The sequence below is a fragment of the Dendrobates tinctorius genome, unplaced genomic scaffold, assembly GCF_039654945.1.
Source record: "Dendrobates tinctorius isolate UK_male_01 unplaced genomic scaffold, ASM3965494v1 ptg000087l, whole genome shotgun sequence".
Lineage (NCBI taxonomy): Eukaryota > Metazoa > Chordata > Amphibia > Anura > Dendrobatidae > Dendrobates > Dendrobates tinctorius.
Window position 1 is genome coordinate 5,716,454 of NW_027361755.1, and position 1,153,433 is coordinate 6,869,886.

Below are 1,153,433 nucleotides of genomic sequence, written 5' to 3' on the forward strand. Positions count from 1 at the left end.
ACACCGCCGAGGTGCTGGCCGAGTACTTGAAGCGACAAACTGAGTCATGGCTGGGCAGTGTACATCTTGAGGCAGGCAAGGTAGTTAGTGATAACGGCCGTAATTTTGTGGCAGCCATAGCCCTTTCAAAACTCAGCCACATACCTTGCTTGGCTCATACCTTGAACCTGGTGGTGCAGTGCTTCCTCAAAAATTATCCGGAGTTAACAGCCCTGCTCCAGAAGGTGCGAAGACTGTGCGCGCACATCCGCCGGTCGCCTGTACACTCCGTTCGTATGCAGAAGCTGCAGCGATTGCTCCACCTTCCCAACCACCGCCTCATTATCGACATTGCAACAAGGTGGAACTCCACCCTGCACATGGTGGAGCGGCTGTGCGAGCAGAGGCAGGCTATAATGCATTTGTGGGAGGATACACGGCCAGGCACTTTGAGAGCAGACATGGAGTTGACAGGTGTGCAGTGGTCGAAGCTGAAAGACCTTTGTAAAGTCCTTCAGTGTTTTGAGGAATGCACACGGCTGGTAAGCGCAGACAACGCCATCCTAAGCATGAGCATCCCACTTATGCGTCTGCTCATGCAAACTTTGACGCACCTTAAGGAGCAGGCGTCTGCAGCCAATGTTGATGAGGAGGAAGAGGAGGAGGGAATCCTTGATGACATTCAGCCATTGTCTGCTCAGGGACCTCTCCTGGACGAGGTGGAGGAAGAAGAGGAGGAGGAGGATGATGATGGGGATGATTACTTAGGGGAGGAGGATGCATCTCGTGGGGCAAGTGAAAATGTTGGCGTGGCAAGGTCTGGTACAGGTTTGTGCGTGACTGGAGGGATGTGGATTTGCCAGAAAGTGCTCCTCCAACCAGCACTCGCAGTGCATCATTGACACCGGGAACATTGGCCCACATGTCAGATTATGCCTTGCGGATCCTAAAAAGGGACCCCCGTATTGCCAAAATGATGAACGATGACGACTACTGGTTGGCCAGCATCCTGGATCCACGCTATAAAGGCAAATTACAAAACATCATGCCACAGGAGAACCTTGACCTAATATTGGCTAATAAACAAGCAACTCTGGTAAATCGGTTGCTTGAGGCATTCCCAGCACACAGCAGCGGTGATGGTTCTCACACGAGCCGTACGGGCAGGGGGCAGCTTGGCAGAGGTGTTCGTGGTGCACACAGCAGAAGTGGCGTTGGAGACAGGGGTTTCATGACAATGTTGTGGACTGATTTTTCAAATACCGCTCACACAACTGGTAATACTGCATCGATGGAAAGTGACAGGAGACAGCAGTTGTCAACTATGGTTACAAACTACTTTTCCTCCCATATCGATGTTCTCCCACACAGGTCATTCCCCTTTGACTATTGGGCCGCTAAACTGGACATCTGGCCTGAATTGGCCCAATATGCCTTACAGGAGCTCGCTTGCCCAGCTGCAAGTGTGCTATCGGAAAGAGTCTTCAGTGCAGCTGGATCAATCCTGACAGAAAAAAGGACCCGTCTGTCAACCCAAAATGTGGATGATCTAACCTTCATTAAAATGAACCACGCATGGGTTTCCAAGGATTTTGTCCCACCTTCCCCTGATGACACATAGGGTGACAGAAAAATGGCTTGCTTTGGTCCACCTCTTCCTGGTACTTCACCTATTTCGCCTTTTGCATCAGCTGAATGTCCAACATCAACATATGCCACTTTCTAAAACTCCCTAACTGTGCTGCCTCCCCCCCCATGGCCGGGGTCACCACCTAGCGCACGACACCGTGCGAGTGCCGTTGCCCTGGACAGGTGGGTAGGCCGACTCTTGGGAGCGGGCACTGGCACAGGGTCCCTCATAGTGCAATCAAGTGTCTCTGACGGTGGTGGTGCACACCCGCCGTCAGACACACCGCTGTACTATGAGGGGCCCAGTGCCAGTACCGACGCCCACGAGTGGGCCCCCCTTGCTTGGGCAGGGCCCCAGCATTTGCAATCTTTACCTCTCCCTGCTCCTCCGCTGTGTAATCTGGGCCGTCAAATCCATACTGTGCCTGACACCGTCTGAGCCTGCCTCCTGAGACATATATTTTGAATGTGTACGCTATCCATACATGTTATCTGGGGATACGGTACCCTTTCTAACATTTGTGCAATCACGTGCAATCCATACTGGGCCTAACACCGTCTGAGCCTGCCTCCTGAGACATATATTTTGAATGTGTACGCTATCCATACATGTTATCTGGGGATACGGTACCCTTTCTAACCTTTGTGCAATCACGTGCAATCCATACTGGGCCTAACACCGTCTGAGCCTGCCTCCTGAGACATATATTTTGAATGTGTACGCTATCCATACATGTTATCTGGGGATACGGTACCCTTTCTAACATTTGTGCAATCACGTGCAATCCATACTGGGCCTAACACCGTCTGAGCCTGCCTCCTGAGACATATATTTTGAATGTGTACGCTATCCATACATGTTATCTGGGGATACGGTACCCTTTCTAACCTTTGTGCAATCACGTGTAATCCATACTGGGCATGAGAACGGCTGGCGAGCTGTTAAGCAAGCTATAGCACCTGTGGTTTGCACACGTAAGTTTTTCATTTTTCAGGAATGACGGTTAGGCCTAATTCCGGAACTGCGGTTGACCTGCACTTACTGGGAAATCATTGTTCGCGGGTAATAATTGGAATCAGTAATCCCCATCACTAACGTTGTTCAGCGGGTTATCTGCACCTGTAAGCGACAAACGCTGGCCTTTTCAGTGTAGCGCACATGCAGCCACGGACATGTAAGGGCATGACACACCAGTTATTGGCCAATCTCATGTGCCAGAGCCTCACGTGTCCCTCTAGTAAGCCAGACTCGGACCGCGGGGCATGACGGAGTCTCGTTCGTTAACGGAATTAAGCTTGCAATGTGTGCATCTGTTCTGTAGCTGGCATGGTTGAGGTTTCCCAGGTGGAGTCGAATTTAACCGTAGGCTCCACTCCTGGTGGTGCCCTTCTGGACATTCCTTTAAGGTTCAGCTTTGCAACCATACTGCCCACGTAAAACAAACACTTTGCCTTCATGAACGCTGTTTGGAGGGTCATGACTCGTGGGAATAACGCCGCCCAATCAGTTAACCTGCTAGAGAGATCCTTCGTTGCTCCCAAGCATGACATCACACTCCCTAGGAAGAAGGTAATGCCACTGTGGCGACCGTACTCCTGGGGGCGACACAAGTGCACTGATGCCCAGCCACTGCTCGATGAATCTGCTGGTACATTGACCCAGACCACTACATTCTCCTCGCACGCTACATGACCTGAATCTGACCCTGATGAAACTCAGGTTACCCTTCCCATTTACAGTTCCATCTTACACGGTGACAAAGAGGAAGCTGCAGATGAAAGTGCAGGTTCGGCCCATCCGCCATCAGACACACCACCGTACTATCAGGGGCCCTGTGCCAGTGCCATCGCCAACGAGTGGGCCCCCCCTGCTTGCCCAGGATCACAGCACTTGCAAAGTTGAAATACTGTGCAGTGAGATGGAAGATGGGGACGACGAGGAGTCCAGACAAGTACAGGGATTCCCTAGCGAGGAGACTTATTTGATTGTTTTCAATGTTGGGACAGCAATTTTTGGGGAGCACTATACTCTGGAGAATGATAGATGGGGCCCACCATACACTGGAACATTCCAAAGGTGGACATCAGACACTGGAGCAGCATTTACAGGGCCCATTATACACTAGAGCATTAGAAATGGGGCCCATTATGTTTGGAGCATTATTTGGGCCCATAAGACAGTGGAGCTTCATCCATGGGGACCAACATATACTGTAGCATTATGTGGAGCTCATCATATACTGTTTCAAACATTATATGGGACCAATGTGTCTGTATGGAGAAATAGATGGGCCTCGTCATGAGATGTAAAAAGTGAGGTATTTTTCATTGTACTATACCGCTATTTCTCTGCCGTATCGGAGCATGATGAGTTGTGGTATGTGTTAAAGGGGCGCTCTTTCGCCCAGGGCACATGAAAACCTGGAGCCAGCCCTCCCCCCCCACAGTCTGTAGCCAAATAACCCCCATTTTTCAGTGCGTAACTTGTATTATGAAGTTAATTAAGGTTGACAAGCTTAAGTAAGAAGAATTGATGCTTTTGGCATTCAAATGGGCACTGTAGGTGTGTTTCCTGCCCTCCTCTCACTGCCGACTTTTATTCCCCATTGACTTACATTGGGTTTCGTGTTTCGGGACGACCCCGACTTTTCCCTATAATCGGACGATCTTGCTCGACCCGACTGTTGGAAAAGTCGGGTTTCACGAAACGAAACGCGACCCTAAAAAACCAAAAGTCGCTCAACTCTAATTACAGGGTATATACACTAGTTTCCTTAATATTGCGTTGATCCAGGGAGCTAGTCTGATTGCCGTATGTGGAGTCGGGAAGGAATTTTTTTCCCCAATGTGAAGCTTTCTGTTTGCCACATGGGTTTTTTTTTTTGCCTTCCTCTGGATCAACATGTTAGGGCAAGTTAGGATAGGATATGGGTTGAACTAGATGGAATAAGGCTGAGTGCAGACGTACTTTTTGGCCCTGCAGATTTTTCTGCACAGAATGGAAGAAATCCGCAGGTCAAATGACCTGCATTTTTCCTGCGGATTTCTTCCATTTTTCATGCGGTTTTCATGCGGTTTTTGTGCGGTTTTCCACCTGCGGATTTGGTGACAGGGGAGATGGAAAACCGCACAAAAGAAGTAACATGCTGCGGATTTTGTACCGCGGGAAACCCGCGCGGAAAAATCTGCAGCGTCTGCACAGCGTTTTTTTTTTTACATTGATTTTAAGGCTACTGTACATCACAATGCGGATATGCAACGTTTCTGCGCGGTAAAATCCGCTGCGGAACCGCTGCAAATCTGCATCGTGTGCACACAGCCTTAAAGTCTTCTTTAAACCTTAATAACTATGTTGCTATGTCAGCACCTGGGTAGTTTTGATCATGCCTGCCCAGGTGCCCAGGTATTGCCCGCTGATGTGGCTTTTTACCTATTTCTTTGTCCTACCTTAAGAAATCTATGAAAAAGGAGATAGAGACAGAAACGCAAGAAACAGTGCACACACAGCTGATATCTGTATATAAAAAGGCTTTATTAGACACCAATGCCTGACAGACAGAAAATACATGTTAAAAACACTGTAAAAATCACAAGAAGCATGGACTATTCAAACCTGACAAGGTAGACTAGTAGAATATTATTTAATCAAGATGGATCTATAAGCTCAATTCAATTAGACCAAATGGCATAAATGAAGAACTTTGCTTCACTGGGTTACTAATGGGATAAGGCTGAAAGTTCTGGGGTCTAATATATCTGAGGGGTGTATATATAGGTGCAGGGGAAAGGTAGATCTTTTTATGGCCTATAGAAATGTAAAATCTATGGGTATGTACTTATAAGGGTGTGTGCAGACGCTGTGGAATCCGCTGCGGATTAATCTGCACGGATTTTGCAAAAACCGCAGATAAACCGCAGGTCAAAAGACCTGCGTATCCAGGTGTTAGAATGGCCAAGTCAAAGTCCAGACCTGAATCCAATCGTGAATCTGTGGAAAAAGCTGAAAACTGCTTTTCACAAATGATCTCTATCCAACTTCACTGAGCTAGAGCTGTTTGCCAAGGAAGAATGGGCAAGAATTTCAGTCTCATGATGTACAAAACTGATGGAGACATACCCCAAGCGACTTGCAGCTGTAATCGCAGCAAAAGGTGGCACAACAAAGTATTAAGTTAAGTTTCAGTTTTTGTATTTCCACAAAAATGTAAAATAACCAATAAATTTCGTTCAAGTTCACAATTGTGTCCCACTTGTTGTTGATTCTTCACCAAAAATTAAAATTTGGTATCTTTATGTTTGAAACATGATATGTGGGAAAAGGCTGAAAAGATCCAGGGAGCAGAATGCTTTCGCAAGTACTGGATCTGACAGGAGAAAACCAACTCTTCTGCCATGCTTTCTACTGGGGCACGGAGTGTGGGAAAAGTGGATCCACCATACGAAAGTGCATCAGGAGAGGCTGTGTCAGAGGGGGTGAGCCAGATCTCGGTGATGGCAAGGAAGGAAAGTTTGTTAGTAATAAAAATATTATGGATGTAGGAAAGTTTGTTGCATACAGAGTGAGCGTTTCATAGAGCTCCTGTTAGTGGGACTGGGGAAGTGGGGGCTTGGTTAGTAGGTATAAGGTTAGAGAGGTTACTGAAATGTGTGATAGAATGGGGATGAGAGGTGGAAGTGACTGTTTGGATGTGGTGAGGAGGACCAGGATTTGGAGAGATATCGCCAGCAGTGAGGAGGAGCAGAGACAGTAATAGCAGGTGGGAGCAGCAAAGAGCATGAGGGGGCTGTCTGTGTTTGGTGACAGAGGATTGTATGTTAAGGAGCAGTTCTGAGGAAGAGGTGAGATGGATGGGGAGGATGGAGGAAGAGATGATCAGTTCATTACTAGGTGTAGGGACTTGGCAGTTAGTAGAAAGTGAAAGATTATAGGGGTGAGAGTGAAAACAAGCAAAAACATTGTTTACAGTGACAATGTATCCAGTTACCTTCAGTTCCCTTCTGGTTCAATTCTGTATTAGTTCATAGCTCACACTTCTATGATGCACTTGACAGACTGATTATAGTAAGATAACGATAGAGTGCTAAAGGATAGAAGGATTACTAGTAGTCGTGTCCGTATATTATTTCCCCAGAGGTTTGTCTCTTTTTGTTCATAAAAAATGATGAATGGGTCAAAAATAAATAGCCATTACAGATTATTTTACATTTAGACTCTAGTCCTTAAAATTTGCCAAAAAGTACAGTATGTTTAGAGAACTTTTTAGGTTATGGTATGTGTTTAAAATGTCTATTATTGAGGGTTACAAAATTTCAAGAACCTGGTTGGAGCAATATTAAATTCCTCTTGCAATGGTGTGCACACCTTACTGAAATTGTCAATCTTCCATATTTATTACTACATAAAAAGTAATATCACAGAAAAAATAGCCTTACCAACACTAGGTCAGATTACCATTGCACTAGCAGGATGCACTAGATCCTCATAACTAAGGTGGAGGTGGAACAGGTACAAAATGTTGAAGCAAACAGCCACTCACAAACTTACTAGGTAATTCATGGACATTTGCACACATATACGTGGGATGCAGTGTGTCTGGCTTACAACCTATTGATGACGCCCATATTATTACATCAGGGAGGCTGCCCAGCAGTTTTTTCTGTTATGTTTTTTGGAAAATAGTTCATTACTATATTATGCTTCTTTCTCACCCAAGCACTGTGCTGCAATGCTGTCTATTTATAAGTTCAATTCACATGTGGCTCAACAAGATCTGTACACTATATTCAAGCAATCAGAGAATAGGAATTCCCATTTCAATGCTGGGTTGTAGAGTAGAGAAGCAGAATAAGATAATGAAGTACAACAAAAAATTTTTTAAATTATTTGCAAAATAAAATTCTACACTAGTAATGAGAGCTAAAAATGTCATGACTGGGATAGTATGGTATATTCCTTTTTATTCTACCTAGTATAACAACACACCAATCAAATCTCCATCAAAATATAAGGAGGTCAGGTCTTAAGCCCTGTAAAATATTAACACTGTCATCTCTCATGATTGTCATGTTGGAATATTCTGTATCTGTCTATATGTGTATATGTTTCACTCTCATACTGTGTTATAATGGTGTATTAGTTAGAGACAGTGTAGTTATAGAAAAGGGACACAAGATGGGGACACTGAGCACATTTATATGGGAGCCTTTAGAAGGGCGCTAGAGCGTTAACTAGGGGGACATTAGAGGAGTGGCCAGCCTGGAGCTATGGAGAGATAGATTTCCTGGTGTAGTTCAGTTCAGCTGGGGGTAGCCTCTGGTACTGGTGAGGAGGCAGAATTCCTGAAGAGCCTAGCTGACAGAAACAAGGAGTGAAGCAGAGTCCCTCAGCCATCTTGAGTAGTGAAGTGGAGGGTATTGCCTAAAGCAGCAGCCAGTGGGAGAGCAACTGGGGAGCCATCAGCCTGAGACTGGGAGCTGATGAGCTAGTGAAGCCAGTGGGAGAGCCACTGGAGAGACCCCAGCCTGTATCTAGAAGCTTATGTGTTAGTGAAGCCAGTCTTTTGGGAGAAGTCAGCCCGACTCTGGAAGCTGTCAAGCCAGGGAGGTCAGGGAAAGAGTCCCTGTTGGAAGTGACAGCCAGAGTGTGGGAGCTGATAAAGTAGTCAAGTGGGCCACCGGAGAGTGCACTGACAGGACTACCAGAAGGGGGTGAACGACCTAGTAGACGGGTACCTTCGTGGGCTGAAGTCAGTCGCAGGAAGAGAAGTCTAAGTACCGTATTCACCGGGTTTCTGTTGTCATTGTGGGGTCCACTCAGTTGTAGCCAGAGAAGTAAGGTGCTACTGTAGAAGATGTTTTGTTGGTACAGTGTTGAGAGCCCTAAAGGCATTGTGGATGTGCTGTGTCCTGATGAAAATAAAGTTGAACTGTTTAAGCATATTCTGGCCTCTGACTCCAATTCTTGGAAACCAGGTAGAGTGAGCAACGTATCAGGAATGAAGCAGCCTTCAGCATAGTGAGTACTGGAGCGGTTGATGGGGCTACCCCCCGGCTCCCGTGTTTTACAAAAACTTACATTTACTCTGCATGGTAGTCTGAATTTGAACCATATTGACCAGTTCATAGTTTCATCATGTTAATGTTGAAGGTAGACTTAAGTCTGTCAAGCTAAACCTATAGCACAACATTTAAATAGACGTAAACAAAAAATATGAGGCGATAATAACTTTAAACTTTCTTAGATAACTAGGGAACTTCTAAGAATTGTGGAATATTTACCCATTTTCTGTAGTCTAAAATTGGAATGCATCCTATGGTCTGATAAATGCAGTTTATAAATAATCATCAAAGCATAATTAATCATAGCAAACTGTATTTAAAACAATTTAGGTCAATGTTTAGGTGACTAGATAATTAATGCTCATAAAATGAAAATGTGTTTCTACATTGGGAAGGTCACTTATTGAAGAAATTTATAAAAAAAAAAAGACTAATTCTTTTTTGGCAACTTTGCAGTTGCTCAAAATTTTCCCATTTTTGCTACTTTGTGTTCAAACGTAGTGAATGTGATGTAGTAGAAAGCTCATTAAATAAGACACCTAATTAATTTTTACTTTATTCCAGAACACTTATATCCTACAAAAGAGTCAATTGAGCATGAAGGGAAGTCAGCTTTCAATGGCGTTTGAAAAAATATCTTTAACTATTTTCCTGTTGATTTTACAAATAAATGCACCAGCTTAAAAGAAACCTGATACTATATTATAAAAAGGTTTTTGCTCAGTTTTTCTCTTGTAGGTTTTATGTTTTGTGGCCAATGTGAACATGTGTTTATGTTCTGCATGTGTACCAACTCAATTCAGGTTCAATTTTTGTGTTTTTTCTTTGTATTATTGCATTCTGTGCAAGCCGGGGTGTGGCCTCCCTCTCCTGAGCTGGAAATTGTATATAAGGCTTCACTGGTGTTCCACTGATTGGGCCCAGTCCTTTTGTCTGCCCTTATGCACACACTGACATCAACATTGACACAAGGTTTTATTGTTAGACAGTGTAGGACAGTCCCGATCAGAGTTACCTTGTCATGGTGGGATGGCTTGTACGCTATTTTTTGATCAAAAAAAGTATTTCTAAAAACTCTGTGTTATTTAAATGCACTTTTTGCTTTTTATTTGCTTAGTTACAGCAGGGGTTTTGCTCACTTTTTCTATATATATTATATATATATATTTTTTTTAATATATTTTGTGGCCAATGTGAACATGCGTTTATGTTCTGTATGTGTACCAACTCAAGTCAGGCTCAATTTTTGTGTTTTTTTTTTATATTTCTAATTATTATATTAAAGAAAAGATCTAGCTCATCTGCTGAAAAGGATTGCTCAATAGAAAAGTCACTTATTGGTTTAGAAATGAACAAAAATGAAAAAATTATAATATACTTAGGCTACTTTCACACTTCAGGTTTTCGGCGTCAGGCGCGATCCGGCGTCGTGCCGGAACGCCGGATCCGGCAAATGTTTAGTAAAACCGGATGTGACGGATCCGTTTTTCTGCCGATCCGTCTTTTTCTTGACAGACAAAACCGGATCCGTCTCATCCGGTTCATCCGTTTTTCTATCCGTTTTTCGACGGTTTACGCCGGATCCGGTTTTTAAAATTGACCACTGGAAAACTATATATAGCATGTTCCTACAGCCCTTCTTTGACAGGTTGTAGAGGAGAAAGTGCAGGTTGGAGAGAAGAGCAAGTTATTGGCGAAGATGGATGTTGTCATTGGAAATATTTTGAAGAATTTGGCGGATTTTATAGCGGAGGCGAATCGTTTGAGGGTGATTGTTCTGGAGAAGGAGAGAGCGAGACAGCAGCGCATCAGGCATCGTAGACGACATTTGTGGATCCACCCCATCACAGCCAAGAGAATGACGCGTGGGGTCTATTCTACACTCTGCATGGACCTAAGACGAAACCCGGATAAATTTTTTGGATATGTTAGGATGAAAATGGAGAATTTTGATTACTTGGTGGAGCGCATTGCACACCTCATAAGAAAAGCGGACACCTATTGCCGCTTCTCTGTTTCACCCACAGAGCGTCTGATGGTGACTTTAAGGTAAGCCACATTTATTGGATGTGATCGCATCAGAGCACACTTTCACTGCAATCTTGTTGGTGGTAGTTTGTATCTCCAAGTGTTATAGCTCAGTTTTGGTATGTAATGCTGTGATTTAAAACTAATTTATTGTTTTTTAATTCCCCACAGATTTCTTGCAACTGGAGAATCCCTTTCGTCACTGCATTTCCAGTACAGACTCAGGATTTCCACCATATCTGGAATAGTGAAGTACACATGCCGTGCACTGTGGGACTCCTTAGCTGAAGAGTTTTTACCAGAGCCCACAACAGAGAGGTGGATTGAAATTGCTGACAAGTTTCAACAGATATGTCAGTTTCCCAACTGCTTGGGCGCTGTGGACGGGAAACATATCCGCATTGTAAAGCCAGCTGGATCGGGATCGGAATATTTCAATTACAAGAAATATTTTTCAATTGTCCTCATGGCCATCGCTGACGCGGAATACAAATTTTTTGCGGTTGATATTGGGGCCTATGGCCGCTCCAATGACTCTCAAGTTTTCAAACTGTCTGCCATGGGGCGTAAACTGTATGGAAACACCTTCCAGTTCCCACCACCTAGACCGCTGCCGCAAACATCTGGTCCACCTATGCCATTTGTCTGTGTAGGGGATGAAGCCTTCCAGCTGTCAGAACACCTTTTGAAACCGTACTCTAGCAGAGGATTGACAAGACCAAAACGCATTTTTAATTACCGCCTCACAAGAGCAAGAAGAATGGTTGAATGTACCTTTGGTATTCTGACAGCCAAATGGCGGGTCCTATTGACTGCGATCAACCTCAAGACAGAAACTGTGGACGAGGTGATCAAAGCGTGCGTGGTACTCCACAATTTTGTTATCTGCAAGGAACCCATTTCCATTGAGGACACCTCTGAAGAAACCACCTTGCAAGATTACCATGACATTACCACTAGAAGTTCTGTGACGGTTTCAGTAATGAGGGACAATTTTGCACTATACTTTATGTCACCTCAAGGCAGAGTACACTGGCAGGATGACAGAGTGTGAAAGATTTGTGCCCAACCAAACTTGTGTACCTTCTGTACCAACAGTATATACCTTTGCCAACCAAAGTTGGCTATCTTGTCATGGTCTCTATTTTTAGCTTTAGGCCACAGGTGTGTACCTGGTTGTGTTTTATGCAAAGTATTTCACCTTTTAACAAAAGTTGTGTACATTGTTAGGAAATCACCAACAATAAACACAACTTTTTAGGTGAAATACTTTGCTTCAAACACAACCAGGAACACAACTGTGGCAAAAAGCTAAAATTTACCCACAGTTATATACCTAGTTTTGAATACCATTTCACCTTTTAAATACCCTGTATTTAACCTTTTTCGCCGCAGAAAGAAATGACAGACAACCAGTGTAAAATAATTTAACTTTTATTGAAAAATGTTTTTTTTAGTAAACTTTTTTAAAATTTTAATAAACTTGTTTAATAAAGCTTTGAAACTATAAAACTGAAACCATAAAACTGGTCATTTTTATTTAAATACACACATTATAAATCTGTGTAGTGTGTGGTGGAAATACTGCTGTAGGGGCTGCGGGACACTTCGACACTGGGAGTGTGGAGAGAGGATTGGGATCGTGGTGGGGAAGGAACAGTTAGAGGTGAAGGTGTGGAAAAAACTACAGAATGGGTGGACATGTGGGAAGCAGAAGAGGTGGTGGAGTGGAGGGTTGGGCAGGGACTGTAGGAGCAGATGATGTTGATGGCAAGTTGTATGGGGAAGGAGTTTGGTACGGGGCAGGTTGCTGGAAGTGGGGAGATGTCTGGTACGGGGCAGGTTGCTGGAAGTGGGGAGATGTCTGGTACGGGGCAGGTTGCTGGAAGTGGGGAGATGTCTGGTACGGGGCAGGTTGCTGGAAGTGGGGAGATGTCTGGTACTGGGGAGGTTGCTGGTACTGGGGAGTTTGCAGGTACTGGGGAGGTTGCTGGTACTGGGGAGGTTGCTGGTACTGGGGAGGTTGCTGGTGCTGTGGAGGTTGATGGTGCTGGGGAGGTGGATGGTGCTGGGGAGGTGGATGGTGCTGGGGAGGTGGATGGTATGTAATAGGAGGGGGAGGATGGAAAGTGGCTGGAGGGGGTGTAGATGTAATAGGAGGGGGAGGATGGAAAGTGGCTGGAGGGGGTGTAGATGTAATAGGAGGGGGAGGATGGAAAGTGGCTGGAGGGGGTGCAGGTGGAGGAACTACTGTGGTGGGAGGAGGAGGTTGGGAGGTAACTTGCTGGAGAGCAGCGTGGCATGAATGCATTACATGCATCTGCTGGGCAGGAGAGAGCGTTTCCATGCGCTCCACAACAGACCTGAAAAAGGTGTGGTTTGGCGAAGATCTTGCTTCTGAATGCATGGTTTGCAGAAGTGTCTTCACCTCCAGAATGCTGGAGTTGATCTGCTGATAGCCTGCGGAGATTTGCTCTGACAAGACTTTTAGACAGTTCTGGAAAGATGCATTCAGATGCAAGAACTCTGGCGCATAAGTCTTTTCCTGACCCCTCTGCCGCTGCCGCCCAGTACCCGCAGGTGTACTAGAGGTGGCAGGGGCAGAAGGGTGGGGTAAAGGGAAAGCGATCTCCTCACCAGCAGCTTCATGTAATGCTCCTGTGCTGGTGGATGGGACTGATGGGTCGAATGTGTGGGAAGGCTGGGAAGGTGCAGATGTACCGGGGCGGTCGAAGTCTCCCTCGGTGCCGGTCTCCTCAGGGATCGCCTCAGAAGGGTCCAATCGTGCAGGCTCCCGAGTGCTGCTCACCGTGCTGTGGAATAAAGAGAAAAAAAAAAACAATTAAAATAGTGACATGGTATGGACCTGGCTGAAAAAAAAAAGTTACATCTAAACATTTTTTTTGTCACATGTGGTGTGTAATATTTACCTTCTGGTGAGCATTGTCTCCTGGAGGAACGACAGGGCTTGTGCATACTTGTACTTGCTCCTGCGTCCTCCAGATCCACTCGGGGCCCGCATCTCTTTATTGAACTCCTTCTTGAAACGATCCCTCACAGACCGCCACCGCTTCACAATTCTCTCCCCTGAAACGAGAAAGGACAAAGTGGTTAGTATACAACATCAGTGTTTCCCAAACTCCAGTCCTCATGGTCCCCAGGGGTCATGTTTTCAGGATTTCCAAAGTAAATAGAAATCCTGAACACATGATCCGTGGGGACCACGAGGACTGGAGTTAGGGAAACACAGGTTTAAATCAAGCAACCGGTACTGTATATACTTACGCTCTTTATTCTGGGCCCGAGCTTCGAGGTCCTCCCAGCGGTCCACAAGGAGCGAACAGATTTCCTCCCAGAGTCGTCGGGTAACGATCAGGTCAGCGTGGCGTCGGTCAGCCATATTCCAGAGCGGCTCCCTTTCTCTGACGAGATCGATGAGGCGGTCGACATCAATCCCTCCATCCTCACCGTCAGAGTCGGGAGCACGCTGTGAAGGCTGTTAAAGAAAAAGACAAAAATAACATAATTAGCCTCCACAAAAGAAATGAAATAAAAAGTGCAAAAAAAACAAAGCAAAAATATTTATACTTACACGCTGGTGACCGCCGCGTTGCTGTCGCCGACGACCCTGGGAGGCACTGCGAGGACCTCTTGGCTGAGCACCAGATTGGGAAGACTAGAGAAGAAAACAAAAAATGTTATGTCTTTGGATGTAGGCATTTGTTTGCTGTGTGTGGTCTGCAGAACATTGTTTTCTATGTGTTGTGTGTAGTGTGATGTTGTGTTTCTGCGTTTGATGCAAAAAACTTACCAATTGTGAGCCCACTCCAAGTGTCTGTCCACCCCTTCCTTCTTCTTCTGGGAGCTCCTCTTCATCTTGTGATTCCTGTTTTGAAATAAAAGGCAATGAATACACATATATTACAGAGATGATGGATTTTGGAAATAAAAACTTACCGTCAAACGCTGACGATGCGAGGGAGGGCTCCCAGAAGATGTGCTGTCTTCCTCATGGCCAGACTCCATGGCTGTGGGTGGTGTTTCTGCTGCTGCCATTGCTGCTGCTGCTGCTGCATCTATTGGGCGGCTGTTGAATAAAGAGAAACAAAGGGCCAATGAATATCTTGATATTCCATAGCCCTAGTTTGGAGGAATGGGGGATTTGATAATTACCGTCTCTCATCTGCTGCTGGACTCCCCTCCCGTTGTTCAGCATGCTGCTCCATTTGGGGTGGTGCTGATGGTGCTGCTGCTGCAGATGTCTGCTGCCTTCTCCTGCTCCTGGTTCTTGGCTTGGGTGGCATGTTGGGTGTGGCTGAGGGTCCCATTGTCTTGCTTTTATATATGTCCTGTGGGCAGAGCTACTGAGCATGCTCAGACCAAAAAAACCGGATCCGGCGCATTGCGGCGCTCATAGGCTTTCATTGTATGAAAAAGCCGGACACGCCGGATCCGGCGTGTCCGGCTTTTTCGACGGATACAAAAAACGTTACAGTCACCGTTTTTTCCAGATGCCGGATCGCGTCACATTGCCGGATCCGGCGAAAATCGGATGAAACGCATGGCCATCCAGCTCGATCCGGCTCTAATGCAAGTCAATGGGGGGGAAACCGGATCCGGCATTGCATTTCGACGGATCCGGTTTTAGTCAAAAGCGCCGGATCGCGCCTGAAGCAGAAAACCTGATGTGTGAAAGAGGCCTTAGCAATAAACTTTGTGGTTCATTCTATTTTAGTATCTTTATCTCATCGTCTCATTCTCCTCCCCCCACCTACCAGCGTGCTTGGCTTGACTAAAGGCCCCGTCACACACAGCGATATCGCCAGTGAGATCGCTGATTTTGTGACGCCACAGCGATTTCACCAGCGACATCGCTGTTGTGTGACATGTGTCAGCGACCGGCTCCCCTGCCAGGTATCGCTGATCATGCAGGATCGTCCTGGGCCGTTTTTTGATCGTTGGTCTCCTGCTGGCCAGCACGCTTCGCTGCGTGTGGCAGCGAGAGACCAGCGATCAGCGACGCTGGATGGTGGTTTCCAATGTAAACAGTGGGTATCTAAGAGTCGCGCAGCTCTTGGTTACCCGCTGTTTACCTTGGAAACCAGTGTGCGCGCTGGTTTCCAGGGTAAACAGCGGGTATCTAAGAGCCGTGCAGCTCTTAGATACCCGCTGTTTACACTGGAAACCAGCGTGCACGCTGGTTTCCAAGGTAAACAGTGGATAACCAAGAGCCGCGCGGCTCTTAGTTACCTGCTGCTTACATTGGAAACCAGCTTGCTCACTGGTCCTGATCGCTGGAGGGGCTGTCTATGTGACAGCTCACCAGCGATCAGCTAACGATGTCCCACCGATCCCATCCACGTCAGATCCTTGGTGGGATTGCTGTAACATCGTTATGTGTAGTGGGGCCTTTAGGTTGGCTGGTTAGTTCAATTCATTAGCTGAGCCAGTTCCATTCATAGTTTGTTCAAAGAGAAGTGGAACTTCCAGAACCTTGAGGTTGGGCCTTTAGGCTATGTGCACACATTACGGACATACTGTGGAAATTTCTTCAGCATTTCCGCAACTCCCTGCCGCTGGTAAAACGCATGCTGAATTTGCATGCGTATTGCCGCAAATCACTAGCGTTTTGCAAGTGCATTTAGCTTGGAGAATGCTAGCATTTTCCAAGCAATGTAAAGAATTGCTTGGAAAAGTGATTGACAGGTTGGTCACACTTGTCAAGCATAGTGTTTGACACGTGTGACCAACTTTTTACTATTGATGCTGCCTATGCAGCATCAATAGTAAAAGATAGAACGTTAAAAATAATTAAAAAAAAAATAAATAGTGATACACTCACCTTCTGATGGCCCCTGTAGCCCTCCCAGGCCTCAGCGATGCTCCCGGAAACTCCCGTTCCCAGGGATGCCTTGCGACAATGACCTCTTATGACGTAGCATCACGTGAGACTGCTACGTCATCAGAGGTCATTTGTGCAAGGCATCCCTGGGAACAGGAGTTGCCGGGAGCATCGCTGAGGCCTGGGATGGCTTCGGGGGCCATCAGAAGGTGAGTATATCACTATTTTTTATTTTAAATCTTTTTTTAACAGGGATATGGTACCCAGGGCCTGGAGGAGAGTCTCCTCTCCTCCAGACCCTGGGTACCATCCGCACATAATATGCTCACTTTGCGCATGGTGGGCATAGCCCCATGCGGAAAGTGAGCTTTTCAATGTATTCCTATGTGAGCGGAATCGCCGCGATTCCACTCAAAGAATGAACATACTCCGTATTTTGTCTGCTATGTGAATCCGCTGAGGAAAAATATGCAGCATTAGCACAGCAATGCCATTGAATTTAATGGTATGCGTTTTTGCAGCGCTTTCGCAACGGAAAACCACGGCAAAAATACTTACAATCATCAACGTGTGCACATAGTCTTAAGTGTAGCTATCACTTGTTTGAAGCTGACATTTTTAGTTAAAAAAACAGTGGGAACCTGCAGATTGGTGATTTAACTACATTACATTATTAGAAAATACTGAACACCTGTTCCCCCAAATGCCTAAAGGACTCAACTTTTCTAGCCAAACTTGGTTCCAAACCTCTGGGTTGTGAGGTACTGGCATGGAAATTGGGATCTAACAACCCTACTAAGTCCCCTATTCATTGGAAAAGCTCAATACCTCACATGTTATTGTAATATCTAACTCTTTTAATTAAAATAGTGTCACAGAATTATGTACACATCAGTTTCCAATTGGAAACATCCTAATAGCAATTGCATGTCAGTAACTGCTGCGTACATTATATGGCAGCTCTGTTATGATAACTGGGATCTGAGGCTTCTTTTCTCTTTAGCAAAACCACAAAAAGAGGACTTAGAAATCCTCCAAAAATTATTCAAAAAACACCAGAAAAAAGGCATAGATGCTTACCTGCCCAGGCCTCTAAACAAATGCACTATCAGGGTGAAGTGGACCCAATTAAAGATGGCGGCAACACAGGTGCAACAATACAGATGAAACAACCACTCTCAACCCTGAAAGTCGGCCTCCATACCTCTGTGTGTTGTCACACACCATCTCCAAGCACCAGCGGCCATTTTTTTTGCCAGACACCCAGGAGTGCTACCGGCAGGAGCGCTTGTGGTTCTATAGTGCAGAACTCGCTCTGCACAGCCACGGGATTGACCTACTGTCACACTCTGCATCCACTGACAGCTCACCTTCTGCAAGCCGGACTCTATTCAGCAGTCGTGTAGGGCACATCTCCTTGATGGCAGCTATATAGTGAGTGCAGAAGCCTGTTAAAGTTTGTTTAGTCACTGGGACGATTTTGAACTCTCTGTATGACTCATCATATTTTTAATCCTCCCTGCAAGTATCATATCACCAGGCAATATTGATAGACATACTCAGTTATCTATGGACATCCCACTTTCTGCATGCCTGTCTCCTCCAGCAGTAGCATGGATTAATTCTTGCGGCAATTTTAGCAGTGAGTTTCCATGACATATAAGTTTGTTTTACAGCAATAATTGTTTACCATTTGCACCATTTATTTTGGTATTAATCCAACCTGAAACTAAGTCATTATCAGGCAAATAGTGTTTAACTTACCAAGTCATTAAGACAGCGCAACAGATCTCATATCTTTATTCTAGCTGTGTCTTTATTTACCATATAACTATAGGATTATTAATTGAAAGGTGTCTTATAGATGCCTCTCCATTGCTGATCCATGGGCTTGATGTCACCTGACAATACCAAGGTGAGATCAACCCCACAAATATGAACCCCATTTTCCACCGCTAAAGGGCAAGTGGAAAGAGCGCTGGGTAAAGAGCCTGAATTGGTGCATCTAATAGATGCACCTTTTCTGGGTGGCTGTGAGCTGCTATTTTTAGACTGGGGGGCCAATATCCATGGCCCCTTACCAGCCTGAGAATACCAGCCCCGAGCTGTCTGTTAAAAAATATGGCATGGAGACCTCACTAATCTTGATAACCAGCCTTTCTGAAGCTTAAAGCAGAAGGTTTGCAGCCCAAGCTGTGAGTTTGGTCTGGCTGGGAAACCCAGGCCTTTTTTTTTACTATTATTTATTTACAGAAGTAGGCTAATGAAAACTCCCATCAGCCTCTCCTGTTCTCAAGGTTATTAGTGGCAGCCCGGTCAAGAAGGCAAAAACAGGCTCTGGCACAAAAGGGTTAAATAGGTATGGAAATCACAACGTGTTTCTGCTCTAAAAGAGCCTTCCTCAGGTCTATAAAATAAAATGACTTGTGGGGACTTTTATATACACTTATCTGCAGCAAACTCACATGTGTACAAAATGGACCTAGCCGTTCTGAATAGAGCTTCTGAAAAGGATTGTGATGAAAAGATCAAATCAATCTATCAATCGCAGGGGGAATATATTTAGTTATCCCAATAATGCCACCAAATATGATGAAACCGCTGGGGGGATATATTTGGTTATCCCACCGCTGCCACCAAATGTGATGGTACAATATCTACCTATCACAAAACTCTATGAAACCTATCAATTTACCGCAGGGGGAATATATTTGGTTAAGAGAAAAAAAAGGGAGAAATTCCCAGCTTCCAAAAGATCCATAATTTATTGTGTAAAAACAAAGTTTACAGAGTTCACATGAATGTCAGAGCAATGTGTTTCGAACGCTAGACCTGTGTTCTTTTTCAAAAAGTTGATAATAGAGCTGACACAAATACATTTTATACACAGCTTCAGCCAATGAACAACGATTAACACGTGTCACAGGAAATTAATTAAAATTACTAAGTCATGGTAAAAAAAAATTGTTAAACATACAAAACAACTTTACATCACAAAATTGAAAAAGCAGAAAAAACACTTATCAAGACATAATTTACATATATGTTGCACACTAATAATGGTACATAATTTCTCATAATTTACAGGTTCTGCATTTTTTATTAAATCACAATAATTTTTCTTTTGACCAGAATTTCTACCTCCAAGGTAGAGGAGTATCTATGGGCGGCAAACATTCTCCTTCAGTGGCAAACTTGGTGTTGTCATATTGGGAGGAAAAATTCCTCTATTCCTCAACCAATCCATTTTTGGCTTCTACAGTATATTCTGGTATGGCAGATATATTGATGATGCACTCCTGATTTGGAGGGGTGATATATCTGCCATACCAGAATTTGTGAGCTATTTGAATGACAATTAATTTAATCTGCGGTTTACGTATAAATTTGACACTTTTTCTTTCTCTTATTTAGATCTTATGTTGCAAGGTCATGTTGGTATGTGTATTTCTACTTCCACATATTCGAAACACATGTCGGAGAATAGTATTTTACACGCAAGTAGAAGCCATCCGTATCACATGACCAGATCTATTCCTGTGGAAGAACTAACTAGAATCTCTAGAAATTGCAACAATCCATCACAATTGAAAAATGAGATGGAAACTTGTTACAATAATTTGAGAGGGAGAGGCTATCCGGAATGGTCTTTAAAAAGAGCAGTCAATATTGTTCAGAAAAAAAACAGACACGATTTTTTTGTTTCCAAAAGTAATAGATATAAGGATCATTTGGAACAAAAAATGGTATTGTCTATCCAGTACAGTCCTCAATTTAACTCTTAAGTCCATTGTTCGGCAACATCTTCCTATTTTGTATGAAGATGACATTTTATCTTCTATTCTTTCATCTGGATGTCACATTGTGGCAAAAAAAAGCAATCACTACCAGTAATTTGATTTCTCCAAGTTTGTTCAGTTCCAATAAGACACAAAAAACCTGGTTAAATTACCTTGGCTTTTACAAGTGTGGCACTTTGCGCTGTAGAACGTGTGCACATTCTGCGGTGGCTCAATAATTTTCGTAATTGTGACAATTCTAAGCAATATAAAATATCTCAATATATTTAATTCAATTCTAAAAGAATGTATTTTATTTAATCAGTTGTACCATTTGGAACCTTTACTATGTGGGATGTACTACCCGACATCTGAAAATCAGAATTTCAGAACATGTAACGGATATAATTTCTGTAGGTAGTTTTAATCGCAATTTGTCTTCTGCTTCTAAACATTTTATTCCTTGTCATCAGAGAAATACTTCGTCATTTAAAGTGATTGGCATTGAGAGAATTGTCATGCAACCACGAGGAGGAAATATTAAAAAATTGCTGCTAACACGCAAAGCTTATTGGACATTTTGTCTGGGAACATGTCTCCAGCAGGCTTAAATGCACGCAGAGAAATTATGTACCATTATTAGTGTGCAATATATATGTGAATTATGTCTTGATAAGTGTTTTTTCTGCTTTTTAAATTTTGTGATGTGAAGTTATATGTCGTTTTGTATGTTTAACAATTTTTTTTTACCATGACTTGGTAATTTTAATTAATTTCATGTGACACATGTGTTAATCGTCGTTCATTGGCTGAAGCTGTGTATAAAATGTATTTGTGTCAGCTCTACTCTCAGCTTTTAGAAAAAAAAACACAGGTCTAGTGTTCGAAACGCATCGCTTTGACATTCATGTGAACTCTGTCAACTTTGTTTTTGCACAATAAATTATGGATCTTTTGGAAGCTGGAAATTTCTCCCTTTTTTTTTCTCTTGATTGAACACATGCTGGACTACGTGTTCCTGTGCTCCTACACACCACAAGCTGCAACAAGTGAGCTGGTTGGATCTTTTCTTTTTCCCATAAATTTTGTTATCCCGCCTCTGCCATCAATATGTCATGAACTGCAGGGATTTATGTATATCCCACTTTCCAGTTCCGATTTGGAATTTGCAGCTCTCTGGCACCCCCCCTTGCCCTCAGGTCAGTCAGGGAACTGCACCTATGATAATTAGTTGCCAGACTGGTCACCTGGAGGGAATTATAACTATTCCTAGCTGCAGTCAGGCAATCCGCTTATAAAACCCATTCCATCACTGCCAGCTTTGCCCAACAAGCCCAGAAGACACTTCACTGCCACCAGCTTCGATTTCTTAATTAATAAGTGCTCCAAAGCCAACCTAATTTAGCAGCATAGTTCACTTCAGAGGACATGGCAGTATGTTATAGAGCAAGGAGGAACAAAGCTAGTAATTTTATATATTTTACTCCAAAAAGGTAGGCAGTGTTTACAAAAGTGCAAAAAGATATTACAATATGAGACAAGTGGATTATGTACAGCACGGTTACAAAATATCAGGGATTAAAATAAGGAAAGCATTTACAGCCATTTAAGTCATCTCATGGCAGACAATGCGGTTGGGGGAGGGGGCGATACATCACAGAATCTTTCTGTTTCAGGGTTCCCGGGCAAAGACTCCTCCAGACTGGGCTTACACTAACTTATACCCCCTAGTCGTGACATCACTGAAGGGGCTGAGTTATGGAAGCCCTCCTCTTTTTACCAGAATTGAAAACTTGCTAAAAACCTTCTTAGTTCCCCTAACTTGGGATGGGAACCTCGTATAGTGACGAACAACGTATCATCTTACTCAGCATGATGTTGGCGTTCATTTGGTGTTCATTTAAGTCCAAACTCGAGGTGCCTGTATGATCCAGTTAAGTAGGAATCCATTTCTTGTATTCTGCTGAAGCTAAAGTGGTGTAAGGTAGTGTTGTCATTCTCATAGGGGATTCTCGCTTAGCCGCCACAAAACCAGATCCGGCATGGGTTTTCCATAAAACCAGTGTAGTCCATGCGGTTTATTATGCAGCATAAACCAAAGCAATCAACATAAAGTTCATAACGGCATAGCGTCCTTGCCAAAGCTTCTCTCTGTCCTCCCTGTGGTCACACAGGTTGGAATACACAGGCTCTTCAGCCTCATAGTTATCTCACCCACGTCAGGGTTTCCTCATGGCTGTTTCTCCATGCTGCAGACATCCACTCTCTCCTCTGAGACTCTCAGACGCTGGCAGTCATTACACAGCCACTCCACAGGCTGTTAGCCAGGAGACACTTCTCCCAGCGGGACCTTCGACACTGGACCAACCAGGTCCCTGCATTCACCACATGTGACCTACCCTGGCCACCTTATATGGTCCATAGCCACGCCCACCGGGTCACATGGCTATGACCTCATCACAGGTCCTTCACACACTCATACACACTCTATCATAGTGTGCTAAACACACCCCCTGGGTGGGTTTGTAGGTAACTAGGCCTGCCCATCTCCCACGTTAACTGGAGACTTATCCCTGACACATTGACACAGCACCTCAGCAGTATCACTGCTGCTCAACACACGCATCAGTCTCCATCTCAAGGCCACCCACCTTGAGATACACAACGGTCCTTCTGTATTCTGCCACTCATCCTCTCTCTGGGGACCTCCACACAGTGCCCCCTAGAGGACACAGTGGTCATTACACCACAGTGGGTAGCTCTATCGCAGCACATCCAAAATATGTAACTTTTTTTACTTATAACACCAACTGGGGTCAATATATGCCCTAATATTTAGATCTTAATTCAACTCTATCTTAGACACAGCACATGTTTCAGACAAAGGACTGGTTTCTGCTAATTAACACATTCCTGAGGGAGGGGTAGGAGGGGTTTAGTGTTACACATGCAGGCAGAGTGAAGGAGCTAGGGAGAAAGCTGCCGCCATGACAGGGGGGAGGGGAAGCTTGTGTCTATGCAGCTATGGATGTAGCAGAGCTCAGTGTGTGAATGGAAAGTTCTAGAAGGGTACTTTGAATGTGAGCATTTTCGTAGTATCATTACAAAGATATTTAGTAAACTTCTTTTCTAAAACATATGTAATTTAACCTTGCTGTGTGGAAAAAAATAATAATAGTAATACTAATAAATAAATATATTATTGCTGCCATTTTTTCTTTATAAAAACCTTACAAAAATATTTTGTCCCATATTCAGTTTGCATAACCCTCTCCTTCTTAATATATGTGTTATATGTGGTTTCTCAAGCATTGAGGAATTCAATTTCCACACCAAATTGTGTACAAGAGAGAGAGAGAGGAAAAAGATTCTAAAGCCAGATCTCTATTTTTGCAATCGCAGACAATAATCCCTGCGTGCTGCAGAGCCTCCACTATCCAACTGAGATGTCATGATCCAAGGTGGATCTGACAAGTAAATGGACAAAGTGAACTTTTTTTCCTTTGGCTTGGTGCCAAAGTGAGTTTATTGTCCCCGGTGGCCATTAGAATTATTACACGTGGTGTAGTTTGTTCTAAGTTGCCCCGGTGGTGGTGAGCAGTAGTGCACTCTAGTTTTCTTGGTTTAATGTGCACGTAATTATAAAACAGGGGTGATGCTCTATAAAAGAGTGTCAGGTGTGTTTGTTCACTGTTGGTGATAGTAAGTCATTCTCAAGGAAGCCTGGGTGATGAAGGAGCTGAATGAGAGTCCTGGGCAGCCCAGCCAGAGGGGTTGAGCCAGCTATGGAGTCTGCATGGAGTGCTGGCATGGATTGGTGGAGTCCAACGATGTGGTCTGCAAGAAGGGCTGGCATGGCTTGGTGGAGTCGCGGTTTATGGTGTCAGCAGGAAGTGCTTGCATGGCTTGGTGGAGTGGTGACTATGGTGAGAGTTGCACTCAGCATGCTGGACTTGGTTGCTGAAAACTGGACTCAAGCATGCTTGACTTATTGGCAAAAAAGTTGGACTCAAGCATGCTGGACTTTTTGGCAGAAGCTGGACTCATATTTGGGACTCTGTTTACTGGGCAGCTGCAACTGGTGGTGGACTCTGCTCCAAGGCTGCACTAGGGTGATGGATCCGGTTATGGTGATGGATCCGGTTGGAGGAGAAGATGCATGCAGGTGGTGGGCTCTGTTGCTAGGAGCGTACGCAATAGAGCAAAGCTAAGTGGTGTTCCCCCTGTATTGTCATTTTCCCTTATGTGTGTTTAGTGCAGTGGTGGGATTAGTTTTCGCACCGACCAATTCCCTAGTGAGGGTTTAGGTGCAGGACGAGTCAGGGTTTGAGGTACGCGTGCGTCGCCCGGTGTGGAACCGGCATAGGGAACGTTGGGAGTGCAGGGACACTGGCTCAGGGGAGTATAGGAGGTCTCCATGTCCCTATTCCCTATCGCAGGGCCCACCATTGTTATTGTTACCCAGGTTTCCCCTTTATTATTTAAATTCGCCTTACTGGAGGCGGGGTTTCCAGACTACTGTCTATATAACGTGTATTACCTAAATTCACCAGTTGGAGGCGGTGTATCCAGCTTCACATTTTATTATTTAAATTCGCCCTACTGGAGGCGGTGTATCCAGGGTCACGCGTGTCATGGGTTCACCTTGCGGTACTCGCTGTGTCCAGACACACATTGACATGAGACACTTTGCAATGGGAGCAATCCTAATTAAAAAAAAGGCTGAACTAAGGTAATGAGGGACCTAGTTGGTATAGAGGAATCCTCTCTCACAATTTGCTTTAGAGTCCGATGGTCTCTCTCAGTCAACTTCAACTTTTGGCCGGACCTGTGCTTAGCTGTGGACATTTTTCCTTCTCTTTCAAACGCAGTCATTCGTGCCCCCAGCATTCGGTCACTTTCTGTTACACTAGCGCCTGCCATACGAGCACCAACAATTTGGCCTCTTTGAAAATCCGAGAGGTCTGCCATTGGTATCAGGTTCTCATCAACGTTCTTACAATTCTGCAAAACAAACAGTTAATTTACATACACATATCACATAACACAAATAATCAACTACAAAACATTACCATATGTCACGGCTTGCATGTTTATAACATGTTCGAAGATTATGATGCCAAAATGTTAGGTATTTCCATTATTTTGTCCAACCCTTGTATATACTGTATACATGTCAGTGACACACACACACACATATATGTATTTATATTACATAGATAGAAGAAAAGCCAGTAATTCAGCAGCCGTGGTAGTGTAAAATCACAGCAGGAGTCGACAGGATATAAGATATGGATTACAAACAGTAAATACATACTGTACAGAATAGGTAGATATATAGATATCAGTGACAAATACAATTAGTACAGTGTGCATGCAGCTTGCAGTACATGAATTTAATTAAAGATTATTTTTGTGAAAAAAATGGCATGGGCTCCCACACAATTTTTGCAATCAGCAGAGGGTAAGCAGATGGCTGGGGGACCAATGTTTATAGCCTGGGAAGGGGGAAATACCCATGGTGCTTCCTAGGCTATTAATATCAGCTCACCAACCAGTTGGATCTACCCCCACCACGGCTGCTACCAGGCTCAAATCAACAATCTGTCCCTTATGTCCTTGTGGTTGATGAGGCCTTTCAATTAACGCGCCATGTAGTGAGGCCATATCCCCGGCGCAACCTGGTCAACCGGAGCAGGATATTTAACTTGCATCTATCACGTGCACGGCGACTGATGGACTGTGCCTTTGGCATTCTTTGTGCCAAATGGCATGTTCTCCAGTCAGCCATTCATCTGAGTAAACAAAATGTCAATGAGGTAATCAAAGCATGTGTGGTCCTACATGATTTCACCAGGATTCATGATTGCTCTGCCTCTGATGGTGTGGTGCATGTGACAGACAATGTGCACAGGGCGAGACCACATGTCAACCCTACCCATCGTCCACTCTCTGGTTTCAAAGTGCCTGATATTTACACAAATTATTTTATGTCAACTGAGGGGGAAACTTCATGGCAAGAGCATGCTGTTTCTATGTTGTAATGTTTTCTTTTTTGTCTTTGTGAAAATATATATATATTACAACCCCTTATGTCATTCTCTGTTTCTAAATCACTGTGTAAGCATATGGCAGCATGTCGTGATGTAACTGCATCATTGATAAAGAGACCAACAATTGAAATTTTACACTTTTTATCTAGCCTTTTTTTAAGTCTTATGAAACCATATTCTAGCCATATGGTATTTTGCAAAATGGCCATAATTGGCCTTTGAACAGAAAAAAATGTAGACAAGGTACATTACAGCATTAACCACAAAAAAACAAACTTATAAATTGTGGTATGTAGGGGGTGGAGAATGCAGCAGTCCAGCCTGTCGCCTGCTGGCTAGTTTGGCCAACTTGTCCTCGGCCTGTGTGGGAGCATACTCTTGCTCATGATGGAGGTAGTGGGCCAGCTCATGGGATTGAGATGGATACTGGGCACTATGATATTGTAGATGACTCTCCTGTTGGGGCTGGTAGGGCCATGTCATCCCCAACAAGATTGGGACCAACCTCCAACACTGGCTGGGAACAAGTGGCCATATTGGTGTGCTGGGTTATACCCTGACATTTGGGGCTGATGTTGCCAATGTTGGATAGGGGAAAAGGGGGTGAGGTGTAGGCCCACATGTATCCTCAGACCCTGATTGAGCAAGCACTTGGGGGTGGGGGTTAAGACGCATGAGATTCCTGGGTGACAGCTGCCACCTCTCCAGAAACTCAAAAACCCCATAAGGGGTATTGGGGGGTGGGCTTGCATCAATTAGGATCTAAATGGATTCTCGCACATGTAACCGCACCTCACGGGGAAGGTAACAAAGATAACAGGCAAGGCTGCGTGAGTACGCCTCCTCCACATCATCATTGGCAACTCTGGAAATATAATTTAGGACTCCTGTGTCCACATTGGTCCTGGTATCAGTGGCAGGGATATGGCCCCTTCGTCTACCTCGCTGGGGTGGCACAGCAGGCTGGGGGGAGCCATCTGGGCGAACAGTTGGGCTGCTGCTGTTGCCCTGTTCATCCTGGATGTCGGGTGGTGCTGCAGCTGACGGTCCTTGTAGTGGCTCTGCTCCTGGTGGTGGTGTTTCTGGTGGTGGGCCAGGTTCTAGGGCAGGCTCAAGTCGAGCAGGAGAAGTCACTTGGGCCTGGCTCCTTGGAGGGTCACAAGATGGGCCAGACACCTCAACCCCTCCACCCACAGGATTGAGGATGACCTCTGAATCAGACCCTGTCTCCCTTACAGTGAGGTTAGAATGAGTTCTGTTATTAAATATAAAATGGAGAAAAAGGAGAATTTGTATCGGGCCCTATAAAGCATATGTGTCCTGTGGTGTTTTTTGTATACTTACGGTCTGAGATCCATAATTGGAGCGAGGAAAGAGAGGTGGTCAAAATAAACATATTTCCGCTTTGTGGGGGCCGCAGAACCACTTCTTGCCCGCTGCTGGCGATACTGGTCGCGGATGCTGCGCCAGCGTCTCATCACATCTTTGACTGCAATGTGACATAAAATAAGGAAAATTAAAAATTAGGTGAAAACAAGTTTTGGAACTAGTATCAAAGTCATGTGACCTACTAGGTTGTCAGTTCTACCCAGGGTGACATATAACATTGGTGCAACCAGGCCAGATGCACAGGGTCACAGTAGCTCAGGGGTCAAGTAGCAACTCTTAAACTGGTTTGGCTCGGCATTATGAGGAGCTTATGGACAGGGTAAAATTCTCTTAGGGTCAAACAGTGGGTCCAAAAATAATATACAGGCCACAAGAGGCCAATATCACAAGCACAGTATGGGGGGGCTACTTGTAAAATCATTTTTTTGATGGCAGGTAATTTGACATGCATAATTTATGGGCACTTACTCATGTGCTGCTGCTCCTCACGTGGCCTATCACCAAAATCAGGGAACATTGGACAACATATGCGCCTCCATGCAGCCTCCTTTTGGGCCCGGTCTGCATAATGTGCATCCTGTTGGTCCCATAATTCCGAGTGATCCTGCATCTCCACATTAAGGTTCAGGTAGGGTGCCATGATGCTGTACTCTGTGGAGGTGTACTTCCCGGATGCCTGGAGCACTTTTTGAGCTAACTAGCATGTCTAAGCTTCCTGGTAATTGCTTGGACCATTTCCTGTCACCTGCCAAAGTCGTGCGTATTTCTCGCAAGTCACACGTGTGGTCCGTGTGTAATGCGCTTTTTTTGCGCACCCATTGACTTGCATTGGTGTATTTCGGGCTGAATAGGCTGACAATCGCAGCATGCTGCGATTGGCTCAGACCGTAAAATACGCATGAGAAATATACGGCTGATGGGAGCATCACCATTGAGAATCATTGGTCCGTGTGCAATGCGTGGTTTTTACTCTTCTCACTCGTCCGTATTTCTCTCTAGTGTGACCCCGGCTTAAGAGTCTCCTCTGTCCTCCACTCATTACCTCTAGTAATGGCACCTGTTTGAACTTGTTATCAGTATAAAGGACACCTGTACACAACATCAAACAGTCACATTCCAAACTCCACTATGAAGAAGGCCAAAGAGCTATCGAAGGACACCAGACACAAAATTGTAGCCCTGCACCAGGCTGGAAAGACTGAATTTGCAATAGGCAAGCAGCTTGGTATGATGAAATCAACTACAGTATGGGAAAAATAATAAGAAAATGAAAGACTTACAAGACCACTGATAATCTCCCTCGATCTGGGGCTCCACGTAAGATCTCACCCCGTGAGGTCAAAATGATCACAAGAACGGTAAGCAAAAATCCTTGACCCACACAGGGAGACCGTGTGAATAATCTGCATAGAGATGGGACCACCGTAACAAAGGCTACCATCAGTAACACACTATACCGCCAGGGACACAGATCCTGCAGTGCCAGATGTGTCCCCCTGCTTAAGCCAGTACATGTCCGGGCCCATCTGAAGTTTGCTAGAGAGCATTTGGATTATCCAGAAGCATATTGGGAGAACGTCATATGGTCTGATGAATCCAAAGTAGAACTGTTTGGTAGAAGCAAAGCTCATTGTATTTGGAATAGACAGAATGTCTGAAGCATGGGGGTGGCAACATCATGCTTTGGGGCTGTTTCTCTGCAAAGGGACCAAGATGTCTGATCCATGTACATGAAACTCTGAATGGGGCCATGCAAGGGCATTGAAGATGATACGTGGATGGGTTTTTCAGCATGATAATGATCCCAAGCACACCACCAGGGTAACAAAGGAGTGGCTTCTTAAGAAACATATGAAGGTCCCGGAATGGCCCAGCCAGTCTCCAGATCTTAACCCAATAGAATATCTTTGGAGGGATTTGAAAGTCCTTGTTGCCCAGTGACTTGCCCAAAACATCACTGCTCTAGAGGAGATCTGCATGGATGAATGGGCCAACATGCCACCAACAGTGTATGCCAACCTTGTGAAGACTTACAGAAAATGTTTGACCTCTGTCATTGCCAACAAAGGATATATAACAAAATATTGAGATGAACGTTTGTTAATGACCAAATACTTATTTTCCACCGTAATTTGAAAAATAAATCTTGCCAAATCAGACAAGGTGATTTTCTGGATTTGTGTTCTCATTTTGACTCATAGTTGTGGTCTAGCTATGATGTCAATTACAGGCCTCTCTCATCTTTTTAAGTGGGAGAACTTGCATAATTGGCGGCTGACTAAATACTTTTTCCCCCACTGTATAGGGGGACCCCACATCATTTTTTTTAGGGTCCCCCATTTTAATGGAACCCATAATGGAAGTATTGAAGACTCTAGAGTCTCCCGTCTTTCCATAGGCCCCAATGTCTACAATGATTAACTTGTATTCACAGTCGGCCAGAGCCAGCAAAACAACAGAAAAGTTGCTTATAATTGAAGAATTGTGAGCCTGAGTTGGGCGACTTACGCACCCGGATATGTTTCCCATCCAGAGCCCTAATACAATTTGGAAACTGGCAGTCCTCCTCAAAGTCCCTTGAGATCCTCAACCAGTCTTCCATCCTGGGCTCGGGCATGACGACTTGATGGAGTCTTGACCATATTTCAATACATGTAGAACTCACTATGCCCGAAATGGTAGATCTTCCATTGAGAAACTCATGATGAAGTGCGGTATACAACAGGCCAGTGGACAGGAAGCTGGATAACAACAAAAGGTGAACAAAATGTCTGAAAAAAATTGATAAATAAGAGCTATATCAATAGAACACAGTATCACTTTAAATCTGTTAAAACACACAACTTTTTCTAATAACAATGCCTATATGCTATACATTTAATACTACATATAATCATCTGGTATGAAATGTACAAGAATATCTGGCCAAACATGAGGGCAACAAATGTAAAACAAAGAAGAAAAGAAACATACTTTGAGCGAGACATCATGAACATACAGAATGTGGTTAAGGAATACATACCGTAATGAAAGTAGAAGTCGCTCCTCAGCAGATATAGCTTTGCGCATCCTGGTGTCCTGAAAGGTGATCCCAGGGTGCACTGTTTCCAACAGTAGATCAAAGGTGTCCAGGCTCATGCAACAATATTGGAAGAATTTTTCCGGATGAGTACGCAGAGAAGAATAGAGCCGGTGGAAATGACCTTTTGTGAGGCGTTGCCTCAAAAGCAGATGGACCCACATTCATCTCCTCCTCCTCAGATCCACAATCACAGGGTATGGATGCCCAAAGCGGTCTGTCATGTTAGTCAAACAACACCAACACACCAAGCCAAGGCATGGTCAAAAATGGACAGATTGGAGGCAGGCACCTGTTACTGAGCCAATAAATAGGGTGTAGGCTGATGATTTAAATAATTTGCAGGCCTTAAAACCGTTAAATGTCCATTTTGCAAGGTGGAAAGAAAATCTCGCCATACGGATGCCATACGGATTACATACGGATGCTTACATGCTTAAAATACCGGGCCACACCTTGATTATGGATGACATATGGATCACTATTTAGGGGACATTTCTCCGTATTACGCATGCAAAATATGGACCGTATTTCTCGTCGGTTAGTGTGACCCCAGCCTTAAAGAAGAAGTTACAGGTCTGTGAAAACCAGAAATCTTGCATGTTTTTAGGTGATCAAATACTTATTTTCCACCATAATTTGAGAAATAAATCTTACCAAATCAGACAAGCTGATTTTCTGGATTTGTTTTCTCATTTTGGCTCTCATAGTTGTGGCCTACATATGTTGTCAGTTACAGGCCTCTCTCATATTTTTAAGTGGGAGAACTTGAACAATTGGTGGCTGACTAAATACTTTTTTCCCCACTGTAATTAATAGCCAGAAAAAGCTACGCAGACAGCTGCTGGCTGATTTTAATAGCCGAGGAAGGGGCCATAGATACTGCCCCCCTGGCTAAAAACATCAGCTCTCAGCCACCCCATAAAAGGTGCATCTCTAAGATGTGCCAATTCTGGAATTCTGTAGCGGTTGCAAGTGGGGTAGTAGTTGTGGGGTTGATGTCACCTTTGTGACATCAAGCCCCGAGGTTAGTAATGAAGAGGCATCAATAAGACAGCCCTATTACTAACCCTGTTCTAACCATTCTGTGCAGCAAGATATTTTTAAGTGCTGTTCCAGCTATCGCCAGTAGGTGTCATAAGTTGCCCTTCTCTTTCTTATTCATATGTTTGGAATCTTCTGTTTTCCTAAATGGTTAACTGTTCAGAACCGCCCTTCTTCCTTCCCTGGTCAACAACATGTAACCATTTTGAGCAGGTCTTCTGAGTAGCTCACATGTACTCAGCTCTCTGCAAAACCATTGCTTATACAAGTGGATTCTGGTAAGATTAATGCAATTATGTGCTATGCATCTGTGTTAGCAGCCATAATGTAGCCCCCCAAGATCTTTGCAATGCATGTTCAGCTCCTGTAATGTTATTACACTGCATAATAGTTATATGTATCTTCTGGATATGCATCCTCTTGTCAGTGAGTGCAAGCTGGCAGCCATTAGTTGTTTTAGATATCTTTCTCCTTTACTGCTGTGTATGTTATATTGCTCAGCTTCTATATAATGCATGCTACCGAGATACCCGCATCCTGTATCATTGCTACTGTTGTGATTGTACCTTGTATTTGCTGTGATTACCTGCCAGTATTTGTGTATTGTATATTATCAGCTAGTACTGACATGCTGCATTATCTGTCTCTTATAGTTATTACCTGAATCATCCACAGTGTACAACAATATCTGAATCATCCATAACTGTGTTCAACAATCTCTGATATCATCTACAACTTTGTACAACAACCCTTGATCTCATCTACTACTGTGTTCTACTATACCATCTGTTATCATCTCCCATTGTTGTCCATATCATCCCAATAAATATAGACTTAAGCACCCATACAGTCTTGTTTCTGGGAGTGGATGAAAGGTTAAGCCGTATGCTGAAATCCACACAGCGTCATATGTGGAAGAAGGCAGAAGAGTAAAAACGGAACCGCCGGTTGCAGGCGGTGGTTACACAGGCTGTACGGAGCCGCTATCACCCAAACTGCTCCGCATACAGTTACTACAGCAGCCACCATACAGCCACAGGAATAAGAGCGCAGTGCTCAGTAAAAATGGACCGCAGGTCACACACGGTGGTTACACAGGCTGTACGGAGCCGCTATCACCCAAACTGCTCGGGATACGGGTACTACAGCAGCCGCCATACAGCTGCAGGGGACAAGAGTCCAGGGACCAGTAAAAATGGAGCTGCTGATCACAGTCGGTGGTTACAGAGGTTGTTAGGGATGCTATCACCCGGACTGCACCACATACAGGTATTACAGCGGCCGCATTACAGCCACAGGGAATAAGAGCACATGGCTCAGTAAAAGACCGCTGGTCAAACGCGGGGATTGCATAGACTGTACGGGACCGCTAACACCCACACTGCTTCGCATATGGGTATCACAGCAGCCATCATACAGCCGCAGCAGAAACCTGCCGCGCATAGACTGTTTCCCACCAATATGCTCAGCAATATGCAGCTAAGCGCACAATGTCTCGAAAAGGCAAATCCTCACTCAAAACGAGGTCATGAGCAAGTTCCAGCAGGTCATCAATAGCAGAGCTCGCTGCTCTCACTTGTGCCAGGGCCGAAGCAGCCAAAGCAAGATCCTCCTTTGCCGAACGAGAGATGCATCTAAAGTTGAGACAAGCAGAGCACGAGGCAGAGAGAGAAGCCTAAACTGCACGTTTGCAAGCAGAGCTAGAAAAACTTGCGGCAGACAAAGAGACAGCAGCTGCAATAGCTAAGGCAGAGTGTTTGGAAGCTATGAAAGATCCTGATTCTGAGAGGCGCAGCAGCATTCTCGGACCAAATCTAGAGCAGCAAGATCTAGCGCAGTTCATCGCAGAGTATGTCCATCAACATTCCGGCATGGATGACAGCCCTGGCGCATCGTATCGATCAGCCCATGCCAATTACCATCGATCCAACCCCGAGCTTCACTACTATAGGCGAGGAGATGTCCAGCACAGAGATGTTGACCACAGCTACCGTTCCACTGAGAAGAAAGTACAGCTCCCATCCCGCCTTAAAGAGACACCTTCTTCACCGAGAAGGTACCGCACAGACTTTCCGGAGTCAGAAGCGTCTTACAGATACATCACACACTAGACATGACTATAACACACCGGCTTGTGCCAGCACTGATGGAGTCACAATGGACTTTGCAAAGTTCTTTGCTCGCCGAGAACTGGTTACAAAAGGACTTGTAAAGTTCACTGACAAACCTGAGAACTATCGGTCATGGCGAGCCTTGTTCCGGAACGCCATTCATGCTCTGGACCTTTCTTGCAATGAGGAGTTAGATCTCCTAGTAAAGTGGCTTGGAAGTGAGTCAGTCGAGCATGCCAAAAGACTGAGAGACACATTAATGTAAAGCATCCCTGCACAGGTCTACATAATGTGTTGGAAAGATTTGATGAATGCTAAGGGACAGTAGAAGTCATAGAGAATACTGTACTTTATATAAAAGAATTGATGATTTTCCTAGGATAGGACCTAAAGGTTATCTAAATCTTAGAGAACTGAGTGATTTATTGAATGACTTACAGGTTGCTCAGGAGGAAAGAAACTTGCCCGGATTGGCATTCTTAGACACCGCTAAGGGTGTCAATCCGATAGTACAGAAACTTCCTTGCAACCTGCAAGAAAAGTGGATTACATGTGGTTCACGGTATAAACAAAATCATAATGTACCATTCCCTCCTTTCACTGTATTTGTTGATTTTGTCACCAAACAATCTAGGATTAGAAATGACTGTAGTTTTGACTTTACTCTGTCATGTTACACTGCCCCTGGTGTCAAACCCGGTAAGACACCCATGGCAGTTCACAAAGCTAACATTGTTTCCACAGGCCCTCCTCACAAGGTGAATGAAACCCCTCCAGACGAGAGCAAGCCCTAGGATGTCATTAAAAATTGTCCTCTACACAAGAAACCACATCCTCTGCTGAAATGCAGAGCCTTTAGGGAGAATCTTTGGAGGATCACAAAGGTTTCCTCAAGGAGAACAACATCTGCTTTAAATGTTGTGCCAAAACCTCTCACTTCGCCAGGAACTGTGAAGCTAGCATGAAATGTGCAGAATACAGCAGCATGGATCACAATACAGCCTTGCACCCTGGATCACCTCCACAAGCGTTGTTGCAAGCAGAGGAGCAAGATGGGAAGCAGGAGGACACTGACGAAGACACCCCTGAGGTCAGCTCTCAATGTACGGAGATCTGTAAGGGACTCATAGGAGGAAGGTCCTGTTCAAAAATCTGCCTTGTCCGAGTCTTTCCTGCAGGCCGCAAAGACAAAGCCTTCAAGGTATTCAATCCTGGATGACCAAAGTAACAGGTCTCTAGCCAGGCCCATCTTCTTTGACAACTTCAGCATTGTAAGTCCTCATTCTCCCTACACCCTGAGGACATGTTCAGGTACCGTTGAGATGGCAGAGAGAAAAGCAACTGGATACAAAGTGGAGTCCATAGATGGCCAAACCTGCCTATCATTAACGACCATCCTGGAGTGCAACCAGATTCCTGACAACAGGTCAGAAATACCTTCACGGGAGGTGGTGACACATCACCCCCATCTAAAGCGTATAGCCCACCTGATACCTGAGATGGATCCAAGAACCCCAATAGCTCTACTCTTGGGAAGAGATATACTACGAGTCCACAAGGCTAGAGAATGTATAAACGGCTCCGGGAACACTCTGCAGGCACAGAGGCTCAACCTTGGATGGGTCATCATAGGAGACGTCTGTCTAGGAGGAGCACACAAGCCGGCCTCAGTTAACAGTATGCTTACCAGCACACTAGAAAATGGAAGTCCATCTCTCTTCTGGCTATGTCACAATGATCTGCTGGTAAAGGAATTGCCAAACAGCACTCCAGTACCTTGCCCTTTCTCAGCACCTACCAATGAAGACCACACCTGTGTAGTTGAACAAGACCACATGGGATGTACAGTCTTCCACAGGACAAAGGAGGACGACAAGATAACAAAGTCCATAGAAGATAGGATGTTCCTGGACATCATGGATGCACAAGTAGTCAAAGACAACCTCAACAAAGGACAACCTATTCCTGGAGGCAGCGTGCTAAAGAAGCTTGATCCATTTGTTGACCTAGACGGGCTGCTGAGAGTAGGTGGCCGTCTTCAAGAAGCCGAGATAGAGGTTTCAGAAAAACACCTGGTAATAATTCCAGGACGTCATCACGTCACAACCCTGCTCATTCAGCATCATCATGACTTAGTGAGACACCAAGGCCGTTTATTCACTGAAGGGAATCTGCGGGTGGCTGGTCTATGGATAGGTGGCGCAAAGAGAAGAGTGAGCAAACTCATTTTCAACTGTGTTACGTGTCGTAAACTCCATGGCTTGTTCCAAAATCCGAAGGTGGCCAATCTTCCATCCAACAGACTCAGTACCGAACCCCCCTTCACCAATGTTGGACTAGACGTATTCGGTCCTTGATCCATGGCTACTCAACGCTCTAGGAAATCCAATACTGAAGCAAAGTGTTGGGCAGTTCTATTCACTTGTTTGTCCATCAGAGTTGTTCATATCGAACTAATCGAATCTATGAACACTTCAAGTTTCATAAATGCGTTTCGACACTTCACCGCAATCAGAGGCCTTGTGAAGCATGTTCGCTCCGACAGAGATACAAATTTCATTGGAGTGGCAAGAGAACTCCAAATTCCTTCCAATTTGGACATCACTAATGTTGAAAGGTACCTAGGCAAGCAAGGATGCACCTGAACTTTCAATCTGCCACACTCTTTGCACATGGGATGTGCATGGGAGAGAATGATAGGCATAGCACGCAAGATACTAGACTCTATCTTCCTCCAAATGAACACCAGACTCAAACTTGAGAGTTTAACCACATTCTTGGCCAAGGTATTAGCTATCATGAACGCCAGGCCACTGTCAGCACTTTCTAGTGATTCCAGAGACCCGACAGTCCTTACTCCGGCAATGCTACTCACGCATAAAACCTGTTCCCCGAGAGCTCCACTTGGAGAATTCAATGATAAAGATCTCTTCAGACGCCAGTGGAGGCAAGTGCAAAGCATGTCCAATGTCTTCTGGGACAGATGGAAGAAGCGATATCTCTCCACGATACAAACCAGGACAGAGTGGCAAAAAGACCGCCCAAATATCGAACCAACCGATGTGGTACTTGTCAAAGACACTCAGTCACATCGTAATGAGTGGCCACTCGGCCTAGTCACCAAGACTCTTCCCAGCAAGGATGGTAAAGTGCACAAGGTAGAGGTAAAAGTGAGCAAACTTGGGGAGAACAAACTGTTCCTCAGGCCAGTTACAGAACTTGTACTGTTATTATCCCTAAAAGAGCTAAATAGTGGCATCCATTGATGCCAAGCGGGGAGTGTTCTGCCCCTTCTGTGCAGCAAGATAGTTTTAAGTGCTGTTCAAGCTATCGCCAGTAGGTGTCATAAGTTGCCCTTCTCTTTCTTATTTTTATGTTTGGAATATTCTTTTTTCCTTAATGGTTAACTGTTCAGAACCGCCCTTCTTCCTTCCCTGGTCAACAACATGTAACCATTTTGAGCCAGTCTTCTGAGTAGCTCACATGTGCTCGGCTCAGCTCTCTGCAAAACTACTGCTTATACAAGCGGATTCCAGTAAGATTAATGCAATTATGTGCTATGCATCTGTGTTAGCAGCCATGATGCAGCCCCCCATGATCTTTGCAATGCTTGTTCAGCTCCTGTAATGTTATTACACTGCATAATAGTTATATGCATTCTCTGGATATGTATCCTCTTGTCAGTGAGTGCAAGCTGGCAGCCATTAGTTGTTTTAGATATATTTTTCCTTTACTGCTGTGTATGTTATATTGCTCAGCTTCTATATAATGCATGCTACCGAGATAACCGCATCCTGTATCATTGCTACTGTTGTGATAGTACCTTGTATTTGCTGTGATTACCTGCCAGTATTTGTGTATTGTATATTATCTGCTAGTACTGACATGCTGCATTATCTGTCTCTTATAGTTATTACCTGAATCATCCACATTGTGTACAACAATATCTGAATAATCCATAACTGTTTTCATCAATCCCTGATATAATCTACAGCTTTGTACAGCAACCCCTGGTCTCATCTACTACTGTGTTCTACTATACCATCTGTTATCATCTCCCATTGTTGTCCATATCATCCCAATAAATATAGACTTAAGCACCCATACAGTCTTGTTTCTGGGAGTGGATGAAAGGTTAAGCCATATGCTGGAATCCACACAGTGTCATATGTGGAAGAAGGCACAACATACCCCATAGTCAAATTGTAAAGAAAACACAGATACCCAGTAAAAATCTTTTTATTGAAATAAAGACACAGAAGACTCATTTAATATTTTTAATTAAAACACAGTTACAACCACACCTAATACATGCGAAGCCCTCGATCTCCTGCAATAAACGTAAAATAACAAACAAACAATATACCATACCTGTCTGTCGTTGTTTTCCACCCAGTAATCCATATCTGGGGGATATACAGTTTTTACACCAAACCTTGTCAAATGACCAATGCACTAGCAGGATGCGGCAGGCTCCGACTGATAAAGGCTGGAGCAGCACAGGTGATCTTCACTGATGAAAACAGCCAACCTATCTCTAAAATAGTGATGATGAAGGTCTTAGCTGCCTAATGGAAGAAGCACACAGATAGGGCTTGCTTAGGACATAACACACACAGGAAAGTGTGATGCACAGTGTCTGGAAAGCAGCCTATTTATAATGCCTATAATGGAAGGCAGGTACTACTGTATATATGCATCACACTGAAAACCAAGCCATCAAAAAGGAGCCTAACTGCATCCTGCAAAAAATGATAAAAAGTGCAATAAAAAGATGCAAAAATAATGCATATGATAAATTGATAATGCATATGATAAGCATCTCCCAGCATGGCCAAAACAGATAAGCTTGCAACCCAACGTCAAGGGTCCCCATTATATTGTGAGTCCTAACTAAACATCAATTCGAAGCTCACAGACAGGAAAAAAGGGCTTGAACATACTGTAAAAATTTTTAGCACAAACTAATGATGAGCGAATGTGCTCACTACTACTCTTAATTACTCACTCAAGTATCACGGTACTCGGTGTACTCGGCGAGCACCAAGAATTTCCGGAACTCGGGTCTCCACCCAGCATTTTTGGCAGTGTTTAGAGACCCAATCACCATGCAGGGATTGCAACAAATCCAACAAAATTTGGGGAGGGGAACGTTCAGCCATGGCCCATACTGGCCACACTGCACCCGACTTTGAGGTGCTACAGGGCTCCTTTTCCCACAGACATGTGGAACAGTCCCATTCCTTATTGTGCAACAAGCAATATTTTGCTCTTACCAGATTGAACACCAAAGTTCAGCGATGCGCATCCCATGCCGTTTTATCCTACATCGACCTTCATGCCTGTTTTTGTGTTGACAATGACTCTGCAGCCGCAGGGGTCGTGCACTGCAATGACAGAGCAGGGGCAGAACTGGGCCGTATAGAGTCCAGAGAATAAGGAGCCAAATGGGCCTGATCCTGGCCCGCATAAAGTTCCAGGCCATCCTCCTGGCATAATGTGACCACCACCGCAATATACCCCTGAAGACTGTCCTCTTTGAAAAAAGAGATCCAATCTCCTTCCCTCAGGGGCCTCCCGTACTTAACTGAAGCGGCATTCACGTATACCTTAGCGTTGGTGCCCACCTCAAGAGTAAATCCATATCCATGGTCGGTGTCCATGTAAGCCAGCTGCCTGCTGGTGCAACGTCCGGCCATAGTGCCCCTCCTTGTCGGTGTAGCCCCGCCAGATTTCTTTTTTCCGCTGCTTTTTCCATTCTATGAACCCCGCAATCCTAGCGGCCGGCCCGGGGGATGAAAAGGGGGATGGAAAATCTGTTTCTTGAAGGAACCGCAACAGGCTGAGGGACAGTGCACCACCGGGCGTGGGCCCACATTCTGAAGTTTGGGGCCAGAGCTCTCTCACCATCTGCTCCAGCCTCCCGTGTACAAGAGTGGTCCGTGAAAATGAGGTTGAATGAACTCATGGAGATCAACATCCAACACTGCGGAGCCACCATCACATGTTTCTCAACGCAGTGATTCTAGAGCAATGCCCCCATCCCTTATGGGAAATATGTAAAAACATGCAAAACACAAGTCACGGAGACACCATCACATGTTTCTCAACGCAAGCAATGACTAGCCAGGTCTTTCCCCGGGAAGAAACAACCACGGGAAGGGCAGTCTCCAATGAAGGAAACCACCTATGCCAAAACATGGTATCCATCCACAGACAGCTGTTTTTTTTTGTTTTTTTTAACCCATTCAGGTTAGTTATAAACAACTCAATATAAGCTCATCAACTTAAACGTCGTTGTTTCAACTCTCATCATTAAAATTGAGCGACTTGGTTTTTTAGGGTTGAGTTTCGTTTCATGAAACCCGACTTTTCCAAAAGTCGGGTCGAGCAAAATCAGCTGACTATAGGGAAAAGTCGGGGGTCCGACCGAAACACGAAACCCAATGTAAGTCAATGGGGAATTAAAGTCGGCAGTGAGAGGACAGGAAACACACCTACAGTGCCCATTTGAATGCCAAAAGCATCAATTCTTATTACTTAAGCTTGTCAACCTTAATTTACTTCATAATACTAGTTATGTACTGAAAAATGGGGGTTATTTGGCTAAAGTTGTGGGGGGGTAGGGCTGGCTCCAGGTTTTCGTGGGCCCAGGGCCAAAGAGCGCCCCTTTAACACATACCACAACTCATGATGCTCCGACACGGCAGAGAAATAGCAGTATAGTACAATGAAAAATACTTCACTTCTTACATCTCATGACTGATATCAATTCTAAATTCTCCAATACCTCCAAAAACGGACAGTATATAACTCCATACAGTATTATGGCCAGCGCTTAGTGCGCTATACAGAGTAATGAGGCCCATATATTTCTCCACATGGAATCATTGATCCCAAATAATGTTTCAAACCGTATATGATGAGCTCCTCATAATGCTATAGTATATGTTGGTCCCAATGGATGAAGCTCCACTGTCTCATGGGCCCAAATAATGCTCCATATATAATGGGCCCCATTTCTACTGCTCTAGTGTATAATGGGCCCTGTAAATGCTGCTCCAGTGTCTGATGTCCACCTTTGGAATGCTCCAGTGTATGGTGGGCCCCATATATCATTCTGCAGAGTATAGTGCTCCCCAAAAATTGCTGTCCCAACATTGAAAAAAATTACATAAGTCTCCTTGCGAGGGAATCCCAGCACTACTCTGAACTCCTTGTCGTCCCCATCTTCCATCTCACTGCATTTGGTTGTTTAGGCCCTCCCACCAGCAGAGACACTTTTGCGTACTATGCGGTGCCCTGTGCCAGTGCCATCGCCCATGAGTATGCCACCCCACCTGCTCAAGGAACTTGCACTTTCATCTGCACCTTCCTCTTTGTCACCGTGTAAGGTGGTATAGTATGTGGGAAGGGGAACCTGAGTTTCCTCTGGGTCAGATTCTGGCAGTGTAGAGTGCGAGGGGAATGTAGTGGTCTGGGTCAATGTACCAGCAGCATCATCCAGCAGTGGCTGGGCCTCAGTGCATTTGTGGTGTCCCCAAGAGTACGGTCGACACTGTGGCATTACCTTCCTCCTAGGGAGTGCGTTGTCAAGCTTGGGAGCAACGAAGGATCTCTCTAGCAGTGAAACCAACACCCAACACATTTCCCACTCCAAGCTAGCAGGGAGACCTCTGAACCTGACTGCTGAGGAGCTGCTCTCTGTGGTCGGGAGGAAGTAAGTTAGGGCACTCTGTGCAGGGAAGGGAAAGTGTGTGGACGTGAGAAGGGGAGCTGGAGGATGAGCAGAGTTAAGGCTCACTCCTAGCTGGAGCGCATGGTCTCGATTCCGGTCTCCGAGTTTGTAGGGACACTGACGTTCCTGCAGCAGAAACCGGGGGAAGTAGCAGCTATAAATGCTCTGTACCCAACTAAGGCTCGAAGGCCCCAGCATCGACGTGTGGGAGCCAGAAGGAAAGGGCTACAGCTGTCTGCCATACAAGTAAAGTCTGAGGAACATCTGTTAGACAGGAGACGCTTCAGTGAACCACGGTCCTGTGAGTGCTTCCCCCACAAGCACTAGAAAGGAGACGTTCAGGAAGGTACATGTTGGCGGAGTGTTGGAAGGGAGCTTTCCATTTTGGTCCCGAAGGTAGGCTGAGGTCCTGACCCGGAGGCAGGCATCTGTGTAACCTGCAGACTGTGAGTAAAGCTTTGGAACTGCACGCTCTGGTGTCCTACAGTTATTCCAGCACCACTACATCTAGGTACCAGCACCTACACCGCCTGTGCCTTTCCCCCATCACTACATCTACACTTCCCTGGGACTACAGCTCCACCTGTGGGGAGCTTCACCATCTTTGCTGCACAACACCATCAGTCCCAGAGGATCTGCATGCAGCGTCAGCCTAACATCTATGTTGCCGAACACCACAGGTGGCGTCAAACTATCTATATAAACTCTTTACCATTATACCACACCATTTACATGGGCGCCCAGGGCCACCGTCCGGGTCATCGCTGCTGTGACACATCCCACTGACACCGGCCCGGTACCGAGTACCCCACAGCCCTGGGAGGGCGAGCCATATGCCGACTGCTGATCGGGCGGCGTTATTCCCACGAACCTCCAAACAGCATCCATGAAGGCAAAGTTTTTGGTTTCCGGGGGCAGTATGATTGCAAAGCTGAACCTTAAAGGAATGTTCAAAAGGGCACCATCAGGAGTGGAGCCTGTGGCTTAATTGGACTCCACCCGGGAAACCACAACCATGCCACCTAAAGAAAAGATGCACACTTTGAAAACTTTGTCGATTCTGTGTGTGGTGTGGTATGTGTGTTTGTAGTTGTGCTAGCGATTTCGCAGCTATATTCCATTAACAACCGAGACTCCGGCATGCCCCCGCAGTACGCGTCAAGCTTACTAGAGGGATAAGCGAGGCTCTGGCACGTGAGATCGAGCAATAACAGGTCTAGCATTCCCGTACATGTCCAGGGCTGCATGCACGCTACACTGAAAGGACCAGCTTTTGTCGCTTACAGGTGCAGATAACCTGCTGAACTCCGTTAGTGATGGGGATCTGGGATTCAGATTATTCCCCACGAACGAACGATGATTTCCCAGTAAGTTCAGGTCAACCGCAATTCCGGAGTTAGGCCTAACCGTCATTCCTGAAAAAATTACGTGTCCAAACCACAGGTGCTGTAGCTTGCTTAACAGCTCGGCAGCCGTTCTCAGGCCCAGTATGGATTCAACAACATTGTAGAAAGTTGATAAAGGGTACAGTTTCACCGGATAACACGTATATATGTAGCCTAGTTTACACATTAAAAATATATGTCTATAGATCAGGAGGCAGACTCAGATGTTCTCAGGCCCAGTATGGATTTGTCCAGATTGTACGAAGTTGAGAAAGGGTACTTTATCACTGGATAGCAGGTATATATATCATAGTTTAAACATGTAAAATCTACGTGTTCTCAGTATGGATTACACAGCAATCTAAAAAGTGGAAGAAAGGAAATGCATTTGAGGCGTACACAACTATATACTTTTGGTGTTATTTTTAAATCTTCATATATATTTCTGTCTCAGTAATACAGTCCAGCCTCTCCGCAATAGGAAATGAGATGCATACAATTAGTGACATAAAGGCTATTGATTGCAGAAATCTAGGAATTATTATTCAAGGGAAAAACTTCCGTCACAATTCTCATAGGCGATGCTGACCCTCAATTAATTTGTGTGTTGAGACAGTGAAAACATTTTTTTGTGAATAAAGTCTTGCTGTATCGCACTTCCGTTGATTCCATCACTGTTACTCATCTCAATCCAATTTTTATCACAGGGAGCGATGTAAACATGGTGCTCACTGGCTATCATGATCTGTCACGTAACTTTGGAGTGCAAAAGACAGAAGCCACAGGCCGTAGGCGATTCTATTTGATTGGCATGAGAGGGCACATTTTAAAATGTGCGCCGGAATGTCACACGTTTGTGAGTAGGAAAACTGTGAAAGCTGATGATAAACCACCACTGCATGTCATTGTGAGTCGACGTCCATAAGAAATGGAAGCCATTGATCATCTGGAGCTAGAGCCCGGCCAGCAGGACAGGGCATAGCTACATCTTAACCATCATCTTTCAGATCAATCAATTTGTTGTGGCACTCCCAGTGAAGGATTTGACAGCCCAGACTACACAGCAGAGGAGCAGGGAGAGGTAAACATTGCAAATGCTGGGGCCCTGCCCAAGCAAGGGGGGCACACTCGTGGGCGTCGGTACTGGCACTGGGCCCCTCATAGTACGGCGGTGTCTGACGGCGGGTGTGCACCACCACCGTCAGAGACACTTGATTGCTCAGGAACCAGTACCAGGCTCTCACGCAGGAAAACGATGAAGAAATACATCAGGATAAGACTTTGCCAACAAACAGCAACCTTGTACGCCTTCAGAGTCCTCCTGGATGGAGAAAGAAAAATGTTGTGAAGAAGAAACGGAGAGTGGTGGTCATGGGGGATTCCCTGTTGAGAGGAACAGAGGCCGCTATCTTCAGACCGGATATAACTTCAAGAGAAATGTGCTGTCTTCCAGGTGCAAAAATTAAAGATGTGTCTGACAGGATATCAGGACTCTTCAGACCTACAGATAACTACCCATTCCTGCTACTACATGTGAGGACAAATGACACCGCAAGAAATGACCTTGAAACCATCTGCAGAGACTTTGAAGACTTAGGCAAGAAAGTGAAAGAACTGGGAGCGCAGGTGGTCTTCTCTTCCATCCTCCCAGTGGATGGCCATGGAACAAGGAGGTGGAATAAGATTCTGCAGGTGAACAACTGGCTACATCGATGGTGCCGTCAGCAAAGATTTGGATTTCTGGATCACGGAGTGAATTACTTATACGATGGACTACTTGCTAGAGATGGGGTGCACCTTACGAAGACTGGAAAACATGTATTTGGAAGTCGCCTTGCTACACTTGTAAGCAGAGCTTTAAGCTAGAACAACATGGGAAGGAAAGCAAAAGACCAGAAAAAGCCATACACCTGACAAATGCTATTGAGAACTCTGCTATTAGAAGTGAAAAGGAAGAACAAAGACAAAAGAATCTAATTAATAAAAATATTGGAGAAAGAGAAATCAATCACAAACTAAAATGTTTCTATACTAATGCACAAAGCATGGGCAACAAACAAGGAGAATTGGAACTACTAACACAGGAAAAGAAATATGATGTCATTGGAATCACTGAACCTTGGTGGGACGATACACATGATTGGAATACAAGACTAGAAGGATACAACTTATTTGCAAGAAACAGACTTGATAAACGAGGAGGAGGTGTCGCATTGTATGTTAGAAACGCATATATCTGCACAGAGATTGAAGCTTCAGAGACTGGGAGTTCTGTGGAAACTGTTTGGGTAAGAATACAAGGACAGAACAATGGAAAGGACACCATTGTAGGCATTTACTACAGGCCGCCTGTGCAAGCTGAAGATATGGATGAACTCTTTATGCATCAAATGGCCAAGTTCTCCAAAAAATATGACATAGTTGTCATGGGAGATTTCAACTATCCAGACATTTGTTGGGAATCTCTCTCAGGCAAAACTAACAGGTCAAGGAAATTCTTATCCTCTCTTGCTGACAACTTTATCTTCCAGAAGGTAGGGGAGAAAACAAGGGGAACTGCTACCTTGGATCTAATCCTTATAAACAGGGAGGAAATGGTTGAGGAGGTAAAAGTGGCTGGGACCCTAGGAGGTAGCGACCATGCTATTTTAGAATTTTGGATAACTAGAGGCGGAAGACCTGTGAAGACTCAGACGTCAAGGTTAGATTTCAGAAAGGCAGATTTTAAGGGATTCAGAAAGAGAATTGGATGGATCCAATGGCTGGATATCCTTAAAGACAAAAATGTCCAGGAAGGATGGGAAATCTTGAAAAATGAAATTCTCAAAGCACAGTTGTTAACAATTCTGAAAAGAGGGAAGAATAGGAAGCATTTAAGGATACCAGGGTGGATGAACACAGAACTTAAGCACATGCTAAAAAGGAAGAAAAAAAATGTTTATAAAATGGAAAGAGGGAGGCATATCTAAAGAAGAATATAATGCTGTCTGCAGAACCTGCAGGGCACAAATCATATTATCTAAAGCTGAAAATGAATTGTGGCTTGCAAGAGATGTCAAAAGCAATAATAAAGGATTTGGGGGATATGTCAAAAGTAAAAGAAAAGTCAAAGATGCTATAGGATTTTTACAGGATGAAAATGATGAAATGGTAAGACAGGATGTTGAGAAGGCTGAACTTTTAAATTCCTATTTTGCATCTGTTTTCTCTCAGAAAGGAAATGTAACATCAACTGTTCTTCACTGTCCTATTAAGGGAATAGAAGAATCCAGGATATCTATAAACAGAAAGATAGTGAGGAAACACTTACTAACCTAAATGAATTCAAGTCTCCAGGTCCAGATGAATTACACCCCAGAGTACTGAAGGAGATAGCAGAAGAAATTTTTGAACCCTCTCCTTAATCTTTGAAAATTCTTGGAGAATAGGAGAAGTGCCAGAAGACTGGAGAACAGCAAATGTTGTTCCTATCTTCAAAAAGGGGAAGAAGGGGGACCCAGGCAACTATAGGCCGGTGAGTCTGACTTCTATACCAGGAAAGATCTTTGAACAAATTATTAAACAACATGTATGTCAGTAGTTGGATAAGAATGAAGTGATTAAACAGGGTCAGCATGGGTTTGTAACTAATAAGTCATGTCAGACTAACTTAATATCCTTCTATGATGGAATCACTGATTGGGTGGATCAAGGAAATGCTTTAGATATAGTATATCTTGACTTCAGCAAAGCATTTGACAAAGTCTCTCATATAATCCTTATCGAAAAAATGACTAAGTATGGAATGGACAAGGCAACTGTTAGGTGGATTCATAACTGGCATAGTGATCGGACCCAAAGAGTGGTCGTAAATGGCTGCACATCCAGTTGGAAGAATGTCTCAAGTGGGGTACCACCGGGCTCTGTCCTGGGCCCTGTATTGTTCAACATCTTTATCAACGATTTAGATGAAGGAATTGAGGGTAAACTGATTAAATTTGCTGATGAACAAAGCTAGGAGGGATAGCTAATACTAGAGAAGAGAGAGAGAGGATTCAAAAAAGATATAAATAAACTGGAGAAGTGGGCAGCAACTAACAGAATGGTTTTTAACAGGGAGAAATGCAAAGTACTACATCTGGGCAATAAAAATGAAAAAAGCATATACAGAATGGGAGGAATAGGGCTAAGTGACAGCACATGTGAAAAAGACATGGGTATACTAATAGATCACAGACTGAATATGAGTCAACAGTGTGATGCAGCAGCAAAAAAGGCAAATGCAATTCTAGGATGTATTAACAGAAGCATACAGTCTAGATCACGTGAAGTCATTATTTCCCTCTACTCCTCTTTGGTCAGACCTCATCTGGAATATTGTGTCCAGTTTTGGGCACCACATTTTAAAAAAGACATCAACAGACTGGAGCAAGTTCAGAAAAGAGCGACCAGAATGGTGACCGGTCTGCAAACCCTGTCTTATGAGGAAAGGTTGCAGGATTTGGGAATGTTTAGTTTGCAAAAGAGAAGACTGAGAGGAGACTTAATAGCTGTCTACAAATATCTAAAGGGCTGTCACATTGTAGAAGGATCAACTTTATTCTCATTTGCACAAGGAAAGACTAGAAGCAATGGGATGAAACTGAATGGGAGGAGACACAGATTAGATATTAGAAAAAACTTTTAGACAGTTAGAGTGATCAATGAGTGGAACAGGCTGCCACGAGAAGTGGTGAGTTCTCCTTCAATGGAAGTCTTCAAACAGAGGCTGGACAGACATCTGACAGGGATGATTTAGCGAATCCTGCTTTGAACAGGGGGTTGGACCAGATGGCCCAGGATGTCCCTTCCAACTCTACGATTCTATGATTCTATGATTTTATGAGGGACCCTGTGCCAGTGCCCGTGCCCAAGAGTCGGCCTACCCACCTGTCCGTGGCCCTGGGCGTCCATGCAAAGGGGTGAATAACGTTTATAGGTGAATGATACATGACGCCACCTGTGGTTTCTGATCAGATTGACCAGCGCTGCAGTGTTGCTTCTCTGGGACAGATGTTGTGGTGCTGCTAAGATGTAGAAGCCCTGCACAGGTAGGGCCATAGTCGCAGGGCAGATGAAAGAGTTGGTAGATGGTGTGCAGTGCAGGATGTAGCAGAGTCATGCGCCAGGCGCAGGAAAAAGATGACAGACACAGTTGTGCAGTTCCTTTAGCTGTACTTGGTAAGTGCCGTCCAGGACCCAGAGTACAGATGGAGAAGGAGTTGGTCAGCCTGGAAGCAAATTAGGAATTCTCTGTCTGCAGATAGGTAGTGTGGCCTTCGTTCTAGCGCTTATCTGAGGTACTCGCGGCACTGAGTTCACTGAAGTTCCCCCTGTTGTTTTGGAACTTTCTCGTATGGCAGGCAGTCGTAGCCTTTTCCTTCTGGCTCACACACGTCGCTGCTGGGGCCTCCAAGCCTTATTTGGGAACAGAGCATTTACAGCTGCTACTTCCTCCGGTTTCTGCTGCAGGACCGTCAGTGTCCCTACAAACTCGGAGACCGGAATCTGGACCATGCACTCCAGCTATGAGTGAGCCTTAACTCTGCTCATCCTCCAGCTCCCCTTCTCACGTCCACACACTTCCCCTTCCCTTCACAGACTGCCCTAACTTCCCTCCTCCCGACCACAGAGAGCAGCTCCTCAGCAGTCTGGTTCAGAGGTCTCCCTGCTGCCCTGGATTGGGAACTGTGTTGTGTGTTGGTTTAACTGCTAGAGAGATCCTTCGTTGCTCCCAAGCATGACATCACACTCCTTAGGAGGAAGGTAATGCCACTGTGGCGACTGTACTCCTGGTGGCGCCACAAGTGCACTGATGCCCAGCCACTGCTAGATGATTCTGCTGGTACATTGACCCAGACCACTACATTCCCCTCGCACTCTACACAGCCAGAATCTGACCCTGATCAAACTCAGGTTCCACTTCCCGCATACTATACCCTCTTACACGGTGACAAAGAGGAAGGTACAAATGAAAGTGCAGGTTCCTTGAGCAGGTGGGGGGACATACTCATGGACGATGGCTCTGGCACAGGGCCCCTCATAGTACGCAAAAGTGTCTCTGCCGGTGGGAGGGAAGGGCCCACCGGGAGGGCCCACCCGCCATCAGACACACCGCCGTACTATGAGGGGCCCCTGTGCCAGTGCCGTCGCCAACGAGTGGGCCCCCCCTGCTTGCTCAGGATCACAGCACTTGCAAAGTTGAAATACTTACCTCTCCCTGCTCCACCGCCTTGACATCTTCCGCGTTTCCTGACAGTGAAATTCTGGTCAGAGAGCGCGATGACATCACGTCTAGGGATGGGCGAATCCTGAAATATTCGGAATCGCTAGGCTGTAACGAGTCCGACTTGGAAACTCGCTACTCGTTGCGAGTCTAGCGAGTCCAATGTTAATGAATGGGGATGCGAGTTTTGCAGCGATTCCTGTGCTGGGGAGGAGGAGAATGGGGATGCAGATTTTTTTTTTTGCAGAGTTTCTTAGCGATTTTGTGTCAGCAGCTGGACACAAAATCGCTAAGAAACTAGGATTGCTTGTATTAAACTGTTAAAAAACTAGCTAGGAGTTCTCTCTCTCTGTTTTGCAGCGATTCCTGTGCTGGGGAGGAGGAGAATGGGGATGCGAGGAGAGAGAGAGAATGAACTCCTAGCTAGTTTTTTCAGTTTAATACAAGCAATCCTAGTTTCTTAGTGATTTTGTGTCCAGCTAGGACACACAAAACTAGCTAGGAGTTCTCTCTCTCCCCTCCAGCACAGGAATCGCTGCAAAACTGAGAGAGAGAACTCCTAGCTAGTTTTTTCACAGTTTAATACAAGCAATCCTAGTTTCTTAGCGATTTTGTGTCCAGCTGCTGTCACAAAATCGCTAAGAAACTCTGCAAAAACTAGGATTGCCATTCATTTGCATTGGACTCGTTACTGTGCGAGTAATCGCTTGGAAACTCGCAGAGTACCGACTCCTGCGAGTCCCCTACTACTCGCAGAGTAACGAGTCCTAACGAGTAGATTCGCCCATCCCTAATCACGTCTGTATGCCCTCTACCTAAACAGTCCAAGTGCAGAGAGATGGAAGATGGGGACAAGGAGGAGTCCAGAGTACAGGGATTCCCTAGCGAGGAGACTTATTTAATTGTTTTAAAGGTTGGGAGCAATTTTTGGGGAGCACTATACTCTGGAGAATGATATCTGGGGCCCACCATACACTGGAGCATTCCAAAGGTGGACATCAGATACTGGAGCAGCATTTACAGGGCCCATTATACACTGGAGCATTAGAAATGGGGCCCATCATATATGGAGCATTATTTAGGCCCATAAGACAGTGGAGCTTCATCCATGGGGATCAACATATACTGTAGCATAATGTGGAGCTCATCATATACTGTATTGAACATTATATGGGACCAATGATTCTGTATGGAGAAATATATGGGCCTCATTACTCTGTATGGCGCACTATGCGGTGGCCATAGTACTGTAGGGAGTAATATACTGTCCGTTTTTGCAGCTATTGGAGAATTTAAAATGGATACCAGTCATGTGATGTAAGAAGTGAAGTATTTTTCATTGTATTATACCGCTATTTCTCTGCCATATCAGAGGATCATGAATTGTGGCATGTGTTAAAGGAGCCCAGCGACACTCTTTGGCCCTGGGGCCACGAAAATCTGGAGCCAGCTCTACCCCCCCACAACTTTAGCCAAATAACCCCCAGTTTTCAGTGCATAACTATTATTATGAAGTAAATTAAGGTTGACAAGCTTAAGTAATAAGAATTGATGTATTTGGCATTAAAATGGGCAATGTAGGTGTGTTTCCTGTCCTCCACTCACTGCCGAATTTTCTTCCCCATTGACTTGCATTGGGTTTCGTGTTTCAGTCGGCCTTCGACTTTTCACGATAATCGGCCGAAAGTCGACTCGACCCGAAAAAAGGCAAAGTCGCTCATCTCTATCTGGGACCCATCAGGAATATCGGACATACTTCATACTTGATCTTGGATCACCATGTCTTTTTGTTTACCCTCTCTATTTTATTCTATTATTCCTATTTTTTATCATTACCTACTCTCCATATATTTCTATTTAAAAGTTTTTTCGAAGATACTTTAGGACCAGTTGTTCCATATCTGAATATATTTTGTAACAATATACAAACTGCGTCCACTTGAATTGTCATCTTTAATACATATTATGAACATTTCTTTGGGTGCCGTTTGGACTCTTTAAAGGGCCATCAGGTTTATCCTCATGTGTTACCTTCCGTTTATTTTTTATTTTTTATAGATATTCTTATTTTTAGAGAATTGATGGACATACAAATCCAGGGTACTACTTAGAATATTTTTAACAAGCTTTTCCTTCTTTCTCTCCTCCATTATAATAAAAGTTATTTTGGGCTAGCCTCCCTTAAGTAATAACTTTACTCAAAAAACAAAACGGATGAACTGGTTTAATTCGTTGAAAACCATGGTTTTCAATGCTCAAACTCATTATACTAGCATCCAGCAGCTTTATATGGTCAATGGCTCGCTAATATTTTTTCTTTTGATTCATGAGTAGTGTTGAGCGATACCACCCGATACTGAAAAATATTGTATCGGAATGGATCGGCCGATCTAAAAATAGTATCGAGTATCGCCGATTCCGATCCTGGAAGTCCCATTCAAGTCAATGGAACAGAAATATCGGAATTAAAAAAACCCCTTTCTTTCCCTGTTGGTTAATTCTACATGAAGAAAAACAACTAATAATAATGTAGAATGTATTGTGGGAGGTGTAGGAGACATTAAAGCCATCTAGGTTTAGCCCAATCAAATGGAATAGCAAGAATTTATTTTTTTTTAAAGACGTTCGTAGTTACAAAGATATTGACTATGTTAAAGTCTTTAATTTTTTGTCAGATATGTATGTTTCACTACTTCCATGCTCTTCACCTTCTTTTTTACTTCTCCCACACTTTCTCCTTCATCATCTTCAGCAGCAGCAGTATCTTCTTCTTCTTCTTCATATTCTTCTTCTTCTTCTTCATCATATTCTTCTTCTTCATATTCACCTTCTTTTATTCTTCTTCATATTCTACTTCTTCATCTTCTTCCTATTCTTCTTCATCATATTTTTATTTGTGTCAGGCATTCCTGTAGTTGTTATCTATAAAAGTTTGAAGATTACACCTTCCGTTCAGCCTGTCACAAAAGATTTACAACAGGATTTGTCCGCGTTCAGTTTGGCCTGCAGTAGCAGGCCTTTTCCAGGGGCACCACGAGGAGGAACGGACTCACCCCCATACACTGCTTAGTCTTCTTCTGCTTATAAATTTGATAATCTCATTTGCTCAGATTTTTAGTCTTATGCTTAATGTTCTTCTGCTTTTGGTTTTTATGCTTCTTGGTCTTCTGTCTCTTCTTGTTCTGCATCTTGGTGGTTGTCTTCCTGTTCTTTGTCCTCTTGGTCATCTTCTTCAGGGTCATCTTTTAGGTATTCTTCTGTGTGGTCTTCAGGGTCGTCGTCTTCAGGGTCATTGTCAGGGAGATCCAGAGTGAGAATCAAAAACCATTTCCACAAGCTTCCAGAGAATATGGGAAGCAAGATGTGCCACAGTCCGCGCTGCTGAATCCACAAAATCACCTGGGATGCAAGATGTAGTAACAAAGTACTTCTTTATTCCTTCCTACGCGTTTCGGTGCCCTTCCTGGCACCTTCCTCAGGGATATTACACCATCCATAGGAGCAGGGAATTTATAGCCCCTTCCATTAGCAATTATGGGTGTGTTCTGTTTACATATGATGTCATAATGGTCATCACTGGGGGAGGGGCCAGCATTTTTGGCACAATTTCACACAAATAACATAATAAAACAAGAAAATCCTTCAAAATACTTGCTAAAATGTACATAAAAATCCTACCAGTAAAATGATATAAAGACCTTCATAAAAATTGCAGCGGAAACATTGCCAAAGTATCCAGACTGTCAATGCAAAAACAAAAAAATTTTTTTTTAGAAACATTATCTCCCAACGTTCAGGGTAGTAGAACCCATGTGTTTACTGGTTTCATTGTTTTCTCTTGTGACTTATGTTGAGCGCCACCGTTCTGCTGGTATCAGTGCCTTTGGAACATAGGTTCTATGAACTATTTTTTCACAAAACTATCCTGTTAAATATGTGATACTATGGTTTGTTAAAAAATTATTATAAAAAATTGCAATGAACAATTTTCTTTATTTTTGTTTTGTAGGAGGGAATCAAGGAGCGATGCCACTATTAAATAAAATGGATTATTTCTAAAATTAACTGCTTTTAAAAAACTTTTATTTTTATTTTCATTTTTATTTTTATTATCAATAAAGAATTATCTAAAAATTACTATTATATAATCGTATTATTAAAAATGGCCTGAAGAAAGTATCTATCTTCCGTATAGTTATGGTCACTATTTTATATATTAATTGTGGTGGTGTCACCCATGAAACGTGTGTCTTTTGGTCTAACACACCTGGGTTCTAGTCCCCAGGAAAGTCACAGGTCTCCATGCAGGCATAAATGACATTGTCTTTTGTACTATCAGGAAAAATTATAAATTGTTATGAGCTTATGCATATTAAATTAGGGAATTGTGAAATTCTAGATAGGATACCAACTTTGATATATATTTAAACAAAATAAATATGTCATTAGGTGTATGTGAGACATAAAGTGTTTAGATATACCCGTGCGATCAAAAAAGTAGTCAGACGAAAAAATAAATAAAATGAAAAAAGATAGAATGAAAAAATAAAGTGAGGTTTGCTTAAGTGTGTGACATAAGGATGCAGGAATTCCTCCTACTATGGTGTGCCTTTCTTACCCACTCAGGATGTGACCAAGAGAGGGGGGGGGTTGGGGGATTATAATTTATATTCAAACACCTGCTTCTCCTGGGTTGTCTCGCCAGCACCGTACGAGCCAGAAAGGGGTAACTGAGTCTCGTCATCATCTGATGCGTACTGAGGTGTGCTGACCATAGGCACTGGCCCACCCGCCGTTTCAGATTCAGAGGGACAAAGAAGTTGCGCATCACTGCATACTCCCTCTTCTTCACATTCTGGAATGCTGCTTGGCTGGCCCCCTCTTTCCAAACCAACAGATTCTGAGAACAGAAGTAGAGACTGTGATGGCTCCTGTCCAGGGCTCTCTGACTGCCTGGGCACTTTGGCAGGTGGTGAAGAGACAGATGGTTGCTCTTCGGTGCTCTGGCCCTGAGAGGATGTGGAAGTCATTGAAGTCGATGCGTTAGCTGCCATCCATCCGACAACGGCTTCAATTTGTTCCTCCCGCAGCAGTGGGGTACGGTGAGGTCCTACAAAGCTGCGCATAAAGGACTGTTGCCTACTAAAACTGGGGGATGCTGACTCACTGGTGCCACCAGCAGGCACAGAATCCCCACGTCCTCTCCCTGCTGAAACTCCACGCCCACGGCCAGGTGCCTTACTCCCTGCCTTCTTAATCTTGCTAGACTGAGAAAGATAGACAGAAAAGTACAAAGGGGGGCCTAAGTGTGCTTATTCCTGAACAGCTGGTTACAGGTATAAGAAACACTAATTTTATGAAGTGTGTGTGTGTCGACTACACTTTAATGGGAGCTAATGTGGCCTACACAACTTTCAAATGTAGTGTTTGGTGAACTTTGTTGTTTTTTTTGGGGGGGGGGGAAAACTAAAAGGATGTGACCAAAGATTTGAAAGTCAGAGTATCACCAACTTTCTGGAGCTGTTACAATGCAGGCAGGTAACCTACAATGCAAAAGATGAGGCTCCAAAAAAATTGGGTAATACTAATCTGGCTGCAGCTGAAGGGCACAAGCCAGAAAAAAGGCTCCTCTATCTACTCCTATATAGTGTTTGCAACCAACCAATGTAGATGGATAGGGATGGATGCACACTAATAGGAGAAGAAAAATGAGCTGCAATTAAAGAAAAATGTGTGAGGCAGTGACGCATGCTGAGCGGCCTACAACCAGGTGTAGCTGCAGGACACACTACTCAGCGTGAGCTGCACTCACACAGTCAGAGACCTCTCAGACAGCCGTGAACAGTGCAGCTAAGTGGGCACTAGCACTGAAAGGCTGCAGAAAGGCTCCGCTGTCTACTCCTAGAGTGTTTGCAACCACCGTACATGGATACGGATGGATGCACACTAATAGGAGAAAAAAGGAGCTGCAATAAAAGAAAAATGTGTGAGGCAGTGACACGCTGAGCGGCCTACAACCAGACTTAGCTGCAGGATACACTACTCAGCGTGAGCTGCACTCACACACAGTCAGAGACCTCTCAGACAGCTGTGAACAGTGCAGCTAAGTGGGCACTAGCACTGAAAGGCTGCAGAAAGGCTCCGCTGTCTACTACTAGTGTTTGCAACCAACGTATATGGATACGGATGGAAGCACATTACTGTAGATAGAATTTTTTAAAAATAAGCAGCTCAAAAAGAAAAATATGTATGAGGCAGCAGTGAGGCACGCTGGGCGGCCTACAACCAGACGTGGCTGCAGGACCCACTCCACAGCGTGAGCTGCACTCACACAGCCCTTGCAGACAGCTGTGAACACTGCTGCTAGGGAAAAGCAAGCTACAGTGGTGGTTTATGTAGCCTCTGTAAAACACAATATTGTTTGAGAATCGCTATTTCTAACTGTCCCTCACAGTCTTCAACAGCAGCCTGTCCCTAACTGAATTCACAGCAGAGTGACCAGAAATGGCGGCGGCGGCTTTTATAGTGCATCATGACATCATTTCAGCAGCCAATCACAGCCATGCCAATAGTTAACATGCCTACATGCCTAACAGGATGTGCCCACACTTCTGAGGATTCCCATTGGCTGAATCAAAGTGAGCGGGCTGATAGCATTTTGGGAACTTCCGATTCCGGTATCCGATATGAAAAAAGTATCGGAAGTCAGTATCGGAATTCCGATACAGCTAATATCGGCCGATACCCGATACTTGCGGTATCGGAAAGCTCAACACTATTCATGAGGTTTGTTGTGATGATGTTTATGCCTACTTAACATCTTGATATAGGTGACTCACCTTGCTATATTGCCATCTAAGATAGTCTACAACAGTGCTAAAACAATTATTGTTGTCTATCTGTTATTATTTATAAATGTACTTTTTATTATATATATTTTTCCATCATCATTTTTCCTGTGATGTGGGTGCCAGAATTTATGTTGTACAACATATGCTCTTGAGTCAAGGCCCTCTGTGCTAATACGCATGCGCTCTATGACGCTCATACAGCAGGGCACTTGCCCTCTTCCATTCTCTCCTCTTATTCTCCATTGTGCATGTCCGGACTCGCGCAAGCGTGTTCTTCCTTATGTCAGCCTGCATTGACCTCCTATATGATACTGTGCAGACGCACATAGTGATCATTTCCGGTCTGCATGTCCATGACGATACCTCCTCTCATCTGCGCCCCTAGTCTCCAGCTGTATCGAGCAACGTCTGATTTTACAGGTATGCATAGGTATTTAAAGTGCATTCTTGCACACTGCGTTCATTTCCCCTGAAGAAGCCAGGTCTGCTGGCGACACGCGTTGGGTTCATCCTTGCCTTTCCTTTCTCCACCGTGCTTCACCCTTATTACCAATTTAGGGTGCTCTCCAGGTATCACGCGGTCCCCAGTGCACAGGTTGTATGATCAACGGTCTCTTTGCTTTTGAGAGGGACGTTAGTGATTTAAGCTATTTAGTGTTCTTTAGGTCCTAGCAAGCAACTCATTTTCTTGCAATATTATGACCTAAACTTTCTTTTTACAGCCTAGTGCACCTCATTAATACTCTCAGGTTTACAGACTTTACCTTTTTAACTTAATCTATTTGGGTCTTATGCCTCTACCCCTTTTTTGGGTGGTTATTTTTTTCCTTACTTATTATGTGCATATTTTGTTGCTACCAATATGGTTAATATCTAGTATTGTGCATTCAGCAGAATATTTTATTGGACATCATTCCATACATAGTGGTGTTTTTTGTGATCTATAGGATAAGTCTGTCTTTATACTGCATGTGTATGACCATGATAGAGTAATATAATCATGTTGTTTTCAGTGCCTGTATATTCAGAGTGATCATTTTCTGTGGAGTGGCAAGGGTATGACCCTATTGCGGGTCATGTTTCCTATCTTTTTTGCATGTTTGCAATTTTTTAAAGGTTTTTAAAGTGTTTGCAGTGGTGTGAATTTTGTCACATAACATTTGCACAGGTGATCCCTGTGTTTTTGCAAGCTTCTGTTCTTTTTGTTCATAGCTTGCTTTCCAGCATGTAATAGGTGATCCCTAACAATGGTGCCCTCCTAGTTTCTAAAATTGAACCTGCATCTCGGATACAGGTTCAGTTTCTGCACTGGCAGAATCCTGCTGCTGGGGCCTGATCAGCAGAAGAACAAAACCGTTGGCACAACCCTGAGAATTGTAGGTGGTGCCCAAGTAGGATCCCAATCCGTGAACTAAATATATATAAACTTGGCACACACCAAAGGTTTCTGATGCAGAAAGGTGATTTTTAATTATACAACAGTACATACATACACAGACGTTTCGGTCTAGGACCTTCATCAATGTACGATATATTGTACTGTAAGATTCTTAGTGACTGGGCTTTGTGAGATAGACCAATCCTGTGAGGAGGCACATGAAGCCGTCCCACTGCGTGGTGGTTTGTGGAGTGTGGACGCAGTATCCGCCGCGAATCCCAAGTGAGCACTTGGGATTCGCGGCGGATACTGCGTCCACACTCCACAAACCACCACGCAGTGGGACGGCTTCATGTGCCTCCTCACAGGATTGGTCTATCTCACAAAGCCCAGTCACTAAGAATCTCACAGTACAATATATCGTACATTGATGAAGGTCCTAGACCGAAACGTCTGTGTATGTATGTACTGTTGTATAATTAAAAATCACCTTTCTGCATCAGAAACCTTTGGTGTGTGCCAAGTTTATATATGATCAGCAGAAGAGACGGGGCCTGATGTGGGCCACCTCTGCTGATCAGGCCCCATTCGCCAGTCAGGGCAGTAGAGCCCTGATGGTGGCCCTGGTTATGATATACAGTATTATAAATAAAGCTACATATTAGTGTTTGGCTTCTATGATTTTATTGATTATATTCTTGTAAGAAAGCTTGTCAAAACTCTCAGGAATAATAGAGTTCTGTAACCTAAATAAGAGGTATTTATAGAAAGTTGTTAGCATTCTCATTTCCCATTAATTTTTAATTGACCCAATTATCATACTTCTTTTAAATGAGCAAAAATGAAATCATGATGTTGGTTATGTGTCACTAATCAACCGATTATGAGCACAGTGTTACCTCAGCTTGCACTACTTCATAGGTTCTGGGGCAAGGTAAAGAATGACTATTGAAACAGAAACATAAATAACATTTGATAAAACTCAGAGACAATGGTAATTATTCTAATTTGACAGTAAAGAATGCTTTTGAACATTAGTAAAAGAATGACTTTAATATTTTTACTTTTTAGCACATTTGTATTACATTTAATAATATTGAAAGATATGTACACATACAAATCTGCACAAATCAAAGCCATACAAATAATTAAAAAAAAAAAATTATTATTTAAAGGGAATCTATCACCAGTTTTTTGGCCTACCAACTAAAAATATCATCTAATAGCATATGAGCTATACATTCCCCAACTACTTGTGAAACCCCCCCGACTCCCCCTAAATCCCCCTTAAAAACCTTTTATATTGCTCCCGCACTGTATAAGGAAAAAATAGTTTGAAACAACATGATTCAAACTTGTTTGTTGTGAATTTATTGACAAATTTCACTCATTTCAATCCTGTAGCAAAATCTGCATGACAATCATACATTAAGTCTTAATATAACTTTAATTGCCTTTAACTTTCTTTTTACATCAAATAATGTTTCATACCATATTCCTCACTGAACAATCAGTGCTTGTTCAAAGTAGCACTGGGCCAAAATGCAGTGTATTTAGTGTAATGCATTTAGATCCCTGAGCAACCACTACTTATACTTATTTGTATCCATAAGACTCCAATACAGTTAAAACAGGAGCCATAAGCTCCTAACACTTTATGACATTGCTGGGTGGAAGAGACTGCAAATGTTTTGTTTTATGGAGCAATATTTTTTTGCTTTTAGGAGGCACTCAGGTAGCTTTACTGACCATTAGATCTGAGCTGATCACTTCAGGTGACCCTGGTCCATTATACGTTTGAGTAGTCTATAGCCATTCATAAGAGTTGCACGAATTACCTAACCTCTCCCGACGCCTGCGCACTGCAGGACTCTGCCCTCAACAGGGCAGAGCAGTGCGCCTGTGCCGGAGCCACTACAGGAAGGGAAGAAGAGGACGGCATCGTATGAAGATGGGAGGTGTCGGACCGAACCGCGACACCCATCAGACCGGACCGCCCCCTCCGGTGAGTATAATCTAACTCTTTTTTCTTATCTTTCAGGTTACATTGGGGCTTATCTACAGCATTACAGAATGCTGTAGATAAGCCCCTGATGTCAATGCCGGCAGCTCATAGGGCAAAAAAAGGTGACAGATTCCCTTAACGTCATTATAATCAATTAGAGAGGCACCTTTGGGAGATTATAAAATAAAAAGGCACCTTGGGGGAAACATTGCTTTTTTAATGGGACACTATTAAGGCATTATTATGTACAGGGGTTAAGTAAAAATGTTCATTGTTGTATTTATTACCCTTTGCTAACTGGTACTGCTACAGGTTTACATGTATTACCATGCATATGGAATGGTACTGCTACTCCATTTAGGGTATTACCATTGTGTATGTCTACATCTTATTATTGTTGCTTTTATCTGTACATGAGTGTGATAATGTTTACTACATTTCAGAGTTTGTCATTTGTAGAAAAGGGAAAGCGTAGTGCTCCCTTTGGAACACTAGGGGGGCACTCTGGTATATAGAAATTTTAGCAGTATATGGTTAAGTGTAGGAAGGGCCGCTGGGAGTTAAGGTTAGAGCAGAAGGGAAGTTAGTTCAGATGGGTCCAGGGTGCCCGAAGTGTCCACATGGGCTATAGGCCCAGGATAGCTTGGTAGCCACACAGCGCTTAAGTAGCGACAGCCCACATTATTCACAGCCACTGGACATCAATGCAGTGGGCCAGGACAGTAGAGAGAAGATGTGATTACTTATAGTCTGGGCGGATGCCTTTAGGGCGGGAGTCGGTTGGAGTGAGGAACAGAAGGATGCTGAAACTTCGCAGGGAGCTGTACAAATGGATCGGATGCTTTTCCAGAGGCAACCAAGCTGGGTTGCGGAAGATTTCAAGTCTGGGGTGAAACAGGCAGAAGGAACTGTCATCATGGCGAGGTTAGGCCAGGAAGAAGCTGGGAAGCAGTCTAAGGCTGGTTTCATATTAGCATTTTTTAGCGCAGCGCATCGTGCGCATCCATGCGCATGTGCCATGTGCCCCTATGTTTAACATGGGGGCGCATGGTCTAGCGTTTGCACGTGTTTGTATGCATTTTCATGCGCATGCATTTTTTTGTAGTGTGCGCCTATTTTTGGTCAGTCCAACCTGTGTCAAAAAACGCATGCGCACGGAATGCGCCAAAATAATACATTACAGTCTATGGGAATGCTGGTGTGCACATGGACATGTGCACGCCTGCATTTAAAATTGCATGCATTTTAAGAGTTAACATGGCTAGAAATGCATGCGCCTAAAAAAAGCAAACGCATGCAAAACGCATGATGTGTTTTTTGCATGCATTTCTATTGCGCACGAAGAGCAGCACTAAAAAACGCTAATGTGAAAGTAGCCTTAGACTGTCCGGTCCAGACATGTGCCATATAGAAGCGTCAGCAAAATAGGAAGAGCTGAGGAAGCAAGTAAAGATGAATTTGTTATCTGATGTGGCAACTGTGGATATATTGTGTGAAGTTATCAGTAAAGAAACCGTTCAAGTTACTATGGACTGTGTCTCAATTACTGGGAGTCGCCTCGGAGAAGGGCCATCGCTGCTTGGGAAGTACCTAGGGGGACCCAAACCTGGAGAGGCAGGTACACTGAACAGTGGATTGCAATTTTCTGTACGGGAAGGCAGGGACACTGATGCTTTAGTGTCTCTGGCCATGAATATAGTCCTGGCCGACCCCTACAATTATCTGTAAGGGGTACACTCTGGGATATTATTAATTATTTAGGGGCAAATTTTTGGTAAGCTGGGCATTCAGGCAATATTAATTGCAAAGGGGGTGCTAAAGGGACATTATCACTTTATCAGGGCGTTCAAGGGGTATTTTTCCTTTTGCTTTTTTATGAGCAAAATTGAGGGCAGCTGCAGAAGCCAGGGTGTTTGTAGAGGTTAGGAGTGAGAATGGTGCTGGAAATTTGAGAAGTTAACTGTGTGAGTTTTGGAAACTCTTCAGATAAATCATCATGGCTGTCTGCGTCAGATCAAAAAAATGGGAGAAATGAACAACATCAAACAGAGAGACTGTCAGTTGTAAGCCATTGGATTTCACTGTACTGTAATCATTTTTATGTCTGCAGTAATGGCATCCACCATTATTTATTAATTGCGTGGTGATATTACCTGTGCTCATGCCATAGCTTTTCCTATGCTTTTATTGAAGAATTTGTTACATTTTGTTTACACAAAGATGGCATCTGCATACACAAAGACGGCATGCCACTCCCCTCTAATTCATACTGAGGTGGCCATGAATGTTTTGTGCTTGCAACAAATAAAAAAAAGGCAACAATTTTCCATGCATCGTGTTTTGCGATTAAATTGTATTTCTCTCGTAGTAGCACTTCTTTGAAATAAAAGAATAAGATTAAGTTTAATTTTACTTAAAATTTCGGAGAGCAATATTAATTTTCCTTGAATTTTATGTTTGTTTATCAAAGAATAACTTTATTCCCACAGAAATGTATCTAATAAGCGCTATATCTCCTGAACTACACAGAGATAACTGATTACAACTTTTGAAAAGCTCAACACACCAATTAAATACATCTAAAAGTGAAATAACTTGATTTGTCAAAGGACCTTTACTGGAAAAACACTTTCACCCCATTAAAAAATTCACTTTTATTAAGAAAAATCCCAGCACATGAAAACAACAGCAAAAAAGAAACTGATGAGCTTTCAGATTACTCTTTTGCATGCAAATCATATCAGAGGTTCTCATTAGCATAAATGCATGAGAAATTCTAAATGCTTTTAATTTCCAATCTCAGCCAGCAGTCGAGTAATTTGTCACTGTCAGGGTGAAAATCTAAAAAGAAAAAAAAAGTAGAGCAAATGCAGAGCTTTGTGCTAAATTGGAATCATACGATTTTTTGATCTACTAATTGACTAATGCTGCTGTTCAATCAACTGCCTTGAAGTTGTAAATAGTTCAATGTACATTTGGAAACATCGTTCCTTCTGCACATTTTCTGTCTATTATTGAATGTCTTTTCATTGCTTAAAAACATTATGGCCATGTTCAATCTATAGTTTACCTATTATGTAGGCATAGAAATAATGGCCATAGAAATCCAATACATAAATTATTTTGTCACATAAATTGATATATGTAGTAGAGTAACTTCATTGTAGGCTTGTTAAAAAGCAACATAAGAATAAACTTTAAGAGATAAATCCAAGTCACATGGGGGGCTAGATTATATTGTATGGGAGCTTCATTATACTTTGAGGGGGCTACATTATATTCTATTGGGACTGCATTATACTATATGAGGAGGGCTACATTGTATTCTATGGAGGGGCTACATTATACTATATAAGGGGTTGCATTATATTCTATGGGGGCTGTATTATACTCTATGAGGGGGCTGACATATAGTCTATGGAGGGGCTGTATTATACTATATGGGGGTTACATTATATTCTGGGGGGTGGCTGCATTATACTATAAGGGTTGGCTGCATTATACTATAAGAGGGGGGCTGCATTATATTCTGTGGGGGGTTACATTATATTGTATGGTGGGACTGCATTATACTCTGTGGGGTGGTTGCATTATGCTCTATGGGGTGGCTGCTTTATACTATATGTTGGCTGCATTATACTGTATTGAGGACTATGGGGAATACATTATACTTTGTGAAGAACTATGGGGTGCATTTTACAATGAGAAGTGAATTGTACTACATGGATGACTGGTGGTGTATTATACTACATGGAGCACTATGAGGAGTATATTATACTATATGGAGGACTGAGCAGTGTATTTTAATATATGGAGTGCTATGAGGAGTGTAATATTATATGGAGGACTGCATGTATTTTATTAAATAGAGGGCTATGAGGAGTGTATTATACTCTATGGAGGACTATGAGGAGTGTATTATACTATATGGAGGACTGTTGGGCACATTATGTTATATAGAGGACTACAGTATAGGGAGTGTATTGTACTATATGGAGGACTATGGGGCACATTATATTATACGGAGGACTATGGGGTGTAAACTGTAGATGTGCTGCTGATAACATGATACTATATGGGGACAAATTGATCCATTAGTGATTGTTCTGTCCCCATCATTGTTCCTCAGACGGTGGAAAGAGGATGGGAAACAAGTGTTGACGACTTCTATATTGTCAATCACACTCATTTAGCGGCCTGACCTCAGGGCATGTAAATACAATCAAAATGCTTCTGTGTGATGTGCAATATGTTAGCATTTGGGGCCCCATTTTAAACTTTGCCTAGGACCCCACGTTGCCTAAAACTGGCCCTGACTGCAACTGCCCCAATAATTAAGTTTGGAGAAATACTATCAGAACTATCTTTATTGGACATATGGCGTCTCAAGTATCCTAACACTAGACAATTTTCTTGCTATTCTAAGACACATAAAACATTATCCCGTATTGATGTTGTTTGTCCTTTGTAGTCGAAGATGACAATGGCTTCAGGGTTAGAAGTGAATTAATAATTATGGGTCTGTAGGTGGCTGATGAGGCCAATCCGGGACCTGAAGGTTCACCCACATATTTGACATAAGGAAGTAGATGTAGTCAGTACACCTGATTTTGCTTGTGTCTTGCGGACAGCATGCTTTCTTTTTGCTTCCAAGATTTCCCTACCTTTAGCTGCACGTGCTCCTGAGGTGATCCTGCCCCGCCAACCTGGACAATCAAGGGCAAGCTCTTCCCATTCATTGATGTTGACTTCCAGGTTTTTGAGAGACGCTTTAAGGCAGTCTTTATAGCGTTTCATCTGCCCCCAAAATGCTTGCTTACCTTGGCACAGTTCTCTGTACAGCAGTTGTTTTGGTAGTCGACTGTCAGGCATTCTGACTACATGTTCAGCCCACCTGGCTTGGACTTTCAGCAGGGGAGTGTAAACGCTGCAGAGCCCAGTTTGTTCCAGTATTGCCATGTCCAGGACATTGTCTTGTCACCTGATGTGGAGGAGTCTGGGGAGGCAACTCATGTAAAAATGATTAAGCTGTTTAGCATGCTGGCTGTAAACTGTCCAGGTCTCGCTAGCATAGAGAAGTGTGGTGAGAACCACCGCGCAGTAGACATTCAGCTTGGTGGCATGGCAGAGTCCCCTTCATTCCCAGATGTTTTTGCGCAGTTTCTCGAAGGCGGCACTGCCTTTGGCAATTCTGTTATTAACCTAAGTGTCTATGGTTATTTCATAGTAAAGTGTGCTGCCTAAGTAGGTGAAGTTATCGACTGCTTTGAGGTCTTGCTCCTTCAGGCTATGTGTCCATGTATGCAGAAAATTTCTGCATGTAAACCGGCCTCATTCCCTGAAAACACGGGGTTTTTCCACGTGTTTTTTGTGCGTTTTCTGATGCGTTTTTTCCGCGCGTCCCCAGACACATAGAATATAGCTAAAAACGCGGACGATTCCGCAAAATTAATGAGCATGCTGCACTTTTTACCGCAAAGCGTTTTTTTTGCGGAAAAAAAAAACGCATCAATATGCACAAAAAGTGCAAAATGCATTAAAATGAATTGGATGCTTCTTTTAAGCGATTTTTAAGTGTTTTTGCTGGTAAAAATGCTTAAAAAAAGTGGAAAAAACGCTTACGTGGGCACACAGCCTCACTGTGATACGTGGCTCCTTGTATAGTCTCCCTGAAACAGATTGATACATGACTTTGGTTTTTCTAGTGTTGATCTCGAGACCAAAATTGTCGCAAGATTGAAAAAACAGTCCATTTCATGCAGCATCTGTTGTTCAGTGCTAACATTAAGTGCACAGTCATCAGCAAATAATATTTCACGGATAACAATCTCATGCCCCTTCGTAACCACCTTTTGGGTTGAATAGCTTGCCATCAGTCCTGTACCAAACCTGGATTCCATCTTCACAGTTGTTAAAGGCATCACTTAACATTTCAGAGAATAGCATACTAAACAGGGTTGGAGCAAACACACAGCCTTGTTTTATGCCGTTTGTTACTGGGAAAGCCTCAGATTCGTCTTCATCATTCAGAACCTTCACCATCATGCCATCATGGAACTGCCGGATGATTGAGATGAACTTGCTCGGGCAGCTGAATTTTGACATGATCGTCCACAGGCTGTCTCTACTGATTGTGTTGAAAGCCTTGGTCAAATCAACAAAAGTCACATAAAGGTCACTGTATTGCTCCTGGCACTTTTACTGGAGTTGACATGCTGCAAAGACCATACCTACTGTTCCACGTTTAGCATGGAAACCACACTGGCTTTCGGGTAATAGGCCTTGCTCAAGGTGATTTAAAAGGCAGTTGGGCAAGAGACGAACCAATATCTTTCCTGCAGTGGATAGTAAGGAGATGCCTCGATGGTTGTCACAAGATTGGCGATTACCTTTCCTCTTGAATATGTGAATTATGCTGGCATCTTTCAACTGTTGCTGAACCTGTTCCTTTTTCTACATATACTGGAATATTTTGGTCACCGCATCAGAGCAGGGCCCCCAGCTTTATATAGCTCAGCAGGTATAGCATCATTTCCAAATGCTTTTCCACAAGAAAGTTGTTTTACTGCTTTCCTGACTTCATCTCAACTTGGAAGAACATCAAGGTCCTTGTTGATTTCTACCTTGGGCAGGCGAGCAATAGTCTTGTCATTGATATTGACAGGGCGATTGAGAATATTATTAAAGTGCTCAGCCCACCGTTCCAGAATCTGTATTTTTCTGGCAAGAGCTTAGTTCCATCTGCGTTAAGCAGAGATGAAGAGCTTGATGACTGGGGTCCATATACAGCTTTGAGTGCATCATAGAAGCGTTTCTGGTCATGGGTATCTGCATAGCCCTGAATTTCATCTGCAGTTATCCTGCATTTAGCATAGCTTGATTTGTACCTTCCTTTTTATGTTGATAAAGGCATCTTTCTTAGCTAGCGACATGGGGTCATTTTGATACACTTTGTACCGCTGATGTTTCTCTTCTAGGAGTGTCTTTATTTCCACCTACAATTCAAATCTGGAGGTGCCAAGGGGAGCTGCATGGAAATTAAAACCTTTACTACAAAAAGAAGCCCCATTACAATCCATATTTCCAGACCCCACACCGCTGTGTTTTAAGCAGCCCCCAAATTTAAGAAGCATCATTGTCAGAAGCTCCCTGTCCTCTCCAACAGCTGCAGGAACCTTTCCTTGCAACCAAAATAAATGTAAAACCTGTCCATTTGTAATGACCACGGACAAGATAAAGATCCCCAACTCACATGAGGACTACAAGATCCCAGGTACTTTAAGCTGCATCACATCTAATGTACTGTACCTAATCATTTGTACTAAAAGTCCAACTGGGGGTCTGCATGTGGGGGAGACAGGGCAAAAACTGAGAACAAGCATGAATTCTCATCGCCACACAATAAGAGAAAAAAGAATGGATCTACCTGTGGCAAAACATTTTTGTATCCTGGGTCATAGCATGATTGACATTAAATTACTTGTATTAAAAGTAACTTCAAGTCTCAGAGAGGCAGAAGCATTTTTTTAGTGTGTGACAGCTGCCAAAACATAAAAATCCATTACAAATCTGATATCCCTGTAATTGCACCGACTCGAAGAAAAAAGTGTCTAACACAAGGAACGGCATAAAAAAAATAAATAAAACCAATTCTTCACATGCTGTTTATTTTTTCATTCTGCCTACCAAAGTCCACAGTAAGGGTATGTGCACACGCTGCGGATTCTGCTGCGGATCCGCAGTGGATTTGGCCCTGCGGGTCCGCAGCAGATCCTGCTGCGTTGTACAGTACCTTTATTTCCTATGAAAATAAAAAAATGCTGTGCACATGCTGCGGATTTGCTGCGGGTTACAATCCGCAGCATGTCAATTCTTTGTGCGGTTCTGCAGCGTTTCTGCACCCATTGACTTCCATTGAGTCATGCAATTCCGCAGCAAAACCGCAGAGATAAAAATATCTGTGGTTTTTGCTGTGGAATGGGTTGAAAAAACGCTGCAGAAGGAAGTGATGTCGGGAGGAAGAAGAAGTGTGTGGGTGGAGTGTAGTGTAGGGAATAAGAAGGAAGTCGCCATCTTAACATCATGGAAGGCTACCGTCGCATGGGGATCGATGTGGGCAGTCTAATTGATTTGGTATGTATGCATGTGTGCATCAGTCTGTGTGTGTCAGTATGTATGTGTCTGTCTGTGTGCGTCAGTCCCCATGCGATGGTAGGCCCACAATTTGGCTCAGTCGCCGTATGGGACTGCTGCTCCCATCCGGCTATAGGATGGGAGAGTAGTCCCTGCGTCGACCGAGCACAATTGTAAAGTTAAAAAAAAGCAAACATAATACATACAATACATGACATACAACATAGAATACATACTCACCACATACAGCACATCTTGATCCCCGAAGCTCTCGATCACCTATGAAAAATAAAAAAGCACCAAAATACTCCCTGTCCTCAGAAATCCACTAATCGAGTGTCCCGCGACGATCTCTTCTGTACTCCGTGTTCGGGCGCTCCGGGACCTCACTTTACGGCACTATGCTGCGTATGAACTTTCCCACGCAGCAGTGCTGTAAAGCGAGAGAACCGGAGTCAATGAACTCCGGTAAACTCTTGCGCATGCGCAGTAACACACTGCAGGAGCTTAGCTCCTGTCAGTGTGTTTCTGCAGCCATGGAGAATGGTCACATCTCCTGATGTGACTGTTCTCCATGGCAGATCGTCGTGGGACACTCGTTTATGGACTGCGTTGGAACAGGTGGTATAAATTTGGTTTGTTTTTTTTTTCTTTTTTCTAGGAGAACGAGGGCATCGCACTGGATTGCCTGCAAAATAATATTTTTGTCAAAAATTGTGTTTTTATTTCATTAAAAAAATTTTTTGGTGTCGGTGTTTTATTTCAAATTTTATTTATTAGATTAATAATCGATCGGCGTCTTATTGACGCCTCTCCATTATTAATTGGGTTAATGTCATCTTACAATCAAAGGTGGCATTAACCCCTTTAGTACCCCACATCTCACCACCATCTCTTATAGATGCGCCATTTCTGGGGTGGCTGCGACCAGGAATTTTTAGCTGGGGGGCCAATATCCATGGCCCCTTCCTAGGCTAGGAATATCAGCCCGCAGCTGTCTGCATAGCCTTTCAGGCCCTAAAATATAGGGTGACCCCATGTCATTTTTTGGGGGTTCCCCTGTTTTTAAAGCCAGAAAGGCTACACAGACAGCTGTGGGCTGATAATCATAGCCAGGGAAGGGGCCATGGGTATTAACCCCTTCCCAGGCTACAAATATTAAACCACAGCTGTCTGCTTAGCCTTTCTGGCCCTAAAATATAGGGGGACCCCACATTTTTGTTTGGGTGCTCATCGATTTTGTACATCCAGAAAGGCTGCACAGACACTAGAGCCTGGGAAGATAAATGTCTACATTAACCCTTCCCAGGCATAACATAATTGGGGACCCCAGACATAGTTGGGATTAGGTTTGTGATATTGACTATGGTAGGGATTGTGATAATGGTAGGGATTAGTGTAGGGATTATGGTAGGGATTTTGATAAGGGTAGGGATTAGTGTAGGGATTGTGATAATGGCAGGGATTTGTGTATGATTATGGTAGGGATTAGTGTAGGGTTTATGGTAGAGATTTTGATAAGGGTAGGGATTAGTGTAGGGATTGTGATAATGGTAGGGATTAGTGTAGGGATTATGGTAGGGATTTTGATAAGGGTAGGGATTAGTGTAGGGATTGTGATAACGGTAGGGATTAGTGTAGGGGTTATGGTAGGGATTTTGATAAGGGTAAGGATTAGTGTACGGATTGTGATAACATTAGGGATTAATGTAGGGATTATGGAAGGGATTAGTGTAGGGATTATGGTAGGGATTTTTATAAGGGTAGGGATTAGTTTAGGGATTGTGATAATGGTAGGGATTAGTGTAGGGATTATGGTAAGGATTAGTGTATGGATTATGATAGGGATTTTGATAAGGGTAGTGATTAGTGTAGGGATTGTGATAACGGTAAGGATTAGGGTAAAGGGTTAGGGGTAGGGTTAGGGCTAGGGTTAGGGGTAGGGCTGGGAATTTTTGGTTTGTTTTTTGTGTTATGCTTTTCCCTGTGGTTATGTTATGGTAATTTTTTTTTTATATTTTTGGTTAACATAGTATCTAATGAGATGAATCTCTACATTGTAGGTATGTAATTTTACACCCATATGGGACCCCTCTGTCGAGGCCTACAAGGACTGGTATTACCGCGATCACTGCTGGACAAAAGTGTTACGCCAGCTCTACCCTGAATGGGATTCTTTTAACAATGCAACACAGTTGCAAATTGGTAATTCTAATGTTCTTAACACTTTTTAAATTTTTGGACATAAATATTATGTTTTATGTTTTTTTGTTTTTTCTCTTTTAGAGAAAGATGTAAAGCAACGATGGAGGTCTGTGAAGGACAGATTCCACAAATATGTGGAAAGCTGTAACAAAAGTGGATCCTCTCCCACCCGACACTCCTTCCCTTTTTATGAGAAACTTCAATTTTTGTTAACTGGCAGGACATTGCGGAGGTAAATAATTATTATTTTCAAAAAATTATTTTAAAGAAATCTATACTCTATTTGTAAAGGTGGTATACCACAATCGGCTGCGTATTGATTGCCCAGATAGAACAGGATAGTGGAGGAGATGTGATGAAATTCCCTCTCCACTATGCGTACAAACATTGGAGGTGGCAGACCTACGTCCCCGGACATGTGACACATGTTTGTCCAAACAGCATGTCACTTTTCTTGCGTTTGCACTCTGTCTCTGCAAGATAAGTATAACACTATATATAGATCATGCGTTGATTCTGCATGATCATGATTCTGGGTTATCAAAATGTGCGGCTGAGCGTTCTTTTTGCTGCCTCAAAATCATTGCTGCTATGAAGCATCTAAACATGGCCTATTTTTTTTTTACTCAAACAGCACTCAAGGCAACATTGTCCCTCCAGCAGAGGAAGATTCGGAAGAAGCATCAGGACCTTCAACTGGAGCTGCCGTGACCTGTTCTTCAGCTGGTGAAGATGCTTCTGGTGGTGCCCCATTGTCAGCTGATGCTGGCGCATCGTCGTCCGCTGATGCTGAACATTCAGTTGGAGCCGAAACACTTGTTAGAGTAAGGCCTGGCGGTCCGGTGTCAGGAGAGCCAAACCCCAAAAAAAAAAAAACGAGGATAAAACAATAAAAGCGGCAAATGAGACGCTAGCCTTGATAAAAAAAAAGGTCTACCACGGAAGTCGAATTTGATTTTTTTGCCTTACAAATAGCTAACAAGGCTCGCTCTCTGACCTCTGATCGCCAGAACATTTTCACTAGCCTTGTCCAAATGGCGCTTATAGCTTTGCATGATCCAACTCCAATATTACCGTATGATGACAATTTGATGTCTGTTTTCGGATTATTCTGGAAAAAAAACAAGGACAACCACAAAACCAACAATATCAAACCAGTCGCCCATACAGTAGTGAACTGCTTGGACCCGCACTAAATCCAAGTTACAATACAGATGCTGCAACAAACTATGGCTACTACCCGCAGTTCCATAATTTAAACTAAATAATAAATTTTGTGGTTGACCTTTTGGTTGTTGGTCTAAAAGGTTTAATATGTGGCCATCTGTTATCTTTCAATTTGAAAAATGAATGACAATGTTTGTCATTAAGTTTGTTTCTTTAATAAATTATTTTTTGGAAATTTACTTTGTGTTCTTTCTAAAAATTATAATAAGGGGGTTACACTACGACTACATACAGACAGTGTCATGGGTACATGAGCACATCACTACTGGGTAGAGGAAAAGTGTGATGGTGTAAGTTGACGGGACTATGGGATGTAGAATAATTTTTATTAAAATAAAACGCACATAGAGCAAATTTAAAAAAGATGACCATAAAATTAGCAATTCAAATATTTTTTATTGTATTATGATACATAGAAAGTATGTTGTTATCAAACAAAAAGCAAAACACCATAAAAAAAATAAAACTTGACGGGTCCTTCTTTGCTGCCGCTCAATCTTCTTCTTTTATCTTTCTCTGCTGTTCAGGCTGCCCAACACCAGCACAGGAGTTTTGCCAGTGCACGGAACTTTCTGGACTCATAAAATAGTCAGTAAAGGTTTCTCTCACACGCACACCTCAGTTGGATGGCCTTCCCACATTGCGCACTGGATTACATTGTGGCTGCTGGTACTCCACATCTACCTCGGAGCTGTACTCACGAGCGTAGTTGTGGAGTACACAGCATGCCTTAATCACGGTGTCAATGGTGTCTGGATCCAACTGGATGGCAGTGTGAAAAATCCTCCTCTGACTAGTCATGATCCCGAAGGTGCATTCCACATATCTGCGTGCACGACTCAGCCGATAATTAAAAATCATCAGCCAGGCATTCAGTCCCCTTCGTGGGTATGGGCGCAGCAGGGTTGTCATTAATGGAAAGGCCTCATCCGATACCATCACAAAGGGCACTGGATGTGTGGAACCCGGCAAAGGTCTTGGGGCTGGGAGCGTTCCGCCATCTCGAAGAATTTGCTGACCAACATGTGATGTTCGCAACACCCGAGAATCCCCAGTACTGCCATAAGCACCAACATCGATGGCAACAAATTTGTAATGTGCATCAGCCACCGCCATCAGGACCACCGAAAAATACTTCTTATAATTAAAGAAGCGTGATCCTGATCGTGGTGGCTTCTGCCCTCTTACATGTTTACCATCAACTGCACCTATGCAGTTTGGGAAATTGGCCACAGACTGAAAGCCTGCTGCGACCTGCAGCCAAGTCTCCTCGGTTGGGGAAGGCATCACCATGGGCTGCATCTTCTGCCAGATGACGGCACATGTGCACCTCACAATTTGAGATGGTGGATTTACCAACTCTAAATTGGAGGTGTAGGGATGTGTAGCTCTCTCCTGTGGCCAAAAACCTGAAAAGAAAAAAAAAACAAATTAGAAATGTCACGCAAAGATGTAATGGAACCTGTCAGCATTTATGGGTGCTATAATATGCGTAAATCGCCTTTCTGGTCTTCTATGAAGCATTCTATATTGTCGCTAACACCACGGTGTAAAAAGAAAGCTGTAAATAAACACAATATTAGCCAAAAATGCGTGTGGCGTTCACGTCAGATGGGAGTTTAAGGTACGTGTCTGGCCACTCTAATGTTTTCGCACGGCCACCGCCCTCCTGCTTGCTTCATCACTCTACTGCTCAGCCGTAGTTATCTGGCCTGTTGAGGGCAGCAAAAATTCCTACAGTGATCAAGCGCCAGGAAAGCTCTGCGAGGCACAGCACATGCACACCTCCAGACTTTGGTATATATGTGGCACCCCTGAGGATTCAGTTGCCACAGAGGTACTGCACCTCCTCCTGAGGTGTGGTACCCCACCATCCAGGTAGGTTGGAGGCTCCTGACCACGCTCCAACACCTGCACCCATCATCACAAAGTAGTGTAGCAAAGCCACATTGCGGCTCCCTGCTTGAAGTGTAGCAGAGCACCTTTGGTGGCTCCCTGCTTGGAACACGAAACGTGCTGGGAGGCGGGTGGAGTTAGAATACATAAAAGAGCGGGAAGGTTTAGGATTTCAGGAGTCAGTCAGTCAGTGAGTGAGAGTGAGGAGAGAGGATCCCTGAGAGAGGGATGGAGGAAGGAGGTGCTGCAGCAGATCACAGTGACCTGGGTCTGCTGGCACAGGAAAGGAAAGAAAGAGAAAGACATTGAACAGAAACCTGATCTTCTATAAGAAAGAAAGACTAGTACGGAACGTAGGTGTAAAAGGGAACAGAGGATGTGGGTTAGAGGAAGAACCCTACCAAGAAGTTCTAAGCGCTGGGCCGGGGCCCGGTCCCTGAGGTTGTATGGATACTAATGGTCCTACAGCAGACACCGGAGGAGTAGTGGGCTGTAAATGCACTACTCCCATATAAGACTTGAGGGCACAACAGCAACATTGATAGTAAGCCGGGACTTAGGAGCAAGGAGTCCCCGAAGCAGGCTACAGCTGTCTGCCGTACAAGGATAGTTCTTGGGAACATCTGTTAGGAGGAACTCCAGTGTAACTCGGTACTAGGAGTACTTCACTTAAAGGCGCTATAGAGGAGACGTTCAGAAAGGCACATGTTGGCAGAGTGTTGGAAAGGAGCATCCTATCTTGCCTGGAGGTTGACTGAGTCCCTGACCCGAAGGACACAGCACGAAGGCAGGCACCTGTGTGTACTACAGACTGTGAGTAAAGCTTTGGAACTACAAGCCCTGGTTTCCTCCATTTATTTCTACACCAACACATCCTGTACCGCTACATCTGGGTACCAGCTTCTACACTGCCTGCGCCTCTTATCTACCCCTACATCTACACTGCCCTGGGAATACAGCTCCACCTGTGGGGAGCTTCACCATCTTGACTGCAACACACCACCAGTCCCAGAGGATCTGCATGCAGCGTCGGCTTAACATCTTACTTGCCGAACACCACAGGTGGCATCACAAACTATTCATTCAATTAACTACATTTCCACCATTGCAATTCCCCTTTTACTTGGGCGCCCAGGGCCACGGACCGGGTCACCACTGCTGTGACACATCCCGCTGATACCAGCCCGGTACCGAGTACCCCACGGCCCTGGGGGGGCGACCCCACTACTCATCAGAACATAAAAGTCCGCCTGCGGAGTACAGTGAGGAAGCCAACAGGAGAGTGGTAGCGCATTCTCTGGGGGCTTAATTAGAGAATGGTGTACACAAGCCCTGAAAGACAGTGGCGGCATCTTATAGCAGCAAGAAATGCTGACCTGTTCCAGGTGGGTTTTAAAGATCATGATATTTGTGGTACTGTAAAAGACAGTACCAAACATATCCACGTCAATGTGTCAGTATGTGTGCAGCACATATATGGCAACTGTGTGCCGCCCATGGGCTGCATCATTACCACATGGATGGCTGGCAGGGATCAAGCGCTATAGAAAGTCCAGTTCCAAGGTGGCAGGTGCTGAAGACAAATCACATTCTTCCCTGATGGCGGTGAAATCCTGCAGAGCATGGGAGAATGATGCCAGGGTTTTCACCACCTGCTGCTAGGGAACAGCGCTTCCTATAGCGCTTATTCAACAGTGCAATGCATGTCACATAATAATACTAAATTTTATTTCTATAGCTCCGACATATTCCGCTGCACTTTACATTTCAGAGGGGATTTGTACAGACAATTGACATTACAGCATAACGTCAATGTGTGTTCTCCATGTGCACGTGTGCATGACACTTTGTGGACCGTGCAACTGCTCAAAATATGACACGGAAGCATGTTTTTACCACTGAAACATGGTCCGCAAAAACACGCTGACATGTACATAGACCCATTCATTTGAGTGTGTCTAACTGTGTCAGTGTCTCCGTTACATGTTCAAAATATAATAGAACACAATAGGGTAAACGGGCACCATCTCAAATGATATCATATGTGGGATCTCCCAATGCATATAAGACTATATAGAAGCAGACCAAGAAAAAGTATATGCAACAACTATAGGGATCACCACCAATATTTATAATGCAAAAATATATTTTATTTAATTCCAGCAAACACTGCATACAAACACATGGTTAACCCCTTTCTGACATCAGACTTACTATCCCGTCCATGGGACATGGGCCCCTATGCCCATGGACGGGATAGTACATCTAGCGCGATCAGCGGCGCCCACGTGGTGAGCGCCGCTGATCGCGGCCGGGTGTCAGCTGATTATCACAGCTGACACCCGGCACAATGTGTCAGGGGTGGTCACGGACCGCCCCGACACGTTAACCCCTTGCACACCGCGATCAAACATGATCGCGGTGTACCGGGGGTTAAAGGGAAGCATCGGCAGGGAGGGGGCTCCCTCTGTGCTTCCCTGAGGCCCCCACGGCAGCGCAATGCGCAGCGCTGCTGCGGGGGGCTCCTTCCCTGCAGGCCCCCGAATCCAAGATGGCGACGGGGGCCTGCAGGGAGCTGACTTCCTCAGTGCCTGCAAAGCGCAGGCATGAGGAAGTCTGCAGCAGTGCCTGTGACAGATCGCTGATCTGTCACAGTGATCTGTGATGTCCCACCTGGGACTATGTAATAAAGTAAAAAAAAAAAAAAAAAAAAAGTGTTAAAATAATTTTTAAAAAAAAAAAAAAAAAAAATCGCCAAATAAATCCATTTTTTGGAAATAAAAAAAACAAAACAATAAAAGTGCACATATTAAGTAATGCCGCGTCTGTATCGACCTGCCCTATATTAAACGGTCCCATTAGTTAACCCCTTTAGCTAAACCCTTAAAAAATAAAAATAAAAAATGAAGCAAAAAATAATGATTTATTATCATACCGCCAAACAAAAAGTGCAATAACGCGCGATCAAAAAGACACATATAAATATCCATGGTACCACTGAAAACGTCATCTTGTCCCACAAAAAACGAGCTGCCATACAGCATCATCAGCAAAAAAATAAAAAAGTTATAGCTCGCAGAATAAAGCAATGCAAAAATAATTATTTTTTATATAAAATAGTTTTCATTGCATAAAACCGACAAAACATAAAAAAACGACCTAAATGAGGTATCGCTGTACTGACCTGAAGAATAAAATTGCTTTATCAATTTTACCGCAAGCGGAATGGTGTAAACGCACCCCCCCAAAAGAAATTCATGAAATGCTGGTTTTTGTTCATTCTGCGTCCCAAAAATCGGAATAAAAAGCGATCAAAAAATGTCACGTGCCCGAAAATGGAACCAACAAAAACATCAACGCGTCCCGCAAAAAATAAGACCTCACATGACTCGGTGGGTCAAACTACGGAAAAATTATAACTCTCAATACGTGGTGATGCAAAAACTATTTTTACAATAAAAAGCGTCTTTTAGCGTATGACAGCTGCCAAACATAAAACACCGCTATAAATAGGAAATCAAACCCCCTGTTATCATCCCCTTAGTTAGGGAAAGATAATAAAATTAAAAGAAAATGTATTTATTTCCATTTTCCCATTAGGGTTAGGGCTAGGATTAGGGCTAGGGCTAGGGTTAGGGCTGAGATTAGGGTTAGGGGTGTGTTGGGGTTAGGGTTGGAGCAACATGGCGTCTGATCTCAATTCCAGCCAATTCTGAGTTGAAAAAGTCAAATGGTGCTCCTTCCCTTCCAAGCTCTTCCATGCGTCCAAACAGTGTTTTACCCCCACATGTAGGGTATCAGCCTACTCAGGACAAATTGCAAAACAACTTTTGGGGTCCAATTTCTCCTGTTACCCTTAGGAAAATAAAAAATTGGGGGCAAAAACATTTTTGTGGGAAAAAAATGATTTTTTTTATTTTCACGCCCGGGCGTTATAAACTTCTGTGAAGCCCTTGGGGGTTCAAAGTGCTCAACACACATATAGATAGGTTCCGTGGGGGTCTAGTGTCCAAATGGGATACTTGTTTGGAGTTTGAATAGTTTAGGTACATCAGGGGCTCTCCAAACGCACATGACACCTGCAGACCATTCCATCAAAGTCTGCATTCCAAAACGTCACTACTTACCTTCCGAGCCCCGACGTGTGTCCATACAGTAGTTTTCTACCACATATGGGGTGTCAGCGTACTTCGCACAAATTGGACAACAACTTTTGTGGTTTAATTTCTCCTGTTACCCTTGGGAAAATAAAAAAATTGGGGACTAATTGATCATGTTTGTGGAAAAAATGCAATTTTTTATTTTCATGCCCGGGCATTATAAACTTCTGTGAAGCCCTTGGGGGTTCAAAGTGCTCACAACACATCTAGATAATTTCCTTGGGGGATATAGTTTCCAAAATGGGGTCATTTGTGGGGAGTGTCAATAGTTTAGGTACATCAGGGGCTCTCCAAAGGCAACATGTCACCCGCAGACCATTCTATCAAAGTCTGCATTCCAAAACATCACTACTTCTCTTCCGAGCCTCGACATGTGCCCATACAGTAGCTTTCTCCCACATATGGGGCATCAGCGTACTCAGGACAAATTGGACAACAACTTTTGGGGTCCAATTTCTCCTGGTACCCTTGGGAAAATAAAAAAAATTGGTGACTAAAAGATCATGTTTTTGGAAAAAATACGAATTTTTTCACGCCCGGGCGTTATAAACTTCTGTGAAGCACTGGGGAGTTCAAATTTCTCACCACACATCTAGATAAGTTCCTTGGGGGGGGGTCTAGTTTCCAAAATGGTGTCATTTGTGGGGGATTTCCACTGTTTTGGTACATTAGGGGTTTTCCAATCGCGACATGGTGTCCGATCTCAATTCCAGCCAAAAACATCAAATGGCGCTGCTTCCCTTCCGAGCTCTGCCATGCGCCCAAATAGTGGTTTACCCCCACATGTCAGCTATCAGCGTACTCAGGACAAATTGCACAATATCTTTTAGGGTCCTGTTACCCTTGGGAAAATAAAAATTGGGGGTGAAAAGATCATTTTTGTGGAAAAAATATGATTTTTAAATTGTACCGCTGTACGTTATAAACTTCTGTGAAGCCCTTGTGGGCTCAAAGTTCTCACCACATATCTAGATAAGTTCCTTGGGGGGTCTAGTTTCCAAAATGGGGTCACTTGTGGGGGGTTTCCACTGTTTAGATACATCAGGGGCTCTCCAAACGTGACATGGCGTCCGATCTGAATTCCAGCCAATTTTGCATTGAAAAAGTCAAACGGCGCTCCTTCCCTTCTGAGCTCTACCATGCGTCGAAACAGTGGTTCCCCCCACATATCAGGTATCAGCGTACTCAGGACAAATTGCACAATAACCTTTGCAGTCCAATTTCTCCTGTTACCCTTGGTAAAATAAAAAAAATTGAACCTGAAGTATTTTTTTTTGTGAAAAAAAGTTAGATGTTCATTTTTTTTTAAATATTCAAAAAATTCCTGTGGCGCACCTAAAGGGTTAATAAACTTCTTGAATGTGGTTTTGAGCACCTTAAGGGGTGTAGTTTTTAGAATGGTGTCACTTTTGGGTATTTTCTATCATATAGACCCCTCAAAGTGGCTTCAAATGTGATGTGGTCCATAAAAATAAAATGGTGTTGCAAAAATGAGAAATCGCTGGTCAATTTTTAACCCTTATAACTTCCTAATAAAAAAAAATTTTGGTTCCAATATTGTGCGGATGTAAAGTAAACATGTGGGAAATGTTACTTATCAAGTTTTTTGTGTGCCGTATCTCTGTGATTTAAAGGCATAAAAATTCAAAGTTGGAAAATTGCGAAATTTTCAAAATTTTCGCCGAATTTCCATTTTTTCCACAAATAAATGCACGTTATTTGAATGAAATTTTACCACTATCATGAATACAATATGTCATGAGAAAACATTGTCAGAATCACCGGGATCCATGGAAGCATTCCAGAGTTATGACCTCATAAAGGGACAGTGGTCAGAATTGTAAAAATTGGCCCGGTCATGAACGTGCAAACCACCCTTGGGGGTGAAGGGGTTAAAAACAAATAAAAAGTCTGCGCAAAAGCAGACATTAGAAAGTGAACAAAGAAAATTGGGTCATAATCACATACAATTCAATATTTAAGGTTCCAAAACCCCAGACAAAATACAGAAGTGCAATTGCTCATTAATTAATGAGGTCCCATTACATAGAGATATATATTATTATATTTCAATATTTCAAGTACTGATACCTGTATGCATGCTGTTTACAAATAAATACAGTCATAGACATACAAAATGTGCTAGGCGCACGCATACACAGGGAGCCATCAGCAAATATTATTAATGGTACTCCAAGCTCTATTAGTATACACCCTGGGACATTCAAATTGCTGCAGCCAATATTACCTCACAGCAGATAGTCAGAGCATATTACCAGCACAGGAGCCCTGGAGGCATAGACAAAAATCTCCCCTGCCTCCAACCATGATACCAGGCGGACCCCAAGTGGAGGCACACAGCCGAGTTTTGTGGAATCTAGAACCCACGCGTATCGACACTAAAATGTGTCTGTCTCAAGTTCAGTGTGTTACTGAAGTGTAGCAACCAAACTAGGTGCATCCAATATTCTATAAATGGGACTTGCGTACTGGTTCTCTAGGCTTATGACCCTTGATGGCTAGTTTACTATAAAGACTCTAAATAGCAATTTAATGTATGCAGATATATATGTTGATTTTCAGCTATAAATACTGAGTACCAATCTGTCTTGTATTAAGCATGAAATCTGCATTTGTACGCTGCTGAAAATACTATCGTAGTGCCTTGTGTGGTGAAACTAGGGAATGGGCTCTATGATCTGTGCAAAGATATCCAACTGCCATATACAGGCTGAAGATGGGAATTTTCTTAAACTCCCACAAAAGCGTGTCCTGAATGATGATTTACACTTAATTATTCTTAAGGACATTATTGTATGTTAGCACAGCGATTTTGAAAAGAATCTGTTCTTTTTAAAAAATATTCATTCATGTGCATTTAAACAGCGCCCTCTTGTGCTTGAAATTTAAAGTACATTCTAAGGGATACTTTGCAGCTGCGCAGTAGTAGTAGTTGCTATTTTTAGAACTCTCACACAGGCCCATTCATTATCAGTGTGCCTGTAAAACTGTGGGTTGACAGATTACTGGGAGGGGCTGGTGAGGATCCAGCGGTCATGGTGCACATTGGCACAAATGACAAAGTTAGAGGTAGGTGGAAGGTCCTTAAAGATGATTTCAGGGAATTAAGCTGTAAGCTTAAAGCAAGGACCTCCAAGGTGGTATTTTGGGAAATATTTCCTGTACTACGTGCCGTGCCAGAGAGGCAACGGGAGATTAGGGAGGTTAATAAGTGGCTCAGGAATTGGTGTAGGAAGGAGGGGTTTGGGTTCCTGCAGAACTGGGCCGACTTCTCAGTTGGCTACAGGTTCTACGCTAGGGACGGGCTGCACCTCAATGGGGAGGGTGCAGCTGTGCTGGGGGAGAAAATGGCTAGAAGGTTGGAGGAGTGTTTAAACTAGGGACGGGGGGAGGGTATTCCTTTTATAGGAGGGGAAGACAGTGCAGATAGAGACCTGGGCACAAATAATGACATTGGGGGTGGAGGTGGCATGGGGGGTGGGGTTAGAACAGTTAATAAATTAAGAAAGAATAGAGGTACAGAGAGATACATAAAGTGCATGTATACTAATGCCAGAAGCCTCGCCAACAAAATGGAGGAATTGGAGTTAATGTTGTTGGAACATAATTATGACATGGTGGGGATATCTGAGACATGGCTGGATGAGAGTCACGACTGGGCTGTTAATGTACAGGGCTATAGTCTGTTCAGAAATGACCGTACTAATAAACGAGGGGGAGGCGTGTGTTTATATGTAAAATCATCCTTAAAACCCATCCTTCGTGATAATGTATATATGAATCTAATGAAAATGTAGCGTCCCTGTGGGTAGAGATAAGGGGAGGGGGGAAAAATGATAAATTACTGATAAGGGTTTGTTACAAGTCTCCAAAAATAATGGAAGCAACAGAGAATATCCTCATAAAGCAAATAGATGAAGTTGCGACTCAAGGATAAGTCATTATTATGGGGGACTTCAACTACCCTGAAATACATTGGGGAACCGAAACCTGCAGCTCCAGCAAAGGTAATAGGCTTTTGACAACTATGAGAGACAATTACCTTTCACAACTGGTTCAGGACCCAACAAGAAGGGGTGCACTGCTAGACCTAATATTATCCAACAGGCCAGACCGCATATCAAATGTAAGGGTTGAGGGTCACTTGGGTAATAGTGATCACAAATTAATAAGTTTTCATGTATCCTTTAATAAGATGTGTAGTAGAGGGGTTACAAGGACACTAAACTTCAGGAAAGCAAATTTCCAACGGATAAGAGATGATCTTGGTGGAATTAACTGGGACGATATCCTGAGACATAAAAATACACAATGAAAATGGGAGACGTTTATTAGAATCCTGAATAGGACCTGTGCACAATATATACCGTATGGGAAAAAACATGCGAGAAATAGGAGGAAACCACTATGGCTAAATAGAGCTGTAAGGGGAGCAATAGGAGATAAAAATAAAGCATTTAGAGAATTAAAGCAAGTAGGTAGTGATGAGGCATTAACTAAATACAGAAGATTAAATAAATTCTGTAAAAAGCAAATCAAGACAGAAAAGATTGAGACAGAGACTCATTGCCAGAGAAAGTAAAAATAATCCCAAAATATTCTTTAACTACATAAATAGTAAGAAACTAAAAAATGATAGTGTTGGCCCCCTTAAAAATAGTCTGGGTGAAATGGAGGATGAGGGTGAGGAAAAAGCCAATATGCTAAATGACTATTTTTCAACAGTATTTACACAAGAAAATCCCTTGACGGATAACATGATCAGGGATAAAAATTGTTAGTTAAATGTCACCTGCTTAACCCAGCAGGAAGTACGGCGGCGTCTAAAAATCACTAAAATTGACAAATCCCCGGGCCCGGATGGGATACACCCACGAGTACTGCAGGAATTAAGCACAGTCATAGATAGACCATTATTTTTAATCTTTAAAGATTCCATAATAACAGGGTCTGTACCACAGGACTGGCGTATAGCAAATGTGGTGCCAATATTCAAAAAGGGGACAAAAACTGAACTTGGAAATTATAGGCCAGTAAGTTTAACCTCAACTGTGGGTAAAATCCTGGAGGGTTTTCTAAGAGATACTATACTGGAGTATCTGGAGAAGAATAACCTCATGACCCAATATCAACATGGGTTTATGAGGGACCGTTCCTGTCAGATTAATCTGATAAGCTTTTATGAAGAGGTAAGTTCTGGACTGGACCAAGGGAATGCAGTGGACGTGGTGTACATGGACTTTTCAAAAGCTTTTTATACGGTGCCACACAAAAGGTTGATACATAAAATGAGAACAATGGGGATAGGGGAAAATATGTGTCGGTGGGTTAAGAGCTGGCTCAGGGATAGGAAACAAAGGGTGGTTATTAATGGAGCACACTCGGACTGGGTCACGGTTAGCAGTGGGGTACCACAGGGGTCAGTTTTGGGCCGGCTTCTTTTTAACATATTTATTAATGACCTTGTAGGGGGCATAGAGAGTAGAATTTCAATATTTGCATATGACACTAAACTCTGCAGGGTAATCAATACAGAGGAGGACAATTTTATATTACAGGAGGATTTATGTTAGCTAGAATCTTGGGCTGATAAATGGCAAATGAGCTTTAATGGGGATAAATGTAAGGTCATGCACTTGGGTAGAACAAACAAGATGTATAATTATGTGCTTAATTGTAAAACACTGGGCAAAACAGTCACTGAAAAAGACCTGGGTGTATGGGTGGACGACAAACTCACATTTAGCGGCCAGTGTCAGGCAGCTGCTGCAAAGGCAAGTAAAATAATGGGATGCATTAAAAGAGGCATAGATGATCATGAGGAGAACATAATTTTACCTCTATATAAGTCACTAGTGCGACCACACTTAGAATACTGTGTACAGTTCTGGTCTCCTGTGTATAAGAAAGACATAGCTGAACTGAAGCGGGTGCAGAGAAGAGCGACCAAGGTTATTAGGGAACTAGGGGGTCTGCAATACCAAGACAGGTTATTACACTTGGGGTTATTTAGTTTGGAGAATCGAAGGCTTAGGGGTGATCTTATTACAATGTATAAATATATGCGGGGACAATACCAAGACCTTTCTAATGATCTTTTTACTCTTAGACCTGTGACGGGGACAAGGGGGCATCCTCTACGTCTGGAGGAAAGAAGGTTTAAGCATACTCACAGACGCGGATTCTTTACTGTAAGAGCAGTGAGACTATGGAACTCTCTGCCATATGATGTTGTAATGAGTGATTCCCTACTAAAATTTAAGAAGGGACTGGATGCCTTTCTTGAAAAGTATAATATTACAGGGTATATACACTAGTTTTCTTAATATTGCGTTGATCCAGGGAGCTAGTCTGATTGCCGTATGTGGAGTCGGGAAGGAATTTTTTTCCCCAATGTGAAGCTTACTGTTTGCCACATGGGTTTTTTTTGCCTTCCTCTGGATCAACATGTTAGGGCAAGTTAGGATAGGATATGGGTTGAACTAGATGGACTTAAAGTCTCCCTTCAACCTTAATAACTATGTTACTATGTTACTATGTTGGTACTGTACAACACAGATAATTCTATTATATCCTATGGAAAATGGAAACCGCAGTGCAGACGGTGCGGAATTTTCTGCACGGTTTTTGCTGTGGTTTCCAGTCCGCAGTAAGAATTGACATGTCATTTTTTTCTGCGGATTCCGCAGCAGTTTCCCCATCTCCTCCATTGTAGAGAAGATAAACCGCAGTGCAATACCGCAGGCTAATCTGCAGATAAACCGCAGGTCTTTTGACCTGCGAATTTACCTGCAGATTTTGCAAAATCCGCACGGAAAAATCTGCAGACCAATCCGTAGCGTGTGCACATACCCTAAGACTTGGCGCATATACTGTATATCCTGTGCTCTGCGTTGAGCGCTTATACCAGGGGTTCTGTTTAAATCTCAGAAATACGTGATTTATACAGAACCCCCGGCGTAATATTACCTATAACGGGGCAGATGGAGGCACTGTGGGTGCCATAGAATCTGTGATCCGGTGGGGTCCGTCTTTTTGGATTGCACAAAAGTGCCCTCTGCCACAGTTTAGTGCACTTCTGAAAAGGACACCACTGAACAGAGGCCAGACGGAGTGCAGAGTAACTCTGCTGCCTCTGTGGCACCCCTGAGGGTCCAGACGCTACAGAGGTACTGCACCTCACCCAGAGGTGTGGTACCCCACGAGCAGGTAAGGTGAGTGCACCCAACCAGATTCCAACACCCACATCCCACACACACCAGTGGTGTAGCAGAGCACCCCTTATGGCTCCCTGCTTGGAACACGCAGGGTGCTGGGAGGTGGGCAGAGCGTAACTTAGAGCAGGAGCGGGATAGAAAGTGAGATCAGATCCCTCTGAGGGAGGGAAAACAGAAGGAAGTGTCTGTAGCAGCCCTACTGCTTAGAGGCTGCTGGATGGATTGGAATACAAGGGAAACTCCCTAGGAAGGAAGGTTCTTCTGGTACACAGCTGGAGAGAACTCCCAATGGGTTCCTTATCCACATTGACTACAGGTCAGGTGGAGGGAGAAACTGGTCGCAAAGGGAACGGCCCCAGCCTAGATCGCATTTTTCAGGGTGTCACTAGCAAGCCAACAGCTTTGGTTACTTTATGGACCATCGCCCCTACTACAGTTAGTCCGACTGGAAAGGCGGCTATATGGAGTCACAGAAACAGTGAGGTGTTGTCTGAATAGGATTCGCAGCTGCTGGCTAAGAACGATAACTGTGAAGTGCTGGAGTGGAAGGAGTTTTAGCAGCAAATTGTTTGGTAACGACCAGGAAAGGCACACACTGACTGGGAAAGCTGGAAAGGTGCATTTCATCCTATCTGGAAATTGGCTGGACCCCTCACCTGGAGGACGCAGCACTGAAGTGGGCATCTGTGTATACAGCAGAACTGTGAGTAAAACCCATTGAACTGCAAGTCATTGTGTCCTCCGCATTCTTTCTGCCCCACTCGTCCAGCACTGCTACATCTTCCTCTCTACACTACCTCACTATCTACCAACTCATCTCTACTGCCCTGGGACTACAGCTCTACCTGTGGAGGGCTTCAACATCTCAGCTGCACCCAACATCTGTCCCAGAGAAGCAACACCACAGCGCTGGTCAATCTGACCAGAAACCACAGGTGGCGTTGCGAATCACTACATAAACTTTATTCTCATTCAACTCAACCCCCTTTTACATGACTGCCTGAGGTCACGGACTGGGTCACTGCCACTGTGACATTTCCCACTGAAGTCAACGGGCCGGCGCCGAGTATCCCATGGCCTCTGGGGCGAGTCACCTCATTATAGTGAATGGATCCATCTGGAGTTTTTTCTGTCTCGTCACTCAGAGATTTAGGGAAACCCCAAAGTTTAAGTAAGTGGAGTCAGGAAGGAAATTTTTTCCCCAATGTGAAGCTTACTGTTTGCCACATGGGTTTTTTTTGCCTTCCTCTGGATCAACATGTCAGGGCATGTAAAGATAGTATATGGGTTAAACTAGATGGACTTAAAGTCTTCCTTCAACCTTAATAACTATGTTACTATGTTACCCCAAAGTAAGTGCTCAGTGTAGAGCGCCAGATAAATGTGATCATAAATGCTATGTAAAATGTTCTCAATAAAAGCTTCAACTCAATCCAAAAAATAGCACGCACTCACTCAGGTCTGTCATCTGTTAACGGAAGTATAGGGGCTTCCACGTCACTGGTAGGACAAAGGCTCTGGAAAAGCAAAGTGGCTCCTTGCCCCACAAAAAAATTCACCAAATTCTCCGCTCCCAAATCTAAATGCCCTCCCCTCCCTTCTGAGCCCCAGTGTGCCTAACTCACATTTAGCACCCACATATTTGGCATTTCAGTAGTGATGAGAGCCTGCCTAATTTACAGGTGTGTGTCTCCAGAAGCATGAGCTGGGCATAATGTACTGGTCACTACAACGGCAGTTTGCAATTTTCACTCAGCAACAGCCACTACTGCTTGTTTCTGGAAAACTGTAGAAGAAGCAGAAGGCTAGCACTCGACTTCTGTGGAGGTGACGGTGCTAGTGAACAGAGCCAATGGTCCCATCAATAGTAGAGTATAATATCACTGCACTCGTACAATTAAAAAAGATTTGCTTCAAGTGGATAATTTATTGGTGAAACGGTGAAGCAACAGGAAAAATTAACATTTCGGCCAATCAATGGCTTTAATCACAATGTTGCTGGAAAAAACGAATAAATATATACAATAAGTATTTCAACATAATCATATATACAGATATACATACTGTATATACAATATCAAAAACATGTCAAGATAGTCAAATAAATACACCTAGATACATGGGTGTAGGCATGAGGCATATGATAAAGAAACATAAAAAACGAAAAGCTGGGTTATATAGGTCAGGCAAAATGATGACATGAGATGGAATGTAATTAAGGTATAATTGGAAAAACAAGTCAAGTAGGCATACCCTTACGTGGGTTCTTTTCTAGAGTTTGAATATGTAGTATCGCTGAGGTAGATAAATATGAGGGTGTATACATAAAATCCTGTTGGGGAAAGATAGAGAACAGTAAGAGAGAGTATACATACCTGGCACGTAAAGCTAGAAGGCTCATAATGCAGGAGAATATGTAGAACCATATATTGGGTACAGTGCTGCCAGAACGATAAAGAACGATGATAGATCATATTAGCTAGATAATTGTCCTAGTATTATCAGCAAGATACAGAAAATAGTAAAAGGTAGGATAGGTATTTACCACACTGAGAAAAAAATGCACTGGGATCCAAAAGATGCCAAGGTAGGTATACATTCAGTGTTTCCAATCGCTTAACTAGAGAAACCAGACTACAGGAGATGGCCGACAAGTTCAGAGCCCATAACTATCCAGCAAAATTCCATAATGCTGAATCCATCAAAGTATTAAATGATATAGAGGATACCAACATAACCACACAAAAAAATCCAAGACTCCCCTTTGTCCATGACCACCATCCCACCATGCTCAAAGTCCATAATCTAATCCTGGGACATTGGCCTCTTTTAACTAAGGCCTACCCTAATGTCCAAGTTTTTAAAAACTCACCACTGATGTGCCCGAGATGACCACAAAACGTACGTAACAAAATAGTTAAGACAGACCTAGAATCACATAAGTCAACTTCTTCTAGGACATTAACTGGACAGGCACATTCCCATGTTTGAGCTGCATGAGCTGTTCAAACATAATCAAGGGCAACGAGGTTGTAAATCCTCGCACTGGTAAATCATACCCCATTAAGGACTACTATACCTGTGAGCCTAATTTTGTCATTTACCATGTAGACTACTATACGTGGGTGAAACAACCCAGGCCATTAGAGACCGCAAATCTAGCCATAAATCCACCATTAGATGCAAGAAATTATGGCTACCCCTACCGGCACACTTCAAAGAAGCAAAACACAGCGTAGCCCAACTTAGGTTTCAGGTGATAGAAAGGGTCCCCAGACCTAGAAGGGGCGGTAATAACGTCCAACTGCTAAAACAGCGTGAAACATTCTGGATGTACATTTTTTTTCATTCTACATTTTTTTTTCATTCTACATTTATTATTATTTTCAGTTTGGACTCCTACCTCATATATTCATTTATTTAATTCATTTATTTACTGTTTGTAATTATCCCCTTGGTCTTTGCTGTATTTTACTGCATTATGGTATATATGGATTTAGCTTATCTCCCATTCATCTCTCATTATAACTTTGTGCTATACACTACGCATTGCGCTGGTTCCGATGTGATAGATACATCCCCATGGCAACGCATTCAAGCCTGCACTACCAGAGTGGTTTTACACTTACTGCGCATGCGCTGTTATGTCCCCATGACAACGTTTAGACACTGACTCACGACCGCACTGCTAGCTAGGGTTTACACCCTCTGTGCGTGCGCTGGCGTCTTTCATCACTTCCGGTCACATAACCGGCCAGGTTCTTATACAGCAGCGCAGTTAGTACATCGCAGCTGCTCCCCTACTTAGACACGAATGTGTCAGCATCTCCCACTTAGCCACCAACGCTGGCTCCTGCAGTAACTCCAGTAAAACTACTGGGATTGCGGCCACAGCTGTGCCACCAACGGACTTGAGCCTACTTCTGCCTCTAAGATAAGTTATCTCGTACTCATACAGACTTCTACAACACTCTCTTTTTCTTACAGCATTTTTTCTAAACCCTCTTCCTGCCATAAAGCTTATACAGTGATGCTGTTTTGATTGCTTCATCCTCTCCTTGCCTGGACATATATATGTCAGCATTTCCACTGTACCACTAACATCGGCTAGTGCAGCAATGCTATTTAGACACAGACGTGTCCACTTTTTCAAAACCAACCACCAATGTATGTGAGCTTATTTATACTGCTATATAATTAATCCTACATTTACACATTTGCCCTGACTCACTACATCTTTATGTTACAGCTAATTGCCTCTCGTTGTACACTGAATGCATACCTACCTTGACATCTTTTGGACCCCAGTGCATTTTTTTCCCAGTGTGATAAACACCTATCCTACCTTTTACTATTTTCTGTATCTTGCTGATAATACTAGGACAATTCTCTAGATCATCATGTTCAAAAAACAGCGCTCCTCATATTGTTGAAAAAAGAAATTCACATTTAATCCGCCTTCTGTGGCAAAGTTTCGATCCCAATGATCTTTATCAAGCCCAGTACAGAATGCTTCAACCCCACATTAAATACAACAGACTCCACCCCCAATTAGCAAAACACCAGACAAATGTGGACAAAAATGTAAACAAACAATTAATATACAAAATCTATATACAAACATCTTAAAATTATACAATTTCATCTTGGGCTGATAGTTAAGCATTAATCCATCAAATTCACCATCTCCAATCATCATATAAGGCAAAATCGGCATAAGAACATGCATAAGTCCAAATCCCCATGTCCTTTATGTAAACACAATGTCCTCCAATCAAGATCCAGCATCACCGTTTTCATGGAGAAGTTCAGCCCAGCATCACTCCCAGGCCAATCATATCTCACTATGCACTGCACATGCTCCAGCATCCGTCCAGGATTCATCATTAGAGGTGAGCGAAACAGGTCGGTCAGATTCAAAAATCGCCGACTATTGCCAAAGTCGGGTTTCGCCGATTGAAACCCGACCCTAGCGTGAGGTCGGCCATGAGGTCGCTGATCAGTGCGCCAAAGTCGCATTTCAAATGATGCTTTCAGGACCTTTTCTCACCCAATGATGGAGGACGCACCCTGTGGGCAACGCGATGACATGCGCAGTGGCCAGCACCATCTTAGAGAAGGGCATTGAAGTGATTGGCTGGCTTTGTGTGGCGTCACAGTGGGTATAAAAGGCTGTGAACGACGACCGCCATCTTACTTCTGCCGATCTTACAATAGGGAGAGGTGCTGCTGCTGATTCTGAACAGGGAGAGTGTTAGGCAGGGAAGAAGAAAAAAAAACTGCTTCTGCTGATAGCGCTTTTCGCTGTACAGTTAGTGTGCAGTGAAAGGGGAAGAATTTTGTTGTGTGCAGCAGCAGTGGTGGTGATTAGGCTGCCTTTTAAGGCTACCTGCTAGCTGCATTGCTGGGTGCACACTGCTGTTCAAACTGCTTTTTTCAAAGCACTCCAAATTTTATTATTTTGTCCTGGTGAGTTACTGAGTGTTCATTTTTTTTGCACACCGTCTAGCGGTGTACGCTCCTCACACACTACCATGTACTGGCTGGTATCACGGACAAATAGAAGCTATCTGCGTGTGACTCTGGGAGAAAAAGCCGAGGAGTTTGTCCATTTTTCCAGACCTACACCTTAGAGTCGTGTCCGTTTTTCAAACAGCTTCGTATATCAGCTGTTTGATTACGGTCAAAACTAGACAGAGACAGCGTGTGTCAGTCCGTATACAAATACATGGAGCTTGACAATTTTACATACACACACCGTACAGCGTTGTACGCTCCTCACACACTACCGTGTACCACCTTCTAGGACAAAGAAATAGAAGCTACCTGTGCGTGACTCTGGAAAAAAAAAGCCGAGGAGTTTTCACCTTAGAGTCCTGTCCGTTTTTCAAACAGTTTCGTATAACTGCTGTTTGATCATGGTCAAATCTAGACAGAGACAGGGTGTGCCAGTCCATATACAAATACATGGAGCTTGACAATTTTATATACACACATCATATAGAGCTGTCCGATTCTCCAACAGTATTGTAAATCTGCCGTTCGCATTACAGTCACTTTTATACCTAGTCTGTGTGTGACACTCCGTAAATACATATACAGAGATTGTTAGTTGCACAAAAATCGTATACAGCTGTACACTTCTGATACAGTTCCGTATATCTGCTTGTTGGATTACGGTCCAATACATACTGTGAGAGCGTCTGTGACTAACATAATATATATGTTGATTTAATTTGTTTAATACACCTTACACAGCTGGACGCTCCTCATACAGTACCATCTCTCTGCTGGTATTTTTGGTACATTTTCCCAAACATGAGGAAGTATGGTGGAAGAGGCCGCGGACGTGGGCAGGGGGGGCGCAGCTGGTACTGATGGTGGTGGTGCATCGGCTGGTTCTGGAAAAAGCACAATAGCAGCTAAGGCAGGAGGTGATGAGCTTGCGTCATCCTCTGGCCCAAGAAGGCCTGTAAGGTTGCCTTTTCTTGAAGTAGGAAAACTGCTTTTAAAGCCGGAGCATCATGAACAGGTTTTGGCGTACATTGCCAAAACAGCCACCAGCTCTATTGCCTCCTCTTCTGAACGGTCGAAACCTGCAAGCACGGAGTCGTCAGTGCAGGGTTCTGGTCATAAAAAAAATATTTTCCTTGTGTCCTTCACCCCCACCAAAAGTTAAGGAAGCGGCAGCCCACACTTCAGATTACTCTATGGAGCTCTTTTCACATACCATGCCTGGGTTATCCAGTCAAATCCTGACTTCCCCAGTCCAAGATGAATCTTACATGGAGTGCACTGATGCACAGCCACTGCTAGATGATTCTGCTGGTACATTGACCCACAGCACTACATTGCCCTCACAGTCTATTGAGCCAGAATCTGACCCTGATGAAACCCAGGTGCCCCTTCCCGCATGCTATACCACCTTACACGGTGACACAGAGGAAGGTGAAGAGGAAGGTGCAGATGACTTTGAAGAAGAGGTGATGGATGACCCAGTTCTGGACCCAGATTGGCATCCATTCGGGAGGAGGGTGGCGCTGGCATTAGTTAAGATAAGTAGAAGGATCTGCAGCAGGCATTGACATCGCAGCAGCGGTTATCTAGCAGGCCCATAGCTGTCCTAAAACGTGGAACAAAAGCTAAAAGAGTTGCAGGACAGCTTGACCAGACGGTCAACTTAGCACAGCGTGCAAGGCCAGAAAATGTTTACCATAGTTGGAAGAGTGCAGTGTGGCACTTCTTTGTCCAAAATCCTACTGATGAGGCAAATGTTACCTGTAAGAAGTGCGGAAGGACCTTTAGCCGAGGTAAACAACTCAGAAATTTGAATACCAGTTGCATGGTTAGATATTTAATCAACATGCACTTGTAAGCGTGGACAGACTACAAAACCTCAGGTAGCACTTGTGCACCTGCTCCGACTGAAGGTAGCCAACAACGCTCCATCGCTACCCCCACTGTAAGACCACCGCCACCATTAAGCACACCACCAGCACTAAATGTTGAGGTGTCGTCGCAAGGCCAAAGCACTCAGGGAATTACAATGGTTTTGCAACACAGCACTGAATCTAGGCCATCACCACCAATACCATCACCAACCCCCTCTCACTCCATCCGGTCCACCACTACTTCCCCCATATGCAGCTCTCCAGTCCAGCTCACCCTACCAGACACTCTGAGTAGGACAAGAAAGTACTCATCCTCTCATTCGCATACACTGTGTTTGAACGCCTGCATTGCCAAACTAATCTCATTAGAGATGATGCCCTACCGCTTGGTTGAAAGCGAAGCTTTCCGTGACCTCATGGCCTACGCTGTCCCATGCTATCATCTACCCAGTCGACACTTCTTTTCTCGAAAAGCCATCCCTGCCCTCCACCGGCATGTGAAAGACCGCATTGTCCATGCACTAAAACAGTCAGTGAGTGGAAAGGTGCACCTCACAACAGATGCATGGACCAGTAGGCATGGCTAGGGCCGTTACGTTTCCATCACTGCGTACTGGATTAATGTGGTGGATGCAGGCTCCACTGGGGACAGTGGTGGTGGAACAGTGCTGCCTAGCCCACGGTATAGGAAACAGTTGGCTATAGGCTTTCGCTCCTCCTCCTCCTTGTCTATCAGTGAAAGCTCATCCACAGAGCGCAGTCACATGAGCACTACATCCGCAGCTGGTAGTGTTGCACACGAGGTGTCCCACTATCAAACAGCTAGTGATAATGGTCAGCAGGCGGTGTTAAAGATGATGTCTTTGGGCGAGTCTTCAGTGCTGCTGGATCAATCTTGACAGAAAAAAGGACCCGTCTGTAGACCCAAAATGTTGATGATCTAACCTTCATTAAAATGAACCATGCATGGGTTTCAAAGGATTTTGTCCCACCTTCCCCTGATGACACATAGGTTACCAGAAAAGTGCCTCGGTTTTTTCATCCTCTTCCTCGGACTTGCCCAATTACGCCCTTTGCAGCAGCTGAATGTCCAGCCAACACATCAACATATGCCAATTTTTAAACCTCCCTAACTGGGCTGCCCACCCCTCCCCTAACGGCTGGGGTCAAGACCTGGCGCACCCGGGCAAGTGCCATTGCTCTGAACAGGTGGATGGGCCCAATGATGGCCAACGGAAATGGCACAGGGCCCCTCATAGTACAATACAGTGTCTCAGACAGTGGGAGAGCCCACTCGCCATCAGACACACCAGCATACTATGAGGGGCCCTGTGCCAGTACCGTCAACCACGATTGTGCCCCCCCTGCTTGGTCATGGCCACAGCACTTGCAAGTTGCAATACTTACCTCTCCCTGTTCCACCGCTGTGTAGTCTGGGCAGTTAAATCCTTCACAGGGATGGCCACTAGAAATTTGGTGCATTGATCAATGATGGTTAAGATGTAGCTATGACCTTTACTGCTGGCCTCTACCTTCAGATGATCAATAGCTACCATTTGAAATGGATGTCAACTTGCAAGCGGATGCAGTGGTGGATAATGATCACCTTTCACAGTTGTGATAGTCACAGACATGTGACTTTCCTGCCACCATTTTTCAATGTCTCCTCTCATGCCAATCCAATAGAATCGCCTACGGCCTGTGTGATGTGATCCACGCTACTGCAATAAAGCAATCCTTTCTTCACAAAGAACCTTTTTCGCATTCTCCACAGACACAGTAATTGAGGGTCTGCATTGCCTCTGCAACATCTACTGGGAGGTTTTCCCGCGATGAGTAATTCCAAAACTTCTACTAACACTTGACTTTGCGTCTATACTGGTATCCATGTAGTTTCCAGTAGTGAAGATTCTGGACTGGCTTACTGATATTGAAATATATACGAAGATTTAAAAGTACCACAACACTGTATACTGGTGTACGCTATGAATACCTTTCCCTTTTTCTACTTTTTTTAATTCTGGTGTAATACATAGTGAGCCTGTGAGTGTCTGTGTCTGACTCCGGAAGTATAGACGGAAATTTAACCCTATATAAAGAAAATTCTCCAAAGAAGCATTTTTAGTCCATTACTGTAAATACAAGAATTAAGCCTCATGTAGTCTCAATCAACAGAGACGACTCCCACTAAATTGGAAAGAAACAAGAGAATGTTGGAGTCTAGATCTATCTAAAGCAGCACAAAATTTTGTTGACAAAAAACAAGCACATATAGAGTAACAGAACAATCATGATAGTATGGTAAAAAGGCAATAAATGAATGCACGGAGCCCACTGAAACAGACAAATTAGCCTCAAATAAATTTGTTATCAGGTGAAAAGCACTCAGGCCCTTTGTAAGGGAAATGAATTAGTGCAGGTAAAAAGTGCTGGGGAGTCTGCACTGAAAAGAGTTAATCCACAAAAGTATATTGCACTTGACTCTGGCAGTATGAATCTATAATGCTGTGGCAATGAGTATGACCCCCACTGATATCTAATTTGCTGTGGACAATTTAATCTGAAAATGCAGCATATCATAAGGGGGGGCTTTAAGACATTACCACCAAACCAGCGTCCCTGCAGTAGCGAGTGCAGTACAATTCAGGCAGAGAAAAAAAAAAAAGGTTCAGCACTATATGTTATATCTATTGCACAGATGCCCAGACGAAGGGGAAGAAAAATATCATTGTATGTACATACTCATCATGTCCTGGTGCAAAGAGAGCACTGATTTGTGCACCCCAACATGTGTTTCGTAGTGAAAACACTGCTTTCTCGGGGGGCGTGATTCATACTGCCAGAGTCTAGTTCAATATACTTTTGTGGATTAACTCTTTTCAGTGTAGACTCCCCAGCACTTTTTGCCTGCACTAATTCATTTCCCTTCAAAGGGCCTGAGTGCTTTTCACATAACAAATTTATTTGTTGCTGATTTGTCTGTTTCAGTGGGCTCCGGGCATTCATTTATTGCCTTTTTATCATACTATCATGATTGTTCTGTTACTCTATATGTGCCTGTTTTTTGTCAATAAAAATTTGTACTGCTTTAGGGCAGTTTCACACGTCAGTGTCTCCGGTACGTGTAGTGACAGTTTTCTCACGTACCGGAGACACTGACACACGTAGACACATTTGAATGAATGTCCAGTTTCCAGTTTTGGTGTCCAGTTTTGGGCACCACATTTTAAAAAAGACATCAACAAACTGGAGCAAGTTCAGAAAAGAGCGACCAGAATGGTGACCGGTCTGCAAACCCTGTCTTATGAGGAAAGGTTGCAGGATTTGGGAATGTATAGTTTGCAAAAGAGAAGACTGAGAGGAGACTTAATTGCTGTCTACAAATATCTAAAGGGCTGTCACATTGTAGAAGGATCAACTTTATTCTCATTTGCACAAGGAAAGACTAGAAGCAATGGGATGAAACTGAATGGGAGGAGACACAGATTAGATATTAGAAAAAACTTTTTGACAGTTAGAGTGATCAATGAGTGGAACAGGCTGCCACGAGAAGTGGTGAGTTCTCCTTCAATGGAAGTCTTCAAACAGAGGCTGGACAGACATCTGACTGGGATGATTTAGCGAATCCTGCTTTGAGCAGGGGGTTGGACCAGATGGCCCAGGAGGTCCCTTCCAACTCTACGATTCTATGATTCTATGAATGTGTCTATGCAGATGTCAGCGTGTTTTCACGGACCATGTGTCCGTGTGCAAAACACGCTGACATGTCCGTTTTTGGGCAACAGAACGGATCACACGGACCCATACAAGTCAATGGGTCCGTGTAAACACTGCTGTCCGTGTGCGATCTGTGTGCGTTTTTAAAAGTCAAAGGGTTAACATTGTAAATAATTTTTCAAAAACACGGACACAGACACACGGACAGCACACGGATGGCACACACGGACATACGGATAATCTCCATATGCACACGGACACACGGACATGGATAGCTCCGGTACCGGAATTATCTGGACGTGTGAAACTGCCCTTAGGCCTCTTTCACACATCAGGTTTTCGCCGTCAGGCCCGATCCGGCTCTTTTGACAAATTCCCCCCCATTGACTTGTATCGGATCGCGCCGGATGGCCATGCGTTTCGTCTGGTTTCCGCCGGATCCGGCAATGTGTCGCAATCCGGCGTCTGGAAAAAACGGCAACTGTAACGTTTTTTGTCTCCGGCAATGAAAATGAAAGTCTATGAGCGCCGCAATCCGCCGGATCCGTTTTTTTGGGTCTGAGCATGCTCAGTAGCTCTGCCCACAGCACGCATATATAAAACCATGACAGTGGGACCCTCAGCCACACCCAACATGCCACCCAAGACAGGAACCAGGCGCAGGAGAAGGCAGGAGACCACTGCAGCACCATCAGCACCACCACCACCCCAAATGGAGCAGCAAAGCGAACATGCTGAACAACTGGAGGGGAGTCCACCAGCAGATGAGAGACGGTAATTATCAAATCCCCCATTCCTCAAAACTAGGACCATGGAATATCAAGATATTCATTGGCCCTTTGTTTCTCTTTATTCAACAGCCGCCCCAGAGATGCAGCAGCAGCAGCACTGGCAGCACTGGCAGCAGCAGCACCACCCACAGGCATGGAGTCTGGCCAGCAGGAGGACACCACATCTTCGTCTGGGAGCCCTCCCTCGCATCGTCAGCGTTTGACTGTAAGTTTTTATTTCCAAAATCCATCATCTCTGTAATATGTGTCTATTCATTGGCTTTTATTTCAAAACAGGAATCACAAGCTGAAGAGGAGCTCCCAGAAGAAGAAGGAAGGGGTGGACAGTGGAGTGGTCTCACAATTGGTAAGTTTTTTTGCATCAAACGCAGAAACACAACATCACACTACACACAACACATAGAAAACAATGTACCGCAGACATCACACAGCAAACAAATATGCCAACATCCAAACACATACATTTTTTTCTTTTCTTCTCTAGTCTTCCCAATCTGGTGCTCGGCCAAGAGGTCCTCGCAGTGCCTCCCAGGGTCGTCGGCGACAGCAACGCGGCGGTCACCAGCGTGTAAGTATAATATTTAAGTTAAATTTTGGTACACTTTTTATTTCATGTCTTAAAGTGTGGTGCCTAATTTTGCTATTTTTCTCTTTTACTTTAACAGCCTTCTCAGCGTGCTCCCGACTCTGACGGTGACGATGGAGGAATTGATGTGGACCACCTCATCGATCTCGTCAGAGAAAGGGAGCCGCTATGGAATATGGCTGAACGCTGCCATGCTGACCTGATAGTTACCCGACAGCTCTGGGAGGAAATCTGTTCGCTCCTTGTGGACCGCTGGGAGGACCTCGATGCTCGGACCCAGATTAAAGAGCGTAAGTATATACAGTACCGGTTGCTTGATGTAAACCAGTGTTTCCCGAACTCCAGTCCTCGTGGTCCCCACGGATCATGTGTTCAGGATTTCTATTTGCTATGGAAATCCTGAAAACATGACCCCTGGGGACCATGAGGACTGGAGTTTGGGAAACACTGATGTTGTATACTAACCACGTTGTCCTTTCTCGTTTCAGGGGAGAGAATTGTGAAGCGGTGGCGGTCTGTGAGGGATCGTTTCAAGAAGGAGTTCAATAAAGAGATGCGGTGTAGTGAAACCTCCACCAGGGGGAGCTGGTGAGGGAAGAGAGGTTATACACTAAGAGCAGCAACCCTGAGCAACAGCACAGGTGCCACAGGTAACGAGAGAGAATAGTCAGACGAACCGAGTCAGAAACTAACAGGAGCAGACGTACCAGAAGGAGCAGCAATACACGTAGTCAAAATACCAAAGCCGAGAGTCAGAAAGCCAGAACATGAGCACGGGGTCCAAAACGTGAGATGAAATACGTGGTCGGGGTACAAGCCAGGGAGTCAGATGCCAGAGAGGGAACGTAACAGCAGAGACGAATACCAAGAGACGGGGTCAGAAATCAGTCCGGGTCATACACGTGAATATCAGTCAAAGGCAGGAGGAACACCAGGGTACCAGGGTCAGCGGCTCTAAACTGCAAGCTTGAGCTATCACTAACACTGGTCAGCAGGCTGTGAGGGATTGAAATAGCCCAGCTATCTCCAGAACGAGGCTGAGGAGATTAACCCCCGCATGACCAGTCCGGAGTGAAGACAGCAGAAGATAAACTCCGGACTGGACCATGACAGTACCCCCCTCTCAATGGGGGGCCACTGGACCCCCAGGCTTCCCTGGATGACGAGCGTGAAAGGCCCGGACCAACCGATCCGCATGGACCGAACGCGCCGGCACCCATGACCGATCCTCAGGACCGTATCCTTTCCAATGGACCAAGTACTGAAGTGAACGACGGAGCGTACGAGAATCCACCACCTGTTCCACCTCGTACTCGGTCTGCCCATCTACCATAACAGGCGGCGGGTGCGAGGGAGACTCGTCAGAGCAAGGCACCGATGGCTTCAGAAGCGCTTTATGGAACACATTAGGAATCCGTAATGACGGAGGCAACCGCAGGCGAAAGACCACAGGATTAATCACCTCTAAAATCTCATACGGACCAATAAACTTGGGACCCAACTTAGCAGAGGGAATTCTCAGCCTTATGTTTTTGGTGGATAACCATACCTTATCCCCCACCTGATAAGTCGGCCCCACCGAGCGTCGTTTATCTGCAAAAAACTTATATTTGCCCTGAGCCTCCCCAATGTTTCTCTGAACTTCCCTCCAAACCTCTTCCAACCGCAAAAAGGCTGAATCAGCCCCTGGACACTCCGAATCTAGTCTGGAGAATTCACCAAAATGAGGGTGAAACCCATAGTTGCAGAAGAAAGGAGACGTACCAGTAGACTGATTGACACGATTATTGAAGGCGAATTCCGCCATAGGTATCATAGAGCACCAATCATCCTGTCTGGATGTGACAAGACACCGCAGGATCTGCTCTAAAGACTGATTGGTCCTTTCAGTCTGACCATTGGTCTCAGGATGGTAGGCCGATGAAAAGGTCAGACTGATGCCCAGCCTTTTACAAAAAGCTCTCCAGAATTTTGACACGAATTGCACCCCTCTATCAGACACCACACTGACAGGCACACCATGCAACCGAATCACATGCTCAATGAATAGCTTAGATAGAGTCTCAGCATTAGGAAGGCCCGTTAAGGGTACAAAATGTGCTTGTTTACTGAACCTATCCACAACTACCCAGATCACGGTTTTGCCATTAGAGGGTGGGAGATCGGTGATAAAATCCATGGACAGGTGAGTCCACGGTCTATCCGGAATGGGCAGTGGCACCAATTCCCCGGCCGGCCGGTTGTGGGAGGCTGTAGCGCGGGCACAAGTTTCACAGGAGGACACAAAACCAGTGACGTCAGAAGTCAACGAGGGCCACCAGAACAGCCTAGTGATGGCTTTACGAGTGGCCGAGATTCCTGGATGCCCACTCAGAGCTGAGTCGTGGAACTCCCGAAGCACCCTTAACCGATACTGGACAGGCACAAAGAGCTTATTTTCAGGTATGGATGGGGGAGCAAGAGATTGGGCCTCACGAATCTCCTGCTCCAATCTCTGGGACACCAAGGCCACCACCACCCCGCGCTGAAGAATGGAGGAAGGAGGCTCCGGAGGCGATACCGGATCTAGGCTGCGAGACAAGGCATCCGCCTTCACATTCTTGGAACCTGGTCTGAAAGTGATGGAAAACTGAAATCGGGAAAAAAAAAGTGACCACCTTGCCTGTCTCGGAGTCAGACGTTTGGCGGATTTGATGTAAGACAGATTCTTGTGATCTGTAATGACAGTGATACGATGGACAGCCCCCTCCAAAAAATGCCTCCATTCTTCAAAAGCCAATTTAATGGCCAACGACTCTCGGTTACCCACATCATAATTCCTTTCAGCAGAGGAAAATTTTTTAGAAAAGAAGGCACAGGGTCTTAAGTTAGTTAATGTGGTGGGCCCCTGGGACAACACAGCCCCCACTCCCACCTCAGAGGCATCCACTTCTACGATGAATGGTTTAGACAAGTCAGGTTGCACCAGTACCGGAGCAGTCATGAAACGTTCTTTTAACAAAGAAAACGCCGCCACAGCTGGAGCTGACCAGTTTTTAAGATCCGCTCCCTTTTGGGTGAGATCAGTAAGGGGTTTGACCACTTGAGAGAACCCCTTGATGAATTTTCTGTAATAATTTGCGAAACCCAGAAATCGCTGAAGACCCTTGAGATCTCTGGGTTGCACCCAATCCACAATGGCCTGTACCTTCCTAGGGTCCATACGAAACCCCTCAGCAGACAGGATGACCCCTAGAAAGGACACTTCTTGAGTAAAAAATGAACACTTCTCCAATTTGGCAAAGAGTGAGTTCTCCCTGAGCCTCTGGAGAACCGCATGAAGATGACCCATATGACTTTGTCTATCAGAAGAATATATAAGTATATCGTCAAGATAAACAACTACAAAACGTCCAATAAAATCAGAAAAAACATGGTTGATGAAATTCTGGAATACCGCTGGTGCGGTAGTCAAACCGAAGGGCATAACCAAATTTTCAAACAGACCCTTAGAGGTGAGAAATGCAGTTTTCCATTCATCCCCCTCCCGCATATGGATGAGATTGTATGCTCCCCTGAGGTCCAACTTAGAAAACCACCTGGCCCCCGACAATTGATTGTACAAATCAGGTATCAGTGGGAGAGGGTAGGCGTTTCTTATGGTTATTTTATTCAGTTCTTGAAAATCGAGGCATGGGCGTAAACCACCATCCTTTTTTTTTTTTACAAAAAAGAACCCCGCTGCCACGGGAGAGACAGATGGCCGTATATGCACTTTACGGAGGCTCTCAGAGATATACTCCTTCATAGCAGCCCGCTCAGGGCCGGAGAGATTGTACAGCCGGGCTTTGGGCAATTTGGCACCGGGAACAAGATCCACGGCACAATCGAATGGGCGGTGTGGTGGTAGAACCTCAGCCTCCTTTTCGGAGAACACATCCTTAAAACCCTTTAGGTACTCCGGAATACCCTCCAGGTTGACGGATGACATAGACACAGTAGCAAGACAATTTTCAGAACACCCAGGTCCCCATTTAACAATATCCCGGGACCCCCAGTCAATAACTGGGTTATGCCGTTGCAACCAGGGAAACCCTAACACCAGGCCAGCAGGGAGGTTATCCAAAACAAAGCATGACATGCGCTCCTGGTGTAGGGCCCCCACCCTGAGGGTAAATTCTTTAGAACTGAAATGGAGACCATCCTTAGTGAGAGGTGTAGAATCAATAGCCACAATTTTTAAGGGAGTCTCCAACCTAACTGTCCCTAATCTACAGCTAGCCACCAGCTTAGAGTCAATCAGGTTCAGAGATGACCCACAGTCTACAAAAGCCGAAGTATGGAAAAAGCCGTTCTCAACACCAAGTTCCACCTTTAGCAGTACTCTTGAAAAGGAAGAAAAAGGTACCTGAGAGTCTGGGTGACCTCCACGATTATCACCCAGACTCAGCCGCTTGTTAGTCGGAGGACAGGAGGGGCAGTCTTTTTTCCAATGTCCGGGATCTCCGCAGTAAAAACACAATTTTCCATCGCGTCGCCGTCTCCTCTCTTTCTCCTGGGGGTTGGTGGCTCCCACCTCCATAGGTTCAGATGGAAGCAAAACATCAGGGTTAGCAGGGAAAAACGGAACCCCTCGCTGAGTAGCACCTCTCTCCCGCAGTCTCCGATCCATACGGATAGCCTGAGTCATAGCCTCCTCCAATGAACTGGGAGGTGGATGGAGAGCCAGAGCGTCCTTCAAGCAATCCGACAGTCCCTTCCTGAACAGACATCTCAGTGCAGAGTCGTCCCAGGACACCTCAGTGGACCATCGACGGAATTCGGAGCTGTACCATTCGGCTGAGTGCTTCCCTTGCCCCAGACCCAAAATAGTGTCCTCTGCCACCCTAACACGGTCCGGTTCGTCATAGATAAGTCCTAGGGCCTCAAAGAACCTATCTACCGACATCCGTTCAGGGGCAGTAGGGGGCAATGAAAAAGCCCAGGATTGGGGACCCTCCCTAAGTAAGGAGATAACAATCCCCACCCGCTGAGTCTCATCCCCAGACGATCGGGGTCTAAGAGAAAACCATAATTTACAACTCTCCTTGAATATGTGAAATTTATCTTTTTCGCCAGAAAATGTGTCAGGAAGTTTAACTGAGGGTTCAGGAGAGTGCAAAATAACATCTACAGAGTCACCGGGTGGACAAACAATATGAGAGGTGTTTCCCTGCATGGTCTTAATAGTCTCAGTCAGTTCTTTCTGTAAGTGGGTCTGAGACATGACAAGGGTCTGATGATTCACAGAAAAGTCCTGCGCCATCTGTGTCAAACTGGACACTTGATCTGCCAAGTTATGCAGCAGATCCATGGCCAGAGAAAAAAAAAAATGCAAAATCCCGTTTAAATGTGAGGTTAGTGATAATGTAGTGAAACCTCCACCAGGGGGAGCTGGTGAGGGAAGAGAGGTTATACACTAAGAGCAGCAACCCTGAGCAACAGCACAGGTGCCACAGGTAACGAGAGAGAATAGTCAGACGAACGGAGTCAGAAACTAACAGGAGCAGACGTACCAGAAGGAGCAGCAATACACGTAGTCAAAATACCAAAGCCGAGAGTCAGAAAGCCAGAACATGAGCACGGGGTCCAAAACGTGAGACGAAATACGTGGTCGGGGTACAAGCCAGGGAGTCAGATGCCAGAGAGGGAACGTAACAGCAGAGACGAATACCAAGAGACGGGGTCAGAAATCAGTCCGGGTCATACATGTGAATATCAGTCAAAGGCAGGAGGATCACCAGGGTACCAGGGTCAGCGGCTCTAAACTGCAAGCTTGAGCTATCACTAACACTGGTCAGCAGGCTGTGAGGGATTGAAATAGCCCAGCTATCTCCAGAACGAGGCTGAGGAGATTAACCCCCGCATGACCAGTCCGGAGTGAAGATAGCAGAAGATAAACTCCGGACTGGACCATGACATGCAGGCCCCGAGTGGATCTGGAGGATGCAGGAGCAAGTACAAGTACGCACGAGCCCTGTCGTTCCTCCGGGATACAATGGTCACAAGAAGGTAAATATTACACACCACATGTAAAAAAAAAATGTTTAGATGTAAAAAAAAATTTTCAGCCAGGGCCATGCCATGTCACTATTTTAATTGTTTTTTTTTCTCTTTATTCCACAGCATGGTGAGCAGCACTCGGGAGCCTGCACGGTTGGACCCTTCTGAGGCGATCCCTGAGGAGACCGGCACCGAGGGACACTTCGACCGCCCCGGTACATCTGCACCTTCCCAGCCTTCCCACACATTAGACCCATCTGTCCCATCCACCAGCACCGGAGCATCGTGGCCGACAACATTACATGGAGCTGCTGGTGAGGAGATCGTTTTCCCTTTACCCCACCCTTCTGCCCCTGCCACCTGTAGTACACCTGCGGGTACTGGGCGGCAGCGGCAGAGGGGTCAGGAAAAGACTTATGCGCCTGAGCTCTTGCATCTGAAGGCATCTTTCCAGAACTGTCTAAAAGTATTGTCAGAGCAAATCTCCGCAGGCTTTCAGCAGATCAACTCCAGCATTCTGGAGGTGAAGACACTTCTGTGAACCATGCATTCAGAAGCAAGATCTTCGCCAAACCACACCTTTTTCAGGTCTGTTGTGGAGCGCATGGAAACGCTCTCTCCTAGCCAGCAGATGCATGTAATGCATTCGTGCCACGGTGCTCTCCAGCACGTTACCTCCCAACCTCCTCCTCCCACCCCAGTAGTTCCTCCACCTGCAATCCCCTCCAGCCACTTTCCATCCTCCCCCTCCTATTACATACCAGCCACCTCCCCAGTACCAGCAACCTCCCCATTACCAGACATCTCCCCACTTCCAGCAACCTGCCCCTTAACCAAACTCCTTCCTCGTACCAAACTCCTTCCCCATACCACTTTCCATCCACATCATCTGCTTCTATAGTCCCTGCCCAACCCTCCACTCCACCACCCACCACCTCTTCTGCCTCCCACATGTCCACCGATTCTCTAGCTTTTTCCACACCTTCACCTCTAACTGTTCCTTTCCCACCATGATCCCAGTCCTCTCTCCACACTCCCAGTGTCGAAGTGTCCCGCAGCCCCTCCAGCAGTATTTCCACCCCACACTATACAAATTTATAAGAATGTGTGTTTTAAATAAACAATTTTGTGGTTTAACAGTTTTATTAAAAAAGTTTTTAAATTTCAAAAAAGTATTCTAAAAAAAAATTGACATATCTGTAGAAACTTTTCAGAAATTTCAATCCACCTCTCTGTTGTGGGCTCTGGTAAAAACTCTTCAGCTAAGGAGTCCCACAGTGCACGGCATGTGTGCTTCACTATTCTAGATATGGTGGAAACCCCGAGTCTGTACTGGAAATGCAGTGACGAAAGGGATTCTCCAGTTGCAAGAAATCTGTGGGGAATTAAAAAACAATCAATTAGTTTAAAATAACAGCATTACATACCAAAACTCAGCTATAACACTTGGAGATACAAACTACCACCAACAAGATTGCAGTGAAAGTGTGTTCTGATGCGAGCATATCCAATAAATGTGGCTTACCTTAAAGTCACCATCAGACGCTCTGTGGGTGAAACAGAGAAGCGGCAATAGGTGTCCGATTTTCTTATGAGGTGTGCAATGCGCTCCACCAAGTAATCAAAATTCTCCATTTTCATCCGAACATATCCAAAAAATTTCTCCGGGTTTCGTCTAAGGTCCATGCAGAGTGTAGAATAGACCCCACGCGTCATTCTCTTGGCTGTGATGGGGTGGATCCACAAACGTCGTCTACGATGCCTGATGCGCTGCTGTCTCGCTCTCTCCTTCTCCAGAACAATCACCCTCAAACGATTCGCCTCCGCTGTAAAATCCGCCAAATTCTTCAAAATATTTCCAATCACAACATCCATCTTCGCCAGTCACTTGCTCTTCTCTCCAACCTGCACTTTCTCCTCTACAACCTGTCAAAGAAGGGCTGTAGGAACACGGTATATATAGTTTTTCAGTAGCCACTCCCGTTCGGAAGGCCACAAGGGGCCTTTTTAAAAACAGGATCCGGCGTAATTCGTCGAAAAACGGATCGAAAACCGGATGAACCGGATGAGACGGATCCGGTTTTGGCTGTCATGCGCAAGACGGATCCGGCAGAAAACCGGATCCGTCACATCCGGTTTTACAAAACATTTGCCGGATCCGGCGCTCCGGCACGACGCCAGAACGCACCTGACAGCGAAAACCTGATGTGTGAAAGTAGCCTTAGATAGATCTGGACTCCAGCATTCTATTGTTTCTTTGGAAATTTAACCCTAGACTGGACACACCTGGTATGCGCTGATACAGTACCTTGTTTCAAATATTTGTATTACGGTATCATCTGTAGGATAACCAACATGGGGGGACCCTCTTCTTGCCGCAGACAAACACGAGACTGAGACAGAGTTTGTATTGAACAAGTTCGTTTTTAGTGCCCATCCTTCTGTCGACAACAGCAATTCACCACAGCCGTTTCACATTTCTCTGTACACAGGCCCCGGTACCTTCACTTCCTTTGCAACTATAATCGTGGCGTCCTCTGTGGCTCTTCCACTGTGGCTGGCCTAGGCCCAACCACCACAGCGCTGCACCAGTCTGAGCACACCGTCCGTTTGATAGCCCCAGGCCATCTTCGTCTGTGGCTACCGTCCTCTGGGCCACCCCCCCGTGACCGCCTCAACTGTCAGTCCTCTCTGGAGCCTTTCCAGTGTCTCTATTTCCTCAGCAGAACTTCCTCTTTACTGTGCTCCCTTCGCTGACTGACTCTTGCAGAACCTTCCCTCAGCCTTTTATACTTCCAGCTCTGGTAACTCCGCCCACCATCACCTAACAGTTTCTCTGACCAATGGCAGTTATTCAGTCCCACTCCTACACTCTCCACTGCCCTCCAATGGGCAAGCTAAAACACTGCACCCTTTCTCTTTATCTTAGCGGTTTCACACCTACACTGCGCTACACCTCTGCTTCTCAGGCTGGTTTGTCTGTCAGTCCACCTTCCCTACATCATCCATAGTGAGTGAGCGTGTGTGGGTTACGCCTTCTTTATATACGGTGAATCGGAGAAACAAATTTTTACACTATACTCGATACAGCTTGTATCTTGTTATACAGTACCTTTGTTCGACATTTACAGTAGCATTACGGTCAAATCCATACTGTGTAAGCGTCTGAGAGTGACTGCGGGACCATTTATATGGAGATTTCAATTGTACCCTAAAAAATATATACTTGCTATCTTGTTATCCAGGACCTTTTTACAATATTTTTTATTATGGTCAAAACCAAACTGAGTGAGCGTCTGAGGGTGACTACGGAAATATATACCGATATTTTCAATTTGGCCAACACTGTATACAGCAGAAAGCTTCTGATACAGTAACCTTTTTAGCTATTTAGATTCTGGTGTAATCCATAATGAGCCTGTAAACGTCTGTCTGTTACTCAGGCAATATATTTGGAACTTGAAGATTACCCCAATACTGTATACAGCTGAACGCTTGTGTTACATAACCCATTTACAGCTTTTCATATTCTTGTGTAATCCATACTGGGCCTGAGAGCATTTGTGTCTGCCTCCTGAAATGTATACAGAGAATCAGAATGTTTACTCTATACTATATATACCTTGTATCTGGTGATACTGTACCCTTTTTCAACTTGCTATTTTATTGGGTAATCCATACTGAGCCTGTGAGCGTCTGTGTATGCCTCATGAAATATATACGGAGATTTGCTGTTATCCTTAGACTGTATATAGCTGTACGCTTCTGAAACAGTACCATATATCTGCTGGTATTTTGGGTCCATTTTCCAAAACATGAGGAAGTATGGTGGAAGAGGACGCAGATGTGGGCGTGGAGGGCCACCTGGTACTGATGGTGGTGGTGGTGCATCTGCTGGTAGTGCCAAAAACACAATAGCAGCTAATGCAGGAGGTGTTGAGCCAGCGTAATGGTGTAGCTCTGGAAGGCCTGTAAGGCTCCCTTTTCTGGGAGTAGGTAGACTGCATTTAAAGCCGGAGTATCAGGAACTGTTTGATGCTTACATTGCTGAAACAGCCTCCAGCTCTATCGCCTCCTCTTCTGAAGTTGTAAAAAATGCAAGCACTGAATCATAACTGCAGGCTTATTGGTCAGTAGCAACCCCTTTCCTTGTGTCCTTCACCCACACCAAAAGTGAAGGATGTGGAAGCACACACCTCAGATTACTCCATGGAGCTCTTTTCACATACCATGCCTGGGTTAATTAAAAATAGGGACCATCATGTAGTGGAGCAATGTAAATGGGGCAGATCAGACACTGGAGCAGCATCTAAGGGGCCCATTATACACTGGAGCATTACAAATGGAGCCCATTATATATGGAGCATTATTAGGGCCCAGGATACACTGGAGCATCATCCATGAGGCCCATCATGTACTGGAGCATTGTAAATGGAGCAGATAAGACACTGGAGCAACATCTAAGAGGCACATTATACACTGGAGCATTACAAATGGGGCCCATTATATATGGAGCATTATTGGAGCCCATGATACACTGGAGCATCATCCGTGAGGCCCTTCATTTACTGGAGCAATGTAAATGGGACAGATCAGACACTGGAGCAGCATCTAAGGGGCACATTATACACTGGAACATTACAAATGGGGCACATTATATATGGAGCATTATTAGGGCCCATGATACACTGGAGCATCATCCATGAGGCCCATCATGTACTGGAGCATTGTAAATGGGGCAGATCAGACACTGGAGCAGCATCTAAGGGGCCCATTATACACTGGAGCATTACAAATGGGGCCCATTATATATGGAGCGTTATGTGGAGCTCATCATATACTGTATGGAACATTATATGTGACTAATTATTTGATATGGAGAAATATATGGGGCTCATTATTCTGTATGGCGCACAATGTGGTGGCCATAACACTGTATGGAGTAATATACTGTCCTGTTTTTGAGCTATTGTACAGTTTAACCCCTTAACCCCCAAGGGAGGTTTGCACGTTCATGGCCGGGCCAATTTTTACAATTCTGACCACTGTCCCTTTATGAGGTAATAACTCTGAAACGCTTCCATGGATCCCAGTGATTCTGACATTTTTTTCTCGTGACATATTGTACTTCATGAAAGTGGCAAAATTTCATTCATATAACTTGCGTTTATTTGTGAAAAAAATGGAAATTTGGCGAAAATTTAGAAAATTTCACAATTTTCCAAATTTGATTCTTTATGCCCTTAAATCACAGAGATACGGCACACAAAAAACTTAATAAGTAACATTTACCACATGTTTACTTTACATCAGCACAATTTTGGAACCAAAATTTTTTTTTTGTTAGCTAGTTATAAGGGTTAAAAGTTGACAAGCGATTTCTTATTTTTGCAACACCATTTTATTTTTACTGACCACATCACATTTGAAGCCACTTTGAGGGGTCTGTATGATAGAAAATACCCAAAAGGGACACCATTCTAAAAACTGCACCCCTTAAGGTGCTCAAAACCACAAAACCACCCTTCAGGTGCTTCACAGGAGTTTTTTGAATATTTAAAAAAAAATGAACATTTAACTTTTTTCACAAAAAAAATATTTCAGGTTCAATTTTTTTTATTTTACCAAGGGTAACAGGAGAAATTGGACTGCAAAAGTTATTGTGCAGTTTGTCCTGAGAACGCTGATACCTGATATGTGGGGTGGAACCACTGTTGCGGTGCATGGCAGAGCTCAGAAGGGAAGGAGCGCCGTTTGACTTTTTCAATGCAAAATTGGCTGGAATTCAGATCGGACGCCATGTCACGTTTGCAGAGCCCCTGATGCACCTAAACAGTGGAAATCCCCCACAAGTGACCCCATTTTGGAAACTAGACCCCCAAGGAACTTATCTAGATATGTGGTGAGAACTTTGAAACCACAAGGGCTTCACAGAAGTTTATAATGTACAGCGGTACAATTAAAAAATCGTATTTTTTCCACAAAAATGATCTTTTCACCCCCAATTTTTATTTTCCCAAGGGTAACAGGACCCTAAAAGTTGTTTTGCAATTTGTCCCAAGTAGGCTGATACCCCATATGTGGGTGTAAACGACTATTTGGGCGCATGGCAGAGCTCAGAAGGGAAGCAGCGCCATTTGACTTTTTTGGCTGGAATTGAGATAGGACACCATGTCGCGATTGGAAAACCCCTGATGTACCAAAACAGTGGAAACCCCCACAAATGACACCATTTTGGAAACTAGACCCCCCAAGGAACTTATTTAGATGTGTGGTGAGCACTTTGAACCCCCCAGTGCTTCACAGAAGTTTATAACGCCCGTGCATGAAAATAAAAAAATCGTATTTTTTCCACAAGCATGATCTTTAAGTCACCAATTTTTTTATTTTCCCAAGGGTACCAGGAGAAATTGGACCCCATAAGTTGTTGTTCCAATTTGTCCTGAGTACGCTGGTACCCTATATGTGGGAGAAAACTACTGTATGGGCACACGTCAGGGCTCGGAAGGGAAGTAGTGACGTTTTGGAATGCAGACTTTGATGGAATGCTCTGCGGGTGTCATGTTGCTTTTGGAGAGCCCCTGATGTACCTAAACAGTGGAAACCCCCCACAAGTGACCCCATTTTTGAAACTAGACCCCCTAAGGAACTTATCTAGATGTGTGGTGAGCACTTTGAACCCCCCCCCAGTGCTTCACAGAAGTTTATAACGACCGGGCGTGAAAATAAAAAAATCTTATTTTTTCAACAAACATGATCATTTAGTCCCCAATTTTTTTATTCTCCCAAGGGTAACAGGAGAAATTGGACCCCAAAAGTTGTCCAATTTTTCCTGAGTACGCTGATACCCCATATGTGGGAGAAAACTACTGTATGGGCACACGTCGGGGCTTGGAAGGGAAGTAGTGACGTTTTGGAATGCAGACTTTGATGGAATGCTCTGTGGGTGTCATGTTGCCTTTGGAGAGCCCCTAGTGTACCTAAACAGTGGAAATCCCCCACTAATGACACCATTTTGGAAACTAGACCCCCTAAGGAACTTATCTAGATGTGTGGTGAGCACTTTGAACCCCCAAGGGCTTCACAGAAGTTTATAATGCCCGGGCATGAAAATAAAAAAATCGTATTTTTCCACAACCATGATCATTTAGTCCCCAATTTTTTTATTTTCCCAAGGGTAGCAGGAGAAATTGGACCCCAAAAGTTGTTGTCCAATTTGTCCTGAGCACGCTGATACCTCATATGTGGGAGAAAACTACTGTATGTGCACACGTCAGGGCTCGGAAGGGAAGGAGTGACGTTTTGGAATGCAGACTTTGATGGAATGGTCTGCTGGTGTCATGTGCGTTTGGAGAGCCCCTGATGTACCTAAACTATTGAAACTCCCCACAAGTGACCCCATTTTGGAAATTAAACCAACCACGGAACTTATCTAGATGTGTGGTGAGCACTTTGAACCCCCAAGTGCTTCACAGAAGTTTATAACACCCGGGCGTGAAAATAAAAAAATCATTTTTTTCCACAAAAATGATATTTTTGCCCCCAATTTTTTATTTTCCTAAGGGTAACAGGAGAAATTGGACCACAAAAGTTGTTTTGCAATTTGTCCTGAGTAGGCGGATACCCTATATGTGGGGGTAGAACACTGTTTGGGCGCATGGCAGAGCTTGGAAGGGAAGGAGCACCATTTGACTTTTTCAACGCAGAATTGGCTGGAATTGAGATCAGACACCATGTTGCATTTGGAGAGCACCTGATGTGCCCAAACAGTAGAATCCCCCCAATTATAACTCCAACCCTAACCCCAACACACCCCTAACCCTAATCTCAGCCCTAACTCTAGCCCTAGCCCTAACGGGAAAATGGAAATAAATACATTTTCTCTTAATTTTATTATTTTCCCTAACTAAGGGGGTAATAAAAGGGGGTTTGAATTACTATTTATAGCAGGTTTTTATTTTTGGCAGCTGTCACACGCTAAAAGACGCATTTTATTGTAATAATAGTTTTTGCATCACCACATATTGAGAGCTATAATTTTTCCGTATTTTGACCCACCGAGTCATGTGAGGTCTTATTTTTTGCGGGACGAGTTGCCGTTTTTATTGGCACCATTTTCGGGCATGTGACATCTTTTGATCGCTTTTTATTCTGATTTTTGGAACGCAGAATGAACAAAAACCAGCGTTTCATGAATTTCCTTTGGGGGTGCGTTTACACCGTTCCGCCTGCGGTAAAATTGGAGGAGGTTTTATTCTTCGGGTCAGTACGGTTACAGCGATACCTCATTTAGGTCTTTTTTTATGTTTTAGCGCATTTATGCAATGAAAACAATTTTATATAAAAAAAAATTATTTTTGCATCGCTTTATTCTGCGAGCTATAACTTTTTTATTTTTTGCTGATGATGCAGTATGGTGGCTCATTTTTTGCATGACAAGATGACGTTTTCAGCGGTACCATGGATATTTATATGCGTCTTTTTGATCGCGCGTTATTGCACTTTATGTTCGGCGGTATGATAATAAATCATTATTTTTTGCTTAGTTTTTTACTTTTATTTTTTAAGGGGTTCGCTAAAGGGGTTAACTAATGGGACAGTTTTATAGGGCGGGTTGTTACGGACGCGGTGATACCAAATATGTGTACTTTTATTGTTTGTTTGTTTTTTATTTCCAAAAAATGAATTTATTAGGGAATATTTTTTTAAAAATTTATTTAGCGATTTTTTTAAAATTATTTTTACACTTTTTTTTTTTAAACTTTATTACATTGTCCCAGGTGGGACATAACTGTCATGTGACAGATCGCTGATCTGTCACATCACAGATCACTGTGACAGATCAGCGATCTGTCACAGGCACTGCACAAGGCTTCCTCGTGCCTGCGCTTTGCAGGCACTGAGGAAGCCGGCTCCCTGCAGGCCCCCGAAGGTCCCCGTCGCCATCTTGGATTCGGGGACCTACAGGGATGGAGCCCTCCGCAGCAGCGCTGCACATTGCGCTGCACATTGCGCTGCTGTGGGGGGCCCAGGGAAGCACGGAGGGAGCCCCCTCCCTGCCGATGCTTCCCTTTAACCCTCGGTACACCGCGATTGTGTTTGATCGTGGTGTGCAAGGGGTTAACGTGTTGGGGGCGGTCCGTGACTGCCCCTGACACATTGTGCCGGGTGTCAACTGTGATAATCAGCTGACACCCGGCCGCGATCAGCGGCGCTCACCACGTGGGCGCCGCTGATCGCTGTGACGTACTATCCCGTCCCTGGGAGTTAAGTCCCAGGGCACATGGGGAATTCTTGAGGAAACATTCCTGTCGTTGTCCAAAAAGTCTCTGGATTTCCGTCAATCATGTGCTCGGCCGGGTGTCTCTCATCGCTGGAGGTGGCCAGAGACACGTGCGCCCCGCCGAGCTCAGACACAGGTTATCGGCCCGGGTCATGTCACCAGATAGACATGGACAACGACAGGAATGTTTCCACAAGAATTCATTATCAGCATGAACGGCTTGCAGAAGATCGGAAAAATCACCCTTGAGAGTTCATTAATACGAAGCTTAAAAATCCACACGAGTGCATCCAAAGAAGCAACAAACTTTGAGCCGTGCATGGAAAGAGAACTTGAGCATGTTGAAGACCAGTTCCAAACAGAGGAGATCGCTATTCCTGGTGTGCAGGCCGTTCATTTGCATTTTTGTGATCCTCTCTGGATACGATCATTTTGTCTCCATTCACAGTGTATCAGCTGAGAGTGCAATATGAATGACCACACCATGTGAGACAATCGGTGGAAAGGACTGACCCAGGTCACGGTTCAAGACGATTCTGCAAGGACCTGACAAAGTTTTCTCACTCCAGACTAGCATTCTCTGTCAGCTATACTGTTATTCTGGCTGTGTGTCTGACCGACCCCCCTGGTGTGCATGCACTACATTGCTTGTTTGATTCCCGTATATGACCCGGCCTGTCTCCTCACTCTGAACTCCGTCTCACATTATAGGTACTATTGTCTTCTCTGGTTCTGACCTCCTGGCTTGGCTATGGTTACTCCGCTACCGGTTGCCCCTATTGTACCGTCTATTGCCCATTCTGGTTTTCTGATCTATTGCTACGTCCTGACTATCCGCTCTGGTTAACCCTTTGGTACTGTCCTGCTATCTCGTGCTTTGACCCCGGCTTGATCGGGTTTCCGTCCCTGTCTATGCCCCTTGGTAACTTGTCCCGTAGTTATCTTTCTAGGAGTTTCCCTGCAGCTCCTAGCTCTGTGGAGCTTAGGCCACGACCCCAGCAGTCACATGCTTCAGGTCCTGATAGTTTGAAGCACGCATTGTCACCGCTGCTGCCCTGCTCCACAGGTATCTTTGAGCACTTTTTTTGTACTCAGGACATTTGCACTGGCTCAGTGAGCGAGTGTAGTGCAGTGTTCCTGACATTATAGCTGACCGTTTCAGTTCTTTTTTTTTTCTCTGAAGAAAAAAAAAAAGTGTGTTATCCTCATGGATCCCATACAAGCTTTGGCTGATCAGGTCAAGCACCTGACCCAAATGTTCCATAAACCCAATGTGGAGCAGCGCACGATGGCCCATACCCAGCAACAGTTGGTGGTAATTGTGCAGGGGGCTGTCGATGCAGGGGCTTCTAGTTCAGGGGTAGAGATGTGTCATTAGCGTCCCCCGAATCTCCGGTCAAATTGCCAGACCCTTTCTCTGGGGATAAAAAGGAGTTCAGGTCTTTCAGAGAAGGATGCAAGCTTTTTTTTCTTTAAGGCCCCGCTCCTCCGGGGATGAGTTCCAGAGGGTGGGGGTCATTATTTCCCTACTTCGGGGGGCTCCACAGGCATGGGCTTTCTCTCTCTCTTCCTCTGCTCCTGAACGTATGTCTGTGAATTTGTTCTTTGAGGCTCTGGGGCACATTTATGATGAGCCTGATAGAGTGCGTCTGGCAGAGGATATGGTGATGAGTGTGACACAGGGGAGGCACTCTGCTGAATGGTTCTCCTCAGAGTTTAGACGTTGGACGTCCAAAGTATCCTTGAACTGCGTCGCCCTGAGAGGGTTGTTTCGCAGGGGCCTGTCTGACGTCTGCAGGACGCTCTGGCATTACATCCACCTCCTGATACCCAGGAGGACGCCATGATGCAGGCTTTCCGTATGGACCGGAGACCCCATGCTAGAGGAATGATGCAACAAGAGTCTCCCTTGTACCCCAAATTTTGTGACACTGCACCTGTATCTGAGCCCATGGAGGTTGGGTCAGTCTCGGTTAAGGAGAAAGAGAGAAGGCACCGTAGAGACAACCTACTATGCTTTTACTGTTGAGCCTCTGGACATTGGAAAAGGAATTGCCCCTCCTGCCCTTCTTCAGAGAAACCATCAGAGAAATTACTGAGTCTGGGCAACAATCGAGGAGGTTGTCCAGACTCCCAGGTACATTTATTCTCACGTATAAAAATGGTGCTCCAGGTTGAATTGGAACTTGCTGGCAGTCCTGTTATGACCACCGCCTTTGTTGACTGTGGTTAAAAGACCCTGTTAAAATTGTGGCTGTGGATTCATCCCCTCTTACCCGGGATGGAATTTGTTTTATGTCTGAAGTTTTTTCTGTGAAAGTGGGTTCCACTCATGTGGAAAATTTAAGTTGTTTCATTATGAATAATCTGCCTGCAGGACTGGTATTGGGAATGCCCTGGTTGCAATGCCACAATCCTCTTATTGATTGGGTGAAGGGGGAGATCACCCGATGGGGATTGTGATAAAACACACTGGGATCGCCTTTGCTGGGGTCAAAGGTCACGTGCGTTCAGGATGAAACTCAGGCGCAGAGCTGGGATTCGGGTATAACTGACACTGGGTCAGGTTTATTAACGGTGAAAGCAATGAATAAAGAAATAAAGCATAAAACAAATCTTTGCCTGTCCGGCACTAACTAAACAAGGTACAACCTAACTACCAACTGGCGGGCTTCTCCCGGCCAGCCAAACCACAGTTGCAGTGGGCACTGCTTTCTCTCACGTGTGTCTCTCACACAGACAGGCTCTCTGTGTTCCCAGGCTGAGTCACTTACACAACCACCTGGCATCCTTTTATATCTGCCTCCCATTATTCATTAGTAACCAGGTGCGATACTGACCAGACTAAGCCACATAGGAAAGGTATCTGGGCGAGATATACCTGCCCTCATCCACTATTCCCACATGATTCTCACAGGATGTAATGATACTGATCTGTGTTGTAACCCGGTTCCTTTTGTCAATCCGATAAAATCTGTATCTATGTCATCTGTCGGTCTGGAGGGTATTCCGGAGTACCTGAGAGACTTTAAAGATGTGTTTTCCGAAAGCGAGGCTGAGGCGCTCCCACCACATAGACCATATGATTGGGCTATCGATTTAGTACCTGGAGCCAAATTACCTAAGGCTCGTTTGTTTAATTTGTCCGGGCCTGAGCGCCAAGCTATGAAAGAGTACATTAAAGAAAGCCTTCGCAAGGGGCATATTAGGCCCTCAGTCTCACCCGTGGCAGTGGGGTTTTTCTTTGTAAAGAAAAAAGATGGTGGGTTGCGACCGTGCCTCGACTTTCGAGAACTGAACAAAATTACTGTTAAGAGCACGTACCCTCTCCCGTTGATTCCTGATCTATGCAATCAACTCACAGGGACCAAATGGTTTTCTAAGGTCGATCTACGACGGGCTTATAACCTTATAAGGATCCGGGAGGGGGACGAATGGAAAACAGCGTTCCTGACAACTGAGGGGCTGTTTGAAAACCTGGTTATGCCCTTCGGCCTCACTAACGCTCCTGCGATTGTTCAGAACTTTATTAATGTGTTTTTTTCTGACTTGATTGGACATTACGTAGTCATTTACCTGGATGACATCTTGACTTACTCTGAGGACAGTCAGTCACACTTGCACCATCTGCGTACGGTTCTTATGAGACTCCGGGAGAACCATTTGTATGCTAAGCTGGAGAAGTGCTCATTTTTTATGCAAGAACTATCTTTTCTGGGTGTAATTGTATCCAGGGAGGGATTCCGCATGGATCCAGGGAAGGTTCAGGCCATTACAGATTGGGTGCAGCCTCATGACCTGAAGGGGTTGCAGCGAGTTCTGGGCTTCGCTAATTATTATAGGAAGTTGATTAAAGGGTTCTCGCAGGTGGTGAAACCCTTGACGGACCTCACACTTAAAGGGGCAGATGTAAAAATTGGTCCGTGGCCGCAAAAAATTCCTTCCTGGCATTAAAGAAGTGTTTTACTACAGCCCCTGTGCTGGTACAACCCGATTCGTCAAGACCTTTTATCGTCGAGGTCGACGCTTCGGAGGTGGGGGTGGGGGCAGTATTGTCACAGGGTCCCTCTACCCTGACTAACCTCAAACCCTGTGCCTTTTTCTCTAAGAAGTTCTCTTCGGCCGAGAGAAACTATGATGTCGGTAACGGAATTGTTAGCAGTTAAATTGGCCTTCGAAGAATTGAGGCATTTTTTGGAGGGGGCCGCTCATCCCATTACGGTCATCACTGATCATAAAAACCTGGCCTATATTGAGTTTGCTAAGAGACTGACCCCCAAACAGGCCCGGTGGGCACTTTTTTTTCTCGATTTCATTTTGCCATCACGTTCCGACCAGGGTCTAAAAATGTAAAGGTGGATGCCTTGTCCCGAAGTTTTGATTCTGTGTCCCCTCCAGAACCTCCTTCCTCCATTCTTCAACCGGGAGTGGTTGTAGCCGAAATCTCCTCTGAGTTACAGAGAGATTCTGGAAGCACAAGCACAAGCCCCCAGGAATAAACCCCCAGATAAATTGTTTGTACCATAACAATTCCGTTCCACACTCCTTCAAGAATTTCATGATTCTGTGTTAAGTGCACACCCTAGTATTGCAGCTACCCGGGGGGCAGTAGCTAGGGGTTTTTGGTGGCCCTCTATGGGTACTGATATAAAAATGTTTGTGAATACTTGTGGGGTGTGCGCACGCTCTAAAAGCTCTCAGGTCCGGCCGGCCGGGGAATTAGTGCCTTTGCCAATTCTGGATAAACCATGGACACACCTGTCCATGGACTTTATCACTAATCTTCCACCTTCCAAGGGCAACTCAGTGGTATGGGTAGTGGTTGATAGATTTTCTAAGCAAGCCTACTTTGTGCCATTACCTGCATTACCATCTGCTGAAACCTTGGCCCGCTTGTTTATACAGCACATTGTTCGACTGCATGGAGTGCCTGTGAACGTGGTGTCGGACAGGTGTGTGCAATTTGTGGCCAGGTTTTGGAGAGCGTTTTGTATGAAGTTGGGGGTCACATTGTCATTCTCCTCTGCCTATCACCCGGAATCCAATGGACAAACTGAACGCACCAACCAGTCACTGGAGCAGATTCTGAGATGCCTGGCCTCCTCCAGACAGGAAGACTGGTGTGAGGTATTACCCATGGCAGAATTTGCATTCAACTGTCGTATTAATCAGTCTACCGGAAAGTCTCCCTTTCAGGTCAATTATGGGTTTGTTCCGCAGTTTGGGGAATTTTCCCAAATGGATTCGGATTGCCCTGGTGCCGAGGGGATGGTAGAACAGTTAAAAACCCTCTGGAGGGAGGTGCAGGGGAACATCTCCAAAGCCCAGAAGTACAAACATTTTGTGGACAGGAGGAGGGGGTTGGGTCCTGCGTTGACAGTGGGGGAAAAAGTCTGGTTGTCCACCCGTATCATCAAACTTATAATACCCTCTATGAAGTTGGACCCCAAATTTATTGGCCCATACAAGATTGTAGAGGTGATCAACCCGGTGTCATACAAATTAAAGTTGCCCACCTCCTTCAAAATCTCTAACGTCTTCCACAGGTCCCTATTAAAACCTGTGGGGACAGTTAGAGAAGATCCCTCATCTGTGGCCCCACCAGTGTTGGTAGAGGGTCAACTGGAGTACGAGGTAGGGTTCATCATTGATTTGCGGTGGGTGCGCCGGAGACTTCAGTACCTTATCCATTGGAAGGGATATTCCGTTGAGGATCGGTCGTGGGTTTCGGCCAGTTCGGTGCATGCTGATCGACTGGTGCGGGATTTTCATGCCAGATATCCTGAGAAACCTGGGAGTCCAGTGGCCCCCCATTAAGAGGGGGTACTGTCATGGTTAGGACATGGTTAATGTCCTGTTCTCACAGGGTTAACTTTTGCTGGCCTCTCTTTGGATCTGGGAGGGGTATTTATGCTCACTCCAGACTATCATTCTCTGTCAGCTATACTGTTATTCTGGCTGTGTGTCTGACCGACACCCCTGGTGTGCGTGTACTGCATTGCTTGTTTGATTCCCGTGTATGACCCGGCCTGTCCCCTCACTCTGAACTCCGTCTCATGTTTTAGGTACTATTGTCTTCTCTGGTTCTGACCTCCTGGCTTCGCTATTGTTACTCTGCTACCGTTTGCCCCTATTGTACCGTCTATTGCCCATTCTGGTTTTCTGATCTATTGCTATGTCCTGACTATCCGCTCTGTCTAACCCTTTGGTACTGTCCTGCTATCTCGTACTTTGACCCCGGCTTGATCTGGTTTCCGCCCCTCTCTATGCCCCTTGGTAACTTGTCCTGTAGTTACCTTTCTAGGAGTTTCCCTGCAGCTCCTAGCTCTGTGGAGCTTAGGCCACGCCCCCAGCAGTCACATGCTTCAGGTCCTGATAGTTTGAAGCACACATTGTCACCGCTGCTGCCCTGCTCCACAGGTATCTTTGAGCACTTTTTTTGTACTCAGGACATGCGCACTGGCTCAGTGAGCGAGTTTAGTGTGGTGTTCCTGACACCTAACCTCACCACAGTCTTCAACCCAAACCTAACCCATCTCTTCAACCTTTCACTTACAAATGTTGTTTTGCTTTCATCCTTCAAAAATGCCTCAATCACACCCATCCTCAAAAAGCCCTTCTTCGACCCATCCTCTGTGTCTTGCTATCAACCAATATCACTTCTCCCTTATGCCTCAAAACTGCTAGTACAGCATGTCAATCTTGAACTGTCCTCCCACCTCTCCTCTTGCTCCCTCTTTGACCAGTTACAATCTGGCTTCCGACTGCATCACTCAACTGAAACTGCCCTAACTAAAGTCACCAATGACCTACTAACCGCCAAGATCAAGCAACACTACTCTGTCCTCCTTCTCTTGGACCTGTCTTCTGCCTTTGACACAGTGAACCATTCCCTCTGATTACAGATTATCTCATCTCTTGGCATCACAGATTTGGCCCTATCCTGGATATTGTCATATCTAACAGACCGAACATTCAGTGTCTTCCTCTCCCACACCACCTCCTCACCTCGCCCCCTGTCTGTCGGTGTACCCCAAGGCTCAGTTCTTGAACCCCTACTCTTCTCCATCTACACCTTCGGCCTGAGACAGCTCATAGAATCCCACGGTTTGCAGTATCATCTCTACGCCGATTGCATGCAGATCTACCTATCTGGACTTGACATCACCTCCTTGCTGAACAAAATCCCACAATGTCTGTCCGCTATTTCATCTTTCTATTCTGCTCGCTTTCTAAAACTAAACATGGACAAAACAGAATTCATCATCTTTCCCCATCTCACTCCACCCCTGCACCAGACCTAACCATCAATGTCAATGGCTGCTCACTTTCCACAGTCCCACATGTTCAGTGCCTCGGGGTGATCCTCGACTCTGCCCTCTCTTTCAAGCCACATATTCAAGCCCTTGCTTTCTCCTGCCAATTCCAACTCAAAAATATTTCCCGGATCTGTACATTCCTTCACCAAGAAGCTGCAAAAACGCTTATGCATGCCCTCGTCATCTCCTGCCTTGCCTATTGCAACCTCCTACTCTCTGGCCTCCCCTCTAGCACTCTTGCACCACTCTAGTCTATCCTAATCTCTTGCTGCCCGACTAATCCACCTGTCTCCCAGTTATTCCCCAGCCTCTCCTCTCTGCCAAGCCCATCACTGGTTTCCTATTGTCCAGAGGCTCCAGTTCAAAATCCTAACTATGACATACAAAGCCATCCACAAACTTTCTCCTCCATACATCTGTGACATGGTCTCCCGGTACTTACCTACATGCAACCTTCAATCCTTTGAAGATCTCCTTCTTTACTCCTCTCTTATCTCTTCTTCCCATATCCGCATACAAGACTTCTATGGATATCTTCCCATATACTCTGGAACTCTACCCCAACACATCAGACTTTCGCCTATCATGGAAACTTTCAAAAGGAACCTGAAGATCCACCTCTTCCGACAAGCCTACAACCTGCAGTGATCTTCAGTCTAATGAACTGCTTCATGACCAGCGCTACCCTCTCCTAGTGTATCCTCACCATCCCCTGTAGACTGTGAACCCTCATCGGCAGTGTCCTCTTTCCCTCTGTACTTGTGTGAGCCTTGTATTGCTCATGTTTAATGTACTTGTCTATGGATGCCCTTTTTCACATGTAAAGCACCATGGAATAAATGGCACTATAAAAGTGAATAATAATAATACTCTTCACTGCTCAATGGTAAAAAAGTCTGACATACCTGTGGTATCAATATAATTATTGCACCCCTAGATGAACTCAATGGGAGGTTTAGTTTGTAAAATGGGAGGTTCTCCTGTACTGACATCTCAGGGGCTCTGCCAATGTAACATGGTACCCTCAAACAAGTGCAGCAAAATCTGCAATGTAATATGGCATTTCTTCCCTTCTTCTGTTCTTTGCACTGTGCCTCAAAAGTAGTTTTCCACAACATATGCACTATCTGTGAACTCAGGAGATATTGCACAACAAATTCATGGAATATCAATAAAGAAAAAGCCAGCTCATCCCTCTGATAATCCAGGAGCTCAAGCACGGAAACCTGTAGTGCAGCAGGATTAATGTCCAAATGAATAGAAGACATCCAGCTTCCCGTTCTTGGAGAAATTTCCTTTATTGGACAACGTATAAAAAACCAAATTCATATCAGCATATTGTCACCACCAAAGGTGGGACAGAACAGATGCATTTCGAGCTTAGCAGCTCTTAATCATTGCTCTACACATACTCCATTTTGCAAATGTAATATACAAGTGGTTGCTAAATCTGGTGCAGAATGTTATTAAAGCAATACACATTAATTAGTCAAAACCTGATACATGTTCAAGGATGTGCATAGCAAACCACATATAGAAGAAAAATAATAATATAATCCCCTTAGCAAAATAGCCCCCAACACATCAAAAAATAAATAAAACAAATGAAATTAATACATAAAACAATATATAAAATAATCAATAATCAAGTAGCTTAAAAAAAAGTGGTGTCACTTGTGGTGGGTGTCCACTGTTTAAGCACATCAGTGGCTTTACAAATGAAACATGGCATCTGTGGCACCCCTGAGGGTTCAGTCGCCACAGAGGTACTGCACCTCCTCCTGAGGTGTAGTATCCCACTTCCCAGTTAAGATGGTAACACCTGACCAGACTCCAACACCTACATCCAGCACAGACACCTTAGAACAGCAGAGCACCCTTTATGGCAGCTGCTTTGGTTCATGAAGGGTGCTGGGTGGTGGGTGGAGCTTAGAAACACTAGAGGGGAAAGCTGACAGGAAGTTAGGTAAGAATCCCCATAGAGGGGGAAGAAGATCTGCAGGGAGAAGACCTCTCTGCAGTCAGACTCCCCTATGGGGGAAGGAGGGAGAGGACTTGTTGCAGCAGCCTCTTGTAAGCTGGAGCTGCTTGCAAGGAAAGAGGAAGAAAGAAGGATCAGTGGTTCAGAAGGAAGATAGATAAGAATGGAACGTGAGGAGGAGAGAGACTGGGGACTAGGGCTAGTGCAGAGTCCTTTCCTAAGTTTAATGTGCCAAGGCTAGGCACCGGTATCCGAGGCTGTGTGTGATACTAATGATCCTACAGCAGAAACCGGAAGAATAGAAGTTGTAACACACAGTAATCTCCAGCGATCTCAGGTGGGAAGGTAGTTATAAAAAATATTCCTTTATTTCTTTTCGTTAAAAGAGCATGTTACAGGTAGTGGATACCCCAGTGGATGGTAAAAAATCCAACGCGTTTCAACTCAAAAGAGTCTTAATCATGGATTACAAATTCTGACAAAATGTGACATTTTAAAAGTCTCCAGACAGGAGTGAGGAGGTGGTAGGCAATGCCCTCATTAGCATTTTTAATTGATGTATCCAATTATCCACACCCAACCTCCAGGTTGAAGACAAGTTAAAAAGAGAGAAAGAGGTTAAGATTTTGCAACTGTTGACTATTTGCATTTAACAATCTTAGTCAACAAAACAATATTGCTGGCTGTTATCGCAAATCACTTTCCATTCATGTACTTACAATGGTGACCTCTTTATTTGCGGTTAAGCGTTTTGTCAAGTTAGTCGAATTTTAAACCCAAAATATTAACTTTGTTGGCAAAGTTTTGAAGCAAATGTAACATTTGGGGGCATGGCTTGAGCTCTGCAAGGTGGCGATTGTGTGAGCTCTGAGTTCCTGCGTGATCAGCCAGTGAAGCCACGAAAAATATAAAACCAAGGAGGAACCTGGATTAAAAAGTCCCTGAGACTGTCCACAACCATTCTGGAGTCGATTGGTACCATTTTCTAAAAAGTGGGACTGATATTTCCCCTGTCACAGCAGACCGAAAGGAGCGGAGAGCTGAGCTGCGTCATTGGCGGGAAACCGGCATTGGGAGTCCGGGAGTCCCTCCTCGGTGAGGTAACGCGGTCCTGTCCAAGAGAAATAGAAGCTGCGGAGATTTAAAAATTACCATCACTATTCCTGTGAGACCTGGAGCCCGGGAGACTTGGCGGTGATGTGGTGAGCGAAGTGGCTGGTGGCGGGAGATTACCTAGGAGTCCAGGAGGCCCTTCTTTGTGAGGTAACGCGGGCCTGTCTGAGGGCGCCTGAAGCCGGGGTGCTGAAGAAAAGGCTGCCACCTTTACATCTGTGTGACTGAGTCCCCAGGAGAAACAGCGGTGACGCGGTGAGTGAAGCTGCTGGCGGGAAAATACCCAGGAGTCCCTCCTCTGAGAAGTTCCGGTGGCGGCCCGGGGAGTCGGAGTTATGGAGAGTCCAGTCGGGGCATCTGAGGCTGAGGAGTCCTGAAGTGTCCGGCGGGTCCGACGTCGCTAGGAGGTGAGGAGGAGTCATCGCGGCCATTGGAAGAACGGGAAAGTGAGGCGCCGCTGCAAAGACAAAAAGGCGTGAAAACCGGCGCTCTGAGGTAAACAAGAGGCGGAGTGAAGGAGGAGCTGCGACGGAGCCGGAGGAAGGAAACAGCCGACAGGACAGAAGCAAAAAGAAGAAAGAAGAGGAAGAAAAAAGAGGATAGAGAGAAGAAGCGATGAGGACAGCGAGAAGACAAAGAAGACACAGAGAAAAGCAGGAAGACACCGGAGCTGCAGCAAAGGGACCGGAGACACCAGGAATAGCCGCTGGATCTACAATACATATTGCGGCTGTGTGGCAGAAGCAAGGGCTGCTATTTTAAACCTAAACAATTGTCCTGCTAGGTCTGTGGTAAGCAAAAGGCTTAAACCTCTTGACGCTGCAGGTGTCATTTATTATTTTTTTGTGCCCCTTAACACTCTGTTCTATATTTCGGGGGTGTAAATTTTTGCAACTGGAGCTTAATTTGTGTACTACCACTTTTGGGGGGCAATATCAATCAGCAGCGCATTATAACCTGGCCCTTGATACGGCTGTGGCCTTCTATTAAGAGGTTGTGACTATTTACCATTGGAGCCTGATCTGTACATTGTTGTCTACTGGGGGGTATTCTCCTTATTATATAACAGCGCATTATATATTTGCCCCTGATATTGCTGTGGCCTTACTTCCGTGTGTCTTGGAGACTATACCTTCCTATTATATTTCTGCAAAGTCAAAGAACTCTACCGACACACCTTTGGAGCACCGTTGCTTTATTTATGAGACATCTATTGCAGGATTTATATATATATAAACTGTGTTCCAAATTGTTATGCAAAAAGAGTTTAGGAGTGATAAGGTTAGAATTTTTTTGTTTGTCATTTAAACTCATTGATGGTGATGTGTGTCAGGGCTCTTTATATCACTGAAAGCAATTGCAGATACCTGTGCAAATTAGTTTGGCAGGTGTGTCCAAATAAAGGCAAGACTACTTAAGAAGGCTGTTCCACATTATTAAGCAGCCTACATTTTTTGCCAAAATGGGAAAGAAAAAGGATGTGTCGGCTGCTGAGAAGCAACAAATTGTGGAGTATTTAGGTGACTACAATCAACATTGCCAAGACACTTCATCGTGATCATCGCACAATCAAGAAGTATGTAGCTGATTCCCAGCACACACGTGTGCATGCTGATAAGGAAAAATTGAGGACTCTTTCCAACAGGCAATTGCGTCAGGTTAAACGAGCAGCTGCAAAAATGCCTTGTCATAGCAGCAGACAAGTTTTTGAAGCTGCTGGTGCCTCCAACGTCCCCCGAACAACAAGATGCAGGGTCCTTCAGAGATTTGCAGCTATGCGTAAGCCATCCTGTCGACCACCTCTATCCACTGCACACAAGCAGAAACTGCTCCAGTGAGCCAAACGATACATGAAGACTGACTTCCAAACTGTTTTGTTCACCGATGAGTGCCGTGCAACGCTTGATGGTCCAGATGGATGGAGTGGAGGATGGCTGGTTGATGGACACCCCATGAAAACACGGCTAAGGCGCCAACATGGAGGAGGTGGAGTAATGTTTTGGGCTGGAATCATGGGGAGAGAGATTGTCGGCCCCTTTAGGATCCCTGAAAGGGTAAAGATGAACTCCATAATCTGTGTGGAGTTTCTAAAACAGAACTTCCTGCCATGGTTCAAGAGGAAGAACCGTGCTTTCCGCAGCAAGATCATTTACATGCATGATAATGCACCGTCTCATGCTGCAAATAACACATCTGCATCTCTGGCTGCTATGGGCATAAAAGAGGACAAACTTATGGTGTGGCCACCATCTTAACCCTGACCTCAACCCCATTGAGAACCTCTGGAGCATCATCAAAAGGAGTGTCTATGATGGCGGGAGGCAGTTCACATCTAAGCAACAGCTCTGGGAGGGTATTCTGTCCACATGCAAAACAATTGAAGCACAAACTATTCAAAAACTGACAAATTCAATGGACGAGAGAGTTCAGACGCTTCTTTCCAACAAGGGGTCCTATGTGCAAATGTAACATCACCTAGAATAAAGTTTTGACATGAAAACTGTTTGATTTCATTTTGTAATAAGCTGATAATGCTTATAATTTCACAATTGACCATTTTTTTGATCAAAATAAAAATAAAAGGGTTGAAAACTCTGCTGTGCATAATAATTTGGAACATGCATTTTGAGTGTTTCTTATTTTTAAAAATATACTGTTTTCATAGGCAGTTTGTTCAAAAACATTGCAATTATACTAGATGACTGGAAAATAACAATGACAGCAATTCATATAGAGAAAATATGAGGAAATATTTTTGCATAATAATTTGGAACACAGAGTGTGTATATATATATATATATATATATATATATATAATATATTGCAGGGTTGTGAATTTTTGCTACTGGAACTTAGTTTGTGTACTATCACTTATTGGGGGCAATTTCCCTATTAATCAGCAACGCATTATAACCTGGCCCTTGATATGGCTATTGTCTTCTATTAAGAGGTTGTGACTATTTACCATTGGAGCCTGATCTGTGCATTATTGTCTACTGGGGGTATTCTCCTTATTATGTAACAGCGTATTATATATTGGCCCCTGATATTGCTGTGGCCTTACTTCCACGTGCCTTGGAGACTATACTTTCCTATTATATTTCTGCGAAGTCAAGGAACTCTGCCAACACACCTCTGGAGCACCATTGCTTTATTTATGGGATATCTATTGCAGGATTTATACATATATATATATATATATATATAAATCAAGAAAAAAGGGCAGCACTACCAAAATAATATAGTAGGTGCAAAACCTATTCAGCAGTGTCCAAACAGCCAAATTAACAAAAGGAAAAAAAAAAATAGGCAGCACTCAAGTTAAATGTGAAAACAGTGGATACTTTACTGATCCTCAGGTGGCAACATTTCAACGGTGACCCGTCTTTGTGAATTTTTTGGTCTTGAGAATTGAGAGTCCTCAGTGGTTGATACCTTTTAATGGCTAACTGAAAAGATGGTAACACATTGCAAAGCTTTCGAGACTACTCAGGTCTCTTCATCAGGCATTGACTTATTTAAAATCTGAAGAGTCACATATTTATGTACAACACAGCACAGAAAAAATGCAATAGATAAGACAAGTGACGTGAAGCAGAGCTATCATTATGGAAGAGGGAAAAACATAAATATTGGACCAGTTCTTAGATAAGGAGTCTGGATGTTTTATTGTCCTCTGATTGGGGTCTCCTAATGTGTTGTGATGCCCCCACAAGGTCTTAGGAGCAAATTCTTTAATTGATGTAAAAAGACATAAATCCATGAGGCACATTCATTCCAGCATTGAGAGTGTCAAAGTTCATCATGAGCTTGTACTCCCAGACTCTTCTCTCTCTCTCTGAGATGTGAAGTTACTTTTCAAAACCAGTAATTTTATATCTATGGTGCTGTGATCAAGCATACAAAAATGTTTTGCCACAGGTAGATCCATTCTTTTTTCTCTTATTGGTTGATGATGAGAATTCATCCTTGTTCAAAGCTTTTGCCCTGTCTCCCCCACACACATCCCCCAGTTGGACATTTAGTACAAATAATTAAGTACACCACATTAGATGTGATGCAGCTGAAAGTACCTGGGATCTTGTACTTCTGATGGTGCCCGACAAGCGTATGGACTCCTCCTCTTCTGCACGCCTATCGGCCTCATCCTTGGGTAACTGGTTGCTCCAGAATGAGCTGTTCGATGCTTTTAGATGTCTAAACTCGTCCTTCCATGAGTATACCCACTATTCTGATGTCCATAGCTCCTCATCCAGGATAAGATTTATTTCTTACAAATATTGTCTCCTTACCTAAATTTAAAAAGGTTGAAGTCCTTAATAAATCACTTTCTGACCATACTCCCCTAATAGCTAAATTTGTAATAGGGCCCCCGGTTAATAACACCTTTTTATGGAAAACAAACCTAACCATACACAAAATCCCAAAATATCAGAAATCATTAGAAGACTCCATAAGAAACTACTTCAAAGAAAACTCTACTGGAAACATAGATCCATTTACTCTTTGGCAAGCTCATAAGGCGGTTATAACGGGATGCCTTATGCAGCTTTCCTCCAGACACAAAAAAGAGAATAGGGAAAAGATATCTAGTCTGCAAGCGAGTATTAAAGTAAAAGAGGAAGAGCAGTCTAAATCAAGTACTCCGTCTCATGCCACTCATATGGAAATTCTGAGACTGAGACAAGAGCTCAGTGCACAGATTTTGTCTGAGTATGACTCGGCTCTCAGAGCTTCAAATCTTGCTTCTTACTTATCAAAGAATCGACCAAACAAATATATGATGAACAAGCTTAAACAAGATCGTATTCGTAAATGAATATCTCAGATTCGATCTTCATCGGGAGTCATGAAAACACTTCCACAGGACATTGTAAATGTCTTTTCTGCATTCTTTGAAAAATTGTACAATCTAAATCTTGATCCCTCAATTCCTGCCCCAAGTCAGCTGTCTATTGATTCATTTCTCTCTGGCTTGAACCTTCCACAAATTGACAAATTGGAGTTGGAACCCTTAATCACCCTATTAGTATGGAAGAAATAACCAACATTATTAATCATCTTAAGCCACAGAAATCTCGAGGCCGGGACGGTTTCATTAATGAATACTACCAACTATTCTCTAAACTTTTGTCCCAGCAACTGCAATCTCTTTTTGGACATGTATCGACTTGTGGTTCCTTTCCCAAAAATATGTTGGAAGCTACGATCATAATGTTACCCAAAGGGAAGGATGAACTTGACAAGGTTGAAAATTTTAGGCCTATCTCCCTGATCAATGGAGATGTTAAGATCTACACTAAGATCCTGGCAGATAGGCTTAAGATCATATTACCGAAATTGATCAAAGACGATCAAGTGGGGTGTATTGGAGGCAGGCAAGCGTCCGACGGCACAAGGAGACTAATAAGCATCTTGAACATGATTAGGTCTTCTAATATCCCCTCTCTGTTCTTATCCTTAGATGCCGAAAAGGCTTTTGACAGAGTAAATTGGTTATACCTCCAAAATGTCTTATCTCGGTTTGGATTTAATGATATGTAGAGCCCAATATACAGAGCCCAATTATATGTAGAGCCCAATGCTAGAGTATACATGAATAATCACCTTTCTATACCCTTTGCTATTACAAATGGCACCAGGCAGGGGTGTGTCCCTTATCCCCCTTGCTTTTTACAATCGCTATAGAGCCTCTTGCTGAAGCCATCAGGGCATCTGCCTCCATATCCGGAATAGAAACTAAAGTCCGCTCACATAAAATTAATCTATTTGCTGATGATCTCTTTATATCAGTCATGAATCCTGCTGAATCTGTAGAGGCCCTGAAAATAATATTAGAACAGTTTTCTAACATATCTTTTTTTAAAATCAACAACTCTAAGTCCAGAATTCTACCTTTTAATTTACCACCAACGGATATTGAGGACGTTATAGGCTCCACTAAATTTCAGCTAGAGGAGAGGAGCTTGACATACCTAGGCACCAATATTACCCGTGATCTCCAAACAATTATCCCATCCAATATTGACATTCTTGTTAAAACTATCTCTAAAGACTTTAACCACTTCGGTCTTTTAGAAGTTACATTGCTTGGAAGGGTACTGGTGGTCAAATCCTTTATCTTACCTAAGATCTTATATATTTTTAGGACATTCCCTTAAAAGTTCACACAAAAATTGATTATCAAGCTACAAAACTTGATAAACTCATTTATTTGGCAAAATACAAAACCAAGAATAGCAAATAACATTTTATATAGATGCAAAAACAATGGCGGAGTGGCCTTGCCGAACATATGGTCCTATTACCAAGCGACCTTAATCAAGCATAGTCACCAATGGTTTAAGGAGGGGGATTGTCCTTCATGAATGGATTTGGAATTGGCTCATAGTAATTACAGCTCACTACAGAACTTATTTTTCAAGTTTATGCTGGAATAGATGTCCAAAACTCATAGTCACTCAATTTTTGATGCAATTTTTGATGCCTGGAGGAAATTAGCTAAATTTAAAAAACATGATGATAGAATTGCCATTCTGAAATCTCTTCCCCTCAAATTTGTTTCGCACATATATAACTTTCCACCATCAAGTATATGGTATGATTCTCATGTTACAAAGGTCGGGGATATATGGGATGGGTGTCATATTCTCTCTTTCTCTGGGCTCAGGGACAAATACCATCTTCCTTTGGCAGAGTTTATGCCTTATTTGATGTTAAAAGATCATATCCAAAAACTACTTCGCAACAGAGTTTCCAATTTAATAATCATCTCTGCGCTAGTGGGTAACCCTAATCTCAAAAACAAATGGTCTCTTATAAAAGCATTTACCTCTATTTTAATGGAGATACTGAGTTTTTAAAAAACAATTACATGGCCAGATGGGAGGTAGACTTTAAGTCATCCATACAGTTGGACCAATGGGAATATGCGATCAAACTCTCATATAAATCCACTGTATCGATGAGTTTACATGAGACTTTTTTGAAGGTTATGCTTAGGTGGTATTATACGCATACGCGTCTGTCACATATTAGTACAGATATTTCATCATTATGATGGAGAGGCTGTCTTCAACCCCGAAACTTATATCATATTTTCTGGTGCTGCCCGAAGCTGCGAAGTGTATGGTCACAAATTCAACCTTCATGTAAACTCTTTATCCCAGACTCCTATTGAGGTTACCCCACGAATGGCGCTTTTGTCCTTGGACTTTGAGAATGTCAGCTCATCGATAAAATTTGTGATCTTACATATCCTCTTGACAGTTAAAAATTGCATCGCTACATGGTGGAAAAAACCTGATGTGCCTAAATTTACTGATATCATAGACCTCTTGCGTACACACAGTTGGTTGGAAGAGAAAATTGCTTTCAACTCAGTTACCTTAAATAAGTATTACTTTAAGTGGTAAGTGTGGAATTTCAGGTTCCGATAATTCTGCCTTTATTCATACTCTTTAAATAATATATCTGTAGTATGAATTATAAAAGTATCTGTAAGTGTATTTTAATGACCAGTGTCTGGAAGTAGGACGGAGCTCTCTAGCTTTTTATTTTCCCTTGTCCCTTTTGCTTCCCCTTCTTTTCCCCTTTTAAAGATAAAATTTCAAGAAAATTCATTTGAAAGGAAACAAATGAAACATTAGACGTTTGTTCAAAATATATGCTAAACCAAAATATGTCAGAGCTGTCACCTGTGCCAAGTTTGGGATTATTATATATTTTGAACAAAAGAATAACTTTTAATTTGTTTCTAAATTTTGTTAACAAAGTTAATATTTTTGGTAGCATGGGGCAACAGAAAAATAAACAATACTACTGATACAAAAAGATCCAAAAGGAAGTCACATGTGCCTTCATTTGCAAACTCTGGCAAGTGCTTCAGAGGGAAGGAAGCAGAGGGAATTATGGATTATATGTTCCATCCCTTATCTCAATCACAGCAGGCTGATGTAGCCTCTGACAAAGACCCATCAGCTGAAGTAAGCAGTCAGCTCAGCTCCTCCGCCACTATAACAGTTATTGTTGTACATAGCAGAATTTCCATTCTGTCAATGACACCTCTTTTTTATTCTGCCCCAAAGTCCCTTAAACAAAATCATTCTGGTTGCAAAGGAACGTGCCACATCAGAAAAACTTCCAGATTATATTTTGGAAGACATCAACAGTTGACCTTTGTTCTCCGTAGACATAGTGCTGGAGGAGATGGTCAAAATGATTATAATGCCAATCTGTGTTGCAAGCTCTGCACTGGCCATTTCAGACACAGAGGAACCTGAATCATGGATGATGATGACGATGATGAGAGAACTAAACAGTGGTGACAAGGAGTTGCGTTCATCAGAAGTGACGGTTGATGCCTTCAGAGAAAGGAAGTGGAGGTGATGTGCATCAAAAAACAACCTCTGGGTCCAAATTGACAGAACCAAAATTAGAAAAATGTTGCCTCTGTCCAAATATATATGGACCTAACTGTATATAGTTCCTATCCAAGCCTGCATACTTCTACAGATTGGTCTTTCGGCAATATGGAAACAACATGTGTGGCATTACCTGCTCTAGAGCTGACCACAGGAAAGTCAGATTTAAGATAAGATAATCCTTTAATCGTCCCACCATGGGGAAATTCAGAGCATTACAGCAGCAAGGCAGGAACAAGTACAGATACAGATGCATAAAGGCATTACATTGACAGTAGGTAGGTACATATACGAAAAAAAAGGATATAACCGGACTATCACAACTTTGGATCTATCAGTTCACTGTTTGGGTCGTTCTCCGTTTTCGACAGTGCTGGTTATACAGCTTAACTCCAGCAATTCCTTCCTTCCTGCTGCAGTTATGTTGTATAACCAGCACTGTCCAAAACGGAGAATGACCCAAACAGTGAACTGATAGATCCAAAGTTGTGATAGTCCGGTTATATCCTTTTTTTTCGTATATGTACCTACCTACTGTCAATGTAATGCCTTTATGCATCTGTATCTGTACTTGTTCCTGCCTTGCTGCTGTAATGCTCTGAATTTCCCCATGGCGGGACGATTAAAGGATTATCTTATCTTAAATCTGACTTTCCTGTGGTCAGCTCTAGAGCAGGTAATGCCACACATGTTATTTCCATATTGCCGAAAGACCAATCTGTTGAAGTATGCAGGTTTGGTTAGGAACTATATACAGTTAGGTCCATATATATTTGGACAGAGGCAACATTTTTCTAATTTTGGTTCTAGACATTACCACATGACAATGAAAAAGCACTACTTTTGAGAGCAGACTACTTTCCAGAAAGATGTTCTTCCAGAAAGATGTTCTGAATTGTTTTGTTTAAAATTCATTGTGGTAATGTCTAGAACCAAAATTAGAAAAATGTTGTCTCTGTTCAAATATATATGGACCTAACTGTAGGAACTATATCACTTTGTCATCACATGTAATGGAATCACCTACTTATGTGGAAAAAGGAAACTGACCACCAAGATGAGCAAGGCTCATGCTGTCTTCCTTCCACTCCTCAAGAACATCTTTCTGGAAAGTTGTCTTCTCTCAAAAGTAGTGCTTTGTCATTGTCATCAGCCAGATCATCATCCTCCTTACCTACTGCTTTCCACACACTTTCTCCTCTACCCCCTCTACTGCATCATCAGTTTTCATTTTGTATTTCCAAAAATCATGCATACAATATACTATCATGTGTTCAAGTATGTCAAAAATTGATGCCGGACTATATGGATTGCATTGCCTCTTATGAAATAATTGTGTGAGCTTAGACTCAATGGAAGATAGAAAAAGTAGAAAAGTCCCAGCTTCTGCAAAATTTCAAATATAATTTTTATTCCATCAAAGTCAGTTTAAAAAATTGTGTACAGAATGGTCAGCAAGCAACGCGTTTCGAACATGGTTGTTCTTTGTCAAGCTTATTTGGAAATGACGAAGCAACAGTCTTAAATACACAGGTGAGATTAACCAAAACACATGAGAAATAATTAACTAATTAAGACCAAGGAATGCTGTGAAAAAGAAAACAAAGGGGAAAAAAAAAAAGGGAAGGGACAAATATACAGCGCAAATTTAAATTATTATCTAAAGTGAATATATATTAGAAAACATGGAGGTAAGAAATAAATAGCATAATGCAAAAGTATAAAAATACTCAGAATTCTAATAATGATAAGCCATTTCATTTCTCAAATTTAGTCCCAAAGGAAATAGGGTACCTAGATTAAAATTCCAGAATGCTTCTCTCACCAATAAGCGCCTTCGCATATCACCACCTCAAGCCGGTCTAGTAATTTTCTCAAAACCAAACATTTTAAAAGATTGCCATTATCTGTGTCAATAAAATGTTTAGATGCTGATGATATATGTCTATTATTCTGTTTGTTATTGATGATGTCATTAATACATTCATTAATGCAAACTTTCAGTTTGCGGCACGCACATTCAATGTGCGGCTTGTTACAGGATGTACACAATGGCATAAATGATGTGATCAGAGATACAATTAATTAATTGTTTAATGCTGAAACTCTGGCTGTTGTCATAATTGGAAAAGGAAGAGCACTGGCGAGCAAAGCTGCATGTTCTGTATCATCAAGCTCCATAACGAAAGAAGCCTTTGAAATTTAGCCAGGTGCAGCCTGGTCGGCTCATGGTTCCATGCATGCGGGATCTCTACGTACTTCAACTCTGATGTCACGTCGCCGTCAGACACAGGGACTGCTGTTCCTGCCTTGGCCACTGGGAGGCACCGAACTGTCACGTCGCCGTCAGATACAGGGACTGCTGTTTCTGCCTCGGCCACTGGGAGGAGCTGGACTGTCACGTCGCCTTCAGATACAGGGACTGCTGTTCCGGTTTCAACCACTGGGAGGCGCCGGGCGGTCACGTCACCATCGGACTCGGGGATGGCTGTTCCTGCCTCGGCCACTAGGAGGCGCCGTGGTTTCCCCGTGGGTGGTGGTGACAGAGAAGGGGCTCCTGCGCAGGCATCTGGTGGGGCAGGCTTCGCTCCTCTGCCAGCCATGAAAGGGTTGATGCATCACCATCTGGCCTGGTCCTGGGGGCGGTCCAAATGACATCATCAGACTGTGAACCTGTGAGGGATAGCCTGATCCTTCAAATACCTTGGGGCCTGTCTTGCAGGCCGCCAGATATAGTCTTGGTTTCCCCAGTGTGCTAGCTTGCTATTTGCTATCTTTGATTCTGACCTTTGCCTGGATTTCTGACTCTGCTCCTGCCTGACGATTTTGTACCTCTGCCTTCCTCCTGGTTTATGACTCTGACCTTGGCCTGGATTTGACTCTGCTACTGTCTGCCGTTTTTGTACCTTTACTGCCCGCCTGGTTTAGACTTGGATTCCTGACTATGCTTTGCTCCCGTTTTTTAACCCCTTTCTGGCGACCGTCCTGCTCTGGTCCGCTGCTCTTATTCAGACAGCTACCTCCTGGGCTCTGCTGTAAATCCAGATCCCTGTATAGGGGTAAAGGGTATCGGGGTTGCTCGGGGTGCTGTCTTACTGCAGCCCAGACTCGCAGATGGACGTCACAACTGAGCTGGCATTACCTTTTCTTTTTTCTCTGCATCAATGGAAGATACCATTATTTATTGTACCAAAAGCCTTCCCTGGCAGTTTCAGGCACAAAATGCAACATTTTATTAATCAACATTTATCTTATTAGATACATTACTTTTACCCTTCTTTTTAATTTGGGGTGAAATTAAATATTACTATGACTGCATATGGGTTGAATTTCCCAGTAGCACTCCGATAATCATTGTGAGAAAGAGAAAAATTGTTCAAAATGATCAAATGTGTGACGCTAGTCACTTTTCACAGACAAGCTGTGAGTCAGAGTGGTCAAGGCATCCAAAATCAGATGCCAGGAGGGTACATCATAAACAGATTGAAGAGACAAAAGCATAGTCGGGTAACATTCTGTGGTCAGAATACCAGCAGGATAACGGATCAGAGCTGAAGGGGTTATACAGGCGAATGGTTCCAAGGTTAGGCAACAGATCAAGCATACAGAACTCAAGGCACAGGAAAGCTCAAACTTCGCAGGCTGAATGTATGTCTGGCAGTGGTCTTAGAGACACAGCTCAGTTAAGAAGCATGGTAATCAACTGGAATAGTGAACACATGGAGACAGCCGACGCCTCACAGTCTCAGATTGGATAGCTGAGTTGTCAATCAGCACACTGACAGCTCAGCATGCCCCTGTACCAGATTGGATGGCCAAGCTGTCAAAGTACCAACAGCTTCAGCACACCCCTATAACAGATTGGATGGCCGAGCTGTCAGTAACTGTATCTCAGACACAGTGAGGGGCGAAACCATGACAAGATGGAATTACCATAATTCTTTGAACTTCATAAGTGAAATAAAAAAAATATATCAAGACTTTTTCTTAATTTTTCCGAAATGTTTGGGTTTGTGGGATTGGCTTGTTAGCAGAAAAATTTGTGCACCCTTATCAGTAAACCTTTTGCACAGCGAATCGTTGCTCACCTTAGGTCTCTTTCCACTTTCTGGAAAGTAAATACTTTAATATGTGTGTGGTCCCTGCACAGTGCAGGTTAGAAAGAGAAAAATTGTCAGGAAGGGAAACATTTTTGAAATTATCCACTAAAGATTCTTTGAACTTCATAAGTGAATTTGCTTTTTAAGTAAAAATGTCATGCTTTTCAAAAGTTGTTCAGTAGTTCTTGGTTTGATGGAATTCGCATATTAGCAGGAATATCTATGTTCCTCAATTAGTGAAGCTTTTACACAGTGGATGGTTGGCGACAACACGTATGACCAAGTGACAACTGTGGCTACTTGCACAATCAATACTTTTTGATTATGTTGCACACCATGGACAAAAGAACATCTCTGGAGATAGTCTTGTAACCTTGAGATTGTTGATATTTTTGAACAATTTTGGTCCTCAATCCTTAGACTATTTTCTTCTCATTTTTCTATTCTCCATGCTTAGTACGGCACACAGACTCACAATGCATATATTGAGTCAACTTCTCCCATTTATATCTGTTTTCAGGTGTGATTTTTATATTGACCACACCTGTTACTTGCCACAGGTGAGTTTCAGCAAACATCACATGCTTGAAACAAAGTTGTTTACCTAAAATTTTGGAAAGATTCCTTCAATTTTGTTGGGCCCTTTTTGGGGGCTCTGTGAAAAAATGTGTCAAATTTACCTCTTTTTTGTGTTGTTCCAATACACACCAAGGAAATAAACATGTGTATAACAAAGCATGAGTAATTGCAATAATTTTCTGGGAGAAATACTTCATTTTCTGGAACAATTTCAAGGGTGCCAGCACTTTTTGCCATGGCTGTGTATGTATGTAACAACTGACACTGAGTTGATGTCAGTAATTCAGATAATTAGAAAACACCGGCGATTGTCTAAACACTGTGTCTAACATCATGTCCTCACTATATCTGAAACTGAACCTGTGAAAGACTGAACTCCTTGTGTTTCCTCCCTCTACTAATGTACCTATACCCGACATTGCCATTTCTGTGTGTGGTTACACTATTACTCCCCAGCAACATGCCCGCTGTCTTGGGGTCATACTTGACTCCGAGCTTTCCTTTGCCCCCCACATTCGATCACTGGCTCGCTCTTGTCATCTGCACCTCAAAAACATTTCTAGAATTCGACCTTTTCTTACTTTTGACTCTGCAAAAACTCTTACTGTTTCTCTTATTCATTCTCATCTCGACTATTGTAACTCTCTTCTAATTGGTCTCTCCCTCTTACCAAACTCTCCCCTCTCCAATCTGTCTTGAATGCTGCAGCCAGGATCATATTCCTCACCAATCGTTACACCGATGCCTCTACCTTGTGCCAGTCATTACACTGGCTACCCATCCACTCCAGAATTCAGTATAAACTTATTACCCTCACCCACAAAGCCCTCCATGGCTCAGCACCACCCTACATCTCCTCCCTTGTGTCACGGTCACGTTTGTCTGGATGCAGCGAGTACCGCAAGGCGAACCCATATGACACACGTGACCCTGGATACACCGCCTCCAGTGGGGCGAATTTAAATAATAAACACATGCAGCTGGATACACCGCCTCCAACTGGCTAATTTAGACATTACACGTATATACAAGTCTGGAAACCACGCCTCCAGTAAGGCGAATTTAAACAATAAGGGAAACCTGGGAAACATTAACAATGGTGGGCCCTGCGATAGGGAATAGGGAAGTGGAGACCTCCTGAGCTCCCCTGAGCCAGTGTCCCTGCAATCCTAACGTTCCCTATGCCGGTTCCACACCGGGCGTGCAACAGGAACCTAAAACCCTAGCCGTCCTGACCTAAACCCTCACTAGGGAATTGGTCGGTGCAGAAACTAATCCCACCACTGCACTAAAACACACATGAGGAAAGATGAAAAAACAGGGGAAACACCACTTAGCTTTGCTCTGTTGCGTACGCTCCCAGCAACAGAGCCAACCACCTGTGTGCATCTTCTCCTCCACCGGGATCCATCACCATAACTGGATCCTTCACCATAGTGCAGCCTTGGAGCAGAGTCCACCACCAGTTGCAGCTGTCCAGTAACAGAGTCCCAAAGATGAGTTCAGCTTCTGCCCAAAAAGTCCAGCATGCTTGAGTCCAGCTCCCAGCAACCAAGTCCCGCAAGCTGAGTGCAACTCTCTCCATAGTTGTCACTCCACCAAGCCATGCAAGCACTTCCTGCAAACACCATAAACTGTGACTCCACCATGCCATGCCAGCCCTTCTTGCAGACCACCAAGCTGCCACTCGTCCCCTCTGGCTGGGCTGCGCAGGACTCATCTTCAGCTCCTTCCTTCACCCAGGCTTCCTTGCCAAATGCACACACTATCACCAACAGTGATTGAACCCACCTGGCTCCCTTTTATAGAGCCTAACACCTGATTTGTAATTGCGTACACATTAACCCTAAATCTAAGGTGCGATACCACTCACCACCACCGGGCAACTTAGAATGAAACACCATGTGTAATAATTCTAATGGCTACCGGGGGCAATCACATCACTTTGGCACCTAGCCAAAGGAAAAAAAAAGTTCAACTTTGTCCATTTAAACAGTCAGATCCAGCCTGGATCATGACACCTTGTTTCAGTATAGCACCCTACCTGCGCCCTCCGTTCTGCTGATGACCTGAGGTTAGCATCTTCAATAATCAGAACCTCCCACTCCCGTCTCCAAGACTTTACACATGCTGTGCCAATTCTTTGGAATGCACTTCCCAGGTCAATACGATTAGTCCCCAATCCCCTCAATTTTAAGCGTGCCCTGAAAATGCATTTATTCAGACTGGCCTATCGCCTCAACAAATTAAGCTAATCTATCCCTGTGTGGCACAGCCAAAAGTTTTACCATAACCAGGTTCCCCGCATCATGTTCCCACATGCTTTATGCATCTATTAGCCCTCTGTGTCCGTACTGTTACACACTTAACATTATGGCTGGTCCATACAATCAGGGCAACTGTTACCACCCACCTTTCGTGTCTACTTCTTTCCTCATAGACTGTAAGCTTGCGAGCAGGGACCTCATTCCTCTTGGCATCTGTTATGATCTATGTGTTTATTGTTATGCTGTAATGTGTATTGTCTGTACAAACCCCCTCTGAAATGTAAAGTGCTGCGGAATATGTCGGCGCTATAGAAATAAAATTTATTATTATTATAATTAACTGAACAGAATTTATATATGAAATTAGCAGTATAGTGGGAAAAAAAAATCCTATAGAATTAGGACGAGTATCAGTAAAGGTGTTTAATCTAATAAAGCTTGTATGATGATTTTATTTATTAATTTGTATACTCGGGGATGAAGTAAAATGTATTCACACTGTTGATCACTAAGTGCACTCATTTTTATTTTCGCATGTTATACCGCCATCTAGTGTGCAGCTAAGATAATGGAACAGACAGCACTGTATGTATTTTGTGAGTGAACAGGTAAAGGCAGTACAGGTTAAGTATAACCAATAAGGTAAGTTAGAAAATAGCTATTATATATTCTATTATGTGTATCCTTATATGTTGTTAATATAATTCTGTATATTTAAATGTGTAAACCACTGAAAGTAGAGCCAGTGTTATAAACAAAAGAGGGCCATGAGCAGCATACAAAATAGAGACCATCACTTGCCATTTTTAGACATCTTTTCCCAGCCCTTATAATACTGCCATGTTATTGTAAGGAAATACTTCCATATACAACCTATATAGTGCTTCTAGATGTCACCCAAATTATATACAGTAACAATTCTAAAACAATACCACCATGCACAGATTTATACAAGCAAAAGAAAAAGTTAGCTACCATTTCAGCTCCCCAATGTTCTCCAGCTGGCACATTCATTTAACCCCTTTCTGCCATGAGACGTACTATCCCGTCCATGTGCCCTGGGACTTAATTCCCAGGGACGGGATAGTACGTCATAGCGATCACAGCTGACACCCGGCACAATGTGTCGGGGGCAGTCACGGACCGCCCCCGACACGTTAACCCCTTGCAAACCGCAATCAAACACAATCGCGGTGTACCGGGGGTTAAAGGGAAGCATCGGCAGGGAGGGGGCTCCCTCCGTGCTTCCCTGAGCCCCCCACGGCAGCGCAATGTGCAGCGCTGCTGCGGGGGGCTCCTTCCCTGCAGGCTCCCGAATCCAAGATGGTGACGGGGCCTTCGGGGGCCTGCAGGGAGTCGGCTTCCTCAGTGCCTGCAAAGCGCAGGCACGAGGAAGCCTGCTGCACTGCCTGTGACAGATCGCTGATCTGTCACAGTTATCTGTGATGTGACAGATCAGCGATCTGTCACAGGACAGTGATGTCCCACCTGGGACAACCTAATAAAGTTAAAAAAAAAGTGTTAAAATAATTAAAAAAAAATCTCCAAATAAATTAGAAAAAAAAAATATTCCCCCAATAAATTTTTTGGAAATAAAAAAACAAACAATAAAAGTACGCATATTTGGTATCGCCGCGTCCGTAACGACCTGCCCTATAAAACTGTCCCATTAGTTAACCCCTTTAGCGAACCCCTTAAAAAATAAAAATAAAAAACGAAGCAAAAAATAATGATTTATTATCATACCGTCGAACAAAAAGTACAATAACGCGCGATCAAAAAGACGCATATAAATATCCATGGTACCCCTGAAAACGTCATCTTGCCCCACAAAAAACAAGCTGCAATACAGCATCATCAGCGAAAAAGTAGAAAAGTTATAGCTCGCAGAAAAAAGCGATGCAAAAATAATTATTTTTCATATAAAATAGTTTTCATTGCATAAAACCAACAAAACATAAAAAAGCCTAAATCAGATATTGCTGTAACCGTACTGACCCAAAGAATAAAGCCGCTTTATCAATTTTATCGCATGCGGAACGGTGTAAACGCACCCCCTCAAAAGAAATTCATGAAATACTGGTTTTTGTTCATTTTGCGTCCCAAAAATCAGAATAAAAAGTGATAAAAAAAGTCATGTGCTCGAAAATGGTACCAATAAAAACGTCAACTCGTCCTGCAAAAAACAAGGCCTCACATGACTCGGTGGGTCAAAATATGGAAAAATTATAACTCTCAATATGTGGTGATGCAAAAACTATTTTTACAAATAAAAAGCGTCTTTTAGCGTGCGACAGCTGCCAAACATAAAAACCGCCGTAAATAGTAAATCAAACCCCCCGTTATCACCCCCTTAGTTAGGAAAAAATAATAAAATTAAAAGAAAATGTATTTATTTCCATTTTCCCATTAGGGTTAGGGTTAGGGCTAGGGCTAGGGCTAGGGTAAGGGCCAGGACCAGGGTTAGGGCTATGGTTGGGCTAGGTTTAGGGTTAGGGCTAGGGTTAGGGCTGAGATTAGGGTTAGGGGTGTGTTGGGGTTAGGGTTGGAGTTAGAATTGGGGGTTTCCACTGTTTGGGCACATGAGGTGCTCTCCAAATGCAACATGGTGTCTGATCTCAATTCCAGCCAATTCTGAGTTGAAAAAGTCAAATGGTGGTCCTTCCCTTCCAAGCTCTGCCATGCGCCCAAACAGTGTTTTACCCCCACATATGGGGTATCAGCCTACTCAGGACAAATTGCAAAACAACTTTTGGGGTCCAATTTCTCCTGTTACCCTTAGGAAAATAAAAAATTGGGGGCAAAAATATCATTTTTGTGGAAAAAAATGATCTTTTTATTTTCACGCCCGGGCGTTTTAAACTTCTGTGAAGCACTTGGGGGTTCAAAGTGCTCACCACACATCTAGATAAGTTCCATGGGGGATCTAGTTTCCAAAATGGGGTCACTTGTGGGGGGTTTCCACTGTTTAGGTACATTAGGGGCTCTCCAAAGGCAACATGACACCCGCAGACCATTCCATCAAAGTCTGCATTCCAAAACGTCACTACTTCCCTTCCGACACCCGACGTGTGCCCATACAGTAGTTTTCTCCCACATATGGGGTATCAGCGTACTCTGGACAAACTGGACAACAACTTTTGGGGGCAATTTCTCCTGTTACTCTTGGGAAAATAAAAAAATTGGGGACTAATTGATCATGTTTGTGGAAAAAATACGATTTTTTTATTTTCATGCCCGGGCATTATAAACTTCTGTGAAGCCCTTGGGGGTTCAAAGTGCTCACCACACATCTAGGTAAGTTCCTTAGGGGGTCTAGTTTCCAAAATGGTGTCAATTGTGAGGGGTTTCCACTGTTTTGGTACATCAGGAGCTCTCCAAACGCGACATGTGTCCGATCTCAATTCCAGCCAAAAATGTCAAATGGCGCTGCTTCCCTTCCGAGCTTTGCCATGCGCCCAAATAGTGGTCTACCCCCACATATGGGGTATCAGCGTACTCAGGACAAATTGCACAATAACTTTTAGGGTCCTGTTACCCTTGAGAAAATAAAAATTGGTGGTGAAAAGATCATTTTTGCAGAAAAAATATGATTTTTTAATTGTACCGCTGTACGTTACAAACTTCTGTGAAGCCCTTGTGGGTTCAAAGTTCTCTCGACATATCTAGATAAGTTCCTTGGGGGGGTCTAGTTTCCAAAATGGGGTCACTTGTGGGGAGTTTCTACTATTTAGGTACATCAGGGGCTCTCCAAACGTGACATGGCATCCGATCAGAATTCCAGCCAATTTTGCATTGAAAAAGTCAAACGGCGCTGCTTCCCTTCTGAGCTCAGCCATGCGCCGAAACAGTGGTTCCCCCCACATATCAGGTATCAGCGTACTTAGGAGAAATTGCACAATAAATTTTGCAGTCCAATTTCTCCTGTTACCCTTGGTAAAAAAAAAAAAAAATTGAACCTGAAGTATTTTTTTGTGAAAAAAAGTTAAATGTTCATTTTTTTTTTAAATATTCAAAAAATTCCTGTGACGCACCTAAAGGGTTAATAAACTTCTTGAATTTTGATTTGAGCACCTTAAGGGGTGCAGTTTTTAGAATGGTGTCACTTTTGGGTATTTTCTATCATATAGACCCCTCAAAGTGGCTTCAAATGTGATGTGGTCCGTAAAAATAAAATGGTGTTGCAAAAATGAGAAATCGCTGGTCAATTTTTAACCCTTATAACTTCCTAACAAAAAAAAATTTTGGTTCCAAAATTGTTCTGGTGTAAAGTAAACATGTGGGAAATGTTACTTATCAAGTTTTTTTTGTGCCGTATCTCTGTGATTTAAGGGCATAAAAATTCAAAGTTGGAAAATTGCGAAATTTTCAAAATTTTCGCCAAATTTCCGTTTTTTTCACAAATAAACGCAAGTTATTTGAAAGAAATTTTACCACTATCAAGAAGTACAATATATCATGAGAAAACAATGTCAGACTTACCGGGATCCATGGAAGCGTTTCAGAGTTATTACCTCATAAATGGACAGTGGTCAGAATTGTAAAAAATGGCCCGCTCATTAACGTGCAAACCACCCTTGGGGCTTAAGGGGTTAATCGAGCTAATCATACAGAAAAATCAGCCAAAATTACCAAATTTAAAGTTTTGGTTTCAAAACTACCCAGGTTTATTTCTCAATGACAGTGGTTTCAATAGTTAGTGATTGTTGAAAAAGAAACCTAGGTAGTTTTGAAATGCATCTAGTGGTTTATTCTACATATTATTAGTTTTTATTGGAGACACCAAAGTGACATTTATTACTGATATCAAATCCGCAAAAATCAAGCAAAGGTCGTAGCAACCATCACCTGATATCGTGATCATCCTAACTCAATTGCAACAAGTTATTACTTGATCTTGACACTTTAGAGGAATAGTAAATGGATGGACAGTCGCACTCAGAAAATAAATAATCTTTGCAAAAGAGTCTGAAAAATTTTTTTTTATGATTTTTAATTCATGTGAGATTTTTCCAATAGATCAAATAATGAAACACCACAAACAAAAAATAAATATTCCAAAGGTGAGTACTATATGGTTACATTTCAACCTAATGCTAGGTCTTTCTCAAACCATACTCAATAGAAGATTCAAGGTAAACAGCAGGGAGATTAATTGCAAAGTCCCAGTTAGGGGCTGGTAGCGTGTGGGAGGCAGGAGTCTGCGGTGATGTCCGATTAGGTCAAAACGTAACCATATAATACTCACCTTTAGAATATTTCTTTTTTGTTTGTGGTGTTTCATTATTTGATCTATTGGAAAAATCTCACATGAATTAAAAATCATAAAAAAATTTTTTTCAGACTCTTTTACAAAGATTATTTATTTTCTGAGTGCGACTGTCCATCCATTTACTACTGCCTGTGGTCTATCCACGCTCAGTCAGCACCTCTCTTTATAGCAAGAGTGCGCGTCTTTTTTCTTCTACTTTAGAGGAACAGACAATGTTCTCATAGGTGCCAAATCTAATAAGTACCAGTAGAATATTTTGATGTTTACTGCCAATTGTTGGCTCTGTACCGACATATTATGGACTTTGAAAACCTCTGCATTAGTTAAGTCCTCTGAAATATGGTGTGAATCGTTGATATTACCAAGACAAACTGGACAATTAAAATTCTTGATGAGAAACTTCAATATTTTTAATATTATGGCAGTGCAAATATCTCATCATGTCAATCACATTTTGTGTTACCATCAGCCGAATTGTGAATCCAGAAATAAGGAAAAGGATTTAATGCGACACCCCTATCACATACTAGAGAAGATTATTATATTTTTGATCTTTGACACTAGAGCTTATGCTCGCATATCAATTGCCACTATTAACACTGACTCTAGTGCAACAGAAAAAGTGTGTGGTTAGAAAAACATTAAAAGGAGCCGGTCAACTGATTCATACTACCCAAAACACAATTCTTGCCATTTATATTTATCTCTGAAATGCTCTTGCGTTTTAAAGAAAATATAGTTCGATGTGCCGGCTGGGCAGAGACAAGACTAATCCATCTGTACCACCAGCTGGCTTTTCCCAGTGCCAGTAGAGGTGATTGACAGGTATCTCACATCTGTGTACTTAGCAAGAGACCTGCCAATCAACTAAGCAGCACTGAGAACTGCGTTGGAGCATTTCAGAGAAAAATACACCTGGCTGAAATCATACAAAAGATAAAAAATTAAAAATAAGATATTTCAAGCTCCTGGTAAAATTTCTTTAAACTTTATTCCATCATAGATTAAAAAATATCATTCTGATACAAATCAGAAATGCAGAAAGTGACACATTTCCAACGGCTGCAACTGTTCTTTGTCAAAGAAAGATCAAAGAAATTTGTCAAAGAACAGTTGGATCCGTTCGAAACGCGTTGCTTTTTTCCTGCAATAGCTGATCTGTTCCATGGGTTATACCTGGCATTGAGGTTCATCCCCTTTTACTGAAATGTGGATAAATGGCAAGCTCAGCTGATAGATAAAAGTGGAATTGTTGTTGACAAATAAGCTGACTGCTTTCTTCTGGCAACCTTGTACAACAGTCTTATATAAAAAAGGATTTTTCTTCAATCCTAAAGCAGAGTAATTAAAAGCTCATGAAGACCAGTCAGTTCTGAAACATGAAGTAAAGTGTTAACGTATTCCATGCTCATTTGTGTGAATAAATGCAAGAGAATAACATTTTTTATTTCAGCTCTATGAAAGTAGATGAAACATTCTTTGCCAGACAGTTTTGAAGCAAATGTTCACTCATTCATTCCTCGAAGATCAAAGCATCTTCGTAGATCAATAGTCATCAAATATGAGAGGAATGATTCAATGGACCTTAGAAATTGTTCTAACTAAGGCCTTTGTTTTGTATATGACACAGAGAAACACCTAGTGTCAGCTTTATCATTTAGATTACTCCAAAGGAAATAACAATCACTGTGTCAAAGAAATAAGAAACATAGTGAATTGTTTTGCAAAGCCTAGCTTGATAGAGGACAACAAATCCTTTATTGTTAACTGCAATATGGGCATTAAATAAATGTATAAAAAACATCTAACTACGAATTTATAAAAAAAAAGTACAATAACTTTACCAATATAGGTCATATACGGTATGTCACTCCCATCAACATATAAATTGTAAAATAATATGCCATAACCTATAACATATAAGAAGTAAAATAGAGTTGAGCGACTTTTGGTTTTTTAGGGTCGCGTTTCGTTTCGTGAAACCCGACTTTTCCAAAAGTCGGGTCGAGCAAGATCGTCCGATTATAGGGAAAAGTCGGGGTCGTCCCGAAACACGAAACCCAATGTAAGTCAATGGGGAATAAAAGTCGGCAGTGAGAGGAGGACAGGAAACACACCTACAGTGCCCATTTGAATGCCAAAAGCATCAATTCTTCTTTCTTAAGCTTGTCAACCTTAATTAACTTCATATTACAAGTTACGCACTGAAAAATGGGGGTTATTTGGCTACAAACTGTGGGGGGGAGGACTGGCTCCAGGTTTTCATGTGCCCTGGGCGAAAGAGCGCCCCTTTAACACATACCACAACTCATCATGCTCCGATACGGCAGAGAAATAGCGGTATAGTACAATGAAAAATACCTCACTTTTTACATCTCATGACGAGGCCCATCTATTTCTCCATACAGAATCATTGGTCCCATATAATGTTTGAAACAGTATATGATGAGCTCCACATAATGCTACAGTATATGTTGGTCCCCATGGATGAAGCTCCACTGTCTTATGGGCCCAAATAATGCTCCAAACATAATGGGCCCCATTTCTAATGCTCTAGTGTATAATGGGCCCTGTAAATGCTGCTCCAGTGTCTGATGTCCACCTTTGGAATGTTCCAGTGTATGGTGGGCCCCATCTATCATTCTCCAGAGTATAGTGCTCCCCAAAAATTGCTGTCCCAACATTGAAAACAATCAAATAAGTCTCCTCGCTAGGGAATCCCTGTACTTGTCTGGACAGGTGCTGTAGCTTGCTTAACAGCTCGCCAGCCGTTCTCACGCCCAGTATGGATTGCACGTGATTGCACAAAGGTTAGAAAGGGTACCGTATCCCCGGATAACATGTATGGATAGCGTACACATTCAAAATATATGTCTATACAGCATGAGGCAGGCTCAGACGGTGTTAGGCCCAGTATGGATTGCACGTCATTGCACAAAGGTTAGAAAGGGTACCGTATCCCCGGATAACATGTATGGATAGCGTACACATTCAAAATATATGTCTATACAGCATGAGGCAGGCTCAGACGGTGTTAGGCCCAGTATGGATTGCACGTCATTGCACAAAGGTTAGAAAGGGTACCGTATCCCCGGATAACATGTATGGATAGCGTACACATTCAAAATATATGTCTATACAGCATGAGGCAGGCTCAGACGGTGTTAGGCCCAGTATGGATTGCACGTCATTGCACAAAGGTTAGAAAGGGTACCGCATCCCCGGATAACATGTATGGATAGCGTACACATTCAAAATATATGTCTATACAGCATGAGGCAGGCTCAGACGGTGTTAGGCCCAGTATGGATTGCACGTCATTGCACAAAGGTTAGAAAGGGTACCGTATCCCCGGATAACATGTATGATAGCGTACACATTCAAAATATATGTCTATACAGCATGAGGCAGGCTCAGACGGTGTTAGGCCCAGTATGGATTGCACGTCATTGCACAAAGTTTAGAAAGGGTACCGTATCCCCGGATAACATGTATGGATAGCGTACACATTCAAAATATATGTCTCAGGAGGCAGGCTCAGACGGTGTCAGGCACAGTATGGATTTGACGGCCCAGATTACACAGAGGAGGAGCAGGGAGAGGTAAAGATTGCAAATGCTGGGGCCCTGCCCAAGCAAGGGGGGCCCACTCGTGGGCGTCGGTACTGGCACTGGGCCCCTCATAGTACAGCGGTGTGTCTGACGGCGGGTGTGCACCACCGCCGTCAGAGACACTTGATTGCACTATGAGGGACCCTGTGCCAGTGCCTGCGCCCAAGAGTCGGCCTACCCACCTGTCCAGGGCAACGGCACTCGCACGGTGTCGTGCGGTAGGTGGTGACCCCGGCCATGGGGGGGGGAGGCAGCACAGTTAGGGAGTTTTAGAAAGTGGCATATGTTGATGTTGGACATTCAGCTGATGCAAAAGGCGAAATAGGTGAAGTACCAGGAAGAGGTGGACCAAAGCAAGCCATTTTTCTGTCACCCTATGTGTCATCAGTGGAAGGTGGGACAAAATCCTTGGAAACCCATGCGTGGTTCATTTTAATGAAGGTTAGATCATCCACATTTTGGGTTGACAGACGGGTCCTTTTTTCTGTCAGGATTGATCCAGCTGCACTGAAGACTCTTTCCGATAGCACACTTGCAGCTGGGCAAGCGAGCTCCTGTAAGGCATATTGGGCCAATTCAGGCCAGGTGTCCAGTTTAGCGGCCCAATAGTCAAAGGGGAATGACCTGTGTGGGAGAACATCGATATGGGAGGAAAAGTAGTTTGTAACCATAGTTGACAACTGCTGTCTCCTGTCACTTTCCATCGATGCAGTATTACCAGTTGTGTGAGCGGTATTTGAAAAATCAGTCCACAACATTGTCATGAAACCCCTGTCTCCAACGCCACTTCTGCTGTGTGCACCACGAACACCTCTGCCAAGCTGCCCCCGGCCCGTACGGCTCGTGTGAGAACCATCACCGCTGCTGTGTGCTGGGAATGCCTCAAGCAACCGATTTACCAGAGTTGCTTGTTTATTAGCCAATATTAAGTCAAGGTTCTCCTGTGGCATGATGTTTTGTAATTTGCCTTTATAGCGTGGATCCAGGATGCTGGCCAACCAGTAGTCGTCATCGTTCATCATTTTGGCAATGCGGGGGTCCCTTTTTAGGATCCGCAAGGCATAATCTGACATGTGGGCCAATGTTCCCGGTGTCAATGATGCACTGCGAGTGCTGGGTGGAGGAGCACTTTCTGGCAAATCCACATCCCTCCAGTCACGCACAAACCCTGTACCAGACCTTGCCACGCCAACATTTTCACTTGCCCCACGAGATGCATCCTCCTCCCCTAAGTAATCATCCCCATCATCCTCCTCCTCCTCCTCCTCTTCTTCCTCCACTTCGTCCAGGAGAGGTCCCTGAGCAGACAATGGCTGAATGTCATCAAGGATTCCCTCCTCCTCTTCCTCCTCATCAACATTGGCTGCAGACGCCTGCTCCTTAAGGTGCGTCAAAGTTTGCATGAGCAGACGCATAAGTGGGATGCTCATGCTTAGGATGGCGTCGTCTGCGCTTACCAGCCGTGTGCATTCCTCAAAACACTGAAGGACTTTACAAAGGTCTTTCAGCTTCGACCACTGCACGCCTGTCAACTCCATGTCTGCTCTCAAAGTGCCTGGACGTGTATCCTCCCACAAATGCATTATGGCCTGCCTCTGCTCGCACAGCCGCTCCACCATGTGCAGGGTGGAGTTCCACCTTGTTGCAATGTCGATAATGAGGCGGTGGTTGGGAAGGTGGAGCAATCGCTGCAGCTTCTGCATACGAACGGAGTGTACAGGCGACCGGCGGATGTGCGCGCACAGTCTTCGCACCTTCTGGAGCAGGGCTGTTAACTCCGGATAATTTTTGAGGAAGCACTGCACCACCAGGTTCAATGTGTGAGCCAAGCAAGGTATGTGGCTGAGTTTTGAAAGGGCTATGGCTGCCACAAAATTACGGCCGTTATCACTAACTACCTTGCCTGCCTCAAGATGTACACTGCCCAGCCATGACTCAGTTTGTCGCTTCAAGTACTCGGCCAGCACCTCGGCGGTGTGTCTGTCGCCCAAACACATCATCTGCAACACAGCCTGCTGACGCTTTCCACTAGCTGCTCGATAGGGGGACACCTCGTGTGCAACAGTGGCAGCTACAGATGGAGTGCTCATACGACTGCGCTCTGTGGATGAGCTTTCGCTTCTGGAGGAGGAGGGTCGAACGCCTACAGCCAACTGTTTCCTATACCGTGGGCTAGGCAGCACTGTCCCACCACCGCTGTCCCCTGTGGACCCTGCATCCACCACATTAACCCAGTGCGCAGTGATGGACACGTAACGGCCCTGGCCATGCCGACTGGACCATGCATCAGTTGTGAGGTGCACCTTTCCGCTCACTGACTGCTTGAGTGCATGGACAATGCGGTCTTTCACATGATGGTGGAGGGCTGGGATGGCTTTGCGAGAGAAGAAGTGGCGACTGGGTAGGTCATAGCATGGTACTGCATAGGCCATGAGTTCACGGAAAGCTGTGCTTTCCACCAACCGAAAGGGCATCATCTCAAACGAGATTAGTTTGGCAATGTGGGCGTTCAAACCCAGTGTACGCGGATGAGAGACTGAGTACTTTCTTGACCTACTCATAGTGTCTGGGAGGGTGAGCTGGACTTGAGAGCTGCATATGGTGGAAGTAGCGGTGGACAGGGCGGACTGAGAGAGGGTTGATGATGGTGATGGAGTTGGTGTTCTTTCTGATGGCCTAGAATCAGTCTTTCGTTGATATAACAGTGGGATTCCCTGACTGCTGTGGCCTTGCAACGACACCTCAACATTTGCTGCTGTGCTAACTGGTGGGCTTACAGTGGGGGAAACAATGTAGCGTTGCTGACTACCTTCGTTGTGATCAGTTGCACATGTGGCACTTGAGGTTTGGTGTTGTGTCCACGCTTGCAAGTGCATGCTGGTTAAATGTCTAAGCATGCAACTGGTATTCAAATTTTTCAGGTTTTTCCCTCGGCTAAAGGTCTTTGCGCACTTCTTACAGATAACCTTGGCCTGATCATGAGGATTTTGTTCAAAAAAGTGCCACACTGCACTCTTCCTACTTTGGCAGACATTTTGCGGCCTAGCACGCTGTGATCTTTTGACCCTCTGGACAAGCTGTCCAGCAACTCTTTTGATGTTTGGAACCTGTCTTTGGAGTGCTCCGGGCCTGCCAGATAACAGCTGTTGCGATGTCGATGTCTGCTGTGGATGCTCCTCATCTGAGCTATTGGAAGCAGCACCCTCTTCCCCCAATGGATGCCAATCTGGGTCAACAACTGGGTCATCCATCACCTCCTCTTCTATGTCATGTGCACCTTCCTCTGTGTCACCGTGTATGGTGGTATAGTGTGCGGGAAGGGGCACCTGAGTCTCATCAGGGTCAAAATCTGGCTCTGTACACTGCGAGGACAATGTAGTGCTCTGAGTGAATGTACCAGCAGAATCATCCATCAGCGGCTGTGCATCAGTGCACTCCATGTCAGATTCATCTTGGCCTGGGTAATTCACCATTTGACTTGATAATCCAGGCATGGTATGTGAAAACAGCTCCATGGAGTAATCAGTAGGATGGCCTGCGTCATCCTTCAATCTTGGTTGGGGTGAAGGACACAAGGAAAGGTGTGGTTCATGAACATGAGCCTCCAATGACGACTCAGTGCTTTTACTTTTTACAACTGAAGAAGAGGAGGCGATAGAGCTGGAGGCTGAGTCAGCAATGTAAGACAAAACTTTTTCCTGATGCTCTGCCTTTAAAAGCGGTTTGCCAACTCCTAGAAAACTAAGCGTTCGAGGCCTTATGTAGCTAGACGATGACGCAGGGTCAGCACCTCCTGCATTCGGTCCTATTTTGCTCTTGCCACTACCATCAGATCCACCACCAACACCATCATTACCAGCTGCCAACCCCCGCCCAATTCCACGGCCTCTTCCACCAGCCTTCCTCATTTTTGGTAGAAATGTAGACAAAATCCAACAAACTATATAGTAATGTAAAACAAGGTAAAAGGTGTCTATAGGACAGGGGAGATTTAGAATTTCTGCACACACTTGTGGACAGTGGACACTTTTGGATTGTGTGAGGCCCACTGATATCTGAGCGCTATGTGACACGCTCGATGGCACAGCTGCCTGTGACCAAAGTGACGAGAGGATAATGGAGATTTTGAATCTCTGCGTACACTTTTGGACACTGGACACTTGTAGATTGTGTGAGGCCTACTGATATCTGAGCGCTATGTGACACGCTCGATGGCACAGCTGCCTGTGACCAAAGTGACGAGAGGATAATGGAGATTTTGAATCTCTGCGTACACTTTTGGACACTGGACACTTGTAGATTGTGTGAGGCCTACTGATATCTGAGCGCTATGTGACACGCTCGATGGCACAGCTGCCTGTGACCAAAGTGACGAGAGGATAATGGAGATTTTGATTCTCTGCGTACACTTTTGGACACTGGACACTTGTAGATTGTGTGAGGCCCACTGATATCTGAGCGCTATGTGACACGCTCGATGGCACAGCTGCCTGTGACCAAAGTGACGAGAGGATAATGGAGATTTTGAATCTCTGCGTACACTTTTGGACACTGGACACTTGTAGATTGTGTGAGGCCTACTGATATCTGAGCGCTATGTGACACGCTCGATGGCACAGCTGCCTGTGACCAAAGTGACGAGAGGATAATGGAGATTTTGAATCTCTGCGTACACTTTTGGACACTGGACACTTGTAGATTGTGTGAGGCCTACTGATATCTGAGCGCTATGTGACACGCTCGATGGCACAGCTGCCTGTGACCAAAGTGACGAGAGGATAATGGAGATTTTGAATCTCTGCGTACACTTTTGGACACTGGACACTTGTAGATTGTGTGAGGCCTACTGATATCTGAGCGCTATGTGACACGCTCGATGGCACAGCTGCCTGTGACCAAAGTGACGAGAGGATAATGGAGATTTTGAATCTCTGCGTACACTTTTGGACACTGGACACTTGTGGATTGTGTGAGGCCCACTGATATCTGAGCGCTATGTGACACGCTCGATGGCACAGCTGCCTGTGACCAAAGTGACGAGAGGATAATGTTGATTTTGATTCTCTGCGTACACTTTTGGACACTGGACACTTGTAGATTGTGTGAGGCCCACTGATATCTGAGCGCTATGTGACACGCTCGATGGCACAGCTGCCTGTGACCAAAGTGACGAGAGGATAATGGAGATTTTGAATCTCTGCGTACACTTTTGGACACTGGACACTTGTAGATTGTGTGAGGCCCACTGATATCTGAGCGCTATGTGACACGCTCGATGGCACAGCTGCCTGTGACCAAAGTGACGAGAGGATAATGGAGATTTTGAATCTCTGCGTACACTTTTGGACACTGGACACTTGTAGATTGTGTGAGGCCCACTGATATCTGAGCGCTATGTGACACGCTCGATGGCACAGCTGTGACAAAAGTGACTAGAGGATAAGGGAGATTGGATTGCTTTTAAAAAAGCAGTTTGTGGAGCAGTGGGTAAACAGCAATGCCAGCGTGTCAGGAAGCCTTAGAAGGCAGCCCAACAACCAACACCACTGATACACCACAATATAGCCTCCCCTTGCACTGCACACACAGTGACTTGTGTGTTGTGCAGGCCAAATCGCTAGCAGCAGAAGCAGTTCTTTTGTCTTCTTCCCTGCCTAACGCTCTCCCTACAGAATCAGCAGCAACCTCTCCCTATACTAAGATCGGCAGAAGTAAGATGGCGGTCGGCGTGCACGCCCTTTTATACCCCCTGTGACGCCCACCAAAGCAAGCCAATCACTTGCATGCCCTTCTGAAAGATGGTGGTGACCCGTGCCTAGGTCATCACGTTGCCCACAGTGTCCGTGGATCCTGATTGGCTGAAAAAGAGCGCAAAACAAACTTTTGAAACGCGACTTTGGCGCGTAAGTCGCCGACCTCGTGGCCAACCTCATCCTAGGGTCGGGTTTCGTTTCATGAAACCCGACTTTGCCAAAAGTCGGCGACTTTTGAATTTTTTCAACCCGTTTCGCTCAACTCTAAAGTAAAATAATCATAGATAAAGAGTTGGTCATATTACTATTGTCCTATACAGTATACAGTTGTGGCCAAAAGTATTGACACCCTTGCAATTCTGTCAGATAATACTCAGTTTCTTCCTGAAAATGATTGCAAACACAAATTCTTTGGTATTATCTTCATTTAATTTGTCTTAAATGAAAAAACACAAAAGAGAATGAAGCAAAAAACAAAACATTGATCATTTCACACAAAACTCCAAAAATAGGCCAGACAAAAGTATTGGCATTCTCAGCCTAATACTTGGTTGCAAAACCTTTAGCCAAAATAACTGCAACCAACCGCTTCCGGTAACCATCAATGAGTTTCTTACAATGCTCTACTGGAATTTTAGACCATTCTTCTTTGGCAAACTGCTCCAGGTCCCTGATATTTGAAGGGTGCCTTCTCCAATCTGCCATTTTTAGATCTCTCCACAGGTGTTCTATGGGATTCAGGTCTGGACTCATTGCTGGCCACCTTAGACATCTCCAGTGCTTTCTCTCAAACCATTTTCTAGTGCTTTCTGAAGTGTGTTTTGGGTCATTGTCCTGCTGGAAGACCCATGACCTCTGAGGGAGACCCAGCTTTCTCACACTGTGCCCTACATTATGCTGCAAAATCTGTTGGTAGTCTTCAGACTTCATAATGCCATACACACGGTCAAGCAGTCCAGTGCCAGAGGCAGCAAAGCAACCCCAAAACATCAGGGAACCTCCGCCATGTTTGACTGTAGGGACCGTGTTCTTTTCTTTGAATGCCTCTTTTTTCTCCTGTAAACTCTATGTTGATGCCTTTGCCCAAAAAGCTCTACTTTTGTCTCATCTGACCAGAGAACATTCTTCCAAAATGTTTTAGGCTTTTTCAGGTAAGTTTTGGCAAACTCCAGCCTGGCTTTTTTATGTCTCGGGTTAAGAAGTGGGGTCTTCCTGGGTCTCCTACCATACAGTCCCTTTTCATTCAGATGCCGACGGATAGTACGGGTTGACACTGTTGTACCCTCGGACTGCAGGGCAGCTTGAACTTGTTTGGATGTTAGTCGAGGTTCTTTATCCAACATCCGCACAATCTTCCGTTGAAGTCTCTTGTCAATTTTTATTTTTCGTCCACATCTAGGGAGGTTAGCCACAATGCCATGGGCTTTAAACTTCTTGATGACACTGTGCACGGTAGACACAGGAACATTCAGGTCTTTGGAGATGGACTTGTAGCCTTGAGATTGCTCATGCTTCCTCACAATTTGGTTTCTCAAGTCCTCAGACAGTTCTTTGGTCTTTTTTCTTTTCTCCATGCTCAGTGTGGTACACACAATTTCACAGGACAGAGGATGAGTCAACTTTAATCCATGTCAACTGGCTGCAAGTGTGATTTAGTTATTGCCAACACCTGTTAGGTGCCACAGGTAAATTACAGGTGCTGTTAATTACACAAATTAGAGAAGCATCACATGATTTTTTGAACAGTGCCAATACTTTTGACAACCCTCTTTTTTATGTTTGGTGTGGAATTATATCCAATTTGGCTTTAGGACAATTCTTTTTGTGTTTTTTCATTTAAGACAAATTAAATGAAGATAACAATACCAAAGAATTTGTGTTTGCAATCATTTTCAGGAAGAAACTGAGTATTATCTGACAGAATTGCAGGGGTGTCAATACTTTTGGCCACAACTGTATGTGGTCATTATGATAGTGCTACACTAACAGGAATAATAAACACAAACAATTTACAAAGAATAAAAAAAAATCCCAACATATTCTCCTTTAATAAACACTATGAGAAACATCCAAAAAATCTTATTAAGCACCACTCCCAACTTTTCGGCGTATATACCTCTAAAAACCCTTGCTTGCAGAGCAATATGCCATTTGTCACATATATAGGTGGTACTTACATTAGAGTTCCAAATAATGCATCCAAAAAATGGAAGAAAAGTAGCATTCACCAGGTATGCAATTCAAAAGTCCTTTTTTTCCAGTACATTGGGTTAGGATCTGATTGAGCAGAGGACAGGGAGGGTGAAGAGGAAGGTTGAAGAACAGCTGTTTCATGCAGCTGTGATTCAATGAGTTCAACTATCAATGACATAGCAACAGCTTTCTATTGTAGCAAAACAGGTTCAAAATAATCATCATTATCACAACCAGTGACACTGACAGCTTGGGGCCCCTGTGCAAGAAATGTGTCATCCCCCCCCTCCTTTTATGGCGACAAAGCTACATATATATTATACTAGAAATAGGCCCGATGCTATTGCATTGGGAGTGCGGTGAAATGAACATCCGCCGGCGGGCAACTCAGCCAATGAGCGGTGCTGCACGACTTTGGCAAGGGATTTGACTCCCCCGCCCCACCGGCTAAGCCAATGAACGGTGCCGTGTGGGAAAGTTTAGAGGGACGGCCAGGTCTTGGTAGATTTGCAGAGTTATGATACTCCATTTAAATATGATCGTTTGCACAGTGCTCCTTGGGATGTTTAAATTTTGGAAATCATTTTGTATCCAAATCCAGCTTTAAACTTCTCCACAACAGAATCACGGACCTGCCTGTTGTGTTCCTTGGTCTTCATGATGCTCTCTGTGCTTCAAACAGAACCCTGAGACTATCACAGAGCATGTGCATTTATACAGAGACTTCATTACACACAGGTGGATTATATTTATCATCATTAGTTATTTAGGACAATATTGGATCATTCAGAGATCCATAATGAACTTCTTGAGTGAGTTTGCTGCACTGAAAGTAAAGGGGCCAAATAATATTGCACGCCCCACTTTTCAGTTTTTGTATTTCCACAAAAATTTAAAATAACCAATAAATTTCATTCAGCTTCACAATTGTGTCCCACTTGGTGTTGATTCTTCGGCAAAAATTAACATTTGGTATCTTTGTGTTTGAAGCATGATATGCGGGAAAAGGTTGAAAAGTTCCAGGGAGTCGAATACTTTCGCAAGGCACAGTACATAGTATACTTGCTCCTGGCAACCGTCTGTCTACGCCACCCCTTTAACTTCGGGATGCTCTGCCCCCATTCCCAGGGACACCACCCTTTTTTGGACAGCTTCTACCTTTTGGGATACTGCCCCCTTTTGGGACTCCACCCCTTTTGGACAACTATTCCTATTTGGGATACCGCCCCCTTTTGGGACTCTGTAAGAAAAAGTCCTTACTGAGAGCTGGAAGAGCCGGGAAAAAAATGTAGACAATCCTGTTATCAAGCTAAGGTTGAAGTTTATTGAGAGATACACGGCAGAACAGGTACAGAGAGTCAGTTGAGATGAAGCATGCAGGCCCAAAACAGTAGTCCAGACTGGCGAAGAGTCGCTGAGAAGTCTGGTGGTTAAATAGTGATGTAATGGCCCCGAGCTAGATTATAGGTGCCTTTTTATACATAATGCGAAAAAAGAAAGCTGTATACATATTATGGCAAAAGGGCGTATATATGGTTACCTCATATTGCAGAAAAGAAACAAGTGCTTTTAGGACAAAGGAAGAAGTGACACAATTTACATCATTAATTAACTTTTCACCAAACCACATTAAAAAACCATAAAATTCAATATTATCTCTAACTACTGTAATTAATCTTACTACTGCTTTTAGACTAAACCATAAATTCATACATTTTACAATTGTAGAAGTCTGTTTTCTACTAACACTATCAAAAATATACATATTGACCATATATTCATTGGTTCTATTCCCTCATTGCACTGAGGCTGATCCAATTTACCTGTATGCACATCTGCTAGGTTTGCTAATGGGCATGATCTCATTTTACATCCTCCATCTGCCTTTCCGAAGTACATCATATTAGCTCCTTTCTAGAAGTTGAATCTGTTGGTTCCTAACTTTCACAAGATGGCTTCCTGGTTCATCATGGTAGCTCAATATATTATAGCTAACCATTCTCTTACAAGTCCCCCTCTTGTACTCTGTCCAGAGTACAACCTTTACATAGGGGTAATACAAATATGTGTATCACAAGTAAGTGTGTTGTGGTAGACAGGATCCATTGTTTCATATACACAAGAAGCAGAGGTAGCTGGGCTCTCGGTACTTGACTCAGTAGTAGGTGGAGTGGGTCTGTGAGGATTAACAACCATGGTGGGAAAGGGTCTCCGGTAACTTCTTACTACTGGAGTGTAATTGTGGGCACAGGAGTGCAGCCGGCACGGCTCCTTGACATGGCCAATATTTCGGTGCAGAAATATTTGCTTGCAACAGATACAAAGAAAACAGCCAAAAACAATCCCGCCTAGAATGAATGCCCAGAGTACAGGATGTGTGAAGACGTGTCCTACTGTGCTCCGAAGTGGGGGAAATTTTCTTGTAAAAAATTTGACAATCTCGTCCCACCAAAAAATATTCAGCTCGTCATATTGTTTAATGATTTTCTGAATTTTTTCCTTATTGTGGGCAATGGTGATTAAAGCTATTTGACCGGTCTGATTGTACAGCTTCTGGAAATGTTCCAGAACTTCTAGGTCCTGAATCATTTGATTCAGGCCCTTTCCCATAGAGAGATGGGGAGAGGCCCACCTGAGAGTACGGTATGTTACATTGAACTCTCTTTTCAACAGGATAACTGGCTGGTAAACCCATTTTTGTTCATCAACTTTAATATCAATAATTGATGTGGTCGTACAGTACAATTCTGGCCGCGCCAGGCCTGTAATCATGCAGGAAGGAGTGCGAAAAGTGACATATTGTATAGTAGGGATTGGGAAACACATTTCTCCATTATTGAACTGCCAAAACAGAGGACCTCTAAGTTCCTCGAAATGAGAGGACAGGTAGTCTCCTCATTCTCCCAACAGGGGTGGTCCTGGATAGGATTAGTGACGCCATAAGGGCATACCAAATCAGAATGTTTTTGTCCACATAAGGCGGTAGAAATGTTTTGAATACCATCTGGAGTCCGAACATAACTAACAGAAATGTCTGACTGTGTCCGAACCCATAAATTTTGATGGACCAGTCCCATATCAACTCAGTAGGGGGTGAATAGTGCCTCGGATGGGTATTAAGGCACCGAAGGTACAATCATCCATATCGAGATTAGTACAACCCATCCACTCAATTTTCCACCAATCTGATTCCCTGACACTTCTTATTAGCTTTACTCCTGGAGGGACCACATGTCATCATGGCTTCCAGGAGCGTTCTTCTCCTCCTTCTTCACCACTGAAAACAACAACTCTCGACTCCTCCCCCTCTCAGTTAGGGTATGTCTGCAAAGCTCTAAGCTTCAGACAAGTAAGGGAGTGAGGTAAGTTGTGTGTGTGTTGTGGTCTCTAGCAGAGAAAGCATAACTCCCATTGCTCACAAAACACATACAAAACAGAAAATATTTAAACCCTTTTTGGTGGTAAAGACATAGAGTGCCACATTGGCGCCTGCTGCTGTGATTGCAATTGAAATCGCACTACATAAGGGGCCTGCTAATGCACTTGGTTACTTACCCTGATGAAGATGCAGGCAGCAGCGACACATGTTGGGCGTCTGTGGGCTGAGTGGTCTCCCTTAGTAATTGTTATGTGATTTAATCTCTTCTCTCCCCCTTCTTTTTTTCCCCATATGCATGAGATGGTATCTGAGATCTGCATGGCTTTCCCTGGGTATTTTACCATTATGTGAACTAGCATTGCTTTTTTCACTTGTTCATCTGCATGAGGCATAAGCCTTTTTTGAGGATGCATGCACAATTGATACAAATTGATTATTTATAGTGCAAGCTATTCATTAGTTAGGTTTTAGTCTTTTTTCATATTCTTAAGAGACAAGAGATACCTAATAAATCACATATAGAAATTTAATATACATTTATTGCTATTTATTATCTATTGGGAGAAAAAGAGCATTGCTGCAAATTTATACTATTTGAATATATGTGATTGCTATATCATGTATACTTTGCATGTATATGTATGCTCACATACACTTGCCCACATTGTTTTCATAAGTGTTTTTTAACCATTTTTTAACTGTTTTTATTATGCACTTGGTTTTCTTGGCATTGTATGAACAATAAAAGTCTTTTTGCAAAGTGATATTCAGCTGTGAGTGCGCTCCATTCTGTGCTTCTTTTTCTTGTTTCCTTCTTGGCACTTTCGGCACTGTGCTGCACCCAGCTATCATTTATGTGCTACATGTGGTGGTGCCCACCTATACATACATACCTTGTTTCTTTAATGATTGGTGGGATGCCTTCTTTGTTTACATGTGATTTCTGAGTTAAGGCCCTTTTACATTTAGCGATGCACAAGCGATCCGACCAGCGATCCGACCCGCATCGCTAAATGATCGCTAGTGAGCTTTCATACAGAAAGATCTCACAGCGATGCAGCAGCGACGCAGCGCACGATACTCACCTTTCACACACAGCGATCCTGACGTCCTCCCGCCCGCCTCCACGCGTCGCTCGTCGTCACAGCAGGAAGTCTCAGCAGGAAGCGCCCGACGAGAAATGGAGCCGGACATTCTCGCGCGATCAGCGATGGACAGCGGGAGAGCCGGTCGGAGGTAAGTATCACACATAGCGATATCGCTAGCAATATCGCTATAACGTCACAAAACCAGTGACGTTTTAGCGATATTGCTAGCGATATCGCTTAGTGTAAAACTCCCTTTAGTTACAGGTATTTGCATATTCCGTTATGTTTAATAGCGATCAGAACTAGCGATTTTGATGTCAACTTAACCATTAGTAGAACAGATACTCAGTAGGATTGACCTATTGTGTCAGGGAGGGGCTCATCATGCAATAAGGTATCAATTTTTCTGGATCGCCTGTTATGGAGATTTGCAGTTTCTGCACCTTCGTTTGTTAGGGATACCAGTGATTTCATCAAGTCATTGGATGACTCTACATGGTTTTTATCTTTTGATGTAACAGCCTTATACACCTCGATTGAACATACCAGCGGGTTGTTTGCTGTTGATGTGGTGTTTGCCGGCTCCAACATGGCACCATACTGTGCACGGTTCACCCTGATGCTGCTGGAGTTCATCCTGAGGAGGAATTTCTTTCACTTTGGGGATGAGTACTACCTGCAGCGCCACGGGACAGACATGGGGTCTAATGTGGCCCCTATGTATGCTAACATCTACATTGCTGTCCTTGAGGGTGAACATGTGTGCGGAACCCTGTTTTGGTGCCATGTCAGGGGCTGGCGGTGTTACATCGACGACATCTTCCTTATCTGGAATGGTAACAGAGATGAGTTAGAGTTGTTCCATCAACATCTAAATAACATTTTTCCTGAATTATGGTTCACCATGGAGTGTTCACAGGAGAGAATACAGTTCTTGGACACTCTTATTTACAAGGAGGAGGGGACCTTGCAGGCGGATTTGTTTGTCAAGGCCACGGATAGAAACAATTTGTTGCATTTCTCCAGTGAACATCCTAGGAGAATGGTTGAGTTATTGCCATGGTCTCAACTTTTGAGGGTAATGAGGGTGGTCTCTTGTGATGCCCTGATTGATGATAGATTGGAGGAGATGTGTCGCAAATTCCTTCTAAGAGGGTACCCGAAAGCTGACCTTGTCAGGTTCAAAAGGCTGGCCCTTGATAAATGTTGAGATGACCTTCTGGTACCTAAAACTATCACTGTACCTAAGAAAAGGATACCCTTTGTGTCAACGTTTAATGGCGTGAGTAAAAGGATCTCTGGGATCATATTGAAGCATTGGTCATTGCTTGGGAGGGGACATGCAAATGTTGATGAGTTCCAATTGTCACCACTTTTTTCTACAGAAGGAATAAGACTTATAAAGATGAACTGGTGATCTCCGATATAGGCAGCTCTAGAAAAGATTAACAAACAACTTTAAGCCGTCCAAGCCTTGGTAATTTTCTTTGCCTTGGATGTGCTTGCTGCAACAATTTGGTGAAAGGGGCCCAGTTTTTTCATCCCCAAACAGGGAAGAAGTACGAGATTCGGAAATGATATACCTGTACCAGTAATTTTGCTATTTATGTCCTGAGCTGTCCATGTGGTCTCTTCTATGTGGGGGAGACCACTATGGAGGTAAAAACAAGAATTAGTAAACATAAGAGCACGATCAGGACCAGTATGATGGAACTTCCAGTACCGAGACATTTTCGCGATATGGGTCATTCTGTCAATTAATTACGGTACAGGGTGATTGATGATGTGCCTGTACTCAGACGAGGTGAGGATCGGATTACCCTTCTGGAAAAGAATGAACTTATGTGGATTTTTGAACTGGATACCCTGCAACCAAATGACATGAATACTGAGTACAACCAAAGCTGTCTCTTATAGGGGAACGTGGGTTTGTTGGCTTCGTTTTTTGGTGGCGTCTCATCTGTATACTGTTTTTAACCATGTTTATATACTGAGTATAATTATTATCTGAGTATTGAGGGGCTATGGTTAATATGGGGTGGTTGGTTTAGGGGCGATCTATTTGTATGTAACTTTTTTATGCAATACAGTTCACTTGGACTGATTCTTATGTGCTTATCTGATTATATAGGGTGGATTAGGGCATCCTGAGTACTTTTATATCCTTTGTTTGACAACTTTATGGTTATTGTGGATTTATTCCACCTTAGTACCCGGGTTACATTGTCACCCGAATTGATTGATATTATGCTGCAAATGAGCCCCTATTTTGTCTGTCTATATCACTTGTTCTATGATAGATTTATATCTAATTGAATGTGTATCTAACTATATTTACAAAGTGTGGAGCCAGCAGCCATTCTAAGCTGAAATTGTATGCCCTCATCAGATTGCAGCCGCTAAGCAGCTTGAGGCTGGGCCAGTACCGGCATGGGAGACTAGCTGGGAATCCCTGGTCTAGGTTTTCTCGGTATGGGTATTTGTGAGTTATTTGGGATTGTTTATAAGGTTTTATGCTTGCTTGAACCATACCCTGAGTGAAATGATGAAATTATTTGCTTCTTTTTAATGTTATACCTGAGCTTTATATTTCCATAGGTATTCCTGCCAATTGATGTGATGTTTCTGATGTACTGGTATTTCTTTCCATATTATGTGGTTTTGTTACTTTGTGTCGGTCTAATACATACGAGGGACGTATATTACTATGATGGGAGTATCTGTGAGTCAACTAGACAAAAATACTGCGACATGCGCAGTGGAATTCAATGCAAGAGCATGAGAGCTGCTAATTTAAATGTCCGGACATGCGCAGTGATATGGAGCAGCGCGGCATATTCATCAGCGTGAGCGGATTGGACTAGTGCGGCGCTAAGGACTGCTGGGATATGTGCAGTATTATGCACTGTGAAGACGCCGTGACATGCACTGTTGCATTCTTCTGTGATTTGCTATAGTGTTGTTTGCTATGTTGACGCTGTGACATGTGCTGCTATGTTTTTCTATGATTGGTTCTGGGGGTTTTGTGACCGCCTTTTGGGGGAGTGGCTGCCACTATGACAATGGGAATGCTCTTTAATGATTGGTGGGATGCCTTCTTTGTTTACATGTGATCTCTGGGAGTTAGTTACAGGTTTTTGCATCTTCCTTTATGTATAATAGCGATCAGAACTAGCGATTTTAATGTCAGCTTAACCATTAGTAGAACAGTTACTCAGTAGGATTGTTTTTAATTATGCTTTGGGATTTGTACCTTTATGTAACTATATGTGTATTTTCTATTGGTGATCTGTTAATTAGTGGATGGTTCTTGTTGTATATAAGGGTGGTTTGAACACTTCTGTACTGTGCTTGAAAAAGGTCTCTTGACATGAGGGTAATCGTGATTCATGTGAGCTCGGACACCCACAACTACCCATGGATGAACACCACCCACCAATTATTTAAAAAAAAAAGGAAGAAACACAAGCCCCATTAAATACACCAGTTAAGTAATGGATTTAATGGCCACAGCAGCCTTTTATTAACAAGTATTACAAACATTTATTTAACATTTCCAAGCCAAACAAATTTCTCCTTCAATGGAAGTCTTCAAACAGAGGCTGGACAGACATCTGACTTGGATGATTTAGCGAATCCTGCTTTGAGCAGGGGGGTGGACCAGATGGCCCAGGAGGTCCCTTCCAACTCTACGATTCTATGATTCTATGATTCCCATAGGAGGTGGTCCTCGAAGCCCCAAAGTCTTAAAGCCACCAGTTCCCATAAAGTTCCAACTTGGCCCCAGGTTGAGTCTTACCCCCAGCCGTTCAACACCAGCTCGGAGGCATACCGTAGTCAACCCTGCCAAACCGAACCCATGATGGGTCCCCTGTTTATCCATCCAATCCACGGGATTAATTCACCCCGTCCACATAAATTCCCCCAAAGGGAGTCCAGGACCTGTTAAGATCCCCCCCACCAATTCACCATTCCACCGATCCACCGACTTCGAGGACCTCCCCCCATGCCACCAACATAAATGTTCTGACCCCTTAAACATTTATGTCCCCCCACACTTTTAAACTGATTTCAGTGCCCTCCTGAATGTTAAGGCACCACAAATCAGTCCCCACCACATTCAGATGCACCCCATCTGATCTCCAGAAACCACCTTCACCCAATTCCAGAGCTCAATGGTGAACCACCACGGCCCCATTCCTCGCCATGAAACGAGATATGGCCTTATTCACCTTTATCCTTGCCCTGTTTACCCCTTCTACCGACCAACCTCCCATCCAAACTTTACGAAAAACAATGTCCGACCAAATAACCACCACCTTCAGGAATTCAGCCCACAGCCTTAACATGTCAAATTTTATGTCCTTAATCAACTCCCGACACGGCCTCGAACCCAGGTTATTACCACCCAAATGAATGATAACAATATTAGGAGCACGGTCCAGACGGGCAAAACAATGAAATTCCGGAAGAATCTGCCTCCACATCATCCCCCTCTTTCCGATCCAACGCAGAACCACTGTCTCACGAGGGAAGCCTAATTGACGCCAATCCGGCCTAACCGCTGCTCGAATAGCCACCCAGAACACATACGAATGGCCCATTATCCAAGCGAGAGGTTGACCAAGCCCTGCAATAAAGCAGAAAAAACACCAACAAATTTAAACCCAACCTAACAAGATGACGACCGCCCACACTAAACCAAATTCGGGCGAACATAAGACTGAAATCTAGCCGATTCCCACCGTTCCATCCTTTTAACCACCTCGTCACTGAGGCCCAGTCTAGCTGCCTCCGTGGCTGCCCCGATTCGAAAAGAATGACTACTATAATCCATTGCCGATAAACCTCCCAACTCCAAACAGCGACAAAATATTGCCACGAACTGAAACCGAGGCAACAACGAACCATCGGCATGTACCAACAGGGGATCCTGCGGGATTCCTCCCCTACCCATAAAGTTCCTCACGCAAGCCACTGGACATAAAGGTGAACCAGGTACTGCGAACAAAACCACCTTCCATCCCTTCCCCGTAACGTCTGTTTTTGACGAACGTAAAAATACCACCACTCTAGCCTCAAACACATCCACTTCTTCCCTCAGCACCCCCCCTTTTTGTACCTAGATGGACTTACCAGTTCCCCCAGGTGAAAGGCCCCGAAAAAAGCTAGAGCAAAAGCAGCCTTAAATAATTCCACTTCCCAACTCGAATAACACACTTGTGTCAAATGTTGACCAATACTCAGCAGAATCTTGTACGAAACTGGCCTTCTAGTGTCTGCCGATCTCCAACCCTATCTTCCAACCCCTTAACACCTGACGCACCAAAAAGAATTTAGTCAAATCCTTTGTGCCCTTTGACTTAAAAGCAAAAGCAAGGCCAGCCACGAACTTATTTACCATAGACACCGACCAACCTGACTCCCAACAATGACCCAACAACAAAACTAGTTTACTCTCATCGTCCATAAAATCCCCAAATGATGAACCCCAACCGTCCCACATGTTCCATGCCTTTCCGTATTGCTTCCATGACCTGTCTGACAATGATCTAGAAAGCAAATCCCTCACTGCCCGCAAGGAAGGTTCAATAATTCCATTGGACATTCCCGGCTCACCGGTTCCGCGTGTGGTGCCAGCTCGTGAAATCGATCCCACTGTGAAAGAGAAAGAGCATCAATGATAGGATTACGCGGACTCGCCTTGACCTCGGATACGATCCATAGATTAAACGATAAACCCACAAAAACCAAATGCTGCAACACTTTTACCACTGCCGGGGTATCAGCAGATAAAGCATTTATCGCCGTCGCCACTCCCGGTTGCTCGCATGAGAAATTAATCTTTGAATTCTTAACTTCCTCTCCCCACAAAGCCAAAGCCACTAAAATTGGGAATAGGTGCACCAAAATCCGGTTCGCCAATAAGCCAAGTTCAATCCACGCATTCGGCCAACTTGCCACCATCCATTTTCCGCGAAAGTACAAACTAAATCCTTGCCTCGAATCACTGTCAATGAGAAAACCGAGCACTTCAGCATCTGTCACCGGTTGAATCCAAATAGATCTGCCATTGTACTCCTCGAGAAAACGAGACCATACTTTCAAATCATTTTTCAATTCTTTATTGAGTTTGACAAAATGGACTGGGGATTTCACCCCCGCTGTCGCCAGTGACAAACATCTACAAAATGCACGACCCATCGGCATTATTCTACATGCAAAATTCAGCTTGCCCAGCAACGATTGTAAATTTCGTAGCATAATTTTTTGATAACCTTGGGCCCTCGAGACTTCCTCACGCAACGCAATCAATTTCTCAGAGGGCAATCTGCATTCCATAGCCATGGTATCGATTTCAATGCCCAGGAAACTCAACACTGACAATGGCCCAACAGTTTTTTCAGCCGCCAACGGAACCCCTATCCTTTTAGACACGCTTTCCATAGTATGCAACAACAAAGAACAATCTGACACGTTAGCAGGGCCAACAAACAAAAAGTCATCAAGATAATGAATGTAAGAGCTCGAGCCCGAGACGTCTTTAACAACCCATTCCAAAAACGTACTGAAAGTTTCAAAGTATGCGCACGAAAGCGAACAACCCATTGGAAGACAACGGTCCACGAAAAAGCCGCCATCCCAGAAACAACCTAGTAGGTGCAAACTATCACGATGAACAGGCAACAAACGAAATGCGGCCTCAATATCCACCTTTGCCAACAACGCTCCCTTGCCACACAACCGAACCCAATCCATGGCCACATCAAAGGACGTGTACAGTACCGAGTACAACCGTGGATCAATCCCGTCATTAACCGATGATCCTTTAGGAAAAGATAAGTGATGAATAAGCCTGAACTTGTTGGGCTCTTTTTTAGAGACCACACCAAGTGGTGAAACCCTCAAATTATTAAGCGGTACTTCAGCAAACGGGCCCTGTCACGAACTCATTTTCTGCTCCAACAGTCGAGAGTTCCCCTTCCGTTCTCCCTCTGGTGGTGACAGGAGGTAGTGCTGTTGGTTTAAGAGGTAGTGATCTGCCACCTGATGAGGAAGATAACGATTGGATCTCTGGAGTATCAGACTGGCTATAAGACAGCCGACGCCCTGTCCGGGTGCAGGTGATTCAGTCTGCTTCTCAGGTCCTGGACTTCAGCTCTCTTCCTGTCTTCTCAAGTTAAGTTTGTTTTTTGCCTATGTTCACACTTGCGCTTGTTGGTCAATTCAGTTTTTTGTGTAATCAGCTTGCCCCTGCTGGGGCTATGCTGAATTTCCACTCCTATTAATCAGTATTTGCCAATCTGCTTTTTGTTCCTTATTAGATTGGCCTTTTTTTTGCTCTGTCTCAGAATATTTCAGAGTGCTGATATAGGTTTAGAAGTCTAGTGACTTCAGGGTTAATTTTGCTATCAGAAGTGTTGGACAATATTTTTGTAGGTTTTTTTTGGCAGATTGCAGACAGTGTCTTTCCTTTCCTGTCCTTTTTAGTTAGCCGGGCCCCATCGTTTGCTCAGCCTATTTTCCTGCCTTTGCTTGTAATTTCATCTTGTTTCACCGTCAATACATGTGGGGGGCTGTCTTTCCTTTGGGGTCTGCTCTGGGGCAGTTAGTTTTCCTCTTTTCCTGCTTTAGGCTTATGTAGCTCTCCGGTTGTGACAAGGCGTCTCTAGGACCATAGTAGGAACGCTCCACGACTGCTGCTAGTTGTGCGGTTAAGTTCAGGGATCTGCAATCTGCATAGTTACCAACTTCTCTGGTTTTCTGAGACTTAGCTTGTTGTTTATTTTTTCCTAATCGGTGACCCATTCATAACAGAATCACCAGCCTTACCGCAGATTCTAGGGTGCTCAAAAGCAGGAAAGAATTGTTAGAGAAAGAAAAAAAAGTGTCAGAATTTTTTTTTTCTATTATGTATTTTTTCCTCTTTTTCTCTGGGGTCATAGGAGGATTTTTTCCCTCATGGAGATTAAGCAACTGTCTGATCGTGTGGAGCAGCTTGTTGCTGAAGTACAGGGAATTTTCACCTACCTTGTTCAGTCACATGCTGCTGAACCCAAGATTCCTACTCCTGATGTGTTTTCTGGTGATCGGTCTAAATTTCTGAATTTTAAGAATAATTGTAAATTATTTCTTGCTTTGAAGCCTAACTCATCGGGGAGCTCTTTGCAGCAGGTTAAAATTGTCATCTCCTTGCTGCGGGGTGATCCCCAAGATTGGGCTTTTTCTCTGACACCTGAAAATCCTATTCTGACTAATGTGGATGCCTTTTTTCAGGCCTTGGGGTTGTATGATGAACCTAATGCCGTTTATCAAGCTGAGAGAACCCTGTTGGCATTAAACCAGGGTCAGGATCCTGCAGAGTTGTACTGTCAAAAATTCCGAAAGTGGGCGGTCTTTGCTACACGGAATGATAGTGCATTGGCAGCTCTCTTTCGGAAAGGTTTGTCAGAGACTGTAAAAGATATTATGGTGGGATTTCCTGTTCCTTCTGGTCTGGATGGCTCTATGTCATTAGCCATTAAAGTTGATCGGCGTTTACATGAACGTAAAACTACACGGGAGGCGCTGCCACCTTTTGAACAAATGTCTGAACCTATACAATGTGATGGGGTTTTGTCTAGGGCGCAGCGTTGGGAATTTAGAAGGCGTAATAAGCTGTGTTTTTTCTGTGGAGACGCCTTTCATAATATTTCTGTCTGCCCTAAACGAGAGAAACGTTTTGCACACACATTTGCTGTGGACAGTATACAACCTAAGTTCCTTTTGGCAATTACTCTGATCTGCTCCTTGTCCACATTTTCCACTAAGGCTTTTGTGGATTCAGGAGCAGCTCTGAATCTGATGGATTTGGACTTTGCTAAACGTTGTGGTCTATCCATGACTCCTCTGCAGACGCCTATTCCTTTGAGGGGTATTGATTCCACTCCTTTGGCAGAGAATAAACCTCAGTTTTGGACCCAGGTGATAATGCGAGTTGCCCCAGACCACCAAGAAAAGTGTAAATTTTTGGTGCTGCATAATTTGCATGATACTATTGTTCTGGGGTTTCCCTGGTTGCAAACTCATAACCAAGTTTTGGATTGGAAATCTGTGTCTGTGGTGAGTTGGGGTTGTCAGTGTGTTCTTAGGGTTGCTCCTGTTTTCTCCACCTCTCCTCAGTATCTTGATATTCCTGATTATCTGGCTGATTTCTCTGATGTTTTTAGTGAGAGTAAGTCTGCGTCTTTGCCTCCTCATAGGAGTTATGACTGTGCAATTGAGTTGATGCCTGGGTGTAAATTTCCCAAGGGTCGTCTTTTCAACTTATCGGTACCCGAACATGATGCTTTGCGATCCTATATAAAAGAGTCGTTGGAGTAGGGTCATATTAGACCATCCTCGTCACCTTTAGGCGCTGTTTTTTTTTTGTGGCCAAGAAAGACGGTTCATTAAGACCGTGTATTGATTATCGTTCCCTTAACAAGATGACGGTTAAATATCAGTACCTGTTACCTCTGATGTCTGATTTATTCTCCAGAGTTAAGAGTGCCTGCTGGTTTACTAAGCTTGACCTCAGTGGGGCATATAATCTTATTCACATCAAGCACGGGGATGAATGGAAGACGGCGTTTAATACTCCAGAGGGACATTTTGAGTACCTGGTGATGCCTTTTGGGCTCTCTAATGCCCCTTCTGTCTTCCAGTCCTTTATGAATGATATTTTCCGAGACTTTGTGGATAAGTTTTTGATCATCTATCTGGATGATATTTTGCGCTTTTCTAGTGATTGGGATTCCCATGTGGAACATGTCGGACTGTGTTCCGGATTTTGAGGGAGAATTCCTTGTTTGTTAAGGGATCAAAGTGCCTCTTTGGTGTACAGAGGATTTCATTTTTGGGATTAATCTTGTCTCCATCGGCTATTGAAATGGACCCGGCCAAGGTACATGCCATTTATGATTGGGTTCAGCCTACTTCTTTGAAGGCTCTCCAGAAGTTTTTGGGTTTTTCTAATTTCTATCGTAAATTTATAGGTAGTTTTTCTAGTATTGTCAAAACACTGACTGATCTGACCAAAAGGGAGCTGATGTGCTGAATTGGTCTCCTGAGGCTGTCTCAGCATTTCAGGAGCTTAAGCGGAGATTTACTTCAGCTCCAGTTTTACGGCAACCTGATGTCTCACTTCCATTTCAAGTGGAGGTGGACAATTCTGAGATTGGTGCAGGAGCTGTGTTGTCCCAAAAAGACCCTGTGACTTCTAAGATGAATCCATGTGCCTTCTTTTCTCGAAAGTTTTCCCCATCTGAACGCAACTATGACGTGGGGAATCGGGAATTGTTGGCCATGAAATGGGCATTTGAGGAGTGGAGACATTGGCTGGAGGGAGCTAGACATCAATTTGTGGTTCTCACAGATCACAAGAATCTGATTTATCTTGAGTCGGCCAAATGCTTGAATCCTAGACAGGCTAGATGGGCCTTGTTTTTCACGCGTTTTAATTTTGTGGTCTCTTTTCTTCCGGGCACTAAGAATGTTAAGGCAGATGCCTTTTCTAGGAGTTTCTTTGCTGATTCTCTTAATGTGACCGAGCCTACTACTATCCTAGGTGAGGGGGTAGTTCTTTCTGCTATTTCGCCCGATTTGAGACTCGCCCTGGAGGAATTTCAGGAGGATAAACCTGAGCGTTGCCCTATGGGAAGATTGTATGTTCCTGACCAGTGGAGAAAGAGAGTGATGTCTGAAGTCCATTGCTCCGCATTGGCTGGTCATTCGGGTATTTTTGGCACCAGAGATTTGGTAAGTCAGTTGTTTTGGTGGCCTGCCTTATCTCGTGATGTCAGGAATTTTGTACAGTCCTGTGGGACTTGTTCTCGGTCTAAACCCTGTTCTCGTTCTAGTGGGTTGCTGATGCCCCTGCCGGTGCCTAAGAGGCCATGGACCCATATTTCAATGGATTTTATTTCTGATCTTCCTGTCTCTCAGAAAATGACTGTTATCTGGGTGATTTGTGATAGATTTTCGAACATGGTCCATCTTGTACCACTCCCAAAGTTGCCATCTTCCGCTGAGTTGGTGCCCTTGTTTTTACAACGGGTGGTACGGTTACACGGGATTCCTGAGAACATTGTGTCCGATAGAGGGGTCCAGTTTGTTTCCAGATTCTGGAAAGCCTTTTGTTCTAATCTGGGAATTCAGTTATTCTTCTCCTCCGCGTTTCATCCCCAGACCAATGGGCAGACTGAGAGAACAAACCAGACCCTGGAGTCTTATTTAAGATGTTTTATAACTGCTGATCAAGATGATTGGGTCTCATTTTTGCCCTTGGCCGAATTTGCGCTGAACAATAGAGCTAGCTCTGCCACTCTGATGTCACCCTTTTTCTGTAATTTTGGGTTTCATCCTCGATTCTCTTCAGGGCAAGTGGAATCTTCGTCCTGCCCAGGTGTGGACACTGTGGTTGTGAGAATGCAGCAGATATAGGACCAAGTGGTGGATAAGTTGTCACTCTCTCAGGAAAAGGCCCAGCGATTTTCCAACTGGCGTAGGACCATTGGTCCCCGGTTTAAAGTGGGTGATATGGTTTGGTTGTCATCTAAGAATATTCTTATGGAGGTTGCATCTCCAAAATTTAAGCCAAGATTTATTGGACCTTATAAGATTTTGGAGATTCTTAATCCTGTTTCTTTTCGATTGGCTCTTCCAGTTACGTTCAAAATCCATAACTTATTTCACAAGTCACTGTTGAAGAGGTTTGTTGAGCCAGTAGTTCCTATGGCGGCACCTCCTGATCCTGTATTGGTTAATGGCAATGTGGAATATGAGGCAGAGAAAATATTGGATTCTCATTTGGTTAGACGGAGACACCAGTATTTGGTCAAATGGAAGGGTTATGGCCAGGAGGATAATTCTTGGGTCTCTGCCTCTGATATTCATGCCAATAAATTGGTTCATGCTTTTCACCGGGCCCATCCTGATCGGCCTGGTGGCATGGATGAGGGTTCGGTGACCCCTCCTCAAGGGGGGGTACTGTCATAAACTCATTTTCTGCTCCACCAGTCGAGAGTTCCCCTTCCGTTCTCCCTCTGGTGGTGACAGGAGGTAGTGCTGTTGGTTTAAGAGGTAGTGATCTGCCACCTGATGAGGAAGATAACGATTGGATCTCTGGAGTATCAGACTGGCTATAAGACAGCCGACGCCCTGTCCGGGTGCAGGTGATTCAGTCTGCTTCTCAGGTCCTGGACTTCAGCTCTCTTCCTGTCTTCTCAAGTTAAGTTTGTTTTTTGCTTATGTTCACACTTGCGCTTGTTGGTCAATTCAGTTTTTTGTGTAATCAGCTTGCCCCTGCTGGGGCTATGCTGAATTTCCACTCCTATTAATCAGTATTTGCCAATCTGCTTTTTGTTCCTTATTAGATTGGCCTTTTTTTTTGCTCTGTCTCAGAATATTTCAGAGTGCTGATATAGGTTTAGAAGTCTAGTGACTTCAGGGTTAATTTTGCTATCAGAAGTGTTGTACAATATTTTTGTAGGTTTTTTTTGGCAGATTGCAGACAGTGTCTTTCCTTTCCTGTCCTTTTTAGTTAGCCGGGCCCCATCGTTTGCTCAGCCTATTTTCCTGCCTTTGCTTGTAATTTCATCTTGTTTCACCGTCAATACATGTGGGGGGCTGTCTTTCCTTTGGGGTCTGCTCTGGGGCAGTTAGTTTTCCTCTTTTCCTGCTTTAGGCTTATGTAGCTCTCCAGTTGTGATGAGGCGTCTAGGACCATCGTAGAAACACTCCACGACTGCTGCTAGTTGTGCGGTTAAGTTCAGGGATCTGCAATCTGCATAGTTACCAACTTCTCTGGTTTTCTGAGACTTAGCTTGTTGTTTATTTTTTCCTAATCGGTGACCCATTCATAACAGAATCACCAGCCTTACCGCAGATTCTAGGGTACTCAAAAGCAGGAAAGAATTGTTAGAGAAAGAAAAAAAAGTGTCAGAATTTTTATTTTCTATTATGTATTTTTTCCTCTTTTTCTCTGGGGCCATAGGAGGATTTTTTCCCTCATGGAGATTAAGCAACTGTCTGATCGTGTGGAGCAGCTTGTTGCTGAAGTACAGGGAATTTTCACCTACCTTGTTCAGTCACATGCTGCTGAACCCAAGATTCCTACTCCTGATGTGTTTTCTGGTGATCGGTCTAAATTTCTGAATTTTAAGAATAATTGTAAATTATTTCTTGCTTTGAAGCCTAACCCATCGGGGAGCTCTTTGCAGCAGGTTAAAATTGTCATCTCCTTGCTGCGCGGCGATCCCCAAGATTGGGCTTTTTCTCTGACACCTGAAAATCCTATTCTGACTAATGTGGATGCCTTTTTTCAGGCCTTGGGGTTGTATGATGAACCTAATGCCGTTTATCAAGCTGAGAGAACCCTGTTGGCATTAAACCAGGGTCAGGATCCTGCAGAGTTGTACTGTCAAAAATTCCGAAAGTGGGCGGTCCTTGCTACACGGAATGATAGTGCATTGGCAGCTCTCTTTCGGAAAGGTTTGTCAGAGACTGTAAAAGATATTATGGTGGGATTTCCTGTTCCTTCTGGTCTGGATGGCTCTATGTCATTAGCCATTAAAGTTGATCGGCGTTTACATGAACGTAAAACTACACGGGAGGCGCTGCCACCTTTTGAACAAATGTCTGAACCTATACAATGTGATGGGGTTTTGTCTAGGGCGCAGCGTTGGGAATTTAGAAGGCGTAATAAGCTGTGTTTTTTCTGTGGAGACGCCTTTCATAATATTTCTGTCTGCCGAGAGAAACGTTTTGCACACACATTTGCTGTGGACAGTATACAACCTAAGTTCCTTTTGGCAATTACTCTGATCTGCTCCCTGTCCACATTTTCCACTAAGGCTTTTGTGGATTCAGGAGCAGCTCTGAATCTGATGGATTTGGACTTTGCTAAACATTGTGGTCTATCCATGACTCCTCTGCAGACGCCTATTCCTTTGAGGGGTATTGATTCCACTCCTTTGGCAGAGAATAAACCTCAGTTTTGGACCCAGGTGATAATGCGAGTTGCCCCAGACCACCAAGAAAAGTGAAAATTTTTGGTGCTGCATAATTTGCATGATACTATTGTTCTGGGGTTTCCCTGGTTGCAAACTCATAACCAAGTTTTGGATTGCAAATCTGTGTCTGTGGTGAGTTGGGGTTGTCAGTGTGTTCTTAGGGATGCTCCTGTTTTCTCCACCTCTCCTCAGTCTCATGATATTCCTGATTATCTGGCTGATTTCTCTGATGTTTTTAGTGAGAGCAAGTCTGCGTCTCTGCCTCCTCATAGGAGTTATGACTGTGCAATTAAGTTGATGCCTGGGTGTAAATTTCCCAAGGGTCGGCTTTTCAACTTATCGGTACCCGAACATGATGCTATGTGATCCTATATAAAGGAGTCGTTGGAGAAGGGTCATATTAGACCATCCTCGTCACCTTTAGGCGCTGTTTTCTTTTTGTGGCCAAGAAAGACGGTTCATTAAGACCGTGTATTGATTATCGTTCCATTAACAAGATGACGGTTAAATATCTATACCCGTTACCTCTGATGTCTGATTTATTCTCCAGAGTTAAGAGTGCCTGCTGGTTTACTAAGCTTGACCTCGGGGGGGCGTATAATCTTATTTGCATCAAGCACGGGGATGAATGGAAGACGGCGTTTAATACTCCAGAGGGACATTTTGAGTACCTGGTGATGCCTTTTGGGCTCTCTAATGCCCCTTCTGTCTTCCAGTCCTTTATGAATGATATTTTCCTAGACTTTGTGGATAAGTTTTTGATCATCTATCTGGATGATATTTTGCGCTTTTCTAATTTCTATCGTAAATTTATAGGTAATTTTTCTAGTATTGTCAAACCACTGACTGATCTGACCAAGAAGGGAGCTGATGTGCTGAATTGGTCTCCTGAGGCTGTCTCAGCATTTCAGGAGCTTAAGCGGAGATTTACTTCAGCTCCAGTTTTACGGCAACCTGATGTCTCACTTCCATTTCAAGTGGAGGTGGACAATTCTGAGATTGGTGCAGGAGCTGTGTTGTCCCAAAAAGACCCTGTGACTTCTAAGATGAATCCATGTGCCTTCTTTTCTCGAAAGTTTTCCCCATCTGAACGCAACTATGACGTGGGGAATCGGGAATTGTTGGCCATGAAATGGGCATTTGAGGAGTGGCGACATTGGCTGGAGGGAGCTAGACATCAATTTGTGGTTCTCACGGATCACAAGAATCTGATTTATCTTGAGTCGGCCAAACGCTTGAATCCTAGACAGGCTAGATGGGCCTTGTTTTTCACGCGTTTTAATTTTGTGGTCTCTTTTCTTCCAGGCACTAAGAATGTTAAGTCATACACCAAAAGACATGAGTCTAATTTGCCAAATGTACAAATTTTATTAAATGCAATAGCATGATATACATCACTCAATAAAGAACATGAATAAAATAGGAACACTGCTATCCAAAAAGGGAGCCTATATTGCACAATTGCCCAAAAATGTATGTACTAATAGAATAAGTGCATAGACTTCATACATATGCTAAACAGAGATTACAACCATGAAAAATGCATCTGAACTGAAAAGGACTTTCCACAGTGGAAACAAGCATAACCAATCAACAGGTTCATATGGATTACAGGTATACATATTGTACAACTCAGCTATCACTAAGTACCTCGACCATATAGCATTACAATATGAACCCAATCAAAGTTTAGTAGATAAACCAAGGCACTTACATAGTTAAAGTGTGTGGCACTGGCTTCCCTGTCGCCCCAACGCGCGTTTCGCTTCTTCGTCAGGAGGCATGTCTACGGGCTTATTGGATGGGCGTTATATATTGTGGACAGCCAATCACATGTGAGCAACCGTCCACGTCACTAAGTCGCACCGAAGCGCATCCCAAATGCGTGTCACCACTTCCTGCCCCATGGCGCATGTGCCGCTGACGTCACCTTCCTTGAACAAAGAGACTACCGGTTCGCAGACGTGGAGTAGGAGCGGCGACGCGTCGCTATAGCGACCGCGCAAGCGCACTCCTCTCCTAGTGTCTGCTTGCCGGACATTCGAAGCTGACGAAGCCGGACATGCGCACTGGGCAACAGTGGTTATATAATCATATACAAGGAACTATGTGATGGATCAATTAGACTATGTGTGAAACATATAATGTGACCTAGTATATAGCTTATAATAATTGCGACACAGATGTATGTAGCCGAAAATGTGAAAATAACAAAATAATATATTGTTGTAATTATTAATATCAACCACAACAATATACGATCTAGGTGTAATTATAACAATGGTTATATTGTCATATACAAGGAACTATGTAATGAATCAATTAGGCTATGTGTGAAAAATATAAAGTGACCAAGTATATAACTTATAATAATTGCGACCAAAATATATGTAGCCAATAATGTGAAAATTACAAAATAATATATTGTTATAATTATTAATATTATTAATATCAATCACAACAATATATGATCTAGATACATATTGGAGTGAAAAAACACTAAAAAAGTGCGTACATATATACAAATTATACACGTGAGAGAACGCTAACGTCCTACTAAATATAAAAAAAATTTAAAAAATTTTTTCTTGCAAAAATTTCTTGTGCACTTCATGAAGTCCCTTGTAATACAATCCATGTTGTTTATGTCTCATGTTCATAAGGGATAACTCAGTGAAAAATATCCATCCATTTATATTAGAACCTAGACAGCAAGATGGAAAGACATGAAAAATTAAAATCAAATAAAATAACCAGCCCTCAAAAACCCAATAAAAACCCAAAATATTACATTAGAGAAATGAACTAAACCCAAAACTCTCATTCAACCCAAAGGGGGTAATGGAGTGCAATCTATATATCCACCTGCTTTCGACCTGGGATAAACTTTTGAATAAATCACCCCCCCAAGGACCAAGGGTCACCTGATCAATAGCTTTGACCACAAGCTTACTTAAATCCGAATTATGATGATCTTTAAAATGTTTCGCAAGAGTCTTCAACGTTTCCATGGAATCCGAGTTCTTTGCCTTTTCAATATCACGTACATGTTCCCGTACACAAATTTTTAGTTCTCGAGTAGTCATTCCTACATAAATCAATCCACAAGGACATTGAGCGTGATATATAACCCCTGTGGATGAACAAGTGAGGCGATGCAAAATTTTAAAGATGCGGGACCCATCAAAATTGGAAAAATCTTTACATTTCACTTAATTTCTGCAAGCTTTACAAAGCCCACATGGAAGGAAGCCCTTAATGGACTGACTAGCCGAATTAGTTCTAGAACGTTCATAGTGACTTCTCACAAGCAAGTCACGCAGATTTTTTGATCTTTTGGCAGTAACTAAAGGGGACGGAGAAATAAAATTTTTAATAATGGGATCCATCTTAAGAACATCCCAATGCTTCTGAAAGATCCCTTTCAAATCATCCCATTGATTGTTAAATGGAGTGATCAGTCTAATTGGTGGATTTGCATTTTTATCCTTACTAGAGGACTTATATAACAGTTCATTCCTTGTTACACCACTTGCTCTCTGGTAACCTCGCCGAATGGTTCTATGGCTATATCCACGTTCACGAAATCTAGAATATAAATCCCTAGCCTGATGTTCAAATGTTTCTTTGGTCGAGCAGATTCTTTTAATTCTAAGATGCTGGCCAATCGGGATACTGCTGATGGTCGACCACGGATGTGAAGAGTCCACATGCAAAAGGCCATTAGTAGACGTGGGTTTGCGATACACATCGGTAGACAAAAGACCATCATCCTTACATTGAATGTCCACATCCAAAAAATTAACCCTACGACCGTAAGTGTGGGTCAACTTGATATTTAGACAGTTATTATTGAGTTCAACCATCAAAGCATCCAACTGTTCTACCGAGCCTTCCCAGATGAACCAGATGTCATCGATATAACGAATCCATTTATGGATTCTATCCATCTGGCTCACCGGGTTGCTCTGGAATATATCTCGTTCCCAGGCCCCAAGGAACAGGTTGGCATATGAGGGGGCACAACATGCCCCCATGGCAGTACCTTGGAGCTGAAGGAACACCTGGTCATTAAAAGTAAAACAGTTGTGCTTCAATATGAACTCAAGAAGAAGAATTATGGTCTCAATCAGAGGTTTCTCAAGATTACTGGAATTTAAATACCATGACACAGCACGCAAACCATCCTCATGTCTTATAGAGGTGTACAGGCTTTCCACATCCGCAGTCACCATCAGCATATTATCCTGTAACATCAACCCATCAAAATGGCCAAGGGCAGATGTCGTGTCCTTAATAAAGGAAGGTAACGTGGAAACTAGTGGTTTTAAATAGTGGTCAATAAATTGACATACCACCTCACAAAGACCTCCATTCCCGGAGACTATGGGTCTCCCTGGTGGAGCAGTCGGATTTTTATGCAGTTTTGGAATTAAATAAAATGTTGGAAGTCTCGGTTTAATTCCAATAATTGTGTCCTTCATTTTTTTGGATATAATGTTCTGATCAAACGCCTTGATAACAATTTCACTTAGTTTTTCTTGAAAGGACACCAACGGATTATGTGTCAATTTCTTGTAACAGTTTTTATCCGAAAGCAACCTCATAGCTTGTTTCTCATAGAGTATATTCGGCCAAATAACCAAGTTCCCACCTTTATCGGCGGGTTTGAATGTTACATCGGACCAAGATTTCAACTCCCTTATAGCAGTCTCAATGGACAATCTGTTCTTATTTTTAAAGGGAGTAATTCTTAACTTCTCAATATCAGTGGAAACCAGTTTTACAAAAATGTCAACTGCCGGACAAATGTTAAAGACTGGGATATTTTTTTGATTTATTAAAAAGATAGTGTGGAAAATCACTAACCTCAGAGGTACCACTCTCATCCACCAGGGATTCCAAAATAGCCAGGGCTTCTCTCTCTTCCCTAGTATCAAGTCCCATATTCATATTAGATTTTTCGTGAAATCGTTTAAGGATCAATTTTCTGGCAAATAAATGGACATCCTTTATTGCCGTAAATGGGTCTAAAGGAGTACCAGGAGAAAATGTTAGACCTTTCTCAAGTAAATTAATCTGAATGTCAGAAAGACAATGTTCCGATAAATTTACTACCTTAGGATGATCATTACGTCTGAAGTCGTCATGTTTAGCCTTGTAGTCACGAAATTTCCTTTTTCCACCAAATCTTGTTCTAACCCTTGAATAACTACCAGATTCTGGTTCAGAGTTGGAGGATAAACTGCTTGCATGTGAGGACAGAGAGATATTGGATGAACTCCTAATCAAAGGCTTATCCAATTTGCTGGTTTTAGACTGCCAACGATACACCTTCTTGGTTTCATAATCACAAACATCTCTCTGATATTTCTTAGTTTTAATTGTACTAATATCTTGTTCCCATTTACTCAAATCACGCTCAAGGTCCTTGTAGAAAGAATTCAGCTCTTCAATTTGAAATTTCTGACTCATCGAATTCTGGGACAGTTCAATCTGTAAATCAGTCTCAGCGAGTAATTTAACATTCATTTCGTTGATAATTTGCATGAAAGACAAAGAACAATTAGTTGCACATTCTTCCCATTTTTTAAGAAGCAACTCATCATCCAATTCAAAAGACGGAAATAATTGGACACGTAAGCCCCTTGGGATTATTTTCAATCTTAAATAGTTGTCCAGTGAGATTTTAGTCCACCATAATCGTGTCTTTTTGTGAACAAGGTTTCTATGATTCCGGGTCAGTTCCTTAAAATCAGAATGGGTATCATTAAAATTGGATGCAGTTCCTGGAACAAATATATTGGAAGCTTTTTGTAACCAGGTCAATTCCCTAGCTTTAAGGTCCATCGTGACCAAATTTGGGTATAAACTGTCAAAAAACAGAGACAACAATAATAACCAACAAACCCAATAAATATAATTAAGGCAAAAACTCAAAATACAAGTCATACACCAAAAGACATGAGTCTAAATTGCCAAATGTACAAATTTTATTAAATGCAATAGCATGATATACATCACTCAATAAAGAACATGAATAAAATAGGAACACTGCTATCCAAAAAGGGAGCCTATATTGCACAATTGCCCAAAAATGTATGTACTAATAGAATAAGTGCATAAAGACTTCATACATATGCTAAACAGAGATTACAACCATGAAAAATGCATCTGAACTGAAAAGGACTTTCCACAGTGGAAACAGGCATAACCAATCAACAGGTTCATATGGATTACAGGTATACATATTGCACAACTCAGCTATCACTAAGTACCTCGACCATATAGCATTACAATTAGAGTTGAGCGATACCGTCCGATACTTCAAAGTATCGGATCGGAATGGATCGGCCGATCTTAAAAAAAAGTATCGGTATCGCCGATTCCGATACCGGAAGTCCCATTCAAGTCTATGGGACTTCTGGTATCGGAATAAGAAAAACCCTGTTTTTGCCTTGTACAGCCTCTCTGGGGTCTGTACGGGCCTTTCGGGGGGCTGTGCCGGCCTGCCAGGGGGTCTGTGCAGGCTCCGGTGGTCTGTGCCGGCCTGCCGGGGGGCTGTGCCGGCCTGCCGGTGGTCTGTGCAGGCTCCGGTGGGCTGTGCCGGCCTGCCGGGGGGCTGTGCCGGCCTGCCGGGGGGCTGTGCAGGCTTCGGGGGGCTGTGCCGGCCTGCCGGTGGTCTGTGCAGGCTCCGGGGGGCTGTGCCGGCCTGCCGGTGGTCTGTGCAGGCTTCGGGGGTCTGTGCAGGCATCGTCCGATGGGACTACAAGTCCCATCGGGCGATGCCTGCTACCATGACAGTGATTGACACATTAGCCAATGATGGGACAGTAGTAGTCCCATCATCCGGCTAATGTGTTGAATGTAAAAAAAAAAAAAAAAAAAAAAAAAATTACATGCTACATACAGTGGGGAAAAAAAGTATTTAGTCAGTCAGCAATAGTGCAAGTTCCACCACTTAAAAAGATGAGAGGCGTCTGTAATTTACATCATAGGTAGACCTCAACTATGGGAGACAAACTGAGAAAAAAAAATCCAGAAAATCACATTGTCTGTTTTTTTTTCATTTTATTTGCATATTATGGTGGAAAATAAGTATTTGGTCAGAAACAAAATTTCATCTCAATACTTTGTGATATATCCTTTGTTGGCAATGACAGAGGTCAAATGTTTTCTGTAAGTCTTCACAAGGTTGCCACACACTGTTGTTGGTATGTTGGCCCATTCCTCCATGCAGATCTCCTCTAGAGCAGTGATGTTTTTGGCTTTTCGCTTGGCAACACGGACTTTCAACTCCCTCCAAAGGTTTTCGATTGGGTTGAGATCTGGAGACTGGCTAGGCCACTCCAGGACCTTGAAATGCTTCTTACGAAGCCACTCCTTCGTTGCCCTGGCGGTGTGCTTTGGATCATTGTCATGTTGAAAGACCCAGCCACGTTTCATCTACAATGCCCTTGCTGATGGAAGGAGGTTTGCACTCAAAATCTCACGATACATGGCCCCATTCATTCTTTCATGTACCTGGATCAGTCGTCCTGGCCCCTTTGCAGAGAAACAGCCCCAAAGCATGATGTTTCCACCACCATGCTTTACAGTAGGTATGGTGTTTGATGGATGCAACTCAGTATTCTTTTTCCTCCGAACACGACAAGTTGTGTTTCTACCAAACAGTTCCAGTTTGGTTTCATCAGACCATAGGACATTCTCCCAAAACTCCTCTGGATCATCCAAATGCTCTCTAGCAAACTTCAGACGGGCCCGGACATGTACAGGCTTAAGCAGTGGGACACGTCTGGCACTGCAGGATCTGAGTCCATGGTGGCGTAGTGTGTTACTTATGGTAGGCCTTGATACATTGGTCCCAGCTCTCTGCAGTTCATTCACTAGGTCCCCCCGCGTGGTTCTGGGATTTTTGCTCACCGTTCTTGTGATCATTCTGACCCCACGGGGTGGGATTTTGCGTGGAGCACCAGATCGAGGGAGATTAACAGTGGTCTTGTATGTCTTCCATTTTCTAATTATTGCTCCCACAGTTGATTTCTTCACTCCAAGCTGGTTGGCTATTGCAGATTCAGTCTTCCCAGCCTGGTGCAGGGCTACAATTTTGTTTCTGGTGTCCTTTGACAGCTCTTTGGTCTTCAACATAGTGGAGTTTGGAGTCAGACTGTTTGAGGGTGTGCACAGGTGTCTTTTTATACTGATAACAAGTTTAAACAGGTGCCATTACTACAGGTAATGAGTGGAGGAAAGAGGAGACTCTTAAAGAAGAAGTTACAGGTCTGTGAGAGCCAGAAATCTTGATTGCTTGTTTCTGACCAAATACTTATTTTCCACCATAATATGCAAATAAAATGAAAAAAAAACAGACAATGTGATTTTCTGGATTTTTTTTTCTCAGTTTGTCTCCCATAGTTGAGGTCTACCTATGATGTAAATTACAGACGCCTCTCATCTTTTTAAGTGGTGGAACTTGCACTATTGCTGACTGACTAAATACTTTTTTTCCCCACTGTACATACAACATGCATACTACATGTAACATACATACTACATATATACTACATGCAACATGCATACTACATACATGCTACATTCATACTACATACTACATACATGCTACATTCATACTACATATATACTACATGCAACATACATACTACATATATACTACATGCATGCAACATGCATACTACATATATACTACATGCTACATACATACTACATATATACTACATGCATGCTACATACATACTACATATATACTACATGCATGCTACGTACATACTGCATGCTACATACATACTACATGCTACATACATACCACATATATACTACATACATACTACATGCATGCTACATGCTACATACATACCACATACATACTACATACATACTACATACATACTACATGCATGCTACATGCATGCTACATGCTACATACATAACACATATATACTACATGCATGCTACATACATACTACATGCTACATACATACCACATACATACTACATACATACTACATACATACTACATGCATGCTACATACATACTACATGCTACATACATACTACATATATACTACATGCATGCTACATACATACTACATGCTACATACATACCACATACATACTACATACATACTACATGCATGCTACATACATACTACATGCTACATACATACCACATACATACTACATACATACTACATACTACATGCTACATACATACTACATATATACTACATGCATGCTACATACATACTGCATGCTACATGCATGCTACATACATACTACATACATACTACATGCTACATACATACCACATATATACTACATACATACTACATACAATACATTCATACAATACATACATAGACATACAGTACATATAACATAGAGTAACATACTTACCAATACTTGTCACATTGTTCCCCGAAGCCATTGTCTTTTACGGAATAAATATTAACATAACAAACCACAAAAATACTCACCCACGATCCGAAGCAGTCCATGAGTGTGTCCCACGACAATCTTGGGTAGAGAACTGCAGCATCAGCTGATGCTGCCGTTCTCTACGGGCTGCAGGAATCCAATGACGGAAGGTAGGTATCCTTCCGCACTGTATTCCTCCGCCACTTAAAAAAAAAAAAGTCCCTAGTCTCACTTTATGCCATTGCTGTGTGGGAATTTCCCATGCAGCAATGGCATAAAGTGAGACTAGGGACTTTTTTTTTTTTAAGTGGCGGAGGAATACAGTGCGGAAGGATACCTACCTTCCGTCATTGGATTCCTGCAGCCCGTAGAGAACGGCAGCATCAGCTGATGCTGCAGTTCTCTACCCAAGATCGTCGTGGGACACACTCGTGGACTGCTTCGGATCGTGGGTGAGTATTTTTGTGGTTTGTTATGTTAATATTTATTCCGTAAAAGACAATGGCTTCGGGGAACAATGTGACAAGTATTGGTAAGTATGTTACTCTATGTTATATGTACTGTATGTCTATGTATGTATTGTATGTAGCATGCATGTAGTATGTATGTAGTATATATGTGGTATGTATGTAGCATGTAGTATGTATGTAGCATGCATGTAGTATGTATGTAGTATATATGTGGTATGCATGTAGTATGTATGTAGTATGTATGTAGCATGCATGTAGTATGTATGTAGTATGTATGTAGTATGTATGTAGCATGCAGTATGTATGTAGCATGCATGTAGTATATATGTAGTATGTATGTAGCATGTAGTATGTATGTAGCATGCATGTAGTATGTATGTAGTATGTATGTAGTATGTATGTGGTATGTATGTAGCATGTAGTATGTATGTAGCATGCATGTAGTATATATGTGTTATGTATGTAGCATGTAGTATGTATGTAGCATGCATGTAGTATGTATGTAGTATGTATGTAGTATGTATGTGGTATGTATGTAGCATGCATGTAGTATGTATGTAGTATATATGTGGTATGTATGTAGCATGTAGTATGTATGTAGCATGCAGTATGTATGTAGCATGCATGTAGTATATATGTAGTATGTATGTAGCATGCATGTAGTATATATGTAGTATGTATGTAGCATGTAGTATGTATGTAGCATGCATGTAGTATGTATGTAGTATGTATGTAGTATTTTTTTTTTTTTTTTTAACATTTAACACATTAGCCGGATGATGGGACTACTACTGTCCCATCATTGGCTAATGTGTCAATCACTGTCATGGTAGCAGGCATCGCCAGATGGGACTTGTAGTCCCATCGGACGATGCTTGCACAGACCCCCGGACATCAGCACAGCCCCCCGGCAGGCCGGCACAGCCCCCCGGCAGGCCGGTACAGACCCCCACAGGGTGCACAGACCACCGGCAGGCCGGCACAGCCCCCCGGCAGGCCGGTACAGACCCCGGGCAGTCCATACAGCCCCCCGGCAGGCCGGCAGAGACCCCCGGAAGGCCCGAAATGACGGCGCATCATGATGCGCACACACCGCGCATCATGATTACGTCATTTCGGCTGTCAATCAACTTTGAACTTCCGATTCCGATGCCGACTTCCGATATTGAAAAAATATCGGAAGTCAGTATCGGAATTCCGATACAGCAAGTATCGGCCGATACCCGATACTTGCGGTATCGGAATGCTCAACACTAATTACAATATGAACCCAATCAAAGTTTAGTAGATAAACCAAGGCACTTACATAGTTAAAGTGTGTGGCACTGGCTTCCCTGTCGCCCCAACGAGACGGTTGTTCACATGTGATTGGCTGTCCACAATATATAACGCCCATCCAATAAGCCCGTAGACACGCCTCCTGACAAAGAAGCAAAACGCGCGTTGGGGCGACAGGGAAGCCAGTGCCATGTAATATTTTGGGTTTTTATTGGGTTTTTGAGGGCTGGTTATTTTATTTGATGTTAATTTTTCATGTTTTTCCATCTTGCTGTCTAGGTCCTAATATAAATGGACGGATATTTTTCACTGAGATATCCCTTATGAACATGAGACAAACAACATGGATTGTATTACAAGGGACTTCATGAAGTGCACAAGAAATTTTTGCAAGAAAAAATTTTGAAACAAATTTTTTAAAAAATTTTTGTATTTAGTAGGACGTTAGCGTTCTCTCACGTGTATAATTTGTATATATTTACGCACTTTTTTAGTGTTTTTTCACTCCAATATGTATCTAGATCGTATATTGTTGTGATTGATATTAATAATATTAATAATTATAACAATATATTATTTTGTAATTTTCACATTTGGTCGCAATTATTATAAGTTATATACTTGGTCACTTTACATTTTTCACACATAGCCTAATTGATTCATTACATAGCTCCTTGTATATGACAATATAACCATTGTTATAATTACACCTAGATCGTATATTGTTGTGGTTGATATTAATAATTACAACAACAATATATTATTTTGTTATTTTCACATTATTGGCTACATACATCTGGGTCGCAATTATTATAAGCTATATACTAGGTCACGTTATATGTTTCACACATAGTCTAATTGATCCATCACATAGTTCCTTGTATATGATTATATAACCACTGTTGCCCAGTGCGCATGTCCGGCTTCGTCAGCTTCGACTGTCCGGCAAGCAGACACTAGGAGAGGAGTGCGCTTGCGCGGTCGCTATAGCGACGCGTCGCCGCTCCTACTCCACGTCTGCGAACCGGTAGTCTCTTTGTTCAAGGAAGGTGACGTCAGCGGCACATGCGCCTTGGGGCAGGAAGTGGTGACACACATTTGGGATGCTCTTCGGCGCGACTTAGTGACGTGGACGGTTGTTCACATGTGATTGGCTGTCCACAATATATAACGCCCATCCAATAAGCCCGTAGACACGCCTCCTGATGAAGAAGCGAAACGCGCGTTGGGGCGACAGGGAAGCCAGTGCCACACACTTTAACTATGTAAGTGCCTTGGTTTATCTACTAAACTTTGATTGGGTTCATATTGTAATGCTATATGGTCGAGGTACTTAGTGATAGCTGAGTTGTACAATATGTATACCTGTAATCCATATGAACCTGTTGATTGGTTATGCCTGTTTCCACTGTGGAAAGTCCTTTTCAGTTCAGATGCATTTTTCATGGTTGTAATCTCTGTTTAGCATATGTATGAAGTATTTATGCACTTATTCTATTAGTACATACATTTTGATGTATATCATGTTATTTATTGCATTTAATAAAATTTGTACATTTGGCAATTTAGACTCATGTCTTTTGGTGTATGACTTGTATTTTGAGTTTTTGCCTTAATTATATTTATTGGGTTTGTTGGTTAATAAGAATGTTAAGGCAGACGTCCTTTCTAGGAGTTTCTTTGCTGATTCTCTTAATGTGACCGAGCCTACTACTATCCTAGGTGAGGGGGTAGTTCTTTCTGCTATTTCGCCTGATTTGAGACTTGCCCTGGAGGAATTTCAGGAGGATAAACCTGAGCGTTGCCCTATGGGAAGATTGTATGTTCCTGACCAGTGGAGAAAGAGAGTGATGTCTGAAGTCCATTGCTCCGCATTGGCTGGTCATTCGGGTATTTTTGGTACCAGAGATTTGGTAAGTCGGTTGTTTTGGTGGCCTGCCTTATCTTGTGATGTCAGGAATTTTGTACAGTCCTGTGGGACTTGTTCTCAGTCTAAACCCTGTTCTCGTTCTAGTGGGTTGCTGATGCCCCTGCCGGTGCCTAAGAGGCCATGGACCCATATCTCAATGGATTTTATTTCTGATTTTCCTGTCTCTCAGAGAATGACTGTTATCTGCGTGATTTGTTATAGATTTTCGAAGATGGTCCATCTTGTACCACTCCCAAAGTTGCCATCTTCCGCTGAGTTGCTGCCCTTGTTTTTACAACGGGTGGTACGGTTACATGGGATTCCTGAGAACATTGTGTCCGATAGAGGGGACCAGTTTGTTTCCAGATTCTGGAAAGCCTTTTGTTCTAATCTGGGAATTCAGTTATTCTTCTCCTCCGCGTTTCATCCCCAGACCAATGGGCAGACTGAGAGAACAAACCAGACCCTGGAGTCTTATTTAATATGTTTTATATCTGCTGATCAAGATGATTGGGTCTCATTTTTGCCCTTGGCCGAATTTGCGCTGAACAATAGAACTAGTTCTGCCACTCTGATGTCACCCTTTTTCTGTAATTTTGGGTTTCATCCTCGATTCTCTTCAGGGCAAGTGGAATCTTCGTCCTGCCCAGGTGTGGACACTGTGGTTGTGAGAATGCAGCAGATATAGGACCAAGTGGTGGATAAGTTGTCACTCTCTCAGGAAAAGGCCCAGCGTTTTTCCAACCGGCGTAGGACCATTGGTCCCCGATTTAAGGTGGGTGATATGGTTTGGTTATCATCTAAGAATATTCCTGTGAAGGTTGCATCTCCAAAATTTAAGCCAAGATTTATTGGACCTTATAAGATTTTGGAGATTCTTAATCCTGTTTCTTTTCGATTGGCTCTTCCAGTTACGTTCAAAATCCATAACTTATTTCACAAGTCACTGTTGAAGAGGTTTGTTGAGCCAGTAGTTCCTGTGGCGGCACCTCCTGATCCTGTATTGGTTAAAGGCAATGTGGAATATGAGGCAGAGAAAATATTGGATTCTCATTTGGTTAGACGGAGACTCCAGTATTTGGTCAAATGGAAGGGTTATGGCCAGGAGGATAATTCTTGGGTCTCTGCCTCTGATATTCATGCCAATAAATTGGCTTGTGCTTTTCACCGGGCCCATCCTGATCGGCCTGGTGGCATGGATGAGGGTTCGGTGACCCCTCCTCAAGGGGGGGGTACTGTCGTGAACTCATTTTCTGCTCCACCAGTTGATAGTTCCCCTTCCGTTCTCCCTCTGGTGGTGACAGGAGGTAGTGCTGTTGGTTTAAGTGGTAGTGATCTGCCACCTGATGAGGAAGATAACGATTGGATCTCTGAAGTATCAGACTGGATATAAGACAGCCGACGCCCTATCCGGGTGCTGGTGATTCAGTCTGCTTCTCAGGTCCTGGACTTCAGCTCTCTTCCAGTCTTCTCAAGTTAAGTTTGTTTTTTGCTAATGTTCACACTTGCGCTTGTTGGTCCATTCAGTTTTTTGTGTAATCAGCTTGCCCCTGCTGGGGCTATGCTGAATTTCCACTCCTATTAATCAGTATTTGCCAATCTGCTTTTTGTTCCTTATTAGATTGGCCTTTTTTTTGCTCTGTCTCAGAATATTTCAGAGTGCTGATATAGGTTTAGAAGTCTAGTGACTTCAGGGTTAATTTTGCTATCAGAAGTGTTGGACTATATTTTCGAAGGGTTTTTTTGGCAGATTGCGGACAGTGTCTTTCCTTTCCTGTCCTTTTTAGTTAGCCGGGCCCCATCGTTTGCTCAGCCTATTTTCCTGCCTTTGTTTGTAATTTCATCTTGTTTCACCATCAATACATGTGGGGGGCTGTCTTTCCTTTGGGGTCTGCTCTGGGGCAGTTAGTTTTCCTCTTTTCCTGCTTTAGGCTTATGTAGCTCTCCGGTTGTGACGAGGCGTCTAGGACCATCGTAGGAATGCTCCACGACTGCTGCTAGTTGTGCGGTTAAGTTCAGGGATCTGCAATCTGCATAGTTACCAACTTCTCTGGTTTTCTGAGACTTAGCTTGTTGTTTATTTTTTCCTCCTCGGTGACCCATTAATAACAGGGCCCGCCATCCTGCCCAAACGAACTTCTTTTCCTAACTTATCAGGCACCACCTCCGGATATTGTAAAGCCAACTTCAAATTTTTTGTACTCAAACGTATTTCTTGGTCAACAAAAGGGATCTTAAAACCATCCCTAAAACCTTCGTACAACAAGCTTGCAGCAGCAGCATCCGGGTACCTACTTAGGAAACCCGCCATCGCATCCAGCCGCACTGGTGTCTCCCCTCTATTCAACATTGTCACCGCCCTTTGCTCTGGAATTCCTAAAACATTTAACTGCGCCGTGAGAGCCCCCACAGGCTGCTCATTCATGCTTAAACTTCCATTTACTCCCGAATTTACATGTCCCTTCGATAAATGCAAAGCACAGCCCTCTCTGCATAGCAACCGAGTGTCCTGACTGCCCGAAACCCCCGGTGCCCCCCTGAAAGGGCTGACTAGCCAACCCCAACCTAGACGGAACCATTACCTTCATCCAAAGAGCAATGTCCTTATGATCCCACCATATATTGGGGCGAACTGCTTTCCGTTGACGAAATTGCTGGCTAAAACAGCAAGTGATTGTAACCAATTAGGGAAGGTCCTGGGTATTAAGCGATACCTCCTCCTTTCTTTCCTTATCCTTTTTAAAATCATTTTTCCTCTGCCTGTCCAAATTGAAACGTTCCAGTGGTAATAATGAAAATATCTCAACATACTCCCCTTTCCATATTTTTTACCTCATCTCCTGCTTCAAAAGAGCCCCCAATGGACCCTCAAAGCACACATACACCTCCCCTTTTGCAGCGTCATCCAAGCGCACCTCAGACTCCTTATCTTTCTCGCTGGCAGTCTCCGCCACCACCGACGGCTCCTTAGCCCGAAGACTACTCCCTGCAGCTTCACTGCCATCACCAGAAGCCACTTGAGTTCCCGCAAGCGCATCCCCTAAACTACCTGACACCACTGACATATCCGTATAACCCACCGGTGTATTGGGACCCCCTATCCATGCTGCCAAAGGCGAGTTAGCTGTACACCGCCCCCCTGACCCCCACATCAAGGCCAATTCCCTCAGGCCATGCAAAAATCAAACCAGCTCCCCCAGCACCACCCCCACAATAGCCCTCCTGCCCTCTAGATTCAGGGGAAGCTAAATAGGAATGAAAAGGATAAAGATTAGCACTCTCACCTAGCTGCCTTGGTGCTGTGAGCCCAGCAGCTGAAGGTCCGGAATCCAGGGATGAAGGGCCGTGTGCAGGTCCACTCCTGAGCTGATCCAGAGATGATCCTGCAGCTCCTGAGACTCCCCGACCCAGCAGCAGCTGGCCGTCCCCCATAGCTGCATCCACTACCGAGCCAGGGACCCCGGAGCCGCTGATGAAGGTGTAGGTTGCTGTAGCAGGCCAGCGTCTGGCTGCCCATATCGGTAACCGCCTGTGCTTTCTGCTGACAGGCTGGAATGAGCGCAGAACGAGGCAGCTGCCGGCTGGCCGCCTCCTCCTAACTGTATCTTGGGCTCCCCAGCCCCCGAACCGCCACCGAGCTGACTCCCAAACTCCTGCACCGCTGGGTGCAGAGCATCACTGCCTGAGCCAGCCACAGACCGTGACTGGCCGCCGCTCTCCATGCACTGAGGGACCCCCCATTGAGGCCCCCACTGTATTACCTCCCTGTCTCTTCCACACCGAGCAGGCTCCACTCTCACCCAGGAACCCACCCCTCTGGCTCCAGAGAACCCCCGACGTCTCGCAGATGCTGTGAGGGAGGCCGACTCCTCCCCCGCTGTAGGCCCCTCCGACCTGGCATTCCGAGGTGGAACCGCAGGCCTGCGTCCAGCGCTCGTTACCGGAGGGTCTCTGGAGGGGCTCCTAACCCGGCGCCGGGCCCTGAGTGCGACCTCGGGACTTAGGCGCTCCGGAGGCCGCGAACTCCGAGGGGGGCGTCCACTCTCAGAAACCAGGGAAGCTCTGGTCGCTGACACTTGCAGCAGGTTGTCCACCGAAGCCTGCAGCCAGCCTGTCCCCTGTGAGCCCGCCGCCTCACGCAGCCGTTGCAACAAGGACTCCACGTCCATAATCTCAAGTACCACAAATAGCTTCTTCCTCTCAGCAAAGGTACCTAAAATGGTACCCAAACTAAAATGGCCGGATACTATATACTGGTCCTCCACCCCCCTTCCATAAGTCCACCCCCTTTTCCAATTTAACCCCTCCTCATTCCTTCCACCAGGCTAAACCAAAACTCCCAACTCCACAAACCCGCCTCCTAAGTAGATTAACCCTTCTGCTAGCTCAGGTCCTGTATGCTTCCTTACTCCCACTATACCCTGTCATGTCAGCCTCCCGGTGAGGCTATGGGCCCCGTACAGTTTCTCTTGACCGAAACGTTGCAACAGGAGGCAGAATAAATGTAAGACTTATTTCTTCACCATGGTCTGGGGCGCTGTCTTCTTTTTTATTTTCGTGGAATTTTAACAGATTGGACTCCCTGGTATTTGACGTGCGCCTCAGGAACTTTGTCTATAAGATTTTGACATTTGAGAGGTGCGGTTTAACCCTTTTGTTTTAAAAAACAACCAGGCTCGGGAAGACCTAACACTTGTACTGGCAACTTCTGTCATGTTGGTGTTATGGGGAAAAATTGCCCGCCTTCTTTCTGTGGTCAACACACTGCTTCTTCCTGCCTGTTGGGGTGCTATGCCTCCCTCACCGAGTGCTGCTGTCCTTGCTTTGCATGTCCTCCTGCCAGCTTGGGTCAGTTACTGTATCATCCACCACCTCATCCTTCACTTCCGCACCCTGGTCCTCCTGACTTTCTGGCAATTGTGTCTCATCATCGTCCACCTCTTGTGACACTTTCCCACCATCACCTTCCTGTGACCGTGGCTGCTCAAATATTTGGGCTTCGCTACATGTGATCTCCTCTTGCCACACTTCAAGTGGACCGGGCAAGAGGCCATAATCTGTAAATGGAAAAATGAACAGCTTCGGGGTGGAGGTTATGGTGGCAAGGTGACTGGAATCATTTTCCGCTATCCAACCCAAAGCCTTTTGACACTGCTCTGGATTAAGTAGTGATGTGCTGCGGTCCCCTAGTAATTGGGACAGAAAGCTTAGGTGAGAAGATGTGGGTGTTTGTTGTGGCACAATTTCAGCTTGCTCACGGCCTCGGCCTTTGCATGCACCATCACCATCACATCCACTTCCCCGTCCCTTGCCACACGCCTTGCCCATTTTGAAAGGGGTACAATATTTTCAATGTTCACTACAAATGGCTGAATTTGGAGTAAACTCATATGTGATCCATGTGAGGGAAAGCCCCAGTTTAAAATCAAACTGGTGTCAATTAGGGATGAGCGAGTATACTCGTTAGGATTCGGTACTCAGCGAGTAATGCGGTGCTCGCAGTACTCAAATCCTGGCGAGTAGAGATGAGCGACTTTGCCTTTTTTAGGGTCGAGTCCGGTTTCATGAAACCCGACTTTTTCAAAAGTCGAGTCGAACGAAATCGGCCGATTATCGGGAAAGTCAGAGGTCCGACTGAATCACGAAACCCAATGCAAGTTAATGGGGAAGCAAAGTTGGCAGTGAGTGGAGGACAGTAAACACACCTACTTGCCGGACCGCTTTTTTAAAGTGCCCATGCCCAGAAGATTCTCTCTCTCTCTCTGTCTCTCTCTCCCCGGACGCTGCACATGTCATCTCATTGCCCACAGTGTACGTCCTTGCTTATTGGCTGAAAAAAAGTCACGTACAAGCATTCTGGGAAATCCGACTTTGACGCTCGTTTTGCCGACCGCATGGCCGACTTCATGCTGTGGTTGGGTCAGCGAAACCCAACTTTGGCATAAGTCATCGACTTATGAATCTGGCCGACCTGTTTCGCTCAACTCTACTGGCGAGTATTTCACTACTCGCTTCGCAATATTCGGCACAGCTCGCACAGTCCCCGTACAGCCCAGCACAGTGCCCGCACAGTCCCCGCACAGCCTAGCACAGTCCCGCAAAGCACTGCACAGTTCCCACAGCCCAGCACAGGCCACACAGCCCAGCACAGTCCCCGCACAGCCCAGCACAGTCCCGCACAGCCCTGTACAGTCCCGCACAGTACCTGCACAGCCAAGCACAGTCCCGCACAGGCCAGCACAGTCCCCACACAGCCCAGCACCGTCCTGCACAGCCCTGCACAGTCCTGCACAGTACCTGCACAGCCCAGCACAGTCCCCGCACAGGCCAGCACAGTCCACGCACAGGCCAGCACAGTCCCGCACAGCCCTGCACAGTCCTGCACAGTACCTGCACAGCCCAGCACAGTCCCGCACAGCCCAACATAGTCCCCACGTACCTGCACAGTCCAGCACAGTCCCCGCACAGCCCAGCACAGTCCCACATGTACCTGCACAGTCCTGCACAGTACCTGCACAGCCCAGCACAATCCCAACACAGCCCAGCACAGTCCCCGCACAGTACCCGCACAGCCCAGCACAGTTCCGCACAGCCCTGCAGAGTCCCCGCACAACCCAGCACAGTCCCCGCACAGCCCTGCACAGTCCCCACACAGCCCAGCACAGTCCTGCACAGCCCTGCACAGTCCCGCACAGTACCTGCACAGCCCAGCACAGTCCCTCACAGCCCAGCACAGTCCCGCAGAGCCCTGCACAGTCCCGAACAGTACCTGCACAGCCCAGCACAGTCCTGCACAGCCCAGCACAGTCCCGCACAGTACCTACAGAGCCCAGCACAGTCCCCGCACAGCCCAGCAAAGTCCCGCAAGCCCTGCACAGTCCCGCACAGTACCTGCATAGCCCAGCACCATCCCACACAGGCCAGTACAGTCCCCGCACAGCCAAGCACAGTCCCGCACAGCCCAGCACAGTCCCACACAGTACCTGCACAGCCAACGCTGTCCCCGCACAGCCCAGCACAGTCCTGCACAGTACCTGCACAACCCAGCACAGTCCCGCCCAGGCCAGCACAGTCCCCACACAGCCCAGCACAGTCCTGCACAGCCCTGCACAGTCCCGCACAGTACCTGCACAGCACAGCACAGTCCCGCACAGTACCTGCACAGCCCTGCACAGTCCCACACAGGCTAGCACAGTCCCCACACAGCCCAGCACAGTCCCGCACAGGCCAGCACAGTCCCAGCACAGTCCCGCACATCCCTGCACAGTCCCTGCACAGTACCTGCACAGCCCAGCACAGTCTTCGCACAGTCCCCACCCAGCCCAGCACACACAGCCCATTTCTCACATTTCCCATTGACTTACATTGGACTCGCTACTCGTTACAAGTACTCGAGTATTAGGAGGTACTCATAACGAGTACAGCGAGTCCGAGTATTTCACTACTCACTCATCCCTAGTGTCAATAGCTTGTCTAAGACGCTGCAACAAAATTTAAATTGAGGCCTGAAATGTCATAATTTTGAGCGCAGTGATATGCAATCCGTGTGGCGGACAAACCGCAGTGTAAAATATCTGGCCTGTAGGTAACTATTTTTTTTTTAGCAAACTGGTGTCAATAACTTGCCTAAGACAAAAATTTAAATTGAGGGCTGAAATGGCACAATTTTGACCACACTGATATGCAATCCGTGTGGATGACAAACCCGTGTAAAATATCACGCCTTTAGGTAACCTAAGACACTACAACCTAAGACACTACAACAAAATTTAACAATAAACCAGAAATGGCAGAATTTTCAACACACTGAGATGTGATCCATGTGACGGCTAAAGCCCTGTTTAAAATAGTTGGATTTTTATGCTGTAATGTAGAAAGGATCTGGCTGTATTCTCCAGTGCCAATAAGAAAATGGAGCAGAAAAACAATGTGCTCTGAATTGCTTTTAAAAGAAAATAATCAGAATTAAGATCCAAAAAAGTTATTCCTGGCCCCTGATACCTTGGTCTATGTATATAATTATCTTTAATAGGCAGCAGCAGTAGCAGCAGCAGCTAGTACTGGAATGGACCCTCGTAGTTTACTCAGCACAATCCTGCTCACAGGTTTGCTATAACTTCTGTGTTATTTCTCAGATTTCTAAAAAGTCTATGAGTCTTGAGCAGTTTATGCATGATACAAAGACAAACATTGGGAGCAACTAAATCCATTCATTAATTTAAACATTAACTTCTAGGTTTATTGTTCACATATGACAGATACAGTGGGGAAAAAAAGTATTTAGTCAGTCAGCAATAGTGCAAGTTCCACCACTTAAAAAGATGAGAGGCGTCTGTAATTTACATCATAGGTAGACCTCAACTATGGGAGACAAACTGAGAAAAAAAAATCCAGAAAATCACATTGTCTGCTTTTTTTTTTCATTTTATTTGCATATTATGGTGGAAAATAAGTATTTGGTCAGAAACAAAATTTCATCTCAATACTTTGTGATATATCCTTTGTTGGCAATGACAGAGGTCAAACGTTTTCTGTAAGTCTTCACAAGGTTGCCACACACTGTTGTTGGTATGTTGGCCCATTCCTCAATGCAGATCTCCTCTAGAGCAGTGATGTTTTTGGCTTTTCGCTTGGCAACACGGACTTTCAACTCCCTCCAAAGGTTTTCTATAGGGTTGAGATCTGGAGACTGGCTAGGCCACTCCAGGACCTTGAAATGCTTCTTACGAAGCCACTCCTTCGTTGCCCTGGCGGTGTACTTTGGATCATTGTCATGTTGAAAGACCCAGCCACGTTTCATCTTCAATGCCCTTGCTGATGGAAGGAGGTTTGCACTCAAAATCTCACGATACATGGCCCCATTCATTCTTTCATGTACCCGGATCAGTCGTCCTGGCCCCTTTGCAGAGAAACAGCCCCAAAGCATGATGTTTACACCACCATGCTTTACAGTAGGTATGGTGTTTGATGGATGCAACTCAGTATTCTTTTTCCTCCAAACACGACAAGTTGTGTTTCTACCAAACAGTTCCAGTTTGGTTTCATCAGACCATAGGACATTCTCCCAAAACTCCTCTGGATCATCCAAATGCTCTCTATCAAACTTCAGACGGGCCCGGACATGTACAGGCTTAAGCAGTGGGACACGTCTGGCACTGCAGGATCTGAGTCCATGGTGGCGTAGTGTGTTACTTATGGTAGGCCTTGTTACATTGGTCCCAGCTCTCTGCAGTTCATTCACTAGGTCCCCCCGCGTGGTTCTGGGATTTTTGCTCACCGTTCTTGTGATCATTCTGACCCCACGGGGTGGGATTTTGCGTGGAGCACCAGATCGAGGGAGATTATCAGTGGTCTTGTATGTCTTCCATTTTCTAATTATTGCTCCCACAGTTGATTTCTTCACTCCAAGCTGGTTGGCTATTGCAGATTCAGTCTTCCCAGCCTGGTGCAGGGCTACAATTTTGTTTCTCGTATCCTTTGACAGCTCTTTGGTCTTCACCATAGTGGAGTTTGGAGTCAGACTGTTTGAGGGTGTGCACGGGTGTCTTTTTATACTGATAACAAGTTTAAACAGGTGCCATTACTACAGGTAATGAGTGGAGGAAAGAGGAGACTCTTAAAGAAGAAGTTACAGGTCTGTGAGAGCCAGAAATCTTGATTGCTTGTTTCTGACCAAATACTTATTTTCCACCATAACATGCAAATAAAATGAAAAAAAAACAGACAATGTGATTTTCTGGATTTTTTTTTCTCAGTTTGTCTCCCATAGTTGAGGTCTACCTATGATGTAAATTACAGACGCCTCTCATCTTTTTAAGTGGTGGAACTTGCACTATTGCTGACTGACTAAATACTTTTTTTCCCCACTGTATGTTATATATCTAAAATTAGATTTCTAAAAATACTTCAATCTGCTTCTCCTACATCAGATATACACAATCAATATTTAGTTCTTTTAAACCTGGTGATGTGGAAACAAAATGTATTTAGTTTACTCACCTATATAACGCCGTTAATTGTACTGCGCTTTACAGACATTATCAGCACTGTCCTCATTGGGGCACACAATCTAGACTCCCTATCAGAATGTCTTTGGAGTTTGGAAGGAAACCAAAGAACACCCATGCAAACAAGGAGAGAACATACAAAATCCTTGCAGATGTTGTCCATGGTTGGATTTGAACACAGGACCCCAGCGCTGCAAAGTAACAGTGCTAATGACTGAGCCACCATACTGCAAGTAGTAGAGGTCTACTTTAACACACAGCAATAACAGTCATGGTAATAAATCACAAAAGATGAACGTGACCTTTACCAAATCAAACTTTCAGGAGTTTTCTCCAAAATGATAATTAATTATATTATCCACATTTAATTCAATGGTTCAGCTACTGTAGTTTAAATAAAGGGATTGATAGATAAGTAATTTCATTCTGCTTAGCAATCACATTACCTTCAATTAGCTACTAACTAAAATATAGTATGTGCTCAGCTGTGTTTAGAATTTATTGATTGTTAATTTCATACACAATGTATTTTCTTTATTTTATCAGAATGAACTGTGAACAGCAAGACTTGCATGACTGTTAACAAGAATGGAATAAAATGACTGGTGCTCAAAATGACTTTTCATCATTCATGTTTAACTATTACATATATCAGCAACATTTCAATAAAATATAGTTCAAATGACTACATAACAAAATAAAGGGATTTCCAATCAACAACAGATTGGCTGTCCACCATACCCAACACCCATATGAACACTATGATATAAGCTTTATCAGTGGCAAAATGTAAGCACTAGAGTTGAGTGAAATGGGTCGGTCAAATTCAAAAATAGCTGACATTCGCTAAAGTCGGGTTTCGCCGATCAAAACCAGACCATAGCGTGAGGTCGGACATGAGGTCGCCGATCAGAGCGCCAAAGTCGCGTTTCAAATAATGCTTCCAGCGCCTTTTCTCAGCCAATGATAGAGGACGCACACTGTGGGCAATGCGATGACATGGGCAGTGGCCACCACCATCTTAGAGAAGGGCATTGAAGTGATTGTCTGGCTTTATGTGGCGTCAGGCTATAAAAGGCTGTTACCGCTGACCGCCATCTTAGCATCAAGGGAGAGGTTGCTGCTGCTGATTCTGAATAAGGGAGAGGGCTAGGCAGGAAAGAAGAAAAAAAAAAACTGCTTCTGCTGATAACGCTTTTCACTGTACATTTAGTGTGCAGTGAAAGGGGAGGATTTTTGCTTTTGTGCAGCAGCGCTGGTTGAGATTAGGCTGCCTTTTAAGTCTACCTACTAGCTGCATTGCTGTGTGCACACTGCTGTTCAAACTGCTTTTTTAAAAGCACTGCAAATTTTATTATTTTGTCCTGGTGAGTTACTGAGCATTCATTTTTTCACACACCGTTTAGCGGTGTATGCTTCTCACACACTATCGTGTTCCGGCAGCTGGTATCACGGACAAATAGAAGCTATCTGGGTGTGACTCTGGAAGAAAAAGCCGAGGAGTTTTTCCGTTTTCCAGACCTACACCTTAGAGTGAGTGCTGTCCGCTTTTCAAACAGTTTCGTATATCTGCTGTTTGATAACGGTAAAAACTAGACAGAGACAGCGTGTGTCAGTCCCTATACAAATAGACGGAGATTGACAATTTTCCATACAGACACCATATAGCGGTGTACGCTCCTCACACACTACCGTGTACCGCCTTGTATCACAGACAAACAGCAGCTATCTGTGTGTGACTCTGGAAAAAAAAAGCTGAGGAGTTTTTCCGTTTTTCCAGACCTACACCTGAGAGTGCTGTCCGCTTTTCAGTTTCGCATATCTGCTGTTTGATAATGGTCAAAACTAGACAGAGACAGCATGTGTCAGTCTGTATGCAAATAGACAGAGATTGACAATTTTCCATACAGACAACGTATAGCGGCGTACGCTTCTCACACACTACCGTGTACCACCTTGTATCACGGACAAATAGAAGCTATATGTGTGTGACTCTGGAAGAAAAAGCCGAGGAGTTTTTCCGTTTTTCCAGACCTACACCTTAGAGTGCTGTCCACTTTTCAAACAGTTTCGTATATCTGCTGTTTGATAACGGTCAAAATTAGACAGAGACAGCATGTGTCACTCCCTATACAAATAGACAGAGATTGACAATTTTCCATACAGACACCGTGTAGCGGTGTACGCTCCTCACACACTACCATGTACCGGCTGGTATCTCGGACAAATAGAAGCTATCTGTGTGTGACTCTGGAAAAAATAGCTGAGGAGTTTTTCTGCCTTTCCAGACCTACACCTTAGAGTGAGTGCTGTCCGCTTTTCAAACAGTTTTGTATATCTGCTGTTTGATAATGGTAAAAACTAGACAGAGACAGCGTGTGTCAGTCCCTATATAAATAGATGGAGAATGACAATTTTCCATACAGACACCGTATAGCGGTGTACGCTCCTCACACACTACCGTGTACCGGCTGGTATCACGGACAAATAGAAGCTATCTGTATGTGACTCTGGAAGAAAAAGCCGAGGAATTTTTCCAGACCTACACCTTAGAGTGAGTGCTGTCTGCTTTTCAAACATTTTTGTATATCTGCTGTTTGATAACGGTCAAAACTAGATAGAGACAGCGTGTGTCACTCCCTATACAAATAGACGGAGATTGACAATTTTCAATACACACACCGTATAGAGCTGTCTGATTCTCAAACAGTATTGTATATCTGCCATTCGCAGTACAGTCACATCTATACAGAGTCAGCGTGTGTGTGTGACACTCTGTAAATACATATACGGAGATTGTTAGTTACACGAAAAATGTATGCAGCTGTACACTTCTGATACAGTTCCGTATATCTGCTTGTTGGATTACGGTCCAATACATACTGTGAGAGCGTCTGTGACTAACAAATTATATACGTAGATTTAATTTTTTCTAATACACCTTACACAGCTGGACGCTCCTCATACAGTACCATCTCTCTGCTGGTATTTATGGTACATTTTCCCAAACATGAGGAAGTATAGTGGAAGAGTCTGCGGACGTGGGCAGGGGGGCGCAGCTGGTACTGATGGTGGTGGTGCATCGGCTGGTTCTGGCAAAAGCACAATAGCAGCTAAGACAGGAGGTGTTGAGCCTGTGTCATCATCTTGCCCTAGAAGGCCTTTAAGGTTGCCTTTTCTTGGAGAAGGAAAAACGCTTTTAAAGCCGGAGCATCAGGAACAGGTTTTGGCGTACATTGCCGAAACAGCAACCAGCTCTATTGCCTCCTCTTCAGAACATTCAAAATCTGCAAGCATGGAGTCGTCAGTGCAGGGTTCTGGTCAGGAAAAATACCTTTCCTTGTGTCCTTCTCCCCCACCAAAAGTTAAGGATGCCGCAGCCAGCACTTCAGATTATTCTATGGAGCTCTTTTCACATACCATGCCTGGGTTATCCAGTCAAATCCAGAAATCCCCAGTCCAAGATGATTCTGACATGGAGTGCACTGATGCACAGCCACTGCTAGATGATTCTGCTGGTACATCGACTCAGAGCACTACATTGCCCTCGCAGTCTATTGAGCCAGAATCTGACCCTGATGAAACTCAGGTGCCCCTTCCCGAACACTATACCACCTTACACGATGATACAGAGGAAGGTAAAGAGGAAGGTGCAGATGACTTTGAAGAGGAGGTGATGAATGACCCAGTTGACATTGCTGCAGCGGTTTTCTGGCAGGCCCGTAGCTGTCCAAAAACATGGACCAAAAACTAAAAGAGTTGCAGGACAGCTTGGCCAGACGGTCAACTTAGCACAGCGTACAAGGCCAGAAAATGTATACCATAGTAGGAAGAGTGCAGTGTGGCACTTCTTTGTCCAAAATCCTACTGATGAGGCAAAGGTTACCTGTAAGAAGTGCGGAAGGACCTTTAGCCAAGGTAAACAACTCAGAAATTTGAATACCAGTTGCATGCTTAGACATTTAATCAACATGCACTTGAAAGCGTGGGCGGACTACAAAACCTCAGGTAGCACGTGTGCACCTGCTCCAACTCAAGGTAGCCAGCAACGCTCCATCGCTTCCCCCACTGTAAGACCACCGCCACTGTTAAGCACACCACCAGCACTAAATGTGGAGATGTCATCGCAAGGCCAAAGCAGTCAGGAAATCACAATGGTTTTGCAACACAACACTGAATCTAGGCCATCACCACCAATACCATCACTAACCCCCTCTCACTCCGTCTGGTCCACCACTACTTCCCCCATATGCAGCTCTCCAGTCCAGCTCACCCTACCAGACACTCTGAGTAGGACAAGAAAGTACTCATCCTCTCATCCGTGTACACTTTGTTTGAACGCCTACATTGCCAAACTAATCTCATTAGAGATGATGCCCTACCGTTTGGTTGAAAGCAAAGCTCTCCGCAACCTCATGGCCTACGTTGTCCCACAATATGACCTACCCAGTCGGCACTTCTTTTCTCGAAAAGCCATCCCTGCCCTCCACCGGCATGTGAAAGAACGCATTGTCCATGCACTAAAACAGTAAGTGAGTGGAAAGGTGCACCTCACAACAGATGCATGGACCAGTAGGCATGGCAAGGGCCGTTACGAGTCCATCACTACGCACTGGGCTAATGTGGTGGATGCAGGCTCCACTGGGGACAGCGGTGGTGGAACAGTGCTGCCTAGCCCACGGTATAGGAAACTGTTGGCTGTAGGCTTTCGATCCTCCTCCTCCTCTATCAGTGAAAGCTCGTCCACAGTGCGCAGTCGCACGAGCACTCCATCCGCAGCTGGCAGTGTTGCACACGAGGTGTCCCACTATGGAACAACTAGAGGTAAGCGTCAGCAGGCTGTGTTAAAGATGATGTCTTTGGACGACAACAGACACACCGCGGAGGTACTTGCCGACTACTTGCAGCGACAAACAGAGTCATTGCTGGGCAGTCAACATCTTGAGGCAGGCAAGGTATTTAGTTATAACGGCTCACACGTTGTACCTGGTGGTGCAGTGCTTCCTTAATAATTATCCGGAGTTAATATTCCTGCTCCATAAGGTGCGAAGACTGTGCTCGCACATCCATCGCTCGGCCGTACACTCCAGTCGTATGCAGAAGCTGCAGCGATTGCTCCACCTCCACAAGCACCGCCAAATCATAGACGTTGCAGCAAGGTGGAACTCCACCCTGCACATGGTTGAGAGGCTGTGCGAACAGAGGCAGGCTGTAATGCATTTGTGGGAGGATACACGGGCAGGCAGTTTGAGGGAAGACATGGAATTGTCGGGTGTGCAGTGGTCAAAGCTGAAAGACCTCTGTAAAGTCCTTCAGTGTTTTGAGGAATGCACACGGCTGGTAAGCACAGACGATGCCATCATAAGCATGAGCATCCCACGTATGCTTCTGCTCATGCAAAGTTTGATGCACATTAAGGATCAGGTGTCCGCAGCGGAGAAGGGAAGCCTTGATGACAGTCAGCCATTGTTTGGTCAGGGAACTGTCCTGGACAAGGTGGAGGAAGAAGAAGAGGAGGAGGAGGGGGATGATTACTTTGGGCAGGAGGATGCTTCTCAGGGGGCAAGAGAAAATGTTGGCGTTCCAAGGTCAGGTACAGTGTTTGTGTATGACTGTAGGGATGTGGATTTTCCAGAAAGTGCTCCTCCACCCACCATTGGCAGTGCATCATTGACACCTGGAACATTGGCCCACATGTGTGATTATGCCTTGCGGATCCTAAAAAGGGACCCCCGCATTGTCAAAATGATGAGGGATGAAGACTACTGGCTGGCCAGCATCCTCGATCCACGCTACAAAGTTAAATTACACAACATCATGCCACAGGAGAACATAGACATGATATTGGCAAACAAACAAGCAACTCTGGTAAACAGGTTGTTTGAGGCTTTCCCAGCACACAGCAGCGATGCTGTTTCTCTCACGAGCCGTAGTGGGCACAATGGAAGAGGTGTTCGTGGTGCACACAGCCAAAGTGGCGTTGGAGACAGGGGTTTAATGACCATGTTGTGGAATGATTTCTCAAGTACCGCTCACATGATTGCTAATACTGCATCGATTAAAAGTGACAGGAGACAGAAGTTGTCAACTATGGTTACAAACTACTTCTCCCATATCGATGTTCTCCCTCACAAGTCATTCCCCTTTGACTATTGGGCCTCTAAACTGGACGCCAGGCCTGGATTGGCACAATATGCCTTACAGGAGCTCTTTTGCTCTGCTGCTAGTGTGTTATCTGAAAGAGTCTTCAGTGCTGCTGGATCAATCCTGACAGAAAAAAGGACCCATCTGTCTACCCAAAATGTTGATGATCTAACCTTCATTAAAATGAACCATGCATGGGTTGCAAAGGATTTTGTCCCACCTTCCCCTGATGACACATAGGTTCCCAGAAAACTGCCTCGCTTTTGTCCTCCTCTTCCTCGGACTTTCCCAATTCCGCCCTTTGCAGCAGCTGAATGTCCAGCCAACACATCAACATATGCCATTTTTTAAACCTCCCTAAGTGGGCTGCCCAACCCCCAATGGCTGGGGTCAACACCTGGCGCACCTGGGCAAGTACCATTGCTCTGAACAGGTGGATGGGCCCACAGATGGCCGACGGCAATGGCACAGGGCCCCTCATAGTACAATACAGTGTTTCTGATGGTGGGGGAGTCCACTCGCCATCAGACACACCAGCGTACTACCAGGGGCCCTGTGCCAGTACTGTCGACCATGAGTGTGCCCCCCGCTTGGTCATGGCCATAGCAATTGCAAGTTGCAATACTTACCTCTCCCTGCTCCACCGCTGTGTAGTCTGGGAAGTTAAATTCTTCACAGGGACGGCAACTAGAAATTTGGTGTATTGATCGATGATGGTTAAAATGTAGCTATGCCCTGTCCTTCTGGCCTCTACCTTCAGATGATCAATGGCTACCATTTGTAATGGATGTCAAATTACAAGTGGATGCAGTAGAGCTTTATGATCACCTTTCACAGTTGTGATAGTCACAGATGTGTGACGTTCCTGCCACCATTTTTCAATGTCTCCTCTCATGACAATCCAATAGAATCGCCTATGGCCTGTGGCTTCTGTCTTTGGCACTCCAAAATGACCAGACACATCATGATAGGCAGTGAGGACCATGTCTACATCTCTCCCTGTGATCACAGTTTGATGGAGATGAGTAACGGTGATGTGATCCATGCTACTGTGATAAAACAATCCTTTCTTCACAAAGAACTGTTTTTGCTGTCTCCACAGACACAGTAATTGAGGGTCTGCATTGCCTCTGCAACATCTACTGGGAGGTTTTCCCGCGATGAGTAATTCCCAAATTTCTGCTAACACTCGACTTTCCATCTGTACTTGTATCCATGTAGTTTCCAGTAGCGGAGAGTCTGGACTGGCTTACTGAGATTGAAATATATGCGAAAATTTAAAAGTACCACAACACTGTATACTGTTGTACGCTTCGACTACCTTTCCCTTTTTCTACTTGTTAAATTCTGGTGTAATACATACTGAGCCTGTGAGTGTCTGTGTCTGACTCCGGAAGTATAGACAGAAATTTAATATTACCCCTAGACTGGATACACCTGGTATGTGCTGATACAGTACCTTTGTTCCAAATTTTGTATTACGGTATCATCCATAGTGAGTGAGCATGTGTGAGCGTGTGTGGTTTACGCCTTCTATATATATGGTGAACTGGAGATACCAATTTTTACCCTATACTCGATACAGCTTGTATCTTGTTATACAGTACCTTTGCTCGAAATTTAGTATTACGGTCAAATCCATACTGAGTAAGCATCTGAGACTGACTCTGGGACTATGTATAGAGAGATTTCAATTGCTATCTTGTTATCCGGTACCTTTTTTACATTTTTTTATGGTCAAACCCAGACTGAGTGAGCGTCTGAGGGTGACTCCGGAAATATATACCGAGATTTCAAATTTGGCCAACACTGTATACAGCTGTACGCTTGTGTTACATTACCCATTTACAGCTTTTCATATTCATGTGTAATTCATACTGGACCTGAGAGCGTTTGTGTCTGCCTCCTGAAATGTATACGGAGATTCAGAATGTTTACACTATACTATATATACCTTGTATCTGGTGATACTGCATCCTTTTTCACCTTTTATTTTATTGGGTAATCCATACTGAGCCTGTGAGCATCTGTGTATGACTCATGAAATATATACGGAGATTTACTGTTATCCCTAGACTGTATAGAGCTGTACGCTTCTGATACAGTACCATATATCTGCTGGTATTTTGGGTCAATTTTCTAAAACATGAGGAAGTATGGTGTGTGGTGTAGTGACCACTGTGTCCGCTAGGGGGCGCAGTGTGGATGTCCAAGGAGAGAAGATGAATTGCAGAGTACTAAATGACCTTGTGTATCTCAAGGTGGGTGGCCTTGAGATGGAGACTTATGTGTGTGTTGATCAGCAGTGATAATGCTGAGGTGCTGTTTCAACATGTCCGGGAGAAGTCTCCAGGTAGCTGGTGAGTCGGGCAGAACAAGTTACCTACAAATCCACCCAGGGGTGTTGTTAAGAATGAGATTGTAAAGAGTGTGAGAATGGTTCAAGGACCTGTGATGAGGTCATAGCCATGTGACCCATGGGCATGGCTACGGACCACATAAGGTGGCCAGGGTAGGTCACATGGGTGAATGCTGGGACCTTGTTGGTCCGTTGTGGAAGGCCCCACTGGGAGATGTGTCTCCTTTCCTGACAGCACGTGAATGCTGGGTTGAATGGCTGCACGTGCCTGATGATTCCCTGGAGGGAATGGATGTCTGCAGCATGATGAAGAAACTATGAGGAAACCCTGAAGTGGGTGAGATATCTGAAGCTGAAGAGCCAGCATATGCATAACTTGTGTGACCACAGGGATTACAGAGCTGAACTCTGTCATGGACACTATGCTGATTCTATGAACTGTATGTTACTGCTGTGGGTTTATGATGCTGAATAAACTGCATGGACTGTAATTGTCTTATGAAAAACCCATGCTGGGTCTGGTGTTGTGGCGGCCAAGCGAGTGATCCTCTATGTGAATGACAGCGCTACCTCACAATTGGTGGAGAAAGCTGTGGGCATTGTTGTAGCCTTTTTGTAGGAGCAATGGAAGAGGACTGCAAAGTTCGGTTGCCAAGGCCAACGGTTCCAAAGCACATCGTGCAGTGCTGGCAATGCTGAGCCAGGAGGACGGACGCTCGTGAAAGCCGTGTAATATGCTGACCGGCCACGTGTGTGAGCAGAGCCTGTGACGGCCTGCATTTGGGGAAGCCACTGCCCGTCTGTGGTTCTGAACCGTGGGGCGGCCTAGTGAGTAAGGAACTGTCCAGATCGGTGAGCCCAGTGCGGCCACTTCCCCAGGAGAAAGAGACTGGTGATTGCTAGGGTGCCTCTGCGGAGAAGAGGTATCCGAGGAACTGTGTGGCCGACACAGGTAATGGACAGGTGTTTGTGTGGTACTGACCTGGGTCAGTGAGTAAGACTGTGTACCTGGAGGGTTCAGTGAGGAAAGGTCCTGGAGGGTCAGTGTTGGGAGATTATAGGAGAAAGATTCAGATCCCGCGAGCACGTGGTATGACCTTGGACTTGGTGAGGCGCGAGTGTTGGGCAGTCTCAGGCGGAGATGGATGTCCTGAAGAGCACCCGCCGAGCCCCTGGACCTGGTGAGGCCGGTGTGTGGGGAGACCCTGGGAGGAGGGTGGCTCCCTGGATCGCACCCGGTGCGCCCTGTGTGTTGGACGGTCTCAGGCAGAGGCGGAACGTCCTGAATAGCACACAGACAGGACACATGAGTTTTGTGTGGTGGTTTTTTCTCTTTTCTCAACTCAGCCTGCGGTGGCTCAGTGGGAGTCAAGAAGGTGACTAGCGGCTTCCTGTAACTCGGCGGGGTTACAAAGGGGACAAGTGGCTTCCTGTAACTCGGCGGGGTTACGAAGGGGATAAGCGACTTCCGGTAACTCGGCGGGGTTACGAAGGTGACACCAGCAGCTGTGTGTGAACGGCAGCCGGAGGGGTCATTGATCCTGACAGCAGGGGCTGTGGTGGTGCCAACAAGGACTTGTGTGGTATTGTAAAGAGACATAAACTGTGTTGTGTGAACTGTGGTCTAAGGAGACCTGTAGAGAGGACATGGGGAAATCTCGAAAGGGGGCGGTGACCCAAATCGGGGTGGTAGCCCAAAAGGGGGTGGAGTCCCAGAGGGGGGCGTTGACCCAAATTGGGGTGGTCCAGAAAGGGGCTGGTGTGTCAAAAGAGGAACAGCAGTGTTCGTGTACAGTGTTTTCAGAATGTGGGTTATACTTTCCGGAGCATGACGGACCGCAAGTGTGTACCGTGATGCTGCACCAGGGAGGAATCTCGGGACGACTGGACTCAAAGAGTCAGGTGACTCCTTAGGAACTCCTCTCACTTACTGTCTGAACGAGAAAATGGCCCAGGTTCGCTGTAAACATGGGGTCACTGTGAAATGACAGAGTGGTGTTTGAGGGGCCCGGAGGCAGTGATTGCCAAGGTGGCGGTATACCACCAGACTTAGTGTATACCTTGGAGGGGGGTCGGGACTTTGTCGTGTTTGATGACCTATGGTACGAGGGTGGAGACGTTTCTACTGTTGGGCTAACAGATATTAAGACGGTGACGGCTCCTGACGTGGAGAGGTCAAAGGTAGAAGTGACCGGGAAAAGGGGTATGTCTGCCCAACGGATGGACCTGGCGTCTCGTGACAGGACTGACGTTGATCTGGTTGATAAGACAGCTGAAGTAATCACACGGTTAATGGGTAACTGGAGGGATTGCTCGGCAGGTCGGGGTGACTCAGACTCCAGAGTGACTGTGACTCTGAGAGGGAAAGGGAGCACAGACTAGAGGAGCTAGAGAAAGAAGTCTCTTAGCTCAAAGGTCACATGGTACCATGGCAAGGACTGAATAAGGCCCTAAGAGAAGAGGTGGAAGAACATGTCAAACGAGAAGGAGTCCTGAGACAAACGGCCGAGCACAGGGTCGAGGAGCTCGAGAAAGAAGTCTTGGAGCTCAGAGGTCTCCTGTCCACCTGGCAAAGTGTGAGCAAGACCCTTAGGGAAGAGATGGAGGAACTCAAAGAAACTGTGAGAGATTTTCGGTGAGAGGAAACTGGACGAAGACTTACAGCTGTTGGGCCCGAGTGACAACAAGATGGAACTGCCAGTACCAATCATGGCAAAGGGTCACGAAGAGATAAAATCTTGTGAATTTGGGGAGCAAAAGAGCTGAAGAAGACGGTCATCCGGTCGGCTCATCTGTAGTGAGGGAAGGGTCCATGGTAAAGCCAGAGCCTTCGGTCCAGGAAGTGAGCAAGATCACGACCTTCAAGTCTGTGATTGATGTACCATGCAAGAAGCCTGCACTGAGGAAGGTGTGCATGAGGCTTTTAAGGAGGCGGTTAAGGTGTGTAAGGTGCACTGGGCACCTGAGACTCGGCAGTTGGTGAAGATTGCCTTGTATTTCATTACATCAGAAAAAGCGATTTGCCCACGGCCCATGTGAGCAGTCTCTTTTGTCTCCAAGTACTTGTAAATTAAGAGCGTAAAACTCCTAATTCGGACTCACTGGTGATCTGGCAGACCTGACTTTGGTCAGAACGAAAACAGCTACAACATATTGTATGAACTTGCAGCGTCTTCTGAACGGTACAAGTTGCTCATCTACTGTAACATTAGTACTAGGATTGTAAAGTTTGGTGCAATTTTTGATAACTATGTTCCAGATATAACTGATAGGGGCTAATTTGTCTGTTTCAAACCTCAATACACGTGTTTGCTTATCATCAAATCGAATGTGTCTTCTAATTTCCTCATATCTGTCCACTGACATTGTTGCCTTATAGTGTGGATCAGAAAGTGGGCCCAGAAATAATTCTCGCATTGGATCATCATACGATTTTTGACTCCCTGCCAGCAGTAAAAGTCCAATGTATGCATAAAGTTCCTCTTTTGAGATATTTTTCCAGGACTTATATTTTGCAGAAGCGATACGTCTTCCTTCTAGGTTTGAACATAAAAGGACCTCTTCAGCAATATTGTCAGAAAAAAAAGTACAGAATACGTCTTTAGGGGAAAAGTAACTGGGACTTCCCACAGCTCCTTGAGTCTGTCTCACAATATTAGGGATTGCAGTATGTCCGACTAATGTAGGATTACTGTCCCAAAAAACATTCGTTTTGGATGTTCTACTTATCACTTCTTGAGGATCCACTGTATTCACTTCATCATCAGAAGAAGAATCACTTGAGGATGTTTGATTCCATGGTGGCAGGTATTCGTCATCGGACAAAGATAGTTCACTTTCTTCATCACTTTGAAACACAATTGCTTCAATCTCTTGGTCACTCAGACGCTTGGAGGAAGACTGTGCGATTGCTGACTAGATGTTAGCAAATTAAAAGAAAAAACAATGAACACAATCAGGGTTGTCCACTCTTTGCTTGTGTGTGACACACTGTAAAGGTACTGTCACACTTAGCGATGCACCAGCGATCCCGATCAGCGATATGACGCTGTCAGGATCGCTGGTACATCGCTAAGTGGTCGCTAGTGAGCTGCCACACAGGCAGATCTCACCAGCAACATAGCAGGGGTCGGGGATCGTTACTTACCTGTCAGACGAGGCGATCCTGACGTCCTCCCGCCCGCGTCCACGCGTCGCTCGTCTGCACAGCAGGAAGCCCCAGCAGGAAGCTGATAACGAGAAACAGTCGGGAGCGGTCGGAGGTAAGTATCAGACATAGCAATATCACTAGCAATATCGCTATAACGTCACAAAAACCAGTGACGTTATAGCGATATTGCTAGCGATATCGCTTAGTGTGACAGGCCCTTAAGTGTAAAGTGCCCCCTCCCTCCTCTCACCCTCTCTTACCTTTTATACTTTCTTTTAGGTGTTGTACAATTCTCTGGATGTCTGTAGCTCAATAGCTTTACCCTTTGCAGGCTTCTTAGAATCAAAGAAACTGAAACTGAATCAGACTTCCTCTCAACATCTTATCTTATCTCATGTCCTTCACAAATAGCTCATTACTCTCTACACAGCTCATTACTGTGTTCAGAAGGACCTGAGATGATGTCATGGCCTTATCTCTCCCTCCAAAAGTCATGACATCCTCATATGCATTATCCACACCCTGGCCCCTCCAACAGCATTACTGAGTACAAATAAAGTAACTTGAGACACAAACACTACTGAGAACATGATAAAAAATACATAGGGGCCTAAAAGACCCCCAATCAGAACAGATGTGGTTTTCACCAAAAAATCATTGTTACACCGAAATGCCTATGAAAAAAATTATATGAACAACCGGATATTACCAACAACGACATACCTGAGGATTACCTGGAGTTTCAAAATTCAAACCTAATTAATTTTGCAGATAATAGCAAAAAAGTAAGCATGGGGGCCTAAAAGGCTCCCAATACGCATGCTAGGTTTAAAAGACTTCAAAAAAGTTGGTAAACACTTTGAAAAGAAAAGGGAAAAAAAATCAAAAAGTTGGTAAACACTTAAAAAAGAAAAGAAAAGGAGAATTACAGAGTTGGTACAACTTAATAAACTCTGAAAAATCAAAAATCAAAAACTGGCAAACTTCCAACATTTCTGTCTGTGCTTAGATGCACGACACACACACTTCCCCTTTTTCTGCTGGTGTATCTATACTCACTAAAGTCACGTATCTACAAACAAGATCGATACACAATAATAGATACAGTTCAGTAGCTCAGTTTCCGCAAAATTCCTACACTACTCTACAGCTAGAAACTATACCATCAAAATAGTGTTCAAAAAAGCTATATTCAGCTATGGCACTTCCCATCAATTAGTAACACTAATCCTTACACATTATAAAGAAAAAACAAATGAAGAGATCCATAAAACGATTATATTTATTTAAATCCAAAATTAAAAACAGCCAATATCATAATAAAAAAGCAAAACGCCTCAAAAACAGGATCGGATAGCATCCGCATCCACATTCGCTGTGGATGCTATCCGATCCTGTTTTTTGAGGCGTTCTGCTTTTTTATTATGATATTGGTTGTTTTTAATTTTGGATTTAAATATAATGATTTTATGGATCTCTTCACTGGAGGAAAGAAGGTTTAAGCATACTCACAGACGCGGATTCTTTACTGTAAGAGCAGTGAGACTATGGAACTCTCTGCCATATGATGTTGTAATGAGTGATTCCCTACTAAAATTTAAGAAGGGACTGGATGCCTTTCTTGAAAAGTATAATATTACAGGGTATATACACTAGTTTCCTTAATATTGCGTTGATCCAGGGAGCAAGTCTGATTGCCGTATGTGGAGTCAGGAAGGAATTTTTTTCCCCAATGTGAAGCTTACTTGTTGCCACATGGGTTTTTTTTGCCTTCCTCTGGATCAACATGTTAGGGCAACTTAGGATAGGATATGGGTTGAACTAGATGGACTTAAAGTCTCCCTTCAACCTTAATAACTATGTTACTATGTTACTATGTTACTTGTTCTTTCTTTATTATGAGTAAGGATTAGTGTTACAGCTAGAAATTATCTCAAAATACAAAAACCAGGAAACAGAGCAAAAACAGATGTGACAGCATGAAATACCAGGGACATGTCCCCATTGAAGGCAGAAAGAGGAAGTATGTAAAAATGCTTCTCTGCTCCAGGTCTACATTGAAAGCAAACAGTACATCACAAACAACAGACGTCCATGAGAAATTGAAGCCCTCTTTATTATTTTGTGAGGCAATGTGCCCTCATAGCATTTTTAAAACGCTCAGGAAACGGGTTCTCCTTCCCAGAAAACGCGCGTTTTTTTCCACGCATTTTTGCCGTGATTTTTGCATAAAAAACGCGCATTTTTGATGCATTTTTTTCCGCGCATCTTTTGGACTATAGGAAATAGCCAAAAATGCGGACCTAAGCAGAAATTAAAGAACATGCTGCGTTTTTTACCGCTAAGCGTTTCCTTAGTGGTAAAATGCATCTATTGGCACAAAAAGGCCAAATGCATGTAAATGAATGGGATGCTTCTTTTAAGCGTTTTTGATGCAGTTTGACCCCGAAAAACGCTTCAAAAACGCTTAAAAAAACGCTACGTGGGCACACAGCCTGACACGTACAAGCCGCTCTGGTAACCACCAGCTGCCCCACAGAGCACGCAAATGCTCGGGAAATGTTATTACCCTGTGCACCGGTCGTCCTCCCTGGCATGCCAGTAACAGGAATCTGTTATAATCCCTCAAAGTTATCACCACCCTTGCCTGGAAATCTGGGCCTCACCTGTCCCTCCTATACACGGGTGAATATGTAATAAATTATCAAGTGATTTGGCTTGTGATATCTCTCTAAGTCACCACCACCCATGCCTGGAAATCAGGGCTTCTCCTGTCCCTCCAATGCATGGGTGAATCTGTGATAACTTATCTGAGAGATTCAACTTCCTGCTATCGGTTTCACAGCAACCACAAGCAAAATCAGTCACTGTTCAAGCTATCTCCCAGATCTAGACAGACATGAAACAAATACAGCAGACAGCAGACACCTTGGCTTATATCCCAGGGTTTGGATAAGAGCGTGGACTTTTTACACTACCTGGGAAATGCGGTGGTGACCACACCTGACCGGCAAGAAGTATAGACCCGGACTGGGCACAGGGGACATTCAAGTTAAATAACAAGATTTTCTTACCTTACTTATGGAGCTGCGCAGTCTCCGTCCCATGAGCTGAGGCCGTGGCCAGCACCTCCGTCTCTCTGGTCAGCAAGGTCCCTGTGCGTTTCGTCCACCACCCCGTGTGCAGGCGCCAGATGTTATGAAAATTTGGTTAGGATAAATCTATCCCTGTGTGTGATGTGGCCGTTCCCAATTAAACTGTGTATTTTGAGCGCTCAAAGAAATGACACTGTGCACGCATAGTGACAGGATAACATTCCATCAATATGCTGAAAGTTTATTGCACATACATGGTTTTATAATTACGTATAGAAAGGAGTGGTTAGTTAATTCACATAAGGTCAAGCTTCTATGTTATTGGCTGTTTGAGTATATGGAGGTTTCATGGTTTCCACTGGATGGCTCAGAGGGGTTACTAGGTCATTCTGAGCAATTGATTATAGAGTTCATGTTAGCTGTGATTATATATGAGTATATAGGAGTATGATGCAAGTGAGATCTACATAAAATACATATATATTTCCATCAAAGGGTTAAGTGTGCAGCTTGGACAATAGATAAAAGACACTGAAGAATCAGGAAGGATGCTGGTATGGTCACTTACGTAGTCCTTCACCATCTTTGTCAACTTCTCTCTATTCGCCATAGTCACACCCACAGATAGCCCTTGCTGATGTGATGGTTTCATGAAAATGCCCAAGTTGGTGGACATCCCCCCCCCCCCCCCGAGTTGCACCTGGTGTTTGTGGCCCTCTCCTGTAATCCTTGTGGGCAAAAAGAGCTGGTACCTCTGCCACCAGTGTTGTCTGAGGGCATTCTTTCGAGCAAGTCTTCCACTACTGCTCTCTGGCATGCATGCACTGAAAATGGCATGTGTAACTCTGACATTAGTGAAACAAATTTCTCCTTGTACAGTGGGTCAAGAAAGGTGCACAGCCAGTATTTCATGGTGGACAAAATGTCTTTCATGCAAGGGTCTTGGGAAAGGCATCTGGAAATGAACTCTGCCATGTGTGGTAGAATACAAAGAGTCAAACATTTAGTGTCCTCACCAGGAACAACACTAACCATCCTCTCCTCCTCACGACACAAAGCCTTTTAGTCCTCCACTTCCGGCTATCCATGCTGAGCAGGCATGAAGCTGGGATTGGGAGTCCCCTCTGTACCGGAGAGCACAAAATCCTGTTCCTCCTCCTCCTCATCCTACTCCTCCAGTTCCTTGTCATCACCAAATGTGACCTGTGAATACTGTGTGAGGCTGGGCTGTGTGGTATCAGCCATTGTGCAATCTTGCTCTATAGCCACCTGTTTGGCTTTCAAAGCTTCCTCTTACAGATTCTGCAGTTAACATTTTAATAAACAGAGCAGTGGGACGTTACGCTCATAATAGTGCCATCAGCGTTCACCATCATGGTGCAGTCCACAAAGTTTTGATGAAGTCACATAGGTCAGCAATCCACAACCACTCGGCAGTTGTTATGTGTGGGGGCTGAGTATTATTCTGACGGGCATTGAGAAGCTGGAATTCAGAGACTGCTTTTTCTACTAAGCCTTGCCAAGGTATGGAAGGTCGAATTCCAGCATGTGGACAGGTCATAAATCAGTCGGTGACAATGCAAATTAAAGTGCTAGAGAAAAAAAAAGGTCCAAGACCATAGCCAGCTCACCAACCTTACCCGCAGGTGCACGGAACTCCATCTTGCCTAGATGTCATGTTTCCAGCAATGAAGTAAAAAAATGTTCCAGCTCCTTAAAAAATCTTCAAAATTTTATTAGTGCTTATCAGAAAATATTTTTCCGCGAGGTAAAAAAATCCATAAACAGTGTGCATGTATCGGTACAAGCGACGCGTTTCGATCTAATACAGATTTTTCTCAAAGCTCTGCACCTACTAAAATTCATGGACATTTAAACTGTGCAGGATTCACTCAAAGTTAACTGAGATTGAACTAATTATATTACAGGTACCACATAATAACAGCTTACAAAGAGCATTAGTTTCTGAGTGGTTCCTGAAAAATTATTAAAACAGACAAAAGCATATAAAACAATGCGATAATATATACATATAAAATAGTTAAGCTTTAGTAATGAAACATTATCTCATTGCGCTTGTTTAAACCACTTGGAGCCTTTGTATTTAAATAATATGTCGAGATAATAAAATGAGTCGCAATATATCAGGAACGGCAAAGCATTTTATTTTGTCTATGAATGTGAGTATGTGCAGAGCTTTGAGAAAGATCTGTATTAGATCGAAACGCGTCGCTTGTACTGATGCATGCACACTGTTTATGGAGTTTTTTACCGCACTGAAAAATATTTTTTGATAAGCACTAATAAAAATTTTGAAGATTTTTTAAGGAGCTGGAACATTTTTTCTCTTCATTGCTAAATTAAAGTACTGCTGCAGCAAACCAAGACTGGCAAAAGCCTGAGATGACTTTCGGAAATGTGTGCTGCAACGGCCTACCTTGGCAAGTATGTCAGGCACAGCAGGGTATGTTTTTAAAAACCGCTGTACAATCAAGTTCAGCAAATGGGCCATGCATGGAACATGTGCCAGATGCCGAGCTTTAAAGCCACAACCAAGATACGTACATTATCGCACTCAAACCTGGTTTTAGGTTCAGAGGAGAGAGCCACTGATCGATCTGTTCTTTTATCCCTTTCAACAGCTCGGCTGCGTTGTGAGCTTTATTAACTAAACAGATCAGCCTCAGCAGAGCGTCCTGTCACTTCACCAAGGCAGTGCTGCAGATTTACCAGCTGAGAAGTCTAGTTCTGCTGAGGATGAGGAGGCAGAGGAGGAACTGAAATATGAGGAGACTGAAACCCTGATGGAATTTGGGATCGCTATTCTTGGTGTGAGTAAGATGTGTGATGTCCCAGCCTCTGACTCTATCCCAGACTCCATCAAGTTAACCCAGTGTGCCATCAGGGAAATGTATCATCCCTGTTCACAAGAAGTTTTCCACATGTTTGTGGTTAGGTGGATCTTCCCTGTGATTGTGGTGGCCAGAGCATGGCTGATATTGTGTGACATGTGCTTATGTAATGCGAGGATGGCACACCGGGAAAAATAGTGTCAGTTGGGAATCGAGGACCGCGGGGCTGCCACCACCAAGATGTCGTGGAAAGACTCAGTTCCCACAAGTCGAAATGGCAACATTTCCAGGGCTAGCAATCTGGCAAAGTGGGTGTTTAGTGTTTTGGGCTTGGGGATGGGTGGCTGGATATTTCTGCTATCTAGTAAATGTCTGGGGCAGGGACAACTGAATGCTGCGCTGGGACAACGAAGTAGATGTGGTTGCTGATTGCTGTGTGTGTGCAACCGCTCATTGTGGGAAGGAGGCATCAGCGCCTGCTTCATAGTCAGCAGATTGGGAAGGCCATAAAACAGGGGAATGGGCAGTGGTTTCACCTTAGACACAGATTTGGTACCCAGGCATTCCTCCCACCTACTGTGGTGTTTGGCTGCCATGTGCTTTTGCATGCTGGCGGTACTCAGATTTGCAGTGTTCTTGCCTCTTCTCAGCTTGTTTTGTCAGATGCTGCAAATTACAGTTATTTTATCTGAAAGACTTTTAAAAAAAACTGCCATATAGGGGAACAATGCACTCTTGGCTGTTATTTAGCCAAGTTGGGGGGCTCAGTGGAACAGTTGACTAAGTTCTACCTCTGGGTAAATCACTACCTCCTCTTGCCTGTTTTCTTGCTATGGATCCATCTGTCTCTGCACTGCTGTGCTCGCTAGGCGTGCCAACATTTCGATCAGTGGCCTCATCTTCAACCACGTCAGCTTCCAATTCCTCAATCTGATCCCCCTTCTGAGCTTTCGATTTGAGGCTGACCTGATGGCAATTATGCCTAATGATTATGCTCCACCTCAGACATCAATTGACTTTCCCCAACGTGCCTTTCTCCTGGCCATGGGTGATCAAATGTTTGGGCATCACTGCACTCCACTTCCTCATGACCCTCTTTAACGGTGCAAGTTGAAAGGCCTGACAATTACAATGGAACGTAAACAGTTCCTCAGAGTGGCCAGCGTTGGGGTCATATGTCTCCTGGGACTCTTGATGGTGGGAGGAAGAAGGACCAGGTTGAGGATTCAGAGGCTCAGCCTCTTGGCTACTGAGACTGGACTGTGTGTAAGACTTCATTGTGCTGCTTGTCCTTTGTCTGCCATCCAATTCACATCTTCGCACTTGTCTGGGTTCGTTAGTGGTGTAGCGTGCAGACCAAATTTTGAAAGGATCTAGAATGAGATACGGTCACCTTCAAATATGTCACGTGGCCTTGGCGGGCACCAAAACATTCAAATCCCTTAATGTCCCCCTTTCTCATCCTGAATGTGTTATGCTTCTGAAACCAAAAAATACTGGCTTTAGTTTTCACAAGTACCCTTACCCTTAGCTCGCTGCTAAAGAGTGTGACGTTCAAGAGCAGACAGCATCCAAGAGTGGACCCTCTGGGTCGCGGATCTGGAGCCCCTGGGCCGAGCACGCCAGGTGATGACCGACGCCTATACAGGGATCGTTAGGGGCAGGACCGCTGAGGTCAGAACCGCGACAGTGACAGCTTCTGGGTCAGGTCCTCCATTACCATAGAGGGGACCGACCCGGAGATAGCACTGACAGGAGCACGCAAGCGCAAACGTGACATGGAGGAGGAGCCCCGGGGATGAGAGCTGCGAGTGCGCACCCGACGGGAGCCCCGGAGGGACCGCAGTACCAGAGGGAGTGATGTTGGTACCGAAGCCCCGCCTCCTGGAGAGCGCGGCATAACAGTACCCCCTCCTTTATGCCCCCGCTCCCTAGAACTGGAAAATAGCACCTTGACACTAGGAGCGGGATCCAGACACTTCCTAGCTGCATGAGGGCCAATTAGATCCAGAGTCTCACAACGAGAAAATTTGGTCTCCTGCCATACCCTGGAGAACTCCATGGACAGAGAGTCGGAGGCAGGTGCGCCCAAGACAGGACAAACCGGTAGAGGCACGCTGACATGCTTGGAGACCGAAGCGGTGGTGCGGTTACTGGAAGTTAATTCAGCCTTAAGAGGCGAGCTGTTGGAGGATGGTTGCTTGGGAACTTCTTTCTTGGCACAGAACGGACAAGCAGCCACAAAGTCTTTGACATCCTGAGCAATAGACGGCCACCAGTAGTAGTGGGATAAACGAGAGAGTGTCTTCTTGACACCAACATGGCCGGCAACTGGAGAAGAATGTCTCCAGGATAACACACTTTTACGGCTACCTTTAGACACAAAGGTCTCCCCGGGCGCTGGGATGTCAACTTGACGGAAGCCACGGTAATTACCTTGGACCGGTTACTTGACAGCTGTGGAGACTGACTCTCAGCCCCCTTCTTGACAATGTCACACGTCTCAGACCGGTTGCTTGACAGATGTGGAGACTGAATCTCAGCCCCCTTCTCGACAATGTCACGTGTCACAGACCGATTGCTTGACTGATGTGGTGACTGACTCACAGCCCCCTTCTCAAAAATGTCACACATCACAGGCCGGTTGCTTGACAGATGTGGAGATTGACTCTCAGTCCCCTTCTCGACAATGTCACACGTCACAGGCCGGTTGCTTGACAGATGTGGAGACTGACTCTCAGCCCCCTTCTCGACAACGTCACATGTCACAGACCGGTTAACCGACGGCGGACCTGTAACCGCCGAAGACGAGCAAGCAGGGTTCTTCGGATGAACGGACAGCAGGCAACTTTTTTGACAGGACAGTCCCCAATGGAGTATATCTCCGGATTGCCAGTCCAGGGTCGGCCTGTGAGTTCGTAACCAAGGAAGACCAAGAAGAAGGGTATGAGCCGAAGTCGGCAATACGTGGAAGGAGATTCGCTCCCGATGACATGTGCTAATCTGCATCTCTACTTCCTCAGTGACCTGGTTAAGGTGTCCTGCAAGGGCTTACCGTCGACCGGAACTACCGACCTAGGAGTCTCCAGGGATCGGACAGGATTCCGAAACTTCTTAACTGCATCGAGACTAATAAAGTTACCCACTGCACCAGAGTCCACAATAGCCTTCACAGTGCAACTCTGGGAACCAAAATTCAGGGACACAGGCACGGTAAGGGGTAAAGAGGAATCACATACACCAGAGGAGAGCTCGCTTACCAGTCCCAGGCGGAGAAACTTCCCCGGCCTCTTGGGACATGAGCGTAGGAAGTGGGAGGCATCCCCACAATAGAAACAGAGTCCTTGTGCCTGCCTCTTCACACGACATCGTTGAGCTATCTGGAGACGATCCACCTGCATAGGCTCAGGTACTGCAGATTACTCGGGCAACGGATGGGAAGAACTGCGCATGGAGGAGAAGAGGCGGGAGGCCCCTCGCTCTCTGGCTGACTCGCAGGTGCGCTCCTGGTAGTGCCAATCAATGCGTGTCGCGAGAGAGAGACGAGGTCCTCTAAAATGGTAGGAGTATCTCGGCCCGCCAGTTCGTCTTTGATCCGGCTGGACAGACCACGCCAAAAGGCCCCTATGAGGGCATCATTATTCCAACCAAGTTCGGAGGACAAGGTGCGAAAACATATTAAGTATTGCCAACTGCTAGAGTACCTTGACGGAGATTAAAGAGTGACTCGGTGGTGGAAGCGAGGCGACCCAGCTCGTCGAACACCTTACGGAAGGTGTCCAAAAAGACGGAAAGCTGAGAGACAAGTGGGTCGTCCCGCTCCCAAAGGGGATTAATCCATGAAAAGGCCTTCCCCTCTAAGTGAGAAACTATAAATGCTATTTTAGCACGATCGGTGGGGTAATGTTGCGGCAAAAACTCAAAATGCAAACGACACTGATTCAAAAACCCCCGACACAAACCCCGGTCACCACCATACCGAGGTGGCTTACATAAGCGCAGTAGCGAGAGTGGAACCATGGCCTGGGCAGAAACGGATTGTATAGATAGGAGCCGATTATCTACCGACGACATATAGTTGAGGATCAGGGCCTGGGAGTCGCGTTGTTGCGCGAGTTCCTGCACGAGTTCCTGCTGGAGACTGGACAACTGGGCAGCAGGACTGTAAGGCAGATAAACAGGACCCCATGGACTTAAGAAATAACATAATTCTAGTCTGGTTTTCCCGGAGAAACGCCAGCTCCTTTTGGACGGAAGACGTAGTACCAGCGGGGTCCATGGCCTGACTATACTGTGACGTTCAGGAGCAGACAACATCCAAGAGTGGACCCTCTGGGTCACGGATCTGGAGCCCCTGGGCCAAGCACGCCAGGTGATGACCGACCCCTAGACAGGGATCGTTAGGGGCAGGACCGCAGAGGTCAGAACCGCGACAGCCGGTACCAAGAGGGGCGGCTCACAGGAGACACGGATGAGTATATCGGAACTGGGTACCAGGAGCACAAAGAGTGTACACGGAAGTGTGCAAACTACAGATAGTGCGAGACAGGTAGCCATGAGCACGTATGGCGTATAGCGAGGAATACGTCCGAAGGTAAACAAAGCAGGACGTGTGCCAGGAGCACGACAGAGTACAGAATGGAGCAGCAGTCGTGCCAGGAGGTGTTACAGAGCAGAGGGACAGAGTGAGTACCAGGAGGTACGACTGAGCAAGGGACAGAGGACAGGATACTAGAGTGTGCCAGAAGGCACTACTGAGCATGAAGCAACATGAAAGTTCAGAGCGAGTGCTAGGAGCACAATAGAATACCAGACAGGGCAGAGGACCTGAGAACAGCGCACGGCCCGGCTGGGACTAAGCAGACCCAGCCAGGAAGCACAACAATAATCAGGCACCTCCCATAGGGGAAGGTAGCCTGATATAGCACATGACCATGACAGGTTCCGGGTCAGATCCTAGCCAGAAAGCACATGACCACTACAGCTTCCGGGTCAGGTCCTCTATTACCATAGAGGGGACCAACCCGGAGACAGCACTGACAGGAGCGTGCAAGCGCAAACGTGACATGGAGGAGGAGCCACGGGGATGAAAGCTGCGTGTGCGCACCCAACGGGAGTCCCAGAGGGACCGCCGTACCGGAGCGACTGACGTCGGGACTGAAGCCCGGCCTCCTGGTGAGCGCGGCATAACAAAGAGAAATTAATATTTACTGCAATGGCAATGAGTATTCAATACTCTTATAGCACACACAGTCACAGCTGCAGCCACCGTGTTCTAGCAGCTGTAAAAAAAACCTCCTACTTACCTTCCCCGTGCTCCCTTTACAGCATTTTGTTACGGCTTTCAGCAGTTCCTGCATTTGAGCGATCACATGTCCCTGCTGAGTAGAGAGAGGTGAATATTCATTACTTTAATAAGCGGGGACACTTGATCGTCTGGCCGCAGGAGCTGCTGGCACCGGAAAAAGTTGCTGCGAGGGTGCGCAGGGAAGGTAGGTAGGAGATTTTTTATGCTTTCCTCATGGGGGCCCATGCATACAAGGATAGGGATGAGGAACCATGCACACAATGATAGGAATGAGGAGCCATGCATACCAGGATAGGGATGAGGAGCCATGCAGACAAGGACGGGGATAAAGAGGCATGCATACAAGGATAGGAATGAGGAGCCTGTGCATACCAGGATAGGAATGAGGAGCCTGTGCATACCAGGATAGGAATGAGGAGCCCATGCATACAAGGACAGGTATTAGGAGGCCATGCATACCAGGATAGGCATGTGGGAACAATGCATACCCGGCTTATACTCGAGTCAATATGTTTTCCCAGTTTTTCGTGGCAAAATTAGGTGCTTTGGCTTATACTCGGGTCGACTTATACACGAGTTTATACGGTAAGTGGAAAATAGCAGAGAGCTGCAGCATGTACTTTAAATGATGAGAACACCCAGGTGTCTGCCTTTCACCCTCCCTCCCTCCTAGTAAATCTCTCCCTCCTATTAAATCTCTCCCTACTAAATCCGCACCTAGCAAACATCTAATCTTGACAATCTTCAGCCCTTAACAGCGCTTTATGGAATAAATAATGCTCACTGTATCCTCCTATCACTTTCCCTATGCCCCTTTCACTGTCCCTATGCTGAAACTACGCTCTCCCTATGCTGTTTCCAGCTGCAATGGGCACAAGATGGCGCTGGCAACCTTTAAGTAGTGCCTATGATGCTGGAATGTCAGCCAATCAAAGTAATGCAACACCAAAGATGACGCCGGCATTACTGTTATTGTCAAGCCAGCCCAGCATTTTCATTGGCTGCAAATAAAGCGCCAAACATGCTGAGCAGGTCACTCAAATATACTGAGGTGAATACCTAATTACTCGCCGAGTAACGAATAGATCGAATATCGTACTGTTATGAATTGTCTTTCTGGCTAGACGAGACTCCAGTTCTTGGTCAAATGGAAGGGTTATGGCCAGGAGGATAATTCTTGGATCTCTGCTTCTGACATGCATGCCGAAAGATTGGTTCGTGCTTTTCACCGGACCCATCCTGACCGGTCTGGTGGTGTGGATGAGGGTTCAGTGACCCCTCAAGGGGGGGGTACAGTTGTGAATTCTCTTTCTGGCTTCTCTCTGGTGATTACTGAAGGTAGTGGAGCTGGTCAGATTGACAGAGGGGTTGCGAGTTCTCTTTCTCGACTCCCTCTGGTGGTTACTGGAGGTAGTGGAGCTGATCTGATTGACAGAGGCTTGCCACCTGATAATGAGGAAGACGATTGAAGATCTGGGGTTTCTGACTGGGATTTAAGACAGCTGACTCCCTCTATCCCTGCTGGTGATTTTCTTCCTGTGCCTTCTGAATGGGGGCGAAGTTGTGCGACTTCAGTGTTTTTGTGCATCAGACGTGTTGGACTTTTTGCAGGGTTTTTTGCATGATTGCAGACAGTGTCTTTCCTTTCCTGTCCTGTCTAGTCAGTGTGGGCTCCATCGTTTGCTCAGTCTATTTTTCTGCCTGCATTTGTGTTTTCATCTTGTCTCACTGACAATATATGTTTGGGGGCTATCTATTTCTTTGGGGTCTGCTCCGGGGCAGTTTAGATTTCCCCTTTCTTGCTTTAGGCTTAGTTAGCTCTCTGGCTGTGCGAGGCATCTAGGATTATCATAGGCATGCTCTACAGCTACTGCTAGTTGTGTGGACAGGATCAGGGGTCTGCATCCGCTTAGTTACCAACCTCTCTGGTTTTCTGTGGCTTAGCTTGTGCCTGCTATCCTCCTCGGTGCCCATTCATAACATCGTACTATTCATGCAAGTAACAAATAGTGCCAAATGTATTCGCTCATCACTAATATTAAACTCTTAAAAAATCTTCCAAAACTTTTTATGGATTCAATGATTGTTTGTAATTTTTGTCAGGCTTTGCTCTGCGCAGAACTTTTATGAGTGGAGGAGTGCCATAACTATACTTTGATCACAATATTTGAATGAGGCACTACAGTTAGAGCCATCAAGGGAGTATGGATGACCCTGCTTGTAATTTTATGCAGGTTTTGCGCTTACTATATAGCTGTTATGAATGAGTCACCGAGGAGGAAAAAACAAAAAGCAAGCTAAGCCCAGAAAACCGGAGAGGTTGGTAGCTAGCGGATTGCAGACCACTGATCTTATCCACAACAACTAGCAGTAGCTGTGGAGCGTGCCTACGGTGGTCCTAGACGCCTCGTCACGGCCGGAGAACTAAATAAGCCTAAAGAAAGAAAGGGAAAATCTAAACTACCCCAGAGCAGACCCCAAAGCAATAGACAGCCCCCAACATGTATTGTCGGTGAAACAAGATGAAAACACAGACACAGATAGAAAGATAGGCTGAGCAAACGATGGGGCCCTCACTAACTAGAAAGGACAGGAAAGAAAAGCTGCTGTCTGCAATCAAGCAAAAAAACCCTGCCAAAAAAAATGTCCAACACGTCTTATAGAAAAAAGTCCTGAAGTCGCTAGACTTCAAATCACTATATCAGCACTCAGGTATATTCTGAAGACAGAGCAAAAGAGATCAACTGATCAGAGACAAAATGGGGATTCAGCCCAGTCCCAGCCAGGGCTGGCTGAACACAAAAACTAAGTAAGCCAGACAAAAACTCATATGAACAATATCAGAGAACACTTAGCTTTAGGAAGGCAGGAACCAAACTGAAAACCAGGAGCCACAGTCAGGAAAAATCACCAGCAAAAACTAGGGAGTCGGCTGCCTTAAATCCAATCAGAAACTCCTGATGTCCAATCGCAGTCCTCTTTCTCAGGTAGCCGGTCTCTGCCATTTAGATCAGCTTCATTACCTCCCTTCACCAACAGAGGGAGTTCAGATAGAGAACTCACTACTCCTCTGTCAGCACAGCCAGCTCCATAAACCTCACCAGAAGCCAGAGGCAAACCTGAAAATGAGCTCACAACAGTAACCCCCCTTGAGGAGAGGTCACCGAACCCTCATCCACGCCACCGGGCCGATCAGAATGGGCCCGATGAAAAGCACGAACCAATCTATCGGCATGAATATCAGAGGCAAAGACCCAAGAATTGTCCTCCTGGCCATAACCCTTCCACTTGACCAAATACTGGAGCCTCCGTCTAGCCAGACTAGAATCCAGTATTTTTTCTACTTCATATTCCACATTAACTTCAACCAATACAGGGTCAGGAGGTGCAGCCATAGGAACTACTGGCTCAATATATCTCTTCAACAGCGACTTATGAAACACGTTATGGATCTTAAACGTAACAGGAAGAGCCAATCGAAAAGAAACCGGAGTAAGAATCTCCAAAATCTTGTAAGGTCCAATAAATCTTGGCTTGAACTTTGGAGAAGCCACCTTCATAGAGATATTCTTTGATGACAACCAAACCATATCACCCACTTTAAACCGGGGACCAATCGTCCTATGCCGGTTAGAAAACCGCTGGGCCTTTTCCTGGGAGAGAGACAACTTATCCACTACTTGGTCCCAAATCTGCTGCATTCTCTCAACCACAGTGTCAACACCTGGGCAGGCTGAAGATTCCACTTGCCCTGAAGAAAATCGAGGATGAAACCCAAAGTTACAGAAAAAGGGCGACATCAAGGTGGCAGAACTAGCTCTATTATTTAAAGTGAATTCGGCTAAGGGCAAAAATGAAACCTAATCATCCTGATCAGCAGATATAAAACATCCCAAATAGGACTCCAAAGTCTGGTTTGTTCTCTCCGTCTGCCCATTGGTCTGAGGGTGAAACGCAGAGGAGAAGGACAACTGAATTCCCAGCTTGGAACAAAAGGCTTTCCAGAATCTGGAAACAAACTGAACTCCTCTGTCCGATACAATGTTCTCAGGAATCCCATGCAACCGAACCACTTGTTGTAAAAACAAGGGTACCAACTCTGAGGAAGATGGCAACTTTGGGAGTGGTACAAGATGGACCATCTTAGAGAATATATCACAAATCACCCAGATAACAGTCATTCTCCGAGAGACAGGAAGATCAGAAATAAAATCCATTGAAATATGGGTCCATGGCCTCTTAGGCACCGGCAAGGGCATCAACAACCCACTAGAGTGAGAACAGGGATTAGACCGGGAACAAGTCCCACAGGACTGCACAAAATTCCTGACATCACGAGATAAGGTGGGCCACCAAAAAGACCGACTCACCAAATCTCTGGTACCAAAAATACCTGGATGACCAGCCAATGCGGAGCAATGAACTTCAGACATCACTCTCTTCCTCCACTGGTCAGGAACATACAATTTTCCCATAGGACAACGCTCAGGTTTGTCCTCCTGGAATTCTTCCAGAGCACGTCTCAAATCGGGCGAGATGGCGCAAAGAACTACCCCCTCACCTAGTATGGTAGTAGGCTTGGTCACAATAGGAGAATCAGCAAAGAAACTCCTAGAAAGGGCGTTTGCCTTAACATTCTTAGTGCCTGGAAGAAAGGGACCACAAAATCAAAACGCGTAAAAAACAAGGCCCACCTAGCCTGTCTAGGATTCAAGCGTTTGGCCGACTCAAAGTAAATCAAATTCTTGTGGTCAGTGAGGACCACAACGTGATGTCTAGCTCCCTCCAACCAATGTCTCCACTCCTCAAATGCCCATTTCATGGCTAACAATTCCCGATTCCCCACATCATAGTTGCATTCAGATGGGGAGAACTTTTGGGAAAAGAAGGCACAGGGATTCATTTTAGATGTCACCGGATCATTTTGGGACAAAACAGCTCCTGCACCAATCTCTGAAGCGTGTACCTCCACCTGAAAAGGAAGTAAGACATCAGGTTGCCGCAAAACCGGAGCAGAAGTGAACCTCCGCTTCAGCTCCTGAAAGGCCCGAAACAGCCTCTGAAGACCAATTCAGCACATCAGCACCTTTCTTAGTTAAATCAGTCAATGGTTTAGCAATACCAGAAAAATTAGCTATAAATTTACGATAAAAATTAGCAAAACCCAAAAACTTCTGGAGAAGCCTTCAAAGAAGTGGGTTGAACCCTATCATAAATGGCCTGTACCTTGGCCGGGTCCATTTCAATAGCTGACGGAGACAAAATAAATCCCAAAAATGAAATCCTCTGTACACCAAAAAGGCACTTCGATCCCTTAACATACAAGGAATTCTCCCTCAAAATCCGGAACACAGTCCGAACATGTTCCAGATGAGAATCCCAATCCCTGGAAAAGATCAAAATATCATCCAGATAGATGATCAAAAACTTATCCATAGAGTTGAGCGACTTTTGGTTTTTAGGGTCGAGTTTCGTTTCGTGAAACCCGAATTTTCCAAAAGTCGGGTCGAGCAAGATCGGCCGATTATAGGGAAAAGTCGGGGTCGTCCCGAAACACGAAACCCAATGTAAGTCAATGGGGAATAAAAGTCGGCAGTGAGAGGAGGACAGGAAACACACCTACAGTGCCCATTTGAATGCCAAAAGCATCAATTCTTCTTACTTAAGCTTGTCAACCTTAATTAACTTCATAATACAAGTTACGCACTGAAAAATGGGGGTTATTTGGCTAAAGTTGTGGGGGGGTTTTCCAGGTGCCCTGGGCGAAAGAGCGCCCCTTTAACACATACCACAACTCATCATGCTCCGATACGGCAGAGAAATAGCGGTATAGCACAATGAAAAATAATTCACTTTTTACATCTCATGACGAGGCCCATCTATTTCTCCATACAGAATCATTGGTCCCATATAATGTTTGAAACAGTATATGATGAGCTCCACATAATGCTACAGTATATGTTGGTCCCCATGGATGAAGCTCCACTGTCTTATGGGCCCAAATAATGCTCCAAACATAATGGGCCCCATTTCTAATGCTCTAGTGTATAATGGGCCCTGTAAATGCTGCTCCAGTGTCTGATGTCCACCTTTGGAATGTTCCAGTGTATGGTGGGCCCCATCTATCATTCTCCAGAGTATAGTGCTCCCCAAAAATTGCTGTCCCAACATTGAAAACAATCAAATAAGTCTCCTCACTAGGGAATCCCTGTACTAGTCTGGACTTCTCGTCGTCCCCATCTTCCATCTCACTGCACAGTATTTCAACCTTGCAAGTGCTGTGATCCTGAGCAAGCAGGGGGGGCCCACTCGTTGGCGACGGCACTGGCACAGGGCCCCTGATAGTACGGTGGTGTGTCTGATGGCGGGTGGGCCGAACCTGCACTTTCATCTGCAGCTTCCTCTTTGTCACCGTGTAAGATGGAACTGTATATGGGAAGGGTAACCTGAGTTTCATCAGGGTCAGATTCAGGCCGTGTAGCGTGCGAGGGGAATGTAGTGGTCTGGGTCAATGTACCAGAAGATTCATCGAGCAGTGGCTGGGCATCAGTGCACTTGTGTCGCCCCCAGGAGTATGGTCGCCACAGTGGCATTACCTTCCTCCTAGGGAGTGTGATGTCATGCTTGGGAGCAACGAAGGATCTCTCTAGCAGGTTAACTGACTGGGCGGCGTTTTTCCCACGAGTCATGACCCTCCAAACAGCGTTCATGAAGGCAAAGTGTTTGTTTTACGTGGGCAGTATGGTTGCAAAGCTGAACCTTAAAGGAATGTCCAGAAGGGCACCACCAGGAGTGGAGCCTACGGTTAAATTCGACTCCACCTGGGAAACCTCAACCATGCCAGCTACAGAAAAGATGCACACATTGCAAGCTTAATTCGGTTAACGAACGAGACTCCGTCATGCCCCGCGGTCCGAGTCCGGCTTACTAGAGGGACACGTGAGGCTCTGGCACATGAGATTGGCCAATAACTGGTGTGTCATGCCCTTACATGTCCGTGGCTGCATGTGCGCTACACTGAAAAGGCCAGCGTTTGTCGCTTACAGGTGCAGATAACCCGCTGAACAACGTTAGTGATGGGGATCACTGATTACAATTATTACCCGCGAACGATGATTTCCCAGTAAGGGCAGGTCAACCGCAGTTCCGGAATTAGGCCTAACCGTCATTCCTGAAAAAATGAAAAACTTACGTGTGCAAACCGCAGGTGCTGTAGCTTGCTTAACAGCTCGCCAGCCGTTCTCACGCCCAGTATGGATTACACGTGATTGCACAAAGGTGAGAAAGGGTACCGTATCACCGGATAACATGTATGGATAGCGTACACATTCAAAATATATATCAATACATCAGGAGGCAGGCTCAGACGGTGTTAGGCCCAGTATGGCTTGCACGTGATTGCACAAAGGTGAGAAAGGGTACCGTATCCCCGGATAACATGTATGGATAGCGTACACATTCAAAATATATGTCTATACATCAGGAGGCAGGCTCAGATGGTGTTAGGCCCAGTATGGCTTGCACATGATTGCACAAAGGTGAGAAAGGGTACCGTATCCCCGGATAACATGTATGGATAGCGTACACATTCAAAATATATGTCTATACATCAGGAGGTAGGCTCAGACGGTGTTAGGCCCAGTATGGCTTGCACGTGATTGCACAAAGGTGAGAAAGGGTACCGTATCCCCGGATAACATGTATGGATAGCGTACACATTCAAAATATATGTCTATACATCAGGAGGCAAGCTCAGACGGTGATAGGCCCAGTATGGATTGCACGTGATTGCACAAAGGTGAGAAAGGGTACCGTATCCCCGGATAACATGTATGGATAGCGTACACATTCAAAATATATGTCTATACATCAGGAGGCAGGCTCAGACGGTGTTAGGCCCAGTATGGATTGCACGTGATTGCACAAAGGTGAGAAAGGGTACCGTATCCCCGGATAACATGTATGGATAGCGTACACATTCAAAATATATGTCTATACATCAGGAGGCAGGCTCAGACGGTGTCAGGCACAGTATGGATTTGACGGCCCAGACTACACAGCGGAGGAGCAGGGAGAGGTAAAGATTGCAAATGCTGGGGCCCTGCCCAAGCAAGGGAGGCCCACTCGTGGGCGTCGGTACTGGCACTGGGCCCCTCATAGTACGGCGGTGGGTCTGACAGCGGGTGTGCACCACCACCATCAGAGACACTTGATTGCACTATGAGGGACCCTGTGCCAGTGCCCGCGCCCAAGAGTCGGCCCACCCACCTGTCCAGGGCAACGGCACTCGCACGGTGTCGTGCGATAGGTGGTGACCCCGGCCATGGGGGGGAGGCAGCACAGTTAGGGAGTTTTAGAAAGTGGCATATGTTGATGTTGGACATTCAGCTGATGCAAAAGGTGAAATAGGTCAAGTCCCAGGAAGAGGTGGACCAAAGCAAGCCATTTTTCTGTCACCCTATGTGTCATCAGGGGAAGGTGGGACAGAATCCTTGGAAACCCATGCATGGTTCATTTTAATGAAGGTTAGATCATCCACATTTTGGGTTGACAGACGGGTCCTTTTTTCTGTCAGGATTGATCCAGCTGCACTGAAGACTCTTTCCGATAGCACACTTGCAGCTGGGCAAGCGAGCTCCTGTAAGGCATATTGTGCCAATTCAGGCCAGGTGTCCAGTTTAGCGGCCCAATAGTCAAAGGGGAATGACCTATGTGGGAGAACATCGATATGGGAGGAAAAGTAGTTTGTAAACATAGTTGACAACTGCTGTCTCCTGTCACTTTCCATCGATGCAGTATTACCAGTTGTGTGAGCGGTACATGAAAAATCAGTCCACAACATTGTCATGAAACCCCTGTCTCCAACGCCACTTCTGCTGTGTGCACCATGAACACCTCTGCCAAGCTGCCCCCGGCCCGTACGGCTCGTGTGAGAACCATCACTGCTGCTGTGTGCTGGGAATGCCTCAAGCAACCGATTTACCAGAGTTGCTTGTTTATTAGCCAATATTAGGTCAAGGTTCTCCTGTGGCATGATGTTTTGTAATTTGCCTTTATAGCGTGGATCCAGGATGCTGGCCAACCAGTAGTCGTCATCGTTCATCATTTTGGCAATGCGGGGTTCCCTTTTTAGGATCTGCAAGGCATAATCTCACATGTGGGCCAATGTTCCCGGTGTCAATGATGCACTGCGATTGCTGGTTGGAGGAGCACTTTCTGGCAAATGCACATCCCTCCAGTCACGCACAAACCCTGTACCAGACCTTGCCACGCCAACATTTTCACTTGCCCCATGAGATGCATCCTCCTCCCCTAAGTAATCATCCCCATCATCATCCTCCTCCTCCTCTTCTTCCTCCACCTTGTCCAGGAGAGGTCCCTGAGCAGACAATGACTGAATGTCATCAAGGATTCCCTCCTCCTCTTCCTCCTCATCAACATTGGCTGCAGACGCCTGCTCCTTAAGGTGCGTCAAAGTTTGCATGAGCAGACGCATAAGTGGGATGCTCATGCTTAGGATGGCGTCGTCTGCGCTTACCAGCCGTGTGCATTCCTCAAAACACTGAAGGACTTTACAGAGGTCTTTCAGCTTCGACCACTGCACACCTGTCAACTCCATGTCTGCTCTCAAAGTGCCTGGCCGTGTATCCTCCCACAAATGCATTATGGCCTGCCTCTGCTCGCACAGCCGCTCCACCATGTGCAGGGTGGAGTTCCACCTTGTTGCAATGTCGATAATGAGGCGGTGGTTGGGAAGGTGGAGCAATCGCTGCAGCTTCTGAATACGAACGGAGTGTACAGGCGACCGGCGGATGTGCGCGCACAGTCTTCGCACCTTCTGGAGCAGGGCTGTTAACTCCGGATAATTTTTGAGGAAGGACTGCACCACCAGGTTCAAGGTGTGAGCCAAGCAAGGTATGTGGCTGAGTTTTGAAAGGGCTATGGCTGCCACAAAATTACGGCCGTTATCACTAACTACTTTGCCTGCCTCAAGATGTACACTGCCCAGCCATGACTCAGTTTGTCGCTTCAAGTACTCGGCCAGCACCTCGGCGGTGTGTCTGTCGCCCAAACACATCATCTGCAACACAGCCTGCTGATGCTTTCCACTAGCTGCTCGATAGGGGGACACCTCGTGTGCAACAGTGGCAGCTGCAGATGGAGTGCTCGTACGACTGCGCTCTGTTGACGAGCTTTCGCTTCTGGAGGAGGAGGAGGAGGAGGAGGAGGAGGGTCAAACGCCTACAGCTAACTGTTTCCTATACCGTGGGCTAGGCAGCACTGTCCCACCACCGCTGTCCCCTGTGGACCCTGCATCCACCACATTAGCCCAGTGTGCAGTGATGGACACGTAACGGCCCTGGCCATGCTGACTGGACCATGCATCAGTTGTGAGGTGCACCTTTCCACTCACTGACTGCTTGAGTGCATGGACAATGCGGTCTTTTACATGATGGTGGAGGGCTGGGATGGCTTTGCGAGAGAAGAAGTGGCAACTGGGTAGGTCATAGCGTGGTACTGCATAGGCCATGAGTTCGTGGAAAGCTGCACTTTCCACCAACCGATAAGGCATCATCTCAAACGAGATTGGTTTGTCAATGTGGGCGTTCAAACCCAGTGTACGCGGATGAGAGACTGAGTACTTTCTTGACCTACTCATAGTGTCTGGGAGGGTGAGCTGGACTTGAGAGCTGCATATGGTGGAAGTAGCGGTGGACAGGGCTGACTGAGAGAGGGTTGATGATGGTGATGGAGTTGGTGTTCTTTCTGATGGCCTAGATTCAGTATTTCGTTGATATAACAGTGGGATTCCCTGACTGCTGTGGCCTTGCAACGACACCTCAACATTTGCTGCTGTGCTAACCGGTGGGCTTACAGTGGGGGAAACAATGTAGCGTTGCTGACTACCTTCTTTGTGATCAGTTGCACATGTGGCACTTGAGGTTTGGTGTTGTGTCCACGCTTGCAAGTGCATGCTGGTTAAATGTCTAAGCTTGCAACTGGTATTCAAATTTTTCAGATTTTTCCCTCGGCTAAAGTTCTTTGCGCACTTCTTACAGATAACCTTGGCCTGATCATGAGGATTTTGTTCAAAAAAGTGCCACACTGCACTCTTCCTACTTTGGCAGACATTTTGCGGCCTAGCACGCTGTAATCTTTTGACCGTCTGGACAAGCTGTCCAGCAACTCTTTTGATTTTTGGAACCTGTCTTTGGAGTGCTCCGGGCCTGCCAGATAACAGCTGTTGCGATGTCGATGTCTGCTGTGGATGCTCCTCATCTGAGTTATTGGAAGCAGCACCCTCTTCCCCCAATGGATGCAAATCTGGGTCAACAACTGGGTCATCCATCACCTCCTCTTCAATGTCATGTGCACCTTCCTCTGTGTCACCGTGTATGGTGGTATAGTGTGCGGGAAGGGGCACCTGAGTCTCATCAGGGTCAGAATCTGGCTCTGTACACTGCGAGGACAATGTAGTGCTCTGAGTGAATGTACCAGCAGAATCATCTATCAGCGGCTGTATATCAGTGCACTCCATGTCAGATTCATCTTGGCCTGGGTAATTCACCATTTGACTTGATAATCCAGGCATGGTATGTGAAAACAGCTCCATGGAGTAATCAGTAGTATGGCCTGCGTCATCCTTCAATCTTGGTTGGGGTGAAGGACACAAGGAAAGGTGTGGTTCATGAACATGAGCCTCCAATGACGACTCAGTGCTTTTACTTTTTACAACTTCAGAAGAGGAGGCGATAGAGCTGGAGGCTGAGTCAGCAATGTAAGACAAAACTTTTACCTGATGCTCTGGCTTTAAAAGCGGTTTGCCAACTCCTAGAAAACTAAGCCTTCGAAGCCTTATGGAGCCAGACGATGACGCAGGCTCAACACCTCCTGCATTCGGTCCTATTTTGCTCTTGCCACTACCATCAGATCCACCACCAACACCATCATTACCAGCTGCTAACCCCCGCCCAATTCCACGGCCTCTTCCACCAGCCTTCCTCATTTTTTGTTGAAATGTAGACAAAATCCAACAAACTATGTAGTAATGTAAAACAAGGTACAAGGTGTCTATAGGACAGGGGAGATTTTGAATTTCTGCACACACTTGTGTACACTGGACACTTATGGATTGTGTGAGGCCCACTGAATATCACAGCACTATGTCACAGGCTCGATGGTACAGGTGTGAAAAAGTGACTACAGGATAAGGGAGATTTTGAATTTCTGCACACACTAGTGGACACTGGACACTTTTGGATTGTGTGAGGCCCACTGAATATCAGAGCGCTATGTCACAGGCTCGATGGCACAGGTGTGAAAAAAGTGACTACAGGATCACAGAGATTTTGAATTTCTGCACACACTAGTGGACACTGGACACTTTTGGATTGTGTGAGGCCCACTGAATATCAGAGCGCTATGTCACAGGCTCGATGGCACAGGTGTAAAAAAAGTGACTACAGGATAAGGGAGATTTTGAATTTCTGCACACACTAGTGGACACTGGACACTTTTGGATTGTGTGAGGCCCACTGAATATCAGAGCGCTATGTCAAAGGCAGAAATTGGCTAGTGTATCACAAACTACAAGGTGTATGTAGAATTGGGCAGAATAGGAATCTCCCTAGAGTGTAGGTCTGTAAGAACGGAACAAGTCCTCCACTTATCCTTCCACAGTGACACACAGATAGCTTCACTGTGGCCGTGATAACAGCCGTTACACGGTACTGAGAGGAGCGTGCACGTATACGGCTGTCCGGTGTACGTAAAATTGTCAAGCTCCGTGTTTTTTAAGTATACGGACTGACACACGCTGTCTCTCTATAGTTTTGAATGTGATCAAACAGCAAATATATTTAACTGTTTGAAAGCTAGACAAAACTAGTAGGTGCAGGTCTGTAAGAACGGAACATGTCCTCGACTTATTCTCACAGAGTGACACACAGATAGCTTCACTGTGGCCGTGATAACAGCCGTTAAACGGTACTGAGAGGAGCGTGCACGTACACGGCTGTCCGGTGTACGTAAAATTGTCAAGCTCCGTGTTTTTTAAGTATACGGACTGACACACGCTGTCTCTCTATAGTTTTGAATGTGATCAAACAGCAAATATATTTAACTGTTTGAAAGCTAGACAAAACTAGTAGGTGCAGGTCTGTAAGAACGGAACATGTCCTCGACTTATTCTCACAGAGTGACACAGATAGCTTCACTGTGGCTGTGATAACAGCCGTTACACGGTACTGTGTGAGGAGCGTACACCGCTGTATGGTGTGAAAAAATGCACACTCAGTACCTCAGCAGGACAAAAAAAAAATTGGGATTGCTTTTAAAAAAGCAGTTTGCAGAGCAGTGGGTAAACAGCAATGCAGCTGTCAGGAAGCCTTAGAAGGCAGCCTAACAACCAACACCGCTGATCCACCACAATATAGCCTCCCCTTGCACTGCACACACAGTGACTGGTGTGTTGTACAGGCAAAATCGCTAGCAGCAGAAGCAGTTTTTTTTTCTTCTTCCCTGCCTAATGCTCTCCCTACAGAATCAGCAGCAGCAACCTCTCCCAATGCTAAGATCGGCAGAAGTAAGATGGCGGTCGGCGTGCACGCCTTTTTATAACCCCTGTGATGCCCACCAAAGCAAGCCAATCACTTGCATGCCCTTCTGAAAGATGGTGGTGACCCCTGCCTATGTCATCACGTTGCCCACAGTGTCCGTGGATCCTGATTGGCTGAAAAAGAGCGCAAAACAAACTTTTGAAACGCGACTTTGGCGCGTAAGTCGCCGACCTCGTGGCCGACCTCATCCTAGGGTCGGGTTTCGTTTCATGAAACTCGACTTTGCCAAAAGTCGGCGACTTTTGAAATTTTTCGACCCGTTTCGCTCAACTCTACTTATCCACAAAGTCCTGGAAAATATCATTCATGAAGGATTGGAAGACAGACGGGGCATTAGTTAGCCCAAAAGGCATCACCAGGTACTCAAAATGTCCCTCCGGAGTATTAAACGCCATCTTCCATTCATCCCCATGCTTGATGCGAATAAGATTATACGCCCCCCTGAGGTCAAGCTTAGTAAACCAGCAAGCACCTTTAACTCTGGAGAATAAATCAGAAATCAGGGGTAACGGATACTGAAATTTAACCGTAATTTTGTTGAGGAAACGATAATCAATACACGGTCTTAATGAACATCTTTCTTGGCCACGAAAAAAAACCCAGCACCTAAGGGCGAAGAGGATGGTCTAATATGACCCTTCTCCAACGATTCCTTAAAATAAGATCGCGTAGCCTCGTGTACGTGTACAGATAAATTGAAAAGTCGACCCTTGGGAAATTTACACCCTGGTCTCAACTCAATTGCACAGTCATAACTCCTATGAGGAGGCAAAGACGCAGACTTGCTCTCACTAAATACATCATAAAAATCAGCCAAATAGTCAGGAACATCATGCGACTGGGGAGAGGTGGAGAAAACAGGAGTGTCGCCAAGAGCACACCGACAACCCCAACTCACCACAGACACAGATTTCCAATCCAAAACCGGATTATGGATTTGCAACCAGGGAAAACCCAGAACAATGGTATCATGTAAATTATGCAACACCAAAAATCTGCAATTTTCTTGGTGGTCTGGGGCGACCCGCATTATCACCTGGGTCCAAAACTGAGGTTTATTCTTCTCCAAAGGAGTAGCATCAATACCCCTCAAAGGAATAGGCGTCCGCAGAGGTGTCATAGGAAAACCACAACGTTTAGCAAAATCCAAGTCCATTAGATTCAAGGCTGCTCCTGAATCCACAAAAGCCTTCGCGGAAAATGTGGATAAGGAGCAGATCAGAGTAATTGCTAAAAGAAACTTAGGTTGTACATCACCCACAGTAAATGTGTGTGCAAAACGTTTCTCTCATTTAGGGCAGACAGAAATAACATGAGAGGCATCTCCACAGAAAAAACACAGCTTATTACACCTTCTAAACTCCTGACGTTGCGCCCTAGACAAAACTCCATCACATTGCATAGGTTCAGACATTTGTTCAAAATGTGGCAACGCCTCCCGTGTAGTCTTCCATTCACGTAAACGCCGATCAACTTGAATGGCTAATGACATAGAATCGTCAAGACCAGAGGGAACAGGAAATCCCACCATAGTATCTTTTAAAGTCTCAGACAAACCCTTCCAAAAGAGAGCTGCCAATGCACTATCATTCCATGTAGTAAGGACTGCCCACTTTTGGAATTTCTGACAGTATAACTCTGCAGGATCCTGACCCTGGTTCAATGCCAATAGGACTCTCTCAGCTTGATCAATAGCATTAGGTTCATCATATAACAACCCCAAGGCTTTAAAAAATGCATCCACATTAGTCAAAACAGGATCTTCAGGTGTCAAAGAAAACGCCCAATCCTGGGGATCGCCGCGCAGCAAGGAGATAACAATTTTAACCTGCTGCGCAGAGCTCCCCGATGAGTTAGGCTTCAAGGCAAGAAATAATTTACAATTATTCTTAAAATTCAAAAATTTAGACCGATCCCCAGAAAACACATCAGGAGCAGGGATCCTTGGTTCAACAGCATGTGAATGAGTGAGATAGGCTGATATTCCCCACACTTCAGCAGCGAGCTGCTCCACACGATCAGACAATTGCTTAATCTCCATCAAGGAGAAAAAAGAAAAAAAAAAAAAAAGAATCCTCCTACGGCTCCAGAGAAAAAGAGGAGAAAATATACATATAAAAAAAAAAAATTCTGATACTCTTTTTTTTTTGTTTTCTTTTTACAATTCTCTCCTGCTTTTGAGTACCCTAGAATCTGCGGTATGGCTGGTTATTGTGTTATGAATGAGTCACAGAGGAGGAAAAAACAAAAAGCAAGCTAAGCCCAGAAAACTGGAGAGGTGGGTAACTAGCGGATTGCAGACCCCTGATCCTATACACAACAACCAGCAGTAGCCGTGGAGCGTGCCAACACTGGTCCTAGACACCTCGTCATGGCCGGAGAACTAAATAAGCCTAAAGAAAGAAAGGGAAAATCTAAACTGCCCCAGAGCAGACCCCAAAGCAATAGACAGCCCCCAACATGTATTGTCGGTGAAACAAGATGAAAACACAGACACAGATAGAAAGATAGGCTGAGCAAACAATGGGGCCCTCGCTAACTAGAAAGGACAGGAAAGAAAAGCTGCTGTCTGTAATCACGCAAAAAACCCTGCCAAAAAAAATGTCCAACACATCTGATAGAAAAAGGCCCTGAAGTCGCTAGACTTTAAATCACTATATCAGCACTCAGGTATATTCTGAAGACAGAGCAAAAGAGATCAACTGATCAGAGACAAAATGGGGATTCAGCCCAGTCCCAGCCAGGGCTGGCTGAACACAAAAACTAAGTAAACCAGACAAAAACTCATATGAACAATAGCAGAGAACACTTAGCTTTAGGAAGGCAGGAACCAAACTGAAAACCAGGAGCCACAGTCAGGAAAAATCACCAGCAAGAAACTAGGGAGTCGGCTGCCTTAAATCCAATCAGAAACTCCTGATGTCCAATCGCAGTCCTCTTCCTCAGGTAGCCGGTCTCTGCCATTTAGATCAGCTTCATTACCTCCCTTCACCAACAGAGGGAGTTCAGATAGAGTACTCACTACTCCTCTGTCAGCACAGCCAGCTCCATAACCCTCACCAGAAGCCAGAGGCAAACCCGAAAATGAGCTCACAACAATAGCCTTTAAAAGTCTAGGAGTACCACTACATGACAATTTGAACATAATGTGTAAGAGGCCCTCCTTTATGTCCAATACAGGATGTATCAGAGCCCCTCTTACATCACAGTTTTTGAAGGGCTTGTTTCCTTCATAAATTACATTGAAATTTCAAATTTAAAAAAAATTAACTTTTGTGTACTTAATTATTTTTTTAAATCCTTTTTAAATTTTGTCTAATATAAAAGTCCTTATATAAGACAAAATTTAAACTCCAATTTCTTGTTGATTTTGACCTTTTTTTGTCAGACCTTAAAGTGAAGTAAAAGTGTGACACCATTGTTCTGAACAGCAATCTGGGAGTCAGTGGGGTCTTCCCCATGCTGTTTTCCTTCCAATCAGCACTTTTTCCATCCATTTCAACATTTCCACTGCCCCCAGACCTCTATGTAGGGTTTGCCGGAAATATTCTTGGATTTCCCATTGACTTCCATTATACTCGTTACTCAAAGCGAGCACTCGAGCATTAGGAATCACTTGTTAAAGTAATGAACATCCAAAAATTTTAGTGCTCGCTCATCTCTAGTAAAAAGTTCTGGATTTAGAATGACCAAAAGAAGGGGTATGAATAAAGCCTGAAGTCATTTGTAAGAAAGAAATGTGTAATTCAGAAATTTAAATATTTTTTTTTTCCATGAAATGCTTGAATTCTGGAATTCTTACACAGACATTATGCATAGAATCTTGACATTTATACAGGAATATCCGGTATCTTGAAATGACTACTTATGTATTACTTTCTTTTTGCAACCGAGGGCAATTACAAGCGCTGCTTCTAGAGTTAAGACAAAATAAGAATGTGAAATTTTATAACATTTATTATATATGTATAAGTACATCAGACATGAGAGTATAAGAAAAAAATATTTCTTGATTTTGTAAGGAAATACAAAACAGATTTCTAAATAAAAAGTAGAAAAAATACAAGGTACATATAACGTATTATCTGAAACATTTTCCGGAGCATTTTATTTAGCACTAAAAAGTTAGAAATAAAATATAGGGACCAATTCATCAAGACTAGTGTTTTATATGAAGTATATTTCAGTCATAATGTGTGACACTTTGGGTAAAATTTTATGAATTTCCCAAGGTCGCTCTCAGTCATGGCTCCTCCCACTTTTCAAAAAGTTGTCAGAACTGATGTAATGACACCATAAAAGTTGCTACATTTTTGCACAACTATGAATTAAAAAAATTATGACATTTCAAGTAGTTTTACACTACATTTTTGGTGAAAACTGTTTGATGAATCGGCCCTAGTCTTTTGTATCAGAAGTTCATTCTACACGGATTAAAATGTATACATTTCTTAAGAAAAGCTATTAATTTTCTCTATAAAGAACCTAAATATATTCTGTCTAATGGATATTGACCACATGTGAGTTTTTACTAATGACTACTTTTAAAAAAAAATAGAGAGCTGTTATGCAGTTGAATACTTTTCATTTGAAGCATATAGTTTGGGATTTATTTGCTGTTGTTTTGTAAATGTTTGACCTAGGGCATGTGATATCGATGAACACTAATAGGAGCGTCCACATTTGTGAGAATTATATTTTTGCTCTGAAAACATTTTTTAACACTGAATTAAAAATTTTCCTTGTTATAATGAAAGTGGACTCCTCTTGGGTCAGAAGATGAATGCAAACGGCACATACTTTTAAGTATTTTGGAAAGAGGTTTTGGTCCACAGAAGAAAACGCCAATGCTGCAACTGTGTGAAGATAGAAAACAATAAGGAATTAATCTTAGTTCAGTGAAAGATATTTTATTAATTTTACATTATTATGTGTCAATAAAGTTATAAAAATAAATTCACTTAGTTATTTCTCAAAAGATTTGTCTTATTATGACCACCTTTTATAATCGCCAATTTTTATTTTCAACGAAAAATCAATTCTATATTACATTCCTCTCTGTGGATGAGGGGGTCATCCTGGTTACAGCAGATGTACAAACATTGTATACTTGTATTGACCATAACCAGTGTCTGGATGCAGTTTGCCTCTTCCTTGGGTCCTCCGACCTGGACGGCCCCATGTGTGAGCTTATTCTCGAGTTGCTGGACTTTATCCTTTCCCACAACTTTTTTGTATTTAAGGATACCTTTCATTTACAGAGGCGCGGCACAGCCATGGGCGCAGCCTGTGCGCCCTCGTACGCAAATCTCTTCCTTGGCGCCTGGGAGAGGTCCATCTTTGGTGGCACGGGCGCACCGGCTGCGGACCATGTGCTGTCCTGGCTGAGATATATCGATGACATCTTTATGTTGTGGGGGGCACTGCCCAGCAGCTCGAGACATTTGCGGACCAGCTTAATCACAATCCTCTTAACATCCGCTTGACCTTTCAACATGATTTATGCAAGATTGACTTTCTGGACATCAGTATTTGAGTTGATGGTGCAAGAAAACTTCAAACTGACGTTTTCTGAAAGTCCACTTCGGTCAATGCATTACTGCATGCTTGGTCCGCTCACAATCCATCCACCATTGGGGCTGTCCCAGTCAGACAGTTCCTAAGGATGAGGCGAATATGTTCCACTGAGGAGAATTTTTACTCCCAAGCGGCTGACCTAACATTTGAACATCGAGGGTACAGCCGTAGATGCATCAGATGTGGTTTTGAGCCAGGAGGACACCCCGTAATGATCTTCTATACCCTGAAAAAGCAAGGGTGGATAAAACCAGGGAGGAAAATAAGGTTAGATTCATTACTACATTCAACTATGAGTGGGCGGGTGTGAGGAATATCCTATTTAAGCATTGGTCTGTCTTGGCCACGGAACCCTCCTTGAGATCTGCCATTGGTGAGACACCATCTATGACAGCCAGAAGATCTCCCAACCTGGCTAATTTGCTAGTCAGAAGCCATTATGTTCCCCCGATCGTAAATCCCTTTACTACTAGGGGTCCGGTTGTGGGGTGCTTCCCATGTGGACACTGCATCGCATCTTCTAATGTTACTAGATGTTTCTCTTTTGCTTCCTTGGATGGTATTAGGCAATTTGATATCAGACAGCATGTCACATGTGGCACTAGCAATGTTGTTTATTATGCCACGTGTGACTGCTCTCTGATCAACATTGGGTAACCTCTAGAGAATTCCGTATCCGAATACGGGAGCATGAGGGACATACGTGCTGCCGCAAAAGAATCTGATCTTTCATGTTTGAAAACGCTACCACGCCACTTTAGATTAAAACTGTGATGCAGCCTCCTTACGGTTTAGAGGGATAGAGAGGGTTCAACTTGGTGTCAGAGGGGGTGACTGTAAAAAACTTCTAGCCCAACGAGAGGCAGGCTGGATAGTACGTCTTAATACTATGACACCCCACGGCCTGAACGAGTCACTTAGTTTTTCTTCCTTTTTGTAGTATAGCTATCATGATTTTTTGCTGTGCTGTATATCACCATTTCCTTTGGCCTTTTACCTGATTTTGTATATGGCCTTCCCTATGGCCTTTGTTGGATCTGTTTTTATTCTGCTTTATGATTTTAACTGGTCTTGTTTTTGTGTATTCCAGTCATCCTACATACGCCTATTTTTCCTTCATATTCTTATTGCTTGTTTCCTGATGGAAGATTTGGCACCTCCAAGATACACTCTGAATGATAATCCTCCACTGCATATACTTATATATATATATATATATATATATATAATTTCATATGTGGCCTTTATCATTTCTTATTATTTTTTGTATTGTTATATTGTTTTGATTGTCTGTATTTGTGCTGGGGGAAACAACCGGCTATATCATTGTCAGGATTATTTTCTGTATGCCTCTGTCAGTGACACCTATATGTTATGTGCCTCTAGCAGCTGTGCGCATGCGGGCGATTGTGGCTTCGGTGTCCCTGCCTCTGAGCAGTGTCTGACACCTCCTCTCGCATGCGATTCTGGTCCGGGACTCACGCCCCGCCCCCCGGTTCCCATGCGATGAGGAGGAGATGCCAGGATGAGTGCAGGACCTGCCGCCTCATCGGAGCATGCGCCGTTTCTACCCACTGCTATTGGTCCATGGAGTCATGTGACCTAGTCACCTGACTGACTACTCAGGATATATGAAGGTCTTTCTGGCGTCTGTCTCACTACATCCCCTTGAGAAAGCTGTCTGACGCTGGGCGAGACGCACGTCGGGGGTCTCTTATTGATCCGATTTGGTGTCCCATACCTGGTCCTTATAGGTAAGCGTCATCCTGCGTTATAATTATTCCCTTATGGGTCATACTTAACTGTTTTGGGTGGTTCACTGCCGGGAACTTCTGTACTACTTTTGTTGGCATGGCACACCAATGCCTTGGGGTCTGTTTTCTACGGTTCTCACCCTGAGCACAGTGTATACTGTACACAGTGAATACTATTATTGAGGCCATTCTGCCCCCAATTTGCCAATGCCCATATGTCCTATTTTCTTTTAGGACTATTGATATACAGTAGTATTTACCCTATTGGGGTTTAAGATGTGCCTTTATATGTACACCTTTTGTGGTGACACTGAGCTTTGAGATACCTACCCTCATTGTTCCCTTCCCTTTTGGTGTATCTATTACTATGTATTTTTTGTACCTATTTTATACTGCTTTTTGATATGATGTTACTAATATGATGTTAATAAACTTTTTGGCATTTTTCATGCTCCGTTGTTCTCCCATTTCTCATGTATTACATTCCTGTCCAATAGCTTCTAATGAAAAGCAACGCCACAAAATGCAATGCTAAGTTTCTCATTTGGCCAAGTATTTTCTTGCTGGCAGTTGAATTTTATTTTAATATTCTATGCTATAGTTGAGGTAACCAGATCTATTGGTAAATCACATTCTGTAATACTGACCATCGACAAAAATATTTTCTACTCTCAAATATATTTATATTAATAAATTCTTAAATATGTTAGCAAATCTCATTTGATTTGTCTAGTCAAGGAGGATAAAATTAAATTCCTCTTTGCCTGAGTATTTTGTTGCTGTTGGCTCTTGAGCTCCTGCCTGTTTACTGGTGGACTCCCTGCTGCTGCTGCTTGTTACTCGGCTCTCTGCCTCTTCATGCTCTGCTGCCTACAGTCCCCTGTGCGCCTCCCTGATAACTGCTATCTGGAGTTCTAGTGAGGAGCTGTTCGCCTCTGGATCTGCTGTGGCTAGTAAGGAATCCTGACGTCACCATCTCCTCTTGGTCTGTGTTTGTGTGGACTTCTGGAGGACTTTCAGCCCACAAGGTACATGTGGTAACTTTCCCCTGTTAATGCTACTCCTGTGTTTTACTGGACTTCTACATATAGGTCTAGGTATCAGGTGCATTTTCGTCTATAGGATCGCTGGACTTCTACATTTTAGTACGGTGTGCGTGCTCATCCATAATATTGCTGGACTTCCTCATTAAGGGCCATGTACTTCCTCTCATATATACTTCTGGACTCTCACGCTTAGTGCCTTGTGCACACCTGTGCCATATTATAGTTGGACTGGTTCATATTAGCGGTCGCGACCCGCTCTTCAGTTTCACTGGACATTCTATATTGTGCTGTGTTTTTGTTACTATTGCAGGAAGTGCTCTGTTAGTTTTGCTACACTTGCATCATTCTATATTGTGCTGTGTTTTCGTTACTATTGCAGGAAGTGCACTGTTAGTTTTGATTCACTTCTTAATATACTTATTTACATCAGCTTTGGTCTCAGTCTCGTGTTATCCCATGCAATCAGATTCCGTAGTACCCTTAAAATTGTTACATAGACCTGAATACATGCTACTCAATACAGCAACCTGTTCCAGTTGCTTGCTTTTGGGATATGAATGTAACTAATTTTTCTTGTTTCAAGCCTGTGGGTTTCTTTTTAAATCTATTACATACAGGTCATATTTTAGTTCTTGAATATCTATTTTAACCGTCCAAATTAACGCATGAAGACGGGAACCCCCTCGACTTGGTCTTCTCTCGGCATTGTGCAGTGGATGATTTTACAAACTCCCCTCTCCCGCTCTCTGACCACAATCTTTCATTCTCTATCAAGAACTGTCAGGCTGCTCAGGTCACCCTCACTGTCCATATTTATAGAAACATACAGGCCATTAACACCCAGAAACTTATGAAGAACTTGCAGTCTTCATTGGCCCCTATCTCCTCCCTTTCATGTCCTGATTCTGCATTGAAGCATTACAATGTAACACTTCAAAGTGCTCTGGATGAATTTGCTCCTCCTATTCATAGAACACCACAACACAGATGGCGACAACCCTGGCACACCCTGCAAACACGTTTCCTGCAGCGGTGCTCCAAGTGCGCCGAACGTCTGTGGAGAAAATCCAACCTACCCGAAGATTTCATCCATTATAAGTTTATGCTTCGAACATACAACACTGCCCTTCACCTCTCAAAACAAACCTATTTCAACACCCTCATCACTTCACTGTCCAATAACCCTAAACGTCTCTTTGACACTTTTCATTCTCTACTCAACCCAAGAGTACAGGCCCCTACCATGGAGCTTCGAGCTGACGATCTGGCCAACTACTTCAAAGAAAAAATTGACCAGATCCGACAGGAAATTATCTCCCAGACTGTCATGGCCCCCGGCCTTGCCAACACGACCCCCGGTCCCCCTGTCACGCTCCCAGCCCGGCGTCCCAGTGCGCGCGGCTATACTTACCCCGCCCGGCAGCCGCGCTCCCTCCAGCCCCCGGCGTCAGCGTCTCTCTCCGTCCGGCCCACAGCTGGTGACGTCACCGCAGGCCTCGCGCATGCGCCGTAGGCCGCGGCCGGCTCTCCACAGCTGAGCTGGTCTCCGGCGGTGCCCTGCCCCGATTGCACCGCCGGACCAATGAGGGCACAACGGCAGCTACATCAGGCTGCCATCCCCTAGTGGAGGCGCCTGACCGTGGTTGTTTCTTGCAGCACCTTACGCCCTGTGTTCTCGCCTGGCATCAGGCTCCCTGCCTAATCTCTGTGTTTCCTTCCAGCTCTGCTCCTTGTGTCCGTGCCTGCTCCAGTCCTTGTGTTCATGCCTGCTCCAGTCCCTGTGTCCGTGCCTTCTCCAGTCCTTGTGTCCGTGCCTGGTCCAGTCCCTGTGTCCGTGCCTGCTCCAGTCCCTGTGTCCGTGCCTGCTCCAGTCCCTGTGTCCGTACCTGCTCCAGTCCTTGTGTCCGTACCTGCTCCAGTCCTTGTGTCCGTGCCTGCTCCAGTCCTTGTGTCCGTGCCTGCTCCAGTCCCTGTGTCCATGCCTGCTCCAGTCCTTGTGTCCATACCTGCTCCAAGTCCTGTGTCCGTGCCTGCTCCAGTCCTGTGTTCGTAGCTGCTCCAAGTCCTGTGTCCGTACCTGCTCCAGTCCTGTGTCCGAGCCTGTTCCAGTCCTGTCTCCATACCTGCTCCAGCTCTGCCTACCCGAGTCCGTACCTGCTGTTAGCCTCAAGCCTTGCCTACACAGGCCTCAACCTGCTGTCCTGTTCTAGTCCAGGCTACCGGTGTCTGTTCCAGCCGTCCTTACGCAGTCCTTCTTCCCGTCTGCAGCTCTGTGATCCTTTCCGAGCCGCCCCTCTTGGTTCTGGCTGCTGTGGCACTCGAGTCTCTGGACTTGCGTCAAACGGTCCCTGTATAGGGGTCGGCCACACCTGGTTGCTCGTCCGGGGCCCCTCGGTGCCACGGCCCAGAGGGTCCACTCCAGGGAATTCCGCCTTGCCGTGTGCAGTACGAACACAGTCATCTCATACCATGCACTGTCCTCCCTCCCCCACTGCATCTAGCTCACTCTCTGACTTTGAACCAGTCACAGAAGAAGAAGTAAGCAGGCTTCTTGCATCGTCCCGCCCAACCACTTGCACCAGTGACCCATTTCCGTCACATCTACTCCAGACCCTTTCCCCTGCTGTCACCCCTCACCTAACTAAAATATTTAACCTCGCTCTCTCTTCTTGTATCTTGCCCTCCTCATTTAAGTATGCCATCATACATCCACTACTTAAAAAACCATCCCTCGACCAAAACTGTGCCGCTAACTATAGACCTGTTTCTAATCTTCCCTTCATCTCTAAACTCCTGGAATGCCTGGTCCTGGTCCACTCCTGTCTTATCCGCTATCTCTCAGAAAACTCTCTTCTCGAGCCTCTCCAATCCGGTTTCCGCTCTGTACATTCTACTGAAACTGCCCTCACTAAAGTCTCTAATGATCTAACAGCTAAATCAAATGGTCATTACTCCATGCTAATTCTCTTGGATCTCTCTGCAGCATTCGCCACTGAGGATCATCAGCTCCTCCTCACTATGCTCCGTTCCATTGGCCTCAAGGACACCGTTCTCTCCTGGTTCTTCTCCTATCTCTCTGACCGCTCCTTTACTGTATCTTTTGCTGGCTCCTCCCCTCATCTTCCCCTTACTGTTGGGGTTCCTCAAGGATCAGTCCTAGGCCCCCTCCTCTTCTCTTTGTATACTGCCCCTATTGGTCAAACAATCAGTAGATTTGGTTTCCAGTACCATCTCTATGCTGACGACACCCAATTATACGCTTCTTCTCCTGACATCACACCAGCCTTTCTAGAAAACACCGGCGATTGTTTAAACGCTGTGTCTAACATCATGTCCTCACTATATCCGAAACTGAACCTGTCAAAGACTGAACTCCTTGTGTTTCCTCCTGCTACTAATGTACCTATACCCAACATTGCCATTTCCGTGTGTGGTTCTACTGTTACTCCCCAGCAACATGCCCGCTGTCTTGGGGTCATACTTGACTCTGAGCTTTCCTTTGTCCCCCACATCCGATCACTGGCTCGCTCTTGTTATCTGCACCTCAAAAACATTTTTAGAATTCGACCTTTTCTTACTTTTGATTCTGCAAAAACTCTGACTGTTTCTCTTATTCATTCTCGTCTCGACTATTGTAACTCCCTTCTAATCGGTCTCCCTCTTACCAAACTCTCCCCCGTCCAATCTGTCTTGAATGCAGCTGCCAGGATCATATTCCTCGCCAATCATTTCACCGATGCCTCTACCTTGTGCCAGTCATTACACTGGCTACCCATCCACTCCAGAATCCAGTACAAACTTATTACCCTCACCCACAAAGCTCTTCATTGCTCAGCACCACCCTACATCTCCTCCCTTGTTTCAGTATACCATCCTACTCGCGCCCTCCGTTCTGCTGATGACCTGAGGTTAGCATCCTCAATAATAAGAACCTCCCACTCCCGTCTTCAAGACTATACACATGCTGCGCCAATTCTTTGGAATGCACTTCCCAGGTCAATACGATTAGGCCCCAATCCCCACAATTTTAAGCGTGCCCTGAAAACGCATTTATTCAGACTGGCCTACAGCCTCAACACATTAACCTAATCTATCCCTATGTGGCACAGCCAAAAGTTTTTTACCATAACCAGGTTCCACGCATCATGTTCCCACTTGCTTTATGCATCCATTAGCCCTCTGCATCCGAACTGTTACACACTTAACATTATGGCTGGTCCATACAATCAGGGCAACTGTTACCACCCACCTTTCGTGTCTCCCCTTTTTTCCTCATAGATTGTAAGCTTGCGAGCAGGGCCCTCATTCCTCTTGGTATCTGTTATGATCTATGTGATTATTGTTATGCTGTAATGTATATTGTCTGTACAAGTCCCTTCTGAAATGTAAAGTGCTGCGGAATATGTCAGCGCTATAGAAATAAAATGTATTATTATTATTATTATTAACCTTACAATGTATGCCGCACAGTCATGAACATGCTTCAAGCTGCTTCACAATTTGGGGTTAGGTAACTTCTGTTGCATTTTTATTGATTGCAGGATAGTTAAAATAAAAAAATAAAAAGAATAGAAAAAAAGAAAAATATTAAGATTTGACAACTGCTAGCAGAAGTCCTCTTTGGGTCCCCTAAAAAAACATATTGTTCTGTGGGGTCACAGAAGAGCATATTTCAGAACTATGCAGCTATTACAAAGTATTTTTTCCTCCTTTTTAAGCCCCTTTATTGCTCCTACAAAGTATGATGCCAACAAAAGCAGCCCTAACACAACCTTACACCCAATATGATGGCCCACACACAGACCTCCATAATGTAAATTTGCCTTCAATACAGTATAATCGCCCCCAAATCCCTCCACACAATGTTGTCTCCAACACAACCCTCCACATAGTATGAAGGCCCTAACACAACCCTCCACACAGTATGATGGAACCTGCACACATTTTAATTGCATTGTATGCAGTATAATAGGCCTCACATAGCCTTTCAAACAGTATAATGGTCTACCACATTGTCCTCAAAACAGCATAATGTCTCCACATAGTCCTCCAAACAGAATAATGGCCCATCACAAAGCCCTCAAAACAGTAAAATGGCCCCTGCATAGCCGTCCAAACAATATGATGGCCCCTATACAATTCTCCAGAGTATAATGGCTCCAACATAATGCCCCCTTACAAACCTCAAAACAATATAATGATGACCCACTACATAGCCCTGCAAACAGTATAATAGCCCCAAAGTAGCCCTCTATATAGCATAATGTCCCCCAAAAAGCTCTATATATTGTGTAATGTCCCCACACATAACCCTCCAAAATTTATATTTGCCCTCACATAGCCATCCACATAGTATAATGAACGCGACATAGCCCTTCATATAGTATAATGGCCCCACATAGCCCTCAATATTGTATAATGGGCTCCACATAGCAATCTTCGTAGCATAATAGTCCTCTATAAAGTATATACTCATTGATTTTTTAAAAAAAAACCCTCACCTCTCCTCATTTATCCACTTCACCAGTCTCTTCAGTGTATCTTCTGAAGCTCTGCACTCCTTGCCACAGCGGGCGTGATGTCAGAGCTCAGATGCACAGGAAGAATGATGGAGGAGGGCACGGATCGCTCTCTGTTCAACCATTGCTTTCTACTGTATCAAGGAATCAAGGAATTTTTTTTAAAAAAAAACCCTCACCTCTTCCTATTTATCCACTTCACCAGACTTTTCAGTGTATCTTCTGAAGCTCTGCACTCCTTGCCACAGCGGGCGTGATGTCGTGATGTCAGAGCTCAGATGCACAGGAAGAATGATGGAGGAGGGCACGGATCGCTCTCTGGTCAACCATTGCTTTCTACTGTATCGGCATACAAGATGCCAATACCATTGAAAGTGCGCTGCCAGGAGAGGGGATTGGTGACGACACTGGCACTTGGTGCCCCGGACTCATGGAGCCCATCACAGCAGCATGGTATGCCACTATTGGTAGTATACCACTGTGGTCTGTTACAGTGTTTTCAGGCAGAGTTCCTACCGGTGTTCACGTACCAGCCAGTAAGAATTCTGGCTCTTACAGATCTGTTAGTTTTTCTTTAAGAAACCCTTCTACTCTGCACTAATTACCTGTATTAATTGCACCTGCTTAAACTCGTTACCTATAGAAAAGATTAAGTTCATACACTCAATCAATCACACTCCAACCTCTCCACCATTGCCAAGACCAAAAACGAATGCTTGTACAAATAAGAAGATCCAGCTTTCGAGAAGATGAATGAAAAACAAGACTTTATTTCATTTCCATTAAAATATCATGATTGCTGTCTGTGCCCAAACCGGTAATACCAAAGGAAGATTGTCTGAGGAGGACCTGTGCGCGCTTCGAACAGCTCAGTGTTCTTAGACTCAGGATAGCCTTCACCTGCAGCCAGTCAGGTTTTTCAAACAAGCAAGACAGGTGAAAAAATTAATTAGAAACATGACATTCTGAATTCATTAATAATTTCTTGATATCTCTTTCCACATTATCCTGTAACCGTTCCATTGCATCAGTTCTGGTCTGAACAAGTTAAAACGTGGGATTTTTTATTTGTAAAGAAAAATAGGAAGTAAGAGAGTTTGATGAATTTTTAAGTGTGTCCAGATCCATGAAATGCAATAGACTGCGTTGCTCCAAAAAATTTTTGTCAAGAAATTCATTTATCTGGTTATTCATTTATCTGGTTGTCCTAACTTAGTGCTCACACATAGTACCTATTTTAAATCTATTTCCAGCATAGTTCAGCGTAATTTGAATATTCTGAGAGATGACAGTATTATGGATACCATCTTGGAAAATGGAATTAGAATTGTCTGTAGACGAACACCCACATTTGAAAACATTTTGTCACCAAGTTTTTATTGTCCTAAAAAAGTCCCCCATAAAAGCCATTGGCTAGCTATGAAAGGATATAATAAGTGTAGCCAATTTCCATGTAAAACATGCTCTCATTGATCCAAAGTTTCTGTATTTTTCTAATACTGCTAACAATAAAAACTACAAAATCAAGGAATTTTTAAACTGCAACTCAAACTATGTAGTACCGTATTTTTCGGACTATAAGATACACTTATTCCCCCCCAAAATTGGGAGGGAAATGGGGGATGCGTCTTACAGTGCGAACACAGGCTTGCCGGGGTGTTGCGGCAGTGTGGTGTGGTGTAGCGGCGGCAGAGGTGCGGCATGCTAAGGCGCGGTGTACAGTACGGAGTACACCTGAGCAGGGCCTCTTTCTCAGGTAAGGTGACGCCACAGCACGATGTCCACAGAGGGCAGAGATGGGCGACTCACAGGTTTCTCGGTGGCGGCGGCCATCTTCCTGAGGCCACGCGTGTGCAGATTGAGTTCTCTGCTACCTGGGGCTTCAGGAAATTGGCCATGGGAGGCCACGCGTGCACAGATGAAGATCCCGGCGGCCATTTTCCTGAAGCCAAGTGCACAGATTGAGATTTCGGCTGCACTCGGCTTCAGGAAAATGGCCGCTGCGATCTCCATCTGCGCACGCGTGGCCTCCCGTGGCCATTTTCCTGAAGCCCCGGGAGGCAGAGAACTCAATCTGCACATGCGTGGCCTCAGGAAGATGGCTGCTGCCACCGAGAAACCAATTATTAACCCGGCTCTGCTCGCCTTGGACACCGGGCCACGGCGTCATCTCCCGTGATGAAGAGACCCTGCTCAGGTGCACTCCGTACCGCCCACCACGCCTCAGCATTACTGCACCTCTGTTGCTGCCTCACCACTGCCGCAATGCCCAGTGGACACCAGGCCGTGACATTGCCACATTTCTGGTATGCAAAGGAAGAGACCCTGCTAAGGTGCACTCCCCTCCGCCCACACCGAACATCAGCATCGCCGCACCGCTGCTGCCGCACCGCCGACACTGGTCCCCAAGGCTGCAGCATTGCTCCACTTCTCTTATCCTGAGGAAGGGACCATGCCTCCTGTGATCCTGCTGTACCACCGCCAGCCCTCAGGTAAGATACCTTAAATTCGGACAATAACACAGACCCCAATCTAATTAAAATCTTTTTTTTCTGCTATTTTCCACCCCAAAATTTGGGATGCGTCTTATGGTCCGGTGCATCTTATAGTCCAAAAAATACGGTATATAATAGAATGTAAATTATGTAATTTAAAATATGTGGGTTCTACAACTGGGAAATTAAAAGATAGAATACGGGAACACCTTATGATATTCAACATTGTGTGACTCGCAATATATGAAATGTTTCAAGACATTTTATTACTTCCCATAAAAGGGACATTACCCATTGTTCAGTCTATGCGATAGAGCAAACTAAAAAACATTCACGTGGTGCTGATAGGGAGAAATTACTGCATGATAGAGAGGCACTATGGATTTTTCTTTTAGACACACGTGTGCCGGCAGGATTGAATCTCAAGAGGGAATTCATGCTATACTATTAATTTTCTATGTCATATTTAATTTTCTTTGGTGTTTTTTTCTTTTTTTAATTAACATAATACCAACATGTTATATCTATGTATATATTCATTTAATTTATTATGCATATAAGTGTTACCCATGTTGATTATTTTCTTGTTTCTGTTCTTGTTGTTTCTAATTAATTTTTTCACTTGTCTTGCTTGTGAGGTTATCCTGAGTCTAAGAACACTGAGCTGGTCGAAGCGCGCACAGGTCTTCCTCTGGTTTTACAGGTTTGGTCACAGACAGCAGTCAAGATATTTTAATGGAAATGAAATAAAGTCTAGTTTTTTTATTCATCTTCTCGAAAGCTGGATCTTCTTTTTTGTACAAGCATTCCTCTTACGTCTGGCAGAGACGTGATTCGTGCTACAGGTTCCAGTGGAATCATACAGGGGTGAGCGGAATACCAAACCTTCACTTGTAAGGGTCCCGTCACACATAGCGACTCACCAGCGATCCAGACAACGATATCAACGTGTCAGGATCGCTGGTGAGTCGCTACATGATCACTGGTGAGCTGTCAAACAGACAGCTTCACCAGCGATCAGGACCAGCGACGCCGAGCGTGCGGCGTCACTGTGTACTTTAGTTACCAGCGTGCTGATGGAGGGAGCTGGTAACTAAGGTACACATCGGGTTTATAAGGGACGTGCATCACTTAGAAACCTGATGTGTACCTTAGTTACCAGCTCCCTGCATCAGCGTGCTGGTAACTAAGGTACACACTGGGTTTCTAAGCACAGTGCCGTGCTTAGAAACCCTGCATTTACCTTAGTTACCAGCTGATCGCTGGTCTCCCGCTTGTCACACGCAGCGATGCGTGCTGGCCAGAGGGAGACCAGCGACCAAACCAGGGATTGGAGAAGCAGGAAGCTCATCTGCATATTTCCAGTGCATTCTGGGAAGAGGAGAAGATTCGCCTTAAGCTGATCGATCGCTGGGACTTGCCGGGTCTCGCTGTTTGAGGACATCGCAAAACCAGGAATTGGAGAAGCAGGAAGCTCATCTGCATATTTCCGGTGCATTCTGGGAAGAGGAGAAGAGTCGCCTTAAGCTGATCGATAGCTGGGACTTGCCGGGTCTCGCTGTTTGAGGACATCGCAAAACCAGGGATTGGAGAAGCAGGAAGCTCATCTGCATATTTCCGATGCATTCTGGGAAGAGAAGAGTCGCCTTAAGCTGATCGATCACTGGGACTTGCCGGGTCTCGCTGTTTGAGGACATCACAAAACCAAGGGATTGGAGAAGCAGGAAGCTCATCTGCATATTTCCGGTTCATTCTGAGAAGAGGAAAAGAGTCGTCTTAAGCTGATCGATCGCTGGGACTTGCCGGGTCTCGCTGTTTGAGGACATCGCAAAACCGTGCGCCGTCTACGATGGGTGGAGTTTCCACCCATCATAGACTGCAAAAGCAATATGGAAGAGAAGAAAATCCACATGGTCACCTGCAACAGATGCTACATGTTTATGGATCTTCCGGCCCAAAAACTCAACTTTACCTGTCAGAAGTGCAAACTTGTTGCCCTCTTAGAGGAAAAGGTGCAGGGACTGGAAGAAAGAATAGCAACATTGAAGGTAATTAAAGAACATGAGGAGTTCTTGGATGAAACAGAAGCAACCATTCAGGATACGGAAAGTGAGAAAAGCTTCAGAACACATACAGAGGCTGAAAAGTGGAGCCATGTGACGAAAGAAAGCAAACGGATCAAGTGGTCATCACCACCCACACAGCTTAGCAACCAATATGAAGCCCTCATGCTGGAGAATGAAAATGGCACAGCTTAGGATGATACCATATCTACAAGAGAAGATACACGATCAACAAAAGAAGTTACTGTGTCAACAAAGGCGGAACAAATGACACTCAAAAACACTCACGAGCAACAAGGAGTGCGTCCGGAAAGAAAAGAAGAGTGGTACTTATGGGCGACTCACTACTAAGAGGCACGGAGGCAACTATCTGCAGGCCGGACATAACCGCACGAGAAGTATGCTGCCTCCCAGGAGCAAAAATCAAGGATGTGGCCAACAGGATACCAACTATCCTCAAATCCAAGGACGACTACCCTTTCCTACTGATACATGTAGGCACAAACGACACGGCAAGAAATGACCTACCAACTATCTGCAAAGACTTTGAAATTCTGGGGAAGAAAATAAAGGAACAGAACGTACAAGGTTGTTTTCTCATCAATCATCCCAGTCGATAGTCACGGCATCAGAAGATGGAATAGGATACTAGAAGTGAACAACTGGCTATGACGGTGGTGCAGGCAGCAAGGATTTGGATTCTTGGACCATGGCATGAATTACCTCTGCGATGGACTTCTCGCAAGAGATGAGATACACCTCACAAAATCTGGGAAACACACATTTGCCACACTCATCAGGAGGGATTCAAACTAGAAGAAGAGGGGATGGGAGGAAAAACAGCAGACAAGAACATGCAGCAGAAGGACAAACTAATCAAGGATACTAGATGTGGTACAGAGGACCCAAGACAGGGTACTCAGAAGAAAGCTAAGAAACAGGAAGCAAAACTTCTTTCCTGCATGCTGACCAACCCAAGGAGCTTGACCAATAAGATTGAAGATCTGGAGTTGGTAATGTATGAGGAAAAATACGACATAGTAGGAATAACTGAGACATGGTTAGACGACAGCTATGACTGGGCGGCTAACTTGCAAGGATATGATTTGTTTAGGAGGGATCGTTAAAAAAGGAAAGGGGGTGGAGTCTGTCTATATATAAAGTCCACTTTAAAGCCCACACTAACAGAAGATATACAAGAGGGAAACGAAGAGGTAGAGTCTCTATGGGTGGAGATAGAAGGAGGGAAAAGTAATAAAATCCTCATAGGGGTTTGTTATATGCCACCAAATGTAACAGAAGCCACTGAAAATCTATTATTGAAACAAATAGTCAAAGCAGCAAATCACAATGAGATGATTATTATTACTTCAACTACCCCGACAGACTGGGAAACTGAAACCTGCGTATCTCAGAAAGGAAACCAATTTCTGCCAGTGACCAAGGATAATTATCTGTCACAACTTGTGCAGGGCCCAACTAGAGGGACAGCCCTTCTGGACTTAATTTTAAGCAACAGGCCAGATAGAATAACAGAAGTACGAGTCGATGGGCATCTAGGGAACAGTGACCACAATATAATACAATTCCACTTGTCCTTCAGTAAGGTGCCTTGGAAGGGGGTTACAAAAACGCTGAATTTCAGGAAAGCAAAGTTTGATCAGCTTAGAGAGGACCTTCGCTGAATTGATTGGGACAATGTCCTCAAAAATAGGAGCACAGAAAATAAATGGGAAATATTTAAATCAGTTTTACACACCCACTGCGAGCTAGCCATAACATACAGAAATAAAAGGGCTAGGAACAGGAGAACACCAATGTGGCTAAATAAGGATGTAAAAAGGGCTATAAATAACAAGAGCAAGGCATTTAAGAAGCTAAAGCAAGAAGGCAATGAAGAAGCATTAAAAAGTTATAGAGAAAAAAATAAAATGTGTAAAAAACAAATACATTTAGCAAAAGTGGAAACAGAGAGACTCATTGCTAAGGAAAGTAAAACAAACCCCAAATTATTCTTTAATTATATAAACAGTAAAATGATTAAAATTGATGGTGTTGGCCCTTTAAAGAACAATGAGGGTGAAATCATAGAGAGCGATGTGGGAAAAGCAAATGTTTTAAATACTTTTTTCTCAACAGTGTTCACACAGGAAAAGGATTTGTCAGGGGAAATGCAGAGTGATAATGTAAACTCCCCATTAAGTATTACCTGCCTAACCCAGGAAGAAGTGCAGAACCGCCTTAGTAAGATTAAAATTGACAAATCACCAGGCCCTGATGGCATTCACCTTCGGGTATTAAGGGAGTTAAGTAATGTGATAGACAGGCCTCTATTCCTTATATTTATAGACTCTATAGAAACAGGGTCTGTTCCTTTTGTTTGGCGGCAAGCAAATGTGGTACCAATATTCAAAAATGGGTGTAAAAGGGAACCTGGAAACTATAGGCCGGTAAGCTTAACATCTGTTGTGGGTAAAATTTTTGAAGGGTTTCTAAGGGATACCATTATGGAATATCTCAATGTTAATAAATGCCTAACTCCATATCAACATGGATTTATGAAGGATCGCTCCTGTCAAACTAACCTGATCAGCTTCTATGAGGATGTAAGCTCTCAAATGGACCAAGGAGAATCATTGGATGTCATTTATGTCGACTTCTCTAAAGCATTTGACACTGGAACACATAAAAGATTGGTAAGTAAGATGAGAAAGATTGGGCTAGGGGAAAATGTGTGTAGATGGGTAGGTAGCTGGCTTAGTGATAGAAAACAAAGAGTGGTTATTAATGGGGCATACTCAGATTGGGCCAGGGTTACTAGTGGGGTACCACAGAGTTCTGTATTGGGCCCCCTACTATTTAATATATTTATTAATGATCTAGTGGATGGCTTACACAGTAAAATATCAGTATTTGAAGATAATACAAAACTATGTAAGGTAGTTAACACAAAGTAGGACAGTTTGCAACTACAGACAGATTTGAGTAAATTGGAGAATTGGGCTGAAAAATGGCAAATGAGGTTTAACACAGATAAGTGTAAGGTTATGCACATGGGAAGGAGAAACAGATGCTACAATTACTTACTAAATGGGAAACTGCTGGGGAAATCAGACATGGAAAAAGACTTAGGCATCTTAGTCAATAAGAAGCTAAATTCGAGTGCCCAGTGTCAGGCAGCTGCCACCAAAGCAAATAGGGTCATGGGATGCATTAGAAGAGGTCTGGGGACATGAGATGAAAACATAATTCTCCCTCTATACAAATCACTCGTCAAACCACACTTGGAGTATTGTGTGCAATTTTGGACGCCGGAGCTCAAGAAAGACATTACTGAACTTGAAAGGGTTCAAAGGCGGGCTACTAAAAGGATAAATGGAGTAGGTTCACAACAATACCCAGAAAGGTTATCAAAATTAGGTCTATTTACTCTAGAAAAGAGAAGACTTAGGGGAGACCTAATATATATGTACAAGTATATCAGAGGACAATACAGAGATCTCTCCAATGAACTGTTTGTACCAAGGACTGTGACAAGAATAAGGGGGCATTCTCTTCTTTTGGAGGAAAGACAATTTCTGCACCAGCATAGAAGAGTGTTCTTCACGGTAAGAGCAGTGAGGCTCTGGAATTCTCTTCCTGAGGAAGTGGTGATGGCCAACTCACTGAATGAATTTAAGAAAGAATGGATGCTTTTCTTGTGAGTAACAGTATAGAAGGTTACGAATAACATAATATTATAGGTAGATGATTGACCCAGCTTAGGAGAAGGAATTTTTTTCCCTATGGACAAAATTGGCTTCTACTCTGTGGGTTTTTTGCCTTCCCCAGGATCAACAATGCAGAACAGCTGCACTAAAAATAGGCTGAACTAGATGGACATAAGGTCTTCCTTCAGCCTTCAAAACTATGTTACTATGTTATGTCCAGGGCTTTCCAACAGCGATCAGTGATACCGGCAGGGGGGGCCGGTCGCTGTCACACACAGTGATCTCGCTGGTGAGATCGCTGTTACGTCACAAAACTTGTGACTCAGCAGCGATCTCTCTAGCGAGATCGCTATGTGTGACGGGGCCCTAAGACCAAAGAGATGTTGAAGGACATCAGAGACAAAATTGTAAACCTGCACAAGGCTGGGATGGACTACGGGACAATAGTAAAGCAGCTTGATGAGAAGGCAACAACTGTTGGCATAATTATTAGAAAATGGAAGAAAAGCAAGATAATCGTCAATCTTCCTCAGTCTGCGGCTCCATGCAAGATCTCGCCTCGTGGGTTAAGGATAAATCTCTGAAAGGTTAGGAATCAACCAGAACTATATAGGAGGACCTGGTCAATGACTTGAAGAGAGCTGGGACCACAGACTCAAACATTATTGTTAGTAACTCAGTATGGATGTCAAGTATTAATATCCTGCCGGGCGCACAAGGTCCTAATGCTCATGCCAGCATATGTCCAAATCCATATGAATTTTTCCAATGACCATCTGGATGCTCCAAAGGAGGCATGGGAGTTCATATGGTCACGAGACCAAAATAGAACTTTTTAATATCAACACCACTTGCTGTATTTGGAGGAAGAAGAAGGATGAGTACAACCCCAAGAACACATCCCAACTGTGAAGAATGGTGGGGAAATCATCATACATTGGGGCTGCTTTTCTGAAATGAGAGTGGGTCACCCTCCCAGGGCTGTGGGGTACTCCGTACCGGGCCGGTGTCAGCGGGATGTGTCACAGTAGCGGTGACCCGGTCCGTGGCCCTGGGCGCCCAAATCAATGGGGGAATGTAAATGGTGAAATGAAGTTAATGGAATAGTTCGTGATGCCACCTGTGGTGTTCGGCAAGTAGGATGTTAGGCCGACGCTGCATGCAGATCCTCTGGGGCTGGTGGTGTGTTGCAGCCTAGATGGTGTAGCTCCCCATAGGTGAAGCTGTAGCCCCAGGGCAGCGTGGATGCAATGGAAGAGGAGAGGTGCAGGCGGTGTGGAGAATGGTACCCAGCTGTAGCGGTGCTGAATGTGTTAGCGCACAAATGAATGGAGGACACTGGGGCTTGTAGTTCCAAAGCTTTACTCACAGTCCATTGTACACACACACAGGAGCCTGCTTCCGGGTCGTGTCCTCCGGGTCAGAGACTCAATCAACCTCTGGGCAAGTTAGGATTCTCCCCACCAACATGTACCTTTCTGAACGACTCTTCTATAGCGCCTTAAAGTGTGAAGATCTCCTAGTACTGAGTTACACTGGAGTTCCTCCTGACTGATGTTCCCAAGAACTCTAGTTGTACGGCAGACAGCTGTAGCATGATTCGGGGACTCCCTTCTCCTGAGTCCCAGCTCTCTATCCAATTGCTGTTGTGCCCCAAGTCTTAGATGGGAGTAGTGCATTTACAGCCAACTACTCCACCAGTGTCTGCTGCAAATCCATAAGTGTCCTTACAACCTCGGGGACCGGGCCCCGGCCTTGCGCTGAGAACCTATAGGCAGGGTTCCTCTTCTAACCCACGTCCTCTCTGTTCTCTCTAATCCTTCGTTCGTACTTGTCTTTCTTTCTTATGGAAGCTTAGGCTTCAGTTCTACATCTTTCTCCTTCTTTTCCTTTCCCGTGCCAGCTGGCTCAGATCACTCAGGCAGCGGCAGCACTCCTTCCTCCATCCCTTCTTCCAGGGATCCTCACTCCTATCTGAGTGACTTCCTACCCGACTGACCTTCTGTCAGACTGAACCTCTCATCCTACACTTTCCCACTCTTTTATGTATCTTTACTCCACCCACCGCCCAGCACGTCCAGTGTTCCAAGCAGGGAACCACCAAAGGTGCTCTGCTACCCTCTGAGCAAGGAGCCGCAATGTTGTTGTGCAGAACTACCCTGTTGTGTGGGGTGCGATTGTTGGAGTGTGGAAAGGAGCTCCCACCTTACCCGTATGGTGGGGCACTACACCTTAGGAGAAGGTGCAGTACCTCTGTGGCGACTGAGCCTCAGGGGTGCCACAAGAGGATGACAACTGCACCATATTCAAGGGAGGATGAATGGGGTCATGTAATGCGAGATTTTGGCCAACAACCTCCTTCCCTCAGAAAGAATATTGAAGATAAGTCGTGGCTGGGTCTATTAGTAATACAATGAACTGAAACACACAGCCAGGGCAACTAAGGAGTGGCTCCGTAAGAAGTATTTCAAAGATCCTGGAGTGATCTAGACAGTCTCCAGACCAGAACTCAATAGAAAATCTTTGGAGGGAACTGGCACTCAATGTTGCCCAGTGACAGCCCCAAAACCTGCAAGATTTGGAGAAGAGGAGTGGGCCAAAAGCTCTGCTGCATTGTGTGCAAACTTGGTCAATAACATCTGCTCTCTGTAGTTGCAAAGAAAGATTTCTGCACCAAATATTAAGTTACATTTGTCTATTATATTAAATACTTATTTCACACAATAAAATGCAAATTAATTATTAGTGATGTGTGAGCACTAAAATGCTCGGGTGCTCGCTCCTTGAGTCAAGCAAATTGGAATACTTGGGTGCCCAATGTAAGTCTATGGGAAAACCGAGTGTTTTTACCGTGACCCCCCGGGGGGTCCTTTTAAAGTCTAAAAACATCTAAAAATGATGGAAACAGTGCTCAAATGCCATGGGAACATCATGGAGAATACCCCTGGAAGCATTTCTGACTTCCAGGTCACAGCTGTGAACAATGTTGTCAGAGTCTTACAACATTTTTACAGGCGCACCAAAAATACCATAGTTCCCATTTATCCCAGTTATTCATTTAGTACTCCCATACTGTTTGCTTATGCATTGAATGCAAGGCCTGCCCTGCACCAAAGTTACATGCACCCCAATAATATTTTGAAGCCACGTACTAGAAAAACCCACTTCACATTATTCATTTGGTGTTCCCATATGGTTTGCTTATGCATTAAATGCAAGACCTGCCCTGCACCAAAGTTACACGCACCCCAATAAGCCTTTGAAGCCACATACTGGATAGCCACAGGAAAACCAAGTTCACATTATTCATTTGGTACTCCCATACTGTTGGGTTATACATTGAATGCAAGGCCTGCCTTGCACCAAAGTTACATGCACCCCAATAAGCCTTTTAAGCCACGTACTGAATGGCCACAGGAAAACCCTCTACACATTATTCATTTAGTACTCCCATACTGTTTGCTTATGCATTGAATGAAAGGCCTGCCCTGCACCAAAGTTGCAAGCCTTTGAACACAAGTACTACATTGCAACAGGAAAACTAAGTTCACATTATTCATTTGGTACTCACATGCTGGTTGCTTATGCATTGAATGCAAGGCCTGACCTGATACAAAATAACACGCACCCCAATAAGCCTTTGGACACACTTTCTGGATGGCCACAGGAAAACCAAGTTCACATTATTCATTTGGTACTCCCATACTGTTTGCATATGCATTGAATGCAAGACCTGCCCTGCGCCAAAGTTACACGCACCCCAATATGCCTTTGAAGCCACGTACTGGATGGCTACAAGAAAACCCACTTCACAATATCCATATGGTACTCCCATACTGATTGCTTATGCATTGAATGCAAAGCCTGTCCTGCACCAAAGTTACATGCACCCCAATAAGCCTTTGAACCCACGTACTGGATGACCACATGCCACCATAGTTCCCAGTATTCATTTGGTACTCCCATACTCTTTGCTTTTCCATTAAATTCAAGACCTGCCGTGCAGCCAAGTTACATGCACCCCAATAAGCCTTTGAAGCCACATACTGGATGGCCACATGAAAACCAGTTCACTTTAATCATTTAGTACTCCCATACTGTTTGCTTATACATTAAATGCAAGGCCTGCCCCGCACCAAAGTTACATTCACCCCAATAAAAGCCTTTGAAGCCACGTACAGGATGACCACAGGAAAACCCACTTCACATTATTCATTTGGTACTTCCATACAGCTTGCTTATGCATTGAATGCAAGGACTTCCCTGCATCAACATTACACGCAATCCAATAAGCCTTTGAGCCACATACTGGAATGCCACATGCAACCATAATTCCCAGTATTCATTTGGAACTCCTATACTGTTTGCTTATGCATTGAATGCAAGGCCTGCCCTACATCAAAATTACATGCACCCCAATAAGCCTTTGAACACAAATACTGGATGGCCACAGGAAAACTAAGTTCACAATATTCATTTGGTACTCCCATACTGTTTGCTTATGCATTGAATGCAAGGCCTGCCCTCCACCAAAGCTACACGCACCACAATAAACCTTTGAAGCCACGTACTGGATGGCCACAGGAAAACCCACTTCACATTATTCATATGGTCCTCCCATACGGTTTGCTTATGCATTGAATGCATAGCCTGCCCTGCACCAAAGTTACATGCACTCCATAAGCATTTGAACCAGGCCCAGATTGCTAATCTGCCAGGCCGGGCAGATTCCCAGTGGGCCGGTGGCTCTGAACTACCAAATGGGCCACCAGCCCTTTAAAAATTCTGACTAGGCCCTGTGTGCGCTCCTGCTCTGTTGATGCACTTGCTGATAAGGGCCCAGCAGCCAGTGTCAGTGTGTGAGCGCGGCTGCGGCCCTCATCAATGCAGGCAAGCAGGAGAGTGTGCGCACACAGGGCCTTGTCAGAAATTTGAAAAAGCCACCTCAGTGCACATAGGACACCTTTCTGCTCTCTCTGTCTGATGCTGGCGTGCTCTTCTCCAGGAGCGTCACTAACGTGAAAGCTCCAGGGCTCTTGCTCTGAACGTTTTGCCCAGAGCCCCGGATGTCACTTATTGGCCAGTGCTCCTGTCCTCCTGTGCGGCTCAACTCTGAGGGAGAGAGCCAGCATCAGTCAAGATGAAAGGTCAGCATACCTGCCTGTGTGTGCATGGCATGCTCCCAGGTAGAGATAAGCTCCTGTCAGCAAGAGACTGAGGGATGTGCAGGACAGTGCTGCTGTGAGCAGGAGAAGCTGAATAGCTGCATGTGGACATCAACCTCCCCTGCCTGTGTATGAGGCTGTATGTGTGTATGAGGCTATGTGAGTGTGTGTGTGTGTGTGTGTGTGTGTGTGTGTGAGGCTGTGTGTGTGCATGTGTGAGGGTATGTGTGTGTGTGTGAGGCTGTGTGTGTGTGAGCTGTGTGATACGTGTGTGAGCTGCGTGATATGTGTGTGAGCTGTATGTGTGTGAGCTGTGTGTGTGTGAGCTGTGTGATACATGCATGTGTGATACATGTGAGCTGTGTGTGAGCTGTGTGATACATGTGTGAGGCTGTGTGTGTGTGTGAGGCTGTGTGTGAGCTGTGTGATACGTGTGTGAGTTGTGTGATATGTGTGTTAGCTGTGCGTGTGTGAGGCTGTGTGTGAGGCTGTGTGAGCTGTGATACATGTGTGTGTGTGAGCTGTGTATGTGAGGCTGTGTGTGTGTGACGCTGTGTGATGTGTGTAAGCTGTGTGTGTGAGCTTTGTGACATGTTTGTGTGTGTGAGCTATGTGATGCATGTGTGTGTGATAGCTGTGTATACATGTGTGTGAGCTGTGTGTGTCAGCCGTGTGTGTGTGAGCCATGTGAACTGTGGCTGTGTGTGAGCTGTGTGTGTGAGCAGAGTGTGTGTGAGCTGTGTTTGAGCTGTGTGTGTGAGCTGTGTGTGAGGCTGTATGTGTTGTGTGGTGTGTGAGCTGTGTGAAACGTGTGTGAGCTATGAGACGTGTGTGTGTGAGCTGTGATATGTGTGTGTGAGCTGTGATACCTGTGTGTGTGCTGTGTGTGTGAGTTGTGCGTGTGTGAGGCTGTGTGTGCGCTGTGTGATACGTGTATGAGCTGTGATACATGCATGTGTGTGAGCTGTGTGATACGAGTGTGTGTGAGCTGTGTCTGTGTGAGCTGTGTGTGTGAGAGATGTGTGTGTGAGCTTGTAGTAATCACAGGTACACGGGATGCAGTGACGAGACGGGAGTCGGAGTGAACTGAGAATGTAACTTTTATATACATATACTTATATCTATAAGGGCTATCTTGAGTAACTGAAAAGCTAACAACAGTTATCCTTGCAGGGATCAGAACAATAGTGCACAGGTAACACGATCACGACTACCCGGTCAAAACAGGTAACTATGGGGCCGCGGTATGACCCACTACGAGTCCAGAAACTACAGGTTATCAACTACAACGTGTCACTTATCCTCCTCTGAGATTCGGCAGAGTGGTGGTTGGTGTCTCTTCGGTGTCTCAGCCACTGGGCCCAGCCGACGAGGATCTGGTGCAGGCTTCTGGCGCTCCTACGCCCAAGTGGAGTGTGGGCACAACAGGCCCCTGAAGAGTTCCTCTACATTGCACCTCCTGGCGGAGGCGGGATGGAGACCACTGGGGCCCAGGGCGTGTAGGCCACAACCGCAGGCTGGGGCCGGGCAGCGGCGGCTGCAGGTGACAGCGGGCAGGCCGCAACCGTGGGCCGGAGACGGTCAGTGGCCGCGGGTGGCGAGGGGCAGGCCGCAACCATGGGATGTAGTCGGGCAGCGGCGACTGCGGGTGGCAGCAGGCAGGCCGCTGCTGTGGGTTGGGGTCAGGCTGTGGCGGCAGTGGGTAGGCCACAGCCGCGGGCTGCAGTCAGGCTGTGGCGGCCTCGGGCGGCAGCAGGTAGGCTACAGGCATGGCTGGAGTCGGGCTGTGGCGGCCGTGGGCAGCAGCTGGTAGGCCACAGCTGCGAACTGGAGTCGGGCTGTGGTGGCCGAGGGCGGCAGCGGGTAGGCTGCAGCCGCGAGCTGGAGTCGGGCTGTGGCGGCCACGGGAAGTGCAGCCATGCAGTCGTTGTCCCTCCGCTGGATGGCTTGGTGCCGTTTCCTTTCTGTCCGTGGTGAGTGTCTCTCCAGCCACTTCTTCTCGCTCTGGCTCTCTGGCACCCTCTAGTCTTCCTGCTCCTTCTCTCCCGCTCGGTCGAATGTCCCCTGCTGGCATCCTCAGCTCCTTTTATATCTGCTCCACCCCTAATCCTTCCAGAACTCTCTTCGGTCAATCCTCTAATTATGTCTCCCGGAAACAGTCTCCCTAGGAACCTTTGTGACAGTCCCCTTGATTCCGGTCTGGTTACACAGCAGGGACTCTCCCTCCTACACTCCCCCATCCTGTATGCTCACCAGTCCTCAGGTGAAGGCTCGCAGGGGCCTGGGCTTGCTTTTTGATGTGAAAGTCTTTTCTGCCACACGAACTGGTCCTGTTCGTAGTGTTCGGGGGGTTTGCCAGCTGTGGACCGCTCGGAGCGTCGTGGTTCGACTGTGGTGGAGTCATCTGGGGTGGTGGAAGGTGGTGGATTGACTAGGGTTGCTGGGGTATCGATTTTTGAAGTGTCCGTTTGTTCCGTCGGAAGGTCTTCCTCATCTTCCTCATTCCATACTGCTGGTGGAGGTTCTGGGACCTGAGGAGGGGCCTCGGGTCACACCAGGTCCGTGGAATTACAGGGTTGTAACATGTTACATTGTATGGTACGGGTAGGGTGGTCTCCTCTTTCAGATTGTATTTCGTACACTGGCCCATCTGGACTTACTCAGCGCAGTACTCAATAGTGACTTTCTTCCCAGCGGTGTCCCAATTTGTTTTGGGGGCGCTGATCTCGTACGAGTACACGATCTCCTGCTTGGAATTCGGTGGGTTGGGACGGGGTCTTCCCGGGATGTTTCAGGTCCTGAAGTTTTGTATGGACGATTCGGTGCAGGGTTTGAAGTCGATACCGGTGATTCTGGACCCACGAAGAGACTCCCGTCCATAGTTGTTCCTCCTCCGTGTTTAACTCCACCTCAGTGATTTCTTTGCCTTCCCAGCCAAATAGCAGTGAGTACAGGGTGTAGCCGGTGACTCGGTGTACGTGATTGTTATAAACCCACACCAGTTCGGGGATGTACTCGGGCCAGCGGGCCTTCTGGTTGCTCTCCAAGGTGCGTAGCATTTGGATTAATGCCCTATTAAATTACTCGCAGGCCCCATTTTCTTGAGGATGGTATGGAGTGGTCCGGCATTTATCGATACCATATAAGCGGTGTAATTCTTCCATTACTTTTCCCAGGAAGCACGCACCTTGGTCTGAATGGATCCGTTGAAGGCAGCCATATACTTGGATAAAGTTCTTACATATCACATAGGCGGCTGATTCCGCAGTTTGATCTCTGGAAGGGGTCACCACGACGAATTTGGTAAAATGGTTCACCCCATGACTAGACAATGCTCATACCTCTGGTGAGTGGGACCGATGGTTAAATAATCTATCATTAAGAGTTTGAGGGGTGCTGCTGTTACTATTGTTTGTACTGAAACCTGTTGCTCCGGTGGTTTAGTTAACTCACATAGGCGGCATGCACAGCAAACGTCTTCCACTGTCGCCTGCAAGCGGGGATGGTAGGCCATTTGTTGTAGCCACTGAAAAGTCTTATATCCCAAAATGAGCCCCTTTTTCATGAGCCTCACGAGCAAGTTCAGTGAGCTGGGCTCCTGGTATTACTACCTGCCAGGCTGTTGCTGATGTTGTGCGCAGCACTGATGTGGCGCCCCTGAGGCTCAGTCGCCACAGAGGTACTGCACCTTCTCCTAAGGTGTAGTGCCCCCACCAACTAGGTAAGTTGGGAACTCCTTTCCACACTCCAACACCTGCACCCACACACAGGATAGTTCAGCAATGGACCAGATTGCGGCTCCATGCTTAGAGGATAGCAGAGCACCTTTCGTGGGTCCTTGCTTCATAACACGAGATGTGCTGGGAGGTGGGTGGAGTTGAGATACATAAAAGGTTGGGAAGGTTTAGAATGAGAGGTCAGTCTGACGGGAGGTCAGGCGAGAGGAAGGAGATCCCTAGAAGGAGGGATGGAGGAAGGAGTGCTGCAGCTGCCTCAGTGATCTGAGCCAGCTGGCACAGGAAAGGAACAGAAGAAAGACGTAGTACTGCAACCTAAGCTTCTATAACAGAGAGAAGGAACAGCGCGGAACGAAGGAGTAGGAGAACAGAGAGGAGTTGTGGGTTGAAAGAGGAACCCTGCCTATAGGTTCTCAGCGCAAGGCCGGGGCCTGGTCCCCGAGGTTGTATGGACACTTATGGTTCTGCAGCAGACACCGGTGGAGTAGTTGACTGTAAATGCACTACTCCCATCCAAGACTTGGGGCACAACAGCATCTGTATAGGGAGCCGGGACTCAGGATAAAGGGAGTCCCCGAAGTAGGCTACAGCTGTCTGCCGTACAAGGAGAGTTGTTAGGAACATCAGTCAGGAGGAACTTCAGAGTACCACGGTACTGGAGCTCTTCACACTAAAAGGCGCAATAGAGGAGTCGTTCAGGAAAGGTACATGTTGGCGGAGTGTTGGAGAGGAGAATCCTGACTTGCCTGGGAGGTTGATTGAGTCTCTGCCCCGGAGGACACGGCACAGAGGCAGGCACGGGTCACCGCTGCTGTGACACATCCCACTGACAGTGGCCCGGTACCGAGTACCCCACAGCCCTGGGACGGGGGCGACCCACTGCCTTTCGGTACAATAGTCCTCACTTGATTACCAGTTTCTCCCACTGATGTAGCATTAGCAAAGTGTCTCGAGTCAATGTCTGCCTTAGGGTGTCGCAGGCTAGCCGGCCCGTGGCCACCCATTGATGCAGGGGGCCAATTTTTCCATCTTCTTGTTGTTGTTGGATCCATTTGTCTCAGGACTGTTCTAATATGCCCCTAGAGAGAAGGCTGGTAGTGCAATAAGAGACTGCGCTGCTGTGGTGGAATTCAAGGTATCTTTATTGCCAACGCGTTTCCTGAGCCAGTCCCAGCTCACTTCATCCACCACAGCAGCGCAGTCTCTTATTGCACTACCAGCCTTCTCTTTGTACCAAGTCCTTGGACCTCGTGCAGACTGCTGCAGCTGTTTTATGCGATTATAGGTGTTGTGACTCTCACAACCCTATCAGGTGAGCCTAACACTCATCTACTTTCCATACAGACCTACGCATTGGAAGCGCCCTCTCTCCCCCTTTTCTTCTAATATGCCCCTAGCAAGTCTTATCTGGGATTGTCCTCGGTTTACAGCTGTAATTCTGGTGGGGGCCAGAGCGAACGGCGTTTCTTCTCGTTCCAGCTCATCGTCTCGGCTTCGCCCAGGAGTCGTACGTCGAATCCTGGATAGGGCATCAGCATGCACATTCTCTGCTTCCTGTTTGTAGATAATTTTATATTTGAATTTGGCCATTCGGGCCACCCACCATTGTTCTAGGGCCCCAATTTGGCATTGTTGAGGTGGGCCAGTGGGTTGTTGTCAGTTCGTACCACTACCTCAGAGCCTGCCAGATACTCAGCAAACCGCTCCGTTATGGCCCACACTACCGCGAGGAGCTCAAGCTCAAACGCATCATGCGTTTTTGCATGCGTTTGCGTTTTTTAGGCGCATTCGTTTTTTATGGGTAAACCCAGTGTCTACACATTTTTACGACAAAAATGCAAGTTCATCAAAACGCAGGCGTGCGCATTTCCATGTGCACGCCTGCGTTCCCATAGACTGTAATGCGTTTTTTGTCGCATTCTGTGCGCAAGCGAGCACATGAGGTTTTTTTACAAATTTCGGCGCACCCCAAAATGCAACATGTTGCATCAGGAGTGCAAAGGCGCACACGACTAAAAAACGCATGCGCACGAAAACGCATACTGACATGTGCAAACGCAAGAACATGCGTCCCCCATGTTAAAGATAGGGTGCATGACGCATGTGCATGGATGCGCTGCAAATGCTGCGCACAAAAGCGCTAATGTGAAACCAGCCTTACACAATGGGGGCTGCCCACGGACTCTGGCTTTCTCTGATAACTCCTTTCCATAGCATTTGGCCCAGCAGTGTTTTTACCTATTGGTATAGCTGCGGAGGAATCTGTCGGTATCACTCTCTGATAGGAGCTGCTCCTTCAGTGGGGATGCCGTGCGTGATGGCCGCGGTGCAGCCGAAATCGTCTTCATTCTTGGCGAATACCTCTTGGTACTGGCCCAGTAGTGCTTCTACCTGATGTAATGGGGCTGGGGTGAGGCCAGAGAGTTCAGCTCGCATTTTCTCTAGGATGGCTTGGCCCTTCTCTTCAGCTGAGGACCCGGTGGTTTGAATGGATCGAATAGTTAACGCTCATGGGTCCACCGCCTGCACTTTTAGCTGGAACGTCGGGGACGGAAGCACCTCCTTCAGAGGTTTCATCAGTTTTGCCTTTTCGACACACGGTTTTAGAATGATGTCTTGATCTTCTAAGTTGACACAGCACACAAGAACAGTCCCTTTCCTCACAGTGGCCAGCACTCTGAAATATTCTGAGACAGAGCAAAAAGAGTCCAAACTAGTAAGGGACAAAAAGCAAATTGGCAAAATACTGATAAATAAGAGTGGAAATTCAGCACAGCCCCCAGCCAGGGCTGGCTGACCACACAAAAAACGGAATAGACCAACAAAATCAAGTGTGAACATTAGCAGAAAAACTTAGCTTTAGATGACTGGAACAGAGCTGAAAACCAAGAGCTGACAAGCCAGAAGGAATCACCAGCAACTGAATAGGGCGTTGGCTGTCTTAAATCCAATCTGAGACTCCTGAGGTCCAATCGTCATCCTCATTCTCAGGTGGCAGATCTCCACCGATCAAATCAGCCTCAATACCTCCTGTTACCACCAGAGGGAGTCTGGAAGGAGAACTCACAACTGGTGAACCAGAGAATGAACTCACAACAGAGCTGTGTGTGTGATACTTGTCCAGCATGCATGTGCTGTGTATATGTGTACCTGCTGAGCATTTCTTATAGAGCATGTGTGTATTAACCACTTCATGACCCAGCGTATTTTGACCCTAATGACCTGGCCATTTGTTGCAATTCTGACCAGTGTCCCTTTATGAGGTAATAACTCAGGAATGCTTCAACGGATCCTAGCGATTCTGAGATTGATTTTTTTTTGTGATAAATTGGGCTTCATGTTAGTGGTAAATTTGTCAAAAAAAATGGAAATTTGGTGAAAATTTTGAAAATGTTGCAATATTCAAATATTGGGTTAAAAGGTGACCAGCGATTTCTCATTTTTACAAAAAAATTTACAAAACTATTTTATTTAGGGACCAGCTCACATTTGAAGTCACTTTCAGGAGTCTATATGGCAGAAAATACCCAAAAGTGACAGCATTCTAAAAACTACACCCCTCAAGCTACTCAAAACTACATTCAAGAAGATTATTAACCCTTCAGGTGCTTCACAGGAGCTAAAGCAACGTGGAATGAAAAAATGGACATTTTAATTTTTCCAACAAAAATTTTCTCTTGCATCAATTTTTTCACTTTCACATGGGCAACAGGATAAAATGGATCCTCAAATTTGTTGGGCAATTTCTCCTGAGTATACCGATACCTCACATGTCCTCACATGTGATTATAAACCACTGTTTGGGCGCACGGCAGGGCTCAGAAGGGAAGGACCGCCAGTTGACCTTTTGAATGGAAAATATGCTGGAATACTGTATTTAGCGGTTGCCATGTCACGTTTGGAGAGCCACTGTGTGCCTAAACATTGGAGCTCCACCACAAGTGACACCATTTTTGGAAACTAGACCCCCCGAGGAACTTATCTAGATGTATAGCGAGCACTTTGAACCCACAGGTGCTTCACAAATTGATCTGAAAAAAAATCCTTTTTTTTTCACAAACATTTCCTTTCAGCCTCAGTTTTTCATTTTCACATGGGCAGCAGGATAAAATGGATCCTAAAATTTGTTGGGCAATTTCTCCTGAGCACACCGATACCTCATATGTGGTCATAAACCACTGTTTGGGCGCATGGCAGGGCCCGGAATGGAAGGCGCGCCATTTGACTTTTTGAATGGAAAATTATCTTCAATGGTTAGCAGAAACCATGTCGCATTTGGAGAGCCCCTGTGTGCCTAAACATTGGAGCACCCCCACAAGTGACACCATTTTGGAAACTAGACCCCCCAAGGAACTTATCTAGATGCATAGTGAGCACTTTGAACCCCCAGGTGCTTCACAAATTGATCCGAAAAAAAAAATCCTTTTTTTCACAAACATTTCTTTTAGCCTCAGTTTTTCATTTCCACATGGGCAGCAGGATAAAATGGATCCTAAAATTTGTTGGGCAATTTCTCCTGAGCACACCGATACCTCATATGTGGTCATAAACCACTGTTTGGGTGCACGGCAGGACCCGGAAGAGAAGGAGCGCCATTTGACTTTTTGAATGGAAAATTAGCTCCAATCGTTAGCGGACACCATGTCGCTTATGGAGCGCCCCTGTGAGCTTAAACATTGGAGCTCCCCCATAAGTAGCCCCATTTTGAATACTAGACCCCCCAAGGAATTTATCTAGATTTGTGGGGAGTACTTTGAACCCCCAAGTGCTTCACAGAAGTTTATAACACAGAGCCGTGAAAATAAAAAATCATTTTTTTTCCTTAAAAGGGAAGGGAAGTAGTGACGTTTTGAAATGCCGACTTTGATGGATCAGTCTGCGGGCATCATGTTACATTTGCAGAGTCCCTGATGTACCTAAACAGTAGAAACCCCCCACAAGTGACCCCATTTTGGAAACTCGACCCCCCATGGAACTTATCTACATGTGTGGTGAGCACTTTTAACCCCCAAGTGCTTCACAAAAGTTTATAATGCAGAGCCGTGAAAATTAAAAATAATTTCATTTTCCTCAAAAGTTGATTTTTTAGCCCGCAATTTTTTATTTTCACAAAGGTAAGAGGAGAAATTGACCCCAAAAGTTGTTGTCCAGTTTTTCCTGAGTACGCTGGTCCCCCATATGTGGGTGGAAACCACTGTTTGGGCACAAGTCCGTGCGTGGAAGGGAAGTAGTGACATTTTGAAATGCCGACTTTGATGGAATGGTCTGCGGGCGTCATGTTACGTTTGCAGAGCCCCTGATGTGCCTAAACAGTGGAAACTGCCCACAAGTGACCCCATTTTGGAAACTAAACCCCCCAAGGAACTTATCTAGATGTGTGGTGAGCACTTTGAACCCCCTAGTGCTTCACACAAGTTTATAACACAGAGCCGTGAAAATAAAAAAATCATTTTTTTCCACAAAAATAATTTTTAGCCCCGAATTTCTATTTTCCCAAGGGTAACAGTAGAAATTAGACCTCCAAAGTTGTTGTGCAATTTTTCCTGAGTATGCTGATACCCCAAATGTTGGGGTAAACCACTGTTTGGGCACACATTGGGGCTCAGAAGGGAGACAGCACTGTTTGACTTTTTGAACACATAATTGGCTGGAATCAATGATGGCGCCATGTCGTGTTTGGAGACTCCCTGATGTGCCTAAATAGTGGAAACCCCTCAATTCTAAGTTAACCTTAACCCCAACACACCCCTAACCCTAACCACAACCCTAACTCCAAAACACCCCTAACCCCAACCCTAAACCTAACCATAACCCTAATCACAAGCCTAACCCTAATCCCAACCCTAACCCCAACACACCCCTAACCCTAATCTTAACCCTAATTCCATCCCTAACCCTAATTCTAACCCCAACCCTAATTCCAACCCTAACCCTAAATCCAACCCTAAACCTAATTCTAACCCTAAACCTAATTCCAACCCTAATGGAAAAATAAAAATATATATTTTTTTATTTTATTATTTTTACCTACCTATGGGGGTGATAAAGGGGGGGATATTTACAATTTTTTTAATTTGATCACTGTGATAGGGTCTACCACAGTGATCAAAATGTACCTGGAATGAATGAACCTACCGGTCAGCAGATTGGACGGGCGCATTGCGCATGTGCCTGCCATTTTGGAAGATGTCGGCACCCAGGGAGGAGGGTGGATGGACACCGGGAGGGACACCGGGACTCCTGAGGTACTGGGGGGATCGGAAGGTGGGGGGAGTGGATGGCAGGGGAAGGGGAGCTGATACTGATGGTAGTGGCAGATCGCCCCCATCAGTCGTGGGGGGGTCTGATCGCTGTCTCCAGCCATGGCCGATGATATTGCAGCATCGGCCATGGCTGGATTGTAATATTTCACCAATTTTCATGGGTGAAATATTACAATTGCTCTGATTGGCTGCTTCACTTTCAACAGCCAATCATTGCAATCGTAGCCATGGGGGGGCAAAGCCACCCTCCTGGGGTAAAGCACAAGTCCCCTTGTAACTGCGGGTCAGGTGACTTTTCATTGACCCCGGTCACCCAACCCGCAGAAACGCGATCTCCTCATGATGCCACATAGGCGTCACAGGTCGGATTGGCACCGACTTTCATGATGCCTACATGGTGTCAAAGGTCGGGATGGGGTTAAGTACATGTATGATGTGTGTGACTATATGAGATGTATGTAATTAGGGTGTGATGTCCAGCGTGTGTGCTGTGTACTTGTATATAATGTGTGCCTGTATGACAATATCAGGTGGATGGAATTGACCTGTGTTGCCCAGCCTGTGTATATGACGATGTTAGGGTGTAGAGACACCTAGACCCCAATTCATCAAAATGTTTTCAGCCAGAAATCTGCTTAAAACGCTTTGATAAGTCAAAAAATGTTAAGGTGCGGCAGGATTCAATAATAGGCATAATGAATCCAGCACCTCTCACTCTGGCACATCTCATCAAGCCCTGAAAGAACAGCACCAGTATTGGGTATTGATTAATCAAGGCGATAGAATCATAGAATCGTAGAGTTGGAAGGGACCTCCTGGGCCATCTGGTCCAACCCCCTGCTCAAAGCAGGATTCGCTAAATCATCCCAGTCAGATGTCTGTCCAGCCTCTGTTTGAAGACTTCCATTGAAGGAGAACTCACCACTTCTCGTGGCAGCCTGTTCCACTCATTGATCACTCTAACTGTCAAAAAGTTTTTTCTAATATCTAATCTGTGTCTCTTCCCATTCAGTTTCATCCCATTGCTTCTAGTCTTTCCTTGTGCAAATGAGAATAAAGTTGATCCTTCTACAATGTGACAGCCCTTTAGATATTTGTAGACAGCTATTAAGTCTCCTCTCAGTCTTCTCTTTTGCAAACTAAACATTCCCAAATCCTGCAACCTTTCCTCATAAGACAGGGTTTGCAGACCGGTCACCATTCTGGTCGCTCTTTTCTGAACTTGCTCCAGTTTGTTGATGTCTTTTTTAAAATGTGGTGCCCAAAACTGGACACAATATTCCAGATGAGGTCTGACCAAAGAGGAGTAGAGGGAAATAATGACTTCACGTGATCTAGACTGTATGCTTCTGTTAATACATCCTAGAATTGCATTTGCCTAGATAGTAGCTGCTGTCTGGCCTTAAAGCGGTTGTCCACTGTTCTGTAAGGGGGTGGTGTTGCTATGGACAGTAGAGACAAGCTGCCATTTTAAGAGACAGCACCCCCCCCTTGGTTAGAGCAATGGGACATTCTGCTCTCCCCTGCAGAAAAGACTGTGTGGGTTGTTCTGCCAGCACTGGAGAGGGGAGGGACTGCTTTTCTGTGTGTGTGTTCAGAGCCGAGATTTCTGCAGGAAGCTGACTTGCCTGGAGCTGTGAGGAAAAGAACGTACAGCTTGAGACTGACTGAACTTGCGTGATTGTGTAAATTCTTCTGGGAATAACAAGGTGGCTTTACTGTGTTGCCATGAGGAGCCACGAAGAAATACAAGAAAGGAATCCAGAGGAAGGAATCCACCGTTTCTAGGAGCATCTCGGGACCCGCACACCAGAAGACCACGTTGCATAGAGCTTCCAGGAAGACGCGCGTACCATCTTGCAAAGCTGCAGGGGCCCCCGGGACTGGACTGAGATACCAATGCTACTGTGAGTGTTAACCCCTTCTGTGCACATGCTAGGAATTAGGATAGACTGCAATAGATAGAGCACAGCAGCCATGTGGCCTGTGTAGCTGAGGCCAGATAGGCTATAGTTAGAGTAGCAGCATACTGTACTTTACTGTGTTGTTTTGCCTTTTAGATAAATACACTGAGCTGTGATAGTTGGTGCACTGTCCTGTTTGACGGCCCAGCTAAAGAATATCACCCTTGTAAATTATCTGTTTTCATTGCATACCTCTGTTTTGCACTTTCCTACCACTGCATTCCTTGCCTGTCAATAAATTAACCCTTTGTCGTTTGCACCTCACCTTGTGTACCATAGTCTCCCTGCATTGTGGTGGTCCCCCGGCCATCGCTTCAATTCGGATAACCCCTTCTGAATTCCTATGTTTCCCCAGTACAATATTATCACCTTTTATCACCTCCAATGCTGCACCATTCCACCAGTCTCGGTGCTGGATCTCCCGGTTATCATGTGATTCCTGCAGACAATCAGTGCTGGCTGTGCTCTCCTTTCCTATGGACATAACTGACATCTGGAGGAAGTGAAAGGACATCTACAGCTCTTACTTCCTCTGGATGTCTGACTTGTCCACTTGAGAGGAGAGCATAGCCAGCGCTGATTGTCTGCAGGGATTACGTGACAATATCACGTGATACTCAGGAGATCCAGTGCCGACACAAATGGAACGGCATTGGAAATGACTATAGGTGATATTATTTATTATTATACTGGGGGAAACATAGGAATTCAGAAGGGGTTACACCTGTAAAGGGAATTTGTCATGTCAAAAATGCTATTAATCTGCAGATATGGGAGTAATCTACAGGTTAATTGCATTGTAAAGGTGTCCTGTTGCCTGGAGGAAAGTAACTTTATTTCTCCCATTTTATAGAGGCGTGCCTTCAGTTACCACTCAGTACATAGTGAGCGGCGGCTGTAACTGTGCACCATCTCTGACTGACAGCCGGCTCTGTACATGGTGAGTGGCAGCTGTAACCGTGCACCATCGCTGACTGATAAGTGGCTCTGTACATGGTGAATGGCGGCTGTAACTGTGCACCATCGCTGACTGACAACTGGCTCTGTACTGATGCACTGTTGAGCCGGTTATCAGTCAGTTCCCGGGGCTTTGTATTGATTGGGGGCTATGTATTGAGTGGTGACTGAAGCTGCATCGGCTGCTCCTGTATAACTGGAGGCCTCTAGGACGATTGCAGTTCAAATTAACCCCATATCTGTAGGATTAATAGCATTTTAGGATGTGACACTTTAAAGTGGTTGTGTCCCCAGTGTGTCAACTAAAATTCAAGTGTACTTACTTCAGGACCAGCGCAGATGTCATGACATTGTTTATGGCACAAGAGCAGCCCGTTCTCATCAAACTGCACTATGAAGGCTGCAGATCATAAATGTCCTCTGATTGTTTATGTGACATAAGCACTGCAGACTATGTCATGAGATTGCTGGGGGACACAGCGCTCGGAGCTGAGGAGTCATCAGACTAGGAGCATTCAAAAGGGATTGTCTTCTAGTGAATTATCCCTATAATGTGGATACAAAGGTATTTTGTCTGATCAGTGCTGTATTTCTTAGTATAGTGTGCAGTAGGGTGACCGCAAAAAATCAATGTCGGAATTTTGTCCGTCTGGACCCCACAAAACGATTCCCCTTTCCAGATATTGAGAGAGCCAAAATTTGAGCTCGATCAAACGACGTTAACCCATGCCGCTCGTCGCTCAAAGTTTGAAAAAATCCAAATTGAGGTATTTTAAGATTTAGGTATTTTGCATAGTCTGTTAGACTATAAAGAATGTGACAACAACATTGCAGAAATAGCCCTGACCAAATTTTCGAACCATTTGTGGTATTTGAATGCAGAGTTGGTGGGATTATCGTTTTTTGATCCCACCATTACAGACAATGAAAAGTTTTTAATGGCTAATAAATTGCTCAGTAGCACAGATGAACCATCAGAGCACGCTAGGGTTGTAAATCCAAAAGTTAGGAAAGAAAAATTAAAAGAGGTAGGAAGTAACCGACTTTAACGACCTTCTGACAAAAGATGAAGAACAAAAGCAATATGTCCTGCAAGTTGTAAGCAAATGCCGAGCATTATATTCTGACGTTTCAAAAACTACTTTAACAAAAGCTGTAGAATAGATTAGATAACTATGTAAAATTATCAACTCATGTAGGTTAGCGTGCTCTGATGGTTCATCTGTGCTACTGAGCAATTTATTAGCCATTAACAACTTTTCATTGTCTGTAATGGTGGGATCAAAAAACGATAATCCCACCAACTCTGCATTCAAATACCACAAATGGTTCGAAAATTTGGTCAGGGCTATTTCTGCAATGTTGTTGTCACATTCTTTATAGTCTAACAGACTATGCAAAATACCTAAATCTTAAAATACCTCAATTTGGATTTTTTCAAACTTTGAGCGACGAGCGGCACGGGTTAACGTCGTTTGATCGAGCTCAAATTTTGGCTCTCTCAATATCTGGAAAGGGGAATCGTTTTGTGGGGTCCAGACGAACAAGATTCTGACATTTTTTCCCCCCCATATGAGATCCGGTCACCCTAGTGTGCAGTATGATAAAAATCTGCTGGCTGTCTGTATTGAACTGTTGTCTATTCACGCTGTAGCCACTGCAGGCTTACATGTTTCAAGTTGATTGGTGTAACAAGTAAAGCAAAGGTTGGCACAACCTAACAGTGTTCTACGGATTTGGGTGAGGACATTCATTGTATGTGGGCTGGTGAATTTTTTTGTGCCCGGGCTGCTTTTTGGTCTCAGCCTGGCTCTGCAAACCCCATTTCCCTCGCCTCTGATGTGCTACATCATATCAGAGGAGAGAGAAATAAATAGGAAATTGGATCAGACTTTTTTTTTTTGCGGTCGCCGTGATTTCGTGAATAACAATGATTGCAACACTGGGGTCGGTAAAATCCGACCCGAATCATGTTCTCTGGGGTCTCAGCTATCACCTTATTTCTCAGCGCCGTTAATAAGCAGCACGGAAAAATAAGTGCCCTTAACTGCTGCTGTTAAAAGGTGTATTGGTGGTCGTTAAGGGGTTAATCAAAGGTAAATCAACCTTCAGTCTTAGTAAACAACACCAGACAACTGGACATGTGACACATCATTGAGTTCAGTGTTTTAACCCTTACCTTATGCTGCCTTCAGATTACGTAGCAAAACCATGCCGACAGATTTCCTTTAATTGTTGTGGTCATGTAAGCATTAAACACTGTTTATGTGCTTTGCTTCTACATGATGGGTGCATGTACACTTCTATGAGCAATGTCACGCTTTAGCCAATCACGTGATCGGCTTCTAAGCATCTATTGTGCGTGCTGTGGCACCCTATGTATACCGCATGTGTGTGTCACCTCCCATGTCGTACACCACTGCTGTGTCCGACCTTAGAATAGGTTTCTGTTATTGGTCAGGTGACTTTAAATATCTGTCCATTACTCCGACCAACCAACCCAGATAAAACTGGGGTGAAATGCGCATCATGTGTTTGGGGAGTTTGCAATTCCTGCATCTTTTCTATTACATGGAATCATTCTTTTTATCAAAAGGAAAAAAAAAATCCAGCGACGGTGAGGGCAGCTAAAAGATATAACCTTTAATCCAACTTGAATAAAAAAATAATCATGAAGAAGACCTCGGTCGAAACGCGTTGATCAGTTCCTGCTTGCAGTGTCCCCGACATATTGTGTCAGGTTATGTTTTTTATTCAAGTTGGATTAAAGATTATATCTTTTAGCTGCCCTCAGCATCGCAGGATTTTTTTTTTCTTTTTTTCCTTTTGTTCAGTCTGCTCACGTGGATCCGTGCTGGGCGGAGGTCAGCAGAGAGGTAGTGTTTTATGCACTTATTCCTACTATTTACCATATATTTCAATTGATATTTTCTAACACTTTGTACTATATTCCATGCATTTATCTTCTTGATTTCAATGTGATCAGTGAAAAGAAGTGACTCGGTTTGCTATGGGTGTCCAGCCTCCAGTGTACTGTCAGAGCAGGGATCAGAGCATGTCCTATGCTCTTTTACACCTAAGCAGGCCAGGTTATTCTTTGCCAGTGTGGAAACCTTACATTTTTCAAAGGGAATCAGGCATGGATCAATCACAAATTTCATTAGCTTTCAGCTCACAGCAGTTATTAAAACGACTATACCATCTGCCTGCCTAACGTACTGTCTGTTGATCTGCTGCTGCCGGTGCCGATGCCCCATGCTAATCGGCACATCTACTCCATGTCCATCATGCCATCCATACTTTAGTTTTGATGATGCCAGCACATGTTGCTGCTGGCCCTGCATTTCCACAACTTTTTACTGTGCTGCACAGCCATGTCAGCATACTATCTTAAGGGTATACAAGCATAAAACGGTTCTCAAAATAAGGCTAATGTTATTGTTAAGAAGACATTCATTATTCACATTGAAAACCGCTAGCCTGTTGCTGCTTCATACATATGGTATTATTTTTGGACAGCTAGATAAAAAGCCTTTGTAATTAATGAATTTATGATTGGATACATGTTGCAGATCTAAAAAATGGATATTTTTTTCAACTGTAGTTGAGAAGCCATCATATCTTAAAGTTCAATAAAGTGCACCTGTTTTGTCTCCGTAAATAAAGGGATAATTTTGTGGATGGCTCATGAAAAAAATCTAATGCTTCTTTATTTGGAAGCAAAAAAAGCTCTTAATACTCTCCAATCAAGGATAATTTTTGCATACCCCATGTAAAAAATCCACATATTCTTCAATTTGCATGGTCTGCATATAAAACACCAGCAAGGCAGACATATCTGCCCCTAAAAAGGGATAATCTTTGGACCATTTTTACAATTCAATTTACAGTTAGAAAAATCTTTTCTGACACCGTTATCTACCTTTTCTTTCTCATTTAATTACAGGAGATGACAGGGGTTCTTCTGAGGTAAGAAATCACTGCTGTGTAGCCTGCCTTTCTGATTTAATGCTGGAGATACCAAGGCCAGTGAGGTAGGAAGAAACTGCTAACAATTCTGCCCATCCTATCTTTCTGACCTAAGGCCGGAGTCACACTAGCGATAAAATCGGACGAATGCAATGCGATTAAAAATCGCATTGCATTCGTCCCAATTTTATTCTACGGTGCTGCTCCCATCATGAGTTTTTATATCGGATCTGTACCTTGCATGCTGCGATTGTCACCGATTTTCGGATCGGATTCGCCAATGCAAGTCTATGGATGCGATTAAAAATCGCATTGAAAACGCACCACACGTGTGAATTGCGATTAAATCGCAAGACTACCCCAGGTCACAGGAAAGAGTATCAGGCATTAGCATTGGATGTCAATTTGATGCTTAGATGCGAATATAATCGGTTCATCGCCGGAAAATGGGATGACAGACGGATCCCTGGACAAGAAATCTTTGTGCGATTTGTACCGTTAAAATCGGACCGATTTTTTATTCGTTGTGTGTGACTCCAGCCTAAGGGTGTGTGCACACGCTGCGGATTGGTCTGCGGATTTTTCCGTGTGGATTTGGCAAAATCCGCAGGTAAATCCACAGGTCAAAAGACCTGCGGTTTACCTGCGGATTAGCCTGCAGTTTAGCCCTGCAGTTTGACACCTCTACAATGGAGCAGGTGTGAAACCGCAGCGGAATCCGTACAAAGAATTGACATGCTGCGGATTTGAACCCGCGGAAAAATCCGCAGCATGTGGTCAGCGGTTTTTGTTTTTCATAGATTATAATGGTACTGTACAACGCAGCAGAATCTGCTGCGGATCCGCAGGGCCAAATCCTCAGCCGATCCGCAGCAGAATCCGCAACGTGTGCACACACCCTTATACTGGGTTCTGAGGTAAGAATAGACTACTTACACTGCTGTTCAACCTGTATTTCTGATCTAATACTGGAGGTACCAAGGGTGCTGAGGTGAGAAGAGGCTACTCACACTGCTGTCCAACCTGTCTTGCTAAATGATAAAATGGAGAATAGAAGATTTCCGGCACAGGAATCCTTTTTCTTAAAAAATATCATTGCAACTGCAATTAGTTTCAAGTAACAAACTAGTGTTCCTACATTTTCAAATGCTTATAGCTCGAACTACAAAGATATAGTTAAATTATTACATAGGCATTTGCCAATGTTTCACCAATACCCTATTTTGTCTAAAATTTGTCAGCAGGATACAGATGTGTCCCAAGAAGAGCTAAAAATTTGGGATATTATCTATCTCCATCACTATATACATCCAGTTCTCATAAGCCCACTTGGTTAACATATACTGGGTGATATAAATGTGGTGAGAGAACTTGTGGATTGTGTCAGTATATATAGATAGGTCAGATAACTATGCTAATAATATTATCCTTAAAGAATTTAAGATTAAAGCTTATATTAATTGCAATACCACACACGTTGTCTATATGGCAACGTGTGTGGCATGCAATAAATATTATATAGGCTGTGCCAAGACTGGAGAAGAGCAAATTTTGTTCCTATCTTCAAAAAGGGGAAGAAGGTGGACCCAGGCAACTATAGGCCGGTGAGCCTGACTTCTATACCAGGAAAGATCTTTGAACAGATTATTAAACAACATGTATGTCAGTACCTGGATAAGAATGTAGTGATTAAACAGAGTCAGCATGGGTTTGTAACTAATAAGTCATGTCAGACTAACTTAATTTCCTTCTATGACGGAATCACTGATTGGGTGGATCAAGGAAATGCTGTAGATATAGTATATCTTGACTTCAGCAAAGCATTTGACAAAGTATCTCATACAATCCTTATTGAAAAAATGACTAAATACGGAATGGACAAAGCAACTGTTAGGTGGATTCATAACTGGCTTAGTGATCGGACCCAAAGAGTGGTCGTAAATGGCTGCACATCCAGTTGGAAGAATGTCTCAAGTGGGGTACCACAGGGCTCTGTCCTGGGCCCTGTATTGTTCAACATCTTTATCAACGATTTAGATGAAGGAATTAAGGGTAAACTGATTAAATTTGCTGATGACACAAAGCTAGGAGGGATAGGTAGTACTAGAGAAGAGAGAGAGAGAGGATTCAAAAAGATATAAATAAACTGGAGAAGTGGGCAGCAACTAACAGAATGGTTTTTAACAGGGAAAAATGCAAAGTACTACATCTGGGCAATAAAAATGAAAAAAGCATATACAGAATGGGAGGAATAGGCCTAAGCAACAGCACATGTGAAAAAGATTTGGGTATACTAATAGATCACAGACTGAATATGAGTCAACAGTGTGATGCAGCAGCAAAAAAGGCAAATGCAATTCTAGGATGTATTAACAGAAGCATACAGTCTAGATCACGTGAATTCATTATTTCCCTCTACTCCTCTTTGGTCAGACCTCATCTGGAATATTAAGGTAAAAAAAGAAAATTTTTTCAGCTCACCCCAAAGAAGACAGCTATAAGTCCGATCGGTGCACGGAATGTGGAAACAGGATCCCTCTGCAGCAAAGCGTAACATGGAAAAAAATTCCAGCATCCAGATCAGTAATTAGATTAAAAAAATTTTTTTTCCTTTATTCCAAAATTTAAAAAAAATCATAAGATTCTCCATCATGATAAGAGACGCATCAGGACGTGTAGTTGGACGCGTTTCGGACAAAAAACCAGTCCTTATTCTAAGACAACACATAATACATCTGAACACATGCTTATAAAGGGAAACAAAGGAAGTCAAGGAACAATCAAGACTAAACATAGCCAGCTGATTAATAGGAGGTAGTAAGTCAAAATCACACTTACAAAACACTCAAAATCTCACTCCTAATATTCATACCCGTTGGAACTATGCTTTGTAACAATAACATCCATTTTGCCTCTCGGCGTAATAATAAATCATTTAAATTTCCACCTACCCTTTTTGTTTGCACCTTCTCTATGGCATTAACCCTAAAGTTGCTGAGATCTCCTTTATGTATATGCAAAAAATGTCGAGAAGCAGCAGACAAACTGCGTGTGGTAGTGTGACCTACGTCATAAACGTGCTCGGAAATACGACGTCTCAAGGTGCGTGAAGTATTTCCCACATACTGAATATTACAATCCACGCATGTTATGACATAGATCACACCAGTAGAACCACAGTTCAAAAAAGATTTTATTTTAAATTCCTTTCCATTAACAGAATATACTATTTTTTCTGTGTTCCACATAAACCTACATAGCCCACAGTTTTTCTGAGCACATTTAAAAGATTCACAAGTGGGTAACCAATTAGTTATACTTGCTGAACTGTCTGAAAAAAATTTATTAGCATGTCTATTGACACTAGTATGATCACTTGGAGATACCTTATTAGCAATAGTTTTATTCCTCCTTGAAGCAAATCTAATCCCATCCTTCAGTATATTCTTTAATGTATCATCAACATACAAAATAGGGAGGAATTTTTTAATATGAACAATCCTGTAGTAGTCAGTACTAAAATTAGTTGAAAAAACAATAGGTGACCGACCCTCCACAGAATTTGGTGTTTTTCTGCTTTCCTTCTGCAAATAATCCTCTCTACTTTTTTCATCCGTTCTATGTTTAGCTTTCTGAATGTCTACCTTAGTATAACCCCTCTTTATAAAACGTTTACCAATGATCTCACATTGTTTATCGTATAAATTAGGCGTGGTACATGTTCTTTTTGCTCTTACAAACTCCCCTGTAGGTATATTGGCTATAACATAACGTGGATGGCAGCTAGATGCGTGTAACAGTGAATTACCTGCCGTAGGTTTTCTAAAAATATCACAATCAATCTTTTTTTCTTCCAAATTTGCCGACAAAAGAATATCCAAAAACGAAATTGTCTTGGCATCAAATTGATATGTGAAACGTATATTGCATGGATTATTATTAATATAGAACATGAAATTCTCAATATTAAATACATCACCATCCCACACAATTATAACATCATCAATAAATCTCAAAAAAAGAAAAATATCAGAAGAAAAAGGATTTTTTTCAGAAAAAATATACTCCTCCTCCCACCAGGCCATAAAAATATTAGCAAGAGACGGTGAAAACTTGGAACCCATGAAACAGCCTTGCACCTGTAAATAAAGATCATCCAAAAAAGAAAAAAAATTGTTTTTTAACAAAAAATAGGTCACTTCAATCAAATACATCTGTAAATCTTCTGAAAAATTACTGTATTTCTGTAAATAAGTAGTAAGAGCCAAAATAGCCAAATCGTGTGGGATGGAAGTGTACAAACTTTGTACATCACAAGTGAGCCAAGAAATTCTGACAAGGGGGGATCTGTGACCATATTAGATACTGGGCTGTATGAAAGAGAGGTGAGGGCTATGCTTTTTAATAGTGAGGTATACAAGGGAATTAATTATAACCCTACAGATAACATCAGAATGGAATTACAGGAATTGTTACATAGGGGTTTTAGTTTGGGAATTATTAATCAAAAACAATGTGAATTTTTTTGTCCTTTATATCCCAGAGTTCCTTTGTTACATGCACTTCCAAAAGTTCATACGGAGGTTTTTCCACCTTTGTTTCGTCCTATCATATCAGGCATAGGATCTCTTAATGAAAATTTGTCAGAATGGTTGGATGCAAGATTAAAACCTCTAGCCACTATTTCACCTAGCTATGTGCAGGATTCCAAGCATGTTCTCAGTATTTTTTCTCAGGTGGAATGGCGAAGTTCCTTTTGTTGGCTCACTTGTGATGTACAAAGTTTGTACACTTCCATCCCACACGATTTGGCTATTTTGGCTCTTACTACTTATTTACAGAAATACAGTAATTTTTCAGAAGATTTACAGATGTATTTGATTGAAGTGACCTATTTTTTGTTAAAAAACAATTTTTTTTCTTTTTTGGATGATCTTTATTTACAGGTGCAAGGCTGTTCCATGGGTTCCAAGTTTTCACCGTCTCTTGCTAATATTTTTATGGCCTGGTGGGAGGAGGAGTATATTTTTTCCGAAAAAAATCCTTTTTCTTCTGATATTTTTCTTTTTTTGAGATTTATTGATGATGTTATAATTGTGTGGGATGGTGATGTATTTAATATTGAGAATTTCATGTTCTATATTAATAATAATCCATGCAATATACGTTTCACATATCAATTTGATGCCAAGATAATTTCGTTTTTGGATATTCTTTTGTCGGCAAATTTGGAAGAAAAAAAGATTGATTGTGATATTTTTAGAAAACCTACGGCAGGTAATTCACTGTTAGGCCGGAGTCACACTGGCGAGGAATACGGGAGAGTGAGAGGCGCAAAAAGCACGCATTAGACACGGACAAATGATTCTCTATGGGGTCACTCGCACCAGCCGTATTTTTCTCCTCCGTATCCTACGCTCCGTGCCACTCGCAGCATGCTGCGATTGTCAGCGTACTACGCCCGTAGTATGCCAATGCAAGTCTATGGGTGCGCAAAAAATACGCAGTACACACGGAACACACGTGTGACCTGCGAGCAATACGCAGGTCTTTTGGCTGGTGAACAGGAAATGGGCCAATCCATCATCAGGAAGCGTAGACATGCAAATGAGGTCAAAAAGCGCTCCAGACATCCAGGAAGTACGCCTCCACGGAGTACAGCAGCAGCATGGCGTCCACTTACATAAATGTGGAGATGCTAATTGTGCTGGTGCAGGAGCGTCCAGAAATATGGGACCCACGCGACGCAAACTATGCGAACCGCACAAGAAAGGAGGCGTCATGGAGGCGCATCTGTCGCCAGATGTACCATGACTTTGGTGACAGACCACGTGATGAGCAGCATAAAATTCGTAAGTGCAACCGTAAAAATATAATTAACATTAGCGCGCACTATAAAATGAATCAGCCCCCCCCTTCCTGTGCATGTACTTTTATTAGTCTCATGAGGCCGTTACATTAGGATGTGACACGTGGCTTCACACAGCCATAATTAGGGGTTAGGCCACAAGCTCCTCATCCTCCTAGCCACTAAAATTAGTTTCAGGGGAGCTAATGAGACCCTGGGTATCAGCACAATTACATATGCCACCATGGGTAGAACGCACATCCCATAAGGCCCCATGCCTAGACTACTGTTTGAAAATGTGACCTCTCAAATATTTGATTTTGACAATCTTTCCTGTCACATTGCAGTGGAAGATGTGATGAAACGGTGGAGAAGCATCCGGGACCAGTACCGCCGGGAACGCCAGCAGCGGTCCAGGAGTGGGGATGCTGGCCATGTCAAGCGCAAATATATATATTATGACCGGCTGAACTTCCTCGCCCCAATTCTGGCTCTGAGACCGTAAGTACATACCTCACACCACATGACACAAAAACATTACACAAATACTTTACAGGGACAAAAATATTGATGTATTTTTGCCTCTGTTCTATTTCATAACAGAACTCAATCCAACCTTACGGATCGAGGAACGGCCTCAGAGGCAGAGCCCATTATAGATCCTGTAGGGGATGAGGTGGCTGGCCCATCTTCTCCCCCTACAAGAAGGATGGCTGAAGAGGAGGCTTCACCAGAACACACAATGGCTGCCATACACAACACACCAACAGGACGGTCTGCAGCTGCAACCTCACCCATCCTGGAAGAGATGGGCAACTTGAGCAGCAGCCCAACTCCCCAGATCAGGCCCTCCCCACAGGCTGCTCTAGCATCACGTCGAATAAGAAGAAGGCGCCAGCTCACCATTCAATAGAGCAGGACCAATGTGGACACTGGGGTGCTCAATTACTTGTCCAGAGTCACTACAGATGATGGTGAGGAGGCCTATGCACGTAGCCTCACCCTTTATCTCCGTGCCCTTACCCGTGAGGTCAGGCTCTGTATTAGGGGGTGTATTCAGATCCTGCTTGATGCAAGCACCCCCCCAATACCCCATATGAGGTGTTTGAATTTCTGGAGAGGTGGCAGCTCTCACCAAGAAATTTAATGCGCATGAGACCATCCACACAGATGCTTGCTCAAGCAGGGTCTAAGCAGCCCCTAATACGTGGGCCAACACCTCAACCCCTTCCTCCCCCTACCCATCCTTCTATTCCGCAGCCCCAAATGTCTTCATCAAGCCAACCCCACCAATATGGCCACTTGTACCCACCCAGTGTTGGAGGCTGGTCCCAACCTGGTTGGGGACGATCTGGCTATCTTGGTGGGTATGAGCCACAGGCCTACCAGAGCCAACAAGAAGCCCCTCACCATCATCAGTATTACTCTGGCCAGTATCAACAACAGGCCCAGGAGGCTGGACAACAACAGCATCATGGGCAACAGTATGGCCCCACACAGGGCGATCTTGGCCACAATGTCCAGCAGCACTCACAGGCTGTTCCTCCCCGTTCCCCTTCCCCTACATATGAGGATTTATGAATCCAAAGTTTGGAGATGTCCAGTAACAGGTAACTGGTGCTTCTAATCTAGACAAAAAAACAGGTGTTCTCCTTCACCAACATTTAGAACATAATTTAACACTCACATTTTTAAACAATGTTTTCCAAACATATGAAACAATCCATCATGACAGGCAACGCTACCTCACGCCTTTCACACAGATATTACATGTGTGTATAAAAGAGAAGATTTAAATGCGCTATACTGTTACATGAAAGGATGAAAATACACTAATCACTTGCTAATGCATAGGAAAGGCGTGCTTGCCTTTAGTTAAGTAGTCAACTTTGTTATTAGCTTTGTCTAGTAAAGCAATTTGAGGCGACCAGCATTCTCAATATCACGCTCTCTCTATGTCTTAACAAGTGAGTTTTGTATTTTCATCCTTTCCAGTATAGCATGCTTAAATATTGTCTGTTCTACAGACAGGTAATATCTGTGTGAAAGATGTGAGGTAGCCTTGCCTGTCATGGTGGAAGCTTTCTATGATTGGAAAACATTATGAGGAAATGTGAGTGTTATCTTATTGACTTTATTTTGGTGATGGAGCTCACCCTTTGTTGCCTAATCATGGTTAATGTAGGCATGAAGCAATGTTGTTATTGCATAATGGTTGGTGCATTTTTTTTCTGTAATGTTAATGTTACACAAAGTTAAAGAAGGCCCAAAGGGTCATTTTGGCCATTGCCAAATTTGTGTTATGGCAAAATTATGTTTGCCTTTAAGCAAAACCCCCAAAAAAAGGCAAAACTAAAAATTTGTCTACTCTAGTTAACGTCTCTGTGTGATTTCTCACTATCCCTCACAACATACCAACAGACACCAACCAATGCAAAGAAACACTCATAGAATCATAAAAAGGCTTGAGTAATATATATTTAGACACACTTTGAAAAAAAAAAATTATAACATAGACACAGCATTCTCTTGCCAAGAAGTTGCCCCCTCAGGTGAGATAAAGTAATTTGTGAATATATCACGCACTTTGAGGCCAGAGAGCGGTCTACATTGAGGGATGATAGGTGGTCTCACCCTGCGCACATTGTCCGGCCTACGCACAACACCATCAGAGGAGGAACAATCATGTATCCTGGTGAAGTTGTGCAGAACAACACAGGCTTTCACAACTTCATTCACATTTTGCTCACTCAACTGAATGGCAGACTGGAGTACCCGCCATTTTGCACAAAGAATCCCAAAGGAACACTCCACCAGTCGCCTAGCACGTGATAGGCGCAAGTTAAAAATTCTGCGCCTGTGGTCAAGGTTGCGCCTGGGATATGGCCTCATGACATTACGTGATAACTGAAAGGCCTCATCTGCCACAAGGACATAAGGGACTGATTGTTCGGGGGAGCCTGGTAGCTGGCATGGTGGTGGGAGATCCAACTGGTTTGTGCGCAGCTGCCGACCCATTATGGAAATATTGAAGACTCTAGAGTCTCCCGTCCTTCCATAGGCCCCAATGTCAACAATTATAAACTTGTATTGAGGGTCTACCAGAGCCAACAATACAACAGAAAAGTATTGCTTATAATTGAAGAATTGGGAGCCTGAGTTCGGCGGCTTACGCACCCTGATATGTTTGCCATCCAGGGCCCCAATACAATTTGGAAACTGGCAGTCCTCATCAAAGTCCCTTGAAATCCTTAACCAGTCTTCCATCCTGGGCTCGGGTAGGACCACCTGATGGAGTTTTGTCCAGATTTCTGCACATGTAGACCTCACTATGCCTGAAATGGTTGACTTCCCAATGAGAAACTCATGGTGGAGGGCGGCATAAGACAGGCCAGTGGACAGGAAGCTGTAGAACAACAGAAATAGTACAGGTTAGAATGGGTTAAGTAAAAAAAAATCAGTTACATGCCGACCAAACTTGGTAGGGAATGATAGAGAAGAACACACACATATTTGGTGGCACAATGACTAAGTGATATGCAGTACATATTAGATGTAACATTCTGCTGTGTCAGGTGAAACATATTTTGAGGAAGATGAGGGTATTAAACTTTGTCCAAGAAGGCCAAAAAACATAAATTAACACACACATTATGAACATAGAGAATGTGGTCGTGGAGTACATACCGTATTGTGAGTAGAAGTCGCTCCTCTGCAGATATGGCTTGGCGCATCCTAGTGTCCTGAAAGGTGATCCCAGGGCGCACTGTCTCCAAGAGGCGATCAAATGTGGAAATGCTCATTCGACAGTACTGGTAAAATTTTTCCGGATGCTCCCGCAGAGACGAATAGAGGCGGTGAAAATGCCCTCTTGTGAGTCGTTGCCTCAAAAGTGGATGTACCCACATGCGTCTCCTCCTCCGCGGATCCACTATCACAGGATATGGTTGGCCAAAGCGCCGTGACAAAAGCCAGGTAAAGAGAATCTGCTCGGTTGTATTGAATGTCAGACCCTCGGCCATGCTGCACAAAGAACACCAACACACCTCGTCAAAGCAAGGTGAGAAATGTACAGAATGTAGGCAGCCACATGTTTCTGAGTGTCTAAATAGGGTGCAGGCTGATGTTTTAAATTGTTTGCAGGCCTCAAAACCGTTAAATGTCCATTTTGCAAGGCTGTGAGAAAATCTCGCCATACGGATTGCATACGGATGCCACACGGATTACATACGGATGCACACATGCGCAAAATACGCGACCACACCTTGCTTACGGATGACCTACGGAGCACTGTTTAGGGGTCATTGATCCGTATTACGCATGTAAAATACGGAGCGTATTTTGCGCAGGTTAGTGTGACTCCAGCCTTACACGCATCTAGCTGCCATCCACGTCATGTTATAGCCAATATACCTACAGGGGAGTTTGTAAGAGCAAAAAGAACATGTACCACGCCTAATTTATACGATAAACAATGTGAGATCATTGGTAAACGTTTTATAAAGAGGGGTTATACTAAGGTAGACATTCAGAAAGCTAAGCATAGAACGGATGAAAAAAGTAGAGAGGATTATTTGCAGAAGGAAAGCAGAAAAACACCAAATTCTGTGGAGGGTCGGTCACCTATTGTTTTTTCAACTAATTTTAGTACTGACTACTACAGGATTGTTCATATTATTAAAAAATTCCTCCCTATTTTGTATGTTGATGATACATTAAAGAATATACTGAAGGATGGGATTAGATTTGTTTCAAGGAGGAATAAAACTATTGCTAATAAGGTATCTCCAAGTGATCATACTAGTGTCAATAGACATGCTAATAATTTTTTTTCAGACAGTTCAGCAAGTATAACTAATTGGTTACACACTTGTGGATCTTTTAAATGTGCTCAGAAAAACTGTGGGCTATGTAGGTATATGTGGAACACAGAAAAAATAGTATCTTCTGTTAATGGAAAGGAATTTAAAATAAAATCTTTTTTGAACTGTGGTTCTACTGGTGTGATCTATGTCATAACATGCGTGGATTGTAATATTCAGTATGTGGGAAATACTTCACGCACCTTGAGACGTCGTATTTCCGAGCACGTTTATGACGTAGGTCACACTACCACACGTAGTTTGTCTGCTGCTTCTCGACATTTTTTGCATATACATAAAGGAGATCTCAGCAACTTTAGGGTTAATGCCATAGAGAAGGTGCAGACAAAAAGGGTAGGTGGAAATTTAAATGATTTATTATTACGCCGAGAGGCAAAATGGATGTTATTGTTACAAAGCAGAGTTCCAACGGGTATGAATATTAGGAGTGAGATTTTGAGTGTTTTGTAAGTGTGATTTTGACTTACTACCTCCTATTAATCAGCTGGCTATGTTTAGTCTTGATTGTTCCTTGACTTCCTTTGTTTCCCTTTATAAGCATGTGTTCAGATGTATTATGTGTTGTCTTAGAATAAGGACTGTTTTTTTGTCCGAAACGCGTCCAACTACACGTCCTGATGCGTCTCTTATCATGATGGAGAATCTTATGATTTTTTTAAATTTTGGAATAAAGGAAAAAAAAATTTTTTAATCTAATTACTGATCTGGATGCTGGAATTTTTTTCCATATTACTCATCTGGAATATTGTGTCCTGTTTTGGGCACCACATTTTAAAAAAGACATCAACAAACTTGAGCAAGTTCAGAAAAGAGCAACCAGAATGGTGACCGGTCTGCAAACCCTGTCTTATGAGGAAAGGTTGCAGGATTTGGGATTGTTTAGTTTGCAAAAGCGAAGACTGAGAGGAGACTTAATAGCTGTCTACAAATATCTAAAGGGCTGTCACATTGTAGAAGGATCAACTTTATTCTCACTTGCACAAGGAAAGACTAGAAGCAATGGGATGAAACTGAATGGGAGGAGACACAGATTAGATATTAGAAAAAACTTTTTGACAGTTAGAGTGATCAATGAGTGGAACAAGCTGCCACGAGAAGTGGTGAGTTCTCCTTCAATGGAAGTCTTCAAACAGAGGCTGGACAGACATCTGACTGGGATGATTTAGCGAATCCTGCTTTGTCTGATCGACGTGTTCACATTTGTGCATGTCACATGTGTGCTTTTATTCTGTTTTTTTCCTTGCTTAGCATGGTTTGGGAGACCCCACCCCTCTCTTGTGTGACGTGCACATAAGAACTGTCTCAGACCACAAGCCCATACTAGGGAGCGGCCTGTCTGAATCCTGTTCATGTTAAAAACCTGAACATGTGAACAGTGTCTAATACATTAGATAGGGACTGCTTCAATAGGGGTTACCTTGACGTGGTGGAGCAGCTTGGTGTACATTTTTATGCGCAAAAAAAGTATCGACTAAATACCCTGTATTTGTTATCCAGCACTTGATGATTACTTCCATTTTTTATGGCAGAGTATTTTTGCAAATCTGTCATTCTGTGTTTTCTTGTTGTATCTCAGTTAATGGGTGGCGTGAGCTGTTATGAATGAGTCACCGTAGGAGGCAAAAACAGAAATACTAGCTAAGTCCAGAAAACCAGAGAAGTTGGCAGCTATCGGATTGCAGACCCCTGAACCTATCAACAACAACTAGCAGTAGCCGTGGGGGGTTCCTACGGTGCCCTAGACCCCTCGATCACAGCCGGAGAACTACATAGCCTAAAGACAGAAAGGGAAATCTAAACTGCCCCAGAGCAGACCCCAAAGCAATAGGCAGCCCCTAACATATAATGACGGTGAAGCAAGATGAAAAAACACAGATTGTAAGATAGGCTGAGCAAATGATGGGGCCCAAGCTAACTAAATAGGACAGGAAAGGAAAGCTGCTGTCTGCAATCCGCCAAAAACCCTATCAAAACAAGGGCCAACAGGCTGATAGGGAAAAAGGCCCTGAAGACGCTAGGCTTCAAAAAGACTATATCAGCACTCAGGTATTTTCTGAAGACAGAGCAAAAAGGAATTCAACTCACCCCAGCAGGGAATGGCAGAAATTCAGAAAAACAAGGCAAAACAAAACACAAATGCAAAAAGCAGTGCAGAAAACTTAGCTTTTGAGGAGCAGGAATCAGACTGGTCTCCTAGAATCCCTCCGAGAGATCACCAGCAAGGCAGAAGGGCGTCAGCTGCCTTATATCCAGTCAACAATTCCCGTCACCCAGTCATCATCATCATACCCAGGTGCTTGGTAATCAGCCTCACTACCTTCCTTCACCAGAAGAGGGAGTTCATCAGACTTCAATGGTGAAGGGGAAAATGAACTCACAACAGTACCTCCCCCTTGAGGAGGGGTCACCAAACCCTCATCCATGCCACCAGGGCGATCAGGGTGCGCCCGATGAAAGGCACGCACCAATCTTTTGGCATGAATATCAGATGCAGAGACCCAGGAATTATCCTCCTGACCATAACCCTTCCACTTAACCAAATACTGGAGTCTCCGTCTAGCCAGACGGGAATCCAGTATCTTCTCTACCTCATATTCCATGTTACCTTCAACCAATACAGGGTCCGGAGGTGCCACCCCAGGAACTACTGGTTCAACAAACCTCTTCAACAAGGACTTATGAAACACATTATGGATTTTAAATGTGACAGGAAGAGCCAAACGAAAAGAGACCGGATTAATAATCTCCAAAATCTTGTAAGGTCCAATAAATCTAGGCTTAAACTTAGGAGAAGCCACCTTCATAGCGATATTTTTTGATGATAAACAAACCATATCACCAACCTTAAACTGGGGACCAATGGTCCTATGTCGGTTGGAAAACCGCTGGGCCTTTTCCTGGGAGAGAGATAACTTATCCACCACTTGGTCCCAGATCTGGTGCATTCTCTCCACCACAGTGTCAACACCGGAGCAGGCAGAAGGCTCCACCTGCCCTGAAGAAAATCGAGGATGAAACCCAAAGTTACAAAAAAAAGGTGACATCAAAGTGGCAGAATTAGCTCTATTATTTAAAGCAAATTCGGCCAAGGGCAAAAATGAAACCCAATTATCCTGATCAGTGTAAATAAAACATCTCAAATACGATTCCAAGGTCTGGTTTGTTCTCTCCATCTGCCCATTGGTCTGAGGGTGAAAAGCAGAGGAGAAGGACAACTGAATTCCCAGCTTGGAACAGAAAGTCCTCCAAAATCTAGACACAAACTGAACTCCTCTGTCAGATACAATGTTCTCAGGAATCCCGTGCAGGCGAACCACCTGTTGCAAAAACAGGGGCACCAACTCAGAGGAAGATGGCAACTTAGGGAGTGGTACAAGATGAACCATCTTAGATAACCTATCACAAATCACCCAAATAACAGTCATTCTCTGAGAAACAGGCATATCAGAGATGACATCCATTGAAATATGGGTCCATGGCCTCCTGGGGACCGGCAAAGGCATCAACAACCCACTAGAGCGAGAACAAGGTTTAGACCGGGAGCAAGTCCCACAGGACTGCACAAAATTCCTGACATCACGAGACAAGGCGGGCCACCAAAAAGGCCGACTCACCAGATCTCTAGTACCAAAAATACCTGGATGACCAGCCAATGCAGAGCAATGAACTTCAGACATCACCCTCTTCTACCACTGGTCAGGAACATACAACTTTCCACTGGGACAATGCTCAGGTTTGTCCTCCTGGAACTCTTCCAGAGCACGTCTCAAATCGGGCGAGATGGCAGAAAGAACTACCCCTTCGCCTAAGATGGTAGCAGGCTTGGTCACCACAGGAGAATCAGCAAAGAAGCTCCTAGAGAGAGCGTCAGCCTTGACATTCTTAGTGCCAGGAAGAAAAGAGACCACAAAATCAAAACGTGTAAAAAACAAGGCCCACCTAGCCTGTCTAGGGTTCAAGCGTTTGGCCAACTCCAGGTAAATCAAATTCTTGTGGTCAGTGAGGACCACGACTTGATGTTTAGCTCCCTCCAACCAATGTCTCCACTCCTCAAATGCCCATTTCATGGCTAACAGTTCCCGATTCCCCACATCATAGTTATGTTCAGATGGAGAGAACTTTCGGGAAAAGAAAGCACAGGGATTCATTTTAGATGTTACAGGATCCTTTTGTTACAAAACAGCTCTTGCACCAATCTCAGAAGCGTCCACCTCTACCTGGAACGGGAGTGAGACATCAGGTTGCCGCAAAACCAGGGCAGAAGTGAATCGTCGCTTCAGCTCCTGAAAGGAAGAAACAGCCTCCGGAGACCAATTCAACACATCAGCACCCTTCTTAGTCAGATCAGTCAATGGCTTGGCAATACTAGAAAATTTTGCTATAAATTTCCCGATAAAAATTAGCAAAACCCAAAAACTTCTGGAGGGCCTTCAAAGAAGTGGGCTGAACCCAATCATAAATGGCCTGTACCTTGGCCGGGTCCATTTCAATAGTTGACGGAGACAAAATAAATCCCAAAAAAGAAATCCTCTGTACCCCAAAAAGGCATTTCGATCCTTTGACATACAGGGAATTCTCCCTCAAGATCCAGAACACAGTCCGAACATGTTCCACATGAGAATCCCAATCCTTGGAGAAGATCAAAATATCATCCAGATAGATAATCAAAAATTTATCCACAAAGTATCGGAAAATGTCGTTCCTGAAGCACTGGAAGACAATAGGGGCATTAGTGAGCCGAAAAGGCATCACCAGGTACTCAAAATGTCCCTCCGGAGTATTAAACGCCGTCTTCCATTCATCTCCATAATTAATGCGGATAAGATTATACGCCCCCCTGAGGTCAAGCTTGGTAAACCAGCAAGCACCTTTAACTCTCGAGAATAGATCCGAAATCAGGGGTAACGGATACTGATATTTAATAGTAATTTTCTTGAGGGCACGATAATCAATACAAGGCCTTAATGAACCATCCTTTTTGGCCACGAAAAAAAAAACAGCACCTAAGGGTGAAGAGGATGGTCTAATATGACCCTTCTCCAACGCCTCCTTAATATAGGATCGCATAGCCTCGTGCTCGGGTACAGATAAATTGAAGAACCGACCCTTGGGAAAAATTACACCCCGGGCTCAGTTCAATTACACAGTCATAACTCCTATGAGGAGGTAAAGACGCTGACTCATCCTCACTAAATACATCATAAAAGTCCGCCAAATAGTCAGGAACATCATGCGACTGAGGAGAGGTGGAAAAAAATGGAGCCTCACTAAGGGTACACCGACAACCCCAACTCACCACAGACACAGATTTCCAATCCAAAACTGGATTATTAATTTGCAACCAGGGAAACCCCAGAACAATGGTATCATGAAAATTATGCAACACCAAAAATCTGCAATTTTCTTGATGGTCTGGGGTGACCCGCATTACCATCTGGGTCCAAAACTGAGGTTTATTTTTCGTCAAAGGAGTGGCATCAATCCCTCTCAAAGGGATAGGCGTCCGCAGAGGTGTCATCGGAAATCCACAGCGTTTAGCAAAATCCAAGTCCATTAGGTTCAGGGCTGCTCCCGAATCCACAAAAGCCTTGGCGGAAAATGTGGACAGGGAGCAGATCAGAGTAATTGCCAGAAGAAACTTAGGTTGAACACCACCCACAGAAAACGTGTGTGCAAAACGTTTCTCTCGTTTAGGACAGACAGAAATAATATGCGAGGCATCTCCACAAAAAAAACACAGCTTATTACGCCTTCTGAACTCCTGACGTTGCTCCCTGGACAAAACTCTATCACATTGCATAGGTTCAGACACTTGTTCAACAGGTGGCAACACTTCTCGTGCAGTCCTGCGTTCACGTAAACGCTGATCAACCTGATTGGCTAATGACATAGAATCGTCAAGACCAGAGGGAACAGGAAATCCCACCATAGTATCTTTTACGGCTTCTGACAAACCCTTCCGAAAGAGAGCTGCCAAGGCACTATCATTCCAGGTAGTAAGGACCGCCCACTTTCTGAATTTTTGACAGTGCAATTCTGCAGAATCTCGACCCTGGCTCAATGCCAACAAGGTCTTTTCAGCCTGATCAATAGCATTAGGTTCATCATACAACAACCCCAAGGCTTGAAAAAATGCGTTCACATTAGTCAGAATAGGATCATCTGGTTTCAAAGAAAACACCCAATCCTGGGGATTGCCACGCAGCAAAGAGATGACAATTTTAACCAGCTGCACGGAGCTCCCTGACGAGTTAGGCTTCAAGGCAAAAAATAATTTACAATTATTTTTGAAATTCAAAAATTTAGACCGATCCCCAAAAAACACATCAGGAGTAGGGATCTTTGGTTCAGCAGCATGTGAATGAGCAAGGCAGGCGAAAATTCCCCGCACTTCCGCAGCGAGCTGCTCCACACGATCAGACAATTGCTTTATCTCCATTGAGAGAAAAAAAAATTCCCCCTACGGCCTCAGAGATATAGAGGAAAGAATACACACACTTTTTTTTTTTTTTACAATTCTTTCCTGCTATTGAGTACCCTAGGATCTGCGGTATGGCTGGTGATTCTGCTATGAATTTGTCACCGTAGGAGGCAAAAACAGAAATACTTGCTAAGTCCAGAAAACCAGAGAAGTTGGCAGCTATCGGATTGCAGACCCCTGAACCTATCAACAACAACTAGCAGTAGCCGTGGGGGGTTCCTACGGTGCCCTAGACCCCTCGATCACAGCCGGAGAACTACATAGCCTAAAGACAGAAAGGGAAATCTAAACTGCCCCAGAGCAGACCCCAAAGCAATAGGCAGCCCCCAACATATAATGACAGTGAAGCAAGATGAAAAAACACTCACACAGATTGAAAGATAGGCTGAGCAAATGATGGGGCCCAAGCTAACTAAATAGGACAGGAAAGGAAAGCTGCTGTCTGCAATCCGCCAAAAACCCTATCAAAACAAGGGCCAACAGGCTGATAGGAAAAAGGCCCTGAAGATGCTAGGTTTCAAAAAGACTATATCAGCACTCAGGTATTTTCTGAAGACAGAGCAAAAAGGAATTCAACGCACCCCAGCAGGGAATGGCAGAAATTCAGAAAAACAAGGCAAAACAAAACAAAACACAAATACAAAAAGCAGTGCAGAATACTTAGCTTTTGAGGAGCAGGAATCAGACTGGTTTCCTAGAATCCCTCAGAGAGATCACCAGCAAGGCAAAAGGGCGTCAGCTGCCTTATATCCAGTCAGCAATTCCCGTCACCCAGTCATCATCATCATACCCAGGTGCTTGGTAATCAGCCTCACTACCTTCCTTCACCAGAAGAGGGAGTTCATCAGACCTCAATGGTGAAGGGGAAAATGAACTCACAACAGTGAGCATTGTCTGATCGACGTGTTCACATTTGTGCATGTCACATGTGTGTTTTTGTTACTAATTTACAACATGTGGTTTTGACTTTTGTCCAAATATAAGCTCAGTTTTGTTGATTCACAGAGTGAGGTTTATAACTAATCTTATAATATGTATGGGATATCTTCACACAACATACACATGTTAAATATGCATACACACACCAATTATTACGTCTTCATGGTGTTGTGTTTTGTGCATATAAAAGACCAATCCCCCCCCTTTTTCCATTTTTTTTTTTAATCTGCATTAGGACTACATTTGAAGATCTTGCATTAGTCAGCAGAGAGTTAATTAGGAGTTGGTCCTTTTAATTAATCACATGTTTTGTTGTGGGGGATAAGAATTCAAAAGAAACTATTCACTCTGTGTGCCTTTGAGGAAGGACAGTTTTTATTTGGTCTGAAACGCGTCAGGCGCATGGGGTTATCCCTATGATGTTGGGGTTTTTTTTCATCGCTGAAGATGTCTAAATAAAGATACTAATTTTTTTAAGAAAAAGGATTCCTGTGCCGGAAATCTTCTATTCTTGATTTGCTCACATGTGGTAGTCAGCCACTGATCTCCAGGTACGGACGCTATATTCTGGTGAGTGAAGTTTCCCCTTTCCTTTCTTTTCCGCTAAATGATAACATGTGGTATAAGTACTTTCATGTCACAGCAAAGGATTTTTTTTATTGTGCAGACACCTGTCCTAACATCCTAGGACAGACTTCTGTCAGTGTAAAAAAAAGTCTTAAGGTACTGTCACACTAAGTGATATCGCTAGCAATATCGTTATAACTTGTGACGTTATAGTGATATTGCTAGCGATATCGCTGTGTGTGATACTTACCTACGACCCGCTCCCCCGCTGCTCATCGCTGATCGCGTGAGAACGTCCTGGACTGTTTCTCGTCATCAGCTTCCTGCTGGGCATCCTGTGGAGAGACGAGCGACGAGCGTGGAGCCGGGTGGGAGGACGCAGGATCACCTAGTGTAACAGGTAAGTAGCGACCCCCGTCCCCAGCGATGTCGCTGGTGAGATCTGCCTGTGTGGCAGCTCACTAGCGACCACTTAGCGATGTACCAGCGATCCTGACCACGTCATATCGCTGGTCGCGATCGCTGGTACATCGCTAAGTGTGACAGTACCTTTAGCCATATTAATTCTGCAATTTGCAATTGCAATTTGTTGAATAAATGCACAGAATATATTTGTATTGACCATTCCTTTAGTTATTTTTTTTCCACACCCAGAGAACCCCTTTATCCAACCACCTGATATTTTCATTAAGAACCAAATTATTTCACCCACACTTTTTTCTTTAATAAGAACATTTGAAATTCAAAAATTAATCACATTTATGCTATGATTATTGCAGCAACAAAACAAGTATCCACTGCAAAGCAATCTGTTAACAAATGCAAATAACATCTCTGCAGAATCATGTAGAATTGATAAGAAAAATGAATATAAAGTTCATCCCTTGAGAGGAAAAAACTATGCAAACACAATTATGAATAATAGTGATGAGCGAGCACTAAAATGCTCAGGCTGGTTTCACACTAGTGTTTTTTTGCGCTGCGTTTTTGCGCATACATGCGCATGCGTCCTTTTCTCCTATCTTTAACTTGGGGGCGCATGGTCTAGCGTTTGCACGCATTCGTATGCGTTTTACTTGCGCATGCGTTTTTTTGTAGTGTGCGCCCAAGCACGCCAGACGCTACCTGTTGCATTTTTGGTCCGTCCGACCTGTCTCAAAAAAGCGCATGCGCACGAAATGCGCGAAAAACACATTACAGTCTATGGGAATGCATATCCATGTGCACGTCTGCGTTTAAAAACGCATGCGTTTTAAGAGTAAAAATGGCTAAAAAAATGGTTAAAACACATGCGCAAAAAAAGCAGCAAACGCATACAAAACGCATGATGTGTTTTTTGTATGCTTTTGCACTGCGCAAAAATGCAGCACAAAAAAACGCTAGTGTGAAAGTAGCCTGATCATTGCTCGGTTCAAGCAAATTGGAATACTCGGGTACTCGGACAGAACAACGAACCCAATTTAAGTCTATGGGAGACCTGAGCATTTTTACCGCGTTCTGAAAATGTATGAAAATGATGGAAACACTGTTTATATGACACGTGGACATTATGGGGATCGCCCCTGGAAGCATTTCTGACTCTTAGTTCACAGCTTTAACCAATGTTGTCAGAGTTTCATGCCATTTTTACCGCTGCACCAAAAAACATATCAAAATGGATTTTGCTGGAAAATATGTTAAGGTACGTCTTTTCCAGGTTAATGACTTGTATATAAGGCAAAATAATTAACCCCAGACCAAAATTTTCCTCCCCCACTTGGGCTAAGTTCAGACGCAGCGTTTTTTAAGTGTTTTTCAACTTTAACATTGCTTTTAACCAATACAGATGCATTTCATGGGAAATGTCATTGTAACATTTACCAACCCTAGCTGGCCATGTGGTGTGTGACACATAAGCAGACACATCTTGTTTCATTTATGATGGAGGGATTCTTTAAATCACCAGGGCATCAGGTGGCATTAATCTTCTAAAAAAGGGCCATTATTAAATAGTGGGTCTCCTAAACTGTTATTGCCTATGCAGTGAGTGAATGGGCTGCCAAGAATTACGATGCACCCAGTACCCCTTTCATGAGAGGTCCAGGAGGGCTTTCAGGAAAAATGTTGCATTGAATGCAAGGCCTGGCTTGCCTCAAAGTTACATGCACCCCAATAAGCTTTTCAAGCCACGTACTGGATGGCCACCGGAAAATACACTTCACATTATTCATTTCGTAATCCCAAACTCTTTTCTTATGCATTGACTGCAAAACCTGCCCTTCTGCCAAGTCATATTCACCCCAATATGCCTTTGAACCCACATACTGGATGGCCCCAGGAAAGTCCACTTCACATTATTCATTTTGTACTTGCATACTCTTTTCTTATGCATTGACAGCAAGGCCTGCCCTGCTACCAAGTCATCTGCACCCCAATATGCCTTTGAACTAAGATACTGGATAGGCCCAGGAAAATCCACTTCAAAATATTCATTTTGTACTCCCATTCTGTTTTCTTATGCATTGACTGCAAGGCCTGCCCTGCCTCAAAGTCAAATGCACCCCAATTACCCAAATCCCCCTTAGAAGAAACATGGAGGAGGGACTCTTACCAAAATTATCCCATTAAAAAAGAGCCAGTTTTCTAGACTTGCAGTGCCAATACACTAAGTGTATGGGCTGGCAAACATTTACCCTGTGGGGTACATCTCAACCTTTTCCATAACAAGTATTTTACGACCAGCAAAACCACACACCCTTGTTCGGAATTTGACAATGGCTGTAGCAACATGGAACACGTTAACCCTGTTGATCTTGTGCCGGTGGATGAGACGTGGAGGAAGGCCTGATTAAAAAATAGGCCCAATTTCTAGGAGCGGGTCTCATAGACTTGGAATGCCTATACACTTAGTGTATGGGCTGTCAAATATTTCTCCTGTGGGGTACACCTCAACCTGTTTCAGAACAAGTATTTTACGCACAGCATAGCCACCGACCCTTGTTAATAATTTTACACTCTCTGTAGCTGCATGGAACACGTAAACCCTTTTGATCTAGTGGCGGTGGATGATGAGACTTGGAGGAAAGCCTGAATAAAAAATAGGCCCAATTTCTAGGAGCGAGTCTCATAGCCTTGGAATGCCCATATACTTATCGTATGGGCTGTCAAACATTTCCCCTGTGGGTTACACCTCAACCTTTTTCAAAACAAGTATTTTACACACAGCATAACCACCGACCCTTGTTAATAATTTGACACTGGCTGTAGCTTCACGGAACACCCTTTTGATCTAGTGGTGGTGGATGATGAGAATTCGAGGAAGGCCTGATTAAAAAATAGGCCCAATTTCTAGGAGCAGGTCTCATAGACTTGGAATGCCCATACATTTAGTGTATGGGCTGTTAAACATTTCCCCTGTGGGGTGCACATATTTTTGGTATTTCGGTGACTGGTATCATAACACCCTTGCCTAAATATAGTGTGGCTGGAACACGATGGAATACATTCACCCTGGTGTTCGAGTGGTGGTGGACGGTGAGGATGAGGAGAAGAAGGAGGAGGACACCAAATAACCAAAACCAGGAAGTGTACACCCATGTTTGGTTTTGAAAAGGTCGTGCATGGGAATATACCTCCCAAAAAAACACTACATTGGAGTTTATGTTTCGCTGTCATCATTTGGTGGTGTCAAGAAGTTGGGCCCAATGCATCCCTTGTTCATTTTTATAAGAGTCAGCCTGTCTGCATTTTCCTTTGAAAGGCGAATGCGCTTATCTGTGATAATTCCACCAGCGGCACTAAAAACCCACTCTGACAAAATGCTAGCAGCAGGACAGGCCAGGACCTCCAAGGCATAGAGAGCCAGTTCATGCCACGTGTCCAGCTTGGATACCCAATAATTAAAAGGCACAGAGGAATCACGGAGGATGTTGGTACAGTCAGCAAGGTACTCCCTCAGCATCTTAGAAAACATTGCATTCCTTGTGAGATTTCCCCACACCTCAGTGCCAGGGCGATGGGAGGATCTTAGAAAACTGTCCCAGAACTTTGCCAGTGTTCCCCTGCCTCTGCTGGACTGGAGTTGTGCATCTCTCGCCTGTCCTCCTTGGTTGGCCAACGAACTGTTATCTTTGCCGCCAGCGTTTTGAGGTGGACATTTTTTTAATAATTCAGCAACAATGGCCTTATGGCACTGCACCATTTTGGTACACCTGTCTGCCTCTAGAACAAGAGATTGAAAGTTCTCCTTGCAGCATGGGTCTAAAAGTGTCACTAGCCAGTAATGACTGTTACCCAATATTTTTACAATACGAGGATCATGGGAAAGGCAGTGCAACATAAAGTCAGCCATGCATGCCAGACTGGTAACAGTCAAGACTTCCGTGTCCTCACCAACAGGATGACTGACCAAGGTGTCCTCCTCCATCTCCTCTTCCTCTTCTTCCCTGTCCTCAGGCCATCCACGCTGAACAGACGGTATGTCAGTTGTGGTTGTAGTCCCATCTATAGCTATATGAAAGTAGCTCCTGTTCTTCCTCCTCTTCATCATTGTCAACCAATCCACGTTGGGATGACATGAGGTTGGGCTGTGTGTAATCACCTTTTATGGTTCCTTGACCCATGTCCTCGTGCTCCACCTGCAATACATCCTCTTTCATTGTGAGCAGAGAGCTTTTCAGAATGCAGATGAGTGGGTGGGATGGTGACGCTAATTATGGCGTCATCGCCGCTCACCATCTTGGTGGACTCCTCAGTTTTGGAGGATGTTACATATGTCTGACATCCATGTCCACCTCTGAGGTCTTATGTGTGGAGTCAAACCTGAAAAATGACAGCCTTGTTGATGCTGCTATTCAACAACTGCCCGCTTCTGCTCACAAATCCTTTCCAACATTTTCAGTGTAGAGTTCCAATGCGTGGGGACATCACACATCAATCGGTGAGCCGGAATCTGCAATCGCTGCTAATGCACGGCAAGGGCGGCTGAAGCTGTAGCTGACTTTCTAAAATGGGCACACAGGCGGCGTACTTTCACCAGCAGATCCGGCAGCTCCGGGTAGCTTTTTAGAAAACGTTGAACGAGGTTAAGCACATGGGCCAGGCATGGCACATGTGTCAGTTTGCCTCGCCTCAAGGTGCCACCAGATTCCTGCCATTGTCACACACAACGATGCCTGGCTGGAGATTCAGTGGTGTCATCTACACATCTGCCTGCTCTTTCAGAGCTGTCAACAATTCTTCAGCATTGTGCGGTTTGTCACCTAAGCAAATTAGCTTCAGCATAGCCTGTTGCCGCTTGACTTTGGCAGTGCTGCAGTGCTTCCAGCTTGTGACTGATATGCTCATTTCGGAGACGGAGGCTAAAGAGGAGCAGGAGGTGCAGGAGCTGTACACAGTGGGGCAACCCTAATTGACATAGGGCCCGCAACCCTTGGTGTTGGGAGGACGTGTTCCATCACAAGGTCTGACTAGGTCCTGGCTTCCAGTATGTTAACCCAGTGTGCCGTCAGTGAGATGTACATCCCTGGCCACAAGCACTTGTCCATGTGTCCGTGGTTAGGTGTACTTTCCCAGGAATTGCATTGTTGAGGGCACGGGTAATGTTGTGGGACACGTGCTTGTGTAATGCGGGGACGGCACAGCAGGAGAAATAGTGGCAGCTGGGTACCGAGTACCTTGGGACGGCCATCATCATCAGGTTGCAGAAAGCTTCCTTCTCCACGAGTCTAAAAGGCAACATTTCGAGTGCAAGCAGACGAGAAATATGAGAATTGAGTACTGTGGCATGTGGGGCGTTGGCTGCGTATTTACAGTTGTGGCCAAAAGTATTGACACCCCTGCAATTCTGTCAGATAATACTCAGTTTCTTCCTGAAAATGATTGCAAACACTAATTCTTTGGTATTATTATCTTCATTTAATTTGTCTTAAATGAAAAAACACAAAAATAATTGTCGTAAAGCCAAATTGGATATAATTCCACACCAAACATAAAAAAGAGGGTGGACAAAAGTATTGGCACTGTTCGAAAAATCATGTGATGCTTCTCTAATTTGTGTAATTAACAGCACCTGTAACTTACCTGTGGCACCTAACAGGTGTTGGCAATAACTAAATCACACTTGCAGCCAGTTGACATGGATTAAAGTTGACTCAACCTCTGTCCTGTGTCCTTGTGTGTACCACATTGAGCATGGAGAAAAGAAAGAAGACCAAAGAACTGTCTGAGGACTTGAGAAACCAAATTGTGAGGAAGCATGAGAAATCTCTAGGCTACAAGTCCATCTCCAAAGACCTGAATGTTCCTGTGTCTACCATGCGCAGTGTCATCAAGAAGTTTAAAGCCCATGGCACTGTGGCTAACCTCCCTAGATGTGGACGGAAAAGAAAAATTGACAAGAGATTTCAACGCAAGATTGTGCAGATGTTGGATAAAGAACCTCGACTAACATCCAAACAAGTTCAAGCTGCCCTGCAGTCCGAGGGTACAACAGTGTCAACCCGTACTATCCGTCAGTGTCTGAATGAAAAGGGACTGTATGGTAGAAGACCCAGGAAGACCCCACTTCTTACCCCGAGACATAAAAAAGCCAGGCTGGAGTTTGCCAAAACTTACCTGAAAAAGTCTAAAACATTTTGGAAGAATGTTCTCTGGTCAGATGAGACAAAAGTATGGCTTTTTGGGCAAAGGCATCAACTTAGTTTACAGGAGAAAAAAAAAAGGCATTCAAAGTAAAGAACACGATCCCTACAGTCCAACATGGCGGAGGTTCCCTGATGTTTTGGGGTTGTTTTGCTGCCTCTGGCACTGGACTGCTTGACCGTGTGCATGGCATTATGAAGTCAGAAGACTACCAACAAATTTTGCAGCATAATGTAGGGCCCAGTGTGAGAAAGCTGGGTCTCCCTCAGAGGTCATGGGTCTTCCAGCAGGACATTGACCCAAAACACACTTCAAAAAGCACTAGAAAATGGTTTGAGAGAAAGCACTGGAGACTTCTAAGGTGGCCAGCAATGAGCCCAGACCTGAATCCCATAGAACACCTGTGGAGAGATCTAAAAATGGCAGTTTGGAGAAGGCACCCTTCAAATATCAGGGACCTGGAGCAGTTTGCCAAAGAAAAATGGTCTAAGATTCCAGCAGAGCATTGTAAGAAACACATTGATGGTTACCAGAAGCGGTTGGTCGCAGTTATTTTGGCTAAAGGTTGTGCAACCAAGTATTAGGCTGAGGGTGCCAATACTTTTGTCTGGCCCATTTTTGGAGTTTTGTGTGAAATGATCAATGTTTTGCTTTATTCTCTTTTGTGTTTTTTCATTTAAGACAAATTAAATGAAGATAAAAATACCAAAGAATTTGTGTTTGCCATCATTTTCAGGAAGAAACTGAGTATTATCTGACAGAATTGCAGGGGTGTTAGCACACAACTGTGCGCTAACGTTCCATTGACTGGGGTATGGACAACTGAAGGCTGCACTGGGACAAGGATGTGGACGTGCTTGATGATGGTGCTATTTGACTTTGGGCAAAGGCAGGTGCAGGGCAGGAGGCATCTTCGCATGCACCGTGGACATGGGATTTTCTTGCAAGCACAACAGTGGAAGAAGCAGTGGTGTCACCCGCAGACACTGTTCCTACAGCCTGGGGTTAGGCCAACAAAGTTGGGTGCTTTGTTGCCATGTGCCTGATCATGCTGGTGGTGGTAAGGCTGGTAGTTTTGCTACCCCTGCTGATGCTGGCTCGACAGGTGCTGCAAATGGCCTGTTTGGGGCTATTGGCAGAGTCTTTAAAAAATAAGCACACATGGGAAGACCTAACAGTTCGACTGGCAACTTCCGTCATGTTGGTGTTACGCTGAACGGATGCATGCCTTCTGTCTGCAGCCACCACACTGCTTCTTTCTGCCTGAAGTGGAGCGACGCCTACCTCCCTCTGTGTGCTGCTGTCCTCACTCTGCATGTCCCCCTGCAAGGTTGGGTCTGTTACTATATCATCTTGCTCCGCTTCAAGTGGACTGAGCGAGAGGCACAAATCTCCAAATGGAAAACTGAACAGCTCTTCAGAGTGTCCGAGTGTGGGATCAGTTGTCTCAGGGCACTCAGCATGGTGGGAGGAAGGAGGATCAGGGTAGGAAATATGCGGTCCAGATTCACGGCTACTGTGACTTGACCGTGTGGAAGACAGGGTGCTGGTGGATAAGTAACGAAGTATTATCCGCTATCCAACCAACAACCTTTTCACACTGCTCGGGCTTCTATAGTGCTGTCTTGCCGCGGTCCCCTAGGACTTCAGACACTAAGGTCCAGCAAGAAGATGTGGGTGTTTTTTGTGGCCCAATTTCACCTTGCCCACAGCCTCGGCCTTGTCCTGCACCATCACCATCACGTCCACTTCCCCGTCCCTTGCCACGCGCCTTTCCCATTGTAAATGGACTAGAATATTATACACATTCACTACAACTGGCTGACTTGAGAGGCAACTTGCATGTGATACGTGTGCTGGAAAACCACACTTTTACCTATCTGGACTGTAGGTAAAAAATGTGTTTTGCCTTATCAGATTTGTGTCAATAAGTTTGTTAACAGACTGCAAAAAAAATATAGTAAGTAGGCCTAAAATGGCCAAATTTTTGTCACTGATAAATGGGGCCTGTTAGTGAGATACCACACCGACAAATGTGTGGCCTGTATTTCTTGCATTTTTGGCTAAATAGTGCTGTATAGAAATATACTGACACACAGGACAAAAAATGGAAAAGCGGCCTAAACTGGCTAAAGTTTGAACATACACAGATATGAGCAGAAACGGAGATACCACACCGACCAATGTGTGGCCTGTATTTTTTGCTCTTTTGGCTAAATAGTGCTGTATAGAAATATAGTGACACACAGGACAAAAGACGGAAAAGCGGCCTAAACTGGCTAAACTTTGAGCACGCACAGATATGAGCTGAAACGGAGATACTACACCGACAAATGTGTGGCCTGTATTTTTTTATTTTGTGGCTAAATAGTGCTGTATATAAGTACAGTGACACACAGGACAAAAATGGAAATCCTGCCTAAACTGGACAAACTTCGAGCACGCACAGATATGAGCTGGCACGGAGATACCATACCAACAGATGTGTGGCCTGTATTTTTTTTAATTTTTTGGCAAAATAGTGCTGTATATAAGGACAGTAACAGAGAGCAAAAACAGACAGACGGATTGATGAGGCATGTCACAGTTATACAGCACTGTAAAATATGTGGCCTTTTTTTGCGGGGGAGGGGGGTTTCAGCAAAATAAGGTCAAGAAATTGTGTAAGACACTAAAAAATGACACTCAAAAAAAAAAATCTACTCAACTGTGCCACATAAAAATTTAATATTTCTCTGCGCACTCAAAAGGGATGTTTGGGACCCCTTTAAAATTGCAGGATTTTCACACTGTGCTAGGAAAAGGATCTGGCTGTATTGTGCACTGTCAAAAAGCAAATGGAGAAAAAAAAAGGGCTCTGGATTGCTTTGCAATAAATAAAACAAGCTCTATTAACGTGGCCAAAATTTTTTTCCAAGCCAATTACACCTGGGGCTAGGTATATATGGCCAATATATCCTACAGGTAGCAGCAGCACCAGAACACAGGAAGGAAATGGACCCTCTTGATGTATGCAATGATATGTACAGTATATACACACATATAGTGTCTGCAGGCCTTGCACTGATGTGTATAGAGCGACGTACACTTCCCTGCCTACCTAACACTGGAACCTATATACTCCGGAATTAGTCCTTAGAAGGACTGTTGTTTTAGCTGGATTTGAGTAGTTTACAATGGTAGAAACCACACTGACTAATAAATCCCCAAATCTGACCCCCATCTCGGCAGCACCTATCCCTACACTATCTAAATCCGGAGCTGAATGCGCCGAGCAGGGCGGCGTCCGGTCTCTTATACCCCTGATGATGCTGTGCAGCCAGCCAATCACTGCACAACCACAACAAAGATGGCTGCGGCATTTCATTACTTGGCAGACAATCCCTGCATCGTGATTGGGTCTCTAAAGTCTGCCAAAAAAGCTGGGTGGAGACCCGAGTTCCCGCCGAGTAATCCCGGAAATGTTCGGTGCCCACCTAATACACCGAGCACTGTGATACGAGTAACGAGTAGTGGCGAGTGTGGCGCCCCTGAGGCTTCAATCACCACAGAGGTACTGCACCTTCTCCTAAGGTGTAGTGCCCCACCATCCAGGTAGGGTGGGAACTCCTGACCACACTCCACACCTGCATTCCACACACAGGATAGTTCAGTGGGGCCACCTAACAGCTTCAGGCTGGGGGTTAGCAGAGCACCCCTCGTGGAACCCCGCTTCATAACACGAGTTGTGCTGGGAGGCGGGTGGAGTGAGATGATACAAAAGAGTGGGAAGAGTGAGAGTTAGTAGACGGTTAGTTGGTTAGAGGAGAGAGACGAGAGAAGATGGATGTCTGAAGGAATGTCACGCGGGGCTTAGGTCAACTAAAGCAGAAATACCCGGGGCCCCTGTGGTGTCCCTTTCACTAGGGGAAACCCTGTCTGACCCTCAACTCAGGGTTTTTGCTGATGGTGCAAATGCCTGAGCCTCCACCCTTTCCTTATCTCCTGCTCAGCCCTAAGCTTAACCCCCCACCCTCCACCCAGTGAGGAGACAAACCACCAAAGCCACACAAAATTAAGACAGACAGGGAGAACTTAAACTGCACCGCGCCGCATACACACAGGACTATACAGTAATGTGAACAGGGCACAACAAAACACAAATATGGGAAGGCGAGAAGGTAACAATGGATCATACGACACCAGATATGAATCTCTCTCTCTCCAACACCTCCACTCCAGACCGGAACCACTTGGTATGACACACAAGCTATAATCGGCGACGCCCATAGGCCAGCACGACTATTTAAAGACCGTGGGCTTGACCAAACATACAACCTGATCTCCAGCTAGATTAACCCCCGATAGCCTGAGAAACTCAAGCCGGCGCCACTGAGGCTATAGTGGACGGAGGTGGAACTACCTCTGCCTGCCGGACGCTGTGGTGTGAATAGCGTCCGACATGACAAGGACATGCTGCAGCAGGTCCCAGTGATCTGGGCTGCTAGCACGTGAAAGACAGAAAGAGACTGATAAGATTGATAACCTAACCTTCCATAAGAGAGAGATAGAACAGAGCGGAACGAAGGAGAATAGAAGGACGGTGGGAAGCTGGTTGAAGAAAGATAGAGAACCCTTCCAGTCCAGAGAGCGCAAAGTCCGGGGCCCGATCCCTGAGGTTGATTGGATCTTTATGTCCGGCAACAGACACCGGAGGAGTAGTGAGCCACTAACGCCTTGCTCCCCTCATAGACTTGGGACACAACAGCAACTGAAGAGAGAGCCAGGACGCAGAGAGGAGTCCCCGAAGCAGGCTACAGCTGTCTGTCATACAAGAAAGACTAGAAACACCTAGAGAGAGGCATTCCAGGGTAACTAAGTACTGGAGTGCTTCGCACCTAAAGGCGCATTGGAGGAGTCATTCAGTAAGGTACATGTTGGCGGAGTGTGGAAGGGAGAATCCTGTCCTGCCTGGAGGTTGGCTGGAGCCCTGACCTGGAGAACACAGTACGGAGGCAGGCAGTTGTGTGAACTGCAAACAGTGAGTAAAGCTTTGGAACCGCATACTCTGGTGTCCTCCAGTTATTCCCGCACCACTACACCTGGGTACCAGCATCCATACCATTCTGCGCCTCTCCTCATCCATTGCACCTACACTGCCCTGGGACTACAGCTCCACCTCTGGGGAGCTATACCATCTCTGCTGCACCACACCATCAGTCCCAGCGGATCTGTATGCAGCATTGGCTTACCATCTCCCTTGCCAAAGACCACGGGTGGCATCACGAACTATTCATATAGACTTTACCACCATTAACATCACCGCCATTGATATTGGGCGCCCAGGGCCACAGACCGGGTCACTGCTGCTGTGACACATCCCCCTGACACCGGCCCGGTACCGAGTACCCCGCTGCTCTGGGCGAGCGAGGGCGACCCACGAGCACGTTCGCTCATCACTAGTGAATAATTATGGATTATCCTACCATGATTTTTAAAAAAAAACTGCTTTGAATGTACTGTTCTTTACTGCACTACCAACATGACCACTGTAGACAATTACCAGTTCTAGTGGGTAATGACTGTGGCCATAGATTAGATTTTGCAGCTTTATAGTAAGATGTTAAACGGCCTGTCACACTAAGCGATATCGCTAGCAATATCGCTATAACGTCACTGATTTTGTGACGTTATAGCGATATTGCTAGCGATATCGCTATGTGTGATACTTACCTCCGACCGGCTCTCCCGCTGGTTATCGCTGATTGCGCGAGAACGTCCTGGACCGTTTCTCGTCGTCAGCTTCCTGCTGGGCCTCCTGCTGTGGAACCGAGCGACGCGTGGACGCGGGCGGGAAGACGTCATGATCGCCTCGTCTGACAGGTAAGTAGCGACCCCCGACCCCTGCGATGTCGCTGGTGAGATCTGCCTGTGTGGAAGCTCACTAGCGACCACTTAGCGATGTACCAGCGATCCTGACCGCATCATATCGCTGGTCGGGATTGCTGGTACATCGCTAAGTGTGACAGTACCTTAAGTGATCAGTGGCAGTGAAGTATAAAAATACCAAGTGTCCAGGAAGCGACAAAAATTTCTGGAAACCTACTGACACTTTCTCGCAGCATGATCACAGGGTGCCAATGGGTTTCGATTGCTTCCGGATCAACAATGTTAAAAAGTCTACTTTATCCTGATGTAAATTTCTGGGACAAAGTTAGACAGCTAATGGGTGGTGTAAGTTTAGACTACCTTGTATTAAAATACATCAGACTTATCAAACAGCATGACCCAGTTTTACAAATTTAGCACATTTTAAGACTATAAAGTGTGCACTTTCTAAGAATTAAAACATATTAGAGATGAGCAATGCTATATGAATTTAATTTGTGTTAACTTTTAGGAAATTCACTTGACCTGTAAACTGTAAACAGTTTTCTAATTTATTAGTATGAGCAAGAGAAGTCTCACAGAACCACATATATGAATCCTTATGGATAAGATATTTTTCGGACTTACTGTGCGCTGCTTGACAAAGTTCAGTGGTACAACATGAAAGGTTTTAACTGTTTAAATCCCAACGCGTTTCGAAGTTTCTAATACTTCTTCCTCAGGGGATGACATGAAGTCTTCATGTCATCCCCTGAGGAAGAAGTATTAGAAACTTTGAAACGCGTTGGGAATTAAACAGTTAAAACCTTTCATGTTGTACCACTGAACTTTGTCAAGCAGCGCACAGTAAGTCCGAAAAATATCTTATCCATAAGGATTCACATTGACGGTCACGGAGTGGACCTTCGGGCGTGCAGCAGCTGACAGTCGATTTATGTGCTCTTATCTCTCCTGGAAAAGGTGAGTAAATTTCTTATCATTCATTCCTAACACCACCCGGATAAGACCCTTTTGCGCTTTCTTATTTCCTCAGCCTCTTTTATATATAGAACCACATATATAGCACAGCCAATCAGGACGTACTATGATAGCCAATATCGAAGCAGAGGCAGGGAATGCATCAGCCAATGTGCCATTTTGTAATGAATTTGTATAGTGAGAGGATGTCTCGGCGCACAGCTCAGCAATAGAGATAGGGAGAAAAATCTTGCAAACACTGAATAAATATTATAGATATTTAGATTGACAGGACAGCAGTGAAAAATACCCATCATCAGCTTACACATAGCTATATTTTTTTAGTTCAGGTTTCAATAGAGTCCTAGGAAACCTAAGAGTGTTACACAGGGTCCATATTTTCAGGGTAGAGGCTTTGCCTTGCTTGTGATTCCCAGCTAATTGATTTACTGCAAATCAAATTATTGTTAAAAGTTTGACAAAGCGAGCAAATTTGAATTTTAAAAGATTTACTCATTTGTAATAAATATTCACCCTTGGCGTTTCCATTTCTGGCTTTTTTGGTCAATGGGTTAAATAAATATTGCATGCTATGGGAAAAAAATGTTTAAAATTTGTAAAAACACTTAAAAAAAACTTGTGTAACGATGTCTAATATTGTTTAAAATTTGGATGTTTCTTGTCTGTGTTTTATTCTGAATGCCTTAAAGAGCATCAAACAACAATGATGCAGGTTTAAAAACAACTAACATCCTTATTGTTTTTTGGTCCTTCTAACATCTGCATCCCTCAGTTAGTTCTCCTTCGTGTTGTGATAAGACACGTTTGATTTCCCAATGACGGAACTCAGTTTAATAGCACATATTGGAAACTCTAGCGAGTTGTTTTTCACTTGCATGCAGTAGCGTAGTTACCGGGTGGCAGAGGGTACGATAGCTACAGTAACTGTATCGGCGTCCACAGCGTGCCGATACAGTTACACTGCGGCAGAGCAGGGAGACACTATCTCCCTGCTCTGCCACCTGGCTGCTATGGGCCCCTGAACATGCGGGGGGAAAATGGTGCCAGCCGTGGGCCCCCCCCCTTCAGTCATCGCAGGTTCAACTGTATCGACTAGATGCCAATACAGCTGACTACATTGATGAGAGAAGGAGCATTATACTTTCTCTCCCATCATCCCCCCTGACAGCGACTGACATCACCAACGCTGGCCCTTAACAGGGGTCACGATGACGTCACTACTCGGTGCCCACTTTCCAAAGATGGAACCAAGAGGAAGAGAGGTGAGTATTTATTGTTTTTTTTTATGGGGCTGCATTATACTATATCGAGTCTGCCTATGGGGGGGCTGTATTATACTATAGAGTATGCCTGTGGGGGCTGCATAATGGAGACTGCCTACTATAAATACTGACCACGGGGGGCAGTGTTATACTATAGAGTCTGCCTGTGGGGGGTTGCATTATGGAGTCTGCCTTCGGGGAGGCTGTAATATACTATAGAGTCTGCCTGCGGGGGGTGCATTGTGGGCTCTTCCTACAATAGAGTCTGCCTATGGGGGGGCTTTATTATACTATAGAGTCTGCCTGTGGGGGGTCCATTATGGAGTCTGCCTACGGGGGGTGGTATTATACTATAGAGTCGAGTCTGCTTGAAGGGGGGTGCATTAAGGAGTCTGCTTACTATAGAGTCTGCCTACGGGGGGGCTGTATTATACTATAGAGCCTGCCTGTAGGGGGGTGCATGGTGGAGTCTGCCTACTGCAGAGTCTATCCAATAGGGGGGCTGTATTATACTATAGAGTCTGCCTGTGGGGGGTGCATTATGGAGTCTGCCTACAGGGGGACTTTGGGAAAAAAAAAAAAAAGAGTCTGCCTGTGGGAGGTGCAGTCTACTATAGAGTCTGCCTACAGTTGGGAGCTGTATTATACTATGGAGTCTGCCTTTGCAGGGATGCATTTTGGAGTCTGCTTACGGAGGGCTGTGTTATGCTGTAGAGTCGGCCTGTGGGGAGGTGCATTATGGAGTTTGCCTACTCTAGAGTCTAAGGGGGTAGCTGTATTATACTATAGAGTCTGCCTGTGGGGGGTGCATTTTGGGTTCTGCCTACAGGGGACTGTATTATACTATAGAGTCTGCCTGTGGGGGGTGCATTATGGAGTCTGCCTACTATGGAGTCTGCCAGTGGGGGGCTGTATTATACTATAGAGTCTGCCTGTGGGGTGTGCATTATGGAGTCTGTCTACTACATTGAAGAAAAAGAAAAAGGGGTATCGTTCCAGCTACTAAAAACTTGCTTTATTGAAGAAAATTTAAAATAACAGCATGTTGGCTTTCTCCTCCCCAGCAAAGGATACGCTGGGGGCACTAGAAACAGCAAGGCAGATCGAAACTATCCCCTATTTTTTTTCTTCAATCAATGCTTCGCTGAAGTCCAGATGAGGTTCCGTGCTCCGGCTGTTTGGTTGGTGAGCTGGCTAGGGCTTTTCCGCCCATATCTTTATATTTCTACTACAGAGTATGCCTACGGGGGGCTGTATTATACTATAGAGTCTGCCTGTGGGGGGTGCAGTCTACTATAGAGTCTGCCTACAGGTGGGAGCTGTATTATACTATTGAGTCTGCCTTTGGAGGGGTGCATTATGGTGTCTGCATATGGGGGGCTGTATGATATTACAGAGTCTGCCTGTGAGGAGTCCATTATGGAGTCTGCCTACTATACAGTCTGTGAGGGGTGCAGTCTACTATAGAGTCTGGCTACAGGTGGGAGCTGTATTATACCATAGAGTCTGCCTGTGGGGGTTGCATAATCGAGTCTGCCTACTATAGTATAAGGTCTGCCTACTTGGAGGGGGCGCAGTATTATACTATAGAGTCTGCCTATTGGGGGATGCATTATACTCTATAGAGTCTGCTTAGGGGGGCTCCATTATAGAGTCTGCCACGGGGAGCTGCATTATACTATATAGAGTCTGTCCATTGGGGGCTGCATTATACTATATAGTCTGCCTATTGGGGCTATATTATACTATAGAGTCGGCCTATGGGAGGGAGTGCAGAATACTATAAAGTCTGCCTATGGGGAGTGCATTATACTATTGAGTCTGCTTATGGGGAATGCATTATACTAAATAAAGTCTGACTGTGGGGGTGCATTATGCAATATAGAATCTGCCTATGGGGGGGTGCATTATACTAAATAGTCTGCCTATGGGGTTGCATTATACAATGTAGAGTCTGCCTTTGGTGGTGCATTATACAATATAGAGTCTGCCTATGGGGAGTGCATTATATTATATATAGTCTACCTATCGGGGGTACATTATACAATATAGAGTCTGCCTTTGGGGGTGCATTATACTATATAGAGTCTGCCTATAGGGGTGCATTATACAATATAGAGTCTGCCTATGGGGGGTGCATTATACTATATAGAGTCTGCCTATGGGGGGTGCATGATACTAAATAGAGTATGCTCATGGGGAATGCATTATACTATAGAGGCCTATGGGGAGTACATTATACTATATGGAGGCCAATGGGGTGTGCATTATACTATATTGAGAACTATCTGGTGCATTATAATATATGGAGGCATCATACAGTGTTGGAGCCATTAAACAGTTTTGTGCCTACTAAGGGGGTCAGTATACTGTGTGGGTGGTACTATACAGTGAGGCGTCATTATAATGTGTAAAGGGGAGCTGTACAAGGGGGAGCCTTGGGACATTATTAAATGTAATATGGGCACTTATTGTTATAGGGGAACTTGGGTTACTGTGACTGTCATTGGGGCACACAGGGCATTATTACTTTCTAGGTTTTTAGTGGGCAAAATGTGTGCACTGTTTTCTAGGGTACTTGCACCTGGCATTACTATATTTTAAAGGGTTGCTTTAGAATTTAGAGGGCATACAGAACCACACAGTAGGTGCAGTAATAGGGGCACATACATCAGTGGCATAGTATTGGAGTATCAGCAGGATAAAGAGTTTGTGCAGGTTGGAAATAGATGATGATTGGGCTGGAATGTGAGAGGTGAAATATATCTTTGTTGTAATCTCTGCACTCGAGTCCTGTCTGGAGAAGTTGTCATGTCGGTCTTGGCCAGATGGAAAAGACAGGAAAAGTGAACTATTCCATCAGAAAGAACATCCTCTGTAAGTCACCATGTGCTGTAATCACTTATATGTTTCGAAGTACTGGTATTTACCACTGATCATATGGCGGTAATATCAATGTTGGTTTTCGTATAGAGATTATTTTAAAGGGAATCTGTCACCCTTTTTTTTTGCCCTATTGGCTGCCGGCATAGACATCGGGGGCTTATCCACAGCATTCTGTAATGCTGTAGATAAGCCCCCGATGTAACCTGAAAGAGAAGAAAAACACGTTATATTATACTCACCGAGGTGGGCGGTCCGGTATGATGGGTGTTGCGGTCCGGTCCGGCGCCTCCCTTCTTCATGCGCTGACGTCCTCTTCTCCTGTCCTGAAATGGCTCCGGCGCAGGCGTATTGCTCTGCCCTGTTGAGATCAGAGCAGAATTGTGCAGTGCGCAGGCACCAGACCTCTCCCAACACCTGCGCACTGCAGGACTCTGCTCTGCCCTCAACAGGGCAGAGCAGTGCGCTTGCACCGGAGCCATTACAGGACGGGAGAAGAGGACGTCATCGCATGAAGAAGGGAGGCGCCGGACCAGACCGCAACACCCATCGGACTGGACTGCCCACATCGGTGAGTATAATATAACGTGTTTTTCTTCTCTTTCAGGTTACATCGGGGGCTTATCTACAGCACTACAGAATGCTGTAGATAAGCCCCCGATGTCTATGCCGGCAGCTGAAAGGCCAAAAAAAGGGTGACAGATTCCCTTTAAGCAACAGCGCGGTCATCTGCTGATGTTCTCCTACATCCACTATTATGGTCTGTCACCGAGTTGTAATCAAGGTGACCTGGTTAGGGGCCCACTCCAAAGTTTCACCCCCCTGAACCAAAACCCTAGCTACGCTTCTGCTTGCATGGATGCAGTCGATTGCTCTTATACTTGTGATGTCTGAATGGGGGATTTCTGGACATTTACATTGCATTCCCTTATACTGGACTTTGACATCTTGTTAGTGCTTGTTTAATTGAGGTTATAACTGCTCCAAGTGCTCTCCATTTGCACCAGGGACTAGATATAAAGAGCACACAATCACATTATAGCTAGTGTGCCAGTGCATATGGCTGATTTTCCATGCAGACCAAAGATCTATGTGGAACATATTTGCAGTATGCGCTACTTTGTTCTATTTCATAGACCAGAATAATGCTTGCAATGTAAAGACTGCTGCGGCACCTGTCCGCAATGCAAATGAGCCCCCGAAGCTGCACACTCAGCAATTTGTACACATGACTGGACTGATTTCCAACATGGCTATCTGAACAAGACTTTATTATACACATACTCTGCTATGAATTGACTCTTTTTGTTACCCTGTATGTGAGTCAGCTATGTATCTGAATTCCTTATTCCAGTTGGGTCTTCCAAAATTTGTTTTATGCCTTAGTCCTGTTATAACATCCAGGTCATTATCACCATGTAAAGCTATGTGTGAAGCCTAGAATAAAAAATGATTTGTTAATAAAAATATATAATATTAAACCACAAAAGTTTATGCACCCCTTGACACACAATGGCAAGGTTTCATTATGTCCAACTAGTATCCAACTGGATGCTTTGTACTAAAACTCACTAAACATTTAATAAATATTAAAATTCCTAAAATATTATCATCTTGTATTTTGTACATAAAAACATTAAATAGAAATGGTTAACGTTAATGTTTAAGGCTCTGTTCAAATTGACATTTTTCTTGACCTACCATGGTAAAATTAACCTTAGAGGCATAGGCTGTACAGTATCAGCCAGATATGTTTGATTCTGAAATGGTGTGACCATTCAGAGAAAATCATACTTTAGAGTCTAGATGGAGATGCCAGGATGTGTCCAGAGAGGGTTCCTCCTGCTGAGCATCCACCATTGGGTGCTGTTGTTTCTGGTGTAGAAGGAGCAGTCTCGGGTAGAGCGCAACCCCACAGCTGTGAGCGACCCTAGCTGGCAGACAGAGGAGTAAATGATATCCCGGTGTAACAGGCCAGATGAATCTCCCCGCCCAGAATATAACCAGGGTTAAAGTGGCCTAGGGCAGATTACACCCCAAGTATATTTTGGCCTAGGCAAAACCATAACCCGGGGTATAAATTGGCCTAGGCCAGTTTATACCCCTCTGGGCAAGAATATACCCCGGGTATATTATGGCCTAGGCCAAACTATACTCCAGGGTATAGTTTGGCCTAGGCAAGATTTTATCCTTACACATCAGAATATACCCCAGCTGCTGTAGATCAGATTTTTCACGCTTTTGAAAACCATTGAGTGATATACTTAATAGTCAGTGCACAGGGGTCCCAGGCAGCACATGGGGCCCCAGACAGCGCAACGGGCCTCAGACATAGCACAGGGGCCCCAGACATCGCACAGTATTGCGTGATATGCTCAAGAACAGGGCCCCAGACAGAGTACAGGGGGGCAAAGACATCACACAGGGGCAGAAACATCACACAGGGTGGCAGAGACAGCGCGCAAGGGGGGATGAGACAGATCGCAAGGGGGGATGAGACAGCATGCAGGGCCTCCCAGACAGCACCCAGGGGACGAGACAGCGCACAGGTGGGCAGAGACAGCACACAGGGTCCCTGTGCGCTGTCTTTTCCTTCCCTTGCGCGGTCATTTCACCCCCATGCACGCTGTCTCTGCCCCCTGTGTGCTGCTCAGGGCCCCCTGTGTGCTGCCTGGGGCCCTGTTATTGAGTATATCACTCAATGGTTCTCAAAAGCCTGAAAAATCTGATCTACAGCAACTAGGGTATATTCTGACTCAGATGGGTGTAATCTGGCCTAGGCCAATTTATACCCAGAGGTATAGTTTGGCCTAGACCATAATAAACCCAGGGTATATTCTGGCCCAGAGGGGTATAATTTGGCCTAGGTCAGAATATACCAGGGGTATAATCTGCCCTAGACCACTTTAACCCTGGGTATATTCTGGGCATTGGGTTAATCTGGCCTGTTACACCGGGAGTGCTACAGCTGTAACAATTTTGAGGCGAAGATCTTTGGTCAGTGCAGCATCAGCAGGTTCATCGAAGAGGTCGCCTGCACCACCTCTGACAAGTCAGAGTATAAGAGCTGTCGCTGTGCCGCTATGGAGAAGCGGGTATTCGGTATTCTGACAGTTTGTGGGGGTCATGTTTTAGGGGACCGTTACACTGTCCCTCCTGGTGATTTCACGGCAGAGGACACTGGATAGGTGAGCACTGGAGAAAGTGCAAAAACAGATTGAGTCCACCTAATTAGGGGCAGGTCTAAGACTGCAAGGTCACAACGGACCAGAGTGTAAGAGCCATCCGCCTTATTATCCTGGATCCTCCCATGTGTCCGGCACCATCCAGGTCTCTCTACATTGTCATATGTGTGCAATATGGCAGATAGAAATGGAAATTTACCCTCATTGAATCTTTCTGCATGGTAAAAATTAACCTTAGAGACATTGGCTGTACGATCTCAGCCAGATATGTTTGATTCTGAAATGGTGTGGTGGTTCAGAGAAAAACATACTTTAGAGTTCAAATTTAACATTGTTCTTTTTTTCATCCTTGCTTACCCTATTCAATCCCTCCCTAGTCCTCGAATCCTTACTCCTGAAATGCTCCAACTATGAGAGGCTTCCGTGCTTGCTGAGACAGGTCTGATTCATTAACACACCAATTTTTCTAGGCTCCATTACTGCTTTTGCTAGAAAATCCTACCTACTTTAATGGAATGTGGAAGTCTTGAATACTCCTACTAAAAAAAAACAGTTTTGAGTCACTTTATAGATGAAATCCCATTATGGTCTTCCTCCAGGAGACCCGTTGGAGAAGAACTGACCACCCATACCCAATGCTAACTGGATCAGCTATTGTCTGGAAACTTCTCATACATTTAAAATTAGAGGAGTAGCTATTCTAATTAAAAAAAACTTGTATCAAATGTGAGGTAGCGCTGTCATTTAGATAGGGGATTCTCGCTCAGCAGCCACAAAATCAGATCCGGCACAGGTTTTCATAAAGCATAACACAGTCCATGCGATTTATTCCTCCTTCATAAACCCATAGAAGCAACATAAACAGCATTACAGCATAGCGTCCATTATAGCTTCACTCTGGTTAAGAATGTGGTCACACAGGTTACTCAATGTCCATACTCAAGCTCTTCAGCCTCATCATTATCTCACCCACGTCAGGGTTTCCTCATGGCTGTTTCCCCACGCTGCAGACATCCACTCTCTCCTCTGGGACTCTCAGACGCTGGCAGCCATAACACACAGCCACTCCACAGGCTGTTAGGCAGGTGATGCTTCTCCCAGCGGGACCTTCCACACTGGACCAACCAGGTCCCTGCATTCACCTCATGTGACCTACCCTGGCCACCTTATATGGTCCATAGCCACGCTCACCGGGTCACATAGCTATGACCTCATCACAGGTCCTTCACACACACATATACACTTTACAATAGTGTTAATAAACACCCCCCTAGGTGGGTTTGTAGGTAACTAGTTCCTGACACATTGAACCAGCACCTCAGTAGTATCACTGCTGATTAACACACACATAAATCTCCATCTCAAGGCCACCCACCTTGAGATACATAACAGTCATTCAGTATCTTGCCATTCCTCCACTCTCCTGGGACATCCATACAGCGCCCCCTAGTGGACACAGTGGTCACTACACCACACCAATCAAAGACACCAACGAGGATCCAAGGGTTATATTTCTTATCGTTAACCTAACAATGGCAAACATACACTCTTTTGAATTTATATGCACCTCCAACACCTAATCGGAACTTTTATGCTTCCCTACTGGCCTTCCAATACTACAGAGTGGGCCATTTATATGGATACGCCTAAATAAAATGTGTCACGCCGCCTGTCACGCCGCTCCAACCTGGGGTCAGGACCTCTCGCTCCTAGCTCCATGGTTGCGCTATGTTCCAGTGCGCACATGCGCTCTGCCCAGCTCTGTCTTCGGTCTTGTCCTCCCTATGATACTGGAGGACTTGACCCTGAAGTTCTTGTACTCATGTGCTATATCACACTACCTCTTCCAATGGGAGGTGCCTGATTATTGTTGTGCTTCCTGGCTTGGTCTTGTTAGTCCTTGCCTGGCTATGCTCTGTATTCAGGTTCTCTGCCTTTTGCTCTGTTCCTGGACTCTGCCTTGTGCGCTGTTCTTATGCTCTGCCTAGCCGTACTTCCCAGCACATGCTCCGTGCATACACTCTGCTCTGTGTTCTGTCTAACACTTCACTCCAGCGTGCTCTCCACGCATGCTCTGTCTGACTCTGTACTGTGGCGTGCACCTTTGCAAGTACCCTGAGTTTCTCTCCCCCGGGCGTGCTTGCTTGTACACGCCATACATGCTCTCGTGTACTCGCTGTGGCAGGGCTAAGGGTCGTGTAATTGATGGGAGATATGTGTCTCATAAATGGCTTATCTCCATAATGTAAGGCAGAAGTAAAGCATACCAGATATTGTTATTGTTTTTGTTTGAAGGACCTGTGGTGAGGTCACAGTCATGTGACCAGTCAGCTGCTGGGAACGTGGGTGTGGCTACAGCCTTATAATGTGACCTGCTCCTGAACCAGGGAGTTGTGTGTGGGGAGGACTGGGCCTCCCATGTGTGCTGAGACTCCTGCTCTGAGTCTACAACTACGGACATTTTGTGTTATTTTGCCTGAGCTAAAAGGCTATTTGTTTGGTGTTACGTTGCCTTGTGCGTTTATGCCGTGAATAAACCGCAAGCACTGTTGAAGAACCGGTCTCATATTTGTCTCCCGCTGCACCTAAGCGAGCTACATCCCCACAATTGGTGGTACACGTGCGGGCAGCGGTCCCAGCAGAGACTTGAGACAGTTGCTGCATGTCCTGGGTGAAGTTTGCAGCGGGGCAACAAGCATTGCCTGGAATCATGGAGGACCTCATGAAACACCTGGTCCAGTCCCAGGCACTGCAGCAGGAAACCAACAAGCTGTTGTTACAGCAGATCCAGCAAAGCCAGCAGGAGCAGCAGCAGCAGTTCCAGCAGAGCCAGCAGGAACAACGGCAGCAGATGCAGCTTCTGGCAACCGACATCCAGGAGGGCAGGACGAGCGCCCCAACCCCAGGTCGGGCTGATGCCACTGACGTCGAGAAGGCGGTAAGACGCGCATTACAAAAAATGACCCCTGAGGATGATGTGGAGGCCTTCCTGACGGTGTTTGAGAGGGTGGCTGAGAGGGAAAAACTTCAGCCAGAGCGGTGGGCGGAGGTACTGGCCCCATACCTAACGGGGGAGCCCCAGAAGGCGTACTTTGACCTGACGGTACAAGATGCCAGAGAGTATCCCAAATTAAAAGCGGAAATTCTCACACGCTTGGGGGTAACAATGACTACCAGGGCACAGCGAGTTCATCGCTGGGCCTATCACCGGGACAAACCCCCGCGCTCCCAAATGTTTGACCTGTTGCACCTGGTCCAGAAATGGCTGCAGCCAGAGTCGGCTTCCCCTGCACAGATGGTAGAGCGAGTTGTGATGGATCGGTTTGTGCATTCTCTGCCGAGACCTCTACAGACTTGGGTTGCCCAGGGTGATCCCCAAAATGCTGATGAACTGGTTGGGCTGGTCGAGAGATACCAGGGGATGGAAGGTTCCTTGGGGAAGCAACCCATTCCATATTGGGGGTCCCAGCAGGGGGCGGAGTCACAAAAAGGGGTGGTGCGTCCAAGGTCAAAAGGGGCGGGGGAGGCGGTGCCCAAGGTCCCCTCGGGTGTTATTTGCTGGAAGTGTCATGGGCCAGGACATATAGCGGCCCGTTGTCCCCAGACCACCGAGCAGATGGACTGCAGCATGGGACGCCGTAGTTCATACTACGCATATCCAGCTTGCAGTGTGAACTCGCTACCTAACAAGGGGCCACAAGCGTGTCCCGTGAAGGTGAACGGTCGAGCAGTAATGGCGCTTCTGGACTCCGGGAGCTTGGTGACCCTTGTGAGGGCCAGTTTTCCTCTAAACATACTCCCGGGTAAAAAGATTGGTGTTCGGTGCATACATGGCGATGCAAAGGACTACCCTATGGCTAGGGTGAAGATTGAAACGGCGCATGGCACCGAGTCGCATGAAGTTGGCGTTGTTCGAGACTTGTTGCATCCCATAATTATTGGCCGGGATTTCTGTCTGTTTTGGGATCTGTGGGGGATGGGTTCTGAGTGTGCTAGCAAGAGCAGGGAACCAATCCACCCCACTGAGGTATCGCCACCACCAGAGGCAGACGAGTTCCCTTTATGTGTCCTTGTTGGGGATGAAGAGGAAGGGTCCCCTGTACCTGACATCCCGGAGTTAGGGGTGGCCGGGGAGAATTTTGGGACTGCCCAACATAGGGACCCCACACTAAGGGAAGCCTTTAACAATGTCACCGTCATTAATGGGGTTGCACAAGAGCCGGGAGCAGACACAAGGTTTCCCCATTTTATGTTGAGTGGGGAATTGTTGTACCGGGTCACGAAAATAAGGGAGGAGGTGGCAGAACAGTTAATAGTACCAGGCCCCTATAGACAAAAAGTGTTGGACATGGCCCATTCCCACATCTTGGGGGGACACCTGGGGGTGGAAAAAACCCAGGAACGGATTGTACAGAGGTTCTATTGGCCTGGGTGTCACCGGGAAATAGTAAACTATTGCAGGTCCTGCCCGACATGTCAGTTAACTGCCCCCACATCTCATTTTCGGAACCCTCTTGTGCCACTGCCCATTATTGAGGTGCCATTTGAGAGAATTGCCATGGACTTGGTCGGTCCCTTAGTTAAATCAGCTCGGGGCCATCAGTATATATTAGTCATCCTGGACTATGCCACACGCTATCCTGAGGCCATTCCCCTGAGAAACTCCTCTGCGAAGAGTATAGCCCGTGAGCTGGTCCATGTGTTTTCCCGGACGGGTTTGCCGAAGGAGATCCTGACCGACCAGGGGACACCTTTTATGAGCAAGGTGATGAGAGAATTGTGCAGAGTCTTGCAAATTTCCCAGCTGAGGACTTCAGTGTACCATCCACAGTCAGATGGCCTTGTTGAGAGGTTTAACAAGACCCTGAAGAGCATGCTGAGAAAAGTCATAGAGGAAGATGGTAGAGACTGGGATTGTCTCTTACCGTATTTACTGTTTTCTATCCGTGAAGTTCCCCAGGCCTCCACGGGGTTCTCCCCCTTCGAGCTTCTGTATGGCCGGCATCCGCGAGGTCTCCTAGATATAGCCAAGGAAACCTGGGAAGCCGAAGTCACGCCCCACAGAAGCGTCATTGAGCATGTGGCACTGATGCAGCAGAGGGTTGCGAAGGTGATGCCCATTGTTAAAGAACATCTCCGCCAGGCACAAGAGGCTCAGGCCAGGGTCTACAACCGGTCAGCCAGAGTGAGGCAGTTCAATCCGGGAGACCGAGTTCTCGTGCTAATCCCGACGGTGGAAAGTAAGTTCTTGGCCAAGTGGCAAGGGCCATATGAGGTGGTGGAGAAACTGGGAGACGTAAACTACAAGATCCACCAACCCGGAAGACGAAAGCCATACCAGGTTTACCATGTTAACCTTATCAAGCCGTGGCAAGATAGAGAGCCAGCGGTAACTCCGTGCTTGCTGGGCAACCTAGAAGGGGAGGTTGGAGCCGTTACCATAGCGGAGACTCTATCGAAGGCCCAGAAGCAGCAGTGCCGGGAGTTACTCCAGAAAAACCGCGACCTGTTCTCAGAGTTGCCGGGGTGCACGAAGGTGGTGGAGCACTAAATTCTGACCGAGCCACATGTGCGGGTGAACGTGAAACCATATCGTATTCCTGAGGCCCGGCGAGAGGTAATCTCCAAGGAGGTGCAGCGTATGTTGAAGCTCGGGGTCATTGAGGAATCCAAGAGCGGCTGGTCGAGCCCGATTGTCCTGGTCCCAAAACCTGATGGTGAATGGAGGTTCTGCAACGATTACCGGAAGCTGAATGAGGTCTCCAAGTTCGACGCTTATCCCATGCCACGCGTTGATGAGCTCATCGAGAGACTTGGACCTGCCAGGTACATAACCACTTTGGATCTGACCAAGGGATATTGGCAGATCCCCCATGGCACAGGAAGCCAAGGAGAAGACGGCATTCTCCACACCAGACGGGTGCTTCCAGTATGTCCGGATGCCGTTTGGCCTACAGGGAGCTCCAGCAACCTTCCAGAGGGCGATGGATAGAATCCTTGCACCTCATAAGCTATACGCTGCCGCATACCTGGATGATATCTTCATCTTTACCCCGGACTGGGAGACTCACCTGGAAAAGGTTCAAGCAGTGTTTGACGCTCTAAGAGAGGCGGGGTTTACAATAAACCCGAAGAAGTGTGCCTTGGGGAGAGAAGAAGCCAAGTACCTCGGATATGTAGTGGGGCGTGGCGAGATCAAACCCCAAATCAATAAAGTGGAGGCAATTCAAACATGGCCGAGACCTCTGTCAAAGAAGCAAGTTAAAGCCTTCCTGGGGATTGTGGGATATTACAGGAGGTTTATCCCAAACTTCGCCACAATGGCTGCACCTCTAACTGATCTGCTTAAAGGGACAAAGTCAGTGATGGTCAGCTTGTCCGAAGAAGCAGAGTCAGCCTTCCAAGAAATGAAGGGAGCTCTTTGTAAGCAGCCCGTTTTGGTGGCCCCAGACTTTAAACGTGAATTTGTCCTCCAGACAGATGCCTCAGATGTCGGGGTAGGAGCTGTCCTTTCCCAAGAGATACGTGGGGAGGAGCATCCTGTTCTCTACTTGAGTAGGAAGTTGACTTCTTGTGAGAGAAATTACTCAGTTGTAGAGAAGGAGTGTTTGGCCATAAAATGGGCAGTGGACACATTACGGTACTACCTGGTGGGACGGAAGTTTAGGTTAATATCCGACCAAGCCCCACTCAGGTGGATGAGGGAAACCAAGGACAAGAATGCTAGGGTCACCCGCTGGTTCTTAGCCCTACAAGACTTCAGTTTCCATGTAGAGCATAGGGCCGGGAAGCTACATGGGAATGCCGATGCCCTCTCCAGAATCCCTTGCCTGGTAGGTGAAAGTGCCAAGCCCCACGGCTTTAGGCAGAGGGGGGAGGTATGTGGCAGGGCTAAGGGTCGTGTAATTGATGGGAGATATGTGTCTCATAAATGGCTTATCTCCATAATGTAAGGCAGAAGTAAAGCATACCAGATATTGTTATTGTTTTTGTTTGAAGGACCTGTGGTGAGGTCACAGTCATGTGACCAGTCAGCTGCTGGGAACGTGGGTGTGGCTACAGCCTTATAATGTGACCTGCTCCTGAACCAGGGAGTTGTGTGTGGGGAGGACTGGGCCTCCCATGTGTGCTGAGACTCCTGCTCTGAGTCTACAACTACGGACATTTTGTGTTATTTTGCCTGAGCTAAAAGGCTATTTGTTTGGTGTTACGTTGCCTTGTGCGTTTATGCCATGAATAAACCGCAAGCACTGTTGAAGAACCGGTCTCATATTTGTCTCCCTCTGCACCTAAGCGAGCTACATCCCCACATCGCCTTGCACTATCTAGCATCCAGCGTACTCCTGTGTACACTCCTAGTATTGTCCTGTACTCCCTGTGCTCCCGAACACTCATCCTGTTTACTCTGCATGTCCCTGTGCCCACGCTTTGCACACTCTGGCACTCTGCGCACCCCTGGTTCCTAGACACACTCACTTGTGTCTCCTGTGAGCCGGCCACCTAGTGCCAGCAGTTGTGGTACCATATCCCCTTGGGCTTGCCCCTGACACTCCCTGTATAGGGGGTGGTCCTCACTAGGCCAGCTCGCCCTGGGAAGGTTTTTTCGCCATGATCCAGAGGGTCCACTCCAGGAGTCATCACAAAATGGGAATGGTTGGTATATCAACTTCCTGTTTGTGGCACATTAGTATATGGGAGGGGGAAACTTTTCAAGATGGGTGGTGACCATGGCAGCCATTTTGAAGTTGGCCATTTTGGATCCAACTTTATTTTTTTCAATAGGAAGAGGGTCATGTAACACATCAAACTTATTGAGAATTTCACAAGAAAAACAATGGTGTGCTTGGTTTTAACATAACTTTATTTTTTCATGACTTATTTACAAGTTTCTTTTTGTTTACAGCCATAGACATGTCACATAGGTTAACACGTGAGGAGCAGATAGAAATTGTGTTGATGTCTGCTGAATGCAGTATCTGGGCCATTGCTGCAGATTTCAATGCAAGACACCATACGCAAGAAAACTGTCACCATTCCCATTTTCTTTAGGTGTATCCATATCCATATAGATGGACTACAGTCACTATCAATGCAAGAGAAACTGATCCTAATTATTTATAGAGATTAGTGAATATTTCAATATCTGATTTATATAGATGGCCCACCCAAAAAAGTTTGCCTCATCACTAAACATACTGTTCTGTGTAAACTGAGGGTCCTGTTCCAATTTTTGTCTTGCCCATTCTGCAAAATGCCGATCTGAGTCACCAACCATTCCCATTTTATTTTCGTGTATCCAAATAAGTGGCCCACCCTGTTTATATACACTACTGATGGCAGGAGACTTTTACATAGTTCTACAACCTGATATATCAGGCACACCAGACAAAACATTTTCAACCCCAACAGGGTTTCCTCAAAAACCATCAGTCAATAAAAAACATAAGTAAAGCAATAGTCGTTGTAGTGAATACAACAGAGGGCTCCAACCCAAAAGCCAAGTTGCACAGTGTACATGCTGAAAAAAGCATTTTACAAGATTTCATAGCAATCCTCTTAATACTTAATTTTGGCCCCCACTTCCTTACCTATTGACAGCACATTAGTGAAGCGGTGTGCACTACAGTCATTATCAATGCAAGAGAAACTGATCCTAATTATTTATAGAGATGACTGAATATTTCAATATCTGGTTTGGTTCAAGATCACCGAATTTGCAATATTCTCCGATTTAATCACCGAATATAGCCGAAGATAAACAGCACAAAAGTCTATGTTTCCCACGCTGTGTGACAGCATGGGAAACACTGGCGTAGTGCTTCTGATCGGCAGTGAAATCATCCCCACCAGTCAGAGAGCCGCAATTCCCACGTTGTCAAAAGACAGAGTGAGCACTCAGCTCTGGTCACTGGTGTCAGCTGATGGGACTACAGCTCCCATCAGCTGACACCTGCTGCCACTAATAACAGTGAGAGCAGGACCGGTGGATGGGAGTATTCATCAGCCACTCCTGCCCTGTAAATAAATAATAAAAAACCTGCATGGGTACCCCTGTATTTTTGATAAACAGGCAAAACTCACAGCTGAGGCTGCAACTCTCAGCTGTCAGCTTCAGCAAGGCTGGTTATTAAGAATAGAGGGGTCCCCCCTAATTATTTAAATAAATAATATAAAAAAGGCATGGGGTCCCCCATTTTTGACAACCAGCCTTGCTAAAGCAGAAAACTGGGGGCTGATATTCTCAGGCTGGTAAGGGACCATGGATATAGGCCCCCACAGCCTAAAAATAGCAGCCCACAGCTGCCCAGAAAAGGCACACCAATTCTGGCATTTTGCTCATATCTTCCCACTTGCCCTATAGCAAGGGCAAGTGGGGTTCATATTTGTGGGGTTTATATCACCTTTGAATTGTCAGGTGACATCAAGCTCATGGATTACTAATGGAGAGGCTTCTATAAGACACCTAGCCATTTCTAATCCTATAGTTATATGATAAATAAAGACAGTCAGAATAAAGTCCTTTATTAGAAATAAAACTAAACACAGTTTTCTATTTTACTTAAAAATAACAAGCACGGTTGTACTTACCTAAGGCCTATTGCACCGAAGCCCTCGGTCTCCTGTAATAAAAGTAAAATAAAAAAGCAACAATATCCCTCACCTGTCGGTCGTTCTGTCCCATGCTGTAATCCATGTATGGAGGATTACTAGTTTTCAACCTGGACGGTGCTAAGATGCGACCGTCCAGGCTGAGAACCACTGGTGACTGAGCTGCTGTGAGTGCAGCCTCAGTGACTAGCATCATCTAGGTTACATCCAGTCACTGAGGCTGAGTTCCCAGCTGGGCTGAACTTGTGTGACCTCGGTGAGATCCCCGCTAGCACTGTGGGAAAATGTCACAGTTCACCGCAGTTCAAGCTCAGTGACTTCAAAGCAGATCACAGTGAGAATTTCTCAGCGTGATCTACAGTGAAGACATTGAACTTGAACTGCAGTGACCTCATCACTAACTTTTTCCCATGGTGCTGAGTTCACGGCAGTTCAGCCCAGCTGGGAACACAGCCTCAATGACCGGAGGTAATCTCGATTGGAATAGCAGTTCACAAACAGACACTGAGCACACGTTGCTCAGACTCTACTGGATGACAGGCTGCATGGTCCCATCATGCAACCATTCAGCCTGCCATCTAGATTTAGCAGAGCTAGACCTGTCGTGGGACAAATGGATTAAAAGCATCTCTGCAGAAAGGTGAGGAATATTATTGGGGTTTTTTTTACCTCTTTTGCAGATGATGAGGGCATCGGGGGAATGGGCGAGGTTGTAAGTATGGTTTAATTAAGATTGTTAAAGGAGTCTGTGTCTTTCTTTCAATTAAAGGACTTTTTTCTGGGTGTCTGTGTTTTCAAACAATGTGACTATGGTGTTAGTAATGGGGGTGTCTTATTACTAACCTCGGGGCTTGATGTCACCTGACAATACAAAGGTGACATCATCCCCCTCAACTATCACCCTACTTGCCACTGCTACAAGGCAAGTGGGAAGAGCGAGCCTAAGTGCCAGAATTGGTGCATCTTAGAGATGCGCCTTTTCTAGGGTGGTTGAGAGTTGATGTTTTTATCCTGGGGGGGCAGTATCCATGACTCCTTCTTATGCTATTAATATCAGCCCACAGCTGTCTGCATAGCCTTTGCTGGTTATTAATTATAGGGGGACCCTATGTCATTTTTTTAGGGTCCCCCAATTTAAAAGCCAGTAAACTCTATGTATACAGCTGTGAGCTGATATTAATTGGCTGGGAAGCTCCAAGGGTATTACCCACTTCCCAGGCTATAAAAACCGGCTCCCAGCTGTGGGCTTTCCCTCTGCTAATTATGAAAATTATGCGGGAGCCCAAACCACTTTTTTCAGAAAAATAATATTTTATTAATTAAATACATGTACAGTAAGCTGCACACACACTGTACTAAATGTGTTTGTCATAGACATCTGTATTTACTATTTGTGTATTTATTGTATGTAATTCATATATTTTATCCTGTCAGCTCCTGCTGTGATTTTATAGTGCGCGGCTGCTGAATTGCCAGCTTTCCTTCTACCTTTCTATGTAATATATATACATATATACACAGCATATATGTGTGTCACTGACATATATATACATATCAATCCATATATCTATCTATATATACATATATTTATATATATATCGTATATATACAGTATATATGTATGTATTCTTTTTGTATTGTGAGGTAGCGCTGTCATTTAAGTAGGGGATCACTCGCTTGGCAGCCACAAAATCAGATCCGGCACAGGTTTTCCATCAAATCATAACGGTCCGTGCGGTTTATTAAACATCATAAACCATGACCAGCAATATATAAACGGCAAAGCGTCCATGACAGAGCTTCACTCTGTTAGCAATGTCCCATACGCAGGCTTTTTAGCCTCACAGTTATATCTCACCCCGTCAGGGTTCTCTCATGGCTGCTTCTCCATACTGCAGACACTCATTCCCTCCAGGGAACTCTCACGCACTTGCAGCCATTAAAAACAGCATCCACACGTGCTGTCAGGCAGGAAGCCCCCATCTCAGCGGGACCTTCCACACTGGACCAACCGGGTCAAAGCATTCACACCATGTGACCTACCCTGGCCACATTATATGGTCCATAGCCATGCCCACCGGGTCACATGACTATGACCTCATTACAGGTTCTTCAGGCATTTTCACACTCTTCGCAATAGTGCTTTAAACACACCCCCTGGGTGGGTTTGTAGGTAACCAGGCCTGCCCATCTCTCTAGTTACCTGGAGACTTGTCCCATACACATTGAAACAACACCTCAGCAGTATCACTGCTGATCAACACATAAGTCTCCATCCCAAAGCAACCCACTTTGAGATACATAACGGCCATTCAGTATTCTGCCATTCATCCTTTCTCCTGGGACATCCACACAGCGCCCCCTAGCGGACTCAGTGGTTACTACACCACATACCTCCCCCTCTGTTCAAACTTGTGGGGTTTATAACACACAACATTACACCAGGGTCTCGCGACCAGGCACTCACTACACCTTGCCCCACAGGTCGAGAGAACCGTCTCCATCTGTCATACGGCCTCATTCCTACGTTAGACCTTCCCCACCTCCGGCGGTCAGAATATCAGCCCTGATCTTTGGCCCTCCAGTTACAGTCTGTCTGCGTCATCAGACACTGTTTGGTCACCACCACATTCCTCTTCCTGTTTGTTCCGTTCCCCGACCAGCTCCACCGGTTGGTACGGTCATCAGTCTTAGTTGGACCTACTGTCTGGCCTGAGTCTGACCCATTCAGCATCTCACAGGAACCAATGTCTCTCAGCCTCGTACGGCCTGTTGAACTGCCATTTGCTGACATTCTTCGGCCATTTGCCACGTCACTACTTGGAGGAACCCTTCGGGTCCTTACATCTTGGGTTGAAGGTGGCTGTCCCGCCGACGGTCCCGCCTCAACTGCTCTATCTCTTGCAGGTACCCCACTCAATACTCCATGAGCATCCAAAAGACTCTCAGGCTTTCCGCAGAGTCAACCACCATGATGAGAATTTTACCCACTTCACTGGATATCTGGTCTTCATCATCAGGAGGGATCCTCACACTCAACCACACCGGAGATATTCACAAGGTCTTGCATTACCATCCTGGATCTTCCAATGATTCTCCCAATCAGCGCTTTGGGTACCGGAACCACATCTTTCCACAAACCCAGCCGATCCATAGCCTCCCTTGCAAACTCTAGGCATCGAGCAGCCTTCATATTACTCCGCCTGACCAGCTGTTTGGCGTGCAGACATTGTAAATGCATCTCTTTCAGGACAGCTACTCGGTTTGATGTATCTTCTCTGGCTGATACTATCACCAACTGCGGAGTCTCAGGTGCCCAGCGCACCTTACACGCTTTGACCGCCTCTTTCAAAGCCTCATGCACACCTTCCTCAGCACAGGCTTCTTGCATGTCCTCTGGTACCTCAATCACAGACTGTAAGGCCGTGGTCTTGATCTCTTCCTGGACCGAAGGCTCTAGCTTTACCACGGACACTTCCCTCACTACCGCTGACCCGACCGGGTGACTGTCTTCTTCAGTTCTTAACTCACCAACTTCACGCGATTTGATCACTTCATGACCCTTTGCCACGATGGCTACTGGCAGTTCCATCTTGTTATCACTCGTGCTCACACGCGGTAAGTCTTCGTCCAACTTCTCCCGCTGAAGACTTTTTACTACTCCTCTGAGTTCCTCCATCTCTTCCTTGAGGTTCTTGTTCACACTTTGCCAGGTGGACAGGTGACCTCTGAGCTCCAAGACTTCTTTATCAAGCCCCTTCACCCTTTGTTCGGCCATTTGTCTCAGGACTTTTTCTCTTTCGAGATGTTCTTCCACTGTCTCTTTTATCAACTGTATCTCATGGTCTTGTTCTTTTTTGACCATCACGTGTCGTACCACCACTTCTTTAATTATATCTTCAAGGGGTACCACCCTATCAGTCGAGTGAACCCTCCAGTCACCCTCTGACCGTGTGTCTACTCCCGTCATCTCATCTCCCAGCCCACCATCCGTCATGTCACGAGACGTCAGGTCCGTAAGTTGGGCAGATGTACCTTTTCTTCCGGTCAGTTCTACCTCTGACCTGTCCATGTCAGGAGCCGTCACTATCTCAGTGTCTGCTGGCCCCACAGTCGACACGTCTCAATCGTCCGACCATACGTCATCAAGCACCATCAAGTCCCGGCATATCTCAAAGGCACACACCAAGTCTGGTGGTATACCGCCCCCTTGGCATTCAACGCAATGGGATGGGTCAAACATTACTCTGTCTACCACATAGTTCACCATGAGCCCATGCTTACAGCGAACCTGGACCATTTTCTCGGTCAGCCAGAAAGTGAGCGAAGTTCCTGTCAGAGTCACCTGACTCTATAAGTCCAGCCGACCAGAGACTCTTTTCCGGCGCAACATCACAGTACACACCTGCGGCCCATCATTAGTATCCGGAAAGAATATCCCACATTCTGACCAAGACTTACACACACTGCGGTTCCCCAGACATATCCACTGAGGTACCCAGTGCTGTCATTTCTTCAAACTTGGCCCCTTTCTGGACCACCACCCCACTTTGGGTCGCCACCCCCTTCTGGGACTCCACCTCTTTTTGGGTTACCACCCCAATTTGGGTCACCACCCTCTCCCTCTGGGACTCCACGTCTTTTTGGGTTACCTCCCCAATTTGGGTCATCGCCCCCTTCTGGGACTCCACCCCCTTTTGGGTTACCACCCCGATTTGGGCCACCGCCCCATTTCGGGATTTCCCCATGTCCGTTATACCGGTCTTCTCAGACCACAGTTCACACAACACAGTTTGTCTCTTTTACGATACCACACAAGTCTTTGTTGGCACCACCACAACTCCTGCTGTCACCGATCACCGACACCAACGGCTGCAGTTCACACACAGCTGCTGGTGTCCTCTTCGTAACCCCGCCGAGTTACAGAAGGCCGCTTGTCACCTTCTTGACTCCCACTGAGCCACCGCAGGCTGAGTTGAGAAAAGAAGAGAAAAAAAAACATACCACAAAAAACTCACGTGTCCTGTCTGTGTGCTATTCAGGACGTACCGTCTCCGCCTGAGACCGTCCAACACACAGGGCGCACCGGGTGCTATTCAGTGAGCCGACCCTCCTCCCAGGGTTTCCCAACACACCGGCCTCACCAGGTCCTGGGGCTCAGCGAGTGCTCTTCAGGACATCCGTCTCCTCCTGAGACTGCCCAACACTCACGCCTCACCAGGTCCAAGGGCATACCACACGCTCCAGGGAGACGATTCTTTTCCTAGAATCTCCCAACACTGACCCTACAGGACCTTGCTCACTGAACCCTCCAGGAATACAGTCTTTATCACTGACCCAGGTCAGTACCACAAGAACACCAGTCCTTTACCTGTGTCAGCCACACAGGTCCTCGGGTACCTCTTAACCGCAGAGGCACCCTAGCATAATTCACAGTCTCTTTTTCACTGACCTCGGTCAGTACAACACGGTTTTCATGACTCTCACCTGCTGGCCACACAGGTTCTCGGACCCCTATACCACAGAGGTATTCTATAAGTCTCTTTCTCCTGGGGAAACAGACGCACTGGGCTCATCGATCTGGACAGTGCCTTACTCACTAGGCCGCCCCACAGTTCCAGAACCACAGCCGGGCAGTGGCTTCCCCATCCGTCAGCCCTCCTGGCTCAGCGTTGGTATCAACCTACTTTGCAGTCCTTTTCCATTGCTCCCAGAAATAAGGCTACAATACTGCCCATAGCCTTCTCCACCAATTGTGAGGTAGCTCTATCATTTAAGTAGGGGATCACTCGCTTGGCAGCCACAAAATCAGATCCGGCACAGGTTTTCCATCAAATCATAACGGTCCGTGCGGTTTATTAAACATCATAAACCATAACCAGCAATATAAAAACGGCAAAACGTCCATGACAGAGCTTCACTCTGTTAGCAATGTCCCATACGCAGGCTTTTTAGCCTCACAGTTATATCTCACCCCGTCAGGGTTCTCTCATGGCTGCTTCTCAATATTGCAGACATTCATTCCCTCCAGGGAACTCTCAGGCACTTGCAGCCATTAAACACAGCATCCACACGTGCTGTCAGGCAGGAAGCCCCCATCTCAACGGGACCTTCCACACTGGACCAACCGGGTCAAAGCATTCACACCATGTGACCTACCCTGGCCACATTATATGGTCCATAGCCATGCCCACCGGGTCATATGACTATGACCTCATCACAGGTCCTTCAGGCATTTTCACACTCTTTACAATAGTGCTTTAAACACACCCCCTGGGTGGGTTTGTAGGTAACCAGGCCTGCCCATCTCTCTAGTTACCTGGAGACTTCTCCCTTACACATTGAAACTACACCTGAGCAGTATCACTGCTGATCAACACATAAGTCTCCATCCAAAAGCCACCCACTTTGAGATACATAGCGGCCATTCAGTATTCTGCCATTCATCCTTTCTCCTGGGACATCCACACAGCGCCCCCTAGCGGACTCAGTGGTTACTACACCACAGTATATATCTATTCTGTCTATTCTATTCTAACATGTCACGCTGTGATTTTACTGTACGCGGCACATGAATTGCCGGCTTTTATTCTATCTATCTATCTATCTATCTATCTATCTATCTATCTATCTATCTATCTATCAATCCAAAAAATGGAGGCAGCACACCATTCACAGTGGAAAAAGAGCTAATTTTATTAGCCCATCTAAGCATTGTTTCGGTTCATGAAGATGTGGACCTTTTTCAAGCAATGAACAAGTGCCTTTGATAGAGAAAAGATTCTTGAGATAAGACCACATGTGATTTTAAAACCCATGTGAATCACCACAGATACACAATTAGGAAAAAGAAATTAGACTTACCCATGTTGAAACATTTTGTGGAGCAAGGTTACACTGAAAAAAATGTTAAATTTTGTATCATAGATCATATTCCCCCATTGAGACAGGGTGGTGATCGGACAAATTGTTAAAAAACAGAGAATTGCTATGGATCCAAAGGTTCTGGCGCATAGCAAATGTCTTACCAATATTCAAAAAGGGCTCTAAAAGTGAACCTGGAAATGATAGGCCAGTAAGTCTAACCTCTATTGTTGGTAAAATATTTGAAGGGTTTCTGAGGGATGTTATTCTGGATTATCTCAATTAGAATAACTGTTTAACTCCGTATCAGCATGGGTTTATGAGGAATCGCTCCTGTCAAACCAATCTAATCAGTTTTTATGAAGACGTAAGCTATAGACTAGACCAAGGTGAGTCACTGGACGTGGTATATCTTGATTTTTCCAAAGCGTTTGAAACTGTGCCACACAAGAGGTTGGTACACAAAATGAGAATGCTGGGTCTGGGGGAAAATGTGTGTAAATGGGTAAGTAACTGGCTTAGGCTGGTTTCACATTTGCGTTTTTTAGCTCTGGAAAAAAACGCATACGTGCGCATGCGTTTTTTCCCTTATATTTAACATGGGTGCGCATACCTGCGCGCTGGCATGCGCACGTATGCGATTTTCATGCGCTGCGTTTTTTTGGGGTGTGCGTTGGTATTTTCCAGACGCAGCATGTTGCATTTTTTGGCCCTGGAAAAAAGCGCATGCGCACGTATGCGCACGTTTTGCGCTAAAAATGGCCATTATAGCCTATGGATGCGCATACGTGCGCACTGGCATGCGCATGTATGCGTTTTTTTAGCGCTGCGTTTTTTTGGTGGTGTCCACTTGTTGTCCTAGTTATAATCTTCTAAAGTCAAAAAAAAAAGTCTATATAAAGGAGGTGCCTGAAAAAACTCTGCCACTACTACACTGACAGATTGAAGAGCAGACAGTCAACCAAGAACCCATTATATCAGCGAAGAACGTGAGTATATTACATTATATGCCTGTCCTTTTAAATTATGTATGTACTAATGATTTTTATTATTTTTACATGCAGTATGTCTTCAGAATCCGAGTATTCCCCATCGCGGCAGGAATTGGCGCAAGCAGACCGTGAGGTGATTATTTTCGTGCATCTGGTAAGTATATCTGCTGCTTCTCCAAATCTCTTACGTTTTTTTCAACTTTTTTAAGACATCGTCATCATCATCTTCTGCGGACGGGACTAGTGAGGGCGAAGAGCAGGAGCAGCGAAGCCAAGTCCCGGTGGTGATACGGAATGTAAGTATCAAATGATTTGTAATGTTCTTTATTTTTTATCTTCTATTTTTACTCTTTTTTATGTTTCTTTTTTTGTAACTTTTTATTCAATTTAAATTTGATTATTCTAATGAATGTGTTTTGTCTAGGTTCCACAACGGGATGAAGACGTCTACCTGGATAATGAGCAGCTCATCAGCCTGGTCCAGGAGCGTTCGCCGTTGTGGGACAGCCGTGACCGGCTGCACAAGGACATTGTGGTGACCCGGCGGCTATGGAATGAGGTGGCCGCAGCGTTGATGGATGGCTGGGACAGCGCCACAGCATCCTCCAAAAAGGCGTTTAGTGAGTATTTCCCTGCTCTGTATTGTGCCGCAGTGACTGTTGTCCTTGACGGCACTGTTGGGTTTCGTGCTAGGCATATTCTAGCAGGAAACCCAACAGTGTCATCGGGGTCTACAGTGACTGCTTTGAGTATTGTATTGCTACATTGTGCCGCAGTGACTGTTGTCCTTGACGGCACTGTTGGGTTTCGTGCTAGGCATATTCTAGCAGGAAACCCAACAGTGTCATCGGGGTCTACAGTGACTGCTTTGAGTATTGTATTGCTACCTTGTGCCGCAGTGACTGTTGTCCTTGACGGCACTGTTGGGTTTCGTGCTAGGTGTATTCTAGCAGGAAACCCAACAGTGTCATCGGGGTCTACAGTGACTGCTTTGAGTATTGTATTGCTACATTGTGCCGCAGTGACTGTTGTCCTTGACGGCACTGTTGGGTTTCGTGCTAGGTGTATTCTAGCAGGAAACCCAACAGTGTCATCGGGGTCTACAGTGACTGCTTTGAGTATTGTATTGCTACATTGTGCCGCAGTGACTGTTGTCCTTGACGGCACTGTTTTTTTTTTATCAACAGTGGACAAAGTCCGAACACGTTGGCGTTCGATCAAGGACCGCTTCAACAGTGATGTTCGTGCTGAGGGCCAGGTTCGCAGTGGATCTGCATCAAGGACCAGAACTAGATACCGTCACTATCACGCGTTGCAGTTCCTAAGACCGGTCCTTGCCACGAGATCGTAAGTATTATAAATTTTGGGTTTTTATTTTTATTAATCTGTGTTTTTCTAATCCACAGCTGATGCTTCTTGTAAAGGCATGGTAGTAATGATTTTCCTTTCTTCCACAGCACCTGGAGCAGCACCCTGCAACCTGGCCCTGGAGCGGTCCTTCCTCGGACGTCCTCTGACCCGTCCCAGCCATCCGACAGCCAGGAAGCACCTTGCAGGTCAACCACACACACAGCTGGTGACCAGGAAGCTGGGCCATCAGGTGTTCCCCTGTCCCAGGTCTCTGCCACTGGTTATGCGGGCACTACCCGCCAGCGGCAGAGGGCCTTGGACAGGAATGTCTTGCCCGAGTTTATGCATTTGAGCGAGACATTTAATTCCAGCCTCAAGTCACTGTCCGACAGAGTTGAAAGCGGTTTTGCACTCATGGAACGTGGTTTTAACCACTTTGAACACCGCTTCAATTCTGTAGAACAGCGCCTTGACCGTCTGGAGGCCGACCTCAACAGACCAGCACACCATTTTTTTAGTAAGATTGAAAAGGGCATGGCGGAACACCTTAGTCCTGATCAACAGCTGAATGTGCTGCAGGCCTGCAACAATGCTTTCTTGCAGGCTATGCAGCATAATCGGTACAGTCAGCAGTCAGTGGTGTCCTTTCCACCTGTGCCACCATTGACTCGCTTCACCTCACTACCGACTTGTGCTGCATACCACTGCACGGACACCTCTATTCAAAGCCAGGACACCCACCGTTACACCACCACAAGTCTGAGTGCAGCTGGTCACTTCACCGACACCACCATGGCAAGCGCTGCTCCTGTCTGAAGCACCACCGCCACTCCCATGCATGCGTGGAGCTCAGCCACCACTAGGCAAACATGGAACAGCCCTGCCGCTACAACAACATGTACAGTAGTAGCCCTGCCACCACCACTCTGCAAACCTGGACCATCACTGCCGCCACCAGTCCTCCTGCAAGGACGAGCACTGACAACGAAGAGCAGCAGCAGCAGCCACCTCAGCAGCAGCAGCAGCCACCTCAGCAGCAGCCACCTCAGCAGTAGCAGCAGCCACCTCAGCAGCAGCAGCAACCACCTCAGCAGCAGCAACCACCTCAGCAGCAGCAGCCACCTCAGCAGCAGCCGCCACCTCAGCAGCAGCCGCTACCTCAGCAGCAGCAGCCGCCACCTCAGCAGCAGCAGCAGCCATACCAGCAGACGGGGGACCTACATTCAATATTTGCCCCTAGTTCAAGGCGAAATCTATCAAGGCGGGCATTGGGCCAAAGTCGGTCCAGGCACACAAGCCTACGGCGACATGCCATTACAACTAATGTACCTGAACAGATTTCCTCTCCTCCAAGTGTTCCTAGTTTAATTCCCTTAACTGGACTACCTTCCCCCACAAGTTTTGTTGCCCCTTCCCCTCAAACACCGTCTTCAACTGCAAGTGTTGCATATTCCCTGCACACCCCCAAATTGAAACCATCTGCCCCCAAACGCCGGAAAAAATAATTTTTTGGTTTATTTTTGTGATAAAAAATAAATTTACATTTGTGGTTCACCATTACTAAGTTTCATTAATGTTGTTTGCGCCGCTCACACACACTGATGGGTAAATACATGTTAAAAACCAACCCAAGGCCTAGTATAGTCATATGTGAAATAACACGGACTAGTATAGTCATACCAAGGCCTAGTGTAATAACTCGAGTTTTACCAACTTGGATCTGGTTTCATGAAAAACAAACTGTTGAAACTTGTCTTAAAAATAAGTTTCTTTCTAGTTTCACCAGTTTGTTTTTTGTGAAACAAGATGCTAGTTGTTAAAAATCGAGTTATTACAGTAGGCCTTGGTATGACTATACTAGGCCGTGGTATTTCACATATTACTATACTACTAGCCCCAAGGCCTACTATACTCATATTTGAAATACCACGGCCTAGTATAGTCATTACAAGGCCTAGTGTAATAACTCTAGTTTCACCAACTAGAATCTGGTTTCATGAAAAACAAACTGTTGAAACTTGTCAAGTTTCACCAGTTTGTTTTTCTTGAAACAAGATCCTAGTTGGTAAAATTCGAGTAGGCCTTGGTATGACTATACTAGGCCGTGGTATTTCACATATTACTATACTACAAGCCCCAAGGCCTACTATACTCATATTTGAAATACCACGGCCTAGTATAGTCAGTCATTCCAAGGCCTAGTGTAATAACTCTATTTTTACCAACTAGAATCTGGTTTCATGAAAAACAAACTGTTGAAACTTGTCAAGTTTCACCCGTTTGTTTTTCGTGAAACAAGATCCTAGTTGGCAAAAATCGAGTAGGCCTTGTTATGACTATACTAGGCCGTGGTATTTCACATATGACTATACTAGTAGGCCCAAGGCCTACTATACTCATATTTGAAATACCACGGCCTAGTATAGTCATTCCAAGGCCTAGTGTAATAACTCTAGTTTTACCAACTAGAATCTGGTTTCATGAAAAACAAACTGTTGAAACTTGTCAAGTTTCACCCGTTTGTTTTTCGTGAAACAAGATCCTAGTTGGCAAAAATCGAGTAGGCCTTGTTATGACTATACTAGGCCGTGGTATTTCACATATGACTATACTAGTAGGCCCAAGGCCTACTATACTCATATTTGAAATACCACGGCCTAGTATAGTCAGTCATTCCAAGGCCTAGTGTAATAACTCTAGTTTTACCAACTAGAATCTGGTTTCATGAAAAACAAACTGTTGAAACTTGTCAAGTTTCACCCGTTTGTTTTTCGTGAAACAAGATCCTAGTTGGCAAAAATCGAGTAGGCCTTGTTATGACTATACTAGGCCGTGGTATTTCACATATGACTATACTAGTAGGCCCAAGGCCTACTATACTCATATTTGAAATACCACGGCCTAGTATAGTCATTCCAAGGCCTAGTGTAATAACTCTAGTTTTACCAACTAGAATCTGGTTTCATGAAAAACAAACTGTTGAAACTTGTCAAGTTTCACCCGTTTGTTTTTCGTGAAACAAGATCCTAGTTGGCAAAAATCGAGTAGGCCTTGTTATGACTATACTAGGCCGTGGTATTTCACATATGACTATACTAGTAGGCCCAAGGCCTACTATACTCATATTTGAAATACCACGGCCTAGTATAGTCATTCCAAGGCCTAGTGTAATAACTTGTAAGTTGGAATGGAGCAGATTACATTCATCCACTCAATGCTGACTTGTATTCCCCATGGACTTTCATTGGGGTTGGGTTTTGAGGGTTGTGTTTTGAGAAAATCACATACTTTGTTTTCAACTAGTTGCACAATTTTCTCTTGAAAAAAAATGGTTTCCTGATTCATGGCCTGCAGCTTTGCTCGTTCCAATATATTTCACGCAGACTAGCAATGCTGCATTTTAACTCATATGTGTATTTACCTGCCCAGGTGTGTGAACATCAAAAAATTCAGTTATACATGGGAAGTTTTTTATTTAATTGGAGTTTAAAAAATATAGTGCACTCAGTAATGGTATCAAATAAGGTTTTTTATTACCATAAACAAACAAAAACATTACACCATTTCATCTTGCCAGTGCACCCGTCCTACATCAGAAATAAAGTAGGCCGCAAATTGGTCCCTCATTTGGCCAACTTCAACGGATGACCTGAGAGTGTGCTGAGTGAATTCAGGCAATGGGTTAGGAGCATCATCGTCCAGTTCAAAGGTCGGGTGCTCTTTAGCCATCACAAAGTTATGTAGAACCACACAGGCCTTCACCACCTCATCGACTGTTTCAAGTTTAAGATTAATGGCCGTGCCCAGAATTCGCCATCTGGAAACAAGAATCCCAAAAGCACACTCGACAGTTCTTCTGGCCCTGGTCAGCCTGTAATTAAATATTTTTTTGGTGTGGTCCAAGTCCCGGCTGGAGTAGGGTTTCAGTAAGTTTCCGCACATTTGAAAAGCCTCATCGCCAACCATTACAAAGGGCAGTGGCGGAGCTTCGGTGTGAGGAAGAGGCCGTGGCATAGGGAAATTAAATTGGTTGCCATACAACCTCCGGCCCATGTCTGAGTTTTTAAAAGCCTGTGAGTCATTACCACGGCCAAATGCTCCAATGTCCACTGCTACAAACATACATCCGGCATCCGCAATCGCAATGAGTACTATTGAAAAGTACTTTTTGTAATTATAGTACTCAGATCCCGTTCTTTGGGGTTTGATGATCCGTATGTGTTTACCATCAACAGCTCCCAAACAGTTGGGAAAATTGCATACTGTCCAGAATTTGTCAGCAATTTCCATCCACTTTTCAGCGGTGGGCAGGGGCATAAATTCTGGGCAAAGAACATTCCAGAGAGCCCGGCAGGTGTCAGCAACAATTCCAGACAAGGTAGAGATTCCAATACGGTACTGGAAGTGTAGTGAAGATAGGGTTTCTCCAGTCGCCAGGAATCTGTGAACAGACAAAGAAGTAAAATTAATATTTATGTATATTATTTTAAAAAACTATAAAATAAAATATTAGTACATTCACGAAAACTAATTACCCAAGGTTTTGAATACTAAATTTAAAAAAAAAACATCAGACCGCACCCCTTGGTTTTTAAAACATACCGTAATGTCACCAGTAGCCGTTCCTCAGGAGGAATCGCACGACGGAGCTGTGTGTCCTGTCTCCGGATGGATTGTTGGACACGAGCAAGCAAATCCATGAAACTTTCGTGGGACATCCTGATATAATCTGTAAATTTCTCCGGGTTTGCCTGTAGCTCGCTGTAGAGGGTGTGGTATGCCCCACGGCTCTCCCGGAGTTCAACAATCGGATGTATCCACATACGCCGCCGTCTTCGCTGCCTCTCTCTCTTCCTTTGTTCATGGCAAGCAACTGCATACGCCTGAGCCATCGCGATGTCCAAATCCAAGTTGAAGTGAAAACTCTTCCAGCGCAGATCCATGGTCACGAGAAGAATCAAGCAAATGTGAAGAATACTGTAGACAGGGTCTATATATTAACATACCACACCCACAATGAAGTCCCATTGGTCTTGTGTGTTGTTGAATGGTTGTTTTTTCATTTTTGTGGGGTTTTTCCAAAATCTGTAAAAAAATGCAAACGCACAAAAAACGCATACAAACGCGCAAAAACGCTGCGTTTTTTTCCTGCATGCGCTTAAAAATGCTTGAAAAAATGCAGCGTTTGTATGCATTTGTATGCGTTTTTTTAATGCGTTTTTTTGCGGGAAAAACGCGCTGCAAAAAAAGCAAGTGTGAAACTAGCCTTAGTGATGGAAAGAAGAGGGTGGTTATAAATGGTATATTCTCTAACTGGGTCGCTGTGACCAGTGGGGTACCGCAGGGGTCAGTGTTGGGACCTATTCTCTTCAACATATTTATTAACGATCTGGTAGAAGATTTGCACAGTAAAATATCGATGTTTGCAGATGATACAAAACTATGTAAAGCAGTCAATACAAGAGAAGATAGTATTCTGCTACAGATGGATCTGGATAAGTTCGAAACTTGGGCGGAAAGGTGGCAGATGCGGTTTAACAATGATAAATGTAAGGTTATACACATGGAAAAAGGAATCAATATCACCATTACACACTGAACGGGAAACCACTGGGTAAATCTGACATGGAGAAGGACTTGGGGATCCTAGTTAATGATAAACTTACCTGGAGCAGCCAGTGCCAGGCAGCGGTTACCAAGGCAAACAGGATCATGGGGTGCATTAAAAGAGGTCTGGATACACATGATGAGAGCATTATTCTGCCTCTGTACAAATCCCTGGTTAGAGTGCACATGGAGTACTGTGTACAGTTTTGGGCCACCAGTGCTCAGGAAGGATACAATAGAACTAGAGCGAGTACAAAGGAGGGCAACAAAATTAATAAAGGGGATGGGGGAACTACAATACCCAGAGAGATTAGCAAAATTAGGATTATTTAGTCTAGAAAAAAGACGACTGAAGGGCGATCTAATAACCATATATAAGTATATAAGGGGACAATACAAAGATCTCTCCGAGGATCTGTTTATACCAAGGAAGGTGACGGTCACAAGGGGGCATTTTTGATTACTATGGGTCTGTGTCCTCAGCCATTTTCATCTATATAATATAAGGTGGAGAACCTCCTATGAATTATTTAACAATAATGAACTAATTGGTTAAATTGTAATCAAAATAAGAATCCGTTCATAGTTTAGTGTTGTATATTTGCCCTTTAATAATATGGTTGAAAAAGCATCTTTATCTCTTACTATGCTTGCACAAATAGATCTTTGCATGAAAGCTTTGAACTACTGTACTCGTGATATGCCCAGTTAATTCTAATTGGTTGCCCACAATCAAGATCGTGTATTGACCTTATGGGTACCTTCTGCGCAGGCGTGAGATAATGTTTTCACCTAATCTTTATCCTTCTGGACATGCGCACTGAGTTTTGCAGGATGCCGACCAGCATGTGTATTTTCATATTTGGCATGAGGTAAGCCATGGAGATGATTAATAACGGAAAACAGCTGTTTTTTGATTGTCAATTGACTAGTGATGAACGAGCACTAAAATGCTCGGATGCTTATTGCTTGAGTCGAGCAAACTGGAATGCTTGGGTGCTCGACCCGAGCAATGAGCCCAATGTAAGTCTATAGGAAACCCGAGTTTTCTTGTCGCAACCCCCCCGAGGTCTTTTTAGGGTATCAAAATGTCAGAAATCTATGGGAACATTGCTCAAATGACATGGAAACATCATGGGGGAGACCCCTGGAAGCATATATGACTCCTAGGTCACTGCTGTGAACAATGTTGTCAGAGTGTTATGCCCCTTTTACAGGCGCACAGTAAAACATTAAAAAACAAAACCAAAATGTATTTTCCTGGGAAATATGTTAAGGAACATCCTTTCCAGGGTAATGATTTGTATGTTAGGTAAAATAAATAACCCCAAAAATAAATGTAACTCCACCACTTGGGCACGTAGCGTTTGTTCTGTTATGTATTTCCGGTCAAGGATCACACTCCTTGGATATCTCCAGGCTTGTTTATTACATGAGACTTGTGATACATTCCTGTTGTGAGTTAATTTTCCCTTTCACCATTGAGGTCTGATGAACTCCCTCTTCGGGTGAAGGAAGGTAGTGAGGCTGATTACCAAGCACCTGAACAGGATGATGATGACTTGGTGACTGGAATTGCTGACTGGATATAAGGCAACTGACGTCCTTCTGCCTTGCTGGTGATTTCTCAGAGGGATTCTAGGAGACCAGTCTGATTCCTGCTCCTCAAAAGCTAAGTTTTCTGCTCTGCTTTTTGCATTTTTGTTTTGGTTTTGTTTTGCCTTGTTTTTCTGGATTTCTGCCATCCCCTGCTGGGGTGAGCTGAATTCCTTTTTGCTCTGTCTTCAGAAAATACCTGAGTACTGATATAGTCTTTTTGAAGCCTAGTGTCTTCAGGGCCTTTTTCCCTATCAGTCTGTTGGCTCTTGTTTCGATAGGGTTTTGGCGGATTGCAGACAGCAGCTTTTCTATCCTGTCCTATTTAGTTAGCTTGGGCCCCATCATTTGCTCAGCCTATCTTTCTATCTGTGTGAGTGTTTTTTCATCTTGCTTCACCGTCATTATATGTTGGGGGCTGCCTATTGCTTTAGGGTCTGCTCTGGGGCAGTTTAGATTTCCCTTTCTGTCTTTAGGCTATTTAGTTCTCCGGCTGTGATCGAGGGGTCTAGGGCACCGTAGGAACCCCCCGCGGCTACTGCTAGTTGTTGTTGATAGGTTCAGGGGTCTGCAATCCGATAGCTGCCAACTTCTCTGGTTTTCTGGACTTAGCTAGTATTTCTGTTTTTGCCTCCTACGGTGACTCATTCAAAACTCATTCCTCCATTACAAGATGTCTGCTAACAACAACTAACCAACAAGTTCTTATACTCTATAGTATATAAGAGGCTTAGGAAATGAGAAAGCGCAATAGGGTCTTATCCGGTGGTATTAGGAATAAATGACAAGAAATTTACTCCTGTATTCCAGGAGAGATAAGAGCACATAAGTCGATTGTCAGCTGCTACACACCCGAAGGTCCACTCCGTGACCGCCAATGTGAATCCTTATGGATAAAGTATTTTTCGGACTTACTGTGCGCTGCTTGACAGAGGTCAGTGATACACCATGAAAGGTTTTTAACTGTTTATTTCCCAACGCGTTTCGAAGTTGCTAATACTTCTTCCTCAGGGGATGACATGAAGTCATGTCATCCCCTGAGGAAGAAGTATTAGAAACTTCGAAACACGTTGGGAAATAAACAGTTAAAAACCTTTCATGGTGTATCACTGACCTCTGTCAAGCAGCGCACAGTAAGTCCAAAAAATACTTTATCCATAAGGATATACTCTATAGTACACACATCAAAGTAGTGAGACCCCTAGAGGCCACATCAACATATAACATATTGCTACATCCTTTCTCTTTTAACTGAAAGAACAATAAAATTAATAAACAATGTATACCATGACCAAGTTAGAGCTATAACATAATAATAAGTCCAGTTAGATGTAATCCTTGAGGTGCGCCGGCTTTCTGACAATTCTGCCAGCTCTAGTAACAAAAGATGTGTCACTGCCTACATCTGGTAGTTCTTCTGATTCTGGTAATATGCCTTCTTATATTATCTTTCTCTGGCCAGAAACCTCACCCTGATGGTCAGTTGTCACTGTTGGTACTTGACTTGTACTTGCTGCCTCATTGTCTTGGGTGTCAGGATACTGCTCAAAAGGCCATGAAAATGAATTATCTCTTTCTTGTGATTTCCTCAGGTATCTCCGATATTTCCTATCTCCTTAGTCTTCTTCCTTCCTCTGTTAGAATTTCGTAGGAACGAGGTCAAAGTTTCTGGACAACTTTTGCCTTTTGCCAGTGTTTGTCAAACGAGCTGCTTAGCTGCAGCCGAATGTTGTCATTTCTCTGGAGCTCAGGCAGATCCTTTGCAGATTTATTGTAATAGAAAGCTTGCCTATCTTGATTCTTTTGTAATTTAGATTTGATGTTTCCCAGTAACTTTGGCTTTAACAGATGACTAGCAGTTGGTAAGAGTGTCTTTGTATGCCTACTCATGAGCCTCTGTGCTGGACTGCTGTCTAGGCCTTGAGTGGGTGTGTTTCTATGATCCAGTATAGACAGATATACATCAGTACTTGCTTGTTTTGCTTTCTGCATGAGTCTTTTGGCTGTTTTTACTGCTGACTCTACTTTCCCATTACTCTGAGGATATCTGCGAGAAGACGTCTGGTGTTCAAATTTCTATTTCTAGCTGAAGGTTTTGAACTCTTCCGAAGTAAACTGCGCCGCATTGTCCGAGAAAACAACATCTGGAATGCCATACCTGGTAAAATGGGCCTTGAGTTTTTTAATCACTGTTCCCACCCTTGTGTCCTGCAACAAATCAACCTCCCAGAAGTTAGAGAAATAGTCCACTGAAATCAGGTATTCTTTGTCCTTCCATGTGAAAAAGTCCGTTCCTATTTTTGACCATGGCCTATGTGGAATTTCATGTGGTTGCAATGTCTCCTTTGGTTGTTTATCACTGCAGGATGCACATATTTCACATTGTGCTATATAATTTTTAATGTGGTCATTCATACCTGGCCAATAAACAGATTCTCGTGCTCGACGTAGACATCCTTCTATGCCTAAGTGGGAAGAGTGCAATGTTTTCAGTATGTCTCTTCTGAGAACTTCTGGTATAACCGCCCTGTCTCCTTTAAAGGTGATTCCTTGCTGCACTGACAATTGATCTCTTCTGTGGAAGAATGGTGAAACTTCCCTTGGAGCATTTTGCTTGTATTTTGGCCAGCCCTGCAAGATGACAGTCTTTAAACTCTGGAGACTTTTATCCTTCTCTGTGAAAGTCTGGATTTTCTTCAACTTTTCTTTTGACACTGCAAGATAGTCACACATATTGATGGTTTCAATGTCTTTCTCCTCATCATTTGTGATAGGAAGGTAAGCTCTGCTTAGCGTATCTGCAATCAGTAAGTCTTTTCCTGGACAGTACCCAATGTGAAAATCATATTTCTGAAGTCGTAACAGCATGCGCTGCAATCTCTTTGGGGCATTCAGTAGTGGTTTCTTTGTAATGCTTTCCAAAGGTTTGTGATCCGACTGTACTCTTACCTGTCAGCCATTGGTGAATTGGTGAAACTTCTCCAACCCAAATACCACAGCCAGTAGTTCCTTCTCAATCAGTTGTTGTAAGGGCTCTGCTTGCAAATGTGAGTGGCTGTTTGTTCTGCATTAATTTAGCTCCAAGGCCTTTTTCTGAAGCATCACATTGTACCACTACTTCTTGATCTGGATCAAAATACTTTAGGGTTGCTGCATCTGCAATAGCTTTCTTTGCTGATTGGAAAGCAGTCTCCTGGATTTCCGTCCATTCCCAGAGCACATCTTTGTGGGTTAGCTGTCTCAGTGGCTCACACATGTCTGACAGATGACTGCAAAATTTTGAGAGATAATTTACCATGCCCAAAAATCGTTGTACTCCACAAACATCAGTAGGGGTAGGCAAATCTTGTATTGCTCTCACCTTTTCAGGATCCACTTTTACACCGTTTGAAGTCAGACGATGTCCAATATAGGTCACTTCTGTCATTTTCAGTTTGAATTTGTCCAAGTTCAGCTTTATGTGTTTTGCTCTGCATCTGTCCAAAAATTGTATCATCTTCTGATCATGATCCTTGATTGGAGATTCCATATCTTCACCTTCTCCCACTATTAGTATATCATCTGCTATTGTCTTCACTCCAGGAAGTCCTTCCAAAGCCTGCATTAATGTCTGCTGGAACACCTCTGGAGCAGGTTTTAGTCCCATGGGCATTCTCAGCCATTTAAAATGTCCAAATGGTGAAGAAAATGTTGTCAATAAACTTGATTCTTCAGTCAGTGCCACGTGCCAAAATCCATTTTTCACATCACATACAGAAAATATTTTAGCTTTTGATAGATCTGGTAAAACATCATCTAATGTCAACATGGGGTAATGATTTCTTTTCAGCGCCTTGTTGAGTGGCTTAGGATCAATACGTATTCTTAACTTGCCAGATGGTTTCTGCACTATGACCAAACTGCTGATCCAATCTGTGCTCTTATGGACTGGTGCTATCATGCCTCTTCTCTGTAAATCTTGCAGTTCTACTTTCAGCAGTTGCATTAAAGCTACAGGCACACTCCTTGTAGGTAATCTGGTAGGCTGCACGGTGTTGTCAATTTCTAGCCTATATTTACCTTCAAAGCACCCATCACCTTCAAATAAATCAGCATACTTCGTTTTTATTTTCTGAATATCCAAGTTGTGCTCTGCATTTAGTTTGGGATTTTGTATATCCTGGGAAACTTCAACAGACATAATATTCTGAGACTGTACTTTTAGGAAGTCCATTGCCTGAACTGCTTACTCCCAATAATCAGTGGCGGATTATAATGAGGTCAATTTGGGCAGTTGCCCCGGGCCCAGTGGGGGTAAGGGGCCCACAGCCCAGGCCAGTAAATTGCCCCATTATAATCCGCCACCGCGCAGGGCCGGATTATAGGCAGGGCAGGCGGGGCTTCAGCCCCGGGGCCCCCACCACAAGAGCTTCTAAGGGGGCCCCCACCACATTCCTGCTGGCTGCTGCAATGGCACTCCATCTTCTCCCCACCTAAAAGTGAGTGACCGTGGGGGCGGCATTATGTGCTCTGCTACCAGCAGCATCTACAACTAGCGTGCAAAGGCTTGTGATGAGATCCCAGGAGGTAAGGTGTCAGGGCCCCCGATCATGTGACCCCTGTCTCCTCCCCTCCTGTGACCTCATCACAGGTCCTGTGCGCACAGCACTGAGAGCAGCCATGTATGTGGAGTGCAGCTCTGCCGGTGGAGGTCGGTGCTGGAGGCTCCATTATTCTCTATGTGGAGTGTGGCTCTGCGGGTGGAGGTCGGTGCTGGAGGCTCCATTATTCTCTATGTGGAGTGCGGCTCTGTGGGTGGAGGTCGGTGCTGGAGGCCCCATTATTCTCTATGTGGAGTGCGGCTCTGCGGGTGGAGGTCAGTGCTGGAGGCTCCATTATTCTCTATGTGGAGTGCGGCTCTGCAGGTGGAGGTCAGTGCTGGAGGCTCCATTATTCTCTATGTGGAGTGTGGCTCTGCGGGTGGAGGTCGGTGCTGGAGGCTCCATTATTCTCTATGTGGAGTGTGGCTCTGCGGGTGGAGGTCGGTGCTGGAGGCCCCATTATTCTCTATGTGGAGTGCGGCTCTGCGGGTGGAGGTCAGTGCTGGAGGCTCCATTATTCTCTATGTGGAGTGCGGCTCTGCAGGTGGAGGTCAGTGCTGGAGGCTCCATTATTCTCTATGTGGAGTGTGGCTCTGCGGGTGGAGGTCGGTGCTGGAGGCTCCATTATTCTCTATGTGTAGTGTGGCTCTGCGGGTGGAGGTCGGGTCTGGAGGCTCCATTATTCTCTATGTGGAGTGCGGCTCTGCGGGTGGAGGTAGGTGCTGGAGGCTCCATTATTCTCTATGTGGAGTGCGGCTCTGCGGGTGGAGGTCGGTGCTGGAGGCTCCATTATTCTCTATGTGTAGTGTGGCTCTGTGGGTGGAGGTCAGTGCTGGAGGCTCCATTATTCTCTATGTGGAGTGTGGCTCTGCGGGTGGAGGTCGGTGCTGGAGGCTCCATTATTCTCTATGTGGAGTGTGGCTCTGCGGGTGGAGGTCGGTGCTGGAGGCCCCATTATTCTCTATGTGAAGTGCGGCTCTGCGGGTGGAGGTCGGTGCTGGAGGCTCCATTATTCTCTATGTGGAGTGCGGCTCTGCGGGTGGAGGTCGGTGCTGGAGGCTCCATTATTCTCTATGTGGAGTGCGGCTCTGCGGGTGGAGGTCAGTGCTGGAGGCTCCATTATTCTCTATTTGGAGTGCGGCTCTGCGGGTGGAGGTCGGTGCTGGAGGCCCCATTATTCTCTATGTGAAGTGTGGCTCTGCGGGTGGAGGTCGGTGCTGGAGGCTCCATTATTCTCTATGTGGAGTGCGGCTCTGCGGGTGGAGGTCGGTGCTGGAGGCCCCATTATTCTCTATGTGGAGTGCGGCTCTGCAGGTGGAGGTCGGTGCTGGAGGCTCCATTATTCTCTATGTGGAGTGCGGCTCTGCGGGTGGAGGTCGGTGCTGGAGGCCCCATTATTCTCTATGTAGAGTGTGGCTCTACGATTCGTGACCCCCGTCACGTGACGAGGGGGGCCCACAGTGTCTGAACTGCCCCGGGCCCTGGCTACCCTTAATCCACCCCTGCCAATAATGGTACATGGTTACCACCAGGCAACACGGTAAATTCAACACTATAACTCTTTCTATTACATGGGTTCCGTATTTTGAGCTTACATGTCCCCATCGGTTTCAGAACACTTTTGTTGTACATCACCAGTACCTTGTCAGTTGGCTCAATAGAAACCTGATTGTTCCGCAGAGCAGGTGGAATTACATTGCAGCTTGCTCCACAATCCAGCTGAAATCTAATGGGCTTCTCATCCAACAAGAATGTTGCATAAAGCTGCTTGGCATCCTTGCCTACTGACTGCCTGACTACATTGACTTTCTCTGCTGCAGGCTGCAGTTGTAGCCATGTAATGTCCTCTGCACTGTCAGTGTCTGGTGTCACAGTGTGGAGCTGACTGTACTGTTTGCCTGTTCCTTGCTTGCAGACAGCTGAGAAATGATTCTTCTTTCCACACAATCTGCAGGTTTCACCATATGCTGAACACTTGGTTTTGTCTCTCTCATGTCTTTTCCCACAATACTTGCAGTGGGCAGAGCTTATAGGGGAGTTTGGTCTTGTCTTTCCTTTCATAGATACTGCATGTACCTTATTATCATCATTATCACTGGTGCCTGCCATCACCTTCAGGCTGTGTTTTGTCAGATCAGCAGCCCTGCAGATTTGCATGCATTTCTCTAAAGTCATGTCATCCTCTCTCAGTAATCTTTCTTTGAGATGATTGTCTCTTATGCCACACACCATTCTGTCTTTGATTAGACTGTCCCTGATCTCTCCAAAACCACATGTTGTTGCCAGCCTCCTCAGCTCTGTCAGATATCTGTCCACATTTTCACCATCCTCCTGCTGTCTTGTGAAAAAAATTATATCTTTCCACTGTTTCATTCTTCTTTGGGTCACAGTCAAATGCCTGCACGATATCTGCTAGAAGGAGGTTGTCTGTGTGAGGGAGTAAGGTGTGGGCTAATTCTCTGCCATTTTCCCCAATAAGGTAATAACACAGCTTCACTTTTCGTTTGTCATCAGTGGGGGCCACTGTGAGATCCACATAAAGTGTAAACTCTTCCTTCCAATGTCTCTAAGTCTGGGACAAATTACATGAAGTCACATCCAGTCCCTAAGGGGGCTTCAGACCAGTCTCCATTTTGCAGTAATGTCAGGGAGTCTGTACTTACAGGTGCTGTGATTCTCTGTGATCCTCTGTACAGTCCCAGCCTCACACAAGCTCTGAGGATTTGCAGGTTCTGTGCCCAGCTGCCACCATGTTCTGTTATGTATTTCCGGTCAAGATCACACTATTTGGATATCATCAGGCTTGTTTATTACTTGAGACTTGTGATACATTCCTCCATTACAAGATGTCTGCTAACAACAACTAACCAACAAGTTCTTACACTCTATTGTACACATATCAAAGTTGTGAGACCCCTAGAGGCCACATCAACATATAACATATTGCTACAGCGTTTTTGATGCGTTTTTCAACTTTAGTATTGCTTTCAACCAATAGAAATGCATTCACTGGGAAATGTAATTTTAACATTTAACAACCTTAGCTTGGCCATGTGGTGTGTGACACATCATCAGACACATCCTGTTTCATTTATGAAGGAGGGACTCTGAAAGTCACAAAGCCTATTTTTATAGGGGCATCAGGTGACATTAATATTCTTAAAGGGCCATCAGCTGGCAATGCTTTGTTGTTTCCATTATTAAATAGTGAGTCTCCTATACTGTTATTGCCTATGCAGTGAGTGGCTGGGCTGCCAAACATTAGGACATACCCCAATACCCCTTTGACCAGACGTACAGCAGGGTCTCAGGAAAATGTTCCCATTATAAGAAAGTGGGTTTCCCATAGTGTTTGTGGAGCGCCCTCCCAGGGCTGTGGGGTACTCGGTACTGGGCCCGTTGAACTCAATGGGGAATGTCACGGCAGCTGTGACCTGGTCCGTGGCCCTGGGGCTCCATGGTAAAAAAGGGGAGAATAAAGTTCTTAGGTGAATGATTCGTGACGCCACCTGTGGTGTTCGGCAAGGGAGGTGTTAAGCCGACGCTGCATGCAGATCCTCTGGGACTGATGGTGCGGTGCAGCGAAGATGTTGAAGCTCCCCACAGATGGAGCTGTAGTCCCAGGGCAGAGTAGATGGGGAGAACCAGGGAAGGCGCAGGTGCCGCAGGGTTCAGGACACAGATGTCGACGTGCTGAGTGTGTTGGTGCAGGAATAAGTGGAGGACACCAGGGCATGTAGTTCCAAAGCTTTACTCACAGTCTGTTGTGTATACAGGTGCCTGACTCCGTGCTGTGTCCTCTGGTCAGGGACTCAGTCAACCTCCAGGACAGATTAAGCACTCCGCTCCAACACTCCGCCAACATGTGCCTTCTCTGAACGTATCCTCTTAAAGCGCCTAAAAATGAAGTACTCCCAGTACTGAGTTACACTGGGGTGCCTCATTTCAGATGTTCCTATGAACTCTACTTGTACGGCAGACTGCTGTAGCCTGCTTCGGGGACTCCTTGCTACTAAGTCCCGGCTCACTTCTCTGATGCTGTTGTGCCCCCAAGTCTTGTGTGGGAATAAAGCGGTGACAACTTCTATTCCTCCGGTGTCTGCTGCAGGACCATTAGTATCCATACAACCTCGGGGACCGGGCCCTCGCCTTGCGCTTAGAACTTCTAGGAAGGGTCCTCCTCTAACTCACGTCCTCTGTTCTCTTTTACTCCTCACGTTCCGTACTAATCTTTCCTTCTTATGAAGAATCAGGTTTTCTGTCTATGTCGCTCTCTCTCTTCCTTTCCTGTGCCAGCAGACCCAAGTCACTGGGATTTGCTGCAGCACGTCCATCCATCCATCCATCCATCCCTCTCTCTGGGGACCTTCTTCTCTCACTGCTGACTAACCGACTGACTCCCCAAATCCTAAACCTTCCCGCCCTTTTAATATGTACTAACTCCACCCACCTCCCAGCTTGTTTTGTGTTCCAAGCAGGGAGCCACCAATGGGTGCTTTGCTATACTCCAAGCAGGGAGCCGCCGAAGGTACTTTGCTACACTACTTTGTGATGTGGGGTGCAGGTGTTAGAGTGTGGTTAGGAGTCTCCACCTTACCTGAATGGTGGGGCACCACACCTCAGGAGGAGGTGCAGTAACTCTATGGTGACTGAAGCCTCAGGGGCGCCACATTTGCTTATGCATTGATTGCAAGGCCTGCCTTGCCCCAAAGTTGCATGCACACCAATAATACTTTGAACCAAAGTAGTGGATGACCACATGAAACCAAAGATTCCATTATGCTTATTTTTTTTACTCCCGTACAGTTTGCCCATGAAGTGAATACAAGGTCTGTCCTGCCACAAATATACATGCACCCAAATAACACTTAAAACAGACATCCTGGATGGCCACATGAAACCAAAGTTCCCATTATTAAAAATTTTGTACTGCCACACTGTTTGCATATGCATTGAATGCAAAACCTGCCCTGCCCCAAGGTCACACGCACCCCAATAACCCTTTGAACCGACGTACTGGATGGCCACATGAAACCAAAGTTCCCATTTTTTTTCATTTGGTACTGCCATGCTGTTTGTCAATGCATCAAATGCAAAACATGCCCTGCCCCAAAGTTAAACGCACCCCAATAATCCTTTGAAGTCACGTAGTGGATGGGCACATGAAACCAAAGTTCCCATTTTTTTCATTTGGTACTGCCATAGTGTTAGCCTATGCATTGAATGCAAGGCCTGCCCTGCACCAAATTTAGACACACCACAATACCCCTTTGAAGAGACGTACAGGAGGGTCTCATGAAAAATGTTCCCATTAGGAGAAAGTGGGTCTCCTATAGTATTTGCCTATGTATTGAATGCAAGGCCTGTCTTGCCCCAAAGTTACATGCAATTCAGTTACACTTGGAACAGATCTCCTGGATGGCCACGTGAAACCAAAGTTCCTATTATTATACATTTTGTACTCCCATAAAGTTTGCTCATGAAATGAAAGGCATGGCTGTGATTGGCTGCTGAAATGATGTCATGATGCACTATAAAAGCCGCCGCCGCCATTTAGGGTTCACTCTGCTGTGAATTCAGTTAGGGACAGGCTGCTGTTCTAGACTCTGAGGGACATTTGAGAGATAGCAATTTGCTATATAATATTGTGCTTTACCCCGGCTACATTATCAATCACTGTAGCTTTCTTTTTGCCTTGCAGCGCTGTTCACAGCTGTCTGCAAGGTCTGTGTGAGTGCAGCTCACGCTGTAGTGTGTCCTGCAGCCACCTCTGGTTGTAGGCCGCTCAGCGTGCATCACTGCCTCATACATATTTATTTTTGTTTTATTGCTGCTCATTTTTCATTAATTCTCCTATTAGTGTGCATCCATCCGTATCCATCTACATTGGTTGCAAACACTATAGGAGTAGATAGCAGAGCCTTTCTGCAGCCTTTCAGTGCTAGTGTCCAGTTCTCTGCACTGTTCACGGCTGTCTGTGAGGTCTCTGTGTGTGAGTGCAGCTCACGTTGTAGTGTGGCCTGCAGCCACCTCTGGTTGTAGTCCGCTCAGCGTGGGTCACTGCCTCATACATAGTCCTTTTTTTTTCCATTGCAGCTCATTTTTCCTGATTTTTTTTCTCCTATTAGTGTGCTTCCATCCGTATCCATCTACATTGGTTGGTTGCAAACACTATATAGGAGTAGATAGAGGAGCCTTTTTGCTGGCTTGTGCCCTGCAGCCACAGCCAGATTAGTATTAGCCTATTTTTTGGAGCCTCATCTATTGCATTGTAGGTTACCTTCCTGCATTGTAATAGCTCAAAAAAGTTTGTGATACTATTGCTTTCACAGCTTTGGTCACATCCTTTTTGTTTTTTTGAAAAAAAAATGCGTAAATAAAGTTCACCAAACACTCCACTTGACAGTTGTGTAGGCCACATTAGCTCAAGTGTAGTCCACACACTTTATAAAATTAGTGTTTCTTATACCTGTTAGCAGCTGTTCAGGAATAAGCACACTAAGCCCCCTTTGTACTTTTCTGCCTATCTTTATAGGTCTACCAAGATGAAGAAGGCAGGGAGTAAGGCACATGGTCGTGGGCGTGGAGTTTCAACAGGGAGAGGACGTGGGGATCCTGTGCCAGCTGGGGGCACCAGTGACTCAGCATCCCCCAGTTTTACCAGGCAACAGTCCCTTATGCGCAGCTTTGTAGAACCTCGTTGTACCCCACTGCTGCGGGACAAACAAATTGAAGCAGTTGTCGGATGGATGGTAGCTAACGCTTCAACTTCAATTACTTCCACATCCTCTCAGGGCCAGAGCACTGAAGAGCAACCATCTGTCTCTTCACCACCTGCCAAATTGCCCAGGCAGTCAGAGAGCCCTGGACAGGAGCCATCTCTACTTCTGTTCTCTGAATCTCTTGGCTTGGAAACAGGGGGCCAGCCAAGCAGCATTCTAGAATGTGAAGAAGAGGGAGTATGCAGTGATGCGCAACTGCTTTGTCCCTCTGAATCTGAAGAGGCAGGTGGGCCAGTGCCTATGGTCAGAACACCTCAATACGCATCAGATGATGAGACTCTTTCTGGTGCGTACTGTGCTGGCGAGACTACCCAGGAGAAGCACGTGTTTGAAGAGGGGAGTGTAGATGATGAGGTCCTTGACCCATCATGGCGTGAGGAACAGGAAAGTGGTGGGAGCAGCTCTGAGGCAGAGATTCCCCGAACGGCCAAAACAGGAGGGAGAGGGAGGGGGCAGACTTGGTTGCCTGTAGCCTCCACTTCGGCACTCGATAGGAGCAATCCTCTTCCAAAATCCAAAGCGGGCGCTCCCAGGACTTCCAGTGCATGGTCCTTTTTTGACACAGTTGCAGATGACATTTGCTTTGTCAAATGCAAGCTGTGTAATCATAAAGTCAAAAGAGGGAAAAGCCTCAGCAACCTCAATACCACAAATATGTGGAAACATGTGCAGACCAAGCACGTGGCGGAGTTACAAAGACACTGAAGACGTAGGCCAACCAACTGCACCACCTACCACCTCTTCAGCTTGTGTTGTAGCCTCTTCCTCCAGCTCACACACAGTTGGTTCGGCTTCCTCACAGGACCACCATGGAAGAACCTCTGGCACTGTTGTCCAGAGACCCAGTGACATTCCACCCACAGCACCACGTACCCTGTCATCCTCACACTCCCAGGCCACTCTACAGCCATCGGTAGCACAGGCATGGGAGAAAAGGCGGCCATACTCGGCAAACCATCCCCGAGCACAGGCTCTGAATGCTGGCATTGCAAAACTACTGGCCCTTGAAATGCTCTCATTCAGGCTGGTGGAGACTGACACCTTCCGTAACTTCATGGCATTGGCAGTCCCAAAATACACCGTGCCTAGCCGCTTTTATTTCAGCAGGCAAGCCGTCCCTGCCCTGCAAGTGCATGTGGAGGGAAAAATTAAACATGCACTACTAAACACCGTCAGTAGCAAGGTCCACCTGACCACAGATGCGTGGACCAGTAACCATGGACAGGGACAATACCTTTCCCTCACTGCCCATTGGGTGAATGTTGTGGAGCCGGGTACAGATCTTGAGAGTGGCGCTGTACATGTTCTGCCAACTCCAAGGATTGCAGGAATCCAGTCTGTACACATTGATTCCTCCTCATACTCCAGTTCCTCAGAATCAGCGCTGCAGGAGCCGTCACGGTCTACCTCCACATAGACCCGTGAACGCTTACCCGATATGAGCACAGCCATGGCCAAACGTCAACAGGCCATACTGAAATTAATTTCTTTGGGGAATCGAAGCCACACAGCGAAGGAGCTCTGGAATGCCATCAAGCAGGAGAGCGACGTGTGGTTTGTGCCAGCGAATCTCCAGCCAGGCTTGGTAGTGTGTGACAATGGCCGAAATCTGGTGGCAGCTCTGGGCCTAGGCAACCTCACTCACATCCCATGTCTGGCACATATGCTCAACTTGGTCGTGCAGAGCTTTCTGAGGGACTATCCGGATCTTGATGCACTGCTGCACAAGGTCCGCATAGAGTGCGCTCACTTGCGGCATTCCAGCATGGCAAGATCGCGCATTTTGCCAGCGTATTTAGCTTGCAAAATGCTAGCGTTTTCCAAGCGATCTGTAGCGTTGCTTGGAGAACTGATTGACATGTTGCTCACACTCGTCAAACATAGTGTTTCACTAGGGTGACCAACTTTTTACTACTGAGGCCGCCTATGCAGCATCAGTAGTAAAAGATAGGATGCAAAAAAAAAATAAAAAATGGTGTTATTCTTACCTTCTGACGTCCCGCGCATCAGTTCCCAGTAATCCTTTGCGAAAATGCCCGCGATGACGTCCGTTCTCGTGGGATCGCGATGTCTCATGGTAATTCACGATGACGTCGCGCGAAGGATTACTGGAAACGGGAGCGTGGAGAGAGGCGGGAAGGCTGCGCGGGACATCGGAGGGTGAGAATAACAATATTTTTTACTTTTAAATTCTATTTTTTACAGGGATATGGTACCCAAAGCCCGGAGGACAGTCTCCTTTCCTCCGGACCGTGGGTACCATCCGCAAATGTTCGGCTTACTTTCCGCATGGTGTGCACAGCCACATGCGGGAAGTAAGCGGAACAATGCATTCCTATGGGTGCGGGATCGCCGCAAATTAATGAGCATGCTGCGTTTTTACCACGAAGCGATTCCGCCGTGGTAAAAACCGCAGCATTAGCACAGCATTGCGGAATCCCATAGGAATGCATGGGATGCTTATTTTTCGCGGCAAAATCGCGCGGTTAAAACCGCCGTGGAAACGCGAAAAAAACGCCACGTGTGAACTCAGCCTAATAGTGATCTAAATACTGAGATGTATACAGAGGAATACTAGTAGGACAGATTGTGGTTTTCTATCAACTTCATCTGCATTTAAAAATTTGCATTTAATGTTGGTAATTGAAAAAAATAACTCTAGTGTTGGCAGGGAGCAGTGCCATACTACAACTTTCTATTTGCTCTTCCTGTACAACCCTATAATTTTTTTTAAATTGATATTTATTTGGATTCCTCATTGGGAGGGAGGAAACACAAGAAATGATAGGTGAAGTCTGCTGAGACCAAAAACCCCGCTTTGCAAACCCTGGTGATCTAGTGTTGGTGTAGGAAGAGACGTGAAGGATGGCTGACAAACATTTCCCCCTGGGGGGGTACACATCAACATTGTTAGGAACGGCGGAACGCACTAAATAAAAATAAATAATACAGTGCGTTCGCCACTCGGGTCCACCGTGCAGTAGATGTTACACCACTGCTAGGTAATGACAGACAAGCAATATGGCAGTATAATGCGCACGGGTTAGACTTCACCCGAAGTGCGCAAAGCGGGCTCTGTTCACGCACAGAGGTGCCGCAACATAAACATACGAAAAAGCTGAGCCTGTTAGTGTCACAGACCACAGGAAAATGCACACATGGTATCTGGTCACAGGAGCAGGACTCAAGGCAGAGGAGCTGCGTCCGTCTAGACCTACCGTGTGTGCGGCATCACTACTGCGGGCACCAAGGAGGGCTGCAACTGCAGCACGGTGTAGGGCACGGCCGCTAGTCGACAAAGCTAGGAGGCAGGCGCAATGTCGGACGCTAGAGTAGAGGTGCGGAGTGCACAGTGGCCTAAGGCTTGCCACTGACTGGAGCTGACTGCTGCACTAATTCCCTATCCACATGCGTAATATCAGAGAGAAGGGGTTTCAAATGAGTCAGTCACCAGAGTCATACATCCGTCACCATTCACACATTTAGCTTGAAAATTCTATACTAGCGCATGGCCGAACGGTCATGCGCGCTTTTTATTGCTGTGCGGGACCTTCCAGATCTCCGAGATGGACCAATGAGATCTGGAGCAGGACCTGGGCACATGACTCCCGATCTCCAATGGGAGATCGCCTCGTGAGCATGCCCAGTAGGAGCACAGAGGAACTTAGTCTCTAGAGTGGTCTGCTGCAAAGTAATCTTCTCTGCAGTAGAAATACAGCAGGAGACCACAGAATGTGAGGCTCTAGATTCCTGCAGAGCAGGCGCAGAAACCAGACGCCTAACAATACCCCCCCTCCTAGGGCCCCCTCCCCTCTGAGCCTTCCAATCCACCATCTTGTGCCCATCAGAGGCATAGGTCTCAGACTCGTCCGAAGGCAAGTCGGATGTCCTGGTAGATGACGCGGAAAACCGAGACTCGTGGAAGGTATCAGCGGCGGCAAGATCGCCAGGTTTATGAAGGGACATGTGGGAGACAACGGGAGCAGCAAGACCGCCCGGAGCATAGGTTGAAGTGGAACTTCGCGGTGTGTCGGCGGACATTTCCACTCTCTGTTTAAGGAGGCTATCCCAAGCACATGAGGCGCATGCCCCAATATATTTTTTAATGTCCTGAGCCCTGTGCGGCCACCAATACGATCCTGCCAGGAGTTTTGTGGTCTGCATGTAGCCACAGAGACCACCCGCCCTGGACGCGTGTGCCCACGCGAGAACCTTCGGCCGAAGTCGAGGGAGAACAAAGGTCTTGCCCGGCGGCACACAGTTTAGCCATTGAGGGGCCCCGTTATCCTGGGGAACAGAGTGCTGACAGTGGTAACCACAAGTGGAGCTTAGTGCCGGACGCGCCTCGAGACTGGTGCGAGACACCTCCATGGGCTCTGGGAGTGAACACTCTGGCTCGGGTGATTCCAGAGGTTCAAAGAGGTTGGGAGCCGGAGTAACCCTCCGTCTGGATTGAGCATGCTCCAGCCCGCGCTCTGAGAAACGGAGATCAATGAGGGTGGCAATGGCAATCAGCTCCTCCAGACTTGCAGGAACCTCTCTGGTAGATAGAGCATCCTTAACATGCTCAGCTAAACCTCTCCAAAATCAGACCACTCCAGCTCGGAAGCCAGTGACCAAAAACGAACTGCATACTGGCTGACCGAGAGGGATCCCTGAGTTAATGCAAGGAGTTGAAGAGAGGTATCGTGCGTGACCCGTGGTCCCAGGAAAACCTGCTTGATAGATGTTAAGAACTGAACAACGGTCCGAACCTCAGTATCACAACGCTCCCATAGAGGCACGGCCCACTCCAACTCCCTGCCGACAGAAGGGAAATAATAAACCCCACCATAGCCCGTTCCGTAGGGAATCGCGCAGCCAGTAACTCCAGCTGGATAGAGCACTGGTTCCCGAAACCCCTACAGGAGACGCAATCGCCAGAAAATTTATCGAGCAACGGGAGGCGGGAAACTGTCGGCGCAGGGAAGGACGTGGACATACGTGAAACCTCCTCTGCGTTCGCCTGTAAAGCAGCCTCCGAAGACTTCGCCGCTGATATAACACTCTCAAGTGTAGCCAACCGGCCCTCTAGCTGGCGAATGCACTGAAGGAGTTGCTGCTGATCTGCCATTACTAGACAGACCCTGGCGCTAGTATAATGTTAGGAACAGCGGAACACACTAGATAAAAATAAATAATAAAGTGCGTTCGCCGCTCGGGGTCCACTGTGCAGTAGATGAGATCTGGAGCAGGACCTGGGCACATGACTCCCGATCTCCAATGGGAGATCGCCTTGTGCATGCCCAGTAGGAACACAGAGGAACTTAGTGTCTGGAGCGGTCTGCTGCAAAGTAATCTTTTCTGCAGTAGAAAGACAGCAGGAGACCGCAGAATGTGAGGCTCTGGATTCCTGCAGAGCAGGTGCATAAACCAGAAGCCTAACAAACATACTGTGTAAATGTTTTTATGGGCATTATAAACACACTTGAGAAAAAAACCTGGCTGTTGTATCACGGAATACGCTAACCCTGGTGATCTAATGGTGGTGTCAGAAGAGATGTGGAAGATGGCCTACTAAAAATCTTTTCCCAATTTAAAGTAGCAGGTCTCCAATGGTTCTAATGCCAATACACAAAATGTATGGGCTGACAAACATTTCCTCCTGGGGGGGGTACACATCAACATAATGTGTAATAAATTGTTTTACAGGCATCAAAACCGCCCTTTAACACAATAACGTGGCTGTTGCATCACGGATCATGGTCACCATAGTGATCTAGTGGTGGTGACTGATGAGGATGAGGAGAAGGAGGAGGATAACAGCAAATAGACAAACTCAGGAAGCGTATACTCATGTGTGGGTGTGAAGAAGTGCATGGGAAAATACCTCCCAAAAATAACACTGGATTTGAGGTTATGTTTTGCTGTTATAATTTGGTGGTGTAGAAAAATCTGGCCCAATCCAGCCCTTGTTCATTTTTATAAGAGTCAGCCTGCCAGCCTTTTCAGTTGACAGGTGGATGCGCTTATCAGCTATAATTTCACCAGTGGCACTAAAAACCCGCTTCGACAAAACGCTAGCGGCAGGGCAGGCCAGGACCTCAGCATCTTCGAAAACGATGCACTCTTTGTGAGAGTACCCCTCACCTCAGGGCCAGTGCGATGGGAGGGTCTGAGAGAACTCTACCAGAACTTTGACAGTGTTCCCCTGCCTCTGCTGGAATGTGAGTTGTGCCTCTCTTTCCTGTACTCCTTGGCTGTCCAATGAGCAGATGGGAATTTTTTAATAATTCCACAACAAGGGCCCTCTGGTACTGCCCCATTTTAGTAGAACTGTCTGCCTCTGGAATAAGAGATAGAAAGTTCTCCTTGTAAAGTGAGTCTAGAAGTGTCACCGACCAGTGATGATTATCAACCACTGTTTTGAGAATGCGAGGATCACAGGAAAGGCATTGTAACATAAACTCAGCCATGCATGCCAGACTGCTAACAGGCAAGACTTCCATGTCCTCATCAAGAGGACAACTGACCATGATCTCCTCTTCCCTGTCCTCAGGCCATCCACACTGCACAGACGGTATGACAATTGTGCAGGTAGTACCGTCTATAGGGAATTAAACTAGCTCCTGTTCTTCCTCCTCCTCTTCCTCATTGTCACCCAATCCACATTGGGATGAGATGAGGCTGTGTGTAATCACCCTGTATATGATTCCTTGCTCCATCTCATCATGCTCCGCCTGCAATGCATGCTCTTTGATTGTGAGCAGAGAGCGTTTCAGAACACAGAAAAGCGGGATGGTGCAGCCAGCGTTTTCAGATCAGAACTATTAAAAAAATTACACAACAAGGGCCCTCTGGTACTGCACCATTTTAGTAGACCTGTCTGTCTCTGGAATGCACTCCTTGTAGTGTGGGTCTAGAAGTGTCATCAACCAGTAATGAGTGTCACCCAAAATTATACATGCGAGGGTTACGGGAAAGGCAGCGCAACATAAAGTCAGCCACGCGTGCCAGGCTGCTAACAGGCAAGACTTCTGTGTCCTCACCAAGAGGACGACTAACCATACTGTCCTTCTCTTCCTCCACCTCCCTGTCCTCAGGCCATCTGAATAGATGGTATGACAGTTGTGCTTGTAGTACCATCTACAGAGCATGAAACCAGCTCCTGTTCTTCCCCCTCCTCTTCCTCATTGTTGACCAATCCACATTGGGATGACATGAGGCTGGGCTGTGTGTAATCACCCTGTATGGCTCCTTGCTCCATCCCATTGTGCTCCGCCTGCAATGCATCCTCTTTCATTGTGAGCAAAGAGCTTTTCAGAATACGGAGAAGCGGGATGGTGATGCTAATTATGGCGTTATGGCCGCTCACCATCTTGGCAGGCTCCTCAAAGTTTTGTTGGATGGTGCATATGTCTGACATTCATGTCCACTCCTGAGGTTGTATGTGTGGAGTCTGAACTGATTACCAACAGCGCTGTTGATGCTGGCAGTCAACAATTGCCCTCTTCTGCTCACAAATCCTTTCCAACATATGCAGTGTAGAGTTCCAACATGTGGAGACATCACACACCAGTCGGTGAGCTGCAAGCTGCAAATGCTGCTGAAGCATGGCAAGGGTGGAAGAAGTTGTAGCTGACTTTCTAAAATGGACACACAGGCGGCATACTTTCACAAGCAGATTGGGCAGCTCCGGGTAGCATTTGAGAAATTGCTGAACAACGAGGTTAAGCACATGGGCCAGACATGGTACGTGTGTGAGCTCACCTCGCCTCAGTACTGCCACCAGGTTCCAGCCATTGTCACACATGACCATGCATGGCAGTAGGTTCAGCAGTGTCAGCCACAAATCTGCCTGCTCTTTCAGAGCTGTTCACAACTCTTCAGCATTGTGCGGTTTGTCACATAAGCATATTATCTTCAGCACAGCCTGTTGCCGCTTGGCTGAGGCAGGGCTGCAGTTCTTCCAGCTTGTGACTGATGTGGTCATTTCAGAGATGGAGGCTGAAGAGGAGGAGGAGGTCCAGAAGTTGTAGACTGTGGGGACAAACCTGATTGACGTAGGGCCTGCAATCCTCGGCATCGGGAGGACGTGGTCCATCCCAAGGTCCGACTGGGTCCCGGCTTCCACTATGTTAACCCAGGGTGCCATCAGCGAGATGCATTGTCCCTGCCCAAAAGCACTTGTCCACGTGTCCATGGTTAGGTGGACTTTCCCAGTATTGTTGAGGGCATGGGTAGTGTTGTGGGACACGTGCTTGTGTGATGCCGGGACAGCACACAGAGAGAAATAGTGGCGATTGGGAACCGAGTACCTTGGGCAGCCAACGCCATCAGGTTGTGGAAAGCTTCCAACTCCATGAGCCTAAAAGGCAACATTTCGAGCGCATGCAGACGAGAAATGTGTGATTTTAGTACTGTGCCCTGTGGGGCGTTGGCTGCGTATTCCCGCTTGCGTTCCAATGACTGGGGTATGGACAATTGAAGGCTGCACTGGGACATGGACGTGCTTGATGATGATGCTAGTTGAGTGTGGGCAACAACATGTGAAGGGCAGGAGGCATCTTTGCATGCACTGTGGACTGGGGATTGGCTTGCAAACACAACACTGGAAGAAGCAGTGGTGTCACCCGCAGACACTGTTCCTGGAGCCTGGGGTTCAGTTCACAATGTCAGCTTTGCTGCCATGTGCCTGATCATGCTGGTGGTGGTCAGGCTGGTAGTTTTGCTACGCCTGCTGATGCGGGCATGGCAGATGGTGCAAATGGCCTGTTATGGTTTATTGGCAGAGTCTTTAAAAAACAACCAGACTTGGGAAGACATAACAGTTGTACTGCCAACTTCCTTCATGTTGGTGTTACAAGGAATGGTGTTGTGAACTCATTTTCTGCTCCACCAGTTGAGAGTTCTCCTTCTGTTCTCCCTCTGGTGGTGACAGGAGGTAGTGAGGTTGGTATAATTGGTAGTGATCTGCCACCTGATGAGGAGGATAACGATTGGATCTCTGGAGTATCAGACTGGATATAAGACAGCTGACGCCCTGTCCTGGTGCTGGTGATTCAGTCTGCTTCTCAGGTCTTGGACTTCAGCTCTCTTCCAGTCTTCTCAAGTTAAGTTTGTTTTTGCTATTGTTCACACTTGCTCTTCTCGGTCAATTCAGTTTTTTGTGGTCAGCAAAGCCCCTGCTGGGGTTGTGCTGAATTTCCACTCCTATTTATCTGTATTTGCCTTTTGGTCCCTTATTAGATTGGCCTCTTTTTGCTCTGTCTCAGAATATTTCAGAGTGCTGAAATAGTAGGAGAAATCTAGTGACTTCAGGGTAAATTTCGCTATCAGAAGTGTTGGACATTATTTTGGTAGGGTTTTTGGCAGATTGCAGACAGTGTCTTTCCTTTCCTGTCCTTTCTAGTTAGTCAGGCCCCATCGTTTGCTCAGCCTATTTTTCTGCCTTTGTGTTTTCATCTTGTTTCACCGTCAATACATGTGGGGGGCTGTCTTTCCTTTGGGGTCTGCTCTGGGGAAGTTAGTTTTCCTCTTTTCCTGCTTTAGGCTTATGTAGCTCTCCGGTTGTGACGAGGCATCTAGGATCATCATAGGTACGCTCCACGACTGCTGCTAGTTGTGTGGTAAGATCAGGGATCTGCAATCTGCATATTTACCAACCTCTCTGGTTTTCTGAGACTTGGCTTGTGTTGTTTTTTCCTCCTCGGTGACCCGTTCATAACAGAATCACCAGCCATACCGCAGATTCTAGGGTACTCAAAAGCAGGAGAAAATTGTTTAAAAAGGAGAAAAAAAAGAAGTGTCAGAATTTTTTTTTTTTTTAAATTATATTTTTTCCTCTTTTTCTCTGGGGACGAAGGAGGATTTTTTTTTTTCCTCTCCTAATGGAGATTAAGCAACTGTCTGATCGTGTGGAGCAACTTGCTGCTGAAGTACAGGGAATTTCCACCTATCTCATTCTGTCACATGCTGCTGAACCCAAGATTCCTACTCTTGATGTGTTTTCTGGGGATCGATCTAAATTTCTGAATTTTAAGAATAATTGTAAATTATTTCTTGCCTTGAAGCCTAACTCATTGGGGAGCTCTCTGCAGCAGGTTAAAATTGTCATCTCCTTGCTGCGCAGCGATCCCCAGGATTGGGCTTTTTCTCTGACACCTGAAAATCTTTTTCTGACTAATGTGGATGCATTTTTTCAGGCCTTGTGGTTGTTGTATGATGAACCTAATGCCGTTGATCAAGCTGAGAGAACTCTGTTGGCATTAGACCAGGGTCAGGATCCTGCAGAGTTGTACTGTCAAAAATTTCGAAAGTGGGCGGTCCTTACTACATGGAATGATAGTGCATTGGCAGCTCTCTTTCGGAAAGGTTTATCAGAGACCGTAAAAGATGTTATGGTGGGATTTCCTGTTCCCTCTGGTCTGGATGGCTCTATGTCATTAGCCATTCAAGTTGATCGGCGTTTACGTGAACGAAAAACTACATGGGAGGCGCTGCCACCTTTTGAACAAATGTCTGAACCTGTGCAATGTGATGGGGTTTTGTCTAGGGCGCCACGTCAGGAGTTTAGAAGGCGTAATAAGCTGTGTTTTTTTCTGTGGAGGTGCCTCTCATACTTTTTCTGTCTGCCCTAAATGAGAGAAACGTTTTGCACACACATTTGCTGTGGGCAGTGTACAACCTAAGTTCCTTTAGGCAATTACTCTGATCTGCTCCTTGTCCACATTTTCCACTAAGGCTTTTGTGGATTCAGGAGCAGCTCTGAATCTGAAGGATTTGGACTTTGCTAAACATTGTGGTTTGTCCATGATGCCTCTGCAGACGCCTATTCCTTTGAGGGGTATTGATGCCACTCCTTTGGCGGAGAATAAACCTCAGTATTGGACATAGGTGATAATGCGAGTTGCCCCAGACCACCAAGAAAATTGTAAATTTTTGGTGCTGCATAATTTGCATGATACTATTGTTCTGGGTTTTCCATGGTTGCAAACTCATAATCCAGTTTTGGATTGGAAATCTGGGACTGTGGTGAGTTGGGGTTGTCAGTGTGTTCTTAGGGATGCTCCTGTTTTCTCCACCTCTTCTCAGTCTCATGATATTCCTGATTATCTGGCCGATTTTTCTGATGTATTTAGTGAGAGTAAGTCTGCGTCTTTGCCTTCTCATAGGAGTTATGACTGTGCAATTGAGTTGATGCCTGGGTGTAAATTTCCCAAGGGTCGGCTTTTCAACTTATCAGTACCCGAACATGATGCTATGCGATCCTATATTAAGGAGTCATTGGACAATGGTCATATTAGACCATCCTCGTCATGTTTAAGTGCTGGGGGTTTTTTTGTGGCCAAGAAAGATGGTTCATTAAGACCGTGTATTGATTATCGTTCCCTTAACAAGATGACGGTTAAATATCAGTACCCGTTACCTCTGATGTCTGATTTATTCTCCAGAGTTAAGAGTGCCTGGTGGTTTACTAAGCTTGACCTCAGGGGGGCATATAATCTTATTCGCATCAAGCACGGGGATGAATGGAAGACGGCTTTTAATACTCCGGAGGGACATTTTGAGTACTTTTGGCTGCCTGCCTTCTGTTTGCGGCCACCACACTGCTTCTTCCTGCCTGTTTGGGTGCTACACCTCCCTCCCACTGTGTGTTGCTGTCCTCGCTCTGCATGTCCTCCTGCCAGGTTTGATCAGTTACTATATCACCCACCACCTCGTCTTCCACTTTCGCACCCTAGTCCTCCTAACTTTTTGGCAATTTTGTCTCATCATCGTCCACCTTTTGTGACACGTTCCCACTGTTGCCTTCTTGTGACCGTGTATGCCCAAATATTTGGACATCTCTACCTGTGATCTCATCTTGCCCCGCTTCAAGTGGACTGGGCAAGAGTCCCAAATCTATAATTAGAAAAGTGAACAGCTCTTCGGAGTGAAGGATCAGTTGTCTACAGGCACTCGTCATGGTAGGAGGAAGGAGGATCAGGGTGAGGAATATGCAGTTCAGACTCACAGCTACTCAGACTTGATCATGTGGAAGACAGAGTGGTGGTGGTGGTGGCAAATTGACTGGAAGCATTATCCGCTATCCAACCAACAACCTTTTGACAACGCTCTGGGTTCAATAGTAGCGTGTTGCTACTTTCCCCAAATAATTGGGACAGGAAGGTCGAGCGAGAAGATGTGGGTGTTTGTTGTGGCCCAATTTCAGCTTGCCCATGGCCTCAGTCTCTGCATGCACCATCACATCCACTTCCCCGTCCCTTGCCACACGCCTTGCCCATTTTAAATGGACAGCATTATTTTCCACGTTCACTACAAATGGCTGGATTTTGAGCGAACTTATATGTGATCTGTGTGTGGAAGAAAGACAGTTTAAAATATCTGGCCTGTAGATAACAATTTTTTTTTCAGCAAACTGGTGTCAATAACTAGGCTAAGTCACAGGATAATCAGTTGAATGGAGGCCTCAAATACCGCAATTTGTAGCCCGCAGATAAATGAGGAGTGTGATGGAGATACCACACTGTAAAATATGTGGCTTGTATTTTTATTTTTTTACAGCAAAATAGTGTCAAGAACTAGGGTAACAAACAGCAAAAACAGTTGAATAGAGGCCTGAAATACCAACATTTTTAGCCTACAGATAGATGAGGCGGGTGATGGAGATAGCACACTGTAAAATTTGTGGCCTGTATTTTTTTTTCCAGCAAAATAGTGTCACTAGCTAGAGTAGCACACAACAGAAACTGTTCATTGTAGACCTGAAATACCACAATTTTCAGCCCACAGATAGATGAGGTGTGTGACGGAGATACCACACTGCAAAATATGTGACCTGTATTTTTATTTTTCTACAGCAAAATATTGTCAAGGACTAGGGTAATACACAGCAAAAACAGTTGAATGGAGGCCGTAAATGCCACAATTTGTAGCCCACAGATAGATGAGGCGTGTGACGGAGATACCACACTTTCAAATATCTGGCCTACATTTTTTTTTGACCAGTAAAATTGTGTCAATAAGTAAGCTATGACACAACAAAAACAATTCTATGGAGGCCTGAAATGGCACAATTTTGGCCGCAATGATATGCGATCCGTGTGGCGGACAAAACCTCGTGGAAAATATCTGCCCTGTAGCTACTGTAAATATTTTTTGGCGGCTAAATATTTTTTTGGCAGCAAAATGGGGTCAAGAAATTGTATAAGACACTCCAAAAAAAGTTACAGTATCACAAAAATGGGAGAATTTTCTTCGCACTCAGATGTGATCGCTGGGATGGGCAAACCCGTTTAAAATAGCTGGATTTTCACACTGTAGTATGAAAAGGATATGGCTGTATTCTGAAGTGTCAACAAGCAAATGGAGAATAAAAACGTGTGCTATGGATTGTTTTTTAATTAAATACTCAGGATTAAGATGCTAAAAAAATTATTCCTGGCCTCTGATACCTGGGGCTATGTATATACGGTCAATATATGTGTCAGGAACACCACACTGCACTTGCTCACTGAGCCAGTGCACGTGTCCTGAGTACAAAAACAGTGCTCAAAGATACCTGTGGAGCGGGGCAGCAGCAGTGACGATGCATGCTTCAGACTATTAGGACCTGAAGCACGTGACGGCTGGGGGCATGACCTAAGCTCCACAGAGCTAGGAGCTGCAGGGAAACTCCTAGAAAGGTAACTACAGGACAAGTTACCAAGGGGCATAGACAGGGACGTAAACCAGATCAAGCCGGGTCAAAGCACGAGATAGCAGGACAGTACCAAAGGGATAGACAGAGCGAATAGTCAGGACGTAGCAATAGATCAGAAAACCAGAACAGGCAATGGACGGTACAATAGGGACAAACTGTAATGGAGTAACAATAGCCAAGCCAGGAGGTCAGAACCGGAGAAGACAATAGTACCAAAACGAGAGACGGAGTACAGAGTGAGGGGACAGACCGGGTCATACACGGGAATCAAACAAATGTTAACTCTGTGAGAACAGGACATTAACCATGTCCTAACCATGACAATATGTAAAGGGCAGCAACAGACAGTAATGGAATTGACCCTCTTGATGTATGCAATGAAGTATGCCACATACAATGCCTGCCTGACTAGCACTGATATCTATTGTGAGGCAGTGACTCCTGTTACAGGTAGGGGGCAATGTAAATTCTCCCCAGGAGGTGCATGTAGGCATAGAAAGTCCATAGGTGTGCATGGCAGTCATGGGTGTAGCAGTGACTGCAATGTAGACAAGAAATTATAGAAATAATTTTAATCTTGGACATGCTATTGTCCAAGACAGATTTAGGGAAACCTGCTCTGATGTTGTGTATGAAACAGATTGCAGTATGATAGTGTTGCAGTCTGTTCCATTCCAGACCCAGGTTTTCCATGTGGCTGAAAGACACAGGTTTCTGTGATAAAATCCCTGCAGGAAAAGGTTAGTGAGAGCTGAGTAAGTCTGAGAAGTCTCAGGTGTGTCAGGGCCAGAGTGAGTTGGTGCTTGTTGCTGTGCAGAGCACAGTACAGAGCGGAGCCAATAGGCCTGGCACCCACAACATACAGAGTGGTGCTGCTATCCACAGTGACTGGAACCGGAGGCAGATATCCTGTGCCCGGCTGTGACCTGGAGGATTTCGAGAACTAGGTACAGTTGTGAGTAGAGACTGTGATACAGCGGTACAGGACACCCACGGGAACTAGTCAGTGGAGGACTAGCGTGTGTTGTGACTGCAATCTAAAGGATACCGGGTACTATATAGTGCTATGAACTGGTGTGAAGTGAACACTGATAATATGCACTGAAGTTATATGCATTTGTGTGGATTGGAACCTTTTCTGTGTGAAGATAACACATTAAAGAGACTTTTATGTTTGAACTTTGTGGGTCACTGCCTCATCACTGTGTACGGTGCTACCACTGCCTTATACTATATACCCACATACAGTGCCTGCATGCCTTGCACTGATATGTATATACTCACATACACTCCCTGCCATCACGAATCCGAATGTACCATATTCGTGCCAAATTTATGTTTAGCGATTGTTTTCCAAACATATTCGCTCATCTCTAATTATGTCTTTTTGACTGAGTTTAACATGGATATATGTGAGGCACTAATTTTGAAAGATCTGGCCATTCAGACTTGGACACACACAAAACCAATTAATGAAATATTTCTCTGTTATGCTATATAGGTGTAAAGTTTGCTAGGATGCCTGCAGGGAATTTCTCTTCCAATGTCCAAATATTCTTAACAAAACTGAAATCAAATCTCTTTACATAGTGGAAATTTCACCTCATTTTTATAGGTAGAGAAAATCTCTCTGATAGAAATTCCCAAACTTCTTTATCTTTTGCAGGTACTACTGGTCTTTCTCCACCCCAGAAAAGAGCAAATAATTAGTTTTCTTTACCAATCCTTCATATGGGTTAACAAAAAAATGTAAAATCTTCTTTAAAATCCAGCAGAATCTAGATTATACAGTGGACTAAGCTTTCTAGAAATACTTATGGTAATTTTAGCCTCTTTGCTTCGAATAACTAGTGGCTGGATTCACAATAGTTCATACTATACTGATCCTCACTTAGACCAGACCTTGTTTCCCTGACTATCCTTACTCAACCTTTTACACTCCATCAACAGTAAGGGAAAACCATGTTCTGTTTACAAAATGGTAGGCCTAGAACAAAACAAAGACACTTAAAAAATTGGATCCTCTTCTATCTTTACACAAAACCTTTTTTGTAATCTATGACATCAGAGATGGTTATCCCCATATAGTCTTTGACATTTGGTGTAAACAAGGCTTTAATTCAATTGGTAATTTTGTTATCTTAACCTCAAGAACACTCACTTCAGATTCTGGAGGAAAAGACACCTGGAAATACATAACATATTTTTTTTGAACATTCCTTCTTTCGCCAGGTCAAGGGCTGCACGATGGGGACGAAATTCGCCCCCATTTATGCAAATCTCTTCATGGGGGCATTTGAATCTCTCTTCATCGCGCAGTCCGACCTGGAATTGGGCAAAATAGCCTTTTATAGATGCTTTATAGATGATCTGTTCATGGCTAGAGTTGAGCGATACCGTCCGATACTTCAAAGTATCGTATCGGATGGTATCGGCCGATCTTTAAAAAAAGTATCGGTATCGCCGATTCCGATACCGGAAGTCCCATTCAAGTCTATGGGACTTCCGGTATTGGAATAAGAAAAACCCTTTCCTGCCCTTGTACAGCCTCTCTGGGGTCTGTACGGGCCTTTCGGGGGGCTGTGCCGGCCTGCCAGGGGGTCTGTGCAGGCTCCGGTGGGCTGTGCCGGCCTGCCGGGGGGCTGTGCAGGCTCCGGGGGGCTGTGCCGGCCTGCCGGGGGGCTGTGCCGGCCTGCCGGGGGGCTGTGCAGGCTCCGGGGGTCTGTGCAGGCATCGTCCGATGGGACTACAAGTCCCATCGGGCGATGCCTGCTACCATGACAGTGATTGACACATTAGCCAATGATGGGACAGTAGTAGTCCCATCATCCGGCTAATGTGTTAAATGTAAAAAAAAAAAAAAAAAATTACATGCTACATACATACAACATGCATACTACATACATGCTACATTCATACTACATACTACATACATGCTACATTCATACTACATAAATACTACATGCAACATTCATACTACATATATACTACATGCATGCTACATACATACTGCATGCTACATACATACCACATATATACTACATACATACTACATGCATGCTACATGCATGCTACATGCTACATACATAACACATATATACTACATGCATGCTACATACATACTACATGCTACATACTACATATATACTACATGCATGCTACATACTACATGCTACATACATACTACATATATACTACATGCATGCTACATACATACTGCATGCTACATGCATGCTACATGCATGCTACATACATACTACATACATGCTACATACATACTACATATATACTACATACATACTACATGCATGCTACATGCATGCTACATACATACTACATATATACTACATGCATGCTACATACATACTACATGCATGCTACATACATACTACATGCTACATACATACCACATATATACTACATACATACAATACATTCATACAATACATACATAGACATACAGTACATATAACATAGAGTAACATACTTACCAATACTTGTCACATTGTTCCCCGAAGCCATTGTCTTTTCCGGGATAAATATTAACATAACAAACCACAAAAATACTCACCCACGATCCGAAGCAGTCCACGAGTGTGTCCCACGACGATCTTGGGTAGAGAACTGCAGCATCAGATGATGCTGCCGTTCTCTACGGGCTGCAGGAATCCAATGACGGAAGGTAGGTATCCTTCCGCACTGTATTCCTCCGCCACTTAAAAAAAAAAAAGTCCCTAGTCTCACTTTATGCCATTGCTGTGTGGGAAATTCCCACACAGCAATGGCATAAAGTGAGACTAGGGACTTTTTTTTTTTTAAGTGGCGGAGGAATACAGTGCGGAAGGATACCTACCTTCCGTCATTGGATTCCTGCAGCCCGTAGAGAACGGCAGCATCATCTGATGCTGCAGTTCTCTACCCAAGATCGTCGTGGGACACACTCGTGGACTGCTTCGGACCGTGGGTGAGTATTTTTGTGGTTTGTTATGTTAATATTTATCCCGGAAAAGACAATGGCTTCGGGGAACAATGTGACAAGTATTGGTAAGTATGTTACTCTATGTTATATGTACTGTATGTCTATGTATGTATTGTATGAATGTATTGTATGTATGTAGTATATATGTGGTATGTATGTAGCATGCATGTAGCATGCATGTAGCATGCATGTAGCATGCATGTAGTATGTATGTAGCATGCATGTAGTATGTATGTAGCATGCATGTAGTATGTATGTAGCATGCATGTAGTATGTATGTAGTATGTATGTAGCATGCAGTATGTATGTAGCATGTATGTAGTATGTATGTAGTATGTATGTAGCATGCATGTAGTATATATGTAGTATGTATGTAGCATGCATGTAGTATGTATGTAGTATGTATGTAGCATGTAGTATGTATGTAGTATGTATGTAGCATGCATGTAGTATGTATGTAGCATGCATGTAGTATGTATGTAGTATGTATGTAGCATGCATGTAGTATGTATGTAGCATGTATGTAGTATGTATGTAGCATGCAGTATGTATGTAGTATGTATGTAGCATGCATGTAGTATGTATGTAGCATGTATGTAGTATGTATGTAGCATGCAGTATGTATGTAGTATATATGTAGTATGTATGTAGCATGCATGTAGTATGTATGTAGTATGTATGTAGTATGTATGTAGCATGCAGTATGTATGTAGTATGTATGTAGTATGTATGTAGCATGCATGTAGTATGTATGTAGCATGCATGTAGTATGTATGTAGCATGCATGTAGTATGTATGTAGCATGCATGTAGTATGTATGTAGTATGTATGTAGTATGTATGTAGCATGCAGTATGTATGTAGCATGTATGTAGTATATATGTAGTATGTATGTAGCATGTAGTATGTATGTAGTATGTATGTAGCATGCAGTATGTATGTAGCATGCATGTAGTATGTATGTAGTATATATGTAGTATGTATGTAGCATGCATGTAGCATGTATGTAGCATGCATGTAGTATGTATGTAGTATTTTTTTTTTTTTTTTTTTAACATTTAACACATTAGCCGGATGATGGGACTACTACTGTCCCATCATTGGCTAATGTGTCAATCACTGTCATGGTAGCAGGCATCGCCCGATGGGACTTGTAGTCCCATCGGACGATGCTTGCACAGACCCCCGGACATCAGCACAGCCCCCCGGCAGGCCGGCACAGCCCCCCGGCAGGCCGGTACAGACCCCCACAGGGTGCACAGACCACCGGCAGGCCGGCACAGCCCCCCGGCAGGCCGGTACAGACCCCGGGCAGTCCACACAGCCCCCCGGCAGGCCGGCCCAGCCCCCCGGCAGGCCGGCAGAGACCCCCGGAAGGCCCGAAATGACGGCGCATCATGATGCGCACACACCGCGCATCATGATGACGTCAGGCCGTCAATCAACTGAACTTCCGATTCCGATGCCGAATTCCGATATTGAAAAAATATCGGAAGTCGGTATCGGAATTCCGATACAGCAAGTATCGGCCGATACCCGATACTTGCGGTATCGGAATGCTCAACACTATTCATGGCACATGGAATGGCACAGAGGAGGAAGCACTTGAATTCATCCGCAATCTAAATTTGAATGCCTGGGGCCTCCGCTTCACAGCTAATACCTCCACTACGTCCATCCAATTCCTTGACCTGTTGGTACATGTTGATAAATTGGGACGGTTTTTCACCACCACACATTTTAAAGAAGTAGATGTGAACAGCTAGTTTAGTTTCAGCAGTGGTCATCTACCCAAGTGGATTCAGAACATTCCATTCTGGCAATATTGGCGTATACAAAAAAATTGTACAGAGGATACTGACTTCATTGAGGAGGCAAAAGTTCTGAAACAGCGGTTTTAGCAGAAAGGGTACCCTAAAAAATTGGCCCAGGATGCATTCCTGAGAGCCAAAACTTTCACACAGAAAGACTGTATAAGCAAGATTATGAGTAATAAAACCGCTTGTTCTTCTGGTACGGAGCTAGGTAGATGGAGTTTCGTTACCACTTTCAACCAATCCTATGGTTTGATTAAGAAGCTCCTTACCAAGTACAGGTTCATCCTCAAAGGGGACCCAGTTTTGACCAAGCATATTCCCCCCCGACCTAGAACATATTCCGCAGAAACTGCACGTTACGGAACCTTGTTGCACCAAGCAACACCACCTTGAGTTCAGGCTCCCTATCCTCTCTCCCAATTTCTCTGAACCCTGGTTGCTATGCATGTAGAGTCCCCAAATGTCTTTGCTGCACCTCCATTTTAAATGGGGTACATGAATTTAAATCCAACACTACAGGTGGTTTAACCCCATCTCTTGTCTGATTCTCTTTCCTGCGCTCCTAAGACCATTTCCATTTTCTCATTGCTCTTATCCTCCATTGGAGGTTTTCGGCTGGAGCTGCGGTGGAGACCTGACATTTTTGTCTGCCCCTGGGTTGCTTCCTAAGTAGAGTTGAGCAACTTTTGGTTTTTTAGGGTCGCGTTTCGTTTCGTGAAACCCGACTTTTCCAAAAGTCGGGTCGAGCAAGATCGTCCGATTATAGGGAAAAGTCGGGGTCGTCCCGAAACACGAAACCCAATGTAAGTCAATGGGGAATAAAAGTCGGCAGTGAGAGGAGGACAGGAAACACACCTACAGTGCCCATTTGAATAGCAAAAGTATCAATTCTTCTTTCTTAAGCTTGTCAACCTTAATTAACTTCATAATACAAGTTATGCACTGAAAAATGGGGGTTATTTGGCTAAAGTTGTGGGGGGGGAGGGCTGGCTGCAGGTTTTCATGTGCCCTGGGCGAAAGAGCGCCCCTTTAACACATACCACAACTCATCATGCTCCGATACGGCAGAGAAATAGCGGTATAGTACAATGAAAAATACCTCACTTTTTACATCTCATGACGAGGCCCATCTATTTCTCCATACAGAATCATTGGTCCCATATAATGTTTGAAACAATATATGATGAGCTCCACATAATGCTACAGTATATGTTGGTCCCCATGGATGAAGCTCCACTGTCTTATGGGCCCAAATAATGCTCCAAACATAATGGGCCCCATTTCTAATGCTCTAGTGTATAATGGGCCCTGTAAATGCTGCTCCAGTGTCTGATCTCCACCTTTGGAATGTTCCAGTGTATGGTGGGCCCCATCTATCATTCTCCAGAGTATAGTGCTCCCCAAAAATTGCTGTCCCAACATTGAAAACAATCAAATAAGTCACCTCGCTAGGGAATCCCTGTACTTGTCTGGACAGGTGCTGTAGCTTGCTTAACAGCTCGCCAGCCGTTCTCACGCCCAGTATGGATTACACGTGATTGCACAAAGGTGAGAAAGGGTACCGTATCCCCAGATAACATGTATGGATAGCGTACACATTCAAAATATATGTCTCAGGAGGCAGGCTCAGACGGTGTTAGGCCCAGTATGGATTGCACGTGATTGCACAAAGGTTAGAAAGGGTACCGTATCCCTGGATAACATGTATGGATAGCGTACATATTCAAAATATATGTCTCAGGAGGCAGGCTCAGACGGTGTTAGGCCCAGTATGGATTGCACGTGATTGCACAAAGGTTAGAAAGGGTACCGTATCCCTGGATAACATGTATGGATAGCGTACACATTCAAAATATATGTCTATACAGCATGAGGCAGGCTCAGACGGTGTTAGGCCCAGTATGGATTGCACGTGATTGCACAAAGGTTAGAAAGTGTACCGTATCCCTTGATATCATGTATGGATAGCGTACACATTCAAAATATATGTCTATACAGCATGAGGCAGGCTCAGACGGTGTTAGGCCCAGTATGGATTGCACAAAGGTTAGAAAGGGTACCGTATCGCCGGATAACATGTATGGATAGCGTACACATTCAAAATATATGTCTCAGGAGGCAGGCTCAGACGGTGTTAGGCCCAGTATGGATTGCACGTGATTGCACAAAGGTTAGAAAGGGTACCGTATCCCTGGATAACATGTATGGATAGCGTACACATTCAAAATATATGTCTCAGGAGGCAGGCTCAGACGGTGTTAGGCCCAGTATGGATTGCACGTGATTGCACAAAGGTTAGAAAGGGTACCGTATCCCTGGATAACATGTATGGATAGCGTACACATTCAAAATATATGTCTCAGGAGGCAGGCTCAGACGGTGTTAGGCCCAGTATGGATTGAACGTGATTGCACAAAGGTTAGAAAGGGTACCGTATCCCTGGAAAACATGTATGGATAGCGTACACATTCAAAATATATGTCTCAGGAGGCAGGCTCAGACGGTGTTAGGCCCAGTATGGATTGTACGTGATTGCACAAAGGTTAGAAAGGGTACCGTATCCCTGGATAACATGTATGGATAGCGTACACATTCAAAATATATGTCTCAGGAGGCAGGCTCAGACGGTGTTAGGCCCAGTATGGATTGCACGTGATTGCACAAAGGTTAGAAAGGGTACCGTATCCCTGGATAACATGTATGGATAGCGTACACATTCAAAATATATGTCTATACAGCATGAGGCAGGCTCAGACGGTGTTAGGCCCAGTATGGATTGCACGTGATTGCACAAAGGTTAGAAAGAGTACCGTATCCCTGGATAACATGTATGGATAGCGTACACATTCAAAATATATGTCTCAGGAGGCAGGCTCAGACGGTGTTAGGCCCAGTATGGATTGCACGTGATTGCACAAAGGTTAGAAAGGGTACTGTATCCCTGGATAACATGTATGGATAGCGTACACATTCAAAATATATGTCTATACAGCATGAGGCAGGCTCAGACGGTGTTAGGCCCAGTATGGATTGCACGTGATTGCACAAAGGTTAGAAAGGGTACCGTATCCCTGGATAACATGTATGGATAGCGTACACATTCAAAATATATGTCTATACAGCATGAGGCAGGCTCAGATGGTGTTAGACCCAGTATGGATTGCACGTGATTGCACAAAGGTTAGAAAGGGTACCGTATCCCTGGATAACATGTATGGATAGCGTACACATTCAAAATATATGTCTCAGGAGGCAGGCTCAGACGGTGTTAGGCCCAGTATGGATTGCACAAAGGTTAGAAAGGGTACCGTATCCCTGGATAACATGTATGGATAGCGTACACATTCAAAATATATGTCTATACAGCATGAGGCAGGCTCAGACGGTGTTAGGCCCAGTATGGATTGCACGTGATTGCACAAAGGTTAGAAAGGGTACCGTATCCCCGGATAACATGTATGGATAGCGTACACATTCAAAATATATGTCTCAGGAGGCAGGCTCAGACGGTGTTAGGCCCAGTATGGATTGCACGTGATTGCACAAAGGTTAGAAAGGGTACCGTATCCCTGGATAACATGTATGGATAGCGTACACATTCAAAATATATGTCTCAGGAGGCAGGCTCAGACGGTGTTAGGCCCAGTATGGATTGCACGTGATTGCACAAAGGTTAGAAAGGGTACCGTATCCCTGCATAACATGTATGGATAGCGTACACATTCAAAATATATGTCTATACAGCATGAGGCAGGCTCAGACGGTGTTAGGCCCAGTATGGATTGCACGTGATTGCACAAAGGTTAGAAAGGGTACCGTATCCCTGGATAACATGTATGGATAGCGTACACATTCAAAATATATGTCTCAGGAGGCAGGCTCAGACGGTGTTAGGCCCAGTATGGATTGCACGTGATTGCACAAAGGTTAGAAAGGGTACCGTATCCCTGGATAACATGTATGGATAGCGTACACATTCAAAATATATGTCTCAGGAGGCAGGCTCAGACGGTGTCAGGCACAGTATGGATTTGACGGCCCAGATTACACAGCGGAGGAGCAGGGAGAGGTAAAGATTGTAAATGCTGGGGCCCTGCCCAAGCAAGGGGGGCCCACTCGTGGGCGTCGGTACTGGCACTGGGCCCCTCATAGTACAGCGGTGTGTCTGACGGCGGGTGTGCACCACCACCGTCAGAGACACTTGATTGCACTATGAGGGACCCTGTGCCAGTGCCCGCGCCCAAGAGTCGGCCTACCCACCTGTCCAGGGCAACGGCACTCGCACGGTGTCGTGCGGTAGGTGGTGACCCCGGCCATGGGGGGAGAGGCAGCACAGTTAGGGAGTTTTAGAAAGTGGTATATGTTGATGTTGGACATTCAGCTGATGCAAAAGGCGAAATAGGTGAAGTACCAGGAAGAGGTGGACCAAAGCAAGCCATTTTTCTGTCACCCTATGTGTCATCAGGGGAAGGTGGGACAAAATCCTTGGAAACCCATGCGTGTTTCATTTTAATGAAGGTTAGATCATCCACATTTTGGGTTGACAGACGGGTCCTTTTTTCTGTCAGGATTGATCCAGCTGCACTGAAGACTCTTTCCGATAGCACACTTGCAGCTGGGCAAGCGAGCTCCTGTAAGGCATATTGTGCCAATTCAGGCCAGGTGTCCAGTTTAGCGGCCCAATAGTCAAAGGGGAATGACCTGTGTGGGAGAACATCGATATGGGAGGAAAAGTAGTTTGTAACCATAGTTGACAACTGCTGTCTCCTGTCACTTTCCATCGATGCAGTATTACCAGTTGTGTGAGCGGTATTTGAAAAATCAGTCCACAACATTGTCATGAAACCCCTGTCTCCAACGCCACTTCTGCTGTGTGCACCACGAACACCTCTGCCAAGCTGCCCCCGGCCCGTACGGCTCGTGTGAGAACCATCACCGCTGCTGTGTGCTGGGAATGCCTCAAGCAACCGATTTACCAGAGTTGCTTGTTTATTAATATTAGGTCAAGGTTCTCCTGTGGCATGATGTTTTGTAATTTGCCTTTATAGCGTGGATCCAGGATGCTGGCCAACCAGTAGTCATCATCGTTCATCATTTTGGCAATGCGGGGGTCCCTTTTTAGGATCCGCAAGGCATAATCTGACATGTGGGCCAATGTTCCCGGTGTCAATGATGCACTGCGAGTGCTGGTTGGAGGAGCACTTTCTGGCAAATCCACATCCCTCCAGTCATGCACAAACCCTGTACCAGACCTTGCCACGCCAACATTTTCACTTGCCCCACGAGATGCATCCTCCTCCCCTAAGTAATCATCCCCATCATCCTCCTCCTCCTCCTCTTCTTCCTCCACCTCGTCCAGGAGAGGTCCCTGAGCAGACAATGGCTGAATGTCATCAAGGATTCCCTCCTCCTCTTCCTCCTCATCAACATTGGCTGCAGACGCCTGCTCCTTAAGGTGCGTCAAAGTTTGCATGAGCAGACGCATAAGTGGGATGCTCATGCTTAGGATGGCGTCGTCTGCGCTTACCAGCCGTGTGCATTCCTCAAAACACTGAAGGACTTTACAAAGGTCTTTCAGCTTCGACCACTGCACACCTGTCAACTCCATGTCTGCTCTCAAAGTGCCTGGCCGTGTATCCTCCCACAAATGCATTATGGCCTGCCTCTGCTCGCACAGCCGCTCCACCATGTGCAGGGTGGAGTTCCACCTTGTTGCAATGTCGATAATGAGGCGGGGGTTGGGAAGGTGGAGCAATCGCTGCAGCTTCTGCATACGAACGGAGTGTACAGGCGACCGGCGGATGTGCGCGCACAGTCTTCGCACCTTCTGGAGCAGGGCTGTTAACTCCGGATAATTTTTGAGGAAGCACTGCACCACCAGGTTCAAGGTGTGAGCCAAGCAAGGTATGTGGCTGAGTTTTGAAAGGGCTATGGCTGCCACAAAATTACGGCCGTTATCACTAACTACCTTGCCTGCCTCAAGATGTACACTGCCCAGCCATGACTCAGTTTGTCGCTTCAAGTACTCAGCCAGCACCTCGGCGGTGTGTCTGTCGCCCAAACACATCATCTGCAACACAGCCTGCTGATGCTTTCCACTAGCTTCTCGATAGGGGGACACATCGTGTGCAACAGTGGCAGCTGCAGATGGAGTGCTCGTACGACTGCGCTCTGTGGACGAGCTTTCGCTTCTGGAGGAGGAGGAGGAGGAGGGTCGAACGCCTACAGCCAACTGTTTCCTATACCGTGGGCTAGGCAGCACTGTCCCACCACCGCTGTCCCCTGTGGACCCTGCATCCACCACATTAACCCAGTGCGCAGTGATGGACACGTAACGGCCCTGGCCATGCCGACTGGACCATGCATCAGTTGTGAGGTGCACCTTTCCGCTCACTGACTGCTTGAGTGCATGGACAATGCGGTCTTTCACATGATGGTGGAGGGCTGGGATGGCTTTGCGAGAGAAGAAGTGGCGACTGGGTAGGTCATAGCGTGGTACTGCATAGGCCATGAGTTCGCGGAAAGCTGTGCTTTCCACCAACCGAAAGGGCATCATCTCAAACGAGATTAGTTTGGCAATGTGGGCGTTCAAACCCAGTGTACGCGGATGAGAGACTGAGTACTTTCTTGACCTACTCATAGTGTCTGGGAGGGTGAGCTGGACTTGAGAGCTGCATATGGTGGAAGTAGCGGTGGACAGGGCGGACTGAGAGAGGGTTGATGATGGTGATGGAGTTGGTGTTCTTTCTGATGGCCTAGAATCAGTCTTTCGTTGATATAACAGTGGGATTCCCTGACTGCTGTGGTCTTGCAACGACACCTCAACATTTGCTGCTGTGCTAACCGGTGGGCTTACAGTGGGGGAAACAATGTAGCGTTGCTGACTACCTTCGTTGTGATCAGTTGCACATGTGGCACTTGAGGTTTGGTGTTGTGTCCACGCTTGCAAGTGCATGCTGGTTAAATGTCTAAGCATGCAACTGGTATTCAAATTTTTCAGATTTTTCCCTCGGCTAAAGGTCTTTGCGCACTTCTTACAGATAACCTTGGCCTGATCATGAGGATTTTGTTCAAAAAAGTGCCACACTGCACTCTTCCTACTTTGGCAGACATTTTGCGGCCTAGCACGCTGTGATCTTTTGACCCTCTGGACAAGCTGTCCAGCAACTCTTTTGATGTTTGGAACCTGTCTTTGGAGTGCTCCGGGCCTGCCAGATAACAGCTGTTGCGATGTCGATGTCTGCTGTGGATGCTCCTCATCTGAGCTATTGGAAGCAGCACCCTCTTTCCCCAATGGATGCCAATCTGGGTCAACAACTGGGTCATCCATCACCTCCTCTTCTATGTCATGTGCACCTTCCTCTGTGTCACCGTGTATGGTGGTATAGTGTGCGGGAAGGGGCACCTGAGTCTCATCAGGGTCAGAATCTGGCTCTGTACACTGCGAGGACAATGTAGTGCTCTGAGTGAATGTACCAGCAGAATCATCCATCAGCGGCTGTGCATCAGTGCACTCCATGTCAGATTCATCTTGACCTGGGTAATTCACCATTTCACTTGATAATCCAGGCATGGTATGTGAAAACAGCTCCATGGAGTAATCAGTAGTATGGCCTGCGTCATCCTTCAATCTTGGTTGGGGTGAAGGACACAAGGAAAGGTGTGGTTCATGAACATGAGCCTCCAATGACGACTCAGTGCTTTTACTTTTTACAACTGAAGAAGAGGCGGCGATAGAGCTGGAGGCTGAGTCAGCAATGTAAGACAAAACTTTTTCCTGATGCTCTTGCTTTAAAAGCGGTTTGCCAACTCCTAGAAAACTAAGCGTTCGAGGCCTTATGTAGCCAGACGATGACGCAGGGTCAGCACCTCCTGCATTCGGTCCTATTTTGCTCTTGCCACTACCATCAGATCCACCACCAACACCATCATTACCAGCTGCCAACCCCCGCCCAATTCCACGGCCTCTTCCACCAGCCTTCCTCATTTTTGGTAGAAATGTAGACAAAATCCAACAAACTATATAGTAATGTAAAACAAGGTACAAGGTGTCTATAGGACAGGGGAGATTTTGAATTTCTGCAGACACTTGTGGACACTGGACACTTTTGGATTGTGTGAGGCCCAATGAATATCTGAGCGCTATGTGACAGGCTCGATGGCACAGCTGTGACAAAAGTGACTAGAGGATAAGGGAGATTTTGAATTTCTGCACACACTTGTGGACAGTGGACACTTTTGGATTGTGTGAGGCCCACTGATATCTGAGCGCTATGTGACAGGCTCGATGGCACAGCTGTGACAAAAGTGACTAGATGATAAGGGAGATTTTGAATCTCTGCACACACTTTTGGACACTGGACACTTTTGGATTGTGTGAGGCCCACTGATATCTGAGCGCTATGTGACAGGCTCGATGGCACAGCTGTGACAAAAGTGACTAGAGGATAAGGGAGATTTTGAATTTCTGCACACACTTTTGGACACTGGACACTTTTGGATTGTGTGAGGCCCACTGATATCTGAGCGCTATGTGACAGGCTCGATGGCACAGCTGTGACAAAAGTGACTAGAGGATAAGGGAGATTTTGAATCTCTGCACACACTTTTGGACACTGGACACTTTTGGATTGTGTGAGGCCCAATGAATATCTGAGCGCTATGTGACAGGCTCGATGGCACAGCTGTGACAAAAGTGACTAGAGGATAAGGGAGATTTTGAATTTCTGCACACGCTTGTGGACCGTGGACACTTTTGGATTGTGTGAGGCCCACTGATATCTGAGCGCTATGTGACAGGCTCGATGGCACAGCTGTGACAAAAGTGACTAGAGGATAAGGGAGATTTTGAATCTCTGCACACCTTTGGACACTGGACACTTTTGGATTGTGTGAGGCCCAATGAATATCTGAGCGCTATGTGACAGGCTCGATGGCACAGCTGTGACAAAAGTGACTAGAGGATAAGGGAGATTTTGAATCTCTGCACACACTTTTGGACACTGGACACTTTTGGATTGTGTGAGGCCCAATGAATATCTGAGCGCTATGTGACAGGCTCGATGGCACAGCTGTGACAAAAGTGACTAGAGGATAAGGGAGATTTTGAATCTCTGCACACACTTTTGGACACTGGACACTTTTGGATTGTGTGAGGCCCACTGATATCTGAGCGCTATGTCACAGGCTCGATGGCACAGCTGTGACAAAAGTGACTAGAGGATAAGGGAGATTTTGAATCTCTGCACACACTTTTGGACACTGGACACTTTTGGATTGTGTGAGGCCCAATGAATATCTGAGCGCTATGTGACAGGCTCGATGGCACAGCTGTGACAAAAGTGACTAAAAGATAAGGGAGATTTTGAATTTCTGCACACACTTGTGGACAGTGGACACTTTTGGATTGTGTGAGGCCCACTGATATCTGAGCGCTATGTGACAGGCTCGATGGCACAGCTGTGACAAAAGTGACTAGAGGATAAGGGAGATTTTGAATCTCTGCACACACTTTTGGACACTGGACACTTTTGGATTGTGTGAGGCCCAATGAATATCTGAGCGCTATGTGACAGGCTCGATGGCACAGCTGTGACAAAAGTGACTAGAGGATAAGGGAGATTTTGAATCTCTGCACACACTTTTGGACACTGGACACTTTTGGATTGTGTGAGGCCCACTGATATCTGAGCGCTATGTGACAGGCTCGATGGCACAGCTGTGACAAAAGTGACTAGAGGATAAGGGAGATTTTGAATCTCTGCACACACTTTTGGACACTGGACACTTTTGGATTGTGTGAGACCCAATGAATATCTGAGCGCTATGTGACAGCCAGGCTCGATGGCACAGCTGTGACAAAAGTGACTAGAGGATAAGGGAGATTGGATTGCTTTTAAAAAAGCAGTTTGCGGAGCAGTGGGTAAACAGCAATGCAGGAATGTCAGGAAGCCTTAGAAGGCAGCCCAACAACCAACACCACTGATACACCACTATATAGCCTCCCCTTGCACTGCACACACAGTGACTGGTGTGTTGTGTAGGCCAAATTGGTAGCAGCAGAAGTAGTTTTTTTTTCTTCTCAGCAGGACAAAAAAAAAAAATTGGGATTGCTTTTAAAAAAGCAGTTTGCGGAGCAGTGGGTAAACAGCAATGCAGGAATGTCAGGAAGCCTTAGAAGGCAGCCCAACAACCAACACCACTGATACACCACTATATAGCCTCCCCTTGCACTGCACACACAGTGACTGGTGTGTTGTGCAGGCCAAATCGCTAGCAGCAGAAGCAGTTTTTTTGTCTTCTTCCTTGCCTAACGCTCTCCCTACAGAATCAGCAGCAACCTCTCCCTATACTAAGATCGGCAGAAGTAAGATGGCGGTCGGCGTGCACGCCCTTTTATACCCCCTGTGACGCCCACCAAAGCAAGCCAATCACTTGCATGCCCTTCTGAAAGATGGTGGTGACCCGTGCCTATGTCATCACGTTGCCCACAGTGTCCGTGGATCCTGATTGGCTGAAAAAGAGCGCAAAACAAACTTTTGAAACGCGACTTTGGCGCGTAAGTCGCCGACCTCGTGGCCGACCTCATCCTAGGGTCGGGTTTCGTTTCATGAAACCTGACTTTGCCAAAAGTCGGCGACTTTTGAATTTTTTCGACCCGTTTCGCTCAACTCTATTCCTAAGCGCTCCTCTATGACCGCTTATCACTGACTCTTACAACATACTTTTTTTGGCTTACTTGCAAGCAAAAAGTTTTGTGGGTAAATGCCTCCATACCCACTCAATATTACAAATGGAACCAAGCATTCCACAGGGCTGTTTCCTACTCAGCTACCACAAGAGGCTGTGTATCTGCTGTGTATAGATAAATAGATAAATCTATATTCCCATTGAATACAACTCAACCTCAGGAGGACTTCCTTGTTGGAAGCTCTCAGTACCTGACATTGAGATCTCTGACTTATTAATCATGCTAACTTATTATGTAAAAACACTTCCATCAGACAGATATGTCAAAATGACCATACGGATTTTCCACAGATCACTTATTTCCACATCGAGATCCAATAAAATGGGTATCTGGTACATAGTTCAAATGTGGCGCTCCTCCATCACCACTCAAGCAGTTAGTACATACTTCATGGACAAATTTTATTGCTATTCAACAATGAACATCCAGAATAAAATCAAGACACATTTCTGCGACAGCCTAAAAAAGGGAGCTTCTCTCTGCCCATTGCCCTTCAATAACAAGTTTATTACTATATGTGCATTTAGGGAAATGCCTGTGAATCAAAAGCAACAGGCTGGAAGAAACCCTACAGGTCCTGCCAGCCCAAATAGTTTCCAGAGCTGTTCTGTCCCTAGTGAATTTCAAAGTAAGTTTTTCTCTAAAATACTGTAGCATTTCCAAGCAAAAAACATACCTGGCTGAGATCAAGTGACCATTGTCTGAATCATGCTGCCTGTGGATCGGGCAGCATGAATCAACTGTCAGGTTCTCTTTAAGTTGTTAATATTCACAGCAAGAGTAAAGTGTTCTGTTCTGGAGGGCTATTGTTCCTGTAACTATCCCTGAACCTAAATCTTAGATTCAATGTTAACTCAATGGGATTACAATTACAATTTATTTGCTGTTAAAATCAGAGCAGATATTTTGTGCTAAATTTTTAAAACTTGCTCATGTTGGATGATACATTTCGTACATCTATAGACCTTTCTGTCTAATTTTACACTAATTCAAGGTTAACACTCTTTAAGAACATTTTCGTTAAAAATTTTGGTGCATAAACCTTGCCCTTTTTTACAAATTCAGAATGATCCATAGCAATTTCTTCTACTTATTAACTACACTTTGGCTTTGCAGTACAAGCTGCTCTTACCTGGGTGGCAGGTTCATGAAACTTGATGTACATTTCCCATGCTAATGCAAAGGGATACCTCTCTAAATAAAATTAGCAGCTTATACCCATTGTGTCAGTGTGTCTATTTTATCTGGATTGTAATTTACAGGCATGGACCTCCAAAATTTTTTTTCATTATTTAAATTTTTCCTTTTTTAACTTATGTTGTCAATGTAATTTCTTCTTATCAATATTTATACATTTCAGTTTTTCACAAAAAATGCTACTTTACCTGGTTCTCATCCCAGCCAGTGAGAAATAGATGATAACTAAGAAAGTCTGTTTTGCCTTGTTCTGACATTTGTTCTTCCAGGGAGATAAGAAGATCAGCAAACCATTCAAATGAATGAGTGTCCCGACAAAGCCAATAGAAATATACCTAAGACACAAAATCAAGTTTAACATTCACCTACATTAAATTATCCTATTCCATACTGCCACTGTGTCAGGGATTGAAAAATAATTATTTTAAGTAAAATGCTGCGCAACTATACAAAATAATTTACACACAAAGCTATATCATATACCGTGGCTTAAAAAAGTATTCTAACCCATAAAATTTTCCACATTTTCATGTTAAACCCACAGAGTTAAATGTATTTTATTGGGATTTTAGGTAATATAGCAGCACATAGTAGAAAGCATTTGTGAAGTGTAAAGGAAATGATACATTGCGTTTAAATATTTTAAAAATATAAAATTGAAAATTGTGAGAAGCTTTTGTATTTATCCCCCCTGAGTGAATACTTTTGATTACTTTTTCAGGAATTACTGTAACAAGTCTTTTGGGGTATGTTTGCATCAACTTTGTACATCTAGAGGCTGAAATGAAACACAAAGCCAACTATCCTGAACCTTCCCTGTCTCCCGGGCAAACTCCACTTCCTCTGTATTCTCTCGTTCTATTCTCCCGGCAATCCCTGCCGTCTCAATGGACAATCCGTGGCCCTTCCGTTCTTCCCTTGTACCTGCCATCCAAACAGCCTCTTTGGCTCCCTTGCAAGCTAGCTCTAGTTCAATGAGATTGGATGGAGAGTGTCTGTGAACAGCACTTGTCAAGTCTTGCCACAGATTCTCAGTAGTATTAAGATCAGGACCAGGGCTGCAAACTTGACTTTTTATTTTTTCTCGAAGGTGTATCAAAAAATCATAGACACACAATATTTTATATTAGAATACCATATTAATCATTATGATTATGTGATACATGTCTACAGTACATAATTCTAACATAAAGACATCAACTGCATTCACTAAAAAACTGTAAAATGATTACAATTATAGTAAAAAAAAATAACTATTAGTTTCTTCAGTTTAAAAAAATTAAAGACACTTTACATTTTTTTACGGAGATGGGAAAAGTGCCTTATTTTTACGGAATATCATGGAATTTCTAGTTTCCATCCCTGGTCAGGGCTTTGACTGGGCTATTCAAACATAAGAATATGCTTGGATCTTACCCATTCTATTTTAGCTCTGGCAGTATGTCTGGTTCATTGTCCTGCTGGAAGGTGAACCTATGCCCTGGTCTCAAGTCTTTTGCAGAATCTAAAAGGTTTTCTTCCAGGATTGCCATGTATTTAGCTCCATCCATATTCTCATCAACTCTGACCAGCATCCCCCACCACCATGTTTGACCGTGGGGAGGGTGTTTTCAGGGTAATGTGCAGTGTTATTTTTAACCTAACCCTGCTTTACTCTTCACAACTTTATTCCTGACCCATGTGGTGTGTACTTTGGGTTTCATGATGCCGTTTGATCCTTAATGTGCTCCATAAAACCTTTGAAACTTTCACAGAACAGCTGTATTTATGCTGAGAATAAATTACACACAATAAATTACAACTTACTAATTATATGACTGGAGGAAATTGATGACTCAGAATTGTATTTTGTGGTCTCATACTGAAGGGCCTGAATAGTAATGCATGTCCCAATTTTCAGATTCATATTTTTAAAATAATTAGAAACCATGTATCATTTCTTTATACTTTAGAAATACTTGCTACTTTGTGCTGTTACTGATGATGAGTGAGCATGCTCGGCACTGTTCCCTACTCGATCGAGAATTAGAGTGCTTGCGCATTGAGTATTGAGGCTGCTCCAACGCAATGCTCGAGTTTCTTTCCCACATGTTTTGCGGCTGTTAGACTGCCAATCAACATGCATGGGTTGCCTGCCATACACAGTAATGCAGTAGCCATTTTGGCCACTGGCATTACAGTGATTGCTCAGTCATATCACATCATTGGGTCTATCTAAGACCCGGGGACCTGAGGCACAACTCTTTGACCTCATAAATCTGATTATAAAATTAATATGTACTGCTTTCCCTTCCCCAGAGATGGGCGGGAGAATCAGTGAATATTCAGAAAGCATTTACGTCTGCTTAACTGGCAGATGAGTTATTTAAAAAAACTAACACGAAAGTCCTTCATTTATAAAAAACTCCCAGACAATTCCCTTCATTTACCCATTTATTAGACAGTAAATGTCCCTTGCAGGTCTCCGCTCTGACGTTCCTAGCAAATAAAGCCTCATTTACAGAATTAAGCTTGATATGCTGTAGCAGCCACCGCTGCTTCACCCGCTTAGTGAAATGCGAGAGCCGGCCACTGTGAGGAGTTGTGACATCAAGATGGTTACCACTCGTCACAGACACTTAGTGACAGCATGAGAAACAGCATCTGTGACCTTACTGATGTCACCGCTGGTCACAGACACTGCCAGTCATCACAGAGTACCTCAAAATCCGGTAGTGTGTGTGAGTATGACAGCCTATGGAGCCCCATTCTCCGAATGGGGCTCCATACTCTGGACTTTTGGACAGGGTTTGTTGTGGGACATTAATGTAGATTACGCAGGATCCATTAGACTGCAACATACCAACATAGGATTTTTTGGGGAAAATAAATAGGTGAAAAAGGGTGTCTGGGGCTTTTTTTGTTAAAAAAGGGACTTTTCTGTCTGTGTGTTTATTGATTTTAACTTAAAGTGTTACTAATGGAGGTGTCTCACTAACACCTCTCCATTACTAGCCCCATGGCTTGGTGTTAGTGTCAGTTGGTGACATTAACCCCCTACTCCCATTACAACAAAATCCACCACAACAGGGCAATCGGGAAGAACTAAGACAGGGCGCTGGAGTTGGGGCATCTAATTTGATGTGCCAGTTCTGTGGCGACTGAGGCTGTCATTTTTAGGCTGGGAAGGGACCAATAACTATAGCCTTTCCCAGCCTATCAGCCTGTATTAGTCTGCTTTACTTTAGCTGGTTATTAAAAATATGGGGGACGCCATGACATTTTATTTATTTTTTATTTATTGCTAAAGACGACAGTGAAATATGGTGAGAGATGGAGGGATTTTTTTCCTTCTCTTTTTAATTTTGCTTTATATACAAGTAATAATACAGAAAAAAATGTTTAATAACGTTTTTCCCGTAACATCCATTTTATTTTCAGTTTTGTATGTTTTATTGATAGTCCATTAATGAGGCAAAATACTCTGACAACATTCATTCTTGTTAACAGTGACATGGTAGTCAGAGATGCATCCAGGGGTCTTCCCCATGGGGTTCCCTTTCCATTTCAGCAGAGCTTCCATCCATTTCAGTGATTTTCTGGCCTTTCCACACATTCTAGTAGGATCTGCCTGATAAATGATCAAGTTTCCCCATTGATTTCCATTATACTCGTTACTCAAGTTGAGCACTTACTTGAGCATTACGAGTTGGCCAATTTGAGTAACGAGCACCAGAACATTTTAGTGCTCTCCCTCCACTAGTTGTTATAGTTCATAAAATCCCAATAGAATACATTTAAGTTTGTGAGTGTAGCATGAAAATGTTCATGTAATATGAAAACATTTTCAAGGCACTTTATTATACATAGTAGTGAAAAATATTTGTAATAACTTTGTTAACAAAACACATTTAATTAAACCTTTTCATTGTGTTTTTCAGTAAAATGTTTTGCAGACTCTGATGTTTTTGATTCTTCTTGTTCATTTCATTAATATGCTCAGAAATTCTGATTTGTAATTTTCTAGCTGTGCAACCAACGTAAAAAAATATTACAATGAATACAATGCATAATGGCAATTTAGAAAGCTATTTATCTTAAAAGATTGTTGTTTATTGCTAGTGAAAACATGATCTGTATTCTTAGCTATGTGCACATTACATTTCTGATCATGGAATCTGAAAATGTATTTTAATAATAACCACCTGTGTAAGGATATATATATATATATATATATATATATAGATATATACAGTATATATATACATATATATAGAAAAATACTCATCTGATCGTTTTTGTTACTCAAAAGGTGTAGAATAAAATAAGGTATTATTTTTTAATTAGCTTTTCCTTTTTTTTTTTTGCAATAACACACATTGTGGATTTTTTCACTGCATTTCCCATATTATGAAGTACATTCAATTCTTTCTAAATTGTGACAGCCATCATATACATCTTGCATTTTACTTATGTTGGCAGTGTAAGGCAGCCACAGTGGTAGCAGTGGCAACTGGCTTTACTGTTCCCACACCCTGATGCCTCAAAGATAAAACAACAAGTCCTTTCTGCTGTGTGTGTGATGTGTGCAACAGAGTACTCACTTCAGTTGCTGGTGTCCCATCTGTACCATCCATGCCACCAGCTCCCTGTCAGCCCCTCATACGGTTCCATTAGAGGAAGGTGCCAGGAACGCCATCTCAGCTGCTCCCACCTCACTCTTGGACCTCGAGTCCTTCCTGGGGATAATTCCGCTGAGCTGGTGCACATTTAAATTATTCTCCAGCCTGGGGCCCCTTACTGCCTTTAGCAGACTTATTGCCACTGTTTACAACTGTCTACTGCATGCGTCCTACCCTTGGGCAGGCTGCCCAGGCATCTGACAGAACAAGGAAGTATCCTGACTAAAAAGTACTCTGCTCTGTGCTGCCCCTTTTGTCAGGTCAATCCCTGTGCTGCCTGTATCCTTCTCTATTCTACACTATCCTGTCTCTATGGTGCCCCCCTTGTTCTCTAATCCGTTTACTATATCCTAACTTATCCCTTAGCTAAAACAGTACATAACAAATGCATCACATTACAGTACATGACAATAACATTAGCAATGAGGTGCTGCATGAAACCGTGTGAACAGTGTCCAGGAGAGAGAAGGCATATGAATTTCCCCGTCATTTCCTTAGAGCTGCACAACCAATGAATGAAAAGTCAGAATTTCTGAAAATATAATAGTATTAATAATAAATTATTAGAAATATCAGGGACAGCAAAAATAATTTTTGAAAAACACTATGTAAATTTTTAACACTTCTATATTTTTGATATTCAGCAAGTGCTAAAATCAATGAAAGGTGGGATCCAAACAGTTTCTAGACACAGAGGCATTCTGAATCTTATGATTAGATGCCAGAACGCCCTCTGGCATGAACTGCAAAAATGAACTATTATTAATTAATAATAATTAACTGATCCACCCTGCATGTATTCACTACATTCACTGTTAGCAAGCAGCCTGAATGGTACAACTCCCCACCTCTGCTGGCTGTGATTTTTGCTGCAATATATCCAAATGGTAATCATCTGATCCACCCTCCATGTATTCACTCCATTCACTGCTAGCAAGCAGCCTGAATGGTACAAGTGCATTCTTCTGCTTGCTGTCTGTCTTCTGCTGCTTTACCATTTTGCTACATATTTTAATGTGCCTGCTAAAGCTTTGGTATAATTCATTTCTTACACTGTATTTAATACTTACTGCTTTATATCCGTGACTGGGGCCTCTCTAGATCTTATCAGGTGGAAGGTGCTATAGCATATAGATGCAGCCTGGTCTAGTGTCTATGATCATCTAACCACCCCCTGGTGTGCTGGCCCCAGCTGCCAAATTAGCCCAAACCAGCTCCCACAATCCCTCTCTCCTGACCCTGTAGTGTGGCTTATATATGTAGTAGTTCCTAAGGGGAAGCATGCAGTGTGGGGTGCAGCACGCAAGCATTCCAGAAGCAAAGCATCACAGAAGCTAAGTATCAAGAAAACGGCAGTTATCCATGGCAGTTAACCAGGGCAGGAATCAGGTAACCGACACTTTGCTTTCCCCTTTAACAATGCGCTTTATTTCTATCCTCCTGTGCTCCCTTGCCATCCACATTCACCACCCCATCCCCCTCCATTACCACTCACACATCAGCCCCTCTATACTTTCCTCTCCATGTGCAGCTCCCATGCACTCCTCACCTTCCTGAGAAACCTCAGCCCATCTTGCCCAAACACATCGCAGAAAAAAACTACTTACAATTCCAAAAACTATTTGCTCTTTATCTTCCTACTCCTACTGATTTCAGGGGACATCTCCCCCATCCCTTGTCCACCATCCCCCAACCTCAACCCCTACCCTACCTCATATCGAAACCATAATAATCTTATTAATATTACTTACACTCCCTCATCTCCATCTTTTAATTGTGCCCTCTGGAATCCACGGTCTGTATGTAACAAGCTTCCTTTCCTGCACAACTACTTTCTGAACAATTCTTTTAATCTGTTGGCCCTCACTGAAACCTGGATTCAGGATTCTGACACTGTCTCTCCTGCTGCCATTTCCTATGGTGACTTACAATTCTCTCATTCCCCGAGACTCACAAATAGACAGGATGGTGGAGTCGGCATACTGCTGTCCCCACAATGCACTTTCCAGGTCATTCCCCCAGTTCCATCACTCATATTCCCTTCTTTTGAGGTCCACACCATCAGGCTCTTCCATCCCCTCCCTCTCAGAGTAGCGGTCATTTACTGGCCCCCAGGCTCACCCACCCACTTCCTTGACCGCTTTTCAGCCTGGCTGCCGCACTTCATGTCCTCAGAACTACCAACTCTTATCCTGGGAGACTTCAACATCCCCATTAACAGCCCCACTTCCGCATCTGCATCCTAGCTTCTATCACTAACCACCTCTCTAGGCCTCTCGCAGCTTTCAACCTCTGAGACACACAAGGATGGTAACACCCTTGATCTGGTCTTTGTCCGGCTCTGTTCAATCTCCCACCTAAGTAACTCACCGCTTCCACTCACTGACCACAGCACTCTCCTTCACGCTCACAAATCCTTGCCCACCTCAGCTCACTCCTACCTACCACACAGTCAGAAATCTACAAGCAATTAACCCTCAGACACTTTCAGATTCCCTACACTCATCACTGTCCCCAATCTTCTCTTTTTCCTGTCATGATCTGGCTGCTCGTCACTACAACGACACTCTTAGAAGCACCCTTGACCAAGTAGCGCCCCTCACCCTCAGAACCTCCAAACATCAAGTAAAACAGCCCTGGCTCACATCGCAAACTCGACTTCTCCAGCGATGCTCTAGTAGTGCTGAATGCCTATGGAGAAAAACCTGCACACCAGAAGACTTCATCCACTTCAAATTTATTTTAAAGGGAATCTGTCACCCCTTTTTTGGGGTAATAATATAATGATATCATTCAATTGTGTGTCACATAAGGATTCTCTTAGTACTTTTGCCTCCCCTTGACCCCGCACCTTTCATGCATAAATACCTTTTTTTTATATTGTTTCAGATGTATGTAAACTGCTGCTGTCCGGTCCGCTGGGCGGGGCTTATTCAACTGCTCCCCCCCTCCCTGTCTTGCTCTACGCATTTCTTCTTGTGTAGAGCAAGACAGGGAGGGGGAGCAGTTGAATAAGCCCCGTCCATCGGACTGGACCACGGCAGTTTACATACATCTGAACCGATATAAAAAAAGGTATTTATGCATGAAAGGTGCGGGGTCAGGGGGAAGCAAAAGTACTAAGAGCATCCTTATGTGACACACAATTGAATGATATCATTATATGATATCTCAAAAAAGGGGTGACAGATTCCCTTTAAGAACGTATAACGCTGCCCTTCACCTCGTCAAACAGACTACTTCACCACCCTGATTTCCTCACTCGCCAACAACCCCAAGAAACTTTTTGACACCTTTCACTCCCTCCTCAGGTCGAAAGCACAAGCCCCTTTCACAGCCATTTGTGCTGATGACTTGGCCTCCCACTTTACAGAAAAAATAGATAATATCAATCAGGAAATCTGATCCCAACCACCAAGTGCTATGACTCCCATCCCTTCCTGCATCTCCCCTGGATCACTTTCCACATTTGATCCCATCACAGAAGAAGTCTCCAAACTCCTCTCTTACTCTCATCCTACCACATGCACTACCGACCCCATTCTCTCACATCTCCAGTCTCTCTCTCCAGTCGTCACAACTCACCTAACTGCAATCGTTAATCTCTCCCTCTCCTCGGGCATTTTACCATCCTCCTTCAAACACGCCATTGTTACTCCATTACTAAAGATACCCGCTCTCGACCCATCCTGCACAAACAACTACAGACCAGTCTCCAATCTCCCCTACATCTCTAAACTTTCGGAGAGCCTAGTTTACTCCCGCCTTACCCGTTACCTCTCCACTCACTCCCTTCTAGACCCTTCACAGTCCGGCTTCCGCCCCCTATATTCGACTGAAACTGCACTCATCAAAGTGACCAATGACCTTCTGACAGCAAAACGTAATGGTGACCACTCTCTGCTCATTCTTCTCGACCTATCTGTAGCGTTTGACACTATTGACCACCATCTCCTACTCTCTAGGCTCCAGTCACTAGGCATTAAGGACACTGCTCTCTCCTGGTTCTCTTCCTATCTTTCTGAACACTCCTTCAGTGTTTTGCTCTCTGGCTCCACATCATCTCCTCTTCCTCTCACTGTCTGTTTACCTCAGGGCTCAGTCCATGGCCCCCTTTCTCAACACAGCCCCAATTGGACAGACCATCAGCAGATTTGGCTTTCAGTATCATCTTTATGCTGATGACACACAGCTATATACGTCATTCCCTGACCTTACCCTAGCTGTACTACTGAACGTCAGTGACTGTCTGTCCGCAGTCTCCAACATCATGTCTGCTCTCTATCTGAAACTCAACCTCTCCAAAACTGAACTTCTTCTGCTCCCGCTGTCTACTAACCTACCTAAATCTGACATTTCCCACTCTGTGAGTGGCACAACAATAACACCCCGGCAGCAGGCGCGCTGTCTGGGTGTTATGTTTGACACCAATCTCTCCTTCATGTCCCATATACAACCTCTTGCCCGCTCTTGCCACTTACACCTAAAGAACATCTCTAAAATGTGCCCTTTTCTCACCATGGAAACAACAAAAACCCTCACTGTAGCATTGATCCACTCCCGCCTGGATTACTGCAATGGTCTATTAATTGGCCTCCCCGTTACTCGACTTTTCCCTCTCCAGTCCATACATAATGCAGCAGCCAGGGTCATCTATCTGGCTAATCGGTACTCGAACACGTCCGCTCTTCACCAGTCCTTACATTGGCTGCCCATGCATTATAGGATCCAATTCAGAGTACTTGTTCTCACCCACAAAGCTCTCCACAGTGCGGCACCCACCTACATGTCCTCCCTCATTTCTGCCTATCGGCCTAACCTACCGCTGCGCTCTGCAAAAGACTTTCGACTAACCTCTGCACTAATCCATACCTCCCACTCCCGACTCCAAGACTTCTCCCGCGCTGCGCCAATCCTCTGGAATGCTCTACCCCAAGAAACTAGGACTATCCACAATTTGCATAGTTTCAGGCACTCCCTCAAAACACATTTGTTCAGAGCGGACTATCACGTTCACTAATCAAAGTCATTCTATGTGTAAGTGTGCGTGTGTAGCCCATTCACTATCTCCAACCAATCCCTCCGTCCCTCAAGATGGCTGGACCATCATTGTAAATACACCATTGTAAATACACACCTGTACTTTGTATCTCCCCCACCTCATTGTAGATTGTAAGCTCTCAGGAGCAGGGTCGTCTTATTTTGCTTTAATTATTGTATTGTTAACGTTGTTACTTATGACTTGTGTTTTGAAACTGTTAAACTGTAAAGTGCTGCGGAATATGTTGGCGCTATATAAATAAAGATTATTATTATTATAACTAATTTACTGAGAAAAAAAAACCTTTAAATGATCATATAAGAAAAGATTTTGTGGAATGTGTTCTGTTAAAAAGTTATAAGGAATACTTTTCACTACTAATATGTATTTTATCTTTGTCTCTAATGTCTGCACATGTTTCAATCATGTGAAATATCTAGATAACAAGCAAAGAGGTATGATTTTAAAATTATCTATTTCTTTTAAAGCATGCTTTATTCACTGTCCAAATCATGTTACTGGTAATAACTGTTAAAGGTTTTCAACTGTGGCTTTTATCTGTCTAATTCAGTGGAGGGCAATTCCTTTTTCCAAGGGGCCACATGAGATACTGTGCAGTTGTGGAGGGCCGAAGAAACCGGCTAAACTGAATTTTGCTAGCTCTTATTGTTTTTTCTTGATTTATTTCATTTACAGTGATGAGCGAGCATGCTCGCCACTACTCGGTGCTCGCCCGAACATCTCATTTGCTCAAGTATTTCCGGGGTTGCGTGGTGGGAGCTCGGGTTCCCGCCTTGCTTGCTTGGTGCTCTTTAGAGAAGCAATGAACATGCAGTGATTGTCTGCCACATACTGTAATGCCGCGGCCATGTTGGTTGTGGCATTACAGTGATTGGCTGCCAGCAGAGCGTCATCAGGTTTATATCAGACCTGGCTCCGCCATGCTCATCACAGTCTGCTCCAGAATCATACAGTGTAGAGAGAGAGTTGCTGCTGAGCTAGGGAGAGATTTGTTTGCTTCGTACTTAATGTGGGTATACCATATATAATACACATATCCATCTCAACTAACAGTCCTTCTGAGGATTAATCAAGCTGCATAGATATCAGTGCTATGCAGGCAGACAGTTTATGTGGCAGGCTTCACTGCATATAGCAAGAAGGTCCATTCCAGCTCAGTCTGCTGCTGCTGCCTATTACAGATATTTCTAGACATACAGTAGCCCCAGGTATCAAGGGCCAGGAATAATTTTTTCTTGGATCTTAATCCTGATTATTTGCTATAAAAGCAATCCAGAGAACACTGTTTTTCTGCTCCATTTGCTTGTTGGCACTGCACAATACAGCTAGATCCTTTCCATATTACAGCTCAAAAAAGTAACTATTTTAAACTGGGGTTTGTCTTTCTCACACGGATCACATATCAGTGCACTCAAAATTATGCCATTTCAGGCCACCACTGAAATTTTTTTGCAGTATCTTAGCCAAGTTATTGACATCAGTTTACTGAAAAAAATAGTTACCTACAGGCCTGATATTTTAAACTGGGGTTTTCCATCACGCGGATCAAATATAGGTTTGCTCCAGTCATTTGTAGTGAACATGGAAAATATTGTCCTCCACTTAAAATGGGCAAGGCGCATGGCAAGGGACAGGGAACTGGACGTGATGATGATGGTGCATGCAGAGGCTGAGGCCATGGGCAACCTGAAATTGTGCCACAACAAACACCCACATCTATTCACCTGACCTTCCTGTCCCAATTAATAGAGGATGACAGCTGCACACCATTATTGAACCCAGAGCAGTGTGAAAAGGTTGTTGGTTGGATAGCAGATAATGCTTCCAGTCACTTTGACACCACCACCACCACCCTGTCTTCCACACTGGCAAGTCTGAGCAGCCTTGAGTCTGGACAGCATAATTCCTCACCCTGATCCTCTTTTCTCACACCATGCCGAGTGCCCGGAGACACCTGATTCCATACTTGGACACTCCGAAGAGCTGTTCACTTTTTTAATTAGAGATTTGGGCCTCTCGCCTGGTCCACTTGAAGCAGGGCAAGAGAAGATCGCATGTAGCAATGCCCAAATATTTGAGCAGCTGCGATCACACGAAGGTGATGGTGGGAAAGTGTCACAAGAGGTGGACGATGATGAGACACATTGCCAGAAAGTCAGGAGGAAGACCAGGGTACCAAACTGGAGGATGAGGTGGTGAATGATATAGTAACTGACCCAAGCTGGCAGGAGGACATGCAGAGCGAGGGCAGCAGCACACAGGGGGTGGGAGGTGTAGTACCCCAACAGGCAGGAAAAATCAGTGTGGTTGGCCGCAAACAGAAGGTGGGCAACGGTTCCTTGGAACACCAACACAACGGAAGTTGCCAGTACAACTATTAGGTCTTCCGGATCTGGTTGTTTTCTAAAGACTCTGCCAATAACCCCAAAAAGGCCATTTGCACCACCTGCCAGGCCAGTATCAGCAGTGGTAGCAAAACTACCAGCCTGACCACCACCAGCATGATCAGGCACATGGTAGCAAAGCACCCGACTTTGTGAGCCAAACCCCAGTGTCCAGGAACAGTACCTGCAGGTGACACCACTGCTTTTTCCGTTGTTGTGCATGCAAGCCAAACCCCAGGTCATGGTGCATGTGAAGATGCCTTCTGCCCTGCACATACTCAACTGGCACCATCAGCAAGCACATCCACGTCCTTGTCCCAGTGCAGAGTACAGTTGTCCATACCTCAGTCACTGGAATGCAAGGGGAAATACATAGCCAATGCACCACAGGGCACAGTACTAAAATCAGACATTTCGCGACTGCTTGCATTCGAAATGTTACCTTTTTTGGCTCGTAAAGACGGAAGCTTTCCGCAACCTGATGGCGGCAGCCGTCCATGAGCACTCGGTCCCTAGCCACCACTATTTCTCCCAGTGTGCAGTCCCCGTATTACACAAGCACGTGTCCCACAGCAATAGCCGTGCCCTCAACAATGCAGTTTCTGGGAAAGTACACCTAACCACTGACACAAGGACAAGTGCTTGTGGACAGGGATGGTACATCTCGCTGATGGCACACTGGGTTAACATAGTGGAAGCCGGGACCCAGTCGGACCTTAGGATGGAACATGTCCTCCCAACGCCGAGGATTGCGGGCCATAGGTCAATTAGAGTTGCCCCCACAGTCTACAGCTCCTGCACCTCCTCCTCCTCTTCTTCAGTCTCCATCTCTGAAATGACCATTTCAATAACAAGCTGGAAGCACTGCAGCACTGCCTCAGACAAGCGACAACAGGCTGTACTGAAGCTAATATGCTTACATGACAAACCGCACAATGCTGAAGAGTTGTGGACAGCTTTGAAAGAGCATGCTGATCTGTGGCTGACACTGCTGAACCTACAGACAGACATAGTCGTGTGTGACAATAGTCGGAACCAGGTGGCGGTCCTGAGGCAAGGCAAGCTCACACACATACCATGCCTGGCCCATATACTTACCCTCATGGTTCAGCAGTTTCTAGAAACCTACCAAGAGCTGCCAGACCTGCTTGTGAAACTACGCACCTGTGTGTCCATTTTAGAAAGTCAGCTACAGCTTCCACTGCCATTGCTGTGCTTCAGCATCTTTGGCAGCTTCCAGCTCACCGACTGGTGTGTGATGTCCCCACGTGTTGGAACTCTACATTGCAGATGTTGGCAAGGATTTGTGAGCAGAAGAGGGCAGTTGTTGACTACCAGCATCAACAAGGCCATCAGTATTCAGTTCAGACTCCACACATAAGACCTCAGGAGTGGAAATGGATGTCAGACATATGTCCCATCCTACAAAACTTTGAGGACTCCACCAAGATGGTGAGCGGCGATGTCGCCATAATTAGCATCACCATCCCGATCCTGTGTTCTGAAATGCTCTCTGTTCACAATGAAAGAGGATGCATTGCAGTTGGAGCACGATGAGATGGAGCAAGGAATCATACAGAGTGACTACACACATCCCAGCCTTATCTCATCCCAACGTGGATTGGGTGACAATGAGGAAGAGGAGGAGGAAGAACAGGAGTTAGTTTCATGCCTTATAGATGGTACTACCTGCACAACTGTCATAGTGTCTTTTCAGCATGGATAGCCTGAGGACAGGAAGGAGGAGGAGAGCATGGTCAGTCATCTTCTTGATGAGGACACAGAAGTATTGCCTGTTAGCAGACTGGCACGCATGGCTGAGTTTGTTACACTGCCTTTCCTGTGACCTTCATGTTCTCAAAATATTAGGTGACAGTCTTTAACTTTCTATCTCTTATTCCTGAGGCAGACAGTTCTACTAAAATGGGGCAGTACCAGAGTGCCCTTGTTGAGGAATTACTGTATTAAAAAACTTCCAATCTGTTTATTGGACAGCAAGGAGTACAGGCAAGGGAGACAACTGCAATCCAGCAGAAGCAGGGGAACATTGGCAAAGTTGTGGGATTGTTTTTTTCAGACCCTCCCATCGCACAGGTCCTGAAGCATGGGGTACTCTCGCAAGGAGTGCAAAGTTTTGGAAGATGCTGAGGGAGTACCTTGCTGCCCATACCAACATCCTCTGTGATTCCTCTGTGCCTTATAATTATTGGGTATCCATGCTGGACAGGTGACGTGAATTGTTTCTCGACATCCTGGAGGTCCTGGCTTGTCCTGCCGCTAGCGTTTTGTCAGAGTGGGTTTTTAGTGCCGCTGTTGGAATAATAACTGATAAGCGCATCCGCCTGTCAATGGAAAATGCTGACAGGCTGACTCTTAAATGAACAAGGTCTGAAATGGGACAGACTTCTCAACACCACCAAATGATAGCAGCATAACAAACTCAAATCCAGTGTCTTTTTTTAGGAGGTCTATTCCCATGCACCTCTTCACACCCTCACATGGGTATATGCTTCCTGATTTTGGCTATTTGCTGTTGTCCTCCACCTTGTTCTCATCCTCATCCTTCACCACCATATCACCAGTGTGACTATGAACCGTGATGCAACACCCACACAATTTTTTTAAAGGATGTTTATTATACCCGTAAAAACAATTTGTTACACAGTGTGTTCATGTATACCCCCAGGGGTAAATGTTTGTCAGCCCACACACTTGGTGAATGGGCATTACAAGTATAGGAGTCCAGCTCCTTTCTAATGGGAACATTTTTTATGAGGCCCTCCTCCACTTCTCTTCCAAGGAGCATTGGAGTGCCTCCAAACTTTTGGCAGCAATAGCATTTTCACTGCATAGGCAAACACTATGGGAGACCCACTTCCTAATAATGTGAACAATTTTTCATGAGGCCCTCCTGTACGTCTCGTCAGAGGGGTATTGGGGTGCGTCCATATTTTTGGCAGCCCTTGCATTCACTGCATAGGCAAACACTATTGGAGACCCACTTCCTAATAATGGGAACATTTTTTCATGAGGCCCTCCTGTACGTCTCGTCAAAGTGGTATTGGGGTGTATCTGAAAATTGGGCAGGTCTTGCGTTAGCTGCATAGGCACACAGTATAGGAGAACTACTTCCTAATAATGGGAACATTGTTTTCAGGAGGCCCTCCTATACGTCTCTTCAAAGGGGTATTTGGGTGCGTCTAAATTTTGGGCAGGCGTTGCATTCACTACATAGGCAAACAGTATAGGAGACCCACTTCCTAATACTGGAAACATTATTTTCAGGAGGCCCTGCTGTACGTCTCTTCATAATGGTATTATGGTGCGTCTAAATTTTTGCCAGCTTTTGTATTCACTGCATAGGCAAACAGTATAGGAGTCTCACTTCCTAATAATTGGAACATTGTTTTCAGGAGAACCTTTTTTACATCTCTTCAAAGGGGTATTGTGGTGCACCTAAATTTTGGGCATGCCTCGCTATCACTGCATAGGCCAACAGTATGGGAGACCCACTTCCTAATAATGGGAACATTGCTTTCAGGATGCCCTCCTGGACTTCTGTTCAAAGGGGTATTGGGATGCGTCTAAATTTTGGGCAGGCCTTGCACTCATGGCATAGGCAAGCAGTATGGGAGACCCACATCCTAATAAAGGGAACATTGTTTTCAGGAGGTCCTGCTGTACGTCTCTTCATAATGGTATTATGATGCGTCTAAATTTTTGGCAGCTTTTGCATTCACTGCATAGGCAAACAGTATGGGAGACTCACTTCCTAATAATTGGAACATTGTTTTCAGGAGACCCTCCTGTACGTCTCTTCAAAGGGGTATTGGAGTGCATCTAAATTTTGGGCAGGCTTTATATTCACTGCATATGTGACGCCTTAGAGGGTCCAGTCGCCACAGAAGTACTGCTCCTCAACCAGAGGTGTAGTATCCCACCTTTCAGGTAAGATGGAGACACCTGACCTGGCTCTGACACAACACTGCATCCACAACACACTATAGCAGCAGGTGCTGTGCTTCACCAGCCTTGCTGGCTAGGAAAGGGTGTTAGAAGGTGGGTGGAGCTTTAAAGTTAGAGGGGGAGAATAGAAGGGAACTTAGAGTCTTCCCATAGGGGAAGAAGGGGAAAGACGTGCATAGGCAACCTTCCCGTAGAGGAAGGAGGGAAGTTATATAATTGTACAGCAGACCCCTGGTCTGAGGGGCTGCTGGTACAGACTGAAGGAAGTTCCCTGAAGGGGAAAGGGATTCCCAGAGGCATGGGTGGAGAGAGTGTTCCCCGTGCGGCTCGTTCCACACTGACGGACGTCAGGTGGGGGAAATCTAGATCGCAGAAGGGTCTCAGCCCCTAGCCTAGTGGAGTGGACAACAGGGCTCAGCTAGAAGCCGACAGCTGTGGCAACTTTAGGGGCCACAGCCAACTACCGCAGTTATCTTCTCCGGAAAGGCAACCAGAAAGGATCAAGGAAACACTTTGGGCATGTTAACCGACAGGGTTCGCGGCTGCTGGCCTGGGACACTGACTGTGAGGTGCTGGGAAGGAAGAGGAGTGGAACTCAACACTGTGGAGATGGCCAGGGAAGGCACATACTGACAGGGAGTTCTGGAAAGGTGTCCTCTATCTGTCTGGAAGTTGGCTGGATCCCTCGCCTGGAGGACGTAGCACCAAACAGGCATCTGTGCACACCAGAAATTGTGAGTAAAGCCTTGGAACTGCATTCAGCGGTGTCTTCTGCCTTCTTCCTGCATCACCTACTCAGCTCTGCTACATCCCTTGCTTCACACTTCATCAGCATCTCCCTCAACTTCTGCTATAACTGACCTGGAACTAAGCTCTGCCTGTGGAGAGCTATTCCAACTATGCTACCTCACACCATCAGTCCCAGAGGATCTGCACTGCATCGCTGGTCGTCTCAGACCAGATAACACAGGTGGCGTCACAAACACTTATTACAAAAATTCTTTATTTCAATTCCCCTGTAAATATTCCCTTTCATTGGATGCCCAGGGCCACAGACCAGGTCACTGCTGCTGTAACACTGTCTCTTTAAGAAGCGGCCCAGTACCGAGTACCCCACGGCACTGGTGGGTGCTCCACATAGGCAAACAGTATGGGAGACCCATTTCCTAATAATGGGAACACTTTTTCATGAGACCCTCCTGTACATCAAAGTGGTATTGGGATGCGTCCTGATTTTTGGCAGCCCTGCCACTCACTGCATAGACAATAACAGTACAGAAGACCCACTGTTTAATAATGGGAACAAAACATAGCCAGCTGATGGATCTCTAAGAATACTGAGGGCCGACTGCGGGCTTTTTAAGAATTGTAAACGCTGCCTGATGGCCCTATAAATATAGGCTTTGTGACTTTCAGAGTCCCTCCTTCATAAATGAAACAGGATGTGTATGATGATGTGTCACACATCACATGGCCAGCTAAGGTTGTAAAATGACATTTTCCAATGAATGCATTTGTTTTGGTTGAAAGCAATGCTAAAGTTCAAAAAAGCATCAAAAATGCTATGTGTGAACATAGCCCAAGGTGTGGAGGAGCATTTTTGTTTTTGGCTATTTATTTTGCCTTATATACAAGTCATTACCCTGGAAATGATGTTCCTTAACATATTTCCCAGGAAGATCCATTTTGGTTTAGTTTTTGTATGTTTTATTGTGAGTCTGTAAAAGTGGCGCAAGACTCTGACAACATTGTTCAAAGCAGTGACCTGGGAGTCAGAAATATTTCCAGGGGTCTTCCCCATGATGTTCCCATGTCATACAGTTGTGGCCAAAAGTATTGACACCCCTGCAATTCTGTCAGATAATACTCAGCTTCTTCCTGAAAATGATTGCAAACACAAATTCTTTGGTATTATTATCGTCATTTAATTTGTCTTAAATGAAAAAAACACAAGAGAATGAAGCAAAAAGCAAAACATTGATCATTTCAGACAAAACTCCAAAAATGGGCCAGACAAAAGTATTGGCACCCTCAGTCTAATACTTGGTTGCACAACCTTTAGCCAAAATAACTGCGACCAACCGCTTCTGGTAACCATCAATGAGTTTCTTACAATGATCTGCTGGAATTTTAGACCATTCTTCTCTGGCAAACTGCTCCAGGTCCCTGATATTTGAAGGGTGCCTTCTCCAAACTGCCATTTTTAGATCTCTCCACAGGTGTTCTATGAGATTCAGGTCTGGACTCATTGCTGGCCACCTTAGAAGACTCCAGTGCTTTCTCTCAAACCATTTTCTAGTGCTTTTTGAAGTGTGTTTTGGGTCATTGCCCTGCTGGAAGACCCATGACCTCTGAGGGAGACCCAGCTTTCTCACACTGACTTCATAATGCCATGCACACGGTCAAGCAGTCCAGTGCCAGAGGCAGCAAAGCAACGCCAAAACATCAGGGAACCTCCGCCATGTTTGACTGTAGGGACTGTGTTCTTTTCTTTGAATGCCTCTTTTTTCTCCTGTAAACTCTATGTTGATGCCTTTGCCCAAAAAGCTCTACTTTTGTCTCATCTGACCAGAGAACATTCTTCCAAAATGTTTAGGCTTTTTCAGGTAAGTTTTGGTAAACTCCAGCCTGGCTTTTTTATGTCTCGGGGTAAGAAGTGGGGTCTTCCTGGGTCTCCTACCATACAGTCCCTTTTCATTCAGACGCCGATGGATAGTACGGGTTGACACTGTTGTACCCTTGGACTGCAGGGCAGCTTGAACTTGTTTGGATGTTAGTCGAGGTTCTTTATCCAACATCCGCACAATCTTGCGTTGAAATCTCTTGTCAATTTTTCTTTTCCGTCCACATCTAGGGAGGTTAGCCACAGTGCCATGGGCTTTAAACTTCTTGATGACACTGCGCACAGTAGACACAGGAACATTCAGGTCTTTGGAGATGGACTTGTAGCCTTGAGATTGCTCATGCTTCCTCACAATTTGGTTTCTCAAGTCCTCAGACAGTTCTTTGGTCTTCTTTCTTTTCTCCATGCTCAATGTGGTACACACAAGCACACAGGACAGAGGTTGAGTAAACTTTAATCCATGTCAACTGGCTGCAAGTGTGATTTAGTTATTGCCAACACCTGTTAGGTGCCACAGGTAAGTTCCAGGTGCCGTTAATTACACAAATTAGAGAAGCATCACATGATTTTTCGAACAGTGCCAATACTTTTGTCCACCCTCTTTTTATGTATGGTGTGGAATTATATCCAATTTGGCTTTAGGACAATTCTTTTTGTGTTTTTTCATTTAAGACAAATTAAATGAAGATAATAATACCAAAGAATTTGTGTTTGCAATCATTTTCAGGAAGAAACTGAGTATTATCTGACAGAATTGCAGGGGTGTCAATACTTTTGGCCACAACTGTATGAGCATTGTTCCCATCGATTTTTGAAATTTCTAGTCCCTCTAAAGACCGCCGGGGGGCGCTGGAAAAGTGCTCGAGTTTCCCAAGGTAAGTCTGTTGATTCATTGTTAGTGTTAATACATGTTACAATAGGCTTAGGGCTCGTTTAACCTCACGTATATCACAGTTGAGTGCTATTCAATGTCAGCTAGCACTCGGTCCTAAGTTATACTCTATAGGGCAATGCAGATCATCCATACTTTTCTCTTGCCAATTCAGCATGAGAAAACAATAATCGGACCATGCGCACCTATACAAGTCTATGGGTGCCTGTGAAATATCGGCCTACACTCTGATGTCATAACAGTGCAGTCCGATGTAAATTAAGTTCTCTGTCTTCTCTGCACCTGTGCTACGATTCCCTCACGTGAGGGAATTACATCACAGTAAGATGAAAGTCGGCTCAAACTGACAGTTTTATCCGAGTATCATTAGTATAATCGGCCAATTTCTCTTGGTTAAGGCTATGTGCACATGTTCGGAATTCCTGCCGAAATTTCCACGGCAATTCCACAACCCCCTGCCACGGGAAATACGCGAGAAATCTGCATGCGTAATTCCCGTGAATTTCCCGCAAAAAATTAGCGTTTTGCAAGCGTAATTAGCTTGCAGAATACTAGCGTTTTCCAAGCGATCTGTAGCATCGCTTGAAAAACTGATTGACTGGTTGGTCACACTCGTCAAACATAGTGTTTGACTAGTGTGACCAACTTTTCACTATTGATGCTGCCTATGCAGCTTCAGTAGTAAAAAGATGTAAAGTTAAAAATAATAAAAAAAAATAAAAAATTATGATATTCTCACCTTCCGGCATTCCACGCAGCGTCCCCAGGCCTCAACGATGCTCCCGGCAAGTCCCGTTCCCAGCGATGCCTTGCGACAATGACCTTTAATGAGGTAGGTATCGCAGGACCGCTACGTCATCAAAGGTCATTGTTGCAAGGCATCGCTGGGAACGGGAGTTGGCGGGAGGAACACTGAGGCCTGGGGACGCTGCGTGGGACGCCGGAAGGTGAGAATATCACGATTTTTTATTTTAATTCTTTTTTGTACAGGGATATGGTACCCAGAGCCTGGAGGAGAATGTCCTCTCCTCCAGACCCTGGGTACATCCGCACATTTTCCACTTACTTTGCGCATGGTGGGCATAGCCACATGCGGAAAGTAAGCGGAACAATGCATTCCTGTGAGTGCGGAATTCCAGTGGTTCCGCAAAAAGAATGAGCATACTGTGTATTTTTCTGCAATGCGATTCCGCCGTGGAAAAATACGCAACATTAGCACAGCATGTGTGGAATGCCATTAAATTCAATGGGTTGCTTATTTTATGCATTTTTGCAGCGTTTTCGCGGCGAAAAAACGCGCCAAAAATGCATAGAATCCGTGGGAATTCCGGACATGTGCACATAGCCTAAAATACAATATGATGCCCTACAGTTCCCAAACACAGTATGACGTCTCCACATATAATGATGTCATCGCACAGCCTCTCAAACAGTATATCACCAGAAAGCCTCACTGCACAGTATTATGATCAAACACAATTGACCATACAGAATGATATCCCCACACAGCCCCCTTACACTGTAATATGTCCCCACACTGTGCCTCACTCAGAATTATGTCCTCACACAGACCCTTACATTGCATTATGTCCCCACATGGTACCCTATTCAGAATGATGTCGCTGCACAGCGCCCTTACACAGCATTGTCTCCCACACCCCTCTGCCCACAATTTTTTTTTTTTTTTTTAAAAAGAACATTACTCACCTCTCTCTTTTCCCTCACAGCTCTGGTCTGTGCTGCTCACTGTTTCACTGCTGGTGATATGTAGTGACGTATTCGCACCTGCAACACTGTCAGATGCAAAGACTCAGTGATGAACAGGGATCCTTGTTCCATCATTATTTTCACCGGTATCTGCATCCTGAAGATGCAGATATCAGAGAAATTGAGACACTGTCCGGAAGACGGTCATGTGATGCAGGATGCCACTACATAAAGCCTTTGGGCTGTCCCAGTCCATAAGCGACATTGGAACAATCAAAGGCCTGCACTTTTCCCAGGTCTCATCTACGTAAATATTTATCATTATGGAATAAATAAGTTGCCATATTAAAGACACGCTCGGTTGCGTGATGGACTTTTTAAAATTTGCTAGATATCCTGCAGGCCTGAAAGTTCCTTGAGCTCTGTTTCACAAGGATGAATGGCTAAGTACTTTAAATCACTGCTGGTTAAGTATATGTCTCACCTTTATTGTGCTATGTTACCTTTATACGATGTAGCCTTTAAAGAAATTTGAACTTAAATCTACTTCTGAAAAAATATACTATTACCTTTTTCAGTCCAATATCACAATGTGAAGAGTAATATTTATACCATATCGATTTTAACACAGACGAAAATGGTGTCACTCCAATCCCTGCAGCAATGCATACACTAACATGATAGTGGAATATATTAGTTGCAGCTGATCCATAAGGTCCATCAACAGCAAATCTATAAGAAAAAATAAAAAAGTAATAAAATAATTCAAAATTACTTATACACTGTCTTTTTCTGTTTCAGTAAAGCTCAAAGCTCAATTAACCCCCAAGGGTGGTTTTCGCGTTAATGACAGGGCCAATTTTTACAATTCTGACCACTGTCCATTATGAGGTAATAACTCTGGAACACTTCCATGGATTCCGGTGATTCTGACATTGTTTTCTCGTGACATATTGTACTTCATGTTAGTGTTAAAATTTCATTCATATAACTTGTGTTTATTTGTATAACAGACAGAAATTTGGCAAAAATTTTGAAAATTTCGCAATTTTCCAAATTTGAATTTTTACATCCTTAAATTACAGAGATATAGCACACAAAAAACTAAATATATAAAATTTCCCACATGTTTACATTGAATCAGCACAATTTGGGAACCAAAATTTTTTTGTTAGGAAGTTATAAGGGTTAAAAGTTGACCAGCGATTTCTCATTTTTGCAACACCATTTTATTTTTACGGACCACATCACATTTGAAGTCACTTTGAGGGGTCTATATGATAGAAAATATCGAAAAGTGATACCATTCTAAAAACTGCACCCCTTAAGGTGCTCAAAACCACATTCAAGAAGTTTATTAACCCTTCAGGTGCTTCACAGGAATTTTTTGAATGTTTAAAAAAAATGAACATTTAACTTTTTTTCACAAAAAAATTAATTCAGGTCTAATTTTTTTATTTTACCAAGGGTAACAGGAGAAATTGGACTGCAAAAGTTATTATACAATTTGTCCTGAGTACGCTGATACCTCACATGTGGGGGGAACTACTGTTTCGGTGCATGGCAGAGCTCAGGAGGGAAGGAGCGCCGTTTGGCTTTTTCAATGCAAAATTGACTGGAATTCAGATCTGACGCCATGCCACATTGGAGAGCCCTTGATGTGCGTAAACAGTGGAAACCCCCCACAAGTGACCCCATTTTGGAAACTAGACCCCCCAAGGAACTTATCTAGATATGTGGTGAGAACTTTGAACCCCCAAGGGCTTCACAGAAGTTTATAACGTACAGCCGTACAATTAAAAAATCATGTTTTTTCCACAAAAATGAACTTTTCACCCCCAATTTTTATTTTCTCAAGGGTAACAGGACCCAAAACGTTATTGTGCAATTTGTCCTGAGTACACTGATACCCCATATGTAGGGGTAAATGACTATTTGGGCGCATGGCAGAGCTCGGTAGGGAAGCAGCGCCATTTGACTTTTTTGGCTGGAATTGAGATCGGACACCATGTCGTGTTTGGAAAGTCCCTGATGTGCCAAAACAGTGGAAACCCCCCACAAATGACACCATTTTGGAAACTAGACCCCCCCAAGGAACTTATCTAGATATGTGGTGAAGACTTTGAACCCCAATTTTTTTATTTTACCAAGGGTAACAGGAGAAATTGGACCCCAAAAGTTGTCCAATTTGTCCTGAGTACGCTGATATCCCATATGTGGGAGAAAACTACTGTATGGGCACACGTCGGGGCTCGGAAGGGAAGTAGTGACGTTTTGGAATGCAGCCTTTGATGGAATGGTCTGCGGGTGTCATGTTGCCTTTGGAGAGCCTCTGATGTGCCTAAACTGTTGAAACTCCCCACAAGTGACCCCATTTTGGTATCTAGACCCCCCAAGGAATTTATCTAGATGTGTGGTGAGCACTTTGAACCCCCCAGTGCTTCACAGAAGTTTATAACACCAAGGCATGAAAATAAAAAAAAATCATATTTTTTCCACAAACATGATCTTTTAGTCCCCAATTTTTTTATTTTAACAAGGGTAACAGGAGAAATTGGACCCAAAAAGTTGTTGTCCAATTTGTCCTGAGTACACTGATATCCCATATGTTGGAGAAAACTACTTTCTGGGCACACGTCGGGGCTCGGAAAGGAAGAAGTGACGTTTTGGAATGCAGACTTTGATGGAATGGTCTGCAGGTGTCATGTCACGTTTGGAGAGCCTCTGATATGCCTAAACTGTTGAAACTCCCCACAAGTGACCCTATTTTGGAATCTAGACCCCCCAAGGAATTTATCTAGATGTGTGGTGAGCACTTTGAACCCCCAAGTGCTTTACAGAAGTTTGTAATGCCCGGGTGTGAAGATAAAAAAATCATATTTTTTTTCCACAAAAATGATATTTTTGCCCCCAATTTTTTATTTTCCCTAGGGTAACAGGAGAAATTGGACCCCAAAATTTGTTGTGCAATTTGTCCTGAGTAGGCTGATACCCTATATGTGGGGGTAAACCACTGTTTGGGCTCATGGCAGAGCTTGGAAGGGAAGGAGCACCGTTTGACTTTTTTGAACGTAGAATTAGCTGAAATTGAGATCATATGCCATGTTGCGTTTGGAGAGCCCCTGATATGCCCAATCAGTGGAAACCCCCAATTCTAACTTCATCTCTAACCCCAACACACCCCTAACCCTAATCTCAGCCCTAACCCTAGCCCTAACCCTAAGGATGTGTGCACACATTGCGGATTCTGCTGCGGATCCGTAGCGCATTTGGTCCTGCGGATCTACAGCAGTTTCTGCTGTGTTGTACAGTATCTTTATATTCAATGGCAAATGAAAAATGCATTTTCCATGCAGATTTGCTGCTGTTTTAAATCCACAACATGTCACTTCTTTGTGTGGAATCCGCAGCGGTTTTACACCTGCTTCATTACCAGGTGTCAAAACACAGGGGAAAACCGCAGGCTAATCCGCACTAAATCCGCAGGTAAAACGCAGGTCATTTGACCTGCGGATTTAGCCAAATCTGCGCTAAAAAATCCGCAGCAGAAACAGCATCGTGTGCACAAAGCTTTATAATAGCCTTAACCTTAGCCCTAACCCTAGCTCTAACCCTAGCCCTAACCCTAGCCCTAACTCTAATGGGAAAATGGAAATAAATAGATTTTTTTAATTGTATTATTTTTCCCTAAGGGAGTGATAAAGGGGGGTTTTTATTTACTATTTATAGCGGGTTTTTATATTTGGCAGCTGACGCATGCTAAAAGACGCTTTTTATTGTAAAAAAAAAAGCTTTTGCATCACCGCATTTTGAGAGCTAGAATTTTTCCATATTTTGACCCACGAGTCATGTGAGGTTTTATTTTTTGCGGGACGAGTTGACGTTTTTATTGGTACCATTTTTGGGCGCATGACTTTTTTTATAACTTTTTATTCCGATTTTTGGGACGCAGAATGAAGAAAAACCAGCATTTCATGAATTTCTTTTGGGGTATGCGTTTACACTGTTCTGTGTGTGGTAAAATTCATAAAGCAGCTTTATCCTTCGGGTCAGTATGATTACAGTGATACCTCATTTATGTCTTTTTTTATGTTTTGGCGCTTTTATGCTATGAAAGCAATTTTATATAAAAAATAATTATTTTTGCATCTCTTTATTCTGTGAGCTATAACTTTTTTATTTTTTTGCTCTTGACGCTGTGTGGTGGCTCATTTTTTGGGGGGACAAAATGACGTTTTCAGCGGTACCATGGTTATTTATATACGTCTTTTTGATCACGTGAATTTTTTTTTTTTTAATTTATTTGGGGATTTTTTATAAATTATTTTTACACTTTTTTGTTTTTACTTTATTATATTGTCCCAGGTGGGGACAACACTATAAGGTGTCAGATCGCTGATCTGACAGTTTAGACAGCACTTTGTCAGATCAGCGATCTGACAGGCGCTGCTGCAGGCTTCCTCCGGCCGCGATCCGCAGCGCTCCCCCCGGGGGCGCCTCTGATCGCTATGACGTACTATCCCGTCCTTGGGAATCAAGTCCCAGGGCACATGGATGGGATAATACGTCCAGTGGCAGAAAGGGGTTAAAGCCTTGAATAAAGTATCCTAAAAAAATCCAGTTTTCATAATGGACACTAGAGCAGTCCCAACATGCTGACCCTTCCATGACTGATATTGAAAGAATGGAGCAATCTCTTTATATTAAGTCAAAGAGGAAATGATAGCTCTATTGAACTGCTGGAGACTTACAGCATATAAAATAAGATGGAAGCACAACTTGCATGCAATAATTTATGCTGCCTCCACAATAGATGCATAATGCATAGTTAAACTATTCACCTAGTTCATTAACCTCCCAGTCCCCCTGTCATTTCTGAAAAATGCTAACAGATTGTGCATGCATCTCTGCTGTCATTCTCTAGTCTTTGGGGGAGGAAACCACAATCCATTGCTCACAGATATTTTTCAGCTAATGTATTTCAGCAGACATTAACATGTGGGACGCCCTCCCAGGGCTGTGGGGTACTCGGTACCGGGCCGGTATCAGTGGGGATGTGTCAAATCCCCACCTGGACCCAGACTGTGGCCCTGGGCGCCCAAGTAATAGGAAGATGTGAATGGTGGAATGTAGTTAGATGAATAGTTCGTGACGCCACCTGTGATGCTGGGCAAGGGAGGTGTTAAGCCGACGCTGCCTGCAGATCCGCTGGGACTGATGGTATGGTGCAGCAAAGATGTAAAAGCTCCCACAGGTGAAGCTATAGTCCCAGGGCAGTGTAAATGTGGTTGGCAGGAGATGTAGCGGTGCCGGAAAAGTAGGAAGCAGACAAGACACAGCGGGGTGCAATTTCTGTACCTTTACTTGATAACTGCAGTCCAGGGTCCTGATTACAGATAGTATTGGAGCAGGCTAGCCTGGAAGCAATTCAGGGATTCTCTCTCAGCTGATAGGCTGTGCAGTCGTCTTACTAGCGCTTGTTTGTGGGATCTCCAGTACCGAGTTACACTGAAGTTCCTCATGTCAGATGTTCCCAAGAACTCTGCTTGCACGGCGGACAGCTGTAGCCTGCTTCGGGGACTCTCTACTCGTAAGTCCCGGCTCTCTATCCGTATTGCTGTTGTGCCCTCAAGTCTTAGATGGGAGTAGTGCATTTACAGCCCACTACTCCACCGGTGTCTGCTGCAGAACTATTAGCGTCCATACAACCTCTGGGACCGGGCCCCGGCCTTGCGCTTAGAACTTCTAGGCAGGGTTCTTCCTCTAACCCACGTCCTCTGTGTTCCCTTTACTCCTACCTTCCATACTTGTCTTTTCCCTTCCATCCCGCTCATATACAGTATATACTCTGAACTCCACCCACCTCCCAGCACGTTTAGTGTTCCAAGCAGGGAACCACCAAAGGTGCTCTGCCTCTCTCTAAGCAAAGAGCCGCAATGTGGTTATGCTGAACTACTCTATTGTGTGGGATGTGAGTGTTGGAGCATGGTCAGGAGCCTCCAACTTACCTGGATGGTGGGGCTCCGCACCTTAGGAGAAGGTGCAGTACCTCTGCGGTGACTGAGCCTCAGGGGCGTCACACATGCTGCTAAACATTCTAAATAGAGAACACAGGAATGAAATATCTTGACATCTGTTCATGCTCTTTATGAGATGGTGGATAATGCACTGGGCTTTCTCTTCCCAGATCTGGATCGTAGAATCAATGAGCACATGCACATTCTGTGGCACTACTTGTTGGTAAACCCATGACAGTACCACCCCTTCTACGCAATCGATGAAACACATTATGAATCCTAAAGGTGGGTGGCAAAGCAAGGCAGAATGCTACTGGATTGTCGATGGTCACAATCTTATATGGCACGATGAACCTGGGACCCAGTTTCCAAAAGGGAACCTTTGACTTAATTTTCCTTGAGGACAGCTACACTGTTATATTTGGACTTTATCTTCCTCAAATTATCAAGAACCCCTTGCCACGCAGACATAACTGTTTATGAAAACCATTTTTCAGGTATTCCAGAAGAGCGATTCCTATTAAATGAATTTAACGGATGATGAAACCTGTATGCCCTGATGAACGGAGACTTACAAGTAGACTCATGACGATTGTCTACTGCAAATTCAGCTAGACGTACGTAGGTAACCCAATCCTCTTGATTCTCAAACATAAAACATCTAAGATACTGTAAGTCTCAAGATTCTTGTTAACCCATTCAGATTGCCCATTAGACTGCAGGTGAAAGACTGAAGAGAATGACAGATGGATCCCAAAATGAGTGCACAACGCTCTAAAAAATTTGGAAATAAACTGCATCCCCCGATCAGAAACAATATCGGAAGGGATTCCATGACCCACTAAGGTGGATGTAAGAGAAGAAAGGAAACAATGCCTGAGTAACTAGATGGTTCATAGCCCTACAAGATTTTTGTTTTCAGGTGTCTCATAGGCCTGGGAAACAACATGGGAATGCAGATGCTCTATGAAATATCTATAGTATGTTGGCAGATAGTGCCAAGCCCCCCGGCTTTGAGCAGAAGGAGCTACGTAAAGTGGCAGCCGAACATGTCGTGGATGGGAGGTATGTGTCCTCAAAATGCCAAGCCTCATTGATGTAGGACCCAGAGAAGTGGCAGTGGTTACTTGTTCTTGACGGTAATCTCATTAAGACCTCGGTAGTCAATACAAGGACAAAGTGAGCTGTCTATCTTTTTGACAAAGAAGAATCCAGCGCCTGCGGGTGAAGAGGACTTTTGGATAAAGCCTTTTGCCAGATTCTCCTGAATATACTCCGACATGTCTTGCATCTCAGCTGGGGATAGAGGATAGATTCTACCCCTGGGTGGAGTAGAGTCAGGAATAAGTTCAATCGGGCAGTCATATGGCCGATGTTGGGGAAGATTCTCTGCCTCTGTCTTGCAGAAGACATCTGCGAAGGACCAATAAGCGGCTGGGAATCCGGCAGGAGTGGAGACGAGTTGAGAAACTCTGACTGGACAAACCGATAATAAAACATCTAAAACACTTGCTAATAAATGGGTATACTCAGTTGCTACACCATGAAGAAAAACCCATAACTTTCATAAATTTACTTAATGAGATAAGCTAATTAAGTATATACAGTTTTAACTAACAGCACCTAGAACAAGGTAGGTTTTGAAAAGACGGTACATAACGGGGGGGGTAACAAAAAGGGAGGATATCAAAATGAGACCTCTTAGGTACCAATAAAAACAATAGTTTTATTTCTCAAATGTATATAAAAGTAGTCCTATTAAATTAAGGGCTACAGACACGACATAATTTATTGGTACATAACAAAAACAAAAAAATAAAACAACCACCGAACCACAAACACAAAAAGCTGAATAGCCAATAAAGTTTAAATGTCTTTGAGGGAGGAGGAACCTGTAAACAATGTAAACTATGATGTGGCTCAGTCAGCTTAATGTAAACATTGTCTTAAAAGTGCCCGCAAAAACTGACCTTCAATCAGAGGTATTCTTCGCCAGCTAGTTATCCTGTAGACTGGGCTATACAAAGTACTAGATGGCCAAGAATTTCACTACCTGGATATAAAAAGCCTAGTCTAGAAGCTTTCCCTCAAGCAATAAAGAAATGGGCTTTTGCAATGAAAGGCACATGAAACAAATCATATCGACATGCTATAGCCACTCAGCTAGTAAATATCTGAACATGCTTAATATTTTATAGTCCTTATTAGATGCAGGAATACTATATCACAATTTGGTCTTAGTCCAATCAATCCTAAGAACACAAGAAAAAAGCATGCCCAGAAAAAAACATAATAGGTTACTTATCTGAATCCAGTCCCAATAGCATCGTCCCTACGCGTTTCACCCCCTTCCAATGTCAGGGCTCATCAGGGGACCACAGATTAGGAGTAATCCATAATGACATGGCTGTTGAATGTGGGTGAAAAAAGCCAACACAGTATCTCTTTATAGGACAAATGCCATAATGACCCTAAAATCCCCTCTAGGTCCAAATAAACTACCGCAATGAAAACCAGTAAGAGGAGGCTCTTTTACTACATGTAATATGGTTTAGCTTCTCCTCTATGGGACGCACGCCAGAGATCACATCCATGCCTCACATTCAAAAACGGAATTTCCTCCCATTTCCGGGAGTGGAGATGTTGATGCAATTCATCGCTACTGACATGTGCGCTAGAAGTTCCTTTATGTCTAGAGCACAGAGACGATTTCAGACATGCGCACTAGGGGGCTTATCCGAATCTTCAGGGCTACAGAGCGTGAGTGCGATTCATCGTCACTGACATGTGCAGTAGTGATCCCACTGCTCATCATATGCTAACAGATGACTGGAGGGCACCGAGCGATTCCTGACATGCGCACCAGAAGGAAACGCTTCTCACATTAGCACAGAGCTGATATTCATCCAGACTCCAAGTAGAAAAGTCTAAAAGCACTAATGTTCTCAAAATAGAACATATGTACAACCTCAGCATAAAAGGTGTCACTGGCATAGTTCCGAAACCACCGGATCCATTATGGATTACTCCTAATCTGTGGTCCCCTGATGAGCCCTGACATTGGGAGGGGATGAAACGCATCGGGACAATGCTATTAGGACTGGATTCAGATAAGAAACCTATTATGTTTTTTTCTGAGCATGCTTTTTTCTTGTGTTCTTAGGATTGATTGGACTAAAGGGGATTTTACACATTGCAATATCACTAGCGATATCGCTATAACGTCACCAATTTTGTGACGTTATAGCGATATCGCTATGTGTGATACTTACCTCCAACCGGCTCCCCCGCTGTCCATCGCTGATCGCGCGAGAATGTCCGGCTCCATTTCTCGTCGTCAGCTTCCTGCTGGGGCTTCCTGCTGTGATGATGAGCGACGCGTGGAGGCGGGCTGGAGGACGTCAGGATCGCTGTGTGTGAAAGATGAGTATCGTGCGCTGCGTCGCTGCTGCATCGCTGTGAGGTCTGCCTGTGTGACATCTCACTAGTGATCATTTAGGCCGGTTTCACATTAGCGCTTTTTCAGCGCGCGCACGGCCGGGGGTAGCTCCGCCCCCGAGCCGGCTCTCTGCCCGGCGTGCCCGCCCCTTCCTTGTAGCGCCGCCTCCTAGCGGACAGCGGCGCCTGCGATCGGCGCACCTATCTTTAGCATAGGGTGCGCCGATCGTGCGCAGGCCGTGCGCTAGTTGCGCTTTGACCTGCGCTGCGCACTTTTGACGGTGCGCCGTGCGCGCCAAAATCAAACTTTTCGGATTTTGGCGCGCACGGCGCACCGTCAAAAGTGCGCAGCGCAGGTCAAAGCGCAACTAGCGCACGGCCTGCGCACGATCGGCGCACCCTATGCTAAAGATAGGGTGCGCCGATCGCAGGCGCCGCTGTCCGCTAGGAGGCGGCGCTACAAGGAAGGGGCGGGCACGCCGGGCAGAGAGCCGGCTCGGGGGCGGAGCTACCCCCGGCCGTGCGCGCGCTGAAAAAGCGCTAATGTGAAACCGGCCTTAGTGATGCACCAGCGATCTTGACCTGGTCGGATCGCTGGTCAGATCGCTGGTGCATCGCTAAATGTAAAAGGGCCTTAAGACCAAATTGTGATAGAGTATTCCTGCATCTAATAAGGACTATAAAATATTAAGCATGTTCAGATACTTACTAGCTGAGTGACTATAGTATGTCGATATGATTTGTTTCATATACCTTTCATTGCAAAAGCCCATTTCTTTATTGCTTGAGGGAAAGCTTCTAGACTAGACTTTTTATATCCAGTTAGTAGAATTCTTGGCCATCTAGTACTTTATATGGCCCAGTCTACGGGATATCTAGCTGTCGAAGAATACCTCTGATTGAGGGTCAGTTTTTTACGGGCACTTTTAAGACAATGTTTACGTTAAGCTGAGTGAGCCACATCATAGTTTACATTGTTTACAGGTGCCTCCTCCCTCAAAGACATTTAAACTTTATTGGCTATTCAGCTATCTTCTTGTGTTTGTGGTTGGGTCATGCTAGGTGGTTTTGTTTTTTTGCTTTTGTTATGTACCATTAAATTATGTCGTGTCTGTAGCCCTTAATTTAATAGGACTATTTTTAAATACATTTGAGAAATAAAGCTATTGCTCTTATTGGTACCTAAGAGGGCTTATTTTGATATCCCCCCTTTTTTTCTGAGATGTTATGTACCGTCTTGTCAAAACCTACCTTTTTTTACGTGCTGTTAGTTAATATCTGTATATACATATTTAGCTTATCTAATTAAGTCAATTTATGAAAGGTTATGGGTTTTTCTTTATGGTGTGACGAATCGATAATAGGCAACGATCATGACAGTGCTGACCCCAACATAGAACGTCCCCCAAACGCCAGTCAAGGATAGGTTCATGCACACTCAGCCAGGGTAGCCTGAAAAGAACTGCATGGGACAAGTTGGGAAGGAAGCAGAACGCGATACTCTCGCGATGCAGTGCTCCCACCTGCAACTCCACCTCTTCCGTAACCCTAATGACAGTCTCTTGCAATGGTCTTCCATCCACCGAGGAAATCAGCCGCAGTTCCTCCAGAACCCTGACTGGAATCTGATGGTTATTGACCTTCTCAAGACTTATGAAACTGCCTGCCGCTCCCGAATTTACATAAGCCAACTCCGAGAAGCGCCTATTCACAAAAATTATCTGGACAGATATGGTTAAGGGTAGAGGGAGTCACACACACCTAGGTAGGCCTCTTCTACCTGACCTAGGTGGAGGAGTTTCCCGGCCGCACGGGAAAGGAACAGAGTAAATGCAAGACACTACCACAGTAAAAACAAAGCCCTTGTGCGACCCTCTCCTTCCGACGCTGATCCACCAATTTGACCTGATGCACCTGCATAGGTTCAGGTGCGGGAACGGAAGAGGACGCTGAAGACCATGGGCTGGAAGGCCTATAGGTGGAAGGAACTGAATGATTGGACTTTCTCTCTCGGGCGGACTCATGAGAACGCTACTGGATGTGTAGATCAATACGTGTAACCAGGGAGATTAAATCATCTAGGAAGGTAGGAGTATCCCAACCCGCAAGTTCATCCTTAAGGCTGAGTTCACACGTGGCGTTTTTTCCGCGTTTCCGCGGCGGTTTTAACCGCGCGATTTTGCCGCGAAAACGCGAAAAATAAGCATCCCATGCATTCCTATGGGATTCCGCAATGCTGTGCTAATGCTGCGGTTTTTACCGCGGCGGAATCGCTTTTCGGTAAAAACCGCAGCATGCTCATTAATTTGCGGAATCGTGGCGATCCCGCACCCATAGGAATGCATTGTTCCGCTTACTTCCCGCATGTGGCTGTGCACACCATGCGAAAAGTAAGCAGAATAATTGCGGATGGTACCCATGGTCCAGAGGAGAGGAGACTGTCCTCCGGGCTTTGGGTACCATATCCCTGTAAAAAATAGAATTTAAAAATAAAAAATATTGTTATTCTCACCCTCCGACGTCCCGCGCAGTCTTTCCGCTTCTCTTCACGCTCCCGTTCCCAGTAATCCTTTGCGAAAATGCCCGCGATGGCGTCCGTTCTCGCGGGATCGCGAAGTCTCGCGGTCATTCGCGCGATGTCATCGTGAATTACCGCGAGACGTCGCGATCCCGCGAGAACGGACGCCATCGCGGGCATTTTCGCAAACGATTACTGGGAACGGATGCGCGGGACGTCGGAAGGTAAGAATAACACCATTTTTTATTTTTTTTTACATTCTCTCTTTTACTATTGATGCCGCATAGGCGACCTCAGTAGTAAAAAGTTGGTCACACTCATCAAACACTATGTTTGACGAGTGTGACCAACCTGACAATCAGTTTTCCAAGCGATGCTACAGATCGCTTGGAAAACGCTAGCATTTTGCAAGCTAAATACGCTTGCAAAATGCTAGTTTTTCCACGGGAAAATCGCGGGAATTTAAAATGCGATTTTCCCGCGGACTGGAATTCCGGAATTCTCGCGGTAATTTCCGCGAGAGTTCCGGTACGTGTGCACTTAGCCTAATTCTGCCCAACAACCCTCATTAGAAATCTCCGACCAGCGCCTCATTATTCCACCCTAGTTCCGAGGACAGAGCATGAAAACAAATGGCATATTGCCCGATCGTAAGGGTGCCTTGGTGGAGATTAAAGAGGGACTCTGTGGCTGAGGCTATGCAGCCTGGCTCGTCAAACACTTTGCGGAAGGTCTCCAAAAAGGTTGACAATTGAGAGGTTATGGGATCATCACGCTCCCACAGAGGATTAACCCAGGCCAAAGCCCCACCTTTTAAATGTGAAACCACAAATACCACCTCAGCCCGATCGGTGGGGCATTGGTGAGGCAATAATTCAAAGTGTAGACAACATTCATTAAAAAAAACCCCGTCACAGCTTGGGGTCGCCGTCATTTTTTCAGTTAAAGGACTTTATTCTTGGTGTGTGTTTTCGTGCAATGTGACTATGAGGTTAGTAATGGGAGCATTTTATTAATGCCTCTCCATTACTAACCTCGGGGCTTAAAGTCACCTGACAATACAAAGGTGACATCAACCCCCCCAACTATCACCCCACTTTCCACCGCTACAGGGCAAGTGGGAAGAGCGAGGCTAAGTGCCAGGATGTGCGCATCTTAGAGATGCACTTTTTCTGGGGTTGCTGAGAGCTGATGTTTGTAGCCTGGGGTGCCAGTATTTATGGCCCCTTCTTTGGCTATTAATATCAGCCCACAGCTGTCTGCATAGCCTTTACTGGTTGTTAATTATAGAGGGACCCTATGTCTTTTTTTAGGGTTCCCCATTTTAATAGCCAGTGAAGGCTAAGTATACAGCTGTAAGCTGATATTAATAGCCTGGGAAGCTCCATGGATATTATCCCCTTCCCAAGCTATATCCATGGTCCCCCAGCTGTCGGCTTTCCCTCTGCTGGTTTTGAAAATTACGTGGGAGTCCACACCTTATTTTCAGAAAAATAATCTTCCTATTTTAACAAAAATGCTTGTGTTACCTATCACAAATCTGAATGTACAATATTCATGCCGAATTTGTTTGGCAATCATTTTCTGAACATATTCGCTCATCTCTACTGGTGGACAGCTTTTAAAGTATGTTTTTCTCTGAAACACTGCAGCATTTTTTAGTCTAATATGCATGGCTGAGATAATAGAGCCAGTGTCTGATACATGCTGCCCATGGATTGGACAGCATATATCAGTTGACAGGTTCACTTTAAATACACGTTCAAGGGTCTCAGTATAAAATTTGCTGTCCAATGCTTAGTTTTATAGCAAATCAGTCTCTAGCAGCAGAAATGGCTCACAGTGGGTAAGGGGTTTTGCTGACAGAATAGGAAGAAACTGTTTGGCAATGTCCATTCTCTTCTCTACACCAATACTGGTATACCAACAAAACAGATGAGCGAGCTTTCTCTTCAAGACAACCATATGGTTGGACATTGGGCAAAATTGCTAATACGAGAATTTAAGGCTGATGATATACTGTATATAGTGCAGGCACTAATCAGAGCATTTAAACAAGCATCCCCTCTACTCCCTTGACATCAAAAAGTAATGCTACAAGAATTTGATCTTAAGAGAAATAGTAGGTAGGATATGTACTACCTTTTTAACTATGGAAAGGATTAAATAGTAGAAGCACATGCTTTTATTGCTATTTCTGAAGGAAGTACTGGTGTGCTATGTGCTGTCAATTAAAATAAACAGGTTCCAGGATGATTTATTTGTGTAAGACCATTTCAATCAGAGTTTTTAAACTACCATCCCCTAAATCATATGCAAACATAAGGAAGGAAGATCAGAACTATATTTACGACTTACTAAATTTCAATATTGTGAAACCCTTGCTTATCTAATATGTATTTCAATGAGGGAAAATAGAAACTACAAGACATACAGGTATAATCAGCTGCTTACTGAAAAGTAATGAAAAGAAAAACTGTAATCTTTGTACAATGCAAAGCTCTACATCATTTAGCAAAATATATACTATATTCTGGAGTCAATCAATCAATGATGGCATTGATTGATGGCAAGATTGAAGCAAATCTTGATAAAGTCTGCTGGAGTCAGATTCCACAAATTAAGGCATATCCTTGGTCTGCCTGTACACTACAGTCTTAAAATTACAGAAACTGCAAGATATAGTAAATTTCTGGAAATATTTACATAAGTTTCTGGCACAAATCATAGTGAATATATTGGGATGTGACTGCCCTGCCTGCTTTATGCAAAAATGTGTGACTTTTGCAAAATATAAGACTGTCATAAAGCATTTTGTCAACGTATCCTTTTATATTTCAATTTTTTAGACATTTTCAAATTTTTATTTGCTATCACTGGAAGAAAATACTCTTTCTTACACCTTTAAGCAGAAATCATTCTAACTATTATCCTGCCTTCAAGATGCTGTAATGCTATCAAATCAGAGCCAGGATGGCTTTTCCTAGTAGAGCCTTAACCTTGTTGTGGCTTGTTACAATGGTAGATAAGACTCAAGACACAAAAGGAGATCTTTCAACAATTTACTTCATTCTGATTCTGCTGCATCACTACCAGGCTCGGACTGGCCCATAGGGGAAAAGGGGAATCACCCGGTGGGCCCCTGTGCAGTCAGGGGCCCCCAACCCCACGAAATGGGTAGTACTTTGCATAATTCACATGATTTACAATATACAGAAAAAAGCAGCATCTCATCATTCATTAACCAAACTACCTAACTTGTTATTATATAGAGATATAGGTAAATTTGTGAACAAGGGTAGTGTAATATTTGTATGTATTTGAAAAGTGGGCCCCCTAAGGTCATTGTTACTGGTGGGCCCTTGACACCCCAGTCCAATGCTGATCACTACTATACTAATTTACCAATGAAAACTTTGGCAGCGATTCATCAAGACTGGTCCATTATATGACTGTTTGGTTGAAGGGTGCTCTGAATTAAGAGGTGCCGAATCCAGTAAGAGACACACAACTTTTAATGGACTTGACGCATCTTTCAGGTGCTGTGAATCAGCACAAGAAATGTATTTCACAGTGAATACTCCAGAGTGGCATATAGTGCTGTCGCAATTTACACCATGTTAGTGATGTAAATTATGAATTTGATGGTTGCACTCCTCCATGCCCTCTTCCCTTCTAATATCCACCCAACTTTCAAAAAGTTGGTAGTCTAGCGTAAAAGCAAAAAAAGTTTTAAAATGTTCACTCAAACACGATCTGCACAAAAATGTTGCAGCATTTTAAACAGTTTTTTGTCAGAATCCTGATACAAACTATTCAACGAACCAGGACCCATATGTGGAGTTTTTGGTTACATGTATTATTTCCAAGACTTAAGAAAACAAATTGCTAATCAATAAATTATAATATAAGTATTAAAATATTTGTCAAACCTTGGCAGCTGCCATGGTTCCAAACACAGATTCCTACTGGCTCCACATTCTGTGAGGAGTCGTTGTGTCCAGTCTCCAACAGCTCTCACATGCACACTAAAAAAAGGTTCTTCTGGTGCTGATGTTAATGTGAAGGGATGCCACTCTAGTCTTGAAACAGTAAGGCATTGAAGAAAAATATATTGTCCTGGTTCCATAGCAAAACCCTTTTTCTTCATTTGTATTTCTAGAACACCAGATGAGTGAGAGACGACCTAAACATGAATTACACATATTTACTTGAAGTAAAGCCAATCATAGCATGTAATAAGAAAAGGAAAAATGTAAGTAAGACTTAAAAGAGAACTTGTCATTACATTTATGTTGCTCAAGTCATGGGCAGCATGAATCAGTGCCTGGCTGCGTGATTGCAGCCAGGTATGTTTTGAAACCATGCACTATTTCCAATGTATCAGTTGGAATATCTGGATGGGGACTAAAGGGACTATGTACACAAATGAGAGAGACCAGTCATTCAACAGTAATGAGGGAGGAAAAAGCCAGCTGGGGACCGTGACGGACTAGATAGGCCTCCCCATATAGTCTCCCACCAGCTTTTTAAATTATGTTTTCTCTAAATTGACACAGCATTTCAGTGTAAAAACTACCTGACCGCAATCATCCATGCTGGTTTAGATTCATGTTGCTGCATGTGGTTTGGTCTGTATTATTCAAAAGACAGAACAGCTTGATCATCAGCCAAAAAAATCACAGAAACATATCCATTTCTGATTGGCTTCACAAATGAAAAATAGAAATACACGTCTATAGGTCTAGGAAAATCACTGGCTATACACAGATGCTATTTGTGTGCTATCCTTGTGATGCCTGTGATTAACGTTGTAATTTACTGTATGCATTTATTCATATGTAAAAATCACTGATGGAAAAGTGATGTTAAAAACTAAAACTGTGACCAAACACAGATGAAAATTGGATGAAAAACACAGATGACACTCAATTATTTACGTACGTGAAAAATCACTGATGTCTAGTGTTGAGCATTCCGATACTGCAAATATCGGGTATCGGCCGATATTCGCGGTATCAGAATTCCGATACTGATTTCCGATACTTTTTGCATATCGGATACCGGAATCGGAAGTTCCCATAATGCTATGAGCCAGTTTGATTTGATTCAGCCAATGAGGAATCCTCAGAAGTGTGGGCACATCCTGTTAGGCATGTTAACTAATGGCATGGCTGTGATTGGCTGCTGAAATGATGTCATGATGCACTATAAAAGCTGCTGCCACCGCTATTTAGGGTTCACTCTGCTGTGAATTCAGTTAGGGACAGCCTGCTGTTCAAGATTCTGAGGGACAGTTAGAGATAGCGATTTGCTATATAATATTGTGCTTTACCCAGGCTACATTATCAATCACTGCAGCTTTCTTTTGCCTTGCAGCGCTGTTCACAGCTGTCTGCAAGGTCTGTGTTAGTGCAGCTCACGTTGTAGTGTGTCCTGCAGCCACCTCTGGTTGTAGGCCGCTCAGCGTGCATCACTGCCTGATACATATTTATTTTTGTTTTATTGCTGCTCATTTTTCATAAATTCTCCTATTAGTGTGCATCCATCCGTATCCATCTACATTGGTTGCAAACACTATAGGAGTAGACAGCGGAGCCTTTCTGCAGCCTTTCAGTGCTAGTGCCCAGTTCTCTGCACTGTTCACGGCTGTCTGTGAGGTCTCTGTGTGTGAGTGCAGCTCATGTTGTAGTGTGTTCTGCAGCCACCTCTGGTTGTAGTCCGCTCAGCGTGCGTCACTGCCTCATACTAAGTCTGGGGTCACACTAACCTGCGCAAAATACGGTCCGCAGATTACAGGCGTAATACGGATGAATGACCCCTAAATAGTGCTCCGTAGGTCATCCGTAAGCAAGGTGCGGTCGCGTATTTTGCGCATGTCTGCATCCGTATGTAATCCGTATGGCATCTGTATGCAATTCGTATGGCGAGATTTTCTCGCAGCCTTGCAAAATGGACATTTAACGGTTTTGAGGCCTGCTAACAATTTAAATAATTAGCCTGCACCCTATTTATACACTCAGAAACAGGTGGCTGCCTCCATTCTGTCCATTTGTGAGCTTGCTTTCACGAGGTGTGTTGGTGTTCTTTGTGCAACATGGCAGAGGGTCTGAGATTCAATACAACTGAGCAGGTTCTCTTTATCTGGCTTTTGTCACGGTGCTTTGGGCAACCATACCCAGTGATAGTGGATCTGCGGAGGAGGAGACGCATGTGGGTCCATCCACTTTTGAGGCAACGACTCACAAGAGATCATTTTCACCTCCTCTATTCTTCTCTGCAGGAGCATCCTGAGAAATTTTACCAGTACTGTCGCATGAGCATTTCCACATTTGATCGACTCTTGGAGACAGTGCGCCCTGGGATAACCTTTCAGGACACAAGGATGCGCAAAGCGATATCTGCAGAGGAGCGACTTCTACTCACAATACGGTATGTACTACACAACCACATTCTCTATGTTCATAATGTGTGTGCTAAAGTATGTTGTTTTGCCTTCTTGGACTAAGTTTAATTCCCTCATCTTACTCCAAATATGTTTCAACTTACACACCAGAATGTTAGCTCTAATATGTACTGCATATCACTTAGTCATTGTGCAACCAAATATGTGTGTGTTATTCTATCTCAATTCCTACCAAGTTTGGTCGGCATGTAACTGATGTTTTTGGACTTTATGCATTCTAAAATTATCAATTTCTGTTGTTCTACAGCTTCCTGTCCACTGGCCTGTCTTATGCCGCCCTCCACCATGAGTTTCTCATTGGAAGATCAACCATTTCAGGCATAGTGAGGTCTACATGTACAGAAATCTGGACAAGACTCCATCAAGTGGTCATGCCCGAGCCCAGGATGGAAGACTGGTTGAGGATATCAAGGGACTTTGAGGAGGACTGCCAGTTTCCAAATTGTATTGGGGTCCTGGATGGCAAACATATCCGGGTGCGTAAGCCGCCGAACTCTGGCTCCCAATTCTTCAATTATAAACAATACTTTTCTGTTGTATTGTTGGCTCTGGTAGACCCTCAATACAAGTTTATAATTGTTGACATTGGGGCCTATGGAAGGACGATAGACTATAGAGTCTTCAATACTTCCATAATGGCTCGGCGGCTACGCACCAACCAGTTGGATCTACCACCACGCTAGCTACCAGGCTCCCCTGAAGAATCAGTCCCTTATGTCCTTGTGGCAGATGAGGCGTTTCAGTTATCGCGCAATGTCATGAGGCCATATCCCCGGTGCAACCTTGACCACAGGCGCAGAATTTTTAACTTGCGCCTATCACGTGCTAGGCGACTGGTGGAGTGTTCCTTTGGGATTCTTTGTGCCAAATGGCGGGTACTCCAGTCTGCCATTCAGTTGAGTGAACAAAATGTGAATGAAGTTGTGAAAGCCTGTGTGGTTCTGCATAACTTCACCAGGATACATGATTGTTCCTCCTCTGATGGTGTTGTGCGTAAGCCGGACAATGTGCGCAGGGTGAGACCACCTATGAACCCTCAACGTAGACCGCTCTCTGGCCTCAAAGTGCGTGATATTTTCACTAATTACTTTATCTCACCTGAGGGGGCAACTTCTTGGCAAGAGCATGCTGTGTCTATGTTATAATTTGTTTCTTTAAGTGTGTCTAAATATATATTACTCAACCCCTTATGATTCTATGACTGTTTCATTGCATTGGTTAGTGTATGTTAGTATGTTGACAGGGTTTTTGAAAAATCACACAGAGACGTTAACTATAGTAGACAAATTTTTAGTTTTGCCTTTTTTTTTTGTTTCTTAAAGGCAAACACAATATTGCCATATGAACATTTTGGCAATGGGCAAAATGGCCCTTTTTGCCTTCTTAAACTTTTTTGAAAAGTAACATTATATAACATAACCCAAAAAAAATTAGGCAATAACAACATTGCTGCATGAGAATATTTAACTAGAAAGGAAAAAAATGGGTGAGATCCATCAACAAAATTAATGCTAAAAGATAACACTCACATTTCTTCAGAATGTTTTCCAATCATAGAAATATTCCACCATGACAGGCAAGGCTACCTCACGGCTTTCAGACAGATATTACCTGTCTGTAGAACAGAGAATATTTAACCATGCTATACTGGAAAGGATGAAAAAACAAAACTCACTTGTTAAGACATAGAGAGAGCGTGATATTCTGAAGGCTGTTCGCCTTGATTTGTGACTATAGATTGCTAGCAAAAAAGGTGACTACTTCACTAAGGCCAGCATGCCTTTCCTAGGCATAAGCAAGTGAGTAGTGTATTTTCATCCTTTGACTTTACAGTGTAGCACGTTTAAATATTCTCTTTTGTACACACATGTAATATCTGTCTGAAAGGCGTGAGGTAGCCTTGCCTGTCATGATGGATTCTTAATATGATTGGAAAACATTGTTAAAAAATTAGAATGTTAAATTTGGTAACAAAGTTTGGTGATGGAGAACACCTGTTTTTTCCTTTGTATTTGGAGCACCAGTTAAACCGCACTGGACATCTACGGCCATCAGACTTATAAATCCTCATAGGTTGGGGAAGGGGAACGTGGAAGAACAGCCTGTGGGTGCTGCTGGACACTGTGGCCAACATCGCCCTGTGTGGGGCCATACTGTTGCCCATGATGTTGGAATTGTCCTGCCTCCTGGGACTGTTGGGGATACTGGCCAGAGTAATGATGATGGGGAGGGGCATCTTGTTGGCTGTGGTAGGCACGTGGCTCATACCCACCAAGATAGCCAGATCGTCCCCAACCAGGTTGGGAGCAGCCTCCAACACTGGGTGGGTCCAAGTGGCCATATTGGTGGGGTTGGCTAGAGGCTGACATTTGTGGCTGCTGAATCGAAGGTTGGGTAGTGGGAGGAAGGGGGTGAGGTGTAGGCCCACATATTAGAGGATGTTCGGACCCTGCTTGAGCAAGCATCTGTGTGGATGGTCTCATGCGCATTAGATTTCTGGGGGAGAGCTGCCACCTCTCCAGATATTCGAAAAGCTCATATGGGGTATTGGGGGGAGTGCTTGCATCAAGCAGGATCTGAAAACATCCCCTAATAAGGAGCCTGACCTCACGGGCAAGGGCACGGAGATAAAGGGTGAGGCTACGTGAGTAGGCCTCCTCCCCATCATCTGTAGTTTCTCTTGATAAATAATTTAGCACCCCTGTGCACACATTGGTCCTGCTCTCTTGAACAGTGACCTGGCGCCTTCTTCGTGTTCGCCGGGATGTAACAGCAGCCTGTGGGGATCCCCTGATATGGCCAGTTGGGCTGCTGCTCAAGTTGCCCGGCTCTTCCAGGATGGGTGATGGGGCAGCAGCAGACCGTCCTGGTGGTGTTGTGTGTTGGGCAGCCAATGGGCTGTCCTGTGATGCCTCATCTTCTGCCATCCTTCTTGTAGTGGGAGAAGATGGGCCAGCCACCTCATCCCCTACAGGATCAATTATGGGCTCTGTCTCTGAGGCCGTTCCTCGATCCGTAAGGTTGGATTGAGTTCTGTTATGAAATAGAACAGAGGCAAAAATACATCAATATTTTTGGCCCTGTAAAGTATTTGTGTAAAGTGGTGTGAGGTATCTACTTACGGTCTCAGATCCAGAATTGGGGCGAGGAAGGAGAGCTGGTCATAATAGATGTATTTCCTTTTTACGTATCCCGCATCCCCACTCCTGGACCGCTGCTGGCGTTCCCGGCGGTATTGGTCCCGGATGCTTCGCCAGCGTTTCATCACATCTTCCACTGCAATGTGACAGGAAATATTGTCAAATTCACATATTTGATAGGTCACATTTGCTACCAGTAGTCTAGGCATGGGGCCTTCTGGGGTGTGCTTTCTACCCATGGTGGCATATCTAATTGGGCAGATACACAGGGTCTCTTTAGCTACACTTAATAATTGTTTTGTCTAGGAGGATGAGGAGCTTGTGGCCTAACCCCAAATTATGGCTGTGTGAATCCACATGTCACATCCAAATCTAACGGCCTCATGAGGCAAAAAGTACATGCACAGGAAGGGGGGGGTGCTGATTCTATATTCCTTTTTTGTTGTGCGCTAAGGTTACTCATGTTTTGCCTTGTACTTACGAATTTTATGCTGCTCCTCATGGTCATAAGTCATGGTACATCTGGCGACAGATGCGCCTCCATGATGCCTCCTTTCTTGCCCGGTTTGCATAATTGGCATCGCGCTGGTCCCAGATATCGGGACGCTCCTGCACCAGGACAATGAGCATCTCCACATTTATGTAAGTGGACGCCATGCTGCTGCTGAACTCCGTGGAGGCGTACTTCCGGGATGTCTGGAGCGCTTTTTGAGCTCATTTGCATGTCTAGGCTTCCTGATGATGGATTGGCCCATTTACTGTCACCAGCAAAAAGACCTGCGTATTGCTCGCAGGTCACACGTCTGGTCCGTGTGTAATCCGTATTTTTTGCGCACCCATAGACTTGCATTGGCGTACTACGGGAGTAGTATGCTGACAATCGCAGCATGCTGCGATTGGCACGGAGCGTAGGATACGGATGAGAAATATACGCCTGGTGCGAGTGACCCAATGGAGAATCATTTGTCCGTGTCTAATGCGTGCTTTTAGCGCCTCTCACTCGGCCGTATTCCTCGCCAGTGTGACCCCGGCCTTAGTACTTTTTTTGTTTTATTGCAGCTCATTTTTCCTGATTTTTTTCTCCTATTAATGTGCTTCCATCCGTATCCATCTACATTGGTTGGTTGCAAACACTATATAGGAGTAGATAGAGGAGCCTTTTTTCTGGCTTGTGCCCTGCAGCCGCAGCAAGATTAGTATTAGCCTATTTTTTGGAGCCTCATCTATTGCATTGTAGGTTACCTTCCTGCATTGTCATAGCTCCAAAAAGTTTGTGAAACTATCGCTTTCACATCTTTGGTCACATCCTTTTTGTTTTTTTGAAAAAAAAACACGTAAATAAAGTTCACCAAACACTCCACTTGACAGTTGTGTAGGCCACATTAGCTCATATAAAAGTGTAGTCAACACACTTTATGAAATTAGTGTTTCTTATACCTGTTAGCAGCTGTTCAGGAATAAGCACACTAAGCCCCCCCTTTGTACTTTTCTGTCTATCTTTATCAGTCTACCAAGATGAAGAAGGCAGGGAGTAAGGCACGTGGTCGTGGGCGTGGAGTTTCAGCAGGGAGAGGATGTGGGGATTCTGTGCCTGCTGCGGGCACCAGTGACTCAGCATCCCCCAGTTTTACCAGGCAACAGTCCTTTATGCGCAGCTTTGTAGGACCTCGCCGTACCCCACTGCTGCGGGACGAACAAATTGAAGTCGTCGGATGGATGGCAGCTAACGCATCTTCAATTACTTCCACATCCTCTCAGGGCCAGAGCAATGAAGAGCAACCATCTGTCTCTTCACCACCTGCCAAATTGCCCAGGCAGTCAGAGAGCCCTGGACAGGAGCCATCTCTACTTCTGTTCTCTGAATCTCTTGGCTTGGAAACAGGGGGCCAGCCAAGCAGCATTCTAGAATGTGAAGAAGAGGGTGCGTGGGTTTCCTCCGGGTTCTCCGGTTTCCTCCCACATTCTAAAGACATACTAATAGGGAATTTAGATTGTGAGCCCCATCGGGGACAGTGATGATAATGTGTGCAAACTGTAAAGCGCTGCGGAATATGTTAGCGCTATATAAAAATAAAGATTATTATTATTATTAAGAGGGAGTATGCAGTGATGCGAAACTGCTTTGTCCCTCTGAATCTGAAGAGGTGGGTGGGCCAGTGCCTATGGTCAGCACACCTCAGTACGCATCAGATGAGACTCAGGTGCCACTCTCTGGTGCGTACTGTGCTGGCGAGACTACCCAGGAGAAGCAGGTGTTTGAAGAGGGGAATGTAGATGATGAGGTCCTTGACCCATCATGGCGTGAGGAACAGGAAGGTGGTGGGAGCAGCTCTGAGGAAGAGATTCCCCGAACGGCCAAACAGGAGGGAGAGGGAGGGGGCAGACTTGGTTGCCTGTAGCCTCCACTTCGGCACCCGTTAGGAGCATTCCTCTTCCAAAACCCAAAACAGGCGCTCCCAGGATTTGCAGTGCGTGGTCCTTTTTTGACACAGTTGCAGATGACATTTGCTTTGTCAAATGCAAGCTGTGTAATCATAAAGTCAAAAGAGGGAAAAGTGTCAGCAACCTCAATACCACAAATATGTGGAAACATGTGCGGACCAAGCATGTGGTGGAGTTATAAAGACACACTGAAGACGTAGGCCAACCTACAGCACCACCTACCACCTCTTTAGCTCGTGTTGTAGCCTCTTCCTCCAGCTCACACAAAGCTGGTTCGGCTTCGTCACAGGATCACCATGGAAGAACCTCTGGCACTGTTGTCCAGAGACCCAGTGACATTCCACCCACAGCACCACGTACCCTGTCATCCTCACACTCCCAGGCCACTCTACAGCCATCGGTAGCACAGGCATGGGAGAAAAGGCAGCCATACTCGTCAAACCATCCCTGAGCACAGGCTCTGAATGCTGGCATTGCCAAACTACTGTCCCTTGAAATGCTCTCATTCAGGCTGGTGGAGACTGACACCTTCCATAACTTCATGGCATTGGCAGTCTCAGAATACACCGTGCCTAGCCGCTTTTATTTCAGCAGGCAAGCCGTCCCTGCCCTGCAAAAGCATGTGGAGGGAAAAATTAGACATGCGCTACTATATGCCATCAGTAGCAAGGTCCACCTGACCACCGATGCGTGGACCAGTCACTATGGACAGGGACGATACCTTTCCCTCACTGCCCATTGGGTGAATGTTGTGGAGCCGGGTACAGATCTTGAGAGTGGCGCTGTACGTGTTCTGCCAACTCCAAGGATTGCAGGAATCCAGTCTGTACACATTGACTCCTCCTCATACTCCAGTTCCTCAGAATCAGCGCTGCAGGAGCCATCCCGGTCTACCTCCACATGGACCCGTGAACGCTTACCCAATATGAGCACAGCCATGGCCAAACGTCAACAGGCCATACTGAAATTAATTTCTTTGGGGAATCGAAGCCACATAGCGCAGGAGCTCTGGAATGCAATCAAGCAGGAGAGCGACGTGTGGTTTGTGCCAGCGAATCTCCAGCCAGGCTTGGTAGTGTGTGACAATGGCCGAAATCTGGTGGCAGCTCTGGGCCTAGGCAACCTCACTCACATCCCATGTCTGGCACATGTGCTCAACTTGGTCGTGCAGAGCTTTCTGAGGGACTATCCAGATCTTGATGCACTGCTGCACAAGGTCCGCATAGAGTGCACTCACTTGCGGCGTTTCAGCATGACAAGATCGCGCATTGCAGCTCTGCAGCGCTGATTCCGCCTTCCGGAACATCGCATCATATGTGACCTACCCACCAGGTGGAATTCAACGTTACATATGTTGGAGCGGTTGTGTGAGCAGCAGTAATGGAGTACTAGCTGCATCAGGTGCAAACAAGTCGCAGTATGCGCCGGTCACATTTCAGCCCCACTGAGTGGTCATCTATGAAGGACATCTGCCACGTTTTGCATGCCTTCGATGATTCCACGCGGATGGCGAGTGCATGCTGAGTGAATGATGCACTAGTCAGCATGACTCTCCCCTTTATCTGCCTGCTTCAAAAAACACTGCAAGCACTAAGGGAGGAGGTTTTGGAAGAGGTGGAGGATGAGGAGTCACAAATGCCATCTGCTTCTGGACAGTCTGCGCAACGTGGTTCCTCACAAAGGCCTAGGCAGGGGACAATTTGTGAGGAGGATGAGGAGGAGTCAATGGAGGAGGAAGACATCCTCCAGGAGGGAGGTACACAATTCTCTAGTAGTCAGTATGTAGAGCGAGGGTGGGGTGATGCAGAGCAGGCAGAGATGATGCCTCAAGCAGGGGACAGCGTTTCTTGGGCGTCTGCAGCACATGGTTGATTTCATGCTGCAGTGCCTGAAAAACGAGCGCCGCATCACCCACATTCTCAACACGGCTGATTATTGGGTGTACACCCTCCTAAATCCTCGCTACCGGGACAACTTACAAAGCCTCATAACACCGTTGAACCGGGAGCGTAAAATGCGGGAGTACCAAGACACACAGGTGCATTCCATCATGTTCTCCATTCCACCTGAGAGCAATGCTGCTAGTGCTTTACAAAGCAGCTCTGTGCGTCGAGGCAGTGGAGGAAGCTCTGCACAAAGAGGGAGCAGAGGCAGCGCCTCAGCACAAGGCAAGACCAGTATGGTCCAAATGTGGCAAAGTTTTGTGTGCCCGCCACAAATGTCTACACCATCACAGACGGCTCCAGTCAGCAGGCGGCAACGTTTCCGTCAGATGGTGACAGACTACATGTCTTGCCCTTTCAGTGTACTCCAAGATGGCTCTTCCCCCTTCAAGTTTTGGGTCTCTAAGCTGGATACATGGCCAGAGCTTAGCCAGTATGCATTGGAGGTGCTGGCTTGCCCTGCTGCTAGTGTATTATCGGAACGCGTCTTTAGTGCCGCAGGTGGTGTAATAACAGACCGTCGCACGTGACTATCCTCCGATAACTTTGACCAGCTTACTTTTCTGAAAATGAACAAGGCCTGGATCTCGCCGTAATTTGCCAGTCCTCTTCCAGAATAAATAATTGGTTGGCAACAGTATCCAGGTCTCCTGTTGTGTTCCGGTTTCCACCAGAACTGTAATCCCTGGGCTCCAACACCGCCAGTTGATGCTCAGAAGTGCCGTCTGCACAGAGAAAAACACATACTCCAGTGTTAGTGGGGTTCAGTAACGCCAGCTGCTCCCCTGCTGTGTGTCCGGCAAAGTCTCCTGCTGCCTCCACATTCAAACTCCATCAGATATAAAACTTGCTCCAAATTAGGCCTCAGCCTAAACCCTGATTGAACCTGGGCTTCAACACCGCCAGTTGTTGCTCAGAAGTGCCATCTGCACAGAGAAAAACACAAGCTCCTGTGTTAGTGGGGTTCAGTAACGCCAGCTGCTCCCCTGCTGTGTGTCCGGCAAAGTCTCCTGCTGCCTCCACATTCAAACTACATCAGATATAAAACTTGCTCCAATTAGGCGTCAGCCTAAACCCTGATTGAACCTGGGCTCCAACATCGCCAGTTGTTGCTCAGAAGTGCCGTTTGCACAGAGAAAAATACCTGATCCAGTGTTAGTGGGGTTCAGTAACGCCAGATGCTCCCCTGCTGTGTGTCCGGCAAAGTCTCCTGCTGCCTCCACATTCAAACTACATCAGATATAAAACTTGCTCCAATTAGGCCTCAGCCTAAACCCTGACTGAACCTGGGCTCCAACACCACCAGTTGTTGCTCAGAAGTTCCGTCTGCACAGAGAAAAACACTAGCTCCTGTGTTAGTGGGGTTCAGTAACGCCAGCTGCGCCCCTGCTGTGTGTCCGGCAAAGTCTCCTGCTGCCTCCACATTCAAGCTACATCAGATATAAAACTTGCTCCAATTAGGCCTCAGCCTAAACCCTGATTGAAGGTGGGCTCCAACACCACCAGTTGCTGCTCAGACGTGCCGTCTGCACAGAGAAAAACACATGCTCCAGTGTTAGTGGGGTTCCGTAACGCCAGCTGCTCCCCTGCTGTGTGTCCGGCAATGTCTACTGCTGCCTCCACATTCACACTACTACTGATTTCAAACTTGCTCCAATTAGGAGCAGGAGACATTGCCGGGAACACATCAGGGGATCAGCTGACGTTATTGAATCCCAGTAACAAAGGAACATGTGTTGATTGTTCAGAAGGCACTTCATAGCAGCAACTGGCGGTGTTGGAGGCCAGGGTAAATACTAGAGACAGAGTGGAGCCAGAGGCCTAATTGGAGCACGTTTAAAATCAGTAGTAGTCTACAACAGATATTAAACTTGATGAAACTAGGCCTCAGCCTACACCCTGATTGACCCTGGGCTCCAACATCGCCAGTTGCTGCTCAGAAGTGCCGTCTGAACAGTCAACGTATGCTCCAGTGTTTTTGAAATGTCATCTGATCCCCAGCTGTGTGTCTGGCAATTTCTCCTGCTCTGTCCACACTCACACAACTACAGATTTTAAACTTGCTCCAATTAGGCCTCTGTCTCCAATCTGTTTGTAGCATTTTCCCTGGGTTCCAGCACGCCTGCTGTTTCCGGGTAGTGTCAATGTCACTTTGCCACCAATACGTTGTCCTGTCGTGTTGCAGTTGGGTTAGCTGAGTCTATGGTGCCTGCAGTTTATGGGCTTCCTATGTGGGCTGCGGGATCTGGCAACAAAGGCTGGTTCCGTAGTGCCAATAGGACAAGCACCCCCTGTATGACTGTGGGTTTCGGTAACTGCGGCCGGCTCGCGGTCTTGCAACTTTGTTTTTCATGGGTACCTTCTGCTACCCATCCAGGTTCCAGTACCGTCAGCTGGTTCTCGGCAGTCCTTTGGCTTAGGTGCCTCCTTCTCGGTATCCGAGTTCCAGCAACATCTGTTGGTCCTTGGTAGTGCTTTCTAGCACAGGTACCTCCTGCTTAGTAACCATGTTCCAGCACCGTCAGCTGGTCCTCGGTAGTTCCATTGACTCTTGTAGCTTCTGCTACCCATCTGGGTTTCAGCACCGCCAGCTGTTTCCCGGCATTGACTTTGGCTTAGGTGCCTCCTTCTCGGTATCCCAGTTCCAGCAACGTCTGCTGGTCCTTGGTAGTGCTTTCTAGCACAGGTACCTCCTGTTTAGTAACCGGGTTCCAGTACCATCAGCTGGTCCTCGGTAGTGCCATTGGCTCTTGTTCCTTCTGCTACCCATCCGAGTTCCAGTACCGTCAGCTGGTTCTCGGCAGTTCCTCAGCCTTCTTGTACCTTCTGCTACATTTCCAAGTTCAAGCTTTTGGAAATGGTTTTTGGTTATCACTCTGGATCTCCCTGACGACGACCCTGAAGACCACCCCGAAGAAGACGACGACCACGAAAATGATGACCCTGAAGACGACGACCCGGAAGACCACCCCGAAGAAGACCAAAAAGATGACCCTGAAGAAAATGACCAAGAGGACAAAGAACATGAAGACAACCACCAACATACAGAACAGCAAGAGACAGAAGACCAAGAAGCAGAAGACCAAGAAGCAGAAGAACAAAAAGCAGAAGAACAAAAATCATAAGACTAAAAATCAGAGCAAAAGATATTATCTAAATTATAAGCAGAAGATGACTAAGCAGTGTATTGGGGTCCGTTCCTCCTCGTGGTGCCCCTGGAAAATGCCTGCTCCTGCAGGCCAAACTGAACGCGGACAAATCCTGTTGTAAATCTTTAGTGACAGGCAGAACGGAAGGTGTAATCTTCAAACTTTTATAGATAACAACTACAGGAATGCCTGTCACAAATAAGAATATGATGAAGAAGAATAGGAAGAAGATGAAGAAGTAGAATATGAAGAAGAATAATAGTTGAATAAGAAGAATATGAAGAATGTAAAAAAAAAAGAATAATAGGAAGAAGGTGAAGAAGAAGATGAATAAGGTGAAGAAGAAGTTGATGAAAAAGATGCTGCTGCTGCTGCTGCTGAGGATCATGAAGGAGAAAGTGTGGGAGAAGTAAAAAGAAGGTGAAGAGCATGGAAGTAGTGAAACATACATATCTGTCAAAATATAAAAAAGGTTAACATAGTCAATATCTTTGTAACTCCGAACGTCTTTCAAAAAAAAAAAAATTATTCCTGTTATTCCATTTGATTGGGCTAGACCTCTGTGCCTTTAATGTCTCCTCCACCTCCCCAATACATTCTACATTATTATTAGTTGTTTTTCTTCATGTAGAATTAACCTACAAGGAAAGAAAGGGTTTATTTTAATTCCGATATTTCTGTCCCATTGACTTGCATTGGTTTCCGGTATCGTAATCGGCGATATCTGATACTTTTTGGGTATCGGTCTGATCCAATACGATCCGATATTTCACGATATCGGATGGTATTGCTCAACACTACTGATGTCTAAAAGTGATTTTGTGAATTTCATAACTTTTACCTTTGTGATGACAACTTCTTGTTTAGATCTCCAAAATCGAATTATCCTTTCAAATGTATATAATACCAAAGGAAAAATAACCCATTTCCAGGTCTGCGGAAAAACAACAGTGTTAGTGCAATATATAAATACAAAGATGTCAACCAAGTTTACAGTTTATACTAATTTAGGGAATGCATACAGGTAAATAGCATCAATGTTTCATGACCAATTTAGAGGGCAGTGTATAGCTGGTACATGAAAACTGAAATGCATGAATCACAAAGAATTAATGGATGTGTACATACAGTCAAATAAAAACAGAAACAAACACCATGATTTTTTTTTTCTAATGTATGATGACATAAAGTACTATGCACAAGTTTTGGCCTGGTGTGGAAAAATGCTGCAAAATAAGAATTCTGTAAAAAACAAAAGTGTTAATTGTCTATTTTTATCAATTAACAAAATACAAAGAGTGAACAAAAGAGAAATGTAATCAAATCAATATTTGGCATGATGATCACCCTTTGCCTTCAAAACAGTATCGATTCTTGTAGGTAAGCTTGCATAAAGTAAGGGATTGTGTAGGATTTTAGTCAGGTGTATGAGTAACCAATTATATGGAACAGGAGGTGACGAAGAAGGTCCGTGCACCTTTGAAACGCACTGGCGATTGGCCCTTCTCAGCCTCCGTCTCCCAGCTCCCTGTTCTAGGTGATGTCACCCAGACCACGCCCCTCCACACTCCGACACTGCCAGCGGCGTCTCCCGGCCGGCGCACGCCACGTGCATCCAGTCCTTGGTGAGGGTCGAGTGGGTTCCATTCAGGGGAGGACACTCTCCGGTCCCCAGCCTCCCTCTACCCGATGCACCTACTACACCTCACGTGTCGGTGTGATCCTGTGTGATTACCGGTGTACGGCTTAGTTCACATCTCCCTGCTCTGGCGCCCAGGACTCTCCTGTTGCAGTCATTTTCGGGGGTCAGCAACTCAGCAATTTACCCTGTATAACCCTCCAAACTACTTAATTGTAATTTCCTGGTTGGAGCACCAGTTCATCTTAAGGTAGGCAGGCACCTTACTATTTATACGCTGCATTGTCAATATCCTGTCAGCCATTATTTATTGCAAGGAGGCATTTTCACCCATACTGCAGCAACTTTAGCACGGTGCACTTTTTGTTTTTTTATTTATTACTACTGCCAGCCATTAGCACAGAAGCAGCCCAAGCACCTGCAGCTTTAGTTGGCACTGTTAGGAGCGCCGGTGTATTGTGGTTATAATTATTTCCTACATTAACCGTTAGTGTAGCATATGAAAGACACATGACCACTTCCTTTTGAAGTTGGAAAATATCAAGCAGCGCCCTGAGATCAGAATTGACAGCAACCAGTGGGACCTTGCTGGTCTTTTAGAAAGAATAATGGCCACAAAGAAAACCATCAACATTGAAACAAGGCCAAATGACTCAACTTTGCCCCAAAAAATAGAAATTGAAGTGCAGAAAAATAGCAGAAGGTATTTTGGACATAGGTCAAAATGTGAAATATTTGGCTCTAACAGAGAATTTGTTTTCACCAGAGAGATGGATAGGAGTGCAATAATGCATGTTTGTAAGGTTGGGGCTGCATCTCAGCAAGTGGAGTTGGAGATGTGGTTAGGATTACTGACGGGTGAAACCGTGGATATTCGGATTCGTTGGGTTCGGCCAAACATTTAAAAAAAAAATTGGTTCAGGAAGCAAAACGGAGCCCAAATTTGAACCTGAACCAGGACACCATTCAAATGATTCGCAGCGAACATCCAATGTTTCCCGCGTTGTCAACTGTGTGGCAGCACAAAAAACACCGGCTCTAATAAATTTGTTACAGGCGTTCAGAGTAGAGTTGAGCGAAATGGGTCGAAAAAATTCAAAAGTCGCCGACTTTTGGCAAAGTCGGGTTTCATGAAACGAAACCCGACCCTAGGATGAGGTCGGCCACGAGGTCGGCGACTTACGCGCCAAAGTCGCGTTTCAAAAGTTTGTTTTGCGCTCTTTTTCAGCCAATCAGGATCCACGGACACTGTGGGCAACGTGATGACATAGGCACGGGTCACCACCATCTTTCAGAAGGGCATGCAAGTGATTGGCTTGCTTTGGTGGGCGTCACAGAGGGTATAAAAGGGCGTGCACGCCGACCGCCATCTTACTTCTGCCGATCTTAGTATAGGGAGAGGTTGCTGCTGATTCTGTAGGGAGAGCGTTAGGCAGGGAAGAAGACAAAAAAACTGCTTCTGCTGCTAGCGATTTGGCCTGCACAACACACCAGTCACTGTGTGTGCAGTGCAAGGGGAGGCTATATAGTGGTGTATCAGTGGTGTTGGTTGTTGGGCTGCCTTCTAAGGCTTCCTGACATTCCTGCATTGCTGTTTACCCACTGCTCCGCAAACTGCTTTTTTAAAAGCAATCCAATCTCCCATATCCTCTAGTCACTTTTGTCACAGCTGTGCCATCGAGCCTGTCACATAGCGCTCATATATCAGTGGGCCTCACACAATCCAAAAGTGTCCAGTGTCCAAAAGTGTGTGCAGAGATTCAAAATCTCCCTTATCCTCTAGTCACTTTTGTCACAGCTGTGCCATCGAGCCTGTCACATAGCGCTCAGATATCAGTGGGCCTCACACAATCCAAAAGTGTCCAGTGTCCAAAAGTGTGTGCAGAGATTCAAAATCTCCCTTATCCTCTAGTCACTTTTGTCACAGCTGTGCCATCGAGCCTGTCACATAGCGCTCAGATATTCATTGGGCCTCACACAATCCAAAAGTGTCCAGTGTCCAAAAGTGTGTGCAGAGATTCAAAATCTCCCTTATCCTCTAGTCACTTTTGTCACAGCTGTGCCATCGAGCATGTCACATAGCGCTCAGATATCAGTGGGCCTCACACAATCCAAAAGTGTCCACTGTCCACAAGTGTGTGCAGAAATTCAAAATCTCCCTTATCCTCTAGTCACTTTTGTCACAGCTGTGCCATCGAGCCTGTCACATAGCGCTCAGATATCAGTGGGCCTCACACAATCCAAAAGTGTCCAGTGTCCAAAAGTTTGTGCAGAGATTCAAAATCTCCCTTATCCTCTAGACACTTTTGTCACAGCTGTGCCATCGAGCCTGTCACATAGCGCTCAGATATCAGTGGGCCTCACACAATCCAAAAGTGTCCAGTGTCCAAAAGTGTGTGCAGAGATTCAAAATCTCCCTTATCCTCTAGTCACTTTTGTCACAGCTGTGCCATCGAGCCTGTCACATAGCGCTCAGATATCAGTGGGCCTCACACAATCCAAAAGTGTCCAGTGTCCAAAAGTGTGTGCAGAGATTCAAAATCTCCCTTATCCTCTAGTCACTTTTGTCACAGCTGTGCCATCGAGCCTGTCACATAGCGCTCAGATATCAGTGGGCCTCACACAATCCAAAAGTGTCCACTGTCCACAAGTGTGTGCAGAAATTCAAAATCTCCCTTATCCTCTAGTCACTTTTGTCACAGCTGTGCCATCGAGCCAGTCACATAGCGCTCAGATATCAGTGGGCCTCACACAATCCAAAAGTGTCCAGTGTCCAAAAGTGTGTGCAGAGATTCAAAATCTCACTTATCCTCTAGTCATTTTTGTCACAGCTGTGCCATCGAGCCTGTCACATAGCGCTCAGATATCAGTGGGCCTCACACAATCCAAAAGTGTCCAGTGTCCAAAAGTGTGTGCAGAGATTCAAAATCTCCCTTATCCTCTAGTCACTTTTGTCACAGCTGTGCCATCGAGCCTGTCACATAGCGCTCAGATATTCATTCGGCCTCACACAATCCAAAAGTGTCCAGTGTCCAAAAGTGTGTGCAGAGATTCAAAATCTCCCTTATCCTCTAGTCACTTTTGTCACAGCTGTGCCATCGAGCCTGTCACATAGCGCTCAGATATCAGTGGGCCTCACACAATCCAAAAGTGTCCAGTGTCCAAAAGTGTGTGCAGAGATTCAAAATCTCCCTTATCCTCTAGTCACTTTTGTCACAGCTGTGCCATCGAGCCTGTCACATAGCGCTCAGATATCAGTGGGCCTCACACAATCCAAAAGTGTCCAGTGTCCAAAAGTGTGTGCAGCGATTCAAAATCTCCCTTATCCTCTAGTCACTTTTGTCACAGCTGTGCCATCGAGCCTGTCACATAGCGCTCAGATATCAGTGGGCCTCACACAATCCAAAAGTGTCCACTGTCCACAAGTGTGTGCAGAAATTCAAAATCTCCCTTATCCTCTAGTCACTTTTGTCACAGCTGTGCCATCGAGCCTGTCACATAGCGCTCAGATATCAGTGGGCCTCACACAATCCAAAAGTGTCCACTGTCCACAAGTGTGTGCAGAAATTCAAAATCTCCCTTATCCTCTAGTCACTTTTGTCACAGCTGTGCCATCGAGCCTGTCACATAGCGCTCAGATATCAGTGGGCCTCACACAATCCAAAAGTGTCCAGTGTCCAAAAGTGTGTGCAGAGATTCAAAATCTCCCTTATCCTCTAGTCACTTTTGTCACAGCTGTGCCATCGAGCCTGTCACATAGCGCTCAGATATCAGTGGGCCTCACACAATCCAAAAGTGTCCAGTGTCCAAAAGTGTGTGCAGAGATTCAAAATCTCCCTTATCCTCTAGACACTTTTGTCACAGCTGTGCCATCGAGCCTGTCACATAGCGCTCAGATATCAGTGGGCCTCACACAATCCAAAAGTGTCCAGTGTCCAAAAGTGTGTGCAGAGATTCAAAATCTCCCTTATCCTCAAGTTACTTTTGTCACAGCTGTGCCATCGAGCCTGTCACATAGCGCTCAGATATCAGTGGGCCTCACACAATCCAAAAGTGTCCACTGTCCACAAGTGTGTGCAGAAATTCAAAATCTCCCTTATCCTCTAGTCACTTTTGTCACAGCTGTGCCATCGAGCCTGTCACATAGCGCTCAGATATCAGTGGGCCTCACACAATCCAAAAGTGTCCAGTGTCCAAAAGTGTGTGCAGAGATTCAAAATCTCACTTATCCTCTAGTCACTTTTGTCACAGCTGTGCCATCGAGCCTGTCACATAGCGCTCAGATATCAGTGGGCCTCACACAATCCAAAAGTGTCCAGTGTCCAAAAGTGTGTGCAGAGATTCAAAATCTCCCTTATCCTCTAGTCACTTTTGTCACAGCTGTGCCATCGAGCCTGTCACATAGCGCTCAGATATCAGTGGGCCTCACACAATCCAAAAGTGTCCACTGTCCACAAGTGTGTGCAGAAATTCAAAATCTCCCTTATCCTCTAGTCACTTTTGTCACAGCTGTGCCATCGAGCCTGTCACATAGCGCTCAGATATCAGTGGGCCTCACACAATCCAAAAGTGTCCAGTGTCCAAAAGTGTGTGCAGAGATTCAAAATCTCACTTATCCTCTAGTCACTTTTGTCACAGCTGTGCCATCGAGCCTGTCACATAGCGCTCAGATATCAGTGGGCCTCACACAATCCAAAAGTGTCCAGTGTCCAAAAGTGTGTGCAGAGATTCAAAATCTCCCTTATCCTCTAGTCACTTTTGTCACAGCTGTGCCATCGAGCCTGTCACATAGCGCTCAGATATCAGTGGGCCTCACACAATCCAAAAGTGTCCAGTGTCCAAAAGTGTGTGCAGAGATTCAAAATCTCCCTTATCCTCTAGTCACTTTTGTCACAGCTGTGCCATCGAACCTGTCACATAGCGCTCAGATATCAGTGGGCCTCACACAATCCAAAAGTGTCCACTGTCCACAAGTGTGTGCAGAAATTCAAAATCTCCCTTATCCTCTAGTCACTTTTGTCACAGCTGTGCCATCGAGCCTGTCACATAGCGCTCAGATATCGGTGGGCCTCACACAATCCAAAAGTGTCCACTGTCCACAAGTGTGTGCAGAAATTCAAAATCTCCCTTATCCTCTAGTCACTTTTGTCACAGCTGTGCCATCGAGCCTGTCACATAGCGCTCAGATATCAGTGGGCCTCACACAATCCAAAAGTGTCCAGTGTCCAAAAGTGTGTGCAGAGATTCAAAATCTCCCTTATCCTCTAGTCACTTTTGTCACAGCTGTGCCATCGAGCCTGTCACATAGCGCTCAGATATCAGTGGGCCTCACACAATCCAAAAGTGTCCAGTGTCCAAAAGTGTGTGCAGAGATTCAAAATCTCCCTTATCCTCTAGTCACTTTTGTCACAGCTGTGCCATCGAGCCTGTCACATAGCGCTCAGATATCAGTGGGCCTCACACAATCCAAAAGTGTCCAGTGTCCAAAAGTGTGTGCAGAGATTCAAAATCTCCCTTATCCTCAAGTCACTTTTGTCACAGCTGTGCCATCGAGCCTGTCACATAGCGCTCAGATATCAGTGGGCCTCACACAATCCAAAACTTTCCACTGTCCACAAGTGTGTGCAGAAATTCAAAATCTCCCTTATCCTCTAGTCACTTTTGTCACAGCTGTGCCATCGAGCCTGTCACATAGCGCTCAGATATCAGTGGGCCTCACACAATCCAAAAGTGTCCAGTGTCCAAAAGTGTGTGCAGAGATTCAAAATCTCACTTATCCTCTAGTCACTTTTGTCACAGCTGTGCCATCGAGCCTGTCACATAGCGCTCAGATATCAGTGGGCCTCACACAATCCAAAAGTGTCCAGTGTCCAAAAGTGTGTGCAGAGATTCAAAATCTCCCTTATCCTTTAGTCACTTTTGTCACAGCTGTGCCATCGAGCCTGTCACATAGCGCTCAGATATTCATTCGGCCTCACACAATCCAAAAGTGTCCAGTGTCCAAAAGTGTGTGCAGAGATTCAAAATCTCCCTTATCCTCTAGTCACTTTTGTCACAGCTGTGCCATCGAGCCTGTCACATAGCGCTCAGATATCAGTGGGCCTCACACAATCCAAAAGTGTCCAGTGTCCAAAAGTGTGTGCAGAGATTCAAAATCTCCCTTATCCTCTAGTCACTTTTGTCACAGCTGTGCCATCGAGCCTGTCACATAGCGCTCAGATATCAGTGGGCCTCACACAATCCAAAAGTGTCCAGTGTCCAAAAGTGTGTGCAGAGATTCAAAATCTCCCTTATCCTCTAGTAACTTTTGTTACAGCTGTGCCATCGAGCCTGTCACATAGCGCTCAGATATCAATGGGCCTCACACAATCCAAAAGTGTCCAGTGTCCAAAAGTGTGTGCAGAGATTCAAAATCTCCCTTATCCTCTAGTCACTTTTGTCACAGCTGTGCCATCGAGCCTGTCACATAGCGCTCAGATATCAGTGGGCCTCACACAATCCAAAAGCGTCCAGTGTCCAAAAGTGTGTGCAGAGATTCAAAATCTCCCTTATCCTCTAGTCACTTTTGTCACAGCTGTGCCATCGAGCCTGTCACATAGCGCTCAGATATTAGTGGGCCTCACACAATCCAAAAGTGTCCAGTGTCCAAAAGTGTGTGCAGAGATTCAAAATCTCCCTTATCCTCTAGTCACTTTTGTCACAGCTGTGCCATCGAGCCTGTCACATAGCGCTCAGATATCAGTGGGCCTCACACAATCCAAAAGTGTCCAGTGTCCAAAAGTGTGTGCAGAGATTCAAAATCTCCCTTATCCTCTAGTCACTTTTGTCACAGCTGTGCCATCGAGCCTGTCACATAGCGCTCAGATATCAGTGGGCCTCACACAATCCAAAAGTGTCCACTGTCCACAAGTGTGTTCAGAAATTCAAAATCTCCCTTATCCTCTAGTCACTTTTGTCACAGCTGTGCCATCGAGCCTGTCACATAGCGCTCAGATATCAGTGGGCCTCACACAATCCAAAAGTGTCCAGTGTCCAAAAGTGTGTGCAGAGATTCAAATCTCCCTTATCCTCTAGTCACTTTTGTCACAGCTGTGCCATCGAGCCTGTCACATAGCGCTCAGATATCAGTGGGTCTCACACAATCCAAAAGTGTCCAGTGTCCAAAAGTGTGTGCAGAGATTCAAAATCTCCCTTATCCTCTAGTCACTTTTGTCACAGCTGTGCCATCGAGCCTGTCACATAGCGCTCAGATATTCATTGGGCCTCACACAATCCAAAAGTGTCCAGTGTCCAAAAGTGTGTGCAGAGATTCAAAATCTCCCTTATCCTCTAGTCACTTTTGTCACAGCTGTGCCATCGAGCCTGTCACATAGCGCTCAGATATCAGTGGGCCTCACACAATCCAAAAGTGTCCACCGTCCACAAGTGTGTGCAGAAATTCAAAATCTCCCTTATCCTCTAGTCACTTTGGTCACAGCTGTGCCATCGAGCCTGTCACATAGCGCTCAGATATCAGTGGGCCTCACACAATCCAAAAGTGTCCAGTGTCCAATAGTGTGTGCAGAGATTCAAAATCTCCCTTATCCTCTAGTCACTTTTGTCACAGCTGTGCCATCGAGCCTGTCACATAGCGCTCAGATATCAGTGGGCCTCACACAATCCAAAAGTGTCCAGTGTCCACAAGTGTCTGCAGAAATTCAAAATCTCCCCTGTCTTATAGACACCTTGTACCTTGTTTTACATTACTATATAGTTTGTTGGATTTTGTCTACATTTCTACCAAAAATGAAGAAGGCTGGTGGAAGAGGCCGTGGAATTGGGCGGGGGTTGGCAGCTGGTAATGATGGTGTATCTGATGGTAGTGGCAAGAGCAAAATAGGACCGAATGCAGGAGGTGCTGACCCTGCGTCATCGTCTGGCTACATAAGGCCTCGAACGCTTAGTTTTTGTAGGAGTTGGCAAACCGCTTTTAAAGCCAGAGCATCAGGAAAAAGTTTTGTCTTACATTGCTGACTCAGCCTCCAGCTCTATCGCCTCCTCTTCTTCAGTTGTAAAAAGTAAAAGCACTGAGTCGTCATTGGAGGCTCATGTTCAGGAACCACACCTTTCCTTGTGTCCTTCACCCCAACCAAGATTGAAGGATGACGCAGGCCATACTACTGATTACTCCATGGAGCTGTTTTCACATACCATGCCTGGATTATCAAGTGAAATGGTGAATTACCCAGGCCAAGATGAATCTGACATGGAGTGCACTGATGCACAGCCGCTGATGGATGATTCTGCTGGTACATTCACTCAGAGCACTACATTGTCCTCGCAGTGTACAGAGCCAGATTCTGACCCTGATGAGACTCAGGTGCCCCTTCCCGCACACTATACCACCATACACGGTGACACAGAGGAAGGTGCACATGACATAGAAGAGGAGGTGATGGATGACCCAGTTGTTGACCCAGATTGGCATCCATTGGGGGAAGAGGGTGCTGCTTCCAATAGCTCAGATGAGGAGCATGCACAGCAGACATCGACATCGCAACAGCTGTTATCTGGCAGGCCCGGAGCACTCCAAAGACAGGTTCCAAACATCAAAAGAGTTGCTGGACAGCTTGTCCAGAGGGTCAAAAGATCACAGCGTGCTAGGCCGCAAAATGTCTGCCAAAGTAGGAAGAGTGCAGTGTGGCACTTTTTTGAACAAAATCCTCATGATCAGGCCAAGGTTATCTGTAAGAAGTGCGCAAAGACCTTTAGCCGAGGGAAAAATCTGAAAAATTTGAATACCAGTTGCATGCTTAGACATTTAACCAGCATGCACTTGCAAGCGTGGACACAACACCAAACCTCAAGTGCCACATGTGCAACTGATCACAACGAAGGTAGTCAGCAACGCTACATTGTTTCCCCCACTGTAAGCCCACCGGTTAGCACAGCAGCAAATGTTGAGGTGTCGTTGCAAGACCACAGCAGTCAGGGAATCCCACTGTTATATCAACGAAAGACTGATTCTAGGCCATCAGAAAGAACACCAACTCCATCACCATCATCAACCCTCTCTCAGTCCCCCCTGTCCACCGCTACTTCCACCATATGCAGCTCTCAAGTCCAGCTCACCCTCCCAGACACTATGAGTAGGTCAAGAAAGTACTCAGTCTCTCATCCGCGTACACTGGGTTTGAACGCCCACATTGCCAAACTAATCTCGTTTGAGATGATGCCCTTTCGGTTGGTGGAAAGCACAGCTTTCCGCGAACTCATGGCCTATGCAGTACCACGCTATGACCTACCCAGTCGCCACTTCTTCTCTCGCAAAGCCATCCCAGCCCGCCACCATCATGTGAAAGACCGCATTATCCATGCACTCAAGCAGTCAGTGAGCGGAAAGGTGCACCTCACAACTGATGCATGGTCCAGTCGGCATGGCCAGGGCCGTTACGTGTCCATCACTGCGCACTGGGTTAATGTGGTGGATGCAGGGTCCACAGGGGACAGCGGTGGTGGGACAGTGCTGCCTAGCCCACGGTATAGGAAACAGTTGGCTGTAGGCGTTCGACCCTCCTCCTCCTCCTCCAGAAGCGAAAGCTCGTCCACAGAGCGCAGTCGTACGAGCACTCCATCTGCAGCTGCCACTGTTGCACACGATGTGTCCCCCCTATCGAGCAGCTAGTGGAAAGCGTCAGCAGGCTGTGTTGCAGATGATGTGTTTGGGCGACAGACACACCGCCGAGGTGCTGGCCGAGTACTTGAAGCGACAAACTGAGTCATGGCTGGGCAGTGTACATCTTGAGGCAGGCAAGGTAGTTAGTGATAACGGCCGTAATTTTGTGGCAGCCATAGCCCTTTCAAAACTCAGCCACATACCTTGCTTGGCTCACACCTTGAACCTGGTGGTGCAGTGCTTCCTCAAAAATAATCCGGAGTTAACAGCCCTGCTCCAGAAGGTGCGAAGACTGTGCGCACACATCCGCCGGTCGCCTGTACACTCCGTTCGTATGCAGAAGCTGCAGCGATTGCTCCACCTTCCCAACCACCGCCTCATTATCGACATTGCAACAAGGTGGAACTCCACCCTGCACATGGTGGAGCGGCTGTGCGAGCAGAGGCAGGCCATAATGCATTTGTGGGAGGATACACGGCCAGGCACTTTGAGAGCAGACATGGAGTTGACAGGTGTGCAGTGGTCGAAGCTGAAAGACCTTTGTAAAGTCCTTCAGTGTTTTGAGGAATGCACACGGCTGGTAAGCGCAGACGACGCCATCCTAAGCATGAGCATCCCACTTATGCGTCTGCTCATGCAAACTTTGACGCACCTTAAGGAGCAGGCGTCTGCAGCCAATGTTGATGAGGAGGAAGAGGAGGAGGGAATCCTTGATGACATTCAGCCATTGTCTGCTCAGGGACCTCTCCTGGACGAGGTGGAGGAAGAAGAGGAGGAGGAGGATGATGATGGGGATGATTACTTAGGGGAGGAGGATGCATCTCGTGGGGCAAGTGAAAATATTGGCGTGGCAAGGTCTGGTACAGGGTTTGTGCGTGACTGGAGGGATGTGGATTTGCCAGAAAGTGCTCCTCCACCCAGCACTCGCAGTGCATCATTGACACCGGGAACATTGGCCCACATGTCAGATTATGCCTTGCGGATCCTAAAAAGGGACCCCCGCATTGCCAAAATGATGAACGATGACGACTACTGGTTGGCCAGCATCCTGGATCCACGCTATAAAGGCAAATTACAAAACATCATGCCACAGGAGAACCTTGACCTAATATTGGCTAATAAACAAGCAACTCTGGTAAATCGGTTGCTTGAGGCATTCCCAGCACACAGCAGCGGTGATGGTTCTCACACGAGCCGTACGGGCCGGGGGCAGCTTGACAGAGGTGTTCGTGGTGCACACAGCAGAAGTGGCGTAGGAGACAGGGGTTTCATGACAATGTTGTGCTCACACAACTGGTAATACTGCATCGATGGAAAGTGACAGGAGACAGCAGTTGTCAACTATGGTTACAAACTACTTTTCCTCCCATATCGATGTTCTCCCACACAGGTCATTCCCCTTTGACTATTGGGCCGCTAAACTGGACACCTGGCCTGAATTGGCCCAATATGCCTTACAGGAGCTCGCTTGCCCAGCTGCAAGTGTGCTATCGGAAAGAGTCTTCAGTGCAGCTGGATCAATCCTGACAGAAAAAAGGACCCGTCTGTCAACCCAAAATGTGGATGATCTAACCTTCATTAAAATGAACCACGCATGGGTTTCCAAGGATTTTGTCCCACCTTCCCCTGATGACACATAGGGTGACAGAAAAATGGCTTGCTTTGGTCCACCTCTTCCTGGTACTTCACCTATTTCGCCTTTTGCATCAGCTGAATGTCCAACATCAACATATGCCACTTTCTAAAACTCCCTAACTGTGCTGCCTCCCCCCCATGGCCGGGGTCACCACCTACCGCACGACACCGTGCGAGTGCCGTTGCCCTGGACAGGTGGGTAGGCCGACTCTTGGGCGCGGGCACTGGCACAGGGTCCCTCACAGTGCAATCAAGTGTCTCTGACGGTGGTGGTGCACACCCGCCGTCAGACACACCGCTGTACTATGAGGGGCCCAGTGCCAGTACCGATGCCCACGAGTGGGCCTCCCTTGCTTGGGCAGGGCCCCAGCATTTGCAATCTTTACCTCTCCCTGCTCCTCCGCTGTGTAATCTGGGCCGTCAAATCCATACTGTGCCTGACACCGTCTGAGCCTGCCTCCTGCTGTATAGACATATATTTTGAATGTGTACGCTATCCATACATGTTATCCAGGGATACGGTACCCTTTCTAACCTTTGTGCAATCACGTGCAATCCATACTGGGCCTAACACCGTCTGAGCCTGCCTCATGCTGTATAGACATATATTTTGAATGTGTACGCTATCCATACATGTTATCCAGGGATACGGTACCCTTTCTAACCTTTGTGCAATCACGTGCAATCCATACTGGGCCTAACACCGTCTGAGCCTGCCTCATGCTGTATAGACATATATTTTGAATGTGTACGCTATCCATACATGTTATCCAGGGATACGGTACCCTTTCTAACCTTTGTGCAATCACGTGCAATCCATACTGGGCCTAACACCATCTGAGCCTGCCTCTTGAGACATATATTTTGAATGTGTACGCTATCCATACATGTTATCCAGGGATACGGTACCCTTTCTAACCTTTGTGCAATCACGTGCAATCCATACTGGGCCTAACACCGTCTGAGCCTGCCTCCTGAGACATATATTTTGAATGTGTACGCTATCCATACATGTTATCCGGGGATACGGTACCCTTTCTAACCTTTGTGCAATCACGTGCAATCCATACTGGGCCTAACACCGTCTGAGCCTGCCTCATGCTGTATAGACATACACTCACTGGCCACTTTATTAGGTACACCTGTCCAACTGTGTGTTAAGACTTAATTTCTAATCAGCCAATCACATGGTGGCAACTCAGTGCATTTAGGCATGTAGACATGGTCAAGACAATCTCCTGCAGTTCAAACCGAGCATCAGTATGGGGAAGAAAGGTGATTTGAGTGCCTTTGAACGTGGCATGATTGTTGGTGCCAGAAGGGCTGGTCTGAGAATTTCAGAAACTGCTGATCTACTGGGATTTTCACGCACAACCATCTCTAGGGTTTACAGAGAATGGTCCGAAAAAGAAAAAAAATCCAGTGAGCGGCAGTTCTGTGGCCGGAAATGCCATGTTGATGCCAGAGGTCAGAGGAGAATGGGCAGACTGGTTCGAGCTGATAGAAAGGCAACAGTGACTCAAATTGCCACCCGTTACAACCAAGGTAGGCAGAAGAGCATCTCTGAACGCACAGTGCGTCGAACTTTGAGGCAGATGGGCTACAGCAGCAGAAGACCACACTGGGTACCACTCCTCTCAGCTAAGAACAGGAAACTGAGGCTACAATTTGCACAAGCTCATCGAAATTGGACAGTAGAAGATTGGAAAAACGTTGCCTGGTCTGATGAGTCTCGATTTCTGCTGCGACATTCGGATGGTAGGGTCAGAATTTGGCGTAAACAACATGAAAGCATGGATCCATCCTGCCTTGTATCAACGGTTCAGGCTGGTGGTGGTGGTGTCATGGTGTGGGGAATTTTTTCTGGGCACTCTTTGGGCCCCTTGGTACCAATTGAGCATCGTTGCAACGCCACAGCCTACCTGAGTATTGTTGCTGACCATGTCCATCCCTTTATGACCACAATGTACCCAACATCTGATGGCTACTTTCAGCAGGATAATGCGCCATGTCATAAAGCTCGAATCATCTCAGATTGGTTTCTTGAACATGACAATGAGTTTACTGTACTCAAATGGCCTCCTCAGTCACCAGATCTCAATCCAATAGAGCATCTTTGGGATGTGGTGGAACGGGAGATTCGCATCAGGGATGTGCAGCCGACAAATCTGCGCCAACTGTGTGATGCCATCATGTCAATATGGTCCAAAATCTCTGAGGAATGCTTCCAGCACCTTGTTGAATCTCTGCCACGAAGAATTGAGGCAGTTCTGAAGGCAAAAGGGGGTCCAACCCCTAACTAGCATGGTGTACCTAATAAAGTGGCCAGTGAGTGTATATTTTGAATGTGTACGCTATCCATACATGTTATCCAGGGATACGGTACCCTTTCTAACCTTTGTGCAATCACGTGCAATCCATACTGGGCCTAACACCGTCTGAGCCTGCCTCATGCTGTATAGACATATATTTTGAATGTGTACGCTATCCATACATGTTATCCAGGGATACGGTACCCTTTCTAACCTTTGTGCAATCACGTGCAATCCATACTGGGCCTAACACCATCTGAGCCTGCCTCATGCTGTATAGACATATATTTTGAATGTGTACGCTATCCATACATGTTATCCAGGGATACGGTACCCTTTCTAACCTTTGTGCAATCACGTGCAATCCATACTGGGCCTAACACCGTCTGAGCCTGCCTCCTGAGACATATATTTTGAATGTGTACGCTATCCATACATGTTATCCGGGGATACGGTACCCTTTCTAACCTTTGTGCAATCACGTGCAATCCATACTGGGCCTAACACCGTCTGAGCCTGCCTCATGCTGTATAGACATATATTTTGAATGTGTACGCTATCCATACATGTTATCCAGGGATACGGTACCCTTTCTAACCTTTGTGCAATCACGTGCAATCCATACTGGGCCTAACACCGTCTGAGCCTGCCTCCTGAGACATATATTTTGAATGTGTACGCTATCCATACATGTTATCCGGGGATACGGTACCCTTTCTAACCTTTGTGCAATCACGTGCAATCCATACTGGGCCTAACACCGTCTGACCCTGCCTCATGCTGTATAGACATATATTTTGAATGTGTACGCTATCCATACATGTTATCCAGGGATACGGTACCCTTTCTATCCTTTGTGCAATCACGTGCAATCCATACTGGGCCTAACACCGTCTGAGCCTGCCTCATGCTGTATAGACATATATTTTGAATGTGTACGCTATCCATACATGTTATCCGGGGATACGGTACCCTTTCTAACCTTTGTGCAATCACGTGCAATCCATACTGGGCCTAACACCGTCTGAGCCTGCCTCATGCTGTGTAGACATATATTTTGAATGTGTACGCTATCCATACATGTTATCCAGGGATACGGTACCCTTTCTAACCTTTGTGCAATCACGTGTAATCCATACTGGGCGTGAGAACGGCTGGCGAGCTGTTAAGCATGCTACAGCACCTGTCCAGACAAGTACAGGGATTCCCTAGCGAGGAGACTTATTTGATTGTTTTCAATGTTGGGACAGCAATTTTTGGGGAGCACTATACTCTGGAGAATAATAGATGGGGCCCACCATACACTGGAACATTCCAAAGGTGGACATCAGACACTGGAGCAGCATTTACAGGGCCCATTATACACTATGGCATTAGAAATGGGGCCCATTATGTTTGGAGCATTATTTGGGCCCATAAGACAGTGGAGCTTCATCCATGGGGACCAACATATACTGTAGCATTATGTGGAGCTCATCATATACTGTTTCAAACATTATATGGGACCAATGATTCTGTATGGAGAAATAGATGGGCCTCGTCATGAGATGTAAAAAGTGAGGTATTTTTCATTGTACTATACCGCTATTTCTCTGCCGTATCGGAGCATGATGAGTTGTGGTATGTGTTAAAGGGGCGCTCTTTCGCCCAGGGCACATGAAAACCTGCAGCCAGCCCTCCCCCCCACAACTTTAGCCAAATAACCCCCATTTTTCAGTGCGTAACTTGTATTATGAAGTTAATTAAGGTTGACAAGCTTAAGAAAGAATAATTGATGCTTTTGGCATTCAAATGGGCACTGTAGGTGTGTTTCCTGTCCTCCTCTCACTGCCGACTTTTATTCCCCATTGACTTACATTGGGTTTCGTGTTTCGGGACGACCCCGACTTTTCCCTATAATCGGACGATCTTGCTCGACCCGACTTTTGGAAAAGTCGGGTTTCACGAAACGAAACGCGACCCTAAAAAACCAAAAGTCGCTCAACTCTAGTTCAGAGCGCTGCATTTTCCACACTGTCATACATACTACTCTCATTATAGTACGCCTGGTTTCACTGATAGTAGCGAGAGCAGGCGAATGGTGAAGACAGTATTCATCAGCCAGTGCCTGTGCAAAAAATAAATATAATTTAAAAATGTTGTGGGGTCTCCTTTATTTTTACTAACCAGTGCGGGCAAAACTGACAGCTGCGGGCTGCAGCCCACTCCTGTCAGCATTATCTTGGCTGGTTATCAAAAATAGAGGGATCCCCACTCTGTTTAAAAAAATTAAATAATTTTTTTAACAAAAGTGTGTGGTCCCTCTCATATGTAACCAGCTAAGCGAAAGCAGATGGCTAGGGACTCGTATTCTCAGACTGGTAAGGGAATATGTTGGGCGTCGGGTTCCTGTCACTGCACAGCAGGAATCCCGAGCCTTGCCTTCAGCGGTCTCCCATTCCTCTCCGGCTGCAGAGGAGGCTGCTCAGCAGACTCGTCGATCCCGGCGCTCTGCTCAGACTAGCACTGTGGGTTTGGTTGCTGCTGCCACCTCTGGTCCAGCTATAGCAACGCATGCTGGTCAGCAGCTCGCTATTCCTGAGGCTAACTCCTACTTTCGGTCCATTGAGCATGCCCGTGGGATGATCTCTCATTGGAGATCGGAGGTCACGTGCTCAGGTCCTGCTCCTGCTCTTATTGGACCATCAGGAAGGTCCCGGAAGATAGTGACTATAAAAGTCTCACATGGCCACCCCGCCATGCGCTATGATAGAGATTAATTCTCATGGTTATAGTGGTGTGTGTGATGATGGATGTTTGAGACTGGTGAATGACTCATTATGACTCCCCTCCCTCGGTTGTGTATGAGTTAGGGTCGCAGTGTTACAGTCAGCACTCAGTACTGGTACTGCTTAGTGCCACAGTGCAGTCAGCTCTCTAATCCATTAGCGCCAGTGGGTGCCAGTCAGCACAGGCATCACTACCACACGTGTTGGAGCAGCCGTGCACATATTGTGTGCTTTCCAGCACTAAGCTCGGGCTGGTTAGTGGCGACCACAAGTGCAGATGCAGTGCATGTTCAGCGCGGTAGATTTAATGTTTGCTGCACCCTGTGAAGGTTAACAGGGCACAGTGTTCCAGGGGAACTTTCCCTGGCTCTGCATCAGCGGTTCTGGACGCAAGCGGGTCTAGAGGGGCACTGTTATCGTGTTTCGGCGACAGTGTCCTGTGACCACATGCTAGCGCTCCTCTAGCCGTAGCCTGTGAGGTTTAACAGGCTCCGGCATCGGTTCAGTGGACTTTGTGCAGTAACAGAGCCCGCTTCCTATCACACCGGATCAGTGGTTACCCGCCGGTGTCTATCTAGCATCTTGCTACATGCTGTTCGTTGTTGTATAGCAGCTGTATACCATCTCTGCACAGTGGACCCTGGTTCGTGTTCGCACGTACCTATATATTATACTCAGTGCGATCCGCAACCCTAACATTATCATAGTGCCTGCTAGAGCCACTGCTGGTACTCATCAGCGCATCCCTGCTCCCTGGTGCGCCACCGCTGCTCAGCGGTGCACCCCCGCTGCTCAGCGGTGCACCCCCGCTGTTCAGCGTGTTCCTGATGCTGGTCTCCTGGGTGCCCGGTGCATATGTGCTTCGCGCATGCGTGGTGGCATCAGTTATGATTAGGTAACCGAGGAGGACAACGGGGAATAAACTAGGCAACCAGATAGCCAGAGAGGTTGGTAGCTATTGGACTGCAGACCCCTAAACTGACAACACAACTAGAATTAGCCGTGGGACGTACCTACGATGCCCTAGAAGCCTCGGCACAGCCACAAAATTAACTAAGCTTAAAGAGAGAAATGGGAAAGCTAAACTGCCCCGGAATAGAACCCCAAAGGAAAAGATAGCCCCCGAACATATATTGTCGGTGAGACAAACTGTCTAGATAGAACAGGACAGGAAAGGATACTGTCTGCAATCACACAAAAAACCCTAAGAAATATCCAACACGTTTGATATACAAAAATATTGAGGCCACACGACCTCTCCCCCACTAAATCAGAACTCTGGTGTGAACTGGTTACTAAAAAGACTAGCATACGCTGTGGCATATGGAACTTCCAACCCTTATCCGGGGAGACTTCAACATCCCCATTAACAGCCCTACTTCCACATCTGCATCCCAGCTTCTATCACTAACCACCTCTCTAGGCCTCTCGCAGCTTTCAACCTCTGAGACACACAAGGACGGTAACACCCTTGATCTGGTCTTCGGACGGCTCTGTTCAATGTCCCACCTAAATAACCCACTGCTCCCACTCTCTGACCACAACATTCTCTCCTTCACGCTCACAAATCCTCACCCACCCCAGCTCACTCCTGCTTACCACACAGTCAGAAATCTACAAGCCATTAACCCTCAGACACTTTCAGACTCCCTACACTCATCACTGTCCCCACTGTCCCCAATCTCCTCTTTTTCCTGTCCTAATCTGGCTGTTCATCACTACAATGATACTCTTAGAAGCACCCTTGACCAAGTAGCTCCCCTCACCCTCAGAACCTCCAAGCACAGAGTAAAACAGCCCTGGCTCACATCGCAAAATCAACTTCTCCAGCGATGCTCTAGGAGTGCTGAGCGCCTATGGAGAAAAACCCGCACACCAGAAGACTTCATCCACTTCAAATTTATGTTAAGAACCTATAATGCTGCCCTTCACCTTAATCTCTCCCTCTCCTCGGGCATTTTCCCATCCTCCTTCAAACACGCCATGGTTACTCCATTACTAAAGAAACCCGCTCTCAACCCATCCTGCACAAACAACTACAGACCAGACTCCAATCTCCCCTACATCTCTAAACTTTTGGAGTGCCTAGTTTACTCCCGCCTTACCCATTACCTCTCCACTCACTCCCTTCTAGACCCTTCACAGTCCGGCTTCTGCCCCCTACATTCGACTGAAACTGCACTCATCAAAGTGACCAATGACCTTCTGACAGCAAAACGTAACGGTGAGCACTCTCTGCTCATTCTTCTTGACCTATCTGCAGCTTTCGATACTGTTGATCACCATCTCCTACTCTCTAGGCTCCAGTCACTAGGCATTAAGGACACTGCTCTCTCCTGGTTCTCTTCATATCTCTCTGACCGCTCCTTCAGTGTTTTGTTCTCTGGCTCCACCTCATCTCCTCTTCCTCTTCCTCTTGCTGGCGGGGTACCTCAGGGCTCAGTCCTTGGCCCCCTTCTCTTCTCTCTCTACACAGCCCCAATTGTACAGACCATCAGCAGATTTGGCTTTCGGTACCATCTTTATGCTGATGACACACAACTATATATGTCTTCCCCTGACCTTACCCCCTCTGTACTACAGAAAGCCAGTGACTGTCTGTCCGCAGTCTCCAATATCATGTCCACTCTCTATCTGAAACTCAACCTCTCCAAAACTGAACTTCTTCTGCTCCCACCGTCTACTAACCTCCCTAAATCTGACATTTCCCTCTCCGTGGGTGGTGTCACAATAACACCCCGGCAGCAGGGGTATACAATCTCTTGTATATACAATCTCTTGCCCGCTCTTGCCACTTACACGTAAAGAACATCTCTAGAATCTGCCCTTTTCTCACCATGGAAACAACAAAAACCCTCACTGTAGCAATGATCCACTCCCGCCTGGATTACTGCAACGCTCTATTAATTGGCCTCCCCGTCACTCGACTATCCCCTCTCCAGTCCATACTTAATGCAGCAGCCAGGGTCGTCCATCTGGCTAATCGGTAGTCGGACGTGTCCGCTCTTCATCAGTCATTACACTGGCTGCCCATTCATTATAGGATCCAATTCAAAGTACTTGTTCTCACCCACAAAGCTCTCCACGGTGCGGCACCCCCCCTACATCTCCTCCCTCATTTCTGTCTATCGGCCTAGCCGATTGCTGCGCTCTGCAAACGACTTTCGACTAACCTCTGCACTAATCTATTCCTCCCACTCCAGACTCCAAGACTTTTCCCGTGCTGCTCCTATCCTCTGGAATGCTCTACCCCAAGAAATTAGGACTAACCACAATTTGCATAGTTTTAGTCGCTCCCTCAAAACACATTTGTTCAGAGCGGCTTATCACCTTCATTAATCAAAGTCATTCTATGTGTAAGTGTGTGTGTGTAGCCCATTCACTATCTCCATCCATCCTTCACTCCCTCAAGATGGCTGGACCTTCATTGTAAATATACAATTGTAAATACACACCTGTACTTTGTATCTCTCTCACCTCATTGTAGATTGTAAGCTCTCACGAGCAGGGTTGTCTTATTTCATCTTATTTTGCTTTAATTATTGTATTGTTAACGTTGTTACTTATGACTTGTGTTTTGAAACTGTTAAACTGCAAAGCGCTGCGGAATATGTTGGCGCTATATAAAGATTATTATTATTATTATTATTATTATTATTATTAATAACAGAGTCCAGCACAGGTCCCATTAGGGAACCAGGTTGAAATCATACCAGCTAAGCAAAAATCAGAGACAAGCAAAAATGGATCCAATGCAAAAAAAGATTCAAGAAGACAAATAACTTATCTGAAAGATGCAGGACGGAGCAGGAGACTAGCAGACTTCAAAATATGCTCAGGAAGCAAACCAAATCACTGGCAAAAGCTGAGGGAAGGTTGTTCACTTAAATCTCCCCAGTCTTTAACACCTGACCTCCAATCATCCTACTCAGGTGATTGACTTCTGTCAACTAAACCAGCTCCATTACCAGCAGTAACTACCAGAGGAAGCCCAAACTCAGAAGCCAGGTCAAACGTGTTCACAACAGGCATCTCTTGCACCGCAAGGGTCCCTGGGAGCTCTGACCCAGTGGCTCCGCCCACAACATGACAGTGCCCACCGGGTATTTCTGCATGGCGTCTTCCCAGGTAAGATGCCTGGTTATCTTATGCGGTGGCACTAGCTTTCTGCTGGCGTCCTCTTAGGTCCTCAGTTCCCTGAGCATTTGCTGCATCTTTGGCTCCGTGTCTCTGCTCTGCCTCTTCGCCCTGTCTCTCTGCTGTACCAGTTACGCTCAGTGTCTCTGCCGCAGCTCCTCCCCCTGTGTCTCTGCTTCACCTGTTTGCCCTGTGTCTCTGCCTTCCTGCTTGTACAGTACCTCTGCCTTGTCTTCTTGTCTGTGTCTCTGCCACCTCTGCCTGCTGCGGCAGCTACAGTCTTTCCGTTACTGGGCTTCCATTGATTTCTGTGTCCTCTTAGCTGGTTCCTCTAATTGTTACCTTATTTGTCTCTCTTTCGGCATCTCGCCTCTGCCAGCCCCAGGTCCTCCTGGTATCATCTGTCTTCCCTACTCCTTGGTTTCCAGTATTCCCTGGCTCATATCTACTCTCTTACCTCACCTCGGCTCTCTTCTTTATCCTGCCTGTGTCGCCCTAGTCGGCCCTTTGTCTCTGGCCATTGTGGTTCCATCCGCCCTGGGTCTGCCCCTAATGCTCTCTGTATAGGGAGTGGTCTTCACCTGGTCTGCTCACCCTCGGGGGCTCTGGAGCCACGACCCAGAGGGTCCACTTCAGGGTTTTTCTCTAAGTATCCTAATGGTCATAGGGTCTGGCAAGCAATGATGGACGATCAGCCTCTGCAGAGAGATATCCATCAGCTGTAGGGCAGGTTGGCTGCTCTAGATCGGTCAACCTCAGCTGCGGATGTAATTGCAGTCGCTGTTCAGACAGCCGCAGAGACTGCCTCCTGTGCCTCCACGTTCATTCCTGCCCCGACATTGTCCCATCTCCCGCTGCCCGAAAAGTTCTCGGGTGATGGCTTGTGTTGAGCATTCCGATACTGCAAATATCGGGTATCGGCTGATATTCGCTGTATCTGAGTTCCGATACCGAGTACCGATATTTTTACAATATCGAATACCGGAATCGGAAGTTCCCATAATGCAATGAGCCAGTTGTGTTAGCCATGTTAACTAATGGCATGGCTGTGATTGGCTGCTGAAATGATGTCATCATGATGCGCGGTCTGTGCGGGCCTGCCGGGGGTCTGTGCGGGCCTGCCGGGGTTCTGTGCGGGCCTGCCGGGGGACTGCGCGGGCCTGCCGGGGGACTGCGCGGGCTGCCGGGGGTCTGTGCGGGCCTGCCAGGGGTCTGTGCGGGCTGCCGGGGGTTTATGCGGGCCTGCCGGGGGTCTGTGCGGGCCTGCCGGGGGTCTGTGCGGGCCTGCCGGGGGTCTGTGCGGGCCTGCCAGGGGTCTGTGCGGACCTGCCAGGGGTCTGTGCGGGCTGCCGGGGGTCGGTACGGGCCTGCCGGGGGTCTGTGCTGTCCTGCCTGGGGTCTGTGCTGGCCTGCCTGGGGTCTGTACGGGCCTGCCTGGGGTCTGTACGGGCCTGCCGGGGGTTGTGTGTGTGTGCAGTCACCGTCCGATGGGACTACAAGTCCCATCGGGCTATGCCTGCTACAATGACAGTGATTGACACATTAGCCAATGATGGGACAGTAGTAGTCCCATCATCAGGCTAATGTGTTGAATGTGAAAAAAAAATACTACATACATACTACATATATACAACATTCATACAACATACATACATACATACTACATACTATATACATACTACATTCATACAACATACATACATACTACATAATACATACATACTACATATATACTACATTCATACTACATACATACTACATATACACTACATTCATACATGCATACTACATACTAAATATATACTACATTCATACTACATACATACTACATATATACTACATTCATACAACATACATACATACTACATATATACTACATTCATACAACATACATACATACTACATACTAAATATATACTACATTCATACAACATACATAAATACTACATAATACATACATACATACTACATATATACTACATTTATACAACATACATACATACTAAATATATACTACATTCATACGACATACATACTACATACTAAATATATACTACATTCATACAACATACATACAACATAATACATACATACTACATTCATACAACATACATACATACTACATACATACAACATACATACATACTACATATATACTACATTCATGCAACATACATACATACATACTACATATATACTACATTCATACAACACACATACATACTGCATACTACATACATACTACATATATACTACATTCATACTGCATACTACATACATACTACATATATACTACATTCATACAACATACATACTACATACATACTACATAAATACTACATTCATACAACATACATACAACATACATACAACATACTCACTACATACATACATACATACATACAATATGCTACATACATACTACATACATACTACGTACAATACATTCATACATTCATACAATACATACATATAGACATACAGTACATATAACATAGAGTACATACTCACCATCACTTGTCACTTTGATCCCCAAAGCCAGTGTCATCTCACTGTAAAAAATATTAAAATAACAAACAACCAATATACTCCTTGATCCGCAGAAATCCACGAGTGTCCCACGACGATCTCCTGCAGTGCATCACTGAGAGGTTACTACAGTTCACTGGTCTCACTTTATGGCCAAAGCTGCATGGGAACTTTCTCACACAGCAATGCCAAAAGTGAGACTAGGGACTATTTTTTTACAGTGGCGGAGGAATACAGTGCGGAAGGATACCTACCTCCCGTCATTGTATTCCTGGTGCCCCTAGAGAGCGGTCGCATCAGCTGATGCTGCTGTTCTCCACGGGAGATCGTCGTGGGACACTCGTGGATTTCTGCGGATCAGGGAGTTTATTGGTTGTTTGTTATTTTAATATTTTTTACAGATAACACTGACTTCGGGGATCAAAGTGACAAGTGATGGTGAGTATGTACTCTGTTATATGTACTGTATGTCTATATGTATGTATTGTATGAATGTATTGTATGTAGTATGTATGTTTTATGTCTGTAGCAGGTTTTATGTATGTTGTATGTCTGTAGTATGTATGCAGTATGTACTATGCATGTATGTTGTATGAATGTAGTATATATGTAGTATGTATGTAGTATGAAGTATGTATGTATGTAGTATGTATGTTTATGAATGTAGTATATATTAAGTATGTATGCAGTATGTATGTATGTATGTTGTATGAATGCAGTATATATGAAGTATGTATGTAGTATGTATGTATGTTGTATGAATGTAGTATAAATGTAGTATGTATGTAGTATGTATGTATGTATGTTGTATGAATGTAGTATATATGAAGTATGTAGTATGTAGTATGTATGTTGTATGAATGTAGTATATATGAAGTATGTATGTAGTATGTAGTATGTATGTATGTTGTAGGAATGTAGTATATATGTAGTATGTATGTAGTATGTATGTATGTTGTATGAATGTAGTATATATGAAGTATGTAGTATGTATGTTGTATGAATGTAGTATATATGTAGTATGTATGTAGTATGTATGTATGTATGTTGCATGAATGTAGTATATATGAAGTATGTATGTAGTATGTATGTAGTATATATGTAGTATGTATGTAGTATGTATGTATGTTGTATGAATGTAGTATATATGTAGTATGTATGTATGTATGTATGTATGTTGTATGAATGTAGTATATATGTAGAATCTATGTAGTATGTATGTTTTTTTTTCTTTTTTTACATTCAACACATTAGCCGGATGATGGGACTACTACTGTCCCATCATTGGCTAGTGTGTCAATCACTGTCATTGTAGCAGACATAGCCCGATGGGACTTGTAGTCCCATCGGACAATGCCTGCACACACACACAACCCCCGGCAGGCCCGCATAGACCCCAGGCAACCCACACAGACCCCCGGCAGGCCCGCACAGACCCCTCCCGCACACACAGACACGCACAGTGTCCACCCACGCACCGCCCACACTCTTCCCCCCTCCCGAACAGGATGTGCAAGTAAATAAAGGGTTTATTTTCATTCCGATATTTGTGCCCCATTGACTTACATGGGTTTCCGGTAGCGGCGATCCCCATTTTTTTGGGGGTATCGGTCCGATCCAATCCCATCCGATATTTCCCGATATCGGAAGGTATCGCTCAACACTAGAGATGGCGCTTTGGCGCTTCCTGCAAGGGTTTCGTTAGCCAGTAGTCTATTCAGCTTGAGCTTCTGGCTACGCGATTCCCCTCAGAGCAGGCTAAGGTTGGATTTATTATCTCCCTCTTGTCGGGCAGGGCTCTGAAGTGGGCCACTCCACTGTGGGAGCGTGATGACCCCGTGGTACAGAGTGCCTCCCAGTTCCTGGTCTCTCTGAAACAGGTCTCTCTGGGGCAATGGGTCACACACGATACAGCACTCCTGTTGTTGGCTCTGGCGCAGGGACCCTCCACAGTCAGCCATTATGCCATCCGGTTCCGGACACTGGCTTCCAAGCTGGAATGCCCGAACAAGTTGCTTATACCAGTGTTCTGGAGAGGTTAGGCAGAACAAGTCAAGGATGCTCTGGCCACCAGGGAGGTTCCCGTTACTCTGGAGGAGCTTATCACCATCTCCACTCGCATAGATCTCCGTTTCATGGAGGGAGGGTTGGAGTGCTCCCAGTCCAGACCAAGGTTTGGCCCCAACCTTCTCTAAACCTCTGGAACCTTCCGACTGGGCAAACGAGCCTCCTGAGGCCATGGAGGTGTCTCGCACCGGCTCCAAGTCCCACTCAGTGTGCACCCCCATACTATGTTTCCTATGTCGACAGCCTGGTCACCTGGCTAATAGGTGCCAACAGCGGTCGGGAAACGCCCGGGTCTAGTGGTAATCGGAGGAGGCCTACTAGACACTGGAACTTTCTCCTCCAAGCTGTCCTTTAAGGGGATGCTAGAGTTTGGTCCCTCCACTTTGGTGGTAGAGGTTTGCGTGGACTCCTGAGCGGAGGGCAATTTTATGTCTTCAGCCTTCGCTCAACGGCACGCAATCCCATTGGTTTTTTTCTACCTCATCCTGTTACCATCAGAGTGGTGAATGGCTCGACACTACCCTCACAAATCACCCATCAGACTGCTCCATTAAGGCTCTTGCTGTCTCCGTCCCACCATGAGACATTGACTCTCCTTTTTATGCCCGAGGGTATCAATCAGGTTTCTTAGGGGTTCCCTGGCTGCGTTGCCACTATCCTCATATAGAGTGGTCCTCGAGGAAAATTCTTGGTTGGAGTAAGTCCTGTGAGGGTAGATGTCTGAGGGAGGGTGTACAGGTTGCCTCCACTGTGGTCCCCGCAGACCTTTCCTCGCTCCCTAAGCACTATCAGCAGTACACAGACGTGTTCACCAAAAAGGCGGCAGAGACTCTTCCGCCGCATTGCCCCTATGACTGTCCTATTGACCTCTTGCCTGGTGCTGAGCCTTTCCGGGGTCGAGTCTACCCCCTGTCTCTCCCGGGGACAGAGGTCATGTCACAATATATCAGAGAGAATCTGGCAAGAGGGTTCATTAGGAAGTCGGTGTCACCAGCGGGGGCCGGATTCTTCTTCGTGCAGAAGAAGAGTGGAGAGCTGCGTCTTTGTATTAACTACAGGGGTCTTAACGCTATAACCATTAAGAACAAGTACCCTCTGCCTCTGATATCAGAACTGTTTGATAGGTTTGATAGGTTGCAAGGAGCGAGGATTTTCTCCAAGCTAGATCTGTGGGGGGCCTATAACCTGATACGTATCCATAATGGGGACGAATGGAAGACGGCTGTTAACACCAGAGATGGCCACTATGAGTACCTGGTCATGCCCTTCGGCCTCTGTAAAGCCCCAGAAATCTTCCACGACTACCTGGATGACATCCTTATTTTCTCTCTAGATAAGGACTCCCACCAGAGAGAGGTTTACAAGGTCTTCAACTCGCTCTACACCAAGGTGGAGTAGTGCCTGTTCAAGCAGGAGTCCTTGCCTTTCATGGGCTATATCATCTCAGCCCAGGGTATGGCTATGGATCCTGCCAAATTGCAGGCGGTAATGGACTGGCAGGAACCCCACTTCCTTAAAGCGGTGCAGCACTTTTTGGGGTTCGTTAACTACTACCTCCAGTTCATTCCCCAATTCTCCACCTTGGTGGCTCCCTTGGTCGCCCTCATCAAGAAGGGAGCCAACCCCAGAGTGTGGTTGGAACAGATCTCCAAGGCCTTCTCCTCCATCAAGACTCATTTTGCTGGCGCTTCCATCCCCCACCATCCCGATGTGGATAAACCCTTTATCCTGGAAGTGGATACCTCTTCCGTCGGTGCTGGAGCAGTCATTAATCAGAAGGAGGCTCAAGGTTGGAAGCATCCAAGTTTTTTCTTCTCTAAGACCTTTTCACCGGCGGAGAGGAACTATTCCATTGGGGACAGGGAGTTGCTGGCAATGAAATTGGCCTTCTCGGAGTGGAGACATCTCCTGGAGGGGGCACGGTTTCTCTTCCAGGTATTCACCAACCACAAAAACCTGGTATACCTGCAAATGGCCCAGCAGCTAAATTCTCGCCAGGCCAGATGGTCACTATTTTTCTCTCGCTTAAATTTCACCCTTCATTATCTGTCTGGTGAGAGGAACATCTGGGCCGATGCTCTCTCTCGCTCTGTGGTGTCATTGGAGGAGGAGACTGAGCCTTGGCTGATCGTCCCACCCGAGAGCTTGAGGACTGTGGCTACGGTCGCTCTTGAGTCGGTGCCCCCGGAAAAGACTTTTGTCCCCGCCCATCTGCGACCGGAGGTACTCTCTTGGGTTCACGGGTCCAGGGTGGGCGGTCACTTTGGGATGAAGTGAACAACTGAATTCTTGGCGAGAACATATTGGTGGCCGCATATGGCCTGGGACGTTGGAGACTACATTCGGGCATGCGTCTCCTGTGCCCAGAACAGGTCTTCTTGGCAAAGGCCTGCTGGGTTACTTTACCCCCTGCCTGTGGCAGGTAGGCCCTGGGAAATGGTCGGCATGGACTTTGTGGTGGGTCTGGCCAAGTCCAGTGGCAGCAAGGTTATCTGGGTTGTCACCGAACATTTCTCCAAGATGGTGCACCTGGTGCCACTCTAGCGGCTACCTTCTGCACGGGGCCTGGCGGCACTGTTCGTTAAGCATGTCTTTTGCTTGCATGCCAGACAAGATAGTCAGTGACCAGGGTCCCCAGTTTGCGTCTTGGTTCTGGAGAGAGCTCTGTAGTCTGCTCAGTATTGAGCTAAATCTCTCCTCGGCCTATCATCCCGAGACGAACAGGTTGGTAGATAGAGCCAACCAGACCCTGGTCACATACCTACGACATTTTGTCTCGGCCAGACAGGAAGACTGGGCATCCTTGCTACTGTGGGCGGAATTTGCTCTGAACAATGCTGTGGCCGATTCCACTGGCCAGACCCCCCCATTCCTCCTTAATTATAGCCAGCATCCATGCATCCCTGTCTCTATGCCCGTGTCATCCACCCATTCCAGGGTGGCAGACTTGGCAGTGGAGGCACGTGATATTTGGGACCGCATTCAGGATGCCATCCGGGCCTCCAAGGAGAGAATGAGGATCTCTGCCGACATGCAGCGGCGCCCCACTCTGACCTTTGCTCCTGGCAACTTAGTGTGGCTCTCCGCCCGTACCATCAGGCTGCGGGTCAAGTCCACTAAGTTTGCACCTCGCTACATTGGCCCCTTCAAGGTCCTTGAGCAGATCAACCCTGTGGTCTACCATCTGGCCCTTCCGCCACACTTGGCTATCACTGACACCTTCCACGTGTCCCTCCTTAAGCCTGTCCACATGTCCCGGTTCTCCGAGTCATCTGTCAGGACATCATACCTCTCCTCGGACGAGTGTGAGGTTAATGCCATTGTGGGATGCAGGGTGGTACGTGGAAAAAAAAGTTTTAATTGGTGGCCTGGAAGGGACATCGTCCAGAGGATCGGACCTGGGAACCAGTGGAGAACATCCATGCTCCGCTTTTCATTGCAGCATTTGAGCGTAGCGAGGCTCAGAGAGGAGGGGTAATGTTAGGTGTCGGGTTCATGTCACTGCACAGCAGGAATCCCGAGCCTTGCCTTCAGCAGTCTCCCATTGCTCTCCAGCCGCAGTGGAGGCTGCTCAGCAGACTCATGGATCCCAGCGCTCTGCTCAGACTAGCACTGTGGGTTTGGCTGCTGCTGCCATCTCTGGTCCAGCTATAGCAAAGCATGCTGGTCAGCAGCGAGCTACTCCTGGGACTAAATCCTCCTTTCGGTCCATTGAGCATGCCCGTGGGAGAGCTGCTGCCGAGATAGGGTCAGATTTTGGGGATTCAAAGATAGTGTGGATATACCATAATTGAATACACAAATCCAGCTATATCAACAGTCCTAATTACAGGGTATATAGATTGCAGTCCTAAGTAGGCAGGGAGTGTATGTGGGTATAAAGATATCAGTAGCAAGTAGGCCTTGCATGTGGCATACTGCATTGCCTATATATAGAGAGGGTCCATTCCATTACTGTCTGCTGCTGCTGCTGCTGCCTATTACATATATTGACCATGTATACAGAACCCCAGGTATCAGTTGCCAGGAATCATTTTTTTTGCATCTTAATCCTGATTATTTTATTCAAAAACAATCCAGAGCACACTTTTTTTCTCCATTTGCTTATTGACACTGAAGAATACAGCCAGATCCTTTTCATAGTACAGCATGAAAATCCAGCTATTTTAAATGGGTTTGCCCATCCTAGCATATCCTATCCCATCCTATCCGTACATCTGAGTACGCAGAAAATGCTGCCATTTTTGTGGCACTGTAAAAAATTTTTGGAGCGTCTTATACAATTCCTTGACACCATTTAGCTGCCAAAAATATTTAGCTACAAGGCAGATATTTTCCACCGGATTTGGTCCGCCACACAGATCGCATATCATTGAGGTCAAAATTGTGCCATTTCAGGCCTCCATTGTTGTTTTTTTTGTGCCATAGCCTACTTTTTGATATGATTTTACTGGCCAAAAAGAAAAAAAATACAGGCCAGATATTTGAAAGTGTAGTATCTCCATCACAAGCCTCATCTCTCTGTGGGCTACAAATTGTGGCATTTGAGGCCTCCATTCAAGTGTTTTTGTTGTGTGTTACCCTAGTTCTTGACACTATTTTGCTGTAAAAAAATTAAAATACAAGACACATATTTTACAGTGTGGTATCTCCATCACATGCCTCATCTATCTGTGGGCTACAAATTGTGGCATTTCAGGGCTACATTGAACTGTTTCTGCTGCGTGCTACCCTAGTTAGTGACCCTATTTTGCTGTAAAAAAAATACAGGCCAGATATTTGAAAGTGTAGTATCTCCGTCACAAGCCTCATCTATCTGTGAGCTACAAATTGTGGCATTTGAGGCCTCCATTCAACTTTTTTTGTTGTGTGTTACTCTAGTTCTTGACACCATTTTGCTGTAAAAAAATAAAAATACAGGCCACATATTTTATGGTGTGGTATATCCGTCACACGCCTCTTATCTTTGGGCTAAAAATTGTGGCATTTCAGGCCTACATTGAACTGTTTTTGCTGTGTGCTACCCTAGTTAGTGACACTATTTTGCTGTAAAAAAAAGTACAGGCCACATATTTTACAGTATGGTATCTCCGTCACACAACTCAGCTATGTGTGGGCTAAAAATTGTGGCATTTCAGGCCTCCATTCAACTGTTTTTGCTATGTGTTACCCTGGTTCTTGACACTATTTTGTTGAAAAAATGAAAACACAGGCAACATATTGAACAGTGTGTTATCTCATCTATCTGTGCGCTAAAAATTGTGGCATTTCAGGCCTACATTCACATGTTTTTGCTTTGTGCTACCCTAGTTAGTGACACTATTTTGCTGTTAAAAAAATACAGGCCACATATTTACAGTGTGGTATCTCTGTCACACACCTCATCTATCTGTGGGCTAAAAATTGTGCCATTTCAGGCCTCCATTCAACTGTTTTTGCTATGTGTTACCCTAGTTATTGACACTTTTTTCCTGTAAAAAAAATAAAAATACAGGCCACATATTTTACAGTATGGTATCTCCGTCACACAACTCAGCTATCTGTGGGCTAAAAATTGTGGCATTTCAGGCATACATTGAATTGTTTTTGATTTGTGCTACCCTAGTTAGTGACACTATTTTGCTGTAAAAAATAAAAACACAGGAACACATATCTTACAGTGTGGTATCTCCATCACACGCCTCATCTATCTGTGGGATACAAATTGTAGTATTTCAGGCCTCCATTCAACTGTTTTTGCTATGTGTTACCCTAGTTATTGACACTATTTTGTTGAAAAAATGAAAACACAGGCAACATATTGAACAGTGTGTTATCTCCGTCAGACTCCTCATCTATCTGTGCGCTAAAAATTGTGGCATTTCAGGCCTACATTCACATGTTTTTGCTTTGTGCTACCCTAGTTAGTGACACTATTTTGCTGTTAAAAAAATACAGGCCACATATTTACAGTGTGGTATCTCTGTCACACACCTCATCTATCTGTGGGCTAAAAATTGTGCCATTTCAGGCCTCCATTCAACTGTTTTTGCTATGTGTTACCCTAGTTATTGACACTATTTTCCTGTAAAAAAAATAAAAATACAGGCCACATATTTTACAGTGTGGTATCTCCATCACACGCCTCATCTATCTGTGGGATACAAATTGTAGTATTTCAGGCCTCCTTTCAACTGTTTTTGCTGTGCGCTGCTGTGGTATCCCACACAGTGGCCATTTCTATGGGATATGGTATATATAGTGTGTCTTCATATAAATGTTGTGAATTTTTATCTGGACTGTGCATTTTAAATACATTGTGAGACCTGCTTATAGGCAGCACCAAAAGAGATAATCTTCTCCTCCCTGGCTTGATCAGGTGACCCAGCTCTGTTTTAATATGCAAAAATTTCTGGAAAAACGTCTCAGGGCAGCCAGCCCATGACTGCATCTCAACGTTCACATAGAAGAGGGAGGAGCCAAGTCCTGGGGGAGAGTTTTAAATTTGAAGTAGCAGTTGGTGGTCGGACATCTTGAGAAGTGAAAGTCATTTTGTAGGTGAAAGAATTACCTACTTTCTCCCTGACGGCTTTGCTTAAAAAGGGGACTGGCATTAAAAGGGGAGTTAATAGTCTTCATATGAGGAAGACTACCATTGCACCTCTAGGAGGAAGAATTACCTCAGGGCAGAAACAGAGCACATTGCTGATGAAGAGATAATCAGATTCAATAAATTCATTCAATAAAACCAGAAGTTACTAAGTTCTGCCTGTCTGCAGGTATACAGCAATCATCAACCGTGAGTGTAATCCTGTACATCAGTTTACTGCTGTTTGTAAATAATAATTTGCCCTATTACCTTTAGTAAAATGACTTCTGTTTCAAATTCTTACAGCTGCTTCATGACTGGGGCTCAAATGCACCAACTACTACCACCATCATTATCATCTTCTGCCTTGAGGCAGTTACTGCGCAGATAGAAATTCTGATGTGCAGATGATGAACGCATGGGCGGTGTTGTACTCTGTCAGTGGTTATGAAGGCAAAAGCTTCTAGATTAAATCATGATTGGAAGAGCCAGAGCAAGAGCACATGGAAGATCACAGGGCCAGGACTCGCAACCACACAAGCCAGGTGTTCCTGGGCCAGATTCTGACAAGCCAATACTGAACTTGTTGGATGAGGACATCAAAAAGAGCGCCTGCAGTTGCTAGACCAGAAGCTAGAGATTTTGACATTTTGGCTGGATTTCAAAATGTGTCAATTAGAGTGTGTGTTGGTCGTACATGTGCCTTCCATGACATGGGTGTTTCCACTAGACAATCCATACAACATGTCATAGAATCAAAATCTGTTTTCTCTGGTAATTCTATTCAGCTGTGCACAAACAATGTCAAATTGATTGCTAGACCCCAGTGGGTCTTGTCCCAGTACCATGATGACTACAGTCCACAGATGGAATCTAGATCCCTGAGGTCAGCTCTTCTTTACCAGCATGATGAATTAATAGGGAAAGCATGTGGTTTTGATGGAGCTGCTCTTTTCTTGCCAAAGAAACTAAATAAGATCAATGAGGTGGTTAGCCGCACAGGCATCAGAGAAATAGTAAAGATTACAATTACTTTGACAAATGAGATATCACCAACTTCACCAGCCTGCTTTTGCTTTTGCAAGATTATATTCCGAAGACTTTTGAAGATCATGAATAAGAAGGTCTGAATTATTATCACCCAAATGATGTTACATAAGTCAGAACACACACAACCTATCTGTGTGGCAAGGATTTGCCACCTCAATTTTGCAGTATGAGACTAGTATCATGTTGTGCATTGATGTGAACCACAAAGTCCTTAGAAGTGAAACTGCTCTGGATGTAATGTACAATTTGCACTCAAAAATTGGATCACATGTCTTCTATGATGCTTGCAGTAAAGTACTCATTGTACAAATAGTTCTTACCAAATACAACAATCGTACATATCGTATTGATGATATTAACTGGGATTTCACTCCAGAGTCTACTTTCAAGCAGTCAGATGGCTGTGAAATCAGTTTTATTGATTATTACAAAAATCAATATAACAAGCAGATCACAGACCTGAAACAGGCTGCTCTCATACACAATCCCAAAAAAGCACTATGTCCAGGAAAAATACCAACAGGGCCTATTATTCTGCAATTTATCAGGTTTAACTGACAGAATGAGAGCTGATTATTCTGTAATGAACGAGCTAGCAAATCACACTTGACTATTACCAGAACAGAGAGAAAACCAAGTGGGAACATTTTTGGACCACATTCACAGAGATGGCAATGTACAGAATGAACTTCGTGATTGGGGTCTAAGTTTTGACAGTAAACTTCTGTCCTTCACTGGAAGCCCAGCGCGAAACGTGCATAGGGACTTTGGGGATTGGATACGCTGCATATGCATTTTCCACATGGGTACGCATGGTCATTTTTTCAATTTTCCCCCATACCTTCTTGCACATAGCACTTTAATGGAAGGTTTTGCTTGATCCCCTAGGTCCCTTAGCATGGATTACACTTTGGTTAAAATAATGGACTGTTAAGGGTGGGATTATATTGCATTGTGATGAATTTTTGAACCGCTTTGGGGGTTTTTAATACAATTTTGTACCATTGCATTTACTATGTATGTGCAGCCATCCTACTCCCCTTTCTTTTGTGTCATCCCTGGTATCTGATCATATGATTGTATTTTTAATATACGTTTTGCACCTGTATTAATAAAGAGCAAATCATTTTGACACTATAAAACTGACTTTTTTCATTGATTGTTTGGGCGTTTATACTCCTTATTTCTATATAGGTTTATATATTGTTTTAAAGGAGTTGTCCTTGTGTTATGTCCTCATGAACATTCTTTTTCCAGCACAGGAAAAAGTATTATGTTCACTGTTATGTTGGATTTTGTTAAAACAGATCTACTAAAATGGTGCAGTATCAGAGGGCTCTTGTTGCGGAATTATTAAAAAATGCCCATCTGAAAACGCTGGTGGCAGAGGTCACAGTTCATTGGACAACCAGGGAGTACAGGTGAGAGAGACACAACTCCAATCCAGCAGAGGCTGGGTAACACTGGCAAAGTTCTGGGAGAGTTTTCTCAGACCCTCCCAAAGCACAGGCCCTGAGGCGCGGGGTACTCTCACAAGGAGTGCAACGTTTTGGAAGATGCTGAGGGAGTACCTTGCTGACTGTACCAATGTCCTGTATGATTCCTTTGTGCCTTATAATTATTGGATATCCAAGCTGGACACATGGCATGAACTGGCTCTGTATGACTTGGAGGTCCTGGTCTGCGCTGCTGCTAGCGTTTTGTCAGAGGGGGTAATTAGTGCCACTAGTGTAATTCTAACTGATGAGTGCATCCACCTGTCAACTAAAAATGCTGACATGCTGACACTTGTAAAATGAACAAGTGCTGGATTGGTCCAGACTTCTGTACCCCACCGAATGATAGCAGAAAAAACAAACTGTAATCCAGTGTCTTACCATTACCATGCACCTCTTCACCGCCACACATGGGTATATGCTTCCTCATTTTGCCTATTTGCTGTTGTTGTCCTCCTTCTTCTCCTTGTCCTCATCATCCAGCACCACTAGATCACCATGGTGATCATGGTCCAAGATGCAACAGCCACGTTATTGTTTTCAAGGGTGTTTTTGATGCCAGTAAAAACAAATGTTTACACATTATGTTGATGTCTACCCCCCCAGGGGAATATGTTTGTCAGCCCATACACTTAGTGTATGGGCATTACAAGTATAGGAGACCGGCTCCTTTGTAATGGGAAAAATTTTTTATGAGGCCGTCCTCCACGTTTCTTCCAAGGGGGATTAGGGTGCGTGCAAATTTGGGGCAGGCCTTGCATTCACTGCATAGCCAAACAGTATGGGAGACCCAGTTCATAATCATGAGAAATGTAGGTGTTGGTTAGCTGCTTCAACAATGCAATTCTCAACTTTTTGGTCTTCATCCTCAACACTGAGATTCTGCACTGCAGGTACTTCAGCCATCCAGGACGTCTGTTCCAAGTGTTATTGGTTTGCGTGTAACTTTGTGGCAAGGCGCGCCTTGCATTCAATGCATAGGCAAAGAGCATGTGACTACAAAATTTGTAATAATGAAACTTTGCTTTCATGTGGCCATCCAGTATATTGGTTCAAAGGGTTATTGGGGTGCGTATAACTTTGGGGCAGGGCAGGCCTTGCATTCACTTCATGGGCAAACTGTATGTGAGTACAAAATTCATAATAATGGGAACTTTGATTTCATGTGTCCATCAAGGATGTCTGTTCCAAGTGTTATTGGAGTGCATGCAACTTTGTGGCAAGGCGTGCCTTGCATTCAATGCATAGGCAAACAGTATATGAGTACCAAATTTCTAATAATGGGAACTTTGGTTTCATGTCACCATCCATTACGTTGGTTCAAAGGGTTATTGGGGTACAGGCAACTTTGTGGCAAGGCGGGCCTTGCATTCAATGCATAGGCAAATAGTGTGGCAGTTCAAACTTTCTAATAATGGGAATTTTGGTTTCATGTGGCCATCCAGGACCCCTGTTCCAAGTGATATTGGGGTGCGCGCAAGTTTGTGCCAGAGTAGGCTTTGCATTCACTTCATGGGCAAACTATATGGGAGTAATAAAAAATAAGCATAATTGGGAATTTTGGTTTCATGTGGCCATCCACTATGTCGGTTCAAAGGGTTATTGAGGTGCGTGTAACTTTGTGGAAAGGCGGGCCTTGCATTCAATGCATAGGCAAACAGTGTGGCAGTACCAAATAAATAATAATGGGAACTTTGGCTTCATGTGGCCATCCAGTACGTCAGTTCAAAGGGTTTTTGGGGTGCGTGTAACTTTGCAGCAAGGCAGGCCTTGCTTTCAATGCATAGGCAAACACTATGGGAGACCCACTTTCTTATAATGGGAACATTTTTTCATGAGGCCCTCCTGTATGTCTCATCAAAGGAGTATTGGGGTGCTTCATATTTTTTGGCCACCCAGCCACTCACTGCATAGGCAATAATAGTATAGGAGACCCACTGTTTAATAATGGGAACAACAAAGCATAACCGGGTGATGGCCCTTTAAGAATATTAATAACGCCTGATGCCCCTATAAAAATAGGCTTTGTAACTTTCAGAGTCCCTCCTTCATAAATGAAACAGGATGTGTCTGATGATGTGTCACACTTCACATGGCCTGCTAACAGGCCCGGATTGGTAATATAACCAACCGGGCATTTTCCCGCTGGGACGCTGTCATGTGGGCCGCGGGCGGCAGCGTCCGCTCATCTGGCCGCTTGCCAGCAGATGCAGCCACTGGCCTGGCTGTTGTTCCTGCCGCCGGCCCTCTGCGGGCATGGCGGTTATAGTTTCCAACCCTCCCGCACTGCAGGGAGATAAGCCGCCTCGCCTCCCCACGCACCCCAACCTCGCCCTAGCTTGAGACCTCCCCCCCGCAGCCACTCACAGCATCGCTTGCCTGTTCTCTTCTCTGTACACAGGACCTGTGATGAGGTCATATGAGGGGAGGAGTCAGGGGTCACATGATCAGGAGCCTTTGTCCAGACCCCTGATCATGTGACCCCCTGACTCTGCCCCTTTTGTGACCTCATCACAGGTCCTGTGCGCTCAGCCTTGCCTCTTGGTGTCTGCCAGACTCTGCTGTGCTGGTTGTTATGGCACCGGATGAGGTAAGTATGTGTGGCGTCAGGAGGGGTTTACAGGGTAGATGTAGCAGAGCTGTGTGTATGAGGTGTATGGAGCGGAGCTGTGTGTGTACGAGGTGTACGGAGCGGAGCCGCGTGTGTACGAGGTGTAGGGAGCGGAGCTGCATGTGTACGAGGTGTACGGAGCGGAGCCGCATGTGTACGAGGTTTACGGAGCGGAGCCGCGTGTGTACAAGGTGTACGGAGCGGAGCCGCGTGTGTATGGAGCGGAGCTGGATGTGTACGAGGTGTACAGAATGGAGCCGCGTGTGTATGAGGTGTACGGAGAGGAGCCACATGCGTATGAGGCGTACAGAATGGAGCCGCGCATGTACGAGGTGTACGGAGAGGAGCCGCGCATGTACGAGGTGTACGGAGAGGAGCCGTGCGTGTACGAGGTGTACAGAGAGGAGCCGCGCATGTACGAGGTGTACGGAGAGGAGCCGCACATGTACGAGGTGTACGGAGAGGAGCCGTGCGTGTACGAGGTGTACGGAGAGGAGCCGCGCGTGTACGGGGTATACTGAGCGGAGCCGTGTGTGTACGGAGTGGAGCCATATGTGTACGGGATGTACGGAGTGGAGCCAAGTGTGTACGAAGCATACAAAGCGGGCTTTTCCCACGGACACAGGAGCACACGGCGGAGCCCCGGGGAGCATTTTAAAACTCACACATGACGTTCCACGGAAGTGATATGCTGGAAGCTGACCGCAAATGAGATAATTTCATGAGGAGATTGTGACGGAACTAGGAATGCTTCAGTTCCGTCACCATGTCCTCCTCCGACAGCGCGGACAGTGGAATCGCCTTGGAATCGGGGATGCCAGCCATGTGAGCGGATCATGATATGTCCTGCATTGGGAGGCTCAGGTGGGCACTACAAAGGGAGCCAGGCTGCTATAGTATCTTTATAGAATCTTTCTTTATTTCTTTCTTTCTCTGTTCTTTCTTTCTCATTCTCTGTTCTGTCTTTCCCTCATTTTCTTTCTCTCTCTAATCTTTCTTTTTTCTTTCTCTCTCTTTCTGTTCTTTCTTTCTCCTCTTTCTTTTTCTTTCCTCTCTTTCTTTTCTTTCTCTCTCTGTTCTTTCTTTCTTTCCCCTCTTTCTTTCTCTGTTCTTTCTTCTTTCTCTGTTCTTTCTTTCTCTCTCGATCTCCTTTCTTTCTCTCTCTCCGCTTTCTTTTTTCTCTCTCTCTCTGTTTTCTCTCTTCCTTAGTGCCAGTCAGTGTGCCCATAATGCCAGCCACTGTGCCCTCAGTACCAGTCAGTGTGATCGCAGTGCTAAATGGGTGCGGTTGGGCGTGGACATAGGTGTGACTAGTTGCAAAATGGATGTGGCCGGGGCGTGGCCTAAAATTTGCAGTGACACACTGCACATGCCGCTGTCTTTCTCCTTCTTTCCCTTCTTCAAAAGTTGGGAGGTATGATAGGGGCGGCTATGACCAGGGGGTCTGGTTGCCCAATGGATAACAGTTCTGCCAGGAATTCTGTCACCGTGCGTACAAAATGGGACAGAGCTTTGGGAGGAGTACTGCATCTAAAAGCAATAAATAGGACTGAGCTGAAATACTGGGCACAGCTGTGACTACATGTTATATAGTCGTGTTAATCTCCTCTCTCTTCTTGTAACCTACAAGTGTACAAAGATATTATATAGTCACAATTTGACTAGTGGGCCTGTGTAACATCAAATGCCAGGGCTGAATTTTAGTCCCAGTTCGGCCCTGCCTGCTAAGGTTGTTAAATGTTAAAATTACATTTCCCAGTGAATGCATTTGTATTGATTGAAAGCAATGCTAAAGTTGAAAAAAGCATCAAAAATGCTAAGTGTGACCACTAGTGTTGAGCGATACCTTCCGTTATCGGGAAATATCCGATCGGATTGGATCGGACCGATACCCCAAAAATATCGGATATCGCCGATTCCGATACCAGAAACCAATGAAAGTCAATGGGACACAAATATCGGAATGAAAATAAACCCTTACTTTCCTTGTAGGTTAATTCTACATGAAGGAAAACAACTAAGAATAATGTAGAATGTATTGGGGGAAGTGGAGGAAACATTAAAGGCATAGAGGTTTAGCCCAATCAAATGGAATAGCAGGAATTAATTTTTGTTTTAAGACATTCGGAGTTACAAAGATATTGACTATGTTAAAGGGGTTGTCCGGGCTTTTCACATAATCTCAGTGCATACTTCTGTGGCTAGTCTGCACGGTTTCCAAGATATCATCTCTTGCTTCTAAGATAAACGTCCAGGGGGGGTGTTCTGGCATTGAAATGAGAACTGGTCGCTTCCTCCTCCCTCACTAGTTTCACTTTCCATAGATCACTGTTCAGCGTGTGTCTGGGGGAGGAGCAGCTGGGTGGTCTGCTCGCAGCCCATCACAGCCATGCCATTAGTTAACATGCCTAACATGCATAACAGGATGTGCCCACACTTCTTAGGATTCCTCATTGGCTGAATAAAATCAAACTGGCTCATTGCATTATGGGAACTTCCGATTCCGGTATTCGATATTCTAAAAGTATCGGAACTCAGTATCAGAACTCCGATACCACGAATATCGGCCGATACCCGATATTGCAGTATTGGAATGCTCAACACTAGTGACCACAAGTGATGGAAGTACGTTTTTTGGGGTGTTATTTATTTTGCCTTACATACAAATCATTACCCTGGAAAGGATGTTCCTTAACATATTTCCCAGAAAAATCCATTTTGATTTTGGTTTCTATGTTTTAGTGTGCACCTATAAAAGTGGCATAACACTGACAACATTATTCACAGCAGTGACCTAGGAGACAGAAATGCTTCCAGGGGTCTTTCCCATGATGTTCCCATGGTATTTGAGCACTGTTCCCATAGATTTTCAATGTTTTGACACCCTAAAAAGACCTCCAGGGGGGTCGTGGCAAAAAGGCTGTGGTTTCCCATAGCCTCACATTGGGCTTGTTGCTTTGGTCGAGCACCCAAGCATTCCAATTTGCTCACCCCGAGCAACGAGCACCCAAGTATTTTAGTGCTCATTCATCACTAGTTAGCAGGTTATCAATATCACCTCACAGCTGTTTGGTTAGCCTTTTTGAGTATTATAGGGGAGACGCCCTAAAAATTACTTGAGGTCCCCCCTATAGTTGCTAACCAGCAAGGACTAAACAGATAGATGCAGACTAATATTAATAGCCTAGGAAGGGGCCATGGATATTGGCCCTCTCCCAGATTAAGACCATGAGCCATCAGCCTCCCCAGACATGGCGCATCCATAAGATGCACCAATTTTGGCACTTAGCCTCGCTCTTCCCACTTGCACTAGTGCAAATGGTGTAATATTTGTGGGATTGATGTTAGATTTGTAATGTCTGCTGACATCAAGTCCAGGGGTTAGTAATGGAGAGGCGCCTATAAGACGCAACCATTATTAATGCCGTAGCGAAAATGAAACAGACGCACAAAGAAAAAAGTCCTTTAATTGAAATAAACACACATAAAAAGTCCTTTATTTGAAATAAACACTCCCCACCCTCTTTCACCTATTTATTAATGTAAAATTAAAAATAATAAACCACCATATTCCTCACTTGTATGCCGATGATCCATTTGTCCCACGAAGCACCCGACTGTGCTTCATCTGTATTGCATGGCTCAGCGATGGCATGATGCTTCCGCAAGTCATGAATTCAATTGAAACAGAGCTGAGCCTGACTATCACTGCCTGTGACTGTCAGTAACCTCAATTATGTGACCACATGTCACTGAAGCTTCACATAGGTGCGGTCGCAAGTGTGTGGTGGCATGTTGAAGAAGATGCTCTGGTCAGATGAGACCCAAGTGGAACTTTTTGGGCCACATGCAAAATACTATTTGTGGTGGAAAAGTAGCACTGCACAGCACACTGAAAACACTATCCCCGCCATCAAACATGGTGGTGACAGAATCATTTTGTAGTGTTGATGGCAAATGGTATTGAGCTAAATACAGGGAAATCCAGAATAAACCTGTTAGGGACTGCAAAAGACTTGAGACTGGAGCATAGGTTCACCTTCCAGAGCGACAACAACCCTAAATATACTGCCAGAATGGAAGGGTTTAGATCAAAAGCATATTCATGTGTTTGAATGGCTCAGTCACAGTCCAGACCTACAGTAAATTCCATTGAGAATTTGTGGCAAGACTTGAAAATTTGTGTTGGGATATCACATAACATTCCAATAAAATACATTTAAGTTTGTGGCTGTAACATGAAGAAATTTGGAAAAGTTAATGGAGTATGAATACTTTTTCAAGGTATATACAATTATTCTTTCAATGTTTAGCTTATTTTACACCAAATGTTCTCTTTTCAACAGGTAGTTAAAGGGTTCTCTTGAAAAAAAGATAAAAAATAGGTCAATATACACTACTGATCCAAATTTTGGGGTCACCCAGACAATTTAGTGTTTTCCATGAAAACTCATATTTTTATTAATCAAATGAGTTGCCAAATGAATTTAAAATCTAGTCCAGACATTGACAAGGTTCGAAAAAAAGATTTTTATTTGAAATATTAATTTTCTCCTTCAAACTTTTGCTTTTATCAAAGAATGCTCCCTTTGCAGCAATTACAGCATTGCAGACCTTTGGCATTTTAGCAGTTAATTTGCTGAGGTAATCTGGAGAAAATTCACCCCATGCTTCCAGAAGCCCCTCCCACAAGTTGGTTTGGCTTGATGGGCATTTTTGCGCACCATACGGTCAAGCTGCTCCCACAACAGCTCAATTCGGCTTAGATCTGGTGACTGCACTGACCACTCCATTACAGATAGAATACCAGCTGCCTGCATCTTCCTTAAATAGTTCTTTCATAATTTGGAGGTGTGCTTTTGGTTATTGTCGTGTTGTAGGATGAAATTGGCTCCAATCAAGCGCTGTCCACAGGGTATGGCATGGAATTGCAAAATGGAGTGATAGCCTTCCTTATTCAAAATCCCTTTTACCTTGTACAAATCTCCCTCTTTACCAGCACCAAAGCAACCCCAGACCATCACATTAGCTCCACCATCAGGCACTCTTCCAGCATCTTTTCAGTTGTTCTGCATCTCAAAAATGTTCCTCTGTGATAGAAACACCTCAAATTTGGATTTGTCCGTTCATAACACTTTTTTCCAGTCTTCTTCTGTCCAATGTCTGTGTTGTTTTGCCCATATTAATCTTTTCCTTTTATTAGCCAGTCTTAGACATGCTTTTTTTTTGCCACTCTGCCCTGAAGGCCAGCATCCCGGAGTTGCCGCTTTACTGTAGACGTTGACACTGGCGTCTTGTGTGTAATATTTAATGAAGCTGCCAGTTCAGGACCTGTGAGGTGTTAATTTCTCAAACTACAGCCTCCAATGTACTTGTCTTGTTGCTCAGTTGTGCAGCAGGGCCTACCACTTCTCATTCTACTCTGGTTAGATCCTGTTTGTGCTCTCCTCCGAAGGGAATAGTACACACCGTTGTAGGAAATCTTCAGTTTCTTGGCAATTTCTCGCATTGGAATAGCCTTCATTTCTAAGAACAAGAGTAGACAGTCGAGTTTCACATGAAAGTTCTGTTTTTCTGGCCATTTTGAGAGTTTAATGGAACCAACAAATGTAATGCTCCAGATTCTTAACTAGCTCAAAGGAAGGTCAGTAATGATGAGCAAGCACTAAAATGCTCGGATGCTCGTTGCTCGGGTCGAGCAAGTTGGAATACTTGGGTACTCGGACAGAACAATGAGCCCATTGTAAGGCTATGGGAGACCCAAGCATTTTTACCATGATCCCCCCGGGGGTCCTTTTAACCCCTTTACTACCAAGGGTGGCTTGCATGTTAACTCCCGGGCCAATTTTTACAATTCTGACCACTGTCCCTTTATGAGGTAATAACTCTGGATCGCTTCTATGGATCCTGGTGATTCTGACAGTGTTTTCTCGTGACATATTGTACTTCATGATAGTGGTAAAATTTCATTAATATAACTTGTGTTTATTTGTGAAAAAATGGAAATTTGGCAAAAATTTTGAAAATTTCGCAATTTTCCAATTTTGAATTTTTATGCTCTTTCATCACAGAGATATGGCACACAAAAAACTTAATAAATAACATTTCCCACATGTTTACTTTACATCAGCACAATTTGGGAACCAACATTTTTTTTTGTTAGGAAGTTATAAGGGTTAAAAGTTGACTAGCGATTTCTCATTTTTACAACATCATTTTATTTTTACGGACCACATCACATTTGAAGTCACTTTGAGGGGTCTATATGATAGAAAATACCCAAAAGTGACCAAAAGTGACACCATTCTAAAAACTGCACCCCTCAAGGTGCTCAAAACCACACATTCAAGAAGTTTATTAACCCTTCAGGTGCTTCACAGGAATTTTTTGAATGTTTTTAAAAAAATGAACATTTTACTTTTTTTCACAAAATTACTTCAGGTTGAATTTTTTTATTTTACCAAGGGTATTAGGAGAAATTGGACTGGAAAAGTTATTGTACAATTTGTCCTGAGTACGCCGATACCTGATATGTGGGGGGAACCACTGTTTGGGCGCATGGCAGAGCTCGGAAGGGAAGGAGTGCCATTTTTCCTTTTTCACTGCAAAATTGGCTGGAATTCAGATTGGACGCCATGCCACATTTGGAGAGCCCCTGATGTGCTTAAACAGTGGAAACCCCCCACAAGTGACCCCACTTTGGAAACTAGACCCCCCCAAGGAACTTGTCTAGATATGTGGTGAGCACTTTGAACCCCCAAGGGCTTCACAGAACTTTATAACGTACAGCCGTACAATTAAAAAAATCATGTTTTTTCCACAAAAATGATCTTTTCACCCCCAATTTTTATTATCCCAAGAGTAACAGGACCCCAAACGTTATTGTGCAATTTGTCCTGAGTACGCTGATACCCCATATATGGGGGTAAACCACTATTTGGGCACATGGCAGAGCTCGGAAGGGAAGCAGCGCCATTTAACTTTTTTGGCTAGAATTGAAATCGGACTCCATGTCGTGTTTGGAAAGCCCCTGATGTGCCAAAACAGTGGAAACCCCCCAATTCTAACTCCAACCCTAACCTTAACTCTAGCCCTAACCCTAGCCCTAACCGAGCTCTGATCCTAGCCCTAACCCTAACCCTAATGGGAAAATGGAAATAAATAATTTTTATTTTATTTTATTATTTTTCCCTAACTAAGGAGCTGATAAAGGGGGGTTTGATTTACTATTTATGGCGGGTTTTCATTTTTGGCAGCTGTCATATGCTAAAAGACGCATTTTATTGTAAAAATAGTTTATGCATCACCACATTTTGAGAGCTATAATTTTTCCATATTTTGACCCACCGAGTCATGTGAGGTCTTATTTTTTGCAGGACGAGTCGATGGTTTTATTGGTACCATTTTCGGGCACGTGACATTTTTTGATCGCTTTTTATTCCGATTTTTGGAACGCAGAATGAACAAAAACCAGCGTTTCATGAATTTCTTTTTGGGGGTGCGTTTACACCGTTCCGCGTGTGGTAAAATTGATAAGGCGGTTTTATTCTCCGGGTCAATACGGTTACAGCGATATTTCATTTATGTCATTTTTTTATATTTTGGTGGTTTTATGCAATGAAAACAATTTTATATAAAAAATAATTATTTTTGCATCGCTTTATTCTGTGCGCTATAATTTTTTTTTTTGCTGATGATGCTGTTTGGTGGCTCGTTTTTTGCGGGACAAGATGACGTTTTCAGCGCTACCATGGATATTTATATGCGTCTTTTTGATCGCGCGTTATTGCACTTTTTGTTCAGCGGTATGATAATAAATCATTATTTTTTGCTTCGTTTTTTATTTTTATTTTTTAAGGGGTTCACTAAAGGGGTTAACTAATGGGACAGTTTTATAGGGTGGGTCATTACGGACGCGGCGATACCAAATACGTGTACTTTTATTGTTTTTTTGTTTTTTTTATTTTCAAAAAATGAATTTATTAGGGAATATTTTTTTTTTTTAATTATTTTTACACTTTTTTTTTTTTACTTTGTTATAAATCACTGATCTGTCACATCACAGATCGCTGTGATAGATCAGCGATCTGTCACAGGCACTGCTGCAGGCTTCCTCATGCCTGCGCTCTGCGGGCAGTGAGGAAGCCAGCTCCCTGCAGGCCCCCGAAGGTCCCCGTCGCCATATTGTATCCGGGCACCTGCAGGGAAGGCGACCCCCACAGCGGCGCTGCACATCGCGCTGCTGTGAGGGTCGCAGGGAAGCACGGAGGGAGCCCCCTCCCTGCCGATGCTTCCTTTAACCCCCCGTACACCGCGATCATGTTTGATCGCGGTGTGCCAGGGGTTAACGTGTCGGGGGCGGTCCGTGACCGCCCCTGACACATTGTGCTGGGTGTCAGCTGTGATAATCAGCTGACACCCAGCCACGATCAGCTGTGCTCCCCCCGTGAGCGCAGCTGATCGCGCTAGACGTAATATTCCGTCCATGGGTATTAGGTCCCAGGTCACATGGACGGAATATTACGTCCATTGTAGGAAAGGGGTTAAGGTCTAAAATCGTCAGAAAATGATAGAAACACTGCTCAAATAACACAGGAACATCATGGGGTTCGCCCCTGGAAGCATTTCTGACTCCTAGGTCACAGCTGTAACAATGTTGTCTGAGTTTCATGCCATTTTTATAGGTGCACCAAAAAACATACAAAAACTAAACTAAAATGGGTTTTGCTGGGAAATATGTTAAGGTACATCCTTTCCAGGTTAATGACTTGTATATAAGGTAAAATAATTAACCCCAGACCGAAATGATCCTCCACCACTTTTGCTATGTTTACATGCAGTGTTTTTGACAGGTTTTTCAACTTTAACATTGCTTTCAACCAATACTAATGTGTTCTCTGGGAAATGTCATTGTAACATTTAACAACCTTAGCTGGCCATGTGGTGTGTGACATATAAGGAGACACATCTTGTTTCATTTCTGAAGGAGGGACTCTTAAAGTTACAAAGCCTATTTTTAGAGGGGCATCAGGCAGCATTAATATTCTTAAAGGGCCATTATTAAACAGTGGGTCTCCTATGCTGTTATTGCCTATGCAGTGAGTAGGTGGGCTGCCAAGAATTACAACGCACCCCAATACCCCTTTCATGAGAGGTACAGGAGGGCCTCCTGAAAAAATGTTGCATTGAATGCAAGGCCTGCTCTGCTATCAAGTCATATGCACTCCAATATGCCTTTGAACCCAGATACTGGAAGGCCATATGAAAACCCACTTAGCAGTCTTCACTTGGTCCTGCCATACAGTTTCCTTATGCAATGAATGCAAGGGTCGCCTTGACCCAAATTTGCATGCACCCCAATCCCCCCTTGGAAGAAACATAGAGGAGGGACTCCTAAAAAAATGTCCCATTACAAAGGAGTCGGTCTTCTAGACTCGTAAGGCCCATACACTAAGAGTATGGGCTGACAAACATTTCTCCATGGGGGTAAATTTTTAAAAAATATTTTGTGGGTATCATAGACACCCTTGCCAAAAATTGGACTGCCTGAAGCAGCACAGAACACTTTTAACCTGATGATCTAGTAGCGGAGAATGAGGAGACATTGATGAAGGCCTCATTAAAAACTGGGCCCAATGTAAAGGATCGGGTCTCCTAGACTTGTAATGCCCATACACGCAGTGCCTGGGCTAACAAATATTTCCCCATGGGGGTACATTTTTTAAAAATATACTATGGGCATCATAGACACCCTTGCCAAAAATTGGACTGGCTGTAGCAGCACTGAACACATTAACCCTGGTGATCTAGTGGCGGTGGATCATGAGATGTTCAGGAAGGCCTCATTAAAAACTAGGCCCAATTTAAAGGAGCGGGTCTCCTAGACTCGTAATGCCCATACACTTAAGTGCATGGGCTGACAAACATTTCCCCCTGGGTGAGAAAAATTGTTAAAATTATTTTATAGGCATCATAGACACCCTTGCCAAAACTTGGACTAGCTGTAGCAGCACAGAACAAATTAACCCTGGTGATCTAGTGGCGGAGAATGAGGAGACATTGATGAAGGCATCATTAAAAACTAAACCCAATGTAAAGGATCGGGTCTCCTAGACTTGTAATGCCCATACACGCAGTGCAGGGGCTGACAAACATTTCCCCATGGGGGGTACATTTTTTAAAAATATACTATGGGCATCATAGACACCCTTGCCAAAAATTGGAGTGCATGTAGCAGCCCAGAACATGTGAACCTTGGTGATCTAGTGGCGGAGAATGAGGAGACATTGATGAAGGCCTCATTAAAAACTGGGCCCAATGTAAAGGATCAGGTCTCCTAGATTTGTAATGCCCATACATGCAGTGCCTGGGCTGACAAACCTTTCCTCAATGGGGGGTACATTTTTTAAAAATATACTATGGGCATCATAGACACCCTTGCCAAATATTGGACTGGCTGTGGCAGCATGGAACACGTTAACTCTGGTGATTTAGTGGTGGAGAATGAGGAGACATAATGATAAATCATACTGAATTCAAACAAATAAATAAAAAATGTGAATCCACCTATGAAAGAAAATAACAAAAGGGAAGGGAAAACACAAGTTCATAGATCTGAAGCCAGAATGTGTCCAAAGAGATATGTTTGTCCCTAGCAACAGCTCAGAGACAGGGATATAAATTAAAATATGATATAATAGTATTTAAATATTTTTCAATTGTAGAGGTATACACTAGGTCCTAAGAGGATGGTCCAGAGATAATAAGACTGGAAAATATAAGAATAAATGGGAAGAATATGCGTACATCTTATTTTTATGACAGTTCCCCCTGGGGGAGTAACATTTGTTTTGGTTTCAAATTAGGAACGGGTATCATAAAAACACCCTTGCACAATAATTAAGTGACTTTTGCATCATGGAATACGTTCACCCTGGTGTTCTATTGGTTGTTGATGAAGAGGATGAGGATAACGAGGAGGAAACAGACCAAATCAGGAAGTGGATACCCATGTGTGGTTGTGAAGAGGTGCATGAGAATACACCTCCACAAAAAAAACAATATATTTGAGTTGAGGTTATGTTTCACTGTTTTCATTGAGTGATGTACCGAAGTCTTGCCCTTTCCAGCCCTTGTTCATTTTTCTAAGAGTCAGCCTGTCAGCATTGTCAGTTGACAGGCGGATGCGCTTAACTGTTATAATTCTACCAGCGGCACTAAAAACCCGCTTTGACAGAACGCTAGTGGCAGGGCAGGCCAGGACCTCAAAGGCATAGAGAGCCAGTTCATGCCACGTGTCCAGCTTGGATACCCAATAATTAAAAGGCACAGAGGATTCCCGGAGGACTTTTGTACAATCTGCAAGGTACTCCCTTGTTACACCGCTCCGTCATACTCACCTGGCCTCTGCTCCCACGTCGCAGCCGGCCTCCGCTCCCACGCCGCAGCCGGTCTCCGCTCCCACGCCACAGCCTCTCTCCACCCGATGGCCATGGCGGTCACCTCTGATGGGCTCGCGGTCGACGCCATCCCTGCATGCAATGCGCATGCGCCATAGGCCGCGGCCGCGCCTTCCTGCTGCTTCTTGTGCTCCGGCTGTGCCCTGACCCGAAAGCACCTTCGGACCAATGGCAGACCAGATGAGGCTATATCAGGCCGCTTCCCCCTGAGGGAGGCGCCTGATCCTTGTGTTACCTTGCACACTGGGCCCTGCTTCCTCCTGTGCTCTCTGCAGCCTCTCGGTGCCATCTGCGGTGTTTCCTGCAGCAGCCTAGAAGCCCCGTTTCCCGTTTTCCCTGCAGTATTCTCCATCCTACTCCAGTCCTGCTCCCGCGTTCCTGTTCCATCCTACTCCAGTCCTGTTCCTGTTTTCCAGTTCCATTCCACTGCAGTCCTGCTCCAGCGTTCCTGTTCCATCCTACTCCAGTCCTGTTCCTGTGTTCCAGTTCCATCCCACTGCAGTCCTGCTCCAGCGTTCCTGTTCCATCCTACTACAGTCCTGTTCCTGTGTTCCAGTTCCATCCCACTGCAGTCCTGCTCCAGTGTTCCTGTTCCATCCTACTCCAGTCCTGTTCCTGTGTTCCAGTTCCATCCTAATCCAGTCCTGTCCCTGTTCCTGTGTCCCAGTTCCAGCCTTGCAGTCTATGCTTCAGTCGTGCACTCTAACTCCAGTCCATTCTGAGCCGCCCCTCTCGGAACCGGCTACCGTGGTACTTGAACCCCTGGGCCTGCTCCTAATGGTCCCTGTATAGGGGTCGGTTCCACCTGGCAGCTCGCCCGGGGGCCCCTTGGTGCCACGGTCCAGAGGGTCCACTCTGAGAGATTCCGGCTCCTGACCACCCACGCTAACATCCCTCACCATCTTCCCAAACATTGCACTTCTTGTGACAGCACCCCTTGCCTCTGTGGGGGCATCATGGGAGAGTCTGAGAAAACTTTCCCAGAACTTTGCCATTGTTCCCCTGCTTGAGCTGTATTGTACTTCTGTCTCTCTCGCTTGGACTCCTTGGTTGTACAACAAACCCTGATGTCTGCTGCCAGCGTTCTCATATGGAAGTCATTTCAGTAATTCCACTACAAGGCCCTCTGGTACAGCAACATTTTTGCACACCTCTCTGCCTCAGAATGAAGAGATTGAAATTTCTCCTTGTAGTGTGGTTCTAGAAGTGTCACCAACCAGTAATGAGTGTCACCGAAAATTTTGATAATGCAAGGGTCAAGGGAAACGCAGCGCAACATAAAGTCAGCCATGCGCGCCAGACTGCTAACAGGCAAGACTTCCGTGTCCTCACCAACAGGATGACTGACCATGCTGTCCTCCTCCTCATTCTCATCCCCCTCCTCCCTGTCCTCAGGCCATCCCCACTGAACAGACGGTATGACATCTGTGCTTGTAGTACCATCTATAAATGCATGAAAGTAGCTCCTGTTCTTCCTCCTCCTCCTTGTCATGATCCAGGCTGGATCTGACAGTTTAAATGCACAAATTGAACTTTTTTCCTTTGGCTTGGTGCCAAAGTGGGTTGATTGCCCCCGGTGGCTATTAGAATTATTACACGTGGTGTCGTTCATTCTAAGTTGCCCGGTGGTGGTGAGTGGTATTGCACCTTAGTTTTAGGGTTAATGTGCACGCAATTACAAATCAGGTGTTAGGCTCTATAAAAGGGAGCCAGGTGGGTTCAATCACTGTTGGTGATATTGATTGTGTGTTAGTCATTCACAAGGAAGCCTGGGTGCAAGAAGGAGCTGAACTTGAGTCCTGCGCAGCCCAGCCAGAGGGGACGAGTGGCAGCTAGGTGGAGGCCCCTCATTAAGGAGGGGGTACTGTCATGATGCAGCGTGGATCTGACAGTTTAAATGGACAAAGTGAACTTTTTTTCCTTTGGCTTGGTGCCAAAGTGGGTTGATTGCCCCCGGTGGCCATTAGAATTATTACACGTGGTGTTTCATTCTAAGTTGCCCGGTGGATCACCAACCCTTACATTTTTTTCTGGTGAGCCTTGGCCATGTGGAGACCTGTGAGTAATTGCTGCCGGGCCTCACTGAGGTGAGAGGGGAGCGGCAAGGTGTTTAGAGCTGCAGCAGCAACAGTTATCAGGGTCTGGGGTCTCTGCTCAGGTAACCAGGAAATCAAAATGGCGGCTTTGGCAAATTGCGGGTCTGGCAAAAGCCCCCTTGAGTCGCTGCTGGGGAGCGGGACTTGTTTATACAGGTCGACGTAACCAGACAGGTGGATGGAGTTGGTGATCCCCATGGTGCTGTCTGGGGTTCCCCGACGTGAAGGGGTACGTCCCTGTAGTGAGCAGACTGGTGATAGTCCGCAGGGCTCACGCCAAATCTTCAATACCACCGAAGAAGTCGCCCCCTCCTGGTCGTGTGGAGTAAGGTGACCAGCGAGTGTATTTTTCCTCCATGTCCCTGCGGCTATGGTAAAAGCCCCCTAGAGTCGCTGCTGGGGAGCGGGACTTGTTCATACAGGCAGACATAACCAGGCAGGTGGGTGGAATTGATGATCCCCATGGTGCTGTCTGGGGTTCCCTGAGGTGAAGGGGTACGTCCCTTTAGTGAGCAGACTGGTGATAGTCCACGGGGCTCACGCCAAATCTTCAATACCACCGAAGAGGCCGCCCCCTCCTGGTCGTGTGGAGGAAGGCGACCAGCAAGTGTATATTTCCTCCATATTCCAGTCCCTTCTCCTCCAGGTGTGAGCAGCAGGTGTGCTGCGGGGGAGTAGGGACAAATCTCAACCCTCGCCATTAACCAACCCTGGGAGGCGCAGACCTCATGGTGAAAGGGTTGGAGGGTGGTGTCCCTTGGTAAATAGCGGGGGTGTGAGTGTGGTGACAGCAGGGGGACGCCTCTGTTGTCGAGTCCAGAATGAGTTCACCAAAATATGACAAACGAATGTGTGGCAATAAACGTTCAGGTCCGGACCTGTGTGTGAACGAGCGTGTATGGGTGGCCACCAAAAAACATCTTGTGGAAGTGTGTTGTGGAGTCTGATCAGCTCATAGCAAACATACACATACATAAACTCTTTCCCCAGGTCTTCGCTGTGGGATGAGTGGTGCCTCCAGAACACATATTGCCAATACCAGCGGTGCGTTTGTCATTAACCTGAAGTGTCAGGTAGTGGAGAGTGAACTCAGGATCGGTGCATCCACGCTGTAGGTGTTTCCCTAATGAGGAGTGGTCTTGAGGGTCCAGAGTCCCCTCATTAAGGAGGGGGTACTGTCATGATCCAGGCTGGATCTGACAGTTTAAATGCACAAATTGAACTTTTTTTCCTTTGGCTTGGTGCCAAAGTGGGTTGATTGCCCCCGGTGGCCATTAGAATTATTACACGTGGTGTCGTTCATTCTAAGTTGCCCGGTGGTGGTGCGTGGTATCGCACCTTAGTTTTAGGGTTAATGTGCACGTAATTACAAATCAGGTGTTAGGCTCTATAAAAGGGAGCCAGGTGGGTTCAATCACTGTTGGTGATATTGATTGTGTGTTAGTCATTCACAAGGAAGCCAGGGTGAATGAAGGAGCTGAACATGAGTCCTGCGCAGCCCAGCCAGAGGGGACGAGTGGCAGCTAGGTGGTCTGCAAGAAGGGCTGGCATGGCGAGGTGGAGTCACAGTTTATGGTGTCGGCAGGAGGTGTTTGCATGGCTTGGTGGAGTGGCGACGATGGTGAGAGTTGCACTCACCATGCTGGACCTGGTTGCTGAGAGCTGGACTCAAGCATGCTTGACTTTTTGGGCAGAAGCTGAACTCATCATTGGGACTCTGTTACTGGACTGCTGCAATTGGTGGTGGACTCTGCTCCAAGGCTGCACTATGGTGATGGATCCGGGTGGAGGAGAAGATGCACACAGGTGGTGGGTTCTGTTGCTAGGAGCATGCGCAACAGAGCAAAGCTAAGTGGTGTTTCCCCTGTTTTGTCATCTTTCCTCATGTGTGTTTTAGTGCAGTGGTGGGATTAGTTTCCGCACCGACCAATTCCCTAGTAAGGGTTTAGGTCAGGGCGAGCTAGGGTTTTTAGGTACCTGTTGCGCGCCTGGTGCGGAACCGGCATAGGGAATGTTAGGAGTGCAGGGACACTGGCTCAGGGGAGCTCAGGAGGTCTCCACTTCCCTATTCCCTATCGCAGGGCCCACCATTGTAAATGTTTTCCAAGTTTCCCTTATTGTTTAAATTCGCCTTACTTGAGGCGGGGTTTCCAGACTTGTATATACGTGTAATGTCTAAATTTGCCAGTTGGAGGCGGTGTATCCAGCTGCTCATGTTTATTATTTAAATTCGCCCCACTGGAGGCGGTGTATCCAGGGTCACGTGCGTCACATGGGTTCGCCTTGCGGTACTCGCTGCGTCCAGACACGCGTGACCGTGACACTCCTCTTCATTGTCTACCAATCCACATAGCAACGACATGAGTCCGGGCTGAGTGTAATCACCCTTTATGGCTCCTTACTTCATGTGCTCGTGCTCTGCCTGCAATGCATCCTCTTTCATTGTGAGCAGAGAGGTTTTCAGAATGCTGAGAAACGGGATGGTGATGCTTATTATGACATCATCACCGCTAACCATCTTGGTGCAGTCCTCAAAGTTCTGGAGGATGGTACATATGTCTGACATCCATGTCCACTCCTGAAGACTTATGTGTGGTGTCTGAACTGAATATTGACGGCCTTGTTGATGCTGGTAGTCAACAACTGCCCTCTTCTGCTCACAATTCCTTTCCAATATATACAGTGTAGAGTTCCAATGCATGGGGACATCCCACACAGTGGGCCGGAAGCTTCAAATGCTGCTGAAGCATGGCAAGGGCGGTTGAAGCTGTAGCTGACTTTCTAAAATTGGCAGACAGATGGTGTACTTTCACTAGCAGATCCGGCTGCTCCGGGTAGCTTTTGAGAAAATGTTGAACCACGAGGTTAAGCACATGGGCCAGGCAAGGTATGTATGTGAGCTCACTTTGCCTCAGAGCCACCACCAGGTTCCGGACATTGTCACACATGACCATGCCTGGCTGTAGGTTAAACGGTGTCATCCAAATATCTGACTGCTCTTTCAGCGCTGTCCAAAACTCTTCTGCACTGTGCGGTTTGTCAGCTATGCAGATTAGCTTCAGCACAGCCTGTTGCCGCTTGGCTGAGGCAGTGCTGCAGTGCTTCCAGCTTCTGACTGATTTGTTCATTTCAGAGATGGAGGCTGAAGAGGAGGAGGAGGAGGAAGAGAAGGTACAGGAGTTGTACACTGTGAGGGCAACCCTGATTGACGTAGTGACCGCAATCCTCGGCGTGGGGAGGATGTGTTCCGTCCCAAGTTCCAACTGGATCCTGGCTTCCACTATGTTAACACAGTGTGGCATCAGTGAGATGTACCATCTCTGCCCACAAGCCCTTGTCCACATGTCTGTGGTTAGGTGGACTTTCCCAGTAACAGCATTGTTGAGGGCACGGGTAATGTTTTGGGACAAATAGAAAAAAAAACAGCTCACCAGAGAGGCATCTTGGGTATCGGAGCACGGAGACGTCGTGTCATGATGCTTGAAGATATGAATGTAAAAAAAGTTGTCCAGCTCCACGATACTACTTATGTTTTCACTTAAGTAATTGTTAATTATTTAACTGGTATGTTAACCGGATACAGCACAAAAGCGCTGTGTTTAGTAATGCTTGGTATCATGATTAAGGGTGCTGTGACACCAGAAACGCATTCAGAACGCAAGCATTTGAATCTTCTATGCTGACATTTTAACATCTATCTGTATCAATTGGAGTGAATAAAGAAATTTGCTTTTACAATATCGTGGAGCTGGACAACTTTTTTCTGCATTCAATGTTGTGGGACATATGTTGGTGTAATACCGCTACGGCACAACGGGAGAAATAGTGTTGACTGGGGACCGAGTACCTTGGGATGGCCGCCGCCATCAGGCTGCCGAAGGCTTCAGCTTCAATGAGCCTAAAAGGCAACATTTCGAGTGCAAGCAGACGAGAAATGTTCGAATTAAGTACTGTGGCCTATGGGGCATTGACTGGCTATTTCCGCTTGTGTTCCAATGACTGGGGTATAGACAACTGAAGGCTGGGCAGGGACAAGGACATGAATGGGCTTGATTATGGTGCTGGTTGACTGTGGGCAACAATAGGTGCAGGGCCCAAGGCATCTTCACAGGCACGGTGAACTGGAGATTGGCTTGTGCGCAAAACAGTGGTAGAAGCAGTGTTGTCACCTGCAGACAGTGTTCCTGGAGACTGGGGTTCGGCCCACAAAGTCGGGTGCTTTGCTGCCATTTGCCTAATCATGCTGGTGGTGGTCAGACTGGTAGTTTTGCTAAACCCGCTAATGCAGGCATGTCAAGTGCTGCAAATGGCCTGTTTGGGGTTATCAGCAGATTCTTTAAAAACTAACCAGACAGTTGGAATAGCAACTTTCATCATGTTGGTGTTACGGGGAACGGATGCATGCCTTCTGTCTGCAGCCACCACACTGCTTCTTTCTGCCTGTTGGGGTGTTATGCCTCCTTCCCCATGTGTGCTCCTGTCCTCACTCTGCATGTCCTGTTGCCAGGTTGGGTCAGTTACTATGTCATCCACCACCTCGTCTTCCACATCCGCACCCTGCTCCTCCTCCTGACTTTCCAGCAATTGTGTCTCATCATCGTCCACGTCTTGTGTGTGACGGCCGTCTGCGAATCTGGGCTGCAGTAGGAACAGCACCCCGAGTAAACCCGAGACCCTTAACCCCTATACAGGGATCTGGAATTGTAGCAAGGCCCAGGGGGTAGCTGTTCAGAGGAGCAGTGGACCAGAGCAGGACGGCCGCCAAGGGGTCAAAACTAAAACCCGTAATCAAAGTCAGGAGGCAGGAGTCGGAGGCCGGAGGGCAGCAGAGGTACGAAATCAGCAGACAGAAGGAGAGTCAAAATTCCAGGCCAGGGTCAGTAAAACCAGGAGGGCAGCAAGGTACAAAATCAGCAGGCAGAAGGAGAGTCGGGAATCCAAGCAAAGGTCAGCGTCAAAATATCAGAATAGAGGCAGAGGTACAAAAACGGCAGGCAATAGAATGGTCAGAAATCCAGGCTGAGGTCAGAGTTTAACTATAGCAAATTACACAGTAACACATAGGATTACCAAGAATATATCCGGCAGCTTGCAAGACCAGTCCAAAGGTATTTGAGGGATCAGGTCATCCCTCACAGGTTCCCGGACTGATGATGTAACCAGGACTGCCCCCAGGACCAGGCCAGACAGACATGCAGTAAGCCCTACATGATTGACAGAGGGGTGGAGCCTGCAGCCACCAGATGCCTGCGCAGGGGCCTCTTCTCTGTCACCACCCTCACCCTGAGGCGAACCACGGCGCCTCCCAGTGGTCGAGGCAGGAACAGCCGTCCCCGAGTCTGACGGCGACGTGATGGCCCGGCGCCTCCTAGTGACCGAGATCGGAACAGCAGGCCCCGAGTCTGGCGACAAAGTGTCAGTCCGGCGCCTCCTAGTGGCCGGAGCCGGAACAGCAGGCCCTGAGTCTGGCGGCAACGTGCCAGTCCGGTGCCTCCTAGCGGCCGAAGCCGGAACAGCAGGCCCTGAGTCTGACAGCGACGTGACATTGTGACCATGGCTGCTCAAAGGTTTGTGCATCGCTACATGGAATATCATCTTGGCCCACTTCAAGTAGACCGGGCGAAAGGCACGAATCTCCAAATTGAAAACTGAACAGATCTTTGGAGTGTCCGAGTGTGGGATCAGTTGGCTCTGGGCACTCGGCATGGTGGAAGGAAGGAGGATCAGGGTGAGTAATATCTGGTCCACACTCACGGCTACTCAGACTTGACCATATCAAAGACATGGTGTTGGTGGTGGTGGATAAGTGACTGGAAGCATTATCCGCTGTCCAACCAACAAACATTTCACACTGCTCTGGCTTCAACAGTGGTGTGCTGTGGTCCCCTAGAAACTGGGGCAGGAAGGTCGAGCGCGAAGATGTGGGTCTTTGCTGTGGCCCACTTTCAGGTTGGCCACGGCCTCGTCCTCTGCATGTGTGACACCCCAGAGTCCGGTTGTCACAGTGACATTGACTCCCTCTAAGAGGTGAAGTCATGCTTGGAGGCAGAAAGGGGACCTCCATGCCAGGTAACACAGATTAAATCACAATTCCTGCTGCAGGACAGAAAAGGGAGATGCCTTATTAATTCTGGCCAGCAGAGGGGGTTGGTGAGTCAGCTAGAAGTGAGCTGAGGGAATTGTCATGGAAACGAGAGCAGCTGTGAGCAAATGACAGGACAGTTAAATGTGAGGTAAAAAGATCTTTCTGGAAGATCCAGTCAGTTCAAGACAGGGAGCTGATCTGTGAGGAGCTGGTGAGGGGAAGCTGATCAGTGAAGAGGGAAAGGACACGAGAAGAGACAGAGAGGTTCTGGGGAAGCTAAAAACTGCCTATAGCAGACCCCGGAGCAAAGCGCTAATAGAGAGAAAGGGAAGCCAGAGTCCTGGGTGGGCAGGAGCTGTATGTCCTGCCACCAGATCTGAAAGTACAGGGGACTATAAGTTCCTGTGCGACATTGAACACCTGAGGGCATGACAGCGGATAAGGAGCCCGGGGCTGATGGAGAAAAGGACGGTACCCATGGAATAGGCTCACGCTGACAGCCGTACAGGTTAGATAAATCATCATAAATAGAGGGTCTCAGCTTAGTTATAAACAGCAGAGACCCACACACAAAGCGCAGAAGGAAGGTCCTAAACCCCCACCTGGCAAGGTGGATCCCCTGAATGCTTCCAGGTGAGCCGGACTCAAGCCATCACCTGTTTGTGGTACTCCTGATTGCAATCAATTGCCAGTAAAAGGTAAATAAACTGCACCTCTCTGTGCCCTTCTCTCATTTCCTGCACCCCAACGTTCACAGCCATCTTAACTATTAATCAAACATCTTTGCCTTGGGACTATTGCTCTACCTGTGGAGAGTTATTTTCACCTCAGCTGAGACACACCAACAGTCTCAGGGGAACAACATCGCAGCGCTGGTCACCTCTGACCAGAATACCACAGGTGGCGTCACGTATTTAATCATCTATAAACTTTATCTTCATTTTTACCACATCTAACAACATCACAAACAACTTTTCCCCTAGTCCTATTTTATTATTTAATGGATGCCCCAGGGCCACGGACCGGGCCACTGCCGCCGTGACACCGTCCCCCATTGAAGTGGACGGGCCCAGTACCGAGTACCCCACGGCCCTGCCCGGCACTCACGCGCCTGGGTGCTCCACATGCACCATCAGCGTCACGTCCAAAATTGATTTATTTGGAGAAAAATTATATGCGATCAGTATGCCTGCGAAGCAAACATTTTTCCACCACAGATACACCAGGCCTCAGCCTGAGATAACAGATTGTATTAATTTTTTTAGGTTTTGTGTTAGGTTTTGTGTCAGGTTTTGAAAACACAAAATAATGAGTAGAACAAGGCTAGCAGGCAGAACTATGCATCGTATGCCTGCGAAGCAATGATTTTTACACCACAGATACATCAGGCCTCAGTCTGAAATAACAGACTATTAATTTTTTTTAATTTTTTGGATTAAAAAGACTGCTGGATATAACCAGAGTGACAGACTGGCCAAAAAAGGTAAGTTAGGCCTTAATTTTTTACACACGGATGTATGAGGAGTGTCACAAATAGACCCCACTGTAAAATATGTCCTGTTTTTTAAATTAATGCAACATAGTACTGTATATAACTTGACCGCATATGGCGACTCCAGTTTTCTTCTCCGTTAACCAATACCTACCCAATTCCTTCCTATGTCCCCACCCTTAAATAACACACACTACAACTTAAATTTTTTTGGATAATTTTGGCCACAGCGGCCAATTTTATTAACAAACAATAACATTAACCATAAACATCAATATATTAACCATAATGCAATATGAGGGGAGGGTTCTTGGAGCTAAAAGATCTGGCTATAAAACCTTTTTTGGCTCAAAACCAATGTAAAGAACTCGACCACCATGTTACCCTCAGCCGTCCATCCCCAGCTCGAGGGCACCATAACTCCCGTTCCGGGAGACTAACCACCAGAGCTCCCGAGGTAAAACCCCGTCCAGAGCCCATAACCAAAAAGCCAGATCCCCCATACAATTTTAAAACTGTCGGGAATATTACTTCCAAATCCTTCCCCGACCAATCATCGTCAACTCCAAGAACCCCACCCCCCGCCAAACACGAACAGCCCTGACCACCTCAGGCTCGTGAGTGCCCCAATGCCACGAAGGCCCTCTCAATCCCCTCCTGTATTGCCAATGCCCATAGATCAATACCAATAGAATTTAAATGAACCCCATCGTCCAACCAGAAATTACCGACACCTCCCTCCAACTCAAAATGCCTCACACAAATCCCGACACTGCCCGATTCAATTTAACCTTAGCCTTGTTAATCCCTTTTAAGGACCTCGCTTACCTCCAATTCTTTCTAGGTACCACGTCCGACCAGACAGTCAACACATTCGGGAAATACGTCCATAATCTCAAGAAATTGGAACGTATGTCCCTAATCAATTCCCTGACTGGCCTTACCCCTAAATCATTACCCCCAGCATGTATAACAAGAACATCGGGGGGTCTGTCCAGGCGAGCGGACTTGGCTAATTCCGGGAGCACCCTGCTCCACACCATACCTCGGAAGCCCAACCAACGTATCAGAACTTGCTCCCTCCTAAAGCCCAATTGCCTACCATCTGGCCTTGTTTCTGCTCGTAGTGCACCACAATACATGTATGAGTGTCCAAATATCCAAGCCAAAAAGGGGGCGCCACCTGAGAAAACAGAACAGAGTCTGGAAAAAACAAATCCTTAAACATACAGCAACGACAATTAACGCCGAACATACAATAAATAACGATCCGACTTCCACCTGCCAATTCTCCTGATCACCTCTGCCCCCAGACAAAGACTGTCAGCCTCAGTTGCAGCCCCGATCCTAAAGGAATGGGACCCATATATGTCCAGGGGGAGGCCCAGCTCTGACAATCCCTTCTTCAAGAGCACAATGAACTGGAAGCGAGACAAATAGGTGCCGTCCGCATGGCACAATAGAGGACCCATTCTACCTGCCTATTCGCTCCAATATGTCTCCAAACAACTCCATGGGCACATTACTGCCCCTTCGACTCGTCCCAAAACTACCCGTCTGCCCTTACCCAGTTGATCAGTCTTTGAACGCCGAATCCAAAAAACAATGCCCCTGCCCAAAATTCCATGTCTTCTGCCAACACCGCTCCAGCTGAGACCCTGCTTCCTGAAACCACCTCGCCAATGCGCATTGCCCAGAAAAAAGCCAAAGAAAAAGCCAATCTAAACAGCGCCAACTCAAAACCTGAAGTACAAATACCCTCCAGAACTTTACCTTAGCCCTCCAACGTACTGAACGAAATAGGCCTTTGTTTGTCAACAACTTTCTTACCCCTGCGAAATCCCCTCAACGCCTGTCTCACCAAAAATTGTTTTGTCACGTCCATCGTCCCCTGTAATCTGAAACCGAAAGCCAAACCCGCTACAAACTTGTTTACCTTAGCAGCGGACTAACCACTGTCTGTCGCCTTCCCAATTAAAAACAATACCACCAACATCCTATCCTCCTCGCTTTCGACCCCGCCCCATTCCGACTCCCAGCTCTGCCATACTCGCCACGAGTATAGGCCGACCAGGTCTGATGCGATAACGATTCCAGAATCAGTCTTCCTACTCTTCCATAATCACTTGCCACAGATAAGAAGGGCATTCCACGCCCGAGGCCTCTGCTCCTGGTGCCAACACTCGAAAACGGTCCCACTGAAAACGAGACAAAGAATCTGCTATTGAATTTGTCACACCGGGCACATGCACTGCAGAAATCCCTGCATTCAACTCCAAACACTGAAGAACCAAAACCCTAACCAATCTGATCACCGGGGGAGACGAGGCCAACAAACTGTTAATCACTGCCACTACACTCACGTTGTCGCAATGAAAACGCACCCTCCGATTCGCGAACATAGGACCCCACAATGAAACAGCTACCACAATGGGAAACAGTTCCAACAATGCCAAGTTTTTTGTCAGGCCCAATGACTTCCATGCCTGCGGCCACTGCCCCATGCTCCACTTCCCTCTACAGTAGGCGCCGTAACCAGAGCTGCCCGCTGCGTCCGTATAGATCTCAAAGTCAAAATTGCTCAATGTTTCCTCTAGCATCAACGAACGACCGTTGTAATTCCGCAAAAACTTCTGCCAAACCGCCAAATCCTCCCTATGCTCCTTAGTCAAACGAACATAATGGTGTGGAGCCTTAACTCCCGCCGTCACATCGGCCAGGCGACGAGAAAAAATGCAACCCATGGGCATGATCCTACAAGCAAAATTCAATCTCCCCAATAAGGATTGCAACTCCTTTAGGGGCACTTTCTGCAACTTCGCAATCCTATCAACTTCTTGTTTCAACAACAACAACTTGTCTTCTGGTAAACGACTCTCCATCCTTTCTGAATCAACGACTATGCCCAAAAAACTTATAACGGTCATAGGGCCTTCAGTCTTCTCAGATGCCAGTGGCACCCCAAAACGCTCCGCCACCAAAACCATGGCGGCCAACGCATTCCTACACAACGGTGAATCCGGGGGACCGATAAAAAGAAAATCATCCAGATAATGAATGATAGATTGCACGCCTGCAACATCCCTTACCACCCATTCCAAAAACGTGCTAAACATCTCAAAAAGTGAACAAGAAATTGCGCAACCCATCGGCAAACACCTATTGAGGTAAAATTCCCCGTTCCAAAAACAACCCAACAGCGGGATGCTCTCCGCATGAACCGGCAATTATCGAAAAGCGGATTCAATGTCTGCTTTTGCTAACAGAGCCCCTGAACCATAACGTCGCACCAAATGCACCTCCGTATCAAAGGAGGTATACTCCACCGAACACAACTCTTTATCAATACCGTCATTGACTGACAAACCCTTTGGGTATGACAAATGCTGAATCAAACGAAACTTGTTCGGCTCCATCTTTGGCACTACCCCCAAAGGGGAAACAATCAAACCTGCTACTGGTGCCGTGGGGAACGGACCGGCCATTCTGCCCAATTCCACTTCCTTTTTTAACTTCGCATCTACCACCTCCGCATGAATCGCTGCCGACCGCAAATTTTTAACAGAGAAAGGAACCACATGGCCGGGAGGTGGAATCCTGAATCCTTCAACAAGACCATTCCAAATAACATTGCCTCTACCCGAGACGGGTACCTATTTAGAAAGGGGGCCATCTCTTGAATTCTCACTGGGCTCTCCCCCTTGACCGGCACCCACATGTGGCTTACCCTTCCCTTTTTTAAAACACTTTGAAGCCCCGTGCGAGTTACCATTGCAGTGGGAGCACACGTGCTTGAACTTGCAGCTGTTCCCGTACTTACACTGCCCATCATTAAATTGCCAGCACGTTCCTGACTTTTTCTTCCCTCCCTGGGTTGCCTGACCACCACTTCCGTGTCCTGTTTGCTGACTGCCACTGCCCCCGCTCCCGTGAAAGGACTGCCCATACCTCACTGGAGCCATCGCCTTCAGCCACAACCCGATATCCTTTTGATCCCATTTTATCTCTGGCCATACCGCCTTCCTCTGTCTAAACTGCTCGTCATATCGCAGCCATGCCTGCCCCCCATAAATACGATGCACCTCCCCAATAGCGTCTAGATAACAAAACAGGCCAGAACAATTGTCCGGAGACTTTTTACCTATGACACTCGCCAAAATAGGAAATGCCTGCAACCAGTTTACAAATGTATGCGGAATCAACCGCCACCTCCTCTTTTCCTCTTCTTCTTTTTTACTATCATCCTTCTTCCCCTTATCTAGGTTGAACTTTTCCAATGGAAGGAGGGAGAATATCTCAACATATTCATCCCGCCAGATCTTTTCCTTCACTTCTTTCTTTAAATGAGCCCCCAAAGGCTCCTCAAAGCATACATAAACATCTCCCTTAGCCCTATCATCCAGTTTTATCCTATCTCCCTTGTCCGTTTCGGTCTGCACCGAGACCGATACCCCGCCGATGCTCCTCCTTCGCATTCAACCGAGCGCAGTGCCTCACCTTCTGACTGAGTGCTGGACCCGTGACCCGCTAACCATGTCCCCGCCGGAGATGGGGCTGCCTCACCAATCACCCCCCCTCGAGTCTCCTCAATATTTGTGACATATTGTCCAAAATATCCCTCAGCCCGGGCACTTCAGCCCCGCTAGGCCCACTACGCCCCCTCTGCTCCCTACCTTCCCCCAACCTACCTCCAACCTCCTGCAATACAGCCCCTGCAGGCGACATACAAGACATGGATCCATACTCTCATAGCTGTGCGGGTGCTGTGTCCCCACCAGCCAAATATTCCGAGTCCCGACGTCTTCCGTGATCCTGATGTCCACTCCGCTGCTTATGGCCCGCGCCCCTGGCTTCCTTGTCACCAGGGGGGACCTGAGCACGCAACTCCTGCCGTTCCATTGAACTCCCACCTGAGCGGGACCTACGTGGATCCCTAGACCCGGACCGTCCTGTCCGGTCCGATGCACCCTCCGGCCGGCTGCCGGACAGCTGCTCCTGGCTGCCCACCGCTCTCTCCGTCCAGCTTGCAGTACTGGGGCCAGGCAGGATGTCATCAAACTGGCCCCCCCTGTCTGCTGCACCACTCAGCCTGGCACCCCGTCTGTCAGGCATCTCGAAGCGGGCCACATCCCAGGGAGCACCTGCCGTAGCCTCTGCTGCCGCCGTCCTCACTGTCTTTGCCTGCTCCCGCTGCCCGCCCCGCCGTTGCGGTGCAGGCCTGCCGCGGCCTGCTCATGCTCCTGTGAGCCGGCGTGGCACCGCCGCGCTCCACGATACTTCGGCTCCCGCCTTTGCTTACGGTCTGGCCTGCTGTTCCTGTGCGGCTCCCGCTCTCCTCCTGCTTGTGCTCGTGGGCCGGCTGGGTGGATTCCTGCCGGGACGGGCGCTGGGGGGAGAAGGTACCCCGGTGTTTGCACCGCCCGCAGGGTCCCTGGAGGGGCTCTGCAGCCGTCGCCTGCTGCGCGCTGTCACCTCCGGTGACAATCTTTCTGAGGGCCGCGTCCTTCTTCCACTCTGGCTGGTTCCTGGTGGATCGGCTGCCCTGAGGAGGGAGGACAGCTGGGTCTGGAGCCATCCTCCCCTCCTGGACTGTGCCACGTCCTGGAGCCAGGACATCAGCTCCTCAACGGTCTCCACTTCTTCTCTGTTCTGTAAGGTGAGTCTTCGCTCCTCTGCTTGCAGCTCCCGAATGAGGCTTTTCCCGCACTTTCTCCCCACTGCCCAGGCTGTTCCCACCCCGAACTCCTCCCCTGGTCCCCATCCCAGCCATTCATATCCTTCTGGCCAAAACAAGTTTAAAAAACTTGCCCGCCCACTGCAGCCATGGGGGGCTTCCTCCAGGCTGTGCCCTCCCCAGCCCCCTCCTTGACTACCAGACAGGAAAACACTGGTGTACCGGCCTACAATCCACAAATTTTTATCACACAGATGTATGAGGAGGAGTGTCACAGATAGACCCCACTGTAAAATGTGGCCTGTTTTTTAAAATAATGCCACATAGTGCTGTATATAAGTACTGTGACACACAGGCCAAAAAAAAGAAAGCTGCCTAAACTGACCAAACTTTGAGCACGCACAGATATGAGCCGGCATGGAGATACCACTACGACAAATGTGTGCCCTTTTTTCTTTTTTTACTTTTGGACTAACTAGTGCTGTATATAAGTAAAGTTTCACCCAGGACAAAAAAAGAAAACAGCCATAAACTGGCCAAACTTTGAGCACACGCAGATATGAGCTGGCACGGAGATACCACAACGACAAATGTATGGGCTTGTAGGGATTTGTCTCGCTCAGAAGCCACGGGAGTCAATCAGGAGGCACGTTCCTTTAAAAGTTCATAGGGTTTATTGCTTCATAACCCATAAAGCAGCACATAACACAAGGAATAGCCTTTAGCTCAGGCAAAAGCAAGCATAAATGTTCATTATTTCAGGCTCAGTCCTGGAGCCTCAGCAAAACACAGGAGGCTTATCCCTCCTCACATACAGCCAATATACATAGGCCTCACTGGGTCAGCAGCCTCAGCACGTGGTCTTCAGGAAGGTAGCACACCTTCCTCCACCTAGGCATGCCGGGACCTTCCACATGGCCCAATCAGATCCATGCACTCTCTCTTGTGACCTACTCTGGTTACCTTATATGGTCCATAGCCGCGCCCACCGGATCACATGGCTATGACCTCATTGCAGGTCCAATATAAGATTCACACCCATTCACACACATACAGCTTAGTATGGGCGTTTTTAGACACACACCCCTGGGTGGGTTTGTAGGTAGCTAGTCCAGCCCGTCTCACCAGCTACCTGGAAAGCTCTCACTGACACAGTGTAACAACAGCTCAGCAGTGCCTCTGCTGATCAACACACATATTCAAGCTTCCATCCCAAAGCCACCTACCTTGGGATACATAACGGTCATTGAGCATCCTATACCCATTACCACAATGTAGGCCCATCCTGGGACACCCACAAAGCGCCCCCTAGCAGACATAGTGGTCACTACACCACAGGTTGTATTCCAAGTACACCTGGGGCTATCTATATACAGCTAATATATCCTACAGGTAGCAGCAGCACCAGAACATAGGAAGGGAATGGAACAACTTGATGTATGCAGTGATCTATATACACACATAGAGTGCCTGCAGGTCTTGCACTGATGTCTATAGAGTGACATACACTACCCTGCCTTCCTAACACTGGAACCTATATACTCCAGAATTAGTCCTTAGAGGACTGTTGCTTTAGCTGGATGTGAGTAGTTTAGGATGGTAGACCCCCACACTAACTAATAAATCCCTACTTTTGACCATATCGAGGCTGCAGCTCTCCCTACATTCTCTCAATCCGGAGCTGAATGCACCGAACAGGGCGGCATCCGGTCTCTTATAGCCCTGATGATGCTGTGCAGCCAGCCAATCACTGCACGACCACAACAAAGATGGCTGCGGCATTTCATTGCCTGGCAGATGTTCCCTGCAGCGTGATTGGGTCTCTAAAGTCTGCCAAAAATGCTGGGTGGAGACCCAAGTTCCCGCCGAGTAATCTCAGAAATGCTCGGTGCTCGCCCAGTACACCGAGTACCGAGATACTCGGGCGAGTAACGAGTAGTGGCGAGCACGTTCGGTCATCACTAAAGGTCAGGTTTATAGCTTCTCTAATCAGCCAAACTATTTTCAGTTGTGCTAACATACTTGCACAAGGGTTTTCAAGAGTATTCTAACCATCCATTAGCCTTCTTACACAATTTGCAAACACAAAGTACTATAAGAACACTGGGGTGATGGTTGTTGGAATTTGCCTCTATACACCTACTGTATGAACATATTGCATTACAAACCAGACATTTGCAGCTAGAATAGTCATTTACCACAGTAGCAATGTATAGAGTGTATTTCTGAACCATTTAATGTTGGCTTCATTGGAAAAAACTGTGCTTTTCTTTAAAAAATAAGGACATTTCTAAGTGACCCTAAACTTTTACAAGGTAGTGTATATAAATAAACAAAACGTAATTGCAAATAAATTAATAAATAGCCTAAATTTGTAAAAGATGCTTCTTTTGTCTAAGAATAATCACTATAGCAAATTAAAATATAAGCCATCATGTTGCTCAGTCTGTCTGATAAAATTTTGTAGAAAAACAGTGTCAGCGGCATCAGCAGGAAATTGTGGAATAACACAAAAAGCCCTCCTCTACCACTGAGCAATAATCTCCATATACAATCTTCATCTGTGCCTACAAAATGTTCTCAGCACAACAGTCATTGTTAGGTTTATGGATAGCCTGAACAAATTAAATTTATTAAAAATAAATTGTCACCATGAAAATGCAGTTAAATCTGCAGGAAACATGTTTTAGAGCATTAGGAGCTGTGAAAAACTTAGCTTTGGAGAAATAATTCTGTATTATCTGTGCTGTAATCATTTATACATCCGCTCTTTCTGGGATTTTTGGTCTAGTAAGTGGTCCTATCAGTTATTAGCAATTTTCATTGCATACGTGTAAATACAGACATAGCTGTCAGTCACTGATAGGACCTCCCACTTGACCAAAAATCCCAGAAAGTGTAGCAGTTTAAATAATTGAAACACAGGAAATTCTGAATCTTTTCTTCCGAAGCCTGCTCAGCTCCCCCTGCTGTATAGTGTGATATCTGCAAATTTGACTGCATTTTCATGGTAACGGGTTCTCTTTAAGGCCTCTTTCACACATCAGGTTTTCGCCGTCAGGCGCGATCCGGCGCTTTTGACAGAAACCGGATCCGGCGAAATGCAATGCCGGATCCGGTTTCCCCCCCATTGACTTGCATTTGCGCCGGATCGCGCCGGATGGCCATGCGTTTCATCCGGTTTTCGCCGGATCCAGCAATGTGTCGCGATCCGGCGTCTGGAAAAAACGTCTACTATAACGTTTTTTGTCTCCGGCGAAAAAGCCGGACACGCCGGATCCGGCGCGTCCGGCTTTTTCACACAATGAAAGCCTATGAGCGCCGCAATGCGCCGGATCCGGTTTTTTGGTCTGAGCATGCTCAGTAGCTCTGACCACAGGAGATATATAAAAGCAAGACAATGGGACCCTCAGCCACACCCAACATGCCACCCAAGCCAAGAACCAGGAGCAGGAGAAGGCAGCAGACATCTGCAGCAGCAGCACCATCAGCACCACCCCAAATGGAGCAGCAAATGGAACATGCTGAGGAGGGGAGTCCAGCAGCAGATGAGAGACGGTAATTATCAAATCCCCCATTCCTCCAAACTAGGGCCATGGAATATCAAGATATTCATTGGCCCTTTGTTTCTCTTTATTCAACAGCCGCCAAAGAGATGCAGCAGCAGCAGCAGCAGAAATGGCATCACTGGCAGCAGCAACAGCAGCAGCAATACCCACAGCCATGGAGTCTGGCCATCAACAGGACAGCACATCTTCTTCTGGGAGCCCTCCCTCGCATCGTCAGCGTTTGACGGTAAGTTTTTATTTCCAAAATCCATCATCTCTGTAATATATGTCTATTCATTGACTTTTATTTCAAAACAGGAATCACAAGATGAAGAGGAGCTCCCAGAAGAAGAAGGAAGGGGTGGACAGACACCTGGAGTGGGCTCACAATTGGTAAGTTTTTTGCATCAAACGCAGAAACACAACATCACACTACACACAACACATAGAAAACAATGTTCTGCAGACCACACACAGCAAACAAATGCCTACATCCAAAGACATAACATTTTTTGTTTTCTTCTCTAGTCTTCCCAATCTGGTGCTCGGCCAAGAGGTCCTCGCAGTGCCTCCCAGGGTCGTCGGCGACAGCAACTCGGCGGTCACCAGCGTGTAAGTATAAATATTTTTGCTTTGTTTTTTTGCACTTTTTATTTCATTTCTTTTGTGGAGGCTAATTATGTTATTTTTGTCTTTTTCTTTAACAGCCTTCACAGCGTGCTCCCGACTCTGACGGTGAGGATGGAGGGATTGATGTGGACCGCCTCATCGATCTCGTCAGAGAAAGGGAGCCGCTCTGGAATATGGCTGACCGCCGCCATGCTGACCTGATCGTTACCCGACGACTCTGGGAGGAAATCTGTTCTCTCCTTGTGGGCCGCTGGGAGGACCTCGAAGCTCGGGCCCAGATTAAAGAGCGTAAGTATATACAGTACCGGTTGCTTGATGTAAACCAGTGTTTCCCGAACTCCAGTCCTCGTGGTCCCCACGGATCATGTGTTCAGGATTTCTATTTACTATGGAAATCCTGAAAACATGACCCCTGGGGACCATGAGGACTGGAGTTTGTGAAACACTGATGTTGTATACTAACCACTCCTTTCTCGTTTCAGGGAACAGAATTGTGAATCGGTGGCGGTCTGTGAGGGATCGTTTCAAGAAGGAGTTCAATAAAGAGATGCGGGCCCCGAGTGGATCTGGAGGACGCAGGAGCAAGTACAAGTACGCACAAGCCCTGTCGTTCCTCCGGGAAACAATGCTCACCAGAAGGTAAATATTACACACCACATGTGAAAAAAATGTTAGATGTAACTTTTTTTTTTCAGCCAGGGCCATACCATGTCAGTATTTTAATTGTTTTTTTTTCTCTTTATTACACAGCACGGTGAGCAGCAATCGGGAGCCTGCACGATTGGACCCTTCTGAGGCGATCCCTGAGGAGACCGGCACCGAGGGACACTTCGACCGCCCCGGTACATCTGCACCTTCCCAGCCTTCCCACACATTCGACCCATCTGTCCCATCCACCAGCACAGGAGCATCGTGGCCGCCTACATTACATGAAGCTGCTGGTGAGGAGATCGCTTTCCCTTTACCCCACCCTTCTGCCCCTGTACACCTGCGGGTACTGGGCGGCAGCGGCAGAGGGGTCAGGAAAAGAGTTATGCGCAAGAGTTCTTGCATCTGAATGCATCTTTCCAGAACTGTCTCAAAGTCTTGTCAGAGCAAATCTCCACAGGCTTTCAGCAGATCAACTCCAGCATTCTGGAGGTGAAGACACTTCTGCAAACCATGCATTCAGAAGCAAGATCTTCGCCAAACCACACCTTTTTCAGGTCTGTTGTGGAGCGCATGGCAACACTATCTCCTACCCAGCAGATGCATGTAATGCATTCGTGCCACGGTGCTCTACAGCAGGTTACCTCCCAACCTCCACCTCCCACCACTGTAGTTCCTCCACCTGCACCCCCTCCAGCCACTTTCCATCCTCCCCCTCCTATTACATCTGCACCCCCTCCAGCCACTTTCCATCCTCCCCCTCCTATTACATCTGCACCCCCTCCAGCCACTTTCCATCCTCCCCCTCCTATTACATACCAGCAACCTCACCAGTACCAGCAACCTCCCCAGTACCAGACATCTCCCCACTTCCAGCAACCTGCCCCGTACCAAACTCCTTCCCCGTACCAAACTCCTTCCCCGTACCAAACTCCTTCCCCATACAACTTTCCATCAACATCATCTGCTCCTACAGTCCCTGCCCAACCCTCCACTCCACCGCCCACCACCTCTTCTGCCTCCCACATGTCCACCCATTCTGTAGCTTTTTCCACACCTTCACCTCTAACTGTTCCTTCCCCACCACGATCCCAGTCCTCTCTCCACACACCCAGTGTCGAAGTGTCCCGCAGCCCCTCCAGCAGTATTTCCACCCCACAGTACACAGATTTGTAATGTGTGTTTTTTGTAATAAAAATGCCCATTGGGTTTAAAACCTTTATTAAAAAAGTTTTTTGCACTTTAAAAACATTTTACAAAAAAAAAAAAAAATTTAAATAAAAGTTAAATTATCGTTTCACAATGGTTGTCTGTCATTTCTTTCTGCGGCGAACTATGTTTTAAAAAAAGGTTAAATACAGGGTATTTCAAAGGAAAAAAGGTATTCAAAACCAGGTATATAACTGTGGGTAAATTTTAGCTTTTTGCCACAGTTGTGTTCCTGGTTGTGTTTGAAGCAAAGTATTTCACCTAAAAAGTTGTGTTTATTGTTGGTGATTTCCTACCAATGTACACAACTTTTGTTAAAAGGTGAAATACTTTTCATAAAACACAACCAGGTACACACCTGTGGCCTAAAGGTAAAAATAGTAAGACCATGACAAGATAGCCAACTTTGGTTGGCAAAGGTATATACTGTTGGTCCAGAAGGTACACAAGTTTAGGGCACAAATCTTTCACACTCTGTCATTCCAGTGTACTCTGCCTTGAGGTGACATAAAGTATAGTGGAAAATTGTCCCTGAAACCGTCACAGAACTTCTAGTGGTAATATTTCCAATGACAACATCCATCTTCGCCAGTAACTTGCTCTTCTCTCCAACCTGCACTTTCTTCTCTACAACCTGTCAAAGAAGGGCTGTAGGAACATGCTATATCTAGTTTTCCAGTAGCCAATCCCGTTCGGAAGGCCACAAGGGTCAATTTTAAAAACCGGATCCGGCGTAATCCGTCGAAAAACGGATAGAAAAACGGATAGAAAAACGGATAGAAAAACGGATGAACCGGATGAGACGGATCCGGTTTTGTCTGTCAAGAACAAGACGGATCCGGCAGAAAACCGGATCCGACACTTCAGGTTTTACAAAACATTTGCCGGATCCGGCATTCCGGCACGACGCCGGATCGCGCCTGACGCCGAAAACCTGATGTGTGAAAGTAGCCTAAGTCTCTCTCATGAAGATCACTGCATCATTCCACCATGCAAAAACCATTGCATGTATATTCTAATACATGGTTTCTAACAATGCAAAGCATGGTGTCCATTTTCATAGTTATTCCCCCTATACAAATCAAGTGTTTTTGCCAATTAAAGTTCTATTTATAAATCTATATATTTTTATTTATTGTTTTTGTATATTTTCCTGGAAAACCACTTTAAACTAAACAATTATTAAGCAATTGCTGTATTTAATTGTGATACACACACATTCCTGAAATTAATCCTATGATTAAATGAATCCTGTAATCAGTACCAAATATCATTCTTACCAGAGGTTTACTGCCGGAAAATTGTGGTACAGGACATTGTGCAGTTTTTCCCCACTCATAATAATGGTCTTTACAATATGAAAGATTATGTAGCAAAATACTTTGCGCTGTCTGGCCACGAACTATCTGTCTGGAGAAATAAAACAAATTATAAACTTTAGTTGTGAGAAAAGGCTGAATAGAAAGTTTACTCTATCAGATCTTGTAAAACGAGGTGGAGGTTGATTTATAATTTTGCCTTAATTTAGATATCTTGGGAGGATTCACTTGTGTCTACAAAATGTGTGTATGTTAAAGGCATTGGCCGCCTTTTAGGACAACTTTTTTTTGCTTAAATGCATGCATTTTGGGCTAAAAATTATTTTTGCAGACAGGTTTCATTACAAATTTTACATTTTGGCTATGATAGGTTTTATGTCTCCCTGAAGATTCAACCTTAATGTCACCTATGGTCATAAATCAGATGAGAGGAGCTCAGGAAAGCTTACAATTGTTTTTTATCTGCATTTTTCAGTTAGACTGTCAGCACCAGTGTGATGGCGTGCCAGGGCCGTAGTTGTGGCCTATAATATCTGCTCTTGCGTGCCCTGGTCTCCCGTAACATTCAAAGAATGTCCCATTGTCACTTGCCTTTTTAGTCTCCGCACCTTCAGGGCCTTCTCTATACTGCTTAAGACTCCCTCCAGTCGTTTGCACACAAACAGAGACACAGTCAACGTGCCACTTAAAATGTAGAACTTTACTTCTTTCTTTTCACAGCACATCCTTATTAGATACAACATTAGCATAGGATTCCATGCAGTCCATATTCTTCATTTTCCCTGTACTCTTTCCTGCATCCTTCAGTACGTGCCTGGTTCATACCGTCTCATCCAGTACCACAGCGTCCTCCCTGTTCAGTCTCACTATGCTCAGAAGTTTCCTCATCCATTTCTCCCCGGAGATGAGGCCATCTGCCCATGCAGTGAGCTGCCACATTTTCGCGCAACCTGCGTCCCTGTAGTGTTGTGACCTCTGCTGTAGCTTCTGGTTCACCAATGCTGTCACCACTGCTGCTATGGCTGCACTTCTGACCCACTGGGCCATGGATGGCTGTGTTTCTTGCTTTTAATGTTATGGAACTGTCTGTCCTATACGGGATTCAAGGCCCTACTGCCCTAAACAGGGAAAACCCTCTACCTTAACCACTATTGGCTCCTTCTAATTAACTATTCCTTACACTAGTTTCCTATTCCTACAATACTATGCACACTAATGTGGGGATCTAGCGTAATAACTGAGAGACTGCACTCTCCCTATTAATTATGTACAAATAGCTAGATACAGCAATACATATAATTATACATGCAAGGCAATATATGAAGAATGGGAGTGGACCATCACACGGTCAAGGTACACCCCTTACACCAGTTCACAGAAGGATTCTCAGGTTAAGAGGACAGGCACATTTTCTTGTTAGAGCAGCTTTCCTCACAATCTATCACTTTCATTCATACAATGGCTGCTAGTGGAGGGCCACATGGCCAGATCAATCCATCAATCTTCTCAATAGAAAAAGATCTGGTCACATGCTCTTCTATCAGCAGCTATTTTATGGACAGAAGTGAGGGCCAGATGTCTTAATTTAGAAGAGGAATCAAATACTTATGAACATAGGTTATCGTTGTCAACGAAGTTTTATACTGAAAGGAATCTACTGGGTCATGCTTCTGAGATATGTGTATAGCAGAATTGAAAGACATTGCTTGGCCCCCGCTGCCAAATAAAATTATTTATCTCCTCAATATCGAATTGTAAAGGGACTTATAGGCTGAATGAGAGAAGTCTAACCCCCTGTTAAACACTTTAGATTCCACTGTCACTTTTGACCACAGCATCTAAGAAGTTAAAAGATTGAGGACCAACTTCATTCATTTTTAAAGGGAACCTGTTACCAGAAAAATCTTTATTAACCTTCAGAATAACCCCATATCTGATAGGGAATTATTATGCAGGTTAATTGCATTATAATGCTGGCCGGTGCTTGCAGGTAGCCTAATACTGGGGGGAAAAATTAACTTTACTCTCCCTGGCAATGTTCCCATTTCAGTCAGGGGGCGGCCCAAGCGCTGGTTCAGTCACCACTCTCAGCTGCCAGTCAGTGCGTGGTTATAGCTGCTTCTTCGTATACTCAGAGAGGTAACTGGACCAGCACTGCTCCGTGACTGAAATGGGAATGCTGCTAAGGAGAATAAAGTTACTTTTCTCCCTGCAGCATTAGGCTACATGCAGGCATTGATCAGCATTATAAGGCTGAAGACACACTAGCAATTTAAAAATTGGTCTGATTTTGATGCAGGAGAGTCGGACGAGTGTAATGCAAGTGTCATGTGAGTGTCATGCATTTTTTATGCGAGTACAATCCGATTTTTCACACCTAGTATCCGATTTACATCAGAATACAGTGAGATTGCTATCTGATTGCAATGTGATTTTAACATGAGCTTTTACATACAGCAGTTCTCTGTCATTTAGACATAGTTGAAAATCAAAATATTCTTCAAAAACACACATATATACTAGATGGAGACCCGATGCTATCGCATTGGGAGGGCGGTAATGTCACAATGGCGGCAGGCTTTGCAGCATTGAGAATCTCCCCCCCCATTTGTGCTCACCCACCTATCCACTCTCTCTTTCTCCATGTGCTGACTTCTCCCGTCTGTGCTCTCTTCTTTGACCTGTCTACCCCATGTGTTATCCCCCTTGTCTGCTGTCTCTCTCCTTCCTGTTCTGTGTTCTTCCCTAATGTGCTGTCCCATTTGTTCTGTCTCCCCCCATGCTGTGTCTCTCTCACCCCTGTGTCTGACCATGTACAAAACATACCACAGCTCCTGAGCAGGGGAGGAAGCAAAAGACAATACTGACATTACAGCAGGACAGCAGGACAGCAGGAGATCGTAGAGGATACATTTTGTGAGGCAAAATATTGTTTAAAAACAGTCAGTGAAATATTTTACCTCACAAAATGAATCCTCTGTGTTCCCCTGTTGTAATGTCAGTATTGTCTTTTGCTTCCTCCCCTGCCCAGGAGATGTGGTATGCTCCGTACATGGTCAGACACAGACAATTTTTAAAATGGACTTTCGTTCATGTGAAATCCCCTTTAATGTGACCGGCTTCCTCTGCCTGTAGACACGTCGCACATCTGCTGCTGGGATCAGCCGAATGATTCACTGTGCCTGTGTGGAATTCATGCAAGCGCAGTGTGATGGTGTTCCGCTGGTGGTACCGCACAAGAGGCTGCGTGAGTGTATGAGTGTGAGGGAGTGTGAGTGTGTGAGTCTAAGTGTGTGAGTGTGAGTGTTTCTGTGAGTGTGTCTGTAAGTGTGAAAGTGAGTATGCGAGTGTGAATGTGAATGTGAGTGTGTGTGAGTGTGACTGTGAGAGTGTGAATGTGAGTGTGTGAGTCTGAGTGTGTGAATCTGAGTGCGTGAGTGTGAATGTGAGTGTGTGTGAGTGTGACTGTGAGAGTGTGAATGTGAGGGTGAGTGTGTGTGAGTGTGTGTGATTGTGAGTGAGTGTGTGTGAGGTGCATATGGCGTATAGAGTGTGTGTGCTGTTATGGTGTTCCGCTGGTGGTACCGCGCACTAGGTTGGTACCAGCAGCAGTTTCCATATTGAGACACCCATCACTTGGGTGCCCCAATATGGCGGTCAGTGAACTTTCTCCGCTTGGAATTCTGGGATACAGTGACATCTGGACAGAACCGGAAATGAAAACATTACAAGGCAATTATAATCAACCTCTGGAATATAATCAAGAGGATGATGGATAGTCACAAGCAATCAAACAAAGAACTGCTTAAATTTTTGCGCCAGAAGCATGGCAAGCATGCCAAGATGAATGAAAGTTGTGATTAACAATCATGGTTATTCCACAAAATATTGATTTCTGAACTCTTCCTGAGTTAAAACATTAGTATTGTTGTTTCTAAATGATTACGAACTTGTTTTCTTTGCATTGTTTGAGGTCTGAAAGCAATGTCTTTTTTTCAATTTTGACAATTTCTCCTTTTCAGAGAAAAAAATCCCAAATTTATTACTTGGAAATTTGGAGTCATGTTGTCAGAAATTTGTAGACTAAAAGAACAATTTGTGGATGTCAGGCACTCAGACCATCATCATGGAGTCGGTTTCTAACCATTTGTGCAGACACATGCACATTTCTGGCCTGCTGGAGGTCATTTTGCAGGGTTCTGGCAGTGCTCCTCCTGTTCCTCCTTGCACAAAAACAGAGGTAGCGGTCCTGCTGCTGGGTTGTTGCCCTCCTATGGCCCCCTCCACGTCTCCTGGTGTACTGGCCTGTCTCCTGGTAGTGCTTCCAGCCTTTGGACACTACGCTGACAGACACAGCAAACCTTCTTGCCACAGCTCGCATTGATGTGCCCTCCTGGATGAGCTGCACTACCTGAGCCACTTTTGTTGGTTGTAGAGTTCGTCTTATGTTACCATGAGTGTGAAAGCACAAACAACATTCAAAAGTGACCAAAACATCAGCCAGAAAGCAATGGTACTGAGATGTGGTCTGTGGTCCCCACCTGCAGAACCACTCCTTTATTGAGGGTGTCTTGATAATTGCCAATAATTTCCATTTGTTGTCTATTCCATTTGCACAAAAGCATGTGAAATTGATTGTCAATCAGTGTTGCTTCCTAAGTGGACAGTTTGATTTTACAGAAGTTTGATTTACGTGGAGTTGTATTCTGTTGTTTTAAGTGTTCCTTTTATTTTTTTGAGCAGTGTATATATAAATACATATACAGTGTGTCCATAAAGTCATGGTTCACTTTTGACCAGTCACTGGAAAGCAACAAAAAACATTAAAAAAGAATCTGCTCCAAATAAAAGAAAAACTCTCCCAGTTTCATACCTATTCAGTGCAGTTCGATATGGGCTCCATTTGTTGCCTTACACACATTCAAATGATAGTGAAGTTCTTGCCATACACGGGTAAGGACTAGAGTTGAGCGAAACGGGTCGAAAAAATTCAAAAGTCGCCGACTTTTGGCAAAGTCGGGTTTCATGAAACGAAACCCGACCCTAGGATGAGGTCGGCCACGAGGTCGGCGACTTACGCGCCAAAGTCGCGTTTCAAAAGTTTGTTTTGCGCTCTTTTTCAGCCAATCAGGATCCACGGACACTGTGGGCAACGTGATGACATAGGCACGGGTCACCACCATCTTTCAGAAGGGCATGCAAGTGATTGGCTTGCTTTGGTGGGCGTCACAGGGGGTATAAAAGGGCGTGCACGCCGACCGCCATCTTACTTCTGCCGATCTTAGTATAGGGAGAGGTTGCTGCTAATTCTGTAGGGAGAGCGTTAGGCAGGGAAGAAGACAAAAAAACTGCTTCTGCTGCTAGCGATTTGGCCTGCACAACACACCAGTCACTGTGTGTGCAGTGCAAGGGGAGGCTATATAGTGGTGTATCAGTGGTGTTGGTTGTTGGGCTGCCTTCTAAGGCTTCCTGACATTCCTGCATTGCTGTTTACCCACTGCTCCGCAAACTGCTTTTTTAAAAGCAATCCCAATTTTTTTTTTTTGTCCTGCTGAGAAGAAAAAAAAACTGCTTCTGCTGCTAGCAATTTGGCCTGCACAACACACCAGTCACTGTGTGTGCAGCGCAAGGGGAGGCTATATAGTGGTGTATCAGTGGTGTTGGTTGTTGGGCTGCCTTCTAAGGCTTCCTGACATTCCTGCATTGCTGTTTACCCACTGCTCCGCAAACTGCTTTTTTAAAAGCAATCCAATCTCCCTTATCCTCTAGTCACTTTTGCACACAGCTGTGCCATCGAGCCTGTCACATAGCGCTCAGATATCAGTGGGCCTCACACAATCCAAAAGTGTCCAGTGTCCAAAAGTGTGTGCAGAGATTCAAAATCTCCCTTATCCTCTAGTCACTTTTGTCACAGCTGTGCCATCGAGCCTGTCACATAGCGCTCAGATATTCATTGGGCCTCACACAATCCAAAAGTGTCCAGTGTCCAAAAGTGTGTGCAGAGATTCAAAATCTCCCTTATCCTCTAGTCACTTTTGTCACAGCTGTGCCATCGAGCCTGTCACATAGCGCTCAGATATCAGTGGGCCTCACACAATCCAAAAGTGTCCACTGTCCACAAGTGTGTGCAGAAATTCAAAATCTCCCTTATCCTCTAGTCACTTTTGTCACAGCTGTGCCATCGAGCCTGTCACATAGCGCTCAGATATCAGTGGGCCTCACACAATCCAAAAGTGTCCAGTGTCCAAAAGTGTGTGCAGAGATTCAAAATCTCCCTTATCCTCTAGTCACTTTTGTCACAGCTGTGCCATCGAGCCTGTCACATAGCGCTCAGATATCAGTGGGCCTCACACAATCCAAAAGTGTCCAGTGTCCAAAAGTGTGTGCAGAGATTCAAAATCTCCCTTATCCTCTAGTCACTTTTGTCACAGCTGTGCCATCGAGCCTGTCACATAGCGCTCAGATATCAGTGGGCCTCACACAATCCAAAAGTGTCCAGTGTCCACAAGTGTCTGCAGAAATTCAAAATCTCCCCCGTCCTATAGACACCTTGTACCTTGATTTACATTACTATATAGTTTGTTGGATTTTGTCTACATTTCTACCAAAAATGAGGAAGGCTGGTGGAAGAGGCCGTGGAATTGGGCGGGGGTTGGCAGCTGGTAATGATGGTGTTGGTGGTGGATCTGATGGTAGTGGCAAGAGCAAAATAGGACCGAATGCAGGAGGTGCTGACCCTGCGTCATCGTCTGGCTACATAAGGCCTCGAACGCTTAGTTTTCTAGGAGTTGGCAAACCGCTTTTAAAGCTAGAGCATCAGGAAAAAGTTTTGTCTTACATTGCTGACTCAGCCTCCAGCTCTATCGCCTCCTCTTCTTCAGTTGTAAAAAGTAAAAGCACTGAGTCGTCATTGGAGGCTCATGTTCATGAACCACACCATTCCTTGTGTCCTTCACCACAACCAAGATTGAAGGATGACGCAGGCCATACTACTGATTACTCCATGGAGCTGTTTTCACATACCATGCCTGGATTATCAAGTGAAATGGTGAATTACCCAGGCCAAGATGAATCTGACATGGAGTGCACTGATGCACAGCCGCTGATGGATGATTCTGCTGGTACATTCACTCAGAGCACTACATTGTCCTCGCAGTGTACAGAGCCAGATTCTGACCCTGATGAGACTCAGGTGCCCCTTGCCGCACACTATACCACCATACATGGTGACACAGAGGAAGGTGCACATGACATAGAAGAGGAGGTGATGGATGACCCAGTTGTTGACCCAGATTGGCATCCATTGGGGGAAGAGGGTGCTGCTTCCAATAGCTCAGATGAGGAGCATCCACAGCAGACATCGACATCGCAACAGCTGTTATCTGGCAGGCCCGGAGCACTCCAAAGACAGGTTCCAAACATCAAAAGAGTTGCTGGACAGCTTGTCCAGAGGGTCAAAAGATCACAGCGTGCTAGGCCGCAAAATGTCTGCCAAAGTAGGAAGAGTGCAGTGTGGCACTTTTTTGACCAAAATCCTCATGATCAGGCCAAGGTTATCTGTAAGAAGTGCGCAAAGACCTTTAGCCGAGGGAAAAATCTGAAAAATTTGAATACCAGTTGCATGCTTAGACATTTAACCAGCATGCACTTGCAAGCGTGGACACAACACCAAACCTCAAGTGCCACATGTGCAACTGATCACAACGAAGGTAGTCAGCAACGATACATTGTTTCCCCCACTGTAAGCCCACCGGTTAGCACAGCAGCAAATGTTGAGGTGTCGTTGCAAGACCACAGCAGTCAGGGAATCCCACTGTTATATCAACGAAAGACTGATTCTAGGCCATCAGAAAGAACACCAACTCCATCACCATCATCAACCCTCTCTCAGTCCGCCCTGTCCACCGCTACTTCCACAATATGCAGTTCTCAAGTCCAGCTCACCCTCCCAGACACTATGAGTAGGTCAAGAAAGTACTCAGTCTCTCATCCGCGTACACTGGGTTTGAACGCCCACATTGCCAAACTAATCTCGTTTGAGATGATGCCCTTTCGGTTGGTGGAAAGCACAGCTTTCCGCGAACTCATGGCCTATGCAGTACCACGCTATGACCTACCCAGTCGCCACTTCTTCTCTCGCAAAGCCATCCCAGCCCTCCACCATCATGTGAAAGACCGCATTGTCCATGCACTCAAGCAGTCAGTAAGCGGAAAGGTGCACCTCACAACTGATGCATGGTCCAGTCGGCATGGCCAGGGCCGTTACGTGTCCATCACTGCGCACTGGGTTAATGTGGTGGATGCAGGGTCCACAGGGGACAGCGGTGGTGGGACAGTGCTGCCTAGCCCACGGTATAGGAAACAGTTGGCTGTAGGCGTTCGACCCTCCTCCTCCTCCAGAAGCGAAAGCTCGTCCACAGAGCGCAGTCGTACGAGCACTCCATCTGCAGCTGCCACTGTTGCACACGATGTGTCCCCCTATCGAGCAGCTAGTGGAAAGCGTCAGCAGGCTGTGTTGCAGATGATGTGTTTGGGCGACAGACACACCGCCGAGGTGCTGGCCGAGTACTTGAAGCGACAAACTGAGTCATGGCTGGGCAGTGTACATCTTGAGGCAGGCAAGGTAGTTAGTGATAACGGCCGTAATTTTGTGGCAGCCATAGCCCTTTCAAAACTCAGCCACATATCTTGCTTGGCTCACACCTTGAACCTGGTGGTGCAGTGCTTCCTAAAAAATTATCCGGAGTTAACAGCCCTGCTCCAGAAGGTGCGAAGACTGTGCGCGCACATCCGCCGGTCGCCTGTACACTCCGTTCGTATGCAGAAGCTGCAGCGATTGCTCCACCTTCCCAACCACCGCCTCATTATCGACATTGCAACAAGGTGGAACTCCACCCTGCACATGGTGGAGCGGCTGTGCGAGCAGAGGCAGGCCATAATGCATTTGTGGGAGGATACACGGCCAGGCACTTTGAGAGCAGACATGGAGTTGACAGGTGTGCAGTGGTCGAAGCTGAAAGACCTTTGTAAAGTCCTTCAGTGTTTTGAGGAATGCACACGGCTGGAAAGCGCAGACGACGCCATCCTAAGCATGAGCATCCCACTTATGCGTCTGCTCATGCAAACTTTGACGCACCTTAAGGAGCAGGCGTCTGCAGCCAATGTTGATGAGGAAGAGGAGGAGGGAATCCTTGATGACATTCAGCCATTGTCTGCTCAGGGACCTCTCCTGGATGAGGTGGAGGAAGAAGAGGAGGAGGAGGATGATGATGGGGATGATTACTTAGGGGAGGAGGATGCATCTCATGGGGCAAGTGGAAATGTTGGCGTGGCAAGGTCTGGTACAGGGTTTGTGCGTGACTGGAGGGATGTGGATTTGCCAGAAAGTGCTCCTCCACCCAGCACTCGCAGTGCATCATTGACACCGGGAACATTGGCCCACATGTCAGATTATGCCTTGCGGATCCTAAAAAGGGACCCCCGCATTGCCAAAATGATGAACGATGACGACTACTGGTTGGCCAGCATCCTGGATCCACGCTATAAAGGCAAATTACAAAACATCATGCCACAGGAGAACCTTGACCTAATATTGGCTAATAAACAAGCAACTCTGGTAAATCGGTTGCTTGAGGCATTCCCAGCACACAGCAGCGGTGATGGTTCTCACACGAGCCGTACGGGCCAGGGGCAGCTTGGCAGAGGTGTTCGTGGTGCACACAGCAGAAGTGGCGTTGGAGACAGGGGTTTCATGACAATGTTGTGGACTGATTTTTCAAATACCGCTCACACAACTGGTAATACTGCATCGATGGAAAGTGACAGGAGACAGCAGTTGTCAACTATGGTTACAAACTACTTTTCCTCCCATATCGATGTTCTCCCACACAGGTCATTCCCCTTTGACTATTGGGCCGCTAAACTGGACACCTGGCCTGAATTGGCCCAATATGCCTTACAGGAGCTCGCTTGCCCAGCTGCAAGTGTGCTATCGGAAAGAGTCTTCAGTGTAGCTGGATCAATCCTGACAGAAAAAAGGACCCGTCTGTCAACCCAAAATGTGGATGATCTAACCTTCATTAAAATGAACCACGCATGGGTTTCCAAGGATTTTGTCCCACCTTCCCCTGATGACACATAGGGTGACAGAAAAATGGCTTGCTTTGGTCCACCTCTTCCTGGTACTTCACCTATTTCGCCTTTTGCATCAGCTGAATGTCCAACATCAACATATGCCACTTTCTAAAACTCCCTAACTGTGCTGCCTCCCCCCCATGGCCGGGGTCACCACCTACCGCACGACACCGTGCGAGTGCCGTTGCCCTGGACAGGTGGGTAGGCCGACTCTTGGGCGCGGGCACTGGCACAGGGTCCCTCATAGTGCAATCAAGTGTCTCTGACGGTGGTGGTGCACACCCGCCGTCAGACACACCGCTGTACTATGAGGGGCCCAGTGCCAGTACCGACGCCCACGAGTGGGCCCCCCTTGCTTGGGCAGGGCCCCAGCATTTGCAATCTTTACCTCTCCCTGCTCCTCCGCTGTGTAATCTGGGCCGTCAAATCCATACTGTGCCTGACACCGTCTGAGCCTGCCTCCTGCTGTATAGACATATATTTTGAATGTGTACGCTATCCATACATGTTATCCAGGGATACGGTACCCTTTCTAACCTTTGTGCAATCACGTGCAATCCATACTGGGCCTAACACCGTCTGAGCCTGCCTCATGCTGTATAGACATATATTTTGAATGTGTACGCTATCCATACATGTTATCCAGGGATACGGTATCCTTTCTAACCTTTGTGCAATCACGTGCAATCCATACTGGGCCTAACACCGTCTGAGCCTGCCTCCTGAGACATATATTTTGAATGTGTACGCTATCCATACATGTTATCCAGGGATACGGTACCCTTTCTAACCTTTGTGCAATCACGTGCAATCCATACTGGGCCTAACACCGTCTGAGCCTGCCTCATGCTGTATAGACATATATTTTGAATGTGTACGCTATCCATACATGTTATCCAGGGATACGGTACCCTTTCTAACCTTTGTGCAATCACGTGCAATCCATACTGGGCCTAACACCATCTGAGCCTGCCTCCTGAGACATATATTTTGAATGTGTACGCTATCCATACATGTTATCCGGGGATATGGTACCCTTTCTAACCTTTGTGCAATCACGTGCAATCCATACTGGGCCTAACACCGTCTGAGCCTGCCTCATGCTGTATAGACATATATTTTGAATGTGTACGCTATCCATACATGTTATCCAGGGATACGGTACCCTTTCTAACCTTTGTGCAATCACGTGAAATCCATACTGGGCCTAACACCGTCTGAGCCTGCCTCCTGAGACATATATTTTGAATGTGTACGCTATCCATACATGTTATCCAGGGATACGGTACCCTTTCTAACCTTTGTGCAATCACATGCAATCCATACTGGGCCTAACACCGTCTGAGCCTGCCTCCTGAGACATATATTTTGAATGTGTACGCTATCCATACATGTTATCCGGGGATACGGTACCCTTTCTAACCTTTGTGCAATCACGTGCAATCCATACTGGGCCTAACACCGTCTGAGCCTGCCTCATGCTGTATAGACATATATTTTGAATGTGTACGCTATCCATACATGTTATCCAGGGATACGGTACCCTTTCTAACCTTTGTGCAATCACGTGCAATCCATACTGGGCCTAACACCGTCTGAGCCTGCCTCATGCTGTATAGACATATATTTTGAATGTGTACGCTATCCATACATGTTATCCAGGGATACGGTACCCTTTCTAACCTTTGTGCAATCACGTGCAATCCATACTGGGCCTAACACTGTCTGAGCCTGTCTCATGCTGTATAGACATATATTTTGAATGTGTACGCTATCCATACATGTTATCCAGGGATACGGTACCCTTTCTAACCTTTGTGCAATCACGTGTAATCCATACTGGGCGTGAGAACGGCTGGCGAGCTGTTAAGCAAGCTACAGCACCTGTCCAGACAAGTACAGGGATTCCCTAGCGAGGAGACTTATTTGATTGTTTTCAATGTTGGGACAGCAATTTTTGGGGAGCACTATACTCTGGAGAATGATAGATGGGGCCCACCATACACTGGAACATTCCAAAGGTGGACATCAGACACTGGAGCAGCATTTACAGGGCCCATTATACACTAGAGCATTAGAAATGGGGCCCATTATGTTTGGAGCATTATTTGGGCCCATAAGACAGTGGAGCTACATCCATGGGGACCAACAGATACTGTAGCATTATGTGGAGCTCATCATTTACTGTTTCAAACATTATATGGGACCAATAATTCTGTATGGAGAAATAGATGGGCCTCGTCATGAGATGTAAAAAGTGAGGTATTTTTCATTGTACTATACCGCTATTTCTCTGCCGTATCGGAGCATGATGAGTTGTGGTATGTGTTAAAGGGGCGCTCTTTCGCCCAGGGCACATGAAAACCTGCAGCCAGCCCTCCCCCCCCACAACTTTAGCCAAATAACCCCCATTTTTCAGTGCGTAACTTGTATTATGAAGTTAATTAAGGTTGACAAGCTTAAGAAAGAAGAATTGATGCTTTTGGCATTCAAATGGGCACTGTAGGTGTGTTTCCTGTCCTCCTCTCACTGCCGACTTTTATTCCCCATTGACTTACATTGGGTTTCGTGTTTCGGGACGACCCCGACTTTTCCCTATAATCGGACGATCTTGCTCGACCCGACTTTTGGAAAAGTCGGGTTTCACGAAACGAAACGCGACCCTAAAAAACCAAAAGTCGCTCAACTCTAGTAAGGACGTCTGGTGTAACAGAGTGAATAACGTCTGTAATTCTCTGTTTTAAGTGATTAATGTCATTGATACGTTCAGTGTAGACATGTTGCTTCACATAACCCCAAAAGTAAGTCTAAAAGGGCGTCGGATCCGGGGATCGTGGTATACTTGTATACTTTCCTGTGACTGGTCAAAAGGGCACCATGACTTTACGGACACACTGTCCGTAAACTAGGTCATGGAATGCTTTCCACCAGTCTTTCACACTGCTTCTGGCGCAAACATTTTAGCAGTTCTTCTTTGTTTGATGGCTTGTGACTATCCAGCATCCTCTTGATTACATTCCAGAGGTTTTCAATGGGGCTCAGGTCTGGAGAATGGGCTGCCCATGACAGGGTTTTGATGGTCTCTTAATTTTTTCCAGAGCTATGCGATTTTTTTCTCGCACCCATTGACTTCTATTGCGGGATGCGATCAGATTTCTGATTGCAGTCGCAGCATGCTGTGATTTTTTTCCAGCCCGATTGTGATCCAATCCGGGCTGGAAAAAACAACGCAGATAAACACAAAATAATAGATTAACATTGGTCCGAATTCAATCTGATTTTTTATCGGATTGAATTCGTCCAATTTCATCGCAAGTGGGCATGAGCCCTTACGCTATTAATCTGCAGATTAACCTCACATCTGCAAGTTAATAGCATTTTTTCTGGTGACATATTGCCTTAACAAATGGCTGACACACTTGGCTATTAGCAACAGCCTGGATATTGGACCTGGGTGCATAGTATAGTAATTTTTATCATAAGGGTTGACTTAAAAGCTACCCTAGAAACATGATATGGAAATCCCTCAAAAATATTTTTTGGCATAGTAGCACATAGTTACAAAGTTGCTGAATTTGATTTTCAAAGGGTTTCTAAAATGTAGAATGAGATAGGTTCCTTTGGGAACTGGTCCATTGTTTTCCAGAACTAGTTTTGAAAAAACTCTGCCAGCATATCTTCATAATGTATAATTAAGACTATTACATTTACATAGCAATTTAAGATTATAATTTTGTAAAATATCAGAATAGCAATTATAGGCTTACCCTGCACCATGTATAACAAGTCCAAAGAAGATAAGTACAAATAGGTTATGGGTATAAAGGAAGACTTCATAGAATGACCTTCTCATGAGTTCTGTAGATGATGTTACAATTAACACAAGAGCCAATGTGATGACAAAGCCAGTGATGCCGGCTACAGAGACAAACACTTCCTTTATAATATTCTAGAAAAAAAACATTTAACATGAAAAAAGTCCATTATATAGGTTGATCTCCATAATTGCCTTATGTGAAAAATGAATACATTTTACAGTATTAAGCCATGCTATTCTACCAAACATGCAAATGCAAAAAAACTAACATTTGTAATGATATAAGTAAGAACTTCTCATAAACCAAAGTATCATAAAAAATTGAAAAAAACTAAATGATTGACATCTACATCCATAAATGTATAGGAAGATTGAAGTGCACATGAGGCTACAGTGCTGGCTGACTAGGGTAACCCATGAACATGAGGATGGGTATGGTACTTTTTTGTAAGAAATCAGTCATGCTAATCCCCAGTAACCCCTTTAGTAATATGTGTGGGCTCACACAAGTTGGCAAAGCTAATATTTATGTCAGCTGCTGCAGAAACCCATAAAAAATATATCAGCTGCTGCATACCCTTACAATACACCCCATGGGCTGCAGAACCTCATAATGCAAACTTCAGCTTCTGCTGAAACTCTTAGTAATATATGTGAGCTGCTGCAGAACCTCATAATACATACCCCAGCTGCTGAAAATCCTCATAATAAACACCTCAGCTGCTGCAGAACCTCATAATACACAATTTAGTTGCTGCAGAACCCCATAATACAAACCTCAGTTCCTGCAGAACATCATAAATATATTGTAACCTACTGAAGAAGAGTTGTTAAAGCCAGGTATGGTGACAAATTCACGTCTAAAAAGCTTGGACTTCCACAATCCACAGTCAGATAGATTGTGCTTAAATAGAGGAAATGCAATACCATTATTGCCCTTCCCTTTAGTGGGTAACCCACAAAGATTACTCCAAGCACCAGCTATTTATTAGTCTGCAACATCGCAGAGGAAGGTCGGGGTCAAACTTGCGAGTGCAATCAGAGAAACTTGCACGAGTCTCTCTCTTCAATACCCGACACTGCCACCGCCACTTAGGACCGGAGCGTTCAGCTGTATAGAAATACATGCATCCACACACTCCAGTCCCGAGTGCTAGCAGCAGTGCTGGGTATTGAAACGAGAGACTTGTGCGAGTTTCTCGCATTGCACTCGCAAGTGTGACGCCGGCCAAAGGTAATAACCGTTAAGCAATTAAAAACCCTCTTTAAAATGAACTAATGTTAATATTCATTAATCCACCGTCAGGAGGTCAGTGAACAACAATGGTGTGTATGGCAAGGCGAAATCACTGCTCCTCAAGTAGAACATAGCTGCCCATCTGCAGTTTGCAATAGATCACCTGGACAAGTTAGAAGGCCATTGGAGAAGTGTTTTGTGGATGAATGAGAACAAAATAGAGCTTTTTGGTTTAACTGAGAAGTATTGATGAGCAAACCCGTGGAAGTTCAGGTTCGATAGGTTAGGCCAAACTTGAGTTAAAAGTTTGGCTTGGGTTCAGACATGAGTTCAATCCCAAGCCCAATAGAAGTCAATGGGGACCCAAACTTTGGTGCTTTAAAATGGTCTTAGTAAGGGCTAGGGGGCTGCAAAAGGAAGCAAAATGGGGGTAAGAGCAGGGCAATAGCCCTGCAAACAAATGTGCATAGAAAAATCACTTAAACCCCTTAATTTAATTAGTAAACATTGAGTTAATTAGTTTACGCAGCAGGCTGGATAGAATCAATGGAACGGTGTGAGTCTAGAAAACACGCAGTCTAAAGTCATTGTAAGTCAGCAAAGACTATTCCTATCAATATCACATGTAAATATCCATCTTTTTATTGAAACCCACTGTGTGTATTTTTTTAACTTACTGGGTTAGTAATGAGGGTGTCTGATAGACGCCTCTCCATTACTAACCTATGTGCTTGATGTAAGCTGACATTACAAAGCTGACATCAACCCCAAAAACTATTACTCCACTTGTCAATGCACCAAGTAAAGCAGGAAGAGCAATTGCTAAGAACCAGAATTGATGCTTCTAAAGCCATTTCTGAGGTGGCTGAGGGCTGAGAGGGGGCCAATATCCATGGCCCCTTCCCAGCCAATTAAGATCATCCCACAGCTGTCTATTTAGCCATTGCTAGTTATTAAAAAGAAAGGGAGCCCACTTCATTTTTTGGGTCCCCTGTTTTTAATAACCTGTAAAGACTAAACAGACAACTGTTAGATGATATTAATAGGCTGGATATTGACCCCTTACCAGAATAATAACAACAGACCCCAGTTGTCTGCTTTCCCTCAGCTGGTTATTAAAAATGTGGGGACCCCACATCGTATTTTTCATTTACGGTACTTATTTATTAACAAGTACAGTAAAATACACATACAAGGTACAGCCAACGAGTCTCACAATAGCTCGAATGCCGGACTGTTAAATGCTGGATTGCCGAGTGCTGGACTTGTCATTAATCTGGCCAGTATTGGCACTGCACGGTGTGAGAACTAGAGATGAGTTAGGAAGACATTGGCCATTCTCAAATTCGGCACGAGTGTAATACATTCGGATTCGGTTTCACAAGCAGTCTTACTCATAGTTTGTATAATTTGGTCACAGATCGGTAAATCATTGTATTTAGGATAGTGATGATGTATGATGAGCGAGGTGGAAGGGGGATGCGTTTGATGAGGTTAGGGAGTGTGGGAGGTTAGAGGACTGGCGCGCTCTTTTTTTTCCTTAACTTTTTGTGTGTTGAGTCCAACAGCCAATTATGGCACATAAACAATCCACAATGTCATGATACAAGGTTTTGCTGGCTCTCTTAGTGTCACAGTGCAGAGAAGCTGCTCCTAATAGTGCTGCAAGTGAACTTCTCAGTTAGCTAGATCCTGTCCTGTGTGAAATCGATCTCGGAGCATCTAACTAGATTGTGCAAAAAATTGCTAATCCAAATCATTTGTGATAAAACTGTTTCAGAGATAAATCAGAAGGTCAGATTTCCACTTAAAAATTGGCAGGGCTAATATTAGGGTGCAGCCAGGAGGCCCAATTAGCTAATCAAAATTGTTTTTGATAAAACGTGTTTCAGTGACAAATCAGAAGGCCAGATTTCCTCTTAAAAATCATTTGGCCTAATATTGGCGTGCAGCAAGGAGGCCCAGTTAGCTAATCTAAAACTTTTATGATAAACATGCCTTAGTGGGGGAATCTCACTCACTAGTGGGCCTTGCCAACCACTGGCAGTGCCATCAACCACATCTGCTGCTTCTTCCTCCTCTGTCACCGTACCAAGTCATCTAACACAGGTCTCCATCCATAGTAACTTCACTTGTTTACCAAGTACCGTCGGGGTGAGTGAGAGCCCGACGACTATTACGGAAGTGGATACGACTGCTTTTTTGTGGCACAACACATCTTTCTCAATCTACCATAACATCTCCACCTGCACCTCACTCACAGTCCAGTTTGTCTTGTCTTCATACCCCACCCTTTCTCAGCACAGCAGCCAGCCCCTCAGGCCTGCAGTTCTGATGACGTAAAAGAATGTTTCCTCTCACACATAGCAAAGCTAAGAGCATGAACTCCACTATCTCAATTCTGTTGGTCATGGAAATGCTGCCTTTCCACCTCATGGATACAGACGATTTAAGAAAGTTGAAGGCCGTCGCAGTCCCCCAGTAACAGTTGCCCAGTCACCATTACTTCTCTAAGAAAGCTGTGCCTGTGCTACACCGGGATGTTGCATACATCATCTATTCCCTGAAAAAAAATCTGTGTGCCAGGGTACATTTCACCAATGACACCTGGATGAGCAAACATGGGCAGGGGCATTATATCTTGCTGACTGGTAACTAGGAGACTCCAGTTGCAGTGGGGACAGGTGGTCAAGGGGCTGCTCCACAAGTCTTTGAATCCCCAAACCTTGCAGGACAAGCCTCTGTATCTAACACTTCCTCTACAGCTTTTGGCTCCTCCACCTCCTCTAGGGCCTACACCTGTGCCTTCAACCTCTACCTTAATCAGACACGCGTTAGAACAGTGCATATAGAATCCACCCCAACTCTGTACTGTGTGGCCATGGCTTCCGTAATCAGGCAGTGTTAAAGTTAATATGATCACAGTGGCACAGCTCAAGAGTTGTGGACACTGGACAGCTATCCAGGCCCAGATATAGCAATGGCGGTCTCCACTGAACCTGGAACCAGGGAAGGCCATATACTATAATGGTGCAAACCGGGTGGCGGCCCTATGCCGGGACAACTCCACACACGTGCCTTGCAAGGCTCATGACCTCAAGCTGGTGGTACAGCAATTTCTCCGCCACTATCCCAGCCTAGATGCGCTGCTGCAGAAAGCACAGTCGCGGTGTGCTCATTTCTGCAATGGCAGCATGGTGGCTCAGTGGTTAGCACTGCAGCCTTCAGTGCTGGAGTTCTGGGTTCAAATCCCACCAAGGACAACATCTGCAAGGAGTTTGTATGTTCTCCCCGTGTTTGCGTGGGTTTCCTCCTGGTACTCCGGTTTCCTCCCACATTCCAAAGACATACTCATAGGGAATTTAGATTGTGTGCCCCATGGGGGACAGCGATGATAATGTGTGCAAACTGTAAAGTGCTGCAGAATATGTTAGCCTTATATAAAATAAAAATTGCACCCCACAAGTCATCGGCATCAAAAAGTTACAAAAAGTTTTCTTGAGAACCAGGGGAGGTAATTCTCATAACGCATGGAATCCCGGTGGATCTACAGCCTTAATTCGGTGGCACCAATAGGACTTAACAAAGGGTTACTCTTCACCGGCATTTTAGGATAAATATCCTGTGTTTTCCGTGTTCCATGTGGTATTTCTTCTCCCTTCACACTATGCCCCTCTTTTCTTCCATTAGGTGGCATAGGTCGTATGTGATCATGGAACAATCAGTGTGGAGAGGCTTCCCCCTTCCTTGTCTGCTTGTTACATCTTTATTGAATGGGACATATTATTTCCCAGCCCCTATAAGGGACATCTTCAATCTTTTCAACCGTTGGATGATCATCTGTTGCCTTTTTGATGTGATGCCCTGGATGCCTATACATTTTTCACCATACGGTTTGGATTTGGATTGGAACCTGACGAATTTCAACATCTTGTGTTCATCAGCTACGGGGTGGATAGATATGGCCGGATGAATCTTAAATTATGGACTTTAAATATAGGATGGATAGATATGGATAAATTCCTTCATTTTGTGATATTATGGCACCCTGTGAAAAATATATAATTCTTTGAATACTAATTTATATGGGTTGATACCTCTGGCTATATACTCACTTTTTGATGGGATCTTTTGACAATAGGATCATGGGTGTATCCTGATTGTTTGGCTATTCAATGCCCTATTGGGGGACTTTAATGGGGTTTTTTGCCCTTTTAAAGCCATGGATATAAAGCATCATTATCTTGATTGCCTGTGCTTATGCTTAGGATTTACTTATTTAAGTTCTTTTGGTATCCATTTTTTATTAAGTCCAGACACAACTAAAAGTTAAAGGGTTCTTATCTTGCCTACATAAATTCTCTTTACTTTTTGCTGGTACCAGCGAGCACGCAAATTCTTTCTATTACTTATCTGTCTAGCACCCTAGTAGTGGCAGCCACTGTGTAGACTAGCGGCTATAGGAGCACTAATGGATTATATAACCTTTTTTTTTTTTTGCACACAGCCATGGATGTCTGTGTTGGAGGTTGTCTGTTTGCCGTTTACAGCACTCTATACGTATATACGGCTGTCATCATGATTATTTTAATCTCTCCGGCCGCTTAAATAATTTAATAAATATATGTAGCGCTGTTACTATGAGGGCTTATCATTTCCGGTGGTATAATTGTGTTTTTTGATTTTTACATATGTCTCCATATGCGCACGTATAGCCATTACTTTGGCCAGCACAGAAATATCCTTGTGCAGGTCTGGAGCTTCATTATGGGAGCAGACTTGCTTGCTGCCTGTGGTATGTTTTGTGCAAGGACGGCTACTACCATGGCTACCACAGTTAACACTCTGACCAGGGCTACACAGTGCTAACTAGATGACTAGATGACTCATCACTGCTCCGGCCACACAGTTGTTACAGGAGCAGTCTTATCTGCTTTTAAGGTATTCTGTGCGCCGGTGCGGCCGCTACCATGGTTACTACAGAAAACTTTTAGACTGGTGCTTTTTAGTGCGCACGCAGTGTTGTCATGATGATCTGCCATTACTTCCGGCGATGCAGCTGCAATGCTGATATGCCCATGAGCTCTGGGCGTTTCCTCCGTCCATCATTCCGCCTCTTTGATCCTCAGTAAGGGTATATAAACCTATTCCTTTCAGTTTTGGACTTACTTCCCCTGACAAAGCCGCTCTGGCAGCCGCTATATGCGTGGGGCCTGCCTATCACCCCCTCTTCTTAACCCCTCTGAGACCTTTGCTGCTCTGATATGGTCTGGTGACTCTTACTTACCTATTTATGCATTTATTGCAACTTTGCACCTTTAGCCATGACTTTATCACCATTGGCCACTTATTGCATTAGGCAATTCCTTTCTTGTGTTCAGCTCCACATGTCCTAGGGCAATCAGGAGGTATATTTTCTCTCCATACTGATTAACTACATGGTTGGTATTAGCTCTGTTCTACCATCTTATGTTGTTTGTATGTTACAATTTTCTGCTGTATTGTATGACATGTGCTTGTTTTTTACTTGCTTATGGGCAGCTTTATAGTCCAGTTTGGTCCAAAATATTTCAGGTTCATCTCACCTCTTTTTTGGGGGTGTTTAGGTTTTTGTTTTTTTGCACATTTTAATTGTTTTTAAATTTATTGTGTCCGATTTGAAATAAAGGTTTCTATTTAATTATTGAGATGTGCATACCATTATTAGCTTAGTCTTTTTCTTCCCCTTTGTTGCTTTATTGTCATAGGCTAGGTATGGCACTTTATTAGTTAATGATGACATGATAGTAGTGCACCCTTTCTTCATCATGGTTTGAGCTCTATATGCTTCATCTTTTGTTGCCTGACCTTGGACCTCGTTCTGACCATCCGTCGGATAATCTCCTTCTGCTCTGATCCATTATCTTCCTGATATTCTGACCTGGGAACGTTACCTAACCATGCTTTTGTCTCTTCCTTCTGTTTATGAGGTACCCTCCTGGCTTCTGACCTTGGACTCCTTGACCATTCTGACTCACGGTTTGGCTGTGAGAAGTGACTAGTGTCACACCACCCCTTTGAACTGCAGACTCGCAACCTCTTCTGGCCACAGCCAGAGTTGTGGTTGAGGATGCAATGCTTGTCGTGGTTGTATCACTCCTCATCTTCCTTCTCCTCCACCTCCTCTGCTGAGCTACTCAACTGCTTGGCTCTGGGTTTACACCAAGTGGGATCTAGATCGTCATTGCCATTTTCTCTGTTCTCCCACTTCACGCCCTGAGAGTCACCCTGCTTTTTTTCCTGCCCTGACAGTACAGTACAGTCGGAGTGCACTTCAGGTCTCTGAGTCTCATCAAGATCACCTCCACCACCAGGGGTTAACATCTGATGATGAGGGTCTGGACTGTGCTTGGACCCTACTTCATCCTGCCCCAGATCTATTTGGGCTTTGGTGCAGATGCTTTTGACACGCCCCAGAGGCCATGGGATACTCGGCGCTGGGCCCATTAACTTCAATGGGAAATGTCACAGTGGCAGTGACCCGGTCTGTGGCCTCAGGCGGTCATGTAAAAGGGGTTGAATTGAATGAGGATAAAGTTTATGTATTGATTCGTGACGCCAGTTGGAATGTTTGACTGTAGTATAGCCGGCACTGCAGATGATCCCTGGGGAAGTAGATGGTCATGGCAGTGCAGATGTTTAACCCTCTCCAACCAGGGCCGACCCCCAGAGATTGTCATGGAAGTAGAAGGCACGGAGTAATAAGGCAGGTGACAAGGAAAGTCACTTTATGATTTACTGTAGTTCAGGTGCAGTTCAGAGGAGATTTTACAACTCTCACCAGGTTACAGTCTGCTTTGTAAAATGGGAGTTATCCTTCACTCTGCTTGTGGCTCAGTGTATGCTTCCTGCTTTTCTAGTCCCTTCTGGAACCAAAGGTTCCCGGAGTTTAGAAACTTCCAGTATAGCTTCTACTCACTGTATATTTCCCCTTTGGCAACTTGCAGCTTGGGTGCTGTGTGAGGCAGCTCAAGTTCCCTCTTGCACAATCCTTCACTGATCCTAATTCACTGCAGTTTTCCAGGGGAAAACAGGATGCTGTTGGTTGTATAATCCCACACAGTCTCTCAGCTTACCACCCTGCTCTGAAAGCATGGATGGTCTAGGGGCTCATTCCCTGATGCTTCTTAGCTCTACTCCTGGATAGAGCACATGTCTATTGGCTTCCAAGAGTGTTCTTCATCTCATTCTACACTGGACAACAACTCTCAACTCCTCCCCTCCTAGTTAGGATGTGTCTGCAAAGCTCTAAGCTGCAGACAAGTGAAGGAGTGAGGTAAATAGTGTGTGTGTTGTGGTCTCTAGCAGAGAAAGCATAACTCCCATTGCTCACAAAACACATACAAAACAGTACATATTTAACCCTTTTGTGGCGGTAAAGACACAGGGCGCAACATTTTCCTTCTCTTGATTCTGTGAATCTTTGGAACAGACCTCTGATGCCCATAAAATAGAATATGTGCACAGCTCTGCATATTCATCCATCTGTAGTTCACCACAGTCAGTTGGCCAGTTGAGGAGTTGTAATGTGGAAGGAAACAAGGGTAATTGAGGTGACACCTTTGAGGACAGTACTGTGTGTGCTGTTAAGGTGGAGGAAGAGGAGGAAAAGCCTCTTAATGAAGAGCTTGCCTTCCACTGGAGCACATGCTCTTTTTGTCACACATCTACAAGGTATACCACGGTGCGGCTGGCAAAGAAAGGGAGTAGCCCATCCAGAAACAGATGCTGTCAGTGGTCTTTGGATAGGATGAGACGGTGTTAGTTCAGTTGAGGTTTCAGTAACATTACCACCTAACTTATTTACACGTCGAACAACAAGCATATTTCCCATTCCACCACAACTTTGCTTTTCCCCCACTCATGTTGTATGTAACCCTTCCTCTCTTTTAAGCAGCTGTTTCAGAACCATAGGCCCAGACCTGTCAGACACCTGTAATTAAATTGACAATCAGTATTTATTTGCTGAGAGAGTTTGCTTGCACAGCAATATTAGCCCAAACGATTTTGATAAGGAAATGTGGACTCCTGCCTGCACCCCAATATTAGCCCAAACTATTTGAATTAAGAAATGTGGACACGTGCAAGCACAATATTAGCTCAAATGATTCTGATTTGGAAGTGGGACCTATTGAATGCAAGACAGTATTATTCCAAATTATTTTGATTAGGAAATGCGGACTCCTGCCTGCACAACACTATTAGCATAGACTAGTTAGATGCTGGAAGGTAGATTTCACACAGGATCAAACTGTATGACAACTTGCAGTAGCAGGAGCAACCTCACTGCACTGTTGCACTGACAAAATGGCACCAGCAAAACAAAATGTCTGCATTTTTATATGCAGAGGGACATGCAACCTTGGAACCGATAACAGAAGCCTTTGTGTTTGGATGTTGTGGATGGTTTCTGCGCCCTAATAATCTGCTGGACTCTACACACATTAAGCTGATAAAAAAAAACACACTGCACCGCTCTTCTGATCTATACCCACCCCCTCCCCTCATAAAACACATCCCCCTACTCAGCATACAGCACCACTATCCTAGCCAAAGTCATAACAAATGCATTAGTGGAAAAATGATCTGTCAGGATTCAAACCCAGCAGCGCTTCCCTGTTAGCTATTCAGTGAGCTCTGAGCTGGACAGTAGGTAAAACAGATAGTCCATGAGCCAAGAGCCAATTTTGACGATATCGGTACCACCCGGAGTGACTAATTCTCTTTGGTGTTTTTAGGTAGATGCATGTCTGTAGTTTATGTTTTGATATGATAGCCCTTGCACATCAGTAGCTTAACCCCTTCAGGCCTATTTGTACCCAAATGCCTAGGCCATTTTTTGTAAATCTGACCTGTCACTTCATGCGGTAATAACTTTGGGACGCTATCACCTACCCACGCCATTCTGAGATTGTTTTCTCGTGACATATTGTACTTCATGGTAGTGCTAATTGTGAGTCAATAGATTTTACCTTTCTGCATAAAAAATTACAAAATACACGAAAATTTGGGAAAAATTTGCTATTTTTGAACTTTGAAATTCCCTACTTTTTACAAAAATGCTGATACCCCCCATAACAGTTATTAGTTTACATTCTCCACATGTCTACTTCACATTGGCATCATTTTGGAAATGAAATTTTATATTTTTCGGATGTGATAAGGCTCATAGTTTTATACGCAATTTTTAAAGTTTACGACTAAATTTCCAAAACCCATTTTTCCAAGGACCAAGTCAGTTCGGACATCACTTTATGGGTCTTGTATAACAGAACCCACCCATACATTACCCCATTTTGCAAACTACACCCCTCAAGGTGTCCAAAACGGATTTTCAAAACTTTGTTAACTGCTTAGGTGTTGCACAGGAATTCAAGCAAAATGACAGTGAAATATCAAAATTTCAATTTTTTGGCAGATATTCCATTGTAATCCAATTTTACCTGCAACCCAGCAAGGGTTAACAGCAAACCCAAACCCAAAATTGGTTACCCCAATTCCGCAGTTTATAGAAACACCCCACATGTACACGTAAACTAAATTATGGGCGCGCAAGAGGGCTCAGCACAGAAGGAGAGCTAGGCGGTTTTTGGGATAATAGATTACACTGGAAGAAATCCAGTGGGCCATGTCGTATTGGAGAGACCCTGAGGTACCCCCAGAGTGGAAACCCCCAAAAGGTTACCGCATTTTGGAAACTACACCCCCTAAGGAATGTTTTAGGGGGTATAGTAATCACTTTGACCCAACAAGCGCTCCATTGGAGTTTCATGCACTTGGTTGAGGAAATTGAAAAGTACGTTTTTTACCGAAAAATGTCGCTTTAGGCCCACATTTTTCATTTTGAAAAGGGGGACCAGGAAAAAGTACACCCCACTTTTTATTCCCCATTGTCTCCCGAACACGGCAATACCACAAGTGTTGTCTAAAGCCACAGTATTGGTGCACGGCAGGCTTCGTAAGCGAAGCTGCGGCAAAATTCACTGTAAGAACTCTATGGGGCCATGTCACATTTGGAGACACCCTGAAGTCCCGCACAGTGGAAACCCCAAAAAAGTGACCCCATTTTTGAAACTACACCCCCTACGGAATGTTTTAGGAGGTACAGTAACCACTTTGCACCGGGAACCGGCTCCCGACCCGCGGCGATCGCCCGGCATATGATCCGGGTACGATTCGCCGTACCGCTACGGCGGCCGGCGCGAAGGGGTTAATGGTATTTTTCACCTTTTGAATAGATCCTACCTATATTTCCAAAAAATAATGATTAAAGGTCGATTTAGGGGAAATGCCAAAATGTCAATACAATGCATGTAGTATTTGTAACAAAATTTAATCCAAGTTATGTAAATACACACTGAACATGTCATGGGCTTGTCCATACTAATGTGTGTGTGTGTAGGTGTGTGTGTGTGTGTGTGTGTGTGTGTGTGCCAAGGGTTTTAATGTTTTTCTTTGTGTTTGCAGGTGTTTACTGACATATCTAATGGCATGATGGAAGTACCAGCGAGGAAGAAATCACGGATCGACTGTATCATACACTGCTCTAATGATGACAGTGATGATCTGGCGGTCCTACAGGATTTGGACTCCTGGAAAACATTGCTTAGGGCTGCAGAGATCAGACAGCATGAATCCGTCCTGGAAGCAGCTAAGGGCCTTGATGAACGAGAAATACCACAAATACAATATCACCGTAAATGTCGTAGTCTCTTTACAATGAAGAAGTCACTGGATTCTATCCTTGCCAAGGGTGTCAATGTCGAAACAGCAAGCGAAATCCCCAGGAGGAGGCTACCGAGGGGTACCCCCAGTGATAGCAGGGTGTATGCCAAAGTATGTATGTTCTGCGAGAAGTCAAGCAAGTATCTCAAAGGAGAAAAAACAAGGGAGCCAATCGTCCAGTGTGTTGAGCTACGAGCAGATGAGACAATCCACAGAGCAGCGATAAGGAAAGGCACACAGAGAATCCTTGGTTTACTTAGCAGAGACCTTGTTGCTTCAGAGGGGCACTACCATAAGTCGTGCTACAAACTATTCACAAAAGATGATTCCCAAGTGGCCTGTAGGTCTGGTGCAGCAGAAAATCAGGAAGAAAGCAAGGAAGTACACTACGGAGAGGCAGAGAGAGAAGCCCTTGAGGAACTCTTCTTGTATATAAGGACTGAATTGTTCCCAAACCCAGAAGTACTGCCTATGATAAACCTCACATCTAGGCTTCAGAGATGCATGATGTCCCGTGGTATCATCAAACTGAAACCATCGACAAAGAAACATGTTCGCCGAAAACTTGAAACAGAGTTTGGTGAATCACTCCGGTTTCTCTCCGATGAGAAAGGTAAGCTTCTAGTCTATCCATATAGCCTATCAATGGATGACCTTGCCCGGCAAGCACACAGCATGACAAAAGATCTGCAAGAAGCAAGAGCCGCTAACTCTGGAGATGTCGTAACCAAAGCAGCAATGCAGCTGAGGAATGAGATCAAGAAGCAAGATGTGAGTCAGCCATGGCCTCCCGATACAGATCAGAAAGTCGTTCCTGCATTAGTCACTCAATTCCTGCAAACCCTGCTTACAGGAGATTGTGAGTGCCAAAATCCCTCTGAAAGAGCTCAACGTCTTGCCACATCCTTCGGCAGTGACTTGGTTTTTGCTGTTACCAATGGAAAGACAAAGCCACCCAAGCACGTACTGCTGTCCTTTGCAATTAAGTCTTTGACTGGCAATACAGAACTGGTTCGAACTCTGAATCGTCTTGGCCACTGTGTGTCATATTCAACGGCTGAGGAGATCGATACAGCCCTTTGTATCCAGAAGTTGGAATGTTCAACGGATGACATCCCAATGCCAGCAAATATCTACCCTGGTGTGTTCACAACCTTGGCCTGGGATAACATTGACAGACTTGAGGAGACACTAAGTGGAGCAGGTACATCTCATAGAGTCAATGGCATCGCTGTTCAGTCCAATGTTGCATGCTCTGTGACAAAAGTCCTGCCAGATGTAACCAAGTCGAAGAAAAGAAGCATAATTCCGACAGAATTAATGCTACCAATATACAATGTTGGGCGGCGGGGAGGGCCACCTAGGATTGAGACTGCGAATGTTAACACTACCGAGGAGGTCCAGGATTCAAAAACCAAGAACCATATCTGGATTCTGGCTAGAATGTCAGACCATGAGGATCAGACCATTAGCAGTTGGACTGGGTTCAACATCAGAATCCGCAGCGACATTGTAGTGGCCCAGGACACTGTAAGCTACCTGCCCACTATCAATGCTCCTGCAACAGCCATGTCCACTGTGAATGAAGTCTTGGAGCAAACACATGCCATCATGCAGACCCTGAAGCTTAACAGAATTGTGTGCGTGTTTGATCAAGCACTCTATGCCAAAGCTGCCGAGGTTATCTGGAAACAGGAGAAGTTCAAGAACATTATATTTAAAATGGGTGTCTTCCACACAATCTGTAATCTCCTCTCCATCATAGGTAAGAGATTTCAGGATGCAGGCCTTAGAGATCTGTGTGTTGAATCCGGTGTCATCGCTGAAGGATCAGTGTCTGGAGTGATGGACGGCCGGAGGTACAACAGAGCAGTGAGACTACACAAGCTGGTCTATGAAGCACTTATGAGGCTTGCATGGAAAAACTTCCTTCCATGGCTAGAAGAAAACCATGCAAGGGACCTTCACATCTGGATGAAACACTGAAGAACATCACAAACTTTCGCATCAGTGTGTCGCAGGGATCCTTCAAAAAGTTCTTGGATAAATCTTGCACACTTACCCTGAAGCTCTTTCAAGTTTATCTTGAGACCTTCAGAAATGAACAACTCTCAGCATTCTGGATGTCATACTTGGACATGGTCGAGACCATGCTGGCCCTGGTTCGAGCTTCAAGAGAAGGCAACTGGATGCTTCACCTAGGAGCAATCCGACAGATGATACCGTGGTGTTTTGCCTATGACAAGGTCAACTATGCCCGATACCTAACCTATTACTATGCTACGATGTCTCGGCTGCCCATAGACCACCCAGAGGTCCATGAATATATCATGAAAGGTGGCTTTTCGGTCCAGATCGGTAGCAAGAATCCTTTTGGACGGATTCCTGTGGACCAGACCATCGAAGAAACAATCAACAAAGACACCCAGACACCAGGGGGCACAAAAGGCTTCAGCCTCAAAGTTGGAGCTGTCGCCAGATTCTACTTGACATCGGAGTACCGCAGCATGTACTTGAGGCAGCTGAGGGCCCTAGTAGGCCAACAATATACTGACTTCAGTCATTCAGACCTACAGGTGTCCAGGATTAGAAGAGATGAAGCCGATGTCCGATCTTTTGTTGAACTGCTGGAGACTGGTTGGTTGAACCCCTTCAACAAAGAGCATAATGGTGAACTTATCAGTTTATCAACAGCGACTGCAGCACCACCAGATGTAGCCAAAGACCTTCTAGGGGCATACAGTATAGGAGAGGATGCATATCACACATTCAAGGATGAGCGTTTGGGTACCGATACGCCAACTACACTGTTTCATGACAAGATGACGAAGAACAATCTTAAAACGTTCTCTAACATCAGAATGAAGACACACAGACAAGGCCTTGGGAAGGAGGTAATTTTGAAGGCTGACAGAACCTATTTGGCCAGATGATACTTGTAGCTGAGAACAGAAAGCTACAAATGAGTGATGTCTTGACTCATCCCCTGGGGCCATTGCCATGGGCACTTGCCAACGGTGAAGGGTCTATCCGCTAGACCAACAAGGCTGCCCTAGCAAGGGAGTTGGAGAGGAATGCTCCTCCTGCAGAGGTGATCCCTGAGCCCTCTGCAACCATCCTTGATGGGATGAGCCTGGTTCAGAAACTGAAGGGAAACGATGCAACATTTGCCCAGCTAGCAGGCACAGCAATGAGTCGCGCTATCCATGAGGGTGCTAAGAGCAAGTGCATTGATATTGTCTTTGACGTCTACAAGGAGACATCCATCAAAGATACAGAAAGAGTCAACAGATATGAAGGCACAGGGATCCATTTCAAGAACATTCAACATGGGCACAACATCCAGCAGTGGAGAAAGCTACTAAGTAATTCCTCCAACAAGGCAAGTCTCATAAAGTTTCTGGTAGAAGAATGGAAGGCGAAACACCACAGGGAGAAGCTTGAGGAGAAGGAGATGTATGTCACATGTGAGCAGCTCTGCTTTAAGATCACCAAAGAACAGTGGGAAGAGGCTGCTGACCTTAAGTCAAGTCAAGAAGAAGCAGACACACGCCTCCTTCTCCATGCTCTTCATGCAGCAGAATCTGGTTACAAGTCTGTCATCATCACTTCAGAGGATACTGATGTCATGGTCCTGTGTCTGGGCATGTGCCACAAAATCCCATCCCACCTGTTCCAGAAATGCGGTACACAGAACCGGACAAGATTCCTGGATATCAACACTCTGAGCAGAACATTGGGAGGCAGCGTGTGTGATTCATTGATTGGTATGCATGCATTTACAGGCTGTGACACAGTCAGTGCATTCGCTGGCCGTGGGAAGATGACGACACTCAAGCAGTTGAAGATGAACAAAACATACCAGGATGCCTTTCAGTAAGTTGGTCGTACATGGGAAGTGTCTCCCGAACTCTTTGAGAAGTTACAGGAAATCACCTGCCACATGTACCTGCCAACTACCCAAACAACTGAGGTAAACAGGCTCCGGTATCAGCTGTTCTGTGCCAGACGTGGAGTGGTAGAGTCAAGTCAACTCCCTCCTTGCCAAGACTGCCTTTTCATGCATGCACTGCGTGCAAACTACCAGGCTGCGATCTGGAGGAGAAGTCTGCAGAGCCAGCCATTTGTTGCAAACCCAACAGACTGCGGTTGGATGATAGATAATGACGGAAAGCTTGTTGTCAAGTGGATGCGAGGGGCACCAGCACCAGAAGCTATTATCCAGCTACTGTCCTGCAAGTGTGTGCGGTCATGCGAACTTCCCCAGTGTACTTGCCTCAGCAATGGCCTGAAGTGCCAGAACAAGGGTATTGAAGACGAGCCAGTAGAACAACAGTCAGATTCAGAGTCTGATGTTGAAGATATTATGGAGTAACGTTATATAATTATACATACACACACAATATATATATATATATATATATATATATATATTATATATATACACACACACACACACACACAAACACACACACACATTAGTATGGACAAGCCCATGACATGTTCAGTGTGTATTTACATAACTTGGATTAAATTTTGTTACAAATACTACATGCATTGTATTGACATTTTGGCATTTCCCCTAAATCGACCTTTAATCATTATTTTTTGGAAATATAGGTAGGATCTATTCAAAAGGTGAAAAATACCATTAACCCCTTCGCGCCGGCCGCCGTAGCGGTACGGCGAATCGTACCCGGATCATATGCCGGGCGATCGCCGCGGGTCGGGAGCCGGTTCCCGGTGCAAAGTGGTTACTGTACCTCCTAAAACATTCCTTAGGGGGTGTAGTTTCAAAAATGGGGTCACTTTTTTGGGGTTTCCACTGTGCGGGACCTCAGGGTGTCTCCAAATGTGACATGACCCCATAGATTTCTTACAGTGAATTTTGCCGCAGCTTCGCTTACGAAGCCTGCCGTGCGCCAATACTGTGGTTTTAGACAACACTTGTGGTATTGCCGTGTTCGGGAGACAATGGGGAATAAAAAGTGGGGTGTACTTTTTCCTGGTCCCCCTTTTCAAAATGAAAAATGTGGGCCTAAAGCGACATTTTTCGGTAAAAAACGTACTTTTCAATTTCCTCAACCAAGTGCATGAAACTCCAATGGAGCGCTTGTTGGGTCAAAGTGATTACTATACCCCCTAAAACATTCCTTAGGGGGTGTAGTTTCCAAAATGCGGTAACTAGGGATGGGCGAATCCTGAAATATTCGGAATCGCTAGGCTGTAACGAGTCCGACTTGGAAACTCGCTACTCGTTGCGAGTCTAGCGAGTCCAATGTTAATGAATGGGGATGCGAGTTTTGCAGCGATTCCTGTGCTGGGGAGGAGGAGAATGGGGATGCAGATTTTTTTTTTTGCAGAGTTTCTTAGCGATTTTGTGTCAGCAGCTGGACACAAAATCGCTAAGAAACTAGGATTGCTTGTATTAAACTGTTAAAAAACTAGCTAGGAGTTCTCTCTCTCTGTTTTGCAGCGATTCCTGTGCTGGGGAGGAGGAGAATGGGGATGCGAGGAGAGAGAGAGAGAGAATGAACTCCTAGCTAGTTTTTTCAGTTTAATACAAGCAATCCTAGTTTCTTAGTGATTTTGTGTCCAGCTAGGACACACAAAACTAGCTAGGAGTTCTCTCTCTCTCTCCCCTCCAGCACAGGAATCGCTGCAAAACAGAGAGAGAGAACTCCTAGCTAGTTTTTTCACAGTTTAATACAAGCAATCCTAGTTTCTTAGCGATTTTGTGTCCAGCTGCTGTCACAAAATCGCTAAGAAACTCTGCAAAAACTAGGATTGCCATTCATTTGCATTGGACTCGTTACTGTGCGAGTAATCGCTTGGAAACTCGCAGAGTACCGACTCCTGCGAGTCCCCTACTACTCGCAGAGTAACGAGTCCTAACGAGTAGATTCGCCCATCCCTAGCGGTAACCTTTTGGGGGTTTCCACTCTGGGGGTACCTCAGGGTCTCTCCAATACGACATGGCCTACTGGATTTCTTCCAGTGTAATCTATTATCCCAAAAACCGCCTAGCTCTCCTTCTGTGCTGAGCCCTCTTGCGCGCCCATAATTTAGTTTACGTGTACATGTGGGGTGTTTCTATAAACTGCGGAATTAGGGTAACCAATTTTGGGTTTGGGTTTGCTTTTAACCCTTGCTGGGTTGCAGGTAAAATTGGATTACAATGGAATATCTGCCAAAAAATTGAAATTTTGATATTTCACTGTCATTTTGCTTGAATTCCTGTGCAACACCTAAGCAGTTAACAAAGTTTTGAAAATCCGTTTTGGACACCTTGAGGGGTGTAGTTTGCAAAATGGGGTAATGTATGGGTGGGTTCTGTTATACAAGACCCATAAAGTGACGTCCGAACTGACTTGGTCCTTGGAAAAATGGGTTTTGGAAATTTAGTCGTAAACTTTAAAAATTGCGTATAAAACTATGAGCCTTATCACATCCGAAAAACATAAAATTTCATTTCCAAAATGATGCCAATGTGAAGTAGACATGTGGAGAATGTAAACTAATAACTGTTATGGGGGGTATCAGCATTTTTGTAAAAAGTAGAGAATTTCAAAGTTCAAAAATAGCGAATTTTTCCCAAATTTTCGTGTATTTTGTAATTTTTTATGCAGAAAGGTAAAATCTATTGACTCACAATTAGCACTACCATGAAGTACAATATGTCACGAGAAAACATTCTCAGAATGGCGTGGGTAGGTGATAGCGTCCCAAAGTTATTACCGCATGAAGTGACAGGTCAGATTTACAAAAAATGGCCTAGGCATTTGGGTACAAATAGGCCTGAAGGGGATAAGCTACTGATGTGCAAGGGCTATCATATCAAAACATAAACTACAGACATGCAACTACCTAAAAACACCAAAGAGAATTAGTCACTCCGGGTAGTACCGATATCTGGCCCGGCTCATGGACTAAGATACTAGTGCATGTGTGGCTCCTGATTGACTCCATCCTGAGTTCATAATAATCTCTGGCTATATCCTAACTACGATTCTTCCCACATGATGCTTATCCTCAAGATCATACTGCTGCTCTGTGTACCGACCTCTGGCTATATTCTGACTATGATTCCTGCATATCCTCAAGATCATACTGCTACTCCGTGTACCGACCTCTGGCTATATCCTGACAACGCTACCTGCCGGTAATGCCCATAACAGAAAAATGTCACACAAAATGGAGTCTGTTGCAGCCCAATTGAGGCAACAAGTTGCTGAACTTCACAATTTTGGTGCCACATACCAAGGAAAATTTTCTAAGTTGCAGACAAAGGTGTTCGGTCAGCAAAATGAAATTATTGAGCTACAAAGGTAACTTCAGGATTTGCGCAACTCTTGCTCAGAATCAAATGCACGCAAGCCACTGCCCACAAAGTTCAGTGGGGATCTTTATCATTATCATGGATTCTTTAATCGATGTCGTATCTATTTCCAGATGTAACTGTGATGCCCCTGAGGTTCCAGTCGCCACAGAGATGCTGCACCTCACCCAGAGGTGTGGTATCCCACAACCAGGTAAGGTGGAGACACCCGACCACATTCCATCCCACACAAACACGTAGACTAGCAGAGCACCCTTTATGGCCCCTGCTTTGGAACACGAAGGGTGCTGGGAGGTGGGCGGAGCGTAGTTTGAGAGAGGGAGAATTGTAGGTTACAAGGAAATTAGGTCAGATTCCCTCAGAGGGTGGGAAGGAGAAGGACGTGTCTTGTGTGGCTCCAGTCAGCAGGAGTTGCTGGACTGAATAGCTTGACAGAAAGCTCCCTAAAAGGAAAGGTGGTTCTTCTGAGACATGGTTGGAGCATACTCCCCGTGGGGCTCATTTCCACATTGACAGACGTCAGGTGGAGGAAGAAACTTGGCGCTACTAGCAAGCCAATAGCTGTGGTGACTTTATGGACCACAGCCCTTACCACAGTTATTCCAACCGGAAAGGCATCTACATAGGATCAAAGAAATGGAAGGGTGTGCGTTGTCTGACAGAATTCACAGCTGCTGGCCTGGAATGTTAACTGTGAAGTGCTGGAAAGGAAGGAAAGTGGAAAGCAGCATATTGTGTGGAGATGGCCAGGAAAGGTTACATACTGACAGGGAATGCTGGAAGGTTGTACTTTTTTTTTGCCTGGTCGTTGTCTGAACCCCTCAGGCTAGTTTCAGACTAGCGTTGTTGCCAGCAGCGCACAGTGCCACTAAGCTCCGCCCCCCTCCTGTCATTTCTGTCTAGTATCGCACATCGCTGCATTCAATCTGCACATCCTATCTTTAGCATAGGGTGCGCAGACCGTGCGCTGGCCGTGCGCTAGTAGGATTTTGTGTGCGCTGCGCCCTTTTGACAGCACGCCGAGTGCACCAAAATGCAACATGGTGCTTTCGGCGCACATCGGCACACCGTCAAAAGGGCGCAGCGCATGCAAAATCCTACTAGCGCACGGCCAGCCACAGTCTGCGCACCCTATGCTAAAGATAGGGTGTGCAGATCGCATGCAGCGATGTGCGACACTAGATGGAGATGACCGGAGGGGGCGCGGCAGGGGGCGGGGCTTAGCGGTGCCATGCGCTGCTGGCAAAAATGCTAGTCTGAAACTAGCCCCACCTGGGGAACACAGCACTGAAGTGGGCTTCTGTACCGCCGACTGAACTATGAGTAAGGTATTGGAACTGCATTCAACAGTGTCTCTGCCTGTTTCCTGTGACTCCTACCCAGCACTGCTACATCCTTTACTCCACACTACCTCACCATCTCTACACTCATCTCAACTGCCCTGGGACTACAGCTCTGTTTGTGGAGAGCTTCTACACCTCAGCTGCCCCATACCATCTTTCCCAGAGGATCTGTAGTGCAGCGCTGGTCACCTCTGACCAGAATACCACAGATGGCGTTACGACTTACACACAAACTTTATTCCTATTCAATTCCCTTAATTTTACATTAACACCAGGGGCCACGGACCGGGTCACTGCCACTGTGACACTTCTCTTTAAGATACCGGCCCAGTATCGAGTAACCCACGGCCCCTGGGGCATGTCACAACCTTCTCCATTTGTATACACTAAAAGGTTGAGACAAGAGCGCAATAGGGTCTTATCTGGGTAAAACGTATAAATAAAAAGGTATTTATACTCACCTTTTCAAAGAAAAAGTAAAGCCTGTATAGTATGTCAGCCTGCTGCACGTCCAACGGTCCACAGCGGTGACCACAACAAAGATTCTTAGGAATAAATTCTTGGACTTTTAGGTGCGCTGCCAGACAAATTCCATAACCACACAAGGTTAAAAAGTTAACCCTTTAATCCCTACGCGTTTCGAAGCATAACACTTCTTCTTCAGGGGTTGACACATGAATACAGAGAGCTGTCACCACATTTATACATGCAGGATTTAAATTTGGCGCCATGAAAGACATGTGATGCGCCACAAAGGTCAAAGATCAGAATAGTTCAAGTGTCATAGAAAGGTCATAAAAGTTAACTCATCTATAATTAATAAAATCAATTGTACATTTATTTTATTTCGCAGATGAAAATTAAAAGAAAACGAAAAGAGAAAAAGAAAAAGGAGAAAAAAGGAGAAAAAAAGAGAGAGATGAACCCACATCGTGGGGAAAAAAACGAGAGGACCGTAGTCCAACAAACACACCACCACTCCAGGGAGAGTGTTCGGATCAAAGAAGGAAAAAACAAAATGTAATTTCATATGGTCACCGGAATAAGAGGTGTCTCCAAAATGTGTATATATATGAAAAAAAATAATTAAAAATGTGTATAAGAATCACAAAATATCAATAAAGGAATCATGAAAAAAATATATTAAAAAATATAAATAATTAAGGTGTCCAAGTTTTTATATTGCCTTCAATTCCAAAGGAAATCAGTGGCACAACTCGATGGGCGGAAAATGCATATGAAAAAACAGCCCCACAAAAAATCGGATCGCTCACCATTCAAGACAGAAAATAATATGATAGTCCATAAGATTAATATTATTAAAAAAAGGGGAACATTGGGAACATGACACAAATTATTAAAAGAAGATAAAAACTTTATGCCGAGAATCAAGTTAACCCATTGACTATACATCAAGGAAAAAAACGCAAAAAGGGGTTTGATTAAAAAAAACACTGTTATAAAGAAAAAACTATAAAGAAGAAACTATATATATGTGCGCACATAATTGTGGGAGTTTTTTAATTTATTAATATGAAAAATATGAAAAATATATGAAAATGAAAACAACAAAAAACAAAAAAACGCATTAGTTATTTGATTCAAAAAATTCAGTGCATGTCCAAAATTACAGGAGCATGAGACAGACTAACAGGAATAAATTGTTGGAAACGAAAAATTATTATACCGAAAATAAAAATAAAATTAACCCATTGTGTTTTATATAAAAGGAAATAAGAAGAAACTGGATATTGATGAGGGACCCCGTGTGATGGGAAGGTGGAAAGAAGGGGAAGAAAATACAAATACGTGGAAAGAAGGGGAAGAATGTCTTTCATGGCGCCAAATTTAAATCCTGCATGTATAAATGTGGTGACAGCTCTCTGTATTCATGTGTCAACCCCTGAAGAAGAAGTGTTATGCTTCGAAACGCGTAGGGATTAAAGGGTTAACTTTTTAACCTTGTGTGGATATGGAATTTGTCTGGCAGCGCACCTAAAAGTCCAAGAACCTTCTCCATTTACCAGTGATAGGAAAAAGGTTCTCTTCATCATTAATCTCCTGACTGATGGAGCTCTTGCATGGGCTTCACCTTATGTGGAAAAGAATTCTGACCTCATAAACGACTTTGTTTCCTTCATCATAGCAATAGATCAAGTGTTTGATGACCCAAATTGTTGTGCTACAGCTGAAACCAAGTTGAATAACCTACGTCAAGGGTGGCGCTCTGCAGCTGAATGTACCTTTGATTTTTGCCGCTGGGTGGCAAACACCACATGTAATTTAGCTGCTCTGAGGAATCAATTTCAATGAGGATTATCAGAGCTAATTAAGGATGAACTTGCAAGGGTCCAGACCCCTGATAATTTAGAAGACTTTATTCAATTATGCATGTGAATTGATCAGAGACTGACTGAACGAAGAAAACAAAGACTGCGAGTATTTGGAAACAACCCTAAGGCTACGTTCACACGTAGTGGAACTCTCGCGGAAATTACCGCGAGAATTCCGGAATTCCATTCCGCCGGAAAATCGCATTTTAAATTCCCATGATTTTCCCACGGAAAAACTAGCGATTTGCAAGCGTCATTAGCTTGCAGAATACTAGCGTTTTCCAAGCGATCTGGAGCATCGCTTGGAGAACTGATTGACAGGTTGGTCACACTCGTCAAACATAGTGTTTGACAAGTGTGACCAACTTTTTACTACTGAGGCTGCCTATGCGGCATCTGTAGTAAAAGATAAAATGCAAAAAATAATAAAAAAAAATAAAAAATATTGTTATTCTCACTTTCCGGCGTCCCACGCAGCCTTCCCGCCTCTCTCCACGCTCCCGGTCCCAGTAATCCTTTGCACGAATGATGGTGAGACGTCGCGCTGCTGCGACATCATCGCGAATGACCACAAGAAGTCGTGCTCCCACGAGATCTCGACGTCATCGCAGTCATTCTCTCAAAGGATTACTGGGACCGGGAGCGTGGAGAGAGGCGGGAAGGCTGCGCAGGACGCCGGAAGGTGAGAATAACGATATTTTTTTATTTTAATTCTATTTTTTACATGGATATGGTACTCAAAGTCAGGAGGACAGTCTCCTCTCCTCCGGACAGTGGGTACCATCCGCAAATGTTCTGCTTACTTTTTGCATGGTGTGCACAGCCACATGCGGGAAGTAAGCGAAACAATGCATTCCTATGGGTGCGGGAACGCCGTGATTCCTCTAAATTAATGAGCATGCTGCGTTTTTTACTGCAAAAGGATTCTGCCGTGGAAAAAAACGCAGCATTAGCACAGCATTGCGGAATCCCATAGGATTGCATGGGATGCTTATTTTTCACGTTTTCGAGGCAAAATTGCACGTTTAAAACCGCCACGAAAATGCGAAAAAAATGCGATGTATGATCTCAGCCTAATACTTTACTCAGTCATACTTAAAACACCAGCATTAAATGGAAAGTGTTCCTGAATCAATGCAAATTGATGTAATCTGTAAACCCCTCTCTGCAGTAGAGAAGGAGAGGCAATGTACAGAAAATGTATGCATCGATTGTGGGACATTTTGCCATTAAGTGTCCTAATAAAAGGACCATAGCTTTCACAAATTCCAAGTCTGAAGTGAAGGCCGGAGCAAAGCCGGGTCCCCCTCCCCCCACCCAGGCTGAGGTTCGGGGATATTCATTAGGGGGATTGTTTAGTGGGGGCCATTATTAAGTCGGGGTTGGGGGTGGGACTTACCACTTCCCGCTCTCCTTGGAGGAATTCGGTCCCTTCATCACCACCATGTCTGAGGTCGACTGGCTCCTAGAGAGCTTGAGGGCTGCTGCCGCATCGCAGCCTCAAGGCTGGCTGGAGCAACAGATTGCCGGTATTCTAGGATCATCGGGTCCAACAGGTGAGCCCTCTGCACGCGTGCGGCATCCTCGCTGCGTGAGGCCTCCAGAGAGGCTGTCGCCCGATGTTGCCCCTCAGACTCGGCGAAGGAGCCCCTCTAGGGACCCTCCAGGTCAGGCGCCGGTAAATCCACGTGCCAGAAGGCCCCAGTCTGGGAGGAATTCTATAGCCAGGCCGAGCCCAGCGGCGGCAGTGCCTAGGCCTTCAGGGCATGGTGGCCGGGGGGTGGAGCCTACATGCGCCGGGCCTTCAGGGAATCCTGACGTCAGCAGGGGATGCCGCTGCGTCGCTCCATCTATGCAAACTACTGCAACATCTACGGGATCAGGAGCGGACCTTGGAGTCATGTCTGCCGCTGGCGCGGCGCAATCGGACAGGGCGGTTTCGGCCCATGCTTTTGCTACAGCGGCTTGCCATACCCCTTCAGGGGGGCTGGGAAGGATGCAGGTGACCGGAACTCAAGTGGTCGCGGATAGCAGGTTGTGTGCTGCAGACGGTTCGGCACAGGCACAGCTTGTTGGTCCGGTGCAGCAATCTGGGATTACCCTTTCCCAGTCAGTTCATTCGCCTGGGGCACCTGTACTCTCTGGGGTGCCGTCATCTGGTGTGTGGCCTTCGGATGCCAGGACAGATGTTTGTCAGGATTCCATTCTTCCGGCTGGAGGGGTCACAGCCCCCTTGCAGCCCGGGGAGTACAGCTCCGTGTTTTGTTCTTCTCAACAGTTACAGGAGTCCCCAGTTCCAAGTGCAGGTCAGGGTATTGAGGTAGAGGGCAGGGGTTCAGGGGTTTCGGGTATTGGGTTGAATACATCTGTAGGGGAACTGTTGTCAAGCGTGCGGGATTTGCTTTGTTGGTTGGAGAGGGGGTGGCAGCGCTAGGGCATTTAGCAGCATGGATGGCTTTGTCAGTAGAGGGGCCATTTGACTGAACAGGCCAGTTGTAGGTTCAGGTAGCCTTCCAGCCCCGGTGTCTGTGTCTGTGCAGACGGAAAAGGAAAAGGAGAGCCAGATCCATTTAGATGATAGGGCCCATGGGGAGGTGTATGTATGTTTTGAGGGGCCATTGGGGGCACATATAACCCCTTCACTACCAAGGGTGGTTTGCACGTTAACTCCCAGGCCAATTGTTACAATTCTGACCACTGTCCCTTTATGAGGTAATAACTCTGAAACGCTTCCATGGATCCCGGTGATTCTGACAGTGTTTTCTTGTGACATATTGTACTTCATGTAAGGCCGGTTTCACATTAGCGCTTTTACAGCGCGCGCACGGCCGGGGGTAGCTCCGCCCCCGATCCGGCTCTCTGCCCGGCGTGCCCGGCCCTTCCTTGTAGCGCCGCCTCCTAGCGGACAGCGGCGCCTGCGATCGGCGCACCCTATCTTTAGCATAGGGTGCGCCGATCGTGCGCAGGCCGTGCGCTAGTTGCGCTTTGACCTGCGCTGCGCACTTTTGACGGTGCGCCGTGCGCGCCAAAATCCGAAAAGTTTGATTTTGGCGCGCACGGCGCACCGTCAAAAGTGCGCAGCGCAGGTCAAAGCGCAACTAGCGCACGGCCTGCGCACGATCGGCGCACCCTATGCTAAAGATAGGGTGCGCCGATCGCAGGCGCCGCTGTCCGCTAGGAGGCGGCGCTACAAGGAAGGGGCGGGCACGCCGGGCAGAGAGCCGGATCGGGGGCGGAGCTACCCCCGGCCGTGCGCGCGCTGAAAATGCGCTAATGTGAAACCGGCCTTAGTGGTAATATTTCATTCAAATAACTTGTGTTTATTTGTGAAAAAAACAGAAATTTGGTGAAAATTTTGAAAATTTTGCAATTTTCCAACTTTGAAATTTATGCCCTTAAATCACAGAGATACGGCACACAAAAAACTTAACAAGTAACATTTCCCACATATTTACTTTACATCAGCACAATTTTGGAACCAAAATTTTTTTTTGTTAGGAAGTTATAAGGGTTAAAAGTTGACCAGAGATTGCTCATTTTTGCAACACCATTTTATTTTTACGGACCACATCACATTTGAAGTCACTTTTAGACTGCAGGGCCAACCATATTTGACAAAATTGTTCCTAGTCAGCAGTAAAAGGTTTTGGAAGAAATAAGAGCCAAGGGAATATGAGGCGTCCGGTCACTTTTGGCCTTTTGGTAAGGTTAGGGGGGTCTTGGAATATTGTTGTAGTTCTTTTTTCGAAATGTCTTTTTAGGGAGGCGTTTTCATTGGCATTCTTTGTGGCGCTTAGGGTGGGGGAACTGGTAGTGCCTAGTAAAACCTTGTGTGGGAGTCTTTTGGCTAGGGACGTGGTTCACACTGAGTGTGGGGTGGAATTTTGGTTACGTAGGTCTAAAACAGATCAAGAAGGCAAGGGCACGCTGGTGCTCTTGGGCCCAGTTCAGGATTGTTTAATGTGTCCGCCGGTTGCTTGTTTACTAAGTTTTCGTGCTTTATGGCCCAGCTCAGGTGGTCCGTTGTTATGCCATGATGATGATTCCTTTCTGTCCAGCTATCAGTTTACCGCCATTTTCAGACATGCTTTGCGAAAGTTGGGTTTGGATGAATCGCGTTTTGCTGCTCATTCTTTTAGTATAGGGGCTGCAAAGGAGGGGGCTGTAGGTGGGCTGGGAGCAGAAGCAGTGCAGCGTATTGGCAGATGGCGGTCGAGGTGTTTTCATGGTTATGTCCCATGTCGGGTTATGGCCCGAGGAGGCATTTTCAAGCGCGGGTCTGTAATGTTTATTTCATTATGTTCGATTGTTGTTTTTGATGAGGTTGTCTGTCTTATCCATATGCAAGTTACACCCCATTGCTTGTTTGGATATTCGGCCATTCGTAGATCCATTGGGGAACGTTGCGGGCCGATGTGAGGAAGGAGGGCAGGCAGCTCAGTTTTCCCAGGAGTGCAGCAGTCATCAGGTGGCTTGGCTTTTGGGGGATGACTTGGTGCAGAGTGCTGCGAGAGATCCAAAACAGCACTCATTTGGACAAGACTCCTGACATCTTGGTTCTTCATGTTGGTGGCAACGACTTGGGGGTCAAGGATGTGAAACATGATTTATTGCAGTTGTGGGTGTCTTATCCTGGGATTACCATTGTGTGGCCTGAGATTGTGCCACGAAAGAGTTGGCGATATGCCAGGTCTGTTGAAAAAATTAACAAGGCTAGGATTAAGGTTAACAGAATGGTGTCTGTGTTTGTTATTAGGAATGGGGGCTTGGTGGTGAGACATTTTGAGTTGGAAAAAGGCGTTGACGATTATTGGTTGGCCGATGGTGGGCACTTGAATGGGGTGGGTAGTGATATTTGGGTGCTCGGCTTGCAGGATGGCATTGAAAGGGCCCTAGCTTTTCGTTGTGGGGGGGTCTTGGGCCTTTGAGGTGTTCCAAGGTCCACGTTGTGGCAGTTGGGGGGAGTCCTTGGAGATGGTTTAAAATTGGTACGTAGATCCATGGGCTTTATGGTTTCCTCTGTTATAAGTTCATTTTCCCCTTCACCATTGAGGTCTGATGAACTCCCTCTTCTGGTGAAGGAAGGTAGTGAGGCTCATTACCAAACACCTGAGCTGGTAGAGGATGACTGGGTGACGGGAATTGCTGACTGGATATAAGGCAGCCGACGCCCTTCTGCCTCGCTGGTGATTTCTCTGAGGGATTCTAGGAGACCAGTCTGATTCCTGCTCCTCAAAAGCTAAGTTTTCTGCCTTGCCTTTTGCATTTGTGTTTTGGTTTTATTTTGCCTTGCTTTTCTGGATTCTGCCATTCCCTGCTGGGGTGAGCTGAATTCCTTTGTGTCTTTTTGCTCTGTCTTCAGAAAATACCTGAGTACTGACATAGTCTTTTTGAAGCCTAGCATCTTCAGGGCCTTTTTCCCTGTCAGTCTGTTGGCTCTTGTTTTGATAGGGTTTTTGGCGGATTGCAGACAGCAGCTTTTCTATCCTGTCCTATCTAGTTAGCTTGGGCCCCATCATTTGCTCAGTCTATCTTTCTATCTGTGTTAGTGTTTTTTCTTCTTGCTTCACTGTCATTATATGTTGGGGGCTGCCTATTGCTTGGGGGTCTGCTCTGGGGCAGTTTAGATTTCCCTTTCTGTCTTTAGGCTATGTAGTTCTCCGGCTGTGATCGAGGGGTCTAGGGCACCGTAGGAACCCCCCACGGCTACTGCTAGTTGTTGTTGATAGGTTCAGGGGTCTGCAATCCGATAGCTGCCAACTTCTCTGGTTTTCTGGACTTAGCTAGCATTTCTGTTTTTGCCTCCTACGGTGACTCGTTCATAACATTCCTCCATTTGGAAATAAATTTATTTTGGATCTGGTGAAATGGGGTGGTGAAGTCGGCTAAGTGGTCGAATCCCCAGGATGTTTGGAGTGAACATTGATATACTTGGGGCTATGGTGCTCCCGAGCCAGTGGGGTAACGACTGGGGGTAACGCAATTTGGTGGTTATTCAGTTCATATTTGGTATTCACCAGATTTTCGGAGCTTCAATGACTCCTCCCAGCTAGTTTAAAGGAAACATTATTTATTCTATTGTTATTTAAATAAATAAAAGGCTGCTGTGGTCATAATTATTCCAAAAGAAATTTGTTGTCAGTTTGCTTTATTTAAGGGTTATTTAAATAAATAAAAGGCTGCTGTGGCCATAATTATTCCAAAAGAAATTTGTTGTCAGTTTGCTTTATTTAAGGGTTTGGACTGGGAGGTGGGGTGTGTTTTTTATCCCCATAAGAATTCACCAGTATCAGTGTCAAGTGAAGGCTAGAGCAAAGCCGGGTCCCCCTCCCCCCACCCAGGCGTGGGCGGAGGCCGGCATGACAATGGGGGGTGAGGTTAGGGGGACTTTTTAGTGGGGGCCGTTATTAAGCCGGGGTTGGGGGTGGGACTTACCACTTCCCGCTCTCCTTGGAGGAATTCGGTAATTATTCGGAGTATACATTTTTAGTCCTTTTAAATTTTGGGGGGTAGATATCATTGATTACCACTTGGATTACGCATTCACATAATTATTGGTTTTACCTATTTTTGGTGTTGGGAATTTTAGTAAGTTTCTTCTTCACCAGCTGGAGCACCTTGAGCACCCTTCTTTTATGTAGAAAAGGACTCAACCCATGTATTGAGTACAGGGAAATAAATAAGATTACCATTAAAAATCGCTACCTACTCGCCTTAATTCTTTAATTCCTGAGTTGCTAGAGAGATTACGTTCTGCCTAAATTTTTACAAAACTGGATCTAAGAGAGGCTTACAATCTCTTACAAATTTTCCTGGGAGATGAGTGGAAAACAGCCTTTAGAACTAGATTTGGACATTTTGAATATCTGGCTATGCCTTTTGGCCTTAGCAATGCCTCTGCCATCTTTCAGCACTTCATTAATGATGTTTTTTGAGATTTCTTGGATCAATTTGTTGTTGTTTATCTCAATGACATTCTTATATTATCAGATACCTTGGAGGAGCATCGCAGGCATATGTCATGATCCAGGTCCGGGTTTGCTTTCTGCTTTTCTTTCCTCAGCCTGGTCATGAAGGGGTCAACTTTTCCTACCTCTCTTTGGTTCTTGTGTGGCTATTGATTGGTGCCGTTTTTGGCAGCCTTTGTCAGTGATAGTTCTGGTCCTTGGCTTGAGCATCTGATCCGTATACCCTAGTGATCCTTCTGCCTTTGAGTTCCCGTGTGTGTGTCTGACCCTTTCCCTATCCCTGACTTTGTGTATGTTTGGTGATTTCCCTACAGTGTATGGCTTGATCTCTGAACTCCACCTCCAGTTTCTTTGTCTCTGGTACTACGTTCCCCTACTGGCTTTTGACCCACGTTATTGTACCTCAATTCCTCTTTTCATCTGACGTTTTTGGATAACGTGCTCCCATTTGGCTCTGACTTTTGGCTTGTCCCTGACCTTGTGCATTGCCGTGACCTCTAGTACGTCGTCTTCCTGTTTGTTGCTGACTCCGGCCTGTCTAACTACTCTGCCACCTCCTAGTGGTGGCCTGCACTTCTGCACCAAGGTTCTACACAGTAAGTGCAACCATTTTTCCTGTAACCGCGTCCCCTGATGGTGGCTGTGCGCATCTGCTCAGCAGTTGTATTACATTATCACTGACCCACTAGATTTTAAAGCGGATTTCACACTATTTTTCCTCTGTTATGGATCCGCTCCATGCTTTGGTGGACCAAGTGGCCAACCTTACTCAGATGATGCAGGAGTTATCTGTGGAGCACAGGGCCTTGGTAACTTCTCAGAAACAGGTGTAGAGAGAGATGGCTAAGACAGTTAAGTTAACCTGGGGGGCTTCCTCTTTCAGTAAGTCTGGTGAAGTGACTGATGTGTCTGCACTCGCCTGAACCTTTGGTGAAACTCCTTGACATCTTCTCTGGTGAGAAGGACAAGTTCCGCACATTCTCACATTCAGGGAGGGTTGCAAATTATTATTTTCCTTTATACCCCAATCTTCAGGGGATGACAGTCAGCAGGTGGGTATAATTATATCTTTACTGAAGGAGGGTCTGCAGTCTTGTCCTTTTTCCTTACCCCCGACCGCCCCTGAGAGAATGTCTGTTGATAAGTATTTTGAGGCTTTGGGCCTCATCTATGATGAACCAGACCGAGTCAGATTGGCAGAGGACACTATTATGGGTTTATCACAAGGAAAGCTCTCTGCCGAATGGTACTGCTCGGAATTTCAGAGATGGTCCCCAGAGGTATCCTGGAATGACTCAGCACTCGGGTGTCAGTTCCGGAGGGGACTGTCTGATCATTTAAAGGATGTCCCCGCTGTTTATCCTCCCAGCTATCTGGAAGAGGCCATAACTCAGGCCATTCACATGGATCAGAGGTTACGGGAGAGAGGAGTCGCGCAACACAAAGCCACTTTCCTTCCGGTTAAACCGGAACCTTCAAAACCTGCTGAACCCATGGAAGTAGGGGCCATCACCTTCAAGGAAAAGGAGATGAGGAGACGTGGACAGGAAGGCAAACTTTGTTTTTACTGCAGTGTTCTAGGACATTATAAGAAGGACTGTCCCTCCTGTTCTCCGACTCCCAAGGTGTCGGGAAATGCCTAAGTCTGGGTAGCTACTGAGGAGGTTGCCCAGACTCACAGGTACCTTTTTCCTCTTTCCTTAAAGTACTGTTAAAAGTGGAACTTGGTGTTGAGAACTGCTTCACTCCCACTTTGGCCTTTCTGGACTGTGTGTCATCCATGAACCTAATTGGCTCTAAACTGGTGGCCAGCTGTAAATTAGGAGCAGTTAGATTGGGGACTGTCATTAAAATCGTGGCCATTGAGTTTTACACCCCTCACCAATGGCAGGGTTAATTTCATCTCTAAAGAATTCACCCTCAAGGTGGGGGCCCTACACCAGGAGCGTATTTCATGTTTTGTCTTCGATAATCTCCCTGCTGGCCTGGTGTTGGGGTTTCCTTGGTTGCAACTTCATAACCCGGTTATTGACTGGGCGTCCCGGGATATTGTCAAGTGGGGACCTAATTGTTCTGAAGCTTGTCTTACTACTATGTCTATGCCATCCGTCAGTCTGGAGGGTATTTCAAAGTACCTGAAGGACTTTACAGATATGTTCTCTGAAAAAAAGAGTCTGAGGTTTTACCACCACACCACCCATTTGACTGTACCATTGATGTTGTTCCTGATGATAAATTGCCCAAGGTACATTTGCATAATTTATCGGGTCCCAAACGAACGGCCATGAAGGAATACATCTCTGAGAGTCTTTGCAAAGGGCACATTCGCTCTTCCATGTCCCATGTGGTGACTGGGTTCTTTTTTGTGAAAAAGAAAGATGGTGGTTTGCGTCCATGCCTCGATTTCCAAGAGATGAATAAGATCACTGTGAGAAATACTTAACCCCTCCCACTTATCACTGATTTATACAAACAACTGTTTGGGGCTAAGAGGTTTTCTAAATTGGATCTTCAGGGACCATACAATCTCATCCGTAAATGGAAGGGAATGAGTGGAAAACTGCGCTTCTCACTTCTGAGGGTCTGTTCGAAAATTTGGTTATGCCCTTTGGGTTGAATAATTCGCCAGCTGTTTTCCAAAATTTTAACAATCACGTCTTTTCTGACTCTATTTGGTGCTTTATGGCAGTGTATCTTGATGATATTCTGGTTTACTCTGTGGAGAAGCAGGCCCACATAGATCATCTGCATGCAGTTCTCCAGAGACTCTGGGAAAACTGTCATTTGCTAAACCGGAGAAATGTTTGTCTTTGGTCCAGGAGTTGTTCTTTCTGGGGTTCATCTTGTCGGCTGAGGGATTTTGTATGGACCCCAGAAAGGTACAGGCCATTGTGGACTAGATTCAACCCAGGGATCTTAAAGGTCTTCAGCGTTTTTTGGGGTTCGCTAATTATTATAGGAAATTTATAAGGGGGTTTTCTCAAGTTGTTAAGCCTCTCACAGATTTGACTCGAAAGGGGTCTGATATCAAGAATTGGCCTGCTCCAGCCGCAGCGGCATTTTCGGTGTTAAAGAAGTGCAACGAATCACTGTGACTACAGATCATAAGGATCTGGCTTACATCGAGTCTGCCAAGAGGTTGACACCAAGACAGGCGAGATGGTCACTTTTTTTTCACGGTTTCAATTCTCTATTACCTTTCGGCCCGGTTCTAAAAATGTCAAGGCTGATACCTTATCCCATGCTCTGAACCTGATATCACCTCCTGAACCTCCTTCCTCCATTCTTCAGCATAGTGTGGTTGTGGCTAGATTGTCCTCAGTGTTGGAGTGGAAGATTCATGAGGCTCAGTCTCTTGCCCCTCCGTTATTACCGGTTAATAAGCTCTTTGTGTCCATTCAATTTTGTCTCAGGATACTTCGGGAATTTCATGATTCTGCCCTGAGTGGACATCCTGTATTCTCGGCTACCCGTAAAGCTGTTTCTAGGTTGTTTTGATGGTCCTCGTTGGCTTTGGATGTGGTTAAGTTCGTGTTGTCCTGTGATGTATGTGCTCATGCTAATAGTTCTCATAACCAGCAGGCCAGGGAATTGGTGCCTTTGCTAATTCCTGATAGACCATGGACTCATCTGTCCATGGATTTTATCACCGATCTTCCTCCTTCTAGTGGTAAAATGGACATTTGGGTGGTGGTGGACAGATTTAGTAAGCAGGCACATTTCCTACCTTAGACAGGTCTGCCTAATGCAGAGACATTAGCTAAATTGTTTGTTGAACATGTGGTACGGCTGCATGGTGTGCTGTGAGTATGGTTTCAGACAGAGGAGTGCAGTTTGTGTCCAAGTTTTGGAGGGCTTTTTGTAAAAGGTTGGGTATCTGTTTGACTTTTCCTTCAGCATATCATCCTGAAACTAATGGTCAGACAGAGAGAACCAATCAGTCCGTGGAACAAATCTTGTGTTGTTTAACCACAACCTGGCAGGATGATTGGAGTTCCCCTTTGACTGTGGCTGAACTTTCCTTTAATAATAGCGTTAATCAGTCCACGGGTACCTCCCCTTTCTTCTGTAATTGTGGGTTTCACCCTCATTTTTCAGAGTTTTCCCTACTGGATTTGGGGGTGCCCTGGGGCTGATCTACCTGTGCAATGTTTGGGGGAGGTGTGGCAGGAGGTTCAGAGGAATATTGGGGAGGCTAAGGGGAGGTATAAATTCTTTGATAACAAAAGACGATCTGGGGCCAGTGTTCCAGGTTGGGGATAAGGTATGGCTGTCCAACAGGAATATTAAGTTTAAAGTTCCTTCTGCAAAGTTGGGGCCCAAGTTCATTGGCCTTTATGAGATTGTGGAGATGGTCAATCCTGTGGCCCTCCGTTTGCACCTTCCCCATCTTTATGGATTCCCAACTAGTGTTGAGCATTCCGATACCGCAAGTATCGGGTATCGGCCGATATTCACTGTATTGGAATTCCGATACTGAGTTCCGATACTTTTATCATATCGAATACCGGAATCGGAAGTTCCCATAATGCTATGAGCCAGTTTGATTTGATTCAGCCAATGACAATCCTCAGAAGTGTGGGCACATCCTGTTAGGCATGTAGGCATGATAACTAATGGCATGGCTGTGATTGGCTGCTGAAATGATGTCATGATGCACTATAAAAGCCGCCGCAGCCGCCATTTCTGGTTCACTCTGCTGTGAATTCAGTTAGGGACAGGCTGCTGTTCAAGACTGTGAGGGACAGTTAGAGAGCGATTTTACAAATCACATTGTGCTTTACCCAGGCTACATTCTCAATAAGTGTAGCTTTCTTTTGCCTTGCAGCAGTGTTCACAGCTGTCTGCAAGGTCTGTGTGAGTGCAGCTCACGCTGAGTAGTGTGTCCTGCAGCCACGTATGGTTGTAGGACTCTCAGCGTGTCACTGCCTCATACATATTTTTCATTTTTTGCTGCTCATTTTTCATTCTCCTATTAGTGTGCACTGTGCATCCATCTGTATCAATATACGTTGGTTGCAAACACTATAGGAGTAGACAGCGGAGCCTCTCTGCAGCCTTTCAGTGCTAGTGCCCAGTTTGCTGCACTGTTCACAGCTGTCTGAGAGGTCTCTGACTGTGTGTGAGTGCAGCTCACGCTGAGTAGTGTGTCCTTCAGCTACGTCTGGTTGTAGGCCGCTCAGCATGTGTCACTGCCTCACACATTTTTCTTTTATTGCAGCTCATATTTTATTCTCCTATTAGTGTGCATCCATCTGTATCCATATAAGGTGGTTGCAAACACTATAGGAGTAGACAGCGGACCCGCTCTGCAGCCTTTCAGTGCTAGTGCCCACTTATCTGCACTGTTCACAGCTGTCTGAGAGGTCTCTGACTGTGTGTGAGTGCAGCTCACGCTGAGTAGTGTGTCCTGCAGCTACGTCTGGTTGTAACATAGTTATTAAGGTTGAAGGGAGACTTTAAGTCCATCTAGTTCAACCCATATCCTATCCTAACTTGCCCTAACATGTTGATCCAGAGGAAGGCAAAAAAAACCCATGTGGCAACAGTAAGCTTCACATTGGGGAAAAAAATTCCTTCCCGACTCCACATACGGCAATCAGACTAGCTCCCTGGATCAACGCAATATTAAGGAGACTAGTGTATATACCCTGTAATATTATACTTTTCAAGAAAGGCATCCAGTCCCTTCTTAAATTTTAGTAGTGAATCACTCATTACAACATCATATGGCAGAGAGTTCCATAGTCTCACTGCTCTTACAGTAAAGAATCCGCGTCTGTGAGTATGCTTAAACCTTCTTTCCTCCAGACGTAGAGGATGCCCCCTTGTCCCCGTCACAGGTCTAAGAGTAAAAAGATCATTAGAAAGGTCTTTGTATTGTCCCCACATACACTCACTGGCCACTTTATTAGGTACACCATGCTAGTAACGGGTTGGACCCCCTTTTGCCTTCAGAACTGCCTCAATTCTTCGTGGCAGAGATTCAACAAGGTGCTGGAAGCATTCCTCAGAGATTTTGGACCATATTGACATGATGGCATCACACAGTTGGCGCAGATTTGTCGGCTGCACATCCCTGATGCGAATCTCCCGTTCCACCACATCCCAAAGATGCTCTATTGGATTGAGATCTGGTGACTGAGTAGGCCATTGAGTACAGTGAACTCATTGTCATGTTCAAGAAACCAATCTGAGATGATTCGAGCTTTATGACATGGCGCATTATCCTGCTGAAAGTAGCCATCAGATGCCTGTTCTTAGCTGAGAGGAGTGGTACCCAGTGTGGTCTTCTGCTGCTGTAGCCCATCTGCCTCAAAGTTCGACGCACTGTGCGTTCAGAGATGCTCTTCTGCCTACCTTGGTTGTAACGGGTGGCAATTTGAGTCACTGTTGCCTTTCTATCAGCTCGAACCAGTATGCCCATTCTCCTCTGACCTCTGGCATCAACAAGGCATTTCCGGCCACAGAACTGCCGCTCACTGGATTTTTTTTCTTTTTCGGACCATTCTCTGTAAACCCTAGAGATGGTTGTGCGTGAAAATCCCAGTAGATCAGCAGTTTCTGAAATACTCAGACCAGCCCTTCTGGCACCAACAATCATGCCACGTTCAAAGGCACTCAAATCACCTTTCTTCCCCATACTGATGCTCGGTTTGAACTGCAGGAGATTGTCTTGACCATGTCTACATGCCTAAATGCACTGAGTTGCCGCCATGTGATTGGCTGATTAGAAATTAAGTCTTAACACACAGTTGGACAGGTGTACCTAATAAAGTGGCCAGTGAGTGTATATTTATACATTGTAATAAGATCACCCCTAAGCCTTCGATTCTCCAAACTAAATAACCCCAAGTGTAATAACCTGTCTTGGTATTGCAGACCCCCTAGTTCCCTAATAACCTTGGTCGCTCTTCTCTGCACCCGCTCCAGTTCAGCTATGTCTTTCTTATACACCGGAGACCAGAACTGTACACAGTATTCTAAGTGTGGTCGCACTAATGACTTATATAGAGGTAAAATTATGTTCTCCTCATGAGCATCTATGCCTCTTTTAATGCATCCCATTATTTTATTTGCCTTTGCAGCAGCTGCTTGACTCTGGCCACTAAATGTGAGTTTGTCGTCCACCCATACACCCAGGTCTTTTTCAGTGACTGTTTTGCCCAGTGTTTTACAATTAAGCACATAATTATACAACTTGTTCGTTCTACCCAAGTGCATGACCTTACATTTATCCCCATTAAAGCTCATTTGCCATTTATCAGCCCAAGCTTCTAGTTTACATAAATCCTCCTGTAATATAAAATTGTCCTCCTCTGTATTGATTACCCTGCAGAATTTAGTGTCATCTGCAAATATTGAAATTCTACTCTCTATGCCCCCTACAAGGTCATTAATAAATATGTTAAAAAGAAGCGGGCCCAAAACTGACCCCTGTGGTACCCCACTGCTAACCGTGACCCAGTCCGAGTGTGCTCCATTAATAACCACCCTTTGTTTCCTATCCCTGAGCCAGCTCTTAACCCACCTACACATATTTTCCCCTATCCCCATTGTTCTCATTTTATGTATCAACCTTTTGTGTGGCACCGTATCAAAAGCTTTTGAAAAGTACATGTACACCACGTCCACTGCATTCCCTTGGTCCAGTCCGGAACTTACCTCTTCATAAAAGCTTATCAGATTAGTCTGACAGGAACGGTCCCTTGTAAACCCATGTTGATATTGGGTCATGAGGTTATTCTTCTCCAGATACTCCAGTATAGTATCTCTTAGAAAACCCTCCAGGATTTTACCCACAGTTGAGGTTAAACTTACTGGCCTATAATTTCCAAGTTCAGTTTTTGTCCCCTTTTTGAATATTGGCACCACATTTGCTATACGCCAGTCCTGTGGTACAGACCCTGTTATTATGGAATCTTTAAAGATTAAAAATAATGGTCTATCTATGACTGTGCTTAATTCCTGCAGTACTCGGGGGTGTATCCCATCCGGGCCCGGGGATTTGTCAATTTTAGTAATTTTTAGACGCCGCCGTACTTCCTGCTGAGTTAAGCAGGTGACATTTAACAGAGAATTTTTATCCCTGATCATGTTATCCGTCATGGGATTTTCTTGTGTAAATACTGTTGAAAAAAAGTTAATTAGCATATTGGCTTTTTCCTCATCCTCATCCACCATTTCACCCAGACTATTTTTAAGGGGACCAACACTATCATTTTTTAGCTTCTTACTATTTATGTAGTTAAAGAATATTTTGGGATTATTTTTACTTTCTCTGGCAATGAGTCTCTCTGTCTCAATCTTTGCTGTCTTGATTTGCTTTTTACAGAATTTATTTAATCTTCTGTATTTATTTAATGCCTCATCACTACCTACTTGCTTTAATTCTCTAAATGCTTTATTTTTATCTCTTATTGCGCCCCTTACTGCTCTATTTAGCCATAGTGGTTTCCTCCTATTTCTCGCATGTTTATTCCCATACGGTATATATTGTGCACAGGTCCTATTCAGGATGTTAATAAACGTCTCCCATTTTCTTTGTGTATTTTTATGTCTCAGGATATCGTCCCAGTTAATTGCACCAAGATCATCTCTCATCCGTTGGAAATTTGCTTTCCTGAAGTTTAGTGTCCTTGTTACCCCTTTACTACACATCTTATTAAAGGATACATGAAAACTTATTAATTTGTGATCACTATTACCCAAGTGACCCTCAACCCTTACATTTGATATGCGGTCTGGCCTGTTGGTTAATATTAGGTCTAGCAGTGCCCCCCCTCTTGTTGGGTCCTGAACCAGTTGTGAAAGGTAATTGTCTCTCATCGTTGTCAGAAACCTATTACCTTTGCTGGAACTGCAGGTTTCGGTTCCCCAATGTATTTCAGGGTAGTTGAAGTCCCCCATAATAATGACTTCTCCTTGAGTCCCTGCTCCATCTACTTGCTTTATGAGGATATTCTCTGTAGCTTCCATTATTTTTGGAGATTTATAACAAACCCCTATCAGTAATTTATTATTTTTCCCCCCTCCCCTTATCTCTACCCACAGGGACTCTACATTTTCGTTAGATTCATATATATTATCACGAAGGATGGGTTTTAAGGATGATTTTACATATAAACACACACCTCCCCCTCGCTTATTTGTTCGGTCATTTCTGAACAGACTATAGCCCTGTAAATTAACAGCCCAGTCATGGCTCTCATCCAGCCATGTCTCAGATATCCCCACCATGTCATAATTATGTTCCAACAACATTAACTCCAATTCCTCCATTTTGTTGGCGAGACTTCTGGCATTAGTATACATGCACTTTATGTATCTCTCTGTACCTCTATTCTTTCTTAAATTATTAACTGTTCTAACCCCACCCCCCATGCCACCTCCACCCACAATGTCATTATTTGTGCCCAGGTCTCTATCTGGACTGTCTTCCCCTCCTTTAAAAGGAATACCCTCCCCCCCGTCCCTAGTTTAAACACTCCTCCAACCTTCTAGCCATTTTCTCCCCCAGCACAGCGGCACCCTCCCCATTGAGGTGCAGCCCGTCCCTAGCGTAGAACCTGTAGCCAACTGAGAAATCGGCCCAGTTCTGCAGGAACCCAAACCCCTCCTTCCTACACCAATTCCTGAGCCACTTATTAACCTCCCTAATCTCCCGTTGCCTCTCTGGCGTGGCACGTGGTACAGGAAGTATTTCCGAAAATACCACCTTGGAGGTCCTTGCTTTAAGCTACAGCCTAATTCCCTGAAATCATCTTTAAGGACCTTCCACCTACCTCTAACTTTGTCATTTGTGCCAATGTGCACCATGACCGCTGGATCCTCTCCAGCCCCTCCCAGTAATCTGTCAACCCGATCAGCGATGTGTCGGACTCGAGCGCCAGGTAGGCAGCACACCGTTCGACGATCCCTGTCTTTGTGACAGATTGCCCTATCTGTTCCCCTAATAATTGAGTCTCCCACTACCAGAACCTGTCTGGCCTGCCCTGCTCTCCTATTTCCCTCCTTACTGGAGCAGACACTCCTCCGGCTTTCAGAGGACATGCCTTGCTGCAGCAGTGCTATTCCTGCACTAACACTCCCCTCATCTGCCAACTTAGCAAACTTATTGGGGTGTGCCAGATCAGGACTAGCCTCCCTGGTGCTCTTCCCTCTACCCCGCCTTCTAACTGTCACCCAGCTAGCTGCTTCATTGTCCTGCAGCTCCAACCTAGCATCCCCCCCCTCATCTATCCCATTGAGCGTCTGCTCAGTGAGCAGAAGACTCCTTTCCATATTGTCTATGGATCTCAGTGTTGCCAGCTGCACATTTAGATCCAGTATCTGGGCTTCCAAATGCACAACGTGCTCACATCTTGCACAGCAGTATGCACCCTCGACCGGCTGTTCAAGGATTTCATACATGCGGCAAGACGTGCACTGGATGGCATTGGCAATAGTGGAGCACATCCTAATGGGGATTGCACCAGACAATAAGATAAGCAAAAATAAATTAAAAAAAAAAAAAAAAAAAAGTATTAATATAACAGCAATTCAGTAAGACCTCCCTTGGAAACTCCCTGAATCCAAAGTCACTGAATTTCAAGTCACACACTTACCACAGTTCACACTTACTCTCAGGTCACACTCAGCTCGTTCACACTCGCTCAGGAAGAAGATTTAAAAGAGTTTTTTTTTCCCCTTTTACCAGCACACCACCTTGCTGCTCAATGCACTTCCAAAAGGAGTTGAACCCCAACCAGCTGCCCCTTATAAACCCTTAATTACTGTATGAACTCCCACCCTTAATTAACCCCTTGTGAATATAGTTACACCTCAAGATTTAAATGCAATATAGTTTACCCTTAAAGACACAGATAGTAAAATAAGAGATTAACCCTGAAGAGAGAAAATATAGGTTAAACAAGCTCCCAAAGCCCCGCAAAAATTGAACAGGCAGAAAGCACTCAGCAACTTACAATTCAGCAACTCACACAGGTATTTGTTAAAGGTTTTCCAAATACCTCTTCACTGAATTTCAAGTCACACACTTACCACAGTTCGCACTTACGCTCAGGTCACACTCAGCTCGTTCACACTCGCTCAGGAAGAAGATTTAAAAGAGTTTTTTTTTTTTTTTCCCCCTTTTACCAGCACACCACCTTGCTGCTCAATGCACTTCCAAAAGGCCGCTCAACGTGCATCCATCCGTATCCATCTACATTGGTTGGTTGCAAACACTATATAGGAGTAGATAGAGGAGCCTTTTTTCTGGCTTGTGCCCTTCATCTGCAGCCAGATTAGTATTACCCTATTTTTTGAAGCCTCATTTTTTGCATTGTAGGTTACCTTCCTGCATTGTAATAGCTCCAAAAAGTTAGTGATACTATCGCTTTCAAATCTTTGGTCACATCCTTTTAGTTTTTTTTAAAACAAAAAAACAAAATAAAGTTCACCAAACTCTCCATTTCACAGTTGTGTAGGCCACATTAGCTCCTATTAAAGTGTAACCCACACACACACTTCATAAAATTAGTGTTTCTTACACATGTTTCCAGCTGTTCAGGAATAAGCACACTAAGCCCCCCTTTGTACTTTTCTGCCTATCTTTATCAGTCTACCAAGATGAAGAAGGCAGGGAGCAAGGTACGTGGGCGTGGACATGGAGTTTCAGCAGGGAGAGTACGTGGGGATTCTGCAGGGAGAGGACGTGGGGATTCTGTGCCTGCTGCTGACACCAGTGAGTCAGCATCCCCCAGTTTCACCAGGCAACAGTACTTTATGCGCAGCTTTGTAGGACCTCGCCGTACCCCACTGCTGCGGGAGGAACAAATTGAAGCCGTTGTCGGATGGATGGCAGCTAACGCATCGACTTCAATGACTTCCATGTCCTCTCAGGGCCAGAGCACCGAAGAGCAACCATCTGTCTCTTCACCACCTGCCAAAGTGCCCAGGCAGTCAGAGAGCCCTGGACAGGAGCCATCACAGTCTCTACTTCTGTTCTCTGAATCTGTTGGCTTGGAAAGAGGGGGCCAGCCAAGCAGCATTCAAGAATGTGAAGAAGAGGGAGTATGCAGTTATGCACAACTTCTTTGTCCCTCTGAATCTGAAGAGGCGGGTGGGCCAGTGCCTATGGTCAGCACACCTCAGTACGCATCAGATGATGACGAGACTCAGGTGCCACTTTCTGGTGCGTACGGTGCTGGCGACACAACCCAGGAGAAGCAGGTGTTTGAAGAGGGGAGTGTAGATGATGAGGTCCTTGACCCATCATGGCGTGAGGAACAGGAAGGTGGTGGGAGCAGCTCTGAGGAAGAGATTCCCTGAACGGCCAAAACCGGAGGGAGAGGGAGGGGGCAGACTTGGTTGCCTGTAGCCTCCACTTCGGCACCCATTAGGAGCATTCCTCTTTCAAAAGCCAAAACGGGCGCTCCCAAGACTTGCAGTTCGTGCTCCTTTTTTGACACAGTTGCAGATGACATTTGCTTTGTCAAATGCAAGCTGTGTCATCAGAAAGTTAAAAGAGGGAAAAATGTCAGCAACCTCAATACCACAAATATGTGGAGATATGTGCGGACCAAGCACGAGGTGGAGTTACACAGACACACTGAAGATGTAGGCCAACGAACAGCACCACCTACCACCTCTTCAGCTCGTGTTGGGGCCTCTTCCTCCAGCTCACACACAGCTGGTTCGGCTTCCTCACAGGATCGTCAAGGAAGAACCTCTGGCACTGTTGTCTGGAGACCCAGTGACATTCCACCCACAGCACCACGTTCCCAGTCCTCCTCACACTCCCAGGCCACTCTACAGCCATCGGTAGCACAGGCCTGGGATAAAAGGCGGCCATACTCGGCAAACCATCCCCGAGCACAGGCTCTGAATGCTGGCATTGCCAAACTACTGGTCCTTGAAATGCTCTCATTCAGGCTGGTGGAGACTGACACCTGTCGTAACTTCATGGCATTGGCAGTCCCACAATACACCGTGCCCATCCGCTTTTATTTCAGCAGGCAAGCCGTCCCTGCCCTGCAAAAACATGTGGAGGGAAAAATAAAACATGCGCTACTAAACGCCGTCAGTAGCAAGGTCCACCTGACCACCGATGCGAGGACCAGTAACCATGGACAGGGACGATACCTTTCCCTCACTGCCCATTGGGTCAATGTTGTGAAGCCGGGTACAGATCTGGGGAGTGGCGCTGTACGTGTTCTGCCAACTCCACGGATTGCAGGAATCCAGTCTGTACACATTGACACCTCCTACTACTCAAGTTCCTCAGAAACAGTGCTGCAGGAGCCTGTTATGACCGATAAGAGCACAGCCGCGGCCAAACGTCAACAGGCCATACTGAAATTAATTTCTTTGGGGAATCGAAGCCACACAGCGCAGGAGCTCTGGAATGCCATCAAGCAGGAGAGCGACGTGTGGTTTGTGCCAGCGAATCTCCAGCCGGGCTTAGTAGTGTGTGACAATGGCCGAAATCTGGTGGCAGCTCTTGGCCTAGGCAACCTCACTCACATCCCATGTCTGGCACATGTGCTGAACTTGGTCGTGCAGAGCTTTCTGAGGGACTATCTGGATCTTGATGCACTGCTGCACAAGGTCCGCATAGAGTGCGCTCACTTGCGGCGTTCCAACACGGCAAGATCGCGCCTTGCTGCTCTGCAGCACCGATTACGCCTTCCGGAACATCGCATTATATGTGACCTACCCACCAGGTGGAATTCAACGTTACATATGTTGGAGCGGTTGTGTGAGCAGCAGGCAGCAGTCATGGAGTACCAGCTGCATCAGGCGCAAACAAGTCGCACTGTGCGCCGGTCACACTTCAGCACCACTGAGTGGGCCTCTATGAAGGACATCTGCCTCATTTTGTGTGCCTTCGATGATTCCACGCAGATGACGAGTGCAGATGATGCACTAGTCAGTATGACTGTCCTGCTTATCTGCATGCTTCAAAAAACACTGCAAGCACTAAGGGAGGAGGTTTTGGAAGAGGTGGAGGATGAGGAGTCACAAATGCCATCTGCTTCTGGACAGTCTGTGCTACGTGGTTCCTCACAAAGGCCTAGGCAGGGGACACTTTGTGAGGAGGATGAGGAGGAGTCAATGGAGGAGGAAGACGTCTCTCCAGAGGAGGGAGGTACACAATGCTCTAGTCAGTATGTACAGTGAGGGTGGGGTGATGCAGAGCAGGCAGAGATGACGACTCAAGCAGGGGACAGCGTTTCTTTGGCAGTTGGGAGTCTGCAGCACATGGTTGATTTCATGCTGCAGTGCCTGAGAAACGACCGCCGCATCGCCCACATTCTCAACACGACTGATTATTGGGTGTATACCCTCCTAGATTCTCGCTACCGGGACAACTTACAAAGCCTCATACCTGTCATGTCGGACACTGTTCGCACCAGGGTGTCCGGCAGACAGCGGTAATACCCCATCCTACCACATGGTTCTCAGCGGCGCTGGTTGGTCTTCTGATCCGGCTTGGATTGGGTTAACCAGGTTGTCATTCTGGCTGAGGGCTTAGCCGCGTCCTCTGTCTTTAAATTGCCCTGTGTGACTATGGGCGTCGCAGACTATAGCTCTTGCCTTGTGCTAAGCGATACCGGTCTGGAGTGGTGGTCTAAGGAGCATACGGTTGCTGGTGTAGTATATTCCATTGTTGCCATTTTGCCTCCCTGTGTTGTATTATTTGGTTGCCCTTGCACATTACTGTATTCCCCTGTGTGTACGCGGTGTGGTGCATTTCTGTTATCCCTGTCCATACTTATTAGTGGGGTCTGGTGTTTGGTCTCCTCACTGGGTGGAGGGTGGTGGGTTCAGCTTAGGGCTGGACAGGAGACAAGGACAGGGTGGAGGTCCAGGCAGGCACACCTTCAGTGTAAACCCTGGGTTGAGGGACAGACAGGGTTTCCCCTAGTCTGAGGGACACCGCAAGGGCCCCGGGGTTTCAGCCTAAAGTTACCTAGGCTTCCCATGACATTATAGTCGGCCCAATAAGAGAAAGAAAAAAAAAAATAGGAATTATTTACCATGGATCCTATAGTCTCCATAACCAAGCAGCTGGAGGCTCTGTCCATACAGGTCACTGAACTGAGGGGGGCAGTCCAGCAACAAGGCCTCTCAGTTCCTGCTGTGCAAACTGAGGCAGCAGTCAGGGCAGCTGAACCTAAGTTACCTCTCCCTGAACGATTTTCTGGTGATCGCTGTAAGTTCGTTGTATTTCGTGAATCCTGCAAATTGTATATTCGCATGCGTCCTCTCTCCTCAGGAAATGAGGCTCAGCGTGTGGGCTTGGTAATTTCCTTGCTGAGTGGTGATCCACAAGCATGGGCGTTTTCACTACCTTCTGATTCACCTGCATTTGAGTCCGTAGACTTTTTTTTCTGCTCTGGGTTTAATCTATGACGATCCTGACAGACTGGCATTAGCAGAGTCTAAAATACGCTCTCTACTCCAGGGTGAGCGACTGGCGGAGGATTATTGTACGGAATTTCGTCGCTGGGCTGTGGACACGCAATGGAATGACCCTGCACTAAGGAGTGAATTTTTGCATAGTGTTTCTGAAAGGGTTAGACAAGCTCTGCTAATGTATGAGACTCCCGCTTCTCTGAGGCTGCTATGGTGCTTGTAGTACGCATTGATCGCCGTTTTCGTCAGAGGTCGCAGGAGACATTGCCTGTGGGGGGAGGGGCAGTCTCTGGTGAGGTCGCCTCAGGTGAATCCATGGTACCTATGCAGATCGCTGGTATATCACATACACATAATAACAAGCATAAATGTCCCTTGCCCAGAAAGAAAGGGGTCTGGTTTTTTTGTGGCAAAAAAGGGCATTTTATTAATGCTTGCCCCCTGGTACCTAAGAAAGACATGCCGGCAGAAAACTGCTAGGCTCAGAGGGTTTGGAGGAGTCTAGTCTGAGCCTTTGCATATCCTCCGTGGTGGTCTCCCAGTGTATGCTCCCTGCCAAGGTAGTTATCGGGGGCCAAGAGCTGTCGATTACTGTATTTGTAGATAGTGGTTCAGCCGCTAATCTCATTGATGAACAGTTTGCGCTTACTGTGGGATTTAAGGTGGAGACGCTGCCTAATCCTATCCGGGTGGTTACCATCAATGCCTCCCCTCTCTCACAAGGGGAGAATAAAGAGTTTGTGGCTGATGAAAAACTCCACATTGGGGTCCTACACTCTGAGCGGGTAACATGTAAGGTGCTCAGTAATTTACCTGCTCAGATAGTTCTGGGGTTTCCATGGTTGTCTATGCACAATCCGGTGATTGACTGGAAAACCCCGGACATAATTCAGTGGAGCAGATACTGCCAGGAGAGTTGTCTGGCCACGTGTATCTCCGCTATGACTCCCAGCATCCCGGAGCCACTGCTGGACTTTGCTGATGTATTTTCTGAAAGAGGTTGTTCAGAGCTGCCACCGCACCGACCCTATGACTGTGCTATTAGGTTAAAACCGGGGGCCAAGTTACCAAAAGCCAGGATGTTTAATATCTCAGGTCCTGAGAGGCAAGCTCTCAAAGAATACATTGCAGAAAGTCTAAGCAAAGGGCACATCAGGCCTTCATCATCTCCATTGGCGGCGGGGTTCTTCTTTGTCAAGAAGAAAGATGGTGGATTACGCCCGTGTCTGGATTTCAGGGAACTCAACCAGATTACGGTTCGTGACCCCTACCCGATGCCACTGATACCCGATTTGTTCAACCAGGTTTCTGGTGCCAAATGGTTTTCCAAGCTTGACCTCAGGGGGGCGTACAATCTCATAAGAGTCCGTCAAGGGGATGAATGGAAGATGGCATTTAATACCTCTGAGGGTCATTTTGAGAATTTGGTAATGCCATTTGGGTTGACGAGCGCGCCAGCAGTTACTCACACGACCGTGATGCACACATAGAGCATGTTAGGCAGGTGTTGCAGTTGCTCAGGGAAAACAAGCTCTGTGCCAAGCTTCAGAAATGTGTATTTGTCGTCCAAGAATTACCTTTCTTGGGTTATGTAATTTCCACCTCAGGGTTTAAAATGGACACCGCTAAGGTGCAAGCGGTGCTGCATTGGGATCGGCCTGATAATCTCAAGGCGCTTCAGCGATTCCTGGGCTTTTCAAACTATTATAGGAAATTTATTAAGAATTTTTCTATGATTGCTAAGCCGCTCACCGACATGACTAAAAAAGGTACCAATTTTTCTGACTGGTCTGAGGCTGCTGTGCGCGCGTTTGAATTCCTCAAAACCAGTTTTGCTTCAGCTCCCATCCTGGTTCAGCCTGATCTCTCCCTACCACTTACCGTGGAGGTGGATACATCTGAGGTTGGAGTGGGGGCGGTACTGTCTCAGGGTCCATCCTTGGGCGAATTGCATCCGTGTGCCTACTTCTCCAAGAAACTGTCGCCGGCCGAGCGTAATTACGATATTGGTAACAGGGAATTGTTGGCCATCAAGTTGGCATTTGAGGAATGGCGACACTTCTTGGAGGGGGCTGTCCATCAGATTACTGTTATAACAGACCATAGGAATCTGCTTTATTTAGAGTCTGCTAAACGCCTGTCCCTCAGACAGGCTCGCTGGGCGTTATTCTTCACCCGGTTCAATTTTTTTGTGACATACCGACCAGGTTCTAAGAATACTAAGGCGGATGCCTTGTCCAGATGTTTTCCGGGTGGAGAGCCACGTGAGGATCCAGTGCCTATCCTCCAAAAGGGAGTTGTGGTCTCGGCTCTAACAAAAGAGGTTGAGGCAGAGATTGCTGATGCTCAGGAGGAGGTACCGCCGGATCTGCCTCCTAATAAATCATTTGTGCCACTACACCTACGCTTAAAAGTGTTAGGGGAACATCATGATACTGTCCTGGCGGGTCACCCAGGAGTTAAGGGCACTCTGGAACTTATATCACGTCGTTTTTGGTGGCCCAAAATCCGGCAGGACGTGGCCTCATATGTGTCAGCCTGTACCACGTGCGCACGGGCCAAGACACCACGCTCCCGTCCTGCTGGCACACTGCATCCTCTCTGTGTGCCCAGTAAGCCATGGACTGAGATTTCCATGGATTTCATTACGGATTTGCCCTCCTCGGCTGGGAACACGGTCATTCTGGTAATAGTTGATCGGTTCTCTAAAATGTCGCATTTCGTTGCTTTGCCATCTTTGCCCAATGCGAAGACCCTTGCTCAGGTATTTATTCGCGAGGTGGTCAGACTTCATGGTGTCCCGTCTGACATTGTATCTGATAGAGGTACACAATTTGTGGCAAAATTTTGGAGAGCTTTTTGTTCACGCCTAGGGATTAAATTGTCTCATTCATCGGCTTTCCATCCTCAGCCGAATGGGCAGACTGAACGTATGAACCAAAACCTGGAACAATACTTATGCTGTTTTGTGTCTGACAATCAGGAAGAGTGGTCGGCGTTTCTTCCTCTGGCTGAATTCGCGATAAACAATCATTATCAGGAATTGTCTGGGGAATCTCCTTTCTTTTGTGTTTATGGTCAACATCCCCAATTCTGTACCTTGCGCCAAGGGTGCTCTGCGGGCGTCCCTGAGGAGGACCAGTTGGGAGCACAATTGTCATCCGTTTGGAGGAGAGTAAAGCAGCGCTTGTTGAATGTAGGTTCTAGGTATAAACGTGTGGCTGACGGTAGACGTGTGCCTGGTCTGGACCTGTGTGTGGGTGATTGGGTGTGGTTGTCTACAAGGAACATCAAACTCAAAATACCATCGCTTAAGTTGGGGCCCAGGTTCATTGGTCCATTTAGGATCTCCGCAATTATCAACCCTGTGGCATTTCATTTAGAGTTACCTTCCGTATACAAGATACATAATGTGTTTCACAAGGCGTTACTTAAGAAGGTCGTGGGTGCTGTTGATGTTTCTCCCGTGCCACCACCTCCCATTTTGGTGGATGGCACGTTGGAGTTTGAGGTGTCCAAGGTGGTTGACTCTCAGGTGGTGCGTCACGCTCTACTGTACCTGGTCCACTGGCGTGGCTATGGTCCTGAGCAGAGGACTTGGGTGCCGGCCTCGGACATACATGCGGACCGACTGATTACAGTGTTTCATCGCCGCCATCCGGAAAAGCCGGGTCCTCGACATTGTGAGGTTCCTGGGGTCCCTCGTAGAAGGCGGGGTACTGTCATGTCGGACACTGTTCGCACCAGGGTGTCCGGCAGACAGCGGTAATACCCCATCCTAACACATGGTTCTCAGCGGCGCTGGTTGGTCTTCTGATCCGGCTTGGATTGGTTTAACCAGGTTGTCATTCTGGCTGAGGGCTTAGCCATGCCCTCTGTCTTTAAATTGCCCTGTGTGACTATGGGCGTCGCAGACTATAGCTCTTGCCTTGTGCTAAGCGATACCGGTCTGGAGTGGTGGTCTAAGGAGCATACAGTTGCTGGTGTAGTATATTCCATTGTTGCCATTTTGCCTCCCTGTGTTGTATTATTTGGTTGCCCTTGCACATTACTGTATTCCCCTGTGTGTACGCTGTGTGGTGCATTTCCGTTATCCCTGTCCATACTTATTTGTGGGGTCTGGTGTTTGGTCTCCTCACTGGGTGGAGGGTGGTGGGTTCAGCTTAGGGCTGGACAGGAGACAAGGACAGGGTGGAGGTCCAGGTAGGCACACCTTCAGTGTAAACCCTGGGTTGAGGGACAGACAGGGTTTCCCCTAGTCTGAGGGACCCCGCAGGGGCCCCGGGGTTTCAGCCTAAAGTTACCTAGGCTTCCCATGACAATACCACCGTTGAACCGGGAGCGTAAACTGCGGGAGTACCAAGACACAATGGTGCAGTCCATCATGTTCTCCATTCCAACCAACAGCAGTGTTGCTAGTGCTTTACAAAGCAGCTCTGTGTGTCGAGGCAGTGGAGGAAGCTCGGCACAAAGAGGGCGCAGAGGCAGCGCCTCAGCACAAGGCAAGACCACTATGGCCCAAATGTGGCAAAGTTTTGTGTGTCCGCCACAAATGTCTACACCATCACAGACGGCTCCAGTCAGCAGGAGGCAACGTTTCTGTCAGATGGTGACAGACTACATGTCTTGCCCTGTCAGTGTACTCCCAGATGGCTCTTCCCCCTTCAAGTTTTGGGTCTCAAAGCTGGATACATGGCCAGAGATTAGCCAGTATGCATTGGAGGTGCTGGCTTGCCCTGCTGCCAGTGTATTATCGGAACGCGTCTTTAGTGCCGCAGGTGGTGTACTAACAGACCGTTGCACGCAACTATCCTCCGATAACGTTGCCCGGCTTACTTTTCTGAAAATGAACAAGGCCTGGATCTCGCCAGAATTTGCCAGTCCTCTAACAGAATAAATAATTGGTTGGCAACATTATCCAGGTCTACTGTTGTGTTCATGTTTCTACCACCTGAACTGTAATCCCTGGGCTTCAACACAGCCAGATGTCGCTCAGAAGTGCCGTCTGGACAGAGAAAAACACTAGCTCCTGTGCTGCTGGGGTTCAGTAACGCCATCTGCTCCTCTGCTGTGTGGACGGCAAAGTCTCCTGCTCCCTCCACAATTGAACTACTACTGATTTTTAACCGTGCTCCACTTAGGTCTCTGGCTCCACTGTCTCTAGTATTTCCCCTGGCCTCCAACCCAGCCAGTTGCTGCTCTGAAGTGGCGTCTGCACAATCCACACTTGTTCCTGTGTTCCTGGGGCTCAGTCACGTCAGTTGATCCCCTGATGTGTGTCCAGCAATGTCTCCTGCTCTGTCCACATTCCCATTACTAGTATTGGGAAAGTGGACAGAGCAGGAGACCTTGCCGGACACACATCAGGGGATCAACTGACGTGACTGAGCACCAGTAACTCAGGAACAAGTGTGGATTGTGCAGACGCCACTTCAGAGCAGTAACTGGTGGGGTTGGAGGCCAGGGGAAATACTAGAGACAGTGGAGCCAGAGGCCTAAGTGGAGCATGGTTACAATCAGTAGTAGTGTACAACCGATATAAAACTTGCTTCAGGTAGTCCTCAGCCTGCTCCATGATTGATCCTGGGCTTCAACACAGCCAGTTGTTGCTTGGAAGTGCCGTCCACACAAAGAGAAACACAAGCTACTGTGTCAGTGGGGTTCAGTAACGCCAGCTGCTCCCCTGCTGTGTGGACGACAAAGCCTCCTGCTGCCTCCAAAATCACACTACATCTTACTTTCTACTCGCTCAAAGTAGGCCTCAGCCTGCTCCATGATTGATCCTGGGCTCCAACAACGCCAGTTGGTGTTCAGAAGTGCCGTCTTCACAGAGAAAAACTCACTAGCTTCTGTGTTAGTGGGGTTCAGTAACGCCAGCTGCTCCCCTGCTGTGTGGATGGCAAAGTCTCCTGATGCCTACACAGTCACACTACTACTGATTTTTAACCGCGCTCCACTTAGGCCTCTGGCTCCACTGTCTCTAGTATTTCCCCTGGCCTCCAACCTCGCCAGTTGCTGCTCCGAAGTGGCGTCTGCACAGTCCACACTTGTTCCTGTGTTACTGGGGCTCAGTCACGTCAGTTGATCCCCTGATGTGTGTCCGGCAATGTCTCCTGCTCTGTCCACATTCCGATTACTAGTAGTGGGAATGTGGACAGAGCAGGAGACCTTGCCAGACACACATCAGAGGATCAACTGACGTGACTGAGCACCTGTAACCCAGGAACAAGTGTGGATTGTGCAGACGCCACTTCTGAGCAGCAACTGGTGGGGTTGGAGGCCGAGGGAAATACTAGAGACAGTGGAGCCAGAGGCCTAAGTGGAGCATGGTTACAATCAGTAGTAGTGTACACAACTGATATAAAACTTGCTTCAAGTAGGCCTCAGCCTGCTCCATGATTGATCCTGGGCTTCAACACAGCCAGTTGTTGTTTGGAAGTGCCGTCCGCACAGAGAGAAACACTAGCTCCTGTGTCAGTGGGGTACAGTAACGCCAGTTGCTCCCCTGCTGTGTGGACGACAAAGTCTCCTGCTGCCTCCAAAATCACACTACATCTTACCTTCTACTCGCTGAAAGTAGGCCTCAGCCTGCTCCATGATTGATCCTGGGCTTCAACACAGCCAGTTGTTGCTCGGAAGTGCCGTCCGCACAGAGAGAAACACTAGCTCCTGTGTCAGTGGGGTTCAGTAACGCCAGCTGATCCCCTGCTGTGTGGATGGCAAAGTCTCCTGCTGCCTACCCAGTCACACTACATCTTACTTTGTAATCGTTACAAGTAGGCCTCAGCTTGCTGCATGATTGACCCTGGGCTCCAACATCACCAGCTGCTGCTCAGAAGTGTCTTTGGCACGGGTACTCCCTCCTGCCCAGCCTGGTTCCAGCACGCCTGCTGTTTCCGGGGATTGTCAACGTCACTTTGCCACCAAAACATTGTCCAGTCGTGTTGTGGTCGGGTTAGCCGAGTATATGGTGCCTGCAGTTTAGGTACTTCTTATGTGGAAGGCTGGTTCCGTAGTGCCAATAGGACAAGCACCCCCAGTAGTACTGTGGGTTTCGGTAACTGCGGCCGGATCGCGGCCTTGCAACGTTGTTTTTCAGGGGTAGCTTCTGCTACCCATCCGGGTTCCAGCACTGTCAGCTGGTTCTCAGCAGTGCCTTTGGCCTAGGTGCCTCCTTCTCGGTATCCGAGTTCCAGCAACGTCTGCTGGTCCTTGGTAGTGCTTTGTAGCACAGGTACCTCCTGCTTAGTAAGGCCGGTTTCACATTTGCGTTACAGGCCGCAGCGCCGGCCTGCGCACGGCCGCTGCTATGCCCCGCCCCCTGCCGCGCCTCTGGCAGCGTCAAACGCAACTTGTTGCAATTTGGTTGCGCTCGGCGCACCGTCAAAAGGACGCAGGCGCCGCCAAACGCATACTGTGCACGGCCTGCGTCCTCAGTGATAAAGATAGGAGACGCATGATGCATGCAGCGTCATGCGCCCGGAGGCGGAGCTACAGACGGAGGCGCAGCTGGGGGCGGGGCTTAGCGGTGGCCGTGCGCAGGCCGGCGCTGCGGCCTGTAACGCAAATATGAAACCGGCCTAACCTTGTTCCAGCACTGTCAGCTGGTCCATGGTTGTGCCATTGGCTCTTGTTCCTTCTGCTGCCACTCTGGGTACTAGCACCGTCAGCTGGTTCTCGGTAGTTCCATTGACTCTTGTAGCTTCTGCTACCCAACTGGGTTCCAGCACTGTCAGCTGGTTCTCGGCAGTGCCTTTGGCCTAGGTGCCTCCTTCTCGGTATCCGAGTTCCAGCAACGTCTGCTGGTCCTTGGTAGTGCTTTGTAGCACAGGTACCTCCTGCTTAGTAACCGTGTTCCAGCACTGTCAGCTGGTCCATGGTTGTGCCATTGGCTCTTTTTCTTTCTGCTGCCACTCTGGGTACCAGCACCGTCAGCTGGTTCTCGGTAGTTCCATTGACTCTTGTAGCTTCTGCTGCCCATCCGGGTTCCAGCACCGTCAGCTGGTCTTTGGCACGGGTACTCCCTCCTGCCCAGCCTGGTTCCAGTGCGCCTGCTGTTTCCGGTAGTGTCAACGTCACTTTGCCACCAATACATAGTCCTGTCGTGTTGCGGTCGGGTTAGCTGAGTCTATGATGCCTGCAGTTTAGGTGCTTCCTATGTGGGCTGCGGGTTCTGGTAATAAAGACTGGTTCAGTAGTGCCAATAGGACAAGCACCCCCTGTAGGACTGTGGGTTTTGGTAACTGCGGCCGGCTCATGGCCTTGCAACGTTGTTTTTCAGGGGTAGCTTCTGCTACCCATCCGGGTTCCAGCACCGTCAGCTGGTTCTCGGTAGTTCCATTGACTCTTGTAGCTTCTGCTACCCATCCGGGTTCCAGCACCATCAGCTGGTTCTCGGCAGTGCCTTTGGCCTAGGTGCCTCCTTCTCGGTATCCGAGTTCCAGCAACGTCTGCTGGTCCTTGGTAGTGCTTTATAGCACAGGTACCTCCTGCTTAGTAACCGTGTTCCAGCACCGTCAGCTGGTCCACTGTTGTGCCATTGGCTCTTGTTCCTTCTGCTGCCCATCCGTTTTCCAGTACCATCAGCTGGTTCTCGGCAGTTCCTCAGCCTTCTTGTACCTTCTGCTACTTTTCAAAGTTCACGCTTGTGGAAATGGTTTTTGGTTCTCTCTCTGGATCTCCCTGACGACGACCCTGAAGACGACGACCTTGAAGACCATACCAAAGAAGACCAAAAAGATGACCCTGAAGAAGATGACCAAGATGACAAAGAACATGAAGACAACCACCAAGATGCAGAACAAGAGACAGAAGACCAAGAAGTAGAAGAACAAAAAGCAGAAGGACCAAAAGCAGAAGAACATTAAGCATAAGACTAAAAATCAGAGCAAAAGATATTATCTAAACTCTAAGCATTAGAAGACTAAGCAGTGTATGGGGGGTGAGTCCGTTCCTCCTCGTGGTGCCCCTGGAAAATGCCTGCTGCTGCAGGCCAAACTGAACGCGGACAAATCCTGTTGTAAATCTTTTGTGACAGGCAGAATGGAAGATGTAATCTTCAAACTCTTATAGATAACAACTACAGGAATGCCTGTCACAAATAAGAATATGATGACGAAGAAGAAGAATAGGAAGAAGATGAAAAAGTAGAATATGAAGAAGAATAATAGTTGAATAAGAAGAATATGAAGAATGTAAAAAAAGAATAATAGGAAGAAGGTGAAGAAGAAGAAGATGAATAAGGTGAAGAAGAAGTTGATGAAAAAGATGCTGCTGCTGAGGATGATGAAGGAGAAAGTGTTGGCGAAATAAAAAAGAAGGTGAAGAGCATGGAAGTAGTGAAACATACATATCTAACAAAATATACAAAAGGTTAACAGTCAATATCTTTGTAACTCCGAAAATCTTTAAAAACAAAATTTATTCCTGCTATTCCATTTGATTGGGCTAAACCTCTATGCCTTCAATGTCTCCTCCACCTCCCCCAATACATTCTACATTATTCTTAGTTGTTTTTCTTCATGTAGAATTAAACTACAAGGAAAGAAAGGGTTTTTTTTTATTCCGATATTTCCGTTCCATTGACTTGAATGGGACTTCCGGGATCGGAATCAGCGATATCTGATACTTTTTTCATATCGGCTGATCCAATCCGATCCGATATTTTTCAATATCGGGTGGTATTGCTCAACACTATTCCCAACGTGCTCCATAAGGCTCTTTTGAAACCATTAGGTTCTTCCTCTAGGGAATCTCCATCTCCTCCACCACCCATTTCTATGGCTGGCCAGAATGAGTATGAGGTAGAAAGGATTGTGGACTCTCGCATGGTCCATCGCTCACTCCAGTATCTGGTCCATTGGAAGGGCTACGGTCCTGGGTTCTGGAGCGATCGGTCCATGCGGATCGGTTCATCCGGGCCTTTCATGCTCGTTGTCCTGGGAAGCCTGGGTGGCCGGTGCCCCCCTTGAGGGGAGGGTACTGTCATGATCCAGGTCAGGGTTTGCTTCCTGCTTTTCTTTCCCCGGCCTGGTCATGGAGAGGTCAACTTTTCCTGCCTCTTTTTGGTTCCTGGGTGGCTATTTATTGGTGCTGTCTATGGTAGCCTTTGTCAGTGATAATTCTGGTCCTTGGTTTGAGCAGCTGATCCGTATACCCTAATTATCCTTCTGTCTCTGACTTCCCGTGTGTCTGTCTGACCCGTTCAATACCCCTGACTTTGTGTACATTTGGTGATTTCCCTACAGTGTATGACTCAGCTTGAACTCGAACTCTGCCTCTGGTTTCTCTGTCTCTGGTACTATGTTCCCCTACTGGCTTTTGACCCACTGGCTTGTATCTTGACTTCTCTTTCCATCTCACGCTTTTGGATACCTTGCTCCCGTTTGGCTCTAACTTTTGGCTCGTCCCTGACCTTGTGCATTGCTGTGACCTCTGGTACTTCGTCTTCCCATTTGTTGCTGGCTCTGGCCTGTCTGACTACTCTGCCACCTTCTGGTGGCAGCCTGCACTTCTGCACTGAGGTGCTACACAGTAAATGCAACCCTTTTTCCCATAACCGCGCCCCCTGGTGGTAGCTCCGCAGTTACATTACAGCATGTCTAGTTAGTCCTGAAACGTCTACATGAGAATTGGTTCAAAAAATGTAAATTTGAACAAACCAGGACTCAATTTCTGGGATATATCATCTCCCCAGAAGGTCTGAGCATTGAGCCCAGTAAAAGCAGAGCTGTATTTGACTGGCCTACTCCAATAAATCTAAAAGACGTCCATCGCTTTATAGAATTTTTCAAGTTTCTACAGAAGTTTCATTTAAAACTTTTCATAAATCATTTCACCTATTACGTCACTCACAATGAAAACCAAAGTGTTTTCCTGGTCCCCAGAGGCACAAGTGGCTTTTGACAAATTAAAAACTCTTTCTCCCGCACTATTACTAGTCCATCCAAATCCTGAACTGCTGTTTGTTGTCGACATAGACACCTCACACTTATCACAGTGAGTTGGGGACAAGATGCAGCTTCCTCCATGTCCATTAGTTTCTCACACCATGTCATCTGCAGAGAAGAATTATGACATTGGAAATAAAGAACTTTTAGCTATTAAAGTCCCTGTCTCCGAATGGAGACATTTTTTGGAAGGTGCCAATCATCCAGTGACTGTCCTTACCGACCACAAACATTTAGACTTCATCCATACAGCTAAGAAGTTGTCTGCAAGACAAGCACATTGGGCCTTATTTTTCTCCAGGTTTAATTTTATAATTTCTGATCAGCCTGGTTCAAGAAACAGCAAGGTTGATGTTCTTTTCAATATATTTAGTGAAACTCAGAAAAGATCTAACACTGACTGTACCATTCTAACACCAAAAAATTTGAGGGGAATACTGGACACCAAAGAATTTTTAACAAAGAATAAAGATGGATACCAAACTGACTTTTTTCTTAACCATCCTTCTAAAGACATTGATCTTGTCTTGGTTAGGACATGGTTAATGTCTTGTTCTCACAGGGTTAACTTTTGCCGGCCTCTTTTTGGATCTGGGAGGGGTATTTATACTCACTCCAAACTAGCATTCTCTGTCAGTTATACTGCTGTTCTGGTGTGTCTGACCCCTGGTGTGCGTTTACTCTGCGTTGTTTGTTTGCTTCCCGTGTATGACCTGGCTTGTTCCTTCACTCTGTACTCCGTCTCTCGTTTTTGTGCCATTGTCTTTTCTGGTTCTGACCTCCTGGCTTGGCTATCATTACTCCATTACAGGTTACCCCTATTGTACCGTCTAATGCCCGTTCTGGTTTTCTGATCTATTGCTACGTCCTCACTGTCCTTTCTGTCTAATCCTTTGGTACGGTATTGCTATCTCGTGCTTTGACCTTGGCTTGATCTGGTTTCCACCCCTGTCTATGCCCCTTGGTAACATTGTCCTGTAGTTACCTTTCTAGGAGTTTCCCTGCAGCTCCTAGCTCTGTGGAGCTTAGGCCACGCCCCCAGCATTCACGTGCTTCAGGTCCTGGAGCATGCATTGTCACCACTGCTGCCCTCTCCGCAGGTATCTTTGTGCACAGTCTTTGTACTCAGGACACGCGCACTGGCTCAGTGAGCAAGTGCAGTGCGGTGTTCCTGACATTATAACTGACCGTTTCAGTTTTTTTTTTCTCTGAAGAGAAAAAAAAGTGTGTGTTATCCTCATGGATCCCATACAAGCTTTGGCTGATCAGGTCAAGCACCTGACCCAAATGTTCCATAAACTCAATGTGGAACAGCGCACGATGGCCCATACCCAGCAACAGTTGGTGGTTACTGTGCAGGGGGCTGTCGATGCAGGGGCTTCTAGTTCTGGGGGTAGAGATGTGTCATTAGAGGATGCCATGATGCAGGCGGTCCGTATGGACCAGAGACTCCGTGCTAGAGGAATGATGCAAGAAGAGTCTCCCTTGTACCCCAAATTGTGTGACTCTGCACCTGTATCTGAGCCCATGGAGGTTGGGTCAGTCTCGGTTAAGGAAAAAGAGAGAAGGCACCGTAGAGACAACCTACTATGCTTTTACTGTGGAGCCTCAGAACATTGGAAAAGGAATTGCCCCTCCTGCCCTTCTTCAGAGAAACCATCAGAGAAACGACTGAGTCTGGGCAACAATCGAGGAGGTTGTCCAGACTCCCAGGTACATTTTTTCTCTCGCACAAAAATGGTGCTCCAGGTTGAATTGGAAATTGCTGGCGGTCCTGTTATGACCACCGCCTTTGTTGACTGTGGTTCCTCCATTAGTCTGGTTGATGCCCAAGTTGTGACTTTTAATAAGATAGGGACAGTCAGGTTAAAAGACCCTGTTAAAATTGTGGCTGTGGATTCATCCCCTCTTACCCGGGATGGAATTTGTTTTATGTCTGAAGTTTTTTCTATGAAAGTGAGTTCCACTCATGTGGAAAATTTAAGTTGTTTCATTATGAATAATCTGCCTGTAGGACTGGTATTGGGAATGCCCTGGTTGCAATGTCACAATCCTCTTATTGATTGGGTGAAGGGGGAGATCACCCGATGGGGATGTAATGATATTGATCTGTGTTGTAACCTGGTTCCTTTTGTCAATCCGATAAATTCTGTATCTGTGTCATCTGTCGGTCTGGAGGGTATTCCGGAGTACCTGAGAGACTTTGAAGACGTGTTTTCCGAAAGCGAGGCTGAGGCGCTCCCACCACATAGACCATATGATTGTGCTATCGATTTAGTACCTGGAGCCAAATTACCCAAGGCTCGTTTGTTTAATTTGTCCAGGCCTGAGCACCAAGCTATGAAAGAGTACATTAAAGAAAGCCTTCGCAAGGGGCATATTCGGCCCTCGGTCTCCCCCGTGGCAGCGGGGTTTTTCTTTGTAAAGAAAAAAGATGGTGGGTTGCGACTGTGCCTCGACTTTCGAGAACTGAACAAAATTACTGTTAAGAACACGTACCCTCTCCCGTTGATTCCTGATCTATGCAATCAGCTCACGGGGGCCAAATGGTTTTCTAAGCTCGATCTACGAGGGGCTTATAACCTTATAATGATCTGGGAGGGGGACGAATGGAAAACAGCGTTCCTGACAACTGAGGGGCTGTTTGAAAACCTGGTTATGCCCTTTGGCCTCACTAACGCTCCTGCGGTTTTTCAGAATATTATTAATGTTGTTTTTTCGGACTTGATTGGACGTTACGTAGTCATTTACCTGGATGACATCTTGATTTACTCTGAGGACAGTCAGTCACACTTGCATCATCTGCGTACGGTGCTTATGAGACTCCGGGAGAACAATTTGTTTGCTAAGCTGGAGAAGTGCTCATTTTTTATGCAAGAACTGTCTTTTCTGGGTGTAATTGTATCCGTAGAGAGATTCCGCATGGTTCCAGGGAAGGTTCAGGCCATTACAGATTGGGTGCAGCCTCATGACCTGAAGGGGTTGCAGCGATTTCTGGGCTTCGCTAATTATTATAGGAAGTTCATTAAAGGGTTCTCGCCGGTGGTAAAACCCTTGACGGACCTCACTCTTAAAGGGGCAGATGTAAAAAATTGGTCCGTAGCCGCAAAAAGTTCCTTCCTGGCATTAAAGAAGTATTAAGTATTAAGCCCCTGTGTTGGTACAACCCAATTCGTCAAGACCTTTTATCGCCAAGGTCGATGCATCGGAGGTGGGGGTGGAGGCAGTATTGTCACAGGGCCCCTCTACCCTGACTAACCTCAAACCCTGTGCCTTTTTCTCTAAGAAGTTCTCTTCGGCCGAGAGAAACTATGATGTCGGTAACAGGGAATTGTTTTCAGTTAAATTGGCCTTCGAACAATGGAGACATATTTTGGAGGGGGCCGCTCATCCCATTACAGTCATCACTGATCATAAAAACCTGGCCTATATCGAGTCTGCTAAGAGACTGACCCCCAGACAGGCTCGGTGGGCACTTTTTTTTTTCTTGATTTCATTTTACCATAACGTTCCGACCAGGGTCTAAAAATGTAAAGGCTGATGCCGTATCCCGAAGTTTTGATTCTGTTTCCCCTTCAGAACCTCCTTCCTCCATTCTTCAACCGGGAGTGGTTGTAGCCGAAATCTCATCTGAGTTACAGAGAGAGATTCTGGAAGCACAAGCACAAGCTCCCAGGAATAAACCCCCAAGTAAATTGCTTGTACCTGAACAATTCCGTTCCACACTCCTTCAAGAATTTCATGACTCTGTGTTAAGTGCACACCCTGGCATTGCAGCTACCCGGGGGGCAGTAGCTAGGGGTTTTTGGTGGCCCTCTATGGATAGTGATATAAAAAGGTTTGTGAATACTTGTGGGGTGTGCGCGCGCTCTAAAAGCTCTCAGGTCAAGCCGGCCGGGGAATTGGTGCCTTTGCCAATTCCGGATAAACCATGGACACACCTGTCCATGGACTTTATCACTAATCTTCCACCTTCCAAGGGCAACTCAGTGGTATGGGTAGTGGTTGATAGGTTTTCTAAGCAAGCCCACTTTGTGCCGTTACCTGCATTACCATCCGCTGAAACCTTGGCCCGCTTGTTTATACAGCACATTGTTCGACTGCATGGAGTGCCTGTGAACGTGGTGTCGAACAGGGGTGTGCAATTTGTGGCCAGGTTTTGGAGAGCGTTTTGTATGAAGTTGGGGGTCACGTTGTCATTCTCCTCTGCCTATCACCCGGAATCCAACGGACAAACGGAACGCACCAACCAGTCATTGGAGCAGATTCTGAGATGCCTGGCCTCCTCCAGACAGGACGACTGGTGTGAGGTATTACCCATGGCAGAATTTGCATTCAACTGTCAGATTAATCAGTCTACCGGAAAGTCTCCCTTTCTGGTCAATTATGGGTTTGTTCCGTAGTTTGGGGAATTTTTTCGTATGGATTCGGATTGCCCTGGTGCCGAGGAGATGGTACAACAATTAAAAACCCTCTGGAAGGAGGTACAGGAGAACATCTCCAAAGCCCAGAAAAAGTTCAAACATTTTGCAGACAGGAGGAGGGGGTGGTTCCTGCATTGACAGTGGGGGAAAAAGTCTGGTTGTCCACCCGTAACATCAAACTTAAAATACCCTCTATGAAGATGGGCCCCAAATTTATTGGCCCATACAAGATCGTAGAGGTCATCAACCCGGTGGCATACAGATTACAGTTGCCCTCCTCCTTCAAAATATCTAATGTCTTCCACAGGTCCCTATTAAAACCTGTGGGGACAGTTAGAGAAGATCCCTCATCTGTGGCTCCACCAGTGTTGGTAGAGGGTCAACTGGAGTACGAGGTAGGGCGCATCACTGATTCGCTGTGGGTGCGCCGGAGACTTCAGTACCTTATCCATTGGAAGGGATATTCCGATGAGGATCGGTCGTGGCTTCCAGCCAGTTCGGTGCACGCTGATCGACTGGTGCAGGCTTTTCATGCCAGGTACCCTGAGAAACCTGGGGGTCCAGTGGCCCCCCATTAAGAGGGGGGTACTGTCATGGATAGGACATGGTTAATGTCCTGTTCTCACAGGGTTAACTTTTGCCGGCCTCGCTTTGGATCTGGGAGGGGTATTTATACTCACTCCAAACTAGCATTCTCTGTCAGTTATACTGCTGTTCTGGTGTGTCTGACCCCTGGTGTGCGTTTACTCTGCGTTGTTTGTTTGCTTCCCGTGTATGACCTGGCTTGTTCCTTCACTCTGTACTCCGTCTCTCGCTTTTGTACAATTGTCTTTTCTGGTTCTGACCTCCTGGCTTGGCTATCGTTACTCCATTACAGGTTACCCCTATTGTACCGTCTAATGCCCGTTCTGGTTTTCTGATCTATTGCTACGTCCTGACTGTCCTTTCTGTCTAATCCTTTGGTACGGTATTGCTATCTCGTGCTTTGAACTTGGCTTGATCTGATTTCCACCCCTGTCTATGCCCCTTGGTAACATTGTCCTGTATTTACCTTTCTAGGAGTTTCCCTGCAGCTCCTAGCTCTGTGGAGCTTAGGCCATGCCCCCAGCAATCACGTGCTTCAGGTCCTGCAGCATGCATTGTCACCACTGCTGCCCGCTCCGCAGGTATCTTTGTGCACAGTCTTTGTACTCAGGACACGCGCACCGGCTCAGTGAGCAAGTGCAGTGCGGTGTTCCTGACAGATCTTTTTTTAAGGAGGGGTTTTGGATGCAGAACAATCAAATTTATGTACCCAAATCTGCTCGACTTGAAGTCCTCAAACTTCTAGACTTGTAGGACACTCTGGAGTCACGAAAACACAAGAACAAAGCTTTGTTCTATTTGGTGGCTTTATTGTAGGAAGGATGTGAGATAATATGTTTCCTCCTGTTTAACATGTGCATGGAACAAGAAGCCAAGCTCCTCACCTCTAGGACTCCTTCAACCTCTTCCAGTTCCATCTAGGTCTTGGAGATCAATCTCAATGGATTTTATCGTGGACCTCCCTCTAAAGAAATGACATATATCCTTGTTGTGGTGGATCAGCTCACAAAGATGGCCCATTTTATTTTAGCCAAAAGGATTCCTACAGCTGAACAAACCACAGAGTTAGTGGTCATATAGATATTTAGGCTTCATGGAATTCCTGACAATGTAATGTCTGATAGAGATGTTCAGTTTACATCAAAATTTTGGAAAAGCTTCTGTACAGCTCTAGGAGATACTGTCAATTTGTCTACTGCGTTCCACCCGCAATCCAATGGCCAGACTGAAAGAACTAATAAAACTCTTGAACAATACCTGCGCTGTTTTATTTCCTACCGACAGGATGACTGGGTGGACTATTTACCAACAGCAGAATTTGCCTATAATAACTCCAGGCACAGTTCTACATCCCAAAGCCCATTTTTTGCTAACTATATCTTGCATCCGGTATTTATTCCTAATCTTCCACTGAATTCTTTGTTTCCTGCTGGTACTGACAGACTTACAAAGTTGTGGAAAGCTCAGGAAGAACTACCTGAGAAGTTCCAAAAGGCCCAAGAAGATTACAAAGAAACAGAGGATAAAGATCACTTAGGCTAAGTGCACATGTACCGGAACTCTCGTGGAAATTACCGCGAGAATTCCGGAATTCCAGTCCGCTGGAAAATCGCATTTTAAATTCCCGCGATTTTCCCGCGGAAAAACTAGCATTTTGCAAGCGTATTTAGCTTGCAAAATGCTAGCGTTCTCCAAGCGATCTGTAGCATCGCTTGGAGAACTGATTGACAGGTTGGTCACACTCGTCAAACATAGTGTTTGACAAGTGTGACCAACTTTTTACTACTGAGGCCGCCTATGCAGCATCAGTAGTAAAAGATAAAATGTAAAAAAAAATAAAAAATACTGTTATTCTTACCTTCCGACGTCCCGCGCAGGCGTTCCCAGTAATCCTTTGCGAAAATGCCCGCGATGACGTCCGTTCTCGCGGGATCGCGACGTCTCGCGGTAATTCGCGAAGACGTCGCGCGAATGACCGCGAGACTTCGTGATCCCGCGAGATCGGACGCCATCGGGGGCATTTTCGCAAAGGCTTACTGGGAACGGGAGCGTGGAGAGAGGCGGGAAGGCTGCGCGGGACGTCAGAGGGTGAGAATAACAATATTTTTTATTTTATAATTCTATTTTTTACAGGGATATGGTACCCAAAGCTCGGAGGACAGTCTCCTCTCCTCCGGACCGTGGGTGCCATCCGCAATTGTTCTGCTTACTTTCCGCATGTTGTGCACAGCCACATGCGGGAAGGAAGCGGAACAATGCATTCCTATGGGTGCGGGATCGCCGCGATTCCGCAAAATAATGAGCATGCTGCGTTTTTTACCGCAAAGCGATTCCGCCGCGGTAAAAACCGCAGCATTAGCACAGCACTGCGGAATCCCATAGGAATGCATGGGATGCTTATTTTTCGCGTTTTCGCGGCAAAATCGCGCAGTTAAAACTGCCGCGGAAACGCGAAAAAAACGCCACGTGTGAACTCAGCCTTACTGTTCAGATTGGTGACAAGCTTTGGCTGAAAACAAACATACCGTGTTCTAAGTTGGGTCAAAAATTCATAAGACCTTTTCAAATTTAAGCACAATTAACATAGTTGCTTTAATTTTAAAACTATATAACAGCCTGAGAATACAGTCTGTATTCCATGTATTGTTAGGCAAACCATTCAGTGAGAACCCATTTTCAGGAAGAACTCAGTCTCCTCCTCCTCCAGAAAAAGTCCATGGTGAACAAGAGCACATTGTGGATACAATTCTAGACTCTAGAAGATTTAGAGTAAGATTGCGATATTTGGTGCAATAGAGGGGTTACGGACCAGAAGATAGTTCATGGGAGCCGGTGGGCAATGTCCTTACACCCAAGCTTGCAAGAGCCTTTCAAAAGAGACATCAAGAGAAGCCAGCACCTGAGATGTCCAGAAGCCATCCTGAAAGGAGGAGAGTACTGTCAGAATTAGAACCCAGCAGCTCTTGTGCACCAGGTGGCACCATTTCCCTCTGAGCTATTCAGCTCACTGGACAGTTCCTTGCTAAACCAGATACTAGTACCTGTGTGGCTCCTGATTGACTTCATCCTGAGTTCTTGATTATTTCCACCCTGTTCCTGATTGGCTCAACCATGTGATCTCTTGATTAAACACCCTACTTAAACCTGGCACTGCACTTCCTTGCTAGATTATTGAGCTCCCAGCCTTTAGTCTAGCTTCTTTAGTCTAGCTTCTTACCACCTGCTGCTTATCCTCAAGATCCTACTGCTGCTCCGTGTACTGACCTCTGGCTATATCTTGACTATGTTGCCTGCTTATCCTCCCAACTATACTGCAGTTATGTGTATCGACCTCTGGCTATATCCTGAATATGATTCCTGCTTATCTTCCCAACTACACTGCTGCACCGTGTACTGACCTCTGGCGATATCATGAGGACGCAATCTGCCGGTTCTGTCCCAAGTGGTTGCAATATCACTACTCCAACCTAGGTCAGTATTTCTAGTCTTTAACATGATAATTTACCAAACTGCACCCAAGTTTAGCTTTGAGGAAAAATGCTTTGGAACCCAAACACGAATCCGAATGTGCTACATTCGTGCCGAATTTGAGATTGACTAACATTTTCCCAACAAGTTTTCTCATCTCTAATCCCAATCTCATGAACACAGATGAAGATGTGATCAAAGTACCGTAACAGTACAGCACAGGTCTTTTCAAAACTCAGTTATGCATTCAATTTTTATGGCATAGATCATCATAGGGTTAATTGTATATGTTGGCTTCACTTGGTACAAATTTGCTTGCATGTCCTATTCCATTGGCCATAAAAGAGGTCTCTGGCCAATGGAATAGGCATATAGCAATGGATGATGGCAGGTCAGATGATGTTCTCTTGGTCCCACACAGTGCCCACAGACCATTGTCGTGGCTAAAGGAAGGGGATGCAAGATAGATTTGCACCAACTCTCCAGGTGCCATAAAAGATTCATACTTATAGCCTAAAATAATCATATTGCAATTTTCAACTCAATGCGAACTATATTTTACATTACAAAAATACATAATTTTAATTTAAATCCTTAGAAGGAAACTCACTAGGCAAAACATATTTTAGGAGAGAGTACAAAGTATATATAACACAAGAATTTTCTTTGAAATTCTTTGTCATGCATCATCTCTCAGCCTCTGCATTGAGAATAGCACAGTGTATCACTATATACTGAGATGTTTCTCTAACACCAAGTTATAATTAAGTTGCTATTAATATTACACATACCTTATTATAACTTCTAATTGGATTTAAGTAGTCTTTATTTGTCTGGTTGTCGATGTTTCCTAATATATTGCATAGTACACCAGCTTCTTCTGACTGGCTCATGTGGTAGCGTTCTATATTAATGAAATGTGCAATAACGTGAATGGCTGCAATAGAAATATTCTGAAATGAATAAACAGATATGCATTGGAGTTTTCAGACAACACTGTAATTGAATGGAGACTGATTGTGTAATATTAAGCTTTTCACTTTACATACAGAACTGCAAAAAATTACTAACAAAGATATGAAATGGCAGAAGAGCTATCTGCAATACACTAAGGTTGTGGTCCTTACAAATGCCCATGGTAACAGCTTCTTGGCTTCTCAGTCATTAGTCTTTTACCTGTTGCCCATTGAAATATGATTTTCCTTGAGATGATAGGAATGAAAACTGATCCAAAGGGACACATTTTTGTCGAAAAAAATACAATACCTCAATCATGTCAATTCCTCTGTGCTCCATGAATCTCTATAAAAAGGTCACAGTTTTGTTTCACCCAATATCATCACTTGGTTAAATCTAATTACATCTAGCACTGACAGTACAAAATCGTGGGCAGCAAATATTGACTTCCTATGCCGAAATAAGATAGTGCAGTGTGTTAGGTTTTCCAGCATGAGAGACTATTCTCAGTGCTTTTCTCAGCTATATATACAATACAAAAAGGTCATAAAAGGGAGATCCCTTCTATTTATTCATAGTCTCTAAGGGTATATTCACATGGCATCTTTTAGATGCCGGGGAACCTGCTGTTTTTTTAAGGTGAAACCTCTTTAGGAAGACACCAATTGGCAGTGTTCCTGAAGCGTCATCGTCAGCGACTTTACAGATGTTTTTGCAGCAGCTCCCCCACTGACAGTTTTTGCTCTATACATTCCAGTGTAAAAAGTGGGTGGTTGAAAAATGGACAGGTCTTAAACCGTTTCAGGGTTTCGAAGCATGTTCACAGAAATGTCATTTGGACATTGCTGTGCATCATGTTCATCTTATGGGGCACTTTTGAAGCACTTTTAAATGCAGATTCCACCTGAAACAGCAATATGTACTCTAATTCCGTTTTTAAAAGTCTGCGGACCTGTCTTTTTGTTTGCTTTCATCTTCAAAACATAAGTCCAAAATGAGAAATTTGTCTAACACTGAATATATAGTGAATATATAGGTGAAATTAAGACAGCCAGAAGTTTTAGATGACACTACTTTTTGTGTTTGTAAGATCTTAGAAATTTTTTCTTTTTTTTCTTTTAAATATTAGGTATATTAAGGTAAGCTTACAAATATGAGCGTATATAATCTTTTTCTTAATATTTGCTTTCTTTAGACAAAACTATAAATATTTAATTCAAATAAATTGAAACCTTGTATTTTAATAAATTGAGGCGGAAACAAACATTTAGTAACTCAGTTTAGAAAGTTACCCTGCTATGCAGAAAATAAAAATTTAAAGACATTTGAAATGTTTTCACAATATGAGATGCACATTCTTCACCGTGAAATGATAAGCAGCAGCACAAAATCAACAATGGCACAAAACAATTAAGGCATTTCCAGTTAAGAACTTTTGATGCCACATTGCAAAGTTCTTAATATAATTTGGTAATTAACTTTTAATAATTAGCAGGAGGCAAGTTGTAAAAGTGACTGAGGCATAGGGCAGACTGATGCAAATTTGCAGGCTCTTACTGTCATGGGAAGCCTAGGTAACTATAGGCTAAAACCCCGCGGCCCCTGCGGTGTCCCTCAGACTAGGGGAAACCCTGTCTGTCCCTCAACCCAGGGTTTACACTGAAGGTGTGCCTGCCTGGGCCTCCACCCTGTCCTTATCTCCTGGCCAGCCCTAAGCTGAACCCACCACCCTCCACCCAGTGAGGAGACCAAACACCAGACCCCACAAATAAGTATGGACAGGGATAAAGGAAACGCACCACACCGCGTACACACAGAAGAATGCAATAATGTGCAAGGGCAACCAAAAAATACAACACAGGGAGGCAAAATGGCAACAACGGAATATACTACAACAGAAACAGTATGCTCCTTAGACCACCACTCCAGACCGGTATCGCTAGCACAAGGCAAGAGCTATAGTCAGCGCCGCCCATAGTCACGCAGGACAATTTAAAGACAGAGGGCGTGGCTAAGCCCTCAGCCAGAATGACAACCTGGTTAACCCAATCCAAGCCGGATCAGAAGACCAACCAGCGCCGCTGAGAACAAAGTGGTAGGATGGGGTATTACCGCTGTCTGCCGGACACCCTGGTGCGAACAGTGTCCAACATGACAGTACCCCGCCTTCTACGAGGGACCCCAGGTACCTCACAATGTCGAGGACCCGGCTTGTCCGGATGGCGGCGATGAAACACTGTAACCAGTCGGTCCGCATGTATGTCCGAAGCCGGCACCCAAGTCCTCTCCTCAGGACCATAGCCACGCCAGTGGACCAGGTATTGTAGAGTGCGACGCACTACCCGAGAGTCAACCACCTTGGACACCTCAAACTCCAACGTGCCATCCACCAAGACGGGAGGTGGTGGCACGGGAGAAACATCAACAGCACCCACGACCTTCTTAAGTAACGCCTTGTGAAACACATCATGTATCTTGTATACGGCAGGTAACTCCAAATGAAATGCCACAGGGTTGATAATTGCGGAGATCCTAAACGGACCAATGAACCTGGGACCCAACTTAAGCGATGGTATTTTGAGTTTGATGTTCCTTGTAGACAACCACACCCAATCACCCACACACAGGTCCGGACCAGGCACACGTCTACCGTCAGCCACACGTTTGTACCTAGAACCTGCATTCAGCAAGCGCTGCTTTACTTTCTTTCAAACGGATGACAATTGTGCTCCCAACTGGTCCTCCTCAAGGACGCCCGCAGAGCACCCTTGGCGCAAGGTACAGAATTGGGGATGTTGACCATAAACACAAAAGAAGGGAGATTCCCCAGACGATTCCTGACAATGATTGTTTATCGCGAATTCAGCCAGAGGAAGAAACGCCGACCACTCTTCCTGATTATCAGACACAAAACAGCGTAGGTATTGTTCCAGGTTTTGGTTCATACGCTAAGTCTGCCTATTCGACTGCGGATGGAAAGCCGATGAATGAGACAATTTAATCCCTAGGTGTGAACAAAAAGCTCTCCAAAATTTTGCCACAAATTGTGTACCTCTATCAGATACAATGTCAGACGGGACACCATGAAGTCTGACCACCTCGCGAATAAATACCTGAGCAAGGGTCTTCGCATTGGGCAAAGATGGCAAAGCAACGAAATGCGACATTTTAGAGAACCGATCAACTATTACCAGTATGACCGTGTTCCCAGCCGAGGAGGGCAAATCCGTAATGAAATCCATGGAAATCTCAGTCCATGGCTTACTGGGCACACAGAGAGGATGCAAAGTGCCAGCAGGATGGGAGCGTGGTGTCTTGGCCCGTGTGCACGTGGTACAGGCTGACACATATGAGGCCACGTCCTGCTGGATTTTGGGCCACCAAAAACGACATGATACAAGTTCTAGAGTGACCTTAACCCCTGGGTGGCCTGCCAGGACTGTATCGTGATGTTCCCCTAACACCTTTAAGCGTAGGTGTAGTGGCACAAACGATTAGGAGGCAGATCCTCAGCAATCTCTGCCTCAACTTCTGTCATGAGAGCCGAGACCACAACTCCCTTTTGGAGGATAGGCACAGGATCGTCACGTGGCTCTCCACCTGGAAAACATCTGGACAAGGCATCCGCCTTAGTATTCTTAGAACCTGGTCGGTATGTCACAAAAAAATTGAACCGGGTGAAGAATAACGCCCAGCGAACCTGTCTGGGGGACAGGCGTTTAGCAGACTCTAAATAAAGCAGATTTTTATGGTCTGTTATAGCAGTAATCTGATGGACAGCTCCCTCCAAGAAGTGTCGCCATTCCTCAAATGCCAACTTGATGGCCAACAATTCCCTGTTACCAATATCGCAATTATGCTCGGCAGGCGACAGCTTCTTGGAGAAGTAGGCACACGGATGCAATTTGCCCAAGGATGGACCCTGAGACAGTACCACCCCCCCCTCCAACCTCAGATGCATCCACCTCCATGGTAAATGGTAGGGAGACATCAGGCTGAACCAGGATGGGAGCTGAAGCAAAACTGTTTTTGAGGAATTCAAACGCGCGCACAGCAGCCTCAGACCAGTCAGAAAAATTGGTGCCTTTTTTAGTCATGTCGGTGAGCAGTTTAGCAATCATAGAAAAATTCTTAATAAATTTCCTATAATAGTTGGAAAAGCCCAGGAATCGCTGAAGTGCCTTGAGATTATCAGGCCGATCCCACTGCAGCACCGATTGCACCTTAGCGGTGTCCATTTTAAACCCTGAGGCGGAAATTACATAACCCAAAAAAGGTAATTCTTGGATGACAAATACATTTCTCAAGCTTGGCATAGAGCTTGTTCTCCCTGAGCAACTGCAATACCTGCCTAACATGCTCTATGTGTGCATCACGGTCACGTGAGTAAATAAGAATGTCATCAAGGTATATAATAACAAATTTCCCCAAGAGATGAGAAAAGACATCATTTATGAAATGTTGAAATACTGCTGGCGCGCTCGTCAACCCAAATGGCATCACCATATTCTCAAAATGACCCTCAGGGGTATTAATGCCGTCTTCCATTCATCCCCTTGATGGACTCTTATGAGATTGTACGCCCCCTGAGGTCAAGCTTGGAAAACCATTTGGCACCAGACACCTGGTTGAACAAATCGGGTATCAGTGGCATCGGGTATGGGTCATGAACCGTAATCTGGTTGAGTTCCCTGAAATCCAGACACGGGCGTAATCCGCCATCTTTCTTCTTGACAAAGAAGAACCCCGCCGCCAATGGAGATGATGAAGGCATGATGTGCCCTTTGCTTAGACTTTCTGCAATGTATTCTTTGAGAGCTTGCCTCTCAGGACCTGAGATATTAAACATCCTGGCTTTCGGTAACTTGGCCCCCGGTTTTAACCTAATAGCACAGTCATAGGGTCGGTGCGGTGGCAGCTCTGAACAACCTCTTTCAGAAAATACATCAGCAAAGTCCAGCAGTGGCTCCGGGATGCTGGGAGTCACAGCGGAGATACACGTGGCCAGACAACTCTCCTGGCAATATCTGCTCCACTGGATTATGTCCTGGGTTTTCCAATCAATCACCGGATTGTGCATAGACAACCATGGAAACCCCAGAACTACCTGAGCAGGTAAATTACTGAGCACCTTACATGTTACCCGCTCAGAGTGTAGGACCCCAATGTGGAGTTTTACATCAGCCACAAACTCTTTAATCTCCCCTTGTGAGAGAGGGGAGGCATTGATGGTAACCACCCGGATATGATTAGGCAGCTTTTCCATCTTAAATCCCGCTGTACGCGCAAACTTTTCATCAATGAGATTAGCAGCTGAACAACTATCTACAAATACAGTAATCGACAGCTCTTGGCCCCCGATTACTACCTTGGCAGGGAGCATACACTGGGAGACCACCACAAAGGATATGCAAAGTCTCAGACTAGACTCCTCCAAACCCTCTGAGCCTAGCAGTTTTCCGCCGGCACGTCTTTCTTAGGTACCAGGGGCAAGCATTAATAAAATGTCCTTTTTTGCGCCCAAAAAAAACAGACTCCTTGCTTTCTGGGCAAGGGACATTTATGCTTGTTATTATGTGTATGTGATTTACCAGCGATCTGCATAAGTTCCATGGATTCACCCGAGGCAACCTCACCAGAAACTGCCCCCCCACAGGCAATGTCTCCTGCGACCTCTGACGAAAGCGGCGATCAATGCGTACTACAAGCACAATAGCAGCCTCCAGAGAGGCGGGAGTCTCATACATTAGCAGAGCTTGTTTAACCCTTCCAGAAACCCCATGCAAAAATTGACTCCTTAGTGCAGGGTCATTCCATTGAGTGTCCACAGCCCAGCGACGAAATTCCGTACAATAATCCTCCGCCAGTCGCTCACCCTGGAGTAGAGAGCGTATTTTAGACTCTGCTAACGCCAGTCTGTCAGGATCGTCATAGATTAAACCAAGAGCAGAAAAAAAAAGTCTACGGACTCAATTGCAGGTGAATCAGAAGGTAGTGAAAAGGCCCATGCTTGTGGATCACTACTCAGCAAGGAAATTACCAAGCCCACACGCTGAGCCTCATTTCCTGAGGAGAGTGGACGCATGCGAAAATACAATTTGCAGGATTCACGAAATACAACAAACTTACAGCGATCACCAGAAAATCGTTCAGGGAGAGGTAACTTGGGTTCAGCTGCCCTGACTGCTGCCTCAGTTTGCACAGCAGGAACTGACAGGCCTTGTTGCTGGACCGCCCCCCTCAGTTCAGTGACCTGTATGGACAGAGCCTCCAGATGCTTGGTTATGGAGACTATAGGATCCATGGTAAATAAAATTTGGGCCGACTATAATGTCATGGGAAGCCTAGGTAACTATAGGCTAAAACCCCGTGGCCCCTGCGGTGTCCCTCAGACTAGGGGAAACCCTGTCTGTCCCTCAACCCAGGGTTTACACTGAAGGTGTGCCTGCCTGGGCCTCCACCCTGTCCTTGTCTCCTGGCCAGCCCTAAGCTGAACCCACCACCCTCCACCCAGTGAGGAGACCAAACACCAGACCCCACAAATACGTATGGACAGGGATAAAGGAAACGCACCACACCACGTACACACAGGAGAATACAATAATGTGCAAGGGAAACCAAAAAATACAACACAGGGAGGCAAAATGGCAACAATGGAATATACTACAACAGAAACAGTATGCTCCTTAGACCACCACTCCAGACCGGTATCGCTAGCACAAGGCAAGAGCTATAGTCAGTGACGCCCATAGTCACGCAGGACAATTTATAGACAGAGGGCGTGGCTAAGCCCTCAGCCAGAATGACAACCTGGTTAACCCAATCCAAGCCGGATCAGAAGACCAACCAGCATTTGGATGGGGTATTACCGCTGTCTGCCGGACACCCAGGTGCGAACAGTGTCCGACATGACACTTACTTAGCCTTAAAGGATATATGACTATAGAAAATTAGGTGCTACTTAAATTAAGTTTTTATTTTAGACATAACTTTTAGTGATGAGCGAGTATACTCGTTGTTCGGGTTTTCCCGAGCATGCTCGGGTGTCCTCTGAGTATTTTGGCGTGCTCGGAGATTTAGTATTTGTCGTCTTATCTGCATGATCTGCGACTGCTGGACAGGCTGAAAAAATGCGTGAATTCCCTAACAAACAGGCATTCCACACATGTATTCAAGCTGTCTAGCAGTTGCAAATCATGCAGCTGAGAGACGAAAACTAAATTTCCGAGCATGCCAAAATACTTGGAGGACATCCGAGCATGCTCGGGAAAACCCGAGCAACGAGTATACTCAGTCATCACTAATAATTTTGATACAGTGATACAATTTTTGTTGATGCTATTTTGTCAGTTTTCTATATGACTATCTATATTAAAATAAAATCCTGGAAAAAAACAGCTTTCACTCTGGTCTCTAAATCTCATAAATGGCTAACACTTTAAAGTGAATCTGTCATACCCAGGAAGAATTTAAGCTATTACTATGGCCATACAGGTAATAGAAATCCCAGTCTCCTCTCTTCAATATAATAGCACCTCCCTCCCATGTACGTCACACTGACCTGTGACGTGCAGTTGCAGCTCTTTAGTCCTGCACATGTGTGGCACCCCTGAGGCTCAGTCGCCACAGAGGTACTGCACCTTCTCCTAAGGTGAGCATAGACACAAGAAAAAACAGGCGATCAAAAAAGTCCAAAAGACTAATGAATTCAAAAGATAAAACATTAAATCTTTATTATAATATGACCGAGGTATAAGGAGGATGAAAACAAGTCAAACATGACCATGGTAGCACGAGGGTGACCAAGTGGGGCATACACAGGGCTTATGGACAATGTAGGGGAAAACAGGTTGCTTAAACATAATCATGATAGTAACATTGGAAGTATAGCTCCCGTCCCCAGACTATACATATTACATACACAACCCAAGAGGATATACAAGTATAAAGGTAACACAATATCATGATGAAAACATCTTTACCTGTTGGAATGGTAAGTGGAAGTCCACCCAGGTATGACCCCCCCCAACGCACGTTTCGGCAAATGGCCTTTCTCAAGGGGTGTATGCCCCACTTGGTCGCCCTCGTGCTACCATGGTCATGTTTGACTTGTTTTCATCCTCCTTATACCTCAGTCATATTATAATAAAGATTTAATGTTTTATCTTTTGAATTCATTAGACTTTTGGACTTTTTTGATCGCCTGTTTTTTCTTGTGTCTATGCTCATACTGTTTGTGATTGTCCATATTTTCCTCCCGCATATCAACCCTCTACTCAATAGTACATATTAGTAGAGTTGAGCGACTTTTGGTTTTTTATGGTCGAGTTTCGTTTCATGAAACCCGACTTTTCCAAAAGTCGGGTCGAGCAAGATCGGCCGATTATAGGGAAAAGTCGGGGTCGTCCAGAAACACGAAACCCAATGTAAGTCAATGGGGAATAAAAGTCGACAGTGAGAGGAGGACAGGAAACACACCTACAGTGCTCATTTGAATGCCAAAAGCATCAATTCTTCTTACTTAAGCTGGTCAACCTTAATTAACTTCATAATACAAGTTACGCACTGAAAAATGGGGGTTATTTGGCTAAAGTTGTGGGGGGGGTAGGGCTGGCTCCAGGTTTTCATGTGCCCTGGGTGAAAGAGCGCCCCTTTAACACATAATACCACAACTCATCATGCTCCGATACGGCAGAGAAATAGCGGTATAGTACAATGAAAAATACTTCACTTTTTACATCTCATGATGAGGCCCATCTATTTCTCCATACAGAATCATTGGTCCCATATAATGTTTGAAACAGTATATGATGAGCTCCACATAATGCTACAGTATATGTTGGTCCCCAGGGATGAAGCTCCACTGTCTTATGGGCCCAAATAATGCTCCAAACATAATGGGCCCCATTTCTAATGCTCTAGTGTATAATGGGCCCTGTAAATGCTGCTCCAGTGTCTGATGTCCACCTTTGGAATGTTCCAGTGTATGGTGGGCCCCATCTATCATTCTCCAGAGTATAGTGCTCCCCAAAAATTGCTGTCCCAACATTGAAAACAATGAAATAAGTCTCCTCGCTAGGGAATCCCTGTACTAGTCTGGACACCTCGTCGTCCCCATCTTCCATCTCACTGCACAGTATTTTAACCTTGCAAGTGCTGTGATCCTGAGCAAGCAGGGGGGGCCCCACTCGTTGGCGACGGCACTGGCACAGGGCCCCTGATAGTACGGTGGTGTGTCTGATGGAGGGTGGGCCGAACCTGCACTTTCATCTGCAGCTTCCTCTTTGTCACCGTGTAAGATGGAACTGTATATGGGAAGGGTAACCTGAGTTTCATCAGGGTCAGATTCAGGCCGGGTAGCGTGCGAGGGGAATGTAGTGGTCTGGGTCAATGTACCAGCAGATTCATCGAGCAGTGGCTGGGCATCAGTGCACTTGTGTCGCCCCCAGGAGTACGGTCGCCACAGTGGCATTACCTTCCTCCTACGGAGTGTGATGTCATGCTTGGGAGCAACGAAGGATCTCTCTAGCAGGTTAACTGATTGGGCGGCGTTATTCCCACGAGTCATGACCCTCCAAACAGCGTTCATGAAGGCAAAGTGTTTGTTTTACGTGGGCAGTATGGTTGCAAAGCTGAACCTTAAAGGAATCTCCAGAAGGGCACCACCAGGAGTGGAGCCTACGGCGTAATTTGACTCAACACGGGCAACCTCAACCATGCCAGCTACAGAACAGATGCACACATTGCAAGCTTAATTCCGTTAACGAACGAGACTCCGTCATGCCCCGCGGTCCGAGTCCGGCTTACTAGAGGGACACGTGAGGCTCTGGCACATGAGATTGGCCAATAACTGGTGTGTCATGCCCTTACATGTCCGTGGCTGCATGTGTGCTACACTGAAAAGGCCAGCGTTTGTCGCTTACAGGTGCAGATAACCCGCTGAACAACGTTAGTGATGGGGATCACTGATTACAATTATTACTCGCGAACGATGATTTCCCAGTAAGTGCAGGTCCACCGCAGTTCTGGAATTAGGCCTAACCGTCATTCCTGAAAAAATGAAAAACTTACGTGTGCAAACCACAGGTGCTGTAGCTTGCTTAACAGCTCGCCAGCCGTTCTCACGCCCAGTATGGGTTACACATGATTGCACAAAGGTGAGAAAGGGTACCGTATCCCCGGATAACATGTATGGATAGCGTACACATTCAAAAGATATGTCTATACATCAGGAGGCAGGCTCAGACGGTGTTAGGCCCAGTATGGCTTGCACGTGATTGCACAAAGGTGAGAAAGGGTACCGTATCCCCGGATAACATGCATGGATAGCGTACACATTCAAAAGATATGTCTATACATCAGGAGGCAGGCTCAGACGGTGTAAGGCCCAGTATGGCTTGCAAGTGATTGCACAAAAGTGAGAAAGGGTACCGTATCCCCGGATAACATGTATGGATAGCGTACACATTCAAAAGATATGTCTATACATCAGGAGGCAGGCTCAGATGGTGTAAGGCCCAGTATGGCTTGCAAGTGATTGCACAAAGGTGAGAAAGGGTACTGTATCCCCGGATAACATGTATGGATAGCGTACACATTCAAAAGATATGTCTATACATCAGGAGGCAGGCTCAGACGGTGTTAGGCCCAGTATGGCTTGCAAGTGATTGCACAAAGGTGAGAAAGGGTACCGTATCCCCGGATAACATGTATGGATAGCGTACACATTCAAAAGATATGTCTATACATCAGGAGGCAGGCTCAGACGGTGTAAGGCCCAGTATGGCTTGCAAGTGATTGCACAAAGGTGAGAAAGGGTACCGTATCCCCGGATAACATGTATGGATAGCGTACACATTCAAAAGATATGTCTATACATCAGGAGGCAGGCTCAGACGGTGTAAGGCCCAGTATGGCTTGCAAGTGATTGCACAAAGGTGAGAAAGGTTACCGTATCCCCGGATAACATGTATGGATAGCGTACACATTCAAAAGATATGTCTATACATCAGGAGGCAGGCTCAGACGGTGTAAGGCCCAGTATGGCTTGCAAGTGATTGCACAAAGGTGAGAAAGGGTACCGTATCCACGGATAACATGTATGGATAGCGTACACATTCAAAAGATATGTCTATACATCAGGAGGCAGGCTCAGACGGTGTCAGGCACAGTATGGATTTGACGGCCCAGACTACACAGCGGAGGAGCAGGGAGAGGTAAAGATTGCAAATGCTGGGGCCCTGCCCAAGCAAGGGGGGCCCACTCGTGGGCGTCGGTACTGGCACTGGGCCCCTCATAGTACGGCGGTGTGTCTGATGGCGGGTGTGCACCACCACCGTCAGAGACACTTGATTGCACTATGAGGGACCCAGTGCCCGCGCCCAAGAGTCGTCCTACCCACCTGTCCAGGGCAACGGCACTCGCACAGTGTCGTGCGCTAGGTGGTGACCCCGGCCATGGGGGGGGAGGCAGCACAATTAGGGAGTTTTAGAAAGTGGCATATGTTGATGTTGGACATTCAGCTGATGCAAAAGGCGAAATAGGTCAAGTCCCAGGAAGAGGTGGACCAAAGCAAGCCATTTTTCTGTCACCCTATGTGTCATCAGGGGAAGGTGGGACAAAATCCTTGGAAACCCATGCATGGTTCATTTTAATGAAGGTTAGATCATCCACATTTTGGGTTGACAGACGGGTCCTTTTTTCTGTCAGGATTGATCCAGCTGCACTGAAGACTCTTTCCGATAGCACACTTGCAGCTGGGCAAGCGAGCTCCTGTAAGGCATATTGTGCCAATTCAGGCCAGGTGTCCAGTTTAGCAGCCCAATAGTCAAAGGGGAATGACCTGTGTGGGAGAACATCGATATGGGAGGAAAAGTGGTTTGTAACCATAGTTGACAACTGCTGTCTCCTGTCACTTTCCATCGATGCTGTATTACCAGTTGTGTGAGCGGTACATGAAAAATCAGTCCACAACATTGTCATGAAACCCCTGTCTCCAACGCCACTTCTGCTGTGTGCACCATGAACACCTATGCCAAGCTACCCCCGGCCCGTACGGCTCGTGTGAGAACCATCACCGCTGCTGTGTGCTGGGAATGCCTCAAGCAACCGATTTACCAGAGTTGCTTGTTTATTAGCCAATATTAGGTCAAGGTTCTCCTGTGGCATGATGTTTTGTAATTTGCCTTTATAGTGTGGATCCAGGATGCTGGCCAACCAGTAGTCGTCATCGTTCATCATTTTGGCAATGCGGGGGTCCCTTTTTAGGATCCGCAAGGCATAATCTGACATATGGGCCAATGTTCCCGGTGTCAATGATGCACTGGGAGTGCTGGTTGGAGGAGCACTTTCTGGCAAATCCACATCCCTCCAGTCACGCACAAACCCTGTACCAGACCTTGCCACGCCAACATTTTCACTTGCCCCACGAGATGCATCCTCCTCCCCTAAGTAATCATCCCCATCATCCTCCTCCTCCTCTTCTTCCTCCAACTCGTCCAGGAGAGGTCCCTGAGCAGACAATGGCTGAATGTCATCAAGGATTCCCTCCACCTCTTCCTCCTCGTCAACATTGGCTGCAGACCCCTGCTCCTTAAGGTGCGTCAAAGTTTGCATGAACAGACGCATAAGTGGGATGCTCATGCTTAGGATGGCGTCGTCTGCGCTTACCAGCCATGTGCATTCCTCAAAACACTAAAGGACTTTACAGAGGTCTTTCAGCTTCGACCACGGCACACCTGTCAACTCCATGTCTGCTCTCAAAGTGCCTGGCCGTGTATCCTCCCACAAATGCATTATGGCCTGCCTCTGCTCGCACAGCCGCTCCACCATGTGCAGGGTGGAGTTCCACCTTGTTGCAATGTCGATAATGAGGCGGTGGTTGGGAAGGTGGAGCAATCGCTGCAGCTTCTGCATACGAACGGAGTGTACAGGCGACCGGCGGATGTGCGCGCACAGTCTTCGCACCTTATGGAGCAGGGCTGTTAACTCCGGATAATTTTTGAGGAAGCACTGCACCACCAGGTTCAAGGTGTGAGCCAAGCAAGGTATGTGGCTGAGTTTTGAAAGGGCTATGGCTGCCACAAAATTACGGCCGTTATCACTAACTACCTTGCCTGCCTCAAGATGTACACTGCCCAGCCATGACTCAGTTTGTCGCTTCAAGTACTCGGCCAGCACCTCGGCGGTGCGTCTGTCGCCCAAACACATCATCTGCAACACAGCCTGCTGACGCTTTCCACTAGCTGCTCGATAGGGGGACACCTCGTGTGCAACAGTGGCAGCTGCAGATGGAGTGCTCGTACGACTGCGCTCTGTGGACGAGCTTTCGCTTCTGGAGGAGGAGGAGGGTGGAACGCCTACAGCCAACTGTTTCCTATACCGTGGGCTAGGCAGCACTGTCCCACCACCGCTGTCCCCTGTGGACCCTGCATCCACCACATTAACCCAGTGCGCAGTGATGGACACGTAACGGCCCTGGCCATGCCGACTGGACCATGCATCAGTTGTGAGGTGCACCTTTCCACTCACTGACTGCTTGAGTGCATGGACAATGCGGTCTTTCACATGATGGTGGAGGGCTGGGATGGCTTTGCGAGAGAAGAAGTGGCGACTGGGTAGGTCATAGCGTGGTACTGCATAGGCCATGAGTTCGCGGAAAGCTGCGCTTTCCACCAACCGATAGGGCATCATCTCAAACGAGATTAGTTTGGCAATGTGGGCGTTCAAACCCAGTGTACGCGGATGAAAGACTGAGTACTTTCTTGACCTACTCAGTGTCTGGGAGGGTGAGCTGGACTTGAGATCTGCATATGGTGGAAGTAGCGGTGGACAGGGTGGACTGAGAGAGGGTTGATGATGGTGATGGAGTTGGTGTTCTTTCTGATGGCCTAGATTCAGTATTTCGTTGATATAACAGTGGGATTCCCTGACTGCTGTGGCCTTGCAACGACACCTCAACATTTGCTGCTGTGCTAACCGGTGGGCTTACAGTGGGGGAAACAATGTAGCGTTGCTGACTACCTTCTTTGTGATCAGTTGCACATGTGGCACTTGAGGTTTGGTGTTGTGTCCACGCTTGCAAGTGCATGCTGGTTAAATGTCTAAGCATGCAACTGGTATTCAAATTTTTCAGATTTTTCCCTCGGCTAAAGGTCTTTGCGCACTTCTTACAGATAACCTTGGCCTGATCATGAGGATTTTGTTCAAAAAAGTGCCACACTGCACTCTTCCTACTTTGGCAGACATTTTGCGGCCTAGCACGCTGTGATGTTTTGACCCTCTGGACAAGCTGTCCAGCAACTCTTTTGATTTTTGTAACCTGTCTTTGGAGTGCTCCGGGCCTGCCAGATAACAGCTGTTGCGATGTTGATGTCTGCTGTGCATGCTCCTCATCTGAGCTATTGGAAGCAGCACCCTCTTCCCCCAATGGTGCCAATCTGGGTCAACAACTGGGTCATCCATCACCTCCTCTTCTATGTCATGTGCACCTTCCTCTGTGTCACCGTGTATGGTGGTATAGTGTGCGGGAAGGGGCACCTGAGTCTCATCAGGGTCAGAATCTGGCTCTGTACACTGCGAGGACAATGTAGTGCTCTGAGTGAATGTACCAGCAGAATCATCTATCAGCGGCTGTGCATCAGTGCACTCCATGTCAGATTCATCTTGGCCTGGGTAATTCACCATTTCACTTGATAATCCAGGCATGGTATGTGAAAACAGCTCCATGGAGTAATCAGTAGTATGGCCTGCATCATCCTTCAATCTTGGTTGTGGTGAAGGACACAAGGAATGGTGTGGTTCATGAACATGAGCCTCCAATGACGACTCAGTGCTTTTACTTTTTACAACTTCAGAAGAGGAGGCGATAGAGCTGGAGGCTGAGTCAGCAATGTAAGACAAAACTTTTTCCTGATGCTCTGGCGTTAAAAGCGGTTTGCCAACTCCTAGAAAACTAAGCCTTCGAAGCCTTATGGAGCCAGACGATGACGCAGGCTCAATACCTCCTGCATTCGGTCCTATTTTGCTTTTGCCACTACCATCAGATCCACCACCAACACCATCATTACCAGTTGCCAACCCCCGCCCAATTCCACGGCCTCTTCCACCAGCCTTCCTCATTTTTGGTAGAAATGTAGACAAAATCCTACAAACTATATAGTAATGTAAAACAAGGTACAAGGTGTCTATAGGACAGGGGAGATTTAGATTTTCTGCAGACACTTGTGGACACTGGACACTTGGATTGTGTGAGGCCCACTGAATATCACAGCGCTATGTCACAGGCTCGATGGCACAGGTGTGAAAAATGTGACTACAAGATAAGGGAGATTTTGAATTTCTGCAGACATTTGTGGACACTGGACACTTGGATTGTGTGAGGCCCACTGAATATCACAGTGCTATGTCACAGGCTCGATGGCACAGGTGTGAAAAAAGTGACTACAGGATAAGGGAGATTTTGAATTTCTGGGAGATTTTGAATTTCTGCAGACAATTGTGGACACTGGACACTTGGATTGTGTGAGGCCCACTGAATATCACAGCGCTATGTCACAGGCTCGATGGCACAGGTGTGAAAAAAGTGACTATAGGATAAGGGAGATTTTGAATTTCTGGGAGATTTTGAATTTCTGCAGACACTTGTGGACACTGGACACTTGGATTGTGTGAGGCCCACTGAATATCACAGTGCTATGTCACAGGCTCGATGGCACCGGTGTGAAAAAAGTGACTACAGGATAAGGGAGATTTTGAATTTCTGCAGACACTTGTGGACACTGGACATTTGGATTGTGTGAGGCCCACTGAATATCACAGTGCTATGTCACAGGCTCGATGGCACAGGTGTGAAAAAAGTGACTACAGGATAAGGGAGATTTTGAATTTCTGGGAGATTTTGAATTTCTGCAGACACTTGTGGACACTGGAAACTTGGATTGTGTGAGGCCCACTGACTATCACAGCGCTATGTCACAGGCTTGATGGCACAGGTGTGAAAAAAGTGACTACAGGATAAGGGAGATTTTGAATTTCTGGGAGATTTTGAATTTCTGCAGACACTTGTGGACACTGGACACTTGGATTGTGTGAGGTCCACTGAATATCACAGCGCTATGTCACAGGCTCGATGGCACAGGTGTGAAAAAAGTGACTACAGGATAAGGGAGATTTTGAATTTCTGCAGACACTGTACACTTGGATTGTGTGAGGCCCACTGAATATCACAGTGCTATGTCACAGGCTCGATGGCACAGGTGTGAAAAAAGTGACTACAGGATAAGGGAGATTTTGAATTTCTGGGAGATTTTGAATTTCTGCAGACACTTGTGGACACTGGACACTTGGATTGTGTGAGGCCCACTGAATATCACAGTGCTATGTCACAGGCTCGATGGCACAGGTGTGAAAAAAGTGACTACAGGATAAGGGAGATTTTGAATTTCTGCAGACACTGGACACTTGGATTGTGTGAGGCCCACTGAATATCACAGTGCTATGTCACAGGCTCGATGGCACAGGTGTGAAAAAAGTGACTACAGGATAAGGGAGATTTTGAATTTCTGGGAGATTTTGAATTTCTGCAGACACTTATGGACACTGGACACTTGGATTGTGTGAGGCCCACTGAATATCACAGCGCTATGTCACAGGCTCGATGGCACAGGTGTGAAAAAAGTGACTACAGGATAAGGGAGATTTTGAATTTCTGCAGACACTTGTGGACGCTGGACACTTGGATTGTGTGAGGCCCACTGAATATCACAGTGCTATGTCACAGGCTCGATGGCACAGGTGTGAAAAAAGTGACTACAGGATAAGGGAGATTTTGAATTTCTGGGAGATTTTGAATTTCTGCAGACACTTGTGGACACTGGACACTTGGATTGTGTGAGGCCCACTGAATATCACAGCGCTATGTCACAGGCTCGATGGCACAGGTGTGAAAAAAGTGACTACAAGATAAGGGAGATTTCAAATTTCTGCAGACACTTGTGGACACTGGACACTTGGATTGTGTGAGGCCCACTGAATATCACAGCGCTATGTCACAGGCTCGATGGCACAGGTGTGAAAAAAGTGACTACAGGATAAGGGAGATTTTGAATTTCTGCAGACACTTGTGGACACTGGACACTTTTGGATTGTGTGAGGCCCAATGAATATCAGAGCGTTATGTCACAGGCTCGATGCAGCAGGTGTGAAAAAAGTGACTACAGGATAAGGGAGATTTTGAATTTCTGCAGACACTTGTGGACACTGGACACTTGGATTGTGTGAGGCCCACTTAATATCACAGTGCTATGTCACAGGCTCGATGGCACAGGTGTGAAAAAAGTGACTACAGGATAAGGGAGATTTTGAATTTCTGGGAGATTTTGAATTTCTGCAGACAATTGTGGACACTGGACACTTGGATTGTGTGAGGCCCACTGAATATCACAGCGCTATGTCACAGGCTCGATGGCACAGGTGTGAAAAAAGTGACTACAGGATAAGGGAGATTTTGAATTTCTGGGAGATTTTGAATTTCTGCAGACACTTGTGGACACTGGACACTTGGATTGTGTGAGGCCCACTGAATATCACAGCGCACATTTTTCACACCTGTGCCATCGAGCCTGTGACATAGCACTGTGATATTCAGTGGGCCTCACACAATCCAAGTGTCCAGTGTCCACAAGTGTCTGCAGAAATTCAAAATCTCCCTTATCCTGTTGTCACTTTTTTCACACCTGTGCCATCGAGCCTGTGACATAGCACTGTGATATTCAGTGGGCCTCACACAATCCAAGTGTCCAGTGTCCACAAGTGTCTGCAGAAATTCAAAATCTCCCAGAAATTCAAAATCTCCCTTATCCTGTAGTCACTTTTTTCACACCTGTGCCATCGAGCCTGTGACATAGCACTGTGATATTCAGTGGGCCTCACACAATCCAAGTGTCCAGTGTCCACAAGTGTCTGCAGAAATTCAAAATCTCCCTTATCCTGTAGTCACTTTTTTCACACCTGTGCCATCGAGCCTGTGACATAGCGCTGTGATATTCAGTGGGCCTCACACAATCCAAGTGTCCAGTGTCCACAAGTGTCTGCAGAAATTCAAAATCTCCCAGAAATTCAAAATCTCCCTTATCCTGTAGTCACTTTTTTCACACCTGTGCCATCGAGCCTGTGACATAGCGCTGTGATATTCAGTGGGCCTCACACAATCCAAGTGTCCAGTGTCCACAAGTGTCTGCAGAAAATCTAAATCTCCCCTGTCCTATAGACACCTTGTACCTTGTTTTACATTACTATATAGTTTGTAGGATTTTGTCTACATTTCTACCAAAAATGAGGAAGGCTGGTGGAAGAGGCCGTGGAATTGGGCGGGGGTTGGCACCTGGTAATGATGGTGTTGGTGGTGGATCTGATGGTAGTGGCAAAAGCAAAATAGGACCGAATGCAGGAGGTATTGAGCCTGCGTCATCGTCTGGCTCCATAAGGCTTCGAAGGCTTAGTTTTCTAGGAGTTGGCAAACCGCTTTTAACGCCAGAGCATCAGGAAAAAGTTTTGTCTTACATTGCTGACTCAGCCTCCAGCTCTATCGCCTCCTCTTCTGAAGTTGTAAAAAGTAAAAGCACTGAGTCGTCATTGGAGGCTCATGTTCATGAACCACACCATTCCTTGTGTCCTTCACCACAACCAAGATTGAAGGATGACGCAGGCCATACTACTGATTACTCCATGGAGCTGTTTTCACATACCATGCCTGGATTATCAAGTGAAATGGTGAATTACCCAGGCCAAGATGAATCTGACATGGAGTGCACTGATGCACAGCCGCTGATAGATGATTCTGCTGGTACATTCACTCAGAGCACTACATTGTCCTCGCAGTGTACAGAGCCAGATTCTGACCCTGATGAGACTCAGGTGCCCCTTCCCGCACACTATACCACCATACACGGTGACACAGAGGAAGGTGCACATGACATAGAAGAGGAGGTGATGGATGACCCAGTTGTTGACCCAGATTGGCACCATTGGGGGAAGAGGGTGCTGCTTCCAATAGCTCAGATGAGGAGCATGCACAGCAGACATCAACATCGCAACAGCTGTTATCTGGCAGGCCCGGAGCACTCCAAAGACAGGTTACAAAAATCAAAAGAGTTGCTGGACAGCTTGTCCAGAGGGTCAAAACATCACAGCGTGCTAGGCCGCAAAATGTCTGCCAAAGTAGGAAGAGTGCAGTGTGGCACTTTTTTGAACAAAATCCTCATGATCAGGCCAAGGTTATCTGTAAGAAGTGCGCAAAGACCTTTAGCCGAGGGAAAAATCTGAAAAATTTGAATACCAGTTGCATGCTTAGACATTTAACCAGCATGCACTTGCAAGCGTGGACACAACACCAAACCTCAAGTGCCACATGTGCAACTGATCACAAAGAAGGTAGTCAGCAACGCTACATTGTTTCCCCCACTGTAAGCCCACCGGTTAGCACAGCAGCAAATGTTGAGGTGTCGTTGCAAGGCCACAGCAGTCAGGGAATCCCACTGTTATATCAACGAAATACTGAATCTAGGCCATCAGAAAGAACACCAACTCCATCACCATCATCAACCCTCTCTCAGTCCACCCTGTCCACCGCTACTTCCACCATATGCAGATCTCAAGTCCAGCTCACCCTCCCAGACACTGAGTAGGTCAAGAAAGTACTCAGTCTCTCATCCGCGTACACTGGGTTTGAACGCCCACATTGCCAAACTAATCTCGTTTGAGATGATGCCCTATCGGTTGGTGGAAAGCGCAGCTTTCCGCGAACTCATGGCCTATGCAGTACCACGCTATGACCTACCCAGTCGCCACTTCTTCTCTCGCAAAGCCATCCCAGCCCTCCACCATCATGTGAAAGACCGCATTGTCCATGCACTCAAGCAGTCAGTGAGTGGAAAGGTGCACCTCACAACTGATGCATGGTCCAGTCGGCATGGCCAGGGCCGTTACGTGTCCATCACTGCGCACTGGGTTAATGTGGTGGATGCATGGTCCACAGGGGACAGCGGTGGTGGGACAGTGCTGCCTAGCCCACGGTATAGGAAACAGTTGGCTGTAGGCGTTCCACCCTCCTCCTCCTCCAGAAGCGAAAGCTCGTCCACAGAGCGCAGTCGTACGAGCACTCCATCTGCAGCTGCCACTGTTGCACACGAGGTGTCCCCCTATCGAGCAGCTAGTGGAAAGCGTCAGCAGGCTGTGTTGCAGATGATGTGTTTGGGCGACAGACACACCGCCGAGGTGCTGGCCGAGTACTTGAAGCGACAAACTGAGTCATGGCTGGGCAGTGTACATCTTGAGGCAGGCAAGGTAGTTAGTGATAACGGCCGTAATTTTGTGGCAGCCATAGCCCTTTCAAAACTCAGCCACATACCTTGCTTGGCTCACACCTTGAACCTGGTGGTGCAGTGCTTCCTCAAAAATTACCCGGAGTTAACAGCCCTGCTCCATAAGGTGCGAAGACTGTGCGCGCACATCCGCCGGTCGCCTGTACACTCCGTTCGTATGCAGAAGCTGCAGCGATTGCTCCACCTTCCCAACCACCGCCTCATTATCGACATTGCAACAAGGTGGAACTCCACCCTGCACATGGTGGAGCGGCTGTGCGAGCAGAGGCAGGCCATAATGCATTTGTGGGAGGATACACGGCCAGGCACTTTGAGAGCAGACATGGAGTTGACAGGTGTGCCGTGGTCGAAGCTGAAAGACCTCTGTAAAGTCCTTTAGTGTTTTGAGGAATGCACATGGCTGGTAAGCGCAGACGACGCCATCCTAAGCATGAGCATCCCACTTATGCGTCTGCTCATGCAAACTTTGACGCACCTTAAGGAGCAGGGGTCTGCAGCCAATGTTGACGAGGAGGAAGAGGTGGAGGGAATCCTTGATGACATTCAGCCATTGTCTGCTCAGGGACCTCTCCTGGACGAGTTGGAGGAAGAAGAGGAGGAGGAGGATGATGGGGATGATTACTTAGGGGAGGAGGATGCATCTCGTGGGGCAAGTGAAAATGTTGGCGTGGCAAGGTCTGGTACAGGGTTTGTGCGTGACTGGAGGGATGTGGATTTGCCAGAAAGTGCTCCTCCAACCAGCACTCCCAGTGCATCATTGACACCGGGAACATTGGCCCACATGTCAGATTATGCCTTGCGGATCCTAAAAAGGGACCCCCGCATTGCCAAAATGATGAACGATGACGACTACTGGTTGGCCAGCATCCTGGATCCACACTATAAAGGCAAATTACAAAACATCATGCCACAGGAGAACCTTGACCTAATATTGGCTAATAAACAAGCAACTCTGGTAAATCGGTTGCTTGAGGCATTCCCAGCACACAGCAGCGGTGATGGTTCTCACACGAGCCGTACGGGCCGGGGGCAGCTTGGCAGAGGTGTTCATGGTGCACACAGCAGAAGTGGCGTTGGAGACAGGGGTTTCATGACAATGTTGTGGACTGATTTTTCATGTACCGCTCACACAACTGGTAATACAGCATCGATGGAAAGTGACAGGAGACAGCAGTTGTCAACTATGGTTACAAACTACTTTTCCTCCCATATCGATGTTCTCCCACACAGGTCATTCCCCTTTGACTATTGGGCTGCTAAACTGGACACCTGGCCTGAATTGGCACAATATGCCTTACAGGAGCTCGCTTGCCAGGTTACAAAAGACAAAGACAGGTTACAAAAATCAAAAGAGTTGCTGGACAGCTTGTCCAGAGGGTCAAAACAACACAGCGTGCTAGGCCGCAAAATGTCTGCCAAAGTAGGAAGAGTGCAGTGTGGCACTTTTTTGAACAAAATCCTCATGATCAGGCCAAGGTTATCTGTAAGAAGTGCGCAAAGACCTTTAGCCGAGGGAAAAATCTGAAAAATTTGAATACCAGTTGCATGCTTAGACATTTAACCAGCATGCACTTGCAAGCGTGGACACAACACCAAACCTCAAATGCCACATGTGCAACTGATCACAAAGAAGGTAGTCAGCAACGCTACATTGTTTCCCCCACTGTAAGCCCACCGGTTAGCACAGCAGCAAATGTTGAGGTGTCGTTGCAAGGCCACAGCAGTCAGGGAATCCCACTGTTATATCAACGAAATACTGAATCTAGGCCATCAGAAAGACTGACCTGTAATTCTAAACCTTCCCAACCTTTTATATGGATCTCAACTCCACCCACCTCCCAGCACATCCAGTGTTCCATGCAGGGAACCACCAGAGGTGCTCTGCTACTCTCTAAGCACAGAGCCGCAATGTGGTTGTGCAGAACAACCCTGTTGTGTGGGATGCGAGTGTTGGAGTGTGGAAAGGAGCTCCCAACTTACCAAGGTGGTGGGGCACTACACCTTAGGAGAAGGTATAACCATATTAAGGATAAGAAACCCATATACACTAATATGTAGAGTTGAGCGAAACGGGTCGAACAATTTCAAAAGTCGCCGACTTTTGGCAAAGTCGGGTTTCATGAAACGAAACCCGACCCTAGGATGAGGTCGGCCACGAGGTTGGCGACTTACGCGCCAAAGTCGCGTTTCAAAAGTTTGTTTAGCGCTCTTTTTCAGCCAATCAGGATCCACGGACACTGTGGGCAACGTGATGACATAGGCAGGGGTCGCCACCATCTTTCAGAAGGGCATGCAAGTGATTGGCTTGCTTTGGTGGGCATCACAGGGGTTATAAAAGGGCGTGCACGCCGACCGCTATCTTACTTCTGCCGATCTTAGCATAGGGAGAGGTTGCTGATTCTGTAGGGAGAGCGTTAGGCAGGGAAGAAGACAAAAAAACTGCTTCTGCTGCTAGCGATTTTGCCTGTGCAACACACCAGTCACTCTGTGTGCAGTGCAAGCGGAGGCTATATTGTGGTGGATCAGCGGTGTTGGTTGTTAGGCTGCCTTCTAAGGCTTCCTGACAGCTGCATTGCTGTTTCCCCACTGCTCTGCAAACTGCTTTTTTAAAAGCAATCCCAATTTTTTTTTTGTCCTGCTAAGGTATTGAGCGTGCATTTATTCACACCATACAGCGGTGTACGCTCCTCACACAGTACCGTGTAACGGCTGTTATCACAGCCACAGTGAAGCTATCTGTGTGTCACTGTGGAAGGATAAGTGGAGGACTTGTTCCGTTCTTACAGACCTACACTCTAGGGAGATTCCTATTCTGCCCAATTCTACAATTCACTTTTTTCACACCTGTGCCATCGAGCCTGTGACATAGCGCTCTGATATTCAGTGGGCCTCACACAATCCAAAAGTGTCCAGTGTCCACAAGTGTCTGCAGAAATTCAAAATCTCCCTTATCCTGTAGTCACTTTTTTCACACCTGCTGCATCGAGCCTGTGACATAGCGCTCTGATATTCATTGGGCCTCACACAATCCAATTTCTGGGAGATTTTGAATTTCTGCAGATACTTGTGGACACTGGACACTTGGATTGTGTGAAACCCACTGAATATCACAGCGTTATGTCACAGGCTCGATGGCACAGGTGTGAAAAAAGTGACTACAGGATAAGGGAGATTTTGAATTTCTGGGAGATTTTGAATTTCTGCAGACACTTGTGGACACTGGACACTTGGATTGTGTGAGGCCCACTGAATATCACAGTGCTATGTCACAGGCTCGATGGCACAGGTGTGAAAAAAGTGACTACAGGATAAAGGAGATTTTGAATTTCTGCAGACACTGGACACTTGGATTGTGTGAGGCCCACTGAATATCACAGTGCTATGTCACAGGCTCGATGGCACAGGTGTGAAAAAAGTGACTACAGGATAAGGGAGATTTTGAATTTCTGGGAGATTTTGAATTTCTGCAGACACTTGTGGACACTGGACACTTGGATTGTGTGAGGCCCACTGAATATCACAGCGCTATGTCACAGGCTCGATGGCACAGGTGTGAAAAAAGTGACTACAGGATAAGGGAGATTTTGAATTTCTGCAGACACTTGTGGACACTGGACACTTGGATTGTGTGAGGCCCACTGAATATCACAGTGCTATGTCACAGGCTCGATGGCACAGGTGTGAAAAAAGTGACTACAGGATAAGGGAGATTTTGAATTTCTGGGAGATTTTGAATTTCTGCAGACACTTGTGGACACTGGACACTTGGATTGTGTGAGGCCCACTGGATATCACAGCGCTATGTCACAGGCTCGATGGCACAGGTGTGAAAAAAGTGACTACAGGATAAGGGAGATTTTAAATTTCTGCAGACACTTGTGGACACTGGACACTTGGATTGTGTGAGGCCCACTGAATATCACAGCGCTATGTCACAGGCTCGATGGCACAGGTGTGAAAAAAGTGACTACAGGATAAGGGAGATTTTGAATTTCTGCAGACACTTGTGGACACTGGACACTTTTGGATTGTGTGAGGCCCAATGAATATCAGAGCGTTATGTCACAGGCTCGATGCAGCAGGTGTGAAAAAAGTGACTACAGGATAAGGGAGATTTTGAATTTCTGCAGACACTTGTGGACACTGGACACTTGGATTGTGTGAGGCCCACTTAATATCACAGAGCTATGTCACAGGCTCGATGGCACAGGTGTGAAAAAAGTGACTACAGGATAAGGGAGATTTTGAATTTCTGGGAGATTTTGAATTTCTGCAGACACTTGTGGACACTGGACACTTGGATTGTGTGAGGCCCACTGAATATCACAGCGCACATTTTTCACACCTGTGCCATCGAGCCTGTGACATAGCACTGTGATATTCAGTGGGCCTCACACAATCCAAGTGTCCAGTGTCCACAAGTGTCTGCAGAAATTCAAAATCTCCCTTATCCTGTAGTCACTTTTTTCACACCTGTGCCATCGAGCCTGTGACATAGCACTGTGATATTCAGTGGGCCTCACACAATCCAAGTGTCCAGTGTCCACAAGTGTCTGCAGAAATTCAAAATCTCCCAGAAATTCAAAATCTCCCTTATCCTGTAGTCACTTTTTTCACACCTGTGCCATCGAGCCTGTGACATAGCGCTGTGATATTCAGTGGGCCTCACACAATCCAAGTGTCCAGTGTCCACAAGTGTCTGCAGAAAATCTAAATCTCCCCTGTCCTATAGACACCTTGTACCTTGTTTTACATTACTATATAGTTTGTAGGATTTTGTCTACATTTCTACCAAAAATGAGGAAGGCTGGTGGAGAGGCCGTGGAATTGGGCGGGGGTTGGCAACTGGTAATGATGGTGTTGGTGGTGGATCTGATGGTAGTGGCAAAAGCAAAATAGGACCGAATGCAGGAGGTATTGAGCCCGCTTCATCGTCTGGCTCCATAAGGCTTCGAAGGCTTAGTTTTCTAGGAGTTGGCAAACCGCTTTTAACGCCAGAGCATCAGGAAAAAGTTTTGTCTTACATTGCTGACTCAGCCTCCAGCTCTATCGCCTCCTCTTCTGAAGTTGTAAAAAGTAAAAGCACTGAGTCGTCATTGGAGGCTCATGTTCATGAACCACACCATTCCTTGTGTCCTTCACCACAACCAAGATTGAAGGATGACGCAGGCCATACTACTGATTACTCCATGGAGCTGTTTTCACATACCATGCCTGGATTATCAAGTGAAATGGTGAATTACCCAGGCCAAGATGAATCTGACATGGAGTGCACTGATGCACAGCCGCTGATAGATGATTCTGCTGGTACATTCACTCAGAGCACTACATTGTCCTCGCAGTGTACAGAGCCAGATTCTGACCCTGATGAGACTCAGGTGCCCCTTCCCGCACACTATACCACCATACACGGTGACACAGAGGAAGGTGCACATGACATAGAAGAGGAGGTGATGGATGACCCAGTTGTTGACCCAGATTGGCACCATTGGGGGAAGAGGGTGCTGCTTCCAATAGCTCAGATGAGGAGCATGCACAGCAGACATCAACATCGCAACAGCTGTTATCTGGCAGGCCTGGAGCACTCCAAAGACAGGTTACAAAAATCAAAAGAGTTGCTGGACAGCTTGTCCAGAGGGTCAAAACATCACAGCGTGCTAGGCCGCAAAATGTCTGCCAAAGTAGGAAGAGTGCAGTGTGGCACTTTTTTGAACAAAATCCTCATGATCAGGCCAAGGTTATCTGTAAGAAGTGCGCAAAGACCTTTAGCCGAGGGAAAAATCTGAAAAATTTGAATACCAGTTGCATGCTTAGACATTTAACCAGCATGCACTTGCAAGCGTGGACACAACACCAAACCTCAAATGCCACATGTGCAACTGATCACAAAGAAGGTAGTCAGCAACGCTACATTGTTTCCCCCACTGTAAGCCCACCGGTTAGCACAGCAGCAAATGTTGAGGTGTCGTTGCAAGGCCACAGCAGTCAGGGAATCCCACTGTTATATCAACGAAATACTGAATCTAGGCCATCAGAAAGACTGACCTGTAATTCTAAACCTTCCCAACCTTTTATATGGATCTCAACTCCACCCACCTCCCAGCACATCCAGTGTTCCATGCAGGGAACCACCAGAGGTGCTCTGCTACTCTTTAAGCACAGAGCCGCAATGTGGTTGTGCAGAACAACCCTGTTGTGTGGGATGCGAGTGTTGGAGTGTGGAAAGGAGCTCCCAACTTACCTAGGTGGTGGGGCACTACACCTTAGGAGAAGGTATAACCATATTAAGGATAAGAAACCCATATACACTAATATGTAGAGTTGAGCGAAACGGGTCGAACAATTTCAAAAGTCGCCGACTTTTGGCAAAGTCGGGTTTCATGAAACGAAACCCGACCCTAGGATGAGGTCGGCCACGAGGTTGGCGACTTACGCGCCAAAGTCGCGTTTCAAAAGTTTGTTTAGCGCTCTTTTTCAGCCAATCAGGATCCACGGACACTGTGGGCAACGTGATGACATAGGCAGGGGTCGCCACCATCTTTCAGAAGGGCATGCAAGTGATTGGCTTGCTTTGGTGGGCGTCACAGGGGTTATAAAAGGGCGTGCACGCCGACCGCTATCTTACTTCTGCCGATCTTAGCATAGGGAGAGGTTGCTGATTCTGTAGGGAGAGCGTTAGGCAGGGAAGAAGACAAAAAAACTGCTTCTGCTGCTAGCGATTTTGCCTGTGCAACACACCAGTCACTCTGTGTGCAGTGCAAGCGGAGGCTATATTGTGGTGGATCAGCGGTGATGGTTGTTAGGCTGCCTTCTAAGGCTTCCTGACAGCTGCATTGCTGTTTCCCCACTGCTCTGCAAACTGCTTTTTTAAAAGCAATCCCAATTTTTTTATTTGTCCTGCTTAGGTATTGAGCGTGCATTTATTCACACCATACAGCGGTGTACGCTCCTCACACAGTACCGTGTAACGGCTGTTATCACAGCCACAGTGAAGCTATCTGTGTGTCACTGTGGAAGGATAAGTGGAGGACTTGTTCCGTTCTTACAGACCTACACTCTAGGGAGATTCCTATTCTGCCCAATTCTACAATTCACTTTTTTCACACCTGTGCCATCGAGCCTGTGACATAGCGCTCTGATATTCAGTGGGCCTCACACAATCCAAAAGTGTCCAGTGTCCACAAGTGTCTGCAGAAATTCAAAATCTCCCTTATCCTGTAGTCACTTTTTTCACACCTGCTGCATCGAGCCTGTGACATAGCGCTCTGATATTCATTGGGCCTCACACAATCCAATTTCTGGGAGATTTTGAATTTCTGCAGATACTTGTGGACACTGGACACTTGGATTGTGTGAGGCCCACTGAATATCACAGCGCTATGTCACAGGCTCGATGGCACAGGTGTGAAAAAAGTGACTACAGGATAAGGGAGATTTTGAATTTCTGGGAGATTTTGAATTTCTGCAGACACTTGTGGACACTGGACACTTGGATTGTGTGAGGCCCACTGAATATCACAGTGCTATGTCACAGGCTCGATGGCACAGGTGTGAAAAAAGTGACTACAGGATAAGGGAGATTTTGAATTTCTGCAGACACTTGTGGACACTGGACACTTGGATTGTGTGAGGCCCACTGAATATCACAGTGCTATGTCACAGGCTCGATGGCACAGGTGTGAAAAAAGTGACTACAGGATAAGGGAGATTTTGAATTTCTGGGAGATTTTGAATTTCTGCAGACACTTGTGGACACTGGACACTTGGATTGTGTGAGGCCCACTGAATATCACAGCGCTATGTCACAGGCTCGATGGCACAGGTGTGAAAAAAGTGACTACAGGATAAGGGAGATTTTGAATTTCTGGGAGATTTTGAATTTCTGCAGACACTTGTGGACACTGGACACTTGGATTGTGTGAGGCCCACTGAATATCACAGCGCTATGTCACAGGCTCGATGGCACAGGTGTGAAAAAAGTGACTACAGGATAAGGGAGATTTTGAATTTCTGGGAGATTTTGAATTTCTGCAGACACTTGTGGACACTGGACACTTGGATTGCGTGAGGCCCACTGAATATCACAGTGCTATGTCACAGGCTCGATGGCACAGGTGTGAAAAAAGTGACTACAGGATAAGGGAGATTTTGAATTTCTGCAGACACTGGACACTTGGATTGTGTGAGGCCCACTGAATATCACAGTGCTATGTCACAGGCTCGATGGCACAGGTGTGAAAAAAGTGACTATAGGATAAGGGAGATTTTGAATTTCTGGGAGATTTTGAATTTCTGCAGACACTTGTGGACACTGGACACTTGGATTGTGTGAGGCCCACTGAATATCACAGCGCTATGTCACAGGCTCGATGGCACAGGTGTGAAAAAAGTGACTACAGGATAAGGGAGATTTTGAATTTCTGCATACACTTGTGGACACTGGACACTTGGATTGTGTGAGGCCCACTGAATATCACAGTGCTATGTCACAGGCTCGATGGCACAGGTGTGAAAAAAGTGACTACAGGATAAGGGAGATTTTGAATTTCTGGGAGATTTTGAATTTCTGCAGACACTTGTGGACACTGGACACTTGGATTGTGTGAGGCCCACTGAATATCACAGCGCTATGTCACAGGCTCGATGGCACAGGTGTGAAAAAAGTGACTACAGGATAAGGGAGATTTTAAATTTCTGCAGACACTTGTGGACACTGGACACTTGGATTGTGTGAGGCCCACTGAATATCACAGCGCTATGTCACAGGCTCGATGGCACAGGTGTGAAAAAAGTGACTACAGGATAAGGGAGATTTTGAATTTCTGCAGACACTGGACACTTTTGGATTGTGTGAGGCCCAATGAATATCAGAGCGTTATGTCACAGGCTCGATGCAGCAGGTGTGAAAAAAGTGACTACAGGATAAGGGAGATTTTGAATTTCTGCAGACACTGGACACTTTTGGATTGTGTGAGGCCCAATGAATATCAGAGCGCTATGTCACAGGCTCGATGCAGCAGGTGTGAAAAAAGTGACTACAGGATAAGGGAGATTTTGAATTTCTGCAGACACTTGTGGACACTGGACACTTTTGGATTGTGTGAGGCCCACTGAATATCAGAGCGCTATGTCACAGGCTCGATGGCACAGGTGTGAAAAAAGTGAATTGTAGAATTGGGCAGAATAGGAATCTCCCTAGAGTGTAGGGCTGTAAGAACGGAACAAGTCCTCCACTTATCCTTCCACAGTGACACACAGATAGCTTCACTGTGGCTGTGATAACAGCCGTTACACGGTACTGTGTGAGGAGCGTACACCGCTGTATGGTGTGAATAAATGCACGCTCAATACCTTAGCAGGACAAAAAAAAAATTGGGATTGCTTTTAAAAAAGCAGTTTGCAGAGCAGTGGGGAAACAGCAATGCAGCTGTCAGGAAGCCTTAGAAGGCAGCCTAACAACCAACACCACTGATCCACCACAATATAGCCTCCCCTTGCACTGCACACAGAGTGACTGGTGTGTTGCACAGGCAAAATCGCTAGCAGCAGAAGCAGTTATTTTGTCTTCTTCCCTGCCTAACGCTCTCCCTACAGAATCAGCAACCTCTCCCTATGCTAAGATCGGCAGAAGTAAGATAGCGGTCGGCGTGCACGCCCTTTTATAACCCCTGTGACGCCCACCAAAGCAAGCCAATCACTTGCATGCCCTTCTGAAAGATGGTGGCGACCCCTGCCTATGTCATCACGTTGCCCACAGTGTCCGTGGATCCTGATTGGCTGAAAAAGAGCGCTAAACAAACTTTTGAAACGCGACTTTGGCGCGTAAGTCGCCGACCTCGTGGCCGACCTCATCCTAGGGTCGGGTTTCGTTTCATGAAACCCGACTTTGCCAAAAGTCGGCGACTTTTGAAATTGTTCGACCCGTTTCGCTCAACTCTACATATTAGTGTATATGGGTTTCTTATCCTTAATATGGTTATACCTTCTCCTAAGGTGTAGTGCCCCACCACCTAGGTAAGTTGGGAGCTCCTTTCCACACTCCAACACTCGCATCCCACACAACAGGGTTGTTCTGCACAACCACATTGCGGCTCTGTGCTTAGAGAGTAGCAGAGCACCTCTGGTGGTTCCCTGCATGGAACACTGGATGTGCTGGGAGGTGGGTGGAGTTGAGATCCATATAAAAGGTTGGGAAGGTTTAGAATTACAGGTCAGTCTGAAGTCAGTCTGAGGGGAGTCTGGACAGTCAGTCAGGAGAGTATGAGGACGGGTCCGAGAGGAAGGAGATCCCTAGAAGAGGGAGAGAAGAAGAGTGCTGCAGCTGCGTCAGTGATCTGAGCCAGCTGGCACGGGAAAGGAACAAGAGAGAGAAAGACGTAGAACTGCAACCTAAGCTTCCATAGGAAAGAGAGACAAGTACGGAACGAAGGAGTAGAGTGAACAGAGAGGAGTTGTGGGTTGGAAGAGGAACACTGCCTATAGGTTCTCAGTGCAAGGCCAGGGCCCGGTCCCCGAAGTTGTATGGACACTTATGGTTCTGCAGCAGACACCGGTGCAGTAGTTGGCTGTAAATGCACTACTCCCATCTAAGACTTGGGGCACAACAGCAACTCAATAGAGAGCCAGGACTCCGGAGAAAGGGGTCCCCGACCGAGACTACAGCTTTCTGCCATACGAGTAGAATTGCTAGGAACATCTGACAGGAGGAATTCCAGAGTACCACAGTACTGGAGAGCTTCACACTAAAAGGCGCATTGGTGGAGTCGTTCAGGAAAGGTACATGTTGGCGGAGTGGTGGAGAGGAGAGCCCTGACTTGCCCGGGAGGTTGACTGAGTCTCTGCCCCATGAGGACACGGCATGGAAGCAGGCACCAGTGTGTACCACGAACTGTGAGTAAAGCGTTGAAACTGCAAGCCCTAGTGTCCTCCATTCATTTGCGCTCTAACATCTTCAGCACTGCTACACCTGGGTACCAATCCCCTCACCGCTTGTGCCTCTCCTCTAATCTTACATCCACACTGCCCTGGACTACAGCTCCACCTGTGGGGAGCTACACCATCTTTGCTGCACCATCTCATCAGTCCCAGTGGATCTGCATGCAGCGTTGGCTTAACATCTTACTTGCCAAACACCACAGGTGGCGTCATGAACTATTCACATAAACTATATCACAAACCACTATTGATTTGGGTGCCCAGGGCCATGGACCGGGTCACCGCTGCTGTGACACCTTTCCCCCTGACACCGGCCCGGTACCGAGTACCCCACGGCCCTGGGAGGGTGACCCACTTGCACAGTCCACTTGAGTGGTTATGTAAAACTTATCCACCATTCTATGAGCAGAGTTTTCATCGATCTTCTGCACTGGTGCCGGAGAGTCTCTGCTCTGCCAGCTCTTCCTTCCAACCACCCTCCTGTTCCGTATGGTGAGGTGACCAATGGGGAATGGAAAATCATTGTTTTATTCTATTCCGAAGAAGGAACCTAATAAACAGGTACCACATCCAAGGAAGTCAGCAGTCAAGCAAATTAACCACAAAAACTCCTCAGCAGTTGATGTCGCAAGACAAAATAGATAGCCATGACCATTTAGAGTCTCCAATTGATAAAGAACTGTCACGGGGCAGTAGTGGGAAACAGGGGACGAGGATCCTGGGCCTCTGAACTGCCCCTCAGGCTAAGGGGGTGCCCTGACTTTCCTTAACTTCGGGGTACAGTTGATGGTAGTGAGGCCCAAGTCTCCAACTTGTCCCTATCTCCTGTTTAGCCCTGAGCTAAACCCCCAACCCCCTCCCCAGGAAGTGAGACAGGGAAAAAAGTGAACTGCACCAAAAACCAAAGGAAAGATAAAACCCCCAACCCCCTCCCCAGGAGGTGAGACAGGGAAAAAAGTGAACTGCACCAAAAACCAAAGGAAAGATAAAACAGACACCTTGGGGTTAACACTAGAACTACCGCATGTTTCATAATACCTATAACTACCATTAGGGGTCATTTTGACCCCCATTCAAAAGTACTGACTCTGGAGTAAAAACAACTTTTTTGTTGCCAACAAATTAAAGAACATTTATTTTAACTTAGTAGGAACAGTGTTAAGATCAAGTTCAGCACGCATTTTCCTTTTACATGGTCATAGCATGCGGTGTCCAACAGTTAACACAAACAGTACTTTCTTCCACTTTCCCAGTGCATTTTCCACAAACTGGTTTGTTACAGCTTGTGCAAGTTTTAGTTGTTTTGTTTTCGCTGCATCTTCCAACTCCACATTTTCGACGCTTGCGGATTTCTTGTCCTTTTGTTTGTGGTTCAGACATTGCGGATGATGGGCCACTTCTTCTGACTCATTTTCAGATAAATTCTGAAGACATTTCAAAATTTCATCACTTGTCAGACCCCTCTGCTTACTCATGCTTCAAATATACGTCGCAAAAAGGGACTTGTAAGATCACAGAAGTAATAAAACGACACTGTAGAAACATGCAGAGTTGTAGCTTCAACTGTAATGTTTGCTACTGAAGTGCAGACAGAAATCGCTACAAAAGACATGGATCAAACATGTTCAAACAAGTTTAGACAAAACAAAATGCTGAATCATCCCTGATATGCAAAGATACAATTACACTCTACAACTAGGGAGAAGCACTGTGATTTTCTGTACTCTGTAATATTAGGTGACTTGCCTACTACTACTTTTATGTATGGTTGGTATCAAAAGGAAGTGTATCACCAACACCAGCTAAGGCCTCAGGTGACCATATATAGGAAGGAGGGAGTGGTCACCACCAGCTGACTAACTAAACATGTAGTAACACCAGCCGCCATCAGGGGAAAATCCACCAGCAGACTAACTAAACTTGTAGTAACACCAGTGGCCACTTGGGGGAAAACTGACATTAACCCCCGATTGCCAGGAAGGAAAAAAGTTTTAAATGTGAGCAGCCCAAACTGACACAGATCCAAAAATAGATCATGACAAGAACCTTAAATACTTTAATGAGCATCTATTGGAGGGCAAATCTGGTGTCAGAAGCCACTTGAGGGGTTTGCTTCTTGAGTGTGGCCTGTGTGTGTGCAGCAAGAAGTCTGCTTTTTTGCACTACAGTAGCTAATGTTTTTCCAGGACCCAGGATCTCCCTCTTCTAACCCAGTATGGAGAGGGGATCCTGGAGATGGACTCAGTTGCTGAGCCTCTTTCTACCACCCTGCGGTCTAAGCCAGCAAGGGGTGGGACCTCATCATTACAATCGGAGGGGATCAGGAGATCCACCAGGGCCCAAGGAAATAAGGACCAGGCCTCCTCAGGAATAAGCCCTAAGAGTCCTTAGGGCTGATGTCGGGGTTGCGGCAGACACCCCTCCCGGAGTTCAGCAGTGTAACAGCAGAGGTATGGTGGCCATGCACAGGGATTGGGGCCCTAGGGTCGATCAGGAGCCTGTTATGGCTCCTGAATACATGCATACCTCAGCGAGTTTGAGGAAGCTGGGAAAAAGCTGAGTCTCCAGGAGGTGTTGCGAGTGGTGAGGTTCAGTGCCAAAAGAGCCTCCAACAACAAGAGGCCAGCTTTGTCCACTGTGATCGTCAGACTGAAAGGAGACATCAGCATGCTGGAGAGTAGAATGCTGTAATTCATGGCCAACAGTGGACTATTTAGGGAGAAACTGGAGAACAAAGATTGGTTCCAGAATATGGTGGCTGTCCAGTAGCCAGAGGGTTCTTGGCATGCAGCCCAGGTGGAGTAAAAGGAGCAAGATGTGTAGGAGAATGAGGAGCTGAATCCACCTGGGAGCTTGATAAGTGATCTCCAAGCAACGCACAGCAAGATAGCTCCTGAACAGGTAAGACTCCCATTGGACTCCAGTTTATAAGAGTTATGTGGATGGCAGTAGCAGTGAGGGGTTGCCTCGTCATGCAGCAGATCCATCAGCTGTAGTCCCCAGTAAGCTTTCACAACTTTGCTTTTGGGGACAAGGTCTGTGATGATGAGGCGTTCCGGATGAAAAACATTGGAGAAGCTTGTATATGTCCCCCTCCCTAGGTCCCCCTGATCGCACTGTGTGGAACCCACTGCACACCCCAGATCAGACCCTGCTGTGGGTTTGAAGCGAGAGGGTGGGGAGAGCGTATTCTGTGTAAACAAATAGCAGAGGCGGCAGTGAAAGGGGTGCGGTTGTAAAGTCGGACAGTGACTGTTTTGCTTTGGCAAAAATTAAGAGACCACCACATCAAAACCCTGTCATGGGCAGCCCATTCTCCAGAACTGAACCCCATTGAAAACCTCTGGAATGTAATCAAGAGGATTATGAATAGTCACAAGCCATCAAACAAAGAACTGCTTAAATTGTTGCACCAGAAGAAGTGTGAAAGGCTGGTGGAAAGCATGCCTAGACGCATGAAAGCTGTTTTTAAAAATCATGGTTATTCCACAAAATGTTGATTTCTGAACTCTTCCTGAGTTAAAACATTAGTATTGTTGTTTCTAAATTATTGTGAACTTGTTTTCTTTGTATTATTTGAGGTCTGAAAGCACTGCTTTTTTTTATTTTGACCATTTCTCCTTTTCAGAAAAAAAATACAAAATGTATTGCTTGGAAATTCAGAGACATGTTGTCCGAAGTTTATAGACTAAAAGAACAATTTACATTTTACTCAAAAATTTACCTATAAAGAGAAAAATCAAATCAGACAGACTCAACATTTGAAAGTGGTCTCTTAAACTTTTCCAGAGCTGTATGTACATATATATATATACACATATTTATCTAATATACAGTATAAAGCTCAATGTGGGTGTGTATGTATGTATGTATGTCCAGGATTGGCATCTGCACCGTCGTAGCTACAGCCACAAAATTTTGCACAGTCACACGTCTGGACCCCGAGAGCATCATAGGCTATGTTGTGCGGCAAAATTTTAACCCCGCACATTCTAATTCACCAAACAATTTTGCCCCTATCTACATAATGGGGAAAAAGTGAAAGGAAAAGTGTTGGAGGCAAATTGACAGCTGCCAGATGTGGACAAGGGGGACTTAAAGAATGAGAGCGATGGAGCTAAAGAGTATATACCGTACAGTTGCTAAGGTGGGGCCCTGACATGGGATACTCACCGCACACGGGGATATGAACACACACACAAAATGTGCCACACACTACCCGTGCTTCAACACATATATCACCCTCAGCACACATTTCACCTCACACACACCAACCTTGCCACATAAAAGTCGAAACACAAAAGTCGCCACTCAAAACTCGCCACGCTGTCCCAGAGCTGTTTAAAAGATGAAAAATGAGCTGTGATTGGTTGCTATCAGCAGCAGTTTTCTTTGTAGACAGTTGTGGTAACTGAGGCCTATTATTATCATTTCTATGGAGTTATCGCCCTTCTGTAAAGCTGGAATTAACACAATTTATTACCGTGCCAACACAGACCACCCTCTGACACAGACTGCAGGGGGAGCCCAGTATCACATAGGATAGGATTACATACACGGCTCAGCAGTCAGTATCACACATGATAGGATTAGATACATGGCTCAGCAGTCAGAATCACACAGGATAGGATTAGATACACAGCTCAGCAGTCAGTATCACACAGGAGAGGATTAGACACATGGCTCAGCAGTCAGTATCACACAGGATAGGATTAGATACACAGCTCAGTAGTCAGTATCACACAGAATAGTATTAGATACATGGCTCAGGAGTCAGTATCACACAGGATAGGATTAGATGCACTGTTTTTATGTGCAATATAATCATTATAATTTGTTATAACTAACCACAGTTGGTTACTATGCCCAGGCAATGCCGGGCTCTTCAGCTAGTACAAGACAAATTAAATGAAGATAATAATACCAAAGCATTTGTGTTTGCAATCATTTTCAGGAAGAAACTGAGTATTATCTGACAGAATTGCAGGGGTGTCAATACTTTTGGCCACCACTGTATATATAATAATAATAATCTTTATTTTTATATAGTGCTAACATATTCCGCAGCGCTTTACAGTTTGAACACATTATCATCACTGTCCCCAATGGGGCTCACAATCTAAATTCCCTATCAGTATATGTCTTTGGAATGTGGGAGGAAACCAGAGTACCCGGAGGAAACCCACACAAACACGGGGAGAACATACAAACTCCTTGCAGATGTTGTCCTTGGTGGGATTCGAACCCAGGACCCCAGCACACACACACACAGCTCTGACAAAAATTAAGAGACCACTGCACAGTTTTATAAAAATCAGCTTCTCTACATGTCTGACAGCCATTCCATTCCAGTGTCACTTGAATTCCAACCAGAATACACCTCATTCTACTTAATGTGCTTCTGATTAGTTGATCACCTGAACCAAAACTTATTTCACCAAGGGAAGTATACAAAACCTTGCTGTGGTGTTCACAATCCTCTTGCAAGGTGGCTTCCAAACTGGGTGGCAAAACAAGTGCTAGTAATATCCCAAAAGTAATAGCAATGAAAAAATAACTTTTAACCATGCCAAAGGAGTTGAAAAGAAAAGTCTTGAGTGAGGAAAATTAGGGCTCAATTCTGCCTTTACTAGCATAGGAATACAGCGAGCATCATGGTGCTTCCATCCTTAAAATTTCTAATACGGCAGTTCATTACAACAAGGTGAAGCAGCAGACATTAGGGACAACAAAGCTACTGAGCGGCAGAGGGTGTAAACGACTCTCCACTGACCGGGATGACGTCATCTTATTCGAATATCACTCAACAACCGCAGGATGAAATAAAGTGGTCTACAATAGAATTAGCAAATAGCAGCTGGGGTGAATTGCACAGCAAGAACAGTTTGTAACAGGCTCTTAGAGGCAGGGCTCAAGTCATGTAAAGCTAAAAAAAAGCCTGTCATTAATGAGAAACAAAGGAGAGCCAGGCTGAAGTTTGCCAATGTCCATAAGGATTGGACCATAAAGGACTGGAGTAAAGTAATCTTCTCTGATGAGTAATTTTCAGCTTTGCCCAACACCTGGTCATCTAATGGTTAGACGAAGACCTGGAGAACCGTACAAGCCACAGTATTTTGCACCCACTGTGAAATTTGGTGGAGGATCGGTGATGATTTGGGGATGCTTCAGCAAGGCTGGAATTGGGCAGGTTAATCTTTGCGCAGGACGTATGAATCAAGTCACATACAAGGTTAACCTGGAAAAAACAGTTGATTCCTTCTGCTCAGGCAATGTGCCCCAACTCTAAGGACTAGTTTTTCCAGCAGGACAATGCACCATGTCACACAGCTAGGTCAATGTGTGGATGAAGGACCACCACATCAAATCCCTATCATGGCAAGCCCAATCTCCAGACCTGAACTCCATTGACAACCTCTGGAATGTAATCAAGAGGAAGATGGATCGTCAATGGTGATGAAATACTCGGGTACGCGGACAGAACAACGAGCCCAATGTAAGTCTGTGGGAGACCCAAGCAATTTTACCGCAATCTCCCCCGTGGGTCCTTTCAAGGTCTAAAAACATCAGAAAATGATGGAAACACTGCTCAATTGACAAGGGAACTTCATGGTAACTACCACTGGAAGCAATTCTCACTCCTAGGTCACAGCTCTAAACAATGTTGTCAGAGTTTCAAGCCCTTTCTACAGGCGCACCAAAAAACACAAAAACGAAACCAAAATGGATTTTGCTGGGAAATATGTTACAGAACAACCTTTCCAGAGAAATGACTTTTATCTAAGGCAAAATAATTAACCCAAAACAAAAATGTTCCTCCACCACTTGGGCTATGTTCACACACAGCGTTTTTGAGGCGTTTTGCAACTTCTGCATTGCTTTCAACCAATACAAATGCATTCACTGGGAAATGTCATTGTAACATTTAACAATCCTAACTGGCCATGTGGTGTGTGACACATAAGCAGACACATTTGTTTCATTCATGAAGGAGGGATTCTAAAGGGGGTTTTACACTAAGCGATATCGCTAGCAATATCGCTATAACGTCACTGGTTTTGTGACGTTATAGCGATATTGCTAGTGATATCGCTATGTGTGATACTTACCAGCGACCGGCTCCCCCGCTGTCCATCGCTGATCGCGCGAGAATGTCCGGCTCCATTTCTCGTCGTCTGCTTCCTGCTGGGCTTCCTGCTGTGACGTCCAGCGACGCGTGGAGGCGGGCGGGAGGACGCAGGATCGCTGTGTGTGAATGGTAAGTATCGTGCGCTGCGTCGCTGCTGAATCGCTGTGAGGTCTTTCTGTATGAAAGCTCACTAGCGATCATTTAGCGATGCACCAGCGATCCTGACCGGGTCGGATCGCTGGTTGGATTGCTGGTGCATCGCTAAATGTAAAAGGGCCATTAAAGTCACAGAGCCTATTTTTACAGGATCATCAGGCAGAATTAATCTTTTTATAGAGCCATTATTAAACAGTGGGTCTCCTATGCTTTTATTGAATATGCAGTGAGTGGATGGGCTGCCAAGAATTATGACGCACCCCAAAATCCCTTTCACGAGAGGAACAGGAGTGCCTCCTGAAAATCGTGGCACTGAATGCAAGACCTGGCCTGCCCTAAAGTATCAAAATAAGCTTTTCAAGCCACGTACTGGAATGGCACAGGAAAATCCACTTCACATTATTAATTTTGTACTCCCATACTCTTTTCTTATGCATTGACAGCAAGGACTGCACTGCTGCCAAGTCATATGCACCCCAATAAGCCTTTGAACCCAGGTACTGGAGGGGCACAGGAAAATCCACTTCACATTATTTATTTCGTACTCCCATTCTGTTTTCTTATGCATTGACTGTGCACTCAGCTACAGTGTAAGCTTTTTAACACTATTCCAAAAAACTCTCAGGGGTTAAATGTTGCACACAGGGACAGACTAAAAAGAATGAAGAAAAGGAATGAAGAAAAAGAATGAACATAGTAACTGACAGGAAATCATCACAGATCCCATATAAACAGGTGTATATTATATTACCTGAGATTTATAGGTGGGGAATGAACATGAAATATATATAGATAATAGAGGAATGAACACATACAATTGTGGCCAAAAGTATTGACACCCCTGCAATTCTGTCAGATAATACTCAGTTTCTTCCTGAAAATGATTGCAAACACAAATTCTTTGGTATTATTATCTTCATTTAATTTGTCTTAAATGAAAAAACACAAAAGAGAATGAAGCAAAAAGAAAAATATTGATCATTTCACACAAAACTCCAAAAATGGGCCACAAAAAAGTGTTGCCACCCTCAGGCTAATACTTGGTTGCACAACCTTTAGCCAAAATAACTGCGACCAACCGCTTCTGGTAACCATCAATGAGTTTCTTACAATGCTCTGCTGGAATTTTAGACCATTCTTCTTTGGCAAACTGCTCCAGGTCCCTGATATTAGAAGAGTGCCTTCTCCAAACTGCCATTTTTAGATCTCTCCACAGGTGTTCTATGGGATTCAGGTCTGTACTCATTGCTGGCCACCTTAGAAGTCTCCAGTGCTTTCTCTCAAACCATTTTCTATTGCTTTTTGAAGTGTGTTTTGGGTCATTGTCCTGCTGGAAGACCCATGACCTCTGAGGGAGACCCAGCTTTCTCACACTGGGGCCCTACATTATGCTGCAAAATTTGTTGGTAGTCTTCTGACTTCATAATGCCATGCACACGGTCAAGCAGTCCAGTGCCAGAGGCAGCAAAGCAACCCCAAAACATCAGGGAACCTCTGCCATGTTTGATTGTAGGGACTGTGTTCTTTTCTTTGAATGCCTCTTTTTTTCTCCTGTAAACTCTATGTTGATGCCTTTGCCCAAAAAGCTCTAATTTTGTCTCATCTGACCAGAGAACATTCTTCCAAAACGTTTTAGACTTTTTCAGGTAAGTTTTGGCAAACTCCAGCCTGGCTTTTTTATGTCTCGGGGTAAGAAGTGGGGTCTTCCTGGGTCTCCTACCATACAGTCCCTTTTCATTCAGACGCCGACGGATAGTACAGGTTGACAATGTTGTACCCTCGGACTGCAGGGCAGCTTGAACTCGTTTGGATGTTAGTCGAGGTTCTTTATCCAACATCCGCACAATCTTGCGTTGAAATCTCTTGTCAATTTTTCTTTTCCGTCCACATCTAGGGAGGTTAGCCACAGTGCCATAGGCTTTAAACTTCTTGATGACACTGCGCACGGTAGACACAGGAACTTTCAGGTCTTTGGAGATGGACTTGTAGCCTTGAGATTGCTCATGCTTCCTCAAAATTTGGTTTCTCAAGTCCTCAGACAGTTCTTTGGTCTTCTTGCTTTTCTCCATGCTCAATGTGGTACACACAAGGACACAGGACAGAGGTTGAGTCAACTTTAATCCATGTCAACTGGCTGCAAGTGTGATTTAGTTATTGCCAACACCTGTTAAGTGCCACAGGTAAGTTACAGGTGCTGTTAATTACACAAATTAGAGAAGCATCACACGATTTTTTGAAGAGTGCCAATACTTTTGTCCACCCTCTTTTTTATGTTTGGTATGGAATTAGATCCAGTTTGGCTTTAGGACAATTCTTTTTGTGTTTTTTCATTTAAGACAAATTAAATGAAGATAATAATACCAAAGAATTTGTCTTTGCAGTAATTTTCAGGAAGAAACTGAGCATTATCTGACAGAATTGCAGGGGTGTCAATACTTTTGGCCACAACTGTACATGTAGATAATAGGAAAATGAACACATATCCCATATAAACTGGTGTATATTATATTCCCTGAGCTTTATAGGTGGGGAATGAAAATGAAATACGTGTAGATAATAGGAGAATGAACACATATCCCATATAAACTGGTGTATATTATATTCCCTGAGCTTTATAGGTGGGGAATGGACACAAAATACATGTAGATAATAGCGGAATGAACATAAACAGCTGTATATTAACCCCTTTCCTACATTAGGCGTACTATTCGGTCCATGTGACCTGGGACCTAAGTCCCAAGGATGGAATAGTATGTCTAATGCGATCAGCTGCGCTCACGGGGGAGCGCAGCTGATCGCGGCCGGGTGTCAGCTGATTATCACAGCTGATACCCGGCACAATGTGTCAGGGGCGGTGACGGACCGCCCCCGACACGTTAACCCCTGGCACACCGCGATCAAACATGATCACGGTGTACCGGGGGTTAAAGGAAGCATCGGTAGGGAGGGGGCTCCCTCCGTGCTTCCCTGCGACCCCCACAGCAGCGCGATGTGCAGCGCCACTGCGAGGGTTGCCTTCCCTGCAGGTCCCTGGATCCAATGTGGTGACGGCGACCTTTGGGGTCCTGCAGGGAGCTGGCTTCCTCACTGCTCGCAGAGCGCAGGCATGAGGAAGCCTGCAGCAGTGCCTGTGACAGATCGCTGATCTGTGATGTGACAGATCAGCGATCTGTCACAGGACAATTATGTCCCCCATGGGACATTATAATAAAGTTAAAAAAAAAGTGTAAAAATAATTTTTAAAAAAATCGCTAAATAAATTCGATAAACGTTCGATCAAAAAGATGCATATAAATATCCATGGTAGCGCTGAAAATGTCATCTTGTCCCGCAAAAAACGAGCCACCATACAGCATCATCAGCGAAAAATTAAAAAAGTTATAGCTCGCAGAATAAAGCGATGCAAAAATAGTTATTTTTTTATATAAAATTGTTTGCATTGCATAAAACCGCCAAAACATAAAAAAAGACATAAATGAGGTATCACTGTAACCGTACTGACCTGAAGAATAAAATCGCTTTATCAATTTTACCGCACGCGGAACGGTGTAAACGCACCCCCCAAAAGAAATTCATGAAACGCTGGTCTTTGTTCATTCTGCGTCCCCAAAATCGGAATAAAAAGCGATCAAAAAATGTCACATGCCCAAAAATGGTACCAATAAAAACGTCAACTCGTCCCGCAAAAAATAAGACCTCACATGACTCGGTGGGTCAAAATATGGAAAAATTATAGCACTCAAAATGTGGTGATGCATAAACTATTTTTACAATAAAAAGCGTCTTTTAGCGTATGACAGCTGCCAAAAATAAGAACCCACCATATATAGTAAATCAAACCCCCTTTTATCACCCCCTTAGTTAGGGAAAAATAATAAAATTAGAAAAAAATATTTGTTTCCATTTTCCCATTAGGGCTAGGGTTAGGGCTAGGGTTAGTGTTAGGGTTGGAGTTAGAATTGGGGGTTTCCACTGTTTTGGCACATCATGGGCTTCCAAACCCAACATGGCATCCGATCTCAATTCCAGCCAAAAATTTTAAATGGCGCTGCTTCCCTTCCGAGCTCTGCCATGTGCCCAAATAGTGGTTTACCCCCATATATGGGGTATCAGCATACTCAGGACAAATTGCACAATAACTTTTGGGGTCCTGTTACTCTTGGGAAAATAAAAATTGGGGTGAAAAGATCATTTTTGTGGAAAAAATATGATTTTTTTAATTGTACGGCTGTACGTTATAAACTTCTGTGAAGCCCTTGGGGGTTCAAAGTGCTCACCACATATCTAGATAAGTTCCTTGGGGGGGTCTAGTTTCCTAAATGGGGTCACTTGTTGGGGGTTTCCACTGTTTAGGCACATCAGGGACTCTCCAAACGTGCCATGGCATCCAATCTGAATTCCAGCTAATTTTGCAGTGAAAAAGTAAAAACGGCGCTCCTTCCTTTCCGAGCTCTGCCATGCGCCCAAACAGTGGTTCCCCCCACATATCAGGTATCGGCGTACTCAGGACAAATTACACAATAACTTTTCCAGTCCAATTCCTCTGTTACCCTTGGTAAAAAAATTCAACCTGAAGTAATTTTTTTTGTGAAAAAAAGTTAAATGTTCATTTTTTTTTAAACATTCAAAAAATTCCTGTGAAGCACCTGAAGGGTTAATAAACTTCTTGAATGTGGTTTTGAGCACCATGAGGGGTGCAGTTTTTAGAATGGTGTCACTTTAGGGTATTTTCTATCATATAGACCCCTCAAAGTGACTTCAAATGTGATGTGGTCCGTAAAAATAAAATGGTTTTGTAAAAATGAGAAATCGCAGGTCAACTTTTAACCCTTATAACTTCCTAACAAAAAAAAGTTGGTTCCCAAATTGTGCTGATGTAAAGTAAACATGTGGGAAATGTTATTTATTAAGTTTTTTGAGTGCCATATCTCTGTGATTTAAGAGCATAAAAATTCAAAATTGGAAAATTGTGAAATTTTCAAAATTTTTGCCAAATTTCCATTTTTTTCACAAATAAACGCAAGTTATATGAATTAAATTTTACCACTAACATGAAGTACAATATGTCACGTGAAAACAATGTCAGAATCACCGGGATCCATGGAAGCATTTCAGAGTTATTACCTCATAAAGGGACAGTGGTCAGAATTGTAAAAATTGGCCCGGGCATTAACATGCAAACCACCCTTGGGAGTAAATGGGTTAAATTCCCTGAGCTTTATAGGTGGGGAATGAAAATGAAATAAGAGTAGATAATAGGGGAATGAACACATATCCCATGCAAACAGGTGTATATTATATTCCCTGAGGTTTATAGTTGGGGAATGAACATAAAATATGTGTGGATAATAGGGGAATGAACACATATCCCATGTAAACAGGTGTACGCGTATATTATATTCCCTGAGCTTTATAGATGGGAAATGAATATGATATATATGTAGATAATAGAGCAATTAACACATATCCCTTATAAACTGGTGTATATTATATTCCTTAAGCATTATAGGAGGGGAATGAACAGGAAATATATGTAGCTAACAGGAGAATGAAAAAATATCCCATATAAACAGCTGTATATTATATTCCCCCCTATATAAGTGGAGAATAAATATGATATATATGAAGATAATAGGTAGTCCCTGTCACTACCAAGTGGAGTCCTGGAGGGGAAAGCACATGGACTCTTAATAAAGACTCCATTATTAGTAAGCTCCACCCCCGGCATCTGACATCAGGTCGCAAACTGCTACTGATATAAACCCCCTGCATTCCATCAGCTGCTATCGATATTAACCTCCTGTTTTCCAAAATGCAGGACACATGCAAGGAAACGGCCATATTACCTATTGTTTCTAATATCATATTTCATGCGTCCAAAGTGCAAATGGTATCATAAAAAGGCTAATGCAGCCTCTTCCTATATTCCAAAATACAGGACGCGTGAAACAGAAACTGCCACCATGCACATAATTACCAGAATCGCATTTAATGCTTTCAGGGTGTGAATAGCGTCCTAGGGCAATAAATACAGCTGCTACTGATATTAACCCCCTGCATTCCATCAGCTGCTACCGATTACCAGAATCGCATTTAATGCAATCAGAGTGTGAATGGTGTCCTAGGGCAATAAATGCAGCAAGTCTCTCTGATGCTCTAAACATAAACCGCACACTAAAGGAATGACTGCAAAGCACTGCAATCCCATTAAGGAGATGTCAGGCAATCAGGGATATTAACGCAAATTCTTTTGCACTGATCTTACATTTAAAAGTCCAAAGTGAAAAGGGTGAAAAATACCGTCCTATAAATATTATAATGAGCTATCAATTACATGACTGGGAGATGGAAGATTTTTTAATATCCACCGAGTATAATTATAGATTATACTCAAGAATCAATAGAATTTGTGAACCAGTTATCTGGGTGAATCGACAAGAGGGGCCAAAATGTCAGAAAAAAATATTATGATAAGTATGTATACAGAATGTACACTTAGTATCCCCGGAGGAACTCCACATCAGTACATAATTTAATGGTTGACATACACTCCCTTCAGAATTGTCCTTGTGTAGACTCTTATTTTAAAGCTTAGCCCAGGATATACAATAAAACAGAAAGGAGTATCAAAAAGATACAGGAGAGATAATCTCCCTTCATATATGATAATTAAGCAATCCTGCTTTTAAGGCTGGAGTCACCCTCAACGTAGAAAAATACAGACCGTATTGTACGGCCGTAATACGCATAAATGGTCCCTAAATAGTGATCTGTATGTCATCCGTTGTCAGGGTGTGGCCGCGTATTTTTCCCATGTAAGCATCCGTATGTAATCCGTATGGCATCCGTATGCCGAGAATTTCTCGCAGGCTGGCAAAATGGACATATAATGGAGCCCAATGACAGGTTTTCAAACACAAACGAAAGAATAGATATATACACAGAGAATGCATATATATATATTCTATGTGTATATACACTCACTGGCCACTTTATTAGGTACACCATGCTAGTAACGGGTTGGACCCCCTTTTGCCTTCAGAACTGCCTCAATTCTTCGTGGCAGAGATTCAACAAGGTGCTGGAAGCATTCCTCAGAGATTTTGGACCATATTGACATGATGGCATCACACAGTTGGCGCAGATTTGTCGGCTGCACATCCCTGATGCGAATCTCCCGTTCCACCACATCCCAAAGATGCTCTATTGGATTGAGATCTGGTGACTGAGGAGGCCATTTGAGTACAGTGAACTCATTGTCATGTTCAAGAAACCAATCTGAGATGATTCGAGCTTTATGACATGGCGCATTATCCTGCTGAAAGTAGCCATCAGATGCCTGTTCTTAGCTGAGAGGAGTGGTACCCAGTGTGGTCTTCTGCTGCTGTAGCCCATCTGCCTCAAAGTTCGACGCACTGTGCGTTCAGAGATGCTCTTCTGCCTACCTTGGTTGTAACGGGGGGCAATTTGAGTCACTGTTGCCTTTCTATCAGCTCGAACCAGTATGCCCAGTCTCCTCTGACCTCTGGCATCAACAAGGCATTTCCGGCCACAGAACTGCCGCTCACTGGATTTTTTTTCTTTTTCGGACCATTCTCTGTAAACCCTAGAGATGGTTGTGCGTGAAAATCCCAGTAGATCAGCAGTTTCTGAAATACTCAGACCAGCCCTTCTGGCACCAACAATCATGCCACGTTCAAAGGCACTCAAATCACCTTTCTTCCCCATACTGATGCTCGGTTTGAACTGCAGGAGATTGTCTTGACCATGTCTACATGCCTAAATGCACTGAGTTGCCGCCATGTGATTGGCTGATTAGAAATTAAGTCTTAACACACAGTTGGACAGGTGTACCTAATAAAGTGGCCAGTGAGTGTATATACTCTTTCGTTTCTTTATTAAACCTGTCAGTGTGATTTTACTGTATCGCGCACGGAATTGCCGGCTTTTCTAAAGGACACCGGGTGCGTATTTCTCGTAAGTCACACATCTGGTCCGTGTGTAATGCCTTTTTTTTGCACACCCATAGACTTGCATTGGCATACTACGGACGTAGTACGCTGACAATCGCAGCATGCTGCGATTGGCTCGGCCTGTAAAAAATATGTGACAAAATAATATGGCTGATGGGAGCTACCCCATAGAGAATCATTGGTCCGTGTGCAATGCATTTTTTAATGCCTCTCGCTCGTCCGTATTTCTCTCTAGTGTGACGCCGGCCTTAGCTGACTCTATATATAGCTCGCAGGGCCCGGCGCAAACCTTCCACAATGTATGAGAATTTTCAGCAGACTAAAAGATCCACCAAGCAGATGAGAAAAGGAATATATTATAAAAAGCAGCCAAAATTTAACTGCTCATTCAAACCAAGGGGATGGCATGTATTCAATAGAAAAATCCACCTTGTTTCCCTTTGTAGCAGCATTTTATCAAAATCGCCTCCCCGTGGAGGTATCTTGAGTTTATCAATTCCCATAAAGAGGATGGTGCCAGTATCCCCTCCATGTGTGCCATTTACATGTCTAGCATTGGGGGTATCCCGATGGTTACGAATATCCGCTAAATGCTCACCTATACGTCTTCTGAATTCTCGGATCGTTTTCCCGATATAGGTCATTCCACAATCACATTGGGCTCTGTAAATAATACCTTTACTTTTACAGTTAATGAATTCCTTAATTTGATAGTATTGCTGTGTATTAGAATTGAAAAATTCCCTCCCCACCTCCACAGAATCACATCTGTAGCAGCCTACCAGTTTCCTTGTTAGGCCGGGATCACACACAGCGAGATACGGCCGAGTCTCGCAGGTTAAAACCAAGCTCTGGCGCCGGCACTCCGGAGCGGAGCGTGCGGCTGCATAGAAATAAATGGAGCCGCACGCTCTGCTCCCGTGTGCTGACAGCAGTGCCGGGTATTACCATGCGAGACTCGGCCGTATTCCTCGCATATGTGATCCCGGCCATAGCCACGTTTCCTGTTTCGGTGGGGCAAAGTGACTGTGTACCAAACGATCACTCAGGGATTTAGGTACTTTCCCCAATCGCATCTCTCAAGTCCTTGTCCATTTTAAGAATGTCTCAGTGTTTATTAATGATCTGTCTCACCGCCGGTGCCCCATTATCAAAAGAACAGATTAGCCTCATTTTTTTTTTTGGTACCCTCTCTTCTCTATTGCGGGGAGTTAAAGTAATCCTTGGTTGATGGCTTGCAAATCGATATGCCTCCCTCAACACCCGGTCCGGATACCCCCTGGGCAGAAATCTTTGTCCTAGATCGTCTGCCTTGACCTTAAAATCAGCATTATCAGAGAAATTACATTTTAACCTAAGGTATTGACCCTTAGGAATTCCTCTTTTGAGGAGGTACGGATGGTGACTCTCCCACCTCAGTGAGTTGGTTGCGGTGGGATTTCCCCCATATAAAGGACGTGGTCAGGGAGTTCAGATTAGTGAAGATGAATTTAGGAACCAGCACCACACTATGCTGGAGGGAGTAACTAAGTTTGGGAAGTAGAATCATTTTAATTAGATTAATATGGCCAGCAACAGATAAAGGAAGTTTACTCCAAGAGGCAAATTTGAGTTTGACCAGTTCCAGTAATGGGAAGATATTAAGTTGTAGGTCAAGATCACTGCTTTTAGATATATGAATTCCTAAATATTTAAAGTGAGACACTACGGGCAAAAGGGACAGAGAGCTAAGATGGGTTGCAGGGCCATGAGAGAGGGGCAAGAGAGCGAACTTGTTCCAGTTAATATATAGGCCAGAGTATTTACTAAATTTATCTATGGTAGTAATCACATGTGGCAACGTCTCATCCGTTTTATCCATAAACACCACCATGTCGTCAGCGTATAAACCAATAGTATCTAAACGATCTGCTATTTTTATACCTCTAAAATTCGGAGAGGCCCTCATATGTATTGATAGCGCTTCTGTGACACCCCAGAGTCCGGTTGTCACAGTGACATTACCTCCCTCTAATGGGTAAAGTCATGCTTGGAGGCAGAAAGGGACCCCATGCCAGGCAGCAGAGATTAAAAATCACAATTTCCTGCTGCAAGTCAGAAAAGGGAGATGCCTTATAAATTCTGGCCAGCAGAGGGGGTTGGTGAGTCAGCTAGAAATCAGCTGAGGGAGTTGTCATGGAAACGAAGCAGCTGTGAGGAAAAATGACAGTTAAACGTGAGGACGTGAGGTAAAGAGATCTTTCTGGAAAATCCTGTGAGATGAAGACAGGGAGCTGATCTGTGAAGAGGGAAAGGGCAAGAGCAGAGACTGAGAGACTCTAGGGAAGCTAAAATATTGCATATAGCAGACCCCTGAGTGAAGCGCTAATAAAGAGAAAAGGGACATCAGAGTCCTAGGCTGACAGGAGCTGTAAGTCCTGATAGCCGAATCTGAAAGTACAGGGGATTGTAAATTCCTGTGCACATTGAACACCTGAGGGCACGCCAGCGGATAAGGAGCCCGGGGCCGACGGTGAAGAGAACGGTACCCGTGAAATAGGCTCACACTGACAGCCGTACAGGTTAGTGAAACCATCACGAATAGAGGGTCGCAGCATAGTTATATACAGCAGAGACCCACACACAAAGCGCAGAAAGAAAGGTCCTAAATCCCCACCTGGCAAGGTGTTTCCCCTGAATGCCTCCAGGGGAGCCGGACTCATTCCATCACCTGTATGTGGTACTCCGAACTGCAACCTATTACCAGTAAAAGGTAAAGAAACTGCACGTCTCTGTGTCTTTCTCTCATTTATCTGCACCCCAACGTTTACCGCCACTTTTACTATTTAACATCTTTGCCCTGGGACTACAGCCCTACCTGTGGAGGGCTACAACATCATAGCTGCGCCCAACATCCATCCCAGAGAAGCGACACTGCAGCGCTGGTCACCTCTGACTAGAATATCACAGGTGGCATCACGTATTTCACCATCTATAAGCATTATCTTTATTTTTACCACAAAAATACCACACAACTTTCCCCTATTTTATTACTGGACGCCTCTGGGCCACGGACCGGGTCGCCACCGCCGTGACACCATGGAAGTCGACGGGCCCGGTACCGAGTATCCCCAGGCCCCATCGGGCGCTACAACTGGCATCACGAACAGGATCTAGCGAGGCTAGCAAAGCTGGGTAAAAAGGAGCCTGGCAAAGCTGGGTACTGTGCGCCATAGACTTTATTAAATTGTGTGCTAAAGACTTTAATAAGCTTTCAAATAACCGCTATAACTGCGTCATACAGCACGTGCGAGCAGAGAGGGACGTGCAATTGTGTACAGAGCCAGAAATAAAGCACGACGCAAAGCCCCTGCCCGTGCTCTGAAGTTAGTGAGCAAGTAAAAAAGCAGGAAGAAAATGCTCAACGCGGGTGAAGATTCAGCAGCGGTCGCAACTGCAGCCCCCATAATGCCGCTATCCATGCCATATATACCAGGAGTACCACAGTACTCAGGGGAGTCGCACACCCGGAGCGATTTTAAAGAAAGACTATGTAGTTTGTTCCAAGTGTACCCCCTGTCAGAAAGCCAAAAAGTCAATATTTTCATTGGCCAGTTAACTGGTGCAGCTCAGAGGGAAGTAAAGTCCAGGCCGGACACAGATAAAAGACCTGTCAAACAAATCTTAGCCAGATTGACAGACACTTTTGATACCCGTACTGCAACAGAGATAAAAATGAGATTTTTTTGGGTGCAAACAGAGAGTGCAGGACAGTATACGGGACTATGCCCTTAATCTTCAGGAGGCACTACGGGCTGTAAAGCAGGTTGATCCTGAGAGCATGCAAGATGAAGATAGATTTCTAACAGAGCAGTTCAAAGAGGGACTCCAGTCTAAAGGCCCCGTCACACTAAGCGACTTACCAGCAATCCCGACACCGATATCAAGGTGTCAGGATCGCTAGTAAGTCGCTATGTGATCGCTGGTGAGCTGTCACACAGACAGCTTCACCAGTGATCAGCACAGCGATGTCGAGCGTGCGGCATCGCTGGCCATCGCTGTAAAAAATAGAATCAAAATAAAAAATATAGTTATTCTCACCTTCCGACGTCCCGTTCAGCCATCCTGCCTCTCTCCACGCTCCGGTCCCAGTGATCCTTTGCACGAATGACCGCGAGATGTCACGGTCTCGAGGGATAACAAAGCCTCGCGGTCATTCGTGCAAAGGATCACTGGGACCGGAGCGTGGAGAGAGGCCAGATGGCTGCGCGGGACATCGGAAGGTGAGACTAACTATATTTTTTATTTTTTTTAATTATTTTTTACACCTGATCATTGGTCTCCCGCCTGTCACACGCAGCGATGCGTGCTGGCCAGCGGGAGACCAGCGACCAAAGAAATGTCCAGAGATTTCTTCCAGCGATCCCGGCAGGGGGGCCGCTCGCTGATCGCTATCACACACAGCGATCTCTCTGTTACCGAGATCGCTTAGTGAGATGGGGCCTTAACAATCAAAGGACACACCTGTGCATATTGGCTCTACAAAATCCTGAATTGGACTTTGCACACTTTAAGGATAGAGCCATCAGAGTGCTGCGTGAACCGAACCCTAGCAGCACAGAGCCCTCTAAGCAGCCTGCAATTACATACCAGCAGGAGACAGCATCCTTTCCAAAGACCCCTATTGAGACTGACAAGCCATCCCAAGATGACGATTCTGCTGCAGACTTACGTCTCCAAGTCAAGGAACTAACCAAAAGTGTGGCTGCACTCACAAAAACTGTGCAGTCCCTGCAAGTGACCCCAAAGAAGAAGATCCAGCTGCCCTCCAGTCCAGAAGACGTCCCGTGGCGACAGCAGGAGAGGATCCCACCGACCAGAGGGAGAGACAGCGATCGTTACGACGAGGACGGACAGCCCATCTGTCACCGCTGCAACAAGGCAGGACACCTAGCAAGATACTGTCATTTAAACAAGCAATCCCTGGAGCAAAGGGCCAACCCCCAGGAGTAAGACGACCAGGCCCACCAGATTGGGGAGACAAGTACGTAGGAGGACGACCAGTCCTGCCTGTCGTGATTGACGGTTTTCCGATGAACGCTTTACTGGACACCGGTTCCCAGGTGACAACGATACCATATGTTCTTTTTAAGCAGTACTGTGCTGATTGAGACTTTACTCACCTCCCAGATAAAGACCTTACCATTTTTGCCAGCAATGGTCAGCCCTTGCCTCAGATGGGATATAAAGAGGTGACCATCAAAATTGGTCGAGTAGAATTGCAATCGCAAGGTTTGATAATAGTTGATATTGACAAACAAGAATGCCATCCTATGATAACTTTAGGCACTAATGTAATTGAAAATTGTCTTGGAGAAATTATTGTTTTGTTACAACAGGTAGCCGAGACCACCAGCTCCAGTCAGCAACGGGTCCTGCAAAAGGAGATCAGAGCCCTGATGCAGAGACAACAGGTAGAGCTTTCTGGTGGAGAAGTCAGCAGTGTCAGAGTAAGTGATCCTTTCCCCATTGCAGTACCTCCCAGAAGTGAAATGTTAATTTGGTGTCGGGCAGCAATAGGCCTAAGGGGTCAAGATTACCAAGCCCTGGTAGAACCCATGTAATCTGATAGTAGGCCCACTATCCTGACAGCCAGAGGGGTAGTTGATGTCCGCAAGGGGAGAGTACCAATATGAATCTTAAATTGTTGGGAGAGAGAGGTCCAGTTACCCCGGTATGCCACCCTTGCTAAATTGTTCACCATCAGTAACAATGCAATCGAGACACTAGAACCCTTGCTTCCGTCTGACAAAGTGGAAGAGAATGGCTCTGAAGGGCAGCAGGAGGATTGGTGTCAGCAACTACACGTAAGCACTGACTCCACCCCTTCACCCCAAAATTATGGGGCTTACCGGGTGGCTCGAGAATTTGAATGGGTCTTCAGCAAGCATTCTCTAGATTTTGGGCAGGCAAAAGGGGTTCAACATCATATCCCCACCGGAAATCATCCACACATTAAAGAGAGACACCGGCCTGTACCCCCAGCACACTACCAATGTGCCAGGAATATGTTAAGAGAGATGAAGGAGGCTGGGGTAATCAGAGATAGTTGTAGCCCCTGGGCAGCTCCATTAGTCCTCGTTAAGAAGTAAGACAGTACTATGAGAATGTGTGTAGACTACAGGCGGATTAACAACATTACACATAAAGACGGGTACCCATTGCCTAGAATTGAGGAATCACTAGCTGCACTGAGAACTGCTAATTATTTCTCTACCTTAGATCTCACGAGTGGGTATTGGCAGGTTCCTGTGGCAGAGGCAAACAAAGAGAAGACAGCGTTTACAACACCAATGGGTTTCTGCGAGTTTAACTACATGCCGTTTGGGCTCAGCAATGCACCAGGAACATTTCAGCGGTTAATGGAATGCTGCAATGGACATAAAAACTTTGAAACCGTTCTGCTGTACCTGGATGACATCATCATCTTCTCCAAAACCTACGAAGACCATTTGAAGCACCTAGCCGAGGTATTCGAAGCCCTGTCAAACTTTGGCCTGAAAATAAAGCCGTCCAAATGTCACCTTTTGAAACCCAAGGTGCAATACCTAGGCCATGTGGCGAGCGCGGAAGGTGTGTCACCCGATCCTGACAAAGTCACCGTTATCCGGGACTGGCAAAGACCCAGCACTATCCATGAAGTGAGGCAATTTCTTGGGTTAGTAGGCTACTACCGAAGATTTATCAAGAACTTCACCAAGATAGCAGCACCGCTGCAAGATCTTCTAGTGGGCCAATCCAAGAAGGCCAAGAACAAAAATCTTCAATTCGAGTGGAACAAAAGGATAGAAGAGTCCTTCACCAAGTTGAAATTGGCCCTCACAGGAGATGAGGTCCTGGCCTACCCTGACTATGACCAACCGTTTGTACTTTACACTTACGCCAGCAATGTGGGATTGGGCGCAGTGCTGTCACAAGTGCAGAAAGGCAGAGAGAGAGTGATTGCCTACGCCAGCAGGAAGCTTCGTCCCACTGAGAGGAACCCCGACAACTACAGTTCCTTTAAGCTGGAGTTCCTCGCCATAGTCTGGGCGGTAACAGAGCGCTTCAAGCACTATTTGGCTTCCGCAAAGTTCACCATCTACACGGATAATAATCCGCTAACCCACCTTGAAATGGCAAAGCTTGGGGCACTTGAGCAGCGATGGATGGCCCGGCTGTCCAACTACGAGTTCACCATCAGGTACCAAGCAGGACATAAGAACGCTAATGCAGATGCGTTGCCAAGAATGTCTAATTCACCAGACGGGGGAGAAGATCCAAAAGAACTCGAAGAAATCAAGTTACCAGCCTTCCACCGTCCAGTTGCAGCCCAGCGCTCTCAAGGAGTGAGGAATAAGCGCTTTTTCATACGAGAGGTAACGCTGAATCCATTACACCATCATGAGTGGGCAGAGACACAAGACAGTGACCCAGCTGTTCGCCTCGTAAAAGAGTGCCTGGCAGAAGCTGATGCACACCCTGGTCAAGATGACCCACAGGAAGCACAGCAACTATGGAAGGAGAGAGGCAAGCTGTTCATCTACGAGGGTAAACTGTGTTGGAGGAACATCAACTCGCGCACACATGAACTGGTCTGGCAGGTGGTAGTCCCGAAGAGGGATGCGCCAATGGTCTTAGAGGCGTACCACAATGGAGCAGGACACTTCGGTTGGAAGAAGTTGGAAATTCTACTTCGTGAAAGATTCTACTGGGTTGGCATGACACAAGGGGGAGCACGAATCCAAAAACAACCAATGGTCATAATAAAATTGCTTTATTGAAGTGGTGAGGCAAGGAACAAATACAACATGCTTTGTAACTATAAAATCATTACCAACAAAATAGGGACACAAAGGACCATTGCTGCCAATGCTACATAAAAGTTAAATCCTTGATTAATGACAAGGGTCAAATGCTAACAAGTGTGACAGGAGCCTAACAGCCAGCATTACCTAATGTGACATCCATGATGTAATAACAAACAGCAAGGGTGAAGGCAACTGGGTCACCCTCCCAGGGCTGTGGGGTACTCGGTACCGGGCCGGTAACTCAGAGGGGAAGGTGTCACAGCAGCGGTGACATATTTATCCATAGCAGCATATTATAAATATAGGCAGAGATAGGAAAAATTACTGCTGTAAAGCGCACGGCAAGACGCGTTTCGGCTAAACCTTTATCATTGCCATAATACACATTGCTATTTTTCTGGAATATAAGAAGGAAAAGATCCTAAGGTAGGTGGTGCTATAGTTGATGTGCACCTTAGTTACCAGAGCGTTGATGCAGGGAGCTGGTAACCAAAGTACACATCAGGTTTCTAAGTGATGCCCGCCCCTTAGAAACCCGATGTGTACCTTAGTTACCAGCTCCCTGCATTAGCATGCTGATAACTAAAGTACACAGCGACGCCGCACGCTCGGCGTCGCTGGTCCTGATCGCTGGTGAAGCTGTCTGTTTGACAGCTCGCCAGCGATCCTGACACATTGATATCGTTGTCGGGATTGCTGATGAGTCGCTATGTGTGACGGGGCCCATAGAGCAAGCAATCCCATGAGTTCTAGCAAACTCAGCATAAACCACGCTGACTTCAACTCCACTGTCTACAAACACAAAAATTCTCTTAGTCCTGTTCTCTAGCACCACTTCTGCTGTCAGGACAAACCAAGAATTACAGGTTGAAGACTAACATATCCCTTGATTATCCAACTCCAGACTCTTATTACAAAAACTCTTTATTTTCATGCCTTGTAAATATATCCCTTTTATTGGACGCCCAGGGCCACGGACCAGGTCACCGCTGCTGTGACATTGCCCCTTTTAAGAAGCGGCCCAGTACCGATTATTCCCACTGCCCTGGCAGTCGCTCCATTGGCAGATTTGACAACACCCTCTCTGCCCTAAATGGTCCTAAGTACAAGTGCTTCTCACAAAATTAGAATATCATCAAAAAAGTTATTTTCAGTTCTTCAATACAGAAAGTGAATCTCATATATTATATAGTCATGGCCAAAAGTATTGACACCCCTGCAATTCTGTCAGATAATATTTAGTTTCTTCCTGAAAATGATTGCAAACACAAATTCTTTGGTATTATTATCTTCATTTAATTTGTCTTAAATGAAAAAACGCAAAAGAGAAGGAAGCAAAAAGCAAAACATTGATCATTTCACACAAAACTCCAAAAATGGGCCGGACAAAAGTATTGGCACCCTCAGCCTAATACTTGGTTGCACAACCTTTAGCCAAAATAACTGTGACCAACCGCTTCCGGTAACAATGAGTTTCTTACAATGCTCTGCTGGAATTTTAGACCATTCTTCTTTGGCAAACTACTCCAGGTCCCTGATATTTGAAGGGTGCCTTCTCCAAACTGCCATTTTTAGATCTCTCCACAGGTGTTCTATGGGATTCAGGTCTGGACTCATTGCTGGCCACCTTAGAAGTCTCCAGTGCTTTCTCTCAAACCATTTTCTAGTGCTTTTTGAAGTGTGTTTTGGGTTATTGTCCTGCTGGAAGACCCATGACCTCTGAGGTAGACCCAGCTTTCTCACACTGGGCCCTACATTATGCTGCAAAATTTGTTGGTAGTCTTCTGACTTCATAATGCCATGCACACGGTCAAGCAGTCCAGTGCCAGAGGCAGCAAAGCAACCCCAAAACATCAGGGAACCTCCGCCATGTTTGACTGTAGGGACCATGTTCTTTTCTTTGAATGCCTCTTTTTTTCTCCTGTAAACTCTATGTTGATGCTTTTGCCCTAAAAGCTCTACTTTTGTCTCATCTGACCAAAGAACATTCTTCCAAAATGTTTTAGGCTTTTTCAGGTAAGTTTTGGCAAACTCCAGCCTGGCTTTTTTATGTCTCGGGGTAAGAAGTGGAGTCTTCCTGGGTCTCCTACCATACAGTCCCTTTTCATTCAGATGCCGACGGCTAGTACAGGTTGACACTGTTGTACCCTCGGACTGCAGGGCAGCTTGAACTTGTTTGGATGTTAGTGGAGGTTCTTTATCCAACATCCGCACAATCTTGCGTTGAAATCTCTTGTCAATTTTTCTTTTCCGGCCACATCTAGGGAGGTTAGCCACAGTGCCATGGGCTTTAAACTTCTTGATGACACTGCACACAGTAGACACAGGAACATTCAGGTCTTTGGAGATGGACTTGCAGCCTTGAGATTGCTCATGCTTCCTCACAATTTGGTTTCTCAAGTACTCAGACAGTTCTTTGGTCTTCTTTCTTTTCTCCATGCTCAATGTGGTACACACAAGGACACAGGACAGAGGTTGAGTCAACTTTAATCCATGTCAACTGGCTGCAAGTGTGATTTAGTTATTGCCAACACCTGTTAGGTGCCACAGGTAAGTTATAGGTGCTGTTAATTACATAAATTAGAGAAGCATCACATGATTTTTCGAACAGTGCCAATACTTTTGTCCACCCTCTTTGTTATGTTTGGTGTGGAATTATATCCAATTTGGCTTTAGGACAATTCTTTTTGTGTTTTTTCATTTAAGACAAATTAAATGAAGATAATAATACCAAAGAATTTGTGTTTGCAATCATTTTCAGGAAGAAACTGAGTATTATCTGACAGAATTGCAGGGGTGTCAATACTTTTGGCCATGACTGTATAGAGTCATTACAAACAGAGTGATCTATTCCAAGCGTTTATTTCTGTTATTTTTGATGATTATAGCTTGTAGCCAATGAAAACCCAAAAGTCATTATCTCAGTAAATTAGAATACTTTATAACATCAGTTTGAAAAATGATTTTAAAATCCAAAATGTTGGCCTACTGAAATGTATGTTCAGTGAATGTACTCAATACTTGGTCAGGGCTCCTTTTGCATCAATTACTGCATCAATGCGACGTGACATGGAGGTGATCAGCCTTTGGCACTGCTAAGGTGTTATGGAAGCTCAGGTTGCTTTGATAGCAGCCACCTTCAGCTTGTCTGCATTGTTGGGTCTGGAGTCTCTCATCTTCCTCTATGGGGTTAAGGTCAGGCGAGTTTGCTGGCCAATCAAGCACAGTGATACTGTTGTTTTTAAACCAGGTATTGATACTTTTGGCAGTGTGGACAGGTGCCAAGTCCTGCTGGAGAATGAAATTTCCATGTCCAAAAAGCTTGTCGGCAGAGGGAAGCATGAACCGCTCTAAAATTTCCTGGTAGACGGCTGCGCTGACTTTGGTCTTTATGAATCACAGTGTACCTACACAAACAGATGACATGGCTCCCCAAACCATCACTGATTGTGAAAACTTCACACTAGACCTCCAGCAGCTTGGATTGTGTGCCTCTCCACTCTTCCTCCAGACTCTGGGATCTTGATTTCCAAATGAAATGCAACATTTTCTTTCATCTGAAAACAACACCTTGGACCAATGAGCAACTGTCCATTTTTTTCACCTTGGCCCAGGTAAGATGCTTCTGGCATTGACTATTGGTCATAAGTAGAGTTAAGCGGAACAGGTCGGCCAGATTCATATGTCTCCGACTTTTGCCAAAGTCGGGTTTTGCCGACCGGCACCCGATCATGGCGTGAGTTTCGCCGACCGAAACCCGACCATAGCGTGAAGTCGGCCATGCGGTCGGAAAAACCAGTGCCAAAGTCAGATTTCCCAGAATGCTAGCAGGTGCCTTTTTTCAGCCAATGAGCAAGGATGTACACTGTGGGCAACGAGATGACATGTGACACGTCCACCACCATCGTAGAAAAGGGCATTGCAGTGACTGGCTTGCTTTGGGGGGGCATCATAGTGTCTATAAAAACCCTGAATGCCGACCTCCATTTTACTTCTGCCGATCTTAACAGTAATGAGAGGTTGCTGTTTATCAGTAGGGAGAGAGTTAGGGCTGTAAAGAAGATCTAAGAAGTTCTTATGTGCTTGTGCTGATAGCAATTGTGCTGTACAGTTAGTGTGCAGTGACAGGGGAGGATTTTCTTGTGTGCAGCAGTGCTGGTTATTAGGCTGCCTGATAGCTGTATTGCTGTGTGTACAATGCTGTGCAGACTGCTTTTTACACAGCACTAATACTTTTATTCTATTTTTCTGCACTGTTACCGACCGTTCATTTTTTTTCCCACACCGTAGAGAGCTGTATGCTCCTCACATACCACCGTGTAACGCCTGGTAAGACGGACAAATACATGCTGAGTATCTGTGTGTGAGTCCAGAAATAAATACGGAGATTTAAATTTTCCCCTACACTGTGTATAGCTGTACGCTTCTGATACAGTACCGTATATCTGCTGTTTGTATTACGGTGAAATCCATACTGGGGGACAGTCTGTGTGTGACTCCGGAAATGAATACGGAGATTTAAATTTTCCCCTACCCCGTATACAACTGTATGCTTCTGATACAGTACCGTGTATCTGCTGTTTGTATTACAGTGAAATCCATACTGAGAGAGTGTCTGTTTTTGACTCCGGAAATAAATACAGAGATTTAAATTTGCCCTTACACCGTATACAGCTGTACACTTCTGATACAGTACCGTGTATCTGCTGTTTGTATTACGGTGAAATCCATACTGGGGGAGCGTCTGTGTGTGACTCCGGAAACAAATATGGAGATTTATTTTTTCCCCTACACCGTATACAACTGTACACTTCTGATACAGTACCGTATATCTGCTGTTTGTATTACAGTGAAATCCATACTGAGAGAGCATCTGTTTTTGACTCTGGAAATAAATACGGAGATTAAAATTTTCCCCTAACCTGTATACAGTTGCAAGCTTCTGATACAGTACCGTGTATCTGCTGTTTGTATTACGGTGAAATACATACTGAGTGAGCGTCTGTGTGTGACTACGGAAATATATACGGAGATTTAAATGTTTCCCTACACCGTATGCACCTGTGCGCTCCTTATACAGTACCATATATCTGCTGGTATTTTTGGTACATTTTTCCGAACATGAGGAAGTATGGTGGAAGAGGCTGCGGACATGGGTGGGGGAGGCCAGCTGGTTCTGATGGTGGTGGTGCATCTGCTGGTTATGCCAAAAGCACAATAGCACCTAACGCAGGAGGTGTTGAGTCTGCGTCATCATCTGCCTCCAGAAGGCCTGGAAGGCTCCCTTTTCTGGGAGTAGGTAAAATGTTTTTAAAGCCGGAGCATCAGGAACAGGTTTTGGCTTACATTGCCGAAACAGCCTCCAGCTCTATCGCCTCCTCTTCTGAAGTTTCAAAAACTACAAGCACTTAGTCGTCAGTGCAGGCTCCTGGTCAGGAACAACAACTTTCCTTGTGTCCTTCACCCCCACCAAAAGTGAAGGATGCAGCAGGCCACACTTCAGATTACTCCATGAAGCTCTTTTCACATACCATGCCTGAGTTATCAAGTGAAATCCTGAATTCCCCAGTCAAAGATGAATATGACATGGAGTGCACTGATGCACAGCCAGTGCTATATGATTCTGCTGGTACATTCACCCAGAGCACTGCATTGCCCTCGCAGTCTACTGAGCCAGATTATGACCCTAATGAAACTCAGGTGCCCCTTCCCGCATACTATACCACCTTACACGGTGACACAGAGGAAGGTGCAGATGAAATTGAAGAGGAGATGATGGATGACCCAGTTGTTGACCCAGATTGGCATCCATTGGGGGAAGAGGGTGCCGCTGGCAATAGCTCAGAAAAGAAGGAGGATCCTCAGCAGGCATCGACATCACAGCTGCGGTTATCTGGCAGGCCCGTAGCAGTCCAAAAACGTGTTAAAAAAACTGTTGTAGAACAGCTTGGCCAGACAGTCAAATTAGCACAGCGTGCAAGGCCTGAAAATTTTTACCATAGTAGGAAGTAGAGTTGAGCGAAACAGGTCAGATTCAAAAATCACCGACTTTCGCCAAAGTCGGGTTTCGCCGATCGAAACCCAACCATAGCGTGAGGTCGGCCATGAGGTCGCCAATCAGAGCGCAAAGTCGAGTTTCAAATGATGCTTTCAGCGCCTTTTCTCAGCCAATGATGGAGGACGCACATTGTGGGCAACGCGATGACATGCGCAGCGGCCACCACCATCTTAGAGAAGGGCATTGAAGTGATTGGCTGGCTTTGTGTGGCGTCACAGTGGGTATAAAAGGCTGTGACCGCCGACCGCCATCTTACTTCTGCTGGTTTTTACAATAGGGAAAGGTGCTGCTGTTGATTCTGAACAGGGAGAGTGTTAGGCAGGGAAGAAGAAAAAAAACTGCTTCTGCTGATAGCGCTTTTCACTGTACAGTTAGTGTGCAGTTAAAGGGGAGGAATTTTGTTGTGTGCAATAGCGCTGGTGGTGATTAGGCTGCCTTTTAAGGCTACCTGCTAGCTGCATTGCTGTGTGCACACTGCTTTTAAAACTGCTTTTTTCTAAACACTCCAACTTTTATTATTTTGTCCTGGTGAGTTACTGAGCGTTCATTTTTTCACACACCGTATAGCGGTGCACGCTCCTCACACACTACCGGGAACCGGCTGGTATGACGGACAAATAGAAGCTATCTGGGTGTGACTCTGGAAGAACAAGCCGAGGAGTTTTTCCAGACCTACACCTTAGAGTCCTGCCCGTTTTTCAAACAGTTTTGTATATCTGCTGTTTGATTACGGTCAAAACTAGACAGAGACAGCATGTGTCAGTCTGTATACAAATACACAGAGATTGACAATTTTCCATACACACACCTTAGCTGTATTGTATATCTGCCGTTCGCATTACAGTCACATTTATACAGAGTCAGGGTGTGTGTGACACTCTGTAAATACATATACAGAGATTGTTAGTTACACAAAAAATGTATACAGCTGTACACTTCTGATACAGTTCCGTATATCTGCTGTCATGGACACTATGTGTCTGGGCGCAGGTGTTACCGCAAGGCGAACCCATAACACACGTGACCCTGGATACAGCGCCTTCAGTGGGGTGAATTTAAATAATAAAACGTGCAGATGGATACACCGCCTCCACCTGACGAATTTAGGTATTACACGTTAATAAACATTCTGGAAACCCCGCCTCCAGTACGGCGAATTTAAATAATAAGGGGGACCTGGGAAACATTAACAGTGGTGGGCCCTGCGATAGGGAAAAGGGAATTGGAGACCTCCTGAGCTCCCCTGAGCCAGTGTCCCTGCACTCCTATCGTTCCCTATGCCGGTTTCGCACCGGGCGCCGCACGCGTACCTCAACGCCCTAGCTCGCCCTGACCCTAAACCCTCACTAGGGAATAGGTCGGTGCGGAAACTAATCCCACCACTGCAACACACATGAGGGAAAGAGACAATACAGGGGGACACCACTTAGCTTTATTGTCATGGTCACGTGTGTCGGGACGCAGATGATACCGCAAGGCGGACCTATAACACACGTGACCCTGGATACAGCGCCTCCAGTGGGGCGAATTTAAATAATAATACGTGCAGGTGGATACGCCGCCTCCACCTGGCGAATTTAGGTATTACACGTAAATAAACATTCTGGAAACCCCGCCTCCAGTATGGCGAATTTAAATAATAAGGGGGACCTGGGAAACATTAACAATGGTGGGCCCTGCTATAGGGAAAAGGGAATTGGAGACCTCCTGAGCTCCCCTGAGCCAGTGTCCCTGCACTCCTAACATTCCCTATGCCGGTTTCGCACCGGGCGCCGCACGCATACCTTAACGCCCTTGCTCACCCTGACCCTAAACCCTCACTAGGGAATGGGTCGGTGCGGAGACTAATCCCACCACTGCACTAATAACACACATGAGGAAAGAGACAATACAGGGGAAACACCACTTAGCTTTGCTCTGTTGCGTGCGCTCCTAGCAACAGAGCCCTCCACCTGAGTGCATGTTCTCCTCCCTCCGGATCCATCACCATAACAGGATCCTTCACCTTAGTGCAACCTTGGAGCAGAGTCCAACACCAGTTGTAGCTGCTTAGAACCAGAGTCCCAAGGATGAGTTCAGCTGCTGACACGAAGTCGAGCATGCTGGAGTCCAGCTCAGCGGCCAAGTCCCACATGGTGAGTGCCACTCTCCATAGTCGCCACTCCACCAGCCAATGCAGACACTTCCCGCTGACACCATCACTGCGCCTCCACCACGCCATGCCAGCCCTTCGTCCAGACACCATAGCTGAAACACGTCCCCCCTGGCTAAGCTGCGCAGGACTCCTCACCAGCTCCATCCTTCATCCAGGCTCTCCAAAAACAGAGTGGACACAAACTCACAATATCACAGGCAGTGATTGCACACCTCTAGCACACCTTTATAGGGTGTAACACCTGATACATGATTAAGTGCACAAAACCTAAAGTGCAATATCAAAACCACCACCGGGGACAGTCAAGACACCTTGGAACTTTCCAAAGTAAAAAAAGTTCACCCAGTGCAATTTAATACCGCCAGATCCAACACTGGATCATGACATTTATGCTCTGTGCTTATGCTCCTGCAACAGAGCCCTCCACCTGCGTGCGTCTTCTCCTCCACCCGGATCCATCACCATAACAGGATCCTGCACCTTAGTGCTGCCTAGGATCAGAGTCCACCACCAGTTGCTGCAGCTTAGTAACAGAGTCCCAAGGATGAGTTCAGCTTCTGCCACGAAGTCAAGCATGCTTGAGTCCAGCTCAGCAGCCAAGTCCCACATGGTGAGTGCCACTCTCCATAGTCGCCACTCCACCAGTCCATGCAGACACTTCCCGCTGACACCATCACTGCGACCCCACCACGCCATGCCAGCCCTTCGTCCAGACACCATAGCTGACACACGTCCCCCCTGGCTAAGCTGCGCAGGACTCCTCCTCAGCTCCATCCTTCCACCAGGCTCTCACAAAATAAATGAATCAGTATCACCAGCAGTGATTGCACACCCTGAGACTCCTTTATAGAGCCCCACACCTGATTCCTAATTACGTGCACATTAAACTGAAACCTAAGGTGCGATACCACTAACCACCACCGGGGACAGTCAAGTCACCTTGGCAACTTGCCAAAAGGAAAAAAAAGTTCACACAGTGCTTTTAAAACTGTCAGATCACTTCAGATCATGACATCTGCTTGTTTGATTACGGTCCACTACATACTGTGAGAGCGTCTGTGACTAACATAATATATACGTTGATTTAATTTTTTAACACACCTTACACAGCTGGACGCTCCTCATACAGTACCATCTCTCTGCTGGTATTTTTGGTACATTTTCCCAAACATGAGGAAGTATGGTGGAAGAGGCCGCGGACGTGGGCAAGGGGGCACAGCTGGTACTGATGGTGGTGGTGCATTGGCTGTTTCTGGCAAAAGCACAATAGCAGCTAAGGCAGGAGGTGTTGAGCCTGCATCATCCTCTGGCGCAAGAAGGCCTGTAAGGTTGCCTTTTCTTGGAGTAGGAAAACTCCAAAAGCCAGAGCATCAGGAACATGTTTTGGAGTACTTTGCCGAAACAGCCACCAGCTCTATTGCCTCCTCTTCTGAACGTTCAAAACCTGCAAGCATGGAGTCGTCAGTGCCGGGTTCTGGGCAGAAAAAACACCTTTCCTTGTGTCCTTCACCCAGACCAAACGTAAAGGATGCGGCAGCCCACACTTCAGATTACTCTATGGAGCTCTTTTCACATACCATGCCTGGGTTATCCAGTCAAATCCTCAATTCCCAAGTCCAAGATGAATCTGACATGGAGTGCACTAATGCACAGCCACTGCTAGATGATTCTGCTGGTACATTGACCCAGAGCACTACATTGCCCTTGCAGTCTATTGAGCCAGAATCTGACCCTGATGAAACTCAGATGCCCCTTCCCGTATATTATACCACCTTACACGGTGACACAGAGGAAGGTAAAGAGGAAGATGCAGATGACTTTGAAGAGGAGGTGATGGATGACCCAGTTCTGGACCCGGATTGGCATCCATTGCGGGAGGAGGGTGGCGCTGGCAATAGTTCAGGTAAGGAGAAGGATCCGCAGCAGGCATTGACATCACAGCAGCGGATATCTGGCAGGCCCGTAGCTGTCCTAAAACGTGGAACAAAAACTAAAAGAGTTGCAGGACAGCTTGACCAGACGATCAACTTAGCACAGCGTGCAAGGACAGAAAATGTTTACCATAGTAGGAAGAGTTTAGTGTGGCACTTCTTTGTCCAAAATCCTACTGATGAGCCAAAGGTTACCTGTAAGAAGTTCGGAAGGACCTTTAGCTGAGGTAAACAACTCAGAAATATGAATAACAGTTGCATGCTTAGTCATTTAACCAACATGCACTTGCAAGCGTGGACAGACTACAAAACCTCAGGTAGCAAATGTGCACCTGCTCCGACTGAAGGTAGACAACAACGCTCCATCGCTTTCCCCACTGTAAGACCACAGCCACCTCTAAGCACACCACCAGCACTAAATGTGGAGGTGTTGTCGCAAGGCCAAAGCACTCAGGGAATCACAATGGTTTTGCAACACAACACTGAATCTAGGCCATCACCACCAATACCATCACCAACCCCCTCTCAATCCATCCGGTCCACCGCTACTTCCCCCATTTGCAGCTCTCCAGTCCAGCTCACCCTACCAGACACTCTGAGTAGGACAAGAAAGTACTCATCCTCTTATCCACATACACTTTGTTTGAACGCCTACATTGCCAAACTAATCTCATTAGAGATTATGCCCTACCGTTTGATTGAAAGCGAAGCTTTCCGCGACCTCATGGCCGATGCTGTCCCACGCTATGACCTACCCAGTCGGCACTTCTTTTCTCGAAAAGCCATCCCTGCCCTCCATCGGCATGTGAAAGACCGCATTGTCCATGCACTAAAACAGTCAGTGAGTGGAAAGGTGCACCTCACAACAGATGCATGTACCAGTAGGCATGGCCAGGGCCGTTACGTGTCCATCACTGCGCACTGGGTTAATTTGGTGGATGCAGGCTCCACTGGGGACAGCGGCGGTGGAACAGTGCTGCCTAGCCCATGGTATAGGAAGCAGTTGGCTGTAAGCTTTCGCTCCTCCTCCTCTATCAGCAAAAGCTAGTCAACAGAGCGCAGTCGCACGAGCACTCCATCCGCAGCTGGCAGTGTTGCACATGAGGTGTCCCACTATCGAACAGCTAGTGATAAGCATCAGCAGGCTGTGTTAAAGATGATGTCTTTGGGCGATAACAGACACACCACGGTACTGGCCGACTACTTGCAGCGACAAGCAAGGTAGTCAGTGATAACAGCCATAATTTTGTGGCAGCCATAGCCCGTGCAAAACTCACACACATACCTTGCCTTGCTCACACTTTGGTGGTGCAGTGCTTCCTTAATAATTATCCGGAGTTAACATCCCTGCTCCATAAGGTGCGAAGACTGTGCTCGCACATCCGTCGCTCGGCCGTACACTCCAGTCGTATGCAGAGGCTGCAGCGATTGCTCCACCTCCCCAAGCAACGCCTAATCATAGACATTGCAACAAGGTGGAACTCCACCCTGCACATGGTTGAGAGGCTGTGCGAACAGAGGCAGGCTCTAATGCATTTGTGGGAGGATACACTGGCAGGCAGTTAGAGGGAAGACATGGAATTGTCGGTGTGTAGTGGTCAAAGCTGAAAGACCTCTGTAATGTCCTTCAGTGTTTTGAGGAATGCACACAGCTGGTAAGCGCAGATGATGCCATCATAAGCATGAGCATCCCATTTATGCATCTGCTCATGCAAAGTTTGATGCACATTAAGGATCAGGCGTCAGCAGCAGAGGAGGAGGAGGAGGGAAGCCTTGATGACAGTCAGCCATTGTCTGGTCAGGGAACTGTCCTGGACGAGGTGGAGGAAGAAGTGGAAGAGGAGGAGGATGAGTGGAATGATTATTTTGGGCAGGAGGATGCTTCTCAGGGGGCAAGAGAAAATGTTGGCGTTCCAAGGTTAGGTACAGTGTTTGTGCGTGACTGTAGGGATGTGGATTTGCCAGAAAGCGCTCCTCCACCCATCACTGGCAGTGCATCATTGACACCTGGAACATTGGCCCACATGTGCGATTATGCCTTGCGGATCCTAAAAAGGGACCCCCGCATTGCCAAAATGATGAGGGATGATGACGACTGGCTGGTCAGCATCCTGGATACACACTACAAAGGCAAATTACACAACATCATGCCACAGGAGAGCCTAGAGATAATATTGGCTAACAAACAAGCAACTCTGGTAAACTGTTTGTTTGAGGCTTTCCCAGCACACAGCAGCGGTGCTGGTTCTCCCATGAGCTGTAGTGGGCACAATGGAAGAGGTGTTCGTGGTGCACACAGCCGAAGTGGCGTTGGAGACAGGTGTTGTGGACTGATTTCTCAAGTACCGCTCACACAACTGCTATTACTGCATTGATTAAAAGTGACAGGAGGCAGCAGTTGTCAACTATGGTTACAAACTACTTCTCCTCCCATATCGATGTTCTCCCTCACAGGTCATTCCCCTTTGACTATTAGGCCTCTAAAATGGACGCCTGGCCTGAAATGGCACAATATGCCTTGCAGGAGCTCGCTTGCCGTGCTGCTAGTGTGTTATCTGAAAGAGTATTCAGTGCTGCTGGATCAATCCTGACAGAAAAAAGGACCCGTCTGTCGACCCAAAATGTTGATGATCTAACCTTCATTAAAATAACCATGCATGGGTTTCAAAAGATTTTGTCCCACCTTCCCCTGATGACATATAGGTTGCCAGAAAACTGCCTCTCTTTTGTCCTCCTCTTCCTCGGACTTGCCCAATTATGCCCTTTGCAGCAGCTGAATGTCCAGTCAACACATCAACATATGCCATTTTTTAAACCTCCCTAACTGGGCTGCCCACCCCTCCCCCAACAGCTGGGGTCAAGACCTGGCACACCCGGGCAAGTGCCGTTGCTTTGAACAGGTGGATGGGCCCACTGATGGACGACGGTACTGGCACAGGGCCCCTCATAGTACAATACAGTGTCTCAGATGGTGGGAGGGCCCACTCGCCATCAGACACACCAGCGTACTATGAGGGGTCTTGTGCCAGTACCGTCACCCATGAGTGTGCCCCCCGCTTGGTCATGGCCACAGCACTTGCAAGTTGCAATACTTACCTCTCCCTGCTTCACTGCTGTGTAGTCTGGGCAGTTAAATCCTTCACAGGGATGGCCACTAGAAATTTGGTGTATTGATCGATGATGGTTAAGATGTAGCAATGGCCTGTCCTGTTGGCCTCTACCTTCAGATGATCAATGGCTACCATTTGAGATGGATGTCAACTTACAATCATTATTCGGGAAGCTGATAAAGGGGGGAACATAGTCTTATGGCCCCACAGTTTGTATCAAGAGGAGGCTCATAGACAGTTAGATGACCAAAAGTTCTATCGGAAACTTCCCTCTGATCCTGCTGGATTATATTCTACCAAACTCAGATCCTTGGTTGACAAGGCATTGACATTGGGCATCATTAGCTCGAGTGAACGTGATTTCATTTGGGTGGAGCATCCCACTACTTCTACTTTCTATATGTTGCCCAAAGTTCATAAGGACCTACACAAACCTCCTGGTAGGCCCATTGTGTCCAGCATTGGCAGTTTGTGTGAAAAGGCGTGTATATACATTGATTTTTTCTTACAACCTCCAGTACTCAAACTGCCTTCCTATATTAGAGATTCCTCACATTTCATCTCATCTTACCAGGATATTGTCTTATCGGCTGATGACATTATGGTAACGTGTGATGTCGAATTTTTGTATTCGAACATCAACCATGAAGATGGGATGCAGGCAGTCCTCTTCTTTCTGGACCAACAACAAAATTCGGATAGGATGCATGATTCTTTCCTTCTGGATTTATTGAACTTTGCCTTGAAACATAATTACTTCCTGTTCGATAGAACATATTTCCTTCAGGTTTCCGGTGTGGCAATGGGGGCGCGCTCTGCCCCGGCTTTTGCAAATTTGTTTTTAGGATGGTGGGAGGCTACCATTGTATACACCTCCAGCCTTTTTCAGGATAGGGTACGACATTGGTCCAGGTTCATAGATGATGTGTTCATCTGTCAATGCAGATGAATGTTTATCCTTTCTAAATATCTTGAATGATAATTCGTTCAATATCCATCTGACCCACACTATCTCATCCTCTACAGTGAATTTCCTGGATCTTAGTATTACCTGACGTGACGGTGCCTTGTCCACTTGTCTTTATCGGAAGCCCACCGCTACTAACAGCTTAGGCCTCTTTCACACATCAGGTTTTCGCCGTCAGGCGCGATCCGGCGCTTTTGACAAAAACCGGATCCGGCGAAATGCAATGCCGGATCCGGTTTCCCCCCCATTGACTTGCATTAGCGCCGGATCGAGCCGGATGGCCATGCGTTTCATCCGGTTTTCGCCGGATCCGGCAATGTGTCGCGATCCGGCGTCTGGAAAAAACGGCTACTGTAACGTTTTTTGTCTCCGCCGAAAAAGCCAGACACACCGGATCCGGCGTGTCTGGCTTTTTCACACAATGAAAGCCTATGAGCGCCGCAATGCGCCTGATCCGGCGACAGCCGGATCCGGTGGCCGGATCCGGTTTTTTTGGTCTGAGCATGTTCAGTAGCTCTGCCCACAAGACACATATATAAAAGCATGACAGTGGGACCCTCAGCCACACCCAACATGCCACCCAAGACAGCAACCAGGCGCAGGAGAAGGCAGGAGACCACTGCAGCAGCACCATCAGCACCACCACCACCCCAAATGGAGCAGCATGCTGAACAACGGGAGGGGAGTCCAGCAGCAGATGAGAGAAGGTAATTATCAAATCCCCCATTCCTCCAAACTAGGGCCATGGAATATCAAGTTATTCATTAGCCCTTTGTTTCTCTTTATTCAACAGCCGCCCAAGAGATGCAGCAGCAGCAACAGTGGCAGCACTGGCAGCACTGGCAGCAGCAGTAACACCACCCACAGGCATGGAGTCTGGCCAGCAGGAAGACAGCACATCTTCTTCTGGGAGCCCTCCCTCGCATCGTAAGCGTTTGACGGTAAGTTTTTATTTCCAAAATCCATCATCTCTGTAATATATGTCTATTCATTGCCTTTTATTTCAAAACAGGAATCACAAGATGAAGAGGAGCTCCCAGAAGAAGAAGGAAGGGGTGGACAGACACCTGGAGTGGGCTCACAATTGGTAAGTTTTTTGCATCAAACGCAGAAACACAACATCACACTACACACAACACATAGAAAACAATGTTCTGCAGACCACCCACAGCAAACAAATGCCTACATCCAAAGACATAACATTTTTTGTTTTCTTCTCTAGTCTTCCCAATCTGGTGCTCGGCCAAGAGGTCCTCGCAGTGCCTCCCAGGGTCGTCGGCGACAGCAACGCGGCGGTCACCAGCGTGTAAGTATAAATATTTTTGCTTTGTTTTTTTGCACTTTTTATTTCATTTCTTTTGTGGAGGCTAATTATGTTATTTTTGTCTTTTTCTTTAACAGCCTTCACAGCGTGCTCCCGACTCTGACGGTGAGGATGGAGGGATTGATGTGGACCACCTCATCGATCTCGTCAGAGAAAGGGAGCCGCTCTGGAATATGGCTGACCGCGGCCATGCTGACTTGATCGTTACCCGACGACTCTGGGAGGAAATCTGTTCGCTCCTTGTGGACCGCTGTGAGGACCTCAATGCTCGGGCCCAGATTAACGAGTGTAAGTATATACAGTACCGGTTGCTTGATGTAAACCAGTGTTTCCCGAACTCCAGTCCTCGTGGTCCCCACGGATCATGTGTTCAGGATTTCCATTTACTATGGAAATCCTGAAAACATGACCCCTGGGGACCATGAGGACTGGAGTTTGGGAAACACTGATGTTGTATACTAACCACTCCTTTCTCGTTTCAGGGGACAGAATTGTGAAGCGGTGGCGGTCTGTGAGGGATCGTTTCAAGAAGGAGTTCAATAAAGAGATGCGGGCCCCGAGTGGATCTGGAAGACGCAGGAGCAAGTACAAGTACGCACAAGCCCTGTCGTTCCTCCGGGAAACAATGGTCACCAGAAGGTAAATATTACACACCACATGTGAAAAAAAATGTTTAGATGTACCTTTTTTTTTTCAGCCAGGGCCATACCATGTCACTATTTTAATTGTTTTTTTTTCTCTTTATTCCACAGCACGGTGAGCAGCACTCGGGAGCCTGCACGATTGGACCCTTCTGAGGCGAGCCCTGAGGAGACCGGCACCGAGGGACACTTCGACCGCCCCGGTACATCTACACCTTCCCAGCCTTCCCACACATTCGACCCATCTGTCCCATCCACCAGCACAGGAGCATCGTGGCCGCCTACATTACATGAAGCTGCTGGTGAGGAGAACGATTTCCATTTACCCCACCCTTCTGCCCCTGCCACCCCTAGTACACCTGCGGGTACTGGGCGTCAGCGGCAGAGGGGTCAGGAAAAGACTTATGCGCCAGAGTTCTTGCATCTGAATGCATCTTTCCAGAACTGTCTAAAAGTCTTGTCAGAGAAACTCTCCGCAGGCTTTCAGCAGATCAACTCCAGCATTCTGGAGGTGAAGACACTTCTGCAAACCATGCATTCAGAAGCAAGATCTTCGCCAAACCACACCTTTTTCAGGTCTGTTGTGGAGCGCATGGAAACGCTCTCTCCTACCCAGCAGATGCATGTAATGCATTCATGCCACGGTGCTCTCCAGCACGTTACCTCCCAACCTCCTCCTCCCACCACAGTAGTTCCTCCACCTGCACCCCCTCCAGCCACTTTCCATCCTCCCCCTCTTATTACATACCATCCACCTCCCCAGCACCAGCCACCTCCCCAGTACCAGCAACCTCCCCAGTACCAGCAACCTCCCCAGTACCAGCAACCTCCCCAGTACCAGACATCTCCCCACTTCCAGCAACCTGCCCCGTACCAAACTCCTTCCCCGTACCAAACTCCTTCCCCATACAACTTGCCATCAACATCATCTGCTCCTACAGTCCCTGCCCAACCCTCCACTCCACCGCCCACCACCTCTTCTGCCTCCCACATGTCCACCCATTCTGTAGCTTTTTCCACACCTTCACCTCTAACTGTTCCTTCCCCACCACGATCCCAGTCCTCTCTCCACACTCCCAGTGTCGAAGTGTCCCGCAGCCCCTCCAGCAGTATTTCCACCCCACACTACACCGAGTTATAATGTTTTTTGTTGTCATAAAAATGCCCATTTGGTTGGTTTCAAACATTTATTAAAAAAGTTTTTTAAACTTTAAAAACATTTTACAAAAAAAAAAATATTTTAAATAAAAGTTAAATTATCGTTTTGCAATGGTTGTCTGTCATTTCTTTCTGCGGCGAACTATGTTTAAAAAAAAGGTTAAATACAGGGTATTTCAAAGGTAAAAAGGTATTCAAAACCAGGTATATAACTGTGGGTAAATTTTACCTTTTTGCCACAGTTGTGTTCCTGGTTGTGTTTGAAGCAAAGTATTTCACCTAAAAAGTTGTGTTTATTGTTGGTGATTTCCTAACAATGTACACAACTTTTGTTACAAGGTGAAATACTTTGCATAAAACACAACCAGGTACACACCTGTGGCCTAAAGGTAAAAATAGTAAGACCATGACAAGATAGCCAACTTTGGTTGGCAAAGGTATATACTGTTGGTACAGAAGGTACACAAGTTTGGTTAAGGGCACAAATCTTTCACACTCTGTCATCCTGCCAGTGTACTCTGCCTTGACATAAAGTATAGTGCAAAATTGTCCCTCATTACTGAAACCGTCACAGAACTTCTAGTGGTAATGTCATGGTAATCTTGCAAGGTGGTTTCTTCAGAGGTGTCCTCAATGGAAATGGGTTCCTTGCAGCTAACAAAATTGTGGAGTACCACGCAAGCTTTGATCACCTCGTCCACAGTTTCTGTCTTGAGGTTGATCGCAGTCAATAGGACCCGCCATTTGGCTGTCAGAATACCAAAGGTACATTCAACCATTCTTCTTGCTCTTGTGAGGCGGTAATTAAAAATGCGTTTTGTTCTTGTCAATCCTCTGCTAGAGTACGGTTTCAAAAGGTGTTCTGACAGCTGGAAGGCTTCATCCCCTACACAGACAAATGGCATAGGTGGACCAGATGTTTGCGGCAGCGGTCTAGGGGGTGGGAACTGGAAGGTGTTTCCATACAGTTTACGCCCCATGGCAGACAGTTTTAAAACTTGAGAGTCATTGGAGCGGCCATAGGCCCCAATATCAACAGCAATACATTTGTATTCCGCGTCAGCGATGGCCATGAGGACAATTGAAAAATATTTCTTGTAATTGAAATATTCCTTTCCCGATCCGGCTGGCTTTACAATGCGGATATGTTTCCCGTCCACAGCGCCCAAGCAGTTCGGAAACTGACATATCTGTTGAAACTTTTCTGAAATTTCAATCCACCTCTCTGTTGTGGGCTCTGGTAAAAACTCTTCAGCTAAGGAGTCCCACAGTGCACGACATGTGTACTTCACTATTCCAGATATGGTGGAAATCCCGAGTCTGTACTGGAAATGCAGTGACGAAAGGGATTCTCCAGTTGCAAGAAATCTGTGGGGAATTAAAAAACAATCAATTAGTTTTAAATCACAGCATTACATACCAAAACTCAGCTATAACACTTGGAGATACAAACTACCACCAACAAGATTGCAGTGAAAGTGTGCTCTGATGTGAGCACATCCAATAAATGTGGCTTACCATAAAGTCACCATCAGACGCTCTGCGGGTGAAACAGAGAAGCGGCAATAGGTGTCCGCTTTTCTTATGAGGTGTACAATGCGCTCCACCAAGTAATCAAAATTCTCCATTTTCATCCGAACATATCCAAAAAATTTATCCGGGTTTCGTCTAAGGTCCATGCAGAGTGTAGAATAGACCCCACGCGTCATTCTCTTGGCTGTGATGGGGTGGATCCACAAACGTCGTCTACGATGCCTGATGCGCTGCTGTCTCGCTCTCTCCTTCTCCAGAACAATCACCCTCAAACGATTCGCCTCCGCTGTAAAATCCGCCAAATTCTTCAAAATATTTCCAATCACAACATCCATCTTCGCCAGTAACTTGCTCTTCTCTCCAACCTGCACTTTCTCCTCTACAACCTGTCAAAGAAGGGCTGTAGGAACACGCTATATATAGTTTTTCAGTAGCCAATCCTGTTCGGAAGGCCACAAGGGTCAATTTTAAAAACCGGATCCGGCGTAATCCGTCAAAAAACGGAACAAAAACCGGATTAACCGGATGAGACGGATCCGGTTTTTTCTGTCAAGAACAAGACGGATCCGGCAGAAAAACGGATCCGTCACATCCGGTTTTACGAAATATTTGCCGGATCCGGCGCTCCGGCACAGCGCTGGATTGCGCCTGACGCCGAAAACCTGATGTGTGAAAGTAGCCTTACTTGAATATGGAAGTTTTCATCCTCTGCATACCAGGAATGGAGTCCCGGTGGGGCAATTTTTGAGGGTCAGGAGAAACTGTACAAATGATCTGGACTTCCGGAGGGAAGCACGTGAGCTAACAGAAAGATTCAAGAGGAGGAATTATCCAAAGAAGTCTATATCTCGGGCCTTTCAGAGGGCTAATTTACAGTCACAGGCATCCTTGCTGACATCAACTAAAAGGATTACAGACAACAATGTCCGGTTTATTACCAACTTCAATACACACTGGACACAGGTGAGACAGATTCTACAGAAACATTGGCCTATTTTAACTACGGACCTACAAACCTCTCAGGTTGTGAGTCGACAACCGCTTATCACCGCTAAGAGAGCACCTAACTTGAAGGACATACTCACTAACAGTCATTATAAGAGACCTACTGTTAGATTAAATAGAGGGATTGTCCTTCGAGGTTCCTTCCCATGTGGGGATTGTAATATTTGTCCCTTTATGAACCCCACTCGGGATAATTTCTGTAACCCCATTGATGAGGTGCGACACAGGTTGAAATCATACATCAACTGTAAAACGACCCATGTTATCTATGCCATCATATGTCCCTGTCCACAGATCTATGTGGAAAGAAACACACCGACACTGGATATAGTATGTAATAATATAATATAATAAACCAATCAATTATTATTAATAATAATTATAATAAAATATACCACCAGTGTTCAGTGAAATTAGTGATTACACACTATTTGAGATAGATAACACCAACCAACCAATCAAAAGACCTATTAACCATAGAAAACCAGACAGGGTGTACTTATTAAATATTATTTTATTTTTATTTATATTGTACAGGTGGTTATATAAAAAAACAATTAAAAACAAAAAAGTGCACATATAGGAACAATTTAACAAAATTGTAAAATAAATAGGACCCAATTTATATATCAAACATGCATACCTCATGTATTATAAAGTGACCCTTTTCCAAAAGGATTATAAGAAAGTGCAAATACCTAAAAATAATTATAATACCATAACAAAAAATAAATAAATAACAATCATAAAAAGTGCAATGTGCAATGTGCAAAATTGTCACATAGTGATATTATATCATATTTAAAAAAATGGAAGAAGAACCACATGTAGCCACCCCCTGATGAAGGAAGGATTCCGAAACGCGCGTCGGGGAGCTCGTGATACGGACGTGGTGACCCTTAAAGGTAAAGATCCGTTTATGCTAAAACCTCTCTATATATAATTGGCTGCAGTTTTCCAAAAAAAGTAGGCACTGATTGCTTTATATAATGTGCATGGTTTCTATTGCACAGGCACTCTGCACTTTATTTTGTATATGTGAAAAACCTTGTGGATATACACATTTGATGTTTTTAAAGGCACATGTGGTTCTTCTTCCATTTTTTTGAATATGATATAATATCACTATGTGACAATTTTGCACATTGCACATTGCACTTTTTATGATTGTTATTTATTTATTTTTTGTTATGGTATTATAATTATTTTTATGTATTTGCACTTTCTTATAATCCTTTTGGAAAAGGGTCACTTTATAATACATGAGGTATGCATATTTGATATATAAATTGGGTCCTATTTATTTTACAATTTTGTTAAATTGTTCCTATACGTGCACTTTTTTGTTTTTAATTGTTTTTTTATATAACCACCTGTACAATATAAATAAAAATAAAATAATATTTAATAAGCACACCCTGTCTGGTTTTTCTATGGTTAATAGGTCTTTTGATTGGTTGGTTGGTGTAACAGATCTATGTGGGTCAGACCTCACAAAAATTACATCGTAGAATTCAGAGACATTTCTCTTCAATTAATACTGCTTCAGTGGATGTCCGCAAAGGTAAGACTCTTACCTCGGTGGCTTCTCATTTTTTAAGTAAGCATTCAGGGAGTTATCGTAACACGTATGTTCTAGGTTTGGAACATATAAGGTCATCGCACAGGGGGGGACCTGTGGAAAGAAAATTATTACAGGCCGAATCACGATGGATCTTTCTGTTAAATTCCACGGCACCTTTGGGTATTAATGAAGATCTTCTCTTTACAGGCTTTCTTGGATCACGCCTTGTCTTCTTCCAATATCCCCTTGGACATCTCCATTGATGGATTCCTTGGTTTCTTCTTCCCTCAATGAATTGCCCCACCTACATGCAATTTGATCAAGCTATTGACTACATGGATAAAGTCTTGATATCTTCTTATTGGACTTTTAAAATGTATTGATAATTGCTAAAGTTTTCCTTATTGTATCTATGGATTTTGACTAGCTTTTCAGCTTGTTTTGCATTAATTTTTTACATGTTCACATCATATTCCCTTTGTGTGGCGTTTCTGGTTGTGATTTACAATTCCATCCTAGGTGTTCTGCAAGTGTTGCATGTGTTTAATATACCACATTTAACACTTTCATGTGTTTTTTTTCACATTGAGTGTTTTATCTGCACGCATGCATCACACTGGATTCACATGGTTATAGTAGCCTAGCGTCTTTTGGGTCCGGGGTGTGGGGGTCAGTTAGGTATGTTTGCCATTTGGGAGTGGGCTGTCAGTGGTGCGGGCTGTTTCAGGAGAGCAGTGTGGTGCAGTCTCCCTGGTAATCCCCTCTTTGGTTATTGATTGACCATGCACCTCATTTTGGAGATTGATCCACTCTAGGGACTATTGTTCTTGTTCTTACATTATGAACAGAGGATATTATTTTTCTAGCACCATCTTATCCTTTAAAATCCTTTAATGTGTATTATCCATATCTGGTTACTGTGGCTCTTCATATATAAACCTTATTGAGGACATGGGTGAGCATCATTTATATTGACCTATCTGACCTTAAATAAAATAACTATATTTGTTATCTATAGTCCTTGTTTTAAGTTGGCTATGAATTACCCTTGTCACCTTATTACTTTTACTCTGTGCCCCTCCCCCGCCCCCCCCCTCCTTTTTTCATAACCTTACTGGTCATTCACATTGAGCGATACACATCCTTATTCCTTGTCCGCTTCTCTTGGCCACTAGATTGAGGTATTCAGTGTAGTGCAGCCTCCCCTGTAATCCTTTCTTAGTTCATGAATGATCATGTACAATCTCTTCCTTCTGGAGAGTGGTTCATTTTATGGATCATTCCTATTGTTCTTACATTATGAACTGAGAACATTATCTCTTTAGTATATCCTTATCCTTTAATGTGTACCATCTCTATCTGATTGCTGTTGCTTCCCATATGTAAATCTTATTGAGGATTTATGTAAGTACCATTTATATTGATCTATCTGATGCTAAATAAAACCTTTATATTTAGCATTTATAGTCCTTGTTGAACGTTTGGCCATGAATTATCTGTGCCATATCATGACTGTTTAATTCTTGTGTTAGGTGTATTTTCATTACCTGACTGGTCATTCACATAGTGCGATATACAACCTTTTTTTTTTTTTTTTCCTGTTTGTGTCTGTCTGCTATTGAGACTCCCGGGAGCCGCGCATGCGCACTTTATGCTTCATTTCATGTCATCTGCACCGCGCTGTAATTACAGCGCGCGTGCAGCTGACACCTTGAGCAGAGACGTCTGCCAGGTTTTCAGCTTTCCTCGTTATTTCTGGTTTGGGTCTGACATGGTCCTTCACAGGTGGCTGGACTGAGCTCTTCATATACAGGTATTTAAAGGCTTTAGCAGCAATGTCATGCATACTTCCCCAGATGAAGCCGTCTTGATACGGCGACACGCGTTGGGTTTCCTCCCTTCTGCCGTCCTGTCTGTACTGTTGCCTTGGTATGGATCTTTCATGCATTTCATTATACCTGTTTCACATGTGAGCTGTTGCTTCTAACCGTGAGAGGGCTGCCATTCACTGGGCATACTCGGCTGTTTTTCAACAGCATTTTTTGCCTGATATCTTATTGCCACTTATTTTTGTGGCGTCTTTCATGCAGATCCACATTATGTGGTTTTCACTTGCTATTATCATGGCTTCTTGAATAATATCTGCCTGTTTGATACTTTATTCCCACTCATTTAAGTGGCTTTATGTGTGCAGCTCAGCATCCAGTGCGGTTATTTATTTATTCATCTTTATGGGATTGAACCATTTTGTGCACATGTTGTGCGCTGGTCTACATATATTTTTTCTGGACCTTCATCTCAAGTATTGTGGATGTTATATATTCTATTAGACTATGTGGCACTTCAGCTGTGATTGACATGAGATCCATGGTATTTTTCCACTTGAAGGCTATTTTATTGTGTGAGTCTTCAGCATTAGGGCGATTTGATCAGGATTGTGCGCCATTAGGTGCTCTTTGCTGTAATTATATATTTACATCTATCATATGGATACACCTTATTGTGGATGTTTTTCCTTTTTTTGTTCCTTTATTTATGCTGATGATATATGCATGAGACTCAATTCATTATTGTATTGATCAGGACTAACAGGGGGATTGTATTCCCTTTTTGTTTTTACATGTTTTTAAATTTGTATTGTTGTCAATAAAGCTTTTCCAGTTATTATTATATATATCGGTGGTGTGCATTTTTATGTGGTCTTCTTTCCTTTTTTGTTGCATTAACTCTTCATGTGACCATTTGCACCCCCGACATTAATTATTTCATTGAGTATTTGCAGTGCGCCCTTACATTCTTTTTCCAGTTGGGCAGTTAAATCCTTCACAGGGATGGCCACTAGAAATTTGGTGTATTGATCGATGATGGTTAAGATGTAGCTATGGCCTGTCCTGCTGGCCTCTACCTTCAGATGATCAATGGCTACCATTTGAAATGGATGTCAACTTACAATCGGATGCAGTGGTGGTTTATGATCACCCTTCACAGTTGTGATAGTCACAGATGTGTGACATTCCTGCCACCATTTTTCAATGTGTCCTCTCATGCCAATCCAATAGAATCGCCTACAGCCTGTGGCTTCTGTCTTTTGCTCTCCAAAATGACCAGAAACATCATGATAGGCAGTGAGGACCACGTGTACATCTCTCCCTGCGATCACAAGTTGATGGAGATGAGTAACGGTGATGTGATCCACGCTACTGTGATAAAGCAATCCTTTCTTCACAAAGAACCTTTTTCACTTTCTCCACAGACACAGTAATTGAGGGTCTGCATCGCCTCTGCAACATCTACCGGGAGGTTTTCCCGCGATGAGTAATTCCAAAATTTCTGCTAACACTCGACTTTGCGTCTCTACTTGTATCCATGTAGTTTCCAGTAGCGGAGAGTCTGGACTGGCTTACTGAGATTGAAATATATACGAAGATTTAAAAGTACAACAACACTGTATACTCGTGTACGCTTTGAATACCTTTCCCTTTTTCTACTTTTTTAATTCTGGTGTAATACATAGTGAGCCTGTGAGTGTCTGACTCTATAAGTATAGATGGAAATTTACCCCTAGACTGGATACACCTGGTATGTGCTGATACAGTACCTTGATTCAAAAATTTGTATTACGGTATCATCTGTAGGATAGCCAGCTGGGGGGGACACTCTTCTTGCCACAGACAAACACGAGACTGAGACAGAGTTGGTATTGAAGAGGTCCGCTTTTATTGCCCATCCTTCTGTCGACCACAGCAATTCACCACAGCCGTTTCACATTTCTCTGTACACAAGCTCCGGTACCTTCACTTCCTTTGTTACTATAATCGTGGCGTCCTCTGTGGCTCTTCCACTGGGGCTGCCCTAAACCCATCCACCACAGCACTTCACCAGTCTGAGCACACCGTCCGTATGATAGCCCCAGGCTGTCTTAGTCTGTGGCTACCGTCCTCTGGGCCACCCCCCGTGACCGCCTCGACTGTCAGTCCTCTCTGGAGCCTTTCCACTGTCTCTATTTCCTCAGCAGAACTTCCTCTTTACTGTGCTCCCTTCGCTGACTGACTCTTCCAGAACCTTCCCTCAGCCTTTTATACTTCCAGTTCTGGTAACTCTGTCCACCATCACCTGACAGTTTCTCTGACCAATGGCAGTTATTCAGTCCCAGTCCTACACTCTCCACTACCCTCCAATGGGCAAGCTGAAACACTGCACCCTTTCTCTTTATCTTAGCAGTTTCACACCTACACTGCGCTACACCTCTGCTTCTCACTACAGGCAGGTTTGTCTGTCAGTCCACCTTCCCTACATCATCCATAGTGAGTGAGCGTGTGTGGGTTACGCCTTCTATATATATGGTGAATCGGAGATACCAATTTTTACACTATACTCGATACAGCTTGTATCTTGTTATACAGTACCTTTGTTCGACATTTAGCATTACGGTCAAATCCATACTAAGTAAGCGTCTGAGAGTGACTACGGGACTATTTATATGGAGATTTCAATTTTACCCTAAAATATATATACTTGCTATCTTGTTATCCAGTACCTTTTTTACAACATTTTTTATTATGGTCAAACACAGGCTGAGAGAGCGTCTGATGGTGACTCCAGAAATATATATAGAGATTTTCAATTTCGCCAACACTGTATACAGCTGTACGCTTCTGATACAGTAACCTTTTTCTGATACAGTAACCTTTTTAGCTATTTAGATTCTGGTGTAATCCATAATGAGCCTGTAAACGTCTGTCTCCGGCAATATATTTGGAGCTTTAAGATTACCCCAACACTGTATACAGCTGTATGCTTGTGTTACATTACCCATTTACAGCTTTTCATATTCTTGTGTAATCCATACTGGGCCTGAGAGTGTTTGTGTCTGCCTCCTGTAATGTATACGGAGATTCAGAATGTTTACACTATACTATATTTACCTTGTATCTGGTGATTCTGTACCCCTTTTCAGCTTGTTATTTTATTGGGTAATCTATACTGAGCCTGTGAGCGTCTGTGTATGACTTATGAAATATATACGGAGATTTACTGTTATCCATAGACTGTATAGAGCTGTACGCTTCTGATACAGTACCATATATCTGCTGGTATTTTGGGTCCATTTTCCAAAACATGAGGAAGTATGGTGAAAGAGGACGTGGACGTGAGTGTGGGGGGCCACCTGGTACTGATGGTGGTGGTGGTGCATCTGCTGGTAGGGCCAAAAACACAATAGCAGCTAAGGCAGGAGGTGTTGAGCCTGCGTCATGGTGTAGCTATGGAAGGCCTGTAAGGCTCCCTTTTCTGGGAGTAGGTAGACTTCTTTTAAAGCCAGAGCATCAGGAACTGTTTGTGGCTTACATTGCTGAAACAGCCTCCTGCTCTATCGCCTCCTCTTCTGAAGTTGTAAAAAATGCAAGCACTGAGTCGTAACTGCAGGCTTCTGGTCAGGAGAAACCCCTTTCCTTGTGTCCTTCACCCACACCAAAAGTGAAGGATGTGGCAGCACGCACTTCAGATTACTCCATGGAGCTCTTTTCACATGCCATGCCTGGGTTAATTTAAAATAGGGCCCCATCAGTTACTGGAGCATTATAAATAGGGCAGATCAGACACTGGAGCAGCATCTAAGGGGCCCATTATACACTGGAGCATTACAAATGGGGACCATTATCTATGGAGCATTATTAGGGCCCATCATACACTGGAGCATTATCCATGAGGCCCATCATGTACTGGAACATTGTAAATGTGGCAGATCAGACACTGGAGCAGCATCTAAGAGGCCCTTTAGGCACTGGAGCATTACAAATGGGACCCATTATATACGGAGCATTATTTGGGCCCATACACACTGGAGCATCGTCCATAGGGACCATCATATACTGTAGCATTATGTGAAGCTCATCATATACTGTATGGAACATTTCTCTGTATGGAGAAATATATGGGGCTCATTATTCTGTATGTCGCACAATGTGGTGGCCATAACACTGTATGGAGTAATATACTGTCCTGTTTTTGAGTTATTGTACAATTTAAAATAGATCAGTCATGTCATGTAAGCAGTGAAGAATTTGTCATTGTACTATACCTATATTTCTGTGGCATATCGGAGCATCATGAGTTGTGGTATGTGTTAAAGGGGCGCACTGACACTCTTTGGCCCAGGGCACACGAAAACCTGGAGCCAGCCCACCCCCCCCACAACTTTAGCCAAATAACCCCCAGTTTTCAATGTGTAGCTATTATTAGGAAGTAAATTAAGGTTGACAAGCTTCAGTAATAAGAATTGATGTTTTTGGCATCGAAATAGGCACTGTAGGTGTGTTTACTGTCCTCCACTCCCTGCCGACTTTGCTTCCCCATTGACTTGCATTGGGTTTCGTGTTTCAGTCGGCCTTCAACTTTTCTCTATAGTCGGCCGATTTCGTTCGACCCGACTTTTGCGAAAGTCGGGTTCCATGAAACCCGACTCGACCCCCAAAAAAGGCAAAGTCGCTCATCTCTTGTAGGAAGAGTGCAGTGTGGCACTTTTTGACCAAAATCCTATTGATGAGGGAAAGGTTATCTGTAAGAAGTGCGGAAGGACCTTTAGCTGAGGTAAAAATCTCCGAAATTTGAATACCAGTTGCAAGCTTAGACATGTAACCACCATGCACTTGCAAGCATGGACGGACTACAAAACCTCATGTAGCACACACCTGCTCTGACTGAAGATACCCAGCAACACTACATCGCTTCCCCCACTGTAAGCCCCCTGGTAAGCACACCACCAGCAAGAAATGTTGAGGTGTCGTCGCAAGGCCAAAGCAGTCAGGGAATCACAATGTTTTTCCAACAAAAGACTGCATCTAGGCCATCACCACCACCATCACCAACGACCTCTCAGTCCGCCATGTCCACCGCTAGTTCCACCATATGCAGCTCTCAAGTCCAGCTCACCCTAGCAGAGACTCTGAGTAGGACAAGAAAGTACTCATCCTCTCATCCGCGTACACTAGCTTTGAACGCCTACTGTGCATTGCCAAACTGATCTCATTAGAGATGATGCCCTTCCGTTTGGTTGAAAGCGCAGCGTTCTGAGAGCTCATGGCCTATGCTCTCCCACACTATGACCTACCCAGTCAGCACTTCTTTTCTAGAAAAGCCATCTCTGCCCTCCACCTGCATGTGAAAGACTGCATTGTCCATGCACTCAAACAATCAGTGAGTGGAAAGGTGCACCTCACAACAGATGCATGGACCAGTAGGCATGGCCAGAGCCATTACATGTCCATCACTGCACACTGGTTGAATGTGGTGGATGCAGGGTCCACAGAGGACAGCGGCGGTGGGACAGTGCTGCCTACCCCACGGTATAGGCAACAGTTGGCTGTTGGCATTTGACCCTCTGCCTCCTCCTCTAGAAGCGAAAGCTCGTCGACACAGCGCAGTTGCACGAGCACTCCATCCGCAGCTGCCAGTGTTGCACACGAGGTGTCCCACTGTCGAACAGCTAGTGGTAAGCGTCAGCAGGCTGTGTTGCAGATGATGTGTTTGGGCGACAGACACACCGCGGAGGTACCGGCCGACTACTTGCAGCAGGAAACTGAGTCATGGCTGGGCAGTCTACATCTTGAGCCAGGCAAGGTAGTCAGTGATAACGGACGTAATTTTGTGGCGGCCATATCCCTGGCAAAACTCACACATACCTTGCCTGGCTCACACCTTGAACCTGGTGGTGAAGTGCTTCATAAATAATTATCCTGAGTTACCAACCCTGCTCCATAAGGTGCGAAGACTTTGCTCGCACATCCGTCGCTCGCCCGTAGACTCCAGTCATATGCAGAGGCTGCAGCGATCGCTCCACCTCCCCAAGCAATGCCTAATCAAAGACATTGCAACAAGATGGAACTCCACCATGCACATAGTTGGGAGGCTGTGCGAACAGAGGCAGGCTGTAATGCATTTGGGGAGGATACACCGGCAGGCAGTTTGAGGGCAGACATCGAGTTGTCGGATGTGCAGTGGTCAAAGCTGAAAGACCTCTGTAAAGTCCTTCAGTGTTTCGAGGAATGCACACGGCTGGTAAGCGCAGATGACGCCATCATAAGCATGAGCATCCCACGTTTGCGTCTGCTCATGCAAACTTTGACGCACATTAAGGATCAGGCGTCTGCAGCGGAGGAGGAGGAGGGAAGCCTTAATGACAGTCAGGCATTGTCTGCTCAGGGAACTGTCCTGGACGAGGTGGAGGAAGAAGAGGAGGGGGATGATTATTTTGGGGAGGATGATGCTTCTCAGGGGGCAAGAGAAAATTTTGGCTTGCCAAGGTCAGGTACAGGGTTTGTGCATGACTGGATGGATGTGGATTTGGCAGAAAGTGCTCCTCCACCCACCACTGGCAGTGCATCATTGACACCTGGAACATTGGCCCACATGTGTGATTATCTCTTGCAGATCCTAAAAAGGGACCCCGCATTGCCAAAATTATGAAGGACGATGACTACTGGTTGGCCAGCATCCTCGATCCACGCTATAAAGGCAAATTACAGAACATCATGCCACAGGAGAGCCTAGAGCGAATATTGGCGAACAAACAAGCAACTCTGGTAAACCGTTTGTTAGAGGCATTCCCAGCACACAGCAGCGGTGCAGGATCTACCACAAGCCGTACTGGACAACATGGAAGAGGTGTTCGTGGTGCACACAGCCAAAGTAGCGTTGGAGACAGGAGTTTCATGACTATGTTGTGGACTGATTTCTCGAGTACCGCTCACACAACTGGTATTACTGAATCGATTGCAACAGAAAGGAGACAGCAGTTGTCCACTATGGTTCAAAATTACCTCTCCTCCCCTATAGATGTTCTCCCTCACAGTTCATTCCCCTTTGACTACTGGGCCTGTAAAATGGACACCTGGCCTGAATTGGCACAATATGCCTTACAGGAGCTCGCTTGCCCTGCTGCTAGTGTGTTATCTGAAAGAGTCTTCAGTGCTGCTGGATCAATCCTGACAGAAAGAAGGACCCGTCTGTCGACCCAAAATGTAGGTGATCTCACCTTCATTAAATGAACCATGCCTGGGTTTCAAAGGATTTTGTACCACCTTCCCCTGATGACACATAGGTTGCCAGCAAAATGGCTCGCTTTGCCCTCCTCTTCCTCCGACTTCTCCAATTCCTCCATTTGCAGCTGCTGAATGTCCAGAATACACCTCAACATATGCCAGTTTTTCCACTTCCCTAACTGGGCTATCCCCCCCTCCCCCACAACTTTAGCCAAATAACCCCCCATTTTTCAATGCATTACTATTATTATAAAGTAAATTAAGGTTGACAAGCTTAAGTAATAAGAATTGATGTCATTGCCATCATTGAAATGGGCACTGTAGGTGTGTTTACTGTCCTCAATTCACTGCCGACTTTTATTCCCCATTGACTTGCATTGGGGTCGGGTTTTGGTCAAAACTCTGACTTTTTCTGATAGTCGGCCGATTTCGTTCGACTCGACTTTTGGTAAAGTCGGGTGGTCCGAAACCCGACTTGACCCTCCCGGAGGCAAAGTCGCTCATCTCTAGTCATGAGTGGCTTGACACAAAGAATGCGACACTTGTAGTCCATGTCCTGGATACATCTGCGTGTATTGCCTCTTGAAGCAATGACGAAGCAATCCACTCCTTGTGAATCTCCCCAAAATTTTTGAATGGCCTCTTCTTGACAATCCTTTCAAGGCTGCGGTTATCCAGGTTGCTTGTGCACTTTTTTCTACGACACTTTTTTCTTCCACTCAACTTTTCATTAATATGCTTGGATACAGCACTCTGTGAACAGTCAACTTCTTTAGCAATGACCTTTTGTGGCTTACACTCCTTGTGGAGTGTGTCAACGACTGCGTTCTGGACATCTGTCAGGTCAGCAGTCTTCCTCATGATTGTGGAGCCTACTGAAGCAGACTAAGGAACCTTTTCAAACACTTAGGATGCCTTTGTAGGTGTTTTTTGTTATTTATTCTAACTTACTGAGTTAAAGACTTTTGGGTTTTCAATGGCTGTAAACCATAATCATCTACATTAACAGAAATAAACACTTGAAATAGATCATTCTGTTTGTAATGACTCTATGCAATATATGAGTTTCACTTTTTGCATTGAAGAACTGAAATAAATTAACTTTTTGATGATATTCTAATTTTTGTGAGAAGCACCTGTAGGTTCCGCTCCTATCGCCGAGCAGGAACCTAATCCATGACTGCCCCTGGCAATAGGCTCTGGATAGTGAGAAGATGGGGTGTGTTAAGGTCGGCGGAACGCACCAAATATAAATAATAGTAGGTGCGTTCGCCGCCCGGGGTCCACCGTGCGGTAGGTGACAAGACCGCTGCTGAACAATGGCAGATGCACCTAATAGGTGCGGGACTGCGCTCGGGTTAACATCACCCGAACGATAAGGCAAAGGCACAGGCCCTGTTAGCGTCACAGAGGCCTGCGTGGGGCGTCGCAGCCGCGAACACCAATAGTTGCTGTTGCTACAGCGCAGTGGCAGAGAAAAGCCGCAAGCGTCGCCGCCGAGGACCGGGCACCGACGGACGCTAGTGTAGGTGTGGAGCAAGTGGCGTGTAGCTTGCCACAACCCTGGAGCTGACTATTCACACTCTGTCACCACTCGTAATATCAGAGGGTAGGGGTGTCATAATGAGTCAGACACCAGTCCATACATCCATCACCATACACACACAGAATAATATGCTACACTAGCGCATGGCCGAGCCACCATGCGGGCTTTTTATAGCCATGCGCTTCCGGGACCTTCCAGTACTTTGGGAAGGACCAATCAGATCCGACATAGGACCTGCACATGTGACCCCTGCTCTCCACTGAGAGGAGAAGTTGCGGGCATGCCCAGTAGCACGGCACGAGGACTTAGCCTCTGGAGCAGTTCCCTGCAAAGCAGGTTGCGCTACCATTGCTGCACCAGAGGTGGCAGCAACATCCAGGCTCACAGAACGAGTCTGAGGGAAATGCCTGGCTCGCCGTGATTGCTGAGCAGGAGTCTGAGCGGTCGGAGGAGACTGAGAGACCGCAGGATGTCTGGCTCTGGATTCCTGCTGTGCAGTGCCAGGAATCCGACGCCTAACAGGGTCAGTGCTGAAAAAGTGAGGTACTGAGCCCACCATCTGAGAATAAAAGGGATATTTTACAGTTCACCACATGATTCGGGAGGGAAGCAAAAATATGTTTTCAAAAATGACTGCGTGGTAGGAGAGTGCGGTTAATATTGATCTTGGTCTTCTGGGGGGTATCTACATCTGGTATGACAAAGCAGGAAGACAAATGAGGGAATACACTTAGCATGAGATGACACACGAGAGATCACGCCAGCAATCCTCCAAGGGACCCTAAGAAGAAACTAATCAACTTCTAGCACTTCCAACAGACAGAGGTAAATACAACTAACACCAGCACCTTGCTGAAGGGACTCAAGGTATTTAAACATCCAGCAAGGGTGTGTCAATAAGCAACAGCAGGTAGAGGTCGCTATCAGATCCTAAAGGGAGAAAGATATCACTCCATACAGACATGAAAATCAAGAAGGTGCTTGGAAAGCCAAGCGCAATGACCTTCAGCCGGATCCAAAATGACTGTCTGTAGCCGCCTTGCAGAAATGGGTGCTGACGTGATGTACCTTGAACAGAAGCTCTGGCAAATCTGGGTATGTTTTCAGAAACCGCTCAACTTCCAATTTGAGCACATGTACCAAGCATTGTATCTGTGTGAGCTTGCCAAGCTTCACAGCCGTAACCAAATTAACCTGCTATCACTAGTGTTGAGCATTCCGATACTGCAAATATCAGGTATTGGCCGATATTCGCGGTATTGGAATTCCGATACTGAGTTCCGATACTTTTTGCATATCGAATACCGGAATCGGAAGTTCCCATAATGCGATGAGCCAATTTTATTTGATTCAGCCAATGAGGAATCCTAAGAAGTGTGGGCACATCCTGTTAGGCATGTTAACTAATGGCATGGCTGTGATTGACTGCGGGCAGACCATCCAGCTGCTCCTCCCCCAGACACACACTGAACAGTGATCTATGGAAAGTGAAACTAGTGAGGGAGGAGGAAACGACCAGTTCTCATTTCAATGCCAGAACACCCCCCTGGACGTTTATCTTAGAAGCAAGAGATGATATCTTGAAAATCGTGCAGACTAGCCACAGAAGGTAAATTACTTATTGTCAGCATTCTGCAGCCTAGATATGCACTGAGATTATGTGAAAAGCCCAGACAACCTGTTCTGTTATGTATTTCCGCCAAGTTGGATCACCAGCCAGTGCTGGTGGGGTACTCGGTACCGGGCCCGTTGGTTTCAATGGGAGATAACACGGTAGCTGTGACCCGGTCCATGGCCCTGGGCGTCCATTGTAAAAGGGAAATGTTGAACGTGTGGATGATGATTAAAGTTTATGAGTGAATGATTTGTGATGCCACCTGTCGTGTTCGGCAATGAAGATGTTAAGCCGACGCTGCAGACAGATCCTCTGGGACAGATGGTGTGGTGCAGCTTTGATGTTGTGGCCCTCCACAGGTAGGGCTGTAGTCCCTGGGCAGTGTAGATGGAGAGGTAGTGAAGAGACGTAGATGGTGCAGTGCCAGGCACAGAGATGTAGCAGTGCTGAGTGTGCTGGCGCAGGAATAAGTGGACACCAGGGCATGTAGTTCCAAAGCTTTACTCACAGTCTGTTGTGCATACAGGTGCCCGCATCCGTGCCGTGTCCTCCGGGTCAGGGGCTCAGTCAACCTCCAAGCTAGATGAAGCACTCCGTTCCAACACTCCGCCAACATGTGTCTTTTCTGAACGTCTCCCTCTATTGCTACACAACCCCTTTAACATAGTCAATATCTTTGTAACTCCGAACGTTTAAAAGAAAATTAATTCCTGCTATTCCATTTGATTGGGCTAAACCTCTATGCCTTTAATGTCTCCTCCACCTCCCCCAATACATTCTACATTATTGTTAGTTGTTTTCCTTCATGTAGAATTAACCTACAAGGAAAGAAAGGGTTTATTTTAATTCCCATATTCCTGTCCCAATGACTTGCATTGGTTTCCGGTATCTGAATCGGCGATATCCAATACTTTTTGGGTATCGGTCCGATCCAATCCGATTCTATATTTCCCGATATCGGAAGGTATCACTCAACACTAGCTATCACACAAGACCTTGCCTGGTTGGAGGTTCAGCAGCAAAAACCACAGATCTGAATGATCTGTTATTTCCTTAAGTAAATCTGCTGCGGTGTGCATTTTTTCTCCTAGACAAGAGATTCAGCAGTGCCTGCTGAGGCAGTGCTGCAGAGCTTCTAACTTCAGGCTGATATGGGCAACATGCTCTATGATATCATATCACAGTTGGAGGATAAAGGAGGAGCAGGAGAAGCTGTAGAAACTGCTGTAGGAGGTGTAGGAGACCCTGATGGAATATGGCCAGCAATCCTCGGTGTTGGGAGTGTGACGCCCTGCATCTTTACTGCTACAAAAGGGTTAAATATGTACAGTTTTGTATGTGTTTTGTGAGCAATGGGAGTTATGCTTTCTGTGCTAGAGACCACAACACACACACACAATTTACCTAACTTCCTTACTTGTCTGAACTTAGAGCTTTGCAGACATGCCCTAACTGGGAGGGGGAGGAGTCAAGAGTTGTTGTTTCAGTGAAGAAAAAGGAGGAAGAATGCTCCTGGCAGCCATGATGACATGTGGTCCCTCCAGGAGTAAAGCTAATAAGAAGCATCAGAGAATCAGCCCCCTAGGCCATCCATGCTTTCAAAGCAGGGTGGTAAGCTGAGAGACTGTGTGAGTTTATAGTGTTTCCCCCGGAAAGACTGCAAAAAACTAGGATCAGTGAAGGATTGTGCAAGAAGAGCTTCACACAGGAACCAAGCTGAAAGTTGCCCGAGGAGGAAAACATAGTGAGAAGAGGCTAAACTTGAAGTTCCAAACTCTGGGAAGCCTTGGTCCCTGAAGGGATTAGAATAGCAGGAAGCTTACACTGAGTCACAGGCAGAGTGAAGGATAACTCCCATTCTCCAGAGCAGACTGTAACTGTCAGGAACACCGCACTGCACTTGCTCACTGAGCCAGTGCGCATGTCATGAGTTCAAAAGATACCTGTGGAGCGGGGCAGCAGCGGTGAAGATGCGTGCTTCAGACTAACAGGGACTGAAGCACATGACTGCTGGGGGCGTGGCCTAAGCTCCACAGAGCCAAGAGCTAAAGGTAAACTCCTAGAAAGGTAACTACGGGACAAGTTACCAAGGGGCATAGGCAGAGACGTAAACCAGATTAAGCCGGGGTCAAAGCACAAGATGGCACGACAATACCAAAGGGTTAGACAGAGCAGATAATCAGGACATAGCAATAGATAAGAAAACCAGAACGGGCAATAGACGGTACAATAGGGACAAACTGTAACAGAGCAATGATAGCCAAGCCAGGAGGTCAGAACCGGAGAAGACGATAGTACCAAAACGTGAGACAGAACAGAGTGAGGGGACAGACTGGGTCATACATGGGAAGCAAACAAGCAACGCAGTATACACGCACACCAGGGGGGTCAGACACACAGCCAGAATAACAGTATAGCTGACAGGGAATCCTGTTGTGAGTTCATTCTCTGGTTCCCCTTTTGAACTCCCTCTGGTGGTGTCGGGATGTGGTGCGGCTGGTTTGATCGGTGGAGATCTGCCACCTGAGGATGGGGATGATGATTGGATCTCGGGATTCTCAGATTGGATTTAAGACAGCCGACACCCTATTCAGTTGCTGGTGATTCCTTCTGGCTTGTCAGCTCTTGGTTTTCAGCTCTGTTCCAGTCATCTAAAGCTAAGTTTTTCTGCTAATGTTCACACTTGATTTTGTTGGTCTATTCAGCTTTTTGGTGTGGTCAGCCAGCCCCTGCTGGGGGCTGAGCTGAATTTCCACTCTTATTTAGCAGTATTTTGCCAATTGGCTTTTTGTCCCTTACTAGTTCGGTCTCTTTTTGCTCTGTCTCAGAATATTTCAGAGTGCTGATATAGTCGGAGAAGTCTAGTGACTTCAGGGTTAATTTTGCTATCAGAAGTGTTGGACATTATTTTTGTAGGGTTTTTTGCAGGTTGCAGACCATATCTTTCCTTTCCTTTCCTGTCTAGTTAGTTTGGGCCCCATCATTTGCTCAGCCTATTTTCCTGCCTGTGTTTGTACCTTCATCTTGTTTCACCGTCATTACATGTGTGGGGGCTATCTTTTCCTTTGGGGTCTTCTCCGGGGCAGTTAGTTTTCCTTTTTCTTGCTTTAGGCTCATGTAGTTCTCCGGCCGTGATGAGGCATCTAGGAACACTCCATGGCTACTGCTAGTTGTGTGGTAAGATCAGCGTTCTGCAATCTGCATAGTTACCAACCTCTCTGGTTTTCTGGGGCTTAGCTTGTTTTGCTTTTTTCTCCTCGGTGACCCATTCATAGCAGAATCCTAGTCTGGAGTGAGTATAAATACCCCTCCCAGATCCAAAGAGAGGCCGGCAAAAGTTAACCCTGCGAGAACAGGACATTAACCATGTCCTAACCATGACAGTACCCCTCTCTTAATGGGGGGCCACTGGACCCCCAGGCTTCTCAGGGTATCTGGCATGAAAAGCCTGCACCAGTCGATCAGCGTGCACTGAACTAGCCGGAACCCATGACCGATCCTCAACGGAATATCCCTTCCAATGAATAAGGTACTGAAGTCTCCGGCGCACCCACCGTGAATCAATGATGCACCCTACCTCATACTCCAGTTGACCCTCTACCAACACTGGTGGAGCCACAGATGAGGGATCTTCTCTAACTGTCCCCACAGGTTTTAATAGGGACCTGTGGAAGACGTTAGATATTTTGAAGGAGGTGGGCAACTGTAATCTGTATGCCACCTGGTTGATCACCTCTACAATCTTGTATGGGCCATTAAATTTGGGGCCCAACTTCATAGAGGTTATTTTAAGTTTGATGCTACGGGTGGACAACCAGACTTTTTCCCCCACTGTTAACGCAGGACCCAACCCCTTCCTACGGTCCACAAAATGTTTGCACTTCTTCTGGGCTTTGGAGATGTTCCCCTGCACCTCCCTCCAGAGGGTTTTTAACTGATGTACCATCCCCTTGGCACCAGGGGAATCCATACGGGAAAATTCCCCAAACTGCGGAACAAACCCGTAATTGACCTGAAAGGGAGACTTTCCGGTAGACTGATAAATACGACAGTTGAATGCAAATTCTGCCATGGGCAATACCTCACACAGTCTTCCTGTCTGGAGGAGGCCAGGCATCTCAGAATCTGCTCCAACGACTGGTTGGTGCGTTCAGTCTGTCCGTTGGATTCCGGGTGATAGGCAGAGGAGAATGACAATGTGACCCCCAACTTCATACAAAACGCTCTCCAAAACCTGGCCACAAATTGCACACCCCAGTCCGACACCACGTTCACAGGCACTCAATGCAATCGAACAATGTGCTGTATAAACAAGCTGGCCAAGGTTTCAGCAGATGGTAACGCAGGTAATGGCACAAAGTGGGCTTGCTTAGAAAATCTATCAACCACTACCCATACCACTGAGTTGCCCTTGGAAGATTAGTGATAAAGTCCATGGATAGGTGTGTCCATGGTTTATCCGGAATTGGCAAAGGCACCAATTCCCGGGCCGGCCGGACCTGAGAGCTTTTAGAGCGAGCGCACACCCCACAAGTATTTACAAACCTTTTTATATCAGTACCCATAGAGGGCCACCAAAAACCCCTAGCTACTGCCCCCCCTGGTAGCTGCAATACCAGGGTGTGCACTTAACACAGAGTCATGAAATTCTTGATGGAGTGTGCGACGGAATTTTTCGGGTACAAACAATTTACCTGGGGGTTTATTCCTGAGGGCTTGAAATTGTGCTTCCAGAATCTCTCTCTGTAACTCAGAGGAGATTTCGGCTACAACCACTCCCGGTTGAAGAATGGAGGAAGGAGGTTCTGGAGGGGACACAGAATCAAAACTTCGGGATAAGGCATCCACCTTTCCATTTTTAGATCCTGGTCGGAACGTGATGGTAAAATGAAATCGAGAAAAAAAAAGTGCCCACCGAGCCTGTCTGGGGGTCAACCTCTTAGCAGACTCGATATAGGCCAGGTTTTTATGATCAGTGATGACAGTAATGGGATGAGCTGCCCCCTCCAAAAAATGCCTCCATTCTTCGAAGGCCAATTTAACCGCTAACAATTCCCTGTTACCAACATCATAGTTTCTCTTGGCTGAAGAGAATTTCTTAGAGAAAAAGGCACAGGGTTTGAGATTAGTCAGGGTAGAGGGGCCCTGTGGCAATACTGCCCCCACCTCTGAAGCGTCGACCTCGACGATAAAAGGTCCTGACGAATCGGGTTGTACCAACACAGGGACTGTAGTAAAACACTTCTTTAATGCAAGGAAGGAATTTTTTGCAGCCACGGACCAATTTTTTACATCTGGCCCTTTAAGAGTGAGGTCCGTCCAGGGTTTCACCACCTGCGAGAACCCTTTAATGAACTTCCTATAATAATTTGCTAAGCCCAGAAATCGCTGCAACCCCTTCAGGTCATGAGGCTGCACCCAATCTGTAATGGCCTGAACCTTCCCTGGATCCATGTGGAATCCCTCCCCGGATAAAATTACACCCAGAAAAGATAGTTCTTGCATAAAATATGAGCACTTAGCATACAAATGGTTCTCCCGCAGTCTCATAAGAACCGTACGTAGATGGTGTAAGTGTGACTGACTGTCCTCAGAGTATATCAAGATATCATCCAGGTAAATGACTGCATAACGTCCAATCAAGTCAGAAAAAACAACTTTGATGAAGTTCTGAAAAACAGCAGGAGCGTTAGTGATGCCGAAGGGCATAACCAGGTTTTCAAACAGCCCCTCAGTTGTCAGGAGCGCTGTTTTCCATTCTTCCCCCTCCCGGATCCTTACAAGGTTATAGGCCCCTCGTAGATCGAGCTTAGAAAACCATTTGGCCCACCTGTGAGTTGATTGCAAAGATCAGGAATCAATGGGAGAGGGTACGTGTTCTTAACAGTAATTTTGTTCAGTTCCCGAAAGCCGAGGCACGGTCGCAACCCATCATCTTTTTTTTCTTTACAAAGAAAAACCCCGCTGCCACGGGTGAGACCGAGAGCCGAATATGCCCCTTGCGAAGGCTCTCTTTTATGTACTCTTTCATAGCTTGGCGCTCAGGCCCGGACAAATTAAACAAACGAGCCTTGGGTAATTTGGCTCCAGGTACTAAATCGATAGCACAATCACATGGTCTATGTGGTGGGAGCGCCTCAGCCTCGCTTTCGGAAAACACGTCTTCAAAGTCTCTCAGGTACTCCGGAATACCCTCCAGACCGACAGACGACACAGATACAGATTTTATCGGACTGACAAAAGGAACCGGGTTACCTCACAGACCATTATCATTACATCCCCATCGGGTGATCTTCCCGTTCACCCAATCAATGAGAGGATTGTGGCGTTGCAACCAGGGCATCCCCAATACCAGTCCTGCAGGCAGATTATTCATAATGAAACAGCTTAACTTTTCCACATGAGTGGAACACACTTTCATAGAAAAAACTTCAGACATAAATCAAATTCCATCCCAGGTTAGAGGGGATGAATCCACAGCCACAATTTTAACACGGTCTTTTAACCTGACTCTCCCTATCTTAATAAGAGTCACAACTTGGGCATCAATCAGATTAATGTAGGAACCACAGTCAACAAAGGCGGTGGTCATAACAGGACCGCCAGCAAGTTCCAATTCAACCTGGAGCACCATCTTTGTACGTGAGAAAAAATGTACCTGGGAGTCTGGACAACCTCCTCGATTGTTGCCCAGACTTCGTCATTTCTCTGATGGTTTCTCTGAAGAAGGGCAGGAGGGGCAATTCCTTTTCCAATGTCCAGAGGCTCCACAGTAAAAGCATAGTAGGTTGTCTCTACGGTGCCTTTTCTCTTGCTCCTTAATCGAGGCTGACCCAACCTCCATGGGCTCAGATACAGGTGCAGTGTCACACAATTTGGGGTACAAGGGAGACTCTTGTTGCATCATTCCTCTAGCATGGAGTCTCCGGTCCATACGGACCGACTGCATCATGGCATCCTCCAGGGTATCAGGAGGCGGATGTAATGCCAGAGCGTCCTGCAGACGGTCAGACAGGCCCCTGCGGAACACCCCCCTTAGGGCAGCGTCATTCCAGGATACTTCGGCGGTCCAACGTCTAAACTCTGAGCAGAACCATTCAGCAGAGTGCCTCCCCTGTGTCACACTCATCACCATATCCTCTGCCAGACGCACTCTATCAGGCTCATCATAAATGTGCCCCAGAGCCTCAAAGAACAAATTCACAGACATACGTTCAGGAGCAGAGGAAGAGAGAGAGAAAGCCCATGCCTGTGAAGCCCCCCGAAGTAGGGAAATGATGACCCCCACCAGCTGGAACTCGTCCCCGGAGGAGTGGGGCCTCAGAGAAAAACAAGCTTGCATCCTTCTCTGAACGACCTGAACTCCCTTTTATCCCCTGAGAATGGGTCTGGCAAATTGACCGGAGATTCGGGGGATGCCAATATCACATCTCTATCCCCAGCACTAACAGCCCCTGCAGCGACAGCCCCCTGCACAGTATCCACCAACTGTTGCTGGGTATGGGCCATCGTGCGCTGTTCCACATTAAGTTTGTGGAACATTTGGGTCAGGTGCTTGACCTGATCAGCCAAAGCTTGCATGGAATCCATGAAGATAACTTTTTTTTCCCTCAGAGAGAAAAAAACTGAAATGGTTAGCTATAATGTCAGGAACATCGCACTGCACTTGCTCACTGAGCCAGTGCGCGTGTCCTGAGTACAAAAGATACCTGTGGAGCGGGGCAGCAGCGGTGAAGATGCGTGCTTCAGACTAACAGGGCCTGAAGCACGTGACTGCTGGGGGCGTGGCCTAAGCTCCACAGAGCCAGGAGCTGAAGGAAAACTTCTAGAAAGGTAACTACAGGACAAGTTACCAAGGGGCATAGGCAGAGACATAAACCAGATTAAGCCGGGGGTCAAAGCACGAGATAGCATGACAATACTGATATAGAAGAGTTAATGGTTTGCTTTTATATCCCTTTAAATGCCTTTAAGACTTCAATTGCCTTTTGCCTTATTATTGCTAGAATTATTCTTATGTAGACTAGTAGTCTCTGTCTTCAAGGAAACTATACTTGTTATCATATTTGTTCTCAACAACATGTTCTGGGTATATTGTAAACAAGGTACGACCCTGAGGTGATGGTGGGGGCCAAATGAGCTCCATAGAGTCACATATTGTTGTAAATGGTATAAAAATCCCTTGCATTTCATTACGTCAGATAAAGTGATTTGGCCACGACCAGTGTGTGTGTCACTTTGTCTCCAAGCACTTGCAACAGAAAGGGCGAAAAACCTCACAATTCGGACTCACTGGTGATCTGGACAGCTGACGCTTGGTCAGAACAAAAGCAGCTACGACAGTTTTGGCGCCCAACGTGGGGACGTGGAAACCAGCCTATTCGGAATCCGTATGTGGGAGCTTCCTGGGAGGTTGAATATGCAGAATCCAGGCTGCAGCAGGTGAGAACATTTATTCTTACATTGATTCTGCATCTACAGCTTCTCCAGGGATCTCTACATATCTCTGGGTAAGACTGTACAACACGGTTCAAAAGAACCCACATCACCAGTGAGTGGTGAGTATGTCTGTATGAGAGTTGAATAACAGAGTAATAAGATAATAATTGTCATCTGTATTATCTGTCAATCTGCTCTAGCAATATACTAATATACTAACTGGTTGTGTACTGGTGTACTGTGTAGCACAAAGCCTGGGATAGACTCTGTGCAGTGGTTGTTGTTGTTTTTGATTGGCAGTAAATCATATGAGGTTGTATTTTGTATAGGGCTGTGGCTGTTTTTGGTTGGTTTGGTTTCATTGATTCTTGTTGTTTAAAAAGTTGGCTTTGGTGTTCTCAAGAGTGGCAGTGGACACTGCTGTAGGTTAAGGTGTTAAATCTAAGGTCCAAGATAGGCAGGCTGTGTGAATCCTTGTATGTATGTCTATGAGAACCTCTGAATGAGATGGGAGATGAGTAATTGAGTATAAGGGATATAAATAAATCCCTGATTGATGAGGGGTTCCGTTAGGCATGGTCCTCTGTATGTGACAGAGGACATCATTCAACTCATTTTGAGCTGAATTAGGTGGAGTGATTGAGATAAGGGATTTTTGTTATCTTCTTTTTGTAAATTCAAATAACCGCTAAGTGAAAGAGGAAAAAAAAAAAAAAAATCCCCGAATGTGCAAGCATGAATGAATTTGATGAATTTGCACCACTCTGTGAAGATTGCAGAGGAGTTCTAGGGGTACTGAGTCAAGGGGCAGAGCCCTACAGAATTTTTTCATGGACTCCTAATGTTGTTACCTTTCCAGTTCTTGTGCAAGGTCCAGGACGGATACTTTACAGATATTTCAATCTGCATCTGAGATTGAATGAATTGAGTAATGATATAACTCGTGTTATATGTGGTATGACATTGGTAAGTTTTCTGGAATCATTTGGCCAGGCAAGGGCAAGGCGTGGATACTCACATTATACAGTTATTTGTCCATACAGTGAAGTTCAGTGGTCACCAGAGATTGATGAGGGTTTTGAGGAGATTGATTCTGATTAAGTCTAAAGAACTAAGGAATTCTGTGAAAGATACTACAGTCTGATGGGAGGGGGGAATGATGCCGCTGCGCAATTTTTCTTCTCCCTTCGCTCTTATCTCTTATCTCTGCTGAATACGAGCTGCGCTCAAAATTCTCTGTAATTCTATCCTTAAGGTACGCGCTGAAAGATTTGTGGTTTGTTTAAAGCAACAGTGCTGTACAAAGAGGGGAGGAAAGAAACTGTGCCTATTTTAAGAAAAATTGTGGAAGATTGTTTGATCTTCAGTGTGATTGAATGATTGGTAAAAGAATCACCTGCTTCAAGTCGAATGATTGATGCATAGCTGACTGTGGATCCACAGAGGAGGTAGCCGACTGTATGGCTGATAAAGTGGGTTAGAGGCCTATCACACCTGGGCCTTCTTACTTTAGTCAGTGGGTTTTATTGTTGTGGGTGAGAGGCGAGGGCAAGGAGCCCTCTGGATATACCTTGGCAGGCTCGCTCTGACTTGCTAAGTGTGGCCTGTAAGACAGAGGTCCAGGCACACTGGGAGGGCATTTCAGAATAAAGGTGAGCTGTCTAAAGTTGAAATAGCCTTCCCACAACAATCCATGGAGCTGGGCTGGAAGGATGCAGGCCTGATCCTATTCTAGCCAGCTGATCTAACGGGTGAGAGGCAGAGAGCCTTCCCGCTACATCCTGTAGGTCTACCGGGTGAGAGGCAAGGAGCCTTCCCGCTACACCTTGGCAGGCTCTCTCTGACTTGCTAAGTGTGGCCTGTAAGACAGAGGTCCAGGCGCACTGGGAGGGCATTTCAGAATAAAGGTGAGCTGTTGGTAGAAAAAGGTTGAAGCCATGGGCAACTTTTTCTGTATACGGTCGGTGCCCCCAATGGGATCCAAGACAGCTATGCAGATTGTGAAAGACAGAGAAGGAAAGGAAGCAGTAAAAGATGTGAGACCAATATTTAAAAAGGCGAAAATGCCAGAGTGTGGATGTTTGGATGTACAAAAATGGCACAGTTTCACAGAGGAGAATAGGGGGTGGATAAAAGACAAAAAGAAAGAGCAACAAGTGAATAAATGGTGTCGTGTGGCAGAAGAAATACAACAGTATGGATGTAAAGAGACTACAGTAGGAAGTAGGGTGTATTATGACTGTTTCGATACACAAAGATCTATGACTGCTAGCGCCCCACCTATGCATCATCAGAGACTGAGACAAGACAGTTGGACTTGTAAACACTGTGGTCAGCCAAACTTAGGCTGGAGAAACACTTGTATGACCTGTACTGCAACCCGACCTAAGCAAATTGCACTAAATCCTGTCCAGACAAGATCACATGTAGTGACAGAGGAAGCTGACTCACTAGAGAGAGCATTGACTTTTGGGGAAGAAGCTAGCAGTGGGCCCGAGGAAGAGGAAGCTAGGGAGCAGCATGTCACGCCCACCGATCATCCAGTGACCTCCACGACCAGACCCATGACTAGAGAATTACCCACAGCGGGACCGAAAAGGGTGACTAGAATAAGACAGATACAGGAGTATTATCCCTGGAGCCCCTCTGATCAGCTGGCTATGTTAAAACAGTTGCCTAACCCTGAAAACCAACCATTCCCATTTTATAGACAACTAAAGGAAATACAGCGGGCATATAAGTGTACCTGGGCAGACCTAGAGCGCTTGGTGAGTTCAAAGGCAGGTTACGTACTAGGACACATAATTAAAACACATACAGATATGACAAAGGATCAAGCTCTGGGCATGGATGATACATCTGCACGGTCTGGGGAGACATACTGTGAATCACTAAAACAATGGGCTATAGTGAAACAATCAGAGCAGTCCGTTCTCCTGACTGACGTGACACAGCAAAAAGGAGAAAGTGTGGAGATGTACTTTGGACGGTTACAGCTGAAATGGGCAGACATGGGGTACAGTCCAATAAGCCCACTTGACATTAAGATACTGGTAAATGCATTCATTGACGGTATGAGCAAAGGCTTACGAGACGCAGTACAGACAGCCAGACCTGAATGGAGAAATGTAGATCCAACAGATCTCCTAAAGGTGGCAAAAGGAGTTGGACAGACTAGGACAATAAGACGACCTGTCATGTATGCTGGAACACAGGGAAAACAGTGGAGACGTAGCAAGGGACCTAAGGACATGGAAACAGTGAAGTGCTGGAATTGTGGTGAGAATGGGCACTATGCCAGCCATTGCAGAAACCCTGTAATGGAAAATAAGCAGACCAATCTTCCACCTTCCTCGCATACAGACTAGGAAACTGGCAACCCAGTGACAAATGTGTACCCTGTTCTTGTCCCCTCCGGACCTGGTCCTGCCTTGATGACCACCATAACAAGGGAGGGAAAGAGGCAGAATTTTTGATTGACACTGGGGCAGCCGGGACTGTGGTACACAGAGACTTGATAATGCCAGACATGATTACTAATGAGATTGTGGAATGTGTGGGGGTAGAGGGGCAAGTGACAGAAGCCCCTATGACTAAACAAATAAGACTAAAATTGCGAGATAGCCAAGAGGTACTTACAAAACTTATTGTTAGTGACAATACCCCTATGAATTTACTGGGAGCAGATGTGCTGAGTACGATCCAGGCCACCATACAGTACTCTCCAGAGGGTATTACCGTCACAAGTCCCCTCTCAGATAAACATTTGTGTAAGATTGCGGCAATGGTATATATGACAAAAGCTGTGAAACTAACACCTGACACCAAAATGCCTGAGGATGAGGAAATGGGACAGGTGCCAGACACTGTTTGGGCAAGGGGAAAAACTGATGTGGGTCGGCTGCCCATTCCCCCTGTCATGATTGAATTGAAAGAAGGAACCACTCCTCCTTGTTTAAAACAATACCCCTTGAGCCTGACCAAATCAATGGCCCTGAGCAGAGATATTGAAGAGTATGTTAAGGCAGGGGTTCTGGTGCAAAAATCTTCCCCCTGCAATACCCCTTTGTACCCCATTAAGAAAAAAGGACCAAAGAGTTCCCCTGACACTTACCGGATGGTTCATGACTTAAGGGCTATTAATGATATTACAGAAAGTGTGACGTCTATTGTCCCTAACACACACACAATACTGTCACAGATCCCAGCAACAGCAACATGTTTCACAGTCATTGATTTGGCAAATGCATTTTTCTCTGTACCCCTGCACCCTGACTGTCAGTATCTTTTTTCCTTTACTCATGAAGGTAAACAATATTGTTGGACAGTCCTCCCACAAGGAGGAAAAAACTCCCCTACCATCTATTCAACAGCAATGGCAGGGGTCCTTGAGCAATGGCACCCACCTCATCCACAGGTAGTACTTTTGCAGTACATGGATGACCTTTTGCTCTGCTGCCCGGACCAGACGTCCTGCAAGGAAGCTACAGTTTCCTTGCTATGTTTTTTAGCAGAAAAAGGTTGCAAGGTCTCACGTGACAAATTACAGTATTGCAAACAAAAGGTGACATTTTTGGGACATTGTATTGCCGAAGGTACGAGACACCTGACTGAAGACAGAAAACAGACAATTCAAAATCTCCCTCTACTCAGGTCACATCAGCATCTACGCACCTTCCTAGGTTTAGTGACCTACTGCAGGCCTTGGATAAGGTCTGCTTCACAAATGATGCAACCACTTTATGACTGCTTGCCATCAGACCCATATGACCTCACTCAAGAAGCAATTGATTCCTTCCATTCTCTCAAACTGCTCATTGTGTCAGCCCCGGCCTTAGGCATTCCCAATAATGACCAGCCATTTTTCTTGTTTTGCACGGAGCAGGGAGGACATGTTACTGCAGTATTGTCACAGCAACATGGGGGGAAACAGAGACCAATAGCTTACTACTCTGCACAATTAGACCCAGTGATCCGAGGGTCACCTACGTGTGTCCGTGCGGTAGGAGCAGCGGCACAACTACTAGGAAAGGCATGTGAGATCACACTGACGTTTCCTTTAACAATCTATTCCCCACATGACATCCATGCCATACTCGTACAAGTTCAATCGAAACATCTGTCTATGGCCAGACAGCTGCGACTTGAGTGTGCTCTACTAATTCCTGAGTATGTCACCCTCGAAAGTTGTAACGTTCTGAATCCAGCCACCCTCCTGCCTGTGGATTCAGAAAAGGGGGAATTGGTGACCGTTTTAGCAAGTGAGGAAGAATACTTTGACATGACGCATGAACATGACTGCATAGAACTGATGAGTCAGGAGACAGTTGGGTTTGCACACGTTCATGAAAAACCTATTCCTAATGCAGATTTTGAGTTTTTTGTAGATGGCTCCAGATACCACCAGGATGGACGATTCTACACTGGATATGCAGTAGTATCCTCACATGAGGTAATCCAAGCTGAACCACTCTCTCCTCACATGTCGGCGCAGGAGGCAGAGTTGAAGGCACTCACTGAGGCGTGTAGAGCCGCGGCAGGTAAAGTCGCTAATATTTACACTGATTCGAATTATGCATGGGGAATAGCCCATGATTATGGCCCTATCTGGAGAAGCAGAGCGTTCCTTACATCAGCCGGTAAGCCCATTAAAAATGCAGAGCTGGTGAAACAAAAGATGGAGGCATTGATGTTACCAGTCCAGGTTGGCATTGTCAAGGTAAAAGCACACGCAAAAGGTGACTCCGTGGAGGTAGAGGGCAACAGAAGAACGGACGAGTCTCCTAAAGTAGCAGCCAGGCGGCCTAGGAAGCAGTGGACGGTGGCGGGGAGTCAGCATATTCCAGCCACACTGAGCTTAGATGTCATGAAATCTCTCCAGCAACAGGCTGCCCAAACAGAGAAGGAACACTGGGGGAGACTGGGAGCTGAGCTGAACTCAAATGGAGTATGGGAGAATAAGGATAAGTTGTGTCTACCGAAGTCCCTGTTCCCGATTATGGCGCAAGCAACACATGGCCCCACGCACGCCTCCAAAAGTCACATGTGTGCCATGGTAGATGCCTTCTGGATCGCTCCTGGTTTCAGTTACGCAGCCGCGAAACTTGTACAATCATGCCTCATCTGTGCACAGCACAACCCCACAACCCCTAAGAAAGCGACACCTAGGCCTCTCTACCCGTTTCAGAGACTGCAGATTGATTACGTACAGCTACCAAAGGTAGGAGTGTATGAATATGTCCTAGTATGTGTAGATCTCTTCTCTGGTTGGCCGGAAGCCTATCCGGTAAAATCTGCAACTGTTAAAACAACTGCAGACAAACTGATGAAAGAACTGATCTGCAGGTACGGTGTCCCAGAAACCATAGAAAGTGATAGGGGTACACACTTCACTGGAGAAATAATGAGGGAAGTCATGCAGGCCCTGGGTGTACAGCAAGCATTTCATACACCATATAGGCCACAAAGTAGTGGGAAGGTAGAAAGACTAAATGGGACACTTAAACTGAAAATTCAAAAGGCCATGGCAGACACAGGAAAGAGCTGGGTAGAGTGCTTGCCTCTTGCACTCTTTTCAGTCAGACACACTCCAAATAGAAAGACAGGCTTGTCTCCCTTTGAAGTCCTGTTTGGTAGTGCACCAAAGACTGGTCTGTACTTCCCACAGGTGCTGCAAATGCAACACGGGTCTATCACAGCCTACGTCCAGGCCTTACAGGAAAGACTTAATGTGGTGCATAAACATGTGTTCTCATCCATTCCAGATCCTAATGCCAGTGCAGATGTGCATCAGCTGAATCCAGGTGATTGGGTGGTTATACGCAGACACGTGAGAAGGAGCCTGGACCCACGATTTGACGGCCCCTTCCAAGTCCAGCTGACCACATCCACCTCAGTGAAACTTGAGGGAAAGCCAACCTGGATCCACGCCAGTCACTTCAAGAAGGTCCTGTCAACAGCAGAATGACTGTTCTCCTCATCACCTTGCTGGCAGTGACAGGGTTACTGCACTCTACAGAGACACAGGACAAACTCTTAAATGTTGACTGGGACAACAAACTTATTCGGCATCATGCTCTTCTTATAAAGGACATGGAAGGACAGAAACCGAAAGACTGTTGGATCTGTACACACAGCCCGGTATCTGCAAGGACTATGCCGTACTTGGCCTTACCTCTGGAGCCATGGGAGGTATTAACCCCACACTGCATACACAATGAGACTTGGACTCAATCTAGGTTTTGGGGAAAAGATGTGCCCCGTGATATATCTGCCTCATTGGCTATAATCAGATGGGCCGCTAATCCCTGGTTTCAGTTTAATATAACGCGGCCTAAGGTACAAATGTGGTGGCGGGAATATGACTCAGATGTCGGAAATATGGTCGCCAGGAGGAGGACTGAAATCCCTCACTCAGACCCCATTCCCAATGATGGACTGTGGTTCAGTCTTCAACACACTGGAGCAGACACCTGTGGTGAGGACAATAATTGCTTCCGCATATACACTCATGATCAAACACAGGTTAATAAGACGGTGTACCAGGATGGTATTGAAGGCTGTAGAGCATCTACAGGTAAAATAATAAGGAAAGAAAGGGGTAAATGTACATCTGGTATAAGGGGAAAACAAATGAATAATACTTGGTGTGCCCATAAACCTATGTCAGGACTTTTGAGTTTGTACCAATGTATACAGACACCTGGTCACGTTTGTGTTCTCCCTGATGGAGTATTCTTGGTTTGCGGACATCGTGCCTACAGGTGGGTGAGCCCGGACATAAGAGGGTTTTGCACTCTTGCCAAACTAACGCCAGCCACTTTCATAGTTCCTCATAGTAAAATAGACACAGCAGCAGTTCCAATTCACACTTTGTAAAGAAGGGCTGCTGATATTAAGCCCCAGCCAATTGGTAGGCCGCATCTAGTAGAAATGGGGATAACAAATAAAATATTCAGTAGTATGCTAATATACCCCTTCATAACACAAATGTGGGATAAATTAGTGGAAGCTACCGACTACCTGGACGATCAGATTTTCGAGATTCTTGAAGTTCTGTCACGTCACCATCAGACTCACGGCCTGCTGTCCCGGCCTCGGCCACTAGGAGGCGCGGGACTGTCCCATCACCGTCTGACTCGTGGCCTGCGGTTCCGGCCTCGGTCTCTGGGAGGCGCTGTGCTTTAACCCTGAGTAATGGCGGCGATAGTTATGAGGCTCCTGCGCAGGCGTCCGCTGGACGCAGGCTTCGCTCCTCGGTCAGTCATGAAGGGGCTGGTGCATCACCATCCAGCCTGGTCCTGGGGGTGGTCCGGATGACATCATCAGCCCAGGAGCCTGTGAGGGATGACCTGATCCCTCAAATACCTTGGGACTGCTCTTGCAGGCCGCCGGATATATTCTTGGTTCCCCTGTGTGTTACTGTGTGAATTACTGTTTGACTGACTCTGACTTTTGCCTGGACTTCTGACCCTGCTTCTGCCTAACGATTCTGTACCTCTGTGACTCTCCTGGTTTATGACTCTGACTTCGGCCTGGATTCTCACTCTGCTTCTGCCTAACGATTCTGTACCTCTGCGACTCTCCTGGTTTATGACTCTGACTTCGGCCTGGATTCTGACTCTGCTTCTGCCTAACGATTCTGTACTGCTGCGACTCTCCTGGTTTATGACTCTGGCTTCGGCCTGGAATCTGACTCTGCTACTGTCTACTGTGTTTATACCATTTCTGCCCGACTTGTTTAGTCTCGGATATCATTGCCTCTGTGTCCTGGCGACCGTCCTGCTCTGGTCATTGCTCCTATTCAGACAGCGCCTCCTGGGCTCTGCTATAAATCCAGATCCCTGTATAGGGGTAAAGGGTATCAGTGTTTCTCGGGGTGTTGTCTGGCTGCAGCCCAGACCGCAGGCAGACGTCACAAGTTCTTAATGAAACTTATACAATACAGAGACAATTAATCGTAGTTACTAACCAACATACTATAGTACTAGATTACCTGACAGCAAAAGAAGGAGGAATGTGTCAGATAATTGGTCCCACCTGTTGTAATTACATCGACCCTGCTGGCAATCTCCAGATCAGGGCCAGTATAGACAAAATAGGTGAACTTAGAGACCAATGGTTAAAGCAACACAGTGCAAAGAGAGACTCCTGGTGGGGTAACACATTCTCTTTCCTAAATCCAGCAAATTGGTTTAATGGCTTAGCAGGATGGATTTTTGGCATTTTGCAGACTTGTATGCAAATTTTGTTGTTTTGTTTATTGTTTTATGTAGCCGTAAAAGCGCTAATATATGTATTACTTAAGCTACTGAATAATGTATGTGTGGAAAAAAAATCTAAGGCTGAACCTTCTGTAGTGTATCATAGACCCCAGGTAGCCATTACTGATGGGGAAGGTGAGTGTCCACACTGAGGGTGGATGGGCGAAGCAGGTAGGAAGCCCCTTTATGGGTACTAGACCCATGAGACAGTAGCTCCTTTGTGGACATCAGCTGACCCTGTGGCAAAGGTTATACCATTTACAAAAGGGGGAAATTGATATAGAAGAGTTAATGGTTTGCTTTTATATCCCTTTAAATGCCTTTAAGACTTCAATTGCCTTTTGCCTTATTATTGCTAGAATTATTCTTATGTAGACTAGTAGTCTTTGTCTTCAAGGAAACTATACTTGTTATCATATTTGTTCTCAACAACATGTTCTGGGTATATTGTAAACAAGGTATGACCCTGAGGTGATGGTGGGGGCCAAATGAGCTCCATAGAGTCACATATTGTTGTAAATGGTATAAAAATCCCTTGCATTTCATTACGTCAGATAAAGTGATTTGGCCACGACCAGTGTGTGTGTCACTTTGTCTCCAAGCGCTTGCAACAGAAAGGGCGAAAAACCTCACAATTCGGACTCACTGGTGATCTGGACAGCTGACGCTTGGTCAGAACAAAAGCAGCTACGACAATACCAAAGGGTTAGACAGAGCGGATAATAAGGACGTAGCGATAGATCAGAAAACCAGAACAGGCAATAGACGGTACAATAGGGACAAACTGTACCGGAGTAACGATAGCCAAGCCAGGAGGTCAGAACCGGAGAAGACGATAGTACCAAAACGTGAGACAGAGAACAGAGTGAGGGGACAGACCGGGTCATACACAGGAAGCAAACAAGTAACGCAGTGTACACGCACACCAGGGGGCTCAGACACACAGCCAGAATAACAGTATAGCTGACAGGGAATCCTAGTCTGGAGTGAGTATAAATACCCCTCCCAGATCCAAAGAGAGGCTGGCAAAAGTTAACCCTGCGAGAACAGGACATTAACCATGTCCTAACCATGACAGTAACCTGGTGAGAGTTGAAAAATCTCCTCTGAACTGCACCTAAGCTACAGTAAATGATAAAGTGACTTTCCTCGTCTCCTGCCTTATTACTCAATGCCTTCTACTTCCATCACAATCTCTGGGGGCCAGCTCTGGTTGGACAGGGTTAAACATCTGAACTGCCATCACCATCTACTCGCCTAGGAATCATCTGCAGTGCCGGCTACACTACAGTCGAACACTCCAACTGACATCACAAATCACTACATAAACTTTATCCCTAATCAATACTGCCCTTTTACATGACCGCCTGGGGCCACAGACCGGGTCACTGCCACTGTGACACATCCCGTTAAGATGACCGGCCCGGTACCGAGTATCCCACGGCCTCTGGGGCGGGTCATTTTGGCGTCACAAACAGGATTCAAACAGAATTTCGTGCGTGTCTGAAGTCCTACAGGAGCAACGACCTGCAGCAACTGAAGCGGTGAGTTGCACCCCTGCAAGGGTTAACTAGGTGGGGAAGATGTCCAATCCTGGTGACACTCAGGGTGCAGCAGCTGCAGCTCCTATATTGCCTCTTACCATGCCTTAGATACCAGATGCGACATGGCTGCCTCAGTAAACTGGTGGATCGCACTCCTTAAGTGACTTCAAAGAGAAGCTGCCCAGCATGTTTGAAATTTATCCTACAGTTAGGTCCATATATATTTGGACAGAGACAACATTTTTCTAATTTTGGTTCTAGACATTACCAAAATGAATTTTAAACAAAACAATTCAGATGCATTTGAAGTTCAGACTTTCAGCTTTCATTTGAGGGTATCCACATTAAAATTGGATGAAGGGTTTAGGAGTTTCGGCTCCTTAACATGTGCCACCCTGTTTTTAAAGGGACCAAAAGTAATTGGACAATTGACTCCAAGGCTATTTCATGGACAGGTGTGGGCAATCCCTTCATTATGTCATTCTCAGTTAAGCAGATAAAAGGCCTGGAGTTGATTTGAGGTGTGGTGCTTGCATTTGGAAGGTTTTGCTGTGAAGGGAATATGCAGTCAAACGAGCTCTCCATGCAGGTGAAACAAGCCATCCTTAAGGTGCAAAAACAGAAAAAACCCTTCTGAGAAATTGCTGCAACATTAGGACTGGCAAAATCTACAGTTTGGTACATCCTGAGAAAGAAAGAAAGCACTGGTGAACTCATCAATGCAAAAAGACCTGGGTGCCCACGGAAGACAGCAGTGGTGGATGATCGCAGAATAGTCTCCATGTTGAAGAGAAACCCCTTCACAACAGCCAACCAAGTGAACAACACTCTCCAGGAGGTAGGCGTATCAATATCCAAATCTACCATAAAGAGAAGACTGCATAAAAGTAAATACAGAGGGTTCACTGCACGGTGCAAGCCACTCATAAGCATCAAGAATCAAAAGGCTAGTCTCGACTTTGCTAAAAAACATCTAAAAAAGCCAGCACAGTTCAGGAAGAACATTCTTTGGACAGATGAAACCAAGATCAACCTCTACCAGAATGATGGAATGAGAAAAGTATGGCGAAGGAGTGGCACATCTCATGATCTAAAGCATACCACTAATGTTGAGCATTCTGATACTGCAAATATCGGGCGGGTATCGGCCGATATTCGCTGTATCGGAATTCCGATACCGAGTACCGATATTTTTTCAATATCGGATACTGGAATCGGAAGACCCCATGCGTGGGGTTTGTCCGACTGCAGGGGGTCTGTGCCGACTGTCGGGGGTCTGTACGGGCCACTCAGGGGTCTGTACAGGCCTGTCAGGGGCCTGTACCGGCTGCCGGTGGTCTGTACGGGCATCTCGGGGGCCTGTGCCGGCTGCTGGTGGTCTGTACAGGCCTCTCGGGGGGCTTGTGCCGGCTGCCGGGGGTCTGTGCCGGCTGTCGGTGGTCTGTGCCGGCTGCCGGTGGTCTGTGCGGGCCTGCCTTGTGTGTGTGCAGGCATCGTCCGATGGGACTACAAGTCCCATCAGGCGATGCCTGCTACAATGACAGTGATTGACACATTAGCCAATGATGGGACAGTAGTAGTCCCATCATCCGGCTAATGTGTTGAATGTAAAAAAAAAAAAAGAAAAAAAAAAAAAACATACTGCATACATACTACATTCATACAACATACATACATACTACATACATACTTCATATATAATACATTCATACAACATACATATATACTACATACATGCTACATATATACTATATTCATACAACATACATATATACTACATACTACATACATGCTACATATATACTACATTCATACAACATACATACATACTACATATATGCTACATATATACTACATTCATACAACATACATACATACTACATACATACTACATATATACTACATTCATACAACATACATACTACATATATACTACATTCATACAACATACATACATACTACATACATGCTACATATATACTACATTCATACAACATACATACATGCATACATACTACATACATGCTACATTCATACAACATACATACATACTACATATATACTACATTCATGCAACATACATACTACATACTACATATATGCTAAATTCATACAACATACATACATACTACATACATACAACATATATACTACATTCATACAACATACATACTACATACATGCTACATAAATACTACATTCATACAACATACATACAACATACATACTACATGTATACTACATTCATACAACATACATACATACTACATACATACTACATGTATACTACATTCATACAACATACATACATACTACATACATGCTACATATATACTACATTCATACAACATACATACATACTACATACTACATACATGCTTCATATATACTACATTCATACAACATACATACATAGTACATGCTACATACATACTACATACATACAACATGCTACAGACATACAACATACATACATACTACATACTGCATACAATACATTCATACATTCATACAATACATACATAGACATACAGTACATATAACAGAGAACATACTCACCATCACTTGTCACTTTGATCCCCAAAGCCAGTGTCATCTATGAAAAAATATGAAAATAACAAACAAGCCCTGATCTGCAGAAATCCACGAGGGTCCCACGCCGATCTCCCGTGGAGAACAGCAGCATCAGCTGATGCGACCACTCTCTACGGGGCTCTAGGAATCCAATGACGGGAGGTAGGTATCCTTCCGCACTGTATTCCTCCACCACTGTAAAAAAATAGTCCCTAGTCTCACTTTTGGCATTGCTGTGTGAGAAAGTTCCCAAACAGGTTGTACAATGCAAGAAAGGGTTTTTTTTAATTCCGATATTTCTGTCCCATTGACTTGAATGGGACTTCCGGTATCGGAATCGGCGATACCCGATACTTTTTGTGTATCGGGCCGATCCAATCCGATCCGATATTTCTGAATATCGGATGGTATCGCTCAACACTACATACCACATCATCTGTAAAACACGGCGGAGGCAGTGTGATGGCTTGGGCATGCATGGCTGCCAGTGGCACTGGGTCACTAGTGTTTATTGATGATGTGACACAGGACAGAAGCAGCCGGATGAATTCTGAGGTATTCAGAGCCATACTGTGTGCTCAGATCCAGCCAAGTGCAGCCAAACTGATTGGTTGTCGTTTCATACTACAGATAGACAATGACCCAAAACATAAAGCCAAAGCAACCAAGGAGTTTATTAAAGCAAAGAAGTGGAATATTCTTGAATGGCCATGTCAGTCACCTGATCTCAACCCAATTGAGCATGCATTTCACTTGTTAAAGACTAAACTTCAGACAGAAAGGCCCACAAACAAACATCAACTGAAAACCACCGCAGTGAAGGCCTGGCAGAGCATCAAAAAGGAGGAAACACAGCGTCTGGTGATGTCCATGAGTTCAAGACTTCAGGTAGTCATTGCCAACAAAGGGTTTTCAACCAAGTACTAGAAATGAACATTTTAATTACAATTATTTAATTGGTCCAATTACTTTTGGTCCCTTTAAAAACAGGGTGGCACATGTTAAGGAGCTGAAACTTCTAAACCCTTCATCCAATTTTAATGTGGATACCCTCAAATGAAAGCTGAAAGTCTGAACTTCAACTGCATCTGAATTGTTTTGTTTAAAATACATTGTGGTAATGTCTAGAACCAAAATTAGAAAAATGTTGTCTCTGTCCAAATATATATGGACCTAACTATGTCAGAGGAGCAGAAAGTCAGTATACTTACAAGTCAGCTCAGTGGCGCTGCTCACAGAGAAGATAAATGTGAAAGTTTGAATGAGGACAGAGCAGGAGACCTTGCCGGACACACATCAGGGGATCAACTGACGGGACTGAGCCCAAGTAACACAGGAACAAGTGTGGATTGTGCTGACGCCACTTCAGAGCTGTCACTGGCGGGGTTGGAGGCCAGGGGAAATACTAGAGACAGTGGAGCCTGAGGCCTAAGTGGAGCACGGTTACAATCAGTAGTAGTCTACCACCTCTATGAAACGTGCTGCAAGTTGGCCTCAGCCTGCTCCATGCCTCATCCTTGGCTCCAACAATGCCAGTTGGTGTTCAGAAGTGCCGTCTTCGCAGAGCAAAACACACTAGCTCCTGTGTTAGCTGGGTTCAGTAATGCCAGCTGTTCCCCTGCTGTGTAGATGGCAAAGTCTCCTGCTCCATCCACATGCCAACACCATCAGGCCTCAGCCTGCTCCATGCTTCATCCTGGGCTCCAACAATGCCAGTTGGTGTTCAGAAGTGCCGTCTTAACAGAGCAAAACACACTAGCTCCTGTGTTAGTGGGGTTCAGGAATGCCAGCTGTTCCCCTGCTGTGTAGATGGCAAAGTCTCCTGCTCCATCCTCTTGCCAACACCATCAGGCCTCAGCCAGCTCCATGCCTCATCCTGGGCTCCAACAATGCCAGTTGGTGTTCAGAAGTGCCGTCTTCGCAGAGAAAAACACACTCGCTACTGTGTTAGTGGGGTTCAGTAATGCCAGCTGTTCCCCTGCTGTGTAGACGGCAAAGTCTCCTGCTCCATCCACATGCCAACACCATCAGGCCTCAGCCTGCTCCATGCCTCATCCTGGGCTCCAACAACGCCAGTTGGTGTTCAGAAGTGCCGTCTTCACAGAGCAAAACACACTAGCTCCTGTGTTAGTGGGGTTCAGTAACGTCAGCTGTTCCCCTGCTGTATGTACGGCAATGTCTCCTGCTGTCTCCACATGCCAAAACAATCAGGCCTCAGCCTGCTCCATGCTTCATCCTGGGCTCCAACAACGCCAGTTGGTGTTCAGTAGTGCCGTCTTCGCAGAGAAAAACACACTCGCTACTGTGTCTGTGGGGTTCAGTAATGCCAGCTGTTCCCCTGCTGTGTAGACAGCAAAGTCTCCTGCTCCATCCACATGCAAACTACTACAGATTTGTAACTGTGCTCCACTTAGGCCTCTGGCTCCACTGTCTCTAGTATTTCCCCTGGCCTCCAACCCCACCAGTTACTGTGGCTCAGTCACGTCAGTTGATCCCCTGATGTGTGTCCGGCAAGGTCTCCTGCTCTGTCCACATTCCCATTACTAGTAGTGTGAATGAGGACTGAGCAGGAGACCATGCCACACACACATCAGGGGATCAACTGACGTGACTGAGCCACAGTTACACAGGAACAAGTGTAGATTGTGCACACGCCACTTCAGAGCAGGAACTGGCGGGGTTGGAGGCCAGGGGAAATACTAGAGACAGTGGAGCCGGAGGCCATAGTGGAGCACGGTTACAATCAGTAGCAGTCTACAACCGCTATAAAACCAGCTGCAAGTTGGCCTCCGCCTGCTGCATGCTTCATCCTGGGCTACAACACAGCCAGTTGTAGCCAGGAAGTGCCGTCCACACAGATTGAAACACTTGCTCCTGTGTCTGTGGGGTTCAGTAACGCCAGCTGTTCCCCTGCTGTGTGGATGGCAAAGTCTCCTGCTGCCTCCAAACTCATACTACATCGTATTTTCTCCTCGCTCCAAGTAGGCCTCAGCCTGCTCGGAGCATTGATCCTGGGCTACAACACAGCCAGTTATAGCCTGGAAGTGCCGTCCGCACAAATTGAAACACTCGCTCCGGTGTCTGTGGGGTGAAGTAACGCCAGCTGTTCCCCTGCTGTGTGGATGGTAAAGTCTCCTGCTGCCTCCAAACTCACAATACTACTGATTTTTAACCGTGCTCCACTTAGGCCTCTGGCTCCACTGTCTCTAGTTTTTCCTCTGGCCTCCAACCCCGCCAGTCGCTGCTCTGAAGTGGCGTCTGCACAATCCACACTTGTTCCTGAGTTACTGTGGCTCAGTCACGTCAGTTGATTCCCTGATGTGTGTCCGGCAAGGTCTCCTGCTCTGTCCACGTTCCCATTACTAGTAGTGTGAATGAGGACTGAGCAGGAGACCTAGCCGGACACGCATCAGGGGATCAACTGACGTGACTGAGCCACAGTTACACAGGAACAAGTGTGGATTGTGCACACGCCACTACAGAGCAGCGACTGGCGGGGTTGGAGGCCAGGGGAAATACTAGAGACAGCAGAGCCAGAGGCCTAAGTGGAGCCCAGTTAAAATCAGTAGTTGTGTACAACCAATATAGAACTCGCTCCAAGTAGGCCTCAGCCTGCTGCATGATTGACCCCTGGGCTCCAACATCGCCAGATGCAGCTCAGAAGTGTCTTTCACATGGGCACTCCCTCCTGCCCAGCCTGGTTCCAGCACGCCTGCTGTTTCCGGGTAGTGTCAACGTCACTTTTCCACCGGTACGTTGTCCTGTCGTGTTGCGGACTGGTTAGCCGAGTCTATGGTGCCTGCAGTTTTGGTGCTTTCTATGTGGGCTGTGGGTTCTGGTAATAAAGGCTGGTTCCGTAGTGCCAATAAAACAAGCACCCCCTGTAGGACTGTGGGTTTCGGAAACTGCGTCCTGCTCGCGGCCTTGCAACTTTGTTGATCATGGGTACCTTCTGCTACCCATCCGGGTTCCAGCACCGTCAGCTGGTTAGCCGAGTCTATGGTGCCTGCAGTTTTGGTGCTTTCTATGTGGGCTGTGGGTTCTGGTAATAAAGGCTGGTTCCGTAGTGCCAATAAAACAAGCACCCCCTGTAGGACTGTGGGTTTCGGAAACTGCGTCCTGCTCGCGGCCTTGCAACTTTGTTGATCATGGGTACCTTCTGCTACCCATCCGGGTTCCAGCACCGTCAGCTGGTTCTCGGAAGCGTCTTTTGCACAGGCACTCCCTCCTGCCCAGCCTGGTTCCAGCATGCCTGCTGTTTCTGGGTAGTGTCAACGTCACTTTGCCACCAATACGTTGTCCTGTCGTGTTGCGGTCGGGTTAGCCGAGTCTATGGTGCCTGCAGTTTTGGTGCTTCCTATGTGGGCTGCGGGTTCTGGTAATAAAGGCTGGTTCCGTAGTGCCAATATGACAAGCACCCGCTTTGGAGCACAGGTACCTCCTGCTTAGTAACCGTGTTCCAGCACCATCAGCTGGTCCACGGTTGTGCCATTGGCTCTTGTTCCTTCTGCTGCCCCTCCGGGTTCCAGTACCGTCAGCTGGTTCTCGGCAGAGCCTTTGGCCTAGATGCCTCCTTCTCGGTATCCGAGTTCCAGCAACGTCTGCTGTTCCTTGGTAGTGCTTTTTAGCACAGGTACCTCTTGCTTAGAAAACGTGTTCCAGCACCGTCAGCTGGTCCACGGTTGTGCCATTGGCTCTTGCTCCTTCTGCTGCCACTATGGGTTCCAGCACCGTCAGCTGGTTCTTGGTAGTGCCATAGAGTATTGTAGCTTCTGCTACCCATCCGGGTTTCAGCACCGTCAGCTAGTTCTCGGCAGAGCCTTTGGCCTAGATGCCTCCTTCTCGGTATCCGAGTTCCAGCAACGTCTGCTGGTCCTTGGTAGTGCTTTGGAGCACAGGTACCTCCTGCTTAGTAACCGTGTTCCAGCACCGTCAGCTGGTCCATGGTTGTGCCATTGGCTCTTGTTCCTTCTGCTGCCCCTCCGGGTTCCAGTACCGTCAGCTGGTTCTCGGCAGAGCCTTTGGCCTAGATGCCTCCTTCTCGGTATCCGAGTTCCAGCAACGTCTGCTGTTCCTTGGTAGTGCTTTTTAGCACAGGTACCTCCTGCTTAGAAAACGTGTTCCAGCACCGTCAGCTGGTCCACGGTTGTGCCATTGGCTCTTGCTCCTTCTGCTGCCACTATGGGTTCCAGCACCGTCAGCTGGTTCTTGGTAGTGCCATAGAGTATTGTAGCTTCTGCTACCCATCCGGGTTTCAGCACCGTCAGCTAGTTCTCGGCAGAGCCTTTGGCCTAGATGCCTCCTTCTCGGTATCCGAGTTCCAGCAACGTCTGCTGGTCCTTGGTAGTGCTTTTTAGCACAGGTACCTCCTGCTTAGAAACCGTGTTCCAGCACTGTCAGCTGGTCCACTGTTGTTCCATTGGCTCTTGTTCCTTCTGCTGCCCCTCCGGGTTCCAGCACCGTCAGCTGGTCCTCGCTAGTGTCATTTGCTCTTGCAGCTTCTGCTACCCATCCGGGTTCCAGCACCGTCAGTTGGTTCTTGGCAGTGCCTTTGGCCTAGGTGCCTCCTACTTGGTATCCGAGTTCCAGCAACGTCTGCTGGTCCTTGGTAGTGCTTTGGAGCCACAGGTACCTCCTGCTTAGTAACCGTGTTCCAGCAACGTCAGCTGGTCCACGGTTGTGCCATTGGCTCTTGTTCATTCTGCTGCCCCTCCGGGTTCGAGCACTGTCAGCTGGTCCACAGTTGTGCCATTGGCTTTTGTTCCTTCTGCTGCCCCTCCGGGTTCCAGTACCGTCAGCTGATTCTCGGCAGTGCCTTTGGCCTAGGTGCCTCCTTCTTTGTATCTGAGTTCCAGCAACGTCTGCTGGTCCTTGGTAGTGCTTTGGAGCACAGGTACCTCCTGCTTAGTAACCGTGTTCCAGCACCGTCAGCTTGTTCACGGTTGTGCCATTGGCTCTTGTTCATTCTGCTGCTCCTCCAGGTTCCAGTACTGTCAGCTGGTTCTCGGCAATTCCTCAGCCTTCTTGTTCCTTCTGCTACTTTTCCAAGTTCAAGCTTGTGGAAATGGTTTTTGATTCTCACTCTGGATTTCCCTGACAATGACCCTGAAGACGACGACCCTGAAGACCACACAGAAGAATACCTAAAAGATGACCCTGAAGAAGATGACCAAGAGGACAAAGAACAGGAAGACAACCACCAAGATGCAGAACAACAAGAGACAGAAGACCAAGAAGCATAAAAACCAAAAGCAGAAGACCATTAAGCATAAGACTAAAAATCAGAGCAAATGATATTATCTAATTTATAAGCAGAAGAAGACTAAGCAGTGTATGGGGGTAAGTCCATTCCTCCTCGTGGTGCCCCTGGAAAAGGCCTGCTGCTGCAGGCCAAACTGAACGCGGACAAATCCTATTGTAAATCTGTTGTCACAGGTTGAACGGAAGGTGTAATCTTCAAACTTTTATAGATAACAACTACAGGAATGCCTGACACAAATAAGAATATGATAGAGAAGAATAGGAAGAAGCTGAAGAAGTTGAATATGAAGAAGAATAATAGTTGAAGAAGAAGAATATGAAGAATGTAAAATAAAAATTAAATAGGAAGAAGAAGAAGGAGAAGGAGAAGGAGAAGGTGTGGGAGAAGTAAAAAAAAAAAGGTGAAGAGCATGGAAGTAGTGAAACATACATATCTGACAAAATATAAAAGAGGTTAACATAGTAAATATCTTTGTAACTCCAAACGTCTTTAAAAAAAAAAAATTTAATTCCTGCTATTCCATTTGATTGGGCTAAAACTCTATGGCTTTAATGTCTCCTACACCTCCCACAATACATTCTACATTATTATTAGTTGTGTTTCTTCATGTAGAATTAACCTACAGGGAAAGAAAGTTTTTTTTTTTTAATTCCGATATTTCAGTTCCATTGACTTGAATGGGACTTCCGGGATCGGAATCGGCGATACTCGATACTTTTTTTAGATCGGCCGATCCATATTTTTCAGTATCGGGGGGTATCGCTCAACACTACTGATAAAGACTGTAAAAGACATTTTTGCTAAATAAAAGGATACTTTTGACACCCGTACTGCTTCAGAAATAAAGATGCGATTTTTCAGCTGCAGACAGAAACTACAGGACACTATTAGAGACTATGTTCTTAACCTGCAGGAGGCACTGCAGGCCATTAAACAAATCGATCCAGACAATGTAAGATATGAGAACAAAATGCTGAAAGAGCAGTTCATTGAAGGTCTTTTGTCTGATTCCAGTAAGGCTCAACTGCGCATGATGTCATTGCAGAACTCTTACATGGACTTTGTTCAGTTTAAGGACAGAACCATCCGTATCTTAAGAGCATCTACCTATGTCTGCACTGAGTCAGTTAAACCATTTCCACTTCCTGGGGAAGTGGTGATGGCCAACTCACTGAATGAATTTAAGAAAGGAATGGATGCTTTTCTCGTGAGTAACAGTATAGAAGGTTATGAATAACATAATATTATAGGTAGATGGCTGACCCAGCTAAGGGGAAGGAATTTTTTTTCCCTATGGAGAAAATTGGCTTCTACTCTGTGGGTTTTTTGCTTCCCCAGGATCAACAATGCAGAACAGCTGCACTAAAAATAGGCTGAACTAGATGGAGATAAGGTCTTCCTTCAGCCTTCAAAACTATGTTACTATATAAATAGTCAATGCATCTACATAAATGTCATGAAACATCCATCAGTTAAATACCACCAGGGTGCAGTATCCTCACCCCAGGTGCCTGCAGTACAGCATGTGCAGATTCCTTTTGATGATTCTACTGCAGATTTACAGCTGCAAGTACAGGAACTGACTAAAAATATGGCTGCTCTATGTAAACCTGTTCAGACTCTCCAGACTTGGTCCCCCACAGAGAGAATCCAACTAGCATCAAGCCCGGATGATCTCCCATGGCAACAGCCAAAGAGGATGCCGCAACATCAGCGATGACTGACTCACACCGACAGAACAACAGACCGATTTGACTCTTCTGGGAGACCCATCTGCAGACGGTGCCATAAGGTTGATCATATCGAAAGGGAATGTCCCTTAAATGGGTGACCCCTGGGCCCAGCAACAACCCCCAGGAGTAAAACAATCTGGTCCAATTAACTGGAGAAACAGGTATGTTGGAGGACTTCCACTTATACCCATGGTAGTGGATGGTATCCCCTTCACCGCCCTCATGGACACTGGATCACATGTAACCAGTGATAGATGAGAAATATGCCAGAAATAGTCCAGAAATAAGTCAGACGTTAAGACTAACTATTGATTTCTTACTTTACTTGCTTTTTTTTTTTTAACCCTGCCCTTCAACCATGCTCACACTTGCTATCACCGTTTTTGCTCCACTAATCTTCACTCTCCTTCGCTATCCCCAAACGCCTGCAACCTTGAACCAAATAATCTCCCCCTTTCTCTCACCCCTCGCCTCGCTTCATCTGCAGCCATACTCCTTAACCTCAGACCTCTCCTACTTAAATACAATACAAGACGATCACTCTCCTTCACCCACCTGCTTTCAATTTCTCTGCTTCTCCTCACTGCTGGTGACATATCCCCCAATCCTGGCCCCCCTGCCTCATACATCCCACTAATCCCCACCCCTATCTTTTTCACACCAAGAGAAACTACTGCAATCCCTCAAACTTAAAACCTGTGCCACTGACCCCCTCCCTCCCGCACCCTCTTTCTGGAGCACTTCGGAATGCTCGCTCCATCTGCAACAAGCTCCATGTGATCCACGACCTCTTTACGTCCCGCAAACTTTCCTTCCTGACCCTCACTGAGACCTGGCTGACACCCCCTGACACGGCCTCCCCGGCCGCACTGAGTTATGGCGGCCTCCACTTTACCGACAATCCTCGCCCTGGCAACAGACAAGGTGGAGGTGTGGGTTTCCTCCTTTCTAAACACTTCTCCATCAACCCTATCCAACCCACACCCTCCCTTATCCTCCCTTCTTTCAAGGTTCACTCTGTCCGCATTTACTCTCCCTCTAATCTCCAAATGGCTGTCATATACCGACCCCCGGGCTCAGCCACTGCCTTCATCGACCAATTCTCCACCTGGCTCCTCCACTTTCTCTCTTCTGACATCCCCACCATCATCATGGGGGACTTCAACAACCTCATGGACACCCCCCATCCAGCAGCCTCCAAACTCCTGTCACTTACCTCATCCTTTGGACTTACTCAGTGGTCCTCCACAGCCACCCACACAGATGGACATACATTAGACCTCATCTTCACCCGCCTCTGTTCCCTATCTAATCTCACAACCTCTTCCTTCCCCCTATCTGACCACCATCTACTCACCTTCTCATCCTTGTCCTCCTCACCTGCCCCCCATGTCCAGCCACTAGGACATCCTCGCAGAAACCTCGCACAGCTAGACATCCACAGACTCTCAGACTCTCTTCTATCTCTGTCCTCCATATCTTCACTCCACAACACGGACAGTGCCAATGCTTTCTACAACGCCACCCTCACATCAGCCATAGACTCAGTCGCTCCTCTCCTGCATGGCAAAGTGCGACAAACCAATAGGCAACCCTGGCACAACAACCTCACCAAAAAACTTCGACAAGCATCCAGGGTCGCGGAGCGGCGTTGGAAGAAAACACGCCTGCAAGACGACTTCACTGCTTTCAAACAAGTTACACTTGCCTTTAAATGAGCCCTCACCTCTGCTAAAAAGACCTATTTCACAAACCTTGTATCTTCATTATCCCACAACCCTAAACAACTATTCAGCACATTTATCTCTCTCCTCCGCCCACCACTGCCACCTCCAACTCCCCTCATCTCTGCTGAGGACTTTGCCACCTACTTCAAAAACAAGATCGACCAAACAAGGCAAGCCTTTACAGTTCCACCACCCCAACCGCTCAACATACCAGACCTCTGCCCTTCCCTAATTCCCTAATAACCTCCCTCTCCAACATCACTGGAGAGCTTACTCATCTTCTTTCCAAATTACACCTCACCACCTGTGCACTTGACCCCATCCCTTCCCACCTGCTCCCCAACCTCACTAACATGATCATTCCAGCCCTAACCCATCTCTTCAACCTATCCCTAACTTGTGGTACCTTCCCCTCTGCCTTCAAACATGCCACCATAACACCCATCCTCAAAATATCAAACCTTGACCCAACTGCTATGCCCAGCTATCACCCCATATCACTGCTCCCGTTTGCTTCCAAACTCCTCGAACAGCATGTCCATGCTCAACTTCCCTCCCACCTCTCATCTAACTCCCTCCTTGACATCCTGCAATCTGGCTTCTGCCCCCACCACGCCACTGAAACTGCCCTGACCAAAATTACTAATGACTTACTCACAGCCAAAGCTAACAGACAGTTCTCCATCCTCCTCCGCCTTGACCTGTCCTCTGCCTTTGACACAGATGACCACTGCCTACTGCTACAGATTCTTTCATCCCTTGGCATAAAAGACCTTGCCCTGTCCTGGATTTCCTCATACCTTTCTGACCGCACATTCAGCGTTTCCCACTTCCACACTACCTCCTCATCCCGCCCCCTCTCTGTTGGAGTTCCCCAAGGCTCTGTCTTGTGGCCCCTTCTTTTTTCCATCTATACTCTTGGCATAGGACAACTCATAAAGTCCCATGGCTTCCAGTACCACCTTTATGCAGATGACACTTAGATCTACAGTACCTCTCTGGCCCAGATGTCACCTCTCTGCTGTCCAGAATCCCGGAGTGCCTATCAGCCATATCCTCCTTTTTCACCTCTCGCTTCCTAAAAATCAATGTAGACAAAACTGAACTCATTATCTTTCCTCCATCTCACGTGTCTTCCCTACCCGATCTATCTATTATGGTAAACAGCATCACGCTCTCTCCCACACCTGAAATCTTCTGCATCAGAGTAACTCTCAACTCTGCCCTGTCCTTCAAACCACACGTCCAAACTCTTGCCACCTCCTGTCGCCTCCAACTCAAAAATATTTCCAGAATCCGTCCCTTCCTCAGTCTACTAAAACTCTTGTACGTGCCCTCATCATCTCCTGCCTTGACTACTGCAACACTCTCCTCTGTGGCCTCCCTGCTAACTCTCTTGCACCACTCCAGTCTGTCCTCAATTCTGCTGCCTGACTAATCCACCTCTCTCCTCGCTACTCCCTTGTCTCTCCCCTCTGCAAATCCCTCCATTGGCTCCCAATTCCCCAACGAATCCAATTCAAACTACTATCACTGACTAGAGTTGAGCGAAACGGGTCGAAAAATTTCAAAAGTTGCCGACTTTTGGCAAAGTCGGGTTTCATGAAACGAAACCCGACCCTAGGATGAGGTCGGCCACGAGGTCGGCGACTTACGCGCCAAAGTCGCTTTTCAAAAGTTTGTTTTGCGCTCTTTTTCAGCCAATCAGGATCCACGGACACTGTGGGCAACATGATGACATAGGCAGGGGTCACCACCATCTTTCAGAAGGGCATGCAAGTGATTGGCTTCCTTTGGTGGGCGTCACAAGGGTTATAAAAGGGCGTGCACGCCGACCGCCATCTTACTTCTGCCAATCTTAGCATAGGGAGAGGTTGCTGATTCTGTAGGGAGAGCGTTAGGCAGGGAAGAAGAAAAAAAAACTGCTTCTGCTGCTAGCGATTTTGCCTGTACAACACACCAGTCACTGGGTGTGCAGTGCAAGGGGAGGCTATATTGTGGTGGATCAGCAGTGTTGGTTGTTAGGCTGCCTTCTAAGGCTTCCTGACAGCTGCATTGCTGTTTACCCACTGCTCTGCAAACTGCTTTTTTAAAAGCAATCCCAATTTTTTTTTTTGTCCTGCTGAGGTACTGATCGTGCATTTTTTCACACCATACAGCATCAGTGGGCCTCACACAATCCAAAAGTGTCCAGTGTCCACTAGTGTCTGCAGAAATTCAAAATCTCCCTTATCCTGTAGTCACTTTTTTCACACCTGTGCCATCGAGCCTGTGACATAGCGCTCTGATATTCAGTGGGCCTCACACAATCCAAAAGTGTCCAGTGTCCACTAGTGTCTGCAGAAATTCAAAATCTCCCTTATCCTGTAGTCACTTTTTTCACACCTGTGCCATCGAGCCTGTGACATAGCGCTCTGATATTCAGTGGGCCTCACACAATCCAAAAGTGTCCAGTGTCCACTAGTGTCTGCAGAAATTCAAAATCTCCCTTATCCTGTAGTCACTTTTTTCACACCTGTGCCATCGAGCTTGTGACATAGCGCTCTGATATTCAGTGGGCCTCACACAATCCAAAAGTGTCCAGTGTCCACTAGTGTCTGCAGAAATTCAAAATCTCCCTTATCCTGTAGTCACTTTTTTCACACCTGTGCCATCGAGCCTGTGACATAGCACTCTGATATTCAGTGGGCCTCACACAATCCAAAAGTGTCCAGTGTCCACTAGTGTCTGCAGAAATTCAAAATCTCCCCTGTGCTATAGACACCTTGTACCTTGTTTTACATTACTATATAGTTTGTTGGATTTTGTCTACATTTCTACAAAAAATGAGGAAGGCTGGTGGAAGAGGCCGTGGAATTGGGCGGGGGTTGGCAGCTGGTAATGATGGTTTTGGTGGTGGATCTGATGGTAGTGGCAAGAGCAAAATAGGACCGAATGCAGGAGGTGTTGAGCCTGCGTCATCGTCTGGCTCCATAAGGCTTCGAAGGCTTAGTTTTCTAGGAGTTGGCAAACCGCTTTTAAAGCCAGAGCATCAGGAAAAAGTTTTGTCTTACATTGCTGACTCAGCCTCCAGCTCTATCGCCTCCTCTTCTGAAGTTGTAAAAAGTTAAAGCACTGAGTCGTCATTGGAGGCTCATGTTTATGAACCACACCTTTCCTTGTGTCCTTCACCCCAACCAAGATTGAAGGATGACGCAGGCCATACTACTGATTACTCCATGGAGCTGTTTTCACATACCATGCCTGGATTATCAAGTGAAATCGTGAATTACCCAGGCCAAGATGAATCTGACATGGAGTGCACTGATGCACAGCCGCTGATAGATGATTCTGCTGGTACATTCACTCAGAGCACTACATTGTCCTCGCAGTGTACAGAGCCAGATTCTGACCCTGATGAGACTCAGGTGCCCCTTCCCGCACACTATACCACCATACACGGTGACACAGAGGAAGGTGCACATGACATTGAAGAGGAGGTGATGGATGACCCAGTTGTTGACCCAGATTGGCATCCATTGGGGGAAGAGGGTGCTGCTTCCAATAGCTCAGATGAGGAGCATCCACAGCAGACATCGACATCGCAACAGCTGTTATCTGGCAGGCCCGGAGCACTCCAAAGACAGGTTTCAAAAATCAAAAGAGTTGCTGGACAGCTTGTCCAGAGGGTCAAAAGATCACAGTGTGCTAGGCCGCAAAATGTCTGCCAAAGTAGGAAGAGTGCAGTGTGGCACTTTTTTGAACAAAATCCTCATGATCAGGCCAAGGTTATCTGTAAGAAGTGCGCAAAGACCTTTAGCCGAGGGAAAAATCTGAAAAATTTGAATACCAGTTGCATGCTTAGACATTTAACCACCATGCACTTGCAAGCGTGGACACAACACCAAACCTCAAGTGCCACATGTGCAACTGATCACAAAGAAGGTAGTCAGCAATGCTACATTGTTTCCCCCACTGTAAGCCCACCGGTTAGCACAGCAGCAAATGTTGAGGTGTCGTTGCAAGGCCACAGCAGTCAGGGAATCCCACTGTTATATCAACAAAATACTGAATCTAGGCCATCAGAAAGAACACCAACTCCATCACCATCATCAACCCTCTCTCAGTCCGCCCTGTCCACCGCTATTTCCACCATATGCAGCTCTCAAGTCCAGCTCACCCTCCCAGACACTATGAGTAGGTCAGGAAAGTATTCAGTCTCTCATCCGCGTACACTGGGTTTGAACGCCCACATTGCCAAACTAATCTCGTTTGAGATGATGCCCTATCGGTTGGTGGAAAGCGCAGCTTTCCGCAAACTCATGGCCTATGCAGTACCATGCTATGACCTACCCAGTCGCCACTTCTTCTCTCGCAAAGCCATCCCAGCCCTCCACCATCATGTAAAAGACCGCATTGTCCATGCACTCAAGCAGTCAGTGAGTTGAAAGGTGCACCTCACAACTGATGCATGGTCCAGGCGGCATGGCCAGGGCCGTTACGTGTCCATCACTGCACACTGGGTTAATGTGGTGGATGCAGGGTCCACAGGGGACAGCGGTGGTGGGACAGTGCTGCCTAGCCCACGGTATAGGAAACAGTTGGCTGTAGGCGTTTGACCCTCCTCCTCCAGAAGCGAAAGCTCGTCCACAGAGCGCAGTCGTACGAGCACTCCATCTGCAGCTGCCATTGTTGCACACAAGGTGTCCCCCTATCGAGCAGCTAGTGGAAAGCGTCAGCAGGCTGTGTTGCAGATGATGTGTTTGGGCGACAGACACACCGCCGAGGTGCTGGCCGAGTACTTGAAGCGACAAACTGAGTCATGGCTGGGCAGTGTGCATCTTGAGGCAGGCAAGGTAGTTAGTGATAACGGCCGTAATTTTGTGGCAGCCATAGCCCTTTCAAAACTCAGCCACATACCTTGCTTGGCTCACACCTTGAACCTGGTGGTGCAGTGCTTCCTCAAAAATTATCCGGAGTTAACAGCCCTGCTCCAGAAGGTGCGAAGACTGTGCGTGCACATCCGCCGGTCGCCTGTACACTCCGTTCGTATGCAGAAGCTGCAGCGATTGCTCCACCTTCCCAACCACCACCTCATTATCGACATTGCAACAAGGAGGAACTCCACCCTGCACATGGTGGAGCGGCTGTGCGAGCAGAGGCAGGCCATAATGCATTTGTGGGAGGATACACGGCCAGGCACTTTGAGAGCAGACATGGAGTTGACAGGTGTGCAGTGGTCGAAGCTGAAAGACCTCTGTAAAGTCCTTCAGTGTTTTGAGGAATGCACACGGCTGGTAAGCGCAGACGACGCCATCCTAAGCATGAGCATCCCACTTATGCGTCTGCTCATGCAAACTTTGACGCACCTTAAGGAGCAGGCGTCTGCAGCCAATGTTGATGAGGAGGAAGAGGAGGAGGGAATCCTTGATGACATTCAGCCATTGTCTGCTCAGGGACCTCTCCTGGACGAGGTGGAGGAAGAAGAGGAGGATGATGATGGGGATGATTACTTAGGGGAGGAGGATGCATCTCGTGGGGCAAGTGAAAATGTTGGCGTGGCAAGGTCTGGTACAGGGTTTGTGCGTGACTGGAGGGATGTGGATTTGCCAGAAAGTGCTCCTCCACCCAGCACTCGCAGTGCATCATTGACACCGGGAACATTGGCCCACATGTCAGATTATGCCTTGCAGATCCTAAAAAGGGACCCCCGCATTGCCAAAATGATGAACAATGACGACTACTGGTTGGCCAGCATCCTGGATCCACGCTATAAAGGCAAATTACAAAACATCATGCCACAGGAGAACCTTGACCTAATATTGGCTAATAAACAAGCAACTCTGGTAAATCGGTTGCTTGAGGCATTCCCAGCACACAGCAGCGGTGATGGTTCTCACACGAGCCGTACGGGCCGGGGGCAGCTTGGCAGAGGTGTTCATGGTGCACACAGCAGAAGTGGCGTTGGAGACAGGGGATTCATGACAATGTTGTGGACTGATTTTTCAAGTACCGCTCACACAACTGGTAATACTGCATCGATGGAAAGTGACAGGAGACAGCAGTTGTCAACTATGGTTACAAACTACTTTTCCTCCCATATCGATGTTCTCCCACACAGGTCATTCCCCTTTGACTATTGGGCCACTAAACTGGACACCTGGCCTGAATTGGCCCAATATGCCTTACAGGAGCTCGCTTGCCCAGCTGCAAGTGTGCTATCGGAAAGAGTCTTCAGTGCAGCTGGATCAATCCTGACAGAAAAAAGGACCCGTCTGTCAACCCAAAATGTGGATGATCTAACCTTCATTAAAATGAACCATGCATGGGTTTCCAAGGATTTTGTCCCACCTTCCCCTGATGACACATAGGGTGACAGAAAAATGGCTTGCTTTGGTCCACCTCTTCCTGGGACTTGACCTATTTCGCCTTTTGCATCAGCTGAATGTCCAACATCAACATATGCCACTTTCTAAAAGTCCCTAACTGTGCTGCCTCCCCCCCCCATGGCCGGGGTCACCACCTAGTGCACGACACCGTGCGAGTGCCGTTGCCCTGGACAGGTGGGTAGGCCGACTCTTGGGCGCGGGCACTGGCACAGGGTCCCTCATAGCGCAATCAAGTGTCTCTGACGGTGGTGGTGCACACCAGCCATCAGACACACCGCCTATGAGGGGCCCAGTGCCAGTACCGACGCCCACGAGTGGGCCCCCCTTGCTTGGGCAGAGCCCCAGCATTTGCAATCTTTACCTCTCCCTGCTCCTCCACTGTGTAGTCTGGGCCGTCAAATCCATACTGTGCCTGACACCGTCTGAGCCTGCCTCCTGATGTATAGACATATATTTTGAATGTGTACGCTATCCATACATGTTATCCGGGGATACGGTACTCTTTCTCACCTTTGTGCAATCACGTGCAATCCATACTGGGCCTAACACCGTCTGAGCCTGCCTCCTGATGTATAGACATATATTTTGAATGTGTACGCTATCCATACATGTTATCCGGGGATACGGTACCCTTTCTCACCTTTGTGCAATCACGTGTAATCCATACTGGGCGTGAGAACGGCTGGCGAGCTGTTAAGCAAGCTACAGCACCTGTGGTTTGCACACGTAAGTTTTTCATTTTTTCAGAAATGACGGTTAGGCTTAATTCCGGAAGTGCGGTTGACCTGCACTTACTGGGAAATCATCGTTCGCGGGTAATAATTGTAATCAGTGATCCCCATCACTAACGTTGTTCAGCAGGTTATCTGCATCTGTAAGCGGCAAACGCTGGCCTTTTCAGTGTAGCGCACATGCAGCCACGGACATGTAAGGGCATGACACACCAGTTATTGGCCAATCTCATGTGCCAGAGCCTCACGTGTCCCTCTAGTAAGCCGGACTCGGACCGCGGGGCATGACGGAGTCTCGTTCGTTAACGGAATTAAGCTTGCAATGTGTGCATCTTTTCTGTAGCTGGCATGGTTGAGGTTTCCCAGGTGGAGTCGAATTTAACCGTAGGCTCCACTCCTGGTGGTGCCCTTCTGGACATTCCTTTAAGGTTCAGCTTTGCAACCATACTGCCCACGTAAAACAAACACTTTGCCTTCATGAACGCTGTTTGGAGGGTCATGACTCGTGCGAATAACGCCGCCCAATCAGTTAACCTGCTAGAGAGATCCTTCGTTGCTCCAAAGCATGACATCACACTCCCTAGGAGGAAGGTAATGCCACTGTGGCGACCGTACTCCTGGGGGCGACACAAGTGCACTGATGCCCAGCCACTGCTCGATGAATCTGCTGGTACATTGACCCAGACTACTACATTCCCCTCGCTCGCTACACGGCCTGAATCTGACCCTGATGAAACTCAGGTTACCCTTCCCATATACAGTTCCATCTTACACGGTGACAAAGAGGAAGCTGCAGATGAAAGTGCAGGTTCGGCCCACCTGCCATCAGACACACCACCGTACTATCAGGGGCCCTGTGCCAGTGCCGTCGTCAACGAGTGGGCCCCCCCTGCTTGCTCAGGATCACAGCACTTGCAAGGTTGAAATACTGTGCAGTGAGATGTAAGATGGGGACGACGAGGAGTCCAGACTAGTACAGGGATTCCCTAGCGAGGAGACTTATTTGATTGTTTTCAATGTTGGGACAGCAATTTTTGGGGAGCACTATACTCTGGAGAATGATAGATGGGGCCCACCATACACTGGAACATTCCAATGGTGGACATCAGACACTGGAGCAGCATTTACAGGGCCCATTATACACTAGAGCATTAGAAATGGGGCCCATTATGTTTGGAGCATTATTTGGGCCCATAAGACAGTGGAGCTTCATCCATGGGGACCAACATATACTGTAGCATTATGTGGAGCTCATCATATACTGTTTCAAACATTATATGGGACCAATGATTCTGTATGGAGAAATAGATGGGCCTCGTCAAGAGATGTAAAAAGTGAAGTATTTTTCATTGTACTATACCGCTATTTCTCTGCCGTATCGGAGCATGATGAGTTGTGGTATGTGTTAAAGGGGCGCTCTATCGCCCAGGGCACATGAAAACCTGGAGCCAGCCCTACCCCCCACAACTTTAGCCAAATAACCCCCATTTTTCAGTGCGTAACTTGTATTATGAAGTTAATTAAGGTTGACAAGCTTAAGTAAGAAGAATTGATGCTTTTGGCATTCAAATGGGCACTGTAGGTGTGTTTCCTGTCCTCCTCTCACTGCCGACTTTTATTCCCCATTGATTTACATTGGGTTTCGTGTTTCGGGACGACCCCGACTTTTCCCTATAATCGGCCGATCTTGCTCGACCCGACTTTTGGAAAAGTCGGGTTTCACGAAACGAAACTCGACCCTAAAAAACCAAAAGTCGCTCAACTCTATCACTGACCTACAAAGCCATCCGCAACCTTTCCCCTCCCTATATCTCTGAACTAATCTCCCAATATCTTCCCTCATGTAATCTTCGATCCTCCCAAGACCTCCTACTCTCCTCCACACTTATTTTTTCCTCACACAGCCGCCTCCAAGATTTCTCCCGAATATCCCCTATCCTCTGGAATACCATGCCTCAACACGTCCGATTATCCACCACCCTCGGATCCTTCAAACGGAACCTGAAAACCCATCTTTTCAGACAAGCTTACAACCTGCAATGACCATTCTGCCGCCTCACCACCGCCTGAGCTGCCGCCTCATCACCACCAGAGCTGCTGCACCCCCGACCTTCTGTCTCTTCCCCACTATCCCGTAGAATGTAAGTCCGCAAGGACAGGGTTCTCTCCCCTCCGTACCAGTCCATCATTGTAAATTTGTTTACTGTTAACGATATCTATAACTTTGTATGTAACCCCCCTTCCCATGTACAGCACCATGGAATTAATGGCGCCATATAAATAAATAATAATAATAACCACAATGCCTCACACACTGTACCAGAGATATTGGAGTGATGCTGAGTTCACCCAACTTTCTGATGGTAACTTGTCATTAATAGCAAGTAATGGTCAACCTCTGACACAGGTGGGGTACAAGGAGGTTGTCATTAAAGTGGGGAAGGTGGAGCTCAAAACTCAAGGTCTCGTGGTGGTAGAGGTGGACATAGCAGAGTGTCAACCTATCATAACATTGGGCACAAATGTGATTGAAAATTGTTTAAGTGAGGTCATCACCATTTTGAAAGACATAGCTGAGTCAGCCCCTTGCAAAGAACAGCATGCCCTCAGTAAATATATCAAGGCCCTTTTGCAGCAACAGCAGGTGGTGTTAACTGGTGGAGAGATTGGTAGCGTTAGGGTGAGTGATCCCCACTCCATTATGCTTCCCCTAGGAGTGAGACTCTAATCTGGTGCAGAGCAGCCATAGGCATCAGAGGACGGGACTACCAAGCTCTCCTTGAACCAGTCTATTCAGATAGCAGACCTACTGTGCTGACGGCCAGCGGAATTGTTGATGTTAAAAGGGGCAGGGTTCCGGTACGTGTTCTGAACTGTGGAGAGGAAGAAGCTCGCTTGCCTCCTTGTGCAACCATAGCCAAACTATTCATTCAGCAACAATGATATTCAGGCTGTAGAACCCTTCACTCCGTCAGAAGCGACGGATGGCAATGGCTCTTCTGTTCAGATGGAGGAATGGTTCCAAAAGATAGATGTTGGCACCGACTCCACTCCTGTACATCAGAAAAATGGAGTGCAGCGAGTGGTACAAGAATACGAGAGGGTTTTCAGTAAGCATCCCTTGGATTTTGGGCAGGTAAAAGGGTTACAACATAACATCCCTACAGGAGATCATCCACCTATCAAAGAAAGGTATCGTCCTGTACCTCCAGCTCATTATCAGTGTGCAAAAGGTATGCTAAGAGAAATGAAACAAGCAGGGGTAATCAGGGATAGCTACAGTCCGTGGGCAGCTCCGCTGGTGTTAGTCAAAAAGAAAGATGGTACAATGCGCATGTGTGTAGATTACAGACAACAAAATTACTCACAAAGATGCATACCCCTTACTGCACATAGACGAGTCTCTAGCAGCATTAAAATCAGCTAGGTACTTCTCCACTTTGGACTTAACCAGTGGGTACTGGCAGGTGCCTGTTGCTGAGGTAGACAAAGAAAAAACTCCATTCACTACTTACTCCTATCAGGCCATGTGAATTTAATTACATGCCGTTCGGATTGAGCAGTGCTCCTGGGACCTTTCAGAGAATTATGGAATGTTGCCTGGGCCATATGAACTTTGAGACTGTGCTATTGTACTTGGATGATGTGATTGTATATTCCAGGACCTATGACGAACATCTGCAACATCTGGCAGAGGTCTTTGAGGCGTTATCCAACTTCGGCTTAAAGGTAAAACCATCTAAGGCCTCTTTCACACATCAGTTTTTTGCCTTCAGGCGCGATCCGGCTTTTTTTTGTAAAACCGGATCCGGCAAAATGCAATGCCGGATCCAGTTTTTCCCCATTGACTTGCATTAGCGCCGGATCATGCCGGATGGCATTGCGTTTCATCCGTTTTTTGCCGGATCCGGCAACTTGTCTCATTCCGGCGTCTGGAAAAAACGGCTACTGTAACGTTTTTTGTCTCCGGCGAAAAAGCCGGAAGCGCCGAATCCGGCGCTTCCAGCTTTTTGCTACAATGAAAGTCTATGGGCGCCGGAATGCGCCGGATCCAGAAAAAGACGGATCCAGCCACCGGATCCGGTTTTTTTAAGTCTGCGCATGCTCAGATCCAATTGGCCAGCCCCCAGGAACAGAAGACGGATCCAGCAAAAAAACGGATCCGTTTCTACAGTTCTCCAAATTTTATGCCGGATCCGTTTTTTCAAAAAATAGCCGGATCCTGCCTGATGGCAAAAAACTGATGTGTGAAAGTAGCCTAAGTGTCATCTCCTAAAGCCCAAAGTGCAGTATTTAGGCTATGTCATGAGTTCAGAAGGAGTAGCACCTGACCCAGACAAAGTGACTGTCATCAGAGACTGGCAGGTACCCACCAACATCAAAGAGGTCAGACAATTCCTAGGCCTAGTGGGATACTACAGACGCTTTATCAAAGAATTTACTAGATTGGCAGCCCCCCTTCAAGATCTCCTAGTTGGCCAAACCAAAAAGGCCAGAGGCAAGAGTCCCCTAATTGAGTGGAATGCTAGGTTGCATGAGTCATTCAACAGCCTTAAGGAAGCACTTACTGGAGAAGAGATCTTAGCGTATCCAGACTATGATCAGCCGTTTATCCTGCACACCAATGCCAGCAATGTTGGGTTAGGAGCTGTCCTATCTCAAGTGCAGCAGGGTAAGGAGAAAGTCATTGCTTATGCCAGTCAGAAGCTTTGCCCTACTGAGAGGAACCCTACCAACTATAGCTCCTTCAAGCTAGAATTCTTGGCTATAGTTTGGGCAGTGACCGAGAGGTTCAAGCACTATTTGTCCTCATCCAAATTTACCATCTATACGGACAACAATCCATTAACCCATCTGGAGACTGCCAGACTCGGCGCCTTGGAACAAAGATGGATGGCTCGGTTGTCCAATTATGAGTTTGTCATTAAATACCGTGCTGTCACTAAAAACGCCAATGCTGATGGTTTGTCCCATATGCCAAATGCTCCTGATCCAGCAGAAGATCTAGAAGACCTGGAAGAAATAGAGATGCTGGCATTCCACTGCCACGGTGCCTGCCAAGACTCTAATCACGTGACAGGAAGAAGTCTTGCTGTTCACGAAGTTTCCCTTAATCCACTACCTCACCATGGTTGGGTAGAGACGCAGAGCAGTGACCTGGCTATATGTATGGTCAAAGAACTCCTTGGAGAAGCAGATTTATCTCCAGCTCCTGACGCACCTGAAGATGTCCAACAGTTGCGGAAAGAGAGAAAGAAGCTATTCCTTTTTAAAGGCAAGTTGATCCAAAGAGCTATTAACCCATGTATGCATGAACTGGTCTGGCAGATTGTGGTCCCCAGAAAAGATGTGCCTATGGTTTTGGAAGCTTATCACAATCAAGTGGGACAATTTGGTTGGAAAAAGCTGGAAGTAGTCATCCGCGACCGCTTCTTCTGGACAGGTATGAGACGGTCCAATGAACAGTGGTGTAGGGAATGCGGCCCATGTAATCTCAGAAGAAAGAATTCTGCCAATCAAACGGCCCCCTTGAAGCCCATCATCACTAAACAACCTTTGGAATTGGTGGCCTTAGACCACGTGCAACTAACCCCAAGCCGATCAGGGTATACCTATGCCTTAACAATAGTGGATCCCTATTCCCGTTTCCTAGTGGTTGTTCCGGTGAAAGACCAAACAGCAAGAACAGCTGCAAAGGCATTCCAGGAATATTTCTGCAGACCCCATGGCTACCCACATCAAGTGCTGACAGACAGAGGTACAGCCATCGAAGCAGAAGTCTTTCAAGAATTTTGCTCCCTCTATGGATGTAAAAAGATCAGAACTACACCATAACATCCACAAGGTAACGGTCTTTGCGAAACAGGATATGCCCCAGCTTACTTGATGTGTGCATGTCCAGGTAAACTCCCCATCGACCTGGAAATGGGAGTCCTAACTCCTGAAGCCATATCCAGCCAATTGGACATGGATTGGAATACAGAAAGACAATTGCAGTATCAAAAAGTTCAACAATGTGTAGAGGAAAGTCTTGCGCAAGCTAGGCAAAAACAGGAAAGGAACTTTAATAGACATGCTGTGACAACCCCCTTACCAACAGGTGCTAAAGAAAAAGAGAAGAAACCACAAGTTAAATGACCAATGGGAGGCTCAGCCTTACATTGCTCAACCATCAAGTTATGACAACAGCAAAGTGTGTACCATCTCCAAAGATGGTGGAAAAATGTGTACTACCGTATCCAGAGACAATATGAATGTATGTCCAGCACCATTGCGTGAAAGAGTTGAGCTTAAGGAAGATTCTCAGCTAAAAGAAAAGCCTGATGCAAAGATTTGCACTGTTCTAGGTGAATTTCCTAGTTCTTAGCTACAAGTTAACAACGCAGTGATAGTTCCAGTGATGGTGTTCCCACAAAGGTCTTTACCAGAGACACCAAATTGTTCTGGAAGCGATGAGTTGCTAATGCCAACCACTAATGCTTTGCATGAGGAAGAATCAGAAAATTTGCCCACAGTCAGCAGTGAACCTGTTGTACCCATGGTAGGTTCAAAGATTCGTAGGAAGCTGCCTAGTATTCCTATCTTGCGCAAATCACAGAGTAGCACACGGCCAAACCCCTTCTCACTATATAATTGATTTGTAAAATAGTCTAAGATTAATATGTTAGCTTTCAGTTGTACTATTATTGAACTTTGACTTCGGTAACGTTACTAAAAATGTTAAAGAAGCTGTGCCCACATGGACTAATGTGAGATTTCAGTAGTTATTATGCCTTATTCTACTACAAGAACTCTTGTAAAGACTTGTAAACTTGAGAAGAAAAATTGCTCATCATGCCTTGGCAGGAAACCATCTAAAACAGCCAGTGCAGTGAATTTCATATTATGGACTGTGTGCCCTGCAGCTGCACTCAGGGACAATACAACCAATCAGAAGTGGTTATGGGCTGTAATCCACGACTCAATTCCGTTACTGGGACTGTTCACCCATACTCAGATTAAATGTTATGTCATTTTGTTATAAGCTTATGTTCCGTGTGTAGCCCAAGGACATGCTACCTTTAACTAGGGGGGAATGTGGCGCCCTGCGTCTTTACTGCCACAAAAGGGTTGAATATGTACTGTTTTGTATGTGTTTTGTGAGCAATGGGAGTTATGCTTTCTATGCTAGAGACCACAACACACACAATTTACCTCACTGACTTACTTGTCTGAAGCTTAGAGCTTTGCAGACATGCCCTAACTGGGAGGGGGAGGAGTCGAGAGTTGTTGTTTCGGTGAAGGAGGAAGAATGCTCCTGGCAGCGATGATGACATTCGTCCCTCCAGGAGTAAAGCTAATAAGAGGCATCAGGGAATCAACCCCTAGGCCATCCATGCTTTCAGAGCAGGGTGGTAAGTTGAGAGACTGTCTGAGTTTATACAATCAACAGCAGAGTGTTTTCCCCGAAAAGACTGCAGAAAACTAGGATCAGTGAAGGATTGTGCAAGAAGAGCTTCACACAGGAACCAAGTTGCAAGTTGCCCGAGGAGGAAAACACAGTGAGTAGAGGCTATACTAGAAGTTCCAAACTCTGGGAAGCCTTGGTCCCTGAAGGGACTAGAATATTAGGAAGCTTACACTGAGTCACAGGCAGAGTGAAGGATAACTCCCATTCTCCAGAGCAGACTGTAACCTGGTGAGAGTTGTAATACCTCCTCTGAACTGCACCTGAACTACAGTAAATGATAAAGTGACTTACTTTGTCTCCTGCCTTATTACTCCGTGCCTTCTACTTCCATCACAATCTCTGGGGGCCAGCCCTGGTTGAAGAGGGTTAAACATCTGCACTGCCATCACCATCTACTCCCCCAGGGATCATCTGCAGTGCCGGCTATACTACAGTCGAACACTCCAACTTGTTAGGGCTGGCGGAACGCACCAAATAATAAAATAATAGTAAGGTGCATTCGCAGCCCGGAGTCCACAGTGCAGAGGTGTTAAACTGCTGCTTAGTAATGGCGGATGGATATAGTAGTATACAAAAAGTCACACGCTGGAGCGTAATAATATTGTATCTGGGTCGCCCCCCCCAGGGCTGTGGGGTACTCGGTAGCGGGCCGGTATCAGCGGGATGTATCACAGCAGCGGTGACCCGGTCCGTGGCCCTGGGCGCCCAAGTTAAAGGGGAATTGCAATGGTGGAAATGTAGTTAATTGAATGAATATTTTGTGACGCCCCCTGTGGTGTTCGGCAAGTGAGATGTTAAGCCGACGCTGCATGCAGATCCTCTGGGACTGATGGTGTGTTGCAGCCAAGTTGGTGAAGCTCCCCACAGGTGGGGCTGTAGTCCCAGGGCAGTGTAGATGTCGGGGTAGAGGAGAGGCACAGGCAGTGTAGAAGCTGGAAACCAGATGTAGTGGTACAGGGTGTATTGGTGCAGGAATAAATGGAGGACACCAGGGCTTGTAGTTCCAAAGCTTTACTCACAGTCTGTAGTACATACAGGTGCCTGCCTCCATGCCGTGTCCTCCGGGTCAGGGACTCAGTCAACCTCCAGGCAAGATGGAATGCTCCCTTCCAACACTCCGCCAACATGTGCCTTTCTGAACGTCTCCTCTATAGCGCCTTTAAGTGAAGTACTCCTAGTACTGAGTTACACTGGAGTTCCTCCTGACAGATGTTCTTATGAACTTTCCTTGTACGGCAGACAGCTGTAGCCTGCTTCGGGGACTCCTTGCTCCTAAGTCCCGGATCACTATCAATGTTGCTGTTGTGCCCCCAAGTCTTAGATGGGAGTAGTGCATTTACAGACCACTACTCCTCCGGTGTCTGCTGCAAGACCATTAGTATCCATACAACCTCGGGGACCGGGCCACGGCCTTGCGCTTAGAACTTCTAGGCAGGGTTCTCTCCTAACCCACGTCCTCTGTTCCCTTTTACTCCTACGTTCCATACTAGTCTTTCCTTCTTATGGAAGATCAGGTTTCTGTTCAATGTCTTTCTCTTTCTTTCCTTTCCCGTGCCAGCAGACCCAGGTCACTGAGATCTGCTGCAGCACCTCCTTCCTCCATCCCTCTCTCAGGGATCTTCTCTCTTCACTCTCTGAACACTGACTGACTCTTTTATGTATTCTAACTCCACCTGCCTCCCAGCACGTTTCGTGTTCCAAGCAGGGAGCTACCAAAGGTGCTCTGCTACAGTCCAAGCAGGGAGCCGCAATGTGGCTTTGCTGAACTACTGTGTTGTGTGGGATGCAAGTGTTGGAGCGTGGTTAGGAGCCTCCAACTTACCTGGATGGTGGGGCACCACACCTGAGGAGGAGGTGCAGTACCTCTGTGGCAACTGAACCCTCAGGGGCGCCACATATCTTACAGTTATTGTTAGGTTCTTTAGAAGGACGTAGATCTGGGGATTTATTCTGACAGAATTTTATAGGCTGAACTGGATGGACTAATGTCTTTTTTCGGCCTTACTAACTATGTTACTATGAGTCATTCATACATGCATACAACACTCACTCCACATGGTCTAGTCTTTCTCTATATTAGCGCATGGCCGAAAGGCCATGCGAACCTTTTATAGCCGCATCCTTCAGGGACCTTCCTGACCTTCCTTCCAATCCGAGCTGGAGAAGGACCTGAGCATGTGACCTCCGATCTCCAATGAGAGATCGTCCCACGGGCATGCTCAGTGGACCGAAAGGAGGACTTAGTCCCTGGAGTAGCTCGCTGCTGACCAGCATGCATTGCTATAGCTGGACCAGAGGTGGCAGCAGCAACCAAACCTGCAGCGCTGGTCTGGGCAGGGTGCCTGGATCGACAAGTCTGCTGAGCAGCCTCCTCTGCAGCCGGAGAGGAATGGGAGACTGCCGAATGCAAGGCTCGGGATTCCTACGGTGCAACAACAGGAATCCGACGCCTAACATTTCCCCCCCTCCTAGGGCCCCCTCGCTACGCTCAAATGTCACAATGAGAAGCAGAGCGTGGATGTTCTCCACTGGCTCCCAGGTCCGAGCCTCTGGATCATGCCCCTTCCAGTCCACCAAATAAAACTTTTTTCCACTTACCACCCTGCATCCCACGATGGCATTAACCTCAAACTCGTCTGAGGACAGGACAGGTCTGATGTTCCGGCAGAGGACTCGTAGAACTGGGACATGTGGACCGGCTTAAGAAGGGACACGTGGAAGGTGTCAGAGATAGCCAAATGTGGTGGAAGGGCCAGCCGATAGACCACAGAGCTGATCTGCTCAAGAACCTTAAAAGGGACCAATGTAGCGAGGAGCGAACTTAGTGGACTCGACTCACAGCCTGATGTTATGGGCAGAGAGCCACACCAAGTCGCCAGAGGAAAAGGTTGGAGCAGGACGCTGGTGTGCGTCCGAGGAGGCCCTCATTCTCTCCTTAGAGGCCCGAATAGCATCCTGGGTGTGGTCCCAAATATCACGTGACTCCACTGCCCAGTCTGCAACCCTGGAGTCGGTGGATGACACGGGCATGGGCACAGGGACACGAGGATGTTGGCCGTAGTTAAGGAGGAATGGGGTCTGGCAGGTGGAATCAGCCACAGTGTTGTTCAAGGCGAACTCTGCCCAAGGCAACAAGGATGCCCAGTCATTCTGCCTGGCTGAGACAAAATGTCGGAGATATGTGACCAGGATCTGGTTGGCCCTCTCTACCAACCCGTTCATCTCGGGATGATAGGCCGAGGAGAGATTCAGCTCAATACTGAGCAAGCGACAGAGCTCTCTCCAGAACCGAGACGCAAACTGGGTACCCTGGTCACTGACATTCTTGTCTGTCATGCTGTGTAACTGGAAAACATGTTTAATGAACAACATATATGTATATAGGTGGGCACCATGGAAAATATGACATAAATATGATAACTGGGTGCAACACTGTGCCAAGAAGATTAAATAAAAAAAGGGAGAAAAGAGACACAGGAAAACATGCACAAAACAGCAGAATGTCCATGTGAAAAAAGGCTTTTATTGACATACAATAGCTAGAGAGATCCAAGTGTACAATAAAAACAATTAAAAACCACAAATGTAACAAAAGTGGGCAGGTGGAGAACACATGCAGTATACAAAAGAAGAAATGTTTATATCAATTAGTGTTTCAAAATATGCATTCACAACAATGCTTTCTATCACCATATAATATGCATAACATGTTTGGTATAAACATATGGACAATTTGCAGCAGTAAAGTCTGATCAGTCTAATAGTCACTTAAATAACAAAATAAAATATATATAATATACACAAATAGTGACAAATGGTAGGCGTGTAAACAATCCAAATGATTACCATGCAAGTCCATAGATGAGGGGAGGCAATTGCTGGATCACATGAAAATTACCTAAGCATACTCACACTGCCCACAGAACCCAATGCGTGTCACTGCTAGCCTGCAGCTTCGTCAGGGAAAGTCTGCAGGCTAGCAGCCACACGTATTGGGTTCTGTGGGCAGTGTGAGTATGCTTAGGTGATTTTCATGTGATCCAGCAATTGCCTTCCCTCATCTATGGACTTGCATGGTAATCATTTGGATTGTTTACACACCTACCATTTGTCACTATTTGTGTATATTATATATATATTTTTTTTTTGTTTGCAGGAGACTTTGCAAACATCTCTCCGGTGGTGTCACGTCACCGCCAGACTCAGGGCCTGCTGTCCCGGCCTCGGCCAGTAGGAGGCGCCGGACTATCACATCACCGTCAGACTCAGGGCCTGCTGTCCCGGCCTCGGCCAGTAGGAGGCGCCGGACTATCACATCACCGTCAGACTCAGGGCCTGTTGTCCCGGCCTCGACCACTAGGAGGCGCCGGACTGTCCTATCACCGTCTGACCCGTGGCCTGCAGTCCCGGCCTTGGTCTCTGGGAGGCGCTGTGCTTCAACCCCAAGTGATGGTGGCGATAGTCATGAGGCTCCTGCGCAGGCGTCCGCTGGACGCAGGCTTCGCTCCTCGGTCAGTCATGAAGGGGCTGGTGCATCACCATCCAGCCTGGTCCTGGGGGCGGTCCGGATGACATCATCAGCCCACGGACCTGTGAGGGATGACCTGATCCCTCAAATACCTTGGGACTGCTCTTGCAGGCCGCTGGATATATTCTTGGTTCCCCTGCATGTTACTGTGTGTATTACTGTTGACTGACTCTGACTTTTGCCTGGACTTCTGACCCTTCTTCTGCCTAACGATTCTGTACCTCTGCGACTCTCCTGGTTTATGACACTGACTTCGGCCTGGATTCTGACTCTGCTTCTGCCTAACGATTCTGTACCTCTGCGACTCTCCTGGTTTATGACACTGACTTCGGCCTGGATTCTGACTCTGCTTCTGCCTAACGATTCTGTACCTCTGCGACTCTCCTGGTTTATGACTCTGGCTTCGACCTGGTATCTGTCTTTGCTGCTGTCTACCGTTTTTATACCTTTTCTGCCTGACTGGTTTAGTCTCGGATATCATTGCCTTTGTGTCCTGTGTTGGAACACCTGTCTGGCGACCGTCCTGCTCTGGTCATTGCTCCTATTCAGACAGCACCTCCTGGGCTCTGCTATAAATCCAGATCCCTGTATAGGGGTAAAGGGTATCAGTGTTTCTCGGGGTGTTGTCTGGCTGCAGCCCAGACCGCAGGCAGACGTCACATTATATCCGGCCCAAAAAATAAAACTGCTTTTTGTGTCTATACTTAACACATATAAAAGCAGTTTTCCTCACCTTTTTTTTTCCTTCCTCCTGACTGAGCTGATTCTTGGCCCAAACACCTGTTACATTGCACAGCCTGGAAGGTCACTCTCAGGCTCAAGCATGCTGCAGCCTGGAAGCTTCAAGGAAAATGCTGGCTGTTGGAAATCCACACTCCGGGATCATCACCCCCTGGACAGCTCTGGGGGTCAGGTATTGCCCGCAAATGCGGCCAAACTGTTGTTACCAGTTTCCCTTTCTTTTGCTAAGAAACGTCTGTGTGTGAAGGCTTTTGTAGATTGTGGGGCTGCTGGCAACCTTATGGATTTTTTATTTGCTAAGAGCCTTGGAGTACCTCTGTCAAGGCTTAAAGCGCCTATTCAGACTACTGCGATTAATGGTACATCTATATTCCAAGGAGGCGTGGAATTCGTTACTGCCGAAATTTCTATGTCAGTGGGGACATTACATAACGAACAAATGTCATTTCTTGTTATATACAATTTATCAGATCCAGTTGTGTTAGGCATGCCATGGTTGCACCAACATAATCCGGTTATTGACTGGCGCATAGGTGACGTTGTGCGCTGGAGTCCACGGTGTCAGAGAAACTGTATGTCTTTTTCAGTAAACCAGATTAAAATTAAAACACCTTCTATTCCCTATGCGTTTAGGGATTATGAAGATGTTTTCTCTATAGTGGAATCGGAGAAACTACCTCCTCACAGAGAATACGATTGTCCTATTGAATTGGTCCCTGGTGCCCGTCTCCCTAAGGGGAGAATATTCAACCTCTCTGGTCCTGAGCGTGTAGCCATGAAGGAATACATAGCAGACAGCCTTCGAAAGGGCTTCATTAGACCTTCCACCTCACCTGTAGGAGCTGGGTTTTTCTTTGTAGAGAAAAAAGATGGTGGACTCAGACCATGCATTGACTACCGTGAGCTGAACGCCATAACCGTAAAAAATCAATACCCACTGCCACTCATTCCTGATCTGTTTAATCAGTTACTGGGAGCTCGCTGGTTTACAAAGCTTGACCTCCGGGGGGCATATAACCTGGTCCGCATAAGAGATGGAGACGAATGGAAAACGGCCTTTAATACACCCCTTGGCCATTTTGAGTACCTGGTAATGCCCTTCGGACTCAGTAACGCTCCTGCAGTATTTCAGCACTTCGTCAATGATATTTTCAGAGATATTTGTGGGGTGTATGTCGTCGTATATCTGGACGACATTTTGATTTATTCTGCTGACCCTGTGACACATGCTCAACACGTCCGTTCAGTACTGCAAAGACTGCGCGAAAACTCTTTGTTTGCGAAATTTGAAAAATGTGTGTTTTTTGCCGAAGAGGTGCAGTTCTTAGGATACATGGTCTCAGGCAAGGGGTTCCGCATGGATCCTGCCAAGATTCAACCCATTAAGGATTGGGTACAACCCAAATCGCTGAAAGCACTGCAGCGATTTTTGGGATTTGCGAATTATTATCGCAAATTCATCAGGGGATTCTCAGAGATTGCCAAGCCACTCACGGACCTTACCTGGAAAGGGGCGGACGTGACTAATTGGAATCCTGAGGCAACCCAGGCTTTTTCTACACTAAAGGAGTGCTTCGTGGCCAACCCAGTGTTGATTCAACCAAACTTGGACCACCCGTTTATTGTGGAAGTAGAAGCCTCCGAAGTCGGAGTGGGAGCAGTGCTCTCACAAGGCACTGCATCCCTCACTTAGCTTCGTCCATGTGCCTTTTTCTCCCGCAAATTCTCTGCCACGGAGAGAAACTATGACATCGGCAACCGAGAACTATTGGCAATCAAGTGGGCCTTCGAGGAATGGCGCCACTTCCTCGAAGGCGCCAAACACAAAGTTACTGTTATTACCGATCACAAAAACCTAACCTACCTAGAGTCGGCTAAAAGACTAAACCCTAGGCAGGCCAGGTGGGCCTTGTTTTTCTCCAGGTTTGATTTCTTAATCACCTTTCGCCCCGGAACCAAAAATGTGAGGGCAGATGCCCTCTCCCGCAGCTTTTGTCCCACACACACCGAGGACTATGAACCAGGTCCCATATTGGCTAATGGAATTGTCGTGTCGGCAGTATCTCTGGACCTTCTGGAGGAGATCCGTAGGTCATCAGAACGAGCTCCTGACACTACGCCCCCCCAAAAATTATTCGTTCCAGCTACCTTTCGCTTACGAGTGTTAAAAGAATCTCACGACTCCATCCTGGCAGGCCACCCTGGTCTCAATAATACCACTAGGCTGGTAACCAGGAACTTTTGGTGGCCAACGGTGGCCAAGGACTGTAAGGAGTACGTCTCAGCGTGTGAAGTCTGTGCCCGCGCCAAGTCTCCCCATAACCGTCCTACCGGCTGGCTTCAGTCCTTGCCCACCCCTGAAAGTCCATGGACCCACATCTCCATGGACTTCATTACAGACCTGCCACCCTCCGAGGGGAAAACTTGTATTTGGGTGGTGGTGGACAGGTTCAGTAAACAGTCTCACTTTGTTCCCCTGTCCGGCTTACCCAACTCTGAAACCTTAAGCAAGTTGTTTGTTCTTCACGTTGTACGTTTGCACGGCGTTCCGGCAAATATCGTATCCGACAGGGGTACCCAGTTCGTCTCGAAGTTCTGGAGGGCGTTCTGTAGACGTATTGGTGTTGAGTTCTTCTTCTCCTCGGCATACCATCCCGAGACGAATGGCCAAACTGAGCGTGCCAACCAAACGCTGGAGCAATACCTCCGCTGCTATGTCTCAGCACATCAGTCAGATTGGGTGGAACATTTGCCATTGGCAGAGTTCGCTCTCAATAATAGATACCAAGACTCCATCAAAACTACCCCCTTCTTCTGTAACCTTGGACTACATCTGCGCTTTGGATCATTTTCGGCCAAGATGTCGGAAATCCCAGGGGTTGAGCAAAATATACATCGTCTGAAGACTATTTGGTCCGAAGTAAACTCTAATTTAAAAGGGGCTCAAATTAGACAGACTTCGGCGGCTAATAGACGACGATCCCAGGGGCCGCACCTGGGAGTTGGTGACAAGGTTTGGCTCTCTACAAGAAACATCAAACTTAAGGTACCGTCGGCCAAACTGGGTCCCAGGTTCATCGGCCCATATGAAATATTAGAGGTAATTAACCCGGTAGCGTTTCGGTTAAAGCTCCCGCAGTCGTTTAAAATTCCTAACGTTTTTCATAAGTCCCTCCTCAAGGTATACCGTTCCCCAATTCGTCCCGTCCAGTCCCCTCCTCCTCCAGTTTTGGTCAAGGGCGCCTTGGAGTACGAGGTCCAAGGCATATTTGATTCCCGTCTAGTGAGAAACTCGGTACAATATTTGGTGCATTGGAAGGGCTACGGCCCAGAGGAGAGGTCCTGGGTCCCCGCTAGTGACATTCGTGCAAAGCGGTTGATTAGAAGGTTTCACCTCCTCCTCCCTGACAAACCGGGTTTTGAGGGTCCAGAGGCCCCTCTTAGAGGAGGGGGTACTGTCACGTCACCGCCAGACTCAGGGCCTGCTGCCACGGCCAGTAGGAGGCGCCGGACTATCACATCACCGTCAGACTCAGGGCCTGCTGTCCCGGCCTCGGCCAGTAGGAGGCGCCGGACTATCACATCACCGTCAGACTCAGGGCCTGTTGTCCCGGCCTCGACCACTAGGAGGCGCCGGACTGTCCTATCACCGTCTGACCCGTGGCCTGCAGTCCCGGCCTTGGTCTCTGGGAGGCGCTGTGCTTCAACCCCGAGTGATGGCGGCGATAATCATGAGGCTCCTGCGCAGGCGTCCGCTGGACGCAGGCTTCGCTCCTCGGTCAGTCATGAAGGGGCTGGTGCATCACCATCCAGCCTGGTCCTGGGGGCGGTCCGGATGACATCATCAGCCCACGGGCCTGTGAGGGATGACCTGATCCCTCAAATACCTTGGGACTGCTCTTGCAGGCCGCCGGATATATTCTTGGTTCCCCTGCGTGTTACTGTGTGTATTACTGTTGACTGACTCTGACTTTTGCCTGGACTTCTGACCCTTCTTCTGCCTAACGATTCTGTACCTCTGCGACTCTCCTGGTTTATGACACTGACTTCGGCCTGGATTCTGACTCTGCTTCTGCCTAACGATTCTGTACCTCTGCGACTCTCCTGGTTTATGACACTGACTTCGGCCTGGATTCTGACTCTGCTTCTGCCTAACGATTCTGTACCTCTGCGACTCTCCTGGTTTATGACTCTGGCTTCGACCTGGTATCTGTCTTTGCTGCTGTCTACCGTTTTTATACTTTTTCTGCCTGACTGGTTTAGTCTCGGATATCATTGCCTTTGTGTCCTGTGTTGGAACACCTGTCTGGCGACCGTCCTGCTCTGGTCATTGCTCCTATTCAGACAGCACCTCCTGGGCTCTGCTATAAATCCAGATCCCTGTATAGGGGTAAAGGGTATCAGTGTTTCTCGGGGTGTTGTCTGGCTGCAGCCCAGACCGCAGGCAGACGTCACAGGTGGGAGTCTATATCTGGAGAGTATATGAGGATATCATCCAGATAGACTACAACCAAGGTGGTGAGCATATCCCGGAAGATGTCATTCACAAAGTCTTGGAAGACGGCCGGGGCATTACAAAGCCCAAAGGGCATCACCAGATATTCATAGTGCCTATCCCTGGTGTTAAATGCTGTCTTCCATTCGTCCCCCTCACAGATGCAAATCAGATTGTAAGCACCCCGCAGGTCTAGTTTGGTAAAGACCCTAGCTCCCCGCAACCTATCAAAAAGCCCCGATATCAGGGGCAAAGGGTACTTGTTCTTAACGGTGATGGCGGTAAGACCCCTGTAATCTATGCATGGACGTAGTTCTCCGTTCTTCTTCTGCACAAAGAAAAATCCTGCCCCCGCAGGTGACACTGACTTCCTAATAAAGCCTCTTGCCAGATTCTCCCTGATGTACTGAGACATTGCCTCCGTCTCCTGGAGAGAGAGTGGATAAACTCGACCCCAAGGAGGCTCAGCACCAGGCAAGAGGTCGATAGGACAGTCATAGGGGCGATGAGACAGAAGGGTCTCCACCGCCTTCTTGGAGAACATGTCCGCATAGGGCCAATAGTGTTTGGGGAGGGAGGAGAGATCTGTGGGTATCTCAGTAGTAGCAACCTGAACACACTCCCTTTGACATCTACCAACACAGGATTTACTCCGTCCCAGAATTCTCCCTGAGGACCACTCTATATATGGAGGGAATTATACCATAGCCATGGCATCCCTAAGAGGACCCTGTCAATTCCTTCGGGAATAACTAGCAGGGAGATGATCTCCTGATGGGAACATATTATTAAACAAATTATTAAACAACATGTATGTCAATACCTGGATAAGAATGAAGTGATTAAACAGAGTCAGCATGGGTTTGTAACTAATAAGTCATGTCAGACTAACTTAATTTCCTTCTATGACGGTATCACTGATTTGGTGGATCAAGGAAATGCTGTAGATATAGTATATCTTGACTTCAGCAAAGCATTTGACAAAGTCTCTCATACAATCCTTATTGAAAAAATGACTAAGTATGGAATGGATAAGGCAACTGCTAGGTGGATTCCTAACTGGCTTAGTGATCGGACCCAAAGAGTGGTCGTAAATGGCTGCACATCCAGTTGGAAGAATGTCTCAAGTGGGGTATCACAGGGCTCTGTCCTGGGCCCTGTATTGTTCAACATCTTTATCAACGATTTAGATGAAGGAATTGAGGGTAAACTGATTAAATTTGCTGATGACACAAAGCTAGGAGGGATAGCTAATACTAGAGAAGAGAGAGAGAGGATTCAAAAAGATATAAGTAAACTGGAGAAGTGGGCAGCAACTAACAGAATGGTTTTTAACAGGGAGAAATGCAAAGTACTACATCTGGGCAATAAAAATGAAAAAAGCATATACAGAATGGGAGGAATAGGGCTAAGCAACAGTACATGTGAAAAAGACTTGGGTATACTAATAGATCACAGACTGAATATGAGTCAACAGTGTGATGCAGCAGCAAAAAAGGCAAATGCAATTTTAGGATGTATTAACAGAAGCATACAGTCTAGATCACGTGAAGTCATTATTTCCCTCTACTCCTCTTTGAGACCTCATCTGGAATATTGTGTCCAGTTTTGGGCACCACGTTTTAAAAAAGACATCAACAAACTGGAGCAAGTTCAGAAAAGAGCGACCAGAATGGTGACCGGTCTGCAAACCCTGTCTTGTGAGGAAAGGTTGCAGGATTTGGGAATGTTTAGTTTGCAAAAGAGAAGACTGAGAGGAGACTTAATAGCTGTCTACAAATATCTAAAGGGCTGTCACATTGTAGAAGGATCAACTTTATTCTCATTTGCACAAGGAAAGACTAGAAGCAATGGGATGAAACTGAATGGGAGGAGACACATTAGATATTAGAAAAAACTTTTTGACAGAGTGATCAATGAGTGGAACAGGCTGCCACGAGAAGTGGTGAGTTCTCCTTCGATGGAAGTCTTCAAACAGAGGCTGGACAGACATCTGACTGGGATGATTTAGCGAATCCTGCTTTGAGCAGGGGGTTGGACCAGATGGCCCAGGAGGTCCCTTCCAACTCTACGATTCTATGATTCTATAAGTAAAAGGGATGGTCTGATGGGTTATCTGCGATGGTAGTGTCGATCCATTTATCACCCGTATGGTCACTGGCTTGGCAAGCATAACAAGAGGAATTGCATGTCATCGGGCGAAGACAGAAGACGTAAAGCTGCCCTCCACCCCGGAATCTACGCAAAACTCTACCACATGGGTGGATGGACCAATAGAAATTGTCCCTTTAAAGGTCAGCTTGGAAGAAGGCACCATGGCTTTTTATTGAACCAGCTCCCAAAGTCACCAAACGCAGATGCTCTCTCAGTCGCTGAGGACATCTGGAGGCGACATGTCCTGACTGCCGGCAGACATGACAGACCATGCGTGCACGAGCGGTCTGGGACTTGGATCCCGCTCAAGGCGTCTCCATGGCCTAATGTGGCTCGGATGCCTGGACCGGAGGTTCCAGAGGTTTGGCGAAGGTGGGTGCCAGCTGAAACCTCTGCCTATACTGGGCACGCTCCAACCTTCGCTCGTGAAAGCGGAGGTCAATGCGGGTAGAAACTGTAATTAATTCCTCCAGTGTGGCGGGAATCTCCCTAGTGGCCAAAGCGTCCTTCACATGGTCAGCCAACCCTCTCCAAAATACCCGGATGAGAGATTTATCCCGTCACTCCAGCTCAGACGCTAGAGTCCGGAAGTGGACGGCAAAGTGACTGACCATGGACGAGCCCTGTGTCGAAGCCATCAATTGGAGCGCCATATCATGAGTAACCTGGGGTCCCAAAAAGACCTGCCTCAGAGTGCTCAGGAACCGTGGAGCACTCTGTACCACATGATCGTTGCGCTCCCAGAGTGGCGTGGCCCACTCCAACGCCCTGTCCGACAGGAGGAGTATAATGAACCCCACCTTAGCCTGCTCTGAGGGAAAACATGCAGCCAGGAGCTCCAGGTGTACAGCACACTGGCTCACAAATCCTCTACAAGACTTAGAATCACCAAAAAATGTATCTGGCAGCGGGAGGCGGGATAATGTCGAAACAGGGGTGGCAGTGGCCAACCTAGTTGCCTCCAGGCTAGCGGCCTGAACAGCTACTGTGGTAACATCGACGGCTGAGTTTGTGCGCTCAAGAGCAGCCAACCTGCCCTCCAGCTGCTGGATGTACCGCTGCAGTCGCTGTTCGTCCGCCATTACTAGCCAGACCCTGGCACTAATATAATGTTAGGGCTGGCAGAACGCACCAAATAATAAAATAATAGTAAGGTGCTGCTTAATAATGGTGGATGGATATAGCGGTATACAAAAGGTCACACGTGGGTTAACTTCACACGATGTGAACAGGAGCGGACTATGTTACATCACAGAGCCACCGTACCACGGAACATAAATGCCAGAGCCTGTTAAGACACACAGCACTCGGCAAGAGAGCACTCAGTAAACGGTCACAGAACTCGGCCCCAATGACACAAGATCTGAGTCCCTCTAGACCTACTGAGTGTGCGGAGTCGCACCTGCGGACGCCTCTAATGAACATTGACCTCCATGGAGTGCAGACTAAGTGCACAGTGGCATACAGACAAAGCCACCGGTGGATGCTGATGCCAGTCTCTGACTCTGCCTCTACCTGGACCTCAGCCTGGGCGCTAGCAGGCTAGGCTACACAACATAGGCGTACCAAGGGTAGGGGTTTCATAATGAGTCATTCACCAGAGACATTCATACATGCATACACCACTCACTCCACATGGTCTAATCTTTTTCTATATTAGCGCATGGCCGAGCGGCCATTCGAGCCTTTTATAGCAGCATCCTTCCGGGACCTTCCTGACCTTCCTGATGGTCCAATCCGAGCTGGAGAGGGACCTGAGCATGTGACCTCCGATCTCCAATGAGAGATCGTCCCATGGGCATGCTCAGTGGACCGAAAGGAGGACTTAGTCCGTGGAGTATCTCGTGCTGACCAGCATGCATTGCTATAGCTGGACCAGAGGTGGCAGCAGCAACCAAACCTACAGAGCTCGTCTGAGCAAAGCGCCTGGATTGACAAGTCTGCTGAGCAGCCTTCTCTGTGGCTGCAGAGGAATGGGAGACTGCCGAATGCAAGGCTTGGGATTCCTGCTGTGCAGCAATGGGAACCCGACGCCTAACACAACTGGCATCAGGAATCACCACATAAACTTTATCCCTAATCAATACTCCCCTTTTACATGATCACCTGGGGCCACAGACCGGGTCACTGCCACTGTGACACATCCCTTTAAGATGACCAGCCTGGTACAGAGTATCCCATGGCCTCTGGGGTACTCAGGAGCACAAGTACCATGCCAGGGTACAACTCGGTCCCAGGCTACAGAATGTTCACCCAATGTGCCATTAGGGAAATGTAGTGTTCCTGGCAACAATTGCCTTCCTGCGTGTTGGCAGTTAAGTGAGCAATGCCAGTAAGTCTGTTGGTAAAGGCAAGGGTGATTTTCCTGTTTACATACTGGTACAAGGCGGAGATGCCGCTCCTGGAGAAGTGGAGGCTTGGGACCAAGCAAAAAGGGATGGCTGTCACCATGAGTTGGTGTACAATCCTCCTTGTCTACCAGACTGAATGGCAACATGTCCACAGCAAGCAGCCTAGAAATATTTCTGTTTAGCATTTGGGCCTGTGGGTGAGTGGCTGGGAACTTTATTTTTCATTCTAAAGCCTGAGTTAGAGATAGCTGAACGCTGTGCTGGGACAAGGATTTGGAAGTGCTTGAAGATGGTAAGTCAGAATGGGCAGGATACGTGCAGGGCAGGAGGCGAGGCATCTGCACCACTGTTTTGAACAGGTGATTGGGAAGATCCTAGCACAGGGAAAGAGGCAGTAGTGTCACCCGATGACACCAATTGTGGACCGAGTCAGGTATTTAGATGACATATGCCTGATTATGCTGGTGATGGTTAGGTTCTTAGCGGTCATGTCCACTGTGACGACTCCTGGAGTGGACCCTCTGGGTTGTGATGCCAACCCACCCAGGTCGTGCTGACCTAGTGAGGACCACCCCCTATCCAGGGAGTGTAAAGGGCAGACAGAGAGGGTAAAGTGCCACGACTGCTGGAACCAGGTTGCCAGCTCACAGAAGACACGGGAGATCGTGTCTAGCAAGGTGCAGGAGGGGACACGCAGGATACAAGAGTGTACAAAGCGTGGACACAGGGGTAAGCTGGGTATAGGATAGAGCAGGGCATGTACACAGGGGTACACAGGGTTCAGGACAGTATAGGGCGTGTACACTGGGGCACGCTGGGTACTGGATAGTGCAGGGCGTGTATGAAGCGATTGCCGGGGGACCACCACAATGCAGGGAGACTACGGTACACAAGATGAGGTGCAAACAACAAAGGGTTAATTTATTTACAGGCAAGGAATGCAGAGTTAGGAAAGTGTAAACAGGGATATGCAATGACTAGTGTTGAGCATTCCGATACTGCAAATATCGGGTATCGGCCGATATTCCCGGTATCGGAATTCCGATACTGAGTTCCGATACTTTTTGCATATCGAATACCGGAATCGGAAGTTCCCATAATGCTATGAGCCAGTTTGATTTGATTCAGCCAATGAGGAATCCTCAGAAGTGTGGGCACATCCTGTTAGGCATGTAGGCATGTTAACTAATGGCATGGCTCTGATTGACTGCTGAAATGATGTCATGATGCACTATAAAAGCCGCCGCCGCCGCCATTTAGGGTTCACTCTGCTGTGAACTCAGTTAGGGACAGGCTGCTGTTCAAGACTCTGAGGGACAGTTAGAGATAGCGTTTTGCTATAGAATATTGTGCTTTACCCAGGCTACATTGTCAATCACCGTAGCTTTCTTTTGCCTTGCAGCATTGTTCACAGCTGTCTGCAAGGTCTGTGTGAGTGCAGCTCACGCTGTAGTGTGTCCTGCAGCCACCTCTTGTTGTAGGCCGCTCAGCATGCGTCACTGCCTCATGCATATTTATTTTTGTTTTATTGCTGCTCATTTTTCATTAATTCTCCTATTAGTGTGCATCCATCCGTATCCATCTACATTGGTTGCAAACACTATAGGAGTAGACAGCAGAGCCTTTCTGCAGCCTTTCAATGCTAGTGCCCAGTTCTCTGCACTGTTCACGGCTGTCTGTGAGGTCTCTGAGTGTGAGTGCAGCTCACGTTGTAGTGTGTTCTGCAGCCACCTCTGGTTGTAGTCCGCTCAGCGTGCGTCACTGCCTCATGCATAGTCCTTTTTTTTGTTTATTGCAGCTCATTTTTCCTGATTTTTTGCTCCTATTAGTGTGCTTCCATCCGTATCCATCTACATTGGTTGGTTGCAAACACTATATAGGAGTAGATAGAGGAGCCTTTTTTCTGGCTTGTGCCCTGCAGCCGCAGCCAGATTAGTATTAGCCTATTTTTTGGAACATCATCTATTGCATTGTAGGTTACCTTCCTGCATTGTAATAGCTCCAAAAAGTTTGTGATACTATCGCTTTCACATCTTTGGTCACATCCTTTTTGTTTTTTTGAAAAAAAACACGTAAATAAATTTCTCCAAACACTCCACTTGACAGTTGTGTAGGCCACATTAGCTCATATTAAAGTGTAGTCCACACACTTTATAAAATTAGTGTTTCTTATACCTGTTAGCAGCTGTTCAGGAATAAGCACACTAAGCCCCCCTTTGTACTTTTCTGCCTATCCTTATCCGTCTACAAAGATGAAGAAGGCAGGGAATAAGGCACGTGGTCGTGGGCGTGGAGTTTCAGCAGGGAGAGGACGTGGGGATTCTGTGCCTGCTGCGGGCACCAGTGACTCAGCATCCCCCAGTTTTACCAGGCAACAGTCCTTTATGCGCAGCTTTGTAGGACTTCGCCGTACCCCACTGCTGCGGTACGAACAAATTGAAGCCGTTGACGGATGGATGGCAGCTAACGCATCGACTTCAATTACTTCCACATTCTCTCAGGGCCAGAGCACTGAAGAGCAACCATCTGTCTCTTCACCACCTGCCAAATTGCCCAGGCAGTCAGAGAGCCCTGGACAGGAGCCATCTCTACTTCTGTTCTCTGAATCTCTTGGCTTGGAAATAGGGGGCCAGCCAAGCAGCATTCTAGAATGTGAAGAAGAGGGAGTATGCAGTGATGCGCAACTGCTTTGTCCCTCAGAATCTGAAGAGGCGGGTGGGCCAGTGCCTATGGTCAGCACACCTCAGTACGCATCAGATGATGAGACTCAGGTGCCACTTTCTGGTGCGTACTGTGCTGGCGAGACTACCAAGGAGAAGCAGGTGTTTGAAGAGGGGAGTGTAGATGATGAGGTCCTTGACCCATCATGGCGTGAGGAACAGGAAGGTGGTGGGAGCAGCTCTGAGGAAGAGATTCCCCGAACGGCCAAAACAGGAAGGAGAGGGAGGGGGCAGACTTTGTTGCCTGTAGCCTCCACTTTGGCACCCGTTAGGAGCATTCCTCTTCCAAAACCCAAAACGGGCACTCCCAGGACTTGCAGTGCGTGGTCTTTTTTTGACACAGTTGCAGATGACATTTGCTTTGTCAAATGCAAGCTGTGTAATCATAAAGTCAAAAGAGGGAAAAGTGTCAGCAACCTGAACCCAAATATGTGGAAAAATATGCGGACCAAGCACGTGATGGAGTTACAAAGACACAATGAAGACGTAGGCCAACCTACAGCACCACCTACCACCTCTTTATCTCGTGTTGTAGCCTCTTCCTCCAGCGCACACACAGCTGGTTCGGCTTCTTCACAGGATCGCCATGGAAGAACCTCTGGCACTGTTGTCCAGAGACCCAGTGACATTCCACCCACAGTACCACGTACCCTGTCATCCTCACACTCCCAGGCCACTCTACAGCCATCGGTAGCACAGGCATGGGAGAAAAGGCGGCCATACTCGGCAAACCATCCCCGAGCACAGGCTCTGAATGCTGGCATTGCAAAACTACTGGCCCTTGAAATGCTTTCATTCAGGCTGGTGGAGACTGACACCTTCCGTGACTTCATGGCATTGGCAGTCCCACAATACACCGTGCCCAGCCGCTTTTATTTCAGCAGGCAAGCTGTCCCTGCCCTGCAAAAGCATGTGGAGGGAAAAGTTAAACATGCGCTACTAACCATGGACAGGGACGATACCTTTCCCTCACTGCCCATTGGGTCAATGTTGTGGAGCCGGGTACAGATCTTGAGAGTGGCGCTGTACGTGTTCTGCCAACTCCAAGGATTGCAGGAATCCAGTCTGTACACATTGACTCCTGCTCATACTCCAGTTCCTCAGAATCAGCGCTGCAGGAGCCGTCACGGTCTACCTCCACATGGACCCGTGAACGCTTACCCGATATGAGCACAGCCGTGGCCAAATGTCAACAGGCCATACTGAAATTAATTTCTTTGGGGAATCGAAGCCACACAGCGAAGGAGATCTGGAATGCCATCAAGCAGGAGAGCGACGTGTGGTTTGTGCCAGCGAATCTCCAGCCAGGCTTGGTAGTGTGTGACAATGGCCGAAATCTGGTGGCAGCTCTGGGCCTAGGCAACCTCACTCACATCCCATCTCTGGCACATGTGCTCAACTTGGTCGTGCAGAGCTTTCAGAGGGACTATCCGGATCTTGATGCACTGCTGCACAAGGTCCGCATAGAGTGCGCTCACTTGCGGCGTTCCAGCATGGCAAGATCACGCACTGCAGCTCTGCAGCACCGATTCCGCCTTCCGGAACATCGCATCATATGTGACCTACCCACCAGGTGGAATTCAACGTTACATATGTTGGAGCGGTTGTGTGAGCAGCAGGCAGCAGTAATGGAGTATCAGGCGCAAACAAGTCGCAATGTGCGCCGGTCACACTTCAGCACCACTGAGTGTGCCTCTATGAAGGACATCTGCCACGTTTTGTGTGTATTCGATGATTCCACGCTGATGGTGAGTGCAGATGATGCACTAGTCAGCATGACTGTCCCCCTTATCTGCCTACTTCAAAAAACACTGCAAGTACTAAGGGAGGAGGTTTTGGAAGAGGTGGAGGATGAGGAGTCACAAATGCCATCTGCTTCTGGACAGTCTGCGCAATGTGGTTCCACACAAAGGTCTAGGCAGGGGACACTTTGTGAGGAGGATGAGGAGGAGTCAATGGAGGAGGAAGACATCTCTCCAGAGGAGGGGGGTACACAATGCTCTAGTAGTCAGTATGTAGAGCGAGGGTGAGGTGATGCAGAGCAGGCAGAGATGACGCCTCAAGCAGGGGACAGCGTTTCTTGGGCAGTTGGGAGTCTGCAGCACATGGTTGATTTCATGCTGCAGTGCTTGAGAAACGACCACCGCATCGCCCACATTCTCAATAAGGCTGATTATTGGGTGTACACCCTCCTAGATCCTCGCTACCGGGACAACTTACAAAGCCTCATAACACCGCTGAACCGGGAGCGTAAAATGCGGGAGTACCAAGACACACTGGTGCATTCTATCATGTTCTCCATTCCACCCGAGAGCAGTTCTGCTAGTGCTTTACAAAGCAGCTCTGTGCGTCGAGGCAGTGGAGGAAGCTCTGCACAAAGAGGGAGCAGAGGCAGCGCCTCAGCACAAGGCAAGACCAGTATGGCCCAAATGTGGCAAAGTTTTGTGTGCCCGCCACAAATGTCTACACCATCACAGACGGCTCCAGTCAGCAGGAGGCAACGTTTCTGTCAGATGGTGACAGACTACATGTCTTGCCCTCTCAGTGTACTCCAAGACAGCTTTTCTCCCTTCAAGTTTTGGGTCTCTAAGCTGGATACATGGCCAGAGCTTAGCCAGTATGCTTTGGAGGTGCTGGCTTGCCCTGCTGCTAGTGTATTATCGGAACGCGTCTTTAGTGCCGCAGGTGGTGTACTAACAGACCGTCGCATGCGACTATCCTCCGATAACGTTGACCGGCTTACTTTTCTAAAAATGAAAAAGGCCTGGATCTCGCCGGAATTTGCCAGTCCTCTTCCAGAATAAATAATTGGTTGGCAACAGTATCCAAGCCTCCTGTTGTGTTCATGTTTCTACCACCTGAACTGTAATCCCTGGGCTCCAACACCGTCAGCTGTTGCTCAGAAGTGCCGTCTGCACAGAGAAAAACACTAGCTCCTGTGTTAGTGGGGTTCAGTAATGCCAGCTGCTCCCCTGCTGTGTGTCCAGCAAAGTCTCCTGCTACCTCCACATTCAAACTACATCAGATATAAAACTTGCTCCAATTAGGCCTCAGTCTACACCCTGATTGAACCTGGGCTCCAACACCACCAGTTGCTGCTCAGACGTGCCGTCTGCACAGAGAAAAACACATGCTCCAGTGTTAGTGGGGTTCAGTAATGCCAGCTGCTCCCCTGCTGTGTGTCCGGCAATGTCTACTGCTGCCTCCACATTCACACTACTACTGATTTCAAACTTGCTCCAATTAGGCCTCTGGCTCCACTCTGTCTCTAGTATTTACCCTGACCTCCAACACCGCCAGTTGCTGCCCTGAAGTGCCGTCTGCACAATCAAAATTTGTTCCAGTGTTACTGGGGTTCAGTAACGTCAGCTGATCCCCTGATGTGTGTCCGGCAATGTCTCCTGCTCTGTCCACATTCCCACTACTACTTGATTGTGCAGACGGCATTTCTGAGCAGCAACTGGCGGTGTTGGAGGCCAGGGTAAATACTAGAGACAGAGTGGAGCCAGAGGCCTAATTGGAGCACGTTTAAAATCTGTAGTAATCTACAACAGATATTAAACTTGATGAAATTAGGCCTCAGCCTACACCCTGATTGACCCTGGGCTCCATCATCGCCAGTTGCGGCTTAGAAGTGCCGTCTGCACAGTCAACATATGCTCCAGTGTTATTGGGGTTCAGAAATGTCATCTGATCCCCAGCTGTGTGTCCGGCAATTTCTCCTGCTCTGTCCACACTCGCACAACTACAGATTTTAAACTTGCTCCTGTTAGGCCTCTGTCTCCACTCTGTTTGTAGTATTTTCCCTGGGTTCCAGCACCACTAGCTGTTTCCCGGCATTGTCTTTGGCACAGGTACTCCCTCCTGCCCAGCCTGGTTCCAGCACGCCTGCTGTTTCCGGGTAGTGTCAATGTCACTTTGCCACCAATACGTTGTCCTGTCATGTTGCAGTCGGGTTAGCCGAGTCTATGGTGCCGGCAGTTTCTGGGCTTCCTTTGTGGGCTGCAGGATCTGGCAACAAAGGCTAGTTCCGTAGTGCCAATAGGACAAGCACCCCCTGTAGGACTGTGGGTTTCGGTAACTGCGGCCGGCTCGCGGCCTTGCAACTTTGTATTTCATGGGTACCTTCTGCTACCCATCTGGGTTTCAGTACCGTCAGCTGGTTCTCGGCAGTGCCTTTGGCTTAGGTGCCTCCTTCTCGGTATCTGAGTTCCAGCAACGTCTGCTTGTCCTTGGTAGTGCTTTCTAGCACAGGTACCTCCTGCTTAGTAACCATGCTCCAGCACCGTCAGCTGGTTCTCGGTAGTGCCATTGGCTCTTGTTCCTTCTGCTGCCCCTCCGGGTTCAATCACTCTCAGCTGGTTCTCGGCAGTGTCTTTGGAATGGGTACTCCCTCCTGCCCAGCCTGGTTCCAGCCCGCCTGCTGTTTCCGGGTAGTGTCAACGTCACTTTGCCACCAATATGTTGTCCTGTCGTGTTGCGGTCGGGTTAGCCGAGTCTATGGTGCCTGCAGTTTATGGGCTTCCTATGTGGGCTGCGGGATCTTGCAACAAAGGCTGGTTCTGTAGTGCCAATAGGACAAGCACCCCCTGTAGGACTGTGGGTTTCGGTAACTGCGGCCGGCTCACGGGCCTTGCAACTTTGTTTTTCATGGGTACCTTCTGCTACCCATCCGGGTTCCAGTACCGTCAGCTGGTTCTCGGCAGTGCCTTTGGCTTAGGTGCCTCCTTCTCGGTATCCGAGTTCCAGCAACGTCTGCTGGGCCTTGGTAGTGCTTTCTAGCACAGGTACCTCCTGCTTAGTAACCGGTTCCAGTACCATCAACTGGTCCTCGGTAGTGCCATTGGCTCTTGTTCCTTCTGCTGCCCCTCTGGGTTCCAGCACCGTAGCTGGTCCTCGCTAGTTCCATTGGCTCTTGCAGCTTCTGCTACCCATCCAGGTTCCAGCACCGTCAGCTGGTTCTCGGCAGTGCCTTTGGCTGAGGTGCCTCCTTCTCGGTATCCGAGTTCCAGCAACGTCTGCTGGTCCTTGGTAGTTACTAGCACAGGTACCTCCTGCTTAGAAACCGGGTTCCAGTACCATCAGCTGGTCCTCGGTAGTGCCATTGACTCTTGTTCCTTCTGCTACCCATCCGGGTTCCAGTACCGTCAGCTGGTTCTCGGCAGTTCCTCAGCCTTCTTGTACCTTCTGCTACATTTCCAAGTTCAAGCTTTTGGAAATGGTTTTTAGTTATCACTCTGGATCTCCCTGACGACGACCGTGAAGACCACCCCGAAGAAGACGACCACAAAAACGATGACCCTGAAGACGATGACCCGGAAGACCACTCCGAAGAAGACCAAAAAGATGACCCTTAAGAAAATGACCAAGAGGACAAAGAACATGAAGACAACCACCAAGAAGCAGAAGACCAAGAAGCAGAAGACCAAGAAGCAGAAGACCAAGAAGCAGAAGAACAAAAAGCAGAAGAACATTAAGCATAAGACTAAAAGTCAGAGCAAAAGATATTATCTAAATTATAAGCAGAAGAAGACTAAGCAGTGTATGGGTGTGAGTCCGTTCCTCCTCGTGGTGCCCCTGGAAAATGCCTGCTGCTGCAGGCCAAACTGACAATACAAATCCTGTTGTAAATCTTTTGTGACAGGCAGAACGGAAGGTGTAATCTTCAAACTTTTATAGCTAACAACTACAGGAATGCCAGTCACAAATAAGAATATGATGAAGAAGAAGAATAGGAGGAAGATGAAGAAGTAGAATATGAATAAGAATAATAGATGAATAAGAAGAATATGAAGAATATAAAAAAAAAGAATAGGAAGAAGGTGAAGAAGAAGAAGATGAATAAGGTGAAGAAGAAGTTGATGAAAAAGATGCTGCTGCTGAGGATCATGAAGGAGAAAGTGTGGGAGAAGTAAAAAAGAAGGTAAAGAGCATGGAAGTAGTGAAACATACATATCTGACAAAATATAAAAAGGTTAACATAGTCAATATCTTTGTAACTCCGAACGTCTTTAAAAAAAAAATTATTCCTGCTATTCCATTTGATTGGGCTAAACCTCTATGCCTTTAATGTCTCCTCCACCTCCCCCAATACATTCTACATTATTCTTAGTTGTTTTTCTTCATGTAGAATTAACCTACAAGGAAAGAAAGGGTTTATTTAAATTCCAATATTTCTGTCCCATTGACATGCATTGGTTTCCGGTATCGGAATCGGCGATATTCAATTCTTTTTGGGTATCGGTCCGATCCAATCCGATCCGATATTTCACGATATCAGATGGTATCGCTCAACACTAGCAATGACCTAAAACAATTTACAAAAGTGATGTTCTCTAGCTGGGCCGTACAAATGGCATGGCGCACCAACTATTACAGATCAGTTTATTTTGAAAAAGGCAAAACAATACAATAAATCACAGTATGCTGCTTCTTTAACTCTTGCCTGACTTGCTACTCCAGCTGCACGGCTACCGTGCTCTGTCTATTGCAGCCTATCCTAAGCCCTAAACATGTGCACACATGGGGTTAACACTCACAGTACACTTGGTGCTGAAGCTACTTTCTGGGGGCTCCCTGCAGATCTCTGCAAGATGATGTGACATCCTCCCTGGAAGCTCTGTGCAACGTGGTCTTGTTCTTGTGTGAAGATTCCAAGCCTGTTCCTTTCTTGTCTTTTCTTCGTGGCTTCTGGCAGCAAAGCAGGAAAGCCACCTTTTAATCCCCAGAAGAGTTTACAAAGTCACAGTCTCAGGCTAAACCTTTTTTTCCTCACACCTCAGGCAAGCCCATCTGCTTCCTGCAGAAATCTTCTCTTCTCCACACAGAAAAGCAGCCCCTCCCCTCTGTAGTCAGGCAGATGAAACCAAAACAGCCTTTACAGCAGGGAAGTGCAGAACGTCCCACTGATCTAACCAAGGGGGTGCTGTCTCTTAAAGGGGCAGATTGTCTCTACTGTCCATAGCAATGCCACCCCCTTACATGCCTCCCTACTTAAAGATGGTCATCCTTGACCATCACAGCAATGATGTTGCAGTGGAATAGAGACACTTGCAATGCAGAACAGCACCTATAGGGGAGAAAACATAAGCGGAGAAACAGAAAGAGAACACTGTTCTATGTATCGGGCTGGTGGAACCCCTGCAGTAGACCTCTGGGATCTCCGGATGTCTTGACTATCCTCCAGAGGAATACGTGCTGCAGGAGTTGTAGTAGGCTCTTGTCTGGACTCATCGTCATGTGGCGGCAGTGGTACCTCCAGAAGATTACATCTCTGTCCGGTTGAGGGCCCCCCACGGTGTCAGGGCCGATACACCATTCATCATTGATTTCACCAGCAGGCAAGACAGGTTCAGGAGGTGGAGCATCACCCTCAAGCCGCACTGGTACAGGATGGGCCTCGGACCATCATGACCATAGCATACTCCTGTGGAGCACTATAGGGGCAGACGCCCCATTCTCAACCTGCACCTTGTAGACCAGACCGTCAGCATACACTCACTCGATGACGTTGTAAGGCTATACTTCCCATCTCTCGCTTAGTTTACCCTTGGGGCATTTCTCTCTGACTACTTCTCCATCCCCGGGCCGGAGCGGTATCTCTTGAATCGGTTTACGCCCCGTACGTTCTTTGTCCAGTAGCTGCTGACCCACCAAGCACCGTATTGTTTGCAGTCGTTTCCGATTCTCTTTCACCCATGAAGTGATGTTTTGCTCCATCAGCTCCTCTGGCTTTTCCAACTTCAATTCAATGATCTCTCGTCCAGCTCTTCCAAACAGCAGCAGATAGGTGATATAACCCTTGGTGGAATGGACCCGATTGTTGTAGGTCCAGACCAACTCTGGCAGGAAATCTGGCCAGCATGCTTTCTTGTCCTCTTCCAATGTCCTCAGCATTTGAAGTAAGGTCCGGTTGAAGCGTTCACATGCTCTATTGCCTTGAGGATGGTAAGGGATGGTCCGGGACCGCTCGATGCCATACAAATGGTACAGTTCTTCCATCACCTTGCCTTGGAAACATGCATCTTGGTCAGAATGGATGCACGTTGGGCACCCATACACTCGGAAAAAGTCTTGACAGATGGCCACCGACTCGGCAGTCGGATCTCTAGTCGGGGTGACTACCGCGAACTTGGAGAAATGGTCGGTCATCACCAAACAGTACTGTGGACCCCGGGCTGAGTGTCCCATGAGGAGATAGTCGATCATCAAGGCTTCTAGCGGTTCCTTAGTATGTATGGTCTGGATGGTTGCACTACGTGCCGCTGTAACCACTGGTAGGTCTTTGTGGACCCGAAGTGGGCTCCGAATTCATGGGCATCTTTAGCCACTTCTTGGGCCATTCCTCCTGGGATGACCACCTGCCACCTTACTTCAGTATCTTTCGGCTGTTGCCTCTTGCGATATAGCACCGATTCTCGCACCTCCAGCCTATCCCACTGGTGTAAGACACTCTTCATCTCAGCGTCCAGACTATCACTTTCTTGTTTGCCTGGCTTCCGCTTCTGCGCTACCCAGCATTTCATCTGTCTCAGCCCTCCGTCTTCATCTTGAACATTTCCCCACTCTTCACTGGTTCTTCCCAGAGATCGGGGTAGTGCGCAAGCCCCCCTACACGACTGGACTGCAACCACTGGGGTCTTGAACTTAGTCTGAAGTCTGGGGTTTCTTCCTCTTCGAGTTGTTCATCGAGATGCCCCACTGGAGTTTCTACAATCACTCGTGACAGGCCATCGGCATTTGCATTTTCAGTAGCAGAGTGATAACGAATGGTAAAGTCAAACTTGGCCAGGCGAGCCACCCACCGTTGTTCTAAGGCCCCCAATTTAGCATTTTCAAGGTGGGCCAGGGGATTATTGTCCGTTCGAACTTGAATCTTGTTCCCTGCCAGGAAGCCTGCAAACTTCTCTGTCATGGCCCACACGAGGGCCCGGAGCTATCCCCAGAAAGAGCTGTAATAATGGGGGTTTCTTTCACTGTCTCGCAGGGACCTACTGGCATACCCGATGACTCTCTCAAGTCCATCCTGTATTTGGGAAAGTACTGCACAGAGTCCATGAAGGCTACTGTCTGTGTATAACAGGAACAATTGATCGAAATCTGCGTAGCCCAAAATCGGAGCTGAAGTAAGAGCATTCTTTATAGCCTGGGAGGCCTCATCTCGCCTCTGGTCCCAGGGGATGCACTGGGTCTTCGGCACTCTGGCAGTCCCCCTCAGCAGTTCATTCAGAGGACCCGTCCCCATTGCGAAATCTTTGACAAACCGTCGGTAGTGCCAGGCGAGTCCAAGGAAGGCCTGGAGTTCCCGCACGGGGCGAGGGACTGGCCACTTCTGGATAGCAGCCACTTTTTCTGGTGAAGGCAGAACTCCTTCTTGTGACATTATGTGGCCCAGGTACTCGATCTCTCTCTTGAAGAAGTGGCACTTCTTTGGCTTCACCTTCAGGTTATGAGCCCGCAATCTTTCGAGTACCTGTCCAAGCCGGGCAAGATGGTCTTCGAACGAGGCAGAGAACACAATGATGTCATCCAGGTAGATCAGGGTGGCCTCAAAGTTTAAGTATCCCAAACACTTTTCAATCAGCAATTGAAACGTGCCTGGAGCATTGGGAAGGTCGAAGGGCATCCGGTTAAACTCAAACAATCCCATAGGGAGGATGAAGGCAGTTTTTTCTTTGTCTTTCTCGGCCACTTGCCAGTATCCGCTCGCTAGGTCCAAGGTAGAGAAGTACTTGGCTTTCCCTAACACTGTCAAGGATTCCTCAATGCGGGGTAATGGATATGAGTCTCACACAGTGCAGGCATTGAGTTTCCTGTAATCTACACAGAACCGGATGGTCCCATCCTTCTTCTTGACGAGCACCACCGATGCCGCCCAAGGGCTTTGACTGCTTTGCACTACTCCTGAATCCATCATCTGCCTCAGTAATGTCTTTGCCTCATGGTACATCTTGGGTGGGATTTGCCGGTATCGTTCTCGAATTGGACGAGCATCCTCGGTCGGTATCTCATGTGTGATCGCTTTGGTACAGCCAAAATCTTCGGCGTGACAGTCAAATGCGGCCTGATTTTCCCACAGCATAGCGTCTATCACCCGCACATGCTCAGGGCCAAGAGCCTTCACATCCACTTCCATTTGGTCAAGGATGTTTCGCCTAATCCACCCTGGGGATGGCTTTTCTTCGGGCCCGGCAGCGACTGCCAGAGTCTACCCCGCACCTTCGATCGGCAATAAAGACATCTCTTTCTGACTCACGACTTCGCCCTTGTGTAGGTACACCCGGGCCAGATCTGTCCACTGTGGCAAGGTGACTTCCCCGGGGCCCACATTCAAAGCTCTTATGGGGACATGTCCTCGCTGGACCACAGCTATCGTACGAGCTATCATGACTTCTTGGTCTGCTCCTCCGCCTACCACAGGCTGAACTATCACCTCCAGCCCATCAAGTTTGCAATGAGTCCTCACTGGAAGGTGTAATACACCCTCCCTGCTTGGGAGGCAGGATTACAAACTCCTTCACAGGGGCCCTGATGACCCCTACCGCCTGATAAGATGGCACACTCTTCTGCGTCCCACAGGCACAGATCAATCGCTGAAGGGCTTCTTGAGTAGGCTTGTGTGTGGCAGCCTTCTTCCAGTAACTGGGTCCCCGTTTGGTGAACATTATCTGATCGAGTTCTCATAGGATATTCACTCGCAGTACTACAGGAACATCTTCTTTGATGGGCTCGGGGACTAGCAGGATCCTTTTCTTTCCTACTTCTTGCCCGCAGATTCGAATATTCATCCACACAACCCCTGTGACCGGGATCAGCTGTTGATTGGCAGCAAACAACCGGATCAATGGCTCCTTCTCTGGCTTAGCCAGGGCCTGAAAATGCTGTTTGAAATATGATTCTGGCATCGTTGTCATTTGTGAACTGGTATCTACCAAGCAATCCACTGGAACGCCCTCAAATTCAGCATGCAGGATGGGACTCCCAGTAATCAAGTGTTCATTATGATAAGGAGCGGCCTCTCTTCCTGCTTCCCCCACAGAGTGCCACGTTACTGCGGGGGTTGGTAGTTTAACGGCGGCTGTTGCTGGCTTTGAGCATAATTCCGGCAGTCCCTGGCAAGGTGCCCTTGTCCTCCACATTCCCAGCATTGGATGCCTCCTCTTCACCGAGGGGCACCCCGAGCCTGTCTTCGTGCCTCTGATGCCTGGTGGGGGGGGAGCTTGCACCCACTGCCCCCTTAAAGGTCGGGCCAAAGGATGGTTATATGAGTGCATTGAGTCAGACTGTTGTTCTCCCATTCTTTGCTCCATCCGGGTTTAGGCTACTTTCACACTTGCATTTTTTTTGCTGCGTGTTTTTTGCGCACACAAACGCATGAAAAAAACGCATCATGCGTTTGGGTTTTTTTGTGGGTTTTGGTGCATTTTTTTTAAAAAAACGCATGCTTTTTTTACGCATACGTGCACATTACAATGCGCACGTATGTGCACCCATAGACTTTAATGGGTGTTTTGCTGTAAAAAAATGCATTGCGTGCGCATGCGTTTTTTGGGGTCAAGTCGGACACACAAAAAATGCAACAGGATGCATATTGTGCGCCCGAGCGCACACTGTTAAAAATGCATGCGCATACAAACGCGTAGGTGCGCATATGTATGCGCACATATGCGCTCCCATTTTGAAGTATAGGGGAAAAACGCATGCGTTTTTTGCGCTAAAAAGCAGCGCAAAAAAACACAAGTGTGAAACCAGCCTTATCTTGCATACTGACAAGAGACCGTTGCAACTCGTGCACTACCTGGACCAGCGCCTCCTGATGATTTGGGTCTCCTCTGGTATTGGCACCCTGGACACGCATCACACCAGACGCGTAACTGTCTTCCTTGCTTCAGGCCACTGCTCCTGCCAGGATTTGACGGAATGAAAGAGTCGGATCTACACGGACCCATTCTGACAGTGCTCTCCTCAAGCATGTGCTATGCAGTCCCAGAATGAATTGTTCCCGGAGTATCCGGTCTGTGGAGCCCATGCCACCAAGCACATCTGTCTCTTTCCTTGGCACTTCTGCCAACACTTCTTGCAGTGCTGTCGCATACTGAGAGATTCCTTCTTCCTGCTGCAGTCTAGAGCAAAATTTGGAGCGTAGGTGTCCCGCGCTACCAGTCTCGCCGTAGATCTCTTCCAGGAATTTCACTAGCTCCTTCAGGGTACTACGAGTGAGTTCTGCCTCTCCCTCCAAGGCAGTCAACGCAATGTCCACTTCAAGGTCTGTGCTGATGTTATAAATCTTCAGGGTGCTTTGCAGCCGAGACACCCAATCAGACAGGGGTATGTTATTGCCATCAAATTTTGGAAGCACACTAAATATGGTGCCCATAGGGAGTGACCTTGCAGGGGTTCCACCAATGTCCACAGCATCCACACTAGCATTCTCACCGCCTTCTGCCTGCATCTTGGTGATAGTCACCCTGCTCGCAGCGCCACTTGAAGCGATGGCCGCGGGACCACCACAATGCAGGGAGACTATGGTACACAAGATGAGGTGCAAACAACAAAGGATTAATTTATTTGCAGGCGAGGAATGCAGAGTTAGGAAAGTGTAAACAGGGATATGCAATGACATAAAACAATTTACAAAAGTGATATTCTCTATCTGGGCTGTACAAATGGCACGGTGCACCAACTATTACAGATCAGTGTATTTTGCAAAAGGCAAAACAATACAATAAATCACAGTATGCTGCTACTCTAAATCTAGCCTGACTGGCTACTCCAGCCGCACGGCCTATCCTAAGCCCTAAATATGTGCACACACTGGGTTAAGGCCGGGGTCACACTGGCGAGGAATACGGCTGAGTGAGAGGCGCTAAAAGCATGCATTAGACATGGACAAATGATTCTCTATGGGGTCACTCGCACCAGGCATATATTTCTCATCCGTATTCTACGCTCCGTGCCAATCGCAGCATGCTGCGATTGTCAGCGTACTACGCCCGTAGTACGCCAATGCAAGTCTATGGGTGCGCAAAAAACCCATCTAATTACACACGGACCAGACGTGTGACCTGCGAGCAATACACAGGTCTTTTGGTTGGTGACAGGAAATGGGCCAATCCATCATCAGGAAGCCTAGACATGCAAATGAGCTCAAAAAGTGCTCCAGACATCCCGGAAGTACGCCTCCACAGAGTACAGCAGCAGCATGGCGTCCACTTACATAAATGTGGAGATGCTCATTGTCCTGGTGCAGGAGCGCCCCGAAATCTGGGACCAACGCGATGCCAATTATGCAAACCGGGCAAGAAAGGAGGCGTCATGGAGGCGCATCTGTCGCCAGATGTACCATGACTTTGGTGACCGACCACGTGAGGAGCAGCATAAAATTCGTAAGTACAAGGCAAAACATGAGTAACCTTAGCGTACAACAAAAAAGGAATATAGAATCAGCACCCCCCTTCATGTGCATGTACTTTTTGCCTCATGAGGCCGTTAGATTTGGATGTGACATGTGGATTCACACAGCCATAATTTGGGTTTAGGCCACAAGCTACTCATCCTCCTAGACAAACCAATTATTAAGTGTAGCTAAAGAGACCCTGTGTATGTGCCCAATTAGATATGCCACCATGGGTAGAAAGCACAACCCAGAAGGCCCCATGCCTAGACTAGTGGTAGCAAATGTGACCTATCAAATATGTGAATTTGACAACATTTCCTGTCGCATTGCAGTGGAAGATGTGATGAAACGCTGGCGAAGCATCCGGGACCAGTACCGCCGGGAACGCCAGCAGCGGTCCAGGAGTGGGGATGCGGTATACGTCAAAAGGAAATATATTTATTACGACCGGCTCTCCTTCCTTGCCCCAATTCTGGATCTGAGACCGTAAGTAGATACCTCACACCACATTACACAAATACTTTACAGGGCCAAAAATATTGATGTATTTTTGCCTCTGTTCTATTTCATAACAAAACTCAATCCAACCTTACGGATCGAGGAACGGCCTCAGAGACAGAGTCCCTAATAGATCCTGTAGGGGATGAGGTGGCTGGCCCATCTTCTCCCCCTACAGGAAGGATGGCAGAAGATGAGGCATCACAGGAAAACCCATTGGCTTCCCAACACACAACACCACCAGGACGGTCTGCTGCTGCCCCTTCACCCATCCTGGAAGAGCCAGGCAACTTGAGCAGCAGCCCAACTGGCCATATCAGGGGATCCCCACAGGCTGCTGTTACATCCCGGTGAACACGAAGAAGGCACCAGGTCACTGTTCAAGAGAGCAGGACCAATGTGGACACAGGGGTGCTAAATTATTTATCAAGAGTAACTACAGATGATGGGGAGGAGGCCTACTCACTTAGCCTCACCCTTTATCTCCGTGCCCTTACCCGTGAGGTCAGGCTCCGTATTAGGGGATGTTTTCAGATCCTGCTTGATGCAAGCACCCCCCCAATACCCCATATGAGCTTTTCGAATATCTGGAGAGGTGGCAGCTTTCCCCCAGAAATCTAATGTGCATGAGACCATCCACACAGATGCTTGCTCAAGCAGGGTCCGAACATCCTCTAATACGTGGGCCTATACCTCACCCCCTTCCTCCCACTACCCAACCTTCTATTCAGCAGCCACAAATGTCAGCCTCTAGCCAACCCCACCAATATGGCCACTTGTACCCACCCAGTGTTGGAGGCTGCTCCCAACCTGGTTGGGGACGATATGGCTATCTTGGTGGGTATGAGCCACGTGCCTACCACAGCCAACAAGATGCCCCTCCCCATCATTACTCTGGCCAGTATCCCCAACAGTCCCAGGAGGCAGGACAATTCCCACCTCATGGGCAACAGTATGGCCCCACACAGGGCGATGTTGGCCACAGTGTCCACCAGCACCCACAGGCTGCTCTTCCACGTTCCCCTTCCCCAACCTATGAGGATTTGTAAGTCTGATGGCCGTAGATGTCCAGTGCGGTTTCACTGGTGCTCCAAATACAAAGGAAAAAACAGGTGTTCTCCACCAAACTTTGTTACAAAATTTAACATTCTAATTTTTTAACAATGTTTTCCAATCATATTAAGAATCCATCATGACAGGCAAGGCTACCTCACGCCTTTCAGACAGATATTAGATGTGTGTACAAAAGAGAATATTTAAACGCGCTATACTGTAAAGTCAAAGGATGAAAATACACTACTCACTTGCTAATGCCTAGGAAAGGCGTGCTGGCCTTAGTGAAGTAGTCACCTTTTTTGCTAGCAATCTATAGTAACAAATCAAGGCGACCAGCCTTCAGAATATCACACTCTCTCTATGTCTTAACAAGTGAGTTTTGTTTTTTCATCCTTTCCAGTATAGCATGGTTAAATATTCTCTGTTCTACAGACAGGTAATATCTGTCTGAAAGCCGTGAGGTAGCCTTGCCTGTTATGGTGGAATATTTCTATGATTGGAAAACATTCTGAAGAAATGTGAGTGTTATCTTTTAGCATTAATTTTGTTGATGGAGCTCACCTATTTTTTTCCTTTGTATTTAAATATTCTCATGCAGCAGCAATGTTGTTATTGCCTAATGTTTTTTTGGGTTATGTTATATAATGTTACTTTTCAAAAAAGTTTAAGAAGGCAAAAAGGGCAATTTTGCCCATTGCCAAAATGTTCATATGGCAATATTATGTTTGCCTTTAAGAAACAAAAAGAGGCAAAACTAAAAATTTGTCTACTATAGTTAACGTCTCTGTGTGATTTCTCAAAAACCCTGTCAACATACACTAACCAAAGCAATGAAACAGTCATAGAATCATAAGGGGTTGAGTAATATATATTTAGACACACTTAAAGAAACAAATTATAACATAGACACAGCATGCTCTTGCCAAGAAGTTGCCCCCTCAGGTGAGACATAGTAATTAGTGAAAATATCACGCACTTTGAGGCCAGAGAGCGGTCTACGTTGAGGGTTCATAGGTGGTCTCACCCTGCGCACATTGTCCGGCCTACGCACAACACCAGCAGAGGAGGAACAATCATGTATCCTGGTGAAGTTATGCAGAACCACACAGGCTTTCACAACTTCATTCACATTTTGTTCACTCAACTGAATGGCAGACTGGAGTACCCGCCATTTGGCACAAAGAAACCCAAAGTAACACTCCACCAGTCGCCTAGCACGTGATAGGCGCAAGTTAAAAATTCTGCGCCTGTGGTCAAAGTTGCGCCGGGGATATGGCCTCATGACATTGCGCGATAACTGAAACGCCTCATCTGCCACAAGGACATAAGGGACTGATTCTTCAGGGGAGCCTGGTAGCTGGCGTGGTGGTGGTAGATCCAACTGGTTGGTGCGTAGCCGCCGAGCCATTATGGAAGTATTGAAGACTCTAGAGTCTCCCGTCCTTCCATAGGCCCCAATGTCAACAATTATAAACGTGTATTGAGGGTCTACCAGAGCCAACAATACAACAGAAAAGTATTGTTTATAATTGAAGAATTGGGAGCCAGAGTTCGGCGGCTTACGCACCCGGATATGTTTGCCATCCAGGGCCCCAATACAATTTGGAAACTTGCAGTCCTCCTCAAAGTCCCTTGATATCCTCAACCAGTCTTCCATCCTGGGCTCGGGCATGACCACTTGATGGAGTCTTGTCCAGATTTCAGTACATGTAAACCTCACTATGCCTGAAATGGTTGGTCTTCCAATGAGAAACTCATGGTGGAGGGCGGCATAAGACAGGCCAGTGGACAGGAAGCTGTAGAACAACAGAAATTGATAATTTTAGAATGCATAAAGTCCAAAAACATCAGTTACATGCCGACCAAACTTGGTAGGAATTGAGATAGAATAACACACACATATTTGGTTGCACAATGACTAAGTGATATGCAGTACATATTAGAGCTAACATTCTGTTGTGTAAGTTGAAACATATTTGGAGTAAGATGAGGGCATTAAACTTAGTCCAAGAAGGCAAAAAAACATACTTTAGCCCACACATTATGAACATAGAGAATGTGGTTGTGTAGTACATACCGTATTGTGAGTAGAAGTCGCTCCTCTGCAGATATAGCTTTGCGCATCCTTGTGTCCTGAAAGGTTATCCCAGGGCGCACTCCAAGAGTCGATCAAATGTGGAAATGCTCATGCGACAGTACTGGTAAAATTTCACTGGATGCTCCCGCAGAGAAGAATAGAGGTGGGGAAAATGACCTCTTGTGAGTCGTTGCCTCAAAAGTGGATGGACCCACATGCGTCTCCTCCTCCGCGGATCCACTATCACTGGGTATGGTTGCCCAAAGCACCGTGACAAAAGCCAGTTGAAGAGAACCTGCTCAGTTGTATTGAATCTCAGACCCTCTGCCATGTTGCACAAAGAACACCAACATACCTCGTGAAAGCAAGGTCACAAATGGACAGAATGGAGGCAGCCACCTGTTTCTGAGTGTATAAATGGGGTGTAGGCTAATGATTTAATTTGTTAGCAGGCCTCAAAACCGTTAAATGTCCATTTTGCAAAGCTGCGAGAAAATCTCACCATACGGATTGCATACAGATGCCATACGGATTACATACGGATGCAGACATGCGCAAAATACGCGACCGCACCTTGCTTACGGATGACCTACGGAGCACTATTTAGGGGTCATTCATCCGTATTACACCTGTAATCTAAGGACCGTATTTTGCGCAGGTTAGTGTGACCCCGGCCTAACGCTCACAGTACACTTGGTGTTGAAGTTCCTTTCTGGGGGCCCCCTGCAGATCTCTGCAAGATGATGTGACGTCCTCCCTGGAAGCTCTGTGCAACATGGTCTTGTCCTTGTGTGAAGATTCCAAGCCTGTTCCTTTCTTGTCTTTTCTTCGTGGCTTCTGGCAGCAAAGCAGGAAAGCCACCTTTTAATCCGCAGAATAGTTTTCAGAGTCACAGTCTCAGGCTAAACTTTCTTTTTCCTCACAGCTCAGGCAGGCTCGTCTGCTTCCTGCAGAAATCTTCTCTTCTCCACACAGAAAAGCAGCCCCTCCCCTCTGTAGTCAGGCAGATGAAACCTAAACAGCCTTTACAGCAGGAAAGTGCAGAACGTCCCACTGATCTAACCAAGGGGGTGCTGTCTCTTAAAGAGGCAGCTTGTCTCTACTGTCCATAGCAATGCCACCCCCTTACATGTACACGGAGGCACGCTGGTAACAGGAGTGTATATGGCGTGCACTGAGAAGCATGCCCGGGTACGAGGCAGAGCAGAGCGCATGCAGGGAAGCACACCTGAGTACAAGGCAAGGCAGATCGCGTGCTGGGAAGCACGCCTGGCTGCAAGGTAAAGCAGAGGGTATGCTAGGAAGCACGACAGGGCACAAAGCAGGAGTGGAGCATGTGCTAAGAAGCACGACAGAGCACAGGACAGGAGCAGAGCGTGTGCTAAGAAGCACGGCAGAGCACAGGACAGGGGACCTGAATACAGTGAGCAGGGGCCAAGCACGTCTTGCAAGGAAGCACAACAATAATCAGGCACCTCCTACAGGAAGAGGCAGCCTGCTATAGGGCATGAGTGCTGGGACTTCCGGTTCAGGTCCTCCAGGACCAAAGAGATGGCGCGGCTGCAGTCAGGACAGAGAAGAGAGTGCATGTGTGCTAAACAAAGCCGTGCAGCCCTATGATCAAGTGCAAGAGGTGCGCGTGCGCACCCAACGGGATCCCTGGAAGTGGTGACGTCGGGCGCTGAGTCCTGGCCCCAGGTGAGAGCGACATGACAGTACCCCCCTTTACACCCCCTCTTTCTAAGGCTGGAAAGAAAATTAGACAAAATCTGGGGTGCTTGGATATTCTCCCTGGGTTCCCATGACCTTTCTTTAGGGCCAAAGCCCTTCCAATCAATTAGGAAAAGCGTTTTCCCTCTTACCTTCTTCATGGCCAGGATATCATTCACCTCAGATTCATCCCCCACGCCAACAGGCTGAGGTGTGTGGCCCAGAGAAGGATGAAACCGATTGAGTACCACGGGCGTGAGGAGGGACACATGGAAGGAATTGGGAATGTGGACCGAGGCGGGTAACTTCAATTTGTATGCCACGTCATTAATATGCCTGAGGACCTCAAAAGGACCAATGTATCGGGGACTGAGTTTGTATGATGGTACCTTAAGGCGAATATATTTAGAGGAAAGCCACACTTTATCACCAGGGAGGTAAAGAGGAGAGTCCAGGAGCCTTTTATCAACATGTTGTTTCATCTTGTCACATGCTTTTTCAAGAGCGGATTTGGCCTCTTGCCATACCCTGGAGAACTCCATGGACAGAGAGTCGGTCGCTGGCACTCCCGAGACAGGAGGCACCGGTAAAGGCACACTGGGATGTTGTCCGAAAACGATGAAGTAGGGAGACTTGGAGGAAGATTCACTTTTGTAAACTGACACAGTCGTTCTGATGAGCATTTGAAAAGTGATGGAGATAAGATGTAAGGATTTGATTTGTCCGTTCCACCTACCCATTGGTTTTGGGGTGATAGGCAGAAGAAAAGTCCAGTGTCACTTTCAGGAGTCCACAAAGAGCTCTCCAGAACTGGGAGGTGAATTGAACCCCTCTGTCTGACATGATGTGCAGAGGGAAGCCGCGAATTCTGAAGATGTGAGTGCTGAAAATATTCTCCAACTCGGGAGCAGAGGGTGAACTCCGGGATATGAACAAAATGGGACATTTTTGAGAATCGATCCACAACCACCAGGATCACAGTACAACCAGAGGAACGAGGCAAATCGGTAATAAAATGCCATGGAGCTGAAGGTACTGGAAGAGGAAGCAGAAGGCCAGAGGGTGGTTGTCTGGGTACCTTGTTCTTGGCGCAGATTGGACAAGAGGCCACATAGTCTTTGACATCCAGGGAAAGAGATGGCCACCAATAGTAGCGGGATAACAGGGCGAGAGTCTTCTTGACACCAACGTGGCTGGCAATCTTGGATGAATGTCCCCAGCATAACACTCGTTTTCGGTTGCTCTTGGTCACAAAGGTTCTTCCCGGAGGTAATGAGGCCAAGTTGACAGGAGCCACAGTAATTATGTTGGACGGATCGATGATATGTGAATGTTCTTTGTCATTATCAGTTGACTGGAAAGATCTTGATAAAGCATCAGCTTTAATTATTTTATCGCCTGGCCGGAAATGGAGTTCAAAGTCAAAACGGGTGAAAAACAATGACCACCTGGTTTGCCAGGGATTAAGCCTTTGTGCAGACTGAATGTACGCCAGGTTCTTATGGTCCGTGAAAATCTTGAACGGATGTATGGCATCTTCTAGTAAGTATCTCCATTCCTCCAAGGCCAACTTAATGGCCAATAGCTCTTTGTCACCAATGGAGTAATTTTGTTCAGTCAGGGTGAATACGTTAGAAAAGAAGCCACAGGTCACTAAGCATCCTGAAGAAGACTTCTGCAAAAGGACTGCACCAGCCCCGGTAGAGGATGGGTCTACCTTGAGACTGAAAGGTTTACTTTTGGGTTCTAGGTAGGAACCAGAGAGTGGACCCTCTGGGTCGTGGCTCCAGAGCCCCCAAGGGCGAGCGGACCAGGTGATGACCACTCCCTATTCAGGGAGTGTTAGGGGCAGGCCCAAGGGAGATAGAACCACGACAGCCGGAACCAAAGGGACGACCCGGGGTGTATACTGGAGAGAGGATCAGAGTGCAAGAGAGCATACAAGGGAGGGTATGGACCTGAGGCAGGTGGAGGCAGGCTGTGGGGGCCGAGATGGATCAGGACAAGCAGAGACCAATAGCTGAAATAGAAGGGGGACACAAGGAGAATTAGGAGACACTGGACCGGTGGGTACTGGCAGAAAACAGGATAAGAGGGAAGAGGCGAAGGTGGATGGACAGGCACAATACACGGGTGACAGATAACAACAGAGGCAGCAGTACAGGCGTGGGACAGGCACAGTAGCAACACAGGGTGGCTAGCTAGATGAGAGGGCAGAGAAGGGAGCGAGAGCAGGCAGACACCGGACAGGGAGGCCAGGCTGGAAACAAGGCAGAAGGGCTAACTGCAACACTGAGGGAGCGCAGGGACCTGAGAGCCGAGGGTGATGCTGTGCATAGAATGCTAGCGCCATAGAGATTGACAAACAGGCGTCTTACCTGCCAAGACGCCAAGCAGAAATACCCGGTGGGCGCCGCCATGATGGGGCGGAGCCACTGGTTCATGAACTCCCAGGATGCCTGGCAGCCGGGAAAGGGTGAGCACGCATACGCGGACTTCTGACGCGCCGCAACCCCGAAAAGACAGACAGGGAGTGGCGTGAGAACGGACTGGGAGGGCGCCGGGAGGAGGAGGTCCCCAGGTGAGAGTCTGGGGGTGAAACAGTTACTAACGTCAGGATGATGAAGCACTGGAGCAGTGGTGAAGGCTTGCTTCAAGGATTGGAAGGTGTCCTCTGCCTCAGAGGGCAAAGCATTTGGGTTAGCTCCTTTGCGGATAAAGGATGAGATAGGGTGAACCAATGAGGAGAAATGGGGAACGAACTAGTAGTTTGCAAAGCCAAGGAAGCATTGGATTGCTTTCACCCCATGAGGCCGTGGCCAATCAAGAATGGCAGACACTTTCTCAGGATCCATGCGGAGACCAGAGTCCGAGAAAACGTACCCCAAGAATGGTAAGGATGTTTGTTCGAAGACATCTCTCGTAAAGGTGGTTCTCCCTCAAACGCAGAAGTACTTGGCGCATGTTCTTTCTGTGGGCAGACAGATCTGGAGAAAAAATGAGGATATCGTCCAGTTAGACTACCATGCGGGAGTACAACATATCCCGGAAGACGTCTTTCACGAACTCCTGGAATACTGCTGGAGCGTTGCAGATGCCGAAGGGCATGGCCAAGTATTCGTATTGACTGTCTCGGGTGTTAAAGGCGGGTTTCCACTCATCACCAGAACGAATACGGATCAAGTTGTAGGCCCCACGAAGATCCAGCTTGGTAAAAATTTGTGCTCCTCTAAGCCAGTCAAAGAACTCCGGTATCAGTGGCAGTGGATACTTGTGTTTGATCATGATGTCGTTCTGCCCTCTGTAGTTTATGCAGGGATGGAGGAAGCCGTCTTTCTTTCTGACAAAGAAAAAATCCCACTCCTGCGGGTGTGGAGGACTTACGGATGAAACCTCTCACTAGATTCTCCAGGATATACTCTGGCATAGCTTGGGTTTCAGCAGGAGATAGCGGGTATAGTCTACACCTGGGTGGGGTAGAGCCAGGAACGAGGTCAATCGGACAGTCGTATGGTCGATGGGGAGGCAGAGTCCCGGCCTCCTTTTTCAAAGATATCTGTGAAAGACCAGTAAGCCGATGGTAGACCTGTAGGTGTCGAGGATGGACTGGCAGAACTCATCGGATGGATGGGCAGCAGGCACTTCTTCTGACAGGATGGTCCCCAATGGAGTACATCGCCGGATCGCCAGTCCAGAGTTGGCTCATGAGTCTGTAACCAAGGGAGACAAAGAAGAAGCGTGTGAGACAAAGTCGACAAGAGGTGGAAGGAGATCTTCTCTCGATGCAGGGCTCCAATCTGCAGCTCAGTTTCTTTGGTGACCTGGGTAACGGTCTCCTGCAAGGGTTTACCGTGGACCAAAGCTATCAACTGAGGAGTCTCCAGGGATTGGACAGGAATCCAATATTTTTTAACCGCCTTGAGCCTGATAAAGTTTCCTGCCGCACCTGAATCTTTATAAGCCTCCTCAGAATAACGCTTGGAACCAAAATTCAGCAAAACAGACACGGTCAGGGGAGGAGAGGAATCATGTATACATAGGGAGGCCTCGCCTACCAATCCTAGGCGGAGAAGTTTCTCAGGACAGGAGCGAAGGAAATGAGAAGAACTTCCACAATAAATACAGAGTCCTTGTGCAAGCCTCTCCCTACGACGCCATTCAGCCAACTTGAGATGGTCAACCAGCATAGGCTCAGATATGGAGGCCACAGAAGAAGGCACAGGTCGCAAGTGTGGAGGACTGCGAGTAGATGAGGAGAGATGAGGGAGTCTTCTCTCTCTGGCTGCCTCACGGGTACGCTTTTGGAAGCGCAGATCAATGCATGTCGCAAGAGAGATTAGAGCCTCTAAAGTTGTAGGGGTATCCTGGCTCACAAGTTCATCTTTAATCCGACCTGACAGGCCATGCCAAAATGCCCCTATGAGGGCCTCATTGTTCCAACCGAGTTCGGAGCACAAAGTGTGAAAACGGATGGCATATTGTCCAACAGATAGAGTACCCTGATGGAGGTGGAAGAGGGACTTGGTGGTGGAAGCCAGATGACCCGGAATGTGTCCAAAAAGGTGGAGAGCTGAGAGACAAGTGGATCATCATGCTCCCAGAGGGGATTCACCGCTAACGCCTCCCCCTCTAAATGGGAAACTATAAAGGCCACTTTAGCGCGATCGGTAGTATATTGCTGCAGCAGGATCTCAAAATGTAATCGGCATTGGTTCAAAAAACAGATTCTTCAATGGCTGGAAGAAAGATGCATGAGTCTATCTGGATTGCAGAAACTCGCTCAGATTTTATATACACACTCATTACAAGCAAACAGGTCACAGGTGAGGATGTTACATTTAATAGTCATTCAAACCCATTTGTGCCAACGTCTGTGCTTGTTATCAGGCCAAAATCACCAGGGTATGTGAACATTTGATCAGGGTCATTTGGATGTTTTGGGTTGTCATTATGATTTTAAAAGAGAAAACCCAGTAGATTGACAATAAATGACTTCACCCAACCACTAACCAAGAGTGGAGGAAAAGTTTTGATGCTATCATTCATATTCTCTGAAAAAAAAGGTCAAGAAAGCAAAAATTCTGCTGAGGTATGTAAACTTTTGAGCACAACTGTATGAGCCATGGATGGTGGTGTTTCTTGTGCTCCAGCAAGTCATAGTCACACCTGCCCCACGTCCTCCGCATGTGCATGAACAATCATCAGGACTTTCATTTCCCCATCCCTTAATGCACACCTTACACATTTTATATTTGCTGGGTTTCTTGAAACAAAGTTTATTTTTATTAAAAGAAAAAAATTGCTCACCTGCAGCAATCAAAGCGGTTTTTGGGAGCTGTCTCCACCGTAATGTGACATCAAGAACACAAAAGTGTATGGATGACAATAAAATTAATTCCAGAAAAAATGTTTCATTGCTTTTTTCAGTTTTATAGGTCACAGAAATGTACCCAGACTATTTAACACTGTATGGCTGAGAAATGGACTCCTACAAAAATGTTATAAGTTTTTTTTTTTCAGTTTTATAGATCATAGAAATGTTCACAGACCACATAGCACTGTATGTCTGAAAATGGTCTACAAAGTTTTAAAAACTTTTCTCAGTTTTATAGATCACAGAAATGTACTCAACATTACAGAATAGTGTATTGCTGAGAAATGTAGCCCAGGAAAATGTTTCAATGAATTTTGGGTGTGTTATATAACAAAAAAAAGACCTCAAAGCATGTAATACTAAAAGGATCAAAATACATTCAAATTTTTCAGCCCCCACAAAAAAGCTGCAGTTATATATTTGCCAACGGACTGCACAGGCCTAATCCCTGTCTACAGACGGGATTTTTTTTTGCTTTTTTCACTTTCCCTACTCCTGCAACTCTTTCTCCCTTCCTAGGCTATATGAAGATTGTATGTTATACAAACAGCAAAGCAAACGATTAGCCTTTAGAAGGGCTGTTAGTATGATGGCTCAGCTTCAGCACCAGTATCAACACTATAGACCTCTGATTCATTATACTGGGCACACAGGCCTACACAAGCACACGCTCCCTTCAATATGACGTGTCACAGAGGTGTGCAATTGAGCCAGTGCACCACACCGGGTAATGCCTGTCTTTTTATAATCCCTGATGATGTCAGATGGCCAGCCAATCACAGTAATGCCACAGACAATTTGGCTATGTCATTACAATGACTCACAGGCAATCCCTGCATGCTTATTGTCTGCATAACAGGTGCTAAAGATGTGGGGCAGGGATACGAGTTTTCATAAGAGCAACACCCATTGCTCATCGAGCAACAGGTGAAAATTGAGTATCACAGAGCATGTTCGCTCATCCCTGGTAAGCACTTCTCCCCGTCCTCTGCACAGGTCACAGTTTCTAATTTAATCAATAAAAAAATTAACATGGATGATAAATTCGGACAACAAAAGCTTATTCAAATTGATTTAATCATTACTTCTGAATGATTGCTATGATTAGAGCATTACGTTAGGAAAATTACAAGAAATAAATTACTAAATGCTTTCATATAATAAAAAATTTGTGTACAGAAGATTGAATTAAATTGAAAAATACACCTGACACCCATACACTGCCATTCAAAAGTTTGGGGTCACCCAGAAATTTTTGTGTTTTCCATGAAAACTCATACTTTTATTAATCAAATGAGTTGCCAAATGAATTTACAATCTAGTCCAGACATTGACAAGGTTCGAAAAAAAGATTTTTATTTGATATAATAATTTTCTCATTCAAACTTTTCTTTCGTCAAAGAATGCTCCCTTTGCAATTACAGCATTGCAGACCTTTGGCATTCTAGCAGTTAATTCGCTTAGGTAATCTGGAGAAATTTCATCCCATGCTTCCAGAAGCCCCTCCCACAAGTTGGTTTGGCTTGATGGGCACTTTTTGTGTACTATACGGTCAAGCTGCTCCCACAACACCTCAATGGGGTTGAGATCTGGTGGCTGCGCTGGCCACTCCATTACAGGTAGAATACAAGCTGCCTGCTTCTTCCCTAAATAGATCTTTCATAATTTGGAGGTGTGCTTTGGGTCATTGTACTGTTGTAGGATGAAATTAGCTCCAATCAAGCGCTGTCCACAGGGTATGGCATGGCGTTGCAAAATGGAGTGACAGCCTTCCTTAATCAAAGTCCCTTTTACAAATCTCCCACTTTACCAGCACCAAAGCAACCCCGGACAATCACATTACCTCCACCATGCTTGACAGATGGTGTCAGGCACTCTTCCAGCATCTTTTTAGTTGCTTTGCGTCTCACAAATGTTCTTCTGTGTGATCCAAACATCTCAAATTTGGATTCATCTGTTCATAACACTTTTTACCAATCTTCCTCTGTCCAATGTCTGTGTTCTTTTGCCAATATTAATTTTTTCCTTTTATTAGCCAGTCTCAGATATGGCTTTTCCTTTGCCACTCTGCCCTGAAGGCTAGCAGCCCAGAGTCGCCTCTTCACTGTAGACGTTGACACTGGCATTTTGCATGTACTATTTAATGAAGCTGCCAGTTGAGGACCTGTGAGGCATCGATTTCTCAAAGTAAAGACTCTAATGTACTTGTCTTGTTGCTCAGTTGTGCAGCGGGGCCACCCACTTCTCTTTCTGATTAGAGCCTGTTTGTGCTCTCCTCTGAAGGGAGTAGTACACACTGTTTTAGGAAATCTTCAGTTTCTTGGCAATCTCTCACATGGAATAGCCTTCATTTCAAAGAACTAGGATAGACTGACAAGTTTCACATGAAAATTCTTTTCTTCTGGCCATTTTGAGAGTTTAATGGAACCAACAAATGTAATGTTCCAGATTCTCAACTAGCTCAAAGGAAGGTCAGGTTTATAGCTTCTCTAATCAGCCAAACTGTTTTCAGCTATGCTAACATACTTGCACAAGGGTATTCTAACCATCCATTAGCCTTCGTACACAGTTAGCAAACACAAAGTACCATAAGCACACTGGAGTGATGGTTGTTGGAAATGGGCCTCTATACACTTATCGAGATATTGCATTACAAACCAGACGTTTGCAGCTAGAATAGTCATTTACCACATTAACAATGTATAGATTGTATTTCTGAATCATTTAATGTTGGCTTCATTGGAAAAAACTGTGCTTTTCTTTCAAAAATAGAAATTTCCTTAAGTGACCCTAAACTTTTGAAAGGTAGTGTATATTGCGTGCATATAGGAAAAGTGACTATGATAAGTAGTGCAATGAAAATTACAAATCTAAATACATTCATTGCAGAAAGTGTTTGCACCCTTGATATTGATACAGAAAGTGAAGTATTTCTCCCAGAAAATTTGGTTTGAATATCCACCATCTGGACTATCTTGCATTGCAACTTTTCATCAATTTTTCTCTGCTGTCTATGCCCAGGAAGATTAGCCACAGAGCCATGGGTTATAAGTTTCTTGATTATGTTGCACACCATAGACAAAGGAACATCAAGATCTCTGGAGTTGGACTTGTGGCCTTGAGATTGTTGATATTTTTTAGAGGTGAACGAATATGTTCAAAAAATGATCACCAAACATAAATATATCGCATTTGGATTCATGATAGAAAACACAAGCAGATTTTTATGAAATCTGGAAAAATCAGTGACATTCGGTAAAAAGTGCGGGAAAATAATTGCATTGCTGCATTTTTAGAAATTTGGCTAGGATAGTGCTGGTGTATGATGAGCATGGGGCACGTGTCTGATGAGGGGAAAGGGTGGAGAGTACAGTGTCCATTTCGCTGGAAACATCCACAATGTCCAGACACAACGACTTGTGTCATTGGCTGCAAAAATCACATGTCCCTTTCTATATAAAGAGCGGACATCTTGTTTTAGTGTCATTTGTTCAATATAACAGCACAGAGAGGCTGCTCCTGATGCTGGGCCTGGGTGCTGATAGATTTTAGCTAGTTAGCTTGAGGGTTGTTTCTAATTCAGATAGTTTAGATAGCTGGTTTCCGGTGCGGCTGTGAAATCGACCTTCCACAAGGTATTTTTCTTTGTGCCATTACTGACACAGACAAAGACAGCAGAGCACATTTCACAGAAGTGTGTTGTGCACTGCTTCTATTGTGCTCCATGCATGAGTAGACCTTTCTAAATCTTATTTTTTCAGTTGCTAAATGTGACACAGCAAGGCATATGACACCTTGTCATTTATTGACGTGACATTGCTCTGTGATTTGAGCTGTTGACCAGTAAGGCTGTGTGCACACGCTGCGGATTTTGCTGCGGTTCCGCAGCGGTTTTGGCCGCTGCGGACCCGCAGCAGTTTTTGCTGCGGTGTACAGTACCATGATTCCCTATGGGAATCAAAAACCGCAATGCAGACGGTGCGGAATTTTCCGCGCGGATTATCTGCGGTTTTCAATCCGCAGAAAGAATTGACATGTCAATTCTTTCTGCGGATTCTGCTGCGGTTTGCCATCTCCTCCATTGAGGAGATGAAAAACCGCAGGGCAAAACCGCAGAGCAATCCGCAGGTAATACCGCAGGTCTTTTGACCTGCGGTTTCACCTGCGGATTTTACAAAATCCGCGCGGATGAATCCGCACCTAATCCGTAGCGTGTGCACACAGCCTAAGGAGATGAAAAACCGCAGGGCAAAACCGCAGAGCAATCCGCAGGTAAAACCGCAGGTCTTTTGACCGGCGGTTTCACCTGCGGATTTTACAAAATCCGCGCGGATGAATCCGCACCTAATCCGCAGCGTGTGCACACAGCCTAAAAAAAGTTTTGTGCAGTTGCTAACGTGATTCAGCATGTCATATCTCACCTTGTGATTTAGTAGCGATGAAATTGTTCTGTGCTCAGAGCTGTGGCACAGTATAAAAAATATTTTTTGCATTTGCTAATGAGATTCAGCATGCCTTATCTCACACTTTATAGCTATATGTGATAGAGTCCACCATAGCCCACCTTGTGGTGACATTGTTCTATGATTTGAGCACAGAATATGGTGAAGTTCAGCTTTGTGCAGAGCTGATGCAGAGTAAAAAAAAAAATTTTTACGGTTATAAACATTATACAGCATGCCATATTCCACCTTGTCATTTAGTGGTGGTTAAATTGTTCTGTGATTTGAACTTTTGCAAAGTAAAAAAAAAATTGAGGGCACTTGCTAAACTGTCTCAGCACTCTCATCCTGTCATTTAGTTGCGGTGAAATACATCTTTCTGTACATCTGTTGCACATTAAAAATAATAATAAGTCTGTACCTAAATGTGATTCAGCCCGCCGTGTCCCACCTTATCATTTAGTGGCTGCAAAATTCATCTTACTTCAGAGCTGTTGCAAAAAAAAAAAAAATTCTGTTGCTAAATGTATACAGTCCGCCATATCTAACCTTGTAATTTAGTGGCGGTGATATAGTTTCATGATTTAACCTGTTGTACAGTAAAAAAATATTTTTTGCACTTGATAATGTGATTCAGCATGCCATACCTCACGTTCTCATTCAGCGGTGGTAAAATTCAGCTTTGTTCAAAGCTCATGCAGAGTTAAAAAAAACAACAATTTTTTGCAGTTACAAACGTGATACAGCACGCCATATCTCACCTTTTAATTTAGTGGCAGTGAAATTCTTCTGTGATTTGACATGTTGCAAAGTAAAAATAAACTTTTTGGCAGTTGCTAACATGATTCAGCACGCCATGTCTCACCTTGTCATTTATTGGCAATGTTCTGAAAATGTTCTGTGTACAAAGCTGTTGCACAGTAAAGAAATTTTTTTGCAGTTGCCAGCATGATTCCGCGCGCCGTATCTAGCCTTGTCATTTAGTGGCAGTGAAATTGTTCTGTGTTCAAAGCTGTTGTGTGGCGCCCCTGAGGCTTCAGTCGCCACAGAGGTACTGCACCTTCTCCTAAGGTGTAGTGCCCAACCATCCAGGTAGGCTGGGAACTCCTTTCCACATTCCAACACCTACACCCCACACACAGGATAGTTCAGCAGGGACCCATCCATGCTTTATGCTGGTAAGGTCATAGGGTGCCTTTTGTGGTCCCTGGCTTCGTAACACGAGAGGTGCTGGGGAGGCGGGTGGAGTTAGATTTAAAACAGAGGGAAGGTGTAGGATTTCAAGTCAGGCTGACATAAGGTCAGTCTGGGGTGAGTCCCAGAGAGAGAGCAGGCTGACAGCAAGTCAGCCTGAGAGGAGCTCAAGGCGGAGGAAGGCAGTCAGTCAGGAGAGGCTGAGGACTGGTCTTAGTGGAACGAGCTCCTCAGGGAAGGAAGAGAAGGAGAAAGAGACGTAGACTGAAGACTACAGATTCCATAAGAGAGATATAACAGATCGGAACGAAGGAGAATAGAAGGACGGTGGGAAGCAGGTTGAGAAAGAGAGAGAACCCTTCCAGTCCAGAGAGCGCAAAGGCTGGGGCCTGGTCCCCGAGGTTGATTGGAACTTTATGTCCGGCAACAGACACCGGAGGAGTAGTGAGCCACTAATGACTTGCTCCCATCATAGACTTGGGACACAACAGCAACTGAATAGAGAGCCGGGATGTAGTGAGGAATCCCCGAGCAGGCTACAGCTGTCTGTCATACAAGTAAAGACTAGGAACACCTAGAGAGAGGCATTCCAGGATAACTAAGTACTGGAGTGCTTCGCACCTAAAGGCACATTGGAGGAGTCGTTCAGTAAGGTACATGTTGGCGGAGTGTGGAAGGGAGAATCCTATCCTGCCTGGAGGTTGGCTGGAGCCCTGACCTGGAGAACACAGTACGGAGGCAGGCAGTGGTGTGAACTGCAAACAGTGAGTAAAGATTTGGAACCGCATACTCTGGTGTCCTCCAGTTATTCCAGCACCGCTACACCTGGGCACCCACCTCCATACCATTCTGTGCCTCTCCTCATCCATTGCACCTACACTGCCCTGGGACTACAGCTCCGCCTGTGGGGAGCTATACCATCTCTGCCGCACCACACCATCAGTCCCAGCGGATCTGTATGCAGCGTTGGCTTACCACCTTACTTGCCAAACACCACGGGTGGCGTCACAAACTATTCATATAAACTCTAACACCATTAACATCACCGCCATTGATATTGGGCGCCCAGGGCCACGGACCAGGTCATCGCTGCTGTGACACATTCCCGCCTTGACACGGGCCCGGTACCGAGTACCCCGCTGCCATGGGTGAAGCTCGCGGGGGCGACCCAACTTTGGCGTCACGAACAGGATGACGAGACCCGATGCCATCGGGTTCTGTGTGCCTTGGATTTACAACTTTTGAAAATGTGCAGAAGACCAAATTTAACAGACTGTAAAATGGACATTAGAAATGGCCGCTGGCGCAGAGAAGAAGGGCGTGAAGAGATGGGAGGTCCTAAGAAAAGACCGCAAAGAGTCTTGGGCCATCCCTGCCTGAATTACTATGTGACTGATGCATGGCCCACCCCCTGTGGGGTTCGTATACTGGCTTGGTATGGAGGCGCGGGAAGAAGATGCCGCCCCCGGAAGGAGGGGTAGAGAAAGCCACTGGCGAGCAGAAGGGCGGAGCAGAAAGAAGAACTCCAGAACGCCATTTTGGAGAGTGAGGGAAGGAGGCCTGCGGAGCGCGGGGAACTGAATCTCCCTGGCACCATGGCTGAAGGCTCTGACCCGATCTCAAGAATGGATCCCCAACAGCTGGAGGACGAGATTATCCAGCTGACACTCCGCCTGCGACTGAAGCGAGAAGCGCTATGGACATTGGACCTGCAGCACGCCCAGTAAGGGCCCACACCTGCGGTACCCGCGACACCGGTACCCGCCGCTGCTGCACCAGATCTTTTCCTGGCAGAACCCACGAAGCTTGGAGCTGCTGCCATGCCATCAGCAGCGTACTCTGTTCCTTCCTTGCCGCTAATACCGGAGGAGTTGTACGCAGCCCAGGGAGCTGAAGCGGGGGAAGAGGAGCTCCTGCCCTGACCTGGCACGACTGCGCAGGTCCCGCTAGCGACCTCCGCGGAACCGGAGCTGTCATGGGCTCCACTGCCGTCCCCAGTGTCTCACCGGGCAGCATCCGCTGCCACACCACCTGCCCCGGAGCAGAGGCCGCACTGTCGGGAACTCCCAGGTATTTACCCCGGCCTTCCTAATGGGTTGATGAGGAGGAGGACCATGCTGGTGAGGGTATGGTTGGAGCCGGCGTGCCCGATCCGACATCTACAAGTCAGAGGGGGATCTGGATCATTTTGGGATGGTCATCTTGGGATCCCTTTACTGCCAAGTCCCCAGGCAGTTGCTCATCAGCACCAACACACTGCAGAAGCCTTAGGAGCTAGACCTCGTACCAGATAAGACCCCATAGTAAGGAACCAGAATCAAGATGAGAACAGTTCCAGTTCAACTTCCAGAACCCCAGGAGGGGACCACAATTAAATTTACATTTACTAAATCTCGTTACCAGGAGGGTTTGTTTGCACCAGTTGTGCCTTGTTTGCTATCATGTTTTTCCGGTAGCACTTTTGTTGCCTGCTTTTGATTGGTGGTGTTTTTCTACAAATGGAACTGTGGAGATCATGAACGCTATGTGATCCAAAACTTTCTTGTAAATAGTTTGCACCCCTTTGGGTGCTCTCTGTTGGTTTTACATAAAGAGACTCTTGGCGAAGAAAATGTTTCTGCATGGACACTTTTCGAAGAATGATGTGTACCTCAAGGGACACTGCATGAAATCCCGGCTGGGAGCAGTGTTCAGCACCTTACAAGAATTTTGAATGTTTTATGATAACGTATTTGATAATGTTATGTCTTATGAAAAGTAAATGTCTTTTATAGAATATTTGATACAGAGAATTAGAAAAGTTTGGAGATAGAATGTGAGAATTGAATAAAGAATACAGAATTGAAAGTGACAGGTGACAGGCCAAGAGTAGATGGTCAGTGTCTTGCGTCAAGTAGAGGAAAGAAAGAAAAAGAGAATAATTGATAGAGAATGTAATAAAGAAAATGTGTTGAGTATAGCACTTTGAACTAAGAATTGCACTTAAGTAAATTTTTGATACTAAGATAGGAAGTTAACCTGTTTGTAACGTTTAAGAAATGTGCCTCCTACATTAGGAAGATTAGATAAGTATTGTTGAACAGCATTTAAACATTTTTGTGTGTTCCTGTATTGTACCTTTTGCTGTCTTACAGTCCGCGGGCGTGCTGTGTTTAACAGGGGGTATGTGGCGCCCCTGAGGCTTCAGTCGCCACAGAGGTACTGCACCTTTTCCTAAGGTGTAGTGCCCCACCATCCAGGTAGGTTGGGAACTCCTTTCCACATTCCAACACCTACACCCCACACACAGGATAGTTCAGCAGGGACCCATCCATGCTTTATGCTGGAAAGGTCATTGGGTGCCTTTTGTGGTCCCTGGCTTCGTAACACGAGAGGTGCTGGGGAGGCGGGTGGAGTTAGATATAAAACAGAGGGAAGGTGTAGGATTTCAAGTCAGGCTGACAGAAGGTCAGTCTGGGGTGAGTCTCAGAGAGAGAGCAGGCTGACAGCAAGTCAGCCTGAGAGGAGCTGAAGGCGGAGGAAGGCAGTCAGTCAGGAGAGGCTGAGGACTGGTCTTAGTGGAACGAGCTCCTCAGGGACGGAAGAGAAGGAGAAAAAGATGTAGTCTGAAGACTACAGTTTCCATAAGAGAGATAGAACAGATCGGAACGAAGGAGAATAGAAGGACGGTGGGAAGCAGGTTGAGAAAGAGAGAGAACCCTTCCAGTCCAGAGAGCGCAAAGGCCGGGGCCCGGTCCCCGAGGTTGATTGGAACTTTATGTTCGGCAACAGACACCGGAGGAGTAGTGAGCCACTAATGCCTTGCTCCCATCATAGACTTGGGACACAACAGCAACTGAATAGAGAGCCGGGACATAGTGAGGAGTCCCAGAGCAGGCTACAGCTGTCTGTCATACAAGTAAAGACTAGGAACACCTAGAGAGAGGCATTCTAGGGTAACTAAGTACTGGAGTGCTTCGCACCTAAAGGCGCATTGGAGGAGTCGTTCAGTAAGGTACATGTTGGCGGAGTGTGGAAAGGAGAATCCTATCCTGCCTGGAGGTTGGCTGGAGCCCTGACCTGGAGGACACAGTACGGAGGCAGGCAGTTGTGTGAACTGCAAACAGTGAGTAAAGCTTTGGAACCGCATACTCTGGTGTCCTCCAGTTATTCCAGCACCGCTACACCTGGGCACCCACCTCCATACCATTCTGCGCCTCTCCTCATCCATTGCACCTACACTGCCCTGGGACTACAGCTCCGCCTGTGGGGAGCTATACCATCTCTGCTGCACCACACCATCAGTCCCAGCAGATCTGTATGCAGCGTTGGCTTACCATCTTACTTGCCAAACACCACGGGTGGCATCACAAACTATTCATATAAACTCTAACACCATTAACATCACCGCCATTGATATTGGGCACCCAGGGCCATGGACCGGGTCAACGCTGCTGTGACCCATTCCCACCTTGACACCGGCCCGGTACCGAGTACCCCGCTGCCCTGGGTGAAGCCCGCGGGGGCGACCCAGTTGCACAGTAAAAAAAATTGTTGGCAGCTACTAAAGTGATTCAGAGTGCCATATTTCACCTTGTAATTTAATGGCGGTAAAATTCTGCTGTCTGCAGAACTCATGTACATAAAAAAAAAATTCTGTTATAAACGAGATAAAGCATACTACAGGGTGGGCCATTTGGATACACCTAAATAAAATGGGAATGGTTGGTGATATCAACTTCCTGTTTGTGGCACATTAGTATATGGGAGGGAGGAAACTTTTCAAGATGGCTGGTTACCATGGCGGCCATATTGAAGTCGGATATTTTGGATCTAACTTTATTTTTTCCAAACGGAAGATGGTCATGTGACACATCAAACCTATTGAGAATTTTGACAAGAAAAACAATGGTGTGCTTGGTTTTAACGTAACTTTATTCTTTCATGAGTCATTTAGAAGCTGATCACCACTTATAAAATGTGTTCAAAGTGCTGCCCGAGAACGCTGCTGGGGACAATAAAGTTAATTTTCTCTCCAAAGTGTTAAGCTACCTGCACTGTTAACATTATTAACTATTAACACTTTTAATCTGCAGATTAACCCTATATCTGCAGGTTAATATTGCTTTTTCTGTGACAGATTCCAATTAACACTTGTAAAGAAAAAAAATGTCCACTAACGGTCAACAAATACCAAATGCAAATTCTGGCAGAAATATATTCACTATGTAAATGAAATAACGTAATTGAGGATTTGGAGAAACCTCTATTTAGCACATATTTAAAATTCAGTTAACCAAGCTTCTGGATTGGGAGCTAACATTTCTGCTATTGTCTCATGTTGCAAAAGAGCTTGTGGGTCCTCAGACATAGGAACTGGTTTCTGACTGCAACCCGTGTTGCAATTTGCTTTATTTCAGATCATGAAATTTCACTGTAGAAATGAAATTATAAACATAATTGATTTTATAAGAAAAAAAATGACACTTAAAATGAGTTATTTTTTAGCTATGCTCATTGGAATATCAATGGATCCTTCTTCAGGAAATGAAACAAGTGTGAGAACAGTTATGTGGAGCCTGATTGACAGAACATTCTCTCTTAATGACTTTCATATGCAAGATTTAGGACAACAAACATCACAGTATATGAAAGATGTATCTGAGGGGAACTAATATTAATTAACCCAGGCAAGTGTGAAAATGAAAAATGTTGATGTATGTCTGCACGGATGCTTTAGTAATGGGATGCTGACAGCAAAGCTGTATTCATTAAACACAGGCATGTGTGAAGATGAAAAGCTAGCATAAGCACAGATCCCTTGAGTGGATTTTCAATTGTGCTCTTGATTGCAGATAACATTGTAGTGTATTCCTCTTTGAACATGCTGTGCCTCCAACAGGCTCTAATTACATCCATTCCAATTTTAGCAATTAAAGCTTGCATTTGAAGTAGGGTGAGATCCGATGAGAAATTAAAGGTTGGCATGTAAACACTGATCTAAATGCACTTCTTTCAAGGTTGCTCACCTCTATTAGAAATACCTGTTATTGTCGCAGCAAGATAATGGCTGATGCTAATAAAGTAGGCTTTGTATATTTTAAATTTAGAAGAATCCCATTATATGAAGCAATTCTTCAAAAGCAGTAGTAGTTACTTTTTCCAGGGTAAACTAAAGGGCCTGTCACACTAAGCGATATCGCTAGCAATATCGCAATAACTTGTGACGTTATAGCAATATTACTAGCGATATCGCTGTGTGTGATACTTACCTACAACCCGCTCCCCCGCTGCTTATCGCTGATCGCGCGAGAACATCCTGGACTGCTTCTCGTCGTCAGCTTCCTGCGGCGCTTCCTGCTGTGACGACGAGCGACGCGTGGAGCCGGGCTGGAGGGCGCAGGATCGCCTCGTCTGACAGGTAAGTAGCGACCCCCGTCCCCAGCGATGTCGCTAGTGAGATCTGCCTGTGTGGCAGCTCACTAGCGACCACTTAGCGATGTACCAGCGATCCTGACCCCGTCATATCGCTGGTCGGGATCGTTGGTACATCGCTAAGTGTGACAGTACCTTAAGACTCCTTTTGAGCTCCGTACTTCAAGTAGTATTTTAGGAATTTTTACTCATTTGTTTCAGCATTAAGAGATAATCCTCAATATGAAAATTCAATGTTATGTATTACATGCTTAGAATAGCATATAACCTGAAAATAATGATATTTATTAGAAATGATCCAATCTTTTGAATTATGAATTAACCAGGTTCTACACATTTTTCAAAAAAATGATTTGCTGCAAATCCAATACTTCAAAACCTCAAATTGCCAGAAAAAAATGTGTTTAACACCCTGAGGTCTCCTAGGACTTTATTGAATCCATTTCAAGCACTTTAATGCAAACATAATGTGGAGACATGAGGGTCAGTGGGTGCTCTCCTCTGGATTGACTGTCTTTAGAAAGACTGCATGAACTAGGGATCATCCCACTGAATGCCTGTGGGCAGAATACTACTGAGACAACACAGGGTGAGGGTAACACAGTGTGGCAATATTTTATTCAACCACTAATAGACAATAATGTATAGTACAATCCCAGCAAATACACAAGATGGTGCAAATTACAGTCTCTCACTTCCACTGGCTTGCCGGGAAATAGAACATCTGCGACTTTGGTGCTGCTAGGGCTAACTGTCCCAAATAGTAGTATCTGGCTTTTGGCGGGCACCCACAGAGAGGAGGTAGCAGCAATCTTAAGAAGCTGGTACAGTCAATTGAGGTATGTGGTCAGATGACCTGGTTGTCCAAACAAGCTGATCTGGTCAGCTGTCATGTGCCCCTAACAGCCTCAGGTGGAATTGCGGTCCACCAGACCTGTTAATATATTAAATGCTGCTGTTAATCTCTGACAATGGCATTTAACATGCACATGCTGGAAGCGCATCACTAACTCCTTAATTGGGCACCCTTGGAACATGATTGCAGAGTGCCGATAAGTTGGCATGACAGCCGGGGGTCTAAAGGAGATTCCTGTACTTGTTACTGCAGATCTGCAATGAGCGCTGCCCAGTGGTTAGCGTTTATAGCAGATGATCATTTCTGCTACACATAGCAGGACTGAAGCCTTGCTATGTGTAGCACAAGTGATCAGAAGATCACAGCTTCAAGTTTACTAAGGAGACTATTAAAACAAGTAAATAGTGTAAAGGATAAATAATATTCACATAAAAATAATAAAATAAAAAATACACATATTTGGTATCTCTGAATTCAAAAATAACTGACCTATCAAAATATAAAAATAACTAATTTGATCGCGAAACGGGAAAAGAGAAAAAAACAAAAAACGCCAGAATTCCTTTTTTTCCAACACTGCAATAGACTGCATTAACAGGCGATAATATCATCACATCTAATTCAAAATGGTTTCAATGCAAACGTCAGCTCAGCTCGCAAAACCTCACCCAGCCCTTGATCCAAATAAATGGAGATGCTACGCATCTCGGAAAATGGCGCCATATTTTCCCCCCAAACTTTAGAATTTTTTAACCACTTCAAAAAGAAACCTATACATTTTTGGTATCTTCAAACTCATAATGACCAGGAGAATCATAATGGCAGGTCAGTTTTAGCGAGCAATAAACATTTGTGGAATTGCACTTTTTTTTCAATTTCACCGGACATTGAATTTTTTTTCCCATTTTCCTGTACAATGGCTACCGGGCAGCAGAGGGGACAGTTGCCTGCGCTCTGAGGGGGCCCACACTACTGTAACTATATCAGCATGCACAGCGCACCCATACCGTTAGGCATTGGGTTCCTGCAGCGGTTCAACAGGAATCCAGAGCCTCACATTCTGCGGTCTCCCATTGTCTTGCGACCACAGAGGAGATTGCTCAGCAATTCCAGCTTCCCAGACACTCTGCCCAGACCTGCTCTGTGGGGCTGGCTATTGCTGCCACCTTTGGGTCAGCAATGGCAATGCAGGCTGCTCAGCAGCAAATCGCTCCAGAAGCTAAGTCCTTCTGTCACTCCACTGAGCATGCTCATAAGGCGATCTCCCATTGGAGATCGGGAGCCACATGTCCAGGTCCTTCTCCAGATCTGATTGGTCCATCTCAGAGATCTGGAAGCTTCTGGAAGGTCCAGGCTATAAAAGGTTCGCATGGCCGCTCGGCCATGCGCTAGTATAGTCTCTAGTAGCTACTGTGTGAATGGTGACGGATGCATGAAGCTGCGAATGACTCATTAAGATCCCCACCCTCTGATATTACGAGTGTGTATAGGGACTTAGCTATACAGTCAGCGCCAGCCAGTGGCAAGCTACAAGCCACTACAGCATCCTCCACAGTGCTAGCATCCGACAGTGCGCCTGCTTCCGGGCATTGTCGACTAGCGGCAGTGTCTGTCGCCGCGCTGCAGTCTGCAGCTCCTCTTGGCATCCACAGTTGCGACGCCGCATGCATGGTAGGTCTAGACGGACGCAGACCCTCTGCCTAGGGCACAGCTCCTGTGACCATATACCGTACGTGCACTTCTCTGAGACCTGTAACGCTAACAGGCTCAGCCTTTTTGTGTTTTTCACTTAAGGCATCTCTGTGAGTAAACAGAGATCGCTCAGTGCACCTGGTTGATGCTCATCCCACGTGCTTAATACCGCCATATTGTATGTCCGCCATTATCTAACAGCAGTGTTTACACCTTCTGCACGGTGGACCCCGGGCTGCGAGCGCACTTAATGTTATTTTATATTTAGTGCGTTCCGCCATCCCAAACACATACAGTTACACTGTGTGGCAGAGCAGAGGCCCCTGAGCAGGCGGGGGGGCTGTGGTAGCAGTGTGCAAACCTGATGTCATCGCAAGTTCAATTATATCAGTTAGATGCAGATACAGTTGACCACATTGATGAAAGATGGAGCATTATGCTCCCTCTCCCATCATTCTCCTCTCAGCATCTGATATCCCTAACACAGACACTGACAGGGGGTCACCATGACATCACTACTCTGCTGTCTGGAGATGTGCGGGCGCTCAGAGCAGCGGAGGAGCGAGGAGAGGTGAGTATTTATTGTTTTTATGGGGTGCGTTATACTATAGAGTCTGCCTGTCTGCCTATGAGGGAGTGCATTATACTATAGAGACTGAAAGCTGATATTAATAAACTGGGAAGTTCCATGGATATTGGCCATTTCTGAGAATATTACGATCAGCTCACAAGTGTCTGCTTTTCCCTAGCTGCTTCTTAAAAATAAGAGGAAACCCACAACATTTTTTCATTTATTTATTTTTGTGCTAAATACAAGTACAGAAAACTATACACACAAATCACTGTTTATACAGTATATCTCATTGACATATAGAAATCTATCAATTTATCTATCAAAAATAGGAACAGCACAACATACCTTAGAGCAGTGCATGCTTCTCCAGACACCTTAATGTCCTTAGATAATAGAAAAAGAAAAAAAAAGAAAAAAAAGCAGCACCAAAATAGTTCAGACTCATTGCTTGAGAAAGGATTGCCATGTCCAAAACGTTGCAATGCCACTAGGCTATTAAACAGTTCACACCACTACTATTTTGGTGCTGCTTTTTTTTTTCTATTATCTATCTATCTACCATATATACTCATGTATAAGCTGAGATTTTCAGCCCATTTTTTGGGGCTGAAAGTCCCCCTCTCGGCTAACACAAGAGTCATATATCTGGGGGTCAGCAGGGGAGGGGGAGCGAGGGTGTCAGAGATCATACTTACCCCCCCTGGTGTGGTCTTTACAATCCCCCCACTTCTACCACGGTCTCTCTTCCTGTCTTCAGCGGTCACGTGGTACCGCTCATTAAACTCATGAATATGCGCATATGTATATTCAATATTCACCTGTCCGGGGTCCATCGCTGCTCACTGCTGTCTGCTGCATCCTCTGTCAGTGACGTTTAGGCAGCAGGGGGCATGGTTAGTGTGCAGTGCGCCCGCTGCTGGCTTAACAATCACTGACACAGGAAGCAGGCAGACAGCAGTGAGCAGCGATGGACCCCGGAAAGGTGAATATATCAGGTGCCGGGTCCTGAGCAGGAGAGGTGAGTATAGCTTTTTTTGCAGCAGCATATGGGGGCATAATATATGGAGCATCTTATGGGGGCAGCATATGGGGGAATATTCTATGAGGCAGCATATGGGGGCATATTCTATGGAGCAGCATATGGGGGCATAATCTATGGAGCATCATATGGGGACATATTCTATGGGGCAGCATGTGGGGGCATAATCTATGAAACAGCATATGGGGGGATATTCTATGGAGCAGTATATGGGGGCATAGTCTATGGATCAGCATATGGGGCATAATCTATGGAGCAGCATATGGGGGATTATTCTATGAAGCATCATATGGGGCATAATCTATGGAGCATCTTATTGGGGCATAATCTATGGAGCATCTTATGGGGGCATAATCTATGGAGCATTTTATGGAGCATCTTATGGGGAATAATCTATGCAGCATCTTATGGTGGAATAATCTATAGAGCATCTTATGGGGCCATAACCTTTATGGAGCATTATATGGGGCATATTATTCTATGAAGCATCTTATGGGGGCATTATTAACATTTGTGCAGCATTATATGAGGTGTATTTTGTATGGAGCATCTTATGGGGCCCATCATGAACTGTATGGAGCATTATATGGGGCTCGTGATTCAATATGGATATTCAAAAACATTTAGCCTACTGATGTCTCAATTAATTTTACTTTAATTGGTATTTATTTTTATTTTTGAAATTTACCAGTAGGTGCTGCATTTTCCACCTTAGGCTGATATGGAGCGCCCGACCAGGGCTGGCGAGGTACTCTGTACCGTTGATCTCAATGGGAGTTGTCACAGAAGCTGTGACCCGATCTGTGACCCTGGGGCTCCATGGCAAAAAGGGGGTGAATAGAGTTTATGAATAGTTCGTGACGCCACCTGTGGTGTTTGGCAAGTGAGATGTTAGGCCAACGCTGCAGGCAGACCCTCTGGGACTGGTGGTGTGTTGCAGCCAAGATGGTGACGCTCCCCACAGGTGGAGCTGTAGTCCCAGGACAGTGTAGGGGTAGCTGAGAGGCGCAGGCAGTGTAGAAGCTGGTACCCAGATGTAGCGGTACTAGGTGTGTTGGTGCAGGAATGAATGGAGGACACCAGGACTTTTAGTTCCAAAGCTTTACTCACAGTCTGTAGTACACACAGGTGCCTGCCTCCGTGCTCTGTCCTCCAGGTCAGGGGCTCAGTCAACCTCCAGGCAAGATAGGACACTCCCTTCCAACACTCCGCCAACATGTGTCTTTCTGAACTTCTCCTCTATAGCGCCTTTAAGTGTGAAGATCTCCTAGTACTGAGTTACACTGGAGTTCCTCCTGACAGATGATCCCAAGAACTCTACTTGTACGGCAGACAGCTGTAGCCTGCTTTGGGGACTCCTTACTCCTGAGTCCCGGCTCACTATCAATGTTGCTGTTGTGCCCCAAGTCTTAGATGGGAGTAGTGCATTTACAGCCCACTACTCCACCGGTGTCTGCTGCAGAACCATTAGTGTCCATACAACCTCAGGGACCGGGCCCCGGCCTTGCGCTTCGAACTTCTAGGCAGGGTTCTTCCTCTAACCCACATCCTCTGTTCCCTTTTACTCCTACGTTCCGTATTATTCTTTCCTTCTTATAGCAGATCAGGTTTCAGTTCAATGTCTTTCTCCTTCTTTCCTTTCCCGTGCCAGCTGGCTCAGATCACCGAGGCAGCTGCAGCACTCCTTCCTCCATCCCTCTTCCAGGGATCTCCTTTCCTCACTCCTCTCTGAGTGACTCTCTGACTGACTGACCTCGAACTCTCTGAAATTCTAAACCTTCCCTCTCTTTTATGTATTCTAAACTCCACCCACCTCCCAGCACGTTTAGTGTTCCAAGCAGGGAGCCACCAAAGGTGCTCTGCTACACTCCAAGCAGGGAGCCACAATGTGGCTTTGCTGAACTACTGTGTTGTGTGGGATGCGAGTGTTGGAGCGTGGTCAGGAGTTCCCACCTTGCCTGGATGGTGGGGCACCACACCTCAGGAGGAGGTGCAGTACCTCTGTGGCAACTGATCCCTCAGGGGCGCCACACTTACACAAGTCAATAACTTTTCCCAGTTTTTTGGAGCAAAATTATGGGAGTCGGCTTATACTCGGGTCGGCTTATACATGAGTATATACGACATCTATTTATCTTTCTAGCTCTATTTTTGCACATCTAACACCTAAGTGTCATTTGTATTCTTCATTCCATTCTAGTACTTGTTACATTGATTGTGCACATGGGCGACACACGGATGATACAAACATACACATGGACATGTACACATGGATGGTGTCACACTGACACATGGCTGTCAAATGGACACAGAACTCACCAGTACTCTTTTTTTCCAAAACCAGAATAACCACAATGTGTGAGGGGGGCCTTAGTAATATTCAAGTAACCTCAACATATATGGCAATGGATAAATGTATGGTTATCAATGGTAAGCAACAACCTGTTTAATAATTGACAGCATAGAAAGACATTTTATGCTTTTTAAAATTAAAATATGTCCAAAAATTCTCCATCTTAGCCTTAAGTAATCAGGCATACCATTATGTAATTCCCTATAAGTCCCTGAGTATGTATTAAATTTCTTGCAAGGGGTTCAACTTAGAATTCACATGTCTAGGCCTCTGGTATATGCCAAATCTTATTGACCATGTATTTTACAAATAATACATGAAGGGTCTTTTAATGGATGTCAGCCATCCATTATTGCGGCAATGACACTGTATCTGTGTGTTATATCAAGTTTGCATGGTATTTTCCATGGGTAACATGATAACTTGATAATGGGAAGCAGAAAATCTTGGTTCTTTTCCTTGAATGGTCACCTGTAATAGAGAATGTGATGTTGTAACGGAAGAACCAGATGAGATATTTTGTTACTAGAAAAATTATCTATTAATAATGTAAGTTAAATTATCTTGAATATGAAACCTTTAACCCCTTCATGACATGCACCATACATGTATTATGCAAGCCGGAAGCTGGTGTATTTAGCAGGCTCACAGAGTAAGTCTGCCTCATGCTCAGCAGATGATGGCTGTGTGAGGATCTGACTCTAACAATCATGAGTGGAGCGAAGCTTGTCCCACAATTGTTAACCTGTTAAATGCTGCTGTCAAATTCTGACAGTAACATTTAAAACGAGGTGACATGGAGGAACATCATTCAATGTGACCACAGTTGCTCCCATGATGTGATCAAGAGTCCATGATGGGTTGCTATGACAGTTGGGGGTCGGTTTAAAATCTCTGTGCTTGTCATTACAGACCTGCTTGTAAAGGAGACTGTGATTTTTACTATATTCAGAAATACTGTGGGATTGCTGTATATACTTGTATCATAAGCGATCAGACAATCGCAGCTTCAAGTCCACTAAGGGAACTAACAAGTACAGGGAAATGTAAAAACATTTTTAAAGAAACTATTGAAAAAAAATAAAAATTGAAATCACCCTCTTTTTCCCCCATTTAAAGTAAAGATGATAAAAAATAATAAAAAATACACATTTGTTGTTTCGCCATATTCGTAAAAGTCGGACCTATTAAAATATAAAAATAGTTAACCTGGGGCGTAACCTGGCAATAGCTCCAAGTAGATGTGTTCACTAGAGCTCATGCTTCTCCTGGGGATTCAAAGGCCAGGGACAAGGTTAAACATACCTCCCAACTTTTGAAGAAGGGAAAGAGGGATAAAGGCTGCGGCGTGTGCAGCGCACTGTGGCAAATTTTAGACTACGCCCCAACCACACCCATTTCACAACTAGTCACACCCATGTCCACACCCCCATTTAGCACTACTGATCACACTGACTGTTACTGAGGGCACAGTGGCTGGAACTATGGGCAAAGTGGCTGGCATTATGGGCACACTGACTGGTACTGAGGAAAAGAAAGAATAGAGAGAGATAAAAAAGAAAAGAGAGATATAAATAAGTGAGAGAGTGAAAGAAAGAACAGTAAGAGAAAGAAAGAAAGAACAGAGTAAAAAATAGAACACAGAGAGAGAAAGAAAGAGGGGAAAGAAAAAAGAACAGAGAAATAGAAATAAAAAAAAGAAGGGAAAGAAAGAACAGAGAGAAAGAGAAAGAAAGAGGGGAAAGAAAGAACAGAAAGAGAGAGGAGACAGAAAAAAGAACAGAGAGAAATAAAGAAAAAAGTAAGAGGGGAAAGAAAGAAAGAACAGAGAGAGAAAGAAAGAACAGAGCGGGAACGAGAAAGAAAAAGAAATAAAAAAACAGACAGAGAAAGAAATAGGGGAAAGAAAGAACAGAGAGAAAGAAAGAAGAACAAAGAGAGAAAGAAAGAGGGGAAAGAAAGAAAAAAGTGAGAGAAAGAGAGAGAACAGAGAGAAAGAAAGAGGGGAAAGAAAGAGAGCAGAGAGAGAAAGAAAGAGGGGAAATAAAGAACACAGAGAGAGAAAGAGGGGAAAGAAAGAACACAGAGAAAGAAATAAAGAGAAAGAACAGAGAGGGAAAGAGAAATAAAGAACAGAGAGAGAAAGAAAGAGGGGAAAGAAAGAAAGAGCAGAGAGAGAAAGAAAAAGGGGAAAGAACAGAGAGAGAAAGAAAGAAAAGAGAGAGAAAGAAAAAACAGAGAGAGAAAGAAGAACAGAGAGAGAAAGAGGGGAAAGAAAGAAGAGAGAAAGAAAGAGAGAAAAAAAACAGAGGGAGAGAGAAAGAAAGAACAGAAAGAGAGAACGAACAGAGAGAGAAAGAAAGAGGAGAAAGAAAGAACAGAGAGAGATAAAGAAAGAAGGGAAAGAAAGAACAGAGAGAGAAAGAACAGAGAGAGAAAGAACAGAGAGAGAAAGAAAGAGAAAAGAGAGAGATATATAAATAAAGAGAAAGAAAGAACAGAGAGGGAGAAAGAAAGAACAGAGATAAAGAAAGAACAAAAAGAGAAAGAAAGAAGGGAAAGAAAGAATAGAGAGAGAAAGAAAGAATAGAGAGAGAAAGAAAGAACAGAGGAGAGAGAGAAAGAAAGAACAGAGAGAGAAAGAAAGAGGGGAAAGAAAGAATAGAGAGAGAAAGAACAGTGAGAGAGAAAGAAAGAGAAATAAAGAACAGAGAGGGAGAAAGAAAGAACAGAGATAAAGAAATAATGAACAAAGAGAAAGAAAGGGGAAAGAAAGAACTCAGAGAAAAAAAGAAATAAAGAAGCAAAGAGAAAAAACAGAGGGAGAGAGAAAGAAAGAACAGAAAGAGAGAGAGAACGAACAGAGAGAGAAAGAAAGAGGGGAAAGAAAGAACAGAGAGAGATAAAGAAAGAAGGGAAAGAAAGAACAGAGAGAGAAAGAACAGAGAGAAAGAAAGAGAAAAGAGAGATATAAATAAAGAGAAAGAAAGAACAGAGAGGGAGAAAGAAAGAACAGAGATAAAGAAAGAACAAAAAGAGAAAGAAAGAAGGGAAAGAAAGAATAGAGAGAGAAAGAAAGAACAGAGGAGAGAGAGAAAGAAAGAACATAGAGAAAGAAAGAACAGAGAGAGAAAGAAAGAGGGGAAAGAAAGAATAGAGAGAGAGAAAGAACAGTGAGAGAGAAAGAAAGAGAAATAAACAACAGAGAGGGAGAAAGAAAGAACAGAGATAAAGAAATAATGAACAAAGAGAAAGAAAGGGGAAAGAAAGAACTCAGAGAAAAAAAGAAATAAAGAAGCAAAGAGAAAGAACAGAGAGGGAGAGAAAGAAAGAACAGAGAGAAAGAAATAACAGAGAGAACAGAGAGAAAGAAGAGAGAAAGGAAGAGCAGAGAGAAAGAAAGAAAGAACAGGGAGTGAAAGAAAGAACAGAGAGAACAAAAGAGGGGAAAGAAAGAATGAACAGAGAGAAAGAAAGGGGAAGAAAGAACAGAGAGAAAAAGAAAGAGGGGAAAGAAAGAAGAGAAAGAGAAATAAAGAAAGAAAAAGAAAGAGAGGGAGAGAGGAGGAGAGAACAGAAAGAGAGAAAGAAAGAACAGAGAGCAAAAGAAAGAAAGAGGGGAAGAAAGAACAGAGATAGATAAAGAAAGAGGGGAAAGAAAGATCAGAGAGAGAGAGAGAAAGAAAAGAGTGAGAGACAGAAATAAAGAGAAAGAAGGAACAGAGAGGGAGAGAGAACGAAAGAACAGAGTGAGTGAAAGAAAATGGGGAAAGAAAGAATAGAGAGAGACCAGAGAGAAAGAAATAAAGAGAAATAAAGAACAGAGAGGGAGAGAAAAAGAAATAACAGAGAGAGAAAGAAAGACATAGGGGAAAGAAAGAAAGAACAGAGAGAGAAAGAAAGAACAGAGAGGGAGAGAGAGAGAATGAACAGAGAAAGAAAGATTAGAAAGAGAAAGGAAGAACAGAAAGAGAAAGAAAGAAAGGACAGAGAGCAAAAGAAAGAAGAGAAAGAGAGAACGAAAGAGGGGAAAGAAAGAAAGAAAAAACAGAGAGAGAAAAAGAACAGAGAGAAAGAAAGAGGGGAAAGAAAGAAAAAAAAGAGGGGAAAGAGACAACAGAGAGAGAAAAATACGGAAAGAACAGAGAGAGAAAGGAAGAAAAGAGAGAGCGAAAGAAATAGGGGAAAGAAAGAACAGAGAGAGAGAAAGAAAGAACAGAGAGAGAGAAAGGAAGTACAGAGAGAAAGAAAGAGGGGAAAGAAAGAAAGAGGGGAAAGAAAGGAGAGAAAGAATGAAAGAAAGAAAAAGAAAGAGAAAGAAATAAAGAAAGAGAGAGAAAAAACAGAGAGGGAGAAAGAAAGAACAGAAAGAGATAAAGAAAGAGCAGAGAGAGAGAAAGAAAGAGGGGAAAGAACAGAGAGAGAAAGGAAAAAAATAACAGATAGAAAGAGGGGAAGGAAAGGAGAGAGAGAAATAAAGAACAGAGAGGGAGATAGAAAAGAGGAAAGAACACAGAGAGAAAGAAAGAACAGAGAAAGAAAGAAACAAAGAGAGAGAAAGAGAAAGAAAGAACAGAGAGAAAGAAAGAACAGAAAGAAAGAGAACAGAGAGAGAAATAAAGAAAAAGGGGAAAGAAAGAACAGAAAGAGAAAGAACAGAGGGAGAGAGAAAGAAAGAGCACAGAGAGAAAGAAAGTGGCGAAGAAAGAAAGAACAATAGAGAGAGAGAAAAAGAAGCGAGCAAGAAAAAAGAAAGAACAGAGAGAGAGAGAGAAGGAGAGGAGAGAAAGAAAGAGGGGAAATAAAGAACAAAGAGAGAAAGAAAGAGGGGAAAGAAAGGAAAAAAAAGAGGGGAAAGAGACAACAGAGAGAGAAAAATACGGAAAGAACAGAGAGAGAAAGGAAGAAAAGAGAGAGCGAAAGAAATAGGGGAAAGAAAGAACAGAGAGAGAAAGAAAGAACAGAGAGAGAGAAAGGAAGTACAGAGAGAAAGAAAGAGGGGAAAGAAAGAAAGAGGGGAAAGAAAGGAGAGAAAGAATGAAAGAAAGAAAAAGAAAGAGAAAGAAATAAAGAAAGAGAGAGAAAAAACAGAGAGGGAGAAAGAAAGAACAGAAAGAGATAAAGAAAGAGCAGAGAGAGAGAAAGAAAGAGGGGAAAGAACAGAGAGAGAAAGAAAAAAATAACAGAGATAGAAAGAGGGGAAGGAAAGGAGAGAGAGAAATAAAGAACAGAGAGGGAGATAGAAAAGAGGAAAGAACACAGAGAGAAAGAAAGAAACAAAGAGAGAGAAAGAGAAAGAAAGAACAGAGAGAAAGAAAGAACAGAAAGAAAGAGAACAGAGAGAGAAATAAAGAAAAAGGGGAAAGAAAGAACAGAAAGAGAAAGAACAGAGGGAGAGAGAAAGAAAGAGCACAGAGAGAAAGAAAGTGGCGAAGAAAGAAAGAACAATAGAGAGAGAGAAAAAGAAGCGAGCAAGAAAAAAGAAAGAACAGAGAGAGAGAGAGAGAAGGAGAGGAGAGAAAGAAAGAGGGGAAATAAAGAACAAAGAGAGAAAGAAAGAACAGAGAGAAGGAAATAAAGAACAGAAAGAAAGAGAACAGAGAGAGAGAAAGAAAGAAAGTACACAGAGAGAGAGGAAGAAAAGAGAGAGAAAGAAAGAGGGGAAAGAAAGAACAGAATGAGAGAATGAAAGAGGGAAAGAAAGAACAGAGAGAGAAGGAAAGAGAGAAGAAAGAAAGAAAGAAAGAACAGAGAGAAAGAACAGAGAGAACAAAAGAGGGGATAGAAAAAAAGAACAGAGAGATAAAAAGACAGGAAAGAAAGAATGGAGAGAGAGAGAAAGAAAGAAACAGCAGAGAGAGAGACTAAGAACATATTGAGAGAAAGAAAGAACAGAAAGAAAGAGAACAGAGAGAGAGAAAGAAAGAAAGAAAGAGGGGAAAGAAAGAACAGAGAGAGAAACAGGGAGAGAAAGAAAGAACAGAGAGAGAAAAAAAGTTTAGAGAAAGAAAAAAAAGAAAGATTAGAGAGAAAGAAAGAACAGAGAGAGAAAGAAACAGTCATAGAAATAAAGAAATAACAGAGAAAGAAACTGTCCGTGTTGTCGGAGGGGGGCACGGTGATGGATCTGAAGCATTCGCTAAAGTGCCTCCATGGTTCCATCTCAATCTCCTCCCGAAATTACCTAATTTCCGGTCAGCTTCCATGACATCACTTCCGGTGGAACATCACTTGCGACTTTTAAAGTGCTCCTCGGGGGCTCCGCTCTGTACACCTCACACACACGGCTCCTCTCAGTACACACATGGCTCCACTCTGTAAACCTCGTACATATGCGGCTCTGCTCTGTACACCTCGTACACATGCGGCTCCGCTCCGTACACCCCGTATGCACAAGGCTCTGTACACTTCATACACACAGGGCTCCATTCTGTACATCTCATATACACACGGCTCTGCTCCATACACCAAGTACACACACGGCTCCGCTCCATACACCTTGTACACATGCGGCTCCGCTCCGCACACCCCATATGCACGGCTCCGCTCTGTACATCTCGTACACACACGGCTCCACTCTGTTCACCTCATACACATAGGGCTCCATTCCGTACACCTTGTATACACACGGCTCCACTCCATACACCAAGTACACACATGGCTCCGCTCTGTAACCTTGTACTCACCACGCTCCACTCCGTACACTTTGTACACACGCGGCTCCCTCCGTACACCTTGTACACACATGGCTCCACTCTGTACACCTCGTACACATAGGGCTCCAATCCGTACACCTCGTATACACACGGTTCCACTCCGTACACCAAGTACACATATGGCTCTGCTCTGTACACCTTTGCATACGCAGCTCCGCTCTGCACACCCCATACACACGCCGTTCCCTCTGTATACCTTGTACACACAGCTCCCCTCCATACACTTGTACTCACATGGCTCCACTCCGTACACCTCATACACACGCAGCACCCTCCGTACACCTTGTACACATACGGCTCCGCTCTGTACACCTTGTACTCACTCGCTCCACTCCATACACACGCTGCTCTCTCCATACGCCTTTTACACACATGGCTCCGCTCCATACACCTTGTACACACATGCTCCACTCTGTACACCAAGTACACACGCGGCTCCCTCCGTACACCTTGTACACACACGGCTCCACTCCGTACACCTTGTACATACAGCTCCACTCCGTACACCAAGTACTCACACGGCTCCACTCCCTACACCTCGTACACACACGGCTCCCTCCGTACACCTTGTACACACACGGCTCCGCTCAGTACACCTTGTACTCACGCAGGCTCCACTCCGTACACCTCGTACACACGTGGCTTCCTCCATACACCTTGTACATACACAGCTCTGCTCCGTACACCTTCTACACACACGGCTCCACTCTGTACACCTTTGCACACGCAGATCCACTCTGCACACCCCATACACACGCGGTTCTGTTGTGAATTATCTCTCTGGCTTCCCTCTGGTGATTACTGAAGATAGTGGAGCTGATCAGATTGAGAGTTCTCTTTTTGGGCTCCCTCTGGTGGTTACTGGAGGTAGTGGAGCTGATCTGATTGACAGAGTCTTGCCACCTGATAATGAGGAAGACGATTGGAGATCTGGGGTTTCTGATTGGGATTTAAGACAGCTGACTCACTCTATCCCTGCTGGTGATTTTCTTCATGTGCCTCCTGAGGTCTGAGGTCTCCTGCTCTTTCCCTGCATGTTCAGCTAAGTGGTTCATTTGCTATTCTGTTTGCATTTGATCTGGTTTTGTTTATCTCTGCTTTGTGCGGGTCAGCTAGCTCCGGCTGGGGCTGTGCTGAATTACCACCCATATGTTACTGCGTGTGCAAGTTTGTTTTGTCCCCTTTTGTATTGGTCTCTTTTTGCTGTGCTTTCAGAATATACCAGAGTACTGATATAGTGGGGGCGAAGTCGAGCGACTTCAGTGTTTTTGTGCATCAGACGTGTTGGACTTTTAGGCAGGGTTTTTTGCGTGATTGCAGTCAGCGTCTTTCCTTTCCTGTCCTGTCTAGTCAGTGTGGGCCCCATCGTTTGCTCAGTCTATTTTTCTGCCTGCGTTTTTTGTTTTCATCTTGTCTCACTGACAATATATGTTTGGGGACTATTTATTCCTTTGGGGGTCTGCTCTGGGGCAGTTTAGATTTCCCCTTTCTTGCTTTAGACTTAGTTAGCTCTCTGGCTGTGCCGAGGCGTCTAGGATCATCCTAGGTACACTCCACGGCTACTGCTAGTTGTGTGGACAGGATCAGGGGTCTACAACCGCTTAGTTACCAAACTCTCTGGTTTTCTGTGGCTTAGCCTGGCCTGTTATCCTCCTCGGTGGCCCATTCATAACACGGTTCCCTCCGTACACCTTGTACACATACAGCTCCGCTCTGTACACCTTGTGTTCATGCAGCTCCTCTACGTACACTTCATACACACGTGGCTCCCTCCGTACACCTTGTACACAGACTGCTCCGGTCTGTACACCTTGTACTCATGCGGCTCCCTTCGTACACCTTGTACACACACAGTTCCACTCCATACATCTTGTACACATACGGCACAACTCAGTACACCAAGTACACACTCGGCTCCCTCCGTACACCAAGTACACACGTGGCTCCACTCCGAACACCGTGTAAAGACACAACTCCGCTCCGTACACATACGGCTCCACTCCGTACACCCAGCACACACACGGCTCTGCTCTGTACACCTTTGCACACGCAGCTCCGCTCTGCACACCCCATACACATGCGGTTCCCTCCATACACCTTGTACACACATGCTCTGCTCTGTACACCTTGTACTCATGCGGCTCCAATCCGTACACCTCGCACACGCGCTCTGCTCTATACACCTTGTACTTACGCGGCTCCCTCCGTACACCTTATACTCATGTGGCTCCCTCCGTACACCTTGTACACATACGGCTCCACTCTGTACACCTTGTACTCACGCGGCTCCTCTCCCTACACCTCATGCACACGCGGCTCCCTCCGTACACCTTGTACACATACGGCTCCGCTCTGTACACCTTGTACACATACAGCTCCACTCTGTACACCTCATACACATAGGGCTCCGTTCGGTACAGCTCGAATACACACGGCTCCACTTCGTACACCAAGTACACACACGGCTCCACTCTGTACACCTTTGCACATGCGGCTCCGCTCTGCACACCCCATACACACGCGGTTCCCTCCGTACACCTTGTACACACACGGCTCCGCTCCGTACACATTGTACTCATGCGGCTCCACTCCGTACACCTCTTACACACGCGGCTCCCTCTGTACACCTTGTACACACACGGCTCCTCACAACTTGTACTCACACAGCTCCACTCCGTACACCTTGAACACACGCGGCTCCCTCTGTACACCTTGTACACACATGGCCCCACTCCGTACACCAAGTACACTAAAATGCTCAGGTGCTTTTTTGCCATGACCCCCGAAGGACTTTTTAGGGTATCAAAACTTCAGAAATATATAGGAACAGTGCTCAAATTACATGAGAACATCATGGGGAAGACCCCTGGAGGTATTTCTGACTCCTAGGTCACTGCTGTGAATAATGTTGTCAGAGTGTTATGCCTCTTTTACAGGCGCACACTAAAACATAAAAAAGAAACCAAAATGGATTTTCCTGGGAAATATGTTAAGGAACATCCTTTCCAGAGTATTGATTTGTATGTAATGCAAAATAAATAACCCCAAAAATAAATGTACCTCCACCACTTGGGCACGTAGAATTTTTGATGCGTTTTTCAACTTTTGCATTGCTTTCATCCAATACAAATGCATTCACAGGGAAATGTCATTTTTAGCAAACTTAGCTGGCCATGTGGTGTGTGACACATCATCAAACACATCCTGTTTCATTTATGAAGGAGGGACTCGGAAAGTCACAAAGCCTATTTTTAAGGGGCATCAGGCACCATTAATATTCTTCAAGGGCCATCTGCTGGCTATGCTTTGTTGTTCCCATTGTTAAACAGTGGTTCTCCTAAACTGTTATTGCCTATGCAGTGAGTGACCGGGCATCCAAAAATTAGGATGCACCCCAATACTCCTTTGAGGAGACGTACAGTAGGGCCTCATGAAAAAATGTTCCCATTATAATAAAGTGGGTCTCCCATAGAATGCAAGACCTGCCTTGCCCCAAAATTACATGCACCCCAATAACCTTTGAACCGACATACTGGATGTCCACATGAAATCAAAGTTCCAATTTTTTTCATTTGGTATTGCCATACTGTTAGCCTACGTTTTGAATGCAAGGCCTGCCCTGCACCAGAGTTACACCCACCCTAATACCCCTTTGAAGAGACGTACAGGTGGGTCTCATGAAAAAATGTTCCCATTAGGAGAAAATGGGTCTCCCAAAGTATTTGTCTATGCATTGAATGCAAGGCCTGCCTTGCCTCAAAGTTACACACACCCCAATAACACTTGGAACAGACATCCTGGATGGCCACATGAAACCAAAGTTCCCATTATTATGAATTTTGTACTCCCATACAATTTGCCCATCAAGTGAATGTAAGGCCTGCCCTACCCCAAAGTTACACGCACCCCAATAACCCTTTGAACTGACGTAGTGGATGGCCACATGAAACCAAACTTCCCATTATTAGGAAGTTGGTACCATCATACTGTTTGACTATGCAGTGAATTGCCTGAAGAACCTGCTTTGAAGAATTGCAGTGTTCTTGGATGTAGAAACTGCAGTGGAGGATTGCAGTTTTGAGACTGAAGAGCCAGCAGTGCTGAACCTGAAGAACCTGGAGTGGAGAATTGCAGTGCTGAGGCTGAGGAACCTGCATTGGTGAATTGTATTGGTGAGGATGAAGATCCTGCAGTGGAGAATTTCAATGCAGTGCAGAATCTCAGTGTTGAGGATGAAGAACCAAAAGTTGAAAATTGCATTTTTGAAATGGCTGACCAACCCCCTACAGTTCCGATCATTACTAACTTGGTCTTTCATACTGTTTTGCTATGCAGTGAATGCAAGGCCTGCCCCAAATTTGCATGCACCTGAATCACCCTTGGAAGAAACCTGGAGGAGGGCCTCATAAAAAAAAATTCCTATTACAAAGGAGCGAACAAACATTTCCCCCTGGAGGGGTACACATCAACATACTGTGTAAACTTTTTGTTTTACGGGCATCATAAACAACATTGAAAACGATAATGTGGTTTCCTACACAGTTGCTGCTGGGAAGGTGCAGGCTTTTAGCAGAAGTATGGTGGATGAGTCGTTGGATGAAGTGATCAGGAAAAGGGGCATAGTGACTGCAGGAATGGAATTGTATAGGATTAATAACAGGGGGACTATGGGAGGAATGAAATCCAGGATCCAGCCTACAATGATTAGTCGTTTACCCACCACCAATTAATATTAATAATAATAATAATAATAATAATTTTATTTCTTTAGTGACAACATATTCCACAGCACTTTATATTATAGAGGGGACTTGTACAGACAATAGACATTACAGCATAACAATAAACACAGATCAAAGTAAATACCAAGTGGAATGAGGGCCTTTCTCGCAAGCTTACAATCTATGAGGAAAAAGGGAGGCATGAAAGGTAGATGGTAACAGTTGCTTTCATTGTTCGGACCAGCCATAGTGTTCGAATCAAGTGTTCATGTAATTCTGCATGAAGCAGTTAACAGCCAAAGTATGTAACCGTACAGACACAGAGGGCCATTCAATGCATAAAGCGGGTGAGAACATAATATAAGGTACCTGATTATGGTAAAAAATTTTTGAATGAGCCAACAGGGATAGTTAGGTTAATGCGTTGAGGCGGTAGGTCTGTCTGAACAAATGCATTTTTAAGGCATGCTTAAAACTGTGGGGATTGGAGATTAATCATATTAGCTTGCGTAGTGCATTCCAAAGAATTGGAGCAGCACAATTACCAGAATGCGTTTGGTTTCCGTCAGAAGATAGGTGCAACAGATGCGCGTCTGTGCATCTCAAACTCGACATAAAAGATGCCCGTGAGAAATTGGTTGCCGAAGACGCACGTGTCCATATAAAAGGTAAAGTGCAAGATGCTCGTGATATGCTTAAAGAGGAGTGCACCGGCTGCAATTATCAACTCACCCGTGGCACAAGGTTCTTTATCTTTACCCATACATATTACTAAGATCATCCAAATTTCACAGCCGAAAACTATTTGCTCAGTTGTAACGAACACTGTTAAAGGAATGGCAATAAATTTAGTTAACCACAAACCTAGGAAACAACAAATTTCCTCTTTACAAGACATGGACGATGATGGTATTGATGAAGACTTGGAACTTTCCCACATCCCACCAAGAAGATCACAGCTGCCAACATTGTGCAAAAAAGGCCAGGAATTTCTGGAAATTCATTTCTCTTGGGCAAACTTTACCTCTTACTAAAGTGTTACAGAATGATGCATACACAGCATGTCTACTCAGCACGAGATTTTGCCACCTTTATTGCACACAAAGGCTCTAACCAATGTGTCACAGACACTTGTCACAAAGGATGCCAGTTAATCAGTAGGGCTCCACTCCATAAGAGTTTGTCTTTAGCAAGTTAGAAGGCACAAAAATGACCATTAATAATTTGCATCCAAGAGTCACAGAGGAAGATATCGTAGAGCTTTTTTGTGTATGCGGTGCCTTGAAGCGCCCCTCCTTGTTGAGTTCCGGAGAAAGGTGAATCTAGAAGAAACACAACCTCCTCCTCCAGTGTTCCTTAAAATCCTCCAGCTGAAGTTGATCCTGATACTATCTTAAAGGCACTCTTTAAATCCTTAGGGTCATCATCAGTCATCCAACCACCTGCATTTAAGATTAAGCTCTGGTGACACAAACACAAATTGGAGACTGTAATAAGAGATTCACAATTCACATATGGGCCAGAGACTCCATTAAAAAAAAAACCTTCATTTTTCTTCTTGGTTTTTGTTTAGCGCTGATGATCACCAGCAGGTAGTTTAAGTTTGAAAGAGTCTAGCATCAGACATTGGACAATTAATCCTGTTTCCAACATTGTAGTTCAGTTCACCTTCATTGTGGGGCAGTTGCGTTATTGCATCAAGAATTTCCGTTTTCCTCTTGCACTAGTATTCTGATACAGCTTGATTATTGTTCTACTGTCCTGTCAAGGGAGGCTAAATAAATGTTGAATAACTTGTTTCAATTTCTTCAGAAATCTGTTTCTACTTAAAGGGAACCTGTCACTCCCCCTCAGGGCCTATTAAAGTAAAAGAGCCACCTTCAGCAGTACTAATGCTGCATTCTGTGAAGGTGGCTCTTATGTTTATTATCCCAAGGAAAGCTGAAATAATGACTTTTATAAATTTACCGCCATACCTCTATTGAGTCAGGGAGGTATATTTTCTCCCCCTGACTCAACCGCCTCGCAGCCGTCCATCATCCCCCTCTGGCCTCAGGGCGCCGCCTCCTCTCTTTCTTGTTATGTCACCGGCACCTGCGCTCTGCAATCATTTCTCGGGCCTGCACAGTGAGGAACTATGACGCTGCCAATGTATTCTGGTGGAGGAAAGAGGCAGAAAGAGATGGGAACAGGCGCAGAGATCCTCACTGCGCAGGTGCCAGATTCCCAGCCTTGCAGTGTAAATACATCATAACACACTGCGGGGCGGGATCTGGGGCCTCCGCAATATCCTTACACCACCTGATGTAAGTTCCTGAGCAGCGCGCATGGCGCATGCCTGAGAAATGATTGCAGAGCACAGGCGCCGGTGACATAGCAAGAAAGAGAAGAGGCGGCACCCAGGGGGCCAGAGGGGGATGATGGATGGCTGTGAGGTGGTTGAGTCAGGAGGAGAAAATATACCTCCCTGACTCAGCTAAGACAGAAGCCTGTAACCTATAGACCTGAGGGGACGCCCATGTGGGTCTATAGTGTGGATATCCCAGGAATTTCTCTGTCTTCGCAGTTTGGCTTCTCACGATTGATGTTTCCGGACAAATGATCCCCCTTTTCTGGTGAAGTTTTCTTGTGTAGTGTGTAATGTAAGTACTTTACCTTTGTGATGTACTGTATATTATGCAAAAGTGTATGCAATATCACACTATTTCCTATTGTCTGTAATCATTGAATTATTGTAATAAAATTAATCGCCTTCTTTAAAGCTGTATCCGATCCCTTTAAATAGTTGACAATACATTTGATGTCAGAAGTGGGATACGCAGAAGGCTTGAAAGTTAAATTTTAGCTAAATTCCGAGAATCCGGAATTTTGACATCAAATTCCAATAGTCCAGAAAAGTGTGTGAAATTGGGTAAAACATGTCTCTATTTAAGAAATACGAGGTTGTAAATATACCTGTTGAGATTCCAGGCTGTGTTTTGGTTAACGAGCGGTCACAATGTGTTGGATTGAGTGAATCATGGGATAAGTGTATGAAAGAGGCTGAACCAGCTGACGTAGTGACAAGTCTGTAAGGCTAAGTGCACACCTACCGGAACTCTCGCGGAAATTACCACGAGAATTCTGGAATTCCAGTCCACGGGAAAATCGCATTTTAAATTCCCGCGATTTTCCCACGGAAAAACTAGCATTTTGCAAGCGTAATTAGCTTGCAGAATTGCTAGCGTTTTCCAAGCGATCTGGAGCATCGCTTGAAGAACTGATTGACAGGTTGGTCACACTCGTCAAACATACTACTTTTTACTACTGAGGCCGCCTATGCAGCATCAGTAGTAAAAGATAGAATGTAAAAAAAAATAAAAAATATTGTTATTCTTACCTTCCGGCGTCCCGCGCATCCGTTCCCAGTAGTCCTTTGCGAAAATGCCCGCGATGACGTCTGTTCTCGCGGCATCGCGATGTCATGTCTCGCGGTAATTCACGATGATGTCGCGCGAATGACCGCGAGACTTCGCGATCCCGCGAGAACGGACGCCATCGCGGGCATTTTCACAAAGGACTACTGGGAACGAGAGCGTGGAGAGGCGGGAAGGCTGCGCGGGACGTCGGAGGGTGAGAATAACAATATTTTTTATTTTTAAATTCTATTTTTTACAGGGATATGGTACTCAAAGCCCGGAGGACAGTCTCCTCTCCTCCGGACTGTGGGTACCATCCGCAAATGTTCTGCTTATTTTCTGCATGGTGTGCACAGCCACATGCGGGAAGTAAGCGGAACAATGCATTCCTATGGGTGCGGGGTCGCCGAGATTCCGCAAATTAATGAGCATGCTGCGTTTTTTACCGCGAAGCGATTCCGCCACGGTAAAAACCGCAGCATTAGCACAGCATTGCGGAATCCCATAGGAATGCATGGGATGCTTATTTTTCGCGTTTTCGCGGCAAAATCGCGCGGTTAAAACCGCCGCGGAAACGCGAAAAAAACGCCACGTGTGAACTCAGCCTAAGGGGTAAAAGTTGAAAAGAACAAGGAATTGAATGGAGTTGGAGAGGTTGGATTTTGTTGCATGCTTATAGGAAGCAGCATGAGGGACGAATTCTGCTGATGGAAGAAATGCAAGCATTAGAATAGCAAGTATGTGAGACGCAGAGTGTTCTGACAATGACACAATGCCAGAACAGGCTGCTTATGAATAAATGTGGAAATTATACCAAAAGCGAGAGCTTCATAGGACATCAGGAAGTTCACAAAATAAAAAAAAGACAGTGGTAGATTCTGGATCCCCACAGCGTGGGCATAGTAGGGAACGGAGAGAGGGCCCACTCTTTCTTCATCCCCAGTGAAGCCCACAGCTCTGGGGTTTGAGGATCTTTATGCTGAAGTAAAATCTCTGTTGCATGTGGATAGATGTATTTGTGGTGTCCCTTAGGGTCCAGTCGCCACAGAGGTACTGCAACCTCAACCAGAGGTGTGCTATCCCACCTTTCAAGAAAGATGGAGACACCTGACCTGGCTCTGACACAACACTACAACCACCATACAAAAAGCCAGCAGGTGTGCCACTATCCCTGCTGGCAGTCAATGGGTGTTAGAAGGTGGGTGGAGCTTAGGTTCAGAGCGGGAGCTAGAAGGGAAGTTAGGACACAGTCTTTCCATAGAGGAAGAAGGGGAAAGATGTGCATAGGCAGCCTTCCATTAGGGGAAGGTGGGAAGAGATACGATTGTGCAGCAGACCACTGGTCTGAGGGGCTGCTGGAATGTACTGAAGGAAGCTCTCTGAAGGAGAAAGGGATTTCCCAGAGGCACAGGTGAAGAGTGTGCTCCCCGTGGGGCTTGTTCCACGCTGATGGACGTCAGGTGGGGGAAAATCCAGGTCGCAGAAGGGTGTCGGCCCCTAGTCTAGTGGTGTGGACAACAGGACTTAACTAGAAAGCCGATAGCTGTGGCAACTTTAGGGGCCACAGCCAACTACCACAGTTATCTTCTCTGGAAAGGCAGCCAGATAGGATAATGGAAATGCCTGGGTCACATTATCCAGCAGGATCCATGGAAGCTCGCCTGGGACACTGACTGTGAGGTGCTGGAAGGGAAGGCAAGTGGACATCAGCACTGTGGAGACAGACCGGGAAGGTACATACTGACGGGGAGTTCTGGAAAAGGTGTTCTCTATCTGCCTGGAAGTTGGCTGGATCTCTCACTTGGAGGACGTGGCACTAATCGGGCATCTGTGAGTAAAGCTTTGGAACTGCACATCAGTGTGTCCTTTGAATTCTTGCTTCAACACTCACTCAGCAGTGCTGCATCTACCAACAGCAACCATTGCATTCTTAACCAACCCCCACTGCCCTGGGACAACAGCTCTGCCTGTGGAGAGCTACTCCAACACTGCTGCATCACAAACATCCATCCCAGAGGAACTACACCGCAGCGCTAGTCTCTTCTGATCAGATATTACAGGTGGCATCACAAACACTTAACACAAAAACTCCTTATTTCTCATTCCCTTGTAAATATACCCCTTTTTTTTCGATGCCCAGGACCACGGACCTGGTCACCACCGCTGTGGCACTGCCCCTTTAAGAAGCGGCCTGGAACCAAGTATTCCCCACTGCCCTGGTGGGCGCACCATCCTCATTAGAGATGAGCGACTTTGCCTTTTTTAGGGTTGAGTCGGGTTTCATGAAACCCGACTTTCGCAAAAGTCGGGTCGAACGAAATCGGCCGACTATAGGGAAAAGTCAGAGGCCGACTGAAACACGAAACCCAATGCAAGTCAATGGGTAAGCAAAGTCGGCAGGGAGTGGAGGACAGTAAACACACCTACAGTGCCCATTTCAATGCCAAAAGCATCAATTCTTATTACTGAAGCTTGTAAACCTTAATTTACCTCATAATAATAGTTACGCAATGAAAACTGGGGGTTATTTGGCTAAAGTTGTGGGGGGGGTAGGGCTGGCTCCAGGTTTTTGTGTGCCCTGGGCCAAAGAGTGTCAGTGCGCCCCTTTAACACATACCACAACTCATGCTCCAATATGGCACAGAAATATAGATATAGTACAATGACAAATACTTCACTGCTTACATGACATGACTGATCTATTTTAATTTGTACAATAGCTCAAAAAAAGGACAGTATATTACTCCATACAGTATTATGGCCACCACATTGTGTGCCATACAGAATAAGGAGCCCCATATATTTCTCAATACAGAATAATTGGTCACATATAATGTTCCATACAGTATATGATGAGCTCCACGTAATGCTACAGTGTATGATGGTCCCAATGGACAATGCTCCAGTGTGTTATGGGCCCAAATAATGCTCCATATATAATGGGCCCCATTTCTAATGCTCCAATGTATAATGTGCCCCATAGATGCTGCTCCAGTGTCTGATCTGCCCCATTTAGAATGCTCCAATATAAGATGGGCCCCATGGATGATGCTCCAGTGTCTTATGGGCCCAAATAATGCTCCATACGTAATGGGCTCCATTTCTAATGCTCCAGTGTATAATGGGCCCCGTAAATGCTGCTCCTGTGTCTGATGTCCCCCATTTGGAATGCTCCAGTATATGATGGGCCTCATGGATGATGCTCCAGTGTCTGATGTCCCCATTTGGAATGCTCCAGTATATGATGGGCCCCATTTTTAATGAACCCAGGCATGGTATGTGAAAAGAGCTGCATGGAGTAATCTGAAGTGTGTGCTGCCGCATCCTTCACTTTTGGGGTGGGTGAAGGACACAAGGAAAGGGGTTGCTCCTGACCAGAAGCCTGCACTGACGAGTCAGTGCTTGCATTTTTTGAAACTTCAGAAGAGGAGGCGATAGAGCTGGAGGCTGTTTCAGCAATGTAAGCCAAAACAGTTCCTGATGTTCCGGCTTTAAAAGCAGTCTACCTACTCCCAGAAAAGGAAGCCTTACAGGCCTTCCGGAGCTGCACCATGACGCAGGCTCAACACCTCCAGCCTTAGCTATTGTGTTTTTGGCACTACCAGCAGATGCACCACCACCATCATCAGTACCAGGTGGCCCCCCCACTCCCATGTCCACATCCTCTTCCATCATACTTCCTCATGTTTTAGAAAATGGACCCAAAATACCAGCAGATATATGGTACTGAATCAGAAGCGTACAGCTCTATACAGTCTAGGGATAACAGTAAATCTTCGTATATATTTCATGAGTCATACACAGACGCTCACAGGCTCAGTATAGATTACACAATAAAATAAAAAGTTGAAAAAGGGTGCAGTATCACCACATACAAGGTATGTATAGTATAGTGTAAACATTCTGAATCTCCGTATATATTTCAGGAGGCAGACACAAACGTTCTCAGGCCCAGTATGGATTACACAAGAATATGAAAAGCTGTAAATGGGTAATGTAACACAAGCGTACAGCTGTATACAGTGTTGGGGTAATCTTAAATCTCCAAATATATTTCCGGAGTAACAGTGTCACGCTCGCGCCTTGGCTGAATGGTGCGAGCCGGGAGGTTGTGGCCCCACTGTGCCACAAACCAGACTACCCTGGAAGGGGCGTGACTACGACAGCTACTTCGGTCTTTGCTGGAGCCTCTGATGGTGAGGTCAGGCTTGTGCGGCAGATAGCTGTCAGGTGCTACTCCAGGGGGGTGTCTGGCTGTGGCTGTTGATCCCACTCAGGGACAAGTCACTTGGACAGGTGTGACTAACAGGCAGGCTGAGAAACAGGACAAGCAGGCATGGCTTGGTACACTGGCAGGCAGGCACGACTTGGAAAAACAGGGCAATCAGGCACAGCTTGGAGACACAGGGCAAGCAGGCACGGCTTCGAGACACAGGGCAAGCAGGCACAGCTTGGAGAAACAGGGCAAGCAGGCACGGCTTGGAGACACAGGGCAAGCAGGCACGGCTTGGAGACACAGGGCAAGCAGGCACGGTATATGAGGGAACAGGTAGAGACCTGTTCACACAGCAGGTACCAGTACTGATACAGGCAGGAAGGAGTGGAATATGAAGGAACAGGTTTGGACCTGTTCACACAGGAGGTGCAGGTATGGATACAGGCAGGAAGGAGTGGAATATGAAGGAACAGGTTTGGACCTGTTCACACAGGAGGTGCAGGTATGGATACAGGCAGGAAGGAGTGGAATAGGCGGAGCCGCAGGAATGCAGAGTAAGCTGAACCACAAGGTCTGTGAAGAGAAGCTGCAGCAAGAGGCTCTGCAGCGGCAGCAGGAGAGGAGCAAAGCTGAACCACAAGGTCTGTGGAGAGAAGCTGCGTCAAGAGGATCTGCAGCAGCAGAGCAAACCTGAACCACAAGGTCTGTGGAGAGAAGCTGCAGCAAGAGGTTCTGCAGCAGCAGAGCAAAGCTGAACCACAAGGTCTGTGGAGAGAAGCTGCAGCAAGAGGTTCTGCAGCAACAGAGCGAAGCGGAACCACAAGGTCTGTGGAGAGAAGCTGCAGCAAGAGGTTCTGCAGCAGAGGAGCAGGCAGAGCTGCAAGGGTGCAGTGGCACAGACAGAGCTGCAAGGGTGCAGAGGCTCAGACAGAGCTGCAAGGGTGCAGAGGCTCAGACAGAGCTGCAAGGGTGCAGAGGCTCAGACAGGGAGGACACAGGGAAAGACACAGCAGGGAAGGAAGCCAAAGACAAAGAGGCAGGGGTAGGACAGAGTTCAGACAAGGTACAGGGACCAAGACTCAAGGACCAGGATATTCTGCCTCCTGGCAGGCGGAAGGACAAGTAAACACAAAGCTAGGACCAAGACACAGAGACCAGGATATGCAGCCTCCTGGAGGGTAGACAAAGAATACAAAGCAAGGCTAGGAGTATTCCTCCAGAGAAGGAGATACACAGAACAGGGCCTGGCTTCCTCAGCAGCAAGATACTAACTGAGTATAGACATTGCACAGGCAATGTTCAGTGGGAGTGGCGGATCTAAATAGTTGAGAGCTCTAGGTAATTGGTCAGGGACAGATTGAACAGATGCACCCTGATTGCATAAGAACCAGAGAGTTCTGGCGCCGCCCCACTATACACACATAGCCAGGAAGCATACAGGAGAACAGAGGCACAGAGCACAGAGCATAGAACTGGCAGCAAACAGAATTCACAGCATGACCCAGAGCAGTGAGTAAGTTGGTGTGCGGGGGAAGGGAGGCCATGCAGTGATGCCAGCAGGGTTGTTGCAAACAGACAGACATTCACAGGCTCATTATGGATTACACCAGAATCTAAATAGCAAAAAAGGTTACTGTATCAGAAGCGTACAGCTGTATACAGTGTTGGCCAAATTTGAAATCTCAGTATATATTTCCAGAGTCACCCTCAAGACACTCACTCAGTCTGGGTTTGACCATAATAAAAAATGTTGTAAAAAAGGTACTGGATAACAAGATAGCAAGTATATATATTATAGGGTACAATTGAAATCTCCGTATACATAGTCCCGTAATCACTCTCAGACTCTTACTCAGTATGGATTTGACCGTAATACTAAAATTCGAGCAAAGGTACTGTATAACAAGATACAAGCTGTATCGAGTATAGGGTAAAAATTGGTATCTCCAATTCACTGTATATATAGAAGGCGTAAACTACACAAGCTCACTCAATATGGATGATACCGTAATAAAAAATTTTGAACAAAGGTACCGTATCAGCACATACCAGGTGTATCCAGTCTAAGGGTAATTGTAAATTTCCATCTATACTTCCGGAGTCAGACACAGACACTTACAGGCTCAGTATTTATTGCACCAGAATTTAAAAGGTAGAAAAGGGAAAGGTATTCGATGCGTACACCAGTATACAGTGTTGTGGTACTTTTAAATTTTCGTATATATTTCATTCTCAGTAAGCCAGTCCAGACTCCGCTACTGGAAACTACATGGCTACAAGTACAGACGGAAAGTCGAGTCTTTGCAGAAATTTGGGAATTACTCATCGCGGTAGATGTTGCAGAGGCGATGCAGACCCTCAATTACTGTGTCTGTGGAGACAGCGAAAATGGTTCTTTGTGAAGAAACGATTGCTTTATCGCAGTAGCGTGGATCACATCACCGTTACTCGTCTCCATCAAATCGTGATCACAGGGAGAAATGTAGACATGGTCCTCACTGCCTATCATGATGTGTCTGGTCATTTTGGAGTGCAAAAGACAGAAGCCACATGCCGTAGGCAATTCTATTGGATTGGCATGAGAGGAGACTGTTGTGAGTTCATTTTCCCCTTCACTATTGAGGTCTGATGAACTCCCTCTTCTGGTGAAGGAAGGTAGAGAGGCTGATTACAAAGCACCTGAGCAGAATGATGATGACTGGGTGACTGGGATTACTGACTGGATATAAGGCAGCCGATGCCCTTCTGCCTTGCGGGTGCTACTCTGAGGGATTCTTGGAGACCAGTCTGATTCCTGCTCCTCAAAAGCTAAGTTTTCTGCTCTACTTTTTGCATTTGTGTTTTGGTTTTGTTTTGCCTTGTTTTTCTGGATTTCTGTCTTTCCCTGCTGGGTGAGCTGAATTCCTTTTTTCTCTGTCTTCAGATAATACCTGAGTACTGATATAGTCTTTTTGAAGCCTAGCGTCTTCAGGGCTTTTTTCCCTATCAGTCAGTTGGCTCTTGTTTTAGAGAGGGTTTTGGCGGATTGCAGACAGCAGCTTTTCTATTCTGTCCTATTTAGTTAGCTTGGGCCCCATCATTTGCTCAGCCTATCTTTCTATCGCTGTGAGTGTTTTTTCATCTTGCTTCACCATCATTATATGTTGGGGGCTGCCTATTGCTTTGGGGTCTGCTCTGGGGCAGTTTAGATTTCCCTTTCTGTCTTTAGGTTATGTAGTTCTCCGGCTGTGATCGAGGGGTCTAGGGCACCGTAGGAACCTCCCACGGCTACTGCTAGTTGTTGTTGTTAGGTTCAGGGGACTGCAATCCGATAGCTGTCAACTTCTCTGGTTTTCTGGACTTAGCTAGTATTTCTGTTTTTGCCTCCTATGGTGACTCATTCATAACAGGAGACATTGAAAAATGGCAGGATTGTCACACGTCTGTGACTATCACAACTGTGAAAGGTGATCATAAATCACCACTGCATCCGCTTGTAAGTTGACATCCATTACAAATGGTAGCCATTGATCATCTGAAGGTAGAGGCCAGCAGGACAGGCCATAGCTACATCTTAACCATCATCGATCAATACACCTAATTTCTAGTGGCCGTCCCTGTGAAGGATTTAACTGCCCAGACAACACAGCGGTGGAGCACGGAGAGGTAAGTATTGCAACTTGCAAGTGCTGTGGCCATGAACAAGCAGGGGGGCACACTCGTGGGCGACGGTACTGGCACAGGGTCCCTCATATTACGCTGGTGTGTCTGATGGCAAGTGGGCCCTCCCACCGTCAGAGACACTGTATTGTACTATGAGGGGCCCTGTGCCAGTGCCGTCGGCCATCAGTGGGCCCATCTACCTGTTCAGAGCAACGGCACTTGCCCGGGTGCGCCAGGTGTTGACCCCAGCCCTTGAGGGGGTGGGCAGCCAAGATAGGGAGGTTTAAAAAATGGCATATGTTGATGTGTAGGCTGGACATTCAGCAGCTGCAAATGACGGAATTGGGCAAGTCCGAGGAAGAGGAGGACAAAAGCGAGGCAGTTTTCTGGCAACCTATGTGTCATCAGAGGAAGGTGGGACAAAATCCTTTGAAACCCATGCATGGTTCATTTTAATGAAGGTTAGATCATCAACATTTTGGGTCGACAGACGAGTCCTTTTTTCTGGATTGATCCAGCAGCAGTGAAGACTCTTTCAGATAACACACTAGCAGCAGGGCAAGCGAGCTCTTTTAAGGCATATTGTGCCAATTCAGGCCAGGTGTGCAGTTTAGAGGCCCAATAATCAAAGGGGAGTGACCTGTGAGGGAGAACATCGATATGGGAGGAGTAGTTTGTAACCATAGTTGACAACTGCTGTCTCCTGTCACTTGCAATCGATGCAGTATTAGCAGTCGTGTGAGCGGTACTCGAGAAATCAGTCCACAACATGGTCATGAAACCCCTGTCTCCAACACCACTTTGGCTGTGTGCACCACAAGCACCATTTCCATTATGCCCACTACGGCTTGTGGGAGAACTAGCACTGCTGCTGTGTGCTGGTTTACCAGAGTTGCTTGTTTGTTAGCCAATATTATCTCTAGGTTCTCCTGTGGCATGATGTTGTGTAATTTGCCTTTGTAGCGTGGATCGAGGATTCTGGCCAGCCAGTAGTCGTCATCCTTCATCATTTTGGCAAAGCCAGGGTCCCTTTTTAGGATCTGCAAGGCATAATCGCAAATGTGGGCCAATATTCCAGGTGTCAATAATGCACTGCCACTGCTGGGTGGAGGAGCACTTTCTGGCAAATCCAGAATCCCTACAGTCACGCACAAATCCTGTGCCTGACCTTGGAAGGCCAGCATTTTCTCTTGCCCCCTGAGAAACATCCTCCTGCCCAAAATAATCATCCTCCTCTTCCTCTTCTTCCTCCACCTCATCCAGGACAGTTCCCTGACCAGACAATGGCTGACAGTCAGCAAGGCTTTCCACCTCCTCCTCCTCCTCCTGTTCCTCCTCCTCTGCTACAGACGCCAGATCCTTAATGTGCGTCAAACTTTGCATGAGCAGACGCATAAGTGGGATGCTCATGCTATTGATGGCGTCGTCTGCGCTTACCAGCCATGTACATTCCTCAAAACACTGAAGGACTTTACAGAGGTCTTTCAGCTTTGACCACTGCACACCCGACAATTCCATGTCTTCCCTCAAACTGCCTGGCCGTGTATCCTCCCACAAATGCATTACAGCCTGCCTCTGTTCGCACAGCCTCTCAACCATGTGCAGGGTGGAGTTCCACCTTGTTGCAACGTCTATGATTAGGCGGTGCTTGGGGAGGTGGAGCAATCGCTGCAGCTTCTGCATACGACTGGAGTGTACGAGCGAGCGACGGATGTGCGAGCACAGTCTTCACACCTTATGGAGCAGGGATGTTAACTCCAGATAATTATTAAGGAAGCACTGCACCACCAGGTTCAAAGTGTGAGCCAGGCAAGGTATGTGTGTGAGTTTTGCAAGGGCTATGGCTGCCACAAAATGACGGCCGTTATTACTGACTACCTTGCCTGGCTCAAGATGTAGACTGCCCAGCCATGACTCAGTTTGTCGCTGCAAGTAATCGGCCAGTACCTCTGCAGGGTGTCTGTTGTCACCCAAAGACATCATCTTTAACACAGCCTGCTGACGCTTACCACTAGCTGTTCGATAGTGGGACACCTCATGTGCAACACTGCCAGCTGCGGATGGAGTGCTCGTGCGACTGCGCTCTGTGGACGAGCTTTCGCTTATGGAGGAGTAGGAGGGTCAAAAGCCTACAGCCAACTGTTTGCTATACCATGGGCTAGGCAGCACTGTTCCACCACCGCTGTCCCCTGTGGAGCCTGCATCCACTGCATTAACCTAGTGCGCAGTGATGGACACGTAATGGACCTGGCCATGCCTACTGGACCATGCATCTGTTGTGAGGTGCACCTTTCCACTCACTGATTGCTTGAGTGCATGGACAATGCGGTCTTTCACATGCAGGTGAAGGGCTGGGATGGCTTTTCGAGAAAAGAAGTGCCGACTGGGTAGGTCATAGCGTGGGACTGCGGAGGCCATGAGCTCATGGAAAGCTTCGCTTTCAACCAAACGGTAGGTCATCATCTCTAATGAGATTAGTTTGGCAATGTAGGCGTTCAAACACAGTGTATGCGGATGAGAGGATAAGTACTTTCTTGTCCTACTCAGAGTGTCTGGTAGGGTGAGCTGGACTGGAAAGCTGCATATGGGAGAATTAGTGGTGGATCGAATGGAGTGAGAGGGGGTTGGTGATGGTACTGGTGGTGATGGCTTAGATTCAGTGTTGTGTTGCAAAACCATTGTGATTCCCTGAGTGCTTTGGCCTTGCGACGATACCTCAACATTTAGTGCTGGTGGTGTGCTTAACGGTGGCGGTGGTCTTACAGTGGGGGAAGCGATGGAGCGTTGCTGGCTACCTTCAGTGGGAGCTGGTGCACATGTGCTACCTGAGGTTTTGTAGTCCATCCACGCTTCAAGTGCATGTTGGTTAAATGACTAAGCTTGCAACTGGTATTCAAAGTTCTGAGTTGTTTACCTTGGCTAAAGGTCCTTCCGCACTTCTTACAGGTAACCTTTGCCTCATCAGTAGGATTTTGGACAAAGAAGTGCTAAGTTGACCGTCTGGCCAAGCTGTCCTACAACTCTTTTAGTTTTTGGTCCACGTTTTTGGACAGCTACGAGCCTGCCAGATAACCGCTGCTGCGATGTCAATGCCTGCTGCGGATCCTTCTTATCTGAACTATTGCCAGTGCCACCCTCCTCCCCCAATGGATGCCAATCCGGGTCAAGAACTGGTCATCCATCACCTCCTCTTCAAAGTCATCTGCACCTTCCTCTTTACCTTCCTCTGTGTCACTGTGTAAGGTGGTATAGTATGCAGGAAGGGGCACCTGAGTTTCATCATGGTCAGATTCTGGCTCAGTAGACTGCGAGGGCAATGTAGTGCTCTGGGTCAATGTACCTGCAGAATCATCTAGCAGTGGCTGTGCATCAGTACACTCCATGTCAGATTCATCTTGGACTGGGGAATTCAGGATTTGACTGGATAACCCAGGCATGGTATGGGAAAAGAGCTCCACAGAGTAATCTGAAGTGTGGGCTGCCGCATCCTTAAATTTTGGTGGGGGTGAAGGACACAAGGAAAAGTGTTTTTCCTGACCAGAACCCTGCACTGACGACTCCGTGCTTGCAGGTTTCGAACGTTCAGAAGAGGAGGCAATAGAGCTGGTGGCTGTTTCGGAAATGTACGCCAAAACCTGTTCCTCATGCTCTGGCTTTAAAAGCAGTTTTCCTACTCCAAGAAAAGGGAACCTTACAGGCCTTCTTGGGCCAGACGATGGTGCAGGCTCAACACCTCCTGCCTTAGCTGCTATTGTGCTTTTGCCATAACCAGCCGATGCACCACCACCTTCAGTACCAGCAGCGCCCCCCTGCCCACGTCCGCGGCGTCTTCCACCATACTTCCTCATGTTTGGGAAAATGTACCAAAAATACCAGCAGAGAGATGGTACTGTATGAGGTGTGTCCAGCTGTGTAAGGTGTATTAAAAAAATTAAATCTACGTATATATTTTGTTAGTCACAGACACTCTCCCAGTATGTATTTGACCGTAATCCAACAAGCAGATATATGGTACTGTATCAGAAGTGTACATCTGTGTACGTTTTTTGTGTAACTAACAATCTCTGTATATGTTTCAAATAATGCTTCCAGCGCCTTTTCTCAGCCAATGATGGAGGATGTACACTGTGGGCAACGTGATGACATGTGCAACGGCCACCACCATCTTAGAGAAGGGCATTGAAGTGATTGGCTAGCTTTGTGTGGCGTCACAGTGGGTATAAAAGGCCGTGACCACCATCTTACTTCTGCTGATCTTAGAATAGGGAGAAGTGCTGCTGCTGATTCTGAATAGGGAGAGCGTTAGGTAGGGAAGAAGAAAAAAAAATAGCTTCTGCTGATAGCACTTTTCACTGTACAGTTAGTGTGCAGTGAAAGGGGAGGATTTTTTGTTGTGTGCAGCAGTGCTGGTGGTGATTAGGCTACCTTTTAAGGCTACCTGATAGCTGCATTGCTGTTTGCACGCTGCTGTTCAAACTGCTTTTTTCAAAGCACTCCAACTTTTATTATTTTGTTCTGGTCAGTTACCGAGGAGCATTCATTTTTTCACACACCGTATAGCGGTGTACGCTCCTAACACTCTACCGTGTACCGGCTGGTATCACGGACAAATAGAAGCTATCTGGGTGTGACTCTGGAAAAACAAACAGAGGAGAGTTTCCATTTTTCCAGACCTACACCATATAGAGCTGTCCGCTTTTCAAACAGTTTCGTATATCTGCTGTTTGATAACGGTCAAAACTATACAGAGACAGCATATGTCACTCCATATAAAAATAGACGGAGATTTAAAATTTTCCATACATACACCGTATAGTGATGTACGCTCCTCACACTCTACCGTGTACCGGCTGGTATCACGGACAAATAAAAGCTATCTGGGTGTGACTCTGGAAAAACCAACAGAAGATTTTCCATTTTTCCAGACCTACACCGTATAGACCTGTCCGCTTTTCAAACAGTTTCGCATATCTGCTGTTTGATAACGGTCAAAACTATACAGAGACAGCGTGTGTCACTCTGTATAAAAATAGACTGAGATTTAACATTTTCCATACATACTCCGCATAGCCGTGTACGCTCCTCACACACTACCGTGTACCGGCTGGTATCACGGAGAAATACAAGCTATCTGTCTGTGACTCTGGAAAAACAGAGGAGATTTTCCATTTTTCCAGACCCACACCGTATAGACCTGTCCGCTTTTCAAACAGTTTCGTATATCTGCTGTTTGATAACGGTCAAAGCTATACAGAGACAGCGTGTGTCACTCCATATAAAAATAGACGGAGATTTAAAATTTTCCATACATACACCATATAGTGGTATACGCTCCTCTCACACTACCGTGTACCGGCTGGTATCACGGACAAATACAAGCTGTGTGTGACTCTGGAAAAACCAACAGGAGATTTTCCATTTTTCCAGACCTACACCGTATAGAGCTGTCCACTTTTCAAACAGTTTCGTATATCTGATGTTTGATAATGGTCAAAACTATACAGAGACAGCGTGTGTCACTCCGTATAAAAACAGACTGAGATTTAAAATTTTCCATACATACACCGTATAGCGGTGTACGCGCCTCACACACTACCGTGTACCGGCTGGTATCACGGACAAATACAAGCTATCTGTGTGTGACTCTGGAAAAACAAACAGAGGAGATTTTACATTTTTCCAGACCAACACCGTATAGAGCTGTCCGCTTTTCAAACAGTTTCGTATATCTGCAGTTTGATAACGGTCAAAACTATGCAGAGACAGCGTGTGTCACTACGTATAAAAATAGACGGAGATTTAAAATTTTCCATACTTACACCGTATAGCGGTGTATGCTCCTTACTGTGTATCGGCTGGTATCAGGGACAAATACAAGCTATCTGTGTGTGACTCTGGAAAAACAAACAGGGGATTTTCCATTTTTCCAGACCAACACCGTATAGAGCTGCCCACTTTTCAAACAGTTTCGTATATCTGCTGCTTGATTATGGTCAAAACAATGCAGAGACAGCGTGTGTCACTCCGTATAAAATTAGACGGAGATTTACAATTATCCATACAGCCACTGTATAGAGCTGTCCGATTCTCAAACAGTATTGTATATCTGTCGTCTGCATTACGGTCACATCTATACAGAGTCAGCGTGTGTGTGTGACACTCCGTAAATACATATACGGACATTTCCAATTCTCCATACACTGTATTGAGCTGTCCGATTCTCAAACAATATTGTATATCTGCTGTTCGCATTACAGTCACATCTATGTGTGACACTCTGTAAATACATATACGGAGATTGTTAGTTACACAAAAAACGTATACAGCTGTACACTTCTGATACAGTACCGTATATCTGCTTGTTGGATTACGGTCAAATACATACTGGCAGAGCGTCTGTGACTTACAAAATATATACGTAGATTTAATTTTTTTAATACACCTTACACAGCTGGACGCTCCTCATACAGTACCATCTCTCTGCTGGTATTTTTGGTACATTTTCCCAAACATGAGGAAGTATGGTGGAAGAGGCCGCGGATGTGGACAGGGGGGCGCTGCTGGTTCTGATGGTGGTGGTGCATCGGCTGGTTCTGGCAAAAGCACAATAGCAGCTAAGGCAGGAGGTGTTGAGCCTGCGTCATCGTCTGGCCCAAGAAGGCCTGTAAGGTTCCCTTTTCTTGGAGTAGGAAAACCGCTTTAAAGCCAGGGCATCAGGAACAGGATTTGGCGTACATTGCCGAAACAGCCACCAGCTCTATTGCCTCCTCTTCTGAACGTGCGAAACCTGCAAGCACGGAGTCGTCAGTGCAGGGTTCTGGTCAGGAAAAAAACCTTTGGTTGTGTCCTTCACCCCCACCAAAAGTTAAGGATGCGGCAGCCCACACTTCAGATTACTCTATTACCCATTTCTTGACCCGGATTGGCATCCATTGGGGGAGGAGGGTGGCACTGGCAATAGCTCAGATAAAGAGAAGGATCCACAACAGGCATTGACATCGCAGCAGCTGTTATCTCTCAGGCTCGTAGCTGTTAACCACACCACCAGCACTAAATGTTGAGGTGTCGTCGCAAGGCTAAAGCACTCAGGGAATCACAATGGTTTTGCCACACAACACTGAATCTAGGCCATCACCACCAATACCATCACCAACCCCCTCTCACTCCATTCGGTCCACCGCTACTTCCCCCATATGCAGCTCTCCAGTCCAGCTCACCCTACCAGACAGTCTGAGTAGGACAAGAAAGTACTCATTCTCTCATCCGCATACACTGTGTTTGAACGCCTACATTGCCAAACTAATCTCATTAGAGATGATGCCCTACCGTTTGGTTGAAAGCGAAGCTTTCCGCAAGCTCATGGCCTCCGCAGTCCCACGCTGTGACCTACCCAGTTGGCACTTCTTTTCTCGAAAAGCCATCCCAGCCTTCCACCTGCATGTGAAAGACCGCATTGTCCATGCACTCAAGCAATCAGTGAGTGGAAAGGTGCACCTCACAACAGATGCATGGTCTAGTAGGCATGGCCAGGGCCATTACGTGTACATCACTGCACACTGGGTTAACGTGGTGGATGCAGGCTCCACAGGGGACAGCGGCGGTGGAAAAGTGCTGCCTAGCCCATGGTATAAGAAACAGTTGGCTGTAGGCTTTTGACCCTCCTCCTATTCCTCCATAAGTGAAAGCTCATCCACAGAGCACTCCATCCGCCGCTGGCAGTGTTGCACACGAGGTGTCCCACTATCAAACAGCTAGTGGTAAGCATCAGCAGGCTGTGTTAAAGATGTTGTCTTTGGGCGACAACAGACACACCGTGGAGGTACTGGTCGATTACTTGCAACGACAAACTGAGTCATGGCTGGGCAGTCTACATCTTGAGCCAGGCAAGGTAGTCAGTAATAACGGCCGTCATTTTGTGGCAGCCATAGCCCTTGCAAAACTCACACACATACCTTGCCTGGCTAACACTTTGAACTTGGTGGTGCAGTGCTTCCTTAATAATTATCCGGAGTTAACATCCCTGCTCCATAAGGTGCGAAGACTGAGCTTGCACATCTGTCGCTCGCCCGTACACTCCAGTCGTATGCAGAAGCTGCAGTGATTGCTCCACCTCCCCAAGCACCACCTAATCATAGACATTGCAACAAGGTGGAACTCCACCCTGCACATGGTTGAGAGGCTGTTTGAGGTAAGACATGGAATTGTTGGATGTGCAGTGGTCAAAGCTGAAAGACCTCTGTAAAGTTCTTCAGTGTTTTGAGGAATGCACACGGCTGATAAGCGCAGACGACGTCATCATAAGCATGAGCATCCCACTTATGCATCTGCTCATGCAAAGTTTGACGCACATTAAGGATCTGGCGTCTGCAGAAGAGGAGGAGGAACAGGAGGAGGAGGAGGAGGGAAGCCTTGCTGACAGTCAGCCATTGTCTGGTCAGGGAACTGTCCTGGACGAGATGGAGGAAGAAGAGGAGAAGGAGGATGAGGGGGACGATTATTTTGGGCAGGAGAATGCTTCTCAGGGGGCAAGAGAAAATGTTGGCGTTCCAAGGTCAGGTACATGGTTTGTGTGTGACTGTAGGGATCTGGATTTGCCAGAAAGTACTCCTCCACCCAGCAGTGGCAGTGCATTATTGACACCTGGAACATTGGCCCACATGTGCGATTATGTCTTGCGGATCCTAAAAAGGGACCCCCGCATTGCCAAAATGATGAAGGATGATGACTACTGGCTGACCAGCATCCTCGATCCATGCTATAAAGGCAAATTACACAACATCATGCCACAGGAGAACCTAGAGATAATATTGGCTAACAAACAAGCAACTCTGGTAAACCAGCGGTGCTGGTTCTCCCACGAGCCGTAGTGGGCACAATGGAAGAGGTGTTCGTGGTGCACACACCCGAAGTGGCGTTGGAGACAGGGGTTTCATGACCATGTTGTGGACTGATTTCTCAAGTACCGCTCACACGACTGCTAATACTGCATCGATTAAAAGTGACAGGAGACAGCAGTTGTCAACTTCGGTTACAAACTACTTCTCCTCCCATATCGATGTTCTCCCTCACAGGTCATTCCCCTTTGACTATTGGGCCTCTAAACTGGACACCTGGCCTGAAATGGCACAATATGCCTTAAAGGAGCTTGCTTGCCCTGCTGCTAGTGTGTTATCTGAAAGTGTCTTCGGTGCTGCTGGATCAATCCTGACAGAAAAAAGGACCCGTCTGTCGACCCAAAATGTTGATGATCTAGCCTTCATTAAAATGAACCATGCATGGGTTTCAAAGGATTTTGTCCCACCTTCCCCTGATGACACATAGGTTGCCTGAAAACTGCTTTGCTTTTGTCCTCCTCTTCCTCGGACTTGCCCAATTCCACCATTTGCAGCTGCTGAATGTCCAGCCTACACATCAACATATGCCATTTTTTAAACCTCCCTATCTTGGCTGCCCACCCCCTCAAGGGCTGGGGTCAACACCTGGCGCACCCGGGCAAGTGCCGTTGCTCTGAACAGGTAGATGGGCCCACTGATGGCCGACGGCACTGGCACAGGGCCCCTCATAGTACAATACAGTGTCTCTGACGGTGGGGGGGGCCCACTTGCCATCAGACACATCTGCCTACTATCAGCCCTGTGCCAGTACCGCTGCCCACGAGTGTGCCCCTCTGCTTGGTCATGGTCACAGCACTTGCAAGTTACAATACTTACCTCTCTGTGCTCCACCGCTGTGTAGTCTGGGCAGTTAAATCCTTTAGAGGGAGGGCCACTGGAAATTTGGTGTATTGATCGATGATGGTTAAGATTTAGCTATGGCCTGTTCTGCTGGCCTCTACCTTCAGATGATCAATGGCTACCGTTTGTAATGGACGTCAACTTACAAGCGGATGCAGTGGTGCTTTATGATCACCTTTCACAGTTGTGATAGTCACAGGAGTGTGACATTTCTGCCACTATTTTTCAATGTCTCTTCTCATGCCAATCCAATAGTATCGCCTATGGCTTCTGTATTTTGCACTCCAAAATGACTGACACATCATGATAGGCAGTGAGGACCATGTCTGCATCTCTCCCTGTAATCACAATTTTATGGAGACGAGTAACGGTGATGTGATCCACGCTACTGCGATAAAGCAATCCTTTCTTCATAAAGAACTGTTTTCGCTGTCTCCACAGACACAGTAATTGAGGGTCTGCATCGCCTCAGCAACATCTACCGGGAGGTGTCCCCGCGATGAGCAATTCCCAAATTTCTGCTAACACTCGACTTTCCGTCTGTACTTGTATACATGTAGTTTCCAGTAGCGGAGAGTCTGGACTGGCTTACTGAGATTGAAATATATACAAAGATTTAAAAGTACCACAACACTGTATACTGGTGTATGCTTCGAATACATAGAATCATAGAATCATAGAGTTGGAAGGGACCTCTTGGGCCATCTGGTCCAACCCCCTGCTCAAAGCAGGATTCGCTAAATCATCCCAGTCAGATGTCTGCCCAGCCTCTGTTTGAAGACTTCCATTGAAGGAGAACTCACCACTTCTCATGGCAGCCTGTTCCACTCATTGATCACTCTAACTGTCAAAAAGTTTTTTCTAATATCTAATCTGTGTCTCCTCCCATTCAGTTTCATTCCATTGCTTCTAGTCTTTCCTTGTGCAAATGAGAATAACGATGATCCTTCTACAATGTGACAGCCCTTTAGATATTTGTAGACAGCTATTAAGTCTCCTCTCAGTCTTCTCTTTTGCGAACTAAACATTCCCAAATCCTGCAACCATTCCTCATAAGACAGGGTTTGCAGACCGGTCACCATTCTGGTCGCTCTTTTCTGAACTTGCTCCAGTTTGTTGATGTCTTTTTTAAAATGTGGTGCCCAAAACTGGACACAATATTCCAGATGAGGTCTGACCAAAGAGGAGTAGAGGGCAATAATGACTTCACGTGATCTAGACTGTATGCTTCTGTTAATACATCCTAGAATTGCATTTGCCTTTTTTGATGCTGCATCACACTTTTGACTCATATTCAGTCTGTGATCTATTAGTATACCCAAGTCTTTTTCACATGTGCTGTTGCTTAGCCCTATTACTCCCATTCTGCATATGCTTTTTTCATTTTTATTGCCCAGATGTAGTACTTTGCATTTTTCCCTGTTAAAAACCATTCTGTTAGTTGCTGCCCACTGCTCCAGTTTATTTATATCTTTTTGAATCCTTTCTCTCTCTTCTCTAGTATTAGCTATCCCACCTAGCTTTGTGTCATCAGCAAATTTAATCAGTTTACCCTCAATTCCTTCATCTAAATCGTTGATAAAGATGTTGAATAATACAGGGCCCAGGACAGAGCCCTGTGGTACCCCACTTGAGACATTCTTCCAACTGGATGTGCAGCCATTTACGACCACTCTTTGGGTCCAATCACTAAGCCAGTTATGAATCCACCTAACAGTTGCCTTGTCCATTCCCTTTCCCTTTTTCTACTTTTTAAATTCTGGTGTAATACATACTGAGCCTGTGAGTGTCTGTGTCTGACTCCGGAAGAATAGACGGATATTTACAATTACCCCTAGACTGGATACACCTGGTATGTGCTGATACAGTACCTTTGTTCAAAATTTTTTATTACGGTATCATCCATAGTGAGTGAGCGTGTGTAGTTTACGCCTTCTATATATACGGTGAATCGGAGATACCAATTTTTACCCTACACTCGATACAGCTTGTATCTTGTTATACAGTACCTTTGTTCGACATTTAGTATTACGGTCAAATCCATACTGAGTAAGCATCAGAAAGTGACTACGGGACTATGTATACAGAGATTTCAATTGTACCCTATAATATATATACTTGATATCTTTTTATCCAGTACCATTTTTACAACATTTTTTATTATGGTCAAACCCAGACTGAGTGAGCGTCTGAGGGTGACTCCAGAAATATATACCGAGATTTCAAATTTGGCCAACACTGTATACAGCTGTACGCTTCTGATACAGTAACCTCTTTTGCTATTTAGATTCTGGTGTAATCCATAATGAGCCTGTGAACGTCTGTCTGTTACTCCGGAAATATATTTGGAGATTTAAGATTACCCCAACACTGTATACAGCTGTATGCTTGTGTTACATTAACCATTTACAGCTTTTCATATTCTTATGTAATCCATACTTGGCCTGAGAGCGTTTGTGTCTGCCTCCTGAAATATATACAGAGATTCAGAATGTTTACACTATACTATACATACCTTGTATCTGGTGATACTGTACCCTTTTTCAAATTTTGATTTTATTAGGTAATCCATACTGAGCCTGTGAGCGTCTGTGAAAGACTCATGAAATATATACGGAGATTTACTGTTATCCCTAGACTGTATAGAGCTGTACGTCTCTGATACAGTACCATATATCTGCTGGTATTTTGGGTCCATTTTCCAAAACATGAGGAGGTATGGTGGAAGAGTACATGGGCGTGGGGAGCCACCTAGTACTGATGGTGGTGGTGGTGCATCTGCTGGTAGTGCCAAAAACACAATAGCAGCTAAGGCAGGAGGTGTTGAGCCTACGTCATGGTGTAGCTCCGGAAGGCCTGTAAGGCTCTCTTTTCTGGGAGTAGGTAGACTGCTTTTAAAGCCAGAGCATCAGGAACTGTTTTTGGCTTACATTGCTGAAACAGCCTCCAGCTCTATCGCCTCCTCTTCTGAAGTTTCAAAAAATGCAAGCACTGACTTGTCAGTGCAGGCTTCTGGTCAGGAGCAACCCCTTTCCTTGTGTCCTTCACCCATTCCAAAAGTGAAGGATGCGGCAGGACACTCTTCAGATTACTCCATGGAGCTCTTTTCACATACCATGTCTGGGTTCATTAAAATGGGGCCCATCATATACTGGAGCATTCCAAATGGGGACATCAGACACTGGAGCATCATCCATGAGGCCCATCATATACTGGAGCATTCCAAATGGGGGACATCAGACACTGGAGCAGCATTTACGGGGCCCATTATACACTGTAGCATTAGAAATGGAGCCCATTATATATGGAGCATTATTTGGGCCCATCATACACTGGAGCATCATCCACGAGGCCCATCCTATACTAGAGCATTCTAAATGGGGCAGATCAGACGCTGGAGCAGCATCTATGGGGCACATTATACACTGGAGCATTAGAAATGGGGCCCATTATATATGGAGCATTATTAGGGCCCAAGAGACACTGGAGCATCATCCATGAGGCCCATCATAAACTGGAGCAATCCAAATGGGGACATCAGACACTGGAGCAGCATTTACGGGGCCTATTATACACTGGACCATTAGAAATGAAGCCCATTATATATGGAGCATTATGTGGGCACATAAGACACTGGAGCATCACCCATGGGGCCCATCATATACTGGAGCAATCTAAATGGGGCAGATCAGACACTGGAGCAGCATTTATGGAGCACATTATACACTGGAGCACATTAGGGCTGGCAGAACGCACCAAATTACCAAATTATAAAATAATAATAGGTGCGTTCGCAGCCTGGGGTCCACCGTGCAGAGGTGGTACACTGCTGATAGGTAATGGCGGAAGAATAGAGCGGTGTAAAAACAGTCACATGTGGGTTACGTCACCCAATGTGAACAGGAGCGGACTCTGTTAATTCACAGAGCCGCACAGACTCTGAACGTGGAAGCCGGAGCCTGTTTAACACACAGAGCCTGGCCAAAGAGCGCACAGCAAGTGGCCACAGAACTCTACCCCAAGGACACAGGGTTATAGTCCTTCTAGACCCACTGAGCGCACGGCGTCGCTGCCACGAGTGCCGCTATAGACGCTGGCTATGGAGTGTGGAGCACGGGGCACTGAGGCGTGCCGAGTCACTGATGATGGCTAATACCTGACTCAAACTCTGACCTACCTACGACTAAGCCTAGGCGCTAGCAGGCTAGGCTGCACAACACATGCGTACCAAGGGTAGGGGTTTCATAATGAGTCAGTCACCAGAGACATTCATACATGCATACACCACTCACTCCTCATAGTCTGAAAATACAGTCTATCCTAGCACATGACCGAGTGGCCATGCGAACCTTTTATAGCTGCGAGCGTCCGAGACCTTCCTGGCTTCTCGGATGGGCCAATCCGAACACGAGCAGGACCTGAGCACGTGACCTTCGATCTCCAATGGGAGATCACTCCACGGGCATGCTCAGCTGTCCGACAAGGGGACTTAGTCCCTGGAGAATCTCGCTGCTGAGCAGCATGCATTGCCATAGCTGTGCCAAAGGCGGCAGCAGCAAGCAAACCCACAGAGCTGGTCTGGGCAGGGCGCCGGGACCGACGAGTTTGCTGAGCAACCTCCTCTGCGGCTGGAGAGGAATGGGAAACCGCCGGAAGCAAGGCTCAGGATTCCCGCTGTGCAGCGACAGGAACCCGATGCCTAACATTACCCCCCCCCCTCCTAGGGTCCCCTCCTCTCTGAGCCTTGCTCCGCTCAAATTCCGCAATGAGAAGTGGAGCGTTGATGTTCTCCACTGACTCCCAGGTCCGAGCCTCTGGACCATGACCCTTCCAATACACCAAATAAAACTTTTTGCCCCACATCTCCTTGCATCCCACTATGGCATTGACCTCAAACTCGTCCAAAGACAGGTCTGATGTCCCGGCAGATGGATCGGAGAACCGGGACATGTGAAGAGGCTTAAGGAGGGACACATGGAACGTGTCAGAGATAGCCAAGTGTGGTGGAAGGGCCAGACTGTAGACCACAGGGCTGATCTGCATGAGGACCTTGAAGGGGCCAATGTAGCGCGGTGCGAACTTAGCGGACTCGACCCGCATCCTGATGTTTCGGATGGAGAGCCAAACTACAGTAAGTCGCCAAGGGTGAAGGTCAGAGCAGGGCGCCGGTGTGCCCCAGCGGAGATCCTCATTCTCTCCTTGGAGGCCCGGATAGCATCCTGAGTGCGATCCCAAATCTCATGTGCCTCCATAGCCCTGTCTGCCACCCTAGAGTCAGTGGATGACACGGGCATGGGCACAGGGATGCGCTGATGCTGGCCGTAATTTAGGAGGAATGGGGTCTGACTGGTGGAGTCGGCCACAGCATTGTTTAAAACGAACTCCGCCCACGGCAGCAAGGATGCCCAGTCATCCTGCCTGGCCGAGACAAAATGTCGTAGATACGTGACCAGGGTCTGGTTGGCTCTCTCTGCCAACCCGTTTGTCTCGGGATGATAGGCCGAGGAGAGATTTAGCTCAATGCTGAGCAGGGAACAGAGCTCTCTCCAGAACCGAGACGCAAACTGAGGACCCCAGTCACTGACAATCTTATCCGGAATGCCATGCAGGCGGAAAACATGCTTAATAAACAACGCTGCCAGGCCTCGTGCAGAAGGTAGCCGAGAGAGTGGTACCAGATGCACCATCTTGGAGAAATGGTCGGTGACAACCCAAATGATGGTGCTGCCACAGAACTTGGGCAGTCCCACCACAAAGTCAATACCGACCATCTCCCAGGGCCTGTCCGCTACCGGCAGGGAATAGAATAGCCCAGCGGGCCGTTGCCGAGAGGACCGATTCTGGGCGCAAGAGACGCATGCCTGAATATAGTCCCTGACATCACGGGCCATATGCGGCCACCAGTACGTCCTCACCAGAAGCTCAGAGGTCCGTTTGGTCCCAAATTGTCCACCCACTCTGGACGAATGAGCCCAAGAAAGGACCTCCAGGGCAGGGACAAAAGTGTTGCCCGGAGGTACAGACTCGAGGGCGACTGGAGCCACGGTCGCCGAGGCTCCTCCTCCTCCGATGACACCACGGAGCGGGAGAGAGCATCGGCCCGGATGTTCTTCTCCCCAGAGAGAAAATGCAGGGTGAAGTGGAATCGGGAGATGAACAAGGACCATCAGGCCTGGCAAGAATTCAGCCGCTGGGCTGTTTGTAAATTGACCAAATTCTTGTGGTAGGTGAACACCTGGAAAGGGTGGCGAGCCCCCTCCAGGAGGTGTCTCCACTCTGAAAAGGCCAACTTCATTGCTAGCAACTCCCTGTCCCCGATGGAATAATTCCTCTCTGCCGGTGTGAAGGTCTTGGGGAAGAAGAAGCATAGGTGCTTCCGTCCTTGCGAGTCCTTCTGGAACAGGATCGCTCCAGCACTGACGGAAGAGGCATCCACCTCCAGAATGAAGGGTTTATCCACATCGGGGCGATGTAGAATGGGAGCACTAGCGAAATGTGATTTAATAGAGGAGAAGGCCTTGGAGACAGGTTCTGACCATAACTTGGGGTTTGCACCCTTCTTGGTGAGGGCTACCAAGGGCGCTACCAAAGTTGAGAAGTGGGGAAGGAATTGGCGATAGTAATTTATGAACCCCATAAAGCGCTGCACCGCTTTGAGAGAATGGGGTTCCTGCCAATCCATCACCGCCTGTAGCTTGGCAGGATCCAAGGCCAAACCCTGGGCAGAGATGATATAGCCCAAGAAAGGCAAGGACTCCTGCTCAAACACACATTTCTCCAACTTGGCATAGAGGGAGTTTGCCCGCAGGAGGTCAAAAACTTTACAAACATCTCTCCGGTGGGAGTCATAATCTGGAGAGTAGATGAGAATATCATCCAGATAGACTACTACCGAGGTGATAAGCATATCCCGGAAGATATCGTTCACAAAATCTAGGAAGACAGCTGGGGCATTACAGAGCCCGAAGGGCATCACCAGATATTCATAGTGCCCGTCTCTGGTGTTAAATGCCGTCTTCCATTCGTCCCCATCACGGATGCGAATCAGGTTGTAAGCCCCCCGCAGATCAAGTTTGGTAAACACTCTCGCTCCCCATAGCCTTTCAAACAGCTCTGATATCAGGGGTAGAGGATACTTATTCTTAACGGTGATGGCGTTAAGACCCCTGTAATCGATGCAAGGACGTGGTTCCCCACTCTTCTTCTGGATGAAGAAGAATCCCGCCCCCGCTGGTGACACTGACTTCCTAATGAATCCTCTTGCCAGATTGTCCCTGATGTATTGAGACATGGCCTTTGTCTCTGGGAGAGATAGGGGATAGACTCGACCCCATGGAGGCTCAGCACCAGGCAAGAGGTCAATAGGACAGTCATAAGGGCGTTGCGGTGGAAGTGTCTCCGCCGCCTTTTTGGAGAACACATCCGCATACTGTCGATAGTGTTTGGGAAGCGAGGAAAGATCTGTGGGGACCTCGGTGGAGGCAACCTGGACTCATTCCCTCAGACTTCTACCCTCACATGACTTACTCCAACCAAGAATTCTCCGAGGACCCCTCTATATGGGGAGAGTGATACCGCAACCAGGGGACCCCTAGAAGGACCTGGTCGATATCCTCGGGCATGACGAGGAGGGATATCGTCTCCTGATGAGATGGAGACACCAAGAGTAACAGTGGAGCGGTTTGGTCGGTAATCTGTGAGGGCAGAGTCGCGCCATTCACTACTCTGACGGTGACTGGCTTGGACATCATAAGCAGTGGTATCATGTGTCATTGAGTGAAGGCAGATGACATAAAATTGCCCTCCGCTCCAGAATCCATGCAAACCTCCACCGCCAGAGTGGAAGAACCAAACCCAAGAGTCCCCTTGTATAGTACAAGTTATTTTTATATGGTTTCAATCAGTTTAATATAATATACACTGAGATGAGTAAGCAAAAGGTCACTGAAACTTACTTAAGATAAAGGAATGTAAATTACTGGTCATTTGTTTATCCATCAACAAAGGACCTTTGATATTCAAGACAACTACCTTAATTAGATTGGGTGTGTTAACTTTCCCCATGGATGTTAGCTTGTGCTCCGAAGCCCCTCCTCCAGCTTGCTGTATTTCTGCCATGTGGCACACAGGAGGCCCCCTCCTCTAGTTTCCTGTATTATATACTGGTTAAAACAGGTATTGAGGGGATGTGTTTATAGCCAATGGACAATAGACTTGTGACATCATTCCCCACATGGTGGGGCTGGACATACCTTTTAGCTGGACATTTTAAAAGAACTAGGACACATGTTCTCTCTCTCTTTTTGACTCCTGGAGGATGACTGGTCAACGTATATCTGAATAATGTAATGTATGAATAATGCCTGTTTCTGATTAATGCATATGTATTTATAGTTTTATATTTTAATCTTATCATTTATATAGTAAATCAATTTAGTAAATTCAATTCTTGTGTGAGCATTTTCTTATTCATTACAATCCATTGGAACCCTTACAATACACCCCTTAAAGGACAACTAGGAGGAAAACGCTGCAGATTCTAGTGAGCCGCCTCCTACGGCCACTAGGGGCGAGCATCTTCCCAGCCGCTGTGGGCACTGGTTGGCAAAGTGACCGGACTGCCGGCAACCATGACAGATCACAGGGGCTCGAGCGGCCGGGGCCTGGATCCCTCGCGTGAAGCCCCCTGACGCTCGGACGCCCGATCAGGAGATTCCAGATGTTTAGCAAAACTGGTTGCCAACCTAAACCTCTGCCTACACTGGGACCGCTAAGCAAAGCAAAGGTCTATACGGGAGGAGACGGTGGTAAGCTTCTCCAGTGTAGCAGGAATCTCCCTGGTGGCCAGAGCGTCCTTCACATGGCCAGCCAAACCTCTCCAGAATGCCGGAATGAGGACCTTATCTGGCCACTCTAACTCCGAGGCCAGCGTCCGGAACTGGATGACAAAGTGGCTGACCATGGACGAGCCCTGTGACAATGCCAGCAGCAAGAGCGCGGTGTCATGGGTTCATGGGTGACTCGCGGTCCCAGGAAGACATGCTTCAGAGTATCCAAGAACCGTGAGGCACTCTTCACCACATGATCACCACGCTCCCACAGCGGCGTAGCCCACTCCAAAGCCCTGCCCGACAAGAGGGAAATAATAATTCCCACTTTGGCCCTCTCGGAGGGGAATCGTGCTGCCAGCAGCTCCAGCTGTGTCGAGCACTGGCTCACGAAACCCCTACAAGAGGCACTATCACCCAAGAACTTCTCAGGCAGCGGGAGGCGGGACAAAGTCGGGGCAGGGATGGCAGTGGTCACACTGGAGACAGTCTCTGTGGCTGCCTGAACAGCGACCGCCGTAACATCCACAGCTGAGGCGGGACGCTCGAGAGCCGCCAACCTGCCCTGCAGCTGCCGGATGTACTGCAGCAGTCGCTGTTCGTCCGCCATTACTAGCCAGACCCTGGCGCTAGGATAATGTTAGGGATGGTGGAACACACCAAATTATAAAATAATAGTAGGTGCGTTCGCAGCCCGGGGTCCACTGTGCAGAGGTGGTACACTGCTGCTTGGTAATGGCGGAAGAATAGAGCGGCGTAAAAACAGTCACACGTGGGTTACGTCACCCAATGTGAACAGGAGCGGACTCTGTTAATTCACAGAGCCGCACAGACGCTGAGTGTGGATACCGGAGCCTGTTTAACTCACAGAGCCCGGCCAAAGAGCGCACAGCAAGTGGCCAAAGAATTCTATCCCAAGGACACGGGGTTAGAGTCCTTCTAGACCCACTGAGCACATGGTGTCGCTGCTATGAGCGCCGCTATAGACGCTGGTTATGGAGCACGGGGCACTGAGGCGTGCCGAGTCACTGATGATGGCTAATGCCTGACTCAAACTCTGACCTACCTATGCCTAAGCCTGGGCACTAGCAGGTTAGGCTGCGCAACACATGCGTACCAAGGGTAGGGGTTTCATAATGAGTCAGTCACCAGAGACATTCATGCATGCATACACCACTCACTCCTCATAGTCTGAAAATACAGTCTATCCTAGTGCATGGCCGAGTGGCCATGCAAACCTTTTATAGCCGTGAGCGTCTGGGACCTTCCTGGCTTCTCGGATGGGCCAATCCGAACACGAGCAGGACCTGAGCACGTGACCTTTGATCTTCAATGGGAGATCACTCCACGGGCATGCTCAGTGGTCCGACATGGGGACTTAGTCCCTGGAGAATCTCGCTGCTGAGCAGCATGCATTGCCATATAACATACAGAGCATACAACATCTAACATACAGAACATACAACATATAACATACAGAACATGCAACATATAACATATAGAGCATACAACTTATAACATGCAAAACATACAACACGTAACAGAGTGCATACTCACCGCACACCCAATTCCCCGAAGCCACTGATCTCCTGTAATAAAAATAAAATAATAAACCAACCTATACTCACCTTTACGCCGTAGTCCAATTAATAACGAGGGTTCCCCGACAATCTCCCGTGGAGAGCTGCCACATCAGCTGATGCGACCGCTCTCCAGGGGCTCCAGCAATGAAATGACAGGCGCAGGTTATCCTCCACTGTGTATCCCTCCGCCGGGGAAGAGGTCCAGTATCCCTAACCGTAACCCTAATTCTCACGCAGCAGTGCTGTAACGTGAGACTCTGAACTCAGGTAACCTCAGTGATGGACTGCAGGAGGCATAGTCTCCTGTCAGCTCATCACTGGGAGGCCCTTTAGAGCGGTCACATCTGCTGATGTCACTGTTCTATAGGGGAGATCGTCGTGGGACCCTCGTTATTAATTGGACTGCATCGGACAGGGAGTATACAATTGGTCTATTATTTTTCTTTTTTTTCTAGGAGACCAAGGGCATCACTTGGATCTGGGAGTCAGATAAAAAGATGAAAACCGTGTTGTGTTTTATTTCATTAAAAGACTTAATTCTTATATGCGTGGGTTTTTTTTAACCCTTCCAAAAGATTAATAATGGATAGGCGTCTTATTGACGCCTCTCCTTTATTAACCAGGCTTAATGTCACCTTACAATAGAAAGGTGACATTAACCCCTTAGTTCCCCATATCCTACCTCTACATGGGAGTGGGAAGAGAAGGGCAAAGTGCCAGAATTGGCGAATCTTAGAGATGCGCCATTTCTGGGGTGGCTGTGAGCTGGTATTTGTAGCTGGGGGGCAATATCCATGGCCACTTCCTAGGCTATGAATATCAGCCCACAGCTGTCTGCGTAGCCTTTCTGGCTATAAAATATAGGGAGACCTCACATCATTTTTTGGGAGGGTCCCCAGAAAAATTATGTGGGGGTCCCCCTATTTTAAAATCCATATATCTATCTATATCTAACTATCCATCTATCTATTATCATCTGTCTATCTGTGTGTGTAATGTAGTGTGGGTTGGACAAATGTAAAAGAGGAGGATGGACAGAAATGACAACACAAATCTTTTTTTTTTTTGTTAAATAACATATGTTTATTTAGATTACAAAAAAGCATACATATCTGCAGGCAAAACCACACTGAAACAACGCATCAAATCCACGGCAAAAACGCATCAAAACTGCGGCAAAAATGCATAAAAAACACACCTGCGTTTTCTGCCAAGAGCTGCGGTAGGGGGGTGAGGGGACCATGCATACCAGGATTGGGGGGTGAGAGGACCATGCATACCAGGAATGGGGGGTGAGGGGGACCATACATTCCAGGATAGGGGGTGAGGGGACCATGCATACCAGGATGAGAATAGGGTGCCATGCTTACCTGGATTGGGGGGATGAGGGTTCCATGCATACCAGGATAGGGATGAGGGGTGCCATGCACACCAGGATGGGAGGGGTGCAGCACATACCAGGATGGGAGAACATATACCAATAAAAATGCTCGTCACCCGGGCGTAGAACGGGTTCATAGCTAGTATTGTATAAGATTATAAACTGTACCAAAAAACAAACACAATAGTTATCAGTCATAAGTGTCTGTAAATACATGCATATGACTCAGATGGAAAATGGTATGGTATGTAGACAGCATAAAGTCTGTAGGATAGACAAACCTTCTGAATAGTATGTCTGTGTGTGGGGTAATCTACCATGTACAGCCCATAAGAAGGGGCAGAAATACAGCACTTAGAAATGAATCACATATGAGCAGAAATAGAACAAGACTTAATACAAGAAAACTAGTGTGAAGTGCCTGCCTGCAGTGGAAAATAAGGCACCAATAAAAAAAGAATCCATGTAATGCAAGGCGCTAGGAAAAAGTATCTGCCTCAAGCAATGAATATTACACATGTAATAAGGAGTCCATCTAGTGCAGTGGTTCTCAAGCTCCAGTCCTCACACGGACCCCAACAGGTCATGTTTTCAGGATTTCCATAGTGTTACACATGTGAGAGAATTCCTGATGCTTTGATGATACTTCCATCACCTGTGAAATACTAAGGAAATCCTGAAAACATGACCTGTTGGGGACCGCGAGGACTGGAGTTTGGGAACCACTGATCTAGTGCAAGAAACTAAAAGAAGGCGCCTGCCTAAAGTGATTGAAAATGCATCTGAGATTTAGATGCTGAAATAATGCAAGATACTCAAGGTGGGAATGTCTAAAAAGTGTATAAGTGCATGGTTACCCAGCCAGGGGTGAAGAACCTACCCAACACGTATCGCTGCTCAGGCAGATTGGTCAGGGAAAGTGAGGCTGCTGATCACCTGATGAATGTGCAAAATGCTCATTTGACAGTTGAAGTAATCTTTTGGTTTGCCTAAAAGATCATCATTCTGGGTCCTCTTAAAACAGGGCCTGCTCTGCCAAGAACAATGGCAGTCTCTGCATCATGAACTAACTAGTATGGTATGAATCTGAAGCATGGCCTGACTGACTTAACAGGCTATTAAACAACGTCCGACTGGCAAACATGTTCCGTGGTTCGGATGTTGTTTAAGGCCGGAGTCACACTAGCGATTAAATTGGATGAATGCAATGCGATAAAAAATCGCATTGCATTCGTCCCAATGTTATTCTATGGTGCTGCTCCCATCATGCGCTTTTTTATCGGATCCGTTCCTCGGACCGAGACAATCGCAGCATGCTGCGATTGTCACCGATTTTTGGATCGGATTCGCCAATGCAAGTCTATGGATGCGATTAAAAATCACATTGAAAACGCACCACACGTGTGACTTGCGATTAAATCGCAAGACTTCTCCCGGACAACAGGAAAGAGCATCAAGCATTAGCATTGGATGTCAATTTGATGCTTAGATGCGAATAAAATTAGTTCATCGCCGGAAAATGGGATGACAGACGGATCCCTGGGCAAGAAATCTTTGTGCTATTTCGTACCGTTAAAATCGGACCGATTTTTTAATGGTTGTGTGTGACTCCAGCCTAACAGTTATGTCTGGAGAAACAGGAACAGTTAAATATAACCTGTCTATTGGTAAAAATAGGTGTTTTTAATGGGGAAGGAGAGTTTCTAACCATACATGCATAGTAAGAGCAAGTGTAAACAAGACGCACAACCACATATATAAAAAATGGTTATATCAATATTTGTAATAAATTAAAAGATAAAGCTGTTAGAAGGTAATTTATTTTTAATTTATATTTTTTAGTTGCTTTAACCCCTTTCTGACATCAGACGTACTATCCCGTCCATGGGACCCGGACCCCTATGCCCATGGATGGGATAGTACGTCTAGCGCGATCAGCGGCACCCACGTGGTGAGCGCCGCTAATCGCGGCCGAGTGTCAGCTAATTATAACAGCTGACACCTGCCACTATGTGTCAAGGGCGGTCAATGACCCCCGACACGTTAACCCCTGGCACCGGGGGTTAAAGGGATGCATCGGCAGGGAGGGGGCTCCCTCTGTGCTTCCCTGAGCCCCCCACAGCTGCGCAATGTGCAGCGCTGCTGCGGGGGGCTCTTTCCTTGCAGGTCCCTGGATCCAAGATGGTGACTGGGACCTTCGGGGGCCTGCAGGGAGCTGACTTCCTCAGTGCCTGCAAAGCGCAGGCAAGGAGGAAACCTGCACACTGCCTGTGACAGATTGCTGATCTGTCACAGTGATCTGTGATGTGACAGATCAGCGATCTGTCACAGGACAGTGATGTTCCTCCTGGGACAACCTAATAAAGTTAAAAAAAAGTGTAAAAATAATTTTAAAAAAAATCGCTAAATAAATTAAAAAAAAAAAAATATTCCCTAATAAATTCATTTTTTGGAAATAAAAAAACAAACAATAAAAGTACACATATTTGGTATCGCCGCGTCCGTAACGACCTGCCCTATAAAACTGTCCCATTAGTTAACCCCTTTAGCGAACCCCTTAAAAAATAAAAATAAAAAACTAAGCAAAAAATAATGATTTATTATCATGCCGCCGAACAAAAAGTGCAATAACGCACGATCAAAAAGACGCATGCAAATATCCATGGTACCGCTGAAAACATAATCTTGTCCCGCAAAAAACAAGCCACCACACATCATCATCAGAGAAAAAATAAAAAAGTTATAGCTCGCAGAATAAAGCGATGCAAAAATAATTATTTTTTTATATAAAATTGTTTTTATTGCATAAAAGCGCCAAAACATAAAAAAAAAGACATAAATGAGGTATCGCTGTAACCGTACTGACCTGAAGAATAAAACTGTTTTATCAATTTTACCGCACGCGGAACGGTGTAAACGCACTCCCCAAAAGAAATTCATGAAACGCTGGTTTTTGTTCATTTTGCGTCCCAAAAATAGAAAGCGATCAAAAATGTCACGTGCCCGAACATGATACCAATAAAAACGTCAACTCGTCCCGCAAAAAATAAGATCTCACATGACTCAGTGGATCAAAATACGGAAAAATTATAGCTCTCAATATGTGGTGATGCAAAAACTATTTTTACAATAAAAAGCGTCTTTTAGTGTGTGACAGCTGCCAAAAATAAAAACCGCCATAAATAGTAAATCAAACCCCCCGTTATCACCCCCTTAGTTAGGGAAAAATAATAAAATTAAAAAAAAGGATTTATTTCCATTTTCCCATTAGGGTTAGGGTTAGGGCTAGGGCTAGGGTTAGGGCTGAGATTAGGGTTAGGGGTGTGTTGGAGTTAGGGTTGGAGTTAGAATTGGGGGGTTTCCACTGTTTGGGCACATCAGGTGCTCTCCAAACGCAACATGGCATCTGATCTCAATTCCAGCTAATTCTGCGTTGAAAAAGTCAAATGGAGCTCCTTCCCTTCCAAGCTCTGCCATGCACCCAAACAGTGTTTTACCCCCACATATGGGGTATCAGCCTACTCAGGACAAATTGCAAAACAACTTTTGGGGTCCTTTTTCTCCTGTTGCCCTTAGGAAAATAAAAAATTGGGGGCAAAAATATCATTTTTGAGGGAAAAAAATATGATTTTTTTATTCTCACGCCCGGGCGTTATAAACTTCTGTGAAGCCCTTGGGGGTTCAAAGTGCTCACCACACATCTAGATAAGTTCCTTAGGGGGTCTAGTTTCCAAAATGGTGTCATTTGTGGGGGGTTTCCACTGTTTAGGTACATCAGGGGCTCTCCAAAGGCAACATGACACCCGCAGACCATTCCATCAAAGTCTGCATTCCAAAACGTCACTACTTCCCTTCCGAGTCCCGACATGTGCCCATACCGTAGTTTTCTCCCATATGTGGGGTATCAGAGTACTCAGGACAAATTGGACAACAACTTTTGGGGTCCATTTTCTCCTGGTACCCTTGGGAAAATAAAAAAATGGGGACTAAATGATCATGTTTGTGGAAAAAATACGATTTTTTTATTTTCACGCCCGGGCGTTATAAACTTCTGTGAAGCACTGGGGGAGTACAAAGTGCTCACCACACACCTAGATAAATTCCTTAGTGTTAGGAGTCAGATTTATACCTGTACTATATGAAATCTAGACCCTTACATTCTGCAGTCTCCCGCGCTTCATCTGCTGCAGAGCAGATTGCAGAGGAGAGTGCCTTGAGGCAACTCTCTCCAGAGGCTAAGTCCTTTGTTCCCCTCACTGAGCATGCTCATGGGACGAGCTCCCATTGGAGTTCGGGAGTCGGGTGCTCAGGTCCTGTGTCAAATCCTATTGGCTCCTTTTGGAGTCTTGGAGATTTCCGGAAGGTCCCATTTGGTATAAAAAGCGCGCATGGCTGTTGTGCCATGCGCTAGTATTTTTCATACTTGCTGCTGTATGTATGGTGATGGATGCTTGGACTGGTGACTGACTTATTAAGAAACCCCTTCCCTCTGATAATACGATTGTGTCAGTGTTTGGGTTCAGCCAGTAGCAGCGCTAGCGCCAGCGCGCCTTAGCACCACCTTGCTCAGCAGCTTAGCGTCTGCATTGCGACAACGTTATTGCAGTGCCTTGCCAGCGGCTCAGTTCTTGCCGCGCTGCAGTTGCAGCTTATTTCTGCATTCGCATTTGTGACGCCATGCACCTTATTTTACGGTAGGTCTAGACGGAGTAGTCCTGCTGTCTAAGGCTACTCTTGTGACCCTTAATACGGTGTCTGCGTCGCTGAAAGTCTGTGACCCTGAACAGACTCAGCGTTTAGTTTATGCTTTGTGCCTGCAGCTCTGTGAGCATAACAGATTTTGCTTCAGTGCACTGGGTGCAGTTAAAACCCTGTGCACATTACCACCATAGTGCTCTGCCTCTTTTAGCATCGGTTTTTCCATCCACCGCACGGTGGACCCCGAGTGGCGAAGGAACTTTATTTATTTTTATTTAGTGTCTTCCGCCACTCCTAATATAATACTAGCGCCAAGGTCTGGCTAGAGATGGCAGATCAGCAGCAACTTTTACAGTGTGTGCGACAGCTCGAGGCTCGCTTGACTACCCTTGAGAAAGCTCTCGCAGCCGTGCAGGCCACGGATGCTGCTGTTCAGGCACTCACAGATGCGGTCGGGCGTATGTCCATGTCCGCCCTTGCGCCGACAGTTACCCGCTTCCCGTTGCTAGAAAAATACTGTGGGGATGGCGCCTCCTGCAGGGGTTTCATCAGCCAGTGCTCAATACTGTTTAGGTACATTAGGGCTCTCCAAAGGCAACATGACACCCGCAGAGCATTCCATCAAAGTCTGCATTCCAAATCGTCACTACTTCCCTTCCGAGCCCCGACGTGGGCCCATACAGTAGTTTTCTCCCACATATGGGGTATCAGGGTACTCAGGACTAGAGTTGAGCGAAACGGGTCTAAAAATTTCAAAAGTCGCCGACTTTTGGCAAAGTCGGGTTTCATGAAACGAAACCCGACCCTAGGATGAGGTTGGCCACGAGGTCAGCGACTTACGCGTCAAAGTCGCGTTTCAAAAGTTTGTTTTGCGCTCTTTTTCAGCCAATCAGGATACACGGACACTGTGGGCAACGTGATGACATAGGCACGGGTCACCACCATCTTTCAGAAGGGCATGCAAGTGATTGGCTTGCTTTGGTGAGCATCACAGGGGGTATAAAAGGGGGTGCACGCCGACCGCCATCTTACTTCTGCCGATCTTAGCATAGGGAGAGGTTGCTGCTGCTGATTCTGTAGGGAGAGCGTTAGGCAGGGAAGAAGAAAAAAAAACTGCTTCTGCTGCTAGCGATTGTGCCTGTACAACACACCAGTCACTGTGTGTGCAGTGCAAGGGGAGGCTATATTGTGGTGTATCAGTGGTGTTGGTTGTTGGGCTGCCTTCTAAGGCTTCCTGACCGCTGCATTGCTGTTTACCCACTGCTCTGCAAACTGCTTTTTTAAAAGCAATCCAATCTCCCTTATCCTCTCGTCACTTTTGTCACAGCTGTGCCATCGAGCCTGTGACATAGCGCTCAGATATCAGTGGGCCTCACACAATCCAAAAGTGTCCAGTGTCCACAAGTGTCTGCAGAAATTAAAAATCTCCCTTATCCTCTCGTCACTTTTGTCACAGATGTGCCATCGAGCCTGTGACATAGCGCTCAGATATCAGTGGGCCTCACACAATCCAAAAGTGTCCAGTGTCCACAAGTGTCTGCAGAAATTCAAAATCTCCCTTATCCTCTCGTCACTTTTGTCACAGCTGTGCCATCGAGCCTGTGACATAGCGCTCAGATATCAGTGGGCCTCACACAATCCAAAAGTGTCCAGTGTCCACAAGTGTCTGCAGAAATTCAAAATCTCCCTTATCCTCTCGTCACTTTTGTCACAGCTGTTCCATCGAGCCTGTGACATAGCGCTCAGATATCAGTGGGCCTCACACAATCCAAAAGTGTCCAGTGTCCACAAGTGTCTGCAGAAATTCAAAATCTCCCTTATCCTCTCGTCACTTTTGTCACAGCTGTGCCATCGAGCCTGTGACATAGCGCTCAGATATCAGTGGGCCTCACACAATCCAAAAGTGTCCAGTGTCCACAAGTGTCTGCAGAAATTCAAAATCTCCCTTATCCTCTAGTCACTTTTGTCACAGCTGTGCCATCGAGCTTGTGACATAGCGCTCAGATATCAGTGGGCCTCACACAATCCAAAAGTGTCCAGTGTCCACAAGTGTCTGCAGAAATTCAAAATCTCACTTATCCTCTAGTCACTTTTGTCACAGCTGTGCCATCGAGCCTGTGACATAGCGCTCAGATATCAGTGGGCCTCACACAATCCAAAAGTGTCCAGTGTCCACAAGTGTCTGCAGAAATTCAAAATCTCCCTTATCCTCTAGTCACTTTTGTCACAGCTGTGCCATCGAGCCTGTGACATAGCGCTCAGATATCAGTGGGCCTCACACAATCCAAAAGTGTCCAGTGTCCACAAGTGTCTGCAGAAATTCAAAATCTCCCTTATCCTCTAGTCACTTTTGTCACAGCTGTGCCATCGAGCCTGTGACATAGCACTCAGATATCAGTGGGCCTCACACAATCCAAAAGTGTCCAGTGTCCACAAGTGTCTGCAGAAATTCAAAATCTCCCTTATCCTCTCGTCACTTTTGTCACAGCTGTGCCATCGAGCCTGTGACATAGCGCTCAGATATCAGTGGGCCTCACACAATCCAAAAGTGTCCAGTGTCCACAAGTGTCTGCAGAAATTCAAAATCTCCCTTATCCTCTCGTCACTTTTGTCACAACTGTGCCATCGAGCCTGTGACATAGCGCTCAGATATCAGTGGGCCTCACACAATCCAAAAGTGTCCAGTGTCCACAAGTGTCTGCAGAAATTCAAAATCTCCCTTATCCTCTCGTCACTTTTGTCACAGCTGTGCCATCGAGCCTGTGACATAGCGCTCAGATATCAGTGGGCCTCACACAATCCAAAAGTGTCCAGTGTCCACAAGTGTCTGCAGAAATTCAAAATCTCACTTATCCTCTAGTCACTTTTGTCACAGCTGTTCCATCGAGCCTGTGACATAGCGCTCAGATATCAGTGGGCCTCACACAATCCAAAAGTGTCCAGTGTCCACAAGTGTCTGCAGAAATTAAAAATCTCCCTTATCCTCTCGTCACTTGTGTCACAGCTGTGCCATCGAGCCTGTGACATAGCGCTCAGATATCAGTGGGCCTCACACAATCCAAAAGTGTCCACAAGTGTCTGCAGAAATTAAAAATCTCCCTTATCCTCTCGTCACTTTTGTCACAGCTGTGCGATCGAGCCTGTGACATAGCGCTCAGATATCAGTGGGCCTCACACAATCCAAAAGTGTCCAGTGTCCACAAGTGTCTGCAGAAATTCAAAATCTCACTTATCCTCTAGTCACTTTTGTCACAGCTGTGCCATCGAGCCTGTGACATAGCGCTCAGATATCAGTGGGCCTCACACAATCCAAAAGTGTCCAGTGTCCACTAGTGTGTGCAGAAATTCAAAATCTCCCCTGTCCTATAGACACCTTGTACCTTGTTTTACATTACTATATAGTTTGTTGGATTTTGTCTACATTTCTACAAAAAATGAGGAAGTCTGGTGGAAGAGGCCGTGGAATTGGGCGGGGGTTGGCAGCTGGTAATGATGGTGTTGGTGGTGGATCTGATGGTAGTGGCAAGAGCAAAATAGGACCGAATGCAGGAGGTGTTGAGCCTGCGTCATCGTCTGGCTCCATAAGGCTTCGAAGGCTTAGTTTTCTAGGAGTTGGCAAACCGCTTTTAAAGCCAGAGCATCAGGAAAAAGATTTGTCTTACATTGCTGACTCAGCCTCCAGCTCTATCGCCTCCTCTTCTTCAGTTGTAAAAAGTAAAAGCACTGAGTCGTCATTGGAGGCTCATGTTCATGAACCACACCTTTCCTTGTGTCCTTCACCCCAACCAAGATTGAAGGATGACGCAGGCCATACTACTGATTACTCCATGGAGCTGTTTTCACATACCATGCCTGGATTATCAAGTCAAATGGTGAATTACCCAGGCCAAGATGAATCTGACATGGAGTGCACTGATGCACAGCCGCTGATGGATGATTCTGCTGGTACATTCACTCAGAGCACTACATTGTCCTCGCAGTGTAAGGAGCCAGATTCTGACCCTGATGAGACTCAGGTGCCCCTTCCCGCACACTATACCACCATACACGGTGACACAGAGGAAGGTGCACATGACATTGAAGAGGAGGTGATGGATGACTCAGTTGTTGACCCAGATTGGCATCCATTGGGGGAAGAGGGTGCTGCTTCCAATAGCTAAGATGAGGAGCATCCACAGCAGACATCGACATCGCATCAGTTGTTATCTGGCAGGACTGGAGCACTCCAAAGACAGGTTCCAAAAATCAAAAGAGTTGCTGGACAGCTTGTCCAGAGTGTCAAAAGATCACAGCATGCTAGGCCGCAAAATGTCTGCCAAAGTAGGAAGAGTGCAGTGTGGCACTTTTTTGAACAAAATCCTCATGATCAGGCCAAGGTTATCTGTAAGAAGTGCGCAAAGACCTTTAGCCGAGGGAAAAATCTGAAAAATTTGAATACCAGTTGCATGCTTAGACATTTAACCACCATGCACTTGCAAGCGTGGACACAACACCAAACCTCATGTGCAACTGATCACAACGAAGGTAGTCAGCAATGCTACATTGTTTCCCCCACTGTAAGCCCACCGGTTAGCACAGCAGCAAATGTTGAGGTGTCGTTGCAAGGCCACAGCAGTCAGGGAATCCCACTGTTATATCAATGAAAGACTGATTCTAGGCCATCAGAAAGAACACCAACTCCATCACCATCATCAACCCTCTCTCAGTCCGCCCTGTCCACCGCTACTTCCACCATATGCAGCTCTCAAGTCCAGCTCACCCTCCCAGACACTATGAGTAGGTCAAGAAAGTACTCAGTCTCTCATCCGCGTACACTGGGTTTGAACGCCCACATTGCCAAACTAATCTCGTTTGAGATGATGCCCTTTCGGTTGGTGGAAAGCGCAGCTTTCCGCCAACTCATGGCCTATGCAGTACCACGCTATGACCTACCCAGTCGCCACGTCTTCTCTCGCAAAGCCATCCCAGCCCTCCACCATCATGTGAAAGACCGCATTGTCCATGCACTCAAGCTGTCAGTGAGCGGAAAGGTGCACCTCACAACTGATGCATGGTCCAGTCGGCATGGCCAGGGCCATTACGAGTCCATCACTGCGCACTGGGTTAATGTGGTGGATGCAGGGTCCACAGGGGACAGCGGTGGTGGGACAGTGCTGCCTAGCCCACGGTATAGGAAACCGTTGGCTTTAGGCGTTCGACCCTCCTCCTCCTCCAGAAGCGAAAGCTCGTCCACAGAGCGCAGTTGTACGAGCACTCCATCTGCAGCTGCCACTGTTGCACACGAGGTGTCCCCCTATCAAGCAGCTAGTGGAAAGCGTCAGCAGTAGAGTTGAGCGAAACGGGTCGAAAAAATTCAAAAGTCGCCGACTTTTGGCAAAGTCGGGTTTCATGAAACGAAACCCGACCCTAGGATGAGGTCGGCCACGAGGTCGGCGACTTACGCGCCAAAGTCGCTTTTCAAAAGTTTGTTTTGCGCTCTTTTTCAGCCAATCAGGATCCACGGACACTGTGGGCAACGTGATGACCTAGGCACGGGTCACCACCATCTTTCAGAAGGGCATGCAAGTGATTGGCTTGCTTTGGTGGGCGTCACAGGGGGTATGAAAGGGCATGCACGCCGACCGCCATCTTACTTCTGCCGATCTTAGTATAGGGAGAGGTTGCTGCTGATTCTGTAGGGAGAGCGTTAGGCAGGGAAGAAGACAAAAAAACTGCTTCTGCTGCTAGCGATTTGGCTTGCACAACACACAAGTCACTGTGTGTGCAGTGCAAGGGGAGGCTATATAGTGGTGTATCAGTGGTGTTGGTTGTTGGGCTGCCTTTTAAGGCTTCCTGACACGCTGGCATTGCTGTTTACCCACTGCTCCGCAAACTGCTTTTTTAAAAGCAATCCAATCTCCCTTATCCTCTAGTCACTTTTGTTACAGCTGTGCCATCGAGCGTGTCACATAGCGCTCAGATATCAGTGGGCCTCACACAATCCACAAGTGTCCAGTGTCCAAAAGTGTGCGCAGAGATTCAAAATCTCCATTATCCTCTCGTCACTTTGGTCACAGGCAGCTGTGCCATCGAGCGTGTCACATAGCGCTCAGATATCAGTGTGCCTCACACAATCCACAAGTGTCCAGTGTCCAAAAGTGTGCGCAGAGATTCAAAATCTCCATTATCCTCTCGTCACTTTGGTCACAGGCAGCTGTGCCATCGAGCGTGTCACATAGCGCTCAGATATCAGTGGGCCTCACACAATCCACAAGTGTCCAGTGTCCAAAAGTGTGCGCAGAGATTCAAAATCTCCATTATCCTCTCGTCACTTTGGTCACAGGCAGCTGTGCCATCGAGCGTGTCACATAGCGCTCAGATATCAGTGGGCCTCACACAATCCACAAGTGTCCAGTGTCCAAAAGTGTGCGCAGAGATTCAAAATCTCCATTATCCTCTCGTCACTTTGGTCACAGGCAGCTGTGCCATCGAGCGTGTCACATAGTGCTCAGATATCAGTGGGCCTCACACAATCCAAAAGTGTCCACTGTCCACAAGTGTGTGCAGAAATTCTAAATCTCCCCTGTCCTATAGACACCTTGTACCTTGTTTTACATTACTATATAGTTTGTTGGATTTTGTCTACATTTCTACCAAAAATGAGGAAGGCTGGTGGAAGAGGCCGTGGAATTGGGCGGGGGTTGGCAGCTGGTAATGATGGTGTTGGTGGTGGATCTGATGGTAGTGGCAAGAGCAAAATAGGACCGAATGCAGGAGGTGCTGACCCTGCATCATCGTCTGTCTACATAAGGCCTCGAACGCTTAGTTTTCTAGGAGTTGGCAAACCGCTTTTAAAGGCAGAGCATCAGGAAAAAGTTTTGTCTTACATTGCTGACTCAGCCTCCAGCTCTATCGCCTCCTCTTCTTCAGTTGTAAAAAGTAAAAGCACTGAGTCGTCATTGGAGGCTCATGTTCATGAACCACACCTTTCCTTGTGTCCTTCACCCCAACCAAGATTGAAGGATGACGCAGGCCATACTACTGATTACTCCATGGAGCTGTTTTCACATACCATGCCTGGATTATCAAGTCAAATGGTGAATTACCCAGGCCAAGATGAATCTGACATGGAGTGCACTGATGCACAGTCGCTGATGGATGATTCTGCTGGTACATTCACTCAGAGCACTACATTGTCCTCGCAGTGTACAGAGCCAGATTTTGACCCTGATGAGACTCAGGTGCCCCTTCCCGCACACTATACCACCATACACGGTGACACAGAGAAAGGTGCACATGACATAGAAGAGGAGGTGATGGATGACCCAGTTGTTGACCCAGATTGCCTCCATTGGGGGAAGATGGTGCTGCTTCCAATAGCTCAGATGAGGAGCATCCACAGCAGACATCGACATCGCAACAGCTGTTATCTGGCAGGCCAGGAGCACTCCAAAGACAGGTTCCAAACATCAAAAGAGTTGCTGGACAGCTTATCCAGAGGGTCAAAAGATCACAGCGTGCTAGGCCGCAAAATGTCTGCCAAAGTAGGAAGAGTGCAGTGTAGCACTTTTTTTAACAAAATCCTCATGATCAGGCCAAGGTTATCTGTAAGAAGACAAAGACCTTTAGCCGAGGGAAAAATCTGAAAAATTTGAATACCAGTTGCATGCTTAGACATTTAACCAGCATGCACTTGCAAGCGTGGACACAACACCAAACCTCAAGTGCCACATGTGCAACTGATCACAACGAAGGTAGTCAGCAACGCTACATTGTTTCCCCCACTGTAAGCCCACCGGTAAGCACAGCAGCAAATGTTGAGGTGTCGTTGCAAGGCCACAGCAGTCAGGGAATCCCACTGTTATATCAACGAAAGACTGATTCTAGGCCATCAGAAAGAACACCAACTCCATCACCATCATCAACCCTCTCTCAGTCCGCCCTGTCCACCGCTACTTCCACCATATGCAGCTCTCAAGTCCAGCTCACCCTCCCAGACACTATGAGTAGGTCAAGAAAGTACTCAGTCTCTCATCCGCGTACACTGGGTTTGAACGCCCACATTTCCAAACTAATCTCGTTTGAGATGATGCCCTTTCGGTTGGTGGAAAGCACAGCTTTCCGCGAACTCATGGCCTATGCAGTACCACGCTATGACCTACCCAGTCGCCACTTCTTCTCTCGCAAAGCCATCCCAGCCCTCCACCATCATGTGAAAGACCGCATTGTCCATGCACTCAAGCAGTCAGTGAGCGGAAAGGTGCACCTCACAACTGATGCATGGTCCAGTCGGCATGGCCAGGGCCGTTACGTGTCCATCACTGCGCACTGGGTTAATGTGGTGGATGCAGGGTCCACAGGGGACAGCGGTGGTGGGACAGTGCTGCCTAGCCCACGGTATAGGAAACAGTTGGCTGTAGGCGTTCGACCCTCCTCCTCCTCCTCCTCCTCCAGAAGCGAAAGCTCGTCCACAGAGCGCAGTCGTACGAGCACTCCATCTGCAGCTGCCACTGTTGCACACGATGTGTCCCCCTATCGAGCAGCTAGTGGAAAGCGTCAGCAGGCTGTGTTGCAGATGATGTGTTTGGGCGACAGACACACCGCCGAGGTGCTGGCCGAGTACTTGAAGCGACAAACTGAGTCATGGCTGGGCAGTGTACATCTTGAGGCAGGCAAGGTAGTTAGTGATAACGGCCGTAATTTTGTGGCAGCCATAGCCCTTTCAAAACTCAGCCACATACCTTGCTTGGCTCACACCTTGAACCTGGTGGTGCAGTGCTTCCTCAAAAATTATCCGGAGTTAACAGCCCTGCTCCAGAAGGTGCGAAGACTGTGCGCGCACATCCGCCGGTCGCCTGTACACTCCGTTCGTATGCAGAAGCTGCAGCGATTGCTCCACCTTCCCAACCACCGCCTCATTATCGACATTGCAACAAGGTGGAACTCCACCCTGCACATGGTGGAGCGGCTGTGCGAGCAGAGGCAGGCCATAATGCATTTGTGGGAGGATACACGGCCAGGCACTTTGAGAGCAGACATGGAGTTGACAGGCGTGCAGTGGTCGAAGCTGAAAGACCTTTGTAAAGTCCTTCAGTGTTTTGAGGAATGCACACGGCTGGTAAGCCCCATCGACGCCATCCTAAGCATGAGCATCCCACTTATGCGTCTGCTCATGCAAACTTTGACGCACCTTAAGGAGCAGGCGTCTGCATCCAATGTTGATGAGGAGGAAGAGGAGGAGGGAATCCTTGACGACATTCAGCCATTGTCTGCTCAGGGACCTCTCCTGGACGAGGTGGAGGAAGAAGAGGAGGAGGAGGAGGATGATGGGGATGATTACTTAGGGGAGGAAGATGCATCTCGTGGGGCAAGTGAAAATGTTGGCGTGGCAAGGTCTGGTACAGGGTTTGTGCATGACTGGAGGGATGTGGATTGGCCAGAAAGTGCTCCTCCACCCAGCACTCGCAGTGCATCATTGACACCGGGAACATTGGCCCACATGTCAGATTATGCCTTGCGGATCCTAAAAAGGGACCCCCGCATTGCCAAAATGATGAACGATGACGACTACTGGTTGGCCAGCATCCTGGATCCACGCTATAAAGGCAAATTACAAAACATCATGCCACAGGAGAACCTTGACCTAATATTGGCTAATAAACAAGCAACTCTGGTAAATCGGTTGCTTGAGGCATTCCCAGCACACAGCAGCAGTGATGGTTCTCACACGAGCCGTACGGGCCGGGGGCAGCTTGGCAGAGGTGTTCGTGGTGCACACAGCAGAAGTGGCGTTGGAGACAGGGGTTTCATGACAATGTTGTGGACTGATTTTTCAAATACCGCTCACACAACTGGTAATACTACATCGATGGAAAGTGACAGGAGACAGCAGTTGTCAACTATGGTTACAAACTACTTTTCCTCCCATATCGATGTTCTCCCACACAGGTCATTCCCCTTTGACTATTGGGCCGCTAAACTGGACACCTGGCCTGAATTGGCCCAATATGCCTTACAGGAGCTCGCTTGCCCAGCTGCAAGTGTGCTATCGGAAAGAGTCTTCAGTGCAGCTGGATCAATCCTGACAGAAAAAAGGACCCGTCTGTCAACCCAAAATGTGGATGATCTAACCTTCATTAAAATGAACCACGCATGGGTTTCCAAGGATTTTGTCCCACCTTCCCCTGATGACACATAGGGTGACAGAAAAATGGCTTGCTTTGGTCCACCTCTTCCTGGTACTTCACCTATTTCACCTTTTGCATCAGCTGAATGTCCAACATCAACATATGCCACTTTCTAAAACTCCCTAACTGTGCTGCCTCCCCCCCCATGGCCAGGGTCACCACCTAGCGCACGACACCGTGCAAGTGCCGTTGCCCTGGACAGGTGGGTAGGCCGACTCTTGGGCGCGGGCACTGGCACAGGGTCCCTCATAGTGCAATCAAGTGTCTCTGTCGGTGGTGGTGCACACCCGCCGTCAGACACACCGCTGTACTATGAGGGGCCCAGTGCCAGTACCGACGCCCACGAGTGGGCCCCCCTTGCTTGGGCAGGGCCCCAGCATTTGCAATCTTTACCTCTCCCTGCTCCTCCGCTGTGTAATCTGGGCCGTCAAATCCATACTGTGCCTGACACCGTCTGAGCCTGCCTCCTGAGACATATATTTTGAATGTGTACGCTATCCATACATGTTATTCGGGGATACGGTACCCTTTCTAACCTTTGTGCAATCACGTGCAATCCATACTGGGCCTAACACCGTCTGAGCCTGCCTCCTGAGACATATATTTTGAATGTGTATGCTATCCATACATGTTATCCGGGGATACGGTACCCTTTCTAACCTTTGTGCAATCACGTGCAATCCATACTGGGCCTAACACCGTCTGAGCCTGCCTCCTGAGACATATATTTTGAATGTGTACGCTATCCATACATGTTATCCGGGGATACGGTACCCTTTCTAACCTTTGTGCAATCACGTGCAATCCATACTATTCCTAACACCGTCTGAGCCTGCCTCCTGATGTATAGACATATATTTTGAATGTGTACGCTATCCATACATGATGTTATCCGGGGATACGGTACCCTTTCTAACCTTTGTGCAATCACGTGCAATCCATACTGGGCCTAACACCGTCTGAGCCTGCCTCCTGATGTATAGACATATATTTTGAATGTGTACGCTATCCATACATGTTATCCGGGGATACGGTACCCTTTCTAACCTTTGTGCAATCACGTGCAATCCATACTGGGCCTAACACCGTCTGAGCCTGCCTCCTGATGTACAGACATATATTTTGAATGTGTACGCTATCCATACATGTTATCCGGGGATACGGTACCCTTTCTAACCTTTGTGCAATCACGTGCAATCCATACTGGGCCTAACACCGTCTGAGCCTGCCTCCTGATGTATAGACATATATTTTGAATGTGTACGCTATCCATACATGTTATCCGGGGATACGGTACCCTTTCTAACCTTTGTGCAATCACGTGCAATCCATACTGGGCCTAACACCATCTGAGCCTGCCTCCTGATGTATAGACATATATTTTGAATGTGTACGCTATCCATACATGTTATCCGGGGATACGGTACCCTTTCTAACCTTTGTGCAATCACGTGCAATCCATACTGGGCCTAGCACCGTCTGTGCCTGCCTCCTGATGTATAGACATATATTTTGAATGTGTACGCTATCCATACATGTTATCCGGGGATACGGTACCCTTTCTAACCTTTGTGCAATCACGTGCAATCCATACTGGGCCTAGCACCGTCTGTGCCTGCCTCCTGATGTATAGACATATATTTTGAATGTGTACGCTATCCATACATGTTATCCGGGGATACTGTACCCTTTCTAACCTTTGTGCAATCACGTGCAATCCATACTGGGCCTAGCACCGTCTGTGCCTGCCTCCTGATGTATAGACATATATTTTGAATGTGTATGCTATCCATACATGTTATCCGGGGATACGGTACCCTTTCTAACCTTTGTGCAATCACGTGCAATCCATACTGGGCCTAGCACCGTCTGTGCCTGCCTCCTGATGTATAGACATATATTTTGAATGTGTACGCTATCCATACATGTTATCCGGGGATACGGTACCCTTTCTCACCTTTGTGCAATCACGTATAATCCATACTGGGCGTGAGAACGGCTGGCGAGCTGTTAAGCAAGCTACAGCACCTGTGGTTTGCACACGTAAGTTTTTCATTTTTTCAGGAATGACGGTTAGGCCTAATTCCGGAACTGCGGTTGACCTGCACTTACTGGGAAATCATCGCTCGCGGGTAATAATTGTAATCACAGATCCCCATCACTAACGTTGTTCAGCGGGTTATCTGCACCTGTAAGCGACAAACGCTGGCCTTTTCAGTGTAGCACACATGCAGCCACGGACATGTAAGGGCATGACACACCAGTTATTGGCCAATCTCATGTGCCAGAGCCTCACATGTCCCTCTAGTAAGCCGGACTCAGACCGCGGGGCATGACGGAGTCTCGTTCGTTAACGGAATTAAGCTTGCAATGTGTGCATCTTTTCTGTAGCTGGCATGGTTGAGGTTTCCCAGGTGGAGTCGAATTTAACCGTAGGCTCCACTCCTGGTGGTGCCCTTCTGGACATTCCTTTAAGGTTCAGCTTTGCAACCATACTGCCCACGTAAAACAAACACTTTGCCTTCATGAACGCTGTTTGGAGGGTCATGACTCGTGGGAATAACGCCGCCCAATCAGTTAACCTGCTAGAGAGATCCTTCATTGCTCCCAAGCATGACATCACACTCCCTAGGAGGAAGGTAATGCCACTGTGGCGACCGTACTCCTGGGGGCGTCACAAGTGCACTGATGCCCAGCCACTGCTCGATGAATCTGCTGGTACATTGACCCAGACCACTACATTCCGCTCGCACGCTACCCGGCCTGAATCTGACCCTGATGAAACTCAGGTTACCCTTCCCATATACAGTTCCATCTTACACGGTGACAAAGAGGAAGCTGCAGATGAAAGTGCAGGTTCGGCCCACCCGCCATCAGACACAACACCGTACTATCAGGGGCCCTGTGCCAGTGCCGTCGCCAACGAGTGGGCCCCCCCTGCTTACTCAGGATCACAGCACTTGCAAGGTTGAAATACTGTGCAGTGAGATGGAAGATGGGGACGACGAGGAGTCCAGACTAGTACAGGGATTCCCTAGCGAGGAGACTTATTTGATTGTTTTCAATGTTGGGACAGCAATTTTTGGGGAGCACTATACTCTGGAGAATGATAGATGGGGCCCACCATACACTGGAACATTCCAAAGGTGGACATCAGACACTGGAGCAGCATTTACAGGGCCCACTATACACTAGAGCATTAGAAATGGGGCCCATTATGTTTGGAGCATTATTTGGGCCCATAAGACATAGAAGCTTCATCCATGGGGACCAACATATACTGTAGCATTATGTGGAGCTCATCATATACTGTTTCAAACATTATATGGGACCAATGATTCTGTATGGAGAAATAGATGGGCCTCGTCATGAGATGTAAAAAGTGAAGTATTTGTCATTGTACTATACCGCTATTTCTCTGCCGTATCGGAGCATCATGAGTTGTGGTATGTGTTAAAGGGGCGCTCTTTCGCCCAGGGCACATGAAAATCTGGAGCCAGCCCTACCCCCCCACAACTTTAGCCAAATAACCCCCATTTTTCAGTGCGTAACTAGTATTATGAAGTAAATTAAGGTTGACAAGCTTAAGTAATAAGAATTGATGCTTTTGGCATTCAAATGGGCACTGTAGGTGTGTTTCCTGTCCTCCTCTCACTGCCGACTTTTATTCCCCATTGACTTACATTGGGTTTCGTGTTTCGGGACGACCCCGACTTTCCCCTATAATTGGCCGATCTTGCTCGACCCGACTTTTGGAAAAGTCGGGTTTCACGAAACGAAACTCGACCCTAAAAAACCAAAAGTCACTCAACTCTACTCAGGACGAATTGGACAACAACTTTTGGGGTCCATTTTCTCCTGGTACCCTTGGGAAAATAAAAAAATTGGGGACTAAATGATCATGTTTGTGGAAACAATACGATTTTTTTATTTTCACGCCCGGGCATTATAAACTTCTGTGAAGCCCTTGGGGGTTCACACACATCTACATAAACTCCTTAGGGGGTCTAGTTTCCAAAATGATGTCATTTGTGGGGGGTTTCCACTGTTTAGGTACATCAGGCGCTCTCCAAAGGCAACATGACACCCGCAGAGCATTCCATCAAAGTCTGCATTCCAAAACGTCACTACTTCCCTTCCGAGCCCCGACGTGTGCCCATACAGTAGTTTTCTCCCACATATGGGGTATCAGAGTACTCAGGACAAATTGGACAACAACTTTTGGGGTCCATTTTCTCCTGGTACCCTTGGGAAAATAAAAAAAATGGGGACTAAATGATCATGTTTGTGGAAAAAATACGATTTTTTTATTTTCACGCCCGGTCGTTATAAACTTCTGTGAAGCACTGGAGGAGTTCAAAGTGCTCACCACACATCTAGATAAGTTCCTTAGGGGGTCTAGTTTCCAAAATGGGGTCACTTGTGGGGGATTCCACTGTTTAGGTACATCAGGGTTTTCCAAACGCGACATGGTGTCCAATCTCAATTCCAGCCAAAAAAGTCAAATGGCGCTGCTTCCCTTCCAAAGCTCTGCCATGCTCCCAAATAGTCGTTTACACCCACATATGAGATATCAGCGTACTCAGGACAAATTGCACAATAACTTTTAGGGTCCAGTTACCCTTGGGAAAGTAAGAATTGAGGGTGAAAAGATCATTTTTGTGGAAAAAATATGATTTTATAATTGTACGGCTGAACGTTATAAACTTCTGTGAAGCCCTTGGGGGTTCAAAGTTCTCACCAAACATCTAGATAAGTTCCTTGGGGGTCTAGATTCCAAAATGGTGTCGTTTGTGGGGGGTTTCCACTGTTTTGGTACATCAGAGGCTTTCCAAACACGACATGGTGTCCGATCTCAATTCCAGCCAAAAAAGTCAAATGGCACTGCTTCCCTTCCAAGCTCTTCCATGCGCCCAAATAGTCGTTTACACCCACATGTGGGATATCAGCGTACTCAGGACAAATTGCACAATAACTTTTAGTGTCCTGTTACCCTTGGGAAAATAAAATTTGGTGGTGAAAAGATCATTTTTGTGGAAAAAAATATGATTTTTTAATTGTACCGCTGTACGTTATAAACTTCTGTGAAGCCCTTGTGGGTTCAAAGTTCTCACCACATATCTAGATAAGTTCCTTGGGGGGTCTAGTTTCCAAAATGGGGTCACTTGTGGGGGGTTTCCACTGTTTAGGTACATCAGGGGCTCTCCAAACGTGACATGGCGTCCGTTCAGAATTCCAGCCAATTTTGCATTGAAAAAGTCAAACGGCGCACCTTCCCTTCTGAGCTCTGCCATGCGCGGAAACAGTGGTTCCCCCCCACATATCAGGTATCAGCGTACTCAGGACAAATTGCACAATAACTTTTCCAGTCCAATTTCTCCTTTTACCTTTGGTAAAATTAAAAAAAATTGAACCTGAATTATTTTTTTTGTAAAAAAAAATGAACATTTAACTTTTTTCAAATATTCAAAAAATTCCTGTGAAGCACCTGAAGGGTTAATAAACTTCTTGAATGTGGTTTTTAGCACGTTGAGGGGTGCAGTTTTTAGTATGGTGTCACTTTTGGGTATTTTCTATCATATAGACCCCTCAAAGTGGCTTCAAATGTGATGTGGTCCGTAAAAATAAAATGGTGTTGTAAAAATGAGCAATCTCTGGTCAACTTTTAACCCTTATAACTTCTTAACAAAAAAAAATTTTGGTTCCAAAATTGTGCTGATGTAAAGTAAACATGTGGGAAATGTTACTTATTAAGTTTTTTGTGTGCCGTACCTCTGTAATTTAAGGGCATAAAAATTCAAAGTTGGAAAATTGCGAAATTTTAAAAATTTTCGCCAAATTTCCATTTTTTTCACAAATAAACGTAAGTTATATGAATGAAATTTTACCACTAACATGAAGTGCAATATGTTGCGAGAAAACAATGTCAGAATCACTGGGATCCATGGAAGCGTTTCAGAGTTATTACCTCATAAAGGGACAGTGGACAGAATTGTAAAAATTGGCCCGGTCATGAACGTGCAAACCACCCTTGGGGGTGAAGGGGTTAAAGTTGATAATCGCTTCAAACTATAACACAAAGAATATGTTATACTCCAGTCTCTCAGAAACAAGAATTATAAGTCAAATTACTTTTGTGGATATTTATGATTTGGTTGTCTTCCACAGCAAGTTACCAAATGTACACATATATTACAACAGAATAAATCAACCAGTTTAAATTCATTAGACCACGAGACGTGGTGAGTTCTCCTTCAATGGAAGTCTTCAAACAGAGGTTGGACAGACATCTGTCTGAGATGATTTAGCAAATCCTGCTTTGAGCAGGGGGTTGGACCAGATTGCCCAGGAGGTCCCTTCCAACTCTATGATTCTATGATTCTGTGATTCTAGTTGATATTATGCAAAAATATGTCCTTGAATTGAATTGCAATAACATAATAAAAGGTGTAGAAGTTATTTTGAAAAGCAGATTCAATACCAGAGCAACACATAATGACCTGCCCTAACATATCAAGACTATTTTATATTAATTCAGTATTTAATTAAAAATATAATTTTTCTTGCTTATTGTAAAAAAACATACCTGCATGAAGTGTGATCATATAGCCAACAAGCCTATGAAATGTAATATTTTTGTCAAGCAGCCTTCTCAGATCTCCCCTGCAACACTAGAAGAAAACACAGAATTCTTTGTTCATCATTCAGAGTCCTGTGAAAATACGCAGATTAAATGTAGCCATATTACTTACTGCGCTAGATCCTCGGAGCAGGGACAGAAAATTACGACATACTGGCAGTATAATCAGCATGCAGTTGAAGTTTAGACACATTGCAGAAGCTCTTGCCCATGCTAAAGTAGACTGTAGAGAGAGTGTAAGACAAAAATGCTCAAAGTTACACAAAATAATTGTTCAGAATGAAATACTACAAATGAAAAGTAAAGAGTGCATGTCACATTGAATGCAATTGCATTTATAATTTTTACATGTTCTAAAACACTTGCCTATACAGAACTCAATCTAAAAAACATTTCTTTAATCATTTTACTAGCTTTTAAAGAGATAAGTTTACAAAGTCTTGAATTTCTGATTACCCATGTTTAAATTTGAATCATAATGCGTGATTAGGAAAGGGCGGACCCATGGATGTTCGAGTCCTTCGAGTTCGGCTGAGCTTTAAAAAAAAGGTTAGATCAATCAGGAAAAATCCAGCTCAAATGATCACATGCAAGGAATAAGAACCGCAAAGTTTGAAACGCGTCGGCCCATTAACTTTTCCTACCTAGGAGATTGTGACAATTATGCTGCATGTAAGATTTAACCCTAGAACGCATACCTAGGGCCTCGCAGGCCTGCCAGGTTACTTGTTTTCTATTTTCTGTAAAAGTACTTTAGTTAGAATTTTGAAAATCTAGGTAATCCTCAGGTATATAGTTGTTAGTAATTTCCAGTTGTTCATATATTTTTACGTTACAGACATTCCGGTATAACAACCTTTTTTTGAGACTACCCCATATTCACGCACCTGGGGCCTTTCAGGCCTGTACTAGGTTTACCTGTGATACTCAGTCTTTTTGTCTGTATTGTTGCTGGGGAAGAACTTTTATGACTCTGCTATTGCTGGGAAGAGTGTGAGTTCTGCATGACAACATGGTCATGTGATCTTGGAAGGGAGGCTCCCTCACAAAGTCATGTGTCTCTGACCTCATCGCAGGTCTTTTTGTCCTAATTGCTGGAGAGACTTTGGAGGAAGAAGTTAGCTTTCTTTTGTCTGGAAATAGAAACTTTCTGAGCTCCAAAACCAGAGGCTTCTACTGTACTACAAGAAAGTGATCTGTTGGAGGTAAGAGGAGGGGGGCTGCACTTTACCTGCTTTATATCGCTTGGTGTGCTGGGACCCTAACAAAGAGTCTTATCACATTTTTAGTTTACTGACATCTAAAATTACAATGGCACAGTCTACTTCCAGGGGATTGACTGACCATGAAATCGAGGTGATTGTTTTCAATAGTGATGAAGAAAGTGAAATTTCTTTGTCTGATGAAGAGTACATGCCACCAGCTAATGTATCAACTTCATCGTCCAGTGATTCTTCAGATGATGAAGAAGTAGTGGATCCAGCAGAACGTTCAAATAGAACATCTAAAACGAATATTTTTTGGAACAGTACTGCTGCGGCTCCTGCACGCACCCCATCACATAACATTATTAGAGTTGCTCAAGGAGCTGTCGGAATTCCCCAGTTCATGTCCAAAAGAGATGTTTTCTGTAAATTTGTTTCGGATGATATTGCAGATCAGGTAGTTTTGTGTACTAACGTAGAAGGAAAACGTATCGCGTCAGGAAGAAAAAAAACATGGAAAAATATAACTAAAGAGGAACTATATGCTTATATTGGCCTTACTCTTCTGGCAGGGTCGACAAAATCATACAATGTTCCAATCAGAGAGTTATTTCAGAACCCATTTGCAGATCCACATTACAAAGCTACTATGTCCATCAGTAGATTTGAGGGTATTCGGAGATGCCTTCGTTTTGATGAAAAGAGAACTCGCCCTGTGAGGTTGGCAACCGATAAATTAGCCCCTATTAGCTATATCTGGAATCTTTTTATCAAGAACTGTACAAAGCTTTACCATTCCAGTGATAATGTGACAGTGGACGAGCAACTTCTTGCCTTTAGGGGACGTTGCAAATTCATTCAGTATATGCCCAGTAAGCCAGCTAAGTATGGCATAAAAATTTTCTGGATGTTCGATTCAGCAAGCTATTATGGGATGAATGGTCTGATTTACTGTGGCAAAGAAGCTGATGCTCCAGTCCAGAAAGACCTATGTTCCGACATAGTAAATACACTTGCTCTACGGATTACGGATTCATTACGGATCACCTCCTGGCGGACCCCAGCGCTAGTGGGAATGCATCCTTACTTTGCAATTGTAAAATAAGTTTTGAGAAGTATTTTTATTTGAGTTATTCCGTGTTATTTGCACACAGGCCTAAAAGGCCCCAGGTGCGTGAATATGGGGTAGTCCCAGAAAAAGGTTGTTATACCGAAATGCCTATAACATAAAAATATATGAACAACTGGAAATGACTAACAACTATATACCTGAGGAATACCTAGAGTTTCAAAATTCTATCTAAAGTAATTTTACAGAAAATAGATAACAAGTAACCTGGCAGGCCTGCGAGGCCCCAGGTATGCGTCCGCCAGCCTTAGCTGGGGTCACCAGGAGGTCAGATCCATTACGGAATCCCGTCCTGGCGGACCCCAGCGCTAGTGGGAATGCATCCTTACTTTGCAATAAACTTTGAAAAGTATTTTTATTTGAGTTATTCCATGATAATTGTAAACAGGCCTAAAAGGCCCCAGGTGCTTGAATGTGTAGATTTCTATGGGTAACCGTTCTAGGGTTAAAAAAAAAAAAATTCAATAAATAGTACTACTTTTTACAGGATCGTTTGAACTGGATTTTTCCTGATTGATTGCTTTTCCTGCTGCACTGCAGATTTTCATGCTCTGAGTCCTGGATGTCCAGATAGGTAAGCTGACTTTTCTATATATTTCATTACAAAAAGGTTGGTTTCAGTACCAGAATGGAACCCAAACTCGTACTAGAACCCTGACCTCTTTTAACCCCTTAGTGACCACCAATACGCCTTTTTGCTGACCTCACATATCAGACAATAGCATCCCCCGACTGGTGAAAATGCATCAACTGTGGACTGTACACTATAGCTGACACCTTGCTGTATTAGCCTTGGTTGGTGTTGTCACCAATCATGGCTTTTTAACCCCTTAGATGCTGCTGTCAATTGTGACTACAGCATATAAATGGTTAACAAGGTGTGGGGGCTCCCTCTTTCACCCCATCGGCACCTTGAGATCCTGATTGCGTGGTCTTGATGTTTGCCATGGCAATTCATGGTGAAATAATGGCCTTAGAGTCTGCCAGCTATAGTAACCTGTTCAGAAGTTAGCGACATTTATGTGATAAAAATAACATTTTTCTTTCCTGCCATGTCATTTTGCATTAATTGCTTAAAAGCACTCGAATGGTTAATAAACTACCTGCCAGCAGTTTTGAACACGCTGAGGGGTGCTGTTTTTACAATGGTCTCAGTTTTGGGGATTTTTCGACATATAGATCCGCCAAACTTACTTCAAAACTGAATAGGTGCCTAAAAAAATAAGTTTTGTAAATTTCCTTGGAAAAATGAAAAATTGCTGATGCAGTTTTAAACTTTCTAACATCCTATCAAAATAAAAGGATATTATAAAAATTGTGCCGATGCAAAGAAGACATGAGGGAAATGTTATTTAATGAGTATTCTATGCGGTATGACTTTGTGGATTAAAGAGATAATCATTCAAAGTTTAAAATTTGCTAATTTTGGGATTTTTTGACAAATTTCTGATATTTTTATTAATGCATGCAGAAAACATCTACATGAATTTACTATTAACATAAACTACAAGGTGTCATGAAAAAACAATTTCAAAATCATTGAGATCCATTGTTTCTAGAGTTATTACCACATAAAATAATACTTGTCAGATTTGAAAAATTTGGCCCGGTCACTAAGGGGTTAAATGAATAGGAGACCTGAACATCCGGCATTTCCTGTACAGTAATTTGTGTGACAGAATGGGAAACACTGGATCTGATTGGCGGTAACCTTACACAGCGCTGCGGTTTCCACACTATCACACAGATTACAGCATGTGAGCCAGCAGCCATGAGCGGTGGTGAAAAGGTTACTGCTGGGCAGGCGTCGACTGATGAGTAGCGTTCTCATCATCGTCCACCTGGTTTTGCTCATAACAGTTACAGCAGGCATGCCCTGATGAGAATATTCACCAGCCAATGCTTGTGAATAGTAAAAAATATGTCAGTGTGATTTATAATTAGTGCACTGTGTTACGATCACGGATGCAGCGTGGCTTACCCAGCCAATGCTCCCACATCGTTGAACCATAACGACGACGGGGTGTCCGTCCCAGGTGATTGTGGAATGTGGACCCACAGGACCACAGGGGGGACCCAGGCCTACCCAGACTAGGGAAGGATAGTGACCGAGGTCTGTGGCAGCTGAGCTTGTGGACAAGATGGCCATATGCAGGACTAAAAGACACCGCACAATTTCAGGTATGAAGAAACATAAAGTTTACTTAAATAAAGCAAAAGACATCTAAACACCAGTTTCCGGGTTACACACATCACGAAGGAAACACATCTCAGGTTGACAGGCGAAGCAAGAGGTCATCATGGGTTGATGCAGTCCAGAGTCATCTGGCACAGGCATCCTAAGAGGACCTTTCACTTAGGCCTTAGGAGTGGCACAGGCACACCAGGAGAACATCAGATTCAGACCTCGGACTAGCTTCAGATGGTGGCAAGAGGTCATTACGGGTTGACGCCATCCAGGGACATCTGGCACGGCCATCCTAGGAGGACCTCTCTCTGCCCACAGGAGAGGCACAGGCACAGCAGGAGAACATCAGACACCGACCTCAGGCAGACTTCAAATAATGGCTAGGGTCATCACGGGTTGATACAGTCCAGAGTTATCTGGCATGGGCATAATATAATGGCCTCAGGCGTAGCACAGGCAAAGCAGGAGAACATCAGACACCGACCTCGGACAGCCTTCAGACAATGGCAGGAGCCATCACGGGTAAGACCTCAGAGAATCGGCAGGACATCAGAACATAAGCAAGACACGGATAGCACAGATCCAGGAACGTTGGCACTACAGCACTGGGCATCAGCTGGTCAGGTCCAGGACTCACTGGTGGGACCGTCACCGGGGGGACAGGGCTGGAGACTCCCGGGAACCACAGAGTAGGAATCCATCCAGGAACATGAGCGGGACCGAATCAAGAGCACAGGCTGGACCACGAGGATTATGGACTGGACCTCTGGACACAGGCTGGACATCGGAACACGGACTGAACATCTGGACTCAGGCAGGACATCAGGACACAGGCGGCACATCAGAACACAGGCGGGACATCAGGACAGCAGCACTCAGGTAGAATATCAGGACTCGAGCCGGACATCAGGACATCAGGGTACTAGCCAGACATCTGGACATCAAGTCTCAGGCAGGACATCTGGACATCAGGACTCGGATCTCAGATAGAACATCAGAACACTGGCATCAGACTTCGGACATCTGGCAATGATCGTCAGGCTCCGGACATCAGGCTGCAGATATCAGGCTCCAGACATGAGGCTGAAGTCATCAGGCTTTGGGCATCTGGCAGAGATTGGCAGGCCCCGGGCATCAGGCAGCACAGGATAGGATCCAGACATCGGGCGGAGGACATAAGGCACCAGACATCTGGGTGCGGTCATCAGCCAACGGACATCAGGCTGTGGTCATCAGGCTCCGGACAAGAGGCCACGGTCATCAGGTTCCAGACATCAGGCAACAAGCCTAAAAAGGAACTCAAGCGGTCTGGTGCAAGCCCCGCTGGGTTGGACTGGAGCCAGCCGGGGATTGCACCGAATAACAAGCTGAGTACAGAGGAGTAGGAACTCAGCAGAAACACCGGACTCCTACTTCCAAGATGAACCCAGTTTAGATCACAGAAAGTCAGATAGCAATACCACAGCAGGAATCAGGACTAGGACTTTGGTACCAACATATAAACAGGACAAGTCCAGGAACTCAGACATCAGCTGTCCCAAAGCTGATAACAGACTGACCAGAAACGGATCTGGGTACTCTACCCCCAGAGCAAGCAGAAAACTGGCATCAGCCTACCTAGGACTGCAGGCAGGCAGGCAGGCAGGCAGAACAGGTGCTGAACACCAAACACACATAACAATACTCAGAAACTTAATGCAAAGCTCTGGCAACACCCCACAGGGCAGTGGAACTTTATATAGGTGCTGCACGACAGCGATAGGCTGGGAGCAGCAATTCAAGCACTCACCCATTCCTCATAAAAGCAGGGGAGGTGTGGCCGCGCGCACCCTAAGTTCAGCCAGAAACAAATCAGCATAGCAAAGGACACCTGGCAGCGGCTGCAAGCCTAAACACACGTGGTAATTCATACACAACTGAAGAGGACCTAGTAACCCGTGAGTAGCTTTCACTGCGGCAGCCAGGGACCAAACAGGCGGGTGGTCATGCAGCACGGCGGAGACACTCATGCATGTACAGCTTACGCAGCGGAGTCGGGAACTGAGCAGCATCCATACAGGTAACTGACAACAGCATTCCATCTCATTTGAGGGAAAGGAGCGAAGGGTTAAAGCAGAGATATACAGAGTAACGCCAGGTAAACAGAGTACAAACATAGCGACGTTACACACTGCACTGTGTATTTTACTGTATATGCATTTATCTAATAAATATTAAAAAAAATGTTGTGGGTTCCACTTATTTTTTGTCATGATCCCAGTGCAGGTTTTGACCTGCACGTCAGGGGTTAATGTATTGAGCTCAGTGCAGGCTTTGACCGGCACACCTGAGGTTAATTATTGTGGCCTCTCTTTGGTTCAGGCAGAGCTCTTTATTGCCCTGAGATGCTCCAATCCCTGTCAGCTATACTTTCGCCCTTGGCATTGTGTGGTGACCCCTGAGTGTGTTTGTGCTGTGTTCTGGTTGCTTGATTCTCTGTGTACGACACGGTCTGTTCTCTGGATATTCCTTTGGATTCTGCTTTGTACCTTCTATGTCTGTTTGGTTTTGACTTCTGCTTGGCCCTGACTATCCCTTCTGTCTCATCCCTGGTACTTTACTGATATCTCTGTGTATGACCTCCGTTTTGCCTGACTCTGAGTATTTCTGTATAGTGTCCTGCCATCTCTGAAAGCAGGATGCTAAGCCCCGCCCCCTTGCAGTCACATGACCGTAAGTCCTGTGACTGCTTGCTAAACTTCAGCGTCCACAGGTCCTGTGTATCTGTACTTTCCGGCTGTACCTGACCCCGGGCCCCCCCGCAGTGCGGGTGAGTCCCTGCTCAGCGGAGGCTGCACGCCGGCGCTGACAGGATCCTGACATTATAACTGACCGTGAACTTTTTTTTTTCTCTCCTCACTTCTGAAGCATGGACTCAATGCATGCCTTATCTGAGCAGGTGAAATGCTTGACTCAGTTGCTGCAGAAGGTAAGTTTGGAACACCAAGCTCTGGCCCAGTCCCAACGGCAGGTTGCGGACTCGGTTCAGGGGGTGCTTTCCGCAGGCTTTCAGCAGGTGGGGAATAGAAATGTCATTTTAGTCCCACCCGAATCCCCGGTTAAGTTACCAGATACGTTTGCTGGTGACAAAAATGAATTTAGAGCGTTTAAAGAGGGCTGTAAGCTCTTTTTCTCCTTGAGACCCCGCTCCTCTGGGGATGAGAAACAGAGGGTGGGGGTAGTTATGTCCCTCCTTAGGGGGTCCCCACAAGCCTGGGCATTTTCTCTTTCCTCTTCTGCCCCAGAGAGAATGTCTGTGGATGCGTTTTTTGAGGCCTTAGGGCTTATTTGCGATGAGCCAGATAGAGTGCGTTTGACTGAGGACAAGGTGATAAGTGTCTGTCAGGGGGAGCATTTGGCCGAGTGTTTCTGTTCTGAATTTAAGCGTTGGGCAGCTGAGGTTTCTTGGAGTGATGCCGCCCTTCAGGGGCTGTTCCGTAGAGGCCTGTGTGAACATCTGAAGGATGCCCTGGCACTCCATCCTCCACCTGGAGGATGCCATGACCCAAGCGGTTCGCATGGATCGCAGAGTGCGGGCAAGAGGTGTTATGCAACTTGAAACATCATTATTCTCCAGTGGAGTTGAGACCCGGACTCCTCCAGTGGCTATGGAGGTGAGCGCTGTCACCTGTCATGAGAAGGAAAGAAGACGCCGCTGGGAGAATCAGTTGTGCTTCTATTGTGGGGAATCTGGACATTGGAAGAAGGACTGCCCCTCCTGTCCGTCATCCTCCAAGGTGGGGGGAAGCGACTAGGCCTGGGTAATAGTCGAGGAGGCTACCCAGACCTTCCGGTACCTTTTTCCTCACTTGCAAAAATTGTGCTTCGGGTGGAACTGGAACTTGGTGATGGTCCTGTTCAGACTACCGCCTTTGTTGACTGTGGCTCTGCTGTCAACCTGATTGATGCCGGATTATGACTCTTAATAAGATAGGGACAGTCAGGCTTCAGGATCCTGTTAAACTTGTGGCAATTAACTCGTCCTCTCTTACCCGGGACGGTATCTGTTTCAGGTCTGAACTTTTTTCGCTGAAAGTGGGTTCCACTCATGTGGAAAAATTAACTTGTCTTGTGTTAGATAACTTGCCTGCAGGACTGGTACTGGGGATGCCTTGGCTACAACGCCATAATCCTACCATTGATTGGGTGACGGGGGAGATCACTCAATGGGGATGTAAAGATAAGTGTTGTAACCTGAGGCCTTTTGTTAACTCTGTTAAAACCGCATCTGTGTCGTCTGTCGGTCTGGAAGGTATTCCGGAGTACCTGAAGGATTTCGAAGACGTGTTTTCCGAAAGTGAGACTGAGGCGCTGCCACCACATAGACCCTACGATTGTGCCATTGAGTTAGTACCCGGGGCCAAGTTACCTAAGGCTCGATTGTTCAATTTAACTGAGCCTGAGCACCAAGCCATGAAGGAATACATAGCTGAGAGTCTCCGCAAAGGGCATATCAGGCCTTCTGTGTCACCCATGGCAGCAGGATTCTTCTTTGTGAAGAAGAAAGATGGTGGTTTGCGGCCGTGCCTCAACTTTCGGGAACTTAACAAGATAACGGTTAGGAACACTTTTCCACTTCCCCTCATCCCAGACCTATGTAACCAGTTATCTGGGGCCCAATGGTTCTCCAAATTAGATCTCCGGGGGGCCTACAACCTGATAAGGGTTCGGGAAGGGGACGAGTGGAAAACTGCGTTCCTCACATCTGAGGGACTCTTTGAAAACCTGGTTATGCCCTTTGGGTTAACTAATGCCCCTGCTATTTTCCAGAACTTTATCAATGTTGTGTTTTCTGACCTGATAGGCCATTTTGTTGTCACTTATTTGGATGACATTTTGGTGTATTCCCCGGACAGTCAGTCTCACTTACAACATCTACAGACAGTTCTCCAGAGACTCAGGGAGAACCACCTGTTTGCTAAATTGGAAAAATGTTCGTTTTTCGTACAGGAACTGTCTTTTTTGAGGCTGATTGTATCTTGTGAGGGGTTTCGTATGGACCCTAAGAAGGTGCTGGCGATCGCAGACTGGGTTCAGCCTCATGATCTCAAGGGGCTCCAGTGCTTCTTTGGATTTGCAAACTATTACCGGAGATTCATTAGAAGTTTCTCTCAAGTGGTTAAACCACTCACAGATCTTACCCAGAAGGGGGCTGATGTAAAAAATTGGTCGGAACTCGCTAAGGAGTCCTTCTCAGCTCTTAAGAAATGTTTCATCTCCGCCCCGGTGTTGGTCCAGCCAGACCCGTTCAAGCCATTTATTGTGGAGGTGGATGCTTCTGAAGTAGGGGTGGGGGCAGTGTTGTCCCAAGGTCCGGCCACCCTTACTAATCTCAAACCCTGTGCCTTCTTCTCCAAGAAGTTCTCATCTGCTGAGAGAAATTATGATGTAGGCAATAGAGAACTTCTTGCGGTCAAGCTGGCATTCGAAGAAAGGAGGCACTTTTTGGAAGGGGCGGCTCACCCTATCACTGTTATCACGGATCACAAAAATTTGACATACCTTGAATCTGCTAAGAGACTTACTCCTAGACAAGCCCGTTGGTCACTTTTTTTTTTCACCCTTTCAATTCTCCATTACTTTTCGACCAGGGTCCAAAAATGTTAAAGCGGATGCCCTGTCCAAAAGTTTTGACCCGGTGTCTCCCCCCGATCTGCCGTCCTCCATTCTTCCCCCAGGGGTGGTAGTGGCGGGGGTCTCATCAGAGTTGGAACAAGAAATTTGAAGGGCTCAGTTCCTAGCTCCGACGACCAGGCCAGGGGATAAATTATTTGTTCCGGATTTATTGAGGCCTAGACTTCTGCAGGAGTTTCATGAGTCTAGGTTGAGTGCTCATCCCGGTATCATGGCCACTAGAGAGGCAGTAGCCAGGATTTTTTGGTGGCCTTCACTGGGGTCCGATGTCAAGAAATTCATTGCTGCTTGTGGAGTTTGTGCCCATTCCAAAAGCTCGCATAACCGGCCGACTGGGAACTCATGCCTTTACCGGTTCCTGATAGGCCATGGACTCATCTCTCCATGGATTTTATTACCGGTCTTCCACCTTCCAGGGGCAATACCGTGATCTGGGTGGTGGTGGATAGGTTTTCAAAACAGGCCCATTTCATTCCCTTAGCAGCACTACCCTCAGCAGAAACATTGTCAAGGTTGTTCGTGCAGCATGTGGTCCGATTGCATGGGGTACCCCTGAATGTGGTGTCTGACAGAGGTGTGCAGTTTGTGGCCAAATTTTGGAGGGCATTCTGTATGAAATTGGGCATCTCACTCTCCTTCTCGTCGTCATATCACCCGGAGAGTAATGGCCAGACGGAATGCACCAATCAATCCCTGGAACAAATTCTCAGGTGTCTGACCTCTGCCAGACAGGAGACAGGAGGATTGGTGTGATGCGTTACCATTGGTGGAATTCGCTCTTAACAACCGGGTTAGTCAGTCCACCAACATGTCCCCATTCCTAATCAATTATGGGTTTAATCCTCATTTTGGGGAGTTTTCACAGGTGGATTCCGGTTGTCCAGGGGCAGAGGGGTCCGTCCAACGGTTAAAAAACCTCTGGGCTGAAGTCCAGCGTAATATCTCTCGGACCCAGGGGAGGTACAAATATTTTGCTGACAAAAAGAGGGCCCCGGGACACATGTTTCAGGTGGGGGAGAAGGTTTGGCTTTCCACACGTAACATCAACTTGAAGGTACCGTCAGCTAAATTAGGACCAAAGTTCATTGGTCCGTACGAGATTGTGGAGATAGTCATCCCGGTGGCATATAGGTTGCGTCTCCCCGCCTCCTTAAAGATTTCCATTGTGTTCCATAAATCTCTGTTGAAACCCATGGGGTCTGTCAAGGAGGACTCCGAGTCTGTTGTTCCTCCAGTGTTGGTGGAGGGTCACTTGGAGTATGAGGTTGAACATATTGTGGACTCTCGGCGGGTGCGACGCTCTTTGCAGTACCTGATCCACTGGAAGGGATATGGACCAGAGGATCGCTCATGGGTTCCTGCTCACTCTGTACATGCAGATCGCCTTGTTCGGGCTTTCCATGCCAAGTACACGGGGAAGTCTGGGGGTCCAGAGGCCCCCGTTGAGAGGGGGGTACTGTCATGATCCCAGTGCAGGTTTTGACCTGTACGTCAGGGGTTAATGTCTTGAGCTCAGTGCAGGCTTTGACCTGCACACCTGGGGTTAATTATTGTGGCCTCTTTGGTTCAGGCAGAGCTTTTTATTGCCCTGAGATACTCCAATCCCTGTCAGTTATACTTTCGCCCTTGGCATTGCGTGGTGACCCCTGAGTGTGTTTGTGCTGTGTTCTGGTTGCTTGATTCTCTGTGTATGACTCAGTCTGTTCTCTGGATATTGCTTTGGATTCTGCTTGGTACCTTCTATGTCTGTTTGGTTTTGACTTCTGCTTGGCCCTGACTATCCCTTCTGTCTCATCCCTGGTACTTTACTGATATCTCTGTGTATGACCTCAGTTTTGCCTGACTCTGAGTATCTCTGTATAGTGTCCTGCCATCTCTGAAAGCAGGACGCTAAGCCCCGCCCCCTTGCAGTCACAAGACCGGAGATCCTGTGACTGCTTGCTAAACTTCAGCGTCCACAGGTCCTGTGTATCTGTACTTTCCGACTGTACCTGACCCTGGGCCCCCCTCCAGTGCGGTGAGTCCCTGCTCAGCGGAGGCTGCACGCCGGTGCTGACAGGATCCTGACATTTTTAATATCCAGCTCAGGGAAAAACCGACAGCTGGTGGCTGATGGTATTATGCTGTGAAGGGGTTTATATCTATGAAGAGTCCCAAAGTGTTAATATCAGCTCATAGCTGTCAGCAAAGTCTACTGGTTATTGAAATGGGGGACCCCCAAAAAATGAGGCATGGTCCCCCTTTACATTCAATAACCAGCAAAGGCTAAACAGACAGCTGTGGGCTGATATTAGGCTGGGAATGGGACAAGGACATTGGCCCCCTCCCAGACTAAATACACCAGCCCTCCGCTGCCCCAGAAATGTCGCATACATTAGCTTAGTCCTTTAATTGAGCAAAATATTCCCCTCTTTTCCCATTTATTAGCATGAAAATAAAATAAAAAATCCTCACTTGTCAGCAGATAATCCATAATAATGAGGTCCCACTATGAAACCTAACTCTGCTACATACAGTGTATGGAGCTCAGTTAAAAGAACACAGCTCCATATGTGCAGTGGAGCAGCAGAAATGTAGAAATATTTGCAAATTTATTATAAAAGAAAAAGTGAAATATCACATTGTTATAAGTATTCAGACCCTTTACTTAGACACTCAGATTTAAGCCACATGCTGTTCATTTCCTTGTGATCTCCTTGAGATGGTTCTACTTCATTGGAGTCAAGCTGTGTTTAATTAAACCGATAGGACTTGATTTGTAAAGGCACACACCTGTCTGTGTAAGAACTCACAGCTCACAGTGCATGTCAGACCAAATGAGAATCATGTGGTCAAAAGAACTGGCCAAGGAGCTCAGAGACAGAATTGTGGCAAGGCACAGATCTGATCAAGGTTACAAAATAATTTCTGCAATACTCAAGGTTTCTAAGACCACAGTGACTTCCATAATCCTTAATTGGAAAAAGTTTTGGACCAACAGAAGTCTTCCTAGACCTGGCCATCAAGCCAAACTGAGCAGTCGTGGGAGAAGAGCCTTGGTGAGAGAGGTAAAGAAGAACCCCAAGATCACTGTGGCTGAGCTCCACATATGCAGTAGGGAGATGGGAGAAAGTTCCACAAAGTCAACTATCACTGCAGCCCTCCACCAATCAGGCCTTTCAGGCAGAGTGGCCCGATGGAAGCCTCTCCTCAGTGCAAGACATATGAAAGCTCGCATAGAGTTTGATAAAAAACACATGAAGGACTCCCAGACTATGAGAAATAAAATTATCTGGTCTGATGAGACAAAGATATAACTTTTTGGTGATAATTCTAAGAGTTATGTGTGGAGAAAACCCCACTGCTCATCACCTGACCAATGCAATCCAAACAGTGAAACATGTTGTTGGTGGTGGCAGCAGCATCATGCTATGGGGGTGTTTTTCAGATTCAGGGACAGGAAGACTGGTTGCAATTGAAGGAAACATGAATGCGGCCAAGTACAGCGATATCCTGGATGAGAACCTCTTCCAGAGTGCTCTGGACCTTAGACTTGGCAGAAGGTTCACCTTCCAACAAGACAATGACCCTAAGCACACAGCTAAAATAACAAAGGGCCAAGAAGCTGGACTAAGACAGGCAGGTTAACCAGCATAATTGTAAGGATTTTTTTCTTAATGCTTTTCTTTATGCTGGACAAGTGCTATATTTGAGTTTCCTGTGAGGTGATTTGTGAGCACTGCAATAAACCAGTTTGACTTTAAATAGAAACTGTTCCTGTGATACCTCAGATTGTTCCCAAATGAGTAGCATTGTTACAACCTCCACAAGTCTGGTAGCTATTGGGAGCATTTTCCAAATGACTGAAGGTACCACAATCATCTAATCAAACATTGATATGCAAATTTAAAAACAATGTAATGACGCAGCCATCATATTGCTTAGGAAAGACACACTTTATTGTCTCCTACAGATGAACATACTTGGGTGAAAACAATATAAATCAATCCAATAACAAATTATGTTTCAAGGAACAATGGGACCAAATGAATTTCCTTTTGTAGAAATGTTCTCTGGTCTTATTAAACAAATGTAATTAGTTGACTATACGTCAGGGGTTAATGTCTTGAGCTCAGTGCAGGCTTTGACCTGCACACCTGGGGTTAATTATTGTGGCCTCTTTGGTTCAGGCAGAGCTTTTTATTGCCCTGAGATACTCCAATCCCTGTCAGTTATACTTTCGCCCTTGGCATTGCGTGGTGACCCCTGAGTGTGTTTGTGCTGTGTTCTGGTTGCTTGATTCTCTGTGTATGACTCAGTCTGTTCTCTGGATATTGCTTTGGATTCTGCTTGGTACCTTCTATGTCTGTTTGGTTTTGACTTCTGCTTGGCCCTGACTATCCCTTCTGTCTCATCCCTGGTACTTTACTGATATCTCTGTGTATGACCTCAGTTTTGCCTGACTCTGAGTATCTCTGTATAGTGTCCTGCCATCTCTGAAAGCAGGACGCTAAGCCCCGCCCCCTTGCAGTCACAAGACCGGAGATCCTGTGACTGCTTGCTAAACTTCAGCGTCCACAGGTCCTGTGTATCTGTACTTTCCGACTGTAACTGACCCTGGGCCCCCCTCCAGTGCGGTGAGTCCCTGCTCAGCGGAGGCTGCACGCCGGTGCTGACAGGATCCTGACATTTTTAATATCCAGCTCAGGGAAAAACCGACAGCTGGTGGCTGATGGTATTATGCTGTGAAGGGGTTTATATCTATGAAGAGTCCCAAAGTGTTAATATCAGCTCATAGCTGTCAGCAAAGTCTACTGGTTATTGAAATGGGGGACCCCCAAAAAATGAGGCATGGTCCCCCTTTACATTCAATAACCAGCAAAGGCTAAACAGACAGCTGTGGGCTGATATTAGGCTGGGAATGGGACAAGGACATTGGCCCCCTCCCAGACTAAATACACCAGCCCTCCGCTGCCCCAGAAATGTCGCATACATTAGCTTAGTCCTTTAATTGAGCAAAATATTCCCCTCTTTTCCCATTTATTAGCATGAAAATAAAATAAAAAATCCTCACTTGTCAGCAGATAATCCATAATAATGAGGTCCCACTATGAAACCTAACTCTGCTACATACAGTGTATGGAGCTCAGTTAAAAGAACACAGCTCCATATGTGCAGTGGAGCAGCAGAAATGTAGAAATATTTGCAAATTTATTATAAAAGAAAAAGTGAAATATCACATTGTTATAAGTATTCAGACCCTTTACTTAGACACTCAGATTTAAGCCACATGCTGTTCATTTCCTTGTGATCTCCTTGAGATGGTTCTACTTCATTGGAGTCAAGCTGTGTTTAATTAAACCGATAGGACTTGATTTGTAAAGGCACACACCTGTCTGTGTAAGAACTCACAGCTCACAGTGCATGTCAGACCAAATGAGAATCATGTGGTCAAAAGAACTGGCCAAGGAGCTCAGAGACAGAATTGTGGCAAGGCACAGATCTGATCAAGGTTACAAAATAATTTCTGCAATACTCAAGGTTTCTAAGACCACAGTGACTTCCATAATCCTTAATTGGAAAAAGTTTTGGACCAACAGAAGTCTTCCTAGACCTGGCCATCAAGCCAAACTGAGCAGTCGTGGGAGAAGAGCCTTGGTGAGAGAGGTAAAGAAGAATCCCAAGATCACTGTGGCTGAGCTCCACATATGCAGTAGAGAGATGGGAGAAAGTTCCACAAAGTCAACTATCACTGCAGCCCTCCACCAATCAGGCCTTTCAGGCAGAGTGGCCCGATGGAAGCCTCTCCTCAGTGCAAGACATATGAAAGCTCGCATAGAGTTTGATAAAAAACACATGAAGGACTCCCAGACTATGAGAAATAAAATTATCTGGTCTGATGAGACAAAGATATAACTTTTTGGTGATAATTCTAAGAGTTATGTGTGGAGAAAACCCCACTGCTCATCACCTGACCAATGCAATCCAAACAGTGAAACATGTTGTTGGTGGTGGCAGCAGCATCATGCTATGGGGGTGTTTTTCAGATTCAGGGACAGGAAGACTGGTTGCAATTGAAGGAAACATGAATGCGGCCAAGTACAGCGATATCCTGGATGAGAACCTCTTCCAGAGTGCTCTGGACCTTAGACTTGGCAGAAGGTTCACCTTCCAACAAGACAATGACCCTAAGCACACAGCTAAAATAACAAAGGGCCAAGAAGCTGGACTAAGACAGGCAGGTTAACCAGCATAATTGTAAGGATTTTTTTCTTAATGCTTTTCTTTATGCTGGACAAGTGCTATATTTGAGTTTCCTGTGAGGTGATTTGTGAGCACTGCAATAAACCAGTTTGACTTTAAATAGAAACTGTTCCTGTGATACCTCAGATCGTTCCCAAATGAGTAGCATTGTTACAACCTCCACAAGTCTGGTAGCTATTGGGAGCATTTTCCAAATGACTGAAGGTACCACAATCATCTAATCAAACATTGATATGCAAATTTAAAAACAATGTAATGACGCAGCCATCATATTGCTTAGGAAAGACACACTTTATTGTCTCCTACAGATGAACATACTTGGGTGAAAACAATATAAATCAATCCAATAACAAATTATGTTTCAAGGAACAATGGGACCAAATGAATTTCCTTTTGTAGAAATGTTCTCTGGTCTTATTAAACAAATGTAATTAGTTGACTATAATGACAGGGGTGGCGACAGCTCAGGTTCAGTCACTACTTTGAGAATACAAAGAGGTAGCTTTAACCGTGCCCCCGTCATTAGGGCCAACCAACGCTCTGTAATCTCAGAGCTGTGACTAACCAGCGCTGGCTCGGCCATTCTGACTGAAAAGGGAACACTGCTGCTAAGGCTAAATGCAGACGCTGGCCAGCATTATAACACTATTAATCTGCAGATTACCCTCATATTGGCAGGTTAATGATGTTTAATCTAGTAATAAGTTCACTTTAAGCATGGGGGAGCAGAATTTTGTAGCATGGGTGCTTTGCTGCATGATGGACTGGTGGACTTCATAAAATAGATCGCATTATGAGGAAGGTAAATAATATAGAGATATTTAAGTAATATCTCAAGTCATCGGACAAAAAGTTAAAGTTTACATGCAAATGAGTATTCCACAAGTTCGACTTCAAAAATGCTTATATAGTTGTGGCAAAATGGATTCAGTCCAGCAAATTGAGTTGCCATCACAAAGCCATGATCTCAAACCCATAGAAAATATGTGAGCAGAACTGAAAAAGCGTGTACGATCAATGAAGCCTACAAACCTGATCCCATATCTGTCATCTGACATTTAACATTCTTGAAATATAAATAAATTTGTCTCATACTTACCCCCAAAATCACCCGTGTATAATAAAATGAATCAGCTTTCTCATACCAGATAAAGGTATCAATGAATAAATATGCGTTTAAACCCAGCCATGTTACCTGCAACATAATATCATTTGAAATAGTATCATTATTATCTTTATATCATATAGTGCTATTATATTCCACGATAACGTACAATTACAGAATGCTATGCACTGATTATATGAGGATAACCCCTTTCCCCCTCAAGGTAGTTTGCACGTTAATGATCAGGCCAAGTTTTACAATTCTGACCACTGTCACTTCATGAGGTCATAACTCTGGAACACTTCAACCGATCCTGCTGATTCTGAGTCTATTTTTTCATGAGATATTGTAATTCACAATAATGATAAAATTTCTTCTATATAATTTCTTCTATATAACGAGTTAATTTGTGAAAAAAATGCAAAATTTGGCAAAACTTAGAAAATTTTTCAATTTTCAAACTTTGAATTGCCTTTAAACCAAAGAGATATCTCACACAAAATAGTTAATAAATAACATTTCCCACATATCGTTCGATCGCAGCATTTAGGGGCTTAAAGTGCTGGGAGAGTTGCTGCACCGCTCCTGGTACTAAGTAAGCTAACAGAATCAGCTGACAACAGGCGGCAATCGCCAGCGAACAGCCCATGTGCGTGCAAAATCACCAGGACGTATCCATACGTCCCAGATCAGTTTGAACTGGGTCACAGGGACATATGGATATGTCCAAGGTTGGAAAGGGTCAAGGGATTACAATACCTTAAGGTCGCTCTTTTTAGTGAATAAAGAAAGTCAAATTTTTTTTTATTCCAGAGAACACATTTAAGGCCATGTTCACAGGTTCAGTATTTCCTCAGTATTTTACATCAGCATTTGAAAGACAAAACAAGGAGTGGGTGATAAATGCAGAAGTGATGTAAAATACTGATCAAATACTCAATGAGTGAACGTCACCTAACACTGAGATGGTGATTAGCAGATTCAGCTTCTCTTCAGGTTTTAATTGCTACCTGTGCTAAAAAGTAACACCAAGCAAGCGGAGCAATAACCACCATAATAACAGAATATCCAAAAATATTAAAGAAGTCTTTATTGTAATAGTATAAAAATATAAAATTCAGATAGATGAATAGTACAGCATGTAACACGAAACAGATAGTTGTTAACACATGAGTCGGGAAAAAACGGATGAAAAAGCAGTCCTGCATCCAGACATGGATGTAAATGGGCTAAGAAACAAGAGGAATTAGTTCCTTAATTAGGATCATATCCCTTAGTATGTAGTATAATGCCATCAGAGAATAAACCCCAGTCTCCATATAGTACTCTTCCCTATAGTAGATCCCCATACACATGTAACCATGGCTAGTAAATGGATCCAGGTATATGGGACAAAAACATACAGCATAGAGACAGAGTAATCAGGGGTTAATCTTACCCATGTCCTTGTCTGGTGTGCAGGAACGTGCCCCTATGCACGTTTCAAAGTTGCTTCCTCGGGGGGCCTTGCTAAAGAGGTTTTGCTGTAACTAACAAGCAAATTATTTCCCTAACACATATTATTATGAATAGAGATGGGCAAACCCGAACAGTAAAGTATGGGGCATGATGATAAAGCATGGGGCCAGAGAAATTGGCCCTCCTCCCAGGCTAAGAATATCATATCTCAGCAGCCCAAGAAAGCAAAAAGATGTTCCAAATCTGGTGCTTAGCCTCGCTTTCCCACATGTCCTGTGGCGGTTGCAAGTGGGGTAATATTTGTGGGGTTGATATCACCTTTGTATTGTCAGCTGACATCAAGCCAGGGTATTAGTAATGGAGAGGTGTCTATAAAACGCCCCCATTACTAGCCCCATAGCAAGTTTGAAAATAAACACACAGCATAAGTAAAATCCTTTAATTGAAATAAAAATCAACATCTTTTTGCACATTAATTTAAAAATAAAAACAGTTAGGCCGGGGTCACACTGGCGATTAAAACGGACGAATGCAATGCGATAAAAAAATCGCATTGCATTCGTCCCAATGTTATTCTATGGGGCAGCTCACATCATGCGATTGTTGATCGGATCCGATCCTCGGACCGAGACAATCGCAGCATGCTGCGATTGTCACCGATTTTCGGATCGGATTCGACAATGCAAGTCTATGGGGGCATGAAAAAATTGGATTGCAAACGGACCCGATGTGTGAGTTGCGATAAAATCGCACCAAAAGCCGGCATCTTTTTTTCCAAAATACAGTAAAATCACAGTGTCCGGTTAAATAAAGAAACAAATTAATAGATCTTGACACATTAAATAAATATATATATATATTTATATATATATATATATATATTATACATGTCATACAGACACATTGTCACGGCCGCCGCTGATACTCACCTGCAGGGTCCTGTGCGCAACTCCCGGTGCGCACCCGCTCCCCGGCGCGTCCCCGCTGCTGACCTCCGGCCTCCCCGACGTCGCTCCCACTCTCCTCTGGCCGGAATTCTGACGGCGTCATGTGACGTGGTGGCTCCGCCCCCAACATGGCGGCGCCCATCGCCTATTTCTGGCAGGCGTCTCCCTAGGTAAGACGCCTGTGTATCGTTCCCGGGCTGCTGTCCTTTTGGCCAGCGCTCTGTACGCTCTCAGGCCCTGCTACGCTTCACCTCCAAGCAACGCTCAGTTAGGTTTCTTTTGCTGCTCTCTCTCTGGGTTCTCCCCTCTGGCTGTTCCGTTTCCCTGCCTCCTTCCCGGTGTGCTTGTGCCCCTGTGAACTCCTTGTCCGTGCCCTCTCTTACCCGCTCTCTCTCTTGCAGCCTCCAGCCACTACCTGCTTCAAACCCTCCAGGTCTCTGCGTCCTTCTGGCTCCTACCACTGACCTCCCGTGCCGCTGCTCCGCTGACTCTCCACCCTAGTTCCTCTGGTGCTCACCCAGTCGTCCCTTTGGCTCCGGCTGAACACGGTTCCATCCCTTGTGGGCCTGCCCCTAACACTCCCTGTATAGGGGGTGGCTCCACCTGGTCCAGCTCGTCCGCAGGGGCTCTGGGGCCGTGACCCAGAGGGTCCACTCCGTGTTGTTCTCCTTGTTTTTTGCCATCCGAAACACACTCCGTAATACACATTTATATATATATTTCTAATTCATACAGTTCTTAATTGCAGAATAGCCGCTGAAACATTAGCCGGATTTTGTATAACATTCTCCTGCCCGACATGAAATGACACATGGTTTACATATAGTTAACCATTTCATTTCATGTTTTTTTTTTATTTCTATCACTATTAATTATATGAGGGCTTGTGGGTAAAACTTTGGAGTTGTAGGGGTTCATTTAAGGGGTTAATTTGTTGTATTAAATTTCGGAGACTTCCGCTGACATCACTGAGGCTGACCCTGTCACTTATTCCCACACTCTGCCCAAAGCCAGGGGTTTTGGCACCTTCAGACACCAAACAGAGCGTCAGGATCCTGTCTACGGGTCCGAGACTGCAGTGAAAGTTCAAGCAGACAGGACCTGCGACCCTGAAAGTAGTAAGGAGTACAAGGACCTACGATCATGTGACTGCAGAGGGCGGGGCTTAGCGTCGTACTGCTGCTGCTGATGGAATATACTAACTGCAGGGATACTGTAGTAGAAGAGAGGGAAACGCAGGTCAGACAAGCAGAGGTCATAAACGGAGATGGCGGTGCGGTACCAGAGGAACGAGCGGAGAATAGTCAAGTCACAGGCAGAGAGTCATACACAGAGAAGAGAGCGCAGTACAAGAGGGACAGGCAGAACTCGTAACAGGGACAGAACTGGATCAAAACCAAGCAAGCAACAAGTTATCAGGCACAAGGCACACGTACACAAGAGGTCAACTAACTCAGCCGAGGGCAGGAGTATAACTGACACCGGACCTAGGTCGAGTGGCCACTAAATAGCCGCCCTCTGCCAGTGAGAGGCAGAAACAATTAACCCCTGTCTGACCAGGACGGGCAAAAAACAAAACCCCGTCCTGGATCATAACAGTACCCCCCTCTCAACGGGGGGCCACTGGACCCCCCTGGTCTCTCAGGATACTTGGCATGAAAGGCCTGGACCAACCGATCTGCATGAACCGATCGGGGAGGAACCTACGACCGGTCCTCAGGACCGCAGCCTTTCCAATGCACAAGATATTGAAGAGAACAACGGACCAACCTAGAGTCAACAATTCGTTCCACCTCGTACTCAGACTGCCCATCTACCAAAACCGGTGGCGGAGAAGACAATAATCCCTCTCCACAGGACCCCGCAGGTTTCAAAAGGGCCCTATGGAACACATTGGGGATCTGTATAGACGGTGGGAGACGCAACCGAAAAGCCACCGGGTTAACCACTTCAGTAATTTCATAGGGACCAGTAAATTTAGGTCCAAGCTTTGCAGAGGGGGCCTTGAGCCTTATATTCTAGGTAGACAACCATACCTTATCCCCAACCTGGAACATCGGCCCCACGGACCGTTTTCTGCCTGCAAAAAATTTATATTTAGCCTGAGCCTTCGTAATGTTACTCTGCACCTCCCGCCATACCTCCTCTAACCGCTGGATAGTCTCATCCGCCCCAGGACACCCAGAGTCCAAACGGGAGAACTCTCCAAAATGTGGATGAAACCCATAGTTGCAGAAAAAGGGAGATGTACCCGTAGACTGGTTACTGCGGTTGTTAAACGCAAACTCGGCCAAAGGTAACGCAGTACACCAATCATCCTGTCGGGCTGAGGTCAGGCAACGCAGAATTTGCTCCAAAGACTGATTGGTCCGCTTAGTCTGCCCATTAGTCTCTGGATGATAAGCGGATGAAAAAGTCACGTATTCAGGGTAATTTGTAGTTATATTCCGCGCTGCCGCAAGAAAGGATTCCAGGAGATAGATGTCAAAGATTCACAGTGGTTTATTCTACGCGTTTTGGGGGTCTCATGCCCCCTTCATCAGGAAATACATTGATGTGGTATTTCCTAATGAAGGGGGCATGAGACCCCCGAAACGTGTAGAATAAACCACTGTGAATCTTTGACATCTATCTCCTGGAATCCTTTCTTGCGGCAGCGCGGAATATAACTACAATTTACCCTGAATACGTGACTTCTTCTGGTCATTGAGGACCTGTGGATCTGCAGCAGCCACCATACTATATGCTTTCTCTCATCCTAATCAGGTGAGCAAACTTCCTAGTGTAATCTCTCTCTGTAACACGGATAAGACCCTATTGCGCTTTTGTGTCTCCTTTTCTCTGCAATAAGCGGATGAAAAAGACAGACCAATACACAACCTCTTACAAAATGCCCTCCAAAATCTGGAAACAAATTGTACCCTCTTATCAGACACCACATTCAAGGGTACCCCATGCAACCGTACCACATGCTCAACAAACAATCTGGACAACGTTTCTGCATTAGGTAGAGCCACCAAGGGTACAAAATGTGCCTGCTTACTAATCCTGTCCACCACTACCCAAAAGACGGTATTACCCTTGGAAAGGGGAAGATTGGTGATGAAATCCATGGACAAATGAGTCCATGGTCTATCAGGAATTGGCAGTGGCACTAATTCCCCGACCGGCCGGTTATGGGGGGTTTTCGCATGGGCACATACACCACAAGCAGACACAAATTCCCCAACATCAGAGGCTAAAGAAGACCACCAGAATATCCTAGCGATGGCCTTCCGGGTAGCCGAGATCCCCGGATGTCCACCCAGAACTGAGTCGTGGAACTCCCGAAGGACCTTGAGACGAAATTGAGCTGGTACAAAAAGTTTATCCACCGGCTTAGCCGGAGGGGCAAGAGACTGAGCTTCCCGAATCTCCCGCTCCAACACATTACATTTTTTGTGGAACTAATTCATGAACTTTAGTGCGATGCTTGACAAAATACCAAATCCAGGTAATGTTGAAAGATTAACCATTTAATTCCCAACGCGTTTTGAAGTATATAAAACTTCATCCTCAGGGGATGACATACATGAACAAATAAAGCTGTCTCAGATTATATACATTCACGATTTGAAAATTGGCGCCAATGGTCACATGTTATGCGGCAAAAAAGGGGGTTAAAGTTCAAACACATAGATTAACAGGAAATGTCATAATAATTAGTCTTTAATAAATAAAATCAACTATTCTTTTAATTAATTTATAGATAAAAAGCTCAAAACGGAAAAATTAAAAGAAGAAGAAAAAGAAAAAAAAAAATATATATATGTAAAAACAAACTCATACTGTGAAAGGAGAAGGTGCTGACTGTCCAGCAATCAAACCACCACACCAGAACCAGAACAAGTCATGGAGGAAAAAAAAAGAAGAAGAAAACACATTAAAGATATATCAAAAAATATATATATAAAAAAAGGGCATACATATATTAAATAAAAATATGTGAAATATATTTGTATTGTAATAAATACATATTACTCTAAATTTGAGTGGATGTCAATTGATTATCGCCAGAATATAACTATTAATCCTTTATTATTTCAAATAACAAAGAAGACCAGTGGCTGCCAGCCAGAAAAATGGACCCACAAAGAACTCAACAAATGCTCCCAAAGGCGACCAGGATCGCATCCCGCACATCACTCATCAAAAAAGAGAGAGGAAAAAAGGAATTCATCTATACCTCTACATTAATAGCAATAAATCTTTTGCTGTATAGAAATTAATATCCACATCCATATATGTGAAAATGACTGTTAAAATTGACACATGATACAATAATAAAAAATACAATAATAATTGACACATGATACAGTAATAAAAAAATTGCACATAAAAGTAGTAACTCTGAATATAAGAAAATAAATTCTAATGTCATAACACATGTTATGCAGGTTGAACATGAGACAATTTTGAAAAAAATCGAAAAAACTACAAAGGGATAGGGAGGATTACAGGAGAATGAATGATAAAACTAAAAATAATAAAACTAAAAATAATAAAGAAACTATTGTGGATGATAGTAATAAGAAAACTAAAATTAATAAGGAAACTACTGTGGATGATGCTAATAAAAAGGATGTTACCAAAATAGTTGAAACTTATGAGAACAATAAGATAGAACGTAGTGACAATGGTTGCGATAACGGGAAAAATTATAAAAAAATATGATAAAATGGATCCTGATCAACAAAATATATCCTCAGTCAACACTAATGATATTTTTTCCAAACCACCATTAATAAAAACCACCAAAACGACAGCACCACTAATTGAGGCCATTAAACATTTAGAAAGTATAAAAGAACAAATGAGACGTCTTAATGAGGATAAAGCTAAGCAGAATCTTATTGATACATTACATCCAGTTGCGGATGCAAGCAAGATCATTACACCTACTCCAATAGAAATTATATCACCTGCATTTATAGAAAAATAATTGGATAGTTGATTTTATTTATTAAAGACTAATTATTATGACATTTCCTGTTAATCTATGTGTTTGAACATTAACCCCCTTTTTTTGCCGCATAACATGTGCCCATTGGCGCCAATTTTCAAATCGTGAATGTATATAATCTGAGACAGCTTTATTTGTTCATGTATGTCATCGCCTGAGGAAGAAGTTTTATATACTTCGAAACGCGTTGGGAATTAAATGTTTAATCTGTCAACATAACCTGGATTTGGTATTTTGTCAAGCAGCGCACTAAAGTCCATGAATTAGTTCCACAAAAAGTCTGATAGCTTTTGACAGTCACGGAGTTGACCTTTGGACGTGCAGCAAACTGACTACGGATCTTACATGGTTAAATCTCTCCTGGAAAGGGTGAGTAAATTTCTTTCGTTCTTTCAAATATCAACCCAGATAAGACCCTATTGCGCTTTCTTGTGTTCCTATAGTTTTTATACATTGAAGCTCCAACACATTAGAAATACCTGCCACCACCACCCCAGGCTGAAGAATGGAGGATGGAGGTTCGGGGGGACACCGGATCCAGACTGCGTGACAAGGCATCAGCTCTGACATTTTTGGATCCTGGCCGAAACGTGATGGAGAACTGGAATCAGGAAAAAAAAGTGACCATCTAGCCTGTCTAGGAGTCAACCTTTTAGCTGACTCAATGTAAGCTAGGTTCTTTTGGTCCGTAATTACGGTTATAGGATGGACAGCCCCCTCCAAAAAATGCCTCCATTCTTCAAAGGCCAACTTCATGGCCAGAAGTTCTCGATTCCCAACATTATAGTTTCTGCAGGGGAATTTCTAAGAGAAAAAGGCACAGGGTCTCAAATTAGTCAAAGTGGCGGGTCCTTGGGACAACACCGCCCCCACCCCCTCCTCTGAGGCGTCCACCTAAACAATAAATGGTTCAGACGGGTCGGGTTGATTAAGAACCGGAGCAGACATGAAACATTTTTTTAAAAACTGAAACGCCGCTATCGCTGCGGCTGACCAATTCTTGATATCGGCCCCCTTTTGAGTCATATCTGTGAGAGGTTTAACTACCTGTGAGAACCCCCTTATAAACTTGCAATAATAACACTGGTCAACAGCATTTTTGGTGCCAAAGATATTTCATCGAATTTAGGGTATTTTTGGGGTGCTGATTCTGAATATGTCATCAGTTTTGCCAGATTGGCTCAAGTTTTTGAGATTTTTGGTATCTTATTTATAGCACTTGTTGGTAAATGCGACGCATCATCTCATTAATTTCTTTGGATTAGTACTTGAACTGAGCAGTTCTCAATATAGTTTTGTGTTAATTAGTGTTCTAAAAGTTTGTTCATAGCTTGATTTTTGCACTAACTTTATGTTGTTGTCTGTTTTCCAGTGAAAAGCATGAACTCATCATGAAGAAGTTGTCTTAACGATCCAGACTCATTCTGTTACATTTGTGGTGAATATACACTGCCAAAACATAGAAGAAACATAACAGACTTCGTAAAAAAAGTGTATTTTGCCTATTTTGGGGTTATGCTTGGGGACCAAGACAAGTTTTGGGCACCACACATAGTGTGCAAAGCATGTATCGAATTATTACGAAAATGGAGCAAAGGACAAAGAAAAAGCTTCAAATTTGGTGTTCCAATGGTGTGGAGAGAGCCAAAAAATCATCATGATGACTGTTATTTATGGTAAACACAGGTACAGGCACATCTTCACAATGAGGGACAGGCCTTCTTGCAGATTCCATGTTACTCCCATTTTCGTTTCTTATGCTTATTGAATCCTTGCACTTGCACTGCACAGAAATAACAGTCATCATGATGATTTTTTGGCTCTCTCCACACCATTGGAACACCAAATTTGAAGCTTTTTCTTTGTCCTTTGCTCCATTTTCGTAATAATTCGATACATGCTTTGCACACTATGTGTGGTGCCCAAAACTTGTCTTGGTCCCCAAGCATAACCCCAAAATAGGCAAAATACACTTTTTTTACGAAGTGTGTTATGTTTCTTCTATGTTTTGGCAGTGTATATTCACCACAAATGTAACAGAATGAGTCTGGATCGTTAAGACAACTTCTTCATGATGAGTTCATGCTTTTCACTGGAAAACAGACAACAACATAAAGTTAGTGCAAAAATCAAGCTATGAACAAACTTTTAGAACACTAATTAACACAAAACTATATTGAGAACTGCTCAGTTCAAGTACTAATCCAAAGAAATTAATGAGATGATGCGTCGCATTTACCAACAAGTGCTATAAATAAGATACCAAAAATCTCAAAAACTTGAGCCAATCTGGCAAAACTGATGACATATTCAGAATCAGCACCCCAAAAATACCCCAAATTCATTAAAATATTTTGGACACCAGAAAAAAATTTTTTTTTCGTTGACCTGTGTAATTAGCAAATCCTAGGAAATGCTGCAGAGCCTTCAAATCACAAGATTGAACCCAATCGACAATGGCCTGCACCTTATTTGGATCCATGCGATACCCCTCAGCAGACACAATGAATCCCAGAAAAGACAAATCCTGAACAAAAAATAAACATTTCTCTAGCTTAGCAAAGAGACAGTTCTCCCGGAGCCTTTGGAGAACTGCCCGAATATGACCAATGTGAGCCTGTTTATCAGGTGAGTAGATAAATATGTCATCCAAATACACAACCATAAAACGTCCACTAAAATCGGAGAACACATGATTGATGAAATTCTAGAAGACTGCTGGAGCATTGGTCAGACCGAAAGGCATGAACAAATTCTCAAACAACACTTCAGTAGTGAGAAAAGCAGTCTTCCACTCATCCCCCTCCCGGACCCGGATAAGGTTATATGCTCCCCGTAGATCTAATTTCAAAAGCCACTTAGCCCCCGACAACTGGTTGTGCAAATCAGGAATAAGTGGGAGGGGGTAAGTATTTCTCACAGTTATTTTGTTTAACTCTCAAAAATCGAGGCATGGGTGCAAACCACCATCTTTTTTCTTTACGAAAAAGAACCCCGCCACCATGGGCGAGACAGAAGGACGAATGTGTCCTTTACGAAGACTCTCGGAAATGTATTCTTTCATAGCAGCCTGCTCGGGACCCAAAATGTTATACAAGCGGGCCTTGGGCAATTTAGCACCTGAAACCAGGTCAATGACACAATCAAATGGGCGGTGTGGTGGTAAAACTTCATCCCCTTTTTCGGAGAAAATTTCCGTATAGTCCTTCAGGTACTCCGGAATACCTTCCAGACCAGCGGACACATTAGCAAGACATCTTTCAGCACAATTAGGTCCCCATTTAACAATGTCCTGGCAACCCCAGTCAATAATCGGGTTATGCTGTTGCAACCAGGGAAACCCTAACACCAGGCCAGCAGAGAGGTTATCCAAAACAAAACATGACATATGCTCCTGGTGAAGGCCCCCCACCCTGAGGGTGAATTCCTCAGAAACAAAATGGAGACCGTCCTTGGTGAGGGGTGTAGAATCAATGGCCATTATTTTTATAGGATTCTCCAACCTAACTGTCCCTAATCTACAGCTGGCCACCAGCTTGGAGTCAATCAGGTTCAAGGATGACCCACAGTCCACAAAAGCCGAAGTAGGGAAAAAACAGTTCTTAACACCAAGTTCCACCTTTAACAGTATCTTAGAAAATGAAGAAAGGGGTACCTGAGAGTCTGAGTGACCTCCAAGATGATCACCCAGACTCAGCCGCTTGTTAGTCGGTGGGCAGGAGGGGCAGTCCTTTTTCCAATGTCCAGAATCACCGCAGTAAAAACACAGTTTTCCAAAGCGCGATCGTCTCCTTTCTTTCTCTTTGAAGTCGAAGGTTCCCATCTCCATGGTTTCCAATGTAGGTCTGGCTCCCCTTCCTTGGGAGAATAACGGGGTCTCAATCTGCATCACTCCTCTCGCCCATAGCCTGCGATCCATTCGGACGGCCTGTGTCATAGCATCCTCCAGAGAATCAGGCGGAGAGTGGAGTGCCAAGTGTCACGTCGCCGTCAGACTCAGGGCCTGCTGTCCCGGCCTCGGCCACTAGGAGGCGCCGGACTGTCATATCACCGTCTGACTCAGGGCCTGATGTTCCTGCCTCAGACACTGGGAGGCGCCGTGGATTGCCCCGAGTGATGGCGGCAACAGAGATGGGGCTCCTGCGCAGGCATCTGGTGGACGCAGGCTCAGCTCCTCTCAGTCATGAAGGGTTTGGTGCATTACCATCCAGCCTGGTCCTGGGGGCGGTCCTGATGACATCATCAGTCCAGGAACCTGTGAGGGATGACCTGATCCCTCAAATACCTTGGGACTGGTCTTGCAAGCTGCCGGATATATTCTTGGTTCCCCTGCGTGCTACTCTGTGAATTGCTAAAAGTTAACTCTGACCTCAGCCTGGATTTCTGACTACTCTATTGCCTGCCATTTTTGTACCTTTGCCTTTCTTCCGATTTTTGACGCTGACCTTGGCTTGGATTCCTGACCATTCTATCGCCTGCCGTTTTTTGTACCTTTGCCTTTCTTCTGATTTTTTGACGCTGACCTTGGCTTGGATTCCTGACCCTTCCTCTGCCTGCTGTTTTTGTACTCCTGTCTCTGGACCACTATTACGGGTTTTAGTTTTTACCCCTTGTCGACCGTTCTGCTCTGGTCCACTGTGCCCCTAGACAGCTACCTCTGGGCCTTGCTATAATTCCAGATCCCTGTATAGGGGTTAAAGGTCTCGGGGTCACTCGGGGCACTGTCCTACTGCAACCCAGATTCGCAGACGGTCGTCACACCAAGGCATCTTTCAGATGTTCAGACAGGCCTCTATGGAACAAGCCCCGGAGGGCGGCATCATCCCAGAAGACCTCAGCAGCCCAGCATCTGAACTCTGAGCAAAACCACTTGGCTGAGTGCTTCCCCTGACATACACTCATCACCATGTTCTCAGCCATACGCACCCAATCAGGCTCATCATAAATATGCCCCAGGGCCTCAAAAAATGCATCCACAGTCATACACTCAGGGGCAGTGGTCGGAAGGGAGAAAGCCCAAGCCTGGGGGCTCCCCTTAACAGAGACATAATGACCCCCACTCTCTGACTTTCATCCCCAGACGAGTGCGGTCTTAATGAGAAAAAAACCTTACAGCCCTCCTTGAAAACTTTAAATTTCTTTTTATCTCCAGAAAAGGTATCCGGTAATTTAACCGGGGACTCGGGAAACTAATGAAACATCTTGAGCCCCCTATGATAAAACCCCCTGCACAGTGTCAGCGATCAGCTGCTGAGACTGAGCCAGGATTCGTTGTTCCCCAATGAGTTTCTGAGACATCCGAGTCAGATGCTTTACCTGCTCAGAAATAGCATGCATAGGATCCATCGCACACACAGGAGAGGAGAAAAAAAAGGTAATGGTCAGTTATAATGTCAGGATCCTGTCAGCGTCGACAAATTGCCACGGCTGAGCAGGGTGACTTACCCACACTACGGGAGGGCCCGGGGTCCGAGACTGCAGTGAAAGTTCAAGCAGACAGGACCTGCGACACTGAAAGTAATAAGGAGTACAAGGACCTACAATCATGTGACTGCAGGGGGCAGGGTTTAGTGTCCTACTGCTGCAGATGATGGAATATACTAACTGCAGGGATACTGTAGTAGAGGAGAGGGAAACGCAGGTCAGATAAGCAGAAGTCATAAACGGAGATGGCGGTGCGGTACCAGAGGAACGACTGGAGAATAGACAAGTCACAGGCAGAGAGTCATACACAGAGAAGAGAGCGTAGTACAAGTGGGACAGGCAGAACTCGTAACAGGGACAGAATCGGATCAAAACCAAGCAAGCAACAAGTTATCAGGCACAAAGCACACATACACAAGAGGTCAACTAACTCAGCCGAGGGGAGGAGTGTAACTGACACCGGACCTAGGTCGAGTGGCCACTAAATAGCCACCCTCTGCCAGAGCAAGACAAAAACAATTAACCCCTGTCTGACCGGATGGGCCAAAGACAAAACCCCGTCCTGGATCATGACACAGAGAATTTGGGAGAGAACATCCACATTACCATATTTCCTGGCCTATGGTCTACATGGAAACTGAAATCTTGAAGGGCTAAGAACCACCTAGTCACCTGGGCATTCTTACTGTTCTTCTCTCTTAATCATCTCAGAGGAACATGGTCTGACACTAGCTTAAAACTACAGCCTAGAAGATAATACTTCAGTGTGTCCACAGCCCACTTTATGGCTAAGCAGTCTCTCTCAACAATTGCACAGTTTTTCTCACAAGAAGAGAGTTTTCCAGCTCAAATACAGCATGGTATGCTCTTCTAAATTTACTTCCTAAGACAGACTTCTGAAGCATCAGTCTGGACCACAAATTCTTTGCTAGAGTCTGGTGCAAGCAGAACTGGATGCGTGCACAAAGCCCGCTTAAGTTCCTGAAATACAATCTCTGTGTTAGAAGTTCATTTTTGCCATCGTTGACTTGATGCCCATAAGGAGATCCATTAACGGCGTGGGAACTATGGTGAAATTTGGAATAAATCACAGATAATACCGCACAATTACAAAAAATGCCCTCACCTGCTTCTTGGAGAGTGGTTGCTGTCACTTCTGAATTGCCTTATTTAACTGAGGCTTGATTTTGTCTCTCCCGACAATATAGCCTAAGTAACTGGCCTCTTCTTTCGCTATGGCACACTTCTTTAGATTTATGGTGAATCAAGCTTTTCTCAATGCATCGAGGATCGCCTGTACCTTTTGCAGATGAGTACTCTAGTCAGGGCTGAGGACGACAATGTCATCAAGGTAGGCTGCTACATATTTCTTATGTGGAGCCAAGGTTCAATCCATCGCCCTCTGGAAGGTAGATGCGGCCCTCTGCAGTCCAAAGGGCATTCTGGTGTACTGAAAACACCCATCCGGCATCGAGAAGGCCATCTTCTCCTTGGTGCTCATTGACATGGGGATCTGACAGGACTCCTTCGTAAGGTCGAGAGTTGTGATGTACCTGAGTTCGTCCAGGCGGAGCATCGAATATGCGTCAAAACTGGACACCTCATTGAGCCTGTGGTAGTTGTTACAAAACCGTTGGGCTTTGGCACAGGGATGATGGAATTCGAGCATCCACTTTTTGACTCCTCTATCACCCGGATGTCCAGCACTCTCTTCACCTTCTTTTACATTATTTCCCAGTGTGCTTCGGGGATTCTATAGTGCTTGAGCTTCAAGAGGCTCTGTTAACACGTCGTGTTCAACGACCTGTGTGCGCCCAGACAAATATGAGAACAGGTCGCGGTTCTGCTGTAGCAGTTCTCGGCACTGTTGCTTCCGGGCCGGCACTAGTGTCTCAGCAATAGTGTTTTCAAATAATTGTATTGTTTTTTAGAAATAAACAGGGTAGGGAAAGGAAGGTAGGAAGGGAGGGAAGGGAGTGGAAAATAAACAACCTTGTACAGGTACGGAAAAAAAATTTAAAAACTAGAGAACCCACAAATAGGCATAGAATAACATATATCGAATAACAACATAAAAAAAATCGACAATCCTTATTATGGGGTAACATTCTTGGAAGGAGATACAGCATCCCAGTACTAAAGCGCCCAGGTTTAAACTTCAAAATATAGTGCCTCTTGTTGAGTCTATTTGATATGAAATTTGCTGTTCCAGGTCTTCCATTTTTTTGAGTATTTGTGAATGTGATTGTTGTTAATCGCAAATCTGCGTTCTAAATCGCTGTGTTGGCCTATCTTGTCAAGTATGTCAGAAAACTTGGGAACCTCTGCTTTCTTCCACCATTGTGCTAACATGGTCTTGGTCACTAAGAGGATGTGTATGATAATGTGTCTTACCGAATCATCAAATTGTTCCATGTCTAATGAAAGAAGTGCTCTTTCGGGTGTAATTGTGAAGTCCTTAGCAATGACGTTAATGTGCTGTGTGACTTGAAGCCAGAGGTTTTTGATTTTTTAACAACCCCAGAAAATATGGTAGAGGTTCCCTTGGTGTCCACAATCTCTCCAGCACAAGGAAGATAGCTCTGTGTTAAAATGTGATAACCTCATCGGGGTATAGTACCACCTATTTAACAATTTGAAATAACTCTCATGAAGACCCATTGATATGTTGGAATTGTAAGTGTTTCTGATGGCATCGTTCCAGTTCTCGAGACGGATATCAGCACCAAAATCGGACTCCCATCTCTTCATGTATATGTTTTTGTGGCTCGTTAGGTCTTTGACAACAGATCTATACAAATTACGCAGACTCCAGAGGTTTTTATTTTTAAGGTTGCACAATAGTGAAGATAGCATTTCATAATTCAAAGTCTTCCCTTTTATGAATTTCCAAATTCTGTCTTTCAACATGGTGTAAAAGACTAGCTCAGATGACGGTAAATTATATTTAACCCTGATCTCACCGAATTTCAGGAACTCCACTCCACTAAAAACATCCCCCACCCTTTTAATTCCAGATTTCCCCCAAACCTCCGGTATCGGGAGATCATCCATCAGTGCCAATGAAGATAGAGGCAACTTTAAGATTTGCTCTGCTTTTTTGATATTTTTAGTCGGCTTAATGAGATCCCTCCAGGCTGAGATTATCGGCCGGAATATAGGATGAAATGAGTTCGCACTGGGCTTTTGCAGAAGGAAGTGAAAGAAAAACTTTTGCAAGGAACCTTTATCACTAGCATCTCTCTCCAAGCCATACCAAGCTGGATGCGTCATGTTTTCAGTAAACCAGTGCCAGCTCTGTTTGATGAGCGAGGCCTGATAATAAGTGTATATGTTGGGCAGTCCTGCGCCCCCATGGTTTTTATTTTTGTACATCAAGTCTGCAGATATTCTTGCTTTTTTACCTTTCCAAATAAATAGTCGGATGAGCTCTTGAGCTTTATCAATGGTTTGGCGTGGAAAGCTAACTGGCAAAGTCCTAAATATGTATAAAATTTTGGGAAGGATAAAAGTTTTGACTGCCAGAATCTTCCCAAAGATGGAAGTCTCTAGCTGAGCCAAAAAGGATAGATCGCCTGTAATAGTCTTTATAATGCTGTCTAAATTGGCCCTAACTGTGGCTTGGATTGATCCAGCTATTCTGATCCCTAGATAGACAATCTCTTTCTCCTCCCAAATGAACTGGGTTTGGGCCTTTATTTCGTTAATTTCAGATTGTTTCATGTTTAGAGTTATACATTTTGATTTGTTTGGGTTTATCTTAAAATAAGATGCTCTAGAGAATTTTTCTAGTTCAACTGAAAGGGCTTTAATGGAGTTTGCAGGATCCAGTAGCGTGAGGAATAGATCATCTGCGAATAATCCAATTTTAAAATTTCATGATGGCAGTTCAAAGCCTTTAATATCATTGTTTATTCTTATTTTTTCGGCTAGGGGCTCTATGGCAAGCACAAATAGAAGGGGGACAGGGGGCACCCCTGTCTCGTGCCATTGGTAATGTCGAACGGGTCGGAGAGGAAATTGTTTGCATAAATCCTGGCACTAGGACCCGAGTACAAGGCGAAGACTGTTGATAGAAACTTCTCGTCAAAGCCAAATCTAGCGAGAGTTGTTTTTAAGTAAAGCCAGTTTAGCCTATCAAACGCCTTCTCGGCGTCCAGTGCCAGAAAAGCAGTTTGGGTTCTCAGGTTGTTCGCTAAATTTATCAGATTCAACACCCTTCTAGTTCCGTCTGAGGCCTGGCGGCCCTCTGTAAAGCCTATTTGATCATCCGCCAACAGACGTGGAAGGATTTTTTTAATCGGTTTGCAATGATCTTTGAGTAGATTTTAATATCGCTATTTATGAGCGATATTGGCCTATAGCTCTGTATCCTCTCGGGGTCCCCCCCCTCCTTTGGAATCATGATAATTGTTGCCTCTAACATCTCCTTTGGAAAGGAACCCCAAGAGGACGCCAGATCAAAGACGGAAGCCAGCTGTGGAGCCAGAACTTTTGAAAAGGATTTATAGTAGTCTCCAGAGAAGCGATCCGGCCCTGGTGATTTTTGGGACTGCAGTTTCTTGATAACGTCAACAATTTCTCTCTCTGTAAAGGGGCTATTGACATAACTCAAGTCCAGCTCATCGACTCTTGGTAGATCGATACTCTGTAGAAATGAATCTACAAAATTCGAGTTAACCACCGGTGTTTGGCGGTCATCTTTCAGGTTATAGAGATTTTTAAAGAATTCTGCAAACGAGTTGACAATGTCCCTAGGGTGAGTTTTGGGGTCACCCGAGGGAGATACTATCTTAATTATTCTCCTTTTAATTCTTTCTCTTTTTAATTTCCTCATCATAAACCTGGTTGGCTTGTTAAGAGACGCATACGATTTGTACCTAGATGCTTTGATGACTGCATCATATTCCTGGTAGATTTCAGATCTCAAACTCTGTCTAAGTCTCAAAATCTCAGCCTGGACGGTCTGGGAAGGAACTTTTAAGTTTGTTTGTTTTTTCTCTAGATCATTAATTTGGGCCTGTAGGTTTGTAATATTTTCCCTATTACTCTTCTTATGTTTAGAAAGAATTTGCATAAGATACCCCCTCAGAACCGCTTTATGGGCGTTCCAGACCGTGAACTGATCTACTTCACCAGGTTCGTTTTCCTTGAAGTAGTTTAAGAGAGCGTTTTCTATCTCTTGTTTGTACTCTGGTATATATAGCAAAGCTGAGTTAAGCTTCCAGCGGAATGGTCTGTTAGGGGGAGGACCCACAAGGAAGTCAATGAGAACCGGGGTATGATCCGAGATGGACTTCTGCATGAAGCGAATGTCCTTAATTTTGGACAGAGTGAATATGTTAGTAAGTAGAAGATATATCCTGGAAGCTGTCTTATGTACATCTGAAAAGTGGGAATACTCACGTGACGATGTATTCAAGCAGCAGAAAGCATCATAAAGCTCATTTTGAATTAACAAGCTTTTTAAAGCTGGGACCTTGTGGTGAACTAAAGAGGATGAATCAATGCTGCTATCTGGGACAATATTAAAGTCGCCCAATAAGATGAGTTCGCCTGTTTTAACTTTGTCGATTTTTTTGATAAGCTTGTTCAAGAAACGAATGTGTCCCTTGTTGGGTGCGTATACATTCACTATTGTGCATGGCCTTTCATGGAGTAAGCATATGAGTATATGAAACCTGCCCAAGGAGTCTGGTATTTCTTTGATGAGCTGAAAAGGAACAGTGCCACCTACCAATGTGATGACCCCAGCCTTTTTCTCTGTGGAGCGTGACTTGTACATGTGTGGGAAGTTCTTGTCTGGAAGACCGGGTGTCGATCAGAAGCCAGTTTAACCTCCTGAAGGCATACCAATTTGGCCAGGGTTTGGTTGATCTCCTTCCATACCGCATACCTCTTATTCGGACTGTTGAGCCCCCTAACATTGAACGATAAAATTTTCATCATTAGAATGCAATATCAAAACAGGAAAGGGAAACAAATAGAACAATGAAATACAGAAAAAAAAAAATTAAGAACTTGAGAGTTCTCCTGGAGGACTCCAAACTGGTTGGTGTCTCACCTTAGATCGGGGGAAAAGCGAGAAAAAAATTAAGTGGCAAGTTCCCACAGTGACAACGATAAACTGTAATTACGGGTACTAATATTCATGTTCAGGAAAAGGAAATAATAGTGACCCCTAAATAAATTCAAACATAAGACAAAGATCAATCCTAATCCCTATCTCTAAAGGATGGCTCATCCATCAGGAATTTAAGAAACTTCTGACCCTCGTGTGGAGTATAGATGGGGTAGTGTTTATCTTTATACCAGACTAAAAGCTTGGTAGGGAAACCCCATCTATATGATACTCTAAGTTCCCTAAGTTTAGAGGTCAGATCTCTGAAGGAGCTTCTTGCGTCCATAGTCTCTTTGGAAAAGTCTTGGAAAATCTTAAGATCCTTATAAGGCTCAGGTGAACCTCTCTCTCGCAAAGATTTTAAAACCTTCTCCTTGGTTTCAAAGAAATGGACCCTGAGGATAGTGTCCCTGGGCTTTTCCTGTGGGACCCCTTTGGGACGTGGGAGGTGGTGTATACGATCGATATTGACTTCTAATTTTGTCAATTTTGGCGATAATTTTTTAAACAAATTTTTGGTGTAATCAGAGAGATCTGCCTGGGAGACCGACTCAGGGATACCTCGTATCTTTAAGTTATTTCTCCTGCTTCGGTCTTCCAGATCCGTCAATTTGTTTTTAAGGGAAATAACCTCCTTTTTGAGGAGTGAATTCTCCTTTGAGAGGTAAACTATATCCCTCTCCGCCTGTACCATCTTTACCTCATATTTCTCAACCTTTTGGCTAAGATTTCTGCAAGTTTCCTGTAGGGCCTTGGCCTGAGTCTCAAACCCTATTTTTAAGGCATCACTGAAGGACTGGAAGAGATCCACCATGAATCCTTCAGTGGCTTGCTTGTTGGACCCCTTGTATTCCCCCTGGTTAATGGATGGAGGCGGAACCTCAAACGATGGGAATGGTCCTCCATTATCCCTCCTAGGCTTATGCCTTTCAGGGCTTGTGTTTGGAGTATAGCCAGCTGAGACACTGTCGGAGTCCTCAGATGAGAGACTCCCAGTGTTTTCCTGATCGCCTGGTCCCTTCCTTTTGTTTGATTTGGAAGTGTCCATTTCCTCCGTAAGAGTCTCAATTGGAGGGGGGTGTTTAATGTTGCCCCCTAAATTTTTATTTTTTTGAGGCGTTTCAGGTTGTGTTTTAGATAGTGCTTTGGTTAATGAGCTATTGGTACCTGATCCCCCTTTTGCAACTTTGACAGACGCAGGGTTCTTAGATTTTTTTAGATAAGGCGTTTTTGGCTCGTCTCCTTTCAGGGGTGACCTAGATTTTATTGGGCTTAACAAATTAGAGATATCGTTGTATGATTTAGAGTGTGCCCCAGAATTGTGCCTTGTGACCCTGTGTGGGCTATTGGAAGCTCTGCCCCTACCTGACTGCATCTTGGTTTGCCACAAACCCTTCCCAGACATCAGATCTATGACCCCTTTAAATTATTCAATCAAACAAGTTAAGAAAAATGGTCAAAAGGCAAGTTTCCCAAAGGAGTTAACAGAGAGGCCCTCAGTGAGAGCGAGTAAAGTCACACAATTCTGCAGTATCAATATCAGCAGCCCACTTTATCTCTGATCATCAGTTGAAATAAAGGTAATCTTCTGTTATAATTCACTGGTCAGATGGATACCAGGCACCAGGACCACCAGCCATGAACTGCAGACTCTGTTATATTGTATGCCTGCGCCGCTGATATGCTGAAAGCAGCCAATGAACAATCCCTAGGGACGCTATATGGGGATAAAGAGTGCCTCCCAGATGCCTGTGTCCTTTCCCCAGTACCCCTGTGGTTAAGTCTCTGCTGTGTTGTACAGTTCGTGGGAGTATCTGTGCCTGTCACAGGGGAGACCGCTGACTGAACCCTGCAGGGCCTGTGATGTCAGGTCTGCTCAGTGCTGACAGGCTGGAAGCTGGGAGCGGTCGGATCTACTTCCCATTGAAGTCTATTGCGTCTGTGAGCACTAATCAGCAGACGAATCTAGTGGCCCAAACTCAGATGTGCCTCACCTCTGCTGTCTTCAGAGGCTCTCCCTGTGCTTGTCACCCCCTGTCCGGTCCTCAATGTGGCTGTGGAACGCTGTTCTTAGCCGTTCTGATGTCTGTTCAATGGGTCCAGTGGTATCCCTCTGCCTCTATGCTCTGTGACAAGAAAGTAGTCCCCGCCTGTGTCCTCTGCTTATATCCTCGGTGTGTCAGTCCAGAAAGGGTCCAGATCAGCTCCTCTGCCCCTGCTCTCCTCACACTGGCCGTGGAACTTCCTGATTTCGGCGGCACTCAGTCAGAAATCCAGAGGGGAGATTGTGCATAGTTCCGTATCCCTCCACCGCAGCAGTGCCATTATCCTCTACACCCCACAGGCAAAAAACATTGCAGTCAGTTAGAATCAAGTTGTGCCTTACCGGGAGGATTCCAAATAAAGTCCTTATTGTCCTTATTACTGGCGATGAGCCACCAGATCTGTCCTGGCTTATATACAGTCCACAGTAGCACTCCAGTCACTTCCAGGAAGGCAAATGGTGGGAGGGTGATGTCCCTCTGTTTCTCCTACACCACTACTGTACCAAACTTTTAAAAGTTCATATCTTTGATCTCCTTTGGACCAGGGTCCTAGTTTTAGGCTCAGAATGTGCACCAGAGTTTCAAGAATAGGGTCCAGTATGGGTTTTTTTGTTAACCCTTTGCACGCTTTTTTGTTGCTTTAGTGTGTGACTATGGGAGCTTAGAGCTCTTGCCTCCTACATGTTCAGAGCCCAGGCCATGCCCCTGTGTCTCAGCAATAGTGACCTCCTCCACCTTGGCTTCAGGATGGGCCCCCAGGCAAAGAGCTTCCAGTGATTCCCAGTCTTGCCATGGTTTGAGCAAGTTCACATGGTACACCTGGTGCGGGTTCCTGCGATTGGGCTGGTGTACCTTGTAAATCACGTCACCAAGTTTTCCCACGAACTCGTATGGGAATTGCCACTTGGCCAGGATCTTGCTTTCCACCGTGGGTATAAGCACTAGCATGCGGTCCCCGAGCTGGAATTGCCTTATCCTCGCTGGTCGGTTGTATATCCTTGCCTATGCATCCTGTGCCTATAGAAGATGTTCCTTTACAATCAGCATTACGTGCTCCATCCTCTCCTGCATCTGGGCAACATAGAATCATAGAATCATAGAATCATAGAATCATAGAATCATAGAATCGTAGAGTTGGAAGGGACCTCCTGGGCCATCTGGTCCAACCCCCTGCTCAAAGCAGGATTCGCTAAATCATCCCAGTCAGATGTCTGTCCAGCCTCTGTTTGAAGACTTCCATTGAAGGAGAACTCACCACTTCTCGTGGCAGCCTGTTCCACTCATTGATCACTCTAACTGTCAAAAAGTTTTTTCTAATATCTAATCTGTGTCTCTTCCCATTCAGTTTCATCCCATTGCTTCTAGTCTTTCCTTGTGCAAATGAGAATAAAGTTGATCCTTCTACAATGTGACAGCCCTTTAGATATTTGTAGACAGCTATTAAGTCTCCTCTCAGTCTTCTCTTTTGCAAACTAAACATTCCCAAATCCTGCAACCTTTCCTCATAAGACAGGGTTTGCAGACCGGTCACCATTCTGGTCGCTCTTTTCTGAACTTGCTCCAGTTTGTTGATGTCTTTTTTAAAATGTGGTGCCCAAAACTGGACACAATATTCCAGATGAGGTCTGACCAAAGAGGAGTAGAGGGAAATAATGACTTCACGTGATCTAGACTGTATGCTTCTGTTAATACATCCTAGAATTGCATTTGCCTTGCCATGCTCAATGACACTCCGGTGCAGTGTAACCTTGGCTTTCCAGGTTTCTTTGGCGATGCCCAGGAGACAAGAAAACCGTGCAGGAGCTCGAACGGTGAGAAGACGGTGGAGGCTTGTGGGACTTCTCTGATGGAAAATAGCAGAAATGGGAGCAGATAGTTCTTCTCAATGACACTCTTAAGCATGGCCTTCAAGGTTTTATTGAAGCGCTCCACCAGGCCATTGGTCTGTGCATGGTAAACTGAGGTTCGCAGCTGGGCAATCTGGAGGACTCTACACAGCTCCCTCATGACTTTACTCATAAAGGGGGTACCCTGCTTCATCAAAATCTCCATAGGCATGCCGGTACTAGCAAAGATGTGGACAAGCTCCCGTGCAATATTCTTAGCCGGAGTTCCTCAGTGGCACCACTTCCTGGTACCGGGTCATATAGTCCAGGACCACTAGCATGTACTAATGGCCGAGTAAAGATTTAACTAGGGGACTTACTAGGTCCATGGCAATCCTCTAAAAAAGGAGCTCTATCACAGGCAATGGGACTAAGGGGCTTCAGAAGTGGGAAGTAGGAGCAGTTATCTGACAGGTGGAGCAGGACCTAACATAATTTAGGATCTCCCGGGAACATCCTGGGCACCAGAACCTCTGTAATACTCTGTCCTTAGTTTTCTCTACCCCTAGATAACCCCCCAAATCATGTGAATGGACCATTTCTGAAACCCTCCGCTGGTAGGATTCTGGAACTAACAACTGCTCCAATATCTCTCCTCCCCTCAGTTTGGTCACCCGATACAGTAACTCACCATTGACTGCAAAGTGAGGAAACTTTGTGTCAGCCCCCAGCTCTTAAGCAACTCCATTACATATGGTAACATTATCAAATGCCTCCTTTAACATAAGATCTCTAAGTTGAGCAGTCCCAAAGTTCTCTTCGGGCACCTCTAATTCAGGGAAGCTAGGCTCCTCTGTCACCCTCTTGTCCTCCTCTCCAGCGAGGACACATCTGGCTGAGCCTCTTCCAGGGGGACCTGGATTTTGTTCGGGACACACTGTACAGCCCCCTTTAGCCACAAGTTCAAGAAAAGATGAAAATCCCACCCCAGAATGACAAGATGAATTACGTTTTTTACTACCTAAACCTCATGAGACTTGGTACCACATTATGTTGTCATGGTCAATCTGGCTACAGGGTAGTCCTTGGTGTGTCCGTGTATGTATTGGGCGCCAACAAACTTGTTTCAGATTAACTGGTGGGGGCAGTGTAGTACTGATCAGTGACACTAGACTTCCAGAGTCCAAAAATCCAAGAACCCCTTGCTGGGTTGACGGTCCACACTGCAGACCGGATAGGCAAAGTAATAGCAACGCCTGCCTAGGATGCAGTCCACGGGTTAAGGGGACATATGACACAGGGTGGCTACCAGTGATTCCCAGTCTCGCCATGGTTTGAGTAAGTTCACATGGTACACCTGGTGCAGGTTCCTGCGATCGGGCTGGTGTAACTTGTAATTCACGTCACCGAGTTTTCCCACAACCTCGTATGGGAATTGCCACTTGGCAAGGAACTTGCTCTCCACCATCGGGATAAGCACTAGCATGCGGTCCCCGGGCTGAAATTGCCTTAGCCTCACTGGTCGGTTGTATACCCTTGCCTATGCATCCTGTGCCTGTAGAAGATGTGACTGAGACACTGCAAACAGGCAACGTTCTTCATAACAGCCTTAGGGAACCCTTTAGCAAGATTGAGATGCCCCCCATTTGTGGGTCTAGCCACCCTCCGTGGGGAGCCCTCTCCTTTGGGTATCCCAGTATGGGGAAGTAGCAACAACTATCTCCCCAAGGGATTTCTCCACAACCTGATATCTCTCAAACAGGCCAAACAGGTCATCTGCATTCCGACGGTTACCCTGGACAACCAGGTCTGTATTGGCCTAGGAAGGGAGTGGATGAACCTGTCCATCACCACACACTTGTCCATCTAGTCCAGAGTGGAAGACTATGGCTGCAGCCACTTTTATACTAGGTGCAACAAATCAAGCATTCGTGAGTGAGGGGGTTTGTCACCAGCATAAGCCCGGCGGTGGACTCGCTGAGCTCTCATGGACATCGTTACCCGAAGGCATGCCAGGGTTTCAGTCTTTAATTTGGCATATTCTTTGGCATCCTGGAGGGCTAAGTCAAAATATGCCTTTTGAGGCTCCCCTGACAGATATGGTGCTAACATCTCCGCCCACTTCTCTGGCAGAAGTTTCTCCCGTTCAGATACCCTCTCAAAAACAGTCAAAAAGGCTTCCCCATCATCCCCCAGGGTCATTTTATGCATGGCTTGTCTTACCATTTTCCAGACGTACAAATCATCACCTGGAAATGGGGAGGAGACTACTGGCTTCCCACGAACAGTCTCTGCGAGGAGTTCCATTTGCCGCATTTGCGCCTCCTGCCGCAGTCACTGCTGCTGCTATTGAAGCTGTGGAACTAACAGCTTTTTCATCTCTTGTTGCGCCAATTGCTGCTGTTGACTGGGGAGCTGGTGTTGCTGTTGTACCTGGACGAGATGCTTCACAAGCTTTTACATGCTGTCAGACGTCTCCTGCTGGTTGGGGGACTTTACTCTGGGCATGCAGTTATCCACAGCCTCTGTGCGGTAATCCTGGAATGTTTCCTACATTCAAAACACCACATGTGAGGGGTTGACTCGCTTGGCTGCTTGCACAGGTAGACTCAGGAATGCCTCTTGAGGTAAATCACCTGCAGGTTTATTAAAGCACAGCATAAACCGTAGCAGGGTTAAATAAAATAAACATGGCCTTTCTTGAAAAACAAAACAAAGATAAGGTCCAAAAGAGTCCTTTCCCTGCAGGATGCACCCGCATGTAAGACACAGAGTCCTCAGCTCCTCCTGGAGCCACGTGGGAGATCCTCCTCTCTAAAGACACAACACCCACTGACTCTCATGTCCAGCTATTTAACCTAGACCATATGATGATCACATGACTGTGACATCATCACAGATCCTGTCAGGACTCCGCAGGTGGACATACGGTGGACATTCTCCCTCCCGCTCTATGAATGTCCACCAAAAAACAGCCCATGTACTGTACCTTTAACTTAGCCCTCTCAACACATAGTGTGCTTGAGGAAAACATCCTGGTTTCACATCACTGATGCCATTATTCGCAGTGACACATATCTCCCCTTATACATTGTGCCAGTGATTTTGTCACAAATCATATCCCTCACCTGTCTGAAGTGAAGATAAGCCATACTGTCATAGTCATACTGCCGTAATCCATCTCTATGATAACTCATTTATAACTAGAGATGAACAAACTTTTCAAGGTTCGATTTGGCAAACATCCTGTGGCATCCCCCCTCTCATGGCAACCACCTGTGCGACATCAGTCCGAAACTTAGACATATTGCTATCCCTTCTGCATCCTCCTCTGCTTCCACCTCTTCCTCTGTGACCACCACCTCCTCCAGCAGACTATTAAAACTGTGCTACATCATGTAGATGATTGGAATAGTGATGATGATGACGACATCGTCAGCACTAACCTTCTTAGTGGCCATTTCGAAACTGTGCAGAGGTCTTTTATCAGTGCCCACTCTGCATGCGTGATTTACACCACATCCATACTGTGTTGGCACAGGCTATGCAAAAGGACATACTGCACCAGGGCTCTTTGCTGCTGCCACAGTTGATGTGGCACTAGCGATGCAAGTCGTTCTGCATGGTGCAAACGGCAGAAGTGTGAAGTGCTTTTTGCAACAGCGCATCCAGGGCAGGATAGTGGAGGAGAAACTTCTGAAACACCAGGTTGAAGAAAAAAGCCATGCAAGACGTGTGTGAAGTTGCCACAGTGTAGGGCCGCCACCAGGTTTACATTGTTATCGCACGCGGTCTTCTCTGACTCTAGGTTCAGTGGTGACAGCCATTGCTCAAACTCCGCATGGATAGCTATCCAAAACTCTTAAGCTGTGTGACTTCGATCTCCAAGGCATAATAATTTACACACTACCTGATGGCAGTGAGCCCTGGCTGCGCAGTACGTAGCTGGGGTGGATTTCCTTTGCACTGTTGGAAAGCATGTCAAGAGATTGAGGGTGTAGTTGGTGGCCCTAGAGTAGGTGGAGGAGGCAGAAGCAGTGGAGGCAGTATTAGATACAGAGGTTTATCCCAGAAGCCTTTGGGATTCCAAGACTTGTGGAGCATGCCCTTGCCCGCCTGCCCCCACAGCCACCAGAGTCATCCATTTCCCAGTCAGCAAGACGTAACACCCCTTTCCTTGTTTGATCATCCAGGTGTCAGTGATCAATTGTACCCTGGCAGAGATAGATTTTTTTCAAGGAATGGGTGATGTGCTCTGCGACATGCTGGTATAGCGCTGATACAGCTTTTTTAGAGAAGTAATGGTGACTGGGCAACTGGTACTGGGGTACTGCAACAGCCATCAGAAACCATCTGTATCCACCAGGTGGAATAGCAGTAGTTCTGTGACCAACAGATTGGAGATAGCGAAGTTCAAGCTCTTAACTTTGGCATGTATAGAAGGAAACAGTCTTTGTCATGACCAGAACTGCAGGACCAAGGGCTGGCTGATGTGCTGAGAGAGGGTGGAGTAGGGTGTACACAACAAACTGATGGACTGTGACTGAGAAACAGGAGATGTTTTGATGGATTAAGAAAGATGTGGTGTGCTCATTGAAAAAAAAATACAGGCATCTCCACTTTCAAAACAGCTGACTGCTCTCATTGTAGGGGATAAATAAGTGGATATTCTGCGGCCTGTGATCTGTGTGAGTAAACTTGCCATGGTGATGGAGGAGGAAGAAGCAGCAGATTCAGTTGATAGTTGTCGAGGCCCGCTAGTCTGCATTTTATAACAGTAAGATTCCCAGACTAACGCATGTTGATCGTTCATGTGCCGGTTCATGCATGTAGTAGTCAAGTTATTGCAATTTTAGCCTCTGCTGAGTCATTTTTTGCAAAGTTAAGCAACAACAAAAAAAGCGGTGTATAGGAGCACTAAAGGAGAGGCAGAAACCAGAAAAAGGGTAAAAAACTTAGCTTTAATTCCTCCTCCAATACCCACAACGCGTGGAACCTGAGGAAGATGGCTGTGACCGTAGAAACGCGTTGTGGGTATTGGAGAAAGAATTAAAACTGAGTTTTTTACCCTTTTTCTGGTTTCTGCCTCTTCTTTAGCGCTCCTATAGACCGCTTTTTTTGTTGTTGCTTCACATTGACTTTTCCTCTCTGATGATCAGCAGCAGGAGCAGCTTGGAGGGCAGTTGCTTGTGGAAGAACCTGCATTTGCTGGGCAGTGCTGGGAAGCTCCTGGATCCTTTTTTTTTCACTTACGGCTTGGATCGGTCTCAACTTCACATCCGGAAGCCGGTGAGAGATGGACTGACCAGTAGAGCGGCGGTTGCTGACAGCCATGTACTGTGCCCTTCTTGGTTGCGAGGACACGCTCCCCAACTACCATTCACGTTCACACCATGGTTGTGCAAGGGTGGCACAACCCTGTAAGGTGAGCACCCTGTCGATTCAGTCAGGGAATTAATTTAAACACAGGTACACTCACTGCGCCTCTCTTTGCATTTTATTTTTCATTTTTTGCAAAGTTGGTAGATCACATGAGTTGGGTCAACCTTTTCAGTCTCAAAAAGGGCCCAGGCTAGGCAACCCTTGCCACCTCTGTGAACTATAAACTCGATACTGATGGACTTGTGGCTGATGATGCAGTGCTTGTCAGTGCAAGCCACAATGTAACCTTCTCACTTTCCTCCTCCTCCACCTCCTCGCTGAACTACACACAGCTGCGTGCCTCTGGGTTCACACCGAGTTGGATCGACAACCTCATCATCATCCTCTATGTTTTCCCACTCCTTGCCCTGACAGTCACCCTCCTCCTCTCCCTGCCCTGACAGCACAGTACAGTCCGTATGCACCTCAGGCATCTTAGTCTCATCAGGATCACTCCACCCCGGGGGTTAACGTCTGTTGACAAGTTTCCGCCCGGACCCTAATTCGTTCAGACCCTGGAGCAAACCTCTGATGCCCATGGAATAGAATGTGTGAACAGCTCTGCAAACTTGCCCTTCTGTGGTTCCCCACAGTCAGTTGGCTGGTTGGAAAGTTGTGATGAGGGGGGAAGCAAGGATAATTGGGGTGCCACCTCTGAGGATTGTACTGTGTGTGATGTTAAGGTGGAGGAAAAAGAGGAGAGGCCACTTGATGCAGCATTTGCCATCCAGTGGAGCACATGCTCTTTCTGGACCTCATCTACAAGGTGTACCACTGTACGGCTGAAAAAGAAAGGGAGTCTAGTTTCCCGTCCAGTAACAGATGTTGTCAGTTGTCTTTGGATAGAATGAGATGGCATTGGTTTAGTAGAGCTTTCAGTAACATTACCGCCTAACTCATGTACACGTCAAACGCCAAGCCTATTCCCCTTTTCACAATGAACTAGCTTTTTTACCAGTCTTGTTGGATGTACCCTTCCCCTCTTTTAACCAGCTGTTTCATAACTCTAGGTGCAGACATGTCAGTCACTTGTCACTAAATTACCAATAAGAATTTATTTGCTGAGATGGTGTGCCTACACCACAGTATTAGACCAAAAGATTTTGATTAGGAAATGTGGTCTGATGCTTCCACAACAATATTAGCCCCAACGATTTTAATTAGGAAAGTTGGCCTCCTTACTGCAACACGGTATTAGCCAAAATTATTTTAATTATGAAATGTGTCGTGGTGCCTGCACAACAATATTAGCCCAAACGATTTTAATTAAGGAATGTGGCCTTCTGACAGCAATACAGTATTAACCCCAACAATTTTAATTAGGAATTGTGGCCTGGTGCATTCACAACAATAGTAGCCCAAAATATTTTGATTAGGAAATGTGACTTGGAGCCTGCACAACAATATTAGCCAAAAAGAGTTTAATTAGTAAATGTGACCTGGTGCCTCCACAACAAGTTTTTAACTAGTAAATGTGACCTGGTGCCTGCACAACAATATTAGCCCAAACGATTTTGATCAGGAACTGTGGCCTGGTGCCTGCACAACAATTTTAGCTTAAATGATTTTGATTAGGAAATGTGGCCTGGTTCCTGCTTAGCCCAAATTATATTAATTAGAAAATATTGCCTGATGCATCAACAACAATATTAGCTTAAATGATTTTGATTAGGAAATGTGGCCTGGTTCATGCACAACAAAATTAGCCCAAACAATTTGATTAGGAAATGTGGTCTGGTGCCTGTACAATAGTAGCCCAAACGGTTTTAATTAAGCAATGTGTCCTCCTGACTGCACGACAGTATTAGCCCAAACAATTTTGATTAGGAAATTTGACCTGGTGCCTCCACAACAATATTAGCCCAAATGATTTGAATTAGAAAATGTGGCCTAGTGCATGCACATCAATATTAGCCCAGATGATTTTGATTAGGAAATGTGGCCTGGTACCTGCACAACATCATTAGCCCAAATTATTTTAATTAGGAAATGTGGCCTCCTGACTGCAACACAGTATTAGCCTAAAACAAATTGATTAGGAAATGTGGCCTAGTGCCTGCACAACAATATTAGCCCAAACGTTTTTTGATTAGGAAATGTGGTCTGGTGTCTGCAACACAGTATTAGCCCAAACAAATTGATTAGGAAATGTGGCCTGGTACCTGCACAATATTAGCCCAAACAATTTTAATTAGGAAATGTGGCATCGTGACTGCAGCACAGTATTAGCCCAAACAATTTTGATTAAGAAATGTGACTGTTTGTTGTACTCCCTGTTTTTGATGCAGCCTCCTAAAGTTTGACCCCAGACTGTTTCCTGACCATGCCTTTGACTTATATCTCGCTAGCTGGGTGACAGTTAGAAGCCGGGGTAGAGAGAAGAGCACCAGGGAGGCTAGTCCTGATCTGGCACACCCCAATAAGTTTGCTAAGTTGGCAGATGAGGGGAGTGTTAGTGCAGGAGTAGCACTGCTGCAGCAAGGCATTTCCTCTGAAAGCCAGAGGAGTGTCTGCTCCAGTAAGGGGGAAACAGGAGAGCAGGGCAGGCCAGACAGGTTCTGGTAGTGGGAGACTCAATTATCAGGGGAACAGATAGGGCAATCTGTCACAAAGACAGGGATCGTCGAACCGTGTGCTGCCTACCTGGCACTCGAGTCCGACACATCGCTGATCAGGTTGACAGATTACTGTGAGGCGCTGGTGAGGATCCAGCGGTCATGATGCACATTGGCACAAATGACAAAGTTAGAGGTAGGTGGAAGGTCCTTAAAGATGATTTCAGGGAATTAGGCTGTAAGCTTAAAGCAAGGACCTCCAAGGTGGTATTTTCGGAAATACTTCATGTACCACGTGCCACGCCAGAGAGGCAACAGGAGATTAGGGAGGTTAATAAGTGGCTCAGGAATTGGTGTAGGAAGGAGGGGTTTGGGTTCCTGCAGAACTGGGCCGACTTCTCAGTTGGCTACAGGTTCTATGCTAGGGACGGGCTGCACCTCAATGGGGAGGGTGCAGCTGTGCTGGGGGGAAAATGGCTAGAAGGTTGGAGGAGTGTTTAAACTAGGGACAGGGGGGAGGGTATTCTTTTTATAGGAGGGGAAGACAGTGCAGATAGAGACCTGGGCACAAATAATGAAATTGGGGGTGGGGGTGGCATGGGGGGTGGGGTTAGAACAGTTAATAATTTAAGAATAGAGGTACAGAGAGATACATAAAGTGCATGTATACTAATGCCAGAAGCCTCGCCAACAAAATGGAGGAATTGGAGTTAATGTTGTTGGAACAGAATTATGACATGGTGGGGATATCTGAGACATGGCTGGACGAGAGTCATGACTGGGCGGTTAATTTACAGGGCTATAGTCTGTTCAGAAATGACCGTACAAATAAGCGAGGGGGAGGCGTGTGTTTATATGTAAAATCATCCTTAAAACCCATCCTTCGTGATAATATATATGAATCTAATGCAAATGTAGAGTCCCTGTGGGTGAAGATAAGGGGAGGGGGAAAAATAATAAATTACTGATAGGGGTTTGTTATAAGTCTCCAAAAATAATGGAAGCAACAGAGAATATCCTCATAAAGCAAATAGATGAAGCTGCGACTCAAGGAGAAGTCATTATTATGGGGGACTTCAACTACCCTGAAATACCTTGGGGAACCGAAACCTGCAGTTCCAGCAAAGGTAATAGGTTTTTGACAACTATGAGAGACAATTACCTTTCACAACTGGTTCAGGACCCAACAAGAGGGGGGGCACTGCTAGACCTAATATTAACCAACAGGCCAGACCGCATATCAAATGTAAGGGTTGAGGGTCACTTGGGTAATAGTGATCACAAATTAATAAGTTTTCATGTATCCTTTAATAAGATGTGTAGTAGAGGGGTTACAAGGACACTAAACTTCAGGAAGGCAAATTTCCAACGGATGAGAGATGATCTTGGTGCAATTAACTGGGACGATATCCTGAGACATAAAAATACACAAAGAAAATGGGAGACGTTTATTAACATCCTGAATAGGACCTGTGCACAATATATACTGTATGGGAATAAACATGCTAGAAATAGGAGGAAACAACTATGGCTAAATAGAGCTGTAAGGGGTGCAATAAGAGATAAAAATAAAGCATTTAGAGAAATAAAGCAAGTAGGTCGTGATAAGGCATTAAATAAATACAGAAAATTAAATAAATTCTGTAAAAAGCAAATCAAAACAGCAAAGATTGAGACAGAGAGACTCATTGCTAGAGAGAGTAAAAATAATCCCAAAATATTCTTTAACTACATAAATAGTAAGAAACTAAAAAATGATAGTGTTGGCCCCCTTAAAAATAGTCTGGGTGAAATGGTGGATGAGGATGAGGAAAAAGCCAATATGCTAAATGACTTTTTTTCAACAGTATTTACACAAGAAAATCCCATGATGGATAACATGATCAGGGATAAAAATTCTCCATTAAATGTCACCTGCTTAACCCAGCAGGAAGTACGGCGGCGTCTAAAAATCACTAAAATTGACAAATCCCCGGGCCCGGATGAGATACACCCCCGAGTACTGCAGGAATTAAGTACAGTCATAGATAGACCATTATTTTTAATCTTTATAGATTCCATAATAACAGGGTCTGTACCACAGGACTGGCGTATAGCAAATGTGGTGCCAATATTCAAAAAGGGGACAAAAACTGAACTTTGAAATTATAGGCCAGTAAGTTTAACCTCAACTGTGGGTAAAATCCAGGAGGGTTTTCAAAGAGATACTATACTGGAGTATCTAAAGAAGAATAACCTCATGACCCAATATCAACATGGGTTTACAAGGGACCGTTCCTGTCAGACTAATCTGATAAGCTTTTATGAAGAGGTAAGTTCTAGACTGGACCAAGTGAATGCAGTTGACGTGGTGTACATGGACTTTTCAAAAGCTTTTGATACGGTGCCACACAAAAGGTTGATACATAAAATGAGAACGATGGGAATAGGGGAAAATATGTGTAGGTGGATTAAGAGCTGGCTCAGGGATAGGAAACAAAGGGTGGTTATTAGTGGAGCACACTCGGACTGGGTCACGGTTAGCAGTGGGGTACCACAGGGGTCAGTTTTGGGCCCACTTCTCTTTAACATATTTATTAATGACCTTGTAGGGGGCATAGAGAGTAGAATTTCAATATTTGCAGATGACACTAAACTATGCAGGGTAATCAATACAGAGGAGGACAATTTTATATTACAGGAGGAGTTATGTAAACTAGAAGCTTGGGCTGATAAATGGCAAATGAGCTTTAATGGGGATAAATGTAAGGTCATGCACTTGGGTAGAACGAACAAGATGTATAATTATGTGCTTAATTGTAAAACACTTAGCAAAACTGTCACTGAAAAACACCTGGGTGTATGGGGGGACGACAAACTCACATTTAGTGGCCAGTGTCAGGCAGCTGCCACAAAGGCAAATAAAATAATGTGATGCATTAAAAGAGGCATAGATGCTCATGAGGAGAACATAATTTTACCTCTATATAAGTCACTAGTGTGACCACACTTAGAATACTGTGTACACTTCTGGTCTCCGGTGTATAAGAAAGACATAGCTGAACTGGAGCGGGTGCAGAGAAGAACGACCAAGGTTATTAGGGAATTAGGGAGTCTGCAATACCAAGACAGGTTATTACACTTGGGGTTATTTAGCTTGGAGAATCAAAGGCTTAGGGGTGATCTTATTATAATGTATAAATATATGCGGGGACAATACCAAGACCTATCTAATGATCTGTTTACTCTTAGACCTTAGACAGGGACAAGGGGGCATCCTTTACGTCTGGAGGAAAGAAGGTTTAAGCATACTCACAGGCGCGGATTCTTTACTGTAAGAGCAATGAGACTATGGAACTCTCTGCCATATGATGTTGTAATGAGTGATTCCCTACTAAAATTTAAGAAGGGACTGGGTGCCTTTCTTGAAAAGAATAATATTACAGGTTATATACACTAGTTTCCTTAATATTGCGTTGATCCAGGGAGCTAGTCTGATTGCCGTATGTGGAGTCGGGAAGGAAATTTTTTCCCCGATGTGAAGCTTACTGTTTGCCACATGGGTTTTTTTGCCTTCCTCTGGATCAACATGTTAGAGCAAGTTAGGATAGGATATGGGTTGAACTATATGGACTTAAAGTCTCCCTTCAACCTTAATAACTATGTTACTATGTTACTATCTCTGTACTTAGACCCCTCCTGGTGTCTGACCTTAGACCTCCTGACTACCCTGCCTCATGGCTTGCCCACTCACTGTCACATTACAACTGAACCATATGTTTTTTGTTTCTTGCCAGTATGGAGCCTGTTTTCAGACTTTGTGACAAGGTGGCAAACTTGACTCATATGATGCCAGATCTGACTAAGGAATGCCAAACTCTGGGACCATCATAGTCCCAGTTGTGGGGTCAAATAATTAGCTTGATGAAAACTATCTCTAGCCCTTTACTGCTAGCATAGACGGCGATGTCTGTCTCCTATGACGTTCAGCTGGTTTCCCCTGAACCAATAGCAGCCTTTCTTGATACTTTTTTGCAGGGTGAGAAACCAGTTTAGAGAGTCCAGGGAAAGTAGTAGGCTATTCTTTACCCTACAACCTCGGTCTTCAGGCAATGAGTCCCAGCAGTTGAGAATAGTTATGTCCCTATAACGAGGGGGCCCCCAGACTTGGGCATTTTCCTTGTTCCCACAAGCCCCTGAACGGTCTTCAGTCATTTTTTGATGCCTTAAGGGTTATCTATCACAAAACAGACAGAATTTAGGTAGCTGAGGCTAGGATCATGAACCTGACAAAGGGGAGCCACACTGCTGAGGACTACTGTACTGAAATCTGACAGTAGTTTACTGAGGTTCTGTGGAATAATGCAGCCCTTAGGCTAGTTTCACACTTGCTTTTTTTTGCAGCGCGTTTTTCCCGCAAAAAAACGCATTAAAAAAACGCATACAAAAGCATACAACTGCTGCGTTTTTTTCAAGCATTTTTATGAGCATGCATGAAAAAAACGCAGCGTTTTTATGCGTTTGTATGCGTTTTTACCGCGTTTGCGTTTTTTTCCAACATTAGGTGGCCCCTCACACTAACCCAAACCATGACTTTACTAACCCTAACCCTAACCCTAACCCTAACCATAACCCTGACCCTAACCCTAACCCTAACCCTAACCCTAACTAACCCTAACCCTAACCCTGACCCTAACCCTAACCCTAACCCTAACCCTAACTAACCCTAACCCTAACCCTGACCCTAACCCTTAACCAAACCATACTTAACCCTAACCCAAACCCTAAACCCTAACTAACCCTAACCCTAACCCTGACCCTAACCCTAACCGTAACCCTAACCCTAACCCTAACTAACCCTAACCCTAACCCTAACCGTAACCCTAACCCTAACTAACCCTAACCCTAACCCTAACCCTAACCCTAACTAACCCTAACCCTAACCCTAACCCTGACCCTAACCCTTAACCAAACCATACTTAACCCTAACCCAAACCCTAAACCCTAACTAACCCTAACCCTAACCCTAACCCTGATGCTAACCCTGACCCTAACCCTTAACCAAACCATACTTAACCCTAACCCTGACCCTAACCCTAACCCTAACCCTAACCCTGACCCTAACCCTTAACCAAACCATACTTAACCCTAACCCTGACCCTAACCCCAACCCTAACCCTGACCCTGACCCTAACCCTAACCCTAAACCCCTTTAACTAACCCTAACTCTAACCCAAACCCCTAAATTCCATGGTTAAAAAAAAAAAACGCTTGTGCAAAAAAACGCATACATAAGCATGCCAATGCGCACATATGCGCACCCATAGGCTATAATGGCCTTTTTTAGCGCAAAACGTGCGCATATGTGCGCATGCGCTTTTTTGCAGGGCCAAAAAATGCAACATGCTGCGTCTGGAAAATACCAACGCACACCCCAAAAAAACGCAGCGCATGAAAATCGCATACATGCGCATGCCAGTGCGCAGGTATGCGCACCCATGTTAAATATAGGGGAAAAAACGCATGCGCAGGTATGCGTTTTTTTCCAGCGCTAAAAAACGCAAATGTGAAACCAGCCTTAGGGACCAATTTCATAGAGGTCTGTCAGAATCCCTAATGGACGATCTGGTTCTGCATGATCCTCCTTATTCTTTGGTGGAGGCCATAACCCATACAGGACAGAAGAAAAACAGAATTTGTGAGAGTCATGGGGGGAAGCAGGATGCCTTGTATTCTTCCCACAGGCCCAGTTACTCGCAGTAGGACTGTTCTGTCTCCGACATCTGATTCATAATCCTGATTATATGCTTGTTAATGTTTACAGTGTTTTTTGGCTCCATCTAGTGACCAGAGTCATAACCGCAGTGTTATTTTACTTTCACTTTGCTTACTTTTCCCTCCGCTGCAGTGCATTCTGGTAAGGTTGCAATGCATCCTGGTAGCCCTTGCAAAGGATTATGGTTAGTTCAGCCCCCATTTCCTTCCAGTTCTCCATTTTCCTTCTGCCTGCATTCAGGAAGCATCTAATTTCTCTTCTCCCCTTGTGATAGCATCACTGGTATGTATTTATGCTTCCCACATCTAATTCCTGTCTCATATTAGCCTGCTTGGTTAGTTCTCCCCTGGTTAGCTATTAGTGCAGATGTATTATGTATATATGAATCCCTGATGAACCCAGTATTGATTGTATGCATATATGTTTTTGTTTGTAGTTTCACCACGCCAATATACAATCGCATTCAATAAAGCACAGATTCAACCTACAGTCTCCTTATTGTACCCCAATATAGTGGTTTAGCTGCCTATATAAGCTACATAAATTCTGCTTCATTTAGTGAGGACAGAACAGTGAAACAGCGGCCATCCAGCTAGTGGGACCTCAGAAAAAGGACAGCCTTCCATCCTGCAGGGGCCAGTGAAACAGCTGCCATCCAGCTAGTGGAATTCAGGGAAAAGACAGCCTTCCATCCAGCTTGCAGGAACTAGTGAAACTGCAGCCATCCACCTAGTGAGATTTAAGTCACCGGCTACACAGAGACATAACGTAGCCACAGCAATCTCTGCACAGCCAAGCATCCTCCCAAGACACCGTGTCTCACAAATTGCACAGGTCAAAATCTGTTACTTCCATCTCCTCAAAGAGTGTATCCATTAGCAGCACGGTCGCCATTGCCCGTGCAAATGCTGAAGCCGCCAAAATGCGAGCAAGCTATGCTGTAGAAGAAATGGAACTTAAAATAGAGAAAGCATGCTTAGAAGACCAAGAGAGAAAGTCTCGCATAGAGAAAGAGAAGTCACACATAGAGATAGAGAAGTCATGCATAGAGTTAGAGAAGTCATGCTTAGAGAGATGAGCAAGAGAGAAAGATGCCGTTAGAGAAGGCACGTGTGGATGCCGCCTTAGAGAGCCTAGCAGTAAAAAGAGAAGTTGATGCAGCCCTAGCTGAAGCAGAATTGCTAGAAGCCGCACACAGCCCTGAGCCGTATAGCTGAAGCAGTACGTCAAGTCTGAAGTTGCCACTGCAGGATTCACCACAACACACATCTCAGTATGTTAATGAACTTCCTGATCCAAACTATAACCAAGAACACGACACATCCAGTGAAGCGAGTGAGAATCATCATGAGGCTCAGCTCCAGGAAAACGTGGAGAAAAACAAATCTGCTAATGACTACCTTGCCCCTCACCAGGTAACCAACGTGAATCACCTTGCTGACACACCGCACGTCAGACTGAAGCAATATGACACCGGCACCACCCTGATGATACTAACAGTTATAAACGCACCTCACATCACTATCAGGGTGACCCATCACCAGTATACTCTGATGACAACCGGTTCACAACAGAACTTGATAAGATCTTAACACAATGTGATCTGGTTACCAAGGGACTCATGAAATTCACTGACAACGCTGAAGGTTACAGAGCTTGGAAAGCTTCCTGCCAAAATGTCACTAGAGACTTGGGGCTGCAACACAGGGAAGAGATAGACCTCTTAGTCAAATACCTAGGAGAAGAGTCAGTCAAACATGCAGTAACGATCAGAGACATTAATATAAACCACTCTCAAATTGGCCTCAAAGAGATTTTGGAAGAGGCTGGATGAGTGTTGCGGCTCAGCAGAGGTAATAGAGAGAGCCTTGTTCAAAAGAATCGATGAGTTTCCTAAAATATCTAACAAAGGTCTCCAGAAACTTAGAGAACTAAGTGACCTGCTAAAGGAAGTCCTAGTTGCCAAATGTGAAGGTGACCTGCAAGGACTTGCATTCTTTGACAGAGCCAAAGGTGTTAACCATATAGTCCTAAAGTTGCCCTACAATCTACAAGAGAGGTGACTCACACATGGTTCCACGTACAAATACAAGCACAGTGTTCCATTCCTTCCCTTCGCCATTTTTTTAGACTTTATACACGAACAAGCGACAATCAGAAATGATCCCAGCTTTGACTTTTCAATGTCATATGCCGCACCATCACCAGCTGCAAATACACGCAAAATGTCTGTGGCAGTGCACAAGACTTATGTTTCTTCTCCAAGTTACAATTACAGGTCTGCTGGCTGCTCCCAATCAGAGACAAAGGTACAAGAACCTGACAAGCAGTGCCCGCTGTAGCAGAGTGTATCATTTGAGAATCCACCGGAACATAAGAGAACTTCACTGAGCAAGTTATCTTGAGTAAACAGTATTTACTTCATACGGGCAAACATGAGATAAGAGAATTCAGAAGCACACAGCCCATGCTACTGGTATAATACACTCAAAAGGAAAAGTAAAAGTGACAACAACAAGAGAGCTTCCCTCCCCTCAATACAGTAAACATATAACTTCACACCATCGCCATCTGCTGTCAGGCTAGTGTAATGTCCTCTTTTACATAAACAAGTCCATTTCTGTTGCATATGCCAGCACCCTTTCTCAACAGTAAGGACTTATTCAATCAAACCCAACTTTTTTATTAGTCTCTGGTGTTTAACAGCATTCAATGCCTTCGTGAAGATGTTTGCTGTCATTTCTTCAGTAGGATAATCCTTCAAGAAATGATACTTCACATTTCCCAAGTCTTTGATTTCGAAATGTCGCTTCAGGATTTTTAGAATGTTTTCTTTATCCCTTTCTTGTTCAGAACAAATCAAAATGTCGTCTACATATATGAGTACATAAATCCATCTATTCATCAGCCTTTTTGTGTACAAGCATGGATCAGCTTTGCTTCTTTGAAATTTTTCTTTTGTAAGCACTTCCGTGATTTTGTCATTCCACGCTTTAGCTGCTTGCTTTAAACCATATATGCTTTTCTGTAGTTTGCAAACTTTGTTTGGGTTTGTTTCATCTTTGAATCCTGGAGGTTGTTCCATGTAAATGTCTTCTGTTAAATCTCCATTCAAAAATGCTGTCTTTACATCCAGATGTATCAGTTCCATCTGTTTCATTGCTGCAACTGTAAGTAAAGCTCTTATTGTAGTATGTTTGACAACTGGAGCAAATGTCTCATTATAGTCTTCTCCATATTTTTAAGAATATCCTTTAGGTACGAGTCTTGCTCGGTATCTTTCAGGTGTGCCATCTGTTTGGTATTTTACTTTAAAAATCTAGTTACATCCTATGGCTTTTCTTCCTTCTGGTAAATCTGTCAGTGTCCATGTATTTGAGTCATACATGGATTTCATTTCTGTTTCTGTTGCTTCTATCCATTTATTAGCTTCTTCTTTAGGTACTTTAAATATGTCTTCCCAAGAAGTAGGTTAATAAATTTTACTTGTGCTTGTCTTGCATGAGAGACGTTTTTGTGGTTTACCTTTGTTTTCTCTCATTGACCGTCTTGGTTCTTTGTCTGTTTACAGTTGTATTTCTTCATTTTCAGTATTCTGTTCTTCATCAATTTAAACTACTTTCTCATGAGATACCTCTTCAGCTATGTCACTGATGTTTTTCTCATTTTTTTGTGTCAATTGAAATCATAGTGTTATCATTTAGATCCTTAATGAATGTCACACTGTTACTCACTGTGACTGTCTGTTTTGGGATCTAATATATAAGAGGCTGAGGAAATAAGAAAGCGCAATAGGGTCTTATCCGGGTGATGTTAGGAATAAATGATAAGAGATTTACTCACCTATTCCAGGAGAGATAAAAGCACATAAGTCGACTGTCAGCTGCTGCACGCCCGAAGGTCCACTTCGTGACCGCCAATGTGAATCCTTATGGATAAGATATTTTTCGGACTTACTGTGCGCTGCTTGACAAAGTTCAGTGATACACCATAAAGGAGTTAAAACGTTTATTTCCCAACGCGTTTCGAAGTTTCTAATACTTCTTCCTCAGGGGATGACATGAAGTCACATAGACTTCATGTCATCCCCTGAGGAAGAAGTATTAGAAACTTCGAAACGCGTTGGGAATAAACATTTTAATCCCTTTATGGAGTATCACTGAACTTTGTCAAGCAGCGCACAGTAAGTCCGAAAAATATCTTATCCATAAGGATTCATGTTTTGGGATCTAGGATTCTGTATCCCTTGCAATTTTCACTATATCCAACAAATATTCCCTCCATGGATCTGTTTTGAAGTTTGGAATGTTTTTTTGTTGGAATGAATGTAAAAACTTTACATCCAAAAACTTTTAAATGATTGACACTTGGTTTCATACCTTGCCACAGTTCATATGGAGTTTTCTTCAGTTTTCTGGAAAAAAAGTCTGTTCTGTAGATATGTAGCTGTCATTGCTGCCTCACCCCAATATTTCTCTGGTAGTTTGGAATCTGTCAGCATACATCTCAACATTTCTGTCAGAGTTCTGTTTCCTTTCTGCTGCTCCATTTTGTTCAGGTGTGTATGGAACAGTATACTGGTGTTCTATACCATTTTGTCTTAAGTAGTTTTCTATTTTGTGACCTGTAAATTCACTTCCATTATCACTTCTGATGACAATTGGCTTCCTTTGAAATTTGTTACTCGACGTTGTTACGTAGTCTACAAGTTTATCAAAAGCTTCACTTTTGTTCTTAATTGAGTTTGTGACTGTGTATCTTGAGTAGTCATCTATGAAAGTCACCATGTATCTATTTCCTCCTGATGTAGTCACTTTCATGGGTCCACATACGTCGGTATGCACTAAATCAAGTGGTCTTTTGCTTTTCATCTCACTTTCTTTTGGAATAGATATTCTTGTGGCTTTAGATTTTATACAAAATTCACATCTTATGGTAATTGAGCAATCTGATATCTTTAGATCTTTTGTCAATTCTTTTCTTTGTAGCTCCTTTATACTGTCAGGGTGTCTGTGTCCTAGATGTCTATGCCACATGTGAATACAGTTCTTGTGATCATGTGTACATACCTTCATCTGTTCCTTTGGTGTGTCAAGATGATATAATTGTTCATCTGCCTTGACATTGGTTATCACTTTGTTTCCTGCTAGAATTGCACACTCATTGTCTTTGAATTTTACAGTGAGTCCTTTGGCTGTTAAACGCTTCACAGATAAGAATCCACCTTCCAATTTTGGAATATACAACACGTTCTGTACAAGTATCTTTGAATCTTGTCCGAACTTGTTTGAGCAGTTTAGCATACCTTGTCCTATACCTTCTGCGGTTATTTTGCTTCCATCTGCAAGATAAATGGCTTCTTTCTTATCTAAATCAAGATCAGTGAAGAAATTCTTGTCACTTGTCATATGACTCGTTGCTCCTAAATCAATAAACCAACCATATGATGATTTCTTGTCTGTTACTTTAAATGTGCCATTCCAATTATTCTAACATGAGTCAGAAATTGTGTTTTTCACTTTCTGTGTATGCTCTTTATGTTGTAATTTTTGTTGTTCTGCTTTCCATATGGTACAGTCTTTCTTTAAATGACCTTTTTTCTTACATCTGAAACATTCTCTTGTCTCTTTATTATAGGGTTTTACATTCTGTAGCTTTAAGACCATATCCACTGTCCTTTTCAGTAGAAGAATCATTTGTTTGTTCTTTTCTTCTCTGATATTCATCTATTAGTTTTATTTTCACAAAATCTAATGTGATGTCTTTTCCAGGTCTTTTCTCTAGGGCATTTATTAAGGCTGTATACAAATCTGGTAAACTGCACAATAATATTGCTGCTACATGACTTTCTTTAATGTCTTCACTAATAGACCTTAGCTGTAATATTACTTCCATCATTGAGAATATATGCTTCTGCATGTCGTCATTTGCACTCAATCTCATACTATAAAGCTTTCTTAATAGAAATAACTTGTGATTTAAACTTGATCTTTCATGTAATTTTCTTAATGCATCCCACATTCCTTTCGCAGTTTCTTCATTTCTTATGTGCATTAATTGAGCATCATCCACTAATAAGCTAATGGTGGCTCTCGCTTTTCTATTCTTTCTATCCCATGTCTGATTATCTTCATCAGGTCTATCTGTAATGATTACTTCCCATAAATCGTGTATAGATAACAACATCTCTACTTTAAATTTCCATAATTGATCATTTTCACTGTTCAACTTAGCTACTGTGAGTTTCAGCTCAGTGCTGCAATTCATTTTTATATAATTTTACTTGTTTTATGAAGATATTCTTCTTTACAGTTGCTATATATCCTGTGTGTGGTGATTCTCTGTAATGATCTCCAGTGTGTGGTCATCCAGTTCCTGGATCATAAATTCCTTTGTCCCTCTGTATCTGGATTTTTTCAGCTTCCGTTCACTGGGTTTTATCTCCTTATGTTTACAGAGCTTATCTGCTTCTCCGTTGTCTGGATTTATTGCTTGCAATTATCTTCTGGGATTTTGTGTTCTGGGACTATCTCCTGGGCCCATAACCTGTAGCAGAGTGTATCTTTTGAGAATCCACCATAACATAAGAGAACTTCACTGAGCAAGTTATCTTGAGTAAACAGTATTTACTTCATACGGGTAAACATGAGATAAGAGAATTCTGAAGCACACATGCTGCTGGTATAATACACTCAAAAGCGAAAGTAAAAGTAACAACAACAAGAGAGCTTCCCTCCCCACAATACAGCAAACATATAAATTCACACCATCGCCATCTGCTATCAATCTAGTGTAAAGTCCTCCTTTACATAAACAATAAGTCCATTTCTGTTGCATATGCCAACACCCGCTCCATCAGAAGCCTCATCCTCTCCTGAAATGCAAAGCTTTCAGGGGAAAATCTATGCTAGATCGCAGAAGCTTTCTGAAAGAGAAAGGTATCTGCTACAAGTGCTGCTCATCCACCACTCATCTCACCAAGGATTATAAGGTCAGTGTAAAATGCACAGAGTGTGGCACCACAGATCATAACACTGTTCTACACCCTAGCGCAGATCCACTGAGTGCACAAAACATGCCAGATAACAGTGAGCCTGGCGGGGAGGATAGGAACACTGATGCAGCTACGTCAAAGATCACTTCACAATGTACTGAAGTCTGTAAAGAGACAATAGTCCTGGTCCTGTTCAAAAATAAGCCTCATCAGAGTGAACTCAAAGGGTCATAGAGACAAAGCTGTAAGACTGTATGCTATCTTGGATGATCAAAGTAGTCGATCCTTGGCTAGATCAATATTCTTTGACCTATTCAACATCAAAGGGCCAAGCACCCCCTACTCATTAAAGACATGTGCAGGTACTGTGACAACAGCAGGCAGGAATGCTGCTGACTACCAAATTGAGTCCTTAGCCAGACAATTCTGCCTACCACTACCTGCAATCATCAAGTGTAACCAGATCCCAGACAATAGATCTGAAATACCTACGCCAGATGTGGCAATCCATCACGCTCTCTTGAAACGCATAGCACACCTTATACTGGAACTCCACCATCAGGCACAGATAATACTGCTGTTGGGAATAGATATCCTACAGGTTCATAAAGTGAGAAGTCATAACACTGGACTTCACAATGCTCCCTATGCCCAAAAGCTAGACCTAGGATGGGTCATAATAGGAAGCATATGCTTGGGACATATGCACGCCCCATCATCTGTGACAAGTATGCTAACAAATACATTGGAGAAAGGACGCCGATCTCTGTTTCAATCTTGCAACAACAAGTTCCATGACAAGGAAGTACCACACAGCATCCAACTACCCAATCATTTAATAGACAGTTGGGGTGCACAGTCTTCCAGAGAAATAAGCAAGACAACCAAGTAGCAATGTCGGCAGAGGACAAGTTGTCCTTAGAGGTAATGAACAAGGGATGAGACCAACAGCTGGGCTGCACCTCTTTCCTTCAGAACCCACAGAGCACGTCTACCGAACAACAGAAATCAAGCATTAAAACGTTTCTCTTCCCTTAAACATAATCTGCAGAAGAAACCAGAGATGAAAGATCACTTTTTCTCCTTCATGTCAAAGATTTTTGAGAACTGCCATGCAGAACTAGCTCCCACTCTCAAAGACTCTGAAGAATGCTGGTTCCTACCAATGTTTGGAGTATACCACCCTAAGAAACCGGGCCAGATTAGAGTGGTGCTTGACTCCAGTGCTAAGTTTGATGATATCTCCATGAAAGATGTTCTACTGACAGGACGAGACCTCAATAACAAACTGCTGGGAGTACTTATGTGCTTCCGTAAGGATTCCATTGCCTTCATTGCTGACATCCAGCAAATGTTCCATTGTTTCCTTGTGAGAGAGAGAGACAGGAACTTCCTAAGATTCTTCTGGTACAGTGTTAGTGGGGTGGTCAGGTGGGCAAGTCTCCAGGAGTGGACCCTCTGGATCGTGGTACTGAGGGGCCCCGGGCGAGCCGCCAGGTGGAGCCAACCCCTATACAGGGATCGTTAGGAGCAGGCCCAGAGTTCAAGTACCATGATAGCCGGTACCGAGAGGGGTGGCTCAGAACGGACTGGAGCAAGACCACGGGACTACAGACGACAGGGCTGGAGTAGGACTGTGGGACTGGACCATGTACAGCAGGGCAGAGCAGGGACACGGAAGACAGGACCGGAGTAGGATTGCAGGATTGGACCACGGACAGCAGGACGGAGCAGGGACACGGAAGACAGGACCGGAATAGGACTGTGGAACTGGACCACAGACAGTAGGATGAAGCAGAGACACAGAAGACAGGACCAGAGCAGGACTGCGAGACCACGGACAACAGGATGGAGCATGGACATGGAAGACAGGACCGGAGTAGGACTGCGGGACTGGACCATAGACAGCAGGACGGGGCAGAGACATGGAACACAGGATCGGAGTAGGACTGGGGCAGAGAAGCATGGAAAGGTGAGACGCAGTGATAGCAGAACAGAGGGCCTAATGTGCAGTGTAACACAAAGATCAGGCGCCTCCATTACAGGAGGGCGGCCTGATATATCCCTGCCTGGTCTTCTATTGGTCCGGCGGTGCTTCCGGGTCAGGGCACCGCCGGATCACAAGAGACAGGAGGGAGGCGCAGCCACGGCATAGTATGCAGAGATGCCGTCGGCTGTGGACCTGTCAGAAGAGCACGCCGCAGCTGCCGGGCAGTGAGGGGGTGCAGCATGGGAGTGGGGGCAGGGTGAGTATACAGCGGCGGCCAGGGGTGAACCTAGCCTCTCTGCCGCCTGAGGCGAACTGCACAACGGCGCCCCCTCCCAGTAAATTTTTAAAATCGGTAGTAATTAATCTGGTTCATACAGATTGTCTATCCTGTAAAAATTTGTACAATAGTGGACATTTTAATTTAGAGAAATAGAGAAAAGATGTCTGAACACAAGGATATCAGCACCATCACCGCACATACAAGAATCACACAGAAGAATCCAGAAGAGGGGTCTATATACCACACACGATGTGTATGACCTGTATACACCATACGCTACACTCTATATACCGCACATGATGTGTATGACCTGTATGCACCATACACTACAGTTTATATACCACACACGATGTGTATGACCTGTATACACCATACACTACAGTTTATATACCACACATGATGTGTATGACCTGTATACACTATACACTCCACTCTATATACCGCACACGATGTGTATGACCTGTATACATCATACACTACAGTCTATATACCGCACACGATGTGTATGACCTGTATACACCATACACTCAACTCTATATACCGCACACGATGTGTATGACCTGTATACATCATACACTACAGTCTATATACAGCACATGATGTGAAAATATTCATTTTTCATTAAGCTGGGGCTATATGTCGACTTTGGCCATGAAACAGCGGCTTCTATAATGCAGGTGAATGGGGTCACATTGTGACCCGCTAGGTACCACCACAAAGAATCAGAACCAGTTGGATTTTTTTTTAAACTTGATTGTCACAGTTGCAATACCTTGTGGGTCATAATGCGACCCCGTCAATGGAGCAGCAGCAGCCTAGAGCAATTTTTGGCCGTTTGTGTCACAGTCAATGTCACCTTCTTTGATGTAATGGACATGAAAGGTATATAAATGCTATTCAAAACAATGTACATATTTTATATGACATTTTCTTAGTAAATCTAATATATAAAGCTCAAAGTGTGTATGTATGTATGTATGTGTGTATGTATGTGTGTATGTATGTGTGTATGTCTGGGATAGGCATCCGCACCGTCGCAGCTACAGCCACAAAATTTGGCACAGTCACAAGTCTGGACCCCGAGAGCGTCCTAAGCTATGTTGTGAGGAAAAATTTTAACCCCGCACGTTCTAATTCACCAAACAATTTTGCCCCTATCTACATACTGGGGGAAAAAGTGTGTGTGCGTCAAGCCCCGCCCCTCATTATGATGTCATAATGCCCCTATTTTCATACTGGGGAAACAGTGTGTGCGTATCAAGCCCCGACTATGGGATGGCGGATATGTATGATGGGTATATGGGCACGGGACAATGGGATGGAGGATATGTATGATGGGTATATAGGCACGGGACTATGGGATGGAGGATATGTATTATGGGTATATGGGCACGGGACTATGGGATGGAGGATATGTATGATTGGTATAAGGGCATGGGACTATGAGATGAAGGATGTGTGATGGTATATGGGCACTGGACTATGGGATGGAGGATATGTATGACGGGTATATGGGCATGGGACTATGGGATGGAGGATATGTATTATGGGTATATAGGCACGGGACTATGGGATGGAGGATATGTATGATGGGTATATGGGCATGGGACTATGAGATGAAGGATGTATGATGGGTATATGGACACTCGACTCGAATATGTATGATGGGTATATGGGCACGGGACTATGGGATGGAGGATATGTATGATGGGTATATAGGCATGGGACTATGGGATGGAGGATATGTATGATGGGTATATGGGCATGGGCCTATGAGATGGAGGATATGTATAATGGGTATATGGGCACAGGACTATGGGATGGAGGATATGTATTATGGGTATATAGGCACGGGACTATGGGATGGAGGATAAGTATGATGGGTATATAGGCATGGGACTATGAGATGAAGGATGTATGATGGGTATATGGACACTCGACTGTGGGATGGAGGATATGCATGACAGGTATATGGGCACGGGACTATGGGATGGCGGATATGTGTGATAGGTATATGGGCACGGGACTATGGGATGGAGGATATGTATGACGGGTATATGGGCACGGGACTATGGGATGGAGGATGTGTGATGTGTATATGGGCACTGGACTATGGGATGGAGGATATGTATGACGGGTATATGGGCACGGGACTATGGGATGGCGGATATGTATGATGGGTATATGGGCACGGGACTATGGGATGGAGGATATGTATGACGGGTATATGGGAACGGGACTATGGGATGGCGGATATGTATGATGGGTATATGGGCACGGGCCTATGGGATGGTGGATATGTATGATGGGTATATGGGCATGGGACTATGAGATGAAGGATGTATGATGGGTATATGGACACTCGACTATGGTATGGAGGATATGCATGATGGGTATATAGGCATGGGACTATGGGATGGACGATATGTATGATGGGTATATGGACATGGGACTATGCGATGAAGAATATGTATGATGGGTATATGGGCATGGGACTATGGGATGAAGAATATGTATGATGGGTATATGGGCATGGGACTATGGGATGGAGGATATGAATGATGGGTATATAGGCACTCGACTATGGGATGGAAGATATGCATGATGGGTATATGGGCACGGGACTATGGGATGGAGGATATGAATGATGGGTATATAGGCACAGGACTATGGGATGGACGATATGTATGATGGGTATATGGACATGGGACTATGCGATGAAGAATATGTATGAAGGGTATATGGGCATGGGACTATGGGATGGTGGATATGTATGATGGGTATATGGGCACGGGCCTATGGGATGGTGGATATGTATGATGGGTATATGGGCACGGGACTATGGGATGGAGGATAATTATAATTTGTTATAACTAACCACAGTTAGTTACTATGCCCGGGCAGTGCCGGACTCTTCAGCTAGTCTAATACTGTATATAAAGCTCAAAGTGTGTATGTATGTATGTATGTATGCGTGTATGTGAGTAGATCCGGGATAGGCATCCGCACCGTCGGAGCTACAGCCACAAAATTTGGCACAGTCACACATCTGGACCCCGAGAGCGTCCTAAGCTATGTTGTGAGGTGAAATTTTAACCCCACGCGTTCCAATTCACCAAACAATTTTGCCCCTGTCTACATGCTGGGGAAAAATTGTGTGCGCGTCAAGCCCCGCCCCTCATCATGATGTCATAATGCCCCTATCTACATAATGGGGAAACAGTGTGTGCGTATCAAGCCCTGCCCCTCATTATGATGTCATAATGGTTGCCATGGCGAAGCTGATTCATCATAGGTTGCAAGCCCCGCCGCTCATTATGATGTCATAATGGTTGACTATGGGATGGAGGATGTGTGATGGATATATGGGCACTGGACTATGGGATGGAGGATATGTATGACGGGTATATGGGCACGGGACTATGGGATGGCGGATATGTATGATGGGTATATGGGCATGGGACTATGGGATGGCGGATATGTATGATGGGTATATGGGCACTGGACTTTTGGGATGTCGGATATGTATGACGGGTATTTGGGCACGGGACTATGGGATGGCGGATATGTATGATGGGTATATGGGCACGGGACTATGGGATAGAGGATATGTATTATGGGTATATAGGCACGGGACTATGGGATGGAGGATATGTATGATGGGTATATGGGCATGGGACTATGAGATGAAGGATGTATGATGGGTATATGGACACTCGACTATGGGATGGAGGATATGCATGACGGGTATATGGGCACTGAACTATGGGATGGCGGATATGTATGATGGGTATATGGGCACGGGACAATGGGATGGAGGATATGTATGATGGGTATATAGGCACGGGACTATGGGATGGAGGATATGTATGATGGGTATATGGGCATGAGACTATGAGATGAAGAATATGTATGATGGGTATATGGGCATGGGACTATGGGATGGAGGATATGTATGATGGGTATATGGGAATGGGATTATGGGATGAAGAATATGTATGATGGGTATATGGGCATGGGACTATGGGATGGAGGATATGTATGATGGGTATAGGGGCACGGGCCTATGGGATGGTGGATATGTATGATAGGTATATGGGCATGGGATTATGCGATGAAGAATATGTATGATGGGTATATGGGCATGGGACTATGGGACGGAGGATATGTATGATGAGTATATGGGCATGGGACTATGGGATGAAGAATATGTATGATGGGTATATTGGCATGGGACTATGGGATGGAGGATATGTATGATGGGTATATGGGCACGGGCCTATGGGATGGTGGATATGTATGATGGGTATATGGGCACGGGACTTTGGGATGGAGGATAATTATAATTTGTTATAACTAACCACAGTTAGTTAGTATGCCCGAGCAGCGCCGGGCTCTTCAGCTAGTCTAATATATAAAGCTCAAAGTGTGTATGTATGTATGTATGTATGTATGCGTGTATGTGAGTATGTCCGGGATAGGCATCCGTACCGTCCCAGCTACAGCCACAAAATTTGGCACAGTCACACGTCTGGACCCCGAGAGCGTCCTAAGCTATGTTGTGAGGCGAAATTTTAACCCCGTGCGTTCCAATTCACCAAACAATTTTGCCCCTGTCTACATACTGGGGAAAAAGTATGTGTGCGTCAAGCCCCGCCCCTCATCATCATGTCATAATGCCCCTATCTACATAATGGGTTGCAAGCCCCGCCGCTCATTATGATGTCATAATGGTTGACTATGGGATGGAGGATGTGTGATGGGTATATGGGCACTGGACTATGGGATGGAGGATATGTATGACGGGTATATGGGCACGGGACTATGGGATGGCGGATATGTATGATGGGTATATGGGCACAGGACTATGGGATGGAGGATATGTATGACAGGTATATGTGCACGGGACTATGGGATGGCGGATATGCATGATGGGTATATGGGCACGGGACTATGAGATGAAGGATGTATGATGGGTATATGGACACTCGACTATGGGATGGAGGATATGTATTATGGGTGTATAGGCACGGGACTATGGGATGGAGGATATGTATGATGGGTATATGGGAATGGGACTATGAGATGAAGGATGTATGATGGGTATATGGACACTCGACTATGGGATGGAGGATATGCATGACGGGTGTATCGGCACGAGACTATGGGATGGCGGATATGTATGATGGGTATATGGGCACGGGACTATGGGATGGAGGATATGTATGATGGGTATACAGGCACGGGACTATGGGATGGAGGATATGTATGATGGGTATATGGGCATGGGACTATGAGATGAAGAATATGTATGCTGGGCATATGGGCATGGGACTATGGATGGAGGATATGTATGATGGGTATATGGGCATGGGACTATGGGATGAAGAATATGTATGATGGGTACATGGGCATGGGTCTATGGGATGGAGGATATGTATGATGGGTATATGGGCACGGGCCTATGGGATGGTGGATATGTATGATGGGTATATGGGCATGAGACTATGAGATGAAGGATGTATGAGGGGTATATGGACACTCAACTATGGGATGGAGGATATGCATGATGGGTATATGGGCACGGGACTATGGGATGGAGGATATGTATGATGGGTATATAGGCACGGGACTATGGGATGGAGGATATGTATGATGGGTATATGGGCATGGGACTATGCGATGAAGAATATGTATGATGGGCATATGGGCATGGGACTATGGGATGGAGGATATGTATGATGGGTATATGGGCATGGGACTATGGGATGAAGGATATGTATGATGGGTATATGGGCATGGGACTATGGGATGGAGGATATGTATGATGTGTATATAGGCATGGGCCTATGGGATGGTGGATATGTATGATGGGTATATGGGCACGGGACTATGGGATGGAGGATAATTATAATTTGTTATAACTAACCACAGTTAGTTACTATGCCCGGGCAGCGCCGGGATCTTCAGCTAGTCTAATATATAGAGCTCAAAGTGTGTATGTATGTATGCGTGTATGTGAGTATGTCCGGGATAGGCATCCGCACCGTCGCAGCTACAGCCACAAAATTTGGCACAGTCACACGTCTGGACCCCGAGAGCGTCCTAAGCTATGTTGTGAGGTGAAATTTTAACCCCGCGCGTTCCAATTCACCAAACAATTTTGCCCCTGTCTACGTACTGGGGAAAAAGTGTGTGCGCGTCAAGCCCCGCCCCTCATTATGATGTCATAATGCCCCTATCTACATAATGGGGAAACAGTGTGTGCGTATCAAGCCCCGCCCCTCAATATGATGTCATAATGGTTGCCATGGCGAAGCTGATTCATCATAGGTTGCAAGCCTCGCCGCTCATTATGATGTCATAATGGTTGACTATGGGATGGAGGATGTGTAATGGGTATATGGGCACTGGACTATGGGATGGAGGATTTGTATGACGGGTATATGGGCGCAGGACTATGGGATGGCGGATATGTATGATGGGTATATGGGCATGGGACTATGGGATGGCGGATATGTATGATGGGTATATGGGCACGGGACTATGGGATGGCGGATATGTATGATGGGTATATGGGCATGGGACTATGGGATGGAGGATATGTACGATGGGTATATGGGCATGAGACTATGGGATGGCGGATATGTATATGGGCACGGGACTATGGGATGGAGGATGTGTGATGGGTATATGGGCACTGGACTATGGGGTGGAGGATATGTATGATGGGTATATGGGCACGGGACTATGGGATGGCAGATATGTATGATGGGTATATGGACACAGGACTATGGGATGGAGGATATGTATGATGGGTATATGGGCATGGGACTATGAGATGAAGGATGTGTGATGGGTATATGGGCACTCGACTATGGGATGGAGTATATGTATGATGGGTATATGGGCATGGGACTATGGGATGGAGGATATGTATGATGGGTATATGGGCATGGGACTATGGGATGGAGAATATGTATGATGGGTATATGCGCATGGGACTATGGAATAGAGGATATGTATGATGGGTATATGAGCATGGGCCTATGGGATGGTGGATATGCATGATGGGTATATGGGCACTCGACTATGGGATGGAGGATATATATGATGGGTATATGGGCATGGGCCTATGGGATGGTGGATATGTATGGTGGGTATATGGGCACGGGACTATGGGATGGAGGATAATTATAATTTGCTATAACTAACCACAGTTAGTTACTATGCCCGGGCAGCGCCGGGCTCTTCAGCTAGTATTAATATAAAACTGATTAGCTGTGGTGCGGGGGGGGACCAACTTTAGGACCCCCTTAAATTCCCAAATAGTCACTCTACATTAAGGCTATGTGCCCACGTAGTGTTTTCCATGCAGAATATTCCTGAGCGGAAACGCACACCCTCCTCCCAGGAACATGCATGCGTTTTATGAAGCACTGTTGTAAGCGCTTTTGACGCTTTTGTTAAGCGTTTTCCTATGCGTTTTTGCTATACATTTGAATGTATGCGGAAATGTGTGCGTCTCCGCAAAATTATTGAACATGCTGCACTTTTTTCCGCTTAGCGTTTCTGCAGCGGGAAAAAACGCACCATTAGCACAACATGTGCGTTTTCCATTATATTACATTGGATGCTTTTCTTAAGCGTTTCCGCAGCAGAAACGCTTGTCTAAAAGCGCTGCGGAAACGCTTAAAAAACACAACGTGGGCACACAGCCTAAAAGAGAAATATATGACTGAACAGCAATACCAGACACAGCCCATAGACAAGAGGGCGCTAACAAAGCAGAACTTTTCACAATCCCATTAATGTAGTGACCTCATATGTGCAGCCACTGGGAATGGGGAACCTGGCATCCCATGGATTATGGGATCCTTAAGCCTCCTGCATGACCTAATATTAGCTCAATTATTGATCAAATCTAGCATCACAAATTAGGATTTAGTTCAGAAATAGCCACAAGATGTTCTGCAGCAGCTTGCACCTGCAAACCAAACCATATCACTAAGCAGAGGACATGGAGCATAGTCCAAATAGTCCAAAACTTTACATACAACCTCTTCAACTTATGGGAATATTTGCTGAATATGTCAATATTGGCCAAGATGTTCTGCAGCAGCTTCCACCTTTACAAAACATACACTGCATCATCAGGTTGAGTTGAGGCCAGGCCTAAGGGAATGTGCACACGTAATGAAATCTACTGCGTTTCCGCAGCGGTTTTGGCTCTGCGGAAACACAGCAGATTCTGCTGCGTTGTACAGTACCTTTATTTTCAATGGAAAAAAAAAAACGCAGTGCACATGCTGTGGATTTTTCAGCGCGGTTTTGCTGTGGTTTACAATCCGCAGCATGTCAATTGTTTGGTGCAGACACGCTGCAGTTTTATACCTCATCCATTATGAGGTGTAAAACCGCAGGGCAAAACCGCAGGCAAAACCGCAGATAAACCGCAGGACTTTTGTCCTGCGGATTTACCTGCGGTTTTCTCTCCAAAATCCGCACACCCAAAAACTACGTGTGCACATACCCTTATTTATAGTCCTACTTGGTAAATTACTGCATCATTTCTATCTACAAACTGTAATTGGTCAACTTCTATGGGACTACAAGTCCCAGTACATCAAACACTACATGTGGCCAAGATGTTCTGCAGCAGCCACTCATCTACATTTACCAGCATGTCATAAAAAACTTGTCAACTAGACACAGGTTGCAAACCTCATAAAGTGCAACCTTGCCAAGATGTTCTGAAGCAGCAACGCAAGGTAACAATTTGTAGCAGTCCACAAGTTACTGTTGTGGGACTATAATCCCCAGTAGGTTTTAGGTAAAGAGTAATAAGCTGTAGCTGCTGGAGAACTAGAAGTCCCAGCATATAAAGCTGGATTAATAGGGAAAAGTAGAAGTGCCTGTGGACTACAAATCCCAGGATATCATAGATTCAGTAGATGCATAGTTTGGAGCTAACCATAGTGACCCTTAGGAGATGTTCTGCAGCAACAAGGTAGTAGTACTCACACAGCTCTGCCAGAATGTCTCCTCCAGGAGCTCCTGCTGGAACATGGTCCTCAGGGAAGGTGTGGGGGTCTCTCTCTAGGTGCCCGGAGGTCCTCTGTCCTGCACTCAGCTCTCTCGCTTCACACAGTCACCTGGAGGCTTCAGACAGCGTTCAGAGGCGTGTTTACATAGCACGCTGTACATGACAGCCTCTGAACCCTGTCTGAACTCCAGCGCGCTGCTGGGTGCCATAGCAATGCCAGGGGTCTCAGCCTGCTCTGCAGTGTCCCGCCCACCCCCTATCAGCTGTGTGTGGCTGCTCTAAAAGTCCTACTTCTTTCACTGTGCCCCTGCTTCTAGGGGGGGCAGCTGCCCCACGGTGGGTAGTACGCCCATGGCTGGGACTGCGAGTTCTAATTCTCCCTGTGCCTCTGTAGCATAGCACTTATCTGACTGCAGGGGGCGGCGCCATGCTGCCGCCCCCTCCTGAGTGCCGCCTGAGCTCACTTCTCAACTTGGTTCATGGATGAAGTGGCCCTGGCGGCGGCGTGACAGTACCCCCTCCCTTTAGCCGCCCTCCCCTAAGATTGGCAAAAAATCTCCTGAGAATGTGGGAAGCATTAATATTCTCCTGGGGTTCCCAGGACCTCTTCTCAGGATCAAAGCCCTTCCAGTCAATAAGAAAAAGGGTTCTACATCTAATCTTCTTCATGGCAAGGATATCCTCCACCTCAAAGAAAATGTCGGTACCAACCGGCTGAGAAACGGGGTCAGGTGCAGACTGTAAGCGGTTTAGCATCACAGGTTTCAGGAGAGAGACAGGGAAGGTGTTTGGGACTCGGAGCGAAGCAGGCAACCCCAACTTGTAGGCGACTTCATTGACACATCCATGAATTACAAAAGGACCGATGTATTCCAGACCCCACTTGTAAGAGGGCAATTTCAGCAGGATATACTTGGACGAGAGCCAGACTTTGTCCCCGGTACGATACGGTGGAAGATCCAATCTCCTCTTGTCGGCATAATTTTTCATCCGATCACCGGCCTTCTTGAGTGATGTGTTGGTCTTGGCCCAGATCTTGGAAAATTCTGAGGACAAGGAGTTGGCCGCGGGTACCTCAGAGGCAGGGGTTACAGGAAGGGGAACACCAGGATGTCTGCCAAATACAATGAAAAATGGAGACTTGGTTAAGGATTCACCAGTCTGGTTTTTGTAGGCGAACTCCGCCCAAGGAAGCAGGTCAACTCAGTCGTTTTGGTGGGCATTGGGAAAGTGGCGCAGGTAGGCAGTCAACGTCTGGTTGGTTCGCTCCACCTACCCGTTTGACTGCAGATGGTAAGCGAAGAAGTCGAGAGAAACATTCATGATCTTACAAAGTGCCCGCCGGAACTTGGAGGTCGAACTGAACTACCCAGCCAGACACTATACGTTGAGGTAGTCCATAGAGTCTGAAGATCTGATGGACAAAAACTTTGGCTAGCTCAGGAGCCGAGGGGAGCCCGGACAGAGGGATAAAATGGGCCTTCTTGGAGAAACGGTCCACCACCACCAGGATTACTGTACAACCAGAAGAATGGGGCAAGTCGGTGATGAAATCCATGGTGATGTGTTTCCAGGGAACCGCAGGGACTGGCAATGGAAGCAATAAGCCGGGTGGAAGTCATTGTGGCACTTTGCTTTTAGAGCAGGAGGGACAAGAGGGACAAAATAAATCACATCTTGGCGAAGCGTAGGCCACCAGTAGTGACGCAAGATGAGGGCGAGCGTCTTCTTTGCTCCGGCATGACCAGCCAGTTTGGAAGAATGACCCCATAGTAGGACCTTTCTTTTGACATTCTCGGGCACAAGAGTCTTGTCTGGAGGTGAAGAAAGCCAATCTACAGGAGCCACAGTGATGATTCTAGTGGGCTCAATAATGTGCGAAGGTTCTTCCATTGTTTCAGCCAGCTTGAAGACCCTGGATAAGGCGTCGGTTTTAGTGTTCTTGTTGCCAGGGTGAAAACCGAGCTCGAAATCAAAATTGGCAAAAAATAAGGACCACCTGGCCTGTCAAGGATTGAGTCTCTGGGCAGACTGGAGATAGGCCAAGTTTTTGTGATCAGAAAATATTACAAAGGCGTGGACTGCCCCCTCCAGGAGATGATGCCATTCTTCCAGGGCCAATTATATGGCCAACAGTTCACGGTCGCCGATCGAGTAGTTACACTCAGATGGAGAAAAAGTCTTCGATAAGAAGCCAGAGGGACGCGCCTGTTGAGGAGGCGTCCACCTCAACCACAAAGGGTCAGTTGCTTTCGGGACGGTGCAACACTGGAGCTGTGGAAAAAGCCCATTTTAGAGTCTGAAAGGCTTATTCTGTCTCCGTAGTCCAAGAATTGGGGCTCGTCCCCTTTCGGGTAAGAGCGGAAATAGGCTGAGTTTTTGAGGAAAAATGAGGAATAAATTGCCTGTAGTAGTTGGCAAATCCGAGAAACCGTTGTATAGCTCTTACTCCGACGGGACGAGGCCATTTGAGGATGGCAGTCAGTTTCTCGGGATCCATCCTTAATCCAGTGTCGGAGATAATGTAGCCCAGAAACGGCAGAGAGGTTTGCTCAAAGAGACAGTTTTCTATCTTAGCGTACAAGCGATTCTTCTGAAGACGCTGTAACACCAGGCGAACACTTTTTCTGTGGGATGAAAGATCCGGTGAGAAAACAAGGATGTCATCCAAGTAAACTACCACACAGGAATACAAAAGGTCCCGGAAGATTTCATTAATGAACTCTTGAAACACAGCAGGAGCATGGGCATGACCAGGTACTCGTAATCACGGTCTCGAGTGTTGAAAGCAGTCTTCCACTCGTCGCCTGCGCGGATACAGATCAGATTATAGGCTCCCCTAGGGTCCAACTTGGAGAAGACCTGGGCCTCTCTGAGATTGTCAAACAACTCCGGAATGAGTGGAAGAGGATACCTGCTCTTGATAGTAATCTCATTCAAGCCCCTATAGTCAATGCACGGCCGGAGAGATCCGTCCTTCTTCTTGACGAAGAAAAACCCGGCTCCCGCGGACGAAGAGGATTTCCATATAAACCCTTTGGCGAGGTTCTCTGGGACGTATTCAGACATGGCTAAGTTCTCTGCGGGAGACAGTGGTTAGATTCTGCCCCTTGGGGGAGATGAACCGGGGATTAGTTCAATTGGGCAGTCGAAAGGCCGGTATGGGGGAAGAATCTCCGCCTCCCTCTTATCAAAGACATCTGCATAGGAACTGTAGGCTGAAGGGAGACCCGCAAGGTCAGGGGGTGGCCGGGGAGCGGCAGCAAGACGGATAGGGCTCAGGCAGCGATCAAGGCATGAGTGCCCCCAGCAGAGTACCTCCCCCGAAGACCAGTCGAGGATCGGCTGGTGTGTCCTTAACCAGGGGAGACCAAGTAGAATGGCATGGGACAGATTTGGCAAAACGTAAAAGGCCATCTTCTCTCGATGTAAGGCTCCGACTTGCAACTCCACTTCCTCAGTGACCAAGGTGACGGTCTCCTGTAGCGGTTTGCCATCCACTGCAGCAATCAGCCGAGGATTACATAGGGAAACCACGGGAATCTGGTACTTGTCCACCACTCCATGCTGGATGAAATTACCTGCCAAGCCCGAATCCATGTAGGCCACCTCGGACCCACGTCTCTGCCCTGAAACCAAAAGAACTGTCATAGTAAGAGGTTGAGAGGAATCATTAGCACCTAGGTGTCACGTGGACCCGTCCTGTGTGACATGACCCGCAGGCCGGTAACTAAAACAACAAGACACAGCACGTGTAACTGTCCTGTGTGACACGACCCGCAGGCCGGTAACTAAAACAACAAAACACGGGGGAAGGGAAACAGTTGCAATGGTGGGCCCTGCGATAGGGAGAGCTCCTGCACTCCCCTGAGTCAGTGTCCCTCACACTCCTAACGTTCCCTATGCCAGTTCCGCACCGGGCGCCGATCAGGATACCTGTCACCCTAGCACACCCTACATCTATCCCTTGCTAGGGAGCTGGGTGGTGCAGGCACTGGCCCCACCGCTGTAGTAATACACACCAGGGAAAAATACAAACAGGGAAACACCACTTAGCTTTGCTCTGTTGCTATTGCTCCCAGCAACAGAGTCCAACACCAAAGTTCAGCTTCACCCCTGAAGCTCGACACCTGAGTTCAGCTTCCACCTGAAGCTATACACCAGAGCTCCCCTGAGCTGCCAGGAACTCTTCTCTGTAGTCCCTTTCTCCACCAGACTTGGTTGGAAATGAGCAATATCACCAACACCTGCTCATAGAACATGTGACCCTATATAGGAAAAGGGAATGGTCAAATGATCAGGGGCCAAAAGCTGCTTTAACCTCACTGACCACTGGGGGCAAAATGCAAAGCAAAGAAAACATCAAGTGCAATGACCCCAACGGCCAGCGGGGGCAAAACTAGAACTGAAACCACCACAGTGCAATGACCCTAATGGCCACCGGGGGTAAAACTATCATTAAGCACACAGATTAAGGAAAAAAAAAAAAGGTTACTTATGCTTTTTATCTGTCATGATCCAGCATGGATCATGACACTAGGGAGGCCTCTCTTTCTTGGCCTAGGTAGAGGAGTTTCCCCGTCTCTCTGGACAAGTGCGGACAAAATGCGAAGAACCTCCACAATAGAGCCATAGGCCTTGCACCTGTCTCTCCCTCTGACACAACTCAGCCAACTTGAGGTGATCCACCCACATGGGTTTGACAGGGGAAGAAGAAGGGGACCCGGCTGGATGATGACTGGATGACCGATTGGAAAGGGAGGCCGGTCTAGTGGTCCTCCTGTCTCTCGTTGACTCCCAGGCGTGCTCCTGGAACCATAGATCAATGCGAGTGGCCAGCGAGATAAGGTCTTCCAGGGAGGTAGGGGTAGCCTGACCTGCGAGTTCATCCTTTATCCTGCTTGAAAGACCAAGCCAGAATGCTCCTACCAATGCCGCGTTATTCCAACCTAGCTCTGAGGAGAGAGTACGAAAGCGGATCGCATACTGTCCGACCGTGAGGGAACCCTGATGAAGATTAAAAAGAGACTCGGTAAGAGAGGCTAACCAACCTGGTTCATCAAAGACCTAGAGAAAGGTATCCAAGAAGACTGGAAGGCTTGAGACAATGGGATCATCCCATTCCCACAGAGGGTTCAGCCAGGACAGGGCCTCTCCCTCCAGATGAGACATAATGAAGGCCATTTTGGCCAGATCAGAGGGATATTGCTGAGGCAACCTTTCAAAATGGAGGCTACACTGGTTTAAGAACCCCCTACAGAGTTTGGCATCGCCACTAAACCGAGGTGGCTTGGCGAGGAGATGAGAGAGCTGCAGAAACAGGAGGTGGAGTCTGTGCCATGGCGGCAGACTGGAAGGCCACCAGACAGCTATCGACAGAGGCCATATAACTTAAAATATGGGCTTGAGTATCACGTTGCTGATCCAGCTTCTGTTGAAGACTGGCCAGCTGAGTAGCATTTCCAGGATCAGTCACCTGCTGGGCTGACAAGTGGGAATCTATGGACTTCATGATGGACATTATGCATCCCTGGTTCTCTCACAAAAAGAGCAACTCTTTTTGGGTGGCAGCAGGGGTACCGGCGGGATCCATGGCCTGATCTTACTGTTAGCGGGGTGGTCAGGTTTGGCAAGTCTCCAGGAGTGAACCCTTTGAATCGTGTTACCGAGGGGCCCCGGGCGAGCTGCCAGGTGGAGCCGACCCCTATACAGGGATCGTTAGGAGCAGGCCCAGGGGTTCGAGTACCACGATAGCTGGTACCGAGAGGAGCGGCTCAGAATGGACAGGAGTAAGACCACGGGACTACAGACGACAGGGTTGGAGTGGGACTGCGGGACTGGACCACGTACAGCAGGGCGGAACAGGGACACGGAAGACAGGACCGGAATAGGACTGTGGAACTGGACCAAGGACAGCAGGACAGAGCAGGGACACGGAAGACAGGACCAGAGTAGGACTGTGGGACTGGACCACGGACAGCAGGTCGGAGCAGGGACACAGAAGACAGGGCCGGAGTAGGACTGCAAGACTGGACAGCGGACAGCAGGACGGAGAAGGGACATGGAAGACAGGACCAGAGTAGGACTGCGGGACTGGACCACGGACAGCAGGATGGGGCAGGAACATGGAACACAGGACCGGAGTAGGACTGCGGACAAGCATGGAAAGGAGAGATGCACTGATAACAGAACAGAGTGCCTAATGTGCGGTGTAACACAAAGATCATTTGCCTCCATTACAGGAGGGCTGCCTGATATATCCCTGCCTGGTCTCCTATTGGTCCGGCGGTGCTTCTGGGTCAGGGCACTGCCGGAGCACAAGAGACAGGAGGAAGGCGCGGCCGCGGCCTACGGCGCATGTGCATAGAATGCAGAGACGCCATCGGCCGCGGACCTGTCAGAAGAGGCCACCGCAGCTGCCAGGCGGTGAGGGGCTGCAGCGCGGAGGCAGGGTGAGTATACAGCGGCGACGTGACATACAGAGATAATGATCCTACTAAAGAGGTCACAGAGTATCGCATGAGAGTGCACATCTTTGGCAATAGTCCTTCACCTGCAGTCGCCATTTATGGACTCAAAAGGTTAGCTCAAGAAGGAGAAACAGAATACAGATCAGATGTCAGACAATTCATAGAAAAAGAATTTTATGTTGATGACTGTCTGAAAGCCATGCCTTCAAATGAGACTGCCATCAGTCTTCTCAGGAGAGCCCAAGAGATGCTTGCTTGCTCTAACCTCAGGCTTCACAAAATAGCCTCAAACAGCCAAGAACTGATGAAAGCATTCCCTTCACAAGACTTGTGTAACGGTCTCAGAGACTTGGACCTGGGGTCAGACACCACACCAATGCAATGCAGCCTCGGGCTTCTCTGGAATCTACAATCAGACACTTTTACCTTTCCGGTCAGCCAGGAAGAAAAGCCTTTCACATGCAGAGGTGTCCTGTTTACCATTAACAGGATGTATGATCCCTTGGGTTTTGCAGCTCCTGTTACCATACAAGGCAAAGCCTTACTAAGAGACTTAACTAAGGAAACATCTGACTGGGATGCACCTCTACCACCTGATAAGAGAATCCAGTGGGAAGTATAATCCAGTGGGAAGTATGGAAGAACTCTTTAGCAGCACTCTCCAACCTGAATGTTCCAAGACCATACTCCCCTGTGCCATCTACAGAAATACAAAGCCAAAGACTGTATGTATTTGCAGATGCTTCTGTCAAAGCAATTGCTTCTGTTGCCTATCTCAAAACTGTAGACTCAAAATGTCAGAGCCACATCGGATTCGTTATGAGGTAGTCCAAACTTCCTCCACAGCCAGAGCACACTATACCCAGGTTAGAGCTTTGTGCTGCAGTCTTAGCAGTTGAATTAGCCAAGTTCTATTCGCACAGCAAAGTAGTCCTGGGATACAAACACAATGAAGGTAGACGATTCTATCTTTATGTCAACAACAGAGTGCTACGAATTAGGAGATCAGTTCATCCAAAACAGTGGCAGTACATTCCCACGGACCAAAATCCTGCAGATCACACAACTAGAGCAGTTGACGCAAGTCAACTAGGAAGCACAACATGGCTCTCAGGACCAAAATTATTGTACACTGAGGAATGTTTTCCAGACACCTTTGAACTAGAGGGAGAGGACTCAGATCCTGAAATACGTCCTCAGGTGACTACACTCCATACAATGACTCCAGCTACTCTCCTCACCCAGAAAACAGGACTATTCAGTATCCCTCCAGGAGGATTCAATGCTAAGGACCTCTACAAGCACCAATGGAGACAGGCACAAAGTCTTGCAAACACATTCTGGGACATGTGGCACAAATAGTACTTGTCTACCCTGCAGCCACGGATGAAGAGGCAATCTACAAGGCCTAATCTAGGCATTGGTGACCTCATCCTTGTGAAAGACTGTCAAGTCCACTGGAACCAGTGGCCACTTGGTCTAGTGACCGCAACATTCCCGATGGAATGGCAATGTCTGCAAAGTCGAACTTAGGATGGCCAAAGGGAGTGAATTTAAGACATTCTCCAGACCAGTAACTGAGCTGGTCCTACTGTTGTCTTCGGAGATAAAGAATAGTGACATTGATGCCAGATGGGGAGTGTTCTGTCTCCGACATCTGATTCATAATCCTGATTATATGCTTGTTAATGTTTACAGCGTTGTTTGGCTCCATCTAGTGACCAGAGTCATAACCGCAGTGTTATTTTACTTTCACTTTGCTTACTTTTCCCTCCACTGCAGTGCATTCTGGTAAGGTTACAATGCATCCTGGTAGCCCTTGCAAAGGATTATGGTTAGTTCAGCCCCCATTTCCTTCCAGTTCTCCATTTTCCTTCTGCCTGCATTCAGGAAGCATCTAATTTCTCTTCTCCCCTTGTGATAGCATCGCTGGAAAGTATTTATGCTTCCCACATCTAATTCCTGTCTCATATTAGCCTGCTTAATTAGTTCTCCCCTGGTTAGCTATTAGAGCAGATGATGTATTATGTATATATGAATCCCTGATGAACCCAGACCATCCACAACCTGTCTCCTCCGTACATCTCTGAACTAATCTCCCGATAACTTCCCTTGCGTAATCTCCGGTCCTCCCAAGACCTCCTTCTCTCCTCCACACTTATTCGCTCCTCACCCAACCGCCTGCAAGACTTCTCCTGAATTGCCCCCATCCTCTGGAATTCCCTACCCCAACACATCTGACTATCAACCACACTTGGATCCTTCAGACGGAACCTGAAAACCCACCTCTTCAGGAAAGCCTACAGCCTGAAATTATCCCCGCTGCCTCCTCACCACTACTGGAGCTACTGCCTCATAATCACTGGAGCTGCTGCACCCCCCCCAACCTACTGTCTCCTTCCCCACAATCCTGTAGCATGTAAGCCCGAAAGGGCAGGGTCCTCTCTTCCCTCTATATCAGTCTGTGATTGTTAGATTGTTTACTGTAAGTGATATCTGTAATTTGTATGTAACCCCTTCTCATGTACAGCACCATGGAACCAATAGTGCTTTATAAATAAATAATAATAATAATAATAATAAATAATAATAATAATAACAACCCAGTATTATTGTATGCATATATGTTTTTGTTTGTAGTTTCACCACTCCAATATATCATCATGTTCAATAAAGCACAGATTCAACCTACAGTCTCCTTATTGGACTCTGATATAGCGGTTTAGCTGCCTGTATAAGCTACATGAATTCTGCTTCATTTAGTGAGGACAGAACAAGGACCAATGGAGGTTGGAGTTGCCAGTTTTTTTGCCATGGAGAAAAAATAGAGACAGGAACTTAGACTTTGTTTCTACTGTGGTCTCTCAGCACATTTTTTAAAGGACTGTTCAGCTTGCCCTTAAGCAAATTAGCCTTTGGGAGAATGTCTAATTCTGGGTGCTATGGAAGAAAGGCAATGCACGATTTTATTAACACCAATTACATACGATATTAAAAAAAATTAAAACTACACACATTGATACCACTAAACAAAACCCCTGGATCCATAATAAATACAGACAGAGAATATAGTACAATGACAAGAAAATCCACTTGGTGAGAGTTGAATTTAACCAATCAATAAATACAGCCTAGAAATAGCAAATGTGGTTTGCCTTGGAAAAAGTGTCAATGCCAGTGTCGGAAAACATCAGAATCAATAGTAGTAAATGGGCGTCCCCATAACAATTATAAAGTGTAAATATATACAACAAACAACCTGGTTATACATATGCAAAAGGATAGAGGGGTAAAGCCCCAATTTCCACATATCCCTATATACAAGGAACAAAAGAAGGCACATAATATCTAGGCATGAATAGTATGAATAGAAAGGATTAAACCTACATTCACAGAATTCAATATAAGGGCATGTGCAGGGTGTCTAGTTGTAAAAGATTCAGGAGCTGACATTTATATGAAGTGCTCAAATAGGAATAGCAAGAAATACACAAAACAATGGCTGCCCTTATATTGAATTATGTGGCTGCAGATTTAATCCATTCTACTCATACTGCAAAGGGTTGTGGATTCTAGGAGGTTCCATAATTCCCTTCAGTATCTCATACATTGGAAGAGATACGGACTGGAGAGATCCTGGGTTCCATCCTGATCCATGAGAGCCAATTGACTGGTCAGGACTTTTCATGCTAGGTTTCCTGTGAATTCTGGGGATCCAGTGCCCCCTCCCCCAGAAGAGGGAGTACTTTCATGGTTTTGTAAACTTACTGTGACCAAGGAAAGCTGTGAGTGACAGCTCAGACACCATATGGAATCTGGAGTGTGCTGGACAGTTGGTTGTGTGAGTGACGGTTCAGTCATCCAATCTGATCCTGGGGCATTCTCGGCTGTCAGCATTTTGATTGATGGCCCTGCTTCTATATCTTGTTTAGATTGCGGGCATTTCTCAGGTTCCTCCTGCCTTTAATCATTTGCAAGATATTTTGATAGCTAGCTGTTAGTAGTCAGTGTCAGTTGTAGCTTTGCTTAAGCTGGATGTGTTTGCTCGGGATGATAAGCAAAAACTGCACCAGAAGCTAGCCGGCAATTGAACCAATCTATCAGAAATAATGGTTTTGGGAACATGATTGTGGGGCTAACTATCATGGTTGATGCAGGAAGGAGGCCTCAAGGGCCAGACATTTATGAAGCCAGGACTACTAGTACGGTAGTTCCAGTGCCCAATGTGCAGTCATTTCCAAAAATTAGCCCAAGGGGCTGTATCATGGTTGACGCAGGAAGGAGGTCTCATCACAAGTGCCTCCGATGGGAAATATTAATGAATGGAACATTGTTTTTAGCTTGTTGACCATAAGGTACATGTGGCAGAAGCAGGAGTAGGATACACATGTAAGAAGAAGGAAAAGGGTTTGTATGGGAAGGGATGGACATGATCACCAGTAGCATAAAAAAACGTTTTGGGTGACTTTAGGTTGGGATGCTGTCATCTGGAGGGCTTAAAAACTGTAGCGAAATCCAGTCCTTGTTAAATTTTATCAGAGTCAGCCTGTCTGCATTCTCTGTAGTCAGCCGTGTGCGTGTATCTGTGATGATTGCACCAGCAGCACTGAAAACACGCTCTGACATCACACTAGCAGCAGGGCAGGCCAGCACTTCCAAGGCATAAAAGGAGAGGTCTGGCCAACGGTGCAGCTTAGGCCTCTTTCACACATCAGGTTTTCGCCGTCAGGCGCGATCCGGCGCTTTTGACAGAAACCGGATCCGGCGAAATGCAATGCCGGATCCGGTTTCCCCCCCATTGACTTGCATTTGCGCCGGATCGCGCCGGATGGCCATGCGTTTCATCCGGTTTTCGCTGGATCCTGTAATGTGTCGCGATCCGGCGTCTGGAAAAAACGTCTACTGTAACGTTTTTTGTCTCCGGCGAAAAAGCCGGACACGCCGGATCCGGCGCGTCCGGCTTTTTCACACAATGAAAGCCTATGAGCGCCGCAATGCGCCGGATCCGGTTTTTTGGTCTGAGCATGCTCAGTAGCTCTGCCCACAGGAGATATATAAAAGCAAGACAATGGGACCCTCAGCCACACCCAACATGCCACCCAAGCCAAGAACCCGGAGCAGGAGAAGGCAGCAGACATCTGCAGCAGCAGCACCATCAGCACCACCCCAAATGGAGCAGCAAATGGAACATGCTGAGGAGGGGAGTCCAGCAGCAGATGAGAGACGGTAATTATCAAATCCCCCATTCCTCCAAACTAGGGCCATGGAATATCAAGATATTCATTGGCCCTTTGTTTCTCTTTATTCAACAGCCGCCAAAGAGATGCAGCAGCAGCAGCAGCAGAAATGGAATCACTGGCAGCAGCAACAGCAGCAGCAGCAATACCCACAGCCATGGAGTCTGGCCATCAACAGGACAGCACATCTTCTTCTGGGAGCCCTCCCTCGCATCGTCAGCGTTTGACGGTAAGTTTTTATTTCCAAAATCCATCATCTCTGTAATATATGTCTATTCATTGACTTTTATTTCAAAACAGGAATCACAAGATGAAGAGGAGCTCCCAGAAGAAGAAGGAAGGGGTGGACAGACACCTGGAGTGGGCTCACAATTGGTAAGTTTTTTGCATCAAACGCAGAAACACAACATCACACTACACACAACACATAGAAAACAATGTTCTGCAGACCACACACAGCAAACAAATGCCTACATCCAAAGACATAACATTTTTTGTTTTCTTCTCTAGTCTTCCCAATCTGGTGCTCGGCCAAGAGGTCCTCGCAGTGCCTCCCAGGGTCGTCGGCGACAGCAACGCGGCGGTCACCAGCGTGTAAGTATAAATATTTTTGCTTTGTTTTTTTGCACTTTTTATTTCATTTCTTTTGTGGAGGCTAATTATGTTATTTTTGTCTTTTTCTTTAACAGCCTTCACAGCGTGCTCCCGACTCTGACGGTGAGGATGGAGGGATTGATGTGGACCGCCTCATCGATCTCGTCAGAGAAAGGGAGCCGCTCTGGAATATGGCTGACCGCCGCCACGCTGACCTGATCGTTACCCGACGACTCTGGGAGGAAATCTGTTCTCTCCTTGTGGGCCGCTGGGAGGACCTCGAAGCTCGGGCCCAGATTAAAGAGCGTAAGTATATACAGTACCGGTTGCTTGATGTAAACCAGTGTTTCCCGAACTCCAGTCCTCGTGGTCCCCACGGATCATGTGTTCAGGATTTCTATTTACTATGGAAATCCTGAAAACATGACCCCTGGGGACCATGAGGACTGGAGTTTGTGAAACACTGATGTTGTATACTAACCACTCCTTTCTCGTTTCAGGGAACAGAATTGTGAATCGGTGGTGGTCTGTGAGGGATCGTTTCAAGAAGGAGTTCAATAAAGAGATGCGGGCCCCGAGTGGATCTGGAGGACGCAGGAGCAAGTACAAGTACGCACAAGCCCTGTCGTTCCTCCGGGAAACAATGCTCACCAGAAGGTAAATATTACACACCACATGTGAAAAAAATGTTAGATGTAACTTTTTTTTTTCAGCCAGGGCCATACCATGTCAGTATTTTAATTGTTTTTTTTTCTCTTTATTGCACAGCACGGTGAGCAGCACTCGGGAGCCTGCACGATTGGACCCTTCTGAGGCGATCCCTGAGGAGACCGGCACCGAGGGACACTTCGACCGCCCCGGTACATCTGCACCTTCCCAGCCTTCCCACACATTCGACCCATCTGTCCCATCCACCAGCACAGGAGCATCGTGGCCGCCTACATTACATGAAGCTGCTGGTGAGGAGATCGCTTTCCCTTTACCCCACCCTTCTGCCCCTGCCACCTCTAGTACACCTGCGGGTACTGGACGGCAGCGGCAGAGGGGTCAGGAAAAGAGTTATGCGCAAGAGTTCTTGCATCTGAATGCATCTTTCCAGAACTGTCTCAAAGTCTTGTCAGAGCAAATCTCCGCAGGCTTTCAGCAGATCAACTCCAGCATTCTGGAGGTGAAGACACTTCTGCAAACCATGCATTCAGAAGCAAGATCTTCGCCAAACCACACCTTTTTCAGGTCTGTTGTGGAGCGCATGGCAACACTATCTCCTACCCAGCAGATGCATGTAATGCATTCGTGCCACGGTGCTCTACAGCAGGTTACCTCCCAACCTCCACCTCCCACCACTGTAGTTCCTCCACCTGCACCCCCTCCAGCCACTTTCCATCCTCCCCCTCCTATTACATCTGCACCCCCTCCAGCCACTTTCCATCCTCCCCCTCCTATTACATACCAGCAACCTCACCAGTACCAGCAACCTCCCCAGTACCAGACATCTCCCCACTTCCAGCAACCTGCCCCGTACCAAACTCCTTCCCCGTACCAAACTCCTTCCCCGTACCAAACTCCTTCCCCATACAACTTTCCATCAACATCATCTGCTCCTACAGTCCCTGCCCAACCCTCCACTCCACCGCCCACCACCTCTTCTGCCTCCCACATGTCCACCCATTCTGTAGCTTTTTCCACACCTTCACCTCTAACTGTTCCTTCCCCACCATAATCCCAGTCCTCTCTCCACACACCCAGTGTCGAAGTGTCCCGCAGCCCCTCCAGCAGTATTTCCACCCTACAGTACACAGATTTGTAATGTGTGTTTTTTGTAATAAAAATGCCCATTGGGTTTAAAACCTTTATTAAAAAAGTTTTTTGCACTTTAAAAACAATTTACAAAAAAAAAAAAAATTTAAATAAAAGTTAAATTATCGTTTCACAATGGTTGTCTGTCATTTCTTTCTGCGGCGAACTATGTTTTAAAAAAAGGTTAAATACAGGGTATTTCAAAGGTAAAAAGGTATTCAAAACCAGGTATATAACTGTGGGTAAATTTTAGCTTTTTGCCACAGTTGTGTTCCTGGTTGTGTTTGAAGCAAAGTATTTCACCTAAAAAGTTGTGTTTATTGTTGGTGATTTCCTACCAATGTACACAACTTTTGTTAAAAGGTGAAATACTTTGCATAAAACACAACCAGGTACACACCTGTGGCCTAAAGGTAAAAATAGTAAGACCATGACAAGATAGCCAACTTTGGTTGGCAAAGGTATATACTGTTGGTCCAGAAGGTACACAAGTTTAGGGCACAAATCTTTCACACTCTGTCATCCCAGTGTACTCTGCCTTGAGGTGACATAAAGTATAGTGGAAAATTGTCCCTGAAACCGTCACAGAACTTCTAGTGGTAATATTTCCAATGACAACATCCATCTTCGCCAGTAACTTGCTCTTCTCTCCAACCTGCACTTTCTTCTCTACAACCTGTCAAAGAAGGGCTGTAGGAACATGCTATATCTAGTTTTCCAGTAGCCAATCCCGTTCGGAAGGCCACAAGGGTCAATTTTAAAAACCGGATCCGGCGTAATCCGTCGAAAAACGGATAGAAAAACGGATAGAAAAACGGATGAACCGGATGAGGTTTTACAAAACATTTGCCGGATCCGGCATTCCGGCACGACGCCGGATCGCGCCTGATGCCGAAAACCTGATGTGTGAAAGTAGCCTTAGATACCCAGTAATTAAACAGAACAGAAGCGTCAGGAAGGACGCAGGTATGGTCACTTAGATACTCATTGATCATGTTGTTCAACTTCTGCCTCCTTGACATTGTTACCGGTCCAGCTAGCCCTTGCTGATGAGCCGGTTTATTGAAGATGGCCCAGTTTGTAGACATTTTCCCCCACCTCTTTTGGACCTGCTGCGTGTGTCTCTCCCCATTAATGCATACTGGTACCTCTGCTACCAGCGGTGTCTGAGTGTGATGTTGTCATCAAATGATCGATGGCGGCCCTCATGAAGGATTCAATTGTGAAACCCCTAGGTGACTGCAACAGTAGCGAAAGAAATTTGTCCTTGTACCGTTTGTCAAGAAAGGTGGCCAACCAATATAGGTTACTGTTGAAAATGTGGATCACGCGAGGGTCTTGGGACAGACAGTTAGACATGAACTGTGCCATGTGTGCCAAGCTGCAAAGAGGCAAATGTTCTGTAGCCCCATAAAGAGGAACAATACCCATTCTCTCCTCACACTGACTCTCCTCCTCCACCTCCTCCTCTCCAGCCCATCCATGCTGGACAGGCATGAGGATGTGGTTGGGAGTCCCCTCTGTAGCATCAGGGGACCCCTTGGTACCACAGAAAAAGAAGTCCTCTCCTTGTCTTCCTCCTCATCTTCATCACCCAATCTTGCCTCATGATATTGGCTGGGCTGGGTAGGATCACCCAATGTGGAATCTTGCTCCATACTCAGCTGATGGGCACTCAAAGATTTCATGTTTAGATTTTGCAACTATTCTTTCAACATACATAGCATAGGGATGGTAACGTTGAAAATAGCCTGATCACCGTTCACAAGGTCGGTGCAGTATTCAAAGATATCAAGCACCTCACAAATGACAGCAATCCACACCCACTTGACAGTTGCTATGTGTCTTGGCTGAGTCACAGTCTGACGGGTATGTTTAAGCTGGTATTCAGCAAATGCCCTCTGCCACTCACTAATCCTTGCCAACATATGATATGTTGAGTTCCACCCTGTGGGCAGGTCTCAAACGAGTCAGTGATTTGGCAAATTAAATTGCTTTTGAAGCGCTGCAAGATCGGCAACAGCGGTAGAGGAATGGCAGAAATGGGCGCAACTACAGCGCACCTTCTCAAGTAGGTACGGCAAGTCAGGGTATGTTTTGATAAATTTCTGAACCACTAGGTTCAGCATGTAAGCCATGCATGGCACGTGTACCAGATTCCTGAGCTTTAAAGCCACCACCAAGTTACACCCATTATTGCAGACAACCAGACCGGGTTCTAGTTGCAGTGGGGAGAGTCAATGATCGGTCTGTTGTTTTATTCCTTGCAACAGCTTTGCTGCAGTGTGTGGTGTTTGACCTAAACAGATCAGCTTCAGCAGATCGTGTTGCCACTTTGCTGATGCGCTGCTGCACAGCTCCCAACTTGGGAGTGATATGGAGGGTAATTCAGCATAGGATGAGGAAGCGGAGGAGGTGGAAGAGGGAAGACAGGACGTATATGATGAGGTGCAAACTATGATTGAGGTTGGGCCCACTATTCGTGGCATGGGTTGGATATGTGATGTTCCTGTTTGTGACTTTGTCCCACCCTCCACCAGGTTCAGCCAGTGTGCCATGACAGAAATGTATCGTCCCTGTCCACAACTATTTGTCCACGTGTCTGTTGTTAGGTGGACCTTCCCAGTTACGGCATTGGTGAGAGCACGCTTTAGATTGTTTAACACATGCTGTTGTAACGCGGGGACGGCACACCAGGAAAAATAGTGCTGCCAGGAAACAGAGTATCGTGGGGCAGCCACAGCCAATAGATCATGGAAAGACTGTGTCCCCACAAGCCTAAACAGCAACATCTCCAGGGCTAGCAACTTGGCAATGTGCGTGTTTAGTACCTGTGCTTGTGGGTGCGTGGATTGGTATTTACGCTTCCTTTCATAGATCTGGAGCACGGACGCTTGGCTGGGACAAACAAGTGAATGGGATTGTTGAGTCCTGTGTCTCTGTAAACACAGCTTGTGAGCAGGAGGTATGAGCACCTGCTTCCTGGCCAGCTGTTTGGGAAGGACGGATCACAGGTGACATGGCAGTGGTTTGACCCACGACACTGATTTGGTAACCTGTTTTTACGCCCACCAACTAGGGTGCTTGGCTGCCATGTGTTTCCGCATACTGGTGGTGCTCTGGTTGCCTTTGCCCTGGCCTCTGCTCGCCTTTGCCCTGGCCTCTGCTCAGCTTCGTATGTCAGATGCTACAGATGACAATGTTTGGTTCAGAAGGACTATCCGAAAACAACTTCCAGACAGAGGATGAACGTCCCCTTGCCTTGACTTGGGGCACACAGGGATTGCTCTTGGGAACAGTTGACACACTTCGCATTCTGCTCAAACCAGTAGCCCTTGGTGCCTTTGTTACGTATCCACCCTTCTTCCTCTGTGCTGCTGTGCTGGCCATGCGTACCAACGGTCCAGGCCAGATCAGTGGACTCATCATCGACCACCTCGTCTTCCATGCCATCCTCCTTCCGTGTTGATATTGTCAGCTGGCCAGAGGGCAACTGTGTCTCATCATCATCAGCCTCCAACTCTTGAGCCAGTATATCATGTGGCTGAAAGTGGCTTTATTCTGGCTGTGGATTTTCAAATATTTGGCCATGAACAGACAATACCTCCTCACGTTCCTCTTCAATGTGGCGCGTTGAGAGGTCAGAGGCATCCAAAGGATCATATGTACCAAACAGATCATCGCAGTGGCCAAGCTTGGGGTCAAATGTTTCCTGTGACTGCTGAGGGGGGAGGATGTATCTGCCATACAAGACAGTATCTGATCTTGCTCTTCTGGCTTGCAGACACGTTTACATTCCAGACTGGGAATTTTCACTAGGAATATAGATGCATCAACCTACTCCTGTCTCCAACACTCAGTGCTTTGTCGGGCACCACTGACAACCCCACACCCACGTCCACGTCCATGTCCCTGTCCCTTCACAATAGACTTTTTGGGAATTTGAGGTTTTTGTGACATAGTTGCAGATGTTCAGATGCAGTTATTGGGGAAAAAGGAGCAGTTTGTGCTTTGTGGAAGGTAGCACTACAGCCTAGTAGTGCTTTGTGTTTTAGAAACAGCACTGCAAGGGAAAAAAAATTGGCCTGAGGTTAAAGCCTACGATTTAGCTCGACAGTCACCACAGAAAACAGTGGAGCTGGCTGCCTCACAGTTGTGCAGTACTAGGCGTGCTATTCGGTGTGCAAACAGCACTGCAAGGGCAAAAAAATTGGCCTCAGGATAAAGGTGAAGATTTAGCTCGCCAGTCACCACAACTGAGATGCAGCCAGCACCGTTGCCGCTATCCAACCAACAACCTTTTGACACTACTCTGGTTTCAATACGTGGTGAGCTGATGCGTTCCCCTAGTAATTGTGACTTAAAGGTCCAGCGAGAAGATGTGTGTGTTTGGTGTTGCACAATTTTAGCTTGCCCACAGCCTCTGCTTCTGCATGCACCATCACCATCACGTCCACTTCCCCATCCCTTGTCACGCACCTTGCCCATTTTAAATGTACTACATTATTTTCCACGTTCACTCAAAATGGCCGAATTTGGCGCAAACTTATACGTTATCCATGTGTGGGAAACCCACAGTTTAAAATATCTGGCTTGTAGGTAAAAATGTTTTTTTCAACCAACTGGTGGCAATTCCTTAATTAAGAGACAGGAAAAACATTTCAATGGAGGACTCAAATGCCACAATTTGTAGCCCACAGACAGATGAGGCATCTAACAGAGACAGTCCACTCTCAAATATCTTGCCTGTTTGATTTTTTTTGGGGGGTGGGCAGAAAAATTGTCTGAAAAAGTAGGCTAAGACGCAACTGAAAAAAATGCGCTGGAGGCCTGACACCTTAAGCATATTAAACTGAGCTTTGTCACCTGATAAAGCCAGGGATGAGAAGATTAACCCTTTTTTTGCTGCCTGTCAGCAGGTCTCACAATGTATTTAAAATGCCCAGTCGACATAAAAATAGCAAGCATTTATATGAAAATGCACTGTACTGTATACCATAGAAATGGCTTCTTAATGGGATAAAACACATCCTCCACATCGCTTCAGACACCATCACTAGAACACCAGGGTGAACGTGTTTCGTGATGCAACAGCCATGTTATTGTTTGCAAAGGGATGGTTTTGGTCTCAGCAGAGTTCACCTATTGTTTCTTGTGTCTCCCCCCCTCCCAATAAGGAGTACAAATAAATATCAATTATTAAAAAATTATAGGGTTGTACATGTTAGGCGTCAAGTTCTCTCCACTGCACAGGGGGAATCTCAAGCCATGTCCTCTGCAGCCACAGAGATTCCTGCTCAGCAGAGACGTTGGTCCCGGTGTCTTGCCCAGGCTGATGCTAGGCATCTGGTTGCTCCTTCTGGCTCTACTAGAACACCATGCTTGAGTCAGCAGCAAGCAGACGCTTCTGGGACTAAGTCCTGTCTTTTGCTTACTGAGCATGCCCATGGGACAACCTCTCACTGGAGGTCGGAGGTCACATGCGCAGGTACTGTTCTTGCTCGGATTGGTCCACTGGGAAGGTCCTCGAAGGAAGCCGCTATAAAAGAGTCGCATGGCCGCTCGGCCATGCGCTAGTATAGACGCATGTGGCTTATGGTGTGTATGATGATGGATGCTTGATTCTGCGACTGACTCATTATGATCCCCTCCCTCTGGTTGTGCTTGGGTTCAGGGAATAGGAGTTAGAGTCAGCGCCCCCAGTGGCATTGCATTCGCCACTGTGCTCCCATTCATCAGCACATGCTGGCGTCCGATGGTGCCAATCTGTCCAAGGCACTATCGTACCGCGTCAGGTGTTAGCTACCGCCAGTGCAGTGCCGTGAGCAAGTTGGGCGCTTTCTTAGCCCAACCCTGGGAGATTACTGGTGTTCACCTGACCGGTACTATGCACACTTGCGCACTATATTAATAATAGTATTTTCTGCTTGTTCCGCAGTTTGTGATGCCGAGCGCTAGAGGTCTAGAGGGACTCCTGTTCGGTGTCCTAAGGGCAGAGTTCTGTGACCATACGCTAATGTGGTGCCCCCAGGAGTATGGTCACCACAGTGGCTTTGCCTTCCTCCAGGGAGGGTAATGCCAGGCTTGGAATCAGTAACGGGTCTCCCCAGCAGTTTATCTATGCATGCAACACAGTTCCACTCCAGGCCAGCAGGGGGGACTCTGAACAGGAATTAAGGGGAGGAGTGCTCTCTGAGGGCCAAGAGGAAGGAGTGGTTAGTTAGTGTGAGGAGGGTGAAGTGTGCAGACGTGGAGAAGAAGCGCAGAGATCGAGCAGAGAGGGAAGGCTCATCTCCAGTGAGAGCGCATGAACTGGAGCCTGGTCTCCACAGTTGTATGGATGCTAATGGTCCTACAGCAGATACCAGAGGAGTAGGAGACTGTAAATGCACTACTCCCATCTAAGACTTGAGGGCACAACAGCAACATTGATAGTGAGCCGGAACTTAGGAGCAAGGAGTCCCTGAAACAGGCTACAGCTGTCTGCCGTACAAGTAGTTCTTGGGAACATCTGTCAGGAGGAATTTCAGTACTGGAGATCCCTCAAGTAAGCGCTTGGAAGGAGACTGCACAGCCTATCTGCTGAGAGAATCCCTGAGCTGTTTCCAGGCTAGCCTGCTCCGGTACCATCTGTAATCAGGCCCCTTGACTGCATTTGTCAAGTAAAGGTACAGAAACTGCACCCCGCTGTGTCTTTGTCTGCTTCCTACCTTTCCGGCACCGCTACATACCCGTGCCAACCACATCTACACTGCCCTGGGATTACAACTTCACCTGTGGAGAGCTTTTACATCTTTGCTGCATCATACCATCAGTCCCAGCGGATCTGCATGTAGCGTCAGCTTAACACCTCCCTTGCCGAACACCACTGGTGGCGTCACAAAATATTCATTTAATCCATTACATTCCACCATTGCAATTCCCCTTTTACTTGGGCGCCCAGGGCCATGGACCGGGTCACCGCTGCTGTGACATTCCACTTCTGAGAGACCGGCCCGGTACCGAGTACCCCACAGCCCTGGGAGGGCGACCCAAACTTGGTGTCACAAACAGGATTACGGAGCCCGGTACCCCCGGGTCCTGTGTGCCATAGACTGTGTTTGTGTAAAAGACTGTGTTGGCGCCATTGCCGCCATTGCCGCGCTGCTTGGCGCGCGTGGGAAACAAAAGAGGCGGGCCTTTGTGGGCGGAGCCCTCCGAGAGCGCAAAGCAGTGAAGTCCCATGCGGGAAGAGGAAAAGCGCGTGAGAAGTGGGAGGAGCAGAGGCCTACAGCCCGGAGCATCGGGCTTGTGAAGCGGCCGCCAGTAAGCTCACACAACCCCCTGCCCTGGCTAACATTAACTAGGGGGGAGAGAATGTCTGCGCCATGCAGCAGTGCAGCAGCAGACGCCGCCGCTAACCCCTCAGCGCCGCAAGGAGTAGCGCCCACCGCAGCGGTCCGCATAATGCCGCTGTCTATGCCCTACCTTCCGGGAGCGGACTGGCTACCACAGTACTCGGGTGAGTCACATACCCTGAGTGAATTCAAAGAGAGACTGTGCAGTTTGTTTGAAGTATACCCCCTGTCTGAAAGCCAGAAAGTGCACATCCTTACTGGACAGCTAACAGGTGCGGCACAGAGAGAGGTGAAAGCCTGGCAGGACACTGACAAAGAGACTGTTAAAAAGATTCTAGCCACGCTGAGAAGCACCTTTGACACCTGCACTGCAGCTGAAATCAAGATGCGATTCTTTGGAGAAGCAGAAAGCACAGGACAGTATGTAGAATGTAGAGTTGAGCGACTTTGGTCGGATCGGGTTTCGTGAAACCCGAATGAAACAAAATAAGTTTCAGATGAAACTCGTCCGACTAGAGCAAAAAAAGTCGGAGTTTCGTCCGACTTTTATTTCCCATTGACTTGCATTGGGGTCGGGTTTCGGACGAAACTCCGACTTTGTTTTGCTCTAGTCGGAAGAGTTTCATCTGAAACTTATTTTGTTTCATTCGGGTTTCACGAAACCCGATCCGACCAAAGTCGCTCAACTCTAGGACTATGCTCTTAACCTGTACGAGGTGCTGCGAGCCATAAAGCAAGTTGATCCTGACAGTGTGAAGGAGGAAGATAAACTGTTAAAGGAGCAGTTCATTGAAGGACTCCTATCCAGTACCCACAGAGGACAGTTGCACATCATAACCCAGCAAAACCCTGATCTGGACTTTGCTGATTTCAAGGACAGGGCTATTCGGGTACTGTAATAATAATAATAATAATAATAATAATCTTTATTTATATAGCGCCAACATATTCCGCAGCGCTTTACAGTTTAACAGTTTCAAAACACAAGTCATAAGTAACAACGCTAACAATACAATAATTAAAGCAAAATAAGACGAAATAAGATGACCCTGCTCGTGAGAGCTTACAATCTACAATGAGGTGAGGGAGATACAGAGTACAGGGGTGTATATACAATGGTGTATTTACAATGAAGGTCCAGCCAACTTGCGGGAGTGAAGGATGGATGGAGATAGTGAATGGGCTACACACGCACACTTACACAGAGAATGACTTTGATTAGTGAATGTGATAGGCCGAACAGGTGTGTTTTGAGGGAGCGCCTGAAACTATGCAAATTGTGGATAGTCCTGATTTCTTGGGGTAGAGCATTCCAGAGGATAGGAGCAGCACGGGAGAAGTCTTGGAGTCGGGAGTGGGAGGTACGGATTAGTGCAGAGGTTAGTCGAAAGTCGTTTGCAGAGCGCAGCGATCGGCTAGGCCGATGGACAGAAATGAGAGAAGAGATGTAAGGGGGTGCCGCACTGTGGAGAGCTTTGTGGGTGAGAACAAGTACTTTGAATTGGATCCTATAATGAATGGGCAGCCAATATAAGGACTGGCGAAGAGCGGACGCGTCCGAGTACCGATTACCCAGATGGACGGTCCTGGCCGCTGCATTAAGTATGGACTGGAGAGGGGATAGTTGAGTGACAGGGAGGCCAATTAATAGAGCGTTGCAGTAATCCAGGCGAGAGTGGATCAATGCAACAGTGAGGGTTTTTGTTGAGTAGGATACTGTAGGAGCCAACTGACAGCCATCCAGTGCCACCTAGGCACCCAGCGATCACCTACCATCAGGAAGCAACATCTTTCCCTTCCATCCCTGTGGAGGCTGATGCACAGACTCTGGATAAAGATCCAACTAAAGAGCTGTGTCTTCAGGTCCAGGAGTTAACCAAAGGAATGGCTGCACTTACTAAAACTGTGCAGTCCCTGCAAGTGTCCTCCAAGGAGAAGGTCCAGCTTGCCTCCAGTCCAGAGGATGTCCCAAGGCTCCGGAAGAAGAGGATTCCGCCACTCCGAGGGAGAACCAACAATCGCTATGACCCGGACGGACGTCCCATCTGTCGTAACTGCTACAGGACAGGCCACATCGCCAGGTACTGTCATTTAAACGAGCAACCCCTGGGGCAGAGGGCCAACCCCCAGGAATAGGATCCCCAGGCCCAAAGAACTGGAGAGCCAAGTATGTTGGAGGGAGACCGATCCTCCCAGTGGTGATTGACGGCATTCCCATGAACGCTCTGCTGGACACTGGCTCTCAGGTGACCACCATGCCGTACATTCTCTACAAGCGGTATTAGGCTGACTCTGAACTCACCCATGGTCCAATTGATGAACTGACAGTAGTTGCCAGTAATGGCCAGTCTTTACCCCAAGTAGGATGTAAAGAGATTACTGTTAAAGTGGGTAGAGTAGAATTAAAATCTCAAGGTCTGATAGTTGTGGATATTGATCGACATGCATGTAATCCAATGATGACTCTTGGTACAAATGTAATTGAAAACTGTCTTTCCGAGATTATTGTCTTGTTGCAACAGGTGGCTGAGACTGCTGGTTCCAGTGAACAACGAGTCCTGCAGAAGGAGATCAGAGCCCTGATGCAAAGACAACAGGTAGAACTCTCTGGTGGAGAAATTGGCAGTGTCAGAGTGAGTGATCCTTTCCCCATTGCAATACCCCCCAGATGTGAAATGTTGATTTGGTGTCGGGCAGCTATAGGTCTCAGAGGAAAAGACTACCAGGCATTGGTAGAGCCAGTATACTCTGATAGCAGACCCACTGTCCTGACAGCCAGATGGGTGGTTGATGTACGAAAAGGGAGAATACATGTATGCCTCTTGAATTGTGGGGAGGAGGAGGCCACAATACTTCGGTACGCCACAGTTGCTAAGCTGCTCACTGTTAATAACAACTCATTGCAGGCAGCAGAGCCCTTGGTCTCATCCGATCAGGTGGAGGATAACGGCTCTGTGAAGCAGCTGGAAGAGTGGTGCCAGCAACTGCAGGTGGGGACTGACTCTACACCTTCATACCAGAAAAATGGGGTTTACAGAGTGACACAAGAATATGAGCGGGTATTCAGCAAACACCCACTAGATTTTGGGCAGGCAAAAGGGGTTTGACATCATATCCCCACTGGAGATCATCCACCCATTAAATAAAGGTACCAGCCTATACCCCCAACACAATACCAATGTGCTTAGAGTATGTTGAGAGAAATGAAGGAGGCTGGGGTTATCAGAGACAGTTGTAGCCCCTGGGCAGCTCCCATAGTTTTTGTAAAGAAAAAGGATGGTACCATGAGAATGTGTGTTGATTACAGGAAAATTAACAGCATTACACATAAAATGCCTACCCATTACCTAGAATTGAGGAATCATTAGCTGCACTTAAGACTGCTAACTACTTTTCCACCTTGGATCTCACTAGTGGGTATTGGCAGGTTCCCGTGGTTGACATTTCAACGGCTGATGGAGTGCTGCCTGGGACACATGAAGTTTGAGACAGTCCTGTTGTATCTTGATGATGTCATTGTTTTCTCCAAGACTTATGAAAACCATCTGGAACACCTGGCTGAAGTGTTTGAAGCTTTGTCCAATTTTGGCCTGAAGGTGAAGCCTTCCAAATGCCACCTCCTGAAGCCCAAGGTACAGTACCTCGGACATGTGGTGAATGCAGAAGGTGTGGCACCAGAACCTGACAAGGTCACAGTCATCCGGGACTGGCCGAAACCCAGCAACCTCCATGAAGTACGCCAATTCCTTGGACTGGTAGGCTACTACCGAAGATTCATCAAAGGCTTTACTGAAATAGCCACCCCTATGTAAAATCTTCTGGTGGGGCAGTCCAAGAAGGCTAAACAGAAAAATTCCACCTTTGAATGGACTGAGAAGTTGGAGAGGTCCTTCACTCGACTGAAGATGGCTCTCACAGGTGATGAAGTTCTGGCCTACCCAGATTATGACAAACCCTTTGTGTTGTACACTGATGCCAACAACGTGGGACTTGGAGTAGTACTGTCACAGGTACAGAATGGAAAAGAAAGAGTGATCTCTTATGCCAGCAGGAAGCCGAGTCCCACTGAAAGGAACCCTGTCAACTACAGTTCCTTCAACCTGGAGTTCCTTGCCATAGTCTGGGCTGTGACTAAAAGATTCAAGCATTACCTAGCTTCAGCCAAGTTTACCATCTTCACGGACAACAACCCGTTGACCCACTTGGAAACTGCAAAACTAGGTGCACTGGAGCAGCGGTGGATGGCTCGGCTGTCTAACTATGAATTTACCATCAAGTACCGAGCAGGGCACAGGAATGCCAATGCTGATGCGCTGTCCAGAATGCCTAATCTGCCAGATAGAGGGGAAGACCCTGAGGCTCTTGAAGAAATAGAGTTACCTCCCTTCCACCGGTCACTTGCGGCCCAATGTGCTCAAGGAGTGAGAAACAGACGGTCTGGCTTGAAAGAGGTCACCCTAAATCCATTGCCCCATCATGACTGGGCAGAAACGCAAGGTAGTGACCCTGCAGTCCGCCTGGTGAAGGAGCTACTGTCACAAGCTGACTCACGCCCAGAGTCAGACGCTCCTGACGAAACCCAGCAGTTGTGGAAGGAAGAGGCCGGCTGTTCATCTATGAAGGAAAGCTGTGTTGGAAGAGTATCAATGCCCGCACTTATGAGCTGGTCTGGCAGGTAATAGTCCCAAAGAGAGAGGCATCAATGGTCTTGGAAGCATACCACAATGGAGCTGGACACTTGGGATGGAAGAAGTTGGAAGCATTGCTCCAGGAGAGGTTCTACTGGGCTGGTATGAGGAAAGCCATTGAAAAGTGGTGCCAGGAGTGTGGACAATGTAACCTGCGCAGAAAGGATCGAAACAGCCAGAGAGCTCCTCTACAGCCAATAATCTCCAAACAGCCACTTGAGTTGGTCGCCCTGGACCATGTGAAGCTGGTCTCAAGCCGTTCAAGATACATCTATGCTCTTACCATCATGGACCACTACTCAAGATTCCTGGTAGTTGTCCCTGTCGAAGATCAAACAGCCAGGACAGCAGCCAGAGCATTCCAACAGCTCTTTTGCCGACCACATGGTTACCCTGAAAGAGTACTTACAGATCAAGGTCCAGCTTTTGAAGCAGAAGTATTCCAGGAATTCTGTAACTTGTATGGTTGCAAGAAAATCAGGACAACCCCCTATCACCCACAGACCAATGGCATGTGTGAGAAGATGAACCAGGTAGTGATTGACCTACTGAAGACCTTGCCTTTGGAGAAGAGAAATCTGTGGCCAGAAAAGTTGCCAGATCTGGTAGACCTCTACAACCACATTCCTGTGAATTCCACCAACTGTACCCCAGCCTACCTAATGAGAGCAAGACCTGGTAAGCTGCCTATTGATTTGGACATGGGAGTCCTGACTAGTGTTGAGCGATACCATCCGATATCGTGAAATATCGTATTGGGTATCGCCGATTCCGATACCGGAAACCAATGCAAGTCAATGGGACAGAAATATCGGAATTAAAAAAAACTTTTCATTCCTTGTAGGTTAATTCTACATGAAGGAAAACAGCGAAGAATAATGTAGAATGTATTGGGGGAGGTGGAGGAGACATTAACCCCTTCCTGACATCAGACGTACCATCCCGTCCATGGGACCCGGGCCCCTATGCCCATGGACGGGATAGTACGTCTAGCGCGATCAGCGGCGCCCACGTGGTGAGCGCCGCTGATCGCGGCTGGGTGTCAGCTGATTATCACAGCTGACACCCGGCACTATGTGTCAGGGGCGGTCACGGACCGCCCCCGACACGTTAACCCCTTGCACACCGCGATCAAACATGATCGCGGTGTACCGGGAGTTAAAGGGAAGCATCGGCAGGGAGGGGGCTCCCTCCGTGCTTCCCTGAGCCCCCCACAGCAGCGCAATGTGCAGCGCTGCTGCGGGGGACTCCTTTCCTCCAGGCCCCCGGATCCAAGATGGCGACGGGGGCCTTCGGGGGCCTGGAGGAAGCTGGCTTCCTCAGTGCCTGCAAAGCGCAGGCATGAGGAAGCCTTGTGCACTGCCTGTGACAGATTGCTGATCTGTCACAGTGATCTGTGATGTGACAGATCAGCGATCTGTCACAGGACAGTGATGTCCCACCTGGGACTATGTAATAAAGTAAAAAAAAAATTAAAAAAAGTGTAAAAATAATTTTAAAAAAATCGCCAAATAAATTAGTAAAAAAAAAAAAAAAATATTCCCCAATAAATTCATTTTTTGAAAATAAAAAAAAACAAAACAATATTAGGTATCATCGCATCCGTAACGACCCGCCCTATAAAACTGTCCCATTAGTTAACCCCTTTAGCGAACCCCTTAAAAAATAAAAATAAAAAACGAAGCAAAAAATAATGATTTATTATCATACCGCCAAACAAAAAGTGTAATAACGCGCGATCAAAAAGATGCATATAAATATCCATGGTACCGCTGAAAACGTCATCTTGTCCCGCAAAAAACGAGCTGCCACACAGCATCATCAGCGAAAAAATAAAAAAGTTATAGCTCGCAGAATAAAGCGATGCAAAAATAATTATTTTTTATATAAAATAGTTTTCACTGCATAAAACCGACAAAACATAAAAAAAGACCTAAATGAGGTATCGCTGTAACCGTACTGACCCGAAGAATAAAACCGCTTTATCAATTTTACCGCACGCAGAACGGTGTAAACGCACTCCCCCAAAAGAAATTCATGAAACGCTGGTTTTTGTTCATTCTGCGTCCCAAAAATCGGAATAAAAAGCGATCAAAAAATGTCACATGCCCGAAAATGGTACCAATAAAAACGTCAACTCGTCCCGCAAAAAATAAGACCTCACATGACTCGGTGGGTCAAAATACGGAAAAATTATAGCTCTCAATATGTGGTGATGCAAAAACTATTTTTACAATAAAAAGCGTCTTTTAGCGTGCGACAGCTGCCAAAAGTAAAAACCGCCATAAATAGTAAATCAAACCCCCCGTTATCACCCCCTTAGTTAGGGAAAAATAATAAAATTAAAAAAATGTATTTATTTCCATTTTTCCATTAGGGTTAGGGTTAGGGCTAGGGTTAGGGTTAGGGTTAGGGTTAGGGTTAGGGCTAGGGTTAGGGCTTGGGTTAGGGCTGAGATTAGGGTTAGGGGTGTGTTGGGGTTTGGGTTGGAGTTAGAATTGGGGGTTTCCACTGTTTGGGCACATCAGGGGCTCTCCAAATGCAACATTGCGTCTGATCTCAATTCCAGCCAATTCTGAGTTGAAAAAGTCATATGGTGCTCCTTCCCTTCCAAGCTCTGCCATGCGCCCAAACAGTGTTTTACCCCCACATATAGGGTATCAGCCTACTCAGGACAAATTGCAAAACAATTTTTGGGGTCCAATTTCTCCTGTTACCCTTAGGAAAATAAAAAATTGGGGGCAAAAATATCATTTTTGTGGAAAAAAAATGATTTTTTTATTTTCACGTCCGAGCGTTATAAACTTCTGTGAAGCACTTGGGGGTTCAAAGTGCTCACCACACATCTAGCTAAGTTCCGTGGGGGGGTCTAGTGTCCAAAATGGGGTCACTTGTTGGGAGTTTCAATAGTTTAGGTACATCAGGGGCTCTCCAAACGCACATGACACCCGCAGACCATTCCATCAAAGTCTGCATTCCAAAATGGCACTGCTTCCCTTCCGAGCCCCGACGTGTGTCCATACAGTAGTTTTCTCCCACATATGGGGTGTCAGCGTACTCAGGACAAATTGGACAACAACTTTTGCGGTCCAATTTCTACTGTTACCCTTGGGAAAATGAAAAAATTGGGGACTAATTGATCATGTTTGTGGAAAAAATACGATTTTTTTATTTTCATGCCCAGGCATTATAAACTTCTGTGAAGCCCTTGGGGGATCAAAGTGCTCACCACACATCTAGATAAGTTCCTTAGGGGTTCTCGTTTCCAAAATGGGGTCATTTGTGGGTGTTTCCACTGTTTAGGTACATTAGGGGCTCTCCAAAGGCAACATGACACCCGCAGACCATTCCATCAAAGTCTGCATTCCAAAACGTCACTACTTCCCTTCCGAGCCCTGACGTGTGTCCATACAGTAGTTTTCTCCCACATATGGGGTGTCAGCGTACTCAGGACAAATTGGACAACAACTTTTGGGGTTCAATTTCTCCTGTTACCCTTGGGAAAATAAAAAAATTGGGGACTAATTGATCATGTTTGTGGGAAAAATACGATTTTTTTATTTTCATGCCCTGGCATTATAAACTTCTGTGAAGCCCTTGGGGGTTCAAAGTGCTCACCACACATCTAGATAAGTTCCTTAGGGGGTCTAGTTTTCAAAATGGGGTCATTTGTGGGGAGTTTCCACTGTTTAGGCACATTAGGGGCTCTCCAAAGGCAACATGACACCCGCAGACCATTCCATCAATGTCTGCATTCCAAAACGTCACTACTTCCCTTCCGATCCCCGACGTGTTCCCATACAGTAGTTTTCTCCCACATATGGGGTATCAGCATACTCAGGACAAATTGGACAACAACTTTTGGGGTCCAATTTCTCCTGGTACCCTTGGGAAAATAAAAAAATGGTGACTAAAAGATCATGTTTGTGGAAAAAATACAAATTTTTTATTTTCATGCCCGGGCGTTATAAACTTCTGTGAAGCACTGGGGGGTTCAAAGTGCTCACCACACATCTAGATAAGTTACTTGGGGGGTCTAGTTTCCAAAATGGTGTCATTTGTGGGGGGTTTCCACTGTTTAGGTACATCAGGGGTTTTCCAATCGCGACATGGTGTCCGATCTCAATTCCAGCCAAAAACGTCAAATGGCGCTGCTTCCCTTCCGAGCTCTGCCATGCGCCCAAATAGTGGTTTACCCCCACATGTGGGGTATCAGCGTACTCAGGACAAATTGCACAATAACTTTTAGGGTGCTGTTACCCTTGGAAAAATAAGAATTGAGGGTGAAAAGATCATTTTTGGGGAAAAATTTGATTTTTTAATTGTACGGCTTTATGTTATAAACTTCTGTGAAGCCCTTGGGGGTTCAAAGTTCTCACCACACATCTAGATAAGTTCCTTAGGGGGTCTAGTTTCCAAAATGGTGTCATTTGTTGGGGGTTTCCACTGTTTTGGTACATCAGGGCTTTTCCAATCGCGACATGATGTCCGATCTCAATTCCAGCCAAAAACGTCAAATGGCGCTGCTTCCCTTCCGAGCTCTGCCATGCGCCCAAATAGTGGTTTACCCCCACATGTGGGGTATCAGCATACTCAGGACAAATTGCACAATAACTTTTAGGGTCCTGTTACCCTTGGGAAAATAAAAATTGGGGTGAAAAGATCATTTTTGTGGAAAAAATAAGATTTTTTTAATTGTACCGCTGTAAGTTATAAACTTCTGTAAAGCCCTTGTGGGTTCAAAGTTCTCACCACATATCTAGATAAGTTCCTTGGGGGGTCTAGTTTCCAAAATGGGGTCACTTGTAGGGGGTTTCCACTGTTTAGGTACATCAGGGACTCTCCAAACGTGACATGGCGTCCGATCTGAATTCCAGCCAATTTTGCATTGAAAAAGTCAAACGGCGCTCCTTCCATTCTGAGCTCTGCCATGCGCCGAAACAGTCGTTCCCCCCCACAAATCAGGTATCAGCGTACTCAGGACAAATTGCACAATAACTTTTGCAGTCCAATTTCTCCTGTTACCCTTGGTAAAATAAAAAAAATTGAACCTGAAGTATTTTTTTTGTGAAAAAAAGTTAGATGTTCATTTTTTTTTAAATATTCAAAAAAATTCCTGTGACGCACCTAAAGGGTTAAGAAACTTCTTGAATGTGGTTTTGAGCACCTTAAGGGGTGCAGTTTTTAGAATGGTGTCACTTTTGGGTATTTTCTATCATATAGACCCCTCAAAGTGGCTTCAAATGTGATGTGGTCCTAAAAATAAAATGGTGTTGTAAAAATGAGAAATCGCTGGTCAACTTTTAACCCTTATAACTTCCTAACAAAAAAAAATGTTGGTTCCAAAATTGTGCTGATGTAAAGTAAACATGTGGGAAATGTTAGTTATCAAGTTTTTTGTGTGCTGTATCTCTGTGATTTAAGGGCTTAAAAATTCAAATTTGGAAAATTGCGAAATTTTCAAAATTTTTGCCAAATTTCCGTTTTTTTCACAAATAAACGCAAGTTATTTGAATGAAATTTTACCACTAACATGAAGTACAATATGTCACGAGAAAACAATGTCAGAATCACCGGGATCCATAGAAGCGTTCCAGAGTTATGACCTCATAAAGGTACAGTGGTCAGAATTGTAAAAATTGGCCCGGTCATGAACGTGCAAACCACCCTTGGGGGTGAAGGGGTTAAAGGCATAGAAGTTTATCCCAATCAAATAGAATAGCAGGAATATTTTTTTTTTTTTTAAAGACGTTCGGATTTACAAAGATATTGACTATGCTAACCTTTTACATATTTTGTCAGATATGTATGTTTCACTACTTCCATGCTCTTCACCTTCTTTTTTACTTCTCCCACACTTTCTCCTTCATGACCCTAAGCAGCATTTTTTTTATCAACTTCTTCTTCACCTTATTCATCTTCTTCTTCATCTTCTTCTTCACCTTCTTCCTATTATTCTTTTTTTAACTTTCTTCATATTCTTCTTATTCAACTATTATTCTTCATATTCTACTTCTTCATCTTCTTCCTATTATTCTTCTTCATCATATTCTTATTTGTGACAGGCATTCCTGTAGTTGTTATCTATAAAAGTTTGAAGATTACACCTTCCGTTCTGCCTGTCACAAAAGATTTACAACAGGAGTTGTCCGCGTTCAGTTTGGCCTGCAGCAGCAGTCATTTTCCAGGGGCACCACGAGGAGGAACAGACTCACCCCCATACACAGCTTTGTCTTCTTCTGCTTATAATTTAGATAATATCTTTTGCTCTGATTTTTAGTCTTATGCTTAATGTTCTTCTGCTTTTGGTTCTTCTGCTTTTTGATCTTCTGCTTCTTGGTCTTCTGTCTCTTGTTGTTCTGTATCTTGGTGGTTGTCTTCATGTTCTTTGTCCTCTTGGTCATCTTCTTCAGGGTCATCATTTTGGTCTTCTTCGGGGTGGTCTTCAGGGTCGTCGTCTTCAGTGTTGTCGTCAGGGAGATCCAGAGTGATAACCAAAAACCATTTCCAAAAGCTTGAACTTGGAAAAGTAGCAGAAGGTACAAGAAGGCTGGGGAACTGCCGAGAACCAGCTGACGGTACTGGAACCCGGATGAGTAGGAGAAGGAACAAGAGCCAATGGCACAACCGTGGACCAGCTGACGGTGCTGGAACATGGTTACGAAGCAGGAGGTACCTGTGCTAGAAAGCACTACCAAGGACCAGCAGACGTTGCTGGAACTCGGATACCGAGAAGGAGGCACCTCAGCCAAAGGCACTGCCGAGAACCAGCTGATGGTGCTGGAACCCGGATGGGTAGCAGAAGCTGCAAGAGCTAATGGAACTAGCAAGGACCAGCAGACGTTGCTGGAACTCGGACACCGGGAAGGAGGCACCTAAGCCAAAAGCACTGCCGAGAACCAGCTGACGGTACTGGAACCCGGATGGGTAGCAGAAGGTACCCATGAAAAACAAAGTTGCAAGGCCGTGAGCCGGTCGCAGTTACCGAAACCCACAGTCCTTACAGGGGTTGCTTGTCTTATTGGCACTACGGAACCAGTCTTTATTACCAGAACCCGCAGCCCACATAGGAGGCACCTAAACTGCAGGCACCATAGACTCCGCTAACCCGACCGCAACACGACAGGACAACGTATTGGTGGCAAAGTGACGTTGACACTGCCCAGAAACAGGAGGTGTGCTGGAACCAGGCTGGGCAGGAGGGAGTACCCTTGCCAAAGACATTTTTGAGCAGTAACTGGCGATGTTGGAGTCCAGAGTCAATCTGGGTGTAGGCTGAGGCCTAATTTCTGTCAGGAACACCGCACTGTACTTGCTCACTGAGCCAGTGCGCGTGTCCTGAGTGTCAGGATCCTGTCAGCACCGGCGTGCAGCCTCCGCTGAGCAGGGACTCACCCGCACTGTAGGGGTACCGGGGTCAGGTACAGCCAGAAAGTACCGATGCACAGGACCTGTGGATGCTGAAGTTTAGCAAGCAGACACGGGACCTACGGTCATGTGACTACAAGGGGGCGGGGCTTAGTGTCCTGCTTAGTGAGATGGAAAGACACTATACAGAATTACTCAGAGTCAGGCAAAACGGGGTTCATACACAGAGATAGCTGTAACGTACCAAGAATGAGATAGAGCGGATAGTCAGGGCCAAGCAGCAGTCAAAACCAAACAGACATAGAAGGTACCAAGCAGAATCTAAAGCAATATCCAGAAAACAGACCGAGTCATACACAGATTATCAAGCAACCAGAACACAGCAAAAACACACTCAGGGGTCACCACACTATGCCAAGGGCAAGAGTATAACTGACAGGGATGAACCGGCGCGCAGAGGACAGACGGGCCCGCCGACAGCAGGGAGCAAGGTAGCGGAGGTGGGGGAGCGGAGTGGAGGGAGAGGAGACAGCGGGGGGACCTCCCCGGGATCTAGTAAGGCGGCCTTGGCGGCTGTGAAGGGAGCGGGGCAGACTTCTAGCGGCGAGGGAAGCGCCGCTGAGCCCCTGTCACCATGCGCTCCACAGGGAGACCCCGCAGACAGGCAGGAGAGGTCTGACGCTGATGCAGCCAACAATGCGGCCAGCACAGGCCTAGAAAAGGCCCACCTGTTATACCCTACATCATACTCCCAGGGACGTGGCTCCAACCCTCCGGGCAGCAATCCTGTCACCATAGGAGAGGAGACAATTCAGGAGAGAGCGGACCCCAAAACAGGAGGGCGGCCTAATTACTCCACAACAAACGCTCATCAGGAGAACTTACCGTCTGACATGTCTCCCCCACCTGCTCCCCAGCTAGTTACACCCATAACTTCACAATGCGGGCCTACGACCCCCCTCCCGATGGGACAGCCTATATTACCTACAGGAATCGATCTCGCATTACTGTATAATAAGATAAAGGACATCCCGACTAAACAGGATATGGAACAATACGTTGTTCGCTTGGAATCTTCTTATAAAATGGAGCTTTCTATACTTAAGGATGACATCCAGCAATGCGGAGAGAAAGTTGAATCTCATAACCAACTCCTGACCTCCCTGAATGAAAGAGTAGAGGCTCAGGAAGCTGCCATGGCTGCTCAGGCTAGACAGCTACAGACTCTGGCAGAGATGCTGGATGATTCTGAAAACAGGGGACGCAGGAATAACATAAGAATACAGGGATTACCCGAATCAGTCCCCCCTCAGGAGCTGAAAACCACCTTGAGAGACATTTTCAATTCGGTATTGGATAGACCCCAGGATACCCCACTGGAATTAGACCGTGCCCATAGAGCCTTAGGCCCGCGTCCTAATGCACAGGACCCACCGAGAGATGTGATCTGTCGGTTACATAAGTACCAGCTTAAGGATGCAGTCATGGGAGCGGCGAGGAGAGCAGGACCCATAAAGTACTTGGATACCCACATACAGCTCCTACCAGATTTATGCAGATGGACCTTACAGAGACGTAAAGCCCTTCGCCCACTATTGGAGGAGTTGCGATCTTCCCTATACTTGGGGGTTTCCGTTCTGCCTACAGAAAAGGGGCAGAGTGCACCGCCTGAGCCATCCCAGCGGAATCCCAGCATTCTCGGCTGCCCTGGACCTACACGAGGTGGACGTCCTCGACTGGCCACCCCTACCATCCCTTTACAGAATGGATGACGCTCGAGGAGGACAACTTCCCCAGAGACAGCGTCAACCCGGAAGACAGCCCAATAGACGTGGACGAGCACAGCTGGAAGGAGAAAATAACTGATAACGGGTTCTTGTGACTTTGAGGGGTTCTCTACGTGGGCGGGCGGGGGACGGAAGGGGGGATGGGCTTTATTGGCAATGTAAGAGGGAGGACTACACCAGATGATGTGAGTGGTCAGTCTTCCCCTTTCCTTTTTCCTTTCCTCCTTTCCCTCTTTCCTCTCTTGCCCGCCCTCCCCTAGCCCCCCTCCCATTGTTCCTGGATGGACGTGTCTTTGTGCTGAATATCTACGGATACGTGGTGGGAACACCATCTTATAGAGTTTCATTTAACGGGAAATATGACTAAGGGAAGTTCCGGTATCATGGGATTTTTGGTTGTTAAGTTGTCATCACTTTCAGTTTTAAGGGTACTGAAGACGAATGCGAGATGCGATATATCAACGATTTAGGGGGATGTTGAAAATGGTAAATATAAGTTTAAGGGGTTGATTTTCTTGCTTCAGGGTCAAGTGAATATTACTTCATTATAAAGTTGGGGACCGGAAGAGACGGACCTCCATTTCTCTTCTTGCCGTACACTCACCCCCTTTGAGGTGCTGTCTTGCCATCGAGGCGTACAGCAATTAGCACATACCTCCACCTGGTTTCATGTTATTAGTGGGCGTGTGCTTAATCACACCCGCATTGTTAACTTGTTAACTTTACCGTTACTTTTTGCTTTTCTAGTTTCTGACCCCTTGTCTACCCTTTGTGTTTACCCTAGCCTCACCCCACTAGCCTTTCCCCTTCCCACAGCGGGCGCTGGACCCCGGAACGGACCCACCCCTTTGGAGGAGGCCTGATTCTCTCGACCCTAGACTACAGATAAGATGCCTGGTAAGACTACCACACCAAAGATCACATTGGGCTCCTTAAATGTCAGGGGCTTTAACACACCACAGAAACGGTCACAAGTTCTGTACGGTATGCACAAGAAAAAAGTTAATGTATTGATATTACAAGAAACACATTTTAAGATCGGACATGTTCCTAATATATCCAACCGCTATTACACATCATGGTTCCACAGCGCCAACCCGGATTCACGATCGCGAGGGGTTTCTATCTCACTCCACAAGTCCCTCCAACATACTATACTAGACACACTGGTTGATACGGAGGGGAGGTATGTGATCTTGAAGAGCCAGATATGTTCAACAAAGTATACCATAGCGGGATGGTACGCCCCCGGTAGGGATCAAATTCGAGCTGTTAGGTCTTTTTTGAAGACTTTAGCTGATTTTGCTGACGGGGTTGTTATACTGGGGGGGGACTTTAATTTGACTCTTAACCCGACACTAGACTCTACGACGGCGAGGTCCTACCTCTCTCCCCGACAGATGGCCTCTTTGAAGAAAGACCTTCATGACCTGCACCTCACCGATGTATGGAGGCTCCTTAACCCCAATGTGAAGGATTACACGTTCTTCTCCACACCGCATGACTCATATAGTAGAATAGATTTTTTTCTTCTTAGCCACTGTGCGCTGGCTTGGCATCCAAAACCGACTATTGGTAGTTTTCTGTGGTCGGATCATGCCCCAGTCTTTCTGGACATCAGCCCCCCTGATTCAGGGACGAGGCAGTGGACGTGGAGACTGAACAATAATCTTTTAAAAGATCCTACATGTGTAGCTGACGTTAAAACTACCATAACAACATTTTTACAAGATCACACACATGACGACACTGCTATGCCCATCAAATGGGAAACTCTTAAATGTGTCCTTAGAGGAGTACTCATTAAACATGGTTCCCGTCTGAAACAAATGAAAAATAAGGAAATTAGGGATCTTACGGAAAAAATTCTAATTCTGGAGACGAATCACAAGAATGACTTAAGAGCAGAGACACAAAGTGATTTGATCAAATGTAGAGACGACCTGAAGGCCCTGTTAAATGAGAAGTCCCGTATTCATAGAAATCGTTTTAAAAGTCTCTTATATAGCCAAGCTAATAAATGTGGACGTATGCTGGCTAGATTTTTACATCCACGTTGTCAGACCTCATATATTCCATCCCTTCAGAAGCAACATGGACAGGCAACGTCGAATCCCACCGAAATCCTTGACATAATGAGACGATATTACCACGCATTGTACAACATAGACGGAGGTGACCCCTCTCGGTCACCCCTAGACCCCCAACCGCAAATCGAGTCTTACATACACAATACCGCACTTCCGACACTGACTACAGACCTAACGGAACCATTAGAAACTGATTTCACCATGGAGGAGATTGATGAGGTTATTCGGAGCACTCCGGCCGGTAAGAGCCCGGGACCGGATGGCTTTTCTCCTCATTTTTACAAAATGTTTCGGGAACAACTTAGCCCCACTATGACACAGGTCTTTAATTCCATTACGGGCGAGGCCCCATTTGTTCCACAATCTTTAGAGGCTTTCATCACAGTGATACCGAAACCGGGTAAGGACCCTACGGTGGTGACCAATTACCGTCCGATATCACTCATTAATGTGGACGTGAAACTCTACGCAAAAATCTTGGCCAACAGACTGGCTCCCCTTCTGCCTTTGGCTGTACACTCGGATCAGGTGGGGTTTGTACGGGGAAGGGAGGCGAGAGACGGGATAAACAAGACCCTCATCCTGACTGCATATGCTAAAATAAAAAAAAAACCAATGGCACTACTGTCGATTGACGCAGAGAAAGCCTTTGACCGGGTACACTGGGGATTCATGTTCTCGGCCTTACGACAGATAGACCTGGGGAGCCGCTTCCTACAAAGAATCGCGGCTCTATATTCCAGCCCTTCGGCGAGAGTTAGGGTCAATGGCGCATTGTCAGACCCTATAGTTATCGGAAACGGCACACGACAGGGATGCCCTTTGTCACCCCTCTTATACACGGTGGTCATGGAACATTTGGCAGTAGCAATTAGGAAGAACCCCAGCGTACACGGTCTATGGGTGGACCATGTCCATTATAAGGTTTCTCTTTACGCGGATGACCTTTTATTGTATATATCTCAGCCACACATTTCCCTCCCATCGCTAATGATGGAGTTTAGAAATATGGTGCAGTCAGTAATTTTAAAATCAATCTTCAGAAAACTGAAGCCCTTAACATATCCTTGGGACAAGCAGAACTTACGAGAACAATGGGGAATTTCCCCTTTAGATGGAAGAACGGAGCTATTCAATATTTGGGCGTTCAAATTCCTACTGACATGACCGACCTTTATAAACTCAATTATTTACCCCTTCTGGAATCGACCCTGAGGCGTTTGAGGGAATACGGACGAAAAAATAACTCATGGTTTGGGAGGATGAACTCTTTCAAGATGGATGTTCTTCCCAGATTTCTGTATTTGTTTCAGGCGGTCCCGATCACTCCGCCGAAGGCATTCTTCCAGACCATCAGATCCGCACTGATCCGATTCGTTTGGCAGGCTTCTAGGCCCCGTTTAAAATATGCCAGTCTGACTGCTCCAAAGTCCAGAGGCGGTGCAGGTCTCCCTGACTTAGAACTTTATCATAGGGCATCCACATTAGTACGCCTGTTTGACTGGCGATACAGCCATCGCTCTAAACAATGGGTCCAACTGGAACAGACATCCTTTGACATTCCCTTAAGACACCTCCCTTGGATCCGATGCTGTGATTTTGCGGCAGGCGGCTCTGAGGGATCGACCGTTTTTTTGGTACAGGAGACATTACAACTATGGAATCGCATAAAAATTAAGAAGGGATTAATTAGTGCCCTGAACCCATTGACACCAATTTTTGGCAACCCAGACTTTCCTCCAGGACGTTTCAGGGACCGCTTCTTGGGCTGGCATATTAGTTCTGATTTACTCTTGGGGCAGGTACTGGTGGGAGGAGATATTCCATCTTTGGGGTCTCTACAAGATCAGTTTCCCACTGAGAGGCTCTCTTGGATGGAATATAATCAGTTGAGATCGTTTGTTCAGAGCCACATAGCTGGTCGTACATCTCGCCTCCCCGAGACAAGACTGGAAAACTCATTACAGCAACAAGAATCCCCTTCCCACTTGATCTCTCTATTATATAGAGAGCTCCAGGTTGAGAACTCGGAGACGATCCCGAGCTATATCCGGGCATGGGAGGAGGAGATGGGATGTAGATTCTCGGTAGAGGATCTTAACAAAGCCTACCTATTTACTCATAAAATGTCCCCGGCTGGGGGCGCACAGGAGAAAAATTTTAAGATACTGACCAGATGGTATCTGTCCTCCGTTAGACTAAAGTCTATCTTTCCGTCGGTGGAGGACACTTGTTGGCGGTGTGGAACCGAGAGGGGCACACTATACCATATATGGTGGCAGTGCTCCGCGATACAGCCCTTCTGGAAGAGAGTGTTTCTGGCTTATCAAACAATTACTGGTGATGATGTCGCCCCTTCCCCACAAGTCGCCATCCTCTCGATCCTCCCTGGCTCCATATCAGCTCAGAAACGGAGCATTCTCAGATTTTGTATAACTGCAGCACGTATGGTAATCCCACGCCATTGGAGGGCAACATCACCGCCAACCATGGCGGAATGGGTGTCAGAATTTGCAGAAATTTTCCGAATGGAAGAGCTGATGGCCGAGATGGAGGGGGACAACTCCCGCTTGATTCGTACTTGGCGTCCATGGATCTTGTTCAAAGAAACTGCTGGGCTGCCTTGACTGGTTGAGGAGGCTTCTTAGGGGCCGGTTCGGGAGTCTAGCGCCCAATTCCCCCCCTTTCTACCCTTCTTCCCACATTCTCCCTTCTTTACTACCCCTAAACATCCCAATTATAATTTTTGTGTTCTTTCTTCCCCTTTTTTTTTATTTTTTTTTTTTTGTTTATCTTGCCTTCTCTCTTCTTCTTTCTATAACACACCCCCACTGAGGAATGTAAAATATATTTTGAACGACCGCCACTGCACTGTTCCTGCCCATCTATGGTATTAAGAATTAAGATAATGAGAGGAAGGTTTACTCCCCTGGCTGCACCATTTTATGTAAGCAGAATGTTTAATGCAACCCATATGGTGGGGTTAATTAATACTAAGGGCCAATTATTCGGGTGGAACTTGGGTAGCGACAGTGGATATGGGTATACTTAACATGCATTCTATTGGGAAGATGCAAAACTTTACCTCAAGCAGATGTGATAAAGTTATAAGGGATTGTTATAATGTGAAATTGTTCAGATGATGTACAATCTTCACCATTTTGTATGTTTATTTTGTTTACTCTGTCTGTCTATTTGATGTCTCTTTCAATAAAAATAGATTCAACATAACTGACAGGGATGGGAGCATCCTGAGGCTATAAGAAGCCTCTCCCAGAACCAGAGAGAGGCCACAATCATAGCCCCAGGTGTGCAGGTAAGCCTGCACCGGGATCACAACCTTTAACCTCAGAAATGCCAATCATCAGCACTGGTTCCAGACATTAACCCCACGTGTGCGAGTCAAACCCGCACTGAGATCATGACAGTACCCCCCGTCAACGGGGGGCCTCTGGACCCCCAGACTTGCCCGGGTACTTAGCATGGAAAGCCCACACCAGGCGATCAGCATGCATCAACCGGACCAGTACCCAGGACCTGTCTTCCTGTCCATACCCCTTCCAATGAACCAGGTACTGTACCGACCGCCGTACCAACCTGGAATCTACGATATGACCAACCTCGTACTCCACCTGCCCCTCGACCTAAACAGCAGAAGCAGCAGACTCGGAGTCTCCCCGGACTGCTTCAAAAGGTTTAAGTAGAGATTTGTGGAAGACGCTAGGGATCTTGAAGGAGGGTGGAAGGCACAGCCTATACGCCACTGGATTTATTTTTTCCACAATCTTGTATGGGCCAATGAATTTGGGCCCCAACTTGGCTGAAGGAACCTTCAACTTAATGTTTCGAGTGGAGAGCCAAACCTTGCCTCCAACCTGAAACGTGGGCCCTGGTGTTCGTTTCCTGTCCGCGAAAAACTTATACCTGCCCTGAGACCTAGATATACTCCGCTGAACTTCTGCCCATGTATTCTGTAATCGCTGAACAGAGCCCTCAGCCCCGGGACACCCCGAGTCCAGACGAGAAAACTCACCAAAATGAGGACTGAACCCATAATTGATCAAAAAAGGAGTTATACCCGTGGATTGACTCACCAGACTATTGAAGGCAAATTCAGCCAACGGCAGTGCATCGCACCAGTCATTCTGTCTAGCAGAGGTTAGACACCTGAGGATCTGTTCCAGGGACTGTTTAGTGCGCTCTGTCTGACCATTGCTCTCAGGATGGTATGCAGATGAAAAGGACAGAGACATCCCTAATTTTTTGCAGAAAGCACGCCAAAACTTAGCCACAAACTGCACACCAAGATCAGACACCACATTCAGGGGTACCCCATGCAACCAGATCACATGCTGCACAAACAACCTGGACAACGTCTCAGCTGACGGTAGTGCGGACAGGGGTACAAATTGAGCCTGCTTAGAAAACCTGTCCACCACTACCCATACCACTGTATTACCCTTAGATGGAGGGAGATTGGTAACAAAATCCATGGATAAGTGAGTCCATGGTCTTTCGGGCACTGCCAAGGGCATCAGCTCCCCTGCCGGCCGGCTATGAGAGCTTTTAGAACGAGCAAAGACCCCACAACCAGCAATGAATTTTTTTATGTCCGAACCAAGGGTAGGCCACCAAAAGATTCTAGCCACCGCCAGACGTGTGGCTGAAATACCAGGGTGAGCACTCAGCTTGGATTCATGGAACTCCTGCAAGAGTTTCAGGTGAAGTTGCTCTGGGACAAACAACTTCCCCTCCGGCTTGGCCGCCGGGGCCCGCGACTGGGACCCCTGAATCTCCCGTTCCAATTCAGATGAGACCTCTGCTATCACAACCCCAAGGTGAAGAATGGAGAACGGTAGCTCAGGGGCCGACACCGGCTGAAAACTGCACGATAAGGCGCCAGCCTTGACATTCTTAGACCCTGGACGAAATGTAATCGTAAACTGAAAACGGGAAAAAAAAAGTGACCAACGGGCCTGTCTGGGCGTTAGTCTTTTAGCAGACTTAATGTATGACAAATTTTTGTGATCCGTGATCACTAGAGTTGAGCGAAACGGGTCGAAAAAATTCAAAAGTCGCCGACTTTTGGCAAAGTCGGGTTTCATGAAACGAAACCCGACCCTAGGATGAGGTCGGCCACGAGGTTGGCGACTTACGCGCCAAAGTCGCGTTTCAAAAGTTTGTTTTGCGCTCTTTTTCAGCCAATCAGGATCCACAGACACTGTGGGCAACGTGATGACATAGGCACGGGTCACCACCATCTTTCAGAAGGGCATGCAAGTGATTGGCTTGCTTTGGTGGGCGTCACAGGGGGTATAAAAGGGCGTGCACGCCGACCACCATCTTACTTCTGCCGATCTTAGTATAGGGAGAGGTTGCTGCTGATTCTGTAGGGAGAGCGTTAGGCAGGGAAGAAGACAAAAAAACTGCTTCTGCTGCTAGCGATTTGGCCTGCACAACACACCAGTCACTGTGTGTGCAGTGCAAGGGGAGGCTATATAGTGGTGTATCAGTGGTGTTGGTTGTTGGGCTGCCTTTTAAGGCTTCCTGACAGGCTGGCATTGCTGTTTACCCACTGCTCCGCAAACTGCTTTTTTAAAAGCAATCCCAATTTTTTTTTTTTGTCCTGCTGAGAAGAAAAAAAAACTGCTTCTGCTGCTAGCAATTTGGCCTGCACAACACACCAGTCACTGTGTGTGCAGTGCAAGGGGAGGCTATATAGTGGTGTATCAGTGGTGTTGGTTGTTGGGCTGCCTTCTAAGGCTTCCTGACAGGCTGGCATTGCTGTTTACCCACTGCTCCGCAAACTTCTTTTTTAAAAGCAATCCAATCTCCCTTATCCTCTAGTCACTTTTGTCACAGCTGTGCCATCGAGCCTGTCACATAGCGCTCAGATATTCATTGGGCCTCACACAATCCAAAAGTGTCCAGTGTCCAAAAGTGTGTGCAGAGATTCAAAATCTCCCTTATCCTCTAGTCACTTTGGTCACAGCTGAGCCATCGAGCCTGTCACATAGCGCTCAGATATCAGTGGGCCTCACACAATCCAAAAGTGTCCACTGTCCACAAGTGTGTGCAGAAATTCAAAATCTCCCTTATCCTCTAATCACTTTTGTCACAGCAGTGCCATCGAGCCTGTCACATAGCGCTCAGATATCAGTGGGCCTCACACAATCCAAAAGTGTCCAGTGTCCAAAAGTGTGTGCAGATATTCAAAATCTCCCTTATCCTCTAGTCACTTTTGTCACAGCAGTGCCATCGAGCCTGTCACATAGCGCTCAGATATCAGTGGGCCTCACACAATCCAAAAGTGTCCACTGTCCACAAGTGTGTGCAGAAATTCAAAATCTCCCTTATCCTCTAGTCACTTTTGTCACAGCTGTGCCATCGAGCCTGTCACATAGCGCTCAGATATCAGTGGGCCTCACACAATCCAAAAGTGTCCAGTGTCCAAAAGTGTGTGCAGATATTCAAAATCTCCCTTATCCTCTAGTCACTTTTGTCACAGCAGTGCCATCGAGCCTGTCACATAGCGCTCAGATATCAGTGGGCCTCACACAATCCAAAAGTGTCCACTGTCCAAAAGTGTGTGCAGATATTCAAAATCTCCCTTATCCTCTAGTCACTTTTGTCACAGCAGTGCCATCGAGCCTGTCACATAGCGCTCAGATATCAGTGGGCCTCACACAATCCAAAAGTGTCCACTGTCCACAAGTGTGTGCAGAAATTCAAAATCTCCCTTATCCTCTAGTCACTTTTGTCACAGCTGTGCCATCGAGCCTGTCACATAGCGCTCAGATATCAGTGGGCCTCACACAATCCAAAAGTGTCCAGTGTCCAAAAGTGTGTGCAGATATTCAAAATCTCCCTTATCCTCTAGTCACTTTTGTCACAGCTGTGCCATCGAGCCTGTCACATAGCGCTCAGATATCAGTGGGCCTCACACAATCCAAAAGTGTCCACTGTCCAAAAGTGTGTGCAGATATTCAAAATCTCCCTTATCCTCTAGTCACTTTTGTCACAGCAGTGCCATCGAGCCTGTCACATAGCGCTCAGATATCAGTGGGCCTCACACAATCCAAAAGTGTCCACTGTCCACAAGTGTGTGCAGAAATTCAAAATCTCCCTTATCCTCTAGTCACTTTTGTCACAGCTGTGCCATCGAGCCTGTCACATAGCGCTCAGATATCAGTGGGCCTCACACAATCCAAAAGTGTCCAGTGTCCAAAAGTGTGTGCAGATATTCAAAATCTCCCTTATCCTCTAGTCACTTTTGTCACAGCAGTGCCATCGAGCCTGTCACATAGCGCTCAGATATCAGTGGGCCTCACACAATCCAAAAGTGTCCACTGTCCACAAGTGTGTGCAGAAATTCAAAATCTCCCCTGTCCTATAGACACCTTGTACCTTGTTTTACATTACTATATAGTTTGTTGGATTTTGTCTACATTTCTACCAAAAATGAGGAAGGCTGGTGGAAGAGGCCGTGGAATTGGGCGGGGGTTGGCAGCTGGTAATGATGGTGTTGGTGGTGGATCTGATGGTAGTGGCAAGAGCAAAATAGGACCGAATGCAGGAGGTGCTGACCCTGCGTCATCGTCTCGTCTGGCTACATAAGGCCTCGAACGCTTAGTTTTCTAGGAGTTGGCAAACCGCTTTTAAAGCCAGAGCATCAGGAAAAAGTTTTGTCTTACATTGCTGACTCAGCCTCCAGCTCTATCGCCTCCTCTTCTTCAGTTGTAAAAAGTAAAAGCACTGAGTCGTCATTGGAGGCTCATGTTCATGAACCACACCTTTCCTTGTGTCCTTCACCCCAACCAAGATTGAAGGATGACGCAGGCCATACTACTGATTACTCCATGGAGCTGTTTTCACATACCATGCCTGGATTATCAAGTCAAATGGTGAATTACCCAGGCCAAGATGAATCTGACATGGAGTGCACTGATGCACAGCCGCTGATGGATGATTCTGCTGGTACATTCACTCAGAGCACTACATTGTCCTCGCAGTGTACAGAGCCAGATTCTGACCCTGATGAGACTCAGGTGCCCCTTCCCGCACACTATACCACCATACACGGTGACACAGAGGAAGGTGCACATGACATAGAAGAGGAGGTGATGGATGACCCAGTTGTTGACCCAGATTGGCATCCATTGGGGGAAGAGGGTGCTGCTTCCAATAGCTCAGATGAGGAGCATCCACAGCAGACATCGACATCGCAACAGCTGTTATCTGGCAGGCCCGGAGCACTCCAAAGACAGGTTCCAAACATCAAAAGAGTTGCTGGACAGCTTGTCCAGAGGGTCAAAAGATCACAGCGTGCTAGGCCGCAAAATGTCTGCCAAAGTAGGAAGAGTGCAGTGTGGCACTTTTTTGACCAAAATCCTCATGATCAGGCCAAGGTTATCTGTAAGAAGTGCGCAAAGACCTTTAGCCGAGGGAAAAATCTGAAAAATTTGAATACCAGTTGCATGCTTAAACATTTAACCAGCATGCACTTGCAAGTGTGGACACAACACCAAACCTCAAGTGCCACATGTGCAACTGATCACAACGAAGGTAGTCAGCAACGCTACATTGTTTCCCCCACTGTAAGCCCACCGGTTAGCACAGCAGCAAATGTTGAGGTGTCGTTGCAAGACCACAGCAGTCAGGGAATCCCACTATTATATCAACGAAATACTGATTCTAGGCCATCAGAAAGAACACCAACTCCATCACCATCATCAACCCTCTCTCAGTCCGCCCTGTCCACCGCTACTTCCACCATATGCAGCTCTCAAGTCCAGCTCACCCTCCCAGACACTATGAGTAGGTCAAGAAAGTACTCAGTCTCTCATCCGCGTACACTGGGTTTGAACGCCCACATTGCCAAACTAATCTCGTTTGAGATGATGCCCTTTCGGTTGGTGGAAAGCACAGCTTTCCGCGAACTCATGGCCTATGCAGTACCACGCTATGACCTACCCAGTCGCCACATCTTCTCTCGCAAAGCCATCCCAGCCCTCCACCATCATGTGAAAGACCGCATTGTCCATGCACTCAAGCAGTCAGTGAGCGGAAAGGTGCACCTCACAACTGATGCATGGTCCAGTCGGCATGGCCAGGGCCGTTACGTGTCCATCACTGCGCACTGGGTTAATGTGGTGGATGCAGGGTCCACAGGGGACAGCGGTGGTGGGACAGTGCTGCCTAGCCCACGGTATAGGAAACAGTTGGCTGTAGGCGTTCGACCCTCCTCCTCCTCCACCTCCTCCAGAAGCGAAAGCTCGTCCACAGAGCGCAGTCGTACGAGCACTCCATCTGCAGCTGCCACTGTTGCACATGATGTGTCCCCCTATCGAGCAGCTAGTGGAAAGCGTCAGCAGGCTGTGTTGCAGATGATGTGTTTGGGCGACAGACACACCGCCGAGGTGCTGGCCGAGTACTTGAAGCGACAAACTGAGTCATGGCTGGGCAGTGTACATCTTGAGGCAGGCAAGGTAGTTAGTGATAACGGCCGTAATTTTGTGGCAGCCATAGCCCTTTCAAAACTCAGCCACATACCTTGCTTGGCTCACACCTTGAACCTGGTGGTGCAGTGCTTCCTCAAAAATTATCCGGAGTTAACAGCCCTGCTCCAGAAGGTGCGAAGACTGTGCGCGCACATCCGCCGGTCGCCTGCACACTCCGTTCGTATGCAGAAGCTGCAGCGATTGCTCCACCTTCCCAACCACCGCCTCATTATCGACATTGCAACAAGGTGGAACTCCACCCTGCACATGGTGGAGCGGCTGTGCGAGCAGAGGCAGACCATAATGCATTTGTGGGAGGATACACGGCCAGGCACTTTGAGAGCAGACATGGAGTTGACAGGTGTGCAGTGGTCGAAGCTGAAAGACCTTTGTAAAGTCCTTCAGTGTTTTGAGGAATGCACACGGCTGGTAAGCGCAGACGACGCCATCCTAAGCATGAGCATCCCACTTATGCGTCTGCTCATGCAAACTTTGACGCACCTTAAGGAGCAGGCGTCTGCAGCCAATGTTGATGAGGAGGAAGAGGAGGAGGGAATCCTTGATGACATTCAGCCATTGTCTGCTCAGGGACCTCTCCTGGACGAGGTGGAGGAAGAAGAGGAGGAGGAGGAGGATGATGGGGATGATTACTTAGGGGAGGAGGATGCATCTCATGGGGCAAGTGAAAATGTTGGCGTGGCAAGGTCTGGTACAGGGTTTGTGCGTGACTGGAGGGATGTGGATTTGCCAGAAAGTGCTCCTCCACCCAGCACTCGCAGTGCATCATTGACACCGGGAACATTGGCCCACATGTCAGATTATGCCTTGCAGATCCTAAAAACGGACCCCCGCATTGCCAAAATGATGAACGATGACGACTACTGGTTGGCCAGCATCCTGGATCCACGCTATAAAGGCAAATTACAAAACATCATGCCACAGGAGAACCTTGACCTAATATTGGCTAATAAACAAGCAACTCTGGTAAATCGGTTGCTTGAGGCATTCCCAGCACACAGCAGCGGTGATGGTTCTCACACGAGCCGTACGGGCCGGGGGCAGCTTGGCAGAGGTGTTCGTGGTGCACACAGCAGAAGTGGCGTTGGAGACAGGGGTTTCATGACAATGTTGTGGACTGATTTTTCAAATACCGCTCACACAACTGGTAATACTGCATCGATGGAAAGTGACAGGAGACAGCAGTTGTCAACTATGGTAACAAACTACTTTTCCTCCCATATCGATGTTCTCCCACACAGGTCATTCCCCTTTGACTATTGGGCCGCTAAACTGGACACCTGGCCTGAATTGGCCCAATATGCCTTACAGAAGCTCGCTTGCCCAGCTGCAAGTGTGCTATCGGAAAGAGTCTTCAGTGCAGCTGGATCAATCCTGACAGAAAAAAGGACCCGTCTGTCAACCCAAAATGTGGATGATCTAACCTTCATTAAAATGAACCACGCATGGGTTTCCAAGGATTTTGTCCCACCTTCCCCTGATGACACATAGGGTGACAGAAAAATGGCTTGCTTTGGTCCACCTCTTCCTGGTACTTCACCTATTTCGCCTTTTGTATCAGCTGAATGTCCAACATCAACATATGCCACTTTCTAAAACTCCCTAACTGTGCTGCCTCCCCCCCATGGCCGGGGTCACCACCTACCGCACGACACCGTGCGAGTGCTGTTGCCCTGGACAGGTGGGTAGGCCGACTCTTGGGCGCGGGCACTGGCACAGGGTCCCTCATAGTGCAATCAAGTGTCTCTGACGGTGGTGGTGCACACCCGCCGTCAGACACACCGCTGTACTATGAGGGGCCCTGTGCCAGTACCGACGCCCACGAGTGGGCCCCCCTTGCTTGGGCAGGGCCCCAGCATTTGCAATCTTTACCTCTCCCTGCTCCTCCGCTGTGTAATCTGGGCCGTCAAATCCATACTGTGCCTGACACCGTCTGAGCCTGCCTCCTGAGACATATATTTTGAATGTGTACGCTATCCATACATGTTATCCAGGGATACGGTACCCTTTCTAACCTTTGTGCAATCACGTGCAATCCATACTGGGCCTAACACTGTCTGAGCCTGCCTCATGCTGTATAGACATATATTTTGAATGTGTACGCTATCCATACATGTTATCCGGGGATACGGTACCCTTTCTAACCTTTGTGCAATCACGTGCAATCCATACTGGGCCTAACACCGTCTGAGCCTGCCTCCTGAGACATATATTTTGAATGTGTACGCTATCCATACATGTTATCCAGGGATACGGTACCCTTTCTAACCTTTGTGCAATCACGTGCAATCCATACTGGGCCTAACACCGTCTGAGCCTGCCTCATGCTGTATAGACATATATTTTGAATGTATACGCTATCCATACATGTTATCCAGGGATACGGTACCCTTTCTAACCTTTGTGCAATCACGTGCAATCCATACTGGGCCTAACACCGTCTGAGCCTGCCTCATGCTGTATAGACATATATTTTGAATGTGTACGCTATCCATACATGTTATCCGGGGATACGGTACCCTTTCTAACCTTTGTGCAATCACGTGCAATCCATACTGGGCCTAACACCGTCTGAGCCTGCCTCCTGAGACATATATTTTGAATGTGTACGCTATCCATACATGTTATCCAGGGATACGGTACCCTTTCTAACCTTTGTGCAATCACGTGCAATCCATACTGGGCCTAACACCGTCTGAGCCTGCCTCATGCTGTATAGACATATATTTTGAATGTGTACGCTATCCATACATGTTATCCGGGGATACGGTACCCTTTCTAACCTTTGTGCAATCACGTGCAATCCATACTGGGCCTAACACCGTCTGAGCCTGCCTCCTGAGACATATATTTTGAATGTGTACGCTATCCATACATGTTATCTGGGATACGGTACCCTTTCTCACCTTTGTGCAATCACGTGTAATCCATACTGGGCGTGAGAACGGCTGGCGAGCTGTTAAGCAAGCTACAGCACCTGTCCAGACAAGTACAGGGATTCCCTAGCGAGGAGACTTATTTGATTGTTTTCAATGTTGGGACAGCAATTTTTGGGAAGCACTATACTCTGGAGAATGATAGATGGGGCCCACCATACACTGGAACATTCCAAAGGTGGACATCAGACACTGGAGCAGCATTTACAGGGCCCATTATACACTAGAGCATTAGAAATGGGGCCCATTATGTTTGGAGCATTATTTGGGCCCATAAGACAGTGGAGCTTCATCCATGGGGACCAACATATACTGTAGCATTATGTGGAGCTCATCATATACTGTTTCAAACATTATATGGGACCAATGATTCTGTATGGAGAAATAGATGGGCCTCGTCATGAGATGTAAAAAGTGAGGTATTTTTCATTGTACTATACCGCTATTTCTCTGCCGTATCGGAGCATGATGAGTTGTGGTATGTGTTAAAGGGGCGCTCTTTCGCCCAGGGCACATGAAAACCTGGAGCCAGCCCTCCCCCCCCACAGTTTGTAGCCAAATAACCCCCATTTTTCAGTGCGTAACTTGTATTATGAAGTTAATTAAGGTTGACAAGCTTAAGAAAGAAGAATTGATGCTTTTGGCATTCAAATGGGCACTGTAGGTGTGTTTCCTGTCCTCCTCTCACTGCCGACTTTTATTCCCCATTGACTTACATTGGGTTTCGTGTTTCGGGACGACCCCGACTTTTCCCTATAATCGGACGATCTTGCTCGATCCGACTTTTGGAAAAGTCGGGTTTCACGAAACGAAACGCGACCCTAAAAAACCAAAAGTCGCTCAACTCTAGTGATCACCGTAACCGGGTGACTGGCCCCCTCCAAAAAGTGCCTCCATTCTTCAAACGCCAATTTGACCGCAAGAAGCTCTCTATTGCCTACGTCGTAATTTCTTTCCGCAGCAGAGAACTTCTTGGAAAAGAAAGCACATGGCCTGAGGTTGGTTAGAGTGGCAGGCCCTTGAGACAACACCGCCCCCACCCCCACCTCAGAGGCGTCCACTTCCACAACGAATGGTTTGGACGGATCTGGCTGTACTAACACAGGAGCAGACATAAAGCTTCTTTTCAGGGTCGCAAAGGCCTCTTTTGCCAGCGAGGACCAGTTTCTCACATCCGCACCTTTACAAGTAAGATCTGTGAGTGGTTTGACCACCTGTGAAAACCCCCGAATAAATTTGTGGTAATAATTGGCGAACCCCAAGAAGCGCTGAAGACCCTTAAGGTCTCGGGGTTGCACCCAATCCGCAATGGCCTGCACCTTCTTGGGGTCCATGCGAAAACCCTCACAGGACACAATTAATCCCCAAAAAGACAATTCTTGAACAAAAAACACACATTTCTCCAATTTGGCATACAGATGATTTTCCCTCAGTCTTTGGAGAACGGTTCGTACATGATTCAGATGAGATTGACTGTCGTGTGAGTATATCTGAATGTCGTCTAAGTAAATAACAACAAAACGACCAATGAGATCCAAGAATACCACGTTGATGAAATTCTGAAATATGGCTGGGGCATTGGTAAGACCAAACGGCATGACTAAATTTTCAAACAGTCCCTCGGTCGTGAAGAACGCGGTTTTACATTCATCCCCCTCCCGGACCCTTATCACATTATATGCCCCCCCCGAAGATCCAGTTAGGAGAACCATTTTGCCCCTGAAAGTTGGTTACACAAATCGGGAATCAACGGAAGGGGGTACGTATTTCGTACAGTAATCTTGTTCAGCTCACGAAAATCGAGGCAGGGACGTAAACCACCATCTTTTTTCTTAACAAAAAAAAACCCTGCCGCCACAGGTGAGACTGAGGAACGTATGTGTCCTTTGCGAAGACTCTCAGTAATGTAATCTTTCATGGCCAAGCGCTCAGGGCCAGATAAATTAAACAGACGGGCTTTAGGCAATTTAGCCCCGGGACTAACTCGATAGCGCAGTCAAAGGGTCTATGTGGCGGCAACGTCTCGGCCTCGCTTTCAGAGAACACATCTTCGAATTCTTTCAGGTACTCCGGAATACCTTCCAGCTCGACAGATGACACAGATACAGATTTAACAGGTTCAACCAATAGTGCAGACTTATCACATAACATCGAATCATTAAACCCACACTGAACAATCTCCCCCATTTTCCAGTTAATGACTGGGTTATGGCATTGTAACCAGGGCATGCCCAACACCAATCCTGCTGGTAGATTGTCCAGAACCAAACAACTTAATTTTTCCACATGGGTAGCGCCCACTTTGAGTGAAAACAAGTCAGACATAAAGAGAATTCCCTCTTTAGTGAGGGGGGAGGAGTCAATGGCCACCACTTTAATAATAATAATAATCTTTATATAGCGCTAACATATTCCGCAGCGCTTTACAATTTGCACATATTATCATCACTGTCCCCGATGGGGCTCACAATCTAAATTCCCTATCAGTATGTCTTTAGAATGTGGGAGGAAACCGGAGTACCCGGAGGAAACCCACGCAAACACGGGGAGAACATACAAACTCCTTGAAGATGTTGTCCTTGGTGGGATTCGAACCCAGGACCAGGACTCTAACCACTGAGCCACCGTGCCGCCACTTTAATCGGAACCTTAAGTCTAACTGTCCCTATCTTACAGCGTGTGACTAATTGTGAGTCAATGAGATTGATGGATGATCCGCAGTCCGCGAAAGCTGCAGAGGGAAAACAACAATCATCCACTAACAGTTCCACATGAAGCAACACCTTAGAAAACGAGGAAAAGGGTACCTGAGGGTCTGAGTAGTCTCCCCGCTGACTACCCAGACCTAGTCGTTTCCCGTCGACCAGGTTGAGGATGGACAATCAGGGCACTCCCTTTTCCAATGTGCCGTTTTACCACAGTAGAAGCATAACTGCTTTTCTCTCCGGCGTTGTCTCTCCTTTTCCTTCAGGGAGAGAGCCCCTACGTCCATGGGTACAGAAACAGTCTCTTTTCCACTAGGGAACAATGGAGTCTCCGCCTGCATCACCCCCCTGGCCCGCAGCCTGCGGTCCATCCTTACGGCCTGGGTCATGGCGTCCTCAAGAGAGTTAGGTGGGGGATGTAATGCCAAGGCATCCTGTAACCGCTCGGACAAGCCTCTGCGAAAGAGTCCTCGGAGTGCAGCGGCGTCCCAAGAGACCTCTGAGGCCAAGCGGCGGAATTCTGTGCAAAACCACTCAGCCAAGTGTTTCCCCTGACAGACACTCATCACCATGTCCTCTGCCAATCGCACTCGGTCCGGCTCATCATATATGTGCCCGAGGGCCTCAAAAAATGCATTCACAGACACTCTCTCAGGGGCAGTGGGAGGAAGGGAGAAAGACCAAGCTTGTGGGGACCCTCTTAACAGAGACATAATGACCCCAACCTTCTGACTTTCGTCCCCAGAGGAACGTGGCCTCAAACTAAAGAAGAGTTTGCACCCCTCCATGAAGACCCTGAACTCCTTTTTGTTCCCCGAAAATAAATCAGGCAGTTTAACAGGTGGTTCTGGGGACACCAAAACAACATCACTCACCCCATCCCCCAGAGATTCAGCAGCTAAAGCCCCCCGCACTGTCTCAGAAACCTGCTGCTGAGAGCGAGCCAGAGCTTGCTGCTCCAGAGATAATCCCTGAAACATCTGACTCAGATTTTTCATTTGCTCAGCAAGAGATTGTATGGGATCCATATTTCTCAGCAGAGAAAAAAACTTAATGGTCAGTTATAATGTCAGGAACAACGCACTGTACTTGCTCACTGAGCCAGTGCGCGTGTCCTGAGTGTCAGGATCCTGTCAGCGCCGGCGTGCAGCCTCCGCTGAGCAGGGACTCACCCGCACTGTAGGGGTACCAGGGTCAGGTACAGCCAGAAAGTACCGATGCACAGGACCTGTGGATGCTGAAGTTTAGCAAGCAGACACGGGACCTACGGTCATGTGACTGCAAGGGTGCGGGGCTTAGCGTCCTGCTTAGTGAGATGGAAAGACACTATACAGAATTACTCAGAGTCAGGCAAAATGGGGTTCATACACAGAGATAGCCGTAACGTACCAAGGATGAGACAGAGCGGAGAGTCAGAGCCAAGCAGCAGTCAAAACCAAACAGACATAGAAGGTACCAAGCAGAGTCCAAAGCAATATCCAGAGAACAGACCGAGTCATACACAGATTATCAAGCAACCAGAACACAGCAAAAACACACTCAGGGGTCACCACACTATGCCAAGGGCAAGAGTATAACTGACAGGGATGGGAATGTCCTGAGGCTATAAGAAGCCTCTCCCAGAACCAGGGAGAGGCCACAATCATAGCCCCAGGTGTGCAGGTAAGCCTGCACCGGGATCAGATCACAACCTTTAACCCCAGAAATGCCAGTCATCAGCACTGGTTCCAGACATTAACCCAACGTGTGTGAGTCAAACCCGCACTGAGATCATGACAATTTCGTCAAGTTTTATATCTGTTGTAGACTACTACTGATTTCAAATGAGCTCCAATTAGGCCTCTGGCTCCACTCTGTCTCTAGTATTTACCCTGGCCTCCAACACCGCCAGTTGCTGCTCAGAAGTGCAGTCTGCACAATCAACACTTGTTCCTGTGTTACTGGGGTTCAGTAACGTCAGCTGATCCCCTGATGTGTGTCCGGCAATGTCTCCTGCTCTGTCCACATTCCCACTAGTGGGAATGTGGACAGAGCAGGAGACATTGCCGGACACACATCAGGGGATCGTCTGACGTTACTGAACCCCAGTAACACATGAACAAGTGTTGATTGTGCAGACGGCACTTCTGAGCAGCAGCTGGTGGTGTTGGAGGACAGGGTAAATACTAGTGACAGTGGACCCAGAGGCCTAATTGGAGCACGGTTAAAAATCAGTAGTAGTGTGAATGTGGAGGCAGCAGTAGACATTGCCATACACACAGCATGGGAGCAGCTGGCGTTACTGAACCCCACTGACACAGGAGCTAGGGTTTTTTTCTGTGCAGGCGGCACTTCTGAGCAACAACTGGCGGTGTTGGAGCCCAGGATCAATCATGGTGTAAGCTGAGGTCTACTTGGAGCAAGTTTAATATCTGATGCGGGGTGAATGTGGAGGGAGCAGGAGATATTGTCGTACACACAGCAGGGGAGCAGCTGACGTTACTGAACCCCACTGACACAGGAGCTAGTGTTTTTTTCTGTGCAGACCGCACTTCTGAGCAACACCTGGCAGTGCTGGAGCCCAGGATCAATCATGGTGTAGGCTGAGGCCTACTTGGAGCAAGTTTAATATCTGATGCGGGGTGAATGTGGAGGGAGCAGGAGATATTGCCATACACACAGCAGGGGAGCAGCTGGCGTTACTGAACCCCACTGACACAGGAGCTAGTGTTTTTTTCTGTGCAGACGGCACTTCTGAGCAACAACTGGCAGTGTTGGAGCCCAGGATCAATCATGGTGTAGGCTGAGGCCTACTTGGAGCAAGTTTAATATCTGATGCGGGATGAATGTGGAGGGAGCAGGAGATATTGCCGTACACACAGCAGGGGAGGAGCTGACGTTGCTGAACCCCACTGACACAGGAGCTAGTGTTTTTTTCTGTGCAGATGGCACTTCTGAGCAACAACTGGCGGTGTTGGAGCCCAGGGTCAATCAAGGAGTAGGCTGAGGCCTAATTGGAGCAAGTTTAATATCTAATGCGGGGTGAATGTGGAGGGAGCAGGAGATATTGCCGGACACACAGCAGGGGAGCAGCTGGCGTTACTGAACCCCACTAACACAGGAGCTAGTGTTTTTCTCTGTGCAGACGGCACTTCTGAGCAACAACTGGCGGTGTTGGAGCCCAGGGATTACAGTTCAGGTGGTAGAAACATGAACACAACAGGAGACCTGGATACTGTTGCCAACCAATTATTTATTCTGGAAGAGGACTGGCAAATTCCAGCGAGATCCAGGCCTTGTTCATTTTCAGAAAAGTAAGCCGGTCAATGTTATCGGAGGATAGTCGCGTGCGACGGTCTGTAAGTACACCACCTGCGGCACTAAAGACGTGTTCCGATAATACACTGGCAGCATGGCAAGCCAGCACCTCCAATGCATACTGGCTGAGCTCTGGCCATGTATTCGGCTTAGAGACCCAAAACTTGAAGGGGGAAGCGCCGTCTGGGAGTACACTGACAGGGCAAGACATGTAGTCTGGCACCATCTGACAGAAACCTTGCCTCCTGCTGACTGGAGCCGTATGTGATGGTGTAGAAATTTGTGGCGGGCACACAAAACTTTGCCACATTTGGGCCTGTGAGAATCATGTGGGAATAGTGGATGAGGGCAGGTATATCTCACCCAGATTCCATTCCTATGTGGCCTAGTCTGGTCAGTATCGCACCTGCTTGCTAATGAATAATGGGAGGTGGATATAAAAGGATGCCAGGTAGTTGTGTGAGTGTCTCAGCCTGGGAACACAGAGAGCCTGTCTGTGTGAGAGACACACGTGAGTGAAAGCAGTGCCCACTGCAACTGTGGTTTGGCTGGATGGGAGAAGCCCGCCAGTTGGTAGTTAGGTTGTCCATTGTTTAGTTAGTGCCGGACAGGCAAGGATATGTTTTATGTTTTATTTCCTTTTGCATTGCTTTCACCGTTAATAAATCTGACCCAGGGTCAGTTACACCCGTATCCCAACTCTGCGCCTGAGTTCCATGCTGAACGCACGTGACCTTTGACCCCAGCAAAGGCGATCCCGGAGTGTTTTATCACATTGTGGTGGAGAAGGCGGGCATCACGTTGCAAGCATGAGCATGGAGGACGTGGTGAAAGCGCTGGTACAGTCCACCGCCGTCCAGCAAGAAGCTAATCGGGTGATGATGGCCCAGCTGAAGGAGTTGGTGGACATGACAGCTACCGATCGTTCGCTTCTCCAGCAGGTGGCGCAGCGCCTGGCAAGCTTACCTGAGGTTAACCTGGAAGCAGAGTCGAGAGTGATTCACGTGAGTCGGTACTGGCAGAAGATGACAACCGAAGATGACGTCGAGGCATACCTGACCACGTTTGAACGGACGGCGGTGCGAGAAAAATGGCCGAAGGCACGATGGGCCGGCCTGATTGCCCCATTTCTTTCCGGTGAAGGCCCAAAAGGCGTATTATGACTTGGAACCTAAAGCTGCGCAGGACTTTGACAAATTGAAAGCCGAGATCTTGGCCCGGCTGGGAGTGACGACCGCTGTCCGTGCACAGAGAGTGCATCAATGGACTTATCAGCCGGATAAACCACCGCGGTCACAGATGTTCGACCTGATCCACGTGACGAAGAAGTGACTACAATCCGAGGTGTTGACAGCGCCAGAGATAATCCAGAGAGTCGTCATGGACAAGTACCTGAGAGCTCTACCGCCAGCCCTGAGGAAGTGGGTAAGCCATGGAAATCCTACGACGGCTGATCAACTGGTTGATCTTGTTCGAACGTTTCTCCGTGGTGGGAGGACTCCGACACGACGCTACCCCACCTCGTTCCTCATCATCTCCACGTGGAACCGGTAAGACTGTTCCAGGAAGTAGGGGAGATGGAAAAATCCCTAAGACAGTGGGGGAGGAAAACGGGACTGCCCGCACTGCGAGGCCGAGAGTAACGAACTATGGTCTAAGCAAGGGGCCCGTTAGGTGTTTCCGCTGCCAAGAGATGGGACATATTGCTGCGAACTGTCCGGTCACTACTGAACCCATGCAGTGCGACATCACAGACTCTAAAAACCGCATGTCTATGGTTGCACGGGTAGTGAGTGTGAATGCCGGTCAAAAGGATGTGGAGAAACACTTGTGTGATTTAACTGTTGATGGCAAAAATGTGGTGGCATTGTTAGACTCGGGAAGTGTGGTGACTCTGGTGAAGGCCAGTCTGGTGTCAGCCCCGACTGGACCATCAGACAAATTTTCTGTAACGTGTGTGCATGGAGACACCTGTTCGTACCTCACCACGGTCATATGCATTACTACTTCCTATGGGTCTGTGCAACATAAAGTGGGACTCATCCCGGTGTTATTGCATGATGTTATCCTGGGCCGGGATTTTCCCCACTTCTGGCAATTGTGGGAGAATCAGTTGATGCCCTCGGGTAATAGTGTACATGATTCTTCTCCCAGGGCACGTGGGGGTCTCGAACCCCTGGAAGATGTCTCCCCGGAAGACTCGGGGGAAGAGTCTGCGGGAAATTACCTGCAGTTCCTGGGTGATACGGAGGAGACCGGGGAAGAGGAGGAGGCCGACAGCCGTCCACCTCCCCGTTTGCCGGATTTAGAAGTTCAGAAAGATGACTTCCAAAGCGAGCAAATAAAGGATCCTACCCTTTCTCAGGCTAGGACAAATGTAAAAGTGATAAATGGGGTACCCGTAGAACCTGGCTCTAGGCTGGCATATCCTTACATGGTTCTGGAGAATGATTTACTCTATCAGATAGAGAAAAAGGGGGAAGATACGGTGCAACTATTAGTCGTGCCAAAACCCTACCGGCGGCAGGTCCTAGACCTGGCCCACGGACATGTGATGGGAGGTCACCTGGGAGTCCAGAAAACCACCGAAAGGATATTACACTGTTTTGTTTGGCCAGGCATGCATCACGATATTCGTGTATATTGTGAGTCTTGTCCTGACTGTCAAGCCTCTGCACCTAAGCCCCGGTTCTGTAGCCCTTTGGTACCCCTACCTATTATTGAAGTCCCGTTTGAGAGGATTGGGATGGATTTAGTTGGGCCCCTTCCACGGTCTGCACGTGGACACCAACATATCCTGGTCATCTTGGATTATGCCACTCGTTACCCGGAGGCCATCCCTTTGCATATCACGGCCACCAAGATGATTGCCAAGGAACTGGTGCATGTGTTTAGTCGGGTCGGTATACCAAAACAGATTCTCACTGACCAGGGGACCCCCTTTATGTCCAGGGTAATGAAGGAGCTCTGCCGATTGTTACAAATCGAACCGTTACGCACATCCGTGTATCACCCTCAAACAGACGGGTTGGTCGAACGGTTCAATAAAACTCTGAAGCAGATGCTGAGAAAGGTGATAGACAAGGATGAGAAGAACTGGGACTATTTACTTCCGTATTTGCTTTTTGCCATCAGGGAAGTACCCCAGTCTTCCACGGGATTCTCGCCTTTCGAGTTATTGTACGCCCGACGTCCTCGCGGACTGTTAGACGTTGCAAAAGAAACCTGGGAGGGTCAGGTCACACCATTTAAAACAGTGATAGATCACGTCACACAAAAGCAGGACCGTATTGCGGCTGTTATGCCTATCGTCAAAGAACACATGATACAGGCTCAAGGAGCCCAAAAAAGAATCTATGATAGGGGCGCCAAGATCCGTACGTTTGCACCCGGAGATAGGGTGTTGATCCTGGTCCCCACGGTGGACAGTAAGTTCCTGGCAAAGTGGCAGGGCCCCTTTGAGATTAAGGAAAGAGTTGGTGAAGTAAACTACAAAGTATACCAGGCAGGTAAACGGAAACCTGAACAGATTTATCATGTAAATCTGATAAAACCCTGGAAAGATCGGTCTGCCTTGTCAGCGGAGCTGGCCCGTCCCGTCTGCTCGCATACCGTACCGGAGGTACGGGTTGCAGAGACTCTCTCGGAGCGGCAAAAGACTGAGGTCAGGCAGTTTCTACTTCACAACCAGAAGTTTTTCTCAGAAAAACCCGGGCAGACTACGCTAATGAAACATGACATTGTAACGGAACCTGGTGGTACAGTTCACGTAAAGCCCTACCGAATCCCGGAAGCGCGCCGTGAAGCTGTTTCCCGAGAAGTGAAGGCAATGTTAGAGTTAGGTGTCATTGAGGAATCGCACAGTGCTTGGTCCAGCCCGATTGTGCTAATTCCTAAACCGGACGGCACCATCCGGTTCTGCAATGACTTCAGGAAACTGAATGCGGTCTCAAAATTTGATGCCTACCCTATGCCCCGGGTCGACGAGTTAATAGATCGGTTAGGAAAAGCCCGGTATATTACGACCCTAGACCTAACAAAGGGGTATTGGCAGATCCCTCTGGCGGAGGCTGCCAGAGAAAAGACGGCATTTGCTACCCCAGAGGGTCTATTTCAGTATGTGTATATGCCGTTTGGACTGCACGGAGCACCGGCGACCTTCCAGAGACTGATGGATCGAGTCCTGAGGCCACATAGGCAGTACGCTTCGGCCTATTTGGACGACATTGTCATTTACAGCTTGGACTGGGAGACTCATCTCCAGAAAGTACAAGCTGTGGTTGACGACCTGTGGGAGGCAGGTCTAACCGCGAACCCCAAGAAATGTCACATCGGGCTAGAAGAAGCCCGGTATTTGGGGTATGTAATTGGGAGGGGTGTTGTTAAACCCCAGGTTGATAAGATTCAGGCGGTTCAGGACTGGCCACAACCTGTCAACAAGAAGCAGGTGCAAGCCTTCCTGGGGATCGCCGGCTATTATCGCCGGTTCATACCCAATTTTGCAGCCATCGCTACCCCCCTGACGGATCTTACGAAAGGGAAAGACTCCGTCATGATTAAATGGAGTTTAGCGGCTGAAGAAGCCTTCCATAGCCTAAAACGGGCACTTTGCTCTCAGCCCGTACTGGTGACTCCGGACTTCCGCAGCAAGTTTGTGGTACAAACGGATGCCTCTGATACCGGTATCGGGGCCGTACTCTCACAATTGAGGGACGGAGTGGAACATCCAGTCCTCTATCTCAGCAGGAAGCTGAATAAACACGAGCAAAGGTATGCAATCGTAGAAAAAGAGTGCCTCGCCATTAAGTGGGCTCTAGAGGCCCTCAAATATTACCTGGTGGGCCGAAAGTTCAGGCTGATCACTGACCATGCCCCTCTCAAGTGGATGCACTTGAACAAGGAACGGAATAGCCGGGTGACCCGGTGGTTCCTTGCCCTGCAGGCCTACACTTTTACGGTGGAGCACCGCCCAGGGGTACAGATGGGAAATGCAGATGCCCTGTCCCGAGTGCACTGTTTGGCGGGTGTCATTGCTTGACCGGAGTGGTCTGAGCAGAGGGGGGGGATATGTGAGAATCATGTGGGAATAGTGGATGAGGGCAGGTATATCTCGCCCAGATTCCTTTCCTATGTGGCCTAGTCTGGTCAGTATCGCACCTGCTTGCTAATGAATAATGGGAGGTGGATATAAAAGGATGCCAGGTAGTTGTGTGAGTGTCTCAGCCTGGGAACACAGAGAGCCTGTCTGTGTGAGAGACACACGTGAGTGAAAGCAGTGCCCACTGCAACTGTGGTTTGGCTGGACGGGAGAAGCCCGCCAGTTGGTAGTTAGGTTGTCCATTGTTTAGTTAGTGCCGGACAGGCAAGGGTTTGTTTTATGTTTTATTTCCTTTTGCATTGCTTTCACCGTTAATAAATCTGACCCAGGGTCAGTTACATCTGTATCCCAGCTCTGCGCCTGAGTTCCATGCTGAACGCACGTGACCTTTGACCCCAGCAAAGGCAATCCCGGAGTGTTTTATCACAGGCCATACTGGTCTTGCCTTGTGCTGAGGCGCTGCCTCTGCTCCCTCTTTGTGCAGAGCTTCCTCCACTGCCTCAATGCACAGAGCTGCTTTGTAAAGCACTAGCAGCACTGCTCTCGGGTGGAATGGATAACATGATGGAATGCACCAGTGTGTCTTGGTACTCCCGCATTTTACGCTCCCGGTTCAACGGTGTTATGAGGCTTTTTTAAGTTGTCCCGGTAGCGAGGATCTAGGAGGGTGTACACCCAATAATCAGCCGTGTTGAGAATGTGGGCAATGTGGCGGTCGTTTCTCAGGCACTGCAGCATGAAATCAACCATGTGCTGCAGACTCCCCACTGCCCAAGAAACGCTGTGCCGTGCTTCAGGCGTCATCTCTGCCTGCTCTGCATCACCCCACCCTCGCTGTACATACTGACGACTAGAGCATTGTGTACCTCCCTCCTCTGGAGAGATGTCTTCCTCCTCCATTGACTCCTCCTCATCCTCCTCACAAAGTGTCCCCTGCCTAGGCCTTTGTGAGGAACCACGTTGTGCAGACTGACCAGAAGCAGATGGCATTTGTGACTCCTCATCCTCCACCTCTTCCAAAACCTCCTCCCTTAGTGCCTGCAGTGTTTTTTGAAGCAGGCAGATAAGGGAGACAGTCATGCTGACTAGTGCATCATCTGCCCTCACCTTCCGCGTGGAATCATCGAAAGCACGCAAAACAAGGCAGATGTCCTTCATAGAGGCCCACTCAGTGGTGCTGAAGTGTGATCGGCGCACAGTGCAACTTGTTTGCGCCTGATGCAGCTGGTACTCCATTACTGCTGCCTGCTGCTCACACAACCGCTCCAACATATGTAACTTTGAATTCCACCTTGTGGGTAGGTCACATATGATGCGATGTTCCAGAAGGCGGAATCGGCGCTGCAGAGCTGCAATGCGCGATCTTGCCATGCTGGAACGCCGCAAGTGAGCGCACTCTATGTGGACCTTGTGCAGCAGTGCATCAAGATCCGGATAGTCCCTCAGAAAGCTCTGCACAACCAACTTGAGCACATGTGCCAGACATGGGATGTGTGTGAGGTTGCCTAGGCCCAGAGCTGCCACCAGATTTCGGCCATTGTCAGACACTACCAAGCCTGGCTGGAAATTCGCTGGCACAAACCACACGTCGCTCTCCTGCTTGACGGCATTCCAGAGCTCCTGCTGCGCTGTGTGGCTTCGATTCCCCAAAGAAATTAATTTCAGTACGGCCTGTTGACGTTTGGCCACGGCTGTGCTCATATCGGTCGTAACAGGCTCCTGTAGCGCTGATTCTGTGGAACTGGAGTATGAGGAGGAGTCAATGTGCACAGACTGGATTTCTGAAACCCTTGGATTGGCAGAACACGTACAGCGCCACTCTCAAGATCTGTACCCGGCTCCACAACATTGACCCAATGGGCAGTGAGGGAAAGGTATCGTCCCTGTCCATGGTTACTGGTCCACGCATCAGTGGTCAGGTGGACCTTGCTACTGATGGCGTTTAGTAGCGCATGTTTAATTTTTCCCTCCACATGCTTTTGCAAGGCAGGGACGGCTTGCCTGCTGAAATAAAAGTGGCTGGGCACGGTGTATTGTGGGACTGCCAATGCCAAGAATTTACGGAAGGTGTCAGTCTCCACCAGCCTGAATGAGAGAATTTCAAGGGCCAGTAGTTTGGCAATGCCAGCATTCAGAGCCTGTGCTCGGGGATGGTTTGCCGAGTATGCCCGCCTTTTCTCCCATCCCTGTGCTACCGATGGCTGTAGAGTGGCCTGGGAGTGTGAGGATGACAGGGAATATGGTGCTGTGGGTGGAATGTCACTGGGTCTCTGGACAACAGTGCCAGAGGTTCTTCCATGGCGATCCTGTGAAGAAGCCGAACCAGCTGTGTGTGAGCTGGAGGAAGAGGCTACAACATGAGCTGAAGAGGTAGTAGGTGGTGCTGTAGGTTGGCCTACGTCTTCAGTGTGCCTTTGTAACTCCACCACGTGCTTGAGCCGCACATGTTTCCACATATTTGTGGTATTGAGGTTGCTGGCACTTTTCCCTCTTTTGACTTTCTGATGACACAGCTTACATTTGACAAAGCAAATGTCATCTGCAACTGTGTCAAAAAAGGACCACGCACTGCAAGTCCTGGGAGCGCCCGTTTTGGCTTTTGGAAGAGGAATGCTCCTAACGGGTGCCGAAGTGGAGGCTACAGGCAACCAAGTCTGCCCCCTCCCTCTCCCTCCTGTTTTGGCCGTTCGTCAAGGACCTCATCATCTACACTCCCCTCTTCAAACAACTGCTTCTCCTGCGTAGTCTCGGCAGCACCGTACGCACCAGAAAGTGGCACCGGAGTCTCATCATCTGATGCGTACTGAGGTGTGCTGACCATAGGCACTGGCCCACCCGCCTCTTCAGATTCTGAGGGACAAAGCAGTTGCGCATCACTGCATACTCCCTCTTCTTCACATTCTAGAATGCTGCTTGGCTGGCCCTCTCTTTCCAAGCCAACAGATTCAGAAAACAGAAGTAGAGAATGAGATGGCTCCTGTACAGGGCTCTCTGACTGCCTGGGCAATTTGGCAGGTGGTGAAGAGACAGATGGTTGCTCTTCAGTGCTCTGGCCCTGAGAGGATGTGGAAGTCATTGAAGTTGACGCATTAGCTGCCATCCATCCGACAACGGCTTCAATTTGTTCGTCCCGCAGCAGTGGGGTACAGCGAGGTCCTACAAAGCTGCGCATAAAGGACTGTTGCCTGGTAAAACTGGCGGATGCTGAGTCACTGGCGCCTGCAGCAGGCACAGAATCCCCACGTCCTCTCCCTGCTGAATCCCCACGTCCTCTCCCTGCTGCAACTCCACGCCCACGACCACATGCCTTACTCCCTGTCTTCTTCATCTTGGTAGACTGATAAAGATAGGCAGAAAAGTACAAAAGGGGGCTTAGTGTGCTTATTCCTGAACAGCTGCTAACAGGTATAAGAAACACTAATTTTATAAAGTGTGTGGACTACACTTTAATATGAGCTGATGTGGCCAACACATCTGTCAAGTGGAGTGTTTGGTGAACTTTATTTATGTGTTTTTTCAAAAAAACAAAAAGGATATGACCAAAGATGTGAAAGCAATAGTATCACAAAGTTTTTGGAGCTATTACAATGCAGGAAGGTAACCTACAATGCAATAGATGAGGCTCCAAAAAATAGGCTAATACTAATCTAGCTGCAGCTGCAGGGCACAAGCCAGAAAAAAGGCTCCTCTATCTACTCCTATATAGCGTTTGCAACCAACCAATGTAGATGGATACGGATGGAAGCACACTAATAGGAGCAAAAAATCAGGAAAAATGAGCTGCCACAAAGCAAAAAAAGGACTATGTATGAGGCAGTGACGCACGCTGAGCGGCCTACAACCAGAGGTGGTGCAGGACACACTACAACGTGAGCTGCACTCACACACAGAGACCTCTCAGACAGCCGTGAACAGTGCAGATAACTGGGCACTAGCACTGAAAGGCTGCAGAAAGGCTCCGCTGTCTATTCCTATAGTGTTTGCAACCAATGTATATGGATATGGATGGATGCACACTAATAGGAGAATTAATGAAAAATGAGCAGCAATAAAAGAAAAATATGTATGAGGCAGTGACGCACGCTGAGCGGCCTACAACCAGAGGTGGCTGCAGGACACACCACACAGCGTGAGCGGCACTCACACAGACCTTGCAGACAGCTGTGAACAGCACTGCAAGGCAAAAGAAAGCTACACTGATTGATAATGTAGCCTGGGTAAAGCACAATATTATTTGGAAAATCGCTATCTCTAACTGTCCCTCAGAGTCTTGGACAGCAGCCTGTCCCTAACTGAATTCACAGCAGAGTGAACCCTAAATGGCGGCGGCAGCTTTTATAGTGCATCATGACATCATTTCAGCAGCCAATCACAGCCATGCCATTAGTTAACATGCCTACATGCCTAACAGGATGTGCCCACACTTCTGAGGATTCCTCATTGGCTGAATCAAATCAAACTGACTGATAGCATTATGGGAACTTCCGATTCCGGTATTCGATATGCTAAAAGTATCGGAACTCAGTATCGTAATTCCGATACCGCGAATATCGGCCGATACCCGATACTTGCGGTATCGGAATGCTCAACACTAGTCCTGATACCTGAAGTGACATCACCAGATGCTGACTGGGATACAGAAAGATAACAATGGTACAGAAGAGTTCAAGAGTGTGTGGAAAAGAGTCTAGCTCAGGCAAGACAAAAGCAGGAGAAGCTTTACAATCAAAATGCGCCTGCCGTTCCTTTGTCGCCAGGAGAACAAGTCTTAAAAAGGAAAAGAAGATTGCATAAATTGGATGACCAATGGGAAGCTGAACCTTCCATCATTCTGCCCTCAAATTTTGACAATACCAAGGTGTGCCTTATTAGCAAAGATGGAGGAGAAACTTCAGCAGCAATTTTCAAGAGATCATCTGAAGTTATGCCCTGATCTGTTGAAGGAAAGAATGGAAGAACAATATAACATCCAACCCATAGAAGAAGAAGAGAAGGTCAGCACAATACTCTGCCAATTTGACTAAAGTAAATGATGCTATAGTCGTGCCAGTGTTGACATTTCCCCAATTGGTAGCACAGGAAGACGTGACTTAAGAAAATCCTGAAGATCAGGAAAATCAGGCAGCAGATGCCACACCAGCACTGGAGCCAGAGAACCCTCGCCCTGCCAGTGGTGAATCTGTTATGCCCACAGTGACTCTAAGAGCTAGTAGACGCATGCTACCCAGTTCACACGCAACACCAGTAGCTCGACCCAAACAAACAGTTAAATCCATTACAGCACCAGTATTACGCAGATCTACCCGTACCACACAAGGTGTACCACCCATCAGATATCGCGTATAGATAAGTAAATGTAAATGTTGACATTGTATGTATATATGTAACTGTTTTCAAGTTTTGTGCCTACAGGTAATCTGTAAGAGTTTCCTTTAAATTTTCCAGTTTTCCCGTGTTTCATGGACACTGAACCACAGGACTGTGTGTGGTCAAAAAATTTCCTTGTAATTAGTTCTCCATTTGCCCAGGAATGGACCATGGACATTGATGCTGGACTTATCATCATAGGACTATTTTTGGAGCTTTTGGTTTTTGTAAATTTTTCCTTTTTCAAATCTTGCACAATTATACTTGTTCACCTTGTTTAACTGTTTATATGTTTTAATGTTTTGTTCAGCCCAGGAGTGCTGACTTGCACTAGGAGGGAATGAGGCGCCCCCAGGAATATCGCCGCCACAGTGGCTTTGCCTTCCTTCAGGGAGGGTAATGCCAGACTTGGAAGCAGTAAAGGGTCTCTCCAGCAGTTTATCTATGCATGCAACACAGTTCCACTCCAGGCCAGCAGGGGGGACTCTGAACCAGAATTAAGGGGAGGAGTGCTCTCTGAGGGCCAAGAGGAAGGAGTGGTTAGTTAGTGTGAGGAGGGTGAAGTGTGCAGACGTGGAGAAAAAGCACGGAGATCGATCAGAGAGGGAAGGCTCATCTCCAGTGAGAGCGCATGAACTGGAGCCTGGTGTCCACGGTTGTATCGTCCTACAGCAGATACCAGAGGAGTAGGAGGCTGTAAATGCACTACTCTCATCTAAGACTTGAGGGCACAACAGCAACATTGATAGTGAGCCGGAACTTAGGAGCAAGGAGTCCCCGAAACAGGCTACAGCTGTCTGCCGTACAAGTAGTTCTTGGGAACATCTGTCAGGAGGAACTTCACTGTAACTCAGTACTGGAGATCCCTCAAGTAAGCGCTAGGAAGGAGACTGCACAGCCCATCTGCTGAGAGAGAATCCCTAAGTTGCTTCCAGGCTAGCCTGCTCCGGTACCATCTGTAATCAGGACCCTGGACTGCATTTGTCAAGTAAAGGTACAGAAACTGCACCCCGCTGTGTCTTTGTCTGCTTCCTACCTTTCTGGCACCGCTACATCCCTGTGCCAACCACATCTACACTGCCCTGGGACTACAGCTTCACCTGTGGGGAGCTTTTACATCTTTGCTGCACCATACCATCAGTCCCAGCGGATCTGCATGCAACGTCGGCTTAACACCTCCCTTGCCGAACACCACAGGTGGTGTCACGAACTGTTAATTTAATCCATTACATTCCACCATTGCAATTCCCCTTTTACTTGGGCGCCCGGGGCCACGGACCGGGTCACCGCTGCTGTAACATTCCCCTTCTGAGAGACCGGCCCGGTACCGAGTACCCCACAGCCCTGGGAGGGCGACCCACTAAGCGCTCATCTTGCTGGGATCTGTGAGGATTAACAGGCTCTGGCATTGGTTTTAGCAGCTCTGTGAGGTAACAGAGTTCTCTACTGTGCACACCAGGTCAGTGGTTACCCGCGGGTGTTCACTTACTAATCCGCCATTACTGAGCAGCAGTTTTCCATCTCTGCACGGTGGACCCTGGGTTGCGATCGCACTTCCCCTTTTTTTTACTTAGTGTGATCCGCAACCCTAACATTATACTAGCGCCAGGGTCTGACTAGTAATGGCGGACAAGCAGCGACTCCACAGGTACATCCAGCAGCTGGAGAGCAGGTTGGCGGCTCTCGGGCGCTCAACCTCAGCTGTGGATCTTACCACAGTCGCTGTTCAGGCTGCCATCGAGGCTGTCTCCCGTCTGTCCACTGCCATCCCTGCCCCGATTTGTCCCGTCTCCCACTGCCCGAGAAGTTCTCGGGCGATAGTGCTTCTTGTAGTGGTTTTGTGAACCATTGCACTATACAGATGGAGCTGCTGGTTGCACGATTCCCTTCCGAGCGTGCTAAGGTGGGATATATTATTTCTCTCTTGTCGGGCAGGGCTTTGGAGTGGGCCACGCCGCTGTGGGAGTGTGGTGATCATGTGGTGCAGAGTGCCTCGCAGTTTTTGGGCACTCTGAAGCAGGTCTTCCTGGGACCGCGAGTCACCCATGACACCGCGCTCCGGCTGCTGGCATTGTCACACGGCTCATCCATGGTCAGCTACTCCACCATTCAGTTCTGGACGGTGGCCTCTGAGTTGGAGTGGCCAGATAAGGTCCTCATTCTGGTGTTCTGGAGAGGTTTGGCTGACCATGGGAAGGACGCCCTGGCCACCATGGAGATTGCCACCACACTGGAGGAGCTTATCACCGTCTCCCCCCGTATAGACCTTCGCTTTGCTGAGTAAAGGTTGGAGCAGTCCCAGTGTAGGCAGAGGATTTGGCACTGTTTTGCTAAACTTCTGGAATCTCCAGATCGGGTATCTGAGCGTCAGGGGGCTTCCCAGCCCCAGTCCGCTCGAGCTCCTGTGATCTGTCATGTTTGCAGGCAGTCTGGTCATCTTGCCAACTGGTGCCCACAGTGGCCGGGAAAACGCTCTTATCTAGTGGCCGTAGGAGGCGGCTCACTAGAATCAGCGGCATTTTCCTCCAAACTGTCTTTTAAGGGGACACTTGAGTTTGTTTTTTTCACTCTGGCGGTGGAGGTTGGCATGGATTCATTACGAAGAAAGATGGGGGTTATGGCCGTGTCTGGATTTCCTGGAGTTAAACCAGATTACGATCCGTGATCCATACCCGATGCCTTTGATCCCTGATTTGTTCAACCAGGTGGCGGGGGCAAAGTGGTTTTCCAAGCTTGACCTCAGGGGGGCGTATAACCTCATAAGGGTCCGTCAGGGGGATGAGCGGAAGACGGCCTTTAACACTCCTGAGGGTCATTTTGAGAGCCTGGTTATGCCATTTGGGTTGACAACCGCGCCTGCTGTTTTCCAACATTTTATTAATGACGTGTTTGCTCATGTCCTGGGGAAATTTGTGATTGTGTACCTGGATGATATCCTCATTTATTCGAGCGACCGGGACATTCATTTAGAGCATGTCAGGCAGGTGTTACAGTTGCTCCGTGAGAATAAGCTCTATGCTAAGCTGGAAAAATGCTTATTTTTTGTTCAGGAGTTGCCTTTTTTGGGATATATTGTGTCCGCCGCAGGGTTTAAAATGGACACCGCTAAGGTGCAAGCGGTGCTACAATGGGAAAGGCCTGATAATCTGAAAGCGCTCCAGCGGTTCCTTGGGTTTGCTAATTATTATAGGAAATTTATAAAACACTTTTCTACTATAGCCAAACCGCTCACGGACATGACAAAAAAAGGTACCGATCTGACTAGCTGGTCTGAGGTGGCGATACGTGCATTTGAGCGTCTGAAGAACAGTTTTGCTTCAGCCCCCATTCTGGTGCAACCGGACGTGTCTAAACCTTTTGTGGTGGAGGTTGATGCGTCTGAGGTGGGAGTGGGGGCAGTACTGTCACAGGGCTCATCTTTGAGCGATATGCATCCATGCGCCTACTTCTCCAAGAAGCTGTCGCCGGCCGAACGGAATTATGATATCGGCTACAGGGAGTTGTTGGCCATCAAATTGGCTTTTGAGGAATGGCGACACTTCTTGGAGGGGGCGGCTCACCAGGTCACAGTCATCACCGACCATAAGAACCTGCTCTATCTGGAGTCGGCCAAGCGTCTGTCTCCTAGGCAGGCTCGCTGGGCATTGTTTTTTACACGTTTCAATTTTCTGGTGACTTACCGTCCCGGGGCTAAAAACACCAAGGCGGATGCCTTGTCCAGGTGTTTTCTGGGGGGAGAACCTCGGGAAGAGCCGGTACCCATCCTCCAGGAAGGTGTAGTGGTTTCGGCTCTCACGACTGAGGTAGAGGCGGAGATTGCCGAGGCCCAAGAGGAGGTACCGCCAGGACTTCCCGCCAACAAATCATTTGTACCCCTTCATCTTCGTCTTAAGGTGTTGAGGGAACATCACGACTCAGTACTGGCTGGTCATCCAGGGGTTAAGGGCACCTTGGAGCTGGTATCGCGTCGTTTCTGGTGGCCCAAAATCCGGCAGGACGTGGTCTCGTACGTGGCAGCTTGCATCACGTGCGCCAGGGCCAAGTCGCCCCGAGCCCGTCCTGCTGGCACGCTACAGCCTCTGGGGGTACCTAATAGGCCATGGACAGAAATCTCCATGGATTTTATCACTGACTTGCCAGTCTCGGCGGGGAACACGGTCATCCTGGTGGTGGTTGACCGATTTTCAAAGATGGCACATTTTGTCTCATTGCCTTCCTTGCCCAATGCGAAGACGTTGGCTCAGGTGTTTGTGCAGGAGGTGGTCAGACTCCACGGAGTTCCGTCGGACATAGTATCTGATAGGGGAACTCAATTTGTTGCGAGGTTTTGGAAAGCTTTTTGCTCACGTTTGGGGATCAAGTTGTCACATTCATCGGCGTTTCATCCACAGTCAAATGGTCAAACTGAGAGCATGAACCAAAATCTGGAGCAGTATTTACGATGCTTTGTGTCCGACAACCAAGAGGAGTGGTCTACTTTCCTTCCTCTGGCCGAGTTCGCGTTAAATAATCACCGTCAAGAGTCATCGGGAGAGTCTCCGTTCTTTTGTGTTTACGGTCAACATCCTCAATTTTGTACCTTACGTCAGGGTGACTCGGGGGGCGTCCCGGAGGAGGACCAGCTAGGAGCTCAATTATCATCGGTCTGGAGGAGGGTGAAACAGCGATTGTTGAGCATGAGTGCGAGGTACAAACGGGTGGCTGACAGTAGACGCGTGCCAGGTCCGGACCTGTGTGTGGGTGAATGGGTGTGGTTAGCGACTAAAAATATAAAACTCAAAATTCCATCTTTAAAATTGGGTCCAAGGTTTATTGGGCCTTTTAAGATTGCTGCCATCATTAACCCAGTTGCTTATCGGTTGGAACTCCCTGCAGTATACAAGATACACAACGTGTTTCACAGGGCTTTATTGAAAAAGGTGGTAGGCTCTGTGGACACGACGCCGATGCCAACTCCAGTCATGGTGGATGGCGATTTAGAGTTTGAGGTCTCCAAGGTAGTGGACTCTCGAGTAGTGCGCCGTACTCTTCAGTATTTGGTACACTGGCGGGGGTATGGTCCGGAGGAGAGGTCTTGGGTACCAGCCTCGGACATACATGCAGATCGGCTGGTCAGTTCTTTTCACCGTCGTCATCCGGACAAGCCGGGTCCTATGAGTCTTGAGGGCCCTATTCACACCACAGCGTCCGGCAGGCAGAGGTAGTTCCACCTCCGTCCACTATAGCCTCAGTAGCGCCGGCTTGAGTTTCTCAAGCTATCGGGGGTTAATCTAGCTGAAGATCAGGTTGAATGTTTGGTTACACCCACGGTCTTTAAATAGTCGTGCTGGCCTATGGGCGTCGCCGATTATAGCTTGTGTGTCATACCAAGTGGTTCCGGTCTGGAGTGGAGGTGTTGGAGAGAGAGAGAGATTCATATCTGGTGTCGTATGATCCATTGTTACCTTCTTGCCTTCCCATATTTGTGTTTTGTTGTGCCCTGTTCACATTACTGTATAGTCCTGTGTGTATGCGGCGCGGTGCAGTTTAAGTTCTCCCTGTCTGTCTTTATTGTTTGGGGCTTTGGTGGTTTGTCTCCTCACTGGGTGGAGGGTGGAGGGTTAAGCTTAGAGCTGAGCAGGAGATAAGGAAAGGGTGGAGGCTCAGGCATTTGCACCATCAGCAAAAACCCTGGGTTGAGGGTCAGACAGGGTTTCCCCTAGTTAAAGGGACATCACAGGGGCCCCGGGTATTTCTGCCTTAGTTGACCTAAGCCCCGCGTGACATTGCTCTCCACCTCGGTGGTTGTCGATCTGGATGACATCCTCATCTTCTCTCCAGATATGGACTCCCACCAGAGAGAGGTTGACAAAGTCTTCGCCCGCTTACATGATAACTCCCTCTGTGCCAAGTTGAAGAAGTGCCTGTTTGAGCAGGAGTCCTTGCCTTTCCTGGGCTATATCATCTCTGCCCAGGGTTTGGCTATGGATCCTGCCAAATTGAAGGCGGTAATGGACTGGCAAGAACCCCATTCCCTTAAAGCGGTGCAGAGCTTTTTGGGGTTTGTAAATTACTATCGCCAGTTTATTTCCCACTTCTCCACCTTGGTGGCTCCCTTGGTTGCCCTCACCAAGAGGGGAGCCAATCCCAAGGTGTGGTCGGAACAGGTCTCCAAGGCCTTCTCTTCCATCAAAACTCATTTTGCCAGCGCTCCCATTCTACATCATCCCGATGTGGACAAACCATTTATCTTGGAGGTGGATGCCTCTTCCGTCTGTGCTGGAGTGGTCCTCTTCCAGCAGGACGCTCAAGGTCGAAAGCAACCCTTCTTCTTTTTCTCCAAGACCTTTTTGCCGGCTGAGAGGAACTATTCCATCGGGGACAGGGAGTTGCTGGTAATGAAGTTGGCCTTCCCAGAGTGGAGACATCTCCTGGAGGGGGGCCCGGTTCCCCTTCCAGGTATATACCGACCACAAAAACCTGGTGTACCTGCAGACGGCCCAGCAGCTAAATTCTCGCCAGGCCAGATGGTAACTTTTCTTCTCCCAGTTCCACTTCACCCTGCATTTTCTGTCCAGTGAGAAGAACATCCGGGCCAATGCTCTCTCTCACTCCGTAGTGTCATCAGAGGAGACAGAGCCTCAGTTGATTGTCCTATCCGAGAGCCTAAGGACCGTGGCTCCGGTCGCCCTAGAATCGTTGCCCCCTGGGCAAGACTTTTGTCCCTGCCCATCTGCGACCAGAGGTTCTCTCTTGGGCTCATGCATCCAGGGTGGGTGGTAACTTTGGGACGAAGCGGACAACTGAATTCCTGTCGAGAACGTACTGGTGGCCGCATATGACCCGACACGTCGGAGACTACATTCGGGCGTGCGTCACCTGGGCCCTGAACAGGTCTTCTTGGCAACGGCCCGCTGGTCTGCTTTACCCCCTGCCGTTGGCAGACAGGCCCTGGGAGATGGTCGGCATGGACTTCGTGGTGGGTCTGCCCAATTCCAGTGGCAGCACGATTATTTGGGTTGTCACCGACCATTTCTCTAAAATGGTGCACCTGGTGCCCCTCTCGCGGCTACCTTCTGCATGGGGCCTGGCAGCGCTGTTCATTAAACACATCTTTCACCTACATGGCATGCCAGTTTGCATCTTGGTTCTGGAGAGAGCTCTGTAGTCTGCTCAGTAGAGTTGAGCGAAACAGGTCGAAAAAATTCAAAAGTCGCTGACTTTCGCCAAAGTCGGGTTTCATGAAACGAAACCCGACCTTAGCGTGAGGTCGGCCACGAGGTCGGTGACCATCGCGCCAAAGTCGTGTTTCAAAAGATGCTTTTGCGCCCTTTTTCAGCCAATCAGGAAAAACGGAAACTGTGGGCAACGTGATGACATAGGCAGCGGTCACTACCATCTTGGAGAAGGGCATGCAAGTGATTGGCTTGCTTTGTGGGGCATCACAGGGGGTATAAAAGGGCGTGCACGCCGACCGCCATGTTACTTATGCTGATCTCAGAAAAGGGAGAGCTGCTGCTGCTGCTAATTCTGTAGGGAGAGCGTTAGGCAGGGAAGAAGATACCAAAAACTGCTTCTGCTGCTAGCGATTTTGCCTGTACAACACACCAGTTACTGTGCAGTGCAAGGAGAGGCTATATTTTGGTGCATCAGCTCTGTTAGTTATTAGGCTGCCTTTTAAGGCTCCCTGATAGCTGCATTGCTGTTTTCACACTGCTGAGCAAACTGCTTTTTTCAAAGCAATCCAAATTTTATTGTTTTGTCCTGGTGAGTTACTGAGCGTTCATTTTTTCACACACCGTACAGCGGTGTACGCTCCTCACACAGTACCGTGTACCGGCTGTTATCACGGCCAAATTGAAGCTGTGAGTGACTCTGTAAGAAAAAGCCGAAGAGTTTGTCCGTTCTTACAGACCTACACTCTAGGGAGATTCCAATTCTGCCCAATTATATATACACCTTGTAGTTTGTCATACACCAGCCAATTTCTGCCTGTGACATTGCGGTGTAATCTCAACTGCGCTTGATACTAGTTCAGCGGCCAAATTGATGCTATCTGTGTGTGACTCTGTAAGAAAAAGCCGAGGAGTTTGTCCATTCTTACAGACCTACACTCTAGGGAGATTCCAATTCTGCCCAATTCTATATACACCTTGTAGTTTATCATACACCAGCCAATTTCTGCCTGTTACATTGCGGTGTAATCTGTCCTGGGCCAGAGACAATAGGTCAGCGCCCTCCAATCTACAGTGAGCTTCAAATTCTCACCAATACTATATACAGATTCTGCCTTCTCATACACCAGCCAATTTCTGCCTGTCACATTGCGGTGTAATCTGTCCTGGGCCTGAGACAATAGTTCAGCGTCCTCCAATCTACAGTGAGCGTCAAATTCTCACCAATAGTATATACAGCTTCTGCCTTCTCATACACCAGCCAATTTCTGCCTGTCACATTGCGGTTTAATCTGTCCTGGGCCTGAGACAATAGTTCAGCGTCCTCCAATCTACAGTGAGCTTCAAATTCTCACCAATACTGTATAGACCCTCTACCTTGTTTTACAGTACCATATAGCTGTTGTTATTTTTGGTACCTTTTTCAAAAAAATGAAGAAGTATGGTGGAAGAGGCCGTGAAAGTGGGCAGGGGTTGCCAGCTGGTCCTGATGGTGGTGTTGGTGGTGGTGCTTCTGATGGTAGTGGCAAAAGCACAATAGCACCTAAGGCAGGAGGTGGTGAGCCTGCATCATCGTCTGGCTCCACAAGGCCTCGTAGGCTCCCTTTTCTGGGAGTAGGTAAACCGCTTTTAAAGACGGAGCTTCAGGAACAAGTTTTGGCTTACATTGCTGACACAGCCTCCAGCTCTATCGCCTCCTCTTCTGAAGTTTCAAAAAATAAAAGCACTGCGTCGTCAGTGGAGGCTCCTGGTCAGGAACAACACCTCTCATTGTGTCCTTCACCCCTACCAAAAGTGAAGGATGCGGCAGGCCACACTACAGATTACTCCATGGAGCTATTTTCTCATACCATGCCTGGGTTATCAAGTCAAATCGTGAATTCTCCAGTCCAAGATGAATCTGACATGGAGTGCACTGATGCACAGCCACTGCTAGATTTATCTGCTGGTACATTCACTCAGAGCACTACATTGTCCTCGCAGTGTACTGAGCCAGAATCTGACCCTGATGAAACTCCGGTGCCCCTTCCCGCATACTATACCACCATACACGGTGACACAGAGGAAGGTGCACATGACATTGAAGAGGAGGTGATGGATGACCCAGTTGTTGACCCAGATTGGCATCCTTTGGGGAAAGAGGGTGCCGCTGCCAATAGCTCAGAAGAGGAGGAGGAGCATCCGCAGCAGGCATCGACATCGCAACAGCTGTTATCTGGCAGGCCCGGAGCAGTCCAAAAACGGGTTACAAAATCCAAAAGAGTTGCAGGACAGCTTGGCCAGATGGTCAAAATAGCACAGCGTGCAAGGCCTCAAAATGTCTTCCTTAGTAGGAAGAGTGCAGTGTGGCACTTTTTTGAACAAAATCCTAATGATCAGGCAAAGGTTATCTGTAAGAAGTGCGCAAAGACCTTTAGCCGAGGGAAAAATCTGAGAAATTTGAATACCAGTTGCATGCTTAGACATTTAACCACCATGCACTTGCAAGCGTGGACGGACTACCAAACCTCACGTACCACATGTGCAACTGCTCCCAAAGAAGGTAGTCAGCAACGCTACATTGTTTACCCCACTGTAAGCCCACCGGTTAGCACACCACCAGCAGCAAATGTTGAGGTGTCGTCGCAAGGCCAAAGCAGTCAGGGAATCACAATGTTATATCAACGAAAGACTGAATCTAGGCCATCAGAAAGAACACCAACTCCATGACCATCATCAACCCTCTCTCAGTCTGCCATGTCCACAGCTAGTTCCACCATATGCAGGTCTCAAGTCCAGCTCACCCTACCAGAGACTATGAGTAGGACAAAAAAGTACTCATCCTCTCATCCGCGTACACTGGGTTTGAACCCCCATATTGCAAAACTAATCTAGTTAGAGATGATGCCCTATCGTTTGGTTGAAAGCGCAGCTTTCCGCGAACTCATGGCCTACGCAGTACCACGCTATGACCTACCCAGTCGCCACTTCTTTTCTCGCCAAGCCATCCCAGCCCTCCACCTTCATGTGAAAGACCGCATTGTCCATGCACTCAAGCAATCAGTGAGTGGAAAGGTGCACCTCACAACTGATGCATGGTCCAGTAGGCATGGCCAGGGCCGTTATGTGTCCATCACTGCGCACTGGGTTAATATGGTGGATGCAGGGTCCACAGGGGACAGCGGTGGTGGGACAGTGCTGCCTAGCCCACGGTATAGGAAACAGTTGGCTGTAGGCATTTGACCCTCCTCCTCCAGAAGCGAAAGCTCATCCACAGAGCGCAGTCGCACGAGCACTCCATCAGCGGCTGCCAGTGTTGCACACGAGGTGTCCCCCTATCGATCAGCTAGTGGAAAGCTTCAGCAGGCTGTGTTGCAGATGATGTGTTTGGGCGACAGACACACCGCGGAGATACTGGCCGACTACTTTCAGCGACAAACTGAGTCATGGTTGGGCAGTCTACATCTTGAGGCAGGCAAGGTAGTTAGTGATAACGGCCGGAATATTGTTGCAGCCATAGCCCTTTCAAAACTTAGACACATACCTTGCTTGGCTCACACCTTGAACCTGGTGATGCAGTGCTTCTTCAACAATTATCCGGAGTTAACAGGCCTGCTCCATAAGGTTCGAAGACTGTGCTTGCACATCTGCCGGTCGCCGGTACACTCCAGTCGTATGCAGAAGCTGCAGCGATTGCTCCACCTTCCCAAGCACCTCCTAATTATCGACGTTGCAACAAGGTGGAACTCCACCCTGCACATGGTTGAGCGGCTGTGCGAACAGAGGCAGGCCGTAATGCATTTATGGGAGGATACAAGGGCAGGCACTTTGAGAGCAGACATGGAGTTGACAGGTGTGCAGTGGTTGAAGCTGAAAGACCTCTGTAAAGTCCTTCAGTGTTTTGAGGAATGCACACGGCTGGTAAGCGCAGACGATGCCATCATAAGGATGAGCATCCCACTTATGCGTCTGCTCATGCAAACTTTGACGCACATTAAGGAGCAGGTGTCTGCAGCCGAGGTTGATGAGGAGGAAGAGGAGGAGGGAAGCCTTGATGACAGTCAGCCATTGTCTGCTCCGGGACCTCTCCTGGACGAGGTGGAGGAAGAAGAGGAAGAGGAGGAGGATGATGATAGGGATGATTATTTAGGGAAGGAAGATGCTTCTCGTGGGGCAAGATAAAATGTTGGCGTGGCAAGGTCTGGTACAGGGTTTGTGCGTGACTGGAGGGATGTGGATTTGCCAGAAAGTGCTCCTCCACCCAGCACTCGCAGTGCATCATTGACACCGGGAACATTGGCCCACACGTCAGATTATGCCTTGCAGATCCTAAAATGGGACCCCCGCATTGCCAAAATGATGAACGATGACGACTACTGATTGGCCAGCATCCTTGATCCACGCTATAAAGGCAAATTCCAAAACATAATGCCACAGGAGAACCTTGACCTAATATTGGCTAACAAACAAGCAACTCTGGTAAACCAGTTGGTTGAGGCATTCCCACACAGCAGCGGTGATGGTTCTCACACGAGCCGTAGGGGCCGGGGGCAGCTTGGAAGAGGTGTTCGTGGTGCACACATCAGAAGTGGCGTTGGAGACAGGGGTTTCATGACCGTGTTGTGGACTGATTTTTCAAGTCCCGCTCACACAAATGGTAATACTGCATCGATTGAAAGTGACAGGAGACAGCAGTTGTCAACTATGGTTGCAAACTACTTCTCGTCCCATATCGATGTTCTCCCTCACAGGTCATTCCCATTTGACTATTGGGCCGCTAAACTGGACACCTGGCCTGAATTGGCACAATATGCCTTACAAGAGCTCACTTGCCCAGCTGCAAGTGTGCTATCGGAAAGAGTCTTCAGTGCAGCTGGATCAATCCTGACAGAAAAAAGGACCCATCTGTCGACCCAAAATGTGGATGATCTAACCTTCATTAAAATGAACTATGCATGGGTTTCCAAGGATTTTGTCACACCTTACCCTGATGACACATAGGTTGCCAGAAAAATGGCTTGCTTTGGTCCTCCTCTTCCTCGGACTTGACCAAATTCTCCTTTAGCAGCAGCTGAATGTCTCACATCAACATATGCCATTTGGTAAACCTCCCTAACTGGGCTGCCTCCCCCCCCATGGCTGGGGTCACCACCTAGAGAACGCAACCATGCAAGTGACGTTGCGCTGGACAGGTGGGTAGGCCGACTCTTGGGTGCGGGCACTGGCACAGGGTCCATCATAGTGCAATCAAGTGTCTCTGACGGTGGGGGTGCACACCCGCCGTCAGACACACCACCGTACTATGAGGGGCCCAGTGCCAGTACCGACGCCCACGAATGTGCCCCCCTTGCTTGGGCAGGGCCACAGCATTTGCAATGTTTACCTCTCCCTGCTCCTCCGCTGTATAGTCTGGGCTGTCAAATCTTTCACTGGGACTGCCACTACTAATTTGTTGAACGGACAGATGATGATTAAGACGTAGCTATGCCCTGTCCCTCTGGCTGGGCTCTAGCTTCAGATGATCAATGGCTTCCATTTCTTATAGACGTCGACTCACAGTGACATGCAGTGGTGGTTTATCATCAGCTTTCACAGTTTTCCTACTCACAGACGTGTGACATTCCGGCGCACATTTTTAAATGTGCCCTCTCATGCCAATCCCATAGAATCGCCTACAGCCTGTGGCTTATGTCTTTTGCACTCCAAAATTACGTGACAGATCATGATAGGCAGTGAGCACCATGTTTACATCTCTCCCTGTGATAAAAATTTGATGGAGATGAGTAACGCTGATGGGATCTACGGTACTGCGATACAGCAACACTTTTTTCACAAAGAAATGTTTTCGCTGTCTCCACACACAAATTAATTGAGGGTCAGCATTGCCTCTGAGAATTGTGATGGAAGTTTTTCCCGTGATTATTAATTCCTAGATTTCTGCAATCACTAGACTTTATGTCAGTAATTGTATGCATCTCATTTCCTATTGCGGAGAGGCTGGACTGTCTTACTGAGACAGAAATATATATGAAGATTTAAAAATACCACCAAAAGTGTGTACTGGTGTACGCTTCAAAAACATTTCCTTTTTTCGACTTTTTAGATTGTTGTCTAATCCATACTGAGAACACGGAGATTTTAAATGTTTAAACTATGCTATATATACCTGCTATCCAGTGATAATGTACCCTTTCTCAACTTTGTACAATCTGGTCAAATCCATACTGGGACTGAGACCGTCTGAGCCTGCCTCCTGATCTATAGACATAGGTTTTTAATGTGTAAACTATGATATACATATCTGTAATCCGGTGATACGTTACCCTTTCTCACCTTTGTCCAATCACGTCTAATCCATACTGGGCCTGAGACCATCTGAGCCTGCCTCCTGATCTCTAGACATTGGTGTTTAATGTGTAAACTATGCTATACATACCTGTAATCCGGTGAAACTGTATCCTTTATCAACTTTCATCAATGTTGTCGAATCCATACTGGGCCTGAGAACGGCTGCCGAGCTGTTAAGCTACAGCACCTGTGGTTTGGACACTTAATTTTTTCATTTTTTCAGGAATGCCGGTTAGGCCTAATTGCGGAATTTGCGGTTGACCTGCACTTACTGGGAAATCATCGTTCGCGGGGAATTATTGGAATCCCAGATCACCATCACTAACGGTGTTCAGCGGGTTATCAGCACCTGTAAGTGACAAAAGCTGGTCCTTTCAGTGTAGCGCGCATGCAGCCCCGATCATGTAAGGGCATGATAGACCTGTTATTGCTCGATGTCGCATGCCAGAGCCTCGCGTATCCCTCTAGTAAGCTTGATGCGTACCGTGGGGGCAAGCCGGAGTCTCGGTCGTTAACGGAATAAAGCTGAGAAATCGCTAACACAACTACAAACATACATACCACACACAGAATCAACAAAGCTTGCAATCTGTCCATCTTTTCTGTAGCTTGTATGGTTGCTGTTTCCCAGGTGGAGTCCAATTAAGCCACAGGCTCCACTCCTGGTGGTGCCCTTTTGGACATTCCTTTAAGGTTCAGCTTTGCAATCATACAGCCCCCGGAAACCAAACACTTTGCCTTCATGGACGCTGTTTGGAGGTTCGTGGGAATAACGCCGCCCCATCGGCAGTTGCCATAATTTATTGGTGGGAAGTCTGACGGTATATGATCGTGTTTGATTTCAGAATTTTTTTTTTCTTTTTTTGGTTTGTATATTACATTTTTATTCCAGCCTTTCTTGACTTCATAAGGGCATGACAAGCCTATATCTGTGTCTCCTCCACCTCCTCCTTTTACTCCTCCACCTCTTTTCTAAATGTAGTTGCCCTTTTCCATATGTTATTTTTGTCTTCTGAGCATTTTGTCTGCTTTGGGACACCTTTAAAAGTGTTTTGTAATAGTTTTCTATGTGTTTGTATGTGTTTGTGTTTGCCTGCCATTGTTTTCAATGGGGTTTGACGGTGTTCTTCGAACGTTCGACAAACTTGCCTCCTGTGCAACAAACCAAAACACTATGCTATATATACCTGGTATCTGGTGATACTGTACCCTATCTGCCAGGAAGTCCTCCTCTAACCAACACTCTGAGTGTATCATTGACACCTGCAACATTGTCCCACATGCGTGATTATTTCTTGCGGATCTTCTTGTTATATTGTGGTGTGATCCATCCTGTGCGTGAGTGTCTATGGGTTACTCCTGCAATTTAGATGTACATTTAAAAATTATCCCAACACTGTATACAGCTCTACGCTTGTGATACATTACCTATTTACTGCTTGTTCTATTCTGGTCTAATCCAAACTGACCAAGTGAGAGTTATTTTCTGACTGTGGAAATAAATAATGAGATTGACAACAATGACACCTACACTGTGTATAGCTGTAATCTTGAGATCCATTACCGTTTTATGGCTTTTTAGATTGTGTTGTAATCCAATACTGAGCCTGAGAGTGTCTGTGTGTGCCTCCTCAAATATAGAGATTTAGAATGTTTAAACTATACTATATATACCTGCTATCTGATGATACTGTACACTTTGTCTAATTTTTATATTCTTGTCTAATCCATACTGAGCCTCCATACTGAGCCTGTGAGCGTCTCTGTGTGACTGATGGAATATATAGGGAGATTGACAATTATCCTTTGACTGAATAGAGCTGTACACTTCTGATACAGTGCCATATATCTGATGTTATTTTGGGTCTATTTTCTGCAAAATTTTGAAGTTTGGTGGAAGAGGCCGTGGACGTGGGCGTGGGGAGGCCAGCTGGTGCTGATGGTGGTGGTGCATCTGCTGGTAGCGGCAAAAGCACAATAGCAGCTAAGGCAGGAGGTGCTGAGCCTGCGTCATGGTCTGGCTCCGAAATGCCTGGAAGGCTACCTTTTCTGGGAGTAGGTTAACCGCTTTTAAAGGCGGAGCATGAGTAACTGGTTTTGGCTTACATTGCCCAAACAGACTCCAGCAAATATGCCCTCCTGTTCTGAAGTTTCAAAAAATGCAAGCACTGAGTCATCAAGTGCTGGCTCCTGGTCAGGAAGAACCCCTTTCCTTGTGCCCTTCACCCCCACCAAAGTGAATGATACAGCAGGCCACACTTCACATTAGTCCATGAAGTTCTTTCTATCATACCATGCCTGGGTTATCAAGTCGAATCGTGAATTCAAAAGTCCAAGATGAATCTGACATGGAGTGTGGGTGGCCAGCCAGGGCATTGGGGTTAATCGGTACCGGGCCGGTGTCTCACAGGGATGTGTCACGGTGGTGGTGACCCATTCCATGGCCCTGGGCATCCATGCAAAGGGGTGAATTACATTTATAGGTGAATGATACGTGACACCACCTGTGGTTTCTGATTAGATTGACCAGCGCTGCAGTGTCGCTTCTCTGGGACAGATGTTGTGGTGCAGCTAGGATGTAGAAGCCCTGCACAGGTAGGGCCGTAGTCGCAGGGCAGATGAAAGAGTTGGTAGATGGTGTGCAGTGCAGGATGTAGCAGAGCCGTGTGCCAGGCGCAGGAGAAAGATGACAGACACAGTCGTGCAGTTCCTTTACCTGTACTTGGTAAGTGCCGTCCAGGATCCAGAGTACAGATGGAGAAGGAGTTGGTCAGCCTGGAAGCCAGTTTAGAATTCTCTCTCTGCAGATAGGAAGTGTGGCCTCCGTTCTAGCGCTTATCTGAGGTACTCGCATTGCTGAGTTCAATGAAGTTCCCCCTGTTGACTCTCTTTTGGAACTTTCTCATATGGCAGGCAGCCGTAGCCTTCTCCTTCTGGCTCCCACACGTCGATGCTGGGGCCTCCGAGCCTTAGTTGGGTACAGAGCATTTACAGCTGCTACTTCCTCCAGTTTCTGCTGCAGGAACATCAGTGTCCCTACAAACTCGGAGCCCGGAATGCAGACCATGCGCTCCAGCTAGGAGTGAGCCTTAACTCTGCTCATCCTCCAGCTCCCCTTCTCACGTCCACACACTTCCCCTTCCCTGCACAGAGTGCCCTAACTTACCTCCTCCCGACCACAGAGAGCAGCTCCTCAGCAGTCAGGTTCAGAGGTCTCCCTGCTGGCCTGGAGTGGGAAATGTGTTGTGTGCTGGTTTAACTGCTAGATAGATCCTTTGTTGCTCCCAAGCATGACATCACACTCCCTAGAAGGAAGATAATGCCACTTTGGCGACCATACTCATGAGGATGCAACAAGTGCACTGATGCCCAGCCACTGCCAGATGATTCTGCTGGTGCATTGACCCAGACCACTACATTCCCCTCACACTCTACACAGCCAGAATCTGACCCTGAGGAAACTCAGGTTCCCCTTCCCACATACTATACCACCTTACACGGTGACAAAGAGGAAGGTGCAGATGAAAGTGCAGGTTCCTTGAGCAGTTGGGGGGGCATGCTCATGGGTGACGGCACTGGCACAGGGCCCCTGAGAGTATGCAAAAGTGTCTCTGCCGTTGTCTCTGCCGGTGGGAGGGGAGGGCCCACCCCCACTCCCACCCGCCCTCAGACACACCGCCACACACCGCCGTACTATGAGGGGCCCTGTGCCAGTGCCGTCGCCAAAGAGTGGGGCCCCCCTGCTTGCTCAGGATGACAGCACTTGCAAAGTTGAAATACTTACCTCTCCCTGCTCCACCGCCATGACGTCTTCCGCGTGTCCTGCCAGAGATATTCTGATCAGAGAGCGCAATGACATCACGTCTGTATGCCCTCTGCCTAAACAGCCAAGTGCAGTGAGATGAAAGATGGGGACGACGAGGAGTCCATACTAGTACACGGATTCCCTAGGGAGGAGACTTATTTAATTGTTTTCAATGTTGGGACAGCAATTTTTGGGGAGCACTATACTCTGGAGAATGATATATAGGGCCCACCATACACTGGAGCATTCCAAAGGTGGACATCAGACACTGGAGCAGCATTTACAGGGCCCATTATACACTAGAGCATTAGAAATGGGGCAAATTATATATGGAGCATTATTTGGGCCCATAAGACCGTGAAGCTTCATCCATGGGGACCAACATATACTGTAGCATTATGTGGAGCTCATCATATACTGTTTCAAACATTATATGGGACCAATGATTCTGTATGGAGAAATATATGGGCCTTATTACTCTGTATAGTGCACTATGCGGTGCCCATAATACTGTATGGAGTAATATACTGTCCGTTTTTGGAGCTATTGGAGAATTTAAAATGGATATCAGCCATGTGATGTAAGAAGTGAAGTATTTTTCATTGTACTATACCGCTATTTCTCTGCTGTATCGGAGCATCATGAGTTGTGGTATGTGTTAAATGGGCGCTCTTTGGCCCAGGGCACATGAAAACCTGAAGCCAGCCCTAACGCCCCACAACTTTAGCCAAATAAGCCCCAGTTTTCAGTGCGTAACTATTATTATGAAGTAAATTAAGGTTGACAAGCTTCAGTAATAAAAATTGATGTTTTTGGCATTCAAATGGGCACTGTAGGTGTGTTTACTCTCCTCCACTCCCTGCCAACTTTGCTTCCCCATTGATTTGCATTGGGTTTCGTGTTTCAGTCGGCTTTTGACTTTTCACGATAATCGGCCGATTTCGTTCAACCCGACTTTTGCGAAAGTCGGGTTTTCGTGAAACCTGACTCGACCCGAAAAAAGGCAAAGTCGCTCAACTCTACTGCTCAGCATTGAGCTAAATCTCTCCTTGGCCTATCATCCCGAGATGAAACAGATTGGTAGAGAGGGTCAACCAGACCTTGGTCACATATCTACGACATTTTGTCTTGGCAAGGCAGGATGACTGGGCATCCTTGCTACCATGGGCGGAGTTTGATTTGAAAAATGCTGTGGCCGATTCCACTGGCCAGACCCCATTCCTCCTTAATTATGGCCAGCATACAAGCATTCCAGTGCCCATGCCCGTGTCATCCACCGACTCTAGGGTGGCAGACTGGGCGATGGAGGCATGTGACATGTGGGACCACACCCAGGATGCCATCCGGGCCTCCAAGGAGAGAATGAAGGTCTCCGTGGATGCACATCGGCGCCCTGCTCCGACCTTCGTCCCTGGAGACTTAGTGTGGCTCTCCGCTCGTAACATCAGGCTGCGGGTCGAGTCCACTAAGTTCACACCTCACTACATAGGTCCTTTCAAGGTCCTCGAACAGGTTAGCCCTGTGGTTTACCGGCTGGCCCTTCCTCAACGCCTGGGTATCACCGATACCTTCCATGTGTCCCTGCTTAAGCCCGTCCACATGTCCCGGTTCTCCGAGTTATCTGCCGGGACATCGGGCTTGTCCTCGGATGAGTTTGAGGTGAATGCCATCCTGGGGTGCAGGATGATACGTGGAAAAAAGTATTATCTGGTGGATTGGAAGGGTCATGGCCCAGAGGATCAGATCTGGGAGCATCACACAGAAAAAAACAAGCCAACATTAAGAGGTCTCACTGCATCCTGCATGTTGGCTTGGTTTTTTCTGTGTGATGCATATATATAGTGCTGAGCAGCCCGCCTGCTAATACTATGGGCGTCATTAATAGGCTATTCATACACTTTGCACCACACCTATATATGTGACTGATGTCCTATGCAAGCCCCATTTGTGTGCATTTTTTCCACTAGGCAGCCAGACCCTTTTGGGTTACTGGCTGTTCTCATCATTGGATTGCACCTGTGCTGCCCCAGCCTTTATCAATGGAGGTCTGCTGCGTCCTGCCAGTGCATTAGTCAGGGTTTTTGGTGAGTCAACCTTTCCAACGTGTATTTTTTGAATTCTTGGGAATTTTTCCTTATGTGCGCTGTCCATTCCATACTTAGTCATTTTTTCAATAAGGATTGTGTGAGATACTTTGTCAAATGCTTTACTGAAGTCAATATATACTATATCAACAGCATTTCCCTGATCCACCCAATCAGTGATTCTGTCATAGAAGGAAATTAAGTTAGTCTGACATGACTTATTAGTTACAAACCCATGCTGACTCTGTTTAATCACTTCATTCTTATCCAGGTACTGACATACATAGTAACATAGCTATTGAGGTTGAAGGGAGACTTTAAGTCCATCTAGTTCAACCCATATCCTGTCCTAACCTGCCCTAACATGTTGATACAGAGGAAGGCAGAACAACCCCATGTGGCAAACAGTAAGCTTCACATTAGGGAAAAAAATTCCTCCCCGACTTCACATACGGCAATCAGACTAGCTCCCTGGATCAACGCAATATTAAGGAAACTAGTGTATATACCCTGTAATATTATACTTTTCAAGAAAGGCATCCAGTCCCTTCTTAAATTTTATTAGGGAATCACTCATTACAACATCATATGGCAGAGAGTTCCATAGTCTCACTGCTCTTACAGTAAAGAATCCGCGTCTGTGAGTATGCTTAAACCTTCTTTCCTCCAGACGTAGAGGATGCCCCCTTGTCCCCGTCACAGGTCTAAGAGTAAAAAGATTATTAGAAAGGTCTTTGTATTGTTCCCGCATATATTTATACATTGTAATAAGATCACCCCTAAGCCTTCAATTCTCCAAACTAAATAACCCCAAGTGTAATAACCTGTCTTGGTATTGCAGACCCCCTAGTTCCCTAATAACCTTGGTCGCTCTTCTCTGCACCCGCTCCAGTTCAGCTATGTCTTTCTTATACACCGGAGACCAGAACTGTACACAGTATTCTTAGTGTGGTCGCACTAGTGACTTATATAGAGTTAAAATTATGTTCTCCTCATGAGCATCTATGACTCTTTTAATGCATTCCATTATTTTATTTGCCTTTGCAGCAGCTGCCTGACACTGGCCACTAAATGTGAGTTTGTCGTCCACCCATACACCCAGGTCTTTTTCAGTGACAATTTTGCCCAGTGTTTTACAATTAAGCACATAATTATACATCTTATTCGTTCTACCCAAGTGCATGACCTTATATTTATCCCCATTAAAGCTCAATTGCCATTTATCAGTCCAAGCTTTAGTTTACATAAATCCTCCTGTTATATAAAATTGTCCTCCTCTGTATTGATTACCCTGCAGAGTTTAGTGTCATCTGCAAATATTGAAATTCTAATCTATATGCCCCCTACAAGGTCATTAATAAATATGTTAAAAAGAAGCGGGCCCAAAACTGACCCCTGTGGTACCCCACTGCTAACCGTGACCCAGTCCGAGTGTGCTCCATTAATAACCACCCTTTGTTTCCTATCCCTGAGCCAGCTCTTAACCCACCTACACACATTTTCCCTTATCCCCATTGTTCTCATTTTATGTATCAACCTTTTGTGTGGCACCGTATCAAAAGCTTTTGAAAAGTCCATGTACACCATGTCCACTGCATTACCTTGGTCCAGTCCGGAACTTACCTCTTCATAAAAGCTTATCAGATTAGTCTGACAGGAACGGTCCCTTGTAAACCCATGTTGATATTGGGTCATGAGGTTATTCTTCTCCAGATACTCCAGTATATTATCTCTTAGAAAGCCCGCCAGGATTTTACCCACAGTTGAGGTTAAACTTACTGGCCTATAATTTCCGAGTTCAGTTTTTGTCCCCTTTTTGAATATTGGCACCACATTTGCTATACGCCAGTCCTGTGGTACAGACCCTGTTATTATGGAATCTTTAAAGATTAAAAATAATGGTCTGTCTATGACCGTGCTTAATTCCTGCAGTACTCGGGGGTGTATCCCATCCGGGCCCGGGGATTTGTCAATTTTAGTGATTTTTTAGATGCCGCCGTACTTCCTGCTGGGTTACATGTTGTTTAATAATTCGTTCAAAGATCTTTCCTGGTATAGAAGTCAGACTCACCGGCCTATAGTGGCCTGGGACCACCTTCTTCCCCTTTTTGAAGATATGAACCATATTTGCTCTTTTCCAGTCTTCTGGGACTTTCCCTGTTCTCCACGAATTTTCAAAGATTATGGAAAGGGGTTCAAAAATTTCTTCTGCTATCTCCTTCAGTACTCAGGGGGGGAAATTCATCTGGACCAGGAAACTTGAATTCATTTAGGTTAGCTAAGTGTTTCCTCACTAGCTTTCCGTTTATAGAAATCCTGGATTCTTCTATTCCCTTAATAGCACAGTGAAGAATAGTTGATGTTACATTTCCTTTCTGAGAGAAAACATATGCAAAATAGGAATTTAAAAGTTCAGCCTTCTCAACATCCTGTCTTACCGTTTCATCATTTTCATCCTGTAAAAATCCTATAGCATCTTTGACTTTTCTTTTACTTTTGACATATCCCCAAAATCCTTTATTATTGCTTTTGATGTCTTTTGCAAGCCTAAATTCATTGTCAGCTTTAGTAATCTGATTTGTGCCCTGCACGTTCTGCCACTTTTACCTCCTCAACCATTTCCTCCCTGTTTATAAGGATTAGGTCCAAGGTAGCAGTTCCCCTTGTTTTCTCCCCTACCTTTTGGAAGATAAAGTTGTCAGCAAGAGATGATAAGAATTTCCTTGACCTGTTAGTTTTGCCTGAGATAGATTCCCAACAAATATCTGGATAGTTGAAATCTCCCATGACAACTATGTCATATTTTTTGGAGAACGTGGCCATTTGACGCATAAAGAGTTCATCCATATCCTCAACTTGCACAGGCGGTCTGTAGTAAATGCCTACAATGGTGTCCTTTCCATTATTCTGTCCTTGTATTCTTTGCCAAACAGTTTCCACAGAACTCCCCAGTGTCGAGTTCCCCCACTTCACAGGGGGAATCTCAAGCCATGTCCTCTGTGGTCTCCCATTTCTCTGCAGCCGCAGAGATTTCTGCTCAGCAGAGACGTAGGTCCTGGCGTTCTGCCCAGGCTGATGCTAGGCATCTGGTTGTTCCTTCTGGCTCTGCTATAACACCATGCTTGAGTCAGCAGCAAGCAGACGCTTCTGGGACTAAGTCTTGTCTTTTACTTACTCAGCATGCCTGTAGGACGACCTCTCATTGGAGGTCGGAGGTCACATGTGCAGGTCCCAGAAGGACGCCGCTATAAAAGAGTAGCATGGCAGCTAGGCCATGCGCTAGTATAGACTCTTGTGGCTTATGATGTGCATGATGATGCATGATTGATTCTGCGACTGACTCATTATGATCCCCTCCCTCTGGTTGTGCTTGGGTTAAGGGAATAGGAGTTAGAGTCAGTGCCCCCCAGTGGCATTGCATTCACCACTGTGCTCCCATTCATCAGCACATGCTGGCGTCCGATGGTGTCAATCTGTCCAGGGCACTATCGTACCGCGTCAGGTGATAGCTACCGCCAGTGCAGCACCGTGTGCAGGTTGTGCGCTTTCTTAGCGCAACCATGGGAGATTACTGGCATCTGCCAGAGCAGTACTATGCACACTTGTGCACTATATTTATAATAGTATTTTCTGCTGGCTCCGCAGTTTGCGGCACCGAGCGCTAAAGGGCTAGAGGGACTACTGTCCGGTGTCCTTAGAGCAGAGTCTTGTGACCATACGCTAAGCGCTCATCTTGCCGGGCTCAGAGGATTAACAGGCTCTGGTGTTGGTTTTAGCGGCTCTGTGAGGTAACAAAGTTTGCTCCGGTGCACACCGGGTCAGTGGTTACCCGCCGGTGTTCACGTAATACTCCGCCATTACTGAGCAGCAGTTTTCCACCTCTGCATGGTGGACCCCCTGATATTTTATATTTAGTGCGATCCGCAACCCTAAGAGTACAGGAAGAGCAAATAGATAGTCGTGGTATGGCACTGCACCCTGTCAACAGTAGAGTACTTTTTTTAATTACCAGCATTACATAAGAATTTTAAAATGCAGCTGAAGTTGATTAAAAAAAACACAATATATGTCCTCCCAGCATTCCTTTGAACACATCTCACTATTTAGAGCACTATTACCATGAACTCTTTCCCTTCAGCAATTCACTGTCTTCAGATCACAGATATCACAAAATGCTTCAGCCGCAGGGCAACGAGTATGGCCTACGATTGAACAGTTCTGGATGATATTTTTACAGTGTGAAACATTAATTAGTCATTAAAAAAATTATTTCTCTGGAACACAGTTGATGGACACTTATTAATTCCTGTCCCCCCCCATCTACTGGAATATGAAGATCTTGAGATCCATTTGTACGAATCCAGATATTAAAGCTATCAAACAACAAATATGATCTTTTAAGTTGAAAAAGATTATTGAATACATTTAAACAAGTTATTCAACATTTATGTAGCCTCCCTTGACAGAACAGTAGAACCATAATTGTGCTGTATCACAATACTACAGCAAGTGCAAAACAGAAATTCTTGATGCAATAACGCAACTGCAACACAACAAAAGTGAACTGAACTACAATGCTGTGAACAGGATAAATTGTCCAATGTCTGATGCCAGACTCCTTCAAACATCAACTACCTGCTCGTGTTCATCACCAGCGTTAAAAAAAACAAATGGAATTTTTTTTTTAAAAAGAAATCTCTGGGCCCATATGTGAATTGTGAATCTCTGTTATTACAGTCTCCAACTTGTATCTCAAAATAACCACATAGGAGTATAGAGTTCATTTTAATATAAAACTATAAATTTATTAAACATATACTGCATAAATAACAATACACTAATATAGACAAGGATTAGGTAATGATGGCTAAGATCACCAATCAGAAATATTTTAAGTGCTCAAGTGCCAGAAATGTAAGCATAATTATAGGGTTAATGTTAAATACTTTATACCAGCAACATCATTTGCATGTGCACCAAAGTAAGCTGGGATGTATAAAATCATACAAGCATAGTGCTTACCCATAGTATGCCCCACTGGACCTCAGCCCGCCGCCACCGACATGCGTTTCACTGCACTTTATCAACCGCACCTTGATATCACACTACCATTCAAAGGAAGATTACATTTCTTTGGTTGTCCATCTAGGTATCTGTTGTTGTATTTTTGTAGGCACCAACTGCATCTTCCTTTCTTACAAACACAAACTCTACAACTCAACAAGCAGGTGCGCTTCAGGACACCACATACACAGAAAAGCTCCACGATATCTTCCTCTGTGACTCTTGGATGCAAATTATTAATGGTCAATTTTGTGCCTTCTAAAGAGCTAAAGACAGACTCTTTATGTATGAGTGGGCCCTACTGATGAGCTGGCCTCCTTTGAGACAAGTGTCTGTGACACATTGGTTAGAGACTTTGTGTGCAATAAAGGTGTCAATTGTCAAAGTGTCTTGCTGAGTAGACATGGGAGATGTGTATGCATCACTCTGTAACACTTTAGTAAGAGGTAAAGTTTGCTCAAGAGACAATGAATTTCCAGACATTCACAGCCTTTTTTGCACATTGTTTGCAGCTGTGATCTTCATCTTCTGGTGGGGTTGTGGTAAAGTTCAAAATCGTCATCAATACCATCATTGTCCATATCCTGTAAAGCGGAAATATGTTGTTTCCTAGGTTTGTGGTTAACTACGTTTATTGGCATTCCTTTAAAAGTGTTCGTTACACTGGAACAAATAGTTTTTGGCTGTGACATTTGGATATTCTTGGTAATATGTATGGGTGAAGATGAAGATCCCTGTGCCATGGGTGTGTTGATAGTTACAGCCGGTGCACTCCTCTTTAAACTTAGGTTTTTCACGAGCATCCATTAGTTTGTTTTGTTTTCCTTCAACACTGATCTGCTTTCTCTAATTCAGTATCCCACAAGCATGTTGCACTTTGCCATTCATACGGACACATGCGTCTTTGGCAACCTATTTCTTATGGGCATCTTTTATGCCGAGCTTCAGATGCGCATCTGTTACACCGATCATATGACGGGCATGAAACGCATTCTGGTAATGCTGCTGGCTAAATGACTAATCATTGTAGGTTGTATGATGGATCTCATACCTCCCATAGCCACAGCTGTTATTAATTCTGTACGTTCCCATTCCTGCCGTCACCATGCCACTTTAACTGATCACTTCTTCCAATGTTTCGTCCGCCATATTTTTACTAAAAGCCTGCACCTTCCAAGCAGCAAATGTGTAGGAAATCATGTTACTGTTTCCCAGGATGTTTATGATGCCCGTAATAAAAAAAGTTTGCACACTATGTTGATGTGTACCCCCAAGGGGGAAATGTTTGTCAGCCCATACATTTAATGGGAAATATTTTTTATGAATTTGGTGTAGGGCGGGCCTTGCATCCAATGCATAGGCTAACCGTATGGCAGTGCTGAAAGAATAATGTGAGCTTGGCTTTCCTGTGTCCATCCAGTACATCAGTTGAAAGGCTTAGTGGAGTGTATGTGACTTTGTTTCAGGGCGGGTGTTCTGCTTTCCTCCACGTATGACGCTGTGTGGCTTCCAGCATACGGCTAAACCTTTTATCCACTCCCAGTAACCAGACTGTATGGGTGCTTAGGTCTATTATTTATTGGGATGATATGGACAACAATGGGAGATGATAACAGATGGTATAGTAGAACACAGTAGTAGATGATATCAGAGGTCGTTGAACAAAGTTATGGATGATTCAGAGATTGTTGTACACAGATATGGATGATTCAGGTAAAAACTATAAGAAACAGATAATGCAGCATGTCAGTACTGGCAAACAATATCACAGCAATACAGGGTACTATCACAACAGTAGCAATGATACAGGATGCTGTTATATCAGTAGCATGCATTATATAGAAGCTGAGCAATACAACATACACAGCAGTAAAAGCAGTAAAAGAGAAAGAGATGTCTAAAACAACTCATGGCTGCCAGCTTTGCATTCACTGACCAGAGGATTCATATAACTATAATGCAGTGTAATAGCATTACAGGAGCTGAACATGCATTGCAAACATCATGAGGCATGCACTATGGCTAGCTAAAACAGATGCATAACATATATTGCAATAAACCTTACTGGAATCCGCTTGTTATAAGCAGTGGTTTTGCAGGGAGCTGAGCACATGTGAGCTACTCAGAAATCCGAACAGAAATGGTTACATGCTGCAAACCAAAGGGGCGGTTCAGAACAGTTGATCATTTAAGGAAACAGAAGATTCCAAACACATGAATAAGAAAGAGAAGGGTAACTATGACACCTAATGGCCATAGCTGGAAAAGCACTTAAAAAATATCTTGCTGCACAGAAGGAGCAGCACAGCAAGCCTTGCATTCAATGCATAAGCTAAAAGTATGGCAGTGCCAAAATAGTAATGTGAACTTGGTTTTCCTGTGTCCATCCAGTACGTCGGTTGAAAGGCTTTGTGGGATGCATGCGATTTTGTTGCAGAGTGGACCTTGCATTCAGTGCATAATCTAACAGTAAGGCAGTGCCAAAATAATAATGTGAACTTGGATTTCCTGTGTCCATCCAGTACGTTGGTTCAAAGGCTTTGTGGGATGCATGAGATTTTGTTGCAGGGTGGGCCTTGCATTCAATGCATAAGCTAACAGTATGGCAGTGCCAACATAATAATGTGAACTTGATTTTCCTGTGTCCATCCAGTACGTCGGTTCAAAGGCATTATAATTTGGTGCAGGGCAAACTTTGCATTTAATGCATAGGCTAAAAGTTTGGCAATGCCAAAAGAATAATGTGAGCTTGGTTTTCCTGTGTCCATCCAGTACGTCAGTTCAAAGGCTTTTTGGGGAGTGTTAAAATTTGGTGCAGGGCGCGCCTTGTACTCAATGCTTATGCTAACAGTATGGTAGTGCCAAAATAATAATGCGAACTTGGTTTTCCTGTGTCCATCCAGTATGTCAGTTCAAAGGCTATTTGGAGTGAGTTAGAATTTGGTGCAGGGCGCTCCTTGCATTCAATGCATAGGCTAACAGTTTGGTAGTAACAAAATAATAATGTGAACTTGGTCTTCATGTGTCCATCCAGTACGTTGGTTCAAAGGCTTTTTGGGGTGCTAACAGTATGGCAGTGCCAAAATAATAATTTGAACTTGATTTTCCTGTGTCCATGCAGTACGTCGGTTCAAAGGCATTTTGGGATACGTTAGAATTTGGTGTAGGGCGGACTTTGCATATAATGCATGGGCTAAAAGTATGGCAATGCCAAAAGAATAATGTGAGCTTGGTTTTCCTGTGTCCTTCCAGTATATCGGTTCAAGGGTTTTTTGGGGTGCATTAGAAATTGGTGCAGGGCAAGCCTTGCATTCAATGCATAAGCTAACAGTATGGCATTGCCAAAATAATAATGTGAATTGGTTTTTCTGTGTCCATCTGTAGGGTCGGTGGGCCGGGCTGGGGGCTGTCCCTCGGGATACCGTGCAGTAACGTGCAGACACAAGCTGGAGGCAAGTTTCGGGTGCAACAGGTCCAAGTTTATTCTTTCTCTCGCCGTCCGCCAGACGGCATCACAGCACACCGCACTTTTCTTCACAGTTCTCCGGTTACAGAACACATGGTGACACACTTTCTCCAGGGACGTATATTTACGTACCGTCCCCTTTACACTCAGTGACGCTCTGACAGCTTCGTCACTGTGGCTGCCTTAGGCCTATACACCAACAGTAATGTTACTGGTCAAGCGTCGTTCCAATACGGTGTCCCACACCCAGAGCCTCGTCTATACTGCGGTACTTCGTGTCAGGACCACCCCCCTGACTTCCTTTCTCCTCAGTCCCCCTGGTTGGGTTTTACTCACAGTGCAGCAACTGTCACAGTCTCCTCGTCACTTGAGCTCCCCCTGGGGACTGGAACTTTCTGGAACCCTCCTGTCAAATTTATAGCTTTCCCGGTTCCCTATAACTCCGCCCCCCATGACCAATGGTTTCTTAGCCCTAAGCTGATGTCAAGTCCTATGCTCACACTCCTCCCTGCCCTCTAATGTCAGTTCAAGGTACTGCACGTCACATACACTTTCCTAGCTGTTTTCCCTTTTTAAATCTGACCAGTCAGTCCGTCCATCAGGTCACCTTCCCTACACTCTCCTTCCTTTGTCTATTGTCGTTCTCGACAATTGTCGTCCCTGCCTTAGTCGTTCTGAAGCTTCTACTACCATCTGTTGTCAGACCAGTTGTTGGGCCAAACCAGCTATCCGCGGGGCCAAACCAAACCGGGAACACCATGCTCCGAGCGGCCTACTGCCACTCGCCAGCACGCATGCCACATGACAACGTCTTTCGAAACTGGGCTAGGTACTCCTGGATTCTTTCCCTCCAGTGTGTACCTTCCCCTACTCTCCCCTTCTGTCACCTTCCACAATCTGGTACGCCATGATCGAGGCCTTACACCTACCAGATCATTACCAGCGCCCGACTTCTTCTTTCTGGGGTGTCCGTGGTGTCTGGGACCTGACCCAGTCAGTCCATCTGTCAGGTCACCTTCCCTACACATCCAGTATGTCGGTTCAAATGCTTTTTGGGGTGCATTAGAATTTGGTGCAGGGCGGGCCATGCATTCAATGCATAGGCTAACAGAATGTCAGTGCCAAAAGAATAATGTGAACTTGGTTTTCCTGTGTCCATCCAGTACGTTGGTTCAAAGGCTTTTTGGGGTGCATTACAATTTGGTGTAGGGTGGGCCTTGCATTCAATGCACAGGCTAACATTATGGCAGTAACAGAATAATAATGTGAACTTGGTTTTCCTGTGTCCATCCCTTACGTCGGTTCAAAGGCTTAATGGGGTGCGTGTGACTTTGCTGCAAAGTGGGTCTTGCATTCAATGCATAAGCTAACAGTATGGAAGTGCCAAAATAATAATGTAAACTTGGTTTTCCTGTTTCCATCCAGTTCATCATTTCAAAGGCTTTTTGGGGTGCATTAGAATTTGGTACAGGGCGGGCCTTGCATTCAATGCATAGGCTAACAGTATGTCATTATCAAAAGAATAATGTGAGCTTAGTTTTCCTGTGTCCATCCAGTACATCGGTTCAAAGGCTTTGTGGGATGCATGTGATTTTGTTGCAGGGCGGGCCTTGCATTCAATGCATAAGCTAACAGTATGGCAGTGCCAAAATAATAATGTGAACTTGATTTTCCTGCGTCTATACAGTACGTCGGTTCAAAGGCATTTTGGGGTACGTTAGAATTCAGTGCAGGGCAGACTTTGCATTTAATGCATAGGCTAAAAGTATGGCAATGCCAAAAGAATAATGTGAGCTTGGTTTTCCTGTGTCCATCCAGTACGTCCGTTCAAAGGCTTTTTAGCGGGCAATAAAATTTCGTTCAGGGCGCACCTTGCATTCAATGCATAAGCTATCAGTATGGCAGTGCCAAAATAATAATGTGAACTTGGTTTTCCTGTATCCATCCAGTATGTCGGTTCAAAGGCTATTTGGAGTGCATTAGAATTTGGTGCAGGGCAGGCCTTGCATTCAATGCATAGGCTAACAGTTTGGTAGTAACAAAATAATAATGTGAACTTGGTCTTCATGTGTCCATCCAGTACGTTGGTTCAAAGGCTTTTTGGGGTGCGTTAGAATTTGGTGCAGCGTGGACCTTGCATTCAATGCATAGTCGAACAGTATGGCAGTGCTATAAGAAAAATGTGAGCTTTGTTTTCCTGTGTCCATCCAGTACGTCGGTTGAAAGGCGTAGTGGCGTGCATGTGAATTTGTTGCAGGGCAGGCCTTGCATTCACTGCATAAGCTAACAGTATGGCAGTGCCAAAATAATAATGTGATTTTGGTTTTCCTGTGTCCATCCAGTATGTTGGTTCAAGGGCTTTTTGGGGGGCATTAGAATTTGTTGCAGGGCGGGCCTTGCATTCAATGCATAAGCTAACAGTATAGCAGTGCCAAAATAATAATGTGAATTGGTTTTTCCTGTGTCCATCCAGTATGTCGGTTCAAATGCTTTTTGGGGTGCATTAGAATTTGGTACACGGCGGGCCTTGCATTCAATACATAGGCTAACAGAATGGCAGTGCCAAAAGAATAATGTGAACTTGATTTTCCTGTGTCCATCCAGTACGTCGGTTCAAAGGCTGTTTGAGGTGCATTACAATTTGGTGTAGGGCAGGCCTTGCATTCAATGCGTAGGCTAACATTACGGCAGTAACAAAATAATAATGTGAACTTGGTTTTCCTGTGTCCATCCAGTACAACATTTCAAAGGCTTTTTGGGGTGCGTTAGAATTTGGTGCAGGGCGGGCCTTGTACTCAATGCTTATGCTAACAGTATGGCAGTGCCAAAAGAATAATGTGAGCTTGGTTTTCCTATGTCCATCCAGTACAACATTTCAAAGGCTTTTTGGGGTGCGTTAGAATTTGGTGCAGGGCGGGCCTTGCATTCAATGCATAGGCTAACAGTATGGCAGTGCCAAAAGAATAATGTGAGCTTGGTTTTCCTATGTCCATCCAGTACGTCGGTTCAAAGGCTTTTTGAGGTGCATTAAAATTTGGTGCATGGTGGGCCTTGCATTCAATGCATAGGCTAACAGTATGGCAGTAACAAAATAATAATATGAACTTGGTTTTCCTGTGTCCATCCCTTACTTCAGTTTAAAGTAAAGGCTTATTGGGGTGCACGTGACTTTGTTGCAAAGTGGGTCTTGCATTCAAATCATAAGCTAACAGTATGGCAGTGCCAAAATAATAATGTAAACTTGGTTTTCCTGTGTCCATCCAGTGTGTCGGTTCAAAGGCTTAGTGGGGTGCATGTGACATTTTGGCAGGTCGAGACTTGTATTCACTGCATAGGTTAGCACTTTGGCAATACCAAAAGAATACTGTGAACTTGATTTTCCTATGGCCATCCAGTACCTGGGTTCAAAGGTTTATTGAGGTGCATGTTACATTGGTGCAGGGTAGAGCTTGCATTTAATGCATAGGCTAACACTATGGGTGACCAATTTTCTTATATTTGGAACACTTTTTCATGAGGCCATCCTGCCAAGCCACTCAATGCATAGGCAATAATAGTATACACATACACAAGGCATCGGACCTGTTGAAGCGTATTGAGCGCGAAACGGCTGTTGTCCGTCTTCCAGCACATTGCTCCCGTGCCTATGCCGATGCCTTGTGTATGTGAAATAAAGTGATTTGATTCACATGAACGGTGAGTGCCATCCTATTTTTTCTTTCTCTTCACAATGAAATGTTCTGTTTTTTCAATATGGGATTGAGCACCCGTTCCAAGTGGTATTAAGGTGTTATTTTTTTTTTTTTTATTAATGTGAAAAATATATGTGCAGACATCCAGGGTATTTTTCCACACAACGGTGCCGGATAACTATTTTCTCAATTTGTGGACTAGAAATGGAAAAGTGAACAGCTCTTTGAAGTGTCCAAGTATGGAATCAGTTGTCTCCGGGCACTTGGCATGGTTGGCTGCCACAATGGCCTTGCCTCCCTCCAGAGGGGAGTAATGTCATGCCTGGAAGAAAGGAAGGGATCTCCTTAGCAGGTAGTTCCAGCATACAGCACAGTTCCTGTTCCAGGCCAGCAGAGGGAGCTCTAAACCCAATTGCTGGGGAGTTGCTCTCAGAAGCAGGAAGCTGGTAGTAGTTAATGCCTGAACAGGGTGAATACATGACCTGGGGAGAGAAGCTGGGGACAAGAGCCATAGCAGAGCTCACCCCCAGGCTTGAGAGCCAGAGACCAGACCCCGGAGTCCGAGGCTGTGTGGGTACTAAAGGTCCCGCAGCAGAATCTGGAGGACAGAAGGCCACAGATCCTCTGTCCCCAACTGAGACTCAACAACATAGCAGCACGTGTGAGCTGGAGACGCCATACAGGAGCGATCCCTGAAGCAGGCTACAGCTGCCTGTTATGCGAGTGGAGTTCTACGTAAGAAGCAGACAGAGAGAGGAACTTGAGTGGAGTTCACAACAGCAAGTACCTCAGAGAATAGCGCTAGAGAGGAGACCTCAAAACCCCCCTGAATAAGGCGATTCCCAAATTGCTTTCAGGCTGACCGACTCCAGAACCATCTGTAACCAGAGCCCTGGACTGTACCTATACAGCTCAGTAAAATGTAAAGGAAACTTCACTCTGTTGTGTCCTTTGAATTCTTTCTGCAACACCTTCTCAGCACTGCTACATCTCATGCCAAATACTACGTCACCACCATCTTCTACAACATACATTTGCCCTGGGACAAAGCTCTGCCTGTGGAGAGCTAAACCAACTCTGCTGCATCCCCATCAGTCCCAGAGGATCTGCACTGTAGCGCTGGTCACCTCTGACCATAGACCACAGGTGGCATCACATAAACTTTACTACAAACTCTTTATTTTTCCCCTGTAAATATCCACTTGTATTGGATGCCCAGGGCCACAGACTGGGTCACTGCTGCCGTGACAATGCCCCTTTAAGAAGTGGCCCAGTACCGAGTATTCCCCACTGCCCTGGCGGGCGCTCCATTTTGACATCACGAACAGGATATCGAAGCCCGGTATCACCGGGTACTGTGTGCCATAGACTGTATTGAACTGTGTGATTGCCGCCATTACAACGGCACGAGGCGCGCAGGAAGCAGAAGGGACGTGCTGTCATGGGCGGAGCCTGAGAGAAAGCGTGAAAAGAGAAGTGCTGCGTGCGCTCAGACATCAGCTGGAAGAGAGCAGGGAGCTGATCCCTGGAATCCCGGCGCACACCGTTCATCCTGCCGACGGAGCAACAGTCTGGTAAGCCACTGGAAACACAGAGCTTGGCTAAGATTAACTAGGGAGGAAGAAAATGTCTAATGCGGGAGAAGATTTAGTGGCGGGCGCAGCCGCAGCCCCCCTGGCGTCGCAAGATACAGAAACAGGTTTAGCTGCAGCCTCGATAGCACAGCAAAATCCAGTGGCCAGCACAACCCCCAGAGCACAGCAAGATGTTATGAATGAGTCACCAGAGGAGGAAAAAACAAAAACACAAGCTAAGTCCAGAAAACCGGAGAGGTTGGTAGCTAGCGGATTGCAGACCCCTGATCCTATTCACCACAACTAACAGTAGCCGTGGGGGGTTCCTACGGTGCCCTAGACCCCTCGTCACAGCCGGAGAGCTAAATAAACCTAATGAAAGAAAGGGGAAATCTAAACTGCCCCAGAGCAGACCCCAAAGCAATAGACAGCCCCCAACATGTATTGTCGGTGAAACAAAGATGAAAACACAAACACAGACAGAAAGACAGGCTGAGCAAATGATGGGGCCCTAACTAACTAGATAGGAAAGGGCAGAAAAGATGCTGGCTGCAATCACGCAAAAAACCCTGCCAAAAATAATGTCCAACATGTCTGATATAAAAGTCACTAGACTTCAAAATCACTATATCAGCACTCAGGTATATTCTGAAGACAGAGCAAAGAGATCAACTGATCAGAGACAAAAATGGAGTTCAGCCCGCCCCAACCAGGGCAGGCTGAACACAAACACTAAGTAAACAGACAAAATCTCATGGAAAAATAGCAGAGCAAAAACTTAGCTTTTAGTAGACAGGAACTAAACTGGATGCCAGAGCTCAGAGCAGAAAGGATCACCAGCGACCCTGCAGGGCGTCGGCTGCCTTATATCCACTCAGAAATTCCGGATGTCCAATCACACTCCACCTGTTCAGATGACAGGTTCTTCCCATCCAGATCAATTTCACTACCTCTCTTCACCAGCAGAGGGAGTTCATCAGACATCAGAGGTGAAGAAGAAAATGAACTCATAACAGCAAGATCTGGCGACCGCCGCTGAAGTCCCTATAATGCTGCTATCAATGCCATATATACCAGGAGCGGCCTGGCTACTGCAATACTCAGGGGAGTCACATACCCTGGGCGATTTCAAGGAGAGACTGTGTAGTTTATTTGAAGTGTACCCTCTGTCTGAAAGCCAAAAAGTAAACATTCTCATTGCTCATTGGACAGTTAACTTGTACAGGTCAAAGAAAAGTAAAGTCTTGGCAGGACACTGATAAAGAGATTGTTAAGCAAGTTATGGCTAAGCTAAGGAACACCTTTGACACCCGCACTGCAGCAGAAATAAAAATGAGATTCTTTGGGTGCAAACAAAGGGTGCAGGACAGTATACGGGACTATGCTCTTAACCTTCAGGAGGCGCTATGGACCATAAAGCAGATTGACTCAGACAGCATGCAGGAAGGAGACAGATTGTTAAAGGAGCAATTTATAGAGGGACTCCTGTCCAGCACCCACAGGACACAGCTGAGCATCATGGCCCTACAAAACCCTGATCTGAACTTTGCAGACTTTAAAGATAGGGCTATTCGAGTGCTGCATGAACGAAATGTCAGCCGCCCAGCGCCCTCTAGGTGCCCAGCAATTACATACCACCAGGAGGCAGCATCCTTCCCTCAGACCCCTGTTGAGGCCGACGCACAGACCCTGGATAATGATCCATCTGCAGAACTATGTCTTCAGATCCAGGAGTGCACCAAAAGTATGGCTGCACTAGCTAAAACCGTGCAGTCCATGTAAGTGCCCCCAAAGGAGAAGATCCAGTTGGCCTCCAGTTCAGACGATGTCCCATGGCTATGGCGGAAGAGGATCCCACCATCATTGTTTTCTACAAGACCTACGAAGACCATTTGGAGCACCTAGCCGAAGTTTTCGGAGCCCTGTCCAACTTTGGCCTGAAAGTGAGACCATCCAAATGCTATCTCCTGAAGCCCAAGGTGCAGTACATGGGCCACATAGTGAGCACGGAAGGTGTGGCACCGGACCCCGACAAAATCACTGTTATCCAGGACTGGCAGAGGCCCAGCAATATTCACGAAATACGTCAGTTCCTCGAGTTGGTAGGCTACTACCAAAGGTTCATCAAGGGCTTCACTGAAATAGCGGCACCCCTACAAAACCTTCTCGTGGGCCAACCCAAGAAGGCCAGGAAGAAGTGTCCTACATTTGACTGGAATGATGAACTGGAAAGCTCCTTCACTCGGTTGAAGTTGGCTCTTACAGGGGATGACCAACCATTCATCCTTTAAACTGATGCCAGCAACGTGGGACTGGGAGCAGTACTGTCACAGGTACAGAAAGGCAATGAAAGAGTAATCTCCTACGCCAGCAGGAAGCTTCGTCCCACTGAAAGGAACCCTGACAACTACAGCTCCTTTAAACAGGAGTTCCTCACCATAGTCTGGACTGTGACTGAGCGATTCAAACACTACCTAGCTGAGGTAAAGTTTACCATCTTCATGGACAACAATCAAGGGCTCACTTGGAAACCGCAAAGCTAGGTGCACTGGAGCAGCAATGGATGGCCCGGCTGTCCAACTACGAGTTTACCAACAAATACCATGCAGGACATAAGAACGCCAATGCTGATGTGCTGTCCAGAATGCCCAACTTGCCAGATGGTTGAGAAGATTTGGAAGCACTCGAAGAAATCAAGTTACCTGCCTTTCACAGGCCAGTTGCAGCCCAACGCACCCAAAGGGTGAAAAACAAGCTCTACATTGTGAAAGAGGCCACGCTAAACCCTTTGCCCCACCATGAGTGGACAGAGACGCAGGATAGTGACTCAGCAGTCCGCCTGGTAAAGGAGCTACTGACGCAAGCTGACTGGCATCTTGGTCCAGATGCTCCACAAGAGGCCCAACAGTTGTGGAAGGAAAGGGGCAGGCTATTCATCTACAAGGGAAAGCTGTGTCAGAGGAGTGTCAACGCCCAAAATCACAAACTGGTCTGGCAGGTGGTAGTCCCGAAGTGAGATGCGTCAATGGTTTTGGAAGCGTACCAAGATGGAGCAGGACACTTCGGATGGAAGAAGTTGGAGGCCATACTTTAAGAGAGATTCTATTGCACTGGTATGAGGAAGGTCATTGAAGATTGGTGCCAAGAGTGGGGACCATGCAACCTATTCATGAAGAACAGTAACAGCCAGCAAGCCCCATTACAGCCAATAATCACCAAGCAGCCGCTTGAGTTGTGAAGCTGGTTCCAAGCCGTTCAAGCTATGTCTACGCCCTCACCATCGTTGACCATTACTCAAGGTTCCTGGTAGTCGTGCCTGTCAAGGGCAAAACAGCAAAGACAGCGGCCAAAGCATTTCAACAACACTTTTGTCGACCGCACGGTTACCCTGAATGAGTGCTTACAGAACAAGGCCCAGCCTTTGAAGCAGAAGTGTTCCAGGAGTTCTGTAATCTGTACGGCTGCAAGAAAATCATGATGGTGCCCTACCATCCACAGACAAATGGCATGTGTGAGAAAATGAAACAAGCGGTCATTGACCTTTTAAAGACCTTGCCCTTGAAAGAGAGAAATCTGTGGCCAGAGAAGTTGCCAGATCTGGTAGATCTTTACAATCATATCCCTGTAAACTCCACCAACTGTACTCCAGCCTACTTGATGAGAGCAAGACCTGGCAAGTTGCCCATTAACTTGGACATGGGAGTCTTGACACCTGAGGTAACATTGCCAGATCCAGATTGGGATACAGAGTGGCAGCAGCAGTACCACAAAGTGCAAAAATGTGTAAAGAAGAGTCTAGCCCAAGCAAAACAAAAGCAAGAAAGAAACTACAATCAGCATGCACCTGCAGTTTCCTTGTCGCCTGGAGAACAGCTACTCAAAAGAAAGAGACAAGTACACAGACTTGATGATCAGTGGGAAGCTGAACCATATACCATCATGCCTTCAGACTTTGATAACATCAAGGTGTGCTTCATCAGCAAAGATGGAGGAGAAAACTCCATGGCAGTGTCAATGAATCACCTATAACCATGCCCTGACCAACTGAAGGAAAAGATTGGAGATAAGGACATTCTTCAGCCACGAAAAGAAGAAGAAAAGATCAAATTGGAAAAGAGTGAATTAGCCATAGTAGTGCCCATTTTGACCTGTTCCCAACTACTGTAGTAGTGCTAGAAAGAGATGTGACTCAATACTAGCCTGAAGATCAACAAGCTCAAGCAGCAGATCCCACACTAGCAGCGGAGCAAGAGAATCCTCACCCTGCCAGCAGGGAATCTGCCTTGCCCACAGTGAGCAGAAGTGGTCCTAGAAAATCAGGTATACCTGTGCTACAAAGAGTCACCTGTAGCGTAGCCAGTAGAGAGCGCACTACACCAGTGGTAGTTAGCACAGTGAATCTGATAAGGTCACCACCAACACCAGTGCTACATAGGTCTATCCGTGTTACCAAAGGCCTACCCCCTTTGAGGTTCTGCATATAAGTAGACTGTGTACATGGGAAATGTAAATAAGTTAATAATGTTTATAACTGCAACTACTAAGCATATGAGCCTACAGAGACTACTGTAAGAACTTTTGAGCATTCTAATGGATGATTGGGTCACTGGTCTTGCTGTTACCAGGACAATGCTTGTACATAGTTATCACTAATGACCACAGAACAAAAACCGTCTGGCGTGGCCGAAGATGTGGTCCAAAAGGTAGACCAGCCATGCCATGTAGCCCGTCCAAGGCCTACATTGAGGGTTTGAGACGGGTTCCCTCATATTGTACTTTGTAGGTGAAAAGGACACCCCATTTCAGGTCTTTGCCGAATTTAGATATCTGCTGTTAAAATCTTGTAAATAGTTATGTTTAATTTCTTTTATGTTTTCTCAGTCCGGGAGTACTGAATTGTACTAGGGGGGAATGTGGCACCCCAGGAGTTCGGTTGCCACAATGGCCTTGCCTCCCTCCAGAGGAGAGTGATGGTCATGCCTGGAAGCAAGAAAGGGATCTCCTTAGCAGGTAGTTCCAGCATACAGCACAGTTCCTGCTCCAGGCAAGCAGAGGGAGCTCTAAACCCGATTTCTGGGGAGATGCTCTCTGCTCAGAAGCAGGAAGTTAGTAGTATTTAATGCCTGAACAGGGTGAAGATAGGACATGAGGAGAGAAGCTGGGGACAAGAGCTATAGCAGAGCTCACCCCCAGGCTTGAGCGCCAGAGACCGGACCCCGGAGTCCGAGGCTGGGTGGATACTAAAGGTCCCGCAGCAGAATCCGGAGGACAGAAGGCCGCAGATCCTCTGTCCCCAACTGAGACTTGACGACATAGCAGCACGTATGAACCGGAGACGCAATACAGGAGTGATCCCTGAAGCAGACTACAGCTGCCTGTCATGCGAGTGGAGTTCTACATAAGTAGCAGACAGAGAGATGAACTTGAGTGGAGTTCACAACAGCAAGTATCTCAGAGAATAGCGTTAGAGAGGAGACCTCACAACCCACCTGAATAAGGAGATTGCCAAATTGCTTTCAGGCTGACCGACTCCAGAACCATCTGTAACCTGAGCCCTGGACTGTACCTCACAATTCAATAAAAGGTAAAGGAAGCTTCACTTTGTTGTGTCCTTTGAATACTTTCTGCAACACTTTCTCAGCACTGCTACATCTCTTGGCAAATACTACATCACCATCATCTTCTACAACATACATCTGACCTCGGACAAAACTCTGCCTGTGGAGAGCTATACCAACTCTGCTGCATCACCATCAGTCCCAGAGGATCTGCACTGTAGCACTGGTCGCCTCTGACCAGAGACCACATGTGGCATCACGAACACTTTACTACAAACTCTTTATTTTTCCCCTGTAAATATCCCCTTTTATTGGACGCCCAGGGCCACGGACCGGGTCACTGCTGCCATGACACTGCCCCTTTAAGAAGCGGTCCGGTAGCGAGTATTCCCCACTGCCCTGGTGAGCGCTCAACAAACTGACCGGAAGCATTATCCGCTATCCAACCAACAACCATTTCACACTTTTCTGGTTTCAATAGTGATGTCCTGCTGCAGGCCTCTAGTAATTGGATCATGAAGGTCGGGCGAGAAGATGTGGGTGTTGTGGCACAATTTCAGCTTGCCCACAGCTCCAGAGTATGCATGCACCATCACCTTCACATCCACTTCCCCATCCCTTGCCATGCGCCTTGTCCATTTAAATGGACTAAAATATTTTCCACGTTCACTACAAATGGCTGAATATTTAGCAAACTTGTATGTGATCCGTGTGCGGTAAAATCACACTTTAAAATATCTGGACTATAGGTAAAAAATTATGTTTGGTTATCAAACTGGTGTCAATAACTAGGGTAAGACACCACAAAAACAGTAGAATGCAGGCCTGAAATTCAAGAATTTGTTGCCCACAGATAGATCAGGCATCTAACGGAGATGATACACTGTTCAATATGTGGCTTGTATGTTTGCTTTTTACAGAAAAATACTGAATAGAATCACCTTAAGACACAGCCAAAAAAGGAGAATGCAGGCCTGAAATGCAACAATTTGTAGCCCACAGATAGATCAGGCATCTGACGGATATACCACAATGTTCAATATGTGGCCTGTATGTTTGTTTTTTACAGAAAAATACTGTATAGAATTATGGTAAGACACAGCCAAAAAAGGAGAATGTAGGTGTGAAATGCCACAATTTGTAGCCCACAGATAAATCAGGCATTTGACGGGGATACCACACTGTTCAATATGTGGCCTGTATTTATTTATTTTTTACCCCAAAATTGTGTATTCACCTAGGGTAACAGACAGCAAATACAGTAGAATGGAGGCCTGAAATGCCACAATTTGTAGCCCACAGATAGATCAGGCATCTGAAGTAGATACCACACTGTTCATTATTTTGTTATGGCACACAGAATGCGTGTGTTCTCATCTTAATTGTCTGCTTCCAAATTGAATGGTAGGATTTACGGCCGGAGAAATCAGGACAAATGCAAGCAATTGTCTCTCAAATGATTTCTGATTTATTTCCAGAAGTGTACAACTTATAGCAAAAATTGGGTCGTTTCAGTGCATTACATCATAGATTTTTTCCAAATTAATGATTATCACAATTTACTGTTGAGATCACAAATTACTATTGATCTCACATGCTCTATATTATTATCTTTGTTACTATATAATCATTACTCAAATGATTATTGCTTCTAGCCTAACCTAGTTTCGATGAAACTAGGTGGATTATACAACTTTCCAAAGTCCATGTCAATATCAGCATATCTCAAAATACATCCTGATACAGAAATGAGTCTTGGAGAATCAGAAATATCTTAAAGCTACATAATTCTAATATTCAGCAAAGCGTCCATATAAACTTATAGGTTTGATTCTTGTATATATTCATATGCCATATATTCTCCCCTTAACAATGTGGCCTATGTTGATGTTGGACATTCAGCTGATGCAAAAGGTGAAATAGGTGAAGTCCCAGGAAGAGGTGGACCAAAGCAAGCCATTTTTCTGTCACCCTATGTGTCATCAGGGGAAGGTGGGACAAAATCCTTGGAAACTCATGCATGGTTCATTTTAATGAAGGTTAGATCATCCACATTTTGGGTTGACAGACGGTTCCTTTTTTCTGTCAGGATTGATCCAGCTGCACTGAAGACTCTTTCCGATAGCACACTTGCAGCTGGGCAAGCGAGCTCCTGTAGGGCATATTGGGCCAATTCAGGCCAGGTGTCCAGTTTAGCGGCCCAATAGTCAAAGGGGAATGACCTGTGTGGGAGAACATCGATATGGGAGGAAAAGTAGTTTGTAACCATAGTTAACAACTGCTGTCTCCTGTCACTTTCCATCGATGCAGTATTACCAGTTGTGTGAGCGGTATTTGAAAAATCAGTCCACACCATTGTCATGAAACCCCTGTCTCCAACGCCACTTCTGCTGTGTGCACCACGAACACCTCTGCCAAGCTGCCCCCGGCCCGTACAGCTCGTGTGAGAACCATCACCGCTGCTGTGTGCTGGGAATGCCTCAAGCAACCGATTTACCAGAGTTGCTTGTTTATTAGCCAATATTAGGTCAAGGTTCTCCTGTGGCATGATGTTTTGTAATTTGCCTTTATAGCATGGATCCAGGATGCTGGCCAACCAGTAGTCATCATCGTTCATCATTTTGGCAATGCGTGGGTCCCTTTTTAGGATATGCAAGGCATAATCTGACATGTGGGCCAATGTTCCCGGTGTCAATGATGCACTGCGAGTGCTGGGTGGAGGAGCACTTTCTGGCAAATCCACATCCCTCCAGTCAAGCACAAACCCTGTACCAGACCTTGCCACGCCAACATTTTCACTTGCCCCACGAGATGCATCCTCCTCCCCTAAGTAATCATCCCCATCATCCTCCTCCTCCTCCTCTTCTTCCTCCACCTCGTCCAGGAGAGGTCCCTGAGCAGACAATGGCTGAATGTCATCAAGGATTCCCTCCTCCTCTTCCTCCTCATCAACATTGGCTGCAGACGCCTGCTCCTTAAGGTGCGTCAAAGTTTGCATGAGCAGACGCATAAGTGGGATGCTCATGCTTAGGATGGCGTCGTCTGCGCTTACCAGCCGTATGCATTCCTCAAAACACTGAAGGACTTTACAGAGGTCTTTCAGCTTCGACCACTGCACACCTGTCAACTCCATGTCTGCTCTCAAAGTGCCTGGCCGTGTATCCTCCCACTAATGCATTATGGCCTGCCTCTGCTCGCACAGCCGCTCCACCATGTGCAGGGTGGAGTTCCACCTTGTTGCAATGTCGATAATGAGGCGGTGGTTGGGAAGGTGGAGCAATCGCTGCAGCTTCTGCATACGAACGGAGTGTACAGGCGACCGGCGGAAGTGCGCGCACAGTCTTCGCACCTTCTGGAGCAGGGCTGTTAACTCCGGATAATTTTTGAGGAAGCACTGTACCACCAGGTTCAAGGTGTGAGCCAAGCAAGGTATATGGCTGAGTTTTGAAAGGGCTATGGCTGCCACAAAATTACGGCCGTTATCACTAACTACCTTGCCTGCCTCAAGATGTACACTGCCCAGCCATGACTCAGTTTGTCGCTTCAAGTACTCGGCCAGCACCTCGGCGGTGTGTCTGTTGCCCAAACACATCATCTGCAACACAGCCTGCTGACGCTTTCCACTAGCTGCTCGATAGGGGGACACATCGTGTGCAACAGTGGCAGCTGCAGATGGAGTGCTCGTACGACTGCGCTCTGTGGACGAGCTTTCACTTCTGGAGGAGGAGGAGGAGGAGGGTCGAACGCCTACAGCCAACTGTTTCCTATACCGTGGGCTAGGCAGCACTGTCCCACCACCGCTGTCCCCTGTGGACCCTGCATCCACCACATTAACCCAGTGCGCAGTGATGGACACGTAACGGCCCTGGCCATGCCGACTGGACCATGCATCAGTTGTGAGGTGCACCTTTCCGCTCACTGACTGCTTGAGTGCATGGACAATGCGGTCTTTCACATGATGGTGGAGGGCTGGAATGGCTTTGCGAGAGAAGAAGTGGCGACTGCGTAGGTCATAGCGTGGTACTGCATAGGCCATGAGTTCGCGGAAAGCTGTGCTTTCCACCAACCGAAAGGGCATCATCTCAAACGAGATTAGTTTGGCAATGTGGGCGTTCAAACCCAGTGTACGCGGATGAGAGACTGAGTACTTTCTTGACCTACTCATAGTGTCTGGGAGGGTGAGCTGGACTTGAGAGCTGCATATGGTGGAAGTAGCGGTGGACAGGGCGGACTGAGAGAGGGTTGATGATGGTGATGGAGTTGGTGTTCTTTCTGATGGCCTAGAATCAGTCTTTCGTTGATATAACAGTGGGATTCCCTGACTGCTGTGGCCTTGCAACGACACCTCAACATTTGCGGCTGTGCTAACCGGTGGGCTTACAGTGGGGGAAACAATGTAGCGTTGCTGACTACCTTCGTTGTGATCAGTTGCACATGTGGCACTTGAGGTTTGGTGTTGTGTCCACGCTTGCAAGTGCATGCTGGTTAAATGTCTAAGCATGCAACTGGTATTCAAATTTTTCAGATTTTTCCCTCGGCTAAAGGTCTTTGCGCACTTCTTACAGATAACCTTGGCCTGATCATGAGGATTTTGGTCAAAAAAGTGCCACACTGCACTCTTCCTACTTTGGCAGACATTTTGCGGCCTAGCACGCTGTGATCTTTTGACCCTCTGGACAAGCTGTCCAGCAACTCTTTTGATGTTTGGAACCTGTCTTTGGAGTGCTGCGGGCCTGCCAGATAACAGCTGTTGCGATGTCGATGTCTGCTGTGGATGCTCCTCATCTGAGCTATTGGAAGCAGCACCCTCTTCCCCCAATGGATGCCAATCTGGGTCAACAACTGGGTCATCCATCACCTCCTCTTCTATGTCATGTGCACCTTCCTCTGTGTCACCGTGTATGGTGGTATAGTGTGCGGGAAGGGGCACCTGAGTCTCATCAGGGTCAGAATCTGGCTCTGTACACTGCGAGGACAATGTAGTGCTCTGAGTGAATGTACCAGCAGAATCATCCATCAGCGGCTGTGCATCAGTGCACTCCATGTCAGATTCATCTTGGCCTGGGTAATTCACCATTTGACTTGATAATCCAGGCATGGTATGTGAAAACAGCTCCATGGTGTAATCAGTAGTATGGCCTGCGTCATCCTTCAATCTTGGTTGGGGTGAAGGACACAAGGAAAGGTGTGGTTCATGAACATGAGCCTCCAATGACGACTCAGTGCTTTTACTTTTTACAACTGAAGAAGAGGAGGCGATAGAGCTGGAGGCTGAGTCAGCAATGTAAGACAAAACTTTTTCCTGATGCTCTGGCTTTAAAAGCGGTTTGCCAACTCCTAGAAAACTAAGCGTTCGAGGCCTTATGTAGCCAGACGATGACGCAGGCTCAACACCTCCTGCATTCGGTCCTATTTTGCTCTTGCCACTACCATCAGATCCACCACCAACACCATCATTACCAGCTGCCAACCCCCGCCCAATTCCACGGCCTCTTCCACCAGCCTTCCTCATTTTTGGTAGAAATGTAGACAAAATCCAACAAACTATATAGTAATGTTAAACAAGGTACAAGGTGTCTATAGGACAGGGGAGATTTTGAATTTCTGCAGACACTTGTGGACACTGGACACTTTTGGATTGTGTGAGGCCCACTGATATCTGAGCGCTATGTGACAGGCTCGATGGCACAGCTGTGACAAAAGTGACGAGAGAATAAGGGAGATTTTGAATTTCTGCAGACACTTGTGGACACTGGACACTTTTGGATTGTGTGAGGCCCACTGATATCTGAGCGCTATGTGACAGGCTCGATGGCACAGCTGTGACAAAAGTGACGAGAGAATAAGGGAGATTTTGAATTTCTGCAGACACTTGTGGACACTGGACACTTTTGGATTGTGTGAGGCCCACTGATATCTGAGCGCTATGTGACAGGCTCGATGGCACAGCTGTGACAAAAGTGACGAGAGGATAAGGGACATTTTGAATTTCTGCAGACACTTGTGGACACTGGACACTTTTGGATTGTGTGAGGCCCACTGATATCTGAGCGCTATGTGACAGGCTCGATGGCACAGCTGTGACAAAAGTGACGAGAGAATAAGGGAGATTTTGAATTTCTGCAGACACTTGTGGACACTGGACACTTTTGGATTGTGTGAGGCCCACTGATATCTGAGCGCTATGTGACAGGCTCGATGGCACAGCTGTGACAAAAGTGACGAGAGGATAAGGGAGATTTTGAATTTCTGCACACACTTGTGGACACTGGACACTTTTGGATTGTGTGAGGCCCAATGAATATCTGAGCGCTATGTGACAGGCTCGATGGCACAGCTGTGACCAAAGTGACTAGAGGATAAGGGATATTTTGAATTTCTGCACACACTTGTGGACACTGGACACTTTTGGATTGTGTGAGGCCCAATGAATATCTGAGCGCTATGTCACAGGCTCGATGGCACAGCTGTGACAAAAGTGACGAGAGGATAAGGGAGATTTTGAATTTGTGCACACACTTGTGGACACTGGACACTTTTGGATTGTGTGAGGCCCAATGAATATCTGAGCGCTATGTGACAGGCTCGATGGCACAGCTGTGACCAAAATGACTAGAGGATAAAGGAGATTTTGAATTTCTGCACACACTTGTGGACACTGGACACTTTTGGATTGTGTGAGGCCCAATGAATATCTGAGCGCTATGTGACAGGCTCGATGGCACAGCTGTGACCAAAGTGACTAGAGGATAAGGGAGATTTTGAATTTCTGCAGACACTTGTGGACACTGGACACTTTTGGATTGTGTGAGGCCCAATGAATATCTGAGCTCTATGTGACAGGCTCAATGGCACAGCTGTGACCAAAGTGACTAGAGGATAAAGGAGATTTTGAATTTCTGCACACACTTGTGGACACTGGACACTTTTGGATTGTGTGAAGCCCAATGAATATCTGAGCGCTATGTGACAGGCTCGATGGCACAGCTGTGACAAAAGTGACGAGAGGATAAGGGAGATTTTGAATTTCTGCAGACACTTGTGGACACTGGACACTTTTGGATTGTGTGAGGCCCACTGATATCTGAGCGCTATGTGACAGGCTCAATGGCACAGCTGTGACCAAAGTGACTAGAGGATAAGGGAGATTTTGAATTTCTGCACACACTTGTGGACACTGGACACTTTTGGATTGTGTGAGGCACACTGATATCTGAGCGCTATGTCACAGGCTCGATGGCACAGCTGTGACAAAAGTGACGAGAGGATAAGGGAGATTTTGAATTTCTGCAGACACTTGTGGACACTGGACACTTTTGGATTGTGTGAGGCCCACTGATATCTGAGCGCTATGTGACAGGCTCGATGGCACAGCTGTGACCAAAGTGGCTAGAGGATAAGGGAGATTTTGAATTTCTGCAGACACTTGTGGACACTGGACACTTTTGGATTGTGTGAGGCCCAATGAATATCTGAGCGCTATGTGACAGGCTCGATGGCACAGCTGTGACAAAAGTGACGAGAGGATAAGGGAGATTTTGAATTTCTGCAGACACTTGTGGACACTGGACACTTTTGGATTGTGTGAGGCCCACTGATATCTGAGCGCTATGCGACAGGCTCGATGGCACAGCTGTGACCAAAGTGACTAGAGGATAAGGGAGATTTTGAATTTCTGCACACACTTGTGGACACTGGACACTTTTGGATTGTGTGAGGCCCACTGATATCTGAGCGCTATGTCACAGGCTCGATGGCACAGCTGTGACAAAAGTGACGAAAGGATAAGGGAGATTTTGAATTTCTGCACACACTTGTGGACACTGGACACTTTTGGATTGTGTGAGGCCCACTGATATCTGAGCGCTATGTGACAGGCTCGATGGCACAGCTGTGACAAAAGTGACGAGAGGATAAGGGAGATTTTGAATTTCTGCACACACTTGTGGACACTGGACACTTTTGGATTGTGTGAGGCCCAATGAATATCTGAGCGCTATGTGACAGGCTCGATGGCATAGCTGTGACCAAAGTGACTAGAGGATAAAGGAGATTTTGAATTTCTGCACACACTTGTGGACACTGGACACTTTTGGATTGTGTGAGGCCCACTGATATCTGAGCACTATGTCACAGGCTCGATGGCACAGCTGTGACAAAAGTGACTAGAGGATAAGGGAGATTGGATTGCTTTTAAAAAAGCAGTTTGCAGAGCAGTGGGTAAACAGCAATGCCAGCCTGTCAGGAAGCCTTAAAAGGCAGCCCAACAACCAACACCACTGATACACCACAATATAGCCTCCCCTTGCACTGCACACACAGTGAATGGTGTGTTGTGCAGGCCAAATCGCTAGCAGCAGAAGCAGTTTTTTTTTCTTCTCAGCAGGACAAAAAAAAAAAATGGGATTGCTTTTAAAAAAGCAGTTTGCGGAGCAGTGGGTAAACAGCAATGCAGGAATGTCAGGAAGCCTTAGAAGGCAGCCCAACAACCAACACCACTGATACACCACTATATAGCCTCCCCTTGCACTGCACACACAGTGACTGGTGTGTTGTACAGGCCAAATCGCTAGCAGCAGAAGCAGTTTTTTTTTCTTCTCAGCAGGACAAAAAAAAAAATTGGGATTGCTTTTAAAAAAGCAGTTTGCGGAGCAGTGGGTAAACAGCAATGCAGGAATGTCAGGAAGCCTTAGAAGGCAGCCCAACAACCAACACCACTGATACACCACTATATAGCCTCCCCTTGCACTGCACACACAGTGACTGGTGTGTTGTACAGGCCAAATCGCTAGCAGCAGAAGCAGTTTTTTTTTCTTCTCAGCAGGACAAAAAAAAAAATTGGGATTGCTTTTAAAAAAGCAGTTTGCGGAGCAGTGGGTAAACAGCAATGCAGGAATGTCAGGAAGCCTTAGAAGGCAGCCCAACAACCAACACCACTGATACACCACTATATAGCCTCCCCTTGCACTGCACACACAGTGACTGGTGTGTTGTGCAGGCCAAATCGCTAGCAGCAGAAGCAGTTTTTTTGTCTTCTTCCCTGCCTAACGCTCTCCCTACAGAATCAGCAGCAACCTCTCCCTATACTGAGATCGGCAGAAGTAAGATGGCGGTCGGCGTGCACGCCCTTTTATACCCCCTGTGACGCCCACCAAAGCAAGCCAATCACTTGCATGCCCTTCTGAAAGATGGTGGTGACCCCTGCCTATGTCATCATGTTGCCCACAGTGTCCGTGGATCCTGATTGGATGAAAAAGAGCGCAAAACAAACTTTTGAAACGCGACTTTGGCGCGTAAGTCGCCGACCTCGTGGCCGACCTCATCCTAGGGTCGGGTTTCGTTTCATGAAACCCGACTTTGCCAAAAGTCGGCGACTTTTGAAATTTTTCGACCCGTTTCGCTCAACTCTAGTGCTGATGTGTTAAATTGGTCTCCGGAGGCTGTTTCTTCCTTTCAGGAGCTGAAGCGAAGATTCACCTCCGCCCCGGTTTTGCGGCAACCTGATGTCTCACTTCCATTCCAGGTAGAATCCCTGTGCTTTCTTTTCCGGAAAGTTCTCTCCATCTGAACGTAACTATGATGTGGGGAATAGGGAACTTTTGGCCATGAAATGGGCATTTGAGGAGTGGAGACATTGGTTGGAGGGAGCTAAGCATCAAGTAGTGGTCCTCACTGACCACAAGAATTTGATTTACTTAGAGTCGGCTAAGCGCTTGAACCCTAGGCAGGCTAGGTGGGCCTTGTTTTTTACACGTTTTGATTTTGTGGTTTCTTTTCTTCCTGGAACGAAGAATGTCAAGGCAGACGCCCTCTCTAGGAGCTTCTTTGCTGATTCTCCTGTGGTGACCAAGCCTGCTACCATCTTAGGCGAAGGGGTAGTTCTTTCTGCCATCTCGCCCGATTTGAGACGTGTTCTGGAAGTGTTCCAGGAGGACAAACCTGAGCGCTGTCCCAGTGGAAAGTTGTATGTTCCTGACCAGTGGAAGAAGAGAGTGATGTCTGAAGTTCATTGCTCTGCTTTAGCTGGTCATCCAGGTATTTTTGGTACTAGAGATCTGGTGGGTCGGTTTTTTTGGTGACCCTCCTTGTCTCGTGATGTCAGGAATTTTGTGCAGTCCTGTGGGACGTGCTCCCGGTCTAAATCGTGTTCTCGCTCTAGTGGGTTGTTGATGCCTTTGCCTGTCCCCAAGAGGCCATGGACCCATATTTCAATGGATTTCATCTCTGATATGCCTGTCTCTCAAAGGATGACTGTTATTTGGGTGATTTGTGATAGGTTCTCTAAGATGGTTCATCTTGTACCACTCCCTAAGTTGCCGTCTTCCTCTGAGTTGATGCCCCTGTTTTTACAACAGGTGGTTCGTTTGCACGGGATTCCTGAGAACATTGTATCTGACAGAGGAGTCCAGTTTGTGTCTAGATTTTGGAGAACTTTCTGTTCCAGGCTGGGAATTCAGTTGTCCTTCTCCTCTGCTTTTCACCCTCAGACCAATGGGCAGACAGAGAGAACAAACCAGACCTTGGAGTCATATTTGAGATGTTTTATTTCTGCTGATCAGGATGATTGGGTTTCATTTTTGCCCTTGGCCGAATTTGCTTTAAATAATAGAGCTAGTTCTGCCACTTTGATGTCACCTTTTTTTTGTAACTTTGGGTTTCATCCTCGATTTTCTTCAGGGCAGGTGGAGCCCTCTGCCTGCCCAGGTGTTGACACTGTGGTGGAGAGAATGCACCAGATCTGGGACCAAATGGTGGATAAGTTATCTCTCTCCCAGGAAAAGGCCCAGCGGTTTTCCAACCGACATAGGACCATTGGTCCCCAGTTTAAGGTTGGTGATATGGTGTGGTTATCATCAAAAAATATTGCTATGAAGGTGGCGTCTCCTAAGTTTAAGCCTAGATTTATTGGACCTTACAAGATTGTGGAGATTATTAATCCGGTCTCTTTTCGTTTGGCTCTTCCTGTCACATTTAAAATCCATAATGTGTTCCATAAATCTTTGTTGAAGAGGTTTGTTGAACCTGTTGTTCCGGGGGTGGCACCTCCAGACCCTGTATTGGTTGAAGGTAACATGGAATATGAGGTAGAGAAAGTACTGGATTCCCGTCTGGCTAGACGGAGACTCCAGTATTTGGTTAAGTGGAAGGGTTATGGTCAGGAGGATAATTCCTGGGTCTCTGCCTCTGATATTCATGCCAAAAGATTGGTGCGTGCCTTTCATCGGGCTCACCCTGATCGCCCTGGTGGCGTGGTTGAGGGTTCGGTGACCCCTCCTCAAGGGGGAGGTACTGTTGTGAGTTCATTTTCCCCTTCACTACTGAGGCCCGAGGAACTCCCTCTTCTGGTAAAGAAAGGTAGTGAGCCTGATTATCAAACACCTGAGGCTGATGATGATGACTGGCTGAGTGGAGTTACTGACTGGATATAAGGCTGCCGACGCCCTTCTGCCCTGCGGGTGATTTCTCTGTGGGATCCTTGGAGACCAGTCTGAATTCCTGCTCCTCTAAAGCTAAGTTTGCTGCTCGGCCTTTTGCATTTGTGCTTTGACTTTGTTTTGCTTTGTTTTTCTGGATTTCTGCCATTCCCTGCTGGGGTGTGCTGAATTCCTTTAGCTCTGTCTTCTGAAAATACCTGAGTGCTGATTTAGTTTTGAAGCCTAGCTGCTTCAGGGTCTTTTTCATATCAGCTTGTTTGCTTATGTCTTTGATAGGGTTTTGGCAGATTGCAGACAGCAGCCTTCCTGTCCTTTCCTATCTAGGTAGTTTTGGGCCCTTGCTTTGGTCAGTCTACCTTTCTGTCAGTGTTAGTGCTTTCATCTTGCTTCACCGTCATTATATGTTGGGGGCTGCCTATTGCTTTGGGGTCTGCTCTGGGGCAGTTTAGATTTCCCCTTTCTTTCTTTAGGCCTATTTAATTCTCTGGCTGTGATCGAGGGGTCTAGGGCATCGTAGGAGCCCCCCACGGCTACTGCTAGTTGTGTTGATAGGTTCAGGGGTCTGCAATCTGATAGTTGCCAAATTCTCTGGTTTTCTGGACTTAGCTTGTATTTCTGTTTTTGCCTCCTACGGTGACTCATTCATAACACTTCCCCCTTCCAAGGGTAATACCGTCGTTTGGGTTGTAGTGGACAGGTTTAGTAAGCAGGCACATTTTGTACCCTTGGCTGCTCTACCTAATGCGGAAACGTTGTCCAGATTGTTTGTTGAGCATGTGCTGCGGTTGCATGGGGTACCCTTGAATGTGGTGTCTGATAGGGGAGTACAATTTGTTTCCAGATTTTGGAGGGCATTTTGTAAGAGGTTGGGTATTAATCTGTCCTTTTCATCCGCTTACCATCCAGAGACTAATGGGCAGACTGAGGGAACCAATCAGTCTCTGGAGCAAATTCTGCATTGCTTGACCTCAGCCCGACAGGATTATTGGTGTACTGCGTTACCTTTGGCCGAGTTTGCGTTTAACAACCGTATTAACCAGTCTACGGGTACATCTCCCTTTTTCTGCAACTATGGGTCTCATCCACATTTTGGAGAGTTTTCCCATTTGGATTCTGGGTGTCCTGGGGCGGATGAGACTATCCAGCAGTTGGGGGAGGTATGGCGGGAGGTCCAGAGTAACATTACGAAGGCCCAGGCTAAATATAAGCTTTTTGCAGTCAAAAAACGGTCCGTGGGGCCGGTGTTCCAGGTTGGGGATAAGGTATGGTTATTTACCAAAAATATAAGGCTCAAAGTCCCCTCTGCAAAGTTTGGACCTAAATTTATTGGTCCCTATGAAATTACCGAAGCAGTTAACCCGGTGGCTTTTCGGTTGCATCTCCTGCCATCTCTATGGATCCCCAATGTTTTCCATAGGGCCCTTTTGAAACCTGTGGGGTCCTGTGGGGAGGGATCATTGTCTTCCCCGCCACCGGTTTTGGTAGACGGGCAGTCTCAGTACGAGGTGGAACGAATTGTTGACTCTAGGTTGGTCCGTCGTGCCCTTCAATATCTTGTACATTGGAAAGGTTATGGTCCTGAAGACCGGTCGTGGGTTCCTGCTCGATCGGTTCATGCGGATCGGTTGGTCCGGGCCTTTCATGCAAAGTATCCTGGGAGACCCGGGGGTCCGGTGGCCCCCCGTTGAAAGGGGGGTACTGTCATGATCCAGGATGGGGTTGTCTTTGGCCGGTCCTGGTCAGACAGGGGTTAATTGTTTCTACCTCTCTCAGTCAGAGGGCGGCTATTTAGTGCTCACTCGACCTAGGTCCGGTGTCAGTTATACTCCTGCCCTCGGCTGAGTTAGTTGACCTCGTGCGTACGTGTGCCTTGTGCCTGATAACTTGTTGCTTGTGTGGTTTTGATCCGGCTCTGTCCCTGTTACGAGTTCTGCCTGTCCCTCTTGTACTGTGTATGACCCTCTGCCTGTGACTTCACTATTCTCTGCTCATCCCTCTGGTACCGCACAGCCCTCTCCGTGTACGACCCTTGCTTGTTCGACCTGCGTTTTCCTCTCCTCTACTACAGCTGCCCTGCAGTAGGTACATTACATCATCTGCAGCAGTAGGACGCTAAGCCCCGCCCTCTGCTGTCACATGATCGTAGGTCCTGGGACTCCTTACTATTTTCAGTGCCGCAGGTCCTGTCTGCTTGAACCATCACTACAGTATTGGACCCCGTGCTCCCCCGTAGTGTGAGTAAGTCACCCTGCTCAGCGTGGCAGTTTGCCAACGCTGACAGAGTCCTGACGTTAGGGTCCTGACTAGTGTTGAGCATTCTGATACTGCAAATATCGGGTATCGGCCAATATTCGCTGTATCGGAATTCCGTTTCCGAGTACCGATATTTTTTCAATAAAGGATACCGGAATCGGAAGTTCCCATAATGCAATGAGCCACTGTTGTGGCTGTGATTGGCTGCTGAAATGATGTCATCATGAGGCGCGGTCTGTGCGGGCCTGCCGGCGGTCTGTACGGGCCTGCCGGGGGTCTGTGCCTCTGCTGGCGGTCAGTACGGGCCTGCCGGGGGTCTGTGCCCGGCTGCCAGGGGGTCTGTGCCGGCTGCCGGCGGTCTGTTCGGGCCTGCCGGGGGTCTGTGCTGGCTGCCGGGGGTCTGTGCCGGCTGCTGGCGGTCTGTACGGGCCTGCCGGGGGTCTGTGCAGGCTGCCGGGGGGTCTGTCCGGCTGCCGGCGGTCTGCACGGGCCTGCCGGGGGTCTGTGTGTGTGTGTGTGCATGCATCGTTCGATTGGACTACAAGTCCCATCGGGCAATGCCTGCTACAATGACACTGATTGACACATTAGCCAATGATGGGACAGTAGTAGTCCCATCATCCGGCTAATGTGTTGAATGTAAAAAAAAAATACATACTACATACATACTACATACATACTACATATGTACTACATTCATACAACATACATACATACTACGTACATACTACATATGTATATTCTACATTCATACAGCATACATACATACTACATATATACTACATTCATACAGCATACATACAACATACATACTACATACTACATACATACTTCATATATACTACATTCATACAGCATACATACACAGTACATACATACTACATATACAGTATACTACATTCATACAGCATACATACATTCTGAATTTCCCCATGGTGGGACGATTAAAGGATTATCTTATACTACATATATACTACATATATACTACATTCATACAGCATACATACATACTACATATATACAACATTCATACAACATACATACATACTACATATATACTACATTCATACAACATACATACATACTACATACATACCACATACATACAACATACATACATACATACTACATACATACTACATTCAGAAAACATACATACTACATACTTACTACATTCATACAGCATACATACATACTACATATATACTACATTCATACAGCATACATACATACTACATATATACTACATATATACTACATTCATACAGCATACATACATACTACATACATACAACATACATAAAACATGCTACAGATATACTACATACATACTACATACTACATACAATACATTCATATATTCATACAATACATACATATAGACATACAGTACATATAACATAGAGTACATACTCACCATTACTTGTCACATTGTTCCCCGAAGCCAGTGTCATTGCTGTGTGAGAAAGTTCCCATGCAGCTTTTGCCATAAAGTGAGACTAGGGACAATTTTTTTACAGTGGCGGAGGAATACAGTGCAGAAGGATACCTACCTCCCATCATTGGATTCCTGGAGCCCCTAGAGAACGGTCGCATCAGCTGATGCTGCTGTTCTCCACGGGAGATCGGCGTGGGACACTCGTGGATTTCTGCGGAACAAGGAGTATTTGGTGGTTTGTTTTTTTCATATTTTTTTCACAGATGACACTGGCTTCAGGGATCAAAGTGACAAGTAATGGTGAGTATGTACTCTATGTTATATGTACTGTATGTCTATATGTATGTATTGTATGAATGTATGAATGTATTGTATGTAGTATGTATGTAGTATGTATGTTGTATGTCTGTAGCATGTTTTATGCATGTTGTATGTATGTAGTATATATGTGGTATGTATGTAGTATGTATGTAGTATATCTGTAGCATGTTTTATGTATGTTGTATGTATGTATGTAGTATGTATGTATGCTGTATGAATGTAGTATATATGTAGTATATATGTAGTATGTATGTATGCTGTATGAATGTAGTATATATTAGTATGTATGTAGAATGTATGTTGTAAGAATGTAGTATATATGTAGTATGTATGTATGTATGTTGTATGAATGTAGTATATATGTAGTATGTATGCATGTTGTATGAATGTTGTATTTATGTAGTATGTATGTATGCTGTATGAATGTAGTATATATGTAGTATGTATGTATGCTGTATGAATGCAGTATATACGTAGTATGTATGTAGTATGTATGCTGTATGAATGTAGTATATATGTAGTATATATGTAGTATGTATGTATGCTGTATGAATGTAGTATATATTAGTATGTATGTAGAATGTATGTTGTAAGAATGTAGTATATATGTAGTATGTATGTATGTATGTTGTATGAATGTAGTATATATGAAGTATGTATGTAGTATGTATGTATGTTGTATGGATGTTGTATATATGTAGTATGTATGTATGCTGTATGAATGTAGCATGTATGTAGTATGTATGTATGTTGTATGAATGTTGTATATATGTAGTATGTATGTGGTATGTATGTAGTATTTATGTATGCTGTATGAATGTAGTATATATGTAGTATGTATGTATGTTGTATGAATGTAGTATGTATGTAGTATGTATGTAGTATGTAGTATGTATGTATGCTGTATGAATGTAGTATATATGTAGTATGTATGTAGTATGTATGAAAAAAGCATATACAGAATGGGAGGAATAGGCCTAAGCAACAGCACATGTGAAAAAGACTTGGGTATACTAATAGATCACAGACTGAATATGAGTCAACAGTGTGATGCAGCAGCAAAAAAGGCAAATGCAATTCTATGATGTATTAACAGAAGCATACAGTCTAGATCATGTGAAGTCATTATTTCCCTCTACTCCTCTTTGGTCTGACCTCATCTGGAATATTGTGTCCAGTTTTGGGCACCACATTTTAAAAAAGACATCAACAGAAAAGAGCAACCAAAATGGTGACCGGTCTGCAAACCCTGTCTTATGAGGAAAGGTTGCATAATTTGGGATTGTTTAGTTTGCAAAAGAGAAGACTGAGAGGAGACTTAATAGCTGTCTACAAATATCTAAAGGGCTGTCACATTGTAGAAGGATCAACTTTATTCTCATTTGCACAAGGAAAAACTAGAAGCAATGGGATGAAACTGAATGGGAGGAGACACAGATTAGATATTAGAAAAAACTTTTTGACAGTTAGAGTGATCAATGAGTGGAACAAGCTGCCACGAGAAGTGGTGAGTTCTCCTTCAATGGAAGTCTTCAAACAGAGGCTGGACAGACATCTGACTTGGATGATTTAGCGAATCCTGCTTTGAGCAGGGGGTTGGACCAGATGGCCCAGGAGGTCCCTTCCAACTCTGCAATTCTATGATTCTATGTTAAATAAATGTAGTATATATGAAGTATGTATGTAGTATGTATGTAGTATGTATGTATGCTGTATGAATGTAGTATATATGAAGTATGTACGTAGTATGTATGCTGTATGAATGTAGTATATATATGTAGTATATATGTAGTGTGTATGTATGCTGTCTGAATGTAGTATATATGTAGTATGTATGTATGTTGTATGAATGTAGTATATATGAAGTATGTATGTAGTATGTATGTTGTATGTATGTAGTATGTATGTAGTATGTATATTTTTTGTTTTTTTTTACATTCAACACATTAGCCGGATGATGGGACTACTACTGTCCCATCATTGGCTAATGTGTCAATCACTGTCATTGTAGCAGGCATCGCCTGATGGGACACAGACCCCCGGCAGGCCCGTACAGACCGCCGGCAGCCGGCAGAGACCCCCGGCAGGCCCGTACAGACCCCAGGCAGCCGGCACAGACCCCTGGCAGGCCCGTACAGACCGCCGGCAGCCGGCACAGACCCCCCGGCAGCCGGCACAGACCCCCAGCAGGCCCGTACAGACCCCCGGCAGCCGGCACAGACCCCCGGCAGGCCCGTACAGACCGCCGGCAGGCCTGCACAGACCCCCGTTTGGCCCGTACAGTCCCCCGAGAGGCCTGCACAGAGCCCGCCCGCACACACAGACACGCACAGTGTCCGCCCACGCACCACCCACACTCTTCCCCCTCCCGAACTTGATGTGCAAGGAAAGAAAGGTTTTTTTTAATCCGATATTTCTGTCCCATTGACTTGAATGGGACTTCCAGCATCGGAATCGGCGATACCCGATACTTTTTGTGTATCGGGCCGATCCAATCCAATCCGATATTTCTGGATATCGGATGGTATCGCTCAACACTAGTGTTGAGCATTCCGATACCGCAAGTATCGGGTATCGGCCGATACTTGCTGTATCGGAATTCCGATACCGACTTCCTATATTTTTTCAATATCGGAATTCGGCATCGGAATCGGAAGTTCAGTTGATTGATGGCCTGACGTCATCATGATGCGCGGTGTGTGCGCATCATGATGCGCCGTCATTTCGGGCCTTCCGGGGGTCTCTGCCGGCCTGCCGGGGGGCTGTGCCGGCCTGCCGGGGGGCTGTGTGGACTGCCTGGGGTCTGTACCGGCCTGCCGGGGGGCTGTGCCGGCCTGCCGGTGGTCTGTGCACCCTGTGGGGGTCTGTACCGGCCTGCCGGGGGGCTGTGCCGGCCTGCCGGGGGGCTGTGCTGATGTCCGGGGGTCTGTGCAAGCATCGTCCGATGGGACTACAAGTCCCATCGGGCGATGCCTGCTACCATGACAGTGATTGACACATTAGCCAATGATGGGACAGTAGTAGTCCCATCATCCGGCTAATGTGTTAAATGTTAAAAAAAAAAAAAAAAAAAAATACTACATACATACTACATGCATGCTACATACATACTACATGCTACATACATACTACATACATACTACATACATGCTACATACATACTACATGCATGCTACATACATACTACATGCTACATACATACTACATGCATGCTACATACATGCTACATACATACTGCATGCTACATACATACTACATACATACTACATACATACTACATGCATGCTACATACATACTACATATATACTACATGCATGCTACATACATACTACATGCTACATACATACTACATATATACTACATACATACTACATACATGCTACATACATACTGCATGCTACATACATACTACATACATACTACATACATACTACATGCATGCTACATACATACTACATGCATGCTACATACATACTACATGCATGCTACATACATACTACATGCTACATACATACCACATACATACTACATACATACTACATACTACATATATACTACATGCATGCTACATACATACTACATGCTACATACATACCACATACATACTACATACATACTACATACATACTACATGCTACATACATACTACATATATACTACATGCATGCTACATACATACTACATGCTACATACATACCACATACATACTACATACATACTACATGCTACATACATACTACATATATACTACATGCATGCTACATACATACTACATGCTACATACATACCACATACATACTACATACATGCTACATATATACTACATGCATGCTACATACATACTACATATATACTACATGCATGCTACATACATACTACATGCTACATGCATGCTACATACATACTACATACATACTACATGCTACATACATACCACATATATACTACATACATACAATACATTCATACAATACATACATAGACATACAGTACATATAACATAGAGTAACATACTTACCAATACTTGTCACATTGTTCCCCGAAGCCATTGTCTTTTCCGGGATAAATATTAACATAACAAACCACAAAAATACTCACCCACGATCCGAAGCAGTCCACGAGTGTGTCCCACGACGATCTTGGGTAGAGAACTGCAGCATCAGATGATGCTGCCGTTCTCTACGGGCTGCAGGAATCCAATGACGGAAGGTAGGTATCCTTCTGCACTGTATTCCTCCGCCACTTAAAAAAAAAAAAGTCCCTAGTCTCACTTTATGCCATTGCTGCGTGGGAATTTCCCACACAGCAATGGCATAAAGTGAGACTAGGGACTTTTTTTTTTTTAAGTGGCGGAGGAATACAGTGCGGAAGGATACCTACCTTCCGTCATTGGATTCCTGCAGCCCGTAGAGAACGGCAGCAACAGCTGATGCTGCAGTTCTCTACCCAAGATCGTCGTGGGACATACTCGTGGACTGCTTCGGATCGTGGGTGAGTATTTTTGTGGTTTGTTATGTTAATATTTATCCCGGAAAAGACAATGGCTTCGGGGAACAATGTGACAAGTATTGGTAAGTATGTTACTCTATGTTATATGTACTGTATGTCTATGTATGTATTGTATGAATGTATTGTATGTATGTAGTATATATGTGGTATGTATGTAGCATGTAGTATGTATGTAGTATGTATGTAGCATGTAGTATGTAGCATGCATGTAGTATATATGTAGTATGTATGTAGCATGTAGTATGTATGTAGCATGCATGTAGTATATATGTAGTATGTATGTAGCATGTAGTATGTATGTAGCATGCATGTAGTATGTATGTAGCATGCATGTAGTATGTATATGGTATGTATGTAGCATGTAGTATGTATGTAGCATGCATGTAGTATATATGTGTTATGTATGTGGTATGTATGTAGCATGCATGTAGTATGTATGTAGTATGTATGTAGTATATATGTAGTATGTATGTAGCATGTAGTATGTATGTAGTATGTATGTAGCATGCATGTAGCATGCAGTATGTATGTAGCATGCATGTAGTATATATGTAGTATGTATGTAGCATGTAGTATGTAGCATGCATGTAGTATATATGTAGTATGTAGCATGTAGTATGTATGTAGCATGCATGTAGTATATATGTGTTATGTATGTAGCATGTAGCATGCATGTAGCATGCATGTAGTATATATGTAGTATATATGTGGTATGTATGTAGCATGCAGTATGTATGTAGCATGCATGTAGTATATATGTAGTATGTATGTTGCATGTAGTATTTATGTAGTATGAATGTAGCATGTATGTAGTATGTAGTATGAATGTAGCATGTATGTAGTATGCATGTTGTATGTATGTAGCATGTAATTTTTTTTTTTTTTTTTTTTTTTTACATTTAACACATTAGCCGGATGATTGGACTACTACTGTCCCATCATTGGCTAATGTGTCAATCACTGTCATGGTAGCAGGCATCGCCCGATGGGACTTGTAGTCCCATCGGACGATGCCTGCACAGCCCCCCGGCAGGCCGGCACAGCCCCCCGGCAGGCCGGCACAGCCCCCCGGAGCCTGCACAGACCCCCTGGCAGGCCGGCACAGCCCCCCGAAAGGCCCGTACAGACCCCAGAGAGGCTGTACAAGGGCAGGAAAGGGTTTTTCTTATTCCGATACCGGAAGTCCCATAGACTTGAATGGGACTTCCGGTATCGGAATCGGCGATACCGATACTTTTTTTAAAGATCGGCCGATACCATCCGATACGATACTTTGAAGTATCGGACGGTATCGCTCAACTCTACTCAACACTAGTCCTGACACTTCTTTTGTGAAAATATAAAATCTGGGGCTAAAACAAAATTCTTGTGGTAAATTTGTAGTTATTTTGTCTTCATTGCCCAATAGTATAAAATTCAGTGACACATATCCATTGTGTCAATATGATTACTACACCCATAGATGAATTCATTGAGAGGTGTAGTTTGTAAAATGGGATCACTTGTGTGGGAGTTCTGCTGTTCTGACACCTCATAGGGTCTCTCAGTGGGTCATGGCACCTGCAAACCATAACAGTAAAATCTGGCGCTCCTTGCCTCCTGAGTTTTGCAATGTGCCTGAAAAATATTTCCCAATTACATGTAAAGTATTGGCACACTCAGGAAAAAATAGACCTCAGTTTGTTGCAAGAAAAATTTCGTATTAGCCCTTAGGAAAATTAAAAACTTCGGGTTCAAACAACATTTTATTGGTAAAAATTTAATTTATTCCTTCTTCACTGATCAGTGGTATAAAACTCTGTGAGGCACATGTGGTGTCAATATGATCACTGCACCCCTAGAAGAATCCATTGGGATGTGTAGTTTGTAAAATGAACTCACATATAGGGGGTTTCTGTTGTTCTGGCACCACAGGGGCTCTGCCAATGTGACATGGCACCATCAAACCATTCCAGCAAAATCTAAACACCAATATGGTGCCTCTTCCCTTCTGAGCTTTGCACTGTGCCTCAAAAGTAATGTTTCCCCTCATATGGGGTATCAGCATACTCAGGATAGATTGCACAATAAATTGTATGGTGCAGCTTCTCCTGTTACTCTTACAAAAATGCAACATTTTGAGCTAAAAACATATTTGTGGGGAAAATTTGATTTTTTTTTATTTTTACGGTCAACATTATAAACATCTGTGAAGTACCTGAGGGTTCAATGTGCTCACCACACATCTAGATCAATTCCCTAAGGGGTCTAGTATCCAAGATGGTGTCACGTGTATGGTTATTTTCACAGTTTAGGCACATCAGAGGCTCTTAAAACGCGACATGGCGTCCGCCAATTGCTCCAGCAAAAAGTCAAATATCGCTCCTTCCCTTCCAAGCTCTGCAGTGCACCCAAAGAGTGGTTTTCTCCCTCATATGAGGTATCGGTGTACTCAGGAGACATTGCAACATAAATTCTATGGTGCAATTCCTCCTGTTACACTTATAAAAATGCAATATTTTGTGCTAAAAACATATTTGTGGGGAAAATTTGATTTTCTTTATTTTTATGGCTCAACGTTATAAATTTTTATGAAGCACCTGAGAGTTCAATGTGCTTACCACACATCTAGATCAGTTCCCTTTGGGGACTAGTTTCCAAAATAGTGTTATTTGTGGGTGATTTTCACTGTTTAGGCACATCAAAGGCTCTCCAAACACAACATGGTGTCCACCAATTGTTCCAACAAATTTTGTATTCAAAATGTCAAATGGTGCTCCTTCCCTTCCGAGCTCTGCAGTGTGCCCAAAAAGTGGTTTTCTCCCTCATATGGGGTATCGGCATACTCAGGAGAAATTGGACAACAAATTGTATGGTGTAATTTTTCCTGTTGCCCTTATGAAAATTGAAATTCCATCTGTCACTCAATTCTCTACACCCAAGAGAGAAGTGAACAGAAAAGCACAAGATCAACAAAATTCTTTTTTTTAAAAATATATGCAATTTTCATTAAAGACAATTAGAAAACATAAAAAGAATAGCCTCCAATGTAAGGAAGGCTCCAATGTAAGGATTGACTCATGTCGAGTCAATTCATATAGAATGCCTCAAGGAATTTACTGTGCAAAAAAATGCAAAGGTAGTGCCAATACTAAATAAAGCACAATATATTCCCATATTTTTTGTGCTAATAATCACAGCATCACATAATTGGTATTGGGTACCTTATTTATCTGACCATTAATTAGCCTCAAAAGAATTTACAGTGCAAAAATTGCAAAGAAAGTGCCTGTGCCAAGCAAAGCTCAAAATATTCCCACATTTCCTGTGCTAAATTATGCCAGCATCATGTATTGGCTATTAGAAACCTTATTTATCTGACCATTAATGAGCACTAATGAACCCAATCCGGAATATCCTTATGGAAGCTATCTCAATCCTACAAGGACACTGTCCATAGTAAAAAAAAGTGTACAGGTATAATCCTTAAAAAAGACACTTACTAAGTGTGTGATATCCAGGTCACATTTCTCCACCTATGAAAATGCAATATTTTGTGCTGAAAACATACAGTATTTGTGAGGGAAATGTGATTTTTTTTATTTTTATGGCTCAACATTATAAACTTCTGTGAAGCACCCAAGGGTTCAATGTGCTCACCACACATCTAGATCAGTTCCCTGAGCAGTCAAGTTTCCAAAATGGTGTCACTTGTGGGGGATTTTCACTGTTTAGGCACATCAGTGGCTCTCAAAACGAGACATGGCGTCTGCCAATTGTTTCAGCACATTTTGCATTCAAAAAGTCAAATAGTGCTCCTTCCCTTCCAAGCTCCGCCGTGCACCCAAACAGTGGTTTTCTCCCTCATGTGGGGTATCGACATGCTCAGGAGAAATTACACAACAAATTTTAGGGTCCATTTTTTTATTACCTTTGTAAAAATAAAAAAATTGGATCTGAAGTAAAAATTTTTGTGAAAAAAAGTTAAGTGTTTTTTTGCAAATTCCTGTGAAGCACCTGAAGGGTTAATAAAGTTCTTGAATTTGGTTTTGAGCACCTTGAGGGGTGCAGTTTTTAGAATGCTGTTACTTCTGGGTATCTTCATAATATAGATCCCTCACAGTGACTTCAAATGTGATGTGGTCCCTAAAAAAATGGTTTTGAAAATTTTGTATGACATATCTCTGTGATTTAAGGGCATGAAGCTTGAAAATTGCTAAATTTTTCAAATATTCTCCAAATTTCCATTATTTTCTCAGATAAACCCAAGTCACACTACAAAAGAAATTTTATCACTATCAGGAATTACCATATATCACAAAAAAACTCAGAATCCCCAGGATCCATTGAAGCGTTCCAGAGTCATAACATCATAAAGTGACAGTGATCAGTATTGCCAAAATTGGCTCGGTCATTTACGTGCAAACCACCCTTGGGGGTAAAGTGGTTAAAGTCTGTTTTTGTCTTTCTTTTTGGCCACATTCAGATGTTCAGTATTTGGTCAGTATTTTACTTCAGTATTTGTGAGCCAAAACCAAGAGTGGAACAGGCAGAGGAAAAGTATATTAGAAACACATCAAAACTTCTGTAGTTATCACTCACTCCTGGTTTTGGCATACAAATACTGAGTTACAAAACTCACAAAATATTCAACATGTGCACATGGCCTTGGAAATTCATTTTTATATTTGAAACATTGGACTACAATGTGACCTGAACAACCACAGTAACAAAAGTGAACCAATGCTCCGAGTTCAGCCCTGAAATTCAACGTACAGGGATGGCCTGCTGCCAGAGACAGCATCGTGTGGTGACTGGAAATACTGTTGTCGTATACATATATTTCCCTTTTTGGAACACAGCTCCTACAGAGCAGCATTTACAGTATATGGCGCATGTCAGGAAGGGGTTAAGTAAAATAAGTTACTTTAGTTTTGGAGAATATGCAGCATAAAATAGTCACCATCCGAGCATCCAACCTGCTTGATTTGAGAACCAACCACTTGAGGGTTTTAGTGCTTGATCATCGCTCAGTTAAACCTGTCCATTGCCTAAGTAAAAGTTGTACAACTATACAGTTTTCCTGGGCTGTTTTATTTGTGGCTTCATTTCCACTATATGTAACAAATAAATCAACATGTTGCTCAATCTTCTCTTAAATTTTTCCCATCTTTAGATAAAATGCTTCTGTCTACAGCTGTTTTATTATTTTTATGCCACCATAAAAATGGTAGCAATTCATAAAACTGGTTTATAATTTATTTATAAAGCGAAGCGAACCGCCATCACTTTCTCAATCACACAAAAAGTTACAAATTTTTGTTAAAAAATAACAGCAGCATGATATGCAACTTTTAATGCCCGAAAATTCTTCCTTTTTCTTTTGTTGATAATGGGACAACTCCTTTAAATGTATTAAATAAATATTTAGCCTCTCCCAAAAATGTGTTAAAATATGAGTCAAGAATTTAGTTCTCCAAGCTGCTATTACGGTATATAATAATGGACACAGTCTAGCATTGCTGGCGATTAAAATAAAAAAAGAAAGTTCCCTAGTATTTTTCCATGGCGTTAACACCTAATGAGTATGGAGCAAATTAATTACTATACAAGCTCCAAAGAACTAGTAACTTTTTCATCATTATTAATTAAAGATTTATACTTATTATGTAGAACTGCTGTAAGTAGATCAGTGCTGCGTGTAGTTCATTGAATAACAACCTCGGCAGTAACCGAGAGAAAGAAGGAAGGTTTTTAATGAGGTTTGAGGGAGCATTCAATCATGGCTACTGCCATGACTATGCACTTGAATCTCTTTAAAAGCTTAACTTTGAAGCCTAAGATAAGCTGCTGCTTCTCCTGTCACAAGAAAGAGAGAGACGCATAGGACCTGCACATTGGTATCACCATTATGAAATATTACCTTGGTTGGGTGTTTTAATTCTGTTGCAGTCACTTAATGTTAAAATAATTTGTTGCTTGTAAAGGCAAATAAATTTGACAGCACTTTCCACCACAAACAAGGAGCATAATAAATTGCATGAAGCAGTTATTTATCATTCTTGTCACTATAAAGAATACAATTTATTTCATGAAGAACTGCAAGTTTAACTGTAATAAATATTGGAGGTATGCAAAGATGGAATATGTGTACATTAGAATGCAAAAATAATCTGTCTCTATAAACATATCAAAAATATATTACTATTATTATTAAACAAAAATACAAGTTAGCGCTCTCACTTACCAGAATCAAGAAAATTGTTGTTTCTTTTAAAATCCAGAAGCCCATTTCAAACAGTTAAAGATTGGACTGAAGCAGCAATACAGAGGTGAAAGACCTTTAGCACCTGCTCTAGCTCTGGCTTTTCACTTTGAACCGAATCTTTTGTTCTTGGAATTTTCTAATTAAAATGCACCTGCCAAAAGGCCATCACCAACTTGTCAAGATTGCATAAAGGTGGTCTATCTTCACTGTCATTCCTTTGGGTAAATAAACCGTGTTATTCATTGAGTGATCATGGCATTCTTATGATGTACCGTACTTAGCTTTAATTGTAAAAATGAAAATGATGACTAGTTTGAATATAGTCAGTTATTGTATTTTGCAGCCCATACAGTATATGATCATGTCATGCTGTGTACAAATGTTATACTGTAATTTTGAAGAGTTTCCAAAATAAATTGAAATATTTCTCATCTTGTACTCGGTACTTGGGATCTATGTTGGCAATATCTGCTTTTTAAAATAGCAATGGTCATAATCATCATATAGAGAGAATTAAATGTTAAAGAAACTGGATGAATTTAAAAAATATAATTTTTGTAATATTCACAGTGGTTATCATTTGACTTTTGCTATCACAGAAGGGGTCCTCCTAAACTAAGAATTTGAAAAGAATTTGAAAATTGTTCGATATGCACCCTAGACTAGATGTTGGCATCCAGTAGATTATGATCTACTATTGCTAGATCTCTAATATGTCTGGGGTAGATCACAATGACTTGCATCGGCCATTTAGTTTTCTCTATAGAACTTGTTTTTCATGATTAGCTTGTGTATAATGGTATTCTTGGTAACAACTCATAGTCTTAAAATACAAATTTAATCTTGTCTTCTTAAATTGCAGTCCTGGCTTTTACTGAAAAGCAAGAGTCACAAAAAACGTATGAGAAATCGGTCTGAGTCTCCCTGTCGAGATTCACACGAGTGTTATCCGTATGGTAATAAATGTGTAATGCAATGATGCAATTTTCTCCCACCCATGTATCCGTATGGCATCCATATGACATCCATATGAAAAGCGTATGGCTTTACATTTCTCACTGACTTTCCCCATTGATTTAAATGATTTGATGGGCTGAAATTAATAAAAACATAATCAAAGAGCCTATATATTGGCTCTTCAACAAGTTCCCTCCTCCAATCTTTCAAATAAAGGCCCTGCTGGTGTATTGGTTTTGCTGGTTTGTGTCAAAAATGTGTGACTGGCTAACCTTCAACACAGCTGAGCAGGTTCTTTGCCATTGGGTCTTGTCTCAACAATTTGGGGAGCCTTACTCAGTGATTGTTGATCTGAGGAGGTGGGGACGAATGTGGGTATATCCGCTTACGAGTAGTGATGGGCGAGCACTAAAATGCTTGGGTGCTTGCTGCTAGGGTCAAGCAAATTGGAATGCTCGGGTGCTCAACCCAAGCAACGAGCCCAATGTAAGTATATGGGAAACTCAAGCATTTTTCTGCCCCCCCCGACGGTCTTTACAGAGACTAGAAACTGCGGAAATCGATGGGAAAATTGCTCAAATGACATGGGAACAGCATGACTCCCTGGTCACTGTTGTGAACAATGTTGCCAGAGTCTTACGCCACTTTTACAGACTCACAATAAAACATAGGAAAGTGAAACCAAAATGGATTTTCCTGGGAAATATGTTAAGGAACATCCTTTCCAGGGTAATGTCTTGTATATAAGGCAAAATAAATAACCAAAAGCAAAAATTCTCCTCCACACCTTAGACTACATTCACACATAGCGTTTCTAATGTGTTTTTGAACTTTAGCATTGCTTTCAACCAAGACAAATGCATTCACTGGGAAATGTCATTTTATCATTTTACAACCTTATATGGCCATGTGGTGTGTGACACATCATCAGACACATCCTGTTTCATTTATGAAGGAGGGACTCTGAAAGACACAAAGCCTATTTTTATAGGGCCAGCAGGTGGCCTTTACTATTCTTAAAGGGCCAGCAGTTGGCCTTCACTATTCTTATAGATCCATCAGCCGGCTATGCCTCCTGAAGACAATGTTCCCATTAGTAGGAAGTAGGTCTCCCATACTGTTTGCCTATGCAGTGAATGCAAGGCCTGGCCAAAATTTAGATGCACCTCAATACCCCTTTGAAGAGACATACAGTAGGGCCTTCTGAAAAAAAGTGTTCCCATTATTAGGAAGTGGGTCTCCCAAACTGTTTGCCTATGAAGTGAATGCAAGAGCTGCCAAAAATTTGGACCCACCATAATACCCCTTTGAAAAGACATACAGCAAGGCTTCCAGAAAACAATGTTCCCATTAATCAGAAGTGTGTCTCCCATACTGTTTGCCTATGCAGTGAATGCAAGGCCTGTCCAAAATTTAGAACCACCCAAATACACCTTTTAAGAGACGTACAGGAGGGCCTCCTGAAAACAATGTTCTCACTTTTAGGATGTGGGTCTCCCATACTGTTTGCCTATGCAGTTGTGAGGGTGCCCAGGGCTGTAGTCGTGGCTCTCAATGGGGGTGTTGTTGCACCCTGGCCCTTGGTCACATACACACAATATCCCAGTGGTAGCGTAACTTGTTGTCCGCTTTCCGTCCATCTGGATCCTCTCTTGTACACTAAGGGTTCCTTTCTTGGGGTTCCACACAATAGAATCAGAGTCAAACAAACAATTTTACTTAGTTCCTTTCTCTGCTCGTCCAGTTCACATTTACCGTATTTTTCGGACTCTAAGACGCACCGGACCATAAGACGCACCCCAATTTTCAGAAGGAAAATAGGGAAAAAAATAATAATGTGTCAAATGGGGGTCCGTCTTACAGTCCGAATTCAGCTTACCTGGGAAGGGATCCGGCACAGGTGGAGGAGTGGTCACAGGGGTCATTCAGTGGTCCAGGCTCGTGCAGTGGTGGCTCTGTGCTGGAGCAGCTGTGCTGTGCTGGGGCAGGTGGGCTGTGCTGGGGCAGCTGTGCTGGGGCTGGCAGGTGGGCTGTGCTGGGGCAGGTGAGCTGGGCTGGGGCAGGTGGGCTCTGTGGGGTGAGGGTGGCGGCTCTCTGTGCTCCGGTGCAGGGGCGGCAGCTCCGCCGGCATTTCCTCCAAGCCCGGAGGCCCCCCGCACATTCCTTGCTGGCCGCCGCCATGTTGAGGTGGCCTCCGGGAGCATGGACGCCGGAAAGATGGCCACCGGTCCGGGGACGGTGCATGTGCGGATTCAGATCTCGTCCCGAGATCTCGGGGGATGAGATCTCGTTGCAGAGATTTGAATCGCGTCTCCCGAGATCTTGGGACGAGATTTGAACCAGCGCATGCGCCGTCCCTGGACCAGCAGCCATCTTCCCGGCACCCATGCTCCTGGAGGCCACCGCAACATGGTGGCGGCCAGCAAGGGATGTGCAGGGGGCCTCCGGGCTTGGAGGAAATGCCGGCGGAGCTGCCGCCCCTGCACCGGAGCACAGAGAGCCGCTACCCCTGCGCCGGAGCACAGCCCGCTGCCACCACCGCACTACAGAGCCCCGCGGCACCCGCACCAGCCTCGGAGGTAGGAACATTGCGACCATAAGACGCACCCCCCACTTCCCCCCAAAATTTTTTGGGAAAAAAGTGCATCTTATGGTCCGAAAAATATGGTAGGTACAGCACAAGATACTTCACAAGATATGGCACTTTCTGTCCCTGTGCTGTCCCACACTTCTTCAGGAATATTGCAAGGTCGTACCATTGTCCCGTTACCGCAGCATTCTGTCTGACCAGTCTGATTAACTGTAGGAGTTCCTGGTCCGTTTCGCCCCAGACATGCAGATGTCATCCTAAGTATGTGACCGTCATCATGACAAAGATGCCCTGTATTCCTTGGCTTCACTTGCAAATGTTACTCCTAGGCCCTAGACGAGCTGGGCTCCTTTACTTGAAATAACGTTACGGAGCTCAACTGCCCTGTCTGGGCTCCCAGGCCCTACTGACTAAAAGCAAGGAAGCTCATTAACTTATCCCAGTTGGCCCCTCCCACCTTAACTAATTCCTATTCTATTCTAAGTTCCTATTCCTTTTGCTGTCCTACAATAATGGGCTATTCCTATCACTACGCTTTCCCTATCTACACAATACAATATATATACTGTATGTGTGTGTGTGTGTATTTATGTGTATATATATATATATATATATATATATATATATAAACACATAAGAAAACACAAAAATTGACACCAGTCTGGGGAGCCTTTTATACAATTTCCAGCCCAGGAGAGGGAGGTCACACCCCAGCTTGCACAGAATGCAAAAATACGAAGAAAAAACACAAAAATTGAGCTTTGTTTGAGTTGATACACACAGCATATAAATGCATGTTGACACTGGCCATAAAACATAAAACCTGTAAAAGACAAAATGAGCAAAAACCCTGCTGTAACTAAATAAGTAAAAGCAAAAGTGCATCTAAATAATAGAGTTTTTAGTAATACTGTTTTTGATCAAAAATAGCATGAAAGCCATCCCACCAAGACACGGTAACTCTGTTCGGGATAGTCCTACACTGTCTAATATTAAAAACCTTGCCTTGTGTCAAAGTTGACCTCAATGTGTGAACAAGGGTAGACAAAAGGACTGGGTCCCAAACAGTAGACACCAATCTGGGGAAGCCTTATATACAATTTTCAGCTCAGGAGAGGGAGGTCATACCCCAGCTTGCACAGAATGCAAAAATACAAAGAAAAAACACAAAAATAGATGTATACATTGCACTATACAGCAATATTATAATATACATTACATTTCACAGTAAATTTATCAGCTGTAAGGAATGTATGAACACAGACAAGGAGGGAGAGAGTGAGCACAGCTAGTCCCTGTGCACCCCTTACATCCCTCCCTCCTTTAAATATTGTCATCCCTGACCATGTAGTGCTGGTAGAATATATTCTTTTTTATATATATATTTACATTAAAATACTCCACGCAGGGAGTCAAACAGTTAAATGAGGTATGAAGTTGGTTAGCTCAACGTGAGCAAAGTCTTTTGGTTCAGTGAAAGGTACTGGAACCAACCACCACCACATAAGAGCGTCCTTTAATGCCGCATAAGACTATGCTTGCTCTTACTTTAACAGGTGCCAGGTGCACAGTCCTCTAGGTAGCACCTCAAGTCTATTTCTAGTCATTTTGACCTAGTCATTAGGTCTCCATTCGTGAGGGGGGTCCTCGACCTCCCTCTTAAGCAAGACGTATGGCCCTATAAACACGTGTGTGCTGCACACTCAACAGTCACATACACAGTCCGTTTTTCCAGTCATTGGGCCCGTAACCCCCATAGGGTTAGGATCCTGCCATCCAGCAGGGGAGGTGCAACAAATGCAACAAAACTTGGGGGAGGGGAAGAAAACATAGTTCACCATTTAAACGTGACCCGTACCGGCCACACTGCACCCGACTTTGGGGTGGTCCAGGGCTCTTTTACCCACAGGGACATGGAACAGTCCCATTCCTTATTGTGCAATGAGCACTACTCCTCTTACCAGGTTAAGCACTACAATCCAGCGATGCGCATCCCGTGCAGCTTTATCTTCCATTGGGCTCCAGTCCCGGGTTTGTGTCAATGACAACTCTGCAGTCGCAGGTGTCGTGCACTGCAATGACAGAGATGGGGCAGAACTGGGCTATACAGTGTCCAGAGAACAGGGGGCCAACTGGACCTGTTCCGGGCCCGCATAAAGGTCCAGGTCATCCTCCTGACACAGTGTGACAGCCACTGCAAAATACACCAGAGGGCTATCCTCTATGAAAAAGGAGACCCAATCTCCTTCCCTCAGGGGCCTTACATACTTATCTGAGGCGACATTCATGTACACCTTAGGGTTGGTGCCCACCTCACGAATAAATCCATATCCATGGTCGGTGTCCGTGTAAACCAGCTGCCCACTGGTGCAACGTCCAGCTATAGCACCCCCAACTGGTCGGCGCAGCTCCACCCAGATTTCCTTTTCCCGCTGTTTTTCCATTCTGTGACCCCCGCAATCCAGAAGCCTGCCTGGAGGAGGGAAAGGGGCCCTCTGTTTCTTGGTGGAACCGCGACAGGCCGAGAGACTGTGCGCTGCTGGGCATGGGCTTGCATTCTGGGGTTTGTGACCGGAGCTCACTCACCAACTGTTCCGGCATCCTGGCCGTGATGGCTCCACAACCGGCAGATCCCTCTGCTGCGGCAGCTGCGCACTCCAGAGCAGGTTTCTACATTTCCGACATGGGTTCCTCCGGGGCAGATTTGCCTTCCGGTTCATCAGTCCTTTCCAGTTCCCGATGCCAGTGTTCCATCTACGGAAGAAGCACATCCTTCTCGATAGGTATGGGGAATTGGTTGGTCCAAAATTCGTCAGCGACTCCTGTTAGCCTTCCAAGTCAGGTCTTTTCTTCCTCATGCCTCCATCTCCATTCGATGCGGCCGATGCCGCCGCAGCACCATGCACAAGAGTGGTCCATTGCTGCCGGTGCCATATCTTGCAATGGCGCCACGCAGCTGCACACAGGGTCTTCTTCTGGACCCCACCTGTTCCAAGGTGGGGTCGCTTCCGGCCACTCCATCCATTTCTCTGAGATCTGTTGCAAGGGGCGAGGCCTTCTCCTCCATCGCTCCCACCATGGGCGGGCACTATTCCCCGGGGCATGCATTCCAAGCTTAGGCTGCCAACTCGGCCAGCCAGAATTCACCTGCCATTTTCAAGACAGGGTGGGGTTAAAGTTGTCCTCCATCTTCACGCCATATTCCGCCATATTCAGAGTCGCCATCTTTGTCGTAATCAGGGTGTCAGTCACATCACTCACTTTAAATGCATCTTCAAGTTTCTTTGTCACATTAAAGGCATCCTCACACTGCAAGGTCACTGAATCCTGTTGAACTACACCAAGTGTGAGGGAGTCCAGGGCTGTATTCGTGACTCTCAATGGGGGTGTTGTTGCACCTTGGCCCTCCATCACATACACACAATGTCCCAGTGATAGCATACCTTGTTGTCCGCTTTCCCGTCCATCTGAATCCTCTCTGGTCCACTGGGGGTTCCTTTCTTGGGATTCCACACGTACAAACAGAGTCAAATTCCAGCTTAAAACAAATGATTTTACTTAGTTCCTTTCTCAGCTCATCCATTTTAGGTACAGCACAAGATACTTCGCAAGACATGGCACTTTCTGTCCCTGAGCTGTCCCTCACTTCTTCAGGAACAAAGCCATGAAGCTCACTAACTTATCCCAGTTGGCCCCTCCTATCTTAACTAAATCCTATTCTACTCTAAGTTCCTATTCCTATTGCTGTCCTACAATGCCCCCCTCTAATGGGCTATTCCTATCACTACGCTTTACCTATCTACACAATACAATACATATATACACATGTTTGCATTGCACTATACAGCAGTATTATAATATACATTACATTTCACAGTAAATTTACCAGCTGTCCAGGAACGTACAAACACAGTCAAGGAGGAGAGTGAGCACAGCTAGTCCCTGTGCACCCCTTACACAGTGAATGCAAGGCATGGCCAAAATTTTGAAGCACCCAAATACCCCTTTGAAGAGACATACAGCAGGGCCTCCTGAAAACAATGTTCCCATTATTAGGAAATTGGTCTCCCATACTGTTTGCCTATGCAGTGAATGCAAGGTCTGGCAAAAATTTAGATGCACCCCAATACCTCTTTGTTTTCAAGAGGCCCTCCTGTATGTCTCTTCAATGTTCCAATTATTAGGAAGTGGGTCTCCCATTCTGTTTGCCTATGCTGTGAATGCAAGGGCTGGCAAAAATTTGGAGGCACTCCAATGCCCCTTGTTAGAGATGTGGAGGAGGGCCTCATAAAAAAAAGTTCCCATTAGAAAGGAGCTGGTCTCCTATACTTGTAATGCCGATGCACTAAATGTATGGACTGACAAACATTTACCCCTGGGGATATACTTGATTATACTGTATAACCATTTTTTTTATGGGCATCATAAACACCCTTTAAAAAAATTATGTGGATGTTGCATCACGGACCACGATCACTCTGGTGATCTGGTGGTGGAGGATGAGGATGAGGAGAAGGAGAACAACAACAAATAACAAAAATCAGGAAGTGTGGGTGTGAAGAGGTGCATGAGAATAGGCCTCAAAAGAAAAGACACTGTATTTGACTTTATGTTACCCTATTATTCAGTGGTGTATAGAAGTCTGGCCCAATTCAGCCCTTTTTCATTTATATAAGAGTCAGCCTGTCAGCATTTTCAGTTGACAGGCAGATACGCTTATCAGTTACAATTCCACCAGCGGCACTAAAAACTCACTCTAACAAAACGATAGTGGCAGGGCAGGCCAAGACCTCCAAGGCGTAGAGAACCAGTTCATGCCACACATCCAGCTTGGATACCCAATAATTATAAGGCACAGAGGATGTTGGTATGGTCACCAAGGTACTCCCTCAGCATCTTCCAAAACTTTGCACTCCTTGAGAGAGTTCCTCGTGCCTCAGGGCCTGTGCTATGGGAGGGTCTGGGAAAACTCTCCCAGAACTTTGCCAGTGTTCCCCTGCCTCTGCTGGATTGGAGTTGTGTCTCTCATGCCTGTACTCCTTGGTTCAAACAAAAAAGGAAGCGCTCTGTAGCGTCATAGCATGCAAATATGAAAAATGAATTACATTACTGCATTAGAAATATGTGCTAAGCTTTCGCAATTTTTCGTATTTTTAATGCAGTAATGCAATTAATTTTTCATATTTCATATTTGCATCCTATGGCGCTACAGTGTGCTTCCTATTTTGTTTGAGTGCATATGAGTTCGTGACTCTAGGTTAAGCATCTGTTCACACTTAGTTTATGCTTGGATGTGACAGTCAGTTTTTTGAAATTTGCACTCCTTGGTTGACCAACGAACTGGGACCTCTGCTGCCAGAGTTTTCAGATGGGAATTGTCATGATCAAGACTGGGGTTGGAGTCCTGTTTTCCCTTTTCCTGGTCTGGTCATGAAGGGGTTAACCTTTCTCAGCCTCAGTCTGCGTTCAGGTTTGGTATTTATCGCCACTGCTTCCTGCAGGCTATGTCGGTTATAGTTTTGCCTAGAGCTGGTGTAGCTGACTCTGATTGCTCTTATTTGTCCTCCTGCGCTTGCTGTCTGAACCCGTGTCTCTGTTTTCCCCCATTCCCGTTTTGACTCAGTGTTCCCCTTTAGTGTATTGACCTCCTGATTCTGACTTGGCTTGTATCCTGACCTGCTTCTGTCTTTTGTCTTTTCTGCTCCTGACCGCTACTGACCTTCTCAGCTTGCCTCTGACCCTGAGTTTGTTTATTCAGCTTGGTACCATGCTACAGTGTGTTGCTTGACTCGGCCTGTCTGACTAATCTGCTGCCAACTATGGTAGCCTGGCTGCTGCATTGCAAGCCTGCTCTGTTTGAGTGCAGTCTGCGTCCACTCTACTGCCATCTAGTGGAGTCTGCACCTATCTGCATTGCAGCAGCCCTGACATTATAACCGACGAGAAACAGCTAGTTGTATTTTCTCTGCTCTGCTTTCTATGGATCCGCTCCATACTTTGGCAGATCAAATGGATAGTTTGACACAAATGACGCAGGATATGTCTGTGGAACATAGGGCCTTGGCCTCATCTCATAACCACTTGCAAAAGGAACTTTCTGACTTGGTAAAATCTTTGCAGGGATTTTCTTCCCAGTCTGTCTGTAAGTACTCTAACACTGATGTCTCAATGCACTCTCCTGAACCTACAGTCAGGCTCCCAGATACCTTCTCTGGGGAAAGGGAGAGGTTCCATATGTTTAAGGAGAGTTGCAAGCTATTTTTTTTCTCTTAGACCCCGATCCTCTGGAGATGAGAGTCAGTAGGTGAGAACAATCATTTCCTTACTGCGGGGGGGACCTCAATCATGAGCTTTCTCTTTACCTGCTTCTGCCCCTGAACGTATGTCTGTGAATAAGTTCTTTGAGGCCTTAGGACTTATTTTTGACAAGCCTGACCGGGTCAGAGTGGCAGAGGACATAATCATGAGTCTCTTTCAGGGGAAGCTCTCGGCTGAATGGTATAGATCCGAGTTCCATTGATGGTCCACTGAGGTGTCCTGGGATGACTCTGTGCTGAGATGCCAGCTCAGGAGAGGACTGTCAGATCACCTGAAGGATGCTCTGGCTCTCCATCCACCACCCAGCTCATTGGAGGAGGCCATGACTCAGGCTATCCGTATGGATTGGAGACTAAGAGAGAGAGGTGTTACACAGCGAGAGGTTCCATTACTCCCTGCTATTTCTGTTGTTTTGCCACCGTCTGATCCTATGGAGGTGGGGCCACCAACCTCAAGGAGAAGGAGAGGAGATGGCAATGTGAAGGAAAGCTGTGTTTTTACTGCGAAGATCCTGGACATTGGAAAAAGGACTGCCCCTCCAGCCCACTGACTAACAAGCAGCTGAGTCTAGGTGATTGTCGTGGAGGTCACCCAGATTCTAAGGTACCTTTTTCTTCATTTTCAAAAGTGTTGTTGTAAGTGGAACTTAGTTGTGGAAGTTGCTGCATGCTCACTTCTGTTTTCATGGACTGCAGGTCATCCATGAACTTGAATGACTCTAACTTGGTGACCAAATGTAAGTTAGGGACTGTTAGGCTGGAGACCCCTAGTCATATTGCCATTGACAAAACAACACTGGCTAAGAATGTCAACAAATTTGTCTCAGGAGTTTCTCCTTAAAGTGGGTTCCTTGCACCAGGAACGTATTTCATGTTTTGTTCTGGACAATCTGCCTGTGGGACTGGTATTGGGGTTCCCCTGGTTACAGTTACATAATCCTGTGATAGAGTGGGAATCTCGGGACATTGTTAATTTAAATGGGGTCCTAATTGTAGTAGAAGTTGCCTTACTACTGTACTTGTGTCATCCGTTAATCTGGAAGGTTTTCCGGAGTACCTGAAGGATTTTGAGGATGTTTTTTCTGAAAAGGAGGCTGAGGTCTTACCACCACACTGCTCTTTTGATTGTACTATCAATCTGATTCTGGGTGCTAAATTGCACAAGGCCCGTCTGTACAATCTCTCTGGCCAGGAGTGAACTGCTATGAAACAGTATATTTCTCAAAGCCTACGTAAAGGCCACATCCATCTCTCTGTCTCTCCCGTGGTGGCTGGATTCTTTTTTGTAAAAAGGAAAGATGGTGGTTTGCGCCCGTGCCTCGATTTTCGAGAATTGAATAAGATCACAGTGAGAAATACCTACCCCCTCCTGCTCATCCCTGATTTATACAACCAATTGTCGGGGGCCAAATGATTTTCTAAATTGGCCCTCAGGGGGCATATAATCTTATCTATGTTCGGGAAGAGGATGACTGGAAAACGGCATTTCTCACTTCTGAAGGGTTATTTGAGAATTTGGTTATGCCCTTTGGTCTCACCAATGCGCCAGCTGTTTTTCAAAATTTCATTAACCATGTATTTTCTGATTTTATTGGGCGCTTTATGGTGGTGGTGTATTTGGATGCTATCCTCTTGTTCTCATCTAACAAACAGGTTCACATGGATCATCTACATGCGGTTCTCCAGAGGTTACAGGAGAATTCTCTTTTTGCAAAACCTGAAAAGTGTCAATTTTTTGTCCAAGCATTGAATTTTCTGGGGTTCATTCTGTCTGACAAAGGGTTTCATATGGACCCTGGGAAGGTACTGGTCATTGTGAATTGGCTGCAACCCATAGACTTAAAGGGTCTTCAACGTTTTCTAGGGTTTGCAAACTACTACAGGAAATTTATTAAGGGGTTTTCACAGGTGGTCAAGCCCCTCACTGATCTGACTTGTAAGGGGGCTAATATCAAAAACTGGCCAGCTCCAGCTGTGGAGGCATTTGCTTTATTAAAGAAAGGCTTTATCTGCACCTGTTTTGGTCCAGCCTGATCCGTCTAAACCATTCATCGTTGAGGTGGATGCATTGGAGGTGGGGATGGGGGCGGTATTGTCCCATGGACCCACCACTTTGACTAACCCAAGGCCCTGTGCCTTCTTCTCAAAAAAATTATCTCCTGCTGAGAGAAATTACAATGTTGGGAATCGGGATCTTTTAGCTATCAAGTTGGCCTTTGAAGAATGGAGGCACTTTTAGGAGGGGGCTGTTCATTGGATCACGGTGATTGCGGATGACAAGAATCTGTCATATTGAGTCGGCCAAACGTTTTACTCCCAGACAGGTGAGGTGGTTGCTTTTTTTTTCACGCTTTAATTTTTCTATCACTTTTCGGCCTAGTTCCAAGAATGTCAAGGTGGATGCCTTATCTCGCAGCTTGGATCTGATATCACCTCCCAAACCTCCTTCCTTCATTCCTCAGCACGGAATGGTCATGCCAGTTGTGTCCTCAGAATTGGAGTGGGAGATTTGTGAGGCTCAGTATCTTGCTTCTCCGTCACTGCCTGACAACAAGTTCTTTGTCCCGATTCAGTACCTGTTGAGGGTGCTCCAGGAGTTCCACGATTCTGCTCTTAGTGGGCATCTTGGGATCTCGGCCACTCGAAAAGCTGTTGCTAGACTGTTTTGGTGGTCCTCTATGGCCTCTGATGTCGCCGTGCTTGTGTCTACTTGTGCCCGTGCTAAGAGCTCACATAACAGGCCGGCCGGCCAATTGGTTATATCGCCAATTCCAGATAGACCTTGGACTCATTTGTCCATGGACTTTATCACTGATCTCCCTCCTCCCAATGGCAAAACTGTGGTCTGGGTAGTGTTGGATAGATTCAGTAAACAGGTGCATTTTGTACCTTTGGTGGGACTGCCTAATGCTGAAACTCTTTCTAGGATGTTTGCTGAGCATTGTGGTGCAATTGCATGGTCTGCCTTTGAATATGGTTTCAGATAGGGGATGGAATTTGTGTCCAAATTCTGGAGGGCTTTTTGTAAAAGGTTAGGTATTACTTTGGCCTTCTCCTCGGCCTATCATCCCGAAACCTATGGTCAGACGGAGAGGACCAATCAGTCTCTTGAACAAATTTTGGGGTTCCTTGCCACATCCCAGCAGGATGATTGGTGTTCTTTGCTACCAGTGGCTGAGTTTACCTTTAATAATCATGTTAATCAATCCATGGACACCAATCTGTTCTTTTGTAATTATGGCTTTCATTTCCATTTTGGTGAGTTTTCCAGGATGGAATTGGGGTGTCCTGGGGGGTGTCTAAGAGATGGTTGGAGGGTGGTCCAGAGGAACATTGGGGAAGCTCAGGGCAAACAAACAGTTTGTGGATATGCGGCAATCTACAGGATCCATGTTCCTGGTGGAAGATAAGGTGTGGTTGTCTACCAAGAACATTCGGCTGAAAGTTCCTTCCACTACATTGGGTCCTAGGTTTATAGGTCCTTATGAGGTTGTTGAGGTTATCAATCCAGTTGCCTTTCGTCTACATCTACCTCCGTCGCTGCAGATCCCCAATGTGCTCCATAAGTCTCTCCTGAAGTCATTTGTACCTTCCTCTGCTGGGTCTCCATCCCCTCTGCCTCTGGTTTCTGTGGATGGGCAGATGGAGTATGAGGTGAAACAGATTGTGGATTCGCGCATGGTCCACAATTTCCTGCAGTATTTGGTCCATTGGAGGGGTTACAGTCCTGAGGATCGATCCTAGGTCCCGACGCTATCAGTTCATGCTGATCGATTGGTTCAGGCGTTTCATACGTGGCATCCTAGGAAACCTGGGGGTCCAGTGTCCCCCCTTGAAAGATGGTTACTGTCAAGATCCAGACAGGGGTTGGAGTCCTGTTTTCCCTTTTTCCTGGTCTGGTCATGAAGGGGTTAACCTTTCTCAGCCTTAGACTGGGTTCAAGTTTGGTATTTATTGCCACTACTTCCTACTGGCTATGTCGGTTATAATTTTGCCTAGAACTAGTGCAGCTGACTCTGATTGCTCTTATTTGTCCTTCTGCATTTACTGTCTGAACCCGTGTCTCTGTTTTCCCCCATTCCCATTTTGACTCCCCTTTAGTGTATTGACCTCCTGGTTCTGACTTGGCTTGTATCCTGCCTGACCTGCTTCTGTCTTTTTTCTTTTGGCTTATCTGCTCCTGCCACTACTGAGCTTCTCTGCTTGCCTCTGACCCTGAGTTTGTTTATTCAGCTTGGTACCGCGCTACAGTGTGTTGCTTGACTTGGACTGTCTAACTAATCTGCTGCCACCTGTGGTAGCCTGGACGCTGCATTGCAAGCCTGCTCTGTTTGGATGCAGTCTGCGTCGATTCTACTGCCATCTATTGGAGCCTGCACCTATCTGCATTGTAGCAGCCCTACAAAACCAAAGGAAAAAACAATGTGTGTATATACCCTAATGAAAATAAATAAGTAAAAAAGCAAGTGCATTAAATAATTAACATAGGGTACTTGCTAAACACTGCTTTGATCAAAAAAGTATAAAGCTGTCCCACCACGGCAAGGTGTACCCATTTGAGACAGTAACTACAATAAAAGTAAAACCTACCTAGTGTGAATAGTGGCAGAGAGTCTCTGGGTCCCAAATGGACACCCAGCTTAAGAGGGACTATAAGTGAACTACACAGTTCAGTAGAAACGAGGCCACACCCTATTTGTACTGAATACAAAAATACTGAAGAAAAACAAAAAAACTGAACTGGAGTAGATTTGAGTGACATGCCTGATGTAAAAGCATGTTCACACTGGCCATAAAAGCAAGCAAAACCAAAGGAAAAAACAATGTGTGTGTATATACCCTAATGAAAATAAGTAAAAAAGCAAGTGCATTAAATAATTAACATAGGGTACTTGGTAAACACTGTTTTGATCAAAAAAGTATAAAGCTGTCCGACCACGGCAAGGTGTACACATTTGAGACAGTAACTACACTGATGGTAAAACCTACCTAGTGTGAATAGTGGCAGAGAGTCTCCGGGTCCCAAACGGACACCCAGCTTAAGAGGGACTATAAGTGAACTACACAGTTCAGTAGAAAGGAGGCCACACCCTATTTGTACTGAATACAAAAATACTAGCAGGATTTTTTTAAATTATTTTGCAACAAGTGCCCTCTGGTACTGCCCCATTTTAGTAGACCTGTGTTATGAATGGGTCACCGAGGAGGATGGCAGGGACAGGCTAAGCCACCAGGAAACCAGAGAGGTTGGTAACTCAGTGGATTGCAGACCCCTGATCCTAACAACACAACTAGCAGTAGCCATGGAGGGTTCGTATGATGCCCTAGACGCCTCAGCACAGCCAGAGAATTAACTAAGCCTAAAGCCAGAAAGGTGAAATCTAATCTGCCCTGGAGCAGATCCCCAAAGGAATAGATAGCCCCTAAACATATATTGTCGGTGAGACAAGATGAGACACAAACATAGACAGAAAATAGACTGAGCAAATGATGGGGCCCAAACTGTCTAGATACGACAGGACAGAAAAGATACTGTCTGCAGTCACACAAAAACCCTAAAAAATCCAACACATCTGATATACAAAAAACCTGAGGCCACACAACCTCACCCCTGCTAGATCAGCACTCTGGTGTGAACTGGAAGCAAAGCAAGATACTAATATAACAGGGGACTGAACAAACTGGCACAAGCTGTAACATATGGAGTGGAGCCCAGCGCTGGAGGGGAGTACGCTGAACTCTCGCAACCAAGCAGAAAGCAAAAAAAGCACAACTAGATTTGATGCAAAGGATTAGCAAAAGAATCACTTAACTGAACCATGCAGATCAGGCAGGAGACTGAAGAGCTCAAAATGCACAAGGAGTAAATCACCATCAACCACTAAGGGAAGTCTGCTCACTTATATGCTCCCAGCCAGTAATTCCAGATTCCCAATCATCGTCCTCAGGTGGCAAACTTCCGTCAGACTGGCCAGCTCCACTACTTCCAGTAACCACCAGAGGGCGCTCCAGCTCAGAAGTCCGAGTAAGGGAATTCACAGACCTGTCTGCCTCTGGAATAAGAGTTATAAAGTTCTCCTTGTAGCATGGGTCTAGAAGAGTCACCAACCAGTAATGACTGTCACCCAAAATTTCTAGAACACGAGGGTCACGGTAAATGCAGCGTAACATAAACTCAACCATGCGTGCCAGACTGCTAACGGCAAGACTTCCATTTCCTCACCAAGAGAGCAACTATGCTCTCCTCCTCCTCCCTGTCCTCAGGCCATCCATGCTGAACCAACGGTATGACAGTTGTGCAGGTAGTATCGTCTATAGTGCATGAAACTAGCTCCTGTTCTTCCTCCTCTTCCTCATTGTCACCCAATCCATGTTGGAATGAGATGAGGCTGGGCTGTGTGTAATCACCCTGTATGGTTCCTTGCTTCATTTCATTGTGCTCCGCCTTCAATGTATCCTCTTTGATTGTGAGCAGAACACAGATAAGTGGGATGGTGATGCTAATTATGGCATTATTGCCGCTCATCATCTTGGTGGAGTCCTCAAAATTTTGGAAGATGGTACATATGTCTGACATCCATGTCGTTCCTGAGGTGTTGTGTGGAGACTGAACGGAATACCAACAGCCTTGTTGTTGCTGGTGGTCAACAACTGACCTCTTCTGCTCACAAATCCTTTCCAACATCTGCAGTGTAGAGTTCCAATGCGCAGGGACATCACACACCAGTCGGTGAGCTGGAAGCTGCAAAAGCTGCTGAAGCATGGCAAAGGCTGCGGAAGCTGTAGCTGACTTTCTAAAATGGGCACACAGGTGGTGTACTTTGACAAGCAAATCCAGAACCTCCGGGCAGGTTTTTAGAAAACACTGAACCATGGGGTTAAACACATGGGCCAGTTATGGTACGTGTGTGAGCTCGTCTCACCTCAGAGCTGCCACCAGGTTCCTGCCATTTTACTAAACGTTATCAAAGTCAGTGGCCGATGTTTCACTTCTCAAGACACTTCCATGCCATTTCAGGCAATTTCATAATAGTGAATCTACTTCCCTCCAAGTCAGAAGGATTGATCAAATCCATCTTGGTATAAGAGGTGTCAATTATAAAAAAAAGATTGGCCCAAGTTGAGACCCAATGGATTGTAACACTGGATACAATGACCCCTCGAGGCCTAAATGAGTCTTTGTCCTTTTCCTCTTTCTTGTAGGATTAATTCCGGGCTACATGTTTTTATTTATCCGACATTGATTATATGTTCCTATTTTCCTGCTTTTTGTCCCTTTCTCTGTTACCCCTCTAACCGGGTTTTTGGGGGTGATTCTTGTTTTTAATTTTATCTTAACATAGTAACATAGTTTTGAAGGCTGAAGGAAGACCTTATGTCCATCTAGTTCAGCCTATTTTTAGTGCAGCTGTTCTGCATTGTTGATCCTGGGGAAGGCAAAAAACCCACAGTAGAAGCCAATTTTCTCCATAGGGAAAAAAATTCCTTCCCCTAAGCTGGGTCAACCATCTACCTATAATATTCTGTTATTCGTAACCTTCTATACCTTTACTCACAAGAAAAGCATCCATTCCTTTCTTAAATGTTTAGTAAATGTTATCTGGATGCCAATAAAATGGAATCACCTTTTTCACTACTTTGAGTGCCAAGTTCTTCTTTATTATTTATGATACGGGCTGGATACTTCTACGGACCTATTCATATTTTGAGTGCCTTGTTGTTTCTACTTCGATGATCCTAGATGCCTCGGCACAGCCAGAGAGCTAACTAAGCCTAAAGCAAGAAAGGGGAAATCTAAACTGCCCCGGAGCAGACCCCAAAGGAATAGATAGCCCCCAAACATGTATTGTCGATGAGACAAGATGAAAACACAAACGCAGGCAGGAAAATAGACTGAGCAAATGATGGGGCCCACACTGACTAGATAGGACAGGAAAGGAAAGACTCTGTCTGCAATCACGCAAAAAACCCTGCAAAAAGTCCAACACGTCTGATGCACAAAAAACACTGAAGTCGCACGACTTCACCCCTCTATATCAGCACTCTGGTATATTCTGAAAGAAAAGCAAAAAGAGACCAATACAACAGGGGACAAAACAAACTGGCACAAGCAGTAACATTTGGGCGGTGATTCAGCACAGCCCCAGCCAGAGCTGGCTGACCCGCACAAAGCAGAGATAGACAAAACCAGATCAAATGCAAACAGAATAGCAAATGAACCACTTAGCTGAACCATGAAGGGACAGAGCAGGAGACATCAGACCTCAGAAGGCACAGGAAGAAAATCACCAGCAGGGATAAAGTGAGCCAGCTGTCTTAAATCCCAATCTGAAACCCCAGATCTCCAATCATCATCCTCATTATCAGGTGGCCAGCCTCTGTCAATCAGATCAGTTCCACTACCTCCAGTAAACACCAGAGGGAGCCCAGAAAAAGAACTCGCAACCCCTCTGTCAATCTGACCAGCTCCACTACCTTCAGTAATAACCAGAGGGAGGCCAGAAAGAGAATTCACAACAGGAGGCAGCCAGCGGGCCCGCGTCACCAAAAACCAATCTCTCGCAAGAACCAAGGAAGAGATTAGCATACGCAGGCGCACAGGCCGCGCCCATGGCTGTGCCGAGCTTCTGCCAAGGAAGAGTCCTGAGGAGATCATTTGCATATTCCCAGTGCCTTCTGGGATAAGTGAAGAGTCTCCGTGAGCTCAATGATCACTGGATTTTGGCTGTTGCAGCTGAAAAGAGGAAATCGGAAAACCAGGGGAAGAGTCCTGAGGAGATCATTTGCATATTCCCAGTGCCTTCTGGGATAAGTGAAGAGTCTCCGTGAGCTCAACGATCACTGGGTTTTGGCCTTTGCAGCTGAAAAAAGGAAATCGGAAAACCGCACGCCGAATTTTGGCTCATCTTTCATCGTTTTTAAGAAATCTCAATATGGAAGAGGCCAGGAGCCATTTGGTGAGCTGCATTTTTTTGCTACATGTTCACAGACTTACCAGTGGAAAAGCCAAACTTCACATGCCACAAATGCAAGCTTGTGTCCCTGTTGGAGGAAAAGTTGCAAAATCTCGAAGAGAGGTTAGCTACGTTGAAGATCATTAAGGAAGGTGAAGAGTTCTTAGACAGAGCAGAATTATCTCTTCATGTTACAGAAAGAGAAGAAATTCTAAGTGCACCTGAAGAAACAGAGGAATGGAAACATGTGACCCAGAGAAGCAGGAGGATCAGGAGGCATCAGCACCCATACTTCTCAGGACCAGTACCAGGCTCTCACGTAGGAAAACGATGAAGAAATACATCAGGATAAGACTTTGCCCACAAACAGCAACCTTGTACGCCTTCAGAGACCTCCTGGATGGAGAAAGAAAAATGTTGTGAAGAAGAAATGGAGAGTGGTGGTCATGGGGGATTCCCTGTTGAGAGGAACAGAGGCCGCTCTCTGCAGACCGGATATAACTTCAAGAGAAATGTGCTGTCTTCCAGGTGCAAAAATTAAAGATGTGTCTGACAGGATATCAGGACTCTTCAGACCTACAGATGACTACCCATTCCTGCTACTACATGTGGGGACAAATGACACCGCAAGAAACGACCTGGAAACCATCTGCAGAGACTTTGAAAACATAGGCAAGAAAGTGAAAGAACTGGGAGCGCAGGTGGTCTTCTCTTCCATCCTCCCAGTGGATGGCCATGGAACAAGGAGGTGGAATAAGATTCTGCAGGTGAACAACTGGCTACGTCGATGGTTCCGTCAGCAACGATTTGGATTTCTGGATCACGGAGCGAATTACCTATACGATCGACTACTTGCTAGAGATGGGGTGCACCTTACGAAGACTGGTAAACATGTATTTGGAAGTCGCCTTGCTACACTTGTAAGGAGAGCTTTAAACTAGAAAAACGTGGGAAGGGAAGCAAAAGACCAGAAAAAGTCATACACCTGACAAATGCTATTGAGAACTCTGCTATTAGAAGTGGAAAGGAAGAACAAAGACAAAAGAATCTAAATAATAAAAATATTGAAGAAAGAGAAAACCATCACAAACTAAAATGTTTCTATACTAATGCACAAAGCATGGGCAACAAACAAGGAGAATTGGAACTACTAACACAGGAAAAGAAATATGTCATTGGAATCACTGAAACTTGGTGGGACAATACACATGATTGGAATACAAGACTAGAAGGATACAACTTATTTGCAAGAAACAGACTTGAAAAACAAGGAGGGGGTGTCGCATTGTATGTTAGAAACGAGTATATCTGCACAGAGATTGAAGCTTCAGAGACTGGGGGTTCTGTGGAAACTGTTTGGGTAAGAATACAAGGACAGAACAATGGTAAGGACACCATTGTAGGTATTTACTACAGGCTGCCTGTGCAAGCTGAAGATATGGATGAACTTTATGCATCAAATGGCCAAGTTCTCCAAAAAATATGACATAGTTGTCATGGGAGATTTCAACTATCCAGACATTTGTTGGGAATCTCTCTCAGGCAAAACTAACAGGTCAAGGAAATTCTTATCATCTCTTAATGACAACTTTATCTTCCAAAAGGTAGGGGAAAAAACAAGGGGAACTGCTACCTTGGATCTAATCCTTATAAACAGGGAGGAAATGGTTGAGGAGGTAAAAGTGGCTGGGACCCTAGGAGGTAGCGACCATGCCATTTTAGAATTTTGGATAACTAGAGGCGGAAGACCTGTGAAGACTCAGACGTCAAGGTTAGATTTCAGAAAGACAGATTTTAAGGGATTCAGAAAGAGAATTGGAGGAATCCAATGGCTGGATATCCTTAAAGACAAATGTCCAGGAAGGATGGGAAATCTTGAAAAATGAAATTCTCAAAGCACAATTGTTAACAATTCCGAAAAGAGGGAAGAATAGGAAGCATTTAAGGAAACCAGGATGGATGAACACAGAACTTAAGCACATGCTAAAAAAGGAAGAAAGAAATGTTTATAAAATGGAAAGAGGGAGGCATATCTAAAGAAGAATATAATGATGTCTGCGGAACCTGCAGGGCACAAATCAGATTATCTAAAGCTGACAATGAATTGAGGCTTGCAAGAGATGTCAAAAGCAATAATAAAGGATTTTGGGGATATGTCAAAAGTAAAAGAAAAGTCAAAGATACTATATGATTTTTACAGGATGAAAATGATGAAATAGTAAAACAGGATGTTGAGAAGGCAGAACTTTTAAATTCCTATTTTGCATCTGTTTTCTCTGAGAAAGGAAATGTAACATCAACTGTTCTTCACTGTCCTATTAAGGGAGTAGAAGAAACCAGGATATCTATAAACAGAAAGATAGTGAGGAAACACTTAGCTAACCTAAATGAATTCAAGTCTCCAGGTTCAGATGAATTACACCCCAGAGTACTGAAGGAGATAGCAGAAGAAATTTTTGAACCCCTCTCCATAATCTTTGAAAATTCTTGGAGAACAGGAGAAGTCCCAGAAGACTGGAGAAGAGCAAATGTTGTTCCCATCTTCAAAAAGGGGAAGAAGTTGGACCCAGGCAACTATAGGCCGGTGAGTCTGACTTCTATACCAGGAAAGATCTTTGAACAAATTATTAAACAACATGTATGTCAGTATCTGGATAAGAATGAAGTGATTAAACAGAGTCAGCATGGGTTTGTAACTAATAAGTCATGTCAGACTAACTTAATTTCCTTCTATGATGGAATCACTGATTGGGTGGATCAAGGAAATGCTGTAGATATAGTATATCTTGACTTCAGCAAAGCATTTGACAAAGTATGTCATACAATCCTTATTGAAAAAATGACTAAGTATGGAATGGACAAGGCAACTGTTAGGTGGATTCATAACTGGCTTAGTGATCGGATCCAAAGAGTGGTCGTAAATGGCTGCACATCCAGTTAGAAGAATGTCTCAAGTGGGGTACCACAGGGCTCTATCCTGGGCCCTGTATTGTTCAACATCTTTATCAACGATTTAGATGAAGGAATTGAGGGTAAACTGATTAAATTTGCCGATGACACAAAGCTAGGAGGGATAGCTAATACTAGAGAAGAGAGAGAGAGGATTCAAAAAGATATAAATAAACTGGAGAAGTGGGCAGCAACTAACAGAATGGTTTTTAACAGGGAAAAATGCAAAGTACTACATCTGGGCAATAAAAATGAAAAAAGCATATACAGAATGGGAGGAATCGGGTTAAGAAACAGCACATGTGAAAAAGACTTGTGTATACTAATAGATCACAGACTGAATGAGTCAACAGTGTGATGCAGCAGCAAAAAAGGCAAATGCAATTCTAGGATGTATTAACAGAAGCATACAGTCTAGATCACATGAAGTCATTATTGCCCTCTACTCCTCTTTGGTCAGACCTCATCTGGAATATTGTGTCCAGTTTTGGGCACCACATTTTAAAAAAGACATCAACAAACTGGAGCAAGTTCAGAAAAGAGCGACCAGAATGGTGACCGGTCTGCAAACCCTGTCTTATGAGGAAAGGTTGCAGGATTTGGGAATGTTTGGTTTGCAAAAGAGAAGACTGAGAGGAGACTTAATAGCTGTCTACAAATATCTAAAGGGCTGTCACAGTGTAGAAGGATCATCTTTATTCTCATTTGCACAAGGAAAGACTAGAAGCAATGGGATGAAACTGAATGGGAGGAGACACAGATTAGATATTAGAAAAAACTTTTTGACAGAGTGATCCATGAGTGGAACAGGCTGCCACGAGAAGTGGTGAGTTCTCCTTCAATGGAAGTCTTCAAACAGAGGCTGGACAGACATCTGACAGGGATGATTTAGCGAATCCTGCTTTGACCAGGGGGTTGGACCAGATGGCCGAGGAGGTCCCTTCCAACTCTACGATTCTATGATTCTATGATTAAATGAAAAAATTGTGGGTAAGGATGAAGTGCAGCAGCTCGAGGATGAGCTCACATAAAGGGCCGTCCAGATCGGAGGCACCGAGGAAGAGGTGGACCGCATCGATGCCATGAGAGTGTTCAATGCAGGTTGTAAGGTAGCGCTTTTAATCAAGTAGGGGATACTCACTTAGCCGCCACAAAACCAGATCCGGCACAGGTTTTCCATAAAACAATTATAGTCCATGCAGTTTATTCAGCATCATAAACCCACAGCAGTAACATACAGTTCATCACATCAGCATAGCGTCCATGACAGAGCTTCACTCTGTTTATCCTGTCGTCATACAGGTTATGCAATGTTCAATGCGCAGGCTTTCTAGCCACCAAGTTCTCTCACCCAGTCAGGGTTTACCTAACGACTGCTCCATACTCCAGACGGTCATTCCCTCCCCTGGGAACTCTCAGATACTGGCAGCCATTACATCCAGCATTCACGTGCTGTCAGGAAAGGAATCCCCATCTCCCAGTGGGACCATCCCCAACGGACCAACCGGGTCCCTGCATTCACTCATGTGACCTACCCTGGCCACCTTATATGGTTCGTAGCCACGCCCACCGGGTCACATGGCTATGACCTCATCACAGGTCCTACAAGCATTCATACATTCTTTAGTATGATATTCTAGACACACTCCTGGGTGGTTTTGTAGGCAACTGGTCACGCCTGTCTCTTCAGTCATCTGAAGGCTTCTCCCTCACACATTGACACGAAAGATCAGCTCTGCTGATCAGTACATAAGCAAGCCTTCATCTCAAGGCCACCCACCTTGAGATACATTACGATTATTCAGCATCCTACTCCTATCTGGACACTGGAAATGCTTATACACCTGTCCTGGGACATCCACACAGCGCCCTGTTGTGAGTTCATTTTTCCCTTCACCATTGAGGTCTGATGAACTCCCTCTTCTGGTGAAGGAAGGTAGTGAGGCTGATTACCAAGCACCTGGGCAGGATGATGATGACTGGGTGACGGGAATTACTGACTGGATATAAGGCAGCCGATGCCCTTCTGCCTTGCGGGTGATCTCTCTGAGGGATTCTAGGAGACCAGTCTGATTCCTGCTCCTCAAAAGCTAAGTTTTCTGCTCTACTTTTTGCATTTGTGTTTTGGCTTTGTTTTGCATTGTTTTCCTTGATTTCTGCCATTCCCTGCTGGGGTGAGCTGAATTCCTTTTTGCTCTGTCTTCAGAAAATACCTGAGTACTGATATAGTTTTTTTGAAGCCTAGCGTCTTCAGGGCTTTTTTCCCTATCAGCTGTTGGCTCATGTTTTGATAGGGTTTTGGCGGATTACAGACAGCAGCTTTTCTGTCCTGTCCTATCTAGTTAGCTTGGGCCCCATCATTTGCTCAGCCTATCTTTCTATCTGTGTGAGTGTTTTTCATCTTGCTTCACCGTCATTATATGTTGGGGGCTGCCTATTGCTTTGGGGTCTGCTCTGGGGCAGTTTAGATTTCCCTTTCTGTCTTTAGGCTATGTAGTTCTCCGGCTGTGATCGAGGGGTCTAGGGCACCGTAGGAACCCCCCACGGCTACTGCTAGTTGTTATTGATAGGTTCAGGGGTCTGCAATCCGATAGCTGCCAACTTCTCTGGTTTTCTGGACTTAGCTAGTATTTCTGTTTTTGCCTCCTACGGTGACTCATTCATATCAGCACCCACTAGCGGACACAGTGGTCACTACACCACATACCTCCCCCCTCTGTTCAAACTTGTGGGGTTGAACACACAACATTACCCCAGGATCTCGAGATCGGGCGCTCATCACACCTTGCCCTACAGGTCGAGAGAACCGTCTCCACCTGTCATATGGCCTCCTCCCTACGTTAGGCCTTCCCCGCCCCCAGTGGTCAGAATATTGGCCCTGATCTTTTGCCCTCCAGTCACAGTCTGATTGAGTAATCAGACACTGTTTAGTCACCACACTCCTTTCTCTCACTAACCGGCTCTCAGGGTTGGTGCAGTCATAAGTCTTAATCGAGCCTACTGTCTGGCTTGAGTCTGACCCATTCAGTGTCTCACAGGAACTAACGTCTCTCAGCCTCATCCTGCCAGTCGAACTACCACTTGTTGACATTCTTCAGCCATCTGCCATGTCACTTCTTGGAGGAACCCTTCGGGTCCTTACATCTTGGGTTGAAGGTGGCTGCCACCTGGTGTTGCGTACCTCTTTATTGATCTGTCAACCGGCCAGCCTTAACTGCTCAATCTCTTGCCGGTACCCCACTCGATTCCCCAATAGCATCCGAAAGTTTCTCAGGCTTTCCACGGAGCCAACCACCATGATGGGAATCCTATCCTCTTCACTGGATATCTGGTCTTCATCATCAGGAGGGATCCTCACCCTCACCACACCAGAGATATTTACAAGGTCTTGCATTACCTTCCCGAATCTTCCAATGATTCTCCCAATCAGACCTGAACTGGAACTACATCTTTCCGCAAACCCAGCCGATCCAAAGCCTCCCTTGCTAACTCAAGGCATCAAGCAGCTTTCATATTACTCTGCCTGACCAACTGTTTGGCTTGAAGACATTGCAGATGTATGTTTTTCAGGACAGCTACCCGCTTTGCTGTGTCTTCCCTGGCTGATACTATCACCAACTGCTGAGTCTCAGGTGTCCAGTGCACCTTACACACCTTGACTGCCTCTTTAAAAGCCTCATGCACACCTTCCTCAGCACAGGCTTCTTGCATGTCCTCGGGCACGTCAATCACAGACTTAAAGGTCGTGGCCTTGCTCTCTTCCTGGCCAGGAGGCTCTGGCTTTACCACGGACACTTCCCTCATTACAGTTGACCCGACCGGGTGACTGGCTTCTTCAGCTCTCAGCTCCTCAACTTCTCGAGATCTCATCTCTTCATGACCCTTTGCCAAGATGGGCACTGGCAGCTCCGTCTTGTTATCACTCTTGCTCGGCGGCTGTAAGTCTTCGTCCAAGCTTTTCTCCCACAGAAGACCTTTTAATACTCCTCTGAGTTCTTCCATCTCTACCCTAAGGGTCTTGTTCACATTTTGCCACGTTGACAAGTGACCTCTGAGCTCCAAGACTTCTTTCTCGAGCCCCCCCACCCTGTGCTCAACCATTTGTCTCAGGACCCTCTCTCGTTTGAGATGTTCTTCCACTGTCTTGTTTATCAACTGTATCTCATGGTCTTGTTCTTTTTTGGCCATCACGTGTCGCACCACCACTTCTCTAATTATATCTTCAATGGGTACCACTGGGTCAGCCCTATCAGTCGAGTGAACCCTCCAGTCATCGTCTGACCGTGTGTCTACTCCAGTCATCTCATCTCCCAGCCCACCATCCATCCTGTCATGAGACGTCAGGTCCATAAGTTGGGCAGATGTATTTCTTCCGGTCAGTTCTACCTCTGACCTGTCCACGTCAGGAGCTGTCACCGTCTAAATGTCTGCTAGGTCAACCATAGAAACGTCTCCATCCCCCTGCCACACATCATCAAACACCATCAAGTCCTGACACATCTCGAAGGCACACACTAAGTCTGGTGGTAAACCGCCACCTTGGCACTCAACGCTGTGTGATGGGTCAAACATTACTCTGTCTACCGCATGGTTCACCGTGACCCCGTGGTTACAGCGAACCGGGACCATTTTCTCAGTCAGCCAGAAAGTGAGCGAAGTTCCTGTCAGAGTCACCTGACTCTTTGAGTCCAGTCGACCAGAGACTCTTTTCCGGTGCAACAGCACAGTACACACCTGCGGCCCATCGTTACTATCCGTAAAGAATATCCCACATTCTGACCAAGTCATACACACACACACTGCGGTACTCCAGACTAGTGTTGAGCATTCCGATACTGCAAATATCAGGTATCAGCCGATATTCACGGTATCGGAATTCTGATACTGAGTTCCGATACTTTTTGCATATCGAATACCGGAATCGGAAGTTCTCATAATGCTATGAGCCAGTTTGATTTGATTCAGCCAACGAGGAATCCTCAGAAGTGTGGGCACATCCTGTTAGGCATGTAGGCATGTTAACTAATGGCATGGCTGTGATTGGCTGCTGAAATGATGTCATGATGCACTATAAAAGCCGCTACCGCCATTTAGGGTTCACTCTGCTGTGAATTCAGATAGGGACAGGCTGCTGTTCAAGACTCTGAGGAACAGTTAGAGATAGCAATTTGCTAAATAATGTTGTGCTTTACCCAGGCTACATTATTAATCACTGTAGCTTTCTTTTGCCTTGCACGCTGTTCACAGCTGTCTGCAAGGTCTGTGTGAGTGCAGCTCACGCTGTAGTGTGTCCTGCAGCCACCTCTTGTTGTAGGCCGCTCAGCGTGCATCACTGCCTCATACATATTTTTGTTTTATTGCTGCTCATTTTTCATTAATTCTCCTATTAGTGTGCATCCATCCGTATCCATCTACATTGGTTGCTAACACTATAGGAGTAGACAGCGGAGCCTTTCTGCAGCCTTTCAGTGCTAGTGCCCAGTTCTCTGCACTGTTCACGGCTGTCTGTGAGGTCTCTGTGTGTGAGTGCAGCTCACGTTGTAGTGTTCTGCAGCCACCTCTGCTTGTAGTCCGCTCAGTGTGCGTCACTGCATCATACATAGTCCTTTTTTTGTTTTATTGCAGCTCATTTTTCCTGATTTTTTTCTCCTATTAGTGTGCTTCCATCCTTATCCATCTACATTGGTTGGTTGCAAACACTACATAGGAGTAGATAGAGGAGCCTTTTGCTGGCTTGTGCCCTGCAGCCGCAGCCAGATTAGTATTAGCCTATTTTTTGGAGCCTCATCTATTGCATTGTAGGTTACCTTCCTGCATTGTAATAGCTCCAAAAAGTTTGTGATACTATCGCTTTCACATCTTTGGTCACATCCTTTCTGTTTTTTTGAAAAAAAAACCTAAATAAAGTTCACCAAACACTCCACTTGACAGTTGTGTAGGCCACATTAGCTCAAATTAAAGTGTAGTCCACACACTTTATAAAATTAGTGTTTCTTATACCTGCTAGCAGCTGTTCAGGAATAAGCACACTAAGCCCCCCCCTTTGTCCTTTTCTGCCTATCTTTATCAGTCTACCAAGATGAAGAAGGCAGGGAGTAAGGCACGTGGTCGTGGGCGTGGAGTTTCAGCAGGGAGAGGACGTTGGGATTCTGTGCCTGCTGTGGACACCAGTGACTCAGCATCCCCCAGTTTTACCAGGCAACAGTCCTTTATGCGCAGCTTGGTAGGACCTCGCGGTACCCCACTGCTGCGAGACGAACAAATTGAAGCCATTGTCGGATGGATGGCAGCTAACGCATTGACTTCAATGACTTCCACATCCTCTCAGGGCCAGAGCACTGAAGAGCAACCACCTGCCAAATTGCCCAGGCAGTCAGAGAGCCCTGGACAGGAGCCATCTCTATTTCTGTTCTCTGAATCTCTTGGCTTGGAAACAGGGGGCCAGCCAAGCAGCATTCTAGAATGTGAAGAAGAGGGAGTATGCAGTGATGCGCAACTGCTTTGTCCCTCTGAATCTGAAGAGGCGGGTGGGCCAGTGCCTATGGTCAGCACACCTCAGCACGCATCAGATGATGAGACTCAGGTGCCACTTTCTGGTGCGTACTGTGCTGTCGAGACTACCCAGGAGAAGCAAGTGTTTGAAGAGGGGAGTGTAGATGATGAGGTCCTTGACCCATCATGGTGTGAGGAACAGGAATGTGGTGGGAGCAGCTCTGAGGAAGAGATTCCCCGAAAGGCCAAAACAGGAGGGAGAGGGAGGGGGCAGACTTGGTTGCCTGTAGCCTCCACTTTTGTACCCGTTAGGAGCATTCCTCTTCCAAAACCCAAAACAGGCGTTCCCAAGACTTGCAGTGCATGGTCCTTTTTTGACACAGTTGCAGATGACATTTGCTTTGTCAAATGCAAGCTGTGTAATCAGAAAGTCAAAAAAGGGAAAAGTGTCAGCAACCTGAATACCACAAATACCTGGAAACATGTGCGGACCAAGCACATGGTGGAGTTACAAAGACCCACTGAAGACGTAGGCGAACCTACAGCACCACCTACCACCTCTTCAGCTTGTGTTGTAGCTTCTTCCTCCAGCTCACACACAGCTGGTTAGGCTTCCTCACAAGATAGCTATGGAAGAACCTCTGGCACTGTTGTCCAGAGACCCCGTGACACTCCACCCACAGCACCACGTACCCTGTCATCCTCACACTCCCAGGCCACTCTACAGCCATCGGTAGCACAGGCATGGGAGAAAAGGCGGCCATACTCGGCAAACCATCCCCGAGCACAGGCTCTGAATGCTGGCATTGCAAAACTACTGGCCCTTGAAATGCTCTCATTCAGGCTGGTGGAGACTGACACCTTCCGTAACTTCATGGCATTTGCAGTCCCACAATACACCATGCCCAGCCGCTTTTATTTCAGCAGGCAAGCCGTCCCTGCCCTGCAAAAGCATGTGGAGGGGAAAATTAAACATGCGCTACTAAACGCCGTCAGTAGCAAGGTCCACCTGACCACTGATGCGTGGACCAGTAACCATGGACAGGGACGATACCTTTCCCTCACTGCCCATTGGGTCAATGTTGTGGAGCTGGGTACAGATCTTGAGAGTGGCGCTGTACGTGTTCTGCCAACTCCAAGGATTGCAGGAATCCAGTCTGTACACTGACTCCTCCTCATACTCCAGTTCCTCAGAATCAGCACTGCAGGAGCCTGTTACAACCGATATGAGCACAGACGTGGCCAAACGTCAACAGGCCGTACTGAAATTAATTTCTTTGGGAAATCGAAGCCACACAGGGCAGGAGCTCTGGAATGCCATCAAGCAGGAGAGCGACGTGTGGATTGTGCCAGCGAATCTCCAGCCAGGTTTGGTGGTGTGTGACAATGGCCGAAATCTGATGGCAGCTCTGGGCCTAGGCAACCTCACTCACATCCCATGTCTGGCACATGTGCTCTACTTGGTCATGCAGAGCTTTCTGAGGGACTATCCGGATCTTGATGTACTGCTGCACAAGGTCCGCATAGAGTGCGCTCACTTGCGGCGTTCCAGCATGGCAAGATCGCGCATTGCAGCTCTGCAGCGCTGATTCCGCCTTCCGGAACATCGCATCATATGTGACCTACCCACCATGTGGAATTCAACGTTACATATGTTGGAGCGGTTGTGTGAGCAGCAGGCAGCAGAAATGGAGTACCAGCTGCATCAGGCACAAACAAGTCGCACTGTGCGCCGGTCACACTTCAGCACCACTGAGTGGGCCTCTATGAAGGATATCTGCCACATTTTGCGTGCCTTCGATGATTCCACTCGGATGGCGAGTGCAGATGATGCACTAGTCAGCATGACTGTCCCCCTTATCTGCCTGCTTCAAAAACACTGCAAGCACTAAGGGAGGAGGTTTTGGAAGAGGTGGAGGATGAGGAGTCACAAATGCCATCTGCTTCTGGACAGTCTGCGCAATGTGGTTCCTCACAAAGGCCTAGGCAGGGGACACTTTGTGAGGAGGATGAGAAGGAGTCAATGGAGGAGGAAGATATCTCTCCAGAGGAGGGAGGTACACAATGCTGTAGTAGTCAGTATGTACAGCGAGGGTGGTGTGATGCAGAGCAGGCAGAGATGACGCCTCAAGCAGGGGACAGCGTTTCTTGGGCAGTTGGGAGTCTGCAGCACATGGTTGATTTCATGCTGCAGTGCCTGAGAAATGACCGCCGCATCGCCCACATTCTCAACACGGCTGATAACTGGGTGTACACCATCCTAGTTCCTCGCTACCGGGACAACTTACAAAGCCTCATAACACCGTTGAATCGGGAGCGTAAAATGCAGGAGTACCAAGACACCCTGGTGCATTCCATCATGTTCTCCATTCCACCCGAGAGCAGTGCTGCTAGTGCTTTACAAAGCAGCTCTGTGCATCAAGGCAGTGGAGGAAGCTCTGCACAAAGAGGGAACAGAGGCAGCGCCTCAGCACAAGGCAAGACCAGTATAGCCCAAATGTGGCAAAGTTTTGTGTGCTCGCCTCAAATGTCTACACCATCACAGACGGCTCCAGTCAGCAGGAGGCAACATTTCCGTCACATGGTGACAGACTACATGTCTTGCCCTCTCAGTGTACTCACAGACAGCTCTTCCCCCTTCAAGTTTTGGGTCTCTAAGCTGGATACAAGGCCAGAGCTTATCCAGTATGCATTGGAAGTGCTGGCTTGCCCTGCTGCCAGTGTATTATTGGAATGCGTCTATAGTGCCGCAGGTGGAGTACTAACAGATCGTCGCATGCGACTATCCTACGATAACGTTGACCGGCTTACTTTTCTGAAAATGAACAAGGCCTGGATCTCGCCGGAATTTGCCACTCCTCTTCCAGAATAAATAATTGGTTGGCAACAGTATCCAGGTCTCCTGTTGTGTTCATGTTTCTACCACCTGAACTGTAATCCCTGGGCTCCAACACTGCCAGTTGTTGCTCAGAAGTGCCGTCTGCACAGAGAAAAACACTAGCTCCTGTGTTAGTGGGGTTCAGTAATGCCAGCTGCTCCCCTGCTGTGTGTCCGGCAATATCTCCTGCTCCCTCCACATTTAAACTACATCAGATTTTACACTTGCTCCAATTAGGCCTCAGCCTAAACCCTGATTGACCCTGGGCTCCAACATCGCCAGTTGTTGCTCAGAAGTGCCGTCTGCACAGAGAAAAACACTTGCTCCAGTGTTAGTGGTGCTCAGTAATGCCAGCTGCTCCCCTGCTGTGTGTCCGGCAATATCTCCAGCTCCCTCCACATTCAAACTACATCAGATTTTACACTTGCTCCAAGTAGGCCTCAGCCTACTCCATGATTGACCCTGGGCTCCAAAACCGCCAGTTGTTGCTCAGAAGTGCTGTCTGCACAGAGAAAAACACTAGCTCCTGTGTTAGTGGGGTTCAGTAACGCCAGCTGCTCCCCTGCTGTGTGTCTGGCAATATCTCCTGCTCCCTCCACATTCAAACTACATCAGATATAAAACTTGCTCCAAGTAGGCCTCAGCCTACTCCATGATTGACCCTGGGCTCCAACACTGCCAGTTGCTGCTCAGAAGTGCCGTCTGCACAGAGAAAAACACTAGCTCCTGTGTTAGTGGGGTTCAGTAACGCCAGCTGCTCCTCTGCTGTGTGTCCGGCAATATCTCCTGCTCCCTCCACATTCAAACTACATCAGATATAAAACTTGCTCCAATTAGGCCTCAGCCTAATCCCTGATTGAACCTGGGATCCAACACCGCCAGTTTTTGCTCAGAAGTGCCGTCTGCACAGAGAAAAACACATGCTCCAGTGTTAGTGGGGTTCAGTAATGCCAGCTGCTCCCCTGCTGTGTGTCCGGGAATATCTCCTGCTCCCTCCACATTCAAACTACATCAGATTTTACACTTGCTCCAAGTAGGCCTCAGCCTAAACCCTGATTGACCCTGGGCTCCAACACTGCCAGTTGCTGCTCAGAAGTGCCATCTGCACAGAGAAAAACACTAGCTCATGTGTTAGTGGGGTTCAGTAACGCCAGCTGCTCCCCTGCTGTGTGTCCGGCAATATCTCCTGCTCCCTCCACATTCACACTACTACTGATTTCAAACTTGCTCCAATTAGGCCTCTGGCTCCACTGTCTCTAGTATTTACCCTGGCCTCCAACACCGCCAGTTGCTGCTCAGAAGTGCCGTCTGCACAATCAACACTTGTTCCTGTGTTACTGGGGTTCAGTAACATCAGCTGATCCCCCTGATGTGTGTCCGGCAATTTCTCCTGCTTTGTCCACACTCACACAACTACAGATTTTAACTTGCTCCAATTAGGCCTCTGTCTCCACTCTGTAGTATTTTCCCTTGGTTCAAGCACCGCCAGCTGTTTCCCGGCATTGTCTTTGGCACAGGTACTCCCTCCTGCCCAGCCTGGTTCCAGCATGCCTGCTGTTTCCGGGTAGTGTCAATGTCACTTAGCCACCAATATGTTGTCCTGTCGTGTTGTGGTCGGGTTAGCCGAGTCTATGGTGCCTGCAGTTTATGGGCTTCCTATGTGGGCTGCGGGATCTGGCAACAAAGGCTGGTTCCGTAGTGCCAATGGGACAAGGACCCCCTGTAGGACTGTGGGTTTCGGTAACTGCGGCCGTCTCGCGGCCTTGCAACTTTGTTTTTCATGGGTACCGTCTGCTACCCATCCGGGTTCCAGCACCGTCAGCTGGTTCTCGGCAGTGCCTTTGGCTGAGGTGCCTCCTTCTTGGTATCTGAGTTCCAGCAATGTCTGCTGGTCCTTGGTAGTACTTTCTAGCACAGGTACCTCCTGCTTAGTAACCGGGTTCCAGCACCGTCAGCTGGTCCTCGGTAGTGCCATTGGCTCTTGTTCCTTCTGCTGCCCCTCCGGGTTCCAGCACCGTCAGCTGGTTCTCAGCAGTGTCTTTGGCACAGGTACTCCCTCCTGCCCAGCCTGGATCCAGCACGCCTGCTGTTTCCGGGCAGTGTCAACGTCACTTTGCCACCATTACGTTGTCCTGTCGTGCTGCCATCGGGTTAGCCAAGTCTATGGTGCCTGCAGTTTATGGGCTTCCTATGTGAGCTGTGGGATCTGGCAACAAAGGCTGGTTCTGCAGTGCCAATAGGACAAGCACCCCCTGTAGGACTGTGGGTTTCGGTAACTGCGGTAGGCTCACGGCCTTGCAACTTTGTTTTTCATGGGTATCTTCTGCTACCCATCTGGGTTCCAGTACCCTCAGCTGGTTCTCGGCAGTGCCTTTGACTTAGGTGCCTCCTTCTCATTATCCGAGTTCCAGCAACGTCTGCTGGTCCTTGGTAGTGCTTTCTAGCACAGGTACCTCCTGCTTAGTAACCAGGTTCCAGCACCGTCAGCTGGTCCTCGGTAGTGCCATTGGCTTTTGTTTCTTCTGCTGCCCCTCCGGGTTCCAGCACCGTCAGCTGGTCCTCGCTAGTTCCATTGGCTCTTGCAGCTTCTGCTACCCATCCGGGTTCCATCACCATCAGCTGGTTCTCGGCAGTGCCTTTGGCTTAGGTGCCTCCTTCTCGGTATCCGAGTTCCATCAACGTCTGCAGGTCTTTGGTAGTGCTTTCCAGCACAGGTACCTCCTGCTTACTAACCGGGTTCCAGCACCATCAGCTGGTCCTCGGTAGTGCCATTGGCTCTTGTTCCTTCTGCTGCCCCTCCAGGTTGCAGCACCGTCAGCTGGTCCTCGCTAGCTCCATTGGCTCTTGCAGCTTCTGCTACCCATCCGGGTTCCAGTACCGTCAGCTGGTTCTCGGCAGTGCCTTTGGCTTAGGTGCCTCCTTCTCGGTATCTGAAATACAACATCTGCTGGTCCTTGGTAGTGCTTTCTATCACAGGTACCTCCTGCTTAGTAACCAGGTTCCAGCACCGTCAGCTGGTCCTCGGTAGTGCCATTGGCTCTTAATCCATCTGCTGCCCCTCCGGGTTCCAGCACCGTCAGCTGGTCCTCGCTAGTTCCAATGGCTCTTGCAGCTTCTGCTACCCATCCGGGTTCCAGTACCGTCAGCTGGTTCTCGGCAGTGCCTTTGGCTTAGGTGCCTCCTTCTCGGTATCTGAAATACAACATCTGCTGGTCCTTGGTAGTGCTTTCTATCACAGTGCTTAGTAACCAGGTTCCAGCACCGTCAGCTGGTCCTCGGTATTGAGATTGGCTCTTGTTCCTTCTGCTGCCCCTCCGGGTTCCAGCACCGTCAGCTGGTTCTCGGCAGTGTCTTTGGCATGGTACTCCCTCCTGCCCAGCCTGGTTCCAGCACGCCTGCTGTTTCCGGGTAGTGTCAACGTCACTTTGCCACCAATATGTTGTCCTGTCATGTTGCGGTCGGGTTAGCCGAGTCTATGGTGCCTGCAGTTTATGGGCTTCCTATGTGGGCTGCGGAATTTGGCAACAAAGGCTGTGTCATGATCTGAAGTGATCTGACAGTTTTAAAAGCACTGTGTGCACTTTTTTTCCTTTTGGCAAGTTGCCAAGGTGACTTGACTGTCCCCGGTGGTGGTTAGTGGTATCGCACCTTAGGTTTTAGTTTAATGTGCACGTAATTAGGAATCAGGTGTGGGGCTCTATAAAGGAGTCTCAGGGTGTGCAATCACTGCTGGTGATACTGATTCATTTATTCTGAGTTTGTGAGAGCCTGGTGGAAGGATGGAGCTGAGGAGGAGTCCTGCGCAGCTTAGCCAGGGGGGACGTGTGTCAGCGATGGTGTCTGGACGAAGGGCTGGCATGGCGTGGTGGGGTCGCAGTGATGGTGTCAGCGGGAAGTGTCTGCATGGTCTGGTGGAGTGGCTACTATGGAGAGTGGCACTCACCATGTGGAACTTGGCTGCTGAGCTGGACTCAAGCATGCTTGACTTCATGGCAGAAGCTGAACTCATCCTTGGGACTCTGTTACTAAGCAGCAGCAACTGGTGGTGGACTCTGCTCCTAGGCAGCACTATGGTGCAGGATCCTGTTATGGTGATGGATCCGGGTGGAGGAGAAGACGCACGCAGGTGGAGGGCTCTGTTGCAGGAGCATAAGCACAGAGCATAAAGCTAAGTGGTGTCCCCCTGTATTGTCTCTTTCCCTCATGTGTGTTGTTAGTGCAGTGGTGGGATTAGTTTCCGCACCGACCAATTCCCTAGTGAGGGTTTAGGGTCAGGGCGAGCTAGGGAGTTGAGGTACGCGTGCGGCGCCCGGTGCGGAACCGGCATAGGGAACGTTAGGAGTGCAGGGACACTGGCTCAGGGGAGCTCAGGAGGTCTCCAATTCCCTTTTCCCTATCGCAGGGCCCACCACTGTTAATGTTTCCCAGGTCCCCCTTATTATTTAAATTCGCCGTACTGGAGGCGGGGTTTCCAGAATGTCTATTAACGTGTAATACCTAAATTCGCCAGGTGGAGGCGGTGTATCCATCTGCACGTTTTATTATTTAAATTCGCCCCACTGGAGGCGCTGTATCCAGGGTCACGTGTGTTATGGGTTCGCCTTGCGGTAAAACCTGCGCCCAGACACACAGTGACCATGACAGGCTGGTTCTGTAGTGCCAATAGGACACGCACCCCCTGTAGGACTGTGGGTTTCGTGGCCTTGCAACTTTGTTTTTCATGGGTGTCTTCTGCTACCCATCTGGGTTCCAGTGCCGTCAGCTGGTTCTCGGCAGTGCCTTTGGCTTAGGTGCCTTCTTCTCGGTATTCAAGTTCTAGCAATGTCTGCTGGTCCTTGGTAGTGCTTTCTAGCACAGGTACCTACTGCTTAGTAACCAGGTTCCAGCACCGTCAGCTGGTCCTCGGTAGTGCCATTGGCTTTTGCTCCTTCTGCTGCCCCTCCGGGTTCCAGCACCGTCAGCTTTTCCTCGCTAGTTCCATTGGCTCTTGCAGCTTTTTCAACCCATCCGTGTTCCATCACCATTAGCTGGTCCTTGGCAGTGCCTTTGGATTAGGTGCCTCCATCTCGGTATCCGAGTTCCAGCAATGTCTGCTGGTCCTTGGTAGTGCTTTCTAGCACAGGTACCTCCTGCTTAGTAACTGGGTTCCAGCACAGTCAGCTGGTCCTCGGTAGTGCTAGTGGCTCTTGTTCCTCCTGCTGCCCCTTCAGGTTCCAGCACCGTCAGCTGGTCCTCGCTAGTTCCATTGGTTCTTGCAGCTTCTGCTACCCATCCGGGTTCCGGTACCGTCAGCTGGTTTTCAGCAGTGCCTTTGGCTTAGGTGCCTCCTTCTCGGTATCCGAGTTCCAGCAACGTCTGCTGGTCCTTGGTGGTGCTTTCTAGCACAGGTACCTCCTGCTTAGTAACCAGGTTCCAGCACCGTCAGCTAGTCCTTGGTAGTGCCATTGGCTCTTATTCCTTTTTCTGCCTATCCGGGTTCCAGCACCATCAGTTGGTCCTCGCTAGTTCCATTGGCTCTTGCAGCTTCTGCTACCCATCCGGGTTCCAGCACCGTCAGCTGGTCCTCGGTAGTGCCATTGGCTCTTGTTCCTTCTGCTACCCATCCGGGTTCCAGTACCATCAGCTGGTTCTCGGCAGTTCCTCAGCCTTCTTGTACCTTCTGCTACATTTCCAAGTTCAAGCTTTTGGAAATGGTTTTTGGTTATCACTCTGGATCTCCCTGGCGACGACCCTGAAGATGACGACCCTGAAGACCACCCCGAAGAAGACGACGACCATGAACACGATGACCCTGAAGACGACGAGCCGGAAGACCATCCCGAAGAAGACCAAAAAGATGACCCTGAAGAAGATGACCAAGAGGACAAAGAACATGAAGACAACCACCAAGATACAGAACAACAAGACACAGAAGACCAAGAAGCAGAAGACCAAGAAGCAGAAGACCAAGAAGCAGAAGACCATTAAGCATAAGACTGAAAATCAGAGCAAAAGATATTATCTAAATTATAAGCAGAAGAAGACTAAGCAGTGTATGGGGGTGAGTCCGTTCCTCCTCGTGGTGCCCCTGGAAAATGCCTGCTGCTGCAGGAAAAACTGAACGCGGACAAATCCTGTTGTAAATCTTTTGTGTCAGGCAGAACGGAAGGTGTAATCTTCAAACTTTTATAGATAACAACTACAGGAATGCCTGTCACAAATAAGAATATGATGAAGAAGAATAGGAAGAAGATGAAGAAGTAGAATATGAAGAATAATAGTTGAATAAGAAGAATATGAAGAATGTAAAAAAAAAGAATAGGAAAAAGGTGAAGAAGAAGATGAATAAGGTGAAGAAGTTGATGAAAAAGATGCTGCTATCAGGATTCTGACAGCGCCGGCGTACCACCTCCGCTGAGCAGGGACTCACCCGCACTGTAGGGACCCCTGGGGACAAGAACAGCCAGAAAGTACAGATGCACAGGACCTGAACGCTGGTTTAGCAAGCTGGCACAGGACCTACGGTCATGTGACTGCAAGGGGGTGGGGCTTAGCGTCCTGCTTTCAGAGAAGGTAGAAAACTCAGAGTCGGGCAAAACGGAGGTGATACACAGTACGGGCAAACGAGGTACAGGAGGGGTAAACAGACGGAAGGTCAGACGAAGCCAAAGGTCATACACAAGAGGGCAGTTCGGTACCAAAGGAACAAGTAGAGAGCAGTCGAGTCATAATCAGAGAGTAATACACGAGGGAGCTGTGCGGTACAAGAGAGGCAGGCAGAACTCGTAACAGGGACAGAACCGGATCACAACCAAACAAGCAACAAGTTATCAGGCACAACGCACACGTATACAAGAGGTCAACTAACTCAGCTGAGGGCAGGAGTGTAACTGACACCGGACCTAGGTCCAGTGAACATTAAATAGCCACCCTCTGCCAGAGAGAGGCAGAACAATTAACCCCAGTGTGACCCGTCCTGGATCATGACAGCCGCTGCTGCTGAGGATCATGAAGGAGAAAGTGTGGGAGAAGTAAAAAAGAAGGTGAAGAGCATGGAAGTAGTGAAACATACATATCTGACAAAATATAAAAAAGCTTAACATAGTCAATATCTTTGTAACTCCGAACGTCTTAAAAAAAAATTAATTCCTGCTATTCCATTTGATTGGGCTAAACCTCTATGCCATTAATGTCTCCTCCACCTCCCCCAATACATTCTACATTATTCTTAGGCCTCTTTCACACATCAGGTTTTCGCCGTCAGGCGCGATCCGGCGCTTTTGACATTGCATTTCGCCGGATCCGGTTTCCCCCCCATTGACTTGCATTTGCGCCGGATCGCGCCGGATGGCCATGCGTTTCATCCGGTTTTTGCCGGATCCGGCAATGTGTCGCGATCCGGCGTCTGGAAAAAACGGCTACTGTAACGTTTTTTGTCTCCAGCGAAAAAGCCGGACACGCCGGATCCGGCGCGTCCGGCTTTTTCACACAATGAAAGCCTATGAGCGCCGCAATGCGCCTGATCCGGCGAAAGCCGGATCCGGTGGCCGGATCCGGTTTTTTTGGTCTGAGCATGCTCAGTAGCTCTGCCCACAAGACATATATAAAAGCAAGACAGTGGGACCCACAGCCACACCCAACATGCCACCCAAGAAAGCAACCAAGCGCAGCAGGAGAAGGCAGGAGACCACTGCAGCACCATCAGCACCACCACCACCCCAAATGGAGCAGCAAATGGAACATGCTGAGGAGGGGAGGCCAGCAGCAGATGAGAGACGGTAATTATCAAATCCCCCATTCCTCCAAACTAGGGCTATTGAATATCAAGATATTCATTGGCCCTTTGTTTCTCTTTATTCAACAGCCGCCCAATAGATGCAGCAGCAGCAGCAATGGCAGCAGCTGGAACACCACCCACAGGCATGGAGTGTGGCCACCAGGAAGACAGCACATCATCTTCTGGGAGCCCTCCCTCGCATCGTCAGCGTTTGACGGTAAGTTTTTATTTCCAAAATCCATCATCTCTGTAATATATGTCTATTCATTGCCTTTTATTTCAAAACAGGATTCACAAGATGAAGAGGAGCTCCCAGAAGAAGAAGGAAGGGGTGGACAGACACTTGGAGTGGGCTCACAATTGGTAAGTTTTTTGCATCAAACGCAGAAACACAACATCACACTACACACAACACATAGAAAACAATGTTCTGCAGACCACACACAGCAAACAAATGCCTACATCCAAAGACATAACATTTTTTGTTTTCTTCTCTAGTCTTCCCAATCTGGTGCTCGGCCAAGAGGTCCTCGCAGTGCCTCCCAGGGTCGTCGGCGACAGCAACGCGGCGGTCACCAGCGTGTAAGTATAAATATTTTTGCTTTGTTTTTTTGCACTTTTTATTTCATTTCTTTTGTGGAGGCTAATTATGTTATTTTTGTCTTTTTCTTTAACAGCCTTCACAGCGTGCTCCCGACTCTGACGGTGAGGATGGAGGACTCGATGTGGACCACCTCATCGATCTCATCAGAGAAAGGGCGCCGCTCTGGAATATGGCTGACCGCCGCCACGCTGACCTTATCGTTACCCGACGACTCTGGGAGGAAATCTGTTCGCTCCTTGTGGGCCGCTGGGAGGACCTCGATGTTCGGGCCCAGATTAAAGAGCGTAAGTATATACAGTACCGGTTGCTTGATGTAAACCAGTGTTTCCCGAACTCCAGTCCTCGTGGTCCCCACGGATCATGTGTTCAGGATTTCTATTTACTATGGAAATCCTGAAAACATGACCCCTGGGGACCATGAGGACTGGAGTTTGTGAAACACTGATGTTGTATACTAACCACTCCTTTCTCGTTTCAGGGAACAGAATTGTGAATCGGTGGCGGTCTGTGAGGGATCGTTTCAAGAAGGAGTTCAATAAAGAGATGCGGGCCCCGAGTGGATCTGGAGGACGCAGGAACAAGTACAAGTACGCACAAGCCCTGTCGTTCCTCCGGGAAACGACATCAACATCATCTGCTCCTACAGTCCCTGCCCAACCCTCCACTCCACCGCCCACCACCTCTTCTGCCTCCCACATGTCCACCCATTCTGTAGCTTTTTCCACACCATCACCTCTAACTGTTCCTTCCCCACCACGATCCCAGTCCTCTCTCCACACTCCCATTGTCGAAGTGTCCCGCAGCCCCTCCAGCAGTATTTCCACCCCACACTACACCGAGTTATAATGTTTTTTTTGTAATAAAAATGCCCATTTGGTTGGTTTCAAACCTTTATTAAAAAAGTTTTTTTAACTTTAAAAACAGTTTACACAAAAAAAAATATTTTAAATAAAAGTTAAATTATTGTTTACACTGGTTGTCTGTCATTTCTTTCTGCGGCGAAATATGTTTAAAAAAAAGGTTAAATACAGGGTATTTAAAAGGTAAAAAGGTATTCAAAACCAGGTATATAACTGTGGGTAAATTTTAGCTTTTTGCCACAGTTGTGTTCCTGGTTGTGTTTGAAGCAAAGTATTTCACCTGAAAAGTTGTGTTTATTGTTGGTGATTTCCTAACAATGTACACAACTTTTGTTAAAAGGTGAAATACTTTGCATAAAACACAACCAGGTACACACCTGTGGCCTAAAGCTAAAAATAGTAAGACCATGACAAGATAGCCAACTTTGGTTGGCAAAGGTATATACTGTTGGTCCAGAAGGTACACAAGTTTGGTTAGGGCACAAATCTTTCACACTCTGTCATCCTGCCAGTGTACTCTGCCTTGAGGTGACATAAAGTATAGTGCAAAATTGTCCCTCATTACTGAAACCGTCACAGAACTTCTAGTGGTAATATTTCCAATGACAACATCCATCTTCGCCAGTAACTTGCTCTTCTCTCCAACCTGCACTTTCTTCTCTACAACCTGTCAAAGAAGGGCTGTAGGAACATGCTATATATAGTTTTCCAGTAGCCAATCCCGTTCGGAAGGCCACAAGGGTCAATTTTAAAAACCGGATCCGGCGTAATCCGTCGAAAAACTGATAGAAAAACGGATGAACCGGATGAGACGGATCCGGTTTTGTCTGTCAAGAACAAGATGGATCCGGCAGAAAACCGGATCCGGCACATCAGGTTTTACAAAACATTTGCCGGATCCGGCATTCCGGCACGACGCCGGATCGCGCCTGACGCCGAAAACCTGATGTGTGAAAGTAGCCTTAGTTGTTTTTCTTCATGTAGAATTAACCTACAAGGAAAGAAAGGGTTTTTTTTTAATTCCGATATTTCTGTCCCATTGACTTGCATTGGTTTCCGGTATCGGAATCGGCGATATCCGATACTTTTTGAGTATCGGTCCGATCCGATATTTCACGATATTGGATGGTATAGCTCAACACTACTCCAGACATGTCCACTGAGGTAACCAGTGCTGCCCCCTCTGGAACCACGGCCCTTTTCTGGACCACCCTGATTTGGGTCACTGCCCCCTCTGGGACTCCACCCCTTTTTGGGTTACCTCCCCAATTTGGGTCACCGCCCCCTCTGGGACTCCACCCCTTTTTGGGTTACCATCCCAATTTGGGACTCCACCCCCTTTTGGGCTACCACCTCGATTTGGGCCACCGCCCCCTTTTGGGATTTTCCCATGTCCGTTTTACAGGTCTTCTCAGACCACAGTTCACACCACACAGTTTATGTCTCTTATGATACCACACAAGTCCTTGCTGGCACCACCACAGCTCCTGCTGTCACCGATCTTCGACACCACCGGCTGCCGTTCACACACAGCTGCTGGTGTCACCTTCGTAACCCCGCCGAGTTACCGGAAGCCGCTCGTCCCCTTCGTAACCCCGCCGAGTTACAGGAAGCTGCTTGTCCCCTTCGTAACCCAGCCGAGTTACAGAAAGCCACTTGTCACCTTCTTGACTTCCACTGAGCCACCCCAGGCTGAGTTGAGAAAGGAAAAAAAAAACACACCGCGCAAAACTCACGTGTCCTGTCTGTGTGCTATTTAGGACATTCCGTCTCCGCCTGAGACTGTCCAACACACAGGGTGCACCGGGTGCTATTCAGGGAGCCGACCCTCCTCCCAGGGTTTTCCAACACACCGGCCTCACCAGGTCCAGGGGCTCAGCGAGTGCTCTTCAGCACATCCGTCTCCGCCTAAGACTGTCCAACAATTATGCCTCACCAGGTCCAAGGTCATACCGCGTGCTCAGGGATCCGATTCTTCTCCCAGAACCTCCCAACCGTGAACCTCCAGGACCTTGCTCACTGAACCCTCCAGGTACAGTCTTTCTCACTGACCCAGGTCAGTAGAACATGAACACCTGTCCGTTACCTGTGTTGGCCACACAGGTCCATGAGTACCTCTTCTCTGCAGAGGCACCCTAGCAATCACCAGTCTCTTTCTCTGACCCCGGTCAGTACAACACAGCTTTCACGACCGTCACCTGCTGGCCACGCAGGTTCTCGAACCTCTCTACCACAGAGGTTTCCCATAAGTCTTTTCCACTGACCGGCTCTCCCAGCTCAGCGTTGCCAGCACTGCACCATGTGCCTTTGGAAACCGTTGCCCTTAGCAACCGAATTTTGCAGTCCTCTTCCGTTGCTCCTAGCAACAAGGCTGAAACACTGCCCATAGCATTCTCCACCAATTGTAAGGTAGCGCTGTTATTCAAGTAGGAGATACTCGCTTAGCCGCCACAAAACCAGATCCGGCACGGGTTTTCCATAAAACAATTATAGTCCATGCGGTTTAGTCAGCATCATAAACCCACAGCAGTAACATAAAGTTCATCACATCAGCATAGCGTCCATGACAGAGCTTCACTCTGTTTATCCTGTCGTCATACTGGTTATGCAATGTTCAATGCGCAGGCTTTCTAGCCACCAAGTTCTCTCACCCAGTCAGGGATTACCTAACGACTGCTTCATACTCCAGACGGTCATTCCCTCCCCTGGGAACTCTCAGATACTGGCAGTCATTACATCCAGCATTCACGTGCTGTCAGGAAAGGAATCCCCATCTCCCAGCGGGACCATCCCCAACGGACCAACCGGGTCCCTGCATTCACTCATGTGACCTACCCTGGCCACCTTATATGGTCCGTAGCCACGCCCACCGGGTCACATGGCTATGACCTCATCACTAGAGTTAAGCGAAACGGGTCGAAAAATTTCAAAAGTCGCCGACTTTTGGCAAAGTCGGGTTTCATGAAACGAAACCCGACCCTAGGAAGAGGTCAGCCACGAGGTCGGCGACTTACGCGCCAAAGTCGCGTTTCAAAAGTTTGTTTCGCGCTCTTTTTCAGCCAATCAGGATCCACGGACACTGTGGGCAACGTGATGACATAGGCAGGGGTCACCACCATCTTTCAGAAGGGCATGCAAGTGATTGGCTTGCTTTGGTGGGCGTCACAGGGGGTATAAAAGGGCGTGCACGCCGACCGCCATCTTACTTCTGCCGATCTCAGTATAGGGAGAGGTTGCTGCTGATTCTGTAGGGAGAGCGTTAGGCAGGGAAGAAGACAAAAAAACTGCATCTGCTGCTAGCGATTTGGCCTGCACAACACACCAGTCACTGTGTGTGCAGTGCAAGGGGAGGCTATATAGTGGTGTATCAGTGGTGTTGGTTGTTGGGCTGCCTTCTAAGGCTTCCTGACATTCCTGCATTGCTGTTTACCCACTGCTCTGCAAACTGCTTTTTTAAAAGCAATCCCAATTTTTTCTTTTTGTCCTGCTGAGAAGAAAAAAAAACTGCTTCTGCTGCTAGCAATTTGGCCTGCACAACACACTAGTCACTGTGTGTGCAGTGCAAGGGGAGGCTATATTGTGGTGTATCAGTGGTGTTGGTTGTTGGGCTGCCTTTTAAGGCTTCCTGACAGGCTGGCATTGCTGTTTACCCACTGCTCTGCAAACTGCTTTTTTAAAAGCAATCCAATCTCCCTTATCCTCTAGTCACTTTTGTCACAGCTGTGCCATCGAGCCTGTCACATAGCGCTCAGATATTCATTGGGCCTCACACAATCCAAAAGTGTCCAGTGTCCAAAAGTGTGTGCAGAGATTCAAAATCTCCCTTATCCTCTAGTCACTTTTGTCACAGCTGTGCCATCGAGCCTGTCACATAGCGCTCAGATATTCATTGGGCCTCACACAATCCAAAAGTGTCCAGTGTCCAAAAGTGTGTGCAGAGATTCAAAATCTCCCTTATCCTCTAGTCACTTTTGTCACAGCTGTGCCATCGAGCCTGTCACATAGCGCTCAGATATTCATTGGGCCTCACACAATCCAAAAGTGTCCAGTGTCCAAAAGTGTGTGCAGAGATTCAAAATCTCCCTTATCCTCTAGTCACTTTTGTCACAGCTGTGCCATCGAGCCTGTCACATAGCGCTCAGATATTCATTGGGCCTCACACAATCCAAAAGTGTCCAGTGTCCAAAAGTGTGTGCAGAGATTCAAAATCTCCCTTATCCTCTAGTCACTTTGGTCACAGCTGTGCCATCGAGCCTGTCACATAGCGCTCAGATATCAGTGGGCCTCACACAATCCAAAAGTGTCCAGTGTCCACAAGTGTGTGCAGAAATTCAAAATCTCCCCTGTCCTATAGACACCTTGTACCTTGTTTTACATTACTATATAGTTTGTTGGATTTTGTCTACATTTCTACCAAAAATGAGGAAGGCTGGTGGAAGAGGCCGTGGAATTGGGCGGGGGTTGGCAGCTGGTAATGATGGTGTTGGTGGTGGATCTGATGGTAGTGGCAAGAGCAAAATAGGACCGAATGCAGGAGGTGTTGAGCCTGCGTCATCGTCTGGCTACATAAGGCCTCGAACGCTTAGTTTTCTAGGAGTTGGCAAACCGCTTTTAAAGCCAGAGCATCAGGAAAAAGTTTTGTCTTACATTGCTGACTCAGCCTCCTCTTCTTCAGTTGTAAAAAGTAAAAGCACTGAGTCGTCATTGGAGGCTCATGTTCATGAACCACACCTTTCCTTGTGTCCTTCACCCCAACCAAGATTGAAGGATGACGCAGGCCATACTACTGATTACTCCATGGAGCTGTTTTCACATACCATGCCTGGATTATCAAGTGAAATGGTGAATTACCCAGGCCAAGATGAATCTGACATGGAGTGCACTGATGCACAGCCACTGATGGATGATTCTGCTGGTACATTCACTCAGAGCACTACATTGTCCTCGCAGTGTACAGAGCCAGATTCTGACCCTGATGAGACTCAGGTGCCCCTTCCCGCACACTATACCACCATACACGGTGACACAGAGGAAGGTGCACATGACATAGAAGAGGAGGTGATGGATGACCCAGTTGTTGACCCAGATTGGCATCCATTGGGGGAAGAGGGTGCTGCTTCCAATAGCTCAGATGAGGAGCATCCACAGCAGACATCGACATCGCAACAGCTGTTATCTGGCAGGCCCGGAGCACTCCAAAGACAGGTTCCAAACATCAAAAGAGTTGCTGGACAGCTTGTCCAGAGGGTCAAAAGATCACAGCGTGCTAGGCCGCAAAATGTCTGCCAAAGTAGGAAGAGTGCAGTGTGGCACTTTTTTGACCAAAATCCTCATGATCAGGCCAAGGTTATCTGTAAGAAGTGCGCAAAGACCTTTAGCCGAGGGAAAAATCTGAAAAATTTGAATACCAGTTGCATGCTTAGACATTTAACCAGCATGCACTTGCAAGCGTGGACACAACACCAAACCTCAAGTGCCACATGTGCAACTGACAACAACGAAGGTAGTCAGCAACGCTACATTGTTTCCCCCACTGTAAGCCCACCGGTTAGCACAGCAGCAAATGTTGAGGTGTCGTTGCAAGGCCACAGCAGTCAGGGAATCCCACTGTTATATCAACGAAAGACTGATTCTAGGCCATCAGAAAGAACACCAACTCCATCAACATCATCAACCCTCTCTCAGTCCGCCCTGTCCACCGCTACTTCCACCATATGCAGCTCTCAAGTCCAGCTCACCCTCCCAGACACTATGAGTAGGTCAAGAAAGTACTCAGTCTCTCATCCGCGTACACTGGGTTTGAACGCCCACATTGCCAAACTAATCTCGTTTGAGATGATGCCCTTTCGGTTGGTGGAAAGCACAGCTTTCCGCGAACTCATGGCCTATGCAGTACCACGCTATGACCTACCCAGTCGCCACTTCTTCTCTCGCAAAGCCATCCCAGCCCTCCACCATCATGTGAAAGACCGCATTGTCCATGCACTCAAGCAGTCAGTGAGCGGAAAGGTGCACCTCACAACTGATGCATGGTCCAGTCGGCATGGCCAGGGCCGTTACGTGTCCATCACTGCGCACTAGGTTAATGTGGTGGATGCAGGGTCCACAGGGGACAGCGGTGGTGGGACAGTGCTGCCCATGGTATAGGAAACAGTTGGCTGTAGGCATTCGACCCTCCTCCTCCTCCTCCAGAAGCGAAAGCTCGTCCACAGAGCGCAGTCGTACGAGCACTCCATCTGCAGCTGCCACTGTTGCACACGATGTGTCCCCCTATCGAGCAGCTAGTGGAAAGCGTCAGCAGGCTGTGTTGCAGATGATGTGTTTGGGCAACAGACACACCGCCGAGGTGCTGGCCGAGTACTTGAAGCGACAAACTGAGTCATGGCTGGGCAGTGTACATCTTGAGGCAGGCAAGGTAGTTAGTGATAACGGCCGTAATTTTGTGGCAGCCATAGCCCTTTCAAAACTCAGCCATATACCTTGCTTGGCTCACACCTTGAACCTGGTGGTGCAGTGCTTCCTCAAAAATTATCCGGAGTTAACAGCCCTGCTCCAGAAGGTGCGAAGACTGTGCTCGCACATCCGCCGGTCGCCTGTACACTCCGTTCGTATGCAGAAGCTGCAGCGATTGCTCCACCTTCCCAACCACCGCCTCATTATCGACATTGCAACAAGGTGGAACTCCACCCTGCACATGGTGGAGCGGTTGTGCGAGCAGAGGCAGGCCATAATGCATTTGTGGGAGGATACACGGCCAGGCACTTTGAGAGCAGACATGGAGTTGACAGGTGTGCAGTGGTCGAAGCTGAAAGACCTCTGTAAAGTCCTTCAGTGTTTTGAGGAATGCACACGGCTGGTAAGCGCAGACGACGCCATCCTAAGCATGAGCATCCCACTTATGCGTCTGCTCATGCAAACTTTGACGCACCTTAAGGAGCAGGCGTCTGCAGCCAATGTTGATGAGGAGGAAGAGGAGGAGGGAATCCTTGATGACATTCAGCCATTGTCTGCTCAGGGACCTCTCCTGGACGAGGTGGAGGAAGAAGAGGAGGAGGATGATGGGAATGATTACTTAGGGGAGGAGGATGCATCTCGTGGGGCAAGTGAAAATGTTGGCGTGGCAAGGTCTGGTACAGGGTTTGTGCGTGACTGGAGGGATGTGGATTTGCCAGAAAGTGCTCCTCCAACCAGCACTCGCAGTGCATCATTGACACCGGGAACATTGGCCCACATGTCAGATTATGCCTTGCAGATCCTAAAAAGGGACCCCCGCATTGCCAAAATGATGAACGATGACGACTACTGGTTGGCCAGCATCCTGGATCCACGCTATAAAGGCAAATTACAAAACATCATGCCACAGGAGAACCTTGACCTAATATTGGCTAATAAACAAGCAACTCTGGTAAATCGGTTGCTTGAGGCATTCCCAGCACACAGCAGCGGTGATGGTTCTCACACGAGCCGTACGGGCCGGGGGCAGCTTGGCAGAGGTGTTCGTGGTGCACACAGCAGAAGTGGCGTTGGAGACAGAGGTTTCATGACAATGTTGTGGACTGATTTTTCAAGTACCGCTCACACAACTGGTAATACTGCATCGATGGAAAGTGACAGGAGACAGCAGTTGTCAACTATGGTTACAAACTACTTTTCCTCCCATATCGATGTTCTCCCACACAGGTCATTCCCCTTTGACTATTGGGCCGCTAAACTGGACACCTGGCCTGAATTGGCACAATATGCCTTACAGGAGCTCGCTTGCCCAGCTGCAAGTGTGCTATCGGAAAGAGTCTTCAGTGCAGCTGGGTCAATCCTGACAGAAAAAAGGACCCGTCTGTCAACCCAAAATGTGGATGATCTAACCTTCATTAAAATGAACCACGTATGGGTTTCCAAGGATTTTGTCCCACCTTCCTCTGATGACACATAGGGTGACAGAAAAATGGCTTGCTTTGGTCCACCTCTTCCTGGGACTTGACCTATTTCACCTTTTGCATCAGCTGAATGTCCAACATCAACATATGCCACTTTCTAAAACTCCCTAACTGTGCTGCCTCCCCCCCCCATGGCCGGGGTCACCACCTAGCGCACGACACCGTGCGAGTGCCGTTGCCCTGGACAGGTGGGTAGGCCGACTCTTGGGCACGGGCACTGGTACAGGGTCCTTCATAGTGCAATCAAGTGTCTCTGACGGTGGTGGTGCACACCCGCCGTCAGACACACCGCCGTACTATGAGGGGCCCAGTGCCAGTACCGACGCCCACGAGTGGGCCCCCCTTGCTTGGGCAGGGCCCCAGCATTTGCAATCTTTACCTCTCCCTGCTCCTCCGCTGTGTAGTCTGGGCCGTCAAATCCATACTGTGCCTGACACCGTCTGAGCCTGCCTCCTGAGACATATATTTTGAATGTGTACGCTATCCATACATGTTATCCGGGGAAACGGTACCCTTTCTAACCTTTGTGCAATCACGTGCAATCCATACTGGGCCTAACACCGTCTGAGCCTGCCTCCTGAGACATATATTTTGATTGTGTACGCTATCCATACATGTTATCCGGGGATACGGTACCCTTTCTAACCTTTGTGCAATCACGTGCAATCCATACTGGGCCTAACACCGTATGAGCCTGCCTCCTGAGACATATATTTTGAATGTGTACGCTATCCATACATGTTATCCGGGGATACGGTACCCTTTCTAACCTTTGTGCAATCACGTGCAATCCATACAGGGCCTAACACCGTCTGAGCCTGCCTCCTGAGACATATATTTTGAATGTGTACGCTATCCATACATGTTATCCGGGGAAACGGTAACCTTTCTAACCTTTGTGCAATCACGTGCAATCCATACTGGGCCTAACACCGTCTGAGCCTGCCTCCTGAGACATATATTTTGAATGTGTACGCTATCCATACATGTTATCTGGGGAAACGGTACCCTTTCTAACCTTTGTGCAATCACGTGCAATCCATACTGGGCCTAACACCCTCTGAGCCTGCCTCCTGAGACATATATTTTGAATGTGTACGCTATCCATACATGTTATCCGGGGATACGGTACCCTTTCTAACCTTTGTGCAATCACGTGCAATCCATACTGGGCCTAACACCGTCTGAGCCTGCCTCCTGAGACATATATTTTGAATGTGTACGCTATCCATACATGTTATCCGGGGATACAGTACCCTTTCTAACCTTTGTGCAATCACGTGCAATCCATACTTGGCCTAACACCGTCTGAGCCTGCCTCCTGAGACATATATTTTGAATGTGTACGCTATCCATACATGTTATCTGGGGATACGGTACCCTTTCTCACCTTTGTGCAATCACGTGTAATCCATACTGGGCGTGAGAACGGCTGGCGAGCTGTTAAGCAAGCTACAGCACCTGTGGTTTGCACACGTAAGTTTTTCATTTTTTCAGGAATGACGGTTAGGCCTAATTCCGGAACTGCGGTTGACCTGCACTTACTGGGAAATCACTGTTCGCGGGTAATAATTGTAATCAGTGATCCCCATCACTAACGTTGTTCAGCGGGTTATCTGCACCTGTAAGCGACAAACGCTGGCCTTTTCAGTGTAGCACACATGCAGCCACGGACATGTAAGGGCATGACACACCAGTTATTGGCCAATCTCATGTGCCAGAGCCTCACGTGTCCCTCTACTAAGCCGGACTCGGACCGCGGGGCATGACGGAGTCTCGTTCTTTAACGGAATTAAGCTTGCAATGTGTGCATCTGTTCTGTAGCTGGCATGGTTGAGGTTTCCCAGGTGGAGTCGAATTTAACCGTAGGCTCCACTCCTGGTGGTGCCCTTCTGGACATTCCTTTAAGGTTCAGCTTTGCAACCATACTGCCCACGCAAAACAAACACTTTGCCTTCATGAACGCTGTTTGGAGGGTCATGACTCGTGGGAATAACGCCGCCCAATCAGTTAACCTGCTAGAGAGATCCTTCGTTGCTCCCAAGCATGACATCACACTCCCTAGGAAGAAGGTAATGCCACTGTGGCGACCGTACTCCTGGGGGCGACACAAGTGCACTGATGCCCAGCCACTGCTCGATGAATCTGCTGGTACATTGACCCAGACCACTACATTCCCCTCGCACGCTACACGACCTGAATCTGACCCTGATGAAACTCAGGTTACCCTTCCCATATACAGTTCCATCTTACACGGTGACAAAGAGGAAGCTGCAGATGAAAGTGCAGGTTCGGCCCACCCGCCATCAGACACACCACCGTACTATCAGGGGCCCTGTGCCAGTGCCGTCGCCAACGAGTGGGCCCCCCCCTGCTTGCTCAGGATCACAGCACTTGCAAAGTTGAAATACTGTGCAGTGAGATGGAAGATGGGGACGACGAGGAATCCAGATAAGTACAGGGATTCCCTAGCGAGGAGACTTATTTGATTGTTTTCGATGTTGGGACAGCAATTTTTGGGGAGCACTATACTCTGGAGAATGATAGATGGGGCCCACCATACACTGGAACATTCCAAAGGTGGACATCAGACACTGGAGCAGCATTTACAGGGCCCATTATACACTAGAGCATTAGAAATGGGGCCCATTATGTTTGGAGCATTATTTGGGCCCATAAGACAGTGGAGCTTCATCCATGGGGACCAACATATACTGTAGCATTATGTGGAGCTCATCATATACTGTTTCAAACATTATATGGGACCAATGATTCTGTATGGAGAAATAGATGGGCCTCGTCATGAGATGTAAAAAGTGAGGTATTTTTCATTGTACTATACCGCTATTTCTCTGCCGTATCGGAGCATGATGAGTTGTGGTAAGTGTTAAAGGGGCGCTCTTTCGCCCAGGGCACATGAAAACCTGCAGCCAGCCCTCCCCCCCACAACTTTAGCCAAATAACCCCCATTTTTCAGTGCGTAACTTGTATTATGAAGTTAATTAAGGTTAACAAGCTTAAGTAAGAAGAATTGATGCTTTTGGCATTCAAATGGGCACTGTAGGTGTGTTTCCTGTCCTCCTCTCACTGCCGACTTTTATTCCCCATTGACTTACATTGGGTTTCATGTTTCGGGACGACCCCGACTTTTCCCTATAATCGGACGATCTTGCTCGACCCGACTTTTGGAAAAGTCGGGTTTCACGAAACGAAACGCGACCCTAAAAAACCAAAAGTCGCTCAACTCTACTCATCACAGGTCCTGCAAGCATTCATTCATTCTTTAGTATGACGTTCTAGACACACTCCTGGGTGGTTTTATAGGTAACTGGTACCGCCCGTCTCTCCAGTCACCTGAAGGCTTCTCCCTCACACATTGACACGAAAGATCAGCTCTGCTGATCAGCACATAAGCAAGCCTTCATCTCAAGGCCACCCACCTTGCGATACATTGCGATCATTCAGCATCCTACTCCTATCAGGACACTGGAAATGTTTATACACCTTTCCTATGACATCCACACAGCGCCCCCTAGCAGACACAGTGGTCACTACACCACAAGGTATAGAGGCTCTCCATGTCGGTAGCCACTATCAAAGTCCCATGGTCCACAGAAATGCCATCAACCCTAGCCAGAGCGTCCGTAGTGTCGGGTAAATGGGATGGTAATGTTTCCACTAATGGTTTTAGGTAGAAGTCTATAAATTGGCAGATGGGGTCACATAGCCCACCAATGCCAGACACAATCGGACGTCCGAGAGAGTCAAGGGCATTTTTGTGGACCTTGGGTAACAAATAGAAGGTTGGAACCCTCGGATGTTTAGCCATAAGGCCATCAAAGATCTGCTTAGTGATGACATTATTGTCAAGGGCCCCGACAAGGATATGCTGGAGGTCAAGAGAGAAAGATGCAAGTGGATTGGAAGGCAACCGGAGATAAGTGCTCGAGTCCGTCAACTGGCGGAGGGCCTCAAGCTCGTACTTGTCATGGGGCTAGATGACAATATTCCCCCCATCTGCTGGCTTAAAAACTACATCAGGCATAGATTGGAGTTGGACTATAGCCGTACGCTGAGCATGCGTTAAGTTGTCATAACAACGTTTGGTAGACAGCTCTTTGAAGTCTTCACATACTAATTTATTGAAGACTTCAATAGCCGGACTCAAGGACAAGGGAGGGAATTTGGCTGCCCTGAGGGGAGTAAAAGGTGGAAACCTACTTTGGTGAGGGAGAGTTTGTTCATCAAGGAGCTCCTCCAGGTTGCGAAGTGCTTCTCTCTCGACCTCACACCCGCGATCAGAGAAACGAGACCTCAAATCTGAGGCCTGGGCTTCAAATTTGGCATCTGATGAACAGATCCACCTTATCGTCAGAAACTGTCCGACCGGGACGGCCCTAATGGTGGAAGGGTTGTGAGCAGAGGACGCATGAACCAAGGAATTAACAGATTTTATGAAAGTTAATTTTTTTGGACGTCACTATGGATGTTGACGATACAGGTCACATCCAGACTGACGTTTACCGAAAACCTACATCTGTGAATTCCTTGGTTCATGCGGGTACTCAAATAGATGCATCAAAAAAGTATATCAGAGGGGGAACCCTCGTATTGACAAAGAAGGGCCCATCAGGTTTATCTCCACTTTTAATCACGAATGGGAGGTGATAAGGCAGATCCTTGTAAAACATTGGCCGATATTGAGTACCGAGCAATCTTGGGGAGTATACTTCGGTAAATATCCCTCGATGACCTCAAGGAGGTCCAAAAATCTCAATGACCTCCTTGTTAATAGCCACTATGTACCTGCTCCTGTCAATCCCTTTGGCTCCAGGGGCCCTACATTTGGATCTATACCACTGTCTGGCATGCACAAATGACCTGTGCTGTACCACCTTTAGCTCTTCAGATAGACAGAAACAATTTGAGATCCGGCATAGAATTTCATGTAGCAGTACAAATGTAATCTACTATGCCACATGTGGCTGTTCAAAAATTTATATTGGTCTCACGTCCAGGGAACTCAGAATACGGGTACGTGAGCACGTGCGGGACATTTGTGCATCAGTCAGTGGCCGATGTTTCACTTCTCAAGACACTTCCACGCCATTTCAGGCAATTTCATAATAGTGAATCTACTTCCCTCCAAGTCAGAGCTATTGACTAAATCCATCTTTGTTTAAGAGGAGGCAATTATAAAAAAAGATTGGCCTAAGTTGAGGCCAAATGGATTGTAACACTGGATACAATGACCCCACGAGGCCTAAACGAGTCTTTATCCTTTTCCTCTTTCTTGTAGGATTAATTCTGGGCTACATGTTTTTATTTATCCAACATTAATTATATGTTCCCATTTTCCTACTTTTTGTCCCTTTCTCTGTTACCCCCCTAACCGGGTTTTTGGGGGTGATTCTTGTTTTTAATTTTATCTTTTTATTGTTTGTTTTTAACTTGTGATATTTTTCCTATTTTCAGTTTTAGTGGGACCTTCTGACTTCTCTTGGACGCATATTCTATACTTCTGCCGACCTTTCTATTTGATATCGATCTGCATTTTATGGGCTTCCAAGCAAAAATTGTGTACTTCTCTGTTTGATATTGATTTGCACCTTGTGTGCTTTCTAGCAAACATATGTACTTTAATATGGCTGTACCTATGATTGTCTGTATATATCAAACCCCTTCTGTTCCCCTTATATTTACATCTCGTTGGTGAGATAGTGGTTGTGCGCATGCACTCTGCGCTCCTGTTTTGCCGGCAATCAGGGGGGCGTCTCCTTGCCTTCCTCCGAGTGCTCAGGGACTTTTCTCCCCTCCCCGCGCGCCCGCTGTAATGCATGACGCTTTCCCTGTATTTGCCATCACTTAGGATGCACAGCATGCATGCACCGCCTAAAACCACTGTGATTGGCCTATCGGCCATCACGCCCAGTCACATGGGGCTTATGAAGGTCCTGCTGATACCTGTATTCACACTTCCCTTGAGAAAGCGTGCTCTGTGACACGTGAAACACGCGTCAGGCCCTCCTTCACCTGGCCCAGGGTCAACATTGCCTCTGCCTCCGGTAAGCCACTACCCCATTATATGGTCCTAATATTTAGACCGCTTTAACTCTTCTTATGCACATTCATTAAGGGAGTCCTTTACCGCGGTGCACGAGTATGCATTACTACGTTATTTGCACTGGCTACTTATTGTGACATCTCTATTGTCCTGTACTTCATGTACCTATGTGTAGCTTGGCATATTGTATACCCTGTGGTTTCCTGCTCTCACCCTGCAGTGTTGTCATATTTATTATCTATTGTTACCCTGATCATGCTTTTACTGTATTAAATAAAGATGAAATTTTTACACTCTTCACCTAGTTACTCCTGTTCCTCCTGGTATTCATACGTATTGGAGTGGGTGTTTGTTCCTTTTCCCCAGGGGGGGCTTTTCATAAGCCCTACCTCTTCCTGACATATTGAGAGGTCACTGAGGTATTTGCATATACCTCTGAATGAAGTGTAGTACCATGTGGCGTATGAGACCGCAGGGGCGCCACATGAACACTAAAAAAAAACAAAAAGAAAACAAGGCAAAAAACAATGCTTTATCAATCATCACACCGCTGAACAAAAGGTGGAATAACACGCGCTCAAAAAGACGGATATAAATAAACATGGTAATGCTGAAAATGTAATTTTGTCCCGCAAAAAACGAGCTGCAACACAGCATCCTCAGCGAAAAAATAAAAAAGTGATGCAAAAACAGTTATTTTTTCTATAAAATAGTTTTTATTACATAAAAGTGCCAAAACATAAAAAAAATTATATACAGTCATATGTTAAAGTTTGGGCACCCCTATTAATGTTAACCTTTTTTCTTTATAACAATTTTGGTTTTTGCAACAGCTATTTAAGTTTCATATATCTAATAACTGATGGACTCAGTTATATTTCTGGATTCAAATGAGGTTTATTGTACTAACAGAAAATGTGCAATCTGCATTTAAACAAAATTTGACCGGTGCAAAAGTATGGGCACCCTTATCATTTTCTTGATTTGAAAACTACTAACTACTTTTTACTGACTTCCTTTAGCACTAAATTGGTTTTGTAACCTCATTGAGCTTTGAACTTCATAGCCAGGTGTATCAAGTCATGAGAAAAGGTATTTAAGGTGGCCACTTGCAAGTAGTTCTCCTATTTGATTCTCCTATGAAGAGCGGCATCATGGGCTCCTCAAAACAACTCTCAAATGATCTGAAAACAAAGATTATTCAACATAGCTTTTCAGGGGAAGGATACAAAAAGTTGTCTCAGAGATTCAACCTGTCAGTTTCCACTGTGAGGAACATAGTAAGGAAATGGAAGAACACAGGTACAGTTCTTGTTAAGCCCAGAAGTGGCAGGCCAAGAAAAATATCAGAAAGGCAGAGAAGAAGAATGGTGAGAACAGTCAAGGACAATCCACAGACCACCTCCAAAGACCTGCAGCATCATCTTGCTGCAGTTGGTGTCACTGTGCATCGGTCAACAATACAGCGCACTTTGCACAAGGAGAAGCTGTATGGGAGAGTGATACGAAAGAAGCCGTTTCTGCAAGCACGCCACAAACAGAGTCGCCTGAGGTATGCAAAAGCACATTTGGACAAGCCAGTTACATTTTGGAAGAAGGTCCTGTGGACTGATGAAACAAAGATTGAGTTGTTTGGTCATACAAAAAGGCGTTATGCATGGAGGCTAAAAAACAAAGCATTCCAAGAAAAACACTTGCTACCCACAGTAAAATTTGGTGGAGGTTCCATCACGCTTTGGGGCTGTGTGGCCAATGCCGGCACTGGGAATCTTGTTAAAGTTGAGGGCCGCATGGATTCAACTCAGTATCAGCAGATTCTTGACAATAATGTGCAAGAATCAGTGACAAAGTTGAAGTTACGCAGGGGATGGATATTTCAGCAAGACAATGATCCAAAACACCGCTCCAAATCTACTCAGGCATTCATGCAGAGGAACAATTACAATGTTCTGGAATGGCCATCCCAGTCCCCAGACCTGAATATCATTGAACATCTGTGGGATGATTAGAAGCGGGCTGTCCATGCTCGGCGACCATCAAACTTAACTGAACTGGAATTGTTTTGTAAACAGGAATGGTCACCAATACCTTCATCCAGGATCCAGGAACTCATTAATAGCTACAGGAAGCGACTAGAGGCTGTTATTTTTGCAAAAGGAGGATCTACGAAATATTAATGTCACTTTTATGTTGAGGTGCCCATACTTTTGCACTGGTCAAATTTTGTTTAAATGCAGATTGCACATTTTCTGTTAGTACAATAAACCTTATTTGAATCCAGAAATATATCTGAGTCCATCAGTTATTAGATATATGAAACTGAAATAGCTGTTGTTAAAACCAAAATTGTTATAAAGAAAAAAGGTTAACATTAATAGGGGTGCCCAAACTTTAACATATGACTGTAAATGAGGTATCGCTGTCATCGTACAGAACCGAAGAATAAAACTGCCTTATCAATTTTACCACACGCGGAACAGCGTAAACGATTCCCCAAAATATAATTTCATGAATTGCTGTTTTTTGCTCATTCTGTCTCCCATAAATCAGAATAGAAAGTGATCAAGAAATGTCATGTGCCCGAAAATTATACCAATAAGAACATCAGCTCGTCCCACAAAAAACAAGACCCAACATGACTCTGTGGGCCAAAATATGGAAAAATTATAGCTCTCAAAATGTGGTGATACAAAAACTATTTTTTGCAATAAAAAGCGTCTTTTAGCGTTCGACAGCTGCCAAACATAAAAACCCGCTATAAGGCCTCTTTCACACATCCTGATATTTCTGGTACCGGAGATGTCAGTGTCTGTGTATGTAATACTTGCGGCACACGTGTGGCATGTGTGTGCCACATCAGTACCACACAGACGGGTGCCAGGGAAGAAGCGTTGCAGTAAGTGCTCTTCCCCGGCGCCGGGTGCTGAACACGGCTCCCCTCATTCTCCCTTGCTCTACCGTTGATTGGTGCGAGCAGGTAAGAATGATGAGCGCTACATTTAGCCCCTTAACAACCGCCGATAAAGGTACTTAAGAGTAGTTAAGGGTACTTAAACCACAGCGCCACTTTTTAACGGCATTGACATTTAATGCTATAGCGCCCCCCAGTGTCGGAATTTCTCCGGGGTCTCAGCTGCCTGGGGTAGGCGAGACCCCAAAGAACATGATTCGGGTCTGTTTTTACCGTCCTCGGTGTTGTGATCACTGTTATTAACGGTATAACAACGACCACAAAAAAAGTCAGATTTTCGATTTAATTTCTTTCTCATCTGATGCGATCGCATGATGCGATGTGTCCCCTGGGCAGCCGGCTTCTTCCAGAAGAAAATGGCGGGCGCAAGTCCAGTGCACCCGCTGAGATCTGCCGGCCGGCCCCCGACAACAGAAGGAGATTTTTTCCAATAGGGTCTATCACAGTGATCAAAATAAACCAAACACAGTGATAAAAATTAAAAAAATAGTAAATCAAACCCCCCATTATCACCCCCTTAGTTAGGGAAAAATAATAAAATAAAAAAATTGTATTTATTTCCTTTTTCCTATTAAGGTTAGAGTTAAGCTCAAGTGAGTTGAGATAAAGTTAGGGTTAGGGGCTAAAGTTAGGGTTAGGGTTGGGGCTAAAGTTAGAGTTAGGGTTTGGATTACGGTTATGGTTGGGATTAGGGTTGTGTTAGGGTTAGTTTTGTAGTTATGGTTAGGGATGAGATTATGGTTAGGGGTGTTTTGGAGTTAGGGTTGGAGTTAGAATTGGGGGTTTCCACTGTTTAGGCAGATCAGGGGCTCGCCAAATGCAACATGGCATCTGATCTCAATTCCAGCCAATTCTGCGTTGAAAAAGTCAAATGGTCCTCTTTCCCTTCCGAGCTCTGCTGTGCGCCAAAACAGTGATTTACCCCCACATATGTGGTATCAGTGTACTAAGGACAAATTGGACAACAACTTTTGGAGTCCACTTTCTCCTTGTGAAAATAAAAAATTGGGGGCGAAAAGATCATTTGTGTGAAAAAATATGATTTTTTATTTTTCCGGCTCCACGTTATGAACTTCTGTGAAGCACTTGGGGGTTCAAAGTGCTCACCACACAGCTAGATAAGTTACTTAGGGGGTCTAGTTTCCAAAATGTGGTCACTTGTGGGGGTTTCCACTTTTTAGGCACATCAGGGGCTCTTCAAATGTGACATGGCGTCCGATCACAGTTCCAGCCAATTTTGACTTGAAAAAGTCAAACGGCGCTCCTTGCCTTCTGAGCTCTGCCGTGTGCCCAAAAAGTAGTTTACCCCCACATATGGGGTATCAGCATACTCAGGACAAATTGCACAACAACTTTTGGGGTCCAATTTTTCATGTTACCCTTAGGAAAATAAAAAAATTGGGGGCAAAAAAATCATTTTTGTAAAAAAATGATTTTTTATTTTTACAGCTCTACGTTATAAATTGAGAAGCACATGGGGTTCAAAGTGCTCACCACACATCTAGTTAAGTTCCTTAGGGGTCTACTTTCCAAAATGGTGTCACTTGTGAGGGGTTTCCACTCTTTAGGCACATCAGGGTCTCTCCAAATGCGCTATTCTATAGTTTATGGGCCATCATACAGTGTGGAGACTACTGTAGAAGCTAATATAAAGTGTTAGGGCCAATATATAGCATTGGGGCTACTGTGGGAGCCATTAGAGTGTGTGGAAGCCATTATTTAGTGTGCATGTTACTGTGGGGGCTATTATACACTGTGATGACTATTGTGGGGTACATTATATTGTATTTGAGGGCGCAATAGGCCCATCATACTGTTTATAGGGCTCCTCATACTGTGCATAGGAGAGCTCTGGAACCACCCTGCTATGTATAGGGCAGCTGCAGGCCCCTCATACTGTGCATAGGAGAGCTGTGAACCCAATCTATGAATAGGGCAGCTGTGGCCCCTTCATGTTGTGCATGGATGAGCTGTGGGCCCATCATACTGTCTATATGGAAGCTGTGGGCTCCTCATATTGTGTATAGGGGAGCTGTACATGGGGAGACTCTGGGGACATTATTAACCCCTTTACCCCCAAGTTTGGTTTGCACGTTCATGACCGGGCCAATTTTTACAATTCTGACCACTGTCCCTTTATGATGTAATAACTCTGGAACGCTTCCATGGATCCCGGTGATTCTGACATTGTTTTCTAGTGACATGTTGTACTTCATGATAATGCTAACATTTCATTCATATAACTTTATTTGTGAAAAAAATGGAAATTTGGCGAAAATTTTGAAAATTTAGCAATTTTCTAACTCTGAATTTTTATGCCCTTAAATCACAGAGATATGGCACATAAAAAACTTAATAAATAACATTTACCACATGTTTACTTTACACCAGCACAATTTGGTTTCCAATTTTTTTTTTTTGTTTGGAAGTTACAAGGGTTAAAACTTGACCAGCGATTTCTCATTTTTACAACACTATATTTTAATTTTACGGACCACATCACATTTGAAGTCACTTTGAGTGGTCTATATGATAGAAAATACCCAAAAGTGACACCATTCTAAAATCTGCACCTCTCAAGGTGTCAAAACCACATTCAATAAGTTTATTAACCCTTCAGGTGATTCACAGGAATTTTTGAATGTTTAAAAAAAATGAACATTTAACTTTTTTTCACAAAAAAATTAATTCAGGTCCACTTCTTTTTATTTTACTAAGGGTAACAGGAGAAATTGGACTGCAAAAGTAATTGTGCAATTTGTCCTGAGTACGCTGATACCTGATATGTGGGAGGGAACCACTGTTTCGGCACATGGCAGAGCTCAGAAAGGAAGGAGCGCCGTTTGACTTTTTCAATGCAAAATTGGCTGGAATTCAGATCAGACACCATGTCACGTTTGGAGAGCCCCTGATGTGCCTAAACAGTGGAACCCCCCCCCAAGTGACTGAATTTTGGAAACTAGACCCCCAAGGAACTTAGTATATACACAATACGTCCAAATATTACCATATGGAACTTCAAACTAAATATTTACACAAACAAGGTGGCAACAATTATCAACCACAAAGAAGCAAACCATTTAAATAAATTTAAAAAATTCCCTTTTTATTGAAAAATTTGACAAGTATTTTAAAATGACCACAAATACATGAATCCATAGAAAATTACCCACAAGAGGGCAGCGGCAAGAGCAAAAATGAATTACATATTCAATCACAGATATAATTCCGATTAATTTATAAAAATCATTTAAGTGCAAAAAAGCATTATAAATTATTCCTGTAATCAGCACACTGAAAAAATATATATAATCTTGCTCAAATGCTTATGCTTGACAAAATGCAAGAAAATGACTGTGCAAAATCCAGCTAGCAATATTGTTTATACTTTAAATTAAACTGCAGCATTTCCAAGGAATTTATCTGTATAAATTTGTCTAAATATAATTATAGGGACAAAAACAATCTTGTTCCTTAACAAACAGCTACTGCTAAACTGAAGTCCACAATGAACGCCCAAATAACTCAGTAAAACGTTGTTAAGAAATTACTTAATATAAAATTACCATGGCGGAAAAAATCCAGCTCCTTAATAAAGCGCTCTGCTTATAAGCCATTGTCCATATACAATTGTGTGGCCGGAACTAAAGCTGACATTAATAGCGCCACAGCATTTATGTTAGAAACAAAGTCCCAGACAAAAAAAGGAGGGCATATATAATGTTTTTACCTGAACAGGTGCCGATATGTGATGTCCCGCTGCTGAACCCTGCACCCCAACGCGCGTTTCACCCTACTGCTTCTTCCGGAACTTATCTAGATATATGGTGAGAACTTTGAACCCCCAAGTGCTTCACAGAAGTTTATAATGTACAGCTGTACAACTAAAAAATCATATTTTTTCCACAAAAATGATCTTTTCAGACCCAATTTTTAATTTTCCCAAGGGTAAAAGGATCACAAAAGTTATTGTGCAATTGAGTACGCTGATACCCCATATGTGGGGGTAAATGACTATTTGGGCTCATGGCAGAGCTCGGAAGGGAAGCAGCGCCATTTGACTTTTTTGGCAGGGAATTGAGATCGGACGCCATGTCGCATTTGGAAAGCCCATGATGTGCCAAAACAGTGGAAACCCCCCACAAATGACACCATTTTAAAAACTAGACCCCCCCAAGGAACTTATCTAGATATGTGGTGAGAACTTTGAACCCCCAAGGGCTTTACAGAAGTTTATAACGTACAGCCATACAATTAAAAAATCATATTTTTTTCCACAAAAATGATCTTTTCACGCCCATTTTTTATTTTCCAAAGGGTAGCATGACTACAATAGTTATTGTTAGAGTTGAGCGAAACGGGTCGAAAAATTTCAAAAGTCGCCGACTTTTGGCAAAGTCGGGTTTCATGAAACGAAACCCGACCCTAGGATGAGGTCGGCCACGAGGTCGGCAACTTAGACGCCAAAGTCGCGTTTCAAAAGTTTGTTTTGCGCTCTTTTTCAGCCAATCAGGATCCACGGACACTGTGGGCAACGTGATGACATAGGCACGGGTCACCACCATCTATCAGAAGGGCATGCAAGTGATTGGCTTGCTTTGGTGGGCGTCACAGGGGGTATAAAAGGGCGTGCACGCCGACCGCCATCTTACTTCTGTCGATCTTAGCATAGGGAGAGGTTGCTGCTGATTCTGTAGGGAGAGCGTTAGGCAGGGAAGAAGAAAAAAAAACTGCTTCTGCTGCTAGCGATTTTGCCTGTACAACACACCAGTCACTGTGTGTGCAGTGCAAGGGGAGGCTATATAGTGGTGTATCAGTAGTGTTGGTTGTTGGGCTGCCTTCTAAGGCTTCCTGACATTCCTGCATTGCTGTTTACCCACTGCTCCGCAAACTGCTTTTTTAAAAGCAATCCCAATTTTTTTTTTTTTTTGTCCTGCTGAGAAGAAAAAAAAACTGCTTCTGCTGCTAGCGATTTGGCCTGTACAACACACCAGTCACTGTGTGTGCAGTGCAAGGGGAGGCTATATAGTGGTGTATCAGTGGTGTTGGTTGTTGGGCTGCCTTCTAAGGCTTCCTGACATTCTTGCATTGCTGTTTACCCACTGATCCGCAAACTGCTTTTTTAAAAGCAATCCCAATTTTTTTTTTGTCCTGCTGAGAAGAAAAAAAAACTGCTTCTGCTGCTAGCGATTTGGCCTGCACAACACACCAGTCACTGTGTGTGCAGTGCAAGGGGAGGCTATATTGTGGTGTATCAGTGGTGTTGGTTGTTGGGCTGCCTTTTAAGGCTTCCTGACAGGCTGGCATTGCTGTTTACCCACTGCTCTGCAAACTGCTTTTTTAAAAGCAATCCAATCTCCCTTATCCTCTAGTCACTTTTGTCACAGCTGTGCCATCGAGCCTGTGACATAGCGCTCAGATATCAGTGGGCCTCACACAATCCAAAAGTGTCCAGTGTCCACAAATGTCTGCAGAAATTCAAAATCTCCCTTATCCTCTCATCACTTTTGTCACAGCTGTGCCATCAAGCCTGTCACATAGCGCTCAGATATCAGTGGGCCTCACACAATCCAAAAGTGTCCAGTGTCCACAAGTGTCTGCAGAAATTCAAAATCTCCCTTATCCTCTCGTCACTTTAGTCACAGCTGTGCCATCGAGCCTGTCACATAGCGCTCAGATATCAGTGGGCCTCACACAATCCAAAAGTGTCCAGTGTCCACAAGTGTGTGCAGAAATTCAAAATCTCCCTTATCCTCTCGTCACTTTTGTCACAGCTGTGCCATCGAGCCTGTGACATAGCGCTCAGATATCAGTGGGCCTCACACAATCCAAAAGTGTCCAGTGTCCACAAGTGTCTGCAGAAATTCAAAATCTCCCTTATCCTCTCGTCACTTTTGTCACAGCTGTGCCATCGAGCCTGTGACATAGCGCTCAGATATCAGGGGGCCTCACACAATCCAAAAGTGTCCAGTGTCCACAAGTGTCTGCAGAAATTCAAAATCTACCTTATCCTCTCGTCACTTTTGTCACAGCTGTGCCATCGAGCCTGTCACATAGCGCTCAGATATCAGTGGGCCTCACACAATCCAAAAGTATCCAGTGTCCACAAGTGTGTGCAGAAATTCAAAATCTCCCTTATCCTCTAGTCACTTTTGTCACAGCTGTGCCATCGAGCCTGTGACATAGCGCTCAGATATCAGTGGGCCTCACACAATCCAAAAGTGTCCAGTGTCCACAAGTGTCTGCAGAAATTCAAAATCTCCCTTATCCTCTCGTCACTTTTGTCACAGCTGTGCCATCGAGTCTGTCACATAGCGCTCAGATATCAGTGGGCCTCACACAATCCAAAAGTATCCAGTGTCCACAAGTGTGTGCAGAAATTCAAAATCTCCCTTATCCTCTAGTCACTTTTGTCACAGCTGTGCCATCGAGCCTGTGACATAGCGCTCAGATATCAGTGGGCCTCACACAATCCAAAAGTGTCCAGTGTCCACAAGTGTGTGCAGAAATTCAAAATCTCCCTTATCCTCTCGTCACTTTTGTCACAGCTGTGCCATCGAGCCTGTGACATAGCGCTCAGATATCAGTGGGCCTCACACAATCCAAAAGTGTCCAGTGTCCACAAGTGTCTGCAGAAATTCAAAATCTACCTTATCCTCTCGTCACTTTTGTCACAGCTGTGCCATCGAGCCTGTCACATAGCGCTCAGATATCAGTGGGCCTCACACAATCCAAAAGTATCCAGTGTCCACAAGTGTGTGCAGAAATTCAAAATCTCCCTTATCCTCTAGTCACTTTTGTCACAGCTGTGCCATCGAGCCTGTGACATAGCGCTCAGATATCAGTGGGCCTCACACAATCCAAAAGTGTCCAGTGTCCACAAGTGTCTGCAGAAATTCAAAATCTCCCTTATCCTCTCGTCACTTTTGTCACAGCTGTGCCATCGAGTCTGTCACATAGCGCTCAGATATCAGTGGGCCTCACACAATCCAAAAGTATCCAGTGTCCACAAGTGTGTGCAGAAATTCAAAATCTCCCTTATCCTCTAGTCACTTTTGTCACAGCTGTGCCATCGAGCCTGTGACATAGCGCTCAGATATCAGTGGGCCTCACACAATCCAAAAGTGTCCAGTGTCCACAAGTGTCTGCAGAAATTCAAAATCTCCCTTATCCTCTCGTCACTTTTGTCACAGCTGTGCCATCGAGCCTGTCACATAGCGATCAGATATCAGTGGGCCTCACACAATCCAAAAGTGTCCAGTGTCCACAAGTGTGTGCAGAAATTCAAAATCTCCCTTATCCTCTAGTCACTTTGGTCACAGCTGTGCCATCGAGCCTGTGACATAGCGCTCAGATATCAGTGGGCCTCACACAATCCAAAAGTGTCCAGTGTCCACAAGTGTCTGCAGAAATTCAAAATCTCCCTTATCCTCTCGTCACTTTTGTCACAGCTGTGCCATCGAGCCTGTCACATAGCGCTCAGATATCAGTGGGCCTCACACAATCCAAAAGTGTCCAGTGTCCACAAGTGTGTGCAGAAATTCAAAATCTCCCTTATCCTCTCGTCACTTTTGTCACAGCTGTGCCATCGAGCCTGTGACATAGCTCTCAGATATCAGTGGGCCTCACACAATCCAAAAGTGTCCAGTGTCCACAAGTGTGTGCAGAAATTCAAAATCTCCCTTATCCTCTTGTCACTTTTGTCACAGCTGTGCCATCGAGCCTGTGACATAGCGCTCAGATATCAGTGGGCCTCACACAATCCAAAAGTGTCCAGTGTCCACAAGTGTCTGCAGAAATTCAAAATCTCCCTTATCCTCTCGTCACTTTTGTCACAGCTGTGCCATCGAGCCTGTCACACAGCGCTCACATATCAGTGGGCCTCACACAATCCAAAAGTGTCCAGTGTCCACAAGTGTCTGCAGAAATTCAAAATCTCCCTTATCCTCTTGTCACTTTTGTCACAGCTGTGCCTTCCAGCCTGTCACATAGCGCTCAGATATCAGTGAGCCTCACACAATCCAAAAGTGTCCAGTGTCCACAAGTGTGTGCAGAAATTCAAAATCTCCCTTATCCTCTAGTCACTTTGGTCACAGCTGTGCCATCGAGCCTGTCACATAGCGCTCAGATATTCATTGGGCCTCACACAATCCAAAAGTGTCCAGTGTCCACAAGTGTCTTTAGAAATTCAAAATCTCCCTTATCCTCTCGTCACTTTTGTCACAGCTGTGCCATCGAGCCTGTGACATAGCGCTCAGATATCAGTGGGCCTCACACAATCCAAAAGTGTCCAGTGTCCACAAGTGTCTGCAGAAATTGAAAATCTCCCTTATCCTCTTGTCACTTTTGTCACAGCTGTGCCATCGAGCCTGTCACATAGCGCTCAGATATCAATGGGCCTCACACAATCCAAAAGTGTCCAGTGTCCACAAGTGTCTGCAGAAATTCAAAATCTCCCTTATCCTCTCGTCACTTTTGTTACAGCTGTGCCATTGAGCCTGTCACATAGCGCTCAGATATCAGTGGGCCTCACACAATCCAAAAGTGTCCAGTGTCCACAAGTGTGTGCAGAAATTCAAAATCTCCCTTATCCTCTCGTCATTTTTGTCACAGCTGTGCCATCGAGCCTGTGACATAGCGCTCAGATATCAGTGGGCCTCACACAATCCAAAAGTGTCCAGTGTCCACAAGTGTCTGCAGAAATTCAAAATCTCCCTTATCCTCTCGTCACTTTTGTCACAGCTGTGCCATCGAGCCTGTCACATAGCGCTCAGATATCAGTGGGCCTCACACAATCCAAAAGTGTCCAGTGTCCACAAGTGTGTGCAGAAATTCAAAATCTCCCTTATCCTCTAGTCACTTTGGTCACAGCTGTGCCATCGAGCCTGTGACATAGCGCTCAGATATCAGTGGGCCTCACACAATCCAAAAGTGTCCAGTGTCCACAAGTGTCTGCAGAAATTCAAAATCTCCCTTATCCTCTCGTCACTTTTGTCACAGCTGTGCCATCGAGCCTGTCACATAGCGCTCAGATATCAGTGGGCCTCACACAATCCAAAAGTGTCCAGTGTCCACAAGTGTGTGCAGAAATTCAAAATCTCCCTTATCTTCTCATCACTTTTGTCACAGCTGTGCCATCGAGCCTGTGACATAGCGCTCAGATATCAGTGGGCCTCACACAATCCAAAAGTGTCCAGTGTCCACAAGTGTGTGCAGAAATTCAAAATCTCCCTTATCCTCTCGTCACTTTTGTCACAGCTGTGCCATCGAGCCTGTGACATAGCGCTCAGATATCAGTGGGCCTCACACAATCCAAAAGTGTCCAGTGTCAACAAGTGTCTGCAGAAATTCAAAATCTCCCTTATCCTCTCGTCACTTTTGTCACAGCTGTGCCATCGAGCCTGTCACATAGTGCTCAGATATCAGTGGGCCTCACACAATCCAAAAGTGTCCAGTGTCCACAAGTGTGTGCAGAAATTCAAAATCTCCCTTATCCTCTCGTCACTTTTGTCACAGCTGTGCCATCGAGCCTGTGACATAGCGCTCAGATATCAGTGGGCCTCACACAATCCAAAAGTGTCCAGTGTCCACAAGTGTGTGCAGAAATTCAAAATCTCCCTTATCCTCTTGTCACTTTTGTCACAGCTGTGCCATCGAGCCTGTGACATAGCGCTCAGATATCAGTGGGCCTCACACAATCCAAAAGTGTCCAGTGTCCACAAGTGTGTGCAGAAATTCAAAATCTCCCTTATCCTCTAGACACTTTGGTCACAGCTGTGCCATCGAGCCTGTCACATAGCGCTCAGATATTCATTGGGCCTCACACAATCCAAAAGTGTCCAGTGTCCACAATTGTCTTTAGAAATTCAAAATCTCCCTTATCCTCTCGTCACTTTTGTCACAGCTGTGCCATCGAGCCTGTGACATAGCGCTCAGATATCAGTGGGCCTCACACAATCCAAAAGTGTCCAGTGTCCACAAGTGTCTGCAGAAATTGAAAATCTCCCTTATCCTCTTGTCACTTTTGTCACAGCTGTGCCATCGAGCCTGTCACATAGCGCTCAGATATCAATGGGCCTCACACAATCCAAAAGTGTCCAGTGTCCACAAGTGTCTGCAGAAATTCAAAATCTCCCTTATCCTCTCGTCACTTTTGTTACAGCTGTGCCATTGAGCCTGTCACATAGCGCTCAGATATCAGTGGGCCTCACACAATCCAAAAGTGTCCAGTGTCCACAAGTGTCTGCAGAAATTCAAAATCTCCCTTATCCTCTCGTCACTTTTGTCACAGCTGTGCCATCGAGCCTGTGACATAGCGCTCAGATATCAGTGGGCCTCACACAATCCAAAAGTGTCCAGTGTCCACAAGTGTCTGCAGAAATTCAAAATCTCCCTTATCCTCTCGTCACTTTTGTCACAGCTGTGCCATCGAGTCTGTCACATAGCGCTCACATATCAGTGGGCCTCACACAATCCAAAAGTGTCCAGTGTCCACAAGTGTCTGCAGAAATTCAAAATCTCCCTTATCCTCTTGTCACTTTTGTCACAGCTGTGCCTTCCAGCCTGTCACATAGCGCTCAGATATCAGTGGGCCTCACACAATCCAAAAGTGTCCAGTGTCCACAAGTTTCTGCAGAAATTCAAAATCTCCCTTATCCTCTCGTCACTTTTGTTACAGCTGTGCCATCGAGCCTGTCACATAGCGCTCAGATATCAGTGGGCCTCACACAATCCAAAAGTGTCCAGTGTCCACAAGTGTGTGCAGAAATTCAAAATCTCCCTTATCCTCTAGACACTTTGGTCACAGCTGTGCCATCGAGCCTGTCACATAGCGCTCAAATATTCATTGGGCCTCACACAATCCAAAAGTGTCCAGTGTCCACAATTGTCTTTAGAAATTCAAAATCTCCCTTATCCTCTCGTCACTTTTGTCACAGCTGTGCCATCGAGCCTGTGACATAGCGCTCAGATATCAGTGGGCCTCACACAATCCAAAAGTGTCCAGTGTCCACAAGTGTCTGCAGAAATTGAAAATCTCCCTTATCCTCTTGTCACTTTTGTCACAGCTGTGCCATCGAGCCTGTCACATAGCGCTCTGATATCAATGGGCCTCACACAATCCAAAAGTGTCCAGTGTCCACAAGTGTCTGCAGAAATTCAAAATCTCCCTTATCCTCTCGTCACTTTTGTTACAGCTGTGCCATTGAGCCTGTCACATAGCGCTCAGATATCAGTGGGCCTCACACAATCCAAAAGTGTCCAGTGTCCACAAGTGTGTGCAGAAATTCAAAATCTCCCTTATCCTCTCGTCATTTTTGTCACAGCTGTGCCATCGAGCCTGTAACATAGCGCTCAGATATCAGTGGGCGTCACACAATCCAAAAGTGTCCAGTGTCCACAAGTGTCTGCAGAAATTCAAAATCTCCCTTATCCTCTCGTCACTTTTGTCACAGCTGTGCCATCGAGCCTGTCACATAGCGCACAGATATCAGTGGGCCTCACACAATCCAAAAGTGTCCAGTGTCCAAAAGTGTGTGCAGAAATTCAAAATCTCCCTTATCCTCTCGTCACTTTTGTCACAGCTGTGCCATCGAGCCTGTGACATAGCGCTCAGATATCAGTGGGCCTCACACAATCCAAAAGTGTCCAGTGTCCACAAGTGTCTGCAGAAATTCAAAATCTCCCTTATCCTCTTGTCACTTTTGTCACAGCTGTGCCATCGAGCCTGTCACATAGCGCTCAGATATCAGTGGGCGTCACACAATCCAAAAGTGTCCAGTGTCCACAAGTGTCTGCAGAAATTCAAAATCTCCCTTATCCTCTCGTCACTTTTGTCACAGCTGTGCCATCGAGCCTGTCACATAGCGCTCAGATATCAGTGGGCCTCACACAATCCAAAAGTGTCCAGTGTCCACAAGTTTCTGCAGAAATTCAAAATCTCCCTTATCCTCTCGTCACTTTTGTTACAGCTGTGCCATCGAGCCTGTCACATAGCGCTCAGATATCAGTGGGCCTCACACAATCCAAAAGTGTCCAGTGTCCACAAGTGTGTGCAGAAATTCAAAATCTCCCTTATCCTCTAGTCACTTTGGTCACAGCTGTGCCATCGAGCCTGTCACATAGCGCTCAGATATTCATTGGGCCTCACACAATCCAAAAGTGTCCAGTGTCCACAAGTGTCTTTAGAAATTCAAAATCTCCCTTATCCTCTCGTCACTTTTGTCACAGCTGTGCCATCGAGCCTGTGACATAGCGCTCAGATATCAGTGGGCCTCACACAATCCAAAAGTGTCCAGTGTCCACAAGTGTCTGCAGAAATTCAAAATCTCCCTTATCCTCTCGTCACTTTTGTTACAGCTGTGCCATCGAGCCTGTCACATAGCGCTCAGATATCAGTGGGCCTCACACAATCCAAAAGTGTCCAGTGTCCACAAGTGTGTGCAGAAATTCAAAATCTCCCTTATCCTCTCGTCACTTTTGTCACAGCTGTGCCATCGAGCCTGTGACATAGCGCTCAGATATCAGTGGGCCTCACACAATCCAAAAGTGTCCAGTGTCCACAAGTGTCTGCAGAAATTCAAAATCTCCCTTATCCTCTCGTCACATTTGTCACAGCTGTGCCATCGAGCCTGTCACATAGCGCTCAGATATCAGTGGGCCTCACACAATCCAAAAGTGTCCAGTGTCTACAAGTGTGTGCAGAAATTCAAAATCTCCCTTATCCTCTCGTCACTTTTGTCACAGCTGTGCCGTCGAGCCTGTGACATAGCGCTCAGATATCAGTGGGCCTCACACAATCCAAAAGTGTCCAGTGTCCACAAGTGTCTGCAGAAATTTAAAATCTCCCTTATCCTCTCGTCACTTTAGTCACAGCTGTGCCATCGAGCCTGTCACATAGCGCTCAGATATCAGTGGGCCTCACACAATCCAAAAGTGTCCAGTGTCCACAAGTGTGTGCAGAAATTCAAAATCTCCCTTATCCTCTAGTCACTTTTGTCACAGCTGTGCCATCGAGCCTGTGACATAGCGCTCAGATATCAGTGGGCCTCACACAATCCAAAAGTGTCCAGTGTCCACAAGTGTCTGCAGAAATTCAAGATCTCCCTTATCCTCTCGTCACTTTTGTCACAGCTGTGCCATCGAGCCTGTCACATAGCGCTCAGATATCAGTGGGCCTCACACAATCCAAAAGTGTCCAGTGTCCACAAGTGTGTGCAGAAATTCAAAATCTCCCTTATCCTCTCGTCACTTTTGTCACAGCTGTGCCATCAAGCCTGTGACATAGCGCTCAGATATCAGTGGGCCTCACACAATCCAAAAGTGTCCAGTGTCCACAAGTGTCTGCAGAAATTCAAAATCTCCCTTATCCTCTCGTCACTTTTGTCACAGCTGTGCCATCGAGCCTGTCACATAGCGCTCAGATATCAGTGGGCCTCACACAATCCAAAAGTGTCCAGTGTCCACAAGTGTGTGCAGAAATTCAAAATCTCCCTTATCCTCTTGTCACTTTTGTCACAGCTGTGCCATCGAGCGTGTGACATAGCGCTCAGATATCAGTGGGCCTCACACAATCCAAAAGTGTCCAGTGTCCACAAGTGTCTGCAGAAATTCAAAATCTCCCTTATCCTCTCGTCACTTTTGTCACAGCTGTGCCATCGAGCCTGTCACATAGCGCTCAGATATCAGTGGGCCTCACACAATCCAAAAGTGTCCAGTGTCCACAAGTGTCTGCAGAAATTCAAAATCTCCCTTATCCTCTCGTCACTTTTGTCACAGCTGTGCCATCGAGCCTGTGACATAGCGCTCAGATATCAGTGGGCCTCACACAATCCAAAAGTGTCCAGTGTCCACAAGTGTCTGCAGAAATTCAAAATCTCCCTTATCCTCTCGTCACTTTTGTCACAGCTGTGCCATCTAGCCTGTGACATAGCGCTCAGATATCAGTGGGCCTCACACAATCCAAAAGTGTCCAGTGTCCACAAGTGTCTGCAGAAATTCAAAATCTCCCTTATCCTCTCGTCACTTTTGTCACAGCTGTGCCATCGAGCCTGTGACATAGCGCTCAGATATCAGTGGGCCTCACACAATCCAAAAGTGTCCAGTGTCCACAATTGTGTGCAGAAATTCAAAATCTCCCTTATCCTCTCGTCACTTTTGTCACAGCTGTGCCATCGAGCCTGTCACATAGCGCTCAGATATCAGTGGGCCTCACACAATCCAAAAGTATCCAGTGTCCACAAGTGTGTGCAGAAATTCAAAATCTCCCTTATCCTCTAGTCACTTTTGTCACAGCTGTGCCATCGAGCGTGTGACATAGCGCTCAGATATCAGTGGGCCTCACACAATCCAAAAGTGTCCAGTGTCCACAAGTGTCTGCAGAAATTCAAAATCTCCCTTATCCTCTCGTCACTTTTGTCACAGCTGTGCCATCGAGCCTGTCACATAGCGCTCAGATATCAGTGGGCCTCACACAATCCAAAAGTGTCCAGTGTCCACAAGTGTCTGCAGAAATTCAAAATCTCCCTTATCCTCTCGTCACTTTTGTCACAGCTGTGCCATCGAGCCTGTGACATAGCGCTCAGATATCAGTGGGCCTCACACAATCCAAAAGTGTCCAGTGTCCACAAGTGTCTGCAGAAATTCAAAATCTCCCTTATCCTCTCGTCACTTTTGTCACAGCTGTGCCATCTAGCCTGTGACATAGCGCTCAGATATCAGTGGGCCTCACACAATCCAAAAGTGTCCAGTGTCCACAAGTGTCTGCAGAAATTCAAAATCTCCCTTATCCTCTCGTCACTTTTGTCACAGCTGTGCCATCGAGCCTGTGACATAGCGCTCAGATATCAGTGGGCCTCACACAATCCAAAAGTGTCCAGTGTCCACAAGTGTGTGCAGAAATTCAAAATCTCCCTTATCCTCTCGTCACTTTTGTCACAGCTGTGCCATCGAGCCTGTCACATAGCGCTCAGATATCAGTGGGCCTCACACAATCCAAAAGTATCCAGTGTCCACAAGTGTGTGCAGAAATTCAAAATCTCCCTTATCCTCTAGTCACTTTTGTCACAGCTGTGCCATCGAGCCTGTGACATAGCGCTCAGATATCAGTGGGCCTCACACAATCCAAAAGTGTCCAGTGTCCACAAGTGTCTGCAGAAATTCAAAATCTCCCTTATCCTCTCGTCACTTTTGTCACAGCTGTGCCATCGAGCCTGTCACATAGCGATCAGATATCAGTGGGCCTCACACAATCCAAAAGTGTCCAGTGTCCACAAGTGTGCGCAGAAATTCAAAATCTCCCTTATCCTCTAGTCACTTTGGTCACAGCTGTGCCATCGAGCCTGTGACATAGCGCTCAGATATCAGTGGGCCTCACACAATCCAAAAGTGTCCAGTGTCCACAAGTGTGTGCAGAAATTCAAAATCTCCCTTATCCTCTCGTCACTTTTGTCACAGCTGTGCCATCGAGCCTGTCACATAGCGCTCAGATATCAGTGGGCCTCACACAATCCAAAAGTGTCCAGTGTCCACAAGTGTGTGCAGAAATTCAAAATCTCCCTTATCCTCTCATCACTTTTGTCACAGCTGTGCCATCGTGCCTGTGACATAGCGCTCAGATATCAGTGGGCCTCACATAATCCAAAAGTGTCCAGTGTCCACAAGTGTGTGCAGAAATTCAAAATCTCCCTTATCCTCTTGTCACTTTTGTCACAGCTGTGCCATCGAGCCTGTGACATAGCGCTCAGATATCAGTGGGCCTCACACAATCCAAAAGTGTCCAGTGTCCACAAGTGTCTGCAGAAATTCAAAATCTCCCTTATCCTCTCGTCACTTTTGTCACAGCTGTGCCATCGAGCCTGTGACATAGCGCTCAGATATCAGTGGGCCTCACACAATCCAAAAGTGTCCAGTGTCCACAAGTGTGTGAAGAAATTTAAAATCTCCCTTATCCTCTCGTCACTTTTGTCACAGCTGTGCCATCGAGCTTGTGACATAGCGCTCAGATATCAGTGGGCCTCACACAATCCAAAAGTGTCCAGTGTCCACAAGTGTCTGCAGAAATTCAAAATCTCCCTTATCCTCTCGTCACTTTAGTCACAGCTGTGCCATCGAGCCTGTCACATAGCGCTCAGATATCAGTGGGCCTCACACAATCCAAAAGTGTCCAGTGTCCACAAGTGTGTGCAGAAATTCAAAATCTCCCTTATCCTCTCGTCACTTTTGTCACAGCTGTGCCATCGAGCCTGTGACATAGCGCTCAGATATCAGTGGGCCTCACACAATCCAAAAGTGTCCAGTGTCCACAAGTGTGTGCAGAAATTCAAAATCTCCCTTATCCTCTCGTCACTTTTGTCACAGCTGTGCCATCGAGCCTGTCACATAGCGCTCAGATATCAGTGGGCCTCACACAATCCAAAAGTGTCCAGTGTACACAAGTGTGTGCAGAAATTCAAAATCTCCCTTATCCTCTCGTCACTTTTGTCACAGCTGTGCCATCGAGCCTGTGACATAGCGCTCAGATATCAGTGGGCCTCACACAATCCAAAAGTGTCCAGTGTCCACAAGTGTCTGCAGAAATTCAAAATCTACCTTATCCTCTCGTCACTTTTGTCACAGCTGTGCCATCGAGCCTGTCACATAGCGCTCAGATATCAGTGGGCCTCACACAATCCAAAAGTATCCAGTGTCCACAAGTGTGTGCAGAAATTCAAAATCTCCCTTATCCTCTAGTCACTTTTGTCACAGCTGTGCCATCGAGCCTGTGACATAGCGCTCAGATATCAGTGGGCCTCACACAATCCAAAAGTGTCCAGTGTCCACAAGTGTCTGCAGAAATTCAAAATCTCCCTTATCCTCTCGTCACTTTTGTCACAGCTGTGCCATCGAGCCTGTCACATAGCGCTCAGATATCAGTGGGCCTCACACAATCCAAAAGTGTCCAGTGTCCACAAGTGTGTGCAGAAATTCAAAATCTCCCTTATCCTCTAGTCACTTTGGTCACAGCTGTGCCATCGAGCCTGTGACATAGCGGTCAGATATCAGTGGGCCTCACACAATCCAAAAGTGTCCAGTGTCCACAAGTGTCTGCAGAAATTCAAAATCTCCCTTATCCTCTCGTCACTTTTGTCACAGCTGTGCCATCGAGCCTGTCACATAGAGCTCAGATATCAGTGGGCCTCACACAATCCAAAAGTGTCCAGTGTCCACAAGTGTGTGCAGAAATTCAAAATCTCCCTTATCCTCTCGTCACTTTTGTCACAGCTGTGCCATCGAGCCTGTGACATAGCGCTCAGATATCAGTGGGCCTCACACAATCCAAAAGTGTCCAGTGTCCACAAGTGTGTGCAGAAATTCAAAATCTCCCTTATCCTCTCGTCACTTTTGTCACTTCTGTGCCATTGAGCCTGTGACATAGCGCTCAGATATCAGTGGGCCTCACACAATCCAAAAGTGTCCAGTGTCCACAAGTGTGTGCAGAAATTCAAAATCTCCCTTATCCTCTTGTCACTTTTGTCACAGCTGTGCCATCGAGCCTGTGACATAGCGCTCAGATATCAGTGGGCCTCACACAATCCAAAAGTGTCCAGTGTCCACAAGTGTCTGCAGAAATTCAAAATCTCCCTTATCCTCTCGTCACTTTTGTCACAGCTGTGCCATCGAGCCTGTGACATAGCGCTCAGATATCAGTGGGCCTCACACAATCCAAAAGTGTCCAGTGTCCACAAGTGTCTGCAGAAATTCAAAATCTCCCTTATCCTCTCGTCACTTTTGTCACAGCTGTGCCATCGAGCCTGTCACATAGCGCTCAGATATCAGTGGGCCTCACACAATCCAAAAGTATCCAGTGTCCACAAGTGTATGCAGAAATTCAAAATCTCCCTTATCCTCTAGTCACTTTTGTCACAGCTGTGCCATCGAGCCTGTGACATAGCGCTCAGATATCAGTGGGCCTCACACAATCCAAAAGTGTCCAGTGTCCACAAGTGTCTGCAGAAATTCAAAATCTCCCTTATCCTCTCGTCACTTTTGTCACAGCTGTGCCATCGAGCCTGTCACATAGCGATCAGATATCAGTGGGCCTCACACAATCCAAAAGTGTCCAGTGTCCACAAGTGTGTGCAGAAATTCAAAATCTCCCTTATCCTCTAGTCACTTTGGTCACAGCTGTGCCATCGAGCCTGTGACATAGCGCTCAGATATCAGTGGGCCTCACACAATCCAAAAGTGTCCAGTGTCCACAAGTGTCTGCAGAAATTCAAAATCTCCCTTATCCTCTCGTCACTTTTGTCACAGCTGTGCCATCGAGCCTGTCACATAGCGCTCAGATATCAGTGGGCCTCACACAATCCAAAAGTGTCCAGTGTCCACAAGTGTGTGCAGAAATTCAAAATCTCCCTTATCCTCTCGTCACTTTTGTCACAGCTGTGCCATCGAGCCTGTGACATAGCGCTCAGATATCAGTGGGCCTCACACAATCCAAAAGTGTCCAGTGTCAACAAGTGTCTGCAGAAATTCAAAATCTCCCTTATCCTCTCGTCACTTTTGTCACAGCTGTGCCATCGAGCCTGTGACATAGCGCTCAGATATCAGTGGGCCTCACACAATCCAAAAGTGTCCAGTGTCCACAAGTGTGTGCAGAAATTCAAAATCTCCCTTATCCTCTTGTCACTTTTGTCACAGCTGTGCCATCGAGCCTGTGACATAGCGCTCAGATATCAGTGGGCCTCACACAATCCAAAAGTGTCCAGTGTCCACAAGTGTGTGAAGAAATTCAAAATCTCCCTTATCCTCTCGTCACTTTTGTCACAGCTGTGCCATCGAGCTTGTGACATAGCGCTCAGATATCAGTGGGCCTCACACAATCCAAAAGTGTCCAGTGTCCACAAGTGTCTGCAGAAATTCAAAATCTCCCTTATCCTCTCGTCACTTTTGTCACAGCTGTGCCATCGAGCCTGTCACATAGCGCTCAGATATCAGTGGGCCTCACACAATCCAAAAGTGTCCAGTGTCCACAAGTGTGTGCAGAAATTCAAAATCTCCCTTATCCTCTCGTCACTTTTGTCACAGCTGTGCCATCGAGCCTGTCACATAGCGCTCAGATATCAGTGGGCCTCACACAATCCAAAAGTGTCCAGTGTCCACAAGTGTGTGCAGAAATTCAAAATCTCCCTTATCCTCTCGTCACTTTTGTCACAGCTGTGCCATCGAGCCTTTGACATAGCGCTCAGATATCAGTGGGCCTCACACAATCCAAAAGTGTCCAGTGTCCACAAGTGTCTGCAGAAATTCAAAATCTCCCTTATCCTCTCGTCACTTTTGTCACAGCTGTGCCATCGAGCCTGTGACATAGCGCTCAGATATCAGTGGGCCTCACACAATCCAAAAGTGTCCAGTGTCCACAAGTGTCTGCAGAAATTCAAAATCTCCCTTATCCTCTCGTCACTTTTGTCACAGCTGTGCCATCGAGCCTGTCACATAGCGCTCACATATCAGTGGGCCTCACACAATCCAAAAGTGTCCAGTGTCCACAAGTGTCTGCAGAAATTCAAAATCTCCCTTATCCTCTTGTCACTTTTGTCACAGCTGTGCCTTCCAGCCTGTCACATAGCGCTCAGATATCAGTGGGCCTCACACAATCCAAAAGTGTCCAGTGTCCACAAGTTTCTGCAGAAATTCAAAATCTCCCTTATCCTCTCGTCACTTTTGTTACAGCTGTGCCATCGAGCCTGTCACATAGCGCTCAGATATCAGTGGGCCTCACACAATCCAAAAGTGTCCAGTGTCCACAAGTGTGTGCAGAAATTCAAAATCTCCCTTATCCTCTCGTCATTTTTGTCACAGCTGTGCCATCGAGCCTGTGACATAGCGCTCAGATATCAGTGGGCCTCACACAATCCAAAAGTGTCCAGTGTCCACAAGTGTCTGCAGAAATTCAAAATCTCCCTTATCCTCTCGTCACTTTTGTCACAGCTGTGCCATCGAGCCTGTGACATAGCGCTCAGATATCAGTGGGCCTCACACAATCCAAAAGTGTCCAGTGTCCACAAGTGTGTGCAGAAATTCAAAATCTCCCTTATCCTCTCGTCACTTTTGTCACAGCTGTGCCATCGAGCCTGTGACATAGCGCTCAGATATCAGTGGGCCTCACACAATCCAAAAGTGTCCAGTGTCCACAAGTGTCTGCAGAAATTCAAAATCTCCCTTATCCTCTCGTCACTTTAGTCACAGCTGTGCCATCGAGCCTGTCACATAGCGCTCAGATATCAGTGGGCCTCACACAATCCAAAAGTGTCCAGTGTCCACAAGTGTGTGCAGAAATTCAAAATCTCCCTTATCCTCTAGTCACTTTTGTCACAGCTGTGCCATCGAGCCTGTGACATAGCGCTCAGATATCAGTGGGCCTCACACAATCCAAAAGTGTCCAGTGTCCACAAGTGTCTGCAGAATTTCAAAATCTCCCTTATCCTCTCGTCACTTTTGTCACAGCTGTGCCATCGAGCCTTTGACATAGCGCTCAGATATCAGTGGGCCTCACACAATCCAAAAGTGTCCAGTGTCCACAAGTGTGTGCAGAAATTCAAAATCTCCCTTATCCTCTCGTCACTTTTGACACAGCTGTGCCATCAAGCCTGTGACATAGCGCTCAGATATCAGTGGGCCTCACACAATCCAAAAGTGTCCAGTGTCCACAAGTGTCTTTAGAAATTCAAAATCTCCCTTATCCTCTCGTCACTTTTGTTACAGCTGTGCCATCGAGCCTGTCACATAGCGCTCAGATATCAGTGGGCCTCACACAATCCAAAAGTGTCCAGTGTCCACAAGTGTGTGCAGAAATTCAAAATCTCCCTTATCCTCTAGTCACTTTGGTCACAGCTGTGCCATCGAGCCTGTCACATAGCGCTCAGATATTCATTGGGCCTCACACAATCCAAAAGTGTCCAGTGTCCACAAGTGTCTTTAGAAATTCAAAATCTCCCTTATCCTCTCGTCACTTTTGTCACAGCTGTGCCATCGAGCCTGTGACATACCGCTCAGATATCAGTGGGCCTCACACAATCCAAAAGTGTCCAGTGTCCACAAGTGTCTGCAGAAATTGAAAATCTCCCTTATCCTCTTGTCACTTTTGTCACAGCTGTGCCATCGAGCCTGTCACATAGCGCTCAGATATCAATGGGCCTCACACAATCCAAAAGTGTCCAGTGTCCACAAGTGTCTGCAGAAATTCAAAATCTCCCTTATCCTCTCGTCACTTTTGTTACAGCTGTGCCATCGAGCCTGTCACATAGCGCTCAGATATCAGTGGGCCTCACACAATCCAAAAGTGTCCAGTGTCCACAAGTGTGTGCAGAAATTCAAAATCTCCCTTATCCTCTCGTCACTTTTGTCACAGCTGTGCCATCGAGCCTCTGACATAGCGCTCAGATATCAGTGGGCCTCACACAATCCAAAAGTGTCCAGGGTCCGCAAGTGTCTGCAGAAATTCAAAATCTCCCTTATCCTCTCGTCACTTTTGTCACAGCTGTGCCATCGAGCCTGTCACATAGCGCTCAGATATCAGTGGGCCTCACACAATCCAAAAGTGTCCAGTGTCCACAAGTGTGTGCAGAAATTCAAAATCTCCCTTATCCTCTCGTCACTTTTGTCACAGCTGTGCCGTCGAGCCTGTGACATAGCGCTCAGATATCAGTGGGCCTCACACAATCCAAAAGTGTCCAGTGTCCACAAGTGTCTGCAGAAATTCAAAATCTCCCTTATCCTCTCGTCACTTTAGTCACAGCTGTGCCATCGAGCCTGTCACATAGCGCTCAGATATCAGTGGGCCTCACACAATCCAAAAGTGTCCAGTGTCCACAAGTGTGTGCAGAAATTCAAAATCTCCCTTATCCTCTAGTCACTTTTGTCACAGCTGTGCCATCGAGCCTGTGACATAGCGCTCAGATATCAGTGGGCCTCACACAATCCAAAAGTGTCCAGTGTCCAAAAGTGTCTGCAGAAATTCAAAATCTCCCTTATCCTCTCGTCACTTTTGTCACAGCTGTGCCATCGAGCCTGTCACATAGCGCTCAGATATCAGTGGGCCTCACACAATCCAAAAGTGTACAGTGTCCACAAGTGTGTGCAGAAATTCAAAATCTCCCTTATCCTCTCGTCACTTTTGTCACAGCTGTGCCATCAAGCCTGTGACATAGCGCTCAGATATCAGTGGGCCTCACACAATCCAAAAGTGTCCAGTGTCCACAAGTGTCTGCAGAAATTCAAAATCTCCCTTATCCTCTCGTCACTTTTGTCACAGCTGTGCCATCGAGCCTGTCACATAGCGCTCAGATATCAGTGGGCCTCACACAATCCAAAAGTGTCCAGTGTCCACAAGTGTCTGCAGAAATTCAAAATCTCCCTTATCCTCTTGTCACTTTTGTCACAGCTGTGCCATCGAGCGTGTGACATAGCGCTCAGATATCAGTGGGCCTCACACAATCCAAAAGTGTCCAGTGTCCACAAGTGTCTGCAGAAATTCAAAATCTCCCTTATCCTCTCGTCACTTTTGTCACAGCTGTGCCATCGAGCCTGTCACATAGCGCTCAGATATCAGTGGGCCTCACACAATCCAAAAGTGTCCAGTGTCCACAAGTGTCTGCAGAAATTCAAAATCTCCCTTATCCTCTCGTCACTTTTGTCACAGCTGTGCCATCGAGCCTGTGACATAGCGCTCAGATATCAGTGGGCCTCACACAATCCAAAAGTGTCCAGTGTCCACAAGTGTCTGCAGAAATTCAAAATCTCCCTTATCCTCTCGTCACTTTTGTCACAGCTGTGCCATCTAGCCTGTGACATAGCGCTCAGATATCAGTGGGCCTCACACAATCCAAAAGTGTCCAGTGTCCACAAGTGTCTGCAGAAATTCAAAATCTCCCTTATCCTCTCGTCACTTTTGTCACAGCTGTGCCATCGAGCCTGTCACATAGCGCTCAGATATCAGTGGGCCTCACACAATCCAAAAGTGTCCAGTGTCCACAAGTGTCTGCAGAAACTCAAAATCTCCCTTATCCTCTCGTCACTTTTGTCACAGCTGTGCCATCGAGCCTGTCACATAGCGCTCAGATATCAGTGGGCCTCACACAATCCAAAAGTATCCAGTGTCCACAAGTGTGTGCAGAAATTCAAAATCTCCCTTATCCTCTAGTCACTTTTGTCACAGCTGTGCCATCGAGCCTGTGACATAGCGCTCAGATATCAGTGGGCCTCACACAATCCAAAAGTGTCCAGTGTCCACAAGTGTCTGCAGAAATTCAAAATCTCCCTTATCCTCTCGTCACTTTTGTCACAGCTGTGCCATCGAGCCTGTCACATAGCGATCAGATATCAGTGGGCCTCACACAATCCAAAAGTGTCCAGTGTCCACAAGTGTGTGCAGAAATTCAAAATCTCCCTTATCCTCTAGTCACTTTGGTCACAGCTGTGCCATCGAGCCTGTGACATAGCGCTCAGATATCAGTGGGCCTCACACAATCCAAAAGTGTCCAGTGTCCACAAGTGTCTGCAGAAATTCAAAATCTCCCTTATCCTCTCGTCACTTTTGTCACAGCTGTGCCATCAAGCCTGTCACATAGCGCTCAGATATCAGTGGGCCTCACACAATCCAAAAGTGTCCAGTGTCCACAAGTGTGTGCAGAAATTCAAAATCTCCCTTATCCTCTCGTCACTTTTGTCACAGCTGTGCCATCGAGCCTGTGACATAGCGCTCAGATATCAGTGGGCCTCACACAATCCAAAAGTGTCCAGTGTCCACAAGTGTGTGCAGAAATTCAAAATCTCCCTTATCCTCTTGTCACTTTTGTCACAGCTGTGCCATCGAGCCTGTGACATAGCGCTCAGATATCAGTGGGCCTCACACAATCCAAAAGTGTCCAGTGTCCACAAGTGTCTGCAGAAATTCAAAATCTCCCTTATCCTCTCGTCACTTTTGTCACAGCTGTGCCATCGAGCCTGTGACATAGCGCTCAGATATCAGTGGGCCTCACACAATCCAAAAGTGTCCAGTGTCCACAAGTATCTGCAGAAATTCAAAATCTCCCTTATCCTCTCGTCACTTTTGTCACAGCTGTGCCATCGAGCCTTTGACATAGCGCTCAGATATCAGTGGGCCTCACACAATCCAAAAGTGTCCAGTGTCCACAAGTGTCTGCAGAAATTCAAAATCTCCCTTATCCTCTCGTAACTTTTGTCACAGCTGTGCCATCGAGCCTGTGACATAGCGCTCAGATATCAGTGGGCCTCACACAATCCAAAAGTGTCCAGTGTCCACAAGTGTCTGCAGAAATTCAAAATCTCCCTTATCCTCTCATCACTTTTGTCACAGCTGTGCCATCGAGCCTGTCACATAGCGCTCAGATATCAGTGGGCCTCACACAATCCAAAAGTGTCCAGTGTCCACAAGTGTCTGCAGAAATTCAAAATCTCCCTTATCCTCTTGTCACTTTTGTCACAGCTGTGCCATCCAGCCTGTCACATAGCGCTCAGATATCAGTGGGCCTCACACAATCCAAAAGTGTCCAGTGTCCACAAGTTTCTGCAGAAATTCAAAATCTCCCTTATCCTCTCGTCACTTTTGTTACAGCTGTGCCATCGAGCCTGTGACATAGCGCTCAGATATCAGTGGGCCTCACACAATCCAAAAGTGTCCAGTGTCCACAAGTGTCTGCAGAAATTCAAAATCTCCCTTATCCTCTCGTCACTTTAGTCACAGCTGTGCCATCGAGCCTGTCACATAGCGCTCAGATATCAGTGGGCCTCACACAATCCAAAAGTGTCCAGTGTCCACAAGTGTGTGCAGAAATTCAAAATCTCCCTTATCCTCTAGTCACTTTTGTCACAGCTGTGCCATCGAGCCTGTGACATAGCGCTCAGATATCAGTGGGCCTCACACAATCCAAAAGTGTCCAGTGTCCACAAGTGTCAGCAGAAATTCAAAATCTCCCTTATCCTCTCGTCACTTTTGTCACAGCTGTGCCATCGAGCCTGTCACATAGCGCTCAGATATCAGTGGGCCTCACACAATCCAAAAGTGTCCAGTGTCCACAAGTGTGTGCAGAAATTCAAAATCTCCCTTATCCTCTCGTCACTTTTGTCACAGCTGTGCCATCGAGCCTGTCACATAGCGCTCATATATCAGTGGGCCTCACACAATCCAAAAGTGTCCAGTGTCCACAAGTGTCTGCAGAAATTCAAAATCTCCCTTATCCTCTCGTCACTTTTGTCACAGCTGTGCCATCGAGCCTGTGACATAGCGCTCAGATATCAGTGGGCCTCACACAATCCAAAAGTGTCCAGTGTCCACAAGTGTCTGCAGAAATTGAAAATCTCCCTTATCCTCTCGTCACTTTTGTCACAGCTGTGCCATCGAGCCTGTCACATAGCGCTCAGATATCAGTGGGCCTCACACAATCCAAAAGTATCCAGTGTCCACAAGTGTGTGCAGAAATTCAAAATCTCCCTTATCCTCTCGTCACTTTTGTCACAGCTGTGCCGTCGAGCCTGTGACATAGCGCTCAGATATCAGTGGGCCTCACACAATCCAAAAGTGTCCAGTGTCCACAAGTGTCTGCAGAAATTCAAAATCTCCCTTATCCTCTCGTCACTTTAGTCACAGCTGTGCCATCGAGCCTGTCACATAGCGCTCAGATATCAGTGGGCCTCACACAATCCAAAAGTGTCCAGTGTCCACAAGTGTCTGCAGAAATTCAAAATCTCCCTTATCCTCTAGTCACTTTTGTCACAGCTGTGCCATCGAGCCTGTGACATAGCGCTCAGATATCAGTGGGCCTCACACAATCCAAAAGTGTCCAGTGTCCACAAGTGTCTGCAGAAATTCAAAATCTCCCTTATCCTCTCGTCACTTTTGTCACAGCTGTGCCATCGAGCCTGTCACATAGCGCTCAGATATCAGTGGGCCTCACACAATCCAAAAGTGTCCAGTGTCCACAAGTGTGTGCAGAAATTCAAAATCTCCCTTATCCTCTCGTCACTTTTGTTACAGCTGTGCCATCGAGCCTGTCACATAGCGCTCAGATATCAGTGGGCCTCACACAATCCAAAAGTGTCCAGTGTCCACAAGTGTGTGCAGAAATTCAAAATCTCCCTTATCCTCTCGTCATTTTTGTCACAGCTGTGCCATCGAGCCTGTGACATAGCGCTCAGATATCAGTGGGCCTCACACAATCCAAAAGTGTCCAGTGTCCACAAGTGTCTGCAGAAATTCAAAATCTCCCTTATCCTCTCGTCACTTTTGTCACAGCTGTGCCATCGAGCCTGTGACATAGCGCTCAGATATCAGTGGGCCTCACACAATCCAAAAGTGTCCAGTGTCCACAAGTGTGTGCAGAAATTCAAAATCTCCCTTATCCTCTCGTCACTTTTGTCACAGCTGTGCCATCGAGCCTGTGACATAGCGCTCAGATATCAGTGGGCCTCACACAATCCAAAAGTGTCCAGTGTCCACAAGTGTCTGCAGAAATTCAAAATCTCCCTTATCCTCTCGTCACTTTAGTCACAGCTGTGCCATCGAGCCTGTCACATAGCGCTCAGATATCAGTGGGCCTCACACAATCCAAAAGTGTCCAGTGTCCACAAGTGTGTGCAGAAATTCAAAATCTCCCTTATCCTCTAGTCACTTTTGTCACAGCTGTGCCATCGAGCCTGTGACATAGCGCTCAGATATCAGTGGGCCTCACACAATCCAAAAGTGTCCAGTGTCCACAAGTGTCTGCAGAATTTCAAAATCTCCCTTATCCTCTCGTCACTTTTGTCACAGCTGTGCCATCGAGCCTTTGACATAGCGCTCAGATATCAGTGGGCCTCACACAATCCAAAAGTGTCCAGTGTCCACAAGTGTGTGCAGAAATTCAAAATCTCCCTTATCCTCTCGTCACTTTTGACACAGCTGTGCCATCAAGCCTGTGACATAGCGCTCAGATATCAGTGGGCCTCACACAATCCAAAAGTGTCCAGTGTCCACAAGTGTCTTTAGAAATTCAAAATCTCCCTTATCCTCTCGTCACTTTTGTTACAGCTGTGCCATCGAGCCTGTCACATAGCGCTCAGATATCAGTGGGCCTCACACAATCCAAAAGTGTCCAGTGTCCACAAGTGTGTGCAGAAATTCAAAATCTCCCTTATCCTCTAGTCACTTTGGTCACAGCTGTGCCATCGAGCCTGTCACATAGCGCTCAGATATTCATTGGGCCTCACACAATCCAAAAGTGTCCAGTGTCCACAAGTGTCTTTAGAAATTCAAAATCTCCCTTATCCTCTCGTCACTTTTGTCACAGCTGTGCCATCGAGCCTGTGACATACCGCTCAGATATCAGTGGGCCTCACACAATCCAAAAGTGTCCAGTGTCCACAAGTGTCTGCAGAAATTGAAAATCTCCCTTATCCTCTTGTCACTTTTGTCACAGCTGTGCCATCGAGCCTGTCACATAGCGCTCAGATATCAATGGGCCTCACACAATCCAAAAGTGTCCAGTGTCCACAAGTGTCTGCAGAAATTCAAAATCTCCCTTATCCTCTCGTCACTTTTGTTACAGCTGTGCCATCGAGCCTGTCACATAGCGCTCAGATATCAGTGGGCCTCACACAATCCAAAAGTGTCCAGTGTCCACAAGTGTGTGCAGAAATTCAAAATCTCCCTTATCCTCTCGTCACTTTTGTCACAGCTGTGCCATCGAGCCTCTGACATAGCGCTCAGATATCAGTGGGCCTCACACAATCCAAAAGTGTCCAGGGTCCGCAAGTGTCTGCAGAAATTCAAAATCTCCCTTATCCTCTCGTCACTTTTGTCACAGCTGTGCCATCGAGCCTGTCACATAGCGCTCAGATATCAGTGGGCCTCACACAATCCAAAAGTGTCCAGTGTCCACAAGTGTGTGCAGAAATTCAAAATCTCCCTTATCCTCTCGTCACTTTTGTCACAGCTGTGCCGTCGAGCCTGTGACATAGCGCTCAGATATCAGTGGGCCTCACACAATCCAAAAGTGTCCAGTGTCCACAAGTGTCTGCAGAAATTCAAAATCTCCCTTATCCTCTCGTCACTTTAGTCACAGCTGTGCCATCGAGCCTGTCACATAGCGCTCAGATATCAGTGGGCCTCACACAATCCAAAAGTGTCCAGTGTCCACAAGTGTGTGCAGAAATTCAAAATCTCCCTTATCCTCTAGTCACTTTTGTCACAGCTGTGCCATCGAGCCTGTGACATAGCGCTCAGATATCAGTGGGCCTCACACAATCCAAAAGTGTCCAGTGTCCAAAAGTGTCTGCAGAAATTCAAAATCTCCCTTATCCTCTCGTCACTTTTGTCACAGCTGTGCCATCGAGCCTGTCACATAGCGCTCAGATATCAGTGGGCCTCACACAATCCAAAAGTGTACAGTGTCCACAAGTGTGTGCAGAAATTCAAAATCTCCCTTATCCTCTCGTCACTTTTGTCACAGCTGTGCCATCAAGCCTGTGACATAGCGCTCAGATATCAGTGGGCCTCACACAATCCAAAAGTGTCCAGTGTCCACAAGTGTCTGCAGAAATTCAAAATCTCCCTTATCCTCTCGTCACTTTTGTCACAGCTGTGCCATCGAGCCTGTCACATAGCGCTCAGATATCAGTGGGCCTCACACAATCCAAAAGTGTCCAGTGTCCACAAGTGTCTGCAGAAATTCAAAATCTCCCTTATCCTCTTGTCACTTTTGTCACAGCTGTGCCATCGAGCGTGTGACATAGCGCTCAGATATCAGTGGGCCTCACACAATCCAAAAGTGTCCAGTGTCCACAAGTGTCTGCAGAAATTCAAAATCTCCCTTATCCTCTCGTCACTTTTGTCACAGCTGTGCCATCGAGCCTGTCACATAGCGCTCAGATATCAGTGGGCCTCACACAATCCAAAAGTGTCCAGTGTCCACAAGTGTCTGCAGAAATTCAAAATCTCCCTTATCCTCTCGTCACTTTTGTCACAGCTGTGCCATCGAGCCTGTGACATAGCGCTCAGATATCAGTGGGCCTCACACAATCCAAAAGTGTCCAGTGTCCACAAGTGTCTGCAGAAATTCAAAATCTCCCTTATCCTCTCGTCACTTTTGTCACAGCTGTGCCATCTAGCCTGTGACATAGCGCTCAGATATCAGTGGGCCTCACACAATCCAAAAGTGTCCAGTGTCCACAAGTGTCTGCAGAAATTCAAAATCTCCCTTATCCTCTCGTCACTTTTGTCACAGCTGTGCCATCGAGCCTGTCACATAGCGCTCAGATATCAGTGGGCCTCACACAATCCAAAAGTGTCCAGTGTCCACAAGTGTCTGCAGAAACTCAAAATCTCCCTTATCCTCTCGTCACTTTTGTCACAGCTGTGCCATCGAGCCTGTCACATAGCGCTCAGATATCAGTGGGCCTCACACAATCCAAAAGTATCCAGTGTCCACAAGTGTGTGCAGAAATTCAAAATCTCCCTTATCCTCTAGTCACTTTTGTCACAGCTGTGCCATCGAGCCTGTGACATAGCGCTCAGATATCAGTGGGCCTCACACAATCCAAAAGTGTCCAGTGTCCACAAGTGTCTGCAGAAATTCAAAATCTCCCTTATCCTCTCGTCACTTTTGTCACAGCTGTGCCATCGAGCCTGTCACATAGCGATCAGATATCAGTGGGCCTCACACAATCCAAAAGTGTCCAGTGTCCACAAGTGTGTGCAGAAATTCAAAATCTCCCTTATCCTCTAGTCACTTTGGTCACAGCTGTGCCATCGAGCCTGTGACATAGCGCTCAGATATCAGTGGGCCTCACACAATCCAAAAGTGTCCAGTGTCCACAAGTGTCTGCAGAAATTCAAAATCTCCCTTATCCTCTCGTCACTTTTGTCACAGCTGTGCCATCAAGCCTGTCACATAGCGCTCAGATATCAGTGGGCCTCACACAATCCAAAAGTGTCCAGTGTCCACAAGTGTGTGCAGAAATTCAAAATCTCCCTTATCCTCTCGTCACTTTTGTCACAGCTGTGCCATCGAGCCTGTGACATAGCGCTCAGATATCAGTGGGCCTCACACAATCCAAAAGTGTCCAGTGTCCACAAGTGTGTGCAGAAATTCAAAATCTCCCTTATCCTCTTGTCACTTTTGTCACAGCTGTGCCATCGAGCCTGTGACATAGCGCTCAGATATCAGTGGGCCTCACACAATCCAAAAGTGTCCAGTGTCCACAAGTGTCTGCAGAAATTCAAAATCTCCCTTATCCTCTCGTCACTTTTGTCACAGCTGTGCCATCGAGCCTGTGACATAGCGCTCAGATATCAGTGGGCCTCACACAATCCAAAAGTGTCCAGTGTCCACAAGTATCTGCAGAAATTCAAAATCTCCCTTATCCTCTCGTCACTTTTGTCACAGCTGTGCCATCGAGCCTTTGACATAGCGCTCAGATATCAGTGGGCCTCACACAATCCAAAAGTGTCCAGTGTCCACAAGTGTCTGCAGAAATTCAAAATCTCCCTTATCCTCTCGTAACTTTTGTCACAGCTGTGCCATCGAGCCTGTGACATAGCGCTCAGATATCAGTGGGCCTCACACAATCCAAAAGTGTCCAGTGTCCACAAGTGTCTGCAGAAATTCAAAATCTCCCTTATCCTCTCATCACTTTTGTCACAGCTGTGCCATCGAGCCTGTCACATAGCGCTCAGATATCAGTGGGCCTCACACAATCCAAAAGTGTCCAGTGTCCACAAGTGTCTGCAGAAATTCAAAATCTCCCTTATCCTCTTGTCACTTTTGTCACAGCTGTGCCATCCAGCCTGTCACATAGCGCTCAGATATCAGTGGGCCTCACACAATCCAAAAGTGTCCAGTGTCCACAAGTTTCTGCAGAAATTCAAAATCTCCCTTATCCTCTCGTCACTTTTGTTACAGCTGTGCCATCGAGCCTGTGACATAGCGCTCAGATATCAGTGGGCCTCACACAATCCAAAAGTGTCCAGTGTCCACAAGTGTCTGCAGAAATTCAAAATCTCCCTTATCCTCTCGTCACTTTAGTCACAGCTGTGCCATCGAGCCTGTCACATAGCGCTCAGATATCAGTGGGCCTCACACAATCCAAAAGTGTCCAGTGTCCACAAGTGTGTGCAGAAATTCAAAATCTCCCTTATCCTCTAGTCACTTTTGTCACAGCTGTGCCATCGAGCCTGTGACATAGCGCTCAGATATCAGTGGGCCTCACACAATCCAAAAGTGTCCAGTGTCCACAAGTGTCAGCAGAAATTCAAAATCTCCCTTATCCTCTCGTCACTTTTGTCACAGCTGTGCCATCGAGCCTGTCACATAGCGCTCAGATATCAGTGGGCCTCACACAATCCAAAAGTGTCCAGTGTCCACAAGTGTGTGCAGAAATTCAAAATCTCCCTTATCCTCTCGTCACTTTTGTCACAGCTGTGCCATCGAGCCTGTCACATAGCGCTCATATATCAGTGGGCCTCACACAATCCAAAAGTGTCCAGTGTCCACAAGTGTCTGCAGAAATTCAAAATCTCCCTTATCCTCTCGTCACTTTTGTCACAGCTGTGCCATCGAGCCTGTGACATAGCGCTCAGATATCAGTGGGCCTCACACAATCCAAAAGTGTCCAGTGTCCACAAGTGTCTGCAGAAATTGAAAATCTCCCTTATCCTCTCGTCACTTTTGTCACAGCTGTGCCATCGAGCCTGTCACATAGCGCTCAGATATCAGTGGGCCTCACACAATCCAAAAGTATCCAGTGTCCACAAGTGTGTGCAGAAATTCAAAATCTCCCTTATCCTCTCGTCACTTTTGTCACAGCTGTGCCGTCGAGCCTGTGACATAGCGCTCAGATATCAGTGGGCCTCACACAATCCAAAAGTGTCCAGTGTCCACAAGTGTCTGCAGAAATTCAAAATCTCCCTTATCCTCTCGTCACTTTAGTCACAGCTGTGCCATCGAGCCTGTCACATAGCGCTCAGATATCAGTGGGCCTCACACAATCCAAAAGTGTCCAGTGTCCACAAGTGTCTGCAGAAATTCAAAATCTCCCTTATCCTCTAGTCACTTTTGTCACAGCTGTGCCATCGAGCCTGTGACATAGCGCTCAGATATCAGTGGGCCTCACACAATCCAAAAGTGTCCAGTGTCCACAAGTGTCTGCAGAAATTCAAAATCTCCCTTATCCTCTCGTCACTTTTGTCACAGCTGTGCCATCGAGCCTGTCACATAGCGCTCAGATATCAGTGGGCCTCACACAATCCAAAAGTGTCCAGTGTCCACAAGTGTGTGCAGAAATTCAAAATCTCCCTTATCCTCTCGTCACTTTTGTCACAGCTGTGCCATCAAGCCTGTGACATAGCGCTCAGATATCAGTGGGCCTCACACAATCCAAAAGTGTCCAGTGTCCACAAGTGTCTGCAGAAATTCAAAATCTCCCTTATCCTCTCGTCACTTTTGTCACAGCTGTGCCATCGAGCCTGTGACATAGCGCTCAGATATCAGTGGGCCTCACACAATCCAAAAGTGTCCAGTGTCCACAAGTGTCTGCAGAAATTCAAAATCTCCCTTATCCTCTCGTCACTTTTGTCACAGCTGTGCCATCTAGCCTGTGACATAGCGCTCAGATATCAGTGGGCCTCACACAATCCAAAAGTGTCCAGTGTCCACAAGTGTCTGCAGAAATTCAAAATCTCCCTTATCCTCTCGTCACTTTTGTCACAGCTGTGCCATCGAGCCTGTGACATAGCGCTCAGATATCAGTGGGCCTCACACAATCCAAAAGTGTACAGTGTCCAGAAGTGTCTGCAGAAATTCAAAATCTCCCTTATCCTCTCGTCACTTTTGTCACAGCTGTGCCATCGAGCCTGTCACATAGCGCTCAGATATCAGTGGGCCTCACACAATCCAAAAGTATCCAGTGTCCACAAGTGTGTGCAGAAATTCAAAATCTCCCTTATCCTCTAGTCACTTTTGTCACAGCTGTGCCATCGAGCCTGTGACATAGCGCTCAGATATCAGTGGGCCTCACACAATCCAAAAGTGTCCAGTGTCCACAAGTGTCTGCAGAAATTCAAAATCTCCCTTATCCTCTCGTCACTTTTGTCACAGCTGTGCCATCGAGCCTGTCACATAGCGATCAGATATCAGTGGGCCTCACACAATCCAAAAGTGTCCAGTGTCCACAAGTGTGTGCAGAAATTCAAAATCTCCCTTATCCTCTAGTCACTTTGGTCACAGCTGTGCCATCGAGCCTGTGACATAGCGCTCAGATATCAGTGGGCCTCACACAATCCAAAAGTGTCCAGTGTCCACAAGTGTGTGCAGAAATTCAAAATCTCCCTTATCCTCTCGTCACTTTTGTCACAGCTGTGCCATCGAGCCTGTCACATAGCGCTCAGATATTAGTGGGCCTCACACAATCCAAAAGTGTCCAGTGTCCACAAGTGTGTGCAGAAATTCAAAATCTCCCTTATCCTCTCGTCACTTTTGTCACAGCTGTGCCATCGTGCCTGTGACATAGCGCTCAGATATCAGTGGGCCTCACATAATCCAAAAGTGTCCAGTGTCCACAAGTGTGTGCAGAAATTCAAAATCTCCCTTATCCTCTTGTCACTTTTGTCACAGCTGTGCCATCGAGCCTGTGACATAGCGCTCAGATATCAGTGGGCCTCACACAATCCAAAAGTGTCCAGTGTCCACAAGTGTCTGCAGAAATTCAAAATCTCCCTTATCCTCTCGTCACTTTTGTCACAGCTGTGCCATCGAGCCTGTGACATAGCGCTCAGATATCAGTGGGCCTCACACAATCCAAAAGTGTCCAGTGTCCACAAGTGTGTGAAGAAATTCAAAATCTCCCTTATCCTCTCGTCACTTTTGTCACAGCTGTGCCATCGAGCTTGTGACATAGCGCTCAGATATCAGTGGGCCTCACACAATCCAAAAGTGTCCAGTGTCCACAAGTGTCTGCAGAAATTCAAAATCTCCCTTATCCTCTCGTCACTTTAGTCACAGCTGTGCCATCGAGCCTGTCACATAGCGCTCAGATATCAGTGGGCCTCACACAATCCAAAAGTGTCCAGTGTCCACAAGTGTGTGCAGAAATTCAAAATCTCCCTTATCCTCTCGTCACTTTTGTCACAGCTGTGCCATCGAGCCTGTCACATAGCGCTCAGATATCAGTGGGCCTCACACAATCCAAAAGTGTCCAGTGTCCACAAGTGTGTGCAGAAATTCAAAATCTCCCTTATCCTCTCGTCACTTTTGTCACAGCTGTGCCATCGAGCCTGTGACATAGCGCTCAGATATCAGTGGGCCTCACACAATCCAAAAGTGTCCAGTGTCCACAAGTGTCTGCAGAAATTCAAAATCTACCTTATCCTCTCGTCACTTTTGTCACAGCTGTGCCATCGAGCCTGTCACATAGCGCTCAGATATCAGTGGGCCTCACACAATCCAAAAGTATCCAGTGTCCACAAGTGTGTGCAGAAATTCAAAATCTCCCTTATCCTCTAGTCACTTTTGTCACAGCTGTGCCATCGAGCCTGTGACATAGCGCTCAGATATCAGTGGGCCTTACACAATCCAAAAGTGTCCAGTGTCCACAAGTGTCTGCAGAAATTCAAAATCTCCCTTATCCTCTCGTCACTTTTGTCACAGCTGTGCCATCGAGCCTGTCACATAGCGCTCAGATATCAGTGGGCCTCACACAATCCAAAAGTGTCCAGTGTCCACAAGTGTGTGCAGAAATTCAAAATCTCCCTTATCCTCTAGTCACTTTGGTCACAGCTGTGCCATCGAGCCTGTGACATAGCGGTCAGATATCAGTGGGCCTCACACAATCCAAAAGTGTCCAGTGTCCACAAGTGTCTGCAGAAATTCAAAATCTCCCTTATCCTCTAGTCACTTTTGTCACAGCTGTGCCATCGAGCCTGTCACATAGCGCTCAGATATCAGTGGGACTCACACAATCCAAAAGTGTCCAGTGTCCACAAGTGTGTGCAGAAATTCAAAATCTCCCTTATCCTCTCGTCACTTTTGTCACAGCTGTGCCATCGAGCCTGTGACATAGCGCTCAGATATCATTGGGCCTCACACAATCCAAAAGTGTCCAGTGTCCACAAGTGTGTGCAGAAATTCAAAATCTCCCTTATCCTCTTGTCATTTTTGTCACAGCTGTGCCATCGAGCCTGTGACATAGCGCTCAGATATCAGTGGGCCTCACACAATCCAAAAGTGTCCAGTGTCCACAAGTGTGTGCAGAAATTCAAAATCTCCCTTATCCTCTCGTCACTTTTGTCACAGCTGTGCCATCGAGCCTTTGACATAGCGCTCAGATATCAGTGGGCCTCACACAATCCAAAAGTATCCATTGTCCACAAGTGTCTGCAGAAATTCAAAATCTCCCTTATCCTCTCGTCACTTTTGTCACAGCTGTGCCATCGAGCCTGTGACATAGCGCTCAGATATCAGTGGGCCTCACACAATCCAAAAGTGTCCAGTGTCCACAAGTGTCTGCAGAAAATCAAAATCTCCCTTATCCTCTTGTCACTTTTGTCACAGCTGTGCCATCGAGCCTGTCACATAGCGCTCACATATCAGTGGGCCTCACACAATCCAAAAGTGTCCAGTGTCCACAAGTGTCTGCAGAAATTCAAAATCTCCCTTATCCTCTTGTCACTTTTGTCACAGCTGTGCCTTCCAGCCTGTCACATAGCGCTCAGATATCAGTGGGCCTCACACAATCCAAAAGTGTCCAGTGTCCACAAGTTTCTGCAGAAATTCAAAATCTCCCTTATCCTCTCGTCACTTTTGTTACAGCTGTGCCATCGAGCCTGTCACATAGCGCTCAGATATCAGTGGGCCTCACACAATCCAAAAGTGTCCAGTGTCCACAAGTGTGTGCAGAAATTCAAAATCTCCCTTATCCTCTTGTCACTTTTGTCACAGCTGTGCCATCGAGCCTGTCACATAGCGCTCAGATATCAATGGGCCTCACACAATCCAAAAGTGTCCAGTGTCCACAAGTGTCTGCAGAAATTCAAAATCTCCCTTATCCTCTCGTCACTTTTGTTACAGCTGTGCCATTGAGCCTGTCACATAGCGCTCAGATATCAGTGGGCCTCACACAATCCAAAAGTGTCCAGTGTCCACAAGTGTGTGCAGAAATTCAAAATCTCCCTTATCCTCTCGTCACTTTTGTCACAGCTGTGCCATCGAGCCTGTGACATAGCGCTCAGATATCAGTGGGCCTCACACAATCCAAAAGTGTCCAGTGTCCACAAGTGTCTGCAGAAATTCAAAATCTCCCTTATCCTCTCGTCACTTTAGTCACAGCTGTGCCATCGAGCCTGTCACATAGCGCTCAGATATCAGTGGGCCTCACACAATCCAAAAGTGTCCAGTGTCCACAAGTGTGTGCAGAAATTCAAAATCTCCCTTATCCTCTAGTCACTTTTGTCACAGCTGTGCCATCGAGCCTGTGACATAGCGCTCAGATATCAGTGGGCCTCACACAATCCAAAAGTGTCCAGTGTCCACAAGTGTCTGTAGAAATTCAAAATCTCCCTTATCCTCTCGTCACTTTTGTCACAGCTGTGCCATCGAGCCTTTGACATAGCGCTCAGATATCAGTGGGCCTCACACAATCCAAAAGTGTCCAGTGTCCACAAGTGTGTGCAGAAATTCAAAATCTCCCTTATCCTCTCGTCACTTTTGACACAGCTGTGCCATCAAGCCTGTGACATAGCGCTCAGATATCAGTGGGCCTCACACAATCCAAAAGTGTCCAGTGTCCACAAGTGTCTGCAGAAATTCAAAATCTCCCTTATCCTCTCGTCACTTTTGTCACAGCTGTGCCATCGAGCCTGTCACATAGCGCTCAGATATCACTGGGCGTCACACAATCCAAAAGTGTCCAGTGTCCACAAGTGTCTGCAGAAATTCAAAATCTCCCTTATCCTCTCGTCACTTTTGTCACAGCTGTGCCATCGAGCCTGTCACATAGCGCTCAGATATCAGTGGGCCTCACACAATCCAAAAGTGTCCAGTGTCCACAAGTGTGTGCAGAAATTCAAAATCTCCCTTATCCTCTCGTCACTTTTGTCACAGCTGTGCCGTCGAGCCTGTGACATAGCGCTCAGATATCAGTGGGCCTCACACAATCCAAAAGTGTCCAGTGTCCACAAGTGTCTGCAGAAATTCAAAATCTCCCTTATCCTCTCGTCACTTTAGTCACAGCTGTGCCATCGAGCCTGTCACATAGCGCTCAGATATCAGTGGGCCTCACACAATCCAAAAGTGTCCAGTGTCCACAAGTGTGTGCAGAAATTCAAAATCTCCCTTATCCTCTAGTCACTTTTGTCACAGCTGTGCCATCGAGCCTGTGACATAGCGCTCAGATATCAGTGGGCCTCACACAATCCAAAAGTGTCCAGTGTCCAAAAGTGTCTGCAGAAATTCAAAATCTCCCTTATCCTCTCGTCACTTTTGTCACAGCTGTGCCATCGAGCCTGTCACATAGCGCTCAGATATCAGTGGGCCTCAAACAATCCAAAAGTGTCCAGTGTCCACAAGTGTGTGCAGAAATTCAAAATCTCCCTTATCCTCTCGTCACTTTTGTCACAGCTGTGCCATCGAGCCTGTCACATAGCGCTCAGATATCAGTGGGCCTCACACAATCCAAAAGTGTCAAGTGTCCACAAGTGTGTGCAGAAATTCAAAATCTCCCTTATCCTCTAGTCACTTTGGTCACAGCTGTGCCATCGAGCCTGTCACATAGCGCTCAGATATTCATTGGGCCTCACACAATCCAAAAGTGTCCAGTGTCCACAAGTGTCTTTAGAAATTCAAAATCTCCCTTATCCTCTCGTCACTTTTGTCACAGCTGTGCCATCGAACCTGTGACATAGCGCTCAGATATCAGTGGGCCTCACACAATCCAAAAGTGTCCAGTGTCCACAAGTGTCTGCAGAAATTGAAAATCTCCCTTATCCTCTTGTCACTTTTGTCACAGCTGTGCCTTCGAGCCTGTCACATAGCGCTCAGATATCAATGGGCCTCACACAATCCAAAAGTGTCCAGTGTCCACAAGTGTCTGCAGAAATTCAAAATCTCCCTTATCCTCTCGTCACTTTTGTTACAGCTGTGCCATCGAGCCTGTCACATAGCGCTCAGATATCAGTGGGCCTCACACAATCCAAAAGTGTCCAGTGTTCTCAAGTGTGTGCAGAAATTCAAAATCTCCCTTATCCTCTCGTCACTTTTGTCACAGCTGTGCCATCGAGCCTGTGACATAGCGCTCAGATATCAGTGGGCCTCACACAATCCAAAAGTGTCCAGTGTCCAAAAGTGTCTGCAGAAATTCAAAATCTCCCTTATCCTCTCGTCACTTTTGTCACAGCTGTGCCATCGAGCCTGTCCCATAGCGCTCAGATATCAGTGGGCCTCACACAATCCAAAAGTGTCCAGTGTCCACAAGTGTGTGCAGAAATTCAAAATCTCCCTTATCCTCTCGTCACTTTTGTCACAGCTGTGCCGTCGAGCCTGTGACATAGCGCTCAGATATCAGTGGGCCTCACACAATCCAAAAGTGTCCAGTGTCCACAAGTGTCTGCAGAAATTCAAAATCTCCCTTATCCTCTCGTCACTTTAGTCACAGCTGTGCCATCGAGCCTGTGACATAGCGCTCAGATATCAGTGGGCCTCACACAATCCAAAAGTGTCCAGTGTCCACAAGTGTGTGAAGAAATTCAAAATCTCCCTTATCCTCTCGTCACTTTTGTCACAGCTGTGCCATCGAGCTTGTGACATAGCGCTCAGATATCAGTGGGCCTCACACAATCCAAAAGTGTCCAGTGTCCACAAGTGTCTGCAGAAATTCTAAATCTCCCTTATCCTCTCGTCACTTTTGTCACAGCTGTGCCATCGAGCCTGTCACATAGCGCTCAGATATCAGTGGGCCTCACACAATCCAAAAGTGTCCAGGGTCCACAAGTGTGTGCAGAAATTCAAAATCTCCCTTATCCTCTCGTCACTTTTGTCACAGCTATGCCATCGAGCCTGTGACATAGCGCTCAGATATCAGTGGGCCTCACACAATCCAAAAGTGTCCAGTGTCCACAAGTATCTGCAGAAATTCAAAATCTCCCTTATCCTCTCGTCACTTTTGTCACAACTGTGCCATCGAGCCTGTCACATAGCGCTCAGATATCAGTGGGCCTCACACAATCCAAAAGTGTCCAGTGTCCACAAGTGTGTGCAGAAATTCAAAATCTCCCTTATCCTCTCGTCACTTTTGTCACAGCTGTGCCATCGAGCCTGTCACATAGCGCTCAGATATCAGTGGGCCTCACACAATCCAAAAGTGTCCAGTGTCCACAAGTGTGTGCAGAAATTCAAAATCTCCCTTATCCTCTCGTCACTTTTGTCACAGCTGTGCCATCGAGCCTTTGACATAGCGCTCAGATATCAGTGGGCCTCACACAATCCAAAAGTGTCCAGTGTCCACAAGTGTCTGCAGAAATTCAAAATCTCCCTTATCCTCTCGTAACTTTTGTCACAGCTGTGCCATCGAGCCTGTGACATAGCGCTCAGATATCAGTGGGCCTCACACAATCCAAAAGTGTCCAGTGTCCACAAGTGTGTGCAGAAATTCAAAATCTCCCTTATCCTCTCGTCATTTTTGTCACAGCTGTGCCATCAAGCCTGTGACATAGCGCTCAGATATCAGTGGGCCTCACACAATCCAAAAGTGTCCAGTGTCCACAAGTGTCTGCAGAAATTCAAAATCTCCCTTATCCTCTCGTCACTTTTGTCACAGCTGTGCCATCGAGCCTGTCACATAGCGCTCAGATATCAGTGGGCCTCACACAATCCAAAAGTGTCCAGTGTCCACAAGTGTGTGCAGAAATTCAAAATCTGCCTTATCCTCTCGTCACTTTTGTCACAGCTGTGCCATCGAGCCTGTGACATAGCGCTCAGATATCAGTGGGCCTCACACAATCCAAAAGTGTCCAGTGTCCACAAGTGTCTGCAGAAATTCAAAATCTCCCTTATCCTCTCGTCACTTTAGTCACAGCTGTGCCATCGAGCCTGTCACATAGCGCTCAGATATCAGTGGGCCTCACACAATCCAAAAGTGTCCAGTGTCCACAAGTGTGTGCAGAAATTCAAAATCTCCCTTATCCTCTAGTCACTTTTGTCACAGCTGTGCCATCGAGCCTGTGACATAGCGCTCAGATATCAGTGGGCCTCACACAATCCAAAAGTGTCCAGTGTCCACAAGTGTCTGCAGAAATTCAAAATCTCCCTTATCCTCTCGTCACTTTTGTCACAGCTGTGCCATCGAGCCTGTCACATAGCGCTCAGATATCAGTGGGCCTCACACAATCCAAAAGTGTCCAGTGTCCACAAGTGTGTGCAGAAATTCAAAATCTCCCTTATCCTCTCGTCACTTTTGTCACAGCTGTGCCTTCAAGCCTGTCACATAGCGCTCAGATATCAGTGGGCCTCACACAATCCAAAAGTGTCCAGTGTCCACAAGTGTGTGCAGAAATTCAAAATCTCCCTTATGCTCTCGTCACTTTTGTCACAGCTGTGCCATCGAGCCTGTGACATAGCGCTCAGATATCAGTGGGCCTCACACAATCCAAAAGTGTCCAGTGTCCACAAGTGTCTGCAGAAATTGAAAATCTCCCTTATCCTCTCGTCACTTTTGTCACAGCTGTGCCATCGAGCCTGTCACATAGCGCTCAGATATCAGTGGGCCTCACACAATCCAAAAGTGTCCAGTGTCCACAAGTGTGTGCAGAAATTCAAAATCTCCCTTATCCTCTCGTCACTTTTGTCACAGCTGTGCCGTCGAGCCTGTGACATAGCACTCAGATATCAGTGGGCCTCACACAATCCAAAAGTGTCCAGTGTCCACAAGTGTCTGCAGAAATTCAAAATCTCCCTTATCCTCTCGTCACTTTAGTCACAGCTGTGCCATCGAGCCTGTCACATAGCGCTCAGATATCAGTGGGCCTCACACAATCCAAAAGTGTCCAGTGTCCACAAGTGTGTGCAGAAATTCAAAATCTCCCTTATCCTCTAGTCACTTTTGTCACAGCTGTGCCATCGAGCCTGTGACATAGCGCTCAGATATCAGTGGGCCTCACACAATCCAAAAGTGTCCAGTGTCCACAAGTGTCTGCAGAAATTCAAAATCTCCCTTATCCTCTCGTCACTTTTGTCACAGCTGTGCCATCGAGCCTGTCACATAGCGCTCAGATATCAGTGGGCCTCACACAATCCAAAAGTGTCCAGTGTCCACAAGTGTGTGCAGAAATTCAAAATCTCCCTTATCCTCTCGTCACTTTTGTCACAGCTGTGCCATCGAGCCTGTGACATAGCGCTCAGATATCAGTGGGCCTCACACAATCCAAAAGTGTCCAGTGTCCACAAGTGTCTGCAGAAATTCAAAATCTCCCTTATCCTCTCGTCACTTTAGTCACAGCTGTGCCATCGAGCCTGTCACATAGCGCTCAGATATCAGTGGGCCTCACACAATCCAAAAGTGTCCAGTGTCCACAAGTGTGTGCAGAAATTCAAAATCTCCCTTATCCTCTAGTCACTTTAGTCACAGCTGTGCCATCGAGCCTGTGACATAGCGCTCAGATATCAGTGGGCCTCACACAATCCAAAAGTGTCCAGTGTCCACAAGTGTCTGCAGAAATTCAAAATCTCCCTTATCCTCTCGTCACTTTTGTCACAGCTGTGCCATCGAGCCTTTGACATAGCGCTCAGATATCAGTGGGCCTCACACAATCCAAAAGTGTCCAGTGTCCACAAGTGTGTGCAGAAATTCAAAATCTCCCTTATCCTCTCGTCACTTTTCACACAGCTGTGCCATCAAGCCTGTGACATAGCGCTCAGATATCAGTGGGCCTCACACAATCCAAAAGTGTCCAGTGTCCACAAGTGTCTGCAGAAATTCAAAATCTCCCTTATCCTCTCGTCACTTTTGTCACAGCTGTGCCATCGAGCCTGTCACATAGCGCTCAGATATCAGTGGGCGTCACACAATCCAAAAGTGTCCAGTGTCCACAAGTGTCTGCAGAAATTGAAAATCTCCCTTATCCTCTCGTCACTTTTGTCACAGCTGTGCCATCGAGCCTGTCACATAGCGCTCAGATATCAGTGGGCCTCACACAATCCAAAAGTGTCCAGTTTCCACAAGTTTCTGCAGAAATTCAAAATCTCCCTTATCCTCTCGTCACTTTTGTTACAGCTGTGCCATCGAGCCTGTCACATAGCGCTCAGATATCAGTGGGCCTCACACAATCCAAAAGTGTCCAGTGTCCACAAGTGTGTGCAGAAATTCAAAATCTCCCTTATCCTCTAGTCACTTTGGTCACAGGTGTGCCATCGAGCCTGTCACATAGCACTCAGATATTCATTGGGCCTCACACAATCCAAAAGTGTCCAGTGTCCACAAGTGTCTTTAGAAATTCAAAATCTCCCTTATCCTCTCGTCACTTTTGTCACAGCTGTGCCATCGAGCCTGTGACATAGCGCTCAGATATCAGTGGGCCTCACACAATCCAAAAGTGTCCAGTGTCCACAAGTGTCTGCAGAAATTGAAAATCTCCCTTATCCTCTTGTCACTTTTGTCACAGCTGTGCCATCGAGCCTGTCACATAGCGCTCAGATATCAATGGGCCTCACACAATCCAAAAGTGTCCAGTGTCCACAAGTGTCTGCAGAAATTCAAAATCTCCCTTATCCTCTCGTCACTTTTGTTACAGCTGTGCCATCGAGCCTGTCACATAGCGCTCAGATATCAGTGGGCCTCACACAATCCAAAAGTGTCCAGTGTCCACAATTGTCTGCAGAAATTCAAAATCTCCCTTATCCTCTCGTCACTTTTGTCACAGCTGTGCCATCGAGCCTCTGACATAGCGCTCAGATATCAGTGGGCCTCACACAATCCAAAAGTGTCCAGTGTCCGCAAGTGTCTACAGAAATTCAAAATCTCCCTTATCCTCTCGTCACTTTTGTCACAGCTGTGCCATCGAGCCTGTCACATAGCGCTCAGATATCAGTGGGCCTCACACAATCCAAAAGTGTCCAGTGTCCACAAGTGTGTGCAGAAATTCAAAATCTCCCTTATCCTCTCGTGACTTTTGTCACAGCTGTGCCGTCGAGCCTGTGACATAGCGCTCAGATATCAGTGGGCCTCACACAATCCAAAAGTGTCCAGTGTCCACAAGTGTCTGCAGAAATTCAAAATCTCCCTTATCCTCTCGTCACTTTAGTCACAGCTGTGCCATCGAGCCTGTCACATAGCGCTCAGATATCAGTGGGCCTCACACAATCCAAAAGTGTCCAGTGTCCACAAGTGTGTGCAGAAATTCAAAATCTCCCTTATCCTCTAGTCACTTTTGTCACAGCTGTGCCATCGAGCCTGTGACATAGCGCTCAGATATCAGTGGGCCTCACACAATCCAAAAGTGTCCAGTGTCCAAAAGTGTCTGCAGAAATTCAAAATCTCCCTTATCCTCTCGTCACTTTTGTCACAGCTGTGCCATCGAGCCTGTCACATAGCGCTCAGATATCAGTGGGCCTCACACAATCCAAAAGTGTCCAGTGTCCACAAGTGTGTGCAGAAATTCAAAATCTCC

General features: G+C 45.9%; 1 protein-coding gene and 2 pseudogenes across 1 annotated transcript; 2 read left to right on the forward strand and 1 right to left on the reverse strand.

The window, feature by feature from the left end:
• Positions 1-112,416: 112,416 nt before the first annotated feature.
• On the forward strand, positions 112,417-112,768 carry LOC141098169 (intraflagellar transport protein 25 homolog pseudogene; annotated as a pseudogene).
• A 125,309-nt stretch (positions 112,769-238,077) lies between these two features.
• Positions 238,078-873,574, reverse strand: NOX3 (NADPH oxidase 3). The gene is made up of 13 exons (XM_073585751.1): positions 873,542-873,574; positions 866,340-866,435; positions 848,915-849,025; positions 848,749-848,833; positions 589,111-589,256; positions 523,455-523,636; positions 509,515-509,644; positions 437,768-437,860; positions 423,719-423,972; positions 408,383-408,545; positions 386,707-386,853; positions 315,840-315,964; positions 238,078-238,834 (listed from the first exon to the last, which is right to left on the reverse strand). The coding sequence occupies exons 1-13, from the start codon at positions 873,572-873,574 to the stop codon at positions 238,708-238,710; spliced, it is 1,692 nt and encodes a 563-aa protein (XP_073441852.1). The 3' UTR covers positions 238,078-238,707.
• On the forward strand, positions 470,712-472,166 carry LOC141098170 (piwi-like protein 1 pseudogene; annotated as a pseudogene).
• Positions 873,575-1,153,433: the final 279,859 nt, after the last annotated feature.

What these genes read in the sequence shown, in the direction of transcription:
- NOX3 (XM_073585751.1), bottom strand. Translation starts at nt 873,574, where the DNA reads ATGGCCTCAATTAGTGGTGCTGTCGTTTTGGTG. An exon ending in CTTGTTATACATGGTGCAGG is followed by an intron (nt 509,645 to 523,454) that starts GTAAGCCTATAA and finishes TTATTTCTCCAG; the next exon opens with ACAGATAGTTCGTGGCCAGA. An exon ending in ATAGCTGACTCACATACAGG is followed by an intron (nt 238,835 to 315,839) that starts GTAACAAAAAGA and finishes ATCTTCACACAG; the next exon opens with TTGCAGCATTGGCGTTTTCT.